We start from the raw sequence: 1,131,162 nt of genomic DNA on the forward strand, positions 1-1,131,162 counted from the left end.
ACGTACTTTCACAGGCTCGCGAAACAATCAATTCGCAGCAAAATGGAACGAAGAGCAGAGTGATGTCACAATTTCTGTATGAAAAATGTAAAACACAAGGCATAGGATGCAAATCATATAAAAGTCTGTAACACTAACCGCCAACCTAAGCAATCTCAAGAATTTGATAAAAAATCAAAGGAAATTATTTAATTTTATAAAGCTGGAAAAGTATAAATATATGATAGCGAATACGCCAACTTTCTTTCGTTTCCTAGCCAAATCACGTAAAAATTTTTCTCCTCGAGAAAAACGAATTCTTAGACGAATAATTCTATCAACCATGTGTGGGCGATACTAAACGATATAATAATCAATAATAACAGTGAAAATAGTGACATCCCAATTTATAAGTCTAAAGCGAGCCTGTGAATAATAATTAAATCGACGTGCCTTTGGTTCGTTTTCGAGGATAATTAACTTCATATTAATCGGATAAGACGTGTCAAATTTTATATTAAAAAATAAACAGAACAAAAGAATAAAAGAATTGAATATATCTTATCCGATGAACATAAAGTAGATTATGTCCGAAAACAAACCAAAGGCACAGCAATTGGTCACCCCGCAAAATCCGGCACCACTACCCTCCTTCTCCGTGTTTAGACAGTCAAGGAAGAGGAGAAAGGTAATCGAATCCTCTGAATGTTTAATAAACTACGAGAGCTGTGGCAAGACAAACGGACCCGGCTGTAAATGTCTCGGCTGGGGCGAAGCCCGTGACCGTGTCAAAGAGAGGCGGTCGAAGGATATTTCTATGCCAGGGCCAACCGTGGGGGCTACTTTAGAAATCGCCGGCGGTTTTATACGAGACGAATTGTTTTTCACTGGCCGTAAAAGAAGCCGTTGCTCGGCGCGGCGGGGGCGGCGTGGGGGGTAACGGGAGTTCGTAAGAAGCCGTTTCGACGAGTTGGCCCTTTTCATGGATCAGACTGGTCGGCTCCGCCTGGACGGAACGGGTATCCTCGTTACTTGTGTACTTCTTTCACGACTGTGGGTTCGAACTTTACCACTGAATCAGCCCTCGGCCGGAAGATGTTCAATGTTCGGGAATAGAATCGTTGATTCCCCGGCGAAATTTCGCAGTTCCGAATTCCAACGTGGATAAGGTACATAAAGCCTAGGACCGGCCGATACGGCCCCCGTCGAACGAGAAAGATCGATGTCAGAAGCAACACCAGGATATTTACAAGCTCGTTCGTACCGATTCAAGCGGGAACCTTGTTCCCTTCGTCATACGTCTGACCGTGTTTTCTACGGATATCAGAGAGATCCAACTGACGTTTCACTGCTCACCGGCGTTATGCGCAACATTGTTCTCCCTGCGTCGGTGTTCGAACGTTATCGCGAATCGTAACTTTGTCCCGTTCGCCAGATAGGAATTCGAACGGAGCTTTTGCTAGTTTTGACAATTTTAGCATTTCGCGAACGAATCTCCAGATGGCTGTTCCTTCATTTTCGCTAGCTTGTGAGGATGAAATGAAACTAATTCGATGATGGAGTTAACACAGAACGTACCATGACCGATCAACCGATTGGTTTCCAATTTTATATTTCAGAAATGTTGAAGCTACAGAAATGCTTTCATGAAAAGTGATCGCGACCAAATTTCTTTATTTAAGTATATATTGTAATGAAAGTTGCAAAATGTCTAAATTATGACTTTTATATGATAAAACGAAGCAATCTATTATCGCATACGTTTTTAAATATGAAAAATAAAAAATATATTTTTGGAATCATCCGATCCTGACATGAATTTCTCATTGTTCTCTAAATCCCAATATTTTCTAAAAGATATAATATACGCATTTGCATAAACATCCGCAGTCTAATTATTACATTTTCGCTGTATTTAACGTAATATGTGCACGAATAAAGAGGTACAATAATTTCTCTCTAATTCGCGCTCGGATTGCGCACAAAAATGGACAATTTGGGAAGAGGACATACGACTATTAAGCCTTGCTTTCATACTATAAAAACGAGACGCAAGGCTCAAACAATCGTATTTCCTCTTCCCAAATATAGTCCATTCTTTTTTTATTTTAAAACAATTTTATTAAATTACTGTACATTCAATAATTTCCTATGAAAGTGTCTTTATAATTTCAACAATTTGAAAATAGAAAATGTGAAATCAATCATTTTGACTGGCTCGGTAGGTTTACTGTTAATGCAAAGAAAATATTTACAAACACGCATAATTTGATATACTCGTCTAAAACATGCAAATGTCTCGTGTATACGAGAACTGTATCTATACTTCTTCGATCTCTGTTTTCGCAGCCCTTCGCGAAACTCTCAACGCGACACAAGCTTTGTCAAATATTACAGCTTAAGTAGTCACGAAAGCGGCGGACTGCACGCACGCGGAAGTTTAAGTGAAGTGACAGAATTTCAATTGTGATTGTTTCGAAAGACGGCTAGCGAAATATCAAGACATTTGTCGTTTCGGAGTGCGGGATGCCATATGCGCCAACATTGCACAGTCAGCCTGGTATTCTTCTATATTCGACGAACTCTTTTTCGCAAGCACTTCCCGCTCCGCTCGTGAGTCGTCACCTAGCGCAAGTATTGAAAAAGTTTCACGCCCTCCCCCGCCCAAATAATTCCTTCGTCCCGTCATTTTTCTACGTTCCCTTTCCATGACTAACAATGGAAGTTGCTTGAATGACGACTGTCGCTCGAATCGAATAAAAATAATGTCTTCAACCGTTTCCCGTACTTTGACGAATTTAAATCGTGATCTAAATTTCTAATGGCCAGTTAAGAATAAATGTTAAACCGTTTTTAATGGAATGTCGAAATTTAAGTATGTTCTCTTATTATCAATATTTAATGATCCAAATAAGTAGAGGCTCACAATGAACGTAACTTATCGTTTTCTTTTGAGAAATTATTACAATCGAAAATCTAAATATCTAAAATTGATATCTGCGAATATAAAATCTGAAATTCACATTTGGTTCTTTTTAATCCTACAAATTATTAAAATATGTCAAACGTCCTATTAACTTGACTAGCACTGATTACGTAGAATATTCGCTTTCAAAATGTATGCGTAATGCGTACAAATTCTCGTTGAAGTTTCATTGAATGCCGACAAATACTCGGTGCACTACTTTTCCATGTTTCCTCGCTGACCCGCTGACAAAAATTTCGCTGAAATTTTTAAAACCTACTTCCGGTACTCATTCACCCTTGTTAGCTGAAGCTCATGTACTCCAAACCGTCCATTCTGTCAAAAAACACTGCCGGTTCGCGCCTAGATTTTCAAAACTACGCTACGGGCATTTTTCTACACAGTTACGGTTTGATTTATAGCCTACCTGGGTTCACGAAAAACATTCCCTTTCATGAAAAATTCCTACAACGTTCGGATACTCTTTCCGTTTGTTTGTTTTTTTTTTACCGTAAAAAGTTACAGCGTCAGTCGGAATTAGAATTCGTTTCATACGCCAATGTCCACGAGTATCTGGTTGCTAAGATACCATTATTTTCAATAAAATTGACGATTTTTTTTGTCATTGGACTATGGATTTCAGGAGAATCGTGTTAAATTTTTTAAGTTGTTACCAAGTTTATGAATGGGAGGGACGGAATAAATGGATAAATGAATTTTCTGCTTACTATGTTATTAATTTTTTAAATATATTTATTCAGAAATTGTTGTCAATTTTTCTCGATTTCTTTTTATCGGATGAATTATTTCTTGTTATAAACTATACTAAAATGTGACATTAATGTAAAGACTGATGTGAAGATTGATGTAAAGAATATTTATATATAATTTAAGATTAACATGCGGTATTGCCTGTGCTTACAATGAACAACAAAGCAGTACTTATAAGATTAACGCCAATATTACTTTGTTTTGTTACGCTTTCCGATTCATAAATATGCTTGTCGCAAACTATTGATAAATGGAAAAAAATTCACTTTTCAAAAAGATTAAAAATAATGTGAATATATATATACTCATTGACACTATCCATTCTTATAGTAAAAGAACCGAGCTCGCGGATGTTTCGGATTAGAATTAAATATGTCTCCCCTGCTATCCGCATTTATCCATAGTACGTTGCCTAATGGATCTTTATTTTCGGATAAGCCTGGATCACTTTGTTTCTCAGTCTGAATGACAAATTGTTGAATTGCCGGATTCACGCGATCGTAAAACTACCATTGTGCCTTAGACTCGAGCTAGTCGGTTTTCTACTAAAATAAGACGCAGTCTATCACCGGAAGATTGAAAATAATCGGACTAAAGTGATTCCCGGAATAATAGAGGGAATCCCGTCTCCTTTCACTCACTCGGTTCTCCGAATATAAGCTACTGGGAACGGGGGCAAGGAAAGCAAGAGAAAGAGAGATAAGAGGAACGAAGACAAGGAGAAAGATAGGTCGAAGAACGTCAGAATCACATTGTGCAGCATCCGGGTCAACAATATATACTTTTCCGTTATCGGGGAGCGTAATGGAACGTCGAACAAGTGGGCGCGCACGCAGCGCCATGCCAAGACAGGGAAAATAGTGGAATTTAGCTTGCACCGTTATCCGTCGTAAATTATACACCGTGTTCGCGTTTCCCCGCGTCTTTCCCAATTCCTCCGCTTCTTCGCGACATTTATATCTGCGGCTTTCGGATTAAGCAGCGCCTCCACGGGCAACTAGTTCTTGGTCATTATTAGCGCACTACATTTCTCGGCGAATTCCATTGCGGAACTTCAGGATCGTCTTCTCGCATATAGAGCAGCGTTTTCGAGGAAATTGTTCCTAGAAGTTCATCCGTACACCAAATACTGTTACTCGGAAAATCCCTGCCGGTACAGTTGCATGGTAAAATATGCAAGCATGGAATTGCTTAGTTAAGAGAAACAAATAGTAATTGCTGGATAATCTGTTTTCTCGTATAATTTCTGCGATTTAAAAGTCATGGTTGTCCTCGTCGTTTGATCTATGTACAATATCGAGTTTCGATGACTGGTAGAAAAACGAGGGAACAGATACGGGTATCATTGTACCATTGCACGTTTGTGATCTAACAACAGTAATCGAAATGTAAAACAATTTTCATAATTCTTAGTATTATTATATAGAGTTAATTAATTTGTTTATTATCTCTAAAAATTATTGGTTTATGTTACTGAGAATTAATTGTTCTGTTTCACAATTTAATTATGTGCTCGTGTATAAGAATCGTTCGTATAACTGAGAACATGCTCGACATCAGTTCGGATAATAAAGGTTAAATTGTACTTCGTACATCTGAGGTAGAACATATTAATTCGTTCATATGAACATGGTGCGAATAAACAAGGTTCTACTGTATTTCATAAAATTTGATATAAATGATAATACACTTTTTGAATAAGATAGCAAGGAATAAACTCAACAACAAATAAACTCAATAGTCATCGCTAGATTACGGATTATATAAATTTCTGACGAAAGTGAGAATATATTCTCACTTAATATAATTGAAAAGTATTGAAATACTACCTTCAAACTACTCCTATTTCTTATAATAGGTACATAAAATTATTTCATTATGTTTTACGTATAATATACTATAGTGCGTCACCAATGTTACATTATTATTTAAACGAAAGGGTAAAAAGGAATTTATTACGTTTTACTGGCACACTGTTTATTTTTGTTAGTCCTGCTTGTACAGCATATATGCAGGTTGCCCAAAATTGATAAAGTATCAATAATATTCACCAAAATGCTGAATAAATAATATATTCACAGGAAATATTATCTTACTAAACGTCAGCAATGGTCTCTCTTCGACACATATCTAGCTCTGTTTTCTTTGATACGGTTCGCGAATATCCTTTCAATATTTTTACTAAAATTCTACATTAATAATTTTCATGGAAACGGAATTGAACGGTACGGATTGAGATGTATGTACATCGTCCGGTGTAAAACGTTGTACAGTATGTCCACTATAATTCGTTTCGCTGAATTATCTCAGAGGGGACTCTGAAAATGTTCAAATAATCTTCTTACAAAATTGATGCGATATGGCGCAAACAGTTGCTTATAAATCAAATAATCTAAAATATATGATTGTCAAATTTGTATAATCATTTTAGTCAACTCAATTGTTAAAAAAGTTGTCCTCTCATGAAATACTTACTAATAGTTATAAACCAATAGAATAGGGACTAATTACTTTTTATTATTACATTAACCCCTTGATATTATACTTTGATACTAATATATTGCTCATTATCATACTATGGATTTTATGCATTTACAATAAAATTAATAGATCAAATTCAAAACAGTAAAAGTGTTTCAAGAATTTAAAAATATTATTAAAATGATCAAGAAAAGAATTAAATGTATATCCAGCTATTGTAATCAATGCAGACAATTTTTATTTTGCATAAAATAAATACAGGTACACATTACAGGTATACAGGGTGTCCCATTTAAGTTGAGATTGTAAAAAATCTCGTAGAGACACGTGATTTAAAAAGACAAACTGAGAGTAGTATTTCAAATGGGGAGTTATAATAGCTATACTAGTGTTTTAATGCGTGGGTACTTTCAATTTCATCTCAATTTCATCTTGATTTTTTTATCATAAATCTATATTTTTTATTTCGGAATTTTATTTCAAACATTTTTTTATAATTTCAATATTTTTTAAGATATTTAACTGATTTTTCACGTTTATATAAAAGATAATTTTGTTTTTCTATTGCAATGACAACGTTACTTTCTTCTGGAATGTATTTTATTTCATTTAAGAACGTCAAATTACAAAAAAATGTTTCAAACAAAAGTTGGTCATTTTTCTACGTAGAACATGATTTCGAAATTAAAAATGAGTTTATGATTTAAAAAAAAAAACAAGATGACCTTGAAATAACCAAGAAATCGACCACGCATTAACCCTTTGCGAATGAGAGGCGACAGTCGGTGTTTATGTTAGATTTCGTTATCTCCAACATTGTTCAACGTACTGTTTTATGAGAAAGTCCCTGAAGTGGTGGCGCAAATTATTTTTCCGGGGACTGGAAATTTGTTTAATCAATTCGTACATTCTCTAAAAACATGTAAAAAGGCAGAAAAACGAACAGCCAGTTACACATTTGAACTTTCGCAAAATTTTGATCAACAAATTGAGAGGAGATTATCGTCAACCACGAGATAGATCTTCAAGTTCGACGGCCAACTCTGACGAAATTCGTCTAAACGGGAAACTGCATGTAATTGTTACTGGCACAAAGAAAGATTGCAAAGTTTGTTCCAGTCGAAACAAACCAGGGGGAAGACATGAGACGACCTGTTTCTGTGATACATGTCCAGACAAACCAAGAATGGATCTTGGTCAATGTTTTATAAACTATCACACCGAACGAAACTACAAATCATAATTTTTGTAAAATTATATTCATAAAAGTGTGAATATAGATAAACTAACGAAATATAACATTTTTGTAAGATAATTTATATGTAAGATCATTTTATTTTACCATGTAAGACACTCGACATATTTGCAAAAATCGCCTCGTCCTGCTACCTGACTCGGCCGAAAAGGTCGTCGTCCGCTAAGGGTTAAAAATCTGGTAGTGCCATTTTGGCACCATGAGATTTTACAATCTCAACAGAAATTTCCGCAGCCTATAATGACACCCACTGTACGTATTCCGCTTCAACGCAAGAAGTGTACGGCATCATAACTTCTCAATTGTCGGGACTTTTCGAAGTTTTCAACTATACGAATTTTTTAGCTCACCGGGTCGCCGGTCGAAGTGTTAACGAACGTTTTACGCAGCATCGGCGCCATCTTCCTTCCTTTTGTATTAAGTAGTATATCCGGCTCCCAATTATTATTAATACAGCGAATTATGCCGCGAATTTCGCTCGGTCCCCAAAGCGTCTCCGCCTCCTTTGTTTCCAGGGTATTCACGACTTCCCCGCTTATCTTTCTCCCAAGGTGGAGCATGAATTTCCAGCGTGGCGAAAAACGCCTCGAGACGAGGGCGATCGCAGACGAGGGAGCCCCCTCTCGTTTCGCATAATATCCCTCGGATGCGAACGCGTAAACCGAGAGAGTGGCGGTCTTCATCGCTCAAACGATGATAAGTGATGCTGACTGATGTTCACCGTGGCTCCGGAATCGGCTCTCCTTCCTTCCTCATGGTCTCCCCCCTTCGCCAACCCGCCCCTAATGCAGTCTGTCGGGGAAAAAACGCGACCAGACCGGAACCACTAACACGACGTCACGTGTTTCCGCGGAACAGAATCGAGCTCTTGATCCGGACAAACATTTCCATGCGCGGATCTCATGAAAACTGTATGCGACCGCTCGCGGACAAAGATTTCTTTCACGCGACTGGCGTAAAAACAGTATTAAAGTATAGAACTTGCGAGCCGCAAGAGCTTCAAGAATGATCGCTGCCATGTATCTTCGTGTCTCGGTTTTTTCGTCGTTAAATGAATTAATTCGACCTTACGAACTTTGTATGCTTGTCGTATGACACTCGACGCGTTAAGGTAGACACGCATTGATATCACGTCACGTGAAATCACATTCTGTCACGTTGCATATGATAACATCCGATATCATGACTAGTAGCCATATTTGTGTCGCGTTAGAACAGTGACAACTGCAGTAATTTCTCCACAATTCATGCGTAGATTGCGCACAAAAATGGACAATTTGGAAAGAGGAAACACGATTATTCGAACCTTGCGGCTTTTGTATTTATAGTTACCGATTGTCAACAACTATAAAAACGAGCCGTTGCGTCAGACGGTCGGCGCGACGCGATATTGGCTGCAAGGGTAGAGCGCCGGGTGCACTCGCGCTCCGATTGATCAGTGTTTTTCGTTAATAACTCGTAAACAAAACGGCTGCTTTCATTTTCGCTAAGGGAAAAGTTACTTCAAATGATCTCAGGAATCCCTCATTTCATGGAAGTACCATAATTTTGGAACACCCTGTAGAATGTCGAACCTCAAGCAATAGTTCTTCCAATGAAAGAAAGCTATACAAAATGTCACATCATTTATGACTGTGAAAAAAGAATGTATAAGTTGACTTGGATACATGACATAACTGGTAAGAAAGAGAGAGGGAGAGAGAGGGGGGAGAAAGAGATGGTAGAAGGATGGGTGGGAGGGAGCGAGGGAAAAAGAGAGAGAGAGAGAGAAAGAGAGGGCGGAGAATGTAATCATTTAGTGAAAGACTTACAAGAAGATTCTACTAGCTACCACATTGTACCTCGTATGCCTTAATCGAAAATGATATAAAAAAGAGGATGAGAGCGATAAGCGCTCAGGCAAGATTAGCAGTACGTTCAAGGTACGTTTAAAATAACGTAAAGGGTATTCGTTTTATTAATTATTTTCGTTAAAGTAGCTATAACATATTCATGTTGTTTATTGAAATTTTTACAAGTTGTAAGATCTGGTTGAATTAAATTATCTAAGGACTGGATAGATATAGAGGAAAACAGAATGAATGAGAATCAGTTTATGAATCAAGTTCGATTCCTTGCCGTGAGATTGAATAAAATAACGATAATTAAACAAAAATAATAATTTCTCTCAATTATCAAGTACTTGTCCGGTGAATTGCGTATTAAATCGGCAAATAAAAGCAGAACTCTATGATACGCTTCTACTATTTGTGCCAGTATTTGTTTTAAAAAAAAAACATAAAAATTCGCAACGAACTTTCACTCGCGTGCTTTTACATTAAGCATATGTTAATAACACGAAATGTTACGCCATTGAGAAACGTGCAAATTAGCTTCGTATAATCGTCGCTTAAGAGAGCGCGTTGCAAAAAATGCACCTGGCTGCCGATCAATATATTCGAACCAGTCCGTTCCTTCAACACAGCGTCGCTGATTTTCAAAGCGTAAACGCCGCGTACAAAAGCAACGATCGCGGGTTGCATTTTAAGTATAAATAATCCAACCGATGAATAACAGTCCGGCCACTGTTAGAATACTCGATCACGCCGGTATTCGTACGTGCGGATGATGCGATGGTTTGTAATAGGGGTAACGAAATCGAGGCATTAATTGAAATTTTGAAATATAATAACAATAGCGATGATAGAATCGACCGCTAACGATGCATATTACAATTCCCCGGAAGCCGCCCCGAGAAATGAAAGCTGCATTCCCGATTAATAATCTACTTTCGCTAATAGCCGATGTATTATTAACAATTGTAACAATCGCGAGATAATGATCATCGAATTATTTTTACAGCTTTTGAGCTTTACATTTCCCCCATTGGCTTGAATATTTCGTATTTAGCTATGCTATATTGTTAATTTCACTGCCAAACTGTTCTTTTTATAATCTACTTTACACTAAAATTACTATTAAACAGTGCTCAATTTATAGATATGCAGAATTGATAATTATTTTAAAACGGTGAAATGAACGATTCGAATTTGTTTTCTAAGAATTCGTTTACTGCATAACGTATAAAAAAGATTTTGAGAAAATTGTAAATCATAGGAATTACGTGGAAGGTATAATTGACACAAATCTTTCTACAAAACGTTGATACGTTGAAAAATTAGAAAAATTATTTAAGATGGGTTACCTTGAAATTACCAACAATTATTTCACTGACAATGTTTTCTCGACACGATTTCAACGACACCGCATTTCACCGACATTGTTTTATATACTGACACGTTGAAATCATCAACAAATATATGTATACATCGAGACTCTCTCGTTTAACCAACGAATGTTATTATCGACACTTAGAACTTTTGACAGTACACCAAGTATACATTTGAACGTCGTATCGTACACACTTATTGTTAGTGCTATGTTTTACATATTATTTATAGTAAAAGAAATGAGTTTATCAACGGAAAGCCACGGTACTGAGAATGAAGTGCAACTGTTGTAAACAGCACTGCATATTCAGATTCTTCTTTAATAATTCTTACGAAAAGTTTACCATTCCAAGTATTCAACATTTCGTTGGACAAATTAAGTTCGTCAATATTTTTTGGCTCTTGTTTTTTAACTTTTCTTATCTGAGCCTATAATGAAAATTTAAAAAATGTCTCTCGTAGATCTCAGTAACTTATATGCACGCTGAAAATTTTTATCGATATCACTTGACGTTGTTATGAGTTATAACAAATTAAAGGTGGCAAAAATCGCAGTTTTATCACGATTCTGACCAAAAACTGGATGAAATCTGCAGCTTTTTAATAAATCTTTCAACACCCATAGCTCGATACTAAGTTAACCAATATCGATCAAATTTTTAGCACGCATATAAGTTACCGAGATCTACGAAAGATATTTTTAAATTTTTGTTATGGACTCAGATAAAAAGTTAAAAACGAAAATTTCTTATCTTCTTCTTTGCCATCCCAAGCCATAGCAAAATTAGAAGAAGGCATTTTAGTCATTGTCTAGTAGACTAGTCCCTCTATCATCTGAAAAAAAATTAAATTCATTTAGTTGAGCTTTAAAAAGTCATTACGTTTTAGAAGGTGTACGAACACTTTTTTGGCCCACTGTATGCAATACTCGATCGACGGTCTAATATATCGCGCGAAATCCGCGAGTCTAAAGCTTCCCGGGAACAATGAGATTGCAGCGCGCACAAAGAATAAGTTCTTGACGAATGGATGCGTAGGTGAAGTTGCAGAAATTCTTGTGCATAGTCACGTGTGCACCGAAACCGATAATAAAGCAGAATAAGGAGAAGAACGATCGGTTTCTGAGGATCTCGCGCGATTTTCGCGGACCGACCCCTTTCCCGACCTAATATCGGAATTCAGTTCTGTTTGCCGGCGCCACGTAGGTGCGCAAGTAATTCGTTTCGCCGAGAATTTACTCGCGAAGTGTTGCGTGTTTCCATGGCGTATGAATTAAATTTCGAATGCTTCAAGAATGATCGATCTTCCTCCGTGACGTGTCTGCGTTTCGCTAGACAGCACGCGGAAGGATTTTTCTCACCCAACGGGCCGTACTCTGTCATGTTCTCACGTCGATGATTTTTCAAAGTAGAACGTGCCCAACAGAATCGAATTATATCAGACAAGCTGAAGAAATATATCAACGACAGATTGAACGTTATATCAATTAGCAGGATATTAAATGTTTGAAATGAATCGCTCTGTAATGTTTTTCATGGGGATGATTTTTCAAAGCGGAACGTATCGAAATGTATCGTTCAACCCGACAAAATGTATCAACGTTAGATTTAATGTAATATCAATTAGCGAAAATATCCAACATGTAGAATGGATTACTCTGTCACGTTGTTACGACGATGATTTTTCAAGATGAAATATGGGCAACCGAATCGAATAATATCAATCAAACCGAAAAAATATGTCAACGGTGGATCCATCGTAATATCAATTAGCAAAATATTGGGGTGCGCGGTTATCCGAAAATTCGGGTACCCGAGCCTCGGGTCGGGTTTACCATTGATCGGGTCGGATCGGGACCCGAACTTGCGGGTACTCGAAATTCTAAAATGTGGTCGGAGAGGCATATTACATTTCATTCGCGTTTACACACCGGGTCGCAAAAAACAGCTGCCCTTTCAATTCGAAGAAAAACTGAAGAAACGTTGTATACTCATTTCCAAGAAAATTAAGAAATGACAACAAACACGTCTACGTTGGAGAAATAGAATACGATGTCGGTGGTCTTCAGTATTTCGAAAGTCGTTGAATGCACTAATTCCTCCCTAATGCGCGCTCAGATTGCGCACAAAAATGTACAATTTGGGAAAAGGAGATACGATTATTCGAGCATTGTAGCTTGTTTTTGTAGTTACCAATTGTCAACAATTATAAAAACGAGACGCAAGGCTCGAATAATCGTGTCTCCTTACCACGAAGGTTATGTGTACTGTATATACATGAAGTACAAGCGCGAATTCGAGAGAGCAATAAAATTGCATTATTTAAAATGCCACAAATGTCAACATGTCAACACAGAATATTATTGTCAATTTATTACGTCCAATGGGCAGCAGAAGTCTCGCGTGGGAACATATAACATGATAGTTTCTACAAAATTTCTGGATTTATGAACACTCCCTAATCTGCTTTTAGGATTTCGGGTACCCGAAAATTCTCGAAAATGCTCGATGTCAACTTCCAAATGTTTCGGGACCCGACCCGAATCCGATTTCAACCCGAAATTTCGGGTACCCGCCCACCTTTACAAAATATATGATGTCTGTAATGGATTTTTGGCAATTACTGTTATTAACATATTTTGGTCCAAGCAAGGTGCTCTTTTAATAGCATTTTATGCTGATGAAACGTCTCTAAATTGCAGTTTCATCAAATAATTCAGTATGAAAGGCGAGCGTCTCTTTTAATTATGGTTACGCGAAGCATGAGTAACTTAAGTAACTCACTAATTGTAAGGGTCAGAATTGCTTCCAGAAGTTTCATTTTACTAATGTAATATGCACATTGAATTACACCGAAGCCTAGGAAAGTGTTCCTCAGAAAATATCACAATGTGCGTGTTACTTACGTAAGAAAGTTAGAAACGATGGAAGAATTGTTAAAGATGTTAAAAAATCGTTCATTTCATTATTGTCATTTAAAGAGACGAGAAAAACGTTGCATTTTAAAGATCAAATTCATTTTCGTCACGCATCATTGCAATCAATTGTTACCAACGTTGCACGAATGTTTTATCTACATTTTTTAATTTTTATGATGTGTAAGACACATTCTGTGACAAATAATAGGAAAGATACATTATTCTTTCATCATTTTATGGTTAAATAAACATTTCCCATGCTATTTTCTAATTAATAAATAACTGACATTTTATTTAGTAATACTATGTTTTCTGTGCTTTTAGTTGCTGTAATTTTCAAAATGTAGTGAGAATATAATCGCTGATAATACTACCCTTAGCAGAGAGAAAATTCGAGCAAACAAATTACGCATCAATCGTAATTACTCACACATTTCGTGTTGAAAACATTTTCGTGAACAATAAAGGCAAAATTGATGAAACTCGTAAAAAAGACGTTAATGGAGAAATAAATAAAACCTTTTTTAATAAGCTACAGAATAAGAAAATTTTTTTATACTGACTTAATAAACAGTTCAATCTTCTCTACGCGTTGCGGATATTTTCCTAGTAATCTCTACTGTCATATTAATTTTACAAAAGTATTATAAAATATGTTTTAATATTATCTCATGTTATTAAAATTGTTATATAATTTTCACATAATTATAGACACTGCATTATTTTCAATTTGGTCAGTGTTAGGTAAGATCATTTTGTTAATATCTTTCACAAATATCGTTAATGCATATGCAATACTATTACACGTTTTTAATTGTTGCTGAAATTACTCATTCAACAATCCCGTTCATAATTTTACTTAAATATTAGGTTGGCTGGAAAGTTCTGTCGTATTTTAAATAAAACATTTGACTCAGTTTTAATATATCGTTTATTTGCATTTTAATCAATAATATAATATTCATTATTTATAACCAATCGTTGACATCTTTCAAGCAGCTTGAAATGTCATTATCGACCTTGGATGGCTGCCAAAATCGACGATCTTCTTTGCGACTGAAATTTCCGAAACGAAATTTGACAAACCATCTTTGACAACAGTCACATAAGTTTTTACAAGCAACCGATGTGTTGCTTCCTTTCTAGAACTCGTACCACATACAATGTCTTAACACTAGATTTACGGAGCATAAAAAACAGCGGTAAAAATAATAAATAAATAATAAAAATAAATAATAAATAAATAATAAAAATAAATAATAAATAAATAATAAAAATAAATAATAAATAAATAATAAATTGAATAAATAACTCATAAATGTATCTTTACGATATGAATAATTGTAAATTAAAAAGTTAGTGACACGTCATTTTGACGGGTTCCGTAAATCTAGTGTTAAATGCACTTTATCCACTGCCATCTTTACTCACTCTGCACTTCGCAACTAATTGAGCCGTTTATTTTGAAAGTGGCATAAGTCACTTTTTTTACCGTAATGAAAAGTGGTGATTTTTTAATGTTTATACGAAATTATTTATACTGAGAAAAATATCAGTATCCTGAGATAACAAATACAAGTAAATCTTCTCGAAAGTTAGCATCTATATTTTTAAACGTGTTAAAACGCAAACCCTTAAATATATCGACTTAACCCTCTATAGGCCCATGTAACTTTCAAGTTACATTGGACTATTGTGGTGGATTCGAGTGTATTTAGGATAATAGTTTTGTGCTTTCTTCTATTTTCAAATTTATATATCAAATACCCAAAGAATGAATAAAAAATCATATAAAAATAAAAGAGGAATTAGAATTAGTCGCATTAGCGGTAATAGATCCGAAGATTTTTTAGTAGATTCTGAGTCCGATGAAGGTCATCCAGTAACATTTACCAGACGACGCATAAATATTATTGACAGTGACGATGAATTTATTACCGAATTATCGTCAGATGAGGAAAATTCAAGACCACAAAAAACTATTTGGCAACCAGTTCCAAATGCAACGTACATCAATGTTTAACGCCAAATTCAAACTGTTTTATGGAATTTCACGCTTAAGCATTTACGCACAGAAGTGGAAACATTGTAAGCCGTTGTTACTTCAAAGTTACAAATTGAATCAATTATAATAAAGTTCTTTAAACTGTTAAATATTTTTTTAACTAGCATATACAGGCTTATAATAATAGATTTCCCGTTGCATAAATTTTGTTATATTTAAGAAAAAAACTCGGCCCATAGAGGGTTAAAAACAAAGTGACTTATGCCACTTTCAAAATAAACGGCTCAATTGATGAAGGGTATTTCAATTGAAAGTAATCCGCATATAGCCCACGAGAGGTACGCTAAGCTAAGATCCCTCGCATAACGCATACTACCAGCTTGTCTTGACCTGACAGGTAAAATTACTTGCAGCTAGTAAAATACGACAGAACTTTCCCGCCAACCCAATACATTATCAGTCAGATGTAATAGAACTAAAAACCTGCAAATGTTTCAAAATCTGATCTTACAGAAACGTTTACGTGCGACAATGTAAGAGCAGCCATTTTAGGCTTGCTGGCCGACCATATTCCATTTTTCATGGACGTCTTGCTTGCACCCCCTCGGTGCTCGGCATTAAATCCTTCTGAAAAAGATACCAGAAGGGCAGTTGCCACTCCCCGCTGCCTTCCACTAAGTCATTTCGCTCCTCGGCCGTTAACGGCGTCGAATAATTAATAACGATCTGAAATACAATGGCGGGAAGAGGCGACGTCGGTGTTCAACCGATGTCGCGTTTTATATCGAAAGTAAGCCCTCGCTGTACCGCTCCGATCGTTAAACGGATTATTTAACGTATATACCGTCATGAATTTACTACGCTTATGCGGCTGCGGTTCACGTCGGCATAATAGCCGCAACGAACGCGACTCGCCAATTACCGTAATCGATGTTTAACGTTTACTGCCGCGGCAAAACCAAACATCATGTTCGGCTTCCGATCACCGCAACCGAAATCGTGGATATCGATAAGATACCAAACCGAAGGGCAAACCACACATCGAAAAAGAAGGAAATTCTGCAAATTTAGAATTTGCTCACTTTTACCACGCGTTTCGCACAGCCACGCAAAGTGAACCACTAAATTATCGATAATGCCCTAATTTACCGGGGGTATGTTTAAACTCTCAGCTCATTAATTAGGTTTCGCAAACACTTGGCTGTTGCCCGAACTAATGAGTATTCTGATATTATTAGCGCGACGGGATTGATTACTGCAGCCTTTCTTACAATCGTATTGCTGATCAAATTGCTTGTTCGGAAATATGCTGCTGATCGCAATTGCGTGGTGAGTTGTAACTATTTGTAAATCCATGATAGAATTCATGTACCGAACTATGGTTGAATAATGGTTTGTTATAATGTTTCCTGGAAATCGATTCTCCAAAATTCGTTTATGTTCATCGTCAAAAATAAATCACAATAAATGATAATACAGCAGAATCTCGATCATCCGGTCCTCAAATATCAGAGTTATTTGTTATTTAAATACTTTTCATCCGTGATCAGCTCAATCAAAGGCGAATCATGTACAAAACGATTTATTATGCAAATCAGTAAAGATAACGTCTGGCACTTTACTACGTTCGCAATCATTTTTTCAACGAAAGAGTTTAAAAACGTGATCGAAGCAACAATCATTTTCGCAACGACAGCAAAGGTAATTTACAACTTTGTGCGACACGTACAGTAATGTATATTACCATTAATATTCCTAGAAAAAATTTCAAAAGATCCGGCTTCTTATCTAGACATCTGAAATCCATGGATGAATGCATACAGATTTTATGCATGATCCTGAATTTGATAAAGGCAATTAGTGTCTTCGATACAAAAAATCACAGACGTCGTAATCAATTATCCTCTTGCAATACCATTTTCTTCGCAGTTACAGTGAATAGATGTCTTTTGCGATTGTAATAATTTCTTCGATGGAAACAGAGATATTTATTGCGTGCCTGCATTTACATGGATGCTCATATATGTATATTGTCTACAAGAGAATAGAATCTTTTATTCCGACTTAGAAGAACGGAATAACATTCATACCTAACAGGTTACAGTAAATTCTTCCTAATTCGCGCTCAGATCGCGTACAAAAATGGACAATTTCGAAAGAGGAGACACGATTATTCGAGCCTTGCGGCTCGTATTTATGGTTACCGATTGTCAATAACTATAAAATAATCGTATTTTCTTCTCCAAAATTATCCATTTTTACGTACAATCTGAACGTCAATTAGGGAGAATTTACTGTACTCGCAATCTGTAGAAGGATCGTCAACCGAATAATTTTTCTCGTTCGTTTTTTCAATATTCAACGGAATGCAGTTTCAACATCCAACATTGAAAGCTGTTTTAACTCTTTCAATATGGACTCTTCATAATGAAAATACCAAAAAAGTATTATCTTATCTGAAGTATTATCTTCCATGTAGATTTCATGAAAAGCAGCACGTGAAGGTTCCGCGTGTTCCGTTCGACGAGAATTTGGTTTGTACTTCTCCTTTTGCTGTATCGTGCATCGTCGAAGCCGCGCGTGCGGCAACGGTGAAGATAATAAAATAATCGAAGAGAAAAGCTTATAGGGGTTTCCACGGCTGAGTAAGGCTGACACAGGACCGAGCGATATACCGCAAATGCTGCGGCTGGATGCATCTGAAGAGATCGGATGCCTTCTAAGAACAAGGCAGAAGGCAGGGCAAAAGGCGGCTAGAGGGGGCAGGAACCAGTACAGGGAACAGAGGGAATCGGAATAGAACGAAACAGAGAATCGAGGCTCGATGCACTGCGGAGACAGCAGAGCCATCGGTCTTGCCGCGGTTTTCCAAGATCCTCGAGTTTATCTCTCGGAGTTTATCTTCGCGAACGGCAGGGAAGTGATCTAAGTTTCATCCGGTTGGCGGACCGTCAGACTCGGGGCTATTCAGCTGCTGGTTATCTTTCAGTGGTGTCAAGAACCTTGCCTAACACAGCCTTCGATAACATCCTATTCGCGTAGCTACATGTCGATCTATCATGCTATCAAGAATGTACCTTGTATCGTGTATAATGGCCACGGAATTAGGTTCGAAAGTGTATCGCCCGACGATGCTAAACAATGTTTGTCCACTAATACTCTACGCTGCACCTCGATCATGATAGCCATGATAATCAAGTGGAATGTAGATTAAAGCTGTAATACTTTTGGTTGCCTGGTGAGGCGTTTTTCTTTTGCAATTGTTATCATTTATTGCGAGAAAAAGATCTTAAAGTTTTAGGGATTTCTCGATCAGTTTATGTCGGAGATGAGACAAATTGCGGAAACAAATTCGAAACGTTGAATAACCGTCGCATTTTGATTTTAGAAAATCACAAAGTCTTTGATCATTGTCAGATTCTTGGGACAATACTCGCGCCAGATAAAGATTCAAGAACTTTGTTGATTTGCGGAATACGACCAACAGAACACATTTCCCGAAAAATCGGAGATCCTAAAAGTCCGTAAATTACACCTAGCCAAGCTGTCTGTCCACGCCTGTATGTAGGCACAACGGAAAACCCCGGAATTCGTATCTCCTCGAAGCCCACTTCGGAATAGCTCGCTGATTTGAGCAAAACTGGTCTACGAAAAAGGTATAAAAATCGACTGAAATCCAAAACTCGTTGGTCTGTGTTCAACCGTTCACCGACTACGAGGTGTTCCACATAAAGTATACAATATAAATAGTATAATATAAATAGTATAGTATATACAATATAAATAGTATTAGGGTGTCCCATAAGTTCTTTCCGCGCCACGCTATCAATGAATCTAACTGGCTGTGTTTATATAAACACGCAGACTTACCTCTTGGCTGTTTAGGGTATCGGTTTCAGTCATCCCAGAGCTCTTTTACAGTACGTTTCGTTGGTGACAAAGTTCCTTATAAAATTTTTTCTACGCCGTTCAATATGGATAGCCAAAAGAAGCATTTGCGGCATGTTATGCTTCATTGCTTTAAAAAAAGTGATAGGGCAAAGAACACTGCAAACGAGATTTGTACCATTTACGGTAATGGTTCTACGACTATTAGGACAGTCCGCGATTGGTTTAAGAGATTTAGAGCTGGCAATTATGATTTGAAAGATGAAGACCGCAGCGGTCGTCCAACAACGACGGATGCGGACCTTGTCAAAGATATGCTCGCTGAAAATCCGCGATATAGTGTGCGCGAGATAGCGGATGCCACTAACATACCCAGGACAACGGTACATAAGCATTTAATCAAGATGGGATATGTGAATCGATTCGAAGTTCCACACCATCAAATTTTCATCACGACAGCGCAAAACCGCATGTTGCGCTGGTCGTAAGACAAAAATTATTGCAGTTTGATCGAGACGTTCTATCTCATCCTCTGTACTCCCCAGACATTGCTCCATCCGATTATTACTTGTACTTCTCGTTAAAAAATTCTCTCCGTGAAAAACGGTTTAAATTCGTAAGCGAAATAAAAACGCACTTTGATCAGTATTTTGCAAATAAGCCTCAACAATCTTGGAAAGACGGCATAATGAGGCTTCCTGAAAGATGGAAGAAGGTAATAGAGCAGAAGGGTTCATATATAACTCGATGAATCAACTTTAAACAACAAATATCGTGTAATCATTTCGCATCAGAAAAAAGGAAAGAACTTATGGGACACCCTAATATATAATTAGCATATAATATTCCACATAAAATAACCTTATATGAGAATAGTAAATAAAAACGCTGCAACTCCATCCAATTCCAATTATTTAAATTGTGGCTCTCAGCCACTATTTCGGCTGGACGATAGCATACTCTCACACCAGGGTTGTGCTACAACAAGCAGCTCGACTGCTATATGTCTATCGAGTGCTCGATAAACTGTAAAAACGATTATTGTAGCAACAGAAAAAAGTGGCGGCAGCAATTAGAATAGATAATGAAAAAAATGAACTGACATCGCAATTTCATAATGCATGGTTTAAAATGAAACAACGACTTCGCATTATGGAAAATGAGTGCGGTACTTTGCAAACAAATCTAAAAAATGTTACGGAGAAGCATAAGTCAGAAATTTCAGAATTCCAGTCGCAAATTAAACGATATGAAGGAAAACTATCCAAGGCTCTAAATCTTGCAGCTGGTTATAAAGAAAACAGTGACCATGTAATAAAGGAAAAAACAGAGCTATTAGAAATTCATGCTGATGAATTAGAAAATTATAAATCGTTTGTTCAAGCAGCTGAAAATAGGTATGAACAATTTAAAGTAGACCAGGATAAATTGTTAGAACAAAACAAATGGAACGAAAAACCGATAAAAGCTCTCCGACAAGATTTAACTAAAGAACGATTTAAACGTATGTATTGTTGAACAATTGTGACGTATTTCAGAGTTGAAACGGATTCTAGAAACAAAATCGAAATACGAAATATCAGGATCAACTTAGTCATGATTAAATTTGGAACGCGGATTAAAACAGTAATGCTTTCGAATCTGAGATAAGCCACTTTACTGTTGCATGTTTTAATCATTTAATGCGCGACTCGCCTTGGCCATTGCAGAAACAAAATCGAAATGCTGAGAGAAACGAATGAAATAGATAATAGAGAAACGAATCGAATAGATAATTAACGATACTTAAATTAATTGGAGAATCGATAACGATATTCTTAGGATTCGGAAAAAAATATGTTTCTTATCCCGTTGAAATAATCCTTTCACAATTTCCCCAGGAAAGGCGGAGTACGTTGCCAATACCGTCGGAAGAAATCCATAAGTTGATCTTGTTTGACGTATTCTTGTATACATCGATTTAAATAAAGCTTTGCACTTTGCATTCATCTCGACGCTAGAACCGTATTTCTCGATCCAAAACCAATATCGTATTGTACAATATCTGGCATGATAGTATTGCTGGCCGTAATATACGTACATTGGATACGTCCAGTTTAAAAATGCAAGTTTAACGTGAATGGCTAAATGGGCATCCACGGTTTTGTTCAACTTAACCATATCGATCGCGATTTTATTTTGACCACAATTTTCGACACACTCGTCCAGATATTCCGGCATAATTAACTGGAGCAAACGCACGGAACAAATAGCGCCGAGCTGGCAGAAAAATCTTGCATTCACCTGAAATTTAATCTTCCATTATATTTTTCGAAGCGGCGCAACGCACGTATGTTATCGAATCGTCCCACTCGCTCTTAAGGGATAATCGAGTCTAGAAAAAAACGCGATTTTGTTCATTTTATTTCCTAAAAGTATATGCTTTCGAAAATGTTTCTACCAAAGGATATTGTTGAATTCGAGAAATTGATAAATTTGTACGTAGCTATTCGAACGGTCATTTTGAAAAGACACCTTGATCTATGCAGATCGATAGAAGAAGAGTATGACAAGTATGATTTTGATCTAAATGATACAAAAAGCTTTAAACGCGTTTTTCTCGGAACTATGTTTTTTGAATTGGTTGCCATAATAATCATGTTCTACCTGACCAATTTCATTCTGTGCATCTGTATCTACAGTACGAAGTACAATGAACTCAAAAACATTATGTCTTCTATTTTTTTTTAGCCTGATAAAATTGAAAACACATCCTGATTAAGAATTTCTCTTGTTTTTCGTTTCAGGCATATCATGGTATCGTTTTGGTACACGCTTGCTCGCGAGGCACTGTATTATCACCAATTTTGACTATTACTCATTGTAAAAATTTGAGAAAAATTGTTGAAAGGGTAACAAATATATATATAACATCAAACATACAATATACAGGGTGGACCGGAATTCGTAGTACAACCGAGAAGAGGATGATTCTACGTGAAAAATGAGAACAAAATTTGGTATAACATCTTTTATTCGCGGCTGCGTTTTCGAAAAAATCGACTTTAAAGTTTGTTCGTGAAGAATTTAATTGTCTATTCTTCTACCGCAGTTGCCTCCATCCGAGATAATGTTTAAAAACATTAACTGTTGCGTACTATGTGCAATTACTGTCCGTTGCTCAGAAGAAGTCCATCGTTTCGGCAAAGGGATAAGGAGGGTATTACGCTCGCTCACATCCCCACTTTTCTATGACCTCCCGAAACCCACTTCTATTGGTAAACGAGAAGTCATATAAGCTAATCGACGCGAGGAGCAAGGGGGATCGGTAATCCGCTCCACCCAATCACGTCCCTTGCTTAGCGCGTAACTCAGCTAATAATAATCAAAAGTCTGATAATTGTAAGAGACTAGATGGATGCGAGACGCTGGCGGGAGTCAGGAGCCGTTGCATGTTTTTAATCGGCCGAACTCGAGGCCCTCGTTTCGTGGAAAATCCGTGTTACGTATTATTACTCGGGGCTGATAGGAAGGGATCATTTCTATCATTAACACGTTCCGTGCCGAGCTTTTTTTACTCGAATCTTCACACTTTGATATTTTACTAAAACTTGATGTATTACGTGCAATTATTAATTCTCGTACACATAACAACGTAACAAAAACTTATCAACGCCCATTCTTGCGGTGGAAATTGATTCTTCGGTTCTAAATTTCTTGTAAACAATTTGTTCAGTTCACTAAGTAAACATGCAAGCGTGTACCATCGATGGTACACGTGGCACGGAACGTGTTAAGGAAATGCGTTTATTTATTTATTTTGTGGCGGACCAGACATAATAAAAGCCACGTCCTCCAAAAGCGGGGTGTGCAGATGCCTTTTTCGGTTTCTCCCGACGCGAGGCGTACACACCGCCATAAAACAGTAAAAACGACGAGACACAGCTTCGGACCTTAGGTTCCGGATCACCCCGGTCGGAAAATCTTCGGGAAAGGCCTTCGCCCTTCCCAAGGACCTTCCCTTACCGATTTTAATACGCTCTCCCCAATAAATACGAGGACCTCTCGACCGGGAGGCGTTAGTTAGTTAGTTAGTTAGTTCTCCTTCGACTCTCGACGTGTTCGTATCTCTGCCTCGTCCATCACTCGCTTACCTTTTCCTTTTACGTATTTTCAAACACACTATACCCCATCGCCTTTTTGTTACAAGTTGTATTAAAGTTCTCGTTACATAAAACCAAAAAACTCTCTCGGATTATTTTATATAAACCGTCGCAGTAACCCCTGCGACAAAACTTGAATAGATTGATGGCAATCGGTCCTACACTTTTTTCTCAGCGGACTTGTTCTGAGCAACGGACACTACATAGTTCGCAACAATTAATGTTTGTAAGCACCATCTAGGATGGAGGCAACTGCGGTAGAAGAGTAGACAACAACTAAATCCTTTAGAAAGATGAACAATCTTTAAATTTGTTAAAATTGTACTACGAATTCCGGTCCACCCTGTATAGAGCGAGATGCTTTTACCGCGTTAAATTGTTTCGACATTCCTTATTGAAATTTGTAAATTGAGGAACCGAAGCAATTTCTAATTATATTTGTTTATTTTTTATACTTATTCTGCGTTAACATGGGTGGTTTGATGGGAATCGGTCCTACACTTTTCTCAGTTTTTCTGAGCAACGCACAGTAGTAAACGGAATGTTCCCATCATTGTTCATGTTTGTAGACACTATCTTGGACGGAGACACCTGCGGTGCGTGTGTATGTAGGAGAATAGACGGCAACTAAATCCCTCACAAAGATGAACAAACTTTAAAGTCGATTTTCTCTAAAACGGGGCCCGGGATGACAAAATGTTGTACCAAATTTTCTGATTTTTTTCACAAATAGAATCATCCCCTTCTCGGTTGTACTACGAATTCCGGCCCACCCTATATAATACCAAAGGAAACAAAAAAAAAAAGACGTACCGAACTAGAATTGCCCCTTAAGAAGAAATATTTTTCCATAGACACGCTCCGATTGCCGACAAGAGTAAATCATCTGACCGGAGGTATATGCAGAATTAAAAAGAGGAAACAATGATCCGGCGTTCTTTATGACGGCAGACGGTCGATCAGGAACAATACAAATGAGCACAACACGCATTCAGTTCCAGTGACCGAAAGTTAATCGTACGAGTAGAATCGGGCGGCGGGCTGCAACGTCGGCCACCGCCAAGAGTTAAATTTGCTTTCTTCGACGTTGTCCGGCCTGGCTACCTCGTCCCCCCTCTTTCGCCCTCGTCAGGCCTGATTTGCCATCGTCGACCCCGTTAAGCTCGAGTTATTAGTTATCAGCTGGTTTCCACGGCGTTGTCAATGTTCTCTATCCTCGGGTTCGGGTTATTGATCGACCGTTCGGAAGATTCCTGGCACCGAGGTCACTTCTGGTAGACTGCTCGTCTAGCAGGAAGCAGAGTGGTAGTCGTCCCCCGAAAGAAGATCGGCCAACGAACTTATTGATTATACTTTCGAACTGGTTCGCCCTGTTCGCAATACCGGAGGTCTCTGCTGACTGTTGCACAGCGTCGCGTCGCGTCGCGTCGCGTCGCGCAGCAATAGTGCTCCAACCGCGTGATCCTCGTCAAATTTCGTCGCGTCTGCCGATGCCCCCGGAGCCCTCGTTTCATCACTTATCGTTTTTTATTTGTTTGTACAGGTTATTCCGCGCGGAAATACTGAATATTCCCCGGGGAAATCCTAGAGCCAGCGCCGCGGCGCGACGCGATGCGTATCGAGCTCGACTTCGAATGATTAAAACGAGAGCATTCAGGGGAAATTATTTATTGAACGATCGTTAGACGATTTTCAAATTGGGGACGCAGCTCCTAGATGCTGCTCAACGCAGCGTGCAACGAATTGCGGTCCGGGATAAATCTTCGAGAACAGTTTGCTCGCGAATGACTAACGAAGCGATTTTACAGTGGTGCACGGTTAACGCTAACGTTTTTTATTTTAAAATTGTTGGTACTATGCCGTAAGAAAACATACACGTTTTTTGAAACGGTATTACTTCTTTAAAACTGGACTTGGATTGTTTTCAATGTTAAGGGGACTAGTTTACTGATCAATGATCAAAATACATTTTTTTCATATTGCTACTACTTCGAATAAAAACGAAATAGGAAACACTCGTTTTCTCACTTTTTTATCTGAGCCTATAATGAAAATTGAAAAAAAAGTATTTGATAAAATAGCTTCTATTCTGAAAATTTCGTTGAAATCGGTTGACGTTGTTATGACCTGTTAATGACAAGCAGCAGTTTCTCACGAATTTCAACCAAAAACCAGGTAATTTTTATGTGGCTCTTTTGCCGTGTAAGTGGTTGCAACTTGATTATGCGTTAATCGATTTCAATTTGATCGAAATGAAATGAAATTTTCAACATATTATACAAGTTACCGAGAAGTTTTCGAATTTCCTTGCGCACATTTTATAATGTCCATATTATTATCTGAATTTTAATATTATCATTGTTTCGAAGTTTCCGCACGCAGTTTAACGAAATTTCGAAGGAAACTCAATTGTATTACGTCCGCTCCGCCATCGGGGCGGGACTCAATGATTCATAGACGGAACAACCGATAACTTCAGAAACTTCGAAACGTTCCAGAGAAGTAAAAGTTTAGCACAGTTGATCAGGAACAATCGACCGACCCGCATGCTGTTCTTCGTCACACAAGGATAAAAACCACGGCAGATTTTTGCGTTCGATTCGATTCGTTAAGGGCTGAGAAAAGTAATATCGTAGCTGGAAAATAATATAATATAACTAGTCTGCGAGTTCTTATTTGCTAAATATAGTAAAACACAAAGTTTGTAGAAATGCTTCTGCAGTTGATGAAACAAAGTTCTGAAAATAAAGTTCTACAACTTTTGTATTCTTATCAACGAAGCATAAAATACTTTACTGCTAAATTACAGTAAACAATATTACTTTATAACACACAATTTAAATGTCGAAAAGAATGTCTTGTTCTTTGTAGCAATCTTCTAAATATTAAACTTCGAAGCGAACTTTCGTTTCTTTCTTATTTTAGCGAAAGTTATGAACATTTTCATTTGCTTTATCAATAATAGTGTCTATAAGGTGTGAATATAATCTTTGATCAGCAAAATGGCGATTAAAACCTACTTGCTAAGTACTTACTCCAATTACGAAAGGTAATATCGCAGCATTACTGCTTGACTCGCTCAAGGGTGCTTGTAACCCTCGCGGTCTATGAGAAAGTGGTTTTACACTCATGTGTAATAATAACGAAATCAATTTATTCAAAAAGTTAAACATACTGAAATTTATCCGTTGAACAATTTATGCCTAGATAGTATTTATTATTCAGATAATATCCATATAATAATATCCATATAATATTTCAAAATATAGATTTTCTATTCTATTGCTAGATGGAATATGGGTTGTTATAATAATTGAAGTATAATGTAATTTTTTTAACTTTATGAGAAATAGAATTAAAATATAAGAAGTAACATATAAAATATAAATGTTCTAACTATTTTTATGTTACTTCTTATATTTTAATTCTATGATGTAATTTCTCATAAAGTTACAAAATTACATTATACTTCAATTATTATAACAACCCATATTCCATCTAGCAATTTAAATGGTTATTGAGTAGCAAAAAAATGTCTGCACATATGATTGAAGAATTGCAAAAAATTATGTTGATCCAAGTCAACGTTTATTTTCCCGAAAAATAAAAAATCTGACAACCTAGGTTCTCAAGACGGAAACGCTGCTGCTTTCAAGTATATGTTTATTCTACGTAGTCATGATTTACGTTATTATTATAGAGACAAGATATAGGCTAATGTGATATTCATACGCCGTAAAAGTTGTTGCGTTGCTTCTGCTTTTTTTCACAACCCTTTAGTTCCCTCTTGAACACCTAGATTTTATTCTGCATACTCATCTTATACACCTCACGATACGAGAAAGCACATGGTTCTAAAATATTTCATTGTATGCTTTAAGCATATGAATGTAGTAAATATTATAACAATGAAGAGAAAAAGGACACTTGCATTACAAAAGTATAATAAAACGATAAAAATAGTAACAACTATTTTTCTCTAACGAGGTGTTCTATATTAGAAGCTTGACTTGACGGAATTGATTGCTTTGTATTTAGTTGATAAATTATATCCTTATTGATAAACTGAATTCATAACTAGACTGTAGATTTTATGTATTTATTATACTATTTTCAACTTATTTAAATTTTTAAGAAACGAATTAAATATCTGTATAGTCCTTATATTTTGTAATTAGTGTAAATATTTTTTATTTTTCAGAAAAATCCGTAGTCTCTGTTCATAACAGCAATAAAGTAATAATTTTAAAGTGCGACACAACAACGAATGCATTTCATTCCAATCTATACTTTGAATATTTTTTTTTAAAGGGAACACATTATTAGCAATTCCAGATTTCATTTATCCTGTATTGAAAAATTTGTTTGTAAACGTTTTTGTAACTTTATCGCATTAAAAATTGTCAGAATGGGCAGAAAACGTTTCAAGTGATAAAAAAATTATTATAAACAATGGAAAATCATTTCTCTATTGACAATCAAGTTGCTGGAGCGATTATATTTTAATAACGGGAATGATATCTGCTTTTTCATTTGTGAAAAAGTATCCACTGCTTTTTTGTACTACCGTTGAATTCAAAGACCACTTAGAGCATTGCTCATTGAAGCCAGTCGCTGATTTTCAACAAGCTTGAATTTTTCAGACTTCGCAATACTGTAAATGAAATCAGTTCTACGGATGTTATGGAATCCTGTGCAGCATGGTGTTCCCACTTTCTCACTGCTTTTATCGCCACACTGGTGCCACCTAACACCGGGATTGAATACTTCTAATTCGTGTTAGTATTGCCGGGATGGTGCCCTTTAAAGTAACAGTGTTTGGTTAGTTTGTTTATATATTTTTTAATTTGTATATACCTCAACGTGATGTGTTAAAAAGGAACGGAATCACATCATTGCAACAAAGGAACACTTATACGTCATTTTTGCTATTAAGGTTTACATCTTTTTCTCAATATTATACAATGAAAGTGGTGAACATGGAACTGCTGTTTACATTGCTTGCTCGTCTGGAAAATTTGGAGGGATGTGTAAATACTTTGTAAATAATTGTACATTACTGTAGAATTTGTAATAGTGGGATTTGGTTTGCGTTGGTGAGAGGAAACTCTAATGGATGATGAGTGATTCTGATGATACAGATGTTCTACTCCTAATTCCACCTGACCTATTCCTTATAACATCGTCTTCAGAGTCTGACGATAGTTTTGACCGTGGGAAAACAGATTGCAATTATACAAGAACTGGAGTAATATCGGAACTTGTCGGACACATGCAGTCATTAGAAAACAGAATTACTGCTATCGAATCCAAAGATAATAGCTTAGATGCTACTTTACTAAACATTTCATTGGATTCGCAACTCCAAAATAATACAGCTAATAAGCTTAGACGGACATTACCTAGAACTAAATTCTGTGTAAGTCAAAGTTCTAGCTTACAAAATACACCCGTGAAACCTAGGCGATCCTTGTCTGTTCCATCAACTCCTAACAGTTATTCATTACCGAACCATATTAATTTTCATCGTGACGACTTAAAATCTCAGAATAAATTTCCTAAGGTTAATGGTACTAATACAACTAATATTAATGATCATGATAAAACTGAGCATGATTGTTTAATGTCCCATTCTGAATCCTCTGTGGTGGTACCTTCTGCTTCTCGCAGTGTGGGTTTCCCGCATGCTACTGGTATTTCTTCTAAAGGGGAACCTTGCTCCTATCCATTTGATTGCTATAAAACTACAAATAATATCTATAATAAATCTTCTATTAACCAACTGAACTCAATGCCATCTACTTCGACTTTGATTGGTGCCACAGAACAACCGAATTTGTACTCTAGAACTATTATACAAGAAATGGAGCTATTCGAAGTGGACGAGCTACTCCAGGAAATGGAGGCAACTGAGCTAGAATTATCAAAGCGTATAAATAGAGCCTCTATACATCAGTCTTCCAAGGAAGAGATTGATTCATTAGCAACTGATCAAAGTAACGAAATATTCAGGAGCAAGGTTCATAATAACATCCATAAACAGTCTACTAGTCGCAAACTAGAATTTGACTTGCAAGATTCATATCAGAGTAGTCGACCAGTTATAATGCAAAAAAAGAGTTCTGATATGTTTCCTGATATATCCCTTCCATTTGATGACTCCTCTTACATTGATCGAACTAACAAAGTGATCTCAGAGTTTAAAACGTGGGAACAGAATGTTAAAAGACCTATATTGAAGGGTGAACAAATAGAAAATGTAAGCCCACTAAAGAACATGAACAATACTGATCAATCAGCTTCCAAAGCAAATGATGCGAAAAGAAAAGAATCAATTTTAGGACAAAACTCCATTAGTATAAGTGATACAAATAGTGCAGGAATGAGTAATGCACCTGCTATACAAACCCAACCTATGCAAAAATGTTCAGATTCTTTGTTGCCTACTGAATTATCACAATATAATACTGCAACATCTACAAGAACTACAGATTCATATGCACCATGTCTTTCTGAGATCTACAAAAAAAGCACTCAACAAAATGGTAATATTCAAAACACGAAAGAGGTGCACAATGCACCATTTACTGTGCATAGTACAAATACTGTTAATGTTTCTACCAATACAGATATTTTTCCACTTTCCAGGTACTTTTATTATGATTGTACTATTTATGTTTATTATTTAGATTTAACAATTATGAACCACATTACTTTTATTTTAGGAAATCACAAAGGTTTTTATCATTGTCAGATTTTTGGGATAATACTGGTACCAGATCCCAAGAAGAAATGCGTAGAATTAAATTAGAAGAAGAGAAATTTCGTCGAGAGGTATGCGTTAACTCACATCAAACTTTTTACGAATTATATCATATAGTTGTTAATAAAGAAAATATTTTACAGCATTGTGAACATTTAATTCAAGAACTTCAAAAACGATTATTGGAGCAACAAGAAAAGGTGGCGGTAGCACTTAGAGTAGATAATGAAAAAAATGAACTGATATCGCAATTTCATAATGCATGGTCTAAAATGAAACAACGACTCCACGTTATGGAAAATGAGTGTGGTACTTTGCAAACAAATCTAAAAAATGTTACAGAGAAGCATAAGTCAGAAATTTCAGAATTCCAGTCGCAAATTAAACGATATGAAGGAGAACTATCTAAGGCTCTAGATCTTGCAGCTGGTTATAAAGAAAAAAGTGACAATGTAATAAAGGAAAAAATAGAGCTATTGAAAATTCATGCTGATGAATTAGAAAATTATAAATCGTTTGTTCAAGCAGCTGAAAATAGGTATGAACAATTAAAACTAGACTACGATAAATTATTAGAAAAGAACAAACAAAATGAAGAAACGATAAAAGCTTTCCAACAAGATTTAACTAAAGAACGATTAAAAGGTGTAGAAGTTAGGAATGAAATGAATGTTATTCATAAAGCATTGGATACCTGTGAGGCTGAACTCACTATTCTGAGACAAGAGAAAGAAAGTTTACAACTGAAATTGAAAGAAGAAATAAATAGAAATGCAATTTTGGAACAAAAGAATGCTGCACTACTTTCATCGATTGAAGAGGCAAGAAAAGCAGAGGTAATGCATTCATCGACGTTTCCTTGCATGATGAAATACTTATTCGTTCACCTTCACAGAGAGAAGCTAAGGACGAAACTAAATCTCTTGCTGAAAAAAAAGAAAAAATTAGATTGGAGATGCAAGAACTTTATCAGAAACAAGTCGACGAAGTTGTAAAAGTCAAATTACAAGAATTTCAGACACAGCTTGATGTGGCAGAGTCAGAATTTCTCGAAGAATTGAAAACCAGACAACAAGTTATTGCTGAATGCGCGGCTAGAAAAATTAAAGATGTTATAGACAAGTATGTTCATTTGTTTCGAAACTGTATGCTTATATTATTAAAAAAAACATTGTTATATTATGTTATTGTCATACATGCATGCTTGTAATTTAGACATCAATTGGAAATAAATTTACTCGAAGAAAAACATAAAGAAGAGATACGATTATGCGAACTTCAGTTGGCACAGACATTACAGAAATCAGCCATATTGGAAACGCAACTTAATTCTCAACGCGCTACCAAATCTCAGCTTGCTGAACAGTTACATTCTGTGATGCAGAAGCAATGGCAACAAGCGTTAAAGATTATATCAGGTATAATAATCGAAGTGTACATAATATTACGTTAAAAATTAAAATAACAAGGTAACCTCTATCTACAGGAGGAAATATGGAGGATTTGTCGCCACTTCAAAAAATTCACGCTGAGAAATTGTTCAAGGGTCCAAGGAAATCCGAATCAATGCCAAATTGTTTTATGAAGGTATCCCAAGAACCAATTAGATTAAGATTCCAAACAGCAGACGTACAAAATTTTCACGATCAAAATGAAAGTTTAAGTACAATAACTCCAATAGAAGACACGCCATTGAGTAGTAAAGAATCGAAGGATGATCTTCGGAAATATGTAAAAATGGTAGATCGTACTTTATCTTAGTACTTTATCTTATTGTCATTAAAACAGTAATTATTTAATCAAATATCCCTAGATCGTTGATATGCAAAAATCGCGAGAAGAATTGTTAAAAATTCGAGAAACTATTCCGAGTCCTCCTTTAGTTTGTAGAGAAGTGCCTCGGAAACATTACATAAAGAAAGAATTGAGTATAAAAGACGAAGACAGTGTTATTTGGCAACCTACACCCGATGTGATTATATTTTATTATTATTAAATTTTACTATTAAGTTCGTAATTTTCTATTTCTTTAATATTTCAATTTTGTTTATCAGGCTAGTCAAGATACTACTGAATTTATTCCAATTTCACAAAAAGTGTGTATAAAGGGGGATCAGCAGAAGAATAAACCGCCATGGAAATGACATATTGTTTATAATTCCGAAAACGTTGATTATGGTATCGACGAAGTAGACGATATTCGTACAGTGCATTTACTTAGCCCTAATTAAAATATAAATATACACATATTTTGTACTCAAATTAAATGAATTTTATACGAAGGCAGAGTAATTATAAACAAAAATTTTCTTTCCTTTCCCTTGATCCTAATGCCTTTATTTTTGAACCGGTTATAGCGTTAATTGGTTCATTCTACGATTCCGAAAAGGAACAGGATGTCCGATAATGAATCTGTGATACCGCGTCTGCTGCGTCAGATTAATGATGCGTGTGTCTTTCAGAATATTCCAAACGGTCACATTATTTTACACTTTACATAGAAGATACAAGCTTTACAATGGAATAATTTTATTTACATAATGTTATAAATACTAATATTCCGAATTGATTTTAGAAACTAATTTTAATATTAATACAATAATTGAAATGTTACATACTGAAAATGGAACTGTGCTTCCAGTTTGCTGCGTTGCAAAGAAGATCGCCATATAAAGTTGACCTCGTAACGCCATAGAATTGTGTTCTGCAGTAGGCAAGACTAAGTAAGTCATCCCACCTTTCAGAAAAATTGCTCACCGTACTAAGAGTTCTCACAAGCATAGAATTATCCGAAAGTGAACAATAGCCTTTGTTTTCTCTTTGAGTCATTAGAGATTACTAATCACGGGTCCAGGGAAAGTATTCCTCACAAGAAAAGATTTACAATAATATTATTCCACGAAACATGTTTGAGCAAATATTGCTAGATATTTACTATTTGGAAAGTTACCCTCGGACATGGTGTGAATCACGAGAATTGCTCATTTTAGACACGTTTTTCGTAGGGTGAGGTGGTATGTTAAAGTTATTCAGGGAACTGTTACTGAATTGTATATCGATAACGTTCCTTGAATAGCAATATGGTGAAGGAGTAAAAGACATGTCTTGCTTGATTCTGAAGACGCATACTAATTAAATACGTCTCAATTTAAACAGTCGTTGAGATGCATTCAGTAATGAAGAGCATGATTAATGTCCACGCGTTCAATGTACGCGCATAATTTCATTGTACATTCATTAATATCTACTACACGTTATAAGTCTACGGCAGACAGGACAGCATTACCATCGTAATCGTACATTATTCAACAATATATATTATTGATTGAATCACGTGACTTTGTCAATCTCCGTTCAAATAAATATGAATTCGTATAAAATTATTATTGCTTTCGTATATTGTCCCTATTACTGTTAGTAATTCATTTCAGAGTGAAGTAGAAATCTAGTGAACGCGAAATTCTGTGCGGTATAAGATTTATTAATAATAAATAAGATTATATGTTATTATTATATAAAATTATATATTATGATTTGTTAATAATATTATTGTTAAGGAATATATTTATTTCATTTTTATAATTTCTTTTCAATTTTGTACGCACAACCAAGTCTCGTTTGTTTTTCACTTTGCTATTTCTAATAATTTCTCCCTTCAAATCGCCATTACTATATTTTTCATCTTAGAGATCCACTGTTTCTTTTCTAAAAGCATCTTCAATTTTTTATGGAGATGCTTTTTTAATAGCTGTGGCTTCTACCACAATAATTCATTGTTCATTTTTTCGTAGCGTGCATTTACACGATATATCAGACAGGAAACTGAAATGCCTCCAGAAATATTAGAATATTTATTTCACCAATGAATCTACTACAGATTCGAAGATTGAAACTTCCATTTTACGACGACCGCTCGAAACATAGTTTAGGATATTTTGCAATCGTTTTATAGAACAGAAACGAGGAACTAGTCCGGTAATAAGTAAAGAGTAAGCAAAATATCTTTCATTCGAAGCTCAATGAAATGACTATAAAAATATCGTTGTAAAGAGAAAGTTTCACAATCTATTCAAAATTCAATTTTCGTACATTATGCAAAAACATGTTAGAACACGGTGCCCAGCGAAAGTAGAAACCCTAAGATTTAAAATCAGACCTTATTGTTGTACGACAAAATTTTGAAATACCAATACGTAATTTGTCAAAAACCGGAAAAGTGTACAGAGAATTCCTGGAGCCACTGTGTGCGGGAAAAAAACCGTGTTATTCCGTTGCTCGGTACCGAGTACCAAGGAACGGCCGGATAGCAAGTGAAAAAAAAAAGTGGAAGTCGGTCAGGCACACCGCATGCATCACCTAACAACCCCGATTCATCGACCTTCGAAGGTATTCACCTCGCGTCACTCATTGTCGTGGAGACAAACCTCAGCTCGCCGGGTCCATTTGCTTTTACCTTGAAGCGAGACTCGCGTTCCAGCGTGCACGTAACTATAAAAACCCGGTAAGATACGAGTGGTAAGCACGGCGAGAGCAAGCGGCACGAAATGCTCTAACACACAGTCGATGCCCTTCTTTAGCCGTGACAACGATCGCACGCCTACGATCGCGGGCCGATCCTGGACCTAAGCCGATCTGCGACGCCAGTTATGAGGATTCTACGCGCGAGGCGATGCGAGGCGCGGAACAAGTTGCCGATTGAAAACGAAAGAACACCAAGAATGCAAAGGGAGGAACGTGATAGTGACCACCCCCTCTTCGGCCGTTGCAGATAGTAGTAGTCATGAGCGGGTCCGCTCTTCATTCTGCCCGGTTCCGTGGCCTTTAGTCACCGAGGCGGACCGACCGGGCGAACAGGCAAGAAGTTCCGCGTGTGCCAAGTGGCTAGGAGCTTGAATGCGACCAGGAGAATGCGGCCCGGAACGAGATGTTCGAGACTCGGTTCGCTGATAATAGTTCTACTGCTAGCGGCCTGCATAATAGAAGACACCGCCGGTACTTGGAACAGGCGGGAGGACAAGACCAAATGCCCGAAAGTGAAGGCCATTAGGAATTTTGACATATCCGAGGTACGTACCGCGCAGTGTTATATTATCGTCGAAGCGACCACACTGTCCTCTCCGATCTACGGAAACCGAAATGATCGTCCCTAGCTAGCTGCTGCACCGTGTTGTGGATCTCGCGAAGAAATGTCTAGCTGATATCCTGAGAACACGGGAGTCATTTACTGTTATGAGTGTGGTATACAGTTATGAATTGTTTGGAGGAGCTATTGTGTTTACTCGCGGGCGGTTTAAGAGTCCACAATGAATACTAGGAAACCGAGTGTTGTTCAGTTTACGAGCAAATTAGGAGATTAGATAATGCCTCGTTTCAGTTTTTTTTTGGATTCGTTGGTCCAGCAGTTTATCGTGTGTTTATATCTCAAGTCGCGGAGTTGAGCAAATCACTTATAAATGTTGAATGAGAAGAATTAATTTCTGTCAGATCAAAGGAACTCGAATGGCTTAGGTGTCTTAAAATAAGCTTTCATGGCCTTCCGTATCGATTTTTAGAAACGTTTTTCATTCCAATTTATTGTTTTTATCCCAATTGAAAAATATAATCTACTTGTTTCACGAAAATAAAAGTGCGAACTAAAAGAGCGAATATAAAATTGCCACGAATACGCAAAACACGATCGTTGTAATGTATTTTGTTCGCTTCTGAGATAAATAATAGCCACTCTCGGCGCGTTATCTACGATAATAATTTATATTTGCAAAGTTGACTTTTTCATTTGGGAAGATAGTATTTAATTTCTATGCAAAACACGCGACCGCTCGACGTTTTTGAATATCCACTCAATACGGCACAGAGTTACGGCCGGCTCGTTAATATTTTCGTATCACAAATAGATGATCACGTCTGATTCCCGATCAATATGCGCACCGAATGTATAATAATAATTGCGTGGAGTACGATTGGAACGTTTTCGTTGTTAAATACTCACGATCGCATGCAACCGCGATAACAGAAATTACAATTTCCCCTTCGATATCTGTCAGCTTCCTTTTGCATCTTCGCTTGCGATTCATTTACAATTGCTCACGAAATTATTACATTCACGGTGTATACTTTATATCACTTTTATCATTGTTTCACTAGTTTTGCAATTTTCACAGGAAGAATTAGATTGTATTTAAATATATAGTATACTGTTTCATTTAAATTCTTCTCTGTATGCAAATCGCCTTAAATTTTCAAATTCAATTTATCTGACTGATATTGACTGATATTGCGATATATGTAGTGTGCTCGAAATAGCGGTACTAATAATGAAAAGTACACTTATCTATTTAATATTGATATAATTATGTTCCTGAGAAGAGATTCAGAAAAATTATAACGTCACGGTTTTCATAAAACATTATATCCTTCAAAGATGTGTAAGTTACGATGCTCACAATTATGGTGAGAATAATGAAAAGAGCATTAATCTATTTAAACTTGATTTTTGTTGTTAACAAGCGAACGAGAACATTTTTAACGTCATAGTTCTCATGAAACATTATGTACTTTCTTCGGAGATGTATTGTTTATATACATACGATTGTCAAAGAGCTGCACAAAATATCGCAAGCTTTCTTTCAATGGATGACTCCAGGCAGCGTATTTTTGGACCTTTATGTGTGTTCATGAGAGAAGGCTATTTCAGATTCAACTTGTGTGCATATAAAACTACTTGCTTCTATCGAACACCTTTGTGTTCTTTAACACGTTCACTACGATAAGCTCCTTCCGCTTCTTGCTTAATGTTGTTGAATTATTTCTAAGAAGTCGATTGATATCATTTCGTTTTAAAGGTTACTAAGATATTATTCTTTTGAACAAAGAAAGTACAAAACAATGACTTACACAAATAAATGTGTAATATAATATAACGTGGTTCTCATTATGTTCATTAACCCTGTCAATATATAATGTATACGTGGTACGGGATATTATGCAAGTGATATAATCCAAATAGCATATATGTAATACGAATATAGTTATAAAGTCATGAAACTAATATAAAAAGTAGATATTTTCCTTCTATTATATTTTTTCATTTTAGTCGGCACTGGAAAGATTAAAGCCTACTGTGATTGCAAATATATAATATATATTTCAATATTTTATGATATAAAATATAAAACTTATATTATTTCAAAATTGAACTTCGAATAATTATATTATATCGAACGTAGAAGATATATAATTATAGAGAGGGAACGTTTTTTTTAAATCGTGTTCTCCGTCCTACATTCAAATCAATTTTAGCTAGAATCACTATTGACAGCGTTAAATCGTAATTCTTCGCCGTTAGAAAGTAATCATGTCGGCTCCATTCAGATAGGCCACGAACCGAACCGTTTCCATTGATAACCCAAAAGTTATTGATGTGTGTGATACGTATTCTGAAGGTCGCTCCTGTGCTGCGAGAGACTTAAAGGGTCCTTAGGCAAAGAGTTCGAAACTATCAGGACATTTGATATTCACTAAAAGAACACTTTATCTATTGTAAGTCAAGAGCCAATGCCTTCGGCGGGTAACATGATATCGAAACTATCTGTTGTCATATTAATACCATTTTTCTTTCTACTTACATATACATACATGTATATTGCAACATATGATATATTTATTCAGTGAGAATATTCTATTAGATTATTATTATGAATATAGATGCTTAAGTTAGATTCTTTAGAGTCCGATGTATTTGATATTAAATGTTCACAATCAACAATCGTACACATCTACAATTACATTTGACGCATAATTGTAAATATTGATAAAGAAAAATGTTAATTGTAATTTCTTGTTCTTTACAAATCACATGCATAATTTTAGATATTTTTATTTTCATTGAACAATAGACATAAAGTATAGAAATGCCACTTGAAATTGCTTGTTCTTATGTTATATTTAACTTCTACTTAAATGATGTAACTTATGTGCTAGAAATTATTCTCTTTTAATAAGCTTTTAATAAACGGAAATACTAACAAAAACACTTTCTATAATCTCGCCACTTTGAGAAGCTGCAAAGTACACATGTTCACGACATTCTGCTCTATCCAGGCAACTAAAAATAACTTGAGTATATTTCAATCTTGAGGTTATTGGGCCTCATAATATATTAGTAAATAATTACATAAGCCAGAATAATATACTCTTTGTTTTGCAATCGAATGTGCTTCTTCAATTTATATAATTATAATAGAAAATCAGATTGTTGTATTGAAATCTAATCAAAATCAATTATATGTACATTAACTATTAACATTAACTTTTATAATTTCATACGCGTATACAAAGAATAAAATTCTAATAGAAAAATACTTCATATTTTATGTTTGAGAACAAAGGATTTATTATTTAGCACAATTGCGCTTATATTTTAACTACGTTAAATATATTGAAGAAGTAAGTACAGTGCAAAGCAAGAACTATAAGAAACAATAGCAGATAGACCAATTACTTAAAATTCTTGTAATAGTCGCAGGAACATATTAAAGTGACAGTAATCCGGATGGAGATGCCTTGTCGAATAATAAATGAATGCATAGTAGAGAGAAAGGACAGTTTTGCTAAGCCTGTTGTGCAAAATGACAGTTTGTAACAACGATTTCGTGATCTGCCTCATGCGAACGTCGAGGAACTATTTATGTTTGCACGATCAGAAAAATACTAAATTTCCCTCTCCGACGTAAATCATTTTATAAAATGGACCTCATATCGTTGCCATCCAAAATTTCCTCCATTTCGTTTAATTTCGTTTAAATGAAATACAAATCCACTCGAACGGAAAATCGATGAATTCTTTTCGAAATTATGATTTAATATTCAGCTGCGCGGTCTAAACAAATAATCATCGAAGTAATTAAAACCGTAATTCATATACAAGAGAACTTTTCGCTGAAACGACTAACGAGACTTTAGCAAATTTGAATTTTGCACCTTCAAACATATGTGTAACATTATTTTGGAGTGAAATGATAATTAATATCTATTTTAATTGAACGACGCGAAAATCAAACTGTTGAATAATCATTCAGTTACGACCCTATTGAAAGTATATTAAAAATTGTACTAATTACTTTGTTTGAAAATTGTATATTTGCTGCTTCGTAGATTGCAATTATCGCTGCACATTCACGTGTAGTAACGAGGCAAAATATAGGTAGATTGATACATTCACATTGCGCTGATATGATGGAATACAGCGTCGTCATCGGAAATGCTTCATTTAGGTTTGTATGGAGTAACGATGCAATTACTCCTATTTATTTAGGTCTCCTACAACGAAATATCTAATAATTAATTTATTTCGTTCCGTCTGCCTCGGTTAAATGTTTCTACGTGCACGCAATGCCATTTAAATGAGCCAATTTAAGCAAATTGTTTCCGAGAACGAAAGTTCGTATTCATCTTTTATTCGACTTTTATCGAATGCATTGTCAAGCTGCCTACTTTACTTTATCAATTATTTCGTTTATTAAACGTTTCGCAAAATTTAAATCGTGTCACAATTTTTCAATTTTGTCGACATTGTATATATTACAAATGTATTCATTAAAGTTCCAATGCGAACGATAACAGATTATTAAGAGGGAACAGCTTCGCACAGTACGAGTAACATCTATTTCTTGCAGTTCCTCGGATCATGGTACATAGTGCAGTATTATGCGAGCTCGGAGGAAGCGCTCGCATACAGATGCATGCGAGCCGAACTTTCAATCTCGCCCGAAAACACCGAAGTCACCATGAATTTCACTTACAGTTTCACCGACGATCCAATCAATGAAAAACTAGTCGGTAACATCACCTGGAAGATTCCTTCGACCGAGTTACCTGCTCACTGGGTACATGCCGAGTATCCATGTAAGTATCAAAAATATTCTTTCAACTACTACTCTGCTTACCATGCTAAAATCATAGTATATAAAAGATCAATGCTTCAGTGATATTACAGGTACACGATTGAATTAAATAAAATATGCATATTAACGAATATCAATTACGGTAGCAAGTAATAAATACAATTCTGTATAAAGAGTGGGCTGGAATTCGTAGTACAGTAAATTCTCTCAAATTGTCCCCCAGCTTATGAACAAATATGGACAATTTCGGAAGAGAAGATACGATTATTCGAGCCTCACGACTCGTTTTTGTAGTCGCTATATGTCGACAAGTATAAAAACGAGCCGCTAGGCTCGAATGATTATTCGATCACCTCCTCTTCCAAAATTGTCCATTTTTGTCTAGAAGCTGAGGGACAATTTGGAAGAATTTACTGTATAACTGAGGAGAGCGAGAAAAATAAGAAACAAATTTGATGTAACATTTTTTAATCCAGGCCTCTGTTTTCGAGAAAATCGACTCCGTTCGAGATAATGTTTACAAACATTGACGCTGATGGAAACATACCGTTTTCTTCATAATTCGCAATAATTAATATTTATGAACACTATCGCGAACGGTGGCAACTGCGGTACTAGACGAATAGACAACTAAATCCCTTTACGAAGATGAACAAACTTTCTCAATTTTCTCGAAAACGAAGCCTCGGATAAAAAAATGTTATACCAAATTTGTTTCTTATTTTTTCATGTAGAATCTGCTTGGTTGTACTACGAATTCCGGCCCACCCTGTATAATCACTAGACTGTGGATTTGTGTGCACTTATAGCGTGCGCAAGTTTAGAAAGTGCAAGGAAATTACACATACACAAATACACGTTAACAGGCATTAATTGCGATGCTATTTTATGTTCTCCAAAAGAAATCTTTCAGACATGAAATTATTCCCTCCTACAAACTGTACATTTTAGTACATGCTCTAAAATGATAAATAACGATAACACTATTTTAGTAGCTGATGTATACGTTCGTGCAACTATTGCAAATTTTTCGATCGTGTGTTATCGATGAACTATATAACCCTGGACAACTAACAGCAATATTATGTTGCTATTTGATTCAAAGAGGACGAACTCATATTATATTATACATATTATACGGATACATATTATAATATAGATATTATTTAAATCACACGTGCAATGGCAAAGAAAAGCAAACCGATATATATATATATATATATATATATAACCGTTTTATATATAAACCGATATTATATAGTAATCTACGCGATATTTTTGTTTTATAGATGAAGGAGTGTATAATACCTATGTGTTGGACTCGGATTACAAGTCGTGGTCATTGCTGATGCATTGCGCGGAGCAAAGTAAAACTCCTCGATATTTATCAAGCTTCATCATGAGCAGGCGGCCAAGCCTCGAAATCAACGTTATATCCTACCTCCGCGAGAAGTTGCCCAGGTTCGTTGCAAACACGATCCCAATTTTGTTGAATACAATTGCTGCGGATTATACGATTTTATTTTTCATGCAAAGGTACGATATCGATTTGGAGTACATGTTTCCGATGGACCAGCAAGAGTGCAACAAAACCAGCACTTCGGAAATGGATTTACTGATTCCGCCATCGTTGATATCCAGAAAACACTTCACCGAGCGAAAGCATCCACTCAAAAAGAAACATCGACGCTTTTGAGCGTAATGATTATTTGGAGTAGGCGCAATATTGCACGAGCATTGTTTGTACCGTTACAAACCTTTCGCTGTCGTTGTAATGCTGCGGAAATGGGCAAATTTATTATCCGATCGAACAGTTCCAAGTGACGTGTAAACGACGAGAACTTGACTGCTAATATTTTATTCACCAAATATGAAAATTTCGATGATTAAATATTTCGAAACAAGTGCACACGAAGATGAAGCCTTTAGTTCATTGTTTCCATTGAGCGAAAGTCATTTACACTGAATTTTGCAATGAAAACAGTCATTTCCAGAAGATTTCCGAATTGCATTCATAAATATCAGTTATCTTGATAATAAAGAACTGAAAATCACTGCCGAGAAAGAAAATTGTTTATGTCAAATACATGGTAATTGACCGTTGAAAGCCAAGAAATTATATTACTGATGACGATGCATTATGTTCGTAATGTAATATGAATATTTAATCGAATGTATAGAGGATATTGTAATAACACGGCATACCGAATTACGTATATACAGGGTGACCCATTTGAAGATTTGGATTTAATTATCTCCTAAAATATAGATTGCTTCTAAAAATGTTCTAACTGAAACTTACTCTATTTCGAGGGGGGCATCTTATAATAGTCACATATTCTCTCTACGTGGATGTACTTTAGAGATTTGAAGGTGATCTTGACTTTTTTTAATGGAACTGTATGTTTTCTTCTAGATAAGCTTATAGTCTATTCCAAGACGAATTCATTGACTAGTAATACTTTGGTTTTGCAAGGTCGTCAAGTTTATTTAATGCCATTCAAAACTTATCTTCGTTAAACGTCCCCAAAATTTATCTAGTCCGAATGCTTCTTTGAGTTGTATCACGCGAACTCGTAATGATAATAAGTTTTGTTACCAAATAAGTAAGGTTGATAAAAGCAAAGTGTTATAGATCAATGAATTCGCCTTGGAATGGACTGCAAACTTATTTAGAAAAAAAAACATACAGTTTCATTTAAACAAATCAAGATCACCTTCAAATCTCAGAGGCATATTACACTTAGAGAGCATTTGTGACTATCATAAGATGTACCCGTCAAAACAGGGTAAGTTTGATTCAGAACATTTTTAAAAGCAATCTATAGTTTAGAAGATAATTAAGTTCAAATCTTGAAATAGGTCACCCTGTATATTCATAACATTCAAATTTTAAGAATTGATCGAGTACTAGTCCATTAATATGCAAAGTACCTAGAGTTCTTGAGCTTCAAAAGTATGATTCAAGCTTGTGCTTATGGTATCAACTTTATGTGTATAAACCGGCTTGTTCCTTAACATGTGATCAATTTAGGTACTTACATATAAGAATGTATACATACGATATAAGATATACATATATTGTACTTTATATGGCTGTAAAATATGAAACTACAAATAAAGTAGTAAATGTAATAATAATATAATACTGATATGATTTTATCATATACATAAGCATGTAATCGTATAACACTAATTGATTATAGAAATATTATATTATAATGAATATTATATAAGATTTTGTAAATGGATTTAAAGTAATTTTATGAACTGTAGTTGGGAAAATATTACTTCGACTATATTTCTTCTGTAAAATCACTACTAAAATTCATCACATATTGATACTAATCTTAACATATTAGGCGATAATACTTTCATGTCTCTAATACCAGAAGACAATTAAAATAAGGAAATTTCAAACATAGTTTCCATAGATTTCTGTTCTTAAAACAAGTGTAAACGAGAATAAATTGTTCTTCGAGATAAATAAAAAGAATACAAAAATAGAATTTGAGAGGAAGTGAGTTCATAACTCCGATCCATAGTCACTCCTCTTTTACTCACTTTCTTTCTTTTTGCGGCCGAAAATTTCATCATTTACTAGGTGAGTGAATATACAATCAAAATTATATCGTGTTCGGCTTTGTTTTAATCAGGAAATTCTCACAAATACGTTGGTAACGATTTTGTAAAAAAACAACTAAAATTAATAAAGTTTCATTATTATATTAGTTTGTCTCACGATATTAGTCCCAGACACCAGATGGTCTTACCTTGTAGCGCAAAGTGACGTCACTGATGAGCAAAGTAGGGGTAGGAGTTTCCTCCTACCAGCTTTTCAGCTGGTGGTGACGAGTAATGCCGAAGAGGTCCGATAGCAACCGAACCACACGGCGTCATTTTTCAACAAGCATTCGGAGCTGTTCAGAGCATTTACATACGTAACATAATTTAATATACATATAGTATTTTTGTGTCAGAGCTGTGAAATTTATAACTAATATTTATACAATTATTGAAATTGCACTATGACGAATCAAATATTTAAGATAAATATTTAATACTTTTGGTTATATTAAAGATTTGTTAAATTAATCTTTTCAGATAAGGAATATTTGTCAATTAATTATCGAGATGGTTTTCATCGATAATTAAAAATCATTTTCATCATTTCCATCTCTTGTCTAAAATCGCTCGCATTCGCATTGCGCGATCCCCCAGAATACAAACTATTCTTCGGCGTACTCCGAAGAACAGAATTACGCGTGCACAGGTTCTATCTGTGTCAGGTTTTTCGATAACACGTGCACACGTGTTCGCACAGTCCGACTCTGAAATTTGAAATTCGACTAGAGGGACGCGACAGGTGTTTAACTCGGAAACACGCGCAACCAGTTCTGGATTATCTTACTTACAATTTACTACTGAAGTATTCAATTTTATAAAAATATATGTTGTTATATTCACATTTTATCCTTCTATTAGTAAATATTGATACTGAGTTTACTACCACATCAAACATTCTGATATGGACAATGTATAAGATTTTGCACAGTATTATACTTGCAACTGATGTTAAAAAAAAGAAGATCTGCTGCTATCTAAACAGGGAAACCAATAATTGATTATTTCAGTTCAGTAATATGGAGTCTTTCAACAGCAAGTGTACTTTTACTTTTATTTTAGTAAATAATATGCATGTACATATCAAAGCATTATACTCTGCAATACACATGTATTCTACACAACAATAATAAATACTGTAGTTTCTCCTTAACATAACTCTGTTGGGGGTTTCTTGTCTAGTATGCTCGTGAATTGAGTATAAAGTTTTGTGCGTATGTTTTTATTTTTACTATACAGAATTTGCATCATCAGCAAGAGCAAACGTCAGAGTCAGGGTAAGCGCAAGAATGAACTTCCCTGTTATTCTTCCTTTGCTTTTATACTGGGGTTTCGTTCGTACTGTAATGCAATTAGCTTCTCTCATTTTTTCTGTCAACCAATCTACTTTACACTTGGTGTTTCAAAAAATTACAGCCTGTGTTATTGTCAGTGTATCAAACAAATCACATAACGTATCAAATTTCATTCTTCTCTTTCTACAGCAACAAAAAACTGCTTTATTCGTTCCAATGTCAATTCATCACTGCAATTAATCATGAATTATTACTATTGAAACAATTATTTAAAGTTGAATCTATAAAGCTGTATCTTACCGTTTAACTAAAATACGAACTGGATCTGTCATAAATTTACTCATCATTTCAAGAATTTCATGTGGTATTGTAGCAGATAGTAATACTACTTGTGTCGCAGATGACAAATATCTATATGTATACATCATAAATTTGTTCCTTAAAACCTTTGTTTAACATTTCATCTGATTCATCAAGGACTAGCATCTTAATTGCCCTTGTCTTGAGAACTCTTCTTCATATCATATCTAAAAATATCATAGAATTATTCATAAATTTATTTCATGTTTGTAACATCAGCTTTATTAACTATGTTACGTATTTACCAAATACTCTGCCAGGTGTTCCAGATACAACATGTTGTCCATAATATAATTTTCTAATGTCTTCTCCTAAATTAGTACCTCCAGTACATGCATGACACTGTATGATCATAAAATTGTTCAATGCCATGATAACCTTTTGTATTTGTATTGCCAATTCTCTCGTAGGAGAAAGAACCAAGACTGTGTTTCTCTAACTTGTGTATCTAAAGACTGCAGTATAGCAATCAAGAATGTTGCTGTCTTTCTTGTACCAGATTGGGCTTGTGCAATTACGTCTCGTCCTTCCATTATGGGTTGATGGACCTTTGCTGAATGGCAGGTTTCTCGAAACCTGTAATAAAAATATTATGTCTATAGGAATTACGGGTAAATGAGAATAATATTAACAAAATGAGATTAATAGTGATTATCAATGACGTCTTCATATGCGTGTAAATTAAAGTAATCAAACAGAAACTAGGCAAATAGGTTATGTTTACATGCTACACACAAAAATATAGAATTATTATAATACCGTAGGCGTAGGTTCCTCGTAATAATTCATCTTTGAGTCCCATATTATCAAATGTGGGAATGACCTCCACATCTTCACTAGTTTCAAACTCAACATTTGATAAGTCTTCTGCTTGCGCGACGGGACGTGATTTTACTTCCGCCGTTTTTATTTATTTGTATGTACATTCATACCTCACCATAGTAAGCATTATTATCCCCACCATTTTAGTGCGCATCAAGGCTCGGGCAGTTGCTTTAGAAGGAGAACGGGAGATGATCGAGAGAAACAGAACGAAACCAGCCGACTTTATGTGTGTGTCCACACGGACGAGAAATCTAGGCCGTCTCACTTTACCGTGCTTGCGATCTCACTCTTTTTGCGCATTCATACGTCTGGTGCTTCGTCTGAGACACATGGCGCGATATTCGACCTGTACTTTTTGCCCAGTAGAATTCTCGACCACACAGTCCAGCATATTTACGAACGTCTTAAAACGGCGACCATTTCTGCAATTATTAAAATTTTCGAAAACCCGGAAGCTACATTTTAAATAATACTTTATAGTTTATGAATTTAAAAAATTTTGTTAATTCAGCCATCCCAATACTTGTCAACTGTGATGGGCAGCAATCAGTGCTCTACTCTACGAAAAGAATTTTCAAAAGCAAGAATAATTTCACAATTTTATATGATTTTTACTATTAAAATCATATTCCCTTAGAAAAACTACACACTTAATTCGTCAGGGTTACGTCAAAGTTACGTCAAAATTATGTCAGGGTTATGTCAACGTTATGTCAAAGTTATGTCAGGATTATGTCAAAGTTATGTCAATGTTGTGTTAGGGTTATGTAAAGGTTATATCAACATTATTTTCAACTTCAACAGTATTTTCTTATGTCCCTAATTTTGTTTCTAACTTCGATAATTATGAAGTTATTCGTTGCTTGCGAAACTTCTCGTACAGTAAAATAGTTAACAAGTACTGGGATGGCTGTATTAACAAAATTTTGCGGATGCAGAAAGTATTATAGAAACCATTACCTAAAATGTAGCTTACGGGTTTCGAATATCGCGCCACATGTTTCAGATGGAGCACCAGGCATATGGATGCGCGAAAAGAGTGAGAATGCAAGCACGGTAAAGTGAGACAAGCTACATTGGTCGTCGATGTAACTTGTTTTGCTGCGGCGTTCTGATATCGTGCTCTCTTGCTCACTCGCCACTTTCTCTCTTTGTCTAGAACCGTGAGGGCAGCACTATTTAGCTGTGAAGCATCAACCAATGAAATTTCTCTACCTGCTTCATGCTGGTTGAATTTTGCCAATGTAACCAAAGAATAACGGTGAGAATACGATATGTACTTCCAGCAAGTTAGGGTACTTTACACAAAAATTAAAACACTTGTTTACACTGTCAAATAAGACTTGTTACAACTATCCTGTAGAATCATTAAAATTTTATTATACAGCTCAGATAGCAGATTAGATCTATGGTTCACATTTCGTGTGTCACATGACTAAAATGTAGTCCGAATTATGTTCAGAGCAGTAATTTCTTTTTCAAACGTTATATAATTGCGATGAAAATTCATACGTATTGCTTCAAACTAATTGGATACATTCTTGGAAAATTAATTAATAAACATACTGTGCTTGGAATTCTAATACTTAATAACTTTCCTTTAAAAAATTTCAAAAGATTGATTCATAATCAAATCATCAAACTCTGGGGATACCCTCTTAAAATAGATTAAATGGTGAAATAATGCCAAAATATGGATTGTATATGCACAAAGTTTATTTGCATTGTCATGTATTCTTATATCTGCGAATTTTACTCTTCATTTTCAATCATTTCCGGTCGGCTTTTTGCGAGACTAATTTAAAACGCTTATGCTTCGGTTTTACTAATTAATCGCGCTACGACGATCGTGCAACTTATAAATAATCGTTAACACACAATAGACTCAGTGACATTTATTAGAGAAACATTCAATCTTAAAACGTAATCTGACAGCAACGTCGCCGCGAATAAAATTTAACCGATCAAATAGCAACAGGTGATTAATGACTAAAGTATAATTGTAACGACAGAACACGCCTACGCGCGGTCATGCATGATTTTGCGATCGCGAGATATATTAATTGCCGTAAACCGTGAGTAAAGACTGCGATAATTCATGGCCGAGTAATTAACTCGTAACTTTTGCATCGATATGCGGCGCATTAACCAATACAACTTATATAATTATAAAGTCTATTACAAATTACATCTCAATTTATACGCGCTAATTAAAAATTGCTCAATTTAACGGAGGAAGTAATTATCAACAGTATTATAAATTTTTTTGATTATTAATTAGAAGAATTTTTGAAGGATTTCGTGAAATAGTGAATCGTCTTATAATCCGTACACGTTTCTTGAGGTAAAAATTTACACATCTGGTCATTTTTTAAATTTTTAGATTCTAAAACTTTCGATTTGTCTCACAAGTTGTACGTCCAAAATCTGACATTATAAATAACACATAATTTATTGATTTAAAAAGTAAAGCAAATATGTATCAGAATTAAACCGAGGGTATCTGAAATAAGCAAGTATTTCTACCTTGATAATTACCAATTTACAATCTGCTAAAAAATTCAGTCATTCCGTATTTTGTATTTGACGTTACAAGTGTAAACAAAAATTTCGCGTTTAGTATCTGATAGATGGTTGACTTCTATTAATTTATTACACAATAAATTATGTGCCAAATTCGAAATTTTTTGAACTCCATTAAATTGAACCATTTTGAGTGAATGGCGTTTTTAGTTCTCAATAATTTAAGAAGAAACATTTAACAGGAATTAAAATTACAGAGAATAAAACTATTATGTAAACCTTACAAACCGACGAAACATTAAATTTCGCTAATTTTCTAAAGCTAAATCGAATTTACAGAGTTGATTCGAACACACTGCATACGTTACTTTCAATACAATGTTCATAACAAACAATTTTTTTGAGTGATATAAGAATCGTAGTAAAATGATTAATGAAAGCTAACGATTGGATAACCAACATTTACTCTGTTATAGCGTATTTGTATATAATATATATTTGTTGTATATCGCGGCAAAACGACAATTTTGTACAGATCAATAATACCGTATATTGAAAATTTGAATGCGAAATTTGAGAGTTACAACCGATTTTATAGTTGTACCTCACGCAATATAACGAACATTTTTAGTAGAACATCAAGCATTTCGTTAATTTTGCATTGTTTTGCAAGAAATTAAATTATTAAATTGTTTAATTTTTAAAAGTCGAATGCCGATGTTGTGTCGAGAAACTTCTGTAGATTTCGATAAGCTTCCAATTTCTTTACACACGTTAGAATAACAAATTTTTCAGTAGAAATTAATTAGTGATAAATAAGTTCTCTTTGAAAGGGATATGTAATTCCTGTTTAATTTCCTTTTATAAATTATATTTTAAAAATATGGATTTTCTCTCTCTCTCTCTCTCTCTCATATAAGCGAACGCAAACTGTTAAACAATATTAATTAATATATCGAAAGCGTCAATTGATCCACATATTATTGTCCGTAACTTGCAGGATTTTTCTACTTCAGGTCACTGGATAATGCCGCAATTTGATCATGATCACAAAATAAGAGCACAAAGTTCTGTTCTTTTAGAGTAAAAGCTGGAACCACCAGAGGCATCAAAAAACTATAAAAATGTTTTTGTAAAAAATTGTTGAATATATTGACTCGCTCGTGTTTCTAGGATCTCGTAATCTTTATATTATTTTTAGATATTTTAATTATGCTACTGCATAAACTAAATACTTTTGCTATTCCAAATTGACTATTACATTTCGTAAATTGTCGTTTCCTACAGGTTACAGCATATATAAAAGGGCGAAATAATGTCATAATCGTTTTTTACCTACTTTCGAAGTTCGATGTATGAGAGTTTAACTTTAAAAAAATAGACAGTACTTGTTGATAGATCTAGCAGTTCAATCAAAGAAATATGAGAGCGACTTTCTCGTTAACCCTGAAATAAAACAATCCCATAATGTTGTAATCAACGTTTCGATCTAGACAAAAGTTCTGCGAACGCGAAATCTTCGTTGTTAGACTTTGCACAATTACACGGACCAGCCATGGTTCCGCGCTATAACTAATAATTTAAATCCTATATATGTACTCGGAACAGCAACTATGAACACAACGAACCTAGAGAACACCGCGGTAATAGATACATGCTAAATTGTGGCAACGAGAAACTAAAAATTCCTGTAGGTTCTCACGCCATATACACTCGCTAATGGTGTCTCCACAGGAATTTTTATATGTATATATAATAGGCAGCAAAAGTATTCATACAAAAGCAAAATAATTCACACAATGCAATTCATGTGGTCTATCTCTTTCGCATAATTTTTCTTATCGTACATTTCTGTTTGAATTCATTATACAGAGTGAAGCGTGTAATTAGAGCCACTTTGTTTACTATACAAGTAACAATTTCCGTAAAACGTCATTCAGATCGGAGTCTAATGATTTCCAGGAACCATAATTTCATGCGACTTTGTCTTAAAACGCAGATAAAATGTAGTTTTAAATGTTACTTAAATATACTGACATGTTTATACCGTGCTATGCATGACTGCGTTTAAGAAAGTCTATGGAAGGAAATATTTGTACAGCTTTTATCTTCGAAGCACAAAAAACTTCCAAAATTAAAAATTTGACTGTCCCTACAAAATAAAGTTAAAAATTGGTAAGTAGTGCAAGTTTTGCACACGCAAATTTCAAATCACTTTACTTCAGGATTATGTCCCAAATTTGTTGACAAGAATTCATGTGCAAATCCATAGCAAATGAGCGATAGTTTTCTTGAAAGACAGATCTTGTAACTAAATTGGCAGTCTTTGCTTACAAAACGTACAACTTTGGCTAATTGTGTTAATAATGTCATTTTTAATGTGTGAGTTCTAAAAATATATAAATATTTCTGATGGGCATTGTGTACTCAATTAATTAGAATCATAGATACTTAAACGTTCTTTCGAGAACTCGTAGTCGAGCATGTTAAAAAAATTCATTAAATGTTTGCACAATGTGTCGTTTGGTATTTCAGAACACTTTTCAAAGCATAATCATTTAGACTTGATAAAACCATATAAACCTTGAAACATTCATATAAAAATACTGTTTACATGTCGTATCTGGAGACATAAATGAAATTCTTCTTTGGTATCGGTATAAAATATTAAAATCACGGTAATTATATCGTAACGATCGAGGGAATTAATAACATAGATATTAGAACAATTATTCACGCAGTTATGTTAAACTGGTTGCAACACTTTTCGTCTAAGACCAACATTTGGCGTGCCTTAAAATAAATATATTCAAGTAATAAAATTTGTAAATGGTAAAGTTCACTTTATAGAAGAACTGATATCAAAACGATCATCGAAAACTCCACGCAAGTTAATAACAATCAAACAACCCTTTCGCCTAAACAAACATGCTGAATCGCAATGAAACATTAAATGTTAACTAATTCTTTAGCCTCCTATCGCTCATTTATCACGAAATGGAGGCAAAGATTTATTGAATCAGAATTGGGCTGTATTTAATGTTACTAGTGATTAATGATTGCAAATGAAATATTGGACTATTAGTCACAGTTATGGATTAAATTATTAATTCAATTGATGCGCAATCGCCATTGACTACAATGAATATTTAATAATTAATCAAATCAAAAGATCAATTTAGTTGCAATGGGCGATTATTAAAATTGTGGAGAATCATTTGATTGTAATTACTCAAACTGTTACTCATAGTCAAGAAAAATTCATCTAAATTCATTTAAAATATTTGATTATCAATTTCAGTTAACAATTAAGTTTTCAAATCAACTGATATTAATAGAATTACTAATAGAATTATTAAAATACTTTTCACAAAAAAAAATGTATGAACTATCAAATAAATGTGTTGCAGCACCATTATAAATAAACACATTTCTATTGAATTTTCTTGTTGTTATTTTACCATTAGAGACGTTATCAAAACAATAAATCTGATGAAATAATCATGACGTGTGTAATTTATTAACAAAATTTATACCAGTTCTCATCATGCAACAGATCGCACGGCCTACCCTACTAAATCATTTTTATAAAAACAGTAAGTTTCCACTGTTCGTTAATTAGTGGAAATTGGTCAAGGAACTGCATTAACATTATTTGTAGTTCTATTATAATTGATAAATAATTGACATCTAGTTTTATCTATTGATTAAATTAACCACAATTTTTGACGATTCACTAGTAAATGAAGCAAATTCAAACGTTTCTTCAGCTGGTGCCCAATTCTGAATCTAATCATGTTCCAGCGGAATTAAGCACTTTCAAATATTTACTAGTCACTGTTTACACATTTCCTTATGAAAATATTTGGATCGATTCGTTGAAAAGCTCTGGTAGTTTGTTAATAAATTATATTAAGTGTTTCACATTCATTCTTAACCGCTAAACCTGCTGATATTTATGCGATTATAATGTCTGAGAATACGCCAAGTGTGCCAAAACAAATAATTCAATGAAACTTTAATAAAATTTTCATTTCAGTTTCGAATTTACACAGATTCTTTTTACTTAAAAAAATAATGTAGAAAAGACTATATACTCGCATAAAAATCTGCAGTCTGGCCTACGTAACTGATGTCGAAAATGAATCAAAGCTCGTTAGAAGAACGCAATAGAAAAGATGCTGGTTTCCGATTGGACTTCCCGTTGGTTTTTCTGCTTCGTGCCATTTTGGCATCTTAATCTAATTCAGTCAAAGATACAGGCAAGAACTCGCAAAATGCAAGTGCCGATCCTCACGCAAGTTCTTTGTCCCTGTGTCGCGCATTCCTTCCTCCAGTTATTTCGATTGTCTTGCCGTTCTTTCTTCCCCGATTTCGACGTCATACAACCTCGATTTTCGCAAGCCTTAGCAGTGATCCTAGGAGCACTCGACAACCTGGACAGTGGTCCAGCAACGGGACTTCTCAGCTGTGGAGAAATAATGTCAGTTTTAAAGAACTTCATTTCTTCGGGATTCTCTTCTAACGGTAACAAAATCGAGTAATTTCTGTACTATATATATTATTGTTTTTTTAGAAAATATACAATGTAACATTTGTTGCAAATTTTTTAAGTTTTCTCAAGTCGTAAATCTGAGAATTACTTAAAAAATTGTTCAATAGCGATAGTAGTTTCAGCTATAACTCAACAAATTATTTTTAGAAAAAGTTCTAATTGTTATAATATAAAAAAAAGGTATGGCTCGAAGTTAATAATAAGTATAAGTAAGATAATAATATACACAAGATATTCGTGCAGCTCATGTTAGTTGAGATACACCATGTAGTTTTATGTACTTCACTATTAACAACCTTCATTGATCTATTTCACTATATCACATTGGTTTGTTTTAGTATACGCACACAACACGAATTTCTATACACGCGAAAAATTTTGCGACCACCGTTTTCATTTAACAAGATTTCTCGAACAACTAGCTATATAATAAAATTAAAATATCGAAAAACAAACAGCTAATTCCACTGAAACGAAAACGTTAGTACGTAACTTTGAACGATTTAAGTAGTGATTAACGATCAACAACTACATAATTATAATTAATTTTTTCGTTGAATTTATAACGAATAAACTGTTTCGTTTATGCGCGATAGTATTTCAGAGTATTTTTCTCTCTCTCTCTCTCTCTCTCTCTCTCTCTCTCTCTCTCAATCTCGCAATAAAATGCTTCAATAAAGAGCCGTATAATATCGGCATATTGGCTTTTGTTGATTGATTACCGCGAAACATGAAGTCATTACACACGCGATTGTTGACAGTCCCATCTTTTGGCGTCTCTTTAAGCGCACGCAGGATTTCTGCAACTCGTGCGTCTTATTTGTTATTGTGCACTTTGTACAATGTGCGGACATTTATGCCAATACAATTTGTGAATTAACATTACAGTTCCAACGTTGTTAAATGTTAGAAATCATAAAAAAGATTTGATTGGATGCTAGCGCGCCACACGACAGATTATCGACGACTGAAAATACCTGTACTTCGATAACCGTATTTCGTAAAAATTGTATTTGAACAAGCTGTACGATTAGTACTCCAAAGGACAGATAAAAGAGCAGTGCCTGATAGTAATCAGGAAACCTATTTTCAGCAATAAGATATCGATTTTCGATAAGGAAGGTGTGGTTTATATCCAACATATTTGGTACGAACCGATGTCGAATATACGTACATACGTGTATTATATTATACATATATTATTATAATATTATATATATTGCTATAATAACTTTCTTTATAACAAAAGGATACCAATGATCACCTTTTACCATAAGTATCATGCTTGAACGTTACAGTGGTCTTCACAGTGTATCATTAACACGTTCCGTGCCGAGCTTTTTTTACTCGAATCTTCACACTTTGATATTTTACTAAAACTTGATGTATTACGTGCAATTATTAATTCTCGTACACATAACAACGTAACAAAAACTTATCAACGCCCATTCTTGCGGTGGAAATTGATTCTTCGGTTCTAAATTTCTTGTAAACAATTTGTTCAGTTCACTAAGTAAACATGCAAGCGTGTACCATCGATGGTACACGTGTCACGGAACGTGTTAAAAAGAAACATGTGGGCATGTTTTTTGAATTACCTTTTACAATGTCTATATAGAAGTTATTTATAATTTATATTATAAATACTTACCTCTTCTCCCTCTTGAATTTGAGTATGCCCAAGTATCCTGGCAACGATAGCGGCGGATTCCTCGCTGGAGAGTATTCCGCTGGTCATAGGACCCTCGATGAACTCTCTGTCGGTCATTAAAGGATACCGGACACTGTACCATACCTTCTCAGGCAACGTGGACCTTCTGTTGCTGGCCGAAGGTTCAACACCGTGCCTGCGACATTCGGACGCTGCCCACCTATCCAGCGCGTAGAACAGGATGGATTCGTTGGACAATTTGAGGGTGTTGCGGCATGCTAATTGTTCGACCTCCGTCGCGTTCAACTCTTCAAAGTATTCCTGGCTGAACACGATCTCCGAATGCGAATCGATTTCGTCCAAACAGGCGTAAAGGAGTCGGGTGCAAACTTCGGCTAGAATTCAAATATAGTTCTAATGTGTATTGTTCTTGTAATAATCATGGTAAATATTCACTATAAGGGTCACAGTTCTGAATTTGATGGCCTTGAGATACGTTGTCAAGGACATCATTTTGAACAACTTTTTCGTAAAGGTGTAGAGTAAAGAGAAAATGGTTAAGAGGGCTTTGGGAAAGAAAAAGTTGGCAATGTTAACAGACCTGGATACATTTGAAATGACAGATATAATTTGAAATATTACTTCATGTTATTTTATTTGATAATCATGAAGTCTAGACAAATCGTATAGTCACCCAAAAGTAGCCAGTGCAAAGAACAATTGAATAACAGTTTTTAAATATTATTTTAACACGTATTCTGCTACTTAGTTTTAGACATCACTTAGACATCACTTGAAATATTATTTTAGACAACATGTCATTTTATTTTAGGGATTATTTAAAACAATTATTTAACACAACTGTGAAATACTTCTTGGAAATTATATGGTGATCTAATTATCAGCTCTGAGTCTGGTTTATGCTAACATCCTCATTGACATTTCTGCAAGATAAAAGAGTCGATATGACTGCGTAAAACGATTATTCGATAATAAGAAACATTTTTCTGAAGAATAACACCCCCCTCATCTTTTGCTCCAGTGGAACGATTATTTTCTTTCGCGACCTAGACAAAAATCTCTTAACACTATGCTACCCTTATACTATGCTGGATTTTTAAATTTTTAAATTGTTGGAAATTATGGAAGCTCTCTCTTAAGAAACAATTAAATAATTTCCATTATTCAAACTTAAGTCTAAATAAATTAAATCTTGTCATTCTTATAAGGCGACACATGCTAGTCACTTTCAGAGCTCAGCTGGTTTAGTGATAAGGATGAACTTTTTGTAGAAAGAGTTCTTCCTGAACATTTCTTAAAATAAAATCTTTTTGTTGCATATTATTCTGGGAATTATTTCTTTAGTCATATTTGAAATAAAGGCGTAACGAAACAGTTAATCATTTGAAATTCCTATTAATTCAAATGAACAGATATTATCTTTATTTTCAAATGACAACATTGAAAATAACGGTTCGAAATGGATTATTTCAAATGTTATTTCTGATTTTCATTTCAAATAATATTGACCCGGGTTCGGGTGTAACAATACCTATTTCTCCAGCATCGTCTCCAGGGGCCGGCGGTGCCGTAGGTAAATTAAACGATCTAGAGGTGTCTGATGGTATTGGACTTGCGTAGAGGCTGAGTCCTTGATAGATCTCGAGCACGGTAGTCGGATTTAAATTCGCTTCGAGATACTCGACAGCAAGGTACGCCAACTCCGGACACAGATATTGGTGAGCTGCGTCGAGGGTAGCTCTAGCCGTTGACACGGATTGGAAATTTATCGGCTTGCCGAGAAGATATCTGCACAGAACGTCGACCGACTTCAAGCTAACGCGAATTAACACGCTTGATAACTTCAATGTTTAACCAAATCTTTTATCTCTGTTAAAATAGTTTCAATTTCTTACGTGGCAACTATTTTAAAATATAAGAAATGTTCCCCTTGACATGTGTTTAGGTAGCTTACAGAATTTCTCTGTAATACTAGTTATTTATTGTACATGCGCACGAGCCTTAGAGTACAGTTTTTCGTAATCTGCATTTGCAACATTTCTTTTTGGTACTCTGAGATCTAGCCAATTTTCGCTTGCAAGAAATCACCAATGAATACGTAAGCAGAAAAATAATCCAAAAATATGCGATTGTACCGGATATTACGAGCGTCCATAAACACGCGGCCGACATGATTGTGAACATCGATGGTAAACGTGAAGTTCCTTGTGCTTCTCGAGGACGAAAAGATAGCAGATTTTTAAATATTTGTAGTTTTATAATATTCGTGAAATATTAAGTCATGTATAAAGTATACATTATCTATTTATGATATTGTCTACAAAGTTTTACTCAATTATGGCATTTCCATAGTAAAAGATCAGAAAATATTTATGTCAGTAAAGATTAAACGATATTTCTACAATAAAGAATTCTTTGATCAACGAAATAATTTCCTTTTTATCAATTTGCAATAGAGATCCGCTGTCTAATTATTATGAAACGCTATATGTATTTCGAATCGTTCGTAATCTAATCGCTTTAAAACAATTTTAATTCAACTTGAATAATTGAAAAGATATATGTTTTTAATAGCTCAATATTAACAGTTGCAATAAGCATTCACTTTCGACAATAATTTTCTGCACGTTAAAAATAGTATGTGATTGTTACATATGACCTTACACAGAAGATTTGCTTCGATTGTTCGACACTTGATGTCGGCAATCATGTGTTCCTGGTAGAGCGATAACGAAACAAGCGTGTCACAGAAAATTCATAAAGTAAGATTTGTTGTACAAATTGTAAAGAGACAGAACAAGTAAAAAATAACAATTTTTGTATTCTTAATTTCTACTATTACCACCACATTTCCTTAAAAATAAAAAAAAAATAATGGAATAATAAAAATTCAGCTCAAAATGCTATACAAAGGTAAGGGCATCATGCAGCCGAGTAGATCCAGACGTGGTCGTCCGTGCGGTTAATCGAACCGTCAATACGTTTTCTAGTATATTTTTAAATGGATTAATGAGACAAAATGTAAGGAGGTATTGCAGTGTGAACGTTTGAAAAATTCGATCACATTAGAATTCAGAATTCAGAGTCACTAGACTTCAGAGAACAGTTTTTTTATAGCATTTGAGAAAAATCATTTTTGATTTTCATACTAATTTGCCGGCAAAGCATTAATTATCTGTTACGATTTTAATTTTAAACAAGATTTAGCATAATTTGTATATTCTACTCAGAAAGTAAAGATTTTAATAATTGATTGCCCTAATTAGCAAGATATCATTTTCAGATAGCAGTGCATCAGTTTATTAGCTCATGAAAATTACTTTGATTTTAGATTATCTAATTACCAAAACATAATGTTTCTTATTATTCTTTATTTTGTATTGAAATAAACTTCTCTGCTGAAATAATTTTTCAACTATTTCACAAAGTTTTTCATTAACATTGTACCGCTATCACCTAATGTCACAGATAAATTATCCTTGTTTACTACAACTGATCACAATATCGACGTCCATTGTTCACGATGTCTTTGCCACGAAATATTCGAATGTTATTTTATATAAATGAGAATTGTATTTATAATCGAAAAAATTATTTTAAAACGATCCATTTATTTATTTGAATTTTCTATAGAATCCGTTCTTCGCGAACTAATAAATTAGTTAAATAATCATTACTTCAAATTATTATTTTTTATTTTATTTTGTAATAAAATCCGCTCCATGGGACTTGAACAGATACGGTTGTGTTCTTCCTAAATTCGTAAATGGGGGTTTCTCGAGACGAGTTTTATAAAATAAAACTTCATTTCGGATCGATGTGGTTGTATCGATGTAACAATGGAATGAGCTGGTAGCTGACGATTTACCTGAACAAATAATCAAATGCGCGCTTCTCCATGTGCTGCAGTTTAAGGAGTGGCGGCGGATCGCTTGGCTCAGGTGCAAGAGGGCCGACGAGCATTGCGCGGAACAACTCCGACTTCTCGGCGAGTCGTTCCCTTTCTACGCAGTACCTCCATGTGTCACCAGGTAGACCGGCCTATATTTATCCAAAGATAAAGTCACATTTTTGTTTCTCTTGCTCCAACATTGTTAATGGATTATTAACCTTTTATCTAGAATTGTTGTATATATAGAACAGAAATTTAATAATTTTCTTTTATGATGTAATTTTAAACAAAATTTTAAAGAAAAGAGTGTCCTAAACTTTCGATCCTTATAACTTGAAATGTTTAAACAATATCAAGGATCGAACTGTAAGATTTTCATTTGCACATCAAGTTTTATAAGTTTACAAAGTTTCGTAAAAATTTAATGACATGCGTCAAAACTGTGATCTCTTGGCGAAGGATAGCTCAATTCTTCTTTAGAAAGAATAAAAATCTCTTCATTGTAGCTCGAAGTCGTCTTTTCGAAGTAAATTTAGGTATTTGAAGTGTTGTGCAGTATTTATAACGATAAATATACATTAGCCTTGTATACTCCATTACGACAGACTTCATCTACATTTTAAATATTCTTTTAATTTCATAAAAATTTTATTCTACATATTCTAGCAAAAAAGGAATTTTTTCGTAGTACAGTAGAGACTCCCTTATCCGAACTTTATGTTTACAATATTCTGGTATCCAAACGTTCCATTTTGTAAACATTTTATTATTTAGATACATTATCGCCTAGTAAATAACCTGAATGAAATTTTTAAATAATAAAGTGTTTTGGTATCAGAATATTACAAAAATAAACCTTCGGATAAAAGAGTTTCTACTGTAACGTCTTCATGTTTAGACAGGATGAAAATCTTATGGACAATAATTACTTATTCAAAAGCAATGATTGAAGATAAATTCAAATAATTTAGAAAACATTTGTAAAAATCTGTGATTTTTCTTTACTATTATCCTCTTGTTTAAACATATCTATGCATTCGTAATGAAATATTAAACTATATCATCTTGGTCGAGAGAATTTTTTAAATAATTTCATACAACAAATAACTGCATAACGATTATTATTTTTGATGCGATATGGTTCCTTTCAAAATTGATTTCTTCGAAAATTCAACATTAAGATAAACAAAATTCATATTCGTAATCAGTACACAAAGCTTCATAACAAATAAGTGAATATTTTCTTGCGAAGCTTATAAGGTTAAAGAAAATCAATGCACGTCGCTTATGACGTAAATCCGACTAGTTTTATTTTAATAAAAATAGTCTAATTTACGGTTTGTTTGGACTCATTTTAATCGGTAAAATCTGGCTATCCATTGCTACCGCAATTATAAAGGTAAGGTGAAAATTATGCTGAATCTCAACCGTCTGTCTCAGTTTCGCTCGCTATATCTGTTCTCTTAATTAGTCGAGCTGTGCTCGAATTTTAATTTCGACTCAATAATCTCTAAAATTTAAGTGAGCGTGTTACTGTAGTGCAACCAATCTCTTTTACAATAAATTGCTGTCCTTTCTCTGTTTATACAATGTGTACAATTTCGTACCTCGAGCACCACCATATTGGAGGCAGCAGATTCGGCGGCATGCAGGGAGGCTTCTTCTGTTGTTATCAATGGCGCTTGAGTCATGTCCTTCAATGAACTTCGGAATAACGTTTTCTCTCGGGAAGAATACCTCGTGGTTAAAGGACCAATTGTTGTTTTCGGGTAAATCCGGTTCCGTATGCACTCCTGAATCTTCTGCCGCAATTTTTCAGAATCGGAGCGAGCGCATCGCGAGCTGTCGCCTACAATCAAACGAAAAAGGAAACTGATATTACTAAAATACGTATACATAATCTGAGTTATCACGGATGGTCGTGTCTTCGATATCTACAGTTAGAGACAAAACGAGAAGAAACTCGCCTAATTTGAAATAATTTACAAAATTTCGATTGTTCTGGTTCTGGAACCGTTATTTGACAAATTTTGGTGAAAAATATGACGAAGTAAAACGTGTTCATTATTCAAATAGAAGTCATTAATCATAAATTATACGATGAATATATAATGTATAATATTATAATATATATAATTATATTAATATATAATATTAATAATTATTATTAATATATTATATATAATATTATAATTATTATACATATATAATATAATTGTTAAAAAATTTGATTAAAAGATTTCATTAGAAGATTTTAATATTTCATTGCAAATAATAATTATAATTAATAGAAAATCGATGTCAAAAATTCTATTTCGGACACTTGTAATAATTTTCGCTTGAAAGAACTAATTCTAGTTACACAGATATCTAAGACGGAAGTTTCGTTTACGGTCGGTCGTAGTATTTATCAGTAACCGAAACTTTGTTTTGGTTTAGTGTATCGTAATAGACCAAAACGATTTCCTGTGTCCACACCAAAGCAGTGTTTATATTGCTCTATAAAAAGCGAGACAATAAAAAGAAACACAACGCTATTATAAAAACAACTAAATTTAAACGTTTCATTTTTCGTTTAAAAAATTTTGTAAAATTTATTTTCGTTTCTCTTTTCACATTTATTTTAATCGAATTCTTAGGCTGCATTTGTATAACAAATGAAACTAGTTCGCGATTTCATACCGAAAAATCGAACAATTCGCTCGCGATTGAAGGGCTAAGGCTGAAGGTCTGATTAAAATGTAATATTTAATAATAATGCGCCAAACGAATGTCGTTAATTTTTAGTAGAGAGAACTTTTTCCTCGAGAGTAGGATAGGTATGAAAACTTTTTATATCGACCAAGATGAATTACGGACCGATTGTTCTCATAAATTATTGTATTATACAAAGGTGGCTGTATATTAATTATCATGATACTGTCTTCAATAGTAGCAAAATAAATTTCACAGATCACCCTGTATATTTTCTGAATATAAATGTGTTTCGTCGTTTCAAAACCTGATGCCAAATCCATCTAATCGGCCTTTTAGCTACGATCGTAAATCAGGTAACGAACCGAACGCTCCTGGACTTTGAAAGGACCCGGGCTCTAGAACCTGAAAGGGCTTTTCATTCGTTTCTCAAGAGGATATCCCTCGACAAAAACCATGCGACGAAAAGATCCTAACGCTTCGAATGCGTGAGGAACCTAAGTACACCCCCGTCCATAAGTATTAGCCCTTTGCACTCGGAACAGATTTTGCAAGCATTGAGATTCCGTTATACGGAGTCGAATCGAAAAAAAATCATTGTGCTGCTCGAAAATTTTATAGCAACTGATAAATGGAAGATTTTGTGTTTTTATTTATGCATTTTACGTGATCATCTTACAGTATGAGGGAAAATAATAATTAAAAAGAGATGCCACTTTAACATGAATACATTGTGTTGTATCGGCGACATCCGAGTGCCAAGTGGTAGAAAACTTACGAAAGGCAAAATAAACTTGAACTGTTCCGTCGACGATTGCTAGATGTTCGAAAATGTTTCGTTGATAACAATGCTTTTGACCATGAGCATTTGTCAAGAAATTAACAAGAGAATAGATTAAGCATTGAACAATTTCTGTAAGGACAAAGAGACTCGTGGAACTGTTAATTAAATTCCGAAGAACCGGAAGCTGTTGATAGATTCAATTCTGTTTCCATTCCTTTCTTTGTACTGATTTTAATTAGAAGGAAGCAATGTTACCAAACAAACGACTGTGACAAACTGCGTGCTGCAATAATATGTGCGAGAGAAAAGGTGACACTTCTCGCATCTTTAACTGTCTTCTATGAGTCACTTCTTCAAATGATCGTCGCGGAATGAATACCGAGCTGAACAAGACCAATTTTTAATTACATGTATGTATTTTCATTGAGGAGCATATTGATGTGCAAATACAAGGGAAGTTCTATATCTAAATCACACAAAGGTTTGGCAATGTTTATAATAGATACTACAATATCTTTTGTTCGTAGAGTAATTATCGGTCATTAAAGAGAACATTAAAGGTGAATGTGGTGGACTCTACAACTTTTATATGCAGTGCTGACTGATATGATATTTTATTACTCACAGCTGCAATCGTGTATTTATTGTTAAGTATGTTCGTTATATTTATTATTTAATGTTAAAACAATGATATTCAATGCATCTCCGAATATGTTCTATTAATAACTTACTTTATTTCTCGTTCAACTTCTTCCAAATTTTATTTTTGTATTAATATGATATTCTGTTATTATTACGTTAATTTTTTCGATTTTGCACAATACAATACGTGCACATATTTAATAAATGATATTATTGAAGGAACCAGCATAAATATCCATAAAGCACAAAAAAGTTGTTGTTTTGTCTTCAAGATCATTGAGATATTCAAAATTATTTTGGTGTGTAGAATGCTGACATTTGTAGCAAGGCAACTTCTTCAGATTATTATGCTAATGCTATTTAAAGAGTTTCAGTTTTCAAGGTTATGCTCTATGTATAATAAGAATAAATAAAAATAATATATTATATAAAGTGGAACTTATGTAGATATTATAAAATTTGTTAACATTTTAATAAATTAGATGATAATTTTACTAATGATAATTAATTAAGTAAATGGGATTAGATTAAAATGTGATTAAAGATTAGACGTTTAAAGATTATAATTTACCTATACTCGCCGCTGATAGTATGTTTCTTGATGGTTTTTCAAATGGAATAACTTCCTTAAAATTGGTCCAAATGACTTGAATTTTTTTAGACGTTAGCTCGATTAGTGTGCCAGAGAATATGTAACAAAATAATTTTCAGATTGCAATTGGCTGGTGATGTTCTTTCAACTTTTTTATCTGAGTCTATAATGAAAATTCAAAAAATAAGTGTTGAGAACTTGATAACTAAAATACGTACACATAATTTTCATTTCAACAATTAGAGATCATGAAAATCGCAGTTTTGTCCCAATTTTTGCCACTCTCGATCAATAACTGTTAGAAATTTGCAGCTTTTAAATTTTCGTTATGAACGCAGATAAGAAAGTTGAAAAAACATAATTTTTTAATTTTTTTATCATGGCAACCAATTGCAACCTAAAAAATTTGTTTACTTATTCTCTAACAAATTAGTTGGACTAACGTCTCGAAAAAATTCAACTCATTTGGACCAATTTTGAAAAAGTTATTCAATTTGAAATGCTGTCAACATACAGTGGGTGTAGAAAGTATTCTTGTGCGGTTTGGATTTTTATGCTATGTTAGAGTGATTAGTTTATACTAAAAATAATGGTTAAAAAATTATTTTCAAAAATTCCAATTTGTTGGCATGATAAAAGAATTAAAAAAAATGAAGTTTCTCCAATTCTTTTATCTGAGTCTATAGAGAAAATTTAAAAAATGCATTCTATAGATCTCAGTTACTTATAATGCATGAAAATTTCATCGAAATCGGTTGACCTTGACATGAGCTGCAAGCAATTAAAGATCGTAAAAATCGCAGTTTCTCATGAATTTTAACCAGACACATGTTTTTAACAATTTTTAAATTTTTCTATAGTCTGACTATACGTCGACTGATATCGGATGTAATTTTTGTCATGCATATAAGTTACAGAGATCTACAAAACGCATTTTTTAAATTTTCGTTACAGGCTCAGATAAAAAAGTTGGAGAAACATCATTTTTTAATTATTTTTTTAATTTTTTAGCCTTTGTCTAGTACACTAATAACTCTAACACTTAAAAAAAAAATTAGACAGCTTCACCCAATTATAAAAAAAGTGATTCGGTTTTAAAAGGTGTACTTTCTATACCCACTGTACTTTCCACAGCGAGTGTAACTACGAATATTGTATATATGTATTTACTTTATATCGTATATATCTTACCGTCGTAAGTAACTGTCATTTTGGCAATAAGCATCAGATTTCTGTCACTTTAGAAAAATCTTCTAATCCACTAACTGCAACCTACGTAATGAACACTGACAATCGAACACGAGGTACTCTATGTTACTAGTAACACACTGCTCGCTACAGTAAACAATTCAGGAATAATATGCGATTTCTCACTATGTGGTAAATCACTTTTTTTCATTTAATGAAACTCCGTGAACGAATAAAGTTATTCGAAACAATCTCAACGCACCGTTTGTTCTTCGAGTTACTCCAAAATCATTCTGTTAGATCTGTTATGAATGAACTGATTCTGTAGCAAAAGTAATTTCAATGTATTATTCTTAATTAAAAATAAATTAATCAATCGAAATAATTGCACCCTTTGTGATTCAAGAAAAGTTTCACAATAATAATTTTTATACATTTCACCAACATGTTTCCATTTTCTTCTAAATGAATTGATTTGCGGAGATAATTATATTCTATTATAATATAATTATATCTTTTCTGACAACAGAACAAAATTGCAAGATGTTTTATAGGCTCGGGTAAAATGTTTCTGTGATAACATATCATCACTAGAAAGAAGTTTTAACTTTTTTTAGTTCTGGAAAAATTATTACTGATTTTTAAAGAAATATATCGAAATTCATGTATTATGTGATGAACGAAATGATTTCCAAACATAATTTTCATTCTTTCGACTTCAGAAGCAAATATACTCTGTTTACTATTCATATGATGCACGATGTTTGATAACATTCACTAAAATTTTGTTATTGTATAGAATCGTTTAGCAGGAGCAATTTAACACACGATTTTGAATGTAACATGGAAAACGAACTATGTAAATGCGATGGAGACGGAGAGCACGCAGCTACCCTCCCACGACGAGCAGCCTCGCTCGACTGACAGATCGATCGCTCGTGGCGGACTGCCATCCATGAATGAGTCAGTCCTCGTAGGATTCGCTTTAATGTAAACGTATGCGCTCGCGTTTATCAACTGCAATGACGATTATTTATAAACAATGGGTAAAGGTCTCAGGACAACGTTCCGACGAATGCCTGAGGGCAGACCATGAGAACAGACCTTATCGATACCTTGAACTGTCATCGACGCGCTCTAGACCGACAGGATGGGAGAAGGATACAGTTTGCTTTGCGATGCGGCCATGGGAAACATGGAATTCGGCTATTCGTTTAAATAAATAGTTTTGTATCTTACGTCAAGTGGTTTTGCTCGTCACAGCACTATGTACTCAAATGTCTCCGCGTTATCGTCGATGTGAACAACTTCTTTCAAATGTCATTATTCGAATATGTACTGGTACAGTAGATTATGATATTTACATATTTATAACTGTTAAATTACAGCATTCGTCAATAGACGTAATTTGTGAATATAAGTTCATTGTTTTTTTTTCTCGTACTGTCTATCCTTTTTTATTAGAATTTTTTAAAAATTCTTTTAAAAATTTCTTAAGCTCTTGTTGATTTAATTGGAGTTTAACCGAAGATGGAACATTTAAATATGATATAATTAAATAATAATAATGAGTCATTACTAATGAGACTAGACTGCGGATTTTATGCATTTATGACAAAAATGAATAGATGAAATGCAAAGTAACAAAACGTGTCAACAATTTGAAAATATTATTGTGTTCCTATGAACTCATTAAAATTGTTACGAAAAGACAGAAATATCTACGTAGACCTTGTATTTTGCAATTAATAAAGACAGTTTTTATTTTGTACAAATATTCCCAGTCTACAAATGACTATATTGCGGATCTTTGTGCAAAATAAAAATGTTCAGTATCAACTGCAAGAAATAGGAATTAAATAGTTTTTCTTTTCATGATTTCTTCTTTTAATAATTTAAAAAGTTGAATTGTAATGTACATCCCAAGTCTTTATTATTTTGTATTTCATCTACTCGATTTTACTGTAAATGCCTAAAGTCAATAGTCTAGTAACAATAATATCTAAATTGGTAAACAGGAAACATTGTGTAGCATGAAGAGACATCGTGGAATAAATATTATCTCTACGTCGAAGCACCGACATCTCCTTTACACAGCACTTACCTTGCCCTCCGATAAGGTGCACTCGAATGCAAAATAAAGAACGACAATATTTGATAGTGCACTTAAATGCAAGATGAAACTTCCTGCAAAACAAATCGAAACTTTCGGAGTATTATATATATATCTTATCATTCACTTACCGACATTATTATGTAATACAGTTTTTGTTCTGTGAAAGTTTCGCTAATAAACGAATACACTGATAAATTATATCGATAATGTTAATTAATATTAATTAATGACAAAATACACAATAACGACTAACAAACTATATCTTAGTGTTTAGTGCTCCAATGTTTCTACACTATTTTACAGAGGTGACACGTGATTACTGAAAAAGTTATTAAAAAAGGCTAGATAAATACTGATTTATCTTATAAAATAACCTGTTACTCTTCAGAAATAAATGGACCTTCGACGGAATTTTAAAATGTGTATTTTAATTTACATTTTTACGAAAGAAATTGTTTATCATCCGTTTGTATACACGTATTTTTTGTTTCACTTCTAAGTTTACTTTTAGACACTTAGTTTTTTTCAGCATTTATCACATGCTTCCCTTCAAGCAAAGATATAATCGACGGGAATCGTCAGACGATGTTAATACTATTTTGCATTTTGAACAGATAATTAACAAGTGTTAATTCATCACGATTTCCGAGAAACACGTGAATACTTCTATTTTAGAAACCTCGACCAAGGTTACACTTTGTCAAGTCAAGACCGCCAAAATAACAAGAGAAATGTGTGAATAACACTAAACAATAAATTGAAGTTTTACTATACACATTTTTCAGTACTAACCTTACTAATACGTAATATTTATTTTGCAACTTTCTATTAATTCATTTTGATGATTTTATTCGTACATACAAAACAATGCAGTTTTTGAGCATTTCATTTTAGTTTTATTTTCTTCCATAACTTTGCATCTCCATTATTTATATATATTTTTCTATTCTACAGCATCTAACAATAACGTTACTTTTATTTTTTACTCATTTTAGTTTTCAATTAAATTCTACTGTATTGCTTCGCCATATTCCTTTGAATATTTTAATCAAATATTTACATTTCGATTATAATTAATAATTGCAGATATATTTTTGTGTAAATGGCTTCCCCTATTTATTTTTTTTCACTATTCCGAATACGAATTTATTTATTTCCTTTTGTACATAGATACATAGCGTGTCGTGTTCAATATTCCTTCGATATTGCGCTGTAATTCGATATATTTATTATAAAACTAAAATATTCTGAATTTCCAATAGTTCACAAGAAAGAATTCATACATGTGCATGCACATCACACAGGAATATTAAAAAATGTCTCAAAAATAACATTTGCTTAAAATGTTCATCTAATTACATTCTTCACAAAAAATTTAACAGAATGTTGTGCAGAATGATTGTTAAATGTAAATACTTTTAACTACGCTTAAAAAGATTGTTATCGCACGTGGAGTCTCGATAGTTCCCTTGTAGCTTATGAATCACACTTTCGCTAAAATTAGAGATAAGGAACTGGAGTGTGGTTCCTACCGGGGTCAAATAATTTTAGCAAAAATGTCTCTTGTTCCAAGAGCTTCGTTCCAGAAGGTAGCAACGCTAGCATCAATAATCCGATCAGATCTTTATGTAAATTTCAATCTTTTTAGGTATTTTTTTTTAAAAAGTATTCCATGTACAGTAATTTCTCTCTAATTTGGACTCAGATTGCGCATTAAAATGGACAAATCGTTTTTATAGTTGTTGATAATCGGTAAAAAAAATTTTGTGCTCAATCTCAGCGCGAATTAGGGAGAAATTGTTGTAGTTTCCAATTGTAATTCTTTAAATTATTAAATTATTAATTAAATATTTTTAAATTATTAACTAAAATAATTAATAACACTCTGTAATTCTAATTCTCAACTTCTCTTTTGCTTCACAAGTGCAGAATATTGTACATACTATAGATGCAATTTACACTAACGAGTTCTATTTGAGCAAATCGAATTTTATTACGACTTGGAGGATGCAGAAATTTTAGAGGAACAGTCAGTATCATAAATTTTATGTTTCGAGCGTCGGTTTCATTAACTGAATTACATCGACTTTGATCAACTCGTCAGCTAATACAACGAAATGTGAATTGACGAAAGAAAAGAAAAATTTGTGATTTCAGTCGCTATGAAAAGCATGAGAATCAATTTATACATGTTAATAACATATATTAAATAAAACGAAACGTTACTCCGGTTCATTAAATTTTCCACAATAACAATGTCAATGATAAAAAGGTCTGACTGTGCACGGATAATTAAATTAAGCTAGCTTTCACACGGGCTTGTAATTTAATTAGAAACGATTAGGCGCGCCCGCATTTCAGTAAGACGAGTAAGATACGATGAACGTAGCGAGAGAACAATAGCGGAAAACATATCAAGCTACTTGAATACGTATCGACTTTCTGCAGTTTTATATCCGAGAACGAAATCCAATTTGTTTCGAAAATATGGAAGAAAATTGCTTTACAATTCACTGCCACATGAAACGTCATCGAAACATGTTTAATTCTTCGTAATGTTACAAAAATATATATCGTTGTAATTGTGAGAATTTATGAAATAGCTTTATGTAAAACACATTTCGATACCTACCACTGTTAAAATGCAAATAATTTCTAGTTGAAAATTTTACGTTTCTTCCAAAAATTATTTTAATAATAAAAATGCAAAAAGGTAAACTAAAATGATCCTGCTTTGTGTGACACGATAATTTCTTTAATAAACGCTGCGAATAGAATCATTAAATATGTTATAATATTATAAATATATAATATTATTAAATATAATTATAAATATATAATATTATTAAATATAATTATAATAGTATAATATTATTAAATATAATTATAATAGTATAATATTATAATATTGTAATACAAATATATAATATTAAATATGTTACAGATTGTGTTGATCATACGATCGAACAAAAAGCAACGCACGGCTTTCTTGAACTTATGAGGGGTTGTAATACCCGGATTGAACCGTTCGTGGACTCGTTGACTCATGTTCAGGTTCACTGGTTGCTGATAACGATGTTTTAAATTGGTCAGCTGAACAGTTTGATAAACATACATTCTTATTGGTAACGAGAGAACCGGATCATGAGCAGATTCCATTCTATTAATGGAACACCGCTAGGCACACATCGGTATCAGTGTGTCATTCAACACCTGATGAAGCTATCTCCAATTCTTGCGAAACGTTGGCACAATTCTTCCAAAAAGACACGGCTTACACCGGAAAGCCTCAATAGTAAGAACTGTACAGGGTGTCCCAAAAATGTCTCGCAATCCAGAAATGGGGGATTCCTGAGGTCATTTGGAGTAACTTTTTCCTTAGCGAAAATGCAATCCGCGGCTTTGTTTACGAGTTATTAACGAAAAACACCGACCAATGAAAGGCGAGCTCGACTGGCGTAAGGCGGCTGAGCCAACGAGCGCACGAGGCCCAGTTCCGCTGATTGGCTCGGCCGTCTCGGCCAACCGAGCTTGTCTCTTATTGGTCACTGCTTTTCGTTAATAACTCGTAAACGAAGCCGCGGATTGCATTTTCTCTAAGGAAAAATTTTCTTCGAATGACTTCACGAATTACCCATTTGCGGATCGCGAGACATTTTTGGGACATACTGCATTGTAATTGTACGTTTTCTCGACTGTCGGAGAAGTAATGTGTTTCTGTGGTAGACTGTTTCCCGGACGACTATGATTGTATGGTATTGTTCAAAGACTGTTTGCAATCGCTGTTGTCGAATGAATAATTTTTTGTTTCACTTGAGAAATTTCATTTTCGAAAGCCCGCACGATGACTACCAGTGTCATGCAGAGGAATCATGCTGATTAGTTTTAGAAAAGTTGCAATTTTCTAATCAGCGCGTTCTTGGACGTCCTAAGCGCGCTTATTTCATGCGAAATTTCATCGAAATATCCTTCCAATATCATTACAAAATCAACAATTATTAATTGTTTTTTTTAGATCAACGATCGACGATTAATTTCGTCGATCGATTAATTCAATTGTTGACATTTACGTCGAGTGATGCCTTTACTCAACGAATGACAATTACATTCACCCATCGATTAATTCGATCGTTGACTTTTTGACGGCTAAAAATGTTAATCGTTTGATGTTAACACTGACGACCAGCGAAATTGCGGTGAGAATCGTCTCCTTTTGGAAATCAATCGCTGGAAGCGGTATCATAGATGAAACCGTGCGTTTCTTAGCTGGAAATATTTCGACATTATTCTATGTAGGTGTATACTACGAACGTGACCTCGAAGTCTCCATCGGTACGTACAACATATTGTCTCTCGTTATTGCGAGCGCATGGTAAGTGCGCACATGGCAAAAAGTGGTATATGAATTTGTATGACAAAAACACGCGGTATGGCACAATACGTAATAAATCGAAGAAATATGGTAAAACGTGAAAGTAAATGGGATAATTGGCCAGTCGAACGAAAGAACATCGTAAAATTGTCCCACGAACGAGGCAATAATTATGGTTGCACGAAAGTGGATCATTTTCAAATAGTATTTCTACATATTCAATATTACATATTTGCATGCATTTTTTGTTATATGCGCTTCTTTCCTTTTTTTTAATATAGGCACATTCTTTTTATACAACATGACTTTTATTTTTTATCCGCTTTGTTACCATCGATTACATTACCAAGCGAAAATTACAATTTCCAACGGCCTATTATCATTTTATTAAGAATTTAAATTGGCTTAAGAGAGGTTACAGAATTATTATACATACATATATATGCAATGAATTCTAAAGTATATTTCATAAATATACAAAAATGAAGATCCTGCGATTTTATTAGATGACACGATTAATGAAATAAATAGTACTTTAGAAATTATTTATTGAATTTATTTAAAATTTTAAGTTACACTTGTGCGCGTTCCAATACCTGTTTCAAAGCGACTCGAACCCTCGCACGTGTGGGAACCTCGAAAAATCGTAATTGCACCTGATTAGTAAAATATCGGTGTGAGTCAAAAATTACCTCGGCTGAGCACCGTATGTCGCGGTACTCTCGGATGGTTAATTAAGAAATCAATCTTTCGACTGTTTTATCTTTACTTGCGACTTGACTTTCCGTCATTATTTCAGTGTGTTGTGTCACGTTCTACACAAGCCGATGCGGCGCTGTAGAGAAAAACCAGCTATTTATCATTATGTTCGTGTCATAACTATTGGAGCGTTTCAAGTTTTTCTCGTACACTCCCCTCGTTTGTAAATAAAACAATCACTGCGGTCAATGATCGCTGTATATCTTTTTACTACTTGTCCACAGTTCGGAATACTTAAATTTCTTTTACATGTAGTACATATTTATTTATTGCTTTCTATTAATGTTCTGAATATCTCTTTCACGTGCAGCACATATTTAATTACAGGTTTTTTTTTTATTAATGTGTCGAATAGTTCTTAACTAATTTGAAATATTATTGGAAAAAATACACATTTTGATTATGAAATCACGAATATCGATGCGACTACCTTTTCATTAGTAGTGAATGAATTAAGACTATTATTGGGAACTGGAAAGAATGGTTTTACCCACAAATTAAACGGCGCGAGGGTCAAAGGGAAATCGTTCGTTTGCTTCGCCGAATCCCTCCCATTCTTTAAATCCTGAGTTATTATTGGCTAAGTTACGCGCTGGGCCAATGTGTACGCTAAAATAAGTTACGCAAGGAGCGAGATAGGTGGCGCATGCGCCGGAAGTCCTGCATAATGGCGTGGCGCGTCAATCAAGTGAACATTATAGAGAGTGTCCTATAATTACGTTAACAGCCGGAAAGGGGTGATTTCTGAGGTCAGTTGAAGTAACTTTTTCCTTAGCGAAAATGTAATCCGCGGCTTCGTTTACGAGTTATTAACGAAAAACAATGACCAATGAGAGGCGAGATCAGCTGGCGCGAGGCGGCCGAGCCAATGAGCGGTCGGCCTCGAGCCAATGAGTGGAACCGGGCTTCGACTGCTCGTTGACTCAGCCGCTTCGCGTCAGCCGAGCTCACCTCTCATTGGTCACTGCTTTTCGTTAATAACTCGCAAACAAAGCCGCGTACTGCATTTTCGCTAAGAAAACAGTTGCTTCAAATAATCTCAGAAATTACCCCTTTCCGTTCAGTATTATAACGTTCACGCGATAGACGAGCTACACCGCTGTGTCCCCACTCCTTGGGTAAACTTATTTTCGCGGGTATACTACGCTGGACATAATGCGTGATTAGGTGGAGCAGGTGACCGACTCCCCTTATCCTTCGCGTTGTTTACTTAGCCAATAATGGTCCAGAATTATGTGTGCCCCTGCTATGTACATAATACCCCTCGCGTTGTTTGTTTTGTGGATAGAGACGACTCTTTTCAGTTTCCAATAGTAGTTGAGAAATCTAATGTTTTCTTCGCCATAGCAATTATACGTCTCATTTATTTCGCCGTGAAAATTAATCTGATCATGTATGTAAACATTGTAGACTTTTTAAACTCGTGTTGTTGCAGCAGATTTGAGCTAACAACTTACGACGATTGCAATTGATGTGCAGTTGAGGTAATGGTCTATTTACTTATGTAATACAGTGTAATAATCATGGTAACAAGAATGATTGATGTAGTTGAACTCTTGAAGACTTACGAATATTTTCGGATTATAATATAAGCTCTCATTTAATTTATGTAAATACATAGAAATATTAAATAATCGATATTATTTATTGCTGTTTCAATTATCTACTTTTGACTTTCTACTCTAATGGATAAAATATTAATGATACAAATTATGGTTATCAAGAATACGAATATTACGTATGCGTTATACAAATGCGTAGTTATAATATTGGACAATATTAATGTATAGGTATAGATTAAGGATTTTTATATATTTATACCGTACACAAAGTTTTGGGGAAATTAATAACGATATTATTTTATTTTTACTATCAACGAATCTCCGGATTAGAAAAGAATATTTTATATTTTCTATATTCTAATATACACAGAATGGGTCAGCTATAATTTTCTAGAAAATATTTGACTCGAAGAGACAGTAACCATTATGACAAAAATCTCTTATATCACAATAATTATTGCTCTGGATCAAGCAATTTTTTTATATTCTCTTACATCATTAAAGACATCGAAGACATTTTACATGGAAATCTTAGGCGCCTCATGCTTTATGTATGCATAAAATAATTTATGCAAATTTGTCTCTCATCAGAATTGAAAACTGAGATTGCAATATTTATACCATAAACATAAATCACACGTTTTCTAATGTAGCTTTTATTTGTATTGATGTTCTATATGGTGCCCAAGATTATATTGCAATCTTTATAGTTTGACAAACTGGAATTACACAAAAGAAATCTTAAACGATTTATTTCTGCTTCGAAGCAAAGGCGACTTGATTCGATCACCCCCCATTAGATTAATTAAGCCCACAATAGTTGGAAGACTTCCATTTGATTTACTTTCGCCCGCATGCAATTTCTAACTCATGTGCTTACCATAATTCGCGCAATGATCCTTAATTTACTGATATTAACAACAGTATATCAAAATAATTCCGAATTTATTTACGCAATGTCTATCTTCGTATATCACATTTTACATGACTAAAAACGAATATGTAAACTTACAAAATTTGTCGATAGTTAATCATTTCATACGGGGTAACTCTTTATTAGACACACTGAAAATAATTACGAAAAAAATTGACTCTGTTGATTGCGCTAGCACGTTAACGTGTCGTTGAGATTCTTTTTATTTGCGATAGTTTGTCACGCTCTACTAAATTCAACGGTAAAAGTCTATTGAACAATGACGGTGTATGACGACAAGTGAAAAATATCCGCAAGAAATAAAGGAAAGGGTGACAGGAAAAAACAATGAATCGAAATAAGAGCGTGCGAGCGTACGATAGAACCTTGAAGTCACAATGAACGTCTCGTATGCAGCTTGCTATTGATTTTGGTGAACTGAAATTTTCTCCTAAGGTACACGTCACATCCTGTTTTCAGACGAAAGAATGCAAAATTCATCGTCTCTATACTATTGTGCAACGTTTGATTCCACCTTGTATAATATATTTGCCTATACTATTGATCTTTACACTATGTTACAATAATGATAAGATTGCTGAATAGTCTGTGAATTCTCATCTTCGTGCTTGATTTTCAGAGAATTAAAATAAGGTAAAATTTGTTACACTTATTCAAAGATTTCTTGCGTTACAAAGATAAAACAATGATATTATTCGCGTTTATTAATACACAGTGATCTGTGCAATGAACGAACACCTTAGAATGAATGAACAGTTCCCGTATGTTTATTATTTATTTTCATATTATTTATATTTATTTATTATTTGTGTTTTCATATTATTTATATTTATTTTCCCGTTTGTTATACCATTTATACATTCCAATTTGTACGACAGTTATTATATACCTACAGATGCCTTACAGATGTTATTTTGCAATTTTATCGATTTAATGAAGTGTGCATTCATTAGTTGTTTGACGCATTTATCATTAAATTTTATGTTACACGGTGCAAAAAAGCTGTAACTACAAAGAAAATGCTAGAATATTGTTCCATAACGTATGAACTTACGATTAGTGGTAAAACAACTCACTTACGACAATAACATTCAGACGGTTATGTAACGATCGATTTTAATAAACGTGCAGCTTAAATGTTTATTCGCTGGATCACCCTTTACGTTTTCATGTATTTAAAATGTTTGTATTTCTAAAGTATTAATAATATATTATTCCGTTTTATTTTACACGATTTTATTTTATCCGATATATTCTGTACGGAGTCAATTGTATTTGACAACGTTTCATTTTTATGAATTGTCCGTTCAATATATCTTTTTATAAAAAATTTCAAGAATATCGTAGTACCGAAGTAAAAGAAAACTCTGACAATAGACGATAAATATTGAAAGTATTTAAGGATTCTGTTGTATTATCCTATTATGAACTTACTTAAACGATTAAGAACAGAAATAAATTAACGGATTAATGCGAAACATTTTCATTCTGCACGAAGTCCCACGATCAATAACTATCAATAACTCAATAACTTCTATCAATAACTCTAAAAACTTCAATTCGTCGTTTCCGAAACAGCTGTCATACACTAACATCGGATACTATTTGTATTCAGGAAACTGCGAGGAATGAAAACTGGTTGACGCAAACGGCGAAAAACGTGCGAATCCAATTGCCATGTGCACAGCTGCTGCAACAATGGCAAAATGTGCGAAAATTAGGTGTTAATAGAATTGCACCGCATCGATAAAGCCTTGAAACGCAGCTAGACTCATTTTCAAGGTCCGCCGTACTCTTTCAATCAAACACAGCAGAATGTGTTCGAAGTCGTGGATCGTACAAGGCCTCCCTGTTCGTCAAATTGCTGAAGATATCGGTTAAGCGACAAGACAATTATGAAAACATATTATTAACGCGCACTCTATTTAAGTGTACGCATATTAAAATAATAGCTATAATTGTGTCTTCGATTTAGATAACATAGTATTGTTATACGAGATAGGTATTGTGCAGCTTACCTGCATCATGGATTATTTCGCATGAAATCGATCACCTTCGGTTGTCGACATCAAGAGTATTATTAACAACGAATTGCACAGGTTGAGCTAAATCACAAGACCACTTTTACATTTTACTTGTTTTCAATAATACAACAAAATGTCGATGGGAATCATCGTTTGACGAAAAGCTGCATATGTTATGATAAACAGAAAATTTGTTTTCAAGATTATAGTTTCTGTTACTTTAAAATCGTAGGGGAAAGGATACGTCACATTCGTATTTACACGGTGCGAAGTTTATTTAGAGCGAGCGTTTTTACAGTTAAATTACAAGTACAGTAAATTCTTTCTAATTGATGCTCAGCTTGGAAACAAAAATGGACAATTTGGGAAGAGGAAACACGATTATTCGAGCATCGCTGCTCATTTTTATAGTTGCCGATTGTCAACAATTACAAAAATGAAATGCAAGACTTAAATAATCGTATCTCCTCTTCCCAAATTGTCCATTTTTGTGCACAATCTGAGCGCCAATTAGGATGAATTTACTGTATTTAAAGTTTGTCTACAATCAGTAAGGCTTTACGAAATAGCTGCGTGAGAATAAATCGCAGGAGGTGATTTCGAGGTGTACACGCCGGTGACTTTACTGACTAACTGGCTCCTCCGATGCCTTCGGAGGATTATTTATTTCGTCCTTGCCAAAGGTTAGAATATCCTATTTGACAAGAACGAACAAACGCTGATGGAAAAATTGCCGGGCGTAAAACGCCTCGCGGGAAAAACCTTTGGACGCTCGAGGCAGGCCATCAGTGTACGTGAACAATTGCCTGGGATGACGGTGTCAACCTGACGGGTCACTAATTTTTTAATTCACGATTCTTCATATCATAAAGATACATTTATTTATTCAATTATTATATTATATATAATATACCATTATTATATTATTATAATATTATTTACATATTATTATTACATTATTATATTATTATAATATTATTTACATATTACTATTACATTATTATTATTATTATTATATACATTATTATAATATTATAGTATAATATAATAATAAATATGTTATATATAATATAATAACATATTAGTTATTTATTCAATTTATATGTTACTTACGGCAAATGTTACAATAACACTAGTTAAAAATAAAAATAAATATCTTACTGTTACTTTTATAAACTAATATAAAATAGCTGCCTTTTCTGTGCTCCATCAATCCAGTGTTAAAACAGAGCCATCATAAGCAGGCTCGCACAGAGCTCTGGTAAAAATTATGACTTGTAAAGAAAATCGGAGTTTCGAGAGACCAAATAGCGTCCGCGGGCCGCTACATCACCCCTCTACCAGGAAATTTTGGTATGAAAAAATTACAATGACTTCTCGAGTCCTTATACGAAAAGAGAAGAAACAACAAAAATCTACACGCGAAATCTCTAAAGTCGAACTTATTTACAATTATGATACAACTTACACTCTATGGAAAATATGTACATCTGTATGCACTTGCTCGTTATACCAAGTAGCGCGTTTTTGTGTGTACACATATACATATACATACTTAATCAATTTTTTAAATATGTTCAATTTATTTTACTACGCGAATCTGCTTGGTATCTCTCTTGGTAAACCTAACTTCCCTGCCGGAGCAATTTGCAAAATACGTTGTTGTTTGTGCATGTTCTGCGGGCACGGATGACGCGGTGTGTGTGTATGCGTTTACCGCTGTATCTATCGGTGTACCTATGCCTATGTGTCGCGCTGGATTATTGTCAGGAGATGTATGATCGAGTGGTATAATTGGCAAAATTACTGTTTTGTGACGGTATATTCTCGGATATTACATACGCGGGTTTTACTCTATCCATTGATACCGTCACCTGCTTACCTTTAATGTTTCATACATATATTCTTATGATACTACTTATGACCTTAAATGGTCCATCGTACGAATTTTGCAGGATTTTCCGCGATGCGTTGTTGCGTAAAAAGACGTAGTCGACCTTATCTAAATCTTCATATACAAAAATTCACGGTACGCGATGTGGCATTGCTTTCGCCGGTCCGTTCCTATCGCCGTAGTTCCTTAACAAAAATCGATGCTTGGTGGACGTTGGTATCGATGTCAAAAAACTACCTGGTAGTCGTAACATCTCACCGTACACAAATTCTGCTGACGTGGTCTTTAATTCCTCCTGTGGTGCTGAACAAATTCCCCCAGCAGAATGGTTGGAAGAAGCTCAGCTTTTAACCCTTTCGCTACCCCTCTACAGGACTCCCCGCAGAAAGTGTACACATTGCGCGTGGACAGTGTATTTTGGGAGAGAAGGAATATTTTTTTGAAACAATATACTCATAATTCCTGCATAAAAGATACAAACTTATTTAATGGGTACAAAGAGTTTCATTAACAATTAAAAATAGTGGAAGAATAATATATAATATACAGTGATATATAATATACAATAATAAAATAAAACAAAATATATAATGTATAGTGATTAATAATTTAATTCAGTGTGATATATTCTGAAACATGGATACACGCACTATTCAACATCACACATTCTTGGCATTGATATCGAAATTCTCGTCTCTTATGGTTTTTCGTAGACACACACACCTTCGCGATCCTTCTTTCCTTTTCTCCTTTCTTCCATCGAGTCTTGCTGAGTGTTTGTTTCCGGTTCTAATAGGTTGACGGCTTGCTTTTTTCTGATATTTCTTCAAAATTTGATCGAGATCAATTTCAATTGAAATTTTGCAATTGATATTGTTTTACCGGTTTTTAATTTGTATAGGCAATATGAATTCCATAGACACATGTCGATCATATGAAGGAAATATTTCTTGTACTTGTCACATCCTGCATGCCGGATATATCTGGCGCTCGGAGCGAAAGGGTTAATTGTCTATGAAACCGCTCTACCGGAGTAATACCACAATATCTATGCGCACATGTTCGAACCATGCCGAACGATCCGGGGGGAGCGGAAATGCACCTTGAAATTTCCGCGTGCTGGCATTGCGAACAATTGCGAGCCCATTTTTAAACATCTGTCTTAATGGACGGCCAAACGTAACGCCGTGTCATGATTTTGACCTTTGCCTTAATTCCGGGATGAGCAAGATTATGTAACGAATTAAAAGCGGTTCGTCGAAAAAGAGCTGTGCAGAAAGACGTGGATGTGGATCTATTATTTACTCATTTATTCAATATTTTAGAGATTGAATTGACGTTGCGATCGAGTGGAAAGCAACGCACGGCTTTCTTGAACTCATCGGGGGTTGTAATACCCGAATTGAATCGTTCGTGGACTCATGTTCAGGTTCACTGGTTGCCGATTTTAGATTGGTCAGCTGAACAATTTGAGAAACAAATATTCTTATTAGTAACCGGATTATGAGCAGATTCCATTCTACTAATGGAGCATCACTTGGCACACATCGGTATCAGTGTGTCATTCAACACCTGATGCAGTTATCTCTGTTTGCGAAACGTTGGCACAATTCTTCCAAAAGGACACGGCTTACACCGGAAAGCCTCAATAGTAAGAACTGTACAGGGTATCCCAAAAATGTCTCGCAATCCAGAAATGGGGGATTCCTGAGGTCATTTGGAGTAACTTTTTCCTTAGCGAAAATGCAATCCGCGGCTTTGTTTACGAGCTATTAACGAAATACACTGACCAATGAGGGGCGAGCTCGACTGACGTAAAGCGGCTGAGCCAACGAGCGCACGAAGCCCAGTTCCGCTCATTGGCTCCTCCGTCTCGAAGGACTGCGCTCTTTGATATTACCCCAAAAATGATTTAATTATTTTGTAACTGCATTTTTGAATGCAACTGATTTATTTCGAAACCAAACTGATTTCGTAAATCAAGTTAAATTGGTTTCCTATTCCAAATAAATTAAGATTATTTCTCGTACTGATTACTGGTTTAGTTTTACGCTATATTTGCAAAATGTTAAGATTATTATTTCATAAGTATATCATATCTCACCTTTCGCTTCAAGCGCATCCTCGAAGCATTTCTCCCTAAACGGAAGAAAACGCATGTTTGCAAGTTCAGAGTGCGTGGTCGTATGTTTGCGACACAGCTTGAACGCATAGGAAATGATCCACTCGCTGGCAACCCACAGCAAGCTGCAGCCAAAACAGTCAAGAAGCGTCGACGTCATTCTGTTTCGATACGAAAGCAGTTTAGGTATCATTACTTCGATGCACTTAACTTTATCACTTTATTCCATCGAAATAACACAGTCTTTTTTGCTGCTAAATGCTGAGAGACGTTAAGCGTTCTTCTAGATACGCGAACTTTTATTAATCCTTCAGCTGCGAGAAACGATTTAACTGATTAATTATTGTGACATCAACCAGAGGAATAAATTCGTTTGAATTATCGTCAACCAATACAGCAATTCGAATGGAAAGTCCGCCTTCTCACGGTTTCGTGGCATTATAATGACAATGAATTAGAATAACAATGATGCGTATGCAAGAAATTAACAATGTCCAACAGATGCCGTGCAAACCGTTACCATCTGGCTTCCTCACTTACGCGAATTAATATTATTGTCGATCCGAGATGTCAGTGCGGTTGTTTGGAGCAATATCTAACTCATGTCATGTGGCAGTGTCCGTTATGACTATGAAAGAGACAATATGATACATAAAACTTTGTTAAATTAATTTCTGTCCTCCTTATACGATAGGAGCCTTTCTATGTAAACCATACATTCGACCACATTGAATCATTTCAACCATTGTGAATCATTTTCAAATTCTTTAAGAAACGTGATGAATATATCCATAAATGTGAAGCTATGTCTGTATACAGTGCCTAATAAGATTTATGTAATCAACAGTTAGATAGTAATATATAGATATTATAATAATAGAAGATATATAAATAATAGAATAGATAATAATATTACATAATTTAATATATAATATAAAAATATAATTAAAAAATTATGTAATTAATATATAATATTATAATATATATATATATTAATTACATAATAATATTATATAATTAATTGTATTAATATTACATAATAATATTATATATTAATTACATAATTTAATATATAATATAAAAATATAATTAAAAAATATACATAACTTATATATTAAAATAATGTTAATAATACATCCTTGTTATTTGCATATTTCCTTATTTGCACACTGTTAAAATTAACAACGTGCAAATAATTGTCCCCGCTAAGAAATTTTCGTTTCCTTTCATTTTCTTTCTTTGCATTATCTCCTCTTCCTAAATTGCCGTTTCTGTGTACAATCTGAGCGTCAATTAAAGAGAATTTACTGTACCTCCTCTTCCCAAGTTTTTGTCCATTTTTTGTTTGCAAGCCGAGAGACAATGTGAGAGAAATTACCGTATTTACAAGAAACCGAGCGTGTCCACAAACACTTTTTTCAATCACTATGCAGGGGGTTCAACGAAACGATCGCACCGATTTTTGTGGCATTTACGCTGATCTGAGAAAAAAAATTGTTTAGAATATAAAAGTTAATGTGCTCTTTGAGGAAAACAAATTTTGCAGTAATAAGAATTCCGAAAAATCTTTTTATTCGATAAAAATCGCAGGTCACCTTGACTTTCTCAAATGGCACTATGGACTTTTGACGTTATAGCGTTATAGCTGACGAAGAGAGAAATTCAACGACCTACTACACAATGACCTTCGGGTGGCCTTTAACTTAGAAATTCGCAATAATTGAGAAAATAATTGTCCTACCCGTTAATGAAACGTACATGCAACTAAGTGTCACGAATATTTCGAAGAGGAATGTAAACAGTAAACATACATCTTTATCTCTTATTTACAGTACACGTTTGTTCATTAAAATTAACTAGCAAATACAAATATTTTGAGTATTTGGCTCCTTAATTCTCAGCAAAAAAATATTTCTCTGTACTAAAATGAAGATAAAATGAAACACGTTTCTGTTTTCATTTTGTAACCATATTCTTTCATGTACTGCGTCGTGAAATTATACTTTAATGTACCATTCACTGATGTTGACTGTTTCATGCAGATACAACGATATAAGCTTCACTCTAAGTTAAAATCTTATAGTAATTGTTCATTGTATTTGAAGTAAATTATAAAATATCTGCAAGACTTGATGCGTTTTAGAATATTGAAATACAAAACATTAAAGTACTTAGTTTTATTAAAGTTCCATTTTGAGATTGATTTTTGTTATTAATTACATTTGTAAATACAAAAGAATATAGATTTTAATTTCCAGATCGAAAAGTCAGAAGAATGCAAGTCTGCTCCTTACAATAAAGTTTTGGAATTTAATTATACCGATGAAGACAAAATTGTGCTCTCCGTGAATAAACTGTGATTCATTTACCAACAATTTCATAATGACAAGTAAAACCGATTCAAGTGAGTCATAGGTTTGACACATGAGTCAATGTTCCCTAATCTTGTGATCCTAGAAAACGAGGTAATAAATAATAAAAAATGTTATAACGCAAACAATAGATAATGAAGCTCTTCTTTGAAGGATTTAAACTTTCTAACGGCTTAAAAGAGACTGAATCTCATCAAACGTCCTTTCTGAAAAATATGATTCGGAAAGATTGCAGATATGATTATAAATGAATTACATACAAATTTATTGACATTTCTTGAGTTAGTGTACATAATATCTCAATTTTATTTTGATAATTAATGAATTGATAAACACAAACACATGATTTTGTAATATATCTTCTCAATTAATATTGTAACTTTTGAATAAATGAAAGAGGCATTAACAATGGACCCGCGGGTTATTATTTGAAATTTCACGTAAGTCAGTAGACTTTAGTATACGTAGAGATCATATAATTTTTAGTTATTTTTCTAATCTCTTACAAACCCAAAAACTTGCACGTTATTTTCATTAATATGTATTTGCAAATTCGTTAATCATAATTTTAAATTCTTATTTCTTAAACTATAATATTTATATTTTTAAAGCCCAAAAAAAATTCCACATCACGCGCAAAAGACATAGACAGGAAAAACGAAAATAGAAGACGAAAAAAGAATTCAATAATAGTTTCTGTCTAGACAGAAACACCAATCAACTAAATTGCAGTTGTTATCATATCAAGGGGTGACACACCTAGGTAGGTCAATAAAATAAATTTTTCAACAAATTGTTTATGCGAATATAGATGATGTCCGTGAAGAATCTTCCATAAAAATTGTATAAATAAATTCAATAATACAAAAATATGATATTCTATGCAAGTAGAAACTTTAAACATGTTTTTCTGAAATAGCTTTCTTAAGACTGATAACAAAAGCACCTCGAGAACACGTAAACTGATTTAGGTGACATATCAGACAATTATTTTTTTCTAATACTAATTTAGACAACTTTTTAACATATGTTGTACTTGCTCTTTAACTGAGTCTTTGGTTAATAACTTTAGTGGCTATTTTTCAAATCGAATATTCCTCGAAACGTTAAATTTTGTAACATTTATGAAAACGGTGTTTAATTTTTTTTTCAGTTGATCAATTTAGTCAACGATTTAATTTGTTTTATTTCATTTAATTTCATATTAAAATGAGTTGTACTAATAAATTCTTGATTTACGTTGGTGGTTTAATGCATCCTCATAAAAAATAATAGGATTCATCGATTGATGTATTCAGAACACATGACTCCATTTCAGAAACAAACCTTCTACAACAAATCTTTACAATAAATGAATAAAATCTAAATGTATATTTCCTTCGAAACATTTCTTGCTGCTGATAATAATAATGTAATATCAAGCGGGACACTCTGTTGTTCAAACTTTGATGTGTTACTGTACATTTTTTTCTTAATGAATCTCTAATGTAACAGTTGACATGCGTCCATATAACTTACCATAAATTATTTAATAGTTTTCAATAACAATAGTCATTTAAATCGGGAAGTATTGGATAACTCAATTACGTAATCTAACAATTATTTTTCAGATTACTATCTAAAAGAAGATTTTTCATTTCCTTGTTAATATAACCTTGACATGAAGAATCCTCTTAACCCTTCACTGGAAATGTGCATTTTAGTCGGCGTTTTGAACAAATATCAAACATCTTTTTTCCTGAATGAATTTGTTCATCAACATAATTTGATAAATAATCAATAGTAAAATGCTATTTTGGTTCAGATCGTATCCAGACTTATACTAATGAAGATTATTCCTCCTTCCTTCGATTTAGATTTTAGATTATCACAAATAACACTCTCAATAAAACAGAACATAGATCACGTAATTTCGACTAATTTTACTTTGAAAAGATTCATTGCGTACTTTAAGTATCCATAAATGTATGCGACAGAACCTGAAGCAATAAGTTCAATATTTTAGTAAAACAAAAATTCTTAAAAATTGTTTGAAAAGCAAAACCAGAATACAAGCTCAATGGTTAGCAGCTTGCAATAGGTAGATTGTTGACAGAATAATTTCTGGAGGCGACGGATCGAAGTTATTTTCACGGTCGCAGTCGTGTGAAACGATGTATTGATTGCGCAGCTGAAGAATTAATTATAAAATGGCGACAGACGATGAAAGATCGTGATTCACTGATTCGTTCACTCCGAAGCAACCATCGATCGACCGAGACAAAAAGATGGTCCTCGCACCGACGAAACCGATACTCTGTGGAGCTGTTTGCGCCAAAACACGTGTCGCGCGAAAGTCACTTGAGGAATGAATCAAGCGGCAGTAAGTCGATGCGCTTTTGTGGTTTCAAAAGTGACCGCCAGTATCCCGTCTAGCAGAAATCACGTGATAAATCTTTTGTATTACGTTGATACAGGCACGCGCTGCTCAGGCAAAACCTTGTAACACCGAACAACTTCTTGTTTTCTCTTACAATACAACCTATATAATTATTATATAGCCTTAATAGCCTAATATTATATAGCCTAATTTAATAGCCTAATTACTATATAGCGCGATAACTATAATATACCTATATAATTATAGTGCAGTGGAGTATTAGACCCAAAAACAGGCGAAAAGACGCTTTAATAAAACTTGTGTAATATATAAAATTGTTGCTCTCTTGAGATAGTTAAATGTTAAATCGAATAGCCTTTATTTTGCTTTATTTTTGCGATAGTGTTCCTCCCCTGTCTAAATTGCTGTTCACTCATTAATGATTTTTCTATGTCGCGAAGAAATCGTGCGCGAACTGCTTTCTTTACAGAGGTCTTTCCCGAAGAAAAATTTTGTTAATGAAATAAGAAATTGTGAACAGCAGCCATCTTTCGATTTCAGAAGCCTTCTTTCGACTCTTGACTTTTAGAATAAATGTAACTGTTATGTAAATTAACAATGTTATTCGAAATGTATTTGGCAATTAAGAAAATTACGTACAGCTGTAAAACCTTGCTCACAAGTTTTGATAATCTACAACTACAACGTGATACAACAATATTTGCTAAAGCAAATATCCAAATAATCAAAATATCCAAAATATCCAAAATATTCGAATAACCAAAATACCCAAGTAATCAAAATATCCAAATAATCAAAGTATACAAATAATCAAAATATCCAAATAATCAAAGTATACAAATAATCAAAATATCCAAATAATCAAAGTATACAAATAATCAAAATATCCAAATAATCAAAGTATACAAATAATCAAAATATCCAAATAATCAAAGTATACAAATAATCAAAATATCCAAATAATCAAAGTATACAAATAATATCAAAATATCCAAATAATCTTTTTACCTCAAAATTTGAAAAAATCAAGATGGTTATTATAATTCTGTTTGCTCTCTTGAATTGACTTCGCGAAATTATTTGGTTTATTCCACATTATATAGGGTATGACAGTACGTATGGTACAACCACGATTGATTCTACATGTGAAAATAAACCGAAAAACAAGAATAAAGTTTTTTCATAAGATGCTTTGTTTTCGAAAAAATTGAGTTGAAAGTTTCGTTAAGTACGCGTGCGCTTGATTATTTGCGGACTACGTAGGCGAGAATAAATGGTGCCAATGTTATGATAAGTAGTGATAATACATTTATTAACAATCGTATTGTATTACACATAAATTATTGAATTAGTTGTTGAAAGTGACACTTTTGTTGAAGCGAGGGCAACAGTCTATAGCGAATTCACAGTCAAATGCATGCCTAGTTGACGAAACTTTAAACTCAATTCTCTCGAAAACAAAGCATTTGGTGAATAAACTTTATTCTTATTTCTCGGTTTATTTTCAGACGTAGGATCAATCCCTGCCCGAATTTTCAACGCGTTCTGTCACACCCTGTATTTAAATTATACTTATTTCAATAACTTCGATAGTGTTTCAATTATATACCCTATTGAATGTTTGTAATTGTTATTCTTTATTACGAAATTGTTCATTAATAGATCACAGTAATCTCTCTGGTTACATCGAATCAAAATTAGTTTATAGTTATTAGAATAGCTTGTAATATTCAATTATGTTATTAAAAGTAGCTTATAATTATAATTACAATTTCGATTTAGCAAAACAGTTATGATTATTAAAGGATATAAGGTTTCGATGCAATATTTACAGTATTTCACTGCATACAAATATTTTTATTCGTACCAGAAACACGATTTAATTAATAAGGTTATGAATAGCCATAATTACGTGCATCGCCCCGTAAGAAATGTTATTGTTCGATCACTCGTAACGTATCAGGCGACAACTGTAATTTATTCCGCGTTCGATTATAAAGTGTTCCCGTTATTCGAATAATCGCTTAATTCTCCAAGAAAAAAGAAACGTTCAATTAAAACTTCAATATTATTTCATTACCTTCCAACGAATAATTAAAAATAGTTCAGTCAATTCTTTGTTTTACAACCAACTTTTGTGTGACAATTACAAGCATAGTGAAGAAATATACATGCAACGCTATTATTTGTAACATATTAATATATTAATAATATTCACGCAACGCTATTATTTATAACATATTAACATATTAATAATATTCACGCAATGCTATTATTTGTAACATATTAACATATTAATAATATTCACGAAACGTTATTATTTGTAATACATTAACATATTAATAATATTAACATATTATTTTTAACACATTCATTGTAACATCTTCAAGAGTAGAACAACGCTTGAAATTGTGTTTTATTTCAGATTAGAGTAATCCTTGAAATTATGTTTCACCTCAAACGGTGAGACCGAAAAATAATTCGAAACGGTAAAATTGCAAATCTTTAAAAAAAAAAAAACGAACCTTTTTCTTCTTGTAGGTATATTATTAGAGTTAATGCACTCGTCTATAAAATATGCAACGGAATGAGATATAAAGAGGCTGCTTGCCTCAACATCTGTGAAGCTTAACCAACCTTTATTTTGTCATCTTTTTATCAACCAATCCATAAAAACGAAATTTGACGTTCTTAGCTTCGGCTTTTTAGGTTCACCTAATTTTCTACACAACGATACATTGTTCCAAGCGATTCTGCAACAAACGTTATCGCTGCTTGTCTAGACAGCTTTCGTAATATTATCTGCCGAATTAATACAATTTTGTACGATCGTTTTTATTTTCATATCAGACTACGCGATATCGCGGGCGCAAATTACTATCGAGTTCTAACAGCTTGATTGCGTAGTATTTGGTTACGTGTTATAAGTTACAATCTGAGACAAAATGATAGGACACCATGTATACATTTCGCATGATTAGAAGAAGAAAATGTACAGAATCAAATTATAATTTTAATTTTTATTTCTTCTGAAATTGTAATTTGACCTCTAAATGCATGTCTTTATACGAAGATAATAAAGTATTTAAGTAACCGTTAACATTTGAATGTTTCATTTTAATTTAATACATTTGACACAATTTAACACATAATTTTCCTTTAACTGGAAACTATGTAAATTGTGTTATTTTTTCAGGCGAAAAATGTAAAATATATATATATATCTAAGTGCCGTTTGCAACCCTTTAGGTTGGTCATTATGGTTCTACATATAATTTGGTACTCTTAAGTAGTTTTTAATGTTTTCTGTCTGGTCCTGTAACGCTAAATTCATTTAATTAGGTTTACATGTCTTTCTTTTGTTTCGGTATTTTCTGCATGCGAGTACATATTAGGCGACGATTTAAATATCGTTCATCCGTTATTAATATCTAAGCAATCGAGTCATTGCAGACACACATACCATAATTATAATTTTCTTCTACTAATGAATTCTTAAGTTTTAGCTGCGAAACAAATAACACAGGAATGGATTAGACCAATAATGCCATAAAACGATTTGTACGCAAATTAAGTTTAGTTAATTAAATTTAATTTAATTATTTTTATGAATTAAAGTATTTAAATTAAGGTAAACATTTACAGAAACTAGTAAGAAAAATGCTTAACCCTTAATACTACGGACATTGAAATTTTGGAACTTACAAACACCGAGAACACATAAATGCGATGGAAAGTGCGGAACCTGAACAAACAATGACAAGTGAATTGAACAATGTATATAGTAAATACGATTTATGTACAAATACAACAATAAAACTTCATTTTTGGAGGCTGCCGAGGAATCGTGTTATTCGTGTATGACACGCAGTCACGTGTTGAAGTAATGGCACGATATTTTCAAATTGTTATGCGACGAGTTCGTCAAACGAGTACACTCGACGTAGAAAATGAAAATCGGTTAAGCGACCTATTATTTTATCGACTCTGTATGCGCCTATGCACACGGCGAAGATGGAACGTGAGGAAAAATGTATACAATAGCCGACGAGTTGCTTGTCATTATTGAAAAATAGTATTACGTGGCAGCGAACTCGCGTGTGAAATCGTCACGTCGAACGGCTCGCGTTCGAGGTATCCTTGTTCGATATCGAATCAAGTCGTGTTTCGAGAAAGATGGCAAAGAGTTGGATTACACAACTGTTCCGACAACTGCAATACAGTCGGAGCAACCTTGATACTAATATGCAATTCGTTTAAAATATCCTATTTCCCCACTGCCAAGGCAGAATTTCTTACTGTGAACAAATCGCATCCGCAATCAATATCTCGTTGTCATTTGCAAATTGAAAATTACGGACTATTGTTATCGTTAAGCGCATCATTTCTATTCTTCCGTCTTAAATTGTAATTTAACACCTAAATGCATGTCTTTTGGCAAAGATAATAAAATATTTAAGTAATTGTTAACATTTAAATGTTTCATTTTATTTTAATACATTTGACACAATTTAAAATACGTGAAAAATTGTTATTTCATACTTACTTACTAGCTACATTAGAAACAATAACTACGTTGTCAAATGGTTATACTTTGGAATTTAGAGTATAGATAGCTCATTTGAGCAGAGGATAGGATTATTTATTAGCTTGATTTAACTGAAATGATAATATGTAAAATGTTAATATTTATTAACTTGGCTATTCAACTGAAATGATATTATGTAAAATGTTAATATTTATTGACTTGACTATTTAACTGAAATGATAATACGTAAATTGTTAATATTTATTAAAGTAACTTTTAATTTCTTAGATGTTTTTCTACATTCTGTTATTTTGATAGATATTTTAATAGCAATGCGTGTATTGCTAAAGTATACAACAGATACTTTAAAATCTGTTATTATTAAAAGTTGTACGAATTTTTTTTTTAATTTCTTCAGATAAATAAAAATATTCCACAGTTTTTAATGTTTGACAAAGTCATAGCGTTGACAAAGTTAACATTTGTTAAAAAATAATTGATTACAGTAATTACAAGATTCTGCAGTTTCTTTGTTCGTTTCCTTCATTTTTCTTCGGCAATCATTGCTGTGATTATTCATTCCTATAAATTCTTCCGATTCCGTCTAGCATAGTTTCATAAAAAGTTAATTGACTTGCACGTGATTGTACGTGATACGGTTGGCAAAGTACTTGAGAGTCGTAAACCTGGGTGTCGATTTACACAAAGGGCACAATTTCCGAAATGTTATTTGAAAATCATAAATTCCAAGCAACATGATCGATTTATTATTCATGCTACACCTGTCGAATCATATATGAATAACGTCGACCCAATTTGTTTTGCTTCGAAGAAATCATAACGTCGCCGATAAACGTTGTTGGGAATCGGTGTAATTCGAGCTAACGGAAACGTTTATTTTTACCTTTACAGCGGTCATATGGCAAACACATTTTATCGCTAAACCCACACAATAAACATACTCGTTATTTACTTTATTTTCTCCAACAACGTTATAACCCAATAATCTTGGTTTTAGAGAAATGCGGTTTGAATGTTCTCTAATAACAAAAAGTTAAAATGCAAAACTTGGTAAGATGCCGAATCAGCATAGAAACATAAGATAATTACTCGACTGCATGCCAAATGCAAGAAAATACGTAAAGTAAGAAGACCTAATAGCATTTCTATTTACTTGTTACAATGAGTAATCTGTTAGTCGACAGAGAGAATGTCTCCATAATTCTGATTTTCGCGAAATGTCGTGAAAAATTTGCATAAAATCAAAATCATTTAAATAACGAAACCGAAACAAGATAATTAAAATCTACATCCATCGTAACTGCTAGTTTAACCCTTTGCACTCGAATGGCGACTCTGAGACGCCACTAAATATTGGTATAAAATTTTTCAGAATCATTCTAAGAGCATCAGATTCGTTTATATCTAAAAAAAAACTATTAAAATTGCATTGTACTTGCCAATTTCATATGCATAAATTGCAATAAATTATATAAAATAGAAATACTGTAGATCAGAGATCATGTTTTCGATTTCGAATTCAAATAGCTTCGACTGCAAAGGGTTAATACGTTGAACTCTAAAAAATATCAACAACCTTCAATTTGTTTGAATACATATAATCGCGCAATAAAAATATATTTCAAAATCTAATTCAAGATTATGCACTCGATGTGTCAATGCGTCAATAAAAATTAATATTTCCGGAAAATATCTCTCAAAATCTCTTAAAATTTTAACTCTGTTAGATAACTAGATGACGCTTTCTTAATCAATTACATGAAAAAAAACATCTCTAACTTGGTTAGAGATTGAAATAAATTCTTTCGCAGACGCCGACCGTAAAAAAATCCGCTGGAAGAAGTGAATTTTTCTTAATTTCTAGATCAGGATGCAGTAAATTGACGCTCAGTTTGTACACAAAAATAGACAATTTGAGAAGAGGAGATACGATTATTCGAGTCTCGAGGCTCATTTTTATAATTGTTAATAATCGGTAACTGTGAAAACGAGCCTCAAGGCTCGAATAATCGCACCGTTTCATCCTAAATTGTCCATTTCTGCTTCCAAGCTGAGCGTTAATTAAGGAAAATTTACTGTACCAAGTTAACTGGACATCGATACGAATGGAATTGAATTCGTCGGATATGAATGCGAATAATCTGCTGAACGGCCACGGGTTGAAATCTACCGTTGCTACCATTGTGTGATCAATACTCTCTGACTGGTCTACAGTTCGCCACAGAGATCTACACTCTCCGGTTAGTCCCTCGCCCTCACGCGGAGGAGGAGGAGGAGGAGGAGGCGGAGGAGGAGGAGGAGGAGGAGGAGGAGGAGGAGGAGGAGGAGGAGGAGGAGGAGGAGGAGGAGGAGGAGGAGGAGGAGGAGGAAGAGAGGGTGCGCGCTCTGGTGCGCAAAATCCACATTCCACTACTGCTATTGAACGGTAACGATTTTATCGTTGTCCGCAGACTTTTCCTTTTTTTTCACGGAAAAGCGACTATCTCGTGCTTGGATAACAACACGTAAACGTGATTCAGAAAAGCAAGTAACATTCTACAACGAATGTTCACTTTTCTCAGAATTTTATTTGAATGATATCAAACTCGTGGTTTTCACGTTTTTATGAATAAGGTAGCAGCAATGTTTCATTGAAGAATGTTATCGATCGACAATAACCAGCGAACATGCTTCAAGGAAATGAAAGAAGATGGCGGATTTTGTTGCCAATCTAGATCTTCGGGTAGGTCTCGCACGAATAAACTTTCCTAAAGCGAGTACGAGCCTAGAAATGTTTTTCCGTCGTCCTAACATGACTTTGTTGCAAAACAAATCACTTTTCGCGTCCTCTTTCCATGTTGTCTTTACTACGTTTAAGCTACAATTTTAAGCAAAACGCTGCTGAACGCGACTTTAGAATGTTTAAAAAATGTTCAGTAATTTTTAGGATGGAAAATAATAAATGGTTTAAACGTAACAGTCGTTTGAAGCTATTGCCGTTAAAATTGTAAGCGGTATGTACAGAAAGGATTATTATTTTAAAAAATAAAGATTTACGACGTAACTTTCTAAATAAGTGTTTACAATTTATCAAGATAAATATTTGGATTTGTAATTGAATGGGAACCTTTAAATAAGTGTGCGTTCAGTTAACAGTATGTATATGTAGTATGACTCTACTACAGTCTCTATAGATAATTTTCGTGTACATTAGTTGTAAATATTGCAACATGGACCCTTATTAGAGATTTCCATTTATTTGTTACTTGCCTTATCTTCATCACATTTTCTGTAGAACGCAAAACACTGATTGTTTTCAGTAGTATAGCCATGCAATGATCGGACAAGAAACCGTAAAAATCACAGTAATCTCGTTTGGGTCTTAGGAAAACAGCCAAAGGTACAGCGCGATACGTGCAGTGGACTTTTCAATGCAAGTAAATGTGATAAACGAATTGCATATGTAAAATTATATGTATAAAAAAATGTGAATATCTTTCACAAAAAGAATAAATTCAATTAATTCATGGCTCACGAATGTGAACACCATTAATGTTGCGTAACACGAGAGAAACTTGTCATATCTGTTGCAATTATTTTATCATGCGGTAAATATATGTATATTTGCGTTCCGAGATCTAGTTGGCCCGTAAGTCTCAAATTAACGCTATCATACGAACCAAAATCTTCAAGAACTCGTGAGTTAATCTAATCTTTTACTATACCAAAACTTAGAAAGAAGCCTAAAAATCAATACCCAAAATACAAATTGTCAATATTTTTTGAGATAATAAGACATTTTATTTATTTCAGTTCACACCACAGCCACAAACTACTTCATCATCTTATTTCAAATTATCAGAATGGCTAGAATGGTGTCAGTTGGTAAGACACTTTTTTTAAAACACACAAAGAAATACTACTTACATAACTTTTACTGTTTCTTACTCCAACCGTAATCTTTCCGATTTTAATCGTTTTCAAATTTCCATTGGACTTTCGCAGGCTTAATCCAGCGCCGATCCACTCTAAAACGGACTGTTTAATAATAAATAGTGGAAATGCAGTGTGAGAGAGAGAGAGAGAGAGAGAGAGAGAGAGTGAACCGAATGACGCCTTAATTTGTTATCGTAATCTTTGGGAACGATGCCGCTGCGCCGAAAAGAAAACATTGTAAACGCGATTAAAATACTCCGGGGCGTGATTATCGATAATTAAACAATCGGTGTTTCCGTAGTTGTTAGAGACAGAACAAAGATAATCACGCGAGAATCAAATGTTTATCCTAGCTGCCGGCTTCTTTTAGTCTCGTTCGGTCGGTGTTCCACAAGGAACGAAATTTACAACCGACGTAAATTAAGAGGTCATTTGAATTGTACTGTTAACACGCACAAGTTAACACCACAACATCAAAGTCGCTTAATTGGTAAAACCGAAAAGAGAAAATTAAAATTTACCAAACGAAATATTATAATTCGCTTTTGTATGCCAAAAATCCCAATAACATTCGGTTTGTTTAACATGTTATATTCAAAAAGATATTCGAAATCTAGTTAAAAATTAGTATCACTCATCTATACTCTTATCGGAAAGTGATTTTTCGAAAGCAGATTTCTATTTGTTAAACATATCTTCAAAAATATTCTTAAAAACAATTTTGGATTTCTAAAATTTAGACAATAAATAAAGGCAATAACAAAAACGAGTTTCAGTCGTACAATAAAGTCGTAACAAATTAAAATCTTTTTGGTTGAAAGCATTCGATTAATTCTACTTGAACTAGTTGATATAGGTTTAAGGAATTAAATGCTGTATAATACTATGATACAATTGTACTAACCCTTAACTGATATACTGGGAGTCATGAGTGATATCAACATTTATTCTGTAGTCAAAGCTTAAATTTGACGTCGTTATTATTCCATAAAATACAAAAAACCGTTTATCTAGAATTTGATTAACACAACTCGTTACAATAATTAATATGAAAGTCATTATATCAGTTATGGGTGGAGATTATTAGTTAAATAATTTTACGTATTGCATGGATAGAAATTGTCACAACTATTTAATTATATTTAAACCCTTTGCGGTCGGAGCCGCTCGACGAGCGAGCGTCGCTGTGGACGAAAGGTATTCGAGCCAGATCTAAATGGTATTTTTTCCTCCATTCGCTATCACGACTGTTATTACTTTCCCGAATATTTATTTCTTCACCACTGCTCCTATCACTGCCAATATTGAAACATCTGAATGGATTCCTTGTTGTACGGATTTCACTTTCACTGAATGAAGCAACGTCGTCGTCTTCCGTCTTGTCGGATTCAAAATAATATTCTTCATCTGTACTGTCACAGTCGAACGCATCCTTTCTCAATCTTTTAACCATCGTGGAGCGAATATTATAAAATATAAAATGTACGAAAAGTTTTTGTTTCGTCACTTTTACTCAATGTATAGTAAGTAGTATGCAATGCGCATTCTTGTGTATGTTTTACAACACGTTATGCAATTTCGGTGAAACAGAGATATTGGCATTTTCAGTTGCACATTAATAACGCAAAGATATTAACACCAAACCTACCCCACCGCCGATTAAGTAACCAGTTTCACATTCTTTATTTCATAATTATGGAAGTCATAAAGCTGCTTCCATTAAAAATTGTTGAATATATTTCTTTACTCAGGTACACATTACCATAAAAATTGTGAAAAATGTGAACAAATTCTATCTTGTAATTCTTATGAGCCATGTTTTGTTAGTCGCTTTTAGACCTCGATAGGTTTAGTGATAAATTGCTACTTTGCAAATATAGTTAAATGACAATATTATCAAATGCAAGAATTGTGTTTTTGTTTCATGTCAATGTAAGGAATCTTTCAATGAAACGAAAGAAAAGCTTCTTGCTTTAGTTGTTACATAATTATCTGAATGAGACGGTGACACATGGAACAGAAGAAACACATGAGAAGAATTGAAGATCAGTTGTATGATATTTGCTACCAATTACGATTATTAAAAAAAGAAATGAATTTCTATATAACTCCTGTTTTTTGTAAATGAGATAAATTATTTTTATTTGGCACAAGGATTCGCAGTCTGACCATTACTTTACATTATTAAAAAATTACAACTATTATAAAATATTTCTTTCATGGACTAAAAAATTCTGTCTACTCAAAACAAAAAAATACAAACGATACGAATTTTCACTAATATACGCGTTTTTGTTGTATTTGAATCATAGGTAAATCATTTGAGTTTATTATGTCCATTGGATTTATTAAGTAAACAAGCAAGGGTGAAATGCAAGAGTGTAGAATTACAAATAATTAATCCTTTATATGTTCATCATTTTAAAACTAATGATTATGATTATGTTCAATGTTTAATTTTCTAAAAAGAAAAAATTAAATCTGCGTTACTTGGGAAATTACTTTGTACGTAAAGGCTACTGACATATGGTAATTGGTCTTTGATTACTTCAGAAGGATGGGGACAGCAAATCTCCATAAAGTAAATAGGTAATCGTTTCAAAATTTCCTAGAAATTTCACATAAATTGAATTGAGCATAAATATTATGCAGTACTGTGTTGAAAGCTTGCTAAAGCAATCATTCTATATTATACGCACTTCCGGAAAACTTTTGCATGTTCCTCGTACGTTTCTAGTGGAGTAGAGAAATGAGATACGATTTTTCAAATAATACAATAAACAACACGACAAAGCCTATTACATATACAACAATCAACTTTCTACACCCATTATCTCTTTTACGCTTAAAAATTCGTTCAACGATGTACAATAGTATTCCCACTATCAAGTAGCAGACGACGGGAGAAATGATTTCCCGGAATCATTATCGCAAAGCTTTCTTGTAACTAAGGGTAACCGACCGTCGAACTTTGACACGGCAAAGGGGACAACACAGTTCACATACCACCAGTAATTACCTTCTCGTGTAAACAGCAACTGCGATATACCCCCGCCCTTATCGGTCGGGAAGCTTAGTCGAAAGAACGTTTACTGCAGCCACAGATGAAAAACATACACTCCGACTCACTTGATCATTTCAGCCCCCCGCCCCCCCTTAACCCCTTACTTTCCACCGATTTCACAGAAATCAGATTGTAGTAATGAAACGGTAACGATTGAAACGTTGTGATCCGTGATACTACCAACACTTTCGAAGCTGCGAACTATGCGGCTCCCGCGCGGGGATATTATGCGACGCGAGGACTACGCGGACTAGAACTTGTGGAATTTTGACTTCGAAAGGTATCGATTTTTATCGGACAGGTTCACCTTTCGAAGTAAAAACCCATGCGCCGTGGCCGATGACCAGGCTTGCAATGAACATATGATTCGCACGTAGGAACCGATGCCCTCAACGCCCGCTGTATCATTGGCTATACATAGAAACCGTCGCGACGCGCAGACGCCGGGCGTCGCTACCCTTTTGCTATAGTACGATAAACAATTTCGGCTTTCCCTTTCCATCACAAAATCGAAAAAGAAGTTATCGTCGTTCGTCTGGACCTCGCAACGAAGACAAACAGTGAGTTACCGTTTTAAAGGTGCAAATACACTAGCAAGTGACTCGCGACATTTTTCGCGAGAACTCGCAAAAGTGGGGGGAAACTTGTTAGTGAATATTGTAATAATTCGTGAGAGTGGTCTTTTTGTTATTCGGATTGCGAACTCTGGAGAAAACCGTTCAGTTTTGTTAGTTTTGTCGATCGATCGAAATGTTTGTTCGATGAGCTGAACGTACTGACGAGTATGTGATACTTATTTGAGAATTAAAGAAAGTAGAAAATCTGAGTGAGAGATTTGGTAGCCTTAATTACTTTCAGAATAACTTTCATCCTGTTTTTGATAAAGCACGAAACGGAGAGGGTTTTTTTGGCAAAACGACGATCTTAACAAGTATAATGTATGAATTAGTATCCCCCCTTTTTTAAACATTTCATACTTATCCAAGTATGAAATACCTTATATGAATGTATATTGTATATGAATATGTACATCGTTTTTCATCACAGTAAATATATATACTTTTAATTATCGCACAATTCTCGTCATATGTAGTTGAATTTAAAATAGTCTTATTGCATTAAAATTGAACTAAAACTTTGTTCTTATTATCATCATTATTATTATTAGTATTATTATTGCTATTGTTATTACTATTATTACTATTATTATTACTATTATCTCACCGAACTTTTTTTTACACATCTTTTTCATTACATTTGCTATCTTTGTTTGTGTATTTGTTGTCGTTGCTCTAACATAAACAAACGGCGTAAAAACGGCATCAAGTGTCAAACGACGGTCAAGTCAGACCTCGAGCTCTGGGTCCAAAAGAACTAGGATGTGGTACGGCGAGAGTTTACCCTTAGTACTTGACACCATTTTAACTCTGAATCCAAGATAATTTGTTTTAACCAATTTCTTTTTTATTTCCATTTTAAATGACTCAGTGCATTTTGATCGTATGGAACGGAGTCTTGTAGCTCATACAACAGTTACACTTCCAACAGTTTTTCGAATATAAACAAATTGAATAATTTAAAAATTAATTTGGAACGTGATAGAATAAATTTTTTTAGTGGCGCCACAGACTCACCACTTGAATACAAAGGGTTAATGCTATCCTGCTCAAAAAGTTCGTAGAATGATTTCCTCGCTGTTATCTCAGCGACGCACGGCGATGAATCAAGAACACGCCTCGTATTTTTTGCTCCATTTCGAGGTCCACAAATCCCATTAAATGTTACCCTTTGTTCTACATAATTATCCAAATCCTGCCATTTTCAAAAGGTTGCTGAAACTGTGCGCTATCATAGCATTCGATGTCACTATCACCATATTCACTCGCAATATAGTAGCATTAACAAAATCGTCAATAGAATTCTCACTATTACTTTCGCTTTCGCCGAATGATCTTTCATTCGAATCGTTAACTTCTAACAAATCTTCGAACCCCGATCACCGCTGTTTCGATCTGTTTCTTAACAAAATGTGATATCTTATCTGTCATTGTGTATACACTATGCACATACATTCTTAAGTGAGTGATCCAAACGGTTCCTGTTACGAAATCGCTGTTTATATAAACAATGAAACGCCAGACGTAATCTGTTGCATAGTACCGAATTCAATACGGACCCGGGCGACGTGTGAAAAACGTAGGGTTCGCATGCGATACGGAGCTAGTCGCCGAAAGGTTAAAAAAATGCATTAGAACGATTTGTTGTCTTTAAATTGTGTATTTAATCAAACAAATAATAGAAATAATTTCGATCGTCTTAAATCAATCAAATATCCTACTGTACAACGCTACTGTACAATGCCTAATCCTACTGTACAATGATCTGGCGGATAAAGGTTAACAGTTTATGGTATTATTTTATTATTTACTAAATTTATGTGTCCACGATGAAGCGTTCATTTATGACAACGACAATAGCATGCCTCTGTTTTATTTGATAAGTTGAAAGTATAATGCATGGAGAGCAGACCTGGGGACACTTGAAATAATATTATTTGAGATATTATTTCACAGAACATATTATTTTATATTAAAATTATTTGAAATAATTATTCGAGACCATCGAAGAATATTTGGACAATTACAAACAAACAGGAAAAGTTATGTCACACTTAGAAGAAACCAAAATGTTTAGCAAAATTATATACTAACTCAAGAAAAGCCAAGATTAAGAAAATAATGTAAAAATGTAATGCAAAACTATTGTATATTACTCTACATGTAACCCTACAATTGTTATCTTACAAGTGGTCGCTAATTGCTATTAAACAGATTCGACATTAAATAATTTAAATAAAAAAAAATTATTCGAGATAATTGTGAAATTCTTGTTGAAAATTATATGATGATTTGATTATTATTGATCTCTGTGACCAATGAGGGGCGAGATTAGCTGACGCAACGCGGCCGAGCCAATGAGCGAAACTGGACTTTGACCGCCCGTTAACTCGCCCACGTCGCGCTAGCTGATCTCGCTTCTCATTGGTCACTGTTTTTCGTTAATAACTCGTAAACGGAGCCGCCAATTGCAATTTCGCTAAGGGAAAAGTTACTTCAAATGACCTCAGGAACCTCTCGTTTCTCGCTTGTACAATAATTTTGGGACACTCTGCATACTGTCAAATAGACGAATTATTATCCATATTATCGAATTATTATAATAATGTTATATTATATTAATTTAACCTTACAAGCACGAAATCGAAGTATTGAGAATAAAACGTCAATGGATTCTGCACCACCATAACTCACTTATCCACGTGCGTTCTAGCATCCTCGTTCTAGTACCACTGTGTTAGATCGACCATAACAAATATCATGTAGGTGGCATATTTAGACAATATTGACAACAAAAAACGATCAGGTTCCTGAACAAATCGCATAAACAGCGTTCCAACGTTGCTTTAAACTATGGAATATATTTTTTCAAATAAATTTATTTTTAATCAGTTACAGAGATTCAGAAAATGTGTTGTTTAAGTCTTCGTTCTAGATTCAGATAAAACAGTTAATAAACACTTTCTTTGTCATTTAAACCAATTACAATCTCCGTAAAAATTTGTTTAGACATTGTCTAGAGTAAACTAGTTCCTCAAACATAAAAAAAAGTTCAAGTCATTTGGTATGTCTGTATAAAGTCTTTGACCATTTTTGAATGAATCGATTCAAGCATCGTATTGATAGTTAATTTGCGTCCATTTCACGATAAAATCAAGCAAAAAAATTTGCCTCACTTGGAATAATAATAATTTCTTGACACTATACATGTGAAGTTAAGCTGCAAAAAGTGGAGAAACCTTAATTTCTCAGGACATAATAAACCTTATGAATTTGAAAATTCTATAGCGACTATGGTGTCAGATCTTATACGATTTGACGTGGAATGGCTCCTGCGAAGGTGTCTGGCTTCTATTGTCGAGCCGCCGATTACTTCGGCTTATGTGGATGAAGATTAATTGTTTCACCAAAAGCGGACGAAGAATTTGCGTTGAATTGATTCGCAAGTTGATGACCTTCAATCCTACGGTAATACATTTACGATCAGAGTCAATGCACCTTTGTCAATGGAACATGAAACGATAGTCATGTGTCATTACCCTGTGTTATTCTGAGCCTTGGTTTTGAAAATAATTCAGTCCACGTGTAACACCGTTCAGTATAAATAGGATATTACAATAATATAAATATATTTATACTAAAATTCCTTGCCTTTTGAGTAGCTGTCGGTTAAATATAAAAAAAGAAATGTTTATATAAAAAATGAAATTTTTACTTTTTCAATGATGAAACTTTGTAAATTATTTTAACATTTAATGCACCGTCAAACAATTAATACGAAGCTATTAATCATGTTATTAGTAACATATTAATCGATTTCAACGTTATCAACGATATCAACATTAAGAATAACATTATACCTTATAGCGTCAAGGCAAATGATTATATGTCAAATGTACATCAATTTATTATCATCCAAGAAAGTATTATAGAAATGTAGCAGTATTGCTATTTGTCACGAACATTCAAAAGATTTTAAAAATGAAGTAGCAAGTGTATTAGAATCGCGAAATAATGAATTTAATTCGAACAATAGTAAAATTGCAGTTGTCTGAACAGTGCGTAAAGGTTAAATGAAATTGAAGTTCTTTGTATAACTGATTTCCAGCTGTATGTTGCAGACTGTGTTTGTGTGGTTCGTCGGAAAGTTAGACCAGTTTAGTGTTCAAAAATAACATCGACGTAACGGTCATAAAAATTACACAAATATCATTACAAAAAAAGTTATTGATTCAAGGACGCGCAGGCAGAGGGCTTAATGAAATTAGGTCAAGTTAGAAGATCCCGCGTGGAGAGGTAGTCCAGGGTCGATAGCATTTCTGTACACCAGAGCGTAGAGCGGAAATAGGTCACCAGAACATAGGGACCTCCTCTAAACCTTTGACCTTGTACAACGTTCTAAAATAAAATTGAAGAATTGAAATGATTCCTTTAAAATTTTTCACATGATCATTTCTTCCTTATTGGCGTATTCTTCTAGTGTAAACCGCGTTTTTTAGTGTTTCTCCAGGATGTTTTTTTTTTACAGGAAAACTATTGCACCTACGCAGTGTACATTTTAACCCTTTGCACTCGAATGGCGACTCCGAGGCGCCACTAAAAATTGGTGTACCATTTTTCAAAATCATTCTAAGAGCATCGGACTTGTTTCTACTTGAAAAGAAACTATTAAAATTGCATTGTACTTGTCAACAGGCTCAATCTCATGCGCATAAGTCGCAATAAATTATATAAAGTAGAACTACTGTAGATCAGAAATCATGTTTTGGATTTCGAATTCGAATAGCTTCGACCGCAAAGGGTTAAAGTACACATTTATACATATTTTAGTGACATTTATATTTCTTTTTATTTCACTTCATGTACTTGCATGCAGTCGCTTAAAAAAAGGTCGTGTTTGTCTAAAATGTGGAAATATAATTTTGAAATTTTCAGTATGATATAGGACAATAAATGTACATAATTTCGCATTTTAAATAAATACATCGAATAGCAAGACAAACCAATTTTACATTGTCTAAAACAGGAAAATGGGTTCATCCGAGAAGCGTGTGAGAATTTAAATTATAACACAGTGCTGTAGAGTGACTAAAAATAAGCTCTACATGACATTTCTTAATAGTGACCTTGACCCGTGTTGTTAGTTGATTTATGATGTATTTGGAATCGTTCGGCCAGAAAAAGAATCTCCAGTCGATTGATGTTGTTTCCGGTTACGATATATTGTTAATTACACATAAAGTCGGAGTTTCGAAATCAGATATAAATTGTTATCATAATTCATAATTACGCTGTAGTTTTTTGTATGCGTTTTTAGTCAGAGGTATCACTCGATTCTTATGCAACCCTTATATAAACCGTCAAAGTGCAGAAAATGAATAAAAGTGATAGCAATTGAAATATACATTTTACTAAAATAATATTGCTATAAAAGTGTACGAAATGTGTAAATAATTTTGAACCATGCGATATAGCATCATTCAAGATCAAAAATTGTTTGATTTTGATCATAGTTACCAATGTCGTTCGATTTTTATTCGAAATATAATTAATCGATCTCATGACGCAGACATGTTGTCCAGTGTGTTAATACTTGCATCAAAAGCCTGCAAGTCTATACCCCAGTACTTTGCAACACGAGCTTGTTAATTTACATTCTAATGTTTTGCAATACGAACTCGAAATTTAAAATCCTGCTGTTTTGCAACTCGAGTCGGCCTGCGTTCAACGATAACACGTCAGCTGCTCTAAATGAAGTAGGTACGTACATATCTCGAATGGTCAGACATCGAGCTTGCATGATTAAAGACACGCGATGTTAACACGTTAACTATCTGTGAGCATTGAGTGCTTCATAAATTAATATTGTACTACTTCTGTATTTATATATAATATAATTTTCTTTTGTATTTAAAGCAGTTTAAATTTCCATCATTATACAAATATGTTTAAACATCAATGTTGTGGACTTTATTGTATACACTAGCACTGGCATTAGCTACAGTCGGTTTTGGAACGACAGTATGTGACACACCACATCACACCCATGTATTAGAAAAAGAAACTCTTTTGGATTTTTTAGAATAGCAGTTCGTTTTTCAGATATTTTCGTTTCAAGTTTTCCATGTATTCCAGGTTGTAATGCGGAATACATATTGAAATAATATCTGCAGTGGGCCCTCACCGTGGGAGGGAATGAATTGTCGGACGCGGAAATTGTAACCTTCCCATATGCGTGCCGTACGCGGCCGGGTCTCAAGGACCGGTCGTAAAAGCAACGAAGTCCAGATCCTCGGCCTTCTAATTTGTTTCTTTAGGGATACACGTAGGTAATCAGCTTTCTTTACGAAAATAATCCTAAAATTTCCTTTCGACCCCATTTGTTCGTCAAACAATACGAATATCCGTCCATACAACCGGGAAAGCATTTGTACGTGACGAAGATCCCAAAAAAAGGAAGGAATGTATGAAGGCGAGATGGTGGCTCAACTTCTGTCGACCTTGCTTTATTGGACCACCATTGTATAATCGGACACTTTCCAAAACGTAATAACTTTTTGGAAAGCATAATAAACAACTACTGATAGAGAGGCACCAGTCTACGAGACCGTTACTGGAATGGTTATATTGCTATTGCTTTGCTACTGCTCAGAGAATGGCAAAATAAAATAAATAACTCTCGTTTTTTCACTTCTTTATCTGAGCCTGTAACGAAGATTAAAAAAAAGCTTCTGGAGAGCTTTTTGAGAGAATAGATTTTTGCTATGCAGAGCATAAGTTATATGCTTGCTGGAAATCTAATCGAAATCAGATCAAGTTATAAAAATTAGCAACTATGAGGATGATACTTATCATAGAAACAGGAAAACATAAATATTTACACATTCAACAATATTATAAGTGAACATAGTAAACTAAATACAACGAAATATACTTCGAATATGTTAGCATCCTGTGTCGGATAGCAAACCTCCGCCGCAGCAGCGGCGAACAGCAACGGCGTTGCTGGGAGGAGGAAGAAACTTTGTTCTTATTTATTTATTTCTTGTATGTTATTTATTAGACGTTCAATGTTCCTAGCGAATGGACAAACAATGAGAATCTTGAAATATCATTATCATAAATCATCTGATTATGAGCATGTATCTGTTAACAGTACCTCGTTTTTAAAAGATATGGAAAGCAGATAGCCTGATTAGCCTACTCTGTTTTCGGTTAATTTGTGGCAAGATAAGGGGTTTCGCGTAGCCTCTCAAGGCGTAGGTAGTTCCGTCAACGGACAAACCCCAAATGGTAGCTGAGAACTCATTCGTTCAAATATGTTTAGATATTTTTAGATATATCTCTAGTTTAGATATGTTTAGATATATCTCAACGCATTCGTTGAAATATGTTTAGATACTAAACTTTACAAAGTACGATCGCTCTACCTAATCACGTCTCTTGTTCAGCGTGTAACTTACAAGGAGAGGTCCCCAGAGTTGACGCTCAATTTTTGATGAGATTTGGTACAGTGATAGAGCTTGTAACGCTCTGAATCCAATGATACCCGGTTCGGGGTGCAGGCGGTTTATAGTTTCTGAGATAATTGATATATTAAAGTTGCTAATGAAAGGGCAGAAAGACGGGCTACCTGATCGCGACCTGCGGAACATCCCTCATTTCTTGTCGCGCGATGCCCCACGCCGTAATCTAACGCATCTTTCTGGCCTTTTACTAGCAACTTTAATATTAATTATCTCAAAAATTATAAGCCGTTTACCCCCCAAACCAGGTATCATTGGATTCAGCTTTACAAGTTCTATCTCTGTACCAAATCTTATCGAAAAGTAAACATCAATCCTGGGGACCTCCCCTTGTTAGCCAATAATAATCAAAAGTCTGATAATTGGAAGAAGCTAGGTAGAGCGACCGATTCCCCTTGCCTCTTGCGTCATTTAGTTTATGCGCAGTGTTTCATTTTCATGTTTCCCGATACATATTATCGTTAGGTTCTTAACGTTGTACGTTAACCCTTTGGAGTTTATCGAGACATATGTGTCCCACCTATGTATTTCGTACGCCTATTGGGAGAAATGAATCCCGTTTTCCACAATACACGCACATTTTTGTTTACATGTAACCAATAGGATACATATGTCCCAGCCCTTAGCGTCTAAAAGGGATAACGTACACTAATAACATCAACATTTCTTGTTATTAGTATCTACATATACGTAAGACTTGACTTCAGATATAACGCAAATCAAAACAAATCAGACTCGAAAGGGTTAACGTAGGCGTAAGAGATATCATACAATACAACACAAATGTGCCCATAATTATGAAAGTGGTCTAAGTCATATATTTCTTGTTTCGAGATATTTAATGAATCACATTTGAATAAATTAAAAAATATTTTTACATTATGCGACATTTTAATTTATAATTTTATTTATTATAGATATGAAATTTTGTGTGAATTTCATAGGAAAATGTTTTTAAAGCTTGAATTGACTTAGACCATTTTCAAAATTAACTGAATGTCCTATAATTGACTTAAAGTAATAAAAAATTGTGATTTTTATTTGAGTCGTTTATTTTGAAAGTGGTGTAAGTCCAATGTCATCGAAAGAAATTGTAAGTGGCGTTGCGTGGGGTATTTAGACAATACAAGCTCAGATTCGGCATTTTGAATTTCTTTAAAAAAAAGAACTTATACCACTTTCAAAATAAACGGTCCATTTGAAACAACAACTTTAACGAAATAATTCATAAACATTTATTAATCATTTTTAAAAAGTAATCCATTTTTATCATAATTTCGAGTTTTTAAGATTTTTAAAATGTTCTTGAAATACTGGAGGGATGTATGGTAGTAAACACATAAGATCTTTATGTTTTTCTTCCGTTACTGGTCTAGTGGTGTTGTATAATGGAAGTAATTGAATGTTTTCGTATATTTTTGGTCTTCCACTTTTAGGTGGAAGATCCAAAACTTGGAATTCAGAATCATCTAAAGAAGTCTTATAAAACATTTTATAAGGTTCATTTTTCAAGAATCTCATCCATTGAATTTTTAGCCAAGAGACAGATTCGCCCGCGGTATTTTTTACTCTCCTTGTTATTGACGTTTCAAGTGATTTCGTTGAAATAAAATCCGGCTGCGACATCCGTTTGATCGAAAATGTATTTCTTTTTCTACAATTTTCGATCAATTCATAGTAATGTTGACTTAGACCACTTTCATAATTAACACTAAATGAATTCCGTATAACGTTGTAATTACAACTACTATCTAAAGGTTCATTTTTGACGATATCGTAAAAATTACATTGAATAAATTTAGTTTAAAATCATGTCGTGTGAAATAAGTGATAAATTCATTTTTTTTTAAATTTTGACTTAGACCACTTTCATAATTATGGGCACAAATATAAAAAATATGTGTATAGTACAGCACGTTCGCTGCATAATCCAATGGAAAGTTAATCGAGATGCTAATTAGTAATTAGTAATTACAAATAATCGTGTTTTCATCGGAAGAATCTGAAGTTAATGCTTTACGGATAAGTCAACGCTCTTGCATCTTGTATTTGTTCCGTCTGTTTCACTTTGTTTCGATTGTTCTACGCCTCCTGACTCACGTCGCGCGTCTCGCTCGTCCGTGGTCGCGTAAGGGTCGATGCACATCTACGCGCTAGGTTCGAGTCATGCTAGCAGTGTGCTCGATTGAGAGTGTCACATTAGTGGTCGATGCACGTCTACGTGCTAGGCTCGGGTCGTACTAGTAGCATACCCGATTGAAAGTGTTGGAAGTGACATTAGAACGTAGAAAAGAACAACAAATGAAGGATAGATAATAACGCAATGTGTAACTTTATATGTTTTAATATTTCTTAATGGGACTTTTTTCAATCGTGAGCTATTTCTGATTAAAATAAGACCAAACATATATATATGTTTGATACTAACTTAAATATTTTAAGAAACCAGTGAAACGTCACCCGAGACGTATCGATGGCCGATTTTGTGTAAATAAATCTCATATTAAAATTTATATTTTATTGTACAATTTAAAATGTATTTTTTAAATGAATAACTGGGTATACATCATGTTCCGCATTGAAAGTCGTAAAGAATTAGGAAATTCCCTGCTGTCAAACAATATCAAGTTACTCCGAAAAGCTGATACTTTCTTCAGAATTTAACATTTTATTTAATTATGATCCACAGACAGTCACCAGAAGTCATGCCACCATCTAACCTTCATAGATTCCTTTTTTTGCATGCTTTGTCAAGTCGAAATGCTTTCCCTGCAACGCTAGAACGAAAGATTGCGCACTCTGTCCACATTGTACCAGTTCCGTAGTTCCGTCTCGCTTTGTTTTGGTTAGGGGCAGAGCAAGTCTGACCCGGGCCTGCCTGCAAGTGTGAACACATTTGGACGGTGCCGGGCGGCCTGGCACGCGTAGAGTGAACACTCTAACCTAAATCAAATGGAATAATGATTCGGCCTTGATCGGCCTTGGAGCACGGCCCGAGTCTAGCATGTAGATGTGCATCGACCCTAAGATCTACCATATTATGACCTTGAGCCTATAAACAACGCTAAAATAATTTTTCCCGACTTTTCAGGCCAAATACTACTTGCACGATTGAGGTAATTCCACTGAAGTTCCTTTTAGCATCGCAAGCAAATATTTAATCGTCAATATCGCAGCTACAATTATTGAAAAAGATGTAAATGTAAACTTTGTGAACCATTAGCTAAATTTTTTTCACACTGCTACAGCTTTATACATTGTACAGTTTTTTCTTTGTACACATAGTGTCAGATAACTTGGCAGTTTAAAGCCGATGTTCTTCTAATTATCAGTTATTATATACTTATGCATGTATTATCACAAGGACTAGATAAATTGACATGAAAATGATCTTTTAGAGGCGACCTTGGAAAAGTAGGTATGTAGTTTTAGTCACAGTATTCTGATACGATATATACGTATATACATATATAATCCAACTAGTATTCTAACATTAATATTATTATTATTATTATTAGTATACATTATATGCATAAAGAGTTTCTATTTTCCGAAATTGTCCTAGCAAAACAGTATTTCTATTTTATTTAAACGTATCGTAACATGTGAGCATATAATTGATATATGTACATAAATTTGAATATTATTTATTAGGTCTCAAATTGTATGGCTTTATAGTATAAATAATATACTGACATGTACTTAACAATAATAATAAATGGGGTTTTAAATTGTTGTTTTACAACGTAAATACTATGATATCAATTATTCAGATTATTTACAGTAATATTTGAAAATATATGCTTGTATTTAATTTTTATAAATATTCTACGAATATTTCAAAGTTAATAAATATTCGTTATCATAATAACTTTACAACGATCATTAATTGATATCGTTCAATAGTATTGTAGGGTTTTCCATGTATGAAAGACAGAATAATCAAGAGCGGCTGTTGTGAAATACTGAATGAATGAGATGGATGTTTGGAGAGTGTTTGGGCAGCTTCGAGTGATCTGAATTTATTGCTTAGGTTCCTCGAAGTCCTGCGTTGCTGAAAGATAGAGTGTGAGTGAGTGAGTGAAAGAAAGAGAGAGAGAGAGAGAAAGAGAGTGTGTGTATGTGTGATAAAATAATATAGGGAAGAGAGGTATAATTCCCCATCAAAGAAGATCGGTAAGGGTGAAAGAGCCGAATGAAAAGATCGAGGCATTCTGAGTAGAAACGTGATCAAATGATCTTGTGCGTGTCGTTATCGCAGTCGTTATTCACGAGTTGTTGCGTAGTGGAGACTTGTCATTGTTAATAAACTGTTATTGTTATAGTTGTGTGTTGATCATTTTACCATGGACCCTCGTAAGATTTTCTAAAATAATTCCTACAATATGATAAAAAATAAGTAAAATAAAGGAGAAAAATGAAATCCGCCCAACGTGGGGCTCGAACCCACGACCCTGAGATTAAGAGTCTCATGCTCTACCGACTGAGCTAGCCGGGCAGGTAAGCAAAACATTACAAATATTATATATAACGTAGTTCTAATAGAACTTTATTATAATATTTACGTTTTCAACTTATAAGACTTTGTTTATTTAGCAAAATAATATAGCATTAATATATTATAATATATCAAACATATCTTCTACAAAAATATAGTAAATTGAAAATAAGTCGAAGATAGAACAACCAACATAGCTAAAGCTGGCATAGATAAAGTTCTTTTTTTAATAAGCAAACTAGATTTTTTATGCACAACAGAGCATACACACTGACGTCAAGTAATTTTCCAATTGGTGAAAGAAATTTTTCTCTCATTTTATATATTATACGATAATCTATAAACACATAGAAAAATTTGACTTACGTCAACTCACACAGGATGTCTTCTTAAATATAGACTACGTAGGGTAAAAAAGTTTATTAACAATACAATATTTGTACATTTCTAGCAAAAGATAATCAAAATAACGTAACATTTTTGTAAGTTCCACGTATTCTATAATTTATGCTCTATGATTCTAGTCAAAGTTCTTTTATGATATCCTCCAAACAGGAATGTACAAATTATACAAATTGCAAATTATTTTCCTAAATACGGGTCACATAATTCAGATATTTCTCTTTTTATGTTCAAAAAACAGGCACCGTTGGCTTTATTGGTTTGTCCAGTGAATATGATACACGCTAAGCCGTTGATTGCTGTATGTTGCCATAACATCTTCACCCATTTATTCACTGTACGAAATGTATTGTCCAATTGGTCGTCTTTCAATTTATCTTCTTCGATTCTAACATGACACAAAGTAAAAGCGTGTTCCATTGCTATTTGGGAAGCACGGATTACGGCTTGCTTATTATCGTCAACGACAACAAGTCGTATCTGTAACAAATCCAAAATTATAATTAGACAAATAATAATACTGCTTATCTCAATAAATATTTTTATAGATTTCAACTTGCATAATATCTATACAATAAATCCATAAGCCATTTTGCTCGATCCTATTTAGTTTTTAAGAAATTTAATTTACAAAAGGAAGTCAAATCGTTAACGATAAGAATTTGATTTACTTGAACCGTAAAAAACTACATGAATGATTCTGTAGATTTTTCCAAATATAACAATACATTTTTATGTGTATAACATTATAAACATTCAAACATATTTTGACAATGGAGGCTCCTTTAACATAACTATGTTATTCAACATTTTCATTTATTTTGAAAATCATGAGTCTCATGAACTATTGGTTAATAAAACGCAAAACTGCAGTTGAGTAATGTAATAAACGATTCAAGTTACTAGACAATTACCATTCAATGTCAAGATTATTACCTGATCGTTCTTGTTAAAATTGTTGTCATCCATGACATTAAGAGAAGAAGACAAATACTTGGAGTATTCGTTCATAACTTCTCCATTACCCACAATTGCAGCTGTTTTCTGATTCTTCGTTACATGTTTAAAAAGCGAAGTGGCATATCTACCGATTTCTGTCTTTCTATCTACATTTTTATGCTGATCTACTTCCATCTTCAACATGCCCATATCGCATCTTCCTAGCAATACTGCGTCACCATAATCTACACTTCTCGCTAATTTCAATTTTGTTAATTTCATTGCGGCCTTCGAATCCTCGGTTGAACAATGCCCGGATTTGTGCTCTTGTATTCTCTCCCCTAGAAATTCCCTGACCAATGTTTGCAACTTCGTTTTTCTGTACCTATATTGTGCGTAACAATTAGTACTTTTACTTTAAAAAGATTGTATTCAGTTGGACCAAACATAATGGCTGTATATATCTTCCAATATCTTCCAATTTATGTTCTACAAATAATTTTTCTAATAAATCTTACTATTTGTAATGTTTTTTATACGTATAATATTTTAAAGCTTATTTATTGCTTAAAATATCTAATTGCAATATGGTTATTTTAATGGATAAAATTACATTTGTACTGAATTTTAACATATCAAAATTGCCGTTCGAAATCGGTTATTATTGTTGGACCAACATAATACATGGTAAGATCTAAAAGTAGTATCAAGAAAAGATGATGACCTATCACCAGTAAGGTTAAAGATTACAGATGTATCAATGATGTACGGATGCATCATTTTCAAGGTATGTAAATCAGAATTCAAACTTTGTCCAGTGAGAATAGCATCCGCCGGAAGCAAATTTCGTAAAACTTGTTGAACGTCGGGTAATGTAGTCGATACATCTGCCAACATCTCTTTTGTAATACCACTGAATCGGGTGAGATAGTCCGTGATGGGATTTTCTGGTACAACCAGACTATCGTAAATAATCTACAACAAGAATTATATGAAATCTACATATCGATTGTTAGTGAGATAATATTCATGTTGAATTTACATTCAAACTTTCGTCGACAATGGATATTCTCGTCAACTCTAATTCTCCGGTTGTAGTTCTACACATTTCACAATCTAAAGCATACATTGGAGATCTTGGACTGGCCTCCAAATAAGAGTCTTTTGTCATCATATAATTTTCGTACCTGTTTGTAGAGAATATTTGTTATTTTAATTAAAATACATTTTGGAATATTAATATCGCTAGTATCATAATTAAGCAATATTTAACGTAATTAAATTAAGTACGTATTTAATCGTCAATTTATGCATGTTATTAAACACATACCTTATTGCAATATACTTTTGTAGTTTTACTATTACAATTTGTATATTAATCAAGTTAATAAATATTATCTTTTTTTCAATTGTATACTATATTTATAAAAGTTTTAATAAAAATAATTTTCACATGAATAATTTGTTAAAAGTGTACATTAAACAGAATTTTAGTTCAGTTTCGATTAAAAACTAACGATTAATATATTTAATTAGTGATTGAGATTTGTAATTGGTAATTGACGACTAATTTTATCATTCAATTAAATTAGTCACAATGTTTGAAAATTAATTATTTTTAATCATAAGCATTAATTAAATATTTGAATTAAAAATATTAATTGCTGAGTGTCAAATTCTGACTAGTACATACTTTTTGGCTAATTCCCCCCTAAGGGGTACTGGATAATTTTCTTCGACCATCTGACATAAAGACAAAAGTAAACTTGTTCTGGGAAACCTGTCCGTAGGAGGTAAATCAGATCCATTTTTTGATGAATCAGTTGTTGTTGTTGTTGATCTTATGCAATTCATTGGGAAAACAGTTTTCAATAATTTTATTACATCCTCTGTACTTTTTAAAGCAGCCTCTAGAGATCCATACTCTGAAAAAAACACAGGACTTGTTTCAAAGATCATTCACTAATAAACCAGCAAAAAGGTTTTGTCCAGGTCATCATTTTTAAGATTTCAAGGTAACCAATGTTGTTCTTTCAGTAGAACTATATGTATATTCTTTCTGTGACATGATAACCTGTATACGAAAAATTGTGAAGAAAATTAATTTTAACAAATACCTAGAATAATGCTGACTAACTTCGATGAATTATTACTCTTTTTTTAACGTTCGAAAATGTTTTACTATACTATATTGATTATACTTTTCCTCTGATTAAATGAAATTATTTGGTAGACAATGAGATACATATGAATATAAATAAGATATTTATATATAAATTCTATCTATAATAATAATATAATTCTATCTATAAACATAGATAAGAATTTATGGTGAATTCATAGCTCACTAATTTCAAGGACTTAGAAACACGTTGCTAAGATCAAGTTCTTGAATAAGGTTTCCTACATTTAAGTAAAAAAGTTCGACTTTAATTTAAATAATAAAAGTATCTTAATTACCGCAAATCGTATTATTTCATATTAGTATAACAATTAATTTTTAAATCTATTCAAATTATATGACTTGTGTGTGAATCATGCAGTAGTGAATGTGTAAATATCGTAGATAGAAAAAAATTTTTGTGCCATGAACATACGTTTAATCAAGTTGTCACTTTGTATTCCAGTTATAGGAACTGCTGCTAGATCTTCCACAACTGATCCTCCATATGCTGCAGGTGTAACTACCTCTACACGGTGCTCCAATTTTGTTGTTATATGTGGAAACACACTTTCGTATGCCATAAAATGGTATAAAGAGAGACCTTCGACAACAAGGACCACTGTATGTGTGACCTTTTTAAAAACATTTTAATTATATTTAATGCAACTTTAAATACTTTGTATTGTGTCTCTTTAGTATTTACATTACCCTATTATATTTCTCAAGGTGGCACCATCTTGTTGGCATATATGGTGAGTGATGTCCATGTAAGGAATATAACAACAAATGTTGTATATCACTAAGAAAAATTGGAATTCTATTTTCACTTTTGACATTTATACATAAACTAGCACTTTCACCAACTGCTTTTAAACGAAATCGAGGTATCACTTTAAATTGTCTTTTACGTTCTCTTAATTCCTGCTTCAATTTTAGATATTCGTCTCCACTTAATCTGTAGCATAAAAGTAAAAATTTAATTAGTAATTTTCATTAAAAATAATTAGATATAGTTACATACAAATTTTGTACATATTAATTAAGTTAAAATTTTTACAAACCTAGGCTTTTTATTAGCAAGTGGACTTGATGTGTCATCCATAGTTTCCACTTTTACTTTTGTAGTAGAATCTTCCAGAAGAGTCACTTTTACATCTTCACTACAAGGTCGCTTACGTGTAGAATTTTCTTCTATAGAAATTTCACTACTATCCGTATCATTGGACTTTTCTGCTTCTTCAGACTGGAACAATATATGATAATCAAAAATCATTATAAATATTTTCAATGACTATACTAACCGCCTTTTTAAGTGCAAGTGACTTCGCTTCTCTATCTTTATCATTTAATTTAGTAATTTCTAAAAGCGCAGCCATTTTCTTTTTCTTTTTCTCCATTCTTTGCAATTGTTTCGCTGTTAGATTCTTCATAATATATTTTCTTAATTACTTCCAGAGAAACTGAAATTCTATACCTTAAAAAGAACAAACGAATTTATTTACCTTTCAATATTAAAAAAGAACAGATAATGATTTAAAAGTATAGTGTAATACTATTATTACAAATACTTTTCCACCCAGAACACATAAAAACAATAGAATGAAAACATCTATTTTAGTAATAAAATAAATTTTTTCATTATTATTGCAGTTCTTATTCTAAAACAAAATTAAGGACAAATTAAGAAACATTGAGATAAAATGAATCTCTGAAGCTCGCCTCCAAAATTAAATTGAACTTAACTGTTGAGTATACCATAATTTACAACAAAAAGGAAAGTATATCACGATGTAATAATGGTCATGTAAACAATGATCAGTGACAAGGATTACCTGAGAAATGTAATATTTGTAAAAACATTAGAATAATGTGTAATCTCAAGAAAATGTTGCACTGTTTCTGTATATGAAAAAAGACGTAAAGGTCAGATGTACATATCCCTTTATGAATAAATAGATTTAGTCAAATAAAAATACAAAGATAAAGTTCTTAGATTTCATATCATAAATGTTTGTAAAGTAATCTTTCAATTTGATATTTACTATAGGAATACATGTATAACCAGTTTTATACTGGTTTTATATTATTCATTACTTGGTTACCTTCCATCATTAAATACTAAAAATGCCACTTGATAAATGATATAGCATATGTTTTACTCATTTATATTGGGTGTATGATTTAACTTTGCCATTAATATTTTAAACGAATACTTTGTATAAACTAATATTTTAAATTAATACCAAATAGAACATTAAAAATGTATATCGGTTAAAAACTAATAACACTTTATCATAAAGATACATTCAAGTGTTTTCAAAATTATTATATTATACATTACACTTGATACTAAACAACTTTCAGTGATTCATTTTATCACATTTAAATGATTTATTTAAAATTTACTTATGTAATACTTGCATATTTTACCTTTTATTTATTACAGGTGATACATTTACGCAATCATTTGCTTCGAATTTATTTATAATGAATTACGAATAAATTGTATAATTATATAATTAAAACAAAGTTGAAACGTATTTGTTAAAAGATCAGAGGAAAATGTTTTGTAATGTAATGTTTATTGTGAGCACCAATATTATAAATCCCTTTAAATAGGTAATAGAAAATAAAATAATACCATCGTTCATCAGTTTCTAGTATGAGGTTATGTTTTCGTCGTGTTATTTATAATTTCGAATGTAGTGATAATATTCCTAAAGAAAGTATTTACACCACACATGTGAACAATTCGCAGTATATATCTTTAATTCAGTTGGAGACAAATACGTTTGTTTTGAAAATTTAAATCATTTAAAACGAAAATGTTATGTTGTTTCAAACACATGTTCTTCACCATGACACTAGTTAGAGGTCAGCACATGTGAGCAATGCCGTTGCAGCCGATGTAAGAAAGTTGTATATGTATGTATACCTACTTTTAGTTCTGTGATATATTAAGAAGTTCGAAATTATAATATAATCTTTTTTATCTTACACATTTTATTACTTAAATAAAAATAGAAATGGTTCAAATAATAAAGAATAATACTGTTTCTAATAGACATTTTGAAGGTTCAACCTAGGAAAGGTATAGTGGATAACAAATGTATTCGAACACCATTATAACAATTTAGACCAAATAACTTGAATTTGTTTTAGATATTGGGGGAGTACATAGTTTACAAGACAATATCTAAAAAATTATCTCAAAAAATTGGATTTAGTATAAATGACAATAAAAATAAGAAACTTACGTTTCTTTAACTTTTTTATCTGAAACTAGGCCGAAAATTATTCCCACTAATTTCAATTTTGCGAAATAATTTTTTAGACATAATAATCAATATTAATATTGATAACGATACACCAACAATGTTGTATTTTTCTCTAATCAGGTATTGTAACACTATAAAATAAATGGAAGTTAGGGATTAATTAATTCATATTTTTAATTTGGCTAATTACTAATTGATGCTCACGATTAGTAGTCGCTTCCTGGTTATAAATATTAATGATTGATGATTAATGAGCGATTGAAACTGCTAATGGTCGATAGTTAAATGTTAATTTTTGATCAAAATGAGACTCAGATTCTATAACTAATTGAACGCGTTCATTATTAATTATATTAAATATCGTCCAACTTTTTGACGAGAGAACATTTTAGAAAAAACACAGAATGTATAAATAAAAGATCAATTGACTAAAATAGAGAGTAATTACAAAAATAATTGTTTTCTTACTGGAAGTATCGATATTAAATAATTCTCGATAGTAACAACAACTTAAAAAATGTTCGTAAATTAGTCCATCGCAGATTAATTAATTTTTAATTTTTAAATAATTCAGTGCTATCAAATTTTTCCTTCATAAATAAGTGTTTATTCTGCAAACTAATTGTTTAAAATTGTTTTGAATTCCATGCACAACAAGATATATAAACAATACAATTTTTCTAGTCTTTCTTCTGAATGAAATTGTGCAATAACGTATTAACAGGTGTGGATTTTATATCGAGAAACCTCGTAGATACGGTACTGTTAGAGAAAGCAAGGATCTACAATCTACAACCAGTGACACAAGCAGCCACTTACGATACATTATGTGCACGAAGAAGATGGAAAGATTCTAAGCGAACGCGATTATGCGCTTTATGCATCACTGTACATTTCTCGTTCGAGCATTAAAAACCACTGTTTCCTTCGGTTTTGCTTCTCTTCGGCAAGATACGCGTTTTTCAAAAGACAATTCATACACTTTGCTTGTTTTTTGAGTTTACGGTTCAAAATCAATTTTAATAATGTTTGCGATAACTAGACCGCGGATTTTATGCATTCATGGAAAACATGAGTCTGTGAAACATGAAAAAGAAAATATGTATGTATATCAGAAAAATTTAAGAACGTAGATTTATACAATTAACAAAGTAAACTTCCTTGTTCTCATAATGTGTCGTACAAACATTTTCGCATCTTTCATCAGCCCAGTTGCTACGTTTGACACGTGTTTTGTAACTTTTCATTTTTAGCTTTACTCGATAATTAACAGGCGAAATGTTTTTGCCTCGGTTTTCCACTTCTTGGAAGAAGTAAATAATTATTAACCACGTAGTATGTTCTATATCATCGTCGGTGCTACAAAGATGCAACATGAACAAATAATTATCATTAATCAGATTGGTAAATATATAAATACATCGGCTATATCGCATTGATTTGCATCTGATATTATTAATACCAAAAATTAAATTATTTCAAAAATTTCACCAAATTATTTCAACTATATATATGTATAATCTAATCAATTGTTTGATCTTGAAAGATATAGCTGTGTCTTTAATTTGTTCACTATAAAGAAACGTGTGATCTGTTCAGTAGTTTGATTTGAAAATTAATCGATTCGTATCTAATTTACTCAATATTTAGAAAAAAATATGAACAGTCGAGTTTCATCTTACAATCAAATTGCCCGATTTAGTGTAATGTACAAAGATGCAACACGGATAGCCAATTATTTCGGAGCACGTTCATTCGTATCTAATCTTTTTATACAAAAGAAACGCAAAAGAAACGTAATCCGTTGAGTTATTTGATTTTCAAATCAGATCACCTCTCGCGAAGAGGTGGAGTTGATGGGTATCTATTAATAACCGCGATTCATTCACTCTGGTTTCTAATTTTCTAGTAGCATTAACAGCGCTCCTGCATACATGAATTGAAAATGCATCAAATTCCTCTTCTCTGCGCTGATCGAATCTTATGTATCGAATCGTAAGCGTGTATGTTTGTATTGTTAATTACCCCTTCGAACGAATTTCCGTCGACTTTCTCCATAGATATCGAAAAGAATTCGTAGAAAAATGTTAATTCCTCGCGAATTCAATTACTCGCTACAATAGCTGTCTGCGCAACAGCGTGTAAAATTAGTGTATCGTGGACCGAAACATGCACAAATGGAAAAAAAATCGAGTTTCCTCGTGTATCTATTTTTATCTGTGACGACCTCTATGAAATTTAGTATTCGAAACAAAGATCCCACGCCATTTAGGTTTCTTTTGCAGGATCTCAAATGTTCTTGCAGCTCGCAGGTTTATATTTTATGTTTCCAAAATATCTGTGCTGAATTTTAATACGTGTTTTACATACTACGCGATTTCCACAATAAAATTAAAATAATTGAATTTTAAATTAATCTTTAAATTTATGTGAAATATTAAGAATTTGTACTATCAAATGGATCACGAATTTAGTGTACTTTCAAATCAAATGCATTGCGAAAAAGAAACCTATGAATATAGCAATTTACATTATTCCATAAACAAGTTGTATTATTTTAAAATGTTCTATTAAAATACATAATGAATGTAACAGAAACGCGATGGAAAACTCACTGTGAAACGATAATTTGTTTGACAATAATGTAACAATGTTAATTCTAATCAGATTTTTTTTATATAAATATTCGATATTAAAGAAAAACTTTAACAAGATACACGTTTGGATCGAAATGCCAAATTCCGACACGAACATGTAAATATTATTTATATGTTATATAATGTGATTATATTTTGCCTTAGAACCATAGATTCTAAGAAAGATTTCAGGTGTGTACATATAGTTCGTACAGTTTAAACATGTTTCAATATTTATAACGTTCTGTATAGCTTCTACAAATCAAGCCCAAAAAATTCTTAACACGTTCGATCAGTGTTATTATACGCGAAATAATACGAGAACGATCAACAGGACAGTAAATGTGAATTATAAAATAGAAATATACTATCAACTTTGATCGATTTCCTTGTACTTCATAAACTCATTACTCAGATGTCCTAACTAACTTCTTCAAGCTAACTAAGCTCAGTGTCTTAAATGTTGAAAATATTGAAACCCCAAAAATAAAGAAGATACGAGTGGGACGACACTGTACTTACGATGACTCAGTTGTCCTACATTCTAAAAACGTTCTTGTGAAAATGATGAACGCTTACTTATGGTTTTAAAAGCACAGGAATGTGCATAAAAGGTGCAAAAGTCGGAGCTGCAACGATATGCTAAAATGACAGACATCATATTCCGGAGTTGGTTCTTCTGGTTGGCGCAATATCGCAGGTCAGAAGATGGAAGAAGCTGGCGGAAGAGAACACAGGGACGCGCACAGTGCGGATTTGAAGAATTTTTAAGGGAAATTGAAATACTCCCACATAAATATTAACATCCAGTTTGCAAATCTTAACAGCAGTTTGCGGCAGAAAAAAATTATATGACCATGTAATTACATAGCATCTTCTTGATACAAAACAATCAAAACTACAGGATATATCGATTCGTGTTCTTACAAATCAATTTTTTAAGGAAAAAGAAATTGCTTAATCGTAAAAGAAAATTACATATGCTTTTGTTCACAGTCTCCATATTTAAGGTATAACATACACTATTTAACATTTAATGACAAATAAAGTGTTAAGAAAGAGTCTTCGTAATTTCAACAATTTGAGAATAAAAAATGTGAGACCGGTCATTTGGAAACTCTATTGTTTTTGAGCAGTAATCGAAAACCGTAAAAAACTTGAACTTATTCCCATCTGCAGTTTCAAGATATATTTAATAGTAACCAATAATTTTTTTGGCAATTAACGTTTAGATTCATTGAACAATTAGTTCAAAATCGAACAGCGATCTTTCGACTTTCGTCCACAGCAGATCGCACCGCGAGAAACATTATAAAACGTTGATGCAGGAACGTTGATCGGCGATTCGCGGCGATTCCTCACACGTGGTCCTCGGGCACACGGATTTCGGTCTCACCCACGCACACAGACGAATGCCAGTCGACGGCACGGTGTTTAGAAAGTCCGACATCGAGAGCACGATGAGGTACACCTTGGTACCAGAAGACGTACCCATCGGAAAGGTGTACCAGAAGGTTCACCAGCTTCATAAGCGGTGGGGGTAACCTTAAGCTAGCGGTGTCAGACGGTGCCGAGCACTCACTGCTCGTCGATTCGCCGAGCGATCGACATCGAGTGTTCCCAGAGTATTTACTGAGGATTTTTCGTTCCCTCGAGGAGCCGTCGTAGAAAGGAGATCCGCTCTAACAGTGCTGAAAAGATATCTCGGCAACATGGAAAAGGAACAGCCGGATTCCCTAGCGACCGTCGCCGTTGTCTCCGAGAAGATGGCTCAGCCTCACAGCAATTACGCTCCCAGCGAGGTTTACTCTTCCGCGGAACCACCACCGGTAAGCAGTCGAACGTCTGACGACGAGAAACTTCCGTTAGCATGCACTCCGAGAAGTTTGTCGGCGAATTAATCGGCCGAAACAACTGTCTTTGGTTTTTCGAAGGGTACTTTCCAAGAAAAAAATTCCAGGCTCTGTGCTGGGCGGCCTGTATCGGTTCTCTCTGTTAACACTAGAACTACCAAACCAGACAATTCTTTTTTTTCACAGTTACTATATTTTTAGATGAAATTTGTCGATTTTCTTCGCTGTCACATATATATGTCGTACGAAGTTTGAGTAAATCAAATCAGTCGCGTTTAAGTAGTTCTAGCGTTAAATACTTTCACGTCCACGCCAATTAAAATTTCATATAATTGAAGCATTTTATTTAACCCAATAAAAATTGGAAAGTTAAGCTATATAACAGAAATGACTTTCACGTTTTGCGGAAGATGTAATAGATTAATGTAAAAATTAATTTTCATATCTGAGAAGATAATTCTGCCACCCACATATGGGTAACGCGGCAGTCAAAGTTTTAAACCGGTTATTATTAACCGGTTACTACATTGATTAAAATTTGAGACTAAAAAATATATCACAACGTTATTAAAAGATTCGAAATCAGTTTTCCGAAGACCGATCTCTGTTTTTTCGATAGAGTGGGAGGTTTCATGAAGGCTTATATCGACTCAAACTTGTTTGAAATGTTATTTGAATTGTACATTAGATTGTTGCATGTAAAATATAGAACTTATAAAACATTGTTAAATATGTTCGTGTATGTTATAGTTTTAATGAGAATCTGTTTCTTTGGGATTTGTGGTCTGCATTTTTTATTATTTAATGGAAGCCTGCCGTAGATCTGTATTAATCCTGTTTAAACTTATTTTCTTGACATATTAGGTTGTTGTGTTTGAAGTGTCAGCTTATGCAGTGTTCTTGTTAAGAGATACTTTTATGCTTGTAACTATAGCATGGACCATACTAAAGTTCAAAACCAGTTCTTTAAGATTCGATCTCTGTTTCTTTGTGTTAGATATGTTTAAGCTTCCCGAAGATATCTACCAGTTTGGACTACTAGTATGAAATTTTATTCTTAAGTTTCTCTATAAACAAAAGTTACTTCCGTTGAGTAGCGGATTATTATTGTTATCAAGAGTATTTTCGTCGAGATATACTTCTACGATTTTACATACGGCACGTACTACTCTAAAGTTTGTAACGTGTTTGTTGCGATCCGATCTGCCTTCCTTTGTATTAAATTTGCTTTTTTTTTAAAATAAAATACTTTCCACTTGCGAATGGAAACTGAAGGTGCATTAGAAACTGGCGTCGACTTAAAGTTACCTTTCTAGCGCTATTTGAAACTAACTTGTTTGAAGTTACCAAAGTCTTCTCTATCAGAAATGATTTTCGTTGTATGTTTGGTCTTAAACCAGTATTTTCTGAAAATATAATTGAAACGAAAGCTTTAGATTTAAAAACACTGGTTTATACTTTTTAAATCGTCGTGATTTTCTTGCAAAACCTCCGAGCAAACATTATTTCTGTGATACATAAGGATGTCGCATATGAAATGTCTGTTTTTGTACATACATCACGTGCCATTCTAAAGTTCAGAACCTGTTCTCTGCGATCTGATCTCCATTCTTTTTTATTTGGGGTGTCACCTTCCTTCTAGACTGGGTTCACCTTGGTATGAATCAACGCTATTTTCGTTTGCATTTTCTGCATGAATAAAAATGTGAACGTAATACAAGTCCGAAGCTGCAACAAACATAAATGTTTTGTTCCGTTAAAATACGATGAATAAGTTGGCATTGTTTTGGACTCTAAATATAATCAGGAGTTGTGCAACGATCCGTTTTACTTCGTACCAGATTAAATACTTTATGTGCTTGCTCGCACATATGAGTCACAAGATTGATTTCAGCTTTTGAATGTGAAATGGAATTTTACTTACAATTTGTTACCGAAGTTTTGACATTTCACGCATAATAATATGTATAATAACTTAATAGGGTGCTGTTGTCAAAGCATACCACCTGTTCAGATATTTGTTAATGGTTAAAAGTTTTATATGTTACTTATCGGCTCGATTAAGATTTGTGTTGTTATTGTAGGATTAACATGAGTGCTTCAGCAGATGTTTTTAACATGATGGATGATCATTCACATCGAGATAGTGTGACAATTTTAACCCTTTGCGCTCCGAAGTATTTTCTTCCTTTTATATTAGAATTTGCTATAACGCAATCCAAGCATATGTATCTTCGCAACCTAACTAGAACTAGAAATACTACAATTGTTCCACCTATCACGTAATTGCATAATTTACCACGGAATTTATTCACGAATATAATGTGAATCATGGAAACAAAGTATTAATGCAAAAGTCAATGTCGAGTCGAGCAAAGGGTTAAGACGAGCAAGAGATTTTTTTTTAAACGTCAAAGTGAATTGAATTATGCTTCTCTATTATGGTTTGGAATTTGACTGAAATCTTCGGAATGTTACAATTTTTCGAAAGAAACGTATGAAAATAAATGTGTAAGAAAAAATAAAATTTTAAAACTTGTTAAGGTTATATAAACAATCAGTGAAAATAGTTTTGAAACGATTAAGGATTCAAATGAAACACTTGAAATAGAATTTTAAAGTGAAATTAAAATTCTGCCTCTATTTCTCCTGTAGATGTACAACTAAAAATCAATTTAAATCCTCAAACTCCCGAACTTTGGTACATCGTGTCACAGTTTTTCTCGACGTGAAAACTCCTTGTTAAATGTGCAATTCGAAAACAATTCAATATGGTTGCTGAACCCGGAACATAGTGGTTACTGTTCGTATCGTAGCATAGTATTGTTCTCGACCATAGTCAGCGATTATTCAATCAGTGTAGCTGCAACGTTATGACAATGTGCGAACCTTAACGATCGACTGTGGGATTTATCGAAATATTTATTTTGCACGATTCCACGATTGCATGCAAAGTGTTTATGTGTATCTACGCGTGCAACAGCGTTTACAGCGTTAAAAGAGCATAAAAATATCCACACGGATAGTTCACTGTCAATCGGTAATGATAAACATGTGCAATTATAGTCGGAAAATTTCCGTTTCTATTTTTCAAGACAACATATACTGTACAATTAGTTACGGTATCTGTACAATTTGAGTAAAATACGTTTCATTATTCATGCACTATTATAACAATCCTAAAATGTTTAAATAAATTCAATCTTGTAATTTTTATAAGATAATACATACTAGATCTTGGTACATTTAGTATTAACAAAAATCCTTTTCCTATTAGTTCTAATAAATTTCATAAATGCCATAATAATTCTTCAGTTCTTCTTCTATTATTTTGTATTTCGCTTTTCCATTTTAGTAATAAATATATCAACGATAATTTAAAAAATTTTTGTGTACTATACTCATTCACTCGTGAGAGTGTGTGTAATCAATTACGTAAACATTTAAATAGCAATTAAAAAGAAAACCGAGGACACACATATTTTTTGTTATCAAATATTATCAAATTTATATAATCAAAAATTTCAATAAATTATGAAAATAATTTTAGATTGGCTGGAAAGTTTATTGCACACAATTTTGAATAGAATGTAGAAAAAAAAGAAAGTTTTATAATGCGAAAATAATGGTTGATTTTAGTTACGATCGGATGGATTTTATATATTCCGCAAGAGTAAATAGATGAAGATATTCTTTGATACGACGGATACAGTAATTAATCTCGTGATGAAATTTTGTTGGATTTGAAACGCTTCGAATCGAGAGCGACGGTCGAGAGAGACTCTTTTCACAAAAGAGCGCGGAAATCCGCACAAAGCACTTCCGTGAAAGTTTCTGAACGAGTTTAATTTTACATACACGCTATCGCGCGGTGCCTGTTTATCCACTTGATCGATTAAAACAGGCTGATTAAAATAGAAGCAGGAATTTAATAGGAATTATAATGAAATAATATTGTCGAATTTAAATCTCTTGTTTTGTTTCAGTTTCTCGAGACTCTAGTTATTTAGCACATGCTTCTCGTTATTTATGTTTGATTTGAACTCATAGTGGTCTTTAATAATACGATCAAGTCATATCCGAAAAATATGCACTCAAAAAATTTAATAACATCTCTTTGAACATTTACAAAATTTTTTAATAGAAACATGTTTATTTTAAATAATGTATACATTATTTTACTTCTTTACTTTTTATTTCTAATTCTAATTCTAATTATACCAAAACTAAAATAAAAATACTAACACTTATAATAGTGAAAAGCACAATTATATGTTTCTACCCGAAAAAATAAAAAATTAGATTTATATTTATCTTAATGAATTGTAACGTTTCACAATAATTAATTCGTTATCGAATTGGAAAACGTAGTTTGAATTAATTAATTGAATAGAAACTTTAGTTATATTAGAAACGCGATTGAATGTATTTTAAATTCGGAAAATCGGTTTATACTTATTATACATAAATGTAGGTGACTGCTCTCGTAATTTACATTCGCCGTAAAAAATCAGTTCTTCGTGTACGGATTCGTTCCGACTGACAATGAGTACAACTGCATACCTAGTCATTGGAAAATCGTTCCGTGAAAAGAGACCGAGGAAATATGTATGTAGTTAGTTTCTGTTGAAAAAAACGAAAGCTACGTGGGAATACTGTACAGATCCAACTTGCGAAATAATCAAATCGGTATCCTCAAACAATAGGGTAACTGAACTTCGTGATCGAAGAGCTGTAGTTCTAATTTACGATCAATTTTCTCTTAGAAGATACAACATCAGCTCACTTGAAGCGTGTTATTTTATTCTGTCTCTCTGGTTAATTGAACTTTCGTGTTTTGCGAGCGTGACGCGAAAAATTATGCAGACGAGGTTTCATTTTCAACGTCGGCCACGCTTTTTCCATTCGTTTGATTCATGAAAACCGGGAACTTTCTATATACTAGTTGGAAATCCAATCTTCTGTCGACGTCGAACACTTTCTTGTCGCTTATTTCAATAATCCTTTGCTTCTCTGTTCTAAAAAACTGGACAAATTAAATGTTAAACAGTTTTCTCGCTTCGAGAAAATGTGCGCAACGATTCTGTAGATTTTGTGCTAAAAATTAATTCTTTCGTAGATCACATCCACCTTCTTGCAAATCAAATTAAACCTTTCGGGGTTTTCGTTCATCCTTTTGCAAATTAAATTCAACTTCTTGTGCAAATAAAATTAACACTCTCGCAGATCCAAATTAACCGTCTATTATCCAAATTTTTTATTTAATAGGAATTATATGCTTACTTATAAAATAAAACTTTCATTGCAAATAATTGATCTTTCTATATCTTCAATAATTATTTATAAAATCTTATTCAATTTTTAAATTTAATACAATATATATAATATAATATTTATATAATATAAAAGGTGAATAAGACCTGCACAAAGGTAAATTTTATTTGCAAAAAGATGAATATGATCTATAAAAGGATTAAGTTTGAATGCAAAAACTGAATTGCGTATTATTATGCAATTTTTCACTTTCGTAAACGACTTTACAAAAATCGGAATACACGAATTTCTTACCTGCTTTTGTTTACTTGAAAACTACTCCCTTGATCGAAATCAGATAAAAATGCTATTAGTTTATGTTAATTGCGATGTTATCCTGTATTCTATAAAGCAATTTCTTGCGAAATCCTTACGAGCCTTTCCATACAGAACTGAAGAAAGTACGCTTGTCCTACATTTCAAAATCTACTTTACGAGTAGAACTAACATCTGCTCATACTTTTAACACCAGTTTCACTGGACCCGTGAAAATTCCCTACGTGGAAAATTTATATTTTGCATAAAAATTTTGATTGGTCAGAATATAATTTGTTTCGTTTACTAAAATTCACTCGTGAATAAAACCACGCGGCCGTGATAAATTATTATCTATATCCATTTATTATTATTTATAAGATCTAGAACAGGACAAAAATTTGTTTTTCTGGCTAGAAAATCGTTTATTTTTTTTTTTAACTATAATATTTTTTCGATAACTATAAAACTATCTATAGACAAAATAAAGTCAAAATCCGAAGTAAGGAAACAATTTCATTCGCTGATTAGAAAATTGGTAACGATAAAAATGGACCATATTAAAAGTATTATAAAATTTTGTTGATGTACATATTTCCTTAATATATAAATTACGGTAGACCAAAAACGGTAGACCAGTGTTATAGAAACATGTAGACCGGCATATTTCCTGCAAGACATAATCATTTGTTTATTGCTTTACTAAATTGTGTAGAAATGATGCAGGATAAAATTTGTAGTAAAAATTGCTTTTAAATAACACAATGTCGACCGGTCATATCGAGCGTGTCTGGAGACTTTAATGCTTGGTTCGCATACAGCCGGCTGTGTATTAAAGTTGCGAACACACGGGGCATATATTGCAGTAATCATGCCATCATGTGATCATCCAACCATTATTTAAATAGCAAATAATTGAAACTTGAATTTCCGGCAGCATTATGTAACGTGATAATTTCCTTTATACCTATATCTATTATTTGAATAATGCGTTTATAAGGGTTTAGGAAATTGCCCAACGAAGTTCATTCCCTGTCACGACGACTCATGTTATTTTTGATTTTAATGTTAGGCAGCGAAAATTTTTTCTAAAAAAGCTCTTTAGTATTTTAATTCATGTTCAAGACGTACCTTGACAAAATTTTAATAAGTCATAGAACATGGCATGACATTAATTTAAACATTAATTCTAAGACCATTATGAAGAATTGTGATCAATGGACTGCGGATTTTATGTACTTGAAAAATGAGTAAAGTCTCCCTAATTGACGCTCAGATTGTGCACAAAAATGGACAATTTTGGAAGAGGAGATACGATTATTCGAGTCTCGTGGATCGTTTTTATAATTATAATCGGCAACTATAAAAACGAGCCGCGAGGCTTGAATAATCGTAGCTCCTCTTCTCTTTCTTTTGTGTACAATCTGAGCGTCAATTAAGAAGGATTTACCATATCTGTAATTTAAAAGAATAGAAAGATTGAAGACATTTAATAATGCCGATGCGTACTACTTTTAACCGGCTGAAATTATTAAATAAAGAATGAATGAATGTTAAATTGCTCCTGTTTTTCGCAACAGATACAACAAATTTTTATTTTGCATGAAGCTCCGCAGTCTAGTGATTGTTCATTCGCAGTCTAATCATTGATCATTCTGCCACATAATTTCCATTTTTAACATTCTAAAACGCGAACGAGGTTAATTATTAAAATTTACAGTCAAAAAGCAGCATACACAACGTTCTCTAAGTTATATTTACTAGAAAAATCATAGGGCGTGAAGGAAATCTATCATGTTTACCATCTTTGCATTATGTTTCATGCCTTCCGTTTTATTTAGAATTTCAATATTGTGAATCAGTGCTTGAGATGGTTTATATAAGACCAAACATTCACTTTCCTAAAAAAAAGAGAAATAAGTAAGTTCTTGCATACTTCTGCGATTTTATCTAATTATACAATTGGCAGGTAGCTTTAGGGGAAAAATACGTTCTCCAAACACTTACATGTACGTAATATATGCTAATACAGCTGGAAAAATATTTACAACTAGAATTACGAGTTTAGTAATAGAATTAGAAAAGCATACACATACACACATATATATATATATATATATATATATATATATATATATATATATATATATCATATACATATACTAATGCAGCTAAAAGAATATTTATCATTAGAACTACGAATTTAGTACTAAAATTAGAAACACATATATGTATATGTCATATTTACTAATAAAGCTAGAAAAATACCATTAGAACTATGAAAGTTTAGTACTAGTAAACCTAAAAACTATTAGCAAGTCTTTATTGCAACCAAGAATTTCATTTTTACCCCACATTAGCACAAATTCGACAAAAGATTGCATTGATACAGATTTCATGAAACGAAAACGTGTGTGTGATTTTTTTTTTTTAATTATCGCAATTATCAATCCCTGGGAGGTGACATTCAAGTGCAAAGAGTTAATGGATCCTGAAATGATAAAATTTGATAATAGGAGATCCTTGTTTACAGCGCAGGAAATAATTAGTATTACTATCACGGCGTCTCTTATCATTCTGAATTTTATACACAGAGTAAGGCATATGGTTCGCGGAAGGCGACAGGCGTTTCTAATACTCTTTCTCCATTTTAATTAGCTGCTGTAGGCACATTCGTGGACAAAAAACCAAGTCCCGCACAGTCCTTTTACTGGCAGTGAGTCATCCGACTTGTCTTTTGCTTGGCAGGCAAATGAAGTTTACAAACACTGTACAGTAACTTACACAATTATTCACATGTCTTTCAAATAAAGATAAAGTATAAGACGATTGAACGATCATTTTTTGTTCTGATTATCTTTTTGTAATAATAATTCGAAACGAGAATTTTGTGTTAACAAATAAATTGGGTAGTACTTTATTCAGTATGCCGAGTTATTTATAGTCCAATTTCCGCGAAAGACGGCAGCTGCCGTGAGATTTTTGTGAAGACGACTTAAAGATTAGCAAACAACAATTTTCGAGCCACTTTAAATTCTCTCTATATGCACTCATACGAATATTTATATGCAAACATACTTCACTATCATTGGGAAGAGTTTAGCGAATGGATGATTCCACAGTCCAAAATAATATGTAATCGTATATAATGATGTATAATGTCGACGGATCGATGACTTAAATTATATTTATGAGGAGGCCTTCAAAAATTGTATCACATTGTTGACGAGATATTTTGAATCACTTTAAATTTCGTTGCAACTTTAATTAATTATTAACATAGCAAAATCACTGCGCAATGCATTGGGATTATGATCATAAAGATGATACGAAGGGAAGAAGACAAAAATAATCCACATTTGGTATCAGATGTACTTTCAGCACGCTGTTGGGTTCATAGTTCTCTTTAAATATCGTATCTCTTTGAAAGATGTAATAAAATTTATATAATTTATTTAGAAAATTATCTAGAAAATTAAATTTCTTAATATTCTTCCAGAGTGACGATTAAACTACGAATGTTCATGCAAATTTAGAGCTTTATAGGCAAACTTAAAGAAATTACAATGAATTAAAGGTTTTCTTCCATGATTAAAGATTTTACTCGAATGAAGATAAGTTCCACGAAATGTTATAATGAAATTATAAAATTCATTCTTCACTGAATTTTTAAAATGTTCATAAGTTATTGAAATATGAAGATTCGACTAAAAATCTAGCGATTCAAAAATATGTCAAAGATCGTGGGCGAGCTGTCGAGGTTAGTCAGATAGACCGGAGTTTTAATCGAAAGCAGGAGATTTACCTTTTTTATACATCCACGCGTTTTATCATGTGAGATTTGATTCTCCATCTTCTCAATCAATTATCTTAATGGCAATTACGTAAGATCAACGTTACACGATCGTTTAGTCATAAAATGAGCGTTTACATTTCTTCACTCCTTTTATTTATTTTTTACCTCGGACATATGTTTCTGCGAAATTTTGTTGCGTATGCAGAAATTTTCTGCGTAATTTGTATAATCGAGCCTCTGCATATCTTATAGAGGCGGACTTATTGTTAGTTTATCATTTTATCTGCAATTTTTATTCTAAACTATTGTTTTTAAATTATTTCATCAGTTTATTTATTATTGCTTTATACATACTTTACAACTATGCAATTTACAGGCAATATAATTGTCTAATAAATTCATTTTTGAGAGAAAGGAGGAGAAATGTACTCAAACATTTAACGAAACGGAATTCACATTTCTCTGTCCACGATCTCGCACCAACTCTAATATTACAGGTTGTACAATCTGAAACATGCACTAATTTGTCGTAATTACATTTAATTAATACGATAATTACCTGATTTTACAGAGATATCATGGTACGCTGGCTAACATAATACTCGAACAGCGAATGTTTATTCAAAATTAAAAACATTATAGACAAGTTTACAAAAACTGAAATTCGAGAAAGAGTTATCCATAATTTCGTGGACAAATAAAACTAAAATAGCGTTATATCAAATGTCGTAATAATTTTGACGATTTTTATAAGTTATAAACGCACACATAAAGATCCGCCATTATCATAACACAGCGTAAGAATCTTGTGTAAGCAACGATAAGATATAAAACGTTGCTGCGATTACTATAAAGATAAATCACAGTGCCATTGGTGCATCAACACACATGTGAAACGGCACTGCATCAAATAAAGACAAGTTTCTCCGCTTCGGCGATCCATTCAACTGCAAGAAATCTCGCGTCTTGGACGTCTGATGCCGAATTTGATATCGCGCTATAAATGCTATAATATAATTGTACCGTTACTCGTTCGCGTTTCAGAGTACAATTTCTTTCACGACGACGAATAACGAACATCCGAGAGCCGCATCGTTTTCCATCGCGACTGTATTTTCGGGTTGGAGTTATCTCGCCGAAAACAGATGGCAATTCCGATCGGCAAGGAAGAGAGATTGTTGCGGGCGCCGTGTTAATTAGCCAATTAATTGAAAAGGGTAAATGCTTGTGACGGAGACTGTACTTGTACGTATTCGTAATGACCTCGATGTGGATGGACGACTGTAAGGTGAGAGGCCTCGAGGAGATAGTAGGCCATCCGAGGCTGCCTTTATGCTGCTCGATCTGCCAGACAAAAGTAAACAGGCACTGTTGCCAGGCACTCGAAACGAAAGGATTATTATATCTACATGCATATAGACTTGGGACCATCACTGTTATAATCAATATAAAAAAAAGTCATCGGATAACAATTATTACAATACATATGTTGTTTATCTCTCTTTGCTCGCGTAAGCACTGCAAATGATTCTAAATGCAAATATAACTATGAAAACCAGCGAACTGTTATAAGTAGTATGAAAAAAATCGTCGGATAAAAATGATTAATTTTTATTCGAAATTTTCTTTTCGTTGTGGCCATAATCGTTACTAATGACGGAGTTTGAGTTAGTTATAACTAGAATGTGGATATTTATGCAAATATTTATGTTTGCAGAATACAGTAGTTGCATGGGCATTCGTTTTTTCCTTAATAATTCTACGCAGTTGAAAATAATGCAACAATGTTTTTAAGTTTTTTTAACTGTTTTTACTGTTTTTCATGCGACCTGCATAGTTTTGTTACAAATGCATAAAATAGGTTGATAAAATTTGAATTGAAACAGAAATTAAGAGAATTTAGAATTATCTATATATTATTAATAACTCACTAAAAGTATTAAATAAAGAACGAAATTTCTATCTTGTTCCTGATTGTTGCAATTTATGAAGGAAGTTTCTATTTCACGCATTTATTGATTTACATTCAAACTGTGTTTATGATAAAACAATCTCTCACATCTGTTAACATTATTTTTTTTAAATAAAAGGGCTGCAGTTGTAGAGAAACTGTTAAAAAAAGGCTTCGTAAATCGTTCCTTTGCAAAAGTTGAATAAGTTTCGAAAGTTTCATTCGGCTAGCTTCTTTTGTAATCAATCGACGATTGAACAGCGATGAAATTTCATCTGCAAGTGCCTTAAAGAGTATAGGCTGACTTTTAGGTTGTACGATCGTTTCACTGCGAATTTACTTATTTGATTTGGTTGCTCTCACACACCGACCTGTTATGTCATGTCAGTGGCCGCACTGGCTGTGATTGCGGCTCAAGTGTCAAACTACAGTTATTAAAACTTGCTTTATGCGACTTCTTTCTGCTTCGTGATTATGTAGCACCTGGCATCTCGTGTTACGCGCTCATCTTTTCGCGGATCTAAATTATTTTACGCGAATAATCAGTGTCCTTGTTATTTTTACAAATGCTGAGCTAAATGAAAAATTTACACGCGTGTAGAGTATACTTTTACGAATTTAAATTTAAGAAACATTAATTGCTCGGTTTGATCGAATGATCGATCATGAATGATAAAATGTTTCGAGACGTACAAATCGTTATTTCATTAGAGTATACGCTATGTACAACTCCGAATGGAGTATATAATTTAATTATATTATCCCCGCGCGATGTTGTGGTTTAGTTGTAATCGTTGACAAAAAACAGAAGTGACGCAGATTATTTCCAAGAATAGAATGTACAGTAAATTCATCCTAATTGATCCTCAGCTTGTACACAAAAATGGACAATTTGGGAAGAGGGGTTACGATTATTTGAGTCTAGCGGTTCGTTTTTATAATTACCGATTGTCAACAACTATAAAAACGAGTTGCAAGGGTCGCATAATCGTACCCCTTCTTCCCGAATTGTCCATTTTTCTTTCCAAGCTGAGGGTCAATTAGGGAGAATTTGAAACTGAAAATGATTCAAGCCATTTAGTCAAATTTTTGAAAAGTTAGTTTATAAAAGGTGTTCGTATCATCATTATTACAAGAAAGTATACACATACAGAAATGAATATGTTTATTTCTCTTTTAGCAAAACGAGAAACTTAGTATTAAAAGGACAAAAACAGTTGTTTTTTATTAATATCAGTTTTAAATATCGTGAACTCCTTTAATATAAATGTATGTTGAATAAGTACGAAATACCATTTTTCGTTTTTAGTAAAAATGCGGAAATAATTCGTTCAACAATCACACTTAAAACTTTGATGGAATATTTTTTCTGCCGCGGATAGTAGTCAATTTCCAAGTTACTAGAGTATAATAGCGCATTTTATTCTATCTTTAAATATATACAATTTACATGATAGGAATGAAAAACGTGCGTGTAGGAAAACAGAGAGATTCTCGACCAACATTTTTCACTTTTTTCCCGCAATTAGCTTCATTCTATGAAGTAGGAATACATACTGCGAGACTGCGAAAGGAGAGCGTGAAACGACAAAAGACCTCGACTCGGTTGGCTAGCCAGCATGAAATCCCATACATGTATGTGGCTGTATTATGCGTGCATATATCGCATTGACTACATTATCGCGTAATGATTTTTGCACGTGTTTCATTGTAACATTCACCTATCATGCGTGTGGATGTGCGTTATCATATATTATATAGCGTGCGTTTAACATCAAATTGCGTCTTCACTTCGGTACAGCGTTCCATAAAACGCAGCACCAGAAGTAGCATTATTACATTTTGATATGGTACCAATGAAAACAGAGAGCCGCTAATAAATGTGCTAACTCAGTACACAATAAAATGCAATAGTATATGGTTGATGCAATACGTTACATTAAGGTATAATTAGTGTTACTAATTAATATTAATAGCAATTAAATATAAGTTGTAAAGGAGTTATAAATAGGCTGTTACTGTCACGGTCTAGAAAGTATCACTAAGAAGCAATAACTGCATTAGCTTAGTACAATGAAATATACGTGGAAGACATTTGTAATCCAGATATTTACTGTGTTGTTAAGTCCTAACAGAATTTATGTATATTCAAGTATACAATAGAGAAAAACATTTATAAGTTTATGTGACTGACGATTGTGAAGTAACTTACGTATACATATACATAGAGTGGTCCACAAAAATCATTTATTGGTTTTTATTACTTATCTTAACTTATCATAATTTCACTTTGATTACCTACACTTACGCCTTAATTATTTTTCCTCCCAAACGCTATTAAATTACTAATAAAATATAATTGAGTAACTGTTAAGTCACACACACACACTGTTCGGGCTATAAATATTTACTTTTCGTAATTAACGCAAAATGAGATTAAAAAGTAACGGTCGCTTGTCTCGAAATTATTATTTAAAAAATTGACGCATTGAGAATCCTGTTAATAGTCTTCCAGCAAATAATAATAGCAATAATTGAACTGATCAGAACGGAGGAAAAATTTATTTTGTTGACTGATTGTCAGATATTTCTTATGGTCGAAGACGATATACCTGTATTTTTAAGCTTCTCAAATGCTTCCTTTGTTTTGCATACTTTTTCGTGAGAATTTTCGTGAGTAATGCATAAAATCCGCAATATCCAGTTATTAATGTAATTCTGAGAAATTTTTTATTGATTGTTTCTCAGGCATACATGAGGCCAAAGAGCACGGCAGTTCAAATCGCGAGGATCGCGGCTGTCACTTTGGTGACAATGTCCATCGTCCTAGGAAGCTTCATTCTCGCTGCTTCCTGGGTCCAAGCTCGTGCATCATGCACTCCCGAATCGATAGCCGCGATGCAGGCGGAACTGAGGCTTCAGCAACAACAACAACAACAGCAATCGTCTATTAATTACCAGCAGGGAGAATTCCTAAAGCATTTGCAGCCTGAAGCGCTTATTCAGGTAAGTACTCCACATTCTTTGTGTAAACTTATTTCTACTTGAAAATTAGGCTGCACATAGCTGTAAAACAGAACCTCGGTTATCTAAACTGATCGAGGAAACAGGAGGTTAATACAACAGTAACTTTGTTAGTTACAATGCTAGCTGAAATCTTGAATGATTTGTATTTAAAATGAATAATATATATATATATATATATATATATATATATATATATATATATATATATATATATTTAATCATAAAACGGATTAAACCTATTTTTGTACGAATTTTTGTAGCCAATGAAGTTATTCGATTATTTGAAAATGGAAACATTTTTCAAACATTCACTGTTCTCCATCGTACTTTGCATTTCAGTAGCTTATTCTGTTTCAAAAATATTGTATAATCTTAGTTTCTTTACTTTGAATTACTATGTGAATACAATGTTTATAGAATTCTATAGCGAAGCCAGCTATAATTTGAATAGAACAAGTTTCTAATAGAGACAAGTTTCGTAATATTTAGTCTTTCAAAATTCTGTACTCATTTCTTAGTACGAAAATACAGACAAAAATACATAAATAGCTTGGATTGAAATATTGTTCAACATGTGCACCTTTCACTTCGAAACATTTCTCCCACATTGTGGTACGACTTTTTGTCTTGAAGAAGAGATCTAGCTGCAAACGCGGCTCGAGACTTTATAGCCGCTAGGTGTATATTAAAATTGTTTACTTTCTTTATGAAAGTGCAATCGATGTTTTTAGTTTGCGACAGTAAATAAACAAACGTGTTATACCAACGACGCGATTTCAGAACGATCCGTGTCCTGCTTTGCTTGTTGCTATAAAGTATGCTTTACGACGTTTCACTCGTTCGATACGGTGTCAGCTTTCGAGATTTCTAAATTTTCACCTTAAATTCAGTGAATTGTAAAAGCATCGCTGCCAAGAGTATTGTTGATCGATTGGTACCCGAAGATCGTCTCCAGTCGAATGATGCTGTTTGGCTTTATGATCGAAAGCGAGAGAGCGAAACGCCACAGTAATGGCGCTAATGCGATTAACGTTCACGTGCTGAACGAAGAAACCTACCCGCCATGTGCAAAACGGTTGGAAACTATTCGAACTTAATAGAACACACTTCGAGGAAGTTAGTCGAATTAGCGATAAATTTCAAAGTCATGTGTGATCATATAAATTCTCATAATTGTTCATGCAATCCTTAAGTATCTTCGTAAATCTAAAACGCTATGTCTGCGAAAAACGTGATGCTAATAAAAATTAGAAGACATACGTTTTTTATCTGCCCTACTATGTCTAAGGTAGCAAGCATACTGTACTGTGGTAATGAAGTCACATTAGATTTTTGTTTATTTACATAGATTTACTCTCTTTTCGATTTATTTACTATTCGAGTGAAAAACGAACATGGTGTTCTAAGACTTTGCACAGTATTCTAGACACTAATATATTCTACATATACACACACTATGGATTATATTATGGAAATTTAATTATTTATCATATTCATATAATAAGTTTCTATAACAAATTCAATATTTAATGATAAAACTTTAACGTTGTCAGTACAGTTTGGATAATGTTTGACAGATACATTAATTTGAAATAAACTTGCTTCCGAAATGCAGTGAAAAAGAATCATTATGTTTACGTAAGAAGGCACACAAAGACGAATATAATACTGATAACATTTATTTAAGTATTACATGTCGACAGCGCTTGATGCATGTACGAGTTAATTGAGCACGTTATCGGAATGCAATGAAAACAGGTGCAGCAAAAAACTACACTTAAAAATGAAAGTGAAAGCTAATCGAGAAAGTGTGATCGTATTTCTTTTGTTGCCGACTGATTTTTAACAATAGAAAAACCCATCGGTCTGGTGAATGGACGAGTTCGAAAGTGAATAGAGTATTTTGGTAATAATATTACGTATGATTCATTTTATCGTCATACATTTAAATGCTGGTCTCGAAACGTAAATATGTGTTCAGTTTCTGATGAGACAGCATTGAAAAGTTGCTTCTCACGGCACTCGATCGAAAGAAAGGAACGCGCTCGGTCTATGGTCACGCCCATCTTTGTGGTATTCGCCTCCAATATTACCTGTAATAATGAACTACCGAGATTTACCATGATTTATCGCGCACTTTTTCATTCAGAAAGCCGCAAAGCCTGTTTCGTGCTGCGGGAGTTGCTTTATCGACAAGTTGACGGTACACGATTCGGCTGTTATCGTGGAAACTATTGTAGTGGCGGGTTCCTTTTCGCGGAGGTCGTAACGTTCTCAGCATTAACATCGGAGAAATCGAACTTCAGCGTGCTAATAATATTTAAAACTTATTTAATATTACACTTATTTACATTATATATATATATATATATATATATATATATATATATATATATATATATATATATATATTGTTGTTATATAGTTGTTACACTTATAGTATTACTAAACTTCTAGTCTTTTGCTATTTCCGTACAGGACAGTTTTTCTTTATTTGGTAAGAAATCTCGATGAACGTATTACGGAGGTTAATTAACATTATGACGTGATCAGAGTAACTCCTTAAGTTTACTGTAATACGTGCCTCCAGATCTGTGTTTCTCAACTATTTTCCGATCATTCATAATATTGCATCCAGCATAATAGTAAACCATATTCTAAAATGGTTTAACATTAATAGGTGCGTCAAATAAAACAGACACACACGTAAAACCGGTTTTGATTTGATTTTCTTGAATGTTTTACGTCAGCAAACAGCTTGGGAATATAATATCCTCATCAATGCGATCCTTGAGTTTGACGAAATGAGTTTCCGAGAAGATCGTGTTTAAAGTTTCACTTGTCGGTTAATTGGTTGTATGTATACGTATTTCGAACACTAATAACTTCGTTATTTTTACGAATTCAAACAAATCGTTTTGCACACATGTTCTAAAATACTTATACTTGAAGAAAAATAGAACTGATTTTCGAAAGGTTTAAAACCAGAATACCTCCTTTAAAACCACTGCGGATGGTGTCATTATTATTATAAACATTTATTTCTGACAGATTCCACTGCCAATGTCTGTACACGAAATTGCTACTGTTCAATAAAATTTTTGCGAGGTATGAGTCGCATAAATGGATTTCATTCGTTGCTTCGTCGATTAACACTAGATTTACGAAGCACAAAAAACAGCTGTTTTATATTAGTATATAAAAGTAACAATAAGACATTTATTCTGATTTTTAACAAGTGTTATTGTAACATTTGCCGTAAGTAACGTATAAATTGAATGAATAACTCATAAATGTATCTTTACGATATGAATAATCGTAAATTAAAAAATTAGTGACCCGTCATTTTGACAAATTCCGTAAATCTAGTGTTAAGTTAGTAGAATGTTATAAGAAGTGTATCAACGGTATTTTAGAGCAATCCTGACAGCAATTATCAATATTTTGTATGCTTCTAGTTTTCGTAAACTATATTCGCTTCTTCGGTGATATAGAAAGGAAAATTTGTCGATAATGAAACGAGTCGAAATTTGAATACAGAAAATCTATTCAGCGTGGTAAATAGTAAAAATGTAGTGTCAGAGTGAAGTCTTTATGCATGTGACTATGTGACACAGTAGAGGAAGATTCTATGAAATTGCGCATACTTTCTTGCAAAAACAGGAGCAATTTTATGCACTGTAAGGTAAGAAACAAGCTAGAATTTGCGTGCCCAATTCGGATTCGCGCCTCTCTCTTTTCTTGCAAAGCTGGACAAGAATGCATTGCCCCGATCGTAAATAGTTCCACGCTTTCTAAATTTCTGACTTTTTATGCCAAATGCACTCATTAACACAAAGTTATTTTCATGGACCTTAGAGCAGCGTGAAAAACCGGACAAAAACTTTCTTCCTGCGCGTCGCCAAACTTATTTTATTTAAATCCATTGCAAATTATTTTATTCTAATAGTTCGTAGCTATCTCACACACTGAAACGATGATGATATTCATCAGTATATTTTTCTTTCCAAAAACGTTCAGAGATTTTTAATTCGTCAAGAGGAGGACTGATAATACACTTTTAATGCCAAAATATGTTAGAAAGTTAGTTAAGAATTTTTATCATTTAAATTAAGATTATTAATTTAGAGATGAAGAAAATTATTTAATTAAGAATTATAATTATTTAAATATTTCATTAAGAAAGTTAAAATATGTTAGAAGTTTATAAAACATGTACATATTTTCATATACCGTCACACCACTCTCAGTAATTTGTACACGTCTTGCATACTTTCAATATTTTTACAACAGTTTTTTTGTATTTCTGGAGCACGATGAAATTTGAATTTTTGATATAAATACAGCTACTGTGTATAGAGATAAGAAACAAAAGAAAATGTATAGTTCACTGTTATCGAAGTCATAACAACATGGCAAATGTAAAGTATGTAACTTTTCTATCTCCTCACAATAATTTGATATTCCACCATGGTTACTTTTAAAAAGTCACTTGAAGAGGCTGAAAAAATTCCAAGTTAAAAATGTATATCATCAAGTAGAAGGTTTTATGATAAAACTTAAATCACTGTGTCAGGAATATCGTTCGAAACAATACTATCAGTCATGCCATGTTCGATCAAGCACTGAAATCACTTACGTGAATACATTCTACATTCACGAATTCATTACGCGCAGAGTGGCTATAATATTTCAATCTGCTCGTTGTATTCCTTATACTATGATTTTGTGACCATGAATAAATCAAATTAAATAAACTGTTTTAATAATATCTAGTAATTTATTAATTATAAAAAGAGTAAAAATCAGGCATTTAATGTTACTGCAACAGTGTTATATGTTACTCAATAATTACGATTTTAGGAAAATTCTTGACTCTGACACGTGACACTATTGACGAAAAATTCACCCTTCGATAAGGAGTTTCTTTTTGACCATAATTATTGTAAACAATTATTATAATTATACTGTACATAATTAATTCATGCAATTTCTCAATATATCTTGAATAATATCTTGAAATTACATATTTGGTACTTAACTCTTTACACTCGAAGAAATCTTAACTCTAAATCCAAAATAGCTTTTTCGACCTACGGTATATCCATCTCATATGACTTAGAGCGCTTTATGCATATGAAATTGAGTTTTACAACTGATATAACAGTATTTTAAATATAAATAATGCTTAGTGATGTTTCAAAGTCACCAATCTAGTAGAAAGGATTCATTTATTAGTCGAGATTCGTCTTCGAGAGTCATATATTCCCGAGTAAAAATATAATCTGCTCTAAGAATCATTTTAAGTGTACATTGACAGTATACATAGTCAAATATGCTTGAAATGGTGTTCAAAGCTTATAATTTTGTTGACTAGCATACACTGTAGAATATTTGTTCGCACTTTGTTGCGAGTGACTCGTGGAGGATCGAGATCGAGAATAGCCGTCCTTTGTATGCAAAGGATATACAGCCACTTATCAATAGGAAGCGAATGACAATTAATTCAAGCGGCATGCGGCGCGGCCAACTGAAGATGAACGGCGCGCACAGGTAGACGCAGAATAAAACGTAGAAAATGAAACAGAAAAAAAGCCGTACGCGCCGGTGCTAGGAGCTGCGTTCAAGGAGAACCGCAACAGTGAATTACGTAACCTGAGTTACGTTCCTCTATTCGCGATTTTAACTCCAAACAGGAAATCACCTTCTTTCTTTCTGCCATTTAGACTACGTGGCACTGTTATGTTAAAACGCCGATCGTAACCAAGAAGATGCCAGAATTTTAACTCGCGACGTTTAAATTGTCGAACTGCGCGAACCATTTTACAGAGATACTTCAGTTCCATTAAAAGAGTATTTATTACTACTAACTATTCGATCGAGAAAATCAATTTCTGTTGCACTCTTACAGTTTGAAGTTGTAACTCTTTGCCGTATCAATGATGAAAAGTATTTCGTTTGTAATCATCTTAAAAAGAAAAAAAGGAAATATATTTATTGTGTGCCACTCGTGCCACTCGAATACTTAAATATATTGTTAAAGAGAGAACAAAATTATATTGAAACTTTAGAACACTAAATGACATTCATACTGAACAGGTTATCACTAAAAATCTCTAATTTTAGATATACAGGATGGGCCGGAATTCGTGGTATTCGGAGCTCCGTTTTCGAGAAAATCGACTTCAAAGCTTGTCCACCTTTGCAAAGGATTTAGTTGTCTATTCATTTACCGCAGTTGCTTCTGTCCGAGTTTACAAACATTAATTATTGCAAACTATGTATACGTTGCACGTAGTACTACGCAGAGGGGCAAGGGGGTATTGACCTCCCGAAACCCACTTCTATTGGGGAATTTATTGCGAATCTGGCCACCGCGGAGGTGGCGCAGATTTGTTTCCTCGCCAATGTTGGCATACACAAGAAATTTAGTACCCACCCCCCGACGGAACACCTACGAGGGGTCCGAACGTGGGTAAATCGCCGCCTTCGCTCATCGTTCATTAGGCTGGGTACGGAAGACCCAGTCTTAACTCCGCGTCCGTGTAAGGAGTTTTGTGGTTTGCTTTGCCTCCAAAGTGCCACACGACAGCAATTGTACAGCGTGTCAGGCTAGGGGGCATCTATTGGGGAATCGGTCGTCCGCTCCACCCAATCACGTGTCTTGCTCAGAGCGTAACTTAGCCAATAATAATTAAAATTGGAAGAGGCTAGGTGGAGCAGGCGACCGATTCCTCTCGACCCTTACGTCATTTAGTTTTTGCGTAGTGTTTCATTTTATCGTTCCGCGATATTACCATCAAGTTCTTAACGTTGTATGTTAATGTAGGCGTAAGATATAAAATCCCTATACTCGAATAATACATTGCAAGTTTACGAACGTGAGAGTAATACTGTACGAGCAAAATATGATTATTTTCACTTATACTTCATAAATATTGAACACATATTTAAGATGTGTATGATAACCATTTAAAAAAATCATATGATACAACAGAAATATAAAAAATATATGTAAAATACAATACGTTTGCTGCACAATGCATGAAAAGTTCATCAAGATGCTAATTATATTAGCATTTACAGCATTATATTAGCAATTACAAATAATCATGTGCCATATAATAATCAGAAGAATCTGAAGTTAATGCTTTAGGGATAAGTCAACGCTTTTGTATCTTGTATTTGTTGTGTCTGTTTCACTTTGTCTCAATTGTTCACACGCACACACCCAGACGAAGCAGAGGCACACGCATCTAATGTGCTTCTAGCTGAAAATGGCGATCACGGGAGAGCGTGATGGTGACGGGAGTCAAGAGGCGTAATTTGTTTTTAATCGGCCGAACTCGAGTCTCTCGTTTCGTGGAAATTCAGTATGGCGGCTAATTTGGGGAAAATAGAAAGGGATCATTTCTGCCAATAAGAGAAACGCGTTTACCCTACTTCTGCGAGGGCGTTAACATGGCGGGTTAGTGGGAATCGGTCCTGCACTTTTCTTAGCTGACTTCTTCTAAATGTAGTACGTAGTTCGCAACAATTAATGTTTGCAAACATTATCTTGGACGGGGGTAACTGCGGTAGAGTAGACGACAACTAAATTCTTTACAAAGATAAAGAAACTTTAAAGTTGATTTTCTTGAAAACGGAACCCCGGATAAAAAAATGTTATACCAAATTTGTTTCTTCTTTTTTTCATGTAGAATTACCCTCTGCTCGATTGTATCACGAATTCCGACCCACTCTGTATATTTTTATAAAATTACGTTTATTCCTGGTGTTTAGTTATATACGATTTTAACGTACACCAACAATGCTATGTTACATTAGCAAGAATATTTGAGAATGTAAACACGTCAGAGTGATGGAAATTAAATGACCAATTATGGTCAATCGTAATTTATCTGCGCAGTGTTACAATCAAATAGATTTCAATGATTGTTTCGACTGCAGCCGCTGTCATTTCAAAGATTAATCATCATGACAAAAAAAAACAGCTGGAAAAAATCCTAGACATTTGTGTGTTTCAATAATCAAGCAATAATTATAATATCCATGAAATCGGATTCTAAAATGAACCTTTTCTATAAATGGAGACAGTGTATCCGAAGTATCTAAGAATTGCGATTATTTGTGTAACGTATAAATCATGACACTTGATAGTCCGAGGCTTTATTAGAAACTTATTATTAGAAAACTGTGTTACGATTTCTAAGTTTACGTGGCATTGAATAATTTCATATTTATGCTCATGCTTCGTTGCACAAAATAATTGTTGTGGCTTCTTGATACAGGTGTAACTGATCTTACTTTGTCGATGTTACGTAATAAGTATTTGATGATCGCTTGAAATAATTATTTATTTATATTTTTTGTTTCTTAATAAGCATCTACTACTTAGTTAATGGCCTGTGAAAGTTGTTTTACTTGTTTGCAATTAATATAATATAGAAAATACTATTTCCTTTCATAGCAGAGCTCATTATACGTGTGCAAAAGTTAAATTACATAGAACTTTAGAAAATGAAAACTTCTGAGGCTTTATATATATATCTATTTAATCGTTCATGGAAGATAATTATTTTTGTTTGTTGAAAAATAATTACATTTAGCTGAACATGCTAACATCGAGTCTGAGAAAAATGAATACGACTTACAAATCATTATGTAAGACGTCTTGCTCATCTAAAATTAAAAAATCCACTTGTCTATTATTTGGTATGTCCGCGCTGCTATGGTCGGTACTTCGCTGAAAACATAAGCAAAATTTAAGTTCGATTGACACAAGAGCTTTTGCGTCATTGTGGCAATGATTACAGAAAAATATGATCAAACGAAAACCACTTTTAAAAACTCCATTCTCCCTACCGCCGACCTTGGACACGTCACACTAAAGGAACTGTAACTTTGTTATTGCCTCGAATACGACTATAAAATTGTAGGTGTTATATATTCTCATATCTGTCGGTTTCAATTACGATCCCGCGTCTTTTATGGAGAGATTACTGTATTTTGAACGTATCATATACTTTTGACCTAAGCAATATTCATGTTACTTTGTAATTTTGTTGAACTAGGATATCCCCCACTAATCTGCTATTGCTTTACAGGAAATTACCTTTACCTAAGAAGCTGATTATACGAATACTTTTAGATCACTGAATATTTTTAATACAATCTACTCTACGTTCAATACGCTGCGTTTCGTGATTAATCGTTGATCGCAATCTTCCTAACAAAGTGCGGTTGTTTCCTTCTAAATACAGTCACGTGCATTAGCCTCGTGATGCATGAGTGCATTAACTTCGTATAATTCAATTATTATGGATATCCGCGAGAGTCAATCTTTTGTAGTAAGTTTAGCTCCGCTATTGCTATATCACAATATACAGTAATTTCTCCCTAATTCGCGCCGAGATTGCGCACAAAAATGGACAATTTGGGAAGAGGAGATACGATTATTCTAGCCTTGCATCTCGTTTTTATAGTTATCGATTGTCAACAACTATAAAAACGAAGGCTCGAATAATCGTATCTCCTCTTCCCAAATTATCCATTTTTGTGTGCAATCTGAGCGCGAATTAGGGAGAAATTACTGTATTATTAAGATATGTCTACTACTTTATAAAGAGAAGAAAGTTGCTACTCTCTCTCAAAACAAAATTGTGGATCACTAACATTTAATGTTGATTTATTATTTAACAATGTAATTTGTAATCTACGGTATCGGCGCAAGCATTTTGAACCTTACTTGTTGACGAGGACAAAATGCAGCCGTCTTGCCTCGTGATTGAAATAATTCTTTATGTTCACAACGTGCACATATGCGAGACTCGTTATCACGGAAGTTTCATTGATTTGCCCGCCACTTCGCACTCTTGTTCGCCGTCGCTCCTCGAGGTTGCATATCGAAATAGAGGTGATAGTTGCTAACGTGTGATAAACAGTATATGCGTTATAGTATTAAAATGAGAACATTCTCGAAGCAACTGGACCGTGTACTGCTTCGCGTAATCATTCTTATGGGACAAGGACGGCGATCGTTGATTTAAATGAAACTCACAATTAGCAGAAAATTTCCATGTAGGAGTTGGAGCGCTCCATTAGGATTATTCAGCGAGGATACTATTGATTCATTGGTCAAGGATCGTTTACAAGAAAAGCTTTGTTAGAACAGTTCTTCTGAAACTGATATACGATTGTAGTTCAAAATAAATTGTCCACTGGCGATGTGAACAGATAAAACGTTTAACCTTGCTGGATATTATTTAAGATTTATTTATGTTATCCTTTAACTGAGAAGAAAAATTTGTTAAAATATTTATTTAAGTATATGAAATTCAAATGTTCTTGAAAAGCGCTACAGTAACGATGATCAGTGTAAAAAAAATTTGGTACAATCGTGAGATGTTACCATACACAGACTTCAAAGCGATTGGTGTCAGAAATGTTTACTTACTTCCTTAATTGGAGAAATTAAATACAATGTAATAAATTACAATATTGATTAATGCATTCGTTGAATGAAAACTCGATTACTCGTCATAAAACTGATTCGTTAATAGATCATTGTTAGTCCATTCATTTGTTGATCCTACGAACAAACCGTCGTTAGCATTCAGCTAGTCGAAGTCAGCGTACCCATTGACGCCATTTATGTGTTCTTCGATTAGAAACGCCGCGCCGCATGAATATTTCAATATACGTATATGTAATTACAGTTAATTCATCACCTGTCTATAAATTCATAGTTAAATATGAATTACTAACTTTGTCAATAAGAGTAACAGTTTTGTATGTGTTTGAAGATCAGCAAGTGGGGAGGAATTTAATATTCTTATCATATTTTCTATTATAACTATCTATGCTCAATTTATATACTCATAAAGGAAGTAATTGCAATTTGTCATTTAAATTAAAACTTTTATAGAGACCAAAGCATTTTCGTGAATTTTCTAATAATTCGTGAACAGTTTATAATACTTTAAAACGAGGATGAAATAAAACAAACAAAAGATACAATTAAAAATTTTAGAATTTAGAATTCAATTTTAAACTGCATAAAATGTGACGTAATATAGATACTCATTTTAAAAATCCGGGTTGTATAGATAACGATTTTTTAGTGATACAAATGGAACAAAATATTGTTTCATAGTATAAATAGAACAAAATATTATTTTGCAAAAGAAACTCCATTAATGAAACGAAAAATACAATGTTTCGTAACAGCATTGTTAACGAACAGTTTATCGAGCGGATTTTGAGCAGTAGTTATTCAACGAAGTATCTCGCAATATAAATGGTTTAGTGTATAGCAAGTCAAAGCCAGCTTCACAGCGACCGTAGGTAACGTACTCGAGCGAACCGCTCGATCAGTTGTAATGTAACTTAAAATTGCATATTGTAAAACAACTTAATGACTACTAAACCTCATTGACTTTTTCATTAAACGACTGTGATCGATTTTCCCCGTTGCATTAGTATTCTAATATATCGCGAACACAAACGCGTTATACTGCCATTCGAGTCGCGTAAGCCGATCTTACTTTCTATCGACAGCCTTAAGCGAACCGGAAACCGTCTTATAACTGTGTTATTTGTGTGATCGACGCGTACAGGGAAGTCTTTAAACCGACAACAGGAAAAACAAGATTCCGAATTTCACCGTCGCCGAAGCACTTCAAGCAGATGATGATCTCTTGTCACCAGTTTCTCTATAATTCATACCGGTTGCGTCGGTCGTATTTCGAAAAAGATTTATACCTCATACTAGTTGATGGTCTGTCGACAGATAAACGGCACGCGAAGCATGAGCATCCATACTTTTTTTTCCTACGAGTGAAAGCTTGCCAGAAGAGTTCGTAGATCCTTGTCTGTAAGATTAACCGATGTAAGTTCCCGCGAAAGGCCACTAATCGTGTTTTAATAAACGAGTTTGATCTTAACTCCGCAATGGTGCATTGTTTCCCAAAAGTTTTCTTCACGTTATATCTACTGGCGATCAATTAACGGTTTCTTAAAATTAAAGGATGAACAATCGGGTTCTTCTTAATTTTCTCGGTAGCGACAACAATTCTGATCATGAATAAGTAAATTATTTTGAGTACCGTAATTTAATCATTTCTTCTCCAATTGTTATCAACCTAGAAAAAAACGTTTTTTCTAATATTCTTTAATAACAATTTGTATCGTAAGTTTTTGTTCTGAATAACGCAGTCTAGCAATTCCTTTTGGAAGAAGTGTTATTGAAACAGATATTTTTATTCCCTTTTTGAAAATTGTACATTTATTAATAATGTTGTTAATAAGCTCTCTGCAGGTAATATGTTATATAAAACTACCAAATGAAAGGAAACAGGTAATATATATATACAAAGTTGATGGCTTGGTTGCGACCGGGAACATGGCGGAAAATATAAAATAGCTGTGCAGTGACTCTTTCGTCCTGGAGACTTCAATTCTTTTCTAGCATTGTGAGATCGTGAAACATCGATTAATGTCAAGGCGATGTAAACCGTAAAAGAAGTTCGTCCTTCTTGGAACGTATTACGCACATAGATAAATGAGGGTAAATAACGTACACGAAGAATTTGCTTCTTCTTAACAATTATCCAACCAATTGCAATAATGATTATTATATTGATATTGCAACAATACACTATGTTGAAACATCGTTAACTTCATCGTTCAACTTTAAACTTTTCTTTTCAGCTTTCGTTGACACAACGTTAACTGATTTGTTAATATTATAACAATGTACTATATTAAAACATCATTAAATACGCGACAAATGTTAATAATGTATAAGTTGTTCTTGTGGAATTTTTTCAGTCATGCCCGGTTTTTGGGAAACTTTATTGCGAGCAAAGGTCAAACTTTTAACCTCAACGTTATAAGCTTATCAACATTTAGCACAATTTTTATTTTAATACGCGTACGAATAAATAAAATTTGATAATTTTCCAAGGAAATTTCTCCACAATTTTAGCAACTCTGAAAAAGAAAATTTGAAATGGCTCATTTTAACTCGTCTGATAGTTTTAACGTCAACAATTCGTTGTGTTTTAACCATGGACATTGCATAAACGTTTAAAAATGAAATAAAATGCTCAACTTCAAGAATTTTTTGTGCTTCAACCGTGGAAGTTACATGAATATTTCTTGCACTAAAAAATCGACATAACCACCGATATGGTACTAATGTCCAAGGTAAAGCAATATTTTCCATAGATTGAAGCTTTTGCTACAACATTCGACTTTAATTGGAAATAATAGCAATTTTGTCGTTAATTACCTAGTTGTTGGTGCAATATTACATCTACAAAGAAACGATATATATGAATACAATAAATCCATAAAGATTCGCTATCTATACATGATAAAAGAATTTCCAACTGGTCAATCCAACGTTGCATCCTTTTTTTCCTGTTACGCTGGGGGAATGCATTATGAAACGTTCCGCTGTGTGCGAGTCGTTCAGTCGGAACTAATTTTTGCGTAACAAACGAAAGAAAATTATCGACTGTTTGCGTATCCTCGAACTGGTGAAATTCAATTTCAAAGATTCTAGTATTTCATCGAGTTTCAACTGTCGTTATTTATGTTCCTTCTTTTTGTGCTAGTAGCAGATGGGACTGTAATGAAAAGAATACGCGATTTATTTTCTTAGAATGGTATTTTAGGATAGTGACCGCATTTTTATTTATTTTTTTTTTCATAAGTTGATAAACCAATTTGAATCTGTCATCGTCTTCGTTATTATCACTTTATCTACCGGCAGTTTTCTGATATTTCTTTTAACCCTTTGCACTCGAAGCCGAATTAACGCAAAATTTAAAATAGTTTTTCTGACCCACGGTATTTCCATTTTATATAACATTTTGAACATATGAAATTGAATTTTGTGACTCGTGCAACAGTTACGCTTTCGACAGTGCGTTAAATATAAAGAAATTTGATTAATAAAATTATTTTGAAACGTGACGCAACAGATTTTAATGGCGCCTCGAGTGCAAAGGGTTAAAATTGATTACCAACATTTAAGAGCGTGGCTCTTTAGTATATCTCGTAGTACGTGTTCGTTAAGTGTTTGAAACTAGTCAGATCCGAATCTGCTTGTAATACACTCGATCCCATCTCTACGATATGAAAGCTCGCTGAAGATGCTGGCGCGCATTTTTGCGACTCTCGATGGAAAGGTAGGTACCACAACGGAAAGTGGGTTGCCCGTTGCACGCACCAGCAGCAAGGTGAACGTTCTCTGAAAAGATTTTCTCTCCGCAGGCTAACTGTATTGTTGCTCGGTGTTCTCCGAGTACGAGTTGCTCGCATGCTGCATCACCTTGACGGCAGAAATTGCTCCTTATCAATTATCATGGATCATTTTCACTCTTACAACAGCTCATCCGCGCGGTACGTTCTCATGCGGATTAGAAATGTCCCACGTTCTCACGGGATCTTCTAAATTTCACTTTTCCTTGACGTTGCTGGATCTTCAATCGCGGACCTCGCCGTTTAGAAGATTGTTACGGGATCTGGGACACCTGGTTTCCATAACTCGCTCAAGATTCATTAAAAGCGAGCAGTTGAACAGTGTTCATGAATATTCTTTACTTTCCTAGCACAGATCTGGCACGTTTTCAAATTGGGGTCGTAGATAATAATAGCGTAATACGGAAACTTCATAAATATTGTAGATTCGAAATTAGGTATTGATGCTACTTAAGTAAAGATGGTTCTCACAGATTTGTGGATAGTCAACATTAACCCAGATCATTGCATGAATATTATAATAAATGTTACATATTCGTATTGAATTCTTCACGCATTGTAGGAAAGTTATGCACATATCATTATCCAAAGAAATTATTGCCGATTTATTATACTGTAGGAATTAATTTTCCATTCCAGCGGCTTTTATGTATAATACATGACTTTTACAGGAATGGATACATACTTGAATTTTTTAATCACTTAATCCTATTGCACTGAATGCAATATAGCGGAAACATTTTTCGCTTACTGTATTATTATTATTATTTCATTTTTATTACCGACAAAAAAGTAAAAAGTTAAAAATTCAAAGTAAAAGTAAAAATTCGAAGAACTCATCAACCCATTTGCATCGGTAAGCGGAATATTCCGCGCAGGACGATCGTCTTCTACCGCCGAGCGGAATATTCCGTGAACCGCGACTTTCTTTTATCACCGCTCGCAGAATACATATTCCGCATATGACACAGTTCACGTTTTGCTGTTAATCTGCGAACATTTGAGCTATTCTCATTGCGTTCTTAACAAATTTTACTTTTGTTAATTATAGTTTTTAACTCTCGTTAATTGTTGTGTTGATCTTTCTGACTGCCGTTAAAAGAAAATGATTAAGATTTTTGTATTAAAGCATCGTAATTGAACAACTTACTACAGGTTATCAGTACTTTAAGTATTAACACGCATTGTAATTATTGATTCCTACTTTATAATAAGAACGCAAAAATCGTGATTAACTATGTCACTGATGATTCAATATTACTTATGTCAAAGTTGTGCAGAAATAATTTTTTACAAATTGCTTTCATAAAGATAAAATAACATCTCTTGATGAACCGTGATACTAAATACTCTATGGCCTCTTATGATAGCCTATAATTTCGCCAAGTTTACTGTAAGTGGTCTTGCATATGAAATTATCCACATGATCCAATGTCATTGTCTACAATCTACACTGTCTGAAAAAGAACTTAATTAATATTTGAAGGAAGGTGAAGGCGAATTTCTATATACCCTGCAAGTGTTTTTTTTTTTAAAGAGTAAGTAGTGTCAATCTATATATTTAAATTAAAAAAAATAACCTAATTTTATCATTTAAAATCGAATTTAGTTGCCCCAAAGATTCTGACTATTATGACAATTCGGATTCAAGTGTAGAAATAGGATATTTCATCAAGTGATAGCGAAGTTGATCAATGCAGTAGTTTCGTAAATAAAAATTACGTATGAGAACTCCAAAATCATACGTCGATTGTACGTGATTTATCAGGCGTGACCGGTGTAGCTGTAAATACACAAAATTTATCGTGGAGGAAAAGTCTTTGAATAATTTTTTGATACAAAATTACATATGTACCAAATAAAAATATATCGATTGATGAATCACTGATGCAATATAGAAGAAGCCGTATTACATTATATTCAATTTATCAGAACTAAACGAGCGAGATTTAGTATCAAGTTTTATACATAGACTGTGTGATTCCAGAATGAGATACATCATACACAATTTTAAAATACAATACGTAGGAAAAGATAAAACTTATACTGAATCTGCTAGTAGAAATGTTGTTATTAATTTGTTGAAAGAGAGTAAACTACTATACAAAGGATATTGTTTATTTATTGATAATTGGTACAGTCCACCGACTTTATATCGGGAATTATATGTATAATGTGCAAACAAACGTATCTGGAAAAGCGAGATTGAATAAGAAAGAAATGCGTCGGGAACTAAAATTACTCCAATTAGAAAAGGTATAAGCTGTTGTATATTCTACAGTAGATATTGGGACCATAAAGTGGAAAGATAAGGAAGATGCTGTAATGTATCATTTTTTATTTATTATATATATTTATTAATTACAATAATTACAACAATATCTAAATTACTAAATAATAGAAAAATACTAACAATGCCCCGAAAATTTCAAGGCCTCGATGTTTGAGACAAGACGAAACGAGATTCTGAAAGTATAATATGTCCTTAATCGAGGATGTAGAGATTTTCGATGATGAAAGCGACATACTGTCAAGTTAATACATTCTTTATTTCCTAATTGAATATTTATTAAAAGAATGTATTTAACTTGACAGTATGTCGCTTTCATCATCGAAAATCTCGACATTCTCGATTAAGGACATATTATGCTTTCATTCTTTTAATAAATATTCAATTAGGAAATGTTTATTATCTTTAGTTTCATGCTGTTTTAAATTCAGAACGTTATGAACTCCTTTTTCTTTTCCAACACTTCTTCCTTTTTACTTAAATAATATTTCATACTTTATTGAACGGCCCAAATTATGGGATGTTTGCTCTCAATTACAAAAATGGTTCTCAACTTTAATATTCTAAAATGATTTTTTTAATATATAATTAACGTATCTATTATACATTTCAACCGAAATTTTCAAATACTTACATTCACATTTTGTACTATATTTTTCTTTTGTGAGGTGTATAATCGGCGTCTGATTTTGTGGTTTCTATACGTAATCTCTATTTACAAAACTATCGCGTTGATCACCTTCACGTGATTCAATGTTACGTTATGTTTAGGAAACAGAATGAACCTAAAAAGTGTTTACCTACTTTGTTGCAACAAAAATGTTAATATGAAAAAGGAGCTCATTACTGCGGTACAAATATCACTAGTAACGTTGCTAATGCTACAGTATGAATTGCACACCTTTGATTAAAATTTGATTTACTTTAGCACATTCAGCTCTTAGGTTAGGTAACGATTCCGAAGAAGCAATTCTTTGGTATAATACTATATTATAAATAAAATACGTACATAATTATGGTTAAAATTAAATGGAAAATTAATGAAAAAGACAGTGAAGAAAATAAAAAAAAAAAGTAAAATGGAGGGTGTGAGATCTAATTATGGAGCTAAAAACTTAATAAATGCTATAAATGAGGTTATGAAGGGAAATAGTGTAGCTGCATCGAGCCGATTATATGTATAATGTACCTCTCAATCCACAATCAGAGCTCATATGCAGGGTAAACATTCTAATAAAAAACCTGGGCCTAATACAGTTCTATTTGAAGAGGAAGAAGACAGACTTGTAAAATGGATTCTTCATTGTGGTGACCAAGGCTTTCCAATAACAAAAGAACATTTGTTACAAAGTGTATAGTTGCTTCTGGTGGAATTGAAAAGACAAAAGCCTTTCACCAATGGTGTACTGGGTTGTCACTGGTATGAAGGATTTTTAAGAAGACACAATAAATGATGGTAACAGTGAAGAAGGAACTGTCACAGTGTTAGTTACAGCAAATGCTGCAGGTCAACTTGCGACACCTTTGATCCTATTCAGTGGTCATAAGATACCACCTGAAGTGCAACAGTTGTTACCTAGTGGTTTAAGTGCAGGTGTTTCAAATAATGGCTGGATGACAGCCAAAAACTTTTATGATTATGTGACTAATGTATTATATCCTTGGCTATTGCACAATAATATAGTATTTCCCATTATTTTATACATTGATGCACATTCCCCCCACGTAACACTAGCTCTTAGTGAATTTTGTCATAAAAACGGAATTGAATTGATGGCTTTAAAGGCAAATCCAATGCATATCCTACAACCACTTGATGTGTCGTTTTTTCATACCTTTCAATCTTTCTGGCAGAAAAATTGCATGGAATTTTGCAACAGCAACAATTTGTTAAGCGTCAAAAAATATCAAGTTGCAAACATCTTAAAAAGTACTTTTGAAAGTATTAAAGTAGCAAAAATTCTCCAATATGGGTTCAGGACTTGTGGTTTATACCCTATTAATGAAAATGTTTTTAACAGAATCGCTGAAGTATCCTGCGAAGAGGAAAACATTATAGTCAGACAGTATAGTCTTGACATTGTAGTCTTTATGAACAAAGTGGACAAAAATGTATTGAAAATGCTATTGGAAAAGATAAGCTTATATTTAAAAGTTATGAGATTCGTCAATGGTGTGGCAGAAAGGAAGATGAAAATTTATTTTATTTGTGGTTTGATTCAGATTCTCTATTAAACTTTGTAACACTAGAGGAAAACGTAAAAGTAATTTTCAGAAATTTGGACATTGTGAAAGTCTTCTAACTCAACTGGCTCTGTCTAACAAATTGCTTGGTTTAAAATTACAAAAAAGACCCATTTGATGGGTTAGTAAGTGAACTAAATGCTGCATGGAAAAGTAAAAAAAAGTAAAAAACTAAAAAAAATGCTAAATTGGGAAAAGTAGATGTAATATCATATTTACTTTTAACACTTCCATCATCATATGATGGAGTCATAACTGCAATTGAGACCACGGCAGAAAATAATTTAAGTGTAGCTTTTGTAAAAATAAGACTTTTAAATCATAAAGTAAAGCTGGAGAACGAAAACTGTGATACAAATACGAAGATGATCCAAGCAGTGAGATATAAAAATAAGAAGAGATATGATCAAAATTTTTCTGTTAAAAATATACATTTTGAAAACAAGCAAAATTTGAAAACAAATTATAAATTATCTAGTAGTTCAAAACCATATCCAACATATGTAATGAAATGTTATTAATGTGGCAGAGAAAGGGATATTTGAAGAAGTACTGTCGTTATTATAAAAAAGCAATGGAATATAAAAATATATGAAAAACAAATAAGATTGCAGATTATACAATGTGTACAACTGGATATTAGTACAAATGATAACGGAATTGTATTCATGGCAGGTGATTATAAGTGTATAAATAAAAGAAAAGAAGAAATACAATTTTTGCTGGATTCGGGAGCATCGAATCATATTATAAACAGAGAAGATTTAACTGCAAAATTTGAAGACACTAATTAAAATTTCAGTGGCAAAATGCAATACTTTTATAAAGGCAGCAAAATGGGGTACATTGAATATAACAAGTGAATATAAAACAATATTTTATATTCACCAAATGTTCCATTTAACTTGTTGTCTGTGTCAAACATGCAACAAATGGATATGACAATTGTATTTAATCAAGAGGGAGTAAAAATCTTGAGAAATGGTAAGGTTATCATAATGGGTAAGTACTCAAATAATCTTATTACTGTAGATTTTAAAGTAGAAAATGAGAAAGTTCGGTTGTTTAAATATATACTACTGTAAAAGATAATCTTGAATTATGGCATGAACGCTTGGGACATATTGGAACAAGTAAATTTCTGGAACTAGAAAATAAAGAAATGATTAAGTGATGTAGAACTGGTTACTCAAATAGTATCACATGATAATTTATCTGAAGGTTACATAAAAGGTTATGTCAAGGTTGTACATTGTTGATAGAGATGTGATCATTGATAAAATAAACTTCTTAAAGTCAAGGCCAGTAGCGAAAGTTGAAGAGATTGAAGGTAATAAATCTCGAAACAAAATTGAAGTTTCTGACATAATATCAAATTATATAATAGAATTTAAAAAATCTAATAATTGTAAATCAGATAGTTTGAGTTTGGAATATCGAACATAAAGATAATAAAAGAACCTAGAAGGAGTGATAGGATTAAAAGGAAACCCCATATTTCATATACTGAAGAGAATATACCAATAGATTGTTTGATATGTGCACAATCATTAGTATGTGATATTCCTATATCATTTCAGGAAATTATTAGTAAAAATGATAAAAGTAAATGGGAACGAGCAATTAGAAATGAAATTGACTCTCTGTTGATTAATAAGACATGGACATTGGTATCAAAACCTAAAGATAAAAATATTATAGATTGTAAATCGGTATTTACAATTAAAAATGATGAATTTGGAAATCCATTCAAATATAAAGCTCATCTAGTTGCAAAAGGTTTTAGCCAAAAGTATTTAATAGATTATAATGAAACTTTTGTCCCGATTGCAAGAATCCCAAGTTTTAGATTTGTAATTGCTTATGTGAATCAATTTAATTTATTAATCCATCAAATGGACGTTAAAACTGCGTTTTTAAACGGAATTTAGACAGTGGTAATGTTTCTAAAAATATTTATTTGGTTTTATATGTAAATGATCTTATAATTGCAACAGCTACTTTTGAAATAAAATTCAACTGTTGTTTAAAAGTGTTGTAAAAGTTTAAATTCTTGGGCTGCGGATTGTAAGAACTAGTGAAAAAGTAACTCTAGATGAAAGTAGTTACATTCAAAAAGTTTTGAAGAAATTTAATATGGATAGTTGCAATCCGGTACATAATCCTCTAGAAAGTAAACTTAATTATGAAGCTCTGAATTCAGATGAAGGATATGATGCACCTTGTCGAAATCTTATTGGTTATTTAATGTAGGTTGATTTATGTGTAGCTATTAATATTTTGAGTCGATATACAAATAAGAGAAATAAAGAATTGTGGAATTGTCTCAAAAGAGTTATAAGATATGTGGCTACTACCTCCAGACCCGTCAGTAGATGGATTCTCCTTTCTCGTAAGTAACCGATCCACCTCAGTTTGTATATGTATACCGTCCTTCCGACATTCCAACGTCTAAGGCAAGAGCCCGCTAGAATAGCCTTAATGATGTGTCCTCTAGCGGGTCCCGGATGAAACGCTCTCCTTCCTTTTCTACTGAAACCTACATCATTTCAGATAGATATTAAACAAGAGGTGAATACAATTGGGAAGGTAATACCTGTGATAGAAGAAATACAACAGGGTATATATTTAAATTGTTCGAAAAATGTACAATTATTTGGAATTTGAAAAAGCAACTGTCTGTGGCAGCATCATCAACTAAGGTTCAATATATGACCTTATTTGAGGCTGTTAAAGAAACATTATGACTAAAGGCTTTAGCAATGTTTGTTTGTTTAACATTTACAATGTATTAATAGTCTGGTTAGGTTTCGAAAAATATTTAGTAAATGTAAGAGTAAGACCGGCATCATCTATCAATGATTCGTTAACGCGATATACTGGCCGGCATTTTCCTGTACGGATACCTCCAACACTAACAAGGGGGAACAAAATATCAAAGCGATGCGTTGTATGCTTACCTATGTTAGTTCGAAAAGAAACAATTTTTAAATGCGATGTAGCATTATGTATTGGTCATTTAAAAAAATACCATGTTAAATAAACTCTGAAAACTATTCAGAAGTCACTTACTATAGAAATTACTGAAAATAATAAAACTGCCGATATACGGTCGCGCGCGGTGATACGGGTCAACCGTCAGTAGAACGCTACTGATGTCTAGACACAAAATCTTAAGTAGAGTCATGAAGCAAATTGATTAAAAATGGTACAGAGTGATAATAAATTATTATTATTCAAATAATATATAAGACATAATATAGATGAAGATATAGAAGATTTTATGTTTTCAATTTTTTATAATCGAGCTTTATTTGAATATTTCTCCTAATTTGTCATGAAATAATAATATGTTGGAACATTTTATTTATGAATGATGTATTCTGGATATCAATCAAAATTGGTGGCCCTACATAAAAAAATATTGAAATATAAAATCAATTATATTTTTTATGTATTATTGGGGATAAAGAGGGGCCATGTACCAATTACTGCGTACCCATTATTGCGGATTAGAATTCGAAATACATATGCGGAGACAAGTATATGTATGTATATGCATATACAAGTATATGTGCAAGTATACGGAAACAATACAATATACGGAAACAAACTACATATCTGGGTACATATTACGTACTTAAATAAATTCCGAGTACAGTAACATATCATTTTTTATTTACTATATTTTGAAACAATTATTATTTAACACTATCATGTAATATCACATTTTATTTCTAATACTATAATATAATATAACATTATTATTATTGTTATTAACATGCGGGCAAGGAGCCTTTATATCTATATCACTTGATTACAATAATTACGACAATATCTAAATAAATAAATAACAGAAAAATACTAAAAATGCCCAGAAAATTTCGAGGCCAAGATGTTTGAGACAAGACGAAGCGAGACCCTGAAAGTACAGTGGGTGTAGAAAGTATTCGTACAGCAATCAATTTCAACAAAAACATTGTAGAACTTTGTTTATTACAAAAACATGGTAACAAAAAAGACGTGTACATATTCTTTGAAATCTCAAATGTCATAAAAAAGAAATTGTTTATTTATATTCTTTATGAAACTATTAACAAAACTCTTAAATATGGATGAAAATATACGCGTAATAAGTATTCGTACAGTTCCTGTTCCATGACGCTTTCCGTTACAGTATACATGATAATTATCTGGTAATCCGTTTAATGTCAAGGTTAAATATCATTAGTATATCTAGAGACTTTGCCAGAACAGGTAGTGTCCTATATTTAATGTACGTAACGTTAGTAGTCCTAAAATGGAACGAAAAGGAAAGGAAACAACTGAAAGTGAAAGAAAAATTATTATAAATCTGCATAATAAGTGCAAAACATTACGAGAGGTTTCGGAAATTGTGAATTAACCGATGTTTACAATTCAAGACATCATTGACAGATATGGAAATCGAAAAACTTTAAGGAATAAAGCAAGGTGCGGACGTAAACGAGTAATAAATGAATACACCGGCCGATGGGTAAATCGTAAAATATAACAAAATCCAAAGATTAGTGCGGTCAAAATTGCAGCTGAACATAAAAGTGCCCTTAATACCAGTGTCTGTGCGTAATTTCGTACGAGATAGAGGATATCATGGCAGAATAGCTCGTAAGAAATATTTTGTAAACGCAACTAAACGAAAGAATGACTGCAATTCGCAAAGGAATATGTAAACGTTCCAATGGAGTATTGGAACCGTGTAATATTTACTGATGAAAGTAAATTTAACATATTCGGATCAGATGGACGGTGTACGGTATGGAGGAAAAAAAATACCGAGCATAAAAAAGAAAACTTGCATGGAATTATAAAGCATGGCGGAAGATTGTAGTTTGGGGCTGTATGAGTGCGAATGGGGATGGATCCCGCCATTTTATCGATGGTATATCTTTTTACAAGACAATGATCCAAAGCATAATGCTTATAATACAAGACAATGGATCCTGTATAATGTACCACTCCTTACCAATCTCTCTGCAGTCTCCAGACATAAACGTCATAGAGCACTTATGGGGTCATCTCGAAAAAAAGATTCGAAATCACCATATTTGTTCAAAAAAAGATTTAAAAAATGCACTACTGCAAGAATGGAATAACATTTCGAGTACAATCACCAGAAAGTTAGTAAAGTCAATGTCACGTTGGCTCTTATTGCGATTATACAATCTAAAGGAAATCCAACTAAATACTAAAATAACAAATAAGTTGATTTTTGTTATGTGTATGTATAAAAATTAAGAGACCTTGTTGTAAAGTTGGAAGTGTACGAATACTTATTATGCGTATATTTTCATCCATATTTAAGAGTTTTGTTAATAGTTTCATAAAGAATATAAATAAACAATTTCTTTTTTGTGACATTTGTTTTGAAGATTTTAAAGAATATGTACACATCTTTTTTGTTAACACGTTTTTGTAATAAACAAAGTTCTATAATGTTTTTGTTGAAATTGATTGCTGTACGAATACTTTCTACACCCACTGTATGTCCCTAATCGAAGATATCGAGATTTTCGTAAATGTCGAGATTCTCGAAGATGTTGAAAGTGACATACTGTTACGGTCTCGTCTCGAAATTTTCGAGATCTCGCATACTTTAGCTATATATATATAGATACATTCTTTTAATAAGTATTCAATTAGGTAATACTTATTACCTTTAGTTTCATACTGTTTTAAATTTAGTACATTATGAACACCTTTTTCTTTTTCAACATTTCTTTCTTTTTACTTAAATAATTTTTCATACTTTATTGAACAGCCCAAATCATGAGGTATTTGCTCTCAATTACAAAAATGGTCCTCAACTTTAATTTTCTAAAATGATTTTTTTATATATAATAAACACATCTATTATACATTTCTGATGAAATTTTCAAATACTCACATTCACATATTGTTCTATATTTTCCTTTTGTTGTACCTCGCGTGATAAATCAAACCATAAATAAAATAAATTTTCATCCTCCTTTTTACCGCACCATTGACGAATTTCATAACTTTTAAATACAAGCAGTTTATCTTTTCCAATAACATTTTCAATACATTTTAGTCCACTTTGTTTATCATAAGTATGTTTGACTAGAATGTTTTCTTCTTCGCAGGATACTTTAGCGATTCTGTTAAAAACTTTTTCATAATTTACAACATTTTCATTAATAGGGTATAAACCACAAGTCCTGAACCCATTTTGGAGAATTTTTGCTACTTTAATACTTTCAAAAGTACTTTTTAAGATGTTTGCAACTTGATATTTTTTGACACTTAACAAATTGTTGCTGTTGCAAAATTCCATGCAATTTTTCTGCCAGAAAGATTGAAAGGTATGGAAAAACGACACATCAAGTGGTTGTAGGATATGCATTGGATTTGCCTTTAAAGCCATCAATTCAATTCCGTTTTTATGACAAAATTCACTAAGAGCTAGTGTTACGTGGGGGGAATGTGCATCAATGTATAAAATAATGGGAAATACTATATTATTGTGCAATAGCCAAGGATATAATACATTAGTCACATAATCATAAAAGTTTTTGGCTGTCATCCAGCCATTATTTGAAACACCTGCACTTAAACCACTAGGCAACAACTGTTGCACTTCAGGTGGTATCTTATGACCACTGAATAGGATCAAAGGTGTCGCAAGTTGACCTGCAGCATTTGCTGTAACTAACACTGTGACAGTTTCTTCTTCACTGTTACCGTCAATTTTATAAACATATTTTGTGCCTCTTTTAACAAGTACTGCTGAGGTTTTGGGATTCAAAGAAAGTCCAGTTTCATCGCAGTTAAATATTCTGCTGCTGTCAATATTCAAAAGGCCCTTAGATTCTAAATACTGCTTAATCTCATTAAACCACTGTTTCATACTGGTTTCTGACACTTTTGCACGATTGAGAGTTACATTTTCTGATAATTTTGTTGCAATTTTATTGTGTCTTCTTAAAAATCCTTCATACCAATGACGACCCGGTACACCATTGGTGAAAGGATTTTGTCTTTTCAATTCCACCAGAAGCAACTGTACACTTTGTAACAAATGTTCTTTTGTTATTGGAAAGCCTTGGTCACCACAATGAAAAATCCATTTCACAAGTCTGTCTTCTTCCTCTTCAGACAGAACTGTATTAGGCCCAGGTTTTTTATTAGAATGTTTACCCTGCACATGAGCTCTAATTGTGGATTGAGGCACCTTATATAATCGGCTCGATGCAGCTACACTATTTCCTTTCATAACCTCATTTACAGCATTTATTAAGTTTTCAGCTCCATAATTAGATCTCACGCCCTTCATTTTACTTTTTTTTTTATTTTCTTCACTGTCTTTTTCATTAATTTTCCATTTAATTTTAGCCATAATTATGTACGTATTTTATTTATAATATAGTATTATACCAAAGAATTGCTTCTTCGGAATCGTTACCTAACCTAAGAGCTGAATGGGCTGAAGTAAATCACGTTTTTAATCAGAGATGTGCAATTCACACTGTAGCATTAGCGACATTCCTAGTGATATTTGTACCGCAGTAGTTTTCATATTAACATTTTTATTACAACAAAGTAGGTACTTAAAGAATAAAAAAATCTTTGATGAGGTATGTTTTTTCAAATCTTTAAACACATAAGAATGATTGACAATATTTTTGCTTCAATTAGAATACGTTCTTATGAAAAAATTTATTTTAACTAGTTTAATCTCATTGGGAAAAAATACTGCAGTAAAGCGTACATTCACAGTAATAGGTACATTTACCATATGTATTTGGTAATTCCATAATTGTTTCAAGTTTTCTACAATTTAAAATTGTTCAATGGTGTTAGAAAAACTTTTTAGGTACGTTTTGTTTCCTAAACTTAACGTGATATTGAATCACGTGAAGTTGATCAATGCGTAGTTTTGTAAATAGAGATTACACATGAAAACCACAAAATCAAACACCTCAACTAAAGGAAAATGTAGAACAAAGTATGAACAAAATATAGAATAAACGTTTCTTAGACGTTTATTAATAAATATAAGCTGTTTTATTCTTTTTCACGAGTAGAAATTTGTAGATGGAAACTAAAATTATCTACTCCTAATAAAAATGTTAATAAGATACATACAAAATGTTTGGAGATTGTTCGAAATTTTACCGTAACGATTTCAAGTTCTATAAACGTCTACTACTATAAAAATCCAAAAGGTATCTAAGAAACCCAAAATATCAATGAATAAAAGGTAAAATTAGCCAGCATAATATTTCTACGCTATTTACGCTCAAGAGAGATTTCTACAGGTTGTTCCATTTACTAGAATGAAATTACACAGGAGCTGGACCGTGATATTATTATTTCTCGAGGTGTACCTGTTATCGAAAGCGCCACTTTCGTATTGAAACGATAAAAAGCGATGAAATATAGGAAACGAAACCAGTTTGCCGAATTAAAAGTGCGGCGGCGTTGTAGTAAAGCAAAAGTGTGCCGCCGATTTCCATGTTTCGAGTGACGAAGGCACGCGAGTACAAATCTACATAATCAGAAACGCGTTGTATAGTATAATAGAAGGCTGACAGTGTGCACGTCGCCTAAAGACGATGATTACCTGTCATAATGGTCCGCTAATTGATAGGCAGCTCCTAGAAGGGGTTGGCAAGATTTCTAAAGAAAGCCTGCGGGAGCGAATGGTCGTCTCCGCGGTAAATTGCAATACCGATTTCTTCGTTCATGCTGCATGCCACGCAAAGCCCGTCGATTTCATTTCCCTCGTGAAATCCTTTCTGTTCTTTGCTAATTCACGTTGAAAGTACACTACTAGTGAATAAAAATCCATTCTGTCGGAATTTTTATTGTATCTAGAATAAATACGTACTACAATTTTTTAAACACCAAACTGTTTTATTTAAAACCCGTTTTTATATACTTTGCTTTTTATTAAGTTAATGTGTTCATATTTGGATAATTCCTTTTTATTTTTTTATTTTTTCTTTATCTTACCAAGTTGCCTTTTTCACATCATTAATATCATTCTATTCAGTTTATACCTCACATTTTCTATGTATATTACTAACGCCACGAAAATTGTATGCTGAGCAATTTGGGAACAGTATGATCTCAATTCTTAAATAATTTGTAGAATTCTTGATAAGCGAAATATATCGACACAGTAAGCATAATTATTCTAGAGACATATACCGGGATTCGTTTTCGAATTCATTGAAAAAAACTTGTATTCTCCATACAACCATCAGTGGATCGCTGTATCATTAATAATATAAAATTTACGTGTATCACACAACAATGAGGCACTATTTATCTTTTGTTTCTCACAGTGGAAGCTCGGAAGAATTTCTTGCGTACGTCTTTTTTTATATGCAATAGATATTCTTTTTAATGAAAGAGCAAAGAAAACCACGGCAATAGAAACGACAGGAGTGTTGCAGCTACCTATTGAGGGTTTCACTTGTTTCGTCTCGTTCTAGCTTGACGATTACACAGGTTGTCGTTTGAGCACCGCAAAACCATTTCTACATCCAATTTCCCAAGTGGAAAGTGCTCGGTCTAGTACGGCACTATCTTTATCTGCTGGAATCAAAGTCAGTGGTTTCTCCTTATTTTATCTTCCGCCATCGAATTCGATTATAATTGCAATCATAATACATTATAAAAACATGAAAAAAATGAAAAAACACTATTACATTATCTCAATATCACAATGATTTCGACAGATAGAAATAAATGTCTGTTTAATGATGCAATCATTCTTTTATTGTATGGAATTCAAAAATATGAAAAACTAATTAGTAGAGAAGGTTCGAATTAGATAACACTTATTATTTTATTTTTGTTTCATTTATGGATACTGGGATATTTATCTTTTACTATGAAAATATAGCGGACCACTGTAATTACAATTCTGATTGCTGTTTGAAATTTTTATAAATGTTAGATATAATTCAAATGAATTTCTCAGTTGTTAATGATTGATAGAAAGACTGATACAATCGTAAATAATTAATTAGAAATGTTCGGTTTAGAATAAGCACAGTATCTTTTATTTATACATTATGTTTTAGTATTAATTTTTGTGACTACTTTTTCGTATAGTTAACAAATTCTTAAACTGCACATTTACTATTTAAATCGGTATACATAGTACATGTATACATGTATACATAGTTAGATTTAAAGAGTTCTTGACAACATTTTAAAATATATTCTTTTAACATTCTTAACACTTTTAACACACACTTTAAAAAACTCTTGACAAGATTTTTGATAATATTTGTTTAACGTTAAAATATGGCGAACGTAGGTACGTACACTGCAATACATAACTTGCACAAGTTGCACAACGCGTCTTACGCAATTACCCCAAATTTTATGTACTTTCTTGAGTTTGACCTACTGCGATTGCAATGTATTTACATTGTATGTATATGTATGGTGAAACGTATATTTATATTCTCGCGACGAAGTTGATTTTCTTCTTACGTGCGTTGCACACTGAAACATAAAGGTTCATTTAGTTACACACGTTCATTTATTATCATCCATATCTTCAAAACAATGAAACAGGAAGCTATAGTGATAAAATGTTTATGCAGACTCAAACACAGTTTCAGTCTTAACAATTTTTTGTAAACTTTAAGGCTGAAATGTTAGCTGCTACAGTTACACAGAAAATTTATTAATTAATTAACAAAATTTATTGTTAACAAAATATTGCCATCATCGATGAAAGAAATATAATTATTCTACAATATATTATATTATATGAGCGAGAGACATATTATAAGACACGTTTAAAACACATAATTTTATATTATCACAGTATCAATATTGCATTGGTTATTTCAGAAATGTATCGTAAACTATAAGTGGGGTTATTAAGCGACCACAAAAATTAAATAAAATTAGAGCAAATTATTTAATGGAATAAAAACTGAGAAGCTAAGAAGGCAAACAGATCTATGTCATTTTTATTTTCAAATAACAACGTTGAAAATAACGATCCGAAATTAATGTGGTTTCAAATAGTTATTTCTTATTTTCATTTGAAATAAAATTTGCCCAAATCTTATTGAAACAAAATGAACATTTCTTTAAATCGACGCTTCCGCTGATTGTAAGTTTTTTACGTTTGCGGGAAGATCGGAGTTCGTTGGAGGTAAGTTTAGAATTGCGAAAACCGGGAGCCGGTCGGTAGGCCGAGCCATTCCACCTTTCCTTACGTTCACCGATATTCCAAGTAGAAAGTTGTCACTTCGTATGAAGTAAGTTTCCTCAGCTAGCCAGCCAGCCAGCAGACGGAAACGTTGGTATCGTTTGTGCTCACCAGAACCTGATGCAACGAACGTTTCTTGTACGATATTGGTTTCCTGCTGACCGATCACAAGTTGGATTCCTGAAAGTTCCCAACTACCTGTAACTTCCTCCCTATTGCCATTTACTAAATACGTATTTCGTGCTGCTTCCGTATTTACTGTTCCCGCGACTAATAATGCAGCCGGGTAGCTAGCAGGAAATCGTTTCTTCAATGCAAGATTAGCCTCTTTTAGACGAAATGGAGATAACGAATAAGAAAGACAAGCAAATACTTCTTATGAAACGTCGTATAAAACTACTTCAAAATCTTCTGTTTTACCGAATTGAATAACTATGTCTCAACAATAAATACACTGTTCCTTAGCAATGAGTAGGTTTCGCATAAAGACAGTTCAGCTAGTAACGGATGCGTTTGAAATAGCATCTATGTTGCTTTATTTTTACTTCATTTTTAGAAATATCTGTATATTATGCTATACTGTTGATTTGCAATAATACGTAATCCACAACAATATTTCACTCTGAAAATTAATAAATAACGTATGACCGTAGTTAAACTGTAGAATTGAAGAAATGTGAAAGTCTGCAGTCTGGTTATAATTCACGGCATCATTTTCTGAATAGAAATTGCACCGGATGTATACATATAAGGATTCAAATTACTTTTAAAACTTGCACGTGCCATAAACGCGTAAAAATCCACAGTCTAATATAATTAAGAAACCACTAAAACTTATAACACAGGGAGTAGAAGTTTTTAACAAGTTGTGAGTATCTTTTCCGCAATGATTCACTAAACTAATAATACTCGACTCAATTTGTCTCTGACAAATTTTGATCGAGGATCTCCCAGATCGAGGGGACCGTTTGCACTGAACAGTCATGTTAATTAGAGCATGCCGCAGCATTGCAGCGGCGTATCGCCTTGGATGGCAACGTTATTGTTATTATCATTGCCGGTTAAATGTAATTAAAGGACTGGCAATAGCTGCGGCTCGGAAAGGTAATTGAATCGTATCTGTCGGAGAATCACTTCCTAGTGTACACCGGAGAAAACGTCGATAAAGCCGAGGAAACGACCGAAAAGTGTTCTCTCGGAGGCTTCGAATGCTGGATAAATATCGCCATGGCATGGCATTCATCTGTTGATGCAACTCGTCTTCCTGGTCGCGACATCGGGTCGCGAGTGAAAGTGAACTCTCTTCTATGTTATCGCGCTATAACCTCGTCGAAACGATGGCAATCGAATGTTGGCAACAACGACGCAAAGCATCGGATCGCTCGATTAACCGCTATGATTTTAAACGCTACACTGGACTTTTCCATCGTTCGAGATTTAATCTCCTTTGCATTTGAAATTTTAATTTTTAATTTCTAGCTCCAAAATAGTTTTTCTGTCTTACAGAAACTCCATTTTGTACGGCTTAGTACGTTTGAGTCTTGCGATTCGAACAACACTTTTTGAAATATAAACGAATTTGATAATGTGAAAATTATTTTAGAACGTGATATGGATCATTTTTGATAATGTCTCAGTCACCATTTCAGTGGGTTAATGAATAGAATACATGTATATTCGTAAAAATAGAAAGTGAATAACCTTTGATGAAGTTTCACAACAACATAAATCCCACAAATGGATAAAAATGTGTAGTTTCATTGTTGCACAACTCTTGTGTCGACATCCGAATGTCTGTATGTATTTGTTGAAATAAAACAAGATTGTTTTAGATTCGTATTTGTAGCGGATAATACTAAAAAGACTAAAATCTTTTTGAATGCCGCAGAAAATTTTTATAATAAAAGGCAAAATACGGAAGAACAGTGAGCAAGGATTATCATACATATAGACATATCATTTAGAAAAAAAATAAAATCGGTGTTATTAAATCCTGTATTATTTATATTGTTACAGGATACAAGTGAAACAAAGGAACCGCAACAAACTCTGGTCGATCAAACGCCTACGAAAGAGGCTGCTGAGCCAGACACGAAAGACATTAAACTTCAGAAAGAAGACGAAAACAATTCGAAATCAGACAGCGACAGCAGTGATCATGAAGATGATGACGATGACTACGATGACGACGAGTTCCCACCTATGCATATTAAGCTGCCCCTTCAGTTTAATTTCGATGATATTGCGGGCGTAAGTTCATTAAGCCTATTCATTTACATACATACAGTGAATATAAAATTAACTTTTTTATAATTAGGCCAACCGATCTAAATCTTTTCGGAATGTTAAAGGAATTAATTTATTAGACAACGATTAAAAAATCCTTTTCAAAATTCGGAATTGATCGGGATGATAAAAGAATTAAAAAACGATGTTTTTTCGTCTTTTTTTATCCGAGTCTATAACGAGAAATTTCATAAATGTATTTTGTAGAAAATAATAAAAAGAAATAGAAAAGAATATTTTTTCAAGGAAAAGGCATCGTTTTAAAAAAGAAACTTCATTTATGGTCGCATTTCTACGTTCACATTTTATTACAATTTATTTCTTAATCTTAATTTGTTGCAGAATTATTGTAGTTCTTACATTATTTTAGATATTACTGTAGCATTTATGAAATGTAAGATAGTTTATGATGCAGCTGTGCTTGAATGAATACGTTTGTTTTAATATACACAACATTTTTGTTTGTAGAAACAGATATTTGTGTCTTTAAACTTTGTTTTACGATTGATACTGTATTAGATATGTATAATCTTACTTTTATTTATTTACTGTAATACTTCTTATGATTGTTCTTTTTAAGCATAATCTTACTTTTATTCATTTATTATAATATTTGTTATGATCGATCTTTGACAGTTCTGATCTAATGTTTTTCAGACTCTAATTCAAGAAGCACGCAGCAGAGTATCTTGCGTAGTTGAAAGACGAAGAGCCGATCAAGTGATGGACGGTGATAACAACAAGATCGAGAATAGCACCGATTCTCGCTACCAAAGGCTCAGCGGAGAACGCGTTGCTATCCTTTGCGAATCTGGAAATCCTCAACAGGAGTACGTAGATAATATTTAATTCAATTTGAAATTATTGTATCAATAAATTACGAAAGATATTAAGAATTACTCCCCTAATTTCACGTACATATACCGCCATTTATACCACATGATTTAACGGGACGGTATTATGAATAGAGAAAAGCTATTCAAAATAATGTCCTAAACCTAACTCAGACCTAATCCAGGCCTAACCTAAAGCATAGAGATTTAAAAAGCAACTTAAAAATATAGAGAAAATTCTAAGAAATAATTGTAAAAATTGTCAGCATGTTTCAAGGTCGTCGAAATCGATGAGGAATTTACATTAGTAAACAATTATCTCTCGAAATTGCTTCTACGGTCAAAAATGAAAAATCACTTAAAATCTTTGGCACTCCACTACAGACGCCAACGGTCCATGATATTTAAAGTGACATTTATTTTCAGACATCAAGATCAAGAGATGCTTACCCCGATTATTATTCCTCTGGGAACCGTTCAAGTACCTCTTCAGTCTCAGGACATGAATCCAGGTTACCATCAATACCAAGTGCACCCTCAGTATCAAGTTCCCGATATGCAACAGCTGCCTTTGAGCGATCCACGTGGATTGAACCACATTCCACCTGGTGTTCTTCCTCCTGAATTGCGACATCTTCCTCAAGTGAACACTGAAATGAGGCCACCACGAATTGGACTGCAGACACCAATGATGGGACCGCAAAATCCCGCGATGGGACCACAAGTTAGTTTATATTGCATTATATAGATGTTTCAACAATTTTGTTTTATAAAAATACTAAGCATCGGTATTTATGCTATCGTTCAAAAGTAGTGAAACGAAAAATAAAACCAGGAGGAACTTATTCCATATAAATATGAAATACATAACGTAAATACATAATATAAATATAAATGAAATAGATAAATTACCAAACGTTTTGAAACAAATTCATATGGCGTTTCAGCTAAATTAGTTGATTTGACCAGTGAATGAACTTAATTGTTAAGTTTAGGACACGATGGTCGATACATTTTTATTCAGAAAGCATAAATCATTCCATTAATATTTTAATATTTACATCTTTCAAAATTTGAATACAATATTATCATTTATTCAAGTTTAATTAATAGAGTTAACAAAAAAGTTAAGATGACCTTAAAGTCTCCGTAACGCCTCCCATTCAATAAAAGATACATGTATAAAATGTGTCTATCGAAGCTATTTAAATACCATGCTTCAAAATTTTCATACACGTATCGTATTTAGTTAGCTAGTCCAGTATAGTTAACAGAAAATATTCAAACAATTTGAATAATAATGGCGAATACATCATTGATTGTGATATGATTATTGCTTGTTTTATTGAGAGGCAAAACTGGCGCACTAATGCATATACATTCTACAATAATAATGAGTAAAAGAGGTTTCACAAACACCACGTAAATCGATTCAGCTAAATGTTCGAAAGTTTCTCTAACATTTAACGATTATCCAGATCGAAGTGCGTCGAATCCCCATCGAGCTGCGTCCCTTCCCGGTGAACTCCGTCAGAGGAATGCGCCCGCCAATGCCTCAGGAACCTCAAATGATATTCCAACAAGTCGAACAGACTCCCGGCGGGGCGTATGGTCAAGAACAAGGACCGGTCATGATGCCTCCACCAGTACCGCAGCCGGAGGCTCAAGTTCACGAACAAAGGGTTATCTCGCACATGATGATCCCACAAACAGAGCAGCGACCGCCCCAACCCCAGATGCAACCCCAGATGCAACCTCAGATGCAACCACAGATGCAACCGCAGATGCAACCACAGATGCCACCTCAAATGCCACCTCAGATGCAACCTCAGCCACAGCCTCAGCCACAGCCTCAGCAGGAGCCGCAGCCTCAGATTCCCGAGAGACCACGTTCTCCCTTCCAAGGAATTCCATTCGAAATTCGTAGGATTATTCAGCAGGTGCCTTTGGAGATCAAAAATATCATCCAGCATATCACTGGCGAAGCAAGACCGGTTCCTGTGCAGGTACCCGAAGGTGCTCGTCGCGAGGTAATTCAATTGATGAAATCCGTACGCTTAACTCAGCCGATTTCGTTAGCCAAGTATAGAGAATGAATGTAGTGAAAAGAAAGGAGATAGACATACATCGATAAAACGCCGCGACTACAAAATAAACGTGCAAGAAGGAAAATTTTATTATCTGTAATTTTCGTCTTACTTTTATATATACGATTGTAGCACCAGTGGATAATTGGGATTCTTCTGATTAAAATGAGTCCAAATACGATGTTAATCTGGCTACGTTTGTCAAAAAGCTTATTATTATAGAGATCGCTTATTAATTAATCTTAAAATAGCTTAAATTAATCCGAGTTACATCGTGTCTGAACTTATTTAACCCTTTTAGTGCCATGCGAAAAAGAGGCGCCTATGCGAGAATAACCGGCCGAATTTCACGGTTTTACTAGGGTTTGGGAAAATGCTTGTAAAAACCAAACAAGAAACAATATTTACATGACTCAAAAAGCAGTAAATTAAGGACGAAATAGAGAACAAAACAATGACGCTAGATTTTCTATATTCATTGAAAATTATATAAACAACAAAGGTATGAAAGGTCATAAAGAAAGTAAAAGTCCAGTTCTTTCTTACAAAACGTATTTGCACATACAAAAGGTCATCTTTTCATCATAATTTTATATAGATCATTTATTACAAAGTATATACTTTGCATTTCTGATATATTTTGTAACAAGATAAGTAATATTACATAACAAACATAAAAAGTAACTCGAAGGTACATATATTTGTGATATAATTTTGCATAATACTTCATTATAATAACATAAATATGTATATTTATATTTATATATTGTAAATGTGTAAAATTTTGTTATTATAAAGCGCTATAAGGCGCAGGCCGATATATCGCGGCTCTGGCACTTCTCGCCAATGCAGCAAGAGCCGATATATCGGCCTCCGGCACTAAAAGGGTTAAATTAGAAGAAATTTAGCTATCCATTGATGCTGCAATTATGAAGGTAAGACGATAATCACTAAAAATAAAAATTTTGTTTATTTAAATATTTATTTTTTATTGGTCGCGGTCAAAGATCATGTTTACAAACACCATTGTTTGTATTGCCAGATACATTATGATTTTATTCTTTTTTGTCGTTTTTTGGTTATTATTCATTAGTATCATGTATTAACTACGTAAACATGTTGAACGGTTCAATTTAATGTGTCGTTTAGAACGTTCAAGAGTTTAAACCGTTCCCGGAAGGAGCACAGCCCATCCCTGTGGGACTTCCACTTCCGATAGAGGTCAGAAACCTATTGGAACATGGAAACATCGAGGGTCGTCAGAGACCGGACGGATCACACGAACAACAGGAAGCTAAACCTTTCCCTGGACCGGAAGACGATAGCGAGGAGGAGAGGAACTTCCCTGTACCAGCGGAAATTCGTAATATTATTCACCAGGTATGATGATTAATGCGTTACATTTTTTAATGTTTCATCGACAAAATTGATCGTTTAACATTCGAATAAAGGGCCTTTATTTATTTATTATTTTATTTATCAATTTTCTCAACATATTTTTTAAGACACTTAATTTTTCTATACATCTTAATGAAACATGTGGAAATTTCAATTAATTGTTGGAAACTAGGTGATATAAAATAATAATATTTATAATCTAGGTTGGTTGTTCGATTGTTAAATTGCATCGAAAGTATTATTATTATTATTAGTATTATTCTGCGAATTTGATATAATATCAATAGTTCTCATTCGTTTGCACAAAAAAAGAAAAATCAAAATACAGTAGAACGTCGACTATAATATAATTGAATTTTCTTTTTAACCTAACTTAATTTTTCGCAATAATGTGGTATAGGTATCGTGGTCTGTTATTTCTCCTTTGTAATCAAGCACGTTATACAGTAAATTCTCTTCAGTTGTCCCTCAGCTTGTAAACAGAAATGAACAATTTGGAAAGTGGCAATACGATTATTCGAGCCTCGCGGCTCATTTTTGTAGTCGCCGATTGTTTACAAGCTGAGGGACAAGTGGAAAGAATTTACTGCACATCGCAATTTTCAACTTTCACTTAACATATCAGAGAGTAAACTCAATTTTGTCTTTCAAATCAAGAATTCGTTATTAATTTGGTGGTTTTGAATTAAATAAATTTATTATATCCATGTAAAGAAAATTAGATCATAGAACTTATAAAAGTTACAAAACAATAGGGATTTGAAATTTGACAACGAGAGACCAGCAGGTAGCGTGGCCGAGCGGTCTAAGGCGCTGGTTTAAGGCACCAGTCTCTTCGGAGGCGTGGGTTCGAATCCCACCGCTGCCATAATTTTTGTTTTTACTGGTGATAACGTTATCGGATGTAGCGAAGTTTGATGCAATACGGTTTACAGTAAATTCTTTCCAATTGCCCCTCAGCTTGTTTAAACAGAAATGGTCATTTTCGCGGCTCGTTTTTATAGTCGCCGATTGTCAACAATTTTTTGTTTACAAATCGGTAAGAATTTACTGTAAATGGTACAATACAGATAGACAGAAAATCAATACAGAGGACGATGACGTTCTCCCATACGAAAGCTTTAACACCTTTGCACTTAGTTTGAAACCTATTTCAAGCGATATAATTTTCCCAAAATTTAGTCAAATCGCATGAATTCGTTTAAGATGTCAGAGAGATTAGTTTACTAGATAATGTTTAAATAAATTTGTCCATAGTAAGCTTCAGTGATTTCTATACATGTCGAAAATTCCATCGATGTCGGTTAAACGATATGAGCTGCAAGGAATTAAAGATTGCGAAGATCACAGTTATTTAGGAAACTAATTTGCTCTTTCTAGGAAAGAGAATAAATAACAGTTGTAAGTGTATAATATTTTGTATTTCCAGGTTGTCGAAGGAAATGCTTTCCCCGTGCCAAGATTCATGCTTCCGTTGAGACCTGTAGATTCGTTGGATATACCCGTTGAAGCTCGTGCCGAAGTAACTGATGGCCAAAGCTCTGAGCAAGAACCGGAGCAACCACAGCAACAGGAGCAACAGCAGCAAAATCACAAGATGTTGCAAGAACAATACCAGGAAATGCAGCAGCATAACCAAAAGCAACCAGAGTCGGCAGAGCAAAGTCGTCCGCACTGTGAGCATATTTTTATTCGAATGCTAAATCCATCAATCCTAAAAATTTGTTTATTTACTTATGAAAACATAGAAAATTTTAAATAGGGAGAAAAATAGCTTGGTGGTGACATTCGAAAAATATAATATAAATTGTATCCTCGATTACCTGAATCTTTGTTATGTCTTTCATATATTATTATTTCAATCTAAGGCAATCCGCATACAACATTATTTATTGCACAAATCAATAAAGACTTAATCTCGCATTGTATTTAAATAACTGGTCTATTATCGGAACGCTCATGTTTTTTTGATTAGTTTGGATAACAAGGGTTCTACTATATTTCACAAAATTGGGAAGTATTAAAAAATTGTAGTGTTTTTTCAAAATTTCACTGTTTCCGTTAGACACGTATCTAAGATTAATTCTGTGAAATAATTAAAAAAGACATCATTAACAGAATTCTGTGGTTTATAGACTTATTGAGTTAATTAAGTTAACGGATATATTTCATATATCTGTTTCTACGGATACTCATGAAATTAATGAATAAAGGAGAACACGTATTCAATATCATCGGACATAATTTAATCTGACACGTTGTTATAGACTATAGCGCAAGTGGTTAACAGATTTAATTCAATTATACAACTTCGAGCACTGTAGTGAGCATTTTTTCTTGATTACAGATGTACAGCCACGTTCGGTGCGATCTATTCCAGAAGCGTTCAGCCACCGCCGCGAGAAACGCGTTCGTCGTTGCGCATGTGACTGCGCTTGCTAATTCCACCTTTAATCGGATGTCCCGTTGTGCCTGGCCGAACAAAACGTTCTAAAAGGAGAAAACATCCACCCGGGAGCACAAGTGACGAGTTTATGCGATTGAAACAGGATAGGATACATTGCACTCCTTCATTTGAATTTCGCATTTTTATAAGCTTCGATCGCAAACACACGACTGGACATCGAACAAGAGAAATCGAAACGCATCAAATGCGTTGTGTTTCGGTTAAGTTGATTGTGCTACTTTGCTAGAGACAAGAAACGATGAAGCAATTAAAGGAATCGGAGTTGCTTTGGCGACATTCATATTTTCGCTACGGGGCTGCTTTTCGCAAATTTATATACCACGGTGTGAATTTGTTGATCTTTTTTATACTGTAAAGATGTAGCACCTGTTACCTTTTTATACTATAAAAGCTATTGGAACTTTTTTGAAATCGATCGAAATTAATATGTAACGAATTGTGTAGATAAATTCAGGTCGGAGTGATCAGATTTTAGTAGTAGACTCAACCAGAGTTGTCAATTATTGCAAAATTTTGCCCGTGGTCACCTTTAATATACAGCAGACGTTGGTAATTGATCGATTGTAGTCACCTTTAGCAACGAAAGGGTTGAAAAATATCTAGATTTCATATCGAACGTTAAAATGCCCAATTAGTAGAAAGAAGATGTACTCGTACCACTGATATTTTTTGAGCTAACATACCTGTATCGTAGTTGGCGTATTAATTTCGTTATCATCAGACTGCGGATCTTCGCGCATATACTTATATCTCACAAAAATGTGTAAGGAAATTACAAAAGTACAAAATTCTATGAGAACGAACTCAGAAATGATATTTTACTTGATTTCCGGATCGTTTGATCTGTCTAAGAAATTCTACGTTTGCATAACACCGTCCACAGTTCAGTTATATTATTTTCTTCAGCGCGTGATAACGGCTACAAGTAGAAAGCAAAGGGAAGGTAGAAATAAGTCTGTGATTGTTCCATTCGCTTACAGTAAAATCAAGAAAATTTTGGTCGCAATTAGATACGAGCGCGTTTGGAACATGAGCAATTTGAAAGAATAGCGCGTAATAAATCGAGTGCTTAAATGTTTTACTGTGTATTAACATTTTCCATCGGATACTTTATTGCGAATTAATATTCTGCATCAGTTGTCTTGTAAAGAATTTGTTATATTTAAGCAGAAATAAAGTTTAATAATTCGACTGTGAAGTAAGATAATTCGTTTAGCTTCGAATGACACTTCTAAACCCGAATTTTGATCAACTCCTCGCATCTACACAAAATTGTTTAAGGTGTAGACATTTTATTATTCTGTATTTTTGTATTGTATACGTACACATATATTTTTTCATGACAATTAATAAAGCGACAAGATTATTGGTTAGATTAGATTCTACATAAACATTTTCTTTTTATTTTCCATTCAGCCCTTCAACTCGTAATGATTGTATCACTAAAGAAACGGTAGCAATAATTCATGTTAATGTAAATATGATATTTTTAATTTGCATTAAACAATAACTGCTATTAATACTATCTAAATATTATTTTTCTCTAACGTTTTTTTAGAGATTAATAGAACATAAAGGTGACGGAAAAATATTTAAAATTTGTTGAAGTAGAAAATTATAAGCGATAAGTACAGTTAATATTAAAGTATTAATAAATAAATAAAAAATAAATAATACAAAACTTTCTTAAGGGTAGACATTCGAATGAGGTGAACATTTGTGAAACTGAATATTACTATTTCTGTAATCAGTACTAACCCGACTGAACAGTACCGGACAAAAATTTGGGAGTCATTAAAGTTAAATGATTACAAAATACTACAATGATTTACGAAAAGCTAAGAACTAAAATCTTTCTTAAAAAATATTAGCATTCAATGAGGAAAAGATGTAATCGAAAATTGCAAGTGATTCCAAACTTTTGCTCGGTAATGTATACATACCTACGTATACGTTATTTTCTGCAAGTTTAGGCGACTATAATTCAATTGAACTTTAGCTTTATTCAAATGAAATTCTTGGGCTACAAATCATATAACTGTATTATGCTGCTTGAAACAACTCATGTAATAAGTAATTGTAACTTTTTCAAATTTATAACTCAAAACTACTTTTATATTGTTAACACGGGTAAATAAGTCAAGATACACAATTGCTTCTCTTCTTTTAATTAATGCGTATACATTAAAATTAAGAAGTACTAAATAATGTAAACATCGATTTTTATGGACTATTTCACTACTAGTATTACACATAGCTTTTCTGGGTTTAAAAGAAAATAAAAATTGTATTGAATACTATTATGTTGTACCAAATTTTTCAGCAATTTTAGCATTAGACCGCGCATTTCATGCATTTATAGAATGTACCAGTATGTAAAACTTTATGAAATAAAACGATGTAAATAAAAATTGGTTAATTTCTAATTTAAAAAACCTCTTAAGTATTTAAAACAAATTTCATGTTGCATTTTTATAAAATATGCATACAGTCAACAATTTGATAAAGAGATTTTACAATATTAAGACTTCGTTATCCTTAAATCATGAAAATAGTACAAACATTTCTTATATAAGACGTATTTATAGACTTTTTTGAATGTATTAACATAGGATATTTTTTTATAATATTATGAACATTAAAACATCTCTAAACAACATTTGGAATGAGCAAGATTATATATATATGATCATACATATGATATTGCCTTTTGTACGGTTTCACTATGATACAGTTAAATTTTACCTTAGACCCAATTTTCCAAAACAATTTTAAAAATGTTTCACTAATTTCCAATATCCTTTAACTGTTTTTATAATGTTCATAATATCCCAATTTCTATGCGTGTCCCAATTCCTGTGCCAGTCCCAATTTCTATGCGTGTCCCAATTCCTGTGGCAGTCCCAATTTCTGTGCGTATCCCAATTCCTGTGCCAGTCCCAGTTTCTGAGCCTGTTCCAATTTCTGCGCGTGTCCTAAAACCTGTGCCTGTTCCAATTTCTGTGCTTGTCCCAATTCCTGCGATTGTCTCTATTTCCGTACGAGTGTCGAATTCCTGCGAGTGTCCCAATTTTTGTGCCTGTCCCTATTTCTGCACCTGTCCCAATTCCTGCAATTGTCCCCATTTCTGCGATTGTCCCTATTCCCGTGAGTGTCCCTATTTCTGTGTCCAATTCCTGTGCATTTACTTAGTAATCAGAACCTTCTCAGAACCATACATTATGTAGAAGTTCAATTCAATTAATAAAATTGAAAGTAAATGTTTAAATGAAATTCAAAGTAATTTTTCACCTTGTTAAGTTTCTGTAAAAGATCAGCAGTTAATTAATAATTAATAGTTAACATTTTCAATCTAGGATTATGGTGTGTTTCTCAACCAGAGATGTTTATGCATTGTTTCGTGTAGCTTCTACTATTCAACATAAAGAATTCTTAAAGTTGTAATTTTCTTATCACCATATTTATATGTATACTAAGGATGTCAGAGATAAATAGTTTTTATATATGTTTAGTGCATCAAAGTCTAGAACATTGTCCATCAAGTTTTAAAACCTGATAAGAACAAATAGAAAAATTGGATGATATTGTAATCAGATTTGCCACTCAAAATCTACGGACATATACTAGTATAACATATAACATTTACATCTTATATAACACTTATGTAATACACTGATGGTTTATCTAAATAAAGGCATATAACAAAATATTCAACTATATCAATTTTAATGTAGCTAGTGTTTGTTAGAACATTAATTTAATATATAAATGTTATCCAGTTTCAAATTGGTTACATATTTATATTACGCGATGCCCGAACTTCGATCACGTGACTAAAATGCCGACAGCTCATGCGCAGTCTCAGTTGTGCTTCACGTTGTACAAGGGCAGTTATATTATTACATGTGTGATGTCATTTTCATTCTGTGCATTATTATGCTGTTGTGATTTACTTTGAGAACAGTGTCGACAGTTTCTACAGCTAATATCTATTGTTCTACGCCACCCTAATCACGGATACATTGTTTTCTTGAAGGTGAGCTTCACGTTCGGTGAATACCTCGCGCTGACAATCGTGACGTAGCACATTTTAGATTTCACAATTCAATGAAAAACTAAATGTTGATAGATGAATGAATTTTAAACGATAACACAGCAAAGGACGAAGAGTTTTGATATCGTCAATCTAATTGGAGTCATCAATACGAAATGATGAATTTTGATGGAGAAAAAGGATCCACGAGATTCTTGTCCTCACGAAATATTTGTTGCTGTCAAGCAACAGCTAGATATAACAGTTCAAAGTAAATCAAATCAGTAACTCCTTAATTCGTGTTTAAGCGATCCTTTTACATAATCTTTAATCTTTCACTTTTCATTTAATTGCAAGCAAATTGTCTTAAATGCAAATGCTGATTAACTATGTCAATGTTTTAGAGCGCTTAGATATTTCGCAGGTCTTCTGATTTTGATTGTCCTGCCAGCTGAGCTTAACGAGAAGTATGGATGAATTACAAAATGTCAATGATAGTGATATGAGTCAGTGTACATATGATAATCACAATAGTAATAACAACAACAGATTGTTGGAGTATCTTGGTTTGGATAATCGTACCAATGATCCACTCAGTAAGTAGTAAAAACACATAAGTTGAATATTTATGATGTGACAATTTGCATTGTAAATATTAGCATAATAATAAGAGCAATAATACATATACATGTGTACATATAAATTTGTAGGTGAACCAGAAGTAACTATGAACTTGAATGAAGGTTCTACACAGCTACCGCTTCATCCACTAGAAGAGTTGGAAGAAGATATGTTTGATTATGATACTGATATTTCATTACAAGATGTAAATACAGAATCTAAGGTACATAATGTATTGCGGAAAAGGTAACATTCTTTTAGCCCGACTATAGAATGTCTAAAGAATACATTAAAAAGTTATCTATTACTATTTATATTTTCAAATTTAGTTCTAAATAATTATTACTCAATTTAGTAATGACTCCCGAAAAAGTTTCTAGATTCTAGGAAATACCTAAAAATTGAATAATTGTCTTTTAGGCTAGCAAAAGTATTATATCTGTGAAAGATTTGTAATAGCAATTTTGTCTCTGGTTTTAGAGTTTGTTTTTCTAGAATTAATTATACATATAACTGATATTTGCTCAATCAATACTTTTATGATACATTTCTGCTACATAAGGTGTTACTGTCCAATTCTAGGAGCAAGTTGTACCATGTAGTCAGCTGAGTACCAGCTATAAATACCCTGAGGAGCTTACTATATCAGACGATGAGGTAGATGAAGGCATATTCGAAGATGAACCAGTGTCTAATTTGGTGTTATTGAGCGATAACAATACACATGACTCTGAACCTCCATGAATCACTACACAGTGCAATCGATATGTTTTTGTACAGCACTGCCACGTGCTCATGTGCTAATTTGCTATGCAATATCCTGTACTATTCAAATTTTCTATTGATCAGGTTCACTGAATACACTGAGTTTGTTAAAAATTTAAATAAATTGATTTACTATCTAAATAATATCAACCACAAGCTCTCTTTAGAGACAAATACTTGGTAAAAGATATGTAATACTGTTGCAGAATGTATCATTGTTATAATGTTATACGATATATAAATGTATTGTATATCTACAAAGCAATAATATAAGAATAAATATAGTAAAAAATATAAAATATTTTACTACATGTTGTATTCAGTCTTATTAAATGTGGGACATTATAATAAATTGTGTATGCAGAAAACAAATAAGCAAATAAATGAATCAATTAGTGAATTTGTTCTCTTGTATATTTAATAGTGTGCATTTTTATTCATATTAATATGCATTTTTGACCCACATGCTAATAAAAAGCTTTATTTAGCTTGTTAATTTTTGGAAAGAAATTAGAGTTTGGTTACTTTTATTATACCTCAACTATAAATTTTATGTTTTCATAATTTTTGCACAACTTATTTATTTTTTATACTTGTACATTTTTCTTAAATACATATGATAAATTATTTTCATTGTTTTTTAATAGACTATATTTATATAAGTAATTGGTTAAATTATTTTAAACTAAGAAAATCAAATATTTTGTTATTTCCAAATATTTAAAAAGATCAAAGGGCTATCGAGAAAATAAAAAAATTGAGATAAGTAATTGAGTGGATTAGAATTGTAGTGATGTAAGTCACGTTTTGACTTATATCTTAAAATGTAATCCGCACATGTAAAAAAGTTAAAATGACAAATTAACTTAATCCTAAATCATCTTAACAATAAATTTGGTCATTAAACAATACACGTATTAGTAAAGAAGAACATTCTTTATTTCTCACTTACGCCACTAACGTGACTAATCCACCAATTATTAAAATCTACCACATCTTGAAATAAATTTATAATATTCACATAATATTATTATTTAATAGATTTAAATTGTTTAAAAAATGTAATTAGCAATATTTTTTACACAACAGTTCAAAAGGATTCACAGAAAATATTAATCGAACAAATAATTATTAATATGAAAAGATATTTATGATTGAAATATCTAGAATGAAAGAATTATTTTCAAATAATTTGGACAACTGTTTTTTATTCTATTATATTATTTACTATACTACTATTAATTATACTATTAATTATTTTTATTCTATTTTTTATCTTTTCTCTATTCAAGACTTTAACCTTTACTATGAATAGTTTCTGATCAAATATTATTAATTACTGTATTAAGGCTTTTTTTGTAATAGTTCCATGCTACATTAATTGAAAAACTAATTTGATAGAATTGATTATAGATAATAATGTGCACTGTAAATAGAAATGCATAAAATCATTTTTAAATAACTAATCCGCCGACGGTACATATTCGGTGTTGCATTTCTTTGAAAGTCGATCCATATCAATAGTATAACTCTTTTTTATGTCATCCAACACGCGAACGAGCATCCAGATTGTTATGTGGTAGAATTACTTTTGGAATCGTGTTCAAAAGTGAAATCGAATCATATCGAGTCGTATTTCAGACATTTGCCTGGGAATCGAACTTGGGGATCACCAGCTTTCGTCATTGTCAACAATATAACTTGCGTGGTTTACAAAAATATATGCTAGCGATTTGAAGTTTTCAAATGCAAATGCATACTCTATCATAATTCTAAAAAGCACAATTTAATTTTGAATAACTTACTTCTCTTCTTTAATACGATTTTTCATCTATGTTGTTTACAGCATTTAATAAGCATTTGATATAGATTATAAATATATTATTGTAACAATATATGTGTTTTCTGCAAGGTTGTAGATGTATTTGTGTTTCGATGAACAGTTGTATAATTTTAAAGTTGTGTCAGAAAATATTCGTTACACAATAAAAGATACATATGTATGTACATTATACATTGAAAAAAAATTGAATTTACTAACTTACGATCAACTAAAATCACCTGTTATTGTGTTTATTGGAAAAAAATGTGTTCCCGTCCTATAACAGTCACAATTATAAAATATATTCAGCTGTAAAGAGTATTATTGTACAATTATTTGAAGAAATGATTTTTTTTTGAATTTTATATGCAGCTATTTTGTAGTGATGAATCAACTTGGCAGATAAATTTCCGTAATAACGAAACTTTATTATTTTAGAAAAATACTGCAAAGTTAAGTGTAGAATTGCAAATATGATGGTTTTTATATCTTATGTCTTACAGTAACATATACAGGTAGAATAAATACGTGGTAACTCTACCAGTTATTGTAATACACGGAAACAATCGCAGTTCTCTTTTTTCTTTTGCTAATTAAGTTTATGATGTAGGAAGAAATGCATTACAGATTATTTACAACTAACCATACGCGCGTTAAATTTGCCAAGCAAAATTTCACAGGCTTCTGTAAGGTTGAACGTACCTTCTTCCATTAATTAACTTACGTGTTACGACGTGATATAATTCTGTTCCGTATGATTAATCGTATCGATCTCTTTATTGTCTCCGATTAATTACCGTAAAAAAAAGGCATTTTTTCGTCGCGTAACTTGACACCGTGGTACACGATCAGGGAATGCGGAAGTGGTTGCGAAAATTCATGTTCGTGACATGCTAGAACATGAAAAGCTGGCTTTGCAGTTCTTATCTGATTTACGCAAAAGTTGACCAATGCCAATACCATGCATATTTTAATATATAATCGTCGTTTGAAATTTAGAAGATTACTGTTTTTTGTATTAAAATGGTCTCGATGACACTAACTTTAATCTTTTTTTTTGAAAAATCGTTTCTATTTATTATTATATATATAGGGGGGGGGGAGAGACTCTCATAAATACTTCGTATATTAATGTAGATGTTTAAACATATTTCAATAATTGAAACCTGCGGACCGTCGTGGATGCACCAGTTCCTTCTGACATTTACAGTATAGTTACATCATAAATTCGTAGAATATTAGAGGCTGTAAAAAATAAAATATCAAACACAATCCTATTATAATATTCAATATTAATATTTATGTTAATATTAAATACTTCCTGTCTCGTTTAGAACAATCTTCTAATGAATCTGAATTATTTACAATTTTACAGCGACCAATTTTGGGTGTATTAGCGATTCCAAGGCGCGACAGAGAGGAATAGAGAGACAGTTTTAATCGCGTCGGTGACTCTTGCAAATTTAAACGCGTACGGTATTTCATAATTGTGCCGCTCGGAATAAATGTAGGAAGCGTGTTTCTTCATCAGCCTCGGTGTTCATCATGCATTACGATCTCGGGAATCGTACGACACAATGTCTGGTGTAATTCAAACCAGAGTCCAGTTTTGCTGGTACAGAAATACCAGGCGACAGTTTTGCAAGCAGTTTCGTGTTTCATATTAAAGGACGACAACTTTTCATTTACATTAGGTCTCTTGTAGGAATCATGGATCACTCCGTGCTTCATTGTTGCTACATGATTCATTGCTGTACGTTCTGTAATACATATGTAATTTTGTGATTATGCATGCAAATTTAATGAATGCAGAGGAATGTGGATATTATGTGTTTATAACAAAAGTGGTCAGATAAAACAGTGGGCACGAAACATATTTCAAGAATTTAAAGACACTGTCATATTATTGTTAAATTATTAAAATCATTTCGAGCGAATACTCGACTTATTATTTAAAGATCGATGGCCTAATTAAAATTATTCAATTTTCATTATAATGAATTTTTAAACGCTTTACAGGTTGCTCGTGTTTTATGTTATGAGTAGACCGCGGATTTTATGCATTTATGACAAATACGGATAGGTGAAACATAAATTAGTGAAAAGATTAAAAGACGCTAGAAACATTGATGTATTATAATCTCAACTGATTGAAAATATTTAAGAGAGAATAGAAATTGAACTTGTGTGTGTGTGTGTGTGTGTGTGTGTGTGTGTGTGTGTGTGTGTGTGTGTGTGTGTGTGGTTCCTACGTTATGCAATTGATGCAGACAATTCTTATTTTGCATAAAGATCTGCAATCTAAATATATCAGAAACTTTTATTAATCTTGAAGTTTGTAGTCCTAGTTATTAATAATTTCACTTTATTGGATTAAACAACTTTTACTATTTGCGGTATACATGTACCATTAGTATTCTGTTTGTCTAAAATTAAAATCGAGCAATTTTAGATCACCAGTCGAGCATTGCGTTTCTGCGGGTATCGTGTAGTTCTGTGTATAAGAACTCCAGCGCGACGTCAGTTTTTGTACACAAAGTCGGTTGTTCGAGCTTAATGCCGGCCCAGGTGAACGACCCGTATTGTGTACATTTGACGGTCTTATGTTTGTATCGTCTCTATGTATTTGCTACTGGGCCATTCTTCCAAGTAATCCTAATATTAATAACAAATCCGTTACCTATTTTCCGTTGTTTTCTATGCAGCACTGTTCGTTAGGGCATTGCCCTTATGCACTGTAACGAACGTCCAGCGCTGCTTAGTCCTTCCAATTTTCACAAATTCCCCACTCCTTTACCTCTCCTAACCGATGGCCCACGACAATATACATATAGTGGCCCACAAAAGCGTTCATACACCATTTAAAACGTAATAACTATTTTAACACGTTGACTGCCGCGTCACCCGTATTCGGGTGACAGCAAAAGTTCTCATCAGGCCACGTCACCCGTAATTCGGGTGACGCTGATTTGACTACTTACAAAGGATTGCCGAAAATATTTCGACAAATATTCTACAGGAGGTAATGAAACTATTGAATTCTTATAAAAATGGTTTATTAAAAAAATTATTCGCAGTGTATAACATTAAAACATTCTCTGCAAAGTTGAGGTTGATCAGGACAGCTTGGACAAAAAGTTGTTTGTTTTTTCAGATATGCTCGTGCCTCTGATCGGTCCATTTCGTATCTTTTATTTGAACTGTAGCTTCCTCAGTATCATCAACATTTCTTTCTTCTTCCATGACCAATTCTCGTAAAATCTCGTCAATAGTATCTTCATAACATTCATTATCACTAAGATTATATTTATCAGTATCCAAATCAGAATCTGACGATGTAATTTTATTTATGCTTCTCCTTCCGGGCAATCCGATCTCTTTTCATTATGGAAAAAAAATAAGGGCAGAGATTTTAAGTTATACCATTCGGTACTCGGCAAAGATTCCAACTGTTCATGCAGGAACAGAAACAGATACGAATTAACAGCGCACGCGTGGCAGTCAACGTGTTAAAACTGAACTAAATGACTCAAATTTTTTTAGATGATAGAGAGACTAGTCTATTAGACGATGACCGAAATGATTTTTTTTAAATTTTGCCATTACTTGCAATGACAAAAAAATCAAAATCGCTTGTTTTTTAACTTTTTTTTAATCTGAGCCTATAACGAAAATTTAAAAAAATGTCTTTCGTAGATCTGGATAACTTAGATGGATGTTGAAAATTTTATCGAAATCGGTTCACGTTGTTGTCGAAGTAGTGAGTTTTCGCTAGTCACACTTGTAATCTTTCTGCATTTGCAGTCTAGTTCCACTCTTTTCGATTGCGCTTGCTTTGTAGTCTAACATCGATCACTTGATTGTTTCTTTCGTGAGCTTCACGATACATCATCACATTTCATAATTTTATTCTATATTTTCCTTCTCTCTCTCTCTCTCTCTCTCTCTCTCTCTCTCTATATATATATATATATATATATATATATATATATATATATATATCTTATTTATTAAAATATCTTGACTTTATTTCATCAGCGTTTATAGTCATACAGTCTACTATTCTTCCTTTCAGCATCACTAGAGTCCCCAACACTGCGTCCCCATACGTATGCATACTTTTATTTATTATTTTATAATTATTTCAAAGAATATTTTAACATTTTGCATATTGATTATTATATATTTCATACGGAGAATTCTCTATAAAAATATTTTATTCTTTCTCTTTTACACAGGGTATTTCATAATTATGTTAACATTCGAGAAGGGGTGATCCTGAGGTCATTTAAAGTAACTTCTTCCTTAGCGAAAATGCAATCCGCGGCTTTGTTTACGAATTATTAATGAATTCCGCTGATTGGCTCAGCCGCCTAACGCTAGACGGACTCGCCTCTCATTGGTCAGTGTTTCTCGTTAATAACTCGTAAACAAAGCCGCGGATTGCATTTCCACTAAGGAAAAAGTTACTTCAAATAACGTCAGCCTGTATAAACAACATAATTTTTGCTAGCCATCTCTGCGTTTCTATATTTAACATTTCTCGAGTCCACCTTTGAACTCGAAACAAAATTATCATAATCTACCGCGAATGTAAATACTCCACGTTGAATGTATAATAAATTGAACGATTAAATATACACACAGAAAAAATGCAATTCAATGTAATCGAGATCTGGATTAGACATTTAATTTGTGTCATGCGGTAGCGATTGTATTAAATATAATTAATGATGTGGCGTATTCTACATGGTAACGGTGATTTCAATGACTTATACTCGAGCAGAGTGAGTAAATGATAAACGGAACAGTGTTAGTTTTACTGCTAATTGAAATTCGCATAAGCTTACGGTCTACTGATTCAGAATAGTATTAAGTTACATGGGGCATAGCTTCAAAAGTGTTAATTCGCGGTTAATCCTGAATTGCTAACGAGTTCTGTGTACCACGTGATAATCGGAAACATCGATCAAACGGTTGACTTTAACTACCCGTACTTTGCAGATCACGATGGCGTGGAAATGTGAGGCTCGCATGGTAATTATTTCGTGTTATGTATGTATATGGAACAATTACAATTAATTCGTTTCACATAGATCAGAATCGTTACAAAAGCACATATATGCTCTTTATCGTTTCTTATTTATTTCTTTATTTCTAATTTCTTAGATATGATCCTGTAAATGTAAATTTGTTCAAAGATATGTTAGTTGACCTTTGCAAATTTTATGCACACGACAGAAATAATTGTGCAGAAGATTGCTGGACGATATTTCATCCTTCCGTTATCCAGGTTGGTCTCGGCTGTATTTATCATAACAAGCGTAAAATTAATTTGATTTTGTTTCTGAAAATACTTTCGTCGAAATTATACAGACTCTTCCATAGAAAATACATTATAATGAAAATGATGAAAGACTGAATACATTCAGTCTTGTTAATAGTAGGTATATTAACAAATTAATATTAAAAAACTGCGAATGTATACAATATAGAAGCATACGTACAATCTATGCCGTATTGTTCTGAAAAGAGAACCTTTACTTGTATTTTTCAAGTAATTAAACATATATCGTTGTAGCTTACGTTTTCGACAACTTATCGATACTCGAATGTAAAACCGCCATGTAAAATGAATCGAATGTAAAACAAGTCCACAATCAAAAACTTGTATAAGATACGTCAAATCAAAAAATACAAACTGTTTCAGCGGTTTCATCCATCATGCTGTAAAATTCGGTAATAAAATTCGGAGATTCAACATGGAACCATTGGACCAAACTTCATTCGTCAGTCTTATCTTCTATTGTTACGTAATACTTTCCAACAACCTCGAGTTTTGACAATTTTGAATTCGTACTGCGTGGTTCACTGAGAAGTCGTTTTTAAAAAACGCTTTCGTGGAATAAAAGTAAATGTGCTGTTTAACCCTTTGCACTCGAGACTATTTTAATTCCAAAGCGAAGACATTTGTTTCCAGTTACAAAATTTCCATTTGATACGATTGCTTTTATTTGATAATTATTTGAAAATTTTTCGAGTACAGGCAAATTTAATAATCTGAAAATTTTTTCTAAATAGTGTAGCAATTTTTATCGTCGCCTCGGAGTCGCCACTCGAGTGCAAAAGGTTAAGTATTTCCCTTTTACTGTTGCTAAGGCTAGTAGAGGAAGTTTTCAAAGAAATTGACAGGAATATTGTAGCACGTACCTTCAATTTAATTTAATTTAATTTAAGCAAATATATTTATATAATATTTGTAAATGAACATTTAATAAATCAAATTTATCTGCCGTGAAAGTTTGCATACCACTGTATGTGCGCAACGCGATTAAAATTTAACGTTTTAAGAGAGGCGTCAGTGCACCCAATTTTTGGGACTTTCTCTCATGTGCACACGTTACTTCCAGCTTTCATTTCGAATTCAGCGATTTTTTATTCATGTTGCTGGTTTCAATGACCCGAATTTCTCCGTATATATAATTTGCATTTATAAAATTGCATTCCGCTGGGTGTTTTATAATTGCGTTATTTCTGGCTGATCAACATACGAAAATACAATAAATACACAGTTTACGAACCATACTACAAACTAAAAAGTTTTATATAAAATTATATAGATTCGAATTGTAAATAAATCTTGCCAATTAGTGGAAAAATATTTATAAGGAAATTGTATTGGAAAATTGAATTGATATAGCATATACATACATGTATGTATATGTGTGACATTGATGATGTTATTTCTGCTGAAACAAGGAAAAGAGTTATTGATATAAGAAACCGCAGATAATTATGAAACATATCCGTTCGCATTATCCTATACCTAAATACATAAAAATAATGATCTCGATGAAACTTTTGATAACAAACGAAAAACTTAATAATTACGAAGTAGTATTGTTCTGCGTATAGAGCACAAATTTTGATCCAGATATTATTTATTTTCCATTCGAGTATATCGATCATTAGTTACGATGAAAACTTCGTAGCGACGTTTGCGACGTTGAAATGGCGCGATCATGTCGGTAGCCTCTCGATTACATAAATCACGCGTAACGATGTTTGCCGGAGGTATGTATCAGCCTAGTGACAGACCAAAAATTCTCACCTGTTTCCGTATGCTGTATTTACGGAGACTAACTGGCAATTCTGGCAGGCACACGTTCGATAACCCTAAGAGGTACCGTTGCTAAACCGGAAGTAGAGAACACGGGTGTACAGTGTCAGTGCCACGAAATTGCTCGGGACCTTCGCCACGGAACGAGAAACGGCTGGTATGTGAGAATGAGCCTCTTTGTCAGTGCTACAAGAATAGTGATGGGAATAATGATTTCCGAAATAATATTGCTAATTTCACGAGCCTGCATGCGAACAGATTTATCAGTCAAACCTTTGTGAGAATTTATCGTATACTTTCGTACGCGCGTATGCGCTATTCTTATTGTTAGTAAAAATATATTGGACAAGAGAGATTTGATGCTTCGTCTCGCGCGTTCCAGAGATAGTTATTAATTACAATGGGAGAACCATACAATTCCTTCGTAATCACTGAGGAATTTGTAGAAAGTAGTACATTATATCTGCATATCAAGAGATATTCAAAGATGTTATTTTTTCAACATCTACACTTGGCACTTTAATCACGAAGTTCTTAAAAAAGGGGGAATACGGGCACAATTTTTTGAATGGATATTATAGTTGACGTCTTACTGTAAATCATGTTTGTTCGAGCAGTTCTTTCGATTTATATCTGCCGATCTTTCAGGAAGTCTCAAGGGCAACATTCTTATATATCGATATATTATACTATACATATTTTATATATTACATATTACATATTACACATTACATATTACACATTACACATTACACGTTACACATTACACAGTACATATTACACATTACACGTTACACATTACACATTACACATTACACATTACACATTACACATTACACATTACACATTACACATTACACATTACACATTACACATTACACATTACACATTACACATTACACATTACACATTACACATTACACATTACACATTACACATTACACATTACACATTACACGTTACACATTACACATTACACATTACACATTACACATTACACATTACACATTACACATTACACATCACACGTTAACATATATATATATATATGTTATATATGTTTTATATTATACATATATATTCAAGTCAATTAGTCCAATTTGAAAAAGTTGTGCAGTTTGTAAGGGATAGGTATATTTATGGGACTGACCGTATGTATATCTTATTTTCATTGCATATACCCAGGCCTGATCGCAAATACATGCTGCGAATACTTCAGCGATACGTCGTAATTGACGAAAGCCGATATGCAAGGCCGACACGAGTTTTACCTTAATTGCGAACGGAGATTCGAGACGGAAGCGGGCGAGTAACGTATGGTCTCGTTACCGCAACTTGTTCGGCTAACGACAATGAAGGTCTTCGAGTTAGCCGAAGGTGCGCGGTTAGCCCAGAAAGGCGACGAGACAGTAGACACGGCAATTTTCATAAACTGGTTACTCGTTCGCTTTCTCTTGAACATGACCGTAGCCCTTGCATATGTATGTATATGTATAACGTGCGTCGTATGTGTATAGCATAGTATGTATACATGGTCTATGTATAATATGATACCTGTGGTTTACGACCGGCTGGCCTTGACTTTCACGCGATCCTTGGGACCAGAAGATGCGACCGGATCCAAAGGAGATCGACACACTTTGCACGATCATCGGAAACTCCCCGGTTTTTGCAAGTCCTTAAACGATCATTGTCAGTCTTCGCGACGAACAGAATATTTAGGATCCCGGTGTGCCATAATTCGTTCTTGACAACGGATTTAACAACAGAATTATTATGAACGCTGTCGAAGGATCACGGACAACATATTTTGGGAAATCATTTAATTAATTTATTGTTTTGGACATCCACTCGTTCACAAAAGTAAGTTATACTTGGTTGAAAACACATACAAGTGCAACGCTTATATTATAGAGATATTCGTTTGATATTATCAGCACTGTGTCTAGATGCAACTATTCTGATTATAGATCTGAAAATACATGTAAACGTTCTGAAATGTTTATTACGAACGTATACTTTGCGGACGTTGCAGAAGTCCATTTCATTGCTCAACAAATTTTAACTTCTTTTTATGCGCTTTTACGTTTCCCTTTTATGTGCTAAATACGAATTTGATAAAAATATACAATCTTCTTTTTTATTTTTATTTTATTTATTCATTTATTTTATTTTATTTTCATGGAAAATTACCGATACACCAAAGATTGAACAGCATTTAATGCTTAGCGTTTCAAGTATTTTCCTAATTATTAATACGCATCGATGTTGTAAAAATATGCATACATAGAACGTGTCCAATCGGCATTTTCTGCGCTATGAAACAATAAGAAGGATCTGCCTACTTTCTACGCCAGTCTCAGTGTAACAGACTCCATAGAATACTCTGTGAATTTGCCTCCTATGTAGCACTATTCTTAGACAATAAAGAAAATTCTTATCTATCGAGCATTGTGAACGAAAGGTTAGGAACACGTCTAATCTTACATAGTTACCGGCGCAACATGTGTGTCAGTGACATCGAAAATGTTCGTGTTGGTGTATATGCAATTTTAGTTAAGTTAATTCATAGATACATACATACGTAGCAAATAATGCAGTGAAGGCTTATATTTATTCCCGTGAAAAATCATGGCGAACGGTATTTCCGACCCAGACGTAACATTCTGATAGTTTATCCATAGTTATGCACTTGATGTATGCAACTGCATTGCATATAGGGGAGGGGTATCCGACATCGAAGTCCTTGGGTCGAGTCGAGTCCTTTTCCCACAGTGTCAAAGTATAAATAATTGACGAATGGGTCGTGGATTTTATGCATTTATAACAATAACGGAGTACGAATGTCAAATAAAATCTTGATTTTGCAACATCGTACTTCATCCTGTGTAATTATCAGACTGTGGATTTTTATGCTTACATGTATTGAAACGCAAGAAACCTACATACATTAATAAACATTAGAAATATTTTTATTAAATATCCACCGCAGAAAATTTTTTGTTGGACACTGAATTTAGAACAGAGATACATATAAAATATTTACACTCTATTAATTCTTAATAATATCAATTAATAATATTATATTATATATTAATAATAATATCTATTAATAATATTATATTATATATTATATTATATATTATTAATAATATCTATTATTAAAGAATTAATTATTTTGCATGATGAAAATAACTGTATTTTAGTGCAATTATAAGCCGATATGATTTTAGCACGAACTCGATAAAATATGGTGAACGTAAACGGCGATAAGGTTATTTCATATATTTTTCATATATTTGTAAGAGAAAAAGAATTTTCATATTATCTTGAAAATTATCTGTGTAAAATTGAACAATTGAAAATTATCCGATGATGTCCCTTACATTTGTCTATCGGTGCGTGTAAATACATAAGAAATCCTAAATCACATTGTTCACTGCACAATAGAAAAGGTTACAATCAAATTCGTCATTATCATTATTATCATTACTTCGACAGATGTTTCAAAGCCTTATCCTCGCTTAATTGGTATTTTATTTTTTATTTTTAAGCAAAACCAAGAGCTACTTCGAGTCTTTATTTGCACGTTTCAGATATTCGATGTATCAATCATAACTTTTACGACCGACTATACCGATACAGATTTGTTAATAAAGAGAGTTCCGTAAGATATATTTGTAGTCGAAGGGTGCAAAAAGCGACAAATTGGTGAGTATTGCTGGTTTAATATAACTCTGAATGACATGTTATAGCAAAAAGTATCGCTTTACAACCATAGTCGATAGCACATATGTATAGAGCGGCAGGATGCGATTAAGAAAGCAACGCATAAACGAAGTTTATGTGTACATTTTACAAATGCGTGGTAATTAACAACGTTGATGACTACGAACGATCGTGTCGGCGATTAGAGTGCAGAGGCGGGAGATTCTCGTCCATCAAGTTTATAATATCAGAGCCAGTAAAATATGAACGTATTACATTCTTCTATATAAAATATTGCTCGTGGATGTACCTAAATTTTGTACTATAATAGTATAAAATCAACGTTATTAACGAGTTTATGTAGTTTTACCAAAAAGATGGAAGTAATGTTTTGATAAACACACACACACACACACACACACACACACACACACACACACACACACACAGGGACGCGTCGAATATAATTTCCTCTCCTGATAATTTATTATGCTTGAGTTATCAGATTTATCACGATAAATCATTATAATCGATGCCGAATGTATCGGTGATTAAGACATAATTGTGTTTAATTTATTGGTCAATAAAATTGAACCACTAAAACGGAAATTATTTACAATTTCACCTAATACGTACGTTGTTATAAAAATATTTAAATTGTCAGAATGTTTATGAGTACTTGCATGAGATTGCTTACGATCTATCATCGTATTATGGTCTATAAAAATGTTTCTCCACGCCGATACAATTTATTAAAGTTCATTTCACCGGCTAACGGTATTTTAACGTAGCATCGTTACGAATAATTGAAATGAATTTATTACACAAGAATATTTAACAATCAAAATCTTCACGCGAATTACGTGTAATCGTAACGCATATAAATGATATAAAAAAAGTCGATAAAATTAAATCGACTTGATTTTATCCGCGTGACTGAGTACAGATTTCCGCAGGCCACTGTTTAAGACGAAACACAGGATATTCAAAACTTCTTCTAAAAACAATAATTACCACGTTTTGCGAAGTGCAGATTTTCTAAGTCTTACCTCTCTCTCTCTCTCTCTCTCTCTGTCAAGACTTTTTATTTCTCTAATTTAATTGGAAACTGATTATTGAATAAATGTTAAATGCATGGAAATCTATAGAAACTGCTTGCTCTTATGCAAATTTTATTTGTATGCAATTTACATATGTAAATCTACATTATGTAAATTGAATAGATTTAATTGTGTCCAGAATTATGAGAAAGAACTGTAGTATTATGTATATAGAACATTATAGATTCAAGGCACATATCCAACTCTAAATTGGAACTAGTGGTTCATAGAATAAACATTTATGATCAAAGTTGGCGATTCTTGAACTCACAGTTATGAGAAAATAGTTAATACAAGATATGTAAAATGATTATTGGTAGAGAGCAGCTTATTGTTACAACACAAAGCTGATTTCAAAAGTAGCAAAATTGAGCAACTCTTCAACCACATTGCATAATAAAATACGACACAATTTTAAAGTTCAGGCAATGATATCCAGTTATTAACAATCGGAAAGCGGACGGTCGAATGATGAGTCGGATGGCGGTGCTGAGTTTCATTTGACTAAATTTTTTGAGCTAAATTAGTGTATAATTAGTGTAAGCTAATTAGTGTAAAAGATTTGTTGTCAGAAATGACCCGGCACCGCTAGCGAACTATTAATAACTAGACTGCAGATTTGTGGCATTTTCAAGTTCATAAAACACAAAACATCGTTCTGACCATGTTAACAATAAACGATTACATTTTTGCTTGATCTCTGAGAAGAGTAATAAATTTTTCCGTATTTGGATTTTTTCAAATAATCTGTGACAATGAAACTTGCATATGAAACTGCAGTCTAGCAATAATTGAGAAAAAAAATATAATCAGTGAGAAGAAAAAGAAACATATTAAATGAAAAACGAAGGATGTTCTATATGCAAGAATTGAAATTCTTTAATCAATTATATCAGACAGGATATTTAAAAATTAACTGTTTATAAAGTGTAACCATTTATTAATGAATTTAATTAAAAATCTTAATCGAATAATGTTCAGCTCTATCTACATTTTACAAAGAATAAGAATTTATTATCTTCTGTGGAAAACAAGTAATAAAAGTACTCGATAAATCCTCGATCAATAAATCAAAATAAGAAAATAACAACAAGAGCTATCGAAATTGTATACAAAGTGATTTAATCTGACTAAAATTGATGTGACAAAGTGACTAAAATTCATTAATGCCAAAATTTTGGAACCTTAACCGCTTAATGCCTAATTCTGCCTGCGTTTTACGAAAATTAAGAATTGTCATTGCAGAAAATAAATCGAGCAAACAAGAAATATAACAAAGGTACACAATTCAAGAGAAAGCACATTTCATAAACAGGAATCGAACGCATTCCTTCGATATTTCGTCAAAACGGTAATCACGAGGTTCAGTCTTGAAACTAAACGTCATCGAATACTCCACCTTGAATCTCCTTCAGCTGATTATTGTAAATATACAAAAAGTTGCCCCTGGCCATACTGAGTCCATACAAAGCCCCGTTATTCAACTTCTGGAACGGATTCTTCGAGATGTCCAGCACATTCAAGCTCCCGAAATTCTTGCAAGATCCTTTTGGTATATCTACGATCTGATTATCAGTTAGCCAAAGTCGTTTTAACTGAGGCAAACCTTCGTAACTGTCTCCATCGATCGTCGTCAGAGTATTGTTATTCAAATGCAGATCCCTCAGTGTCGCCAGCTCGAAAGTACCCTTCGGAATACTCGAGATCTTGTTGCCGGTCAGGGACAGTGTGAACCTCGGCACATTCTTGAAACTGCCAGGATCCAAGCTCGAAATCTGATTGAAATCGATGTGCAAGAAGTCTAGGCTCTGCGGCAAGCACGAGAAGGTGTCCTTCGTGATGCTTTGGAACTTGTTCCAGGCTAGGTTGAGGTCCTTCAGGTTCTCCAACTCTGCGAACGTTCCCTTTTCCAATTTAGTCAATGAGTTTCGATGAAGATACAGTGTCTTCAATTGCGTCAGGTTTCTGAAGGCCCCACGCTCGATTTGCATAAGGTTATTCCTCGTCGCTATCAGAACCTGCAGCGACTCTAGACCAAGGAAGACATTGTTCTGAAGCTTCTGGATATTGTTGTTAGCCATGTTCAGGTAGATCAGTCGAGGGAGATTCGAAAAAGCACCGTCAGGAAGCGAAGAAATGTGATTACTGGACACTATCAACTGTGTCAAGCTCTGCGGCAGGCTCGCGACGAAAGACAAGTTGTCCAGCTGATTGCCGTGAACGTATAAACCCGTCAGGTTCGTCTTCTCCAGGGCACCCTCCTCTATGTTCTCTAAGAGATTGTCCTTTAGATTGACCACTTTTAGATGTCTATTTTCTATCACCTGACTGTGGATAGTTCTGATCCTGTTTTCCATCAGGTTCACGTAAAGCAGATCCTCCGGCAGTTCGTTTAGTAATTCTTTGGTGATCTCGGTGATGTCGTTGTTGGATAGATCTAAGGTAGCTATTGGCAGCCGCTGCAGTTGATACCAACCCTCGTGAAAACCTTTTATACCGAGCCCTCTTAGGCTAACCTTCCTTCCTTTCTCGTCTACTAGCACCTCCAGGCAAGGGCTGCCCTCGGCGATCTTTTTGCCCTCTTCTAGCGGTTCGATCGACAGTACGATCCTCTCAGGAATACACAACTTCAGCCTTGTGGATAGCCATGTCACTTTGTTCGTCTGCGGACTCTGAGCTTTCGAAGATTCTTCCTTGTTCATACTTTTTTCCTTCTCCTCGTGCCTCTGTTCAATGTCCGCTTCTGACTTGATTGCATCCAGCTGCTTCAATTCTTCCTCGTTCTTCAAGAACGAGTTCGTGAAAGTTCCTGTGCTTATGCTCCAGAATATGTTGCCCTCCGTGAGGATGGTAGCGGATTTTGTTAAACCGAACAGCTGACCTCTGCGAAGGTGCATCACTGGATTACGAGAGATGTCCAGGATTTGAAGTTTTTCTAATCGGACAAATAAGTTTTCCAGATTGGAGATCTTGTTGTCGGATAGATTCAAGCACTCCAAGTTAGTTAGATTGGAGAACATGAACTCTGGCAGAGATTCTATGGAATTGTTCGCTAAGCTCAACGACTTTATAGTGGAAACGTTGTCGAGAGCATTTTTGTCCAGTTTTTGGAGGTTCATGCTTGACAGATTTAGCTCTGATACAGGATCGCTAGTGTATTGAATGTTCTTCAGGGTTCCATTCTCGATGTCCAGGATGTAGTCGTTCTTCAGCGAATTCAGTGGCGCTGCTGCCACTAATGGCAGCAATAAGGTAAGGAACAGCATCGTTTCTTGAACCCTGAAAGAAATTGCATTTGTTTTTCAAAAGTTCCACGTGCACAGAGTTTAGAAAATAGACTTGTAAACAATATGTAGATTGTTGACAGTTATTTTATGTTCATTTTTCAGTCTATTATGTGTCCAAAATTGGATATCGAGCAACGATTAACGAACTATTGATACGATTTTCATTTCGTTTATTTAACTCGGCAAAATATTTATTTTTTTCCGTAAATTAATCATCTGTAAAATAAATCATACGAATTGATAGGTTCGTAAGTATTCGCAACCTAATAATAAGTATACAAAAAGAACGAGGAAGGAAAAAGCAGTACAGTTTTTTCGTAAACAAAGGTTCGTTGCATTTGAATTATCAGAAATTACAGTCAGTTCCAATTTTTATATGAAACGCTCCATATTCTTCTTGTAAGATATGAAAGCTCGTATCAAAATTTTAGAATAATTTTGTATATTGTTGTTGCGAAAGGTATTGCATACATACAATTAATATGTTAAGGAATTAATTTTCGAGGGGTGCGATTTTTTATGTAAGAATTGTATTGTGAAAGTAGATAGAACTGTATGTTATTTCATCTGGTGAGTTTAATATTTAATAGTGACAAGCGAACCGAGACTTTTAACGTGCTGATAAGAATTCTATTCGGTTGATCGAAACATAAATAGAACTGACGAAACATTAATCAATTCTAAACTTTCCGGAGTTCTAGTCTATAAAAGCAATAACAGATTCAGTTAGAATACATAATAAAATGAATATTATTTTGTATTTATAGTAGGAATAATTGTTTCATAATATGACATGTCAACAACAAAAAAATAAAAAATAATATTCACCGACTAAAATAGTAGAGTACATTATCATTTTGGTAATTATGTACACTGTCGTTATTAACACATTATTCATGGATTAATTAATAGTTCTTCAAAACTGATGATTTGTAGCCCACACATTCGTAATAAATAATTTGATCTTAATCTTGAACCGACAAATTATATTCTGCAACATAATCTAACTATTTATACTTAATACTATTATTTTAAAAAAGATGTTCAAAGTTTCGTATATAATACTGTGTTGTTATTGAAAATCTGGTTTACAAGATATTGCAGCTAAGAAATGTTAAAATTAATCGAAGAAGTAATTTTTCTTTGATACATGTAACGTGCCCGTTTTGAAAATTGTTTCACATAAAAATTGTATTTTATCCCTAGAAACCACCTAACTTTCTGCAATTGGCGAGTAACACAATTAAAAATTATATGGCCAATCGACTTGCACTCTTATACTCTTTACAATGATATTATGAATAATTATTTTCAGATAAGCGAGATGAGAAGTTTTGATTAAAACGTTAATCTTCTTTATCGAATTGCACGATTCCGTCAATTTTGCATTTTCTTTTTTTAACACTAGATTTACGGAGCACAAACCCCAAAACAGCTATTTTATATTAGTTTATAAAAACAGTAAGACATTTATTCTGATTTTTAACAAGTGTTATTGCAATATTTGCCGTAAATAACATACAAATTGAATAAATAACTCATAAATACATCTTTGCGATATGAATAATCGTAAATGAAAAAATTAGTGACCCGTCATTTTCGCGGGTTCCGTAAATCTAGTGTTAACGAAATCAGATTCAGGTATCGCGGAATTATATCATGAGTACAAGACCATTCGATTTGTTCATTCCAAGCACAGCGTAAGTGCAACGTACGGTAATTGCGCGTCGGCCGACGACTCGACCGTCGAGGTGTGCGAATCCTTCGCTAGATTTCGATTACTACCCTATTCCTTAACAAACACATATGATCCTACTCTCAGAATCCCGTAATAATGTACCGTAGAGAGGAACCTCGATTATCCGAGCCTCCGATATCTCTGATTTGAACAAATAGATCAATTTAAACTAACCCACACCCAACGGTATTTATCGTACCACTCGATATAGATGTAATCTAGCACTGTGTAATTCAGAACTAATTGCAAAGAACTGTTTTATTATCCGAACATTCGCGTTTCACTGATATCAGTTCGGTCAACCGTGGCTCTCCTCTGAAAAGATCTGCTAAAAGTCCCTTTATTTGCAACGCGACGCGCGAGCTGCTTCGAGTTAAAGGTCGAAACGCGTTGTTGAACAGTGTTATCGGTCACACGCTACAACTATGCTACTCACGTCTCAGGGCTGGCTTCCGAAAAGCGTGGACGAAGCTTCGGTCGCAGGCGGACCGTTCCTGCGTCTATTCCTGGCGAGTAGTTCGCGACAAGATTCCTCCGGACACTCCGGACGTAGCTATCGCGAGAACAGGTCTTGCAAGCCTTTATACCCTGCGGATTTTGAGTGTGTCTGAGAAATCTCTATGGATTGGTACGCGCGAGTGTCGCGATAGTGTGCGTCGTCGATTTGGCGTGTCGAACGGGAGGCAACTGGCTACAAGGAACAGCGCGGAAAGAGAAAAAAGAACCGGCGAACGTTCGTGGAACTTACGTTAAGTCCCCCCGCGGAGCTATTAGAAGCAGAATCTCGTCACGTATCGACTGTCAAGGAGCAGGAAGAGGAGTACAACGAGAAGTTTCCCATCGAGCGCGACCCAGCTCGAATCGTACCGAGTCTATTATTAATTCGTTCTGTTCGCGGAATCATCTCTCTTCCGTAATCGACGTTTATTTATCTGTCTATCTGCGCAGACGTCTCGAACGGGGCCCTGCGGATCGGCGGACATCATTGGCCGGCGCGGTCGCGTTGACCAGTTTATCGCATCACAAGCGATTGGCGCACCGAGTTTATCTGTCGACTACTTCTCGCGATAATACGGTATCGCGAACTATGTTCTATGAATGGTTATGCTCGAACGATCGGTTTGCTCGAGAGTCGGCTTATTGGGCCGTTATCAAGAGGTCGAGAGAGCTGGCTGTGATTTTGTGATAGTGCCCAACGAAGTATTCAGGTTTCGAGTGCCATTTTTCAAAGCGGTTTTTAGGCATTATTTTGCGTTGAACATGTACAGTCGCGGAGAAATATATGTGAATTTTGTTTAGAACGGAATGGCTTTTTTTAAATTGGACCGAACGAGTTGAACGTCTTTGAGGTGTTCGAAGAACTAGACACACTGGGCTGTGTATAAAAAGAGTGTTACAAAAATAGCAATTGCGTGAAATGAGAAAAAAGATAGAAATCATATTTTTTTTTTCAACTTTTTTATATATTCTTTTCTCATTTCACATAATTACAAGTTTTGCTAAAATTTGTTGATGTATTGTCTAGAAAATCAGCTCTTCTATCGTCTCAACAACATTTAAATCGTTTGGTCCAATTTTAGGAGAGTTGTCCCGAATGTCGAATATTTTTCTAAGAACTGTCTTTGTCCAAAATTTCATCAAAATCGATGTATATTACTTCGTTATATTTCCACATGTATGCACAATTTAACAAAGACAGACTTTTGCATGTTTCATAAGTGCCAGTGAATTGTATCTTCGGTACACTAATAATATTGAAGGATATAATTGGCTTGGCCAGATTATACAGGGATCCCCGGAAAGAATCATCCGATTTAAAAAATTTATATTTTAAAAAATTACACACAGAAAATTATAATTCAAACACGAATATAACGGGAAAATGTGCGAGTTTTACTTTTTATTATTTTCTTCTCAATAGGTGGCACTAGCTGTTTGCTTGTTTTGCTGTATTGTGATGTATGGTTCTACACAGTTGGCCTCCGAGATCACCCGACCTAACCCCATGCGACTTCTTCCTTTGGGAATTTGTGAAGGATCTTGTCTTTGTACCACATTTACCTACAAGTGTAAATGAACTCAAAAAAAAGCATTTGTGATGCTGTACAAACAATTACCAGAGATACATTACACCGTGTTTGGCAAGAACTTTCATATCGCAATGATATCATACGTGTAACGAAAAGAAGTCATATTGAACACTTGTAAACCAAATCTCACACATTTTCCCGTTATATTCGTGTTTGAATTATAATTTTCTGTGTAATTTTTTAAAATATAAATTTTTGAAATCGGATGATTCTTTCCGGGGAACCCTGTATATCTATTGTTACATTCCCAGTTATTCCTATGTGTGAGAGAATATCTAAATGAAGTTGGTAAGCTTTGTGAAGCATTTGAAGAATTCGAAAGAATAGTGTTGGGATTATGGAATGAAAAATGAATATGATTCTATAATTCTTTTCTTAAAAAGACTTTATTTTATTCCTTTATTGAGAGAAGGTATATGGGCGAAAACGATCGAGCGACCAAACTCTACTGAGAGTCCGGTAAGAAAAAAAACGCTTCTTTTATACCCTTCTTGGGTTCGTCTTTTCCACCAATCAGAGACGTTTATTTGTCGCGTTTCACATTGTATACGTGACGCTGGGATCCCCAAACAGTCAGGGCACGATGTGTATCTAATGGTACCGGTGATGATGTATCGCGGTATCTATTATATACAGTTTACATCACCGTCGTTGCCCGCTGACGGAACCGACGAAAATGTAAACCGATATCTTAGTATCTTAGTACTAAGTAAACTATAGATTAATTTTTGTTCGAGGCTAAAATTTCAACAAATAGAAACGTATTTCGTGAAGACGGAAACGGTCTTGTTAATAGTTTGTCTGTCAGTCTTTCGACATTCAATTCTAGATATGCACATAAGCTGATCCAACCTATATACAAGGTGAACTGGAATTCATATTACAACCGGGCAGAGGGTGATTCTACGTGAGAAAATAAGAAACAAATTTTGTATAAAATCTTTTTTATCCGGGGCTCCGTTTTCGAGAAAATCGACTTTGAAGTTTGTTCATCTTTGTAAAGGATTTGATTGTCGTCTATTCATCTACCGCAAGTGCCTCCGTCTAAGATAATGTTTACAAACATTGCAACGATGCAAACATTTCATTTACTACTGTCCGTTGCTCTGAAATCCATCCTTTCGGCAGAGGGGCAAGAGAAATATTATTCTCGCATCGTCTGACCTGCACGCCCGTAGTCCCCACTTTTCTATGACCTCCCGAAATCTACCTTTATTGGTAAACGAGAAGACCCACAAGCTAATCGACGCGAGAGGTAAGGGGGAATCGGTCGCTCGTTCCACCTAATAGCGTCTCTTGATCAGTGCGTAACTTAGCCAATAATAAACAAAAGTCTGGAATCAAAAAAAAATTGGAAGAAGCTAGGTGGAGCGGGCAACTGATTCCCCTTGCCACTTGCGTCATTTAGTTTATGCGTCATTCTCTCGTTTCCCAATATTACCTTCAAGTTCTTAACGTTATACGTTAACGTAGGCGTAAGAGATCCATGAAATTCCTATACTCGAATAATACATTGCAAGGTTATTGAGTGTAGAACATGAGAGTAAAACAGCACAAGCAAAACATGATTATTTTCACTTATACTTCATAAATATTAAACACATATTTATAAGACGAGTATAATGACTGTTTAACACGTTGACTGCCGCGTCACCCGCATTCGGGTGACAGCAAAAGTTCTCATCAGGCCCCGTAATTCGGGTGACGCTGATTTGACTACTTACAAAGGATTGCCGAAAATATTTCGACAAATATTCTACAGGAGGTAATGAAACGATTGAATTCTTATAAAAATGGTTTATTAAAAAAATTATTCGCAGTGTATAACATTAAAACATTCTCTGCAAAGTTGAGGTTGATCAGGACAGCTTGGACAAAAAGTTGTTTGTTTTTTCAGATATGCTCGTGCCTCTGATCGGTCCATTTCGTATCTTTTATTTGAACTGTAGCTTCCTCAGTATCATCAACATTTCTTTCTTCTTCCATGACCAATTCTCGTAAAATCTCGTCAATAGTATCTTCATAACATTCATTATCACTGAGATTATATTTATCAGTATCCAAATCAGAATCTGACGATGTAATTTTATTTATGCTTCTCCTTCCGGGCAATCCGATCTCTTTTCATTATTGAAAAAAAATAAGGGCAGAGATTTTAAGTTATACCATTCGGTACTCGGCAAAGATTCCAACTGTTCATGCAGGAACAGAAACAGATATGAATTAACAGCGCACGCTTCCTATAGCGGCACGGGTGGCCTGTAGGAGATTTTGTTGTAAATACGCGTGGCAGTCAACGTGTTAAAAAGATCATATGATACAACATAAATATAAAGAATATATGTATAGCGCAACAGATTTGCTGCAGAATGCAATATGGAGTTAATCAAGATGCTAATTAATAATTGGTACAGTAATGTCTCTCTAATTGACTTTCACATTGTCCACAAAAATGGATAATTTGGGAAGAGGAGATGCGATTATTTGAGCCTTGCGGTTCGTTTTTATAATTACGAATTGTCAACAATTATATGAATGAGCTGCAGGGCTCAAACAATCGTATCTCCTCTTCCCAAATTGTCCATTTTTGTACACAATCTGAGCGTCAGTTGGGGAGACATTACTTTAATTACAAATAATCATGTGTTCATCGGAAAAATATGAAGTTAATACTTTAAGGATATGTCAATGCTCTTGCATCTCGTATTTGTTGCGTCTGTTTCACTTTGTCTCGATTGTCCTATGCCTCCTGACTCCATACACACAGATACATTCACACAAAGCAGAGGCGCACGCGCTGATGTGCTCCTAACCGAAAATGACGACTACGGAGGAGCGAGACGTGACAGGAGTGGGGAGGCATTGTTTGTTTTTAATCCGCTGAGTTCCCTGTTCCGTGGAAATTCTGTGTGGTGGCTAATTGTGGGATAATAGAAAGGGATCATTTCTATCAATAAGGGAAACACGTTTACCCTACTTCTGCGAAGACATTTACATGGGTGGGTTGGTTATGCGGACTGCTTCCGAACAACGGACAGTAGTAAACGGAATGTTTCCATCGTTGCCAATGTTTGTAAACATTATTTCGGACGGAGGCAACTACGGTAGAAGAATAGACGACAACTAAATCCTTTACAAATGTGAACAAATCGTAGAGTCGATTTTTTCGAAAACGGAGCCCCGGATAAAAAGATGTTGTACTAAATTTGTTTTTTATTTTGTCACGTAGAATCACCCTCTGCTCGATTGTACTACGAATTCCGGCTCACCCTGTATTATCTGATACTGTAATCATCGCGCCCACATTTCCATCAAATGGAATGATAGTCATGAAGAGCGTATTCTGGTTTTCAATGGCATTCTTCAAACAATGTCTTGGAATTTTTGTTGAAAGAACTATTAAAATGCATTAGATTTCAGTACATGCATTAATGAACATTTAAAGCACGTAACGAATATCCTTGAAGTGGAATCAGTGGAAATTGTGTGAATTACATTATGTTTCGTTGAGGGAAATAATAGTCATTGTCACGCCAAACAACGTCATCCGTAACTGAAATTGGACGGCGTCATCTGTAAATAAGGTATTAATGACGTCTTTTAGGGAATGAAAGAAACTTTCCTCATGTTTACTTTTCACAAAGTTAAATACTTTTTGAATAGTTAATGATTAAAGTTACTTAAACGTCTTGAATCGGTGATTGCAATTGAAGTTCTATCGTAGAACCGTAGACGTGTAAGGTATTTGAGAAAGCACTTAGGATTCAGGTGCACTTAACTCTCACGGAGCAATACGTGCAGGCGGGTGCCTATAGTCTGTAGATAGCAAGCATGCTCGCTAGCATTTGTTTGCGTTTTAGTACGTGGCAAGGTTTGACAAATAGATCTTTTGAAGTCCAAAATCGTTTGCCGTGAATACGTAATTCTCGGACGTGTCACCGAGTCAGTAAGCAAGACAGGCTACTTTTGAAGTTACTAACTAGCATATTCTTGTCGATTAACACGTTCCGGGCCGAGCTGTTTTTACTCGACTCTTTACATTGGCCATTTGATATTTTACCAAAACTTGATATACTATATGTAATTATTGATTATCGTATATATATATTATATTCGTTCCGTGTCACCTGTACCATCGATGGTACATGCTTACATGTTTATTTAATGAACTAAAAAAATTGTTTATAACAAATTTAGAACTGAAGAATTAATTTCCACCACAAAAATGGATCAGAATAAGTTCTTTTCGTTGTTATTATATATGTATATATATTTAGAACTGAAGAATTAATTTCCACCACAAAAATGGATCAGAATAAGTTCTTTTATATATATATTTACATATATATATATATATATATATATATTTTTATATATATATAAAAGAACTTATTCTGATCCATTTTTGTGGTGGAAATTAATTCTTCAGTTCTAAATTTGTTATAAACAATTTTTTTAGTTCATTAAATAAACATGTAAGCATGTACCATCGATGGTACAGGTGGCACGGAACGAATAACTATAGAATAACTATATTCTATCAAGATTTCATCACCAGACTGGATTTTTCTAAAAAAAAAGAAATTGTAAGAAACAAACATAAAATGGTTCATGGTAATTCATTTCTTCATTAAATAATTTGAGTCTGTTCAGAATTATATATCAATATTTTCAAATTCTATTAATTCATGAAATCTGTATATTAATAATAATCAACGGTTCGAGGGTAAAGACAATATATAAGTTTATAATATAAAATATAATAAATGGTATGCATACAAGTTACTTATTCGAAAGTTGTATAACATTGTGTAATATGCTTCCAAGTTTTTGCTTCCAGAGTTTTAAAGCTCTTCGGTTGGAGTGGAAAAATTCAGAATAAAGTAATGAGTAAAAATAATTCATATTTTCCAGTCATTTAACTTTGTGACCGACGTTATCTGTAGTTTCTGGATTCAACGAGATTTGCACTTAAAGAACTCTGCACTGTTTAATTTATTAGTTACAATATATTATTTCTAACACACAAAGGTACATTTATTAAAATTCCTAATCTACGCATGCCCGCTATTAAATTTTCGCAATATTCTCGAAATATTGATCCGCAGTGTATATTATTCTATCGTAGTAAATAATTAAATAATAATTCATTGATAATATAATTTTATTAGCTTAATTATACCCCTCGTTGTACGCGATATTGTAAAATACATATAATCGTACGTGTAAAATTAGTTAAAATGAATATGTACCATATTCGATATTTCGATTGTTCTAAAAATACGCAGATAATATGGACATGAATTATTAACACGTTATTTACCGCAACCCTGTTAATTTTTTTTTATGTCTGAGCTCTTGTGTAAAAGAAACTCGATAATTTTCTTTTGAATAATAATGTCAGAAGTAATCGTTGCATTAGATTAATTCGAGATTAATTTGTTGTATTACTTTTTAAACATATGAAATTATTATTTCCTTTAAATATATGAAATTTTCTAAAATGTAAATGAAGTGTTGATAATAAAATCTTTTTCAGCAATTTCTGCATCGTAGTCACTTGAATGCTTAAATCTATAAGAATGCTGCAGCTCGATTATAAGATATCTGGAAAAAAAGTTCGATATCAAGATATTAACGTGGCTGTAAGGTTTTTCGTTCGGTAGCCGTCTAGAATAGCTTGCAATTTACACAGATTAATTTTACTTTCAAGAGGCCGCGAGTGTTCATCATTGAACCTGAGATTAAGGAACTTCTCTGATTGCAAAAGTCATCATAAATCAGTTCTGTCTACCATGAAGATCCGTCCTTGCCGCGGAGCGGGTGATTTACTATGAAAAGGTGGGTTTAATACCTTGTATGATGAATTAAGCAGCGTGTCCGCGCGATGGCGATCACGGTAGCGGGAAAGGAATCGTAAATTTTCTGTCTGCTGTTGTTTTAATTAATTTTACAATATCGTTCGCAGAGTTTCTTCGATTTTAGGAAGTGATATTACGTAGACCATTAATATATAGTACTTGTGGGAACGGTTGCTATGAACTGCGTTACCGATTAGTTAATACATACACCGTTCAATGATTGTTTGCTCAAGAAACATATTTGCGTATCTTACAGACTTTCTACCAGGATTCGGAATAAACAGGTATCTCTTCTGTTTCGAAACAAATTTTGTCCAACGGAATTAACTGTTCTGGTGGAACTTTTACGAAAATAGTTCTTATCTCTTCGGAACTTATTCAATAAATTTTCTCGCAGATTTGTTGAACAATGTTATGTAATATTGTTTGAACGGTGTGAAAATCAAAACATAAGTATTATATTCTCATTGGAGACATTCGATAAAGAAATCAATTTAATTTCGTATAGAAAACATTCTTTTCGTAGGACTTTCATTATTTCTACAATCATTCGGTATAAGCTTCAGTGTTGAAAAAAATAAACTTGCGTAACACAGATGCCATGAATAAGTAGTAGCCTAACCTTGACATAACTTTGTCAAGATACGTAAGATACACTAGAATCAATTCTAGTTTATTACCAAAATAATCATTAATAAATAAATAAATAAATAAATATAATCAATTACATAAATAAGTTTAATATTGCCATAATATTATCCATTAAGTAATATTTAGCACTTGTTACAGTGTTTGAAAACTACTTTTAGTAAATTCTACCTGTCCAATTATGTGAAACCTACAAGGTAGGAATAAAAAACCAGCAACATTTTTGCCAACGCCGGCATAGATATATTATAATAATGTAGTAATATATCCTAGTTTTCCAAACGTGGTGTACGTCATCGTATCCAGCATCATCCATCCTCATTACGGTTATCATTCTTCCGTCTACCGACTTTTATTAGCCACACCGGTAATCGCTGGTGAACTCGTTAACGGTTCATTTTCGACCCTCGGTTTTTCCGCGTGTCATCATCCATTACTCTTTACGCCGACCAACAGTCTCCTCTCCTCGCAATTCAAGCAAATATTTTGATGTTTTGCTCTCATCATAGACTAATCGTCCAGCTAGTTAGGGGAGCTATTACGAGATTATTCGGTGCCTGTTGTCAGTTTAATTGTAAGGACGAGAGTGATGCTTATGGTTTCTGTCATTGATTGACACATATTGTAGCAAATAGGAAGCATATAAGTGCTGCAACATTGCCACAATAAATTGTTTTAATATAAATGAAACGCTTTAAATGGTGAATCAACATTTATTGTATACGCGAAGCCATTTGTTGATATACATACCGAAAAAGTTAAACCGTACGTTGACAGTTTCTTTATGATTTAAACAAATTATAAGAATCTATTAGTATACTAATATGCGTATACGAATGTGTTCTACACAAACTTGTTATTACATACAAAGTTATCTCTTCATACGTATACATGTATATGTATATCATTTAATTGTTACTTATTTATATGTATGCATAACTTGTTATTGTACACACATTTAATGGAGTTTATTTTAGGATGTACAAGTTTTGCATTGGAAATTAATTCTTTTGCAGATCACATTCACCTTGTGCTGAAAATGAAATTAACCCTCTCGCAGATCAAAATTTGCCGTCTTGTATTCAATTTTTAAATTCAACGTGAATTTATATACTCATATCTAAAATAATACAAATTTCACTATAAATAATTAATCTTCACTAATTATATTTAAAATCTATAAATATATATAAAAATTATATATAATATCTAAAATATAAAACGTATTTTATTACAATTAAATGAATTTAATTCGATAAAGTGTGAATGTTTGCAAACAAGGTGAGCACGACCAGCGAAAGGATGAATTTGATTTGAAGAACGGTGAATATTAACTGCGAATGAATGACGGATTGAAAAGCAGAGTATAAAAAAAAATTTGCGACGAAGAAGTCTGCGTTCACAGGAGGACGAAAAGCGACGTGCTAACGGCTCGGATGATCGTTGAAACAATTACTTTAGCCGGCGCGGAGCGATGGCGATACGAAGCGGCGATCTGGAGCTGTTATTCAATCAAGGGGGTCGAGGATCAGGGATCGAGGATCGGCTAGTAAATCAATGGTCAATTTCAAAAACTCGTTACCTCCCAGGTCGACACGGCGGAGACACTGGATGTTGGCGTCGCCAGGATATTTCCTGATGCAACGAGCTCGAATGATACGCTCCTCCACGTGGTGGTTGTCTCGCGATCAATTATACGTTCGGTTAAGCATGACCGATCGATCGAGCCCGGCCGAGGACGGACGGCCACGGTGTGGCTCGCCGAACACGGCTCGATCTGTACGATCGTGTTAAACGTGAGCTAACAGCCGGCATCGACCGCTTCTTTCCCGGAACAGAACTGTTCTTACCGTGTCTCGACGCTTTTTGCGCAATTCCAGGTGAAATCTGAGGAAATTACGTGTCAGCTATGAATCGATACACCCAGTCGTTTGAAGAACCATGTAATTGAATCCCGATGGCTCGCTAAATATTCGTTTTGCCGTCTCTTTCATTGTCAAGACGGTAATTATGTAAAGTAAGGTCCACTTAATCGATTTTACTGAAATTACGGGATTCATTTGGCTCGGAAGGGGACCTCACGAAACGTGGACGTTGCTTTTTGGAACGACAGACTGTGCAAACTGTACATTATTCTTGGAACGACGGTCTATGCAAATTGTAGTATGTACTTCACTTTTGAAACGACAATCTATGGAAATTGTAGTGGGGAAGTTATAAAAAGAAACTGAAAGATTGTTCCACTTTGTACTCGGTAGCATTGGAAAGGGGAATTGTCTGGATATAAATGCACACGATGCTGTTAACCTGCTTCTACATTTAAGCGTCCTTCTTTTTCGATTCTTTTTTTAAAAGAAACGGGACACTGATATTTATTTACTTATTCTTTTCTTTCTATTCCGAGGGTATTTGCAACCGATTTGTTTTTAGCCGATTACAAGCAAATGTGCTGTATGTTCAGGCTTTTTTTAAAGAAAGCAACACTTCGTGCGTTCCTCTGTATACTTTTTACTGGGGTTTTATTATGGGTTTGCGCTATTGAAAAAAATTAAACGATTAGGTAAGTATTTTGCGTGATGCTTTTTTTGAGTATGCGTATTTGTTGTCTGCGATTTGATATTTATGAATGGGGTAATATCAAATGAAAGAGAATAATATTAGCATAATTTGCTTAATTACTATGTAACTAAATGGTGAAGATACATTAAAAGAAATATTATCTCGCAATTGATCTTATATTGAACTTTCTTCCTGTATTATTTCGTTGTTTTATTACATTTTGTATTTTATTTTCACTAACACGATCTCGGTCTTCTCGAATGGCGCATCTGAACTGGTGAAAATAGTAAACAACAAAATAAGGAAGATGAATAATAAAGATAGTAAATACATATGACAGTGATTTTAACGACTTAAAAAGTGTACTTTGATGCACCCAGACAGACTGTCATTGCTAGAATGACACGTTTCTAATAGCTTGCATTTAATTACATTATCTGAACCTCTATTTTCAGTAACAATGTCATACAATCTTGTCTAACACGTGTGAAATTCTCCAATATTACTTCCGAATTAATTCAATGTTTCTTCTATTATAATTTTAATTTATGGAGACGTTGATTAACCCTTTCAACGCGCCTGGGTTCGGCTTTTTATCCCATAGACGTTTCAACAGCTCTGGGAGTATTCATGTTCCAACAAAGTTCCCATCGAATCTACAGGAAGTATGCGTATATTCATATCTCAAATTTCATCATCAACCGTGACAAAAAAAAAAAGGAAAAACATATTCAAATCATTGAATCTCATCCTACTTGTATAAAACGTAAAATGCCGCGTTGGAAGAGTTAAAATTAAATGTCACTGTTTCAGTATCGTTCAACGCAAGGACATCGACTGCTGAATAATGTTATATAAATATATAATAAATATATACTTTATATATAAATATATTATATTATATTATATTATATATATATATATATATATATATATATATATATACATTTTATTTTATTGTAAGAGTATTTTATATATTCTTATTCGCTGTACTATTACTGTTAACGTATATAAAGGGCACCATGCCCATTAGTAAATTAATAATAATAACAATAATAATAATAACGATAGTAAAACTAAGCCTTTATATTATAAGCCTATAGTTTAGACTATTAGCTTAGTCCTTTTGTGTTTGAGGATTTCTTAAACATCATTTTCCTCAGAGAGCCAGACTATGTACCAAAGACTTTAATAATTAGAGAAATGACCAATGAATCCTGATGTTCACACCTGATCAAACTATACTGGATCGACAGCCCCGATGCCGTCGATATTCGGCCGCGACTGGTTAAGTTACATTAAGTGATGAACGAATGTGATCGAAAAATGAACTACACCATAGTGAGAACGTTGTATCGACTATCTTTGGCGAAATTCTCCGATTACCGAGGACAATTTAATCGAAGACGTTTTTACCACGTTCAGGGCCCAAATAGCCAGTGTGCATCGCGGCGATTCGACTTTGTCCGACAACGGGCAGGTACTACGTCCGAGATTCTTGTCCGGCTGGAAATAAATTCCATCGGCCGCAGGCGGTATTTCTACGACCAATTTGAAATGTTCGTGACCAGACCGGGACGAGGCTCTTCTGTGTCCCGAGGTCGTCGCACTTTCGGAAACGATGATCATTCCGCCTCAGGTGAGAACCACTGAATTCTACCGGATCGCGGTTATTACGTAGTAGAAGAGAGCCAGGGTGTTCAGGCTTCGTAGTTCTCTCACGGTGCGCTATCTGGAAAAAAAGCTACGCCCAGTACCTTCAGACGCGTCGAGTTAATTAAGTTTGCGCGTATACAGTATACATAGAACCGCGCTTGAGCACCGTTCGAGATCAGACGCCGCTTAGAACGCCGCCGAAGGGCTTAGGATAACGAAAGGATCCGCGAGTTATCTTCTACCGGCGATCGTACGCCGTCTTTTATTCACCTTTTCAGTGCGAGTCGCCTTAATTGCGCGATCGAGCATAATATCGTTATGTAATCTGAAGCGTTTCCGGAATCTATCGCGGAAATAAAGCGTCAAACGTCTTTACGCTTATCCACGAGTAAGATATTGGGTTAAGAATATCACAAGTAATCAGAAATTTGAGGCTTTTACGGTTCGGCGTTATAGCGTTCTTACTATCTGGCTAGGTTATTGGGTGTGCAAAGAAGTTTCAGTACTTCTGTTCTAAGATTCAACTTCCATATCTGGAAATACAGTGTGCCACAAAAGTGTTCGTACACCTTCTAAAACGCAATAACTTTTTTAAAACCGGATTAAGTGACTTGAATTGTTTTTAGGTGGTAAAGGGACTAGTCTACTAGACGATGATTAAAATGCCTTTTTTAAATTTTACTATTACTTAGGATGACAAAGAAAGATAAGAAACTCTTGTTTTTTAACTTTTTTATCTGAGCCAATAATGTGCCTGATAATAATAATTTATAATAATGTAATTAATAATAATTATATAAATTATAATATTATCTTAAAAAAATTCGAGACACTTAATTCAGTTTTAAAAGCGTTATTGCGTTTCGAAAGGTGTACGAACACTTGTGTGGGCCCCACTCCATACAAAAATGGCTTTAATATTAAAATAACTCTCGTTGCTTTCCACGACCTTCCTCCGTATATCAGGCGACAAGCATATATTTATTCAGCAATTTAGCGATTTTTATTATAATATTCGTAAAACGGAACAATTTTTTAAATTAATTCCCTGTAAATGTGTCTTTTCAATTTCAATAATCGTAAATTAAGAAACTAATAAGCACTAGCGTAGGAGTTCGTGGCGCATCTCAGGTTCGAAAATGTTTCTAAGGCATTGCGTTGTCACTAAATTCAAAAAGTTCGGTTACTTCATCGACAGACCACGTAATTTCAAGAGAACATGCAATTGATGCGGGCAGTCTTTATTTTGCGCAAAGATCCGCAGTCTAGCGTTCACTGTCTTTCTCGTTGTTCATTGACTTCAGAGACACTCTGTACATATGCATGTCATCCGTATGCAGTAATAGTTGGAAAATTATACAGCGCATAATCCCCTGAACTGGTAACTAGCACTTTTTTAATCAAGCATGAGCAATAAGCCACAGCGAAGAGCATCGGACAGCTAATGACCAACGACACTCGCGTGAATCGAAAAACTTTTAATTAGCCGTGATAAAAACTTGTTCAGGAAATGCAAAACAAAACAAAAATGCACGCGGTTCTCTTTGTTCGGTTCTTCGTTCGAGGAATGAGCTATTAAATGGCTTGAACGTTGCTTATTATAGCTAATGGATAGATTTATTTTAACGATATCGTGACAGAGACATAGATAAACATGTCGTTACTTACTAATTTCATTTCTTATCTCGTATAAATAACGCTAATGGATTCGTCCGAATATTGAATGTTCGAGCAGCAGAAAATCAGCATCAAACTGATAGCAAGCTGACAGTGTGCCTACATTGTGTAACAAAAAATTACGATCTTTGGAAATACCTGTCCGAATTTCTGCATTGTTATCATTTTAGACCAATGTCGCGCGAAAATGATAAATATTAAATGTTGATTTATCCGTCGATTAGACAATTTTAACGCAAAAAATAATATAATAACGCAATCACATTATTACGTTCAAAGTAATTTTGTGTCATTTAGATAAAAATCTTACACCTAAACTTACACCTAATCTGTCACTCCAGAATCATACAGGGGACCTTCCCCTTGTTAAAGAATAAAGAGTTTCCCCTTCCACCGTCGATCTTTTTTTTTATTTATTTCTATACATTATGTAGCATTCTATTGCTAGCAGTCCGTTCGGACCGTTCAAACAGCTACCCTAACTTCGCTAACTTTAAGAATTCGATCATATACCATTTGCAAATATATTTCTAAGATTATGACCACGAAGACCGTTGACGCTCAGATTGTGCACAAAAATGGACAATTTGGGTAGAGGAGATATGATTATTCGAGCCTTGAAGCTCCTCTTTATATAGAGTGTCCCAAAATTATGGTATTTCCGGGAAATGAGGGTTTCCTGAGGTCATCTGAAGTAACTTTATTTCTTTTAGCGAAAATGCAATCCGCGGATTCGTTTACGAATTATTAGCGAAAAACATTGACCAATGAGAGGCGAGCTCGGCTGGCGCTTCATTGGCTCGGTTGCCTCGCAGGCAACCTCTCGCCTCTTATTGATCAGCGTTTTTCGTTAATAACGTGTAAACGAAGCCACGAATTACGTTTTCACTAAAGAAAAAGTTACTTCAAATGATCTCAGGAACCTCTCATTTCACGGAAGTACCATAATTTTGGGACATCTTGTAAAGTAAATTCCCCTAATTGACGCTCAGCTTTGACACAAAAACGAGGTGCAAACCAGGTGCAAGCCTCGAATAATTGTATCTCCTCTTCCCAAATTGTCCATGTTTGTTTCCAAACTGAGCGTCAATTAGGGAGAATTTACTGTTCTCAGATACACTTTTGTACATTTTTGTTCCCGATCAAATATTTCAATATCCGGCTAGATCGCCATTATTTGACACATTTTCTGTCGTTATCTGACTCGTTCCCACAATCTTGTTATTACAAAAGTCTTGTTTAACAAAATTGGACGACAACTTTCGATCCGTGATCTACGCTCAAAAGAATCAGTAGCTGTCAGCAGAAATTTCGGGGGAGGAAGTTTGTCGATATGGGTTGCGTTACTCTGGCTTATGGGATACGGATTGCTCTGCAAAATTTCTATCAGAATAAACGCAGATAAATACGCGGATTTGTTAGAAAATAATTGAATATCATTTGCTGACGATAACCACGTTGAAAGTGTAATTTTTCAGCATGCAATTTGTCGGCACGCAACATAAGGACCGAGAAAGAGGCCTCCACGGGTGAGCGAGACATGTGACAGGAGTTAGAGGGCTGGCCGTCGCGATCCCTATGTTGCGTGCCGTTAATTGCGAGCCCTAGATTAAACTTCTTTTCATCGCAAAGGATGATAGTTTTCCATTTTTCACCTCAGGTCATATGATTTCGATTTTAGCCACGAGCAGTATTATCGTGGAAGAAGTTTGATAATTTCTTGAGTTAGTTTGTGTGTCTGTATTCGTAATTTTCAACTTATTTCCACAAATTACGTAACATTGGTTATACAAACGTTTTTTCGTTAAGTATACAGTATACTATTAAACTGGTGTCCATTATGCGTCATAAATATTTTTGTAGTTATCAATATTTAAGAATAATGAACGTTTCGGTAAGCCTGTTTATGATTCTTAGACTTTGTTAATGATTTTGTTATACGTCCGGGTCAGCCTCAGCGTTCATACATGAATTTTCTGTTTCTCTGAAGTTTTACGACTCAGAATCTGGAAACATTGGTTCCAACTTGTTCCAACTGTGTGTTTTATAGTCGATTTACGATAAAGTGATTATATATATTTTGAGAATCGCAGAATTTCTCACATGCCTGCATGTTCGCATTCTTTGTATCTTGGTAAAGTAAGTACTTACTAATGAATTATTTCAAGAAACTGTTTACATCACTGTTCCTTCTTGTGCGTATGTATTTATTTATTTCCGCAGTCATAGGCCTAGGAAGGGATTTTGCTCGTATAGATCTTATTGCACTGAGTTGAAACAGTTTGTGTTTATCCTGAAAATCCAAAAAAATTATTTTAATGAAGATAATTTTTATATGCAGATAATGGCCTACAAAAGTGTTTTTTCATGCACCTTCTAAAACGTAATAACTTTTATAGAACTCAACTTAACTTGAATGACTTGAATTTTTTTAGATGATAGAGGGATTAGTCTACTAGACGATGACTAAAATGCCTTTTTTAAATTTTACTATTACTTAGGATGACAAAAAAAGTAAGGAACTTTCATTTTTTAACTTTGTCGGTGATCCCAGAGTCGAACTACAGGCGTTGAAAGATTTAAGAAACTGCAGATTTCTTCCAGTTTTTGGTTAAAATCGTGTTAAAACTGCGATTTTTGCCATCTTCAATTTGTTATAACTATATTATATATTATATATTATATAACTATATATATTATATATTTGTTATAACAACGTTAACTGATTTCGATAAAATTTTCAGCACGCATATAAATCAAGATCTACGACAAACGTTCTTTAAATTTTTGTTATAGGCTCAGATAAAACAGTTAAAAAACGAGAGATTTTTATTCTTTTTTTTTTTTTTTGTCATTCAAAGTAATAGCGAAATTTAAAAAAAGCATTTTGGTCATCGTCTAGTAAACTAGTCCCACTATCATCTAAAAAAAATTCAAGTCACTTAGTCCAGTTTCAACAAAGTTATTGCGTTTTTATAGATATACGAACATTTTCGTGGGCCACTGTAAATTAATTAACAGGAAACCCTATATTTCTATCCGGTTCTACTCGTTTTCATTCAATTGTGCGTCTGAAAGTTCTTCGCCTGAGTATATTTTCTCTTCATCTAATATGATTCCTTCTTCTTCTTCTTCCTCCTCTTCTTCTTCAACTTCTTCTTCTTTTTCCTCTTCTTTCTCCTCCTGCACCTCCTCTTCATCGTCATCCTCTTCTTCTGATTCCTGTTCTTCTACAATTGATGCAGGTTTAGAAGGTAGAATCAAGTGTAATGTTTCGATTAGATATGGACTTCACTTTTTCCTTGCGAGCGGTCTCGTACCGGATATCAAAGGTTCCGATGTAATAAAAATCTGTTCAACACATCGACATTACATGATTTCTTCAGAAAATGTTCGTGCAAGACCTTTTTTGTAACAACGAAAGTGTTTGTTTCTTGCCTCGGCCGCTTCTTCTGATAGTCTTTCAATAGGTACAATAGCATTCTCAATAATTAATGGTCCGTGAATGTGTCTCTTATGCATAGTTGAAGATATAGGGTATCGCGGGTGTAATTTAACATACAATTTTGTAGTATCTATAGTAAATGTTTCAAATTTATTTAAGACTATTTTATAACCATTTGAGAGAGAGTTTGTGATATGACTCTAAGTCTACATACAGTGGCCCACAAAGGTGTTCGTATACCTTTTAAAATGTAATAACTTCTTTAAAACTTAACTAAACGACTTGAATTGTTTTTAGATAACAGAGGGACTAGTCTACTAGACTAAAATGCCTTCTTTTAATTTTGCTATTACTAGGGATGACAAAAAAAAATAAAAAACTCTCATTTTTAACTTTTTTATATGAGCCTATAACAAAAATTATAAAAATGCCTTATGTAGATCTCAGTAAGTTACATATAAGCTGAAAATTTGATCGAAATCGTTGATCGAAGACGTTGAAAGATTTAAAATACTGCAGATTTCGTTCATCTTTTGGTAAAAATCGTGATAAAACTGTGATTATTTGCCGTCTTTAATTTGTTGTAATTCATGAAAACGTCAACCGATTCGTTATTCCAGTGATAGTAAAATTTAAAAATAGCATTTCGATCATCGTCTAGTAAACTAGTCCTGTTATCATCTAGAAAAGAATTCAAGTCACTTAGTCCAGTTTTAAAAAAATCATTGCGTTTTAAAAGGTGTACGAACACTTTTGTGGGCCACTGGATTAGTTCCACAATAATCCTGGTTATGCTGGACAATTGAAAATATCAACAAACTTTACGACCTAACACGCTCCTCTTTAAGAACAGATTTTGTTTATATCATTTAGTTGAGACTGAAAATTTCACTCTGTATATCTATACATAACTATGCGTTTTATTATTTTATATTGTTTATACAAAAAATAAAGGAGTGTTTGTTAAGGTGTCATTTTATTTCTTATTATTCCCTCATATTGACATTTAATTTGATTCATGTCCCTTTAATTTCATTGATGTTGTTAATATCGGTGTCCCTGTACACACACACACACACAAATTCCGTCCACTATACGTTTGTTCAATAACCGGGTTATTCTGATTACCCTTATAGGGAGCAGAAAGGAGTAGAAATGCTCCAGGAAATCAATAAAAATAATATTTTGTTGCAATAATAAATATAAAATAAATAAAGACGAATGTGTTTATATAATTGTATAAAATTTAAAACAATGTACGTACTATAGAAGCTTATCATAGGGGAACCAGTGTTCCCCAGAAAGAATGGTAATATAACAAAGTCGACAATTTCGGTTACTGACATAAGGGTTAAATAACTTCGATTGCAAAGGATTAACTCGCGATTCCCTCGTAAGACGCCGCGTTGCCGCGTAATTCAAAAGGTTAGGCTTCGGTATCGTGCGGACCTCGCAGGCCTGCACGAGGCCGCGGAGGCCTTGTGGTGCCTGAAATCTGAAATCGAAGTTCGGGGTCGAGCACCTTCCCGCAGCCGCGATCTTGCAGGAAAGTGGCGCCTTTCTCGCGGACGAAAGAGGTCGGTGGGAACAGAGCGTCGCGGGCGAATGTGGAGTAGAATCGCATTACGGGCCAGGCCGTTTGATTGTGAGTAACGGAGCGGGCTCCGAGTAGAGTGTATCGCGTGTCGTCTCCTCGTCTCCTGGTCTCCTCTTCTCCTGCTCGGCCTTCTCGCGTGGAATATCGGAGTATCCGAGTGGCCGTCGCGTCGCGCCGAGCCGAGCTCACGGCAGTCGCGTGCTGACCAGCCGACCGTGCGTATGGTTCGGTGGCTATCGCTCGCGAATAACACCTGTCGCGCGCTTCAATCTCCGATCGATGACAGACAATCGCCGGAAAAAATTCCCCGAGCCAGCCGAAAATCCTCCACGCCAACCGCCCTTGTGAAACCCGTCGGAAAACTCGGCCGTCGAATCCGATCTCGATCGAGTCCACGATATTTTCAGTGAAGACGAGCTCGTTCGACGAGTTCGGATATCCGAAGTGAATACATTTTACGCACCGGTGGCCAATTTGCACTTCGAGTCAGCTCCGAAGCGGTCCGTTGAAGTTTCAGTGATCGATAGGGACGATAATTCTATCGTAGTCCAGTTATCGCGCTGCCGAGGAAGAAGTGCATGTACCAATCGCGCTCGAACGGCCGTTGTTCTCGCTTGATGAATTTCGATCGATCGTTTCGGATCTAAGGATCCGATCGAGCTAGAGGAACCGGGGCTCTGTTTGTTCGAACGACGTCTTCCCTGTGCGGTGGTACGATGCTGAACGATAACATGTGGAAGCACAGGCGGGTACCTGTTCCGAAAAGGTGAGCTGCGAATCTTTCGATTTCCAATGTTGCTAACGATTTAACCTAGTGGAAGATACTTGACAGCTGACGGCTGTCTGTCCTGATCTTCATCTCCACGGTTTTAGAAACTCGTTCCTTGAGGATCGTTTCTGAAAGAAAACGCACGAGCTTCCTCTGTGCGCGACGTGATCATTAACACTCGAATGGCAGGACTCGGGTCCATTTGGACCCAGGATATATATGTTGTTACTTGTCAATTAATACTTGATAGTTAATTCAAAAATTTACAACTGAAAAACTTGCGTCGCTTTATGAAAATCGCAAGAATTAATTTATTTAGGCGTCTCCTAATTTTTGTTGTAATATATACATTTTATTTTATAACGTGTGCTTGAATTAAGAAAATTTCCTAAGAAAAGAATCTTTACGGTTTCAACAATTTTAAAATGTAAAACGTGAAATCGGTCATTTTCCTTGGTACGGTTATGGTTTATAGGGAAGTTAATGTATCTGGAAGAACGGAATTCGAAGATACGTTGAATAAATTGGTAAATAAAATTATAAACGATCCTGAACGTACTCGCGGTTATATTTTTATCAAAAAGGTCCGCCGTTTTAGCGTTAAAAATCCTGTTATCTATTGTCGAAGCAAGCATGGTTTAAATTCTATAAGGTCCATTGTATTGAACGCGATAGTTTCTAATTAATTCCCTCTAATCGTAACAGTTGGCCAATGAAAGAAATTAAAAGATTTTATCGATTAATGTCCAACACTCCGTTCTTTTCCCAGACGAAGATGTAACCTCCATCTATATTTTCGACATATTCCTCAGCAAACAATGGCCTGAGACGTGGAACCTAGAAAAACGTTGTAGAGCAGTAGTTCTAGGTGGTTGAATACAATTATTCGAAGAAAGTTATGACTACGTAAAGTTAATAGAACAACTCTGCGTGCACTTTCTCTAGAACTAATATTTTGAGCTAATATTTTAGAATTAATATTTTGTACTAATATTTTTTAAAACTAATATTCCTCTAGAACTAATATTTGCTGTTTTGCATACATACGTATTTCGACCCTTTGAATTCTCATTAAAACATTAGTTCGAAACGATTATCGCACGTTTACCGTTTATGAAAAAATATTGCAAGAACTGATACTCTTTATTTTGTGTTGCTACGCTATTGTTACTCCTTCATCCTTCGGCTTAGCATTTAAAAGATATTGCTCATCATCCCGTGCCTGATTCAATTCTCACTGGTTCCACTTGTTGTCAGCATTGACGATGCTACGCAATTACTTTCCTTCTGTTGCAATCATCTAATTACCACTTTGCATAGACGTATAATGAAAACCGAACAGTTTATTGTTAGTACGGAAAGAAACGTATTCCAGAGTTTCCAGTTCTCCGCGGATAAACAATAGAATTTCTCTATCGGATTGTACCGCTAGCATAATTATCCCTTTTTAACTCGGGCGCTACCATAATCCCTATTTGGATACTTAACGCTAGCAGTTTTTGCTTCCACGATTCTCACCTTTGTGAAGGTTATTGCACGCCTTTCAATGTTACTGCCATGCACGACGACGAAATTAATGCATTCGATGTGCAATTATTCCAAAAAAAACAGCATCCTCCGATCTCGATGATTTTTTAACATGTTGCTAAGGTCATCGATCTGATCAGTATCGTAAACTGTAAAGGTGTTGTTTGCCGGCTGATATGTAGTAGAAAGTTATTAATAAGAAAAGTGGTAGTTATTCACTGAGGCAAAGTATGTTGCATAATATTGCAAGTAATTTAGCCAATTAAACTCGCAGAAAAATGACTAGGTGTAGCAATTTTGTGTAAACGATGAACAACAACTGCTAGTGCCAACAATTGCCTGTACTTTTCTCATCTTATTAGACCATAATATAAGTTAGCTTTGCAATTAAAAAAGTTATGAGTCCATTTCAAAAAGCATAATTAACCTGCATGTGTACTCAACCATGGTATAATTAGTTACGTCAAATTATGTGACGCTCTACATCATTTTATGTAATTTATTTTAGCTGTGTCTCTACCTTATTGGCCATTAGAGAATATTGTGGGTTTTACATATTTATTTACTTATTTAACAGGCTGAGCGCGGCGTCAGCCCCCCGGGGGCTGACAGTGGACTTTCCAGTTTGGGCGGTGTCAGTCCTCTTGGACCGGCAGTGTAAATTCTCCCTAATTGACACGCTCGAATTGTACACAAAAATAGAAAATTTGGGAAGTGGAGATACGATTATTCGAGCCTTGCGGCTCGTTTTTATAGTTATCGATTAGTCAATAACTACAGTAAATTTTTCCTAATTGATGCATCTCGTTTTTATAATTGTTGACATTCGACAACTATAAAAGTATGCCGCGAGGTTCGAATAATCGCAGCTCCTCTTCCCAAATTGTCCATTTTTATCCAATTAAGGAGAATTTACTGTACAGGGTGTTCCAAAATTATAGTACTTCCGGGAAATGAGGAGTTCCTGAGATTATTTGAAGTAACTTTGTCCTTAGCGAAAATGCAATCCGTGGCTTCGTTTAAAAGTTATCAATGAAAAACACTGAATAAGAAGTGAGATCAGCTGGTACGAGACGGCTGAGCCAATGAACAGAACTGGGCTTCGTCCGTTCGTTGGCTCGGCCGTCTAGTGCCAGCCGAGCTTGCCTCTCATTGGTCAATGTTTATTGCTAATAACTCGTAAACAAAGCCGCGAATTGCATTTTCGCTAAGGACAAAGTTACAACAAATGACCTCAAGAACCCCTCATTTCTCGGAAATACCATAATTTTAGGACACCCCGTATAAAGACGAGCCGCAAGGCTTGAATATAATCGCATCTCCTCTTTCCAAATTATCTATTTTTGTTCCAAGTTGAGCGTCAATTAGGGGGAATTTACTGTACAAATACGAGCGGCAAGGCTCGTATAATCGTATCTCCTCTTCCCAAATTGTCCATTTTTGTGCGCAATCTAAGCGCGTATTAGGGAAAAATTAATGTAATTCGTCGGCTACATTAGTTGCGCCCGAAGGTCGATTGATAATCGCAAGACTTAAGGAGTTTATTGAAGCAGGAAGACAGATCGCAGCATTCCTGAATGACGGTGGGATATATTTCGTCGGTGAGCACGGCCGATGTAATGGATGAAAGGTTATTCAGCAAAGTCTGCACGGTTCTGGAACCACGAACAAATCGATCCATCACGTTGATTGGTTGCTAGAATAATGCGAAGTGTGCACGAATCGTGAACGACCTACTAGTTCACATACCGGATTCCGTGTAAATTCACGGCTACTTTCTTTCACGATGTTAACATAAATGCGCCGAGATAATTGCTTAGACTCGCTTCGATGGCGTCTATTTCCTTTCCGAGTTTTATTAAACAATTCGATTCAGATGATTTATCGATATCGGTTATATTGGAACAGGGATCGTAACCCTTTTAGTGCTGATGTACCTAAACGAAAACAACTCGGTTCAGTTCATATAATTTGATAAGCTTTTAGGAGAAAGTTATACAAAATTTTATAAAAGATAATAATTCTGAAATTCACCATGGAACACACCGAGAAGCCAATGTTTTATTTAATAGAAATGTTGGGCAAATAAATTTGACCAAAGTATACCATACTATAATTATAATACAAATATAAGACTTTTCTTATTAATAAAAAATGATATTTTGCAAATTATAACAAGACTGCTGATAATTATGGCATTTTCAAAATTATATTTTTTTGTATGATCATACACTCTTATATCATTTTACATTTAATTTGCAGCGTTTGTTCTACTTCCCAAATAAATATGTTTTAATTGATTATACCTGATACTGAGAAAATTCTCCGAGTGCAAAGACTTACATACATATATTACTTACATATCGAATGCCAAATTAGACATTCAGACATAATTAATCGGTCTATTTTTGTAGAAATCGACGCTTTTGGTCAGCTGTATGTTCTATGCACTGAAAATAATGAACGCTATTCATTGTTATCTACAACATTTCCTCGCGGTACAGTCAGGAATGTGTAAATATATATAAATATTCTTTACTTCAAATCAATCGAAAAATAAACTATTAAAACGTATATAATTATTAATACGATGTTTTTTGAATCGATAGCTATTTAAATTAAAATATCCTTAGTCTAAAGAAATGAAACATTCGTTTAAGATTAATCTGGAAATATAAGATCTGTGTGTTGAAATTTCAGAAATCGATCTTGAGTCACGCGTGTTTGAAATAGTAAAACAATAAAACGTCTACAATTTTTCTGCACGACCAGAAGTTGTTCGATTTCAATACTTGATTTTGCTTCGCACTATGCCTCGCTTATCATTTATAGTGGACGGCAGGTGCGAGACATGTCTTGATACTCTATTAAAAGATTCATTGCATTCTATAACAGAGGCTCACGCCGTTAAAGCTGACAATAACCAGATGCTAATAAATGAGAATACATGCATGGAAAAGTTTGTCAGGTTTCTGTATATCAAAGATTATGAAATACATGCTTGCTTATAATTTAAGACAGCACGGTATAATTTTCATACGAAAACCATTATTATCAATTGAATTATTGCGTGTTTTGTGAAATGAAATTTATATTACTGAAGACTGATAATATCCATGATCTATTGTACGTATTATTTGATTTTTGAAAGAATAGATGTTATTCAGTATACGAAATCCAGTAATAAATTCTCTCGAAATACAGTTTTGAGCTTCATAGAACAAAAGTTATTTATCGGTAATAGATTATAAGAGGTTCAAAAATGCATAAAATTAGATTTCCTTCGCATAAAATCATTTGCTTTCATGAAACATATTATTGGTATGATTTACGAAGACAACACGATAGAAATTAAAAGTCTCCCATAATCGTATTCTTCAAGGAAACATTATGGTATTACTATGCTCAGATTCTAAAGCATCGCGCGATGCCTTAAACATGAGTAATTGCTGTTGTTTTTTTTCCTCTTTACGATGGTCAAGTTATGTAGCATGCTCGCGTGCTAAACCAGCAGCGCCTCTTATACTTTCGCGTCGCTTAAGATGGTGATCCCATTAAAAACACGCGATGCGAGTCCTCCATCGCTGAAAATGTGCTTCCGCGGTCTTTGTACCTGACGGTAAACTTTTCAGGAAACTTCGAATGAAAAGAACGAGTAACGGATGCAAGCTTTTTACAAGAAGCGTATTAAGTTGAGGTGAACTATTTACACACAATTGCTAGAGTCGTTGGAAAACGTCGTGGAAGTTTGATGCGTGTCACAATCATTATGATAGCCAGATATAGGATAAATGTTTAGCTATATAAGGGTAGGCAGATGTTTCTCAGCTATGAGCAAGAATTTAAGAAGGTTTCTGTGCTACTCAGGCCATTAAGATGCTCTACATATATACATATAGTAATGCCTCCCTAATTGACGCTCGGAGTGTCCACAAAAATGGACAATTTGGGAAGGGGAGATACGATTATTCGAGTCTTCCGATTCGTTTTTTATAGTTACGAATTGTCAACAACTATAAAAACCAGCTGCAAGGCTCGAATAATCGTATCTCCTCTTCCCAAATTGTCTAATTTTGTGCACAATCTGAGCGTCAGTTAGGGAGACATTACTGTACAGTGGCCCACAAAAGTGTTCGTATACCATTTAAAACGCAATAACTGTTTTAAAACTGAACTAAATGACTTGAATTTCTTTTAAATGATAGAGTGACTGCTCTACTAGACAAATGATTTTTTTTTAAATTTTGTTATTATTTGTAATGACAAAAGATAAAAGTCATTCGTTCTTTAACTTTTTTATCTGAGTATATAACGAAAATTTGAAAAATGTCTTTCGTAGATCTCGGCAACTTATATGCGTGTTGAAAATTTTATCGAAATCGGTTCACGTTGTTATGAGTTACGACAAATTAAAGATCGCAAAAATCACAATTTTGACCGAAATCTGTAAGAAATCTACAGTTTTTAAAATCCTTCGACGTCTGTAGCTCGACTCTGGGTTAACCGATTTCGATCTAATTTTCAGCACGCATATAAGTTACCGAGATTTACAACAAAAGACATTTTTTAAATTTTTGTTATAGGCTCAGATAAAAAAGTTAAAAAACGAGGGTTTTTAATTTTTTCTTTTCATTCCAAGTAACAGAAAAATTAGAAAAAAAGCTTTTTAGCCATCGTCTAGTATACTAGTCCCTCTGTCATCTTAGAAAAGATGCTAGTCATTTAATTCAGTTTTGAATTTATTGCGTTTTAAAAGGTGTATAAACACTTTCGTGTGCCACTTTTATGTGTCACGAGAAAACTGAGAGACTTCTCGATGCTTAACTGGTACACCGGAGTCATCAGTGACCCTAACATACTAGTTCTATTTGATTTAGTAGTGTTTCTATTTGATTTGTATTTTGCAGTAGTTTAATTTTTTTAATTCTCCACGTTTTTATTATCTTTTATGTATTTACTTTATTATTTAGATTAACTCTGTGCTTCTTATTGGTCTATCGTGATCCCAATATATCAGTCATTATCGTAAAAATCCTTATACCAGTTGAGGATTAATATCGTTATTTTCCTTAATATTGTTTGAAATATTCTATACATTCTCAAACTTTCGTTTGAAATATTTTATACATTTTCAAATCTCTGCTTAAAATATTTCATGCACTTCAGAATCTTTGTTGAAAATCTTTGTCTACTTTTTATAGGATGTGGAAAAACCATTCAAGATTAGTATAGTACATGGCGCATGTCATTCTGTTTGAAAAGGCCTCGGTAAACGTATAGCAACAACTCATAAGTCTCCGAGATACAGTAAATTCTCACTAATTGACGCTCAGATTATGCACATAACTGGACAATTTAACTATAAATTTAATTATAAAAACGAGCTGTAAGGCTCGAATAATCTTTCCAAATTGTCCATTCTTGTGTACAATCTGAGCATCAATTAGGGAGACTTTACTGTATTATCATTTTCTTGCGTTAGCATCATGATGACTTCCTGACTTCCTGGCTTCCACGTATCGCACGTATTCTACGTAAACCGTGTTCTCAATGCTCTCATTCAAGCTCCATACATACAGTGAGTCGCAAAAGTGTTCGTACACCTTTTAAAACGCAATAACTTTTTAAGACTGGGCTAAGTGACTTGAATTTTTTTTAGGTGGTAAAGGGACTAGTCTACTAGACGATGATTAAAATGCCTTTTTTAAATTTTACTATTACTTAGGATGATAAAGAAAGATAAGAAACTCTTGTTTTTTAACTTTTTTATCTGAGCCAATAACAAAAATTGAAGAAAAACCTTTCGTAGATCTCGGTAACTTATATGCAAGCTGAAAAATTGATCGAAATCGGTTAACCCTGAGTCGAGCTACAGGCGTTGAGAGATTTAAAAAACTGTAGATTTCTTTCAGTTTTTTTATCAAAACCGTGATAAAATAGCGATTCTTGTCATCTTTAATTTGTTATAACTCATAACAACGTCAACTGATTTCGATAAAATTCTCAGCGTGCATGTAAGTCACCGAGATCTACGAGAGGCATTTTTTAAATTTTCGTTACAGGCTCAGGTAAAAACGTTAAAAAATGATAGTTCTTTAATCTTTTCTTTTGTCAATCCAAGTAATAGCAAAATTTACAAAAAGCATTTTGGTCATCGTCTGGTAGACAAGTCCCGTTATCGTCAAAAAAAAATTTAAATCACTTAGTCCAGTTTTAAAAAAGTTATTGCATTTTAAAAGGTGTACGAACATTTTTGTGGGCCACTGTATCTCGCAGTGCAAGATGTTAAGTATTCGAAGAAATGGGGAGAGAACATCTGTAACATCTTCTGTAAGTGTCGAAGAACCAAGAGTAATCCTGTTACGATATCGACATTGAAAAATGATATCTCAGAAGTGCATCTCAGTATGAATTTTGAGACATTCCCTACAGCAAAATCATACCAATATCTGTGATTAAACCATGATTTCGCGATTAAGTGAATCATGCAGTGTAATTTTAGAATAAACAATATTACTTTATCAGTTTTGAATATATTCGAGGTTCGATTACGTTCATTTTAGGTTCAGCGTATCTGATACAGTTCGGTAAGTTGTCCAATGGTGTTTTTCTCGGTTGGTTTAGTAAATGTGTTAAGAATATTCTAAACTTTCTCCTGAAAGAAAAGTCATGTTGATACATGCGAAGTAAATGCCGAAGCTAACAAGGAAGCATAGTTCAGAGATCGTAGCATTGAAGTTTTACTAAAACTACTCATTGTCAGTTTCACTTACCACGAGGTCGGCGTGTGTGTGTGAAAAATTTCACTTTTTAGTGCGCCTACACGACCGCATTAGCGGATGACAACACACTCTGATACCAAAGTTCTTTCAATAGCCAGTGAAATCATCTACCGTTTCTTCACGGTTTTTAAAGATTTAAAAATAACAAATGCGTCTTTTAAACATAATTTACGAAATACGAAGGAACGATTAGCTCAATTGTTTATATAATGTCGTGTGCCTTAATACAGATAATCTTGTTCATCTAATACATACACGTGTTTTCTGAGTTACGAAATAAGTTCCGCATTGTTATGGAACTATTTAAATTACGTATAGTAGATGTTCCTCAAAATTTTCGTAGAATCATTCTTACATCTTTTTTGCAAAAAACGTATCCTTACATTTTTTTTCTTTGCGTGCACAATTGCTTTTTGTTACTTCTGCCAAATGATTTGTTTCAGATTTTTAGTTTATATAATTACATATGAAGCTAGAACACCTGCATGCATTATTAATAAATCTCATATAGGATTTGAATATTATAACAAAATACTTGCACGCTGTAACTACAAAGATGCAAAGCGTTCTATGCAAAGTCTACAATTGATTTTACTTATTAGAATCACAATGAGTGGAATTAGAATTGAAAATATATTCTTCCATTTGATTGTGGATTCCATGCTTTAAGAAAGATAGATAGCTTGTTACAATTTCTTAAATATTTTGTTGTACCAAATTTTAGTGTATCACAATGATCACAAATATATAAAATTTGCAATTCGGGAATGATTTACGCTGTATTCACTATAATTTAAAAATTTCCTCAAGTGTAAACATTTATAAATGTGTACATCTCAACGAGTGAAAGGTAGATGCATGATATATATAATTTATAGCTTCTAAGAAGCGCGAATACTGTATAAATGAATGGAAACAAAAATACAAGAACGTTAGGTTTCACTTAATTTGTACATAATCCATGTTCGATCTTATTTTAGATTATATGTAACCGCTTCAAGGTCTGAACATGTGTAAATACGATAACCAACAACCGCAAAATACACTAGCCACAAATTGACACTACAATTTCTAAGTACGGGAATGATTCAGGAACGGGTGAAATGAAAAATTAAGGAACAGTGATTTCCATTAGTTTCGATTTTGTATTAAATCTGATGGTAAATTATATGATACGCTTGGCGAGTAAACAGTTGTAGAATGGTTATCTACCACGCCATTTTTCATTTGAAACTTACTAAAATTACAAAGGATTCTCGATTCAAGCACGCACTATGATAAACATGGTGAAAGGTCTGAATAAATTCAGTCTTATCATTTTTATAAAGTAACACGCGTCAGTCACTTTCAGAGCTCGGCAGGTTTCAAACAGATCGTAGTATATTTATAAATAGTGTTACTACTAAAATAATAAGCTATGCTGTTGATTTTATGCACTTAGGACACAAGTACAGTAATTTTGACAATTGTTATAAGTACAATAATTGTTAACAATCGGTAACTATAAAAACGAGCCGCAAGGTTCAAATAATCGTAGCTCTTCTTTTTCCAAGTTGTATATTTTTATGCGCAATCTAAGCGCAAATTAGGGAGAAGTTACTTGAAACAGATTTAATACAAAACTATGATGACATTGGAAGAACTTAAGACTGTTGCAATATTGTTCATTTAATAGAATCATCACAAGGAACAATTAATTTTCATGATTTCTGTTTCTCACAATTCACTTAGCAAACGTTGATTTTGCATAATGATCCGCAGTCTGCTGGTAACCGCAAACGAAAAATTGAGAAAAGATTCTTCGCGGCTCGAAGCAACAGGTATTCTGCCTCTTGTTCCGCATACTCTGCACTAGCTTGCACAATAGCTTTCGCAGACCGCAGCGGCAGGTGATAATCGTGATAAACTTGAAAATGAGATACGCGGTCGTCAAAATGTTGAAGATCACGCGGCACGCCGGTATTTAACATTGATGAAATTTGATGTGAACGGAATAATGCGGGCGTACCGTTCGGTGAAATCGCGTTCCCAGACGCACCGGGTGCCTCGTTATTTGCGATGATATCATCCCTTCGTGCGCTACGTGCCGCGGCACCGAGTTTCAAGAGGAGACGCGCTCCTCTCCGGACTTTACGGTTTCCCCGTTCGTGTGTCGTTGACACTGCGTCTCACGACTCGCTACTTGCGACTCGTGACCGATACCGTTCGTTTCTCGTTTTCTTTTATCGGGACACGCGCGTTCATTTCTCCCGGCGGCGCGGCGCGTCCCATCGCATAGCATCGCACCGCGCACCGCGCCGTTTCAGACGATTGTCAATGACTGCCCATCGGGAAATGGTTTCTCAGCGGACAGAATAGGTTTCTTTGTGGAGACTCGTATTTACGTTAATTGATGACTGCCGCTGCCACCGGTCTTTATAGGGAGAGAGTACTTTCGATATGCTCGATGGAGCACGCTTTCGACGATCATATTTGTTTTTGTGCTGGCGGTCGTCTCCCTGCAACAGAGCCATTGTACTTCGGATCGCACGTACACACCGAGCAACGATAATGTTCGGACACCTTTGAACATTAAACCTAAAATGACCGGTTTTATATTTCTTATTTACAAATTGTTGAAATTACGAAGATTCGTTCTTATGAAACGATTAACCAAATAACTGTTGCAATCTCTTTGACAAATTTGTAAGTGACTGTATTTATATTCTATATGGTTGACTTTATTCGTATCCTCTGTTTAAATAAAACAGTTTTATAAAATATATAATATAACACCAGAACACTACCAAACCAGTTGAAATGATTGGCTTTGGACTTTTTCGTTTACGATTCCCGATATTATATAAACGTTTCTGTGAGAAATTTCTGTAGAAAAACGTGTTTAATGAAGCAGTATATTATAATAGAAATCGTAGGAAATTCGAATAAATCCAATCTTTTGTTATCGTTATAGAATAATATATTTTAATCTTATTTAGGGGGTTCGTCAGTTCTAGTATTAACAAAGAATGTCAAAGTATTCCTTCTAAACACCACTTGGCTGTTTTTGACAAATATATCTGTTATGAAGAAATGGCAATATTTTGTATTATGACGAGTATACCAGTCAAAATCAACTAAGTGAATTTCTTTATTCAAGCTTACATTGTAAAACTTTACCCTTCATTATTGCAGACAATTTTACACGATTAGTGTAGAGAATTTTTATTTTGCATATACAGGGTGAGCCGGAATTCATAGTATAACCGAGCAGAGGGTGATTTTACGTGAAAAAATAAAAAAAATTTAGATTCTTCCGATGAACATATAATTATTTGTAGTTACTAATTATTAATTAGGATCTTGATTAACTTTCCATTGCATTATGCAACAAACGTACTGCACTATACACATATTTTTTATGTATCATATCATTTTTTTTCAAACGGTCATCATACACGTCTTAAATATGTATTCAATATTTAGTATTCATTATTTAGAAGTATGAATGAAAATAATCATGCTTTGCTCGTGCAATATTACTCTTATGTTCTACGAGAGTAGAACAAGGTTATTGACATATGTATACGACATTAAATTATTAAAGTACATATAACGAGAAAATTAAACACTACGCATATGTAACTTAATTTAATGTATAATTTAATTTAACACTAAATGACGCAAGGGGAATCGGTCGCCTCTTCCAATGTGTTTTAATTCCAGACTTTAGATTATTACTGGTTATGTTACGCGATTAGCTGGAGCGAGCAACCGATTTTCCTTGCTATTCGCGTCGATTAGCTTGTGGGTCTTCTCGTTTACCACAGAAACGGGTTTCGGAAGATCATAGTAAAGTGGGGACTACGGGTGTGCAGGTTAGACGGTGCGAGCGGAATACCCCCCTTGCCCTTTTACCGAAACGACAGATCTATTCTGAGCAGCGGAGAGTACATAGAGTTCGCAACAGTTAATGTTTGTAAACACTATCTCGAACGGAGGCAACTGCGATAGGAGAATAGACGACACTAAATCCTTTACAAAGATGTACAAACTTCAAGGTCGATTTCTCGGAAACAGAACCCCGGATAAAAAAATGTTACACCAAATTTTTTTCTTATCTTTTCTCGTAGATTCACCCCCTGCGCGGTCGTATAACGAATTCCGGCTCATCTTGTAGTTTAACTGTAACATACTTAACAAGAATGAATTTAATTTAACACGTTGACGCCGGCTTGACCCACCGGTGGGTCATGATTGTCTGTTCCGTGGGGCGGCATGACCCACCGATGGGCCACGCTCGTATATCAAAAAATACATAGTATAAAATTAATTTTATTTTAATTATTCATCAGTGAACATTAACATTTCAACATTATAATCAAACATTCAGTATAAAATACTTAAATAATAATTAAACCTATAAATTAAATATAATTGAACATAATTATCCTATTTTTTATGCAATTTTTTAAAGCAAGTTAAGCAAAGTGCCGGTTTACCCTCACAATTATTGCAAAATGTTTTTACTTTTTTTGTTCTCTTCATAGCGCACTGAGTGCCTCTTAGGTTTGCTAATCGTTTATAACACTCTTTACATCGCCTTTTCGACTTCCTCGCGGGTCCTTCGTAGGAACTCAGAAAATGGTTTTTCTTTTTTGTTATTATTTCCCTAGGGGAATTTACAACATCCATCAACAAATGGTCAATAATCTTTTCTCTAAATTTTAAAATTTTCATCCGTTTACTTCCCCATTTTATGTGAACGTACCACGCATTCACCAGACAGGTTCCGCATATCAACTGTATAACAAGTTTCCGGTACCATTTGACTGTTCTTCGTAAAGAATTATAATATGACGACATTTGGCCAGACAGATCGACTCCCTTTTTTGCATCATTGTAAAAAAAACAGTGTCTGGCTTCACTTTATCGTTTTTGCCGCGAATAAGAATACATTTGTGATTGCTTGAAGTGGTTAGCATGCACACTGGCCTTTTATCAGTCCACTTCATAAACTTCACCCCTCTACGATTTTGAAACGACATAATGTCGCCTCGCTTTTGTTTCTACTTTGCCTGCGGTGGTAAACATTTTTTATTCATTCTTATGGTGCCACAAATATATGTATCTTTTCCGAGTAGTTCCTCGGCCAAGGGAACACTTGTATAAAAACTATCAGTGAACAATATCCGGCGCACGAACAATAAATTCTCTATCAATTTCATTACGACATCTTACATCAACATAATTTACGACAAATACTTCCAACACGTCCTAACACAATTTTCGCCATACATATTCCTTATGCGTGCCGTCATTCTTCGTCGAATACGCACAACTATTTCTTTTGTCTGTACGAAATTGAATAATTTTTTGCTTTGCGCTATAATTGTCTTTTATAGAATAATGTTCACAGAATTGCGTGCGATGGTCAGAATGCGCATCAGACCTCTACTTTTGGAGAAGAATCGAACAGGGTACACCAAAATTAGGGCCAAAACTGGTACGGTCAGCTTTACTTAACATTTACATGTGTGTAAATGTTAAGTGAATGTACGCAAACTGATATTGCCAATGGTGATAAACTGCGATTTTCATAAAAATTGATTTTCCCAAAAACTGAGGGCGATGAAGCAAAACCAAATTTTAGATTGGTTTTTAGCTCGCCGAGATCTATCTGAAACACCTACTAAGTATTACCGCGCAAGTATTGTGTTGAACATTAATTTGGGCTTGCGCCGCCGCACGAAAAAGACTATAAATATCCGCGCCGGCGTCAACGTGTTAAACTCCCATACAATTTCTTTTATACTAAAAGCTTAACTAAGAACTTGCACGATTGAAATACAACCAAAATTGAATTTTTTCAATTTTTAACGTTGCGTATTCGAATATATTAAACAAATTGGAACTCGTAAGAAAATGTTAATAATTATTAAATTCCCTTTGAGAAGTAATATTCTGCTGGATGAGCGTGTAAAAGTAGTATGGTTTCAAAGAAACCGCGGACTTCTTTTAGGCTTCCGGGAGACGGTTCAAGCCTCATGAGTTCTAGGGTTAATAAGGTGAAAAAAATTGTAAGATCGCATCGCCGCATAGATGAAGAACACGGTCGCGTGCGTGTATGCCCAGCGAACGTTGACAGTATGGAACATGATGTAAATATGCTCACAATGCGGCACATTCCTCATTCTCCTCCAGCTTTGTTGCAACGACTAATCATGCAAATACAGAGGAGCTGGTCTGTACTACCGCTTCCTTATGTCCCGTTCAACGTTGAACGAGAAGCGCCAAGCGAGAAGGATTGGCAACGTTCTGTCATTCAAATCTTTTTCTTCAAATAAAAATTTTTTTCGTCTTTCCGTAGAATTTTCAAAGTGATCGAATATTTCGAAACTTTCATTTTCTATTTGGATATTTCGTAAGTTTCACATTAAGCATATTATTAACATCGATGATATTTTTAATATTTAATTTGACGATTATCTTTTTATTTTTTCATCGAACATGGTAATCCTCCATAGACCGAATCTTCATATGTAGGTTTAAAAGATGATTCATGTAACTTGAAACCTGCGATTATCGATCTCTAGGTATAAATTAACAATGAATTTAGAATTTTTGAGAAAAATGTATTCACTCTGATGCATGAAGTGGGATTTCAAAATTCCAATGCGTAACTACCTTGATCATGAAATAGAAACAGGAGAACAATACTTTTATCTCATTGTTGTTAAAAATGAAATGAAGTTGAAATACTGAGCTACAAAAGGTTAAAATATTACAATATGTACTGGTATTTAATCTACTATATAAAATATTATACATATAGATTGCAGATTTTGTGCATTTATGATAAAAATGAGTGGATGAAACATAATTCAATGAGGATATCGAAGGAACTTAAGAATAATGTTAAATTATCAGCAAGTTAGTGAAGTCATTGATAGAAGACATCAATTTCTATTGATCTAACTTCTTGCAGTTAACGCGAAAGATTTTTGTTTTGCAGAAAGATTTCCAGTTCAATATTTCAAAGTTTGCAATTTGATATTTAGATAGTTTTAATGAAAATTGTAATGACTAGTGAATGACCGTGCAAGGGCCAGTATGCAGCAGAAATCGTAATGCGTGATGTAAAAATCTAACTGTATCCACAATTAGTGCTCACCGTAGTCGGAATTGCTTGGAAATTGCTAATTCTCTCACAGCCACCCACGCGGTTCTAGCGTCGGCTGCCTCTGGATACAATAGCAATTAAGTCCCTGGTTGATCCTCGCTTTGTCCCGAAATTGTTCTGTTCCGCTTTGTTCTGTGATTTCAGGACATCTCGGTCAAAAAGAAAATTGATAACGGTCGTAGTTTCCTCGATTTTTCTAAGCAATAATAGAAATTTTCCCATGAAACCACAAACATTGTGAATAAACTTATTTGTAATTGTTTAAATATAAATTTGACAAATTTCAGTTTTAGAAAGTTCTTGTCGTCACATATCTATTTGTCGAACTCAGCGCCAGTAATTTTATATTTGGAATTTCAGAAAAATAAACGTGTGGTACACTTCGTTTGGCTGTATAACGCTACATTTTTATAGTCAAGGACAGTGCTGGAAAGTTAAGTTTGCTCTCGGGATGTCGGCATTATAAAAATGGTGATTAATATGTAAATACCTATTAACGACCTCCGAGTAACGGTCAAGATGGCTATTGAAGACGAATATTTTTTGTCATCGCCGGATACACATACTTGAACCCCATATAAATTCTTTACGGCCGCTACTTTATATTCGCTACTTCAGCGGTAGCGGAAATTGTTTTGACATCTTGAACACAGTCGGAGATAAAAGTAAGTGGTCTAATAGCAACAGTTGAAACTATTAATATAAAATTATATCGAGAAATTAATAGAAATAGTAATGCGTAGAAAATGTGAAGGTAATGTAAACTAAATAAATAAATGAAACGGTAAGATAAACTATACGAATTACGTAATATATGTTTATAATTATTTAATATGTATTGATATAATTATTTTTAAATTTATATAAATTCGTATCGTCTTATCGTGTTTCCGATACTGCGAAGTAAAAATGATTGCAATTTGTTAATTCAATCACAAACTAACAATAAGTTAATTGATTTCGATTACAAGATAACAATATAATATGTATAATAATTAAAATTTAGGTATCAATTGTAATAATATGCTAATATTATATTTCTATCGATCCTTATTGAAGACCAATTCTACGTACAGTGGAACCTCGATTAGAACATGTTCGCGAAGAACAATTACTTAGTTACAGTGCCAAATTTCATCTTTGTTTACTTTTACATATGAGTGGCCCCAGATTGAGCTAAATACACGTGAAACGAATTTGAACAATAGAGAATTTTTATATCAGAGAATAATATTATATTAGAATGTTAGAGGGGATAATCGTGGGTTTCTACTGTACTTTTGACCCTGGCTGTAAGACAGGTACTGTGTACTTAGGAAGTGTTGAAAACGGTAGCAAATTGAAGAATCATAGTGATTCGCATATTTTCATTGCGCAACTTCTGAACGGGAATAATAACAGATTACGGGAACTCTGATCGAAAAAAGGATCTATTCCTCGAGACCCGGTTTCGATGCATTGCAGGTGCAACATAAGAAATCGTTTACGGAAATTTCCGGTTTTTATGCTCACTATTTCACGCAACGGTCATCGTACGGTAGACGAATGTCACGGCGACAACACTGTTACGCATATCAACGCTCGAGAATTCTGAAAAATACTGTAAACACCACCAAGAAATAATTATGCTGGAAACAATAATACTGTTGGCATTTACAGCAACCAATTCTTCGCATCCTGAACCATTTCCTATATGCTGCGTTTTCATCTCACAATCTTAACACATTAAAGGCGGGGGATCTTGACGAAAGTATGCTAGGTAACGCGGCGACCGCCCCGCCTCGTTTTTCGTCCTAGAGCGGGCGATATTTTGTGTAATCATAAAAAAATTTAGACTTAAAAAAATTTATTTAAACTCTTAAAACTAAAAGAAATATTAAAAAAGAACTAAACACTAATTACAAAGAATGTTTTAAAGTACATATTTATGAGAAGTCGAGATAAATCGTAGTACTACGACTCCCGCCTTTAATGTGTTAATAACTAAATGTCGGCTTTTACATAATTTATTATTTAATACTAAAGTATGACACGTGTGGCTCTGATTTGAATCTGGTACGGGCGTTGTTTAACACATTTTGATAGTTTAGTAACAACCACAGATTAGTATATGCATAGTCTATTACACGGGAGGACATTTTTTTTCGATTCGAAATGTGACAACGTTCTATGGCAATTGACAAAGTTGCATAATTTAACCCGAGAAAGATAACCTACGTCGCAGAGGCGCCTGCGAAGACTGTTGATTTTTGTTAATTTTTCATAGAGGTCTAGTGATTTAAGTTTAAAATTACTTAAAATATAAAAAAATATAATATAAATGCATTTTATTTTTACAATAATGCCAAACCTTTAAAATGACTAGATTAACTTAAATAAATATCCATTGTTAGTATAAAATTGACGCCTTAGAAAAGCATGCGCCTCTGAAGCGTATGGTTATCTTTTACGTACGTTGTCATATGGTTATCTTTCTAGGGTTAAATTTGATGAGGCGGAGCGAGCGGAATATCTCCCTTGCCCTTCTACCGAAATGACAGACCTATTTTGAGCAACATACATAAGTACGTAGTTCGCAACAGCTAATGTTTGTAAACACTATCTCGAACGGAGGCAACTGCGATAGAAGAATTAGACGACACTAAATCCTTTGCAAAGATGTACAAACTTTAAAGTCGATTTTCTCGAAAACAGAGCCCTATAACATTAACACGTTGACTGCCACGCGTATTTACAACAAAATCTCCTACAGGCCACCCGTGCCGCTATAGGAAGCGTGCGCTGTTAATTCATATCTGTTTCTGTTCCTGCATGAACAGTTGGAATCTTTGCCGAGTACCGAATGGTATAACTTAAAATCTCTGCCCTTATTTTTTTCAATAATGAAAAGAGATCGGATTGCCCGGAAGGAGAAGCATAAATAAAATTACATCGTCAGATTCTGATTTGGATACTGATAAATATAATCTTAGTGATAATGAATGTTATGAAGATACTATTGACGAGATTTTACGAGAATTGGTCATGGAAGAAGAAAGAAATGTTGATGATACTGAGGAAGCTACAGTTCAAATAAAAGATACGAAATGGACCGATCAGAGGCACGAGCATATCTGAAAAAACAAACAACTTTTTGTCCAAGCTGTCCTGATCAACCTCAACTTTGCAGAGAATGTTTTAATGTTATACACTGCGAATAATTTTTTTAATAAACCATTTTTATAAGAATTCGATAGTTTCATTACCTCCTGTAGAATATTTGTCGAAATATTTTCGGAAATCCTTTGTAAGTAGTCAAATCAGCGTCACCCGAATTACGGGTGACGTGGCCTGATGAGAATTTTTGCTGTCACCCGAATACGGGTGACGCGGTAGTCAACGTGTTAAATTAGTAAAGCACATATAACGAGAAAATGAAACACTACGCATAAACTAAATGACGCAAGGGGAATCGGTCACCCATTCCATCTAGCCTCTCCCAATGTGTTTTGATTCCAGACTTTTGATTATTACTGGCTATGTTAAGCGATTAGCTGGGGCGACCAACCGATTTCCTTTGCTCTTCGTGTCGATTAGCTTGTGGATCTTCTCGTTTACCACAGAAACGGGTTTCGGGAGATTATAGAAAAGTGGGGACTACTGGTATGCAAGGTTAGACGGTGTGAGCGGAATAGACCCGTTGCCCTTCTGCCGAAACGACAGACCTATTCTGAGCAATGGACAGTACATAGTTCGCAACAGTTAATGTTTGCAGAGACTATCTCGGACGGAGGCAACTGCGGTAGAAGAATTAGACGACACTAAATCCTTTACAAAGATGTACAAACTTTAAAGTCGATTCTCTCGAAAACAGAGTCCTGGATAAAAAACTGTTATACCAGATTTTTTTCTTATTTTTTCACGTAAGATCTACATAAGTGCTTGGTTGTACTACAAATTCCGGCATATCCTGTATATTCTACGAGACGTCATGTTTAGTAACAATAAAATTTTATTTTTAATCTGCTTAGTTAATCCCTTGACATACAAATAAATCGGAATTTGATGCGTCCGAAAAATACTATTTAATTTGGCCCAACTGAACAGTTACGTACAAGCTGATAAAAAGAATGTTTTATTTAAAAATTTGGATTACTGATTTGTGGATGCAACTTTGTTATTGATATTGTCAAAAAGGTGGGAGGCATCTCGAGCATTGTAAACAAACCAGAGTCGACGCACGAGTGAAGCAACTGAGTAATCTAATAATATACTGCACGGCGTCCGCCGAAAACAGCTCTTGACGAGCTAGACTCGTCAAAGTCTACAGTGGTACATGAAATGAATGACGACCCCAACTCGTCATTGTATGCCAAGAGATTAATCAAATTATTGTTACGGCAACTTTTCCAAATCAAGTCGCTGTAATGTGAAACTGCCCTGTTGTGAACAACTCCTTAAAGAATAATAGAAGATAGGGGTTGCCACGGAGGAGTGTTACCAACGGACAGTCGAAGAGTCGAGATCGGACCGTCGAACGATCAACATCCCACTTCTGAAGGATCTGAATTGTATTTGTATCGAATTGTGTTATAATTAATATACTTTATTGTAAATAAAATGCCGCGACGCGAGAGAAATGGTGTAATTCGCAACGATATTATAGCATCGAATTTGCGCGGTATTTGCGTCATGTCGGTACTCGCAGATGATTGTCTAGCTTGTATTCTTCTTTCTCCAGGCCATGTATTCAGATAAATCTTAATTGCTCGTCCCATAAAGTCATAAACCGCGTAACACGCGAAGAGGAACGCGCAATCTTCTGTACTGACAGTACTGCCAGCATTGTCAGCGCTGCAATGTATTGTCGGGATTGCCACTACTTCCAGCACTATGTCGTTTCGTAGTGAGTTTGCATCTCTTGGAGTCGAGATCCACTCGTCCTTTCGTCGCCTGTGGGACCTCACTTCCTTGCGATGAAACGAGGTCGCGCGTGAAGCTCCTTTGCAAACAGGACGATCGGTTATGAGACGCGTCGCACTGCCATGCCCTGTTTCTTCTCACGTTGACAACCCACATGACAGTCGACTTGTGACCGTGACACTTTAGTTTCGAAAATAGAAACGTACTGTTCTCACGGGAGTCTGTTTCAGCGGCTGCTCATGCACATTAACGCTAGAACTGACGAGTAGATTAAGATGGCACGTTACCAGTTTTCTCTAAGAACGATGAAACTGAAGATCTGTCATATCTTCCGATGTAGAAAAGTATTAAAGAGAAGGTGCAAAATATTGTTTACATAAAATTTATCAGGCATATGCAAAAATTTAATTTCGGCTTAACGATTTTATTTTTAACAATTGAGCGATGGAGAAAATCGTTCAAAATGAAAGAAAATATTTCGAAATGAATCAATTCATTATTAATTTATAATACATTTATCGTGTATAAATAAACGGAAATTGGAGAAAAGAATAAAACTGCGGTATAGGCTTAACAATTTCTTACAGATAACCTAAATGCAAAAATCTTTGGATGTCGTATGTGGTTTCTTTTGTATTACATATTTTATCATTCTTTAATTTGTAGCAAATGATAGTCCGAAAATTAATTCAAATAATACAAAGAAAATTATTAATTGAAGGAATGATTCTACGAGAAAATTGAAAAATATTCCTGTATTTTTTAAGAACTGTCACAAAATGTTTATTTTGTATTTCAGGTTCCATTACTTTGTTTTATCATGTATTTGCATGTTTGTTATGCGAATGTAAAAAATGCATTTGTTGATATTTGAATTGATTTTTATATTGTAGTATGTATATAAATAATCAGTCTATTGAACGACTGCCGCAGAATTATTCTTACATTTCCCATAGAAGCCTCAGGTTATAAAATACAATAGAAGGAGGAAAAGTTTTATAATTGAATTTCCTGCTTACGAAGTTAAAAACCCACCTTCTCAATATACAATGCATAAGAAAAAGTAGAAAATGAGGAGGCATTGTCTGCAATGAAATCTCGTTAGCCACAATCGTTAAACATTAAAATCTTCAATGTTGCTGGAAGTACGTGACTTCAGAAGTAGTTGCACAACGGTAACCGATGAAAATGATAACTCTATAGAAACAAGTAACTTGCCATGACAGAGAGATTAGGAATACAGATTGGAAAATTGGACGGACGGTTTCTGCAACTCACTTAACATTCAAGCAACTCGAACATGCGGAGAGAATACGAGTAATCATCAAATAAGATAGACATGTGACTGAGATAGAGATGCTATTTTCGTTATTAGCTATTCAATAGAAACTTTTATTATGTACACAACCGTTGGATGTTCTTTGGTGTATCGCTTTTACGAATTTTTGTATTTAACAATGAATTGATTTGCAATGTTATACAGAAAAGTAAAATAAAGAAGTTGTCTTCTGTAGAAGACAATGTAGTTTCTGTTTTTTGAAATATAGAATTTATTTTCAAATGTAAAGAGTTGTTGGAGAGATAACATATTGGAAGATAACAGACGTTCCACATTTTACCATTTGTGGTTACTTTAAACGTACACAGTTCGGTTACATAAACTTCAAAATATTATGATTTATTGTTTGGGACGGAATATTTTGAGATACATATGTGTACGTGTATTACATTCCATTTTAATATGTGTCTCGTACACCTGTTTTTGTTTTACGCAGTATACATATTTTTACCGAATTAAGTACCTTGTCCACAGTTAATTATTTTTATATGGTCTTTTAAAAACATTTTATATATTTAATTTCATACTGTTTCTAATATGGTAGAAAGAAAAAGCATAATAAAAAATATTTGCATTGGACTGTACCTTAGTTCTTCTTGGCGAAAAACAATTTTCGACACTAGCTGAAAAAATAATTTTCACAAAATTTTAGATCTCTCTCTCTCTCTCTCTCTCTCTCTCTCTCTCTCTCTCTCGATCTGACAATGGAAATCCTTGCTTCATAGAATTTGCAATTTTTTTATTTTTAAAACTTCTTATTTTTTGCTATAGTACATTCTAAATATACATGTTTATACATTGTTGAAGTTCTTTTTTCATGCTCTATAACTCTATGGAAAGAAATATTTATAATTATATTAGACAATAATTAAGGTTCAAGAAAAAAAATTTTTCTTGAATTTTTCTCTTCATTACATTTACTGCCAAAGAAAATATATTTTCCAAAGGTAAATTCCAGGATCATGATTCTTTTTCCTAACTTTAACCATATATTTTCTCTTTCTACAATCATCATGAAGTGATTGGTAATAAATCTAGAATGAGTATCGTTCTGATAATACGCATTGCGTTATAAACAGTGTTCAATCATGATGATTGTAGAGAGAGAGAAAATATATGGTTAAAGTTAGGAAAAAGAATCATGATCCTGGAATTTACCTTCGGAAAATATATTTTCTTTGGCAGTAAATGTAATGACAAAGAAAAATTTTTATTCTAAATTACGTTATACGTTTATAATTACGTTATAAACGTATTCTAATAGAATTATTATTATGGGAACATGTTTAATGCCAGATTTATTTTCCAGGACTATCGAGCTAATCGCTTTGATTGCGATTTCGAGCACACTGTTCCTTTTTCTGCACACACGAGAGCTACACTCTCGTTTACGGAAAATGGAAGTCCGTCTCCAGCCCAGCGAAGATGAGATGCCGTCGGCGAATCAACTCTCGTTCGGTGAGTTTTACGCTTATATCCTCCCACTCAGTATAATTCCCATATTTTCCTATGCAACAAAAGGCCTCGCATGTTATTCTGCCAAAGATGTCAAGGCCTGTTCGTGGGAGAGATTTGAAATCAACTTCTCACTACCTTGTTACTGGATAATTTTACACGAATTTATTACGTTCAACAATCATTTCATCACAATTTTGGGGTGAAATATATATTATACATTATATTATACACTAGACATTAGGGACTATTATGTGAAAGGTTATATTATTTCAACAATATTACAATATATTATTGTTACATGCTGCGTCACTAATTCTATTCGCGCAATATAATTACTTTTCGCGTAACATAATTATTTTTCTCGTAACTATTACTTTTATTAGCTGATTATAATTACTATTATTTATTATTCGTGTTATTGTTAGTATTACTTCCATATTTACATTCTCATTACTTTTCGCGTAACATAATTATTTTTCTCGTAACTATTACTTTTATTAGCTGATTATAATTACTATTATTTATTATTCGTGTTATTGTTAGTATTACTTCCATATTTACCATTCTCATCACATCGTCAAGCCATGTCTTTTAACGAAAAATACTGACCAATGAGAGACGAGCTCGCCTAATGATAGCCAATCAGCGCAACTCGGCTTCGACTGCTCGTTGGCTCGGCCGTCTTGCGCCAGCTGAGCTCGCCTCCCATTAGTCAGTTTTTTTTCGTTAATAACTCGTAAATCATTCAGGAATCACCCCCTTCCGGATGTTAACATAATATGGAACACCCTGTAATATTTATTACTAGACCGCGAATCTTCTTGTAAAATAAAAATTTCCTACATCATTTGCAACAAACAGGAGTTAAATAATATTCTATTTCCTCTTTTAATAGTTCAAAAATAATGTAACGATATTGTTAAATTCTTTTGATATCTTTGTTGTTCTTTATTTCACTGATTCATGTTTGTCATAAATACATAAATTCTATAGTCTACTCATCACTTTTCTGTACATCGAACATATTTCTTTTTTAAACTGTTTCAGAGAAGTGTTGTTTCAAGTTGTAGCTTTCTCTAGTTCATTATTTTTCAAGGTTATACGTGTTCACAAGACTGCACCGAGTTTTAACAATTTAATAGCTTCTACACACAACTATTATAGAGAAAATAGTGAAACTTACCAAAGAATTTGAATGTCTTATGAGTTTACGAATTGCTTGTCGAACGACAACTTTCCTATTCGGGAAACAGACAACCATGGTCCATGACAAATCACGTGATGCATTGCTTCGATAGGAATTCCTCGATATCCAGCGAATTCATCGATGCGAGATCCCACGAGAGCTGTCGCTAGTCATCCTTGTTGCTCTAACGTAGATACTTGCCACATTGTGAAGTTCGATGCGCATGGTATTTTGCGCACATATCATTCTTACTTCCCGCTGCTGTGTTTATCCGAAACGTGGCAAGCTGTTTTAACACGTTGAGCGCGGCGTCAGACCTCTGGGACTGACAATGGACTTTTCGTACGGGCAGCGTCAGTCCTCTTGATCTGACAGTGGACTTTTCATTTGGGCGACATCAGTTCCCAGCGACTGTCGGCGAACTTTTCGTTTGCACTGCATCGGCGCATGGGAACGGTAGTATCAAGGTTATGTCGGCCTGCCGCCTCAACGGAAAACCCAGCAGAGTCGCCTTCGCGCTTAACGTGTAACGTGTCTCCATGATGTGATCCGCAAAACCTGGCAATCTTTGGCGAGAAGAAGAACACTGTTTCATGCGTCCTTCTAAGTGATAGTCCTGATGGCTGATAGTCGTGTTTGCAAGTAAGAATTTTATCAGTAGAATTTTATAATCAGCACGAAGTTATAATTTAAATGATGAATCCCAAGTTTTTATTCTTATACTTTCCTATAGTACAATCAGTACAAAGTTATAATTTGAATATATCACGAATTCAACGTTTTTATTCATATACTTTCCTGGCAAAAATAAAAGTCCTTTTATTTGTTGATCGACGTACATGATTACGCGCATTTCTAGATTTTGAAAGTACAGTGGTGGACAAAATAATATGACACTCGACATTATTTGTTTAAATTTGAATGCAGGAAATATCTTAAGTCTTTGCGTTATACAGCAAGAAAGTTTTCGAAAAAAATCATTAAAATGAAAACAAGACTGTGAAAGAAAATTGCTGTTTATTTTGAAGAAACGTAGTATAAAACAGTAAATTAATATGTTGTTACATGTCCTTTTACTTGCATTACATTTAGATATCGTTTTAGTATAGCTTTAAATAAGTTTTTTATTTGTTTCCTTTTGTATATAAGTCACTCTAATTACGTTTGATATTTTACTTGAAGACCTAGAGCACTTTGCGCTGCGCAAAAAGTGATACAAATGGATGTTATGGCTAATTATGTTGTATCCCGCGTTCCTAATTAGACCTTGGATGCCAAATCTTGCTGAAACACATAGGAACGGGTTTGCTGGCCTTGAACTGGCGATAATCTGAAGGAGCTAGGCCCGACAAACAGGCCGCACGAGGAGAAGTTCCCAGTCTAAGAAATATATGACTTCCGTGGTTGTTTTTGCCGAACGTGACCATGCGTTATCGTATGGGACTATCATCTTACGTGGTTTCAGAATTTTTTCGAATTCGTGCATACGAGTAAAAATCGTTTGTTGAGTTATATCAAGTTGTTTGGTTAGTTTCTCTCATATTTGGCACGGATTTTCTTATGTCAGTTGCATCGATCCTTAGACTTACTGTCAGCTGTGACAGCTTCTCTTAATAAGTTGACTGTTAATCTGAAATATCCCGAAAAATCAAAGCAATCTAATTAATGGCGCCGAAATTGCGCAATTAAAGTTTATTCTCTTAAATCTTACTTTATCAACTTAAATCTTAAATTTCGTTAACAAATTGACTCTTAAAAAGTTGACGCGAAAAATCAAAGCAATCTAGTTAGTGGCACCGAAATTGCGCAATTAAAGTTTATTCTTTTAAATCTTACTTTAGCAATTTAAATCTTAAATTTTGTTAACCCTTTACGCTATTACAACGAATGGGACTCGTGATGAAGATTTCATCGAAACGAAGTCTAATTCTTCTATTATTAAAATGCAAACATACACAAATACGTTCTATTAGAAAAATTATAAAAAACGAAAAAGTGCGAATCGACGTAACCGTGGAAGAAATTGTAGTATAAGGTCCAAGTGAAAAATAATTTTTAAAGGTAAATCGTGTCGTGTAAAACAAATTTTTCACGTAAATATAATAGTATTTTATCAATTGAAGTGAAAAAAGATTACTATATTCGATATCCTACTTATCAAATAAGCTTCGTTTAATTATATGATGTTTTTTATGTTGAAATATTTAGACATAAAATAAAATCGTAACGAATAAATTGTAAGGATCATAAATAAATTTGTTAAACGCTTATGGATCTTAATTTGACAATAAACTTCTGAAAATTACATTATTTTTTATTTCAGTTTATATATATATATCTAGTTTATATAGTTATATATATATATATATATATATATATAGAGAGAGAGAGAGAGAGAGGGGGGGGTCCCAAACTATATAAGATATAGAACAAATGAATGTTGAATTATTTGACTGAAAATTAGTGTTCCACCTTCTGTAACGTGAGATTTTCAAAGGTTAACTTTAATTGCAATGATTCAAAGTGTAGTGTGGGCAGCAGGAGAAAATTGCGTAGCTAATATTTACCAATTTGCGCACGAGTCTCCCTTTTACTTTGATTTAAACCGGAAACTTTTTAAATGTACTATGTATAAGTGTAGACGAACACGCTTTCGCGCGAGCATGTCCTAGGTTCTCCAATGGAGACCAGACTTCCCGGTTGAAGAAGGTCAAGGTGTGAGAGTGAACGTACTAAGTACACACTGGCTGTCGAGAGGAGCATGCATTTTCGTGTCTGCTCTGCGCACGTATATGTGTATCATTAGATTATTATCATTTCTGCGGGGAGCATTTCGTAACGGGATCACAGTATGCGTTTGTCTCGGATACGCTAATTAGTTATTTCGAATCAACTGTGGATCCTTTTGACAATCGGATTGATCTGTCGCAACGTCTTTTTGCACAAATCCACACGTGACCGATTTTTCAAACGAATTTTCAACCAGACCTGGGCAAATTTTATTTGGAATGCCAACAAGAAATAACTGTTTGAAATAATTCATTGAAAATCATCATTTTCAATGCTGTTATTTGAAGATGATAATAAATGAAAATAATTCATTTAAACTAATAGCAATGCCGAATAATAAATTGTTTCCTTATCTTTTATTTCAAATGACGAGGGAAATAATCCTCATAATAATATGCAACAAAACTCGTGATTTCATTATTAATGAAAAATGTTTATTATTTAAATGTCTATTATTTATCAGTTCCCTAGTTCTTGTTACACTTTACAAAATGATAGTTTTTAATTGAACGGACAGTTCAAAAGTTAATCTACTTTGAAATAGACGAGTTAGTTTCTTTATTATTCGTAAGGGGGGTGCAAAACTATAATCATCTTATTATATACATGATTCTGTGATAGATGTTTATTACATTATGATACAGTAACTTTTGCGGTAAATTAGCTGGCTATCGATCGTAAGGAATTCGATCAGACCAGATCGAATCGATAGATTATTTAAATCTCTTTCCTGCGAAGAAATTGCTAGTAGAGATTCTAACAGAGATAACTAAAATCAAATTTGTTGATAACCATCATTTTGAGATATACTGCGCGTAACAAGGGATATAATAACGATGGGTAAAAAGACTGAACAGATATTCTATCGTAATACCTATTCGCATACATCATATAGCTTCAGGTTAAACTTGGTAATAATTGAATATTTCCAGTGATCTCCAATTACGATAAGAACTACCAACTTATTTGTATAATTGGAAATGTTCTCTACGTTCGTTCTAACGAACCAGATCTTCAGTTCGCGAAGATAAGTGATAATTGGATGTATACGATGAAAATATGATAATGTATCCCCGTTTTAACCGACCCCCAAAGAGAATTTCCATACATATTATAATTTAATTAAATTATTCACAACTCATTTATTGAAATTTATGTCAACAGAATAAGAACTTAATCAGACTGCTAAGAAGTTCAGTCGGTAGCCCTAATTAATTAAACTTACTATTTCACATATATTTCTGGGCTGCAAAGTTTATGCATTTATGAGTTACAAGAAGAATAAGTGAATGAATAAGTTGCAGAAGAATAAGTTATAACATGTTTTAAACAGCTTATTATCATGGTAATGAAGTTCTTGATACAAAGAATTTTTCTGTTAGAAAAATATGTCGCCTAATTATTATTTAATTATTTAAATTATTTATATAATGGTCGCAAAAATGTCTAATATACTTGTTTCGCAAATTCAATATTTTTGTAGAATTTACGATGCCCCTTAAAAATACAATAATCGAACACGATTACTATCTACTACGAATTTATCATTTAATAGGTCCGTGGTGCGTTGTTCTGTGTACAATCAGATTATATTATTTAATGCTATAATATATTTAATTACAATTTATATTTTTAACAATCAATTAATCTTTCTGAATATTTACTTAAAGTGTCGGCGATACTGAAGTTACTGCAAATAAAAGTTATACTATACCAAGAAGCACATAACTTTGCAAAAGAGAATGTTTTCTTTCAAATTGACTAAAATTTAAATTATTCGGTTTAAAAACCTACTCGCGGTCGATCACCCAGTTCTAGGTCGTGTCGCCTGAGTCGGTGTAAGAACGCTGGCGCGACGATAGTTTTTGTCACGGTGTCGAGCTCAGCTTGATGCCTCGAGCTTGATGCAGGTGAACGATCCGCAATAATATAAACAAAACGGTCGCCTGTTTCTATCATCGCGATGTACTGTCCGTTGCTCAGAAGAAGTCCGCTGAGGAAAGTGTAGGACCAATTCCCGCTAACCCACCCATTCTGACGCCCTAGTAGAAGTTAGGTTAAACGCGTTTCCCTTATTGACAGAAATGATCCCTCCTATCAGCCCCAACTTCCACGAAATGAGGGACCTGAGCCCGGCCGAATAAAAACAAATAACGTGTCCTGATTTCCGTCACCGTCTCGTTCCCCCGTGGTCGCCATTTTCGGCTAGGAGCACATCAGACACGTGTCCTGTGCTTTGTGTGGATGTGTGCGTGTGTATTATTTATGCGACCACGGGCGAGCGAGACGCGCGACGGGAGTCAGGAGCAGTAGAACAATGGAGACAAGCATTAACATCAGATTCTTCCGATGAACACATGATTATTTGTAATTACTAATTACTCATTAGCATCTTGATTAACTTTTCATTGCATTATGCAGCAAACGTGCTGTACTATAGACATATTTTTTATATTTATGTTGTATCATATGATTTTTTTAAACGGTTTTCATACACGTCTTAAATATGTGTCCAATATTTGAGCCGTTTATTTTGAAAGTGGCATAAGTCACTTTGTTTTTAAGTCGATATGTTTAAGGGTTTGCGTTTTAACACGTTTCAAAATATGGATGCTAACTTTCGAGAAGATTTACTTGTATTTGTTATCTCAGGATACTGATATTTTTCTCAATATAAATAATTTCGTATAAAGATAAAAAATTACCACTTTTCATTACGGTAAAGTGACTTAAGCCACTTTCAAAATAAATAGTTTAGAAAAATGACTAACATATATTAATTTTGTCCGACGTATTTTACTGAAGTGATGTTTTGAAAGGACAGTGATTTACTAAAATTGTTGAATAAATTACATATATAATAACAATTTATACCATGAACATATTTAATATAAAGATTTGATTTAAGTATTTTTTATTTTAGTATTCATAAAATATTCATTTAATAATATGTATATTATATATAATAATATTATATTATATACAATAATAATATATATATTATATATAATAATATTATAATATATACAATAATAATATTATATATTATATATTATATATTCATTTAATAATAATATATATTCATTTCATTTTGAAACATAAGTATAAGTAATTTATATGAAAATACATCAGTTCAATTTAATTTTCATCATTAATAGGATTGATTAAGTCCTCGGAAATCTCGTGTTTTGTTTCAAATTTTTAAAACAACTGTGATATATTGGGGGCAAAGCAAGTCCATCATGTCTTCGTATTTTGCTGAAGAAACAGGACGAGATCCAGCGTATAACATAATATAATATATAATATATAATACATATATTATATAATATAATTTACAAAACTGCACTATTCTTTCGCACTTATAAAAATAAGTCCAGTGATCACAACTTTTTAAAAAATACTGAAAATAATTCAAAACAATACTTCACACACACTTATCACACGTTTCTATTTCTTTTACACTAAGCCCCGCGATTAATTTCCTGAGTACAGCGACTTATGCGACTTTCAAAATAAACACGTTTGTTATACCGTTAATTAGCAAAACTTCTCTCGAACAAATCTCAATAGTTCTCAACTTATTGATTGCAAATTTTTAAAAAATGAAAAGATACCGTTCAATTGTAATTAGTGTTACCATTAACTCGATTTTTTTGAAAAAGTGACTTATGCCACTTTCAAAATAAACGGCTCATTTATGAAGTACAACTGAAAATAATCATGTTTTGCTCGTGCAGTATTATTCTCATGTTCTACTCTCAGTAACCTTGCAATGTATTATTCGAGTATAGGAATTTTATGGATGACTTACGCCAACGTTAACGTTCAACGCTAAGAATCTGAAGGTAATATCGGGAAACGAGAAAATGAAACACTACGCATGAACTAAATGACGCAATGGGCGGGGAGAATCGGTCGCCCGTTCTACCTAGCTTCTTCCAATTTTTTTTTTATTCCCGACTTAGGTGGATTAAGTGGAGCGAGCGACCGATCTTCTTGCTCCTTGCGTCGATTAGCTTCTTGATCTTCTTGTTTACCAATAGAAGTGGATTTCGGGAGATTATAAAAGAGAGATCAGGCGGAGCGAGTGGAATCTGAGCAAGGTACTCGTCGCCTGGGCCATCCTTCCAATAATCCCAATATCAGATCTGTTGCCTGTTTTCTATTGTCTCCCGTGCAGCATCGTTCGTTAGGGCATTGCCCTCGTTCACTGTAACGAACGTTCGGGGTGCTATCTAGTCCTTTCAATATTAAAAAATCCCACTCCTTTTCCTTTCCTACTTGATGGCTCATGACGGTATAAATAGGCCCTCAAATCGCGGCCGCCATCGTTACGCTTATAATAATCTCTGCACACCGTTACGCTTGTAATAATCTCTGCGCTTGCATCTAGTTACGCTTGTAATAATCTGCACACGGTTACGCTTGTAATTCCACCTGCGCTTGCAGCTGCTGTCACACTTTTATTCAAACACGCGAAGTTATTAGATTCATAACAGTACGAGATCACTTGATCACTTTCATTCGCGTCATTATTTATCCATCTTCGGGGTGTTCCATCTGTTACATTTCGTTTGTATTCTTTCCGTATTTATTTAAATATACTTTGTTATTTCGTTATTCATACAGTCCACTCTATCACTCTTTATCGATTCTTTTCATAGCTCGAGTTCCTCAACACACTTCCCTACGAAAGACTAAAATAACCAAAGACGACTAACGTGGAAAATGTTTTAATTCGAATATTAAAACGAGCTCTATATTAACACATTAAAGGCGGGAGTCGTAGTACTACGATTTATCTCGACTTCTCATAAATATGTACTTTAAAACATTTTTTGTAATTAGTGTTTAGTTCTTTTAGTTTTAAGAGTTTAAATAAACTTTTTTAGGTCTAAATTTTTTATGATTACACAAAATATCGCCCGCTCTAGGACAAAAAACTAACGGGGCGGTCGCCGCGTTACCTAGCATACTTTCGTCAAGATCCCCCGCCTTTAATGTGTTAACACTTTTTGTAGAAAATTGCGAACAATACCATTGAGAGCAAAAGAAAACACAGTTGACTTTCTTGTGAGCACCAAGCCTCCACCCACATAAATACTATTAACCCTAATTTGGCTCGACTGAACAATTATGTGCAAGCTGCGAAAGAGAATGTTTTATTTTGAAATTTGGTTTACTGATTTGTGGATGCAACTTTGTTGTTAGTACTGTCGAGAAGGTGGGAGGGAGGGGCATCTCGATCATCGTAAACAAACGAGAATCGACGCACGGGTGAAGCAACTGAGTAATCTAATAATATACTGCACAGCATCCGCCAAAAACAGCTCTTGACGAGCTAGACTCGTCAGTCTACAGTGGCACATGAAATGAATGACAAACCTAACTCGTCATTGTATGTTAAGGGGTTAATAAAAACATCGAATTTGCGAGGTATTTGCTAGCTTGTATTCTGGGGGTTAACATCAAATTATGTGCCTATCGAAAAAGTTATTCAACTGTTAGCTACAGTATCTTGCGATGTTACTAAGAATTACGCAGGAATTCGAAGTGATTTATTTAAATAGGACATCCTATACATATGTATTGGGTTGGCAATTAAGTAATTGCCGATTTGTTCAATGAAATAAAAAATTTTTTTACTTAGAATGAAGTTTAATCTGTAATGTGTATTTTCCATTTTGTTCGATGACCTTTTGCCATCTCTCTGACAACTTGAAAATTCCACGCTCGTAGAAAGTCTGATCCTTTTCGGCCAAAATCTGAGTTAAGTGAGATTTTACAGCGTCATTATGATGAAAAGTTTTACCACGAAGGGAGTTGTCCAGGGATCGAAATAAGTGGTAATCCAATGGCGCGAGATCAGGGCTATATGGTGGGTGTAACATCAATTCCCAACCAATATCCATCAATTTTTGCCGAGTGGACAAAGACGTGTGCGGCCTAGCATTGTTCTGCTGGAAAATGACACCTTTACGATTGACCAATTCTGGTCGCTTTTCCTTGACCGCTGCATTCGATTTGTCCAGTTGCTAACATTCACGGATAATAAAAAATAACATAATAATAATAATAATAATAATAATTTTATAATATAACATTTACGGATATCATACAAATGGGAGTGAGAGACATCTATAACTGAAATCGGCAATTACTTAGTTGCCAACCCAATATATCAGGTTATGTGTATGGGTGAATAGGATTTTTATCCACATAGAGAGAATAAATTACTAGGGAATCAGATGGAGAATTTTAGCGTGGCCTCAGGAACCATAGTTGCGGCGCGACAGTAAATTGTTAAACATTTTTATTGCACGCCCGGGCCTGCCTCGAAGGAATGTTGCATGTGTCGCTATGCTCCGAGAGTCCGTATCTCTTGACCTCGATCCTGATGTTCCACTTATTGTCAATGAAAGAAGCATTCCGCTTTGCCATTGGTCCAGAGCGCATGACTCTCATTAAGTGCAATCTGAAAAATGGGACGACATCGATAGTCATTACGATTCATTTTGTTTCACACTAGAACTACATAGATGTAGATAGATGATTAATTGAATGATTTTTTGGAAATATACCTTAATTATCTCAACGATCCCATAGGTATGTTGTGTTAAACCTTTGGAGTGTACATTTATGGCTTGTCATAATTTATGTGCTTGTTAAATAAAATGAATCCAAATCTTTGTAACAACAATTCTATGACGGTAGTATTATAACATTAGGTTCACGGAGCATAATTCTGTTTTACTTGATAAAAATAACGAAGATATATTTGTGAAGATCCTTAACGATTTTTATCATAACATTTGCCTAAAGAAATTTATTGAATTTTCTATAAATGCACGTTTCAGTCTCGATGATCTTAAATTAAAAAATTTAGAATCCGTCATTTTGACAAGTACGTAAACCTAGTGTTAACTGTGATTTTTGTCCTTTTTCTTTCATAAGATGTAAAAGAACAAAAAATTAACGAAGTTTCACAGGAATGTTTACAAATTAAACTCGACAATTATTTTTCTCTCATTTATATATTAACATATACTAAAAAATACATAGACTAATTATAAATATTAATGTCAACGCCTATAGAGATTCAATTAAATAAATTTAAATTTTGTAAAAGATCTAATAACTATCATATCGTAACTAACAACTTATACGAAGTCGTAAAGGTACTTGAGAGCACCATTGTTCTCTGTGTTCTGTGTATCTATTACTACAATAAATACATTTAGCTCATAGCATAGTAAAGTTATTTTATAGTATACAGCATACAGCGTAGACTTGAATGCGTGTTTATCAGATTTTTCTTTCACAGTTATTGAAATCACGCTCGTGACCTTAATATATTGTGGTTATCAATTCTCACCAATTTTACATTTTCTTAGCCTATTTTATTTCTTCACTTAAAATTATTACAATAATAAAAACTGAATATTACAGAGAGACCTATAGTTGAATTTACGATCTGCCTCATTGAAAAACCGGGGATAAGACGAGATAAAATTAGAATACAATTACTCGTATAGAATAATTGTATTTCACGGTATATTATTATTTCATATGACTATTCTGACTGTTTTGTCTAGAACAATGTAAGCTTATGCCTTTCGATTCGCCAATTAAAGCAACATGCTATTAGGCTCGCTTTCATTTCCAGTCAGAACAATCGACGTCATTCATAAGTGTCAGGAAACCATGAACAAATACACGGTTTGTGGAAAACATTTCCGTGTATCACAATGGCGAATTCTCACCAATTATCCATGCCTTGATTATAATCGATGATACACGATGATCAGACTTCATATTACGCACTAGTGGCTTCCAAACTTTTCCAAGATATGATCCAATTTTTGGACGATAATCCTCAGCGCAATCCAAAAATCTACGTCCTAAAAAACAAACAAAATTACGTTTACTTTCTTTATTTTACTGGTGTGATACTTTACTCGTTTAACACATTGACTGCCAACCACGACTTATCTCGTGGTAGATGCTCGTCAGGACGCGTCTCTTAAAGGTTCGTTACTAACAAAAAAGAGGAATATTTTTTCTCATTATTATTTATTTAAAAAAGTAGAGATGTTGGCGTCTAAAACAGATTTTTTCAATGTAGGCTTGGCATTATGTGAATACAAAATCAAATGTTTGTTTTACTTTGTATACAAACATGTATATTTATTTAGCATATAATATTATTAATTTCTATTCAGTTTTTAATGTTTTCCATGCGATCTAGACATTCTTGTCATGAACGTATAAAATCCACAGTTTATTTATGAACTGCAAACAAAGATAGCGAGGTGGCACTTTTCTTCGACTGTTTGACGGATGATGGTATTTAGTATCATAAATCCTATCTTGTTAATCTTTGTTTTATTATTTCGTTATGACATCTGTAACCATGAGTATAGACTACCTACAGAGGAAAGCGCACCGTGAATGCACACTTCGCATTAACCCCTTGACATACCATTTTCTTCGCAGTTACTGCGATTAGAAATTTTTCGATTGCAATAATCTCTTAGAAGGGAAAGAAAATTGATGCTTATTGTATGCTTAAATTGATTTGAATGCTTAAATATTGATGACAAGAGATTAGAATTTTATTCCAATTTATAATCCAACACACACACACACACACACACACACAGAGAGAGAGAGAGAGAGAGAGAGAGAGAGAGAGAGAGAGAGAGAGAGAGAGAATAGCATCTATACTCAATGAGTTATTACTAGAAATTTTCATGACGAGTTGGACTCATAAAAATACGGCAAGGGATTAATGGAGTGAAATATGTGAACAGATATAGTAGTATAAGTGAAATGAAATTATACTGAATTTAAACGTTCTTTGGAGCGCTTTTTTTCTTTGATAGCTGGTGCTTGTATCCGACAGATGTTTCGCGCATGTAACAGCGAAATGATTAAATGAATCGTTTTCATTTTACCAAGCTTTTAAAAGTGAAATTCTCGTCATAATTGAAAGTCTCGCGATTTTTTTCAGACCGATCTTCCGAATATCGCGGGAACTTCAAACAGCTTTTAGCGGCTTCTAACCGTTTCCCATGAATGTGAATTCGCGTGCCGCGTAACGCGATTTCCACTTCCTTCGAGATGAATACCAATGCCGTCAGACCAGTTTGGAAAACGTTTCCTACACCGTGGGAACCGATGTCCCGACAATTGCATAACTTTACATTAAATTTTAATCTATCCACTCGATCGTAATCTGGAACAAGCGAAACAGGTTTAGTTAAACAGAGCATTTTTAAATCGCTTCGCCACTACCTGTCAAAAAGTATTCGATCGAACCAATCACACATTTATTATTAGAACTATTCCAGTAACCGATTCTTTATTATTTTTATCTCTTTTGGAATCAAATTGTAGCGCCAAAACCACCAACATTTTCATAATACTTAAATTAAATGAACATTAACCCTTTGCACTCGAGTGGCGACTCTGAGGCGCCACTAAAAATTGACATACTATTTTTCATAATCATTGCAAGAGTATCAGATTCGTTTATATTTAAAAAAAACTGTTAAAATTGCATTATACTATCTATAGGCTCAGTTTCATATGCATAAATAACAATAAATTATATAAAATAGAAATACTATAGACCAGAAAACATGTTTTGGATTTCGAATTCAAATAGTTTCGAGAGCAAAGGGTGACTGATATTAACCTAGATTTACGGAACCTGTCAAAATGACGGGTCACTAATTATTTAATTTACGATTATTCATATCGTGAAGATAAATTTATGAGTTATTTATTCAATTTATTTATTCAATTTATACTATGTTACTTACGGCAAATGTTACAATAACACTTGTTAAAAATTAGAATAAATGTCTTATTGTTACTTTTATATACTAATATGAAAGAGCTGTTTTTTGTGCTCCTTGAATCTAGTGTTAAAGAAATGTTGAGTGCTGTTTTTAAATCCTTTTCGTTGTTCAAGTTCATATTTAACGACTGAAAGTAAGACAACAAACATTATAATAAATGCGAACGTACGCGCGGTGGTGAGACTTTCACTGTCCGATACTAGGGGACAGTGAATCCAAGTGAATCCAAAGTAATATTCTTCTGGAAAGCAGTCCACCGTGAACAAAAAAGCAAAAGGTAAACGGAAAAAGTACTTACCAGTATTTAGGATAATACGATGTCTTTTGTTCGCAAAAATTTAATAGGTACTACACACTTTACTTTATTCGATGCGCTGATTACAATTCGATCGCCAATAAACGGCTGATTTAACTGCCTGTGAACACGCGATAGAAGCGAGCGAGTGCCGCACATAATTTTGATTATCCTCTTCCATGTTTTAATGGTCGAATCGACTTGTGTTCGTTTATATCTCTTGTTTTAAAGCTAATGCCAGATACCAGGTGCCATTCGGTAAATGTGCAAATGAGATTGCAAACACATTAGAGATTTCACAAAAAATCATTGGATTCCGCATAAATTGCCGGGAAAGAGTTTGTTCGACCGCATTACAATGGCATTCCCGTGGAGAAATGCGCCTCGTTACAGAACACAAGAAACATTATGTTAGTCGATTCAAAATGCTTCTTGATAATTTCGAAAAATCTCGCAAATCTCTGCGTTACTTTTAGCGTTGCAAATGGGGCTCTCCTCGTAATGGTTAGAGAGGCAATGAAAATTCGCAGGCCATACGTCACGGGCGTGAAATCCGCTGGTCGAGATGCGGCGACGAGACGTTCACCGACGAGAAAAAGGAAATCACGGACGCTCTCTAGTTAAGAAAATAGGAGAGCCTGGTGAATTAACCTGTCGGTGCTGGTAGTAGTCGCGAAGTGAAAGGAAACGTGTTTGGGTGGATGAAGAAGCTGGTGAAAAATAAACGAAATGAAATATTTCAGCTGGAAGGAGAAATGGATTAATCGTTTGCAGCAAATAAGCGATGCCTTCAATGGAAATGAAAGTTCGATCCTGTCGTTTCACTGCCGTGGCGAGTGAAGATCGTCGAACGTTTCGGGGTGAAAGGAAGCACTGACAATGTGGAAAAAGAGGAACTCGTCTCTCTTCTTTCAGGAAAAGCTGTTATTCACGGATTAATATTTACGTAGCAACACGTTCTCGCGTTTCAGTTCAGACTGTAATGACAGTCGTTGCATTCAACTAACGCCGTTTCAATTATATATATTGTCGAATAAGCGTTCAATGAAATGGATACTGCAGCTCTAAAGCATTGGTCGTAATCACCGAATCGGAGCTACGAGCGAAAATATGATTCCTCCGACTGTAATTTTGCGTCTTTCGCTCATTTCTGGTTAAGTTATTTAGTTATTATTGAGCAAATTCTTGCTTCAACTATTTCTCGATTAGTTTCCAGTGTGAACTCGACACAACGACTTTGCTGCCTTGAGAAACAGCATTTTCACCATCGAATCAGGACTATACGCGAAAATGTCTGTTTTCTTTTATTTATTACTATAATTTGTGTATTATAAATAGCTAATTAATATTACTTGTCCAATTATTACTAGATAAATTTCATCAAAAACCGTTCAAAGATCTCATCCATGATCTATCAAATTATTTGGATGAATATAATATACCACAAGTACCTTTTAAATTATTATTAAAAAGAAAATTATCGTGCTTCTCTTAGGCACAGTTCAGTCATTAATAAACCTGTTAATAGACTTTCGGCAAATAAGCGATAAACTTATAGTTAAATTATCACTGACCGTTTTCAGATACTTCCAATTTGGGAAGCGTACAAAGACTTTTGCGATCGACTGTACATCTGCACTGCTTTATTTTGACATGACCAGTCTTATCTTCTATTAGCGATATATTCCAAGTCAATATGCAATTGGAATGCGAATCTCTTAATTACAACAGGACAATAAGGAAGTCGTTGATTTTAACTACACATCTGCAAGTTGATGACGTTTTATACAATAATTAAATACGAGATGAACCATTCATTAATTAACGTATGCAATGGAGACTGTATAAAGAGTTGTTCAACGATTTAAATTAAGAAATGCCTTCTAAACTAATAATTTTCCGATATACATACATGGATTAGTACTTCTTGCAGAAGAAAATGCATCTGCAACGACTTAAGAAAACAGAGTTGAATTTTTATTATGGGTTATAATTACAGCGTAGAGTACGATGATTATATTAGAACCGCAGTAACACGTTTAAGCATTTGTGGCACATACGTGCATATTTGTAAAATACAGGGAACGATTAGTAAGAATCAGTAATCTTTTTATTCTACTTAAATGATTGAAAATCATTGATGAAAGTTGACCAAGGAAAATTTTCCTTAATTATAATCTTTATAAGATAACACAGAAAAATATGAATTCACATAGAAAAAATGCAATCTTGTAATGTCACGTGAAACTCTATTTATGTTCGATCTTCGTACGTGAAAGCAATGTAGCAGGGATACAAATCATGACTCAAGAAATCGGTATACGTCTTCATATCTTCGTAGATACTTTCTAGCATATAATCAAATTCAAAGAAATCGAGGTAACTTTCAAAGAAAACTAACCTGTATTTCCCCTGCGTTGCATCGATTCGCCTACTTCCCTATTGGTAGCCATAATCTGGAAGGAAGAGATTTTCAAATGTTTAAATTTGAATCGCATTGGAACAATTAAAATAAGAAAAAATTACAAACGCGTCGTTAAGTGACATATTATCGAAGTTTTTGATTTTTACATTTGATCTATCGTTCGTCTACTAATAAAATTTTTAATTACTATACTGTATTAACCCCTTGACATACCATTTTCTTCGCAGTTACCGCGATTCGAAGTTTTTCGATTGCAATAATTTCTTAGAAGGGAAATAAAATTGATGCTTATTGCGTGCCTAAATTTACTTGAATGCGTAAATATTGATGACAAGAGATTAGAATTTTATTCCAATTTTAAAAGACAGAATAGCATCTATACTCAATAAGTTATTACTAGAAATTTTCATGACGAGCCGGATTCGTGGAAGTATGGCAAGGGGTTAATAAGAATCTACTGTCCATTAATCAGAAGACGTCCGCTGAGAAAAGTGTCGGACCGATCAACACCAACCCATCCATTCTAACGCCCTCGCCGAAGTAGGTTAAACGCGTTTCCCTTATTGACAGAAATGATCCCTTCCTATCAGCCCCAACTTCCACGAAACGAGGGACTCGAGTCCGGCCGAATAAAAACAAACAACGCCTCCTGACTACCGTCTTCGTCTGGCACCCCTGTGGTCACCATTTTCGGCTAGGAGCACATCGGACGCGTGACCTGTGCTTTGAGTGGATGTGTGCGTGTGTATTATTTACGCGACCACGGCGAACGAGCACGCGACGGGAATCAGGAAGCGTAGAACAATCAAGACGAAGTGAAACAGACGCAACAAATACAAGATGCAAGAGCGTTGACTTACCTCTAAAGCATTAACTTCAGCTTCTTCTGATGAACATGTGATTATTTGTAATTACTAATTACTAATTACTAATTATTAATTATTAATTACTAATTACTGATTACTGATTACTGATTACTGATTACTGATTACTGATTACTGATTACTGATTACTGATTACTGATTACTGATTACTGATTACTGATTACTGATTACTGATTACTGATTACTGATTACTGATTACTGATTACTGATTACTGATTACTGATTACTGATTACTGATTACTAATTATTAATTACTAATTAGCATCTTTATTACTGATTACTGATTACTGATTACTGATTACTAATTATTAATTACTAATTAGTATCTTGATTAACATTTCATTGGTTTATGCAGATTATGTACTGTACATATATTTTTTATATTTGTGTTGTATTATATGATATCTTACCCTTTCGTCAACGTATAATGTTAAGAACGCGAAGGTGATACAGTAAATTCTCCCTAAAAGGCCCGGAGCTCGGAATTAAATACAGTAATCGCCAGACACTCAGACACGGTGCTTCGAGGCTCGCGGCTCGTTTTTATAAAAACTCGGGGCTATCGGCAAAAAAGGCAGCGACCAGGATGCCGATGTACATTAATATAAATACATTCTGTTTTTTTTTGCCACGATTCGAAGGTAATTCGGAGGACATATGCTAAGATTCCAAGGTAATTCGGAGAACACGTGCCACGATTCGAAGGCAATTCGGAGGTTCCGGAGGCTCCGCGGTTTTTCTTACCTGATTCACATCTAAACAGACCATTTTGTGTTGTCCTCCAGGAATTCGCGACGCTTGCCGCATCACATGCTTAACCGACTCCGTCAACTTTAGCATCGACATAGCAATCAATCACACAGGCGTAGGACTAGCACAGGGCAATTGACAGCAACCCGAAATTTGGCATTTTCGGGAGAAACTACTATATCGGGAAACGAGAAAATTAAACATCACGCATAAACTAAATGAGCTCCAATTTTTTTTTTATTCCAGACTTTTGATTATTATTGGCTAAGTTACGCGTTGAACAAGAGACGCAATTAGGTGGAACGGACGACCGAAACCCCCTTGCCCTTCTGTCGAAACGACGGACTTCCTCTGAGCAAGGAACAGTAAACAATCTTTTTCTACATGATGGTACCAAATAAAACTTCTTGATAATGTTCCTGGGGACGACTTGTTATTAATTATAAAATCATCACCGGTTTATTAATTATAAAATTACAACCATAATGTGTTAAATAATCTATAAGTTTACACAACGTGATTTAAGTGTTAAATGTTTCTATGTTCGAACAAGCACTTTCTCTGCTTGCTTTGATCACAAATGCATAATCTGCAGTTTAACTTCTTGACGTATCATTTTCCTCACTGTTACAATGCTTAATACTTTTTCAATTCTAACAATTTATTAGAATTAAATGAGAATTTATATTTATTCTGTGCCTAGATTTACTTGAATCCTTAAATATCGATGAACAGGGAACAGAATTTTATACAAACATTTTTTACATACGTATTGAACAGATTATTACTAGACATTTCTAAAGAAGCCAGACTCGTCAATGAGTTAGCAACAATATTTTCAAGAAATTCGGATGCCACGATGTTTGAATTCCCATGAACGTCTTTCGCCATCTAATGGGACGAGCGGGGAATAAATAAAAGACGAGGAAAGAGGAGTATAGCCGAGTCAAGTTCTCACGTACACGATGGATCGAAGAAGATTAACTATATGCTTTCCACTTCTCGGCGAAGTTACGTTCGCACCTTTGGTAGTTCGCGATCCTATCGTCGCGCCACAACTCGTAATACGTCCGCGCGGAATGTGCACTGAGGTCTTTTCATGGCCAGGATTGAGATCGAGGATGTGCCACGGTGTTCCGTTCTCGATCGCGTCGGCGAACGCGGAAATTGTCTGCTGTTCGCAGTAACAATCACTGTTTCCCCGCTGTTCAGGCTTCTAGTGATCATGGCACTTCTCTATCACGATTTCACCATACAAGGCAGTCCGGAAATTAATTACAAATATCCTTGGGCCTATATGTGGTGACAACGACAAACAAAAGCCAACAGTATCCACTCGTTATCAAACAAGAGAACATAGAGCGTGGACAATCGGAACTTGTTTCAAACGTTTTACAATGAATATATAATCGTCGCGAAAAGTATGTTCACTGCTCTTTAAACGGAATAACTTCTCAAAAATTCGACGATAAACTGCCTAGTTCAATAGACAATAGAGAGACAAAAATTTGCAAAAATTGTAATTGGATGGAATAATAAAAAAAAAATGAAAAATTTATGTTATCATAACTCTTTTATCTGAGCCTATAACTAAAATTTAAACAATGGAATGGCATCAATTTTAATCGGTGCAAGGATACTCAAAATGATTAAAAAAAAAATTATGCGCAATGGAGAATAAACGGTATAAATAAATAAAACGGATTAATATGAAAAAAGGGCAGTTATAATATATATAAAGGGTGTTCCACAATTATTTTAACAGCCGAAAATGAGGGGTAGTTGAGGTCATTTGAAGTAACTTTTTCCTTTGCGAAAATGCAATCTGCGGCTTTGTTTACCAGTTATTAACGGAAAACACTAACCAATGAGAGGTTATTTCAAGGTTATGTCAAGGTTATTTGAAAGTTATGTTAAGGTTATGTCAAGGTTATTGTTGATATTCTTCATATTTCTCTCTAACAAACATATCCCTTACGTCCTTTAACACGATTATTATTTATTAAATTAGCTTTGCGAATCATTCGTTGAACTGTGTTCGGACACGGAATTATTTAAATTAAAATATCATTTACGTACTTTGTTAATCTTCACTGTACACCTTGCTTAAAAATTTCATATGTTACACACAAGGTGTCATGCACACTAGGAAATTAAACCGTTTTAATTACTTACTATTTCGGTTTCGAAAAATTAGTAAATATTCTTCAGACGTTCTAAAGTAAAGGTGATCAGCGTTTTTCTTAAAAATGTCACTGTTACGTAGTAAAAAAAATCTGGACAGTTCTCGCTTCGTAATTTGTTCAATACTTCGAACGCGGCTCGAATCCGTCCCGACCATCTGTCAAAGCCTCGTGCTGCGGGCTCTCGAACTTCGCGCCGTCACCTCTCATTGGTCAGTGTTTTCCGTTAATTACTCGTAAACAAAGCCGCAGATTGCATTTTCGCAAAGGAAAAAGTTACTTTAAATGACCTTAGTTACCCCTCATTTTCGGCTGTTAAAATAATTGTGGAACACCCTGTATATATATATTAACCCTTTGCACTCGAAGTTTTTTTTGAGTCATATTACCAGCAACTCGAAGCCATTTTAGTGAAAAGATCATATTCACATGTAAGTTCATGATATAAGCATTAAAAGAAAAGTCATCGTTGTATGTTATTATTTTTTTAATTGTTTATGGATACAAACGTCATTTGTCACCAACAGCGAAACATCCTATAACTAATTTTTACGATTTGTTTTTGTTCTTATGTTAAAAACTGAAAATTATTTGCATTGTCTCCGTAGCGGAGCCCTCGAGTTTGAAGACAAATTTTAAATGGCTCCGCTCCGGAGCCCTCGAGTGCAAAGGGTTAATATTGTATACTATGTATAATATAATATATAAATAATTTTTATATTATTATATTAATTAATTAATTAATATACAATACATAATATACAATATTAATTTACTTTGCGACTATAAAACGCAATGCAAGAAACATCGTAAGGGGCCGTTCGTATGTAGGTGGAGGATATAAAATTCAAAAATTGAGGACGATCATCGTTTATGTCGCGATCTTTTGTATAAGTAAGATACTTGCGATAGTTCCCCCATGAAACGGGCGCCCATAAAGTATTCCCGATCTTTACCTTGACTACGAGGAAGTCACGTCGTGCATTCCATGTAGACACGCTAAGAATTATGTTGTCCTACAAATAATGGTGAACAGAAACGGAGATGGCATAATCTTCGTTGATCACAAACATCAAACGTTTATCATGACCTTTGTAAAGTAATACCTGTAACAAAAACAAACGTTTCGCGAATTTACATTTTACTCATAGCAATTTATGTTCGTGCTTTGTGTACCTACTATGTACACTGAGGCCCTACTATACACACGCAGAAAAAGATACCTACATGTGTTTCTTCTACGTGTGCATGTAGAACCGCAATGTAGTAAGTAAACAAAGCCTCACCCTTAATAACAATATGTAGGGAATGTGTTATTGTGTTAGACTTTGACGAGAATTTCTGTACGGATCCAATACATGAATTTGTTGCAAGTTAATATGAAATATGCATGTGAAGAGCACAAGATCTAACGAAAAATTTGTAAATTCTATTAATTTCACTTCAATGTGAATGTGTTGAAATAAATAGTGTGGAGAATTAATTGAAATCTACAACAAGTTTACAGTAATAGAATGAAACATTCAGTTTCAGAAATTAGATGCACAATATTTTTTGTATTGTAAAAAATTGTAACGGAGTATCAAACTTTAGTTGGAGGAGTATTCGACTATAGAGAGCTTAAAATGAAGAGTCAGTGATACAAGTTTCACATTCGAAATTCATCTTTTTACAAGTAATATTCACTTTTTTTCCAAATCAAATTCGCGCTTTTATAAATTAAATTTGCCTGTTTGTAAAAATTTTCTAAAACTTTTTGCCATTCATCCAAAAGTTCCCACAATGTCAAAGTCGTTTGTTTAATTAATGAAACCGAGACTGGAAAGTCAAAATTTTTAAGATTGCTGATGCGATAGTCAAAGTATTCGAGAGTAGGGTAAGTGTAGGTATTACTGCGGTTCCTTAATGAAGGCGAACTTTGACAGAGAAAATAAGATAATACTGCGGTTATGTATCTATTACTGCGAGCTAAATACTGCGGACGTTCCGATTACTGCGTGTCAAGGTTGACATAACCCATTTTCTTTTAAATGTACACACACACAGCTATATACAATTCTTAGGATTAAGATATTCTCACTGTAGCATTTCATAAATTAGGTATAGGTATCCTACGATCAAACATGTTCGCACCGGATCATCGAGAACTGCACTGTATAAGTTAAGGTACGCATTTCGGTAAAACGCCGCAGTAATGTACACACATGGAAAAAAGCTATGCGCTAAATACTGTGTTAGTAAATAATATTTGAGGATAGATAATAGTCTCAGTGTATGTCGATTTGTTATTAAAGTAACGATTACTTTATCTAAAAATAACGCTAAAATGAATAGTTTATTATTAATTACCAAGATATAAATGTCTTTTGAATCAGCGTTCACAGTTGGCTTTACGAATATTTCATAAGCTTTCGAATATCAAAAATCAATAAATGAATTAAAACTGCGTTTGCTGTTAATTGTATATTATAAATTATCAATATTAAACATATAAAAAAATGATGAGATTCATTTTTAGAAGATTACACACTATAAAATGTTAGATTTTACTACTTTTATAAAATACAGCAGTATTTGGTGCGTCCGCAGTAATACCTACACTTACCCTACGTACTGAAAATAACAGAGAATTGCGTTTGTTTTCGTGCATCGATCTCTTGGAAGCCGGACGAGGAAGTCAGAACGCGAACTCGAAACCCATAAGAATCTGCGGTTCCCGCATTGTTCATAGAGACCGATCGTGGGTACCGAGCTCGCGGAAACGGACAATCGCGAGTTTGCAATTCGAAAATGTGTAAGTGCGGTGACGGGTCTGTCTCTCTCTCTCTCTCTCTCTCTCTCTCTCTCTTTCTCTCGTCCGACGTCGACGAATCAAGATCACGGATGACGGTCCATGTTCCCGCGGGCAAGACCCGACAAACGACAGTCGTTCGCCTCCTCGCGGAAACGGCCCGTCGGCGATCGCTTTGCAATTCCAAGTACATACTTTCTATTTTGCGATAACGTTGAAACGCATCGATCCAGTTCGCAACACCGCCGCCTCCGCTCTACGTAGCGGGAACTTTTCACGGTCAAGATCGTGATACGCCGGGGTTCTCCGCTCTAGAACGAAAGGGAACCGTTTACCGTTCGACGCCTGCGTTTTATTTTCGCGAACCTTAATCGACCTGTTGAATAAACGCGTTCGTTATCCTATATTCTGTTTAAATTAACCAGCGAATTACGGAATAGAGACTTTGTCTTTATACAGTTCTTTAGTTTGAATGTTACGGTAAATTATTACAGAGTTTATAAAATTATTACGGCACCCTCCGAAATTGTTTCAGCGGCTTGAAAACTGGTGAAAAGTGGAACTCATTTCTGTGATAAAATTTGTTATTCGACTTTACTGTACAGGGATTTTCGTACATTGAAACTTTGAGGATTTTTGTCTCCAATATCCACGTAAATATTGTAGAAAAACTTCTTGTAGAATGTTCTCGTAAGTTCTAGGTTCTGATGATGCGTCTAATTCCGTTATACGTCTACAAACGTCTTGCAAATGTCATTTTGTAAAAATTTGTCGACTTCGTTCACTAAATCTTACATTATATTTTTAGAAAAAATGCTACAGCTATAAAAAAATATTATAGCGGTATCCAGGAATGTATGAACTTAATAGTAAAACAGTTCCCTTACGATAACGTCATCAATGAGATTAAACCACGATCCTTTTAACGGACATTAATCTTAAGCTATCATTTAACGGAATTGTCAATGAATTTGTCAATGTCACCGAAATTCTTGATCGAATAACATTGTTTTAGTAAATAAACTGTATGCACGCTGTATGCACATCGGACGAAATAATTAATCATCGAAAGTTTCTTCATTATTTCCGCATGAACAGTTTACTATTCTGATCAGATAGTTACGTGGTACATAATGCAACTGTTAGTGCGTATCACGTCGAACATAATCGTACGGGTTAATACCGCGAGGTACGAAAGGCCTGGGTTGATTAGCGTACGCTTTGATCAGACACAGCCATTTAGTTGATGCGATTCTCGCACGTTAATTAAACGGGAATGGGTATTGGTATAGGCACGACTACTCTATTAGTTTCCATTGTTTCTGTTAACGTCCGTGATAAACTTCGTACCGATTTAAATGTGGCGCCTTCCAACTAGGACACACCGTGGCTCATACGAATTAACTTCGAAACGATTAAATAAAGATCTCGCACGAACACTAGTTAGGTTAATTACACTTTCTTCAGTTAGTATCGATAAACCGTCATAAAATGGCGAAAGACGAGGAATCTGATGGAAATTCTGTTAGCCAATCACCTTAATGGAATGGTATTCTTCCAATAATCGGACTTCGAGCAGTCGGTTTAGCGCTGACGGTATCTAATAATAGCCTAGTATTATGCGTTCTTATTTTAACGATAATTACAAAGTCGATATTCGCCTTCGTGCGGCTCTTTAATTAACGCGAATTTTCTATAATTAATGTAATATAATTCTTTACGACTTGAACAATGTTTTGACATTTGCGGACTCGCGGAATTAGATCGTCACGCTAAGGATTTATAAGATCAAGCAACGGTAAATACCGGGAATCACGGTAACTAAGGAAGTCAAACGTATCTGTTAAGTTCTGCTTTTCCAGTTGCGACAACTAACTACGGATTGTTACTAAAAATTACAATTTTATATATTTTTTTGTATACGTCGATAGCGACAATCGAATTGGATTGAATGAAAATGTTCCTTTCGTTTCTTAACAGGTTCGATCAAAAACCATAACTATTACAATCGGTATAAAAAATGTCGCGGTGCAGCCACTATTACGTTGAATAAAATGTCTTTTGTTATAAATAATAGTTATATGTGACCGTTCTTTTTCATTATTGGTGACGGAAATTTGTTTTGTCAGTCGTAAGAGTTATCGTCGAAATAAACTATTCCAATTGCTAATAATTATAATATAATCTCCGAAAACATTTATTTCGGTTACATATTGAAGAAAAAATTATGTATATAATTTTTTCAAATATTATCATCGTTTTATTGTTACAATTTACATGTTAAATTAAACTTGCACCAATTAAAAATAATAATGTGACCAAAATCATTTTCACATATTGATTGGAAATTAATGAAATAGTTGGCGCGCGGATTTGTTCGCATTTTTGATAAATGCAGATTTGTCAAATACAAGAAATTGTTGTATTAACTGTCAATAATATTTCGATTCACTTTTGGTTTTAATAAAATCATGAAATTTGGAGTTTACATAAAGATCGGTAGTTTACTGATAATTAACAATTAATGGTTATGTTCACTGAACTCAATCGGCGACTACAATCGAAACATTTCCCCCGTAGAAACGCGGTAATTTTAACACTCGATTAAACGCAATTCAACAACAATATTTAACTTTGATTCTGGGTTTGAAAAAGATCGTTTGCACTCATCGTTGAACGATGTTTTCGTACGTGAATCGTTCTTAGTAAATCCAGCTACATAGCGACGCTTTCCTATTTCACACGATCTCTCCTCAATTATAGACGAATCGTTCGTTAGCCGGTCTTATTGGTATTTGTTTTGCGGAATCCGCGAGTTCATGGACGTTCGTCGATACCTGAATGGCTCGTTACAGTTCGTTCTTGCCGTTAGCTGAAACGTATTGGACGTGAACGCGAACACGGTGGTGATTAATTAGGAGGACGAGGTGATTTTCCTGGAGGCTTCAGAAACAAGGAAGTATCCTTGAAGGACGGTGCCGATCCAGGAAGAGGCTGCTTGGATGAGGCAACCAGATCGAAACCTAATAACACCGACAACGAGCTAGAAACACTGTTTCAATCGAACCTTACATGGGTCGCTGGAAACTGGAAATAAGATCTCGTGGTGATCTACACGGCGTTGATTCGTCATGCTCTCAGATATCAATGAGGAGAATCTATGAAGAATAGGAATACATTTTTGGATTGTGTTTGAGTCACGAGAATTTTACGATGTTTTTATTCGCTGTATGTTTCAGATTTTAACGGAAAACTCACCATGCCGATTAAAATGATCTGTTCCAAATTGTTGAATTTGTAGAGACACCTCCGTAGAGAATAAGGCTCGGTAGGTTTAGCGTTATCGCCATAAATCTCGAATTTTATGGTTTACAATAATAGCTACTTAATTAGAAAGATATATACGTTATAGCCATAAAATTAAGGTAATTCTTTCATTAATAACTACCCAACAGAAGATCAGATTTATGTTCGACTATGTGTGTGCTTGTAAAATGTTAAGCAATGAAAATACGTACTGATAAAAAGAATCAACTTTTCTCCGAATATACCTTAGAATAATTTTATGGAATGATAATTTTACCTTTTTAATTATAGTTCATTAAATTTATCTCGATATGCACTACGTTGGTGTATCAATAGGAGTTGATACGCGATCAAAACTCTGAAAAAATGACCTTGAAAGAAAAACCCATCGATCATAATATTCTTATCTTTGAACCAAACAAATTTGTTACAACAGATTTTTTCATATAAACAAAATTAACGAAGATATTTGAATGTGTAGGATAAAAGAAATAGCCTGTACAGTAACCTTCGAACATTTGTTAGCACTGCTAGTTATTCTGCGCAATTAGTCTCTGCAATTAAGCGTAACGAACTGTACAGGAATGAGCGTTTATTGTGTACTCAGTCGATCGAGACGGTTGGAGATAAAGTAATATTAGTTATTGGATGCAGCAACACCCACCATATGTGCTTGGCAATTTATTAATCTATCGAGCAGAATAAAACGCATTTCTAGGGTTCAACTGTTGACACTGTATGTGCGCGATGTTTCCAAATGGAATTAAGTTTAATGAAGTCGCTGGTTGCTTTTACGTACACTTTAATAATATTACAGCTATGGTCTTAGCGATGCGTTATCTGCGTTCTATCTGCGTTCTTAGAGTTCTAACAGTTCTGGTGGTTCTAACGATTCTGGTGGTTCTAACGATTCTGTTTAACGTTCTAGGTGCCCTTTCGCTTGTCGTCTCGGTTTTTTTGTTGATTGGTGTATGGTGGGTTTTGGTGGAGAAAATGAAGCGTTTTTGATTGGAGATGGGTGTGTCGGAAGGAACTTGAGGAGTGGGAAACCGCCCGAAAGCCCGGGTTGTAAATCTTCCGTTTTGGGAAATATGGAATCCATGAGTCGCGCTGTCCGTTCGTCGGGTCGAAGGGCACCTTCGCTTGGGTGCATTTTCTAGTGTCGCAGGTATATCGCTTAATTGCTCAAGGGATGGCCAGGGACGCTTGACCTTCGGTGTTGCCGTCGCAACAGACACATTTTCAATAAAGAATACTACATGAGTTAAAGAAGCATCGTTCATAATAATTAATTTTCATTCAAATGTTTTAATTGCACTGATTATTTTTCAATTTGTTATTCTCTTTTTTATCGTCATTGTTTCTGCACCGCAATTTCTTTTATTTACTACAAATATAGGATTATAAATAAAGCACATTGCAAATTCATACTCTAAAATCAAAATAACTTCTCCAATTTATAGTATTTCCATGTTATATGATTTATTGCATTTTATTCATATAAAATTGAGCCTCGTGATCCATACAGTATTGAAATTTTTAACTGTTTTTTAGAATATATGTACAGTAAATTCTCTTCATTTCTCTCATTTTTATTGTTGCCGGTTGTCAACAATTATAAAAACCGAGGTATACTGTGCACAGGCTAAGCGTCATTTAGATAGAATTTACTATATTTCGAAATGTGATATAACAATTTTAATATAATAGACAAAAATCTCTTAATTGGAATTTCACCTGAACACTCATTGCATAAAAATGTATGTACTCTTGCCGAAGGAAGAAATCATTGCCAAAAGACAAATTCGTTCATTAGTATAAATATTACTTTTCCAATGAAATCAATAGAGAAGTCAGCATACGTATAAAACTGCGATCCTTACGATTGCATGTTGAACGTTTTATTACTTAATTTTTATTCGCAACCATAAATGATCCTAAATAGATCTGATCGTACATGATCATAAACGACCATAAATGATAATCATAAATGACGTATAAGGAACAAGAACGGGTTGACGAAGGTGTGAAGTGCAGTGTGACCATACTCATTTATATACAGGGTGTTCCACAATTACTTTAACAGCCGAAAATGAGGGGTAGCTGAGGTCATTTGAAGTAACTTTTTCCTTTGCGAAAATGCAATCCGCGGCTTTGTTTACGAGTTATTAACGAAAAACACTGGCCAATGAGAGGTGACGGTGCGAGAGAGAGAGAGAGAGAGTCCGCGAGAGAGTACGCAGCACGAGGCTTTGACAGATGGTTGGGACGGACTCGAGCCGCGCTCGAAGTATTGAACAAATCACGAAGCGAGAACTTTCCGGATTTTATTTACTACGTAACAGTGATATTTAAAAAAAAAACGCTGTTCACCTTTACTTTAGAACGTCTGAAGAATATTTACTAATTTTTCGGACCCGAAATAGTAAGTAATTTAACCATGACGGCCGTTTTAATTTTTTAGTGTGCATGACACCTCGTGTGTAACATGTGAAATTTTTAAGCAAGGTGTACAGTGAAGATTAACAAAGTACGTAAATGATATTTTAATTTAAATAATTCCGTGTCCGAACACAGTTCAACGAATGATTTAAAGGTCGTGTCAAGGTCATGTCAAGGTCATGTCAAGTTCATGTCAAGGTCATGTCAAGGACATCTCAAGGTTATGTCAAGGTCATATCAAGGTCATGTAATGTCATATCAAGGTCATGTCAAGGTTATTGATAATATTCTTCATATTTCTCTAACAAACATATCCCTTACGTTCTTTAACACGATTATTATTTATTAAGTTAGCTTTGCGAATCATTCGTTAAACTGTGTTCGGACACGGAATTATTTAAATTAAAATATCATTTACGTACTTTGTTAATCTTCACTGCACATCTTGCTCAAAAATTTCATATGTTGACCTTGACATGACCTTGACATGACCTTGACATGACCTTGATATGACCTTGACATAATCTTGATATGACCTTTACATAACCTTGATATGACCTTGATATGTCAAGGTTATTGATAATATTCTTCATATTTCTCTAACAAACATATTCCTTACGTCCTTTAACACGATTATTATTTATTAAATTAGCTTTGCGAATTATTCGTTGAAATGTGTTCGGACACGGAATTATTTAAATGAAAATGTCATTTACGTACTTTGTTAATATTCACCGTACACCTTGCTTAAAAATTTCACATGTTACACACGAGGTGTCATGCACACTAGAAAATTAAAACGGCCGTCATGGTTAAATTACTTACTATTTCGGGTCCGAAAAATTAGTAAATATTCTTCAGACGTTCTAAAGTAAAGGTGAACAGCGTTTTTCTTAAAAATATCACTGTTACGTAGTAAAAAAAATCCGGAAAGTTCTCGTTTCGTGATTTGTTCAATACTTCGAACGCGGCTCGTGTCCGTCCCGACCATCTGTCAAAGCCTCGTGCTGCGTACTCTCTCGCGGACTCTTTCTCTCTCTCGCACCGTCACCTCTCATTGGCCAGTGTTTTTCGTTAATAACTCGTAAACAAAGCCGCGGATTGCATTTTCGCAAAGGAAAAAGTTACTTCAAATGACCTCAGCTACCCGTCATTTTCGGCGTCATTTTCGGCTGTTAAAATAATTGTGGAACACCCTGTATAGTTGACATTTGCATAACTCGGTAATAGTGCTCACTTGTGAGACCCACGAGTGAAAATTGTAATCCACGTTATTGCAGTTGAACGCCTCAATTAAACATTTTTCTTCTATCAGTGAATTCTTGTTTTTCATTGCCATGCTTAGTTCAAGATGAATGGATTTATGGTGTACAAACATGTAACATTTATTGGTACTCATTCATCCATCACTCTGTCTGGAGCATTTATTTCTACTTTGACGATCCTTATGCAACATCCCACTTTTATACATTATTTTACATAAGCTAGAGTAAAGATAAATTTCAGTTTATGATGAAAATGGTCCATTCGAATAAAGATAATTGTTAGAATGACACTAAAGCGTCACTGCAGTCTATTTATTATATTTCGCTTGATATTTATTCTTATTTGCACACTGCACGACTCCGAATTTGTCCCTACGAATCCAGCATTATTCAGACGAAGGTTAAAGGAGACCTATGCGAAGTAGGGAAAGGCGTGTCTCTACAGAGGATCGAGAGGCAGTAATCAAATTTTGCATTCCACTCAAGGAGAAATCAGGTACTCACGATTAGAGTGCACCAAAAGACGATTGCATCCGGCATCGTGCACATGCACACCCGGAAGTAAGTGCAACAAAGTTGCATAGCCATGGAGGCTGTTATTAAGCTGATGAACTTCATCTCTAACTAAGGAAATGACTAATTTACGAGTCTGTTTCGAGTAATCGAATTACTAGTAAAGTAATAATGTGCAAGTTCACCCAATGTTTCATCGACCAGAACGTTTCCGATTTAATTAAGCGATGTATAAGAACGTGATGGGAAAATTATGATTCTATATGCATTGGAAAGACGATTCCAATCAATAACTGTTTAACATTAATTTTTTATAACGTTTTACATACATACGCTTTGTTACAAGAAAAGCAAATTAAACAGCGAGAGTTTATAAAGCTGTCACGCGAGTACAATAAAACAAATTTAATATATATATAGGATGTCCGTGAAAGATACGGGCACCAGGAGATTTCTTATAAAAAAACGTGAAATTAGGTTTTTTTATTTGGGACTTAATTTTCAAGAAAATTGAGTTTGAGACTTTGACATGACCTTGACAAATCTTTGAGACCTTGACACAACCTTGCGGCTCGTTTTTATAGTTGTTGACAATCGGCAACTGTAAAAACGAGCCGCGGGGCTCGAATAATCGTATTTCCTCTTTCCAAATTATCCATTTTTGTTTACAAGCTGAGGCACAATTTGAGAGAATTTACTGTAGTTGCAATGACAAAAAAATGAGAACTCTCGTTTTTATAACTTTTTTATAAAATACAGTAGAAAGATTGGAAAAACAATGTGAAAAATTAGTTTGTAGAATGGTGAACAGTAGCCGTAGTAAGAGAAGAGTATCTAAAAGATGGATACTAGCTTTTTGAAAATAATCAAGAAAGAGTCCATAGCGACATTTTATTTGCGTTTTTCTTAGAAGGGAAACGTTACAAGGAAACATTATTACTTGTCAAATATTGTAAGATGTGATATTCGGATGAGTTTAATCGAATTTATAATTTTAAAAAAGTAATTCCGTTTTACAAAGAAAAGACACACATTTTTGCTCTTCACATTAGATACGTATGACAGTAACATAATACACACAATAATACGTACGGCAATACCATTTTGGCAAATATGAGGCGTAACTGAAAAGAACAGTAAAATAATTAAATAAAGTAATTGTAAGCCATGCAGGATTAAAAATTTATTTTGCAAAAAACATATTTTTAGAAATTGTATAATTTCTAAAACATATTTTTAGAAATTGTATAAAGAGTACAAAGGGCATATGAATCTCGTTTTCACAATTATTAATTCTATGTTTACGTTCGTTCTGGTTTTGTACATTTGTTGGGCACGTTAAATCATTATAATAAAATTTATATTTCATTATGACTACGCCTTCTAATAAAAACCTAATATATATGTTCACAAAATCTTACTGTAAAAACAAACTATATTACAATAGTGTAACGGTCTGTGAACCAAGAGAAAGTGTTATTTTCACATAGTAAATTTCGTTTTATCTAAAAGCAATTTTCCCACCGCAGAATGACAGAGTTATGGTTCGATCGCGAAGAGGACGTGTCAACCAGTTCAATTTATGGGTTCCAAAGAAAGGCTTTCCACTTATGTCTTGTGAATGTTCAGGAAACACTTTTACCTATCGGTCGTTGTCCTATGGCGATGGAGAACATCGGAAAGCTTTTGACGACACTTTTCTCCACTTTCGTAATTCGCAAGTTATACACAAGTGAACGCTAATATAGTAAAAGTTTATTACAATATGTATTATAAAACTGAATTATAATATGCGTTACATATAAATATAGTAATTTATTTTATTATTATAAAGTTGTATATTGCAATGTACAATATGTAGTAATGTATATAAATTTTATTTTTTTCCATATAGTTCAAAACTTACTTTTTAATATCTTACTGCGATGACGTTTAAAATTTACAACTAAAAATTTTATCATTTGTTGCGCCCTAATCAAATAGGTGATAGTTTCATCAAATCTCATCATTTCACCTAATCGTTTGTTAAGTTTTCCAGTATCGATTATCAAATTTGCTTCAAATACTCTCTCTGGTCGAAACAAGTTTCCCACTCTATTTAAAAACAGTTCAAGTAATGAAGGACGCAATTTCGCACGACTATTACAGCTCTGTATGACTTTATCCTATTTCTGAAACTCAAATTATTACTTCGGGGAACGCGTTTTAAAGTCGATCGACGCCATAAAAGAGAATTCACAGAAGCAGTTGAAGGCTGTACCTTCTTCGACCTTGGAAGAATCGGACCCGTTTTGAAGGCGACTAAGCCGATTTTGTTGAATCAACAAGTAGCTTGTGCTGCATACACGAATTCCGGGTACATTTTTTTTACGTAAGTGCAAGACATCGTGATTTGAATACTTCGGCGTTCTTACTTTTGACCATTGATCGCCACACTCTATACTCTATATATGTATACCGGTCGCCTCGTTTTCACGGAGTCTCGGGGGTCAGCTCCGTGGCGCGGCGGTTACACCATCGGGGACACCATCGTGAACACCATCGGGAACACCATAAGCTATAAATCGACAGAGGTCCCCCGGAGCAACGCGTTCCTGGACGGAAGCGCGAAGATGAAAACGATACGCGGCGCAAAGCGGTTAACAGTCCCAGCGTCGCGCGTCGTGGAAAGGGTATCAGAATTAATGGTCGATCGGCCTCGTTTCAGGATATGCAGCCAGACGGTTGGTCAGAGAAAAGAATCCAAACGAGTCCGACCACTAGGAGATCGAACCTTTGCTTCCACCTGAGGACGCTGGTTGCGGCGCACCTCCGGATCTGCCTAGTCCCTTTTTAGCCACGATTTGCCTCCTAGGGCATCACGAACCTCGCTTTTCAGCCCTTTATCGCGCCGCGTGCCATGTACCGCGAGAATCCCATCGCCATAACCCTGCGGTGTCTTCGGGCTAACAAGGAAAGTCAGTGAACTCGGAATTATTCGTTTATAATGCTAATTGAGCTTTTCTTTATGATGTAATAAATAACTAAAAAGCTAATGTAATTCTGGCGTGTACGTACAGTTATGTACTCGCTTTAATAGCAGATTTACGGAACGCATCAAAATGACGAGCAACTGATTCATTCACATAGTAAAGATACATTACAATAAAACGCTCGTTGAAAATCAGAATCAACGTCTTATTGTTACTTTAATAAACTAATATAAACATCTGTTTTTAGTGCCCCGTATATCTAGTGTTAACATTCGGATTGAAATGCTTCCGAGCTTAATGGCCCGTATCTTCCACATTTATTGAAATATTCGTACATTTGCTTTTTTTTACGTTAACTTATTATTTATATTATTTTATTATTATTTATTATAGGTGACAGATTATTTATTGTAGATAACAGAAACATAAATAGTTGTTACGTAATTGCGCTATTTTATTTCGTAATAAATATTAAACAAATCGATGTCTAGTTTCCGCGTTACAGAAATATAAATATATATATATAATAAAGTTTGCTATTTTCTGGATGTTTCAATTAGGGTTTAACGAAAATTCAATATTTTGGCGAAATTTAAATAGAACTGCAGAAATACCGAAAGAAACGAGATAAAGGTAGTACCGTTTCTGGAAATTTCAATTAGGTCTGAACGAAAATTGAACATTTTTGCGAAGTTCAAATAGAACTGCAGAAATACCGAAGGAGATGAGATGAAGATAGCGTCGTTTTTACCAGTGGCCACGAGTCATTTCCGTGGTCCGTTGGAAAAGTAAGTCAGTCGAAAGGTATAGAACTGTTTCATCCAGGATAGTTCTGGTCGACAGGACTTTCGGCGAGTTCTTCTCGGCCTCATAATTATCCTCAGCCTTGTTCCGAGGCGCGTCGGTTATCTGTAACAGTTTCGAAAACAAATGTTCGAACGGGTTCGTCGGTTCGTTTGCGTCGATGTTCCACTCCGATTCCGCGAATATGTCGGACACGGGTCGTTCGCCGCACTAAATGGGAGCGAACGATCATCTACGGCCACGGACACTTTTCACGCTGATTCCGTCATAATCATTTTTCAGATATGCCACAACGTCCCCCCCGCCCCCTCTTCGGTGCAGACCAAATTGAATCTGATGCATAACATCCGCGTAACAGTATTTGAGGTTGATGGACGATGTTTTAGATCGGGATATCGACATAGCGCACGTGCTTTGTGCGAGATGAATTTATAACTGACGAACAGATATGAGCAAATTACTGTCCATTTATTATTTGCGTCCTGTCGTTTATCTTGGAAACGATCGGTGCGTGGAGGAATTGTTTATTTGTGTGAGTAGATTGTAGATCCTTATGCAAATTTCTGTTTCCATAAATTGTTTCACGAATATTAGGGCAGAGGAATCATTTATTTTTCCTAGTCTCTCTCTCTCTCTCTCTCTCTCTCTCTCTCTCTCTCTTTCTTTCCCTTCTCCAGTTGAAGATATTTTGCAGAAGACATCAGATAAAAGTACTATTAATTTTTGTTAACACTTTGTTTGGACAGATTATGTACAAATATTGTTATTCGAATATATATTTTCTAACAATTAATTTGAATTTCTACATATTTTATTCAGATCTGTAGAAAAATTCATATCCCTAGGAGGAGTAATAATTGAAAGAGTTTGGCCGCTGTAAAGATGTAGGTTTGGAGGAAAGATAGGGAGAGCGTTTCGTCCGAATCCCGCTAGACTCGTGCCCTGCCTTAGACGCGGGGGATGTCGGAAGGACAGACGAAGTTTGTAAGCATACAAACTGAATATACATATTGAGAAAGATTGATAAATTAAATGATAAATTATTTTAATCATACTCGATTATATTTTTGCGAAAAAGGTTCACTGTTAAAATATTAATGATCTCGTTCTTTCGTATTTAAAAATTTGGAATACACCATAATTTTACCGTTAAATTAAAAGCGGATAGAACTTCCGGTAGACACAATATAATTTTCAAGAGTAATTAAATCCAACATATTATTACCTACCTGCTTACTAATAAAGACTGTTGGCACTGTGAAGCATCGACTAGAAAGTTGTGTGGAGAGCAGCTTTTGTTTCTACAGAATGATCGCTCGTACGGTGATAGTGATTTTTAAGGTGTTGTTCAAGGTGTTCTGTGAAACTGGCTCCAGATCCAGAATTTTTTCGCGGTCTTGTCGCTCGTAAACTTTGCTTTAAGGTTTTTTCTAGGAGCTTGAACGTACGAACCCTTCGTGCCTTTTACGGTTGCGCCATCATCTGTGGAATCTTGGAAACGTTTGAACAACCGCCGAAGAAGTTCTCGTACGTCATGTCGGGATGACTCGTTGCATGCAGGACACTTCGGAAACAAGTTCTGCAAACTGGGCAATTCGCTTGCCATTTAAAGATGGTATAATGTGCCAGTACTGTAGCTTTAAAAAGCTAATTCCGTTTCACTCTACGCATCACTGCGAAATTGCCGATCGGCCACTTTTCATTTTCCCATCCATAATTTAAATTGCTCGGATCGATCACATAAATTATATTATATCTCACTTATAATTAGACTGCGGATATCGGTGCAAAGTAAAAATTGTCGACTTTATTGATTCTGACACTAAACCTGCCGAGCGCTAGGAGTGACTGACTTGTGTTATTCTGGTAAAACTGAATTCGTATGTAGACTGTTCGTTATTTTTATTATGCTTGTATCGAGAAATCTAAAACGACTGATATTGCAGGCTTAGAGTTAAGAAACAGGATCATATGAAACAGGTCACGCAGAAGTTTTATTATTTCTATAATGATCCCGATAAGGTAAATGTAATGCTTCAACATTCTTAAACATTCTTAAATTCTTTCATTATTTTCACCATTTCGTACAACATTTAGTCATTCTTGTCATAAATGCACAAAATCCGCAATCTACTTATAATACGATTGACAATTTGTCCTATAATATTCACTTATTTTCAGACGTCTTCTAAGAAGGAATAATTTTTCAAAAAGTAAACGAACACTGGGTTAATGGACTCTGAAATTAACTCTTCACTCTTTAATGATATGTATGTCACTAGTAAAATCTTAAGCTCCACGGAATGCACCATGCAATAGTATTTATGAAAATAACGATCCATTTTGAAGATAGTTGCAATATAATCGAGAAATCTATGCCATCATAAGCCATATAAGAGCCATTATAACGTGAACAACCTTAATATAAAAAATGTAAAACCGGCCAAAACGACTGATATTGTAGGCTTAAGAAACAGGATCATATGAAACAGGTCACGCAGAAGTTTTATTATTTCTATAATGATCCCGATAAGGTAAATGTAATGCTTCAACGTTCTTAAACATTCTTAAATTCTTTCATTATTTTCACCATTTCGTACAACATTTAGTCGTTCTTGTCATAAATGCACAAAATCCGCAATCTACTTATAATACGATTGACAATTTGTCCTATAATATTCACTTATTTTCAGACGTCTTCTAAGAAGGAATAATTTTTCAAAAAGTAAACGAACACTGGGTTAACGGACTCTGAAATTAACTCTTCACTCTTTAATGATATGTATGTCACTAGTAAAATCTTAAGCTCCACCGAATGCAGCATGCAATAGTATTTATGAAAATAACGATCCATTTTGAAGATAGTTGCAATATAATCGAGAAATCTATGCCATCATAAGCCATATAAGAGCCATTATAACGTGAACAACCTTAATATAAAAAATGTAAAACCGGCCAAAACGACTGATATTGTAGGCTTAGAGTTAAGAAACAGGATCATATGAAACAGGTCACGCAGAAGTTTTATTATTTCTTTAATGATCCCGATAAGGTAAATGTAATGCTTCAACATTCTTAAACATTCTTAAATTCTTTCATTATTTTCACCATCTCGTATAACATTTAGTCATTCTTGTCATAAATGCATAAAATCCGCAATCTACTTATAATACGATTGACAATTTGTCCTATAATATTCACTTATTTTCAGACGTCTTCTAAGAAGGAATAATTTTTCAAAAAGTAGACGAACACTGGGTTAACGGACTCTGAAATTAACTCTTCACTCTTTAATGATATGTATGTCACTAGTAAAATCTTAAGCTCCACCGAATGCAGCATGCAATAGTATTTATGAAAATAACGATCCATTTTGAAGATAGTTGCAATATAATCGAACTCTTTCAAAAACTTTCGGTAACGTATTTTACGAATATGGGATCGCTGATATAACCTGGACGCCAACGAGCGAATGAGACACCGATACGCAATAAAGTGTCGATACGACACTCGGGACATTTAATAACGGAAATAAGTTGAGCTCTCATATTACAAGGAGTCCTCATATTAGGAAACTTTACCGTGTAGTTTAGTAGACCGCCGATCTCCAGTAGAGCCGAACGAGTGCCGCGGTCGAGATGATCGCAGACCGCTGCTATCTGCTCCAGTTTCGTTCGAAGACGTCGATCGATGGCTGCGCATTTTCCCAGGCTCGAAGCCTTCTTCCCGTCCGGAAATTCCTTCGTGGAAGCCGGGTTAGCGCGATCGGGTGTAGCGTTCGTTACGGATACTCAAACAATGGGGTTCGATACAATTAGCGGGCGAGCCGCTAACGAGCCGCATCGTACATTGTCCGACGATGTACGAACGAACGCGGAAACGAAACAGGCCGGACCTATTACGCGTAGCTGTGCCCGCGTCCGATGTAAATTACAGTCATTAAACTTCGCGCGGTTAACGAGCCGCTGTTGGTGGATCCGCGATCGGCCGCCTAATATCGCGCGAGCGTTTCACGCTTGTCCGTCGCCGTCCTCTTCCAGAGACCTTCCGCGCTCGTTCTCCTCGTGACGGGAAACACCGGCGATCGTAAATTCTTGCTAATTGTACCGTTTAATGCTCTCTAGTCGAAACGATCTTTTTGTCAGCCTTGATTTCCCTCGCTCCTCCTATAATCGAGCCCATGAACCGTGTTTGCGCTGAACGCAATTTTATCTGACCGCCATGGAAACCGAATGGACGCTCTCGTTCGTTTATTGTTACACGTGAAGATATGTGAAGGGTCGTTAAGGGCTCGGATAATTATTGCCGCGGCGTTTAAATGGTCGCTTGATCTGTTTGATTGCTTTGAATCTGAGAACTTGGATCGACTGTCTTTGTGGATCGCGTCGGCTTCAGAACGTGTGTGGGATACAGAATACATAGAACCTGTGATATCCAAACGAACGTTCCTGATCTTATTTTGTAACGAATAATGGTTAGTGCTATGGCATACGTTGCGATAGTTGACTGTACTTGATCTTTGGAGAAAATTCTAAGAATGTTATTTTTCACTGTTGTGAGATGATACGTTGTATTTAATAATATAGCTGATGTATTTCGACTCAAGGCTGTCACTAAATTCTTCGTTAGTCTGTTGAGAACTTACTTGCAGATTACTGAAATTCATGTATTATACACGCACAGTAAATTTTCCCTAATTTCCCTTCAGCTTGTAAACAAAAATGGACCTCGCACTTCGTTTTTATAAATGTTGACATTCGGTAACGTTAAAAATAAGTCACGAGGCTCGAATAATCGTATCTCCTTTTCCCAAATTGTACATTTTTGTTTACAACCTGAATGAAAATTGGGGAGAATTTATTGTATACAGTGAGTCAAGAAAGTATTCAAACGACTTTTAGAACGGAATGATCTCTTCATAATTGGGCATGCGATGTAATTTTCTTTACGAAAGGGACTAGTTTACTAGATAACGATTAGAAAACTTAATTAAAAAATGCAATTGGTTGGAGAGATAAATAAAGGTAAGAAAATTGTATTTTTTAAAGGTAACGATGAGTAAAATAAAAGATGAAATACAGTCAACTAAAAATTATTTACTGGTTGTTCGGTTTGATACTAGTAACATGCGAAATAACTCGTCATTGTCAAAAATTAAATATGTATGCGGATCATTGTATGCAACCCGCGTTCATTTTTTGCTACATATGTAACTTGGAAACAAAAAATGTTCTCGAAGTGTGACCTACGTCATTCGAAAAGAGCCTAAAATAAACTATAAAATGATGTGTATATAGTTAAAATTGCACTACACTTCTTTCGATATACATTAATATTAAGTATACAATATATGACACTACAAAAATTAATGAATTTTTTTTAGCGTCATCTATTGCATACAATTTTTATGTAGCAGTTATAAGTTTCGAGAGAAATTAAAAATTCAAGGACGTACTATGATTCTGTCGTGGACTGTACATTTCTGGAAAGACCCTTTGAAAAACAGCAATTCCATTTATGTTAAGATGTCTTGCGATACCGGTTACCCTTAACGTTCCGCCAGCAAAGGAACTCGTTCGAATTACGAATTCCTAATCTATCAAAATTTCTACCAATCAAGTAATATTTAGTTTGAACGTTCGTATAATTTCTCTGGTTAAACCAGGACAAGTTCCTAAAATTGAAAATTTTATACTTTCTTTCCTAGATATAATTCCACAAAAACTGAGGATATTGCAGAAAACCGACTTTTGTATTTGCGTTCGGCGCATCAAAATTTATAGCGGTAGCTTACTGCTTATAATTGCAGTATGATTGCATGAATATCCTAAGAGTACTTATGAATTTATTAACTAAATTTAAATCACATTTGCATGCTTTATGTGAATTGTACTGCAGATTTCTGCATAAATATTCACATTTTATTTCTAAGTGTAGTCATTTTACGTTTTATAAGTTGAAGTTTTTATTTCACTCTAGCGAAGATTACATGATGTTATTATACAATATTTTTATATAAAATAATATTATACACGATTATTTCATATAAAAAATTCAAAATGAACGCATAATAAATATATAATAATAAAATATAATAATGTAATATATGTATATTATAATGAACATATATCATTTATGAACTGAACAATATACAATTTATGTTAAACTCTACGTACCTGATGTCATTTTCATTGCGGATATAAGACCGACTTTATTGTATTGTCAACTATATTGATGGAGGTCTAAAAGTATTGTAATTAGTTTCACGCCGGTGATTCTTCTTTAATAAACGATATTCAGGAAAATTGTTATTGAATATGTCGCGATCAGGTCTGACCGGTTGGAACAGCTATGAAATGAACGGTATAACATCGTTGCATTGACTCGGTAAAAAGAAGTATAGTAAAACTGGATCTCTCATTATTCTAGATCGTTTCCACTAAGCATTTTTATCGAGGAATTTATCTACTTCCAGTCCGCGGCGGCTGCATCGTGCAAGTGCCATAAAAATTGAGTATGCGCGAAAAAAGAAGTTTTATAGATAAGTATTTTAAACTTTTCACCACCCATTATAAAAAGTATCCTCATTTTAAAAAAAGACATCAAAGGAAGATATTATATCAACGATGTTGAGAATTCATAAAGGTGAAGAACCTCATCGTGGATTACTAGTTACAATTAGTTAACTTTATTCTGTAGAAGACTGTCCAGTAAATTTTAACATTTCTCGTGTTAATATTCTTATTTCACCTTGATTGTATTAATTTTGTAAGAATTTTCGGCAGATTGTTGAACTTTCCACAATTGAATTTTATGGATTTATGAGAAAAATGAATGCATCAAATGTCGAACAGCGAAAACGTTTAAACAATGTAAGGGTACTGTTGAATTACTTTTATCTCAGGGAAATAATTCAGAAAGAAAATAAATGTTTACGAACATCCTATGTCCTGCAATCAATACCATAAAAATATCAATATCATATATCATAAAAATCCGCGGGCATAATAATAAAAGAATAGAATTTTATTCTGACTCACGCACAAGAGGAAGAAATAACGGAGTATAATAAAAATTTCAATGACGAGTCCAACTAGCGCCTGTTTCCAATTGCGCTGTAACTCTATCGCGCGTAGTAATACCGATTATTAATTATTAATACGACACAATTATGTCGTTTTCGAACGAATAATAAGCGAATAAATTCGCTAAACGAATCTACGGACATGAATAATATAACATCAATGACGATATACTAAGTTGGACATGTCATAGCTATTCGTAACAACCGATGGTGCATTTTGTCATTAAGCGTTCGAGCATGAAACTATAAATAACAACCCGACCAGAGTCATCGGGAGCACGCCGGGACGAGGAGAAAATGTATTGCATAACGTTAAGTCGAAATACAAACGTGAAATCATTGATATCTCACTATAATATGCAATGTAGAAAATGGGACGTTTATTGGTGACAGTGAAAGTATTGTAATGGAACCGAAGTAAATTGAGTTTTGGTATTAACCGCATAAGGATTTCACATGTCGATGTAATGTTACATCACGTTTCACTTGTATCAATATTGCTTAATAACCCTGCTACAAATATTATATTACAAGTATTACATAATTGAGATTTAATGAATTCTCGGTTTTTTTAATTATGCTAAAACGTTCAATATTTTTTAACTTTGGTTTAAGCATTTGTTAGGTATGAAATCTAACTTTGTTGTTAATTTATACATTTATTTTGCTATTTATTCTTTTGAGTTACCTTTGATTAGTATAACTATTATAGCAGTAAACATAACTAAACTTTGTTTCACTCACCAATATACAGGGTGGGCCATATAAAGTAATTTATGGAAGTGATAAAGTGAGATTATAAAAAGCGAACTGTATCGTGTAATTACTTAATTACATCAATAATATAAAAGACATAATCTACTGGTATGCACACGCTTTACATATTTGCAATGCTTTTATAAAAACGTGAACATCATGATTTTACAGACACTGTCTAAATGCATAAAATCAAAAGACTATTTATTACAAATTCATATGATTTTATATGATTTAATATTGCTTCATTATATTGTTAGAATAGGGTGATTCTAGCAGAGGGTGATTCTACGTGAAAAGATAAGAAAAAATATGGTATAACATTTTCTTATCCGAGGCTCCGTTTTCGAGAAAATCGATTTTAAAGTTTGGAGGCATGGAGGCAACTACGGTAGAAGAATAAACGACAACTAAATCCTTTACGAAGTTCAATAAACTTTGAAGTCGATTTTATCGAAAACGGAGCTCTGGATAAAAAAAATGTTATAACAAATTTTTTCGTATTTTTTCACGTAGAATCACCCTCTGCTGATATTTTAACAATGTAGTGAAACGATATTAAATATGTATAACGATCCAGATATTGTGATGTATAAAATCATATTATGAATTTGTAATAAATAGTCTTTCGGTTTTATGCATTTAAGCAGTTTCCGTAAAATCATGATATTCACGTTTTTATAAAAGCATTGCAAATATGTAAAGCGTGTTCATACCGATATGGCATGTAATATAACCCCATTCTCTAGTACAGACTAGTTTCAACGATTATGGTTTTTATATTATTGATGTAATTCAGTACTTACACGTTATAACTCGCTTTCAATAATATAATCTCATTCCATCACTTCCATAAATTTCTTTATATAGCTACCTTTCTAAAAGGTATACGAAAAATTATTGTTATATATGCACACGTATATATGTAACTTGGAAGTGAATCACTTCGCTGCAATAAAAACGGGGGGGAGTTGCCAAGTCTGCGTTATCGAATCGTTCGACGGATGCGTAAGTGGTTTAATGCAAAATGTTTGCGTCCTACCAGGAAATCGTTTGAATTATGCATTATAGGAGGCTGGGAAGAACCGGCCGTAAAGAAACGAGGAAGTTCGAACGAAAAAAGAAATTCGAAAGAGTTGTTGAACAACTTTCGCAAGATATACATTATACGTGTCGAATATGTAGGTCGTGATCGAGAGGCATCAGAAAGATCATCTCGAAACGTGGTGGTATCCAACGGAGAATGTTCCAAGCCACGCATCCGTGCAACTTTCAATCATTCTGTGCCACGTCGAACCCTCAATTGGCGAGGTGGAGTTTCTCGAACCACATAACACATCTTTAACACTAGATTTACGGAACCCGTCAAAATGACGGGTCACTAATTTTTTAATTTACGATTATTCATACCGTAAAGATACATTTATGAGTTACTTATTCAATTTATATGTTACTTACGGCAAATGTTACAATAACACTTGTTAAAATACAGAATAAATGTCTTATTCTAACTGTAATAAACTAACATAAAATAGCTGTAAATCTAGTGTTAAGCACACTATAACGCGGTGTTGTATCTACGTATAATTACTGATCGAAGAAACTTGCGGGCAAAATCTATGTGCGAAAATGTGTAAAACATTGTCTACATATTACGGATGAATATAATTTACATTAATATAGCAGAGAGAAAGACGGTATCTGGGACAAGCATAAATGAAATAACGAATACAGGTGATATAACTAGTTAAACGTGTCCGCGAAAACATTTTTGTAGCACAACCTGCTTTGCAGCTAATATTTTCGCATAATTTATACATGATTACGGACGTCATTAGTTCTTACTTCGATTAAATGTATAATATTTATATGCTTGTTGCAATCCGTATTACAAGGAGAACGAAATAAGTTTTTACACATACAGGACAAATATAACTTTCTTCGGTACTGGTTATCATTTAATGCGAAAAAATGTAATCGTCATTTTATTCCATAATATATTCCCGGCAATTTGAATTTTTTTGAAGAATACGTACTTTTCAGTAGATTTTTTTCTAAAAAAAGGGCTTCGATTGACTGATTTTTGGATTTTGTATCGTTCACTGTAGCAAACAAGGTGCAGCGGTCTCCGTGCACGTATATTTATGTTCTAAATAACATTCGCAAAACTTCGAACACCTACGATAGATACCTGTTCGAACCTTTTCACCGTTACTCGTTCACCAAGGGTCAGAACGCGATCATAAACTCTTCGTGAACATTACGCTGACCGATCCGGATACTATTACTTTCCTTCTAATCCTATGAATTGCGACAACCAAAACAACCGAACGGGTAACAATCATGGATAATGATTAGACCAAGTCGCACATTTTTCGAAATACCTTAGAAACATACTAATAAATATTATGAACCGACGAAGTTGTTTTATAAAATATAATTTATTATTTAATCTTTTCAAGGAAACGTACGTGTATATTTAGGTAATAATTTTAGATTTTATAAGGCGACTTAGAGACGGAGATTATTTACTTTTCTCGACACTCACAATTATCTACCATTTTTTCCTGGATCAATTGATGCTTACTTATTAAATTGCATAGATTATAATATATTAAGAAAATTAAATTGTCAAATTTATTTATTAGAGGTCACGGAGAAATACAATTTTGTAGTTTAATATCCATCGAATGCCTTTGTAATAAGTACCAATCATAAACGATAAGTATACATTACACATAACTATGACAGTTAATCATAGATTATAAGTATACATTACACGCTGATAGTCAACCGAAGCATCCGATTTAACCTTTATCTAGAAAACCAAAGTTTTTACGGTTGTTTGGCAACCAAGGTACCCTATAACCTATTTCATTTGCAAATTTTATCTATATAATAATTTTTTTCGAAATTCATAATTTTTTTCTCCGACAATAAGAAATGGTGTTTTAAATAACTGTATTAAACTGAAATGAAAAGCAGGCCTGAAATGCAATTTAATGATTTGATTCGTCAAAGTTAACGTCCTAACGTCGTTCCTGAGGTCATTTGAAGCAATTTTGTCCTTAGTGAAAATGCAATCCGCGGCTTTGTTCACGAGTTATTAACACTGACCAATGAGAGATGAGATCACCTGTCGCGAGACGGCCGAGCCAATCAGCGGAACTGGAGTTGGTGCGCTTGTTGGCTGGGTCGCCTCGCGCCAGCCGAGTTCGCCTCTTATTGGTCAGTGTTTTTCATTAATAACTCGTAAACAAAGCCGCGGATTGCATTTTCGCTAAGGAAGAAGTTGCTTCAAATTACCTCAGGAACTTTCCATTCCCAGATTGCGAGACATTTTTAGGACACCCTGTACAGTTCAAAATGAACTGCGTGAGAAATAACAAATAATCCTCACATATTTCTACGTCAATTAGGGGAATAACCAATAATTCACCGTTTTTTGAATTTTAATGTTATGAAACATCTTTCATCGAAACTAACCCGATGGTTGGGTCGGGTCGGGTCGGAACGAGTTCCTGATGCTTTCGAGATTCGCGAGAGGATCGAGTTTATCGAGAGAGTTTGAACACCCGAAAAAATCGGTATTCTCAGTAATGATCAAGACTTTAGTTTTAGTAGAACTAAAATGATAAGATAACAAAAACTATTAAATAAAAATAATACACCAAGTATGTCATTAAAGAATATAGTTTACTTTACATTATCACGTGGAAGGATAACTTCTCCACGTTTCCTGAAACCAGCCTAGCTCATTTGGTTGTGACGATATTACCACCTGGTAAACAAATTAAAATCTCGAACATTATTGAGAATCCGACCCTCTCGGGAATCTCGAGTATTCTGAGGAATCCCGACTCTCTCGGGAATCCCGAAAGTTTCGAGAACCTGACCGATCCTGAGAAATATTCCCATCCCGACTCGACCCGATGTTTTCGGCTTCTCGCACACCTCTAATAATTATTGTTTAAAAAATATGTATATTACGCAATGCTATTATAAAAAATGACTCATAATTCCCGAGATTAGAATCTGCCTTATACGCGCAGCTGGATACTCCGGTTGCGCAACAGGCTTATAAATATGTTTCAAACTTGTTTGCTTAAAGTATTTTGAATAAAATTATTTCTCAAGGTCTACGTAAACATAAAAATGCCTAAGGAATGGGAATCTGAAACGATTCTGCGATATCAGATCAGGAAATGTAAACAAATTACAGTAGTAGACGTAGAAATTGGTACCCGGTTGTCCACCTAAGGATTAAAAAGAAGCGAATGAGATGAGGATCTCGCACGATCATTGGTTTCGCTGGCGATCAGAAGGAAAGCAGGAAACGATGACCGTCTGCCGACAGTGTGACCGCTCGAGGCAATCGAGGCAATCACTTCTATAGAGCTCCGAGCGGAGATGAAAGTTTCTGCAGTTCTGCAAGGCGTTACGAGCAATTAGAGCGCAAGATCGTCCCGAGAGGAGTGGGCTACGTGTTACAACAACCGCGTTCCTTCGAGCGGTTCGCTTTCCCAAGTTCTGGGTCACCGGGTCTCTTCTTTGCCGGCTCGAGCCAAAACAGGAGTAAGAGGTCGTCAATCCGGTCTTATATGCTCAGGGATCGTGTCTGCTGATCGAACCAACCGTTCTACACTTCTTTCCCATCCGCGACTTACCTTTCGGCCGCTTGACATCGTTTCGTACGCGCTCCGATGGCAACACGATTCTAAGATTTCCGTGATTTTCAGACCTGGACAGATTTTCTTTCAAACGAAGATTAGAAGTAACTATGCGAGAAAAAATAATTTCAAATTGAAATTATATCGACTATAGCATTTCCAAATACAGTAAATTCTCCCCAATTTTCCCTCGGCTTGTATACAAAAATGGACAATTTGGAAAGAAGAAGCAAGATTATTCAAGCCTCGCGAATCGCTTTTGTAGTCGCCGATTGTCAACAATTACAAAAACTTATAATTATACAAATTTATTAGAAAACGAAAAATTGTCGATTTTTGTTCACAAGCTGAGGGACAATTGGAGAGAAGTTACTATAACAAATTATTTCGTTGTGTTTTTTTATTCCAAATCTGACAAAAGAAATAATCCTCGAAGTAACATGCGACAGAAAGATTTTATATTCTCAGAAACGTTTATAGCAATTTGCTTTAACCCCTTGCCGTACCGTTAATTTCACAGTTACAGTAATTAGAGAGAATTTTTCCTTGGATTCCTCGCATTTACTTGGAAGCTTAAATAATGACGACGAGAGAACGAAAGTTTATCTCGCAATACGAAGAGAAACGAAATGACAAAAAAGATTTTGTTTTAAGCAATCTCTACAGTAATTTCCGTCAAGCACAACTATTTTTTCAAAAGATCAACTTTAAGAAATATTTGTCGGTGCCTAATATTGTTCCCCAAAAAAATCATCGTTTCACTATCGCAGATGATGGAAGAATAGTGCTATTCTTCAGAAACATATTTCTTATTATCGGATATCATTTAACGTAATCTTACAAAAATATCAACGAGGATGTTAGTATAAACCAGACTCAGAGCCGATAATTAAATCACCATGTAATTTCCGAGATGAATTTCACAGTTGTCTCAAAGAATGTTGTTTCAAAAGTGAATAATTATAAAAGTAATAATTAAATGTAAATAATTATGAAATAAAATAATATATCATTTGAAATAATGTTATTTCCATTATGTCCAGGTCTGTATGGATCGAAAATATAAGGAAGATGTAAATAAAAAGTCTTACAAAAGAGCTGGTTTATCTGTGGAGAATTTACAAAGATGGTAAAAAGAAGTATGTGAATGGATATATATATATATATGAATAAGAGAACGGTTTGTTTAAAATGAATTGTGCTGATCTTTGTAAAAATGAATTAGGCGAAATAAAAAATATTAGCGAACTACAGTAAATTCGCCGTAATTAACGCTCAGCTTGGAAACAAAAATGAACAATTTGGGAGGAGGAGGTACGATTAATCGGCACGTTTTTATAGTTGTTGACAATCGGTAACTATAAAAATCAGCCGCAAGGCTCAAATAATCGTATCTTCTCTTCCCAAATTATCCATTTTTCTTTACAAGCTGAGCCTCAATTAGAGAAAATTTACTATACTATGTCCTCAGGAATATATCGGGACTATTGTTTTTGAGAATATTGATAAGAATCGCTATAAATAGTGCTGGGAATAGTCAACTGCATAATCGTTAGTAAGTCCCATTCTTCGAGATTTAAATGAGATTTTCATTGTTTTGGAATATAATAGCGGTTCCTGATCGAAAGAAAAATTGTCTTCCCGGTGAAAGTGTACCGGCGATTTTGGAAAGTTGCGTAACACAACTTTCACGCCTTACGTGTTACGCATACAGGATACCACCCTAATTCCCATTGGTTCCAACGTACTCCCACTTAATGTTCGCCAATCCTGTCAGGAAGGGTTGAGTCTTCAGGAAATCGTCGTTGCAGGTATCGGAGCAGATGCAATTTAGGTTGCCAGAAAATATTATTTAGTAAAGAATAAGAATCTTGAAGTGCAATAAATTTTTTACTATACGTATACAATTGGTTTGCAATTTTGAGAACTTTGGACCGAGCATCTGTATTAATAAAAATTGGTCAGCAAATTCTATGAATTTTATTTAGCATATATTTGAAGCAAATAAATATTGTTCAATAATGATCGTACCTCGAAATCACCTATCACGCATAAAACAATGGTAAAGAAATGTGAATAAAAATATAGAAAACAGACTTTCGAATTGAAAAGGATGTATGTGATGAAAGTGTATTTCATTTATTAGTTCATCTAAAAAAAAATTTTGTTGTTTTTTATCATATTGTTTATATTTATATATTGTTAATAGTATAATATTTATATTTTATATTTTAAAATTATATGAAAAAATCATTTAAGATGATTTTTATATTTTATTTTATTTATATATTTATATATATAGTTATTATTATTAGTTTATATTATTAGTACATATTATTAGTTATTTATCATATATTCAATATTCACTTCCAAACATAAACTGGGTTAAGTTATTACTGCACGCAATGCCTCAATTTTAAAGAAGATGAAATTCCCATTTAATCATTTAAAACAATTCGAAAGAATATATTGGATTCTAGGAAAGAAATCACACGTATCTTCGCGTGAAGTTACAATTCACATGGCAACAAAAACACACCATCGATAACCGATGCGTGTGATAGGGGGAAGTCGTGAAACGTAATTATCGCATGGCCGCGTATTGTTAACGCCCTAGAGATTTTCTCTTCGTTGTTCGCTCGTACAATCACTGTTGTTCACCCATTCCCTCTCAACCGGAACAATGAATCCCTTTGCTTTTTTTCGATTTCTGCCACTTTGAATTCGCGACCGCGTAAATACAACTTCCGTCGTCGTTATGGAAATCCCTTCTGTGCGCTTTGCATGTTTGTTGCTCGTCCGGCCACGCCTGATTAGCATTGAACGAGAACAATACGGAAGTCGAAGGCGCTTCCACTTTGGCGTTTCTGTTGTTTGTAATTCGTTCCTTTCAACTGACGACCCGTTTCGATTCTTTCCTCCCACTTATCACCTTTGCGTTCCGTGTTTCCGATACCCGGGCAATGCTTTGCGCAATCATTATGTGGAACTTTTACTGGCTGAAGTACGTAATCGTATAATCGATGTATGCAATGTAATCGGTAGATCGCGGATTTTATGCATCTATGACAACAATGGATGGATAAAACATGAAATAGTGAAAAGATTAAAAGCAACTTACGAATGTTCATTTATTAATTCTTACTATATTATATTATAATATATAATATAATATAGTATATATTATTTATTATAATACATAATATAATATAATAATGCTAATATTCGCGCGCTAATATAGTTACTAGACTGCGAAGCAAAATAAAAATTGTCTGCATCAATTTTTTCTTTCTTAAATAATTTTAATAACTTACGAATGTTCATTTATTAATTCATACTTATTAAAATTATTTAAGAAAGAAAAAATTGATGCAGACAATTTTTATTTTGCTTCGCAGTCTAGTAACTATATTAGCGAATATTAGCATTATTATATTATGTATTATAATAAATAATATATACTATATTATATTATATATTATAATAAATAATATATATTAACAATATTAAGATGTTATGATAGCAAATATTGTAATGAATGATATAATGTAAAGGTTGGTGTATTATCTATTTTATGTTGTTGTATATACACGATTGTATATACAATCGTTTGCACATATATACGATTGTATACAGAGTGTCCCAGGTTTTAATGTTCAAACTTTGTCAATATATTCTATGGCACAAAGTAAGAAAAAAATGTTATGTAAACATAGGTCATATAGAGCTTTATTAAGAAGTTATAACAAAAATTCAGAATAGGAATAGTATTCAACTAAAAAAAAAAATAAAAAATAAAAAAAAATCTTCAATCGATGTCAACCATGTATTGTCAACAACGGTTATTAATAATTTCGAAATGTATTATATTAATAAACACAGCTTACATAAATACACGGCATGTGCTGATCTATTCAAGCCAACTCGAATTCTGTCAGCTTTAATGACTCCGCTAAAAGTTCGACACAGATGTAATATTAGACATTGCTGTAATAAATGTAATTTTATTCTGCAATTTTTTTCTGTAATTCTTAAATCGCTTACTCCACTATGCATTATTGTCAACCGATTTTTAATTTTTATTTATCGACAAATTGATTTTACACAGATCATAGTGTACACACAGTGAGCTACATTGCTTGTACAATTCAACTAACTGAAACACACACACCTCGCGACAAACTTATAAATTATGTATACCATGAAAAATGATTAAATACAAAAGCGGCATGGTTTCAAAGGAGACGAATGATAGCGTATTAATTTTCGTATTTAACACTTATTTTTCATAAAACGTGCAGTTTAAAAGTTATCCGGAATGTCCAAGTTACGCGAATATGTGTGTGTGTGTGTGTATTCTATATAATTCGAGAATTATACTTAGCCGTTTTGATCGTCATTGCGTGAAATCGACGACTTAGACACGACAGAAAGCGTATCGAATACGTTGATTGGTTGAAATTCCCTGTCCAATGGTTGCATTACGGATTCCAGCCACCAATACTGTGTCAAGGTTATGTTACCTTCCTCGTTATTAATATTTTCATGAATCATTTTTTCCGATCATTGCTCATCGCGGGCCTCCATTAGAAGAGCACGAACGTCGACCTTCGTGTAAGTGTAACGCAGAAAAAGTTCCGCAGATTCGATTACGCGAACGTTATTCCGATCGTGATGATGAATAATCAACGATCGGCTCTATGTTCTAAGGATTTTTGCAGCCTTGAAGCTTCGTGTTCTGAAGTCATGAATGACGCGAATGAACCCTGGACGCCCACGCCGTGCATCGTTCTGGCGAACATGCTACGGACGTATCTCTAGGCTGAATCCGTATCTGTATCGGTCACGAAACTTCCTGTCACGATTAAGGTCGAACCATTCGGCCCCGTCGATCGAAGCTAGGGGTCAGCCACCGTCTATTCGCTTGGTCTAGCTTAGTTTTAATTAAATATCGCACATTTCGATGCAATAATCTGTTGCGTGTAACATGTGCCAACGGTACCGTGAGAATTTTGTCTTTTACAGTTTCTCATTGAAATCTCTTGCCGTTCAATTAGATGGTTGATTTTCTATTTTCACTCTTATAGAAATTATAGACACTTGTATGGGAAATGATTGATAAAATGTTTATCACTCAAACTCATATTACAATATAATGAAAACAGTACGAGATCTGAATAAATTCAATCTGTTCTGTTTGGTAAAGGCTACGTACAGTAAATTCTTCCTAATTGACGCTCAGATTGTGCACAAAAATGGACAATTTCGATAGGAGAGGAGATACGATTATTTATACGATCATTTTTACGATTCTAGTTTATACGACTCGTTTTTCATAGTTAATAACAAGGATTGTCAACAACTATAAAAACGAGCGCAAGACTCGAATAATCGTATCTCCTCTTCCTAAATTGTTCATTTTTGTGCACAATCTGAGCGTCAATTAGGAAGAATTTACTGTACTCAGTTTCAGTGTTGGGTATCGATCGATTCAAATTTTTAATTTGATTAGATGATTGATAAAAACGATTTAAAGCATTAATCGTCGAAGAAACGACGATTCAATTAATCGATTGATGAAAATCGTCAGCGGTTGATTAAAGGAGACAATGAATAATTGTTGATTTTTTAATGGAATTACAAGGATATTTTTTGATGTAATTCCGTGAAAAAATATCTTTATCTGTTTGCTACTTTGTCATACCTTTCAGAGTGGGGAAATGAGATCAATAAATAAATTTGAACTGTTTGCATTTTAATTCGAGAACCCAGACATTTCATCAAATCTAGAACATTTTTATTAGATTTTTTATTAGATTTTTTATTAGATTTTTTATTACTCTACCTAAAAGTACAGTAAGCGTGTTTGTTAAAATTACGTAAATAATATTAAGCTTTATGCCGAAAGTAAATAAAAATGCACGAAGAAAGAATGTTATGAGAAACAGTAATATTAACAGTAACATTAACTGCAAGATGAAAATCTTTGAAAAATCATCCTTTAATGTAGCGAAATCGTTTATTTAAAATAGTATGGCTTTGCATAATTCTAGCTTCTCTGAACTACTTCTTAGAAATTTGAATTTGCATAGTGGTTCCCAGTCTAGTCATTATTATTTTTAGCTTCTTATATCTCGTAGGTAGATCTTAACCAGCTTCTTGAATATTTTCATCCATATTTTTCATAGATAAGTAGTCGCGTCGCATAAAAATGGCATGTCAACGTTAAGAAATCAGACAAATTATCCTTGTAGCATGTATGGAACGATTAAACTATTGTGATTCGCAGAAATGGAGGAGCTAGTGGAAATAAACATTTTAATTAATGAATATCTGATTAAAAATTGATTTGTGTGTTCTGATAAATTGCATTGTGTCGAATGTATGTTTTCACGAGATTACGATACGGACCGAACTTAAGTTCTATTTTTAAATTTAATCTGTGTAGGAATCACGGATACTTTGCATTGCCATTTCACTCGTTTTAAATCTTCCGTGATTTTCTAATCTCTCTCTCTCTCTCTCTCTCTCTCTTAGCGTGACTGATAATCTTGTAAAAAAAGTTTTATTGAATCCATTAGAGACCAAAAAAGAGAAATTCCAAAATAGGAAACGAAGATTAAAAATAATCAAGCATTAAACGCGATTGCTTCGCATTTTGTTGTAAAAACAGTTGAATGAAATTCACTTATATTTTATGTGATTGTTATTATAATGTTCATTATAATAATTACTCAAATCAGATTCAGAAGACGCGGAGAAGTGAGCAATAAAATAAATGGTTAAGAATTTATTTGGTTTCTCGATAGCAATTGACGTATTATAAAGCTATGTAGACTCGGGTCACACAGCTGCCAGCAACTAGTGCCGTTAGCCTAAGCTTATCCCTAAACAGGGAGACTTGTGCATCGATCCTGCATCGCTTGCCTGCACCCTGTAGGCGGTGAACTCATGTTCGGTAATACTATCGCATAAACGATACCACCATCTAGATCTCATTAGCTTTTTATGGTATTCACCGAAAATAGAAATGCAACATTAAGGAATAAATTTCTAACGCGTATAAATGATTAATATTTGCTTTCAATACTTTCTTTGTACTTGTTTAAATTATTATTAGTACAATTACTTATCGACATTGAAAAGAAAAATTCTCGTGTATGTATATAATTTCGACGTGTCCTAAATACGCCAACGACCATTGAAGTTTGCAAATCGATTATGTAAATTAAAAATTTCCTTGTTGCGTACAACATCGATTCGATTTACGTGTCGCATACAGCGATAAGTGTATGCGTAGAAGATAATCGTAATCACGTTCCAGATTAATATTGAATCTAACGGAAAGTTCGTTTCGCTTTGCGACGGCAAGTTATAAGGTAAAAAAGAGAACAAGCGAATAGTATTTTCAATTATCGGTATCGGTTATAAATACAATCAGCGCTCCAGTCGAGGTAGTATAGAATCACGGTACATAATTATAATTGCGAGCATAGTCACGCGAACGTAATCGTAGTTACAATCCCGTGTAAAAAGGAATTGAACTTAACGGTCGACAATTTATACTTTGATCGATCCCGAAAGCAAAAATAACAAACTCGCGCAAAAAGTGCAACAAATGAATTTGTTGCCGACTCGATATCTTTTCCTGCGAAACACGCGTGTACCGTTTCAGCGAGAAAACCAGGAGCACAATGCGCACGTAAATATGGAAGAAATCTCAGCGATGATTCTGCGAAAGTGCGGCTCAATTACGAGCGATCGTTATGAGCTTCCACGATATTCTAGCGAGTTTCAATCGTCTAACTGGTTACCAGAGAATCGCTGTTGAAAATTGCACGTTGTTAATCATTCCCTCTTTTGTCGGTTCCATCCGATACAAAATACCCGCGTTTCTTAACGCTCCATATTCGTGGGCGAGCATGGCACAACGCCCGACGCGCAAGACGGGCATTCTTCCAATGATTTCATCGAACGGTTAATTCAATTCCGTTAATTATCGTAACGTTGTTGTAACAACAGCTGGCTAACGTTGCTTTGGGGGTCACGGGTGTCTTATTATAGCAACGGCTCGAGATAACCGATCGCATCGACAACTTATCAAGATCGAGACGGTCCGGCTCGAAACCCGGCTCTCGTAATGAGCTGATCGCCTCTTCCGAACTGTAATTAGGCGAGTTTCGTTGCACGAAACTCGGAATATCGACGGACAGCCTCTGGCCATTACGGTGAAATACTCGGAGCTGTTTTATGATTTAATTAGAGGCCCGGTCGATACTCTTTTCATTTTACCCTGGTCACGAGGTGAATCCTTTCGATCTGCTTTCTCCTTCATTACGTCCGCGACCACCGTCGATTGAAGATTAACACTTTCTCCCGCTTCGAAGCACGTGAATATTGCGGATTTCACATATTTTTCATAATCCCGACATAATGCGTGCTATATTTAATGGATCTTTAAGTACATCGGGCACAAAAACTATTTGGAATTTCTCATCCTGAAGACGCTAGTTACGCGCATCGAATCAATTTGATTTTTATTCAAATCGTGATTGGTTTAGAAGATGATCGCACTTGTAGATTTATATGTAGTTTGAACAAAATTCGCTGAAATCTACAGAGAACTTTCACTGTTAACATCTAAAAGGGATTGACATATTTATTAAAAGTGAAAGTGCATTTAAAAATTACGGTTCATGCCGAATATTTTGACATATATAAGACGAAAATTGTCTTCGTTCTTAGTCTTAGATTGCATCATACATCGCTTCTATGAAAACGCCGGTTTCTGTATCTTCTCACGAGGAAACCAGCGCGGAAGAAAAGCGCTGGTTTCTGAAACTAAGCGACGAGATGCTCGCTAGAATGCAACACCTACTACTTTTATCTAGTACAATTATGAGACTATCGGAGATCGATGTAGAAAGTACTAATTGCGAGCACCTGCGCTGGATTTTTAAATTAAATGACGTTCACCAGGAAGAATTTGAATCATCTCATAATTTACACGAATGCCTTTCTCCTCTTAAGGAAAATGCACACTTCTTCGTGATCTGCACATCCATTAAACCCTGCGAATCACAGATTTTCATACATCGGACAGCCGACTTGAAAGTCTGAAAGTCTCACCTTCCAATCAGGTAGAGTATTATTAATAAATCTTACATGAAGTTATACTACCGTCTATACTATACTTAAGTGTAGACTATGAATCATTTCTCAGTCACACGTTTTCGCATTTAACTTAGGAAAATGGTAAAATGGCGAAAATTTTGATTTCCTCTAATTTATTAAAAGATTCCTCGCAGTAAAAATAAAACAATAAGTATTATTAATTTCTTCGTAGAACTTTACTTATGCCATGGGTGAAATAACGTGGCCTGTTTATAATTAGATATACATATATATGTATTTTATATGCTCTTTGATCAAAATTACAATGAATTCAGTGTTCCCAGTATGGATTGGAAAATAAAAATTGGCCTCCTCTTCCTAATAAAAATACCTCCTCTTCCCACATTGTCCATTTTTGCTTCAAAACTGAGCAATTAGGAAGAATTTACTGCATTACAACAAAACTTATCAATATTGATAGTAGAACGACGAAGCAGCGTGATAGGGTTAATCGGCAAAAACCGTGGAAAATCCGCAAAAAACAGTGGAAATAAGCCTTTAAATAATGAAAATGATAATTAAATTTGAACAGTTGTTTCGGATATAATAAGTTTTACAGGCTTATTAAAAGTACATTCTCAATTGAAAAGTACACGAATACCGAAAAATACTTTTTATATTAATCAAAACAAGGATTCCACTTCAAACTGTGTAATAGCTATTTCAATAATTACATTTATCATTACCACTTGTCACTACAATACTAATTGCAATTTCATTTTTCCTGTTTCAGAAGCACTCCAAACAGATTCTAGTCCAAGTGGAACTGTCCATTATCCAAACGGACATCGTCTATTTGCAGTGAAGGTACGCATATCATCGCCAGCACATCGCTGGCTTATCTTGGTCCGATAACTCCTCTTTGTTTCACTTATGTGAAAAGCAATCTAAATTGTATACTTCATACCAGGATCGAACAGAATTTCAGTAATGCACTAACTTGAAAAGTGACTATTTGCGAAAATGCATTCCATTTCTTTTGGCTAGATTTGTTGCATTAGTCTGTTTTATAATAAGGTGGACCGGAATTTGTGGTACAACCGAGCAGAGGGTGAGTCTACGTGAAAAAATAAGAAAAAGATTTGGTACAATATTGTTTTATCAGGGGCTCTGTTTTCGAGAAATCGACTTTAAGATTTGTTCATCATTGTGAAGGATTTAGTTGTCGTCTATATTCTTCTACCGCAGTTGCCTCCGTCCAAGACATTGTTTACAAACATTAATTGTTGCAAACTATGTACTGTCGACTGTTCAGAAGAAATCCACCGTTTCGGTAGAGGGGCAAGGGGGGTATTCTGCTCGCTTCGCCCGACCTGCGCGTCCCCTATTTTTCTATAATCTACCGAAACCCACTTCTATTGGTAAATAAAAAGACCAACAAGTTAATAGCCGCGAGGAGCAAGAGGGATCGGTTGCCCGCTCCACCTAATCACGTTTCTTGCTCAGCGTAAAATTTAGCCAATAATAATAAAAAAAAAAAAATTGGAACAGACCAAGTGGAGCGGGCAACCGATTCCCCTTACCCCTTCGCGTCACTTAGCATATGCGTAATATTTCATTTTCTCGTTTCCCGATACAATTTCCTTCAGGTTCTTAACCTTATACGTTAATGTAAGCGTAAGATATTATATGATACAATATAAACATAAAAAAATATGTATATAATACAGCACGTTTGCTGCACAATACAATGAAAAGTTAATCAAGATGCTAATTAGTAATTAATAATTACAAATAATAAAGTGTTCATCAGAAGAATCTGAAGTTAATGCTTTATTAATTATGTTAACACTCGAAAAGGAGTGAATTTGAGGAGGTCATTTGAAGTAACTTTTTCCTTATCAAAAATGAAATCTGTGGCTTTGTTTACGAGTTATTAACGAAAAACAGTGACCAATGACAACCGAGCTCGGCTAGCGTAAGGCGATCGAGCCAACGAGCGGACGAAGCCCACTTCTACTCATTGGCTCAGCTGTCTCGCGCCAGCTGATCTCGTCTTTCATTGGTCATAGTTTTTCGTTAATAACTCGTAAACGAAGCCGCGCATTGCAATTTCGCTAAGGAAAAAGTTACTTCAAATGACTTCAGGAATTACTCCCTTCCGGATGTTAACATAATTATAGGCATCCTGCACTTTTTCCCCTAATTAGTGTTAAAAGACGCGACGATTATTTGCCTTTTTCACGCAGTTCACTGTCATTTAAGCTAGATACATACATATGTAAGCATTAACTTTGAAGACCTGTACGCAGATCATTATTTCTCATTTGAATGATTTAAAACATAATTTTTTATATTTTATACTATCGAAAAGGAAAATGATGCATTTCGAAAGAATTATGCAACGCGAAGCATTGACACATGATTAAAATTTACATAGAAGATAAATTAGCTACCCGGATTCCCCGGTTGCGAAACAACCATAAAAAGTTTTGTTGCCTAGATAAGGGTTAGATTTAACGTTGGTAAAACGCGACTGAGGAGGTTGCAAAAATGCCAAAAGCTCGAGGCCGGGTGCAATCGCATCTGGCGATCTCAGTTTTAGATCGAGTTACCGTGTATATAAGTTCCCGATCTTGATATGAGACGTGTTCCCAGAGACGCGTTCCCAAGAAAATCCAGGCCATTCCTGGTTGCCTGAACCGCGTTGCTGGAGAACAAACGCTTCCCGAACCTTGAAGTACCAAGCAACTATCTGTTTGACTGACCGTCCGACATTTTCTCCGACTATCTTTGCTACGTATTCCATGGATAGTATTGGACTATGGGACTATGCGATTATGGGACTATAGACTATGGGACTATGGGGCCGGAGTATCTTATCAAAGCACGCAGCATCTGTTTCGCCATTTCCGAGAATTGTTGGAGTCGCGAATGCAATCCACGCATTACACGCGCATTACACACACGTGGAATTCTAGTTTCAATTATTTCTACAGGGTGGCCTTCTGAAGCGTTCGAAGAGCAATGTTTCATCGAAATACTTCGGAACAGTGGTGCCTTGTTTGTCTGACTCGTTAAATATTTGGCACAAGGATAGATGGAAGTTTTACAAATCACTCGCAACAAATGAAAAAGTATTATAGGCATGCAGTTTAGAACAATGTTTAACATTATGAACAATGGTGAATATTGAAGTAATTTAACAAAAATGGTAAAATATGCAATACAATATGATATTGATTTCCAAATATGGAATACATTTGGGAATATGTAATATTTTGTATTAATAATAATATGTATTTTCATATATTATATAATATATTTTCAGAAAAAGGCAAGCAAAGAATTGGATTTCCGTTTTATTTCTACAAAAGATTTTATGTTATAGATTTTTCTAGAGAATTTAATAAATTCTAGATTTTCTAGAGAATTTAATAAATCCTAGATTTTCTAGAGAATTTAATAAATTCTAGATTTTCTAGAGAATTTAATAAATTCTAGATTTTCTAGAGAATTTAATAAATCCTAGATTTTCTAGAGAATTTAATAAATTCTAGATTTTCTAGAGAATTTAACAAATTCTAGATTTTCTAGAGAATTTAATAAATTCTAGATTTTCTACAGAATTTAATAAATTCTAGATTTTCTAGAGAATTTAATAAATTCTAGATTTTCTAGAGAATTTAATAAATCCTAGATTTTCTAGAGAATTTAATAAATTCTAGATTTTCTAGAGAATTTAATAAATCCTAGATTTTCTAGAGAATTTAATAAATTCTAGATTTTCTAGAGAATTTAATCGTTCAACAAATTTGAGGTCATCACATTTATTCGAACATGCCGAAAATTTAGTAAATAAAGTAAATTTTTAGTCGATAAGATAGGTTGCTAACAGGCATCAGCTTCTTTGGTTCTCACAATTTTCATATTAACAACGTGTGAAGAATCGCTAACATAGTTCACGATTGCTTAATTCATCTCGATACAGCTTCTTTATCCGACTTTTGTATACCCCCACAACGTTTACAAAGTTTCACGTTCCGAATACATATCTGTTGTTACGTGTGCCAACGATCTAACATGGTACACCTACATAACGATATTGTAGCGTGTAAAATGAAGCTTTTAAAGCAACATTTCCATGGACAACTAAACGTACCCGCGCGCTACATCGATTGTATGCGCGACCTCGAATCTCGATGCAAATCTAGGATGTAATAGTTCTAGCTCTAAGGATCCATTTCAAGGAGTCGCGGAAAATCGGTAATGGTATGGTAATCATCCGTGAAACGTTCGTGTGTGAAGTTCACTTATCTGTTGCGATCTTTTGATGCGCGGAAAAGTAATTTAAACGCGCTCGCATCCTGATGAACGATGACGAGGAACCATCGCGACGTAAATAGAGCAGACAGTCGTTGGAGAAAAGTATGTTTGGTCCGTTCGACTCCGGCGTGAACACGGTCCGTTGTTATTATGAGAACAATTCCTATTAACCTTCTTTCTTCCAACTGTAACCGTATTACCAAATGTGCATAACGTCTCGCGCCGAGAGATGTACAATCACCGTCTAAGTTGCGCTACATAAAAATAAGACAACGGCAAAAGTGTTGGGATATGTAATTAGAATTCTTCACCCATTTCTTCCTGTACGTTTTCTATTTTCTACTACATTATTACTGCGCGTACAGTGGCTCACAAAAGTGTTCGTTCACCTTTAAACGCACAATAACGATTTTAAAACTGAACCAAATAACTTGAATTTTTTTTAGTTAATAGATAGATGACTAGTCTACTAGTCGATGGCTAAAAAGCTTTTTTTTTAATTTTGCTATATTAGCTGGAATGAAAAGAAACAATTAAAAATCCTCGTTTTTTAACTTTTTTATCTGAGCCAATGAGCGGAACTGGGCTTCGACGGCTCGTTGGCTCGGCCTCTCATTGGTCACTGGTTTTCGTCAATATCTTGTAAACAAAGTCGCGGATTGCATTTTCGCTAAGGAAAAAGCTACTTCAAATGACCTCAGGAACTCCTCATTTTCCGCTTGTACAATAACTTTTGACACCCTGTATACTGCACGGTGTCCGCCGAAAACAGCTCTTGACGAGTTAGACTCGTCAGTCTACCGTGACAAACGAAATGAACCATGAAATTGTGGCAATGAACTCGCCATTGTATGTCAAGGAGTTAATCAAGTGGCTTTTATTCAATAGAATTATTTCTTCAGCCTAATTTATCTCGAAGACGGAACCTTAAATAAAAAAGTTTATTTCTTCTTTTACGATTTATTTTTGCACGTAGAATCACTAACCGGCCGGTTTTACCACGATTTTGGGTCTAGCGGTCGCGACGTATAATTACTATATGTCGCTTTTAAGATCATTTTTAACGTAAAGGGTTGACTTGAGACCCATGGTTCCTTTGAGAGTATTGTTCCTGCCGACGAATACTATACGACACGGTAAAAAAATTTGACCTTGAAAATCATGCTCAAGGACACTTTTACGGGGAGTATCTTTAACCCTTTGCACTCCGCTGTCCCCTCTCGTGGGACATCGAAATTCTAGCATATCACTCGGATGCCCCCTCTCGTGGGACATTAAAGTTTATTAGTGATTACGGGGAATTGAGTTATTTCAGCGCAACTTTTTGAGACATGCATGTTTCCCTGAAGTTTTCCCTTGAAATGGCACAAGAAATCAAATCAAAATATAGTAAAATTACTAAGATATATACAAGAAATGTCAGCGGGTTTTGACGAGAACGTGAGAGGCGTGCTCAGGACGGTCCGAGCACTTCAAAGGCGCCATTTGAAAAGAGCGATAAGGCAAGTTTGTAGAAGAAAGGTCGGTATGCGAACATAGCACGCACTGTATAGTGAGATTTATAATCATAAAATCTGGAGGAAAAGATTTTCAAAGCTGAACTCAGTCTGGTTCGAAGCGTCGAGCGGTATAGATAGATCTAACGAGTGAGAAAATCGGAAAAATGATTCTTCTCTTGGTAAATAAATTGTTTGGTAAAAGTTTTTTTTTGGTAAATATCATCTTGTGAGTTAGTAATAACAATTAGAAATTTTCAACCTATGTATTTATTCATATTTTTGATTAGAACAATGGCAAAACGTTCAAACACGAATGAGTCTCATGACACAAGTAGTAGCGAAGATGAGCTTCAGATAGACGTTTATACAGATATGTTAGAAAGACTCTAACTGTAGAAGGTTTTCTTCTACAGTTAGTCTATCGTTTTGATAGCAGTGATAGTGATATCATCCAAGCAACAAGGCGACGAGAGAAAGAGTTCGCGTAGATAGCGATTACAACAACAAAACAAAATTATAAAACAAACAATAACAAAATTATAAAACATAAAATATTGATTTTTTTGTAAATTTCTCGATTTCAGTCAAATTCATATAAGTCCAATATCATTATAATATGTTAGTTAGTTCCAAAACCATATTAAATAATACGAGGGTCTGTGAATGCCCGTTTCTGCCGAAAAGTGGCGCTGAGTAGCTGGTAGCCAACGTACAGAATGGTTCGGAGTGCTAAGGGTTAACAGATCTCCGACGATCCGACGACGCAGTGTTCGCCTATATTGGCCACGGGAAAACTTTTCTTGGCACACGGTACATTTCGAAAACGCAAAACTGAACTGAATTGCCTGCGCGGCGGACGTTAAAGTAACAAAATCGCGTAAGAAAGTAAGAAAAACAACGGACACGGGTCAAGACTGGAGACTGAAACGCAACAGAAATGGGAACGCGGAGAAACAGCCGGGGTAATCACGTTGGAGCGATCGTATGATACCGAATGGTTAAGAGCCATTGAAGAATTGAAGCGAAACGCTGTGACGAGGCAGGATGGGGTCGATAAGACCCCATGGGACTCCATGAGACCGCAATACGAGCAACCAACCGCTGTGATTGCGGTCGACGGAAAAAGAGTGAAAACCAAGGTCCAATTGTCCGTGTCATTGTCCGTTATCGAGCGACCTTCTTCCAGGTCCACCCGTTACATATGTTACGCGCGCACCTGAGGAACGGTAAAATGCGGATCCGAGTCACCGTCGCGTCGCGTCGCGTCCAGCCACCGTGTGCGACGAAAGAAAGAACAAGAACAATTGCCAGGCTTCGAAACGCTGCTGAACGAACAAGTACACGGAATATCAATCTCCATCGAACTCGTTAATGAATTTTAACTGTCCGACCAATCTCGGTCAATTACGGTACGAGCTGCCGGTCGAGTTATCCCTTGAGTTGGCAGCCGGCTACTCGAGGCTGCCCATTTCTTGTTTCCATTAACAGTTTTTCGTGTTTTACTAGATTGGTGAAAGGATATACACTGTTGTATGGAGAGGAAGCTCGGCTACTTCCGGACACTTAAGGTTATTCTTGAATAGATAAAACAGACGTAGATTTACTTGGATCTTTTTTGCATTAATTACAAGCTCATACTGTCAGGAATTTAATTATAGTAGCAAAATAGCTAACGTTATGATATTTATATTTATATATTTTTAAATATTTATATATTTATAAATATTTACATATTTTTAAATATTTATATATGTGTTATGATATTTAGATTAAATTATATGGAGTCGTTTGCAGAACACGATGAAAATGGTGAAAGGTCTAAAAATAAATATAGTCTTTTAGGGCTCGGTAGGCTTGGTGCTAACCTTAACACTAGATTTACGGAACCCGTCAAAATGACGGGTCAATAATTTTTTAATTTATTTTTTAATTTTAAAGATATTTATATGTTACTTATGGCGAATGTTACAATAACATTTGTTACTCTTATAAACTGATATAGAACAGCTGTTTTTTTGTGCTCCGTGAATCTAGTGTTAAAGAAATGTTGAGTGCTGTGCTTAAATCCTCTTCGTTGTTCAAGTTTATATTTAACGACTGAAAATAAGACAACGAACATTATAATAAATGCGTAAATCTCCGTAAATCTAGTGTTAATCTAACTTACTGGCCAATGTAATCGGTAGACTGTGGATTTTATGCATTTTCGAGGAAAATTAGCCGCTTCGGTACACAAAAGTAGAATCATTTAAAGAATTTATAAACACTGTTGCATTATCGTGATCTTATTAAAATTCTTAAGGAATCAAATAGATATTTTTTTAGCTTCTGTATCTCGTAATTGGTACAGACTTCGGAGTAATTACACTTTTTTAAAAGAACGAAACACTCTGAATGCAACGTTTTAAGCCTTTGGAACGTTTCTGGTTTAGTAATCAGCGTGAACGAGGACCGATAATAAAACTATTCGTCGAACATTTCTCCAAGAACTTTTCCCAGGCTTTCATCGAAATCAGCGTGCATTATCTTGACACGATCCCTTGTAAGATATGTTTCGAGATGAATTAGACGTATCAGATGTATGACAATCAATCTACGTTCGGAGTAATGTTCTTCGAGCGGGTAATGGTTGAACTAAAAGCCGGCGATCCACTTCGCGGTTTCACGCATCATAGCGACCGTGACGTTTCGATCGTGTTATGGCGAATCACGGCGGTTTTTGCCTCACAAGATGTTACCTCGCATGCTGCTTTTTCCAGCAACTTTGTACGAAATTGATTCCGCGGTGTTACAGTTAATTGATGCAAGAAAACTGATTCCATCAGAGCACCAGTGAAAATCGCATAATTCGCGGCAATCAGAATCTCGCTCGAGGTGCTCATTAATGAGGTAACCGTAACTGTATGAAAAAGAAGAAGCAGTTAATTACACCGGACGCCGTTTAGGAAGTAGACTGTGGAAGAAGGAGTACCGAAGTTTCTTGAACGGTAATTTCGAGGTTCTGTTATCACCATAAACACCGTATCCTGCCGTTGTTGTATCCCCTTTCCTCGCAATTACGTCACTAACGATTGACGAAGATCTTTCAATTTTTCGTATCGCGTCCTGGATTCTCGACGCAAGACACGCGGCGAAGGTAAAAGATGAGACGGATTTAAGATGGCATCGTTGTTTCGTCGATAAAAAGAGTGATTCAATTTTAATCCAACGTAAGAATAATACACCGAACCGCAGTATCGCAATGCACATAATCTAGTGGCATTAATTAATATTGACTTTTAAGAAATTCACGTTCTTCATAGTACACGATAATCGAAAAAATCAACTACAACACGCGTGTAGTTATGATAACGGTAAATTATTTTTTTAATTATATTTTCTATTTTATGGAACCAAATGGGCACCTTTTACGTTTCTACAATTCGCTTAATACTAACTCACTCGTAACCTGGTTCGTTTACGACCCACATTTAAAACAATTACGCGAGTAATCGCAGTCAATTAAGCAGAATCTTGTGTTAAATGCAGAAAACATCGCAAGCCTGAACGTTTTTCAGATGAGGGATCCCAGTTTCCCTCCTTCGTAATGTTCAATGCTGCGCTACGGGCTATCTGCAAGAACGAGAAGAAAAAGTAAAGCCTGGATCGAAAACGATCTAGTGCGCGGATGAAGAGTTAAGGATGCGGTGCGAGAATGTGCGAAGAAAATCTGCCGCACGAACATTGATGTTTGCGCATTCGAAGATCGTCCGCGGGTTCTCAGCTTTATCCCACATGAAAGTGTATTTGTTCATTGAATCCCCGCGTACGTAGAATTCCAGCGGATGTTTATTGGATTCGAGTATCATTCGCAGCGAGCATGATCTCATGGTTGCTTTTACGGTTATCAGGAGGCAGGCTACATGGTAGACTTCCTCCGCAACGTTCGGCATTAGATAGATAACCGCGAAGCAAATTACGTCGCGATCCTTTAATACCGTGGGTAGCAAGCTTCAAAGACGGAGCGCAAGTCCGCGAAGAATTCGACGAAGAAAGACGGTAGGAAGAGGGCGGGAGAATTCATAATCGAGAAGGAAGCGTGCAAACGCGTGTAGTAATAATACAATAATGTAACGTACTTGTGGTGTAATGGCCAAGCCCCGGAGACGTGGACAGGAAGAAGAAGAAGAAGAGGAAGATCGGCTGGATTCCGCCGAGAACTCTGCGCCCGTGCGCCATGTGATAAGCACTTAACGTGTGCATCGGAAATATTCACCAAGCTTTAATACGTGCGAAAGTCGGGGAAAGAAATTCTGCCTTTCGGAACCAACCGAACGTCTCGGAAAAACGGGATACAGTAATTTCTCGCTAATCGGCTCACTCGTAACAAAGCGAACCGATTTCGATCAAATGTTCAGCACGCGTACAAGTTGCCGGGATTTACGAAAGGCATTTTTAAAATTTTTGTTATAGGCTCAAATAAAACAGTTCGAAAACGAGGATTTTTAATTTTTTCTTTTCATTCCTGGTAATAGCAAAATTAAAGAAAAAAGCTTTTCAGCCATCGTCTAGTAGACTAAGCTCCTCTGTCATCTAAAAAAAGGTCAAATCGTTCAGTTTAGTTTTCAAAAAGTTGTTGCATTTTAAAAGATTTTGCGACCCACTGTATGTACAATTCACTCAGTCAGCTTCATACTAACAAAACGAACATATTAACTCTTTCATTAATTTATTATATTTTTAGTATAGCCTAAAAATATTAGGATGCCTATTTTTTTAGGATAGTACTGTATTGGAGAAAAGATCTCGAAAAATCGCTCTAATTAGTAGCGCTCTGTGAACTTTCATGCGTACTGGTCTTATGAAATGTTACTTGTTTTATGAAGTACAACCGTGAGCACGCTGCTAAAACATCATGAAAGATGAACCAGATTAGCGTATCTATAGTTTTCCAGGGTAAATGAACGTAAAATCTGGTTATCTCAATGAAAAGTTACAAGTAATGGAGTCCTATTATACGAGCCTACCCGATTATATGAACTGGTTATGACCAGCCGAGTTCCTATAAACGATGTTCTACTGTAGTACTTAGTTCATACATCCCTGAACACAATTCCAGTATCTTTTATAGTCATCGCTGTTTGAAAAGTGTAGCACGAGGTCTAGAGAAAAATGTGTCAAACGACGAATAAATGAACAAAAACGTCCAATAAGTGAACAACGTTTGTTCCTTCATAAAAAAGGTAACATTTCATGAGACCAGATCGCATGAAAATTCACAGAGCGCTACTAATTAGAGCGATTTTTCGAGATCTTTTCTTCAATGTAGTACTATCCTAAAAAATAGCCCGCATATAATACGTTAATGAAAAAGTTAATATGCTTGTTAATATGCTTAGCATAAGTTAATATGCTTGTTTTGCTATTGTGTGGGCTACAAAAGTGTCGTACGCCTTTTAAAACGTAATAACTTTTTCAAAACTGAACTAAACGACTTGAATTTTCCTTTTTTTTAACAGAGGGATTAGTCTACTAGACGATGGCTAAAGTTTTTTTTTTATTTTGCTATTACTTGAAATAAAAAGAAAAGATTAAAAACCCTCGCTTTTTTAACTTTTATATCTAAGCCTATAACGAAAACTTAATTTAATTCTTTTGCGTGCTGAAAATTTGATCCATATTGGTTAATCCAGAGTCACGCTACAGGCGTTAAAAGATTTTTAAAACTGCAGATTTCTTACAGTTTTTGGTGAAAAAATCGTGATAAAACTGCGATTTTTGCGATCTTAAATCAAGTTAACAACGTGAACCGATTCCGATAATATTTTCAACATACATATAAGTCACAAAGTTCTACGACAGACATTTTTTTCATTTTCGTTATAGGCTGAGATAAAAAAGTTAGAAAACGAGGGTTTTTTTATTTTTTTGTCATTCCAAGTAATAGCAAAATTAAAGAAAAAATCATTTTAGTATCATCTAGTAGACTAGTCCCTCTATCGTTTAAAAAAATTCAAATCATTTAGTTCAGTTTTCAAAATAGTTATTGCGTTTTAAGAGGTGTACTAACACTTTTTTGGGCTACTTTTTATGGATTCAGGGAAAGATTCTGTCGTTCATAAATCAATCTCTCTAATAGCAATCTCTTAAAAGCTTGGATTTTTATATGAAACGAATTTGATTTCCTGTATCAATGATTCCACTATTTTATCATTAAACTACAAACAATTTTTAAATTATTATACTGTATAAAATTAAGAAAGTAAGCTGATACTTACATCGAGCTTTAGAAGACCCAGACTGTTGTAATGGCAGTATAGTTATTACTACAACTTTATGGATATTATTATTAGAATTCATCTGTTGTTTGATTTCAGTACAGAGAACCGGAAGTACTGGACATAGACGCGTTAAACAACACGAAAAGAGCTGGCAAGAACGTTTTGTTCTTCAATCGTGTGCCAAAAGTGGGTTCGCAGACGTTTATGGAGCTGCTGAGGAGGCTGTCTATGAGAAATGGCTTCTCGTTTAATAGAGATCGAGTGCAGAGAGTCGAGACGATACGCCTAGCTCCCATTGAACAGGTACTATAATATTCGGAAAGTATATTGCAAGTCATATTCAATAAATATTTTAAGACACTCATTTCCATTTTTATACGAATTCGAAATAACGCGATTTACAAAGCAATTGTACTCTTAGACGACATATGTCCATTAAATACTGTTCAGGTCGTACCTTTCTTCAAGTTTAATTTACCACTAAATTTACGGAACCCGTTCATATCGTAAAGTTACATTTCTGAGTTATTTATTCAATTTATATGTTACTTACGACAAATGTTACAATAACACTTGTTAAAAATCTAAAAATAAATCATTTAAAATAATTAAAAAATAAATGTCTAATTGTTACTTTTATAAACTAATATAAAACAGCTGTTTTTTGTGCTCCGCAAATCTAGTGTTAATGTTGAGTGCGAAAAAATTAATATTTAGTGCAAAACCTGTATACAACACAAAATTACAGGACATTTAATAGAAACAATAATATTATATGCACCAACAATTAAAATACCTATACGTATGCGCACATATTACATAAATTAGTAATTGCGTATAAAATTACTATAAAAACGTATATTAGTCATTAGTCCAATATACCTGCACATTAAATATATATTAGTCATTAGTCCAATATACCTGCACATTAAATATTACCATAGGGAATATACTATCATATTTGTTGTTTGTATTTATTTAAGTACGAAACAAATCACACATAGTAATCAAAGATTTCTGTGCAGTACTGCAAATCTAACGCTTTACCACCGTTTTGTGAAACACAAACAAAATAAACATGCGATATTATGGTACCTATATCGTTACATACTAAACTGCTTTCGCTGTTTAGCTCCAGCTCGCCACAATGGTCAGCAGTTACTCGGAACCATCTGTATACATAAAGCACGTGTGCTTCACCAACTTCACTGAGTAAGTTCCATGAAATTGGACGTAGCTTGTTAAATCTGAATTCCACTTGCCTTTTCTACCTAACGGGTGGTCCAATAACTATCAACGTACATACGCAATGGACCGTAGAAAATATTTCCGATCATTCTTTAACGATTTGAACTCTAAACTAAGAAGTGTTACTGAAATTTATTTTATATATATAAAATAAGTTTCTATATATATATATAATAAACTATATATATAAAATAATATATTATATATAAATAACTATATATATAAAATAATATATTATATATAAATAACTATATATATAAAAACTAATCTAAACTAAGAAGTGTTACTGAAATTTATTTTATATATATATATATATATATATATATATATATATTTGATAATTATAATGATAATTATTTCACGTGTATTTTGATGTATCTACCTGAAGATTATCAGTCCACAACGGTCCAGGAATCTACTTCTTGTGGCAGAAAAAAACGATTTTTCAAATTTAATACTTGCAGAAATTTTTTTACTTATTAAGCGGGGACACTGTAAAACTATGAAATCCATTCAAGTGAAGAAATCCAAAAATATCATCTCTTTTGCAGAATCTATCTAACATGAGTTGAAAAATGAATTAATAGTTATAGAAAATTCGAACTTTCATTTCGCAGGAAAAAATATAGTAAACATCCCTCTCATGATACTATCGAAAATACAAGCAAACATGTAATTCAAGCAAACATAGATTTTTCAGAAAAAGTCATTTTTCTCGCAACGTGGCTCGTTTTTATAATTACTAGAATAAATATAGAATACGAATATAGAATAATCGTATCCATTCTTCCCAAATTGTCCATTTTTGTGCGCAATCTGAGCGCGAATTAGGGAGAAATTATCGTATTTACAAGTGTGAAAATAGGAGATCACGTAAAGATTCTACCGATCGCTTCGTTTTCTTCCGCATAGAAACCAATACTGTCTGAATCTCAGAATTGATCATTACAAAAACAGAATCACAGGATTCACCTGATAGTCTTCAGGAAATCCTACAAGTATTTTCTTTGTTCATGAAAAACGGTAACAAAACATAATCAAATAACCCGGAACAACGCTCTAGAGTCTGAAGCCCGGCGGCGCATCTGATCCTCGACGTTTTTTCTGCTCAGATTCAACCTTCCGCAGCCAATTTACATCAATATAGTCCGAGATCCTGTTGAGAGAGTGATATCCTGGTACTATTACGTGCGAGCGCCTTGGTATTACGTCGAGAGAAAGCAAATATTTCCAGACCTGCCTCTGCCGGATCCCAATTGGCTGAAGAAGGATTTCGAGTCCTGTGTACTTAAGGCGGATCGTGAATGCAGATATCTGGAGGGCGAAATCCACGAGGGGATCGGCGATCATCGCAGACAAACGCTCTTCTTCTGCGGGCACAGCGAGAGGTGCACGTAGGTATCTTCTAAGTCGAACTTCCTCTATACTTTTGCCAGGGTACTATCAACTTTCGATATGAAAGTAAACGATTCTACATATAGAAATCATTCAATAAGAATTTCTAGGACCTCAATCACATATTGCCTAGGTCGAGGATCTCTCTCGAGGAACACCATTCAATTGATGAAGTCGCACGGAAATGTTTGCGTAGATTAGACCGAGACAAATTTTATTTGAGATGAGAATAATAGACGATTTAGTTATTTTCACAATGCTGTTATTTGAAAGTAATCCCATTTGAAATAATAGCAATTTCGAACAATGAATTGTATATTTCGTTACGCTTTTTAATTTCAAGTATATCAAAAGAAATAATCCTTAAAATAATATGCAACGGAAAGATTTTATTTTGGGAAATCTTTGCAACAATTTGCTTCTTTTCTTATTCTTATTGAAACATTTTTGAGACCGAACGCGTGTAAATATTTATAACTTAATCACTCACATATAAATAAAATATTCATAAATATTCACAGAAATTTCATTACGAGAATAAATTTTTTGAAGACTCAAAGAGAGAGACTTTCAATTCTCTTTAAAATGAAACATCTTCTGATTATTAAAACCAATAATCCTTAATTCTAGCTATTACAAGTTTACGAAAATTGCAATTCGCATAAAGATACATGATCTATTTATGATAATTCCTTGTAAGCTTATAAAGTTAATCGAAAACTTGGGGAGTACCAGAGATATTTCATGAAAAATACGATTTTCGCAAAACTCGTTAATAACTAGTTAAATTATTAAATTGATCAGTTGGATTGAGTTAGTTAAATTGAGTTAAATCGATCGAATATATAAACTGATTATTTTCTCTCTTTTCCTCAGTCCGTTCAACACTGTCGGTGCCCTGGAACGAGCGAAAATGGCGGTGGAGAAACATTATGCGGTGGTTGGTGTACTTGAAGACTTGAACACCACTCTCTCAGTATTGGAAAATTATATACCTCGATTCTTTCGTGGCGCCACTGACGTTTATTACGGTAATTTTTTCTGTTCCACGATTTCCATTTGTGGCTGCATTCTCAATTGTTTTATCTGAACAAATTAGAATAATGATAAGAAGATGGATATATAATGTACAAACTTTTTTTATTTGAAATGCAATACGTTTCTTTGACAATGACGAGAAGATTTGCATAATGAATTAACGTATTACAATGATGGCAAAAAGTTGTCGGAACTTATTATTACGCTAGATTATATGATTAATGAAATAAAAGAAAATGATTAACAGTTCTGTTAGTTACTAGTAAAGTTGATGCTAAACAGAGCGTCCCAAAAGTCACTCGCAATCGGGAAATGAGGAGTTCCTGAGATTATTTAAAGTGACTTTTTCCTTCGCACAAATGCAATCCGCGGTTTTGTTTACGAGTTATTAACGAAAAACGGTGACCAATGAGAGGTGAGATCAGCTAGCCGGAAGCGGCCGAGCCAATGAGCAGAATTGGGCTTCGTTAATAACTCGTAAACAAAGCCACGGATTGCATTTGCGCAAAGGAAAAAGTTACTTCAAATGGCATCAGGAACTCCTCATTTCCCTATTGTGAGTGACTTTTGGGACACTGTGTATACAGTGTATAAATTTAGAATATATGTGAAGTATTGGAAATTATTCAATACGTATCTCTTGCAACGATCTATGTATCTGTGAAATCCGTTAAGTGAAAATAGAAAACTTAATCTGTTCCAACGGGTCTACGTAGATTCTTACGACTGGCCTAATGTATTCGCACTTATGCCAAGTGATACAAATTAATGTAGCCTGAACTGTTTTCAGACGGAGTAAACTCCTTCACAAGAATCAATCGAAACTTCTTCAAGCCTCCTGTCATCGAGGAAGTGAAGGACATGGTGCGCAGCAATTTCACGAGGGAAATCGAATTCTACCAATTCTGCAAGCAACGGTTACACAAACAGCTGAGGGCCTTGAAATTATTAAAGAACGTGTAACTTTCCGAAGGCAACAGCTTCTAATGCCGTTCTAGGGACTGAACAAATTCGATGGACAAGAAAGCTATTTCTACGACGTCTGCTCCGACATAATTGATTGGTGTGGTTAAAGAATATTCAACTTGTATGAAAGTCCGAAGAGACGAGCAATATTTCGTCGCAAGAAAAAGTTGCCCTGTTCGAAATGAGAGAGTAGTAACAGCAAAAGCGAACGTCGGTGGAGTGGGAGATTTACAAAAGATCGTTGCCTTTGAAGAAAACTCGTGTGATCCATAATGGACGTCGACCGATCGACGCGAGAATCAATCTATGTTAGCAAACAAATATTCCGATAAGCAATATTCGTTGTGACTTGCGAAAGTGAGTGACCTGAACCTGAACGGGACGCTCGCAACGAGTGCCGTTTTTATTTTGTGATTGTTTATCCTATATTGTATCGTGTAACTTAAGAGGACAGTGTGATGTAATCCGTTGAAAAACGACGAGACTCGCGAGTACGCGCGGACGCATGGCATTAGTCGTACTTTATTTATACATGTATGGAAAATTACGATCCCTACGCGAGTGCGTAGCGTTTATTCTTCTTATTTCTTTTTTTTTGAATTATCTTTTCTTTTTCGCGGCGATTCGAGAATCCTTTCAAGACTGATCAAAGAGACAGACACTGTTCTTATCAAAGGGTACTTAATATCAGCAACGACCGAAACGCACAGGGTAATCGTAGGATATACTGCTTTCCGGGCAACTCGGCTGTCTTTTTTATCAACGTAAATCGTTTTTTAATGTCCAATTGTTTCACTCTTTCCGTAATAAACCGTTGCCATTTCGAAGTGTACGAGTTTTCATTCTTTCACCTCGCAACACCACCTCTGGTAGAAAATCGAACAGCCACGAAGAACCGGACACTGTACTGACGGATGTAAGAGAAGCCTCGCTGATAAGAGTTCCAAGAAAAATCTCTCTAAACATTCAACCGCAGACTTAAAAGACACTATAGAATAGATTCGAATAACAGAATTATTTCATATATTTACCCGAGCCCATGTTCATCTTAAAATACACCACATGTCAGTGTCTCACGCCACTATAATTAATGAAAATTCTACTTCTGAATTGATTGTAATATTCTACAAATATGATAAACAAACTATCTTAAATATTGAAGTGAAGTTATTGCAAGACTTCTTGAGTCTAAACTGTAGTTTAGATTAATGAGGGCAATAACAGGTAACAAATACATACATATATCGAATTCATCGTTTTACTGTATCTGAATTTCCTGAGACAATTTGTGACTTAACAGTATAATTATTAACTTAACCTAGTTAACGTTAAGAATTATTGAAAAATTGTCTTTGACCGAATTGCTAGTTTCTTCGCGTGATTTTCAACAGCACAGTAACATTGGTACCATAATTTGTACATTAAGCCTGTTGTTATGTATTATATGTTCTTTATTCAAAGAAATGCATATTTCGATAATGAAACATTATAACAATAGATCATCTGAATAATGTTCGAAAATTCGAGTCATTACGAATTCTGTTGTGTTCAAACTGAATAAAATTATGAAAAACAGGTAACAAATTATTATTAAATTGCTTCATATTGTTCCTGTTGATAAGAAATCAAAAAAATTTAAAAATCGAATACAGCAAAACCTCGTTTATTCGAATCTCGAAAATGATGCCTGCCACGCAATTGCGTTATTCTTGATTTTCACCTTATTTCTAGCCATAGTTCTACCTGACCCAACTTGTACCATGAATTATGAAACACCCTCTATAGTACAGTTACTTTCTGTAATGGTGTTCCCGATGAGGTCAGTTTACTTTACTTTTTACATTTTTGCCTAGACAATAAACAAATGCCGTCAGTTCAGGAAGTCACCGCTTGGTCAACATTACCACTAACGCGACACTTCGAGCAAAAGTATGTTTATGCCGAAGCTGCGATAGATGATAAGAGCAACAAGGAGAGTAGAAATACATTCTATTGTTTTAGAATTGGAATGCGCACATATTTTTCAATACACCAAATTGTCGAACTCGTCGATAATAAGTTTTCTCAAGAATTCATTCATCGTTGAAAAACCTGAAATGATTGAAATTGTACTACGAGTAACATTGTATAAACAACTTATTTTTTAATTATAACTTAATCGTTTCCTTAAAAGAAAGCACGAGCTTTTCTTCAACAGAATTGACACTGAAAATAGTTATAGTGGAAACGACCGTAAACCAATTGTTACTTAAGTTCATACCAATGTCACGCAAAATTTAATGCAGTGTTTAAGATAATACGGACAGACAGACTGCTCACATTCATCCTAAGCATTAATAACTAAGCTAATATTGTTACAAAGATTTAGTTTTTCCTTTTTTAAACAAAGATAAATATCTGACTGTCACATACATTGCCACGTTTTTATCCTAAATGTGTTGAGCATGTATGTAAATATTAAGTTAATCGAATTATTTCTTGATCAAAAAGTGGTTTTAAAGAAAAAACAGTTAAATTTTGCTATATTAAATTCTATTAATAATAATTGCATGTTAAAGTGACAATAAGATTTCTACATTTTTTGTATGTTTCGCAGTGGCAAATAGCATTGAATAATTAAATGATTCTCTACATAATTTAATCAAATACACATATTAACGATCAGACATGACCGCATCAAATCAAAGAAAAAATTGCCATGCCAAACATTAGATCAAATCTAGTTTGGGCGCTAGTTTAAATTTAATATGTTGTAAAATGCTTATTTCTCTGTGTTACCCATCCGTCAGTTCAGCACCTGACGGTATGTTTAATTTTCAATGTATGCACTTTCCTCTGCAACCGTTTGATTGTGTCAGCATATCTGTGTGAGAAATTTTGGTGCGTGGCCTTACTTTCTGCGTGGACATTTTTGCGTTTCAGCAATCACACGATAGCAACTGCAATACTTAACTGTGCGGTTATGTGATTTTATGTGACTTTATGAATATCACCTTGACATAACGTGACCTGGTCGTAACATTGACATGATCTTGGCATGACCTTAGCATAACCACGGCAATACCTTGACATAACTATGACATGACCTTGACCTGTCCTCGACTTGACCTGAGCTAATCTAGACGGTTCTCATTCGATGATCGTCTGGTCGCTAATTCCGCGATTTGCACCACTTTAAATGGTTAAGCGACCGGCACGTATATCATGGTCACGTGACTAATTTTACCCTTATGCTTGCGCAAATGGCTATTAGCAACCGGTCATTACCCGGGATCGAAGAAACCGGCATCGCGTGTCTGTTCGTTGCTGTTCGCTTCACCACGCCGCTTCGAGAAGCCATAGTCTGCTGTTCCCAAAGGCGAATGATAAGAGGATCATGCTGCTGTGAATCATCCGAACTTCACGCCGCATATACCGTCGGGTAGTTTATTTAACTCGAGATATCGGCAAAAAGTCAGCACACATACATTTGCGCAATCGTTGTGCAATTATTGCGATTGTAAATTTGGAAGATGAAGAAAATGTCGAAGATATCGATTTTCTATGGACCATCTCCTTGAAACATGTTGACATTTAAATTCACGTATTTGCAAAAATCAGGATTTCTTCACGTAAAAAGTACAGTAAATTCTTCTTAATTGACGCTCAGATTGTGCACAAAAATGGACAAGCAGGTACGATTATTTGAGCCTTGTGGCTCGTTCTTATAGTTATCGACACAATCGGTAACTATAAAAATTATCCCCTGTTCAAAAATTGTCTATTTTTGCGTACAATCTGAGCGTCAATTAGGGAGAATTTACTGTAATCATTAACACGTTCCGTGCCACGTGTACCATCGATGGTACACGCTTGCATGTTTACTTAGTGAACTGAACAAATTGTTTACAAGAAATTTAGAACCGAAGAATCAATTTCCACCGCAAGAATGGGCGTTGATAAGTTTTTGTTACGTTGTTATGTGTACGAGAATTAATAATTGCACGTAATACATCAAGTTTTAGTAAAATATCAAAGTGTGAAGATTCGAGTAAAAAAAGCTCGGCACGGAACGTGTTGAACTGCAGATTTTTCTGGAAAATAAAAATTGTCCAAGCTGATTGTAAAACACGTAAGTCATATGAAAATGTCTTTCCCCTTTTATCAGTTTGAATGAGTTCTACATAACATAAAAATATTCTAAAAGTCTTCTCATGTCTTTACAATATCATTTTTGATTTAATCGTTTTTGACAAAAATGCATAAAATCGGAAGTTTCTTAATCATACGTCGAGATCATACAAAGGAAGTGCTGTTTTATCTATTCTCCGATGTTTGGAACGTTACGAAGAGGGTGAAAATAAGTGAACGAGGATCATGAAAACGTAACATCAGCCTCTATTGTGCCAAAAGTAATATTTGAAGGGATGCGGACGATTCGAAACGATTCGGACGCCGCAGAAAGAGACGAGGATGATTTTCTCGGACTATAAGAAGGCAGCTCTCTCACCAATCCAGCGGCTCAAGGTCTGCCCTCACGCAGCGGCGATAAATCTTGGCCGATTCTCGACAATTATTTTACGCGTGTTTTACCTGCGCGAACACTTTGAAGCCCTTGCTGTGTGGTCAGATAGTCGGTGGTTGCTCGATGCATTGGAAATCAGCGAAGTGGAAAGTTCCGGGCAGCGTCCCTTTTCCATTCTTTTATCTGACGGAAAACATCGGTATCAAGCATTCCGAATTCAGAAACCACCCTTGAAATTGGATGAAAATCATGATTTTTCTAGATCGAAACGAAATCGAGGAAATCAGAAGAAACGTTGGATCGTTTCTTTATCCGAAGAGAAAAGAAGGGTACGATGATTTCATAATTTTTGAAAGTCTACACTTTACATTTAAAAACTTTTTAACGAATTGTTCAATACCAATTTCAATCGTGCACCAATAAGCCACCGCTTGTAATATCCCTTTTAGTGCCAACGACAATATATCGTTATGTATGCGATGGCGCCAAACTATTCGGGATGCACCTAGTATATGTATTAGTAAGCATCAATGCTGAATAAATTATTTGTGCGAGTAATAATAAGTAAATATTACACAATTTTTCAACAGCCTGATAACCAAATATAAATATTTATAATAATACTAAAATTGTGTTCAGTAACATTATACTAGCTACACAACAATTCACTTGTTTTGTAACAGATCCTTCTGACGCTTGCCCGTGCATCATAGCATTATTCTTCAGTTTTGTGGTCCGATATCAGTTATTTTGTTACAAACCATTGAAAGTGCAATATCTATACTTCATACTAAGTGATCTACATAAAGCTACGATGAAACGATGATTTTTCTTATATGCAAATACTGTTTCTAACAAAGACAATTGATTTTTCTCTCTTTCATGTTGGTTTATATTTATGTTATTCGTATATGATTTTCAACAAACATTTAAATACAATTGGCATTATTTTATTTTATTCTCTCATTATTTCGTAATATGCTTCTTCTTGAATTTTGCAAATATCATTCTTACTTTGATTTTTATAAGCTTTTTCGCCAAACCTTAGCAAATTCGTCAAATTGGTCCGGTTAAAATCTGATAGCTTCATTTGGGTTATCATACAGGCTGTCCGTTTTTTTAATCTGGTAATCCAGAATATCTCAGAGACTACGGAAAATAGTGAAAAAATGATTTAACAGAAGTCATTCGGTATGAAAGGGGGCGTAACGTGATATGAACAGTTTTCTTGTTGGCGATAAAATGGCGGATGCTTTTGCCATAGAACCGAATATATCGAGCACGGCAGACAGCGTCATAAATATAGATAAAGTTTCAAAGGGTCAGATGTTTGTGCAATGCAAAACAATGGCCAACACGAGCACGGCGCACGAGTTGTTCTTCTTTTAGCGCAGTCGAAAGTCCTCTAAAAATATACAAGGAATCTTGGCCTATCGAAAAGAACAGCGAAGTTATTTTCAGCTGTTTCTTCGACCTGCGATTAAAAATTAATTCACTCTTTCCTATTGTCTGCGCGTACAATAAAAACGCAGGATAATTTATCGACTTTGTATTGTCGTTACATAAATTGTGCCGAATAAACCATCGCTGGAACATTGAGATAGTATTTGCTTGTATCAGGCTGTTTTCAATCCGTACATTTTTAATACGAGCAAAACTTAATTGATATCGAGCACGATTTACGGTAATCGACGTGTACTTCGATCTATCGGCCCAAGTGATAAACTTAGGGTCCAATGCGACCTCAGATTGCCATGACGCAGCTGTAGATAGCAATTGCCGAATTACATATTTTACTTACGAAAAATACGAACGCTCGATCCATTGGAATCGACTTATATCATTTCGTTAATAACGATTTCGCTACATCATTGCCAATAAAATCCGTACGATAATTCACATTCGTCGTTGATAATCTTGTTTTGAAAATTTCGTTCTTTCTTAATATTATTAATCCATAGAAATTATAAGTTTGTCAAATATTCAACATTTTTCTGTCATTTTCAATACTTTTAATACGCGAGTTACCGTTCACGTTAACCTAAATGAAATTCTACTTGTTCTTGTTTTTGCAGAACAGTTCATGCGAATTGTCTCAAAACAGATCTTTTCTCCTCAATATATTATTCGTTCATAATATTTATAAAGCATTATATTTGTTTGACTATTGCTTTGATTTCCTTTCCTATAACCAAATAAACTAATCTAATTCACTGGTTTCCCGTGACCTGGATTTATACTTTCGGTTCAATAATGGTTTTACAAATTGTAAATGTCTTTTCACACCTTCTCTAGTCGGTATTATTAAATCATGGAATACTTACAATTTTCCAAATGGATAAATAGCTTTACGTATATTTTTAACAGAAAATAAAATATATGTAAAAATTACTCGACAATATCGTAAATGTTATATACTAACTGCACTACGAAAGAGTATTAATATTAATTTTAGTCGGTTCTATCTTCACTTTAATCGCTGATATTAATTTCAAGTCATGATATTTAAAATCAACACACAATATGATTGATTGACGCCTGCGGTTTACGACGATCCATGAAGGTATAGAAAGTAAACTGTTAATGTGTTCTCCATTTATTGTCTTAATAACATATAGACTATGAATTACATAGATATATTAGGTACGTTTATTTTTACGTGTAGATATTTCATTCCTCCATCATCATTTACTCCGTTTCTACTGCAAATCTATTATATCCCGTAATATTATTGTAACCGCCCCCGCAATACTCGTACGCATAAGAAGAAGCACGGGAAAAACTTATCTAGCTATAGAAACATCCAAACAAACAATGAGATTAAAAATAGATTCACTGACGGCCGCTATTTAAACTACATAAACGAGAGAGAAAATTGACAAAATGGACATGATGACAGGGAATGGGGTGGAAGACGGGAAGAGGAGAGGGGACACTACATTACAAGATCACTATTACATTTACAAGTAGTCTGTTATTTAGAAGATTAATCGTTGTGTATCAGTCTGTTATAATATTACTTTCTTTCTTCCGTCCGTTCAAAAGCCAATTCGATAACCTCTATAACGAACACTTGCAAAAAAAATTCGTATAAAGAACATTGTTTCTTCTAACAACGAACGCAATTCTTTTTTTCTCATCGAAATGTAAACGGTTCGTAGCCGTGTGTAATATAAATTCGTTTGAAGTTCCAAGAAATGGAAATATATTAAATGGACTTTCGGTTTGGCTTGTGAAAATTCGATTTAAAATTCTCGGTGGTAGTGTAAAATATTTCAATAATGTTGCTCTTATTGGGAATAACGTGTACAGTATTTCACAAAAGTATTCGGCTCCTTATAAGGTAGAATAGCTTTACAAAAATTGAACGAAATGACTTGAATTTTTTGCGATGTTGGAACTAGTTTTATAAACGATGTCTGCACAAATTTTTGCAAAATCACAATTAATTAGAATGACAACAAAAATAACATTTTTATGCTAAAACAATAATTTTAACAATGTGCTTTGCGAGTATTGGTTATTTATACATATACACGCAGAAAATATCATCGAGGTCGGTTGCATTATTTTATATTTTAAAGGGAATTTTGGCAGAATGGTAAGAATATGTTTGCTTTGTCTCGTCGAGATGGTTTATTTCACAAGACAGAAACATTTCATTAAACGATCTGATTTTTATATAATAAAATAGTAAATATTTCGCGAATTGAGAAGTACTCGTTTCCAATAGATTCTAATTAATTAGTCTTTGATAAAACGAATTTTTGAAATTTCCAAAAATAGATGCAACTGGTTTGCGAATGAAATAGTTCAACTGATAATATTTCATTGACAGCTTCGCGAGTGTTGTATTCAAAAGATCAGTGGGAAAATGTTGAGTGCAGAATTTTGGTAACAATTATAGTGAACGGTTCGCGAAATAAATTCATGCGAATCTCACAATTCTCTTTTGAGAGAGAATAAATGAATACATCTTAGACACTAATCGGTTCTCCATCGATTAACTAGCGACAGTTGACAGTTCATTCACTGTGCAGCTTTTTTTTAAACTATTTGCCGGTCTTCGATACACGAATCGTACACAACGGAGGACAACGACTTTACCAAACGAATACTTTTCTCTGCATTCGCGCAGAAACCGTGTACAAAAGCAAATGAACTTTGTAAACGTACTCTGACACGGGTCATTATCGTACCATGACCTTCGACCGATTGTAAACAAATCAAACGCGATGATTATTTTATATCGTTTCCGTCCTCCATGCGTCCACGTTCGTTTTTGAAATTCAATGATACGCTTTCGTTCAGAATTTTTTCCTTTTTCGAAGAAGTTGTTTATTATTTGAAGTTGATATTGTTTTGAAGGAATCAATATTTGATGCTTTTCCAATCGCGCTTGATGAAGATGAAAAAGCGAAATATTCAGAATGTTTTGATTGTATCAATGTCTCAGATACTTTTACCAACTATAATGACATAACACAAAAGTGACGCATTTAGAATGACTAATAATTGTTTTTAATAATCTGCATACTGTATACCGCACACCGTGGTTTATATAACTAAACTAGAAGACGAATATTTTCCACATTTTATGCACGTTGTCAATTTAGAATTAATCAGATTCAGAAAAATTTTAATGTTTTCTTAGATTTGTTCATCTGTATGAATGTGCAAATAAATTTAGTGTAAAGCAAAGAGTTTGAGAAACGGTTTGAGAATCAAATAGTAATGGCAATTTTCACCGATTTTTGTGCATTCCCATAAAAAAATGTGGAGCCATTATTATTATTATTATCATCATTTTTCAGGATTCGTTTAATTTCAATTAATAATTTAATTGATAGAGACAAAAAACCTCTGCGTCTGTGTTTCAGATATTCGAAATTGTGAACATAGATTTTTCGGTCTGATTGTGACGTAAAGATATTGGACAGTTCTCGAAAAAAAATAATGCGTTTAAAAATACAAGCAGTAAATTCTTTAAATGTCAAAAAACTTGATAGGTCGAAGCTAGGTTGAATGTATGAGTACAATGAACGAATTTACTGGTACAGATGAAGGTTAAGTGTTTCACAAACAAGTGTTTTATAAGTCTTAACTAACAAAATTGACTTGTATTGCGAGGAGCTATGAACCGGTCATTTAAAGTTGTTCTCATCGCTGCTATTAAAAAAAATTACTCTCCCGTCAATTTGACACGCGTGATGTAGTCTGCATATTTTCGTAAGCCGACACAAATGTGTTCGTTATAAATGGACGAGTCAATTTAGTTCCATTGATCTTTTGATGACACTTTTATGAAATGTAAGCAGTTGAAGTTCAAAATTCGACGGTGACGACCGGGTCCGTTTTGACCCAAGTATCAATACTTTATATACAGTAATTTTTCACAAAGGCCTCTTTATCTTCACGATTTCCATAAAATTAAGAATTTTAAAACGGGCCATACTAAAACAGCGATTTTTGGGCATTTCAGCGTTAGTCATTTTAAAAGAAATGATCTGATCATGTTAGAGCGGATGACTTGTCATTCATGATTGCTGTTATAGTCATTGAAACATTTTTTGAAAAATCCATGACTCATATTAATACTTCAAAGACCATTAATTAATCATTGCCGATAGGTAAAGTGTTAACGATATAATATATTACTAATTATAGAATTATAAATTTCACTAATTTCTACAGATTTTAGTGCACGAAGACTCACAGAAGTCACCAGTAATCACTACATACAATAAATGTCGTATCCTCGACTCAGGTTTCATGAAATAAATTTCACTAGTTTTTTTTGCGCGATTTTCGTAAACATTAACATGACAACCAATGTGTTAATAAATTAATAATCAGACATTAACATACGTCAAATTCTCGCAAAACGATATTCAATTTACAGCTTAAAATTTGGTTATTTGTAATCTTTTTATCTACTTGCAATCCTTTCACAGCCAAGACAAAGAAAAGGAGGACGAAGTACTCATAACTTTCTGCCTCCGAAAACAAGCTAAAGAATACATGAGGAATAAGCGGATTAAAGCTTATGATTATCGTGTAAAAACAGTCGGCTATAAATGGATGAAAACATTTATGTATTAAGGATTCTCATACGTTTTCTCACTCGCATTCTCTCACTTATTGTTAGTTACGCTACCCACACACGCTTCGTTTTCTTTTGATTCCTTTCATTTCTACATTCTTTCCAGAGACACGGTTTTGCCAATTATAAATATTGAAATATCTACTTAATCTGCTGATAGATAACTTGTACAGAAGGCTGTCGCTCGGTTTTAGCTTATACAGAAAATATTCGCGATATTCAGGGTGTCCCAAAATTACTGTACAAACGGGAAATAAGAGGTTCCTTAGGTCATTTGAAGTAACTTTTTCCTTAGCGAAAATGCAATCCGCGGCTTCGTTTAGGAGTTATTGAAGAAAAACAGTAACCAATGGGAGGTGAGATTAGCTAGCGCGAGGCGACCGAATCAACGAGCGGTTGAAACCGAGCTCGATTCTCATTGGTCAGTGTTTTTCGTTAATAACTGGCGAACAAAGCCGTGAATTGCATTTTCGCAAAGGAAAAAGTTACTTAAAATGACGTCAGGAAGCCCTCATTTCTCGCTTGTACAATATTTTTGGGACACCCTGTAGAGAACAAGTAAACTAATAAGTAAACAGTATATCGTTAAAATACAAACAAAGACTAATGGACGTTTTTTCTTCTTACTTCAAAGTATTAATTGATCGATGGAGTACATTTTTCCCTTTTTATTTTCATTTCAAGATAATTTATAAATTATTGTATCGCGTGAAATAAAAGAAAGCTTCGAACGATACAGTTTATGGCATTGAAAACATTTTCATATCACTTGTACTAAAACCAAGCGACTATCTTCCGTATACATATGATAATCCATATCTTTAAAGATATTTCAACATCATCGAAATCGATATCAGATTGTTTCGCATCCGCATAATTACCACGATTTAACCTCGGCATCAATTCTTATCTATTACAAACTGCAAAACGTTCTTCGGTAATTGGGCGAAAACTCACGGCTTTACAGACTAGAGGTGCGACGTATGCTTATGTATACGTTATAAAAATATAGTAAAGTTTATTGGTTATGGTTTTAATCGAGTTTTTTCGTCTCGAAAGCAGAAACGCTTTCTTTCAACAAAAAGAGAAAATCGTGACGAAATTAGCTTGATTAAATCAATTTCGTCACGAAAATCGTTGCTTTCGTTTCTCGCATTTGTTTCACCGCATTTGTATAAATATCTCGATAGTTTGAGGGTGGATGGTGCGATCATTATATGGACGAGGAAAGAATGCAGAAAAAAAACATCTCATTATCAACTAAATAATGGAAATAAAATGAGAATTTCAATGTTCCAAATGTAGAAGCAAGATGTGAACTGGAACTCCGTTGTTATTAGACTGCGGATCATCATGGATTTATCGCTAACGAAAATGTCTAAAAATATTGAAATATATTTTTCATTTATTTTCAGTCAATAAAGGCTATTAACACATTGACGGCCGCGCCGAAAACATCTCAAAATATTTCAGAGAATTAAAGTATTTTAATCAATTAAATTAAACTTGCAAAGCAAAGTTATATGACGTCGACTAAATAAAATTAAGAAATTTTTATGGATTCGCATAGAAATTAAATTTTAAATAATTTCGTCACCCGCGTACGGGTGACGCGGCAATCGAAGTGTTAATGGTGAAACTATGATTTTTCTTGGTTACGGTTTCTTCAATCTTGACCACAAAAATAACAAAACAGCAAAAACATACGCAGTCTATCGTTAAATTTTTCGTTCTTCTACAGTTCGTTCGATCCAAAATGGCTGCCAGTCAGGAAGCAGGATTTCGATTCCTCGAGCAAGCAATCGAAAAATTGCACCAAGTTGCAGTGAAAAGTAATTGAAAAACCCTTGTTTCAGATATCGATTAAAACTCGAGAAGTGTAAATTAGAGATTTAATCACCGACAATATTATCGACAATATCGTTAAGAGATAACGATAGTATCAGCAATTTTATCGATGATCGTTAGTCGCATCTCTAGCATGCATAAAAATATAAACACTTTCTTATAGAACCATTTGAAATCATAGACTTATAAGAACATAAGACTTGTAAGAAGTAAGTAATAATACTTGTAAGAACAGAATTTCGTATAATAATTTTGTCAATAAAGTTTGAGCCGAAATGCATAAATTCGTTTAACAGATTCACTCGGTACGTTCATTAAACTTGTATAATGCATTGCGTTACAAAGTAATCGTTACAAAGTAATGACAATTATTGTTTCAATGCGGGGAGCTTCGTGCGAATAATACAATGCAGAACAAAGCAAATACTTTTATTAAAACTCGTTTAATATTAACATTCAATATAAAACTATTTATCGGTAATAATTTAATAATCAAATGTTATAATATTTCAAGTGCCTCTCCGTATTTTTTAACTCTCTGAAAATAAGTATCCAGATTTGTACATCGAGAAATATGGTTATTATGTTAGATGTTATCTTTCATTTATAAACCACACGTTCAATGAACAATGAGGACAGTGATCATTCCTTTTAACAACAGTCGACCGAAGTATACCGAAAGATAATTTTGAATTGAACCATGAAAACAAAGATTGTAGTAATATTCACACATTTAACATCGGTATTGTAATGTTCATCGTAATTCTACGTCAACGGACGATATTTAAGAAGTACTTCGCGATTTTAATTTCTACTATAAACGAAATACAGTAATATTTCCCTAATTGACGCTCAGATTGTGCACAAAAATAGACAATTTGGGAAGAGGAGGTACGATTATTTGAGCCTTGCGGCTCGTTTTTATAGTTACCAATTGTCAACAACTATGAAAACGAGTCGCAAGGCTCGATTATCCAATTTGTCCATTTCTCTGTAAAATCTGTGCGTCAATTAAGGAGAATGTATTATGGCCTTAATGGAAGTTACAAAAATAGAAATCATCATTGACCCGCGTGGCTCGGAACGTGTTAAAGCTGTAACAATTCATCTGTTTTGCATGAATTTAAATTACAAAAACGTGAAATTGACAAAAGGAACACGTACAATGTTCGTAGGCGTTATTCGACTCTTACAGCCAACATGTTGGACCAAACGTGCGAGAATAACGAAATTAAGTACTCGAGACGAATCCTCGACGCAAATTGTCGACACAAAACACGTGAAATCGATCGCCGTAATCGAATCAGAAGGAATGGCACAGCGCATAAATTTTTCGACGCCCGAGACCACGGTTACATTGTTCTTTCGTATATTCCAAAGTTCCTTAACGAGGGGCATCAAAAGTTTGGCCATTTATCAGGGGATATTATCCACGAGGCGACAACTTTCAGAAACTCAAACACCGTCACCGTCTCTGTCGCGAACAGTCACGTCACAATGCTGATCTCGAGTGGCAATTGTAACTTCTTGAATGCCGTGGATGATCGTTGTTTTCGTGTAAACAGACTTGCGCTCTAACAGTACAACATTTATAAAAATCGTCAATTTTTGTTCGTCAATGGCGTATCTTGTATTTTGAAAGAGATAATTCTGGAGAGAGTTCTTTCGACATGTTAACGAGTAACAGGAACGAATCGAAATTTTGATTATCAGTTGAGTACATTTGATTTATGACAATATACTAATGTCTAATGTCGCAATTATTGACAGTGTATAGATGTGTTTCTGTGAGAAACTGTTGAATAAATCTATTGATTTCGGCAATTCTGATCAAAACAGAGAATCTTTCGATAAATTGATTCATAAAATTCATTTAACATTATAGAATTTCTATTGCACCAACATTTTCAAGAATTAATTGAATATAAGATTCAATATGTATATTTATAACAGCGTATGTATATATGTATGTATGTATGTATGTGTGTACGTATGTATGTATGTATATATGTAGACTGCGGATTTTGTGTATTTATATGAAGAATATTTGATCTCGCGAAACTCGGCACAGAGAAATGTTTAAAAAGTTTCAAAATCTTTACCGTCTCTGAAATACATATAATAGGACTTCCAATAGTGTAAACAATATTTTTTCCAATTCCATTGGTAAATTAATTCGTACAAATTTATATTTGCATAAAGACTAATAGTTACAATAGTAAGTAACAAGTGATCATTTTCTGTAGCTGTCTGTGCAGAGTGTTCGTGAACTCAAGCTTTGCTGTGTACAGGCTGCGAATTTTATGCATTTACGATGAAAAAGAATAGGCGAAATACAACGCGGTAAAAACATCGGAAGAATCTAGAAATACTGTTATCTTATTTCGAATCTCTTAAAAATCGTTAAAACGGGAAATAATTGAGGTAGAAATCGTTCAGTTTGCATAAAGAACCGCAGTCTAGTTACGTGAATCGTTGATTAAGGATCGTACGGAAAGATCTTGGATATTAAACTGACGTTTCTCGAGAATCTAAAAGTTTTAGTTCATAAATTAAAAATAATTCAGTCGTATAAGCTCTTTCATATTTTTAGCTCAATATGAAAAATCTCTCACTTCTGTAGAATCGAAGATAAGGTCGGTGTCTATTGGGTTGAGTAGATGATTCGTGCAATTTGCGTACACGTTTGAAGTCCATAAATAATACAGGAATTTTAGTACGGTATTTTAATCGCGTCCGATTATTTACAATTTCATTTGATCAGAAGTATTTCCGTCAAATAGACAAAAGTTTCGAAATATGTTTCACTCAACCCGATACAACTAAATAAACACCCGTTACTTCACAGTGGACTCCAGCTTCCGCAACGTGATGAAAATGTTCTTGGGTTTTAACGATCAACTGTCCGTAGAATTTTCAATAACTTCATCGTTTCAACACGTGGAAGAATATAGTTCTTTTTTTTTATTGTTAATTAAAATAGAAATCTACTTTGTTTCGTGGATATATGTACACAGTAATTGTAGAAGGCTTCCATATCGACTGAATAATACCTGATTGTATAATATAAATATATTGGGCTTCAATAATGGTGGTTGCAATGTGTCTAACAGCAACCAAGATAAGCGATCGATGAATGATTCGGCGAACGCTTAGGATACATTTCGATAGGAAGAAACACCTTAAAAACTACCTGGCACTAGGTTGGAAGCATTATTTTACTTGTTTGTTCTTTATATTAACATTGTAACGACCGTCGACGTCGGTGCGACGTCATTCAAATTCCAGCGCGATTGATAGTAGCTTCACTCGATTTGTTCACTCATTTATTTATTAAATATTTATACTTCCTTGGATTTTACACATTCGTAATCTCTGAATTTGTTCACGCAAACGGTAAAAATGATATTTTTTAAACTTTTTGACAGCAATTGCCAGCCCTAGCGACAATTCGTTTAAAAACTAGTCGGCCGTTATAGTATTAATAACAGTTCGATAGAAATAATAATAATAATCTATCCCTATAAGGTAAATTAAAATAATCTCGTAATACGTATATACAAAAAACAGATGTAAACAGTAGCACGTGATACCAGTTGTGTTCTAAAATCAATGTAAAATTTCTCAAAATATACAAACACTTGTATTCCGATCTAACAGCGGAATTCCGTTTGTACGAACTTCATTTATATGAACTAAACTGTATAACAGTGCCCGCGACTGAGACCGAACACTGTCCTGAACCGAATTTTAATGCGATGTGAACGTGAACTCATCTTAAATGATCGAAAAATCGTGGTCAACGGTTGGAAGCAGGTGGATGGATACCTGTTACATGAACCATCCGATTATGCGAATCAACATGTCTCCCAACAGGTTCATATAAATAGAGTTCTACTGTAATAATAGTTCATATTGTCGAGCTAAATATACATATAGGTATCTCTGATGGTGAAGATACGCGTGCATCGTGTAAAAAGCGCTATAAAATATATCTATGATGTATGCTTATAGAAGACAAGAGAAAATGTCAGTGTTATAAAAGGATCGAGATTCGAAAGACATACGAGAGTCGTTTTCGAGACACACTTTGACCACCAGTACTGAGACCATACATGCACGCTTCGTTGCAAGAATTCACGCCGCACGGGCACCGTGTCTTTAATCGCGAGGTCAGGGCTTCGATCACCCTAAGTAAGATGAAACTTCGTAAACCGTCGCGTTGCACGCATTTCAAACGTTTAAAACGCTGTCTCGGTTTACCCCCAAAAGTTACAAATTCTCCGAATTGAACAAAACGGATCTTCTCTAAAACAATTAAACGAAAGTTCGTATATTGATTTTTTACGGAAAATGTTATTTGTCTTATAGTACTGTTGCGACTAAAAATGACTCTTGAACAGCGTTTCTCAATATAAACAATCGAACGGTATACATAGCATGGTTTAATATAACGTTTAACAATTTCGTCGCGGAACACGCTGTTTTTCCAAGAATCGGAGAAAAATGTGTCAAATTGGCACGAGGAATGAACGAGTTTAAGGAAATATGATGTTCGTAGGGCTCACCTAAAATAAATTCTAGTCTTTACGGATGCCTCGCACAATCGAAGGATAGGTAAACTGATAAAAGAATGTATAAAAAAAAGGTTTGACTTCAAGCGTTCATGCCCGTGATCATGTTTGTTAGATGTTAAATGTTAGTGAAAGCAATATCCACCAATTGACGTACAAAGCTCTCTTGGTAGTCTTACCATTCAAGTCTTTCAGCAGTGCAACTAGTTAAACAAATGCAGTTATAATATATTACATTTACATATATACGTTATATTACGCACGCGAAATACATATACTAATTCTGTGATTTGAAAATGTTATCCAAGCTGTATTTAGAAATTAAGTAAAGTATTAGCAGTTGCATAACTGCGCTTGGGGGTTTGGGCAAGATTTGGGTAAGAATAAACGAACAAGATGGAACAGATTCAATAAAATATTGAACGACGGCGAAAAGTATAAACAATGAAAGTCTCTATAGTGCAAAGAATGAAAATGCTGGGAGAGTTAAAAAAGAATGTACGTTTATTAAAATAGAGATGGCTACATTATGTCGACAATGCTGTCTCTATCATCGAATAAGAACAGCGTTTACAAGCATGATCAGCTACGTTTTGTTCTTATCTGTTCTTTTGTTCTAACGAACACGAATGCTTGAAATCAAACCTATTGATATTTTCAGACACCACACGGTATAATACTTTTCTCCCCGGCTTTCCAATGCCACAACGTAATTCGATCAACGAATGAGATAACAAAGAAACGAATTATTGCATCATCTACCCCCTCGACATAATGTTATGTACACGCGAAATATTTGCTGCTGCCTAATTCGATTTCACGGAGCAATTAGAAGTTCGAACACCCGTTTCCTCCCCGATCGTTTCACAGTACGAAACCGTGCAACGAAGCGTACATCCGTGTAGCGTACAGTTCCTTGTTCTTTATATGTATAGAAAGCACTTTATACGAAGAGAACTATTAAAAAATATAACGATATTTTTTCCATACAGGTCGTCTTACCGGTAGTTTTCATTTTATCGTATAAGTATGTGTATCGCCTATTGCCTGAAACTGATTCAAAAACGAAAATTTCGAGACCCAGCTGCAGCGATCATGATTACAAAATGAACACCGGTCGTTATTAGGCTGCGGACATTATCCAGCTATAGCGTCATTGGTCGTCGAAAACTTTATCTTTGAACAAATTCAGTGACATCCTTTTTAGTCTTTCGAATACGCGCAATAGGATCTCTAAACGAAGGAATAATATATTCCGCGATTTCTCTCGATTTCTACAGAATAACACAAAAATCTATATCTGCGTAAAGATCTGCAGTCTAGCTCCTATCATCGTGTCTTAGAATGTTTTCTTGTAATTTAAATCGCTGCCAACAGAATTTTCGTGTTCGATCGTGTTATCGAATGCTACTATCGAATTGGTTCGTCGTTATTGCGGTTTGTTACTCGAGGCAGTAGCAAGATCAAAGGCTATCGGTTCGTAGCAAACGACGTTGGTGTCATCAAATTCGGCTAGTTTTCCTGATCGGCATACCTTGCGAATCAATCCACGGAACAGACGTGCTCATACGGCTCGAATCGCTGTAAATACATACGAACGTTCCGTTCTCATCGTGATCTGCCTCGAACGATCACCGGCCTAAGCGGTCTGTCGTTCGCCGTGGCTGCTCCGAAAAACACATTTTCAAAATCTCTCAATCCGTCAGTACGATTTTCCTCGGCTTCTCCTGCGCGCGATTCGACATTCCCCGATCGGAATTCGAAGAGAAGAGGAGAAACCGTCGGCAAATCCGCCGCGCTTGTCACGCGTTACTCATAAATAAAAATGTTCATTTTCGAGGGGTATCCTCTCGAAAACACCGAGTTCCATAAACCATACAAAACATCTCCACAAAATCAAGCACAGTTCGCAACGTTAAAAACCATTCTAATCAAATCGATTCCCTTAAAAAAGTAGTCAACTCGTTAGAAGACAAAAAAGAAAGAAAATAGAGAAATAAGTTACATATAAAATCGTATACATATACAGATACAAAATCGTATATACGTATACGATGTTCACCGTTCGAACCTCGTATATAGCAAACAATTCCTTTCCGACGTTCACCTCCGCGTTAATATAATATACTCTAGATACAAGTAGATATGCTTGTGCAAACAAGGAACAACGAACGTGTAAAAAATATCAGTCTAACGGCCGCGTCGTATTCTTCCGGTCCACTCGCAGGCTCTTTCGGGAGATGAGATGGCAGGAAGGAATAATTGACGCCATTGTGTGATCCCTGCTCGGCGATCAGGCTCGTTCTGTACAGTAGCTACACTTTAGGAACGTTTATCAATCCGTAGGCTTTCTCGATCCCTTCTTCGCGGGATCCGTAATGCTCTCGAAACTTTCTGGTCATCCATCGTTAGCAACCCATCGCGAAGAACAGCCTCCATCAGTAAAACACCGGCGACCATTCGTGCTCGCGGTTCTCGGACGCGGTGATGGGCATGTATCCGATAGGGGACGACGTCTTGAGACATTGAAAGCAATAATTAATCCCAGCGTTGTTGTCCCAGTACTGTTCGCCCTTGCACTGGAAACGGACAGCGAATTCCAGCCTTTGGCCCACGGACAACGTGTGACAGTAAAGAACGAACGAGAAAGTGTCGCTGAAACCGTCGCAGGAGTTGGGCACGTAGGTGGCCTGCAGGTCGCTGTAGTTCCTCCAGGAGTTCAGCGTGTATCTGATGTGCACGGACTTATGGAAGTCCAGATTGATCACCCGAACCGTCCCCTGGATGCTCAAAGAAATGGGATCCTGGACGAGAGCGTTCTCCAGACAGACTTTGCGCTCTCTAACAAGGTCCAGAAAGTTGGACATACCGCCTGGCTGCTGGAACAGTGGCACCAACGTTCTGTCCAACTTCCGGCCAGGCAGCACGCAGCCAGAAGATCGTCTAGTATCCGAGTATCCGTTTTCCCAGGTGTTTGAAACTGTGTTCACAGGACTGGTGTCCTTCTGGAAGATGTCGTTGTAAATCAAGTCGCTGTACGCCGAGTTAGGCACCTTCGGGATCTCGTCCAAAAACGTCCGGACGTCCGCCAGGTCCAAACCCAGCACGTCCGCGAATCTCACGATCTTCTTCCTTCCCGGAGTCCCCGGAGGTGTCTTCCCGGTCTTCAGCGAGGAGCAACGTCTGATCTTCTGCGGTCTCTCCACCTCCTCCCCTTCCTCCCCCTCCTCCTCCTCCTCCTCCTCTTCCTCCTGGATCGATTCCTTGACCTCCTGGTTGGGAACGGGGATGTCGACTCGGACAGCTGGACTGGTCGTCAGCTTCTGCAACAGGATGCACATCTTGTCCTCGTCGCTCTTGTTCGTCACGTTGCCATCCTCGATCTGCAGCTGAACCTCGTTCTTCAGCGTCTCCACGACCCTTTCGCCCGAGGAACACTCCAATGTTAGCGCGCCTGGTATGTTAATCATGCTACTGTACGTAGAATGGTCGCCCTGCTCGTTGCCAGCGGCTTCTTCGACTTTCAGAGCGCACAACTCCGGCGGCCCGACTTTCGGGCTTTCCTCGTCGTACGGCAGGTCGTCCTCGTTCGTGTTCTCCGAGGAATCCGGTGACTCGTCCTTGATCAGATTTCTGGCATTCTTAATGTCCTCCAGCTTTCCATTCTCCGAAATCCCGTTCACGAAGTCGACCTGGTCAACGCCGAGCTGCGTCTCCTCGTCGTTCCGCGAGATAAGTATTCTGGGAGCATGAACGGGTATCTCCGAGTCAGAATGCGACTTTGGCAGCCGATTCTGCGGCACGCTCGGTGTAGAGAGGATTTTCGACGGTGTCTCATCCTGCAGGGACATAGTACTCTCGTCGAAAGTGCTCCATAGCGACTCGTGGCTCGGCGAGGTTGTCTCTAACGAGCTTCTCTCGATAGAGTCCTCGGAGTTAGGCAGAACTTCGTTGTTCCTGAGCTCCTGGACATTGTTTCTCTGCAAAGAGGAGCTAGACTCTGAGGTGTCCTCGGAATGCTGGTCCGCCGCGCTGACTTCTGGTCGCCTGCGGTAGACCAGGCCTTTGCCTTTCGTCGTTTCGCAGCCGTTCGAAAGATTCGAGGTGGTTACTTCGCTGTCCGAGGTGGTCACTGGATCGAAGTAGACTTCGTTCTTCTTCTCAACGTCCGAGGTCTCGGGGTCGAAGTAGAGCTCCGAAGAATCGCTGTCCGGCGATGTTCCGGTGATAGGCGACGCGAATACGCAGCCGGATTCTAGGTCTACGTTCGAGTGAATCGCTTTGGGACCATTAGTCGTACAGTTGCGGTCGCGGTGGTTCATCTTCAACACTTCTGGGTTGACCAGAAGGTCCGCTAATTCTGCAGCGGTAGCTTCCTCGGCCGGCGAACTGAGACCGTCCTCGATGTCGAGGTCAAAGTCGAAGCAGAGATCTGTTTTCGGACTGTGGCGAGGTTGATGTTGTAGAACGTGATTGGTCGTCGCGTTGTTCGTTAGGGATTTCGATGTCGTCGAGGAGGGGCACAGCCAGGACGTTTCCTTGGGATTCGTGTCCGAGTTTTTCGGGGAATTGTCCTCGCTTCCTAGCGACGTTAGTCGACGATGAAGACGTCTGGCGAAGGCCTCCGCTCGACCGCGACAGCTGCTCGGGAACAAGGAGCTGACTAGACCGCAAGAAGGACCGCTGCCGTGGGCGCTGCCAGCCGAATCTGTGCTGCCCATCTCGAGGACGGACGAGCCGGATGACCCGGAGGCGTGCCGGCCCTCCGAGGGCGAGGTCGTCGTGCTACTCGGGTCTTCCGACTCTTGGCTTCCGCTGTTCGCCTAAAAAAAAAACACCAGAAAATACACTTTACCATCGAGGTTTTCATTAGTTATAACTAGTAACTTATCTCCTAGAACTTTCTCGATTGTAATCATTTTTTCGTTTCTTAATCTCTGCTGGGAACGAAAATTTATGTTTATTGTGAGCATTCATTTATTTGAATTATTAACCCTTAACTATCGTTGCCTCTCCACGAGACCGCTATTAATTACTTATTCATTTGTGGTGATAATATGATTGGAAGAAAAATTAAAAAAAGAAATGAAACTATTCAATAAACTTGCTTCTTCATCATTAATGTGCAAAACAAGAGCAATCGATTTTGTGTCCACCACATAACGTCGACGGCCTGTGAGACCGCTAATAGTGTTACGTAAGTTTTAATGGATGTAGTAGTTAAGGGTTAAATACAGCACTCTCTCCCAGAAGTTCGCTGTACGGAGCTGTAAGAAAATATGTTCCATGAAAATGGAGTATCGGTAGATTCCCTTCGGAACGTGGAAAGTGAAACAAACAGTTGCCCCACTAAAGATGTATATCACTTTCGGTATGCATGGAACGAACTATTAGCTGTTAGAAGAGTTGCTTTTCAAATACATACGAACAGGCTTCCTTACTCAGTAGCGGAGATAGCGTTCGCAAGCGACGAAGGAGACTGCGAATTACTGTAAAGCGAATTGATAACAAGAGCACCGAATTTTATTTTGACTTCAAAAAATGGAGTAAGACAGGTTATTACTTGAAATCGACTACGAATTAGACTCACCAAAGTACAAGTGGTTTATTTCAATTATTTCAGTTATTTCAATTATTTCAATTTTTCAATTATTTAAATTATTATAATTATTCCAATTATTTCAATTATTTCGTTTACTTCGTTTATTTCGTTTGTTTCGTTTGTTTCGTTTGTTTCGTTTATTTCGTTTATTTCGTTTATTTCGTTTATTTCGTTTATTTCGTTTATTTCGTTTATTTCGTTTATTTCGTTTATTTCGTTTATTTCGTTTATTTCGTTTATTTCGTTTATTTCGTTTATTTCGTTTATTTCGTTTATTTCGTTTATTTATTTTTTTATTTTATTTTATTTATTTTGTTTATTTATTTTATTTATTTCGTTTATTTATTTATTTTATTTATTTCGTTTATTTATTTTATTTATTTCGTTTATTTATTTATTTTATTTATTTCGTTTATTTATTTATTTTATTTATTTATTTTATTTATTTCGTTTATTTATTTCGTTTATTTATTTATTTCGTTTATTTATTTCGTTTATTTATTTATTTCGTTTATTTATTTATTTTATTTATTTCGTTTATTTATTTATTTTATTTATTTCGTTTATTTATTTATTTTATTTATTTCGTTTATTTATTTTTATTTATTTTATTTACGACAAGTTTCCTTTATGTATGTCTACAGTCTTTGTTTCGATTTTTATTAAAGAAACGAATACAGTAGAACCTCCATTAAGGTTTACAGTCGTATTAATATTTATGGTCATGAGCGACTTGATGACTTGATACATTTACCGTTTACATTTCTCGAAAAATTCTGTGTCGTATTATCGACGATCAAAAAAAATATCTACGATGAGCCAAGTACTATACGAACACCTTTTTGAACAGAATAACTTCTATATATTTTAGGTAAGTGACCGAAAATTTCTTGAGATATTAGAGGGACTACTTTACTAAAAACTATTCGATTAAACAATTTTTGCAAAAATTTCAATTGGTTGGATCGTCTTACTTATTCATATGTGAAATGTATTCAGATAATGGAGAATTTATATAACAGCGATTCAGATAATGAAGATTGTCGTGAGATCGTTATTTCATTCGTGTTAATTTTTGGCTGTGTTCATTTATGTTGTTTCTGTCATTCTTCACTTGTATTGTTTCCGATTTTCTTTACTTATGTCCTTTCCGGCTTCGTTCATTTACGTTGATTCTCAATGTAGTCAGTATGACCACTATAAGATTTTTTAGTCGTAGTTCAGCAGTATTTTAGAAATGCGCGCAAAAAACATATATAGATACATAAACTGACTAAGCCAGTTTGTTGAATTATATTTTCGATACTCGTGTCTCTCCAACGCACATAAAACGTGTCCATACATTAAACAAAATGGCAGTGCAATTTTATGTGGCTCCCTGAATCACCCACCACATTCCTGTCTACAATTACCCCCATAATGAGCTGCATTGGAGACCGAGCATGAATAACGTTAATTGTGCCGGAGGTGAAGTATAATCTTGTAAAACTTGAATTTAATGGGTGTTTCGTAACGTAACGCGGAGGCCACCAGGGTTCACGATCGTCATTTGAATACAATTCGTGTGGACTGTGCCGAAGACCGAGTCCCAGGTTCGCGAACATCTCTGCGTCTGGTATCGGTATCAGCTCGTAAATCTTATTTTCCATTAAATTGAACGGTGTAACACATTCGCATCGTCAAATAAAAGATAATTTATATGGTTCCTCGCAGTGCGCATATTTATTAGTTCACAGTGTTCGCACTAAGATCCTTCACATTTATTACCTTTTTATTATTTCTCTACAAATAAAACAGCTGCGTACTGGTCAACTGTGTGTTGCACAAATTGACGATTTTATAACTCATTCATAAGAAAGAGGAGAATGCATAATTTTACGATGAATGGTAGTGAAAGTTTTGTTATGGTAATAAAAGTTAATTTTATGCAAATGATACATTGTCAGAACTAATAAGCAGATGGCCGACATTCTTGGTATATAACCGAAATGATCAAATACGCGTCCGATCAGATAATACAGATATATTAAAACTGCTTTAGATGTTGCACATACATACTGCAATACAAACTGCAATTGGAATTATGAAAGAAATTATAAAAATATTAAAAGTATTGTAAGAATCGTTTTCATATAATTTGATAACGATACACTGTGCAATAGGGGTGAAACGTGAAACCTGCAAAATCTATTGAAGGTAAAATGTGCCATTTTTAGCAGCAAATGTAGAAAATCATGGTGATTTACGACCTTTACACAACGCTCTATGTACACGAGTATAATCACATCGTTATTCTCTTACGATCTCAGAAAAAGCAACGAATACATATTTATACACGAGTATATTTGCAGTCTAGTGATCAAAACTGACTTCTCTTTCTTTCGTTGGCGCAAATGAATAGCAATGTTATACAATAGTTTACAACGACGACCGATCCAACAGCTGTGAAGCACAATGTCGTATATAAATTGCAAGGAATGTGAATGGGACATATTAGTCCGCCTGTGACTGTCAGCTTCAGAATAGTCTCAATGATTATATAGCTAATGACTGATCTGCCAAAACCTAATTTTATTCAGACTATACGTAGGTTGCAGTTGCAAACACGAGGAAATGACGGAGGTAAATGAAAGATTGATGATTCTTGTTTCTCATGTTTCCTCTGATTTTGTCCATATTTCATTTTTCTTGAACTACGTTTTTTGTCGACTTTCAACAGGATCACACATTCGTTTGTAAATTTGCAAAATTCGAACGGGAACAAAAATCGTAATTAATTCTTCGGTAAATTATTCAGATTCATGCAAAGAACCGATAGCGTTTCAATTCTCCTGTTCTCGCTTTCGTTTTATTTCTTGTGCTACAAAATGAAACCAACTTTTACTCGTTAATTTGGTGAGAATCAGTATTTGACGAATTAATTTAGCGTAAAGCGGAGAATTTATTTAAAGACTAACTCCGCCAACGCTCATTCTTACATAATTCAACGTACAAATTTAGGTTGGTGATTTCATGATTCAGATAAAACTATTGTTATAGTTTGCTAATATACTGTTAAACTATCCTTCTTCCAATCTTGCACGGACTTTATTATTAAAATATTACAGAAAACTGTCAAGGAGAAGCTAATGTTCATTTGAATATAACATAATTAATTCGATTCCACTCAAACTGTATTCTGCATTTACATTGAAAATCTTCACGCGAATATTTTCATTCAGTAATTTAAACAAATTGGAACGAAAGACTCTGCACACTTTCGTAACCCCTTCACGACTAAAGGAAACATTTTTCCCCATTTTAAAATTGGTGATTGTCGTATTTAATTATTAGTTATTTTTAATACAAAACGCAATTTGTCAGCACACAACATGCAAACAGCGGAAAAAATAAAAACGTGAGCAAATCGTGCTAAACGACGCATAGATAGGACGCGTATACATATATGTATATTGATATTAATATATAATATTAATAATAAAAATAAATTGAGTTATAACTTTCTAAAGTAACACATTAAACATTAAAAATGATATTAACAATTCATATTAATGATATAAACAAACATTAGTTACGAGACAGCGGATTTTTATGCGAAGGTTTAATTTTTTTTTTAGAAATGAAAAGCAACAGGGGTGAAAAAAGAATCGAAAGAATGAAATTCTATTAAAAATTCGAGTAAGATTTACATCAAATGAAAATGCTCTTAAATTCATCTCAATTTTCATAAATGAATATAGTTCTCTATTGGCACTGGGTCGGCCGTTGTTATTCGGCTATCTAGTTTCTGACAATTAATTTAAAATTTCACATGTTTCATTCAGGTCCATGGCATAAGGTCTTCAAAAATATGTCGAGAAAAATGAGAAAACAAATTACGAAAAGTTCCGCCATTCGAGATATCAATGATATCTCTGCATCCAAAAGGAACCCTGTAATACAATCGGTGAAATCAACTTTGTCCTTGTTTTTGCGAATCTGTTAAGACAGAAATTCGCGTAAGACCGCGCAATCTTACTTTCGAAAGCAACGGAACCCACGAGATCAACGATGCTACTTAAGCACGAAAATCAAAGAAATCGTAATTAAATCACCGGCGTGTGTCCATTCATCTGATTCGTCGGCGTTTTCGGCTCGTAAGTGGTCGTAGTCTCTACAGTATACGTTATGATCATTTTCTTCTCTTAAATCGAACGCAACCAGAACGAAACTACCTTCGACGGGAATACTCGACAATGACAAACAAATCCTATACGTCTCTTAACACGATTATTATTTATTAAATTAGCTTTGCGAGTCATTCGTTGAACTGTGTTCGGACACGGAATTATTTAAATTAAAATATCATTTACGTACTTTATTAATCTTCTCTGTACACCTTGTTTAAAAATTTCATATGTTACACACGAGGTGTCATGCGCACCAGAAAATTAAAACGGTCGTCACGGTTAAATTACTTACTATTTCGGATTCGAAAAATTAGTAAATATTCTTCAGACATTCTGAAATAAGGATCAATAGCGTTTTTCTTAAAATTATCACTGTCACGTAGTAAAATAAAATTCGGAAGTTTTTTATGTTTTTGACTTGTTCATTGATTCGAACGCAGCACGGAGCCCCCCTCCCCATCTTCTATCGCGCTCCACGGTCGAAGCCCGTTGCACTCGATCGATCGACCACGTTGTAATTCGCGCCCTCGCCTCTTATTGGTCAGTGTTTTTCGTTAATAACTGGTAAACAAAGCCGCGGATTGCATTTTTGCAAAGGAAAAAGTTACTTCAAATGACCTCAGCTACCCCTCATTTTCGGCTGTTAAAATAATTGTGGAACACCCTGTATATGTACTATGTGCAATGTTCATATTTGCTTCACAACCAAAAGAAATTGCTTCGCAGAATATCATAATTAGCACATCATTTTGTATAGTAATTTTATTTCATAACTTTGTATTATTTTAGTTAACATTTTGTTATAATAAGTCTCTGTTATAATAGTCTAAGTTACCTTTATAGTCCATTGGGAAAAATATTTTCCATAAAATTCCAAAAAAACTACACATTGTTATGTATTTTTCTTATGATTTTTATTTATTTTACGTCTAAAAACAGACTAAAATAAACAGTTACATACTAATATTTACTCTTAGCAACCTTATGGTCCTGTAAGGATTAATGGTTCTGTTACACTTTGAATAAACGAAGAAATCCTCGAAAATGTATTACATTGTTGGCATCTAAAATCAACAATCTACAGTTTGCAATTTACAATGCATTCGTGAGTATAAGAATTTTGTTGAAAATTGAAGATTCTAGAGGTTGATTTACGTGCTGAACGTTATTTTACATATTTAATCAGAATAACGATATAAATTACAAAGAAATAGTAAAACAGTGTACTACACGTTAAAACAATTTAACCCATTTTATGATTGCTTATCCGTATCAGTGACGCTGACAAGAGCGAACAAAGCGCAATGAAAAGGTATGTTGATAACTTTATTTGCCATAAAATTATCTGGCAGAATTAAACGACAGAAATGGCGATAACGTAGAGTGTAGAACGTAGAGTGCAGAACGTAGAGTAGAAGAGCATGTTCGACCTCTGAAACGATTATTCTCGCTGCCTATTAGATGCGTGATCAAACTATTACAGCGTTAGAGTTACAACTGACATTATAATGTTGTTATTGTAATCGCTTTGAATTGCGTGCTTCGAGCGTCACAACGTGTAATTCCCTGCCATAAGGTCCTTGAATCATTTATTGTATCTACAGAGGGTGTCTCAGATCGAAACCGACAAACTCTACCAACATGTTCGTGAGGTTATTCTGAGTAAAAAATGTTATACACAATATTATAACGGTTCAGACCCATAAAGGAACAAATAATTGATGATCACAAAATCATTGAGTCTCCCGAATCGATCGACTGATACGTAGAGGAATACTTTCGACTTGTAGAAACAATATAAAATAAAATCATTTAACTTGCGATAAACGGTTCAAGTTGAGCAAGATTTAGATGAGAGGTTGTTAAAACTGAGCAGAAGGGAATGAAGAATATTCTCGTCTCTCATACAGTGGCCCACAAAAGTGTTCGTACACCTTTTAAAAAGGCAATAAATTTTTCAAAACCAAACTATATGATTTGAATTTTTTATCTGATAGAGGGACCAGTCTATTAGTCATTTGGTTGTGTTTTATTAGATTTTTAATTTCCTAAACGAAGTATTTTGTCCTAAGAGCGCCGCGATTATTATTATTAGTCCCACGTTTAATTAGTCCTACGGTCCTTACCGTAGGTTCTGCGTCGCCTTCCATGTACATTTTAGTTAATTACGTTTGTTCTATTTCCGTTCAAGAAGATGTATTTTGGAATTATATTGAACGCGAACGCAGGATATTCGCATTAGAAATAGAAACAGACATGTAGTGTCGTGCAAAAACCTTGGGCGAGCTGCGCTGCGCGCTCTAACTTTGCATTTTTACTACTGCAGCTAGTATACTTCATATCTTTTTGTATTTATAATATTTCAAACTTCAAATTATTGGACAGAGTGTCATTAAAAATTATATGACAATATTGTGAAATCAAGAAATTATTAATAATTTTATTGGAAGCTTTTTAGCATTTCATCACATGTCACAGTCTGTAAAACAATTTAGTTGTATCTTTTGCGTAATTTTGTTCAAAAAAAGTTCTTTTAGCTGCATGCAAGATGACTGCATCAATTAATAAACATCCATTACATCCGTATCATGTTATTTATATATATTTATTTCAGTAAAAACTGAAGTTCAAATTGTGATCTAAAATTATACTGTATTGTAATAATTGTAATTATGAAAATTTAATAGTTGTACAGATATAACGACAGGTTAATCATTAAGATGATTTTAATGATAATCAGTGTATCATGAAGGTCAACGTCCTGAATAATTTTGTGAGTAATAAGCATGTTTATAGCCACTGAAAAGATTTAGTTACAAAGATATATGCAAATGTATTTTTAATAGCACGTATTGCATTAATTCTAGGTATTTCACTGTCTAGAAATGCAATGCATATTGCCATTTATGAATCATCCTTAGCTCAAAATCAACAGGAGTTTCCAAAAATACCAAAACAGGAATAATCCTATGAAATATTGCACGAACTAGTTTATATCAATTTGTATGATGTAATAATATAAAATGATGTAAATTAAATTGCATAAGTTTGAAAATATATATATACATTACAGAAGTATTATAAATAACAATGGTGATAAGATAAATTAGAGCAACAGTTTACCTGCTGTATTTGTGTCTTTTTCAAACTTATGCAATTTAATTTACATTATTTTATATTATATATATATATAAGATAAATTATTAATTAAATATATATATATATATATATATATATATATATAAGATAAATTAAAGCAACAGTTTATATATACCTGCTGTATTTGTGTCCTTTTCAAACTTATACAATTTAATTTACATTATTTTATATTGTATATATATTTGTTTATTCTACATGATTTCTTATTGTTTATTCGTAACAGTAGGCTGTTAACATATTATTATTTATTAATATATATTATACATAATATACATTAATATAATATAAATATAATATAGATAATAATATAATATAAATAATAATATTATGTATATTAATAGATAATAATAAATAATAATATATTAACAGACTACCGTTACTAATAAACAATAAGAAATCATGTAGGGTAAACAAAGATCATGTGGTGTGACATGCACGAAGCAAGGGCCATGTTTACTAAACAACATAGCATCAAACATGACAGGCGTGCAACGCGTAAGGGATACGTCTTAACAATCTTCTTCGTCATCGTTTAATCAACCAGTTAATTACCGCCTCGAAATAGCAGCCTGTTTGTAAACTTCGCGCGGAAGTGAACTCTCGTCGAAAACATCGCGGAGAAATTTCAACGGAGATCACAAGATTGGCACGTGGCCATATCACTAATAGAAAGAGTGTGTGCGGGACGCGCAGATGACGGTCGTCATTTTGATCTACGTGCTGAAATTTTGACGCGCAAAACGTCCGACGTCGCAACCATGTGTACATACATACATATATTCGAACCGATTCGTATGAGATGAAGATAAAGGTACTATGACGTTTCGCTGCTTGCAACCGCACCTGGACACATTTGAAATTACATTTTTTGAAATATTACTTATTTTTTTATTCTCTGTGTACATTAATTTCAGTTTTTTCATTCATAAAGTGACTCGTTTTTATGGTTGCCGAATGTCAACAAGTACAGAAACGAGCCACGAAGCTCGAATAATCGTATCTCCTCTCCCCAAATTATTCATTTTTGTGATCTAAGAATTTTGAAAAAAAAGCTGGAGGACAGTTGAGGAGAATTTACTATAAATGGTGCAACACGTTCCCCCATACGAAAGTATAACACCTTTGAATACCACTTCAAGCGCTATAATTTTTCCAAAATTTGGCCAAGTCGATTGAATTCTTTTCAGATATGAGAGAGACTAGTTTATACTACATAATGTCTAAATAAATTTTTCCAAAGTAGATCTCAGTGTTCTGAACGACATGAGCTGCAAAGAATTAAAGATTGCGAAAGTCACAGTTATTTAGGAAACTAACTTATTTCTAGGAAAGAGAAAATTCTAACAGAGTTTAAATGACAGTTGTGTAAGTGTTTCCAGATCGTCGAAGGAAATGCTTTCCCCGTGCCAAGATCGCAATTTTCGAAACCGTTTCACACGGTATCTCAAGTTCTAGTTGGAAGATTAATTTGAAACTTCTAAGAGATTAGAGCTGTTCGACAGGCCTCGCGGCGGGCAAAGGCAAAGCTACGGGCAAGCATATTAGCGAAGTGGGAACGTGAGAAAAAAAAGGAGCGAAATGTTTACGTTTTCATGCCACCCTACTTCTCTCACTCGCACGCATTTCCGTTATGTACTAATCGTCTGATGCTCACTTTATTTCACTCAATCTTGACGTATCCTACAATCGATCTCCGTGACCGTCTTTAACCAAATATGAAAGTGGCGGGGAGTCCCACAAGGAGCTAAGGAAGGGGCACCGTTGCCCTCAGGAGTGGGGCCTAGAGCCTGCCGATCGGTGTTTACCCTGTTCTGAAAATCGCTGCCTGTACGGGCAAACTGTTGAACAGCTCTGTTCTAGAGCACCTTCGGCACATGTTTCGTGTGAACCAAGATTTCTAAAATCGGTCGCTTTTTTCTAAGTTTTTTAACATGCAAATTAAAATCGATAACTTGAATTCTAAATACTACAGTTTTATACATAATCATGATGATACAATTCCATTTTGGTTCAGGCTATACAATTTCCAGGCTCTCCTCAATTTTCCTTCAGCCTGTAAATAAAAAGGGACAATTTGGGAAAGGGAGATACGATTATCAACGTTGACGATTGTCAACAATTATAAAAACAAGGTACAAGGGTCGAATAATCGTATCTCTTCTTCCCAAATCGTCCATTATTGTTTACAAGCTGAAGGAAAATTAGGGAGAATTTACTGTAACTAAAGTTACACTAACACAGATGATACTTCATTTTCTTGTGCTAGATTGACAGAAAAGCCGTGATCATGGAAACAGTCAACGCAATCTTTGTAAAGTACTTTCAACGAAACTATTTTAAGAATATTATAGATATATTATTATATTATAGAATAGACTATTATAGATAATATTATTATAGAATAGACTATTATAGATAATATTATTATAGAATAGACTATTATAGATAATATTATTATAGAATATTGTTCATTCGTTATATAAATGTACATATGTGCCAAATCGCAATGCAAGACTTTTAAGAATTATCTCCAAAAAAGAAATTCCCCAAAATGATTTGGAAAATCAGATTCGAAACCGAGATGCTCCGTTGGGACTTATCCATCGACACAATAAAGTACAGGGCAGCCGAAAGAAGTTCATTAGAAAATACAGTTCCAATTGGAATCGATGCGAGAACAAAGGAATAGAGGCTCGTTCAAAAAGAGTGTGCTCTCACCTCAGTCCGCTCCATCGTTCCGTGTACGCGCGCGATGTAATTCTGGCAATAAAAACCGAGGAGAGTTCCCGGCAAAAGCAACGCAGCCGCGAAACGTTGCACACAAAGATAAAGAGGAAGTAACGCCCTCGTTTCGCCTTCTGCTTTGCCGTCGCAGAGGTCTGGCAATTATTTTTGGCGCCGAGCTCGCCGTAGTCGATCATCGAAAGTAATTGGTCAAGAAATGGAGCGTGATGACCACCATGACTACATCCAGCGAATCGATCCTTTGTGTACAATCCACACCGTAGGTCCCAAACAAACTATCACGAATCGATGCCAACTGCAGTATCGATGCTCGACAACGGCCGGCAGTCTTCTTCATCGTATTCTGCGTAAAGATCCGCAGTCTAATAACTACAATGACTTTACGCATTGTCATAGTTTGATTTTATAAATTGTCATAATTGGTTTTACATTTTTTGTTTTGCAATTATCGAACTCATGAAGCTGCTACCATCTCGTTTTTATAGTTGTTGACAATCGGTAACTATAATATAGTGACTATAATATAATAGTAACTATAAAGAATAGTCGTATCTTCTCTTCTCGAATCGTTCATTTTTGTGCGCAATCTCAGCGCGAGTTAGGGAGAAATACGGTAATTGGAAAATGAGAAATATTTTGAACGCATCATTTTGTTCGTGTGGGAATGGGAACGACATAAAAATAACGTTGGCACAGTTTCTAAGCAGATTTAACTAGCATGCTGGTAAACTGGTAAACTAACCGAATCCAGCGATACGTGTATGTTTCCAAACATCATCGGAAACTTTACAAACTTGCTCATTGAATGCAATAAACGATTGATGATGCTTGAATAAATGTTTGTCCTTGTCACATGACTTCTGATGTTCATTGCTGTATCTTCAAAGTTATCTTATCGGAATTGTAGTAACGTTCGTACTCTTCTTGTATCTTCCCCTTGTACGTTCTTATTTTATTCGCATTTTTGCACGCGATATGTGATAAACGAATCAGCTGTTATACTTCGTATTTACGATTGTACTTCCAATACTTCGTTATATCATTATAACCTCGTATTTCGATTAAAACGTTAAATAGCAAAAACTTAATTGTTAACGTGTATGCTCCACTTTATATCGAACGACAGTAAATTCTCTCTAATTGACGCTGAGATTGTACATAAAAAATCAAAATTCAGGAAAAGGTAATACGATTATTCGAGGCTTGCGGTTCGTTTTCATAATTGTTGACAACCGATAACTATAAAAACGAGCCGCAAGGCTCGAATATTCGTACCTCCGCTTCCCAAATTGTCCATTTTTGTGTACAATCTGAGCGTCAATTAGAGAGAATTTACTGTACTTGCGTTGGAAATATCTTTTTACAGAAAATGTAGTTTACAAGAAAGATTAAGGCGAATGAGTTGAATCACTCGTCCTGTAATAATATATATAATATATAATATAATAATATATATAAATGCAAAAATACTGCAGTATAGCCAGAAAATGCAAGCGTTCGTAAAGCCGAGTCATAAAGTTTACGAAGCTGAGAAGACAGATAAAGGAAGATTACTTTTCATTCTTCGATTCCTTTCTTTGTGTAGTCGGCACAGATAATTTGCAACCGCGAGCATTGAATAATCTAAACGCGCCTTGATAACGAAAAGGTTGTTGACTCGGCGATCGATAACGGTGATCTATTGCTGATAGTACGAACGTTCCGTTTAGGTGAAAAAATAGTGGCGTGGTCGCGGTGTGATAACCCAAGTTACGACTTCTCGCCGATAAGTAAATAACTGTGTAATTTGTTTCGATCAACGACCGATTAAGTAACTTCACAGACGCCGATCGTTCACAGAACAATATCAGTACATATTTCTGCAACGAATTCTTTTGCATGCTTGTCACTAAATGTATCGAGGTCTAAAAGCGACTGGCACGTGTCACCTTATAAAAATGATGACTTCGAATTTGTTCAAATTTCTCACGATTTTTAGAATAATGGGTGCCAGAATATAAAGAAATACATTCAACAGTTCACAATGGAAGCAGCTTTATGATTTCAATGATTGCGAAGTAAAACATGTAAAACCAATCATTTCACCGGTGCTGATACGTTTAGTGTAGACGAAGAAACAAATAGCCCATTTCTGCGAACAAATTATGACGCTGCATAATTTCATTGTAATTAATTAGACTGCGGATCTTTACGCAGCATACGATTCTTTTTTAAAGCAAACGTAAGAAACAACAGTTAAATGAACATGTTTTTCCTTTGAGTAATTGTAAAAACCTGAAAGGAATGTAACAATCTTTTTAAATTCTTCCATCGTTTTTACGGATTAATATTTCGGCGATTCATCTTTATCATAAATGCATAAAATCCGCAGTCTGGTAATTACAGTAATTTCTCCCTAATTCGCGCTCAGATTGCGCACAAAAATGAACAATTTGGGAAGAGGAGATACGATTATTCGAGCCTTGCGGCTCGTTTTTATAATTGTTAACAATCGGTGACTATAAAAATGAGGCGCAATGCTTGAATAATCGTATCTCCTCTTCCCAAATTGTTCATTCTTGTGCGCAATCTGAGCACGAATTAGGGAGAAATTACTATACATTAACCCCTTAACGCGCAGAAACGTATTAACACGGGCGTGCAAAACCGGCCAAAATGTGCAGACCCGTATATATACGGTCGGCGTCGCAACTTATGTCGCTAAAATGTTCAGATTCGAATATATCCGGGCAGTAAAAATAACTTAATAAAGACCAAGGAAAATATTCAATTTATTGATATTCATCGTGTAATTCTGTATTGTAAGCTGTAAAGTTTGTTTATTTGGGATTATAAAATATGGCCTTTTAGGGTGACACTTATAAGCATCTCTGACCTGGTAATTGTTTCTATCTATCTATATCCATTATTGCGTATCTAATTAGCGTTGGCACTTTTGTGAGTTTTGTTATGACTAATTTATTTATTACTCTCCAGTTATCTCCGATCTCTTTCTATTTTTTGCTTATTCAGGAATAAAATATGCACTTTTAGGATGGCACTTATGAACATTTAGTGTATTATTCGTGAGCAAGTCGTGAAGTAAAGTAGACGTTATCAAAGTGAATTTCTTCAAAGACAATTGTTTTTTATTTTTTACAAATATTATTAGTGTCAACATATAAAAACGTTTTTGTTTTATGGTGTATTTTTATAGAGAGTAAATTGGATTTTTAGTGTATAAAAGGTATGTTTTCTAATGTTGAAATAAGGAATGTTGGGCTATGTGCTGCACCTTGTTTTGAAATTTACCATACAAAAGAAAATTTTGAATAGTTTTAGTTTATTATATATTTTTCAGCTAATAAATATTATTATTATATTATTACAAATTTAGGTAAAATTAAATATTTTTCAGTTTTTTTTTCGTCTCCTCCTTCCCCTTCAAAATAGTAACTGGTAATTGAAAAACAGTACGATGGGTACAAAATTCGATCTGCAATGCGATTCAATATTCACTATAATTATTTATCCACTATTTTTATTGAATTTTTAGTAATTTTTGCATTTTTTTTACATATTTATTGAAATTAAGGTCCAAATATGTATTTTCTTAGATAAAAAAAATTGATTTTTTTTGGTCGGTTTTTTTTTTTAAATTGTGCATTAAGGGGTTAAGACATAAATATTGTGCGATACCGAAGCGAACATCATTACGTGTCCTTCGTAATGATTAATTTAGGTCAGCTGTCGAAACGCGACCATTTTATGAGACCATTTATTTTAATACCTCTGGCTTGTATTAATTGCATTTATATCCGTTGCATTATATTGACGCACGTGCCTCATGTAAATTATTTTATACAATAAAATATGCTTACACAGTTGTACAGCTGACATTCATTCCTCTGTCATGTTGTTTATATTATTACGAAATGAAATTAGTGTAACGAAACTAAAATGGCTTATCACTGAGCACAATTTTTCCATTTAGATTCGTTCGTCCAGTTCAATTTGATTTATTACTCGGTTAAGCAGGTGACGAATTTCCTGCGAGCTACACCATAATGACTGAATTACATAATAAAACGTAAACAGAGAAGGAGACGTATCGCCATGACCCGAGCCTACGCGTCGAAGGAATATTGTACAGTGTATAGTGTATATCGTATACGGTCGCCCCACGTGAATAGTTGCTAATCAATTACAGCAGGATCGCGGTGTTGATTGGCCAGTCGCCTTGCGCGGGTAAAGACGATAAATCTGTCGCGATAAATTGCGCGCTGGCCTAGTCGTGGGTCAAGTAGCTGCGATTTAAACCGTGCCGGTGAATGATCGGGCAAAAATAAAACGACGGTTCTACAATAAACCAAGAATAGATTCTTCTCTGGAGGCGAGTAACACCGCGGCTCGCGTGTCTAATTTTCGACTTTCAGAATTTTAAGTGCTTCAAACGTTTGCTCCAATCAAAAAGCAAATGGTTATAAGTGGTAATCTATTTATGAAGAAACTGTCAATGCAAAAGGTTCGTTACAGCATCGAATTTCCAATTGAACTTCCCAATGTCTCAATATCAAATTTCGAAATTTGTTTTCTTATCTGAACCATGACATTGATTCCTTGCGTAATTGAATTCCGTATTAAGTATAAGCACGTCGTCGAATTATCTGTCAAGATAATTGAATTAGTATTTAAAGTATGGCTCATGAATTGTAGATTAATGCGCGTGTAAGAAGATAGCAGATCGAATATCGATTCATAATGCATAGGTTTAGCAGTTGTATCGTCTTGTTATTTGATAAAGGTCACGAGTGCCGGTAATTTATTGTATTTATCATTTTATGAGAAGATATATGTATGTATAAAACTCTTTACTAAAAGATAACCGGTAATCGTGACATTTTCGAGAAGGATCGCGTGGATTTGTGGGAATGTAACATCCTCGTTTCACAATGCTATACCGGGTCAGCAGTAACGGACTAAATGAATTGTAACCCGGGAATAATATAAAGTGCTTAGGTTTATTTCTACTGATCTCTCTCTCTCACTCTCTCTCTCTTTCTCCCTCTCTCTGCAAATATCTATATTCAGAAAATAATGTATTAAAAATCAAGACCTTTAAAGCAGAAATTCTTTTTTACATCTTCAATACGTTCCGTGCCGAGCTGTTTTTACTCGACTCACACTCTGGTCATTTGATATTTTGACTAAAACTTGATATATTATATGTAATTATTATAATTATCGTATATAATAATAATTATTATATATATATATATATATATATATATATATATATATATATATATATATATGATAATAATAATTATTATATATTATAATTATATTATATTATTATATAAATAACAATGAAACAAACTTAGTACGATCCACTCTTCTGGTGGAAATTAATTCTTCAGTCCTAAATTTGTTAAAAACTATTATTTTTGCTATTTTTTTACTATATTTGTTATAAATATATAAACATACACGTGGCACGGAACGTGTTAATCTGGAAATTCCAATTGAAGTTGCTACAGAAATTTTTGAAGAAAAGATCTCGGGAAAATGGAAATACGACTGAACAACCGGTAAAATACGAGAAAATTTGTTCCATCTTTTATGAAAACAATTATTATTTGAATTAATCTCCGATTTCATTGGGTATTAAATGTAACATCATAACCAAAGAACTCTAAGCAATAAAAAAAGAATGTTTTTTTTGTTTTTTATGAAAATGTTCTACCTATTATTAGTGTTCCATATTCGGACACCAATTACACATTTGATGCTCTTTACCACTCTAAAAAATGCCTTCAATATTTACAATTGTTTGTAATGTTGGCAATTCAAAACTGTTCTTATTAAACTGTTTTATTTCACTGTTATTTAACTGTTAAATTAGCATAAAAATATATGACCGAGCGAGCACAAATATCTTTCGTTCCTCGCTGGTAGAAATAAAAATCGTAATCCATATCTGTGAAGACTATCCCTTAACCCTTTCGCTACTACGGACCACTATAGTGGCCTTCCATATGATGCCACTGAGGTACTACGGGCCACTATAGTGACCTTCCATATGATGCATTATATTGCATAATGTTATTTCCTCTCATACTGTAAATTAAAGAGCGCATGCTAAGACGTTATAAATACCCCGGAATATCCTTTATTTATAAATACCCTTATAAATACGCGCTCTGTTCAGCGGAAGTACCGCAGCGGAGAACCCGCCCGTAGCGAAAGGGTTAATACTATTCTGAAATTTTCCAATCGACCCACTAGAAATCGTGAATTGGTTCGACCGGTTCGAGCAGAAGTAAAGGTTCTCATTACAAAAGGACGCGCGTGGGTGTGCATTCCTTCGCGTAACAGGAGATCAACGAGACATTAGACTAATCCTGGTGGCCACATTTCCATTAACCCCGCGTCTCGCTCGAGAATGGAGAGCGCGAATAATATCGAATTGTCGCCGGGTCGTTCATCCGCTATCGTCGTCACGGTTTAATTACCAGCTAATCACGGCGCGCGGCGTTGCGTCGCGTGTCGCGTCTCGCAACGTCAGAGCCCGTCGATAAATTTCGCTCTACGGAATGTCCAGCGCAGGGCGTAAGCTGTCCGCAACCCGTTCCTTCCAGGTGCAACGTTCTCGACCGGCGTGGGCACGCACACGGATACATCAAGTCCTACGCATGTTTAAATTGACGGTAGGCTCGTTCGCAGGAAGCTGGCAATTACCGGCGCGAGTACCGGCTACGAATCAATGAAAATCGCTTCCGAACTCATTTAATGGGCCACTACCTTCGAACTTTCGACACACGGAGTCACAGTAAAATAATCGAGGTCGAAACTATGGCAGCAGGGATCGTTAACATATTGACGCTGTGTCGCGTACAGATGGCAAATTTTATTTGAAGCGAAAATAAAAAAAAATGAAGTAATTGATCTTGGTGCATCATTTTCGGTGTGCCGTTATTTGATAATAAAAATAAATAATCGAATCATTTGGCTTACAAAGCGATTTCGAATAATAAATTATTTCGTTGCATCTTCCATTTTAAATTCACCGAAAGAAATAATGTTGAAAATAATGACGACGAGAAGCATTTCATTTTATGAAATCTTCACGACAATTTGTCCAAAGCAATGCCCTCTTCGCAACGAAATAATCCGCAAAATAATCATCAACAAGAAGATTTTGTTTTACGAAATCTTCGCAACGATTTGTTTCAAGCAAAAAGGTGTAAATTTAACTTTATAATTGTGGGAAATAATTATTAAAGGGTACACTTGGACAAATTGGCGATGGCTGAAAATAGCTAGAAATGGATTAGCGTATCACAATCATATGATATCAGACACATCTGTTTGCAGAGCCGCGTACGTAGCTTCGTTAGTGCCGCACACAATCGTGCCGGTTGTCTATCGGAAGTCTAGGCGTGCGTGATTGATAATCGTTATGTAAGACAAGGCTTCGAGGCTGTTGGCCTCCAAGACTCATCGGCATTACACGTTATTCCAGTCACGAGAACGGTCTCGGATCGGCATAGTTAACCCTACGGGCATAACTCGGCCATACGTGAGCTTTTTCTTCCATTTATGAGCTGAATAACGAATCTGTACACTTTAGATTTAATGATCAATGTTATTATAAATGCAGTACTGCTATCCGAGATAGAAAAAGAATTCATAATGGCTTGTTTAATACTTTGATAACGAAACTTGTGTCTATTTCGATCTTGAATCACGAATGTCCCATTTGATTCTAGAAATCAGTCGAAATAATTAACTATTTAAAATGCGTATTTCAAATATGTATGTCAAACCGGTAATTATTTATTTTAGCCACATCGATTTTGTGGACCTTGAAATATGCTATCAAGGATACTATTTTGAGTAACTTCTCTCTTTGCATATTGCTATTTACATATTGCGCTAATAAAAGACAATATGAAATTAATTACATTTTTTTTTAATTTCTTAGAGCAGTATATAACACAGTATTCCCAATTAATTAATCTAATTTATTAATCCAAAACTAACCCAAAACTAACTCCAACTCATAAACTGAAAAATAAATATTGATTGCAATACTATTAGTAGCTCAAATAAATAATAAGTAATAATAAATAATAAGTGCAAAACTAACTCCAACTCATAAACTAAAAAATAAATATTGACTGTAATACTGTTAGTAGCTCAAATAAATAATAAGTAATAATAAATAATAAGTGCAAAACTAACTCCAACTCATAAACTAAAAAATAAATATTGACTGCAATACTGTTAGTAGCTGAAATAAATAATATAAGTAATAATAAATAATAAGTGCAAAACTAACTCCAACTCATAAACTGAAAAATAAATATTGATTGCAATACTATTAGTAGCTCAAATAAATAATAAGTAATAATAAATAATAAGTGGCTCAAAGAATGTGTATGCTGTTTAACCCTCACAGGACGAACGTAGGTGACTCGGGACCCAGTTCTTGTGCCGACAAAAATTTGTTTATGCGAGAATTTGTCATGGGTCGGAAATGGCACGGCACCGTTCTCTGCGAGGTCCGTTCTTCGAGGGTTAATCAATAACCAACTAAAAATATACCAACTGTGGACGAAAAGCATTTTATTTTAATCGTGACTTACGGAAGCATAAATATTATTTCGCGTGTTTACGACGAGATTATTTATTATAGCTTTAATACAGCTTTAATAACTGCAATTTTTAATTCTCGTACACTTGCATGTTTACCCCTTGCTATACTTTGACGAGTCTTACATGTGGCGGAGATTTCTAGTAGTGACCTGCAAAGTATGAATGCTATATTCCGTTCTTTTTAGTCCGAATGAAATTCTGATTTCTTATCATTAATACTCAAACATTTCACAGTAAATGTATATATATATATAGTAATGTATATATATATATATATATATATATATATATATATATATATAGAAATTAGAATTTCATCTCCTAAGAAGGAAAAGGATAATTTATATTTATTGCGTGGCTATATATATATCATAAGCGAAAAATTTCTAATTATTGAAACTATGAAGAAAATGGTGCGGCAAGGGGTTAACGTGTCACATCGAAGAATAATACCGCCGAATCTAAAACAATGCTGTGAAGCTTCATTTAATAAAGTACATTTGTTTTGAAACATAAAAGCTTGTATTTATGTACTGTCCCTTGCTGTTCGTTGCAGAAGTCCGCCGTTTCGGTATAGAGAGGTAAGGGAAATATTCCACTCGCTCCGCATGATCTGTGCGCCCGTAGTCCCCACTCTTCTATGACCTCCCGAAACCCACTTCTATTGGTGAACGAGAGGACCCACAAGCTAATCGACGCGAGGAGCAAGGGGAGTCGGTCGCACGCTCCACCTAATCACGTTTCTTGTTCAGCGTGTAACTTAGCCAATAATAATCAAAAGTCTGGAATCAAAACAAATTGGAAGAGGGTAAGTGGAACGGGCGACCGATTCCCCTTGCCCCTTGCCCTTTGCGTCGTTTAGTTTATACGTAGTGTTTAATTTTCTTGTTTCCCGATATTACTTCCAGGTTCTTAACACTTTCACAACCGCTGACACCACTGTGGTGTCATGGGCAGGCCAGTCGTTGTATGCCGGTGACACTCATGTGGTGTCATTGGTAGACCAGTCGTTATTTGCCGGTGACACTCACGTGGTACCATTGATAGGTACCATGAATTTTGTTTTATATTTGTACGTATCAATAATTATCACACAAAGGGAAAATATTGTTGTATAATGATGTTGATTATTGATTTATAATAATAATGTTAATTGTTTCATGAATTTACGTAAAGTTTTTTCTTCCAAAATATTGTCGGCCACTGGCGACGTTTCACTGCGCTAACATGCGGTTGTGAAAGTGTTAATGTTATATGTTAACGTAGGCGTAAGATATCTACAATGAAATTTCTATAGTCGACTAATACATTGCAAGCCTGCGAACATGAGATTAATACTGCACAAACAAAACGTGATTATTTTCACTTACACTTCTATAAATATTGAATACATATTTAAGACATGGTATGATGACCGTTTACAAAAATATCATGATACAACATAAATATAAAAAATATGCCTACAGTGGAACACGTTTGCTGCATAGTGCAATGAAAAGTTAATCAAGATGCTGATTAGTAATTAGCAATTACAAATAATCATATGTTCATCGGAAGAATCTAAAGTTATGCTATAGGAATAAATCAACGCTCTTGCATCTTGTATTTGATACGACTGTTTCACTTTGTCTCGACTATTCTACGCTTCATGACACGTGTCGCGTGTCTTGCTCGCTCGTGGTCGAATAAATAATACACACACCCACACAAAGCACAGTCACACGCGTCTGATGTGCTCCTAGCCCAAAATGGCGACCACGGGGGAGCGAGACGCTGACGTTTTCAATCGGCCGAACTCGAGTCCCTCGTTTCGTGGAAATTCAGTGTTGCGTATTACTTGGGGCTAATAGGAATTAGAATGAGTGGCTTGATGGAGATCGGTCCTACGCTTTTCTCAGCGAACTCCTCCTAAGCAACGGAGAGTACCGAGCGTAATTTAATGATTTCTGCTGAGGATATTATTCTAAGAAACATTGTGTTGTGCTGCTTTTAGAATCTTTAGATACAGCACGGTCGTTAAATAACCTAATAATAGGCTTCTAATAGGTACGTCCAGTGTTAACATATCTATGAGTGCTTCAGGTGGTCGATTTATAGTGGCAGAGAATATAAGTCTAACTAATCTCAGCCAAATTATTTTCTCAACTGGGGCTATAGATCCGCATGCGAAATTAATATTTCCTGCAAAATCTGCAGGCGACAGAAGTAGATGTAATGTTAAATTGCTTAAAATTATTCAGATTATTAATGGTAAAAATAGCTTTCTATCGAAATTCTGCTTTTTTCTTTAAGTTTCGTTTAACTTTTTATTCTATTTTTTACTCAAAATTCTTAGAGGTATTTTCATTTCAAATTGTTGTTCATACATTCGTTATACATATACATACATACGTATATATGAAAACTCTGTTCGATGTACGTTTAGTTCCTCTTATTGTTAGTTTAATAAAAACAAATCAGACTGCGAGTATGCCTTCGTTGACATCGAGTTTGGTCTTCAAGTCGTAGCGATAACGGCATGAATAATCGAGTCGATGGATGATCATTTGCTTTTCTTGTCGATACGACAATGTTATCTCGTTCGATTTATCATAAAAATGATAAGAGTTGGCATAGCTTAAAATCGCACTCGGTTATCGCGTTCGTCGATCTTTTTATATCTCGGATTATCGAATAATTTTCAATTTTATGCTGCCTTACAAATGTTCCTCGTTTGATTTATTTATTTATTGTCGCATCTGCTTGCAAATATCTTAGACATTGCTAGAGAAGGTCCAAAATGGATTACAAGGGATATCGAAATCTTAACTGGTGACGTGAATTTTGACGTATCTCAATGGCATGGACATTTTTTCACTGAGCAGAGAATGAGTCAACTTCTTATCATTATACTTTTCTGTCAGAATCTATTGCAGCTATCAGCTTCAAATTTTTCGAACATCTAGATATGCGTTTTAGCCAGAAAAAAATGTTGAAGATAAAGGCCGAATGACTTTATTGAAATTTCACAGTTCATTTTCTGCTAAATTATATTTTCACATGCTTTCTTTAAATATTCTTATGTATCACAATTCGATACGTCGGCTACTCATTTCTGCCATAAATGTATAAAATCCGCATAAAACGGATTCAATTGAATCGAACGCGAATTTATCATCATAAATATTAAGGTTATTTAGAGATTATCAGTTACGATAACAGTTAATGTAAAATATTAAAAATTAGAACAACATGATGCCTTTATGACACAAATCATGTCACAATCTATCACAAATTGTTCGAGATAGTAAAACCAAGTAGAGTCAAAAACGGAGCCCAAACCAGATTTTTTAATTTCAACAATTGTTTAATCCTAATAGCCATTTTCCTTTGTGCAAACAAAAATGGTTCACATTGTATAATCACAATCTTGGGGCAATCTAGAAGCAACTATTTATGATGAAAATCAATGAAGATTTCATCCAGTATCGTATCTATGTAAGTGAAAACTCTATTATCCAAACGTTTCTTTACTCATGACTAATGTGGATAATCGAAGTTCTGCTGTATTTAGCATTGTTTGATATATGTAGTCCCCTCAATGGAGAGTGGAGTTTAGTGCTGAATGTAAATATATGTAGTGTAAATGGCCGCGCATACATATGTAAATAACACGATATACATAGTATAGGCGTGCATGCGGTGGAGCAGCGCCAGTTTCGACACGCTTCACAGTACAGAGTACAGGTCCAGGAAGGTGTGGTTTCATTGGCGACACCGATACAGGTTTCACAGATTCCAATGCGATCGAACTTTACTCTAGAAAGTAAACTCATCTTGTCCATAGCCATTTTAAAAGCCGAACGAACTTGCGAAAACTAACTGTGAAACACAGACAGCTGCATCAACATAGAAAGTCTTCAACAGTTAACAATAATTCTAACAATACAAATTATTTCAACAATTATCTTCAATTATTACTTTTTTCACAGTCCTAACCATACGTTTTTAACCTTATATTTTTAAAATATCATAGTTAATAAATTTTTTATTATTTTTAGTCAAATGAATTTTTAAATATTTAACGTATAATCATGTATTTATTACTTAACTTTTTATTTAACTGTGCTTGTGTTAATATAGATGTAAAACAAACAATTTGTGGAAAAATATAAACTCGAACTGGTTTTGAAAATGCACACAGTATTTTTAAATCGAATGAAGAATTTATTGAAGCAAATAAAAAGGCAATTAATACGGAACAGAATGTTCCAAAACAAAATTAGCATGCTTAATATATTTTTCTTGAAACTTAAACCAATTTGCATACGATTCCATCAAAACACGTTCTTTGAAGCCTCGAATTGGTTTATTCAGAGCCGAAGAAACTAATTGCGGTTTACGAGATACTTCTTTTTTCACAGGACAAGCACTTCATCGATTCTTTGGCTTTGTCACATGTTAATTAAGTTGCACGATCACCGGTCTTTTCAATATAAAAGGATCCCTTGAAGCTGCGCGAACAACGTTGCGATTCCCATCTTGGCTAAATATAAACTGCGACTTTATTTATTCTTGGCAACGTGTCAGCTATCAACGAGACCTCGAGTTACGGTATTTGCTATTTAGGTGTACCGATGAATATTCGAACGTGTCAATTCATTACTATCATCTCGCTATCGTAAATCATCTGAGCGATCAACAAACATCTTTCGAAGCATTTCAGCTCTTGTCAAAATGGAAAAAAACTTTGGTTATACTAACGAACTAATAAAACTTTAGCCGTATCTATATTATACCTAATAATTATACCGATTAATTATGCCTATATTGGCGAATGAATAAGATAAATAATAATAAATATATTTATTTATTTATTATTTATTATTTATTATTTATTATTTATTATTTATTATTTATTATTTTTATATATATTTATGTTTATATAAATACTAAATATAATATAAATATAATAATGAGATAAATATTGTTTCAACAAATAACTCTTCCCAAATTTATTTCCGTGTCTGAAGTCCCAATCTTAAAACGCACAATTTTAGAGTAGAATTCAATTTGGACTCCAAACTTTCAGAACTTTTTAAATTAATCAAAGAACTTCTATTCATAACGATTTTAATCACATGTGCATAAAAATTCTAATTTCGTATAAAGTTAGTAGTTTCTAATTTTGGCTTTTCTGTTTTCATAAGCATTTGTAAATCTATATATAATCAGTCGACAATGAAGTAATTTGATGTAAGGAAAGCAGATCTCTGTATAGCAATCAGAATGTTTGCCAATTCGTGGAACATTGTTGTCAGAAGAAAAAAAACGGAACGACATTTTCTCCGTCAAGGCTTACACATATCCTAGAATCTTCGTTGGCAGACTACGTGAAGTGAATACGCATGCATATAAGCACACATGCGATGAATATATACAGTCAATCGCAAAAATCTTCTCTTGAATTTTAAGAATTAACAGAAGAAACAAGAATACACCAAACATTTCACAGATTAATCCTTAAAAGATTCTATTTCACACGATAGTATTTATTGAATTATATTTAATTATGGAAATAATTTTAATACTTTTCATTATTTGAACTTTCAATTTGAACTTTTATTTCATTGAAGAATGTATGAGACATGTTCTTTCTTTATGAGATGTCTGCGTTAACTGACACGATTTAACTCGGTAAAAACAATAACGATAAAAAAACACAAAATACAAAATCACATGCCTTCACTATTAAATCATATCAGGTGATAAATAAAAAAGTTATTTACTAGATTGATTTTTGTATTCAACCTATTTGTTGAAATTTAACATCAATAAATTGTGAAATTTTCTATAGATGCAGCTAATAATGAGATATACTTTCTTATTACTGTATCTGTAATATTTGCAATTGTTGTACAACTAATAAGCATCGCAACAAATAAGCGTAACAGACTAGTTAAATAATAGTGAACATTTCTATATACTTTACTTTTTTTTTACAGATTTCAAGGACACATTGTAGTACTAAATTTTGTACATAATATAATGTTACGTATGTACGATATCTTCATAAATTTTTGTGTCTTTCCATTTTCGGCTTGTTTACATTTTCTCGTAAATTATTACCAATACGTCGTTATCCTAGTTTATTATGATGTTCGTAATGTTCATTAACAAATTAACGTACGTTAATAAAACATTAACTGAATATTTTCACATGCATGCATAGGATATTCGAAGTTCGCAGTGTATGTACAGGCTCTTGTGATCGACTGTACATAGGCGTACGCGTTCTGAAATTCGCTTCTCACACAGCCAGTTTTCAGTATCAATGGAAACTTGATTCAATGCACACCCGCTGCGCGAAGTATTTATGCACGACCATTGAACAATGATTTTTCTTGCATTCTTTATGGGTTTATCGTACTCGTCTTACTGGCGTAGTTGAAATTGTAGTTGTATTCGCAGGAAGGATTACCGTGAGGATTACCGCATTCGATAATTTCAACCATTCTGCAACACTGTAGACTCGTGCAAGATATTTTGTAGCAGTTCCACCGGATAACATTAATATTTCCTTTTTGTCACTTCATTAGTCCGTAGGATGGGAGCAACCTGTTCAGGAGCACTGTGGCGTGCCCCTATCCATGGCAAATGAAAGAAAAACGGTGCTAAAACGATGGTAGCGTGTAGCGATCAAAAGTTGCAACAGTTACTCACAATTTAACAGAAAAAACAAAACGTAAAAACATCCCTTAAATATATCTCTTATTCGTAATCATTTAGGTTTAACTTATTTTTTTTAATGTCTTTCCAACATTTTTTAAACAACATTTTCAAGTCTTTTATAAATACGTTCATGTAATATCTTCTAAACAGTATTCTTACATTGTAAAATTCATAAAAGTTAATACTGTTATTAATACTATATTATAAAATGTTGTATTGTATAGGAAAAATATCTGTAGCATAAATTGTCGATTTTGAAAGTGCTATAATTATCAACAGTTTCGATATCTCCTCTGCGATGGGACATCCGAGTGCAAAAGTTATTTGAGGTGTGCAAGTTACGCGACTCACTCTATATAAAATATGAACGTTATTTTATGTAATATTCTATTAATATCGTATTATGTCATTTTAGTAAGTTACAAAATATTCAATTGTATAGGAGAATACTCGTCCCTTTAATCGAAACTGTAAATATTATTTCTAGCAGATAGAAAACTTTAATAAGAAAACACGAGTGTCTAATAATCACAGAACGATGATAAAATATCGCTTACGTTGTGCAACGGTGGCATAATATTTTTAAGAAATACATTAATAGATCAACAAAATAAGCTATATTTGTGAGATATTTCAGTGATACCGACAGACGTATACATAAATATTCACAGACCTTTGAGCGATAGCATGTATCACGAGTCACGAGGATCAATGCAATAACGGAATATACAAGTCAGCAGACATTTGATTAATTTGCGCATTGCATGTGTCTATACACGTGGATACTTTTAGTTCGTTGTAGCAAGCTACAAAGTTGCAACGACCTTATCTCGTACACCTTTAAAAATAGATATCGAAGTGCTTGTCGCCGACTTTCTCTGCTGTCTTAGAAACTCGAAAGGTGCGTTCGGTATCCACTGACACGACGTGTAACGTCAATGGACCTCGTTGCACTTCCGTATGTTTTCTCTGCATAAAATCCGCTGATTTACGACATTCGAATTTACAATGTTGGCCGGGAAAGACAGCGAACTTAATGCAATATCAAATGTCTTATTTTCTCATTAAGACAAAAACGTTAACAAATTTGTACGGGCGTTCTTTAAAAGTAAATTTGGATTTTTTGTTTCGGAAAGAAAGGAAATATCAGTACAAATTTTGCATTCGGAATTCACCCTTCGCAGATCATATTCACAATTTATGAAATCAAATTCATCCTTCTGCCGATCATATTCGTATTTTTCAAATCGAAAACATTCATGTGCAAATCAAGTTTATTTTGCGGGTGTCTGCAGAGCGTAGATATAACTTCAAATATCCAAACTTCAGCGATGATCCGATTGAAGTATTTCAAAATAAAATATTCACAATTTATCAAATCAAATTCATCCTTCTGCCGATCATATTCGTATTTTTCAAATCGAAAACATTCATGTGCAAATCAAGTTCATTTTGTGGGCGTCTGCAGAGCGTAGATATAATTTCAAATATCCAAACTTCAGCGATGATCCGATTGAAGTATTTCAAAATAAAATATTTTCACAATTTATCAAATCAGATTCATCCATCTGCCGATCATATTCGTATTTTTCAAATCAAAAACATTCATGTGCAAATCAAGTTCATTTTGCGGGTGTCTGCAGAGCGTAGATATAACTTCAAATATCCAAACTTCAGCGATGATCCGATTGAAGTATTTCAAAATAAAATATTTTTTCACAATTTATCAAATCAGATTCATCCTTCTGCCGATCATATTCGTATTTTTCAAATCGAAAACATTCATGTGCAAATCAAGTTCATTTTGTGGGTGTCTGCAGAGCGTGGATATAACTTCAAATATCCAAACTTCAGCGATGATCCGATTGAAGTATTTCAAAATAAAATATTCACAATTTATCAAATCAGATTCATCCATCTGCCGATCATATTCGTATTTTTCAAATCGAAAACATTCATGTGCAAATCAAGTTCATTTTGTGGGCGTCTGCAGAGCGTAGATATATAATATAACTTCAAATATAACTTCAAATATCCAAACTTCAGCGATAATCCGATTGAAGTGTTTCAAAAATTGAACTCCATGGAAAAAATATCTTTTTCGTGGACTTTATTTATTAATCACTCTGATGCAATTATTACCCGCACAGATGAAACGTTCGCTATTAAATACATATTTTAAGTCCGTCGTTATAAACATATAGAAAAGTTAAAAATTCCAGAACAATAAATTTACGTAGGATTCTGTTTTGGATAGAATAGTTTTACAATAGTTTAACTAGACTTTGTGGCAACTAGTTTTAACGCACTAAGAAAATTTAGTAAATAACAAAAGATTACAACAATTCAGTGGTATTATATTGAATTGGATATTTTTGGGTGCGTTTAATTGAAAGCGTTCGTAGCCACAAAGAGGTTGTATATTTGCAATTATCCCGCAATAATGTGCAAGTTGAAAATGGATCATCCCAAACGTTTCTATCGTGTTGCATTCTGATGTGCAACATAAGAAGTCGAGACATCCTAATGTTCCGGTAGCCTGCAGTTACGCCAGTCTTTCGATAAAAGTATCATATCGCGAACGGGGACGCGAGTGCACGCGAATAAAAATGGACTCTTACGGTCGCTATCGCTTCAATATAGTAATAAACGAGTGTTGATTTACATGCAGTCGGCAGAGAGACGATTACGCGTCTTATGTACACACGTGGAAGCCGTCTCACGCACGACGTTATAACGAGGATTAATTTCCTCCTCTACTTAGCCGGGGATTTACGGGTCGCAGATGCAATCGTTCTAATGTAAGACAGAACGACGATGAGAAAATTTATTCCAATGACCGATTAGATTAATCTCGACGCGACCAACGTAGCAATCGGGACGGCCACTTTAGATTAATAGCAATCCCGCGATGTGGAACAACGACTGTGAATGATAGACGCGCGCGTTAAAAACAGTCAAAAATGATTCGCACTTCAACAGGAGGATCTACACACGCAAAAGCGTGCAAAAAGAATCTAGACAGGATTCGACTTGATCGTTAAATGAAAACGGTCGACGGCCGAGAAACGCGATGAACGATGAATGTTCAGCAGAACTTGTCACAAGAATTGGCTACATCTTTTTATTCTAGCATAAATTATAATAAAAATTGCTAAAGATCTCCAAATAAGCGCAATCTTATCATTTTGACAGGACAAGAGAAACCGGACACTTTTGATGTTCGATACGTTTACTGTTAATGTTGAACCATCGCAATGACTCGATTTCCGTGAATTGACTTGTTTATGAGTACAGTAAATTCTCTCTAATTGGCGCTCACAGCTTGGAAATGGACACTTTCGGAAGAGGAGGAACGATTATTCGAGCCTTGCGGTTCGTTTTCATAATTGTCGGCAATCGGTAACTATAAAAACGAGCCGCCAGGCTCGAATAATCGTATCTGTTCGCAAATTGTCCATTTTTGTTTCCAAGATGCGCGTCGATTAAGGAGACTTCACTGTGAATGAATGAAAAACCTTGGTAAAAATTGCAATTCGATGAAACGATCAAAAGAATAAAATAGTTATGGTTCTTCAACTTTTTCATCTGGTCTTACGACGAAAATTTAAACAATTCAACAGGCAAATGTAGAAAATCTTCAGTTTTCTTACAGTTGGCCGAAAATCGTAAAGAATTGAGATTTCGATGCAATTTTCAGCACGCATATAAATTACAATTCAGATAAAAAATTTGAAAAAACCATAATATCTCGATTTCCTTCGCCATTCCGACTTCAGCAAAAAGTTGTCCACTCATTGTTCAGTAAGCCAGTTAACCAAACGTCTAAAAAAGAGTACAAGTCGTTTGGTCCAACTTCGAAAAATATACTGCATTTTAAAAAGTATTATCCGTTACACACTCTACATTGATCGCGATCAAATTTTTGTTACGCCAATTTCATGTTACCCCGTCTTGCGTCTTTGTAAACGTTTCGAATTGAGACATCGCGCAGTGAACAGCTGAAAGATTGAAAAACTTGGAAACATGCAACAGTGGAAACATAAATCGTAGAAGAACACAGAATGCCAAAAACCAACGTGCAGGAACGTCAGGTGTGAAATCGGTGTTTCATTTGCGATGCAAGCTATCACGCAATAACGCATAGTCGCGGCTAAGTTCGTCGGGATTGTGTTGCGTTTGCCAAGCCGCAGACGATTTTTACAAGGATGTAGGTTAGATAATCGATGCGCTATCGTGTCGACATAACTATTAAAATATCGTATAGCAAAGGAATCCGATCGCGGGGGAACAAATCTGAAATAGAAATCGTCTCGTTCGACCGATCTGAAAACGATCTGAAAACGATGCGAAACGATCAACGATATTTCCAGCGCGTGTTCATAAACGCGTCGCGGTTCAACGAACGTGTTCATACGAAATCACGAGCGGGTTTCATCTGCTTGGGCATTAGACACGGACGAACCTTGACCTACTCTGCTTAATTAAAAATAACACAAGGCTGCAGAATCGAGGAGAGCGTCGTTTGCGCAAGGAATAAAAATTGGCGCATGTCCGCGGATCGACTTATGAAACAGATGAACTTCCTGTTGCTTTCTTGCATTGAATTTCGAGGCTCCGAAATTTCAATACCAATGGTAAAATATACGAAATTAGCACTTTATCCACTGACGATGACTTTGTATTATTACGGATTAATGATTGAAAGCTTTTCGATCAACGTTTCAATGGAGACTGGTGTTTCATTCGTATGCCTCAAGTTGTCTCAAACATTATACTCTAATATAGTCTAATAATTTATTTCAGTATTGTTATTTCCGAGGAAAATTATTCAGGCTATACAGGGTGTTCCACAATTATTTTAACAGCCGAAAATGAGGGATAGCTGAGGCCATTTGAAGTAACTTTTTCCTTTGCGAAAATGCAATCTGCGGCTTTGTTTACGAGTTATTAACGAAAAACACTGGCCAATGAGAGGTGACGGCGCGAGAGAGTCCGCAGCGCGAGGCTTTGACAGAAGGTCGGGACGGACTCGAGCCGCGTTCGAAGTATTGAACAAGTTACGAAGCGTGAACTTTCCGGATTTTTTTTATTACGTAAAAGTGATATTTTTAAGAAAAACGCTGTTCACCTCTACTTTAGAACGTCTGAAGAATATTTACTAATTTTTCGGACTCGAACTGCAGAAGACTGGCACGATGGCCGACAGTGTTTCGTTTTCCTACGAGCGAATTTCAACTGTTTCCCATCGAACGCGAACATTGTCAGCCATCGTGCTAGTCTTCCGCAGTTCATCCCGTCAATGTGGTATGTGTTCTTAACAATATGAACTTCGAACGCGTCGCATAAAACAATCTGCTCTTTTCAGGGCCATACATATTAACCCAGGAAAGTTGGTCCATAAATATTATTGATAAGTGATCAGTGTTTAGTGATAATGCAGTGAAAGTAAACGTTGAAATTGCCTGCCCGGAGATATCCTTCTGTTCGTCGCCGTCGGATACAGATCAGCTGTGCAATTCATTACACATTGTACGAGGTCAATGCACTATCCTGCACACATTTCCGTGCATGAAGTGGATTTACAATTAAATGGGTGAGTTTCTTGTTGATAATATTCTTCATATTTCTCTAACAAACATATCCCTTACGTCCTTTAACACGATTACTATTTATTAAATTAGCTTTTCGAATCCTTCGTTGAACTGTGTTCGGACACGGAATTATTTAAATTAAAATATCATTTATGTACTTTGTTAACCCTTTCGCTACGGCAGCTCCATCCGCCGAAGCACCGTCACCGAACGGAAACTCGTTCCGGAAATATGCACGGAGCGCGTGGTTTCTGTATATATGTTGTTCCAAGTCTTGAATAATAACTGTGCCGAATAAAACAATCGTTGCTCTGATGTGACAAGTATATTTACATTTTTAATTTAAAAAGGCCAACGTCGCAATCTTTGCACTCGTACCGCGAATCCGCTCTTTTATCATTTTTGCTACAAATTACACATCCGCGTCTTCTGTGTACACTTCATTTCGATGCCGCATATATGCGGCGCTCGGCGCGAAAGGGTTAATCTTCACTGTACACCTTGCTTAAAAATTTCATATGTTACACACGAGATGTCATGCACACTAGAAAATTAAAACGGCCGTCACGGTTAAATTACTTATTATTTCGAGTCCGAAAAATTAGTAAATATTCTTCAGACGTTCTAAAGTAAAGGTGAACAGCGTTTTTCTTAAAAATATCACTTGTACGTAATAAAAAAAAAATCCGGAAAGTTCATGCTTCGTAACTTGTTCAATACTTCGGACGCGACTCGAATCCGTCCCGACCATCTGTCAAAGCCTCGTGCTGCGGGCTCTCGAACTTAGCGCCGTCACCTCTCATTGGTCAGTGTTTTCCGTTAATAACTCGTAAACAAAGCCGCAGATTGCATTTTCGCAAAGGAAAAAGTTACTTCAAATGACCTCAGCTACCCCTCATTTTTGGCTGTTTAAATAATTGTGGAACACCCTGTATAATTGACCCTTTGCGCTCGAACGGCGACTCCGAGGCGCCACTGAAAATTGCTATTTAATTACTTCAAGTAGTTCTTAAATTATTAAAACGGTTTATATTTAACACTAGATTTACGGAGCACGAAAATATAGCCGTTTTATATTAGTTTATAAAAGTAACAATAAGACATTTATTCTGATTTTTAACAAGTGTGATTGTAACATTAGCCGTGAGTAACATATAAATTGAATAAATAACTCATAAATGTATCTTTACGATATGAATAATCGTAAATTAAAAAATTAGTGACCCGTCATTTTGACGGGTTCCGTAAATCTAGTTGTTCCGTAAAGAGTTGTTGAAAATGCAAGTATGTACGAGCAAATAAGCTCAATTTCATATGCATGCAATGCAAAACAATTAAAGAATCAAAACACTATAAGCTGGAAGAAATATGCTAATTTTAAAGTTAAAACAGGTTAAAAGATAAGGTTAAAAGATATTTGTACAGCTTCTTCGGCGAAGCTTTATGCGAAAATGTCAAACTTTACAACGGTACGGAAGAAGCCAGATTCGCTGATTCTAGAAGCCTCGCAAAAAGGTAGAAGATTTGAATATACAATCGTTAAATTTATAAATTTATTTTTTATCTTTTTTTTTATTACTATATCTATACATCTCCACTAACGTTTTGGAATCTTATCCGATTCACAAATGAAATAATATTTTAAAAGGATTACGCCGCTCACGTATCTCGTTTTTTTTATCAGTCAGACGTTTTAGGTCAGCTTACCATTGTGATTGTCGAGAAAAATGTATATAACATGTCAATACAACAATATTACACGATAACATTTTCATTAAAATCGTATAATCTAAGTTGATAACGCAACATGCTCAAGATATTAAGAAGGCGGATCAATTTCGATTGATCGCAGATCAATTTGGTTGCACTATTCCAGTACATACGTATAGCTAACCGTTTTAAACAGGTGAAACATATACAGAAATTGCTACATAATTTTAAATTTTTATCGTTTTATTCCAACGAAGGATTAAAAGTACTCTGCAAAACAGAGAAATCCAAGATATTATCTAAATTGCTTTGACATCGAAATGCCTTAATTTGTATATGATTGAAATCTAAAATGCACAAGCCTGAAGTGAGAAAGTTTTCATACTCACTTATTTTAAGCAACATAAAAAATATGTTTCTTCTTTTAGCAGTTCTAAAGAATTGCAAATAACGTAACAATATTCTACAATTTTCTGGTATCTTCTCTGCTTTGCATTTCACTTACCCATTTTTTACCATAAATGCAAAAATCCGCGGTCTAATCATTGTATTGTATAAATAGAAGCAATCAACGTTTTGAATTTAAATAATTAATTATCTTCTCCCTTTTAAAACAAGAGAGTAACGTAGGCATGTACAGGAATTTAATTTTCAGACAAGAGACCATTTCGTGTTGAAGTTATCTGTGTTAGTTTAGTTAAATTAATTCAGAACAAAGATTCATTGCAAATGATTTGGTTTGATTTCAACACAAAGCAAGGTTTCTTTACGTAAAAACGTAGAAATGAGTGATGATTTCACATTATTATTTCTTAGCCTTGGTTTAAGTAAAAGCTGATTCAGCAAAACATTTTGGTAATTGTGTTTTCATAGACGTTTTCGTATGCCCGAAGCATTGTGTTTAAAGTGCAGGATGGCTGAGGCAGTACCGAGTATGACGTAAATGAAGTTACGAGACGCACAGCATCGTTCATGAACAGTCAGCAGTTCATATCGACAATATTTTGCACTTATTTAAGCGATTTAAAGTTATAAAATTACACAGTACAGTAATTTCTCCCTAATTCGCGCTCAGACTGCGCACAAAAATGGACAATTTGAGAAGAGGAGATACGATCATTCGAGCCTTGCGTCTCGATTTTATAGCTGTTGACAATCGGTAGCTAATTATTATAATTACTATATAGTAATTATTATATTAATTATTATATGATTACTATATAGTAATTGTTATATTAATTATTATATAATTACTATATAGTAATTATAGTAATTAGCTATTATTATTAGCTATTATTTCTTACATATTAAGACCGAATATATTTATATAGTAATTTAGTAATTATTAGTATAGCTAGTATATAGTTTTATATAGTAATTGTTATATTAATTATTATATAATTACTATATAGTAATTGTTATATTAATTATTATATAATTACTATATAGTAATTGTTATATTAATTATTATATAATTACTATATAAAACTATATACTAGCTATACTAATAATTACCAAATTACTATATAAATATATTCGGTCTTAATATGTAAGAAAGTTCCTCAACCCCTGTTTTAAATTGCCGAAGGTGTTCAACCTTCCCAAAGCGAAGTATCATCAAGTATCTTCAAGCATTCAAAATTCCACACTACTCGACTCCGTTCGGGTACTTATCGTGGCATTATCGCGTTCCACATATCGACCTTCTCGCTGCTCGCGGAACGAATCATAATTAACGCGTTAATTATTGGAAAACAAATATCATCTGTCCGTCGTAACCAATCAAGAAGGACGCCTATTGTGAGTCGCGTTACAATAACCTCACGGCCGCTGCCTGCCTTTATAAGTTCAATCGAGCAACAACAAAAGAGAATCTATCGCTAAAGCGCGACGGCTTCGACGGATACGTTTCACTGTGCGTGCAATAACTTATGTGAAAGCAAAAGGAGACGAGATAGCAGATAGAACCGTTCGGAAAGTTCGATTCCAATATCGTCGAGTATCGAACTTACAGTGCATCGAACAAGAATCAAGAGAGCTCGAGAATAATGTTTTTTTTTAAAAACTCCGAACATCCATTTTTATCGTATCGCAGATTTTCGACATGCAACAGATTATTCAAATTGTTTCTATTGGGATTATGGCTTGGATTATTTCTCAAATGAATATGATATTAATTCTTTTTCTTAAAAAGCTTTATTTTACTTTTATTTAAGAGAAGGTATGTGTACGAAGTGACTGAGCGACCAAGATCAACTGAGAGACCGGCAACTGAAAATCGTCTGCTTATATACCCTTTTTGGTATCGTCTTCTCCACCAATCATAGACGGTCATACATCGCGTCTTACATTATATACGCGGTACTGGGATCACTAACAGTTAGAGCGCGGTGTATTCTAACGACAACCGGCGATGGTATATCGCGGTATCTTTGATCATCGTCGGTGCGCGCTGATGGAACCGGCGGAAACGTGATCTGATATTTTCGAATCAGTCCAAAGTAAACTATAGATTAATTTTTTTGTCCGACGCTAAAGTTTCTTTTTCAACCGTTTCAAATACCTATACATGGTCTATTAATATAAATTTCAAATGTCTATGAAAAAAATGAATAAAGTTGCATATTTGCAATTACTTTGCAAACTGAAGGAATTACTTAACAAATGCTACATTGTGATCTTCGCGGTTCTTTGTGGTGTAATTTCCCGACGTTCTCAACGCGAAAAAAGATTGTCTAAAATTTCATTAGGAAGGTAGTAAACGCATTATCTGAGGTAATAAACTGCAAGAAGTCAGGAGGCGTTGTTTGTTTTCAATCGGCCGGACTCGAGTCCCTCGTTTCGTGGAAATTCAGTGCTGCGGCTAACTTGAGGCTACAGTAAATACAGTAAATTCTCTCTAATTGACGCTCAGATTACACACAAAAATGGACGATTTAGGAAGAGAAGATATGATTATTCGAAGCTTGCGACTCATTTTTATAATTTTTATAGTTATCGATTCGTGCCGATATCGTATCTTCTCTTCCTAAATTATCCATTTCTGTGTACAATCTTAGGGAGAATTTACTGTAGATCGAAAAGCTTTAATTTTGGGATTGTTTTACGGTATCGTAGAATATAGCATTGCAGAATTTATAGTTTAGCATAAGTTATGCACGTTTAGGAATGTATAAGATAGATACCGTGAAAAATTATCAAAAATTCAAATGTTCGAAGAAGTTAATGATGTTTCTGTCATTGGATGTTTAACGCCTTACCGTAACGAGTGTGAGTCATGATTATTGCAATCAAAAATGTTCAAATCTTTGCAATTGCAAAGATAATGGTATGGCAAGGATTTTAATATTTTAATATAATGAAATAATGGCTAAATAAAGACTAACTTTTGATTTTCATTGAAATCAAGACTGTCGAATCTCGAATGAAGAGGAACGCGATGGATATTACATGGATGTTAACTAAATGGAATCTCGTAAGTGTTACGTGATCGAAACTATGTACGTCAGATACCTTCTAAGATCGTTAATTGATATTTGTATAGAGCAGCTAATAAACCCGATTAGGTTATTTGTTACCTATTTTATCTACGACGCTTTCGTTGTAAACTACGTGATCATACAGGACGCCCATAGATGATTGTTGAACCAGGATGGCAGAAATACTTACCTGGAAAACATAATTTAGAGATTTAGAATAACAATTCCTTCATTCAAAACTCGTTTACTAGAAGATGGAATATTAATATTTACTGAGTATATATATATATATATATGCATTTCCTTAACTTCCGATTTAACACATGCTAAACCTCCGCTGTCACACTTCCTATGCGAAGCAGGTACATATTATATGTCGTACAATTTTCAAACGACGGTCACTCAAAAACTGGCAATACTATTGAGATTAGAAGATTTGTGAATATAATTCGAACATTCCAGAACATCGTTTCCTTTATTAGAACTTGATATCATGCTTCCAATGTATATTGTAAGCATTTTGTTAATATTATTTTATAAGTATTTTCGAAATATATTATAAATATATTTCATAAGTATTTCGAATTCTACGCTTCCGACAATCTTTTACAATTACTTTGTGTATGTAAATTATATATGTAAAGCCTACTAGATTGTATGTACATGTATATTGTATGTACATATACCTTTTTCTCTAAGTTGACTCCAATCATTATTATAACATTTATACACAGGGCAGCAGAACCCAGGTTTTTTTGGTGAAGTTCATTATGAATAGATTAGGTATATAGAATTTCACTACGTATATCTGTTTATCGTGTGTGTACGGAATAAGCATACGTATTTTAAGCGAACGTAACATGATTCGCGCGATGGAAACAATCATCATCTGTAAATAGCTATTTTTCAATTATCCTTATCTATCTACTTATTGGTTGTTTAGTTCAATGCATGCCAAGGCTGCTGAACTGATAATGCTGCTTAATGTTAATATGTCGAAGTAGACGGAGTGATAGCGGATAATACAGTGCTGATAGATATTTAACAAACAAAACCGTTGAAGCAATAAAATCGTGCTAAGCTGAAGCTAATAGGGCACTTATTTGTATATTCTACAAAATTCAAACGATTGTACTGTTCACTTTATCCACACTATTATGCATATAATTAGAATCAGTTCCTATTGGATTATTTTCTCTCTTTTGAATACTCAGAAGTTTTTCCTTCTAGCATATAAGTTACAAAAACGAATCGACGCCGAGAGTCTCGCCAGAGTACCATTAGATAAACAATGATTTCATATGTATATAGAACAGAGTGCTCTTTGTCTTTAGGTGACGTTTTTGGTTTCGTCTTTGTGAATAGTCTTCAGTCTCCTGGAGCAATCAGGAGAGTAAAGACGGTCCTTCCTCGTACATCAAATTAATAAACTAAAAGGGATAAGTTTAATTCACTGCGTTTTACTTTTATTTATCTACCCATTTCCAATAGTTCCTTTTCCAGAATCAATATACTATACGAATAGTTTGTTTACGGAATGTAGAAGTTATGGAAATAGATATAGTCATGACGTAGGGTTGGTGAGACACACTGGCAGAACAATAATTTGTTACACAGTATTAATTTCAACAGATTGTTTATTAAGATTTTAATACTGAACCAATTATGCAATAATAATATATATTATTATTTTAGGAATCAAAACCCCCTTTGAAACCTTATTCACTAAATAAAATTCACTCTTCTCCAAATTAAATTCACTTCTTTCGAACTGTTTGTTATAAAATTCATGTTAAGTTCAAGAAGTGAATGACATTTTATAAACAATTTTACAGATTAATGAAGATTAACTATTTGTAATAAAATTTGTATTACTTTGTAAATCAATCAATTCATACAAAATCGAGTAAATAATAATAACAAATAACATCTACAAAAGATTGAATTAACTTGCAAACAAGTGAATTTGATTTTTACAGAAGTATATAAAACTGTACAAATTATTAAAGCCATGAAAAAGCTCGCACAAGATGGGGTTAAAGGTATATAAATAATCTGCCAGTGGTTTTCTCGCAAGAAAGGTCAATTACTCAGGACAAACACGTTAGCAGTCCAAGCATAAGGAAGCCGCAGATCGGATCAATGTAGATCAAGCACGAAGCAGCAGGAATGGGTGGCGAACGGCGAAGCAACAGGTTTGCGTCGCGCTGAGCAGCAAACTTAAACAGTTAGGAGAAGGTGAGCGTCTCGAGGGTAATTTATTTAAACGTCCGGCCTATCTGCGCGTCTATCGGGTTGCTTAGTTCTCGTAGTGGCTAGCTGCTAAATCTCTTCTTCTCTATCCGCAGCGAGCAACCTTTCCAGTGCAGGAAAAGGAGACCGATCGACCCCAGAGGATTCGCTGGTAATGCCTGTTAGCGACTCGAGTCGCGCAACGACCGTTTTGTTTCCCGTTTCGTAGCCGCGGACCACAGGGAAGTTTCGCGCAATGACCCAAGACACCGGTATCCAGGACACACCAGTACCTGGGAGACCGGTGTCCAGGACTACAAGGACCTCGGCGTCCATGCTGGATCGCTGAACCACGAAGAAATCCGGGTGCCATACGTCTTGCGGCAGATTAGATCGCCGTGCCCGCCTGTGACGCGATGCTACGCCACCGGATTTTCGATAATGAAACGACAGGATTGCGGTCGTTAATCTTGGAAAAGAACCGGTTAACCGGGCTGCTCTCGATTTTGTCCGTGCTCGGATTAGGTTTTAATCGCACCTTGATACACGCGTGATCCGACGTAAATCCTCGACGAACGCCATTTTGTATGCACCGATCGTGCGCATTCAAACAGTCGCCGGATTAACGCGAGATCAGAGCGCAGACGAGATTTTGATTGTTTCAAATTGTCACACTGCATGTCCATTCCCTGTCTCACGGGAAACTTTTCATTGTTCATTATAAAATACTGGTTCTCCTTGATCATTTTAACGAAACTTCGTTTAAATACAGTTGAGAATACCCTAGCCAAACTAAGAGGGAGACAAATGTGTTCGGATTACAGAACAATCATTTTCTTGATATGAAATTTCACCTAATTTAATATATATTTATATAATATATTTATTTATTATATATTATTATATATTTTACTATTTAATATATTTTTTTTCCTTTCATGTGTAGAATCCATTTTTGAATTGGAGCCCACGGTCTGCATCCTACGGACACACTGCTCGAAAATTTGTTTCGTTTTTGAAAAAAATTCTTTTTTGTAATGGGTGTTGAAAAAGCATTTATTTCATTATTTCGACAATAAAAAATAGGACTTCTACGAACGTAGAATTTCAAAGCTACCAGAAAAATGTAAAGAGAAGGTTCCTTTCTTTCTTACTCTAAACATAAAAAAGAATCATCTTCTATTTCCTCGTAAAAGTTTGAGATAACTTTTCGAACGAACTAAAAATAAGTTGACAAATCATTTCCTAAAATAACAATACCAAAAGAAATTATCTTCCTAAAACAATTATATTAACAAACGCAGCTGACAATTACAAATCTAAATATTTCAGTTTTTACTCAGCTTGTTATTCAAACGAATGGTACATAACAGAAACTATTCAATTTTCATTGAATCTGTTTTATTGTTAGTCTAAACATTTCAGTTCCTATCAAATGCGCGGCACGCCGTAAAGCCCTGCTTCTTAAACACGCATATTTCAATTTCAACTGATAACGTTCACTATTCATAGCGGGATGAATAGTGAGACGATTGTCGAGCAGAGGAATGCAGTTAATTCGAGTGCGGCAACATCGATGACGTTCCCTTTGTTCTCAAGACTTCGCCGATTTCATCGCAGATTCCGACACTGGTTCTTTCAGACGAAAATAATCACTGTACCACGTGAACACAGCAAGGGTTTCAATAAACTCCGAAATTTAGAGGCTTCTATTTGCGATGAGCGCGTAATAAACGTACAGTTTTGAATTTGTTGTAACCGCATCTTGAACTTCACGATGCAATTCAGACGCCGTTGTAGAATCTGTGGGAAAGATGTATCCAAAGCGATTTGTAACTTCACAGTTTTACTCGAATTGCAAAAAATGTATAATTCTAATATAATATAACTTAAATTTAAATATAATATAATTTTTGATACGCTGCTATGCATTTATATAATTAATGTCGTTCAATTATTAATGACAAATAGTGAATTACGGGTGCTAAAATAATAAATAAAATGATCGAGTTTTATATCGATCAGTTGTTTAACCGTACTTTCGAAGATATTTCTTCTATAAAAATTTTCCTTTTCGCTATATGAAATAGTATACAGAACGGTAATATGGAATTAATCTTCAAAAGTTGTATACATAAACAAAAATGTTAATGAAAAACGAAAATACTGAAATGAACCGGCAATAAGGAACCAAAGGTTCTTCATAGACTGTTATTTTGAATATGATAATGAAAGGGCTATTACGTCACACATGATTGCTTGCAGTAAATAACAACCGCAGACTGAAATTATTATATTCCCATCAAACATTTTATTATGCAGCACAAGTCGATAAAATACTAAAATACTCAAATAAATACTAATACCACGTCTAAAGCACGAATATGATTTAAAGCCAATTAACTCGCGCATTAAGTCGCGATATGAAGTGCTAATTGTAAGAGTGAATTGTTCGATGCTGTTCGGGTAACAACGCTCGCTATAAACATAAATAACCGAGGGCTCAGCGTCAACGTTTTATGCAATAAATACGGTGAGGTCTTCGCAAGTAATTGCACTGACTTTCCGTATCGTATCGCGCATACATTACCATAAACAAATAAAAATGCTCGCAGCATGGCTTCCGCTAAACTCGGCGTTCGCCGACTGTTAAGAACATTTTAGACTCCTGTAAACACGTTTTGACAAGGCAAACGTATTTACAGAGTGCAGTGTGCACACCGAGTGCACACGAATCCTAATGCGTATCGTCGCGAACCACCCGAGACACGCACGTGAGTTTATTATGCTGCACAGAATCTTGATAAACCTTGTCGGTGTGTATTCACACCGGCTACAAAGTTTTGCGAGATAGCTATCTTTCGTAATTCACACCGGATTTACATTTAGGCATTGATTTCTGACCTAGGGATACTGCAATAGCCATGAAGAAGCATGCTATCGTATAATTATATCAATTAACGTCTGCATAAATCGCTCAGAAGTCTCGTGTCGTCGTTAGAATAGTAATATGAACTTCCTTTCGCATTACGAAAGAATCTCGAGAAAATAATCTCAATTGAGTCTTCGCCGAACAAACGATTTTTGGTACTCACTTTCGACGCAGCGACTTCGAGAAAAACGGATTTGAGAAATCATGCGACACGATTGAAAATCACGCTAGTCCAGTTTAGGAACTGTTTTGTACGCAGAATCGATTACGTAATCTTTGTTCGTAATTATGTAATCTATCATTTCTATCGTTTTGTACGCAGAATCGTTTACGTAATTTTCGATCGCAATGATGTAATCTACCATATTCTATCGCCATTCGAAAATTGCATTAAAAGGTTGGCAAGTGAACATTTCGCCTTGTTTCACTGTTTCATTGAAAAAAAGTTATCATTAAACTGCAGATTTTACGCGTTTATGATAAAACTGTGCGGCTGAAACTCGAAGCGAAAATACGAAATGTATCTAAGAATTTCGTGATATTATTCGCAACTTATCAGAATTATTGAGAAATGTCTATGGAATTCTTATTATCGATGCAAATCATTTTTGTTTTGTCCGAAGAGCCGCAGTCTAGTTGGCATATTTTCTTCATTATGAAATCATGTATTTTTCTTGAAAGAACGTTCAGTTTCACCGAGTTCATTATTAAACGATTAACGAAAACATATACTATAATGAACATAAGAGACCTCGCACGTTAACGCGAAAAATACATGCTAATATTATCATTCGTAGCCGCAAAGACGAAGTTATCGAAGCTATGGGTGATTCGCGCATCCGCTCAGCAATAAATCGAGGAAATTATCTCTAACAAAGTGCTGTGCTAGAGAGAAAAGAGCTTTCTCGTTCATTCATTGTCAGTCGTGGAACACAATGACGAAGTGTAATGTGGAAAATTCTATGAATGCGCAATCTCATCACTTCGGAGGGAATCGAGGGAATCGAGGGAATCCTCCAGAATGAAACTCGTCTCTTTTTACAGGAGATGGCGACGCTCGTTTCTATTGGAATAATTATTTGCAATAAATATTACAGGTTCAACAAGAAACTTGGATTTTCCAAAAATTTCAATTCGAATCCAACGGTCTACAGCATGTGGCATTTTAGAACGAAATAACTTTTTTTCAAATTCAATGAATTGATTCAAATTTTTTGTCCTGTTGAAGTGGCTAGTTTACTAAACAATGTCTTAACCTATGAAATGCAATTGGTTGGAATGAAAAAAAAAAGAATTTAAAACTCACGTTTTTTAACATTCAATCTGAGCCTAGAAGAAAAATTTTAACGATGCTACAAGTTACAGAAACCCACAAAACGCATTGTTTAAATTTGTCTTTTATATATACATATTATACACACATATATACATATTTAAAGATGCGAAAACTGCGGTTTTTCATGATTGTTGCTTTGACCGATAACGTAATAATTTATGTTTTTCACTAGGCTCACAATCGGATAAAAAAGTTAAAAAAACACGAGCTTTTTACTTTGTTTGTCATTCCAACTACTTGCAATTTAAAAAAAATAAATGTTTAGACATTGCCCAGTAAACTAGTCCTTCTAACATCTTAAAAAAATTTTATGTCATTGGGTCGAATTTATAAAACGTTACTCCGTTTGAAAAGGTGTTCGCGAATTCTTGTTCGTAGAAATATCATCTATGATGAAAGTTATTACCGAAAGATATGAAAGCCTAATTTTCTTCAATCGCAAGCTAAGCTAATTATGTATTCATAAATTATTAATAAAAAATTTTGTCTCAATATCGGATTTTTCTATTTCTCAACAGATTTTCATTCGATTTGATACTCACTTTATGTTCATTAAAATTTAAGAAATATTTCAAGATTAATAATGAGATTAAAGTCTGAATGTTATCTATTTATTAGCAAAAATTTATGAGTGCAGATGAGTGCAATAGTAGAATTGCATGTTATTATTCTAAAATCAACAATCGACTGGTTGGATTTTACTACAATAAATACAAATAAAAATAAGTTCTAATGATAAATGTTATTTTAAATGGTATAAGTATTAGTAATTCTCTGAAAGGCAATATCTTTTTAATTATATTTCTTTCGTTTAATATCAAAATGAAAAACGGTTATGATAGGACGAATGTTATGAAATAATTTTTTAACAACGTAAGTGGGTGCATAATAAATAGTCTAATGCACGAATGAAATATAATTTGTTGATTAAATGTGTAAAGTAACTATTTCTTAGAAACATGTGAGGGTTAGTTGCGAGTGCTAGAAATGAATTTATACAGATAATAATTATTGTCTGCATACAGAATGACATCCTTCTAGTCATTATTTCGTGGGATACCGGTTATGAGGCATCCTGTAGACTTGTACAAATGCAACTGATCGCAATCGGCGGGGACCGAATACAGTCTGCCGGTTCAGACCATTTTCGGTGTCAAGGTGTTCCAGAAAACGCACGCTATCGGTGAGGCCTTCGTTTTCCAACGAAACGTTAATTCATTCATGGCACGCACCGCAAGGGGAATAACCTGTGCGACCACAATTACCATGAAAAATCATCTTCGATCAATTACTCCAATGAACGTGCTCACTTTTGGACACACGCATGCGATATTGTTAATTTAGCGAAAGCATCATTTAAAGACACTGCCATTCATTCTTTAATGTATAATGTGTTACTTTAGAAAGTTATAAGTCAATTTATTTATATTATTAATATTACATTAATATTAATATATATATTTTTATTAAACTAAGTTATTATTAATAAGTAAGTTATACTAAAAATTAAAGCTACATAAAAATAAGCTACTTAAAATTAAGTGGCTCGTCAAATATTATTTTCAGAACTTCTTCTGAATAAAAATTTCATCCGATACAAATTCGATTAAAATTCGATTGTATAATTTGATCGTCGAATTATTGAATAATTGAAGTAATTCGTGAAGCCTCGATCGCAGTTCGCTGCGTTGCGTCCCAAAGCGAAGTAAACGCCGAATGTCACGCGCGATACGATACAGAAAAAACTAAATATAAATATTCTCGTTATTAGATACGTGTTTTAATTTCAGAACAAATAACGGCTATCTGCGGCTTTTTCGATATACCGAGATAAGCCAACAAATGCCAATGTAAATCAGCCGGTCCAAACGTGACGCGTCCCGAGATAATGCTCGCGAACGAAATTATAACAAATCAACGATAGTCGAACGAGAAATCCCGATTAAAGGAAACATGCCGACTCTAACGGAGTTTTCACGAAAAAAATTCGTTTGTAACGATTTTACCGGCCTCTTTGTAAACGTTTAATCGAGCACAAGATAAACAGTTTATCGTACGATGGAATCTGTGAATTTTATGTACAACGAAATTTTCTGTTTATTGATATATGATAAGACTTACAATTAAATGAACACATTTTTTCGATTCTTTCGTTCATCAAAATTTATTAGCCGAGTGCAAAAGTTTACGTTATTTCATGAAACCGCGAATATTTTTCGTTGCACATGCGAATTATTTTGTTAATCGAATTTTTATCGATTTCATTTTTATATAATTTCAGTAAGTACTGCTATGAACAATAAAAAAACATTTGCAAGCATGAACGGGATATTCAGTTCGGAAAACTGAAGAAATTGCGAAATTTTGAGAAACCTGTGAGTACCACATACATTGTAAAAGAAGCAACATTTTATCAAATCCTACAATAGCTTATGAGTTGTGTACAATTTTCATGAAACGAAGAGAAAGATATTGATTAAATAATATTTAACGAGCCACTTAATTTTAAGTGGCTTACTTTTAAGTAGCTTTAATTTTAGGTATAGCTTATTTATTAATAATAACTTAGTTTAATAAAATATATTATATACATTAATATTAATATATAATATTAATAATATAAATAAATTGAGTTATAACTTACTAAAGTAGCACATTAAACATTAAAAATGATATTAACAATTCATATTAATGATATAAACAAACATTAGTTACGAGACAGCGGATTTTTATGCGAAGTTTTAATTTTTTTTTTAGAAATAAAAAGCAACAGGGGTGAAAAAAGAATCGAAAGAATGAAATTCTATTAAAAATTCGAGTAAGATTTACATCAAATGAAAATGCTCTTAAATTCATCTCAATTTTCATAAATGAATATAGTTCTCTATTGGCACTGGGTAGGCCGTTGTTATTCGGCTATCTAGTTTCTGACAATTAATTTAAAATTTCACATGTTTCATTCAGGTCCATGGCATAAGGTCTTCAAAAATATGTCTAGAAAAATGAGAAAACAAATTACGAAAAGTTCCGCCGTTCGAGGTGTCAATGATATCTCTGCATCCAAAAGGAACCCTGTAATACAATCGGTGAAATCAACTTTGTCCTTGTTTTTGCGAATCTGTTAAGACAGAAATTCGCGTAAGACCGCGCAATCTTACTTTCGAAAGCAACGGAACCCACGAGATCAACGATGCTACTTAAGCACGGAAATCAAAGAAATCGTAATTTAATCACCAGCGTGTGTCCATTCATCTGATTCGTCGGCGTTTTCGGCTCGTAAGTGGTCGTAGCCTCCTCAGTATGCGTCATGATCATTTTCTTCTCTTAAATCGAACGTAACCAGAATGAAACTACCTTCGACGGGAATACTTCGTGCACTGTCCGACGTGTTTCACGCATCTTCGTTCTCACATTTTCGGGTAGCCGGACTCCCTCTTCCGAATTCCCTTCCGGCAACTTATTAACGAAACGCGCGTCGCGACAATCGATTAACAACGCCCGATGCTCTCGTGAAAAAGTCGTTCGACTCAATATCCGTCAGATAGAATTCTAACACTAAACAAATTCATCCGTACTCCGTTCGGAACGATGCATCTATTCCATGCTGCGACTAGATGTCTGACGGTCACCTTTCAGCTCCTTTCGCGAGGATCTTGTCATTAGGATCGATCGCACTGTCTCTGCACCACCCACTCGGTCCTACCGATCTATAACTCCATTGTCTCCGAGTGTCGCAACGTTCCGAAACCTCGCGAGACGTACATTTTTCACTTTACAAATTGGTTGTGCCGACAAGAGTTTCGGAGCCCGAAATCGTCACGGAGGGTCACACTTGACGGACGACGAGGCTCGGCGATTGCTCGGCAGGATCGGCGAGCGCAGGAGTTTTACGACCGCGATTCCGGACCGTTTCGGTTTCGGACGACGTTACGATGAAGATCTTTTTGGTGGCAGCGATCGATTCGCCGTCGATACGAATGAACCCGAACGGTGCGATTTTTCGGGACGCGAAAGCGCAACGAACCAAAGAGAGAAAAGGAGCCGGTGCTACCGGCCGGCTTGCCGCACACTGACTTCTGACTGGTCGAGCTAGTAGGTGACTGCAGGGACCCCTTCCATAACGCATAGCAACTGCTCGTAAGACGACTGATAAGTTCTTGCATTCTGCTGGGACCTGGGACCGACAGATCGTCCTGGCGTGGCATGGCGGTCGCGCCGCGACGCCGAGCGAGCGTGCTAATAGCGCCGCGCCTGCCCGATGCTAAATTGCTTTTGTCTTTCTATAATGGGAATAGCGGGACCCGGCGATCGAAAAATCTTTCACAAGTTTTTCACAAGCCGAGACTATGGCGCGTTAATCATAGCGACAAGCTGCAGATTAATCTGGCTTGATACCGTACCGCGCCGCGCCTCGCGGTAGCCTGTAAACCCGTTCTTCGTGGCCAAAATACAATTTTTGAACCTTCACATTATGGCAATAGTTTTGGATGATACAATTGACAACTTCTCAATGCTTCAGAATTCGAAATATTAACCTTTTTGGATAATCTTAGAGACAGCTAGCGATTAAATTACTACTGTTAATCGTTAATCGCGGTTAACGATTAAATTTCTTGTAATTGTTAGTCGCGATTAGCGACTGAGGTATCCTCTCCCTAAATACAAAAATATTGCTGAATTTCAGAAAATAGGTTGAATACAAAAACCTGATATGATTTGATCGTGAAGGCATGTGATTTTGTGTTTTGTTTTTTCTAAGCGTTATTGTTTTTGCCGACTTGAATCGTGTCAGTTAACGCAGACATCTCATAAAGAGAGAACATATTTTATATCTTCTTTAATTAAATAAAAGTTCCAATTGAAAGGTTAAATAATGAAAAGTAGTAAAGTTATTCTCATAACTAAATATAATTCAATAAATATAATAAACCAATAAACATGATGAAAACAAATCTTAACGGAATTACAAGAAAATATCCTTGGTAATATTAAATTGTCTCATTTAATCGACGATTGACAATTAATCTCTTCAATCGTTTAATTCAGTGCTCGATGTTTCTACGATTCACATTCCTCGATCGATTAATTCAATCGTCGACATTCAATCGCTTTTAATCGTATTCAACAATAATCTAATCGAATTAAAATTTTTAATCGACTGATGCACAACACCAGTACAGTAGTAGATTGTACAGTAGACTGATATATTAGGAAGCGATAATGTCATCGGAATTTGGAGCAACAAGTTTTTGAAGTATCCGCCATCGCTGTATAGGTAGCGTGCCTCAATTAACTCGCAAATTCCTTTAGAACAACTTGAAACTTGTCCTGCGGTACACCTCGGGTGCACAGCTTTACAACGACCGCAAGAAGGATCTCCTGTAATTCAAATTATGCTACACCTCTTCTTACAATCGACAGGTTCTTGAGAATACGGTTGTGTTTCTCTTTAAAATAATATTTAGGGTTCTATTAGGGAGTTATTAATTTTGTCGCAGAATATCCTCTCTCTATAGCATCGAACACCGTGCGTCATTATGAAATTTTGATGAATATTTTCATTTCTAACACGAACTCGAACAAATAAAACTGGTTTTTTAAAGTAAAGTTTAACGTGTCCCGATGTAGTGTACAAAAAATCTGAATATATATAATAATAAATATAATAAATATATATAATCAAATAAATAAATAAAAAATATATATAAAAATATAAATATGTATAAAATTATTTATTTATGCATAACTAAATGATTGTTTAAAGATGCATGGAAAGGCAATTTTATAATTCTACAAGTGGATGAAATTAAACTGATCCCGAATGTAGTGTTCGAATAGTTTTTCAATCTCTGTTTGCATAACTTATTCGAATGAAGTATTATGCGAATAATTTATTCGAATAAATAGCTACATTAATTTACGACGAATAAAATATTCGACTAAAAAGAATTCATTCATATAATTATCTTAGATACATATTGATTCGAAACAACTCGTATAATGCAAAACACTGGATCGAGCACTATGCAACAGTTTTCTTTCTTCGATTCTGGAAATTGCCGTGACGGTAGAGAGATCTTTCAACAATTCGTAACGAATCTGGGAAACGGCTGGTGAAAAAATCGTACTGATAACACAACGTTGCGGTGTACCTCCTGCGAGAAAATGGCAAGGCCGACGCGTCTCGTACCGGCACGTCGCGTAGCCGTTCACAAAAAGGAAAATCCGCAGGGTCACTTTATGCGTCGTCGGGCAGCCGTAAATCAAACGAAGGATGCAATATTATTAAATCATGCGCGCTCTCGATTCCTGCTATTACGGCGAGGATTTTCTATCGATCTTATCGGGCCGTTTCATCCATCTTATCGGGACAGTACGAAACGCCTACACGTTCGTAATCACCGCACACAGTTGAACCGCAGCGCGACCTACACCAACATACGATAAAACTAAACAGTATGTAGTATGCGGCGAAGATACAAAGAGATATAGCTAAAGCGACTCGGCTTGAATGAGGTGCAAATGCGGCCGACGGAATGTTCGCATACGCTCGGCAACAAATAAAAATATTTGGACACTGTACGCGATTTCACTATTCTTGCTCCATTTGTCAACAGCACGTATTATTTGTATCAATGTGTATTCATTTGTAATATTGTCAATAATTCTCCGCGTCCACTTGCAGCAATGCATTCCATTTGTCAATGATACAGGAAACGTATTTTTGTTACCATTTTCAGTGTGTAATTTTATTTACGGTGCTATTTCTTGTTGTGCATATTTTTTCTTTTCCATGATACTGCAACACTGGTACAGCAACCGATTTGAATTTTACATAAATATCGAGTTCAAAATAAATTCTGTTCGAAGCAAATAACTTGTCCTGTCCGCTTCCTTGTTTTAAATTCGAATCAGACGAATACGAAAAGGACTGCGCCCATTCTGAAAAGTAGTGCAAGATAACTCTGATCGTTCTTCTTTGAATAATTCTGTACAATAAGCAATTTCTAGAACTTCGAACGGTAAAACGCGTGCATTTCGGAAAATGAAGCATCCAAGTTCTTATGTCACCAAACCTGAAAGCAGTAGAAAAACCAGTTCTTCGATGCATTATTAACAAGATAGAACATACAAAAATCACCGATAGGATGCCGGTACATAAGAAAAGCAATTTGTTGGACAGCACTCTTATTGTTATTATTGTACACCTCGCGATCACCCAGTATAATTAACTACTAATTATTGGGAACGTCAGTTCTTTTGTTTTTTATTTTCTTCTCAATGATTACGAGCATTTTATGAGGTCGGCCAACGTAATGAATAGATTCAATCAAAGCACAGCGAGGGGGATGGACCAGAAAATCAAACTCAATGAACATTAATGACTAATTAACCACCAATGAATAAGAGCTTTAAAAGAGGTTCTATATTGTATTAAACCAAACATTCCCGGCTATAAAACTCGTCCTATTACGTCTCGCTTTATTGGTGTCGCTGATTTCAGTACAAGTTAACGTTAGATGCAAATCGCTAATGTTGTAGTTTACTTCGTCGTTTACGCTATCTGGATCGGTTCTTATCGCTAACCTAGTTGATAACACTGTGCAGTCAATGGAAACTGCCTTTATTTGAATGTAATCTAGTCTCACTGAATGGTGACCTAGCATGTAGGGCAATGTGCGAAGAAATAGCGCGATTAGCCTCTAAAATCTTGAACTTCACAGCAATCGAGAATGACAAACGTTGCAACGCACATATTAGCTCTCCCGTTTTCTAAAATTGTATGTGAGACCAAACCACGATGCCTAAGACACTTCCACAAATTCAAAGCAGTTTAGTTAATGGAACTAATAATAGAGAAATTAAGTTCTTCAATCAGTTTGTAATTTAAAGATCCTAAAATAGGTTTCATCACAATGAAAGTTGATTTCTAAATCTGATCAAATTGTGTTAAACTATTCGTATTAATACTTTATTTTACACTTTATACCATGCTCTGATATTACATTAGCACTGTTATCGTTAACGTACATTATTTGTTATACGTAGTTGTTGCAATCGAAAATTCAAGAAAATATTAATATCATTTACGCGCGCGCGCGCGCGCGTTTATGTTTATATTTCCTACTTGCTTTCTTTATAATACTGCTGACAATCTTTTCATACAAGTCCTTTCCTTTGGATGGAATCGTCATTTTTTTGCAAATTTTCATCCACTTACATTTCGAGTATTTTTCTGAATCAAAGCTGAAGACAGTGTTGCGATTTATTTTCAACAAATTTAACTGATTTACCAACACTGGTAGTTGCTATATATTCATAATGTCCTGACACTATGTTATTTTAAAGTTACTAAAAAATTATTAAAAAGTTATCTCTGTTTAAAAGGTGTCTTTCCGTGCACGTGAAAGTAAATACTCATATCAACTGATGTAACACTATTAGGAAATAGCACTATAATATATAATATGTATAACACTATAATAATAGTTATATCACTATAATATACATATAGTTATATAAAAATTATATAATAGTTATATAACAGTTATAACAATAATAACAGCAATATAACACTATAATAATAAATAATATATATAGCATTATAATATAAAAATGACACTATAGGAAATAATCTCTGAAACTATTTGTATTTCAAGCATTATTTCCTCCGGGAGTGAATAGTTCGAAGAACATCGAGCTAATAAACCATTTTCTGCGCAAAAACTACTAAAAACTTACGAAAATCTCGAGAACCGGATCATGGTGAATGCGATACAAATACTTGATGAAAAGAGTCTCCCAAATTTGGAGAAACGATATCACGGTCACGGGACGTCGAAATGCAGTTGCGTGTTGTATGCTGTTCGTGGCATAAGCCGCGCGTGTCGTGGGTGCCAAACGAGCAAGAAGGAGAACGAGGCAAATAATAAAAATAATTCGTTCCGCGAAATCGCGGAACAGGCTGCACAGGCTGGTGCAGACAACCAAATAAACTGTTCGCGTGCGTCCATCCAGACGTTTCATTCATTTTCACGTTTACTCGTTATACTGTTCGATAATGGTGCTGCCATTTATTGTTACGATTCCAACATACAACTAAGACTGAATGATGCATACTCCAAATTAAGTTGTTGACGCAGTTAATAAGAATTAGATTGGTTAAGAGAAACATCATTTATGACATCATTGTAGAGATGAACGATTCTATTGAAAAATAATTAACCATTTTGTGATTGAGCTTTGTAAAATCATATAAATCAGAGAATTCGAAAAAGTATTCTACTAAGCCTCGTGCCTTCCTTAAGGTAAACATTCAATGCCTTGGTTTCTTTCTGTTTATAATATATATTTATGCAACATAATGCACGGTCTATGTTTAATAAATGCACTGTTTGAGTAGTATCAGCAATAAGACGTCACGAATAAATTCACGAACAAATTCTGGACGTTATATGTATTGTTTACACACCGAATATTTAATTATCATTATCATAAACATGTAACGAGAACATATTTCGTAATATGATTAAACGAGCTTACATTCTTATCGATAGTATGCTTATCTCACGGTCACCGATGACCGGCGTATCATAATGCGTAATTATTGAATAACACACGTTTTGTATTACGCTGTTATCCGGTTGTTCATGTTATTCGATATTTTTATTAAATCGCTTTGACCTGTTGCGAACATTTCATTTTTAAAACATCCGTACTTTGTGACTATTAAAACATCGACAAAACAAGTAATGGTCACGGACGATCGTGTCACAATCGAAATACATGCGAAATAGTAAGTAAAATCATTGTAAAATCACCACATTAAACTACGCGTTACCCACAACTTCATACACCTAACGCAGAAGTCTAATGATTTCATTTCGAATTAATCTGATTAATGAATATGAGGTATACATCGCTCATATAAACGAATCATTTAATTTTTTTATCTTTAAAAGAAGTGGGGAAAGTTTTTGAGCAAAGAACATTCACAAGGTCATTTCATTCTACAACTATCAATAATCTTACAGAGAAGCAATGAATTCAGTCTTCTTAATTAACTGAAATTAATCATTATCTTACCAAAATTTCAATTATTTATTTGCGTAACTTACATCAATCTACAGTCTACAATAATGACATCAGCGTAAAATACAACGATATTTCCACAAATACAGACAATAAATAGATTTATTATTAGTATTACTTCATTAGGTCCAAACGTAGTTATTTAGAGCTTCATTGATATCATAAAAATATCATTTGTGCGGTACTGAAATTACAAAACGATAACTTAATCTGTATTAGGTTCTATATTTATCGCATCGTGTCACGAACAACGACATTGAAAACTAATCAGAAATTCTTGTTATTATTTTCGAGCAGTTCATGTGCTCAAATAAAAACGGTAAGAACTTTCTAATCTCATTCGAACAGCAAACAGAAATGTTGTCGCGTTCTATAAGAAATATGGAACTATTAGTAAAAATTTCCATAAATCGATAAAACATGTGATGTCGTAATAATTAAATTTCATATTCCTTAATTTGATTTCATGTTAAGAGTACCAAGACGATTAAGTTTGCTTGCATCGTTGAAATTATAAATCAGTAATACGAATATTTTGCAAAACATAAACTCATAATTGCCGCATCGTGTGCAAAATGTAACACAGACATATACCAACGACAAGGAAATTATTATGAATATAGTTCGTCTTACCCCGATAAAACAGGTTATCTAAGCGCAAGCGATCAATTACATTCGTAAAAAATACGTCATTCTATGTATGTATACGTTGCGAATCAGCCTTTTCTAATCTGAACTCTGCGCGTAATCACGTTAATAAATTGAGTATTCAATAGCGGACTGAAAATTGTATTAATTATTCTGTACTTGTTACAACCGGAATAGACGAGTAGTATAATAATTAGACTGCGGACTTTTATGCAAAATTAAAATTGTCTGCATTAATGGGGAGAAATAGAAACTGAATAGTGAGTGAATTCTTTCTATAATCACATTAACTAATTAAAAATAAAACACTGACATTTTTCAATTCTGTTGATCTCTCTTCTATTTTAAATTGCAACCACCCGATTATAGTTACCGATTATCAACAACTATAAAAACGAGCTGCAAGACTCGAATAATCGTATCTCCTCTCCCCAAATTGTCCATTTTTGCGCGCAACCCGAGCGCAAATTTGGGAGAAATTACTGTAAATTGTTCAATACCAATAGTAACTTCAGTCACGAACCCCAACCATGTTATCCTAGCAACATAAATATATATATATAATAATATATATAATATTATTATATATATAATAATAATATATAAAATATATATATATATATATATATATATATAATATAATTTCGTTTTTTTCTGTTTATTATAGTAGTTATCTCAATTTTAAGGTTAATGAAGTTACACTGATTGGCTCCCGAGTCGTCCATATGTATCGTCTCCCTTACGGGGACACCCGGTATGCAGATCACAAAGGGTGTGGTCTCGCAGCGCAAAGGGAGAAAAATCTCTTTGCTCTCTTAAGACGCATTATCGTGCGTAACGCATCGTATTTCAGCCACAGCTGGTTCGAAGAGGCCTGATATCTCCCGCGAAAATAAACGTCTCGTAACGCGTCTACTCGCTCGTACGCAACCATACAGGGTGGCTAACATTGCAGCGAGACACAGTACACCGTTCACCTAATTGTACACAAGAAGAAAATAAACTAGATTTGTCAAGAATTAACTGTATTATTTGTTTTTCTCAAATCTGCAACTCGCGCGTCTTGTACTTTGCAATTTTTGTCGCTCGAAATCATTTTACCATGCCGCGGAAGTACAGATATTTTTGTTAATATTATGTTATTTATTTATATTAATATTTTGTTAATTTGTGTTCATCTTGCTTGCAGCGTCAAGTACAGCGTTAATACGTTGCAATTATCGGCGACAGAAACGAGTATAAAATTAAAGATGACTTATCATCGAAACGTACATATGCCTTGCTTGTTCAACATTTGAAATCATCAGAACGACTCTGGCGCGATATTACAATGCAAGGGGTTAATAACTGATGATTGAATTATGATGTACTTCCTGTTTCAGTCGTGAAGCTTACGTTGTGTATGTGCTTAGTAAGAGCATCCTAAGACTTGCGAGACGGTAAATAAAGAAGAATTCTGTAAGACTATACATAGTGTACACTATCTCATATTTCCTACTGCATACCAATCATCGACGGAAAAATCTGACTTGCAACGGGTTCCGTCAGAGACTCTTCTTACATTGTTACAAGCCTTGCCGATAGCTCCAGTATTTTTGCTAATCGTGTGTTTTCGCTAGTCACCGTATATACATGGCTCGGAATCATTGTGCGGCCAATATAAAGAAAAATCAAATTTTTAATTTTGTTTGGAGCGTAACGCTATCAGCAAATATTAATTTTCGGAGAATTTATTCATCTTTAGAGACTGATGTCAAGTAGAAATTAGGACTTTCTCTGTTAAGTGTTTATATCGCATTTTCGTTTATTGCACCGACCCTTTGATGGTCGAAAGTGTTTGCCCTCTTCTATTTCAGAATTTGCTATCACGTTATAGAATTCAATCGAACTTCCCAAACTGTTTAAGATAGTTAAGAAATATTAAAATTGTCCTATAATTGTGACATTATTCATGGATATAACGTAGATCAGCAAAGTAAGTAGTTATTAATGCAATAGTGAAAATCGAGTCAGACAAAGGATTAAATATTATTCTATATCGAAATTTCTCCCTAATTCGCGCTCAGATTGCGCACAAAAATGGACAATTTGAGAAGAGGAGATACGATTATTTGAGCCTTGCACCTCGTTTTTATAATTGTTGACAATCGGCAAGGTTAAAAATGAGCCGCGAGGCTCGAACAATCGTATCTCCTCTTCCCAAATCGTCCATTTTTGTTTATAATCTGAAGGAAAATTGAGGAGAATTTACTATATACAGTGAGCCAAGAAAGCATTAGAACGCCTTTTAGAACGGAATGATCTCTTCATAATTGGGCCATGCGATGTAACTTTCTTTACGGTGTTAAAGGGACTAGTTTGCTAGACAACGGTTAAAGGACTTAACAAAAAAAAATGCAATTGGTTGGAGAGATAAATAAAGGTAAGAAAATTTCTATGGTTTCAGGTAACGATTAGTAGAATAAAAAATGAAATACAGTCAATTAAAAATTATTTATTGCTTGTTTGGTTCGATACTAGTGACAGGCGAAACAACTCGTTATTGTCAAAAATCCGATTGTCAACAATTATAAAAACGAGATGCAAGGTTATATTTATCTCTTCTTCTCAAATTGTCCATTTTTGTGCGCAATCTGAGCGCGAATTGGGGAAAAATTACTGTATACGCAATTATACATGTTAAAACTGCACATCATTCGCGGTCTAATAATTACAATGATCCATACTGAATTCGAAACAACTCATTTCTTGGTAGAAGGGAACAGTCTAACCTGACACTTCTTAACCGCATGATTTCGTGTGATACAACTCTATTCTTTCACGAACATTCTCGTAGTGCTGGGTTCCTTGGCACTCACTGACAAATTGGAATACGTGCCTACTAGTCGAGAAGAATGATAGTAATTAGGTGGTAAGCTTTAAATTACCAGTGCGCTTTCTCGGAGGCCACGCTTAATTAGTCCTTCGGTGCACGATCCGATGGAAAAACAAATACGATAGAGTATATAATACGTTGATTACATACACTAAGATTCTTGTGAACTTGGGAAGAAAGGAACTGATGAAACCCATACTTATCGTAAACGTTTTACCGTTGATTTCTATGATTTATTTACTGCAGAACTTACGTATTTATTGCAGAACTGTACGATTCAATTTATTCCCAACACGTTCACTGCCACGTGCAACGCACGCGATTCACAGTCGAAATCATTGTTGAAATCGTGTTTTAACTCGGACAAAAAAGTTAAAATACGAGGGTTTTTAATTCCTTCTTTTCATTCCAAGTATGTAGTAGCAAAATTAGAAGAAAGCTTTTTAGTCTAGTTGACTAGTCCCTCTATCACTTAAAAATATTCGAGTCATTTAGTTCAGTTTTAAAATAGTTATTCCGTTTTAAAAGGTGTACGAACACTTTTGTGGGCCACTGTACTGTATCAAATAAGAACGTATTGGTCGATGACACGAGGTACAATCGAAAATGTAGAAAAGTGTACGTCAAACTCTCAAGCAATTTAATACTTCTAAAAAAGAAACTTCTCGTTTTTACGAAATTTCATCGTTATCATCAAATTTGGTCTTCTACATTTCTAAAAAATTCCGTACCTTTTGTTGTTACTACCTTCTCAGTGAACGTCGGGCAACAACTAAAACATATACATCGTACACGTTTAGGCAGAGGTCGAGGTCACATATACGTACGTATAAGCAGATTATAATATATATTTACTAATATTACTTAATAACTTCTTAATAATAAAAAAACAGCGTGGATTAAAACCGTTTAAAAGTTCCTCAGCATAACGTACCCGACCGCATGTGTCAAGATCGGGATCATCGTTGCTGTCTTCCCTAAACGCAAGTTTTATCACGCAACCATAGGTATATACACATTTCACGAAAGGAAACACCGAAGAGAGCCTAACCGCCATATAAGCGCACGAACAATCGTGACAACCGAACTCAACATACTGGTTCTTAATAATTTATAGCTTCACAATCATGAATCACACCCGTGTTCTCAATTACCGTCAGCCGAAGCACCGTGCGGTATCGGTAATTAATCGTACGCATCCAGTTGCGCCAATTAAGCCAAACGCTCGGTGCGTTTCACTTAAGTTTTCCTCGCAGCGAATCGCCGACGAGTTAATTTTTCGTTATTTATGGTGGCCGGTAATTCTCATAAGTAACATCAATTACAAGGGCGCGGTATGTTTTCCGTGCGGCATTCAGGGTTGCAGGTTCTAAATACTTGCACGCCGCACGCACACGCAACGTCTGCACGTAAACACAAACCTTGCATACTGCATACCGCCGCGTCTTGCTTCACTGCAACGGTCAATGACTTCTGGTTACAGCCGCTCCAGCGTTCGAAGTTTTCGCCACAAATTTCGTTTCTTCATAAATATTTACGGCCCGGAAGCGTGATCGGTCGATCAGTGTATAAGTCCAGTTTTCTTGGAAAATTAACACTGGATTTACGGAGTTTGTCAAAATGACGGGTTACTAATTTTTTAATTTACGATTATTCATGTCGTAAAGATACATTTATGAGTTATTTGTCCAATTTATACGTTACTTACGGCAAATGTTGCAATAACACTTGTTCGAAATCAGAATAAATGTCTTATTGTTACTTTTATAAACGAATATAAAACAGCTGTTTTTTGTGTGCTCCGTAAATCTAGTGTTAATTACGAAGTGCGAACACATCTTTATCACAGAATCTTTTGGTCGGTAAATCAATATAGTCGACTTCTTTATAAATAAACAATAGGTGGCAGCACCTATATTGACCACGGAACAATTAAACAAAATTGTTCAGAGGGAACTGTTTTTCCTTAAAAAACAAACATTCGCAATCTTCTTTTGTTGGTTCTCTTCTGATTAAGTATATTTGTATGTCATCTTAGAATCAAAATTGTGCTTTGCATTAGTACCGGCATTGTTATTTTTTTACAGCTCATTTGCGAAATGCTTGTTTATCTAGATTTTGAAGTTAATGGACTTACATTGATTGTGACCGTTCTTCTGAGCCGTTCATATCGTCGTTGGATTGTAGATTCGTATACGCTTGTAACATGGGCGGATTTGTAAAGTACGAAGAAACGTATTTCAGATTAACAAAAATTGGTAGCATTTCCATTTTAATTTCCTAATTGAATATTTTCAGTTGATCAAGAAAATTTCGGGTCCGTTACACAGTGATTTACTCGACACTGTTTTACCGATGTATGCATGTCTTCACTGACATTCTATCATCGACGTTATAATTTCATCGCCATCAGTTTTCATCGTCGTTCTGGCGAACAAATCGATAAAGTCCTCCTCAACGATGTTAACAAAACTATTTTTAATCACTTTCTTTTGATCTACGAGTAAGAGAAAAAATACTGATATATATATATATATATATATATATATATATATATATATATATTTGTTTGTCAAACTTTAAAGGCATTAAAACATATAAATCACTGCGGTAAATAAAGCTATATAAAAGCTATATAAAAAAATATATAAATAATATAAAAATACATATAATATAAATAATACATAATGTGTATAATAATAAAAAATAATATATAATAATATACAAATATATACAGCTGTATAAATATATATATATATATATATATATATATATATAAATATTGTAAAACAGCTATATAACTTATGATAGATGAAAAAATGTAGAATAACTTGTTTCTGTTTAACACTTAGTTTTCGAGAACATCGAGATTGAAAATTTGCTAAGATACAATTCGTCGCGGGACTATGTAAAGGCCTATGTAGAAAATAAATTTTCATACTCGATGTTCTTGGAAACTAAGTGTCAAATAAAAAAAGGTTATTCTATATTTTTTTCATGCTTTTTTTGGTGAAATCACCGAGCGCACGCTTGTACATACTTTCATGGACACCCTGTATTTTTCAGCAGGATAGTTCCGCAGCTCACACTGCGAACGTAATAAAAGAGTACTTTTATCGAGAAAAACTCTCGTTTTGGATTGACCAGTAAAATCATATCGGCGAAAATTGTTGCGGAAATTTTAACCGAGCTGTATATGCAAATGATAGACAATTTCAAAACATTGCCGAATGAAAAAAATGTATTCAATATGAGCGGAAGCAATTAGAGCAAAAATCTATGAAAAAACTTCATAAATCTTTGCCAAAGATGATGATGACTGTTAATAACAGTAAAGGGGGAGCTACAAAATATTAAGCATTAAATATCATACCTTAATTTATCGCTGTACATGATTTATAGTTAAATATGCTATCACATTTTGTCCCACTGTATTTCCATAAAAATTCGTTTTTTTTCAAATAAAATTGTTTAGACTGGCGAAATGCAATTTTATTTCATTTGCGTACATTTATAGCGGTATTTTGCAAGATTGTATAGAAACAAAACTTTGATTGTAATGTTAACACTAGATTTACGGAACCCGTCAAAATGACAGGTCACTAATCTTTTAATTTACGATTCTACATATCGTAAAGATACATTTATGTATTATTTATTCAATTTATACGTTACTTACGGCAAATGTTACAATAACATTTGTTCAAAATCAGACTAAACGTTTCATTGTTACTTTTATAAACTAATATGAAACAGCTGTTTTTCGTGCTCCGTAAATCTAGTGTTAAATAAATAAAAATTACGTTAATTTTAAAGTGTGCTATCTTTTGGTCCAGAAGTGTAATACAACTGAATGTATCATTCTTCCGTAAAGTTGCGTGACTCACCCTGTATAGTTAATAACGTAAGTTTTAAAAGTATCTATTATATTGCTTTTCTGTTTAAGTTGCACTTTGCGAGAGTTAATGTGGAGTGTGGTCCGAAGAACATTGAAACAAAAGAAAATCATCTCTGCGTTCTGATACCGTAAGTCGTAAGTCGTTCTTCCTATATGTACAGTTGGAAGAGGAGGACGTTCTCTTGTCAATGACCTTTCTGTACCATCGACCGGAAACTCAACTAAAACCACTACGTGAAGCGATGGTTTTGTGGGAGGAGCTTGCGCTCGAGGGTGCCTTTCGTGAACTATAAACTACTATGGATCGACCGCAACCCTCCTTGTCAAGGTGACCGTCGCTGACGCAATCAGATCCACCACAAGGATAAAAACAAGAAAGACAATCCTGGCGAATATTCAAGTCACGAAAATAATCTCCACCACCGGTAGAAAACTTCAAATATTACGCTTCCCGGATAAAAAAGATTTACTTTACCATATTTGGATTTTGCCACTGGACGACCTTTGCCATCATTTTCGAAAAGAGCACAGAGCCCGGAGAATTAATTTCGCATTTTTAGCACAGGTTTCTACGATTTCTTTCTTATTGACACGTTATACGACTATCTAAAAGTTCTACGTTTACCTATGCATATTTGCATGGATGCCAGAGATCTCGGATTTGTCAAAGATTCTGATTAGTTTGCACAGCTTAAGGTGTGAAGGTTAGACGTCCGGCAGCTCGGTGTACATAAAGTCCTCATGTACCGTTACTATGTTTATGGCTTAATTGTAGGCATGCGAGAGATGAGTTACCAGCGACTACAGCCGATGTGAAAATAACTTTTATAAGCAATAAATCAGCATTCCGCTGAATATCCAAAATCCTTGCTTTCTTAATCAAAATGTATAGACAGATGTGATATAATCTAAGTAGCGACAGATGTATACCGGGTGTCCCAGCGTCAAGTAGTACAACCGAGAAGAGGATTATTCTATATAAAAAAGAAATCGGAAAAAGAAATTAACAAATCGAAGATAAGAAATGCAATTTTTTCATTTGAGGCTTCGTTATTGAGAACATCGACTTTGAATATTCTGCGAGTACGCATACAAGTAAGTTTAAATAAATGGATCTCGATACAAATCATATGTTACTTATTAATAGTAATATAATTAATATAATTATATAATATAAATAATATAAATATAAATATGATATAAAATATATAATTAGTACAGTGATGACTACTGTGTTATTCATATCTGTCTATGGATCGAGAATGGATATAAATGAAAATAAGAAAAATGTAATTTAGTTATTAATTTCTCGAAAATGCTGAATATTCAAAATCGATTTTCGCGATATCAAAGATTCGTTTTTTTTATATAGAATCATACCCTCCTCTGTTGTCACCCCCATCTGGGACACCCTGTATAACATTTTGTATGCAACTTACGTGTCCATTCACTAGACACCTCACTCTACTTATTCTACAATGAATAAAAAAATGACAATAATTTGGTTATTACAGCCACAAATCACAGTCAATTACTCGAGATCAGATTCAAAATTTTTCATTAAAATCATGAGGAAAAACAGAAGTTTTAAGCATTTTATCAAAGTCAATTAATATATTAGTGAAAATTAGTCAGAGTGTGTCTGTAGTAATTACAATGATTTTTATATTTATTTACCTAAAAATCTAAATTAAATTTAAAAAACTAAAGCTTTGAAATTCAAAATTCATCTATCTTATTAATCTGAAAAAATTGACTACATAAACAGGAAGGCGCTTTAAAATTATCAAACGTTCGTTATATCTAGATTGCAGATGTTTATGCAATATTGCAGTAGGAATAACCTTTCAGGATCAAAACTAAATATTACAAAAGTCGTATCATGTTCTATTCAACCTTACATTAGTATTTTTATAAGTCTTAATAGCGGAAAATATTATTTCGTTTAATATCTTCCTGGCTACAGTATATTCTGCCATAAACAAATTCTCAGAATCCGTTTAATTTTGCATTCGAAAATGTTCACAGTTTTCATATCCGTGTTTCAAACATTTGTGTACCCGAAAGTGGTCCGGTTAAATTTTCAAGAATTTCGAAAAAAAGACATTAGCGTGACATTTCATAAAAACAGAGCGATACCACAGGGTTAATTAGCGAATAACAGATTGCCAGGGCAGTATCGCGCTGAAATTTTTGAGCGATGAAGAGAAATCGCAAGTCACCCCCATCTGGGACACCCTGTATAACATTTTGTATGCAACTTAAGTGTCCATTCACTAGACATCTCACTCTACTTATTCTACAATGAAATTTAAATCTACTACTGCGACAAAGACTCCTTCATGAATTCGGATAATCGAGGTTCTACGGTGCATTGATTGTTTCTGTTGAAAGAATCCTGTGACGGAAGAAGCCACCATCCGAGTGGTTGCAGAGTTCGGCTGATTTCTCGGAGCGCCATTTCTTCGATACGTGTGGATAATCACTTATTTTTTTTAAATCTCGACGATTGTTCTTCTTTACAAGAGACTACAAATTCCGGGGGAACCGTCGAACCCGTTGCTGCGATACGAGTCGCGACTTAAAGGTCGACACGAAAGACCGCCGCGATCAATTGATACGACGTGAAGCTGAATCGAGGTCGTCGTTCGCACTTCTTCGACTGGTTGCCCCGCGTGAACACGAACCTGAACTCACGCAGAAGAGGATCAGAGGTCAAAGCAGAGCCCACCTCGGCGACTCTGGCCGCGAGGATCAAAGACTATGGCGGCTGGCTCCTTTTTACGGTGTCGACAACCTGAAGACGCCGCGCCGTGCCGCGGAGAATTCCCAGCTGATCCTATACACCTGGTCGCAGTCGTAGGTCGTGGCCGGCCTCTGCGAGATACGGGCAAATTTTATTCTTGATTACTGGCGTTCTGCGATATCATATTACTGCTATCTGCGCCTCTCTTGCCGAAGACCAGTCGGAAATATTTGCCAGGACATCGGATACCTGCTGCTACATGCCCGCCCGATGAAAATAACCTGAAAACTATGTAGTCGCGAGTATACCCCAGCCGCTGTCGTCCCAGCCGGCTAAATTGCTAACAGTACGTTACAGAGTCGCATGATCCCAAGAAACAAATATTTCAGCTGTAATCGAATCGTCGGGAAGAAGGAAATGACGCAGTGATTTAATCCGCTAGAGGAGATGCGCTTCGTAATTACCACTTTCCTTCGGAGATTCAATGGGATGTGATTTCGAAGGGAAAAGTCGCCATTGTTAGGTCTATTGGAAGATTATGTTCACTTTCGAAAATCGTATTTCAGTCCTTGGACAGTCTGGGTCTACTTTGAGCCCTCATTTTAAGGATTTTTAGCTGTAAAAAGATTTATGTTCGATCTGATAGAAATATATTGGAAAATACATCTGACAAATTAATGGACAATTAGTTGGACGAATTCAGAGAGGTTACGATTTTATTACTGTGTAATTTGGCTATCTTCCTTTGTACAATTTTAACAAAATTTTTATAAAATTCGTGGTTATTTAGCATTTTCTAATCTTCATAAAATGATAAATATATTTCTGATAAATAAATATAAATATGTTATGATGAATAGTTCATTTGCCATTTTCTCATTTTGTAAAAATCGAAACAAGGGCGCAGACGAGACAACTGTTCGACCCATAGTTAGAAATCTTTCACTTCTAGTTTCGTTTTCTCGTAGTCAGTTTTAATTATTAGCTGTTCGTGTCAAATCTGCTCATATTTTCATTAATCTACAGTCTTTAACAGATTTACAGATTTACAGATTTACAGATTTACAGATTTACAGATTTTTTAAAGATCGATACGAAGGATCTGATACAGCATCTCTTTTACAAACAATTCACTCGAAACGTTGAATATGGTACAACCATGTTAACTCGTTTGGAAACGAGTTATAATCAGGTCGGCATCTCGCGAGATACACGATATCGTGAATTCATATCTTCCACAAACATGTTTCCTATAGTTCAATCACTAATAAATTATTTTCTGGATTTTTCAAATTGCCCGTTCAGCATGCTACACACTTGGAAAATAATACAGACGTTAAAATCATGTTGACAGCTAAATGTAAATAGAAATTTTGTTCACGTATACGTAATTCGTAACAAATGACGGCCAGAAGAAAATTAACGTTACATTAAATATGATAATTCCAGATGCGGGAAATATTCTTTGATAAAGTAGAATATTTTTTCGAATCGAACGGTAACATAATTTCGATGTACATTTTCTGTGAAATTGGAAAATTTCAGGAACGGACGATAGGAAACGTTCACATGGGCTATCGACATTTAAGAAAATTGGCGAGTTTGACATCGTAACCTTTTTCCGACAGAATTCTTATTAGAGAGTTAATGAACGGTCAGGCTATGTGCTGGGATGTTGAAGCGAATTAACTGCTCATTCGTGGATGAACATCAATTATATTTTTTCGAACGTCCTGCAAGACACGTGTAGCAACAGATCTTAACATCGAGGAAGTACGTCTCTGCAGATAAAATTTCTCGAACCCTAAAATTATTAAAGAATGTCCGTGGCGTCGCGGAAAACTGGTATTTAAGATAAACACTTCGCACTATTTCGTATAACGGAGAAAGCAAGATCCGAAATTATTTTCCCATAAGGTTGTAATCTTGTAAAGTATGATACTTTGTAAAATGTATTTTCATTATAATAGAGAGAAATTTGTTAATCACCATTCTGACTTTTAGCGAGCTGCTATGCTCAAATATTATTATAATATAAATTTAATATAAATTTAATATAAATTTTTTAATACTAAATTTTATTATAACATAAAATTTTATAGATATATAAACGTTTATAATGATAAACGTTTATTTATATAAGGAACAAATAAAATAATACTCCTCACCACTAAAATTTGAAATAGAAAAGGTCGAATATTTTGAGATTTGAATAAGTGAGAAAAGCTTCTATTTAATTATGATGTTCAATGAAACTAATATATAGAAACGCCTGTATATAGGCAAGCCACCTCACGACAGAGTAGGCTTATTGACCTGCTTATTACATTTTTACTTTGTTCTAATTATATGTTTCATTTATGTTAATTATATGTTTTCTTTTCATTCTTGTTATGTTCACAAAAATGTTTCATTTATGTTAATTATATATTTTCTTTTCATTCTTGTTATGTTCACAAAACTGTTTCACAAAAGAAAATAGGTGTACTAAACGATATTTTTGTTTCAAATAAACAAATTCTATGCCATTTATAAGACAGTTTAAACAAATAGCCTCAATAAAAACGAGAGCAAAACAAATAGCTTACGGCGTTTGAAAACAGAAAATGTGTGAATTTTAATCATGAGAATTGAATAAATGTAACAAAAATGTCTTTGGTACATAATACAATCCTTAAAAATATAATAAATTCTTTACGATTTCTTTTTCAAGAAATTTGTTCACCAAAATTTATATATACGCAAATATACTTAAATTTATAAGAGATAAAGATAGAAAGATACTTCGATTTCTCGTCACTCTGCAACAAACCTGGCTACATTTAAAATGGCTTTATTTGAAATATTATTTCGAATAATATGTTATTTCATTCGATAATTATTTGGATTAATCACGTGAGATAATTGCGAAATTCTTCTTGGAAATTATACGGTGGTCTAATTACTTTCAATTTAAATAGTTTCAAATAAAATTTTGCCCCGCAGATTTACTCTGCAGCCTGAAATTAGCGGTCTTCTTAATAGTCCAGCAAGTATAATTAAAGGGATAATCAATTATCGTTATTGAACGCAACCCATCGAGAGTACGCGGAATTGACTATGTATCAACATGAACCTGCCACGCGTGCGGCGCGTGATAATCGCGCGACGCGATGATTATTTTAAGACGTCTCAACGAAAATTTGACACACCGTGATTTTCTTGCAGACTGTTTGCCAGCAATATGACGTCTCAACACACGAGATGACATCCGGAATGATCTTACAAGATTTGGTTAATTCGATGTAGAAAAATTTATCTGCGTGATCCGTTACGACTACATATTCGTCATGGGCTGATGACATCATATTGCGTATTTTCGTAAGCTGGAAGTTGGAAGTTGGAAGCTTTATGACAATGTGTGCAACATATACTTGCATCTTATCTAGAATGTGAAGACAATGAAGCAAGAAGTTTTATTTGACTCTGCAACGACTGGCACAACTATCATAATATAAGTTTGGAATAATAATTGATTTCGCTCGGATGGATGCGATTAAATAAAGAGAAGGCATAAATGAACATCAATTAAGAAAGCGATATTACAAGAAAGCGATTGATTCTATTTAATTCAACATGACAGTTGAAGATATAATTTCTCCAATTAAATTGGAAGCAGTAGAAACTGATATGTCTGATAAATGAAATAAATTCGAATAACGAAAGTAAATAAACGAGATTTTATTTCATTTATTTTTATTTATTATACATTTCGAATTTTTATATAAATAATCTAGGAATAATCTAGGAAAGCATTTTTTCTCAATTTTCTATTGATTTTAACATAATCATGGCCAAAATTAGTAACTGAACAGAAAGAATTATTATTCACCAATTACCACTTATTGTTTGCAATTGTAGCAATTCCGATGCTACTATTATTTCAGCTACTCGTGGTACATGCGTAGCGATGACGTAATAATAAATATCTATCATAACAGTCAGATGGTAATTACGTGATTATAAATTGTTTCTATTTCGAGAAGAATCGTAAAAATTAGAAACAATCATAATTCCAACATTAACCGGCCTTCTTGATGTTGGACTTGGAATTCTAGCGCAATGAAAATTACGAAAAACTATTGAAGTGCACAGATCCTGGCAGAGCTTACATACAGGGCGTCCCAAAATTATTGTACAAGCGAGAAAGGAGGGTTTCCTCAGGTCATTTGAAATAACTTTTTCCTTAGCGAAAATGCAATCCGTGGCTTCGTTTACGAGTTATTAACGAAAAACAGTGATCAATGAGAAGCGAGATTAGTTGACGCGAAGCGGCCGAGCCAACGAGCGGTCGAAGCCCAATTCCGCTCATTGGCTCGGCCGCCGCACACTAGCTGATCTCGCCTCTCATTGGTTACGGTTTTTCGTTAATAACTCGTAAACGAAGCCGCGAATTGCATTTTCGCTAAGGAAAAAGTTACTTCAAAAGACCTCAGGAACCCCTCATTTCCCGCTTATATAATAATTTTGGGACACTCGGTATACAGTAAATTCTCTCAAATTGTCCTCCAGCTTGTAAACAAACTATAAAAACGAGTCGTAAGGCGTGAATAATCGCATTTCTTCTTCTCAAATTGTCTATTTTTATTTAGATGCTGGAGGAAAATTAGGATGAATTTACTATCTTCACAATTTTATACACTTTTCAGTTGACATTTTATATCATCTATTTACGGAGTATAACACGACTCCGCGTATTGTAACTCCGCCTATTGTAACACAGTAAGTAAATAAATTAAGTTAAATCAAATTAAGCTTAATTAAATTAAATTTGATTAGTAGAATAAACGAAATAAATTGGACAGATAAGGAGATTGTGAGAGGGACGACCACAGGCCAATTTAACGTTTTCATTAATAATCCATCTGCCACAGCAAGTATGAAAACATCTGCAACACTCATAGCAATATTGTAAGGAAAATCCCGATAGCTAATCGGAACAGCCCAGAATAGCGGTAACAATGCTATCGTCTGTTTGAACGATCGAAGTGAACGCGCGTACGTGTATGTATTCATGTATACTCTCTAGGAAGAAACGCCACGCGATCAGTACATGCCACAATACCACGGAAGAACAACGGATACACATTAATTGACCAGCGGATAAGTGAATGCATGGGTAGATCAGCAAACGCAATGATTGATTTCTACGTTTCCGCTTATAGTGCAAACAAATCGATCACATGGTATCTTCCTCTTGCGAAACAAGTGAAATACATATGTACTTACTTACTAGATTGATACATAAGTCCTGCCGTCTATTGCATCGAGCGCAAGTTTATCTTGAAAGTGAACTTTTCTTACGTATCTCGTTTTAAAGCTCTACTCTACGCTTTTCAAACGCAACTTGAATTTTCGCATTTGATTGAAATTCTCTCTCGCGTTTCAAACTCGTGGCATATTTCTGACGTGTTCTTTTGTTTGAGTTTAATCAAGGAGATCAAACAATTGAGACTGCTAATGACGTTTGTGACGTCGGTCAAAGCGGTCATACTTGAAACGAGAGAATCATCTTCGAGCTGTTCTTACATTCATCTTTAGCGCTGTTTTAATTCGCCGTTTACTATAAATATTATTTCCCATTTTTATGATCATGATTTTATATGGATCGCGTGATTTGCAATGTATTTGTTACTGGTAATCGCGTTCGTTAATATACAAAGTTAAATTATTCGTCACTTGACTGCGGATCGTACGGTATCTCTCACTGATTATCTTACAAAAATCAGAATCTCTTAGCAAAAAAATTCTTTGTAACAGAAATGAAAAGAAAGACACCATTAATTTTGTTAATGCATACGTTTTTTATGAAATTGTATGTGCTGTAAATGCATGAAAATCTGCAGTCTAGTAATATTATCGATCTGCAATACCCTCTACAGTAAATTCTCCCTAATCGACGCTCAGATTGTACACAAAAATGGAAAGAGGAGGGGGGAGGAGGAGATACGATTATTCGAGCCTTGCGGCTCGTTTTTATAGTCACCGATTGTCAACAACTTTATTTGAGATATTATTTCGAATAATATGTTATTTAATTCGATAATTATTTGGAATAATCATTTGAGATAATTGTGAAATTCTTCTTGGAAATTTTATATGGTGGTCTAATTATTATCAACTTAATTAGTTTCAAATAAAATTTTCCCGATTGTCATCAACTATAAAAATAATCGTATCTCCTCTTCCCAAATTGTCCATTTCTGTGCACAATCTGTGCGCCAATTAGGGAGAATTCACTGTATATTATAATATTAATGCCACCGAAGTGCTCTTCGTTACGAAAGCTTCATTTTCCGAATGTTTCCGAATTTAATTATCTGACCGTCATAGCAATTGTTAAATAAAAATAGATTTCTCATCTTACGAATTCGAAAAATACTGAAAACAAAATAGCACAGTTCTTATTTCCTACGCGATCTAACACTTCCGGCTATCAATTGCATTAATTTGTTAGACACTCGAGAAAGCTCCTGTTTTGTAATCTAATACGTGTGTTAACGACTAAGTAAGGGTCTGTAACGAGATACGAATGTAGAGGAATCTATTAGCGTGGCTTCTTCGATCGTATTCGCAAATGAATCGTTCTACGCAAGAATCATTCGTATAGCTTTTACGATTGAAGCAAATTATATGTATAAAATTAATTTCAGTCCTGTTTAAAATTCAAACCATTGTGGGTAATAAAAGAAACGACCTCTGGATTCATATTCAGCGCGTCAATGTCTACAGGAATTGCTTGTTAATAGATTGCAAATCTTTGTGTAAAGTAGAAATTGTCATAATTAATATTATTATATATTGTATTATATATAATATAATAAAATATATATATAATATAATATAATAATATATATAATATAATATAATAATATATATAATATATAATATAATAATATATATAATATATAATATAATATGATATAATAATATATGTATATAATATATAATATAATATAATAATATATATAATATATAATTATACAAATGTATAAAATATTATACATTTATTTTTTCCTCAATAATTCTAATGAGTTGACAGTAATACAATAATGTTTTCGAATTGCTTGAATGTTTTTGCTATTTTTCATTTGAACTGTCCATTTTTGTCACAAATGCATGAAACATTTGCAGTCTATATATTAATTATCGTTACGTAGAAAAAAAGTTGAAAGTTGGAATTTTGCGAAACTATCATTAATTTTTCATTAAAATCTCGGACACAGAGATCCAATGTATATTTTGTAAATATAATGGGACGAGACATACGTTATTTATTTTTACGTTCAAAATTTACCGCCTTGTATACCGCTGCATCTTACAAGCGCTGTGGTTTGTGCAATTAATAATTTTGATTTATACTCTTTTGCTCCTACATCAGAGAAATATTATATAATGTATCAACTGTTATTGTATAATCCAAACATTAATTTGTTATGCCCCGAATACAGAAAGAAAGAGAACCTTAATTGGCAAACAATACATCATAGTGATCTATGACTGCTTGTTCTCAGCGAACAATTCTATTCTTCTCACGTATGAAGAATAAATATCGTCGTATTTCACTTTTCAGTCACATTGTATGTGTTACAGATAAAATATTACTTCCATGTTCGTGCATCTCGCATACGTTAAAGTAGCGTGTTTATCACCGGTACGTTTAACATACAACAGATAATTAAAAGTGATCGAAAACAACATTTTCCTTAAATTCATAGTTCATCATTAATTTCATATTAATTTTGTAACATAACCTTAGGCACTGCACTTTTATATCGAAAAATTGCGAAATAATTACTGTGAGCGACAGATATGATAATCATCGAGTTTAGTAAAAGTTACTAAAAAATTGGGATAATTCTTTCGTCAACGTAAAAAATAACAATAAAATTTGGTTATTACATTAAAATCATAAGGAAAAACAAAAGTTTTAAGCATTTTATCAAAGTCAATTAATATATTAGTGAAAATTAGTCAGAGTGTGTCTGTAGTAATTACAATGATTTTTATATTTATTTACCTAAGAATCTAAATTAAATTTAAAAAACTAAAGCTTTGAAATTCAAAGTTTATCTATCTTATTAATCTGAAAAAATTGACTACATAAACAGGAAAATTATCAAACGTTCGTTATATCTAGATTGCAGATGTTTATGCAATATTGCAGTAGGAATAACCTTTCAGGATCAAAACTAAATATTACAAAAGTCGTATCGTGTTTTATTCAACCTTACATTAGTATTTTTATAAGTCTTAATAGCGAAAAATATTGTTTCGTTTAATATCTTCCTGGCTACAGTATATTCTGCCATAAACAAATTCTCAGAATCCGTTCAATTTTGCATTTGAAAATGTTCACAGTTTTCATATCCGTGTTTCAAACATTTGTGTACCCGAAAGTGGTCCGGTTAAATTTTCAAGAATTTCGAAAAAGACATTAGCGTGACATTTCATAAAAACAGAGCGATACCACAGGGTTAATTAGCGACTAACAGATTGCCAGGGCAGTATCGCGCTGAAATTTTTGAGCGATGAAGAGAAATCGCAAGCGATTTTTGTTCGACTATGACACCGCGACTCGGAACTCGAATCGGTTCGGACGATTAGACAAGCTATCGAGCGTCAATGTTACCGCCAATCGGATTTGTTCGTCTGCCCGTTTCAACGTGTGCTGCCAACTTTCAGAAAAATCGCGAAATGCAGTTTTTAATGCATACCGCTTTCGTCGACGATGCACGGTGCATCATTTCGCATTATCGCGGAGCGAGATACACGAATTTACCGTAAACAGAGAAAACGCATAATTCATACCCCTCTCCACGTTTCACCAGAAAACGCGGTTTCACTCTCTGCCAGTGAATGCCTATCTGCAGACAATACTGTTTGAGGTTCGATACACCTCGGTACACGTTCAGCAAAAGTCATCGATGATACACACGATGACAGTGATTACGTAATGGTAAAATAATAGTGCAGGCGGAAATATAGTTAGATGCTTCTTGTTTGATCACGTGCGCGTTCCTCGTTTAGTTATTTATAGTTTGAAATCTGCGGCCTAATCTATTTTTTCAACTTGCAAATAGAGTATCAAGAAAATAAATGAAATGTCTCAAATAAGGAAAATAAGTATCGGGAAAGATTGAGGGAGCGGAAGATAAATAAACTAGTACGATCCATATGGATTCCATAAATCGATTTAAGGGAGTTCAAATCTTATTATTTCAGAATTAGAGTAAATGCTGTTTCAATAAGCTTGAAATAAAATCGATACGCGTTAAATGAAATTGCTGTTTGTAGTTTATCAAATAAAACGGTTTTATATTCTTATATAACTAGAGGAATTGAAATTGTGTTAAGTATAACTTCTAGTTATACTTATAAATAGAATAGTTCTACAAATATGAAAAAAATCCATGTCCACACATTTATATGTATATTTTGCATTAACTATATCATTATAAAAATTAGTTTCAAAGATTTTTTCAAAATGCTTTGTTTTTAAGATGTTTAACGATTCCGGAACATTTGAAGGTCCCTTTATGTTATTAAATACGTTGACATACAATTGTTGACCTGCAATTTTGCGGCGTCTGAACATAAAAGCACGAGTTAACTCGTGACCGGTCAATAATGAATTAAGTAAATTTCGTAAAATGTGGCAAATTTTTGAATATTTGATACACAAGAAGCACAGTGGTCTATTTATTGGTTGAATTAATCGCACAATAAGTCACAAAATTCTATAGACCTGTCAAATTTTGAACATTTGAAGCAAACAAACGAGGTTTCACACATTTCGTTAACATTATTTTCTTTATTTCTTAGAATTAGCCAACTCTGTATAAATGTTGTTGTTTTTATACTTATTGTCAAGAAAATATAAATATATGAACGACTAGAACATGAAGGTCTATAAATAATTATAACTAGAGATATATCAAAATATAGTAGGTTCATTATTAGAAAAATGATAATGTCTGATTTAATGATAATATGTCTTTTTTGGTTGTACAATAAATTTTGTGATTTTGTGTTTTTACTTAATTTTTGTTTTCAGATAAACAATGCGAAACCAGTCACCTTTTCTAATTTGAATTAAAAAATTAATCAATATCATTGAATAGTGCAATATTTTAGGTTCGCTTCCTCATGTTCTGCGAGCTATACATTAACTAACATGACTAACATTATAAAGTTGTTAATAAATTAAGAACATTGTTCCCAAATATTTGAGACGCAAAATCAAATATGTAAGTTCGAAACACATCCTGGACCTTTGAAACAGAGACGCATCTAAGAATAAGGTCATTACGCCACATAAATTAGTCAATAAATATGATTTCGTAATCAATCAAACCTAATTACGAACGAAGTATTACACCGAACACAAACTAAACTCTACAGTTATGTTTCAAGTGTCGTTGAAACAGTTCGTATAAAAAATAACTTAACAGGCACATCTCAGAACACAGAAAAAAAACACCTAAAAAGAAAAAATCTTCATAGAAAAAAATATCTAGTTTTTAGCATTACGATTTCGTTAACTTCGAGTCGCGTTAAATCTCCAACGGAAAGTAAAATAAAAGATACATTCGCATTATCCAATGACAGTAAAAAAAAAACAAATTTCAACAAAAACAGATGAATAAAAACTCTCTCTAAATGTGAACGAAAACGGAGTCACCCCAAATGTCAATAATGTTTGAATATTTTGTCAACTGAAAATTTAAAATCATTTCTGATTATGTTAAAATGGAAGAGCTTTGTTCACACTTTTACTACACGATACAAACACATTTCTACAATGTATGTTTGTAGTCTAAGAATGCAGAATGACAATTTTACCGACACTGCACATCTTTATGCACATGCGTTTTCTGTTTAAAAAACTATGCACACGCATTATTTTTCGAAAATAAACAATTAATCAAAATATCTGTAAACTTTCTCTGACAATAGTTTCCCAGTAAACGGCAACCTACAACTGAAACCATCATAACGTTACCCAGGGCAACGACCTTGCCAACGCATCAAAAAAATCATCAAACCGAAGAGTGGCATCATTTTCCGTAAATGCTTATTAAAAACAAAAACAACTATGCACGCGTCAAAATCCGGACAAAACACCAAGCAATCTACACCAAAAGCTCTCTGTTCTACCATACTCGTTCACTATCGCTGAATCACGCTAAATAAAAAAAAAAACAAAAAAAAAACAAAAACAAAAATAAAATCACATCGACTAATTCGAAATTAAAAAGTCACATTAAAGAGAAAAGAAGCACGTGAGTCCAATAGTCGCAAACTCAGCCATCGGTGCCATAAAAATATAAAAAGCAGTCCAAACTCCGATACACGCGGGTATCTACACTCTCGGAAATTCGAAAAACGATTAATAAAAATTCACCAGTATCCGAATAAATTTCATGATGGTATTGTGCACACACGGGACCCATATAATTAATATCGCCCCCACCAGCCGCCACATTTCCTCGCGCACCAGAAAACAATGAGGTTCGTGTATGGAAACGAAGCTAGCGCAGTTGACCCCCTCTGACAGGCTCGCATTGGCACGGGCAAGGGTACAGAGCGCGCCACACCGCCGCCATAACGAGGATTCGAAGCGTGCCGACGACCGTGTGCCCCCTGAACACTGTTTACCCGCAAGCGCGTGGCCAAACGGGCACGCGAGTAGGTCTAGCGCGAAGGGCACTTCTCGGCTTTCACTCACCGACTTTGCGTCTGGCAGACGTTTTGCAGCCCCGTCCAGGGCGGCCGGAAGTCGAGGACACCGTCAGTGCGACCTTAGCAGTCCAGGACACTGTTCCCGCGCGATATATCCGGAGGATCGAGCGATCGTGCCGAACCGAACCGAGCCGAACCGAACCGAACCGAACCGAAGCAAACCGAATCAGAGCTCCGAAGAGGCAAGAGACCGCGCGAGCGTGCGTACGTCCGGCGTAAAAATGACGAGGACGGGCGTCGCGCTGTACGACCGCCGGCACAAGGGCGTCGAAGGTCGCAGCTGCGCGTCGAGCCGAGCAGAGCCGACGAGCGGCATGCAGGTGCGTCCCTCTTTCGCGATACGCCGCGACCGCGACCGCGACCACGCGCGCAATTTGGAAACTGCCCACGAGTCCGATCAGTCCGACGAGACAGACCCGCAAGTCCGACGTGCTCGACGAGCCGTACCGTGGATGAGAGAGACTCCTACGTTCGGCCAGCCAGATCAGAGAGAGGGGAAACGTAAAAAGACTGGCTTGTGAACCCGGTCTAAATGCGGCTCTGGGTGTACATACTACCGCGCCAGTGATGACGTATTCTCGCTGAGAATCGTCCAGTTGGAATAGGGATGATGCTGAGGTGTATTCTGGTGATGCCGTGTGCTGCTGCCCGCTGCCTTCTGTTTGCTGCGGATGCTGATCAACATTCGAGCTTGGACAACGGGCTCTTGGTACATCGCACGATGCACCAGGAACCCGCTTTCTGTGGCAATACTTATTTTAGCGTTATTTCGAGACTTCGGGTCGTGGTGTCGTAGTTCGTTGAATCGATTTTCATGGCCAGTTTGGCATTACGGATTTCAAAATACACAGTAAATGCTCCCTAATTCGCGGTCAGATTGCGCATAAAAATTGACAATTAAGGGAAGAGGAGATACGATTATTCGAGTCTTGCAGCTCGTTTTTATAGTTACCGACGATCCGGCAAATTTTATTTGAAACTGATTAAATGGAAAATAATTAGACCACCATATAATTTCCAAGATGATTTTCGCAATTGTCTCAAACGATTATTCCAAATAATTATCGAATGAAATAACATATTGTTTGAAATTATATTTCAAATAAAGTTCTTGACAATCGGTGACTATAAAAACGAGCCGCAAGGCTCGAATAATCGTATCTCCTCTTCCCAAATTGTCCATTTTTGTGTACAAGAGTGTCAATTAGGAAGGATTTAGAGTGTCGCTGAAAGATACATACAAGCGGTCGCCAGATGAAGCGGTCTCTTCTCATGAAGAAGAGAAAAGAAAAGATGCAGAATAACTTTCCCGCATTTGCGGCTCACTTTTCGAGAAAATTGAGAGTTTGAAAATTTGCTTTGTCCATACAGACAATGTTTATCGAACGACGTGTCATCGTCTATAGCAGTCAAGAGTCTGTGTTCAAAGCGAATTTTCAATCTCGATTGTTGCGAAATCTAAGCTTCAAAACCAAACAAAGTTATTTTGAATTCTTTTCATATTTTTTCATGACGGATCACCTGGTGCTCGCTGGTACATATCTATCAGGGACATCTTATGCGATAACATATGGAGGCTGAGGTGACCTTGGACTTCTTATGAGAATTAATCTTTTTAAAATTCCGTTCGGATTCGGACTGAGATTTGAAGAAGCCTGTGAATGCTGATTGACTTTCATTTGAAACATTTTTTGACAGACCACAATGCCTGAAAATCGTGACGGTAGCACTCCAGACCGAAGTCTCTTCGGACCTATGCTGCAATGGCGGCCGCGGCGTTAACATATCTTATAGAGGTAAGCGATAAAAAATGTTCAAACTTTCCTATAAAAGAATTCCGATATTTAGCACTTCCAAGTATTTTTAGAACCTTTTTTTTGTAATAAGCATTGCATAGTATTAATACATAAGCTAAAAAATACTGTCGATTATTAAAACATCCGACAATTAAATAGTGAAAATACAAGTAGTGATGTGCGTGAAATTGGTTTGCGAAACTGTCATTTACTGATCTATAATAAATATGGTTGGTGTACAAAGTATTCGTACACCCTTTAAAAAATTTTTGGGGGACATTAGAGGGATTAGTTTATTAGACGACGGCTGAAAAGTTGTTTCCAAAAATTGCAATTACTTGGCATTATAAAAGAATTTTAAAATTATGTTTTTTCAACTTGCTTAACAGAGCCTATAACGAAAATTTAAAAAATGTATTTTGTAGATCCCGGTAATCTCGAAAATTTCATCGAAATTAGGTGACCTTGACATGAGCTGAAAACAGTTAAAGATCGCGAAAATCGCAGTTCTTCACGAATTTCAACCAAAATGTACATATACATATAAGTTACCGAGATCTACAAAATTCATTTTTAAAATTTTCGTTACAGGTTCCGCTGAAAAAGTTGAAAAGGCATAATTTTTTTATTCTTTTATCCTGACAACCAGTTGTAATTTTTGAAAACAATTTTTGAGCCATTGTCTAGTAAATGAATCCTTCTAACACCCCCAAAGATTTAGATCGCCTAATTATGAAAGAGTTATTCCGTTTTAAAAAGTGTACGAATAATTTGCACATCGATTGTACTTGAATAAATTACTATAGTTTCGTTTTGAACCAGAATTTTGACTTTAGCATGTCGTATACAATAACACAATCTCCTAAGTTGAGTACTATTTTGGAGATCATGGTTTTAAAGTATTCTCAGTTTACAAGTAAAAAATATCCTGCAAAACATTCAATTTAAAAAAATAATTATTGATCAGGGGTGAAGAGCAGGGGTTTCTGGGCCCACTGACCATCGTCCGATTCTTATTAGGATAACGGACACATTTCCGTACGCTACAATTGGCAAAATGAAATCTATCGAATTAATCGGACACATCACTGATTTAGTTGCGATTTCCAGGAAACTGAAGATAGAACTTCTAAATTGTTAGGTTTTTTCTGCCGTAAGATAACAATATAAAAATCTGTAATAGTTTCTGCTGACATGATTATTTAAAAGATAATTGTTTAACTATCTTTTTTAATATAGCACAATTTACATAGAAATAAACTTTGACTCGTGAGCTCACAGTTCTTCTGAATTCGAATTGTAGAGGTTAAATACATAATTTAACATGCGATAAATGGTTCCAGTTAAGAAAGTTTGATTTCGAGACGTAGAGATTTTTACGACTGAGCTCGGAACGGAACGAAGACAATTTTCGTCTTATAAAGATTTTCAAGTTATCGAGATTCTACTATATGTAAATTCTCTAATTCTATATTCTCTATAATTCTCAGATTTTAAAATCAGCTTTAATTATTAATGGCGAGAAGCTTGCCTTAATTTCGTATCAGAAACATTACAGAAAGTATTCTACTTAGATTTCTGTTAATTATTGAAATTACAAACAATTTTGTTTACCACCGTGTACATAGATCATGGTTAAATAGATACAGCAAAAACGTTTCGATTCTTTGCAACGGAAAAAGATGATGAACCACGATTCTTTCACATCTGCGAATATTATAAAAATTATTATTTTATATATATAATTTATTATTATTTGATATATTTATATATTTATTATTTAATATATATATATATATATATATATATATATATATATATATATATATATATATATATATATAAAACTTATTAAAAATAAGTCGAGAGAAAAGAACAACATTATTTCATGCAAGACTTTCATTTCGAGAATAATAAGTTTAAAAAAATGACTATCGAATAGGAGTCAATTAGCGTGTCGGAGCATGACCTACCAATACTACTTCTTGTCATACATAAGCCACGCGATCCTGGCGACTCTTCGAACTTATTTTTGTCGAGGAGCAAACTTTAAATAAAGAACTGTTATTCTTTTTTTTCGACTTATTTTTGCATGTAAAATTACCACCCGGCCAGTTGTACCGCGATTTTTAAGGACAGCTTTAAACTTTTTTTAGCTAGTTGTTATTCGCTTTGGTAAAATTCGCAAAATGGTATTGAAACATTATAAAGGTTTTGTTTCGTCAATTATATAATCATTTGTTATCACAATTCTACGTCGGTATTTATTTAATAACGCGTGGAAAATTAAAGTCAAAAGAAAGAAAATCAAATTCAGTTGAAATGTCCGCTTTCCCATTCTTAATTATTATCTGCCGTCTTTTACACATCGTTTTGTTATTCCAAGCAGCTGCAATTTTAGCAAATATTTCTTTAAATATTGTCCCAAAGGAGTTCAAGCAGACTGATCGAATCTTATAAAAATGATTCCGTTTTAAAAGGAGTTGACTCAGCCGTGCTCTTCGCTGTATATACCTCGATTATTTTTAGAAAGAAAGATTAGGATAGAGGATAAATTAGTTGTCCCAAGGTCATAACCTCCGGCCTTTCTATAAAACTGCCAACACTTATAATGCAGTGTATTAGTCAAGGTGAAGATCAATTCGATGACCTATGAGACTTCATCTGACCTTCGGTACAAACAGTTAAAAATGGTTGAGTATGGTTACAAGGAATGAGATGATTGCAACTTTCTTCGTATATCGTCGAAAACAAGTGCATAAGACGAATGGAAGACTCTATGCATGATAGAATTACGTTAAAAATCTGTTTCACTAAAAATTCACCGAATTTCTATTTCGCATACAATCTAAAACAATTGTTACAAAGCCTACAATTGCGTCACAGTTCGATATACTTTTCCTATATATATCATAATAATTAGACAAACTTTATAGGCGAATAAATGAATGCACAATCGTTTCTTGAACGTAAAGAAATCGACGAGAAGGTCCAGCGCACTTCGGCATCGATCGCACACTTTTAGCAGTTACGACCTCCTCGTGATACGGCACTGGAGGCAGCACCGGCCAGACCCTCAATTAGAAGTTATAGTCACATCAAAAGCAACTGGTCCCAAAAAGACCGCCGCTTCCACTCCAGTTCGCGTTAAATACGATCTCGATTTCTTACGCCGTTGTGTCGCCTTGCATCGTCTTCCAAACAGCAGAAGAATGATGCGGTTGGCGCTAACGCGATAAAAGTCGGGAAGCGTGATGAGGTGAGCGCACGGTAGCAGTTATGGTCCGACTATTTTTGGTCGAACTGTAAATTGGATCGTTTGAAATAATTCTAGGCACTCAGAAACCTACACCGTGGATGACGCGCCAGCAAAAAAATTATGCGGTAGCTGATGTAGTTGAACGTTGATGTGATCAATGCCACGCGCCAATATAAAACACTGACGGGATCGTGTCCGAATACGCAGTGAACTGATCGACAAATGTAAGAAAATTTTGCTAAAATTGTATTCTTATAGCACAATTTCATTTCTAAAGTAACGATTAATTTTTAAGTTGAAATTATAATTAGTACAACAAAATTGAATTGTTGAAATAAAATTGAATCCGCGAGGTAAAAGCTAGTTGCAATATCAAAATATTTGAAGCAGTATTATTTGGTTATTTCATATACGTATCGAAAGTGGTAAAGATAATATGCTCAACTATTTTCGAGCTTTAATTATAACAAACCGTAGCTGTCTGTATTTTTCAATTTGAAAGGAATAAAACATAACGATGAAAATGATAAGGATAATGAAGAAACGATAGACTACTGAAAACATGGAGTTGTCTTAAAACAATTTAGTTTAATGTATAATGTATACAACACTTTTATTGTCATATAACATATAGTGCAATAGCGTAGAATCTTTAATGTAGAGGCTCTTAATACTGAAAATGCTTGAAGATTTAAAACTGTACAGCGTGTGCAATTATTCAATCGTAATCGGTTCCGTGGTAAATACATAAATGATACCGTAGACATCGTAGATAAAAACAATTGATTTCGGAATAATAATTTGCCCATGTTACTGGAGTCAATCCAGGTATTGTAGGCTTCAGTCTTACGGAGGTAATCCCGTATAGCAATCTAATGGAACGTAATTCAATTTGAGCAATGACCTGAATGTAGGTACACATGTAAATATTAAAAATCGATAATAGCGTGTGCATATCAGACTACGTATAATAAGAACAAACTTTAACATAAATGAAAAAAAGTAATTTCTAATTGCACATTGACTACGACTGTTTAACATCAATTTTGTTAATGTCTTTTAAAATCTTAGTAACTAAGGTATTGAATTCGTGTATACTTTTTACATATAAAATTGGCTTCTTAGTTAATTAAAATTAATATCGTAGAACAACGGGAACTTTTTGTAGCAATTGAATGCTAAACGATCTATTCCAGAAGTCGATTCAATCAACTGGATAATATAAATGAAAATGTTGGAATTTAAATGCAATTCAATATATGACGGTTACAGAAATCTTATTTTCTGATTATGTAAAGAGTTATGTAAATAATATAAATGTCAATGTATGAAATAATTTACTGAAAAATCTGCTCGGCAAACTTAATGAAAAATTGTGACCTGTCTGTTATTACTGGAGAACTCGATCGCATAGAAATGAATCAAATTAGTTTCGACTTGGCACAACAATCCTATTTATATCTAGATTCCGAAAACATTATACTAAGCGCCTGTTTTAGTATCACGTTGGTATTTGAAAGATTCTTCGACGGGGATAATATTAGGCTTGACGTAAAATTACGTGCTATCTTCGCTTGCGTTCTTGATTTATCGCAATCGACGAGTATTTTAACATCAATCAATAAATTGCATTTTAATATTATTCAATAACGAATCACATTTCTATATTAATCACGATTGCTTTTGAAATTATTTTGTTTAATCTACTAATTCGACGCATTCGCAGAACAACTCGTTGCCATTGTGAAAATTCCCAGCATGATATTCAAGATAATTCAAGATATTCGTTTCATTTAATTAACACATCATCTACCTACGATGGTTTCAAAAACTAAATTAATAAATTATTTAGTAGCACTAATTATTTCCACCGTATACAAATAAGTCGCTCAGCGACATTGTCTCTAATACTTTCGTTTAGGATTATTATGTAGAATATATGACTGTTTAGATTTCTCTTGGTATAGCACGATAATTGAAAATTCTATTCACGCTAAACCTACCAAGCAGGTTCACATTTTTTGTTTTAAAATTGCTGAAAATATAGAGACTCTTTCATAGAGAATGATCGAATAAATCTCTGAATCCAAACATTCGTTATAATGAAAATTATGAAAGGTCTAAATATATATACATATTGTTATAGTCATCAAGTAACACACATTAGTTGCTTTTGGGTCTGTCAGGATTAATATTAACACTTTGACTGCCGCGCATCACCCGTATGCGGATGACGAAATTATTTAAAATTTCATTTTCATGCTAATCCATAAAAATTTCTTCATTTTATTAAGATTCACAATTGGTAAGAATGTTGAAATAGTTATCGATGTTATATAATTTTGCTTTGCAAGTTTAATTTAATTGATTAAAATACTTGAATTCTATGAAATTTTTAGATACTTTTGGCGCGGTCGTCAATGTGTTAATAGATTTCCGATAGAGATAAAATGTGTTAACACACTGTTATAATACGAAAAGTATTAATAAATCTTTCTTTATCAGAACGTTGTTGACCGGAGCCGTTCTCAAAACGTTCCTAAACAGCTGCAGAATTCGAGTCGCCGTGCATCGTCGCGACAGCATCGAACAATTTTTCCCCGTGAAACGTAGTCCGCGAAATTCAAATTTGCGCGTGCCGGCCGAATCAAAAGCGACGCGAGAGCATGCGCGCGATGATGCTCGCAGAAGGATTCGCCGCGAGAGGCGCGCCGCGGCGGCGCGGCGTCGCGACGCTGGCATGTGCCGCAGATTATGCCGCATTGGCACAACTGTACGACACCGGTCGGTCGTTGAAGTTATTCGAACCGTTTTCTCGCGAGTCGAACCGAACGGGTCGGTCGGAATAGAGCTGAAAACGAGATGCCACGATGCGCCGCCGCGGAAGAAGATGACGACCAGCTGATCGTTGAGCGAGACGAGCCGCTGTGTTGCATCCGAAACGGATTAGTGTGAAAGAACAAGAATATTATTCGCTTACTAGAGTAGAGGACCAGTGCCCGCAGGATCATGAACGTCCGACGACTGCCCGGTTTCATGTACCACTACAAAGTGGTCACTTTGTTCGTGTTCTCGGTGTCTCTTCTGGTCGTCTACTTGCTACTGCACTGGGGTATTATGTGCACGAATCTCGAAGCCTGGCGGCACGTATCCAACGTGGTGAGTCCTTTCGAATCGCACACCGGTCGAGAGTGCCCTACCGCACACCACCCTTCCCATGGAACACACACACGCGCATATACACACACAGAGAGAAAGAGAGCCGCGCACGGGGATTAATGTCGAAGACGAAGGGTGCGAATCCAGGGTAGTAGAGCAAGGAACACCGAAACCAGACGAACACGCACGCGCCCTCCCGACGTTCACGAAACAACCTTTCCTCTATAGCCTCCTGTGTGGCCGCGTTCGTACCGACCAAATTCGAATATCAACTTCGATCGGTGTTCGGCTCTCTGTTTACAATTCTGTCGTCGAGCCTGCCGACGCTCTGGCTGTAAACAACCGGACTCCAAATGCGGAGTTTGTGGTTAAGCTACGCTCTCCGAGACAATATACCGCAAGACGGTATACACGCATGTATAAAACCGTACAAATCCAACAAAAGAACGCCGGTGATTGATATACGCCGATTTTGACGAATCTCTGCGCAAATGTTTAACGCGTTAAGTGCTGAATATCAACTTCGAAAAGATAACCTCAATATTTTAACGTCATTCAATTAATCGAACCAAAACTAGATATTTTAAATTTAATATAATAAATTGTTTGGTTTAACATGTACGATCACGGCACTTAAGGAATATTAAACGATACAGATACGGATTAGTTTAGCACTTTTTTGTGTTTTAAAAGTCCTGGTGAGATTAAGTTCGTTGAATACATCGCAATAAAAATTAATGTCACGTCCTGGTGTCACTCACACGTGATCAACGCGGCAGTTAACGCGTTAATTGATCTACCCAACAATTTGGCCGTATTTCGTTTGTGTTCGTTTTTTTTTTACTTTATGGAAGAAATCAACCATTTTATATCCGAAACGGTCCTTCCGCGCAAGGGTTTATAAATCGCAAATGACAAAAGCTATGCACAAATAGTACTAAAAAAAATTACATTGTATTTTTGGACCCGCAAATCTCTGTGAATCTTTTTTGAAAAAAAGTCGTACGATTTATTATTCTTGGTTGCCATGTCAGTTAAGAAAATGGAAAAATCATTTTGTCATATGAACCAATTACAATTTTAACACAACAACTTTTGCATTTATTATCTAGTAAACGAGTAATTCTAATATCTTTAAAAAATTCAAGACATTTGGTCCAATTTTTAAGAAATTATTGCATTTTAAAAGATATTAATTTATTGTCCAGATATTATCGTTACTCACTATATATATATTTATATTTATATTTATATAGGAATTATGAAGCCAGATGAAAATAGGGGTGATAGTGGTTTCTATTATTCACGGCGAAACTATAGGACAATCTTTATTAAATAGGCAAACTGAACAGTGTGGGAACAGCGTGTCGATTGAAGTGGTTAATATTGATCGTACAATATTAATAACAGCAGTAAACTTATAAATGTATAGCTTTTGCTTATCTTAAATTTCGCTGTATTTTTCAGAATAAATTAATATTTCAATACGATGGGTATTACGCCGATGTAAAGATCAAAGTCCCGTCACTGAAACTGTTGAAAAGCTGCTTGCTCATGGGTTTGAAAGAGATCTTTTATAACCTTCAACGAAAGAACGGTAGGGCTTGTATAAGCATTGCTTCAAAGGTCGTGGTTTAAAACCGAAATTATTTTTACAAATATGTGTAGTGTAAATATAGTCTAAATATAGTGTTATTTATATATAATATATGTTACACTATTTATATTATTTATATTATTATTTACATTATTTATACTATTTACATTATATATAATGTATAATATATAATATAGTGTAAAATATAGTATAAATATATATTTACACTATGCCTACCGAGCACAAAATGTATGTGTAATCTTATAAAACTGAAATTGTCAGTTTGCCAAAACCCAATACAGCTTGATTCTATTGAACGTTCTAACTTTGAATAAAATTCAAAGAAGCATTAAAGCCACATCAATTTCAGGGATTGAAAACGATTGTGTGTGATAGAGAGACAAAGACGTCCGGTGGTCATAGTCGCAACTTACCAGCAATACAGATGTATTACGAACATGTGACGCTCGTATTCTCGGCTTAAATATACACAGAATCCATACTTAGAATATGTAAAGGAAATACACAATGTATTTATGTAATACGTAAAATCGAAGTACATATAACCGAACTGCATAACTGAAAGTCAGAAGTGAAAAAGAACAGTTATAGCACTGAAACCGAAATCGATATGCATGGTGTCCCAGAACTCCAACTGTTCGATAAAAAACGAGTACGGATGCTTGTCATATTGATTCCCTGATTGGCCCGTATTTTTCGTTGATAACTCGTTAATGAAGTCGTAACCAACATTTTCTGTAACGAAAAAGTGACTTCAAATTACCTTGGCTTACCCTTTTCAAGCATAGTAGGAGTTCTGAGACACCCTTGTCTATCTGTTCTAATTACATACAAGTTACTCCCATTAATATTCGGGCACCTTTTAAAACGCAGTAGCATTTTTAAAATCGGGCTAAACGATATGAATTTTTTTTAGACGATAGAGAAACTAGACATTGACTAAACTACTTTGTTACAATTTTGCTATTACTTGGAGTGACAAAATAAAAACCTCTCGTTTTTTTAACTTTTTTGTCTGAGCTTATAACTCAAATTTAAAAAATACGTTTCGTAGATCTCAGTAAGTTATATATATATATATATATATATATATATATATATATATATATATATATATATATATATAATCTTATATATAATCTTTAATGCATGCTGATAATTTCATCGAAATTGGTTAACACAAAATCACGTTACAAACGTTAAAAGATTTTAAAAACTGCAGATTTCTAACAGTAATTGGTCGAAAGTGTCAAAAATCGGGAGAAAACTGTAATTTTTGCGATCTTTAATTGTTTACTGTTTATACCAAGGTCACCCGTTTCCATGAAACACATTATTTAAATTTTCGTTTCTGACTCAGATAAAAAAGCTAAAAAGATGACAGTTTTCTATTCTCTTTCGTCATTCTAAGCAATAGCAAAATTTAAAAAAAGTATTTCAGTCATCGTCGAGTGTGTGTGAACTAGTCCTTCTATGATCTAAAAAGAATTCAAGTTGTTTAGTCTAATTATAAAAAAATTTTGCGTTTTAAAAGGTGTTCAAATATTAATAGCAGTCACTGTATATCGAAAGAGTAAAATCATAAACTGGATATATTAGTACGGCATGAACCATATACCCATAAATTTTAACTTCTCAGTCTTTGTTTTACTAAATAAATTGCTTTCACTTCAGTGTATCTTTGTGTTTATGTCGATGACGAACTGGCTAAAAATGTTCATTGCCATCCGTCACGGTTAGATAAAAAAAAATTATAGTTATAAGTTCAGGTTCTCATGAGACTGATTAAATTTAAGTACAAAGTCATCTAATTGCAAGCTTAGTGTCAGTACTCGTACATTAGACTCCAAGTATGGAACTGTTAGGTTGAAATATACTACGTGTCTCACACGAACTTCGTTCACCTGAAATATGTTTGTAACTTCGAACAACACGTGTGAGGTAGCAGAGCCGATTACTGTAGGATAACCAATTATATCTTGTAATTAAAAAATACAATATGAGAGAAGTTAATAGAAAGTTAATTATGCCTGAAAACATACCAAAGGTACAGCGATTAGCCACCCCACAGTAACTGGCCACACTATCCTAGTTCACTAGGCAATGTTTAAACTTTTTTTTTTAATTGGAATTAGTTGGAATGGCAAGAAAAAAGATAAAAAGGTTAGATTTTAAAACATTTTTTATCGGAGCCTGTGATGAAAATTAAAAAAATGCGTTCTGTAGATTTCCGTGACTTATAATACATGCTGAAAAATTAATCGATATCGATTGACCTTGTTATGAGCTACAAACAATTAAAGATAGCGAAAATCGCAGTTTTTCACGACTTTCGACTGATAGCTGTGAGAAATCTCGAGATTTTAACATTTTTCAATATCATTAACATTTCATTAATATTTTGCTGAGTATAAATAATCGATGTCTACAAAACTCATTGATTAGATTCTCGTTATAGGCTCAGATGGAAAAGTTAGAAAACGTGAGTTATTCATTTTTTCATCATTGCAAAATGTTTAAAAAATCAATTTTATTCAAGAAATTTTTAATTCAAACAATACATTTGGAGGATATGCGTCATGCGGTACTATTATTATTATTATTATTATTATTATTATTATTATTATTATTATTATTATTGTTGTTGTTGTTGTTGTTATTATTATTTTTATTATTATTATTGTTATTATTGTTATTGTCAATTCATTTTAAAGCAAGTTGTCTAAATGAAATTGCTATGCCATGCCACATCATGCCGACGCCTGGTTAAATAAAATAACACGTGTTATTCGAAATATTATTTCAAATAATGTCGTTTCAAATCTGCCTACGTCATCAGTCTGTAACTGATTCACCGCATAAACAAAAAGTTCGGAATAATTAAAGAAGTTGGGTAACCTACGATTTCTTTTTGCAAACAGAATATCCGGTTAGTTATTCGTGCTCACGCGACACATGGTGGCCGGCATGCATCTTACAGCGGCGGCGCAGCGGCCGCCTCTATCCGAGAAGTTCTCTCATCATGGCGGTCACGACAACTAAAAATATCGCGTGCATGATCTGGTGTACACGTATCCAGACGACTTCTACACGCACGTGAACAAGCACCGTGTGCGAACGTACGTACGCGTGTACGCAACGCGGCCACCACCCACGCAACAAGAGAATAATTCACTTTTATTGCCCTCACAACGACGACTCTCGAACATCCACGGATCGAACGTAAAAATTTTACGACATAACTCCACTGTCCGCCCACGAAATTCCTTTCCTGCCAATTAATCTGCGTTTTAATCCCAGACGGGCCGGTACTTGTTCTCAAATGTCGAGCACGCAGCCGCGAAATAAACACGAAAATTCATTTGTTGTCTTTCAATGTACGCGCATTTCCGACGAAGACGCACGATTTTTAATTTTTGTCGGACGTTAGGCGTTAATGTAACTTTTCGTATTGGAGAAAATCGGGAATAAATTTTGTGAATGCTAGAAAATTTTGCGTCGTTTCACGGAACAGTTGCGTACTAATTTTCACAGTGAAATTGGGATTAGATGTATAATTTCGTAAGAATTAATATAATAATAATAATTAATATTTAACAAATGTTTTTCTTCTGTATATATTTCGAAAATTAGGGCCGAGCGGTAGTGTTAACATGGTTAAAGAAAAAATATTCAGAACAATATACAGTCGCCCCGGAAAGTACGTTAACGCCTTTTCAAAAGGAATAACTTTTTTAAAATTGGTTCGAAAGACTTGAATATTTTTAAGACTAGTTTTCTTTGAAATGAGTATACAAAGAATTTTTTTAGATTGCAATTGATTAGAACGACGGAGAAGTTAAAAATGATATTTTTAAAATTTTTTATCTGAGACTATAACAAAAGTTTTAAAAATGCATTTTGTACATCATGGTAACTTATATGCGTGCTGAAAATTTCATCGAGATCGGTTGACCTGAGTTACATGAGCTGTAATCAATTAAAGATCGCAAAAATCACAGTTTCTCACGAATTTCAAGCAGAGAAACAAGTAATTTTTACATCTTTCAGTGGCTGTAACTTGATTTTGCGTCGACCGATTTCGATGAAATTTTCAGCATGCGTAATAAGTTATCGTGATGTAGAAAATCCATTTTTTAAATTTTCGTTGTGGCCTCAGATAAAACAAATTTTGAAAATATCATTTTCAACTTCCTTATCATTCTAATCAATTGCAATCTAAATAGCTTTTTATACACTCATTTCATAAAAAACTAGTCGATCTAACATGTCGAAAATATTCAAGTCCTTTGAACCAATTTTTGACGAGTCCGACTCGTCATGAAAATTTCTGATAATAATTAATTGAGTATAGATGTTATTCTGTCCTTTGAAATTGGAATAAAATTCTAATCTCTTGTCATCAATATTTAAGCATTCGAGTAAATTTAGGCACACAATAAGCATCAATTTTCTTTCCCTTCTAAGAAATTATTGCAATTGAAAAATTTCTAATTACAGCAACTGCGAAGAAAACGGTATGTCAAGGGGTTAAGGAAAACCCCTTTACATGAATAGGTTATTCGAATATTCGCTATAACTATAAATTTCAAAAATTATATTAAAGAAATAATATAATTATGAAATATTATGAATAAGGTAAAAGTAAGGTACAGACGCAAAGAGTGCAAATATAGACGTATGGCGACCCTAATAACGGAATTTTCTCAACAATCGAAACTTAGGGTCACCACTGCGGCATTGTGTACTTTGCCAATGAAATTGGCATCTCTCTCTCTCTCTCTCTCTCTCTCTCTCTCTCTCTCTCTCTCTCTCTCTCTCTCTCTCTTTACATACATTATCAACTCTACAGGATATCCTCGCCATAATCTTATTTCAGTGTAGAACAGGTTTTTCAATGAAATATACAAAAGAAACAATTTCTGGCATGCGCGATGACCGTAAGAAAACAAAGTTATTTCAGAGGTTAAACGTAATACCGCTCGTAACGCTCTGCGCAAAGCAAGTGTCTTTCAATTCTGACTTTTATGTCTGCTTGTGGGGGCTTGATTGATACAAATATGTATCTCTTTCGAGCTGCATCGAAACAACCAACCATCTTAAATATTTACGTTATGAAGCTAGTTCGAGTTTCATTGAGGAAACCGCATGACATGATCGCTTTAAACCTTTTTCTGATCGAGTTTTACAATTTGATTCTCCCAATAAGATCGGAGCACAATCGAGTACAATCCTTGCAAGTATAATACAGTGGATATTCAATTGTAGCGCATTCAATGCCACGTTGGTCTTATGTGGATCGCACGATTCCTCGTCGAATTAATATGTAAAGGAAATACACAATGTATTTATGTAATACGTAAAATCGAAGTACATATAACCGAACTGCATAACTGAAAGTCAGAAGTGAAAAAGAACAGTTATAGAACTGAAACCGAAATCGATATGCATGGTGTCCCAGAACTCCAACTGTTCGATAAAAAACGAGTACGGATGCTTGTCATATTGATTCCCTGATTGGCCCGTATTTTTCGTTGATAACTCGTTAATGAAGTCGTAACCAACATTTTCTGTAACGAAAAAGTGACTTCAAATTACCTTGGCTTACCCTTTTCAAGCATAGTAGGAGTTCTGAGACACCCTTGTCTACCTGTTCTAATTCCATACAAGTTACTCCCATTAATATTCGGACACCTTTGAAAACGCAATAGCTTTTTTCAAATCGAGCTAAACGATATGAATTTTTTTTTAGACGATAGAGAAACTAAAGATTGACTAAACTACTTTGTTACAATTTTGCTATTACTTGGAGTGACAAAATAAAAACCTCTCGTTTTTTTAACTTTTTTGTCTGAGCTTATAACGCAAATTTGCAGGTATAATACAGTGGATATTCAATTGTAGCGCATTCAATGCCACGTTGGTCTTATGTGGATCGCACGATTCCTCGTCGAATTAATAATTTAATATACAAGGTGTATCATTTAACTCTTTTACCTTAATTTTTTTTTTGTAAACTACGTGTTATATAAATAAATGTTTCGAACGAAAGTCGTTTCGTATAAAGGGGCAAACACGGCAAAAAATTAATTTTTTACTGTTTTCATTCTTTACCAAACAATTTTTATCATGAGGTCCCTTTGAGTTTGTTTAACTGCATTGTGCAATATTCAATCATGCCATTCGAAATTCTATTAAATACAGAATGCAAAATTATTAAGGTGCAAGGAGTTACAAAGTAATGTAATTGTAGACTGCGGAAGTTTAAGACGATACGCAGTGAATGTGCGGACTATGCAAATACTACAGAATTCGTAAAATTGTGTTCAATCGATGTATTTAACCCGAGAAAGATAACCTACGTCGCAGAGGCGCCTGCGAAGACTTTTGATTTTTGTTAATTTTTCATAGAGGTCTAGTGATTTAAGTTTAAAATTACTTAAAATATAAAAAAATATAATATAAATGCATTTTATTTTTACAATAATGCCAAACCTTTAAAATGACTAGATTAACATAAATAAATATCCATTGTTAGTATAAAATTGACGCCTTAGAAAAGCATGCGCCTCTGAAGCGTATGGTTATCTTTTACGTACGTTGTCATATGGTTATCTTTCTAGGGTTAATATTGCATACAATGTGTGTAGTACATAAAAATATATTTAATACAAATGTATATATATAATACGATCCCTGCGTATCTGCGTGTCGTCACCGATAAAGTGACGCCACGTTTGCGTCATATCACTCTCTGCACCGATCGGATTCCACTTGATGCGAATAGTGATCGGTACATACCACAATCGCTCAATTTCACATCCACACATTTCTGACCATACGCAGAATATGCTACTTCTACGCAAAAAATGCAAGGAATATAGAAAATATCCAAGTAATATGCAATGCGTAAAAGAAATACAGTTTTTATATCCTCTAATGTTGGAACATATTTCAATTAAAGTTTTATTTGTATAGTTCATTTTTTTCTAAAATATGCATTTGTATAAACCTCTGCAATTTAAACTAATCAGGTATGTACATGTTTGATGGAATACAAATTCTGCTTATAACACTATTTTGAGAAATTTGAAATTGCTGTAGAAAATTGACTTATTAATTAATTTCTAGAATGGAAACTTATTTTCTACTAAAAACTTATACTTTCAGACGTTGAAGCAGTAGCACCGCAAAATGTGATGAATTATCATGATCAGATGACGGATTTTTATGCAAATTCCTATTTTAGTAGTGTATTATTTTATAAAGAACTGAACAATCAATTTCAGCGAACCAAAGTGTATAAATTATTCTGGTATCAATAAAATGCGAATCTCATCGATGTTCGTTGAAGTAAACATTTTTTCGTATTTTGTTAGATATTGCCTATACAAAATATAATTTTATGCTAATGTCTAGAATGCTAGGAATGAGAATATCTATTTAGGAATTATATACAATTTCAAATTTAACAAAACTCAAAACTAACTTGGAACAATCACGGATATAGAGCATCGATAGTTTAGAGATTCGTATTATATGTAGATTAGTTATAGCATAATTTCGTGAATTTCCAATGGTCAGTATTCATTTAAATATACATTTATATAAATGAATGTAAATAACCTTCGACCATTCTACAAGTAGAATACGATCAATAAACTTAACTAAAAGAATTTGAATAAGAAATGAATATTGTCAATTGGGAATTATTGCTTGGAATTTATTCGAATCACTTGCAAACAATTCAACAAATACGTGCCTATTCGTACAACGGCTGATCATAATTTTCATTTTAGTGCAGCACGCACAGAAAGGGAGCTGCAATAGGAATTCTATGCGACCCGCTATGTGCAGAAAGGGGTATTCATTCGCTGGCGTGCGAAGCGCTGCATGCTGGCAAAGAAGCAGTTTTCTCTGCACACTGGGAAGCAACGCGACTAGTATTCAAAGCCTCAAGGTTTGTTTTATTTTTTTTTTTATAATATACAACGCAAGCAGAGAATCAACTTCCACGACACTTTTGACCCTGGAACACCGATCGTTTTTCGTAGGCGGTTCTATCATTCGACTTACCTTAGCAAACGTCTTCTGACTTGAATGCTGGGATCGTAACTGACTGAAAAAAGAGTCGCAGAATAAATCATCGTTTCTCCAACTAAAATGTTTTTCATTACAATTAGTATCTTTAGTAACCGAAAATTTTGTCATTGCCGATAACCGGATTTGTATCGATTGAAAAATCCAACTTTGATAAATAGGGAAGCTCGTGTTCTTTTTCTTTTTTCGAACAATATTTTACGCTCCTATGACCGACTGAAATAAATTCCCCTCGTCGATAACTATTACAATGGACCGAAATAGAATTTCCCTCATCGATAATGGTCGTCGGCAACGAAAAAGATTTCGGTCGCTTATAGTTGGTATTTATAACCAAAACATTTCGTCATCTAATTTTTTTAAATAATTTTTTACACTTCGTAATTAACAGACTGAATTTAAACTAATAAAATAGTCTTAGTAACTGATTTTTTCATAAAATTGTTTTAGATAACCGTTATTTTTAGACCCTGCTTTATAATCAATGCGAAGAAAATCATTGCACAATAATTATTATCTTGACTCCAATGTTCTAAGATACAAATAATAGTTTATGCCCGACCGAAATTTTGTTTCCGTCGTCGTCATCATTATTGACAAGGGTTTAGGCGTTTATGACAAGAATTAACAAGTCGAATATAAAACAGTAAAAAAATTAAAAAATTTAAGGATATCATTAGATTGTATTTAACTGTATTACGATCGTTCAAAAAGTGGCTTCGACTGCCACGTCATCAACCTCAAAAATTTCACAAAAAATTGAAGCATTTTATTTCATCAAATTAAAATTGGAAACTTGAGTTGTACGATATCAGTTACATTTTTAACATTCTCGCGTTTTGCAGATCCTAATAAAATTGAGAAGATGTGCTCGATTAGCGTAGAAATTAATTTTCAAATCTGAGCAAATAATTGCATTACCCACGTACAGTCAGCAATGTCAGAAATTATAACCGTTCAAATATCGTTCAAAAATCGTTCAAATTTGTCAAAAATCTGAAATTCATTGTACGAATACTTTTCACGCTGTCATGTATGATTTATCCCCTGGTCTGTTCAGTTAAACGAGGATCTGCCGTAATAACTGAACTGTGGACCTTTATGTAAAATAAAAATCGACTGAAACACTTACAAAAGACAAAAATCAAATAGAAATGTATATTTCTTCTTTTAATAGTTTCTTAGATTCTTCTGATTGTCTTCACTGTTCTGTGTTTCAGTTTGCCACTTTTGCCATAAATGTATAAAATACGCAGTTTAGTGATAACAATTCGAAAAATACGCGCGAATCAACGAAACAATAGAAAAACTCGATGAAGTAGACTCGAATGAAGTGATCCGATTTCTTTCAGAACGAAGACCACGGTTGAGCAGTACGAGTCGCTCTACTGGACGGACTCGACCGGCACCAAACGCTACCCGTCCGAGGAGGACTTCGGCCACATGATCAAAGATCTAGTCGTTAGCAAACTGAACGTGATGCCGTCGGGACATCAATTGGAGAGGCTGACGCGGCTCCGCACGCACCGTGTGGAGAGCGAGCTGACCAGGCGGCAGCTGGAGATGGAGAATCTTTGGCCGTTGCTGCAGGAGAACGAGTACCTGATGAGCATCCTCTACGAGGACAGGGACATTTTTCCGCAGCTGATTGGCACGTGCGGCACATTCTACGCGGTCGAATACGTTCGACCGATCGAAACACCCACGACAGTACTAGCCCTGTCGGACTCGAAACCGGAATGGGCGAAGAGACTGAAACTAGCCGTGATGATCATAGACCTGCTCGAGGAACTCGACACCAACTTCCCCGAGCCGATCCATCTCTGCGACGTCAAGATAAACCACTTCGGTTTGCCCCTAGGCGGACAGAAACTCAAGTTTCTCGACCTGGACGCAGCGTTTCCTAAAACGATCATCAGCCGCATCATGGCTGACAGGAAGAGCTGCAAGAGGCACGAGGACTGCGACTACTTCGACTGCAGGTCCGTCTGCTCGAAGGACAAACGCTGCGAGTCGCCAGTCATGAACAATAATTTGCAGGTGAGTTTCTTACTCTTTTCGGAAAACTATGTTTAACACGTTGACTGCCGCGTCACCCGTATTCGGGTGACAGTAAAAGTTCTCATCAGGCCACGTCACCCGTAATTCGGGTGACGCTGATTTGACTACTTACAAAAGATTTCCGAAAATATTTCGACAAATATTCTACAGGAGGTAATGAAACTATTGAATTCTTATAAAAATGGTTTATTCAAAAAATTATTCGCAGTGTATAACATTAAAACATTCTCTGCAAAGTTGAGGTTGATCAGGACAGCTTGGACAAAAAGTTGTTTGTTTTTTCAGATATGCTCGTGCCTCTGATCGGTCCATTTCGTATCTTTTATTTGAACTGTAGCTTCCTCAGTATCATCAACATTTCTTTCTTCTTCCATGACCAATTCTCGTAAAATCTCGTCAATAGCATCTTCATAACATTTATTATCACTAAGATTGTATTTATCAGTATTCAAATCAAAATCTAACGATGTAATTTTATTTATGCTTCTCCTTCCGGGCAATCCGATCTCTTTTCATTATTGAAAAAAGATAAGGGCAGAGATTTTAAGTTATACCATTCGGTACTCGGCAAAGACTCCAACTGTTCATGCAGGAACAGAAACAGATATGAATTAACAGCGCACGCTTCCTACAGCGGCACGGGTGGCCTGTAGGAGATTTTGTTGTAAATACGCATGGCAGTCAACGTGTTAACCAGTGATGAGATTCAACCGTTTGACGCTAGTCCATACGAACCGATTATTAACCCTTAGCACTCCGAACCATTCTGGACGTTGGCTACCAGCTACTCAGCGCCACTTTTTGGCAGAAACGGGCATTTACAGACCCTCGTATTATTTAGTATGGTTTTGGAACTAACTAACATATTATAATGATATTGGGCTTATATGAATTTGGCTGAAATCGAGAAATTTGCAAAAAAATCAATATTTTATTTTTTATAATTTTGTTATTGTTCGTTTTGTAATTTTGTTTTGTTGTTGTAATCGCTATCTATGCGAACCCTTTCTCTCGTCGCCTTGTTGCTCGGACGATATCACTATCACTGCTATCAAAACGATAGACTAACTGTAGAAGAAAACCTTCTACATATCTGTAGTAACATTTCTGTGTAACATTTCTAACATATCTGTATAAACCTCTATCTGATCTTCACTACTACTTGTGTCATGAGACTCATTCGTGTTCGAACGTTTTGCCACTGTTCTAATCAAAAATATGAATAAATACATAGGTTGAAAATTTCTAATTGTTATTACTAACTCACAAGATAATATTTACCAAATAAACTTTTACCAAACAATTTATTTACCAAGAGAAGAATCACTTTTCCGATTTTCTCACTCGTTAGATCTATCCATACCGCTCGACGCTTCAAACCAGACTGAGTTCAGCTTTGAAAATCTTTTCCTCCAGATTTTATGATTATAAATCTCACTATACAGTGCGTGCTATGTTCGCATACCGATCTTTCTTCTACGAACTTGCCTTATCGCTCTTTTCAAGTGGCGTCTTTGAAGTGCTCGGACCGTCGTGAGCACGCCTCTCACGTTCTCGTCGAAACTCGCTGACATTTCTTGTATATCTTAGTAATTTTACTATATTTTGATTTGATTTCTTGTGCCATTTCAAGAGAAAACTTCAGGGAAACATGCACGTCTCAAAAAGTTGCGCTGAAATAACTCAATTCCCCGTAATCACTAATAAACTTTAATGTCCCACGAGAGGGGACATCCGAGTGACATGCTAGAATTACGATGTCCCACGAGAAGGGACAGCGGAGTGCAAAGGGTTAAAATTTAGTAACTCCTAGCAGCACTACGATTGCTTCCACAGCTACGTTGATTAATACTTCTTGGTCGTCAATAAATTTTTACAAGAAATTTTGCAAGGAAGATCATTTATATTTGTCTATATTAATTGTAATTGCCAAATATTGACAACAATACTAACACCCATATCTATCCATAACATCCATATTTAACAGACTACGTTCGAAATCTTCGCGACGAGTCTGGCATGCTACTATAATGCAAGAGGTTAAGTTCACCAAATCGGTACCTAATGTAACCCAATTTGTGTCTGAATATTTTTCAGAGGTTAGTTTTACTTATAATTGGAATGTACAAGAAATCCACTTCTACTATCATTTTCAGTATGCTTACGATATGCAAGGTTATGTCACCTAGCGTTTGCACGTCAAATATCTTTGTTGATTTTAAAGATACGTCAAAAATAGGTCAACACAATGCCATCAAAGATATCAAGATCACCTTAATTTTTTAAACAGAACTTTTAGACCTTTTTGTATCGTGTTTGAAATAAAAATGTACTTTACTTGCCATCTCTCCTTGATTTTAAATTGAGTCGCACTTACAAGATAAGGTTAAACAGTGACCGATCGATGTTCATCGAGACGTAGTATTTTTTTTTCTTATGTGCGATGACTTTCTAATCATTTCTGGTATTTCAGATTGTATGCGAGAAAATATTTCTCGGTTGGACTCTCTCTGGGACTATCATAATACCCGGACTACTTATGTCAGAGCACACCACCAGCACACTGGCAGTAATGTTGCGACAATGTGCGAACCCGGCCGCTGATGTTGGGTACTTGCCTCGCGCTGCTGTGCCAGAAAGCTTGAAAACACGGCTGTACAATATGCTACACGAAATGGAACAAGAAGTCGCAGCTTCCGTGTAGATATTATTTCGGATTTTTTAATGCGAAACTAGCGATCAGTGGTTGGCGACTATTTTATAAGTCATGTTCATGATCTTTTCACATAGAATCGCTCGTAAAAGAATTCGTATAAACCTTTTTCAAATTGGACTGAATAACTTGGATTTTCTTAAGATGGTAAAAGTAGAGATGCGGCTATATCGATTATCGATAAAATTATTGATATTATCGATGTCTTAACGATGTATCTTAACTATATCGTACATTTTCAATTTACTATACTGTTTACAGATTGTTTATTCAATCAAATCTAGGTCTTCGGACATTAAGATTAATATAATAAACAAGTCAACAGTTTAACAATTTTAAGAGTGAAATATTTTTAATAAATATTATTAATAGGAGGATGCTATGAAAAACTTTTTTTTAAATGTAACTCGACATTAAGACTGCTTAACGAAAAAGTTGCTAACGAAAATAAAACGACGTAAGGGTGTAATGAGAAGGGCCAAGTTCTGCACTCATTTAGGAAAACGTAAAAAGTTTAATCGCGAGCCACTGATAATGAAAGTTTCGTCTAGAGGGGCCTCTAAATTCTAGTATGTAAGCAGACCATGTAGAATATCTCATTTTAATTAATATATGGATACACGTATTTATATTAATAACGTCACTGATAAATACTTCCATGAAAAGTCAATGCGTCGTACTTATGCAAATTAATAAATTACTTTATAATAAATTATTTTTGATAAGTTAGAAATATTTATTAATGTTAATCAATGTTGTGGGTCTAATTATAAGTTAGAGATACGATACTGTTTGCAAAGTTATTTACATTAGATAGTTTCATTCAAATAATTATGATTAAGTAAAGACACGACTGTGTGTGTATCCGTATATCGATTAAAATGAGTCGCCGACATAAGTAGATGAATTTCTCATAGTTACAAAGTTGTTCCTATGAGAAGAATCGAATCCTAGAGCTTGTTACCCCGGCCTTGCAAAATACTTTGCATTAAGTTTCAAGGTTAGTGTACACAACATATAAAGTACCTCGGCTCAGCAGAGGGTAAGAAAGATTTTTATAGTTTCGAAGAAAGGAACAATCTTTGTACCTTAACAGTGTAAGCAAATAAGTGACCATTAGAGGCTAGTGATAGCAATAAGGGAAAATATTATAACATCAATTATTACCAACATCGAGCACAAACATAAACTACTTTCACTTAATAGCAGCCTTATTACCGAGTAATTTAAATCTACTTGATACGCTTATATAGGAGCCAAAGTACAAGAATATTATTACTTTTAATATGTATATTGCCGCACGGCTTAAAGCACTTAAGGCGGGGGGAGAGCACCTTAAGGTAACAAACACGTCAAATATTACAATTTTTTCAGAGATGAACGCAAAACGAGAAAGTCGAATTCTTTTTTGGCATAAACGCGTTAGCTGTTTGTGTTTTCATTTTTTAAGTCAAAATGTTACGAAATGACGTAATTATCTTTTTCCATAGCTTACTGTTGGTAATATCGATTGAACTGACCAAAGTTTGATAAGCGATGAAAAAAAATGTCTAACGGACATATATTATGTACTTAATAGACATATGTATACCATGTATGAATTTTCAAAAGTTTCAATTATTACAGAAATGGTAACCGATTGAAATGCGAACACTTGTGTTTACTAAAAAAGAATCATCTTTCAATGTTTATAAAAGTTAATTGAATAGGATGCTGAAAAAATTGTACGGTACGTTGGCGAATACTTTCTACGGAATATTTTCTCCAAACAACAAAGTCAGGAGATTTTGTTTTGCTATAATTTTGTTAAATGTCAGAATTTTTAAACACAATGCTCTGCAGACCTTCAGAAAACGAAATAAAAGATTCAGTTGTCTCGAACCATTAAAGTGGCCTACCCCCCTCAAGAATAATATTAATATTAAAATATCGATTTAGCTCAGTAGAATTAAGAAATTTTAATGTGTTACGTTGATATCGATCAATTTTGGATTGTGGAGACTTGGACTTTCAAGTTTATTGAATATTCAATACTGCATTTAATAAAACATTTTTGACAGAAATTGATCGTTCCGCATTTTTATGTACATATATATATATGTATGTACACATATTATTTGTGATCTTATAGACCAAAATATTTATACATCTAATTTTCAAAAATAAAAGATACATGCCTTAAAATGATATTTTTATTTACACTTTCCTATCGAATCACATGAAAATATACATCACTTTTAAAGTGATAGAAAAATAAAAAACGACGATTTTGATGATAGATTATACGTATAGATTCTACAGAAACAAATCTTGGGAATCTCCATCACAGGTAGGATCCTCTGAGAGCAGACGCTCCTGTTCCATCTGTGAAAAAGTCTATATAGACATCAAAGGGATTGAGAAATTCATTTAACACATAAATAAGCTAAACACAAAAACTTGTATGTTTCTTTGATATCCTCTTCTGACATATACGGCTCTATTGGAAACATTAATACAGCATTCTCCCATAACTGACCAAATGATCTCTACCATAACTGTCATTTTATTCCCACCACTGGAAGACCCCCCTTAAAACCAGTTAAGCATTAAACGCGCTCAACGACCGAGCCAGCAAGTGGTCGAGTGTCCGCGAAAGTCTCACTAAACAAGCTAATTAAAAGATTTTGCAACTTTTCTTATTTTTAATTCTTTCTTATGAAACTTTTACCATCATAGCGGCACACAGTGGACGAAAATTCTCAAAACGTGGCACAAATTCGTTTCCTACGGAAACATTATTTTAAAACTTTTATAATGTAGCTTTAGAACAACAACAACTACTATTAAAAACATCTGCAACATGGGCTATTTATTATATAAATAATAATATAAGATTATAAAAAATAATATAAAATTAATATATAGAATTTATTGTTATTTCTGTGCATAATTCTTGATTTTTTAAAGTTTTATCCTGTAGGTATTGTTCAATGTGGTAAATAGTTTATTTTAAGTTAAGGACGTATATTAAGTTAAAAAAATAAACAAAACCATAAATTTTAATGCTAATTAATCATTTTTTTATTTCTGATCGAGGTGTTACGAATCTCGCTGAATTTTTATTTTCCAATTCAAAGTTTACATAATAAAAATGTAAGTTGCGACTTTTTGCGACCATGGGAAACGAATTTTTGCCATGTTTTGGAGATTTTTGATTACTGCGTGCTTTTTAAAATTTCATAAACGACTAGCCACAAATGGCACACCTGGCTACATTTAAATATTTAGCTTCCACGCCTACACCAACAACTCCTGTTAATCATCGAGACTCCGAGGGTCGTTTTTCTGTATGTTCTTTCTATATTTGCGAGCTGAGTACATAGAATATGCAACCCTTCGGCGTATCTGTCTCACAAAGCTGAGATGCACATTATATTCTTCTGCTGCAATCAAGACACTTATCCTGCACTTATGTTTCGTCAATACGTCACTTCCCTCCTCTATAGTCAGGAGACGTACAGATATCACACTACACTTCGCCGTAACGTCGAGGTCAAGATAGTAACAGAGATACTTGCGATACTATTGTCTAGACAATAGCACTTGTTCCACGTCTCAAACAATATTTGATTTGTTACATCCGAGTTATCGAGGCGATTAAAAAGCTGCTTGTCCCAACATCGTCTCTACACCACAGCAACCACCCGCATCCACGAAAAGTAAACAAAAGAGTTGGGATCTCTAGGAATAATTGCGATGAAGAAAGAACAATATTGACCTAACCGCAGCAAGCAGTCTATCCAAGAAGCCATCACCTTTCCCTAGAAATTTTAGTATTTTCTTCCGAAAAAATTGTTTATTTATTTAAAATTATTTATTTTAAAAATCATGGAATTTTTAAAATTTCCGTTTACACATTAAAATCATGCAAATCTTTGTTAATATCATTTTTGGTTCTTGAGGTATTTCAAGAACCAGACAATTTCTGAAGTATTTTCAAGACTTTGCCGCGTTTTAAACTGTATTTTAGCACAAACAAAAGATAGAATTCCATTAGGCATAATTTAATCTGCTTGCGCGAAAGATTTCATGATTTTGGGAATTTCCGGGTTGGCAAACTTCCCCTATCAACGAGTATGGTTGCGGTGACTGTAGCTATTACTGGAGTATGGTCAGAAGACAGATCAAAGTTAGGTATTGATTCTATGTAATAAGCTGACATTCCGTTGATAATGAAGAAGTCCAACAGGTCTGGAATTTTCTGTGGATCCATTGGCCAATAAGTGGGCGTTTCGGTTGAAATGACGGAGTAGTTTTTTTCCTCCACCAATTTTGCAAGCTCTCTGCCTCTGGTGGTGGATACTCTGGAGCCCCACGTGACGTGCTTGCTGTTGTAGTCACCGCCAGCTATGAATTTGGAGCCTAGCGTGCAAAAGAAGCCCTCGAAGTTGTCTTTCTTCAACTTGTATCTCGGCGGACAGTATATTGCTGAAATTACGATGTCGTATGGGAATGCTTTAATTTTCACAGTCGTGGCTTGAAGATAAGCTTCGGAGTAGCCTTGCAGCTCGTAGTGAGCAAGAGAATCTTTGACTAGTACGGCTGATCCTGCATGGGCAGTTTTGTCTGGATGGTTGGTATGATAGCATTTGTACTGTGGAATTTTGAAATGAGATTTATCTGTAAAATGTGTTTCACTAATTAGCATTACATCTATTAGGTGTAGCTTAAGGAAAACCTTTATCGCTCTTTTGTGCTGGCAGATACCGTTGGCATTCCATAAAGCTATTCGAAGGAAATTAGCCATTACACGTTTTCCATTAGTTAACATGTTATTCGGTGTTTTGTTAGAGTAATTGGTTAGACAGTGGCCTCAAATATAGCTTGCAAGAATCTGAAAGTGTGAGTGCGACATTATCGACGATTGCCTCTAGATTTTGTCAACGACTCGAGAGGGGATGCTGGAACAAGTTCGAAAACGAGGCAGCGGCCGAAGGCGAGTCGAAGCATAAAACGCGTTAACGAGCGACAGAAAGCGAGCAATGCAGAGGCGAAGTTTCGGTACCGAAGCGGAGTGTCGAAACCACCATTTAGGTATGTTCAGTATATGTATTAAATAAATTATTTATGCTGTAACAGAACGTTTCCATTTCCGTCAAATCGCCACTGATTCCGCAGGAATCATTCATGAATTTGCCTAGCATTTTCCTGATGTTTTCTTCGCCATTGGTTCGATGTAAATGTGTACTAGTAACCTCCTCGTGGTTCTTTTTGGTTCGATGGACGTATTGGTGTCTATGTATATTGAATTTACCAATAAGTTTGAGTAGATGGTATAATTAGCTTTGTCTCTGCTGTTTTTGTATAGACTATAGACTGATGGTAGTATTCACAGTCTTTGTAGTTTGCTCGGCGAGCTCCACCGCATAAGGCTATGAGAAAGAAAAATACCATTAGTGCTGCATTAAAAAGCTATTTCATCGACTTTTCTTCTATCGACGTCGAATAAAAAAGAATTGATCGCAAAAACGTGTTTCTTTGCCAATTAAATTGTGAAAAGTTTCTTAGTAACAAATTTCATACGAAAAAGAATTGTCCTAAAATATCTATTGACAAACGATGGTCATAAAAATGGCAAACAATGGACCAAAAAAGTATTTGATACATAAAAGAACAGTCATATTGTTACGGATTAATTGATTTTATGGATGTGGAGATAAGTGTTCCAAAAATGGTATAGGATCCAGGAAGAAGCAATTCCTCAAGTGATTTCAAGTAACTTTTTCCTTAACGAAAATGTTAGCCGTGTTAACGAATTATTAACGAATTATTAAAATACCGACCAATCGGAGATCGAGTCTACGAATTCTGATGCGATGACCGGCTACGTTTAGGGTAGTGTTGGCTTTCAGCCGAGTTCGAGGCTTGTACAAAACAGCATATGTCAAACTACTGTTCCGCAACAGACAAAAATAATTCGGAATCCTAACAGAATGAATTAAACTGATGCGCAATGATATTTTTGAATAATAAGTAACTCCGTCAAACAACATAAAAGATGTATTTTTTTTTAAATATGTAAAAAATATTACGTTAATAAGAAGCACATTAATTTAATTATGAATCGGTCGAGTTTAATTATAAAAACTAGATCGGTCTACTGACCTGAAACAATGGGAGACAACTGCACAGCTGATCGCAGGTGTACAATGATGAAGAAGCGATACCGTTGGGTTTAAATAATAAACAGAACGCACGACACAGGATGCTGCCCCTACCGCTGTTCGTGTCGAGCTCTAGTTGTCGTTAAAATGAATTCAACGATATACGATATTATGACATTGAGTCCCTAAATAATACTGAAATAGTTTTCCCGGCTTTTCGAGCCAAATACATACTGTACGTCGTCACGGCCCGAACCCCGACGTAGCGTTAAATTTAAAAATTGATCTGCAAAAGGAACGCTCGGCACTATATCCATATATTCATCAAATTTCTTAACGATATGGGAATGGAAGGAGGGGCAAGGGGTTATTGGTCCGTATTTTTCGTTAATAATTCGTTAACACGGCTAACATTTTCGTTAAGGAAAAAATTACTTGAAATCCGTAACAATATGACTGTTCTTTTATATATCAAATACCTTTTTGGTAGTTCTGCCAACTATTAAAACAAGAGTGGGGTAGTTATATGGAAAGGATAATAAGATAGAAACGACTCTGGTACACGAAAAAATGCAAGCAGAAGAAGAAAGTTTTTAAGTTGCAGAAGTTGGCTCGGATAGAGAGAAGAAGGCTCGGATGATTGCAAGAAAGCAACTAACTATATCAAACCAGAAAAGAGAAGAAATAGGCAGAGTAGGAATATATCTGACTTCTGGTGAGAATGGATTGATTATGAAATTTTTCAAAGCAATGTCCATAGAAACTTGTAAATGACTTATGAAAGGAAGAGAAAATCTGCAAAAACTGAAAAATATAAAAAATATATTCTATATTAGTAAGTAGAAAGAAGAATGAAGAAACGAATTATAGAAACGTTGTATTTCAATTACACTCATGATTAGAGTAATTAGCAATTAAGCCAAATGTAATTGAAGAATAATTGTTAGTTATTATTTAATTAAATTACTATGTAAATAGGATACAATATAATTAAATTATCTGGCTGCTGATTGGTGCACTTTTGGATCACCAAATTTTGTAGTATATTGTATATAAGACGTACGAAAAGAAATTCAAAGAGATTCATCAAAGATCTTTGCACAAACGCTGTAACTCTGTTGTTAGACACCTTAATTATTCTTTAAAATACTGTCTGTAAAATACTGTTGTTAAAACAATTATCTTGATCGATTAAACATTCACTCGTTATTAATTACTAGTTCGAAGTTAAGCGTTTCGGAAAGTACCTTACACACAATGTTGCCTAGAGCAGTTTACCATTGTTCACTTCGAAACAGATACGACATTATAAATATAAAAATATAGGATCCATTGAAAAAGTAATTCGATTATATTCGAAAGAATATAATGAATGTTAAATTAAATCTCACTAACTCAATTTCTGAAAACAAAAATACTTAAAGTATAGATTTTAATTTGAGACTAAAATGTGCTCTAGCTCTCGCTAGTTTTTCTACCAATTAAATATTAAATATAAAAGTAAATTGCCCTTTCTTCTCCAAATTATAAAAAACAATTAATGTATTTTTCTTAAACAAACTTAATTTCATTACGGAGCATTAGAACTCATAAGTCAGTGGATTCTAATTTATGGTAATATTCAAGATAATTTTTATGCATTTGAGAAATGACATAGGTTCTGATCTATGCTAAAATTGATGTAGAATCTTACTAGGAGGCAGCACTATACCACAGACTTGGGATCCGTACAGACGTTGCATCTTATAGGCTTTTCTGTCTGAGTTTTAGGGGTTCTTGAGCAGACCTCCCAGCATCCTGACCGTTCGTGGAATTTCCATTCAAGGCCAGTGAGTCCATTGGTGTCCAATGGTGTCAGGGATTCTGCTCGGAATCTGCTCCAAATGGCTCCAAGTCACAAATGGAATTGGACGATTCCAATGGATTGTCAATGGAAATCCATTGGCATCATCCAATCCCATTTATGATGGGTAATTCTCCCACTCCTACTTTTCTGAAAAAAGTCGTAAAGCGGTCAGGATGCTCGGAGGCCTACTTAGAGCCCCCTTACCATTTCGTGTCGCGATCAGCATTACCGATAGTTCACGAAAAATAGGCACGTTAGCAAGAAGCGAATATCCTGTATATATCATTTCTACTACGAATGCTGAATATTATTTGGAGGCAGCAAGCGTGTACGGCGTGAATATTTAAGTGGTGGAAATAGTATTTATGAAACATGTACTACAGAAATACGATATAGTGTACAGTAAATTCTCTCCAATTGTCCCTCAGCTTGAAAACAAAAATGGACAATTTGTGAAGAAGAGATACGATTATTCGAGCCTCATGGCTTGTTTTTATAGTCACCGATTGTCAACAACTATAAAAACGAGTCGCAAGGGTCAAATAACCGTCTCTCCAATTCAGAACCGAAGACTCTGAGTCTTTCCCATGCGAGAAATGTTGATTCAAAGCTACACCCTCCACCACTGGGTTGATCACTTTTTCCCAGCGCCCCGCCACCTAGAGGACTTCGGTCATTTTACATGCCGAAAACACCACCCACATTTGAATCACCACGTTGAATACCGAGATGTGTGTGTGTGTGTGTGTGTGTGTGTGTGTGTGTGTGTGTGTGTGTGTGTGTGTGTGTGTGTGTGTGTGTGTGTGTGTGTGTGTGATACTTTCCCAAGAGAACAAGCAAAGCCGCCATAGCAGAACACTGTGTCGCAGTCAAAAGCAAGCGCAGCGAACAAGTGAAGCTAGTGCAATAATACTCGACATTGTATTTACAAAGTCAGCGACTCGGATACCTCGGGGATGCTACCCTCCCCTCTCCCAACCGTACCCCCCATGGGCTCTTCCTGAGTCGGAAACCTTTGAGCGATCTTAACACTCCTTGACTAACAAGAAGAAATCCCCAGAGTCGATGCTCACTTTTTTTATGAGATTTGGTGATAGAGCTTGTAAAGCTGAAATCAATTAATTAATGTTAAAGTTAATAAAAGCCCAGAAAGACGCGCTGGATTACGGCGGGAGAGGTCTGGTAAGTCGGATCGAACCTCCTACCTTTCCCCACTCCCTAATATTCCTGGAATTGCGCTGGTGCGATACCCTTTCGCTTGCGTTATTGGGAACGGGGGTTCGGCTCTGACCGATGATGCCCGAACCGTGCACCGACTCACACCGTGCGTACGCTTCTTCATTCGGTCGAAACCGTACCGTTCCGCGTAGGGATATCGGTTTTGAACGGGTAATGCATACACATGTATACACGTTAGTTAATGTGGAATTAATGTATCCGTATTTTAATAATCGCATCAGGCGCGTGTGCTTATTGTTTATGTATGTACGGTGTTGCATTTAAGCGATCACGGGTGAGCGAGACATAACAAAGTTAAAGGAGAGTTTTAAGATAATCGTAGCAAAATTTTTGTGAACTCTTTTTTCCGGAGTTTTTTATAAATTGATCTAGAATTTCTTTGTACCCATCTTTTAGGGGATACTGAAACGAATTCGTCAGGCTTTATAACATAGTCTTTTCCAAATCTAAAAAAAAAAAAAATTGTACATTTATCTATAAAAAAATCTTGATAATTTTTATTATATATGTATATGTACGAATATCAGCATATACACAATTACAACGTCGTAATTATTTATACCGTTCTTAATATTTTGGTATCATAAATTGCTTATTATTAGAAGTTATGCAGATGTGAGGAAATTTGTCAGTATTATTTATAAACTACAACTATTTAAAATCATACTCATGTTCTATAGATCCCTTGGACTAATATATTTAAATAGTCGGGCGACATATACATATGTATAAAAATTGTAATTAAAAAATATGTCAATTAAGAATTCCAAAATTTTTAACAATTTAATATGTATGTCTAAAAAATTAAAAATGAATTTATGAACAAGTCAACGAATAGCCACACAATTGTTTAATATTAGCATGTCAAATAAAAAATATAGCTTAGTGTTCGTTTCTGCTTTACTTTGGAGAAATCGCTTGAACGCTTTCGTGCAAGCATCGATAGTTTTCGTAGGGATATTGTAACGCGGCAACAATGTACTTTCAAAAGCTGGCAACGCTGTAAATTTAGCCACCTCAGCCATATCCTTTTTTCTGTTGCAGTCAAATATAGTTCACTAGTTGACCGTCTATTAGGTAGAGTCCGCTATCATACAACAGTATTTTGTGCAAAGTCGGTAATTCAGACCCCGAGACAAAAACAAAAGTATGTGATATCAATTAATTATAAATTATATTAACCCTTAGCGCTCCACGCGTTTCTCGAGTACTATCTACCAGCAACTCCGACACATTTTTGGAGCAAAGCGCTTGAGATAAAGAAAATCTTATTTTGAGCGGAAAAAATTATACGTCCTTGTGAAGGCATTTGATTTTATTCATTTTATGTTGCTAAGTATAAAAATGGGCAAAAAATGTTTTAATCGTAATGGTACACACGCTAAGCACGTTTTCACTACAAATAACAATTGCCAACGTCGACAAAAACATAGCATCTTCCGTGTAATCATGCTAAAAACAAACACGGATGTCTCCATAGCGGAGCCAACGGAGCGCTAAGGGTTAATTTGTTAATTTGTATAAAGTTGATTTTTCTTTATCACTTAGTTGCTCTGTCAAGACCAATTGAGACTGAAGAAGAGTCATCTGACGAATCAAGTCTAGCTAGCGAACTCTAATCTTTCTATTGACTAAAAAAAGAAGATAGGACGAAAGCTTGTAGGAAATTCAGAATTCCATGAAAAACGAAAATCAGACATTATAGAGCACACGTCTCAGAATTAAGTAAATAAAGTATTATCACATTTCACCATATATGTATTTGCGTTTAAATTTATTCTGTATACAAATCCTCCCGACCGCTCCATCGCTACACGGGTATCCGAACCAGCCAATTGCAGCCAGTATCTCTACATTTCATTATACACAGAGCTCTCAGATGCCTGACCGCTTTACAACTTCCTTCCAGGAAAATAGGAGTGGGAGGATAATCTGTCACAAATGGGATTGGATGATTCCAATGGTTTTCATTGGCAATCCATTGGAATCGTCCAATCCCATTTGTGAGGTTCATCTCCGCCACTTGGAGCAGATTTCGAATAGAATTCCTGACACTATTGGACATGCTAGACACCAATGGACACACTAGCTTTGAGTGGAAATTCCAAGAACGGTCAGACGTCTGATCGTAACGCCTCTATGTACGTATGAAAATTCTCATGCCTACATCACATGATCGAAACCCTAGTGACATCTTGCAGCAATGTATGTTCTGCATTGTGTCTACTTCTTTTCAATTGGCACGTTATATCCGGTTTACTGAAATTTTGGCGAGAAGACAATTGTTGCATCAATCTGACAATCTGTAACGAGTCAAGGTATATTTAATTATATTCATATGGTTTATAATAATCTTGTACAACCATCTGATATGCAAAATCTAAGGACGTTGAATTAATTGCACTTTAATATATAACTACTCAATTAATCGATCAATACGGCACATGGTGGATTCGTGAGTTTAAAGTTTCAGTACAAAATTTATTTATTGTCCATATACACACACACACACACAGCTTTGCAAATTAGTTGGATTACCGGTTTGTAGACAATAATTATTTTATTGATATAATATATATGCCTAACTTACAGTTATAACCTACAAAAGTGATTTCTTATTCTTCAAGTCACCAAACATCTGTTTGTCATTTATAATAACAATTGGTTTTTTGTTCAAATTATGCGTCTTATTATCCTGAATTAAAAAGTATTTATAGATCTAGTAAATCTAAAATAATAATTAAAATTTCAATTATTTGGTATTATAAAGATATATAACATCTATATAAACTTTTGTCTAATTTCTCTATTAAAATCAAGTGCAATAGTTTTGTTTAAGAAATGTTGATATAGTTGAAACAGAATTTATAAATTACAGGAACAACTCACATGTACCAGAATGTCAACTTTTCTTGGGCTTATTAAGGAGATACCTGGAATCTCAGTGGATCGTTTTGATGAAGAAAACTTAACATCTTCTGTGTTCTTTCTTAGTCATTGTCATTATGATCATATGCAAGGATTATCTGATGTATTTTTTGAACATTTAAATGTACATAGTAAATATCTTTATTGCAGTCCGATTACAAAGGCATTATTAGAAAATAAATTTAATTTTAGAACTTCTTGTGTTAAGACAATAGATATTGATAAACCTGTTATTGTAGAATATAAACTAGACAATGAAGATAAAATTATTATTACTGTAACATGTGTCTCAGCAGGACATTGTCTTGGATCTGTAATGTTTCTTTTTGAAAGAGATAATTTATTAGTGTTATATACTGGTGATTTTCGCATTAATCCTATGGATTTTCCAAAGTTGAAAGGTCTACATTATCATAAAAATTCGAAATTAGTGCCTAGGACTTTTACTAAAATTTATCTTGATACAACATTTTTGAGTAACGATTTTCCTTCTTTCCCCAGTAGAATAAAAAGTATGACTAAAATGAGAGATGTTGTTCAAAACTGGTTAAGTGAAGACCCAAGGAACGTTGTTATTCTGGAGTGTTCTGCCAATTATGGTTCTGAATTTCTCTTTGTAGAACTTTCTAAACTTTTAAATATGAAAATTCATATAAAAGATTTTATATATAACAGTTATTGTCGAATTGGAGAATTATCCAATCACGTTACAAATGATGCATATAGTACTCCAATTCATGCATGCAAAAACAAATTTACTTCGCCAAATTTATATTGTCGACATGATGTGAGCATTGAAAACATCTTGATAATAATTCCATCTGTAATGAAATGGAGGAAAAAAGATACAAGCATAGTTGGAACATGGGATGATGTTAAAGAAAGAACTTTTAATATATGCTATTCCACTCATTCTTCTTACAATGAACTTAGAGCATTTCTTCAATATTTCAAAGCATTGGAAATATATCCATGCGTAGTTAAGACAGAAAGCGAAGAAGAAACTTATCGTTTACTAAATGAAATAACAGCAAAGTCAGATGAAAAGGTATCAGTGAAAGAAACATATGAATTAGAATTACCTGATTATAAACTATTAAATAAACCTTCATTTAAGTCTAAATATTTTAGCAGTGATGAGGATAGTTCATGATAATATTTAATATTTATTTTAGGAATGATTGATTATTGTAATTCATACAATATGACATAAACATGAATTATGTAGATTATATTGTTATATATATAATTTTGTATTTTTTTCATATGTTGACACAAAAATTGTATTTGTAATAAATACGAATGATTTAAATGTTTTTAACGATTTTATTTTCCATATTTATAGAGTTAAATTTCATGTTGCAGAAACTTACTTGTACCCTTGTTAAATAAAACTGTTTAAAAATGGAAAAGTTGGCATTAGCACAAGAAAAAGTATGGTTTGATAAGCCATCATACGACAAAGCAGAAAGACTGTATTTTGAAAAAATGGCTAAGGTAAGTGTTAGCGTCTGATTTACAAATCCATATTATGTAATTTAAAAGGGCAATTGCTAACAGGGGTAGGGTGATGTTTTTAAACATACTATATATTGATCTCAAAACGTTACTTATAAACATTGTAATATATAAATACATATAAGTATTATAATATACATATGTATGTTATAGTATTACAACAGATTCAAAAGTATGTTTATGAACAGAAAATCTATGAATTTGTACCCCAACATCTACAGCTAATTTACATATTTTCGTTTTGTCTTACGTTTTTTCTGTTTTTCTATTAACCAAAACTAACACTTTTAACATATACTTCAGGGAATATCTGGTGATAGGGAACACTTCATCTGCTTTTTACATTACAAGGTGTTGGGAATTTTATTTCTCTCATAATAACTTAATTCCTTTTAGACTTACAACTTACTTTATGTAATTCATATTCCCTTGTATTTCTTTTTCTCTACATATATCTTTCTATGATAAATTATATATGATAAATCATATATAATAAATATCATATTAGTGCAATAGAAACAGATAATTTATAATGAAACTTTTTGTTCAGTCATTTATATTTATAGTTGCATACAATATATGTATAGTTTCACGTGATAGATAACATATTCAATGCATTCAGGGAATTGCATGGAATTTGTACTAAACTGTTTGGTTTTCATATATTTGATTTTGTAACAATCACAAGAAAATGCATTTAGCATGCAATAGAAATGTATCATATTTAGTTTGTATCTTTTGTATCATTGCAAGAAAACAATTTCCACTTGCATAGATGGTAAATAAATTAATGGAAAGATGTCCCTATAATAATCTTCCCCAACCGAAAACAAAGCCTGGGAAAACTAAAGACAATATATTACTAAGTTCCGAAAACATTCCGAATGATAATTTAAAAAATTATGAAACAAATAAGTCTAAGTCAAATAAATATGAGAATGAATACAATACACAAAAGAATGAAAACTTAGAAGAAAAACAAAGATCTGATGATATAAAGAATGATATAAAAATGAACGATATCAATTCTTCCTATGATATGTCTATCAAATATAATATGGAAGAAGGAAAAGAGAAAAAGAATGAAGCCAAAACAAAACATGCAAACAGAGGAAAAGAGAAAAATGATACTATAAAAACAAATCTATATTCAAAATATCTACCACCACATATACGGAAGGAACAGCAAGTATGTATAGAGGTATATTTTGCAGTAGATATGCTATTTAATTTTTTGTGTGCTTTCATACAATAGTTATAAATTTTTATTGAGTTTATTGCAATATGACTTTTGTTTGCTTAAATTTTTATATTACTATATTTAAAATATTTTTTTACATATTATAACATACAAATATCACCACGCAATTAAGTACCTCTACATATTTACTATTACCTTGATTCTCAGATTTTACACATATTTTACGGGTAAACAATGTTGTATTTATAATTATTTTTTTATGATACAATACTTTGCATGATATCTCCATACATCTGTGCATGTTACTATAAGAAATATATTTTATTTTGAGTTCACGCTTATCTATAACAAACTTACATCTAGCAATAAAGAATTGTGTTTTTTATTTTTTGTGAACATGAGCAAATGCTTTTTAATATGCTATACAAGTATGTGTTGCACCCATCATGTTTTCAATGTCAGTATGAAATATCTATCTCCACTTTGTATCACAGAATTGTCCATTACAATGAAACATCGATTTTATTAATGAAGCAGAAACTTTGTAACCAAATTTAATATAGGGAATATGCAATATTTAAAAATGGAATGCATTTTTAATGTAATTAATATTATTTGTAAATCATAGTGGAGATACGATTTTAGATTATTTATAACAATCAGTTTAGTCTTAGTTGATCTTTATTAATATTAGTGGATACAGGAAAATCAACAAACTACTAGTCCAAACTTCTATGCTGGTGGAAGTTTAGCCCATGAGGTCGCCAAGGCTCATCAATATGTTAGAGAATCTTTACAGTGTGTGAGTACTGCATCCTTTGCACACCCTTACATAACAAATTTTCTGCTTACTAATATAATATTCAATATTAATACAAATCTATGGGTATAATATATCATTATGTAAAAGTTATATTGTAGTATTTTTATATTACAATTATTTTGTTACGATTATTTTACAGATGGACAATATTGCAGTTTTTACGGGACTTATCGAGCCACCTAAAAAGGGGAAAGAAAATGTAGATGAAGGTAAGGTGAATATTGTATGGTGTCTATATAAACTTACAGAATATGTTAATCAAATAATCAATTTCAGCAGCTATTGAAGGGTTATTGACCGCCATTAGCAGTTTGGAGAAACGAGTTAAATACCTTGAAGACACGTTTAGTCAATTTTCAATACAAAAGTCTGACCCATCTCCAAAAGAACCAAAAAAAAAACCTGACGATGACAACGATACTGATCTATTTAAATCAGACTCAGAGGCAAGTGGGCAGAAACACTGCAATCGACACTAAGCAGTCAATTTCCTCTTTACAGAATATTTGATATCATTTCTGCACGACACATTTAATACACTTCATACGTATTTTCAAGTAGGGTGTGAAAATGTTCAATTTTGTACGATATTTATCAGACATAGTACACCAGATATTCCCAGGATACAAATACTTTCAGATATATATATTTCTGTTTCTTACACGAATTTGACATAGACACACTATTATATCATTAGTTAAGTTTAAATTGTTACTTGTAGCATGTGTACTGTAAACTGTTTAAATACTTGACTTGCTAGGGAGAAGATGCTGAAGCTGCAAAAATTAGAGAAGAGAGATTGGCTGCATATACTGCAAAGAAATCCAAAAGTATGTGATATTCATATTACATTCTCAACTTAAATATTTTATTTCATATCTACTTAGTAATAATTTTACAGAACCTGTTCTGATTGCAAAGTCAAACATCATATTAGATGTTAAACCATGGGGTAGTGAAGTTGATATGAAAGAAATGGAAACTGAAGTAAGGAAGATTGAGACTGACGGTCTTTTATGGGGAGCTGGTAGGTTACTAATTTCAAATAAGTAAATAAGTAATTGAAAATCAGGATTCAAGAAATTATTTTTTTTTATAGCAAAACTTGTTCCCTTGGCCTATGGTATTCATAAACTTCAGATCTCTTGCGTCGTAGAAGATGAAAAAGTTTCAGTGGATTGGCTTACAGAAGAGATCCAACAAATTGAAGAACATGTTCAAAGCGTAGATATTGCAGCTTTCAACAAAGTATAAAGAAATTAATGAAACTTTGAAGGTAGAAGATATCTGACGATTCTAATTGCAATCAGGCATTGGTCTGTTGTGCCATCTCTTCATTCCACTAGCAATATCTGTCTCGATGAATGAATCATTACGTACGTCTTATATACTTAATACGAATGTCTAGAAAATAACAGACGTTCAATCGTCGTGTTCCGACTTTAATGTTTGATGTGTCAAGTTATTTAATAATTCATAAGAATTGTAGTCGACAGTGTTTTTAAACTGCGTGATCGTAAAATCAACATATTCTATAAAAAATATTATAATCTGTAAATGTTAAAAATTGTAATACCGATGCGAAAATGTAAAGAATTCAAGTAACCGAACATCATTCAATTATGATACTCAAAAAGAAATTATGATATTGCAAGTAAATAATGCCAATTACTAGTACTATATTTAATTGTTCGTTTCGGATTATTGTTGCCGCGAATAAAAATTATAATTATAATTTTCTGTAATCGTGTTTTTATTATAAAGCTGTTGTTCCTATAATACATCATAAATATAATTATTAACAATGTGTAAAATATTCAAAATTATACTATGAATTCTCATCGATGTGGCGGATTCGCGTGGTGTTTTGTTCTCCTATGTTGGTTCTCTGAGAACTGAGGATTAATGGCCTTTTGGTAATAAAGAGACATGTGGTTTGCCTAACTTCGCAGCGGTGCTTTATTCCTCCTCGTATACACGTCTTCACTCGTGGAATGCCTATATTAGACTGAGAGAGAGACTAGTGGTTTAGGTAGCAACGTCTAGTAACTAAATTATAGATGGCGCGTGTGCCGTTTGTACGGGCGTACGCCACATCGAGTAGCCTGGTGCTGCTCTCTGACGTAGAAGTATTGCACCACTCAACTTTACACTTGTTTCGTGTATATTTGTGTTGATTTGATAATCACGAAACTGAAGAAAACAATAATTCCAGACTTCTGGTTCCTTCATTAAACGAGAAACAAAACACTATTTTTCAAACATGACTATGGCTATGTTGCAACGGAGGGCTAACGTAAGTACATTAGTTAATACTTAATATTTACGTTGATCACTACCATCCTAACCTTTTTGTTCACTGTTATTCGAAATGTTTATCTTTGTAGGTAAGATTACCTCCCGAAGTAAACAGAGTGTTGTATATAAGAAATTTGCCATACAAAATTACGGCCGAAGAAATGTATGACATCTTCGGAAAATATGGAGCTATTCGGCAAATTAGAGTGTAAGTACTCGTGAACTTAACTTATAGGTTAGGAATGCAGTTTAGATTTAAAGAAATGTATTTTCAGAGGTAATACTGCTGAAACGAGGGGAACTGCTTTCGTTGTTTACGAGGATATATTTGATGCAAAGAATGCATGCGATCACTTAAGTGGTTTTAATGTTTGTAACCGGTACTTGGTAGTTTTATACTACCAAAGCAATAAGGCATTTAAACGAGTCGATGTAGACAAGAAGATGGAAGAAATAGACAAATTAAAGACAAAATACAACTTAAATGAAGAAAAGAAATAGTTATGTAATATGTTCAGAGTAAGGTACTTTTAAGTATTAACTTAATCAATTTTTAAATTAATAATCATTGTAACAAGTTACTTACTTCTTAATTACTTGTACTTTTACATTTATTTTGTAATTATATGTATAAATAAGTATTATGATCTGTGTACATATGAAGCAGTAAAATTTTATATTCTTTCATTATGTGAATTGTTTCAATGAATTTGTACCTGCAGTACAAATTTAGTTGCTTCGAATAGAACAGTTACCTAACTATTAGGTCTACCGGAAAGTTCTGTCCGTTTTTGAATTGAAATATAACACAATTTTCATACACTTAATAATATTTATTGTAGAATATACTTTCCATCGTTACTTATGACTTCTTGCCAGCGTGATGGCAACTTGTAAATGCCACTTTTAAAATATGATTTATTTTTAGAGGCGAAAAACTCAACTAGTGCTTGGTTGACATCAGCTTCAGTTTTGAATTTTTTTTCCTGTAAAAAGTTTTGCAAAGAGAGAAACAGGTGATAATCGGAGGGTGCTAGGTCTGGGGAGTATGGTGGATGTGACAGAATTTCCCAGCCTAGCTCTGCGATTTTCTGACGAGTCGCCAAAGCACCATGTGGTCTGGCATTATCATCGGTAGCCATGTTTTCATCTTTGTTTCAGTTTATTTAGGAGAGTACATGTGTGTAAATGCAATGATAAAGAGAGATAATCATATATGTCTCAAATCAACATGTGCATATGGATTGAAGCTTGAAGTGACATTATAGGACAGAACTTTCCGGTAGACCTAATATATTGCTAGCCTTAATTTTTATTGATTTATATAGAAAATCGTTTTGCATATGGATTGTCTTAGGTCGAGCTAATCATATGTGAAATGTATTTGGACAATGAAGAATTCTGAAATTGGAGATCCAGATAATCAAGGTTCTACTCGTATTTGCAATTCTGAGAGCTGTGTTTTTAGAGCTTTTCCATATAATGAAATATAATGAATTTTCATCCCTTTTTAGAAAACACATAAGAAACAACTAAAAACATTTCCTTCATAATAAAATATTGTGTACGATTAATACAAGTATCACAACTGATAGAAGCATGGCTGTAAATTGACGTTATCGTAAATTATGCGTGTTCGTTGCGGCGCTAAGCTGAAAATTGTTTTGAAAAGCAATAAACATATAAAAATACTGTCTGTCGAATCTTATATTTTCTCAAACATCTTTGTACCCTTCTATTACGTTTCTTTTAAAATATAATTGGAAATTGAGCTGCGGGAGTACACATTTCCCGTGAAGATGAACGAGAATGGCACGTTAATCATCGAGATATAGGATTCGCGCGTGTCACGCGGGTAATACAATCGGTCGACTCTCGTCGTTACTAGGTGTTTTGTAACGCGAAGCCTACAGGCTACGGTTTACTTGTCAGGATACTCGACACCCGATACTGAATGCTGGTGGAAATGCGCGTGTTCGGTGTACCGCACCGTGTCCTCGCACACAACGATGCACGCGTGCGCGAACGCTGGCACACACGCGCTAACACAAGTACATCGCCAGCCGGCTAGTCGGAGGAACATTCGATTTCAGTCGAAAGCGAAAACCCGCTTAGCCAGCCCGTTTGATTGCGTTGCAGCGCGCTAAGACTCGTTTTATATAAAACGCACGCGTACTTACTGGTGTTTCCTGTTCACCCATTGACTCCGACGTGTTAAATTCCGCGCAACCGAAACGTAAACGCCATCGTGATCTTCAAAAAACGATCAGATGTCGTTCGACTGTTGCGGTAGCGGCGAAGCCGCTGGTGAGACGTTCACGGATATCCTTGAGAATGTGTCGCGACTATCGCGTACAGTGTACGCCAGTTTTTACCGTGACGTCGCGCAATTTGTGCAAGAATGCTCTCCCCTGTTCCTTGTCGGCGCTATTCTCCTTTTAACAAGCCTGTTCATTGTGTCCCACGTTCACGTCACGCCGCCTAGGCGCACCAGACTCGAAGAGTAGCGCGATCTTTCGGTGTACTCACAAGACTATTTTTCTTTTACCATTTCTTCGCGGGTGTGAGTAATTGCGATAATAACGCGCTTCGCGAAAACGTCAACCCCTCGTTTGACGGCAATGCGATCGTATATTATACGTTCGAAACGCGTGTTCGATATTTAATTCTGTTTACGGCAGATACTTCCGTTATTTGTTTCGGAAGAGCTGTCTCGGCAATGAAGATACGCAGTGAGAATGTCCTGCATACGTAGCTGAATTTGGAACGGTGCGTTCCAAAAATTATAGTAAAACCTCGATTGTCCAAGTGAAATCATAATACAAGTTTCGTTACCCGAATCTAAAACTACAAATTTCATGTAAAAGCAAAAGCTGCCATGATTTATGCTATATAACGAATATAATCGTAATTAAATTTACCTTGCTATGGATACCATGGAATTTTTCGACAGGCCAATAACAAAACTAACAAGACGCAAATGCGAACACTGAATGTGTTCCACGTTTTCGGTAAACAGATCGATCAATATTGAAATAATCGATTGTTCCGTTAATCAGTGCTTTGATAATCGATGTTTTACATTTTACGGTAGTCGTTTCCGTTGCATCGCGATTCTCAACGCGACGTAAACAAAACGCGAATGGCGTCGGTTCCCCGGGAGACTGTCACGTGGGTCCGATGTTTCGATTCGCCGTCGTGTCGATAATGATATTGCACTTTCTTCGGTCTGAACATTGAGCGCGGAACGTTGGATAGAATACATATTATCGCGGGTAACTATGGTGTGTCGTTTGTTAATGATGCGGACACCGAACGTCAGCCACGGGACAAACAACGAAGTCGCGTGGACGGACGAGGAGGAGGAAGAGGAGGATGAGGGAGAGGAATGAATGAATGGGACGAGGAGGACCGGGGTCGACGCGGTGCAAGGGGATGCGACGACCGTCGTGTTGTTACGATGCGCGACGGTCTGCTACTTGCTTGCCGATTTGCAACGAGGTGAGTACTTATCTCTGTACTAATTATTCATCTTTCTCGGTCACATACGGGGTTTATTGATAATTATCAAATTTATGGCTCCTGCCTGTTCCATATCACTAGCCTGCGTGACCTTGGCATAATGTTTTCAGCTGATCTGTCATTCACAGCTCGTGTTAATAAAATTACTGCTACTTCGTTTGAAATTCTGGATTTTATATACATGTATAAAAATACGTGTTTTTTTTTAAATGAAAAATCGACAGCGGAAGGTCTGCAATTAACAATGGAAAACAGTGTCAGCCAAATGGTCTTCACGACCTTTTTTGCACGTCCATGCTCTTTTAATGAAATTTTCATCACATTTTCATACATTTGTGTCACTATTGCATCTCGTTTCACTTCTGTTTTTGAGGTTTTATTTTGTGTCACTACGGTATTGCTATACATGTACTTAAGGTTTCTTTCCTTTTTTATTGTTGAGATCTGTTATATCCATTCAGTAGTTTGATAAATATTATTATATTCTTGTAGAGATTCTACTGCTTATTGTTCCAATTCTAGCGTTTTAATAAGATGTTGTTGCAAAGTAATAAAGTATAATAAAGTATTAAAGTAATAAAGTAGTAAATTTTGAACATTCAAATCCATTTTTCCTAGAATGATTCGATTTATGATTTCGATTTATGTCACTGTTAGAGTACTTTTATGTAGAAGCTACAGGGTGTTCGGCAACAGGTGGCATAAATTTTAATAGGTAATTCTCCGTAACAGTGTCAGATGAAACTTAAAAGCACAGAATTATACATTTGGTTTCGTTTCATAATTGTTGAAAATTCTTCTAAACTACATCGATAGTCATCACCAACAATACCGTCATAAATAAGCCTAGTTCGCTTAATTGTTCAATGATTTGAAAACGAAGCTAACAACTTCATTTTCCACATATGATTGATGTTCTGCATTAGTATAGAAAATCAGCTCTCAAATGTTCTTCCACCTGTTGCCGGATACTCTATACATACGTACACTATATGCATGTTGTGTATGTTTAATGTTTATTCATGCGATGAAGTTTCTGTCTCACTTCATGCATACACAGAGGCGTCTGTCTTATGTGCAACCACGTGCACATAACACGCACTGCTTGCGTCAACTGGTATTTGTTAGGGACGTAGCCATAATATTAATTCGGTTGGAAATTTTTTTCGGATTTGGGTCGAGATCCCGAAAGTCGATAAACATAAATCTGTTTGCATATTGATCGTTCGGGATGCCTAAAATTGGATACAGGGTATCACTATGTTTAGGCGTTAGGGTATTATTTATCTTGATTACCTTCTATAAAACAAAGGATCATGTGTAAAATATCTATGAAATTATTCACTCCTTTTTTTATATTTCAAATGTGTGGTGCACATGATATTAAGCTTTTTAGTTAATATATCATTTTGTGTACTTCACTTATATTTTACATAATTTTCCCAGGTTTCTGCGTTTTAATAGAGTATACAAAATTCCGAAGAGTTGCTATTTCCAAAAAAATTGTCATCCAATTCAGATAGAGAACTATCATTGGGAATCTGTTATACGGTATGCAGGTTGTATTCTTATTTCATTTAATTATCTGCTCGTTATTATTACAAATTTAACAGGGTTCCAAGCGTAAAATTCGGATATTAAACATTTACCATTTGGCATTTAACATTTAACATTGAACAACCAACGTTCAATATTCTGCATTCGGACAGCGAAGCCTGAATTTATTAGCATGCTGATTTTCGGTCTAGACCACCAATCAGCAAATTTCGATCGAGATCGGTTCGGCCACTGTTGGGACCTTTCCTCGCGAACGACTCGTGTCTCGTTTGTCTTTCAAAGTGTACGAAACTGAATAGGTACCAGGTATACTCGAGCCTAGCGCTAGTATGTTTGTCCGCTGTCTGGATAAATATGATGCAGCGCTACCGGCTTTTCAGTTGCTTCTCTTCGCGCAACGCCGTGAGCGAGCCCCGTTCTCGAAGCAAAGAGAACGGAGCATTGCGATTTCAATTTTTCTTTTGCTCGGGAGACGTCTCCCATCCCGGAAAATCGCGAGTAAATAAAAACTCGTTTTCCAGGGGAATGTTGAATTACGTTGTCTGGACGTGCGTTTCTTCGGCTGTAATTACAGGTGCGCGTGTGTGTTCTATTGTCGTTAGGAACGAGCGACACGGAGAGTTTCCTTTTTCTATTTCTGGTCTTAGTAGATATGGAACGTTATAGTCCATTAACATTCGAACGGATAAACTTTTTGATGCAAATACGACCGAGTCTGCTTAGAATTATTCATGGTTTTGTTCATCAATTTCTTGTCAACATATTTCTTGAGGTACTCCTAGTTTTTCTATAGGGAGTAGATATATTAATGAAACATGTGAAAATCGGAATTAATTGTCAGATACTGGATGGTCAAATAATAATTTTTATACTCTAGGGCCAAATGGGTTCGAGCCCTGCCGTCCGAGTGTTAATAGACCGCAGATTTTGTTTGAGTTTTATTTTAAACTATTTAAGGATGTCAACTAATAAATTTTGGTGTTGCATAGGACTGACAGTGTACGCGAACAAGTATACAAATTACATGTACAAGCTTCAACTGTGCTAATCCTTTAACATGACTAGATGTATTTATATCCCGGCAATTCACGGTATTGGATATATTTGTTCCCATAATCATTTCAATGCTATTTGAGAGTATTTTTATTCCACATTCAATACCACTGAGTGCACTATCCCAAATGACGCAAAGGTAAACAACATTTACATAGTATTTTGTAATGTCATTTGACATTATAATAGTCATCAGAAAGTAAAAGTTAGCCACTTTAACGCTGAAAGAATTAAGTGTGTACACCAATAATTGCAAACATTGCGTACACCACAACCAAATGCAATTTTTACAAAAATTATTTCAGCCAACGTCTAGTCCCACTGTATATAGTAAATCCTCTTTAATTGAAGTGTTCAGATTATACAAAAAAAGTAGAATAATTTGGGAAGAAGAGATACGACTATTCGAGTCTTGCGACTCGTTTACATAATTACAGATTGTCAACAATTATAAAAACGTGGCTCGAATAATCGTATCTCCTCTTCCCAAATTATCCTTTTTTTGTGCGCAATCTGAGCGCGAATTGGGGAGAAATTACTGTACTTGCAAATCGAATTCAATTAGTCTCAATAGACGTTATTTGAGTATGGCCTAGTGCTTACGATTATTTTTTCATGAGACGAACAGGCTAATTCCAAAGTATGTAAATTACAATTTCAATCGTTATAATCAATACCAGTAGGAGACGAGGATCGTTGACCGATGAAACGTTTCGATCTGTTCCACGTTGACGCGAGTACATTCGTGGAAAATACCGTACGCCGTTAATAAATGTAAGGATGTGCGAATATCCTTCACGAGGCGACGTTGAAATCCCGGAGCGAAAGAGATGTATGTGCGGTAAATAAGTGTGGCGGCGGAACGAGTATGTACACGCGCTGCGGTCCTTGTGTTTGAGTTGCGTGCTGTTATGCCTAATTAGTGGTTCGGTCGGTTGCATGCGGAAAATAACTTAATTATTTCTTTGCGTAATTAAACGATGAACACGCGTCAAACGTGCCAACGGGTTTCCCTTTCGGCCGTGTACGATCATTTCTCCTTCGGTTGACGAACTTAGAAAAAAAACAACAATGTCAGCATATTGTTTTAAACCCAATTCAAAAATCGGAGGCTTTTGAGACGGTCGACCTAGAAAAATAGATGTCCTCTATTTTAAAAATAGTCAACCGTCATCACTTTTACTGTCTCGCGAAACATTAAAATGCTCAATTTAAATGTTCACTTTTCCCTTAACATTAGGTTTGCAGAACACCACAAGCAGATTGTCATCGTAACATTTGTTCTAAGTAAGAAAATTTATTAAATAAATGTATCTTTACAATCACGATAATGATAATGATATGTATATATATGATAAGAATAAATCTAGTGTGATCATTATTATCTGTCGTCATTTTTCCATTGTATCTCCTGTCATCGACTAATATATTTTTGACTTGTATATGTTTTGAATAAACATTATCCAGCACTGACTGTAACAGTAAATCGCGTACAGTGTGCAGGACACAGTGAACGTGTTAATGTATTGCACCAACCATTTCTACCTTGTTGCAAACGATCTGCAAATAACAGTCTGTAACAGTATCCCGCGAAACGGTAATACAGTAAATTCTCCCTAGAATGACAAATTTCGGGTTGCAGTGAATTTCCTTGTGCTAGTCCTACTACGCCTGTGTAATTTATTGCTACGTCGATGCTAAGGTTCAACGGAGTCGATCAAGCGTGTAATGCGGCACGCGTCGCGGCTCCTTTGACACGAATTCCCGGAAGACAACACGAAATGGTCTGTTTGGGTGCGAGTCAGGTAAGAAGAACCGCGGAGCTACAAGGTACGTGGTAGGTACTAGGTACGTGACCGTCGAATCATGGCACGTGGCCTCCGAATTGTCTTCGAATCGTGGCATGTGGCCTCCGAATTGCCTTCGAATCATGGCACGTGGCCTCCGAATTGCCTTCAAATCGTGGCAAAAAATTAGAAATAAAAAAGTTAAGTCATCGTTTTTATTCTAGCATTATTATGTATTCACGTTAATGTACACTGACATGCTGGTTGCTTCCTTTTTTCCCGATTGCCCTAAGTTTCGTACTATACATATACATATATACATACAGGGTGTCCTATAATTATATTAACACCTGGAAATGGGTGATTTCTGAGGTCATTTGGAGCAACTTTTTCCTTAGCGAAAATGCGATCCGCGGTTTCGTTTACGAGTTATTAACGAAACACAGTGGCCAATGCCAGCTCAGTTGGCGCGAGGCGGCTGAGCCAACGAGTGGTCGAAGCCCTGTTCTGCTGATTAGCTTGGCCGTCTAGCGTTAGACGAGCTCGCCTCTCATTGGTCAGCGTTTTTTGTTAATAACTCGTGAACGAAGCCGCGGATTGCATTTGCGCTAAGGAAAAAGTTGCTTCAAATGACCTTAGGAATCACCCCCTTCCGGGTGTTAATATAGTTATGGAATACCCTGTATCTCTCTCTCTCTCTCTCTCTTTTTCTTCCTTTCACGAGGTGACGGCAAATATAAAAACGAGCCGCGAGACTCGAAGAATCGTGTCTGAGTGTCCGCCGATTGCCGTTTTCAATTCCGAGCTACGGGTCTACTAGGAAGAATTTACTATATACAGTATTCTCTCCGTGATTGTAAAAATTTCAGAATTGCAGAATTACAGTTATAGAAGAAGTGACTACATTCTCTACTAATTGAAAAAGAAGCTTTTTGTCAATGAAACGTTTATCATCGCGTTTTCGTCTCGTTTCTTCTGTATCTCTACCGTACTGCATTCTCAAAAATTAGATTTTATGCAAGAAATATATTGTCGGTGCTTACATATTTTTTAACTACAAAACAACATGTATCTCAACAAACATCTATAACAGTTTTACTGCATTGTTAACATAGGGAATCTTTTAGTTGGTAAATTGAGTTTGTTCCTGATCCTGGTTTTTATCAAATAATCTTCGGAGACTGAGTTTTACGTAAAAATCCGCAGTCCACTGATCGCACATGATGTTTGGCTAGATGCAGTTCACGTTGCAACAGATCTATCGATTCATAGAAAATCGATAAGGAAGTTTTCCCTATCCTCTCGACTTCCTGGTCTTTACGGGCTTTCGTTAAAAGTGTTAGCAATCAAACGCGTAAATTTATGGTATACGTTGTTTGGCAAGATGCGGTTCACGTTCCGACCGGTCTATCGATTCACGGAAGTCCGATACGCGTTCACCGGAGCGGCGTGTCTGAAAAATTCAAGAATTCCACGAAGTTCTGGCACCGGCTCCGCTTCTGGAACCGTTCTAGTCACGCGGCGTGAATCACAGCGCGCGAATTTGAAACGCAAAACGGCCGATGGGCGAGGCGCGCACCTCGGGCGGACGCGATCAGCTTTCTACGCCGAAATTTCCGTCCGCCCCGTGAATATCTACATAATACGTCGGAAGTGTTGATCGTACGATCGTGCGTCATTTGCATCGACTGGAATTGGCTAATCGGTGATTCCGCGTAGGCTGCCGACCGGCCGAACGACCGTGGGGAATACCAGCCGATCTTCCGTGCGAACATTCCTATCCTAATCGCGAGCATCATCTAGATCGCGTCGATGATCCGCGTTTTTGAAACTGTGGCCAGCTTCTCGAAAGACCACTGGAATTTAGTTGTGGCGTAGCGGAGCCGGTTACCACGGTGTCACCAATCGCTGTGTCTTTGCCTCGATTTCGGGCATAATTAACTTTATTAACGAAATAAAATTCTTTTAGTTTGTTTATTTTTGAGAAAAAACATTTAACACGTTGACTGCCGCGTCGCCCGTATTCGGGTGACAGCGAAAGTTCTCATCAGGCCACGTCACCCGTAATTCGGGTGACGTTGATTTGACTACTTACAAAGGATTTCCGAAAATATTTCGACAAATATTCTACAGGGGGTAATGAAACTATCGAATTCTTATAAAAATGGTTTATTAACAAAATTATTCGCAGTGTATAACATTAAAACATTCTCTGCAAAGTTGAGGTTGATCAGGACAGCTTGGACAAAAAGTTGTTTGTTTTTTCAGATATGCTCGTGCCTCTGATCGGTCCATTTCGTATCTTTTATTTGAACTGTAGCTTCCTCAGTATCATCAACGTTTCTTTCTTCTTCCATGACCAATTCTCGTAAAATCTCGTCAATAGTATCTTCATAACATTCATTATCACTAAGATTGTATTTATCAGTATCCAAATCAGAATCTGACGATGTAATTTTATTTATGCTTCTCCTTCCGGGCAATCCGATCTCTTTTCATTATTGAAAAAAAAATAAGGGCAGAGATTTTAAGTTATACCATTCGGTACTCGGCAAAGATTCCAACTGTTCATGCAGGAACAGAAACAGATATGAATTAACAGCGCACGCTTCCTATAGCGGCACGGGTGGCCTGTAGGAGATTTTGTTGTAAATACGCATGGCAGTCAACGTGTTAATATGCCTTATTCGGATAAGGTAAATTCTTTAGTACAGTCAATTATACACAGTAACTGTGTCCACTGCCCTATTGTTGATAGAAACGTTGCATTGTCGTGTGGAAATATTTGTCAATGCGTTGCCTTATGATTTATTCGACAGCTACGACGATTAGAATCTCTTCGACGTTCATAATGGCATTTCTTAGGTGTAAATTATAGATGCTTTCGACAACGTATTTCGTGGAAATGTGTATTTCAACATCCGTGAATTAAGGACTTTTAATATTTAGTTTTGGTTGCAACGGTGATACAGCATTATTGATGTACGATCAAGATATTTGCATCGATCACTTGTACGTTGATTAACCCACTTAGAGTTTACTGATACAGGTTTTGCAATCCAAATTCATTCTTTTGCACCTCATGAACAACAGATTCACGTTGGATTTTATATTTATTACCTACAGCAGTTCAAGGAAACAATTTAGAAGCCTTTGAATCACGAAAAGGTGAACTTCGTTTGCAAATAGGCGAATCTCGTTTAAAAAGTGATCAGTTCGATCCGAAAAAAATGGTGTTGCGGCGAGCGGACAAGTCGTTATGTATAATATTTACGCGCGAGGACGGTGTAATATCTGGCTTGGTGAATATTAATGAAAAGCGAATATTAATTATCGGTGTAGCAGAGAAAGAACGAGCGATCCGGGTGTTGCGGATTCGAGGCATACGGCCGTTGCGGCGCGGCGGTCGTATTATAAACGGAACGAGGTCGTCGCTCGTTGCTCGTCGATTCTTATGAATTTACCATGTTATCGACTATTACACTCCGAGACGGTTCGATTCGTTCCGCTGATTTGACTCGCGTTACTTTTAGGAGATCGAAGTCTAGTACCGCGAACCATTTGTCTTCATCTTGGCCATCTTCGTCGTGTCTTTTCATTTGTTTCATCATCGAGGAACAAGACTGTCCGGGTCACCCTACTCTATTAGCAGATGCGATCCCGCGGTGCATATGCAGGGCCCTTATCGTTATTGTAGAGCGATGTCCCGTTCACTGAACCTCGCTGACAATCGTGCATCAAACGCGGACGCAATTTCCAACACCCAGCGTTAGCTGATTCTTTGCGATTCCATGCACTCACGCTTAAGCCGGGATCTGCGCCTGATAATCGACACACAACCGGGAACGCGTTCGGTTTTTCTAATTTGACTGCCCGTTTTGCCACGATCTGTCAGATACGGAAGAATTGCACAAATAATTCTTACCATGCTCTTGATTTATTTGAAGGAGCGAAATATTAGATTATTTTGATATAAATTGAGGCATTTTGATACGTTTGGTGTGTTACAAGTTTCGCGGAACAAAATTAATCCTCCTGTGAATTATATTCACCTTTTCGCATTCCAGTTTTTTGCAAGTATTTGTAATAGAATTCATATTAACACGTTCCGTGCCGAGCTTTTTTTACTCGAATCTTCACACTTTGATATTTTACTAAAACTTGATGTATTACGTGCAATTATTAATTCTCGTACACATAACAACGTAACAAAAACTTATCAACGCCCATTCTTGCGGTGGAAATTGATTCTTCGGTTCTAAATTTCTTGTAAACAATTTGTTCAGTTCACTAAGTAAACATGCAAGCGTGTACCATCGATGGTACACGTGGCACGGAACGTGTTAAATTTAAAAATTGTATGACATTTTATGAATAATTATTGAAGGTTGTATTATTTAATAAATAAGTATATAAATTCCTAATAAATTAGAAAATTCAATGAAAGACGGCTAACTTTGATCTGTGGAAGGGTTAATTCGATTTGCAAAAGGTTTAATTTTATTTACAAAAAGGTGGATATTATTTGCAAAAAGGATTAACTTGAAATGCGCAAAACACTGAGGGATCAATTTGGAATGCAAAAATGAAACGGTCTTTAAAAATTTTAAAATTATTCATTCCACAAGTTTTGCTTTTTTTATTCTCTAGATCGAAAGGTCTTGTAGAATGTTAGAAAAATTGTTGGTAATGCGAAGGTCACGCGAAGGTCATGTTATTACGAGTCATTGAATTCGTTTTGATGTTGGCTTGATATAATGATAGAAATATGTAATCCTATATAAAAAAATATCGATGATCTTGAAAACTCGGAAAATATGACCTTTAAAAAGGAATTATTTTAGGAATTATCGAATCATGCAATCTGTTCTTGTAGAATTTTTTAGTATCGTTAACGATAACGAAGATACTGTTTTGTAACAGCGTTTGCGAAACACCCTGTATTCTACAGTTTTGTAAACCATCAAAGTTTAATTTTCAGACAACAGAGCAATTTATGTTGAAGTTACCTGTTATTTTAGTTAAATTAATTCAGATCAGAGATTAGTTGCAAATGATTTGTTTGATCTCAACACAAAGTAAAGTTACTTTACGTAAATACATAGAAACGAGTGATGATTTTACATTATTATCTCTCAGCCTTGCTTTAAGTAAAACCTGATTGAGCAAAACATTTTGGTAATTCTGTTTTCATAGACGCTGAAGTTTTCGTATGCCCGAGGCATTGTGTTTAAAGTGCAGGATGGCTAAGACAGTACCGAGTATGACGTAAGTGAAGTTGCGAGGCGCACAACATCGTTTAAGAACAGTCAGCAATTCACCAAAAATATTTTCCATTTATTTAAGCGATTTAAAATTATAAAATTACACAATACAGTAATTTCTTCCAAATTCGTGCTCAGATTACGCACAAAAATGGATAATTTTGGAAGAGGAGATACGATTATTCGAGCCTTGTACCTAATTTTTATAGTTATTGACAATCGGTAACTATAAAAATGAGCTTCAAGACTCGAACAATTGTATCTCCTACTCCCAAATTGTTCATTTTTGTGCGCAATCTGAGCGCGAAGTAAGGAGAAATTACTGTATCTTTTTGTCGCGTAGCGTCGACCTTGTGAAATTTACGAAGATGCCTCTGTCCATAGCTCTTCGAAATGTAAGTATGAATTCTGAGCACCTCTAGCCTATTCGATTCGGAACCTTTCTAAGCACCCATATTATTGCATCCATCCCTGGCCAGTTAAATCGATATGCAAGATCGCGCTCGGTTACATCATTATTAGCATTCTTAGATTGCGCTGGCAGTTCTCGCGAATTCGATGATCCACGCTGGCCTCGGTTGTCCCCGCGTTTTCCTGCTTCACGTCGCAACAATGATAACTTTTCCCAAAAAGTTGGCCAAAATGCAATATACATTTTGTCATACAGCGTGAGTTATTTAGCTCTTTCGCCTTAATTCTTCGTGTAAACTATATGTCGTATAAAAAAATGTGTCGAACGAAAGTTGTTTGGTATGAAAAGGGACATGCACGGCAACAATTCATCTTTTGCTATCCATGAAATGTCATTCTTCATTTCAAGCAGTATTTATAATTGATCGCGTTGTTTATTATTATAATATTAATGATCATATTGCTTATAATTGATCATTTTCGTTATTACTATTTTGGGCAACATATTCGTACGATGCGACCTACTAAAATTTTTTAAAAATTCGAGAAAATAAACATTCTTATGACAATTAATTATAAAAATGGTTTAAGATGAAGATCGTCATATTAAATTTTATATTCTGATTATACATATAATTATAGCCACGTGTCAGAAAAATGATTGATTTTCGCAAAAAAAAATCAATTAAAAGCCATGCTCGTGTCAGTGGTGTTCGATTTTCTTTTTCAAATGTTGCATTTTTGATAACACATTCAAGTTCAAATTATGGTTAAATTTCTTGGAAAGGTTACCACTGTGTGCGTCGTCGACTTATCCGCAAGCGCAATCCGTCAATGAATCGGTTTCTATTCGGGTTTCTCGCATGCGTGGATTTCTAAATGAAGCAGAGGGCCAATGAGAGTGAGCAACGAAGAGAGAGAGAGAGAGAGAGAGAGAGAGAGAGAGAGAGAGAGAGAGCAGCGGATTAGGAGTGTGCGCTAATAGTTCGTCCCACATCCTAGAAAAAAGCGGGTCACGTGGACGGTTCAGTCGTCGACAGGACAACATTGCTAGAACAAGGACGACCGCCATCGTCGTCGATCATTGGCCTAAATCACCAGCTTCGCTGGTCACCAGTGTGTAGCATGCTAATTCGCGCCGGTAAAAAATGTTGATGTGTCGTCTCTCGTTTTATCCGACTGTTTCCTTTCGCTCTGTCGTGTTGTATCGCTTTATGTTAACGAACTTTCATATTTCATGCTCCCTATCGTGAAACGGCTCGCATCGGTGATTCGTCCTCGGCGTGAAATCATTTATCTGGCATCAATGTTTCGTTCTAGCGTATAAACGTTCGGTTCATCGAATACAGTAAATTCTTTCTAATTGACGCTCAGATCGTGCACAAAAATGGACAATTTCAGAAGAGTAGATACGATTATTCGAGCCTTGTGGCACGAGTTTTTATAGTTGTTGACAATCGATAACTATAAAAACAAGCCGCAAGGCTCGAATAATCGTATCTCTTTTTTCCAAATTGTCCATTTTTGTGTACAATCTGAGCGTCAATTAGGGAGAATTTACTGTAGTACAATTGTTAGGTCTACCGGAAAGTTCTGTCTGTTTGAGAAATGAAAGGAAATAATAGATTTCTCATAAATTTAGTAATATTTATTGTACGATATCATTTCCGTCGTTACTTATGACCTCTTACCAGCGTGATGGCAATTTGTGAGCAACATTTTTCAAAAATATATGTCTCAAATGAATATGTGCATATCTATTGAAATTTGCAATGACATTATCAGACAAAACTTTCCGGTAGACCTAATATTTATTGTAGTACAATTTATCCTCCCTTTGGAATAAACTTCGTTCACTGTCCCTAGTCCACGTTCACGTGTCAGCTGTTCACAGTTCAAATCGGTAACTCTTCGAGTTTCGCGTTAAAGCATTCGATTGACACTTGGCTTCTTATGTTTCATATAAGTGTCATTACTAAACTGTGGATTTTCATGCAAAATAGAAATTGTCTGTATTAATTGCAAAATAGAGAAGCTACGTATACATTGTATTTCTGTTCTAAACGATTTCAATGAGTCGAAAATAGTAGCGTTAAATTCTTTAAATAGTATCGCTATTTTGAATTAATTAATCTACACAGTTATCTTACGAATCCATAAAATCCGAGAATTTGCGTTAGTTATTAACTTCGCACTATTTTATAAAAATTATTTGAAATAGATAGTAATAACGATTACTCCAAGAATATGCTAACTCTTATATATTTTGTACGGTAGATTAGAACGGTACCTGTAACAATACACTCTATGATTTTTACTCGATTTTATAGTTTAAAGGGATTTTTATAAATGATTTGTACTATTCGTTCACTTTCTCCTACTTTGTTTGCTTCATGAGGTCAAACGATTTGATATAGTAAAGGATGGCAATATATTTTAGAGATGCGCGAAAATTGTTCAAAGTTCGTGCTCGTGAGCAACTTCACCAAAATAGGTGCGGCTCAATGTTACTGAATAAAATATAAGCAGACATGTGCGTCTTCTATGGCGAGGTGATATATTTATAAAAAGATGTGACATTCATCTGTCAAATTAATTGCGATTTCGAAAAGATGAGTATTAGTGGAGTATTATTTTCATAGAGACCCCTGTCATTCGCTTGAATGTTGATAAATTAGTCTCGGACAAATTAAAAGTTGTATCAAATATGTATCAAATTTCTCGATCGGGATGCAGTATTATACACAGGTACGGATGGCAACAATTTTTCTGGCTACACCGCGACGTTCTAATTTCGCTCACGGAAGTTCCATTCCGTTTCGTTTAAACGATCCTTAATGGTTAAATGCGTAATGTTCTGTAGAACTTGTCCGAGGGTCGCGCCAATTTGCTTTCCCGGAACGGAGACGACTAATGATTCGTCTTAACGAGGTATTCTGGTTTAAATATTTGACAAAATTCACTTTCTTGTGCACTTTTTTTCTGCGGGAGTTGTAAGTTTCTCTAGTCGACAAAGTTTATAGCAGTTTGGAGGTAGCAATTCACCGGTCTCGAGATGCTAAAAGCATGAAACATTGAAAATCGTAGACGAGTTTTTATGTTGAAACTATGTTTCCGAGGTAGCAACCACGAACGTTTCGAAAACTATACCAATTGGTCTTAAACTTTGTGTAAAGTAACGTTGTTCAAAAGTTTCGTACATGTGTATACTTCTTACAAATCTAAATACTTGATTTGTCATCTAAAATCGTGTGCACTGTCGAACCTTTGGCATACTTTTACATACATTTTATTTACCGTAAGCGTATTAATAAGTTTTTCAATGACTAAACTGTCTCTAATCGTAACAGAAGCGCGATCATTTTCTTTGAAATAATAATTCCAGAAGCTTATTACATTATATGAATTTAAATAATTTGATGGATTATAGATGGGATTATTATTATTTTCGAACAATTGTTTCATTCATTCAATCTGAACTGTTGATCTTCGATTAGAACTATTAGAAAACTGTCCTCTAAAACTACAACAATTAATTCCCAGTTTACCATTGCTTAACGCTGTTACGATCGTATAAACAATTAAAGATTGCGAAAACAACACTTTTTTCGAACGTGTCAAGAAGTAGTATACAAACGATCTAGAAGTTCGTCAAATTATTTGCTCGCGTTAACGGTTCTATAGTAAACCGAATTCGACTCGTAAAAACCAAATTAAAGTAACAAATACTCAATGGAGCGGTACGTGCTTGCAGAAGTGTATCGATTTCTTGCATTAAACATCAAGCTTAAATTTCAACTACAAATTGGTATACTCGGCAAAAACTGTGGGTAGTTTCAAACACTACATTTCGCCATTAATATTTCGCGATGTAGACATTTTAGATCTTCGACTTTTGTTCCGTGGGTCGAACACTGTGAGACACGGCGCTCAAAGCGTAAACTACGGATAACGAAGATCAAGGGCCCGATAACGATTAGATATTTCACTGCGAAAGCTGGCTATTCCGATTGTAGATGATTAGGAGCGCATTTCTGCTCGGATGTTCGTCGATAGCGGCAGCTTGCGCGAACGCACGCTCGTATTGTTTTCATCCGGCAAAAATGGCTCGCCGTGTGAAAATAGACGAGCTCCCCGGTGTATGTGTGTGTGTGTGTTTGTATGGATTTGTGTGTATGTGTGTATGTGTGTATGTGCGCGCGTAGAAATGGGGATGATGCAGTTGGCCTGGATAAAGGTCAGTGGCCGACCTAGCCCCCCAGCAAGCCGACACCACCAGCTCTGCCACCCACCGGGGTATTGATTTTGTTAACCTTCTAGGTTCTAGCCCCGCGCAGCCCCTCGCTGCCGTTGCCTCTGCCTCTTCCTCGAGCTGAACTCTCGCAACCAATGACATCTTGCTATCGTGCCGTTCGAGCTATTGTTGCGCATTTTTCTGCCTTTCGATGCCTCGATTCCAATTTCCCTGTATTCCAGAGAGGATATCTATGGTTTCCAATGTGCTCCCTTACAGCTCCTATACAGAGGAACCTTCATTTTGTTTATCCGGGTTAGCGCGACGCTTCGCTCGTTCAGTGTTTAAAAGCCGAACGGTCCAAGCGACTCCACTTTTCAATCTTTTCAACGCGTGTCCTCGCTGTCACTGCCTATGGAAGCTGTATTAAACTGAAATTCATACCATTGTTAGCATCGTCAGCAGATATAGTTGATTGGAGAAGAGCTATATTGCAACGTCTGCCATTTTGCTGCGAGCCATTTTGCTGAACGGAGAAACACGAATTTTCGTAAGGACGAATAACACTTTAGGAGCTCTTTCACACGGCAATACTAAACCTGGCGAGAAGTATTCGAACATCTTTTGAAACGCGATAACGTTTTTAAGACTTGACTAAGTGACCTGAATTTTTGTTTAAACGTTTAAAGCGACTGGTTTACTGTACGATAGCGAAAATACCTTTCTTTTTTAATTTTGCTATTACTTCATTTTTTTTATTCGATACTGAAATGAGAATGTAAAAAGTGCGTTTTGTAGATCTTGGTAACTTATAATGCTGAAAATTTCATCGAGATCGGTCGACGGTGCTACGAGTTACAAACAATTAAAGATCGTGAAAGTCGCAGTTTTTTTATAGATTTCGATCGAAAACACATAATATTTACATGTTTCAGTGACTCTAGCTTGACTATGTGTTAACCGATTTCAATGTGGCAGGTCGAATAAAAAAGTTTAAAAAACGAGAATTTTTTATTTTTCTTTATTATACCAAATAATAGCAAAACATCCAAATTAGGAAAAAGTATTTTAATCATTGTTCAATACACTAGTCCCTTTGATATTTAAAAAAAAATCAAATCATTTAGTCCAATTTTAAGAAAAGTTATTGCGTTTTAAAAAGGATCCGAATACTTTTTGCCAGGGGTTATTATATATGTGTCGCGATGCTTGTATAATGAATACCGGTACATTGTTCACTATAATGAAGTTTAGTCGTTTAATGACAGATTGAAACGGATGAACTCACATCCACGCTTAAGGTTATCAGCGGACTACGGATTTTGTGCATTTATAACAAAAATGAATGAGGAAAATACAAAACAGTAAAGACATTAGAAGAACTTAAGAATATTGTTATATTACTTTCAACTTATAACAATTATTAAAAGTGGAAAGACATTTTCATATCTCAGGAATGAAACGCTTTTCAAGGGGTATAACAACTGAAAAGTGTTATTGTTGAATATTTACACTACTGTTCGATGGATCGATGTTTCCAGATAACGTAATGAACTTCGAAATATTTATTTAATATAAATAAAAAATAATGAGAGCAAAATAGAAAAATACGAGCGTGTCCCGATTTATGGAACAGTTGGCATCAGCGTTCCATAAATCGGGACAATGAAAAAATTGAAGTACACAATTTGAAACAGTACGTTCTTGCTTAGAAACACTCGTATTCGATCATAAAGAATAATATTCAAAAATGTGAGTATAATTTCTGCATCCCACTTTCATATGCTCTGTCTATTCTGTATCGTATTGCTTATGCTACTGTTTCAAGAAGGGGTCACAGTTGAGCCGTGTATCATGACAGGTACTTTTACGTTCACATTTATTTCTTACAATTAACATAAATAATTTTCAGCGCGCCTAAAGATCCGCAATCTATTTATCAACGACGGTGGTTCGTTTCATTCGAAACGACCTTCTGTTTAGCCTCCTAAACCGGAACCTCCCCTTAAACTGCCATCATTCGAGCCGCTAGAATCGCGATCGGTACCATTGTTTGGCGATCCGTGGTCTCTATTCAACCGAGTTCGGCAGTGTCCACTTCTGCGGGACTTTCGGTCTGGCATGCGACCAGCCGAAACAGTGCTGCTATCGGTTCCGCTTCGGGCACCGGCCAATATTTCAGCCGGAGTTCAAGTAGGCATATGTATAATAATTTACGATCGGCGATCGCGCGCTCGGTTTCGCACGCAGGCCGATTCCGCGCGTTCGTTAGCGCATTCTTACCGTTTTCGCGTGGAACGTGCACCGTTCGCGTTCTCATCGTGGCACTTTCCTCGGCATCGCGGTACGTCCGAAGACGGATCGCCTGCAGCTCCCCTTGTAATTGACGCACATGCAGGTGCACGCGTGTAGCATCGTGTACCGTGTGCACGCGGGTGTGTTCGTGTGCAGCGAAACAGCTAACGTACAACGACCAGGCCTGCAAGCGGAATTCTAATGCCGTGTATCTGTGCCACTGTGCGAATTGAATTCCAATTATATGCTTGATTTACTTGTCATTCAGCCGGGACTCCCTGAGAATCGCATCCGCGACATTTGGCGCCACTCCATCTTCGTACGGCGTACGGTGTGGCAATGGTGTCGATTGCTCTCGCGGTCGTAACAGCTCGCAGAGCCCGCGCGCACCTGCTCGCGTTAACGACGAGCGAAATTCTGTGCAGTTATTCGCCGTGATTTTCGCCGATGGTCCACGCGGGAACCGTTCCTCCTACACGTTTCTCGAATCCTTGTAACTCAAAACTTCTCGAAGCTATCGGACGGCTTTCAAGGTTTGGAAAAGCTCGGTTTCTGAAAGTTGTACGATCCGAGAGTAAAATTATTGGCTTCAAGTTTGGCAATTTGGTGTACACAGTAGAGTTAATCAGAGGGTAATGAACGGATAATAGAACAGTTTCTGAAATACGGTCTTAGAATAACATAACGGTTTACGATAACAAACAAGATAACAAGCATATATTTATTTTCAGGCTTTTAGCGATTTTTGTCATAATATATATAAAATAACCTCGACAAAAGTTAAAAAACGTATTACACAGCATATTCTTGACTGTGGTAAACCTCTTTAATTAATAGGGTAAAAAGTTGTATCGTGTCAACGAAAATATTAATTTTATTTTTTATAATTCTTTAATTTTTTATTCTAATTTTATTATTTAATTTAAAACAATTTTTTAATATTTTCTTATTTTTATTGTTCTTCTTATTTGTCGTATGCACCAAATAAAATAATATTGTAATGTAAAGAATGTGTTATATGTTTCACTATAATATGTACTTTTAATTTAATAAGACTTATCCGTAAGAATATCATAAATTACTTTGTATTCTTTGAACATTATTAGATCTATTTCTGGTTTGAAGTACCAGAAAGAATACCGAAGTTACAGAATTACTTATCTATTTGGTCACTCGCATAAAGGTGAAGTATAACCAGCCGCCATTTACAATGGCTCGCGAAAGTGAGCACCGTTTAAAACGGAATAACTTTTAAAAAATTGGCCTAAACGATTGCAATTCTTTCGAAGACATTAGAGGGACTTAGAGATTAAATAGTCTAGAAAATATTTTCTAAAAATTGTCATTGCGCTTGGATTGACAAATAAAATAATTCACTTTCTTATCTCGGTGTTTTATCATTCATCTTAGATGTTCGAACAGTTCCACGAGCTATTGTACTTCTCAGTTCGTATCTCTCGAACGAAAGTGCACGGAACAAAGTCGTCGAGGCTTGTTTCGTTGCATTGTTCGGTTAGTCACGACTTTCGACTGTAAAAGTGCGCTGTTTTAATTGTACGACACATGTTTCCACGCGGTCGGCCGTGATAGCGAAATGAGGGCGCCTACCGCAAGGTTGAACTGGTTCCGCGATGACCGCTCGCGAAGAAAGTGAACCGGCGAACGCGTGACGATCGCGGGATCGGTAATTGATCTGGTCGGCGCACAATGGGAGACTGCGGTCGCCGTTTGCGACTCGTTAATCTCTCCCGGAGATCCGTGTTGTTCGCGGCCGCCTCGCATTGTCGCAAGCTTTCCGTAACGCGTCTCGCGCGAACGAGCTGCTGCGAGCCGAAAATAATCCCTTTTATGGCACCTTTCCCCCAGTTGCTGCTCCCGTCAAACGAATGACACCAGAAAACTTCCAGGACTGTTCTGTGTGTTTGTAATTAATAACGTGCAATTAACAGAGATATGAATCTTGTTCGGGTTTTTACGTTTCTGGCCTACTGTGCGCGTCGCGTTGCAAGAACCACGGCTAGCCGAGGGGTTTCTACCTGCCGATGTTGCGAACGCGTACATCGCGTGCTATTGACGGTATTACTACGAATTTGCATATACACATATGCAAATCGCGTGGCGCGAATGTCGCCTATCGATATCAGTCCTATATCACGGCGCTGCCGCGCGAACACGCTTCGAAGCAAACGGTAAACTCGCTTTCGTTGGTACGCGGCCTCTACGAAGATACAGGATCATCGGAAAAATTAACCCTTTACGCTGCAATGGCGCTGTTACGGCGCCAGACACCTCCGGTCATAAATATCGGGATATCCATTGGCCAAATACCTATCGGTTTCATTGGTATTTCATCGGAATTATGCAACCTGCGCTAGTTTTTTAAATGCCATGTTAATCATTCCGTCCATCTATTCTCTTCGTAGAAATATCCTATCTGAAGTTGTTGTTCGTGTGTGTGTGACACGCAAAGGGCGAGATCGATCCGCGACCTTCGTAAATTAGGCTTTCAACTATCTTTGGATATTTCCACATTTAGAGCTACGCTAACATCAAAGCGCGCTTAGCGTGTTCATGGCCTTCTTCGATAGCTCTCATCTACGAACATGAGAAGAGTACGCTGTTTCCTTCCATTCTATTGGCTATCCTGTAATATGCGTGTAACAGAGTCGGACAGAATTTTATTCTAACGTATAAGAGATAAGAGGACTAACTTTTGAATTCTCGGAATGATTCTATTGTCGTCACAACTAACGCAACGATCCGCTCGCATTCAGCCAGGTATAGGTGTGTTCACCTGTCGTTACACCTGTGCACGCGAGATCTATGAGCGGTCTACCCGCATACTCGGCTGTGTGCCTTGATTAACGAAGCACACCTTGCCCGAGAATGTCTATTGTGTCGCCCAATCGACAGAAGCACAAGATTCTGCCGCGATTTCAGTCGAGCGCTTGCAAAATCAATCGACACACTCCTTGCACTCTCGTTTCATGGCATTTCGTGTAACATTTCCTGTAGACCTTCTTGATTCCATTGGAAATGGCTATATTCGAGAGCTCGAAAGTCAGTTAATGTGGACCCGCGAGCGTGAAAAATTAAATAATTCAGTTGTTTTAACGCTTCGTCGTAGAAAATGTCAGTATTATTATACCAGCATTATAATATCAGTAATTATAATATAATATCTAATAATAGTATAATATCAGTATTATGATATTATAATATTGTAATATTATAGTATTATAGTATTATCATCACCATTTGTATAAATGGAAAAATATAATTTGTTAACAGAGAACATGTTTATTAACAAATAAAATATTGCTTTATCAACCGAAAGTTTCTAATTGCTACTCTTCAGTTTGTTAACAAATAAAATATTGCTTTATCAACAAGGTTTCCAAATGCTACTCTTCAGTTTATTGACAAATAAAATATTGCTTTACGAACTGAAGATTTCCAATTGCTATTCTTAATTAACCAGTAAGCTGTTGCAATCTCTTTGAAAAGCGTGTAATTATGCTGTAATTATACTGTATATGTTTGAATTTCTTCATATTTTTTAAATACGACACTTTTATAAAATGTAGAAGTTAATAAAGAATATCAAAGTATGCATCCTCCTTAACCAGGTAGCTGTTTTTGTCGAAGAAATAATGAAGAAATAATATATTGTGTTATGACGAGTATACTCGGTAAAAAAACAACTAACTGGTTAAGAAAGATTCATTAGAGTTCTATTACGCTTGTTTCGATTAAAATGAACAGCTTTCGGTAAGTCGATGTGCTGGGCTATTGTTTGAAATCATTTTCGAAAATGATGCTAAAAATTCAATTCTCACTTTTAGAATGATCTATATGTTATTACGACATGAATTCGATTTGGCATCGAATTCGTAAGATTTTTCAAAGCGTCAAACACTACGGACGAGGAAATAATTGAAAATCTCATTTCCATTACGGAAAATCGTTTAATTGTACTTGATCCTTAGAGAAGAAAACGTGAAAGATTTAAATTTTGTTATCCACGCTTAACAATCGAAGTAAGATAAGTTCATATTACAATTCGTATATTTATGTATTTATTTTATTCGCATATGTATCAAATAATAATTAAATAATAATTTGAATAAATTTATTGCAATTTAATGTAATGTATCATTTTATAACCGTACTTATTAATGGGGACTTTATGGTACAATTTACTTCCAAAACATCGAATTATTTAAATTTTATGGATTCGATGTATTTATGATATATACTGTATTTAATTTTGGACATTCATAATTGCACTCTCGATTATAATACTCGAAACCGGAAATTGTCTGTGTAGGGCTTATACACGGTTTCTTTTACAAACACGAGTGAAAACTTGTTCATTTCTCACCTACTTCAGTGTCGTGTGTGTCGTTGGAACGAGAATGGAACTTGTTGCGACACTAGTTACTCACATTCCACGGCGATTTTCGATCAGTGGACGACGGTCATTCCCTCATTTAATCCTGTTTCCGCTTTTCCTTAATAACGTTCGAATTCCTATATGCTCATTTTCATTGCACACTTCTGCGATCTATAAATATCTTCCTCTACTTCCACTATCCTTGCGACTCCTTCTGTAACTGCGTCAATCATCACTATTGTTATAGTTTCGCAAATTAAACTATCCTTTTTAAAAATTAGAGAGGAATTTCGTTACCCTACTATGATTTCTTTCGTCCACTTTCAAGTGGACGAAAATCTTGCTACACCTTCTCAGCTCTTTTCAAGATGTACAGTCATTTAACTGTTTCACCTTAAATTTTGTTGTAAACTACATATTTCGAACGAAAGTTGTTTGGTGTAAAGGGGATTTTAATTTTTTGTAATTTTCCACTTTTATCAAAATATGACGGTCACTTTGAGTTTAACGTTTAATCATGCCGTTCGAAAGTCTATTGAATACAGAATACAAAATTATTAATCAATTCATAATGAAGTAAGATTAATTATTTATTAAAAATCAACTAATGAAAATATCTCGATAAACATTAATTTCTGAATCCTTGCGCCTTAATCATTTCTCATTCTGTATTTAATAGACATTATAGTTAAAAATTTCAAGGTGGCCCTCATATTTTGATGAAATAGTAAAATTAATTGTGTCGTGTATGCTCCTCTTTATACCAAATAACGTTCATTCGAAATATGTTTTCATCAAACATATAAGTTTGCAAGAAAAGTTAAGGTATCAAGATTGGTCATTTGTAACATGTATTGGTGATAGATTTAAGTTGTAAGGAATTATAGAGCTGTATAATTTTTTTAACGAACTCTCGAGACATCGACAGCATGGACTTGATTTTGCGGAAAAATGAATTTGTTTTTGCAGAAAAATGAATTTGATTTTGCGGCAAAATGAATTTGTTTTTGAAAAAAGTGAATACGACTTGCAATGAATCTGATTTGAGAAAGGTGAATATGATCAGCGAAAGGATGAATTGAGAACCTGTAAAATTGAACTGAGAAATTGAATTGAAAATGCTGGGACCGTCGAGGGAGACAGTACTCCCGCTCTCGGGTGTTACTGTAAGTACTGCTCGACGACCGATTTCACGCTCTCCTGGCAGATACCCAAAGTTTTTCTATTAGAGCCAACGTCAAACCTGAGGAATGTGTCTTCTGCTGGGATAGGCCTACCGGCTGAACGTTGTGCCCGCGGCTACATTTCCATTCACACATCCCCGTAATCTCTCAACGAACCATTGTGCCACTAACGCGCTATCCGGACCACTAAAAATGTGTCTTCTTTCGGAGAGAAATCGGTTGAATGTGAACGTTGACCCACGGTTCCGTTACCGAGGATCTCCGAAACACTACCGTGGACCGTGGGAGAGTACGTTAACGCCTTCATGTTTTCGTGAAACACTATGCAAACACGTCACGAATCATTCAAATTGCTTTCGGTGGACCCCTTCTCTTATAATAGCAAGCTTCCTTTCTTCTGCGAATATTTTAAGCATACTACTTTATTCTTTCTCTTCTACATATATCTCTTATTTCTTTTTTTCGTGTCACATTTTACATTTACTTTTATGTTAATAGTTTGACTGCCGTGTCACCCGTATGCGGACGACGAAATTATTTTAAATTTCATTTCTATGGTAATCCATAAAAATTTCTTAATTTTATTAATACTGTTATACTATATAATATTATACTATATTATATACTATAATATAATTAATAAAATTAGTATATAATTTAATTATATTATATTATATACTATATCATATATTATATTATATATTATATACTATTATATAGTACTATTATATTATATATTATATACTATTATATAGTACTATTATATATTATATACTATATTATATTATAGTATATAATATAATATAATTAAATTATATACTAATTTTATTAATTACTCGCAAGAGATAAGAATGTTGAAACAGTAATTGAAATAGCAATTAGTTCTATGAAATTTTAAGATGTTTTCGGCGCGGCCGTCGATGTGTTAATGTCCATTCTCCGATCCATTAGCTGTTACACCGTACAGTAATGATTAAACTGCGGATTTTACGCATTCGTGTGAAAAATGAGCAGCTAAAATATGGAACAATGAATACAGTTGAAGAATCGAAAAATTATATTAATTTTCAACTTACCAGATATTTTAACAGAGCGAATTCCTTTTTATTTGATTGCGATTTATTGCAATCGTGGTAGACAAAATTTATTTTGCATAAAGATCCGCTACCTACTGACAATCCTTACGATGCACTGTTTAATTAAGGAGAGGGTTTTGCAGAACGAAAATTGCTGAAATGATTTCTTAAAATACAATCTGTTTGTTGCATATTATTTCAAGAATTATATCTCTTTACGAAGTGAAAATTTTGCTTACACCAAGTTAAAAGCAATATCTTTTCGTTGCTTATTATATTTTGAGGATTATTTATTTCTAATAAAAAAATACCGAAACGTTTAATTATTTTGTGCAGCTATAATTTCAAAAATGGATCGATGTTATCTTTATTTTCAGATAATGTCATCGAAAATGACGGTTCGAAATCGATTCTTTCAAACAGTTGTCCCTTATTTTCACTTCAAATGAAATTTGTCGAGAAAATCGGCGAGAGAGGGGGGCAGAGGGAGAGGGAGAGAGAGAGAGTAAGATAGAGAAGGTGCTGGGCATCTGTCAGGAGCGTACGCGGTAGAGCGGCGCTGGAATATCAATCGCACCGGTAGCACCGATAGAATCGTTAAGAGAGACGCGCGCGAGTTACAACAAGCGCCGCTGCGACAGAGAGTGCAACCACGTAAGGCGTATCGGGCGCGAGGACACCGGTGCATTGTCGTCTTCCCACACGCGATGCACGAGCCGAGATCCACGAGGGACACTGAGGCCGGCACCGAGAGTGTTTTCGTTCTCGTTTCCGTTCGCAAAATTCCGCTCGCTATTTCTATGAGAGATGCGCCGAAATTTCACTATCGGATGCAAGAAAGGCCTCGGTAACGTCAGTTTCAAGCAAATCGTCTGCAGATGTTTGAAAGTCACATCTTGATGTCATGCAATCATTTGTTGCTTTCATTTGTTATCCAGTTAATTTCTAATTGTACGCTCTTTTCCCTTTTATTTATTATGAACGTTGCTATTATGAACGAATGCTTCGTTAAATGAAATAAATAGACTACGGATTTTTTATGCATTTATGGCAAAAATGAGTAGCTAAAATATAAAATTGTGATGACATAAGAAAAATTCAATAATATCGTTACACTGTTTTCAGCTTGTTGAAATTATTAAATGTAACAATTTAGTTTTATTTAATTTTTGTTGCTTGCAACAGTCTTGAACATTTTTGCACACGAACATTGACATTTTTTACCAATCAGTTATGTGATTAAAGCAACTGTTGCGAAGATTGCTCAGCTATTCGATTATCCCTTGCTAATGACTATTATCCTCTATGTGAACATTTATTTGTACTTCTTTTTCTTTCACATTCTTTTTCTTTTGTAACCGAGGGTTCATTATTATTATTATCATTATTATTACTATTATAATCACTTATAGCCCAGAAATCTTTATTATACAAATTCGAAAGTATCCATTCCATAAAAACAGTTCTTATGTAAGTCACGAAACACTTTTTAAACCGGTTCGCCAAGGTTAAAAATTTCGTTTTTGGTTCTGCAGGAACAGATATATATTTTTTAAACGGAACCTGTGAGTTCTAATCTTTTTTGGAATAAAGGATAACTATATTTATTGCGATCGTAAAAATGTTTGTAGCATCGTTCGATAGAATTTATAGGACTGCGCGAAATATCATAAATCTCCGGCCACTAGATTCTCACGACCGTCAGAAGATTTTTCCAACTTGTAATACTTTCATCCACTTTCCCTGGTCAAGGTGTTCCTCGCAAAACTCATCGAAGCACTCTCTTCGCCGGCTGCTTTCCACCTAAAGTAATTTCCACGCCGATCACGCTTCCTTTCTCTCATCGCCAACGCGGTCTCCGTCGCGTCACATGGTAACCAAGCGAACTCGAAGATGGGATATCGATCGCTCGCGAAAAATAAGGATAACTCGTTCCCACCGCACTGCCGCACGAAGAAAGAAATCTCTCGTCGCCCGAATGAAGCCAGTAATCATTCGAAAGCGAAGAATTAGCTCTCCATCGACCGCACAAGTCAAAATTATGCAAATATCTTTATTTCGTTGAAGATTTTATGCATTTTTTGACGAAAACGGATGAACGGAATAGGAAAGCTTTGGAGACATTACGTGAACATTGTCGTATTATCTCTGACTGATTAAGATTATCGAAAAAGAAATTGCATTTTTATTTAATCTCTATTTTTGACGATCAACTTCGGAATTTCATAGATTATATGAAATATTATATATTTGTATAATATGTGTACCTAAATTTTAGCAACGAATTTATTATAAAAATTGCAGTCCTTCATTGACCTACTTGCGGAGAATACAAAATCTTTAACTCTTATAGGACCATAAGGTTGCTAAGAGTAAATATTAGTAATTTTGCATAAGAATAAATATGTGTAGTTTTTTTGGAATTTTATGGAAAATATTTTTCCCAATGGACTATAAAGGTAACACAAATTATGGTTAGGCTTATTATGCAATGTCTTTTATTTATTGGTTTATTATAACAAAATGTTAACTAAAATAATACAAACTTATGAAATAAAATTACTATACAAAATGATGTGCTAATTATGATATTCTGCGTAGCAATTTCTTTTGCACATAGTACATATATTATGCGTCCTATTTTCTATGCGGCGTTTAGCACAATTTGCACATCTTTCCATTTTTTCCGCTTTTTGCATGTTGTGTGCTGGCAAATTGCGTTTTGTACCAAAAATAATCAATAATTAAATATGGCAATCACCAATTTTTAAATGGGGAAAAATGTGTCCCTTAGTTAAAATTAAATCAGATAAATGGAAAGCTATGTTCCTTTCCAATGTGTAATAGTGACCAAATCTTTGAGCACAAAGGAAATGATTTCGGAAACGCTTGCTTCTCTTCATTACTTTATTAATACTCACACGATCTTCTGTCAAAAACCGTAACTTAACGTTTCATGATCTCCGAATGTACTCTTTTGCAAATAAAATAATAGAAATACAACTTCAAATATTATATCCAAATTGTTTCGGGAATTACTATTAAAGAAACTGAAAGAAGACAATCGAATGTTAGTTTTGAACAATTCACACCTCCGCAAGATCGAGGATCCGTGTGATCTTGTTGATCAGATAAGACTCACTTTACAATTTTTACAACCTCCAATCGTAATCCGACTATAGTTTTTTCAACGATATTTTTGTGGATGTTATTAATCATTAGACTGCGTATCATCGTGCAAAATAAAAATTGTCACCATTAGTTGCAAGCTGCAGAAACCACGTAGACATTTATATCTTTTTTAAATTATTTCAGTGAGCTGACGGGAATAAAACAACACTTTCGAATCGTTTAGTTGTTTTTGCTATTTCTAATTCGATCTACTCGTTTTTATCATAAACGCATAAAATCCAGTCTATTAATTATTCTGTTGCATCTACTACCCGCACAAGTGAAACTATGTTCGCCGTTAAATAAGTAATTCATTGCCACATATACAGACAATAGAATTAAGCATTTAAAAACAACAAAGTTATATTGCATATTATTTTATTATAATAGTTTAAGAAACAAAGTAGAAGTAATTCAATCGCCAGAAGGGGGTGAATTTGATTTACAAGAAGGTAACGTTGTGTGTGTGATTTACGGAAAGGTGAATTTGATTTGGCAGAAGATGGATTTGATTTAAAAATTTATGAATATAATTATCGGTAATGTACTGACATTATCGGTCAATCCGTGATCGAAGACAACTTCAATATTAATTTGTAGCTTTTAATAACGCGGCCATGGTATTCTTATAGATGATGGGAACATCCGCTTTGAAGATCTATTGACGTACTGACTATCGTAATAGCTGTGGCCGTAGGAAAACCTTTATCTTAACTTGTTAGATAGCTGATCGGAATGGGGTAGGCAGTTACTGGGACCGTGTCGATGCAACTTTGATCGTTCGCGAATGAAATTTGCATGGTAACGCGCGCTAGACCGCTGATAGGATCGCTGCGGTTGAGAAATATTACAATGTAGCAATCTTCCATCGTCGAGCATTTTTCTTTAGCAGTGTTCCCTTGTCCTGCGCGATGGGCGTGCGTATCCTGTTGAATCACGCGGATCGACCGCTGCGGTTCCTCCGCTCTTACGAAGTGGGTCGGCTCTCATTATTCCTGATAAAAAATGGGATCCGCAAAAAATGGCAGATATCCCAGCCGCGAAATTAGAATTTCGAAAGGACATCAGCGGCGTGACGTGATGCGGCAGGTTGTCCCTCTGACAGCAAATTGCCGAAATGTATAACGGTTACGTTGGCATGGCAAAACGCTTACGGGGAAAGTCGAAACTTTGAAAAATAGAGCGCGTTCGAACGATTTGTCTTGGACAAGCAGTAAATGGCTCTTGGTACGTTAAGAATGAGGACGTCCTCGAGAGCCTAAAAATAGTCCCGATTCAAGAGGAAATAGCTTGTCGCACTGAAACATGCAAAGGAAGAGTGGATTGGGCGCTCGTAAATACTAATCCAATCACTTTGCTTTAAACCAATTATAGAACGATTAAGAAGGGAACGCCTCGCGGAGCACGCAAAGCGGACGACTATGTATGCACGAAGTGTAAAGAATCGTTTTTTTTTCCTCAGTTGTTGGACGAGCCGCGCGTACGGTAACTAAATAGGATAGACGGCGATGAATTGGAGGTAAAATGATAACTTGATAGGTAACGTGAACTAACTAAAATTAATTTGTCAAGTCCCCTGATGCAGGGAATGAAAAATTCATTTCGGATACCGAGTTGACTAACCATTTTACCTTGTACGTGAGGTACAGCTGTTTACACATGTCACAGATGCGAGCACGTCTTTACCCTCGTCATTACCACCGGTAAACGAACGTGATCTCGATCCTGGTATTTTAACCCTTAACTGCTACACCTATTAAAACTTATGCAATCGCTATTAGCGGTCTCACAGACCGCTAATGTTTATTACGTTATTATTTTTACGTAACAGTGCTAAATAAAATATTAAAATCGATCGTTCTTACTTTGCACGTCGAGGAAGCTAAGAATGTTGATGTACTAATTTCAACTTTATCAAATTATTGAAAGAAGAAATCAAATTGTACTTGGCTTTTATATTTTGCAATCGATGCATGCGATTTCTATTTTGCATGAAGATCCGCGGTCTAGTAATCACAACTAGGATATCGTTACTAAACCGCGAATTTTTATTCGGTTTTGATACGTTTGAAGACGAGGTTGCAAAGAAAAATCTATAGTGGAAAAAAGGTATACAGTAATTTCTCCCTAATTCGCGCTCAGATTGCGCACAGAAATGAACAATTTGGAAAGAGGAGGTACGATTATTCCAAGTTCGACTCTCCCAAATGACGCAAAGGGATTTTATAATTTCATTTGACAGTATAATAGTCATCAGAAAGTAAAAGTTAACCACTTTAATGCTGAAAGAGTTAAATGTGTACTCCAATAATTGCAAACATTGCGTACACTACAACCAAATGCAATTTTTACAAAAATTATTTTAATCATCTAGTAAAGTGGTATAGTAATTTCTCCCTAATTCGCCGTCAGATTGCGCACAAAAATGAACAATTTGGAAAGAGGAGGTACGATTAATTAAAATTAAGTAATATTTTTGTGAGATGGAATTTTAAAAGTTGTTTGTATAAGGTAGGGCTAAATATCATTGAATTTAGTTGATTGAATAAAATTTTTATTATGAGTTTATAAGGTAATTTAAATTTGTAAAATTTTGAAATTTAAAAATTTAGGATTTAAGTTTAGATGATCAAAGCTAATTTGTAATGTAGCTTGCAATAGAGTAAAGTCTTTAAATTTGCGAAGGTGATTAGGGATAAACACCATTAACTTTAGTTGAGTGAATAAAATTTTTATCATAAGTTTATAGGGTAATTTTAAATTTGTAAGATTTTGAATTTAACACACGTTGAATGCCACGCCGGTTTTACAGAAATTGTCCGTGGCGCCACGATGAATTTTCTTTTATGTGATACATATAATGTTGAAATATTATCTGCAATAGATAAGTTACAGTGTATAACCATGTTTCACATGTTAATTGCGACAGGGGTCACTGTTTCAATTGACGATGGTAATAGTACAAAATTTTAGATATTGACATTTGTTTTAAATTATTTCTATCAATTTGGGCGCGCCGGTCACCAGTGACCCCCATGGCATTCAACGTGTTAAAAAATTTAGAATTTCAATTTAAATGACAAAAATTAATTTGTCGCTTACAATGGAGTAAAGTCTTGTCTGTCGACAATTGGTAACTATAAAAACGAGCCGCAAGGGAGAAATTACTGTAGTTTCTATATTGTGCCGAGGCTATCTTTCAATTTTTCCAAAACAATCTAGGAGAATCTGGGTTCGCATGAAAATCCGCAATGTGATCGTCGCCGGCTACGATGACGCGATCGGCACAATGGGCGGTCGCGTTGTCGTCGTTAGCAATATGAACCCCTTCCAACAGCTGATGCAGCCTGGTTCCGCACGGCGGAGCCTGTTCTCCCTTTTCGTTCCGCGTTAAAAGGATTAGCTCGTTAAAATCCAAGGCAAAAAAGGGTCAGGAGGCGCACACAGGTTGCCCGGTGAATTAGTATTCAGGAGAATACGCGCGTAGTCCTTGTGCGAGCGCTCGCGCGCGAGTAAAAGGAAAAGGAAACGGTCGGGCAGGATATAGTACTAGGTTCTCATCGGGCTCAAGAATTATCGGGGTTCGGTCCTTCGATCGCGCGTGTCGTTTTGCATTGCTGCCGACACGGTAGGCAGGTTTTCCCCACCACGGTCCCCACGTCGGTTTGTCTAGGAAAGACGAAAAGAGAAGACCGGTCGCGCGGCTCGGTTTCGGATCCTAGCTTCATTTTCCTGGAACTTCTCGCTGGGAGAACGAGGGACGAGAAACATCTCGCCCGTACAGGCCGCGGTTGTTTTCTTCCCAATGTTTTTAAAGTTAACGGGACCGATCCCCGGAAAGGCAGCCTCGATAATTGCTATTTGCTTAGCCAAGAAGTTAGAGTGAACGCCGGTCGTTGAAAAGGTTGAAAAGAAATTGTTCGACGTCCCGAGTGACGGTATGCACCAGCTCGGAGAACCCTCCGATTCTTCGCGTCCCAATCTTTCGACTATGGACGACGGAGTCCACCGACTCTGCAGATCCCTGTTGTAAGCTGGAATGCCCATAGAGGATCGATCTTTCAAGGATCAGCCCTGAATCGGCATTTCTAGTTACAAGCCGAGGGCTGCGCAGTTGTGCGTGACCCGGGGGTTCCTTAGAGTTTTTGTTGGCGAGAAAATGCGAGAACTAGCCTATATGTCACCACCGGATATTATTGTAGGGGAGAATGGAGCAATCATTCTCGCAAGAATTGCAATATAATACAAATATGAAATAATATATTTATTTAAAATAACTTTCCATAAATTTTACTCAATAAACTACAAGTGACGAAATAGAAATAATAATGTATAATTAGTATATATATAATAATATAATTTATATTATATTTATATAATTTATTTATATTATAATTAATATATATAATAATAATAATAATATAATTAAATAATAATTACTTGGTGAAATTAATGTTATAAAAGAGGATAGTTTTGTCTCTTATTGCCCGCACCAGTGTGGTGCCATGGCAGTCACGGTGCGGGTGATCGTGGTCCAGCGTGTCACACAGTCATCGCACTCATATTTTTCGGGAGAATTCCACTCGGTACATTCTGCATGATTCAACAGACCACACGAGGTGCATCTGTAACACATTTCATTGTCTCCTTCAAATTGATTGCAAATGGTGCATACATTATTGGCTTGGTCTACATCGTCATCGTCGATATTATGAGAAGATCTTTTGGTCGTTTCATCTAATTTCATCTTTCTTTTAACATTGGTCATTTGTTTTTTTCTTGTTTCTTTTGTATATCTTTTCCGTTCTTTCTTTCTTTTATCAAGGTTATCACTATTATCCCCATACGCGTTATTTATTAAAAGTGAATTTTTAAAAAAAGACAGGAATCAAATATTTTTATATTAACCCCTTGACATACAAATAAAACGGAATTTGATGCGTCTGAAAAATACTATTTAATTAGGCTCAATTAAACAGTTATGTGCAAGCTGAGAAAGAGAATGTTTTATTTTGAAATTTGGATTACTGATTTATGGATGCAACTTTATTATTGATACTGTCGAGAAGACGGGGGAGTGGGGCAGCTTGAACATTGTAAACAAACCAGAATCGACGGACAAGGGTAGCAACTAAGTAAGTTAATAATAATACTGCACGGCGTCCGCCGAAAACAGCTCTTGACGAGTTAGACTCGACAAAGTTCACAGTGACACATGAAATGAATGACGACCCCAACTCGTCATTGTATGTCAAGGGATTAAATTAAGAAGTATGTACATAACAGAATATATGACAGAACTATAGTTCAATACAGCCACGTTGTAGAAAAAGTTGAACAATTATGCTGTCGGAACAAAACGTTACATCAACGACGCGTGAATACGAAATGGGCGTGTATCTTACAGTAGCGTACCAATAGACGATGTTAAAAAGGAATATAATAACGATATAATCGTGAAGAACGATGACTGTATATTCAAGATATATTCAAGATATATTCAAGATAAGATTGTATATACAAGATTTGTACATTCAATTCTTAGCACGGCGAGTCACGGTCATTTTCCCACCTAATTCAATACATATTAAAACGCGTATGTATAGGCTCCCTTCTTCGAGGTCATTAGTAGACTACAGATTTTGTGCATTTATAACAAAATTTATGACAAAGGTGAACGGCTGAAATTTAAAGTAGTGGAAAGATTGAAGAAAATTTGAGAGCATAATACATTATTATTAATTTATTAGAACGATTATAGCAGGAGCGACGTTTCTAATCAGCCCGGTGTTATTGGAGTCTTGATTGATTTTGCATATTTTTAATTAATACATTTTTACTTTCTTTTTAATTTTTAGTGAGTGATGGGTCCTTCAGGATGTGCGCGAGGAAGGGGGATCTTTGGATACATTACAGAAGAAATGGTGATATAGTAAATTCTCCCTAATTCGCGCTCAGATTGTGCACAAAAATGAACAATTTGGAAATTCGAGGCTTGCGGCTCGATTTTATAGTTACCGATTGTCAACAACTATAAAAATTCGTGCCACAAGGCTCGAATAATCGTATTTCTTCTTCTCAAATTGCCCATTTTTGTTTCCAAACTGAGAATCAATTAGGGAGAATTTATTGTATCTGACCATAGCTCTTTAAAATTCAAACGAAGAATAAGAAAAGTTCTTATAATCATTTATACGCAATCTGAGCGCGAATTAGGGAGAAATTACTATATTTGGAAGTACCATTTCTTAATAACATCAACTAATTCTCTCCTAAACGTGTTCGTAGATCAGCCAATGTCTGTTTCACCAAAGGATCGCCACTAAGAAAAAAAGGTTGGAACTTGTTTTAGCCTCGTAAATTTTTAGAAACGGTTTGATACATTTCGTGCGGCAAAAATGTACCGTTGTGGACCGCACTAGCAACTGGAATTGAAGAAGGTTCGACTGGATACACAAATTAGAGAAACACTGAAGCAATATTCTACAATTGTTCAACGATCTCTACGTAACATCTCGACGACGAAAATGGGGTTGCTAAATCGAGAGTGAAAAGATTGAATAGAAATTGTTCCACGTTCCGAGTGCAGGTGTGTACCAGCCCGCAGAACCTTTCGATCCTTCTCGTACCTACTACTGTGATCAAAAAGTAAGGTGAAATTGTCATTTAAAACTCCCGGATATTAGGAAGGCAGGCAATTGTTTTTTTCCTAGGTTGGTAGGACTGTCTATAACAATTGCCAAGCGTCTGTTTGTTAAAAGGTTTAATTATCTCCGAGTTACACGTGTTTTAGTAAACGACCAAAAGTGAATTTTTCGATTTTTACAATGGGTGATTTTGTTGAGCAAAGAACTTGCATCAAATTTTGTTTGCGGAACGAATATTCTTGTGCGGACACGTTGAAAATGTTGCGGAAGGCCTTTGGTGATCAAACTATGGCACAAAAAAACGTTTATAAGTGGTACAACGAGTTCAAAGCGGGCCGAGAACACGTTGAAGACGAACCGCGCTCTGGACGACCATCAACGTCTACCGACGAGGGCCACGTCCAAAAAATCGAAGATTTGGTGCTTGAAAATCGTCGATTGACAATAAGAGACCTCGCTGATAGTGTTGGAATATCATTTGGCTCAGTCCAAACCATTTTGAAGGATGTTTTGTGTCTCAAACGCGTCAAGTCTCGATTGGTGCCATGTCATACTGCATTGGTTCTTCGCGACTTTTTTGCCAAAAACTCGACTCATATCGTTCCGCAACCACCGTATTCGCCTGATTTGGCTCCGTGCGACTTCTGGTTATTCAGCAAACTCAAAAAGCCAATGCGGGGACGCCGTTTTGACACGATTGAGGAGATAAAAACCGAATCGAAGAAGGTCTTGAAGGCTATACCGGAAAAAGACTATTCCGACTGTTTCGAGGACTGGAAAAAGCGTCGGAAACAGTGCGTTTTATCGGACGGGGATTACTTTGAAGGGGATGAAATTGATTTGGAAGAATAAATAAAGAATTTACATTTTATAAACAAATTCACCTTACTTTTTGATCACAGTAGTATGTTTCGACCCTGAAGGATTCCAAAGTCAACCGATTCTGAAGATCGCGAAGACGAAAACGGGGTTTGGCGAATCGAGAATGAAAAGCGGAGGGATGCGAGATCGCGAGAATCGCGATTGGATTTGCGAGCAGGCGAAAGGTGGAGAGGATGAAGGAGATGATGGAAGAGAGGGAAGCGAATAAAGAGAGAAACGAAACGGAGAGGAACGGGGGTGGAGGAGAGGGACGTTCACAATAGCTCAACTCTGGAATGAGGAAGTCTCGTACGGGACGACACCGCAGGAATACTAAAGTCTAGGTTACTAATAGTTGGTTACTTCGCGTATTCCAGCCTCATAGGCACTCGGTTCCTCGAGGTGGAGCTTCTAGGGATCGTGTGCGTGTGCGCCCGGCAACTTTGTATCGGCGCCATTTGTCCACGCGTTACGCGCCGGCTAAAATGGATCGTCGCCGGTCTCATTTTCCTCTTTTCTCTGTTCCGTCCTGTCACGTTGATTTGCGATTCGGTTCTGGGAACGAACACGCAGCTCCTCGTGCGGGATCGGGAACCGAATTTTTGGCCGAGTTACGTTTTCCGTACGGTTTATTGTGTTTCTTTAGCACCAGCCGCTATTTCGAAGCTATCGTCGTTCATCGCTCTTAGCACAAGATATTGCAGCTTCGAAAGTCGGCAATTTACTGTAGCAATCCGAGATCGGATGCACCGTACTTTGTAATAAAACGATCTTTTGTAGCCTGTGCAAATGTCAATTATTAACTGCTGAGCAAATATGTAAGTATTTGAGATAATTCATTTGGAACCACTGTTTTCAATGGTGTTATTTGAAAATAAAAATAATATCCATTCATTTGAAATAATAGCAACTTCGAATAGTGAATTATTTTGTTATTCTTTTATTTCAAGTATGACAAAAAAATCAATCCTGAAAGTAATGTGCAAAAGAAAGATTTTATTTTAAGATACTTTTACATAGAACAGGCGTGTTGTTCTACAGAATGTATTATTCGAAATAAAATTCCAAATAATGTTATTACAAAAGTGGTCACGAGCATGGAGATAATTATAAAATAAAATAACATGTTACTTAAAATAGTATCTAGAATAATGTTATTTCAAATGTACCCAAAGCCGTGCTTCCCTTTGGAATTTGAGCTATAATATACAATGTTTTTAAGCTCATTGGAGACATAATAGTTCATATAAAAATTACAAAGAAAGTAAAAATGTATTAATTAAAAATATGCAAAATCAATCAAGACTCCAATAACACCGGGCTGATTAGAAACGTCGCTCCTGCTATAATCGTTCTAATAAATTAGTAATAATGTATTATGCTCTCAAATTTTCTTCAATCTTTCCACTACTTTAAATTTCAGCCGTTCACTTTTGTCATAAATTTTGTTATAAATGCACAAAATCTGTAGTCTACTAATGACCTCGAAGAAGGGAGCCTATACATACGCGTTTTAATATGTATTGAATTAGGTGGGAAAATGACCGTGACTCGCCGTGCTAAGAATTGAATGTACAAATCTTGTATATACAATCTTATCTTGAATATATCTTGAATATATCTTGAATATATCTTGAATATACAGTCATCGTTCTTCACGATTATATCGTTATTATATTCCTTTTTAACATCGTCTATTTCTAATGATTGAAAACCCAGTCGTCGAGAACCGATTTATTTAATAAATTGTCAAAGTTTTACGCGACGCATAAATGCGAAACACACTAGATAAGAGATCTCACTTCTGACAATGTACAAGACCTAACGAAGCATACGTCTTCACTTATTAATGTTTCGGTACATAATATTCAGTTATCTTGAATTTCCAATCTCCCCCTTCGCGATTACGCTGATGCGCATGCTTCACTGTTTTTCTCTTCAATGCCACGAATAATTAATCCAATTTATACAGAACCAGCATTTACCGAGAACTGGTACTGCTTTATCATTCCTGATAATAGTAAACTGATTTATGTATCTACGAAACCGAGACCACTTTTCCGCCAAGCCAACACGTTAGACCCACGCGTAGCCGAACGCCAAAATATATGGGATCGTTTGCATAACATGATAAAAACGAGCTTGGGTAATATGCTGCATACGTGCAATATTCACAGGCAGCATGTATGTATTTAGACGTTTACAATCTGGCGAGATCGAATGCGATCGTGTCAGGCCATTAAGCCGCATAAAGCAGAGGAAAAGTTGATGAATCTGGTATAGGTGTAAGTTTGATTTTTGCGTGTACGATACGGATTGGTGTAATTTCAATATTCGTTACGATATTACGCGAAAATGCACGGCAACAGGTGGCAGAAAAAAAGACCAATTCGCCGCGACAGTACGAGATAAAAATCGGGACTAAATGATTGCAGCCCCGGCTTCGTCGTTTACTTATCAAGAATTAGTTGGCGTAAGTGTGCATATGTGTCGATAAATTAAGCGATTAAAGTGACCGGTGCGTCGCGTCGCGTCGCGTAGTGTGCGTCTCGTATAACACGGATTCATACGTACAACACGAGACGTGTACGGTGGTCTACAGGCACGTGTATACATAGTTACTGGGTATGTTTCTATTCGCCGTGGTCCGAACAAAAAGTACCCCGCGGGTTGTGAATAAATCCGTGCGAAGTATCCCGTTAATCTGGCAAGTAATGGCACATCGCCGGATTATGTATCGCGGACGATAAATCACTGGCACATAAATCGTTTAACATAACAACGCAGCATCGCCCAGAAAGTTTGCGTACGGTCTCGGCGCGGGAGGAAGTCCGGGAAGATCATTTTAAGCAACTCGGGAGTTTTCCGACGTATCGGTCGATCGTTGCTCTGTTTACTTTACGTCAACTATTTTAACCATGAATGCTACTTAGAACTAGGCCGCGGATCTTTATGCATTTCTGGTACCTATATGCAAGTTTGTGGAATCCAAGGAAACCTTTATATCGATGAATATTAGATCGCATTATTATTCTACGCGATGTCCCAAAATTATGGTACTTACGCGAAACGAGGGGTTCCTGAGATCATTTGAAATAACTTTTTCCTTAGCGAAAATGAAATCTGCGGCTTCGTTCTTGAGTTATTAACGAAAAACAGCGACCAATGAGAAGCGAGATCAGCTGTCGCGTGGCGACCGAGCCAACGAGCGAGTTTCGCTGATTGGCTCGGCCGCCTAGCGCTAGACCTGCTCGCATCTCATTGGTCAGTGTTTTTCGTTAATAACTCGTAAACAAAGCCGCGGATTGCATTTTCGCTAAGGAGAAAGTTATTTCATATGGCCTCAGCAATTTCTCATTTTCTGGAAATACCAATATTTTGGGACACTCTGTATTCACCGTATTCGCTCGGTATATTCACCATGATATTACCGTGTTTTTTATAAGTAGATCCGCGATCTACTTATAACCTAATCTATTATATTTTTTAATCCTCGTCCGTTCCACACATTGACACAAAGACAGAAAGTCAATATCATAGAGAGATTAATAGTTAACGTTACAAATCCCCCGAAAACCTAAGAGATGGAATTAGATAAGTTTAAAATGAGATTAATATTGTCGTCTGTAATTAATTATACGAAGTCTAGGTTATGTTAAGGTTGGAAGGATTAAAGTTTCGAAATGGGACTTCGATTATTTCTTGTTCATCTTTATAATCTCTATTGTTCGCATATTTTCATAGAACAATTTTAATCTCGAATTCCATGCAAAAAGTTGTTGAAGCCTTTTCGGGCTGCCATTTAACAGATTAACCGCTTGCTGTAACATTTTATTCACAGTTACTATGATTCGAATATTTTAAATTCTAGAGGAAAGTCATCATATATGGAATACCAGTTTGTTTACCGCGTACCATTTTTTTTTACTGCTTTCTATAGATCGCAATAAATAAACGATTTTTATGAGCACTTACACGATGAATTGTTTTAAATTTCTTACATTATAGACAATTGTAAATATTGAAGATCTTTTAGAAACTGGTAAAATCCACGAAATGTGAAATTGGTACCCAAGTACGGAACACTGGTAATAGATAATAAAATCTTTTTGTTGCTTATTATTATCAGGATTATTTCTTTTGTCACATTTTCTATAAAAAAAAGTAACAAAATAATTAATTACTTGAAATTGCTATAATTTCAAACGAATCGACGTTAGTTTTATTTTCCAGTAGCTGCATTGAAAATAACGGTTTGTAAGGAATTGCTGCATATGTAATAGTTAATTTTTTGTTTCCACTTCGAAGAAAATTCATTTAGGACTCCATCAGGCTCGTTAAAGTACAGCAAGGAATAAAAACCCGAGTTTCTCTTGCTGTGATGAACGATTATAACTGGTCTGTGAATCTTTACGCAGAATAAAAATGTTTTGATATCAAACAGAATCTAGTTAAAAATGTATGTTTTCTTTTGATAATGTCAATACACTGAAAGTAATGCTGCAGTATTTTCGAATTCTTCTTTTGTCCTCATAACGTATAAAATCCGCAGTCTAACGATAACACAACACGAATTTCCATATTAACAAAAACTGCTCGACGATTCTAAATAGGGCATTTGAAATATGAATATCGTACTCGACGCTTCGTCGACACAGTTCCAGAAATTGTTGAATAAAACCAAAGGGGAAAATTCGGAAGAATGTAAAAGGTTGCCTGGTGTCCGGACTGCGTCCGAAAGTGATTCAGAGATTCAGTTTAAACACGCGTTACTTATCGCGTTGCACGCCGATCCGTCTCCTCGATTCTCGACTCGATTCCCATTCGACAGGATAATGTATGTTCGACCGATTCATGAATTATTTGTGAGATCGTGACAGCGATCTTTCCCCGAGACGATTACGAATTCGTGAATTATTAGCGAGCTTCCATTGCTTCTGTCCGAGGCGATCTCGCAACGTTGAATTTGCGTTGAAGATCGCAATGGGACGATCGGCTAGCCGCGTTTCCAGAATCGTCTCTCGCACGATCGCATACAGTTTCCGTTGCCTTGGTCGCGATCGATGACACAGACACGATAGTGTATGCAACGATCCATCGTGACCGATATCGGGCCGCTTTTCATTTTGGTCCTCGTCTGTGACAGGCGGTTATGAGTGTTACAAAAGAACCAACTATCTTTGACTAAAAGGCGGAAAATTGTTTGTCTTCTGCTCGTCGCGCAATAGCGTTTTAACGTCATCGTTGCCGAATTTCACAGCGAGGCCGGGCATCGACTGTTCCCTACCTACACATGTTCAATCTGCTACAACAAAAATGCATACTTGATTTTACTTGATTGCTTTCCTTTGTTTCATATTAAACTTGTGGAGAATAACAATCTATTTAGGGCATGTTTTCAACCTATCGACACGAACGATGGCCGATAAAAACAATACGTGTCAAATATTTTTCGGAAATTTATTGTATTCATATTTAATGGTAAATCGAATTTGAAGGTTTTGTTTATGATTTCAGAGGCAAACCAATGTTGCTCGTAATTCTTCATTGATGGCATTGCCTTTTAGTCGACAAAATTTAAAAATCGTATTGTCTCTTTGAGACACAGGATTTCAGAAAATAAAATAGATCCGTGTTGCGTTTTAAATTAAACAAAATTGGTGTATTTTTATTAACAAAGGAATCGCATAATGTAAAAATAAAAAATAATAATAATTAAATTCGATTTGTTGTCATAGGGTGGGACTCAAATAATCCCATTGTCACATGGATTCACGAATGCGCATATTTCAAGCTGGGTCTAAAAATGTGCCATCATGCATTACCGAGCAACAAAAAGATGGGACATTTTTAATCCCACCATGCCCCAAAAAATTAACAGACCTGATATTTTGGGAAAATTTAATTTCTATGCACCATATCGCTCCCTTGAGACATACGAAGTACAATTATGTTCGAAAATGACATGGAATTATTGGGTTGCAACTAAGTTTCCGCCGCTTTTTAAAATTTTTTAAAATTATTCTTTAATTGACCTTTCTCATTGATTGAAGATGTTTCTCTATAACAGTGTGGGAGTATCCCATTTTCTCTGCCAGTTTCCTTGATGTTTGACGCGAATTTTCGTGCAAAATTTGGTTTAATCACTCTTCATTGAACTCACCTGAACGGCTAGAACAAGGTGCGTCTTTGAGGTCAAAATTTCCATTTTTGAACTTGGCATACCAATCACGAGCGGCTCTTTCAGCTATGACACCCTCTCCATACGCAGCACAAATGTCGCGAGCAGCTTTTGCGATCTTAGAACTTCGATTAAAAGCAAAAAGAAGGAGGTGTCGAAAATGCTCATTTTCTCAACTTGACATTCCATTTTAATGATGTAAAAATTAACAGAAATTAACTCGAACAAAAGAACAAAACATAGATTCCGGTAGAACAAAACATTCTCTTTCGAATGATTTAAAAAATTGTGCCAAAAATATTTAACGACATCCTGAATGTTAAAATTAAAAAAAACAGCGGGAACTTAGTTGTCAACCTAATATTAAAATTTTTAGACTTGAACGCAAACACATTATTTTCTCGTCAAATGGTAATACCAGAAAAAATAGAAACCACCCTAAATAGACCGGCTTCGGTCCCCTAAGATTGACTATGATTTTCGTGGTTCATAGAGGTGTCGATGAAGGTAATTAACCAGTCGGCCAGCTCGGGCGTCGAACCGCTAATTAAAAGAAGCGTATTTACCCTTCGATCGGATTCGATCACGGTCCTGGGACTGCAAGCTGCATCACGAACGCCGGTGGCGAGGCCAAACCATTAAATCGTTTATATCAATCACCGATGATTGGCTTTCTTTCGTCTCTGAACTTTCTTCGCCATTGACGGGTCAGTGCTGGCCGGTCGCGGTCGCTGGGTTAGGCCTCTGGACGCAACGATGGCAAGGAGAGAGAGGTCAGAGCAAACAGGTGAATCAGACTGGATAAGAGATTCGCCCTTGGCCCTCGTCCTGGGCGGATGATTCGTTTCATTAAATCGATTGTGTTTCAATCTGGCCCGCTAGCATGCCAGGGCCAGGCCAGACATGCTCGCGAGCCTGAGTCGCGCTCGCTTCGGCTGCTCGCGCTGACCTACTATGCCCGTCCAAAATAATCTGACACTGCAGGCAAGAAGACCTTAACCGCGCGACCCCTGCTGGAGCTGATCGGAGAATGAACCTACTCGCGTTGCGAATCTTACGCGCTTTCCGAGGAATCGCCGGCTTCTGCTACCCTGCGTCGACTAGGAGACCTAAAGTTGTGGAACCGGTTACTGTGGGCTGATCAATTGCTGTCTCTTTGGTTCGTTTTCGGGCATAATTAACTTTATATGCATCGAATAATATGTGTGCAATTTTTTTATTCAACACTAAACAAAATTGAAGAATACAAAAATTTGATGTCTTATTCGATTGCTTTACAATTAATTATGCGCGATAACAACCCTAAGGTGGAGCAATTGGTCACCCCACGGTAACCGGCTCCACTACCCTAGGTTAGGACACGTTTCTGGTTCCAACATCGGCTTTTTGTTGCTTTAGGGCCTCGGGGAAAGGGGGGCTGAACAAGTGGAACTCGAGTTTGAGATCTACAAAGATAGTTGATGATCAGTTCGATTATCTCGGTTGACTTCTCCCCTGATTTCTTTCCAGTTGGAAAATTTTAAGTTTAAGGTAAAAATACAATGGTTATGTCATGTTATATGTGCGTAATTATTGACTCAAAGTAACTTTCATATTGTTACTGATATCTCTACGCTATATCGTTATTTCTATTATATATTACTATTTATTTCTATTATTGACTCAAAGTAACTTTCATATTGTTACTGATATCTACATTATATTATTATTTTTATTATATATTACTATTTATTTCTATTATATTTACTATTATTTTTATTATATATTACTATTTTTATTATTTGTAACAGAAATGTACAAAATATGACATTTTGTTAAGTTTTTATTTTTAAATATATAGGGTATCTCTGCCTAAGGAAGCTACTTACCGTGGTCTGAATATCTATATACTCAAAATAATGTTTACATTTCTATTGATATTTAGACAGAAAGCAAAAAAGACTTTATTCGTACATTTTTCTTTTCTATTATCCCTAACATATAAATATACAAATATGATATTTTGTTACGTTTACGTTTACATATCACTAAAAATGTAAAAGTTACTTTGAGTCTATAATTATTCTCACGACTGTACCCATTATGAACCACCGCCCCAACTGTGACCCCTACTTGAAACAGTAGCGCAAACAAAAAGATGCGTACAAAATGAACATTTGTTACGTATAAATGTAAACAATTACGTAATACGTCGAGCGTCCTGCTCGTTTGTCCAGCGCTGTGGGAAACGACCTCTACGTAAAGCTCGACCAGACCGCTGAAGCGTCGCTAGGATAACAGCATTAGAAATCATTCTACGAACTTTCTGAACAGGTTAGTGGTTTCGTAGTCGACAGAAAATGTATTACGAGACAGACAGAGCGAAGTTGTCCTCTTATCCCTGCGCAATCCCGCTAGCCATCTTTTGATCTCTACACGGTACTGCTGCACCGTTGCGTACCGATGCACCGGCTCGCCGTTTCTCCAGCCGCAACTATGTGGTCGTTAGCGGAGATCTCTTTTTGGAAAAGTACGGGAGGGTGGAGTTTTGAATGGGACCGTGAGCACTAAAGTGTCTTGTGACGGCGGGACAGCGCCGAAAGCCCGATTGGAACGCAAAAGCGACGATTAAGAGGGTTTCAAGGATGCCTCGGTGCATAGAATTAAATGCGGTCTCGAGCACGTGATTGGCCCATTTAAAATGTAGTGACCTACACGGACGTCCAAAATGGTCTGACGGCGCAGCTCTCGGCAGACCTTAACCATGACCCCTGCCGGACCAGCCTGAAGGGCAAACCACGTCGTGAGATTTAAAACCAATTGACGAGGCGCATCGAACACACGCGAACACAGTTATTCCGTGCGCGCACGTTGCCAGACTAAATTCTGTTCGCCGGTCGCATACATTTTCGGGCCCGCCCCGCGCGCTGGTATCTTTTCCCAAAAAGTTCGACATAGTTTATAACTTCGTACGAATTTTAGGCACTCTTTTTATAGATACATATGGTATCTATGAATGTAATGTATGATTCCTTTTATTAAGGTTAAAATGCTATTCATGTTCTATCTTTTCATTGCAATGGAATAATTATAAAATTTCACCAAAATATCAGGTGGCTTTATGGTAATTTCGCACTTGCTTTCTGGTAAAATACACTACGTTCTTTTTTATAGATAAATATGATATCTATGATTGTAATCACATATATGATTCCTTTTATTAATTTTAAAATGCTATTCATGTGCTATTTTTTCATTGCGATGGAATAATTATAAAATTTCATCAAAATATCAGGTGGCTTTATGGTAATTTTGCACTTGCTTTCTGGTAAAATATACTACGTTCTTTTTTATAGATAACTATGATATCTACGATTGTAATCACGTATATGATTCCTTGTATTAATCTTAAAATGTTATTCATGTTCTATATTTTCATTGCGATGGAATAATTATAAGATTTCATTAAAATATCAGGTGTCTTTATGGTAATTTTGGGCACTGTATTGGAGAAGGAAATACGAGATCGAATTCAAAAATATTTTCCGTCGCTTATGTGCAAAGTTCATCTTCATAGAATATGTTATAATGGTAAAAATGTGTTCAAAATTTGTTCAAGGATAAAAATTGTTTCAAGGATAATCAATTGTTTCTTCTTCAGCTTGACACATTAAAGATGTTACCATCTTAAAGGTGTTTCGAAGCCATGAAATTTCGTCAACTTTGACGGTCTATATTTCGGTAATCATGCACGATACTTGAACATTTCAAACATTTGATGGAATATACGTACAACATATGTCCTGCAGCAGATTTTGTCGCTATACACAGTAAATTCTCCCTAATTGACGCTTAGCTTGGAAACAAAAATGGACAATTTAGGAAGAGGAGCCAATGCAATTCGAGCCTAGCGGCTTGTTTTTATAGTTGCCGATTGTTAACAATTATAAAAAGTGCAAGGCTCGAATAATCGTATCTCTTCTTCCCAAATTGTCCATTTATATTTCCAAGCTTTTGTTTCCAATTAGGGAGAATTTACTGTACTTCGAAAATTACATTTTTGCCAACTTTTTGGAAGGAGGTATCACATGCGTCGTGTCAACGCAAAGATTGCTCTTCTTTCCTGCGATTGGCTCTTGTTTCAGCAACGGAACCATCGTTTCAAGATTTTCTTCAATGATGCTACCACCCTCTTGCGATAATTCCGCAACGCTACCCCGGATGCTTCAGTGAAAATTCACGTAAAATGTTTCAAACGCTGTAGGTTGAAACTCAGTTATACGTTTTAGTTGCCTGCAAAAGTGTTAATTTAATGGAACGTTTCGTTTCCTTGCGAGGGAACGATTCGCTCGACAGGAAAATAGTTGCGGCGCGGTCTGCGTATACGACCGAAGTGGAGAAGCTAATTCTCTTGACGGTTTTTACGAACTTTGCTGGCTCGTTTAAGGACGTTTGGTACGTTCGAAGGTTAGTTCGATGTTGATTCTTAACAATTTATATTTTAAATTCATTGGAATACAAATAAATTTTTTGCAAATGTTACAGAAGAGTATTTTAGAAGGAATCACTCCGAATTATAATAATAATTGTTAAAAATCTTTTCCATATTTCGCAGAATACATTTGTCTATGGAAATTTTTTGCAAATGTTACAAGAGAGTGTTTTAGAAGGAACCACTCCGAATTATAATAATAATTGTTAAAAATCTTTCCCATATTTCGCAGAATACATTTGTCTATGGAAATTTTTTGCAAATGTTACAAGAGAGTGTTTTAGAAGGAACCACTCCGAACTCTTTTTTGTATATTATAATTATATTATATTATATATTATTATTCGCGCGCGCGGAGTGATTCCTTCTAAAATACTTTTCTGTAACATTTGCAAAAAATTTCCGTAGACAAATGTATTCTACAAAATATGGAGAAAAAAGCTGCCACTACTTGTCTTTTAATTTTTTTAAATCGTATTAAAATGTTCAGTGAGAAGAACAAAAGAGAGATTAATATTTATATATTAATATAACAAAAGAGATAGTAATATTTGAAACATGTAACGCAAGAATATTTCATATTATAATAACATCGATTTCATTGAAAAGATCTCGTAAATTCCTTGAATTGTTCAAACATTTTGCATTGAACTTGTACGACGTTTGGGTGGTTAAAGAACATTTAGACCGTGTCGTTTAACGAAGGCATCGTTTTCCCTTCTGTTGCTCAGGTCAACGTACTTTTATGTTAATTGTCGTCGCCGCAATCGTATCGCAAATTGCATAAGCCATTGATTGGTAGAATGAAAGTTCGTATTAATATCGAAAATCTGTTATTTATTCAGAACGGGTACGTTCCACGCCTATCGGGTTCGCCCGCGAACAGATAACAAAATTATCGCATTTTCAAATTTATTTCTTCACTTGACGATCGAATTATTAATTTGCCGTTCCGCGCACGCGACATTCGTCGGAAAATCGGTTTCAATAACCGAAACGAACGCGACCGGTCTCCCTTAAAGCTTTGTGAAAATTTCGTTGAATTAAAAGGTTCCATACTCACGTACTCGCATATTCACACAGTGGGATACTTTGTGGCGGAGGATTACCAGCAATATAACCTGCGGTGTACATACATGCTTTTTCGCGTTCACGTAAAAAATCTCTGGTAAGGTGCCACTAAGTAGATTATATTGCAGAAAACCCGTTGCCGCGAAATATCCAAGGCTACCGTGGTACATTCGCGATGGTCTGCGGAATTCTTAAACGTCAATTTATACGTAATACATTAGTTTGCAATGTTCGTTCGGATTTGGTACGATCTGGTTCAAATATAAAAATTCAAATTGAACCATTTGAACCCTGATCAAGAATATAAATATTGTTATACGACAATAAATATTGTTAAATATTCTTATTATTATTATTATATTAGTTAAATATTCCTAATATCTTGAATAATAATAATAATAATAACAACAACAACAACAACAACAACAATAATAATGTTCAATTAAAATTGTTAAATATTGTTGTTTCTAACAATGAATCTAAATTTTCACATGTTTCATTAAGGTATATAAAAAGCTAACGTGTCTAGGAGTATCTCGAAAAAGATTACATACGTTACATTGAAAAAGATTCGTAAATAAAATGATAAATAACCCTAAGCGTAGTCAATTATATTTTTGTTAAAAAGTTCCGTTGTTCGTCCGTCAACATTAAGTCTACTACGATCAAAATGGCCGATTCCTGATTTTACAATTCCACGAACTTTGAAGACTCGTGTCGCATAAATAATAAAATATATTGGAGCAAGTTCGATGAAACATGCACATTTTAACGATGAACGTAAGCAACGAAACTAACGCTGGTAGTGAACGTGTCTACGCCACAGAAATGACCACGAATGAATTCTCACAGTTTGTAAAGAATTTTAACGACTCGGTAACTGGGAATCAATTATGCAGCGTTAGGAACGTAATGAATCAACGCATTGATTACATCTAATTTGCATGCCACAGCTTTTTACGACGTTAACGATCGGAAACTATGAAATGCGTTATCTTTATCCGTTCGATAGTGCTATGATCGAAGTATGCAAAATCATTGGAAGTGCGAGGGATGTACAGTAGAAGTTATGGTAATTAATACATAAAAAAGTATACATATATATAGTATATAGTATATAATACAGTAGTATAGCAGTATAGTAGTATAGTAGTACAGCAGTATAGTAGTATAGCAGTACAGTAGTATAGCAGTATAGCAGTATAGTAGTATAGTAGTACAGCAGTATAGTAGTATAGCAGTACAGTAGTATAGCAGTATAGCAGTATAGTAGTATAGTAGTACAGCAGTATGGTAGTATAGCAGTACAGTAGTATAGCAGTATAGCAGTATAGTAGTATAGCAGTACAGTAGTATAGCAGTATAGCAGTACAGTAGTATAGTAGTACAGCAGTATAGTAGTATAGCAGTACAGTAGTATAGCAGTACAGTAGTATAGCAGTATAGCAGTATAGTAGTATAGTAGTACAGCAGTATGGTAGTATAGCAGTATAGTAGTATAGCAGTATAGCAGTATAGTAGTATAGCAGTACAGTAGTATAGCAGTATAGCAGTACAGTAGTATAGTAGTACAGCAGTATAGTAGTATAGCAGTACAGTAGTATAGCAGTATAGCAGTATAGTAGTATAGTAGTACAGCAGTATAGTAGTATAGCAGTACAGTAGTATAGCAGTATAGCAGTATAGTAGTATAGTAGTACAGCAGTATGGTAGTATAGCAGTACAGTAGTATAGCAGTATAGCAGTATAGTAGTATAGCAGTACAGTAGTATAGCAGTATAGCAGTACAGTAGTATAGTAGTACAGCAGTATAGTAGTATAGCAGTACAGTAGTATAGCAGTATAGCAGTATAGTAGTATAGTAGTACAGCAGTATAGTAGTATAGCAGTATAGCAGTATAGTAGTATAGTAGTACAGCAGTATAGTAGTATAGCAGTACAGTGGTATAGCAGTATAGCTGTATAGTAGTATAGTAGTACAGCAGTATAGTAGTATAGCAGTATAGCAGTATAGTAGTATAGCAGTACAGTAGTATAGCAGTATAGCAGTACAGTAGTATAGTAGTACAGCAGTATAGTAGTATAGCAGTACAGTAGTATAGCAGTATAGCAGTATAGTAGTATAGTAGTACAGCAGTATAGTAGTATAGCAGTACAGTAGTATAGCAGTATAGTAGTATAGTAGTACAGCAGTATGGTAGTATAGCAGTACAGTAGTATAGCAGTATAGCAGTATAGTAGTATAGCAGTACAGTAGTATAGCAGTATAGCAGTACAGTAGTATAGTAGTACAGCAGTATAGTAGTATAGCAGTACAGTAGTATAGCAGTATAGCAGTATAGTAGTATAGTAGTACAGCAGTATAGTAGTATAGCAGTACAGTAGTATAGCAGTATAGCAGTATAGTAGTATAGTAGTACAGCAGTATGGTAGTATAGCAGTACAGTAGTATAGCAGTACAGTAGTATAGCAGTACAGTAGTATAGCAGTATAGCAGTATAGTAGTATAGTAGTACAGCAGTATAGTAGTATAGCAGTATAGCAGTATAGCAGTATAGTAGTATAGTAGTACAGCAGTATAGTAGTATAGCAGTACAGTGGTATAGCAGTATAGCTGTATAGTAGTATAGTAGTACAGCAGTATAGTAGTATAGCAGTACAGTAACATAGCAGTATAGCAGTATAGTAGTATAGTAGTACAGCAGTATAGTAGTATAGCAGTACAGTAGTATAGCAGTACAGCAGTATAGTAGTATAGTAGTACAGCAGTATAGTAGTATAGCAGTATAGCAGTATAGCAGTATAGCAGTATAGTAGTATAGTATAAACTATATACGGTAAATTCTCCCTAATTGACGCTCAAATTGTGCATAAAAATGGAGAAATTGGTAAGAGGAGATACGATCATTTGAGTCTTGCGACTCGTTTTTACAGTTGATGACAATCGGTAACTATACAAATGCACAATCTGAGCGCGAATTAAGGAGAATTTACTATATATACATATATATAATTCTCCCCATATAAATTCTCTCCAATTGTCGCCCAGCTTGTGAACAAAAATGGACAACTTGGGAAGAAGGGATACACTTATTCGAGCCTCACGGCTCGTTTTTGTAGATGTCGGTTGTCAACAACTACAAGCGACGCTCGACTAATGGTATCCTCTTTTTCCAAGTTGTCCACTTTCGTTTACAAGCTGAGCGACAATTGGGAAGAATTTATCGCGCATGATTCCATTCGAATCGTCGACGATCTTGTTGGCCATGCTAATACAAATTCTTCAACTTGTTCTAACTGCTGTCCGATTCAATCGTGAAAACGCGAGTAATTGCTGAGAAGAGACTGACCTCTCTCCGTCCGTGCAGAAGCGAGCTGATCGGGCTCGATTGTTAATCCCGTCACGGTGGACGCGTGTTCGTGCATCTACTCGATATTGAATGACGCGATGATATAAGTATCGATTCCTCGAAGTTCGGCAAGCGAGTCGATGGAGGAACATCGACGGGTGTGGTCGCGGGGTGCGTACATCGATCGGCACTTTAACTTCCGACTCCGCGAGGTGAGCACGCGTTTCTACGCCACGCCGAAGGAGAAGGGATCTTGGCTGTCCTGCTGCAACCGTTCGCAACAGGATCTCCAACGTTCCTTCTCTCTTTTTCCCGAGGGTCTTCGACTACCACCACCACCACTGCAGTCGTCACCACCACAATCATAACCACAACCACCACCCTTTTCTCGCCTTGCGTTTCACAGCTGCTCTTATTACGCGCACTACCCTTTGCGGTGAGTTCAGAATCACGCGTGGCTCGTTGGCTTCTCGTTTTTAACCCCTTCTGTCCTGAATTATACCAATTTTCCTCTTTCGTTCTGTATTCGGGACAGCAATGCTGATTACACGATGCGCAAGAAGAAACGGTTTTTCGAGAGTAGGATGGGACTGGAAGGTTCAGTTTTTTGTTATAAACCTGTATCGAATTTAGTTTTAATTTTAATAGCAATCTAGAGATGTATTGTTTCATTTTATATAAACTGTAACTATTATTATTAAACTGTAATTTAACTTTTACAAAGCTCGTTGGTTGATTATTTCGTCATTATTGGTATGGTTTTGTAATAATGAAGAATTATCTACCTCAATTGCAACAAACTAGAATAAAATAGTAATTTGTTTTCCTTCTTAATATATCTAGTAGCTTGAAAATAATGTTACAGCATTTTTAAGTCTTATACTCCTATTATTATGTCGTGTTTCGTGTACATAGTTTTCTCATAAGTGTGTAATTATTATCACAAAATATTTTTCAATTCGAAATGGGCTTTTCGCACCGGGGTGAAAACCTTAACATCTTATACTCAGCTCTTTTCCAAAGCTATATCTAAAACTAAATCTGTACGAAACTCTATTCATATTTATTAATATATTATATTTATTAAACCTCTACTTTTTGATATACAATATTGGAAGTAAACACTATGTTTTAAACAAAAAGTAGAAATACTCCTCTTTAAAAAAGTCTCTTTCTGGCTGACATAACTCCTAGCATATTCTACTAATCTAAAACAGAAAAGTAAAATTGCGTGCTCGAAAGTACGTATATAGCAGTTATCGAACGTACTAGAATAAATAAAATATCTCATTGTTTAACAAAGAGCTGTACTTTAATTTCTATCATTTAAAATATTGTCTCGTTCGTTTCAACTATCAGGATTCTCTCGAACATAAAATGATCCTACATTCGAGTTATCTGCGTCAAAAGTATAAACGTTTTCTACTATCATCATGATATGTGTAATTGTTCGATTGAATTAAACTCAAATCGTCGTTAGTGAGGAAGCAAAACAATATTTTAATCCTTTGTGGTCCAAAGCGTTTCCTCCCTTTTATATCAATTTTGCTACAATTGCAGATGATGTGGGACCGCAAAAGGTTAAACGAAGCTCCTCTTTCGCAGGGTGAAATTTCATTCGAACTTCACGTATGTACTTCGTAAACAGGATACGTTGCATCCGGTGAATAAACGTAACTACGAATACCATTCTAACCCTCCACCAGCAGCCTGAATTTTAAAATACCCAGTTGAAATTTTCATCTTCGAATATCTTCGAAGCGGAAGGGTCGGGCTACCTGGTTCCCTCGCCTAACAAAAAACAATCATCAATCAAAATCATCGATTGTACATTAAAGTAGAAACTTTAATAAGTATTCTAGGATTTTTTCAGATTTCTGTAAAGCCTAGAACAGTAAACAAATCAATTCCGATCTTAGAAGACCCAGGTTGCCGGCTCCGTTAGCAAACAAATACAGTAAATTCTCTCCAATTGTCCCTCAGCTTGTAAGCAAACATGGACAATTTAGGAAAAGAAGATACGATTATTCGAGTCTCGCGGCTCGTTTTTATAATCGCCGATTGTCAACAACTACAAAAACGAGGTGCAAAGTTGGATCAATCGTATCTCCTTTTTCCAAATTGTCCATTTTTGTCTACAAGCTGAAGGACAATTGGGGAGAATTTACTGTACCTTGCCGACGGAGGACTAAGAGTTGAAAGTGCGACGCCAAAAATGATGTTATTGCTCGCACAAGAGGAAACAAAACCACTACTTTCTTCAGCTTCCATGGTCGCTACCGTACTCGAACGTATGCTGGGGTGAACAGATGCTACAGGGAACGAGGTTCTAGAGCCAATTACGGCGTCCTAGCATACCCAACAGCGTCGGGACCACGACGACGATATCGGACGATGAATGATTGGACGGCGAAGCGTAGAGAATTTAGTCATCGTGCTCATTTTATCTACAAAGAGAGTCGTGGCGGAGAGGGAAGGACAAAGCGAAAGAGATGAGGGAGGGAGGGAGAGAGAGAGAGAGAGAGAGAGAGAGAGAGAGAGAGAAGGAAAAAGAAAGATAAAGGGGAATATGGAGAGAAAGAGAGAAGGCGGTTGGAACCAGATTTCCCTTCCCGGGACCTAAGCCAGACGCGCGACTGCGAAGGGTGAGTCTTTGGAGAGGACTATGGAGCACGTTGCGTCCGCGAGAGGTAGACGAGGGCGTAGTATCGCAGATATAGGCTTCAGACCACCGCTGGCCTCCTCTTCGCATTAGGAGCCACGGAGATAGTTGTAGGAGGGGTGGAGACGCTGGATTTGAAGGAAAAAGAAGAAGAAGGAGGGGGGAAAGAGGGGGCAAAGAAGGACGTGGCAGCGTTTAGCGTGGCAACGGAGCAACGCGCGACGTTGGAGTTGGAGCAGCGAGGCTCCGTAGTAGGCGTACACGCAAAGCGAGAAGAGAACACGCGGCCCCACGATCGTCGGAGAGAGACGGGACGTTTGAGCTTGTCGAAATTAATGCGGCGAATCCACTGAACGGGTGGATCGGGTTGCCCGTCGTGGCTCGTTTTGAGTTTTTTCGTTCTCGAATTTAATCCAAGAATGGGGGAGAATGGGGGACATTGAAAGCGGTGGATCTCGTCTAGACGGTCGGTGACGTCACGAGACAAGGTCGACTGTCGCTCTATCCATGGCGCAGCGCCGCTTTTCTGTATGTATACGTGCACGAGTACGTGTCCGCATCCCCATACGTACATACATGCTTACAATACGTACGTGCATACATCGATACATACGTACATACATTCGTATATACACACATACATACATTCATACATACATTCATACAAACATTCATACATACATTCATACAAACATTCATACATACATTCATTCATACATACATAGATATATACATACATACATGCACACATATATTCATATATACATGCATACATACATACACTCATACATAAATGCATACATACATGCATACATACATTTATACATACATGCATACATACATGCATATATATATATATATATATATATATATATATATATATATATATATATATACGTACATACATACATACATTCATACATACATGTATATCTTGATTTCAAACTTAGCACGTCACAGTATATATGTATTCATAATGTAGTAATCACCAATTCAAGGTTTCACGATTGATGTTAAGTATCGTTAAGCACACTATGATACGCCGAATTTAATCTTTAATACACATGAATTTAATTCTCCATTAAGTATAACAATTAAGAATTCGGCAAAACGTGATCTTATTTTGTCCAACTTTGTTCATTCTTTTTTCAAATATTATTTGCATATTTTGCTACTTTTACCTTCACATACACTGCAAATAAGCGCGGTGGGTGGACAAATATTTGTGAAGCCGTTTGCACATACATGCATGTGCATATACGAGTACGTAACCAGATAGTGTACGATGTCTTCAGGACGTCCATTTTACGTCCAGTTTAGGTCTGATCATCTTACGACCTAAACTAGACGTCTTTAAGACGTCGTATTTCAGACATTGAAACGATGTCCATTTCGGATCGTCTTTAAGACGTCTTTCATACGTACATATATAGGTATATACATACGTACATATATAGGTATATGCATACCTACATGTATAGGCATATGCATACATACATACATACATACATACATACATACATACATACATACATACATACATACATACATACATACATACATACATACATACATATGTACATACATATGTACATATAATAGGTATATACATACCTACATGTATAAGTATTTACATACATACGTAGATAGTATCTACATACGTAGATAGTATCTACATACAGTAGGTAGTATCTACATACGTAGATACGCTCGCATGGACACAGAGGCCTGCTTCCTTCCTTCTCGCGGCGTTTCTTCGTCTCGATTTATCCCTCGTCTCCCGTAGCCCCTAGGTTCTATTCGGTTCTTTCTTTTCGTCCTGTTTGCTCCCTTGTTCTTTCGTCGGGGTTCCAGGCTCTGAAGGGTGGCGCGGCCGCGTACGCGTGCATCCGTACACGCACGTACACACGAGCGGCCGCTTATATCCTTGCACAGGATCTCGGCGACTAGCCGGACCAGTTGGACTAGGAATCGGTCTCGATCCTGTTGTTCACGGTGAAACGCGGTGATCGATTCGCTCCGCCGCGCCGGAGACGTTGCCGAATCTCGAGAGCCAACCGAACACCGGTCAGATCGTTATCAGCCTTGTTCCTCTTAGGCTAGGCGCACCTCGAGCGAACGGAACGGGTATCGTGACCGACAACCACGAGAGCAGTTGATGGCTGGATGCGTTCGCTTCTAGATTGTCCGAGGTACACAGGTACACTTTATGCTTTTCTTTGAACTAGACGCGTCCGATAACACTTTTCTGCGAATGCGTATTTTAGACACCTTTCGGACAGTGCGAACGTCGCATTGCGGTCTAAGACGCGATTCCAATTGAGCAAAGAAGGATAATTAAAGGATAAACGTCCTGTATATTTGAATAGACTGTTTACGATTTGTCGTCTCAATTATTTATTATTCAAAAATGAATTTTAACTGGAACAGAGTTTTGAGGACATACATTTAGTACGGTGACCATAGATACGTGACTCCAAGATTTCAAAGCAGCTTCTTTTTTGTCTGCGTGTGCTCCATTTTCACGACGATGTATGATGGTCACTACGATGAATGAAATTCGTCGAACATACAGAAACTATTTCCTATTGTATTGATTTGAAAACATGAGGGGGAGCAAGACAGGTTCTACTTGAAAAACTTTTTCCCGTAGCGAATATTATAGAAGGTAATTGTGCAGGTTGATATAGATTGGACACACCTTGTACAATGAGAATTCGTTTGTTGATTTGAAATTTCATGTTATATTTACAATATACTTACAATATACTTTAAAATATACTTACAATATACTTTAAAATATACTTACAATATACTTTAAAATATACTTACAATATACTTTAAAATATACTTACAATATACTTACAATTTACTTACAATATACTTTAAAATATACTTACAATATACTTTAAAATATACTTACAATATACTTACAATATACTTTAAAATATACTTACAATATACTTTAAAATATACTTACAATATACTTACAATATACTTTAAAATATACTTACAATATACTTTAAAATATACTTACAATATACTTTCAATTTACTTACAATATACTTTAAAATATACTTACAATATACTTTAAAATATACATAGAATATACTTTCAATTTACTTACAATATACTTTAAAATATACTTACAATATACTTTAAAATATACTTACAATATACTTACAATTTACTTACAATATACTTTAAAATATACTTACAATATACTTACAATTTACTTACAATATACTTTAAAATATACTTACAATATACTTACAATTTACTTACAATATACTTTAAAATATACTTACAATATACTTTAAAATATACTTACAATATACTTTAAAATATACTTACAATATACTTTAAAATATACTTACAATATACTTACAATTTACTTACAATATACTTTAAAATATACTTACAATATACTTTAAAATATACTTACAATATACTTTAAAATATACTTACAATATACTTACAATTTACTTACAATATACTTTAAAATATACTTACAATATACTTACAATTTACTTACAATATACTTTAAAATATACTTACAATATACTTACAATTTACTTACAATATACTTTAAAATATACATAGAAAATATACTTTCAATTTACTTACAATATACTTTAAAATATACTTACAATATACTTACAATTTACTTACAATATACTTACAATATACTTACAATATACTTTAAAATATATTTACAATATACTTTAAAATATACTTACAATATACTTACAATTTACTTACAATATACTTTAAAATATACTTACACATTATACTGAAAATATACACAATATTACGTAGAGAAAGAGTCTCAATATAATGACATCTTATGATGATGATTTACTTCTCCGCAACGAAGTCTTAATAAATTCAAATAAACCACGAAATGAAAATATTTGAACATTTTGACGAAAAGTGTAATAACGGAGCTGAGTCTGTGTCATGAGTCCGACTTCCCATGTTCTGCGCAGAAATGGTGCGTTCGATAAGCAAGAAAATTGTTGATAGTCGAAGCAGTCGCATTGCGTCATTTCACAATGCGGCTTTTCCTTATTGATGAAAACGGAAAGAAACCACGCTACTTATGGGATAACTGAAAATAGCAACCGGGACTATAACTATCTAAATCGACAAAGTTGGAGTGTTTTGGTTTGACCTTCTATTTATACCTCTTGTCTGTGCTATCTCGCCGAACAACTTGACTGCACGATACCTAACACAATGTCTAGATGAAATGTGAATATAGGAATAACTACTAGCAGTGTGACAAGGTGATAACCAGATTGCGGATCTTTATGAAAATTCTCAGTTTCAAACGATATTTTACAAAAATTCGTACTAAAGGAAATTACTCAAGGTAAGAATAAAATGAAACTGCTGTTAGACCTTGTCTCAATTTATGCGTTTTATTACATTTTAAAAACCTACGCGTGCCATAAACGCATAAAGATCCAGTGAGAATGCACAGATGTGTCTCCTGTTTTGCAACTTTCTTTGGTGCGATTAGACTGCAGTGACGATCTTAGACTGCAGATATTTATGCGAAATCAAAGTTTACCGCATCAGTTGTAAGAAACAAGTGTTTAGCACAAATATCTTTCTTTGATAATTTAAATGCAGTTGAACCTCCGTTATACAGTCCTCTGATATCAGAATTCAGTAATTTAATTTTTAATCACAATGTTTAAGAGATGCTTTGTTCTGCTGTTTTTCCTTCATGATCGAGAACATTGATCATGATAATTTCCAACTTTTATTTCACATATCAGAAAATATCTAATCTCTTTAAATCAGGTAATTCGTTGTTAATTCTTATATAACGATTGATATTTCCTGATTTCGAGTTACGTAAACTTTTTTATACAAATCTCAATTATCACTAATTATCATTGATCCTGAATGATATATTATGTACTATTTTTAGAATGTATTAGTATCATGTCTTTGGGCCCTAGCAGTTAACTTTTTCAGTCTTATTTATCTGGATTAATTAATTCCTTGATCCCAGTGCATCGTCGCAGAACAAGAGACATCTATATTTTTTAAAGATTGAAAAGAGAACGACTCAAAATATCCTGTAATTTTGATCGTTCTGTATCAAGAAAGTGCTGTATTAGTATTTACTAGTACTATACAGAGTGAGCCGGAATTCGAAGTACAACTGAGCAACGGGTGATTCTATGTGACAAAATAAGAAACAAATTTGCTATAACACTTCTTTTATCCGGGGCTCCGGTTTCGAGAAAATCGACTCTAAATCCTGTTAAAGTTTGTCGATCTTTGTAAAGGATTTAGTTGTCGTCTATTCTTCTATCTTACCTTTGTCCGAGATAATATTTATAAACATTAACAATGGTGGAAACATTTCGTTTACTACTGTCCGTTTCTCAGAAGTCCATCGTTTCAGCAGAGAGGCAAGAGGGGTATTCCGCACGCTTCGCCTGATCGGCACACGCCTCAATTTTCTATAACCTCTTGAAACCCACTTCTATTGGTAAACGAGAAGACTCACAAGCTAATCGACGCGAGGAGCAAGGGGGATCGGTCGTCTGCTCCACCTAATCACTTTTCTTATTCAGCGCGTAACTTAGCCAATAATAAACAAAAGTCTGGAATAAAAAGAAATTGGAAGAGGCTAAGTGGAGCGAGCGACCGATTCCTCTTGCTCCTTGCGTCATTCAGTTCATGCGTTTTTGTTTCATTTTTTCTACAAGAATAAACGACACAAAGATGAACTTCGAAAACGGAGCCTCGGATAAAAAAATGTTATACCAAATTTGTTTCTCATTTTTTCACGTGGAATCACTCTCTGCCCGGTTGTACTACGAATCCCCCCCTCCCTTTGTATAGTAGTTACTATTACTATATAGTTTTACTATATAATTTTTTTCTACGACAAATTGATACACTGGATGTTATTTACGTATTTCTTTTAGAAAAATTCATACGATTTAAAAAAAATGCATATGGTATATAGGTATAATAGTCAGATATGCATGTAGTCCTTAAAGATGGAGTATGGAATTCAATTCAGTCAAGAATGTTCAATGATTTGCAAATCGGAAAAAGGGAATCTACTAAGATACTAAACGAAAAGAATTATAAAAGAAAAAAATACTGAATCCGGAGATAAAAAGTGATTTAAAAACAGTCCGTAGAAATTTAATTATTAATTTTATATTCCGTAAAATATTCTCAACATTAGAGCATTTATGAGAGTATCTAAAAATTTTTTTAATTTATTTATTTAATGTCACATCTGCTTAATAGCAATTAGCGATCACTTGTGGGATAACATTTGTAGGTTACATGTAGTGTAATATACAATAGTTTTACATTACATTTTACATTATTTTCTTGATCTAGGTTTCTTATGTTATTGTATAATTTCGCTAAACAATTTGGTTTCTTCTAAATATGACATAACTTTTGCTGTTTGTTTATTGCTGTCCAAACATTCTTTGATGGTATTAGGCATTTTTACTTTCTCTTTCTGATGTTGTTGTATACTGGACATTCAATTAGGAGTATCTAAATTGTTGCGCAAAATTGTTCGTGTTCGGTCGCACACTGTGCGTAGTCGCAGAATGAGACCGCAAAGTCGCGATCACGCGTTGGAAAAGTGTGTCCGCTCCCGCGTCCGGGCCCAGCGTAGCGTTTCCGCCCGCAGGCGTCGACTTGTTCGGCTTAAAATAAGCGCTTATCCGATTAAGATTCCATCCGAAATTCTCGGCGACACTCATTCGTTTCCCGCGTTTTCTGTCACGAGTCAAGGACACTTTATCTGCCGCGGAAATCAGTAGCTCCGTTGTCGGACTTCGGCCGGGAGATGGACGACGCTCGGTGACGTCGAGATCGCGGTTCTCGCCGAGTCGAAGCGAATAATATCTGAATTCCTTGCGTCGAAGCATAGCCAATCGGGCTCATCAATAATTCAGAGAGTCGCGGCCGACCGAGAAATTCGAAAACAAGGCGAAAATGGCTGACCGCCGCTCCGCGTTGCTTCGTCGACGGGGCAGGTCGCAACGGAGCGTTTCGATGCAATTTTTCGGAATCGAGTGGCTCTTTTAAACACTGCGACACATAGAAAAAGAGGAGAGCTCAATTGTTCTTGAAATTAAACAATAGTATAGTGAAGGTGCCTAATATAAGACCTATTTCCTTTTTAATTTATTTTAAATCTAAAATATGTATTTTTTTTACAATCTACTGAAAAATATAGGAAAAAAATTGTACAAAATCTAAAGGTATACAAATTCACGGATTTTAAAAATAGGTTTCTAATATGACACCTAATTTAGCCATTTAACCATTTTTTCAGTGGACATATACAATTTGTTTTTCAACTGGGCTTCGACCACTCGTTGGTTCGACCGTCTCGTGCCAGCCAAACTCGTCTCTCATTAGTCACTGTTTTTCGTTAATAACTCACAAACAAAGCCACGGATCGCATTTTTGCTAACAAAAAAGTTATTTCAAGTGATCTTTAGGACACCCTGTATGAACTACACGTGAGCGTGTAATAGAGATCACTGATCGAAAACAACCGGGTTGCCGAAAAGTTATAAAAGGTCGCGAGTATATTCCCACATTCTCGTAAATTGTTTTGGAAAAATTAGAAGATACCTTCGGCACAAAATGCAAAACAATAGTAACTTCTCCCTAATTCGCGCTCAGATTGCGTATAAAAATGGACGATTTGGGAAGAGGAAATACGATTATAATTACCGACTGTTAACAATGATAAAAAACGAGACACAAGGCTCGAATAATCGTATCTTCTCTTCGCAAATTGTTCATTTCTGTGCGCAATCTGAGCACGAATTAGGGAGAAATCACTGTACATAAGTAGAACATTTTCGGCAACGTGAATTGTCTCGAGAAATGATCGCACCCAGAAAACAGCTGCGTTGCCCAACTGCATCGCATCAACACGCGATCGAATTCTGATTTTCCTTTAGCAGCCGGCTATGATTGGGAAAACGACGTTCAGGAGTACCCTTTTGAAACGAGGTCGATCGAATTTGTCTATTCGATCTCCTCCGACGCCCGACGCCGCGTCGCGCCGCTTGGTCACGCCGCGAATCTTCATACATTTGAATGTTGTCGGACTGGATGCGCATTTTAATGTCGAATTCAGGTTACGTTCTAAGCGGCGCGGGAGGATGTACGCCAACGATTTTTAAACAGTAAACACCAGCTTGATTTTCAAGCACGCTTCGTGGCTTCTTTTACCTTGAAGCGAACGCTCTTCGGAGAACGCATCGAATAGGCATTTCCTCGTAGACAGTACGAAATAAATGTGTTGGATCCTCGAATGATACAATAATCAACTCTATTTCACTTCTCTATTTCCTCCTCTACAAAGCGGATTTCGTCGGTGAAGCGAATCTTTTGTGACTCCAACTGAGTTTGTCGGGAACCGGAAATCTCGGGTTTTCCGTATGGATTTTTACAATCTTATTTTACTTATTGAAAGTGGGAAAACGCATCATAATTTGAAAGAATAAGGTTATCTCAGGCCAAAATTATTAAGATAAAAATCTTTTTGAAAAATTATAAAAAACCATTATATGATCACTTTCATAATCTTTTCGCAAACACGATAATAGTTCGACTCTCAGGTAAGAATTTGGATATCCGAAGTTTGTGAACTTTCGGGACCGGATCCGAACCCGAAAATATTTCCAAACCTGACCCGTAAATTCGGATTCCTGATACATCCCCATTCCTTTCCTGATAAATACGTAAATCCTATATTCCCTAGCTCAATGAACACATACAGGGTGTCCCAAGATTATGGTATTTTCGAGAAATGAGGGATTCCTGAGGTGATTTGAAGCAACTTTTTCCTTTACAAAATTTATCTCCGAGGTATCGTTAACGAATTATTCATGCAAAACACCGACCAATGAGGGGGGAGTTCACTCGGTGCTAGGCGACCGAGCCAATGAGCGGAACCGAGCTCCGCGCGCTCGTTGGCTCGGCCGCTGCGCGCCAGCCAAGCTCGCCTCTCATTGGTCACTGTTTTTCGTTAATAACTCGTAAACGAAGCCGCGGATCGCAGTTTCGCTAAGGAAAAAGTTACTTCAAATGATCTCATGAACCCCTCAGTTCCCGAAAATACAATAATTTTAGATAGGTTGTTGCTGAAACAAGAGTCAATCGCAGGAAAGAAGAGCAATCTTTGCGTTGACACGACGCATGTGATACCTCCTTCCAGAAAGTTGGCAAAAATGTAAGTTTCGAAGTACAGTAAATTCTCCCTAATTGGAAACAAAAGCTTGGAAATATAAATGGACAATTCGGGACGAGAAGATACGATTGTTCGAGCCTTTCATATTTGTTAACAATCGTTTACTATAAAAAGGAGCCGCATGGCTCGAATAATCGTATCTCCTCTTCCCAAAATGTCCATTTTGTATACAATCTGAGTGTCAATTAGAGAGAATTCACTGTATTTGTTCTCGAAATTGCATATTTCTTCGTTAGAATTTGTCAATAATGTAAGAAATTGACACGGGGCACAGACGAGGGTTAATCTATTTGATTCGTTTCGACCTCCATAACTTTGAAGTGAACTTGTCTTACAATCGCTTAAATTCGTCTTCCTTACATCGGTCGTATGAATTTTTTGATATAATACTTTCCGATCGAAAGGTGCAGATCGTAAAATGATCTATGAAAACCGTGGAATACCATTATTTCACAGCTTGTACGACAATACCCGATAGTATTAATTACACATAGTGAAACAGCCTGTGTATCCCCAACAAGATAGAACGCTAATGAAAGTCGGTGAACGCTTTCGCAGTTAATCGGACAGTTGACAATGTTGCTCGACAACGAACCGAGTAGAAGGCGTAGATTCCAATCGGGTTTCAACGATACGGAGTGCCGAGCCGTGACTAACTTGCTAATTCAGCCGTAATTGCTTTCTTTGAAGGGATAAACGAAATTATATGTACACCGATTGCGAGTCAGGGTCGTAATCCTCCTGCGGTGCATAGGACGCAAGGGTTCTGGCGCTTCGCTGCGATTTTGGGGAGGTTAAGAGGGAACAATAGCGGGGAGTCGACGGTCACTGATTGCAACACGGGGTGCTGCCTCCAGAAAGAGTGAAATTTGCCATGTCTGGTTGCACTCTTGCCTTCCATGTACACAGTGATACTACAACTTCCTGAATTATTTCGAACATCTAGATTGCGGATTAGGGAGGTCCTTATTTTTCAACTTTCTATTTCTCCTGATCTTAACCCCCTGAATTGTGGCACTTGAGAAAACGATGTGCGCGATATTTTGAAGCAATCTGACAATGGCAACCCGTGCTGCATTTGCGTTGAAGTTTAAAAATGTTGACGATTTTATTTCATTTTGAAGCATAATCGTATTTCGTTATTTCGAGAATGTTCTTAAACTTTTTTACTAGAGGACGATACCTCAGATGAATAATGATGAGTTTTATGTGCTACTCTTGTAAAAATATATATAAATCTATATACAATCTCTATAATCCATATAAAAAAATATATAAAGATATATATCTTTAATATATATCTTATATATATCTTTATATATTTTTTTATATGGATTATAGAGATTGTATATAGATTTATATAGTAATTATATATATATATATTTTATTATATAGTAATTATATATATTTTATATATATATATAAAATCTTTAACAAGTTTATATAGTAGTTATAGTTTTCACTACTAAAAACAATTTTAGCAATTTAATTGACACTACATAAGTACTTAAAAGTAAACTTTAAAGATTCTACTACTGATATCAATTTTTCCATGAAATAAATATCAAACTTTCTTTCAATATTAGGAGAAAGAAAGAAAAAAGTTGTGGCGCCAATTATGTACTGTGTTTCAGTTACTCTGTCCCCTCCCTGAGTACTATGCTTCAATTACTATGCTCCCTCTCTGTATATGTACTTAGCCTCAATAACTGTGCAGAATTGAAAATTTAATATTTAACATCCTTTAATAAACTTCGTTTTTTAATAAAATTAATGTACGTTATAAAAATTTGTTACAAAAATACTGTATTATTATGATAACTCATTAACATATTTGCATGAAAAGTTCATATTTACATTTCTTTTCTTTAAAAATGTTGCAGAGATAATTTGAGATTTGAGGTTATGTAGCTCCCTCCTGTCGTAGGCGGTAAAGTAACTAACGTATCGAGCGAAAGATAGGTGCAGTCACTGTGCACAGTAAATAAACTACTGAAATTGAAACTAAAAACAAAAATCCAAATAAGCAATCATTATTTTGTTTCTCCGTAATTTTGATACGCTTCACCAATGCAATTAACATTGTGGTACTCGTATAATACTTTTTTAAGCTTTTTCATAAGCTACAAAAATTGAAATAATTTTCGTGCTGTTATAAAAACTTTCGTCTTTTACACGTTCAATTTTAACAAATAAATAATTAATTGAATTTAAATTAATTTTATTCTTAATTTTATTTTATTATTATTATTAATTTATTATTGTTATTAATTAATTAATTTATTATTATTAATTTTATTTTATTATTTTTAATTTTTATTATAATTTTTTTACAATTTAAAAAAATGTAATATGTCATATTCGATAAATATAAAGTTAACTATGCTTGAAAATAAACTAAAGGCACAATAATTGAGCAGTAATCGAACCATAGTAACTGGTTCCACTATCCCATCGCAGTTCTTATTTTTTTTTCGAGTAACCAAATGCGGGGTGGCTCACCGGCGATGGTGCGCGCATATTTACACACGTATTTCATGTACGCTTTGACGAACAAGTTGATCGGGTTAATCCGTATGCGCGATTAAACGTTAGGCGCGCTTAATCACTTCCGCGTGGAGGGGTCAGCACTCTTCCTCGTTCCACGCCGCGGTCTAACCCGCCCGTTCTATTGTAGCATTACGAGATTAGACGGATGAAATACGTTTCATGAATTCTGTCTGCGCGCGAGCGTGAGACTGCGCTCGACGCGCGTTAGATTGGATCTAATTTTCCAATAGACTACCGGCGGTGTCGTGCTCGTTGATATTATGAGCGGAGCCGGGAATCATCGCGACACATGCCGGGAATACACTCGCGACCAGCCTTTTATAAATTTTCGGCAACCCGGTTGTTTTCGACCAGTGATCTCTGTTTCACGCGCACACGTGGTTCATACAAGGTGCCCCAAAAATGTCTCGCAATTCAGGAGTGGGAGGTTCCTGAGGTCGTTTGAAGTAACTTTTTTCTTAGCGAAAATGTAATCCGCAGCTTTGTTTGCGAGTTATTAAGGAAAAACAGTGACCAATGAGAGCCGACCTCGGCAGGCGCGAAGCGGTCGAGCCAATGAGCAGGAATAGGCTTCGTCCGCTCGTTGGCTCGGCCGCCTCGCGCCAGCCGAGCTCGCTTCTCATTGGTCAGTCTTTTTTGTCAATAACTCGTAAACGAAGCCGCTGATTACATTTTCGCTGAAGAAAAAGTTACTTCAAATGACCTCAGGATTCCCCCTTTTCCGGATTACGAGACATTTTCGGGATACCTTGTATATTCTTGACTTGATCCAAGTACAATTTAACACTTCGACTGTCGTGTCATCGATATCTGAGTGACGCAATAGTTTGCTCATATTTGAAAATTAATTTTTAGGGTAACCTACTATAACTTTATCAGGATCAAAAAAACGTGAGAATGTTAAAAAAGTAATCGATGTAACAAAATGTAACTTTTCCGTTTTAATTTAATTAAATAAAACTCTTCAATTTTATGAAATTCTTGACGGATAAACGTGCATCTACACACGCGTGTAAACATGATTTTGGTTAATAACATTTAATCTATTATTAATTAAAACATTTACAGAAAATGTATATACTTAAATTTTCTTGTTAACCGAAATCATAATGTTTCGTATTCTCGTCTGAAGCCTAGTAAATTATGTCTGCGTTGCAAATTAATTACGTATAACGTAATCGTTTGGACATTTAGTTAAAAAAAATAATGCGCGGTTAGATGCGATTAGGTCCAGCACGCTGGATCGAGACAGTCTTATTTTATTCATTCCCGTTGTTACATCATTGTTATTCCACATTAATCCAGTAAATGAAGTTTCCTCCTTTTATTATCTAATACGACATTGATATGAGAGTTAATTTCTTAAGCCCGATCCGACACACGCTTTATCTACTATGTGTGTAATTTTCAAAGCTCTCTCTGTTTTCCATCTTCATCGCAAATATTACGATATAATTAACATGAGAAAACGAAATTTTGTGCTCACCGTGAAAGAAGTTATGGTTAACCCTTTGCACTCGAGTGGCGACTCTGAGGCGGCGCTAAAAATTGCTACATTATTTTCAAAAGAATTTTCACATTATTTAATTCGTTTGTATCCGATAAATTGCCAAATAGTAGAGAAATTTTCTGCAAGCAAAATAAATAAAATAAAAATAATCGTACCAAATGAAAATACTGTAGGTTGAAACAAATGTTTTCATTTTGGAATTAAAATAGTCTCGAGTGCAAAGTGTTGAGAAAAATGTATACGGTTCGTCTCGGCAAGCGAAACACCATGCATCGATTACCTTCGGCTATATATACTACGAATTTCGAAAAATTATGCAAACTATCTCGTGGTATCGAATCCGAGTTAGGGTGCAACCGTCGAAGTTCACTTGTTTCGATGCTACGGATGAGTAATGCGGTGAAAGTTGGTTAGGAAGACAGTCTTAGTCATGAAGATGAGTTTTCGGAGTCGGTTGGCTATCGTAGCTATATTGGGCGCGCATTGCAGAACCCGAGGAACTCCGACGAGTGCATCCGATGCACGGCTAATCGACTGTCGACTTTTCGGTAAACTCTCGAGCAGCATAACAACGCGCGTACATACTTAGCAACGCCCCGAACGCTCCCGCATCGATATCTGGGCCACAACGTCTCGTTTCCCAATGAAGTCCGTGGCCGATCTGCCCGATGATGACGATTCATCGTCACTGCTCCCTGGTTCAATGCACTGACCGCGTGAACAATGCAACAAGCGCGATAGACGCGCTGCACATCGGCTTGATAGTCTTCACGCTAAACGCACCGACCCGGTCAAAATGACCGGTTTCACGTTTTTTAGTTTAAAGATTGCATAATTTTAGATTCAGCTTTTAGAAAACAACATTAATCACTCCCGAACTGCTCATTGCGGTATCATTTCGCTGTTATCCCAAGTATACAGGGTGGGCCGGAACTCGTAATACAACCGAGCAGATTCTATGTGCAAAAGTAAGAAACAAATTTGGTGTAACAGTTTTTTATCCGGGGCTCCGGTTTCGAGAAAATCGACCCTGCATGCGAAGGTTAATTAGAAAAACTATGTTACTTAGCGAATCATTTAATAGCAGAAAAAGAAACGATAGACAATTTTTGGCCAGATAATAAGCCCTAAAACATTCACAACTCGAAGCTAGGTCGGTTTAAGGAAGCTGAAACTGGAAACTTCAGCGTGAGCGAAATAATTAACTCAGTCGATCCTCTTGCGTCCTGCAAAATCCTAATAATATTTGGATCGCTCGAATATTTTACGACACGAATTAGCTTCCGAACCTGATTTGAAAATAAAGCTATCCATGTTGGAGCGACATTTCGCGAATCCTGGGCCACCGTTCTGCAGCTACTTGGTTATTCTCAGCGTATCGAGCTGCGGTCGAACGCAAATGTTGAACTTGTTCACTCGAAATTGTAAATAAAGTTACTCGTTTCTTGTAGGAACGATGTGTTACTAAAAATTAGAGACAATTACTTTTAATGCTAGGTTGTTAGTTTTCATACTTTGGTGGTTGATAGAGTTTGTACAAAAACCATTCTGGGTTAAATTGCTTTCAATTGAAACGGTAATAACAATTTTATACTTATTTTTTCAAATATAATTATATTATATTTCAAAATCTTTTTTCAGCTTATTTAATAATTACGGAGCTGCGGAATATAAACCAAATGGAATATGCTGTGTGCACAAAATTCTATACAAAGCTAATGTAGTAAGTATGAAATGATTTAGGAAATAAAATTTCAAAGTATAATCTAACCACACTAATTAATTAGGCTTCGCGCATGAATTCTGCTGTTTCGTACCGGCATTTCGATTTCAAGATCAAATTTTACAAATTTATCCGAATAAACCGGTTACCGAAGCCGGCTTTTGAAAACCGACAAATCATAGCAATCAGTAGAAACCATCTTTTGCCTTTAATTTCTGAAAGTTCTTTTAATAACGTGGTGATATATCTATCATCCTTACGCCATATTTTTAAATATATAAATATGCAAAGGAGAGATGTAATCATTTTGTTTCTTAATATAAACCACTTTTCTTTTTAATTTACCCACCGGTATTCTGGCGGGTTTTTAATATTATCAAGCACTAGGATCTCAAATATTTAAGTGTTAATGAATCGGAACACAAGAATAGAAGAATTTTATTTAAAAAATAGCAATATTTGCAAATCGTTTAAGAAAGGTAGTTACGTAATAAGAATGGCAGTTACAGTTCTGTGAACTTTCAACGCCAACGCCGGAACTGGTTGGTGGAATATATTAACGTCAACGATATTATCAGTTTTTAATCAATACCATCAACGTGTATTGTAGCACTATATCACATTCTGCGAATTAATTAGGCGTGCTGTTTTCTTCGAACAGTACCTAATTCCAACATTTTACGCACCACCCTGCTTATAATTGATGTAATCGATCTGAAAAAAAGGGACACAATGACTATCGTTTTTATGTGGATAATTTCCAATTGAAATACGAATTTTTAGAAACAAATAATGATTAATTGACAATTAAAACAATTAAATCAAGGAAACAGCAGCGCATCGTAAACAATATTTTCACGTTTCAGTGATTTTGGTTTGCTGGATTGCTTTGAAATCGTGTATCTATGATGTCGTTAATGAATAAAAATGGAAGAAAATTATATTACACCGTCACCAAGATATTCAAATTAACTATGGGGCGTCTCTTGCCCCGTAGCGCGACAATTAGGCTTGCACCAGCCGGGAATATCCCGCGTCCGGCGCTCGTACGCGATGGAAAATCGTTCAGCCGGACCGAACGCGCGAATTACGCGTCGCGAGCGATAAATGGATTCGTTTGAATTCCCGATAAGATGACGTAAGTGTGTTAAACGACGCGTTGTTGGTGTTGGCGGTGCTGCTGTTGCTGCGACTATCGCAGATAAGAATCGGAGCCCGCTTATCGGTGTTACCGGCTGCGTTTCTCGAGCGGGTCAGCTCCGCGAGGAAAATAGGAAGCGGAGCAGCAGCGGCGGCGTTTCCCCGACGCGGCTTGCTTCCGGTGCTGAACATTGTTCGGATGACAGCCGTGAAAAAAACACGTCGCGTCTCGAGAAATCGATTCGCGTTCGGGGCCAGACTGGCTTTTTTTATCGGAGCAACGTTATTTGCAGCGAAGGTCAGATAGCCGGCTGGAATTACGAAAACACTCTTTCACCGCGTTATCGTGCGTTCTTTTTTTAAAGCCAGCTTCGATGACCGACTGAATTATCGGCGATCATTTAAATTGGAGTATTGCAGCGGCGCGGCGGCGAGATAAGCGAGTGTTACGTTGTGAAACGTGAACAAGCGAGAGAGAGAGCGCGCGCGCACTCGCCACGCTTTGCTCGCAACCTATTGCAAAACAACAGAAATCGTCCGTGCAACAGACACAGGCGCGACCGATACGTGGAGGAGGCATTACGGAGTCCAAAGTATTTTCGCGAGCGTAAAAATAGTGATGTGCACGGATCGACGATGGCCGGCAACAGCGATCGGCCGACGACGCGTTGCGACGACGACGACGACGACGACAACGACGACGACGATGACGACGACAACGACGACGACAACAACGACGTTGCCCGGACATAATTGCCGCCGTCGTGTGTGCTTAATCGTTTTCATGTTGCTCCACCAATGAACACTCGTCTAGGTCTACGATATCGTTTCTATTGATAAACAAATTAATTGTTGCCGACGCGTGTGCGCGCAATCTAAAGCAATCTAAATAGGAGACGCACGATGCGCTGTCGCCCTTGTGAGATGCTTCTTCGCTATAGTGACAAGACAAGGTACACTAATGCACAAAATTACTGCGAGCGACAATGATATTTCTCGTCACTTTTTAACCAGTCAGCTGTTTTTGACGAGTATGACACTCGTCATGACAGAAAATATTGTCATTTCTTCGTGGCATAAATGGTTAAGCTGAATAAATAAATATATGTTATTAATAATGTTCAAAGATAAAACAATTGTTTTATTACAACTTAATTCTTTATTATAATAGCCTTTTTTTTTATTATAATACACTTTTTAAAGATATTGCAACAGCTAACTAGTTAAAACACAATGTAAACGAAAAATAAATAGTACACTTTATATATACACTACTATGTTTGCATATGTATATGTATGTAGCTACTTATATAATATGTATTATATGTATTATATGACCCGAACGCCGTCAACGCTAGATTTACGGAGCACAAAAAACAGCTATTTTATATTAGTTTATAAAAGTAACAATAAGACATTTATTCTGATTTTTAACATTTGTCGTAGGTAATATATAAATTGAATAAATCACTCATAACTGTATCTTTACGATGTAAATAATCGTAAATTAAAAAATTAGTGACCCGTCATTTTGACGGGACATTAAATGTTAAAAAACATATAATGCTAGCAACAGTTCAGTATCGTTGATTTAATACTACCAGAATTATTCGGTAATCCAGAATCTCGATTTAATCATGATTTTGTGGATTAGTCTATACTAGAACAAGCTCATTGGTTCTGAATCCATGTTCACTAGAGGATCCGATCGTTGCTGCGGATATCGAAATGCATTCGAACTTCGATAAATCATGCAAATAAGGAACTGGTTAATACGATTTCCAAATTGTAAAGTGTTCTTTTTATTGAAATTCTAAAGTAAGATGAGTTCGAATTGTTTTTAGATTGCAACTTTTGGAGGCACTATTTTTTCAGCAGTGTACGAGAATTAAACGGGAAAGGTATAAAATACAAGTATAATAATGTGTTTCTATTCTTTTGTATAATATAGTAAATTCTCCCTAATTGACGCTTAACTTGGAAACAAAAATAGAGAATTTGGAAAGAGGATGTACGATTATTCGAGCCTTGCAGCTCGTTTTTATAGTTGTTGACAATCGGTTACTATAAAAACGAGCCGCAAGGCTCAATAATCGTATCTCCTCTTCCATTTTTTGTTTCCAAGCTGAGCGTCAATTAGGGAGAATTTACTGGACTTATAGTGGACGATTAAATGGAAACATAACAACAGTTTGACAAAATTGAGCAGTGCACAGTTCGAATGAATATAATTTAACAAAGTGAAATATGCTTTTAAATGTTTAAAGTGCACGAAAATTGATTAGCTAAAGTAATATAAAAATGGTTTATTTAGCTTTTAGCTAAATCAGTCATTAGTTAAATCAATCAATTATCATTTATGAGTCATTTGTCAAAATATGGGAATAGTTAATAAGCATTCGCGGTAGTATTTTTTGCACGCCGTATCACTCTGATTTTTGTTTATTGATAGAAAATATTCTATATGGCATATCAATCTCACATGTATCCAACGATCACGATCTCGTATTATGCATTGGAAATGTCAAATTAATTTTATACGCGTTCTCATTGCAAGTTTTAATGTATTGCAAGATATTCAATGGATCTGTAACTGATTCGCATTATAATTAGCGAGACAAGTGATGATAACGAACCTGTTAATTTGCAAAATAGAATTTTCCGCGTCGATAACTGTCACAAGTAGACTGTCGTCTTGATTTCAGCTTACTAAAATAATTAGGGAACGAAATAAGTGTCTATGTAACTCCTGCATCTTGCAATTAATGCAGATAATTTTTATTTGCATAAAAGTCGGCGGTCTAATTTTAAGCAGCTGGAATAGAGTTTCTCTCAACGATAACTCCAACCCAAATAGATTGTTCTCATCGATAATGATTATGAGAAATGAAATAAATTTTTCGATTACTTCTAACTATTATATAAAACTAATACAATTTTAATCGACGATAATAGTTGTTATGCAATCACGTTTTTCAGATTGATTATAACCAGTTATCGTTTTCGGTTCAAATAATACCAAGTATATTAATTTCTCCCTAATTCGCACTCAGATTGCGCACAAAAATGGACAATTTGTGAAGAGGAGATACGATTATTCTAGGCTTGCGTCTCGTTTTTATACTTGTTGACAGTCGGTAACTATAAAAACGGGCCGCAAATCTCGAATAAGTATCTCCTCTTCCCAAATTGTTCATTTTTGTGCGCAATCCGTGCGCGAATTAGAGACAAAAATTACTGTATATCTAAAAATTGATGAAATTCGATTAGTAGCTGAACAACTAGTAATACCTAATTTTTTAATTTGGATAAATAATTCCGTCAGCCACATATGGGTGACGCAGCAGTTAACACTGAACCTATAATCGCAATCGGAATTACCGGTCTCATACATTATAACGACTCTTTCTTAAGAAACGATTGCATAAATTTCTTTTACAAGGTAACATTATAATAATAAAGGCGAAAAGTCTAAATAAATTCAATCGTGTCACTTTTACAAAGCATCACCCGTTAGCCGCTTTCAGAGCTCGGTAGATCTAGTGTCAAAGTGTTAATTGTGTATCAAAAATTCTATGACACCAGCGTCATTGCATTATTGACGCAGCTCGTAAGTTTGTGCACGAAGATTTGTATTTGTTCAACACCAGTTCGAGAGCTGAGATCTTTGATATGGTTCTGGGTTGCTCCGAACAATGAAAGGGAGGAGGGAGCATGGAAAAAACTGTGAACCTTCGACGAGTGCAATGAAGGCAAGTGGACAACGAGACGAGGAACGACGTTGCAGGCCGCTCGGTGCAATATGTGGGCCAGACAGCAATAATTGTTCGACGTTTCCTGGTATATTATACTGCGTGTAATTGATACAGAGGAGCCGCCATTAATTCTCCCATTGTTGTCATCCTATCTTTAGCAAGGAGATGTCTCTCGCTCTTCGTTCAACGTACATCTCCCGAAATTCTGTTAACTTTCCGACTCTTAAAACGTGCATACCGAGTGTCATTTTTAGACCTTCTTGGACTGTTTCGAAGAGTGTCAGAAAATCGTTCGACGTCGATTTTTTGCATACATGTTAACTATTAAATGTCTGATTACGTTAAACGAGTTCTGATTTAATAATAAATTTACAGAGCACTAATTGTAAGATCTGCTTTTTTATCTTGCTTCGTACAAATAACAAACATGTATTTATTCAGATTTTTAGCGATTTTTTTGTCATAATATACACTTGTCGGCAAAAGATAAGAAACTTTACATATCGTTAACGTTTAAGTAAAAATTTGATATTTTAAAAAATGTACGTCTTCTTAAATTAAAGGTACATATTACAGTGAAGCATATAATACATTGTTCACAATGCAATATTGTGTTCTTCGTGTAAACGAGGAATTCAAAAAAATAAGAAATAAAAAAATTAAAATAAAAATAAGAAAATAAAAGAAAAATACATATTATAATAAATAATAAAAATATAAGACTAATATCTTCGTTGATACGATAACTTCGTTGATAAATTTGTATTTTATGTTACACAAGTTTACTGCATTCAAATTATATACAAGTGAATTTTTACGATTTCAATGAACATAAATTTAAAAAATTGGTAGCCGTAATTTAACGCGTTCCATAAACCGAGTGATAAAGACAGCGGCTGACACAATGATTTGAATAAAACAGGCGAGACAAGTAGCTTTCCCGTTATTCGAATGTGATTGTGGTATGACCCAAAAATAAGAAAATATCTTATTGTTTATAAAGAGCGGAGCACTTTGTTCCGATTTCTTAAAATTTTCTTTTTTTCTTCCTTTTGGCATTATACAGTGTAATAAATGAAATATGGAACAAAGTTGGTATAACGTTTCTTTTCAGGGCTCGGTTTTCGAGAAAATTCTTCTACCACAGTTGCTTTCGTCCGAGATAGTGTCTATAAACATTAATTGTTGCTGCGTAGGATCGATCCCCATCAACCCACCCATGTTACCCCACTTCCTAGAAGTAGGATAAACGCGCGTTTCCCTTTTTGGCAGAAATGATCCCTTCCTATTTAGCCCTAAATTAACCACAACACTGAATTTCTACGAAACGAGGAACTCGAGTCTGGCCGATTAAAAACAAACAACGCTTCCTGACTCCCGTTACGTCTCGCTCCCCTGCGGTCGCCATTTTCGGTCGCCTGCGCTTTCTGCTTGAGCGTGTGTATGTATTATTTAAGCGACCGCGGGCGTGCGAGACGGGCGACGGGGGTTAGAAGGCGTAGAACAATCGAGAAAAAGTGAGCCCGGGATAAACAAATGTTATACCAAATTTGTTTCTTATTTTTTCACGTAGAATTACCTTCTGCTCGGTTGTACTACAAATTCCGACCCACCCTGTATACAATCGAGATGGATCGACAAATTTTGTTCGAGCGACAGCGGTATGTTTGCTAAGAATGTTCTCAAAATGTGGAGTCTATCGGACAACAAGCTTTTTTAATACTGTGTCAGTCATAAAAAAAATCAAGTTTTGAGCGGAACTCGTTCCGAAAATTTTGGAACGAAAACTCGATACGTTTTCGAAGACGTACTTCTAAAGAATGTGATAGGAGAAGATCGATTTTTTCGAAGTTTTAGAATGCGTATTCGTTAAAACCTAACACGTTAGATGTTTCATCCATTCGAATCTATGTGCATCAACTTTCTTCTACACATTTCTGAATCTATTTCCTACCAAAATTAATAATCTAAAGCAGCTCTCAGTTAATAATTTGAACGTTAGCTTCCTTAGAATTTTGATAGAATCAACGGATTTAGCAACCGAGCGGATCGTTTCACGATGTTCATTAGACTTTTTTCTGGCATGGATCGAACGAAACGGCCGCAACGATTACGGTAGACACTCTCGCAGCCCTTTCACTCGTCGGAGAATGTGGCTACCCTTACCATATGTACATATTCCTTCCAGTGAGTGCTCAAATTACTGTGATCACTTTGCAATTATAGCTTATGCCGAATAGCAATATTGAGAACTTGCAATATTGTTATCATTTGTTGCCATGAACGCGATCTACAGTGAATTCTCTCTAATTGACGATCAAATTGTGGACAAAATCAATTGTGGATCAAAAATGGACAATTTGGGAAGCGGAGATGCGATTGTTCAAGCCTTTTGGCTCGTTTTTATAGTTACCGATTGCCAATAACTATAAAAACGAGGTGTAAGGCTCCAATAATCGTATCTTCTCTTCCGGAATTGTCCTTTTTTGCGTACAATCTGAGCGTCAATTAGCGAGCGTGAACTGATCTCAATCATTTTTGCCTTGCAGTTAATTTGAATAATCAGGGATCTATGCCACATGTGGAATTGCACATTTAATGTTTATAAATGTTCATTCGAAATACCATAAAAATGCGCGCATGCTATTAATCGACCACGTCGGAATGAGTAATAGTCGAGAAAAGCACTGGTAAACAAGAAAGGTACTCATGAATAGTATACACAGGTTAAAAATTGTTGTGTCACAATTTTTTGAAAGATCTTCGTACGCTGTAAATACATAAAGTTCCAGGGTAGTTATAAATCATCATAAGTTACACTGTTCCAAACGAGCGGTGGCAACACAAAATGACAGCCTGTTATAAACACATGTTTCATCGTGTACTGATGAAATAGAACAGTGTTGCCAATATATCAACGTATAGTCAGACTCTCACCACAGTAGGCCATAAAAGTGTTCGCCCGCAACCATGCAGTTTATTCGATTTAGTTTTACTGGTCTTTTAACGCTTGGACGGCTGAGATCGGGTCCGGTTAGACCCACGGTATAAATATTGTTATCTGACTATTTATTTTCTGACAATTCATTGAAATTTTCACGTGCCTAGTTAATATTTATACAAAGATTAACGAGTCGAGAAGAAGTGCTTTAAAAAATATGTTGAATAAACTGATAAAAAATCCTAAATCCACTTAAATGCACTATGTTATATTTTTGTCAGAAATGACCAAACGGGTAATAGTCGCAGGGAATATAAATTAATATATTATAATTTTTAATTGCGCGCGCGCGCGTGTGTAAAACTTTTGTTCAGACATTTTTACAATATTAATATCCACGTGCAAGGTGCTAAACAGAGTGTGTATTTCAATATCTTCGAAATATTGATACTGCTGCAAATATCAAATTTGTCTTTGTTTTCTGTAATTATAGTTTGATGTCTGATTATATTATATAATAGCTATTAAAATTTAATTTTAGAAATATCGTGCTGTTGCTTTTATCCTGACATAAGCAGTCTGTATTCTCACGATATTATTGCACCGGATTATAGAGAAGTATTAAATCACAGCGCTGATAAAATCTAGCGCAATTATCGGCTTGTAATATTATGAATTTTATGATGCTTAAAAACCCGGGTATTAATAACAGTGGCGCAATGTTATAAACCATTATTGTGCATACGCACATGACAAGTTACTAGACGTTTTTGACGAAATTTAGGTAAGTGTATTACAGAAAGCAGAATAATTGTGGTCATACTATACAGGGTGGGTCGGAATTCCTAGTACAATCGGGAAAAAATAAGAAACAAATTTGTACATTTATACATTTTCTTATCCGGGGCTCCATTTTCGAGAAAATCGACTTTAATTCACCTTTGTAAAGGATTTAGTTGTCTATTCTTTTACCGCAGTTGCCTCCATCCGAGATAGTGTTTACAAACATTGACAACGATGGAAACATTCCCCCCGTTCTCACTGCTGCCCGTTGCACAGAAGATTAGTTGTTAGTTGTTTCGGCAGAGAAGCAAGGGGGGTATCCCGCGTGCTCCGCCTCACCTGCACGTCCGTAGTCCCCACTTTTCTATGATCTCCCGAAACCCATTTCTATTGGCAAACGAGAAGACCCACAAGCTAATAGACGCGAGGAGCAAGAAGGATTGGTCGCCAGCTCCACCTAATCACGTCTCTTACTCAGCCCGTAACTTAGCCAATATTAATCTAAAGTCTGAAAATTGGAAGAGGCTAGGTGGAGCTAGCTTAGTTTATGCTTATAGTTATATAGTTATAGTTATACAGTTATAGTTATATAGTTATAGTTATATAGTTATATAGTTATATAGTTATATAGTTATATAATTATATAGTTATATAGTTATATAGTTATATAGTTATATAGTTATATAGTTATATAGTTATATAGTTATATAGTTATATAGTTATACAGTTATACAGTTATATAGTTATATAGTTATATAGTTATACAGTTATACAGTTATACAGTTATACAGTTATACAGTTATACAGTTATATAGTTATATAGTTATATAGTTATATAGTTATATAGTTATATAGTTATATAGTTATATAGTTATATAGTTATATAGTTATATAGTTACATAGTTATATAGTTATATAGTTATATAGTTATATAGTTATATAGTTATATAGTTATATAGTTATATAGTTATATAGTTATATAGTTATATAGTTATTGTTTATGTTTATATAGTGTTTCATTTTCTCGTTTCCCGATATTATCTTCAGGTTTTTAACGTCGTACGTTAACGTAGGCGTAAGATATCCGTAAAATTCCTATACTCGAATAATACATTGCAAGACTACGAACATGAGAATAATACTGCACGAGGAAAACATGATTATTTTCACATATACTTCATAAATATTGAACACATATTTAAGACGTGTATGATGACCGTTCGAAAAAATCATATTATACAAGATAAATATAAAAAAATATGTGTATAGGTGTACAGCATGTTTGCTGCATAATGCAATGAGAAGGTTATCATGATGCTAATTAATAATTAGTAATTACGAATAATCATGTGTTCATCAGAAGAATCTGACGTTAATGCTTTAGGGATGAGTCAACGATCTTGCATCTTGTAACCGTTGCGTCTGTTTCACTTTGTCTCGATTGTTTTACGCCTCCTGACTCCCGTCGCGCATCTTGCTCGCCCGTGGTCACGCAAATAATACACACACACACACACACACTCACACAAAGCACAGGCACACGCGTCTGATGTGCTCCTAGCCGAAAATGGCGACCACGGGAGAGCGAGACGTTGAGGTGAGTCAGAAAGCGTTGTCTGTTTTTATTATTGTATTATATATTATCTATATTTTATTTATTTCGGCCGAACTCTAGTCCTTCGTTTCCTGGAAATTCAGTATGGCGACTAATTTGGGACTAATAGGAAGGGATTATTTCTGCCAATAAGAGAAACGCGTTTACCCTACTTCTGCGAGGGCGTTAACATGTTTGGGTTGGTGAGAATCGCGGTCCTACACTTTTCTCAGCTGACTTCTGCTGAGAATTAATATTATAATTATATAATATTAACACGTTCCGTGCCACGTGTACCATCGATGGTACACGCTTGCATGTTTACTTAGTGAACTGAACAAATTGTTTACAAGAAATTTAGAACCGGAGAATCAATTTCCACCGCAAGAATGGGCGTTGATAAGTTTTTGTTATGTTGTTATGTGTACGAGAATTAATAATATTGCACGTAATACATCAAGTTTTAGTAAAATATCAAAGTGTGAAGATTCGAGTAAAAAAAGCTCGGCACGGAACGTGTTAATTAATATTATAATTATATAATATTAATTAATATTAATATAACGCTGCAACAATTAATATTTGTAAACACTATCTTGGGCAGAGGCAACTGCGGTAGAAAAATAGCCGACAACTAAATTCTTTACAAAAATGAACAAACTTTAAAGTCGATTTTCTCGAAAACAGAGCCCGGGATAAAAAAATGTTTTACCCAAAGTTGTTTCTTATCTTTTCACGTAGGATCACCCTCTGCTCGGTTGCACCACGAATACTGGTCCATCTTGTATAAATTGTCTTTAAAACTAATACTTACTAGTACTGTATTTATTATTTAATTGCTTAATATTTGATTACATGCACCTGTATTTGTGCACGTATCTATATTTAACTATTTATGAAAACTAAAATAAAGAATAAATGTCCTTGAACCAATAAAAGATTCTTCGTGGTAAAAATATGATAAAAATATTGCAACTTTTTAAGAATATTTTAGAGTCTTCTCGTATTTTCCAAATTTGTCATAAATGAGTGCAGTTCCGCAGTCCAGCGGCCGTCAGTGCATTGCACAAGAAAATTGTTTTCTAGCCTGTGTCAGTGTTGTAATTGATATTTTCGATCGAATAACCAGGTGTTCGGCAATGTATGAACGTGAGTGTATAAATCGATTTGTATAGAAGGTATATCAAGGTCACGTTATCTCAACGAAGGTCAATCTCCATTCGCCGTGGAATGCAGCGCGGGGCCCTTTCATTTATGTTAATAGGATTCACGTGCAGGCTGTGGTAAAAACGCTGGCGGTCGGTCGGTCCGCCTTCCTCGAAGACCTAAATATTTGAAATGTTCTCGGCGGCGCATTATAATCGACCTACGATTGCACGTGTCCCGTCGAGTGACTCGAGTGCAGCCATCGTGCCACTGGATACGAGGTAACAGATACGAGATCGCGATACCGCCAATTTTCAAGCCGAAGCATTTAGCGTTCTATGTATCGAGCAAATCGGTCTTCCCGTCGCTCCTGAACCCCGGCCTTTTGCCTACAGCATCGTATGGTTGTCGGCGATTACACGTGACCAAAAACGCTGCTAATTGTCAATGTTATAAAACACGATGCACGGTAAATTCTCTCCAATTGTCCTTCGGCTTGTAAACGAAAATGGACAATTTGGGAAGAGGAGCCTCGCGACTCGTTTTTATAGTTGTTGACAATCGGCGACTATGCAACGAAGAAAATCATGTGCACTGTCGCATAAAGTTTACTCAGAAGTTTCAGAAAACTTGAGTGAAAAGAAAGAAGTACGGTCAATTCTCTCTAATAATTGGCCCTCAGCTTGTAAACAAAAACGGACGATTTGGGAAGAGGAGATACGATTATTCGAGCCTCGCGACTCGTTTTTATAGTTGTTGACAATCGGGGACTGTGCAATGAAGAAAATCATGCACTGTCGCATAAAATTTACTCAGAAGTTTCAGAAAACTTGAGTGAAAAAAGAAGAAGTACGGTCAATTCTCTCTAATAAGTGGCCCTCAGCTTGTAAACGAAAACGGACGATTTGGGAAGAGGAGATACGATTATTCGAGCCTCGCGACTCGTTTTTATAGTTGTTGACAATCGGCGACTATGCAACGAAGAAAATCATGCACTGTCGCATAAAATTTACTCAGAAGTTTCAGAAAACTTGAGTGAAAAAAGAAGAAGTACGGTCAATTCTCTCTAATAAGTGGCCCTCAGCTTGTAAACGAAAACGGACGATTTGGGAAGAGGAGATACGATTATTCGAGCCTCGCGACTCGTTTTTATAGTTGTTGACAATCGGCGACTATGCAACGAAGAAAATCATGCACTGTCGCATAAAATTTACTCAGAAGTTTCAGAAAACTTGAGTGAAAAAAAGAAGTACGGTCAATTCTCTCTAATAATTGGCCCTCAGCTTGTAAACAAAAACGGACGATTTGGGAAGAGGAGATACGATTATTCGAGCCTCGCGGCTCGTTTTTATAGTTGTTGACAATCGGCGACTATGCAACGAAGAAAATCATGTGCACTGTCGCATAAAATTTACTCAGAAGTTTCAGAAAACTTGAGTGAAAAAAAAAGAAGTACGGTCAATTCTCTCTAATAATTGGCCCTCAGCTTGTAAACGAAAACGGACGATTTGGGAAGAGGAGATACGATTATTCGAGCCTCGCGACTCGTTTTTATAGTTGTTGACAATCGGCGACTATTGGCATGGCGAAAATGACCTGTACTTTTTTTAAATGTTGAAGAACTAGTTTACCGTACAATGATTAAAATACTTTCTTTTTAAATTTTGCAGTTACTTGAAGCAACAAAATGAAATAAAAAACTCTTGCTTCGTAAAAAATCATGTAAAAATTACCTGTTGCACGCGTAATTTGCACTGCGTTGATTTCTTAAAAAACACATTTCCTTAAAAAAAACTTATAGACATTGTCTGGTAAAACTAGTCGTTCTAATAGCTCAACAAAATTTCAGGTCGTTTAATCCAATGATTTAAGAGTTATTCCGTTTCGTAAGGTGTTCGGTTATTTTCGGGAGTCACTGTTTATAGAATTGCATGCACAGACCCGAATTTTCAGGAAAGAAAGTAGACACGGTACTTTGGACCACGAGGAATTTTTCTCATAGCCACTGCACAGCTAAGTACTATATGTGGAATATGTGCACCTCATCAGTCGGGTCTACCCGTATTTCAGACCCGAACAATTAATGTCATCTTGATCCTCGAGCTTTCACTCATATCTCCAATTTGGACGTACGGTACAACGTTAATTGTTATTAGATGTGGTTGGGTAGGAAAAGTTATGTTCATATACCATATGAGCGATTATCTCACTTGATTATCGTTCTAAGCATTAGGAATATTTGCTTCCCGATAGTTTCTCGAGCTGCCTGGATATTTAGAAACTCATTAACGAAACTATGCCTGATTCATGATGAAACAATTAGTGTCTTCATCGTATACGAACAATCGAGGTTTATAGCCGCTTATTAGAGCACCAAGGCTGCTGTCCTTTACCTCCCGATATTGTGTTGCGACCTCACACACTATCTCAATTAGAACTAAAAGCCACCGGCTCCAATAAAATTAGGGCGAAGATAGTGCACTTTTCGATCGATTGCCGTTGGCGGAAAATTGTTGATCAGAATGGCGAATGTGATAGTTGAGAGATACTTGGGCGCATTTGAACAGAAAAATCGTATTGCACAGAAATTGAACTCGTATAATGGAAGGATTAATGGAAAAAGATATTAATAAAACGATGAATACGATGAAACGACTTCGTGACCTGTTACTAAGTATAAATTATGGAACAATTTAAAGTAGCATGATAAAACATTAGAAATTGAGCCTGCTGTAAATATTTTTTAATTCTTTGGTACGTGATTGAACTCTAACTTGTATCAGTGTTAAAATTTTTTATCATTATTACAAAAACATACATACATATTTTCACGTAAGCATGCTCTTTTATTAATTTCTCATTATTTTGGACTAATTCGGACCAACGCCTAAGATGAACCATCGTGTATCATAGAAAGAAAAATTGTTCTAAAATTATTGATATAGAGGGCGTCCCAAAATTATGGTACTTCCGGGAAATGAGGGGTTCCTAAGGTCATTTGAAGTAACTTTTTCCTCAATGATAATGCAATCCGCGGTTCAGTTTACGAGTTATTAATGAAAAAGAGGAACCAATGAGAGACGAGATCGGCTGACGCGAGACGGCCGAGCCAATCAGCGAAACTGAGTTTTGTCCGTTCGTTGGCTCCACCGCCTTGCATCAGCCGAGCTCGTCTCTCATTAGTCAGTGTTTTTTTGTTAATAACTCGTGAACAATGCCTCGGAGAAAATTTGTATAAAGCAAAAAGTCATTTCGAATGACCTCAGGAATCCCTCGGTTCCCAGAAGTATCATAATTTTAGAACATCATATATAAATGTATAAATATATATTATTTTCCATTTCAATATATCTATATCTATCTATCTATCTATCCATCTATCTATCTATCTATCTATGTATTTATATATGTACATACGTGCGTTTGTATGAAAGTGTAATATATCGAGAGTGTATCGACGAAACTTTGTTTCGCACGAACATTTTTCTGAAAACTGTCTCCCGCAGAAACTTTATTGTTTTTTAGTTGAAAACGTTTAACCATGTTACTAAAACAACGAAATACAATTACGTTTGAAATTGAGATGAAATATTCCAATAAAACATAATAAATAGACTGCGGATCTTCATGCAAAAGAAAAACGTTCTAAGTAAATTGCATCAGATGTAAGTTAGACACAAATGTATCTCTTTTGTTAATATCGTTCGAATTATAAATTAAGAAAATTTTAGGATCGTTCATACATTTTTTGAATGTCTTTCAAAGTTCGATAGTTCGCGGTCTAATAATAATAACTGCAACAATTTAGTAACAGTAAATAATTTTCAGGTAAGAGCGAATAAAATCTCAAAAAGTACTTTTTACCCGTGTAGCTAATGATGACCACTCTAATGAAACCTATAAGGTGGACATTGTCCAAGAATCGTACGAATAACACCGAACGCTCGCAAAATGTGCAACAGTTGAGCGTTCCGACTGTTCAGTGATCGACACGCGTCCGATCTATGATCTACCGTGTTTTATTAACTTGTTTCGATCCGCGTAAGATTCCCGAGGACAGTGTCCGCATAACGGTACCGTCGGCTTCTCGCACGTCCTGTCGCGGTACGTTGCGACGCGTCGCGTCGCGACGCATACCTGTCCGTGATGGATCGCACCGATTCGTGCACGGGTACGTCGAAACGGACGCATTAGCGTGGGGTACACGCGAGCGTCGCGGTTCGTCGCGTTGCGTTGCATTGCGCGGACACGCGTCGCAGCGGCGTTACGTGCACGTTGATGCGCGCATGAAGCGCGTACGAGCGCATTTCGCCGCAACGAGACGAGTCGAATGCCAATCGGCACGCGAATCATCGATACACGGGCCAGAACGATTCGTACGTTTTGTCGCGTGTGAACGTGCACCTTTAGTTTTTGCCGCCCGCGCTGCTCCTTATTATTTCATTCGATTTTCTCACCGCGTCGGCACCGTAATTGGCCAACTTTTTGTATTATCTCTCGGTGACCGTGGTGTCCGCAAGCATCGGCCCGACGTTTCCGACCAGCTACACGGCAAAGTGCCATTCTACGGTGGTTATCGCACGTTATGCGGTCGCATTAAGGCCGTCTGCCACTTAACAGCACGGCACATGGACGGCATCAAACCGACATCGACGTTTCCACGTTATTAGAGTAATTCCGGATAAAATGGCCCCACGGGTGGCATCACTTTCCCTCGTATATGCGTATAAATAAATTCCCATTTTTAGCTTTTTGCGGGTATGCAGCGGATGTTGTTCACACGTGTGTTACATCAGTTGTGTAACTTGATCATTTCTGTTAAATTGAATTAGTTCAATTCTTCGCGCGCCATTGGCTAGGGGAGAATCGTGCAATATCGGCAACTCTAAGTTTTTACTGTAACTTGGGCTGCTGTTGGTGAAAATCAAATTCCAAACAAGTGATTTGGAATTCAAATGGTGCTTAATAAAGGAGGACGAATCAATTGATTACTTAAAAAAAGATATTTTCTTCGTTTTTCTATGAAAACAATAATATTTAGATTAAATTTTTCTCTAAAACGTGCATTAAAAAAATAATTCTTCGTTTGTTTATTCTGAAAATATTTTACCTGTTACCCAGCGCGTTACATGTTTGAAAACCAATTCCATATATGGTACGCATTACCATTTTTCAAATTACTTTGATATCGAAAAGTGTTCATAATATGAAATTTAAAGTCAAAATAAAAATAGCATCGGGAAAAAGAAAATGATATTCCATATTTGACGGTTTACTCTATCTGTACATATATCGACTAAATAGACCGCGGATTTTGTGCATTTATAACAATAATGTGTAGATCAAATTCAAAACTATAAAAACATTTAAAGCATTTAAAAACACTGTTACGTTATTTTCGATTTGATAAAATTATTAAAAAAGCAAACAAATATCTACATAGCTCCTATATCTTATAATTAGCGCGGACAATTATTATTTTGCATAAAAATCCGTAATCTGCAGTGTTTAACAAAAGTATTTAATGCGTTAAATGACAATTTTTTTGCAGTGCTTGTAGGCATTGTTTTAATATAACTCTCCTTTTTAATAGAACTCCTTATGGCAGTACATACATTGTTCATGTTGCGCCGAGTTGTATCAATACGTTAGATGCGTGGGAATCATTGATAAGTGGACAGCCGAACGAAATCGGTCCAACGCTGCGCCGGCAGGCTCCGAGTGAACGTGTCCGAATGAAAGAACTCCACGTACCGAAAACTTCGTTTCGTGTGGTTTATAATGAATCCATTCATACCGTCGCGTTAAGGCTCAGCAACTGCAAGTGCGTGGTGTATCGTTACAGAGGAGAAACTCGCGCGACTGTTTCTGGAAAGCATTGGATTTGAAACGTTACATAGCTCGGAGCAAATTGTATCCGTGGTACGGGTATTAAGCGAGAAAAGAGACCTTTTCGAACGTTTTTCGTACTGGTTGCACGAATCACAGTTCCAGAATCAAAGTGAACATCGATGCGAGTTTTTCAGTTTGCGCGTTGGGAACAGAGTGAATTTGCTCGAAATTATTTCTATCGATATACGGTAAGTTCTCTCTAATTGACTCTCAGCTTGTAAACGAAAACGGACGATTTGGAAAGAGCAGATACGATTATTCGAGTCTCGCGGCTCGTTTTTATAATTGTTGACAATCGGCGACTATTGGCATGGCAGAAAGTATTCGAACAACTGTTAAAATGCAATGACTTTTTAAAAATTGCACTAAATGACCTGAACTTTTTTAAAAACGTTAAATGAATAATTTACTGTACAATGATTAAAATACATCTTTTTTTTAATTTTACTATTACTTGAAATGACAAAGTAAAATAAAAACTCTTGCTTTGTAAAAAACATGTAAAAATTACCTGTTGCACACGTGATTCTTCTACACTGCGTTGATTCCTTAAAAAACACATTTCCTTAAAAAAAACTTATAGACATTGTCTGGTAAAGCTAGTCGTTCTAATATCTCAACAAAATTTCAAGTCGTTTAATGCAATGTTTTAAAAGTTACTCCGTTTCAAAAGACGTTCGGTTATTTTCGCGAGTCGCTGTTTATAGAACTGCATACACATACCCGAATTTTCGGGAAAGAAAGTAGACACGGTTCTTCGGAGTTTTTCTCATAGCCACTGCACTGTGGTAAGTACAGATGTGGAATATATGCACCCCATCGGTCGGGTCTACCCATATTTCAGATTGTCAAAGTCAAAGCTCGCATAATCCTATCTCCTCTTCCCAAATCGCCCACTTTTTTGTTTACAAGCTGAGAGACAATTAGAGAGAATTTACCGTACTCCTCATTTTTCACTTAATTTTTGTAAAATTTCTGAGTAAATTTTATGCGTCACTGCATGATTTTCTTCTCCGTTATACATTTTATGATGCTACATGTAATATCCACAATTGGACAAAGTCCTTTCGATTGACGAATAACGAATAAGAATACAATTTTCATTAATTATTCCCGAATAACGAATAACTGCAGTTATTCGAATAAGAATAATCGTTGTATAATCGTATGCACCCTTATTTGAAAATTCAAATGGACGTCGGAAATGCGGTACAACCTCATATTTATTAAGACTGCATGGTTACAGCACTCCCAGCATCTTAAACTCTGCTAAACATAGCGCGTAGAAATAAAAGTTCTTTATTCGTTCATGATGAACGCTGATTAAAAACCTGATCGGGGAACGTGTAGAACAGCTGTCGATAGGATAATAGGGCAGAATCGACGATCTCGGTCGGTCGTTCGATTAAAATCGCACCGCGTGAAACATTTCTATTCATGGAGGGTGGGTGTGTACGTAGATATTGCAGTTTCATCGGAATCGATCGAAGTATCGGCAGAGTATTTAGCGCCGATCGTCGAACGCGATATCACTGACTGTTGAATAGAAATCGAAACGAGTCGACTCTTGACTCACGGACTGTGAGATGTTTAAAATTGCGCAATTTGGTGTCGACCGATCGGGGACAAAAAAGATCGGACTCACAAGATTCCGACATCTTCTTTTTAATGGGAACTTCAGAAAATCGACGCTCTTTGTCTTCGATTTTGCGCCGTGAAGGCGGGATTTCCTATACGCGTCGGATGCATTCATACCGATATGACGGAAAATGCTTTTGTTTTTCCTATAAGCGATTTATTTATAAGCGAACCTACGACGACCGTACAGTGGCCCACAAAAGTGTTCGTACACCTTCTAAAACGTAATAACTTTTTTTAAACTGAACTAAATAACTTGAATTTTCTTCAGATGATAGAGGGACTAAGTTTCATAGACGACGACTAAAATGCCTTTTTTAAATTGTGCTATTACTTGGGATGAAAAGAAAAAATTAAAAACTCTCGCGTTTTAACTTTTTTATCTGAGCCTATAACAAAAATTTAGAAAATGCTTTTCGTATTTTTGTCTTTCGTATGGCCTTTCGTAAATTTGATCGAAATCGGTTCAAAGGTGTACGAACACTTTTGTGGGCCGCTGTATGTTTATGCCGCATTGTGATTAAAATCAACGTATAGAAATGTTCAAAGAATTGTAGCCACTAAGATTTAAGATAAAATTAACTTCTTCTCCATACAATCGACAAAACTGCTTACAGGTTCCCTCATTATGCAGTAAATATTTTCTCATTAACACTATGCCGTCCGGTGGCACCACGCTGGTGCCATGCAAAAACTATCTGTTGTACGCCGGTGGTACCACTTTGGTGCCATTTTAAGAAACTGAAATAACATTTGAACTATATTTCTTGGGTGTTAAAAGGCAGCACCTAACTATAGCATTGTGCTTATTTAACTAAGAATTAAGTACGAATATTCTTGGATGACTTATCTTAATTTTAGGAGTTTATGTTGCCGCCATCTTCGAAATTTTTTTGAAAATCTAAAATTTCCAAGCTATTATGCGGACGGCATAGTGTTAAAATGTTACAATAAATTCTTCTTTCTTTTTATATACATCTTTGATACTTTAATACTTTAATTTTGTTTTCCTTTTGTCAGAATAATCAACACAATTTCTTCAACATCGTCTTCTTTCAGCAGCAGCAAAAGTGCAAGTAAATTTCGATCCATTTCAAAGAGTTATTTCTCGTCTTCTCTCTACACGCTCTTCTATCCTCTAGACGGTAATCCACGAAATAATAAATGCATCGTGTGCAAGTCATACGCGAAGCATGCGTCTGATCGCACACGTCCGACGCCGATAGAAAATATCATCTGCATGCGGACGTTTCGTCTAATAGCAAGCGGCGAACGCATATACGTCCAGCCGTTTACGTCCGACGCTTATAGGAAATCCTACCTTTAGGTCGCATCTGTTCCTTCGGTGTCGACGACTTTCGATCGCGGGACAGGTTTTACGCTTTCCTAGGTTACATTGTTTTTATTCAGCTTAACGCTTTATCCACCGGAAGCCCATTAACGAGCTGCTCGATAACTGATCGTATCGAAATGAAGCTCAATAATTTTCTTTTAATGCGCTGCGTGTGTGTCGTGCGGAACACCGACGATCCGGGTCGTTTTAGTAATTTCCTATCGGAAGAAACGTCGCATAGATTATCTAGGACTTCGGATAAAAGGGTGTTTCATCCCGTTCGGCAAAGTTTCCAGCATCCATTTTCTGCCGATAAAAATTTTGCTAGCCTTATGGACAGTGTAAACAGAAATGTCGTGCATCGTTTTAATCGTGCATCCTTCGAGCGATCCATGTTTTTTATATGTCGTAGCGCTTGTAATGACCCAACATTTTTCTCGGCTAATCGTTACTATTGTAGTCCGTTAATTACGGCGTGACTGTACCGATGTACAGTCGCCCCCAAAAGTGTTGTCGTTCACCTTTTAAAACAGAATAACTATTTTAACCCTTTGCACTCGAAGTATTTTTTGAGTCATATTACCAGCAACTCGAAGCCATTTTAGTGAAAAGATCATATTCACATGTAAGTTCATGATATAAGCATTAAAAGAAAAGTCATCGTTGTATGTTATTATTTTTTTAATTGTTTATGGATACAAACGTCATTTGTCACCAACAGCGAAACATCCTATAACTAATTTTTACGATTTGTTTTTGTTCTTATGTTAAAAACTGAAAATTATTTGCATTGTCTCCGTAGCGGAGCCCTCGAGTTTGAAGACAAATTTTAAATGGCTCCGCTCCGGAGCCCTTGAGTGCAAAGGGTTAATATTGAACTAAATGACTCGAATTGTTTTTTAGATGTAGAGGGACTAGTCTACTAGACGATGATTAAAATGTTTTTTCTTTTTTAAATTTTGCTATTACTTGGAATAACAATAAAATAAAAATCTCTCGTTTTTAACTTTCCTGTCTGAGTCTATAACGAAAATTTTAAAGATGTCTTTCGTAGATCCCGATAACTTATATGCACATTGAAAATTTTCTCGAAATCGATTCACGTTGTTACGAGTTACAACAAATTAAAGATCGCAAAATTCGCGGTTTTATCGCGATTTCGACCAGAAACTGTAAGAAATCAGCAGTTTTGAAAATCCTTCGTCTCTGATTCCGATTGAAACCGGTTTCGATCAAATTTTCAGCACGCATGTAAGTTACCGAGATATAAATTGTTCGGATAAAAAAGTTAAAAAAACGAGGGTTTTCAATTTTTCCTTTTCATTCCAAGTGATAGCAAAATTGAAAAAAAGCTTTTTAGCCATCATCTAGTAGACTAATCTCTCCTTCACCTAAAACAATTCAAGTCATTTAGTTCAGTTTTGAAAAGTTTATTGCGTTTTGAAAGGTGTACGAACATTTTTGTGCAATACTGTACATGCCTAATTAATCTAATAACACACAGTTTAATATCCACTCACGTAGCGTGCGAGTGTTGGTGGTATTTTTATACTAGTTTTCACTTGGTTAAGGTAACATAAACGAGTATTTCGTGCAACCATAATGTGTAACAGAAATTGAAACCTTCGACGTTTACAGTTGTTTCTACCAGAGCTTGAACGAAACTGTTAAAATTTTCAATTGTTTCCGATGTAACCGTTGCTTTTCGACTTTGAACTTTTCTATTCTAAGGAAACAGTTATAACTCTACTGAAACTTTTACTCCCGACTTTCATAATCACGACTTGCTTATCCAGCTATATCCATCCTGTTTCCTAAATTTCTTAAATGATGCTAAGTTAATTGAAAATAAAAAAATCGTAAACCTTTATATCTTACTTTAAAATATCTATTAAGAAGTCTCAATGCTCCTGCAGAATTTTTATCGATCAAATACAAAATGACTGTTAAAATCGAACTTTTGTAACAGAATTAAAGTGTTAACATTAAATCCAAGCTTCTGCAGTAAGTTAACTTTTACATTAAAAGTAATAAAATATTTAATAATAAAAATATTTAGTAAACTTTTAACTTCTGAATTATTTATCTCTCTGCTTTAAGTTAACTTTTACATTAAAAGTAATAAAATATTTAATAATAAAAATATTTAGTAAACTTTTAACTTCTGAATTATTTATCCCTCTGCTTTAAGTTAACTTTTACATTAAAAGTAATAAAATATTTAATAATAAAAATATTTAGTAAACTTATAACTTCTGAATTATTTATCCCTCTGCTTTAAGTTAACTTTTACATTAAAAGTAATAAAATATTTAATAATAAAAATATTTAGTAAACTTTTAACTTCTGAATTATTTATCCTTCTGCTTTAAGTTAATGTAAAAGTTAACTTAAAGCAGAGGGATAAATAATTCAGAAGTTAAAAGTTTACTAAATATTTTTATTATTAAATATTATATTTATAAAAGTTTCCAGATAAATCATAGTTAAATGCAATCCCTGGCTTACCACAAATCATTGTCTTTTAATCTAAAACTATAGGAAGTGGAGAATATGAATAATAAAGGAGCACAAAGCACAACAATTCCGCGGAATCAAAGTAACTAAATAAATTCAAAATTCGGAAGTTAAGACATGATTGCTGATTCAAGCTTCTCGCATCTTCCAGGTCCCATTTGTGGAAGACGCATCACTCTAAGGGTTAACCAGGACGAAAAAGGTAAGTTCTTGCACCGAACGAACCGAAATAATTAATCTATGATACCAACGGCAACCTGTTGATTCTCCGTTATATTCGGCGACAACGTTGAAAAATTGATGAGGAAATCCTCGGCTGATAATCGTTGATTTTTAAAAGGCTATTGAATAACTGACAGATAGAGCGTTAAATCGCTTCGGCGCGGTGCGGGGGTTCGGTGGAAACAGTAGCGTCGTTACGCCAGAAATTGCGTAAGAATTTCCGAGCGGAATTCGAGCTCGAATTCAGGCGGACGGAGGCCGAAAAATACCGCAGAAGACAATATCAGAGATTACGGCGGGAACGTCGAATCCGGGAAACAAACCGAAACGAAATTGAATTCCGTCGGTTCCCTTACCCCCTTCGCTCTCGAAAGTAATTTGATCGTATCTAGGAAGTCGATCGGTTGTATACACTTTCTACGGGAACTTTCATCGAGGCGTTACCCCGCGTTTGTTCCGTCGTTCTTTTTTTTTCGAGGTAGAGAGAGAGAGAGAGAGAGAGAGAGAGAGAGAGAGAGAGAGAGAGGGAGAGAGAGATTCCCGCTCGGATCCGCGACACGTAAAGAGAGCTAATAAACCATGCCAAAGGACGTTTATCCTTTGTGGATACACGCACCCCATCGGTACACAGGGAAGAGGTAAGAGGGTCGGTCAATAATTATGTTTATATATACTCCTTCCTTCCCCAATTTCCGCTCGAGAGAGATATTTGGTACCGATTACGGTTTCGAGCGCGCAATTAAAGGACACGTGCACATGGGAGTCGCAGTATGGCGATTACACGTATGGAAACACAGTGTGTACATAAATGTGAGCGAACACGATCACTGAATACAATATTCGGTACACCTTTCAAGGCGGTATAACTTCTTTCAAAACTGGAACGAATGTCTTGGATTTCAATTCAGATGTTAGAAGCACCAGGTTGCTAGATATCGAGTGAAATCATTTTTTGCAGAAATTGTGATTTGTGGTTCGAACGACGAAAAAGAATAAGAAATTATGCGGTTTATATTTTAAGAATAGAATGTAAATTTAAGCAACGCGTTTTGTCGGTCACGGTGACTTATTTCGTCAAAATTGGTTGACGTTGTTACGAGCTATAATACAAACAATTAAAGAGTGCGAAGGGTGCGGTTTCTCCAAATTTTTTCGGCAGTTTCGACCGACAGCTGTAGAAAATCCCGAGATCTTTAGCTGCAACTTGACTCTGTGTTAAGCATTATGGCACTATGACGCGACACAATACATCTAACATAATCTACTAGATATGGTTTATATGGACTTGCTTTAAATCGGAATAAAATTCTAGTCTTTCGTTATTGGTATTTGAACATTAACGCGATGTTAGATTTACGGAGCACAAAAAACAGCTATTTTGTATTAGTTTATAAAAGCAACGATAAGATAATTATTATGATTTTTAACATGTGTTGTTGCCACATTTGCCGTAAGTAACGTATAAATTGAATAAAGAACTCATAAATTTATCTTTACGATATGAATGATCGTAAATTAAAAAATTAGTGACCCGACATTTCGACGGGTTTCGTAAATCTAGTGTTAAAACATGCGATAAATATGAGTCATCTTTTTCGTCTAGAAATTTATTAGCGACAAAGAAGGATTAACTGATTTCGATAAGATTTGCAGCGTGCGTATAAATTACGGAAATCAACGGACCGCATTGTTTAAATTTTACAGGTTCAGAAAAATGGTTAAGAAATATCACTTTCTTACTTGACACAATTTTCCAAAAAAATATATCATATATTTGTTCCCACAGATTGACATAAAGCAAACTATTACAAGTGAAAATACACGATTTCCTTTTTTAAGAATTGCGAATATCGGTCGTATATTTGGCAATGTCGTATAGCCAGAAGTTAAATAATCGGTAATAAAAATTAATACAATCGCTATTTCGCTCATGTACTTGTTGCTTTCCATATTGTCAATCTTCTGACAATTCTTTTAACACTAGATTCACGGAACCCGTCAAAACGATGGGTCACTAACTTTTTAATTTGCGATCATTCATATCGTTAAGATACATTTACGAGTTATTTATTCAATTTATATGTTACTTACGGCAAATGATACAACAACGCTTGTTAAAAATCAGAATAAATGTCTTATTGTTACTCTTATAAACTAATATAAAACGGCTGTATTTTGTGCTCCGTAAATCTAGTGTTAATCATCATCTGCATCTATAAACCAACGGAACCGTCGTTTCCTCAACTTTAACATTTACTTAATCGACACTTCAATTAACTTTACTTACCTGTTGTATTTGAATTAACAATTAAGCTTGTATTATTAAAACATATCACACCATCCGAGTGTAGGAATTCAAAATTGAATATTTGAATTTCACGTGGCGAGATCGAGAACAAACGACGATCTTCAGACGCCGCGACGCGTGCCGTGAAACTAATCAGGAATTCGATGTAAATTTCAAATACGTCTATTCATAGGTGAAGCGAACCACGTCTAAGATTACAGGAGATTGCGGCAGCGAAAAGACGTTCGCAGTAAAGAACCGACATCCGTATACATACATCGGATTCTTTATTTAACGATTATTGAGGATAAGTTGCTCGGCCAGCGAGCACGTGAATTTCGGCGAGCATTTCCTCGCGCGATAAACGTCGCCGACGGAATTACGCGAGTTCTCGGCTGAGCTATCGTACGCGATGCCACGCGATCACCGTTACGGCGCGGCGAGTCGCCGCTTTCACTCGAATTCTATGGTTTTTTGTGTCGAGTTTCTGTACGTCGAGCAGTCCCGTGGTCGTCGCCGGTTGCGCGAAATAGGTTTCGAACGCGAAAATGGGCTCCGCCGCGTTGCCCGCGGAAGAAAACGACGAGAAAGAGAAAGAGACGGAGAAAAGAGAAGAGAGAAGAGAACGAGAGAAAAGAGAAACAAAAAGCGGAGAAAAAGAAGAGTAGAAAAGAAGGCTGGCCGCGTATCAGATCGGATCGGATCGAACAGCTGCCAGACTTTCGTACACCGATTCTCTAAGAGCGACGTAAACGCGCGCGCATCGGGGACTCATTCCCTTGGCCGAGGTTCGTCTGGAATGCAGAAAGAAGGGGTGGGTAAAAGTAGGGTGAGAACGATGATCGCAGAGGGGAGGATGGCCGGCCCCGTGTGTGTATGTGTATGTGTGTGTGTGTGTGTGTGGAACAGCAGTCTGGCCAGTTGATTACGATGCCGAAACGAGTGCCTGGCTGGCCGGCCATCTCTCCAACCAGTTTCGGACAGCGTAGAGCGCGTCTTCTCGGCTCGGGAACGAGGCCTACGCGCAGCACAAGTTCCTTCGCGCGTGGAGACGGCAGCTCGAGGCTTCGGAGGAACGAGCGAGAGGGTTGAACGCGGAGAAAGAGAGGAAGAGAGAGAGAGAGAGAGAGAAGAATAGATAGAGAAAGACGAGGAGAAGGAGACGAAGGGCCGAGCGACGAGGAAGAGGCGAATCGAAGTCGCGGGCCGGCAGCGCGAGAAGAGACGGAGGAGGCGACAGCCGAGAGCTTAAGTTTCGGTTTCGTTCGTTTCGCGCCTGCTCCGCGTCGAACGGGAGCCGAGAGTGAACGCCGCTCCGCGCCGGAACGAGCGGTCGAGGGAGCAGGAGAGCCACGCCGAGCGAAACGGAGCGAAGAAGAGAGTGAAACCGAGCGACGGAGAGGAGCTCGAACGCTCGGCTCCGTCTCGGCGAAGAGAACGAGACCGAGTCAGCCGCGGGCCGCAGGAGAGAGTCGGGGACGGGAAAAAGGTGAGAGCGAGCAAGAAGGTAAAGCTGCGGTCGTCGGCGAACGGAGGGTGGAGAAGGCGGGTAGCAAACGGTGCGAGAGCGACGGAGAACCAGCGGGAGGGACTGAGAGACGGCGAGAGTGGGGCACGGCGAGTGCGAGAGAGAGAGAGAGAGAGAGAGAGAGAGCAAGAGATGGAGAAGGAGAGAGGGAGAGCGAGAGATAGAGAGAGAGAAGGAGACGCCGAGCAACGCGGTCCGGGGGTTGGTGAGACAGAGAGAGAGAGGGGCGGACGAGCGAACAGACTTCACCGGAGCGGTGCGCTCTGCTCCCAATAACGACTCTCGCCCTCAGCCAGTCGCGCGCGAACCGCGGAGCCGCGAGCATCTCTCCGTTTCTCTCTCTCGGCCTGCTCGACGGGATTCCGGCGTTTCGAGCCGCGTGCACGTGCGAACGGGAGAGGAGACCGCGCGACGGAGAGACGGAACGAGGGGAGCGAATGGAAAACGCCGTCGGACGAGCCTGACTGGCTCCAGGGAACAGGGCTACCCTTTCGGTACCAGCGAGCGGGGTCATTGAAGGGACACCGAGAGACACCCTGTTCGAAAGATAGATAGAGAGAGAGAAAGAGAGAGAGAGAGAGAGGTCAGGGATCGCAGGCTTGCCGTTTGTCGCTCTCGGCGGGACCTTCGACGCCGTAGCCGTAGTCCGCAGGGGTGAAAAGTCTTCGGAGGAGCATGCACGGTTCGCCACCCTCCGCGCTAACGTGTTCCCGGAGCTAACGTGTCTGTCTGCGGATCGCGGGTCGATCTTCGCCAGCCACGATCTCGTCGTGCGCGTCCGAGGATGGCTGCGCGCCAGGCTTAGGCTACCTGGTGCTCGAAAACGGTTGTTCGTGTGTCGGGTTTAGGGCTGAGCCGGGCCTAAGAGCGGCCCGAGAGGGGTGCCCGGGGTTACCGCGAGACGAATTCGGGGTTATCGGCTGGTGTAATTGGCGCGGTATCGACTCGCCTTAATCGCGTCTCGCGAGTGGTGCTCGCTGCATCCGGAGATACGCGTGCAGCTGGTGACCGAGTGAGGGAAGAGCGGAAGGCGGTCAAGTGACAAGAAGCAACGACGACGACGACGACGACGACATCGACAACGACGGGAACGACGACGGCGACGGGAACGCGTGTTCTAGAAAAGTGCGAACTGGTGGAGCGATCGGAGCGGGTTACTGGGCGGTGCGAGGCTGCCAGTGCCGAGCGGACCGATAAGAGCAACAAGAAGAACGGGACGACGAGCACGACGACCGAGAGGAAGGCGAAGAGGGAGCCCGTGCACACCATAGAGGACAACGCTGTTGCTATTTTCGAGCCCACCAAATATCTCGGCGCACTCGGTGCGCTCCGCCTCGCTGCCCGTGGCCAGCCCTGCCGCCGCAACCGTCGCAATCGCCGCAACCGCTGCGACTGCCGCAACCGCGCGGCGGGCTCTTTCTTCGGCTCTGGTACCGTGCCCGTGCCCGTGGCCGCGTCCGCGTCCGCGTCCGTGTTCGTGTCCGCGTCCGCGTCCACGTTCTTCCGAAGCGCAGCCGATTCTGCGCCGATGACGCATGGCCCTGACCAAACAGGGCGAGAGAAACAGAGAGATCAAGAGAGAGAGAGCGAGAGAGAAAGAGCGCGAAACACCGCGAAAGAGAAGCCAGCGAACCAGCGAGCCTGCAGCCCGGTCAGCGGAAGAAACACCGAGAGATCCGCGTATGACAGGTACGTCCCGACTTGTTCTTGCCTTTTCGCGAAACGCGCGGTCCCGTCGTGCTCTCTTGACCCAGCATCCGCAATCTGGACCGTGACCGTCGCTACCCCCGATCGCTACCGCTGCTCTCGTCTCATCCCCCGTTTCACTGTCGCGTCCCGTACCACGATCGGACGCGTCTCGATCGCGCCTCCAAGATCGACGCGCTCCGGATCCATCGAGATCGGATGAATCTCTTTCGTGGATTGATGGATCGCTGTCTAATTTAACCCTTTCGCTACGGCGGGCCTCGCCGCGGAGTCCCTCGTGTAGAACGGAGCACCCTGCCGAAAGCAGGAACATTAAGCGCGCGCAGTCTTCAGCATTCGGGGCCAAGTCTTTTGCTTCAAAAACGTTGGATTAATATGACCAGATTTATTACAATTGATCGTAGTTTTTGGTAGATGATAGCGTCTGCGAACGGAGGAAAGCGAGGCGATAGCCCTTGTTTTAACTTTTGGCTCCACTATTGTGACCGGTGACTATAGTCACCCGTCGTGTATAAGTGGCATCTTGTGGCCGATGACTATAGTCACCCATCGTATGCGGGTGTCGTTTTGTGGCGGGTGACTACAGTCACCCGTAGTAGCGAAAGGGTTAAGAAGCTCGCGTGGAATGCACGCGTTTTCTGCGACTTCCGAGCAGCAGAATCTTTTGTTAGCCTTAGAAATCGTATGTTTCGTTTTCGACGAATACGTACCAAAAGCCAGGATTGCTTTTTAGGGAAGCAAATGGTACGACCAATTAACCCTTATCTGTCCCTCGTGTCGGTGCGACACACTTTCCACCGAGTCTGAATGAACGGTATGGTTTACGCTTCGTTTTATTCAACCACGCGAATCGTTTTATTTTAGCTCTTGCAATGTTTACAATGTTTTGCATGCCATTGCCGAGAGCCGCATTTGTTTTATTGTTGGTATTTATGAACAATTCGATCGACAATGATCTTTGTAGACATTTTTACCAGTACTTTCATTTCAGTCAGCACTGAAAGGATTAAACTTGCTAGATTTCCTTAGACTGGCATCCTCGTGGAAGTAGTTTACAAAATTCTGCATTTATCTTTCATTTGCACTGATCTTTTTTCGACACTTATGTTAGGGGTAGATTCGATTAGCGCTCGTGAAGTAATAAAACATTAACAAATAAATTATCATGCTGTTTGTACCCATTCATTTATGTTATCCAGCAACGTCGAACAGCTTTTCTGGCTGTTTTGGGATAGTCTAATGTGTCTACAGAAATCGTGGAAACGTTTCATAGGCAATTATAAAACGAGATCATTTGTTTGTGCTTATGTTGCAATGGGAACACGTCAAGCTTGATTTCGGAATAGAAACTGGTCACTTCGAATGCTCCATAATTTCTGTTTTAGACATTCGAATACAACTTAACCCTTTTATTCGCACTGTTGGTCGCACGGAAAATAATTTACTCGAATAAAAATGATAGAATATAAAGAATATAATAATAGATAATAATATATAATATAAGAATATTATTAAGAATATATATAAAGTGTTTTTTTCATAGTTTATCGACGTATTTCTTCCATATTCCTTTCTACAGTTATTAGCAATTATTTGACAATATATGTAGTCATTTTTCGAAAAATTTGTTATTTTTAGGTAACCCTTTGGAGTCTGATTTATTTTTCAAGAAATAACAAGAAATGTTGATTTTATCAGTGTAGGTCATCCCTTTTAAACGCTAAGGGCTGGGACATGTAAACAAATATGTGCGTGGTATGCAATCTAAGACTGGTATAATCGTGTATTGTAGAAAAACGGGATTCATTTTTCCCAACAGACGTACGAAATACATAGGTGGGACATACATATATGTCCCGATAGACTCCAAAGGGTTAAGGAAATTTTCACTTCTTTATCATTATTAAACTCCATTGAATTCTGGAGTCTTGCATCTCGTCTTTGTCAAGTCTTCGCTTGTCTATGCATTTTTATGCGCTGAAAAAGCACAAATATGAGCAGCTTAACAACCGGTAAAAGTGGTATTTCGCTAAAAAAGCTCCATTTTCAAAGTAGTTAACAAAATGGAAAGACGTGGAAATATTCGAGCCAGCACAAGTAACCGACTTCAAACGTCTGCCGGGAGCTGAGCAAATAAGACGGTGCCTTGGAAAGCTGCAGCGAAATAGGACCGGGCACCGTCACCCGAGGGGCTAATCCTCAAACAGCGGACCGAAAACAGCGACAAGGCAGACTGCGAGTCACTTTTGACCCACCTCAGAATTTTGATTACAATAGACCGCAACCTTTCTCTCTTACGAAGAAGATATGCGACGCATTGTCATTCGGTTTCATAATTTTCATTGTCCGTCGATCTGCCAACGATGGAACACCTCCGCGAGAGTCGGCGCATTTAGCATCGACGTATCAAAGCGACGAACGCGAAGACGTAGCCTCTGATACCGAATACATATTTGGTTCTTCCGAAACTAGTTTTCACAATGCGACTGCCCCGTTATTGTTAGACAAACTCGGGCACACGCGGACACGCCACATCTGTCGTTTCTTAACGTTTTACAATGTACCGGGCGCCTCCATTTATCGGCGCGCGCCGCCACCGGTTTCTTTAACTCCGAATCCGCATTGTGCGGACAAGTCGAAAACGAATCAAGTTCGAATCAAGATCCAGTATCATCTAATGGTACACGCGAAACGTGCATAGAACAAAAGCCGTCGGCGTCGGTTGGTCGAGGTTTGCATTTAACCGCGATGCAAGAGGAACATTAAGCTTTTTACGGACTTTTTTCCGCGTTAACGAGGGAAATCAACTCGCGTTACTTCGACGCGCGTTAACCGCGCGCAGGTGTTCGCGGCGCCGTTCCCTTCGATTTTATTTCTTCGATTTTTCCATTTTCGAGCGGAACGCGTTCGCATGCGGACGAGAGGCAAGAAGGCTGGATCGTCGAAAGCGACGTTCGGTTCGCGCGCAAAACAGAGATCGATGTTGCGGCACGAGCAATACGAGGACATTAGTTTCTACCTTGACTTCGGGCCTCCTCGACGCGCCGCATGGCTCGGATACTCGCGTAATGCTCTCGACACGCGACACGCGAGCATGTACATTGTTTGCGCGTTTGTCGAAGATAAGGTGGAAATCCGTCGCGTTTAGTACAGCTCCCGCAGCACCGTGCACGCCGCCTAGTATTGTTACTATATCGTATTTATTACGCAATAAATGGCCTTAAACACTATAAGTGCATAGGTCTGCAAAAGTGCGTGAGAACGCCGTCGCGCGGCCGTTGTAAAACTTGACCTCAAAACGGAGCCACGTTGAAGCGCTGCACTGAAATGAAATAAATAATAGATGCAATTCTCGACCGTAGATCCCCGCACGCGGAAGAAAAGTGATTTGCATCAATCGCATAAACGGAGCAGTCGAATTTGAATTTCTTTCTTTCTTCGATGACGATTTTCATCTGTTCGCTGTTCTAAAATCCACCTGATCGATCTTTTTGTCGTAAAGTGCAGCAAACCCGAAGAGTACGGTATGTTACGAAGGTGTTCGACGAAATAATGGAATTCTTAATAATATAATAACTCTTAATTCTCTCTCTCTCTCTCTCTCTCTCTCTATTAAGAATTCTATAATTCTATAACCTATTAAGAATTCTATAATTAAGGATTATATAATAATTCTTAATAATAATAATTCTTAATTCGTAATAGGAATTGAAACATTCGAATTCCAGGTAGTGTTTAATAAAAGATCATTTATACGTTGTGATAATACACGTGTAAAGTGCACTGTGGATTATGACGTGCATATTATACATATATTCTTATTATATCAGAATAAAGCACAGTCTTTAAAAATTTGCACCATGTCTGTTTTCAAGCAGCTACCAATCTGTTAACAATAGTTGCTGGTTCAGCAAGTGTCTTGTTTTGGTTACGAATAATAGGTAATAATCGAATAATAGGTAATAATAATCCCATTGTTGCCTGGCTTGTTAAAATGAATGCTTCGTCTCGTTATGCTAGGTAAACAAACTCCGCTTTAAAACCTCATCCTGCTTATCAAGATTTAGGGCGATTGACCCGCTTTACAGAACATTTTAATTCGTCAACAATAATAGCGATAAGACAGACATATTCGCAACTTATGCTACTAAATCTAAAACAAATCTTCGTAAACTAATTACCTAATTTACTGATTCTCTGCTATTTAAAATAAAATGTTTTCGTTTCGATTATTGTAAAACTGTCTGTTTAGCTGTAGATATAAATAAATTAAATTCAAATTGAATTAAATTAAATTTGTATACCAAAATGACACGGAAATTAAAACTCGTCGTTTTATCACGAAATTGATGACCGCTGCTATATCTCGTTTCTGAACTGAACGAATCCGCCAGTCGAGTTCAGAAATTCGTTCGAACGATTTTTCCGCAACATCGAACCTTTGCCCTTGCGTCGAAGATCGAATTAAGTTCAGGTGGGCTAAATAACAAGGTGGCCCGTAAGAACCGCGAAGCAGCGTCGGAAATTGCAGCGTTGCAAGACGAAGTACAAAATGAAGTGCCTTGGAACAATCGCTTGCGTTACAGGGAACTGTTGGAAGCTGCTATCTGCTTTTCTATCGGTTATTATCTCCGATTCGGAAGAAGAGAAATCGAAACGGGATGCCGCGCGGAATGAAGCGCGTTGCTAGCGCATTGCAAGCGTGTTGCTAGCGCGTTACTAGCGCGTTGCTAGCGCGTTGCAAGCGTATTGCAAGCGCATTGTAAGCGCGTTACTAGCGCGTTGCTAGCGCGTTGCAAGCGTATTGCAAGCGCATTGTAAGCGCGTTACTAGCGCGTTGCTAGCGCGTTGCAAGCGTATTGCAAGCGCATTGTAAGCGCGTTACTAGCGCGTTGCTAGCGCATTGTAAGCGTGTTATTAGCGCGTTGCTAGCGCATTGTAAGCGCGTTACTAGCGCGTTGTTAGCGCGTTGCAAGCGTATTGCAAGCGCATTGTAAGCGCGTTGCTAGCGCATTGTAAGCGTGTTGCTAGCGCGTTGTAAGCGCGTTACTAGCGCGTTGCAAGCGTATTGCAAGCGCATTGTAAGCGCGTTACTAGCGCATTGTAAGCGTGTTGCTAGCGCGTTGCTAGCGCATTGTAAGCGTGTTCCTAGCGCGTTGCTAGCGCATTGTAAGCGCGTTGCTAGCGCGTTGCTAGCGCGTTGCAAGCGTATTGCAAGCGTATTACCAGTGCATTACCAGCGCGTTGCTATCGTGTTACTAACGCATTGCCAGCGCGTTGGAAGCGCATTACTAGCGCGTCCTACCTCAACAATGCTCGAAACAAATCGGTTCGCGCTATCGACACCGTATCTCGTGCAACAGGTGAGAAGTTGCACGCGTCGAATTCGCCGACAAGCTTCCTCGCCAGTATTTCCACTTTCGCGCACCGGTGCATCCGAGTCACGTACGCGCCAAGTTGCAGCGTCGTCGACGAGCTTCGTGGCGCAGGTTGCTGCGATGCGCACACGTTGCCAGTCGGGAGGAGATCAGGTACCGTTAGGCATTCCGGTATAGATCCATCGTCGGAACATGAAATTCGAAATGGGCCGATGAATATTTACTCACCCGTCGCCGGTCCCTTCCGGTTTTCCCAGGTACCGTCGAAAATTCAAATCGACGTCCCGACAATCCTGCTTTCATTCCGAACACTTTCATCCGTCTAGTCGGGACGATACTCCACAGTTTTTGCACCCTTTCGTCGTTTTCGCTCCTCCTTCCTCGGCTTCTCCTGGCTTCTCTTCTTCGCTGGACTGCAACGGAACTAATCGAGTGTACCTGACGATGGAATGCAATGAAACCATGGCGTCCAAGATTTAAGTGCTTAGGCTTAAGGGGCGGTTTTCTCAGGGACGAAAGAAACCGGGCGGGGGCGTAAAGTCGGCATCGTCGCGTCGTCAATCCGGAAAAAAAAACCGGACAGCTTGAGCACACCGCAGCACAGTAGTGTCTTATGTCTTGTACAGTTTTGCGTAAAGTCTTGTATATAATTATACAGTTACACAGTAAAATACGGGATACGCGGGAACACTGTATCGTTACTCGGAACGACCACTTTATTATACAAATAAAGCAGAGTTGGGCAAGATTGTATTTGGATGGCGATTTAAAGATATGGACTACCGAATACACAATTTTATTCGGAACTATCGAATAAATGTGCAATCGAATAAGAATTTATCTGGATAACAATTTATCCGAATAAGGTTTGATTTGAATAAGGATTCATTCGAAAAAGAATTTATTCGCACTGGTGTTCGCGCGGGAAATAATTTACTCGAATGAAAATGATAGAATATAAAGAATATAATAATAGATAATAATGTATAATATAAAAATATTCTTAGGAATATAAAGTGTTTTTTTCATAGTTTATCGACGTATTTCTTCCATATTCCTTTCTACAGTTATTAGCAATTATTTGACAATATATGTATTAACTTTTGGATAAATCGATCACTGATTTTATAATTTTATAATTCTATAAGTAGTTGAAATTGAACTGATCCCGAACGTGTATTCTAACTGGTCCCGTAACTAGTCCTGAAATGTATTCTTATAAAATTATGTAAGAGTAAACACAGCCAACAATTATTCGCATTATTATTCGAATAATTTTACAACTACTATTCGAATAATTTATTCGAACAAAGATTTATTCGTATTATTAAATAAGAAAATAATCTACGACGAATAATCAATAATCGTTATTCGAATAAAATATTCGGCTAAACAGAATACACCCGGACAATTATCTTAGACAAATGTTTATGTGAAATAATTCAAAGTTTGCACAACTCTAAAATAATATATTTTGTACACGGTATAAAGTGTATAGTTTATTAAGGATTACAAACCTTGTATAAAGACATTTCCAACACCTGAGCGTCTCGACACCCCCCTCTTTCCCCTCAAGGCGTCGTTCCCGTTGCATTCGTCGCAATTTCAAATCTCGTTCGTAGAAGTTCTTCGTGATTGCTGGTGCGTGAGCAGTTCCGAACCCTGCTGCGCCGTAGCGTCCTTCTCGACCCAATCACGTTATCATTTGTTTATTGCTGTTCGTGTTGAGCAATATTTTTCGACCTAATTGCGATCTTGTTTCCGTGAAACACGATTGCACATAGCTACGGAAAATGTGAAGGTGGAGGGGCAATTTCTATTGACGTACATGATCATTTTCCTCATCATTGTTTCATAGTTCCGAAGAAAATTGCAAGAAGGTTTGCGATTTCTGATTTGTATAATATTAAAAACTCGTTTCGCTTTCGACCGAAGTCGCATACTCGTTTATCATATTTTACTCGTTTATCATTCTTTTTTACACTCAATCTCTTTTTAAGTCTGTGAATTCGTCGTTAATTTATATCGAGAGACCGATGTTTACTGGTTTCGAGATATATAAATTGTTCTATGCATATATAAAAAGTAAGAATCATCAAGCAAACAAACGGCGCAGTTACATAAGCGCGCGCTTATGAAACATTGACAGAAAGTTAATCGTGTTATTTGTATACAGGGTGTCCAAAAATTATTGTACAAGCAGGACATGCGGGGTTCCTGAGGTCATTTGAAGTAACTTTTGCCTTAGCGAAAATGCAATTCGCGGCTTCGTTTACGAGTTATTAACGAAAGATACTGACCAATGAGAGGCGAGATTAGCTAGTGCGAGGCGGCCGAGCCAACGAGTGGACCGCTGCCAATGGGCTTCGACCGCTCATTGGCTCGGCCGCCTCACGTCAGCTAAGTACGCTTCTCATTGGTCAGCGTTTTTCGTTAATAACTCGTAAACGAAACCGCGGATTGCATTTTCGCTAAGGAAAGAGTTACTTCAAATGACCTCAGGAACCCCTAATTTCTCGCTTGTACAATAATTGCCTTGTATATTTATGTTGTATAACAGCATCGAACCTGTACATTACGAAAGGAACTTTTCAGACAATCGAATACGTATAAAAACGGGATATTCATTTAGAACAGTTTTACTAGCCCCGCAGCAGGTTAATCTAGGGTTTTTTTTTAGAAGCGGTGACAGGTACCTATCAATCTTATTTCTCACTTGATCGAATTTAAACTGTCTCAGGATAATAGCCAGAAAAAGAATATCTCATTATGATTGCCATAAATGTGTCAGAGCGCGGTCTAAAGTTGACACGTTGCAAAATTACTTAAAATTGTTTCGACGTCGCGTCATGAAAATATCATTTTAAATCGCAAATAGAGAAGTGTGCTCTTTTAGTGAAAACAGTGGAGTTACTAGGAACTCTTACTGAGATGATGCAGACAGTTCTCTTTCGTCTAGGTAGAGATTCGTGAGAAAAGATATTTCGGAAACCTAATATCTTGTTGGATCATGTGAACCACGCCATAAACAATTTTTTCACGGATCGAGTCGGACGACGGAGAATTACGTATTCTTCAAAATACGGTACGATATTAGTGACTCCGTATGGCATCGTGTCGGCGATCTAAAGGTTAAGCAAGCCTTTAGACAAAATTATGGAGTACTTATTCAACACCTTCCACATCAATACGTAATTGAGCTAGAAAAGTGAAAGGTGAAGTTGAAGCGTAAAGAACACGATAAAAGGGTTGGTTACAGCAGATAGCAGACACAGTTCGCGCTAGAACGTCTGTGATTCGAACACCGTTATTTCGGCGGACTGCCCTTATCACGGCAAAACGATAAATACACGAGAAACAAAAAGTGTGCGCCGGTACATAAATCACTACAGCTTCGTTTATGATATCTCATTGTCGTTTACGAGCGACCCGCGCAAGTTAGTTAACGACCCAACAACGGGACGGTGGGCAGTTCCTTGGATAGAAACGGATTGCCAACCGACCCATTTTTCTCGGCATTTCCTTTTCGCCACGCGTGTCATAATTCGGTGAAAGTTGTCGCTTGTGTATCCACGAGCCGAAATCGTTCGCGTAACGTTCCTTTTTAAGTCGGCCGAGCGGGGATCCGGAGACGAGCCGGGGCCGGTTCCAGGCGATCATTGATCGTTCAGTTTTTTGGTCGTCGATGATCAAAGCCGAGCGACCCGGAGGCCGCCCGTAAATCGACTTTAAATCGCAATAACCTCCGCAAAAGCTGCGCGCAGCAGATTTGCCTCGCGTGAGCTCTCGCTCTCGCGTTCACTTTCGACCACAAAAACGACGTTGAAAAAGAACCGATCCTCCCGTGCGCGCGTATTTCCCATTCTGACCGGATCTTGGTCGAGACTATTGCTCGCGAGTTTGCTGGAACGATTAGGCCTGCGAGCCATGCATCAGTAAGTTTCTCTCGCACTATGGTTTCCTTGTTATAATTTTCGGTTATCGTTATTATCGTTGTCAATATTATGGATCAGGTACGTTGAAACAATCTTCGATTTTCTATAACAATTCTGCACAATTTAATATATCCCACCAATTGCTTGGCCTTTTGACAAGGATTATGAAGGAAAGTGGATCTAAAATGTCAACGTATGTTTAATATAATACGTTGAAAAATATTGCGTTTCGTTCATTTGTTCGCTTCAGACGTTGATGTATTTTCTCGTACATTCGAGTTGTGTTTCTTGTGTGTAATAGTTCAAATTTTTTGGCACAAATACGATACGACAACGTTGTGGGAAAAAATTCGAAACCGCTTGTAAAACAAGCGCCGCGATATCAATCGATACCGATCTTTGTAATCTCATTTATTTCGAGATTGAATTTGAGCCGTCAGAACCTAAGGCGTGTTAAATGACCCATGTCTAATTACTTGCAGACGTTTAACGCCGCATGGCAACGCGAGGGGAAAAACAATTGCATTCTAACATTTTCTAACCATTCACTTTTACCGACTTGATCGGCTAAGTAGCGCAGCAAATGCTTTCGTGTAACACGTTATAAAAAAGAAAATGATAAAAGTGTGCCTGAATTATTATGCCTCTATTCAGATTTTCGCAACGATAATAAATAAACTATGATAGAACATTTGTAAGCTGTGAATATAACGTTTTTGATTTGATTTCTGCTTTGCAATCATTGATTCAGAAAAATCGAGGCACAATCGTCGACCGCTCATTAATCATTTTTTTCGTATTCATAATAATTTACAATAACTTATAATAATTTCATAAATGCAGTTTACTATCATCGTGAACAAAAAGCACGCGTGCCACTTTAACAGCTTTTATTTCAATCGTCCACGAATTCGATCGACAAAACAATGCCTAATCAATGTTTAGAAACAGTATCCAATCGTTTTTGTCCCGATTTCGCTAACATTTCTACCATTTCACTGCAGCACGAAATTACGCAAAAATGGCTCGTTACGATTACACCGCGGATGTTTATGCGCAGCAAGAATTTTCCGCGTTGCTTGCAAAAAATGCAGGAACCAAACGGAAACACGTACTCTTTCTCCTTGAATCATTTCGCTCGGTTAAAAACAATACATACATTTACATGCTTAAAATTTCTTAATTAGTCTACCGTTTAAAATTCCACTTACTCATTATATTGTTTGTAATAAATGCGTGAAATCCGCGGTCTCTGCTTATACAGCAAACTGCTCCGCGTACGCGGTGCGGTGCGCGCAAAATAAACGCACGGCAGCGTCTGTATTCGGTGGCATTTGACTGAAGTCGACGATCCTAACGACCGAGACAGTGAGAAGTCGTTGCACGGCTGCGTGTATGCACTTTGTGGCTGTCGGCCGCAGTCGACGGTCGCACCGGAGAGGTTAATCACGCGGCACGGGTAATCGTAGGTCGTGTGGATTCCCCAGATTTTTTCGCAAGCGGATCATCAATCCGATCCCCGGGAGGATTCTTTCATTGAATTTTCAAGACCGGCGAGCCGCCGCCGCCGCCGCCTCCGCCGACGCCGCGCTTGATCGATGATCATCGGCGGGTCCCGCGTAAACATCATCTCGTGGTAAATGGAAACGGTCATTATTACACTGTCACTGCCGGTCGCCGCGAATGATTTGCATAGTCACGCGACCTGGAACACGAGAATTTCGATTATTGAACGTCGACTCGATCGCCTGTAACTTTTACTCACGCCTACTTGCCCCGCCAGTTACTTCTAGAGCGAACTTCGCGTTAATAAATTCCGATACGAATTGCTGCCACTGTATCTGCCCGCTTGTTATCCCATTGATACGCGTCTCGCGATACGGCCACGTCTTCGGCCATCGTAGTACAACCCCTGGAAAAAAGTATCCGAACACCTTGCGAAACGCGACAACTTTTTTCAAACCGCATCAAATGGCTTGCATTTGTTCGAGACGTTTGAGCGACCGCTTTACCGAACAGTGACTGAAATGCATTTTCTTTTCTCTTAATTTTGCTATTATTTGGAGTGATAAAAGAAGTTTTTCAAATACCGTTTTTGTTTCGACTTTCTTTATCTGCGACAAACATTTAAAACGCGCGTTTGTCGATATATCTGTAAGTTATATTATTCTGTTATCTGTAAGTTATATACATCTATATTAGCCCTTTGCACTCGAAGCCATTTTAACTGTAAATCAAAAATAATTTCTCTGACTTATAGTATTTCCATTTTATATGACAAAGTGCATTTTATGCATATGAAAAATTGTGTCTTGTGGTGATCCGTAGTTACAGTTACACTTTCAGCAATTTTTTAAAATCTAAACTTTGTTAATACAAAAATTATCTTGGAACGTGGTATAACAATTTTAGTGGTCCCTGAGAGTCACCACTCGAGAGCAAAGGGTTAATAATTAAATGATGTAAAAATCTGCAGATTTTTTGATGTTATCGGTCGAAAGTGTCAGAGATCGTGAGAAACTGCGATTATCACGATCTTCAATTGTTCGTAACTCGTAACAACGGCAACTGGTTTCGAAACTGTTTCTCCGATCCAGCTACGACAAATAAAACGTCCGGAAAAATTGCAGCAATTTCGTCGTCGAATTTACGGCCGAGAAAACACCGTCGACGAAAGCTGCGGACTCGGTTTCGATCGGTAATAAGACGAAATCGTGGCGCGGGAGAAAGAAAAAAGAGAGAGAAGCAAGGTGAGCTGATAATGAGCCCCCATAAAATCGACCCGCTTCTTTTTCGAGACCTCTTCCTGATTGTCGGTTAAGCAGCTTTCACGCGATGCTCGCGATACCGCCGACGAGAGCAACAACAACGAGCCGAGCCGTATGCAAAAGTCGTGGAAAGCGTGCGTGAACGGTAGAGTGAGGCTTAACAGATTAAATGCTGCGATTGGTTTCCAAAAATAAATTTTGATCGTGATTTGAAGTCTGTTTGGGGTAATCTCCAAGGTTTACTTAAAAAAAGAAACCACTTAATCTCGATTGACAAACAATTATTTTTATTTACTAAGAAGGCACTAAACTTCTAAAGCGTGGAAGAAAGTAATAAAATCGGTATATGTTATTGATTCAGAACTTGTTAATTGAGATTATTCATTGTTAATTATCATTAGAAACCAGAAAGTAATCAGAAAGATATTAGGCACAAGTTAGTATTGAAAAGGTTATGTCAAGTTTATTTAAAAATTGTATAAATTATTTTAAATACGACGATTATATCTTAAATACGATACTAAATTATTTGAATATTTTTAAATCAACAATTTCCTCATAATATATCTTTAAGGCGGCTGCATATTAGAAATTAGTTTCAATGAAAAATCATGCTGTGCTCGGGAAAAAATATAGTCCGCCGTATAGAATTTCAATGAAAAATGTTTATTTTAAACCGTTGTCTACGATTTCGAGCAAATTCACCAATACGCGACGGCTGAGCGAGCATTTTACCGTAGCAACCCTTCGCGCAGCTGCGACGACGATGTTTCGTTGCTGGAAGATCGCACGGTTTCGGGATCGCTTCGTACTTGCACGCGAAATTTCGGCCGGATCCCCTCGATGCATTCCCACGATTTCTCACCGAGTCGGCCAGATTTGTCGGGGTTCCGCCCCGTTGTGGCGGCTTCTTAACCCCTTGGCCTACACGATATCTGCCAATTGCGCGAGCTATAGTAAACAAGAAAATCGGTCGCGCGCCGTGCCATTCAACTGTTCAGCCGTGTACCTGAACTGGCGCAAAATGTGTACCTTTCATGACATATACTACTGTGATCAAAAAGTAAGGTGAATTTGTTTATAAAATGTAAATTCTTTATTTATTCTTCCAAATCAATTTCATCCCCTTCAAAGTAATCCCCGTCCGATAAAACGCACTGTTTCCGACGCTTTTTCGAGTCCTCGAAACAGTCGGAATAGTCTTTTTCCGGTATAGCCTTCAAGACCTCCTTCGATTCGGTTTTTATCTCCTCAATCGTGTCAAAACGGCGTCCCCGCATTGGCTTTTTGAGTTTGCTGAATAACCAGGAGTCGCACGGAGCCAAATCAGGCGAATACGGTGGTTGCGGAACGATATGAGTCGAGTTTTTGGCAAAAAAGTCGCGAAGAACCAATGCAGTATGACATGGCACCAATCGAGACTTGACGCGTTTGAGACACAAAACATCCTTCAAAATGGTTTGGACTGAGCCAAATGATATTCCAACACTATCAGCGAGGTCTCTCATTGTCAGTCGACGATTTTCAAGCACCAAATCTTCGATTTTTTTGGACGTGGCCCTCGTCGGTAGACGTTGATGGTCGTCCAGAGCGCGGTTCGTCTTCAACGCGTTCTCGGCCCGCTTTGAACTCGTTGTATCACTTATAAACGTTTTTTTGTGTCATAGTTTGATCACCAAAGGCCTTCCGCAACATTTTCAACGCGTCCGCACAAGAATATTCGTTCCGCAAACAAAATTTGATGCAAGTTCTTTGCTCAACAAAATCACCCATTGTAAAAATCGAAAAATTCACTTTTGGTCGTTTACTAAAACACGTGTAACTCGGAGATAATTAAACCTTTTAACAAACAGACGCTTGGCAATTGTTATAGACAGTCCTACCAACCTAGGAAAAAAACAATTGCCTGCCTTCCTAATGTCCGGGAGTTTTAAATGACAATTTCACCTTACTTTTTGATCACAGTAGTATATTTCAGTGCAACGAAAGGAATTGCGAAATAATAAACAATGTTTAGGTACAAATAGTAATTTTAAGACGTCTAGGGTGCAATCACAATCAATTGATCAGTTGACAAAAATAATTTATTTTTGCACAAATTTGCACACATTCTTTATCACGAGTCTGACTCGTGGCTTTCGTTTATGGCACAAATTCTTTACCACGAGTCAGACTCGTGGTTTTCGCTTATGGCACAAATTTTTCACCACGAGTCAGACTCGTGGTTATAGGCCAAAGGGTTAAAATCTCGGACCCGCGGCCGTTCAACGTGATTAGCTACATAAACTGCATCGGTCTGTGCGCGTTCGATCTGCTCGTTGCTTCCGCGGCGGATTCGTGCGCGGCGTGAAATCGGCGCGCAACCTGCACGACCGAACCAAGAGAAAGAGAAATAAAATGAATTCTAAGAAATAAGAACGTGTCAAGATTGAGTGGACGAGAAACGGAGAGGAGAGAGGGCTCGGACGGACGATCGAGAAAAAGGTGTTGAAGGCCGCGAGGAAATTACAGTTTCTAGGAGGAAAAATGTCCCCCGCGTATGTCACGTGTATGGCCTGCCTGTGTGTGTATGCGCTATTCAAAATTGAATCATAATGCTGCGACTATAGCGAGCTTCGAACGCGGTAATTAATTGCGTTCAATTGCCGCGGGCTGCGGTGCGAGAATAGATCGTGAATTGCTATGGGTCCAGGTCCTTCATCAGGATAGAAGGAAGCAAAGTGTTGATGCGAGCTTTGAATCGCGAAAGGTATTGAAACTAAACAGGCTGCGAGCAAATATTGTAATTAATGCGTAGCAAATAATGTAAAGATTTCGTTTGTTTTGTCCTTTGCGCCAGAAGTCGTTTGAACCCTTACAAGTCCATAAGGTTGCTAAGAGTAAATGTTAATATGTAACTGTTTATTTTAGTTTGTTTTTAGACGTAAAATAAATAAAAATCATAAGAAAAATACATAACAATGTGCAGTTTTGTTTGGAATTTTATGGAAAATATTTTTCTCAATGGATCATAAAGGTGACACAAATTATGGTTAGGCTTATTATGCAGTGCCTTTTATTCATTGATTTATTATAACAAAATGTTTATATATATATATAACTAAAATAATACAAAACTATGAAATAAAATTACTATACAAAATGATGTGCTACTTATGATATTCTGCGGAGCAATTTCTTTTAGTTGTGAAGCAAAGGTGAACATTGCACATAGTACATTATATCATGCGTCCTATTTTCTATGCGGCGTTTAGCACAATTTGCACGTATTTTCATTTTTTCAGCTTCTTGCATGTTGTGTGCTGGCAAGTTGCGTTTTGTACCAAGAATAACCAATAATTAAATACGACAACCATCAATTCTAAAATGGGAAAAAGTGTTTCTCTTACTCATGAAGGGGTTAACTGTAAATCCAAAATAGTTTCTCCGATTTACAGTATTTCCATTTTATAGTGCATTTTATGCATATAAAATTTGATAATGTAAATATTATTTTGGAACGTGATATACAATTTTTTTAGCGCTGCCTCGGATTCTCGATTCGTGCGCAAAGCATTAACTTCTTGACGTACCATTTTCTTTGCAGGTACTGCGATTAGAAATTTTTCGATTGAGATAATGTCTTAGAAGGGAAAGAAAATTAATGCTTATTGTGTGCCCAAGTTTACTTGAATGCTTAAATATCGATGACAAGAGATTAGAATTTTACTCCAATATTTAAAGGACAGAATAACACACACATATATACTCGGTAAATTATTAATAGAAATTTTTACTACGAGTCGGATTTGTCAATGTACGGCAAGTGGTTAATTCTGTTTGATAATTTCCCCCTTACAATATCACTAAACATTAGGAGCGTTCCTCCGAAACTGTTTGTAAAAGTGGGCACGTTTTACTTATTGTTGGTAACGTAACGAAAACTGGAGTTAAAAGATGTTCCGCACATGTTACTTTCTTCTTTTTACAGTGGATCATACTTATGTCACTTTTCTTTATTACTCATAAACAATAAAAATATCAACATTTTATAAGCTTCCAAATTATCGACGACAATAACTTTCAAAACCATATTTCGAACGAACAGAAAGTTTCACGGTTGGAAGAAATGTCTAGAGTTCTGGCGTTCGAATATCTTCGAGTGCAAAGGGTTAATAGAGGTAAGTCGACTTCTTTGGCATAGCATTACTAAATTCTTCGATCACTACGTGGTCTTGTTACGGGGGTTGCGTTTCTCGTTCGCTCTTCCTTTTCCGCTGTGTAATCTAACGTCCGTCAGACCATCGTCCGTACACATCCTAAAATTATACATTGTTTTTCCTCGGTAGGAAGGGGCGGTTGTTCGTGTACCGTGCACGTTCTCCGTGGAGGTGCACGCTTTCGAAACCGGTCCCTTTCTCTGGCCGAGAGGCAGCAGAAAAAAGAAAGAAAATATCGGAGCGCAGCACGGCACGACCGCTTCGCTGCGCGGCTTCTCTTAATCAGCTGATTATCCCGGGGGACACCGATTTCGCGTGCATCCAGTTAACGATCGACCGTGTTCGTGTACACGGTGTCCTCGGGGCGCGCTCGCAGGGGCTTAAAAACTGTAACTTAAAAACCGTGTCGAAGTAGGATCGGCTTGTCAATTGCAGAACCGTCGTCGCGTTCATCGACGGCTTCTTTGAACCTCCACGGATCCGGCGACATCGAATACAAAGTCCGAGGCCAACGATTATTTTACAATTAGACCTGCGATCGAATGAACGCTTTTTTTTCCTCTTTTCACCAGGGACCGCTGTGGATTCCGCTCCGGGCGCAGCGGTTCGGTACAGATTCCGCGAAGTAAAGAGATAGCAGATTATTGAAATGGTTAAGACATCGTTCTGTTACTCTTGAGTCAGAATGGCAGCCTATAAGGTAATTTGTGCTGGTGATTTTCAAAGTCGCTCACATGTTGCGAAATTTTTGAACTCCGTTTTAATCCCTTGTACTGAAGCAACGAGTTAGACTTGTGTGCGATGAATAGATTTGCAGATATCTTCATGCAAAATAAAAGTGACCTTTATTGATTCTACCGAACCTGAGTCTCGAATAGAAATGTCTTTCTATTTTAATCATTTTTAGTGAGTCGAAAATAATGCATGGACGTATTTTAAATTCTTTTAACTAACTCTCATTGTTAGACGAAATAATGAACGTAGATGAAAACATATAACAAATATAAATTGTCTCGTTCTATTAGGGAAATATCCTTTCAGTGCCGAGCAAAATTGATGTAATTTGGTGAAGTTTGAGAAAAAAATGATAGAAATAATCTATGCGCGAATCGATTTCAATGAAATTTTCAGCATGTATACAGGGATGCGTCGTAATTCGTAGTACAAACGAGCCGGGAGTGATCCTACGTGAAAAATTTTGATACAACATTCTTTAATCCAGGGATCCGTTTTCGAGAAAATCGACTGTAAAGTTTGTTCATTTTTATAAAGGATTCAGTTGTGTCGACAATTCTCCTACCGAAGTTGCCTCCGTCCGAGATAGCGTTTGCAAACATTCATTGTTGCGAATGTTCTATCGCTTCTTCTATCTTCTTCTTCTATCGCACAGAAGAAGTCCGCTGAGAAAAGTGTAGGACCGATTCCATGCATGTTAATCTACTCATGTTAACGCCCTCGCAGAAGTAGGGTAAACGCGCGTTTCCTTATTGGCGGAAATGATCCCTTCCTATTAGCCCCAAGTTGACTGCAACACTGAATCTCCACGAAACGAGGGACTCGAGTTCGGCCGATCAAAAACAAACAACGCCAACAATTTGGTATAACATTTTTATCAGGGGCTTCGTTTTCTAGAAAATCGACTTTAAAGTTCGTTCATCTTTGCGAAGTATTTAGTTGTTTATTCTTCTACCGCAGTTGCCTCCGTCTGAGATAGCGTTTACAAACATTAATTATTAGGAACTATGTACTATCCGTTGTTCAGAAGAAAACAGCTGAGAAAAGTGTAGGATCGATTTTATGTTAACGTGCTCGCAGTACAGTAATGTCTCCCTAACTGACGCCCAGATTGTACACAAAAATGGACAATTTGGGAAGAGAAGATACGATTATTTGAACCTTACACCTCGTTTTTATAGTTATTGGCAATCGGTAACTATAAAAACGAGCCAAAAGGCTTGAACAATCGCATCTCCTCTTCCAAAATTGTCCATTTCTGTGGACAATCTGAGTGTCAGTTAGGGAGACATTACTGTAGTAGGGTAAACGCGTTTCCTTTATTGGCAGAAATGATTCCTTCATATCGGCCCCAAATTAGTCGCAACACTGAATTTCCACGAAACGAAGGACTCGAGTCCGGCCGAATAAAAACGAACAACGCCTCCTGACTCCCGTCACGTCTTGCTGCCCGCGGTCGCCATTTTCGGCTAGGAGCACATCGGACGCGTGTACCTGTGCTTTGTGTGGGTGTGTGTATGTGTATTGTTTACGTGACCACGAGCGAAACAGACGCGCGACGGGAGTCAGGAGGCGTAAAACAATTGAGACAAAGTGAAACAGATGCAACAATTACAAGATGCAAGAGCGTTGACTTATCCTTAAATCATCAACTTCAGATTCTTCTAATGTGAACGCGTGATTATTTGTAATTACTAATTATTAACCCTTTGTACTCGATGCCAAATTAACGCAAAATTTAAAATAGTTCTTTTCACCCACGGTATTCCCATTTTTCATAACGTAGTGCATTTTATACACATGAAATTGAATATTGTGATTCATGCAACAGTCACGCTTTTAACAATTCTTTAAATATAAACAAATTTGGTTAATCAAATTATTTTGAATCGTGACACAACAATTTTTAATGGCGCCTTGGAGTCGCCATTCGAGTGCAAAGGATTAATTAGCATTTGATTAACTTTTCATTGCATTATGCAGCAAACTGTGCTCTGTTATATACATATTTTTTTATCAATCATCATTATCATCATTATCAATGTTTGTAAACACTATCTCGAACGGAGACACCTGCGGTAGAAAAATAAACGACAACTAAATAAAGATAAAACTAAAAGATGAGAAATGTTAAAGTCGATTTTCTCGAGAACGGAGCCCCAGATAAAAGAATGTTACACCAAATTCGTTTCTTATTTTTTCACGTAGGCTCACCCTTTGTACTACGATTTCCGGCCCGCCCTGTATAAGTCACCGAGACTTCTTCTTTAAAGAACATCACTTTTTAATCATTTTATCGTTCTACTAAACTAGTCAGTCTAACATCTCAAAATAAGTCAAGTCATCTGGTCCAATATTAAAGAAGTTATTTCATTTGGAAAGGTGTTAACATACTTTCCGACTCGAGTGTACTTAAATTCCCAAGTACGTGTCTCGCTTGGAGATTATTAACGCGAGAGCAACATTTATCGGTCTAATCGCGAAATAAATCACGAAACAAGGGATTAATAATGAGTGCAGCATTGAATCGGTCCTGCCAGTGGATACGGGGGACACGTTAGCGTTCGGACAGATAATTGTACGACGGTTTGCCCCGTGCCAAGGTTTCCGAGCTTGAGGAATTTTCGTGAACGCCATCACGCCGCGCTGCACCGCGCCGGTGCACCTTGTGTGCATCGTGCGTCCATGCTGGATGCGAAGGAAGCGTGTCTCGCGGTGCATGGACCAAAGGCAACGCGACCGCCATGCACTCTGCTATCTTCCGTGATCGTAATCACGGATGCACGCAGGGCTGAGTGGTTATTTATAAACGCGTTTGAGACGGAACGTGGCCGAGCACGCGGCAATCGCGCCGGGAAAACAGCTACCCCAGCTCCGTAATGAATAAATAGTCGGGCGACTGCCACCTTCGACGGCAACTACCGTTTATCCGTATCGCTGAACTTCTTCCATCACTCTCGCGCACGCTTTTCCATCCCGCTCCAATATTCCTTGGCACAATCATATTCGAACAATGACCGGGCGTCATGCGATGCATTGACGATCAAGCAAGAAACGCGGTAGAAACTCGATAATTGCTCGGGAAGTTGTTCCTTGTATTTCACGAACGTGCCATTACGGATCCAAAAAATGAGAAGCGACGAAAAGATTCCAGAGATTGAAGAACATTTCGATAATAACCGTTTTAAACTGTTGTACGTTATGTAAAAAAACAGTACCCGGCATTTCTAAATAAACGCAAGCTACTTGTTTGCTCTTCAAAATTTGTTCAGTCGCAATCAAAGTAGGTCTCGTCAGAAGCAACGCGCATTCGCTATCGCCTCTCCGAGTCTTCGAGACAGTTTTTGAACGCTGAGGAAGGTACAGCCTTCACCTCTTTCCGCGAATTCTCTTTTATTTATTGCGTTCACTGGTGATAAATGTCTGCAAACATTTGATACTCAAACGTTGCTTTTATCTAGCGCAGTTGTTTCAACACTGTCTGCAATGTTATCGAATTTAGTATTCCTTTATTCCGTATAATCTTGAAGGTTCCTTTTAAACGTCAACCAGTAAATTACAAAGTTGTTCCGTTTTTAGTACTAGAATGTAATTTACACATGCGAAAATGTTAAGAAGACAAGTGAAATAAATTATGAAGGTACTATAAATCAACTTAACTCTAGATTATCGTAACAATAAATTTGGCCAGTAAACAATACACGTGTTAGTGAGCAAGAACACTCCCTTGTTTCTCACAATAAGGAAAATGTGACTTACGTAACTATGATTGCAACTCATTCGTACGTCAATGTGATTTTATAGAGAGCGATTACTATACTATCGTCTTCGGTTAAAATGCCTTATTTATTAATTTGCCACTTTTCAGGATATTTTAAGATATTTGGAACGTCACGTGCCTCTTAACACTTTATCGACCGCTAGCCTATTTATCGGCTTTTCGATTGCCAATGTTTATCGATCGCTAGCCTATTAATCGGCTTTTCGATTGCCAATGCTTATCGACCGATAGCCTATTAATCGACTTTTAGCTATCGACGGTTTTCGCTTCTTTACTGTTTTGTTAGTAGCTGACCTCCTGTATGCTGACCTTCCCATATCCTTATGAATTATAATTATAATAATTATTATTATTTATTATTATTTTTAAAGGAATAAGCACAACACAATGAATAGCGAAAATTTAGCCGGTACTGGGAGCAAATGCGCGCGCGACTAAGCCAGTCCTTACTGAGTGGCAGCCTCAACCACGACCGGACGATAAAGTGTTAAGCAAAGACAAAAATATTTTATATATGGGGAGTCAAGTAACTGGATCAAGCTGTAACTCTATTCCAGGTGAAAAAAAAGTTGCGTAAAGGAAGAGAAAAACTTTACAATATTTAATAAACTCTGTTATCCTATATACGATTTGCAAAGTGCAACTGCACTTTTTTTCTAAACAGAATTGTATTTTTTGCAAGCGGATCTATTCTGATTCTAACGCTTTACTCACCCTGTATATTTCTTATAGAGTTCCAAATTCCATTCATTTGTTTTCACTGTTGAAAATGTTTGTATTAATGTAGAGCTTCATTTTTTTGATGATCAAAAATGTTAGGACAATTTAACTAAGGAGGGCAGTATAGTCACTCGTACTATCAGAATGATTAAACAAGTCGGAAACGAATGCTGCGTCTTTTCCGCGCTAACCACCGTCAGAAATAAAGTCGCGGAGGGTCGAAACGTGTCGTCACTGTTCGCTTCGAGGACCTCCGCGATCTCGGATAACTTCTCGACGAGTCATCTCTGGAAACACGTTCGGCTTTCTCAGTCAGTGCCACCTGGAGCCCTTTGAAGGGCCCCGAGCAATTCTCGGACGGGTAATTGGAAGGGTGCAAGACCCTTTTCTGCTTCGGATTTTCAACCACGCGCCTTGCGTTGCACGCGTCTAGAAAAAGAGAGAGAACGACCGGTGAAATGTCTATTCTTCTTCTAGTTACAGCCGGGTGAAGGGGGAGAGGGAGGGTTTAGTTTACTCACCGTCGGAGCAGCGCACCGGTGCACCGGATTTTCCGCATTTAATCTGAGTGTCGCAGAACGATATCACGATATCTGGCTCTTCTTTATTTGTGGTGCGATAAGTCTGGGACGACGGCAAAGTTTGCCCACGGGAATCGACGCGCCACGAAAACATTCTTCGGAGACGCTGCCGTCTCTCTCTCTCTCTCTCTCTCTCTCTCTCTCTCTCTCTCTCTCTCTCTCTCTCTCTACCACACACACTCTCTCTTCCACTTTCTCTCTTTCTTTTTCTTTCTCTCTCTCTTTCTCTCTTGCTTTTTCTTTCTCTCTTTCTTTCTCTCTTGCTTTTTCTTTCTCTCTCTCTCTTTCTCTCTTGCTTTTTTCTCTCCCTCTTTCTCTCTTTCTTTCTCTCTCTCTCTCTTTCGCCCTCGTTCTCTTTCTTTCTCTCTCTCTCTCTCTCTCTCTCTCTCTTTCTTTCTCTCTCTTTCTCTCTTTCTCTCTTTCTTTCTTTCTCTCTTTCTTTCTTTCTCTCTTTCTTTCTTTCTCTCTTTCTCTCTTTCTCTCTTTCTCTCTTTCTCTCTTTCTTTCTCGCTCTTTCTCACTTTCTTTCTCTCTCTTTCTCACTTTCTCTCTTTCTTTCTCTCTCTCTTTCTCTCTCTCTCTCTCTTTCTTTCTCTCTCTTTCTCTCTTTCTTTCTTTCTCTCTTTCTCTCTTTCTTTTTCTCTCTTTCTTTCTCTCTCTTTCTCTCTCTTTTTCTTTTTTTCTTTCATATTCTTTGCTTCGAATTCCACAGCTTCGTTATTCATGAACGATCAACAAAACCTAAGGGATTTCCCTTCTTTGAGAGTTTGCTCAAATTGTTTCGCATTTTCTCACAGTTTTATAATGAAATCTTATTCGGATAAATTTTTATCCAGATGAATTTCTATTCGATCGAATATTTAGTCGATAGTGTCGAATGAAATTGCATTCGTTAATTCTTTATCTGTTATCCATCATTTGGATAAAAGTAGTGCCAACAATCGTCACCAAAATTGGAATAACTCGATGAATAATCAAGTCTCTGAGCTGAAATTTTTACTGCAGTTCGTGTGTACATGACGTTACAGAGAATTGGGTATGGATTTTACAACGCAATTTTCTTTCATGAAAAAAAACTTTTTGTTGTCGAAATAATTTGCGCGCAATGTGAATCAGTGTAAAAATACTATCAGAATGCATATTTTCAAAATTTTATTTGCAAAATTACCGGTAGCCGATTTTCGCCCGAATGACCTCATTTGACCTCTTCAATGTTGATTGAAATGAAAAAGTGTAGTATAGATGAAACATCTGATCCTTTGAATAGGATTCTCACTTTGCCCAAAGCTCATACTAATGACTTTGACTTCTGCATTGATGATTTCAATAGATTTATAAGTCAACTTTATGATGTTATTAGAAGCTATGATATTTAAGTTTTTGTATATTATAATCGTATTCCATTGGAGAGCTGCTACTTTTTGGTCCCGTTCCTGTCCTTAATACCTTTTTACGTGTGAATGTAACCATTGTAACCATTGTTTCCATTTTATTATTATTATTATTATTATTATTATTATTATTATTGTATTAAATTTTTGTAGATAAATTAAAAGGGCATTTGACCCGTTGGTGCTAAATAAATAAATAAATAAAAATTTCTCTGCTTATACCTGCCCCTCTATCGACCCACCTTCTCGCGGAAACTTTTCGCCAGAATAATGTTCGCTGCGATTTGGCTCCGGTCTGACGTGCACGGTTCCGAAAAACGGTCGGTTACGCGCCGCGAAATTTGTTATCCAAGTGTTCGAGCAGATAAGGCTCGTCCCGATCGCGTTCGTGTAAACACCGATGCACAAAAAAATTGTAGCGTGTTTGCCGAAACGAAATTGATTGCGTGGCGGGACACCCACGTCTCCTCTCGTCTAGCGTCTCGGGCATGCCGGAATTTTCCTCTCGTTTCTACGAAACGTTGCCGTCGCTTCCCATTTCCCTCGTCTCGTCTTAATCCGCGGTGCACGTTTTTGTTTGACGTCACATCTTTAAATACCCCGCTCGTATGTTAATCCCGGCGAATTTTGCAAGAAACGGTGCAAAAACCGGTCACCGTCTCTCGAGGGAACCACCGCGCGCCGGCTTTTAAATAACGTTACCGTCGCGACGATGTTTTCCAACTTTTCTTTTTCCTTCTTCTTTCTTTCTGTTACCAGCGATTTCAGAAATCGTTTCTTGACCGCATTCCCGTACTCGCGTGTTTATGTTCGATCGGCGAATGCGAGCACAGGGAATGGAGCATGTTTGACACGTGCGCCGATTTTTCTGTCATCTGTTCAAATTGATTGCTCGATTGAAAGTGCGTCGATTTGTGCCGTGGTTCCTTGTATTTTCGTGGGTTATAAATAGACTGCGGATCTTCGCGCAAAATAAAAATTGTCTACGTTAGTTGTAAGAAATATAATTTGTACGAAAACGTCGTTTTTCTTTTCACATTTGTAATAAGTCGAAAATGATGCAACAAAATGATTTATTTGACATACTCATCTTTGTCATAAATGCATAAAATCCGTAGTATAGTTATAAGTGAATTTTGCGTTAGAAATAAAAAAAAACAGGTGCTTCGTAATTAGGACAATGCTTGTTTCATTAAATTATAACATAGTGATATCATCCACTGCAAATCAATGGTATTTTGTAAGATCTTAACATATTTAAATGCAATACTACATCTTCATATCTATGTCTTCTATTTCTTCATATCTAATTGCAATATCTAAATTGCAATTATCAATTTCGATTACCAATGGTAATATATCTTTTCGGTAAAATACAGACTTCTTTAATTGCACAGATACGATCAGTAGGTAATGCACAATGTTTATTTAAAACGTGTGCGAAACAAAACAAACCTTAGACAGTAGACATATTAATGTATTGGCTATCAACAACATGTAAATGATACGCTGACAAATGAATTTTTGATACGATACACATATTCAGTGGACTAAATTATATTAATATCCAACAGTGACAGGAAGGTGTTACAAAAGTAATTATTATGTCGAATCTGGAATTGTCAGTTTCTCAATTACTTTCATGTTACAACATTTTATATGTCAAGCAATGATTGTGGAAACTATCATATTGTTGCGAATTACTCCGTTTCTCTCGCGTCGCGGCATTTTATTTACAATATTTAAACTATAATTTAAACTATATAACACAACTCGATACACAATTACAAGTCAGATCTTTCAATTTGAAATGTTGCTCGTTCGACAGCCCGAACTCGACTCTTCGATTGTCCGTTGATAACACACTTCCGTGGCAACCCCTATCTCTTCTATTATTTATTAAGAAGTTGTTCACAACAGGACAGCTTCACATTACAGCGACTTGATTTGGACAGGTCGCCGTAACAATATATATATATATTGTCTGGCTACATTCTTAGCTGTTGAACTACAATAATTTGCCAATATGTAGCAATTATTCAGGATAATAACTCGATGTGGAATTAATTTTATATCGTATAATAAATGGACCCGATCGTTGTATAATTTACCACACAACGCCTCCCTTGTCGAAATAATCATAAGTCCGTTAATTTCGCTTGCATTCTGAAATCGTGTGATTTAATTGTTTATTGCTTGGAGAGATTTTGTTTATCATTTACGATAGTCCAATGAAATAGTAAATTGAAATGGGTCAGAGTGCACTGGATGCAAGTATTTATGCGTTTATAAATTCATCTAAATAATGAATAATGAAATTTAAATTCCGAAAACTGTGAACCTAAACTTTATATCATTCTTTACATAACGATAATGAATTTTTATGGGATAAAATATTATTGTAGGAAAATGCATTTTCTCCGTTAATGTTATTCTTCATATTTTAGAAGACATTGCATTTAATATAATATTGTGTCTATGAAGATCATCGCTATTTTTTAATATGTGCATATATATAATAATTTAGCCATTTAGCTGATTTTGACGAATATTCTCGTCGTACACAAAATGCTGTCATTTCTTTATGACGAGTATACTCGTCATTCACAAAATGTCCTCTCTTCTGACGAGTATACTCGTCATTCTGAAAATGTCATCTCTTCATGACGTATTGATATTCTTTATTAAATTTATATATTTCATAAAAGTGTTGTATTTAAACAAAATACGAAGATTACCGAATGTATGCAATATACTCACAGTATAGTTGCAGTAACTTGCACACCTTTCGAAGCGACGCAACAGCTGACTAGATAAAAGCTCGAGTTCGCATAAAGATTCACTGTCTAATTACGACCATCGGCATTCCACGAGATTTCGTTTTCTTTTTTAAATACAAGGCTGATTGCGAGAGAATGGCAAAAGCGAGGAAGAGCAAGTGGAAAGTAGCAGAAACCTGGAACGAAGAAAATATTGTACCCGCGTAAGAAAAGAAAGCGAGGGGGGCGGAGTGGATTCAGCCATTTTTGCGACACGAATAATTATATCTTATCTGGCTCGACCCGTGGCCTCGAGAACGCGATGCGTACGCCTGCGTCTGCTTCCAAAGAAAAATATGGAACGGTTCGCGGAGGATGAAGCTGCAGGATACGCGTCGATGTTGCGCTTCTCTGCAGGTCTCCGGCGTGATGCAGCGCATTCGAGCCCGCGCCGCATAAAGCTTCGACCCGATTCGATCGAGTGTCATCCGGACGTCGCATGCGAAACGTACAATCTTCTGCTGTAATTTTCACATATTTGCCGTCGGATTACTAGCTCTTCCAATCCCACGTAAAAGCATGAACACTTTTGAAACCGACGAATCTTTCAGACTCGTCTCCTTTTGACTTCTTTGCACTCGGAGAAATTGCCCGAATCGCGTACTAGCAGCCGAAGATCTTGCAAAAACAGAGCAAGCATACTTTCTAGTAAATTCACTAATAGTTCGGTCTATTCAAATTTCGTACATTTTCGCGCATCGTCGATTTTGTTCGTTAACCCTAGAAAGATAACCATATGACAACGTACGTAAAAGATAACCATACGCTTCAGAGGCGCATGCTTTTCTAAGGCGTCAATTTTATACTAACAATGGATATTTATTTAAGTTAATCTAGTCATTTTAAAGGTTTGGCATTATTGTAAAAATAAAATGCATTTATATTATATTTTTTTATATTTTAAGGAATTTTAAACTTAAATCACTAGACCTCTATGAAAAATTAACAAAAATCAACAGTCTTCGCAGGCGCCTCTGCGACGTAGGTTATCTTTCTCGGGTTAAGGACACCGTCCTAAACTCAAGGCACATCAGAAATGCATCCGAAACTGAACTTCCAACAAGTTTTTTTATTTTGTTCGGGAACGCTTTTTGCAAGTAACGAAATTGATCGTATAAACACCGAAAAACGTTGGCATGAATTCTTTGCGACGTAGAAAAATCAATAGTAAATGAGCAACAATGCAGAGACTAGTTAAGATAGGAACAGCATCGCAGAAACCCTTTACTTTTAACAAAGCATGAAACTGTACAAGAGACTTAAATGAGACAAAAGGCATTGGGGCATTGTTTTCCGTACGTGCTGCTGCTTTTATACGTTTGAAATAAGATTTTGCACGAAACAAGGTAAAAAGATTTAAGGCAGATTAATTAAATATGTTTTTCTTCGGGAAGAGAATGCTTTTCAGCGAAGGACCTTTAACTTCTTCGTCAACTGAGGAAGCTAAAAAATCAAGATGCTGCTGTTTTCTCTACGAAATTGTTGTGCTTTTCGGAAATGCCGTCAGGAATGTGCATTCAGAAAAGCTGGATTGGAAAAATCGTGTCTCGACGGTGGAGTTTCGGTTGGCCAGACGGTCGTAAGATGCGCGGAACCGCAAAGGCGGAGCAGAGACGAGTCCGTAAGGACACGCGGAGGATGAAAAATCAATTCTTTCGAGGCTACGGGGGGCTCCTGCGTCGTTCTCTTAAGAGGATTGAAAAGGCTTAACCGAATACTCAATACTGGATTTAACGCGGATGGCCTTTGAACGCCGCTCGACAAACACGATCGCGTTTAACGCTGTTATTACTTAGTGTTTATCGGTCTAATGTTATCGATTGAACGGACTACAATCTGCGACAATGCTGTGAGTAGACGACGAATCTTCGTGCGAAATAGAAATCGTCCGTATCAATTTTAAAAAGCTGAAGCCAGTGTTGGAAGTTTCTTCCTTCCCTTAAGAATCCTAATAGATTCTTAATATTAACATAAATGCATAAAATCTGCAGTCTATCTGTAAGACAGTAGACAATCATACCAATTCAGGCTACGCAGAATAATATCTGCTTCTTGTATATTACGGTCTTATTGTCTGTAATTCTACACGATGAGAAGTTAAATTTAATTACGGTTAATTGTAATTTACAGCTATAAAAACTAAAATAATAATAAAAACTAATAAAAATGAAAAATACGCTTAATGCTTTTTTTGTAAAAATTCAATGTAAATACTTATTTTTATTGTACATTGACAGCGGTACAACTACTTTTCTTCTTGATAACGTCTGTCCTTTGTATATAGATTGATGCTGTTTTTTTTAACTGTTTTCTGTTTCAAGCATAGTAATATAATATAATATAATATAATATAATATAATATAATATAATATAATATAATATAATATAATATAATATAATATAATATAATATAATATAATATAATATAATATAATATAATATAATACAATAGAATATAATATAATATAATACAATACAATACAATACAATATAATATAATATAATATAATATAATATAATATAATATAATATAATATAATATAATATAATATAATATAATATAATATAATATAATATAATATAATATAATACAATAGAATATAATATAATATAATACAATACAATATAATATAATATAATATAATATAATATAATATAATATAATATAATATAATATAATACAATATAATATAATAATATATTAATAATAGTAATATCGGTATTGACTAATGAAGATTTTCAAGTTATCTTCTCAGCATCGGTATCGAAACGGAACATTAGCGAACGAGGTTGGCAAAAGTTTCGGAAAATTGACGTAAAAACATGAAAACAAATGTACGCGTCCCTGCGTCGAATTGCTATACCTACGTATTACCAGTCGACCTCCCAGACTCTTCAATGTGATTGCTCCCGTGCAATTGCTTCAAATTGCATTGTATGCTGCGCAGCGCTATACGAGGAGAGTTATGTGGACTCTTCTCGATGAGCTGCAGCAACGGTACAGCTGTACTTATCTACGTATTTAAGTACTCGTGCATAGAAACTTATTTAACCAGTTTGAAAAATCTCGGTATACGTAAATAAGCCTGGAGCGGCATTCAACGACAGGAAGACGTTTTTCATCTGTACTTAACTGTGCCAAACCAAATTCACATGCTTGATCAAATGTCAAGGAAACTTAATTATTCCAATAACAAATTCCGCAAGGAACGATGATTTAACACTTTATTTACCAGAAGACTATCAATAGACGTTTCGATGACTCAATCATGCCTAAAAGGAGCTCAATAATTTATTTTGTATTACAAATTATTGCATCGATACAAACAATTTGCCAGATTACAGCCGAAACGATTATCCTCGCTATTGAACAATTTTTAAAGAAATTCTCAACTATTGATCTTCGACTTTAAGAGGACTATTTAGATAGAGGACTAATAGATAAGTAGTAGATTCTAATAAGAAGGTGGAAAATGTCCAAATATAGTTTGCAACTTCGACTTTGAGAGTTATCTTTTCCGATAATAATATTTCAACAATTGATTAAACAGAAGATTAAAACATTGACGCAAATCTCTGTACCAATTTTACTCTCACTACTCTCACACCCCCCATTCGATTATTCAAAATTATATCATCTCAATAAAAATAACCCCACAAACATCACCCCAAATTGAATTTAGTCGAAGTATCCGAAATATATTCTCAAATTCTATGCTACGCCGACATTACATTAGACCGCGTTCCGAGTGAAATCGATTTCGGTGGTGCTCGAGGGTTAAAACTTATTTTCCAGGAATGCTATAATGCAGAAGTATAATATCTGCAACGGTTGCTGTTCAATTTCGTATAAAGCCGTGATGCCGGCGAACAGAGAATTTCGTCTGGCGGAATCGCCTTGAAAACGAAACGCCGAGTGGGTGGGGGTGGTTTTCGCGATATTAAAAATAACGGACGGAATACACGTGGAACTGTTTGACCCAGTTCAGTCGGGGCATATCGATTTTAGTGGCCGGTATCGCCGAGATTAATATTAGACCGCGTTCTGAAAATAGGTGAACGTACCTACGGCGAGCGCTGCGATACCGTTGCTCTGCACTCGTTATCGAAATGTTATTCAGCAATGGACCCGAGAAGACGGCGAGGAGCTTTCAGTTCCTTAGCTGTTTCTCTACTGCTGGCTATTCGTTAGGACATTACCATGAAATAGCTAGAATCATTCTAACAGCAATGATTATGGTGTAGAGGCTGCTACGATTCTAATGGAAAGTGCTTCCGCTACCGACTACATTAGCTTTATTTTTAAATATGTCAAGTTATGTAAGTTTACATATTAAATTACACATCTTCATTTATATTAAATTATACATCTTCATTTATATTAAATTATACATGTTCGTATATATGAAATTATACATCTTCATATATGTATATTAAATTATACATGTTCATATATGCATATTAAATTATACATGTTCATATATGCATATTAAATTATACATGTTCATATATGCATATTAAATTATACGTGTTTGTATGTATTAAATTATACATGTTCATATATGCATATTAAATTATACGTGTTTATATGTATTAAATTATACATGTTCATATATGTATATTAAATCATACATGTTCGTGTGTATTAAATTATACGTGTTTATATGTATTAACCCTTTGCACTCGAAGCCACTTCAACTGTGAATCTAAAACAATTTTTCTGCCTCATAATATTTCCATTTTATATAACAAAGTGCATTTTACGTACATGAAACTGAGTCTCGTGATTCATACAACGGTTACGCTTTTAATGATTTTCAAAAAATCTAAACTTTGATGATATAAGAATGATCTTGGAACGTGATACAACGATCTCAGTGGTGCCTCAGAGTCGCCACTCGAGTGCAAAGGGTTAAACTATACATATTCATGTGTATTAAATTATGTATGTTCGTATATATTAAATTATACACGTCCATATGTAGTATAAATAGTACATGTTTATAAATTAAATTATACGAGTATAATACAGACATAGAATTACGCGAGCGTTATGCGAAAAAATTGGAGAAGTCAGGAAAAATATGATTATTAACATTTTTATCAACTTTAGTTCATGATTTTAGAGGAACGAAAAATAGCATGGAACCTCAAATAGTTCCAAAATCGGATGAATTTTGTTGCAGGTACGCCATTCTAGCGATCACATTCTTGCCAATGCAAGAATTTTGTCTCGAGACCCAGAGTGTAAATTACATAATTAATTACGAACAGTTTTTGAAGTTTGCGTTTCTTTTATAGCTTCCGCTTTCTTCGCATTTCAAAATTCATTACGGTTATTTGACTCCTTGCTACTATTGATTTTTCTCTTCACTGCTCCTCAATTATTCAGAAGTACTCGGAATATACATGCACCGTGTTCAAGCAGGACATTCAAAGTATATATAGCTGTTATAATATACATATATATATAAGTACATGTTGCTGTTATAATTATATTGCGAATTTTATGTATTTATGACAGAAATCGGTATCTGTAACTTTAAAGAGGAGAAAGAGTAAAAGAATGAATAAGTAACGACACATTGCTGTCAACCTGCTGTAATTATTAAAGAAAAGAAGAAGTTCCTAAGTGAGACGCCTGATTTTTGCAACGAACATAGACAATTTTTATTTCGCATAAGAAGATTACTTATAATAAACTCGTGCTTTCGTGGCAAAGTCTTGTTGTCTTTTATCAATTATATAGTAAACAATTATATTTCCTTATATGTATATTTTACTAATTTGTTATGTTTTGCATTATTCACGCATTTCTCGCGCAGCACATTAATATCCATTTTCTGGTAAACAGTTTATATAAGTCCGATGAAAATCGTTCAAACCTTGTTCAATAATTACAGTTGAAGAAACATCATTTTTTAATTTTTTTTATCGTTCCACCCAATTGCAACGTTTGAGAATAATTTTTTAGCCATTGTTTAGTAGACTAGTCCTATCGTCGAAAAAATAATTCAAATTGCACGATCCAATTTCGATAAGATTACACCGATTATTCTCCAGCAAAATTCGACTTATACTCTTCAACTGCAGTGTATTTTATCAATTTCTTTCTTCCCTTTTTTCGTTTTAAGTGTGGGTATTACTGCGGACGCACCAAATACTGCGGTATTTTATAAAAGTAATAAAATCTAACATTTTATAGTGTGTAATCTCTTCTAAAAATGAATCTCATATTTTCTTATATGTTTAATATTAATAATTTAAGACATGCAAGTAACAGTAATCGCAGTTTTAATTCATTTATTGACTTTTGATATTCGGAAGCTTATTAAAGATGACAAAAATCGCAGTTTCATCACGATTTTGACCAAAAACTGGCAGAAATCTGCAGTTTTTAACATCTTCCAACGCCTGTAGCTCGATTCTGGGTTAACCGATTTCGATCAAATTTTCAGTTACCGAGATCTACGAAAAGCATTTTTTAAATTTTCGTTACAGGATCAAATGAAAAAGTGAACAAACGAGAGTTTTTAATTTTTTCTTTTCTTCCCAAGTAATAGCACGATTTAAAAAAGACATTTTAGTCATTGTCTAAGTTTACTAACTTAGTCCCTCTATCATCTGAACAAAATTCAAGTCATTTGGTTGAGTTTGAACAAAGTTATTACGTTTCACAAGGTGTACGAATACTTTTGTGGGCCACTGTACACTTACCCTACTCCGTGCGCGCTGTCTCAATAAAACCGTGCACAATTTCTCTCAACAACTGAAAATTCCGAAGCGCTACAAAATCCGCTAATTTATCCTGCCTAACCGCGGGAAGAAGGACCCCGAAGGTGACTTCGTTGCCCGACTCTCCGTTCTACGTTCTCTGAAACTGTTCCCCGGACTCGACAGAGACGAGCAATTGATAAGAATGACCGGTTTCGTGGGCCTCGGGACGCTGCCGGTTGGAGGCTGTCGTCGAAGAGCCCGCGCGAAGGCGAAGCCGGTGAAACGCGTGAACGCATCGATACCTCGAGTCAACCGAGTATGTAGGGAACGAAGTCAGTGATACACTTTTCCACTTTCTCCGCGACCGAGATTACACACGAAGCCTTGGGTAGAGCACCGCGAGATAAAGCTCACCTTCGTTCTCTGTTCTCTCTTTCTGGCGCGCGTGCACGCGGTGCTCAATCGGCGCGGCCGGCAGGCAGCCACGGCTGCAACGACGGCGACGACGACGACGACGACGTCGGCGACGGTCTATTTGCAGACGGACCGAGCGACGCATTCGCCGGAACGCGTCTTCTTCCTCGGTTTCTCGGAGAAGAGTAGAAGGGAACGGCGCGATGTTATCGTGCAACGATATCGCCCGCGCCAGTTATATTATTACGCGGCCATCGAAAATAGCGAACGTAATAGCAAAACAAATACACGTGTTCGCGTCTCGAAACGAGCCGAGTCGTCGACCCGTTGATGCGTCTCCACGTGCCAAACGGTTGCCCGGCCGCCGTTTGTAGTTCTTGCATTCGACGCACGGCGGTTCGATCCGCGAGACAAAAGACGAAAATTCCATGCGCGAGATCCCCAGAATGTCTTGTGTATCGCGAAATGTGCCCATAATTATGAAAGTGGTCTAAGTCAAAATTTAAAAAAAATGAATTTATCACTTATTTCGCACGACATGATTTTAAACTAAATTTATTCAATGTAATTTTTACGATATCGTCAAAAATGAACCTTTAGATAATAGTTGTGATTACAACGTTATACGGAATTCATTTAGTGTTAATTATGAAAGTGGTCTAAGTCAACATTACTATGAATTGATCGAAAATTGTAGAAAAAGAAATACATTTTCGATCAAACGAATGTCGCAGCCGGATTTTATTTCAACGAAATCACTTGAAAAATCAATAACAAGGAGAGTAAAAAATACCGCGGGCGAATCTGTCTCTTGGTTAAAAATTCAATGGATGAGATTCTTGAAAAATGAACCTTATAAAATATTTTATAAGACTTCTTTAGATGATTCTGAATTCCAAGTTTTGGATCTTTCACCTAAAAGAGGAAGACCAAAAATATGCGAAAATATTCAATTACTTCCATTATACAACACCACTAGACCAGTAACGGAAGAAAAACATAGAAAGATCTTATGTGTTTACTACCATACATCCCTCCAGTATTTCAGGAACATTTTAAAAATCTTAAAAACTCGAAATTATGATAAAAATGGATTACTTTTTAAAAATGATTAATAAATGTTTATGAATTATTTCGTTAAAGTTGTTGTTTCAAATGGACCGTTTATTTTGAAAGTGGTATAAGTTCTTTTTTTTAAAGAAATTCAAAATGCCGAATCTGAGCTTGTATTGTCTAAATACCCCACGCAACGCCACTTACAATTTCTTTCGATGACATTGGACTTACACCACTTTCAAAATAAACGGCTCAAATAAAAATCACAATTTTTTATTACTTTAAGTCAATTATAGGACATTCAGTTAATTTTGAAAATGGTCTAAGTGAATTCAAGCTATAAAAACAACATTTTCCTATGAAATTCACACAGAATTTCATGTCTATAATAAATTTCCATTAATCAAGACTAATAAAATTATAAATTAAAATGTCGCATAATGTAAAAATATTTTTTAATTTATTCAAATGCGATTCATTAAATATCTCGAAACAAGAAATATATGACTTAGACCACTTTCATAATTATGGGCACAAATATTAAATGCAGTTTTTCAAACCGGCCTGCAGTTTTTGCAGAGTACACCAAGTTGTTGAAATTTGAACTTGAAGTTTAATTCGACCTGGTTTTTACACGTTGAATTCGGAGCATTCGAATCGAGTAGATAATTTTACGAAAATAACGATATATTGTTTTAATTTTTCGTATCAGTTAATTAGCTGTTTTTAACTCTTTAACATGAGGAAATGGCAATGATTCGTGTTACGATGCGACTGTTTGCTGTTTGAATTGCAATTTTAGGTAAGAATATTTCGAATATTTGTTGGCCAAGACGAAATAAAACGAACGAATGGAAAAGTATAAATTAATTATTTATACGAAAAAAAATTGTATATAGTGTTTGGTTTAGATAGTATATTCGTCATAGCTTGCTCTTTGCGACACATTTTAGATACACACTTTTCGAAGAAGTCGCAATAATAGCGCTAATTGATTAAATGCTGATCAACTTGGAAAAAATCTAAACAAAATGCACGGCCGCGAAGATATTCGCACAAATAAGTGCAATAGCCGATCGAAAACTGCACGAGATTGAATAAACATGATCGAGAGAAGATGTGCAAGACACTAATAGATGATTTAAGGTATATATGCGAAAAGTGACCGGGTTATCACTGGTACAATAACGAAACGTTTGTTTAGAAGAGTTAACGGAGCAGGAATGTAGGTTAATGTTCACGTTGTAAAGATTAACAGAACTTATCAAGCCATTTACGACACTATATTTACCAAATAGCGCGCGGCGATTTTTAAAATCGATTGAGCAATTAATCGCAAGATTTCTAATATAGGTGTGCAAAATTTAACGAGTGACCAGATGTCTGGCGAAGTCAAACAGTTCAATAATCTGTATATGAACACAAGATTTGCAATCCACATTTGCGTAATGAATGTTCAGTTTAACTGAGAAAACAGCGAACGCTAATTTTGATCGAATATTAATAATAATAATAAATATATTTTCACTTTACAAGTAATAATTACAGCAGAAAGTTGGACTAGTTGAGCTAATTGATTAGAAAATATTGAGCACAGATTAGTTGATTTGTCTACGAAATATAAGAAGAATTATTTACTGACGCTTGCGTATCACATAAAAAGGCAAAATTGTTTCTAATCTGACGAATCTATATATTGTTTCGCCGAATTATTTCAAGAATCTACTATTTTAAGAAGATCGAATTTATGGAAAAGGAAATAACACAAATTGCATTAAATTACGTATAGTAGATAATCCAGGAAGCTTCGTTGAAAATAAAAATGTCGTAAATCTATTTCCAAAGGCAACAGTTAAATAAAGATTGACTTTTCACCTTGCGAATTTCGTTAAATTAGAATTCAAAACTACATTCTGGGATTTCATGGAGGCTTCGCTGTCTTACGTTTCATGTGCTCTCGTATTTATCATACAAACGTATAAAATCCTTAGTTCACTCGCCAACTATGGTCTAAGATAACGTTGGTAATGGTGGCACGAACGATCGAGTTTCAGCGCGTTTTAATCAGCGATGCTATTAACCCTTAACTAGACTCACGCGGTCAGCGTGCGAGTTTAAACGCAACAATGCCCATGACATACAATTTTATCGTGAAACACTTATTGGTTAAATTATGAGCTCATAAATGAATATGGGATTGATGCTTGTAGCATCCAACTTGTTAATCCCCCGCTTATGCATCTAAAGCGGGTATTCTTCTCGTAATACTCTTCTCCGAGTATTCAAAATGTAATGAACGCACCAACCAACCCCGTCAACATCGATTAAGTCGCAACCCCAAAAATGCTTACAATCTTAAATTTCAATTTAGTTAATGAAATCGAAACTAGATAGTTATAATTGAGCCGTTTATTTTGAAAGTGGCATAAGTCACTTTGTTTTTAACCCCTTGCCGTACTTTGACGAGTCCGAGTCGTCATGAAAATTTCTATTATTAACTCATCGAGTATAGATGTTATTTTGTCCTTTAAAATTGCAATGAAATTCTATTCTTTGGTCGTCAATATTTAAGCATTCAAGAAAATTCAGGTGCACAATAAGCATTAATTTCTTTTTCTTTCTAAGAAATTATTAGAATCGAAAAATTTCGAATCGCAGTAACTGCGAAGAAAATGGTATGTCAAGGGGTTAAGTCGATATATTTAAGGGTTTTCGTTTTAACACGTTTCAAAATATGGATGCTAATTTTCGAGAAGATTTACTTGTATTTGCTATCTCAGGATACCGATATTTTTCTCAGTATAAATAATTTCGTATAAACATTAAAAAATCACCACTTTTCACATTACGATAAAGTGACTTATGCCGCTTTCAAAATAAGCGGCTCAATTCACCATAGTAATTTGTCGCAGGGGTTACTGCGACGGTTTGTATAAAATAATCCGAGAGTTTTTTTTGGTTTTTAAATAACGAGAACTTTAATATAACTTGTAACAAAGGCGATGAGATACAGTGTGTAGAAGGTAAAGGTAAACGAGTGACGGATGATACAGAAATATGGACACGTTGAGAGTCGGAGGAAAACTTGCTAACTGACTTCTCTCGGTCGAGAGGTCCTCGTATTTATTGGTAGGGAAAGTCCTTGAAATTGGTAAGGGAAAGTCCTCGGGAAGGGCGAAGGCCTTTCCCGAAGATTTTCCGACCGGGGTGGTCCGGGACCTATGGTCCGAAGCTGTGTCCCAACGTTTTTATTGTTTTATTGCGGGGTGTACGCCTTGCGTCGGGAAAACCCGAAAAAGGCATGTGTACACCCCGTTTTTGAAGGACGTGTCTTTTTGTGTCTGGTCCGCCACAGTAATTATTAGGGCAATGGAGACGATAACCCTGCAGTGACCACGTGTCTTTATTCTTTCATTTTGTTTATTTCTGAATTTAAAAATTTAATATGACCTTACCCGATAAATATATAAAGTTCATTATGCCCGAAAATAAAGCAAAGGCACAGCAATTGGTGACCATATAATAATCGGTTCCACTAATTTATATTTCAGTAAAAGTTCGGTAGAACTCCACCGAACTCATAATTAGAAAATGAAATAAAAATTCAACATATACAATTGAACATAACTCGAAAAATGTCAGGGATAAGAAGTGTACTGCAGCATAAAATTTAAGTACACACTAAGTATATTAAATTCTGCAAAAATTATTTATTTTCGAAGAACAAAATAGTTATGAACGATGATACAAATTTAGGATGATTTGGAGATGGACTACTTCGAAGCCATATAGCCGTGTTCGAAACGAACGAATGGTAAAAAAGATCATAGCAAATAATAAGCCAGACGTTTAATCGATTACTAGCAAATAAATTCTATATTATAGGGATATTTTTTAAAATTGACTTTTTCCCGCTTTTTGTATGGAAACCGACCACTGTGCGTCGAAACGCAGACAATCGAACTCGTCAACAGATTACATAATCGATACACCGAAATCCTCCAATTAATTTCAGCGATGTTCGTGTTCGAACGACAATTGGAATGAGAACTTTTCGAATCGAATGATTCAGTTTCGTAGGGAAATCTGGTTACTGGTCGCATTGTGCAGCAGCCCGGCGATAGCTCAGCGAACGAGCCGAAATACGGTGGTCCACGGAGGTCCATAAGCATCTAGACCGACCATGCTGCCAGCTAGAACGACTATCAAGGTAGTTCCGCGTGAACAGAGACGTGACGTTGCCCGTTCCGTTGCCTGTCGGAGTACTTTCATTGCTGTTATACAACCGCGGATCGAGCGACCGACCGCTGAAAGGAGAAATGGGAACACGCAGAGGTTCTCACGCGGACGGAGCTTCCGATCGATCGCGTTCTACCAGGAGGACCGCCCTCGCCTGGCCTGTGCCCGCCTGCCTCGATTCCACTACGCGTCCGCGAAACGACCGACCTATCCGCGTGTGTGCCATCGAGCACGAGCGTGCTGGATTTCAGGGTTAGATTTGACCCTTAACCCTCTACAACCTCGTCGTCCAATATCGTTGCCAAGGATTTGTCATTTCTACTTTCCAAAGAGCTCCTTCGCACACGACGATACAGTGGCCCGCAAAAGTATTCGCGCCCCTTTTGAAACGCAATAACTTTTTCGAAACTGAGCTAAATGACCTGGATTTTTTTGTTTAGATGATAGAAGGACTAGTTTACTAGACGATGGCTGAAAAGCTTTCTTTTTTAATTTTGCTATTGTGTGCTTGGAACGAAAAGAAAAAATTAAAATTCCTTGTTTTTTAACGTTTTCACCTGATCCACGAAAGATATTTTTTACATTTTCGTTGTAGGCTCAGATAAAAAAGTTAAAGAACGAGAGATTTTTATTGTCGTATTATTATTATTATATTATATTATTATATTATTTATATTATAATATAAATAATAATATAATATATTATATTATATTATATATATTTATTATTATATTTTTTTGTCATTCCAATAGCAAAATTAAAGACAAAAATCATTTCAGTCATCGTCTAGTAGACTAGTTCCTCTATCATCTAAACAAATATCGAGTCATTTAAAAGGTGTACGAACACTTTTGTGGACGACTGTATATCGCAATGCAGTAAATTCTTCCCAATTGTCCCTCAGCTTGTACACAAAAATGGACAATTTGGGAAGAGGAGATACGATTATTCGAGCCTCGCGTCTCGTTTTTACAGTTACCGATTGTCAACTATAATAACGAGCCCGAAGACTCGAATTGTCATATTCTCCTTTTCTTCGATTTTTGCTTACAAGTTGAAGGACAATTAGAGAAAATTTACTGTATTTCGATTGTAAATATCGATATTACTTCATTCATTACGGAAACGTTCGCATGATGATTCTCGTATCGTTGCACCGATCCTGTCTTGGGAAATTCGATCGCTGCGACACTTTACGAGTGTGATTTCCAAAATGATCTCGCGTCTGTAATTTTATTGCTCGTCAATTAGAGTAAATTCACCTCAATTGTCCCTCAGCTTGCAAACAAAAATGGACAATTTCAGAAGTGGAGGTACTATTATTCGAACCTCGCGTCTCGTTTTTATAGCTATCGATTGTCAACAGCTATAAAAACAAATTGTCCAGCTTTGTTTCCAAACTAAGGGTCAATTAGGGAGTATTTACTGTACTTAAACGCACGTGATTGGTGATTTCATAAGTTTCAAGAGATTGTCTCTACTTTGTGTTCCGACTCGAATGCCACTCTAAGTTTCTTGGGGATTCAATCATTGTGTCCGAAACTAAAATAATGTCGACAATATTTTGAAGCTCAGCTATTTAGAATATTTCATATAAATTGTCCTTCGCGAAACATTAGTTGACAAAGAAGGAGGGTTCCGGAATGGCTTTGTGTTATTCCGTCGAGAATTCTGAAAAATTACTCGAGGAAGATGGGCGACACGATTGGGCACGCAAGTCGCACGTACATACAAGGGTTAGGATCAGTTGCGTGGTTCGTCCAATTTGTTGCATTCCAGAATTATGCGAGTGGTAGGTCACAGGATTCACACCACGGAGCAGCTTCTCTTTGTTGTAGAAATTTGTGTGTCAGCCTTGTGCGTCCAATTTGCAGTCTGAATAGCTTGACCCGATCTCTTCCATTGTCTGGTGGTTCAGAGTTCTCAAGAGTAACTGCTTAAAGTTGCTTGCTTTTAGAGCTGTTCCACGAGAATCCTTTTCCAGAGATGGGAGGATGTCCAGAGACGATGATCAGAAGCTATATTAAATACGAAAATGTATTCTTTTTGGGGTGAAATTCAAATTTTCTATGAGAAATAGTCACGACAGCTTGATTATTCTTAACGACTTCATATTTTCGATAATTTGCGTATAATTTAGGATGCAAAATCGGCGATGTTGAATCAATAAATTTGTTGAAGCACCATCGGAGTTCGATCATCGTCGATTGATTCAAAACATATGCTTATTAATCCTTGTATATGCACAACCGGGTATTCAATTCTATTTTTTCCTCAATATTTACTAGTAATTTTGAATTTTACTAATAAAATGTTACCAAATAATACTAATTTAATGGTAATAAATTTTACTAATTAATACTAATTAAATTTTACTAGTAATTTCAAGTTGGATAATAATTTCAGTTAAAGTTAAATATCTATGCTTCAAATATTGCGGGCATTCTGATTACACGCACAGTTAAGCAATGTTGTATCGACTCAAAGACACGGTAATTGGAGCGAATACCAAGAAAAGATAACATCCTTCGTCGTATTTGCTGGCTCTAGAACATGTTACGAAGCAAAATCAGTTAACTCCGCAAGTAAATTGCCACTTTCGCTCTGCTTCATCGATCAAGTTCGCGTTATCTCGAAGATTTCAACTTAATTGCTACGACAATGTGTCATAACCGAATCGATTTTACACGATGTTAACACGTTGAGTGCGGCGTCGGTCACGTACGAGTGACACTAATTTTTAACTAGCTTTCGAAGTTTATTTTTATTTTAATATATGGAGCAAAAACTGTATGTTTGCAAGAATGTTTAACATTATGAGAATTAACATGTTATGTTTCAACAGAATCGCAAAATGCAGCTGCAAAACGGTGAGAAAAAAACGCTGCAGTATGCTTAAAATCACTCTCTTCCGAACGAGAAAGCAGAGGTTGTATTTTATGAAGTTCCATCAAATTATGCAAGAAAATCGAAGTGGCGTAAGAGGTCGAGTGGTCACTTGCAGCTTCGAATCGTTGCAGAATGCACGTTTCCGGCGTATTTAGTTTACATAAGCGCAAATGCGCGTGGCAAAATGTTTAAATCATCGTATTCCAGCAAAGAACCCAATCGAACGGAAATGTCACGAGAGAATTTCTGAGAAAAATTATTTGACGGTTAACGCGTTTATCAAAGTGCATCTATTTCTGCACCTAACGCGGATGCAGCCTCCGCTCCGGCTGGGCCGCGAGTCGTCCGCGAGATCATTTCTACGAACAATTCAAAACGATCGCGCATCGGTTTCGCTTTCGCTTTTTGTTTTTTCCCGGTCTCAATGCGGTGAGGTTGTTCTGCGGCTTGGAGTCGTATAAACTGACCGGAGGCGCGTGTCGATCACCTGACGTCTTCGTCGTCGTCTTCGTCGTCGTAGTCTTCGTTATCGATGAGATCGATGCATTGCGCATCGCAAACCCGACTTGCTCTTCATTCCCACGCTTGGATCACGCTTGGATCGCGGTTGCACGCCGCTTATTACGATTTGCATTCGATCGAAATGCAACGCGTTGCGGCTCGAATCGGATTTGCCGTTTCATAACACGAGAAATTAACGAAATCATGCTAATTATTCCGATAGAGGAGACGGCGATAATTTCACCGTTCCGTTCGGAGGTGGCTGCACAAACGTTCCTTGACATGTTGAATGACACCAGCGGCTATAAAAGTCACGGAAAATTATGGTAACTTACTTCTAGACTGAGTATTTTATGTTCTCATGGATAAATCGAGAAGGTGCAGCGTATAACACGAAAGTAATCAGCCGAAGTTACAGAACAACCGACGCGTTATTGTCATCTGATTAAAATAATTGAAATCGAAACAATATTTTTCTTTGCATATTTCTTAGAATTGACGTAGAAAGTTGTTGTTTTGCATAAACGTTTGCAGTCTACTGATTTTATAATATAGAAATAGAAACAAGAAAAATTATTGTGTAGTAGTCATTATTAGACTGTGGGTTTCATGCATTTATACGCGGAATTAATTTATACAAAAATGTTTAGATGAAATACAAAACTGTGAAGAAGTTAGAAGAGTTTAAGGTGATTGTTACATTATTTTCAACTTACTACTAATTACTAAAAGAAGAACGACATTCTCATCGATTCTATATTTCTCGCAATTAACTTAGACAATTTTTATTTTGCACGAGGATCTGCAATTTAGTTATTATTGTTAGTATCTTTTTGCGCTTTGTCGATCCTAAAAAGGTTTGGTTTACTTAATATAAATAATAATAGATTGCTGACAGTTTTCTCCGTAGACTTTTCACGGGTCCAACGTTTTTGCACTGGACTACGAAAAATATTTCGACGTAGAAAGCTTTCACGTGTACACATTTTAGAAATCAGCAGTGGCCCCTGCCAAACTTGATCACATAAGTGAGAAATAGCATCACTCTGTTTGCCACCGATTACTTAATAGATAGGTTAATCGAAGAAGATGTTATAATAAATTATTACAATTGTTATTACTTGTTATTAATTTAATTTAATTGTTATTACAATTATTACAATGCTGCTACAATCTTCGAAGATACTGTTACAATGGAAGAAATTAGGGGGTTATTTAGGGTTATTTATTTATTTTAGGGTTATTTTCTATACGTTCAGTATAACAGTATTTCTAAAATCTTCAACCATTTTCATTGTTTCATCTGCTGATTTTTCTCACAAATGCATAAAATCCATTGTCCATTGACGATTAAATAAGTACAGTAAATTCTCGCTAATTGACGCCTCAGATTGTGCACAAAAATGGACAATTTTGGAAAAGGAAGAACTATTATTCGAGCTTCGCGGCTCGTTTTTATAGTTGTTGACAATCTATAACTATAAAAACGAGCCGCAAAGCTCTCGAATAATCGTATCTCCTCAATCAAATGAGCGTCAATTAAGGAGAATCTACTGCAACTCTGCCCACCCGAAGCTCCCTTGACTTCAAAACTAAAAAATTTTATGGAACCTATGTACAGTGATTCTACGTGAAAAAATAGGAAACAAATTTGGTATAACAGCTTTGTATCCGGGGCTCCCGGATACTTTTCGAGAAAATCGACTTTAAAGTTTGTTCATCTTTGTAAAGGATTTAATTGTCTATTCTTCTATCGCAGTTGCCTCCGTCCGAGATAGTGTTTACAAACATTAATTGTGTTGTCTTACGTAATTATTTGTACTATGCAGTAAACGGAATAGTTCCAACATTGTCAATGTTTGTAAACACTATCTCGGACGGAGGCAACTGCGATAGAAGAATAGACGATAACTAAATCCTTTACAAAGATGAACAAGCTTTTTAATCAATATAATTAATATAATAAAAGAATGTTACACCAACTTTTTCTTGCTAATAAGAAAACGTAGAATCAGAATAATTTTTCACGTAGAATCACCCTCTGCTCGGTTAAACTACGCATTTCGGTCCACCTTGTATACTTTTTATCCGACCTTAACAGTTTTATAAACGAAACAGATAAAAGGAGCCCATTTACTCGTGGTACACTTATACGTATTATTAGCACTGCCTTAATATTGTGAGTGTCGTGTGACTGACACAATTTTCTTATCACAAACTTGCAGTTAATTCCTATGAGAATCTAAGATCAGATCTGGGCACATTTGAAATATGCGTTACTTGGAGTACGATTCGAATAACATGTTATCTAATCTCATAATTATTTTCGTGCCTGTGATGACGTTTAAAATACCATTGTTTGAAATACTTATTTAAAATAATACTATAATAATAAATCATACTATTTTATTATACGATAAAATAAACACGAAATCAGAACAGTGTGAGTGATTTATTATAGTACTTTCTTTTGCAACGTTGCTATACCTCGTAGATTCTAACAAAGTTTAGATTAGTTAGCAGCAGACCCGGTCGAATTTTAGTTAAAAATTAAAATAACAAATAACTATTTGCATGCAGTTACTGATGCAATTGAGATGAGGGGTTCCCCAGGTCATTTAAAGTAACTTTTTCCTTAGCGAAAATGCAATCCGCGGCTTCGTTTACGATTTATTAACGAAAAACAGCGACCAATGAGAGGCGAAATTTGCTGGCGCGTGGCGGCCGAGCCAATGACCGGAACAGGGCTCCGACTGCTCGTTGGTTCGGCCGCTTCGCGCCAGCTGATCTCGCCTCTCATTGGTCGCTGTTTTTCGTTAATAACTCGTAAACGAAGCTGCGGATTCGTTTTTCGCTAAGGAAAAAGTTACTTCAAATGGCTTCAAGAACCCTTCATTTCCCGGAAATACAATAATTTTGAGACACCACGTATATAGTGTATATAGTATATAATAAAGTAAAATAGTATATAATAGTGTTCCATGTAGATTGAGTACTGCGAGAATTGTTTCGAACAATATGATAATTTTCGATCGGCGACACTGTTGCAAGGCGTTAATAATCTGGTCGATGAGATCTGTCAATGAAAAGCCTATTAAGCTTCCGGTAGCTACAGAATTAAACGCGAAATCGAAGTGGTCGCGACACGGTTCCGCGTTGAGGATCGACGCGATCGATGTCGTGTCGCAGGGACGGCAGAGTTTTTATCTTATCGGGGGAATCGGCTCGGAGCGGTGCAAAAACGGAGCATTCGAGGCTCGTTATCTGAACGATTATTCCGGCGGGTAATCGTATCGCGAAAGTGCATCGTACGATACGGGGGGTTCGCTAGGCAGGCGTCCGCGATGTCATTGTCTCGCGGCTCGCTACAATTTAGGTCAATACGAGGTGTGTCTATAATGTAATGAGACTGATGCGACAGAATTTTTGATACACAATTTAACGTTTTAACGCTAAACCAACCGAGATGTATAAATGGCAAACAAGGGATGCTTTATAAAAATGTCAAGACTGAATTTATTTAGATTTTTCGCCATTTTTCTTGTAACGTAAGCTTGAACAATTCAATCGTTTTTTAAAGAAAGAGTCTTCATAATTTACGAGACCGGTCATTCTAAGAGCAATGGCAGATTTAGTATCGAATCGAATTATTTATGGAGATTTCTGAAGAAATGTTAAATTGAAAAACCAGCATTTTATGTGTAACAATCGAATATTATATGAAAATAAAAGTAATATCGATACATTTGAAACAATAGCGATTTAAAATTGCTAACAATTATTCCGTTATTTTTTTTTATTTCAAATGTGACTACAGAAATAATCCTCAAAATAATATACAACAAAATATTTGATTTTCAGAGACCTTTGGATCAATTTACTCTAAAAATATAAATATATAAATATATATAAAAATATAAAAATATAAAATAAAAATAACTCTCTCTCCCTCTTTCTCCCTCTTTCCCTCTCTTTCTCTCTCTCTCTCTCTCTCTCTCTCTCTCTCTTTCTCACTCTCTTTCACTCTCTCTCTCTCTCTCTCTCTCTCTTTCTCACTCTCTTTCTCGCTCTCTTTCACTCTCTCTCTCTCTCTCTCTCTCTCTCTTTCTCACTCTTTCACTCTCTCTCTCTCTCTCTCTCTCTCTCTCTTTCTCACTCTTTCACTCTCTCTCTTTCTCCCTCCCGCCCCCCTCTTTCCATACAAATGTAATCCTTGAAATACTATGCAACAAAAAAATAGCCACAAATGTAACAATAACTATAGCATTTACAACTGTTGTTTCAATTTAGATTATTTCGTTTGCTAAAATATTAATAATTGACCCAATAGCACTGAAAATAAAGATTGAATGTGAATTATTCCAAATAGAATTATTCCTTATTTTCATTTCAAATAAAATTTGCCCAAGTCTGGTGAGAACGTCCGATATGTTTACAGAGGCAAGAATGTACGCGCGGCGGCCACGAGAACAATTAGTCGGTTGTTTGACGCGTAAACGCTCGACTTCCCCTCGGACCACAGATAATTTTACGAGTTCACGGTTTCGAAGTGCAGGAAAAGACGGTGCGTGCATCGCCGCGCATATCGGTGTACATTGCGATTAAGGCCATGGTCAAAACAGCCTGCAGGCACGTTTATAAACGCGGGCAAGTTAAATGTTTGTTCTCGATTCGATCGGTATCGAACCTCTGAGAACGTTCTCCGAGTTTCGTTTGTTACGTGTACACGTAAATTATTCTATAATCTCTGCGTAACGGGTGCGACTCGGCACAATAAACTAATTACTACCACAAATTCTTCGGTCGACGCGAACCGAGCATTGGAAACAAAACATCGGATGAAATAATACGTGTAACTGAAATTCAGACACAATTTATTGTATTCTTTGGTTTCTGCATAGTATTGGGTTGGCAACCAAGTAATTGCCGATTTCAGTTATAGATGTCTCTCACTCCCATTTTTATGATATCCATAAATGTTATATTATAAAATTATTATTATTATTATTATGTTATTTTTTATTATCCGTGAATGTTAGCAACTGGACAAATTGAATGCAGCGGTCAAAGAAAAGCGAGCAGAATTGGTCAATCGTAAAGGTGTCATTTTCCAGCAGGACAATGCTAGGCCGCACACGTCTTTGTCCACTTGGCAAAAATTGATGGATATTGGTTGGGAATCGATGTTACACCCACCATATAGCCCTGATCTCGTGCCATCGGATTATCACTTATTTCGATCCCTGGACAACTCCCTTCGTGGTAAAACTTTTAATGATGATGTAAAATCTCACTTAACTCAGTTTTTGGCCGAAAAGAATCAGGCTTTCTACGAGCGTGGAATTTTCAAGTTGTCAGAGAGATGGCAACAGGTCATCGAACAAAATGGAAAATACATTACAGATTAAACTTCATTCCAAGTAAAAACAAATTTTTTATTTCATTGAACAAATCGGCAATTACTTAGTTGTCAACCCAATAGAAAGTTGTTAACACTAGATTTAAAAGAATCCCTCAAAATGACGGGTTACTAATTTTTTAATTTACGATTATTCATATCGTAAAGATGCATTTATGAGTTACTTATTCAATTTATATGTTACTTACGGCAAATGTTACAATAACACTTGTTAAAAATCAGAATAAATGTCTTATTGTTACTTTCATAAACTAATATAAAACAGCTGTTTTTTGTGCCTCGTAAATCTAGTGTTAATATCGTTCCACTTCGGAAGTGTTAGGTTTCCAATTTATTGCACTGATACTTTAAAAATATAACCTATTTGCAATGACATATTTCGATAGGGTCAAGGAAGGAAGCATGATTTCGGTCAAGACCGTTTACAGATGCTTCGAAGGTGTTTTCCAAATACAGTTTATTTAAGTATATAAGTATTAATTACAGAAAGTATATCAAAGTATATATTAAGTAATTTAAGTATATATCAGTATTGAAATTCGCACATAGCAATCACTGGAACTTGCGTACATTACTAGACTATACTGAAGTCATAGAAAAATACATGGATTACGTAACGTTTTTGATATTTTTCTGCCAGCTTTGAAATCGTATTATGAAATTATTAAAAAATAAAATAAAATGAAATTTTATTAAAACAAAATTCTTTTAAAAGTAAGTTCTCCGAACAACCTAATACTTCATCCTATCTCTTCGCCGCGCCAAGCTGCCAGTCGAATACGTTTAGCAAGATTTTACGATGTAAAATACGAGTGTTCTCGTAGTCATCGCAATACGTGCTCGATGAAAGTCAGCCCGGCGAGACTCGAAACCTCGCGGCAGGAGAGTCGCTCGACTTTTCTCCGAAAAAAAGCGATTCGACCGGCCGCGTTTCCGTGATATTTTTACGATCAGAGAGCTTTTCTCGTTCCACCTTGTAGGTCGTTTATTTACGTCCGACGCGTTGCACATTCATCGTGTCCGTCAAAACCCCCGAATGAATCGACGGGAAGACGGATTGCGTGTTGGCAACGAACGCGGTCTCCTCGCGAAAGCTTCACAGCGAATCCCGTGCAAGGTACATGCATCGACGTGGTCACTGCACTAATTCTTATCGTACTCGCGATTATTGGCTTTTTCCCCAAATTTCGAGCTAGCTTCGGCGCACGATAGCCGAGAGATGTTTGTCCGCAAAAAACTTTCCTGGTCGCAGGTTTGGACAAATTTTTGTAAGCTTTTTTATTATTTCTTTTTTATTAAGGAAATCTCTCATGAGATTTATTACAACATACTACAATATACTCTACATTACAAAATAGTACAGAGTATAGTGAATGGCGAGAACGTTAATAACATTGTAGAAGCTAGAAGATGCTCGTATCTGAGGTGTGGAATCCGTTTTATATTTTTCTTGTTCGCTTTATCCGTAAATTTACCATATTTTCTTAAAAAAAAAAATTTTCGTTCTTATAGAAATATTTCTTTGCTGTTTCTAAGCCAATTAAAAAAACTACGTTTCTTTTTCTTTGGAAGTTCAAGTTATCCATGTATAACTATGAAATATATTTCGCAATAAAAATGTGCAGTACTTAATTTAATTTATATTTTTATATTTAATTATATTATATATTATATTTAATTTCGATATGAAATTTAATATCGTATTCATTCCATAAAGAATATATTTTAGCTGACAGACTACGTCTCCGTATTGTTGTCACGAATTCGGATGTTCGCAGTTAAGGGCTAAATTTAGGGGTGTGAGTAGAGAGTGTGCTACATGTAAATATCAGTAGTATTTATTACTGAAATACTTGTTATTTTTCATTAGTTCAGGTTTACGCACGCTGACAGTGATATACTACTGTGATCAAAAAGTAAGGTGAATTTGTTTATAAAATGTAAATTCTTTATTTATTCTTCCAAATCAATTTCATCCCCTTCAAAGTAATCCCCGTCCGATAAAACGCACTGTTTCCGACGCTTTTTCCAGTCCTCGAAACAGTCGGAATAGTCTTTTTCCGGTATAGCCTTCAAGACCTTCTTCGATTCGGTTTTTATCTCCTCAATCGTGTCAAAACGGCGTCCCCGCATTGGCTTTTTGAGTTTGCTGAATAACCAGAAGTCGCACGGAGCCAAATCAGGCGAATACGGTGGTTGCGGAACGATATGAGTCGAGTTTTTGGCAAAAAAGTCGCGAAGAACCAATGCAGTATGACATGGCACCAATCGAGACTTGACGCGTTTGAGACACAAAACATCCTTCAAAATGGTTTGGACTGAGCCAAATGATATTCCAACACTATCAGCGAGATCTCTTATTGTCAATCGACGATTTTCAAGCACCAAATCTTCGAGTTTTTGGACGTGGCCCTCGTCGGTAGACGTTGATGGTCGTCCAGAGCGCGGTTCGTCTTCAACGCGTTTTCGGCCCGCTTTGAACTCGTTGTACCACTTATAAATGTTTTTTTGTGCCATAGTTTGATCACCAAAGGCCTTCCGCAACATTTTCAACGTGTCCGCACAAGAATATTCGTTCCGCAAACAAAATTTGATGCAAGTTCTTTGCTCAACAAAATCACCCATTGTAAAAATCGAAAAATTCACTTTTGGTCGTTTACTAAAACACGTGTAACTCGGAGATAATTAAACCTTTTAACAAACAGACGCTTGGCAATTGTTATAGACAGTCCTACCAACCTAGGAAAAAAACAATTGCCTGCCTTCCTAATGTCCGGGAGTTTTAAATGACAATTTCACCTTACTTTTTGATCACAGTAGTATGTCAACGATCTTGCGTCAAACACTATTTGGTTCTGTAACGATACTAATCTCTATTCTGAAACTGTACAAAATACCAAACGTGTCGTAGTCTAACGAAGCCCCCCCCCCCGCCGCAGTTCAGAAACTATCGCAATATGAAAATTTCAAGGTGATTCGGAGCTGTGGCAGCGTAAAGTTGAATACGGTGAGCCCGGCTCGCGTGTAAACCTATCTTAATCCTCACTTTTAAAACAGGCTCACTTTTAAACATTTCATGTGGATCAAGTGCATTAAGCAGTCCTTGGATGTGAAGGACTTTCAAGTCTTGTTGGCCACTTATGCTTTCAAAGTCTTGTTCCTTTGCGCTTCCCAACGATTGATAAGAAAATAAACGAACTCTGGAACAATAAAATAACAAAAGATCACTATGTTTATACCGGCGAGGAATGCGCCGGCTCTCAGGATGAATATTAATGACGGAATTTAAATGATGTCGCGAGGGGCACGTTTCGCGAAGCGCGTGCTTTTTTGCGAGTGGAGGCGTTTCGGAGATTTTAGGGTCACCTTGATCATTTTTAATGGAATGATCTATTATTTGTATTATCACATTAAAGGCGGGGGATCTTGACGAAAGTATGCTAGGTAACGCGGCGACCGCCCCGCCTCGTTTTTTGTCCTAGAGCGGGCGATATTTTGTGTAATCATAAAAAAATTTAGACTTAGAAAAGTTTATTTAAACTCTTAAAACTAAAAGAACTAAACACTAATTACAAAAAATGTTTTAAAGTACATATTTATGAGAAGTCGAGATAAATCGTAGTACTACGACTCCCGCCTTTAATGTGTTATAAGTCGACGAAGCAGCGACAACTCGCACGTCTTGCGTGTTAAACGTTGTCTACGAATTATGTAATAGAAATATGTATATATTAACTGAAGTAAATGACATTCTTGGAATTATTTAGGCTTGTCAGATTGTTCGTCGAGCTCCGCGTTACGATATTGATCTCCGCGTAAGTTACATTGCCAATCTAGCGAGATATTTTATTTGGAACTATTGACTGTAATTTATGAACATTGACATCGAATACCAAACCAGGGATCTAAAAAATGCCGTAAAATAACCTTCCGGTGGTAACATGAATTTTACAATCATTATGAATAATAGGGGTCGCTTCGATATAATCGGTAACTGGGGCCGTTGACGACTCCAGAGATCCATAATAGGACTGTAAAAAAATAACTAGAAAATATCTAGATATCCGTAATTTAAAATTTGGAATTAATTTTATGGATTTTACTTTTATGAATTTTTCGTACTCAATCTCACGTGAAAGTCATAATATTACAGAACCTCGGTTATCATATAGCGCTGATAAAAATATATCGTTCCATTTAAAAAAACTTCGATGATCTTGAAATCTCAAAAAATATAACCTTGAATAAATTCTATTGCCCGTCACAGTATTTATCCCTCTGAGTCAATTAATATTCTCCTCTGACATTTTTCTGTATCATAAAAAACAAGCGAGATATTTTGGATGCCCGAGTTAGACGAAATAATAACATGTTTAAATGTATTTCTAATTATAAGGGCAGCTATTAACTAGTTATGGAAAGTTTTAGCGTTTCAGCCTTTTGGAATGATCACAGTACTACGAGTTTGACTTCTTTTGGGTCGAATAAGTGTCCATTAATACCTATTTCTACCACGAAATCTTTTTGAGCCAGTAAGAATTTCTTCTTCAGACAATCACCGATCCTTATATAATTATTATTTTATAATTACTATTTGAAAATGAAAATGAATTTTTCGGACTTCGTTCCTAATATCCTTAATACAGATGAACATAATAATTTTATAAGGATCGATCATCTTCCGAAGAACAAGATAAATGATGGTATTTCTGAAAAATGAGGAGTTCCTGAGATGATTTGAAGTAACTTTTTCCTTTACAAAAATTTTTTCCGAGGTATCGTTCACGAGTTATTGAGGAAAAACAACGACCAATGAGGCGCGAGCTTGCCTGGCGCTAGCCAATGAGCGGAACTTGACTTTGTGCGTTCGTTGGCTGGGCCGCTTCGCGCCAACCGTGCTCGCCTCTCATTGGTCAGTGTTTTTCGTTAATAACTCGTTAAAGATACCTCGGAGAAAATTTTTGTAAAGGAAAAAGTTGCTTCAAATCATCTCAGGAACTCCTCATTTTCCAGAAATACCATAATTTATCTTGTTCTTCGGAAGATGATCGATCCTTATAAAATTTTCTCCTCAGTGCGGAGAAAATTTTTGTAAAGGAAAAAGTTGCTTCGAACGACCTCAGTAATCTCTAATTTCCCGCAAATACCATAATTTTGGGACACCTTGTATACACACACACACACACACACACACAGAGAGAGAGACATACGCGCGTGCGAAATTTTGCAATCATGATTCAGCGACGCTTGTGTGTGTGTGTGTGCTCAGAACATTATATAATATAAATATATATATATATATATATATATATATATATATATATATATATAAATATTATATAATGTTCTGAACACACACACACACAAGCGTCGCTGAATCATGATTACAAAATTTCGCACGCGCGTATGTGTCTCTCTGTGTGTGTGTGTGTATACAAGGTGTCCCAAAATTATGGTATTTGCGGGAAATTAGAGATTAATATATATATTGATATAATATATAATATATATATTGATTTAGAGATTAATATATATATATATATATATATATATATATATATATATATATATATATCCTCTTAAACGGAGGAAACTTCGTCCGCGTGAAATTTTCCAAGCAGTTCCTCATCCGAGAGATGAAAATAGGAAGGAAGTGCTGGGACCTCGTCCTATGGCCAGACGGACGAGAAAAGTCTCGAGAACACCCTCTATTCGTACGTTTCGTCGAACGATCGGCCGTTCTCCGAAATTTCGTGAGACGCGAACGGATACGTCGGGAGGGGAGGCACAGGTTTACGTATGCGGAATACATCCGAGCGTCGCCGTCGACCCGGCCCGGCCCACGGGCGAGTTGCCATAAGCGAAGCTCTCTCTTCGTCGTTTTCGGCTGCCGCAAGGGGGACCCTGGCGAACAGACCGCAGGAGGGGAGCATGAAACGCCTAAAATCGCGTCGCTGCGCGCTCTCGCACAATTTGCTCGCGCCGCGTCGCGAGGACCGATAAAGAGAAACTCTTCCGATTTTCCTCTTCTCTTTTTTTCCCTTGTTCACGCTGTCCACCTTTTCTTTCCTTTTTATCCCATTTTCTACCGCACTTTCGTCGCATTCTACTCCGTCCCTCTCTCTCGCACTTTCTCGAGCACTTTCTTTTTCAAATGTGGACAAATATTTCAGGATTCTGCCGAAAATATTCTCTTGAAATCCCTTCAATTAATTCAGCACTTTGAGTCCTGACACAACAATCTCATAAATTCCACGAAATTCGAATATTTTGTTCCATGAAGTCGAAATTGTACTGACTCAAGAATCTCGCAAGTTCTATAAAATTCAAATATTTTATTTATTGAAATTGCTCTCTCCCTCTCTCTCTCTCTTTCTCTCTCTTCCTCTCTCTCTCTCTCTCTTTCTCTCTCTTCCTCTCTCTCTCTCTCTTTCTCTCTCTTCCTCTCTCTCTCTCTCTCTTTCTCTCTCTTCCTCTCTCTCTCTCTCTTTTTCTCTCTCTTCCTCTCTCTCTCTCTCTCTCTCTCTCTCTCTCTCTCCCTTTTCCTCTCCCTCTCTCTCTCACAGAATTGAAGAGTTAAAATGATTGATACTGAAAAGTTATTTTCAATCTACTTATGTTTTGCAGATTTCGATTAAATTTAGTACGCAGGAATACATTAACGTAAAAATTCTTTTTTAAAACTAGATAGATAATACTGTCACTTATATAAATTACAGAGCAGTCAAGGTGTCAACAGATTCGTATTATATTGCAGCTATTCTCTCGCGATGCAGACATTTTATTTTCCCATTTAAGTCGTGATCCCATTTAACCGCGACTTTTAATAAAGAATTATCCAGAAATAGCAATAATCAAGGAAATTCGTATAATTTCGTATAACAAACGTGAACAGAAATGTAAACTGATGATCAGAATCAGAGAAACTATGTGATCACCATCGTTGGGCGATCATTCTGTTCCAATATACAGGGTGTCCTAAAATTATGTTAACTTTTTCCTTAGTGAAAATGCAATCCGCGGCTTTGTTTACGAGTTACTAACGAAAAACAGTGACCAATGAGAGGCTAGTTCAGCTGGCGCAAGACGGCCGGGCCAACGAGCGGTCGAAGCCCTGTTCTGCTGATTGGCTTGGCCGTCTAGCGCTAGACGAGCTCGCCTCTCATTGGTCAGTGTTTTTCGTTAATAACTAGTAAACAAAGCCGCGAATTGCATTTTCACTAAGGAAAAACATATTTCAAATCACCTCAAGAATCACCCCTTTCCGGGTGTTAACATAATTATGGGACATCCTGTATTCATACGTTGCCATCCATGGCGATCACAGATGCAAGATACAATCCTTGATCCATCTGTAAGAATTAATCGTTCTCACCGTAAACCTAATGTTAATATCAAACTTCGCCAGCGGTTCTATAGCACTCGGAGAAAATTTTGCAAAAATTGTGATTGTGCTATACAAAGTTGAATTGAGATAAAAATCATGTACCACTGTGAAATTTCATAGAAATTAACACGAATAAATATTGCGTGTTTCACACGATTACCTTACAGCATGAACAAAAATAATAATTAAAAATCAATGCCATTTTGACGTCGCCGTATCGGCGACATCCGAGTGCAAAGGGTTAATATTGTCGCAACCGAACCAAGCGGGACTTAATAAAATCTCCAATTGTTCCTCAGCTTGTAAACAAAAAACCTACAATTTGAGAAGAGAAGATACGATTATTCCAGCCTCGCGGCTCGTTTTTATAGCTGTTGACAATCGGCGGCTATAAAAACGAGCCACGAGGCTCGAATAATCGTATCTCCTCTTCTCAAATTGTCCATTTTTGTTTAGTAGCTGAGGGACGATTAACGAGAATTTACTTTATTCGAGGAAGCAACACCCTGAATCTGACGCCTTCCCCTTGTTCAATTCTGTCACCGATTCGCTGACGATCCTTGTTGACTTGTTCCGAGTGACGCTGCTGCTGGTAAATGTTTCCCGTAAATTGTTTAGCTTGGAGCCGCGACAAGCGGGTGCCTTGTCACAGGATCGCGTTAACTTTATTGCGAACGCATGCGCACGATCGCTTTTCGTTTGGTCTCTCGTCTGGTCTCGTCTGGTCCCGTCCCGTCCCGTCTCGTAGGATACTCCCTCGCGTTCGGCAACGAATTTCTTTTTCCCCCTCGCGACTTCCTCCCGGCTCGCGATCCTTCTCCTGCACCGTCTCCTCCCGTCGCGAGGCAATAAACGCTCGATTTCTCTTTCGCTCGAGCGCGATCGCGCCGGTTTCCGTCTCTTTTCCCTCGCGGCTGTCTCTCTGCCGTGTTGTGTCACTGTTCACTGTTGGTCGTCCGGTTGCTCGGAGCGTTGCTCGCTACGAAGGGGCCAAATAACTCCGAGGGGTAAACGACTTCCACGCGTGGCGGAGCCTCGATGAAGCGCCGTACGCGCCGAGCCGAGCCGAGCCGTGCCGTGCCGAGCGGAGCTGGTAGAGGAGACAGGTTCGGGCATCCGGCAAACTCGGTCGATTCGGAGTCAGAGACCGAACGAGACGCGTCACGACGTTTCAGCCGGTTCTCGGCTGCGAACTGAGACAAACATCTCTCTTGTGTCCTAACAAGGCTCAACCGTAACGTAGCTAGAATAATTCCTATACGCGTCGGACGCAATTTATGCCGATCGAGTGAACCGTTAAAACAAGGACGATCTTTGGTCATTTTTTTGTTACGTTTGTAGCATTGATGGAACTTTTTCATCACATTCCGTACATATTCCTTGACATTTCAAGATACAGTAATTTGGACAATTTGGGAAGAGGTTTTTTTATTTATTTTTAATTTTTTATTTATTATTTATTTATTATTATTTTATTATCCTATATTTTATTTCATTTTATTATTGTTATATTATTTTATTATTTATATTATATTTATATTTTATATTTTGTTTTTTTTATTTTTATTTATTATTTATTTATTATTATTTTATTATCCTATATTTTATTTCATTTTATTATTGTTATATTATTTTATTATTTATATTATATTTATATTTTATATTTTGTTTTTTTTTTATTTATTATTTATTTATTATTATTTTATTATCCTATATTTTATTTCATTTTATTATTGTTATATTATTTTATTATTTATATTATATTTATATTTTATATTTTATTTTTTTTTTATTTATTATTTATTTATTATTATTTTATTATCCTATATTTTATTTCATTTTATTATTGTTATATTATTTTATTATTTATATTATATTTATATTTTATATTTTGTTATTTTTTTTTTTATTTATTATTTATTTATTATTATTTTATTTATTTCTTTTAATTTTTATTTATTCGAGCCTTGCGTCTCGTTTTTATAGTTGTTCACAATCGGTAACTATAAAAATGAGACGCAAGGCTCGAATAATCGTATCCGCTCTTCCCAAATTATCCATTTTTGTGCGCAATCTGAGCGCGAGTTAAGGAGAAATTACTGTACATATATTTTTTCCTTTCGTTACATTTTATCGACGTTTAGCGAAATAAGAAGTCTTGTTCTCCGCGAACTAGCATTTTTCTTTCACTTCAATCTAGAATAAAAAGTAAACCGTAGTTTTTTTTCATAATAAAAGTACGCTACCTAAATATTATTGAAAAAGAATCAAATAGAAATTATTATAAAATAAATTAATAAAATAAATTATTATAATAATATTAATTATGCAATAAGCATAGTTCGAATAAGTAATAAGAATAATTAATTCAATGAAATAATATATTATAATAAATATAATCATTGATAATCCCCCTTAACTCAAAATGTTACACATTCGAAAAAGTTTCTGCAGCTTTCTGCAAAATGTTTCTTCAGTACTTGTCTCTTAAGTATTTCACTTACGTTGATAACGATGCCTCGCTTTCTGCCAGGATCTTTGACAACGTTGACAGAACGATCTTCGTCGGTGCAACAGTTCTTCCTATCGATAGAATAATCAATTTGTTCGCGTGGGTGGCGCACGGTTGCTCGATACGGAGCAGCCTCCTCGACGAAATACGAGATACCGAACGTTCCTTGGATTCCAGTGTCTCATAAACGTCTGTTAGTCTTCCGACGACAATCTCGACCCTACCGCTGCTCCACTTTCCGCTTTTATCGTGATTTTCGAGCGTCTCCCCGTGTCACGTCAACTCTCTTCCCTAGTCTGCGACACTGATTTTCGACTGTTTCGGCGCCCTCGTGCGATTCGACTTGAAAGGCAGCGTCGCTTCGCGCGAACAATTTCCTCGGCGATCGTTCCGCGAATTTGTATAAACTGTTTTTTCACCCCGTAACAATGCGCAGTGGTCGAAAAAAGTTGCGATTTGTTTTTATTATAAAGATCATATTTACATCCAGTTTTAACTAGAGAATAAAAATTCAGTGAGAGACACGAAGAAAACTTTTCTTATAAATGATTGATAATTAGCTTCAAAATTTGCGGTTTTCCTTTATTTCTGCAACTTCAAATAAAGTATTGAGCGCATCGAACAATATCAGTGCGATAAGATTTTGAAAAGTCAAGAATTATATACAGGAATAACAAAAGATGGAAAGAAATTCTTTTCTTGCTATGGAAAAAATATTGAACTTAACCATTGCTCCTTTGTGCTCTCCAATTATTTAACCCTTTGCATTCGAAGCCGAAGCCCACGGTTTTCTCTTTCTATATAACCTAATACATTTTATGCGCATGAAATTGAATATTGCGACCCATGCAGCAGATGCGGTTTCAACAGCTCTTTAAATATAAACAAATTTGATTAAAATTTTTATAAATTTGATAACATAATATAAAATTGATAACAATTTTTAATGGTGCCTCGGAATCGCTACTCGAGTGCGAAGGGTCAATCAACAATGTTAAATGATTTGCACATATAGTTCATCAAGCTTCTCTTATTTCTCTTGTTTTTCTCGCACTCATTGCGTTGCATGCCGAAAAGATTCTCTTCGACGGTGGAATGTTACACGCTCTATAAACCATCCTTATTGGATCAGATAATCCATTTCGTTAAGAAATGCCCAAGAGAAAACGTCCTTGCAATCAATGAGTCAAACTAATTTCTATAGACCTTCGCTGCTTATTCAGGCTTTAGAAATAGCGCGATCTTATATGAGCAGTTCACCTGAAATCTGATAAGAGTTTCCATTGTTTCAGCCGACGGGTATGCCGATTTTCATGAGCAATATTTAATGAAATAAATTAAACTCGCATTTTTCACCGTTTGCGGCCACTTTTACATCGGGGTTCTGGCCTCGTTTAGTACTATTTCTGGCTAGCTCAAAAATTTAATATTACACATACTTATCATAAATTTGTGACAAGGAAGGATATTGGTGATTAAAGTTACAGAATAATTTTTAAAAGATTCGGCCTTTTTGTATTTTACTTTGTGATATTTGAAAAATTTGAAGTTGCAACAGATAATGATAATGATAACATAAAAGTAGTTTCATTTACCTTACCTTTTAAACATTGTTTTTGCGTTGTTCTTTAACCCCTTAATGCACAGTTTTTTTGAAAAAGGCCGGCCAAAAAAAATCAATTTTTTTAATGTAAAAAAGCACAATTTAGAACGTTGTCTTGGCAAGAACATTACAAAAATACAAAAATAATCAAAATTTTTATTGCAATTCTAATTTTCAGAATATTACTATTATTATTATTATTATTGTTATTATTATTGTTGTTGTTATTATTATTATTATTATTATTATTATTATATTTTATTTTACATTATATTTTAGTAAAATATATATTGAAAAATGAGCGAATCAGAATCTGAATATGAATACGCTGTCGGAAAGCGGCTCACAAGGAAGAGATAAGTCGTAAGTGATAAGTAGAAAAAGGATATATTTTATACTTGAATAAGTAAGTGTTACAGCTTACAATCCCATGTAAATGATAAATATCAATAAAACGATTGTTTTTTTTTTGCTTTCACATTGTTATTTTCAATTCTCGATTGTATTCGAGTGTGAACAATTATAGCAACATAAAGTACAACGCCGCTCGAATTATCTCGAGTGTGCACAGTTTGGCCAGTTTAGCGCGCTCGAGTTAACTCGAGCGTGCACGTTAATGGGTTAATATGTTCCTTGTTCCTTTCATTCTTCGTTCTTCTTTTCTTTCATGTTTCTACATTTCTTTTGTTTTCTCCTGTTATATCCCTTTCGTTCATTAATTTTATTTGCACACGTTTCTTGTAAGAAAAACATACAATTCCACAGGTTCTTTACCAAGAACACTTTGTGGTGTAGAAAATATTGTTCTCTTCCATTAAATTGTACGTATCCACTAGAAACAATATATTTACTAGTTTGAAGTTTTGTTGATCGCTCGGAACTGCCTATTTCAAATAAGAAAATATGAATAATAATAGAAATGGCGCATTGGTCATAACCGGTGCATCCACCCTATAAACATAGTTTTTAATGAATATTAACCCCTTGAGTACTTTGAGGAGTCCGACTCGTCACGAAAATTTCCAGTAATGACTTATTGAGTATAAATGTCATTCCTTCCTTTAACCCTTACAGGACCATAAGGTTGCTAAGAGTAAATATTAATATGTAACTATTTATTTTAGTTTGTTTAGACGTGAAATAAATAAAAATCATAAGAAAAATATATCACAATGTGTAGCTTTTTTTGCAATTTTATGAAAAATATTTTTCCCAATGAACTATAAAGGTAACGCAAATTATGATTAGGCTTATTATGCAATGTCTTTTATTTATTGGTTTATTATAACAAAATGTTTATATAACTAAAACAATACAAAATTATGAAATAAAATTACTATACAAAACGATGTGTTAATTATGATATTCTGCGAAGCAATTTCTTTTGGTTATGAAGCAAAGATGAATTGCAATTTGCACATCTTTTCATTTTTTCCGCCTTTTGCATGTTATGTGCCGGCAAATTGCATTTCGCACCAAGAATAACCAGTAATTAAATATGACAATCGCCAATTTTAAAATGGGGAAAAATGTTTCCCTTAGTCGTGAAGGGGTTGAAATTCAAATAAAATTCTAATCTCGCGTCATCGATATTTAAGCGTTCAAGTAAATCTAGGCACAGAATCTAGGCCCTTCTAAGAAATAATCGCAACCGAAAAACTTCTAATCGCAATAACTGCGAAGGAAACGGTGATGTCGAGGGGTTGTGCGGTGACTTTTTCGATTTTCGTGGCTGGTTCGGTGCACCGTGGCGGCGTGGCAGCAGCGTCTCGAAAAACGGATTGATTCTCCGCGGTAGCTCGGGCTGAAAGGGCGACGACGCAGAGCGTCAATGGAAGTCCGAATGAAAGTCCGAGTGGCTGACGTGTGCGTGGGGGCTGGTGTGCCGTTTATTCCTCGAGATGGAAGTGGGTCGCGGCAAACTCCGTGCGCGTATGAATAGGGGGATGGAAAATGCATCCGCGCGCATTACTCCCGGGGTAAAACACGCGATTCTTCGCCGTGTATCCCTCTCCTTGTTGCCTGCTCTCCATTATTTCTGCTCGCGTTCAGCGACGTTTCTGCCCGGGTTCTCGCGATTATTTTCATTTCTTTTCCCTTTTTTCCGCTTCCACCCTCCCCCGTTCGAACGAAGCCACGCTCCAATTACCAGGATCGTTTCAGATAACAGGCAGGGACGCGACTCCTCCGTGTAGCCCCAGATGCTGCGAATCATTCGTTGACCGCGAACGTTTCTTTTGTCTCAGGGAGTCGATGCCGCGCGTTCATCGACCGCGTGCTCGCGCGCGTGCGAGAGCGAGCGAGTGGGCGAGCGAGCGAGCGAGCTAGCGAGCGACTAAGCGAGCTGGCTTTTCCAATTTCCGAGTCGTCCCGCGAAAGTTTACGATTCAAGGATCCGCTGCTGCTATATCGCGCTCGTTCGCCGTTCATTCCTCCCCGCGAACGAATCGCGACGCTCGCAACGCCGAGCAACGCTCGCGCGGCCGAGCAACTTTCGAGCAAGAGGTGATTCGCCTTTTTCGGGAACCCTCGAACACGCGCGCTCGTTCTCGATTCTCTTGCGAGCCAGGAACTCCCCCTCCTTTCCTCTTCACCCTCCTCCTTCTCCTCGTCCTCGTCCTCCTTCTCCTCCACGAGGCCCTCTAATCGCAAATTCAAGACGTCTCGCACTTTCACTCGATCCGTTCGTTCCTTGTTTCCGTCTCCTTTGCTTTTCTTTGCTCTTGGCCAGCAACCGCACACGTTCGATTTGGGGAATGCGCGAACGCCAGCGCGGCATACATTATTCGAGTGCCCATCTGTCGCTTGGCGACGTCGCGCGGCGGTTCGAGACGCCTGACCGTGAAAATTTCGAGATTTTTGGCCATTTCTTTGTCACGCGATTCTTCGTTTCTTTTATAATACATTTTCGACGATTCAAATCTCTAGACTTCCGGTCTATAATTTCTGAGATTGTAAAGGTGTCCTTGGTGTAGGGATACAGTATGTTCTCCCTAATTGACGCTGAGATTGCAGACAAAAATTGACTATTTGAGAAGAGGAGATACGATTATTCGAGCCTTGCGACCTGTTTTTATAGTTGTTCACAATCGGTAACTATGAAAACGGGCCGGAAGACTCGAATAATCGTATATATATCGTATCGTATCGTATTGTCGAACTGTCTATTTTTGTGTACAATCTGTGCGTCAATTAGGGAGAATTTACTGTATTCAAAATAAGGGCAAAAATTGTCAGAATTGTCCGATCTGTCGCGATGTTTAAAATATGGAAACGATACGAAATATTGATACATGCTCGAAGTGCACCGACACCTTTCCAAACGGATCAACTTTTTCAAAACTGTTCCGAATGACCTGAAGCTTTTTTTAGATATTCGTACGACTAGTTTGCTGGAGAATGAGTGTGTATAAGTGTAAGTTGTCGAGATCTACAAGAGAAACTTATTAAATTTTTCCTTATAATCTCGGACAAAAATGTCGGACGAATATAATGTTTTTATTTCTTTATCGTCTCGACCGATTGCAATCTGAAAAGAATTTTGTTCGACCAGTCGCAATATTTAAAATATAGAAACGATACGTAATATTGATACACGCTCGAAGTGCACCGACAGCTTTCCATCGGATTAACTTTTTCAAAACTGTTCCGAATGATTTGAAGCTTTTTTTAGATATTCGTACGACTAGTTTGCTGGTGAATGAGTGTGTATAGGTGTAAGCTATTGAGATTTATAACAGGAACTTTTTAAATTTTCGTTATAGTCTCGGACAAAGAAGTCGGACAAACATTGTTTTTACATTTCTTTGTCGACTCAACCGATTGCAATCTGAAAAGAATTTTGTTTGTCCAGTCGCAATATTTAAAATATAAGAACGATACGGAATATTGATACACGCTCGAAGTGCACCGACAGCTTTCCATCGGATTAACTTTTTCAAAACTGTTCCGAATAACTTGAAGCTTTTTTTAGATATTCGTACGACTAGTACGAATGACGACTAGTACTATTACGCTGGGGAATAGGTTGTCGAGATCTACAATACGAACTTTTTAAATTTTCGTTATAGTCTCGGACAAAAAAGTTGAACAACCAATTGCAACCTGAAAAGAATTTTGTTTGTCCAGTAGAATTTTATGCATTTATGATAGGTAAAATACAAAACTAAAACGACGTTAGAAGAATTAAAGAACAGTGTTACGTTATTTCAATGTTGGGTATCAATCGATTCAAATTTTTCATTTGATAAAATGAATAATGAGAACGATTAAATGGATGAATCGTCGAAAAGTCGTCAATTGAATTAAAATTAATTGGTAAAATTAAATTGTCAATCATCGATTAAAAGAGACAATTTGAAGGATATTTTGATGCGATTCCGTCAAGAATTGTCTTTATTATGTTTATTACTTTATCATATTTTTGTATCGAGTGGTACAAGGATTCCTACTTTAATCGCGATTAACGATTAAATAATATCACGACAACAATAATAATGATGATAATAATAATAATAATAATAATAATAATAATAATAATAATAATAATAATAATCACGAAATATCACAACAGTGATATTTCAATCGTTGATTGCGATTAATCTTTAGACCGAATGTAATCATTAATTGCGATCAACGATTAACAATAATAATTCAATCGTTAGTCGTCGATTAATCTTTCAGCCAGCTCTGCATTGTTTTCAAATTATTAAAATTGTTTAAAGAGATAAGCTATTTTCACGTAACTTACGTTTCTTACATTTAGCTGAGACAATTTTTATATTTTGCATAAAAGTCCACAGTATGCTTACAACACACTTTGGTTCCGTCTCTAATTATAATCCAGTCTATGGCTTTTCATTTCCTGTTTCCCTGCTAGCTGTAGGGTCCTGATTATCCTGGAAGACCAAGTGGCTCGATCCCATCCGGGGGTAGGTTTTTCCCCTTGTCTCCATGTTACTCTTATTTCCGTGGAAGTTGCGCGACATAGTTGGTCGAAGGAGAGGAGGAACGTTCCCTAGACTGTCTGCGATCGATCGCCGACGGGGAAATCCAGCCGGGCGAAGCTCTCTCTCTTTCTCTCTCTCTCTCTCTCTCTCTCTCTCTCTCTCCCTTTCTCTCTTTCTCTCTCCCCGAAGGAAAAGGGTGCTGTGCACATGCGTGTCGCGTGTCGAGATGTTTGCACGTGCGTCAAGAGCCGACGATGTCACGTTGACCTAGTTGACGGGGCTGCAAGCTCTCTCGGAACAATTTTCACCGTGATCTCGCGTCTCGCGACACGGTGCACGTGCATTCCGACTCGCGGATGCCCGAGTCTCGATCGGACTCTCCCGACCACCATGCCCGATCGTCCGCTAAAAATACTCGCGGTCCCGTTTCCCGCTAAGCCCAAGTTTGTTGATCCGACCCGATCGTTCGTCGACTCCGTCGACGCAGCTCGGCGACGGGAACCCGGACGAGCGTCGACCGAAACGATGTCTTCCGCGGGATCCGATGAAACGGGCTCGACGAAAGCTCGAACTAAACAACGCTCGAACAGTCGGTCTCGTTACAAAGATATCGATCATAATTTCCTGAACACGAATGTTGCTCTTCTAACCTTAAACCGGACTGTCGATTACTGCCAGTTATTATTTTTATTTACTTTATTTATTTAATATCGCATCTGCTTAATAGCAATTTTAGCGGCCACTTGCGAGATAACATTTGTAGATTAGAAGTAGCGTAATATACAATAGTTTTGCATTACATTTTACATTATTTTCTTAATCTATGCTTCTGATGTTACTATATAATTTGGCTAAACAATTTGGTTTCTTTTAAGTGTGTCATAACTCTTGCTGTTTGTTTGTAATTGTCCAAACATTCTTTGACGGTATTGGGCATTTTTACTTTTTTTTCTGATATTATTGTACACTGGACATTTTCAATTAGGTTGCGTTTAACTGTAAGTTCAGTGTTGCAGTTGTTACAAATTGGTTTGTCTGTTGCCAGTTATTGTTTCAGTAAACGTTGTATTTTTATTGTATTGTATTTTTTTTTCTACTTAAAATTGAATTATAATAAATTTCGATTATTTCGAATTATAATAGACTTTTAGTAGAAATTCAAGCTTTAGTATATTCTTAATAGAAAATTGATCATGTTAATCGATGTATCATGTTTTTTGATGTAATTTCATTTTCAGCCGCAATGTAAAAAGATTAAAAAAATTTAAGACCACCAGATGTATCGCTTCCATCTTATTGAAATTATTAATGAAGGAGCGAAATTTCTATTTGGTTCCTATTCCAAACAATTGATAAATACGATTTTTATTTTGCAGAAAGATCCGCAGTCTAGTTTTAACTGTATCGGTAAATGCATAATGAAGAGATGTGAGCGAGGCTTTTTTAAAAATAGTATTGCTTGTTATATACGATGCTTAAAAGTTATTATAGTTTTAGTTGACCTTTTCAATTCGATTGGATAGCACATTGTATTACAGAAATAATAGATTATAGATACTGTCGCTAGATATTGCATGCGACAAATGACAGTGAATTAATTCATGAGGTACGATTTAGGTGAACGGTACGCATTTGGCAACTCTCCCCTACTCCCGATTCTATCGGGGCGATCGATTTGCGTACAACCTCCATTTGCGAAGCAGAATTGCTCGGTTAAGGGTGCGTTTACATGGGCTCCATGTTTCGCGATTCGTATTTCTGTCGATGCGCGTTGTACAAAATTTGGATTTGAATTAAATTAAATTAAATTGGATTTAGAGAATTTGGATTATTGTTACTATCTTTTGGTCAACCCTTTGTAGGTCGTGTTAAGGAAATCAAAGTTAAGCGAATTAATGTTTGCTTTGCGAGAAAATCCTGAAACATTCGTCTGCGTTTAAAATGAAATCGCAGAAACACCTCTCAGAAACAATTAAATTTCCGAGTACCGATGCATTTCTCCAGAAGAAAAAATCCCATTTCTGTCAATATAGTATCCGTTTTTCATATTCCACAAGCTACTATTAAGATAATACAAGATTTATGAGTGTTTTATTACTTATTTCAAGCTTTTATAACTTCATTCTTTCTTAATTAGATGAAATTTGAACGTTGAGACACATAGAGAGGCAGACGACTCAGAAATAGATGAGTTCGACGAAAAATGAGATTAACCAATTAGCTGTTTTCGATGAGCATATTCGTCGAATGCAGCTAACTGGCGAAGAAGAATATACTCATCGATATTCTCCATTAAATTATATATTTTATAAAAGTGTTGTATGTGTGTGAACAATATATGAAGATCAATAATTACAAACTTAACTTACTTAATTACAAAAAAATAATTTGTATCAGAATGAAATAATATTGTCTAATAAACATACCCATAGTATTCATAAAGATTTCTAAATCTTTTTCCACATTTTTTATCCTGCGAATAGTTCGCGAAATTATAATAAATAATGGTATTATTTCGTTCCCAAGTACAGCAAATTCTCCCCAATTGAATTTGGAAAGAGGAGGTACGATTATTCCAGCTTTACGGCTCATTTTCATAGCCGCCGATTGTCAACAGTTATAAAAATGAGCCGCGAGACTAGAATAATCGTATCTCCTCTTCGCGAATTGTTCATTTTTGTGTACAAACTGAGTGTCAATTAGGGAGAATTTACTGTGTTTCTGCGCTCACAAAATCGACGAAAAAAATGTTGGCCAGCTTTTCATGCCAATTACACTCTACTTTGTGAGGTGTTTGATTTGTTCGATCAAAGAGAGCTAGTCGTCCGAATGCGCATGCATTGCGACTGTACCCTAAAACGCATCGTCGCGACGCGACGCGACGCGTCGCTGCATCCGAGCGACGGCAGGCAGCGACCGGATAACCGTTTCAAGGTGAATTTACAGAAGACTGGCCAGAGTATTTGCGGATTCGTTTCTTGGGGGCCAGGAGCCGCGCGTGGCGGTTCGCTAGTTTGTTTAGGTTGACACGCGGAGCTCTCGTCGCGCGCGAATTCGCGTTTCACCGTGCTGCTGCTCCTGCCCGGAGTCTTTGCTTTGCGAATTCTTGCCCAAGACCCACGAGAAAGTGAGCGCCGCGAATTTTGGGAGGCGATTCGTTCGTTAACACTAATTTATCGGCTGTGCTTGCTGCGGTGGCTTTCCCTCTCGATTTCTCCTTATGCTTTTAAAGTATAACGCGACAATGTTTAAATATACTATCGGTGAAAGGATCCGCAGGTATTCGGCCCCGTTGAGATAATCGGCCGAATATCCTCCTTTCTCGGGCCCGAGATAAGGGGCCGCTCGCTTTCGTTCACGACTCGCGCCGTCGTTTCCGTCTTGAACCCACGTGCGCCGTTCGGGTCAAAAGTAATCCTTTCTTCTTAACTGCGCCAATTCCAGGCCGGATCTGTTAAACACGGGTTTTCAATTTTTTTCTTTTTATTTTATTGTCGAGCACTTGATCGACTCTTTTTCTCGTAAACATCGTCCGCGGCAGATTGTGAAATGAAACTAAAACGTACACGCTAACTTATTTATAGTATTTGAGCTTGGACAAAATAAATTGTAAATAAATGAAAATAATGAGAAACAAATAGAAATAATTAAAAGCAAATGAAAATTATTAATAAAATATTCAAAACATTATTTGTCAATAGATTCAAACTTACCTATTTATTTATGGTTTGAATATTAAAAAACATATATTGTTATTATTTGCATTGCGCGAAAGCTATACAATTATTAAAAAACATGTGAAAGAAACTGAAAACAATGAAAAACAATTTAATAATCATGAAAAGCTATATATATATATATATATGAAGCTATTAATAGTTACTATAAACTATGAGAAAGTATTATAAACTTTTCAGAACTATTGCAAAGTATTACAAATTATTTAAAATAGTAAAGAAAACTAAAAACAATTAAATGTTATTCAAAACAATTGTTTCCACTTCCCAAAGCCATACGAAGCCTGCAAATAAACTATTTGTAGGATCTGTTTAGAACCTTTGCGAATTTGTTTTGATTTCCGCGACTCTATATATATATATAGCAAAACGTCTGCCTCCCTTTTAACGCTAATTTTAATTTGACTGAATTGTTAACACCACAATAACGCTTCTCACATATAGTGGCCTAAGCGTGTCAACCCTTGGACAATCATTATCTACTAGCACAGATCGTCCTCTTTTGACGCCAAAACCATCTACAGTAATTCACTGCCATTCTCTCGATTACATACTATCTGATTCTCCAAGAGCAAACGTAACCAGACGGAGCAAATTGTGTTATTCAAAAGGTTTATGAAAAATATCGTGATTTTGGTTTCTCGACTGCAATGTTGCTTTTTGTGCAGCGTGATAATATAACTTCTAACTACAAAGGAAGAAGTTCCCATTATGAAACCAATTGAACGAAAGTTAATTCCCCTGTTAACGGGTTGACTTATTAACAGAAATTTTCGAGCATATTCCACACGAAATTAAGAAACTTGTTTCGCGAAACTGGCTCACCGTGCGATGCAGCGCCGAAAAAGGGCTGATATCGAGAAACGCTGACGCGCGCTTTGCAGATTCGACGATGGGATTTCGGGGAACGATCGAGCTCTCGTCGAGGCTCGCGTGGATCGTAACTCAGGGAACGATACACGTGGGAAAAACGTTTGCGAAGAAGCAAAAGCGGTTCGCCCCCGCGGATCGAAGCCGAGAAGCGGACTCGATCGGTGAATGTCGCTGGATCGGCGGCGAGGGGAGGCTGGCTTTATTGCGCTCCCCTGTCCCATTTTCGCGGGAATCTCGTTTAGGTCTTCGATATCCGAGGGAAGGGAAAAATCCGCCCGCGACTACCGGGAAATTCATGCTCTGCCCCTGCTCTACGGGCTCTCGTATCTAGGCCAATACACTCGAAATCTCTCTTGATTCGCGCGGCAACGATGCATCGGAAATCGGGTGCATTATACACCGCGCGGCGAACACGGAGACAGAAGCGGAAGAAGCACAGTGGCGCGCACTGCTCTGGAAAGCGGCTTTATAACCATTTAACCCCTCGTTAGGAAGACTTCAAACATAATCCGCTAAATATGGATGTTATTCGCTACTCTTAATCCTTTGCATTAATCCTCTTTGTCCTCTTTCAGGGAACATGATAAATAGACTGCGGATTTTATGCATTTATGACAAAAATGAATGCGTCAAATATAAAATGACGTTAGAGCAATTGAGGGATATATTGTTACGTTATTTTTAACTTATTAGAATCGTTAAAATAAGAAAGACATTTTCGTGTAAGTTATGTTTATTGGCAATTTTTATGTTGCATAAAAATCGGCATTCTAGTAATAAAACTGCTGGTGATTGCAGAATTTTCGAAATTAAAAATTGCTGTTTTCTATGATGTAATATTAACGCTTTGCTCTTATAATTTATTAATATTAACGCTTCTCTTATGAGAAAATTACCGGTGAGCAAAGCGTTAATATTACGTCACACAGGATTATTAATTACAGGATTATTCCTTTTAGAAGTTAAACAGTTGCAAATTTCTGTGAGTATTGTTAAAAATCTAATCAATTATTTCAGTTGATACAACGTAACACAATTTCTTTCGAAATTCATGTTTAACAGCCGATCGTCTACCTATTCTTAGATACAGCTCAGTCATTAAAAAGGCTATTAAAAAGCTTCCGGTAACTAAAGTGTTAATATTTGAACGACGAACTTTTTTTTGACGAAAATAGTACAACTGAGAATGCTTAGTATCACTTATAATTATATTTAGCAATTATTTATTAGGGTATCTTGTAGACAAGGTAGCTTTTTCTGTTGATCTTAACGAAACATGAGAAAATTTGAGTTAATTGTCCGAAGTTCAATAGTCGAACAATAAAACGGTTACTTAATCCTTTCGGTAGCGAACAACGATTCCATGCACTTGTGAAACTGTTGCGCGTTCTCAATATTTTCAATAAATATAATTTTTATCTTTTATCATGTTCCTTTATGAAAATTTTCTAGTTACCAAATTTCAAAAAATTCTTATAATTTCTTCGCGGAACTTTATCAAACTACATCAAACACGTTTAGGTTAGGGTTGGGTATATTTCGCTAAGAGGGTTAATTGCAGTGCCATGCTTCATCTGTATTGATTTGCACAGCAAATTGTTTTGCATACGGGTTCACCCTAGATAGAGCTGATTACATGTAAAACATATTTGATCAGTAGAGAAATCAAGAAACGAAGTAGGATTATGTCAAGCTAGGGTAAGTATGGGTATACTTACTGCGGACGCCCTAAATATACTGCGGTATTTTATAAAAGGAATAAAATCTAATATTTTATATAATCTTCTAAAAATGAATCTTATAATTTTTTATACGTTTAATATTGATAATTTGCGACATGCAAGTAACAGCAATCGCAGTTTTAATTCATTTATTGATTTTTGATATTATGAAGACGTGGTGTTTTATGATATACTTGTAATGGCAGCTGTGAATAATAATAATAATTAATATATAATAATAATAATAATTAATAGTAAGCTATTCATTTTAGCGTTATTTTTAGATAAAGTAATCGTTATTTTGATAAAAAATCGACGTACACTGTCGCTATTATCTGTCCTCAAATATTATTTACTAACACAGTATTTGGCGCATACAGTGCAGTTCTCGATGAGCCGGTGCAAACACGCTTGATCGTAAAGTATCTATACCTAATTTGTAAAGTGCTAGAGTGAGACTATCTTGACCTTATGAATTGTAGTTGTGTGCGTACATTTAAAAGAAAATGGATCATGTCAACCTTCACTCGCAGTAATCGAAATGTCCGCAGTATTTGGCTCGCAGTAATACACACGTATCCGCGATAATATATGCACACGTATGGTTTCTTTCCACTTATTACGCTTTTCAATGAAATTCGTGCTTTCAGAGATCCAATATTTTGAAACAAGTAAACACTCAAGTTAAAGAATAATAGGTATAGCTCAAGTTGTGTCAATTTATTACCGTAGAAGGTCTTATTTTCTCCGTCAAAGTTCTCGCCTCCATACACAAACCACAATAATACATACACTTACGCTATAATCGATGTCCTACTGTACCGATTTACCGTCCCATCAGATTTCAATGAAACCAAACACGACAACGTACACGTTAGTCTTGCCGTTGGTCTGACAAGTGAAAAATGAAATCCAGAGATCAAGAGAGGAATAAGAGGATCACGGAAGAAAATAGAATGGAAACGGAGCCGGCGGGAGCAAGAGACAAGGGAGAAGATTAATCGGCGATGTGAATGAGGGTGGAAAAGAGTGAGGAAGGTAGAGAGTTTGCAAAAAGGAGGACGGAGGACGAGCAAGATTCCAGAAGAGAAGTGAGAAAGAGAGACGGCCTCGGGATTAAGATTCGGAAAAACCCCGCGAGTGAAACAAAAAATGGGACAGTTGGGGGGTAGAAGGGGGTAAAGAGAGAGAGAGAGAGAGAGAGAGAGAGAGAGAGAGAGAGAGAGTTCTGGCCGCATACGGTCGCGCAGAGCGAGAAGCGCGCTTTGCTCTCTCGGTGCTTTTACTCGGGCAAAGCGCGGTGTTGGCGGACCGTGCGCCCCGAAGTAGGTCAGGTCTCAATGGCGATACCGCAGAGCGGCCGGTGTCTAGGTGCATGCGCACACAGCCGGCCAATGCACATGCAGCCCGTCCCGTCCCGGCCCGGCCCGACCCGGCCCGACCCGGCACCGCCACGGCTCGGCGCCGCGCACTTGCACTCGTATCTTTGAACTATGAGCGCCGAGCATCGTCGTCTCTCGCGGACCCTTTTCCCCGCTCGGCCGCGTTTCCTCTCGCTCGCGACCTTTCCTCCCCCTTTTCCGGGATGATGACACACTTTCAGCGAGTTTCGTCGAATCGCTAACAATTCGCCGGATCATTTTGCCCGGGAAATCTTTCCGCGCGAATGCTTTTCAATTATTCGCCGGCCGAGGGGACGGAGCACCGTGCGCGGATAGAATTGTTAATAAAGAGCCGCTTATTTTCGATTGATCCCGTTGTTTTCTCTGATTGGACTGCACGTTCGCCGTGCTGTACAGTCGCTCGCGAAAAGGTTGACGATGTTTAACCAGTTAGCTGTTGCAATCCCTTTGAAATGCGTGTAAGCTACTGTAACAATCGGACAATTTGATTTTTGTGGGAAATAAGAATTGTCTGCGTTCACACTGTAAGAAACGTAAGTCGGGTAAAAATGTTGTTCCTCTTTTAATTATTTGAAGAAGATGCATGTAATATGAACAGTATTCTAGAACTCTTCTAATGTCTTTACAGTTTTGTTCTCGGCGTAGTCATTTCTGTCAGAAATGCATAAAAATCTGTAGTTCTAGTGATTATACTGTATATGTTTCATTTGTTTCATATTTTGTTCAAATAGAACACTTTTATAAAGTACATACTTTTAATAAAGAATATCGAAGATCACGTTCTTCTGAAGCAATTAGCTGTTTTTGTTCTTCGCCACGCAGAGATGGCAACATTTTGTGCAGCGAAACTGTTACCGATTTTCTAATAAAGAATTGTAGAACTATAAACTTTGCTTCGGAGCTTGCATTCTCTACTTTCGTAATTGCAAAAGGTTGTGATTTAAAGAATTAATATAAGCATGTGCAAGTTAGTTATGTCGCGCATGCCATTTTGTAAGAGTTTATCCATTTTAAGTGTTCATTTATTGGTCGTTCGACGCATTTTTCACGAAGTCTTATATTAAAGTTTTAATAGATGCTATAACTATCAAAAAGTGTTAGGCTTAAGTTCAGGAACGTATGAATTTAGCAGTAAAACAGCTCGCTTGCGATAATAATATTATTCGGAGGATTAACAATTAACATTAAACCTGAGCACTAGAAATGACTGACATGTGTTTTTCTCTGTAAGAATAACATGACTGAATTTATTTGAACTGTCCTCCATTTTTATTATAATATACGATTAAAATAAGAAATTCATTGAATCATGCTGTATGAAAACGTCTTTATAAGTTTAGGTAGGTTTTTGTAAGTACAGTAAATTCTCCCTAATTGACCCTCAGCTTGGAAACAAAAATAGACAATTTGGGATGATGAGATACGATTATTCGAGCCTTGCGACTCGTTTTTATAGTTATTAACTATCGATCACCTGTACTGTTTGTACTATTTGTATCGATAACTATAAAAACGAGCCACGAGGCTCGAATAATCGTACCTCCTCTTTCCAAATTGTTCATTTTTGTACACAAGCTATAGATCAATTAAGAAGAGTTTACTCTAATTGGCGAGCAATAAATTAAAGACGCGAGATCATTTTGGAAATCATACTCGTAAAGTGTCGCAGCGATCGAATTTCCCAAGATCAAGAACACGAGATTGGTACAATGATAGGAGAATCATCGTGTAAATGTTTCCATAACGAATGAAATAATATCGATATCAATAATCGAAATACAATAAATTCTCTCTAACTGTTCCTCAGCTTATAAGCAAAAATCGACAATTTAGGAAGGGGAGATACGATAATTCGAGCCTTGGGGCTCTTTATTATACTTGTTGACAATCGGTAACTATAAAAACGAGCCGCGAGGTTTGAATAATCCCCTGTATTTGAACAATCTCCTCTTCCCAAATTGTCCATTTTTGATTAGAAGCTGAGGGTCGATTCGAGAGAATTTACAGTAGGTTTAATGTTAATCATTTTAACAAACATACAGCTTAGATAAATATTCATTCACTGAACAGGTCACCCTATATGGATGCTCTCGATTCTATTACTTTGAATCACGTCTGTTCATTTTTATCGTAAATGCATGAAAGCCTGCTTATCAGTTTCCTTCGTACTTGTCCGTAAACGGAGACGCGATCGGGATCTGTTCTGTCAGCTTAGAATCTACGCGCGGCATTAATCCATAGAGCAGAATCATAGACGAATCGCCGAGCTAGATGATGCTTCGCCGTGCTAGGGTCGAAGAATCGCTCTCTCGCCTCTAAACGACTTCCTTCAATGAAACGAAGAAAGAACGGTGGGGGAGGAGGGACGGAGGAAGACTAGCGTTGGAGGGTGTCGATGAGAAGCAACGCTAGACCAGGTCATACCAATTTGTTTCATCAAGCAAAGTGTACGTAATGCGTATGATGCAAGCGTGGAAGCCGGGATCGGCGTTGTCCGCGCTCGAGCCTTGCACCTACGTGCTCGATATCTCGATTATCGAGCGTCCGAGTTCACCATGGGAATATGGGACATTCCGCATCTGCGTACCTGCCGCGCTGCAGCTTCGAGACCGAGGTCATCCGGGCGATTCTGCATCTCTCGCACCCTCTTCCCCTCCCTGCATTGATTTCTTCTTCCCACCATGGATGCTTCCGGCCCGCTTTCCTACTAGTGCATTTCGGCCGAGAGCTTCGACCTAGGTCATTTTATCCGCGAACAGCTGCACGGGACAATCTAATATTATCGTCTCAGCTTGTTCGAATTCGTTTCACATTGTGCGAAAGGAGTACCTGGAATTTGTAAATAAAACACGAACTACGGTAAATTCTCCCTAATCGACGGTTGGATTCTACACAAAAATGGACAATTTAGGGAGAGGAGATACGATTGTTCGAGCCTCGCGGCTCGTTTTTGTAGTTACCGATTGTCAACAATTATAAAAACGTGGTGCAAGGCTCGAGTAATCGTATCTCCTCTTCTCAAATTTGGGAAGATTTACATTATGATGCACAATCTGAGGCGTCAATTAGGGCGAATTTACTGTACTTATTTAATCGTCAATGGACAATGGATTTTATGCACTTGTGAGAAAAATCAGCAGATGAAACAATGAAAATGGTTGAAGATTTTAGAAATACTGTTATACTGAACGTATAGAAAATAACCCTAAAATAAATAGATAACCCTTACAAATAAGTAAATAACCCTAAATAACCCCCTAATTTCTTCCATTGTAACAGTATCTTCGAAGATTGTAGCAGCATTGTAATAAATGTAATAATTTATTATAACATATGTCGTAATTCGTGACAGACTTGGACAAAAGAAGCGACACTTGTTTGCAGACTTTGTTCTATCTGGTACAGTTCGTGAATTGTAGCTATGAAATAAAAAAATGACCGAATAGGGTAGTGGAGCCGGTTGCTGCTAGGTGACCGGTCTCCGGTCTCGACGAAGCCGGTTAATCGAGATTCTACTGTACGTTCCATTAGATACTATTAAGAATCACATTGTGGATCTTCGTGCAGTTGCAGCACTCGTGAATTTGCATGAGAAAACGTTCGTATCAACACGTTTATTGTATCGTGCGTGAAAAGCGATGCACGCAGACAATTAGTGTAAAATAATATCTATTTGAAACGCGTGCAAAATGATAATGATGTAATAAAATGGTATTAGTCGGCGGTAAGAAGCGTTATAGAAATATGACGCCGGATAATAATTAAAGCTTAATCGGATTACGGTGGCTGCGGTTGCCCCATGAAATTCAAACAACTCGTCGTTGGTATAAGTTAACGTAATTTTATTTAAAAATTCGAATTCGAAAATACGCAATATTTCCGTAGAATTGGCAGCCCGAGAAAGGGTTAAGAATAGGGGAAGCTGAAGAACGTTCGAAGCCGGTGCGAAACAAAGTTGAAAATCCAAAGAAAAGCTCGCGACACAGGATGCAGAGCTGAATGCAGCTGACGAGTCGACACGTCCTCCCCCGATTAACAACTTAATGTCCGTTTGACCCGTATTCCGAAGCGTGAAATAGTGCCGGTTCCTAAAGTCTCAACAGTGTGGCTACATTGCTGCTTTGTGCGGCCCACTATTCAGGGCCCGGCGAAATTGCCCGAATAGCTTGTCTAGAAGGACACTCATCGGAGCTATTTTCCAATTAATAATGTAGGTGGTAGTCGTTTCGATCCTAGAATTAAGAAGATGCGGCCGCTGTGAACGTGACTCAATTGAGCCTAGCTTCGTAGAGTTCAATTCGGACTGCGCTCGTGCGTGTCCGTAATCGTCCGGGCATCGTCCGGATCGAATTAACTCGAACAAGAAAAACCGACCGATCGATTCTTAGGGCTCCTCCACCGAAACCGATCGTTTCTTTCTCGATTCTCGGCGGGCTTATCCTTGTTTGCTCGTTCCTCGCTCGACGGCGATCGGCCGCCCGGATGGAGGCACCACCGTTCGAAACCAATTTGTTTCATTCGAAGCGTGCATTGTGCGTCGCGCGCAGAGCCGTGTCACGTGTTGGCGATCGGATGCAGTTTTGCGCCTACGTCATTGGTGCTTACCATCGATTTAGAGAGTAGGTCGCAGATGCGCACCTGCTGCGCCTGATACTTTGCAATACCAGCCGCTTCGATCGCGTTCCTTTTACCGTGTTCATATCATTCGAGGCGAAACCGTCCGCTTTTCTCGACGTTCTCGCAACGTGATCACGCTCCGATACGGATTCTGGTCAAGATGGGGCGCGACGAAGCGTGCAAGAAATTAGGGTAGGCGCGGGTTGCCATTCGAAGTGCAGCCGATTCGTTTATGAAATACAAGTATCTGAATTTTTGCTTGTTCTCGAGAGAACGCGCTCAGCAGATTTGTCTATTTATAGAAATACTGTAAATTTTCCCTAATTGTGACGCTCAGATTGTACGCAAAAATGGACAATTTGGGAAGAGGCTTGCGACCCGTTTTTATAGTTGTTGACAATCGTTAACTATTAAATATACTATAAAATAATAATAATAAGGTAATAAATAATAAAAAATAATAAAGTAATAATAAATATACATAAAATATATTATAAAATAATCGTATCTCCTCTTTCTAGATTTTGTCCTTTTTTGTGTACAATGCGTTTGTTTGCGGTGGATTTTACGAAATCTGATGTTTAGTCTGCAGACTGTGGTGTTTCCAAAATTAATGTTGTATCGCAAGATCATAAACATTCTGTTATGAATGACAATAGACAGTCATAGACAACATAAATATAAATGGTTATAAGAACTTTTCTTATTCTTTATTTGAATTTTGGAGACCCATGGTCAGGAATCTTCGGAATTCTATCTACCAAATGAGTATGAGAAGTTCTCCGTATATTTCCAACTTTCAGTGTACACAAACAGTTTTCAGTAAACACGCGAAACCTACCTATTGCTTTGCTTGCAAGAATGACAGACGCAATTTTCCATTCCATCTGTTGAATGAGAAACGTATCGCTGGGTCTGAAAATGAGTTTCGCTGTGCACGGAAAACAGCACGCGTGACAAAGAACGTGTCAATATTAACGTCGTAATGATAAAGATCTGGTATTACGGTCAGCCATCTGCAACTCTTGCATCCCATGTTACCTTTGATGTGTTCTATAAACAATGTCGCCGGATATCGTACTCATCTCAATCGTCTCATTTGCATCCGCAGACGACTTTCACTGCACGCTTGCCAACCGACACATTTTTCGAACAATTATCAACTTGTAAAGTTAAGCCGCGGAGATGTCGCTTCGTAATATTTTTAATCGCTCGAACTTCGAGCTTAGATTCGCGTTAAAAAATTATTACGAAGGAGAAAAACGAAGCAATCCAAGATTGAAATAAAGATTCACAGACGTTGTTTTTAAATAGGTAAGATTTTTACGTTGACAATGAAAATCACGCTAATTCGATCATCGAAATCCCTATCTAATAATCCTTTTAGCAAATGGTAAATAACGTTTACCAATCAACGAAAATTGTAAAAATATTAAGATAGAATAACAAAGCGTTGAAACATTGGAAATCTCAGCTAAAACTTTTAAATATACGCTGAATTATATTATTACAATTATCTACACCATGAACGGAAATATCTTGTACACCAATCGTCGAATACTGTTCGTCGGTACTGTGCCTTTTTTTCAATGATCTCTGTCATTGGCGATCGATAGTGGACAATTTCAAGGTGAAACGACTCCAGTCGAAAGGTGTCATTAACCACTCGCAGACAATAACACTCTACCCCGAATTTACGAGTTTCGCTATACCGGTTGAAACGACTCTAACGCATTTCCTCGTTTTCATGTTTCAGGTGAGTGTCTAGAGGCCCGATGAGTCACTCGAGCCGCGAGCAGGACGCGCTCATGGTTTAAAAATAAGAAGCAGAAGAGGTCGATAACGTTGCAGGATGCTTGCCACTGCACCGAACGATCATCCGCGAACGTCACCGAAGCACGGTCTATCAATTACTTTTACTTTTAAACCGGCTGAAAGTCGCCGTGACACAGATCGGCCGGCCCGTTCGAACGAAACGAAACGAAACGCCGTGCACCGCGGCGCGATGCGACGCGATATGTACCGAAGCGAGGCAATTCACATTATACATACATATATACATATATAGAGAGATAGATAGATAGATATAGATATAGATATAGATATAGATATAGATATAGATATAGATATAGATATAGATATAGATATAGATATAGATATAGATATAGATATAGATATAGATATAGATATAGATATAGATATAGATATAGATATAGATATAGATATAGATATAGATATAGATATAGATATTGATATTGATATTGATATAGATATAGATATAGATATAGATATAGATATAGATATAGATATAGATATAGATATAGATATACAGGGTATCCCAAAAATGTCTCATAATACGGAAATGGGGAAAGCTGAGATCATTTGAAGTAACTTTTTCCTTAGCGAAAATGCAATATGCGGCTTTATTTACGAGTTATTAACGAAATTATAAAAAAAAAATTATATTATATGAATATTATTAAAATAATATATCAAAATATATGATAAAAAATATTATATATATATATATATATATATATATATATATATATTTTTTAAAAATATAAAATACTATAAAGTATACAAAAACTATAAATATATATAATAAAAAAATGTACATGCATACATATGTATACATATATATCTACATAGATATCAGTACACATATATGTACACAGAGATCTCTCACACCTCCGCCTACGTCAGCCTCGACATCTGGGACAGACCGCGCAGCTGCGAACCTGTCGCGCTGCAACTGCAACACCACGACCGAGGTCATCCGGCCAGTTTCGTCCCTTTTTTTCTCTTTCTCTCTCCCTCTTTCTCCCAGTCTCTTTGTCCCACTGTCACTCTTTCTCTCCCTCGGGCCGTGCACAGAGCTCTCGTTCCGGCTTTTTCACTTTCTTTCGTTCTCCCTGGCGCGATCCAACGACTCCGCTGCACGGCCGGGCCTCGATCGCCGAGACGATCCTGAATTTTTCCCTTCGACGATGCTCGTCGCGTCCACCGGCTGATTTATCGTTGACACCGTTACTCCGGCCGTTCGAGCGAGGATGAACGCGACGCGACCCGTTGTCGGACCCGTTCCTGTATCGAGCCGAAGAAAAAAGGGTTACAGACCCTGCCGGAGCATCTCGAGAAAAGAACGTACCGGGGAAGAGAGGCAGTTAGCGCATTGTCTTCGAACCTTCTCGAGACGTGGTCCGTTTTTGTGGGAACGCGGTTCACCTCCCCGGCCTGCAGTCCCCGAAAATATTTGGAAATTGTCGATATCGAAGCTGTTATTATTTCGCGAGAGGAGATCGTAAAAGAATTATAAATAGGCGAATTTCTTAGTGGACAGTCTTCGGATCTTTTCAAATTGGGATCCCTTTTTGTGTAGGGAAACAAAAAGAAAAAATGCCCCCGAAATATAAATATAAATAAAAATACAAATATTTTTGTATTTCATCATCCTCAGCCTACAGTGCGTAAAAATATTTTTGATCTGTCAATATTTATGCTGTTATAATTTCATAAGAGAAAATCGTATAACAATCTTAAATAGCAATCATAAATTTCTGAGCGTATTGTCTTCGAACCTTTTCAAGTTGTGATCTGTTATGTTGCCAGAACACGACGGAAGAATTTTCCAAAAATTTAATTTGTCTACTTGTATTTTTATAAATATATTCTGCGAGCATGTATAACGTGAATAGAGATGTGGTTCAATAGGGATCTTGTTAGGTGTGCGTTCAGAAGGAATCTGATGACTTGGGGAAAAACAATGTGTATATGTAGGTTCTAACTTGGGTGGTGAGGGTGTTGTAATTGTAAAGACTGGTATTCCAAGGTCAGAGATTCGAGGATGAAGTGACGGGATCGAATACGATACGGCAAGGGCAGAGGTTTGGGGATGAGTCAAGGGTGAAATCCATGGGTTTGTAGAAGATTTCGGGATGCTTGATAAGACGATAATGGAACGACGTTGGTATATAGTTTAACAGTAAATGATGATCGTAACAGTAATAATAATAATAATAATAATAATAATAATAACAATTTTATGGAGTTTTCTGGTCTACAACAATTCCTTTCAAGAAAATACACATTCTCATTTTTTACTATTTCATTTAATTCATCGACAAGTATTACTTCACATACTTTATTTATCGTTGCAATTACAGTGGCCCACGAAAGTGTTCGTACACGGTTTAAAACACGATAACTATTTATTTTAAAAGTGAATTAAATGACTTGAATTTTTTTTAGATGACAGAGGCACTAGTTACCAAGATCTACGAAAGACATTTTGTAAATTTTCGTATAGGCTCAGATAAAAAAGTTAGAAAAAAAGGGTTTTTAATGTTTTCTTTTCATTTTCATTCTTTTCCTTTCATTCATTTCATTTATTTAAAACTAAATTCAAGTCATTTAGTTCAGTTTTGAAAAGTTATTGCGTTTTAAAAGGCGTACGAACATTTTTATGGGCCACTGTATATCCGCATTGAAAGGATTGGCAGGGACCACGGTAATGGAAATTTTGCAAAAATACCGGAAACTAAAAATAATTTTGATGATCGTCGGAGAACACTTCACTATATTCCTCTGGTTGGGAAACTGACGTTTACTGCTTTCTAATAGTAAGCAGATCGGGTTTATAGTCGGCTGTTAGTGTACCCCAGACTTTCGCTAATACCTTCGGACGGTTGGTTGCGATTCGTTACGTCAAAATGATACCCCGAGCCATTAGTTTCCGTGAAATTAGATGCCTAAAGAGGAAAATATGAAACTTGACTTCTCTGACTGTGAGAAATTTTGCTCCTGTAGGTTAGTCAGCGACGGAACCTCTATTCGTCCTAATTGCAATTGGCAATATTATAAAACTTAAGCGTCTCGACTGTACTGTAAAATCGAAGGCATTTACTTAAAGCTTTATTTGCCAGGTTGGTTGTGCAATGGGTCGTACAATCTTTTTGTATTCCAAACTTGGAACTGAATTTTTAATACAGTCTGTTAAGTAAATCGAAATTTGTTTGCATCAACAAGAAATAATTTCTGCAATAAATCCTGTATTCTCCATTCTTACGTTAAAAAATCAGTTGTTTCAATTTCACGTAATTTTTACGAACATTGCTGTGGCAGTCAGCCTGCTAACGAAATCGAAACCATAAAGTTTAAATGTATTATACTTCATTGTATTGTAACTCTTCTCTGTTTTAAAGATCCTGGTTAAATTCAATTTGTCCATATCACAGAAAAATGCATTTCGAAATCTGCTAAAAAAACTAATGTTATCGTAATTTCTAATTCGAACTAGTGTTAAAGCAACACATACTAACTACGTTTAGGCTCGATGGATGTAGTATTAAAAAATTTGGGAGTTCCTCAAATAACAGATATAATTGAACAGTTCTAAAGAAATCTAAAATTATCGTTGCAGCATATTGTAGAATAATTATATTTACTAACCTTTATAAGCGATAATATCTTCTTTCGTATAATTTTTATTTTATTTATCCTTGCGTATTACCTCGTTTCGTACTAAAGGGTTTTTCCTGCGAATAAATAAATAAATGAATATTGATTCCGTGTTGACGACGCGTTCGACCGGTAAGAGTTCCTCCCGAAAAGAAATTGCGTTGAAGCCTGGGTAGAAGATGCAGAGTTGAAAAACGGTCTCGAAAACGCGGGGTCTCGTGGCGTATCTCGAGCCGTCCAGTTTCCGCGGATTCCAGGAATATTTCCGGACTGCAGAAACGACCATCCGAACGATTCATTTCGCCGCGGCTCTATACCCTTATGGGTATGCGCGCGCGGCTCACAGAAGAATTCACCGGGAATGAGATTTCCGCGAAATCATTAAGGGTGCCGCGCCGCGCCGCGCCGCGTCGGTAGGCTTCGCACGAGAGACCCGGCTACATAGATGCTGAACGCTTGAAATAAATGCGTGCATAAAACTTCGCGAGCAAGCAACAGCTGCGTGTGCGCGCCGGTGCAAGAGTTTGTGGGCTGACTAGAGATGGGATCGAGTCGCGAGTGTTTGATTAGTCTTCTAGCCGGAAAGACACTCTTCGGTCGCGAGTGTATGTCCTCGCATTTCCTCTCTCTCTTTCTCTCTCTCTCTCTCTCTCTCTCTCTCTCTCAAACGTTGAACTTCCTTTTAATTGATAAAATCCACAGACCGTTACTGACATAAATGAAACGAGAAAACGGTGAACTATAACCATTAAATTTGATTGAAAATGGTTTTTGGTTACCAATAACCGTTGCATATGACGGAAACAGTTTTTGGTTACCAATAACCATTATAGATGAAGTTGGACATAGTTCTTGATTTTCTAGAATCATTATAAATGATAGAAGTAGTTTTTAGTTACAAAGAATCACTATAGATGAAATTGGAAATAGTGTTTGGTTACAAATAACCATTATAGTTGAAGTTGGAAATAGTTTTTGATTAAAAATAATCATTGTAAATGAAGTTGGAAATAGCTTTTACTTATAAATAACCATTATAGATGAAGTTGGAAATAGTTTTTGGTTTCCAATAATCACTATAAATAGCAGAAATAGTTTTTGGTTACAAATAACCATTATAAATGAAGTTGGAAATAGTTTTTGATTAAAAATAATCATTGTAAATGAAGTTGGAAATAGCTTTTACTTATAAATAACCATTATAGATGAAGTTGGAAATAGTTTTTGGTTTCCAATAATCACTATAAATAGCAGAAATAGTTTTTGGTTACAAATAACCATTATAAACGAAGTTGGAAATAATTTTGGGTTACAAATAACCATTATCGATGAAATTGGAAATAGTTTTTGGTTAAAAATAACCATTATAGATGAAGTTGGAAATAGATTTTGATTAAAAATAACCATTATAAATGAAGTTGGAAATAGCTTTTACTTATAAATAACCATTATAGATGAAGTTGGAAATAGTTTTTGGTTTCCAATAATCACTATAAATAGCAGAAATAGTTTTTGGTTACAAATAACCATTATAAATGAAGTTGGAAATAGTTTTTGATTAAAAATAATCATTGTAAATGAAGTTGGAAATAGCTTTTACTTATAAATAACCATTATAGATGAAGTTGGAAATAGTTTTTGGTTTCCAATAATCACTATAAATAGCAGAAATAGTTTTTGGTTACAAATAACCATTATAAACGAAGTTGGAAATAATTTTGGGTTACAAATAACCATTATCGATGAAATTGGAAATAGTTTTTGGTTAAAAATAACCATTATAGATGAAGTTGGAAATAGATTTTGATTAAAAATAACCATTATAAATGAAGTTGGAAATAGCTTTTACTTATAAATAACCATTATAGATGAAGTTGGAAATAGTTTTTGGTTTCCAATAATCACTATAAATAGCAGTAGTTTTTGGTTACAAATAACCATTATAAATGAAGTTGGAAATAATTTTGGGTTACAAATAACCATTATCGATGAAATTGGAAATAGTTTTTGGTTAAAAATAACCATTATAGATGAAGTTGGAAATAGATTTTGATTAAAAATAACCATTATAAATGAAGTTGGAAATAGCTTTTACTTATAAATAACCATTATAGATGAAGTTGGAAATAGTTTTTGGTTTCCAATAATCACTATAAATAGCAGTAGTTTTTGGTTACAAATAACCATTATAAATGAAGTTGGAAATAATTTTGGGTTACAAATAACCATTATCGATGAAATTGGAAATAGTTTTTGGTTAAAAATAACCATTATAGATGATGTTGGAAATAGCTTTTATTTATAAATAACCATTATAGATGAAATTGGAAATAGTTTTTGGTTAAAAATAACCACTACAGATGAAGGAAATTGTTTATGGTTGGAAATAACAATGATCGATGACGAGAATGTTAATTCATAACAGGTAACCATTATAATCGACGAAAACAATTTTTGGTTACGTATAACCGTTAGGGTTGACCAGAATTATGTATTTGTTACGAATGCTCATCATTGATGAACAGAATTTTATTTTATTAGTTACGCAACTGTAAATTAATAGGTTGATACGTGTTGATGTCACCGTTTGAAGATTTACATATGTAGATAATCCCTTGTAATCTCACTATGTCCCTAATCTCTTGTTACTTCTTCCGAAGCACAATTTACGTTTCCATTTATCAACTCGCTGTGAATCAAGAATGAATGGATCAATAATTTCTTTCAAATGTGCGTTTCTCGATGTCTCCCTTTTTTCTTATCTCTTCAGCCCTCCTCGCTGACAATGCGTTGATGTTATTTTTTGTTGATCGTTTAATTTGCCTTAAGAGTATGTTACCTCGTGACATATAATGATCTGAAATTGAATTTGTTAAAAAGAATATATAATTTAGACGATTACGAATATTTAATCTGTATAACAAATGGACGCGAACAATGCACACGTAATTTGTTTCATTTTCGGAGTATTATTAACGTGTTCAGGATTACGCGAATCCTGAAAGTGCCATTTACCTTATTCATAGGTGTCATAAATATTATTAAAACATTAATAATATATTTATTTATTATAATTATTATTAACTACAAACCTTGCAGTTTGATATAAAAATCCCCCCGACTGATATAAAAAAAGGTATCCCTTAGTGGTATTTGATAGTTAACAATAAACTAAGCTTTATGAGCGCAGTATTCAAACAAATATTAAGGCTGAAGATAATAAAATATTGGAACCGTAAACTTATTGTCGACGAATGAAGTGGTGGCAGTGACCGTGATAGATTGCGGATTTGTATACACAATATGCACATATTTCCTACATCAATGACAAGGCGAATAGAAATGTTTTCCTTTGGTTAATCATTTAAATAAGTCAAAAATACTATATTTTTACGTTTATACAATCATTTTATTATTTTAGATTTCACCATTTCTTTTTTATCACGAATGCATAAAATCCACAGTCTAGTGATAATAAGATTTCTATCATAGATAGTATAAGCTTCGTATAAGATTGACCTTTATTAATAGGCAACCAGGTAGAGAATTATTAGGACAAAACTCATCACTTGATATAACATACGGTATCGCGGGAAGCATCTGCATAGTTTAATTTTCATTGAATTCGGAATACCATATATATCTGTCATCTTTAATTATTATCACTCGAGGGATAGAATTTAACAGTAGGTTAATTATGTCTGTTAATTCTCACCCTAATTTAATTAACGCACTACATCCTTGAGTATCAAATTTATAAAAAGTTTAATATAACAAAAAGCTAAATATTTACATGTGTACATATAGACTAAGAATGACGAGATAAAATAGAAATAGGATACTGTTTTTGTAGTGATAATGAAAAATGTGATAAAAGCGCAAAAATGATCAATACAAATTAATGTTCTAATAAATCTTTAGTACATTATTATACGAATTCAATTATACAAATTTGACGTATTTCTAACATATCCAATTTTGATGAATAGAATATAGCAATTTTCCAATTCATTTTAATCGAACTTACATTGTAATCTAGATCAGTGACAGCGATTAGTCACGGAAATTTTTCACGGTCTCTCCATTTTATTTGTCTATAAAATACGTCCTAATCGTTCTTCTCTCACGTTGTATTTACTTAACGCCTTTTTTTTGTTATCGTAATATGTACTTCTTTTACGACAGTGTCTTTTTGGAGCACTGTGTCGTATTTTGGTGAAATTTTAATTGATCGTAATCCCTAGTGGTACATATAAAATCACGAAGGATTTTTCAAAGTTTCAAAAATTCTTAATTCTATGGGCCAATCAAATAAAGTATTATCCTTTTTTCTTTAAATCACAACTGTCGAGCTACCAAGTCGATGAAAATGAGCTTTCGGATGATTACAGTAGAGAAACATGAGAGAATCCAATAAAAATAATATTTTAATATTAACAAATCGTTACGTTCGGAGGTTCACGATCGTTATCTTAAACAATTACAACATTGTACAGAACGTGTTACGTCCAGAGCAGACGCGCAACTGAACAGAAAAGTTCCTAAGTCCCTCGCATAGCGTAGGCTACATTGTTCGCGAACAATTACGTGCTTGATCCCATCTCTAGCGTCGGCACACCTGTGTGCCGTGTTCACCTGACTCGCATTATCCGGCCGGCTATAATGCACGCGCATGTAGCAACCAGTTCACCACGGTCTTCGACTAATCGAAAAAGAAGAAAAGGGCTCGGAAAGCAAGTACCGCGCGGTTAGAGCCGAGTATTTGGCTTCGAGATGAGTTTTCCTTAGCGAAAAACTTCTCCGCGGCTTTGTTAACGAGTTGTTAACAAGGAAAAAAAGACGGATCAGTCTATTCGTTCGCCGTGCACGCTTTCTAATCGGTCCGTGTTTTTCGTTCATAACTCGTTAATGTTGGTCGCAGCCAACATTTTCGCCAAAGAAAAAGTTACGTCGAATCCGCCACAGAAATCATCCCATTCCAGATGCAACGGGAGTTCTGGGACAGCCTTGTAGAAAGCCGTCTTCTCGGTATCACAGAAAGCGCGAACGACAACGAGCAATCGCACTCGAATGATTCCGAAGGCAATTAGGCGAACCTTCGGAACGAGCATGCTCTCGTTCGCGAGCTTGTTGCGCGGTCTCGATTGCCGGCAAACTGAAACACACGTGGCCGGCCACGCGACTCGCGAGGGCAGACACCAGAAGCGGGAGAACCAGAACTCTCGATGATCGATCGTTGCTCGATACTTTTCCTCCCACCTTAAAACGTTCAGCGCCTTGCGCCTTGCTTCACCTTTAGATTTAGGCTACGTTTGCGTCGATGGAAACTGCGAGAGCGTCGAGCAAAGCGATGGATGCTGCGGACGTTTTATTTCTTGTTTATAGTGGAACGTTCGGATAATAGAACATTTTCTAATATAGGAGGGCGTAGTGTTGCGAACGCATTTTTTAAAGCTATTCACATGTAAGTTCGATCATTTGTTATTCGCGAATAACGTTAACACTAGATTTACGGAGCACAAAAAACAGTTGTTTTATATTAGTTTATAAAAGTAACAAGAAGACATTTATTCTGATTTTTAACACAAGTGTTGTTGTAACATTTGCCGTAAGCAACATACCAATTGAATAAATAACTCATAAATGTATCTTTACGTTATGAATAATCGTAAATTAAAAAATTAGTGATCCGTCATTTTGATGGGTTCCATAAATCAAATGTTAATCAAATTATTCGTCATTCACGAATAGGAAAGATTCGATCCAAATGAAACAAATCGAAGTGTTGTTTCCAGTAATAAATAATTCTTCTTTGAATGTGGAATTATATTCCAATAACATTTCGGATATATTCTTCGAATAGATTTTTCGAATCAAATTTTATTTGCATAATATATCGAATAAATTCTTGGAATACAATTTTATTCGGATAATATATCGAAGAAATTCTTGGAATACAGTTTTATTCGGATAATATATCGAAGAAATTCTTGGAATACAGTTTTATTCGGATAATATATCGAATAAATTCTTGGAATACAATTTTACTTGAATAACGTATCGAATAAATTCTTGGAATACAGTTTTATTCGGATAATATATCGAATAAATTCTTGGAATACAATTTTACTTGAATAACGTATCGAATAAATTCTTGGAATACAGTTTTATTCTGATAATATATCGAATAAATCTTGGAATACAATTTTACTTGAATAACGTATCGAATAAATTCTTGGAATACAGTTTTATTCGGATAATATATCGAATAAATTCTTGGAATACAATTTTACTTGAATAACATATCGAATAAATTCTTGGAACACAGTTTTATCCAAATAACGTATCGAATAAATTCTTCGAATACTATTTCGAACAGATTCTACGAATAAAATTGTCTTAATTATTGGTTATTCGAATATGCCCAACTCTGAGTTGCTACGTTGCTTTATTTCGGCTGCGTACATCGAGCGAAACTACGTTTCTGGTCTCTCGACATCGAGTTTTACTGCGCAAAAAGGGTCTAGCCGAAGTACGTATACTTCCGTGACCGATCGCTCGCGTTATCCGCACAGCCTCGAAACAAGCATCCGAACTAACGATGCCAGCGCGAAATAAAAATGGCATAATTCAAGGCATGAAGGGCTAATCCGAAACGCAGAGGCACGCGAGCCCGCTGCCGGTCGGCAATCGATTCCGGCGCAAGGGTTGATCGCGTGTGGTCCGGTTTTCGATGTTCGTGCCCGCCTTTCCGCGCGGAACTTGAATTCCTCGGTCGGCGATACCGTAGCTCGCGAGTCCCTCTCTTTCGATTACGGTTTTTTCCGCGGCCGGCGATAGCGAATCGTTCGATCGAGAACCAGACGTTTTGCTCCGCGGTCTCCTTCGTCCCTCGATTCGCCCGAGAGATACGTTCGGCGAAAATTCTCTGGCAGAAGAACCTGCCAACTGCCGCTTCTATTCCATTCGAATCGATATCGAAGCTCGTGGCGAATGCCGGCGCACGTAGCTCGAACCACCGCGATACAGGGCCCTGGCTAGCGTGTTATTTGCCAAAAAAGATACCACCGATAACGCTGCCGGGTATGATTGTCGGTAATTTGCGGCGAGGGGCCACACAACGGTCGTGAATACAATCTATTATTACATCGAGCTGTGTCCACCATAATGCGCTGCGGTTCTACGTCGGTACTTACTTACCTATGGCCGCCATGGTGCACCGCTGCTAGTAGCAATATCGTCCCAAGGTTTGCTTCTGCATACCCTACCCGCGCAAAACCTGGCGCGCTAGGGATATTTTTGTTCGGAACAAAGCAGCTAAATGACTGCACAAGCATTCTGTTCGGTCGGTCTGCAAGTTCTGCGGTTGTTTTTATTTTACATTGAATATGCAGCTCTTTGCAGTTGCTATCGGTATGCGCTGCACGCTGTTTCGCAGGTCTTATTTTCCTGTTTCACACGAATATATATGAATATTGCTGGATAATATTGCTGGATAAAATGAATGGTTAGATTCTTTCGGTTCTTTGCAACCATGAGGTCAGCTAGGGCTGAGAGAATCTATGTAGCAATTGTTGAAACAGATGGTCTTCGCGATTTTTGTGTTTGGTGCCTTCGTCTTACGATGTTTGTTCCGAACAAAGTAGCTACAGTGGTCCACAAAAGTGTTCGTAGACCCTTTAAAATGCAATAACTTTTTCAAAACTGAACTAAATGACGAACCTTTTTAGATGGGGTCTAGTCTACTAGACGATGGCTGAAAAGCTTTTTTTTTATTTTGCTATTACTTGGAATGAAAAGAAAAAATTAAAAACCCTCGTTTTTGAACATTTTTGTCTGAGTCTATAACGAAAATTTAAGAAATGGCTTTTGTAGATCTCGGTAACTTACATGAGTGCTGAAAATTTGATCGAAATCGGTTAACCAAGAGTCGAGCTACAGGCATTGAAGGATTTTAAACTATATACATCTCTTCATAGTTTTTGGTCAAAATCGTGATAAAACTGCGATCTTTAATTTGTTGTAACCCATAACGATGTGAATCAATTTCGATAAAATTTTCAATATGCATATAAATTACCGAGATCTACGATTTAAAATTTTTTTCAAAGTTTAGTTACAGGCTGAGATAAAAAAGTTAAAAAACGGGAGATATATTTATTTTTTTGCCATTCCAAGTAATAGCAAAATTTAAAAAAAATGTCAGCTCAGTCATCGTCTAGTTGATTAATCCCTCTATCATCTAAAAATATACGAGTCATTTAGTTCAGTATTGCAACGGTGAATAAAGCATGCGAAGCAATACTCGTTGATAACTGAAACATATCCATCAAGTAGTAGAACAAATGAAATGGTAAAAAATAAGAATGTGTATTTTCTTGGAAAGAATTGTTGTAGGCCAGAAAACTGCTTAAGGTTGTTTTGTTATGTAAGGTTGTTATCACTCTAAGTGACCGCGGAAGTCAGTTCTCAAACTTTAAAGTTTTCAAATGAACACCCAGCACAATTTAACTTTTCAATTTTAACTCGATAAAACAAAATACAATAATTTCTCCCTAATTTGTGTTCAGATTGCGCACAAAAATAGACAATTTGGAAAGAGGAGATACGATTATTCGAACCTTGCGACTCGTTTTTATAGTTACCGATTGTCAACAATTATAAAAACAAGCCTCTTCCCAAATTGTTCATTTCTCCATTTTGTGCGCAATCTGAGCGCAAATTAGGGAGAAATTACTGTACTTTAATTTCGTGAAGATTTTAAGATTGTTGGCTAAGTGTCAAGCTGCAAAGTCGAACCCGTGAAAACTGCGGTTACCTTTGCAACGAATCTAAAGGAAGACAGAATGCATATTACGATATGCATAAAATACTTGATAACTGATCACATTGACAACCCCTGCAAAATTAAAGTAACATGTTTGATCAAATTGAAATTAAAAGAGGTTACTTTACATGACGTTAATTACTTTTTCAACATTCATACATTTCGTGGATACTAATATAAATTAGGAGGGTTCAATATGGATGACGTGGCAAGCAAAGTGTCAAAGCCAACGTGACCTTAACCCTTTGGAGTTTATCGGGACATATGTGACCCACCTATGTACAATAAATTCTCCCTAACCGGCGCTCAGCTTGTACACAAAAGTGGACAATTTGGGAAGAGAATATGGATTATTCGAGCTTTATGGCTCGTTTTTATAATTACCGACTGTCAACAAGTATAAAAACGAGCCGCATGGCTGGAGTAATCATACCTTCTCTTCCCAAATCGTCCATTTTTGTTTCCAAACTGAGCGTCAATTAGGGAGATTTTACTGTATTTCGTACGCCTATTGCGAGAAATGAATCCCGTTTCTCCACAATACACGAATATGCCAGTTTTAGAATGCATGCCACGCACATATTCGTTTACATGTAACTAATGGGACACACATGCCCCAGCCCTTGACGTCTAAAAGGGATAACTTACGCTAATAAAATCCACATTTCTTGTTATTAGCATCTACATGTACATACTACTGTGATCAAAAAGTCAGGTGAACTTTTTTATAAAATTCCAAATCAATTTCATCCCCTTCAAAGTAATCCCCGTCCGATAAAACGCACTGTTTCCGACGCTTTTTCCAGTCCTCGAAACAGTCGGAATAGTCTTTTTCCGGTATAGCCTTCAAGACCTTCTTCGATTCGGTTTTTATCACCTCAATCGTGTCAAAACGGCGTCCCCGCATCGGCCTTTTGAGTTTGCTGAATAACCAGAAGTCGCACGGAGCCAAATCAGGCGAATACGGTGGTTGCGGAACGATATGAGTCGAGTTTTTGGCAAAAAAGTCGCGAAGAACCAATGCAGTATGACATGGCACCAATCGAGACTTGACGCGTTTGAGACACAAATCATCCTTCAAAATGGTTTGGACTGAGCCAAATGATATTCCAACACTATCAGCGAGGTCTCTCATTGTCAGTCGACGATTTTCAAGCACCAAATCTTCGATTTTTTTGGACGTGGCCCTCGTCGGTAGACGTTGATGGTCGTCCAGAGCGCGGTTCGTCTTCAACGCGTTCTCGGCCCGCTTTGAACTTGTTGTACCACTTATAAACGTTTTTTTGTGCCATAGTTTGATCACCAAAGGCCTTCCGTAACATTTTCAACGTGTCCGCACAAGAATATTCGTTCCGCAAACAAAATTTGATGCAAGTTCTTTGCTCAACAAAATCACCCATTGTAAAAATCGAAAAATTCACTTTTGGTTGTTTACAAAAACACGTGTAACTCGGAGATAATTAAACCTTTTGACAAACAGACACTTGGCAAATGTTACAGACAGTCCTACCAACCTAGGAAAAAAGAATTACCTGCCTTTCTAATGCCCGGAAGTTTTAAATGACAATTTCACCTTACTTTTTGATCACAGTAGTACGTAAAACTTGACTTCAGATATAACGCAAATTAACGAAAGATAAATCAGACTCCAAAGGGTTAACACACTGAGTGCCGCGTCGGTCACATACGGGTGACACTAATTTTTCACCGACTTGGAAAATTCATTTTCACTATAATATATTCGAACGAACTGAATTCGATTAGGCTGTTCCGGATGCGAAACAGTTCTAACGTCATCCGCTATGATAAATATTAACTTTCTATAATTTCGGTGTAATTAATTAAATTGCTTTGACCCTGTGGGAATTTTGTTGGTCGATTGTCGGCGCTGAACGCGTTAAATCGACGAATTCGAAAAATTTCTTTCGCGAAACCTGCAACGGTAGGCCTCTTCGAGGAAGCGTCAACGATCCAACATCGAGGCGCGCATATTCGTATCGAATTCTGCTCGGCCCGAAGCTGCGAGTTCGACACAAATGGAGCTCGCGAGCTAGTGAACCGTGCAAGTAAAAGGTTTCGATTAATTATGTTAGTCATGGAAGCTTTCAAGGTTCATCTAGATAGAGACACGCCGCGGCGCGGCGTCGATCGGATCGATTCGATCGGTAGCGGAGTCGGAACGCGCGTGTCTCTCGAAAATGCGTTCGAGCCAGGTTTGTGACGCACGGTCGCGTTAATTGTTTCAACCGGTCTCACTTGGATGGGAAGGGGCGTGGTTTTCTGTCGCTGGTCTGCAAAGATTGGATTATGTCTCGTTGCAGCGATTAACCGCTTAATCGTGCCTGATGTCATTTCAGGAACGATGTTTATTGTTGCGAGTAATTGGGCCCGATGTTTATTCGACGGCCTGAATTTTCCTAATTAATTCGCTATGGCTACGATAATTGCGTGTAATCTCGTGTCTTCCGTTCGTCACCGGCGCGCGTTTCAGCGGAACCGCTTTCGCGTCGGTCCCCGCTACTGCCGCGGCTTCTGGCCTCGCCATTATCAGTTTCCGAGGAGAAAAGAAGCAACGGCTCCGAGAGCGCGATTTCGATCGTCGTTCCCGAGATAAATTACTTAGCCGGGATTACCGCTCAATCAACTTTTACGGCCCGCAAGAACGCCGATACGCGCATGCAACGTAGCTTCGTATCTTGTACTCGGTGCATAAATCATATCGCAACTTGTGCGCGCAAAAGAAACTGCAGAAACGCTCGCGCTCGTAGATGTGGCAGGAGTCGCCCGACATCGGTGCTATTTGCCGCACAGGCTCGTTCCGTCGTTTGCAGTTTCGAGGGAAAATTATTTAACCGGTTGTTAATAAGGCTGAAATCGTGCCGCGTTTTTAACCGTTTTACATGTTCGACATGGAAACCGGTGCCGTTTCATTTTTCCGCCGTCGTTCGCGGTTCGATCGGTTCAAAAATGCCGCTTCCCGATATCTCGATCTGCACGATCCGCACGATTTTTACGACCGATCGCAGATGCGTAAATGGGATGGGATGTGTAAATCCAGACCAGATTTACGGCGTGCTCGTGATTTTCGTGCGATTTTTTCGACGAATGTTTCGACACGCGATTTTTTATGATCTGTCACTGCCTCGTTTTATTCATTGGAGTTTTTGCGTCGCTAGGTTCTAGACTAACTTTGAAATGTTTTCACTATAAAACTATGAAACGTTTCGATCGATTTGTTGATATTTATTGACTATTGATTATTGATTGTATATACAGGGTGGGTCACCACATGTTGCCATCTAGATTTATGTTATTATTTTTACGCGTGGCGAGAAACGTTTCAGATGAAGTTGAATGATTTCGAGAGGGGCACGTTCTGATGATACTAATTTTCTGGTAAGTGGACGCGTAGAGGACATATATAAAGGTCATTAACGTTTTTTTTTTTATAAGGAATCATATATTTTGTATTATATCAGTTGATGCATCTTAATATTCTTTGCAAAAACGTGTTAATCTATTTACGTTAAAAAAAGTCATTATATATTGACAATATACAGTGTCCCAAAAATGTCTCGCAATCCGGTAATGGGGGGTTCCTGAGGTCATTTGAAGTAATTTTTTCCTTAGCGAAAATGTTCTACGAGGCTTTATTTATGAGTTATCAAGGAAAAACACTGACCAATAAGAGGTGAGCTTGGCTCAAGCCGCTCTAAAGCCAGTTCCGCTCATTGGCTCGGCCACCTAGCGCCAGCTGATCTCGCTGAGCTGATCGCTTGGTCGCTGTTTTTCGTTCATAACTCGTAAACAAAGCCGTGGATTGCATTTTCGCTAAGGAAAAAGTTACTTCAAATGATCTCAGGAATCATCCATTTTGCAAGACATTTTTTGAACACCTAGTATATATTGACTATTGATTTGTTAATTATATTGTGATGAAATTCACAAACTTTCCGAAGAAATGAAGTTTGAAGTTCGCTGGAAGCGTGTCAGGCGACTTGTGAAATCCTAGCAACTCTGCTCAACAGCTTAACTTCTGCTTGAATACAGGAGGAATTTACTTTCCTACCCTTAATAGAAGTCTTTCGTCTTTTGAAATCTTTCGCAAGCTATATGAAATCGGAACGAAAAGTTCTTGCGATGTAATTTTACCACACAATATGCTCATTTACTATAATCGAATGTTTCCGGTTTCTCATCTCTGATCTGAATACTGATATAAACATTTTCTCGTGCACTGTATTATAACAATTTCTGAATATATATATATATATATATATATATATATATATATATATATATATATATATATACATTAAGTATAATTGTAGTCGGACAAATGGATTCTATACATTTCTGGCAACAATGAATGAGTTTTTGAAACAGTGACAAGATTAAAGCATTATATATTATTTTTATATATTATTTTCAACTGGTTTAAATTATTGAATAAAGAAATCAATTTCTAATTTATCTCTGTTTCATAAATGCCAACAATTTTCATTTCGCGCGAAGATCCACAATCAAGGAACGAGCAAAATTATCGTAGAATAAGTATTTTCGAGGCACTTACAATCATTGTTTGAGATCGAACGTTTAAAACTCAAAGCTTTTTATCGACAATCTTTTTATATAACATTGTAATTACGACTTTGTTGGGAAGTATAAGAGTCCATAGCTATTTGACAAAAAATATTTGCTCACAAAGAGAACTTGGCGTGAACACTCTGACACATTGCATCCAAATGCAATGAACGATTTTATTCGTTTTATACGACAAATTATAAAACAATCGAGGTCTGTGACACGTAGAACCAAGCGAAGCTTATTTCTTGGTATACAAATTTTCCGATTAATTCCATCTTATTTTTATGAAACTAGTCCACTATGCGTAGACTCGATTAGTTCAAATGCGGGCGCTTTCATTACACTCCGCGTCGATCTTCGGAATTTATACGATCGTGCGACTGTTAATAAACCGCCGAACCCATACACCTGATAATGATAGATAAACGTCGCGATATTAATAACAGTCGGTATATTCATAGCAGCAATAAACTTCGTCGGAAATTACAGGTAATAAAGCCTCAAGGGTGCGCTTTTTGCGCTGCCTTTGGATCGACTGCTCTCCCAGTAGATCTGGTTAACATTGTATCAAGTAGCCTAGACAGCGGAAACTGGACGAATCGAATCTCAGTTCGCTCTTAAAGTTTCATTTTGCCTTTCATAATCGTTACTTTCAAGATACTGGCAAAATATCAGCTCCAATACATATCACAGTTCAGGGACCAAAGTATAAGAATTATTCCGAACATTTCTCTAAAGAAAGTCACAAGTTAAGATAAAAGTTAAGACAGTTTACACAGACGTATATCCTTGAGTGTCCTAAACCTTCTTAACGTGGGATACAAATTTGTATTGTGTTATGTGAAAATATTAATTTTATTTTTTTATAATTCTATAATTTTTTATTTTCACTTTATTTCTTCATTTTTTTATTGTTTCATGTATTTGTCGCGTGCACTAAATAAAACAATATTGCGATATAAACAATGTGTTTATAAACTTCGCTATAATATGTATTTTTATTTTAAGAAGACGTACATTTATTGAAATATCAATATATATATATATAAAATTTGATATTTGAATTAATATATATATAATTATATATTAATTCAAATATCAAATTTTACTCGGGTGCTAAAGATATGTAAAGTTTCTGAACTTTTATCGATAAATGTACACATGGATCTTGTCATCGAAAACAGCTACAACGAAGTAATTATTAATAAAATATGTGAACACGAATAAAAATACGAATGAAACTAAGATTTTGGTTTGAACAACATCCAAAACTTCATTTTGTGCGATGAATTCCATCTATTTTATGAAACTGGCACACTGTGTGTGTGTGTGTGTGTGTGTGTGTGTGCGCGTGTGTGTGACACGGGAGAACCGGCCAGAAAAATGGAAAGTGCTCGGAAGCAGCATTTATCATGCGACGAATTATGCGAGCGACCGGTAAAAAGGTAACGGGAACAGGCACGGGTCTGAACTTTCGTCGACGGCCTTTCTCGTTCTCCCTGCTCTGCTCTAATGACACGATTTTCATGTTCTAGTTTCCATTAAACTCTTCCTTTCCTTCGGCTGCAGGAGATACCGCAGCGAACTCATCTTTCACTCTTAATTTCGTTCGATTTCTTTCCTACGGTTCCCGTGGAACTTTCCTTGTGTCCACGAAGATGTTTCCCCATAACTACAAAACGTCATACAGAACAATAGGAAGTTTAACTAAGGAATCTATATTCAAATTATGTTTATTGAGGAACCTAAATTCATCTTGATGAAAATTGTTTAAGAAATTGTTCTTAAATATTTCACGCATTTCTTTTTATCTGTCGCTGTATGCACCGAAGGGAGTGGAAACAGCCGCGATTATTGAGGGTTAAAAATTAAATAAATAAAAAAAATTTTCAATCATAAAAAATATTTTAGGAAATCTCGACAACTAGAATATGCAACGTAGTCAATCGTTTTTAATTGTGTGATTTCTTTAATATTATTCAATACTTTACCAGTTCTTTGTTTTCGGATTCTTTTGTTACTTGCTGTTTTGACAATAACTATTATTTATTACATTTTTAATATATTTTTATATTTTTATAATACCGTGCCAGATGCCATTAATTGTTTTTTCGTACATTTTCAAGAACTACGGGTATGAAAAATCGGCGAGAACTTTCTTCGAATGAATAGTTTCATGTACAGTCGGCTGCAAAAGTTTTCGGACACCCTTTTAAAGCGAAATAACCTTTTTATAATTGCGCCAATCGATCCAAATTTATTGAGAATGTTATTAGAGGAACTGCTTTACTAAAAAATAGCTAAAAAGATTTTATTAACAATGGCAAACAATTGAATTGACAAAAAAGGTAGGGACATTGCCTTTTTTAACTTCTTGAAGTTAAATCGGTTGCCGTGACGCGTGATTTCGACGATTTTGGCAGCAGAAGTACATATAAGTGATCAAAATCTACAAAGTGAAATAACAAAGTAAAAAATTCACGCTTTCTATTATTTTATTATTCTAACCAGTTGCAATTTTTTCATACAATTTTTTAGACATTGTCTAAGGTCTTAACTAGCGCTTTTAACGTCTCAACAAAATTTGAATCGTCTGGTTCAATTATACAATTATTTTACATTAAAAGATGTCGAAATACTTTAATGAATCACTGTACATTATACGTAGTTGTTCACTTTGGATCAGGCGAGGATCGATCTTCGCGAATTCGAAAGATCCTGCAGACTGTCTGTCGCGCCGTGGCTGCTCTTTCGTCCTCGCCTTTCTTCCTTCTGCTTTCCAGAACGAGATCGGCGTCGAGATTCCGCTATTGTTTGCGGCGGCACGGGAATTACAATACTTTCGCCACTTTCGATTTTCACGAGAATCCCGGCTCGACGGAAACGACTTTCATCCTCGCTCGATTACAGATCCCCTTTCCTGCGGAGAACTGTAATTTCGTTGGTTTCTTTCCCATCTTGTAGTTGGAACTCGAGTTTAAATCCCACGCGAATGGGCGTACCTTGTGCATTTACGACGCGTTTCCAGTAAAGTGTGACTTTTGAGAAACATACAGATTTTTTATTACGCCCGGGCGGTCCAATTTGATCCGACAGTAACATTATGCAATGATGTATTAATCTTATACTTTAAGAGTGTAACATATATTACACAGGCGCGTTATGCAAACGATGATATAATGTTACATGCAGTGCATATTCTGTTCGGAAGATGAGATGAAGTTGAACAAAAGCGCGTTGGGTGTAAGACGTGCATGAATTTTTTAACTCTTTGGGCCACAGGATTTCAAAACATCAAATAGACCCATGTTGCACAGACATTTTATTGCGTTTTAAATTGAACAGAATATATTATGTTTTTTTATTAACAAAGGAATCGCATAATATGAAAACATAAAGAAATAATAATAATTCAATTTGTTGCAATAATTCGAGGTGGGTCTAAAAATGTCCCACCATGCATTACCATGCATAAAAAAAGATGGGACATTTTTAATCCCAACATGCTCCAAAGAGTTAACTGAAACTTTCGAGACTATATCTGTCATCTATCTACCTTGATTAGAGACGACAAGAGGAATGAAATAAATATTTGCTACAATCTCAGAAATAAAAACATTGACAAATAAAATTATAAATGCTCATAAATATTACATTACATTTTCTAATATATCCTCTAATATACATATTATATATGTTTGTTTATCTTATTTTACTTGAATCTTTATTTATTTATTTACTAATAAACGGGCATAGGCCCATGTAGTATATAGAATTTAGAACAAACATATAATACAGGGAGAAAGACATAATAGAGACAGAATAAAAGTATAAATTATGAGTTGCAAATCATTTCTGTAATTATAGAGTAAAATGATTTGGTCACTTTCTTCAGCAAACTCATCTATTGCCGTGCATCTGTTTGTCTCTTTGATCTAATTAAAACCGTTTAGAAACCTCTACAGCCACGATTTGGCAATCAATTCTTTTTATATCGTAAACAGAAAACTATACTGAAAACTGGCCACGTGTTGTAGCGATGCCTGTCATTCGAAAGTCAGAGAACCACCCTCGTCAGAAAATTACATAAAATGTATTACGCTCTTCCATTGTCATACAACGTTATATCTCGTAAACCCGCGACAGAGATTTGTAATACCGCCCACTCGTTCCTAAAAACCTGTAAATTATCGGTCTCGAACATTGTAACTCCTTGATAACTTTCTGTAGGAGAGAACTACCACAAATGGGACACACGTTGAACGGGACATTATCGTTATTTCAAAAATTATGAATTAGACTTGGATGGATCGTCTAGCTTGCGTGTAATGCAAAATAATCTCAAGAGAGATTAAAATTGAAACAAAAGCAAAAATGTGGAAGAAGAAAAGGCATTGGAATATTGTTGTCTATACATTCAGCTATCCCGTAAAGCAAAGATTTGATATTTCACCAAAGATTTTTCAAATTGACAAGTATCCCGCTGCGCGACGCTCGATTCACAGACATTTGCCTGTGGAACGTTCATTCCATGATAGTTCTCGTTTCGCGGAATGCTACTTCTTTAATTTTTCTGCGGGTAGAGTATGTGTGTCGTCCTGGAAAAGAAGAAAAGGGCGCGATGATTAACGATCTGGCGTAAGAGTTTTAGATGACTCTTCGATCCCATTACTCCTCGACGGCAATCAGCATCCCGATAATAAGGAGTACGCGAGCGTATCGTATCGCAGCCCATTAGAATCGTTTCTCGGCCATTCTAGCCGGTTCTTAACACCGTTTATTATTTATTGTTCCGCAAAAGTGGCTCGAATTATTCGTTCAGCGTCGCTTGACAGCGCCGCGCCGCGCCGCGCCGCTCCACGCACATGTAAGCGTATCACCGTAAACCAGATTCAAGATCAGGTTCAACGAGTTTGCTGGTAACATCAAAGTGGCGTATAAATCTCGCTGCTTTCCACTTACTTTCTTGGGGGCATTTGCAAAGATCCACGGCAACGCGCGTGCATCCCGCCGCGACTCGAGTCGCGCGTCGCGGCGATCGAAAGCGAATCGCCGTCTCGACCGGGAAACACGAATCGTAAGAATCATGGGTATCGAGATCCTTTCGCCGACCTTTTACCATTCGAATCGACGGATTCTTTTCGAAAACACGAAATCCCGCAAATGTCTCAACGATTGGCACCGTACACGCACCAGGCTTGATTGGCGTGATTATTTTGACATGCTTGCGCGCTCTTAGGATGATTAATGCTAGAGATCACGATTTACGACGTGTATCGAGGATACACGTGCAATTAATATACAGTGGATCGATAAGAATTTTCGTACAAATTTTAAAACTTTTCACATTTGGGTCGAGCGGTCTAAATTGAAGACTGCAAAGGTCGTAGTTTTTCACTACTTTCGTCCGATGACTGGGAGAAATCTCAAAGTCTTGCAAATTTTTAATTGTTTGCAGCTTATAACAGCTATAAACGATTCCAATGAGATCTTCAATATAAGTTATCGAGACATTCAAGACGTATTTTCTAAATTTTCATTATTGGGCCAGATAAAAACGTTGAAAAGACAGAATTTTTACCTTTCTTTATCATCCCAATCGATTGCAATTATTGGAAACCGTTTTTATAGCTATGTTCTAGTAGACTGATCCCTCTAACGAAATATTTAGATTACTTGGCGCAATTATAAAAATGTTATTTCGTTTTAAAAGGTGCACGGGGAAACTTATTGGGTTGACTGTATATCTAGAAATGTCTGTATCTGTACTGGTATATATTTGTAAAAAGGAATACTATGCTGTTCCTCTCGTAAAAGAGGATGATTTCCTAAAAACCGATATATGGAATATATTTAAACGAAACTAAGAAATAGATCCGTTTAAATCTTACAGACAAAATACAAATCATAAGCAATACGACGTTCGATCAAGAGATAATTATGGTCATAATAAATCATTTAATGTCCAAGTTTGAGCGAAAAGCATACGCAAAAACTTGCACTGCACGGTCTCGACACTGTTTTCTGTAATATGAACGTCATACGACGGAGCAGTATTCTAATCGCGATCGAAATAATGAACAATACTATTGATAGATATGAAAATTCGAAAGGCTTTACCGGTTACAGTAAATTCTCCCTAATTGGCGCTCAGCTTGGAAACGAAACTGGACAATTTTTGGCAGGAGGAGTTACATTTTATAGACTATATTTGTACAGTTACCGAGACTGTCAACAACTACAAAAACAAATTGTTCAGTTTTATTTCCAAACTAAGGATCAATTAGGGAGAATTTACTGTACTTCGTCGCACGTGATTGTCGATTTCATAAGTTCCCAGAGATTGCCTCTACTTTGTACACGAATGCCACTCTAAGTTTCTTGGGAAATTACAAATGTCTAAATATTTAAGGATGATAGTGTGCATATACGCGAGTTTTTAAATGTCTGTACGCAAACCCCCTTGCTTTGAAGTCGTTTCCGCGGCGCGGTGCCTTTACATAGCTCACATTGAGCTTCTTGTTTCCTCTTACGGTAAATTCTCTCTAATCTAAAATATAAATGATATATAAAACATAAATCAAATATAGACAAAAATAAAAATCTAGATATAAATGGACCATTTGGGAGGAGGAGATACGATTATCCGAGCCTCGCGGCTCGTTTTTATAGTTACCGATCGTCGACGACTATAAAAACGAGTCGCGAGGCTCGAATAATCGCATCTCCTCTTCCCAAAATTGTTCCAAATTCGCCAAATCCGAGCGTCAATTAGGCAATAATTACTGCACATTGCGGATGCGATCGAAACACGCACTCGCGTCGCGACAACCGGAATTCTCGGATTTTTCGCGAGATCGGTGGATTTCACGAGCGTCGCGTTTCGAGCCACAGTATGTTAGTTTCTTTTGAGCCGCTCTGTACAACGACGCGGTTGCACGCTGGCATTGAGCTGTAGTCGTAGTAGAATAGAGCAACTAACCAACTAACCACGAGACGTCAGTAGGACAGTGAAAGGCGACCTAGACCAAGTCTCTCCGCCGTAACGCTGCTGGAACTTGACAAACGCCGCTGTTTTCGTGTACGTATATTGTATATACATATAGACAGACACAGATAGGGGACTCGTCCGTGTCCCAGCCGCTCGTGCATCGCGTCTCTCCGGGCATGCCGATCCTTCTGCGCCGATACCGACGAGATCGGGTCGCGTCGCCGTCGCGTCGTGACGATCGGCACCCACTGTCTCAGATTTCCGACTCGGTTGCACGAGTTCTTGAGAACTCGAGAAATCCGAATTCCACCGAGTTCCCATCGATTTAAAATCTTCCAGACAATCGATCGATCGATCGATCGGCTGCCGGATTACGAGAATCGAGCCCCGGGTTTTCACTTTCGAAGCTACTGCTTCTACCGCTTTCCTCCTTTCTTTCCTTTCTTGCAGAAACGTATGTATGTTCCGCCAAGGTCATACAGTAGAATCTCGATTATCTGGTCCCCCAATATCAGAATCCTCTATCGTTCAAATACTTTTCGCACGCGGTCAGATCAAGCTGAGACAATCCATACATAAAATGATTTAGGGTATCGCAGTTAACTCTTTGGAGCACAGGATTTCGCAGATTAAAATACAGCCATGTTGCGCAGAAATTTTATTGCGTTTTGAATTCAACAAAATTAGTATATTTTTATTGACAAAGGAATCACATAATATAAAAACATAAAAAATAATAATAATTTAATTCAATTTGTTGTTATATGGTGGGACTCGAATAGTTCCACCGTGCCACATGGGTGCATAACATAAAACCTACAATATAACATAAAATAAACGCATGTTGCACAGAAACTTTATTGCGTTTTAAATTGCACAAAATATATTATATTTTTTTATTGACAAAAGAATCGCATAATATGAAAACATAAAGAAATAATAATAATTTAATTGAATTTGTTATTATAGAATTCAATCGACTCGATTTAATTTGTTGCAATAATTCGAGTTGGGTCTAAAAATGTCCCACCATGTATTGCCGCGCATCAACAAGATGGGACATTTTTAATCCCACCGTGGCCCAAAGAGTTTATTTAGAGTCACCAATTTTGCTGCGTTTTCTTACTTGTTTCCGGGTATAATTAACTTTATTTTTATCGAATAAAACATATCAAATTCTTCGATTCTTTTATTTCGTTTATCTTCGAATTTAATATATTATTAATTTAACATATAAGACAACGATGTGATAAAGTTAATTATCCTGCTTCAATTACTATTAACTACCCTTTATTTTCTATAAAATCTCGCAAGTTGCAAAAATACTTCCCGATCATTATAGAAGTATTACAAGTAGTGTAAAAAAGCATCACGATTATTACTTACATAAATATGAAATAAAAAACGCAGAAAAGTGCAATTTAATAGAATTACTGGGATGCGCAGACTTTTCGAATGCAAGCGAACGTACAAATTAGCAAAATCCAATAGCATTTCTATCTTCGTTTCACGTCGAGCGATTTTTTAGTCGGCGACGAAAACGTCTCTTCGGTTTTGACTTCTCGAAAACAACGTACGAGAATGCGAGAATTTGCAGTCCGGCAACGACGAACGTCCGATGCAGAACTCGCCAAACTAATCAATCACGCGCACGTATCACAGATAACAACGCAAACACACCTTCGTTGCTCGGTACGTCTGCTCGCGTGATTGCTTCACAAACGTCGCTATAAAGAAGATATTGCACGAGGATTTCGTGTTTACACAACAATTGTAAACACGAATATGGCCGAGAATGAGAAAGAGAGAGAGCGCGGTGCTGCGTGGAGGCGCCCACAAGGAGAACCCGGGAGGCGTTCCGTTTTCGAGATTACGGTTGAAAACGCTCGCGGTACCTGTCGATGAAACGAAGAAAGAAGCGGCGGAGACAAGAGGGACGAGCTTTAGAGAGCCGGGGAAGTGCGCACGTGGGCTCCCGGCAACAACTGTTACGAGATATTTGAGTCCCCATTCAAGCCTACGGCAACATACCACGACAATTTATTACCGGAAATTTCTTTTCTCGTTGCATCACAGCTTGGTCCCACGGCGCGGCGCGGCGCGGTCCGCGGGATCGCCGAACGGAATCATAACGCGCGCGGAATTTCTAATCGGTCGCGCGAGAAATCGCGCCCGATTTATATGCCCAGTACGGTATTTTACAGCGGCATGCGCGCCGTAAGTATGTATATTTCTTAACGTTGGTAACGTCGTTCTAACGCCATTCCGCGTCGTTACCTGTTACCAGCGGAGCGTTACGCCGGAGCGTGCGATTTTTGCGGGCTGAACGCGTTCCGCGCGGCTCGAGCGTGGAACGAATGCCATCTCCGGCGGCTACCGAATCGCTCCGTTGCGTAATTTCGTCTAAACACGCGAGCGAGCATCGGATCGTCGGACATTCGCGAGTTTTAATCAGAGAATTACACCCGTTATTAGCTACGGTAATGCGCGTTACCCGAGTTCCAGGCGGAATTATCGCGAGAAATTATGAACAGGTTGATCGGTGAAATATTCACCGCTACCGTTAACACGTGGTTACGCATGCGGTGGTCTAAAACGCGATTCCAGCTGAGTTTGCTCGTGCGAATTAGAGTGCAAAAGGTTTCGGAGGAATTTGGTGGTAAGTAAATGTAGTGCGAAGCGTGAGGAAGTATTGTAATAATTTGATTTTTGATTATCCGATATGTGTATTGACAGAATTGTCGCAAAACGTGTGCTCTGGTTTTCGCAGACATTTTTTTTAGGAGCTAGTAATTATGTCGATATACAATTACAATACATATAAAACACATCTATAATATATGTAGTACAATATACATTATGATTACGATTATATGAATACAAGCATATACATAGTGATTATATTATATACTTATATAATTATATATTAATAAATTAATTACATAGTGATTATATTATATACTTATATAATTATATATTAATAAATTAATTACATAATATAATTATATAATTATATACATAGTGATATTTCATAAAACTGTATTGTTATAATACGTATAATAATAATATAATATAAATGTACAGTTATATAATACGTATATGAAATAGAATTGCGTTTTAAACCACCGTGCGTCGTGTAACATGTAGCATGTGACATGCGAACGACATTGTTCTTTGATCAAGTTTGGAAATACATTTTTGCTGTGATACATTAAACCGAATTTTATAACAACTTTTTGGGCGGGAAACAACGGTAGTAGCAAGCACTATGATAAATCTTAATTTTCCACTAAAATCTAAACATTCTAGAATAATAGAACAAAAACATGGAACCTACTGGTCGGTATTAAACCAGTATATGTATATTATTAATATAATCATGTATATTAATTATGTGCAATAATTAATAATATAATTATGTACATTATCATAATTACGTATATCGAAAATTAGATATTATAAATCTATAGGAAAAAGGCGAAATGAAAGGTACCATCATGCATGATTTTATGTAAGAACGTTTTGACAATGAAATGATGTTTTGAATAAAAAATGTACCTTCACGAGACAGATATACGATCATAATCCAAAAAACCTTAAATTATATTATCTATTCGGTACAAAGTTGCCGAATCTCTCTCAGCTCACCTCTAAAAACTTTGGGGACGACCTAACAGATCGTTCAACCAAATAGTACGACACATCGAATTCCGGTTGACGCAAGAATGTCTAGGCCAGCGAATAAGAAGCCCAGAAACCGGCCTCGGATAAAGGTGAATACGAGCGCGGACGAGTATACTCGTCGTATCCAGCGAAACAAGTTGAATAATAGCCGGCAACGTCAGCTTCGAGAATAACGAAATTCCCCAGCGGCAATCTCCGGCGAGAACGAATCGGAGATTAAGAAGTTCAATTAGCCGGGAACTTTCGCCGGTTAAGGAGGGCAATGTCGACACACAGCACACGTATCGAGACTGTAATCGGAATGAAATCGAAAGGGCCCATCGGGGAGAGAAGAGCGTCGAGCTCCAGCGAGCACGGTCCCGATGGCGAAACGTCTCATCGAGCCACTGCTCACCCCGCGATCGGTTTTTTACCGATCGTAAATCCTTTCCGGACAACACGCCCGCCGAAGTGAAAATCCTCGCGGACCTCGATCCACGAACTCTTCGATCGTTGTGGATGCCACGCCAATGAATCACGTCCCGAAATCGAGCTTTACAATCGTACATTCACATAATAAAGTACTCCCTCTTAATAATTCGCATTCTAGGATTAACGGGTTTCCCGAACTACTGGATGCAGATCATTTATTTATTTATATTATGTTTTAATTGTTTTATATATATGTATATATATATATTATTTTTTAATTGTTTTATATATATATATATATATATATATATTATATATATATTATTTTTTAATTGTTTTAAATATATATATATATATTATATATATTATTTTTTAATTGTTTTAGATATATATATATATATATATATATATATATATATATATATTATATTATATTATATTATATATATATATAAAACAATTAAAACATAATGCATAATAGCTAGTTTAGATGGACTGCGTTACAATTACAGTAAATTCTTCCTAATTTTCCTTCAGCTTGTAATCGAAAATGGACAATTTGGGACGAGGAGATACGATTATTCGAGTCTCGCGGCTCACTTTTGTAATTGCCGATTGCCAATAATTATAATTATTATTGCCAATAATCGTATCTTCTTTCCCGAAATTGTTCATTGTTGTTTACAAGCTGAAGAAAAATTAGGAAAAGTTTACTCGAGTTATATTAACACATTTACGCATATTAACAGATTTTACACAGTGTGCATTAAATACCGGTGTACATACGTGTTACAACATTTGTACGTAACGAATTACAATTTAATAATTACTGTATAAAAAGCCTCCACTTCAAATTTAATAAAAAAAAAAACTACATACTTGATGTTTTAAAACTTGTATCTATTTTTGTAAAGTGATGCAACAGAGTCGAAAATTTTAGAATATGCCGGCTACACGCAAAGAATTTCACAAACACTAAATACTTTCTGCACTAAATGTTTAAAGCTGCTTGCATTGCTCGAAAAAAAAGTTCAAACGAGAACACAATTTATTGACTTGCAGGCACGATTTGAGGGCCGGAATTGCCTATTGTACTCTTATAGAAGGTTGGAAGAAATGAGAAAGTAGGTCTCAATGAGATCTCGACAGTGCATCAAAATTTATGGTTGCCAGTAGTACCGGGCAGCGTACAACGCTATTGATCAGTTTTGATGTAAAAAACATCGGATCAATAACAGTTCTTCTTGTTTATTATTGAAATTCTACCGTAGCTTGGTCGAATTTGGAAAAAAAATCCATACAATAATGCTGGCCGCTGTATGCATATATCGATTCGAAGGAGAGCGTTTCGCGGACGCGAGCGGAATACACGCGATGCATGCGCCGCGCGATGTTAATCATTTACGGGTCAATGGCGCGCCGAAACGACACCGCACCGTAAACACCTTCGTATTCTTAGACAGTGTTGTCCCATGGGTCGGCCGCTGCGGACAGTCAATTAACTTCCACGTAACGTAATCAAGTTTATATTGCGCGTCAATCTTTCCAATCCTTTCTTTCCCGTTCGCAGAATGAGGAGGCCGCGAGGGCAGCGTCCTTCTCGAACTTCGTTTCCGAACTCGCAAAGTTTAACGATCCGTGGTCGTCGAAACGAATTTAAAAAGATTGCATCAGCGCTGTCCAGAAAAGCATGCGACCAGGGCCCGCTAACGAGTGGATATAATTCCTTCAGCTAACAAGGAAACATAGCCAATCCGCATACGACGACTTCTTTGAGATTTGTACGGTATTCGGCTCAGGAAAGTATTCGAATGAAAATTGTCCTTCGAGTTGAGAGTAGAATTGTATTTTCTTGGCAGAGAAAAACGTTTCTGGTTTACAGTTGATTGAAATGTTATTTAAAGTAGACAGAGAGACATTTTTCTGAAGAATAACATCCCTCCGTCGTTTTCTCTGCACCAGTGGTACGATTATTTTCTTCCCGACAAAAATCTCCCATTCATTCTCTTTCGCTCAATGCAAATCGCTGTAAAGATTTCTTCAAATAAAATCTTTTTCAAGCAAATCGATATAAAGGTTTCTGAAATTAAAATCTTTCTCAAGCAAATCGATATAAGGGTTTCTTGAATTAAATTCTTTTTCAAGCAAATCGATGTAAAAGTTTCTTTAAATAAAATCTTTTTTCAAGTAAATCGATGCGAAGGTTTCTTAAAGTAAAATCTTTTTCAAGCAAATCAATGTGAAGGTTTCTTAAATTAAAATCTTCTTCAAGCAAATCGATGTGAAAGTTTCTTGAAATCAAATCTTCTCGTTGTATATATATTATTTCTAGAATTATTTCTTTCGTCATACACTTGAAACACGAAGACAGCAAAATAATTCATTATTTGAAATTGCTATTATTTCGAATGGATCGATATGATTTGTATTTTCCAATAACAGCATTAACAATAACTTACAAATATGATACTTATTTATTGTTTCCATTTGAAATCACATTTGCCCGGGTCCGGAAGGAAATGTGTTCGCCGATGCACGCGAACCTTCCGACCACCCGTTACGTGGTCGCAGCACGTGGAGGCGCGTTCTAGTCCGCAGACTCCTACTCACTGTCAGTGAAAACCGCATCGGTAGGATAGTCGGTGCAATGGAACGTGAGGGAAATGAGGAAAGTCGGGCACCGATGAAAGTGAGAGGATGCCAGGCTACAGGCTGTTTCAGTCGAACCGTTTCCTTTCTGTCAATCACACACGGAGAAAGGCGATGGCGATCGAGCGTGATCGATTCGCTTTCTGTTTCTCGTTCGACTCGTTTCTACGTAGACCTGCAAAATCCCTCCGTTGGACATCGTTCGCCTCGATGAACCCAGTGCCCTGTCATTTTGCCGCGGTGCACACGATGTTTGATAGCAAACTTTGCAACCTCATCGCGGTGCAATTGTTTCCGTAGCTCATCGCCGAGTGTCACTTCTGTCGACTCTTCAAAGGTACTCCCCTCGGGAAGCTATGCTCCGATGCGCGGACGGAACATATGCACGTGCATACAGGTCTTGACATACCTACTGCTAATTAGGGATATCGGCCTCTTGTTAGTTTGTTTACCCGGTTGCTAAATGCATACAGAGTAGAACTCCAATTATATGAACTCGCGGGAGATAACCAGTTCGCATAACCGTGTAGGTTCGTATTATGGGAGACCATCGATTATCCTCACTGTGCTTGTAACTTTTTGTTCAAATAACCAGAGTTCACGTCCAGATAAATAGATTTAACCGAACAAACAAACACAAGAAAACGTGCCGTATTTGCAATTGTTTATGTTCGCATTACCTAGGGCGTTTACATAATTGGAGTTACGCTCGGCAGTACGTTCACTGCATCCAGCATTGCCGAAAATTTCGTTGCAATAGGGTAAGTGTAGGTGTTACTGCGGTTTCTCAATGAAGGCGAAGTTTGATAGAGGAAATAAGACCTTAATAAATTGATAAAATATTACGCCATACACTTACAATTGTATGTCGATTTTTTATCAAAGTAATAATTACTTTATCTAAAGACAACGCTAATATGAATAGCCTATTATTAATTGCCAAAATATAAATGCCTTTCGAATCAGCGTTATCGTTACGAGTATTTCATATAAGACTCAACGTTTTCACATACTTCCGAATATCAAAAGTCAATAAATGAATTAAAACTGCGATTGCTGTTACTCGCGTGTCATAAATTCTCAATATTAAACACATACAAAAATTATAAGATTCATTTTTAGAAGAATACATACTATAAAATGTTAGATTTTATTACTTTTATAAAATACCGCAGTATTTGGTGCTTCCGCAGTAATACCCACACTTACCCTACAATGGAATTGGGATAAATGGAATTCTACTGTTTGTGCACTTTTACGTAAGTTTGATCATTTAAACTTTTATACGATTCCCAAGTGTAAATTCCCACCCCTTTTTCGATTTTAGATACCGTACAATTTGTCACTTCTCTGCAGTTCCATTGTAATTTAATGCATTTGGACTTGGAATTTAATGCATTAGTGAACGCAGAGTTTTATAGCTAGCGTTTAATACATATAATGCATAAAAATATATAGAGGACGTCGATAACAGAACGAATGTCTTTGCTTCAAGAAATATTAACGACGACCGAACAAAATATTTCGAGCAATTAGTCTCCTTCGCAGCATGCATCCAAACATGCAGCGGCTAGCATATACAGTAAATTCTAATCCGCGCTCAAATTCTACACAAAAATGGACAATTTGTGAAGAGGAGATACGATTATTCGAACCTTGCAGCTCGTTTTTATAATTACCGATCGTCAACAATTATAAAAATGAGCCGCAAATTGTCCATTTTTGTGCACAATCTGAGCGCGAATTAGGGTGAATTTACTGTAAATAAGGAAATATATTGTGTACTAACCTTTTTTAGATTAAACCAAACGATTTTAATTTTTTTGAGACATAGACCGATTACTTTGTTAGGGAATAAGTAAACAGAACATTTTTTTTTCAATTGATTGGAATGACAACAAAAAATTGAATAACGATGATTCTTCAACTTTTTCATGTGAGCTGACAACAAAAATTTAAACCAATGGGTTTTGCAGATTTCGGTAATTTGTACACATATTGAACACTGAAATCTGTTGAAGCGGCTGACCTTTCTCGGTGATCCGATAATTGTCCACAGCCCCGATGCTCGCATTTGCGATACCGAACTTCTTCGAATCGTGTTCACCTCGCGGTCGGTAATCCATTTTAGAATTTCACGAATTGTCGGTGTTTTTGGAGGTGTGGCGCGGCTTGTCCTGGAGGTCGTGGAAGAGGTCTATTCGGCCGTGGAACAAAGCCAATCACGATTTCGGGGAAACACGGCAGACGACTCGAGAGACCGCCGTTATAAATAATGCCGTGACGCACGTACGTTGGACATTTAAAAACACAAAGCGCATCCCGAAGCCGCTCCTCCGTGAACGAGAATGATGGATCGCGACCGGTGATTTTGACGATTTATTTCGGGACACGTTTCGCTCGATTTTTACTGCGGAATACCTAGCGAAATCATGCGTTAACAGCTCACAAATCGCTACAAAAATATCTGATCTTAGCGGAGTTTTCCACCGAATTTGACATTATTACATGTTCGAATGAGTATCTACTATTCAAGATCTGTAGAGACGAGATTAGAATGCTATGGTTCGACATTGTGGCCAGAAAAACTATAGTTTTTACAGTGCCTAAAAAATACAGCTACGAAAACAATTATAATCAGTCGGAGAATTCTCTAGCTGATTCGGGCAAAAAGATCATTTCGCTCTCTGATTGGTCAGTGTAGATCGGCAAAAACTAGTTAATCTTTTACACTCGAGATTATTTTAACTCAAAAATGTGCAGACATTTGTTTGAATCATATAGTATTTCCGTTTGGTATTATTGTTTTTATTTCATACATATGAATAAAATATGAAAATATGAGATAAAATGTAATATATGAAAAAAATAAAAAGTAAAATATGATAAAAAATAAAATATGAAAGAAAAGCAATAAAAAGTGTATTCTTATAGTAGACTTCTATTATTTGACAATTTATCGAATACACACAAATTGAATAATGTGAAAGTTCTTGAGGAAATAGTGCAGCAATTTTTAACGTCGTCTCAGATTCGCCACTAGAGTACAAAGGGTTAACAAAACCGCGGAGAACATTTTCGCTCGGACAACCTCAGAAAGTACCCACTTGAAATGATCCCGAACATTTTTGGGACACTGTATTATAATAAAACGTTCTAATGATATTATAATAAAAATGAGAATGGAGAACTAATAAAAAAAAATTAGCGTAACCCGTATGTGATCGATGCGGCACTTATGTTAATTAGAGAATAGTCAATATTGTCCCTATAGTGTTATTCCCAGCAAATGATTAAAAATATTGTTAATTCGTTTGATTTCAGGCTAACCGTTCGAGGACACGCCATTTGAGCTGCCACTGAGGCTCTACTGCGAGGAAGATTCCGGATTGGATGGTGTACCGGGTCGAGTGTGCTGCAAAGAACACTAGATCAGCGAGTCAAGGAAGAGAAAGAGAGAGAGAGAGAGAGAGCAATAAAGCTAGATAGAAAGAACGCTGATTGAAATCTCCGAAGGATCATGGCGGGCGAGGACACGCAGATCCTGGCGAACGGAAACGTCGAGGCGCTCACTATAATCCCGCCGAAGATGGCGAATGGGAACGGTCTGATCTGCGGCAAGCAGCACAACAATAACGGCTCGATACCGAACGGGAAGCTGCACGAGATCGCCGGGACGGAAAACGGGAAGTTGATCATGTCCGACGAGAAATCCAGTAGCCTCCACACGGAGTTCGACGACGCGGACGTCTCTTGCGGCTGGGGCCCGTGCAGGCCGCACTGGCTCCAGTATTTCGCCACGAAGCAGGCCTTCCTGGTTACCTTCTGCATCACCTGGGTTAGTATTCGATGGTTTTATTATGAGTCCGCACAAATCTGCAGGAATTATTTACGTAAAGGCACTCCTATTGATATTCGAACAACTTCTAAAACGCAATAACTTTTTTAGAACCGGAATAAATGACTTGAATTTTTTTTTAGATGATAGAGGGACCAATCCATTAGACCATAACTGGAATGCTTTTTTTTAAATTTTGCTGTTGTTTAGAATGACAAAAGAAACTTAAGAACTTCCACTTTTACTTTTTTTTTGTCTGAGCCAATAACGAAAATTTAAAAAATGCATTTTGTAGATCTCGGTAACTTGTATGCATGTTGATAATTTCATCGAGATCGGTTGACCTTGATATGAGCTGTAAACAATTAAAAATCGCAAAAATCGCAATTTTGTCCCGATTTTTGACACTTTCGACCAGTCGGCAGTTGTTAAAATCTTTTAACGCTTGTAACTTGACTGTGCGTTAAGCTTGACTTAACCTTGACTTTCAGCATGCATATAACTACAAAACGCATTTTTTAAATTTTCGTTATAAGCTCAGATAAAACAGTTCAAAAACGAAAGTCTTTTATTTTGTTTTGTCATTCCAAATAATAGCAAAACTAGTATAGTCATTCCAAATAATAACAAAGTCGTTTAGTCATTGTCTAGTATACTAGTCCCTCTGTCATCTAAAAAAAAAAATTCAAATCGTTTAGTCCAGTTTTAAAAAGGTCATTGCTTTTTAAATAGTGTCCGAACATTAATGGGAGTTACTGTAGATGATGTACGACTTAAAATGAGCCCAATGTCCCGTCGAGGTGTAGATGGATAGACTAGAGATAATTGATGTAGACCTTGTACGAGATACATGTAGTATATGAAAAAACAACAGATTAGACATAGATAACAAGTTACTGTAATCTTTACCTTATTGTATTCCAAATGAATCCTTTTGGAGGTCATATTCATATTTCGCAAATGAATTTAATCCTTTCGCAAATTGAATTCACATCTTTGTAATTATTTGTAATAAAATTCATGTTGAATTCCAAAATCGAGTGACATTTCCAAATAATTATTGAGGATTAATGAAAATTAATTGTTTGCAATCAAGATTTGTATTATTTTACACCTATTATAAGTATGTATGTATAGGGATCCATATTAAATTTCAAAATTGAATAATGTATGAGACTAATTTTAATCTATGGAAGGGTTAATTTTACCCGCAGAAGATGTATATTTTCAGTGTAAAATTGGTACATCGCAAAAAGGAGAATCTAAAAGATTGCAAACTAATTTCACCGCGGTGTGCAAGTTCGCCCGACGCAGATCGTTAGCGGACACCTGTTGAAACGCAGCAACCGACAACAGCGCGATCGTCAACGTTCCGTATCGCCTTTTTTCAGGTACTCCAGGGTATGTACTACACGTACTTCGTCTCGGTGATCACGACGATCGAGAAGCTATTCCAGATCCAGTCGAAGACCACCGGTATCATAATGTCGGCGACGGAGATCGGCCAGATCGGCTCCTCTCTCCTGCTGACGTACTACGGAGGCCAAGGTCACCGGCCCAAGTGGATCGCTTGGGGCATGATCCTGTTCGCGGTGAGCTCGTTCACCTGCTCGATGCCCCATTTCATCTTCGGCGAACAGCTGATCCATCAGAACGAGATGCTGGTGAGCGGTGTCGGAACGAGAGGCGACCACGGGGGTCTAAACAACACCGACCCGATACCCGCGAACCTTTGCAAGATCCAGGAACGACCCGAGAACGTCACTCTCGAGGAGTAAGTGTCGTATTCTAGGTGTACAAGTCGCAGTGTTGGATCCTATACGGGATTTTCGGACAAAATGAACTCTAGAAAGACTCACTGGGGCTGCCGGCGACCACACACAATTTTTAATTTGCCTGGAAACATGTAAATAAATATTAAAACAATGTTATTATATGCATACAAGCCGAAATTCCTAGTACAACCGAGCAGAGGGTGATTCTACGTGAAAAAATAAGAAACAAATTTGGTATAATATTTTTTTATCCGGGGCTCTGGTGTTCGAGAAAATCGATTTTAAAGTTTGTTCATCTTTTTAACACGTTCGTCGCCCAGCGCAATTCGGTTGAGTTTCTCGCGGGGCCCAAATACGACTCATGGAGCACCGAAACATAAACAGAGCGATAAATTGTTTAAATAAATAATTTTTAATAAATTTAACCTTGACATAACCTGAACGTCAAGAAGCGAAGAAAAATGTAGAAAAAACTACGACCTATTGTTCGAATCGTCCAAAATCGCCTCAAATGTGTTTAGAATGTTTCAACGCACACCATACGACATAGTATAATGTAATGTGTTATACTAAATATAAATTAGTAAAAAGTATAGTATAATATTTTTAGTATTTTTAAGTTGTATATCCTATATTTATATTTCAGTGCTTATTCCATTTTATTCCTTTTCAAATCCAACTGATAGTCCTATAAATTGAATAAGAAGAGCGTCACCCATATTTGGGTGACGGGGCCCCCCACCGAAGCATACCCGTCACCCAGATCTGGGTGACGCGGCGACGAACGTGTTAAAGGATTTAGTTGACGTCTATTCTTCTACCGCAGTTACCTCCGTCCTAGATAGTGTTTATAAACATTGACAATAATGGAAACATTCCGTTTACTTACTACTGTCTATTGCTCAGAAGAAGAAAGTTGTTTCGGCAGAGGGGCAAGGGGGCATTCCGCTCGCTTCGCCTACCTGCATGCCCGTAGTTCCCACTTTTCTAAGACCTCCCGAAACCCACTTATATTGGTAAACGAGAAGACCAACAAGCTAATCGACGCGAGGAGCAAGGGGGATCGGTCGCCCGCTCCACCCAATCACGTCTCTTGCTCAGCGAGTAACTTAGCTAGTAATAATCAAAACTCTGAAAATTGGAAGAGGATAGGTGGAGCGGGCGACCGATTCCTCTTGCCTTTTGCGTCATTTAGTTTATGCGTAGTGTTTAATTTTCTCGTTTCCCGATATTACCTTCAGATTCTTAACGTTGTACGTTAACGTAGGCATAAGATATCCGTAAAATTCCTATACTCGAATAATGCATTCCAAGACTGCGAACATGAGACTAATATTGCACGAGCAAAACATGATTATTTTCAATTAGTTACTTTGTAGTGTCTAACATTTATGATAAATGAATTATGTAATTGCAGTATACTAGATATATTTGCAACATAAATATATTAGGTCTACCGGAGAGTTCTGTCCTATAGTGTCACTTCAAGTTTCAATCCATATGCACATGTTGATTTGAGACATATATGACTATCTCTCTTTATCATTGCATTTACAGACATGTACTTTCCTAAATAAACTGAAACAAAGATGTCTCACGTCATTATTAAGTGAGACGCGATCGTGAAAACATGGCTACCGATGATAATGCCAGATCACATGCTGCTTTGGCGACTCGTCAGAAAATCGCAGAGCTAGGCTGGGAAATTCTGTCACATCCGCCATACTCCCCAGACCTAGCACCCTCCGATTATCACTTGTTTCTCTCTTTGCAAAACTTTTTACAGGAAAAAAAATTCAAAACTGAAACTGATGTCAACCAAGCACTAGTTGAGTTCGTCGCCTCTAAAAATAAATCATTTTTTAAAAATGGCATTTACAAGTTGCCATCACGCTGGCAAGAAGTCATAAGTAACGATGGAAAGTATATTCTACAATAAATATCATTAAATGTATAAAAATTGTGTTATATTTCAATTCAAAAACGGACAGAATTTTCCGGTAGACCTAAGAGAAAACTATGTGTATAGAACAGCACGTTTGCCGCACAATGCAATGAAAAGTTAATCAAGATGCTAATAATGCTATTGGGATAAGTTAACGCTCTTGCATCTTGTAATTATTGCACCTGTTTCATTTTGTCTCGATTATTCTACGCCTCTTGACTTCCATTGCGCGTCTCCCTCGCCGTGATCGCGTAAATAATACACACACACACACCCTCACAAAGCATAGGCACACGCATCTGATATGCTCCTAGCCGAAAATGGCAACCACGGTGGCGCGAGACGTGATCGGAGTCGTGACGCGTTGTTTGTTTTAAATCCGCCGAACTCGAGTCCCTCGTTTCGTGGAAACTGAGTATGACGGCTAATTTGAGGCCAATAGAAAGGGATCATTTCTACCAATAAAGGAAACGCGTTTACCCAATGCTGTGAGCATGTAACATTACTTCTTGTGAACAACGGACAATACATTGTTCGCAACAATTAATGTTTGTACGGTAGAAGAATAGACGACAAATAAATCGATTTATGATTTTTGTGATTTTTATGAACTTTACTATTATTGAAAATGTAATCAGGTATTTTTGTAGAGAATTAATTCAATAAAATTGTTTCTTTGGGCATATACATTATGATTAAAGATCGCTATAAATCTGCATAAATGTATTTTTGTCATTTTCACGAAGTAAAATAAAATGGTTGCTTTTAGTGCTCGTAAAATAGTGATAAAAATAACACAATTCCGTAGTTCAGGAATATACGTACAATATTTCTCGACTTCCCTCTATATTAGTTCTGTGATACGTACAAAAAAATCCTACAACTGCTTCGAATAAAATTGTAGAAATAAAAGTTACGATCACGTGTGATGTCTAAAATGTTGGACTTCTCACTATCGCAGATGGACCTCGTCGACGTCGTCGCCGGCTTTCATCGACACGCGTAGTTACTGCGAGGGCGACTTCAAGGAGGAGCAGCTGATACAGTCTAAAATCACCACGGTGGTGCTGGCGATTTTTTTCGTGTCGTTGCTAGGCGTTGGAATGGGTCAGACAGCGGTCTATACACTCGGTATTCCTTACATCGATGATAACGTGGCCAGCAGAGAGAGTCCGTTGTATTTTGGTGAGTTTTATAAACATAAATTAGATCATTATCCCGTCAGAGAATATTCTAGTGTACATTGTATTTTTGTTTAAATTTCTTTGGAATCTTTTTTCGCAGAAACTATAACACTTTTTGCAAACACTTTTACAGTGTTTATGTACAAGTGTTTGGAAAGGATTAAAAAATTTGTTTGGCTCAAGAAGATTAAAAAACTTATGCCACTGAATACTTTCAAACATAGTTAAGTTTTAAAACAATGATATTAATTATGTTTTAATTAACTGTATTAATTATATTACCTTATTAAACAATGCCATAAAGAAGTAATTACATTGAATAATATTAAAATAATATTAATGAATAATATTATTTAATCACAATTTATTATTATATAATACTCCATATAATTAATTATCTTTTATATTTTTTTTTATTTTCTATTGGAACAAAATTATTGAAATATAACAGTAAGAGGATCTTACCTATTTCTAGCAATTTCATGATCGAGACAAGAAGTACAGCAATATATTGATAACATAAATTTTGGATCAGACTCGGAATCAATTTTGTTTATAATTTATTAAATAAACCAAACTAGTGGTATCTACTAAGGACCTTTTAAAGCACGAATGTCAAAGTTATGTCAAGATTAATAAAATTCAATTCTCTTGTCATCCATTATTATCCAAATATATCCAAATAAATGTATGCCCACAATCAAAATATATTCTCTTTCTTCTTAGTAGCCATTACAATCGCAAAAATTCTAATCACTGCAACTGTCACGAAAATGATCCGACAAATGGTTAAAATAATACAGTAGATGATCAATCGATATTTATCACGAAAGATACGAAATGCCTTCCCTATGTGCTATACAATTGCTCTAGCTCGTTCTCTCCCATAATCGCGGTACACACCACGGCGGATTGTTCTGTTGCAGCGATCACGATCGGAGTGAGAATCCTCGGGCCGGCCCTGGGCTTCATCCTAGGCTCCCTCTGCACGATGATCTACGCGGACTTGTCGGTGAATCCGCAAATCACGCCGACGGATCCCAGATGGGTCGGAGCTTGGTGGCTCGGTAAATTGAATTTCCATCGCTTGTTTCGTCGTTGCGAACGGTATTATTCGTCGTCGCGGTCGTCGATCCTTTCGAACAGGTTTCGGGATCGGTTCGCATAAAGTTTGCCACGGGTGGGTAAACTCCGCGAGCCGTCACGTCGAAACGAGTTCGAAAGAGTCGCACAAGCAGCACGCTAATTCGTTGTACAAATTTTCGGTCGCGAACAGAAATCGATGAGAATCCGGTGTACCGTGTTTCAGGTCTGGTGCTAATATCCGCCATGCTGATGCTGGTCAGCATTGGAATGTTCGCGTTTCCGACGAGGTTGCCCGCGAGCAGAACCCCGCCGAAACGATCGGATGCGAAAAAGCCTAGTCTCAGAGGTAAGAAGCCGTGATTCATCTTACAGCGTGACTTTTCAGTTTCAACTCTCTGTATGGTCCTCTTTCGTACGAGCACAAAGAAGTTTATGTAACTCGAAATCGGAAAATATTAATCCTCGCATGCAGATTAAGAAAAAAAAATTAACAAACGGAGATTCAAATTGAATCTTGTGTGTGAAGGAAATGTTGAAAATGATGAGAAGAAACTAACAGTGTAGGACAGGATGTAAGATATCTTTTTAGATGTCAAGGTTAAAAATAAAAATAGCTTAAAAACTTAATAAACCGGCGTGTGATTTCGAACTTACACCGAGCCACTGAGAGATAAGTTGAATTTTGTTTCGAATTTTACACGATTGTTCAAACTGCACAATTTTATTTTTAAATTATTAAAATATTATTTCTAATAGTAATAATAATGATATTATAATATTACTATTATATTATAATATAATATTATAATATCATTATTATTACTATTATATTATAATATAATATTATAATATTATTATTATTATTACTATTATATTATAATATAATATTATAATATCATTATTATTATATTATTATGACATATATAATAAATAATTAAAAGATCATTAAAGAACGCGTTCACATAGAAAATATGCTGCTTGAAAAATATTGTTCGCAAAATGTACGAATATTGAGAAAGTAATTAATGTCATACAATCGAACTTGTTAATTTTAATTTCGCTAAATCGAATATCTTAATTTAATGACATTTCCGAGATTTTCAACTTGACAGTCGAGGTATTAAACAGCATGAACCACCATCACGAGCGAGCGGCTTGCAGTTTTGCGAAACGCAACCGAACCCTATTCCGAGAACGCTATCTCACATCCGAATAACGGAAGGGCGACCCTTTTCCGTTTACTGGCTATTCGCTTCGCTGAAACCTGCGATCGAAATTCGCGGCGCGACAACGGAAGCGAGCGTAAGTACGTATCCGGATCGTAAACGGCAGCCGCGCGGCGTCGACTTTGTACGAGATTTTTGACCTTGACCGACGATCCGTTGTTCACGAGACGTGAGAAGAGGTTGCGTTAAGTCCTCGTTGCGTTGTGTTGCACTCTCGCTCTTGCAAGAGCGTTCCTCTATCGCGGACGACTCGCTTGACCTGGAAAACAAGTACATTTTTACCTGAAAATATTAACCCTTCACTAGCATTGTCGGTCTGCGAGGCTAATACTAATTACTCATTCATTTGTGGTGATAATGTAATTGTAAGAGAAACTGTAAAAAAAGAGAACGTATACATATAACACATTTGCTTCTGTTGAATCGAACTTGGACCCCTTCGTTATTGACATGCAAAAGTAGGAACAGTTGATTTTGATTTTTTGTTTAACAATTTCATGTACATAATATCGCAATAAACATTAAACCTGTCAATTTTTCGAACAGAAATGTTATTAAATATTTTTCTTATAGTTGAAGAATTAATAAATCATATGCACTTCATATTTTACTTTATTATTTAAATAAAATCCTTCTGTTGTTACACTGAAGGTGCATAACCCTTTAAAATGTGAACGTTGAAAGATTCCAGTCATTCTGTTCTTACAGTTTATTGTAGAGAAATTATTTTGATGAACTTAATGTCTCAGTTGACTAGAATTATTCCTTCGCGTTTTTGTCGAACGATGATCATAAGGTTATTTATTGAATAACCAGTAATTAAATAAATGAACAATTAATGAAGTAATTGACCCCACTGTACATTCACTTTTTAGATGCTATCGTAAAGAAGTCATTTTAAAGTGAATCTGAATTTGAAAAAGTTGTAAAAAAAGCACTGAATCTGACATTGATTCTCGACTATTGTTTCATTGATTATTTTGAAGCATCTGTGCAACATGCAAAACCTCGATACAAAGACGACAAACAATTTTCGTCAAATTCTATCGACCAGAAAAAAGAAAATCGCAGAAGAAAGAAAAATCGCTTGTATACGAATCACGTGCGGGCTTTTTGGCCGGACGGCGCCACTGCATGGCGCACCGCGGATTCCACGGTTACGCGGATAGCGCAAGAAAGCGGGATAACCATCGGAAGAGAGTGCGCGCGTGTTCGGAGCGTTTACTTTCTCCGGCGTGGCGTGGCTGCGGTGTCTCAGCCGATCTTCGAAAATGCAAACGCGCTGCGCGATGCGACGCCGTACGTGTATTTCTGTACGGTTACGTTGCGCGAGGCGTGTTATGTCGGTCGAGAGGTGCACGGGACAGCTGAGATAAGTCTCTCTCCGCTCCCCACGAGGAGCGGATCCGCGTGCAGAAGAACACGGCCGTATATGCGCGGAGAAATGCACGCGCGCGTGCCTGCCGAGTGCTATGCACGACGCATGACCGTGAACTTGCCCCACCTAGTGCACCAGTCGGTCAGTCATCATTATTAACGCACACACGGGGCACCGTGCGTTCGCACGTGCACCGCTGCCACGCACACCGGCACGCAGTGCACGCGCGTACGCAACACGCCGCCGCGCCGCGCCGCGCCGCACAGTGTTTTAAAACGGGCGTTCGACCACTCAAAACTATGTTTCCACTTGAAAGCAGTTCGATCATAGAAAATATGTTGGATTACTGATAACTGTGATTTCGTAGAAGTGTTCTCTTTAGAAATTTGAAATATTTGAAGCAAAAACTGAATTATTAAGGCTGAAAATGACAGTATTAGAAACGATGGAAGAAGTATTTTATTTGCAACTACCTGATATGCTGTTCCTTTTATTTTCTTTTGTTTCAACTGTAAGTAAGTCTATCGCATAACTTTTATTCGGGAACACAAGAAATGTTTCAAAAAATACTCTCTTGCGAAGATCGATTGGCTCAAGTTGAGCGGATTTAGGTAGATTTTGTGTGCATATATGAAGACGGAATTTGAATCAGAAGTCGAATCAGTATAAATTACGCTAAATTATGCTCCCCTGAGAACTATTTAACTTTTATTTGAAACATTTCTTCAATATTCAATATTTTCATATTTATATGTAAATAATAGAGCTTAGACAGATTACACTGTGCATGTGTATAAAAATAAGTGTGTATTCTACAATGTAGATGTAGTGCGATAGGATATCTTAACAAGTTAATTTTAATAAGTTATAATTTAATAAATTTAATAAGTTAATTTTAATGTCGTGATTTTACAGAGCGTTTGCGAAGGATCCGCAAACTTTAAAATTAAATTACACAAAATATTGCAGAAACTAGCATCTGATTTTGACAGAAATTAAAGCACTAGACTTTCATTACAAGATAAAACAAACAACATGACCAATTCGTACCAATTCGGATAGAGTTCTACTCCAAAAACCAAACTTTAATCGTTAGAAATTTGACCATTTTCGAGAGTATGAACTGGAATGTTTAATCAGTTTTCTCCGTTTCCCGTTTGTAAATTTAAAAGTGCGCACCTTCCACTTCAAAATTTCTGACGAACAATTTTTATATTATTAGTTTTAACATTAGCATTACTTTATTAACCTAGTCTATTACAAAAGAAATAGTGTCCACATTTATACAAATATATTAAAGAAAAATATAATCATTTAAGTTTTATTCCGTGATAACTCCTCGCATAGAGTTGCGCTAAATTAATTAGCTGAAACTAATACATTGACATAAAATCCGCAGTCTGGTTATTATAATCTAATGGTGATTGCAAATACCAATTTTCATATCGAATTTTGTTTAAATTAAAATAAAAGATATCTCTCATTGACTGAATGGAACACGTTGTGGTAAACATGAAACGATAAACAATTTGCTGACAACCGGTAACTATGAAAACGAGCCGCAAGGCTCTTCTTCCCAAATTGTCCATTTTTGTTCATAAGCTGTGGGAGAAATAGAGAGAATTATTTATTTATTTTCTTTTTGTATTGTGAACTCATACGCCAATTTTATCAAGGTATTAAGTCTCGCTTGGTTCGCTTCTGACAATATTAACCCTTTGCACTCGGATGGCATTGCTTTTTTGTTATTATTTTTATTCATACTGTAAGGTAATCGCGTGAAATAGAAAATATTTCTCATTGTTATGAAATTTCGCAGCGGTACAATGATTTTTATTTCAATTCAACTTTGTATAGTATAATTACTGTATTATGGTAATTTTTCTCACATTGTCCCTCAGCTTGGAAACGAAAATGGACAACTTGTGAAAACGAGGTACGATTATTCGAGAGAAATTAACTGCATTTATTTTCGGTCGCGTACACGTTTTCTCGAATGTTAGAAATTCGAAAGTCGTACAAATGCATAAACATCCTTTAGGTCGTTTCGTAGTCGGTTTTGGTAATGATCTAACACAGGATGATTCGATGGATGCGAGTGCTGCTTTCGCGAGGCTAATCGTAACGAAAGAAACTGTTTCTCTCTCTTTCAGTATTCCAGATTTTCTGTTCAAACTTTTACTTCTCGCGTACTATCGCAACGTTTCCTTGACGAGGATAAAATTTTCGTTTCTCTCTAACAAAGTTTAGTAAGCATTTTAACCACGCCACCGACGGATGACAAAATCTCCATAACCGAGTTCTACGATTTACTCGTATTTGTCGTTTGACTCAGGCTTAGGATACGCAAGAGATTCTGCAAAGACATTCTGCGTGCATTCTTGCGAGTACAATGTGCGTCGAGGGTGACCTCCGATGCAACCATTCCCATTTAAATCAATGTAATCAGTTTTTCCTTGAGCGTAAGTCGTCACTCGTGCGAGTAAAGTGCGCAAGCATGCTTCTGATGTGAATCAACCTTTAGTCTGCAAGCGGTTGCGTCTCAAATTTCAACACAATTTTCCTCGAAGATTATTTACATAAAAATGCACAGAACAAGGTTAACGAAACTACCCGTTCGAATTAGGTATATTACTAGGTGCACATATTCCTGGCTATTTCTTAGCATTGTACATTTACAAACAACTAAAATAAAGAGTAGGCATAATTTTATTATTTTATTGGAAAGATCTGTCCTTGCTCATTTCGATAGCAGTCCTAATTTTCTTTTTCATTCGCCGAATCTAGAAATAGCGCGAATAATGAACAGTGTGTAGAAATAGTCGCCATTTTTGCTACCGAATTGAAAGATAGTACAGTAAAATCTCGATTATCCGGTCCTCCAAAGTCGAAATTGACCAAATAAATGCTAAAAAATTCCAAAATAAAATGATTTACTATAAAAATGAATAAAGATGAAATCTGCCACTGTAACTATTTAACTATTCTATTATCCGAGCATTATCACTCCGATTAGCCTAGATAATAGAAGTTCTACTGTATTTGGAAAAACACAGCGAAAACTATTTATTTTTTAAAATAAGTTTCAGCTGATAAGAAATTTGAGAAATTAAGAGAGCCGTTGACATGTACGCCCAACGCGATCAAAATCAAAGTCTGAGTGAACTGATTCCTGTATTATTTCCACGAGACAGTAGGAAGTAGTTACTTTTAGCGCATGGTATTTCTACGGTGTTAGCGGGCATTTCGCGGAACGCCACCCTGTATGTGGCTGGTGCGGGGTTGTCGCGATAATACACGAAGCGCAATGTTAGTCACGTTTGTCTACTCATGGTCTGCAGGACGTCTCTATGCGGGGTTGCCACGACTCTAGCTTCGCCTTCCAGGAAGCCTAGAGCAGTCCTAGGCATCCTTAATGCCGGTTTCCAACGAGTCGAGGGTTTCTCGAACGGAAATCTTACAGGAACGCATCCACCGTGAACAAGAGCTGCAACATTACTTCCCTTTTCCCCTGCCTCGTTCTTCTTCGTTCTGTTCGTTCCCCGTGACAGTTCTCCCACTGCTATACAATTCCACCGAAATCACGTAGTTCCCGAATTACTGATTTATGCGAAATAAAAATGATTTTCGACAAATGCGACAAACACGAGTCGAATAAAAATTTCTGTCCCTCCTTGATCATTTCAGTGAGATGATAATACTACGTGCACATCCGTAAATCCTTGTAATATTGTTATTGTTTTAAACTTCACCTACCCATGTTTGTTATAAATGCGTAAAATCAGCAGATTACTGATAAGTCGAATCTTTATGCGACATATATTTCTGTGTCTGTTACAAAAATTAGGCATCACTTCGGAATTCCTTTGTTTCTCTCATCATTTTAACAAGTTGAAAATAGTACGTGGGTATACTTTTATTCTATTCTATTCTATTTTTATTTAGAACGTAGTTACGAACTATTTTCATTTGTCGTACTATTTTTATTTAGCTATTGTTCAAATTTTTTATACGAACGTAACAAAGTTTACGTAACCCGAAACCATGAAATATCAATCATTGCATATAAACTGAGAACGAATTAACAAATTTAAAGAGATTTCATTTTCTCCGATGTGTGATATCAGATTTTTGCAACATTGTGACTAAATATTAACCCTTTGCGGTCGAAGCTATTTGAATTCGAAATCCAAAACACATGACTTCTGATCTACAGTAGTTCTATTTTATATAATTTATTGCGACTTATGCACATGAAATTGAGCCTGTTGACAAGTACAATGCAATTTTAATAGTTTCTTTTCAAGTAGAAACGAATCCGATGCTCTTAGAATGATTTTGAAAAATAGTACACCAATTTTTAGTGGCGCCTCAGAGTCGCCATTCGAGTGCAAAGGGTTAAATTAGACTAAAGAACGTGAGAAATGTATGTAGGTATGCCACTTTAAAATTACATAAATTCACACAATTTTTATTAAATTGCGCATAAATACTTGTTTTTATCACAAGTGTACGAAATTCGTAGTTTAGCGTGAAAAGTGATTCTCCTAGTACATACAGTAATTCTCCCTATTTGTTCGAATTGTGCACAGAAATGGACAATTTGGGAAGAAGAGATATTAGACTTATTCGAGTTTTTATAGTCACCGATTGTCAACAACCATAAAAACGGGCCGCAAGGCTCGAATAATCGTGTCTCCTCTTCTCCAAATTGTCCCCTTTTCTGCACAATCTGAGCGTCAATTAGGGAGAATTTACTGTAGTTCGTTCAACACGTACAAAAAAATGAGACGTATTCAACCGTTCCTTAATTCATGCGGCTCTTTTTCAACGCAGTAAATTATACAAATATTTATATCAATATATTATGTCAATATCAATTTGCACAACCGTTAAATCTTCGCGAAGCCGTTGAATTAGCGAAAAAAATTGAAAAGTCGAACTTCCAAATATTTCAAGCGACGAGGTCGATGAGATTGTGCCAATTGAAAGGAGAAAAAGGTTGTTCGTTTCAAGTTACAGTAGCCATAGTGACACCGAATAACATTTACTTTTGTTTACTGAGATACCATAAATGTGCCCATAATTATGAAAGTGGTCTAAGTTATGACTTAGTTTCGAGATATTTAATGAATCGCATTTGAATAAATTAAAAAATATTTTTACATTATGCGACATTTTAATTTATAATTTTATTAGTCTTGATTAATGGAAATTTATTATAGATATGAAATTTTGTGTGAATTTCATAGGAAAATGTTGTTTTTAAAGCTTGAATTGACTTAGACCATTTTCAAAATTAACTGAGTGTCCTATAATTGACTTAAAGTAATAAAAAATTGTGATTTTTATTTGAGCCGTTTATTTTGAAAGTGGTGTAAGTCCAATGTCATCGAAAGAAATTGTAAGTGGCGTTGCGTGGGGTATTTAGACAATACAAGCTCAGATTCGGCATTTTGAATTTCTTTAAAAAAAAGAGAACTTATACGACTTTCAAAATAAACGGTCCATTTGAAACAAAAACTTTAACGAAATAATTCATAAACATTTATTAATCATTTTTAAAAAGTAATCCATTTTTATCATAATTTCGAGTTTTTAAGATTTTTAAAATGTTCCTGAAATACTGGAGGGATGTATGGTAGTAAACACATAAGATCTTTATGTTTTTCTTCCGTTACTGGTCTAGTGGTGTTGTATAATGGAAGTAATTGAATATTTTCGCATATTTTTGGTCTTCCTCTTTTAGGTGAAAGATCCAAAACTTGGAATTCAGAATCATCTAAAGAAGTCTTATAAAATATTTTATAAGATTCATTTTTCAAGAATCTCATCCATTGAATTTTTAACCAAGAGACAGATTCGCCCGCGGTATTTTTTACTCTCCTTGTTATTGATTTTTCAAGTGATTTCGTTGAAATAAAATCCGGCTGCGACATTCGTTTGATCGAAAATGTATTTCTTTTTCTACAATTTTCGATCAATTCATAGTAATGTTGACTTAGACCACTTTCATAATTATGGGCACAAATATCTTTTCCTTACTCTATGTGAAATGAATATGTATTTCTGAAAAACTCGTGCCAGCTTTTATTTCCAATATGTGTTTTTTTCTACACATACAAACTCTGTTTACGCGATTTTCATTCGCGTAAAACAAATCCACGCGGAACGGGGACTTCGCGTAAATTGAGGGACGGGAGCGTATTTTATTACAGAGGAAAGTGGTGTGCGCGGAGGTATAACCGTGTGTTGTTCGTTTGTTTCGCTTTCCACGTACATCTATTTTTCTATCCGTCCGGCTTTATCTTTCTAAGAACTATTGGAAGAGAGTACTGTACCTCGAAGCTGCGGATTTATCGACGGTTGTAATTTGGCAGTCAACGTGTCGATGCTTAACCGGCGCATGAAACGCAAATGCATTCAGCCATTAGTCGTAATAATAGTATTCCGATGAGACGGGCTGTCGCAAAAGTATCCGCAGAAATCACGCAAATGAGAAGTGGATGATGATTATATTCGTTCGAGGAAAAAGACCAGTTTAACCTTCTCCGTCGTCGACTCTAGCGCAAAAAGAACGAACGAACGAACGAACGAACGAACGTCTGGCACGACTTTTAGCGCGTTACCGACGAAGATCGATACTCGTTCTCCTCATGCCGGTGTGTGTCGTCCTTCCAATTGCCCTCGTTCTTCCAATACGTTGTCTCGTTTTTCGATCTGCGGTCGGTCGAGGCTGCAGAGACACGCGTGTGTTTCCTCTCTCCCTTTCAAAATCGAACGAGACGAAACCCGATCGCATCGACTAATTAGCTCGTCGTTAGTAATCGAGTTCATAAATATCGTGGAACATCCGAGCACACGGATCGGGCTGAATCAGGCCCCGAGAGAAAAAGAAATGGAAGCTGCGCGACACGGGCAACGATTAACCCCTTGCCATACTTCGACGAGCCCGGCTCGTCGTGAAAATTTCTAGCAATAACTTATCGAGTATAGACGTTATTCTGTCCCTTAAAATTGGAATAAAATTCTAATCTCTTGTCGCGAATATTTAAGCAAACGAGTAAATTTAGGCATACGATAAACATCGATTTTCTTCCCCTTCTAAGAAATTATTGCAATCGAAACGTTTCTAATCGTAGTAACTAAGAAGAAAATCGTATGTTAAAGGGTTATAAGCTAAATTCTTCATTTATTCTTACCGTTCTCGCTGCTTTCGAGCTTCAGCTCTCAGCACACGTTTGCTCTTTTGATTTCTTGCCGGAAGAACGCCGTATCTGCAAAACTCTTGGATAGCGAACAATTGCAAGTCTCCCGCACCGAAGCTTTCTATATCCGAACGAATTGTGTGCTCGAGCGGTTCTCATTATTTTAATTAAGAAGTTTGTTCCTTTGCATGCCAACGGAACGCGCGAAGAGAGTTATGCAACGGCGAGCGTGTGTAGCACAGCTTGCGGTGCCTAATGCCATTCTAAAAGCGATTTCCACACCCGGGTGTTCTCCTTGTGAGTTCAGTGAATCAGTCAGTCAGTGTCAATCCGAACGAACAGAAAGTGGGTTACTGGTACACTAATAATCATCGTGATTTTCAGAATACTTAATGATTTACATCAGAAGTTAAAATCTTTTCAATTACGATTTTCAGGTCTTGAAATTCGTATGTTCGGTTGAAATGAAAAAAAAAGCTTCATACTTGAAATTACCTCGGGGTTGCAGTAACGGAAGTTGCGAAAGATCAATTGCACGCGAAGACGTGAAACGAAGGTTAAAAAATATTTATATATTATATATCTATTATCATTTGAGCCGTTTATTTTGAAAGTAGCCTAAGTCCGTTTTCCAAAAACACATCGAGTTAACTGTTTTAATATTTACATTTCTACGTTCGTATATAATTTCATTTCAACAATGCCTTTTGGACGCATTATCTCTTAGAAACACCAAAACATTATACCGTCATGTTATCACAGTTACTAACATTTTTTAATTGATTAAAAAGCAAAATCCTTAAATATCTAGATTTTAATATAAACGGACTTAGGCCACTTTCAAAATAAACGGTTCATTTATTTATTATATTATATACATATTATTATATTTATATATTATAATATATTTAAAAATATTTCTATTTTGAGTCAAAGATTTAATCCTTACAGGACCATAAGGTTGCTAAGAGTAAATATTAGTATGTAACTGTTTATTTTAGTTTGTTTAGACGGAAAATAAATAAAAATCATACGAAAAATACATAATAATGTATGGTGTTTTTGGAATTTTACGGAAAATATTTTTCCCACAATGGACTACGAAGGTAACATTAATTATGGTCAGGCTTAATATGCAATGTCTTTTATGTATTGGTTTATTATAACAAAATGTTAACTAAAATAATATAAAATCATGAAATAAAATTACTACACAAAATGATGTGCTAATTATGATATTTTGCGAAGCAATTTCTTTTGATTGTGAAGCAAAGCTGATATGTGAAGCAAAGCTGATATGATGTGCAATATGTGAATATTGCACATAGCACATATATTATGCGTCCTATTTTCTATGTATGCGACGTTTAACACAATTTGCATATCTTTTCATTTATTCCGTTTTTTGCATGTGTTGCGTGCTGGCAAATTGCGTTTTGTACCAAAAATAACCGATAATTAAACACGACAATCGCCGATTTTAAAATTGGAAAAAATGTTTCTCTTAGTCGTGAAGGGGTTAAGAGGCAGAGAAGTATTATATTTATTTGCGATGTTGTACGATTCTGTCTGAGATAGTGCCGTTGCAAGTTTGTATTACGGTATTCTTTCATAGAGAATGATTTGAAAGCAATATACACTGAAGATTTTTGTTTATAGAATAAGGGCGACATTTTATAAAATATAAACATTTCCTAATACAAACAATTTTACTGGAATCATAGAGTCTCTCGGTGTGCTGTACTGCAGCTTTCATTCGCACAGAAATATGCGTAAGCAAAATTTCGTTCGACATACAGTCGAAGTACAGAGCAGGAGAGATAATAGCCACGAAGTCGGGGTTGCTTCGCAGCTAATTGAAAATTTGAACGGTTCCATTGAAGCGGTAGATTCAACGGAGAATAAATTGGACGCGATGTAAATCGCGAAGCTGTAAGATGCACGCGCGACGTTGCGCGATGTTGTACGACGTACAGCGACCGGCTGGCTACACCTCAGCTTCTCTCTTTACCTGTTGCAGACTTCCCTAAAGCGGTGAAGAGGCTGTTGAAGAACGACATTCTTATGTTCCGAACGGCCAGCAGCGTGCTGCACATCCTACCGATCGCCGGCCTCTACACCTTCCTGCCAAAGTACCTCGAGAGCCAATTTCGCTTGCCGGCTCATCATGCGAACATGATCTCAGGTAATTTTCGCGAATAGACACGCGAGAGAGCGTCGTTGTCGTGCTCGGGGCCTCTGTTCTTCCGTTTCCCCATTGTTAACGTGGTTCGACGGGCCAGTGTTTATGTTCGCGGCGCTCTCGTTGTCCGGGGACCAAAGGTTCCGCCGAAATTGTAAATTAGCTACGAGAAAACCGGAAACCAAAAGGTAACTTAAGGCTTCGTTTCCTGCTGAACCGTTCTCAAAAACAGCTCTGGCGTAAAGCATTTAGGCTGGCGCGTATCTTTCTTTTTTCGAAACACGTTCGTTTCGTCAGAATACGATCGATTTGCTGCGCTGCACTGTTCCCAACGAGTTTTCAATGTACAGTAATTTCTTCCAATACGATTATTCGAGCCTTGCGGCTCGTTTTTATAGTTGACGATTGTCAATAACAATAAAAACGAGCCGCAAGGCTCGAATAATTGTATCTCTCAGCGCCAATTAGGGAGAAATTACTGCACAACTGCCATTTTTATTTCATAAAAAAGTTCTATGTGCTTGGAAAAAATGAAAATCTGTTGGCGACAGATCGAGCGAATAAGTCGGACGTTACAAAATGTCACACTTCGATTCATTTAATTTTGTAACGGCTGTTGTTTTCTGCGGCAATTCGTACCCGTACGAAACTCAAAATAAATGCGAGATACATAATGCAAGATAAATGCAATCCTGCGAGATAAAAGGATCGATCTGATCACGTGAAATGATTATCCGATAATGAGACTCGTTTTTCTGGAAAGAAACATTTATCCATCGCCTTCTGCACCAGTGGAACATTCATTTTCTTCCACAATATTAGATGTACAGTAAATTCTCGAATAATCGTGTCGCCTCTTCTCAAATTGTTCAGTTTGTGCGTACAATCTGAGCGTCAATTAGGAAGAATTTACTGTACACCGACAAGAATCTCTAAAAGAAAACAAATCTTTATTATCAAATATCAACATTGAAAATAACGGTTCGAATTGAATTAATCGAAATAGTTATTTCTTGTTTTCATTTGAAATAAATTTTACCCATGTCTTAATTTGCGTAGACGATACCGTAATTTCTTCCTAATTCGCGCTCAGATTGCGCACAGAAATGGACAATTTGGGAAGAAGAGATACGATTATATAATTACGGATTGTCGACAGCTATAAAAAGGAGCCATAAGACTCGAATAATCGTCTCGCCTTTTCCTAAATTGTCCAGTTTCGCGTACAATCTTAGCGTCAAATAGGGAGAATTTACTAAATAACAATCTTTTACAAAGATGAACAAACTTTAAAGTCGATTTTCTCAAAAAACGGAGCTCCGGATGAAAAACTGTTATACCAAATTTGTGTCTTATTTTTTCACATAGAATCACCGCTCGCTCGGTTGTATTACAAATTCCGGTCCACCCTACACATAGATTTCAAGAAATTTTGGAGTTTTGAAGTCAAGGGAGCTTCGGCTGCAATGAGTTACACTAGATTCACCCTAATTGGCGTTCGAATTGTACCTAAAAATGGACAATTTGAGAAAAAGAGATACGTTTATTTGTGAGCCTTGAGGCTCGTTTTCATAGTTGCCGATTGACGACAACTATAAAAATGAAACGTAAGGTTGGAATAATCGTACTTTCTCTTTTCAAATTGTGCCTTTTTGTTTCCAAAGCTGAGCATCAATTAGGGAGAAATTATCCGAAAAGAAAACGGCTGGTCTCTGATTCGAACATTAATAAGAACGTACGCGTTGCGTTTCGCAGGTGTCGGTGGTATTTTAGTAATGGGTCTGGGCATTATAATCAGCGGAGTGTTCATCCTGAGGGCAAAGCCTAACGCCAGGTTTGTCGCAGCCTGGATCGCCTTCACAGCGGTGGTTTACGCGATCGGCATGGGTGTGCTGATGTTCATCGGCTGCCCGATGGACGATTTCGCCGGTCTCGTCTCGCATTCCAATGGGTAAGAACCGCGGTGTACACCTTCCGCTTCTTACCTGTCTCCCCTCTCCACCGGCCACTTCTCGAGATTACCATCTCACTCGCGGCATTCCCCCTCGCGTCTTCGCGATTCGAAATTAACACTGGACTTACTCGCTTCCGATAACACTGTTTCGATGACGTTGACTTTGTCATGTTCTGTGAAAATCACGACCCTTCTAAAGGTTAGGACAAAATTATTATTATTATTATTTAGCAAATATATTTCTATAATAAATAATCTAGAATAGGGTAACGACCAAGAGGTTTTAGCTGACGGTGATTTTTTGCAAACGAGATCTGAACATAAAATGTTCGATGACTAGAACCTAAGTTTCCGACGTTATGTTTAAGAAAACATTTCGCGTGGGAATTTGTTTGTTTTTATGTGAAAAATAGTATCGCGTTTGGATCTGTGGGTTTGCTGTCGCCTTGTACATTTCAAAAGGAAATTTGAAATCTCCGCACATGTAACTATTTAGATATAGAACATAATCGAAACAGTTCTGATGTTCCTTTTACAATTTCTGGCGTAATAAAAATGGTTTCTATCAGCAGTTTTTAGATAAACGCGTCTTTGATCAAGCAAATTTAAATAATTCCAATCTTGTCATTATTATAAAATAACATACATTTTGGCCGCGTTTAGGCCTTGGTAGTTCCGATCAGATGAATTTTTCGCTTTTTATAACCAAAATCTAATCCAATTATTAATATAATATATTATATTAATATAATATAATATATTTTTGGCGAAGTAAAATGAAGAAATATTAACATATACATCCGTCAGCTAAAACTATTCAGGTGTCACTCAGAGTCGTGACCTTAAGAACACACATGTCAAAGGTCAAGGTCATTGGAGTTGGATCCCGTAAATAAGAATTTTAGTCATTTTTCTTTTATCCGTTTACCTGAACCTCTACTTTTAAACATTTGTTTAACATCTATTTTTGTAAGGTACTGAAATTCAGGTTTTTCTAAGATACTTGGAAATATACCTAATTTGTTAAGTCGTTGATTCGGATTAACTTACATATACGCCTAAAAAATACATAGTTTTGGTTACGTTTGGAGGATTGTGCTCGTTTTGTTGCATTTGCTCTTTTCATTCTTTTCGAAATTCAAATTGTGCACACCTTCAAAATTAGTCATTTTTAATTCTATCAATATTATGTCCACTTTTGCTAGTATTTTGACGAACACATGCACAGTAGCAATGTCAGCGAGTCTCTAGTGTTAAAATAGTGCAAAGGTCATCGTTTTCCCTCGACCGCGGTGAACCACCATCGATCGCTTCCTATTATTGCAACTCTGTTTCTACCATGTGTCTGCATTGGTTTCCGCAGATTGTCCAACTTCGAGCCAACTTGTGAGGCTACCTGCGACTGCGATCGAAACAAATTCAGTCCGATCTGCGGCGCCGACGGCAAAACATACTTCTCTGCGTGTCACGCCGGTTGCTCCAACTATACCGTCATCGATGGCAAGGTGACCTCGGTGAGTACTGCTAGAAATCTGATCGAAATGAATCGAGATTCCAGTTTCAGCGATTATAATTGATCGTCCGAGAAGAAACGCCGAACAAAGTTCAGAGTATATTCAATAAACGATTCTAATAACTTTCGTCTAACGTTCACGATATTATAGATGCATGAGCGTTGTTGCAATAATATTGTTAAACGGTATTGTTTGCTTATTCGGTTATCTGCTATAAAAATAATATGCTATATATATATTATTATATTATAATATATATAATTATGTATAAATAAAAAATTACGTATGTAATTTATATGTATATATAATATATATAAATTATAATATATCAATATAATATAATATATTACATGATATTACATTATATTACATTATATTACATGATATTACATTACATTACATTACATTACATTTACATTACATTACATTACATTTACATTACATTACATTACATTACATTATATTTACATTACATTACATTACATTACATTACATTACATTACATTACATTTACATTACATTACATTACATTTACATTACATTACATTACATTTACATTACATTACATTACATTTACATTACATTACATTACATTTACATTACATTACATTACATTACATTTACATTACATTTACATTACATTTACATTACATTACATTACATTACATTATATTACATTACATTACATTACATTTACATTACATTTACATTACATTACATCGCATATACGTTACATTATATTATATTATCATGCAGCACAAATATATATATATATATATATATATATATATATATATATATATATACATATATAATATATTTTTATAATAAGAATCATAAAATTCTTATAAAAAATTCAGAGAAATTTTCACATAATAAATTCCCAAAAGTAGTACACGAAACAGACGGTAAAACGGTAATGGGCCCTTAGATAACGGACGAAAGTTTTTCTTCGAGTAGCCCATTATGGGTTTGTTGCGAAAGGATAAGTACAGTTTGGATAATAATCTTGGTTCTCCTTGCTCCACAGTTTTATAATTGCCAGTGCGTCGGCTCGAACTTCACGATACCGGAACCATCGAGCAGCTCAGCCACGATCGGGTATTGCGACCTCGAGTGCAGTAACTTTTGGGTTTATATGGTTCTCTTCTCGGTGTTCGTTTTCATCCACTCGACCAGCGAGGTGGGCTCTATGCTGCTGATACTACGGTGCGTGGATCCACGGGACAAGGCCATGGCTCTGGGCCTCATACAATTCGCCATCGGCCTGTTCGGTAATTATCTCTTGCCGGATCCTCCTCTAATTGCACCGTGTCTTCATTCGCCGAGCCGGGAACGAGCCATGCTGCTATCTCAGATTAAACTCCGAATTGGTGCTTGCGAGAATTGAATGCGCAATGAACCGGGAACCCGCTTTCCGTGATGAAAAATCAATTTTTCAAACTTAATACTCTCTGCAGAAATTGTTTTATTTGCAAACAGTATACATTTTGAGAGAAAGAGAGAGAGAGAGAGAGAGAGAGAGAGAGAGAGAGAGATACTATGAAATACAAGATATTATTTATTTGAAACGATGCGTAGCCACTTAACCCTTGCCGTACTTCGACGAGTTTCTAGTAAAAACTTATAAAATAAAAATAACTTATTGAGTATAGATTTTATTCTGTTCTTTAAAAATGGAATGAAATTCTAATCTCTTGTTACCAATATTTAAGCATTCAAGTAAATGTAGGCACGCAATAAGCATCAATTTTCTTTCCCTTCTAAATTATTACGATCGAAAAATTTCTAATCGCAGTAATTGCGAAGAAAATGGTATATCAAGGGATTAATGCTCTAAAGTCAAAATTTTGAAATTCAAAGTGAAACTAATTTTCGTAAGAATTTATTATAGATCATCAAATAACAGTTCTGCAAGACAACCTTCTGCATATATTAGTAGTTAACTCAACTTATTGTTTTACTTATGTGTAAATAGTGCAATGTTTGGAACAAGATGAACTTTGCGAATGGTTTAAAAAAAAATGCTTAAAAGTGCTAGAGATGTTGACTTTTTTCAATTTAACTTACTGTTGACTTTTCACTGAAGAAAGTTTAAACGTTTCTTTAAAGAATTATATGTATAAATATTAGATTCAACCTCCTCAAACTTTTAAATCTGTACGGATTTCGGCCTAGTCCTGGTGTTTTTTTGTGAACTGCAAGCGAGTGTGATAGCCTGTAATCGATTAACAGATATTTATTAGACTGGTTCTTAGAAGTCACGCTATTCTATGTTCGTTAACTTTCCTCTATAAATCAGATGTCATCGGTTTAGTGATATTTATCATTGCAAAATTGTAGACGGTAAATGATCATAATTAATTATTTGAATATCGAGATAGCAGTGCGGAACCGAACTCTGCTACACTTTCACAGAAGCCACATTTATCCGTTCATCGGTTGATTTCTAGGTAACGTTCCGTGTCCTATCGTTTATGGTGCTGTAGTGGACTCTGCCTGTCTCGTATGGGAGTACGCATGCGGTCAGCGAGGTGCTTGTTGGCTCTACGACTCGAACGTCTTCAGAATGTTCTATCACGGTACGTGATTTCAAAATAAATCCACAACATCCGACCAGATGATGGATGCATTTCTGAACATGCATATGCAAATCATAACACCACATGACTGATTAACGATTACCATTTTCTACAACATATTCAGAATGTAAATGAACCATTATTTCTTCGACCTTCGAACTATGCATTACCATAGCATAATTCGAAATAGTTTTCTCATAACTTCCACTTATATTTCATACTATGAAAAACGTAAAAATGAAATAATTTTTTAAAACATCTTTAGTCATCATAATTGACGAGGTTTTTATCCTCACCGCCACAAGCGAAGCAAGAGATCGCAACTTTTCTACTTTCTAATTCTTCTTTTATGGAACTTTTACTATCTTATTCGTCTCGTTTCGCTGACTAAAATAACGTGACGTAATCACTTCACTTCACTTGTGTAACATGTATGTTAATGTTTCGGACTTGATCTGATTACACAAGTAATTAGTAATCCTAATTATATCGTGTCTGTGTCATTTTAAACCGAAGACGAAAACCGAGACGAATATGATGGTATAAAAGTTTCATTGACGAAAAATTGAAAATAGAATATATATCAATTTTGAATTCAAAGTCTGAGCTTGCACGAGTGGAAAAATTCCTACAATATTAATTGAACTAATCAAACCGAAATTAAAAAGTTAATATTTACCGTAGCCACTATTAGTTTAATTTTTTCGTATTCTAAAAATTTTGTTCAATATATTACAATGATGCTTGTCGAACGTCCCGATCCTCTTTCTTTTTCGATCGCTATTTTCTACGTTCAGAGAACACTCAAAAAGATGTAGCACCTTTACCATAACTGTCACTCGGCAGACCCGATTAGAAGTTACTGAATATAGTAAATTCTTCCTAATTGACGCTTAGATTGTATGCAAAAATGGACAATAGAGATACGATTATTCGAGCCTTGCGGCTTACCGATTGTCAACAACTATAAAAACGAGCCGCAAGAATCTCCTCTTCCCAAATTGTTCATTTTTATGCGCAATCTGAGCGCGAATTAGGGACAAATTATTATACAATCGTTTCATTTTTACCACAACGCGTTTCTTTTAGTCAATGAGAGGTATCTTTTATTTTGATATGAAAATTGGTATTTACAATCACCATCAGATTATAATAACCAGTCTGTGGATTTTATGTCGATGTATTAGTTTCGGCTAATTAAAGTCATTAACTCCTTGCCCAACGATTTATTTTCAAAGAGACTCGCGTGTGCAGACAATTCAATTTAGCGCAATTCTATGCGAGGAGTTATCATAGAATAAAACTTAAATTATTATATCTTTATTTAATATATTGATATAAATGTGGACACTGTTCCTTTTGTAAATAGACTAGGTTAATAAAGTAATGCTAATATCAGATATTATATATCTCCCGTCAATTCGGGAGAATTTACTGTTCATCCGTCTCCTACGCATAAAAAATCGCTCGATCTGGGATCTACAATCTTTCGTTTGTTCCACAGGCACCACGGGCGGCATCCTGGTCCTGGCGTTTGTGGTAGACATAGTGGTCTGGTACAAGGCCGGGAGCATCAACTTCGTGGAGGAGCAAGAGGCGGAGGAGGGTACCGTGGAGGAAATGGCCACCCTGAAGTCGCAGGACGCACAAGCAGTGGACAACGACTACTTGTGAAGAGCGACGGCCGAGGGTCGACGGTATCCCAGGAACCTGGCCTGAGTTTCAGCGTCGTGAGCCGGGTACGAAGCGATACACGAAGTGTTCCTAACCCGACGAGGGATTCGGTGATGTCGGCAACGGTGACGCTGGTCGGCGGATCGGCAATCGGCGGGGCTGGCTGATCGCGTCTCGTTACTCACCGGGTGTCTGTTAGCTTCGTTGGCAAGCCGATCGGACGTTCTCGGCGGCGAAAGTAAGAAAGAACTCGATACGAGACAACAGCTGTCGGCTCGATATTCTAAAAAGGTGCTCGCGTCGATCGTGTTCCGCGCGGTCCGACGACAAACCGGCGGCTAAACCGGCGGTGAACATGTCAGTGCGAAGATGTCAGTCCTAGGCTGGGCTGGGAAATGCCCGTAGTTTCCAAAGAGGCTGTGTCGTGGTTCACGTGGAATCGGCACGGAACGAGCGGAGAGAGAAGCACGGAGGAGGGTACTCCCGATGCCGGTCAGCTGGAAACGGTGATCAGATTGTCAAAAAAAAAACAACAAAAAACGATCGACCGGATCGGATGCCAGCCCGGAAACAGATGATGAAGCAGGAGGGGCGATGGTAGACACGATGGAGTCGGATCCTAGAAGCGCGTCGTTTGTCCGTCAGTCTGTACTCGCGAAGCAAAAACCCGTCGATCATTCCATTCGACCAGTGATTAGGATTCGGTGAATGTCCTCGCTGATGAAGACAGAGAAGAGGTTACTGCGTATTGTGTGCGTGAGGAAGGAGCGTGTGCTGCTAGCTAGATAGGTATATTTGGGTAAGGTCCTGCCCGTTGTTCGGATCGTCTGCGATACGAAACGCGCTCGGTTTCTTCGTTCTCCTGCTTTTCGTTCTTGCAACCGGAGGACACGGTTATCGAGACAACTGTTCAGGCATCCACGCGACCGATGCCCGTCGCGCAAAGAATTGCTACATACGTTCCCGCCGAGACGCGTACAGGAGTCGACGATTTCGGAAACCGGCGCAGGTTCTTTTCTCGAATTTCTTGCAATCGCTTGTCCACTTTTTCGCGCGAGCAGTCGAGTGCCCGTCTCGTCTATTTTCAATCTTCGGAGCGGAACAGAATACGAAGGATCCTTCGTTCGGCGTTCTCTTTTAGCTGTTACCGTCCGGCGTTCTCCCCGAAAGTGCAGACCGCCGCGAGGAAAGTGTGCAAGCGATTAACGTTGCGCGAGTATCGCATATGTCTGGAACGAACGGATGAATGGCGAGACGCGGACGTAAGGAAGGAAGTCGGATGGAAAGAAAGGGAGAGAGAGAAAGAGAGAGAGAGAGAGAGAGAGTGTCTGTGTGCGTATATATACATATGCGTGAGTGAAAACGAAGAAATATATATAGGTCATATTTTTAGATGATTTGACGAGAAAACGGACGGGAAAGAACGAAAGAATAATGTTTATCGCTAATATTAAATTACGGAAAGGAGATCCGCGAGAAAACTAAAACGAGAATCTAAGAAACGCGGCGGGAGGATCGAAGTCGCATGATTGCGAGTCGCTCGATGCAGCGAATCAAAGCCGAGTCGAGTCGCTCGAACAGTGTGTTCGCGTCATCGTTGACGCGATCGGAAAAAAAAATAATAAGTACCTTCCCAGCGAGTGCAGCGATTTCGATGCAGGGTAAAGCGAGGAAAGGATGCTATCCAGGAGGACAAACAAAACAAGCACTGCTCCTCGAACAAAAAGAAAAAAAAAACGCCATACAGTTATTTAGCAACCGCGAGCTAGACGGCGATGGCGCGACGCTATCGATCCCGTCGAAGTCAATTGGAGCGAGGAAGGGATATATATTTTTGGAAAGTTTCGGAATATATTTTTGTTCGAGCTGTTCCATACTTGTTCGCGAACGACCGAGTAAACCGGGGTCGTTCTTCGATCGGACGCGACGAGGAATAGAAATTGCATTTCTTTGAACAGTTGACTCGTGATCGAAATAGTTTGATTTCGCAGGAAATTTTAACCAGAACCGGGTGAACGGAATTTTATTGTACCGAAGTAAACGTATCTCCCTTCGCACGGAGCGCACCCTCGTTCATAAGCACCTGGACTTTTATCGATTTTTAAGACAACAGCTGATATTTCGTCGACTGCGATTAGAGACACCCATTTTACGTGTAATCGATGTGTTCGTGTTATACAGGGTGTCCCATAATTATGTTAACACTCGAAAAGGGGTGATTCCTGAGGTCATTTTATGTTACTTTTTCTTTGGCGAAAATGCAATCCGCGGCTTTGTTTGCGAGTTATTAATGAAAAACAGTGACCAATGAGAAGCGAGCTCGCCTAGTGCTTGGCGGCCGAGCCAATCACCGCCGCCTAGCGCTGGGAGAACTTTCCCCTCATTGGTCACAGTTTTTTTTATTAATAACTCGCGTAAACAAAGCTGCGGATTGCATTTTCGCTAAGAAAAAAGTGACTTCAAATGACCTCAGGAATCATTTTCGGGTGTTAACGCAATTATGGGCTACCCTGTAGTCTGTGAACTTCTTTATGTTAACACATTATAAATATCTATATTTCCTTTATATGATTACACGTATGTAACGGAGTATTGGATTATTAGATTCTTATGCAACTAATTTCTGATACACAAAATATTAATTGATAGGTTGCAAGTTGAATGAACATAATAATTTCTATAAATACACTTGAATCTATGAAAAACGATCGAAAAATACCAATGTATTTACATTTTCCTGCAAAGGACTCTTCCGGCTGTTACAATACATGTGTATTGAAAATGAAAAAAAAAATCAAAGGAGTACACGGATTATAACATGGATATATTAGTTACATGCGTATGATCTCTACTTTCAATATTATACCGATAGAAATGTACGTTTAGGCTACTGTTCGCAAAATAATTTCTTTCAAAATGTTTTGGAGCAAGTACATAATCTAGACGATATTAAATAATCTCTGGAATATCTTTCAGAGCAACTTGAATAAGGGTCGCTTCGCCCTTAAAGTATAAAAGTAACACCAATCAAATACTGGAGAATTTTAGGATAACCCACTCAACGATTGCTTTGAAACGATTCTCTACGCTTCCATCGTACCAAAGTCATTCAAGAATTAGATGACAGGAAATTTGATTTGATTTTGTGTAAAATTCAACAATCTATTTTGTAGGCATAACAAACTTCTATCAATTTTATGTTCCAACATTTCATGCTCCAACGCTTATAGACGGGGATGTGCGTTTCTCCGACGATAGTAATCGTTCGGTTGGTGTCTCGAAAACAAAGAACACCTGTACAATACAATGTCGCCGCTTCAACGGAACGTTCGTTGAGGCGTCGAAATGCGCCGCTGTGTTACTCTGTACATTACAATATGTGTTTCCGTGTGGATGTTTGCGCGTGCAGCAGACTCGTACCGTTGCATCGTCGACGATGCGAGCGAGACGAATTGCACAGGCGGATACGGCCTCTCGTATACCCGTTGTACCCGTCTCCGACCGAGAATTGTATTTTTGTATTCGAAGCGAACATAATGTATATTTTAATCGATCACGCGTCGCGCGAGCACGGGACACGTGACGTCGAACTGATTCACCCTCGGAATCCATCTGTTCTCGTTCATCCACCGCGTCGACTACGGCTGAACGCGAACAGAGAGCTGTTGAGACATGATTCTTTCTCTCCAAAATCATTTTCTCTGTTTTTCCTGAAACTTGGTGTTATCGGAACGGTTGTTGAAACTCGGAAGAGCGAGTCCAATCGGACAATGGGCGTGTCGCGCAACGTCGGGAAAAGGGGTTTGGGTGCGTGCGTGTTAGGTTGTTACATGTGAAATGTCCGATCTTTAACGACAATTCCAAACATAAGAAATTAGTAGTCTTTTAGTTCTTCCCGCTCGCGCGGGAAAAGTGCGCGCCGAGGTCTGCCCGAATGCACACGGGCTTAAAACAAAGAAACGACGATCGGACTTCAAAGAACAGTTCCCGGTGTTCAAAATTGTACATAGCGCGCGTCTGCAGACATGAAAGTATTTTTTTACGAAAGCGATTCGTAAGATTGGCATTGCAAAATTGGGCATTTTATATATTACAATCTAATGTTTACGAGGAGGCGATAAAAGTGTGTAACAGTAGTTTCGTTGCGAAACCGAGACTGCTCGGGACAGCTTGAAAAGAAGAGCCAGAAGAACGGAGTTTCAAGGAACGAGACTGTGCTGTCAGAGCGTAGATTGGAACCATAGAGATGTCCAACGCGCGTGTATTGTTCGCGCTCTTTTCTTTCGATCGGTCCTTTTCACGATGTCCTATCCATTCGATTCTCTATCGATACGACGGCCATGAAATATTGAAGAGCAGCACAGACAGAGGGAAAGAAAAGGGGACAGGAAGATGGAGAGATAGGGGATATGTGTATAAGTATGTGTACGTGTCTGAGGGAGAAGGAGAGAGAAAGTGGGCTATAACTGGCCGTCGTCCCATGCGTCCGTCGAATACAGACAAATTTATTTCCCACGAAAAAAATCGAAGAAACGACGATGCATGCGTATATTTTGCACAAAATCCGCTAATCAAGGGAGACTAGCACCTTCTTTCTATCTCTCACTCTCTCTCTCTCTCTCTCTCTCTCTCTCTCTTTCTCTCCCTCTCTCCCTTTGTCTCTCTTTCTCTCCCTCTGTGTGTGTCTGCGTGTTTGTTTGTTAAGCGACTATTTGTTTGTTAATCTATTTTGATCGCAAAAGGAGCTGGTACGGACGGACTTTTGGCACTAGAAGCGTGATAGAGTAGACAAAATGACTCGTTCAACGACCTTCGTCGTTGTGCGCACACCGGTTAATGGAATTTGCTTAACATGTTGATTGCCACGCGAATTCATTATGCATATTTACTGCCAATTACCGAAAAAATCGAGTGGAGTCGCATTTTAAGACTGTAGACGATTTTTAATGTTTTCAAACGGGTTGACGATATTGTAATCGTACATCGAAGAGCATTGGATCGTACATCAAAGTTTTACACACTGTGAGAAAAAATATATACCAATGTTTGGCTTTTTAAATAATCAAGCTGTCGACGCTGTCAATATTAAAACTACGTAAATTTTTATCTTACTCTTTTCCAAAATCTATTTAACACTTTATTTACCGGAAGCATATCAAAATGGACTATCCAGTTTCTTTTAAATAATAATTTCAAAAGAACTTGTTCCATTATATTAATCCAAATAATTTGACGGACTATGGTTGAGAAGACTTGTGAATTTCTTACGAAATTCTTAATTGTTGGTCTCCGATTTTAAAAGAACTATTAGAAAGCTGTCAGCACATAAAGTGTTCATTTTGATGTTTATATTCGATGACGTTGAACTTATCGCGATCGCGTTCAAGCGATTCCAAACGACGGATAATTCAACGTGTTAACAATTTCCCTCGGATTTCAGTGATCGCAGAACAGAAATTCTGAAACGGGTCTCATTTTGACGCGTCTGTTGGTTCTAGTGTTAACGAGTCCTACTTTATTTTTCGGATAAACAAACGGCGAGCTTGGCGGCGAGCGAAAGGCGCGTTTCCCCCCGCAGCGTCGCAACGGTGAAAATTATTTTGCTCTCATTGTTTGGTGTCCCGGTGCTAATTGAAGGCCAAAGAAAGAGAGTGATAGTGTCGAGGAAGCGAGAGGATACGACATGACCGCGAACACTTATGTGACTGGTCACAATGACGCTTGGCACATATGTACATACACTTCACGTAAGTGCTCGTTTGCGTTTTATCCTGCGCTTGCATCGTAAATTTCTCTTTCTCGAAGACCCGCGCGCGCTGCTGAACGCGCCACGCGATCGTCAGATAGAAGCACAGATTTTCTCGTTAATGTCGCGTCATTCGGAAGGCAACGCAGCGTTATCAAACAATGAATACTATTTTCTGTCAAGTAGTATAAAAACAGTGCCGATCGAAATGCAACGACGACAACGGAAAACTGTATAGCTGTATCCGCGATCGGCGTGCTACAAGATGGTAGGAATGGAAGCGCGACGCTGTTGAGGAAATGCCGTATCCGCTCGCCTTTCAGCGCTTGTCACAGGATTAGGTCGTCGTTCAACCAACAGCATACCGCCTGAACGATACTAGACCAGTATCAACGCGTTCACATGATTTACATTAATAGAACTGCGACGTCCATTGGACCGCAACAGCAGAGTCACTCCTCCGTTTACCTTTTTTTCTCTCCTTTCCGTAGCGTGAACATGTCGATGCTGTTCGGACGCGCTGTTAGATGGACGACAAACCTTTATATTACGTGTACGATAGAATTGTAAATATAAATAGGAGAGTACAATAATTGCCAAAATAATCGTGGCGCGGAGCGACAGAGTCTTGATCTTTATATCCGTGTGTTGCGCCAACGCCGGCAATCCGCTTAGCTTCTTCCGAATCGTACGAGCTGTCCACAGTCCAACACGATGTGTCTAAGGCTGCTTCCCCTCGGGTGTGTTTTACATTTGAATCTGCAGCTTTGATCACCCAAGTTTGTCAAGGCGCCTTCGAGTTTCGGGTCGTCGTACAAATTTTTGTACAGATTGTTAACCCCTGGCTTTAGGGGATGTCAGCACCATTTAAATATGGCTCAACGCTGGCTTGAATCGTGAATTGAACATAGCTTCATTATGCTTAACGGAATTATTAAAATTTTAACATCCTTCCAATTCTCTCGTACAAACAAGAAAGATTCCGTTTTTCCAACTGAGTTCGGGGTCGCACCGTTTCAATTTTCTTTGTGATACGATCCGTAACTTTCAAACGCCTTTGCAAAATATGCGCTGTACAGTTTTCTTCTCCGTAGCGTCGCGCAACTTTAGGGGCACAGCGAGGTGCTCAGAAGCAACGGAAGCTATTTTGATCCTCTCCCTTGTCAGGTGACGACTCGCTGCTACCTCGCAATTAGCTCTAGCTATAACATGACAGGAATAAAAATGGTCGGTCGCCACACGTCGCGACGCTATGGAGGAAAAACTGTGCGAGCCTCGAATCGTTCGTTTCTGATTCCGCAACCGTTAGGGAAGATGAACGCGAAGATGGCGACGCGATCACACCGAACACTGCCTATCAGTGTTTTCATTTGTTGGCGTTTTAGGGGTGTCACTCACGTCCGCGCTACTTCTTGAACAGTTCACAAACTGAAGTGGAGTAATAGAGGGGATTGTTGACTTCCCGAACTGCGATATGCCTGCGCCCACACGACACGTAGGTCAGCTTTTGTGCTACACGACGCATTCCCACCACTTCGGTATTCGCCTTTCTGTAGGAATGGGTGGTTCGTTGACGGCTTCGGGAAACGCGTGGACGCGAACCGATGCCCCTGTGACGCCGGCAAATGGAAACTGTCTACATCACATACTGCCAATCTAAAAAGACTACAGCGTACTTCGAAAATGAATGAAATCATCAGTCGACCGAATAACTGCCCCGCTCGTTCTCGACACGTTCCCGAGACGAGTTTTTAGACGAATAAACGAAAGCCAGAAATTCTATGAAAATCGACTAAATTCTACAAAAGTTTGTAAATCCGGCATTCCTATTTGTCATAGACTTTATACCGTAGACTGTGTTCAATTCAATTTACCAGATATACGTGCATAAGTAATTAATTATTCATAATAATTATTCAATTTATGATTATAAAAATTTACACATTTTCTTAGCTGAGTTCGAACAGTCTTGAATGAAATCGGACGGTTACTTTCGACAGCAGAGTAACGTCAGCAAATCGAGCCTACGTGAATTTCTGTAGAATTTTTGCATTTTACTGATCTCTTTGAAATATGCGTGACTTACAAGCGGATAAAGATTCGCATTTTATCAATTATCCGATTCAAGACTGAGGTCTTAAGGTTCTTAAAGAACGACTATACTTGCATTTGATATACTCGTACGTTTCTACTTTGAGCGAGATTTTACAATATTTTCGACAATCCACGACCAGTTTTACAGCTCCGAACGGACGAACACGTGTTCAGGTTTAATACTCGATGTTTACATTCTTTTAGCATTTAATATTCACTGTATCTATTCGTTGACGAGTCGTCAACGTCGTCGCCATCATTAACGTCACTGCCGGACCAGCGTTCGTTCAACAAATCGATCCGATCGTTGGCGCAACACAGGACCTCGTAATAATTATATTTTAGTAAAGAGAAAGATTTATCGATAAACACACCGGTAGGATAATCAGCCGCATCGGCGGCCCGAACATGGTCTTACCTAACTACCGCGTAGTTTTTGTTTTTTTTTTCTTTTTTTTTTTAAGAAAACGATAATTGCTAGTCTTTAACGTGCGACGCGCATCCGTGTAATTCGCGTGTTTCGCTGAAATATAAAAAAAAAAATATATATATACATATATATATATACAATTATATATATATATACACTAAATGTTTTATTGATCCCGTGTCGGAGCAATTTTACCATTTCGCAAAAACCTCACGTATAAAATCAGATTTGCCCTGTCGCCGCTTCGTATTATTATTCGTGTCGAAAGAGTTGTCCAAGAAGCGATTCGGGGATCACCTCATTTGGCGGCGTTGATTCAAAAGTCGTTATAATTGATGGAAAGGGAGTGGAAATCGCCGCGTTCCTGTTCATTCAACCGAAAAGATCGATCAACATTTCGAGCGACTGCAAAGTGTTAAAGTTGTTTCGACGTTACGGTTACGCGCGTAACACATACGCGGTATTGTGCGTGGTTCGGGAGTAAGAAACGATTAAACCGATAAAATAGAATTAGCGGCGAACGGGGAAAATGCGAAACGAATAAAACGAAGAACGTATACAATGCCATTTTTTTTATAGACGCGTATGATCGTGCTGACGATTGTCACGGATTTCGGTTTCATTAACGATTAATTGCCACCGGCTATGGTACCGCGGCCATACGCGCACGGCAACGACTATTGATCCTTCATTATCCAATATCGCTATTAATTAGAATTACTGTTCGCCATCGCGAATTATTGTTGTACTATGCGCTTCAATTTTTATACATAACATGTATAGTACACGAAACACACACGTACACACACATACGAAATGAAACGCGAGCGCACGCGCGAAAATACGTACATATACGTACATGTGTATATGTTTATGTATATGTGTATATATATATATATATTTTACGTATCATATTATATATATATAATATTATTTATATAATATGATATATTATATATTATATATAATATTATTTATATAATATGATATATTATATAATATATATACACGTACATAAAAAAAGGAATCGATTACTTCGTAGGAAACGTAAGTGTATTTTGATATAGTGCACTGTGCCGTATTGGGCGCGTGTATGCGTGCAAGTGTGATACGGATGTATTCTGCGCGCGTGCCGATCAATTCGGCCGTGCGCAGAACCAATTTAACGTTTGTAAATGTCGTTGAGTTGTCGGTATGTCTGTTTTGCTGTTGTGCTTATTTTTAGCTAGTTATCGCGTAGGCAGTTACTTTTCCGTCGAGACGAACAACGTCCGTGTCGTTGCTCGGCGAACATTTCTTTTCGCCCGTTGCAAACGGAACAATCTTGCAATTAGACACCGTGGAAGACCGGTAGAGGCTGTAAAACGGAATTGATCGCGTTACATCACAAGAAAAGAAACTGAAATTAGAAGGGAGACTGACTGGCGACAGGTTAGCTCGTCGACTGGCGGCGGTCATTTATTGGACGAAGTGGAAACTAAAACGTTTATATTTATTTTAGGAAACGCATTCAACCCCCATAGTGTCGCGCAGAATCTTTCCAAATGTACGCTCATGGTGTAGAAGGCTCAAATGTTTTTCTAATTGTTGATCGTGGGAAACTGAGCTGTCTGCTGTGAGTTATGATCCTAGTAAGCGTACGTTAAAATGACGAGATCGATTGAGATTGCGAATATAATCGAATGTTTTCTCGATTTTACCTACGAAAATATTTTTACTCTATGAGAAAAATCGGATAAATTTGGTTAGAACTTCGTATCGGGGGTTGAATTTATTAATTGAATTAAATTTAATTGAAGTTAATTTATTAATTGAAACGATTGTAATTTATTAATATTTGTTTGCATAATATTTGAACTTTCTATAAGCGATACATTCGAGCTAATTTACTATATATTTGATGAATCTCGGAATAAGGGAAAATTTTAATTCGCCACCTTATCGTAAGAATTAATTGAAAGTATTATCTATGTTTTCTAACGTACACGTTTTCTTCTGTTTCATAAATTCGTACATTGCGTAAATTATAGTAAGTTTGGTTGTGGATGTAGGTAACGTTAACTTTCATTTCGAAAGATTCACAGAGCGTGAGAAACACCTCGCTCGGCCAGTCGAGGGCTGAATCTCGACGAATAATTACATTATCGATGTACATATGTGTGTCACAGTTGTGCTAAGTGATTTACTCTGCGATTTAATTACAGTGCAGTTCCATTTCGCAGCAAATTGAGTAGTAATCGAATTTCACAATAATAATCCAGTTGCAATTGAATTTTATGATAATCAAGAAGTTCATGAACGATCGAATGTCGCGATAATTGTCCAATTGCGAGTGAATTTTACGACAATCGTTCGATTGTAATTGAATTCTACGAACAATCTGTCAGTTGCAATTGAATTTTGCGATAACAAGTCGCTTGAAATCGAATTACATAATTGAAGCTTAGAAACCAATTCAATTTCTAATTACTGTCACCATGTGTGTAATCTAATGTGCTTAAAACGCGGTGCAATTGAGATACAGTGAAAACGAAGATATTTAAGATATTAAAATACTAGATTTCCCAGTGATAATAATTTACTTTCGGATTGAAACCTCTCTACGCGGTTTCTTCCTCTTTTTAATACCTTTCAACTTGATCATCTTTGAATTTTAAATGCTTATTCAATTACATCACACTTTCCAGTTACAGCTACAAATTTGCAGCTGTATTTAATTGAACGATGATTCGGAATTACGAATCATAATGCAATCGAATTGCTGCTTTGTATATATATAATTATAATTCGTCGAGTAAATCAATCGCAATTCTACGAACTGCGATGCACATACGCGACGGTCAATGTGTTATGGTCGCGCGAACATTGGTATTTCGAGTTCAGCCGAGCAATTCCTCGATAAACCGTCGATCACACGACGTTGTTCGTCGTAACACGATTCCTCCAGGAATATAAAAACACGCGTCTCTCCGACAAGACTGTAAATAGAAAATAGGCGTACGATGACCCTCCGCCTTAAGGTTCCCTCACACTACTCCCAACATTTAAGTGCCTAAAAACCGGAAGAAATCGCGTCAATCCTCCTCGAATCCTCGTTGTCTAGTTTCTAGAAGCGGATAAGATACTATTTTCTCGGCTAAACGCGAGCGATTCGCGACGAACCCTTTTTTCCCCTTCATTGCGGAACTTTCCTCCGCGAAGAAAATGATATTTATTTATATATTATATATTATATATTTATGATATATATTTTATTTATCCTTTGTCTTACGATTTCCTTATCGTTAACTATTGGCATGAAAATTCGTCAATATCTGTTTTAGTAAATTAATGCACAACAATCTATATTTGCATAAGGACTCGTGATTTAAATGTACAGAAATGTTGCATTCAATGTTCTGCATTCTAGATCGTTGATCGTTTTACGTTTACTCTGATAATTAGGTCTTGGTAACAGCGAAACAGTGTCCCATTTCGATTCATAAAGGAAGTCAGACAAATAGCTTTTGTATATGCGATTATCTGCAATTTACCTCGAGGAGAAAGAAAAGCTTCGAGAAACGAACTATGGTAACGAACGGTAATTGAAAACGTGCGGTAATAATGTACAGATTTACATACACTAAAGTTGATCAAAATGGTTTAACATTCTATATTCGCATCTACGTTTGCATCCCTATCTTTTAAATAACAAACTTTCTTGCACCTAATTATACACTTCTTTGTCCTCCACAAAAACGTCTGTGCACGTATTTAAACGGTCTCGTTGCGATCAAAGACATTTTTAGGTTACACCTATTTTTCGTTCCTTGCTTTCGGTTAGCATTTTCATAATTATGAAGTCGGTGTAAGAAATATTAAAAAAGCATCGAGGCCAGCAAATGTCACCTTGTAAGTCCGGCATCCCTTTTGAGAAGAATCTTGCTAAATTATTATACATATATTCACAACGAATAGTAAAGAACGCTAGAAAAATTCAACGACACTGTTTTACTATTATCGCAACGTTAAAATGATTGAAGAAGGCACATTTTCACAGTTAACCTCCGTAATCGATAATTCTCTTCTAAAAGTTGAGTTTTATATGAAGGTCCACAGTTTATAAAATATAGACATTTAACGCGCCGATCTCGCGTCCGGTGCAGCGAAAAAAAGGGAGGCAACCCGAGCCGATGGAACAGTATTTTATCCGACCGCTAGTTTCGCGTCACAGTGGAGGAAATATCGTCGTTCGACACCCTCAGCAGATCTCAGCACTCTGACGAAACGAGACCGTGGATCGTTTATTTTTTATTCGCGCATATGAAAAGTCCCGCTCGTTTCCGTGGAGCGCGTTTAACGAATATCCGCGTTCGCAGGGCGCACCGGCCGATCGTTGATCACGACTATAACGCGTAAGGTGCACACCGAACAATATAAACTATGTATGTATATATAATAGCGGTACCGCCGAGTTCACGGATGGGTATGTACAAAGAGAAAGAGACAACTAAGCAAACCTAGTACAACCGGAACGATGTTTCACCCCTTGTCCCAGTGATAATTGTACAAACGATGCATACAAGCGATGCGCCCGTGCACTTCTGCGAACGCGACGCCGGCGCGTTCGTGTATATTAATTATTACATATATAATATTATATATATATATATATATATATATATATATATATACATGTATGTATGTATGTACGTATACATATATATACGTATAAACGAACAAATGAATAAAAGTGAAAATAAATAAATAGATATATATATATACAGAGAGATACATACATACATACACACGCACACGCATACATACATACATACATACATACATACATACATACATACACACAGATAGACAAGTGTGTCCGTAGATAAGGAACCTTGAGGTCGCGGACCGGGTCCCCGGAACCGGAAATACGTATTTTGTTGCGCGCGACAGAGTAAAAAAAAGAAAGAGAAAGAAAGAAAGAAGTCAATTGTTTCGATTTTACGCGAGAGAAGAAAAAAAACCCCTGTGCATCACTTGTAACATATGTACCTCTAGAACGTTTCATAGTTTAAATTAGCCTTCGGGTTATCGGTCGAGGATCGGCGGTTCGATCGACAGTTTTCTTCGAGACAACGAGACTCACGGAGCTTAGGAAGAAGCGGGTGTAGCAAGGAGGAGGGACGCTTCTGGGGAAAATGGAGAACAAAAAGATTTCGATGCTTGGTAATCCGAGGGTTAAGACTGATTCAGCAAAGCACGCTGTAAGAAAGCCAGATCGAACGTATTTTGTAATTATACTATTATTATTTTATTATTATTATTAATATTATTATTAATATTATTATTATATTATATATTATTATTATTATTATTAATATTATATTATATTATATTATTATTAATATTATTATTGTTTGTAATTACGGTTACTATCGAATTTGTTTTTAATAAACGGCAGGTGCCATGATTACAAGTTTGTCGAGCGGATTTCTTGTTTGCGGTACATCTGTTTTCCCTTTTTCCCTTTCTGATGATCCAAATATTTTTTATATCGTAGGATTCTGAAGGATGTGGGTCCTAGATTGTACGAGATCGTGAGCATCGTTCAAGTATTTCGGTGTAAGTATTTAATCCTCCAGCTTTCAGGTAACGTGATTGCTAATGTTAAACGGACTTATAATATTTTTTATAATTAATAATATTATATAATATATAATTATAATATTATATACAGGGTGATCCACAATTATTTTAACAGCCGAAAATGAGGGATAGCTGAGGTCATTTGAAGTAACTTTTTCCTTTGCGAAAATGCAATCTGCGGCTTTGTTTACGAGTTATTAACGAAAAACACTGGCCAATGAGAGGTGACGGTGCGAGAGAGAGAGTCCGCAGTACGAGGCTTTGACAGATGGTCGGCACGGACTCGAGCCGCGTTCGAAGTTTTGAACAAATCACGAAGCGAGAACTTTCCGGATTTTTTTTACTACGTAACAGTGATATTTTTAAGAAAAACGCTGTTCACCTTTACTTTAGAACGTCTGAAGAATATTTACTAATTTTTCGGACCCGAAATAGTAAGTAATTTAACCGTGACGGCCGTTTTAATTTTCTAGTGTGCATGACACCTTGTGTGTAACATATGAAATATTTAAGCAAGGTGTACAGTGAAGATTAACAAAGTACGTAAATGACATTTTAATTTAAATAATTCCGTGTCCGAACACAGTTCAACGAATGATTCGCATAGCTAATTTAATAAATAATAATCGTGTTAAAGGACGTAAGGGATATGTTTGTTAGAGAAATATGAAGAATATTATCAATAAGAAACTCACCCATTTGGTTGTAAATCCACATCATGCACGGAAATGTGTGCAGGATAGTGCATTGACCTCGTACAATGTCAAGGTTATGTCAAGGCCATGTCAAGGTCATGTCAAGGTTATGCCAAGGACATGTAAAGGTCATGTCAAAGTTATGTCAAGGTCATGTCAAGGTTATACCAAGGTCAACATATAAAAAAGTAAATGTTGAAATTGCCTGCCCGGAGACATCCTTTTGTTCGTCGCCGTCGGATATATGAAGTGGATTTTACAACTAAACGGGTGAGTATCTTATTTTTGGTAATATTCTTCACATTTCTCTAACAAACATATCCCTTACGTCCTTTAACACGATTATTATTTATTAAATTAGCTTTGCGAGTCATTCGTTGAACTGTGTTCGGACACGGAATTATTTAAATTAAAATATCATTTATGTACTTTGTTTATCTTCACTGCACACCTAGCTTAAAAATTTCATATGTTGACCTTGGCATAACCTTGACATGACCTTGACATGTCCTTGGCGTAACCTTGACATTGTACGAGGTCAATGCACTATCTTGCACACATTTCCGTGCATGAAGTGGATTTTACACAACTAAATGGGTAAATATCTTATTGATAATATTCTTCATATTTCTCTAACAAACATATCCCTTACGTCCTTTAACACGATTATTATTTATTAAATTAGCTTTGCGTATCATTCGTTGAACTGTGTTCGGACACGGAATTATTTAAATTAAAATATCATTTACGTATTTTGTTAATCTTCACTGTACATCTTGCTTAAAAATTTCATATGTTAGACACGAGGTGTCATGCACACTAGACAATTAAACCGTTTTAATTACTTACTATTTCGGGTCCGAAAAATTAGTAAATATTCTTCAGACGCTCTAAAGTAAAGCTGAATAGCGGTTTTCTTAAAAATATCACTCTTACGTAGTAAAAAAAACCGGAAAATTGTCGCTCCGTGATTTGTTCAATACTTCGAACGCGACTCGAATCCGTCCCAACCATCTGTCAAAGCCTCGTGCTGCGGGCTCTCGAATTTCGCGCCGTCACCTCTCATTGGTCAGTGTTTTCTGTTAATAACTCGTAAACAAATCCGCAGATTGCATTTTCGCAAAGGAAAAAGATACTTTAAATGACCTCAGTTACCCCTCATTTTCGGCTGTTAAAATATTTGTGGAACACCCTATATATATATTAATATATAATGTATAATTATTTTTTATATATAATTTCTTTACTTGCAATATGTAATTTTCAGGAAAGTAAGTTCTCAATGAAAATACAAATTGTATTCGAACAATCGTTTACTGCCATGATGTACAACGAGATTATCTGTTACCTACATTTTTAATTTTTTTCACTTAAACTATAATTAGATATATTATATTAATTAATTGCCCTTAATTTCTACTTAAGCATATCGATATATTCAGCTGTTTTATATACTATAGAACAAATGAAATTAATTTCTCCGGGAGAGATTGTATATGTTTTTGTTATACCTTTAGCATACTGCTGAAATTATTTCTGCTTAATAGAATAACTGTTCAAAGTTGCTAGACAAAAAAAAAGGTAAATATTGATCGTGCGGTGTAACTTCTGTACGGTCCCGTTACTGTAACGTGTCAATGATGCGTGCACAATTTTCATCGGTAGACAAACATTGTCCGAAAGCCTCGAGAAGCAGCGGTTCCTCCATAACAGCCAACTTATAGTCTTGAAAGGAGATTTTTCCGTCACGATCCACGTCGAGTTTCTTCAACACCAATTCCGACAGATCTTTTACCGCCTCGTCTGGATCTTCTTCTCCCGGCTGCTTCATCAGACACTTTCTACAACCAGAAAGCAATTTCTGACAAAAACATTTTGGGTAAACATACTCTTAGTGTACAGGTCTTCACAAAATATAGGGAGGACCGGAATTCGTAGACCAACCGAGCAATGGGTGATTCTACGTGAAAAATAAGAAACAAATTTGCTATAACATTTTTTTATCCGGGGCTCCGTTTTTGAGAGAATCACCTTTAAAATCATCTTTGTAAAGGACAGTGTTTATATAAACCTTCATCTTAGATAGTGTTTATAAACATTAATTGTTCCGAATTATGTCCTGTCCGTCGCTCAGAAGAAGTCAGTTGATTCGGCAGAGGGGGAAGGGGGTTATTCCGCTCGCAGCCCCTCATCTGCACGCCCGTAGTCAACACTTTTCTATGACCTCCCGAAATCCACTTCTATTGGTAAGCGAGAAGACCCACAAGCTAATCGACCCAAGGAGCAAGGGGGGTCGGTCGCCCGCCCCACCCAATCGCTTCTTTTGCTCAGCGGGTAACTTAGTCAATAATAATCAAAAGTCTGAAAATTGGAAGAAGCTAGGTGAAGCGGGCGACCGATTCCCCTTGCCCCTTGCGTCATTTAGTTTATGCGTGGTGTTTAATTTTCTCGTTTCCCTACATTACCCTCAGATTCTTAATGTTGTACTCTAATAACACATTGCAAGCCTGCGAACATGAGACTAATATTGCACGAACCAAATATGATTATTTCCAATTAGTTACTCTATAGTGTCTAACATTTATGATGACCGTTTAAAAAAATCATACGATATAACATAAATATAAAAACTATGTTTATAATACAGCACGTTTGCTGCCCAATGCAATGAAATGTTAATCAAAATGCTAATTAGTAATTAGTAATTACAAATAATCATGTGTTCATCAGAAGAATCTGAAGTTAATGCTTTAGGGACAAGTCGACGCTCTAGCATCTTGTAATTGTTGCGTCTGTTCCACTTTGTCTCGATTGTTCTACACCTCCTGACTCCCGTCGCGCGTCTCGCTCGCCCGTGATCGCGTAAATGATACACACACACACTCCCACACAAAGCACAGACACAAGCGTCTGATGTGCTCCTAGCCCAAAATGGCGATCAAGGGGGAGGGAGACGTGACGGGAGTCAGGAGGCGTTGTTTGTTTTTATTCGGCCGAACTCGAGTCCCCCGTTTGGTGAAAATTCAGTATAGCGGTTAATTTGGGGCCGATATGAAGGAATCATTTCTGCCAATAAAGGAAACGCGTTCACCCTACTACAGTAATGTCTCCCTAACTGACACTCAGATTGTCCACAGAAATGGACAATTTGGGAAGAGGAGATGCGATTGTTCAAGCCTTTTGGCTCGTTTTTATAGTTACCGATTGCCAATAACTATAAAAACGAGGTGTAAGGTTCAAATAATCGTATCTTCTCTTCCCAAATTGTCCATTTTTGTGTACAATCTGGGCGTCAGTTAGGGAGACATTACTGTACTGCGAGCACGTTAACATAAAATCGATCCTACACTTTTCTCAGCTGTTTTCTTCTGAACAACGGATAGTACATAGTTCCTAATAATTAATGTTTGTAGACGCTATCTCAGACGGAGGCAACTACGGTAGAAGAATAAACAACTAAATACTTCGCAAAGATGAACGAACTTTAAAGTCGATTTTCTGGAAAACGAAGCCCCTGATAAAAATGTTATACCAAATTGTTGGCGTTGTTTGTTTTTGATCGGCCGAACTCGAGTCCCTCGTTTCGTGGAGATTCAGTGTTGCAGTCAACTTGGGGCTAATAGAAAGGGATCATTTCTCTGCCAATAAGGGAAACACGTTTACCCTACTTCTGCGAGGGCGTTATAATATGTAGATTGGTGGGGATCGGTCCTACACTTTCACCAGCGGACTTCTTCTGAGCAACGGACAGTATGTTTACTTGAAAAGTTGGAAGATTTCATCCTTCGTAATGAATCCGTCGTTGTTCAGGTCGTAAACCTTGAAGCAGAACTCAATCTTCTCCCGCAGACTACCGCGAAGATATAGATCGAGACCCATGATCCACGGTTCCAATCGAATGATCCCTTCGTTCTCCCGATCCCAACAGCAGAATATACGTTCCACCAGCGCGTCCTCGGTGATCACTTTGAACGTGTTGTGCAGCAAGTCCCGGAACACCGTTCTGTCGATACCCTGGTTAGAACAACGAGACCATTTCCATAATCCTGTTCCCAACAAGTGAACAGCGTGCAACGATTTACAGCGGCGAGAAAACGAGCGACAAAAAGACCAAGTCGCGGTGAGTGGGACGCGATTGCGGGAAAGTTATGCGAGTTGCATGCTTCCTCGCGGACTGAAAATGACAGGATCACGCACGCGACTTAAAATTCCTATGATTCGAAGTGTCGCTACCTCTATAGTCTGGCTGGATTGCTGCCTTCTACCGATAACGAACGATTGTCCTACTTGTTGCTGTCCGGAACTGGTTAACTTTTTGTAGAGCTTGCACAGATTGTCCAATTCTTGCCTGCGACAGTCGAACATCCTTTAAATTGACCTAATCTTTGGATCAACCTTTCTTGAACTTAAATTAACCTAATCACAAGGCTCGTTTCGAATTCCACTTGAGAACTATAACTTGGCATATTTAAATCATTCATAATTTTTTTTCAACACATTTTTTAAGCTACTTCTTCCAGACGCGCTGGTTTTTCTATAGATCCTAATGAAACATTTAATGAAAAATTTAAATTAATTAATAACAATATTTGCGCACCGGTCATAAATGAATTCCGCCATCCGACTGTCAAAGTAGAACTTTTTGTTCCACAGTCGCAAAAATAATTGCTATAATAAATCTCGCCTTTTTCATTCTCGTATTATGAAACCGAACAAGTTATTCTGATTTTGCATGACTGCCATGGGCGCAATCAACGTGTTAATAAGTACAGTGCTATACACATAAATTCAGAAATACGACACGGTCAAAGGTTAAATTGCTTATTGTCCGCTGAGGCCAGCAATGCCAAGTTCCCAAGCCATAAAAAGCAATTACAAAAACATCGATATTGTGTAATTCAGACGAGAAATGGAAGTTGCAACTATGCTAGTAGGACATTTAACGTTGAGTCTGTCGGGAAGTTCTATCCATTTCTCATTTCCCACGGCTACAAGGACAACATAAACGCGGCAATAAATTTTTATTGCTTATTTTCGTTTGATGGCTACTTATTTAGTCAGAAATAAATACTGCACTGGCGATGCGTCACCAATGCGTCACGTATTCGTCAGACACACACTTTGTAATGTACTGTTAGAATAATAGAACGTATCGATGAAAAAACATTTGGATAACAGAGTTTGAAACATGGATACATCGTTATTATTACTATTATTATTGTTGTCGTTATTATTGTCGTTCGTACTTTTTCAATAATGATAATACAGTAATTTCTCCCTAATTCACGCTCAGATTGCGCATCAAAATGGACGATTATTCGAGTCTTGCGTCTCGTTTCTATAGTTGACGACAATCGGTAACTGTGAAAACTAAAAATAATCGTATCTCCTCTTCCCAAATTGTCAAGTTTTATGCGCAATCTGATCGCGAATTAGGGCGAAATTACTGTACAGTAAATTCTCTCCAATTGTCGCTCAGCTTGAATGCAAAAATGGACAATTTGGCAAAAGAAGATACGATTATTTGAGTCTGACAGCTCATTTTCGTAATCGCCGATTGTGAACAACTATAAAAAGCGAGGCGCAGGGCCCGAATAATCGTATCTCCTCTTCCCAAATTGTCCATTCTTGTTTACAAGCTGAGCGACAATTGTGGAGAATTTACATGGACACGCCGCGAGGATTGCATTTGAAAAGCTTCCATAACTGAAAAAACTCTGCTAAACGCAGCATTTAATTCTTCGCACTCGAAACTATTTTAATTAGAAATTATGTAATATACCTATCTCTACGGAACCCATCGAATTGACGAGTTTGCTAATTTCACAGTTAATCCTAATAAACCGGCTTTATTTACGAATCTATTTCCCTGGCATCTAACGAGAAAGTAATTAGAAATTGAACATTAACCCTTTCGCTACGGCAGCTTCATCCGCCGAAGCACCGTCACCGAACGGAAACTCGCTCCGGAAATATGCACGGCGCGCGTGGTTTCTGTATATATGTTGTTCCAAGTCTTGAATAATAACTGTGCCGAATAAAACAATCGTTGCTCTGATGTGACAAGTATATTTACATTTTTAATTTAAAAAGGCCAACGTCGCAATCTTTGCACTCGTACCGCGAATCCGTTCTTTTATCATTTTTGCTACAAATTACACATCCGCGTCTTCTGTGTACACTTCATTTCGATGCCGCATATATGCGGCGCTCGTACCCACAGGTCGTCGAGTGGATGCCGCATATATGCGGCGCTCGGCGCGAAAGGGTTAAGCGATGTCCGATAATGTAGCATAACGAAATTATTTTTAAAACTTATTTTTAAGTCGATCGTTTCTTCTTTAAGAAAATACGTGTTTTCCTTTACCCGCCTATGTATCGAGTGTCCGTAAAAAAATAGGCACACGTGAAATGTCCGTAAACGTAGCGGTAATCACAACGATTGAAAAGGATGGAATGAGTTCACTTGCCACGAGAATCTTGTTTTCTTTCGGAGCGACTCGATGAGCTTGACGGTGTGGGTGGAATTTCTAGCACCGCTTGCTCCGTCCGGCATTCTTGCGCGACGCCTTCTTCGTGGCTGCTCGTGCTTCGGGCCGCCGGAAGTTAACCTTTTCGATTCCACAGAAGCTTTGCGACCGCTCATCAAAAAGATAGACACGCTCTTCATGAGGGTAGAGCCAGCGCGAAGTCCTGCGACGCTTCTACCTTCGACGCCGACGCCAACGCCGACGCCGGCGCCGACGACGGTCCCGTGCTCGGTACGAGGCCTTGCACTCGAGGAAACGTTTCGCTGTTCGGTCATCTCTGCGAAATTTGCAAAGTCGTGTGAGCCGTCCACTCAACGTAAAATGTTTCGTTTCTATCGATTCCTGCTGCAAGATACATTTCTCGCAACGCGGAAGTCATCATTAACACTTCATAATTCACACGTTACCCATGTGCGGCGGAATTATTTGCTCGGAACAGAAAAATTAATTGTTCGTGCTAATTTATCGCATACTTTCAAATTTTATTACGTTCTTCTGAACGTGGGAATGTTGCAACTGTAATCGATGTTATGCAATTTAACGTTTTCGACGTGGCGGACAAAGAGCGTCGAAGCAGAATTTATTAGCTGAAAGTGCAAAGTGAAAATTAGTGTTATCCTAGGATCTATTGTGCAACTATTTTTTCGGAGCATCTGAGGACTGATTACAACATTTCTATCACGAATGAACGCTAATTTCTTATAGCTGTTGCCAGTTTCTAGGTTCTTTAACCCTTTGCGTCCCGGAAGCTAAATTAGCGCAAAATTTAAAATAGTACCCAGTGCATTTTATGCATATGAAATTGAATATTGTGCCCCGTGCGCAACAGTTACGCTTTTAACAATATTTAGAATATAAACAAATTTGATTAATAACATTATTTTGAGACGTGACATAACAATTATTAATGGCGTCTCGGAGTCGACACTTGAGTCCGAAGAGTGAAAATGTTTCGTTTCTTTTTCTGCTTGTCCTGTAAAATCCGATTTCTCGGCTTTTTCTCGGTTTCATTAAAATGTGAAATTATTGATAAAACATCATTCGGTGATTGAATATTTATACTTAAAATGTAAATGGATCAAGCGTTGTCCTAGAATCTTTTCGACTTTTGTTGTATTGTGAACTAAAAGTTAGTTTACGTATGAATCCCTTGAGCAGATCAATTATTTATTAATAGCGTATATTATCAAAGACGAGATTTGATTTTAAACCAGAGCGTAGGACTGTGGTTGTTATTTATTTTCTGAAATGTGACAGGTTCAGAATATACTGTTCAGAGTTTACAAATTGTTTGACCACGTTAATTTCGGTGTAATCTTCTGGAATGAGATCTCGCCTTCGGATCGACCACACAAAATTTGATTTCTGCTGCGATTTTATTTCGCCATAAATGAAAAATGCGCAGTCAGCATTAGAACAGCGCGAGGAACCCCATGGTCGGGCGCGTTCCTCGCGTGTTATCAGAATGTGTATTCAGGGTGCGTGCCTGATGTGTGAAGATAATTGACCTTTATATACGAAGTTACAGAAGTTCAGAGATCGACAATTTATCGGTCATAATAATTCGAATAAAAACTTTATTGATCGACGGGTCAGAGATAATTTTGTTACAAGGACGGATAAAATACAAAATCTGTAAACTCACGGAAGAAAAGGAAACATGAGATTTAATTTAATTATTTGAGCAGTGATAAAGACGCGAACGACGAATATAATATGTAATATAAAAATCCTGTTCTTTCTCTCAAAAAATTGTTCAAATAACTGTCACATTTTGAGTTTCTAATTTAAAGAATAACCTTATATATCCAATATTAAGGTCATTGCTGCTAGATGAAATGCAAATATCTTGGGCTTGATACTTCGTGTCTACATAAATTACCCCGGCTACCCAATATTTCAAATTAGTTTCGTCCTGCAATCAGCGGGAAATTGTTTCAAATCGTTCCAGCTAATCTCGTTGGCGTCGCGATAATAGAAATTCACAGCTGAAAGTTGTTAGCCGTAACTATTCCGCTGGAACATTTCTATTTCGTTCTAATTATAGGCGGTCGGACGTGAGGGCAGATTGATTGCGATAGAACGATAGAAGCTATGGTTACGGATCGATTGATCAATAACGCGAAATGATTCATCGGTTTCGATCCCGGGACGCGAATCCTTCGATTGAAGGACTAACGGATAGAAATTCAATAATTCGAGAAACACCGGAATCCTCCCGAAGATTGTACGGTGAACCCTGGGAATGGTTCGTTATGGAAAAGTCGACGTTACAAGGATAGGGTTAAATGGATCGCTTTGCATAATGCGCTTTGTTATGCAGGTGCAGCAGGCCTGAGGGGAATTGGATTGGTGCGTGTCGGAAACCCGTTAGCTGCGAGATGAAATATGAAAAGTTCTTCGCGAAGTCTGGAACCGTTTACAGGATAACAGCGGAACGTTCGTTTCGAGAAGCGGCTAGCGAGGCTTATCGCATCGTGCCTGGTACTGGTAACAATCTCTGGAGAAGAACGATCGCGTTCTCCTGAATTTTTGCACCGTTTCCGTACTAAAGCGTTCGATGGCCCGCTGTACACTTGCGTCTTTTCGAGCCGCGTTCGTTTATGTTACGTGCAATTTTACCGTGGCCCTTTAGACAACGCCCTTTTACCGCTATTGCGGTCCAAGTACACCAGTTTAAATTAGATGATGTACATTTATAATAATTTATAATAACTTAATATTATAATAAATATTATAATAGATTTATAATAATTCAACATTATAATAAATATTATAATAAATTTATAGTAATTTATTATTATCATTATATATGGAGAAATCCACTTTGTTACAAAAAGTTTAAGAAGATTTGCAAAGAACAGGGAAAAAGAAAAAGAAGGAATATAGTATAAAAGAAATGGAAACGTAAAAATAATAGTGATAATGAATATAAATTAAATGGCAATGAAAGAGGAAAACAAAAAACAATAATTTATGATAATAATAATCATACAAATATTAATAACAACAATAATAATAAATGATAATAATAATAATAATTAATAAGTAATCATTTATTGAAAAGCAATTGCGTCGCCACGTTCATGCAGCGTGTAAATGTTACCGCGTTTCCTAGGGCAGTGCTCGGAATGCTTCGGCACGCAACATGAGGCTCCACCTCCTGAATACCGCCGCAGCACCTCGCTGCCCGCGTTGCTTCCATCGGCTTACCGCCGCAGCGTCTCGCCCCCCACGTTGGCTCCATCGGCTGTGAACCGCGGTAAGGAACGCGGGGAGCGGGGCGCTGCAGCGGTAGTTGGGAGGTGGAGCCTCATGTTGCGTGCCCGAGCATTCCGAGCACTGTCCTAGGAGAATGCACATTCGACGCAGCGTTAACGCGAAATACATTGCTCAATTCCCACCAACAGAATTTCAGCGGAAAATGGTTGGTCCAAATATTGACACGTTAGACATTGCACTCTTTATTGGCCATACTAAAATCATTTTCAGAAATGTGAAATGTGGCCGTCGACGAATTTTACGACAGGATCGAAAAAAGAAGTTCGTGGATTGAAATATGTCGTGACTTTTGTGATGATCTTGACGGAAAATATGAGAAAGATAAAAATAAAATATGTAAGCACTTTACTATTTTATTTATTTATTTATTATTGTTGAGCACACAATTAAGACACGCGTGTGTGTACGCCTTTTATTTCGACCTTAGTGACCTCGTGTCATTTTCGAACATAATTGTATATCGTTATATATTTTTGACTAAAAGGCAATGCCTCGTATAGATAATGATGAGTTTCGTATGTTAGTTCTAATGTCCATTGCACAGGACCATTGAGCGATTGAACATTACTGATATTTTTAACATTAACTCTTTGCTTGATTACGACGAGTACAGCGATACTCTTGTTTCACTATTTCAGTTAAAATTATTAGGAAACCTAATCATGAGTTTCGGGCATTTTATTTTATGCCTGAAACGAGTAAATATACAGGGTTCCCCGGAAAGAATCATCCGATTTCAAAAATTTATATTTTAAAAAATTACACACAGAAAATTATAATTCAAACACGAATATAACGGGAAAATGTGTGAGTTTTTGTTTACAGGTGTTCAATATGACTTCCTTTCGTTACACGTATGATATCATTGCGATATGAAAGTTCTTGCCAAACACGGTGTAATGTATCTCTGGTAATTGTTTGTACAGCATCACAAATGCGTTTTTTCAGTTCATTTACACTTGTAGGTAAAGGTGGTACAAAGACAAGATCCTTCACAAATCCCCAAAGGAAGAAGTCGCATGGGGTTAGGTCGGGTGATCTCGGAGGCCAACTGTGTAGAACTATATTATCGGATGAACTGCGACCAATCTAACGGTTTGGTAGTTCCGTGTTAAGAAAATTCCGAACCTCCAAGTGCCAATGGGGTAAAAAGTAAAACTCGCACATTTTCCCGTTATATTCGTGTTTGAATTATAATTTTCTGTGTGTAATTTTTTAAAATATAAATTTTTGAAATCGGATGATTCTTTCCGGGGAACCCTGTATTTCTATATTCATTTGTTCTATCGAATTCTACTTGTTCTATCGAACAAATTATGCAAATTTTATAAATAGATTCTATTTAAAGTGTGGAACATTTCTATAAAATGCTGCTTGCATTACAGGGCAACATTTCTTCTCATAAAAATGTTAGAGTACTTATAGCATTTTTATAACCTTTGTATAGAATTTTTTAAGACGAAACGTATGAATACTAACAACTGTAATTCTTGACAAGGACGATATTCGAACAATTGGAAAAGTTTCATACAATTCGTAGTTCGATGCTTTCGAGTTATTCGAATGGTTTAAACATTTCAATTTTTGGAGCACTGGGTGGATGCGCTGAAAAGATGTGACTGTAGACCTGTGCGCCCAAACGATTGCATCTCACGCGACTCGACCGCAACGTATGTCAGCGGTTGCTCTTCAACAGGCGCTACTGCTTCACTTGAACTTTCATTATGCACTTCGAAAAAACGAAATTTCTATACACCGTATTTCTATTTATATCTACTTCCGAGTAGATTCGATGCTAAACACAAGATATACAGGAGTTATCCTATTATGCTTAATAGATCTACGTAAAATCAAATAGCGATTGAATAGTTTCGAAACGTTCACAGATATCAGAAAATTATTATTTTCAAACTTTTTAAAGAAGAGTATCCACTGCAACAAACAACATCATCGATAGATAGAAAAATGGAATATAACCAAACCGATTTCAATGAAATTTTCAGCGTGCATGTAATTTAGCGAAATCTACAAAACGCATTTCTTAAATTTTCATTATAAGCTCAAATACGTAAGTAAAAAAACGAATATAAATTTTTAAAAAATGGAAACGTATTTTAATCGTTTTACTAAACTAATCCTTCTGACATGTCTAAAAAATTCAAGTCGTTAGTCCAGTTTTAAAAGAGTTACACCGTTTTAAAATTTTATACAAATATGTACTTTTATCCCGTACTGTATATGAACAGATTGAGTACAGTAAAATCTGTTTTTGTGCGGTCTTTTTTACGCGATTATTTTGTGCGGTTTTTGCTGCGGTCTCTATTTACCGCACAAAAGCAGGTTTGACTGTATTCACATACAGCATAAAAAAGTCGCGCAAAACAAATCGCACCAAAAGAAATTGCATAAAAAAAGACCGCACAAAAACAGGTTCGACTGTAAACAGCAAATACAATTAACAAAATATGATTACTCTCGAATCATATTTGGAACTGTTGGGTACTTCAAAACAGTGAATTGAAACTGTCGAAATTGAACTCTTCGAAAGCACGTACTAAACTTTATCCTCTCTCTCTCTCTCTCTGCCATCAGCTCGAGTTCAATTATCGGCGGTGGGCAGCTCTCGAAATTAGTTCGCGTGACGAGCGTCGGATACATGCTACCGCCACCGTATCTTCGATTTAACTCTACGAAGTTCGTGTACGAGCGATTAATAGGTCACACGAGTGCCTTCAACGTTCGACTAACAATAAGAAACTCTGAACTTCGCACACGATAGTAACCACGAAGTAACGCGGTTGTAAATAGAATTCGAAATCGGAACGTTGATCGATTATGTGGATCCAGGCCGGGCCAAGAAACAATACAACAAATGGTCCTTAACCTACAAAAAAGTTTTTGCTGAAATTTCTCGAGCCTGATCGTAATGTATACCATATTTAAAAGTTAAAAGAAATATGTAAACGTAGTCGCACAGATCATATCTAATTTATTAACAGTTAAAAAGATTTGTACAACTCTGATATACTTAAGAGATTTGTATTACAACCGAAAATCATTTCAGATAATGATTCTAATTTCAGACTAATAATTTCAGGTTTCTGATCATTCTTTTAAAGTCGAACGTTCAAAAACGACAATCTCATCTGTAATCCATCCAATTATTTACTTTAATAATGTAACGATTTCTTTCGAAATTATTATTAAATATAAAATTATCGAACTTCTCTTAGACCCAGTTCAGTCGTTGAAAATCCCATATTGATAGACTTCCGGTGAATAAAGTGTTAGCTTGATGACAGGACACGTAAAATTGGCAGGTAGCGCGTCAGACAAATTGTGAGAACTAAATCTTTTCATTTATTGCAAACGATGTCCGAATACAGCGTGAAAGCTATTCGATCGTACGTGATTTTCGAGAAACAAAGTCCTGAGAACAATCCATTTTCGAAAGATTCGATGACAAGTTACCCTTAATTCATTCTCGGCGTCGTCAATATGTTTCTACGGACGGTGAATTCGAACACCTCCTGTCTTACGAGCTTATTTCCGTTCGACTGCACTCAGTCTACATCATTGTAGCTAGTATCTATTAATCGTATTAGTAAACAGACTTACCGTTTAACGAGTAGCAAACGTGTCGCGATTGTTTCTTGCTGGTCGTCAATGGTTACAGGAGGGAATCGATCAAACATTTTAAACGATAGGATCGCTTTGCAATGCAGTTCTATTGTTCGCGCGTGTTACTGCGCTGAATTTTGTTTGTATCTCACCTTCACTGTTTGTTAACTGATAGGTTCAATGGAAATCGCAAATCGACAATATACAGAAATCCAATAAATAATACAAACCTTCTCACAGGGGATAAGAGAAACGAACGCCATCTATTTTTTTTCGTGCAGTGTATTCAAATAAGGTTTAATATACGGCGGCGACGATTCGCTCTCGTTATAAGTTTAATGTTGCAACCATTTTCACGACAATTGTTTTAATTAAGTATGTTTTACTGGCTGCGTTTGAAATACGATTTAAACTGTCGAAGCTCGTTTCTGTTGAATCGTTGCTGGCGGATGCTTCAAGATGTCGCCTTCCGGTTGAGACAACGACTTCGAACGATGTTTCCTGAAACACGTGTATGCATACAATGCTGTCCGATACGACGCACGATGTTCGACCTCGACGAGGACCTCTAATACTTCTTTAAAAAGTATGCGAGGATCTATCAAATAATGGAGAAAAAAATTAAATATTATGAATTAAAACTTGATTAAAAATTATATAGTAAAGTAATCATAATAATTAATTTAATAAGTAAATTAATTATAATAAATTAGAAAATAAATATTAAATATGGAAGTTCCTCGAACATCCTTTTACCAAAATTTTACTTTAGGGAGAAATTTTTTTTGTTTCTTTCATATACGATAATCTCGATTCTTCAAGCATTAGCGATAAACTGACAAAATAAAATTGTTCGGGCAGAAGTTGTTCAATAATTATATGCGACAACAAATTGCAATAATAATATTGATGAGAAGTTATTAATTTAATACAAAAATTGAGATTTCAATTTCTTTTAATAACTTTGCATGTTTTTATTCATCAATTGATATTGATTTATATGTTTTTTTATAAAAGCATTAGGGTTCCTAGATAAAAGATGAGTTAGTTTAGGTGTTATTAATTTTATCCCAAAGTCTCCTGCGGGTTCGAACACTATGAGACGCTTTTGCTTCCGATTGTTCAGGCTGTTTCGTTCGCTCTGCTTACCAGCAAAGTCTCTCGAGGATGTTGCGAATGTATGTCACATGATTCTGGATATCTGTCAGCAGTCTGTCGAGATATTGCTCGATGTTCTTTATCATCTTTGGCTCCGAGTCGTTTGATTTTGCAGAGTAGTCGTGTCCTAAATGCGTATCCATAATGAAAACATAAAATCGGAGATAGATTTTTTTTAGAAGATTTTATCTTATTTTGTTAATATTGAACTCCATATATAGTTTTGAGAAACAAGAATTTTCAATTAAATACAAATTAATTGGAATAATAAAAGAATTTTAATCGTTTTTCAAATATCGTTTTAACTGAATTTTCCAATTCTATGTTTTTTAACCAAAATAATAATATAAATATAATAAGATAAATAATATATAAAGAAAAATTATTATCACATAAAATATAATTTTGTTCGAACCTAATTTCCTTAAATATGTTTATAAAATGACGATTCGTGTCTAAACGTGTACAGTCTAGTAATAAATTTAAGTGAATTCTCATTGGGATCAACTCTTTCGCGACTGCCATACATCGTCACTATTAAACTTCTGGAATCGTTCCACTGCATTAAACTGCCTCTATTTGATTAAATGGCGTATGATCAACAGAAGAGTCAAAGTTAGTTTCGATTTAGAAGAAACGAATAACATTCATGTCTGTTAGATTACGTATGAAATCTTTGTCTGACTCGATGTTATAACGTCAGGGATTAACGTGATCGTAAAGCGACCATAAATTTTATATGCATACAAATTAACCGTTTGTATCTCGCACCGAACTATAATCATAATTATACGTCAGCGGCCTTTGGGTTACAAACACGGAACAAGTTCCGTAACGTGTAGTTAAAAATGCATCATCTGTGATGCATGAAAGTGTTAAGAAATAAAAGATTTCTTCGACAAAACAAAATGAAGAATACCAGTCTTGGTGCTTTTTCGGAAGTTCTGGCCGCTCGAGTAATAAATATCCATGTCCTCTGGCAAATTAAGCAGATTCGTCGAAATGATAGCGTTCCTAGGCAGCGATTTAATGGACGTTGGTGATTCGGTTACTTCCGTTCGCTCGTTATATTCGAGGTCAACATTCTTCGACGCAACGGCGGCACCGTCACGGGACATATCTTTCAAAACGGTTTTTAAGTACTTAAACAATTCCGTCTGAAAAACAAAGACAGCCAGTTCTCACACGTATAGTACATCGTCTTCCTTTCTTTGAGATCAGAGCTTCGTTTCAAACGAATTCTCGTTGAATCGATCGACTTTGTAGATGTATCTAATACACTAATACACTAACCACGAACAGGATACAATTTCAAAAAGTGTCGAAATGCTTATGGACTCTTTTTGAAATTGTATTCTTTTCGTATTAAATGTATATTATATTAAATGTTTCGTATTAGTGTACTAAATCTAATTCTAGCGAATATCACTAGTAACATAGTATTTGTTTATTCTATGATGCAGTTATAGAGACGAATATTATGTAGACGTAGATACTATTCTAAATGCAGTAACTACCTTAAAATTAGGCTAAACGAGTTTAACTTTTTAGAGAGATGATCGAAAAGCTAATTTGCTAGACAATGTGTAAAAACATTTTTGCAAAAATTGCAATCAGGATGGAACGACAAACAATTTCTTTATATCGCGTTTATCAGCGTTCTTATCTAAGTATATAAAATTTTAACATTTTTTTAAGTATCGTTGACTTATATGCATGCTGAAAATTTTGTAGAAATTACAAATAATTTTTTCAAAAATCCCCCCACCCCCATTGAAATTTACTTGATATCACTACATTTTACTTATTATTTGTTTTCTTAATATATTAAGTTCTTGGACTTGTATAAAGAAATGATGCCAAAATGCGTAAGAATAGTGTTTCTATTTTTCTTGAGTGAATTTTTCTACTTTGGTCTCTGTTCTAATTGACTCTCTGACTTATATTTCTATCTTTTGTTTACGGGATGGTATTTATTTTCAATATTGTACACTAAAATAAATTGATTCAATAAATATTTGTAGTTTCGAAACTTAGTTTACTGATTTAATATTATTTTACACGAAAAACTGGTTTAAAAGCTATCGAAGACTTTTAGCACCAAACCCACGGAAGAAAATCCATTTTGAACTGACAAACATTTTGTGATAATAACACGATCAAAATAGCAATATCAACTAAAGAGCTTTGTAGAAGTGAAAACATAATTGTCAATAACTATAGAAACTAACTGCAAGGCTCAATTAATTGTATCTTCTCTTCCCAATTTCTTCACTTTTGTGCACAATCTGAACGTGAATTAGGGAGAAATTACTCTAATTATAGTTCATATAAAATCGATGCATATCTCTAGAGCGTCATTACTAAATTTAACATTGATTTATACGAAAACTTTTTGGTTTTTCATCTCGTTATGTAAAGTAGCTTACTGACCTCACTGTGAGTCGAATCAGCTCGCTCAGCGAACTTTTCTCGTTTCCTATTGTTCAATGCAAGCGTTTGCTCTGTTGTCTCGGGGTCCATGGCATTTTTCACATAAATATCATCCCCGGTTTCATGAAAATCGTTGCTGGCAACTCTGTGAACTCTTGCGCTGCGCTGTTCACCCGCTTCTGTCCCATTCTCTAATAAAACAAAAACATTTTCATTCTATCTTTATGTACTAGCATTCGAGCACACTCGGATTTGTCGAAAATGTGTCGACGAAAATGCAAACAAGAAAATGTTATATATATATTAGGTCTACCGGAAAGTTCTGTCTGATAATGTCATTGCAAATTTCAATAGATATGCACATATTCATTTGAGACATATATTTTTGGAAAATGTTGCTCTCAAATTGCCATCACGCTGGCAAGAGGTCATAAGTAACGACGGAAATTATATTGTACAATAAATATTACTAAATTTATGAAAAATCTATTATTTCCTTTCATTTCTTAAACGGACAGAACTTTCCGGTGGACCTAATATATTCGATCAATACAAGATATTTATTTGGGTTAAAAGAACAATTCCCCTTCCTCTTTGAATGATCCGACACACATTTCACGCGATACGATCTAATTATCTGCTAATTTTCGAGTACCTTTCGATTCCAGGACAACGAGAACTCCACAGTTGACCTAGAAACATTAAACGAGATTAGATCCGACGGAGAAATATTTCTTTCGAAAACACATCGACTCACTTGTAAGATGAACGACAATAGTATAATTAACACAGACAGTTTCATTTTTCGTCGATAGAACCATGAACCCCTGCGAAGAAAAATTGATCGTCGATCGCAGCTCGCGAACGATCGCTTTTATAGGCGCGGCACGGGTGTTGACAAGTCGAAGCATGCTGCAGTTTTGAAAACATCCCCTGAAAACATCCGGATACTATCGACCGTACCTCGAGACGTTCAAGCGCAAACAATACTTATCGCGAACAAGAGAAATAATTTTCGCCGATGGTCTCGACAAATATTACGTTAGGCGCAAAGTAACGATGAATTTGTTACGAAGAAATAAATATAAACGACTTCTGACTCATCGTATAGTAATATTATAATAATATTTACAGTAAATTCTCTCCAATCGTTCTTCAGCTTATAAACAAAAATGGACAATTTGGCAAGAGGAAATACGATTTTTCAACCCTCGCGGCTCGCTTTTATAGCTATCGACAATTGGGGAGAATTGCTTGCATAGTAATTTCTCCCTAATTCGCGCTCAGATTGCGCATTAAAATGGATGATTTGGGAAGAGGAGATACGATTATTCGAGCCTTGCGTCTCGTTTTTATAATTGTTGACAATCGGTAACTATAAAAACGAGCCGCGAGGCGCGAAATTAGTACAAGACTCTACGCAATGAAATACGAAATGCATCGACTTGATTTCGCAGTGAATAATATACAGGGTGGTCTCCTTTGACATGGCGGTAATAATTTTTTTGCAGCTGGAGAAGTTTAGATTTCAAGGCCATTTTCCTTTTTTTTAAATAGAATCATGTATTTTTGTATACATTAGTCGATTACTGGATCACCCTGTATACGGAATTTACAGACGTTCATACAATTTATTGAACTGCACGATCAATAAATGAATGAATTTTAGTGTTGTGAACCAATCGCTCTGTTATTCGAACAGTTTTAATTAATGTTCACAGCTTCAATTTATATTTAATTTCTATGTTAATATACATGTGTGTAACTAATTTGTTACTGCCATTATTAGTATTAATTTGCATGGGATCAATCGTATAAGCTGCTAGGACCGCTGCTGTGTTTTTTTAATGGATAATACCAAGTTTAATAGTATAAAAGTTTATTGTATAGACTTAGTTACAAATTAGAGAATATTATACAAGTGCGAACGAAGAGCCTGGATGATTCCATGTTCCCGTGAGTCAGCGTATAATTCAATCGATGCTTTATCGGCCGTATCCAACAGATCTACAACAGAAGTGTAATAACATAAAGCGTCGCGAACAAATTCTTTTTAACTATAATCCTTAACAAGGTCATAACAGAATTCTGTTAATTTAAAATTGATTTGCTTGAACGAAATTGTAATGAGCGTTCAAGTAATCATCGTATACTCCTTAGAAATTGTCATTCTCTTTTAAATCAATTTATTAGTCTATATTTTTCCTATTATTAGTCTATAGTTTTCGTTCAGTTTCGTTACACATGTAAATTAATTTTATTCAAAATCTCCTATCTTAAACTATTTAAACACAAAATCAATGTTTTCAATGTCTGAAGTAGAAAATGAAAAATTTTTCATTTTCATTCAAGGAATTGTTCTATTGTTGCTTATAATGAATACGTTTTCTTTAACACTAAACCCATCGAATTCTAACTAAATTCAGTTAAACTTGTCGCCATTTTTATCATAACGTACGCTTCATTTAAGATATTTATTTAATTATCTTCTACGAAAGTGTCTCTATAGATTCGACAATTTTTAAATGAAAAATGTGAAACTGGTCATTTTGACCGCTATGGTAGATTCAGTGTTAACACTAAACCTACCAAGCAGTAATACTAATTGGCATGTACTGCTTCACAAAAGTGAGAAGACCGAATTTATTTAGAATTTGTAAAGTTGTTATTACAAAACTTGCTTCAATAATATAACTTATTCAAGCGTTTTCCATGAAAGAGTCTCGGAACTTTGCAGAATTGCAAAATAAGAAAGCGGTCACTTTGACCGCGGTAGGTTTAGTGTTAAAAGAACCCCCACCATGTAACTCACTCAAATGATCATTATTATACAAATATCATAAATAGTCTGCGGATCTTTATGCAAAATGAAGTATTCCAATGTTAACTATAGGAAAACGACATAAATAAAAATGTACTTCTTCGTTTAATCATGTCAATATATCAAAAATAACGTGACAGTATATTGAAACTATTTTAAAATTTTTATTACTTTGTATTTCATCTACTCATTTTTGCTATAAATGCGTAAAATCCGCAATTTAGTCGAAGGAACATGTAATAACTAATAAATATCGAATAATGTAATAACTTTATAGAAATATCGCGGAATGTGGCAGTTACTTCTGCATGTTACTGCTAACATGGTGCAATTTCTATGGAGTTCTACTACGAACTTCTGCTCTTTCACTGTATTCAAGAAAAAAGCATTTACCCAGCCTTCGCACTGGCGAAGGCAGCGGATCCGAAAGGAGAGCTGATGGCGCCGGCATGAGCCGAGCTTCCGGAAAAGCCGCCACCATAGCCTCCAGGGTATCCGCCGTAACCACCATGGCCGTATCCACCATATCCACCGTAACCGAAGCCACCATGCCCGTATCCACCATAGCCATATCCGCGATGATGATGGCCCGGATCTGGCGAGGCCTCTCTGGCTAACCTCGACAGTATCACTCCTGGAAAAACCAAAACACGTGAAATGTTTTCGCGGATTACGAAATCGTGTAAACAATGGTGGACGAGAGGCGGAACGGGCTATTTAGGAAGCGAGAATGACATCGACCTTCGCAGGCAGTAAGGTCTACAGTCGACAATTCGTGCCAGTCTGCGAACAGATTGCTCGAACTAAGCGATGAGTCAGGACACTAATGATGTGTTTCAGTGTCGGTGAGTCTTTGCCAACCAATTTCTTTTTAACACAAGATTTACGGAGCACAAAAAAGCTATTTTATTATATTATATATACAAGCTATTTTGTTTTGGTTCATTGTAACATTTGCCGTAAGTAACGTATAAATTGAATAAATAACTCATAGATGTATTTTTACGATGTAAATAATCGTAAATTAAAAAATTAGTGACCCGCCATTTTGACGGGTTCTGTAAATCTAGGGTTAAATACATCTTCGAGACGCATCGAACGCCTTGTTGACAACGATTAAAATTTTAACTGCCACGCTAACAACCCCCAAAATTTCCTAGTACAATTACAGTGTTTTATTTGATGAAATTAGATTTGAAGAATTAAATTATACGATGTCGATTACTTTTTCAACATTTTTACACATTCACAGCCGGTGACGTGGAACTAATTCGCAAGCTGCAGCTGCCTGTCTGACCACATGAAGTTTTAAAACATTCCACAAAATTGCAAAATGTGTTCCTCACTTGACGAAACTAGTTATCTGATGAAATTCGGAAATCGTTATATGTCGATTAGGTTTCCGCTAACTCTTCGTAATGACCTCTCTTGCATTATTACAGTTTCGTCTAATTTAAAAGCGAACGAACGCGTCAAAATTTAACAACTCCGCTTTGGACACAGTCACGTTCATTTATCGCGGAAGCTATTTCAGGTCATTGAAGAACGCTTGCAACGCTGCATAGAATTGTAAAACTGAACGTGGAATTGGCCGGAGAATATTAATAAACATAAATAAATCCTATCGATTGTCAACCTTTATATTAATGTTGAAATATTGATAATAGAAAGGCAGGATTTTATTTCGATGTTAACCAAATACATTTATTTTCATGCTCCAAATCTTCACAACGGGTCTGACATAATATTATAAGGCAAAGGGTTAAATCATTTATAAAACGTCGATTACGAAACGTTTACTCTCTGTTAATCTATTATGTAAATCGATTTGTCAACGACTGTGCTACATTAGAAGATAATAGTCCCGAAAGAGGTAACTGAACTATAATACTGTGGGGTGACTCTCTCTCTCTCTCTCTCTCTCTCTCTCTCTCTCTCTCTCTCTCTCTCTTTGCTGCACGAATAATAAATTATTATTGCCACCTTGGACGTGATTTCCGGAATAAAATACCGGGGTCCATTTAGACCCATGCTCTGAAGATTGTTATTTGAACATCAAGTTCTTAAATTTCAATTTTCACATGTTTCGTTAAGGTTTATTGGAGAACAAACATGTTTAGAAGGAGTACCTTAAAAAGATATGTTCAACAAAATTTATAAATAAAATTGTAAACGATTCTAAGCATGCTCTGTGAAAAAAGGCCGCTGCTGTTGAGATGCTGAGATCCCAAGAGAATTTATTGAGTTAACGTCACTGGGGGTGACACTGATCCGTGAATAAAATTATCTTTGCTATCTTTGACTTAATTCGCAGGACAAAAAAAAACAGGGAACGCTAATAATAAGTCGACCAAGTTACAATACTTCGAACCCGAGAGACCGAAGGTCGATTCCAAGACGAGAAGTAACACTTTTCATTAAAATTCTACGAAATAAGCGTTCAGTTCTACGCAAGTGCAATTGTCAGAGCGTGAACAGCAATAGCAATTTCCCGAAAATATCGAGTTCTTTCTTCGAATTGATGAATGATGCCGTACCTTGTTCTACGTTGGCCGGATAGGCGAATGCAGTGGCGAGAATCGCAGCGAAAACAATCAGAACTATCTTCACCATGTTTACGGGTAGTGTGGAACGGCAGACGTCTTTGAGGATCCGGTATGAAATGACGATGAGGAAATGATGAGGGCGGCCTTTATATAGGAACCGTGACCGTTCCTGGGATACCCCGACGCATTTACGTAGGTACGAAACAGGTACTCCTCGCGTGGAACGACCGCATCTCATTAGCACCGCCGAGCCTTCGTTTTTCAAAAGTGTCGGACCGGGATTAACGCGGCGTGGGCAAACAATTCTGGATTATCCGCATCGATGATAAACGATGAGACGATTATTTGGCGATATTGCATTTTTCCGCGTTTCTTAACGTTCCTCGCTGTTTGCTGTTTGGCTCTCCCGAAAATTCGTTTCGTCTTTGACCAATCTTAGCATTATTATGCACAAGTTTAGCATAATCTTTTGAACAACTTGCGCGGCTCACTAAATGAAGGCTTAGATAATTACGTTGTAAAACAGCTTCGAAAAAGCCGTTTTATAAATTCTCTTCAATTGCAAAGGAATAATATAATAATACAGCAAATCCTCCCTAATTCGTGCTGAAATTGTGCACAAAAATGGAAAATTTGGAAAAATACAATTATTCAAGCCTTGCGACTCGTTTTTATAGTTACTGACAATCGGTAACTATAAAAACGAGCCGCAAGGCTTGAATAATCGTATCTCCACTCCATAAATTTTGTCTATTTTTAGGGAGAATGTACTGTACTTCCATTCGAGTTAGAAGAGAGTCTAAGAGAATAGGGTAAATTAGTTATTTTATTTTGTGTATGATTGTGCAACAATTCTTAATCAGGTTATCTTTTCAGATCTTGCAAGTGCATCGAAATCTACAACTTGACTATTCTATTTGATTTTCCTTTTTTGTACCTCATCTATTAATGTTGCTTATTGATGATATAATTAATATGTACTATTCGTTGTCTTAACACAGTAGCCCACAAAAGTGCGTACACCTTCTGAAACGCAATAACTATTTTAAGACTAAATAACAAAACCAGGGTTTTTGGAAGTTAAAAAGTGAAAGTTTTTTATCTTTTATTTTCATTCCAAGTAATAACAAAATTAAAAAGAAAAGCTTTTTAGCCATCGTTTAGTAGACTATTCCCTCTATCATCTAAAAAAATTCAAGACACATAGTTCAGTTTTGTAAAAGTTATTGCGTTTTAAAAGGTGTACGAACACTTTTATGAGCTACTGTAGCTTGCCGATTTCAATAAATTTACCGATTAACGTTAGAATTGATAATTTAATGACCAATATAACCAATTTAATCAATATTAACAGTTATCTGGGAACGTCTACGTAACAATTTGTAGCAACTGGATTTATGCGATTGTTCACTCAGCTCTGGTGTGATTTGGTGTATCTTACACGATTTGTTCTTCCTAAATGTTTCTATCTATAAATGTTGTCGCTTCTAACTAACCATGGCGCTTTTAGAATTAGTCGTAATATTTTTGATTGAAGATTTTTAATCTTTTCAATATCCGATCTCGCAGTCAAACCTCAGATTTGAAGTACGTATAACCAAATGGGTTTAACGATCGTTTTATATAGTTGTAGTTCGTTGTTAGTTTCGACTGGTTGCCTGTAAACCGGTACATAGTTATGCGACGAAGCATACTAAATAAACATTGTCACCATTCATTGCAAAATGCAGAAACAACACAGACATTTATTTCCTTTCCTATGAATCTTGTCGAGTATACACAGTAATACGATAATGTTCTCAAATTATTGAAATGTATTTGCACTTTTCGCATTTGATGTATACTCATTTTTGTCACGAATGCGTAAAGTCCGTTACTTATTGCGAACATAAAATTATGTGTAGTAATTATTGCGAACGTGAAAAGTGAATTGTCACAATAGGAGTGAACTCATAAAATATTTAAATTAATTTGCAGAGCAATGATTCGAAGAACCTTATTTGTCTCGGATTGAATTCTACTCTTGAGAGGCGGGCGGAGAACGGTAAAACAATTTCAAGGGCGTAATACAGGCCATTGCTTGGTGAAGCCGTGGCCTTGACGAACCATCGGCACGGGCGAGAGATCAGAGAACTCCTATTAGTTCGGCCGAAAGTCGGCTGGACACGGTAAAATTCTCAGAATCTCGTGTCTACGGTACGTGCTAATCGACCCTAGGACGGTCGGGATTCCCCATACGGAACATCTTGTCGTGACTGTCTTATTCCATTCGCTTAATGGGTCATAAAGACGGCTGAACAGTTCGTTCCTCGTTGTTGTCGTGAACCGAAAGAAAGAGGAACGCGCCCCAAAATACGATGCACACCGTTGTAAATTTCTCTACTAAATAAATCATGAATATGCATCGTTTCTAAAATAAGATCCTGTCGACGTTTCCAAACCAGTTATGTTTTTGTATATGAGTCCGTGATTACTTTTTTAGTATCTAAGTTAACATTGAACCTGCCATACCGGTCAAAATGACCGGTTTCGCATTTTTTATCTTAAAATTACTGAAACTGTACAGACTCTTCCACAGAAAATAATTTATAATTATAATAATATAATATAGTTATAATAATATAATTATATAATAATTATAATATAATATCATTACAATTATAATAATATAATAATAATAATAATATTATATAATAATTATAATATAATATCATTACAATTATAATAATAATATTATATAATAATTATAATATAATATCATTACAATTATAATAATAATATAATAATAATAATAATAATATTATAATATAATTATAATAAAAATGGGGAAAGATTTAAATAAAATCAGTCTTGTCATTCTCGTCCTGCAACACGCGTGAGTCACATTTAATGATCGGTAGATTTAGGATCGTGGCACATTTATGTGCCTTGCAGCGTGCTGGGCTAAGTGTTCACATTAGCCGTTCGTATCTATTTGTAAGCTAGCTTATCCGGCTTTGGCATTTTCTGAAATAGTTAGATCTCAGTTTTCGTATGTCAATATTTGCAGATACATATTTTTCCAACTTTCTCCTGATTTTATCATCCTGCCCTCTAATATCGCGTCGGAAGATTGTTTACGAAGATATGGAACATTTTAATCACGTTTCTTAAACCCCGAAGTCAAATTCCACTCTTCCGTTATCAATATTTAAACACCATAGTTAAGGTTAACACGCAATAAATATACATTTTCTTTCTCGTGTAGGAGTTTATCAGAAACAAAGAAATGCTAATCGACGTAGCTGTGAAAGAAATCATGGTGCAAAGAGTTTAAAGAATATCTGAATACTAATGGTACTTTGGATATTAAGAACGTTATTGTCATTTAACGTTTCTTAATGCATGAAATATTAAAATGAGTTATAGTCATTTAATGAAACTGAATTTTGTGTATAAGTACAAATTGCATTCGTGCTATCAGGTTTCCAGTAGCGGCAATAATGTCACGGGATCCTGGCAAAACAGTCGTTATAGTGTAGCTAAATCATTTTATTTTGAACTATAAAAGTTTGCTCCAAATGTCAACAGACGTTATAGTGTAGCTAAATCATATTATTTTGAACTATAAAAGTTTGCTCCAAACGTCCGTCAAGGTGGAATAAAGATGATTTACATATACAATAAATTTTCTCCAATTGTTCCTCAGCTTGTAAACAAAACAATACAATTTAGAGAATTTGCTTGTACAGTAATTTTTCCTTAATTCGGAAGAGGAGATACGATTATTCGAGCCTTGGGTCTCGTGTTTACAGTTGTTGACAATCGGTAACTATAAAAACGAGACGCAAGGCTCGAATAAATCGTTTCTCCTTTTCCCAAATTGTCCAGTTTTGTTTACAAGCTGAGTGACAATTGGGAAGAATTCACTGTAGTATTTTTCCAAAGATGACTCTCTCTCTCTCTCTCTCTCTCTCTCTCTCTCTCTCTCTCTCTCTCTCTCTCTCTCTCTCTCTCTCTCTCTCTCTCTCTCTGCCTGTTTCATAAGCTGTTACGAAGAAAATGCAATTAAATAGTACGAAGCTAACAATTGCAAATATTATCGTAAGTGATTAAACACCCATGAACTTGCAAAACATTGCTAAGCTACTAATGCTAACCGCTTTAAGCGTCATTACAATTATACGATAAATTACACGGTTTCCTGTTTTACTTGTTCTCCGACTACATGCCGTATATTTGAATGCTGTATATTTTTCTAAGAATTACGAGGATTAAAAATTAATAAAACTATGAACGTGTATCATGCATAATACAAAAATGATTCTTCAATAACAGCGGAAGTAATTTGCGTTTCAAAAAAAAGACAGAAACGAGTGTTCGATTACACGGTCGGCGATAAATTCTTTCACGTTTCCTGCTTCCGGGTCCCGAATCGAACGAACAGTTGTGGCTGTCCATTTCGAGAAGACAGTGTAGATCTCTCTCATATTAAAAACGTCACTGATTGCGGTGACTCATGGGAGTCTATCTTCCGATGCGAATAGTTCATACATATCGCCAAGGCTGTCGACACGAGGCAGCTTCCTCGGTTTCCGTGATACGACGAAATTGTAATTTGTCCAATTCCATGTATAGTTGGAATTTTTTTTTGACACTAGATTTACGGAGCACAAAAAGCAACTTTTTCATATTAGTTTATTAAAGTAGCAATAAGACATCTATTCTGATTTTTAACAAGTGTTATTGTAACATTTCCGTGGGTAACATATAAATTGAATAAATAACTCATAAATGTATCTTTACGATATGAGCCGTTTATTTTGAAAGTGGCCTAACTCCGTTTTCCAATTTTTTGCCGGTTACCATGGTTAAATGTACAGCTTCATGTTATGTATCAGTGTAGCACTTCAGGTTGCTTATATTCAGAGCAAATACGATAAATTTGTCACACATAAGTTTTCAGAATTAATTAAATAACTGAGCCGTGTAGTTTGAAAGTGGCCCAACTCCATTTATACTTACATCAAGATATTTACTATTGATAATGTCGAAAAGCAGTGATGAAGGTAATTTCAACTAATTAGTATTTACAAGTTAACCTAATTTTTGGGAAATAACGCAACAATCTAGCCAGCAGAAACGGCTGAATGATTCTAAAAAGAAATGATATCGCACGTGGATCCATCGTTCGCATTTATGGAAATGAAGCAAAGAAAAGTTAAGATTTACAGTGACATGTGCACCGGGCAAAATAGAAACATTAAAGTAGCTTTAATGTGGTTAAAAATTGTCCAAACTTTAGATAATAATGTGGAAATCATAGATCATAAATTTTTAATATCAGGACATTCGTTTTTACCAAATGATAGAGATTTTGGCGTGGTAGAAATGGCATTAAAAAAACACAATTTACTGTTCGTTCCCCAGGATTATTACAAGATTATTAAAAAGTGTCGGAAGGGTAATAATTTCATTGTAAATGAAATGAGACAGGAAGATTTTGTATCAACAAAATTATTAGAAGACGCAATTTTTAAAAGGGCAAAGAATTCTGATGGAGAATCAGTAAACTGGTTAAGAATATGTTGGATGCGTTTTGTCAGAAATGAACCATATAAAATTATATATAAGACATCAATGAATGAGGATGAAAATTTTAAAGTCCTGAATTTATTACCACGTCGGGGCAGACCAAGAAAGTTCGAAAATATTGTATTGACACCATTGTATAAAACTATTAGACAAATTACAACAGCAAAATTTAAGGACATAATTGACCTATTACGATACATACCACCAGAACATCATGATTTCTTCAAATCACTTTCACACGCACAAAATGTAGACGAATAGTAAATTGTTTTGTAATAAATTTATGTTTGTAATTTTCTATGTTCTGTAATTAAAAAATGTTTTAAATCGCATAAATTATGTTTCCGAAGTGTTTTCAAGATATGTAAAACAAATTCAGTATTGTTTTTTTCAATTTGAAACATCTTAAATTATGTTGAATGGACTTGGGCACCTTCAAATTTTATAATGAATCTGGCTGTTAATTTTGAAAGTGGCCCAACTCCATTCTTGATAAGAAAACGCACGTTATTTACTTAATAATTGCCACTATTTTAACAGGAACTTTAAATTTAACATCCTTAGATACGCTTAAGCAGTATGACTCATTAGTATCCTATACGTATATTTTTAAATTCATTGAAACGCAAAACTTTAAATATCTCGATTTGAAGATAAATGGAGTTAGGCCACTTTCAAAATAAGCGGCTCATATAAATAATCGTAAATTACAAAATTAGTGACCCGTTATTTTGACGGGTTCCGCAAATCTAGTGTTAATGGCATGTTACACATCATCTCCCGTAGATACGCTGAAGTCAAATCCGGTCGCAAATTTTATCTGCCACTTCAAAATTTGGAAAAAATATCGATTTGAGCGAATAGGACTAAGCGATGGGATGAAAGAAAGACGTGGATTGAAATATATCGTGCCTTTTGTAATAATTTTCACGAGAAACGTGAGGAAGATAAACATGAAATACGTAAGCACTTCATTGTTTTATCATTCATTAGTAGACTGCGGATCTTTGTGCAAAATGAAAATTGTCTGCAAGAAACGTAAGTCTGATAAAAATGTCTTCAAATGTCTGCGAATTTGTCTAACGCCTCCGCAGTTTAGGTCTTCGATCTAGTCGTACTCGTCAAAACTCCATAAAATCCGCAGTCTATTCATTAGATTGTCGAGCATTTTTATTCATTTGTCGAGCAGTCTATTCATTGGATTAAGAAACGCGTGTGTACGCCTTTCGTTTCGACCGCAATTGCGACGACGCGTCACGCTGCAACGTGAAGAAAAACGCATGTGCGCAGATCGAACCGTTCCCCAAGTTACGCGCTCGCTTGTCGAAATCTTGGCGGGAGCCGAACGATTTGCGTGAATTGCACAATCGCCTGCCACGCCTGGACACGGCGGTCGTTGTTGGCGGACAATTGTACACGCGAATCGAAGATTAACCGTGACTTTTTCACGGTATCGAGGAACAACCGTGTCACGGAGATAATAACCACGATCCATAGAAAAGTAAGCAAACGAATCGTAATGGACATTTCTGGGAAGCGATCGAAGGGTACGCTCGTAGGTTGCTCAATAGACGTGTTCCTTCCGAGAAGGTGTTTCTTGGGTTAGTATTTAGACGGCCTTCAGTGCTTAGACGGCCTTGTCGTAATCGGACAGGACCTTCCTGCAAATAAGCTGTTCCGTGCCCGCTGTTGGTACGGATAACAGGAATAGGGTAAGCAGATTAGACGGAGCGTTCGTTATTAAAACAGCTTTATTGTAGAATTACCTAAAGGACTAATACTCTTACACGATACTCGAATACCGATTCTCGAAAAATATCAAAGTACACGCTGCCACGAGATTTCAACGGGAACCGCGCAGCCTCGTCGTCTCTTCTCGACGCTGACTCATCGAATTCATCAAACTATTCAGAAATTACTTGTCTAATCTACGCGCTACACTATAAGGATACAACAAGCTTGAATCAGTTTCGTTCTTCTTCTTTTTTTTTCGTTCTCTTTTCGTGACAGTAACGAACGATCGCGCGAACCCTTTACAAACTCTCGAATCGATGCGACCGTCTTCGATCGTTTCGCCGGCGGAGCCTCTTCGCATTGTCCCATTGGCGAGCGAATGTTGCCAGATTACCGTTTTATTGCTATTACGGTTTCTCGATTGTTTGAACAGGACGGCGACCACCGGGCGAAGAAAATCGACCGACGAAAGCCGGAACGATGCGGGAAGGCTCTCGCCGTCGACCGTCCTTGAAAGAACAGACCAGAGGAAATATCTTACCTAGACCTAGCCACCACCTCGGGTCTATTCTTCCGAACGATAGACCGTCATTTCGTATGTTTGTCGAAGTCGATTGTGTCGAGAACCTTCGTCGAGGCTCGTTCGATCGTAAAGGGCCAGCGCAATTCGATTGGTCGGCAGGAACACGAATTGATTTAAGGACGCCGCTGCGTTTTCTCGGTGGACGGCACTCCGATGAGACGAATGGAAGACCGTAACGCTGTCGGAAGTTCATCCGACGTGTGAAGGATGGAGGTGAAGATGCCGCGGAAATATCGTTCTTAACCCTTTGCAGTCCGCGGAATGCTTAATGATCCGAAAGATTGATCAGAATCAGTCGAAGAACTATTCAGCGTGTTTCCGATGTCGTGATTTAGCAAGACGTTTACGGTGCTTGTAGGAAGCGGCATTCTTTTCGTAGCTTCTGTCTCTCCACTTTGCGGCACGATCAATTATGAGACAGTAACGAGTCGTCGGCCAATGAAGACGAAGGCAAAGTATCTAGTGCCACCGATTGAGAACGTTTTGCTAGATTACAACACCGAACTGAAATTGTACTTCCACCGGTTCCAGTTGCAACAAATGTATCATAGATCGATCGAACTTCTAATTGTTCTAGCTATTATCTATTTTTCGAAAGAAGACGCTTCGAGTTCGTTTTTGCTGTTCACTCCGCTCTTGTTGCGTCAAGCTTGCAATAGGGGAGAAAAGCCGGCGGCTGCAGTGACACTTCAGCTGTCTTCTTTCGAGAAACAAACTCTTACCGAATGTTAAGTGCAGATCGACGTGGGACCACAAAGAGTTAAGTATATCGAATGAAGGGCACAACTCGTTGATTCGATCGTACGGCCGATCTCAACCCGATCTCAAAGGCTCGATGGGATTTATTCCTCGGTGGTTGCTGGGCGCTTCTTTTTTCTGGACACAGAAAGACAAAGCATTGAAAACATTGAGAAAGTGATGTAAGAGAAAATAGCTACACTTTTGGACAATTTAAGTATACAAGAAAAATCAATTAAAAATCAGGATATCGCTGTTTCTCTCATTATCCCATTATAAAGTTACGATTGTACAGTACAGTTATAATCACATTATAGAGAGAAATATTTGTCTTTACACTGGACCTGAAATCTATATCTTTCTCATTGTTCTACTACATATTTAATTTGCATCACCTTTTTGTGTGAAAGTGAGAAACAACAAGAAAAGAATATGCTTTACTGTAATCATTAACTGAATAAACAATATATGTAGAAATAATAATATTTTAACTATACAGTGGAATATGTATTTGAGAATATTTAATTAGCCTCCAAACAATTCCTATGTAATGCTATTTATTGCAGAAGCACTATACAGGGTGTCCCACAATTATTTTAACAGCCGAAAATGAGGGGTAGCTGAGGTCATTTGAAGTAACTTTTTCCTTTGCGAAAATGCAATCCGCGGCTTTGTTTACGAGTTATTAACGAAAAACACTGGCCAATGAGAGGTGACGGTGCGAGAGAGAGGGTCCGCGAGAGAGTCCGCAGCACGAGGCTTTGACAGAAGGTCGGGACGGACTCGAGCCACGATCGAAGTATTGAACAAGTCACAAGGCGAGAACTTTACGGATTTTTTTTACTACATAACAGTGATATTTTTAAGAAAAACGCTGTTCACCTTTACTTTAGAACGTCTGAAGAATATTTACTAATTTTTCGGACCCGAAATAATATGAAGTTTAACCGTGACAGCTGTTTTAATTTTCTGGTGTGCATGACACCTCGTGTGTACCATATGAAATTTTTATGCATGGTGTACAGTGAAGATTAACGAATGATTTGCAAAGCTGATTTATTAATAAATAAGGGACATAAAGGATTTGTTTATTAGAGAGATATGAAAAATATTATCAGTAAGGAACTCACCCATTTAGTTGAGGATGCATTTGCTGGCTGAAATTCATGATGTCGAAGGGCACTGACCTTGTACAACGTACAGCTGATCTTTCACTGCACTGTCACCAAACACTGATCACTTAATTAATCACTGATAATCCGAATCACTTGTGGATATTTAAGAAAGATTACTGAGACTCGTTCGCGGATAATCGTTTATTCGACGCGTTCGTTCGGAAGTCGACGTTTCACTGCCAAAAAATCGAGGCCTTGTCGTTCGTCTTTCGGCCGTCCGAGGAAATAACACCCGATACTATTTTCTTCGAAGCGCAGGGTACCGCCAAATGAAATAAACAAGATATGCCGAGACGTAAACTGTGTCCGACCCGCTGTCACCCTGCGCTCTTAGAACGTAATTAATGGCCGTGCGAAGAAAATGGTATCGAGTGTCATTTCCTCGGACGGCCGAACGAAGAACAACAAGGACCCACAGTCAAGGCCTGAATTTTTCGGCAGTGAAACGTCGACTTCCGAACGAACGCGTCGAATAAACGATTATCCGCGAACGAGTCTCAGTGATCTTTCTTAAATATCCACAAGTGATTCGGATTATCAGTGATTAAATAACTGATCAGTGTTTGGTGACAGTGCAGTGTAAGTGAACTTCGCAAATAACCATACCAGAGGTTCCACCGACAGTATCCCTCGAATGTTGCGGTCATCGACCTGGGATCAGCTGTTCGTTGTACGAGGTCAGTACGTACGAGTCAGCAAATGCATCCTCAACTAAATGGGTGAGTTTCTTATCGATAATATTTTTCATATTTCTCTAAAAAACAAATCCTTTACGTACCTTAACGCGATTATTTATTATTAAATCAGCTTTGCGAATCATTCGTTGAATTCTGTTCGTACACGGAGTTATTTAAATTAAAATATCATTTACGAACTTTGCTAATCTTCACTGTACACCTTGCATAAAAATTTCATATGGTACACATAAGGTGTCATGCACACCAGAAAATTAAAACGACTGTCACGGTTAAACTACATATTATTTCGAGTCCGAAAAATTAGTGAATATTCTTCAGACGTTCTAAAGTAAAGGTGAACAGCGTTTTTCTTAAAAATATCACTGTTATGTAGTTAAAAAAATCCGGAAAGTTCTCGCTTCGTGACTTGTTCAATACTTCGAACGCGGCTCGAGTCCGTCCCGACCTTCTGTCAAAGCCTCGTGCTGCGGACTCTCTCGCGGACCCTCTCTCTCGCACCGTCACCTCTCATTGGCCAGTGTTTTTCGTTAATAACTCGTAAACAAAGCCGCGGATTGCATTTTCGCAAAGGAAAAAGTTACTTCAAATGACCTCAGCTACCCCTCATTTTCGGCTGTTAAAATAATTGTGGGACACCCTGTATATATTATTTAGAACTAACTCTTTTTCACAACGAGTGGAAGATATCATTTTTTTTCATGACCCTCGTATCATATTCATAGTGGAAATACACTCGTTCTTCTGGATACCGTAAAACGTTTCATTGTTTTCTGTTTGTATTGTATTCTATTTCTATTGTACTTTCTAAAGTATGACATTTTAAATGAAACATAAGTTAATTTAAAGAGAACGTGTTCACTGTTGTTCTAGTATTCACCATGCAACTATTTCTACAAGATGTACGAAAAGATGTAAGACATATCTATTTGTGTAGCACAAAACTACTATATAGTTTTTCTTTTTATACTAACAATAAGTATTGGATCACACTTTACACTTTTCCAAATGGAATAAGATGCGTCAGTAGAAGAAAACTGATGAAGAAAGCAAAGAAAAACGCCGCATATTACAGTTTCAAAACATTTAAGTTTATGCATTAATTGAACTGTAGAATACAGGATTTACGTATTTGTGAAAAACAAATCATGGAAGCAAGTTCGTTCAAAGTAAATAACAATAGACTGAAAAAAAATAATGCTATTTGAAGCATTGCCAATACGAAGAATTAGTGATCAGAACTTAAAGCGAACATTCGTTCTTACAACCAGATATGCAGGATGTTCCGAGCTACTTTCCGAATCGTCAGCCAATTAGAGCAAAGTAATTTCTATCTTCGCCAGCGTCTACTTTTCAAACAGGTGTTCATCACTGTAGTGATCAAAGCTTTATAAGACAATATCTCGAGAGTGAAAACATGTGGCATGCGGTGTTCTTCCTTGCAACCGCCTAACAAAACCAAATAACAAAAAAGTGTAAAAAGTGGAGCTGTTCCCTATTGTTACACAACTTTGAAAAATATCTTAGCGCTTTTCAGCGCTTAATTAGTGATTTTTATAGCGACTTACCCGTTAGGAGATCCTCCGTATGCAGTGGCGACCGAACTGGCGACTCCTCCTTTACCAGTGGAGTAACTGTTAGCAATCGCAGTCACGGATCCCGGAGGAGACCCGGGGGATCCAGATCGCGTGGACCCGCCGGGGAAGCTGAACACCATCGGGAAGTAGTTGTTCAAATTCGGGTAGTTCTGTCGACGACGGTTGCCCTTGAAGGGCACGAAGGGAACGGACACATCTTCTTCGTCATCCTCTTCGTCTTCCTCGTCGTCGTCTTCGACTACTACCGGAGGCTTCTTGGGTTTCTTAACACGGTGCACCTTGGGCCTCGCGGGAGCTTCGGAAGTAGGATTAACGGGTTCGTTGACTGGACTGACCGGTGTTGCTTCGGTGGTGAACGCTGGTGAGGACTCAGGCTGCGGTTGCTCCTAGATGCCGGTGAAAAATCATGGTAGAGCGACTTGCCCAATGAGTTGTCATTTATACTGCATATTGTTAACGCTTTGACTTCAACAACCTCGACAATTTCATTGGATTAAAGTACTTTATTACATCGAATTCAAATTGATAAAGTAAATTGTATGGCATAAATTGCCTACTTTCTCAACATTTCTACGTTTTCGGATGCTAATCAAATGATTGGCGCCAAATAGATTGGCGTAAGACGAATTTTTCAAATCAGAACAAATAATTCGATCACACATGTATAAGTGACGGGGCAGTCGAAGTGTTAAAATGATCATCTACAAAACGTGATTTCATCCCCTGAATGATATTATCGTAAGCGAGCTGTTTTACTATTAAATTTTATTAATATTATTAAATCTGAGAACTGTAGATTTCCTTAAAAGTGAAGTTAACTGTTAAGTTAATCAGTTAACAGCTGATTTTGTGAAAAAATCGAATGAGTGAACAAAGATGTTTTTCATTGAATGAACAGCACTCATCGATCCCCAGGGGCTATTTTTAATTTCTTTCTTTGCATGTTAAACAATGTGTTCCTAGTTCGTAATATAAAATTATATAAAATTTTAGTCCTTAAAAATAACCTTTTATTTTCTCAGATATTACTTGAGACTGCACCCTAGTTTCATTCAAAATATTTGCTCGGATCAGAAAGTACATCTTTTTCAGCTCTGAACGACCGATTTAAAATTCTGGGAAGATATCCCGAACGGAGCTAGTTTGCAACTATATTTTCGCTTTTATTTCGTCTAAATATCTTCAGTAATAACTGAGAACATAAAAGGGTTGAAGCTTTCACTTTTTAACCCCGCATTAATTCTACAAAATTTTATTATTTAGCAGGTATGTTGCTACGACCTTTTCCCACGAGATACCATTACATATGACACGTGATCGACCATCCTATAGATTTGATGCCATGATCGGTACCTGAGGAGGAAGAATTCCTTGCTGATGACGATCTTGATCCTCTTCCACAGGGTACTCCTCTTGCGAAGGATGCTGTTCCGGTTGAGGATAGTGTTCGTCCTGACGGTGATGTCCTTCGGGCTGGTATCGATCCTCTTGCTGCGCCGGGGTTTGCTCCTCCTCGTTGTAGGACTCTTCGGGGTCAGCAGGCGCCGCTTGGGCCTCTGCGCTCGAGACTTCCGATTCCTCGATCGGTTCCGGGCCATTGTTCAAGTGCGGTGCTTGCATTCCGCCGATAAATGCCTCGCCGCTGACAGCGTTGCCCTGCGCGAACACTCCTGTCGCTTGGCTGCCAGGATTCGATCGTCGCACTGGCCTGTAGTATCCGCTGAACATCATTGCCCTCTGAGGAAAAGGCTGCACGGGCGTCCTTTTCTCTCGCAGGAAGACTATAGGGTTGCCATAAGGATCCAACATCACTGAAACTTTAAAGACGAGCGGTGTTCATCGTCTTTGTATAGGCGACGAGAGTCGTTGAACTAGTTACTTTAACCCTTCGAAAAGTTGTCTTTTATGCCAGAACTTGCTACGACATTGCATATAGCAGCATTCGAAGGTTCTGTGCCAGATTGTTTTCGAATTTTGTTTTCGAAGAGCGAGACTTCGTCAGACTCTCGATTAATCCGTTCTCTAACATCAGAATTGTCCATTCGTCTCAGTGATTTACTGTACAAATTAATGAAGATGAAATTTGTCGTTATAACTAACAAAAGTAAGAATTCTATGATCCAAACATATCTATGACACTTTGCTTATCCCTGATAATCGAGGTTCCACTGCATAAAGACTATTTTTAATTTTCAATCTTAAAGTAACGATGTAAATCACTTTTCTCGAACACTTGAAGGAGGTGACGTATTAATGACATTTTGATTAGGTTGTTTAGAAATGATCGCATTATGAGGACCGTAAACATGTGTTATTTGTGAAGACTCTAGATGGAGCACCGTAATAATAAACAAAATGACTAGATATTTTGATACACTCAAATTTCTAAAGATGCTCAAGAAATTGTTAAAAATACATCTACCTTTTGTAGAAGTTGATAAATGCGTGTTTGCACAGTGCGAGATAGATGAAATCTCTGAAGATAAACCCTTTGCGCTTGAAAGTATTTTTTTCTGTTTATATCAGAATTTATATGTAATTATGCGACCTAATTAGGACTGTTGAGAAATACTACAATTGTTCTCACATACCAGACAATTATGGCATTATTGAACATAACGTGAATCAGTAAAGTATCAATGCTATAATAATAACTATTACAACTATTACAATTAATATAACTATGCAACTACAAATTAATACGACTATTAATACAAATATCGAATCTGAGGCATTTCAGATTCTCGAAAGAGACGCGTTCATCACTTCGATTTGAAAAAATTCCCAAATTTCTTGACTGGCTCGTCGCGCATCGAAAATTTGATCGTCTACGATCGAATTTCACTAATCCGACATCCAGTAGTTCGACAAACCCGATAACCCGTTGCCTTATCTTTCGTCACTTGTTTTCACTTAGAAACGTGAAGTCGACAACTTGTTCCATCTATGATCCTAATATTATACTTACCGGGTTCAGCAGGAATAACTCTGGACTCCGTGACCGCGATCGTCGCCGCGACGACGAGGAGGACGAAGCTGATCCATTGCGCCATCCTCAATGATCGAACCTCTAACGGTTAAGCTGGTAACGTCGAACAACCGATCTTCGTTCGTCGAGATCTCTCGAGACACTTATTTTTCCTTGCCGATGAATCGTTGGTCCCGGAAGCCGATGATGAGTCCTGCAGATATCCAAGCACTACTGCGAAGGTCTACCTGGCTCGCGAACTTTTTGCTAGATGATGCTATACTCGAACCCGCAATTGCTTTTATACCAGAAGCTAGGCGAGCTCGCGGGGGATGGGATGGGCGAACGAGGACGCACAAGGCATGGGGACGGGATCGGTTGGATCCACGCGCGGAACGGGGATACGGGATCTTCTGGATCCCCCACCATGGATCGTCAGGTGGTTGCCTCGTACCCAACAGGATCGTCGTTGACGCGAATGCGCGCATCGATCAATGATACGTGATTGTCATCCCTAATCGGCCAGCCGTCGAATCGAACACATTAATTGCGATGCCGTCGGTCCTCGTCGATCTCCGCTCGAACCCGATTGATCGTGTTACACGATGTTTCGACCCAATAATGCTCGACAGTGTTCCGTGAATCGTTTGCTCCCGATGATCGCGAATTTCGACGTTTTTGGTCTTACGCAGTTTCCGACGCTTAGAATCTCAGAAAAAACAAGTTATTATTATTATTATTATTATTATTATTATTATTATCGAGTTGCTTCGAATAAATATTTACCTAAGATAATTATATATATAAATATATATATATATATTAATTATATCTTATATATATAATTATCTTAGGTAAATATTTATATTTACTATTTATATTTAATATTTATTCGAATAATATTATTATATAATATTATTACTATTATAATATTATTATTATTCTATTATTAATAATATCTTATATATATAGATATCTTAGATAGATTTCCGAAATATCCATTAAACCCTTTCGGATTACGGATAAGACATAAAGACTAACGAACAAAATTTTATTCAACGCTATCTAATAAATATCTAATCGAATAAAAATTGATCCAGATAAAAATTTATACGAATAAGATTTTGTAGAATCGTTCGAATAAATAATAATTTATGACGAACAATGAATAACTGTTATCCTGCCAATTTATTCGTATCAATTTTTGTTCGATTAGATATTTATTCGATAGCGTTGAATAAAATTTTATTCGTTAGTTCTTATGTCTTATCAGTCATCCAAAAGTGTTTAACGGATGTTCCGGAAATTTTTTCAAATATTATTGATACATACGTAGAATGATTAAATAAAAGTTATTACTTCAAAAAGAGGAATAACTTTGACGTACCATCATTTTATTATTCTTTATTACTTTTCAATTAATGTTGTACCACACATTTGAGGTTCCGTGACATGTTCCATGCTCCTTGACTAGACGCGTTCGTGTTTACTAAAAACGCAAAGCAATAAATCCGCCTGTGTAGCCTGACTTAAATATTAATTCGGCCACAGCTAAAAATAACATTTATGCGGATCACATCTCCAAAATAGCGGGTTTCGGTCGGCCGTATCATAAACTTCACTGCGCGACATTCTAAGAATCCATGTATTTGCGACATAATACGTGTTATTCAATGGAAGAGTACGAAAGAGTAGTACGATTATGGTTCGTTGCCTTTAGTTGAAAGAACCGAGGGAAATGAGTAACTTATAATTAAGACATGCCTACGTTGTTTGGGGTGTAAAATACTATATTAATATAATTCAATATACACAACGTAATTTTTTCTCTTTGGGCTCTATTAGTTTATAATCACTATACAGGGTCCGGAATTCGCAGTACAATCGAGCCGAGGGTAATTCTACGCGAAAAAATAAGAAACAAATTTGATACAACATTATTTTATCCGTTTTTAACCAGTTAAGCGCGTTTGTCGTGTATACACGTCAAACCAAATCTCTATTACGGTGCGTTCGGCGTGTTTACTCATCGTTAAAAACATAAAATTACCATCGACTATGAAAACTCGAAATTTTAATAAAATACAATAAGGATATTATTTGGTGGGATGTTTCCTTTATATTACCAATAGAACTGCTAAGTATTCTATATGGAGGGGGTGGTAGAAGATGTACCGTCTGTTCGCGAAAAATAGAATCCGTAAGGAGTCAAGATACTGGTGTAAGACCTGCGAAATGCCACTTTGTGTGGTACCGTGTTTCGAGAAATATCACACCGAACTCAATTGAAATTCTTAATATTTTTTTTCCACATGTGTCTTTCTTGTTTATGTATTTTATTATTATTTGAGAATTTTTAAGTTTGTAATAACGATAACTTTTCAGAAATTAATTGTTAAGTTATTCTTAAATAAAAATGTAGTTCTTCTTAGTTTTTCATAAAATTTGTAATAGGACCATTTTGCCCTGCGTTCGTCGTGTGATGGGTTTTTAAGACTAAATTCGCCGCTTAACAGGTTAAGAAAATCGTCTTTAACCCTTTCGCGCCGAGCGCCGCATATATGCGGCATCCACTCGACGACCTGTGGGTACGAGCGCCGCATATATGCGGCATCGAAATGAAGTGTACACAGAAGACGCGGATGTGTAATTTGTAGCAAAAATGATAAAAGAACGGATTCGCGGTACGAGTGCAAAGATTGCGACGTTGGCCTTTTTAAATTAAAAATGTAAATATACTTGTCACATCAGAGCAACGATTGTTTTATTCGGCACAGTTATTATTCAAGACTTGGAACAACATATATACAGAAACCACGCGCGCCGTGCATATTTCCGGAGCGAGTTTCCGTTCGGTGACGGTGCTTCGGCGGATGGAGCTGCCGTAGCGAAAGGGTTAAAGTTTGTTCATCTTTGTAAAGGATTAGTTGTCGTCTATTCTTCTACCGCAGTTGCTTCCGTCCGCGATAGTATTTACAAACATTAATTGTTGTGAACTATTATATGTAAGCACTGTCCGTTGCTCAAAGGAAATCGGTTGTTTCGGCAAAGGGGCAAGGGGGTATTCCGCTCGCTTCGCTTGATTTATACTCCCGATTTATAGCTCCCGAAACCCCATCAGCTAATCGACGCGAAAAGCAGTGGGGATCGGTCGTCCACTCCACCCAATCGCGTCTCTTGCTTAGCGCGTCACTTAGCCAATAATAATCAAAAGTCTGAAAATTGGAAGAAGCTAGGTGAAACGGGCGACCGATTCCCCTTGCCCCTTGCGTCATTTAGTTTATGCGTGGTGTTTAATTTTCTCGTTTCCCTACATTACCCTCAGATTCTTAATGTTGTACTCTAATAACACGTTGCAAGCCTGCGAACATGAGACTAATATTGCACGAACCAAATATGATTATTTCCAATTAGTTACTTTGTAGTGTCTAACATTTATGATGACCGTTTAAAAAAATCATACGTTATAACATAAATATAAAAACTATGTTTATAATACAGCACGTTTGCTGCACAATGTAATAAAATGTTAATCAAGATGCTAATTAGTAATTAGTAATTACAAATAATCATGTGTAAATGTGATTGTTCCGCCCGTGGTCGCGTAAATAATACACACACATTCCCACACAAAGCACAGGCACACGCATCTGATGTGCTCCTAGCCCAAAATGGCGACCACGGAGAGGGAGACGTGACGGGAGTCAGGGGGCGTTGCTTGTTTTTATTCGGCCGAACTCGAATCCCCCGTTTCGTGAAAATTCAGTATAGCGGTTACTTTGGGGCCGATATGGAGGAATCATTTCTGCCAATAAAGGAAACGCGTTTACCCTACTACAGTAATGTCTCCCTAACTGACACTCAGATTGTCCACAGAAATGGACAATTTGGGAAGAGGAGATGCGATTGTTCAAGCCTTTTGGCTCGTTTTTATAGTTACCGATTGCCAATAACTATAAAAACGAGGTGTAAGGTTCAATTAATCGTATCTTCTCTTCCCAAATTGTCCATTTTTGTGTACAATCTGGGCGTCAGTTAGGGAGACATTACTGTACTGCGAGGACGTTAACATAAAATTGGTCCTACACTTTTCTCAGCTGACTTCTTCTGAACAACGGATAGTACATAGTTCCTAATAATTAATGTTTGTAGACGCTATCTCAGACGGAGGCAACTGCGGTAGAAGAATAAACAACTAAATACATCACGAAGATGAACGAACTTTAAAGTCGATTTTCTCGAAAATCGGAGCCCTGAATAAAAAATGTTATACCAAATTTGTTTCTTACTTTTTCTCGTAGAATCACCGTCTGTTCGGTTGTACTACGTATTCCGGTCCACCCTGTATGAACTATTCTATCCGTGGGTTCTATATACTTGAAGGATTAAGAAATGATCTTTAATATATTATATATAAGATACCTGAAATCACACACACACACACACACACACACATTAATAAAAGAAATGATTGCTTTTTTCCATTCTTTTTCATTAAGCGTATTTTTTAATTCGTTTGCAATTTCATATTTGTTTCTAATGTATAATAGTTGATAGGTGAACACTCTTGTGAACTTGTTTAACTGTGGTTACGAGATTGCAACGGTTACATTTGTCGAGGAACTAGAGGATTGTTTGGTCTGAATCGTTTAGATCACTCTATAGGGTGTTTTCACAGGTGTCGCTTCTTAAATAGAATTCAATTTATTGTCACGAAAAGAACGAAGTTATACAAGAGAAAATTATCTTGCAGTCTACTAAAATTATCTGAAATATTAGGACACAACAGTTTGCCAAAGAGCACGTCGCACTCGTATCGTAATAGGAAATTGGAGATAATCTTGAAAGCAACTTAAAAATCTAAGCGTTTTTAAAGTAGAAACATTTGGTAAATCCAAATTTGCTGTATAACACCTATGTATGTATGGCTGCTTATGGACCGAATATGGCCTAAAGCTTACATAATAAATAAAAAATTAACAACGAATTTAAATAGATTCAATTTTCTGTAATGCGTGTAGTAAAAGTTGCACGATCTTCCTCGATTTTGAAAGAGAAACAACAAACCAAAATATTTTTGCTACATTGCGGCTAAAGGACATGATAAATAGATGTGTGAGTTCAAAATTACACCGAGACACAGAAGATTAAATTTCGTGGACTGAACACGGAGAGCAAATACTCGATCTACAGTTCAAAGACAGTACTTCCCAAGGATCTCCAGATCATACGCAATACAAGATTGTCAAAGATTGTAAACTATTCGCGACCTGTACCGCGCGACAATCTCGTCGTTGGAATCGCTAATTCGTGAGTCACGTGGAGTGATGCCTGATAAGTGGATATACCAGCGAATGAAAAAAAAGGTTCTACACGCTCAACCGATCTATAAATACACGCGATCTGTGGAACAAGTCAGGACGACGCGTCTCCAGAATTTCTATTCTTCCCTACACGGTCTCCGACCCTTTTCGCATCCGGCGATCTGATTTTTCTAACTATATCAAAGCACCATAAACTATGCTATACTATACACTATAAGCTTACGTTTATTAAGTTAGCACGTACGAAATGTCGGATTTTTAAGTGAATATATAAAACTCCATATCTTTGTTCAAAAGCTGTTTATTTAATCAAAATATGCTCCATTCGCTTCAATACACTTTTTCCAACGAGATTTGAATGCATAGATGCCTGTCTTAAAGAAAAAAAATTCTGATCTTTGGAATCAATAAACTCTCACATGGAATTTTTCAGACTGTCTCCATTTTCATACCGTTTAGCCCGTAAAAACTGTTCTAAATGTTTAAAAGAATGAAAGTCAGTTGGCGAAAGATCCGGCGAATGAGCTGGATGCTGCAAAATTTCATATTTTAATTAATTTAATTTCGCAATTGTGGAGAAGTATCGGACCATGCCCATTAACAAGTGATGGGCGTATAATTTTCAAATTTTCATGCATCTCATCAATGTACTGACAGTACTTTTCGGCTGTAATTGTCTCCCCAGTTCGAAGAAATGAGCAGCGAATTATACCGGTCACATTCGTTTCCACCAATGCTTTCAGAGCATCATTTTTCACAGACGATTTGGGTCTTCCACGCGATTCATTTCGTAGGGAAAAATCAGCAGACCGAAAATTTTCAAACCAACGCTGCACTTTTCGATCGTTAACAGCATTCTCCCCAAAACGCCTGGTTTATATTGCATGTAGCTTTTGCAGTATTATTACCAAGTTTATACTCGTATACAAAAGTTACACGAATATCGGTTGAACTTATACCCTGAGAAAATTCAAAACAAATAACAAAATGGAACACTGTTGAGAAAATCTTCTTTGTTGAAACGTGACTCCGGCAATGGGCAGTACGACTATAAACGAGGCTGTGCCAAAAACAAAAGCATAATGAAAACCGGGAGAGGAACGTTCACGTATAAAAATAATCGGACATTTCATATGCACCAACCTAATATATGTATAATATATACAGATATAAAAATATCCAATTACAATAAATATGTATATATTCGCGTGGGGGGAAATTTCACCATAAAAGTCATTTTCTTGCCGGGAATGGCGTGTTAAACCACTGTGCGAGCCCTACATGGCTCAGCTAACCGAGACCTTCAGAATTTCCGACGAAACCGGTCGAGTTTCGTCTCGGAAGGTGAGAAGAAAGGATTGTCGGTATTGGGGAGAACGCGGCAGATCGTAACTTCATTGGTTTTCGCAAAGTTGGTTCGAAGAGAAGGGAATAGGAAAGAAGAGAAAAGAAGTGAAGTGAAGAGAAGAGAAGAGACGAGAGAAGAGAGGAAAGGCGGGTGACGCGTCGAGGCGGATCTGTCTGAATTTGTTTTGGAATTCAGAGCACGAGCGCCACGGCCACCGCCATTGGACTCTTACGGACTTTTGATCATCCCCAAGAATTATCGTCGACTCCGGCCAGTTATACTGCGGACGTTCGAGCGCGTATGACTGACATAATATTAATATTAAGAAGTCGTTACGTCAAACGGTACGTCGTCGAACGTGGCGGTCGTGTGCGTCGGATGCGGCGCCCGGAACTCCGCGACCGGTCGCGGCGACCGAATCGACACTGTCATCAACATAGCCCCAGCGACCTTCCATTGCCGGCCGATCGTCGAATTCATCTCCATCGATCGTCCGGACGATGTACCGTCGCTGGCCGCTGAATACTTCATGAATTCCGCACTATTTCATGAATCAACTTCCAAACGCACCGTTTTCCAAGTCACGCGTCATCGTATTTTCGAGCGTGACCAGCCGACGCAAATCGGCACGTCCAGGCTCCGATAGAACGGACGGCCGTTCCACTCGGATGCAGCTGGATTCGCGACGCTCCGCAAAAATGTAAATTACGCCGGTAACTCTGAGAGACGCCGCTTTTTTTCTGGTTTTCTTACCCGGGGACCGCGCGTTTCTCACGGCGCGGCGCGCCGCCGCGCCGCGGCGAGCCGACGCGGGGCTTTAGCGCCCGGCGAAAAATGGTACCCTCTTTGCCGTCGAGCGGGGAACGTAGTCGCGTACGATCCGCTCAGTTTGACCCTTCGGCTGAATTCGAAAGAAGCGTTTCTTGGTCGTCGCTTCGATATTTTTGAACAGAATTTGTATCGCTTCTTTACCCTTTTAGCGTCGAACGACGATATATCGATGCTAAATTAATTATTTGTGCGAGTAATGATAAGTAAATATTACACATTTTCAATAGCCAGATAACTAAATGTAAATATTTATAATAATAATAAAATGTTTTTCAGTAACGTTATACTCTCTAGCTACACCAATGCACTTGTTATTTAACAGATCCTTCTGACGCTTGCCGCGCATCATGGCATTATCCTTTAATTTTGTGGTCCGGTATCAATTATTTTGTTATAAATGATTGAAAGTACAATATCTATACTTCATACTAGGTGATCTACACAAAGCTATGATCAAACGATGATTTTTCTTATGTGCAAATACTGTCTCTAACAAAGAGAATTGATTATTCTCTTTTTCATACTGTTTTATAATTTGTGTTATTCGTATGATTTTCAACAAATATTTAAATACAATTGGCGTTACTTTATTCTCCCAGTATTTCGTAATATGCTTTTTCTTGAATTTTGTGGATATCATTCTTACTTTGGTTTTTATGAGCTTTTTCCATAAACCTTAGCAAATTCGACGAATTGGTTCGGTATTTTGCGCATAGGTGCGATACCGAAAGAAACCATCGTGCAAGGGGTTAATAGTTCTTAATGAAAACCGATGTTCAAGATCGACACAAAAAAATTGTATTACTCTTCAATATTTGACGCGACAATCAAAGCGTTAAACGCAATATTTGTCCAGTTTAGTGATTTGCAACATTACGAAGTGACACAGCCCTAAAGCTTAAAAAGATCGATCTTTTTGTTTTCTTAAAGTTTCAAGTTGTAGAATCTCACATGTCAAAGCGATATTTCGAAATATTTAGCGACTAATTTTAAAGTTCAACAAATCTCACTTTATCAGAGAGAAACATTATTTTAAAACTTCTCTTACGTTTTCCTTGAAACTACATTTTTCAATGTGGTCATCACGAAATCTCTGGAACTATACCTCCGATTTATACTTAAAATTCTATGGAAATATTCTACATAGAGTTCACTATAATTAGTTACCTTTTTATAAGGGCTACAAGTTGATTTTTTGAAATAAAAATGTCCACCAAATATGGATGTTGCTGTTTTTTCTTCGAACCACGTCTCTTTCTACAATTATTAAAATTTTTCGAAAACCTGCACGCTATATTTTAGATAATAGTTCATAGTTTATGAATCTACAACATTTTTGTATTTCAGACGTCCCAGTAATTGTTAACTGTAACGAGCAGCAATCAATGCTCTACGAGAAGGAGTTTCGGAAACAACGAATAATTTCGCCACTTTGTACGATTTTTATTTTTAATAAATCGAGTAACAAAAAGTTGAAATTTACATTTATATTCTCTTAGAAAGACTAAATCTTCTATTTAGTAACTATCTACAAAAAAAGGTTCCAAACTTTATTTCTTGATGCCTGAGGGTGGTGTCCCCCCTCAAAGACCCTACTTGGTCTTCGAGTTCTCGTCGCTTCTGGTCGTCGCTGTCGTATCTAACCTTCGATCGAGCACGCAGAGCTCCCGTTTCGATTGCTTCGAATATTCGGGGCCCGGTTCGATGACCCCGCGTGCGCGATTCTATTTTGCAGACTGTCTTCCACGAAGCAAGCTCAGAAATCGGACGACTGCCGCAGATTAAAATTCAAGGCGCGCGCTTGTCTGCCAGACCTATCGTTGCCTAGATACAAAACCGATCACAGGAAAGATAACGCATGTAATGATTGGACGGCAGACTTATATGGCCTCATATTCCGTACGAATTAGTACATGTAAAACTAGTATAATTACCACCCGCAAATGTATAGTGAAAGCATTCGTATTTACATACACATATTATTCGCATCCTGGGAATTTGCAAAAATGGGAATTTGCATAATGTGTTTATCAGATATATATGCACGTCTCAAAAATTTGAAAGTGGAATAATTGATTAAAGGGGGTAATTTGAATCGTTACATTTTTATTACTGCGCTCAACTTAAGTAAAATCTTTTTTTATTAATTATCCTATCAGCGATCACTGTCGCATTACATTACATTATAGAAGCGATCAAAGTTGTAACAATTATTCACCGAAGGACATGATAGGTTTAGTGTTAACCTTAGGACATTTACAATATTAGAAGGTTTAGGGTCTGCTTGAGGAAGAATCATTTTGTATCCATTGTAAAAAAAGGTACTACAAATATTATTTTTTACTTTGAAGATGTATTTATTTACATACAATACTGATAAATAATACATTTAGGTATTTGCAGAAATGAAATATAACAGCTTTATGAAAGAGGATTGTTAGAACAAAAACACGTATTTAAAATTCCGTAGACATTTTTTGACCCAGGGTCGAGAGTTATATGAAACGATATTTTCATGCATATTTTCGACGATACTTTTATTTCGACAAAGTACAAGAAAGCGTAAAATTATATGAAGAAACTATCATGGTTACTGACTGCGTCGCAATGGTTAAAACATGCGGCAGTCCCGGTACTATGTTGCAAACAATGAAACGATGAAAGTGATTGAAAAGGAAATTGATGCTGTACTTTATTGCCTTCGGAAATCGACGTCGTGTGTATCAAAATGTCTTCGATTTCCCCTTTTACGAGGAGGGCTGGTAAACAATTGACAACTGGCCATTCGTCATCCAACGGAGAATCGCCGTGAGCAGGGCGCGCGTAAACCGATGATGCAAGTCCCATAATAACGAAATTCAGTGGTCGTCCGTTTTTACATCAATCTGCAAACCATACGTCTTCGAGTAGTGTCCGTTTGTTTGTCCGTTTTCCATTGTTTTCCGTTGCTTTTCCGCGATTCCCGTTTGCTGCCGATGCATCGTAGCATCCAACTATTATCTCGCTATCCAGGGCAACAGCCAATTATAATTAATTACAATAATTGTTCGGTACCGACATAAAGGTAATGTTACGCTTACGAGGTACTTTCGTGCTTCAAGAGAGACACCGTCACTTTGATTTTCGCCTTCTATGGTTCCTTTTTAAACTTTAGTTCTGACAATTTTATATTATATAACAACAATATATTATATATATTATATATATTATATATATTATATATAATATATAATATATATATATATATATATATTATATATATAATATATAATATATTATATAATATATTATACAATATTATATAAGAGTCTGGCAAATTAAACACTTTCTTATAACGACTAAAAATATTTCCCCTCTTCTTCATGAATACATACACAGGGAGTCCCAAAAATGTATCGCATTACGGAAATGTGGGGTAGCTGAGGTCATTCTAAGTAATTTTTTCCTTTGCGAAAATGAAATCTGCGGCTTTGCTTACGAGTTATTAACGAAAAACACTGACCTTATAGAGTTCAATTGTATGTGACAGTCGTAGTGCGACCGAACAATAAAAAGATTATATAAAATATATTTACTCGACCTAAACACATGACAGTCGACGTCAAGTTTCGAACAATCGGAGCAAGTTTTCTGTGTTTTGTTCCGAAAAGACTCAGAAATCATGCAGCGAGAGTTAAATATGTATACAGTAAATTCTCCTCAATTGTCCTTCAACTTGTAAACAAATATGGACAATTTGGGAAGAGGTGGTACGATTGTTAGAACCTTGCGTCTCGTTTTGATAGTTGTCGACAATCGGTAACTATAAAAACGAGCTGCCAGGCTCGAATAATCGTATCGTTTTGCACTTTATCCTTTCGCCGGTCACATTTCACATTTCTGCAATTAAATTCAATTATTTATAATCAATTGTAATAAAATTCATATTTAGTTTAAAAATTGAATGGAAGATAGTCTGAGAGATCTTGATCTGGGAAACCTAACTTGCAAAAGAATTAATTTGAAATCTCAAAAGATGAATACGATCTACAATAAAAATCATTTTTAGTGCAGAACCTGTAAATGAAAATATATTCATTATCGAAAGAGTGTTTTAAATTCATTGTTACGTACATACAGTCAAATTGAAAATTTCAAAACAGTTTTACACTGCATTCGATTTTTATTAGAATAGTTTCAGAGAACAAAATAGAAGCACTTCAGTCGCAAATGGATTAGATTCGATCTGTGAAAGTATAAATTTCATTTACAGAAGGGTGAATTTGATTGGGAAGCAGATAAATTTTATTTGGAAAGAGGTGAATACAATTTACAAAAGAATTAATTTAGAATGTAAAATCTGTATTATCCAAATAGCATCAACTAAAATAAAGTGACAAATTTGCATAAAATCGATTCCTACAATCCCGAGACACGATTCAATACAGAATACAATATCGCTAATCCCTAAACAGCCCCGGTCGTCTTAAGATCGTCTACGATCTACGGGGTTTCTTAACGGAGGAACCGGACGATACCGTTCCGGGCACCAATTTGGGTCAGAATGTTAATGAGTGCAGCGGAAGGGTGCGACATGAATTATGCGGTTATCGGTATCGGCGATGACGAAGCGGAAAACCGGCAGGAAGCCGAGAAATATTGAAATCGGTAGGAATAACGGTTATTATTAGAACGTTCCTGTGTGCGTCAGTTGCCCATAGCGAATGGCCGGCGTTAACGTGCTATGGTGCCTAGCCGGTTCGAAGATCGTCCATCGGGCGCAACCCCGTCCAATGAATCATTTTTCACCTAAATATAGAATACCGGTATGTTCCCGAAAAGGAATAATTCATAAAGGGTGCCCCAACGACGACGACGACGACGAAGACGACAACGAAGTCGCGAAGTATGCATGAAGCTCTCGGGAAGATGATGAAAACTGAATATAAAACTGCCGAGCTAAAACAGGGGAGAGCAGAAATTCTTTTATTCGAGGAGGACTCGTTGGGCCCGCGATCGACCAGGCCGGGTGTCATTTGCTTATTTCTCGTGAGATACCGAAAGGCAAAGGAGAAGTGACGCGATTCTCAGGAGCCGTACGTGGCTCCTGTTTTCGTGAACAGCCGCACGCACTGAATCAGGAATCAACCGATGTCGGGCTTGCACGTGCTTCGCAGCGGCATACTGAAACGGACACGTTCGTCTGCTCACGCGCGACAACTGTCGAAACGCATCGTAATCGTATCGTTTCTGCGGTGGGTTCACTCGTTCCCGCCGATAATCACGATCGAGCCCGCGGCTTTCGGCCCGCGATCGGCCTTGCGAACACGATCGCTCTTCTTTTACGATCTACAATAAATTCTCCCTAATTTGCGCTCACATTGTGCACAAAAATGGACAATTTGGGATAGAGGTCTCCTCTTTCGAAATTGTCCATTTTTGTGTATAAGATAGCTGTCAATTAGGGAGAAATTATTATACACCTATTTCGGATTTTGTAGACACACATTTATCAACTTCTACAAAAGCTAGATATATTTTTAACAATTTTTTGACCATCATTAAAAATGTAAGTGTTTCGAAATCTAGTCATTTTGTTTATTATCACGGTGCTTCATCTAAAGTCTTTACAAATAACGTATGTTTATGGTCCTCATAATGTAATTATTTCTAAACAATCTAGTGAAAATGTCGTCCGAGGAAAATGATTTATGTACCCTTTTTTCGCAAATCACTGTACTCGTCTTTCGCAAACGATTCACAAGGATTCTAACCCAACGCCTAACCAGACCCGACTAAAGATATCTGAAAAGGTATTGGAAATGGAAGTATTAAAAATGATTGAACGAAGAAAATTCCCGCAACAAAAAATCGTATGCGTCGGAGGATTATCGTGGTGAAAAATCAAAGAATTGTCTTTGTACGAATCCGGCCGCTTCTGACGAATATTTTCACGCAAACAACTCGCGATGCTCAAATAATTTTCCTTATTGACCATCCGTCCATCCGAAAGGAATTGCGAATGAACAATTCGATTTTGACGCTGTTTTTGATTTTTTGATCAGTTTTTGAAACGATATTCCTATGATCGTCGACTTGTTTGCACGTCGTACTCATAAACCCATGTTTCATCAATCAAGTTGCGATGCGTTTCGTGAACGTGCAGTTTCTATAAATGGGTTCAAGAAATTTCGTTAAAAATGCAAAGATTTTGGTTAATGGAATTTGATAGGGGTTACATTCGGAAGATGTTTCGGAATTTCTTGAGCATTAGATTCTATGCTCTCATGTTTTCATATTTAATAATTAGTTCGTGTACGTGCCGTTTATAATTACGTTCTATGAGCAAGTTTAAACTGTGCTCAATATTTAAAGACGTACAATGAGTAACACTTTACTGAATAATACATTATGACAGATGATAAGGAGGAATGTAATTTATAACAACACAATTGTACATAAAGCACGTATTTTCCTATTCATACGCTTGCTAATTATATGCGTTGAACGTCAACCATCAGCATAGCCGATAAACTCCATACACGCGTGCAGTGAATCCTATAAATGTCGACGTCGAAATCGTCAGATCCATTTTTTGCATGATTTTCACGTAACAGCATCATCCTCCAACCTCGAATAAATCATATCGACAGCGTTGGGTGTCATTCTTTTCGTTCAAACGTGGACAAAAACAATTTCTGACGATCGCTATTGTCAATGCTATTAGACCTTTAAGATCATAAAAACTTATATTTTTATAAAACTGTTCACTATAAACTATTGACTATGGACTATTGGCTATAAGCTATGAACTGTTAAATATGAGAAGTTATGTTCATAGAAAAAGATGCTGCACTAGCGTAGCTTGTTTCGTTTCAAAATGAACGTTAACACGCATGAACATAGATACACATGTAATCGCTAAGAACAAACGCAAGATTCATGTGCTCGAATTATGGTCATAAATAACACATCGATAAAATGGCAAATGCCTTTATATTTCGAACAATCTGAATTAATATACGCTCGTTACTTTTATGAATCAATATAAAATATCTGCTTCATAAATGCGTGTTAAATAAATTACCATACTGCGCACGAATGTTCGGGCAATTTACATTTTTAATAGCGAGCATAACGATTCGTGCCGTCGGTCGCAGCGACTGACCTGAAAATAGTCAAAGGGTTATATTCGCAATTAAAAATTAATGAAAAGTGGAAGCCGTTTCGAAGTCATCGAAATAATCGGTTGGGTCCTACGTATTAAAGCGCGATATGATCTGTGATATTTCAAAATGCGTTTGTCACCTCGGCGAAAAATTTTCCGGCGATTCGTGGCATAAACTATAATTCGGCAGAAAAAAAGATTAGAGGTGAATTCGAGGACTGCGGAGGTAGCGACGAAGCCCCCAATTTTTTGGTGACTCTTTCCGGGAAGAAATTAGAGGGTCGCTTGCCACGAGGATCACGCACGATCGTTTCCGTTGGTTTATTTCTGATTTTCTAATCCGCCATCCCCGGATCCGGCCGGTGATCTACGATTCAATAGAAATCCGAGGAGGCGCGTGGACGGGGATGTTTAATTCAAGATCGTTTCTCGGAATAATTCCGACCACCGCAAATAATTTAACACCGCACGGTCTCCCCGGCGACGGATGCAGGTCTCCCGGTAAAAATGTCCGGTGCCCGGCGCGGAACGAGGCAAAGAAAAGAGAAAGAAGAAGAAGCGGAACGCGACGGAAATACTCCCCCGCCGATTTGATTCACGCGTTGCGCACCCGCTTGCGTTTTTCGCTTGTGCTTTCCTCCCCCACCCCCACCCCACCCCCCGGTTTTTCGCTCTTTCTCGAGAAACTTTTCTCGAGAAGGACGATGACACTCCCGCGCGCGACTCCTATTTGAACACGAATCACGGAGAACGGGGCCCGGCAAGTTCAGCGGGCTTGAAATGGGTTGAAAGACCGCGTTACATCTCGCCCGTGGATCGCGTTCATTTTGCAAATCCCCAGAATAAAACGCCGGGGACAGGTGTTTTCGTGTCGTATACTAGCGTAATGCGTGCTGCGCTAGACGCGTATCCTGCTCAATGGCGTAGACGCGCAATGGTCTAAAACGAGATACTAGCTGAACAAAGTGATTTTATATATATAAGATATATAAAATAACTATATATTATATGATATTATAAGATTATACTTATTTTACTTATTACTTATTTTATTACTTATATTTTTTATTTATATATATATATATATATTATATTATTATATTACTTACTTATATTATTACTTATATTATAAGATATATATAAAATCACTATATATATATATATATATATATATATATATATATATATATATTAAATTTGGTTGGAATGCTCGTTTCAAATTTTTTATATGAATTCAGTGAAAGAAGCAATATGAAATGTGAAACGATCTTTCCGAAGAACCTAATACATGTCTATCATACAGGGCGTCCCAAAAATGTCTTGCAATTGAGAAATGAGAGGTTCCTGAGGTCATTCGAAGTAACTTTTCCCTTAGCGCAGATGCAATCCGCGGTTTTGTTTACGAGTTATTAACGGAAAACCGTGACCAATGAGAGGCGAGATCAGCTGGCGCAAGACGGCTGAGCCAGTGAGCGGAAGTGGGCTTCGTCCGCTTGTTGGCTCAGCCGCCTCACGCCAGCATATCTCTAATTTCCGTTAATAACTCGTAAACAAAGCCGCGGATTGCATTTTTGTTAAGGAAAAAGTTATTTCAAATAACCTCAGGAACCCCCTATTTCTGTATTGCGAGACATTTTTGGGACACCCTGTATATATATTTTATGTGAATGGATCAGAAGTAAAGTGTCGGACACGCTTTGAATATAGTCATTTTTGTGTTTCAATAATCCGTAATTGTTTGAAGGTAAGTGGAACGCGCGCGCGCGCGGAAACACGAAAAAGTAATATCCTTTAAAATAACTAAAGTCAAAGGAGTCACACCCTCGCGCGAACTTTTTGCATTGTCTTCATGTCCACTCGTGAAATAATTCAAATGTTATAATTCATTCTGTATAATTCCAGATGAAATAAATGAACATTGTTTGGAAGTATATAATTAAGATTGTTATTTTAATATTTACGAAAATAGAAGAATAACAGATCATTTCCCGGAATTTCGAAAAAAATAGATAAATTGTAAGAATCTGTTATAATTTTATTTATCGAACTTTCTGAATATACTTTTCAGCGCACTCCTTGTAGGCACAGTAGTTGTTCTACAAACCTTAATAAAATGTGTGAAAAATTAAATTAATTTTTCAGAAACTAAAGAATCAAGTAACATTATTTATACTTCAGATCCAAATGGACTCGAGCCCCGCAGTACTAGTATAAAAACAAGTTCATCATATCTGATTAAATATATAAATGTTTCTTCTGATTTAGAGATGAACAACAAGAAAGTTATCAGTCAATCGTAATTCTTTATTTTCACAAAGGCACAATTGTGATAGGTGCAAGGAGCGCAAAAGATTTTAATGCAAAAATGATTCAGAATGTATTATGATCTAAAATATGTGGATCGCAGACTGTTAATTATTTTGTTATCGAGACTGTTAATTATTTTTTGATCAACCTAATGAATATTATTCTATAATAATATTAGAGACTCTGTTAATTATTTTTTGATCGACCTAACGAATATTTTTCTATAATGATATTAATATTATTATTATAGAATAATATAGAATTATATGAATATTATTCTAATATTATCCTATGAATATAGAATAATAGTTTAGCGACAAGTGTCATCGTTTCCCACTCTTCAGACGTTCCCAAACTTCCTTATTCAGACCTTTATACGTCAGTCAGGAAAAGAACGTCCCTTCACACACAGTCAAAATAACGAAAGACCAAGGTTTCTGTAAGGTCGATTTTACTTCCAACATTTTTGTAACGACAAACGATTTACGTGAATAAGAGTAGAACGAACTACCACAGTTAATTTGCAACATTCGTAAATTAGACTTTCCCCTGCCTTTTAATATATCCATATTTACAGCTATGTATAACATCAAAGCGTGCTGTCATATTATGGTCTTCTTCAATAATTGTAACTTGCGAACATAAGAAGAGAACACTGTTCCTTTTTATCCTAATGTCTATCTTCTTGCATGTATGTAATCGATTCTTGTCTTGTATCTTCAATATTTAGTAATTTTTTGTAAATTTGCAATGCGTTAATAATTGTGATTAATACGAAATATTAATACGAAATTTATACTGAATCGACCAAAATGGCCGGTTTTCCGTTTCTTGTATTAAAAATATCGGCATTATAGAAATTCCTTCATAGAAAATGATTGAACAAATTTCTGAATCCAAACGTGCATTGTAACAAAAATGACGAAAGGTCTAAATAAACACAGTGTTTCCAGCGCTACAAAGCAGTGCACTTTCAGCTACTTTTAGAGCTCGGTAGGCTAGCGTTAAAAAAATCAAATATTCGTCGGTCGTGGTCATCGTAAGAGCGGAGAAACTCGAGAAACTTGTCAGCGCGGTGTTGAACGGGGATGAGAATTTCCAGGAGGCGAGAAAGACGAAAGACACGAAAATTCAGCCACCCTCGATCCTCCCACAACCATTCTACGCCACTGATCCCTCTGATCAGCAGTCAGAGGATCGACGCCGGGTAGCCGGCTGGAATTTACCGTCCAGTCTTTTCAGGGAAGACATAAAATAGTCGCAGGTGTATCGTCGGCCGACATAAACGCCCGCGAGCATTCGCAACGTCGACTACGGATTCTGCATCCCGATGTAAAAACGAGATCTGTCTGACGAGCACCTGCTTGTTCCGTTTGGAGATCGTTCGACGCATCCCTCTCGCCGGTACCATGGGGGCGTTTTGCGTGATCTATGGGAAGACAGCGTCCCATGCGGTGCACTTCAGCTTTTGTCGACACCTCCGTTACGAGAAATTATTGATTGCATCAGCGACCATAACTGTTATAGTAAGAGGATTATAGATATATAGTAAGGACAAGGCCACGAAACGATCAAAGCAGAGCTTTGAAAAGAATTAGACGATTGATAGAACATGGTGCAGTAATTATAATTATACGTTTGAAACGTAGATTGTAATAAGATGTAAATCCTCAAGTTTCTGTAACAAGGATGGTAATTCATCTAATTTAACACGACAATTAACCACTAAAATTCCCAAAAAGTCAAAGCAATTCAATTAATTAAACCGAAACCAGAAAGTAAAAATTTATTATAGTGGATTATATTAGAATTTCTTCGCATCCGGAACATCCTAGTCAAATTCAGTTTGTTCGAATATATTAGAATGAAAATGAATTTTCAAAATTGGTCAAAAATTAGGGTCGCCCGTATATGACTAACGCGGCGCTCAACGTGTTAATATACACAGCGGATTCTTATGGAAAGTAAAAATTGTTTATCCCTTTGCACTCGATTGGCGACTCTGAGGCGGCACTAAATATTCTTATACTATATCTTAAAAGAATTTTCACATTATTCAAGTTTGTATTTGGTAAATTTAAAAAGTCTTCTGTAAGCCAACAAGTTCAATTTCCTATGCATCCAATAAAAACGATCATACGATATGGCAATACTGTAAATTGAAACGGATGTCATAATCAAAAGATTAAGTTAATTGTAAGATGAAACAACTTTATTGTAACAATTATTCATTCTTATAATAACTGTTTGAGAAACAGTTATTCCATTATTCCTACCAAACTGTTCTGTCTATTTATTCGAATAATGTTGCGAATAATCGTTGACTGTGTTTTCTCGTCATTTTTTAAGCATATGTGCATAAATATGAATCATGGAGTGGACGATTACTTCCTTTGCACCCTAAGAAAGATCATTAACAAACTTTCCAATGTAACAGTTGAGAAGACAGTTGATTGTAAAAATCAACATGGAAGAAACTAATCGATAAACGAATAATCGAAATCGATTATTTTCTGTATAAATTCCTGTACAAATAAATTCTTATTCGAATAACAAGTAACTTCTTATTCGGATGAATTGTTATCAAGATAAATTTCTATTCGATTAGATATTTATTCGATAATGTCGAATCAAATTCTATTCGTTAATCCTTATTTCTCATCCGTCATCTGAATAAAATTTTGTCCCATTCTGGTATTGCCAGTGTTCTAAAGGACTCTGGTATTCTATATTCTACACAGTATATAATATATAGCATATACTATATAGTATCCTATATTGCTACTTAACAAGTTTATTAAATCGTGTATCGTGCGTGATTTATCGTATTACGAATTCTCGCCTCAATGACAACAGAAAATCTTCTCGACTGATCTTTGTCAATCGTTCAGCCCGAGAACAAGTCGAGGACGAAGCTGGATCAAACTTGTCGGACGTAAGGGTTGTTTACGAGTTTCGTAGAGGCGCCGCGCCGCACCGATCAGACGATGCTTTGAACTCGTCGCCTTAAATCAACGTCCCCGTGGACGTTGATAACAGCGACGACACGCGTGTCAAATCAAAAGTATGACGAACACTTTGTCACGTCGCTGTGCCTATCAGTCTGACCACGAATTCACCATAAAATATATAGTACTAGCCGTGGACGACGCGCGGAATACGAAATCCCTTCCCTCGCATGAATAAAATCTCCCGTGCGACGACGGGGGTCCGATTGTTTTGCGAATTAACGAGCGGCAGCCTGTTTCTGCCTATTGCGATTCTAGATTCGAAAAACTCCCCTCTATCGGTTTAGACTAAGTCTCTAAGTTTCATTCGTACGCGATGTCACGGTCACTAAACATAGTAATTTCTCCCTAATTCGCGCCCAGATTGCGCACAAAAATGGACAATTTGGGAAGAGAAGATACGATTATTCGAGCCTTGCGGCTCGTTTTTATAGTTACCGATTATTAACAACTATAAAAACGAGCCGCAAGGCTCGAACGATTGTATCTCCTCTTCCCAAATTGTCCATTTTTGTGCGCATTCTGGGCGCGAATTAGGGAGTAATTACTGTACAGTGGCTCACGCGAAAGTATTCGAATATTTTTCGAAAATCCTTCTAAAAATCGGACCCAATTACTCGAATTTTTTCGTGATAATAAAATGACTAGTTTACCAGACAATGTGCAAACTTTCACAAAAATTGCAAATTGGTTGAAACGATAAAAAATGAACTTTTATAAAAGTCAACTTTTTCATCTGAGCCTAGGACAACTGTTTAACGCTAACCCTACCAAGCAGTAAAACTGCAAAACTTTTGTTGCTTTATGAGAATGACAAGACTGAATTTGTTTAGACATCTCCTCATTTCGGTTAGAACGTATGCTTGGATTAAGGAATTTATTCAACCATTTCCCACTAATGCATACTTACAATTTTAGCAATATTAAAATAAAAAAGAGGAAAAAACGATCATTTTGATCAGCCTGATGTAAGTTTAGTGTTAAATGTTATTGCTTTCGTCGAAATCGGTTGTCGCAGTGTCGAATTGCAGGTGCCAAAAGATTTAAAAATCCCCAGATTTCTAAATAAAACTGCATAAAATAAATAAAAAAGAGAGATTAGCGGAATAAGCGATAAGATACGCTCAATATCCTGCAATTGCTTCGTCACTCTCACTTTCATCGAAGTCTGAACAACATGCCTTAACTCTTTCGAGATGGATTTCTGCGCGCAGCAATAACATAATAATTTGTATTATAATACAGAGTAAAGTGTCAATTATCCGAATTTTGGTTATGCGAACCAGTGTTTCGTAATCATTATATGCATCAGACAATAATCTATGATGCAAAAAGATATTTATTATATTTCGTTTAATATGTATATATCACATTTCAAATTACAACAGTAGTAGATACTCTTGTATTTAATAAATAATTTTAGGTTGTATTATAGTTACAAACTGGGTCTGTTTTATTGTCCAAACATATCGATTATGCGAACAATGTAAATAAATCTTCCTTATCGACAACTGTAAAGTATAAATAATTCATATAAGTTCTCCTTATCATAATTATTATAAATGACTGAATTAAGATTGTCATCGTAAATATCGATTACGAGCAACAAACAAAATGTACACTTAATTGTAATTATTATTTATAACCAGAGAATTAAATCCTTTTAGTATACGGTTTCTTGAACAATTTCTTTCACATTTTATAATTGAAGCTATCAATGAAATTGAAAACTTGAATAATAATATAATAATAATAATAATAATAATAAGTCGAATTGAAAAGAATGATCGAACCATTTGGTAATTTCATTGAAAAGATGCTGAAAGATGAAAAAAACTACTGAGAAAAAGTTCCGAAAGGATTTGGACGTGCGTGTCACGTGCCACGGGGGCGGAGTGTCACGTGAGCATTTACAGCGCGGTGCATCTTCGCTCGGTGCATCGGCGCACAGTGCATCGTCGCGCGGGAATCACAATGGCGGCTGCCTTTTGACCACGGCCCGCCATATTTCAGCCCAACCGATTTTTTCAGCTCGCTGCCGGACACGGAATGCTTGACAATTCGCCAGCGTCGCCACGAACTTATCGTGGAATCGTGACGCGCTGTCTATAAGGGTGCATTCGAAACGAGCGCCGAATGATTTTAAATATTTTAAACGACTGTCTCGCGTCATCTTTCCATGCCGCATGTCCTGCGATCGCTGAGCTGCCCGCTCATGATTTTTTACCCCTTCAAGAACTTTAATTCCCATCAGATCATTTCCCGACCATCTTACAACAATATCAATATCAATATCTTTTTCATTCATAATCACAAATGTCGAAGCATAATCACTCGAATGCAGAGGTGCAGTTATTATTATTATTATTATTATTATTATTATTATTATTATTATTATTATGATAGTTAGGTTTTAACCCTTGCGGTCCTATGTCGAGGCAGACTCGATTGTAGATATAGGTATTTATTTTTCTGATTTGAATTATATTCATGACCACAATTTTGGTATGTAAGAACAACTATAGTATTTCTCAATTGTTCTAAATAGATTGTAAAGTATCGTATAGGGATGTGATAACACAATATTACAGCAAATTCTGACGTAGAAAGAGGAAAATATTCCGAGCCGCAAAGGGTTAATGCGTCAATCTGTTACTTCAAACAAATTATTTTTGCTCCGATTGCAATTTCTTTTGTCATATTTGTGACTACAGGGCGATACATCGCGTGTTAGAATTTAAAAAAAAATATTAATTTATACATTAACTGAGCGTTAGAATAAAGGATTTTTTACTTAAAATTATCTTTAAATCTTATTTAAAGTAATTATATTTATCAGAAAAACATCATGGAAAGAAATTGGTTAGGTTCATAAAAACAGGGAAACGCTATTGTCAATACCTAAGTGACAATATCTCGAAAGTGAAACATTTTACGTGCGGCCTTCTTCCTTGCAACCATACATATAATAGCATCATGATCATTCTTGCATAACGTGTGTACTTTGAATTAGCAGTACAGAAGGGAAGACTGGTAGCCACTCGATTGTTTAGTGTTTCAGGCTGCACACCTGTGACATGGCCATCTTTCGATTGTTCTTTTTAACTCTTCCATGAGCACACAACACATGTACTCCTCCGAAATAATAAAAAAAGTAAAATAACATTAAAAAATCGACGCAACACAATTTTTCTTCACGAGTTCACCCGGTCTTCGAAGAGTTAAATTGACCGCCGAATTCCGAGTAACTAAATAATGCTTGAAGAACGTCGATTCAAAATGGATCCAAGCACTGCTGTCCAAGAATGAAAACTTTGATGGATTGTCGAATGGAAGTTCGACACGCTTTCACGCTTTCGCGTGAAACTGTATGCACACTGAGCCCCTATTATAATATCACCCTATCACCCTGACATAACGAAGATAACATAACGATGGTAGCAATCACGCTTGAACGATTATAAACTGTTCGGTATATAGGTTGAAATAAGGTAGCCGAGTCGGGGTTGCTGTGACACAGAAAATTTTTATTACACTTTTTGTTACAAGGCCTGGGTCCGAAAGTGAGCCGAAAGGGTATGGTCGGGATGGCTGTATGAGGATCGTGCGGTTGTCCTCGGAGTGGAATTTTCATCGTTTTCGAGATTTCAGTAAGTATCCTGCAACGCCCATGTCCAGATACCTGAAACAAACGTGGAGTTTCATTGGGACGGCCGCGATCGCCTTGGGAGCAGAGCTCGTCGCGCGAACTGCGAAGGTGAAACTTAATTATACAACGGCATTCGCGTCGATCAAGTGAAACCGATGCAGCTTGTCTCCCATTGGCGTGTACTTTCACCGGCTCACCTTTTCCGAAGAGCCGAAGTTTCGCGTTTCTGATGCTTTTTTTCCGATGTGATGCGGATTCCATCGTTGGCGACGAACCTAGATGCGACTGCGGTGGACTTTTCGGGCGGGCCGGTGGTGCCCGATGGTATGTTTGTCAATCTTTTGCCCTGGCGATTCTCTTTAGACTTTCTGCGAACGTTCAGGTCCGACGAGACTACGATTTCGTCAAACGTTTGACCAAAAACGGCTGTAATGCGAAGAAAACGAATAAAATCGGCTGGAACGGCGAACGAAATTCGAGACGCGACTGCGTTTGGAAATTGTCGCGTTTCGACAGAATGGTATCGTAATACGAGGACGAACGCGAGGCAAGAATAAGAGGTCAGAGAGAATGGAATCGTGGTTCGCGCATGAACAGTCTCGGATCGTGTCGCTTGGCAAAAAAGAAAATGCATTCGTTGTTAGTCAGCAGCAATGACTAAAGCGAACTACCGAGAATCAATTACGGATTCCTCGTTCTCCGTAAGAACGTAAATCTGCATTCGAATTTCAACGTAATTTGCACTCGTAACGCCTGCACCCGATTCAGATAAATTGTTCCCTTTTATTTTCTGTACACTTTATCATTTCATATTCATTCTCTCACGCATGAGAGATATATGCACGTCAGATCGACGCATTATCACAATTTAATAATAAATCGACAAGGAAATCGGCGATGACCGAGCTACTTACGTTTTTGATTGGGTTGTTGCTGGGCGTGGACGACCGCGCAGGCTAGGGTGATCACCAAAAGTGCCAAAATGTTCGCCATGTTGCGAGATTACAGATTTTTCTTCACTTTTCGACGGGGTCCGAAAATTTAGTTAAACCTGCGACAGAACAACGGGGAATGAGATCGGGCTGCGCACGGAACCAGCCATTCGCGGCGCGGAAAACGTCAACCGAGACCTGTCCCCTTCCCCGTCCGCCGATCGGCGCAGCTTCCTTCGCAACCGATCTAATGGAGAACACCGATCGTCTCGTTGCGATCGGGAACGCCGGATTCGAATGGCGATCGAGTTCAAACGACTCGATCGTAACGCGAGATCGCGCGATTGCGAGCGGATAGCAGAAAATTCGGAGGAACTCGATGTTAAAGCGGATCCTCTGGCAGAGGATCGACGGGAGACCGAAGGGTCGGAGGAGTTGCACTTAGAGCCCGGCTACGACTTACCGACGACTTGACCAGAAGATACTTTCCGAGTCGACAACCGCACGAGAAATGCGAGCACAATGCCGCGGAAGCCTTGAAGAGAGCATCGCGGATTCGCTATAGTGCGTGGTGAACAGGAACACGTCGGGGGTAAGGGTCCAGTTGGAGGCGCCTCGAACCGTTCAACAAACTGTAGATCGTTGCACCGGACAGACCACTTTCTATTTCATTTTTTCCCCCCCGTTCCGAAGCGTTCGTCCCGCGAGGAACGAGCGGGTACCGATCCGGCCAGGCGGACACCGGACTGGTTTACCCGGTCGCCGGAGCCGTGCGCGTCCAGGAGCGGCTAAACAATGCTTAACGACCGGGAGACGGACCTTTAACGAGCCCCTTTAACGCATCTCCGGTGTCACGAACGTCACTTCTTTCGGCTACCGTGCACGCCGTGTATCCCGCGAAGCCGCTCGCGCGATCCTCGCGGACCGGCTACCGATCTCGCCACCGGAAACGCCGATTTTTCGTCGTTTCTTGACGTTTCTCGCCACTTTTCACCGTTTTTTCACCGTTTCTCTACCTACTTTTCACTATTTCACTTACCATTTTTCCCGATGTGAACGAACGGAGTCGCTAACAGCGAAGGACAAGTAGAGTGTGTCGAGTTTGACCGGATAGTATGACATTGGGACTAGTGTTCTCCATTTGACGACTTGGGAGTAGTGATTTCTATTTAACTGTAAGGAAAAATGCTGCAATTAATTGCATTAATTAAACTGTAGTATTTGTACTTGCGTTTTATTTACGTATTTGTCAGACAGAACATCGTGGAAACAAATTCTACAGACACAAAAAAAGTATTAGTAGTTGTAGTATTTGTATTTGCATTTTACTTACGTATATTTGTCAGACAAAACATCGCGGAAACAAATTCTGTAGACACAAAAAAAATTCTGCAATTTGAAACACAATTTGTACGAAACATCAGTGATCAAAACTTTAAGCGACAATATCTCGGAAGTGAAAACATGTAACTTGCGGCATTCTTTCTTGCAGCCGCAGACATCTGTATTATATTATATTTAAGTATTATATATTATATATTGTATATGTATTATATATATATATATTATATGTATGTATTATATATTATATATATTATATGTATGTATTATATTATATTTATATAGTATTTAACTCTACATTCAAGATAATTTCACCGACTTAGAATGAATTTTTTTTTAGATGGACCACTAAACATTGACTGAAATGCTTTTACTTAATATTGTTCTTACTTGGAATAACAAAAAAATAAGGAAAGGAACCGTCGTTTCTTAATTTTTTATCTGAGCCTATAATAAAAATTTAAATTTTTTAAAAATTACCTTTCGTAGATCTCAGGATGTTGAAAATTTGATCGAATCTGGTTAACCCAGAGTCAAGCCACAGGCGTTGAAAGATTTCAAGATTTTTTACAGTTTTTGGTCAAAAGTGACAAAAATCATGACAAAACTGCGATCAACCGATTCTTAATATATTTTAACTGAATGTCTAACGTTTAGATTTTACGTAAATAATTTGCAGTGCAGATGAAATGTACTAGGTGTCAGTTAAAAAAGATTTTGGTTAATAACACATAATGTATTATTAATAAAACTATTTATATAAAATTATTAATAAAACTATTTACATTAAAATAAACGATTAATAAATGATCTTATTTACTAAAATTATGCTTCACTTTTTCATCTAGAATTATAGATCATATCTGTATTGCAAGAGTCATTTAAATCATACGTAAAATCTAAACGCGAAAAAATAAGAAACAAATTTGGTATAACATTTTTTTATTCGGAGCTCTGTTTTTAAAAAAATCGGATTTACAATTTGTTCATCTTTGTAAAGGACTAGTTGTCGTCTATTCTTCTATCGCAGTTGCCTCCGTCCAAGATAGTGTTTACAAACATTAATTGTTGCGAACTATGTAAGCACCGTCCGTTGCTCAGAAGAAATCAGTTGTTTCGGCAGAGGAGCAAGGGGAGTATTTCGCTCGTTTCGCCTGACCTGCACGCCCGTAGTCCCCAGTTTCCTATGATCTCTCGAAACCCACTTCTATTGGTAAACGAGAAAACCCACAAGCTTATCGATGCAAGGAACAAGGGGTCCGGTCGTCCGCTCCACCCAATCACGTCTCTTGCTCACTTAACACGTTGACTGCCACGCGTATTTACAACAAAATCTCCTACAAGCCACCCGTGCCGCTATAGGAAGCGTGCGCTGTTAATTCATATCTGTTTCTGTTCCTGCATGAACAGTTGGAATCTTTGCCGAGTACCGAATGGTATAACTTAAAATCTCTGCCCTTATTTTTTGTCAATAATGAAAAGAGATCGGATTGCCCGGAAGGAGAAGCGTAAATAAAATTACATCGTCAGATTCTGATTTGGATACTGATAAATATAATCTTAGTGATAATGAATGTTATGAAGATACTATTGACGAGATTTTACGAGAATTGGTCATGGAAGAAGAAAGAAATGTTGATGATACTGAGGAAGCTACAGTTCAAATAAAAGATACGAAATGGACCGATCAGAGGCACGAGCATATCTGAAAAAACAAACAACTTTTTGTCCAAGCTGTCCTGATCAACCTCAACTTTGCAGAGAATGTTTTAATGTTATACACTGCGAATAATTTTTTTAATAAACCATTTTTATAAGAATTCAATAGTTTCATTACCTCCTGTAGAATATTTGTCGAAATATTTTCGGAAATCCTTTATAAGTAGGCAAATCAGCGTCACCCGAATTATGGATAACGTGGCCTGATGAGAACTTTTGCTGTCATCCGAATACGGGTGACGCGGCAGTCAACGTGTTAACCAATAATAGTCAAAAGTCTGAAAATTGGAACAGGCTAGGTGAAGCGTGCGACCGATACCGATTGCCTGTGGGTCATTTAGTTTATGCGAACATGAGAGTAATACTGCACGAGCAAAACATTATTTTCACTAATACTTCGTAAATATTGAATACATATTTATGATATTATGTATGATAACCCTATAAAAAAAATTATATGGTACAATATAAATATAAAAAATATGTGTATAGTACAGCACGTTTGCTGCCTAATGCAATGAAAAGTTAATCAAGACAATTAACAAACATTACGAACAAGACGTAACAGACATTACAAATAAGTTAACGCTCTTGCATCTTGTAATTATTGCGTCTGTTTCACTTTGACTCGATTGTTCTACGCTTCCTGACACCCGTCACGCGTCTCGCTCGCCCATGGTCGCATAAATAATGCACATATACACACCCACACAAAGCACAGGCACACGCTAATGTGCTTCTAGCTTAAAATGGCGACCACGGGGAGGGCAAGACGTGACGGAAGTCAGGAGGCGAAGTTTGTTTTTATTCGGTCGAACTCGAGTCTCTCGTTTCGTGGAAATTCGATAGGGCGGTTAATTTGGGGCCAATAGGAAAGGATCATTTCTGCCAATAAGGGAAACGCGTTTACACTAGTTCTGCGAGGGCGTTAATATGGGTGGATTGGTGGGAAGCGGTTCTACACTTTTCTCAGCTGATTTCTTCTGAGTAACAGGCAGTAGAAAAATTGATGACACAGTTAAATCCTTTACAAAAATGAACAGACATTAAAGTCGATTTTTTGAAACGGAACTCCGGATAAAAAAATGTTATACTAAATTTTTTTCTTATTTTTTCATATATAATCACCATATATATGTATAAGATTCAAAGGCATATTAAGATGTTGATACATATGAAAGCGTATGTTTCGATACGCGTGTGTCATTGTATTCAAAAGTACATGAATTAAAACATGGATATACTAACTAGACGAGTATCTCCAATACGTGTTCAAAACCGAGACTTGCATGCATAAAAAAGTAAATTCATGCAAAATATTGTAATTACGAAGTATAAGTGAAAGCAAATAATAGATTTCTTATGCGTTGTCTTCAATTAGTAGTGGGTACGAAAATATTGGGAAATATTAAGTAAATGCTATTAGTACATGTACCTAGTCGTTCAAGTATTTGCCTTATTTTAATCACTATAACAACGAATCAGACTCCTGATAATGATTCCATACGTAATCTACTAATTGTAAATGTGGACGTTATTAAATTCTTCTAGGTCGAGACAAAATTTAATTTTTAATTGCTACCAAGATTTAATTCTTTTTCTTAATCCCTTCAATTTAATATTCTAACGTCCAGTGTTTTTTTTAAATGACTAATATACATATACGCAATTAACTGTACGAAAGTATTAGTATGTTTGTCATATCCAGCTTGAGAGAAATCATTGCTAGCTCTAAAATACTGAAACACCCCTAACCTTTTCGGCATGTATGTTCCAAATGTACATTGTTCGATGAAGCTATACGATAATTCGCTCTCTTACGAACAAGAGAATTTTAGATAAATGTCTCTAAAAATTATAATAAAGATAAGAAGGAAAATATTTCATATTATTGATGTGATATTTATGCGAAGATGGATTTTTAAATCTGTTTTATAGAAAGCAGATCTAATCAGATACGGAGGTCTTCGGTGAAAGCTTCCCAGGTGATAAGCACGATGTGAAAATTACGTTCCAACGGGATTAAAGTATTTATAGGATGCATGAAAAGACTAATTTATCGGATTCGTTTCGTGTGACTGATCAAGAACGAGTAACTTCTGCATGTCGTTTAAAAGTAATACCTGTATAATCATAAATTAATTCATCCAGCAATCTCGTTGCCGGATTTCCGATTATCTGATTTCTGAATGTTCAGAACGTTGTTCTATTCTTAAAATGATGAATAAATTGCGAGTTTCTATGCAAATTAAATTTTATTAAGTCTCTTTGTCGTTAACTGGAAGTAACTGGAAAGTTGTAATTTTCACTGAGGCTGTCACCACGCTTTTACCAAAGCACCAAGGTTTGCATTTTATTGTGTTTCACTTACGCGTTCGCTAATAATCAATTAATATTGGAAATTACAGACTACATACATATATTTTTAGGTATTAACTTGTAAGAATGAAGTGTAAATAGAATCTTATTGCTCTCTTGTAAAGAATTCTTTATTATTATTATTAGCTTCACAATGTAATAAAAAGCTGGTCACATTTTATAAAATATTCTGTTAGAGTTTCCTGTTATAAAAACAGAAGAAGGTTTACGCGTGTAACCTTTATCGAAGGAGAACGTTCACCACTGTGAAGCTAGACGAAGACACACTTCTTCTTTCACATTTTGAGATCAGGCAAGAACTGAACATGAAGTTTCTCGCTTTATTCCATTCCATCGTCAATGTGTTTAGAGTTTAGAATATTTCTACTGATTTTTCCAAGTATAGTAAATTCTCTCGAAGTGACGCTTGTGCACAAAAATGGACGATTTGGAAAGAGGAGATACGATTATTCGAGCCTCACAACTCGTTTCTATAGTTGTTGACAATTGTCGACTATAAAAACGAGCCACGAGGCTCGGATAATCATATCACCTCTTCTCAAATTCTCCATTTATATATAGATTTTTATTATTATTTGTATTTTATTTATATTTTATACATTATTTATATCTTAGATTAGAGAGAATTTACTGTAAAAGGAAACAAGAAGCTCAATGTGAGCTATGTCAAGGTGGCGCCGCGAAAACGATTTCAAAGCAAGGGGACGTCATTACCTACAAACATTTTAAAACTCGTGTATATGCACTATCATCCTTAAATATTTAGACATTTATAATTCCCTTAAAAATATTAAAATTACCGGATACCTCAATTAAATATTTCTAATCGATCCACTGTTTCTTGCTTTTCATTAAGCAAACGTCAGCAAATGTTGAATACACTTTTCTACTTTGAATATAAGATTATCAGACGCAAGCTTTCGAAACTTTGAATGTTACACTTTGCACTTCAAATATTATTAAACACGTTGGACACTGAAACTTTGGAAATTAACACTTAGAAGGCGTACGGTTGGAAACATTTAAATTCATTTAAGTAATTGTTCATAGCGTTTTTAAACGTATTTATAATGATGTTTTATCCAGATGCTTCATATTGCGACCAATTGCACAACCGTAGACTAAATGAATCACCATTCAAGTGTCAAGGAGGAATAAGAAATGTAGAAGTATATTATTTAAAGTTTATGTTTAACCACCTTGTCGTACTTCGATAAGTCCTACACATCATGAAAATTTATTATAACCCTGTTCTATTATTATTATTCTGTCCTTTAAAATTGGAATAAAATTATAATTTCGTGTCATCAATATTTAAGCATCCAAGTAAATTTAGGCAATTTTCTTTCGCTTCTAAGAAATTATTGCGATCGAAATACTTCTAATCACAGTAACCGCGAAAATAATGGTACGTTAAGGGGTTAAGAGCATAGCGTAATCTACAGTGTTCTTCTGCAGCACATTTACTCAACAGGCATGCGTGAAATTGCTGTGGATATTTGAAAAATTCTAGAAAGACGTATCTTCTTTGCAATAATGTAGAACCTAAAGTGGAGTGAACAAAATTTTTCCAGCGTTTATAAATTACTTTTGAAAACGATAAAAAGCGTCCGATTAGGTTGCACCAAGTGCCCACGTACTTGCATGCGCATGGACGGTAGTACACGTGTTACTCAAAATGCGATAGGAGCAGGATCACGTGCTCATAAAGGAACTACCCAAGATGAATCGAGAAATCCTGAGACAGAAGACGCTGCGCAATTACGATGGACGTTGCGAGGCAATTGCCTTGCGAGCTTTAGCCGATACCTGCCGTAAATAGAGGCTAATTTGCGATGCGAATTTTACGAGTACTTCGAGCATAGTACTTCCCGTTGTGACACATTTATTGCCGAACCAATGACCATAAAAATCTCACAAAATCAACGTAGTTTATGTAACCTGCACGGCCATCCATGTTAATTTAATAAATACAGTGGCGGTATCAACATAAAAATAATAATGGAAATCTTACATAGAGGATTCTCAAGAATTCTTGCACGAATAAATAAATAAATAAATATATATATATATATATATATATATATATATATATATATATTTATTTATTTATTTATTTATTATATAATATAATATAATATAATATATATATTATTCGAACAAAAGAGCATTCGACCAAAAGATTATATCAAAGTTATTTCATCTCAGATAAATATTTGTTCGAAGCAATCCGAGTAATTCCCAAATCTGCTAGAAACACCCATATTCGAATAAACATTTTTCTACAGTTGTGTTTGTGTGTGAGCGAATTTATAAAGAACGACGTCCAAAGATATATAAACAAAATTTTTACATCGACACTCATCTGCTGTATCTATCTGTTATCGTATTGCCTACGCCACTGCTTCAAGATGGGGTCAAAATTGCGGGCACGTATCATATTAGGTGATTTTATGCGCGAAACCTCGGCAGGAGAAAGTTGCAGGCGGAATCGGATCGCGAGCAGGATGATACAGGGCCCGCGCGGATGATCGCGTGTGCAGATCGGCCGGTCATTGCACGGCTCTCTCGGTTCGGATCCGAATTTTCGGTGTTCGCTTTTTTTTGGCGAGCCCTCTGCTCGCTGGCCTCCCTTTGTGCTGTTAATCCTCGGGCTCTCAGCTCGGGCCCTCAGCTCGGCTCCTCGGTCCTTCTCCGCCCAAGCACGCCGGTCCTCGTTTCTCCCGTATCTGGGATGCAGCGTCGCGATATTTTGTCGGTTTTATTTGCGAGAACATCTGGTGGTTGCCCGCGCGGACAAAGGGAACTCGCTCCCAGGAAATCTTCAAAGATGGAGGGTGGTGCGTGCGTGCGCCCAGGGCCTCTTCCTCCGTCTCCTCTCACGCCAAGCTGCTGCTGCTGCTGCCGCCTTTGCTGCTGCTGCTGCTGCTTCATTTGCTTATACCTAGTGACGTAGAATGTTTGTAAACAATGGCCAACCGCTGCCATGAATCGACGATCGTAGCGAATCGGTGCTCGAATAAATTAGAGTCGGGAGGTGCTTCAGCCGGTGAGAGAGACCTGTGGAACAAAAAGAGCATTTTTAGCGATTTTATAGACGAGGGAACGTGCTAGACGAGTTTCCTGTTAAATGTCTACTGACTCGGGCATTTAAACCGATCCTTGCGAGAACGTCTTTCATTTGGCACTGAGAAAACAATCGGGGGGTCACGAATTTCATTCATATGTATACCCTTGCACCAGACTTCGGCACACACACACACATCGGATACTTTATATGAATAATTCGATAATAATTATGCGAGAATAATTCGTCGTACAAACCAATTTGTAACAATTGTAACACACTGAGCTTAGAGTTATGCGCATCCTAATAGAATGTCCAGTGTACAACAATATCAGGAAAAAGTAAAAATGCCGGATATATTATCAAAGAATATTTGGACAACTGCAAACAAACAGCAAAAGTTATGTCATGCTTAGGAGAAACCAAATTATTTAGCGAAATTATATAGTTACGAAGACTTGATTAAGAAAATAATGTAAAAATGTAATGCAAAACTATTGTATATTATGCTACATGTAACCATACAAATTTTATCCCACAAGTGGTCGCTAATTACTATTAAGCAGATGCGACATTAAATAAATTAAATAAAAACAAATATTCGTCGTAAATTATTCGAATAAATCATTTGCATAATACTTTAATTGAATAAGTAATTCGAATAGAGATTGTAAAATTATTAGAATTATAATGCGAATAATTGTTGACAGTTCAGAAATTCAGGATCACGTAAATTTCAAGTATTTATAGAATTATAAAATTGTTGATAAATTCCTCTGTAGCCGTAGAAAGATTATTTAGTCAGTGACGCGTAATATCCGTGATGGATAATCTATCAAAAAGTAGTAAACTTTCCGATTCGTTTAAAAAAAGGAATATGAAATAAATAAATCAATGAGCTATAAAAAGAACACTTTATATTCTATCATTCTTATTCGAATCGATTATTTTGCTTATAAATTCCTGAACGAATGAATTCTTATTCGAATAAAATCTTGTTCAGATAAACTTTTACCTAGATTATTCGATTGGAAATTTATTTGACAGTATCGAAAAAATTATTTTTATCTTTAGTCTTTATCTCTCATCCATCACTCGAATAAAATGCCCAACTCTGTCTTTCACTACGATTTCTTTTACAGCTATGTTCATTAACACTTTCTTGTCACTAATAAATTCCTACGTGAGATAGATCATTTATATTTGTTTTTTGCCAACCTTTACTTCCATGTCGTCCAAATATTTATAATAAAAAGATAGAACTTTACTTCGATTTAAAAGACGCGAATAATAATCATGTTTAATAAATCATGTTTCAAATCTTCATAACAAGCCAGGCCCTGCATTACAGGATAACGGGTTAGGTTACATTTCCTTGGCCAATGATAATTGTACTGAGCTTGATAATTTCGCTGAAATTTGATTTAATAAAAATTATAATAGCACTTCTGTGGATCAGAATATTGTTCTTTAAACATATTATTACTCGGAACATATCGGCTGAAAATTTTATGAAACCTACGGGTACCACAAATGAGTATTCAATAGACTTTAATCCTTAATTGGACCTTCATAATCAGTTAATTTATTTCCTCGCACAATTTCATAATTAAAAAATGTTTTTTTTTCTAATATAATAATACAGCTAGAAAATGTAGATTGTCCCAAGAAAAAGCAACGGATCTGCACAAAAATTTGAACATTGTACCACATGGAAATCGATCCCCGAAATTTGACTTTAATGTTTATCCTTTGTTGACACTCTTACCGCGAGATATAATGCGCAGTTTAACGTGGCCGCGTGCGCGCGCGCGCTTTAAATATAGTCAGAGTTTGTTTGCTGCACGCAATAATAACTGGACTTGGCTCTTTCACGGTAGGGTAGGCCAAAATCTACATTCCCCCGACCATAGTCCCGAACATAAATAAATGTACGACGTGGAACCACTTGTGACCTTTAACCCTTCCCGGATGACCCCTAACAGGGAGACTCGGGGCGATTTGCATATCGAGTTCCGTCAGGACCGGCACGGCGAACAGAGGGCTGAATCTAATTTTTTTTAATCGCATCTAATGTTTTCGAAAATCCACAGGATCGCGGCTCATTGAAAAAGTTATTTTTCGAAGGATACTCGAGGTCTACATCTTAAATTTGAGGATCTCAAAATATATTCTAAATTTTTCCGTGATTATTTTCAAATGATAAAGACCACATACATGAGAATATTCTACGTTAAAAACAATTGAAAGCTGCTTATGAGCGATTTTATTAGCTGCTTCCGCGAAACAAATCGTAGAGTAATCTGCATTATATGCATATATAATATATAAAAATATATTAAAAACATACATTTTATATAATATATTATAATAATATTATAAAATAATATAATATAAATTTAAAAAATATATATATAAATAACGTTTATCATTCCCTTTTCACATTAACATTTACAAAGTGGTATTATTATTTATCTGTCTTCTTGTCAAAGACAATTAGCAATTGTTTTAACGACATTTCATGCGTACAAAGTAAGCATCACTACTAGAAATTTATAATTTATATTTTAACCCTTTGCACTCGAAGCCATTTTAACTCTAAATCGAAAATAGTTCATTTTATATGACTTACTATATTTTATGCGTTTGCAATTGAATCTTGTGAGTCATACAACAGTTACGCTTATCACAGTTTTTTTTTTAAATGCAAACGAATTCGATAAGATACAAATTATTTTGGAATTTGATGTAACAATTTTTAATGGTCTTTTTATGCCAAATTTTTATGCCAAAGTCACCAACCGAGTACAAAAGGTTAAGGTGCGATTAATGAAACTATGATAACTTATTTGTACAAAACTATTCACTGATCGTTTCACGTTTCTTCGCAAAATATTATATTACACTTTTTAGCTACAGCTAAAGAACAAGAGAACAGATGATTGTATAGCACAATATCTAAGAATTAAAAAGATATTAGATTGGTCGAGGTAAGAAGCATCGTCAAGCATCTGAAGAGGGTTGTAATTACCAATCGTTGATAATCAGATTTTGTCGTTCGAGTGTTAAGCATTAACATAAAACAAAGAACTTCCAGCCTGTTTACTATTAAATAATAATAATAAAAATAAATATACAGACAGACCTGGACACATTTGAAATAACATTCCATAAAATATCGTCACAAATAACGAGTGTCATATCATTTCATAATTGTCTCGACGCCTGTGATCACCGTTGCAATTACATTATTTGAAATATTATTTTCAAATGGATCGATATTATTCTTGCTTCCAAGTGGCAGCATTGAACACATTACAGTATTGAACAATTATTTCAAATAATTGCTTTTTATTTTCGTTTCAAATAAAGTTTCCCCAAGTCGGCACACAATTATGAACTTTTATTTCAGCTAGGAAGTTATTGATGTCAAGGAAATGCAACCATTGCAGCAACGACGAAAATAACACGTCGAAGTAGTAATCAGATTTCACGTAGAAAACACGGTTTTTCGGAATTTCGCAGACGTTTTCAGTGAAACCGTGCACCGTGTCGGTGAAACGGATTCGAGAAGCGAGTTCGTGGACCGCGCGCGTAGGCGCGTTTCAGAATCAAAACAGACCGGTTCGAGGGCACGGAGCGGCGGAGGGGTCCGAGGGGCCTCGTTGCTCGATTCCGTAGGTACCGGAGTTACCGGGCCCCGACCGACAATATGGCGTCCCGATCCCTTTAAAACGAGTTAATCCGTCCCGTCTGGCCGTCTGCCGATCGCCTGAGAACCAAGAAGATTCATTTTCCCTTTGTCCATTCTTTTTCACACCGTACCAAAAGGAGCACGGCTCAATAGGACAATAGCGGGCAGCGCGCGCGTTTACGACGTCCCTTTCGCACAGGTTCCGCGGGCTTCGCACACACTACGCAAGAGAACACACGCACGCACACGAGCGCGCGCGCGCGAGCGCACGTTCAAACTCTCGCGTACGCTCGCGTGCATTTGAATAATCGACGCGCGTACGCTGCGCTGGTGTCTGGGTTTCGCGTCGTTGTTTGGTTCGCTTCTGTCGTGTGCGTCCACCGACGAGACCATGCGTGGCCAGGGGAGAAACGAAGAAAGGAGGGAAAGAGACGTCAAAACCACTCGACAAAAGTGACATATAAGCAAAGATTGTTGCATCTTCGAGCTGGGCCGAGCCGGTGCTCTCCTCGGGACAGATGTTCCGCCTGGTTTCTTGCGATCTGGCCGCAACGCCGGCGCGAGAGAGCTCGCGATCCGACAGGCGACCGGACTCCTTCCTTTTCACCTCTAATTCGCCGAGTTCGTTAACCCTCGGAACTTCGACTTTCTTCGGAGAGCCCTCCGCAAGGTTCAATGCTCGTGATATCGCCACCGCGAACCTAACGAGCTACGATAGCAACAGGCGACGCATGCATTGCGAAAAAAAAAGATGAAAATGTAAACGAATTTGATAATACACAAATTATTTTGGAATTCGATGTAACAATTTTGAATAGTGTGCCAGAGTCACCATCCGAGTACAAAAGGTTACGGTGCGTTTAATGAAATTATGATAAATTGTTTGCACAAAACTGGTTGTTTGACGTTTCTTCGCAAAATATTATATTAACTATTTAGCTATAGCTAAAGAAGAAGAGAACAGATGATTATAGCACAATATATAAGGATTGAAAAGATATTAGATTGGTCGAGGTAAGAAGCATCGTCAAGCATCTGAAGGGGGTTGTAATTGCCAATCGTTGATGATCAGATTTTGCCGTTCGAGTGTTAAGCATTAACATAAAACAAAGGCTTGTAAATGAAACGGAAATTACTTATTTACTGTACTTGGTGATTCACGGAACTCTGTAACAGGCTATACGTTCGTTTTGTTGCCAGTTAGGAAAAAATGTTAGAGGAGAAAGATGAATGATCTTAAAGAGGGCATAATGTGAAATAAATAATTTTTCCGTAGGTGGTTGCGTAGAGGTCATGTGAAGATCACCGACGTTTGTTTTTAAAGTGGATACTTATATTTTTCTTCGCATATAACGAATCCTTTCTTTATTCTGCGTAAGAAAGTGTGAGAGTAACACTGTTTGAAATAATGTCTTTATCGAAGTAAATGTTCGAACATCTTCCCATTACATTCTAAACACATTTCATTGAAGGCTTTTTAATCGTTTTCATTACGGAATTAAGTTCTTGCTTGGTTATTGCTCTGCAACGAACTATAATTTGTTCTTTCAGACCTTCTACTGAATTAATAAGATATGCGTGTACCTTATTTTTGTATGTGTCCCCCAGAGAAGAAAATCTAGAAGATTCAGATCAGGCGAACGAGGCTCTCTGGGTATTGGAGAACGTGTACTGAAATACTTATCGCCATATGTAAGTGTAAGGAATTGTGTAACTATCCTTGCACCGTGTGCTGGTGTTCTATTCTGCTGAAAATATTCTAATGTAATGGAATAATGTAATAATCCTAATGTAATGGAATAATGTAATAATTCTAATGTAATGGAATAATGTAATAATCCTAATGTAATGGAATAATGTAATAATTCTAATGTAATGGAATAATGTAATAATTCTAATGTAATGGAATAATGTAATAATTCTAATGTAATGGAATAATGTAATAATTCTAATGTAATGGAATAATGTAATAATTCTAATGTAATGAAATAATGTAATAATTCTAATGTAATGGAATAATGTAATAATTCTAATGTAATGGAATAATGGAATAATTTTAATGTAATGGAATAATGTAATAATTCTAATGTAATGAAATAATGTAATAATTCTAATGTAATGCAACATCATGAAGAAATTAAAAAAAAATCTTTTAAATTGTTGTAACACTTTTTTCAGCAGAGTAAAGAAAGGATTCGATATATTCGAAAAAAGAATTTAAGTATCCATTTCGATGATCTTTACATGACCTCTACGCGTCCACCTACGGATAAACTATTTCACATTATGATCTCTTTAAAAGCATTCATCTTGCTCCTCTAAGATTTTTTCCTAACTCGAACCAAAACGAAGATATACCTTGTTACAGTTCCGTAAATCACCCTGTATACACACGCGAACGTTTCTCTCAATCTTCAAAACATTATTCAAACGTTGAAAGTCACACAGGACCGTTGGACGTTTGAAAATGAAAATATCATGTGCCTGCGAAAGATCTGCCATTTAACACGGTGTTCAGAAACCAAAACGAACGTTTGTGACTAACGTTAAAGAACAGTCGGATTTCTCAGAATAAGCGAAGTTTACAATACAAACAAGCATGTTCAAACATCATTAGTTTCTAGGTAAAGACTGTCAAGTGCAGCTCGCATTGCCAATGTCAAATTAGAATGTCAGAGAGAATGCGACGTCTAACTGAATCCGAGAGAAAAATAATTATTGAATTGTTCGAAGGCCAGAGAAAAATTGGCATTGCTGAGACGCGTTCAAAACTTGTGACAATAACTCTATTAGGTTTTAAATTACAGTATAAAAACGAGACGCAAGGCTCGAATAAATAAAAAATTAAATAAGTAAATAAAATAATAATAAATAATTAAATAAAAAAATAAAATGTAAAATAATAATATGATATAAAAATAATAATATAAAATAATAATAAATAAATAATAAATTAATAATAAATTAATAAATAAAAAATGAATGAAAAACCTCTTCCCGTATTATCGTTACTTTCGATCCCGATCTCTCCCACTTGAAAATTCCATCCAAAATTATATTTTTCTAGAAGTTAAAACAAGCTAGATTGGGGTGGTCCAATACAAGCATAGTTTTATTATACACGGGAAGCCTCGCTCAGGGACAAAACAGAGATTCAATGGACATCGCGAAAGCGGATACCGAAGATCGGCATTCTTTTCGTGCAACCGATAGACAGACAGATGTTTGCGTTGTACGCCCGAAGCGAGGCGGCTGAGTCTTTCGTAATAATACCTGTAAATTCGTAATGGCCGAAGTTCGTTAACCCGGCTTGCCCGTCTGGATTTACGGCTTGTTCTTGAACGTAGAAAGGAGGTCGCAAGATTAGAGCCATAAATTCGAGACTGTGAATTGTATCGAATAGTAATGTATCGCTTATCCATTCAAGATTGTTGCACGAACTTTTTTCAATTCTTTTGTGCTACCGTCCACCAAAAAATAGCTGCTTAAATGCCTCATTCAATTGTGATTATACAAAGTGTAATGATTTTATTATTTAATCAAATGTTTCATCAGATATTTCATTTAATCAATTGCTTAATCAAATTTTGGCTACAATATGCTCCTTTTGTAAACGATTTCATTTTCGTTTCAATCTACTAATTCAGCTGAAATAATACTTCGAACTCGATACGAAAATTCTTTATTAGTTTAACAGAGTCTGGTAGGATCTAAGGTTCTGAAGACTTCTCGCCTAAATTCAGGGTGTGCAAAAAGTCGCCCGCAATCAGGAAATGAGATGTTTCTGAGGTCATTTAAAGGAACTTTTTCCTTAGCGCAAATGCAATCCGCGGCTTTATTTACGAGTTATTAATGAAAAACGGTGACCAATGAGGCGGCCGAGCTATTGAGCGGAACTGGGCTTCGTTGGCTGGGCCGCTTCGCGCCAGCCGATCTCACCTCTCATTGGTCACTGTTTTTCATTAATAACTCGTTAACGACGCCTCGGAGAACATTTTTGTAAAGGAAAATGTTACTTGAAATGATCTTAGGAACCTCTCATTTCTCAATTGCGAGTGACTTTTGGGACACCCTGTATTATCATCCAGATCCAGAATCTGGACTAATTTATTCATTTATATATTGTGTACATATTTATGTTTTATTATTATATGTTTTATATTTACAAGTTACAATTTAATATTTAGAATTTACAATTTGCAATATTCTTTTTTCGCAAAATTTACAATTTAGAATTTACCATTTATAATATAGAATTTACAATTTTCGATTTAAACCTCTACGATCAGCCTCTCCGTTTGCTTTAACGATATTTCAACGATATTATCGATATAACCATTATATGTATATCAATAAAAGATATCGATGCAATATCGATAATCGCGATAGTCGCATCTCTAGTCTAAACACCAGAATCTCAAAGAATCTATACTCGAAACCTCTTCAATTCTATTGGAGATAGAAGCGAGAAAGAGGTCTAAAGAGATCTGTTTTCATCATAGTTCCCGTGAAAACCACTTGAATTTTCGAAGGTCGCACAATTCTAATCGAATCGCCTCGCGTGTCGTCCGACCGCGTGGTTCTCGGAACGCGCGCCGAGGCTTCGCTTGCCAATGAAAAGGAAAAACGTGTCAATTAATCGACGCTAACTGGCGACCGTTCTCGACACGTTAACAGTGAAAACCGCGCACGCTCAGGCATTTCGCACCGGAGGGAATCGCGGGAAGAACCGATTCGCGTCGAACCGATTCGTCTCGGTTGCACGCGAGCCTCGTTAAGTTTCACAGCCTGTGCTTGACCTCTGCGAGCGAGATTAATATGCTCGATTATGACACACGGGCCGGACCGTATGTACACACTCAGCCACGTGTTGGCATAAATACGCGTGTAGTAATGCTCGTTAAAGGGATTTCTTCGAGCATCTTTCTCTTTAATTATTTCTTTAATTATAATATTAATTATATTTAATAATGTTATAATATTATATTATTATTTTATATTATTATTATATTATTTATATTATTATTATATTAATAATAATACAATTTATTATTAAATAATAGCAATCAAATTTAATGCAATTATAGTAAGACATTGCTACTGTGAAAATATAAATGTGGTGCTTCTCTCTCTCTCTCTCTCTCTCTCTCTCTCTCTCTCTCTCTCTCTCTCTCTCTCTCTCTCTCTCTCTCTCTCTCTCTCTCTCTCTCTCTCTGTCTCGATAGCTTCAGTATAAAATCAGCATATTTAAATTCCGAACTTCTGAAAAGAATTGATTTTGCAAATTCTGAAAGAAATCACAGCTTCGTGCAGCATTAGGTTAGACGATTCATGAATTTGTTCATAATTTGACATTCCACAAAACAGTGGAAATAGAGCGTAATTTGTCTATTCGAAAAATCGAATTTGTAGCTACCCTTGTGGCGGGGCTGCCGATTTAAAACTTTCCAGATAGGGTTTCCAGAAATCAATTCGGTCAGCGGCCACATTTGACCCGTCTTATCCGGCTATAGCCTTTGAAAGGTTTAGGAGTCGGAAATAAATGTCCCGCGTAACAGGGTAGAATTTGCCTTCCCAGATTGAAACGTTCGAGTCCCAAGCAGCGCGATCGCGCTGTTTAGATTTTGTGTCGCGAAATCCCAGCCATTTAAACGCTATGGACAGCTAACTGATGGTGAACTCACAGACTGTCAATGTAGCGCGGTCAACTTTACTGGCGCGCGTACATCGCTTTTTTTATGCAAACAATACAATTAACGCATTTCGTATTTCATTGTTATCTTCTCAATAATTTTTATCGAACAAAACTTGAAATATTTATAAACTAATAATACGCGTCTTAAGACAAGCGCTGTTCGGCATTTCTCCATGTTTTCTCAATGTCCCCCGGGCCTCAAACGGTTGGCCCTTTGCACTCTCGAAGCCGAATTAACGCAAAATTTAAAATAGTTTTTCCATTTTCTATGACCTAGTGCATTTTATACATATGAAATTGAATATTTAAATATGAACAAATTTGATTAATAAAATTATTTCGAAACGTGACATAACAATTTTTAATGGCGCCTCGGAGTCGCCACTCGAGTGCAAAGGATATTAATATCTGTATTAGGGTATTATTCAAGGGTATTAATCTGTCTATTAAGACGGATAGACAGGTAGACGAAGTTCGCCAAGCATCGACGATCGAGGTCTAGACTCGACGTTTAAAGGGACAGCTCGATCAGCAAAAAATAAATGTACACATAAAATGGATGCGCAAATTCCGTCGAATTAATTGGTACTGACCGGAGAAGCCTCAGTAAATCTGCGACTGTTGAGCACCCGATGAGGATTCAGCGATGCTGAACGAGGCGGAGAACGGACCGACGTTGAAACTGGCGCTTTGTGCGTTTGCTTGGCTACCTCCTTCGCCTCCAAAGGGTCCGCCACTCCCGGAGGAACCTGCGGACGCCGAAGCTTCGGACCCTCCTCCGAACGGTCCTCCGTTAGACCCGGCAGAAGCCTGGGCTGTGGCCTGCGAAGAGCCACCGGCTGAAGGGTAATAACCTGGCAGTGGCCCAAATCTACAAAATCGATGCAACAGATGTCATACAGAATGAATCAGCTCAGTCTTGAACCGAAAAAAGTGGAGCCTACTATCTGAACTAAGCAGAGTGATACGAATACTCGAGTAATAAAGCGGTTAGAACAGTTACATTGGTTACAATGCAAGATTTCGCCTCTATCGATTTCTACTGAAGCGGACTCGCAACGTGTAAGGAAGGAGTATTATCTGAGAATCATTCGGTTTCCTGACTCTCGGATATCGATTCGGCGAAAGTGTCGTTTGACCGACTGCGCTCTGATTTTGCTTGGGAAACGGGCTTCGTTTGCTCCAGAGAACAATTTTCGAAAAATTATTACATATATCTTCAACCCTCTCGGCGCTGATTAAAATAAACAGTATAGTGGAAGAAATTATCTACCTTTTATATTATTTTTATGATTTTATATCATATTCGTAATATATATATAGGGTGTCCCAAAATTATAGCACTTTCGGGAAATGGGGGATTCCTGAGGTCATTTGAAGTAACTTTTTCCTTTACAAAAATTTTCTCCGAGGGATCGTTAATGAGTTATTAATGAAAAACGTTGACCAATGAGCGCCGTGCTCGGCTAGCGTGAGGCGGCCGAGCTAACGAGCAGTCGACGTCCAGTTCCGCTGATTGGCTCGGCCGCCTCGCGCCTGCTGAGCTCGCCTCTCATTGGTCACTGTTTTTTCATTCATAACTCTTTAACGATGCCTCGGAGAACATTTTTGTAAAGGAAAAAGTTACTTCAAATGACCTCAGGTATCGCCCCTTTCCGGATGTTAACATAATTATGAAACACCCTATACATATATAAATGTCATTCAGCTGTTCATACACATTCATATTATAAATGCTACAAAGCTTATGGTAGATCAAATTCATAAATATTAGTGTAGCGGACCCGCAACGCGGGAGGCAGGAATTTTCGGACGCGGAAATTCTAACCTTCCCATGTGCGTGCCATATGCGGCCAGGCCTCAAGGACCCGTCGTAAATGTGACGAATGTCCACATGCTGGGCCTTGTCGTTGGAGAGCCCTCACGGACGACGACCTTTTTCCAAAATTGTTTTACGAGGGATAATTCTCCCTTCGTCTTCAAGAGAAACGAATTTCCCTTTCCTTCTTGCAGCAATTCAGAAACTCGTCGACTGGGATGACGAGTTTCTGAACTTCAGAAAGCGTTAAACGGTCAAACGACACAGATAGCAGACGTATCGCCGCAATATTTTCATTCGTTGTTGTTTCGTTATTGCTGTTTTTCATCGTTACTATCGTTTGTTAGTAACTGTTTTGTTACTATCGTTGATTAGATTATTGTTATTCTTGTTTTACAAACATATCTATTATTTGTTATACCTAACGCGCACTGTTAGACACTATTTGTTATTCACACACGCATCACCTATAATACTCTGTATCATAATACAAATTATTATGTCATATTGCTGTAAAAATCCATCTCGAAAGAGTTAAAACATGTTGCTCAGACTTCGAGGAAAGTAAGGGTGACGAAGCAATTTCAGGATATTTAGCATATCTTATCGCTTATTCCACTAATCTCTCTTTTTTATTTATTTTATGCAATTTTATTAAGAAATCTGAGCAATTTTAAATCTTTTAATACCTGCAGTTCGACGATTTCGACGAAAGCCTTAACATTTAACACTAAACCTATACCAACGAACACCAGATCAAAATGACCGTTTTCCCCTTTTTTATTTTAATATTGCTGAAATTGTAAGTATGCATTAGTGGGAAATGGTTGAATAAATTTCTTAATACTTTGAATTAATATTCCTTAACCTAATTTCTTTCTAATTTACTTTCTGTTCTAACAGAAATAAGGAGGGGTCTAAACAAATTCAGTCTTGTCATTCTCATAAAACAACACAAGTTTAGCAGTTTTAGTATACGGTAGGGTTAGCGTTAAACAATTGTTCTCGGCTCAGATGAAAAAGTTAAAAAACCCCGACTTTCTTATTTTTTTATCGTTTCAAACAATTTGCAATTTTTGAAAAAGTTTGCACATTGTCTAGTAAACTGGTAATTCTGTTATCACAAAAAAGTTCGAGTAATATGGTCCAATTTTTAGGAAGATATTCCGTTTCGAAAAATATTCGAATACTTTCGTGAGCAACTGTACAATAATTTCTCCCTAATTCGCGCTCAGTATGCGCACAAACATAGACAATTTGGAAAGAGGAGATACGATTATTCGAGGCTTGCATCTCGTTTTTATAGTTGTTGACAATCGGTAACTATAAAAACAGGCCACAATGCTCGAATAATCGTATCTCCTCTTCCCAAATTGTCCATTTTTGCTTACAATCTAAGCGTCAATTAGAGAGAATTTAAAATGATGGAACGTCGGAGATAATTACCGCATTTAAATAGAATGCAAGATTGCATCTATACAGGTCGTAGAAAATAGAAATGTTTAATCCCGAAAGTGTCACAATCATCAGTGTCTTGCAATGTCTACTTTCGAACAGCTGAAACGCGGTGTAAATCGGACCACGGTTAATGAGCATTTACTATTATTATTAGACCGGTTGTCGATTAATCCGAAAATAGCACAAATTACTCCGATTTGATTAAAAAAGAAAATTGATCCAACCGTGCGACGCGACTTACCCTTCTCCACCGCAGCCGAACTCGCCGCATCCCTCGGGCCTGTGCTTATGGCGATGGCGTCTGATGCCGTCATCGAAGGGGCCGTCGCCGTCGTAATCCGGATAAGATCCGAAACCGCCGTCAGGGAATCCGAACTGCGGAGATCGTTGTGCTCTCTTCGCGTCTGCGAACCGAAAGGATATACACGATGATAACACATGACTGTTAGCCGACGTTTCGAGCAACGCTCACGCGAGGACCGACCAGTTTCTACGGCGTTGATCAGCTGTTGCTCCAGCGGGTTCAGCTGCGAGGATCCATCGGCGAGCACTTCCGCGGGCTTCGCGGGGCAAGCATCGAGGAAGAACGCGCACAAAATGGCCACCGAGAGGAACCGCGACGTCATTTCGACGGGGATTCGTTCAGAAGCGTCCGAGCGGAGAGACGAAAACACGAGTCGAAGAAAGTCGACGGTCCACGGTGTTTTTATATGTCGGGGTCCCTTCACCGTCGAAATCGGAGGAAGACACCCGCCGCGGCGGCGGGACCTGCCACCCCACCGAACGAACACGTTCGACGATCGACGAGCCATTTGTCATTGACACCTAACGAGTGGACGTCCTTACGGTCCAGGGCCGATCGAAAGTGGTCCGCAGCAAGAAAGCGCGCCCGGCTAAGTCTAAGGACGCTAATCGAACCGTGGATTCTGTGGCAACGTGCGCGTGCCGGCTTCCGAGAACCGCTTGGTCAAGGAAACCGGGCAACTCAAAAATACACGCTCGTGGAGTCCCCGCGAAAGTTGCGACGCCGGGCAATCGCGTTGCCTATGTTTTATTCATTTTATTCCGGGATTTTCGGCGATACCACGGTCCGAGAATGGAAAACTTCGTTGCCGGTTACGTGATTATTTTTTCCTGATATCGCCTCCTGGAATGTAGCGGAAAGTCGCCGATGATACCGAAACACACCGTTTTGTTCTCCGCGTGCCGTACTTGAAAATCGAGTTCGACAAATAACTGAATTTTATGGGCGTTTGGGATAATTTTCAATTTTCAACATCGTAAACAGATGTTAACACATTAAAGGCGGGGGATCTTGACGAAAGTATGCTAGGTAACGCGGCGACCGCCCCGCCTCGTTTTTCGTCCTAGAGCGGGCGATATTTCGTGTAATCATAAAAAAATTTAGACTTAAAAAAGTTTATTTAAACTCTTAAAACTAAAAGAAATATTAAAAAAGAACTATAAACATTAATTACAAAAAATGTTTTAAAGTACATATTTATGAGAAGTCGAGATAAATCGTAGTACTACGACTCCCGCCTTTAATGTGTTAACACTTGCGCCACCCATATGCCGGTTACAGAATTATTTTTATATATATATAAATATTCATTTTTACGCTAATCCATTCTAGTTTCTCGATTCTATTAAGATTCGCAAGCGGTAAGAATGCTGAAAAAAAGGAAACTGATGTCATATAACTTCGCTTTGCAATTTTCATTGAATTGAATTAAATACTTCAATTTTATGAAACTCTTCAGGTTTTTGGCGCAGCCGTCGAACTTTAAACGAATGTGCACTAAGCTTGGAATTGGTATCCAAACACGGATCGCTACACATACATATGTGTAGTATAGTACATATTTTTTCGTAAGAGACAGACAAACAATTGTTTTTCCTATTTATTAGTGCACTTCGGTTGTGATATTACGTACCGCTACATTTTATAGAAAGAATTAATGATATTGATTGGTTTGACAGTTTCGGCGTGTTTTTTACCATATATACTTTCATCATGTTATTCAAACTTGTCGAGTTCCATTTTGTGGAAAATACAGTTCGGAAACTGCTTTATTTACTTCGCTTTATACAACCTCGAAACTGATCTATGTCACATAATCTAAATTAAGTTAGATTTTATGCGCGCATTATTTTCACAGAAATGGTAACCGGAATTTTTGGTAATTAAGCGAAAAATGAACAATGCTCCGCCTTGTTTGTCGGATTAAACAATGAAAAAAACCGTATCTGAAACGGTCTTATTAGTTGTAACAATACTTTTTCTCAAACTTGCTAACCAACTGTTTCAGAAAACACGCGTTTAGTGCATTACTGAGTACATAATTACTGCACAAGTGCTATTATTGTTCGACAATCCAAAAAAATAAAATAAAATATATTAAAATATATATAAATGTATTATAAAATATATATAAATATATTAAAATATGTATAAATGTATTAAAATATATATAAATATATTAAAATATATAATACTTAAAATATATTAAAAATAAAATATATTTTTAAATTTAGTCATCCGAATTTCCTCTTAGGAAGTCTTCAAATTTCAATAAAAGGAAACACTCAATTATGGTTTACAAATCTTTTATTCTCACAATACTAATAATAATTAAGTCATTCTAGAATTAACTAATAATAATTAAGCACAAAGATAACGCAAATATCCATACAAAAATCAAAATGAAATAAATTTGTATTAAACATAGTTATCCTTCGTATTTTATAAATTGTTAAAAATGGAGATTGAGCGGTACAAATCAATCAAATTACACATGTTATTAATACGCATTAATATACGCGGCAACGCGTACACAATATAATAATATTACACAATATATGATAATTTACTGAATTAGAAATTGTACTAAATTTATCCTAGGAAAATGTTATACAAATCTGGAGTATACGCAGATTTTATAATAACAATAGATGCGTCATTTTCTTAAACTTAAAAATCTTACAAATAGAAACTCCTGGAACAATTTCCCAATGATATTACAATAATATTACGTCGAAATGACGGATTTTTTCAGTCTTGTGTCTCTCCACGATGTTACGATATCAGACGAAGGAGTCCTTGTCAAAATAAATTACCTATTTCGCTTAAATCGATTACAAAATATGGCCGTTTCCATTCCTTAACAATCGAGACGATGATGCGAACCGTGCTTGGTGTAGGCTGAAGATTGGGCGAAGGCTAAGTTGACCAGACGCGTCTGCAAGCTGAAACTGCAAGGTGAAAACTCAGAGACCATTGTTCGCATATTTTTATACCGATGATCAAATTTTTATTACGAAATGTTTGCGACATACCTGGTGCTGTGGGCTTTAGTCTTGCAACGATATATGTGTTTTTTCTCTCTCATCAAATAGCCCTTAGCCATTCTGCTCTCCACGGTCTTGTTACCTGCGTAAATATACAATTTTTCTATTACTTACTGCAATTATTATATAGGAACACAATGTGCTGTGGGAAAAATATTTCAAGTAGTAGTTTAATGAATCATCATTCTAGAATGTAAACAAAATAGTCTTTTAAATGCGTAAAAATAACCTTGACATAATCTTGACATATCCACGACATAACCATGACTATCTAATAAACATATTATTACATATATTATAAAAAATATATATAATAATATACAGGGTGTTCCACAATTATTTTAACAGCCGAAAATGACGGGTAGCTGAGGTCATTTGAAGTAACTTTTTCCTTTGCGAAAATACAATCTGCGGCTTTGTTTACCAGTTATTAACGAAAAACACTGGCCAATGAGAGGTGACGGTGCGAGAGAGAGAGTCCGCAGTACGAGGCTTTGACAGATGGTCGGCACGGACTCGAGCCGCGTTCGAAGTTTTGAACAAATCACGAAGCGAGAACTTACGGGATTTTTTTTACTACGTAACAGTGATATTTTTAAGAAATACGCTGATCACCTTTACTTTAGAACGTCTGAAGAATATTTACTAATTTTTCGGACCCGAAATAGTAAGTAATTTAACCATGACGGCCGTTTTAATTTTCTAGTATGCATGACACCTCGTGTGTAACATGTGAAATTTTTAAGTCGCAGATTGCATTTTCGCAAAGGAAAAAGTTACTTCAAATGACCTCAGCTACCCCTCATTTTCGGCTGTTAAAGTAATTGTGGAACACCCTGTATATAGTAATATATATATATATATATATATATATATATATATGTAATAATATGTTTATTAGATATATATAATATAATATATATGTTTTTTATTATTACATATATTATAACATAGTATTCTTACATCGAATTAAAATAATTTTATCGATAGACAATACGATATTGTGTAACATCATTGTAACAAAACATTCTAAGAGAGTAATAAACCACACATGAGACGACAAAAAATAAACATACAATGTATATTATATAAACAAAATATGTCGACCCGGTATGATCGCCAAGATGCACGCGCGCGCGCGTGCGTGTGTGTATGTGTGTTTATGTATGGCTCTATGTGTCGAGCGCCTAAAAGTAATGAACTATGTATCTTGCTCGTGACAAGGACGTTATTATTTCAAATGGAACGCATATGAAATGTAACCTAACCGTCGATAGTAGGTTATAAGTCGTTACGTAACCTAACAGCCTCTTTTTATTTCGCATCCTTTCAGTCATTCTTACAGTTAATATTATATAATATTTATATAACTTATACAAACACTATACTTATTATATAATATTATAAAATAAATTGAAATGAACAAAGTGTATTATGTAAAAGCCTGAGTATTTTGAGTATCCAAATATATCACTAGCGCGAACGAAAAAGATAAGATCGATATGAAAGAATGTTCAAAGTTTAGCAACAATAAAAACTAGTAGAGTCGATGCCTAGACGTTTAAAAGCAATTATTGATGCAAAAGGTTACGCAACGAAATATTAAAATTACGTTGAAGTTTGTTATTTTTGTATAATATAATATCTGTACGCTCAATTTTTTTTGTAGCGACGAAATAAGAGTATTTTTACGTTTAGTGTTAAATAGACATAAATAGTTCATTTTATTAAATTTTCTTTTAAAGAATTACTTGCTGAAATATCCAAATAAAGTATATATCGTGTTTTCACTTTTGAAGATGTCCGTTTTTGTTTATTTTCCTGCTATAATAATCATTGTCAACTTGGGTGTACGCTCAATTTTGCGACAGCGAAGTAAGAGCATTTTTACGTTCAGGGTGAAATATAGATAAATAATTAACTTTTAAAAAAAGTTTTTCAAAGGATTGATTGTTGAAATATCCAAATGAAGCATATAATATTGTGTTTTCACTTTTGAAAATACCCGTTTTTTTATTTTTGCGCTAATCATCGTTGCCAACTTAGGTGTTGTCAACTTAATTGTATACGTAAAACAAGTATATTATATATATATTATATATGTATTATATTATATATTATATTATATATGTATTATAATATATATTATATTATATATGTATTATATTATATATTATATTATATATGTATTATAATATATATTATATTATATATGTATTATATATGTAAAACAAGTATTATGGATGCATTCGCATTCTATTATGTGTATGCACATTAGTAACGAAAAATTCGCGCCACTGGAAAGTATACTTCCAGCGACGTATCGTAACGCTTGAGTGACTGATCACGAATTTGAGAAGACTTCGTCACAAATCAAATATCTTATCTCCAAAAGTACGCGTGCGATCTCAAATAACACAAGCCACTTATTATTTCAATAGTAGAACTATAGACTATAATTTAATAGAGACTTACTTTGTAACAGTGACGCCTCGTTTCTCCAGGGCCGAGGCATCACGATGGTGGCCATAGCCAAAACGAGCAGCAACAAGACGACGTACTTCATTCTGGCAGGACGTCTAGTGGACAACTGACAAATACGCGCTTCGTCACGTCGAAGCTTTCGTCCTCTCGGGGTAGTTTCCATTATTGGGGTTTTCCAAGGAATCCTACGGTTTTCGGGGTTTGGGTTCGGTTCGTGAGCCGTCTTGACCTGCGAAAGGGCCGGCGCGTACCTGCCATCGGTTTTAGAACTTCAGGAAATCGCCCAGTGGCAACATAATGCAGCTGCATGCCAGAACAAATGTAAAGCGAGAACATTAGCCCTTGGAATTGCCATTTTTCATAAGAAAGCGACTGACTGTAGATGAAACGATAAGATACGTGCACGATAAACTGTATATCCATTGAAGTTTCATACGTATTTCAGAAGTGAAATTACTATAGACTCGTGTTTCGGTAGGCATGCAATTTTCTAGATCGCTTGCATTCCGAAATTGCTACTCACAGTCAATTTACATTCGTGCATAGCAGCTCTATTATGTAGCCATTTTGTATTATTGCAAAGCAGCTTTGATCGTAGAGAATTACTTGTGTTTTAAGCATTTAGATGATCGCTATGAATATATAATACACGATTATGGATAATATACATATATATAAAATAATAATAATAATATATATATATATATATATATAATGCTTTTCACAAACATTGTTATGCAACTTAGTATTACCCGTTATATTTAATATGTGAAGAAGTCTAGATTATTTTACTTATTTTTCTATTAATTATTTTAATTATTTTACGAATGATTTTACGTATTGGACCTTAGCACAGACTGCCATAATTGAAAAAAATAACGATTTTTTTCTAACTAAATTTCCTCATGATCACAGGAGGGCCTATACTCAACCAGCTGTGAAACACACAAATTAAATCACTCCTGCAATAAGAATTTATATATGTATAAGAAATGATCCAAACTTTGGTAATTGAGGAGCTAAAAGAATATTTTGAGGAAATGCAGAAATATCATCATCCCTTTCCTACTCCCACGAAGAAGACCTAAGTGGATAAATATTTAATAGTTGAAAATTAATATTTTTGGTCCCACAAAATGTTTGTAGTGTTGTCGAGCATTGATTTCACACCATACATTGCCATAATTATGTTTGTTTATAGTCTCTTTTTTAAAATAGGAAAACATTTCTTCTATTGTAAAAAAAAAGTAGTGTGCGAAAAATAATATGAAATTTACCAATTTTAGAGTCAACAAAATATTTTGGAAATACAGAAATGTTCAGAAGGCTCTCTGTTACATCTACATCGCATAAAAGATACTTTCACATTATTGAAAATATTAAGAACAGATGGATTTTACCGTAGTCTCTATAAGGCACCATGTAAAATCCGGTACAAATCATCCGCTCTTGCAAATATAAAAATAGCGCCATTCACAAAGTGACTAAACGCTCAAACTGTTCGCCGACGGTATCTGCAGACGATTCGGAGGCTTTAGAATGTTGACACAGGTAGCGCCACTTTAAAACAATTATAACTGATGTAGATAATGTAGATTTCTATTCTTTATCAGCATTATCAGTTTTCCATTTTTCCGACAATTTTGATTATTACATAATTATAAATTATATCAATGAATTTAGGGACACGTTGTAAACATTGTTTCTATTATTTATTGTTTCTTATTGATATAGTAATTTTAATTCAAATTAGTTAAATCAAAAGGAGTTATAAGTGTAAATATTTATGTCATAATTAATTCATTAATTTAAATGCGTACTCCACACTATTGTACCAGATGAGAGTAATGTAATTTTCTATTTTACCAATGCTATCAATTTTCTATTATATCAGTGTAATTAGTATTCACACAAACGAGGTATATGATACTTTACCATATCAAAAGAGAAACACAATTTTCTAATAGTTTCCTACATTCTCGTCCGCGGATCAGAGCTCCATTATTAAGTATCTATAATCGAGATATCGGTTATGGGATACGTAGTACACTGCATTACCGGCAACTAGTAACGCTATCTTCTACGATTCCATCTGAATGGTGAGAACAATTTTTTATGAACTTTCATTCGCTAGAGATGGCGCATAGAGCACAAGTCGGTAAAAGAGATGTCCAAGCAAATGAATTCTCACTACATATGTGCTCTCATTCAGACAGCGCACATAGAATCGCGATCTCTTTCAGATTCGAATTGCTCGGAGAACAACGATCGAGCTTGGACAAACGATCGACACTCGACTCTTCTTGCCGAGACGACAATTTTACAGAAGGTTTCGCAACTGTATCCGCGACAATGCAGCCGGAGTGCGACAAATACATTCTTTTTATGTAGTTGCGTAAAACCGAAGGACGGCGTCTAGCTAAAAATAGGCAAGCACGGACTGCTATCTCGTGTTACTCTAACCAAGCACGCTGAATCAGCGCCAGTCTTCGGTTTCCCTTTTCTTCGTCTCGGACGGGAGAAAAATTCCGACCGAAAGGCGAAACTGCTCCAACTGTGTTTTCTGCAGTTTTCCCACCCAAGGTCACAATGACCCATCAACAATTCCACCTGGGAGGTGTATCTTCGATACCTTTTCAAACTGTGGAAGTCCTGCATACCTGCCAGTGGTTCTCAGCATCTTCGGACGCCAATAAATCGATACGCGGTCGCTATTGATACACGCAATTGCTGTATTGTGCACAGAAAAATACGCACGATCTTCAAACGATAATATAAAAGTACAAGAATTCGTGAAGATTTCTTCCTATTTATCGAACGATCGTACGAAATCGATCCCACACGAATAACACGCGCTTTCAATAATTTCTACAATTTGGCAACTGTCGGGCTGACAATTATTCCCTGAACGAACGCGAAGCTACGTGGCGCACACTCGCACTCTTTAATTCTATTCGGGGCAATTGAAACCCGTACGGAGAAATGACGTAGCGCAGAGGAATGCGTGTGCGGATGATGGTTTTAAAGCGCGCACCGAATGTCGCTATTGATTTTTACCAGGGCTCGTATCGGATTGCCGTCTAGCAGGGATACGTAAAAGCATACCACGGTCTGAAAGACGGTCTTTAGCATCGGCGACTGCAGACTTTAGGGCTCGGTTACATGCACACGGGACACAGAGGCCGCGGCCGGAAAGTGTATGTGGTAGTCACCAGAAGTCTTGGGGTAGGGCAGTGGAAATTTCCACTGTGCCCGCTGAGACGGTCAATACTCTCTCTCCGTGCCGTAACGTGTGCCACACGAGGACCACCCGGGTTACAGGCAGTTCCAATTGCGAGGGTCGAAAATCGCGTGGGACAATGTACGGCGTCTGCGTGCGATGGAACCGTCGGCGACGGTTCGACAGGCGACAGGGAAATCGTCGGGCTAGTCTGCCACTAAATGCGATCACGTTCGAATGATTACAGGAGCGACAGAATTTTCGTGCAGAGATCCGATTCGAAGACATCCAGGATCGCTGCACGTGAACGAGACTGTCCTCGCTCCGGATTCCGCGCGTCTACCGCAATAATATAGGAGACTATGGTTCTACTCGAAGATATTGACTGCACTTGCGCGTAACGAACTTCGTGAACGAACAAAGAATGCGAGATCGTTTCTCAAAGGTTTCGAGTTTAGCTCGGCATAGACTTTCTTGATGTCAAAAAACGCCTAGGGTTCTCGGAAGAGAGAAAATAGAGAGGAATGTTTTGGAGAGTCCCGATGGCTGTCGCTCGTTCTACCTTATTCTATGTGCAAAGGATTGCATAACTATTTGTCAAGGTTTCGACAGAAATTACTTTGCTTTAGAAGGAGAATTTATAAATACTTGAGAACGCGTATAGATAATATACGCGCGTATAATAATATTTATGATATATAATAATATATATTATATTATATACTGCTGCACACATTATTTCCTGGTTAAAATATTTAAACGAAAACCCGAAATATCATATTACGCGTTTTATATTATTATTATTATATATAATAAACGAATAATAATATATATATATATAATAATATATAATAAACGAAAACCCGAAATATTATATTACGCGTTTTATATTATTATTATATATATAATAATAATAATATAAAACGCGTAATATAATATTAAAAATTAAAAATTATCTTAATATTTTCAATGTGTGCAGCAGTCGTTCTATTGCCTTCGGTGCTCGACCGTCATTACTTTATTTCGTCAATAGAGAACTCTAGACACGAACTTCTAGTGGACAGTAGCACCATCTCGACGAGGCCGCTCGAGTCGGTAGCGTGCAGAGATCGGTAAATTTGACGAGTCATCGGTGGGTTTCTCACGAAGGAGTTCTTCGATAATTGCAACGAACCTGTGATCGACCTGTACTGCTTTTTTTTTGTACCTCAGCGTTATCCCGTCGAAGCATGATTTTTGGTAGTTGATACTGCGGACCGTCGATCGATGTGCCAAATTCTCTCTTTATCGTTTACTTTTCTAGCAACGATGTCGTTTTCGTTGAAAATCCTCGGATCTGATGAGAATCCTCTCTCTCTCTCTCTCTCTCTCTTCGTCCAAGAGCGTAGCTGTCGTTGAATGATCGCGACGATCCAAAATGCGTCTGTAACTTCATAGAACGGAAAGTGCCACGTTGTTAATTGCGGCATAAAGGTCATGGGTTAACAAACAGACTAGCAGGCGCCAGCTACTGTCGATCTACTGATCAACATGATCACTCGCGATACGAACAATGTACTATCGGCATAGTTGGGCAACTTGTAGAACGTCCGACAGAAAGCACGATAGATCGAGTGCCCTGGCCGTCGTGTTTCCGAAAGTGGTCCAAAAGTTAGCTCGCCGTTATGTATATATATAGAATGATCGGTGGCAGAAAACGGAACGAAGATGGCGGAGGTTATGTCACAGCCTCGCCTGAAGACTTGAGAGAACTTTTGCGACCAGAAATTGGCAAGCCGCACAGATTGTACGATGGAATCGAGTTCTACCAGCGTGAAATGACCTGTAGACACGCGGGATTTCTCTTTTTCCACGCCGGGAGACCGTTCTGCGTGCAGGCGTAGAGGTAGAGCCGCGAGGCTGAAGAAACGGCAGCTAGCCAACGGTCACGTGGCACAATTTGAATGCAGCGAGAATCTTTAAATAACTGTCTGCGTGCAAATGCTTGCTTCTTCCAGCCTGTCTCCACGTCCCAGTGGAATGCGACAGGGAGGATACACACCATCCTTTTCACTGTACCGTGCACACTCGACAAAGTCCGACGGATGCCTCATTCCACGACCTCTCCGCCCACGTGAGAACGTTAAGTTATTTCGCGAGTTGTTCGTGTATTTCGGTCGTTCTAATCACCCGTTACGCAGCGCTCACGCTTTGCGAGTGAAAATCTGCCGCCATTTCGTTCAAACGCGCCCTCCGTTTTTCGTAGAACACCGAACATTTCGCTATCGCGAATGGAAACATTTGCTACGAATATCGAAGTGGCGACAAATGGCGCCGGCGTGGAAGGATATATGGAAATAGAGCTGACGGGCAGAGAAAATGGGCGAATTGAATAGAAAATGATCTGATATTAACACTTAGCCAACCGAAAATAGGGAGATCTCCCCGTTTTAAATTCAGTCGATTGACAATCTCGAATGGATGATTAATGAAAAATTAAAAATAATTTTATTAATTTTATTAAGATTTGCAAGAGGTACGAATGCTGAAGAAGCAATTGATGTCATATAAGTTTGTTTTGTAATTTTTGTTTAAATAAATATTTTAACCCTTTGCACTCGAATGGCGACTCTGAGGCGCCACTAAAAATTGGTGTACCATTTTTCAAAATCATTCTAAGAGCATCGGACTCGTTTCTACTTGAAAAGAGACTATTAAAATTGCATTGTACTTGTCAACAGGCTCAATATCATGTGTGCATAAGTCGCAATAAATTATATAAAATAGAACTACTGTAGATCAGAAGTCATGTTTTGGATTTCGAATTCAAATAGCTTCGACCGCAAAGGGTTAATTTTATGAGAACTTTTGAGGTTTCTAGCGCGGTCGTGGAAGTGTTGATAGACAAGATAATTCGATCACTTCGAGTACACGCAGAGCCCGTCAATTGTTGCAACCGATCATGAATATCGCGAGCCGTTATAAATCATTCGACATGATAAAAACGTGAGCTGCGCGCGCGCGATTATAAACACATATGTACGACGCTTTAGCATTCAATTGCGTAAATGAAGTAGGCTTTGTCTTCGATGCATGCACGGATGACGACATTTTGGTCCGGTATCATTAGCGCATGATGCAGACACGAGTCGATAGCCGTAATGTAATCAACGAGAGTTCGCGGTATCGCGAACGCGCAAAGCGCGTCAATTGATCCGATTGAGACAATTCTAGCGCGTTAGCACGCACGCAGCACGCGTTTCCCAAAATTTCTTCGTTTCGAACAGCCACCCAATTGTTTCCTCTCTTCGCGCCGAGCGGCACCGAGTGGCGCCCGCCTCTCAAGGACACCGTTAATTAACCGAGACCGACGGCGTTGTATAAAACCAGTGATTACAAGAAAATAAAACGTTTCCTGAAATGCACGCGAATGACGCCGTTGTCTCGTACGTAAACGCCCGCGTTACGCCTATCATTGTTTTCCGTGTAAAAGCACGTGACAGAAACGACCGATTTTTCGACGAGCTAAAAGTCAAGAAGAGTGATTTTGCCGCAAATACCGAACACGTTCCGTGACCAAGTTATTTATAAAAACTTAACGCTCTTGTTCCTATCGCATTCCCCACACACTGAATAATAAATACATCCGTGTTCGTGATGCATCCGATTGACTGGACGCTTCCGAGTAGTATATTTACGTCACTGTGAAAAAGTATGAATATGGAAACGTTGCGGGAAGACGGCTACAGTTACGCAGACCGAAGAGATTTCGCGCAGTTGCGCGAGCATCCGATATGTTAAAGAGCAAAATTAAATTCTTGTATGTAATTCTTGTAAAAATGTAAACGCATAGCCATTATGTATTCCTTTTCGTCGCTGATTGGAATTCCCCCGTGGAAAAAGAAAGAAAAGCGACGATCTAAAATTCTAAGCAGGTGCAAAGAAAAAGGCAATTTAAATTACAATTGAGAAAAAATGTCGACGGTGAAGGCTATGATTGGAAAAGCAAATAACATCTCGATCAAACTTTGCTACAAGGAAATGAAAATGGTTATATTTCCATAAAGTTTCGAACGTATTATGCAGCTTTTTATTTAACTGTGGGTTAGCAGTCGTCAATTTGTTTACAGATTATAAAACGGAGATATTTTTAGAAAATATCGCATGTTCTAGGAATCCGTTTCAAATGTCGTCGCGCTGACCGATCCGATTGGCTGTTCCGTAATCAATCGTGTCACGTGGGTTTCGTATACAAAACCTGTCAAAGGTACACGTGGTCGAACCGAAGCACGGCTCTCGTGAACGAGCGCGGGAAGAACTCGAGAGTGCGAGTCTGCACGATAAAACGTGCATAAGGGCTTCTTTCCAGCCAGCCGTGTTTTATCGTTCGAGCGACACCCTGCCGCTCGACTCGGTCGGTAATCGGGTATCGCACTTCAAATTTCTCGAAGAGCTCGAAATCATCCACAGATGTCATCAATCTAATTGACTTCGAATCGAAATAAAACCGGCACTACGCGTCCACGCCTGACATCGAACTGCCGAAACTACTTTCTACGCTCCGAAATCTTGCTGTATTATTTTCTATTACCACTTTCATTCGATCAGACGGCGTTGCGTTAGACCAGTGGTCTTCAAATTCCGTCGTATCGCGGAACGTAGAAACTCCGTCGTTTTCGAGAAAAAGTTGTTAAAAAATTATTAAAAAGAAATGTTGACACTGTGTGCAATTTATATGAAAAATGGGACAGCATAAAATTATTTCATAGATAATATAAAATATAAAATTATTTCTATATAAAATATTTCTATTATGAAACGATTCGAATGCTAATTAAAAAGAATTCATTACTATGATATATTATATTATATTATTATTATATTATTATATTTTATATTATATTATATTATTATTATATTATATTATATTATATTATATTATATTATATTATATTATATTATATTATATTATATTATATTATATTATATTATATTATATTATATTATATTATATTATATTATATATAATATTATTATATTTTATATTATCTATGAAATAATTTTATTCTGTCCCATTTTTCATATAATATAATATTATTATATTTCATATTATATTATATCATTTATATTATATATATTATATATATAATATTATTATTATATTTTAATTAGTATTAATAATTTTATATATTTAAAAATAAATTTAATAATTTTATACATTTATTGTTTATTAAATGTAAAATTTTTCTGTAAATTTTGGAAATAGCTTAATGTGTATTACGTACGTAGAAGTTCGAGACCTTCTCTCGAAGAACAAACTGAAGTTTAATCACTTCAATTGTTCTCGAACGAAACTAGGTCATAATTACTTTTGAATCGATACGTAATCGATACTAGTTACTTGCTAGTTTACTTTAATTATTAATAATTTCTTAAATTTATTATATTATTATATTTTGATGTTACGCGATGATATGTGATACGCGTTAATTTTTAGAAAAAGGAAAGATAGGAATAATCAAACTTGGAAATGTGTCAGATAAGGTACTCGCGATAATGAAGTGTGGATGATCAATACCCATGACATCATGTTTTGAAAAATTTAGATCTAGCTATTAATACGCTGATTGGTCACGTTGCTGAGATATACGTATAGGTGACACGATTTCCGAAATTGATGTTGAGCGATCGAACAGAATAAGAAAGAAAGAAAAAATGGATGCAACGAAAGCAAGATTAATCAACACCCAATGAATGCCAGATGAGATCAGACTACCTAGTTAACAGCGAATGGAATTTTTCGAGCTGCTTAGTTGGCGATCAAAGTGTTAATGACCGGCACATGTGTGCAAGTGATCGTTACAATAACGCAAATACATTCTAATATATTCGAGGTTGGCGCTGAGGAAAATTTCGACGCGTCAGGTGTCCAATCTACGATGTTACCAGCGCAGTTAACGAAATTAGCGTTGTTAATAGCGTCGAGTTAACATGTCTTTTAACGACGAGAACAACCGTAAGATACGTAATTTGTCGTAACCTAAATGCATCCTGACAATTCAATCATAATGACCGTGTAAATCTATAATCATCGTAATTAGTTCGGTCACCATAATTATGAGTGTCCTGGTGGCATGGAATAAACCAGACCGGAAGGAGCCTGATGTGATCTAATTAGCAAACAATCTTATCCCTCCTTGCTTAACAGGTTGCGTCGCAGAAAACGGTGAATATACTAATGCGCATTTTACGTGTGTTCCGAGTGAAAACGGCCATAGAGCGTTGATCGAATTCTCCAGGGAAATGAAAGCGATATATTACGTTTCCGATCGACTGACCAACCATCGTTTCGATTTCATTGGACGGTACAGAATGATTACGGAGTTTCCAACAATTAGCGCGAAAATTTCTGGCTCGGCACTTCTCTGTATTATAATTTACACACACTGAATTTATCGTCGATATCAATCGTCAATTATAATCAATTCGTGGTGAATGATTAATTGAGATTAATGCTGCGACGAGACTGCGGTAATTAATAAATCATGTCAAGGTAAAGGAAAGGAAGTATGCGTACGTGTATAGCAATTTCTCCCTAATTCGAGCTCAGATGGAGTACAAAAATGGATGATTTGGGAAGAGGAGATACGATTATTCGATTCTTGCGGCTCGTTTTTATGGCTACCGATTATCAACAACTATAAAAACGAGATGCAAGACTCGAATAAATAAAAATACACAAATAAAATAATAATAAATACATACATAAATAAAAAAGTAATAAAATACAAAATAATAATATAGTATAAATAATTATAAAGTATAAAATAATAATAAAATATAAAATAATGATATAAAATAAAATATAAAATAATAAATAAATAAATAAATAATAAAAAATAAATAAAAATCCTCTCCCCAAACTGACCACTTTCATGCGCAATCTGAGCGCGAATTAGGGAGAAATTACTATATCTAGCTCGAAACGGTAAGTATGCGTACTGTAACGGGATTAATAGTTGTCACGGTATATTTTCGCAAATAGTATGCAGAAAATGTAATGTATGTTCGAAAATTTAATTAATTTTCGAATTACGCTCTGTATGTACCGGCGAGAGGGGAATCCAAAGGACACCGTTAACCGTTGTTGATGTAGACCAATAAAACGGTTCGACGACATTATCGTGGGCGCCAGGACGTCGCGACATCGTCGTTCCTGCTATTGCGTAGTTCCTGCCCGTCCAACTCTTTGACCAAGATCGATAGTGCAGATAAGGATAATAACCACTCGCGAACCTACGCCACGTTTACGTGTATCCTTAACCTTCCCCCGACAATTTCTGAATTCACAATTAATTCGCCATCAATTTTGTACGCCTCTCATTATGTACTCTGTTTGCGCAAAACTATTATGTGTTAGTGTGTCGTGTATTGTGTAAATTATATATTCTACTATTAAAGTACGACGATGGACGGGAGGAACGGTGGAAGGTGTTAAATAATAAGGGAATTTAGTACAAAGTTTACTATTTACAGTGGATTCTCCCTAATTGACCCTCAGCTTGGAAACAAAAATAGACAATTTGGGAAAAAAGGAGGTACAATTATTCGGCCCGTTTTGCTCGTTTCAACTCGATTCTGTAGCTGTTGACAATCGGTAACTATAAAAATGAGCCGCAAGGCCCGAATAATCGTATCTTCTCGTTCCAAATTGTCTATTTTTATGTCCAAGCTGAGGGTCAATTAGGGAGAATTTACTGTAGTTCTATTCTTTTCGAGGACAAATGTCGACATAATGGGTAAGGGAGACTGGAGCTAGAAGTTCCGTGTGTAAGTTGTTTCGATGGTACTATATTTCGAATGAAAAAGAATTGCGTTATGGTCTCAATTGTTTTGACAGCATGGACAGCATGGACTACAAAATAGTAGTCACATACCAGTTAAGCAAATATTTCGCAGTGACTATTCTTTTGTCTAATTAAATTATTTAATGTCAATATCGTTTATTGTTCTGTTCTTATAAATCAAATAACATTTACGAACACGTTGTAGTAGCATTTATTAGAATATTTGAATATGCGAACAAAATATTTTTATAAATTGCCACATATGTCAATTGGAGTTTAGTTGTTTTCGTGACTCGGAACATATTGTTATTGTAACAACTTACCCCACCTGAAATATACAAATAGTTTCTGTTCTGTCGCAATGCATATTCTAAATCACAGCCCACGGAAGAATAGATTTAGTGCATGTTATGCAAGAACTGGTCTCATACCAAATGTATAAAGAAAGTAAATGCTGCATCATACACAGAATGTCCCAAAAATGTCTCGCAATTCGGAAATAGGGGGTTCCTCAGATCATTTGAAATAACTTTTTCCTGAGCGAAAATGCAACCCGCAGCTTTGTTTACGAGTTATTAACGAAAAACAGTGACCAATGAGAGACCAGCTGGCGCGAGACGGCCGAGCCAATGTGCGGAACTGAGCTTCGTGCGCTGATTGGCTGGGCCGCTTCACGTCAGCCGAGCTCGCATCTTATTGGCCAGTGTTTTTCGTTGATAACTTGTAGACAAAGCCGTGGATTGCATTTTCGCTGAGGAAAAAGTTATTTCAAATGGCCCGAGGAACCCCCCATTTCCGGATTACGAGACTTTTTGGGACACCCTGTATTTGTCCGAACTGTGATTCTGACGAGTCGTTTGACGATATCTAATTTTTTTCCATTTAAAAGGTTATTTCTATATTAGGTTTAAGTGAAGTTGTTCCTAAGTTATCGTAGTATTAAATTATTATTTTCATTTTACTACATTAATGTTTTTGCCAAAGATAGTATATTTCTTTCTTTCAAAGATATGTATGTTAATCCGAAGTTAATGAACAAACTTTATTAATAAAATTGTGTTTTATTTCGTCAGAGAATGAAATATCTCATTATAAAGTAACATTGATCCCACAGCGTTAACAACTTGCCTCGTGACAAGGTAATTTCCGCTTGAGTTGACCACAAAGAAAACGAGTTTCTATGAAAAACTTATTACAATATATTAAATTTGAATTGACGATCTTAAAGTAGAATAAATTCAACGATAATAAATTAGTCAGAAAGAAAAAAAAGTCACTGCATTATTTCTCAGTCAATTTTTATGATTTCTCAAAATTGGAAATGTAAAGTCACAAAGATATAATTTGGTAGGTACATAATAATATTAATACCTTATACATAATTATATTAATACCAATACCTTATGTACGCGACAATAAGATCGGAATATATTGTTCACATTTCCCGTTATTTAAATTTTGTATACATGATCTAATTATGTGAGGAAAACATCTTCCGTTCTCTAAACACTCTTCGTCCGGAAGACGATGTTTCGATTGTTCAGCTATTTCTCGAGGGTCGCATTTATTAACAGATTAAAAATCAGATTAAAACATATTAAAAATCATTCGCGCCTCTAATTAGCAATTGCCGCGCGCTGGCAGAACATATCAACTTGCGAAATTTCCGAATGGAAAGTTTTACGTTTCTCTACGTTTCTCTCGAGATGGACCTCCTACGACGACTGTTCTCCCCTCAAGAAGCCATACTAAACGGTTCTAAGCATTCATCCAGCTTAAAGTCTATTTGTCTATTTGTCTTCGGAGATTAACCGTTTAATTACAATACAATCTCGTCCGAGGGAAGATAAGAAATGAGCAGGCATTGAAGTGATCAGTAGACATTTATTCGTATATGACACCGGGATGATGACTCTTGGCATAGCGAGTCGATCTCTGAGAACAGATTAACGTGGATTTACAAAGATACCCCCGATACCTGAGTGTCTTATAATTACATGTAAAATTCGACATTAAAGAGCCTTCAGATAACAGTCCTACTATTTTATACTTCTTTAAATGTACATAATTTTTATCCCAGCTTTTAACAACATTATTATCGCAATTAGGCTGTTAATTTTACGTAAGATACGACGAACATTTGATTTTTTTTCTCTGCTTTAAGAACTCTTGACGTAACACAATCCACCTTTAATTCTATTCTGTAGATTATAAAACAACACAAAAAGCTATCATAACATCTATAATTAGCGTATCATAGCGTAATAGATGCAGTGATTCGCAATATTAAAGCGTACAAATGACTAATTCATTGTTCTGTGTGTCATCATGACAAAAACGTCACGTGTCACGTTAGTCAGAATAAAAAAACCTAACACCAACGGTCAGCAAATATTTTACGAAGTTTTGCCCAACAAATACTGCAGAACATTTTGCAGAACAAATCCATTTAAGTTAATTAAACATTTATACTGCACACCAAACAACGGTAAATTACGATCGTGGAAATCGCTTTTTTTGAAACGCGAGACGGGGTTACAGTTCAAAATGGGTCCTCATTACTGAGATATTTTGATGTAAACTTTGAATGCAGCCATACACACACACACACACACACACACACACACACACACACACACACACACACACACACACACACACACACACACACACATACACACACACACACACAGAGAGAGAGAGAGAGAGAGAGAGAGAGAGAGAGAGAGAGAGAGAGAGAGAGAGAGAGAGAGAGAGAGAGAGAGAGAGATGCCATATACAGAATGTTCATACGAAAACTTGAAATCTAAATATCTCGGAAACAACAAATTTTTTACGCGAAAGTAGAATGAACTTTTGCATGTAACATTTTTGAATCAGATTTTATGTTACGAGAATATTTGATCAAATAAAAAATTTTGAAAATCAAGAACCGCATTGTTCATATTTTGGAGATTAAGCGACTACTGCGATTATTTACGTAGTGAAAAAATCCACGTGAAAAAGAGCAATTCATTTATCAGCAGTCATAAGAAAATAGGATAGTTTCATAAATAAAAAAATGTTCTCATGTAATTAAATATCCTTGTAAGATCAAAAGGTTGTTCCTTTTTGAAATCAAGTAACTTTTGTATTTAACATTTTGCCAAAAATGTGCTATTTTCGAGATATTTAGATTTGATGTTTACAAATGTGCCCATAATTATGAAAGTGGTCTAAGTCATATATTTCTTGTTTCGAGATATTTAATGAATCGCATTTGAATAAATTAAAAAATATTTTTACATTATGCGACATTTTAATTTATAATTTTCTTAGTCTTGATTAATGGAAATTTATTATAGATATGAAATTTTGTGTGAATCTCGTAGGAAAATGTTGTTTTTAAAGCTTGAATTGACTTAGACCATTTTCAAAATTAACTGAATGTCCTAAAATTGACTTAAAGTAATAAAAAATTGTGATTTTTATTTGAGCCGTTTATTTTGAAAGTGGTGTAAGTCCAATGTCATCGAAAGAAATTGTAAGTGGCGTTGCGTGGGGTATTTAGACAATACAAGCTCAGATTCGGCATTTTGAATTTCTTTAAAAAAAAGAACTTATACCACTTTCAAAATAAACGGTCCATTTGAAACAACAACTTTAACGAAATAATTCATAAACATTTATTAATCATTTTTAAAAAGTAATCCATTTTTATCATAATTTCGAGTTTTTAAGATTTTAAAAATGTTCCTGAAAAACTGGAGGGATGTATGGTAGTAAACACATAAGATCTTTCTATGTTTTTCTTCCGTTACTGGTCTAGTGGTGTTGTATAATGGAAGTAATTGAATATTTTCGTATATTTTTGGTCTTCCTCTTTTAGGTGAAAGATCCAAAACTTGGAATTCAGAATCATCTAAAGAAGTCTTATAAAATATTTTATAAGGTTCGTTTTTCAAGAACCTCATCCATTTAATTTTTAGCCAAGAGACAAAGAGGGCCACGCGGTATTTTCAAGTTATGTTTATATAATTTCTTTAAATTGTTGACTTAGACCACTTTCATAATTAACACTAAATGAATTCCGTATAACGTTGTAATTACAACTACTATCTAAAGGTTCATTTTTGACGATATCGTAAAAATTACATTGAATAAATTTAGTTTAAAATCATGTCGTGTGAAATAAGTGATAAATTCATTTTTTTTTTAATTTTGACTTAGACCACTTTCATAATTATGGGCACAAATGAACATCCTATATATGTTATCTATATGAATGCATACAAACTATAAATCAAAATATCTCAAAAAGGGAGGCCCATTTTGAGAAATCCTATTATTCAATATTAAGTATGTACTATAACTTTAACCCACTTTCGTTTCAAAAGCGATACCCGCGATTATAAGTTCCACAGTAGAATCCCAATAATCCAGCATGCTTGGGACTTCAGCGCTGACAGATTATCAAATATTCTAGACTGTTGGACTACATTTGTAATGAGGTTGAAGCGATGGAAATTATTTTCAATTGATTACAATTTTATTCGTAGAGTTAAGTTTCTTATTTAAAAAATCATTTTGTAGGATACAAAGATTCATTATTAAATTCATATTAAATTCACGTATGATCAACTGGCGCGAGGTGGCCGAGCCAACGAGCGGTCGAAACCCAGTTCCGCTCATTGGCTCGGCCGCCTAGCGGCGGGCGAGCTCGCCTCTCATTGGTCACTCTATTTCGTTAATAACTCGTAAACAAAGCCACAGATTGCATTTTCGCTAAGGAAAGAGTTACTTCAAATGACCTCAAGAATCACCCCATTCCGAGTGTTGATATAATTATGGGACATCCTGTACAATGGAAGAGGCTTTCGAGCAAAATATTTGTCTTAACCCTTTGCACTCGAAGCCATTTCCACTCTGAATTTAAATTTGCTTTTCTAACTTACAGTATTTCCATTTTGTGAGTCTTAAGTGCACTTTACGTACATGAAATTGAATTTTATGACTGGTGCAACAATTACACTTTTAACAGTTTTTAAAATGTAAACTAATTTGATAATGTTAAAATTAGTTTTTTTTAATGTTATATACCAATTTTGTGCCATGAGATGGAGTCGTCAGTGGAGTGTAAAGGGTTAATTTTTGCGTTTCCAACGAAATTTCTTGTGTCGGCTTGTAGCGACTGTACGTCCACGTTCATAGCAGGTGATGAAACATGGCTTTATGGGAACAACATGCAAACGAGTCAACAATCTTCGGAATATTGCTTCGACGAGGAAAACGCACGAGAAAACTCAAAAACTGTGTCAAGTCCTTCGAGAGTCTAGGTCAGGCTCACTGTTTTTTTTTCGATTAGCGTGATGTTGTTCATTCGGAATTTCTTCCGAATACACAAACGGTCAATAAATAATATTATACGAGCGTCACGTTGCATTTGCGTGAATATATTCGTCAGAAACAGCCAGATTTGCGCAAACACGATTCTTGGATTTTCCGTCAAGATAATGCTCCGTTGCACGCGGCAATCTTGTTACGTGAATTTTTGGCGAAAAATTCAACAAACAACATCGATCAAACTCCGTATTCATCAGATACGATCACGTGCGACTTTCTTTTATTTCGCGAACTCGAATTACAACGTCGGATGAGGCGTTTCGAGTCGATTGAAGCTGTAAAAGAGAATTCGCAGGAGTTGAAGGCAACATATACAGTAATTTCTCCCTAATTCGCGCTCAGATACGCACAAAAAAGGACAATTTGGGAAGACGAAATACGATTATTCGAGCTTTGCGGCTCGTTTTTATAAATACCGATTGTCAACAACTATAAAAACGAGCCGCAAGGCTCGAATAATCGTATCTCCTCTTTCCAAATTGTCTATGTTTGTGCGCATACTGAGCGCGAATTAGGGAGAAATTATTGTACAGTGGCTAACGAAAGTATTCGAATATTTTTCGAAACGGTATATCTTTCTAAAACTTGGACCAAATTACTTGAATTTTTTCGGGATAACAGAATGACTAGTTTACTTGACAATGTGCAAACTTTTACAAAAATTGCAAATTGGTAGAAACGATAAAAAATGAGAAAGTCACGTTTTTAACTTTTTCATCCGAGCCTAGAACAACTGTTTCATGCTTTTGATGTCAATGCTTTCGTCGAAATCGATTGTCGCAGTGTCGAACTGCAGGTATTTTAAGATTTAAAAATCTTAAAATACTAATCCAGATTTCATTTCCAAATCTAATCCAGATTTCTTAATAAAACTGCATAAAATGAATAAAAAAGAGAGAGATTAGTGGAATAAGCGATAAGATATGCGCAATATCCTGCAATTGCTTCGTCACTCTTACTTTCATCGAAGCCTGAGCAACATGTCATAACTCTTTCGAGATGGATTTTTGCAGCAATAACATAATAATTCGTATTATAATACAGAAGTAAAGCGTTAATTATACGAACCTTGGTTATGCGAATCATAAAACGAGTAACCATAAAAACGAGTCGCGAGACTCGAATAATCGTACCTCCTCTTCCCAAATTGTCCATTTTTGTGCGCGATCATATCGCTAATTAGGGAGAAATTACTGTACCTTCTTCAGCGTTTGAAAAATATTTCAAAGACTGGGAGATGTGCGTCGGCGTATGCGCATTGTCTCGAATCAAACCTGTTTCGAAGACGTCGAAATCAATTTTGATGATTGAATAAATAATTTGTATTTTATTTACACACATTCTGAGTCCCTTTTTTTAACATAATACAGAACACGCTTACAGATAGTTAGCTGGTCTTCGTCGCTGCACTCGCAACTGCACAATGTCAGAATGAACAGACAGACGGAACGTTTGCACTGAAAATAGTTACTCCCGGAGTCGCTTTACGTTCTCCATTGATTAATTAAATATAGCCGCGACGCACGAGGATACGAATAATGCTGCGCGAGGATCGTTAACGAGCAAGATTTAATTGATCCTCCGCGATCAGCGAGCGAGTCCCCGCCTCGGCCGACAGTTTATTGTCCCTCGCGGCAAATAGATTAGGTGAAAAGAAGGCCACGACGTAGTAGGCCAACGTGAGTATTGATTTCGGTCGGGGAGCTCTCTGCATCCGCGCTTTCAGTGTCATTTGAGTACGGCGTAGATGCAGCGCGGAGAGTGGCCGGAGGGGAGCGAACCAAATCGCTCTCATTCAGTAAAATCTCGATCTGTTTGCACGAATAAGAATCGCGAAAACACAGAGGGCGCGGTGCACGGTCGAGGGATCGGAAAAAGAACGGACCCTTTGTTTTCGACTAATTTGTTGTGTGAAGGGCAGTATTTTTGACCCGCGGTACGGAGCGGTGTCACGCGTAATTTATGGCCACAATGCGAAGCAATGCGAGAGAGATCGGTTCGGTTCTATTGAGAGCAGGTCAGGGCACATTTGACATGACATTATTTTAAATATTATTTCAGATAACATGTTATTTGATTTGATGCTATTTGTGTATTTTAGATCATTTATAATTCTGTTATTAACCCCTTGCCGTACCATTTTCTTCATAGTAACAATGATTAAAGGTTTTTCGATTGTAATAATTTCTAAGAAGAAAGAAAGCAATTTATATATTTATGTATATATTTTTACTTAAATGTTTAAGAACCGATGACAAGAAATCAGAATTTTATTCAGACTAAAAAGAACGGAATAATATTCATAATTAACAGGCTCTTACTAAAAATCTCCATTACGAGGTAGACTCGTTAAAGTACGGCAAAATAACCTTTTGCAGTCGAAGCTATTTGAATTCGAAATCCTGAATATGTTTTCTGACCTACGGTATTTCTATTTTATATAATTTACTGCGATTTGTGCACATGAAATTGAGCTTATTGGCAAGTACAATGCAATTTTTACAGTTTTTTAAAATATAAACGAATTTGATGTTGTTACAATGATTTTGGAAAGATAGTATATCAATTTTTAGTGGCGCCTTAGAGTCGCCACTCGAGTGCAAAGGGTTAAAGCATGTCAATGGACAGCGTTGGATAATACGAGATTTGTAATCTATAGATAATTAGCGGAATTGTTGATGCTTGATACCAAACCTGGACTCGTTTGATAAATTAAATCAAAAATATTACATCAAATAACGTGTTATCGATTAAAAAATCGCGTCCATTCCGCTTATAAACTTACTTATTCTAGTTTTAAAAGAATTTTTGCACAATGTTTACTGATATATTAACGCGATCGGTAACAGCTAAAAATTTTGAAATGCAACAAAATTAATTCTGGTGGACACGAATTTCCTTTCAACCAGAAAAGCAGACGTATTTTCCTATATTTTCTTGTTCGCTCTGATGCATCTATTTGAGAAGCGTGCGCTTTCGTAATCGTATATGTACTTTAAGGAAGGCTTTCCGGAAGCTTCCAGGAACATCGTAATCAGCATGAATGCCTCGGTAGTCTGATCTTATTTCCATGAGAAAGGACAACGAAAAGGACGAAAGGATGGTATTTGGAAGAAATATCGGAAAATTATGTCAACCGATTCCATTCAGGTGAACACGTATTCTCGAACAACACGGTGTCGTTGTACGCAGTATTGTTTAAAAATTGTGTTTTCCATAAATAAGTTTTTATTGAATACGAACGACGAATAAACGAATCGCAATATCCTACGTGCTACGTAGTCAGAGCTACCAGGGTATTCTTGGAGTCGGGAAATTATTTTCCGAACAAAGAAAGGGATGAAGTCAAGTGGCGATATCTCAAACACTTGCACGAGCTGCAGATTGCGATGTTCGCTTACTGCGAATCCAATGTTTATATTCGCACGGTAATATAATCTATTTAGAAACGAAAGGACAAGAGCTATCTGCGCAGATGGAGTTCGAATCAACGAAGCTTGAACGCCAGATACATATCGAGCTGAAATCGATTTTCATTGTTTTATAAAACCAAACGTGTTTGCATAGTAAAGAGTCTCTCTGATTAGACCTTCTGGTTATAAGGCAATGTTTTGGTTTTTTTTTTTTTTAAAGGCAATGTAATGGCAAAGATACGCTTATAAACTAACATTCCCTGAATCTATTCGTATTTTGTTAAGCTATAATAGTCATTTTCTTTGTAGTTACAGCAAATTGTTGATTTTCTATGCTTCAAAATCCAAATGTTGCAGACGATAATTTAATTCAAATGCACGCGTTTACAGGGCATCTACTAAATTTACCTGTTGGAGATTGGATTGTTAAATAAAAAGCAATTTTCATTACTTCTTCTTGCTTTTCAATATGATCACGACTTTATTTGAATGATCGAATGAGGCACGTGTTTACTCTGCGATCAGAATAATCGAAGTGTGGAGACAAAAGAGAACTCCGTCACGCATCTAAATGTCCTACCGATCTTAGAATAATCGTCCGACCAAGAATTAAGAGAATTCGAGAAATTCAAGAACTTCAAGGAAGAAATGCCAAGATAAGTTTTCTATATTTGTAAAGTGAATACAACAATATCCGATAAATTGAGAGGAAAAAGTAGAGAGGAGCGAGTTGTTAAGAATCAATAATCATTATGTCAATACATTCGAAAATCATCGGAATCGGCGAGAAAGTCGTTCATCGACAGTTCACCAATTCTTTTTTATTTATCACTTTGTAATAACAAATCGACGACGGCAAAACGCTGTCAAGGGTTGCCAGGGAACTGTCCTTGATAACATGATATATCAAGGTATGGGTTATCGAGGCTTGCTCCCCTAAACGTAAATTTTACCCCTAAACCTACCAAAACGATCAAAAACGATCAGTCTCTCATTTTATTATTTTCATATCGTTGAAGCTACGAAGACTCTATTTTAAGAAGATTGAATAAATTCTCTTTGTTCAAGCATACATTGTAATAAAAATGATGGAAAGTATAAATAAATTCAGTCTTGTCATTCTTGTAAAATAAAGTATCATATACTAATAGAAATGACAGGGCGTAACATACTTCATATAATGGATCTAAGGAGATCTTTTGTATGAGAGAATGGCTTCATGTGGTATTTAAATGCGATGTTCAGCATTTACCACGGATGCCAACGATTTATCCTTGCGCGCTCGATCGCGTCACCACTAATACCTTCCACTATTATCGAAGGATTTACTTGTAATGCTTTCAAAATATGTACAGTGGCCCACAAAAGTGTTCGTACACCTTTTAAAACGCAATAACTTCTCGAAAACTGAACTAAATGACCTGAATTTTTTTTAAGTGATACAGTGATAAAGAGATAACAGAGATACATACTAGTCTACTAAACTATGACTGAAATGATTTTTTTATTTTTTAATTTTGCTATTACTTGGAATGACAAAAAATATAAAAATCTCTCACTTTTAAACTTTTTAATCTGAGCCTATAACGAAAATTTAAAAAATATCTTTTGTAACTTATACGCATGTTGAAAATTATATCGAAATCGAGCTACAGGCGTTGAAGGATTTTAAAAACTGCAGATTTCTTACAGTTTTTGGTCGAAATTGTGATAAAATTGCGATTTCTCCAATCTTTAATTTGTTGTTACTAACAACGTGAACTGATTTCGATAAAATTTTCAACGTCCATATAAGTTAACGAGACATTTTTAAAATTTTCGTTATAGACTCAGGTAAAAAAGTTAAAAAATGACAAAAAAGAATTTTTTTTGTCATTTCAAGGAATAACAAAACTGAAAAAAAAGATCATTTCAGTCATCGCTTAGTAGACTAGACCCTCTGTCATCTAAAAAAAATTCAAGTTACATATTTACTCCAGTTTTAAAATAGTTATTGCGTTTTAAAACGTGTACGAACACTTTTGTGAGCCACTCTGTATGTGGTACATGCTTGAAACGCGATAAACTATCAAGATTTGTAGCGTCGCTGTCACACGCCAAAAATTCAATCCGAGTTACAGCGTCTCCTTTTTTTATAGTTGGTGACAATCGGCAACTATAAAAACGAGCCGCAAGACTCGAATAATCGTACATCCTCTTCCCAAATTGTCTATTTTTGCGCGCAATCTGTGCGCGAATTAGGGAGAAATTACTGCACTATGAATGATTCGACCGAATCCAGGGAGCATTCTCCACTTTATCTAAGCGTTAGCTATCAACGCGCGCTTCCTGATGCGACATTTATAATGAAACCGGTTCGACGCGAACAAAATGCTAGCTCGTGCTGCGATCCACGGACTTTTAAACGGCTGCATAACTGGTCGGTAACCGGTTGACGGCAGAACCTTACACCGACATCTGTACGGAGTGCAGAAAACCGACGCGTTCAAGCCGGCTAAGACTGGTTTCCTTTGAGGAAAAAAAGGTAAATAAAAGGGAATCGGCCCCGGCAGACAGCACCGGACCACTTCCAGTCAGATGATATCGTCCTTGTTGAGAATCAACAAGATCTCGTACCAAGGTCGATCCGAGCCAGCGCGATTATGCTCCGCGCCTTCTGGCCGCTCCGCTGAACCGTCTGATCCGATTAACAACCTACCGGAACTTTCTACAATCACGATCAAAAGCTCGTTCGGCCACCGTTTCGAGTATCGCCGACTTGTTAATCGCCCCTTGCATTTCCGATCGCGCTACCGAATTATTACATCGATCGATTAAATAATCTTTTCGGCTTAGGCTCCTGCACCACTTTGCTATGATCGAATGTGTTCTAGAGAATGATTGTGCAACATCTTTTCTTTCAATTTATACGAACGTTTTATCATTTCGATCACAAATTGTTAACGTTAAAAGATCCATTCTGCTAATGATTTGTACTTCAAATCTCTTTGTAGGTTTTTTTTCATGATCACAGATCAAAATTGCCAGTATTTTATCGAATTTTTAAATTTGATATGAATTCATATAATTATTTATCGAGTAATACGAATTAAATTTTAAGAAATTAATCTTCATGAATTATTATTTATTAAATGTAATTCAGTTTTTGCAGCTCGTATGAATTGTATTAGAAATTGTCATCATAAATCAGTGAACTTCATTTGCAAACGAGTGAATCTCATTTGCAAAAAGGTAAACAAGACCAGCAAAACAGTTTTATTTTTCGAAAAACGTATATGATCTATGGAAGGATTATCATGAATTGCAAATAGGCGAACACGAACTCTACAAAAGGATTAATTCGGAGTGCAAAGAGGTTACTGTGAACAACAAAAGGATTAACTTGGAATACAAAAAGGTGATTAAGAACTACGAAAGGATTAATTCGGAGTGCAAAGGGTGGACATGATCTGTCAAAGGATTAATCTTAAGTGCAAAGCTAGATGGTTGATACATGTGTGAAGCATTGATACATGTATTTCATATTCTGCCATAAATGGAAGTCGCTAAAATAGTTTCCGGAGCGTGTAAAGGAGACGCTACCGGCCAGAATAGTTCAATTAAAAAATTCACGCGCGTCTGCGCACCTTCGGACAGACATTTGGCAAGAACCGCGGGTCGCCTCAAGTATTTATTACGCGCAAACGGTGCCAACCCGTTCACAATCGACAGCCGTGCTATCTTCGAGGATACGATCCACGCGCGATTACGCGACGCCGCGTGTCGCGTGCGTGATTCGAGGAAATCTACGAGAAAATTTCTCACTGTCTGTTGCTGCCTACATCAACCGAATGAATTACGATCGATCTTTGAGTCCATTCAAAACGGCGCGACGGGAATGTCGGATATTTCAATGTCGGCGGCGGTCAACGTCGAAACATTTATAGCCGGCTGATAGTTTATCACGCAGCTGTAGAAACGAGTTTTCACGCGTCTCCGACTCTTGCTCTCAGTTAGTTGACCCGTTGTAATGTCACGTAACTTTGAAATCACACGTTCACTTTTTGCAATTTTTCTTTCGCCAGTCCAACTTCACTTTTTAGGTACCTTGGCGCGTTTCTCTGTTTGCGTTGTAATACGAATTTCTGTTGATTATATACAGTGGCCCACAAAAGTATTCGTACACCTTTTAAAACGCAATAACTTTTTTAAAACTGTTCCAAGTGACCTGAATTTGTTTTAGATGATAGCAGGACTAATCTACTAGGCGATGACCAAAATGCTTTTCTCAAATTTTGCTATTACTTGGAATGACAAAAAAAAAATAAAAGGAACTCTCGTATTTAACTTTTTTATCTGAGCCTATAACGGAAATTTAAAAAATACCTCTCGTAGATCTCGGTAATTTATATGCATGCTGAAAATTTTATTAATTCAAATCATTTAGTTGTGTTTTAAAAAAGTAATTACGTTTTAGAAGGTGTACGAACACTTTTGCGGGCCACTGTATATATAAAATATCATTCTTGATTTTATCATTGTATTAGTCTTCATCGTGCAACTATTTTTTTAAGAGCATATGACGATGAAGTTTGTAAATCGCTTTTATTACAGTTTGGTATACAACGTTCTATTATTCTACTACAGTAATCTCTCTCTAATTCGTGCTCGGATTGCGCACAAAAATGGATAATTTGGGAAGAGGTTTTCTATTCATTTTTTATTTATATTATTTATTTATTTATTATTATTTTATCATTTTATATATTTTATATTATATTATTATTTTGATACTGTATTATTATTTTTATGTTATATTATTATTTATATTCTATTATCTTTTATTTTATTTATTTATTTTCTTTTTTTACTTTTTACTTATTTAAGCCTTCTCGTTTTTATACTTGTTGATAATCGGTAACTATAAAAACGAGGCGCAAGACTCGAATAATCGTATCTTCTCTTCCAAAATTGTCCATTTTTGTGTGCAATCTGAGCGCGAAGTAGGCAGAAATTACTGTAATTCTTTATCTCATATGTTTCATATACATTTTCCTTAACTCGTCAAGAACAGATATTCGATACTAACGCTGCTACGAAATCGAACTACGAATTCTATCAAGTATTTTATATAATATAACAATTGATCGTTCCATTAGGGCACCATTGAATGGCATTAATCGCAACGTTCGTCTCGCTGCAAGTTGCAAACCCTTCGTTATAAATCTCATTTCGAAGGTGTCGTGTACAATGTCGGCAATAAAGTAACATAGAATATTGAAGTTGTTGCCCGGCCGCTTCCACACAGATTCAAACGGTCGGTCGATGTTTATAATTGAATAATCGTGGCAGGTCCGGGCAGTCTATTAGCGAGTGCGGCATCAAAGTTATTCGCTTTATACGATTAGGAGTGTGAATCAATTATTAAGATATTAGCAACAATTCTGACGGCTGATAGCGGATCGCGTGCGTGCCAATCGAGGTGTCAGATGCCAACTTCTCGCGTACTCGCGAATCCAATTGGGGAACGTTATGCGAAGCAGACGGGATTGTCGCGCCAACTGCGCACGGCTCGGTGATTATCAGGATCGCGGGTGCGTGAAAGGGGTGCGTGTGTGTATATTCGTTTGGCACACCGTCATTTAACAGCTTGTCGATGGGTGGCGTTCACACGTTATTGAAATTCCATAATATTATTTCCAAACATGTTTGCATGTGGCATGATTCAACTGCGATATGATCAGTCAGTGGTGCATGATTAAATTTACGCGAATCAGCTCCATCCCTTTTCCATCATAGAAAAGAAAGGAGACTGCGCAAAGAAGAGGGGCAGACAGACAGACATGAATAGAATATTGGAGCAAGCCAACGTGCCAGAAAGAAAATTTTATCTTCGATCATTTTTGTTTTATTTTTACTAAATTTATTCTCCTGATTGAAATCCAAAATTATTATTATTGAATGCACACTAATTAATTCGAAAATAGCTTAAATTAACGCATTAAATTGACACATTTTAATCAGAAGAATCTCAGGTATTTATTGATGCTACAATTCCAAAGAAGTAATACAATAATTAAAAAACAAACTTTTTCTTTATCGCCGAACTATGATTCGCTTATTATGTGGGACATACTGAATATGTTGGAGCGAAGTTGTCACACGTGATGTGGCTATTGTAAACAACTACATGTATTTTACTTAAATTAATTTTAAATGTAATATTATAACCGAAAAATTTAATTATTAACAGAATAACTATGTTTTGTTTGTTTTTTATGAGAATAATAACACGGCTATAAAATGTAATATCATGCCCAAAGTGCTGTAATAAATAAAAAGATATAATTTTTCGTTTGTTTTTCTTGAAAATATTGATTGAAATATTTTTTCAGTGTTCCATATTTGGTGGACTTTATCATTTTTTTAAATATATATTGGTATTTGTTTATATTGGTATTTGGTATATATTGGTATTTGTTTATATTGGTATTTGGTATATATTGGTATATATATATTGGTATTTGGTATATATTGGTATATATATATTGGTATATATATATTAGTATATATATATATTGGTATATATATATTGGTATATATATATTGGTATATATATATATTGGTATATATATATTGGTATATATATATATTGGTATATATTGGTATTTGTTTATAAAATTAAAAATTTTAAACTGTTCTAAACTATTCTTTATAAAGATGCAATAGTATAGAAGCTAGTAACAATCGAATCGTCGACAGATGTCTAGTCCTACAAACTTACTCTGACGTGCGTAGCGTATCCACCAGTGGAGGGACCTCCCCATTGAGGTGCCCATTTCGTTCATACCTGAATCACGCATGCGTGCAATGACCGTAGCACTGATTGATGCGCACAGGTCTAACACGTCACACGGGGTGATTTAATCTTACGGGCCGCACGTGCGAAAATGGAGTCGCACTTCGTCTTGATCAGGAGTGAACGTAAAAGAAGATGTTCTCGGAAAGTTGTCTCCGAACTAACTTTCCCACCGTTCACACTGAGAACTTACTTTCCTTGACAGTTCATCGAGAACCGACGCCAACAATTAACAACTAGAAACACGTTCATTTGGTATGATAATTACCAGAATGCACGAATATTTGCCAGGAAACATTTTTCAAACGCGCTTATTGCCATCGCTGTGACACCGAAAAGAGAGTTACTATTTATACTAAAATTTTACTGATCGTATCTTCTCTTCCAAAATTGTCCATTTTTTTATGTGCAATCTGAGCGCGAATTAGGGAGAATTTACTGTACTTTTTCTTTATTTTATATGTTTCACATGAAACTGCGAATTCTACCACAAGTATTGGGTTGGCAACTAAGTAATTGCCGATTTCAGTTATAGATGTCTCTCGCTCCCATTTTTATGATATCCGTAAATGTTATATTATAAAATTATTATTATTATTATTATTATGTTATTTTTTATTATCCGTGAATGTTAGCAACTGGACAAATTGAATGCAGCGGTCAAGGAAAAGCGACCAGAATTGGTCAATCGTAAAGGTGTCATTTTCCACCAGGACAATGCTAAGCCGCACACGTCTTTGTCCACTCGGCAAAAATTGATGGATATTGGTTGAAAATTGATGTTACACCCATCATATAGCTCTGATCTCGCGCCATCGGATTACCACTTATTTCGATCCCTGGACAACTCCCTTCGTGGTAAAACTTTTAATGATGATGTAAAATCTCATTTAACTCAGTTTTTGGCCGAAAAGGATCAGACTTTCTACGAGCGTGGAATTTTCAAGTTGTCAGAGAGATGGCAAAAGGTCATCGAACAAAATGGAAAATACATTACAGATTATAAACTTCATTCCAAGTAAAAAAAAAATTTTTATTTCATTGAACAAATCGGCAATTACTTAGTTGCCAACCCAATAGTTTACATTACTAAAATTTCCGGGATTACCTTGAAATCGCCAACAATTATTTCACTAACGATGTTTTCATCGGCATGATTTCGAAGACACGTCATTTCGACGACATTATTTATATATAGACACATTGAGATCACCAACAAGTGTTTACGTCGACTCTCGTTTCACCGCAAAAGCTATTATTGACACTAAGAACCCTTGGTAATATTTATACGTTTGATCGTCGTATCGTATGCGTTTATCGTTAGTACTTGCATATTAGCGTTTTACATATTATGATCAAAGAAATGGATTTGTCAGAAGAAAATAATGGTACTGAGAGAATAAAGTGCAAATTCTCGTATCTACTCACGGTAAATACACAATATACTGCGACTTCGTGTATAAAAATGAAAGGAAGAAAGAAAGAAAGAAAAAACGAAGAAGATGAAAAAAAAATGGAAGAAATAATACACAGAAATGAGTTTCCTTAAAAAGCGTCAGCAAATTATGTATCTTTATAATTCCATTTATAACTAATGTAATAGTTAATAGTTCCTTCTCGTAGATACAATTAACGCTAGAACTACCAAACCAATCAAAATAACTGATTTCTGAGTTTTTATTTTGTACTTGCTGATATTATAAAAATACTTCTAGGAGAAATTTTTAAGTACGCGCGCCTCTTTATCGAAGTATATATTATAATGTAAATTATACGAAGCTTACATGAATCCAATCTTGGCATTGTTATAAAATAATATACATAGTTCTAGTGTTAATATACGGGGTGTCCCATAATTATATTAATAACCGAAATGGGGTGATTCCTGAGGTCATTTGTAGTAACTTTTTCCTTAACGAAAATGCAATCCGCAGCTTCGTTTACGAGTGATTAATGGAAAACAGTGACCAATGAGAGGCGAGCTCGGTTAGCGCAAGGCGGCCGAGCCAATGAGGAGAACTGGGCTACGTCCGCTCGTTGGCTCTGCCGCCTCGCGCCAGCATATCTCGCCTCTAATTGGTCACTATTTTCCATTAATAACTCGCAAGTAAAGCCGCGCATTGCATTTTCGCTAAGGAAAACGTTACTTCAAATGACCTCAGGAATGAAACACCCTTTCCGGGTGTTAACATAATTATGGGACAGCCTGTATAATTTGTAATAATTATCTAGTTAATGTTAATAAACTTATCTTTTGTATGTACAAACGTCAACTTAAATTGCTTTACCTTAGAATCGGTGTCTAGTAATATCAATAATAATTTTTGTCGGTGAAATCGTGTGGATGAAAACATTGTTGGTGAAGTAATAGTTGATAATTTCATGGTAACCCAATTTTAGCGCATTCCACGAGATTATAATTGAAAAAGTTGTATAAGCCTAATACATGGTTCAAGCCATATAGACTCAAATCATCGTAGAAATATGATATTATAATACACGATAGCTTTCTTTTGAAAATTTCCCCAGAACTGTCTTACAGACAGAGACTCGAAATAACACTGAACCTATCGCGCTAGTCATTTTGAGCGATTTCACAATCTTTGTATTAGGATTCTTGACATTGCAAATTCTTTTATAGGAAACGATTGAATAAACTTTTCAATTCGAGCGCACGTTATAATAAAACTAGCGAAAGGTCGCAATAAATTCAGTCTTGGCGCTCTTATAAAGGAAAAACAACCCAGCCACTTTTAGAACTTGATAGATTTAGTGGTACAATCGCCTTTATTTACCGCAGCCTAACAAATAGACCACGGATTTTTCTACCAAACAAGGACTTTCTAACACTAAATAAAAATAGATTGTTTCTTTTAACAATTTCGATAAGTTGGTAATAGTGTGATAATAATATTAAATTCTTTTTATATCTCCACAATTTTATATTACGCTACAAACGCGTAAAATCCGCAGGCTATTAATAAAATAGACTCTACGATGATTGTACTATACATATGGAAAAAAAGCTCGATAGGTTTCTTTCAATTAAAAATTTCACGAAAAGTTAGATGCCGCTTTCGAGGCATTTTTTCACAGAAAACTGTAATAGAAAACTGCTGGTAGATGAGGTGGCAAATGAGTTAAGCGCTGAAAATTGTAGAACGATAGAGCGCGAGGATATTGACGGAAGAAAAGAATCTGAAACCGTGAGGGAGATGTAGCGAGTGCAACGAATCGATAAAGCACGAGGTGATGCAGGGCAGGAGTTGGGTTCGTTTTTGCTGATACCGTTGCTATAGCCGGTCAGGCGCCGCCTGCCTTTCCCTCTATCACTGTTTTCTATTTTTAATGAAAGAGATACGGCTCGTCCCAATCGCGTGACTCATCACGTGCATATGGACGAGAAGTTTGATTGAGATAGGTCAGTGGTGAGCGACGCGTCGCTCGCGCAACCTGTGCGATCCAGGAAAGCTGTAAAGCAGGCTTTAGTGCGTCAAGAAGCACAAGCCAATTCACGTAACCACGGTAAACACGTATTTATTATGATCTCTATTGGCCTATCGCATCGTGCGGGCTATTTCCGTACCAAGCCACTTTGTAGCTGAAATATTAAACACGCGAGACCGACGGCGTACGATAAATTTACTGCGACGTCAATGGTACCATTTTATTCGAATAAAGCGGCAGGGTCATTGTCGGTGAACATAATTCACATGCCAAAAACGCAAACAGCCTCTGATTCGCTGGACATCGGAATGACTTGTTGATTTGTTCCTCATAATCATGGAAAGCGCGGCATAGTTGCGACCACTTACAACTGGAAGCCAGTTAACTAACACCAATACTGATACTGCAGATATTTATTTTTTCTTTCTTTTTGTAAGATCATGGCCAATAACACAAATAATGCCGGAAGAATTTTTCTGTTGCATAATAAAATCGTGGACCAACTTAGTCCAGATTAGGATACGCAGGGTGTCCCAACAATGTCTCGTAATCAGGAAATAAAGGGTTCCTGAGGTCATTCGAAGTAACTTTTTCCTCAGCGAAAATGCAATCCGCGGATTTGTTTACGAATTATAAGCGAAAAACAGTGACCAATGAGAGGCCAGATCAGCTGGCTCTAGATGGCGCGCCGCGGCGGAGCCAGTGAGCGGAACTGGGCTTCGTGCTATTATTTGGAATGACAAAAAAAATGAAATCTCGTTTTTTAACTTTTTTATCTGAGCCTGTAACGGAAATTTAAAAAATGCCTCTCGTAGATCTCGGTAATTTATATGCATACGATGCAATGCATTTACATGCATCGCGCCTGGGCATTTTATAAAATTTTTAAAAAATTTTTTACATTTTAAAAAAGTTAAAACCGAGAGTTTCTTATTCTTTTTTTTATCAACAACCCAAGTAATAGCAAAATTAAAAAAAGGCATTTCAGTCATCGTCTAGCACAGACTATACCCTCTAAAATCTAAAAAAAAAAATTCGAGTCCTTTAGTTGAGTTTTAAAAACGTTATTACGTTTTAGCTATATGAATCTATTTATGGGCCACTGTATGTTTTGTACTTTCTATATTAAGCAGCTTCTGCACGACTGTCTATTACAATACGTTCCCGTAGAGCCATTGTATCGCGTGACTGCGTGCGCGTGTGTGCAGTGGAGCCTACCGTGCACTAACTTTTGCACGAACAAAAGGCTAAAATGAGTGCTACATTTAATGTTGAGGGCGACAATGTTCAAAGTTTCTTACAGAAACAACAGTGGGACGCCAATTCTTTTAGCTGCGCCAAGAAGATAGAACGAGGAAAACCTCACGCAAGAAAATGATCGATGTCCAGTGGTATGCATTGGACCCAATCCCACCTATCCGTCTGGCGTGTAACCTAATCGCGAGGGGTCATTCGATCCGAACACACCCTTGTTAATGTGGCCAGCATGCTATTCCGCAAGGACGTACTCCGCCCTTGGCGCGAGGATCCACGTCGCATTCGTTGGATTCCTCACGTGGTCGCTCATGAATCTTCCCGCGGATGCATCGTGCATTTTGGTAGTGAATCGAAACTGTTACATTGGTCCTTGGACATTCCTAAGAATATACACCAATGCCGCGCCGGACGAAGCTCATGGTGTCTGGTTCTCGGGCGAATCCTTCTGTACCCCAAAATCGTGTCACGAGACACGTACCCGGGATGAACGGAAACGGTAATCTGAAGATGATCTCGACGTTAGAATGAAAGAATAGCTAACGTCGCACGGTGTTCGATCGACGGGACAAAAGTGAACTATTCGAATTGTATGATCGTAAATGTCTTGCACCGCGAATATTAATAGCGAAATGTAGTTTTCAAAACTTCCCGCAATTTTTGCTGAGTTGTAGTTGAAATTTAAACTTGAAGTTTAACGCTAGAAATCAATTCTCGAATTTCTTTTAATCTACTTTAGTAAACCTTTAAAACGGATGAATAATTTTATGAGATTAACAATATGTAGACATATATATAATTATTATATTAAATAATTTTATTAGGGATTAGCAATAAATAAATATCATAAAATTATTTACCCGTTTAAAGGTATACTATCTATATATCTATATACATGTATATATGTATGTATGAACGTATACTATATTTTATCATAAAATTATTAAATATATAAAGAAAATAGAGATATACAATATAAAGAAAAATATATAAAGAAATGCATGTTTATAATTTTTCGTATAAAATGTTTCTCAACGTTAAAGAGACTTTTAAAGAAGATACTAAAAAATTCCTCCCTGGTTTTATATTTTGCTACTTCTGGGCACACTAAACATTACAATATCAAAGAGCATGCGAAGATCTGTCAATTGACGAAGAAAAAATACAAATTGATTAAAAAAATGTTTAAAAAGTTTGAATTGATATAAAACTCTTCGCTTAATACAAATATTAAGATAAACTTTTTTAAAATAAAATTGTATATTTTTGTTCATTAATTAATATTCATATGCTCTTTCCGAAATTATTGGGAGTTTTATATCGGAAATGTGTGAGTTTCAGAATTATTAATTTTACCCCAAAATTCTCAATGGGATCGAAAACGGTGTGCGCTGCTTCGCTCGTCAGCGTTACGGAAATACCAAAATGACGGTGCAAGAAACATGTAAATCTAGAAGAAAAGTAGAAACCAGACTGCGGATCGTTATGGAGAATAAAAATAGTCTTAAGTTCATTGCAAAAAGCGAAAATGTCTTCCTGCTTTCAATAATAGCAATAAGTTGAAAATAACGTAACACAATCCTCCGCGCGCGTAAATAATTTTATATTTGACCTATCTATTTTTGTCGTAAATGCATAGAACCCTCGGTCTATCAGCAATGCCTAGCATAGAGCAACGAATTTCTTTCGTCCGGCATCCCTTCGCACGTTTTTATACCGAGTCCCGAAATAACGGCCCGTTGTTGATTTCGTCAGGATATGGTAACCGGTGTTTCCCGGTAAATTTGAGAATGGTGTCTGCGCCCAGTGAACCGGACGCTGACGGAAAACGGTGATCGAAACGACGGAAATATCGGTCGAAGATCGAGCAGTTCGCGTCTATTCTGAACGCGGGACGGCCTTGCTGCGCTGCACAATCGTTGTGTGCCACGTAAACACATCCGTACGCGGCCGTTCTCACTCGTTGTCCCAGGCCAGGCTGCCGATGAACTGAACAATTTGGCAGGGTCCGTGACAAACGTGCGCCCGCAAAAATGTTCACGTGGGTGTCGAGACGGCGCGTCACGACGCCGTAGGCGCCGCACGCTGCGACGACCTGCGTCGCTGTCACGCCGAAAATAACAAGGTAGACCCGCTGACTTATATGTACAGACTCGACTCAACATGTTCACGTCCCTCACGCGTGACATCGCGCAAACCTCTTCGACTTGGGCGATTATCCAATAAATCCCTGATACACCGTGACCATCCTCCTACGACCCCTGTCGTCGCACGGTGGTTCCAAATCCCGAAAACGTGGTCGAAACCCCTAAGAGGGGTAGGTTCGTTACAACCGTTGATTAGTATACTTTGTTGATGTCCCTATAGCGGGGTGTAGGAGGGAATGGTCGCATTTTTATATCTGACTGACAATTACGGCGTAGGCGAGCACATGATTCATTCTCTCTCTCTCTCTCTCTCTCTCTCTTTCTCTCTCTCTCTCTCACTCTCTCTCCCTCTCTCCCTCTCTCCCTCTCTCTCTCTTCCTCTCTTCCTCTCTCCCTCTCTCCCTCTCTCCTTCTCTCCCTCTCTCCCCCTCTCTCTCTCTCTCTCTCTCTCTCTCTCAATATAAAGCATATAACATTTTTCAGATAATATTTTATTCGATTCTGTGAGATGGATATTGTTTATAAGAGTAAGTATAATAGCTTTTAGAACCAGTATTGTAAAAATTGTTAGCCGTCAAACGTGCAAGTTTGTAACAAAATAAGGTATACGGTGCTGCGCATAAATGGTTAAGATGCAGAGAACAAGTTAGATATATTTTTAGCTTGAAATATTTGCTAAAATTTTAAAGCCTTCGGTCATAAATTTTTAATCGAGTCCGAATCGTCTTTAACACTAGATTTATGGAACTCGTCAAAATGACAAGTCACTTATTTTTTATTTCACGATTATTTATATCGTAAAGATTCCAATTTATATGTTACTTACGGCAAATGTTACAGTAACATTTGTCAAAAATCACAATAAATGTCTTATTGTTACTTTTATAAACTAATATAAAACAGCTGGTTTTTTTTGTGCTCCGGAAATCTAGTGTTAATGTTTTGGCTACGTTTTCGCGATTTGGAACCACTGCGCGTCGCATTAGATCGCGCGGGGATTGTTAAAATCGGTTCGATAATCGCCGTCCGTCGTATTGCCACCTGGTAATTCGTGGAAAAGCGTGTCATTTTTCTAGAATTACGAGTTGTAAGACGAGTCGTAAAGCATGCCAAGTGCACTATCTGCCAGTGACTCCTCGAAACAGCGACTCGAACCTCGTTTCAGCCATAATTCATATTCATTCGGCTATGATAAAACTGTCAGCGATGCGTACGAGATTTTGTAAATATGACGAATTGTGTATGAACGGCAACTTTTTTAGTAACACGATATTGGATTACAAAATTATATCGCTGTTTGTTGATTAGATTCCTTAGCGGTTCTCTGGATTTCGACATGGTGTTGCATAGATAGTTGATCTTGGAAGCATTATGCATTTACATTTGATGTTTATGGGGAGGACATTAGTCTTAGCTGTGTCTATAATAAAGACACAGAAATGCAACAAGGTTGTTTCAACTCTCAAAAAACAACTACGTGTCGAATTCGCTCTCTTCTATCGCATGTCCATAGGCAGTGAAATCAGTCGATCATTGGTATGACGTTCGAATTGAAATCGATGCATCGTGTAAAATTGTAAAGTAGAGGGTGTAATATTTATCAAATTATTGTGAATAAAAGACGTCTGACAAGGCAGTTCTTCCAGATGTCCAATTTGTTTTGAAAAACTAACGATTTGAAGCAATAGTATCCCATTCCCTATTAAGTAATATAAGTGTCATTCGTCTGGAAAATTTGATATTCGTAAAAGATAGAAGTCTTTAGAATAGATATAGTTAGTTGTACATGGATATAGTAACATACATGTTACATGTACATAGATATAATTAGTTATACATGGATATAGTTAGTTGTACATAGATATCATTAGTTATACATAGATAGTTAGTTATAGTTAGTTACACATAGGTATAGTTAGTTATAGTTAGTTAATTGTAGTTAGTTATAGTTAGTTATAGTTAGTTATAGTTAGTTATAGTTAGTTATAGTTAGTTATAGTTAGTTATAGTTAGTTATAGTTAGTTATAGTTAGTTATAGTTAGTTATAGTTAGTTATAGTTAGTTATAGTTAGTTATAGTTAGTTATAGTTAGTTATAGTTAGTTATTGTTAGTTATAGTTAGTTGTAGTTAGTTATAGTTAGTTATAGTTAGTTATAGTTAATTATAGTTAGATACAGTTAGTTAAAAAGTCCGCCACAAGTAGCTCCGAAAATGGCTTCCAAAATCAATGAATAATTAAAATGAAATAAAATGAATTAAAATAAATTAAAATAAAATAAATAATTTCAGTATTACAACAATATTGGTTGTTTTGTTACTATAATTTGGTACCTAGACGTGTTAACTTGTAATGAACGCAGAAAAGATTGAAATAAATCAATATTTGTTTCATTGAAGAAAAACCGTAAATCTCCTATACTAGGCGAGCTCTCTCACTACGTATAAATTCATAATCTGATCTTGTAGAACTACGAGATAGAGCGTAATCCATTTCAGAGACAGGAATAAGTGTTTCCAGCCGACTACTTTGGAAGCCCGCTATTGTGTACCCAAGAATTTACGGTCGTCTAGAATGTGATCTCGAGAATAAACGTTCAATACGCCGACATCGTCATAGAAAATTAACATCCATTAGCACTCGGGACTATAAACGTGCCCACTCTCGACTATCCCGTTCGTCGATTGCCTCGGCAAATTTTCCGAAGACGTCTCTCGTAAACTGTCAGCCTCCGCTCTCTCAGAATAGATTGCGGCGTTGACTCTTGAGGCTAATCATTTCCGGTTTTCTCCGGATAAATGCATCAGAGGGCGGGCGAACGGCTCGCAAGACATCTCCCTGAAACATGTTCTTGGATCTCTTGCGAGGAGAACGTTGATGTTGGCATGGCCAACAGGAAGGTGGCTTATTCTTGTAGCTGGCGGAGGAGTTACGATAAAGATGCATTTCTTGTACGAGGGAACAATGCGAAAGCTCGAGCGATGACGATGCGCGGTCGATGCAGAACCAGCGCAAATATTTGCGAAAGAAGAGGAGGAAACGTCTGCCGATTGTTTCTGATCTATGCTGCATTCGCGCCGACCTATTCTTTCCAGCGCGCAAACGGCCACGTGGGCACGTTGAATTAACGTCAGACGCGGCCCACACACCGCAACGGTGATCAGAGAACTTTTCATCTTTTTCGCCGTTCAATTATTCAAATACTCGTCCCACCTTTATCGAAGAGATCCAGTTACAATGCGCGATTCCTTGCCGTTCCATCAATGGGCCCATTGATCAAGCCACGCGTAAAAGACTCTTTCGCAACTATTTTTAACTCGAAATTGTTGAGACAACACGGTTTTAATCTTTCGCGTATGTATAAAGTGTTCCCTGCATGAAAGGAAATGAGAAAGAACTGAATGGCCATTCTACTTCTACTTGGTGACATTGGAAAGGTCAACTATCTGGCTACAGTAAATGCACGTGGTACCATTAACACATCGCCAGAAACATCGCTTCTTTCGACTGAAAATTTCATAAAGTTGAAGTATTTATTTGATTTATAATCAAACTAAACTTTAAATTGCACGATATATCAAATACTTTTTCAACACTCTGATATTTTATGAATCCTAATAAAATTAAGACAACATAACATTTCACTGCCATTGATGAACATTGTCTAGTTACAAGAACTTAACCGATAATTAGATCAATATTAAAGGAAAAATAACAAACAGTGCTTTCTATTTTATTCTTCATGAAATGCTTGTTCAAATGTAGTAAAGAAATAAGTAAATAGCTAAAAATGATAAAATTTGAGAAACGTTTCAGGAGCTTGGCGAAAAGTGTGCTATTATTGTGGAAAAAATTCAATCACGTATTAGTATTGGTTGAAAACAAAATAACTTTCGTATCGATAACAGTAATCTCATCTTTAGAATAAGCAGCAATGTCCCCTTCGATACGTGCCTCTTTCATACCACCTCTCCCCTTCATCATCGACGTAGGTTTTATTATAACACGCGCACATATCAATGGATTTACAATAGCTTTCCAAGAAGCTTCGTGAATTCGGTTTAATAGGTTTAGCGTTAAAGTCAAGATAAATGAACAAATGGAGAGAAAATGCGTTTGTATCAGCCACTTAGTCACTTTTGCGTCAAACAAGTATTCGTAGAAGACGCATAATCCTATTTTTAATACGTAGAATGACTCTCGCTTTATGATTCTCGAAATTAACGTAATAACGATTACCTGTGACACTCTTTGAATTAACGCTTCGAAAGAATAAAATAAACTGGCAATCATGTGTAAAATTTCCGGTTACAAGAAAAATTTCAGGATAAGAGAAGCGAACAAAAAGTGAAAGCAGTAGAATAACAACGAATATCGAGATTCACAGGAACGAGAAACAAATGGTATGGTAGGAACGTCAACAGATTCCGCTATAATTTCTGAGAAACGAGAAACATGTCAAATTGGATATTGCGAAAGAAAATAAAACCACAAACGTCTGTTGTGCATGTAAAAAATATTTCTGTGGAAAATGTTCACTGCAGAGGCTCACGATCTGTAAAAAATGCGGCGTAGTATAAATTGAATTTTATATAATTTCAATGCTCATATTTAAATTATTGAAATAGAATATAATTTTATCAATTTCTCAAGTCCTCTTTCTGAAAAATGTACATATTTAAAATGCAAAAAATAAAACTTTTCTAATTATTACGTATAAAGTTATTTTACTGTTATTATTTTGTTATTGTGTTATATATTTTTTTATTATGTACCCTAATTGACGCTCAGATTGTACACAAAGATAGACAATTTGGGAAAAGGGAATACGATTATTCGAGCTAGTTCTGATAATTAAAATTGTCAACTATTATAAAAACGAGCCACAAGGTTCGAATAATTGTATCTTCTCTTTCCAAATTGTCCATTTTTGTGCACAATCTGAGTGTCAATTGGGGAAAATTTACTGTAAGTGTTAACACTTTAATGGCTGCATGTCTACGCAATTAAACGTCGCCAGGGGCCGGCAATATTTTTGAAGAATTAATTTAAAAAAACTTTATATAAATTCATGAAATAATTTAACATGCGCGAATATACACATAAAACAAACAAGAACAACAACATATTTAATACAACAAATTTAATATTTTTCCTTTGTGTGATTATTATTAAAGCAATCACCTATACATGTAACCGTACCTGGCAAGTCTTACACATAAAATGTGTAGATTTTCTAATTTTATTCGCATAGCAAACATGACACAATCCCTTTGAACACCTTCTCTTTTATTAATTAAATCTTAATCTTTCAACTGGATCGGGACGAACGACGCGAAATATAGCAGGATCGTCTTCATTAGTTTTAATCCACGCACGTGCTACTTTAAGTAAAAAATCGTGGTTATTTAATTTCCGAATGTGATCGGTATTTAAATATTCATATATACGAAACGAATTAATAACCTTCGACGGTAGCATCGCACGCATGTTGTGCGAGCGGTCATTAAAGTGTTAATAATAATACAATTGTAAAATCGTCGCCGATGCGAATCACGAGATACGTTCGAAAATCAATTCATCAATATGACGTACATCCAGATTATTCGAGAAAGTTTCAGCCGATTAGTCACCGGTGAATCTAATCTACTTATCTATTATTCGCATAAGATTATCGTCCGCAGCCGCTTATCGATGAGAGTAGAGTTATTAGCGGTGATTAAGAGAAACGATCGGCGTTTCGCGGTTGCGATAGCATGAAAATAGTTCTCACGTTACGTGAATTAATCAGTCCGGCACCGCTAAAATAGGCGCCTACACCGCGACAAGCCGCTGCAGCAAACATGTTTTTGCAAGTTGCAAATTTTCACGCCAACACACTGTCGATCGGCTGGCGCATTATCGTTCAGTGACGCTCGTAAACGGTCGCTCGTTATTATTAACGACCGCGCAGATAACAGAAATAAGTCGCGTACCCGCGCAGACGGACTTCCCTCTTCCGCGATAACCAACGAAATTAGAGGTTATCGATAACCCGCGGGCTATCATGCATGTAATTAACATTATTAACAGAATGCGAATTGGTCGTGGACAATAATAGACCTGTGACGCGTCGCGAAAAAAAATTGAAGGAAAGTGGCGAGATAATTATCACGTGGACAGACGTGCTGCGTCAACAGTGGAAAATTCTCCGAGGATTCTTCTCCCCGTCGTCCTTTGTTCTTCTTCTTTGATAGTGATTATTTTTTATGATCGATTAATCTCGAGCGAAATTATTGTCGAAGGACGGAAACGCTCATGTTTTTCCCCTTTCTTCAACTTATTCTTTGATTTATCTAACTTCGAGCGCAGGTTCGGTCTTCGAGAACTCTATGAACAGATTTGATAGAACTATAGTGTGTTCAACGAGACGAGGGAGGAGACATGAACAAAACGTTCAGGTACCTGATTGCAACTATCGCTTTAAATTTTTAGCTGTTTCTGCAGCGAGTCTAAAAGAGATATTTGAACACCTTTAACACTAGATTCACGGAGCACAAAATCAGCTGTTTTATATTAGTTTATACAAGTAACAATAAGACATTTATTCTGGTTTTTTAACAAGTGTTATTGTAACATTTACCGTGAGTAACATTTAAATTGAATGAATAACTCATAAATGTATCTTTACGATATGAATAATCGTAAAGTAAAAAATTAGTGACCCGTCATTTTGACGGGTTCCGCGTAAAGCTAGTGTTAAGAAATGAATAAATCTTTTAACACATATTATGCAATATTTGAAAAGTCGTCCAAATCGCACAACGATGTTCACCGCAACTTCGAAATTCCGATCGTTCGCAATTATTTATAGTTTCTTGGGCGCTATCTCGTAAACTGATCCTCGTAACATCTAAATATGTTATCTTTTCAAATATTTGTGGAATATGTTTAAGAGCCACTTTATTTGTAGCGAACCTTGGCCGTAATTTACTTCACGTCGGAAAACCGTTTTTCCTGTTATCTCGTTATTTCGAATTTCATTTTCGACGAGGAAGAAATCGACAGTTAGCAGATTTCATTTATGATATGTTTATAAAAATCACTCTGTAAAAAGCGAACACTATATTTTCGGTTCTTTCCGAATCTGTACGGATCTCGATCTTGTGAGCCAGTCCTGTCCTGCTCACGCGCACGTGTTTATTATCCATCATCTCGTCGCGTTGGACAGTGTAAGATTTTCCTCGCGAAAACAAGTCGATAGTGTCTAATTAACAAGATCAACTAGCTTTAAAAAAACTGCGAATTTTATGCATCTATGACACGGATGAATAAGCGAGATACGAAATTGTGAAGACATTCGACGAATTTATAAATATTGTCACACTATTTTAGTATGACTAGATTTAGTGCGACTTATTAGAGTTGTCAAAAGATGTAATACATTTACAGTAAATTCTCCCTAATTGACGCTGAGATTGTGCACAAAAATGGACAATTTGGGAAGAGGAGATACGATTATTCGAGCTTTGCGGCTCGTTTTTATAGTTGTATGAGCTCGAATAATCATACATTCCCTTTCCAAATTGTCCATTTTTTTGTGTACAATCTCGGCGTCAATTAGGGATATTCAGTTCCTGTTCCCAGAAATTGACTGAGAACATTTTTATGTTGCACAAGAATGCGCAATCTAGCGATCGCGCGTAGAAATTCACCGTTCTATCAATCAAGAATAGTAGACTTGAGATTTCTACTGCCATTAAAAGGCAACTTTTTCCAACGGATCCTTATCTGATACATTGTAAATCGCAGCTCCACAGTTCGCCAGATTCGACTCGCACGAAAGGAGTTAATGGTCGAACACCATTTCCATTTACGGACGCTTCACAGCGAACGATGTCATTGTGTTAAAACGGAAAAATTGTCACGAGTTCTCTTCTGGTTGCTGTAACTAGTATCTTTCCAACTGGTGGTATCAACTGTCACAGACGAAGGACTTCCTCAAACCGCGAAATTGATACATGTAAATGTATCACGGCCTTGCGATACCGCCGATAAATATGATTTTCTGAGTACGACGGAACTTCGCTGTATTACAACTTATGATGCAGCGATTAATCGCCAACATCATCGTATATCTTGATAAAACCCGATTGACACCCCGAACTGCGCAATTCTATCGATCGCGAGCACGCAAGATAGCAAGGGTGGGAATAAATCGCGTTCTTTTAAACGATTCTATCAGCGTGGTATTGTTAAGTTATCCTTGTCCGTTAGTCCATTATCTTGTAATGTCCACGATGCGTCATTCATCAATAAAAGTCGCACGCTTTCTACGCTTTACGATTAATGAACACGTCACCGTCGTTATTACTTTTGAAACGTTCGCCCGATACGGTATCTTATAGAGCCAGGTGAACGCTAAGAGAATGTCGAACAAGGTAGCACAACTATTCTCAGAAATAAATTGGCCAAGAGAAACGACTGGCTCACGGACTTCCTGTAGAAAGCATCAGATCTTCCGATGGTCGTGTTGCTATCATTTGAACCGATCTAGTAGGAAAATAATGAATTACCAGGTTTAGCTTTTTTCAGCTGAACGGCGTCGTTCTTTCTTTTCCGAATCGAAAGCAAAAGCAACGATACCGAGTATCGAGTGCAAGGCGGAGGCGTGCACGCGGCTGCACTTCGCGGGCAATTTTCTTGGATCGTCAACCTTCGCTGAGGTCTCGTGGCGAGTCTCGACTGTAAACAGAAGCATTTCACAAGTTTCTCAGCCTTGTTGTATCTTAATCGAACGGACGCGAGGGCAGTTACGTTCTAAGAATAATTCGCTGCAAGTTAGAAATAGTATCGTCGCACGAACGTATTGATCGTCGGCCCTATTCTGCACCAGCCAGAAAGTCCATCGACCTGAATTCTTTTCCGGACCGCGTTCTACCCCGGTACCAGCACTTCGACGCTCATCGACTGCATCTAACCGCATCTTACGTGCTATTCGGGCTTCCGTTTGCTACTTTGATAACTCCTCGCTCTTCATAAACGCCCTTTATAAACGATTTACGGGTAGTTTCTCCACAATTTATCTGCGGCTGCTGTACAGCAAATGAGATCGAACTCTGGAGAAACACTTCTTCGACAATGATGTCGAAGCTAGTGACAGATGCTGAGAAGCATCCCTGTTCATAAAAATGGCGGAGGCATCGATAGCCTCGCTGATGTTGACATTCGAACTAACGAGCCTTAAACGCGAGTGACGTAGACTGCGAATCTTACGTATTTGTCAGAAAAATAAATACAGTAAATTCTCCCCAATTGTTCTTCGGCTTGTAAACAAAAATGGACAATTTGGGAAGAAGAGATACGATTATTAGAGCATTGCGGCGCGTTTTTATAGTCGCCGATTGTCAACTACTATAAAAACGAGCCGCGAGGCGCAAATAATCCCAAATTGTCCACTTTTGTTTACAAGCTGAAGGAAAATTAGGTAGAATGTGCTATAGGTAATATACAGGGTTTTGAAAACACCAAGAGAATTTGAGAATATCGTTGCACTATAGGATGTTCCGAAAATGTCTCGAGATCCGGAAATGAAGAGTTCCTGAGGTCATTTGAAGTAACTTTTTCCTTAGCGAAAATGCAATCCGCGGTTTTGTTTACGAGTTATTAACGAAAAACGCTGACCAATGAGAAGCGAACTCGGTTGGCGCGAGGCGGCCCAACCAAAGAGCGCACGAAGCCGCTCATTGGTTCGGCTGTCTCGCGGCAGCCATGCTTGCCTCTTATTGGTCAGCTTTTTTAACCTTGCCTTTCATTGGTCCCTATTCTTCGTTACCACTAGATTTACGGAACCCGTCAAAATGTCGGGTCAATAATTTTTTAATTTACGATTATTCATATCGTAAAGATACATTTACGAGTTATTTATTCAATTTATATGTTACTTATGGCAAATGTTACAATAGCACTTGTTAAAAATCAGAATGAATGTCTTATTGTTACTGTCATAAACTAATCTAAAACAGCTGTTTTTTGTGCTCCGTAAATCTAATGTTAATAACTCATAAACAAAGCCACGGACTACATTTCCGCTAAGAAAAGAGTTACTTGAAATGACCTTAGGAACTCCCGTTTACGGATTACGAGATATTTTTGGGACACTCTGTATTCTGGTCTTGTTACAGTCATGAAAAGAAGAAATTCGTGTTTATTTATTTTCTACTTCTCGTAATTTGACTAAGTTTCTATTTCGCAAAAGATCAAGAAGTTTATTTAAGAATGCAATCTGTATATGTGAAGGCAGCACGTTGATAGATGTTGTCCTCCCACAGTATGCACCAAGTGTTGCAGCTTGGTTGTGCAATAAAATACACTGGTCTCGATTTGTGTACACTTTATTACACAATGTTACAAATGACTCACGATCTCATATATGGTAGTTGCATTCTATGTTCGTGGATGGTGTTGTTACGAGCCGAGGACCAGGCAGGTTGGGTGGCCAGAGGTTGCATGCAATTGAGATTTTTGATAGGGGTGCGTAGACCAGCCGATGCTTATTTCGGTAGGGGTGGCTACGTTCAAGGAAATAAGGATAAGGTGCGTAGCCCAGCCGATGCTTATTTCGGCACGGGTGGTTACCTTCAAGGAAATAAGGATAAGGTGCGTAGACCAGCCGATGCTTATTTCGGCACGGGTGGTTACCTTCAAGGAAATAAGGATAAGGTGCGTAGACCAGCCGATGCTTATTTCGGCACGGGTGGTTACCTTCAAGGAAATAAGGATAAGGTGCGTAGGTCAGCCGATGCTTATTTCGGCACGGGTGGCTACCTTTAAGGTAAGGATAGTATTTGGGGAAATTGGTATTAGGCTGCCTCGTAACATTGCAAGAAATAGGAGATGGGAATAATTAAACTTGTAACCAAAGAAAACTGGTAAAAGCTAGTTTATTGCGCGTTTTGGTTTTTTACAAATGTATCTAAGTGTTCGCGGACTCTATCGCGCTCTCAGCTTTTCGCACTGAGTCGGCGGGGGCTTCTGATTTGATATCTATTACCTACTAGATTGTTCGAAGACTCGATCTCACTAGAGCAGGGGTGTCAAACTCGCGGCCCGAGATGAACATTTTTGATGTCAAGTATATATACAATAATTTAACTTTATATATGTGTGTTTATTACAATGTACTAGTCAAAATAAAAATATTTGTTTCTATGAACATTGACTTTTTTTTGCGGCCCACCTAAAGTTAAGCATTGTTTATTTGGCCCAAGTTAGCTTTTGAGTTTGACACCACTGCACTAGAGTTTCCATGTCGACGAATGACTCGAAACTAGCCCGCTTTCTGGTCGCGTTTGGGCCCTTTATATAGCCAGATTTTCTCTGGAAAAATGGTAGTGGAGGTGTTCCTATGTGGTTCGATTCCAAAAACGTTCGTCGTCGTACCCCTTGGAGGTACTTGACTCGCGATATACAAATGAATCCCCGACTGACTGGCGCCAGCTTGGCGTATGCCTTTAGAAAGGAATATAAAAAATTCGTGGGAAGATTCTCCGTACGTTACAGTGTCGTCGCGTTATCGCGGATTTAATTTTCGTCTATCTCTCGCAGTCAGCTCGATTATCTCGCCATTGGTTAACTCTTTGGGGCACGCTGGGATTAAAAATGTCCCATTTTTTTTATGAACGGTAATGCATGGTAAGACATTTTTAGACCCACCTCGAAATATTGCTGCATGCGCATTCATGAACCCATGTGGCACGATAGGACTATTTGAATCCCACTCTCTATAACAACAAATTGAATTGAATTATTATTATTATTTCATGTTTTTATATTGTGCGATTCCTTTGTTAATAAAAATATACCAATTCTGTTTCATTTAAAACGCAATAAAATTTGTGTGCAACATGGGTCTATTTTATTTTCTGAAATCCTGGAGAAACGTAGCGATTTTCAGTTGGGCGTGGCTGTGTGCAAAGGAATTTAGAGTAAGGTCCTTTTTCGTATTATCTACGGTCGTCAATGGTGTATTTTCGTTAGTCGCTTTGGTGGGTCTGTCGCAGGTGTTGTCCATCTGTCGGACCCAAGGGTCGAAGGGTTGGTCAGTATTAACGGTACTTTTTCAGGTATACCGCCTAATCCGCTGGAAGGACGGCGATTTTCTTTGTTGCCAACATAATTTATAGCTCATACTTTCAAGAACCCTTCAATTGCATTCATTTGAGTCTATACTGTTGTTTAATTGCTGGTATTTATGAAAAATTTAGTCTACCGTTACTTTTGTATGATTTACAATAGAAATTACCAATGATCTTGATCTGAATAACATTTATGTAATATAATGTAATGTAATGTAACAAACTGTAATATAATGTAATTTAACGCAATATAATGCAATATAATGTAATATAATATAAATATAGTATATAATATAAAGTTTTACAATATAAAACTAACATAAAAAGTAGATATTTTTGTTCTAGTATACTTTCTCATTTCAGTCAATGCTTAAAGGGTTAATGTGAAAAACCTGGTTGCAAATGTACATCACTGCATAAACAGTGTATATTTATTCGCAAGCAATATAAAAATTAAATATTGCTTTGAATAATCAATTTTCGAGCCCTCGATGTTCCATTTGTTATGCTACAAACGATTGTAACGTACAGAGAGAAAAAAATCAGTAATCCTCTCAAATGTTTCTACGATGTTTAACACGGATTACACTCCTCCCTTTTTCACGCAGCGAGCCCACACTAGTTTCCGATGGGATTTAAAGTGAAATCGCTTGTATGCAAAGCGGCTCGAGCGAGTACCGTTGAATCGAACCCATTCACATGCCGAACGTAGCTTCTAATTACAATTACACCGGTGTACATCGCGGGTCGACGTGTTCCCGTGGCCAAGGACAGGGTCCTCGTCATTTCAAGGCCGACCCTGTCCATTCTGAAGTGTACCGTACTTAAAGGTCGCGGGAAATCGTTAGCTGGACTGGACGAACACGCGGCGTGGCAGAGGAACGAACGAGGAGAGGATTTAGCCGGGAGAAAGAGAACGAGCTGAGTGCAATGGAACGTGATTCAACGTACCTAGCGATGGAAGCAAACATTTCGTCAGTAGCTTCGAAACAGCTGTACAGAGTTTACGATCAAACCAGCTTTCCAATCCCGGGATTACCAAAGAGCTGGCAACTGAAGCAGTAAAACATATTTCTACTTGTTCTCAAATTTTTCAGAATTAAAAAAACAAACCCTTTGCTGTGGAATGGCGACACTAAAACACCAACCAAAATTTATCATATTGTGATATCAGACAATTTTTATGTTACTGTCTGTATTGAATACATTGTTAAAAATTCAAGTGTGACACGAAAAAGTATTCAATTATTTCTATTTGCAAAAAGAGCTCTAGAGTTAAAATGTCTTCAACTGCAAAGGATTCAAATCTGAATGAAATGAGAATTTTAAAACTCGAGCAATCTGTTTTTGATCTGGATGTACCTGTGTACATTTCGTTCACCATTTTCTTCTACATTAACGATCATTGCTCCCAGCGGTCTAAAAACAATTTAGGTGATTTAAACACAGGCTAACGTCTGTGCCATATCGTCAGAGTTCTGTGGGCAAATGTTCCTTAAGGATCAATCGGAACTGTAACGATTAATTAATAGGTTAAGCTAATGTTATCTTAATAGGGAACGTATCTCATAAGGGAACATATTCGAATTATATAAATGAACTTTTCAAAGAAAGAGCTCAAAGCAAATTACTGTAAAGATCTTTTAAAATGAAATATTTTCGTTGCATATTATTTTCAGGACAATTTCTTTGGTCATATTAAAAGTAACAAAACGACGAAGCAATTAATTATTGGAAATTACAGTTGGATCGATATTATTTTTGTTTTCAAATAACTGCATTGAAAATAACGATCCGTAATGAATGATTTTAAATACTTATGTATCTTTTATTTGCGATTCAAATAAAATTTGCCCAGGTCTGAGGAGAAGAATACTTTACCATCTTCCACTCTCTGGTTTTAAAGACTTAAACCCACTGCGGTCGAGGATTTTCTAAAGCTTTACGAGCATTTTCCTCGGAGAACTAGATTGTGCATCGTAGTCTTAAATAATGGAAACAATGGACAATAAATCTTCGTTCTTTTTACGTACGTAATTAAATTATAAGTATGCAATTTCTGGAATAAAATGTAATACAGATCAAACGATGTGCGAGCTTCCACCTTGCAGGTTGTCTTCAATGCGAACAATGGCCAATAGAAAGAAGCATGTGACGTCTATTGCTCTAAAAGCTGCTCTTCACAACAAGCCTCGTCGAAATCGACTTCTAAAAAACTCAAAAACATCCCTCCTTACCTCTTTCTTAAATTTCGCTACAATGTCTGAGAATCTAATTAGCGGCGACCCAGGACATTTAAATTGCGGCAGTCAGAACACGTGAACAGTATCAGTGTGTACCATTTGCGTCGATGGTAAATACACACAGGACTCGGCTGCGTCGGCGAGCGTAGGCAGGCTGTGCGAACCGGCCGATATGAGCCAGATGCGAGGCTAACAGCTGAATGGAAGCACACATTTCGAACAAGCGATAAGGAGTCGTGGGTGTCGCCCGGTGACTGCGCTCTTCTGCTTCCTTTCTGTCGTTTCCCCATACATGGTTAATTACGCGCGGAAATCGCTGGTATCGCAACTAAACCGGTCGTACAGGAAATCCGAAAGGCGACGATCGGCGAGTATGTTTCAACCGCCGATAATGTTTCAACGGATCCCGCGAGGACATCGATACCGTCTTGACGAACGAGAGACACGGTCACGTGGCGAACAGTATCCACGGATGAATCAGAAGCAACGGAGCAGTTCGCGCGCGGACTCGTTTTTCTCGTCGGCCGTCGCAGCGCCGAGTATTTTTGCCGGTGCAATTTTCACGCTAATAAGTCACAAGCCACACAGTGACACACCATCGCGGCCGGCGAGGCCTCCAGGCGCCGCGCAGCGGAAATTTCCATTCGCGAAAACCATTGGCGTAACCGACCGCGAACTTCGCGCGTACAGATCGTCGCACAGCCAACTTCTCCCCGGGTGTTCTTACCGTGGCGATCATCGAATTCATGGGGAACCAGTTACTCTATCTGTGCTGTTACCGTATCGCGGCGAGATTCCAGGAGCAGAAAATCGCGAACGACTGGAACTCGCGTTCTTTCTTCTCGCGGTTTTTACTTTGAGGTTATGATAACCTCCTGCGTAAATGGTTAGAAATCGGGAAAGGCAAACGATATCCAAAAGCAGTTCGAGTAGAAATTATATCGTACCTTTAAGTACGCGAATCTGTGCGAACATTACATTTTTGTCTGTTTTGTCAAAAATTCCTTTGTCTAAGTAGTAGTTCAAATCAAAGTTACGATCGTATTTTCGGATTTATAATTTTCTTTGTAATTTCTTCGAGAAAGTCGTGTTTCTCTTATTTTCGTAAATAAATTATTTACTTTTCAAAATGTAATGTAATTAATTTCTCCGTTAACACTTTGACTGTGCCCGTGACACCCATAATTTTTACGCTAATTTATCGAATCTTCCTGATTGCATTGGAATCCGAAAAACGTAAGAATGCTGAAAAAGTCATTGCTGTCATACAGACAACTTCTCTCAATTTCAATTTAATTAAATAAAATAGTTTAATTGTACGAGATTTCTGCAGTTGCTAGCACTGCGGTTGCAATCAAAATGTCAAGGTAGGAAAGTGTCACGAACGAATTACGGCTAACCGCAACATACGACAGATCTATGCAACGTCAGTGCAAAGTTTCATCAATAATCGGCGTCTATCGATCACCGGGGTTTCCTCGTAAGTGACAAACACTTAAGATATAACGCAACGACTATGTTCTGTTTACTCACATTCCAGAGGATAGTAATCGCTGCTGATTTAACGTGCAACGATTTCCTCGCAGCTAAATCAAGCCGAATTCAATTGCGAAATTCTTTCGCAGCGCTTGTAATCGATCCCACCGCCTGGCGCCACAACGAAAACGTCGCATTCCCGCGTTCCAGGTCAACTGCGCCATGAGCTTCCAAAAGTTCTATTCTTTTTGTTTACACGGCCGATGACTTTCCGTGTACCTAAATCTCGCCGAACCCGTATCGCATGCGTTACGACACAGTGGCACGGATCCCCGAAAACACATAATAAATGAATAGTATTGTTATGTTTACATCTTTCATTATAAATAAAACAGTTTTAGGGATATTTTGGGTTGTAGAATCCGGTTATGATATTATTTTTTTAGTATGATAAAAGATTATGTTTATAAATTTTACTAAAATTTGTTTAATTTAGTAATTATTCCAATTTATACCCTTATTTTTCGCATATTTTATAGTATCTATATAAAAATAAATATTCAGGTTACAGACGCATCGTATAATGAAATTTTAGAATGGATTAAAACGTATGAATTTCATTTATGTCATTTTACTACATAGATTGAGAGAGAGAGAGAGAGAGAGAGAGAGAGAGATACCATGTTGTAGATCATTGTATTCGTCGCGACGAACACTGTTATATCGTGGATAAAATAATACGGGCTCCCATTTAAAAATATTAATTCGACTTCAGTATCTCTCCCACCACTACACCCGTAGGAATATTGTTTATATCATTTAACGTTTCCCTCTGTACCAAACAACTTTTATAGGAACATACTTTTGATAGCTTTAGGTCCTCGCGAAATATCGGGTTAAATAAATCGGTGCGGAGAGTGATCTGACGCGAAGGTGTTTGATTTGACGCTGCGGTCTTTCACGCATTGGCTACAAATAAATCGTTATAACTTCTGCAGATGCAAACTGATGTACAAAATTCTTCTTCAGACATCTTCTACAGAGACTGCCAAGAACGTTTTTGCGAGATTCATCGTGACGCGGCGTGAATTCCAACTTGTAGCTGTAATCAAAGCAAAAACGAAATCGAGAAAATAAGGATTTAAAAAGAAAACGATTTCGGGGAGGTAAATTATATTTATCCCTTTATCGCTCCTGGGATTTATAGCTAAAAGTATGCTCTTTAATCATACAGAAAGTTGATGTAATAATTGGATGGAACCAAAACAAAAACTGAATTAGGTAAAGAACAACTACTGTACAATCGTTCTGGAATAAACGTTTTTCCGCATTATGAAACACAATTTGAGCTGATTTTTGGCAACTCGTAACATGCAAAATGTTAGTTCATGGATATGAGAATCTATATCTAAAGTTTCATACATTTTCAGAAAGTTTGAAAATTTGACGTTAGTTCGTGTTTTCATGGATCCGTACCACTGCGACGCCGACGCGCCAGTCGACCTCGCAGTTTCTTTTCGGTGAAAAGTATCGATCTCATCTTGAAATGGAATGTATGTAGTGCCGATAGGCTAGAACGATTCATTTATAATCGAAATATCTGCCTTCTTGTGTATCGAAAGTCGAACGCTCCAATGTTTCCTTTTCATTTATATGCAGTGCCGGACATAAAGTGTTAATCGTGTCACCTCTTAAGTTCAGTGATCCCAGTACCAGATTTTCCAGGGACATTTCTAAAGACATACATTACAAGGTTCAGTAAAAAAAGATCGATCTTTGTCACAGAAAGAAAGAAGAAATCTCCCCTTGAAAACACGCGGCCGTCGATTATGAAATTTCATCGCAATCCTCATCTGACGCAACAACAGAGACTCGACTCTGCTGATTCTCTAACTCTCTCAACTCTTCCAACTTCTCCAAATCTCTCAACTCTCTCAACTCTTTCAACTTCTTCAAATCTCTCAACTCTCTCAACTCTTCCAACTTCTTCAAATCTATCAACTCTTTCAACTTCTTCAACTCTTTCAACTTCTTCAAATCTCTCAACTCTCTCAACTCTCTCAACTCTCTTACTTCTCAAAATCTCTCATCTCTCTCTCAACTCTTCCAACTTCTTCAAATCTATCAACTCTCTCAACTTTCTTACTTCTCCAAATCTCTCAACTCTCTCAACTCTCTCAACTCTCCCAACTTTCTCAACTCTCTCAACTCTTCCAAATCTCTCAACTCTCTCAACTCTTCCAATTTCTTCAAATCTCTCAACTCTCTCAACTCTTCCAACTTCTCCAAATCTCTCAACTCTTTCAACTCTCTTATCTCTCTTACCTTACTTCCAACTTCTCCAAATCTTTCAACTTTCTCAATTCTCTCAATCCTCTTACCTCTTTCAACTGTCTCAACCCTGTTATTTCTCTCAACTCTCTCAACTTTCTCAACTCTCTCAACTCTTCCAAATCTCTCAACTCTCTTACTTCTCAAAATCTCTCAACTCTCTCTCAACTCTTCCAACTTCTTCAAATCTATCAACTCTCTCAACTTTCTTACTTCTCCAAATCTCTCAACTCTCTCAACTCTCTCAACTCTCTCAACTCTCTCAACTCTTCCAATTTCTTCAAATCTCTCAACTCTCTCAACTCTTCCAACTTCTCCAAATCTCTTAACTATTTCAACTCTCTTTTACTTCTCTTAACTCTCTCTCAATTCTTCCAACTTCTCCAAATCTTTCAACTTTCTCAATTCTCTCAACCCTCTTACCTCTTTCAACTCTCTCAACCCTGTTACTTCTCTCAACTCTCTCAACTTTCTCAACTCTTGCAACTTCTCCAAATTTCTCAACTCTCTCGACTCTCTCACTTCTTTCAACTCTCTCAACTCATCGAATCCCGTTATTCGCGTTAATGTGCGTCGTACTGTCGTTGAACTATTTTACCGCTTATCGATTCCACCATCGCGTTTCTTTTATTATCTGAGATCCGCTTAAGCTTGCATTTTATTCGATACGAAGCACTGATTAGTCCCGTATCCTAAGCCTAGATAAGGTGACCGTCGTTTCAGTGTCTCCGGCTGATTGTAAACGCAGACCACGTTGCGTGCACCGATTACTATTGAATCCCGATTGCGCAATCTCTGGTTCGCCTTATCTTCGTGAAAAGCTGTTGATAAGGGCAGGACGCGACCGTGTTTTACGGTTTGATTTTGAATTTTGAAGTAAAACGAAGATTTCATGCTCACTACTCGGTCGTTGAGGGTGACATATAAAGTATTGCGACTGCGATGACGTTGCCGAGATCGCAGTTACCAGTGGCCTATTCTCTCTGCGTGCGAAGAATACAAGCCGAGTCACTGGTAAGGAACGTCGAAAGTTCTGGAAGGTCTGCGCAGAACGCTCAGGTGCACTGTGTAGCAAGAGGCGCTCAAAAGCGATGAGAAGTCTCGTTTCATGAATTCAAAATGTTTTAATTCAAAATTGAAAAAATATATACAGATCGAAAATATACAATCGGACGTTTGGGTTATAATGTGATATAATCTTTCTTCATTTTTATTAATTATTAAACTATACCGCACGATTTCAAAGAAAACCACCCTCAAAATGACTGAGATATAAAATTATTGTATTTACAGTGAGGATTTTTTAATTTACCCTTATTATTGCATTATATTTATATTTACATTTATTAGGAATTTATCCAATAAATTTGCTACTTGAGACAAATATTACAATAAAAATTCCGAAATGAACATATTATTGTTACTTTTATAGAATAATATAAAATAACTGTTCTCAGTGATCCGTAAACCAATTGTTAATTAAATTAATTGCAAATGAAAATAAGTATACTAGACATGTATTCGAATCGTGGAAAAATTTAATTTTGATAATTAATTCTTGTCGAATTAGATGTCGTTTAATATTTTCATTTTCATTCTTGATTTGTAATGCGTATTTAGTGGAATTCAGTGAATTTATAATAATTTTTACAATTATTGTCGTCTCGTCAGGAATCTAGTAGAATCCATATTTTATAATTATATTGTTATTTACTGTGTTAACGGGACCACATACATAAAGCCTCGTTATAAAAAATCAAGAAACTAAGCATAAATATATGATTACGATCAGAAAATATATTTTTCTACTTTCGGCTGCTGTTTGCCTCATGGTAAAGTGGTAGACTGGCATACCAAACACGTTTCGTCGTCTACACGGTGCGTTCTTAATCGATAATCCGCATTAGCATCTCGATCGCCGGATCAACTGTCGCGGATCAGTCGAGTTGAGTGTACTGGGTCACGTTCTGATACGTCTTCTGATACTGTTCGCTTCAATTGTCTATTGTATTTTGATATCAAACTTTTTTATTGAGCTTGCTCTACGGTGAATTAGTAATTAAAAAACATCGTCACCTGTTATATTAATTCAGTACATATTTGATGCAAAGAAAGGTTAGCAAGAAAATGTTGGCGCACAAATATATAATATATACATATATAATATAAATGATAATATAAGTAAAGTATATGGCTATAAAAGATACAGGGTGAGAGAAAAATGGGAAAAGATAAACCATGAAAGAGAAAGAACAATAACACGTTGATAGAGAAGAGTATGTAACGGACCCGCAACGAGGGAAGGAAGAAATTTACGGACGCGGTCGTAAAATTGACGAAGACCAGATATACAGGGTGTCCCAAAATTATTGTACAAGCGGAAAATGTGGGGTTCCTGAGATGATTTGAAGTAACTTTTTCCTTAGCGAAAATGCTATACGCGGCTTTGTTTACGAGTTATTAACGAAAAACCAATACGAGGCGAGCGGAAGTGGGCTTCGTGCGCTCATTGGCTGAGTCGCCTCGCGCCATTCGAATTCGCTTCTTATTGGTCAGCGTTTTTCATTAACCCCTTAATGCACAATTTAAAAAAAAAAACCGACCAAAAAAAATCAATTTTTTTTATCTAAGAAAATACATATTTGGACCTTAATTTCAATAAATATGTAAAAAAAATGCAAAAATTACTAAAAATTCAATAAAAACAGTGGATAAATAATTATAGTGAATATTGAATCGCATTGCAGATCGAATTTTGTACCCATCGTACTGTTTTTCAATTAATATAGGTAACATAACATAAGTTGCGACGCCGACCGTATATATACGGGTCTGCACATTTTGGCCGGTTTTGCACGCCCGTGTTAATACGTTTCTGCGCGTTAAGGGGTTAATAATTCGTAAATACACAATCGCGGTTTGCATTTTCATTAAAGAAAAAGTTACTTCAAATGATCTCGGGAACTCCTCATTTCCCGCTTGTACAATAATTTTGGGACACTCTGTACATGTAGGCGACGACTTTCCTGAGTTATTTTATTGCACCCCCTTTATTGCTCCCTTCGGTTTGAAGGAAAAGGAACTTCCCTCTTCTTCGGAAAGTCATCGACTGGGACTAGTGCGCATCCCTTGCCAGATGACGAGAAAAGGTTCGACAGTCAACGAAGCACACCGTTAAACATATCCCTGCAATAGTGCCTAAGTATTTTAGACTATTTGTCGTTGTTGTATTGTTGTTGTTATTCCGTAGTTACTGTTATTTCGTTATCGTTATATCGCTGTCGTTGTTACCCATTGTTATCGTTCACAAATATATACATATTTACTTACTAGGTAACCACAAAATGTCTCGCAATCCAGAAATGGGGGATTTCTGAGGTCATTTGAAGTAATTTGTTTCCTTAGCGAAAATGTAATCCGCTGCTTTGTTCACGAGTTATTAGCGAAATACAATGACCAATGCAAGGTGAGATCAGCTGCCGCGATACGGCCGAGCCAATGAGCGGAACTGGGCTTCGTGCGCTCGTTGGCCGAGCTCGCCTCTCATTGGTCAGGGTTTTTCATTAATAATTCGTAAACAAAATCGCGGATTTCATTTTCGTCAAAGAGAAAGTTACTTTAAATGACCTGAGGAACCCCTCATTTCCGGATTGCGAGACATTTTTGGGACACCATGTATGTATATTACGCAATCTGTTGGACACAAATTATTCATCCGCACGTCATACAATACAAGTGCAATGTAAGTAGGACATAATAAAGAACAAAGGAGAACAAAATTAATAAGATATATGTATATACGTTTAAAATGATGTCAATGATAATCGTATGTGCTGACAGCTTATGTAAAGAATTTATTCAGCAATCGAATGGAGCAATGTTCGTGATTTAGAGATTAACATGAATTATCTCATCCGATTTAGGAAATTACATTCATTCGTTAGAGCGCGATAACGATCGACACTGAAATCGACTTCGATATCGCTTCTGAAATTTAGCGAATTGAAATTTCATTAAAATTCTTCTATATTTTATGTAACATGAAATAAAGGGATTATTATCGCATCCGTTCAGTAATAATAACCAACTGTAATGTTGACATACTTTTAAAGGTACCTTGATAAATGAAACACGTAACAAGCACAAACTCCAATGTCCGCTTTCAAACTAGAATAGATTACGTAACGTCTAGATTGTAATATAAGTGTACAAATGAGATACATGCTTATTTACACATACGAGCGACACTATGCCATAATTTGAAAAACACGGTAATCAAAATTACAGTGAGTCAAACGAATGTTGAACACGATCGAATATCGTCGACGACGAATTAAAAAATTGAAATATAATTCTTGTTGAACATTGATGGAGGATCAAAAAGTAGTCCGTGCTCGGTTGACTAACGATTACACTCGCGTGCGTGTATTGCAGATAATCGCGAACAGCACACGTTGCGACATAATTCGCGTTATTACGCGAGCACAGATAAGCGTCACTCTTAAACACGAAGAAAACGCTTTTCCAGTGGCGCGGCTCGTGAAAAATATACGTACAAACTCGCGATCGAATCACGTGAGTGGTTCGCGGAAAAGTTTTTTTTACAGCCGGCAAGTCGGTGGTTGCATCGCAGCCCCGGTTTAACGAACTCTAGTCGAGACGTTCTTTTATTTTTCTCATAGCCCGGTGGATATCGATTTGCTTAGCTAGTTCGCGGAGCTTCCAGCTACCAACGCGAACCATTACCATCGACATTCGCCGCTCTCCGTCGCGGTCGGTGTGCTCAACGCGCATTCGTTAAAATTCACCGATCAATCGAGAATCACGCGCGTTACTCGCAGCCACTCATAACACTGTCCGACACGATTTTTGAGTTTCTATAGCCATTATGAAATCCTTATAGAGCTTCACTCCCTGAACAAGAATCCGAAAACCGAATTGCTCCATCGGCCCGGTAAAAGTGTCGAAACGATGTACATTTTGAGCTATGAGTAATCAATACCGATGGAGGGATCCAATGGGGCACCCACTTAGCGTATGGGGCGTGCCATTTTTTTTAGTACTTCAATGTGCTGTCTTCTTTTACATATTTTTATGGATAATAATCACCAAACTGTGAATCATAAATTCAAAATGGAGAAGCGAGCACCGAAGCTCATGGCGGCAAAATGTCGTGTACATGTTGCCGTCGAACATTTTCTCGATCTACTCGAAATGTATATCGTTCCGACACTTTTACCGGGCCGTTTCTTCTTCAGAAATGTCTACAGAATCCGATCCTGGGTAGAGTTTTCGTGCCGAACAAAGAACTTTTCGTAAAAATACAAAAATATTGCGGAGAAACTGCGCACGTCGACACTTTTTTAAACTTTGACATCAATTTGTTGCTATTTAGGACCGAAAACAATTAATAAATTGCATGCCACTATATTCGGGAAACTCTCCTCTATCTTTTAACACCAATAAGAACTTTCTAACGTTTGTACTTTTCATGCAATACCTCATTTTTGTCGAAAATTTTGGGTTTTTACAAGAGTTCGTTTATTTATAAAACTGAGGGTGATGGAGCAATTCGGTTTTCGGATTCTTGTTCAGGGAGTGAAGCTCTACAAGAATTTCATAGTGGCTATAGGAACCCAGAAAAAAAGTTTGATTTTGTCGGACAGTGTAATCAACGGTTACTTGAACAATTTTCCTGAAAAATATCAATGAGAGAAACGTATTTATTATTCAGGTTGATACTATTTACAGTACTTTCTCCATAATTCGCGCTCAGATTGCGCACAAAAATTGACAATTCAGGAAGAGGAGAGACGATAATTCGAGCCTTCCGGCTCGTTTTTATAGTTTCCGATTGTCAACAACTATAAAAACGAGACGCAAGGCTCGAACAATCGTATCTCTTTTCCCCAAATTGTCCATTTTTGTGCGCAATCTGGGCGCGAATTAGGGAGAAATTACTGTATCGCGAAATGTGAAAAAAATTGTTCGGAAAACCACGCGATTAAAAAACTTCAATTGTTCTTCGATTAAAGGTAAATATTAGGGTGTCCCATAAGTTTCTTCCCTTTTTTTGATGCGAAATGAATACACGATATTTTTTGTTTAAGATGGATTTATTATGATATATATGAACCGTTCTGTTCTATAACCTTCTTCCATCTCTCAGGAAGCCTCATCATGCCCTCTTTCCAAAATTGTTGAGGCTTATTTGCAAAATATTGTTCAAGGTGCGTTTTTATTTCGCTTACGAATTTAAACCGTTTTTCATGGAGAGAATTTTTTAACGAGAAGGACAAGTAATAATCGGGATGGAGCAATGTCTGGAGAGTACGGAGGATGAGGTAGAACGTTCCAATCGAACTGCAATAATTTTTGTCTTACGAACAACGCAACACGCGGTTTTGCGTTGTCGCGATGAAAAACGACGCCGCGTCGGTTCGCCAATTCTGGTCGTTTTTCTGCTATGGTGTGGCTTTCAATTCATCGAGTTGATTACAATATTTAGCCGAATTGATCGTTTCACCTTGAGAAAGGAGCTCGTGGTAGACTACGCCTTTCCAGTCCCACCAAACGCACGAAAGAACTTTCTTCGGATGAACTCCTGACTTCGCAACAATTGAGGGACTATTTCCTTTTGACCAAGTTCGTTTTCGATGCACATTTTGGTATAAAATCCAAGTCTCGTCTCCAGTGACAAGTCTCTTTAGGAAAGGATTTCTTCCATGTCGTTGGAGAAGCAAATCGCACGTAGGGACGCGGTTCATAAGGCTGGTGTCAACACCTATCGACGGTGTGGAAATTCGAATCGATTCACATATCTCATCTTGATTAAATGCTTATGTACCGTTGTCCTGGGTATGTTAGTGGCATTCGCTATCTCGCACACACTATATCGCGAATTTTCAGCGAGCATATCTTTGACAAGGTCCGCATCCGTCGTTGTTGGTCGGCCGCTGCGGTCTTCGTCTTTCAAATCAAAATTGCCAGCTCTAAATCTCTCAAATCAATTGCGGACTGGCCTAATAGTCGTAGAACCATCACTGTAAACGGTACAAATCTCGTTTGCCCTATCACTTTTTTTAAAGCAATAAAGCATAACATGCCGCAAATGTGTGTGTGTGTGTGTGCTTATTTTGGCTATCCATATCGAACGGCGCAGAAAAAATTTGATAAGGAACTTTGTCACCAACGAAACATACTCTAAAAGAGCTCTGGGACGACTGCAACCGATACCCTAAACAGCCAAGAAATAAGCCTTCGTGTTTATATAAACACAGCCAATTAAAGTCATCCGTAGCGCGGCGCGAAAGGAACTTATGGGACACCCTAATACTTCAAGCATGTATATGTATATCTGATTACTATGTTTAATGTTGGATTGAAACGATTTGTAAGGAATACACTCGTTTCTCTGTAATACCGAACTTTATTAACTCAAAATCAACCTACCTAAATTGGCAATAAATTTACAAAAACTTTACTCGCGTACCGATGTGTAGATTTACCCCTTGAAGTATTACGATGACGTGCATTTATGGAACACTCTGTATACTATGTGATCGAAATACAATTTCACCCATCTATAATTGTTGCGATAATTGTTATAAACAGACTGTGATTTTCACGTATTTATGATAAAAATAAATCGGCCAAATGCAAAACAGTAGGGACAAGATATTAGAATAATTTAAAGATATTACTATTATAAGAAGAGAAAAGATATTTTTATCTAAGTTACATTTTTTTTCTGATAAACTTGAACAATTTGTATTTGGCATAAAAATAACCACATAGTTTAGTTGTAAACAACCGAAATCAATTTTTCTTATCGACAACTATTATAGATAGCTAACCCAAGCAAACTCGTCAATAATAATTATGGATAACGTAAACAACATTTCGATCACATATATTGGGTTGGCAACTAAGTAATTGCCGATTTCAGTTATAGATGTCTCTCACTCCCATTTTTATGATATCCCTAAATATTATATTATAAAATTATTATTATTATTATTATTATGTTATTTTTTATTATTCGCGAATGTTAGCAACTGGACAAATTGAATGCAGCGGTCAAGGAAAAGCGACCAGAATTGGTCAATCGTAAAGGTGTCATTTTCCAGCAGGACAATGCTAGGCCGCACACGTCTTTGTCCACTCGGCAAAAATTGATGGATATTGGTTGGGAATTGATGTTACACCCATCATATAGCTCTGATCTCGCGCCATCGGATTACCACTTATTTCGATCCCTGGACAACTCCCTTCGTGGTAAAACTTTTAATGATGATGTAAAATCTCATTTAACTCAGTTTTTGGCCGAAAAGTTTTTGACTTTCTACGAGCGTGGAATTTTCAAGTTGTCAGAGAGATGGCAAAAGGTCATCGAACAAAATGGAAAATACATTACAGATTAAACTTCATTCCAAGTTAAAAAGAATTTTTTATTTCATTGAACAAATCGGCAATTACTTAGTTGCCAACCCAATAACTGTTACTTATAACTAAAAGCACGCGAATCGAAATAACAATCGTTACGCAACCACATGTTTCATGCTGATTCTAAAGTTATGTCCCCGGAATACACCGATTTTCTGTAATCCCGACACAAAGGCAACGTGTTCGATAATTATTTTAAATGTGAATCATAACGTATCGCCGCTTCGGATTCAAATACCGTTTTTCGCGTGTCATCCGACGGCTTTAACGATCATCCGCAGTAATTTTAGAACTGTTCGCGTGACTCATTACACGGGAATTAGTATTTGAATATTTCGCAAGCCTTGAGACCATGCGCCATTGTTGAAACTAAGCTAAGGACAGAGATGGGTGGAGCAGTGCTCGAATAACGAACGAAAATTGGCAACAGTTTTATCGAGCTGTTTATTGCGGTCTCACTGGTACCTCTTAATCAGTTTTTTCACACTGTTCGATTAGCGTTCTGTGAAACTTAACCCTTTGAAGTCTACCAGGACTATGTAGTTCGTACGCCTGTTGGGAAAAATGAATCCCGTTTTTCCATAATAGACGAATATACCAGTTTTAGAATGCATACCACGCACATATTCGTTTACATGTAACCAATGGGACACATATATCCCAGCCCTTAGCGTCTAAACGGCATAATCGACACTAATAAAATCAACATTTCTTGTTATCAGCATCTACATGTACGTAAAACTTGACTTCAGATGTAACGGAAATTAGCGAAAAATAAATCAGACTCCAAAGGGTTAATACATTGAGCGCCGCGTCGGTCACATACGGGTGACACTAATTTTTCACCGATTGGGAAAATTCATTTTCACTATAATATATTCGAACGAACTGAATTCGATTAGGCTGTTCCGGATGCGAAACAGTTCTAACGTCATCCGCTATGATAAATATTAACTTTCTAATTTTGGTTTAATTAATTAAATTGCTTTGACTCTGTGGGAATTTTGTTGGTCGATTGTCGGCGCTGAACGCGTTAAATCGACGAATTCGAAAAATTTCTTTCGCGAAAAGTGCAACGGCGAGGGCCTCTTCGAGGAAGCGTCAACGAACCAACATCGAGGCGTGCATATTCGTTTCGAGTTCTGCTCGGCCCGAAGCTGCGAGTTCGACACAAATGGAGCTCGCGAGCTAGTGAACCGTGCAAGTAAAAGGTTTCGATTAATTATGTTAGTCGTTACCAGCAATGATTCAACGCGAACCGATCTAATTAATTTACAATCGTATGCCTTGCGTGGCGGAGATCTCGAGCATCAATCCCATTGAACGTTATTTTCAGTTTCCGCCTGAGGATTACCTACGACCTACGCAATCCGGGAGTGTACCTCGACGCTCGTCGATAGTACTTTGAACTTCTCGGATCCGCAGTGCGCTAATTAGTAAAGGAAATTGACACAGTAGACAGAGGATACCTTAAAACTCATTTATTGAACATGACATAAAAATCACGATACATAATAATAGATAAACCGAGTCTATTTTAAGCTTTCAAACTTTAGATATATTAGTCATTTATTATCATCGCGTCGTGAAATATCTTATCAAACTCTAACAGATTTATTTTATTTCGTACAAGTATGCGTAGTGAAGATCTTGTGGAATGTGCACCCGCCGGTAATTGTTCGCCTCGTCACGGCGAACGTTTCCATTCAACGAAAACAGATCTCGCCTCTCGAATTCCGAACGAATCCGCGAGACTTTCGACGAGGAGCGTCTTCTATATTAAAATATTTCGTCGCGGGCTTCTTTGCAGAAGCATCTTGAAACATTGGATCGAAATTGGAGGGGCTGGAGGGGTTGAGAAAAGAGAAAGAAACTGTAAACGGCTACCGGTACGCTTTTTCGACAACGAAGGCCGCTAATCCGTCCGAGAAAAGAAACCGAATAAACGGAGAAATAAATACGCTAGATCGGAATACAACGGGAGATGGTAGGAGCTCGGTGACGGCATAATATGAGACCGACTGCCAGAGAAAAAAAAAATATGGCGGCAGCCGGTCGCCGAGTCGGTCGTTTAGCGCGCCACAATTTCCCGTCTCTTGAAATCCTGGGGGATTTTGGCAGTGACATTCAATCGTCATGGATGAGGAGAAAGGACTCTAATTGGCAATTTGTTCTAGCGATGTGTCAACGGCTGGAATCAATTTCACATATCATTTTCTCGAGGATCGAGTTCTCTGCGTATAACCGGAAGAAAAATTATTTATCGAAAATCTATGGTGAACGCGTCGAAAATAAAAGCGAAACGGTCCTTTCGTCTCCTCAGCCACGCGCTAAAAATCAGCTCAAAATGTCCCGAGTGAGGTATAACGAATAATTACAAAGTACTTGAAATAGTAATACAAAAAATAGTCGTCGTCGAATAATAAATATACATATATGTGTTTAAGTGTGTATGTATATAATATATATATATATATATTTATATATAATATATTTCATATAATATTTATAATATAGCTTTGTAATCGTGCGAACGTTGCGACCGTGGAGTGAATGTGGCCCGGGCCAGAGAGAAACAGAGACAATCAATCGTATAAGAACAGTCTATTTCGAAGCTTTTTATGATCCTCGATGTTCAAAATGAATAACAAACCCGCTGCGCACCTCTACAAGATCAACAAGAATAAAATACTATAGGTATATATATAAAAAGCCAGGAAACCAGGGAGGCGCCCGATTCACGTTTACTCCGCGGTCCGAAGCCGCCGTAATAAATAGATCGTATTATCTCGTCAATCGCTAAATTCTCGTAACGCCATTTTTAATCTCTCTCTTTCATCAGTACAAATCGTCCGACGGAACGCGGGGATGTGGTTCGAAGGGGGTTTCGGACGTTCGACGACGTCCCTGCCCCCTTGGAACCCTTCGATCCCCGACGGTCGTCCAGCACCACAGTGTAATCGGTAATACTACATCTTTTTTTTTCTGCGTTTTCCTTCTCGTATTTTTTTACTTTTAAATGTATTCTTCAGTGTCTCTAAAGCAGTCTTACGTGTAACGGCAAACTTGTTCGCGTCATTATAGCCCATCGCTCTTCTCTCTCGTGAGTTCTTTCCTCTTCTCGATCGGTGATCGATCCGGTTTCGTGTTATCCCTTTTACGCTAAAATTTGTTTCGGAGTCTATCGAATCGTTGAAATTTTCGTTATTCTCGCGAGAGACGGGGCTATCGTTCTCTCTAGCTAACGGGGCAAAACGTTGGGTCGGCTACGAAAGCTCGCGCGTCGTTGAATCTCGCACCGATTTTCTCGAATGCGGCCGTAGAGGTATTGTATAATACAATGTGTGATTCACTCACGCCATTCCCGAACGACGGACCAGCATCGATACTCGACCGGAAGCCGAGAAAAAAATCGTTCGATCATCGCCTCGGTTCTCTGCTCGTTCCTCCCGGTCCAGAACGAGGAAAGAACTTCCCGCCGCCGCCGCCCCTGAAAAAAAAGAAAAGATCCGCGCGCCGATCGACGAAGAATCGATTTCGCGTCCGTGCGATTATCTTCGTCGCGACAAAATAACGTTCCTACTCGGTCTCATGACTTATTCCCACAACTATATATGTACTTCGTCTTATTCTTCTTTTCTTCATTTTTTTTTTTGTTTTTGCAGTTTTGTTTTCTTTGATCGTTGCAAAATAATTCTACCTTATAGCTTATGGTATCACAGAGTTACACGCGGTATCGCTTAATTGCTCCCACTTCATGAATTTCATAAACGATAAGAAGAACGCGCACGCGAGCAAAAGAGGAACTAAGAGATTAGCAAACGTGGACGCAGAAATGATGTCGTTTTGTCTCCGGGATCGCTGTCCAACGCGAGATGCCGACTTTAATACTGTCCGATTGAAAGGCGCTCGACCGAAATGGAGGATCAACGAACCGAATAAAGTAACGAATAAACAAGAAAAAAAAAAAGTAGAAACGCAACCAGACAATCTTTGGTTTCGAATTTTCCAGTTTCGCGGGTCCGGAACGTTGCGATCCCTTTTTTCACGAGTGACGTCGTTCTGCGTCCGAATTTCGAGAACACCTTCCTCCGTCGTGTTTCCTGGATCGTTCAAATTACGCGAACCACGAACAACAAGCGCGTTCGCTAGTTTCGATGCGGTCAGACTAAACAAGAAATCAACAAATGCTTCGTAACGATTAATCGAAGTAGCAGTATCGAATACCTCGGGCGCGGGACAGAGGGGAAAGCGCCACGATGCACCTCGGTGCGTTGCCAGGTGCGTCTTAAGAAAATATTCTCTTCGACGACAGGCTCTTCGTCTAGCTCGTCTTCCGTGAACGCTTCCGGTTCGCGTCAAAACGATACCGTGGATCCGATCTACGCAGTCATAAACAGAAAAGAACAGTTGTTTTTAACGCTCCAACGAGCGCGTAGGAATATCATCATAGCGGGCAATATTATTATTCTTATGTAAGGTTCTGCAGAGAGTGTCGGGAAGAACTGTCGGAAAATTCCAATCTTTTCGTTCTCGATTTCGATACGGTCAATGTTAAAATTACAGTGCTCTAGAAAAATGTTCGTACACCTTTTCAAACGCAATAACTTTTTAAAAAACTGGACTAAGTGACTTGAATACTTTTTTTTTTAGGTGATAGCGGAACTGATCTATCAGACGATGACTGAAATGCTTTCTTTTAAATTTTGCCATTACTTGGAATGACAAAAATATAAAAGATTTCTTCCAGTTTTTGGTCAAAATCGTGATAAAATCGCGACTTTTGCGATCTTTAATTTGTTACAACTCATAACAACGTCAACTGATTTCGATAAAATTTTTAGCACGCATATATGTTACCGAGATCTACGAAAGAAAGTTAATATGAAAAGTTAATTATAGATGAAAAAATTAGAATCATTAAATAAATCAAATAAAAAAGTTAAAAAAATGAGAGTTTCTTTTTTTTCTGTTATCCTAAGTAATAGCAAAATTTTAAAAAAGGCATTTCAGTTATCGTCTTGTGGCGGCTACCTCCAGACCCGCTAGCAGAGGTCTCCTCTTCCCGATAGTAACCGATCCGCCTCGATCCCTATATATACAGAAACTTCGTCCTACCCCCACGTCTAAGGCAAGGGCCCGCTAGGATAGCCTTACTGAGTCCTCTATCGCGGACCCCGGACGAAACGTCTGTCTCCCACCTCCTTTTCTCGACCGAACACACACTACGACCGCCGCCAAACTGGTGACCCCGACGTGATACTAGTGCTGTGCGGTAGTGAGTGCAGTGCGCCTCTAGATATAGACAGTCAAATACAAGTGTAATAAAATGAATACCGACGAGAACCGTGATAGTGCCACGACCCCGGAGGTTTGCCGCGTAAGTATGCGCATACCACCGTTCTGGCCGGAGCGACCAGAGAGATCTGGTTCAACCAGATCGAGGCGCAATTCGCGCTAAGCGGCATCACAGCAGACAGTACCAAATTTTGTCATGTAATGGCGCAACTCGACGCAAAATATGCAGAGGAGGTGTGGGACATTTTCACTGCGCCCCTGGAAACCGAGAAATACGAGATGCATGTCCGCCTCGGAAAATAAGAAAATGCTGAGGCTTTTCAAGTAGGAAGAAATCGGTGACCGAACACCGTCCCAGCTCCTGCGGCACATGCAGAGTCTGGCCGGAAAAACGATGACTGAGACCTGCCTTAAGACACTGCATCGCGACTCGTCCTAAGACACAGTCCGCGGAAATAAAGAAGTTTTTCCACCGCACACGAGCGTACTAGTAATTCCGAACTATCCTACCCCAAAGTCTAGTAGACCAGTCCCTCTATCATCTAAAATAAATTCAAGTCATTTAGTCGAGTTTTAACACGTTGACTGCCACGCGTATTTACAACAAAATCTCCTACAGGCCACCCGTGCCGCTATAGGAAGCGTGCGCTGTTAATTCATATCTGTTTCTATTGGATTATTTTCTCTCTTTTGAATACTCAGAAGTTTTTCCTTCTAACATATAAGTTACAAAAACGAATCGCCGCCGAGAGTCTCGCCAGAGTACCATTAGATAAACAATGATTTCATATGTATATAGAACAGAGTGCTCTTTGTCTTTAGGTGACGTTTTTGGTTTCGTCTTTGTGAATAGTCTTCAGTCTCCTGGAGCAATCAGGAGAGTAAAGACGGTCCTTCCTCGTACATCAAATTAATAAACTAAAAGGGATAAGTTTAATTCACTGCGTTTTACTTTTATTTATCTACCCATTTCCAATAGTTATGAAGATACTATTGACGAGATTTTACGAGAGAATTGGTCATGGAAGAAGAAAGAAATGTTGATGATGCTGAGGAAGCTACAGTTCAAATAAAAGATACGAGATGGACCGATCAGAGGCACGAGCATATCTGAAAAAACAAACAACTCTTTGTCCAAGCTGTCCTGATCAACCTCAACTTTGCAGAGAATGTTTTAATGTTATACACCGCGAATAATTTTGTTAATAAACCATTTTTATAAGAATTCGATAGTTTCATTACCTCCTGTAGAATATTTGTCGAAATATTTTCGGAAATCCTTTGTAAGTAGTCAAATCAGCGTCACCCGAATTCCGGGTGACGTGGCCTGATGAGAACTTTTGCTGTCACCCGAATACGGGTGACGCGGCAGTCAACGTGTTAGTCGAGTTTTAAGAGAGTTATTACGTTTTAGAAGGTGTACACTTCTGTGGGCCACTGTATATTACTAGAGACAAGTCTGCGTGAAATGGTTGACGATCGAATACGAGATGCTTCCATCGCGATTGTTCTCATGTAAGTACGCAGTCGTGTCGTGACAGCTCGAATATAATTTAACCTTCACAGCTTTTCCCATAAGACCGGAATCGTTTCTGAACAAGTTGCCTTGGAACAGATCGAAGCGCTGACACTTCGGTAAACAATAACATTCGTACGCGGAACATGTGCGAAACGAAACGACAACAGCGGACAGAGTTTCTTGTAACAACAACTGCTCGAGGATCCAAATCAACCTGTGTCTTAACCCTTTGCACTCGAATGGCGACTCTGAGGCGCCACTAAAAATTGGTGTACTATTTTTCAAAATCATTCTAAGAGCATCGGACTCGTTTCTACTTGGAAAGAAACTATTCAAATTGCATTGTACTTGTCAACAGGCTCAATTTCATGTGCATAAGTCGCAATAAATTATATAAAATAGAACTACTGTAGATCAGAAGTCATGTTTTGGATTTCGAATTCGAATAGCTTCGACCGCAAAGGGTTAAAAGTAAATTAGCCCCAGGAGATATCGTTTCGCCGCGTTGTGCAACCTGACCGCGCTCCTCGAATGAATCAAACAAAACCGTCGGGCAAATATTTACGCGCCCAAGTACGGCTAATCGCGCTTCGAACGCGGCGACGTGGTTAAAAGTTAAGTCTTCCGCTTAGGCTTCCGTTCTCTCGCTGGCTCTCGCCTAGCCTCTCGTTACCGATGCGTCTGTGTAATCGTGCCCGCGCGTATCCGCGCCCCACGAATACGTTTTCACCGTAGTTTTCGCAACACGCGCACACATCCCCCTTGAAGGTAGCAAGTAATCTTAACAATCTGAACGAGCGTTTCCGGTGGTCGTCGCTGCTTCGGTATATCTGTCTGTCCGTTAGACCATATAGAACTGTAGACACGGCTTCGGACACTTTGAAGCAAGAACGAATCATCTGCACGACGTGACAGTGAATGAACTCGATGCTAGCACGATGTATCTGCAATTTCGAAAGACACGCCGATGTTCCAAACGTGTTGAACTGTTTTAATTGTTTCGCAACAGATTTTGCAAACATCGAGATGTTGTTATACAAATGCGAATTGAAAAAAAATATTATTATGCTGCTCGAAAATTTTATGGGAACTGATAGATAAATGTTGCGTGTTTTAATTGTGCATTTTAAGTATAAAGAAAAATAATAATTAAAAAGAGATGCCGCTTTGACACGAATATATTGTGTCGCCATGTCGGCGACATCCGAGTGCAAAGGGTTAATATTCGACGTTAATGAGTATGCAAATATGAGAAAGCAAATTCAATTAATGAAACATGAAATATTATATTTAGCTAATACCCAAATTAAGAGTAACAAGATACTTTCCAGTGGAAAAATACGTTTCCACCATATTATGTATTTCGATTCTGTTTGCAGCCGTTGAAACAACGCGCGCGCACCATTGTTTTAAAAAATATTGCAAAACACGATGATGCGTATTGTATACATAGATAGCATCTAAGGTTTGAACTTGAATGATCGATTTGATGCCGTGTCGGTTATATTTTGAATAATCATCTTTACTTTAACTTTCATTGCTTTTTGCACACGCACTATACACGTGCCGTATCTAGTAGTATACATGGTCTAAGGTCTGTCCTAATGCCTCGAAAACATTACGCATATTACGATCACCATTTGTACGACCGAGACAGGATGTTCTCCAGCGAATGACAACCGAGAAAGAGTGATCACAACGGAACTAGAACTCAAACAAAAGGTGGCAATTATCCGAGCGACGAGAAGGTATGCGCGCAAAAACAGAAATCTACGGCAGCAGCGCTGATCAACAAGCCCCGGAATCCTCCGCTCTATCGTAGTTAGGTCCCCTACTCTCCGCCTCGAGTCCCAACTCCGTCATCACAGATCAGTGCTGTCCAATGTTAACTCCGGAACATTGGGTCCTTCCACCATCCTGCTATATCGGACCCAACAGTGAACTCGGCCCAATTCAACGTTAGCTCGCCAATTACACGTTGACTTTCTCGTGTCTCCGTACACGTCCCAAACGAATACGATCCGCACAGTTGGACAGCACTGTTTCTCTGTTCCCGGAGCATCTTTTCTCCTCGATCAACCGAAAAGCGCGGAAAGCAATGTGTACTCGTGTTAGCGACAGTCACAGAAACTCGCCGGTAGAACTCTATACGCGCGATAATATACAACGAAGGAACTAGCATTCTTGTTTCATTAGGTCCGGACATATTGAGATCCTCTATCGATCCCGACTGGCCATGAACCCCTCGCGACACTCGCGCGCGCCCACGCGAACGCGATTCTACGTATATGTACACATAGAACGTGCACCCCAAGCGACGACTATTCCGCCGCTATTATGTACCTCTTTCGCTGGATTCTTCTCGTGGCTTTTCTTCGTCTTCTTCTTCTTCGTTGATTTCATCACGTTCCCACCGTGATCCCCGATCCTACTACAAACTGCACGCAAAGAAGCTGCAGCGAGTCGGCTCGAGGATTACGTCTCCTTCATCATCATCTTCTTCTTCCTCCACCTCCTCCTCCTCCTCCTCCTTCTTCCCCTCTTCACAGAGAAGCATCGCGACACCTCCGCCGCGCTCTCTCCTAATCATTCCTCTTCCCCAACGTCCTAAACAGATTCTCACAGTTATCCAAAGGAATCAGCTTGGGTAGAGTCTCGCGAGATTTAGATAGATCAGGCGGGTTTGTTTTTTAGGAAGGGGAGCCGCGAGCGTGCATCGACTCTCTCGTTTGGAAACTAAACACGGGAACCCGATTTTCGCTTTATCCCCATTATGGATTTATCCGTCCTCGGCTAGCCTGTACTGGTCGTTTTTTGCGTTCGTCCTGCGTCTCCGTGAGCAACGTGCCAAAAAAGGGGGTTGATCGAGCGAAAGGAACACAATACTTTCATTCTATCTCGCGACGTCACTGTGTGAGGAGAAACCTAGAGAAGAGAGCACACGGCAACCTACTGGTTACGTATATTCGACAGCTCGAGAAGCCCACAGCTGCCGCTCGCCACACGGTCCTCCCTCCTTGGACATCGCGTACTCGAGCGAGGCCTCCTCTCCCTCGCGCGGACAGAGGAGACCGGAGAACTCGAAGCTGTTTCTTCACCTTCTAAATAACCCACGGTGAGTTCTGTTCTTCGTCTTCGTCGATCTTTCACAGCGATCATCTCTATCATCCTTCTTCGTCGATCTTCTGTTCCTCGACTTCGACAATTCTTCTGTAGTGTTACGTTTTATTCTTCGTCATCGTCGTCATCGTCGTCGTCGTCGTCGTCTTTGTCATGTTCACGGTTCCTCGGGTCAACCATTCTCTGGAATCAACCTGATCTTCACCGGCGAACGACACGCGCGGACTCTTCCTCCAACACCTTCTTCACGATCATCCTCTCTTCACGATCATCTTCTTCGCGATCATCTCCCGCTTTCTTTGCTTCTACTTCTTCTTCTGCTTCTTCTGCTTCTTCTTAATCTTCTTCTTCGTCCTCGTGTTTGTCCTCTTCCGGTTAGCCAGGGTTTTGTTTACCATGCCGACGCCGGCGGATCCGGGCACGATCGTGCCACCGCCTCGTTCCTCCCCTCAGTCGTGGTAACGGGTGCGGAGGTACGTCGGATCTCGATCGGTTTCGAGCCGGAAATTGGTGGCCGGCCCAAAACCCCCTGACTGTTTCACGACAAGTTTCGCTGGTCCTCCCCGCACTCCTCAGCCTTCCTCAACGACCTCTTCAGCTTGTCCACCAGCCGATTGTGGAACTTGTTCAGGGAGTTCGAGCTGCCGGTCTTCGGCGGAGACGAGCCGGTACTCTTGCTCGGGCTCTGCAACGAGGACTGCGACGCCCTCGAGGACGTCCTCGAGAAGTGCCGGGAGGTAAGCGGCACCGAACGATGCGCCGGGGACGTCAAGAAGTCCGAGCCCGGGGATGTCGACAGCGACGGGCCCTCCGACTTTGAACATTCCGACACCTGCAATCAGACACGGGTAATTCCCTTCGTTAGAAAACGTGTCGCCAACTTCGGCCGTTTAGTATTCTCGGCACTTCGGGGACCGATCGTTTTTCAAAGTTTCAATTAGCCGCTTTTGTTTGTTTCTAGAAAAATACGGGCGAAGAGACCACTGGAGTTGAAAACTGCTTCTTGGAAAAGAGGCTTTTCTGAAAATGAGCCTTCTTTCTGGAGAAAAATGAATTTAATGTTTGCCTCTATGGTCAGTGAAACACTTCTTTAACAGTTTTATGCGATCCTTTTTTAGTGAAGACGAACTTTTGTCCTCGAGAGTTCATCTCTACTTTAAAAATCCCCTATGTACTTTTTTTAGCTACTTCAATATACAAGATGTCCCAAAATTATGGTACTTCCGGGAAATTAGAGATTTCTGAGATCATTCGAAGTAACTTCTTCCTTTACAAAAATATTCTCCGAGGCATCGTTAACGAGTTATTAACGAAAAACACTGACCAATGAGGGGCGAGCACTCGGCTGCCACAGTGTTTTTCTTTAACAACTCGTAAACAAAACCGCGGTTTGCATTTGCGCCGAGGAAAAAGTTACTTCAAATGACTTCAGGAACCTTTCATTTCCCAGAAGTGCCCACAATTTTGGGTCACCCTGTATACATATTGCAGCACGTACAGCAAGTCCCACAAAAACACACGCTGCACATCGAGTGCTTTGCCATTTTGAAACGAAGAAATAAATAAAATTTTGTTTGTATTCTTCAAAACATGTGCAAGAATTGGATAAATTCATTCTTCTCAAAAGCATAGGTACATTTTAAAAGAAGCCGTTAATGTTCTTCAATACTAGGTACATACCACAAGAGTTGGACACTCTTTTTCCAAAAGTGACTTTCAACTCCGACGGTTCTCCTTGTCAGCACAATCTATCTATGTCGTCCCCAATGTGTACATTCATAGAGGATATATGTATACCATAGAGGAAAATAGACTCCATACTCTGGAGCAGCTCCTAACATTACACGAAATTCGACAACTCGCATCTTACACGTTTCAACCTTAACTTTGCAATACGAAACCCGATCTAATAATGCCCACGATATGAAAAAAAAGGAATAATACTGGGTATCCCTATCATCTTTTTAACTAACATAACTAATTTCCTTAAATCTTATCGGTGCGTATGCTTGATCATTCTTTTCTACAGGGTGTCCCATAATTATATCAACACCCGGAAAGAAGTGATTCCTGAGGTCATTTTCTCAGCGAAAATGCAGTCCGCGACTTTGTTTATGAAATGAGTTATTAACGAAAAACAGTGACCAATGAGAGACGAACTCGCTTGGCGCGAGACAGCCGAGCCAGTGAGCGGAACTGGGGTTCGTGCGCTCATTGACTGAGCCGCCTCGCGCCAGGCGAGCTCGCCTCTCATTGGTCACTGTTTTTCCTGAATAACTCGTAAACAAAGCCGCGGGTTGCATTTTCGCTGAGGAAAAAGTTACTTCAAATGACCTCAGGAATCACTCTCTTCCGGGTGTTAACACAATTATGGGAATAACACAAGAATGATCAAGCATATGCATCGATAAGATTTATGGAAATTAGTTACGTAAGTTAAAAAGATGATAGGAATATATGTGCAATACGTAGATTATGGGTCTTTATGCAAATCTGAATTTTCATTAGAGTTTCTACGTGAAACAAAACGAGGCAATGAAACTTTACTGCGCCGACAACGTTTATCGTGTTTCGAATGAGGCACGAATACTTTTTATTCTTTTTAACGTACATATTTTCTCGTCATTTAGAAATTTACACAAAGTTTACACAGTCTCTCTAGTAAAATCCTCCTTAGTATAAAAAATTAACAAATCTTATTCCACGATCACGTAATTTCTTGACACTAATTCCCCTTTCCATCACATTCTCCATCAAATCCGTCTTGAACCCCAACAAAATGTTGTGAAACTAAAATAAGTGTGTTTTTTCTTACTACTTGTATGCTATAATTTTAAGATAAACGCTGTTGTCACTTATCGTAGAATCTCTAAGGAATAGTTAATCATTTTTAAGATCCAAAATAGTAAAGAACTTAACCCTTTTAAATGTTCAGTCCATCTAATTTCTGGTATCTACAAAAAAATTTGATCTGCCGTGATCTTTATATATACATAATTTATGATACATATTATGATGTAAGTGCAAGTAGTATAATCTGAGTGACACAATCACATCTAACACGAATACAATGCAAAATCATAGAAATAATATAATCAGTAGGCATTTCTGCTATTGTACTTTCTCAATTTAGTGAGCACTGGAAACATGTCAGCGTAGCGTATGAAATGTACAGTAAAGATTACCATCGACTGGATCAATAAAATAACATTTGGCATGCGTTTAATTGTTACGAGTATAGCCCGTAGGTAATTTCACGGTGCTCGAATGATCAATGAATCGAAAGTCGTTATGCACGGTCATTGAGCGTTCCTGTCATCTTATTTAATCGGCGGCTTCGCTTCTGCCGAGAAATGTAAAAACCGGTCTACTTTCACCTCGATTCTACGATTTGTACCGAAGCCTCGCGAAGATTTAACGAAGGCGCGCGCGGCTTCGTTGACTTTCCAATCGACGTGCTCCGAAACGAGCCGCGCGGCTAGCGGATGACGATCTTCCTGCGACATTTCTCGGGCACGAACGAGTTCATCGCATCAAATAATCAAAGCCGCGCGTGTGCACGTGCGCCATGACCGCGGACACGTTGAATTTCTCGCCGCAGTTTCCCACCCCCTGGATTACACGCGATTGCATAATACGTACTAGCACATAAACACATATGGATCGCGACACGTGGCCTTGTATCGAATGAAAATAATATCCTGACGCAAGGATTACCGGCAACGATTTTCCATTGTGTGCTCATTTCGAATTGCATTGACACACTCCGCGCTATTCCAGAGTTTATACATATATTTGTTCCGTACGCATTTATAGAATTTCCCCATTCGTATTCCCTACACGTCTTCGAATGCCGTGAGATGTTAATTGGCAATTCTATAGTTTCGTGTTTTTTTCGTAAATTTACATATCTTTTTATTTGCTATAATAAGTGAATATATATAGATATAAAGATCGCTATAAACATCAGTAATGCAGCGGTAAATCTACCGACGGGCATCTTACGTGACGTCGGATCTGCGTCAAACACAGTGCTTGTTTCATCTCTGAAGAGATTTTTTCATTTCTCTTGATTTCTAATGAATATTTTACAAAACAGTACTACTATCGTACGAGCAATATTTTGAAGTCAGTGTTACAGTGATTTTTAAACGGAATTACAGACGCAGTTTTCACACAATCATGATTCGTGTGATTCTAATAGAAGACAAGTTTCAAATGTTATTAGAGAGAATTTCCGATTGTTTGGAAAGCGCATTGCACGATATAGGACAGACATCTGTATTCATAATTGAAAGTGTAACAGCAGAACACAGTGCCAGACCGGTAATTTTCACGCCGTGCAATACACCGACCGATAACTATCTTGTTCGAGCCGGTAGTTATCGATTAACATGATTTGCAGTTCTGCACAACTTACAGCGACCCACTCTTTCTATCTCTCGCTCTCGTTTTTTTTTTCAATGCAATACGATGCCAAGAAATTTATGAAACGAAAAAAATCCAATAACTTGATCGATGAAAACTCGGACTTCCGGTGTACGAATTCTGGAACTATTGGGTTGGCAACTAAGTAATTGCCGATTTGTTCAATGAAATAAAAAATTTTTTTTTACTTGGAACGAAGTTTAATCTGTAATGTATTTTCCATTTTGTTCGATGACCTTTTGCCATCTCTCTGACAACTTGAAAATTCCACGCTCGTAGGAAGTCTGATCCTTTTCGGCCAAAAACTGAGTTAAATGAGATTTTACATCATCATTAAAAGTTTTACCACGAAGGGAGTTGTCCAGGGATCGAAATAAGTTGTAATCCGATGGCGCGAAATCAGGGCTATATGGTGGGTGTAACATCAATTCCCAACCAATATCCATCAATTTTTGCCGAGTGGACAAAGACGTGTGCGGTCTAGCATTGTCCTGGTGAAAAATGGCACCTTTACGATTGACCAATTCTAGTCGCTTTTCCTTGACCGCTGCATTCAATTTGTCCAGTTGCTAACATTAACGGATAATAAAAAATAACATAATAATAATAATAATAATTTTATAATATAACATTTACGGATATCATAAAAATGGGAGCGAGAGACATCTATAACTGAAATCGGCAATTACTTAGTTGCCAAGCCAATATATGTGAATCACTTGTAACATGAATTCCCAACCAATATCCATGAATTTTTGCCGAGTGGACAAAGACGTGTGCGGCCTAACATTGTCCTGGTCGAAAATGACACCTTTACGATTGACCAATTCTGGTCGCTTTTCCTTGACCGTTGCATCCAATTTGTCCAGTTGCTAACATTCACGGATAATAAAAAATAACATAATAATAATAATAATAATAATAATTTTATAATATAACATTTACGGATATCATAAAAATGGGAGCGAGAGACATCTATAACTGAAATCGGCAATTACTTAGTTGCCAAGCCAATAGATCCTAGAATGCTTTGGAATAAACGGATAAATATGAATAGAATACGATTTAAAATAATAAAATTTAGGATCAGTCCCTACTTTTTGCATCGGTTTATTCGCGATCGAAGATACGCTCGACGAAGTGAACGACGCCTCCGGAAAGCGAAAGAATGCAACGCGAAATCGCGTGCAATCCTTTCTATCTGCGTCTCGTGGAATCGTTTGTACGATCGTTGAAGTGAGCAATTCGTATCGATAACGGAAACTCAGAAAATCTACTAGATCGTTCTAGACCATGAAAACTGCGAGATTCGTTATCAATGACATATCGGATTATGACATGAATAAGGTATATCCGATAAGGGTGTCCCCTATCGAGAAGTCATGCAGCGCATTATGAAATTGAGAATCGAAGTTGCGCAATCGTACGTCACACCGACGAAGAGGCGTTTGGCCGTTGATATTCAACTAGGTGAAACAAGAGCCCATATTTTTACCCGAATGCAACCATTTGTTACATTCGACGATTCTGTTGGTTTCTCGTAATTTTGATTTTGCGATATTTGGAACTCGGATTAGTCGGTCGTTTATGTCAATGTGCGTGTCTTTCGTATATCATCCTTGGAATCGTCGTTAACATAACTGCCACACGATTGTTACATAAATTCTTCAAATTATTGAATACTATAACGTCGTAGCCGTATTACAAGCTATCAAGCGCGCGATGCAATTCTGAAAAGTAACTTGGTTTTACCTCCCGGGAACTGTTGAACCAAGGACGTAATTTACACTTGACTCCTAGACCGCATTCGCCGCACATTTTGGCTGCAATTTGCTCCGAACGTGAAACTAAAGTTTGCTCTTACGTCAAACGCAACCTTGACTCTGACCGACAGTTAAAACAATTATACAATGATAATCGTATCAAACGTTATAAGTATCGATAATGAAGTCAAGTCGATAACGTAGTCGATAACGAAGTCGATGACGAATTGAAAATTTCCCACAGCCTTGAGTACTCGATGAAATTTTTGTTCTACGACAACACAAATATTGATAATTATACATGGACATTGGAGTACTGTTTGACTTTCTACGTCGTTAAGTGAATGTCACTCTTAAGTCCCGTCATATTTTCGCCAAGTTTCCTAAGACTCTCGATTCGCGGGAAACAATGGAAATTCGCATCATTGTTTGCCTCTGTGACCTAATCGAAGTTTGCGTTTATGTTCCAGTCAGCCAACGCGCAAAGATCGCCACCCGTTTCTGTTGCCTTGGTCAGCGCGATGTAAGACTGTCAACAAGCATTACCTCACCTAACACGCCGGGCGAAATAAAGCCGCGGCTGTTTTGTCATCCGTTACCGGGGCAGCTTTCGTCGCGCTTAATTAACCGACTGACTAAGCACGAAATTATTTTCAATCGACATTCCCGATCCTATATGGCTCGTTCAAGAAATTCCCGGTTAAAGTCCGTTGGACGTTCGCGCGCGATCCTGAATACCAATCAGGAACGATCTGGTTGACGATCCTCGGACGAGGCACGCGTTAACGTTTCGGCAAAGAAACTGGTTCCGTTCACTCGTCCTCTATGATTTCTCGAATTAACCCGTTCTTGAAATTAGAAAGATATCCAGTCGATCCTGTCGCATCTCTCATGATGATGTACGGGCATTCCAATAGATTCTATAGAAATCTAATAAGACTGGAAAAATGTGATAATATTTTATTTTTAATTTTTAATCTATCATATAATTATAATTTAAAATATGATGATACATTAAATTAAATTATAATTATATTATATAATTAAATATAATAATGTAATTATATATATTATATAATAATATTATATAATTATAATTTAATTTAATGTATAATTAAATTATTGTATTGTATTAATGTATCATTAATTATATAATATATATAATTATATATATTATTATTATATAATATAATTATAATTTAATTTAATGTATCATATTTTTGTTATTTACATTACTAAGAAGAACGATGGAGCTACATAGGCATCGATTTCGTTCTTTGGTTATTTTAATGAGATGAAACTAATGCATCGGTATTTTTAAGTTCTGTTAAATATACTGTTACTGTTTCTCATATTTAATTTACATATTTTTGTTAGAAGTGCATAAAGTCCGTAGTCTACTAATCGTTTACATAACGGCATGAAACATATGTTGTCAACTCTAACACCTGATCTTACACCCTGCACAACCAATAATTCTGACTAGTATTTCTCTGCGCAACCAATAATTCTGACTAATACTACTCTCTGCTTGCCTGCCGGAGAATTTCTGAATTCATGCAAATGATTTATACATTATAACACAGATTGCGCCAAATTGAGCGTTTACGGTTCTTTCACGAAACAGGAGCTCAATGTTTCTCGAAGCGTATACTGATTAATGCTCGATTTGAATTGACGGTATTTATGACGACGAGTGACAGTAGTCGTCGTAGCACGTTCTCTTCAGCACGTTCTGTGCGAAGTAGGTACACAAACGTCACGATCATCATTTTTCATTTACAACTGAAAAATTTGATCGAAGAACGAACAACCGTAGAGAACTGTCGATTCATTATTTCCCCGATATTACTCGTAAAAGAATTACTATTTCTATCTCTACACATATGTCGAATAGAGAAGTACCCATGACACAATGTGAATTCTAAACGAGAAATGAACACTAAGCGATCGGTGTCAGTCTATATTCAACTTGGAATCAAGTTTATTATGATCATATGACATTGTCATACAATAATAAACATTGCCACGTTATGAAACTCCTGTCCACAGTGAACCCCACATGTCTCGTTCGGAAAGAGTCGACCTGTATTGAGCTACGGGCTAACTGCGTGATCTGCATCCTCTAGGTGCGCGGAGAGGTAATCATAGATCGCTGGAATGCCTCGTTAAGAGAACTACATCGTGCAGATGTATCGCTTTAGAGACCGCGGATCTCGAAATAACGGGAACAGTTACTCGAAAACGGGAATGTTTGAGTCCTAATGAAACAAGAGAGTGCCATGCAGCATATAGAAGGACGGTAAACATCTTTTTTTTTTCTCTGGTACTCACCTTCCTGCTGCGACAAGCCTGGGGATTAGAGCACTCCGAGGATCGTCGGTTGCGGTTAGTCTTGTAAATGTCCCACTCGTTTTTCACTACGGGCATCATAAACGCCATCTCGATCAGCCGGCACTCGTCAGCGCGCACTCTATTCCTCTTTGTCCCTCTCGCAGGCCCCGTTCCCTTTCTCACGCTCCGCGCCTCTAGTCGCCGTCTTTCTCCCTCCGTTTCTCTGGAAAGTTCAAACCAGGAGAATACAGTTTTCCCCGAGCGGGTTTCGCACACCGCGTTCGACTTCACTGGCCTCTGGGTCCTTTTGTCGCCGCAGGTCCTACACAACGGATCCAGCGGAACCAGCGCGCGCAAATTTCTCTCTTTCTCCGTCTCTTCCGCGAAAATAATATTTCGCGATGCCTTTAACGGTCGCCGATTATCCTCTCGTTAAAACGTATATTCGTATCGATCGTGTTTTTCTGTGTTCTCGGCTTTTTCTTTCGTTTCACGCGTCCCGTGGTCAGTGTTTCCGCTGATTAATTGATGATCCGCGTGTTGTGCGGTTGCTCGGTACGGGTTGTTGGTCTCTAGTGTCGACTGGAAAACTGCATACACGTCCGTGTCGGTTTCACGGTAGCTCGGCGAGCTGCTTTTTCAACAACGACGTTCGAATACACGCGCGTCCGATATGGGCAGCTGTCTGCTACGGAATGAGCACGCCGGCCGCCGTGTGGTTAGGTGTAAAAGCTTGCCCCGGTGGGGACCAGACCGGCAGCTGATTGGTCCGTCCTGAGGCGGGACTCCTACGTCACGGGTTACCATTGATTTTCCAATGTTGATACACACGACGGCATGACGTTCCGGATTGATTTTCTGGCCGCGGTTCCTGCTGGATCGCACGTACGTAACCACCGATGACAGACGTCAGCGTTAACAGCTCTACAGTCGACAAACGATCCTACAGACCGCCATCTTCCTGATGTTGCGCGACCCGTCCTCGACCCTTTGATACCAAGCTGCGAATATTATGGCTGGACCCATTCAAGGTCGACCGGTAAATTGCGTAGGAATCTCAAACGAAAAGGCGCACGTGCGTTGCACGTTGACACCGTATACTTCTGATCAGAGACATCGGTTAGATCGATGGTCGGGATTCTTTCCTTGTGGAAGATCTTCCTTCCGGGGCTGATAATGCAGTTCAAAGCGGAAGGATTGCCGAAATTGATAGCTGTATCCATAATATTTAAACAGAGATGTGTTCAGTCATCGAACTATACATCGAACAAGAAACGTGCGGTTGCTGAGATGTAAGAACAACAAGGCTGATCATACATTTTATTTTGGCGTGTGTTTGCAAAGTAAATTATCCTCAATATTGTTTTCTGCAAAAAAGTGTACTTAACAGTTTACCATTCGATGACAGTGTATCGACAGACGGTACAGTAGAGACACACTGACAATCGATATTGTACCATATGTCGATTATGTCAATAATGTCAATATTTCAGAAAGTGTGACATCTCAAAGTTAGGATCTTAAGGATACTGACACCACAGACGAAGTATAGGAGTAGACTGGATATCCAATGTATTATGTATTTTATCACCCAGAAATGGTGCTTCAAAAGTCCCATTACCATTCCCATGTCGCGCCCATCGTTACCGATATTTTAGAAATGAAAAAGCTTGTTAGTGAGGATGGAGTATTTTGTATAGCTCGTTCGTATTACGGCACATTCTATGTGATGGAAGCTACAAATTCATACAACGTGTACATTCAAACGATGAAAATGGTATCTATAAATTATAATGAACTGCCGGAATAAAAATCGCTACGGAAGTTCATCTGCAATTAACTTGATTAATTATGTCATTAAAAACAGAGGATATCACAATTATTACATTATTATAAGGAATCTTTGTACGCCCAGAAAATTTAAAAAGTTGATTGTGCATGATTTATTTCTATACATATAAGCAAGTAAGATTTGTAAACATTACAAAAATTTCAATTAACGTCCTTAATAAATGGAAGGTTTTCGTTTTAATCTAAAAAGCTTTTTTATCTGCTAGCTTCACAAAATTTGAAAATGTTTGTATTGTTGAATTAAATTCTTTTATAAATAAATAAATTCTTTTTATGTATACATATAAGAAAATGCAGTCGTTTAACGTTTTCTATGATAGGAGAAAGAAACAGTGGCGTCAGTACTTGAGAGTGTCATAAATTAACCCTTCCACGAAACTAATGTTAATCAATCGTATATTTATGACTTAGGTCAAGGCTCGAAATTAAATGCACATGACAGAGACAAAGCATTTTCGGAGACTGCTCTATCTCTATCATGTGCAGTTAAAGGTACAATTTTAGAGCCGACAATGTTGTAAAATAGATACGAAATTTAGATAGAGAGCACGAGAGAACCTTTCGTTTTTAGTGATGTCGGTATTTCACAACATGTGTCGCAGACACGGAACCACATATGCTGTTCAGTCTACTCTGATACTTCGTCTATGACTGTCACGTGACCGTCAGAAAATAACAGTGCTCATCGTCTCCGATCGGCTCATCGCGATCCAATGTATCGTTACAGTATTTACAACTAGTCTGTATTATATCTTGTGTAAAATTAAATTTATAATGAAACAACCACAATATGATTAAATGTATTGTTTGGTTAAAACTAAAAAGACATCAATTTACAAACATTCCTTTGTCAGTTTTCATAACCTAACTTAAACAGATCTAACAAAAAGTCGAGGGGATAGAAAGCCCATTTTTTATTCAGATTACTCGCGCGTGAAAATGAACTCGAAAAATGAATATCGCAGGTCAATAGACGAGTATAAACCTGCTGTTCCAATAAGAAGGAAGATCGGTCCGTATTGGTTTCTAGCGGCTTTAAGAATTATTTTGACATTAATTCCTCAATCGGGATACATCCATCCTGACGAATATTTTCAATCCATCGAAGTTGTATCTGGTGAGTTATATTATTAATTATCAATAAAAATGATAACCATCTGTATCATACCTTAGAATACGATTTGTGAACAAGAATTGAAATTACTCTACTATGATACACCAATGTCATAAAATTTCATTATTATTATAATGAAGCAGTCGTGTAACATAGAACTATTTAAATCTTTCAGGGGATTATTTTGATATTGATGTTCATAAACCATGGGAATTTAATTCCACATTTCCCATAAGAACTGCTTTAATACCACAAATTACTGTTGGTATACCATATTCGATCTTAACAAGAGTATCACAGTATACACGTTTCTACTTTGGCATGTCATTAAAGATACCATACTTTCTTGTATTACTTCCACGTCTATTGATGTGTGGCTTATCCTTTGTATCAGACTATTGTCTATATAAAATATGCTACATGTATGGACAAAATTATAAAATAAGACTGATCGCTTATGCCAGTTCCTATGTTATGCTTATTTATGCGACACGTACATTATCAAATACTGTCGAGTTGGTATTGACAGCTTTGTTACTGTACTATGCATCATACTGTATGGTATATTCAGAAAAGGTACAATTTTGTTTTAAATAAGTAATCAAGTAAATATAATTACGTATACAATACTTTCACAGATATAGGGAAATCCATTAGGCACTCTCTAATTTCTAATTGTTAGAATGCATCTAATTATTGTATCTTATTAAGTGAGGATCAGAACACAGTTACTTGCCATTTTCATAGTCATAAGAAATGTAATACAAAAAATATTTATTATTCCAGGTAGTTATTCAAAGCGACTATCTCTCAGACAAATATAATAAAGCACAAACTGGAGTGGACAGAGTAAAATATTATAAGCTCAAAGCTACACTACCACCACATTCTTTAAACCATTGTTTCAAAATTGCAACAATTACAGTAGTTGGTATATTTAATAGACCAACATTCATTGCATTTGCATTTTCCCCTATATTTTTTTGGTTGCAAAGAGGTCTAGGCTCAAGGAGCGTAGGCTTTGGAGATTTTCACATTCGAATATTCACTCTTGTAGCATGTGGAATACCTGTAGCTATCTTTTTTATTCTAGTCGACAGCTTTTATTTTGGTTATTTAACTATGGCAGAAATCGGTAGTCTTAGTATTAGTATGAATAATTTTGTAGTAACACCACTCAATTTCTTCAAGTACAATGCAAACAGCAAAAACTTACAAAGTCATGGATTACATCCATATTATGTACATTTCATAGTAAATGTTCCTCTTTTATTCAATGTTCTTGGAGTTATTGGCCTCTTTACATTTGGCAAAATGTTACACAGGTGAATGAATGATTTATCAATATAATCTTTATTACTTTAAATTGTTGATATATAAAATTATTAACTGTAATTACTTACAGTGGCTTGAAAGCTCGCTGGTTGGATTTGCCGCGTATACAAAGTGTTGTTGGTTTGATGACTGCATCTTTTATTATCCCCATTGTAATGCTGTCTATTTTCCCACATCAAGAACCTCGATTTATAATACCAACGGTTCTACCTCTGGTTTTCTTGTACGCACCAGATTTAAATCAAATTTCAGGTGTTGATACTGTTGCAAAAGTTACTGAGAACAATGCACACGATAGTAACTTTACAACAAAAAAGAAACTCACTAAATTGCAATTGTGTTGGTTCATATGTAATATTGCATTAGCATACTTCTATGGGTTTGCTCACCAAGGTGGAGTTTTACCTTTGACATCTCATTTAGCCAATGAATTGAAAGCTAAACCAGAGCTGACTCATATACATCTATTTACATCAAATACTTATTCTTTACCAACTGCACTTTTACATTTGAGAAATACTAAGAAAACTTATATTAGTAGTGGGAATCATAAGTATAAATTAGTCAAAGATTTTCATCTTTACGAGCAAGGTTCAAAATCTATAAATGATGTGTATAATATTATTGCCTTAAAGATCCGTGATTGTGAACAGAAATATGTTGTAAAAAGGATACCATATAGATTATATTATGCTCTTCCTGGCACTGATATGGAAGAATTTATTTCTATTCAAAATAAGACAAACCTGTTTAATTACCATATAGTAAAGAAATTTCAACCACATGTTACAGTCGAGAAATTACCACTCTCAAAAATGTCTAATGTTATTATACATTTAACAAATATAAACACAGTTTCTAAGCACACTTTTAGCGAAATTATGTATGACGTATTTAATGCATTTCAACAATTTCAATTAATTTTAGTAAGAATAGAATATGTAAAGCATAATAAACAAAAAAGTATACATTTTTAATTTGCTTATTCATTATAACAATTCATTACATATACAAAATAAAATAAATTTTCACACATTTACTATCAAGTTATTCGTTAAGATTGATATATTTCTTATAACAACAGAATACAAAATAAAAAAAAGTGTTAAAATATTTCTATCTTTTACAAATATTTTTGTAAATTATCAATCTTTTGAGATCACTAAATTCAAATCTATAGATAAATAAAAAAAAAAGTTTAACAAATAAAGCTACTCTATGTACAAATATTGTTTAATAGTATGAATAGTTACAATTATCAAGGACAGCTTACACAATTGCATAAAATTAAAATTATTTTCTGTCTTTTAATCTACGATTTGATTGATTATCATTGACCTAATCATTATCCTACATAGAAAAATAGAATATAAAGTTATTGCAATTTTCTATTTTAGTTTAGTAAAATATGCTGTTTGCAAATAGAAGTTTTAGGTAAGCTTAAAATTAAATTATAAATAGTTTGATTATCTGAAAATTAAAGTTTAAACATTTACTATTTGTTATTTACTCATAGTGGTGCAAAAGATATTAGCAGAATTATTCTTATACTAATGATTTTATAAACCAATTCTTTGCTTAATGAATTCCTGAACACAAATTATAATTGAAACTTAACAAGAATGAAACATAAAATAAGTAAATAACAAATAGAGAAACTGTAAATATTTCTATTTTGTAATATTTATAAATATTAGAAAATTTATGTATAGTACTAGTGACAACTTTGTCAAATGCATGTTTGCACTTCAGTTCTCATTATATGTCCACGGTAGTTCCTCATTAAATTTACTTTGATGTACAGCATTACGAGCAGCAAATAATCGCTACAAAATAATTGAAAAATTATAATAATCCATAAGATATTAAATTTTTTTACCTAATAAATACTTGCATATGTATTAAAATTATAACTTACTGGATTATCTATATATGCTTCACACCTGTAACACCATACTGACAAATCACTAAAACTTAATGCCAATGGATGGTCTAATCCATCACTATGTAAAAGACCATGCTGATTAACAGTACGTGCACAATGTATAGTGTAACATAGCAAGCAAATCCAATTTTCAGCAATGCTACCACATTCTGCACAAGGTAAATGTATATCGATTCCTGAAGCTGGTACATCTTTGACACTATCCAAGTGGGGGCAGTCCTTTAAAGGAACTACAGCAAACATATCACCAGCCATTAATGCCTACAAAAATTAGAAAAGCATACATATATTTAAATTTTTCAATGTAATAACGTAATTAATGCATATTATTATCACTTTAGACAAAAAATTACGTTACTTACTTCCAAATTCTGAGATAAATAGTCGCATAAATTTGTGACACCACCAGCTTGACCAACAGCGCCTTCATTATGTTCGCTACTGCTACCTGGATTAGAGTTGTCACAATTTTTGTCAGAAAATGTTCCTTTCTTAGAATGATTTACGCACTGCCTTTCACATTCAAGAACTGTAAAATATAGGTGTTATTACTTCTTCTATAACAATGTTTCTAATTTGCTATTTACCTTTATCTTCACAAGTATTAATAGTCTGCATATTAATCGATTTATTGTGTGCTTTTTCAGTAGCTTTTAGCATATCGTCGTGAGATGAATTTTTTATTTTGATGTTCTCAACTTCGTTTTGTAATTTTAGTATCTCCTCATCTGTCACAGAATTTTTATCAATTGAAAGTCTCAGTGCCAACTTTTCACTTTCTATTTTCTCCAATGCTATCTTAGATTCAGACTGTTTACAAGGCTCATCCATAGTTTTCATTTGTTCATTTGATTTTATGTGTTTCAGTTTAGCTTTAGGTAGCACGTTTTTTCTTGGCAGAGAAACATTAAATATCAAATTCGACCAATATTGTTTCTGCGTTTTTAAAACATTGTTTATAGAATTAACAGCACTAGAACACGGGATCAGATCACTTTCTAGCATCGGTAGAGGATCCCCGAGTAACGTTTTAGTACAAAGTGCCATTGCATGTGAAATTGAATTGATATTGTAACCTCCTTCAAGACTAAGAATTATGCGGCCATTAGCTAATGATGATAGCCAGTGTGTTAAATGACCATACATTTCTGGACTTACTAGGCACCCTGGATACAAAAAGTATATGAATAAATATTTTGTATATAGTAGTAGTAGCAAACAGAATTTAAGTCAATATTTATAAATCATTTTGTGTACCTCCAAGAGGGTCACCAATACAAGCATCAAAACCTGCAGATACTAAAACTAGTTCTGGATTAAACTGATACGCGATTGGCATTACCACTTGTTGAAATGCTGCTATGTATTCAGCGTCACCCATTCCTTTCTATATATTATTCATACAAATTAATATATCTAATAATAAATTAGATTATCTTATATAAATTTGCAGATACTAACTTTATTCCATGGTATATTGACATTAAATCCCTCTCCATCTCCACAGCCAACACTGGTGTAGTTAGCATTTTTCGAATTTGGAAAAAAACTACCATTATCATATCGATGAACAGATATGTAGAGAACTCTTGGATCTTCCTCAAAAATAGATTGAGTTCCATTGCCATGATGCACATCCCAGTCCACTATTAGTACTCTAAAAATTATAACGTAAAAATTACTTTGTGGCAAAGACAAATTAAAAGCATATCAATATAATTATATCTTAATTAATTGTACCTTTTTAAATGATGACATTCTATGGCATATTTAGCTGCTACAGCAATATTATTAAAAATGCAGAAACCACATGGCATGTCATCTTCTGCGTGATGTCCCGGTGGCCTTACAATAGCAACACCAGACTGACTCTCCCCATTTAACACATTACTAACGACTTGTAATAACGATCCAGTAGATACGCTGGCACTTGTCCAAGTTTCAGGATGCAAATAAACTGAATTGAATGATGATACTACTTTCTTTAAATCTTTGGCTTTCATGTTTGCAGTTCCCTTTATTCTCTCTATATGATCTTTTGAATGAACCAATAATAATTCTTCTATCGTTGCATTTCGTCCCTTTTAAAAAATTATTATTAATACTTCAAATAAAACTTTAGTAGTGAATATGCTATTTTAAATGTATTAACGTACCTGTTGCACGTAGCATCGGTCAAGAATATTGTACTCTTGTAATCGTTTATAGATACCACTAATACGACTTGGTTTTTCTGGATGGGTTTCATCGCTTATATCATAATGCTTTAGCATTCTTTCATCATACACAATGTTCACTTTGTCCGGAGCTTTATATAAATTAGTAACTAGAGAAGAACAATTATTACTTATTTTCGAAAGGTGGCAACTGAAGTCATAATAGGTGTCCAGCACTCCTATTGTTTCAGACTTGCAACATAGGAGTGGAAATTAACGGTAATTATGACTTCACTTATCTTCTTTCAAAAAACAGAACGTAGCTTTAAGAGATTAATATATGGGCTATAGATCATAATTATCAACATATAGATGCTTACAATGTATAAGAGTATTTAATTTTGAATCAAGCAGCTCGAGAACTTCTTTACTATGAACTGGATAACAGTCAGAAGTTTTATACATGTCTGGTCTCTCTTCAGTTCCTCTACAATGGAAACATTGTACGTAATTGAATATAATAATAAAATTAATTATTATTAACAATGTTTAAATTTTTTACTTGAATGTAACTACAGGTAAATACTGATTGATATTTTGTTCCTTATTATTTGTTGTATTATTAATACTGTATGTATCTTGATATTGATAACATTTCCAATATGGTTTGTGTGCATAAATTGTATTTAAAATTGAATCACGTATGCTGAAATAATACGAAATACATAAAAATAAATTTATTGATTCTTATTGTATAAATAAATATTAAAGTTTTACCTTAATGAAGGCAATTCAAGATTTTCTATTGTAGGACATGGATCACCTAATAAAGCACGCAAAGTTAGTGCTGCACTTTCAGCTAGTGACTTTAAATAGTAACCACCCTATAAAAAATAATATGTACAACAGAATATTTAAATCACTATAAACATACAATATTTGAAATATCTTTTATACCTCTAATACAACAGCAACTTTTCCAGAAGCTAGACTCATTAGAGATGATGTTAAATGAGCATAAAATGCAGGAGTCACCAACATCTCACCCTTAATATAATAATAAATAAATTGAAATATCAAGTACATATAATCTATTGAAAACATATAAGTAAAAATTGAACTAGAAAATACATAAGAGTGAAAAAAAATCGTTAACCTTTTCATCTCCAATCGCCGAATCAAACCCAGCCGAAACAATGACAAAATCTGGATTAAACTAGGATAGAAAAATAAATTAATAACTTATATTCATTTACCTCTGGACAGCCCAAGGCTGCATCATAACCAGCTGAGATTATTACGAGATCTGGTTGAAACTACAACGATTAAATTTATATATTTTATATACAACTTAGAGGAAAATCTCTAACTTAGTAAAGTGAGTTTAGTACTCATCTAAAACAAAGTGTGTCACTGTGAAGTATACTACTTACCTCATAAGCCATTGGTAACAAGACTTGTTGAAATATGCCCAGGTAATCGGCATTAGTCATACCAACTTTATTAAGTGGTACGTTAAAATTATATCCTTGGCCTAAATCATCTCCAACAAAGTGAAAATCAGATTCTCTGAGATTCGGCCAAAATTCACCATGTTCGTAACGATGAATGGAGAAGTAAACAACTCTGTTAAGAAATTTAGGTGTGAAGAAGAAAGAACTCAAATGGACAATTTACCCTACTTATAAAAGTAATAGCATACCGTGGATCGTTATAAAACATTTGTTGAGTTGCTTGTCCATGGTGTACATCCCAATCTACAATTAAAATTTTGTTGGCCCAATTATTATTCAAAGCTTTCTCAGCAGCAATTGCGACATTGTTAAAGAAGCAATATCCACAATATTCTGACTTCATTGCATGATGTCCAGGTGGTCTAAAAAGAGAAGTAATTAATTTTGTATTTAAACATGAATAACAAAATTCAGTTACCTAATAATAGCCATTCCATTTTGAACTTCTCCTTTGCAAATGCTTTCTATTAAGTTTATTGTTGACCCCACAGCTAATAGAGATAATTTGTAGGTAGACTAGAAAATGTTAAACAGTTTAGTATTAAAATTGATATGCCAAGATAACTTATTTCACATTCTAGAAATAGTTACATACAGGATGTACATAAATTGCATCGTATTTGGATGATAATAACTCTAAATTATGTACATCTTTACATCCATCAGTGGTCTTTAAAATATCAAGACTTTTTTTATTATGTTTTGTAAGTATTTCATTTTCTGTAGCTTCCCGTGGTGTGATGAGCTTGCACCTATTTATTAAACCTAATTCTTCACATCTTTGTAAAATGGTTATCATTCTACCAGGACATTCTGGATAATTTGGATCCCAAAGACACTTGTGTTCTACCATAGACCGATCAAATACTAGTCCAGTTTCCTTTCTCTTTACAGTATAAGCATCTATAGCTTTTTGATATATATCACGTACAAAAATATTATTATTGTTATTATTGGACTTCTTTCCCTGCAACATTTGCCTTTGCACTGCCTGTTTTTTGGCTGCTATCAATGCTATAGATGGGCAAACCTATTTAAGACAGAAATTATTAATATAAGTACGATATTCTCTCGAATAACTTGGTTTTGATTTTACTTGATCATTTTTTACAACTTTTATTGTTTTTACATTTTTGGTATCAATTTAACGTATTTTTACAATTTCTTTTATCATGGTAAATAGGAGAGGTCAGCAAGAATAAACGTGAATTCGTTTGTGTAAACTAATTCCACAATAATTGCCATTGCATATAAAAAGCAGGTGTAGAAAGACCTCGAAGCAAACCAAACATTATTGGTTTTTAACAAAATCAAACCTGCTTTACAATTAATTATAAACTTTCGTATGTAGATATTAAATGTAATAAATATATTATATTATGCATTTGTTTTGATAATACAAGAATACATAAAAATCTGTGTATTTCTTGTGGGCAGTACATATAGCACTTATTACTATAGTAGTATAGGAGCTCTGTAATTATGCGAATTTCATGTGTATTTGAGGGTTTTGTAATTTGTAATTTGGGGGATTATTGTAATATCACACATTAATTATTTTGTTTTTAGTCATGAACGTTAGAATTTATACTTACATTAGATGTTTCCCCTGACTTTTTGGCACTTTTCCCAGATGACATTGTACTTGTATTATTTTTATTGTTTGCTTTTTTGGAATTTTGTATAACTTTTAGGAGCTGAATTTCACTATCCGCTAACTGTTTAGCAGCAGCGAATAAATTACCACTAATCACAGAATCAGACTGTAAGAGATATAAAAGTAATTACTTTCTTCCCTGTCTTTGTTGTATATATAAATTTACAAAATACAACAGAGGAAGAAATTTTACTGAATTATCTGGAAGTTTTTATTGCACTTTTCATTAAAATCCTTGATAAAAAGGAGGGATTTTAATAACTTTTGCTTCGCACTTAAATTACGTCGTTCATCGCAGGCAATATAAAATGTTGACAGATACTTAATATGTGGGTGACGGTACGAGACATATCCTTGTATAGATATCGATACCCCTTCCATTCCATAATGTATTATCACGCGTAAGCTTTACGAAAACAACAATTATCTCTACCTAATTACGCCGAAATCATATGCAGATGTTTTATCTCTAAGATCAGATCCTCACCATTGGCATTTAATGTATAACTTCGAAATTTTTCTGTTCTCTTCAACACTACAACGAACGACTTTTACTGACAACTCATGGTTTTCATTCTCGGACAACTTTCAACTTCAGAAAGACGAAGAGATGATCTTGTAAGTACATTCAAATTTGTCTTCATTACAGAAACAGAATTGTCTCAATGATCTTATTCATTTTACACTTCCAATTTTGTTCTAAATCCATTTCAATAAAAGGTTGACAATTGCTGAAGCAGTAGACTGCGGTTAAAATCACAGTAATGCCATCGCACCGTCAGAAATAGAATCACGCTTCGACTTTTATAATGCAGCATTCTCTCCGTACTGTCGCATAATTTCAATGTGTACAATACAATGCTAAAACGGGGAAAGAAAGATTCCAAGCGCCTCCATTGGTTGACAATATACAGCAGGACTCGGAATTAACTTGCCCGCGACAGAGACGGAATATTTTCGGAGATTGCTCTGAAATGTGATGCAGAGTGGCATCATCCAATTCCATTTGTGAGATATTTCCTCAACCATTCTGCAGCACATTTCAGATCAGTCTCCGAAAATGTTCTGTCTTTGTCGCGGACAAGTTAACTCTGAATCTTGATATGTGTACAGTGACACCTCACTCCTACTCGGTTTTCTTCCTCTCTAAGGAAGCGCTTGTTTCCCCACCATTTTACTGTGCATCCAATCCGCAATGAATCTTGTCTCATCATTGAATCGTCAGCCAATCACAGCAAAGTAATTTCTACTTTTATTCTCACTACTACGATTACATGTGACAGTGCTGCCATCGCAGTTAGAGACAAGAGCCAAATTGTTTATATGTAGAGGTAGACATACAATATAATGTAGTAACTAATAACGATGTCAGTATGAATACAAGGCGAACGAAATTGCATATGTAGTACATATGTACATACAATAATATTTCGGACTACTAAAATATAATATAAATTCTTTGCGTTTCTGAAATACTATTTTATTTCTATCGTTTTGTAGGTACAATTATTTAAAATAGTATTTGAATCAGCGATCACTGAAGTGATTAAAACAGATAGTTTATAACTTAATTTTATGCTTGTTGTTATTAGTAAATCGTTGGACGAAATGTGCAATTATTCAAACACTGTAAACTACTCTATCTTTTTCAGAATAACTATTGTTTTTTTGTTAATAAAATCGATTTAATGTTGTATAAAAAATGATGAACATGTGGAAGAAACAGTTTATAAAACATGTTAATTGTAGAGGTGTTAATACATGGTCTCCTCTTGCAACAGCATTTAATTCCATTACCAAAGATAAATATGGTTTTGAGTTATCCAAAAAGAAGTCTGTAAGTTTCCTATTTTTACATTAAAGTGAATGTTAATTGAGTTAACTATTCAAGATATCTAATCATTGTAGGGTCTATTTGGTATACCTGAATTGAAGACGGCCCAAGGATTTAGCATTTTAAAACATCAAGCTATGTCTCAAACAGACACGCTGATAGCAGAAGCTACAAGTCCAAACAGAAAACGTAAAATGGTTGAAATTTTTGATGACCTGTCTGATACACTGTGCAAGGTTGCAGATTTAGCAGAGTTCGTTAGAATTGCACATCCAGAAGAACAATATGTTAGAGCTGCAGAAGATGCTTGTGTATTTGTTAGTGGAATAGTAGAAAAGTAAATATATTTGTATTAACAAAAAATATTAAGTTTGACTTTGTAGAAACTCAAAAACTTTCTTCTAGCAATACAATTCATTGGGAGACTGTAAATATTTAAATATTTCATCAGGTTAAATACTCATCTAGATCTGTACAATGCCTTAAAACAAGTTGTACATAATGGAGATGTCCAAGATACATCTGTTGTGGACAAGCACGTAGCTAAACTGTTTCTCTTTGATTTTGAACAGTGTGGCATACATTTACCTGAAGCAGAAAGAGAAACTGTTGTACAGTTAAATGACTACATATTACAAGTATGTAAATGGTTTTTATATATGCTATTTCTAAAAAATTATATCTTTATTTAATCTTTAAATGATCCATTTAAATACCTTATATTTTCATGGTATAGGTAGGTCAAAAATTTATGGCAGGTGCAAGCAATCCACGTGCAGTGGATGCTAGTACTCTTCCACCTGGTGTAAGGGAACAGTAAGTAATACAGTAAAATATTTGGAAGATCATAATTTGTATAGTATCGTACTTCATCAAACTCATTTCACAGTTTTACAATAAAAAATAATCAGATAATAGTACAAGGACTTTATGTAGACTCTACTAACAACTTGATCAGGGAAGCTGCATACCGTGTATTTTTATATCCAGATAAAAGTCAAGAATATCTTCTAAAAGAACTTTTGAACTCCAGACATGATTTGGCTAGATTATGCGGATTTCCATCATATGCTCATAGGTAGATCTAAAATACTGGTTATTAAATTATAAATGAAGAGTATGCCTTATAATCTATTTATACTTGAGTGACAAATTTTTAGAGCTGTAAAGGGAAGTACAGTAGAGACACCAGAAGTAATATACGATTTTCTTAATATTTTGAATGATAATCTAAAGCCCAAAGCTGCACAAGATTTCCAACAGATGCAAGAAATGAAAGATGCCGAGTCTGGTACAAAGCAGGTGTTCACAAATTTATTTAAATGTTGCAAAATTCTTTTCTAACTATTTGTCTAAATTTCTGTACTTTTATTCAGAAAATAATGCAGTGGGATACTGCTTATTTTACGGCAGAAGCGAAAAGGACTTGGTTGAATATGTCAAACACTGAATTTACTCCATATTTTTCACTTGGTGCTTGTATGGATGGAATAAATATTTTGACTCAGTCATTATATGGTATTCGATTAGAGTCTACGCCTGTCTTGTCGGGTGAAGTTTGGGCCAATAATATACAAAAACTTGCTATAATAGATGAAAGCGACTCAGTATTAGGTTATATATACTGTGATTTTTTTGAGCGGCAAGGTAAACCAAATCAAGATTGTCATTTCACTATTAGAGGAGGAAGACAATTAGCTGATGGAACTTACCAAGTACCAGAAACTCTTAATATTTACCGATTGTTTTAATGGGGTTTTGGTTTGTATACAGACATTTCTTTCCAGACTCCTATGGCTGTACTAATGTTGTCATTACCTGCACCTAGATGGTCTAATCCATGTTTATTAAGTCCTGCTTCTGTAGAAAACTTATTTCATGAAATGGGTCATGCATTGCATTCTATGTTAGGCAGAACAAAATATCAACATGTAACTGGTACCAGATGTTGTACAGATTTTGCAGAGGTTCCAAGTATATTGATGGAATATTTTGCAAATGATCCAAGAGTAAGTTATTACCACAACAATAATTGAACTGTAGGTTTCTATATGACTATCCAATGATTATACTTTCATTCAAGGTGGTTTCCACGTTCGCACGACATTTTCAAACTTTAGAACAAATACCGAATGCTTTGTTAGAGAAGTTACATGCGTCTAAGAACGTATTCTGTGCTTCTGAATTACAAAATCAAGTATGCTATAGTATGCTGGATCAAGTTTACCATAGTGGAAAGTTGGAAAAATCATCTATTGACATCTTAAAAGAAATACAAGCAAAATACTACGGGCTTCCCTATGTTGAAAATACAGTATGTATTGCATTTTATATTTAAATTATACAAAAACTCATATCAAACATAATAATTATTGTAGGCATGGCACTTAAGATTTTCTCACTTAGTTGGGTATGGTGCAAAATATTACGCTTATTTAATTTCTCGAGCAATTGCCTCATGGATATGGCAAACTTATTTTCAAGCAGATCCTTTTAATCGCACAGCAGGTGATCGATATCGAAATGAATGTTTAGCACATGGAGGTGGAAAACCATCATCCAAATTAGTATCAGATTTCCTAGATAAGGAAGCTAGCGCCGACAATTTTGCGAGATCTTTACTCAACGAAGTTGATATGAGAACTGAACAAGTAAAAAATCTGAGAAGATAAAATAAACTAAAATGTAACATGTGAAATAGATCAATTTTATAAAGGTACAGTAGATTATTTTGTAAAAATAAATTTATAAATAATTAATGATATTAAATAATTTTAATTTGATGCGTTATAAACGAAAGATAAGTTTGAAATTTTTATCGTATTTTATTACAAGTACGGAAATCTTACCCTATTTACAATCTTGATAAATCTATGAATGATTACACAAAATAAGTTTTTTTAGTGTAATATAGAGAAACGCAGTACATATAAGGTAATTAATGAGAAGACTAATAACTTATAGATTTAGTTACATTTTCTATACGATTTGTAATTCTATTTGTAAGTAGCAAAAGATGTTTTTTGCTTTAGAAAAATGAAATGAAGTACCAAAATATGACATGGCAATATTACTATTATCTTATTTTATACAATATTCTTTAAAATGACTTCCTGCATGAAGTTACCATGTACTGTGTTTAGGTTGCTTTTGATTCTATTAAAACTCTCCTCAGGGTTTCCATTAAAATTAGCTAAGGATTCATTAACAACATTCTTTCTTTTTTTATATAAAATTCTGTTAATAAGCTATTCATAATTACTGACATAAATCGACTGAACAAGCCAATAAATGATTCATTCCTAAATCTTATCAATACCAGTACATTACAGTTCCTACATTACGCAATTGTTTGCTTACGTATTTTTTAAAGTTTTATTTTATTAAATATTTAATAATGTATAACTAGGTATCTTGTATTCACAAAAAAAGCACTGGACATTTTTTTTACAATAGTCTCTTGTCTCCGTTTTCAGATTACACTAAAAATGATTATAAGAAATCGTATATAATTCTGAAAATTTACAAATTAATTTTGCTTCAAGATCGGCCGATAATTTGAAGGATAGAATTTTGCACAGCATTTATGTCAATTATAAATTACTTCTTCAACAATTGTTTGTAAAAACCTTGTAATACAGAGTGAACTATAATTTCATAGATTTGAATTATTTAGAATTATAATTGTACTAAGAAAGAAACCTTGTAATTCAAATTAATAGTGTACATATGTACCTAGTCAATATAAGATTAAATTACGGATGTTTTAAATTTATTTCAATCTTTTATAATACACATAAAATAAAATCACAATCAGACTAAACTGGTTTATATCATATACATATCAATTTTTATTTAGAAATATATATGATAATTATAGTTTTTTTATAAACTCGCACGCAACAGATATCTCAAAATTAATTAAATAAAAGTGACATTTATCTTTGTTTAATCTTATGTAACTTTATGAAATATCCTATAGCTAATGGCAGAGTATTTTTATTACACTATAATATGAAACACTTCCATAATAATTTTTTATATATAATTTTATTACAGAATATCGAAGGAAAATTGGCGTACATTATTTCAGTTTCATCATAAACTAATGGTGTGTATTTAAAACGAGGTGTATCATTTATTTATACATAAAACTACACTGGTAGTGTCGATATTAATATAGATAAGCAGTCTTAAACAACATAGACAATATTTAAAAAGTGCTTCATATTATTTTAAAGTTAAATTTATATGTATTGCTTTGCTATTGTTTTGACAAAAATGGATGACATTTGTACAATAACTATCTTATTTATAAACTCTGTATTATAAGGTAATGTACAAAAATTTGTTACAGAAATACATATTGTGTTTCCAATGAGATTCCTCTAAATCTTGGAGTATTCATCCTGTGTAGTGTGCACATATTGTTCATATTTTGTTTCTTTTGGAAATATCTTTTTTAAATTTTGCGATGAATTATATATTTATAATATATTAGAATATCATAATGTGCTTTCTTGTTTGAAATGACTGTAGTGAATTGAATTCAATGTCCATAATACACTATCTTACGTTTGCCATAAATAATGAGTTCTTGTTCACTTTCAGTCAAATACATTGGTTTCTTATTCTTAGAATAGTCTTACTATATTATCATCTTAAATCTTTAATATGCTGTGAAAAACTGTTTTGCATAAAAAATTGTTGATGTACATATTTTTTTTTTTTAAATGCTACACCATTAAAGACATTTTTGCACGTGGTCCTTTTTAGCAAAATCCAGAAACAACACAAGGATAACAACAGTAAAGCACTGTTTAAAAGGGATCTCAATAATTGTCCAGTGTCCATTATGCACTACAAAAACCAAGACAACGAGGTCCACTCTAATTTTTTTTTATCAACTGATCACTTGCTGCAACATCATGCTGACAGTCAATCAGTTACAGAGTTCTTCGCTTTTCAGTATGTCACATTCACATTAGACAAACACCGAAATGAATTGGTTGATTTCTTTTACTACAAAACATGGCGTCATCCCAGTCTGCAATGACTTTGGCATTTGGTTCAAGTTACGCAACATAATTGTACTCATTTGCATTATCTTTGTCTCGCTCCATATAATCCCTATCTATAAGAGATTCAATTCGTTTTTTCAAGTCAGCCGGCTGAAAAAAATATATTTACGTTGTTATATAATTACACAGATATTACATACTACTTAATATATATATTTAATTCGAGCTATGTATAATGTTAATTACATACCTTCACAGGGAACTTTAATTGATTATACAGTTCACTAATTAATAAATTGTGTGTAAGCGTTTTCCTCATTTTCATAATTCTAACAATAGCTGCATCTATTTGATATTGTCTATCTTGGTAAACTCGTTCTTCTGTAGCTTTCTGTTCTTCGTTCTAAAAAATAAACAATAGATTAGTTAATATTAAGTGCTCCAATAAAATATAAAACTACAATTTGTAAGAGGATATTTGTACCGTTTCTTTCATTTGGATTTGATTAATTTTAATTCTGAATAATTTGTTCGTGAAATCTGCATTGAAGACAAATCTATCATTATCTGCAATATCTCTTCCTCTTGGATTCTTTTTTAATACTCTAGCTTTTCCGCAAGCTAAAGATTGCAAAGTTCTTCTAAGTTCACCATCTTCTATATTTGTTGCTGCCTTTATATCTTCCAGGGATAAGTTATCAGAATCATTAAACATAATTAATACCAACGCTTGAAACAATGATACTTGAAACTCTTTGTTACCCTATTACAACATTGAAATGAAAAAATATTCAGTATTTTTAATACATACAATTCAGATATTACAAATAATACTTATTGAATATTAAAAATACCTGATTAAACCACGCTTTTAGAACACAATGACCTAGAGTAGGTTGCCATTGTAATTTTCTGCCACTGTGCTTTCCCAAGTAAAATTTGTTAAATACATCTTGATATTGAACCATTTCTGGTGGTAATGTTACTTCCATCACAGGGTATGTTGGCCAATAACCCATTGTAAGTATTGACACAGTTAAATCCAAGTTATTCGCTGACAACTCATTTTGTAAATTTCCTGCATACTAAATAAGAAGAACGTTTTTAATATTTAAAAACTATACAATATTTTTAGATATGTCGTAATTTATCCTTACCTGCTTAAAAGCAATGTTAATATCTTTACTGAGTTCCATATCTTTGAACATTCCTTCCAATTTACTAGTAAAACCACCTCCACATTCTTGTTTTAATTTCGACAACATAGACTTCTCAGCATCAACAGAAGCTGATTTACCCACTAACAAACGTTTTGCCAAATCTTTCTTATAAAATGCTTCGAATACATCTTTTCCGTGTATAAATCTAAACAGTACCATAATTTTATCTAATAATCTTTCTAATTCTTCCTCAGTTGCTTCTTTATTACCCGCGCGCAATTTGCAATCAACAAACTTTGCTGTAATTAAAAATTACGTATGAAATCATTTTTGTAAAAAGTAATGGTGATATTAACCACGTAAATGCGCAATAACATTACCTATTAATTCAGCTGGTTTATTTGCGCGCTGATTAATAAAAGCTTCAAAAGCTTCTTTTAAACTATTTGAAAATTTCTCATTTTTATGAAAACATGTATTAACTATGTTATCCATTTTATCTTTAAAATCCAAAAGTTCTTGAACCATAGTCTTGTCTTTTTCTGGATCTATAACTATGGTTTTACCCTTTTTCTATGAAAATTTAAGAAAAAGTGTAATTTTAGTTTTGACAATTTGATGTACATTAAAGCAGTTTTCAAATATAAATATGGTGCATACCTTTATATAGGAATTGAAACTCAAACATAGTTCTACAAGGCCATTCTTAACTCGACTATATAAATTATAAAGTAAAGATAAATCACTAATTCTATTTTCATCCAACAAACCACTTAATCCTTTTTGTAATATGCTGGTAATATGCTCAGATAACAATTGTTTTTCTACTGTATGGATTAGCGACCACCTAAAATATTAAATTGCAAATATCATATGTAAGAAGTATTAAAAACCTAAGTAGAAATAATTGTTACATACTTTGTAGATGCATCAAGATAATGTAACAAACGTTCATTCTCTTCTTGAAGTCGTTTGTCTACATGTGCTAAGTACTCTGGAACATCATGTTCATTCATTAGTCTTTGTCCTTCTGCAGCATATAGTCTTTCTGTAGCTATCAGGAATCTATTAATAAAAATTCAATGAGCAAGCTAGAAAAAAATATTAATCAATCACATTTATGAAAGATTCATACTTCGTGGCAAAGGCATCTTGGTAAATTTGTAGATCTGATAACATTCGTAATAGTGACTTAAGAAGTGTTCTGTCTACTGTATCACCTTGCCGTTCTTTCTCTATAAGCATAAGTAATCCTTCTACTGTACGTGTCTGAACCAAATTGTTCAGAACGATATATACTCTAAATAAATGTAATCCCATATCCCTAAAAATATATTTAAAATATGTAAGACATTAATAACATAAATATTTACAATCAAGTGAATAGTACTTACCAAATGGATAAAATACTTGGATTTTGTAATACATATGTTCTATCCAGGTATAGAAAAATACTCCTAATCATAATCATTTGCCTACAATGTGACTGCCAACACTCATTCATTTTTTTCAAAAATATATGCCTGTCCATGGATTCTGCCAAGAATTGTTCTATGTTAGCCTGAACATGAGCTTCTGTTAGCCCTGTCAGTTTTGTATATAATGTAGATGCCATTTTGTGGTTACACATGTTTTCAACAGCCTGGTAAAGTTCTTCTAATGAATAACGAATACTTTTGCTGGTTTGTATGGCAATTACAGCTTCTTGCAACTTCTCCCATGTTTGTTCTTGATAATTTTCTGGTAATTTTGGCTTATCTAAATAAAATTTACCATATTAGAACCAGCATTTCTCCATATTTCCATGTATAAGATTTATTTATAAAAAAACGAAAGTGGAAATAATTTTATTCCTTGTTTCAAACATAAAAGATAATAAAAATCAAAGTTAAATTTATATTTGAGTAATATGCATCTACTTAAAGATCATTACAAAAATAGTTCGTTTATATTTATTTTTGCATTAGTCATACGGAAGAGGGAAACGAAGCCGTGTAAGCGGACATCTTAAATCAATTACACAATCATAGGAAATACGAAAGTTCTGGAAACCGTACAAAAAACGAACAAATAATGCGCCTTAAGAACATTTATCCATTTTTAGTTCTATTCAATCTTCGGGTTAGGTTATGTTAGTCTCGTATTGTTAATCCCTATCAGAATGATTTTATCCTTCGCTCAACGAATAAATACGCATTATGAAAGAAATGTTGCAATCCTCGATGGCACAATGCCAACGATAAATTCTATACAGAATGAATCTTGTCGCTAATCATCACCAGCTGACTTTGAGGTTAGGTGGTCCTGTGATGTCGCTTACTTTTGAAGTTTTTGATGACAAGCTTTCTGGCAGTGCCCGTCTTCGCACTTGCCAAACTTGGTGAAATGACGCCGTTTGGGTTCCCGACGGTCAATGCCGAGAAATTAGCCCTCTTCTGCGTATCTGTCGCGGCCGCGGCTGTGTCCGTCATGTTTTCAATCCCGTCGATCCCCGTGACCGGAACGGCGGACAGCTTGCTGCGTTTCGCAGCACCGACGTTCACCAGCGCTGCGTGATCGGTGGCTGTCCTCTTCACCTGTGCTGTAGAGGCCAGAACCTGAGTCCCTCCAAGCCTAGACATATGCGTGCATTACTCGGTCGCCGGTCCTCAGCACTCGGAAAACACAGTTTTCCACCGAGAAATCCACAACCGATTCTCCCACTACCGTTCTACCTTTGTCCCTGTGCGTTCTAACAAGCGGAAAAAACTTATTTATCCACGAATACTGCTCGCGACGAGACTCTTGCGAACAATTGGCGATCGCTGCGCACGCGTTTCGCGCTTACCCGGCGCGCTCCGCGTGTTTACCGCGGATCTTAAATCTTAAACTGTTTTTCCTCCTTTCTACGTCTTTTGCATTTTATAAAAAAAAACTTTAATTCGAATCGGACAAATATTACACTTATAAATACATTTTGTTATGATCTTTTATTTATGTAAGTGTAATAATATTTTTTTGGTTAAGTCTTTGATAAGTCGATATGTACTCCGTTTTTAAAGGTATTAATTTGTGAAATCAAAAATTCAAGAATTACTGTTACACATTTTAATTTATTACTTTTTCGTATTATGGTGAGGTTATTTTAGCTAATATAATATTATATAAAATGTAAAAAAAGATATTTTTTGTAATGTATTAGAAATTTATTTTACCCAGATTTACATTCAATCCTCTCTGTAAAATATTTACACTTTAATCATGATACAGCATGTATAGGCAGAAATATTGTATCAGAATAGATTTTACTGATTTTTATTTATGGAAAATAGAGATTTTGATCTAAATTATGTTTAATTTATAGCTGTTTCTAAAATTACTTGTTTCTGACAATATGTAGGCTTAATAATATATTCAGTGCATTGATAGTGCAACATTTTAAAACGAGTGACGTTCCACATTAACTTGCCTTGCTACAATATAATCGATTAATAAAAAATATCATAAAAGTTTATACATGTGCGTATAAAACTGTTTAATATCGTTTAACAGTATATATAAAGATATGTCGATAATTATAATTCTGTCTTTAAAAAATGCAAGAATTGTGACATATATTCTATAAAGAAAAATAGATACATCTTAGAAAAGTATATATAAGTCAAAGTAACAAAGTGGAAATAAATAAAAAATGTCTTTTATAACATTAATTAATGAAATAAATGTCAATGTCCATTATATACAAATCATTGTTTATCTGACATAGTCAAACGACTAATTTATATGTTAAGTTATCACTGTGCTCAATATATTAATAATATGTGTGCATTCAATTTGTTAACTTACAATACTCTCCTTTAAAATCCTACAATTTCATTGGCAACTAAGTTAATGCAGTAGTAATCATTTTTTCCTCTATTTTTTACATACCTTGTAAGCTATACTGTACACTATTCAATCAAAAAATACATATTGTATCCGTTATGTATTTCTAAACACGTAAATCGCTTTTGAGTTGAAAATTATACATCTAAAATGCTACACTCTTTCAAAAATTATTGTAATACTAAAATTGAGCATAACCCCATTAACTACAAGGGTGCCCTTTCGTTTACAAGAGAAGAATGATCTGGAACAATTTTATTAGACATCTCAAAAGAATCGACTAAAAAAGCTTTTCTTTTCTTCATCTTGTTTAATTTTTCGTAAAAAGATGCGATCGATATCTTTAAAAACATTTTTACTAGACTGAGATGCATTAACATAGTAATGAATTCCTTGCAAAGCATAATAATCAATTAATGGTTGGGTTTGTGTATGATATACCGCTAACCGTTTCTTCAATGCATCTACATTGTCATCAGATCTTCTAATTAATGGCTCCCCAGTGATCTATTAAGAATAAATACTGTTACTTATTTAACTCTACTCAACAACCATTGTTACTTATTAAATTAATCGGATTTAAAAAAGTTTCATTACTCACGTCATCTTTCATAGGAACTTTGGGAGGAGCAAATTCTTCATGATATGATCTACCGCTTGCAGTATGTATCAGACGACCTGTGATTCTCTTTATCAATAAGTTATCAGCAATTCCGAACTCTATTACAGCATCCAGCTTAGTTTTTCTCTTCTTTAGCATATCATCAAGCTATTTAAAAATTTATTTAAATACTACTTTAATGTTTTCTTTCTCAATGTCATGTCAAGGTCAAGTGGTCTACTTAAGTTAAATAATTATATAATAACAATTCTAACTAAGTTCATTTAAATATTGCTATAAGATTGATTAAGCTGTTCATTATACATACAGCAGAAATCAGTTTCTGCAAAATGCTATAATAACAAAGTTTTTTCATAAACTTACTTTTTCTGCTTGAGGAATGCTTCTGGGAAAGCCATCCAATAGGAAACCCTGTTTGCATTCTGGTTTGTCCAAATTATGATCGATCAAGTTAACTACAAGGTCATCACTAACCAATTTACCTTCATCTATTACCTTTTGGATTTCCCTACCAAGAGCTGACCCAGATTGTGTCTCTGCTCTAAGCATATCACCTGTGGAAAGGTGACATACACAATATCGTTGCTTGAATAGCGGAGCCTGAAAAATGATCAAATACCTTTAAAAAGTATGCAGAAGAATTTAGGTAGAAACAATTTCTAAGTATGTGAAGAATAATTATATATAATATATATTTAAAAGGAAAAAAAGTTTACTTGCGTCCCCTTTCCACTACCAGGTGGCCCCAATAAAACCGCCTTAATTCCTCTATGAGGTACTTCTTGCGGCAGTTCTGAAGCTTCTTTTACTACTGTTTCTGTTCGCGGTGCCATTTTATATCTGTCGGATTTTCTTTTAATGAAAATATGAAATATAGAAAGAGAGAGCGCGAATTAGAAACTTAGAGAGTGCTTATATCAAAGTTCACTATCAAGAGTACATATCACCGTTACGAGCAATGTGATTATCGAGCACCATTAATTCTCTTCAACTCTTATGCCTATGCTATGCGCTATGCTGTGCTATGCTCATATGCTATGTATGTAATAATTGGTAATAATGTAATCGCGCAACGCAGTGCTACAGAGTATGTAGTATTTAACCAGATGCGAAACTCATATCACAGCATTTGACTTAACCTTTGTGTTTTCCACTCCCTACGTAGAGATCTTGGGCACAGCTTAGAGCCAGTGTTGCCACTTCTTGATAAATCAACATTACAATCATGCCTCACCATAGTAAGCAATTCTACTTCGCTATAGTACAGTAGTACCTCACTGTAGTAGGCCAAGCGGGGGCAACCGGCCAAGAATTATGAAGCAGGTAAAGAAATCTGATTGGTCGATGCTTCACAGCTAAACCACTTTTCGCCTAGTAGGATTCTTGACCACACAGTCCAGCGTATTTACGAACGTTTTGAAACGGTGACCATTTCTGCAATTATTTTATTAACTTAGCCATCCCAGTGTACTTGTAAACTGTGACGGGCAGCAATCATTTTTAATTTGATCATCAACGTCAATTTAAATTTCAATTTGAATCACGGTTACAATTTTAATTTCATCTTGAATTTCAAATTCAACTCCTATTTCAATTTCAGTTTCAATTTCAATTTCAATTGCCAGGAATTCATTGTCGGTATATTTTGAGGTGTCGGTATCATGCTGGCATTAGCTGAACCGTTATTAGTATTGAAGTGGAAGGTTAACGATTTCGGAGAGATCTCCGAAGTCACAACACCGATCGGTGTTCGCCGATCTTCCGTGAGTTAGTCGAGCGAAGCGGCCAAATTCGAAAGGAGACTTGTAACTTTCGGCTATGGCATCGATAAAATGGCACGCTCGCTGGGCGCAAAGCAGATACTGACGACCATCCACAATATTACGATTACGCCTACAATTACGATTACGATTTCGAACTCGGCCACAAATACAATCCACGATTACGATTTACGATAACGAATTATAAAATAACGAACATGGCTTACGATTACGGTTTACGATTCGAGCGTGCCATTACGGAAATTATTGTTGTACTATTTTTTGGAAATGTATTTTGTGTGCCTGATTGTTTATCGTAGTAGTTACCGGTATTCGTAATTTCAATTTCAATTGGAATTTAGAATTCACCTTCAACTTTAAATTCAATTGCAATCCTAGTTCCAATTATAATTTCAATTACAGTTACAATTTTAATTTCGGTTTCAATTTCAATTTCTATTCCAACTTCAATTTCAATTTCAATTTCAATTTCAATTTCAATTTAAATTTCTATTCCGACTTCAATTTCAATTTCCATTTCGATCTAAATCTAAATCCAAATCCAAATCTAAATCTAAGTTTGAAATCTAAATCTAAATCTAAGTCTGAAATCTAAATCTAAATCTAAATCTAAATCTAAATCTAAATCTAAATCTAAATCTAAGTCTAAGTCTAAAATCTAAATCTAAGTCTGAAATCGGAATCGGAGTAGGAATCGGAATCAGAATTGATACCGGTATCAGGAATACCGGTAATAGCAACGGTAAACAGTGAGGCACACAAAATAAAATACAACCGTAATCGTAAGCCGTGTTCGTTATCTTATAATTTGGTATCGTAAATTGTAATCGTGGATCATATTTGTAGCCGCGTTCGTAGTCGTAATCGTATTTATAATTCTAGGCGTAAAGGTAATATTGTGGATGGTCGTCGCGATCTGCTTCGCGTCCAGCGAGCAATTTATTTTATCGATGCGCTAGCCGAACGTTACCAGTCTCCTTTCGAATTTGACCGCTTCGCACGACCAGCGTCTGACACCCGATAGTTGTCCTAGCAACGCCGCGATGTTTAAATAAATACAACGCGGTGTTCACGTACGCACGCACACTTACGTCGCGCATGGTTACTCACGAAAGTGGACGAACGCGATGGTGTTGGGACTTCTCGGAGGTCTTTCCGAAATCGTTTACCTGCGGTTCCAACACTAATATCGGTTTAGCTAATATCAATATGATATCGACATATATGTACGTATATTAAAGCAGCAGCTATATAGAAATGTTAAATCAAACTTTGTTTAATATTATTTTATGTATTATTCGCCTTCTGTTATCATACGGTAATTTTTTTAACATTTTTATATTTTCATGACGATAGCATTAAACAATATTTATTTGATCTATTTTATTTATTTTATTTAACGCGAAAGGTATTTATTTAATATGTAAAAAATTTTATAATAATATGGGAGACTTACAGTAATTCATTCACGATAAGACTTTATCGTGACAATCGAAGGCAACCGATTTAAAGGTTATCGGCCGATAAGCGCTGCGAACAAAAAGCTGAGATTAATACGCTACCGGTCGGTAAGCGTTGAACACAAGAAGCCGATTAATAGGCAATCGGTCGGTAAGGCGTTAAGTTTCCCTAGTGCGTGCATGCGAGCGTCTTAATTAATAATTGTCTGCCTTGTAAGTTAAGTAGTATTAAGATCGCTCATGAATCGCTTCCGAATCACGGGAGCGCCCGCGGAGGGTACGGAGTATGATTTAGGGAAGTTATAAGTGTCAATCCCTAAACCCATGACTTCGTCTCGCTATGTCGGTAAGTGTGACCTCTACCGTTGTCTCTTTACTAGGGTACCTAGCCCCATAAGCATCATTCCGCTTACTTGATTGGCACTGTACGAACCTTGTAAAGAGGATCAAGATTTTGTTTCAATAGACGGCACTGATGGTGGTTTTGAGGCAGATGAAGGTAATTAATGTTTTCTATTTTATCGACAATTTTTAAATATCGATTAAGTCTTTTACGACATTTATTTGTATCATTCGACAGTGGATGGTACAATGCAGTGCGCGAATGTCAGACTTTGGACAACAAAAATCATCCACGTTTTGGTCGTCATCAATTTTTATCGTACTTTCTAAAACTTATCTTACCAAATATCTGCATAATACTCATAAAGTCTGACATTCGCTTACTTTCCATGATACCAACAGATATCGAATAGGGTGCTGATTTAAGAAAGTTAAGTATCAACCCCTAATCCCATATTATCGTTCCAGTACTGTGACCACTGGAACTGTGACCACTACCGTTATCTCCCCGCTAAGGTGGCTAGCCTCGTAAGCATCTTTCCGCTAAAGTGATTGGCGCTGCACATGGCAATGAGCATCAAGATTTTGCTTCAAGCGACGCCACTAATGCTGGTTTTGAGGCAGATGAAGGTAATTAATGTTTTCTATTTTATCGACAATTTTTAAATATCGATTCAGTTCGAATATTTTAGAACTTCAAAACTTTAGAGCTTTTTAGAACTGTCTTCAAAAACTTTTAGAACTGTTTTCAGAACTTCTTATCACTATCTTTAGAACAGTTTTTAGAACTTTTCAGAACTGTTTTTAGATTATAGATAGATAAATATTGTTGATAAAATAGAAAACATTTATTACCTACATCTGCCACAAAACCAGCATCAGTGCCGTCGCTTGAAGCAAAATCTTGATTCTCTTTACCGACATAGCGATACGAAATCATTGATTTAAGGATTGACACTTAACTTCCTTAAATTAGCACGCTATTCGATATTTATTGGTATTATTCGAAGTGCGCGAACGTCATACTTCATGAAAGGGGATCCTATTTCCCGTACCCTCCGCGGGCGCTCCCGTGATTCGGAAGATCCTGAGCGATCTCAATACATACTACTTAACTAACAAGGCAGACAATTATTAATTAAGATGCTCGCATGCACGCACTAGGGAAACTTAACGCCTTACCGACCGATTGCCTATTAATCGGCTTCTTGTGTTCAACGCTTACCGACCGGTAGCGTATTAATCTCAGCTTTTTGTTCGCAGCGTTATCTACTATTAGGACGAAAGTGTTAGATTGAATTACTGTGTAAGTCTGCCATATTATTATACAATTTTTTACATATTAGATACCTTTCGCGTTGAATAAAATAAACAAAGTAGATCAAATAAATATTGTTTAATGCTAACGCCATGAAAATATAAAAATGTTTAAAAAATTACAGTATAATAACAGAAGGCGAATAATACGTAAAATAATATTAAACAAAGATTGATTTAATATTTCTATAACACCTGTTGCTTTAATATATATATATATGTATATATCAATATCATATTGATATTAGCTAATCCAATATTAGTGTTGGAACCGTAGGCAAATGATTTCGAAAAGTTCTGCGAAGTCACACCAGTCGCGTACACCGAATCCCGTGATGTAAGTGTGTGCGCGTACGTAAGCACCGTGTTATATGTAAACCTCGCGGCGTGCTGGGATGACTGGTGGGTGCCAGATACTGGCCATGCGAAGCGGCCAAATTCGAAAGGAGACTGGTAACGTTCGGCTGGCGCATCGATAAAATGACATGCTGGCTGGACGCGAAGCAGATCGCGACGACCATCCACAAGATTACGTTTATTGCCTACAATTACGATTAAGATTACGAACACGGCTACAAATACGATCCATGATTACGATTTACGATACCGAATTATAAGATAACGACTAACAATCACGGTTTACGACTTCTGCTTGCTATTAGGGAAATTATTGTGTACTATTGTAATGTCTTTTTGTATTGTATTTTGAGTACCTCACTGTTTACCATCGCTGTTACCAGTATTCCTGATACCATCTCAATCTCTGTCAATTTCAGTTTCAATTTCAATTTCAATTTCAATTTCAATTGACAGGAATTCAATGGCGTAATATTTTGATCGATATCATATTGATATTAGCTAATCCGATATTAATGTTGGAGCCGTAGGCAAACGATTTCGCTGGGATGACCGGCGAAAATTTTTAATAATTGTAAAAATTATTGTTGTTTCAATACGTTAGCAAGTATACTCGATTGTGCGGTCGAGAATCCGAGAGTTGGAGCGAAAAATATAAGTTGAATATCGTTCCAAGTGTTTCAGTTGGAGCGCTAGGCAAATGAATGCGCGAATAGTGTGAGATCGCAAGCATGGTAAAGTGAGACAAACTACATTGGTCGTCGGTGAGACTTGTTTCGCTTGTTGGATCTGGTGTCATGCTCTCTTGCTTATTCACCACTTCATCTCTTTGTCTGTTTAGCTGTGAAGCGTCAACCAATCAGAGGAGAAGAGCAGTTTCTCTACCTGCTTCATAATTCTAAGCCGATTGCCCCCGCCTTGGCCTACTATGGTGAGGCACACAGTCAATTGTAGTCTACAGATAATGAAATATTAGAGGAATCTACAGGGGCTCGGAAGTAACTGTATATGACAGAGACAGAACATTTTCGGGTACTGCTCTGAAATGTGCTGTACAGTGCCATCATCCAATCGCATTTGTGAGATCTTTCCTGCAGCATATTTCAAAGCAATCTTCGAATATGCTCTATCTCTATCATGTGCAGTTAATTCCGAAACCTCATTTATAATATTGGAAAACGCGGCAATATTTTAATTAATATATGTTGAAAACTTGTATTGGAGATATACAGTTTCGTAACCTAATTTTTATACATTTGTAAGGATTTTATAGATTAATTAATGGTTTTGATTAAAAAGGATTTTTTGATCAAAAATTTTATTTAGAAGCGACTACTTGTTTATAATATTTAAATATTGTATCGAATAATATATATGGAAATTCTTGCATTTCTGACAAATATAAAATGATACACTGTTCTCGGTATATGAACGTATAATGCAAAGAAAATTATTTCGTGAATAAATTAAAATAATCTATTTATATTTATATTAATCTATATTATATCCGTTTTCATAAAAGACATTTAATTGTGCAATCAAATACTTTTTTGAAACAATCGAAATTAGAATGAATAATCACCTTGCACTAATGTGTTATTTCTATTATTCATATGTATTTTTATCTTATTACATTATTTTTACAAATATATAGGAAATATATCGAAGAAAATATTAACCATATAATGAATACTTATAACATATCTAAATATCTTAATTAATAAGTAAATGCTAATGACTTGTGTAATTATTGTTTTAAACGCAATTACCATAACACTAATCACAATATTATTTTTCACAAATATGTTGAATAAAATTAAAATCAAAAGAAATCACTAAATATTCAACAATATCCTGCCATTTATGTTCTTTATTCATTAAAAATGTTTTATATATTTCTTTATAAAAAAAGTTTTAAGATACAGAAAAGCTTTAGCATTCATATTTTTTGTATACATGTAAAAATAAATCTTTTTAAATTTTACTATAAAGGAACAACGAAAGGAACCCTTCATTAAAACATTGCAATCAATGATCTAACTACTATTCACTGTTATAAAGTAATACATATTTTAATATCTAGAGTAAATCTAGGATTTCTAATTTTCTTACATAGTAGTTGTATTAATATTATGCAGAACGAACGATTGTTCTGTGAAAGTTTGTTTCTTATCAATATTCTAAAAGGAAGTATGTTAACATTTCATCCATGTCAAAAATTATTATGTTCATTACAAGTTCAAAATGGAATCCTTCCACAATGGGCATATATTTATTGTCTATGTGTTAATTTAATTTGTGTCTACAAAAGATTCTAAAAACTTGAACGCCCTTTATTCAGTTATGTTAAAAAAAACATCTTTCAATGAAAGAAACCAATAAAACAGAATTATTTAAATTTTAAACTTAAATATGTGGGATGGAATTAATAATTATACTGTATTATACTAAATATCGTTTAAAATTATTTTCATAAATATATGTCAACATTCAATTTCTACCATTGTGCACTATTGGTGCTATGAATACCCACAGATTCCTCCAATGACTTTCAAACAAATTATATGTTGCATAAATCAAACAAAATAATAATGCACGTTATCTGGTTAAATCCTATAACTAGTTAATATTAGGACGGCGTGGAAATGGATAAACATGATGAATTACTTGCAAAATTAATATAATCAACATATAGTAACTGATACTTATATAATCTAGAATCAATACTTAATATATCTAGCTTTTTATCATACCAAAGAAAAATGCAGTTTTCTTTGGTCACATATTCACATCACCTTTTAATCAAACATTAAAAATAAATCTATAAATTATATGTACATGTAAATTATGGAGATGAGTTTATTATGATACTCAAGTATAATCATTATAACATGAATTTATTTTAATAATGTTACTAATATTAAAATAAATTATTTGTACTCAATATATGTATCTTATGATCACAATAGAATTTTTTTATGTATAAATAATATATAAGCTACATTTAAATAACACTCGTATAAGTAATACGAATATATGTAATAATATATTTATGTGATGTTGAATTGTAAAATAAACACAATTATTGCGTTCTATGTATCTACAAGAAAATGTTATTTCTTAACAATTTTCTAATTCTTTCTGCATTCATATAAATTTGTAGTACAAATTACAGTATCATACACGTTTCATTATTATTAAATACTTAAAGTATTAATAGATTATTAGCTCTGCTAAAATCGGAATTTCTCTTGCTAAAATGCTTTCTTCTATAGTTTCTTACAATTAATATTAGATATTGCACAATACTTGGTGTTAATCTTTTATTTTCTAAAAAAACTTGTATATATGTTATTTATTACTTTGCTATATGTTATTTATTACTCGTTTGCTTTATTTTTTCTTAAATGTTTCTAAATAGTTTATTTATTATCTTCTAAAATAATTACTAATATCAAGCAGTTTGGTCACAAAAACTTATTAACAATATATTTTGTATTCTAGCATTAATATAACAACAAAGTATTTCTACTAACTCCTTTGTATTTCATTTACAGAAGTACCAAATAAATATTTGATCTGTGTATCCCAATTTAAAAAATTCGTTCGCCAGTTTCCGACAAATTGCAAATATTATAAATTCAAATAAGCAAATATATGTCCATAAAGGAACTTATGTATCTCAATTACATGATTATAAAAAAATAAATTTAATTTTGATTTGCAACTGTACACAAAATTTTATTGTATAGAAAATATTATAAGCATTAGTAATGTATTACGCTAAACAAAATGATCCCAAATTTTGAACTTTAGAATCTTTACATACAGCCAAATGGTACAAAGGTTTTTAAATAGAGATAAATTTCATAGTCATACGCCCATGAAAATTTTTACAAATATAATAACAGAATTGTATAAATGATTGCATTTCTTTGTAGATTTTCATGTTAGTATTACAGTATGTAACTTGACATACTAAAATCTGATTACCTGCAGCAATCGTAAATCACGTAAATGCAAATATGCGTGTACATGATATTAATTTGCTATCGAAACTCGTTTTGTACAATTCTATAAATGTCATTCTCTTTGCAAGAATAAATCTAATAAATAGTATATTTGTTTCATAAATACATATTCTATTTTTTCGCATAAAGTTCTTACACCAACAAATCATTTGGAGTGCACTTTATGTGATTAAAAGTTCATACAACTTCTCTATTCCCTGACTTCTTGCTTAAAAGGGATTACTAGACACTTTATCGAATTCGTTTCCACGAAATTTCAACTGAAACAGTTGTGTGTTATTATAATCGCTTATTGATTAATTATATTAATCAAGCGCATATTGCTATATTACGTAATGTACAGGTATAAGAAATTTAATATAATGTATATAAGTTATTGGTTGTGTTTTATGCAAAATTTTCAAAGTCTCCTTCATCTCCCTTATATTACAAAAGCCTCCATATGCAATATTTAATATCATAACAATCGATATCCATTAACGAGACATGTAGAAACCTAACACACTAGGAAAATCTAGTGTGTTAGACGCCTGTTTCATATAGTTTCTTGACTGTTCACCGACTGAGAGCTGCGTGAGGTTTTTCGATTTATTGGTTCCAGGTAGGCCGCAGGTGCCCATCCTTCTATCCCGGTGCCTATCAATTTTACAAACCACCAACCAGCACAACCGACCTTAAGGAGCTCTAGATTGTCTCCCTCGCGCATAGTCACTTCCGATTGCCCAACTGCACAATAATCAGCTAATGCTATGTATCTTCCACCCTAATTGGATACAGTTTCGGATGTGGTGTTAACTTTATCTAACTAATTAGCTAAACTACATTGGAAAGCGTAAATGGAGATATGTCTGCACCTTATTATAAAAAATGATTATATTCCTCATAACTTATAAGTATCTCCATGAATGCTTCTTTGTGTGAATTAAATGATAAGAGAAAAGAAACTTACGGGTGCTGGTCCAGCATTTTCACTGAAAGCGTCTTCATCGTCTGTGTTACTATTTTCTGAACTCCAAGCAACATCATCTTCTGTTGACTGTGAGACGTCTGTAATGTGTGATATGACACTGCTGCCATCCACTGAAAGTGTACGTAAAGATCCAGACACACTGCCCTGAGCTTCCCATGAAATCGTCTGTCGTAGTGGTCTAGAAATAATTTGTGCAAGTATAATTAGTTGTCATGTTACAATAGATACATTTAAAGTTCGATGTACAGAAATACGTGTATCACATACTTGTGATTAGTTTTTCCAAGAGCAGAAGTTTGTTTTCCCTTAAGTTCAGCTAATTGAGACATTAGAACACCTTTAATCTGACGCACCCAAGACTGTTTCACTTCAATAGTGGATGCTTGTATTGTATGAACTTCAGCTCTACCCTGAAGCCAAATTTCAAATCGTCTTCCATCGCCTTTAACTGATTCTGTGAGTCCAATTTGTGACATCTAATAAAAATATATTTAATTATGTAATGTAATAAATGCGTTGTAATAAACACATCTTCAAGAAACTTACCTTCAAATATCTTTTAAAGTGGTATGTAGCTTTATTATGAGCTTGTGGTTTACTGTGCTTACAAAATATAAGGGCCTTTTCATACAAGAAAATATGACGCTGAGATGGCTTTAATCTGCGAAGTCTTTCTCGTTTACTACTACTCCATACACTAAAAGAGCCTTGTAATAAGAGCTCGCCTTGTGCGTTTAAATCACCCTAGAAATAATATGAATTGTATTTCACTGTTCAGTAATAATACTTAAACATCGAGTATTATACTTACTCCAAACCCAGTAATCGCAGTTTGATGCATGCTATCATTAACACACTTTAATACAACAAGCATGCAATCTAAGGCTTCTTGTAGTTCAGTGCAGCATGATGGTTCATCACTGTATTTTAAGAGATCTTTCAATAATAACTGATATTTTGTTATACGTTGTACAGGTTTAAGTAAGTACGCAGCAAGAGGTAGCTTATGGCCAAGTCTTTGCTGACATGTTACAAGAAACTGTGGTTCATTTTGTATCTGTTCTCGCAACCTTTCTGATCTTTGAATATTCTGACAATAGTAACTGTACAGTCTGAAGAATACTTCACGCTGGGAATGAAAATACTTTCATAAGTATATATTTTACAATTATTACAAATTTATACTAATTATACTCACTCTTTGTACAAAACATAGTGCAACAAGTTCTGTATTTGAAATACAGTTTTCTAAATCTCTTAGAAACGTCTCTCCATGAAAAATGTAAATGTCTTCTAAGTTACCAAATAAAATATCTCCTTTGCCTACTAATGCTGACGGTATTAAGTGAACCATTGCTTCATTTGTTAACTCCATTTTGTACCCTTTAATTATAGAACCTAATTCAGCAACATAGATTCGTTCAGTTTCAACAAGTTCAGCCAAAACATGACCACGTTTTAAGCGTGAAGCTTCTATATCTTTAGACTCATTCTCTGGCGATGATGACTCTCCCTCTATAGGACTCATTTCCATCTACAGCAAATTTAAATTATTTATTATGCCATAAAAATAAAAAAGAGGAAAAGAATTATTTACCTTTGGCATAGTATTAGCTTTCTTAAGAATTCGCCCAGGCTTTACAGTTTGTGGCAGTGATTGCATTGGCTTAATTGGCTCTGGTGTTACTGTTTGAACTGGCCTTGCTGGTTTAATCAATTGCTGTTTTAATGTCATTATCCTTTTATCACACATTACAGATACGTCTTCTATTCTTTGCAAAACCTAATAAAATAGTTTCAGAATATAAAACGTTTTGTACTGACATTTTAGTAAAACTTTCTACCTAGAACAGAGACATACTTGAGTAATTAGAGCTTTAGTTTCAGGCATTATAGAATCTTGAAAGATACATCGTGGATGATGAAATTCTTCTGCAGATTCGATTAATTCTTCTAACTCCTGAAGTGCTTGGTCGGGCGGTGTTGTGTTATTTTGTGACGCAAGTAATTCTATTCCACGTGTACACCATGTGTTTGCCTATTTATTTCATGTCGCAATGAATTTATAATTCATAATTAACATAAAAGGCATTCTTTTGTATAATTTTCTATTAACACCAATATGTGGATACCTTGTCTATTCGTTCCATTAGTTCTCTGCATTTAGTCAACATGTGTAATCGCCTTTCTAATCTTTGACTTAGAATGGTACAGATTCTCTGTAATTCCACACATTTAGGCTCTACGACATCTGTAGGACACTGATGCCTCCCAGACAATAGTTGTTGACCAGCCGATATGACTTCTTCTGCTCGCTCTATATCTCCCTATAAATGTACAGAATTTTATTCATGTTCAACAACTGTCAAAGCAACATTAACAAGAAAACTACAAACAGTCATTGAACTTTCTTTTATCAGTTAATCATTTTTCTAAAAAAGTATTCCAAAAAAAAGGGATACTATCTTACGTGCAGTGCAAAGTGAGAAATAACAATGATATTCATTCTCAAAGATCCACCATGCCAGTACAAGGCATGAATTAAATCCCTATTTCTTTTCTTGTATGAATATTTACAGTATTTGAAGTATATCTATCTTTAGATATAATGGAGCAATATTATAGAGATTTAATTCACAAACCCATAAAGAAACCGCTAAAAGTAATACTTTTTTAAATTTTAATATCTCAAGATATAGTAAACACAGAATTTAAAGGTCGAAATACTAAAGTTATTATCGCTGTGTTTATAATTGTAAGTCTATTACGAAATATATGTATTTTATTAAGTGGATTGCTTACCAAGACCCAAATCCACATGGTATGCAACAAATAGGACTATCGACAAAATGAGGAAAGCGGTGCAAAGTAACATTTGTGCATGATGTGCATTATATGTATATGTAACGGCATATAAATGCATCCAAACCAGAAATTTTTGGTATGTCATCATCCATTGGCTACATATACTCTATTGAAATTTTATTAAAACAATTTATAGCTCTCATTTATTAAAATGTAATATGTAAAAATAGATCTGGTTTGAATATTACACCTTGTTGCTTTAAGTGCATTGTAAACATTCTTGAACTAAATAAGTGATTAATACTGTATCACTCTTGTTTCTTTAACTGTATGTTTTCATTATGCACGTATTCGTAAGTGATACATGTTACAGTGTAACTATAACGCGACAATAATATTTTTTAAATATACTAAACATATAGCATATAAATGTTGTCCTCTGTTTTTCATGAAAAAGTCTAAGTAAACAGAAATATTATTCTTTTGTATTTCTGTTACTTCATATTATAATTTAGAACAGATGTTTTATTTAGCAATATATGTTAATGCAGGAATGAATGAAATAAAGGTACATACTCTACATATTCTCTGAAATGCTGATGTGTCCAGTAGCAGTTGTTCAACTCTTGCTTGGGTTTCTCCTACTTCCGTCATATCTTCTATAGTTTTTAAGTGTTGGTCCAAAGTTGCTTGTAATTCTCTAAAGTCTGCTTCAAATTGTCTCAAAGCTAGGCAGTGTCTCAAACGAGAACTATGATGTGACCAAAACAAGTCAAATGTACGTTCTGTTTCTTCCAACTGAACAAGTAATCTGAAATCAGAAAATATATATCCTTTTAACTTTACGAATATAAAATACACTGACTAAATTAATATAAAATTGTACCATACCTTTCTATAGCTGCAACATTTCCTAGTCGGTCAGCTGTTCCTTTGCCAGTCAATTGTCGAACACTGTCTAACAATGCTTCACCATGTCTTGCAGCACTAAGAATTTCTTCTTTTAATTCATTGTACTCAACTTGTTGTTGAGATAATAGAGCCGTGGTTGCAATAGTATTGTTAGGAAATTCAATTTCGGCTAGGCGCCGCGTGAAAGAATCTAATGCGAGAGACACGTCTTGGGTCATTGATGAAAATTTCTCTAAACTCTGAAAGTGAAAGTAAGCATTTAATTTTCCATAGTTTAAAAATATTTTTTCTATTTCTTAAAAGCTTACAATTCTGTTTTGTATCCAAGTATGATGACAGTATGGTAAAGTACCACCAAGCTGCTCTGTCAACTGATCTGCTTCGATAAATTCATGTAATTCAGCAATATTTGCTAAAAATATGACTCTAAACTTAAAGTCTTCACGAAAAAATTTATTAGTAACTTCAGAAATGGCTTTTTGCAGAAATCCAGCTGGGCGTAGAACATATGCTATGTGAACTAATCCAGGAAAAAACCCCTAAAAATATAAAATCTTGTTAATATATATCACACCATAATTATATTTCCCAATATTTATACTCACAGAGATTTTTAATAAAACAGTTTTCACAGAATTCCACTTATCATTTCTTCTATCAATAATTAAATGGAATCCAAGATCAGCTTCTTGTAAACTAAAATTAATAAACAATACTCTTATTTTGTTAAATTTCATAATATGTAATAATAATTACAGAGAAGTAAGCTCACGTTGGCACAGAAGTAAGGTATAGCATGAGACGTTGATAATCCAAATCTGATAAATTATGAAAATTACCATTATCAGGAAAAGTAATTATTGGACAACCTTCTCGAGTTTTTCCTCCTATGTACATATGAAATAAGTATTTCAAAACAAAAACCATTAATTTAAAGTGCATTTTTATAATATTAGCTATATCTAATATTAATTACCTGCTATAATAGCATACTGTGATTGAAGAAGGTCTGCAACATCTCGAATTGCCAAATCTCCATTTTCAATTTCACCAGTCATACTCTCTACATCTTCTGGAAAATGTAAATCTCATTAAATCATATTATATAGATTTAATAATACAACACGATATAGAATATATATGATAATATAATGTAAATTTATAAAACGTTTAAACACTTGGAATAACACACCTTGTAACATTTATATTTATAATATTTACAGTGTTCATGTTAGAAATATGTACTATAAATTGTTTAATTATGTGATTAATTTTTCTTTTTGCAAATTACACTTAGTACATTTTGTAAAAAACTTTCAATTAACGTAATTCTTATAATATAAAACTATTACAGTTTAAGAAAATCATACAAGACAGAAAACTGCCTTAGGATATGTATTACAATTTATATTGACATTTACTTATGCAATATTTACTGTATATAAATGTAAGACCTCAGAGTGCACTCAAGTGACCTTGCTGACTCCAACTAACTCAAACAGTTTTCTGCTGTACCTACAATATTTCAGTTGTAACTGTAAAACAAGAGGCTCTCAAACACAAAATCAACATTATATAAATAAGATTTACTTTTCACAACAAAATAGATTATTTTCAAAATAGAATGGCAGGTTAATTATCAATATTTCGTAACAGCATAAAAAAGTACATCATCTAATAAGTAGTATTTTCAAAATATATGATACTGAAAAACATTCCTGATGTTTATAGTTTTTTCCATTTTACAGTGTATATACATGTAACTGCATATGTAGTGTGCAAAATTACTTCTTAATGACTTACTTTATAATATTTTATGCTAATAGTAATAAATAGCTATAATACTGTTATATTTACTGCTATTACATTCTATAAGTGATTTGAGAAACACTGTATTAAAAATTCTTCATATCTCTGGCTTATAGAAGGAAATTTAATATAGATTGATCTATAAACTTATTACACACACAAAACAGTTGTATGTTTATCATAATGAAAGAGACACATTCATAAACTGTAAAAATACAGAATATTTATTATATATTTTTTTATTATATATTTATAATATACAAAATATTAACACAACACAATCACACATCATATGCTTAACGTTTGTAAACAATTACTTTATACATGTAACTCTATATAATAGAATAAAATATTCTATAACAAAGATTTATAAAACAGCTATATAGTTTCTATGTATTTTTCTATTTTATAATCTCGATCAGTATTTTTTACATGGAATAGAGTAAGCAAAAATCATTACAATATAGATTAATAATAATATTGAAACTACTAGATCAGTCAAAGTAATTGATTTAAAACTTTTTATTCCACAATTATTGAAAATACAAAAATGCTTTAACAGGAAAGTATTAATTTAATTTATTCAGGTACATAATATAATAAGAATAACTATAAAATTTCAATTAACCCAGTCTTATTATTTTTATAATATGATACAAACCAATCACTTTTAGTGTTTAGTAGTTTTAGCGTAAAACAAATAGTACATATATAGTGAACAAGTACATAGTTTTCTTTCATAAAAACAATAATAATGCTTTAATAAAAGCCAATAATATTAATATTGTTATTGAATATTTGAGTAAATGGTGAGCAAATATACTTGTTTCATTATTTAAAAAACAATATAAAATTATAAATACGTCTTTTATGTGCATAAATTTCTACACTATGAAATATAAAATAAAATATTTATTTTATATGTATATATAAATATGACTTTTACATATATTATTTTTTAAATATATTTAAATATTTAATAGTAAGATCTCTTTTCCTTAAATAGCATTCACTTTAGTTAAAGTGATAGGCAATCCTGGTTTATTGGCTAGAAGCCCACTTGTAGTTATCTGATAACTCATGCCATCCTGTAATTTGCTGACAGGTGTCAAAAAATAAGTATTGCTTTGTCCTGCTTCACTGGCAATTAATAAGGGTAATAAGGCACCATCATCTGTTATTAAGTCTGTTGATCTAGATGGTATCTCATTAATTAGTTCTGTTTCCAAATCTATTTTATTACATCCTTGGCTTTGAATACTTTGATTTCTAACTACAAATTCTAACTTAGCAAATTTTACTTGTGGAAATTGAACTTTCATAAATCTACTAAAGGTAGAATATCCCATTATTTTTATATTAGGTGATACTTTCCTACAATGCTGAATATACATATCATATACTACTTTACGCGTAATATCAGATGGTAAATGTAATGGCGCATTTTTTGCAACTTTAGTTTTTTGTTTTGCTTCTTGTAAGTCAATAAAATTTTTTAAAAACTCTGTAGCTATTTTATAGATGTCTAAGGAAAATGTATTATGTGGAATCTTTCCATGATTACCATGAACTCGTGGTGTGACACCATGAGTCATCAAATGTTTCCTGATTCTTTTTATTTGATAATGTGTACAGTTTTCCAAATACAAAAAAGCATCTAGACAAACTCTACGACCTTGATATACATATTGTGCACGTAATCTGCGTCGTTCAGTGTGTCTTGCTGTTTCGTATGGATTTGTTAAACATGCCATGGTGACACCCATTAAATACATATCATGTTCGGCCTTAGTTAACTCTGCAATATTTAGTCTATGTTTATACACTGTTTCGGGATTTAATCCTGTGAAGCACTGGTCATCTTGACATTCACATCCTCTTTTAAATCTTTCCAACACCTGTATAGGACTGTCTTCTAACCTCGTAGAATCATAGCCTGGCTCTCCTTCCAGCTTAGATTTCTTCGCTTTAATTTTGGTCACCGTCTTCTTTGGTTTTGTAGAAGTACTTGTGGTATCCACATCTGTAATCTATAATTATTAACATTTGTTATATAACTCAAATTTTAATGCAATGTATCATCTTTTATAAAATTCAAAGTTATTACTTACCTCTTGCTTTGTTTGTGTATATATTAACTGATCATTGACTATGTATTGACAATGAGATACCTGCGTTTTATCATTTTTATCACATGAAGTTTCTTGTGATGCAACACCTGCTTGCACCGCTATCTCATTTTTTTCACACAAGTTAATATCCATGTTCCACTAATTATTATTCAACAATGTGCTTTTTCACACTCTTTATATTCTTTTAAACATTAATACATCAATAATGGTAGAGCATGTTAACAAAAACATTTAAGTGCAACTGAAATAAAATAAACAATGTCTCGTATTTCGATTTAAGGCATTATAAACAAACGATCAGCTGATTACAATGTCACTTAAAAACATATATCTGCCCTAAGTGTGAAATTTTATTTGAATAGAATCTATTATAAGCATTATAGAACATGGTTAAAAATAAATTTCATCGTCCGCATGATTCAATATATTTGTTTCTAGATTTGACCCAACAGAATGAGAAAAGAAAAAAGTCTGTTGATATCAACAAAGTTGAGAATCACTTTTTCACACAAAGTGCTTTACAAGTTTGATCTTTATGGTACGTGGCAAGACAAAGTTTACTTACCTTCTTACGACTTAACCTTTTCTTTATTTTCGTATATTCAATTACAAAATACGTTTCAAAAGACACTGCATTTGCGATTTTGGGTTTTCGCCATACAGATTGTTCGTGATTCTCAGTACACCGGTTAAATATTATGAAGCACCACGCTCAATGATATGGCGAACGTATTTCTTAATACCGCGTGGAGGGGATAACAGCTCCAGTCTCGTACATATAGCACGGTCTTCACGATGTACTCGCCTCAATACGGAATATTTCTAAAATGTGTGCCTACACTTTACTTTGTCCGTTCTATTAACCATTCGACAATGAAACTGGTTTATCAATTAATTAATACAAGTAATAATTAATTAATCATTTGTAAAAGTTATTAAAACATTGAATATCTCCGATTTTTAGCTGATTATTAAATATTCGGCGATACCTGTATAGGTATCGCCTAAGTATATGAACTTATACTGTCTTACTTGAATACTAAGAAACGATAATAATTATAGTATAACTAATATTCATACTTGAATTGTACTGTTGCTCTTATTATGTATATGTAGATGCAGTTCAAAGAGAACAAAGGAGACTCCACCCGTTAATATCATTAATATAGTATAAAGTAACATTATAACCACTTTTTGATCACATTTTCCTTTATTCCGTCACTATTATTTTAGGTCTGCATCTCTGCCAATTTGTAATTAATTGCAGCTGTATAGCAATTTCGTCTAAAGGTGGGTTAGTTATACTGAGCACCACTGTGTACACTAGTGAGATAAGGACAACCCCCTTAATTTAGAGATGCAGACCAGCAGACATTGCAGACAACGGTTCTCCCTAATGTAGCTTTTCATCAATACGGTTAATAGAATGCGCTAGTAAAGTTTAGTTACTTTAGGAACACCCTGTATGTCGGAAAACCATGCCTCGTTGTATAATGTTGCTGGTCATAATAAATCATAATTGATGCTTCTGAATGGATTGCGTAAATTTTCGTTATAAGTGGACAGATATGCGAGTAGCATGTTACGACAACTACGTTAAATATTTAAAACGTAATACTTTATTGTCAATACATAATATTCGTGCAAGTTAAATTATTGACTGAATGTAGAATTGAAAAAACGATCAATGTAATCAATATAAAAATGCATATGAAACTTATTATAAAATAAATGATAAAAATAGTTCTGTTTTTTTATAGAATGACAGTTTATATAAAAAGTTTAAAATTAATCAAGGTATCGATTATCCGTAACATATACATGTTACGGATGTATACCTGGGTCCAGCAATGAGTATGTAAACAAACGAGGCGTATCTATAAATCGATAATCTCTTTATAGTTGTAACGAACTCACGAAAACGGAACAGTAAAAACTGTTTTTGTCGTACGCGTTTCTAATTTCAGCGTTGGTCAACGCTCGTCTATGTCGCATTAATTTATTACGTGATACATATATATATACAATATATACACAGTAAGGAAAGATATTATACGCATGTAATTCAAACCTGCACATCTGGTGGAACAGTGTTGATGGCAAGGGCAATTGCAGCCGTGTGTGGACTTTCGTCGAAGAATCATATCGTTTTTGGTTGTTACCACACAGTCAATTGTTAATACAATAGAAAATCTTACGCGGTATTATCAGTAAGGTTGTCGGGCAGAAATTTGCTCTATCGTTAAATGAAAAGTCATTCCATATTAATGTAATGAACGAGTCAATTTATCGCGTACGTCAATTCAATAGAAACTCATGGTGATGCCGGCGGCGCCTATTTCACGTTCGGTCATTGTGGTTGAGTATTCCCGGAATAAACCCTATACACCCCAATAATTCGTAAATTCTTGAATCGCCTAACACTCCGCGCAATGTTCAAAAACCGTGAATTAAAAATCAAACTGCGACGTTATCATCGATCATGCAATTCGTGCAAGCGTCAATAACAGCGATACGGTCGGTATTTCTTTCGCGAGACTACTAAATGCATCTTGCAACCCTGCAGTTTTACAACTCGACGGCATGAGGGACTACGGCAACGGGCGACGACCTCTATCGTAGCACATCCGAGCTACGTCGCCATAATAATGCCGCTCCTGGCCGCTCCCACGGTGGAGGTAAAGACAAGATGGAACAACCAATCACGAAAGACCCGATTCCCAAAGAGGGGTAACTGCACGTGACTCGCAGCGTGTCACTGTCAAGCTGTACGATTAAATCGAAGCGAATTTAATTTTACTCGATAATGATTTTGTCATTTGCATAATCTTCCGTCCAGGAAGAGGGAACATACCTTCCCTTGTACTTTATTTCGTCGTGTCGATGTTCCAAGTCAATGGTATAAATGTTTCGTTCATTTTTTAACGATAGAAATTAGCAAGATGTAATTTAAAAAAAATGATGATGCAACGTAATCGGTACTCAAGGAGACATTGCAATGTGCGGAGAAGTACAAAATACGTACATAACTTTTATATCGTAATAAATACTAATCGAAAACCAATGTCAATATATTGTGTATAAGTACGACAACGAATACACGTGTATTGAAAATTCTGAATGTACCATGATCTTAAGTAGGAGAAACATGTAATACTTATAATGTTCAAATTGAATTTATAAGTTAAGATGTTATGCAAATGTATACGCTAGATACGTGCATATTGGATTGGTTTATATTATGCGAGAACGGGTGCATCTAAATGTGCAAGAAACGCCCGAAAAATCAATGGACAACGACAGAAAAACGGTAGCATATCCGCACATCAAGCAAATCGACAGTAATCATAGAGCAAGACGATTAAATTTCAAATGTAATGAGAGGCTACACTGTAAGAAAGTTCTAGCGGAAACTTACCAGCATCCAAGATCTCAAGATCCAGGTTACCACTTCGACTATGACTGATACTACTACTGCAAGCATGGTAGCTGGACCTGTGGGACTCCTCCATAGCACGGGAGGCACTGCGTTTAAACTGTTCGAGAAAACTGTCTATTTGATTCTCGATGCTGGTCGGTGAGCTGGCCATTTTTCCGCGCGCCACTCCTCGGTGTATGTCAACGTGCTGGAGACGGACACGACAGAGTTGATCTCATAAGTTAGAAGTTTTTACGAGCGCTGGTGCACTGACTTCGGCTAAACGGCTGGCTACATTTTACGGGATCGAACGGTTTAGCTCAGAATCGAACGTACGATAGCACGCAAGCGAACGTGTCGCCTAATTTTGACCGCTACCGTATCTCCTCCAGCTACACGATGCATGTTTTGTTTGTCCGTCGAGGAACGCCCGGAACTGAAACGACGCATCGTTTGCCGCAACGTTTTCGCAGCAGGTGTCGCGAACGGCTGTAAAATTCGCGCGCATGGATTATTCGGTCAGCGTTCCACTGCGCCTGTACGATACATACTTCATCGCATTCGGTTCAAGCGATGCGGTAAGATAAGAAATCGACTGAATACGTTTTTATATGACATGCTGTATGATACTAATGGCACACGGAATGGACCAACAATCAGAGGTAGTTTTGATTGTCTGCTAAAGCACCGGTTTTGTAAGTTCAGTCTTGTAATGAGATACACTCCACGATAATACTATATTATAAGATATTACAATAAGACCATACCAATTCATGTTATGAAAAATAATTTGTGCTTCCTGTATATGTATACAAATTGTTTATGCCATGAGAAATTATTTATCGGTAGAAATGTTTTTTCTTGTAAAAACTAAATGCAAATACTTGACATTATTGTACATTAATTGCATGTTCTATAACTTTTATTTATTTTTTAACTTATCTCAATATTTTGGAAATTTGTATAAGCGAATAAAAAATTTCTATTTTTTAAAATAAAGCTATTATAATTAATTGCATCTTTCTACTTCACTTCAATTTAATTGTATATATATTTTATACAAGTGAACAGTAAGGGAAATTTACTATAATTACTAATATTGCATATTTAATATCTAACCATTTGAATTAAAATGATCTTCCGATGCTGTTAAATTTTTCTATTTAGTAATGAATATTGTAAATAATGATGTAATAATGATTATAGTAAATTTTTAATTTAATCTAATATGAACTCGTATGTAAATTGTGCTGACAGATTGAAATTGTTTTGTTAATTTAGTCTATGACATATTTTGTTTGTGGTAGTGCTGCAGGATCTTCAGTCGATAACTCAGATTTCGTTCGCATAGGATGGAAGGTAGGGATAGTATTGCGACAATGGAAGGAGAGCCTCGAGTCGTCACTCGTGTTGTAGCGCTGATGAAGTGCGTACCACTTTTTGTCAGTTGTGCGGGCATCGGCGAGTGTTGAGTGTGTCGTAGAGACTGTCCGTTCGAAAAAGAAACACAGAGTTTCTTCCCAACCATGGGTGGTAAGTACACGGACTCTTCTATTAAGCATATTTTGTTAAAATGTTTCTCACCGCCCAGTTGATTCTGACCGGAAGGTTGTGCTCATTGAAAGTTCATTTAGGGTGTATGATAACGTCGCCGGTAACCGGTCTTGACCCAATGACCTTCATACGATTCACATCTCTCACAGACAACGAGCAATAACCTATCCGCTCGTAGATTTTTAGTCGATTTTTCTGCTCTCCACGCAGAACAGCTACTCCTTCGTAACTTAACAGTTTATTTTTCAATCGATTACCGACCACGCACGTGCCTCGTTTTGGTTTATTTCGCCGGGATGGGCCGAATTCGCGCTCGCTTTCGTGTTTCGTCACGAGAGCACATGCGCGAGCTCATTTTTATTTTTTTTTCGAAGCGATTTGGCGCCAATTTAATATCGTACACTTTACATTTGTCCAACATGATGGCATTAAATATATTTCCCTTCGGTCTGTTACACAATTACATAGAATTCAAATTTGTGTAAAATTTTCCCTTGCTTTGACATTTTTTGGCGAAGTTACTTATAAAAACAGGAATTTTATTTGCATGAACGCAACTGGGCGGCCATTTGTAGCATATCTTGATATATCACTCGAATTAAAGTAGTAAATATACGTTAACAAATACTTTCTTTCACGTTTTATAGATTTTAAATTAGTAGAAAATTATGTATATTACATTTGCGTATACATTGGCCTGCACGCTAAAGATGTAAGTAATTAAACACTAGGAACGTTGACTCGAGCGTAGGTAGGCATTTTATGTCTCTTCGTTTTTTTCTTATTAAGACACGAGATTCCTTCTGCATAAAATAAGATAACTGTCGCCGGTATTCCAACAGTTTATTCTTAGCCGTCTGGGGGAGAAATTGCGGCTCTCTGCCAAACCCCGACCACTTCTCTATATTTATTTCGCACGTGCGGGAAAATTGCTTCTTCGTCAAAATTTTCTCGCACTCGTTCGCCATCTTTTTTTCACAAGATTAATATAATATAAAATAGAGATAGACGATAAATTATATCATTCGACCGTGAATGTTTGCGTATTTATAATACATATATAAATTCTAAACATAACAAAATAGAAATTTTTTAAAAATAACAACAATTTATTTAACTATAGTCTTTTTAAACATAAAATACGTATTACTGGAATATTTATTAAGATGCATGGATGTACGATTAATAAAATTACACTTGAAATAATTTAAAATGCATAAATAAGATTTTAATGAAATAAGATATTTATTTACATCTAAAAATTTATACGTTTCAATCACTATACAGAAATTTTAATTTGCATAAAGATCCGCAGTTCGCTTATCAACATTTTTAATTAATTACTCGTGACTGATGTTACTTAATTATAGATTTCTTCAATCAGAGATTAACGTAATTGCAATTATATTAATTTACAATGTATTGATCGATCCGTGGTGATGATGTAATAGCAGCATGGTACGCCACGAGGAATCTGTTTTTCGAAAAGGAAAAATAAAAATTCAACGTTCGTGTAATAATTCATTCCGCTTCTTTTTTTTCTTACAGCTTAATCGTCATTCGTTAGATAATTATATGTACAAAGTTCCGAGGGAAGGTCGTACACTGACACTCGGAAATTTCGGGTTGCTTCTTTTGCAGATACGAAATGTAAGTTTCTCAATGGAGAAAATATCAATGGATTTTTTAATTTTGTTCATACGTCGTATTTTAATACATCACTAATTGTAGTAACAGAATAATGTACGATGTAATATTGTTTCTTCTCTTCGTCCCTTCCCACTATACTCGTCTTTGTAGTTCTTTAAAATATCCATGGCCAATTTCATGGCTATAAGGAAAAACGTCGAATGTCACAATTTAAAAATAATTAAGTTTTCGTATTAATTTAATTGTAGAATGCAGGATTTTCGTATTTATCAGGAAAAAAATCACGAAAACAAAATCAATGGGCTCAAAAATATGAGAACAAGAAAAAAACATGAAAACACTATTAATACGAAGAGTTGATGATCTGAACTTTAAGCAACAATATCACGGAAGTGAGAATATGAAACATGCGACATTCTTATTTGTGTAACCACAGAATTTCGAAAAACAAGCCATAAATACAGTAATGATTCGTCTTTACTGCATGCTCATTTAGTAGAAGTAAATTATTTACAATAAGGGGGAAAGAGACAGCTATATATAATAAGTTTAAAGAATTAGCGATAGCCTATGGAAGCCAAGCCTAACCGTATGATTCACGTATTGAATACAGTTGAGTTCCCCGAATAAAAAGTGTTTGGGAGCAGCCGAGTTAATGTTACGTTAAACGGAAGCTCGCTTTGTTAAGTTCATTGTACCTCGATTGACGCCATTATAGCTGGAGGTACTATTTTTATGCATGTTCAGTCTTGACCTTCGTCCTCAGATGGAACTCGAGAATTCTAGTTTGCGATGTCGCCTAGTCGAACGACAAACACAACCGCATCGGTGCTTCTTATAGAACTTAGATTTCTAATTAAACGCGAGAACGCAGCTGTTCTTTTTATTGGCCTGTTGTCTGCCTTCGTGCCATGATCGTCTCAGAATAGGTGTGGAAAGACTAATTGCGAATCACGTTCGTGTGAATCGGTCTTCATTTACTAAGGGAACGAGCGAGTCCGTTCTCAGCGAGTGTCTCTTACCAGTAAATGATTAAGGTGAAGTCGCCTTTGATTTTAAATGAATATTTGCCAGTTTTGCGCAGCTGAGAAATAAAGCTCTAGGATGAGACCTCGAATAAAATGAATTTGGCAAAAATTCATAAGACCGGACGCAACGAAAGAATATAAGTATTGCGACAAATTTTGAATCCCACAGCTTCCGCTTCGAAAATAGATTCCAACCTTGCTAGAGGAAGTGTAAACATTGGAACAGCCTCCGTCTGTTTACATTAACACGTCCAATAAAATCCACGAAGTGATAAATTTAACTCTTAACATAAATTGCATTCGAAATCTTGAACAGAGACCTGATATCTCTTCCGTTCCATCTTCACATTTCAATCAGATTCCGCAGCAGAACATCTTCAACGTCTAACAGTCCTAGTATAAACATATTATATTCTTTGTTTCTTGATCTTTGTTAGCCAATGAAAATTCAAATTCGACATTCTTTACATTATTTAGAAAAATAAAAATTATAGTCCACTGGTTATGACAATATAAGAATAGAAAAGTTACGCTTTGAACAGAATGTTGTCTCCTATTATAAATTCTTCATAAATAAGGAGTCGCGGAGTCAATCAGTCGACAGAGTAATAGAGTGCGAAAATTGTGTTCTATTGTATATTCGGATAGATCTGAAAAATCCGTCGAGTTGCGTGTCCGAATTGTCAACTATTGTCTTCATCCCGCCGTGGGCAAGGGTGACGATGGTTATTCACGTCTCTAGTATGCGGAGAAAGTGTCGATTCGCAGACGATATACGTGTGCAGGCACGGTCGCATAAGGAAACCTCGCCAAGCTTGGCCGACAAGTGCTTGACCTAAGGCAAGAGTGTATGAATGCATTTTGTACAAACGCTAGGCCCGGTTGCTATTATAAGCTGGACGGCTTGTATAAATATAAACCTGTGTGGCACAACGGCACTCTGCCTCTCGGGTTTCGTCTGCGTGTTACAATATACGAGTGAAGCCGAGCGCCGCGTTTCTCATAGTCAAGATAAATGTTTTGTTGTTTTTTCTTCTTTCCTCGCCCCTCTCTTTCTCTCCCTCTGTCTATCTATATCTCTCCCTGTGTGCTCTGTCGTCGCCCCGACGCGAAAATATTAAAAGCGCCAGAACGCTTTTCCGCCGCCAAAAATTTCGCGATACTAGATACTATACAGTCTTTCGTTGTCCTAGACATTTACTTTTGAGCGAATCTCGAGCAGATCCGTCCACGATGTTGGATCAAGCCACGATACAATTTTGGAACTAAACAAATGAAATTCCGACATTATTTTCTGGCCGGAGCACATAGATCCTTGGGCTTCGTCTCGTCTTATCTTTGCCGAGTTATCGTAGAAATAGACATTCAACTTACACGTGAATTTCTCATTGGCACATCGTGCCTCTGGGATATATTTGACCACCGACTGGAATGTGAATTTTGTGATTTTATCTATTCCGTTGGAAAATAAATCTTTTGTAAACCGAACAGATTCAGTTCTATCGTCTGTAGTTCTGCAATCTGCAAATTCTGCAAGTTTAAATCATTCATTGAAGTAATCTTCTTGTTATATCTTACAGTTTAGGTAACGATACGGGAAACATCAACGATCAGTTCATATTTGTAACTCGATACTTGTAAACATAACAAAACGATCTCGAGTGTTTCTGTAATCCTACAATATTAACTCTACTAAGCTTATTATCTGGGTACAGAATCATTTATTTCCACGTTCTAGCCAAATGTTTGACAAACTAACCATTAGCTATTAAATGCAAATCTTGAAAACAGGAGTAAGAATAAATCGCAGGAAACATTTTCTTGTGAACATAGAGAGGAACCATACGTACACAAACGTACGTTTTTGAAAATTCTAAATATGGAAGCTCGAAATGAAACTTATTTATACATTTCGGTTGCTCAGAGGAGGGCTAATCCGTCTAGGGTTGACCCATGCGGATTCCCCGTCTATTTTTAGCGGCCGGAGAAAATACGAGGTGAAAGGAAGTTGAAATTCACACGGACAGATTAGGTTTCCAATAGAAGTTAATTCGTCTAGGATCGACATGACTGAACGGGTTGTGTTCCGGTGAAGACCGGTAGCAGAAATCCGAGCTTTCCCCCTAGCATCTATTCTCTTCCTAGGCTCGTCCCTCCCTTCTTTCTATAGCCGTGACTCACGACCGTTCCTTTGGATTCATTGCATTTAATTTTACCAGCGTCTTCGATGCATCCGCCGTGGCATGTTCCATAAAACATTCTTATCTACTGCGTGTCTACTAGACAAACAATCCTAATAATAATGTCGTACACGCGTTGTCCACTTCATCGGGCACTCGAGAGATTAAGGAACGAAATTGTACTAGGATTATTAGCGTAATTTTACAGGGGCGCATGTTCCTCGCAACAATTTGATAACGTGTCACGTCCTCGTCGGTCCGATGTCGTCTTTACTACCAATTTGAACCGATAACTATCTACGTACAAATTAGACGGTCAGATTTCGCAGTCGTAGGTACTAATTGCTTCCGGAGAGAACTCTGCGCCTGTGAAGCTGGCAATGACCAGTGGTTCACAAATCTTCTACTCGGTATTGTTTTATTTTTTATATCGCTCATGTTGTTAGTTGTTGGTCCCATAAAGGGCAGATCACTTCACGAGACTATTCAGCTTGAGTGTAATCGGTCAAAGACTTGTTAAGCAGTCAACATAAGCAACGAGCTTTCCCTGTCAGATTATTTTTACCGACATCGCAATGCTAGCTTGTAATCATCGCATAGACACGACGTAACGTAACTGTAGCTAATGTTTCTCTACGGTGTTAGGAAGCTTTTGCCTTGTGTGCTAGATACAAAACCGATGGAAATATCTTAATTCGGTCCTTGAATTACCGATTCATGCTATTCGTTATTTAGGTTTGTTTGCATATTTTTCGTTCAATTAAATTGAATTTACCATATTGGTTAACCGGAGAGCATCACATGTTGTAACACACTAGTGTCCGGATCGGTCTTTGAATACGCTACCGGAAATCTACAATTTCGTCAGGCATCGAACATATTGATAAGCTCGTCTGCTGATACTGTCGCGACGATTTACGTGCTTGCGATTCTGAAATTAAACCGCAAAGAATTGTGGACGGATCTAAATCAGGTTAACAGATAAATTACTCCGTTTCGATATACGTATGCACAGACTTGTGCTGAACGTAATCATTTGTCTAGAAACAGAGAAAGAAAATTATAGTTAAACTACACACACAGTTTTACGAACAGTGAAAATTGTAATAAATGTGATAACCCCATGTAACATATTAGTGGTACCCACAAGTAATGTCTTTTTATGAAACTTGTATAAAATGATATTTTATTTTGCATCCGGTACAGATCAATTTCACAATAGGTGCAATAGATACCAATAAATTTAATTATAATATAGGTTATGTAGTAATAAATCACGTCCTCAAACAAGATGACAATGTGTAATTATTTAATAAATCTGATGCTGTTTATGAACGATTTTAAACGGGGTTAAAATTCGAATAAGATATGGAAGTGCAGAATGTATTCGTTCTGTAACAATTAGAACGCTGCAAAAGGAGGAAGGAGAAGCGTGAAAAAAAGCCAGCCTCCCCTCGTCGGACTCGATTCCATGTCATACGCTGTACACGGTGCTCGAATGAATCTCGCCGGTCGTCTCATCCCCGTAGCCAGCTGCACGCGGCAAGAATCACTCGCGCGCGCATCGCGCCGTGCACCTAACGCAGCGAAACCTAATACCTCATTCAATGTCGATACGTAGAACGCGACCATTCCAGAAACATGAACGGTACATGTTCAAGGCTCGAGACTACATGGGATAACTCGAGAATTGTCACATATGTGACCCGATTACACGGCATTTCGTAAAACCAGAATATTGCGCAGTAGAAACCCCAAAGAAAAATTGATAAAATCTGTGATGCCGGTTCTATGCCGTGTGATCCGTGAGGGTTTTCAAACTGAAAGTTTCACGACGATTCGGAACGAGAATCCATGGAACCGAGAGAATACCGGTGTCTATTTTCTTGTCTGATTTTTGATCACTCGGTATACAACAGACGTCATACATTGGAATACATTAAATCTCCAAATGCTGAAAGCGTGAGAAGCAGATCTCTGTATGCTGGTCCCACCAGACTGTTACAATCAAATTTTGCTCACCTCTGGTCCAGCTTTGGCCCAGAAGGATCGTTCAAAGGATTGCTGGTCCCTATCTTAGCTTTAATGTTATCTGTCGATGCCACGGTTATCTGTGTTATTGGTATAATAGTTCTTCGAAGAAATGTAATGAGAAGACAAAACGGGGTCACGAGCGCTTCAATAACAGTATCCAACAAATTTGACTTTTTTTTGCTGCGTTTCGATAACCGGTAAGCGATAAAGTAGAACAAATTGCGAAAGTTTGAAATTTGATATTTTTCAAAATTAAATTTCTCAAAAACTGAGGATAACGGAGAGAAACTACTCTCAGATACGTATTCGGTACATCAAAATTTACAAGACTCGTCTACCGATTATCCAAACACAATATAATTTGACGAATACTTTCGATTCTTATGTAGACTCTTTAACACGATGCTTATGGGCAGCATAGCTGGCCACTGGGTAAGGCTAGCAATAAAACTACTGGTCCGCAATGTGTTAAAACCAGCTACTCGACGACACTGATAATGATTTTTAGTTTTGTTTTTTCTTGTTTTTTCTATGTACGATTATATCATATCTGGTGGATAGAAGCAACTGTGAATACAGATAAAACGTCTAAATATAAAATTTTATCCAGGAGAACTAGAGCCAGTTGTCGCGATTCTGGCTGCGGATGGCGAGTCGAATTCTTGACGGCGTGCGCGAATTAGAAATAGGATGCGCTTTATAAATAAAATCTGATGAATTTCTTTGTCCTCGATGAACGGCGCACCTAGACTCCTACACATTTTCGATCTGTAAATTCGCTTGCTATTTTTATCAGTTTCCCTATCCGAAACGAATGAAACAGATAAAGATATCATCTTCGTTTTCAAATACCGCTTTAAACCTCTAGTTCTATAAAAAATGTTGTCCGTTCTTGTATACACGGATTTTATAACCTTGGAGTGACCTACGTTTTCTAGTCTTCGATACTCCAGTGAGTTAATCAAATTTATTTAGATAACGGATTCTTGAGATTTTAGAAACTCTATTAGACCTATGGAATACAATTGTTCAGTGTCAATGGTAAGAATGTTAATTTACAAAGCATAGTCAATGGCACCGGCAGAAAAAAATGCATTCCTAGCGTGTCTCATGTCGGTTACGTAATGTCGAAGACAATACAATATAAAAATCAATTTAAAGTTTGAATGTCTGCGACATGAACCTGATTCGAGAGAGACGCCTTATCAGTATATATGTACATGCATAATGATACGTTGAATGCCAGTGATATCGAGTAATGAGAAATTAATATGCATAGAATGATCTTATGAGTACCGATCAATTAGACCATTCTCTGTTTACTTCTCACACTTGCAATGGTCAATTACACAACCGGTATCTGTAGAATTACAATTCTGTTCATTCTCTTTCGTTCTACTTATAATGTTACAAATATATCTAGTAACAATAATAAAATAATTAATTTTATTTATTAATAAATATTAACCCTTGTAGTAGTATCTTCGTTTAGTATCTTCGTTTGTTAAACCGTTTGTTAAAGTACCCTTCCTCCGTTAAAACATTTAGTACTTCGAAACTTTGATAAGACGAAATTTTTATATAATTCGAAAAGTTTAGCTAATCTTTTCAATTATTTCTACTAGCAATATTTAGTACTGTTCCATTTAGTGTACCCCAGATGATATAGTAGTAGGTAACAAGCTGATTGAATTAATAAATTGTATTAATTTCAGGATATGCATGGGTTACATTGGCTACCAACGATGCCTATTCTTTGGGAGCATTAGTTTTGGCACACTCTTTGCGTCGAGTTGGTACGAAATATGAACTGGCGGTCTTGATCACTCCTGGAGTGACAGACGTAATGAGGTAGGCACGTCTGATTTACAATTTCTTCTAAACTAATAAAAAACGTATATATAAATAATTGAAACTTTATTCTCATTGACACAGGGAAAAATTATCAGCAGTCTTTTCTATAGTAGTGGAAGTGAATGTACTTGATTCCAAAGATGAAGCTAATTTGGCACTGTTAGCTAGACCAGAATTGGGTATTACATTCACCAAACTTCATTGCTGGAGATTAACGCAGTACGATAAATGCGTCTTTCTTGACGCAGACACACTTGTAAGTGTTTAGAACAATCAACGGAGATATTCTGTTAGAGATTTCATATTACCAGTTGAACCACTATTCATGATTGTAATCATTGATATATGGCATATGTTAGGTGGTCAGAAACTGTGATGAGTTATTTGAAAGAGAAGAGCTGTCAGCCGCCCCTGATGTGGGCTGGCCGGACTGCTTCAACTCTGGTGTTTTCGTGTACAAACCATCTCAGCAAACTTTTGCATCCATCACCGCATTCGCCGCTGCTAAAGGTTCGTTCGATGGCGGTGATCAGGGCTTACTGAATATGTACTTCAGTGACTGGGCTCACAAAGATATTTCTAAACATTTACCATTCATCTACAATATGTGTTCCACTGCTGCATATTCCTATCTTCCTGCGTTCAAACAGTAAGAGATACTGCTGAGACTTCTTTTACATAGATATAATCTCAACGATGTACAATCGAAAAAGAGATAATCATCACTTTTATTTATCAGGTTTGGAGATGATGTCAGAATAATTCACTTCATTGGTATCACTAAACCTTGGTTACAGTATTTTGATACTTTAACTGGTATTGTTCAACCACCAATGGAGGCCACGCATTTGCAACCACTGTTGCAATTGTGGTGGAATATATTTTGCGACAAAGTTCATCCTCATTTATCCCCCGTTATGGTAAGTTTAACGAATTGTTTGAAAAGAAATATATGACAATAAGTATCATGTTTGACTAATTATGAGTGCGAAAATTTGTAAATATAATGGTTTTTTTAAAAAATAATTTTGTACATTTTCTCTTATTTCTAATGCATTAATTAGACTGTAAGATTTCAAGTGCCAAATAAAGAGAAAAGCACTAAGTTAGTGATTATAAATGTAAGGAATAAAGGTAAGGTAAAATGCTTTTATTCCTCTTGTTAGTGTGCCATTCATATTGTAAGATTTTCCTTAACATTTAGAAAATTAGCATAGATAGTATATCACAAGTACAATCATGCATTATTAGATATAAACATGCTTGGTCAAATAATTAAAATTTGTATATATTGTACATATTTGACAGTATTATTATAAAAAATGTATTTGAGAATTAATGAAAATAATGCTGCTTACCATTACTTATTACGAATGGCATCTTCTGACTTGACTTGTTTCTTGTGGCATTTAAGGTACGTTTTTGGTTTTTCCTATGTAGTATAATCTTCGATATTGATAGTAATAGCTAAAGTGATACAAGTGATACTTCATAATTTTCTATTTCAAATTAGTACACTTTGAACTTAATCTTTTTGTAATACTTTTTTTTGTAGATCAGTGTCCATTTTTTTCTTTTATTTTATTATGTTAATGATGTTTACATTTGTAATTTGCAAATGTTGTTTAATTAATAATACTCTCATCTACCTATTATATTTGATAATTTATTTAGATAAGTTCATTATTCTAAAAAATTTTCATGATAGACAAAACAGCAATTTCACAGACAGAATATGTGTAATATATGTGCATTTACAGAGTATATAAATATTAGAGTTAAGACATACCATACATACTTACCAAATAACGGTACTGACATAAGAAAAATGGACACTGTTATAGTTTTCTACTAACCAACTGAATGTGCATTTTTCTGTTTTGGCATGATGCTTGCATAGGCCACCAGCACATTGGCACCAATTTGGCACGAATTTTCTCCTATGCCCTTTCGATCCCCTGTTCCACAAGTTCCTATTTGCACAGACATACAAGACAAATCGCAGAATGACATTTACATAGAACCACCAGACTTCTCAGAATTTAAAGATCCATGGGAAAATTATTGTGCACAAACTAATCTGGTTATTCATAAGCAAGAAGACAGTAATGCAACTCAACAGTATTATTCCACAATCAACAGAATTTCACCTATAACTATATTAAGCGACACGATTAATTCTGTACAAAGTCATCAGTCCCATAATGAATCACAACTAGAACATAACAGGGAGTACAGTGAATATAATTCTCCTTTATATACTCAACACCATTATAATCAAGAACAATCTAACCAATTTATTAGTGAATACAAACAACAGCATACATTTTGTCATTCTGAAAATGCGTTCAACAAACAAGTTCACAATGACTTTTGGCAAAACCAACATAGTGTAGAAAATTATGCACCTGTAAATAATACACAACATCAGCATTTCAATGAATCTCAAGATCATCAAAAAGTTGACTACCAGCACACCCATCAACATTCTTGCAGTAATATAATAGTTCCAGAAGAAACGAGACAATATCAACACGTTGACCATCACCATACTTATCAGCATTCTTATAATGATGATCATAGATCATTCTCAGAAGAAACAAAACAGCATGAACATCAACATGTTCCCTATCATTCGCCTAATGACAGCAACAGAGCATTGCAAGAAGAACCAAAGCAACATCAACACAATGACCATTTTGTTGATCATCAGCATCAAGTATATGATAATACAATCAATCAGCAAGCTACGCAACATTATGAGCAAGAGAATCATAGTCATTATAAGACAGAAGAATACACAACTGTTAAAATTGATTGTGCACAGCCTAAACATACTACAGTTTATCATAACGATTTGTCTATTAATCAAAATGCTGAACAAGGTGAAAATCTAAACATTACAGACGTACGGACTAATCCACTGATATCTACTAGCCCTCCTCCTGATTCCAAACCTTGTACAGATACCCACAATATAGCAACGCAATCTGACCCACACATAACGGAAGTCAGTTCAAATGTAAGTAATTGTTCCCACATTGTTCTGTAGATTGCATTAAAGTTAAGAAAAATTAATCTATCATCTTCTACAGTAAATAATGTGTCCTTAAATTATTTTAATATAATACATTTATTACATAATTCGTATAATAGTCTTTGGGACATTACTTGCAGTTTTAATGTTTTTTTTTTACATTAGATCCTTCAACATTTTCCTATAGTTGTACCAATAAACTAAGTAACAATATTTCCATAAATACTCGTAGAATGGAAGTTTATTATTTAGATATTATAACACAGACTGTTGTTATTATTAATTTACTAATTTATGTTAGTTTTATGTATGTTATTATTCCACATGTATGTGATATCTGCATTTGCATGTATATTGTAATTGTAATGACAATGTACTGCAGTCATATAAGGTAACTCGTTAAAATAATTTTAACAAACATGTTTTGTATGTTGATCTTATTGTTCTGTTATAAGCTTATTGAAGAGAAAAAATATTAAAGGAGAAAGTATTTTTTTATTTTGTAGGCTGGTCTCGCTGGTGCCTTGGCTCAAATTACATTGGGTGAACCCAGAAGCGCTGAACAAATTGCACTAGAAGAACACATGCGAAAGCAAAGTTGGGAGCAGGGACACATTGATTATATGGGCCGTGATAGCTTCGATAATATTTGGAAGAAAATCTGCCAAACACTTTCTCTTGCACCATCCCGACTACCTTCTCCCCCTAAGGTTATCATTTTATTAATACATTATTACTAGTATAGTTACAAATAGTGCATATTTAAAAATACATCTATAATTCATAGGAAATAGAAGAACCAGAAGAAACTGCAACTGATAAGACTACTAAAACTACTGAGCCTACTGAAGTTGTTGGAGCTAATCAATCTATTAAATCTACTGATGTGGTGGATAAAGATGTTGGTACGTTCAATTTTGATAAAAATTAATTTCACTTAATAAAATATTTAAAATTGTATAATTTGTCTCTACATATTCTTTTTAAATGTATTTTCGTGGCAATTATGACTGCACACTGAAGGAAGAAAATACAAAACGACCGAAACAAACTGAATTTTGAGCAATAATAAAATTTGTGTAAGAAACTGAAAATCAAAGTGTTCATGGTGCAAAGCGATTAACTGTTTTCTTGAATACGCTTTACAATTTTATTTTTCTTTTCTCTTTTTTTTTTGAATTACAGCATGTGGTATTCAGATTGATACTTAAAGATGAAGTTTTCGTTATAATAGATAAATATAAACTGCAGTTACGGATACTTATTAATATATTGGACAATATTACATATAATTTAAAAAAAGTGAAAAATATCTTTTTTATACAGTTTATCAAGTTTAAGTGTTTGAAACAGGAACGGAGGACAGCAACTAACAGATCCTGGCGCCATAGCATTGCTACGTCTTGTATTGTCATTTTGCTTTAATGGGGTAAATATTTTGAGAACTCACATCATCCACAATCGCGATTATTATGATTACATTTCTGAATCATTTTAAGATTTTTACTGAGTACATTTAAGACAACAAGTACCATATATTAAAACTTTTACCATCAAGCTTAAATCATGTTTCAATAAATCAAAATATTCATTTCTCATCTGTTACATTTTAAAATCGACATATGCTTATAAAAATGATAAAACACATAAATGTTTAGTTTTAATATAGTATTAAATAATGTAAAACTAAATTTTTAATATGCGATGCATTGATTATACGTAAATTTATTTTTAATTATTGCTAATGCAAAAACTTAATAAGAACTTATCACAAACTATTTATAATTGCATAAATTAATAACGCTTTTGTAAAAGACTCATTAATACTTTCTCTTATAGTTATATTTGTATGGTTTACTTATACATGTAGCAAACTTAAAGTATTCATTGCTTGGGTGCAGATAATATGTTGTTAAAAAATTATATACATTTAAAATCATTGTGCATGTCATGTTTGTTCATATTAATATTTTAACACATAATTTTAATGCTTCAAAATAATAAGCTTAAAATATTATGTATTTATATGTTTTCTACGCTTTATGTTAATACAAAGCATTCATGGTATATTTGTAGTTAGTCAATATTATTAAGCAGCATTTAATGAGAGCACTTGTACAATAATAATTTCAGTTGCAATCATTATATTCTTCTCACTGAAAGTAGACAATTTTTTCAGGTATTTGTGTATGTAGAACACAATCTTACAAAAACAATATTATTTGCTAGAATATTATTAACATTATATATAACTTTAATAGATAATATATTTTTTATTGTGTATTTTTATCCATACATACCTTGTTATAAATACTAATAATAATCAACCGCACTTGTTAAAATATATTGTATAGTATAGTTATATAGCAAGGAATGTATCAATTATCTCAAAAAACTGTTTCACCTATAAATTTATAATGTTGTTATTTCTTTTTCATTTAGCTCAAGAAACAGCCAGTTGTAGCGAAGAACAACAATCTCTGCTTAATAATGTTCCTATAACAGACAACGATACAGACACTAAATTATCTGAAGAGACTGAACAAGTTACTGATATTGCACCTCTTAGTGAAAAATCTACAAATGAGCAAATAGTATCAGAAGAAATAATAAAAGATACTTCTCAAAAATCCATAGCAGCAACAAAAAGTGAATCGCATGACACAACTGCATCTGTGTCTTCCGTAGAATCCACAATGCAGATACCTAAAACAGATGTGGATAAACTCGGTACAAGTACACTATTAGAAGAAGCCTTGCCAGAAGAAATTGATTCTGTAATATCACAAGATTCAGTTCAATCTTGTCCATTAGGAGAACAAAATATTAAAGTATCATATAACAAAGATAATGTTAACTTTGTTATTTCAACAGAAGAACTTCCGAGTAATGTAACTAATCTTGAGATTACTGTAGATACACAGCAAATAAAAGTAGATATTACAGATGAAAAACATGCAAATGAATTATCAACTGCTTCTGAAGTTCTTACAGTCAGTCCAGTACCAATACAAGTGGCGGAGTCAGTTCTTCAAGTAGAACTCAAGGAGTCTATGTCAGATTCTGAATCAATGGGTCATGAAATTCTTTCTTCGACAATAACTCCGGTTCATGAATCTAATATATCTTGTTCTGAAACTTCATCAGATCCAGAAAAGAATACCCAAATAAATAATTCAGTATCCGTAATAGAGTCAACTCAGAATGTAGAAAAATCTGTAGAAATTATTGATACTATTGATAAATTGAGTGATTCATGTAAAAAAGCAACAGTAGTTTCTCAAATTTTAACTGCTCCAGAACAATCTGAATTTACAGAAACGGTTACTTCACCATTATCATCACCATCATCAAGTATTACAACTGATACAAAAACACCAAGAAAGTGTCCTAATAAGAGTCTTGATCAAGAAACAGAATTAGTTCAACAAGTTGAAGAACCCGATACACCTACAAGAAAAGAAACAGAATTACCCGTACCTTCATCTGAATCTAATGTAGCCGAACCATCTTTATCAAGAGAAAGTCCAGTTAGGCCATCGAGAGCAAAAGAATTGAGTCAACCGTCAAAAAATGTTCAAGATACGTCATCACAGGAAAAGGAGAAAGTAATTAAAAAAACTGCAAAAAAATCTTTGGAGAAGTCTGCATCAGAGGGAGAGCCTACAGAAATGACGGAGGGTGATAGTAGCGGAAAAAAAGTTGTAAAGAAGGTAGTAAAAAAGGTTGCAAAAAAAGCTAAAGCAAAACCAGAGGAAGGTTTGGATGATGGAGCAGAAGAAACTAATTCTGCTAGTAAACCAAAAAAGACTGTGAAAGTTGTTAAAAAAGGTACAAAATCTGCCCAAACTCTTGATACAGATGCACCTGTCTCAGAAAACCCATCATCTAGTACTTCCGATACACCAATCCCACCTAAAAGAAAAACAAAAGCCACAGCCACAAAATCAGTTGTTAAAAAATCTGACATAGAATAGTAACTACAATACATAAACTGACAATAACAATGAAAAAATACTCGGTTTCAAAATTAAAAACCATTAAAGGAAGAAAGTAATGAATGGTGATACTTCCTAGTCTCTCCTAATTTTTATATTTTTAATATGTCTCAAATTGTATCACCCATAGATTTTTTGATGTTTGAATGCTTACAAATTTTCAAGCAGCATTGTATTCCAATGTTATGTTTTGCTTCATAATTTATATATATTTTATATAATGTGCCCCATTTAAATAAGTGTCAATCACTGAGTAAATGCTTTTTTTATATTGTACCCCTACTTATATATTTACGTATGTCTTTGGAGTAAAACTACTACCACCTAGGTATAATATTCTGTAATTATTACTTTATTAATATAATATTTTAATACGTGTCTTGACTAACTTTTCACTCACTTCTTAGTTTCAATTTATTTAATGATATACGGATACAAGTAGTGTGTTATAATTAATCATCTATGAAATATCTACTATTTAAAAAGGATACAAAATAATTTTTATTGCAATAGTTAAAAATTTTTTATTTTCCACGAGGTTTATACATTTTATATGTATTGATTTGTTTGTATTTGATATGTATTGATATCTTTATATATTTATAGATTATATATAAATATATTACGAAGTGCATCATCACAAAAATTTTTTATCTAGGAAATACCAGGAGCGTTAAATTTGTTTTAAAACTCACTAAGATCAAATACACTATTTCTATTTATTATTCATTTCAAACTAATCTATTTCAATCTGTAAAAAGAAAAATTTAAATAATTCAATAATAAAGTCTATTTATACTTCTATGTTTTTATAGTATAACCATTGAACTATCCCTACTTCATTGGTTCTGTGATAAATATAGTTTAAACGTTAAATAGACTGGAGGAGCAGTCTTATATTTTCATAGACTAATTTTGGGAAACTTGCATCATATAAAATTTAATTTCTTTAAAAGTTCATAATTTAAATAAATTAACAGTAAGGCTGTATCGAGTTTTATTAAAATCTGTATCTCAATAATTGTTTATAAAATTAATCCAGTAACAGTAAACATACGTAAATTTAACAAATATTATGAAATTTAATAATAATGAAGCATAACTAAAGTTTAAAATTTTAATAAAATACAATCTTTTATGAAATAATGGAGAATATTATATTAATTTTTCATTAAAAATGATAATTTGAAATAAGTTAAAAATATAATTCCCTCCGCAGGAATGCATTTGGCGACTTCTGGCAATTTCTTCAGCGTCACGTTTTATATCCCTACCCCTACCATGGCATTGCGCATGTAGTAGTGAGCAAATTACAAAAAAATAAAGGAAGGTAGAACCGAAGTAAGCTTTTGCTTCTTATATACAGGGTGTCACAGCGTGTCATCATGTCAGAATTTGTAAGCCATTCTTGCTCATCGATTGGTTCATATTTTCGTTAATAACTCGTTATCAAAACCGCGGAAAACATTTTCGCCAAGGAAAAAGTTATGTACTTCAAATGACTGTGTAGGAATTATCTTTTTCAAGCCTACAATATTTTTGAGATACCTAGTATATACATGAAACGTATGTATATTTCTCTCTCACTCGCGCAACTGTATTTCTGACTGTAAGAGCCATCAACCAATCAGGTCAAAGAGAGACTTTTTCTGTTCTCTATGGCGTCTCATTGAGTCACCCGAATTGCGCGACACCGCGGAGGGAATATGTACTACTGCGCTAGGTCTGGGTTACGAAATGCCCCCACTAGCAGGAAACCCGCGCAGTAACACGAGCCTGCGCCGCAAGTGAATGCGAATATATATGTACAGTGTACACACACACACACATATAACAGTTATAGCCAGTATGGTCGTTTGTGCAGGTTTTCTTCCGTGAGTAGTGAGGTAGTACGGTGTTCTTGGCTAAAGAATAAAACGCGAAATAATGATTTGTCATAACTGAGGTGAACCGAAGTCGGTGTAATGATTAAAGATATGGCTGATGATGGGGCCATACAGGCCACAAACGATGATGCGAGTGAGTGTAAGAGGTACGCGGTGCAACTTGGTTACTGGTCCGATCCATTTATCAACTTCTTCGTGAAACAAGCCGGACGAAAAGCACCTGAAATCAACCGCGGTTATTATGCGAGAGTGAAAGGGATTGAGGTGTTTGTCGACAAATTTCTTAAGGTACGTGTCTTTGATCTATTCTACGTGGTTATCTCGTTAATTCCGCGATCAAGATTCGCATAACCTAGAAACATGTAGAAACAATCCGGGATACAGCTGATTCGAGTAGCGAAAGATGTGTGCAGTGCTGGAAACCTTGACCTGACCGAGGCCCTGTCCTAATTTCTGAGGTCCCCCCTCTTTTATCGTGAAACAACAATATAGGTTGATCTCGTGCATTACTGTCGAACTTTGCTTTTTTATTTTTTTTTATTAAAATAATAAATCATTTTTGAAATGCAGCTCTAATCCTTAACGAATTCTAAGAATAATACTTATTAATTAATAGGATGTTTATTATGAAAATAATAGTATTTCAAACATATTGTGAAACATAAATTATTAATCCTACAACAGCAGGTATATTATTGAAGACATCTAATATAATGAACAGTTACAACATGCAATGTGTATAGTATTACTTACACATATTACATGTGTTACGTTAATAATCAACACTTGAAGGATTTTTGGCCAGATTTTATTAGTAATTTATTATAATATAATAATAGTTAAATTTTAGAATGAAGATAGTATTTCATAATGTAACAAGTGTTACAAATATACATTTGAGTTAATTTGATATATAATATTCATAGAAAAAATTAACTTATTTCATTCATATAGTTGTCTGGTGAGAAAAGCCAAATCATTAACTTGGGTGCTGGATTTGATACACTTTATTGGAGACTTAAAGAAACAGGGAAATGTCCAGCAAATTTTATAGAGCTTGATTTTCCAAGTATTACTGCTAGAAAATGCTATCACATCAAGAAGAACAAACAGTTGATAGATATGTTGAATACAGAAGGTTACATTTCTGATCCAAAGTATTATATTTTTATTATGTAAAAATTAATTATTGCTATTAATTATATACTTTTTATAGATGGAGAAATTAGGTTTTCAACAACAGATTTGCATGCCGCCAATTATCATGTCATGGGAACCGATTTGCGGCACATATCTGAACTTACTAATAAATTAACACAAGGAGAAGTTAATTTTAATTTACCAACTATGTTCCTTGCAGAATGTGTCTTAGTGTATATAGACCCAAATGCAGCTTCTGCATTATTAAAATGGCTTGCTGGGAAATTTCCAAATAGTATTTTCATTAATTATGAACAAGTGAACATGAAAGATAAGTTTGGGCAAGTTATGTTGTCTAATTTACGTAGTCGTGGATGTTTGTTAGCAGGTGTAGAAGACTGTGAGTCTTTGGAAACTCAACAAAGACGGTATACATATTCATTTGTTGTACTTATAAATCTGTTATGTTTAATTTAATTTGCTAGAGCAATAATGTTCAATGACTATTTTTCAGATTTACACTAAATGATTGGGAAGGCTCTAATGCATGGACCATGGTAGAGGTCTATGATTCACTGTCGCAATCTGACCGTAGTCAAATCGAGCATATAGAAATGTTGGATGAACGAGAGCTTTTAACTCAGTTATTACAACATTACTGTATCTCGATTGCTTGGAATGGACAAACATTTAAAAATCTGTCTATAGCACAGGGTTAGCTTTCCTAACTCTTATAAGTTACTCCAGGTAGTAATACCACATCATTAAAAAAAACTGTATAAGCTTGTAACTATGTGTGGCAACTAGTGATGCAAAGTCATTATTTGTTCATGGAATGAATAAGTTTAATATGTTTCTAATTCAATATATATTTTTTTTTTTTTTGGAAATACAAAATTTTATGAACTAGTTGGTGGATAGACGACTAAAAAGTTTATACGTATTTTGAAAATTTTGTGTATTTTTTTTTGCAAAATGAATATATAGTTTGTACATCTATTAAAATATACAATACTTTCTAAAAGATATTAAAACAATGTAAGTAGAATTATATGAAAAAGATACTTTGATATTCAAATATCCAATTTGATTTGGAAGCTACAATCTGTATTTCTATTGTGATCATAATTGTATGTTATAAATGTTATAATACGTATACTGTAAAAATAATATTGATGGAGTTTAAAGTTTTATTCATATCTTTCCAACTGCTAAGTGTAACAAAAATTAAATTCTAAAAGTGCAAATTTCAATATTTTTCACATATGCAACGTTCAATTAAGTTCTACAAATTTCATTTATTTTCTGTGAAATCAATCTAACAGCCTATGATATAGACATCAACCTGAGATGCACAGATTAGAAAAATTTATATTACAAACGTCTGTGGATCCATTATTTTCTTATACAAAACTTACTACTTTGTACTTGAAAATTCTTATCTTTATAGAATTTACTATCATATAATAACATTATTAAATATGCTTTGAGTATATTCATATATTTCTTACTACATCATTATAAGTCAGCTTAATATTACAGTCTATTAATTAATTACAGTCATCTGTAGTTTACCCTACACGTGGTTATATAAAATACACATAACATGCAACGAAAACGAGATTTTACTTAAATGCAAAATTCATATTTGGATATATTATTCTTAAACATTTTAGCTAGTTTTAGTTCGATAAATTCAATGCACAGAAAGGATTAATTAAAGTATAGCTGATGTTCTTACTTGTACTGCAATTTATGCTGCTGATAGTATATAATACTAAATTTTTTTCTGTGGAAAATATGAAATGTATATACAGGAAATTGTATTTTCACCATTGTCATCATAAATAAGTCCATAATATGTAGGTGGATCATAAAATGATAGTGAAGAAATTCTCAGGAAATGATTTGATGGCAGATTAATTTGCCTCCAGCTGAATTGCTGAATTGATGAAGATTCATTTTCTTAAAAAGGAACATCAGGGTTATGATATACACAATGTAAGAATAGTATGAGAATTTACACAAAAATTTGGTTATAGTAACAACACAACTATCGGTTACTTGCCTCATTTAATGTGTTAACTCTGAAGTGACCGCAACTATATTTTTCTCATTATTCGCGATGATATATTCGCCAATATTCTCATAATGGCTTATTAGACCATAAGATGTAATATTATATAGTAAAAGTATATAAATATGTTTAAAAAAAGAATTGTGAATTCGTATGATTGAAACTTGTATGTTTTTGAACATAGGATTGCATACCTGGAGTAACAAGCACTAAAAATAACAAATAATCCAATGTTCTATTTTTCTGAGAAGTTATCACAGTTATATCTATCAGCGACTGTAGATTGATTCTTTCCAATAGCGTGTTTCAAACATTCGTTAATAAAATTATACCTTGTCAGAATAGTTTTCATACAATCTCACTTTATTTACTTGGTATGATATTGAATATACTTCTTAAGTGTTTTAGACAGCTTAAAGTTTGAGAATCAAATTGTTTGTATAGTCTTTTTTTTTATTGAAGATTGGAACAAGACACTGCCAATATGTTACTCAAAAAATCTTTAACTGTGACGCACGAATAAGTAGATAGTTGTGATAGTTGCTTTTACAAAATGAAAGATTTTGAATCAAACCAGAAGCATCTATAGTATTTTTATTTATTCATTTTGATTCAAACAAATACATCGAATCTACTTTATAATTTTTAATTCGTTTATAGGCTTTAAAGAGATAATAGTTTGAATCTCAAACTTAAGAAGTACTTTATCTTTAAGAAACGCGAATTTCACAATTCTATGTTTTTGCATGTAATTTATTCTACACTTAATGTTATTACTGTCTTTTATGGATGCTGTAAAAATTCAATCATACAATGGCTATACAAGTATTCTGTGTGCTTCCATGTTATAGACGACTGTAAAATGATCAGAAAGTATGTCCTTATTTTGCGTAACGTTGTGATATTGTTAAATTATGCATTTATATACTGCAATTAAAAGAAAGTAATTGAAAATTAATATTAATTAGAATTTAAAAATATTGAGTGTACTTGTTTTCTCGTATTTTATAGCAAAATCTTAAATGAAAACAAAAAGAATAGTGATAATTTTATTGGACATGTTTAAATGTATGATAAAGTAAAATGCGTATGTGAATACAGTTTTTCAACTTAGACTTAATTTAATTTATTCTATAAAAAGGACTTGAATACCATGTATATTACTCTTCTTGAAACTGGTTTTATGATTCTGTGAGGATTAACGGAAAATAAACAGCATCTACCTTCATGTGTATAGTATTATTTATAACAATTTTATTTATAACAATTTTTTATGTAAAAATGTGAAAAATATACTATACAGTTATAAATTTTTATAATTCCTCCAATATTACATTAAGTATTATTCGTTGCATTGCTCATTGCTTATTAAAAATGTAAAAAGAAACTACATTTTCGAGTTTCGTAGTCACGAGTGGTTAATTTTTCGTGATATTTATAGATTATTTGAGATAATATAATTTCATATATCAATAATTTTATAATTCTTAAAAACCTAGAGGATTCGATTGAACACATCCTCCGTGATCACACACGTTTCTCGAAATTTTACTTAATTTAGTAAACACGTCTAACTGCTTACCAGATGAAATTGTTGTTAAGTTTTGTTTCACGCGTTCGGATGCCTAAAATGTAATTGATAAATATTAGTACAACGAGAATATACTAGAAGTAACACTAAAATTGAAACTTGACTAAAAACGTTCTTACTTCAGCACACCATGTCTGAGCCATAGTAATCTCATATTCTGCGCTTGGAAGATTTTTATTGGCAGCCATCGTTGCTCTGCTCAATACAATAGCCATGGTGTATGTATCAAAAGCTACTTGTGCAATTCTATTAAGCACAAATTGTTCATCTACAATTCCACGTCCATATTTGATGAGACTAGATTCTATGCTTTGACCAAAAGCTTCTATACCCTATAAAGGAATTATTGATTAGTAACGCCTAGCTTAAATTACTGATAATCGAGGCTACCAACAGTCTGCAGACAAATTGACAGCTAGAAATATTAGGCATTAACATTATAAATAAATGTAAACCTTAGTGCATAGTGTAGCACTTTCTTCCAGTTTAGGATGAACTAAGTGTGTAAGGCTAGGTGCTAGTCCTAAGCCAATCGCTCGCGTTGCTCTCTTCGTTGCTTCCTCAAAAATTAATCCTAAATTAGCAGTGGGATTTTTAAAAGCTTTTTGTAATTCTTTCAAATGACTGCCAGCATGCTGAATTCCAGTCAGTGCGACAAAGAGACGGAGGATGTCGTTAGTTCCTTCAAAAATTCTGAAGATACGTAGATCTCGCATAACACGTTCAAGGCAAGTGTCTCTCATGTATCCCATTCCACCCAATATTTGGATAGCTTCATCGCAAACCCACCATGCAGAATCCGATGCAAAACACTATGAAAAAATAGTATATTAAATTTTACAGAATTTTCAGTATAGTAAAGTAATGTAATCAATTTTTCTTTTGTTAAATAAATTATACTTTAGAGATTGCTGCTTCTAGATGGTAGTCCTGACTTCCACTATCCATATTACCAGAAATTGTGTATGCAAGAGATTCAGTTACATATTGTAACATTGCCATACGAGCCAATTTCTCTTGGATACTTCCATAATTATCAATTGTGCGTCCAAATTGTACACGTTGTGTTGCGTGATCGGTAGCTTTCTTAATACAATAACGCATGGTTCCAGCAAGAGCAGATGCCATACCAAATCTACCATTGTTTAAAATAGTCATTGCAACCTAAAACAACATATAAAGATGACAATTTTATCTGGGCTTTTTTTATTGTTGATTGAAACAATTAATACCTTAAAGCCTTGACCTTCTCCACTTAGAATATTTTCTGCAGGTATTTTAACATCTTCAAAATGTACTTCAGTTGTATTACTACATTTAATACCCATCTTCTTTTCTGGTGGTCCACTTGTTACGCCACCAAATGATCTTTCAACAATAAAAGCAGCAACTTTATCCTGTACTTCTCCTGTTTTTGGGTCCTTTGTTGGAACTTGTGCAAACACAGTCAGTATTTCTGCTAAACCACCATTTGATATCCAAATCTTGCTTCCATTTAATATATAATGTGATCCATCATCAGATTTAACTGCTCGAGAACGAATTGAACCAGCATCTGAACCACAACTTGGTTCAGTTAAACAAAATGCTGCCATATTTCCATTGCAAACCTTTGGAAGATACTTCTTCTTCTGTTCTGGTGTACCAAATAGGAGTATACCCTGTGTTTTAAAAATACATTTAGAAACGATTTTTAAAACAATTAAAATGGTAATATAATAAATTCTAATGCTTCATTATTACACACAAATCTATATTAAGTCAGAATTAAAATTTTAGAGCTCATGTAAGGAAATATGATTAATATTAAATGTTCATATCTTTTTAATTAATAAAAATAATAACTTTTCTATTCCTTCGTTATTAAAATTTGTCTTACTTGTCTCAATTTGAGTGCTTCTACTCAAATATGGTTTAATGAGATAATGTTTAATAATGAGAAAGCTTTGCAATAGCACAAACTTCCTCATTTACCTAATACATACCTTAAAACCTATACTTTGATGTGCTCCTAAGGTAATGCCAATACCTAAATCATGGTATCCACAAACTTCAACGCATCTGCAATACTGAGTATTATTTAATCCTAAACCACCATATTCTTCTGGAACCTGAAGAGCAAATGCTCCTGTTTCCCACATTGTAGACATTGTCTTTTCATCTATATATGCATTTTCATCATTCTTCATTGGATCATTTACTTCCTTAAAGCATAGATATAAAAAAAATTAATTCCTAAATCAGTAAAACATTTTTCTTCTATTTCTAAACATTAATACCTCGAAGAACTTTTCAAAAGGATCAATTAAAAGTTTTAATGTGTCAAGCTGGTCTTCATTTAATACTTCTGGGAAAGGAAATACTTGGCTAGGTTGTAGTTGGCCTCTGAAGATGTTCATAGTAAATGATTGTGATTCCTTTGTTGATGCATTTTTCTGTGCTTTTTCTTTTGGTGCATTTTTTGCAACTGCTTGTGTTGCTAAACATCTGAAACAAATAAAACCTTAATAAGTTAATTTTCACAACTAATAACTAAATTATTTGGGCTTATACAAATTTGCAATTTGAGTTATCTACTAAAATTACAAATTTGTGTTACTGCAAAAATAAATATAAGTAATTCATAGTTTACCAGTAATCAATTCAAATTTAGTGTGTATTGTGTTGAATCTAAATCTTTGCAACAAAAAATAAATATCTATTGTATTTAATGTCGATCATTAAAATCTGAAAGTCATTGTATATAAATTTTTGTTTACATATACAATTAGTCAACATATAGAAATATTCCTTTACCTTCCTATATCTTCTTAAAAAAATTAATTAATTGAATATCATTATTTGTACATATCACTAGATCAAAGTCCATTCTATTGATAGACTAAATGTCAACATATATAACTAACATCTGAATTGACAACATTAAAAATTGAAGCTGATAATATTTTTTATTAATGTTAAAATTGAAATAATAATCACAATTGTTAACAATTGAATACATGCAACAGGTTGTATTATTGATGATATTCAAAACATAGAATTTCTATAACATTAAAATAACTCACCTCAAATTCGAATCTATGACTTTTACAAAATTTTTAGGTTTTTGAATAACAAAATTCGCAATTCGAAGCATTCTGACGTTTATGAGGTCAACAGATGGGTATGTACTACCCTAACCCACAAAAGCGTTTAAAGTATATTAGCAGTACGTATGTAGTACTTGATGGTAGTATGTCATGTACTACTCAACTCGGCCTCGGGCACACTGCAAGTGATTGAATACACGAATACACTCCTAGAAGTAGACACGGACAAAGTTCTCGTATCGTATTGTCTGTTATCGTTATTATAGACTGCGAAAAATTAAACAATTTAAAAAATGAATCACAGGAAATTACGTCTTTCATATAACTTTCTACGCGTAACATGTACATATATCTGTAATAGAACACGAATATCTTGTGGTCAGTTAAATCTTACTTTACATACGTTATTATAAGGGACGTAGTATGTACTATACATATATATACATACACAGTAGCTTTAAACATTTGTAAAACTGGACTAAATGCCTTGAATTTTTTAGACGGCAGAAGAACTAGCCTATTAGACAATGGCTACAATATTTTTAAAAAATTTTGCAATTACTTGAAATAACAAAAAAAAAATAAAAAACTCATGTTTTTAAACTTTTTATTTAAAGCTATAACGAAAAATTTTAAAAATGCGTTTGGTAGATCGTAGCAACTTGTGACAAAATTGAATACATATATAACCGTAAATTCTCTTTCAAATAAAGATTATCTTAAATAGATATTATCTGCATATACAATATAAAAACAGCATGTGACATTACACATTGTACGTATACATACATATGTACATATGCATGTATATTCTGTCTACAAGATCGCAAATTTTCATTGGTTTATACGTGAGATTTCGATTGGCTTCGTTGATATCTGGCTTTATAAAAGAGAAATTATTAATTTGTATGGCTGATCAAGATTTGTGTATGTATGTGTTAAATACTAGTCTTATTAATCTACAAAGTAATACGGAAATTATAAAATGTATCAGGAAATATAGAAACTGAAGCAGAATTTACAACATATGTGAACGGGGAATATGGGTTGAGTCATAAATTGCACAAGGTGTGAGTACAGTGTCTCAAAAATTGTTTCATATTTACAACATGTAATGAGTACTTATTGTATGAAAATTACATAATGTGTCCAATAATAACATGTGTTACATATTGAGCTTCATTTATTTATTTACTATTTAGAATACATAACAATTGCACTTTATTTGAAATGTTTATATTATTTTGTTGAATACGTTTTAATAAATACATATATCTATGATTAACATATAAAGTGCAATTAACTTTTTTGTCTATGCTAAGTTTATTGTTATTTAAGTAATTTATTTAATACGGCTATCACATTACTTTAATACTCAGTACTATTATAGATATTTTATTTTTAACTTGTTTTTTGTAATTGATTATAAGTTGCTGTGTAAATTTCTATATAATTTATGGGGGATATAAATACTTTAATCCTTACAGGTAAATGAGTTATGTCAATCTAAACAATTTGAAATGGATGATGTAGAGGAGAAATAAACATGATTGACTATTCTAAATTGTAGCACTGTATGAATAAATTATCCTAGAAAATTTAAAAATGAGTAACATTACTTCGCAAGATGTATCGGTCAAATCAGTGTTAGCATTAAACAATAATGATTTAAAAGAATTTATTTGTGGATGGGGGGCTGCTGTTATTAACGTATCTATTACCTTTCCTATTAATAAAATTATATTTAGACAGGTATGTAGAAAATTATTTATTAATATTCTTAGTGATATTTGTGAGTATATAATAAGAAGATCAATTTCTTTGTTACTATTATATAGATTTTGGAAGATGTACCAGCCAATACTGCTTTCAAACAAATATCCAAAGAAGGCATACGATTGTTATATCGTGGAATTTTACCACCCCTTTGTCAAAAGACTCTATCCCTTAGTGTAATGTTTAGTATGTATGAAGGATGTAAAGAACGTTTGTACATGTTAACAAACAATGACGTGTTAGTTAGAATATTAGCAGCTCACTTTGCTGGCACTGCTGAGGCTATACTTATGCCGCTTGAAAGAGTACAAACACTGCTACAAGATTGGCGGTATCATAACAAATTTAAAAACACTTCTCATGCATTTAAATATTTATTGAAAAATTATGGTCTATCAGAATACTATCGTGGGTTAGTTCCGATTATATATAGGAATAGCTGTTCAAATCTTACATTCTTCGTTTTAAGAGAACAATCGAAACGATTAATGGGTGACCAGGAAACATTAGTAACAAGTTTCATCAATGGTGCTTTAATTGGTGGTTTTACAAGTACTATATTTTATCCAATGAATGTAATAAAAATCCATATGCAATCAAAAATAGGTGGTAATTTTCAGAAATTCATGACTGTAACTCATGAAATATATACAGCAAGAAATAGAAGTATATTATCATTTTATAAAGGTGTTCATTTAAATTGTGTAAGATCATTTATTAGCTGGGGAATCATAAATGCATCTTATGATTTCCTTAAACAAATCATTTTTTAACAATAATTAGAATTAGGATATGAAAATTAATATTTATTTTAAAGAAAACATAATTATCACATAGAATTAGTTATATTTTAAAACTCATGATCGCACACTCCTCCTGCAACAAATAAACAAGATTGAACAGAAATGAGTAAAACATGAAATATAATGGAAAATCTCATAAAATAATAATAGTTTCATGTTTATATTCCTGCAATCATTGTGGAAATATTATAAAATATTATCTTTTTTAATATGAACAAGTAAATGTAAATTAAAGCAAATAAAACTTGTAATTAATGTTTTAAATGATAAAAGAATTCATATAAGTTATTGTTTCTTGTTTTTAGGGGGAAAATAGTCTTTCTTTTTTATGCAATTATGCATTTATAAATTAAACATTATTTTCATAAAAATTAATCTTAAATCTAAATTTAAGACACAATTTGTGTACTATATATAAAAGGTTAATGTAATGTAGTTTCAGATATTAAACGGTATATGTAAAAACAATGAAATTTATATTTTCTATAATGGTTATATGTCATTGACTCTTGAGTTTCTACAACAAATGTAATATTTTATTGTACAAAAATAGTACAACTAATTAAGTTGTGAATTTATATGAACATCCGTAGTCTATTTACAAAATGTCCAAGATTTAAATAAAATCATACAAGAAAATGAAAGTTGATTATAATTTGATTCGACAGGAATGACAAATGATTTGTGTTTCGAAGGGGATGAAATTCCGTTTATGTTTCCCGCGAATGAAAAGAAAACGAAGCGGCATCAGTGCGCGACGTATCCTGCAAATCGATGCGCCTCGGCCGCGGGCTTTTAGCTACTTTTAGCCCACTCCAATTCTTCTGCGTCCCGGTTCAAGCTTTTCGTATCCCCCGGAACGTCTCGAAGCGTCACGAGTCACGATGCACTCTACCCCGCGGCTTTAATTCCGTATGAGCGTCCCGCCGCGTCGTGAAATACATCTGTATTCTAGTCCGGCGTAAGTCGGTGCGTTTTTCTTTCTCCTTTTTTTCTAAAAAGGGACCGTGGTTATGACCTTACTGTCTTCGAACAGCAGCCGCAGTTGTGTCGGACAACCCGTATGAAACTAACATGCGACTTGTGGTGTCAAGGAGAACCGAAATTCTCTCGGTCCCGGTGATTCGCGGCTGGCAATACGGGGAGCTGTTTTCGCGGACCGCATAATCGGATCGAATAATGAGAATCAACGCGACGAAAATGAGCACTCCGATCGAGGAGAAGATTGACCAGAAGCTGAAGGTGAGAAATCAAATGCCAGTCTTGCTTTTGTCACTTTCAGTGATGGGAATCGAATCTGCATCAATGTTCAAAAATTCAAGTGTTCTTGTCGAAAGCGTCAACGTCGCAATGTATAGTAACAGAGAAAAGTTTTCATACATCTTTGACCTTCGGTTAGATTGTTAACATTCATTCAGTAAAACACTGAGTAAGAAATGGTTCATGTCAGTTCGTTTTGCAAAAATTCTATGACAACTAGTGACTGATGTAAATCATTTTTACTGCAAGTGTCATGTTAAAGATCGCATTGTCAATTTAGAAACAATGGTGCATAAACACTTTGCACTCATGCTGTTTAATAAAACAGCAAGCATAGCATGGTGGCTATTTTATTAGTGGCAATCAATTTAAAATAATGGAAAACTCTTCCTGACAATACAATTATTATTAGACTGCAGATACATTACATAAATGCATAGTTTCGTCTATAAATTTACGAAAATTAAAATAAAAAAGGAATTAAATACTTTGAATAGTATGAACACATTAGCAAAAAGAATTTAAAAAAATTAATACATATATTATAATTATTAAAAATTCTAGTTATTAAGGCCTTGAATGACAGCCGAACGAAATCATGATATACGCTACTGAATTGTTTGACGATTTGCGTTTTCGATTATAGAATTTTGAATTTTCGAATTTTATTCTTAATATGCAGATAAACGAGGAGTATTATGTCATAGAAAATTAGGTCTTTCAAGATGAAATTATTGACATTTCGAGTCCTAATATTAGTACGTCTTTTTATATTATCTTGGAAACGCGTTCCAATTTAACTCCGTGCTCGTTTCAGCGTCAGAATGAACACGGAAATCGATTTTATTTGATTGGAAATTTCATGTAAATTATTTCAATGTTGAACTCAATGTAACATTTTGGGATTAAATATTGTATATAGGGTGTTCCATAATTAATGAAATAAAGTTACTGGAAATTATATACTCAAATATAAAATAATTAATATATATAATTAATTTATATACGAAGATAATTTAATATGAACATTAAATTACAAATTCAATTTTCTTATTTGACTGTGATTACAAAATATTTTGTATGAATTTTATTACATGGAAAAAGGATTGAAGTACACATAGTAGAAAATCTTTTCCAAACAGGAAGTATAGAAAATTATTATTATTTTGAAATAGGTGAGGACAGGGATGGTAAGCGTCAGTGATGGGAAAAGCAAGCCAATACCTATGTGTTTACATTTGTCCATGGAAGTTTTGAAACTTCAAAGGGAAGATTTAGAGGTAATGTTTAATGTATCTACTTTTTTCCATGTGCAATTTCTGACAATTACTTAAATATGTAATCAACCTTATAGTATAATTTATTTTCGTTTTAATAACAATCCTAAAACATCTACAGTATAGCTGCAGGAAATGAATAATTTATAAAAAGTGATACTGATTTCTAGCAGGCAGTGAATCACAATAAGCCGCCATTGGATGCTAAGGAACGAATGGTGCAAATCACCAGACAGAAAGTTGGAGGCTTAGGATTAAGTATAAAAGGAGGAGCAGAGCATAAGCTTCCTGTCCTTATATCTAGAATTTACAAAGGTCAAGCTGCTGATCAGTGTGGCCAATTGTTCGTAGGGGATGCAATTATTAAAGGTATGTATTCTTCTTTTAAAATGAAGTTAGCACACCTTGTTTCCATTTGGATTATGTTATGATATCAATATTGAAATATTTAAATATCAATTAATTAAATATGGATTAATATTTTATTCTAATACAGTGAATGGAGAATACATAACTGCATGTAATCATGATGATGCTGTGAACATCCTGAGGAATGCTGGTGACATCATTGTTTTAACAGTGAAACATTATAGAGCAGCTAAACCATTTCTACAAAAAAATGGTGAACAGGACATTATGTGTTTAACACATTTTTGCTCTTTGCAATTTTGTAATATTAGTTTAATATTATTATATTATTATTTGTAGAAAAAGAAGAGAAGTTGGATAATGTTCCAAATGGTGGGTCAGAGGACGAGTGGCTTTCACCCAATAGACAGGGTGGCAGTCCCAGATGTGGTCACAGTCGACAAAGTTCAAATGCATCTGTAACCTCGATACAATCTAAAAAATGGGTGGACGTTATAACAGGTTGTGATAATTCTATCAAATTTTTGTTCTTGCTTATTCATGTTAAAGTGTTGAGAATAAAAAGAATAATGTTACAAATTTTCAGTTCCACTAATGATGGCATATGTAACAAGATATATCTTCGGAACAGATAAACTAAGAAGAAATGCATTTGAAGTGAGAGGATTAAATGGTGCACGCACTGGTGTAATTCACTGTGATGATAGTGCTATTCTAAGTCAATGGTTGAAGTATATTACTGATAACATTACTGGTTTAACGCACTTACAGGTGAAGGAAATTATATAGCTTTACTAATTCTATAAGCCAATCGTTAAAATAATGTATTTTTAAACGTTTTTAGATGAAATTATATAATCGGAATTTCGGGGTGGGCGAACGTATAGAATATATGGGATGGGTAAATGAAGCAGTGAGTAATAGTAATCAGCCATGGCAGAGCTATAGACCAAGATTTCTGGCGCTAAAAGGACCTGATTTATTGTTATTTGAAACACCTCCCGTAAGTATAAACTAAGAAGAACTATATTCTTTAATCAAACGAGATAATTAAATAATATGTGGTTTATTTTCTAGTGTAACATAGGTGACTGGTCTCGATGTGCATTAACTTTTAAAGTCTACCAAACGATGTTCCGTGTGATGAGAGAATCTGAGAATGTGGATGAAAGGCAGCACTGTTTCTTAGCTCAAAGTCCTGGAAAACCGCCACGATATTTAAGTGTTGAAACTAGACAAGAACTTTTAAGAGTCGAAGCAGCATGGCACACCGCAGTGTGTTCAGCTGTTACACATTTAAAAGTTTGTATCAAATTTTATGTAAAAACTGTAAAGGTAATGTCAAAAATATTTGTTATTATTCTTGTTAAGTATGTATTCTATTACAGAGTAAAACATTTCCCGTCACGTTTAATGGAAGAAGTGCAGGATTAACATTAGAATGGACTCAAGGCTTCACGCTTTCTTATGAAGATATTGGAGAAATCGTGTGGCGTTATAAATTTTCTCAATTGAGGGGATCCAGTGATGATGGAAAGAGCAGGTTGAAATTACACTTTCAAGAACCGGATAGTATTGGAATTGAGACGAAGGTATATGGCTTTGACAACACACATGAACTAACGAAGTTCATTTATCAATCCGCTTTTTCTTTTATTTGTAGGAATTGGAATGTTCTCAGCTGCAGAATTTATTGTTCTGTATGCATGCGTTCTTAACTGCAAAAGTTGCTGCGGTAGACCCAACCTTTTTAACGTCAACTACACCATAAGATTGAAGTAAGTATTATCGCCAATAATGCAAAACATGGATCATTGTTCAATATTCATATAATTACATAGACGTACAGAAATAATAATGATTAATGAACTAGAACAAAGACATGTCAAATACTAGTCAATTCCCCAGTGGAAATATGTTTATGTTTTCTGAAAAATTACATACAATATTGTTTATTTTAATGCTTCCGTTTTTATTTTTGATGGATACTGACGTACCATTATGTAGATAGTAATATCAATTGCTAGATGTTATGTTATTTATGTATATATACATACATATCGTTATGTACTTTGCGATTAATTAAGCACTGCTATTTATTTTTGTATACTGATAAATTAGAAGTTTATAGGAAATTGATATTTCATTGCAACATTTTAAGCTAACTTTGAGAGCGTAGCTGCTTTACTTTCGAAAGCATATTGTTTTCTATGATATTCTTATAATATGAAAAACATGCATTTATTATATAAAAAATGGAAACATTAAGTCGGAATTAAAAACTTATTAAAGCGCTCGTTCATGATTTTTAAGTTCCGAAGATAAGGCAATCTTCTTTAAGGAATGATTCATATATTCATGCGTTGAGTTACTTTTCACGTGTATCTGGTGCCTTAAAAACCATGAACAAGGTGTAATTAATAATAAGTTATAAAAGTGCATCGAAGTTGTATAGTTCATTAGAACAGCAAGTTTTATGCATCTAATGCCGCGGCATACATTTTACTAAAAAAATTTATCTTATGTTAAACACGGAAATATGAGATTATATTAGTCTAATATTAATTTTAAATCAGTATTAATTTAATGAGATAAAAATCGTGGAGGAAAAACCTAATAGCAATAAGTAGTATCATTAGACCACTGTGGCCATCTATTTAAAAGATTTATTTATTAATGCGTAAATGAGGAAGAATAGATCACACAGGGAGCAAACATACAAATGATATTGCGAATAATTCGTTCGTCAATTTTTTCATAGAAATTAGCAGTGCAAGAAATTCGTGTTTATATTTACAATATTAAGTTAAAAACATATTCTAAATCATAAAATCTACAGATCAATTATGCTTTTTAAACTTTTTTAATCGTTCTTGCGCCGAAGAATTTTGATATATGAAAGTCTTTGTTATTGCGTTACAAAAATCTATTCTTCTCTTTCTCTATAAAAGTTCTAACGTTACTAATTATGCGAAGTAATTTTCAGAACTAATACCACACTCTGTGCAATTAATCTACCAATTTACAATTATATTTAGAGCAATAAATGTACATTGGATGAAGAAAAAAAGGAATGCTGTTTAGAACACAAACTGCACTTTGTATTAATCATAATACACAATTCCTATCGTTAAGATTTTACGGGAATTTTATCATAATCATCTCAGAAAGTAATGGAAACTGTATACGCTCACAGTTGAATACTTGTATACAGTCTATCGATCGATCATTCGACATTTAATTTAATTGTACGGAGATTGACAGATGTTTAATTTGCATTGCACATTTTAAGGGTCTCCAGTTACTCGTAGAAAGTGCCTATACGATTATTATATTATATAATAATATTATATAATACAATAGGAATTATAATTCATTTTCACTAATTGATTCTCCTAGTCTAAATAATAAGAGCGTTACCATTGTCCAAACTTTGAAGAACTTACTATGGTAATTACTATGGAGATATACAGAAATTATTATGGTAATTTAATTGTAATTGAAAGGCACTCTAGGAAAACAAGCATCACTTCATTGTATTGCATTGTTTTCTAGTATCCTGCGTGAGAGAGAATAACGGGTTTTTTTGGTTCTTTATTTAGAAAATGACCACATACGTATGGTAAAACAGAGGAAAGAATAAATAGAACTCACTACTGAATTTAATTACAGATGCATCGCGGTGAGTTTTTATAAACTATAATATTGTTAGCAAGGGCCAAAATAGTTCAGTATGCAAGTACCGAGAAATACTATTTATAGGCGTCCACTTGTTAGATTTGCAAATACCATAAAACTGTATCCAAGAGCATCCAAGTATTGACTCATATCAATACACTCAGAAAGCAATTGTAACTGTGTGTTATTCATTAAGTGCAAGATATGTTACAATGTTCCATAATGGCATTACTGTTTTCTATTATACATATATGTGCATCGCATGCATTCTATAGTTAAATTTAGACTATAATAAAAACAACTGCACAATTACATTGTATAGGTAACATAAGCCAGAGAATTTGAAGCTGATCTGCAAAAGTTGAATATAATGCTATTTATAGTTGTTTAATATTAATCTTCCTTTCTCAAAACTTAATCATTGAAGAATCCATTTTATAATTTCTAATTTAATAAAAAAAATGTTAAACACTTGGATAAAGACATTCATCGTTAGGAAGATTATTGTCATTGCAACGTTTTTTATCCAAGTTTGTTTCAAATTTGATGCTACTTTATAATATAACAATATTTTAATGGATTCTACAATGCACGAGAACAATTATATAAATATATCAAGTCATTCTATGTTATTCAGCAATATTGATGTAAATAGGAGAACATGGCCATGCGTTTTCTAAATAATAAGCTTTAAGTTAAAAATGACTTGTTATTCTGAAATTCCATATCTCTCTATATACCATAAAATGATATAAAAAATTGATTTCATAATAGTTTTAGATTGATGTGGGATTACAGAATTACTGATTGCTAAAAGTAAAAAAAGGACATAAAACATTCTTATCTTATATTTTAAAATATAGTTTATGTGTTATAATGTCTATCCTCCCATTGACAATATGTTTTAAAATATATTATTGTTAGAAGTTAACAAAAGACAATTCAACTATTTTTTAAAAAGCCTGTTCCCTTGTATGACTGTCACAGGTATTACCACCATTGTGTAAATTATGCCAACTTATCTTTCAGCAATTGATTGAATAAATTTTCTTTATTGGAAAAAAAGGGTATTTATTTTTTCTTCACAAAATATAAACAAAAGTTTGTTTATTTCAAAGTTATACCTCAGTGTCCTAAATCTCATACATTACTCTTAAATTTTTTGAGAAATATTATTGCTGTTAAAATACAGACTTTATGCGATGATTAGTATGGAATTACATATAATTAAATAATATATATATATATATATATATATATATATATATATATATATATTATTTAATTCATACATAATTATTTGTAAATTACTATAGGTGATCAATTACAAATTTTTTGGAATTATTTACACAAAAGTTTGAAATATTTGATATAATATATGAATGTGAAACGAGAGTCAATGAAATTTTATTCGTTTAATGTTTTTGTAACAAACTGCGTAGGCGCACAACGTTGATGGCGTTATATTTGATTAATAATTATTGCTTCGGGACATATATTTTTATGCTGTTGACAGCGTACCAAACAATGCATGATAACGCTCGTGCAAAACTTGCAAATATTGTTTACATTAAGAATTCGAGTTGTAGATACGAGAAAGTGCGTCCATCGTTCCCTGTCGAGAACGGAATCGTTGAGAAGGTATTCGTTTTCGGGCATCAATATGGCGGCGAATCTTGAGGAAGAACAAAGTTTAAGAGAGTGCGAGGAATACGTGCAAAGACACAATATTCAACAAGTTTTAAAAGACTGTATAGTGCAATTGTGCGTGGGGCGTCCTGAAAATCCCATATCTTTCTTAAGGGAGTATTTCCAGAAACTAGAACGGGTATGTATTGAATCACAATGCCTGTAAATAACCTCGGATTTCATTTTGTCTACTCGTTTGAGTTCTGCTCGACGATGTAGAATGTATCACATTATTCTGTGAACAATAAAGTCTTTCAACAATTAGATAGGAGAGCAATAAATCCATGTAGAATGTAAATTTTATCTATTCCGTACACAAATACTTATACTCACACTCGCGAGTGCACGCGCGCGCGCGCGCGCGTGTGTGTACATATATATACACAAACAGAATTCAACAGAGTTGAGAAGTATGAGTAATACATAGTGAGTGAAAAAAGTCTTAATCCATGAATGTTACTTTCGATTACTGTTACCATTTTTAATACATTACTATATCAATAAATAAAAAGCGATTTCTTTTGGATTGGTTCATTAAACATGACCTGATTGAAGTCATGACAAGTAAGGATGATACATAATTTTACAGGAGCTTTTTGATAAAAAAAATGAACAATTAATATAATATTGTTGGAAAAGAATAAATATAATTTTATTAGAAACATATTACATATTTATATCCCGAATATTTATTCGAAATTGTTATTTTTCATAGTAGATTGGTTTTGAGAGGACTTACTAAATGAAAAGATGAAATTAAATGCAGTTTTGTCCTGTCTAATTCGAAAAGAAATTAAAAACGTCTGAAGAGAGAGAGAGAGACTTTACTATTGACTTCCAGGACAATATATTATTTGTTTTTTAATTTCATTTTTTATCGAAAAATCAACAAAGTATTTAGTTGTAATTGCAATCGTTATATTGTGTGTGTGTGTGTGTGTGCGTGTGTGGATTATGTTTAGATTGTAATTGAAAGTGTTTAATCGTAATTGCAATGTTAAGTTTTCTTTGTTTTCATTTTGTAATATCTATGCCCGCTTAAATTATCGCGAATCTGCATTAAAACTCGGCCAGTGTTTTAATCGTGCACCATGAAATCGTTCTTTTAACAAGTTGAAAATTTGGCGCGAAGTGTGTTTCTGCAAACACATTTGTATCTCCTATTTCCAAATTGTCCATTTTTGTTTACAAGCTAAAGGACAATTGGGTAGAATTTACTGTAGCGCTCAGTGTTTACTATTCAAAATATTCTAATTTAGATTACTGTTTGATACATCCACCAATTTTTTTGGAGGGATAAACGATCAGTAGTTTAGAATAAGCCGCTGCGTTGTATTGTTATTCTAAGGTTATTTTTATTTATTACACGATACATTGTATCCTCATAATAAATTCAAGCGTAACTGTAACCAACGGGCTATTTACGACAAGTGCGATCTTATTTTTCACTCGAACTGTACAGTACCGACCTTGACAGGATTTTCGTATGTTCGAAAACAACAGAGAGATTTAGGTGGCCCCTTTCTTACAGTCTATATGGTACAGGACTACATCAGGCAGGAATGATCGATACTATTTACCATTTTTCCGTGAACCACGCGCACGGTAACGCGCGGGAGGATTTAAATCTTACGAAATCAGAGGCACCCTATAACATACGGTCAAGGGATCGATCGGTACGCACAGTATACGATGAATGATCATTATAATTATTAACCTGTTAAGTAGTAAATACATGTTAACTCGTTATTTGAGTTTATCCACACATCATTTCACTATTTCTCATTTTCTTATTCATTTGTTAAAAATTCTGGCCCAATTCTATGATAGTTTTTATCCTGTTTTGTTCATTCTTGATTCTGACAATCATCTGACAAACAGATGACAGTAGAACTATAATTGTTGCCATGGTATCTTTTATCTAATGATCGCGAAAACTTAAGAAAACCACGGAGACCGCCACGACGAACACTCTGTATAGGGCACGCTCTAAATATAGAAGTACGCTCGAAATATAACGAGGCGCGCAACCTTAGCCAACAGCCACGAAAGTCTGTGTGTAACGCGTTCCGTCGCGACGTCCTCGAACATGTGCAAATGGGACGTGTTGCGACGGAAATTTTTGACAACGTCGGAAGTACGTTGCATCCCACGGCTCGGCTCCACGATTCGTTTGCTGATTTTCGATCGATTTAATCGAGAACATCATAGAAATATGTTACGTTGCATTCTCGCGGACGAATAGCACATTATAAATATAACAAAAACATACCATACATACATGAAGCACACATACCTAATATATTATATATATATATTATCCATTGTTCCCATTTTTATCTTTTTATCTTATATAATGACACCAATAAAAGAAATAAGAGTGGTTTCACATACGAGATCAAATTCGGGCATTCTCAGGCCAAACACACCATATGAAATTGTAATAATAAAATTTATGCAAAATTATAAATTAGCTGTTCGATACTGAATGAACCATTTAAGCGAATAATTGAGAAACCAATTTTTATATCACATGATCTGCTATGTAAACGAATTGAGCGAAATCAGGTGTGATCAACCTAACATGAAATAAAAAAGGTGCTTTAGATTTTTTGATAATTTCCAGCAGTATTGTACTACTTTTCCTTGAGCAGTACGAAGTACGATACAAGCGACCCTCCCTACCCTCTAACATCACGCAGAGCGCCGTGCCGCGAAAGATCGTTGTCGTATTAATCGAATTTGGCGAGGCCTTAGAAAATTCCGAAGCGCCGCGACGCGGGACGTCGCGATCATCAGACACGATCGTCCTCTCGCGCGCCTCGTACAGTCGGTTAGTTCCGTTCGTAACTTTTGACTGTAAAAAAGTTTGCTCTCCGTAACTTCCGCTTCCGAAACTGGAGTGTGTGCGTGCATGTGTGTGACGTGTTGCCAGTGAAGGATATATTTAACGTAAAATCATACTGCACTATCGGCTTGTATTTGGATAAATAATGGATGAGGTATGACCGCACGTGTGAATCTTATTATTGTTAAAGAAAGTCTGCGATCGTGTGTGATTTCTTTGAATTATTTACATGAAAAAATTCAGTTGTAATGTTTTCAGAATTTCTTTCTCGGTGAATTCTTTAAATAGATCATACTACTGAGAGATAAGTGGAATTGCAGTTTCGTTTTATTACGTGGGTTTCGAACATTTAGATTTTGATTCAGACATTTTCGTTTTACTGTTAGAAAGAATAGAAATATTTGAGATTTCACTGCCTGTGTTTGAGATGCTTTGTATATCTACGTAATTTGTTGGGTTTTCGTACTTATTTCAGTGCAGAAAATGTTTCATACCGTTTTAAGAACTTCAGAAGACAGTGCAAATCAGTAGAAATTTGCAAATATTTTAATAATAGACAGTGCAACTATACGATATAGGTCTTGTCATTGTTTTTTTTTTTTTTAACCCAATAAGCTAAAGGTACACTACTGTTTCACCACGTGCTAAGACCATTGACCGACTAGTCTTGACATTGTCCTTTTAATTCGATGCTATTGTTAGAGTGTAGTTCGACTGTTCGTCACGAGATAGTGTTATTTTAACGTTTCCGTATATGCCTATACTATACAAAGTACATACAATACTCCATGTGGATAGTCTGGATCTTAATTTTGATGTTCTCAGAAATTGGTTAAATTAAACGATTAAATATGAACTATTTTTGCAGTATCTTCCATCTTCTGACCAATTAAAAGTTATAGCTCGAGCAGTTTTTTCGCTCACTGTATATGCTTAACACTCATACGATCTTTCGATGACAATTCGCTCTCTTTCTATTTTAGATACTGTGAAATTTTCTATTTCTCTCATCATTGTGTTGCAATCTGGTGTATTTGTTTAAAATGTGAGATTATGAATAAAATACAAATGATCGAATTAAAGTGTAAAGCGAAAACGAATGGAAGTTATAAGGTTTTTTGGATAAGTATTTTTGAGGAAGCATGGGGGTTCAAATAGCGAACATGTTGAAGCTTGGAATACTCTGTATGAGGATGTTGCATGGAAATATTGTTGATGATAATGTAATTAGGGGAACTTCTGTCGTGTATTACTAAACGTGAAAGCGTTATTAATATTGTTAATTTATAAATGAATACTTAGCTCCATGGACTATTAGCCCTTGGTTATCGTGTCCTGTAAAGAAATTAGTGATCGATGCAGGAAGGAAGGGGAGTGGGTGGTAGAATTGTGGACGACTTACGTACATGTATCACGTTTATTGTTTGCTATTCGATGTGGCCAGACGTTTGCAATGATTAGAATGAAACCGATTCAAACAGTCGAAGAGAAATGAAAGATCTCTCGAATCGCACGAAGTGGATGTTTTTTTACGAAGGCGTTTGCTGTACGAGACACCATTCATCCGTGAAAACGCCAAGTGACCTATGGCATTATTTGCCAACCTTCTTCAGCCATACTCGCCGTTTGTACACCGTGTAACATTTTCTCCGCGAGCTTGTATAATTTTACAACGAGCGTTGACGAACTTCCGAAGGACAGAGGAAATGATGATCGAACAGAAATTTTTATTTCCTCTCATTTTCACCATGAAGGAACCAAAATGACCTGGCACATTAGAAAAGAAACTAATTTATTTGCCGTTCATATTAGCCTGTATTCTCTTCAATCATTTTTTAGATCCATAATTTAGGAATAAATTATTTAAATCGTTATAATTTAATTTCAAGATTGTTTTGAAGTCATTCTCCTTCAAGAAAGAGGAATTTCGTCTGACACTTGTGGGTAACCTGCACGCTCAGGAAATTTCAAGAAGCATGTGATTTCATTAGGGGAAGGGCACGTAATTATTCCGCGCATGTGTAAACAAAATTGACTTATAAAAGCGTGTTACCATTCTCTCTCCTTGTCCCTCCTTCTTTTCCTATCGGAGGTCTTGACGTTGTCGTGATCGCTTTTGTTTAGAAAAATCAAATAAAAAGAGGCGATATTGATCTTGTGTATAGTACCACGGTTAGTGTTCTACAAACAACTAGGATGACCCTATCGTCATGATGTACCGTACAAGTAGAACCATATAAACACTATAATGTTAACAATTTAAAATAAACATTTAAATATATGTATAGCATATTTATGAATGGGGCTAACAGTTTTATATAATTAAAGTAAAAGGATTTGTGAGCCGATAATGTATTTTTCTGAAATTAGTTGATTTTTCTACGTTTTTAGGAACAGGCTCACGATGCTAAGCAACAGATCGCAACCAGTCCAGAAGACACGGAAGACATACCCGCGGGTCAGCAAGGTCCTCAAGTACCAAGACGCAGGGGTGGTATCTCCGCGGAGCCGGTCTCCGAGGAGGATGCGACCAGTTATGTCAAGAAGGTCGTGCCTAAGGATTACAAGACGATGGCTGCTTTGAGCAAGGCCATCGCTAAGAACGTCCTTTTCGCTCACTTAGATGAGAACGAACGTTCTGACATATTCGACGCTATGTTTCCAGTCACGTTCTTACCTGGCGAGGCAATCATTCGACAAGGTAATAATTTTAAAGTTTAATGGGGGCAGTCTGGTATAACTTCCTGAAAATTGACGAATTATTTAAATTCATTTTAAATAATATATTGGACCAATCTTTTCAAAATTATACGGAAAGCTATAAATAATGTTGCAATCCAGCCCATCGTCAAGAAAGTTGGCCCCTGTGCCGTAAAATGTAACATCTCTGCTATATTTATCGAAAACTCATAATCTAGAAATGTGTCATAAGCGTTCTGGCAGCATGACCATATTTTTAAGTTAGAAAATAAAGAATTGAAAAGTGCTAGAATTTTGAAGAATAAGTTTATATTTATCTGAACAATTTTGCAGGGGAAAGAGTAAAATATTTAAACGTGTATTGATTGTAAAAGTGTATTCATGAAAATTTCATAGCCGCGTGTTTTGCCTCATTAGAGGAACTCGTTTTTTTCCAAGTGTAATTCCCGCCGGTTTCATAGTCTTGAGATTCCGGCACTCTATTACTGCGGATCTATTTACCCGTTGCGCGTCCTACATATGTTACCTCCACGAACATTTTGCATTATTGGCAGATGAAAAGATCTCGTTTCAGCATTACGTGTAGTATAATACTTGTGCCTTCGTTACTTTTTACATTCTAGTTTAATTATAATCTTAAGTCTTTGAGTTTGCCAGATTTTTTTAAATATTTCGCGATAAACTTTCCATTCTTTCTTTTATATGATTATTGCTACACGATTTTAAAATTCTGTTGAATATTAGTTGTATACACGTATCTGACTGTATCAGCCGGTCTGTCGTAAAATCAGCTAAAGCTGCCTTATTTTATCGAGTTTTGCTACATATCTTTTGAGAAATATTTTTGTAAGATTTTATCATCGACTTTGAACAAAAACGATGTTCTTTAACTCGTTACACCAAACTCTTCCATAAACCTACAAAGTTCTGTCTCTTATACAACAATTGCTTTTGCACAGTATTGTTTTCTACTAAACTCAGTGAATGATTTACTTTTCTCGCATTCAAGCACAACTACATCTTTTGATTTATTTTTTTCCCTCTCCTAGTTCTAGCATTAAACTTTTCAGTTCTAAAATTGTAGGGGTCATAAAACCTTCAGTCTTCGTATCAATGTTGAACGGTCGAACGTTCGAGGGTTAATTACTTGTTGGGTAGCATGAAGGTTGTGGTTTCATCAAAGGATCCACTTAAGTGTCTCCTATTTATGACGCATCGCTTAATATACAATAGACTTTTGTTAAAACGATTAAGTACGGTAATTGATCTGAAAATTGTGTTACACTTGATTAGGGGACGAGGGAGACAATTTCTACGTGATCGATCAAGGAGAAGTTGAAATATTTGTTAACGGCGAGCTTGCCACCACGATCAGAGAAGGCGGAAGTTTTGGTGAATTGGCTCTGATCTATGGCACACCTCGCGCTGCGACCGTACGAGCGAAAACGGACGTCAAGTTATGGGGAATTGATAGAGATTCTTATCGCAGAATCCTAATGGGCTCCACCATAAGAAAGCGGAAGATGTATGAAGAATTCCTTTCTAGAGTATCTATTTTAGGTGAGTGCGAACATGTTGTACAAACGTTGTAGCGAGGAAATGAACACGGCAGAATATGTAATAAGTGAGAGTTTCTCTTATGAATCTATACAAGAAAAGGGATGCACAAAATGGGGACCAGCTCTGACTTTTGATTACCTTCAAATATATTGTTAAGGTCATAAAAATCAGAAGTACCTTCCTTTTTGTGAACATTTACCCCTACTTTTATATAGTTGATTCCAATTTTCTCTTATACGATGCCGTTACTACCAAGTACATATTGTGGACGATATCGTTTATAAATAGATTACATAATGACTGATCTATGTTTAGAGTCTCTGGATAAGTGGGAACGGCTGACGGTAGCCGATGCTTTGGAACCCGTAGCATTTGATGACGGCGAGACGATAGTTCGACAGGGTGAACCTGGTGAAGACTTTTATATAATTGTAGAGGGCACTGCTGTGGTCCTCCAACAGCGTTCGGAGAACGAAGAACCGTCAGAAGTGGGTCGCTTAGGACCATCTGATTATTTCGGTATGCTTGAAGATGATTTTGCGGATGAAATTTACTTTATGAACTGTAGCAAAAGAAGGTGTCTCACATAAGCTATTAATTGCAGGTGAGATTGCGTTGTTGTTAGACAGGCCAAGAGCTGCGACAGTTGTGGCACGTGGCCCTTTGAAATGTGTAAAACTGGATAGGGCAAGGTTCGAGAGAGTTCTGGGCCCTTGTGCAGACATCCTGAAACGCAACATTACGCAGTATAACAGTTTCGTGTCTTTGTCCGTATAAATTGCTGTCCAAGTGTCAGTCGCCCTGATTTTCTTCGTGGAACTACTGTTTCATCATACTGTTAACATTTTTTTATTTAAGTAATATGTAAGTAATAGCTAGACTGCGGATGTTCATGAGAGTTTACTTTTTCTTTTTTTTTTTAATCAGTTTAGAAGAACGGAGATTAAAACAATTTATGTTCCATTCGTGAAGAAGTTCTGTTTAGATTGATGTTTGCAACAAATGAACTTCTGTAGTCTGGCGATAACTATATTACGTCAGCCAATACGCGCGCTAAGAATTATGATATACGTTGACCGTCTTTTGAACTTAGTCGTGTCGTATCTTCATTAATGTTTTATGTTGGAGACTGGGCTTTTGATTTGTACATATGGGTGAGTGGATAGTCAGTGTTGCAGCATGTTCAGACTGGATCTTATTAATGCTGTAACATACAACGGGACTCGATTATCTGTTGAAAAGTCAAATCAATTTTGCCACACTGTTGCTTAGCACTGTAACAAATGTTGCATATTATCACACTTTTTGTAATGCAAGCACAGCTGTTATTTATCCCGTTCGTGTACTGTTTAAGCAGTGACAACGCTAGTTTTGAAAGACGGTGATAGTATATATGAAATTCAAATTTACATAAATTGAACTATTGGAAACATCGCAATACATAATGTTACTACGCACTTTGTAACTTGCAACACGTCGCTATACGACTTCGGTCCTTGTCTTTTACACGAACTTTTCTTGAAAGTATTACCAATTAATTCACGGGAACCCGAGGATTTTGGTAAATCGTGCGTTTATTTTACGGAATATTTATGTTCAGAGGAGTGAAGGAAAAAGTCATTTTATCGCGTTATTATAAAGTATTTGAAATTTGAAATTCTGTACCTTCAATTTCTTTGTTATGACAGTATTTAATTTCTGTTATTTATTGTGTTAAATTTTATTGAAGCGAACTTGATCGTTCTGTAAGAATGTTTGGAATATATATAATTATTATATGCATTTCACAATATGTAGCGATCAATTCGTACACATATATGTGTATGATTTAGGAAGAAAAAATATAAAAAGAAAAATATATTAAACCTGAATATTTGTATAATATTGAATCTGAATGGCAGCAGCTTTAATATAGCTTCGCACAATTTTATTGAGAATTTGTTTATATCTGCACAATGAATGAACCAAGAAAGTAAGAAAGGTCCTTTTAGAAGATGATATCTAATACTTTAGTAAAAATAGCATTGTGCTACTTGATGCAATATTTAATTACAATTTTATCAAATCTACAAATTTGTTTAAAAACAATAGTGTTTGGATGATTTACATATTTTTCTGGAGAGTCTCTTTTAATTTTAAACTACGTAATAGTATTGCATCAACATTTTTTCTCTTTCTACATTAACTTCTTTATTTTTAATCCATTATGCAGAAGACATAAACCAAAGAGTTTTGTTCTTCTAATGCTGACTGCCATGTATTTATATATTATGATTATATTTTGTGCAATCGGCTGTACCTTATTAATGTGTATACATTTAATCAATCATATAATTTTATTAAAAAATGGCGAGTCAGAAAATTAACGACATTATATGATTAACACTTTTTACGGACTATCACGAATACAATATCGAATTAGCAAAGTAATAATGTCTAACGAATATAGAAATAACTTTGCCATTACTTTCCTATAATATTCAGGTCACGAGGAGGTTCAAATTACAACATAATAAAACATTTTATTTCAATTTACAACAGATTCCCTGTAAATCCGTTAGGTTCCAGTGTATAACGCATTAAAAAGTAATATAACATCCGAAAAATTAAATAATTTATTATACACAGTACCCATACTCGAATGCAATCATACAATGAAAAATGTCCCTTTCTTTCTTCTCCTAATTATGATGATGTGTACCCGATGTCGTTTCCATATGGGCAGAGGAATAGAGAGAACATTCTCGAGAACCGAGAATCGATAACGGAGATTAATTAAAGGAGAAGAAAAAACATTGTCCTGCAGTAAACACTTAAAAAGATAAAAATAAATCACTTATATCACACGCGATTGGCGATTCGACGCCAAATAGATTTGTCCCGATTAAAAGTTCCTAGCCGTCGATCTTTGAACACGTAACGCCAACTATATCCACAGAGTCAATGCCTTATAATGGTACCCAATAAGAAAGGCACAACCCATCGGTCTCCGTCGAGGCTGTCTTCCTTCTCTTCTTCACCACGAACATTTTACCCAGCATGCCTGTATCCTTTCGGGCTCCTCGATCTTACAAAAAAAAACTCCTCAAGACTCGTAGTCCACGGCCTGATGCCACTCTTCATTTCCGCACGAATAGGTTCTGTCGACTCCCACTCTTTACTTCCTTCATCCATAGAATGCCAAAGCTCCCCAGTGAGGTAAACCGTGAAGTATTATCAATTGGGCGAAAGGACTGGCAACCAGGTTTAAAAAATTCCGGTTCCGTTGCAGGACGCATTTAAAAAGACGTTTACACAATTTACCAGAGACGACAAGCGATAACAGGCAACGATCAACGAACGGGAGGGACTTTGTTTATCGAAGAACTCGAAGTTTGAACCGACGAGAACTGTTCCCCCGAAAGACGATTCGTTGTTTCCTTCTTTTCTTTTTTTAATGTTTTTTCGTTTTCTTAATTCGCTAGAAGCCCGGTTTCATACCGAGTTCGAATTGAGGTAGTTGCGAATGACCGGAAACCAATCACCCTGATCCTTTGTACAATTTGCTCGAACCCACGAATACGTAACGTTATTTAACGTCAAATGTTATGGCGGGCCGAGATTGAGATTTGTATTATGTACAGATTTATCGTGGGAAGGATTCTCATATACAAAACTGTTGCTCGATCGATTGATGTCGATCAAAGAAGAACAATGATCGTAAAGAGAACAGCGAGAAGAATCATCGTAACAGGACGACGTGTATATAGGGCACGTGCACGAGGAGGACTTGCGCCTATCAGTGTGCACGACGAGGAATAATCGATCTGTTTATGTGGCTTCCACGAAAAACTAGAGATTGATGTTGCTTTTACCAAGCACCTAGAGAACCACTGCTTGTCTTGCAGTCGATTAGATGTTGTTCAGGATCAGCATAAACCAACCCGAATTCATTGACAAATTCATAAAACTTGTCCAAAGATTCAAAGGCCAATTCTGCCACGACGAAATCAACCGCCAAATTTTGCCGGTAGCTAAACAGTAGAAGAAATGTATCATTAGATAAGTGTATGTAATTCGCGTGTTCGTTAGAAATTATAATAGTGATAAATAGTAATTGAACATATATGTACATATAAAACTAATTATTTTTCAGCTACGATGTCCTGTAACAGAAATCTTTATACGATTACACATGATGAAAAAAATTGTTCATTTTTCCACCCTTCTCTGCACAACGATGTATACCTGTATAAATTTGAAAAATTGACAATTTTTAAAGATGAGTAATTATGACGATGATAAATATATTTCCAATAGATAGATGGAAATATATTTCATAACTATGCGCTAATATGTTTCATTTATTCACATCTGTAAAGCGAAATAATTTATAGTTTTATGAATATTACTTAACTAACACTTCCAAGTCAACGAAATTAATTATTTTGATGGTAAAAGATATGGTTTTTAATGTGTCACTATTCTACAAGATGTTAAACATTTAGAAAAAAAAAGAAAAATAATATAACATAGATCATTTTAAGGCAATATAAGAAAGAAGTTCATAAAATGTGATCTGTAAAGGGAGATGTTTACTATTAATGGTATTAATGTTCGTAAAAAAAAAGTGCTGTGAAATACGATTTGAAGATGCTTTAACAAATATAAATGGATAATGGCTAACAAAATAATCAGTACGTACGACTTCAGCATGCACTTCAATGCATTCTTGCGTTCTCTTGAAACAAACCAATCCATTAGGAAGGCCGCCATTCTCGGAGCGACTGCGTACAGTTTGAAGAAGGCATGGAAGTTGCCCAACCACCAAGCTGAACGTACTTTCAGTGCATGTTTTATGCACTCATCGTTTTTGTCTTCCTTCGATAAAGCGGCTAAAATTGTTGTTAAATCTGCAACAAAAAGTAGAATTAATTCTCTTTTTCAGATAAATTTCAAGTATTTTTACAGATAAGATGTTCAATGTATTTAGTATCAATCATATAATATGTTTCATTTGTTCATAATACAATGTCTTTATATTATTTACGCTAAGATCAGTATGAACATTTTATTTGTAGAGATCGTAATAGGATGAGTACAGGGTGTCCCAAAAATGTCTCGCAATACAAAAATGTGGAGTAGCTGAGTTCATTCTAAGTAACTTTCTCCTTTGCGAAAATGCAACCTGCTTAATATATAATAATAATAATAAATATATATAAAATAATAATCTTCTTATTGATAATATTTTTCATATTTCTCTAATAAACAAATCCTTTACGTCCCTTAACGCGATTATTTATTATTAAATCAGCTTTGCAAATCATTCGTTGAATTCTGTTCGGACACGGAATAAAAATCAACACCTTACATAAAAATTTCATATGGTACACATGAGGTGTCATACACACCAGAAAATTAAAACGGCTGTCACGGTTAAACTACATACTATTTCGGGTCCGAAAAATTAGTAAATATCAGACGTTCTAAAGTAGGGGTGAACAGCGTTTTTCTTAAAAATATCACTTTTACGTAGTAAAAAAAAAATCCGGGAAGTTCACGCTTCGTGACTTGTTCAATACTTCGAACGCGGCTCGAGTCCGTCCCGACCTTCTGTCAAAGCCTCGTGCTGCGGGGTCTCGAACTTCGCGCTGTCACCTTTCATTGGTCAGTGTTTTCCGTTAATAACTCGTAAACGAAGCCGCAGATTGCATTTTTGCAAAGGAAAAAGTTACTTCAAATGACCTCAGCTACCCCACATTTCCGTATTGCGAGACATTTTTGGGACATCCTGTATATTTCGCATCTCATCTGAAAGGTTTTTGAACGTTCCTTGCCTTGGGAATTTTTTGTGAAAATATAATACAGTATTCGGTATGCGATGAATTCACACCGATTTTCTCCGCCAACATCTTGATACAGCATCCTTAGCTGTGTCTGGCACTGATTGAACTCTTCATGATCGCCTTTTTCTAGAGCTACACGGGCATGCGTCTCATACACATGGACTGTAAATGCATCTCTGATACCTTGGACGGTAAGATCTTGCCGAATGGATTTAAGTTGATCACAAGCATATCTATAGTCTTGTTCAGCCACCCAACGTTTCTTGACATGTGCCAAAGAATTTTGAAGTACACTTACCGGACGTACAGCGGAGGGAGCTGGAGCCTGTAATAGATAAATAATAAATATTGAATATGTTATTCAAATAGGTAATCTCGTTAATGAAACAGAATCTTACAGATGTCAGCCGCAAATACGGTTTTTCTATATCCTTGCATGTGCCAACAATGTGAAGACCAGTTAAGTCAAACTCTGCCGAGGAATCATCTTTAACACCGTTGCTGACGGTCCTGGAAATACTGTCGTTGAATCTTGCAGCGCGTTGTTGCAGTTTCTCCTTGGATCCTAGTTCCTCGGTGTTTCCTGTAGCTAAACCAAACTCTGAATAGAAATGTGATTTCATCTGTTTAGTCTTCTTTGTTTTCTTGCTGCTGTGATTTTGTTTGCTTTTAGTAGATTTTTTCGTCTTTAACGACTTGTAATCGTGATCGCTAACGTTGGACGACGACGACGTGCTACGCCTGTACTTTCGAGATGGTGGGCTACGTGTGTTGGAACGCGATCTCGACTTCGATCTGGACCTCGACCTTGATCTTGACTTCGATCTGGATCTTGATCTAGATCTAGTCCGCGACCTTGATCTCGACCGTTTGTGACTCACAGAGAGACGCGCACCAAGCCGAGCCCCAAGAGAAGTAGAGAGGCCTGGCTTGCGCAAGCCTCCCTGTGCAGTGATCAGCGGATTCGCCAAATTGTTCAACTTTAACGCCGGTTTCTGAGGTTTGATCGTCATTGTCATGCGTTCGCTGTGGATGCTAGGTAAAGGTTCTTGGTCCCAATCCTTCACCCATAGCGAGCCATCGTTCGCAGCGCGTGTAATCTTTCCCTTTAATATAATCTCGACTTGATCCTTATCCACGGCCGTTTTGCACTTTTCGTAGCATCTGTTCACGTAGTTCTTCAAGCTGTCAGGCCAGTCTCCGACAGGGCTGGGAGTTGTCACGACGGAGGGAGTACCTACCGCTGGAGTACCAGCACTAGGAGTTGTGTTAACAGTGGTAGTAGCAGGTTTAGAAGGAGCAGGGGATTCTTCAGTCGGTGGAGGAGGAGCTGCTACCTCACGCTGTGCAGGGGGTAGGGGTGGTAGTTCTGTCTTCAAATTGGGACCCGGTACAAAAGTAGTGGTGGGACTGTTCGCCTGAAAGCTATTGTTGAATTGTGCTGCTAAGTTTTTGTTCCGCTTACGTTTTTTCTTTGCAGCCCCACTATTGCTGGACGGAGTAAAGGGCATACCGTTCTTCTTGTTTTGTAAGTTGAAACGAATTTGATTGTTGTATTCTAAAACCAAGCACATGCATTGTTAAACATCTTTTGAAGTAATAAGATTATTCTTTTACATATTGGAGAAGACTTACGAGACATGTCACTGTGCATTCCATTCCAGTTTCCATAAGGAAAGGAGTTGTACATATATCCTGGATGAGGCTGCATAGTCTGTTGCACTTGATTATTGTGTTGTTGTGATTGTGGAACAGATGGAGGTGGCCCAGGTGGTAGAGGAGGAAGATCCGATTCATCCTCTAGAGACATTGGTGTCCCAGGTACAGGAGGCTGTTGATGAAGTTGTTTTCCTTGATTGTTGCCCTGTTGTTGCTGCTGCTGTTGCTGTGGTTGCTGCTGCTGTTGTTGTTGCTGTTGTTGATGCTGCTGCTGTTGCATCTGCTGTGGATTAAAAGGTTGTCCATATCCAGGCATCATTGTATGATAGTAATTAAATATTTGCCCTTGATGAGGTACACCTTGGTATCCAGGTCCATACAATTGTCTGCAACAAAGAATACATAGTGTTCGGAAATATGGTAAAGCTTAAAGGAGAACAATGATGTGAGAATCAACTATCAGTATTTTTCAAGACAAATTTTTGAAAATATATGTTTTTATAGCATTTTTTACGGTGAATTTAAATTCGTAAAAATTTATTTTGTAAACAAATCTTTTGCATAACGAGAAAAAAATTGTTTTTTAAATTATCATAGCGCGAAATCCATGCCCTTATTTTTTCAATATAGGATACATATACAAATGAAAGCTTATACAGCATAATGTGGCGTAAGTGTCCGAAAGATTTATATATAAGTATTTGCGTTCTATATCTTGCTTTGAAATTAGGTCAGCTGTTGAATTTTTTTTAATTCATCAATCAATTTCTCGATATAGATCATACACCTACGGCTATAATTTATTTATTATAAGTTATTCCTGAATTTCAATAAGCAAGACTTGAAAGCAAATACAAAATCAATCTAGAACTTTTCTTTGTGTAACGTTCCCTGTAACTGCGTTGTAACCAATCGACATGTCTACGTCTGACTCATTCCGCCCATTGTATAACGAGCGAGAGTATTAGTATGGAAAGGTATTATAAAAGAATTTTACCCTGAATATGGAGGGAACATATTGTGTAAATTGTTTGGCGAGGGGTATTGCCATGCCATGTTTGCCATCAAGCCTACTCCGATTTGTGGCTGTTGCTGAAATGGCTGCTGTTTCTTCTGCGATGCTGTAGCCTCGCCCTCTGACATACCGTGGAAAAAATCAAAATTGCTTAAACAATTTTACACTTTACGTTTCACCGTCGTAATCACTGTGTGTATTACCACGAATCAGTCCAAGCAGAAGGCGTTTTTTTTAAAACATATTCACGTATGAAACAGTACTTTATTGAACTGTAATGCGTTGAACACGTAACGACAAAAGCTTCTCTCGACAAGATAAAATGGAGTCGATGAATTACACTCCACTCTTTATTGTTAGGCGGCAGCACTGGCCGAACCTGTCAGCTATTGACGCGCCCCCTATAACGTGACAATTTGTATTTAAATTTGATTTTGGTTAGTCAGATACTAGTCAGTAAAGCAATTAGTGAGGTGCACGTTCACTAAAAGTACAGAAAAGGCAAAGACAGTTCTGTAGAAAGAGCGGAAGAACGCAAAAATAAAGAAGGAAAAAGAGATTTTTTTGATCTGACACATTACAAACTTTGTTATCAAATCATTTCCCGCAGAACTGCCACTATTTCCGGAAGTGAAAGACTGCAGTAGTTTTAGTGCAACTGTATTTTCTATTTTTGTCGCTAAATTGATATTATTTGTACATATTTATTCTAGATAATATTATTACGTACAATAGATTCAATGTCAATTATTATTTTACTTCTATATGTATCGAACATTGTTATTTAACTTTTTACGCGCTCTTTGGACGTACATGTACATTCAACGTAGAATAAAAAGGACTATTAATAAATATTATTACTAGTTTGAAGAATATGATTTATTAACAGATTGAATTCGAATTAATTTCTAATTTTAGAAATAGATAAAGATTATTCTATACTATTTCATTTAAGAACTTAATATTTCCTCTTACTATAATTTTAAATGCTGCTTTCGTAAGTATCGAGCATTTAGTTTCCTTAGCTATTTGTATGATATTTACTAAGGACATCAGAATTTATCTCAAATAAGTATGTATACAAATATTTAAATAAAAGAACAAATAATATGCAATTACGGTTGCAACGGAAGCATCTGCTTTGCGAGGGTTAAAACTACGTTGAAGTACTGCTGGAACAAATTGCTATATGTACCTAGTTCTTTAACGGTATTTTCAAGAAAACGCCACTAGTGCCCCCGTAAGGTTTCTTCTTGTACTAGTATTTGAATAAGTATGTACGGTTCAAAGAATACTCTGAGTAAGAAGTTGTACAGATTTCAGAAGTTAATGCATTCGTTTCCAATGGAACACTTCGGAACAGAATTAGTGATTTTTATGTGAGCAACAATGAATAGATAAGTAGCCTATTTATTATTTATGTACATACATTGAATTATGTATTGTAATGTACTTCTAAAACTGGCAAAAGTGTAATAATTCTTTCGCACATCGAGCAAATATAAAATAAATTTTGTGTTACATACAAATTTGTGCAAAGTGTCAGTAGATAACCCTGTTGTTTGCATTGTTTACATTATTAAGTACATGTCTCATTAAAAGATGATTCTGCGATTGTAGGAAAAGATTTTTATCGTTTGATGATCTAGGGTGATTTCAATATTGATTTTGGTTTTTGGAACAGTTACGAAGAATCTGTATTTGGAATAATTCTTATAGGGAACCAAAATTTGCTACTGTTATCTATTTCGGTTTCTAATTTGATTCTCGTATTGGTACTTTTACTATTTCTTCCGGTTCTATGGGTTCGGAAGACGGATTCTTTTAACGATTTTTTCACAATTGGTATCATTAGTTATTACACCTGCGGATTACGATATGTGCGCATTTTTCACAAAATTATTGATTTCTAATAAAACGATGAAATAAATGAAACAACTATTTTGCATACTATTCAGGATAAGAACTTAATAAATAAAAGTTTCGGTTTCTTCTTTTTAACTTCTACTTCATTTTACATTGTAGTTAATATAAAAAATGAAATATAAAAATATACCAAAACCTTGAATTGCCGAACCTTCTATGCCTGAACTAATCATTGTCAAAATATGTTCACATAAATAAATTGGCCTAAAGCAATCTCTACATACAAAGCTATTTATTATATCAATCAATAAATATTTAATCTAATACTTTATGCTTTCTCAATTAACTTGGATAAAAGTTCAACTGTACAATATAATAGTCTTAATAATACATATTAAAATTCGTTAAATGTTCTCATCTGCATCTTTGTGTACTTAAACAAATAAGAATAAATAACACAGAAAATGAATAAAAATCGATTCTATAACTGTTTCGGAACCAATATGGAACTGAAGAAATGACGATTTTAGGACCCGATATTAAAATCAAAATAGAAACTGTAACCGAAACAGACATCAGTTGGAAATTTTTATATATAAATCTTATATAATATATAAATAATATATGCATGTATATATAATAAAAAATATATATAATATATAAATCTTTATTATACTTGTTTTAATTAGAAATGGTTAGTTAGAAATAGTTATATATATTTTCCATTTCGTAAGTTTTAAATCTCGGCTGAAAGCATTTACGAAGATAAATAAGCTAAACTTGGACGAACTTCTGTATTTCAGGCTATTCCGTAATCTACATATTAGCAACGTTTATCTCGCTCGTCCTATTACATAGCCTAGTAAACAATTAGGTAAACGAAAGATTAGCATTCGGAGAAAAGTAATTGGACGATTATTCACGCCGTCTGTTTCCCATGTTCGCTATCACGAAGAATTTGTAGAGAACAATTGTCGATAGGTGTTATTTAACTCGGGCAGAGTAACGTAACGAAATACCTCGGTAGTTTTGCAACGAAATGGTGGAAATGGAATATGGGCTGGTGCGAGTGTAACACTATCTTCAAAGGATATCGAATGAAGTTGTACTCAGTCCTACTGTTTTTTCAGACCGGAACTCGAGCGAAGATAGATTGGTAACATTTAAGCAGAGTAGTAAACCCGCGATCTGTTGTCTCGTTGATCCGTGATTTAGTGGATTGAATTTCGTTCGCCAGTCCTTCCATATTTTCTTTTTTCGCGGTAATAGAATTTCGTTGTGAAAACGAACGACTATCTTTCTGGCCTATTTATCAGCGAACAAAACTTATTCTCTCGGGAATCCACTAATGGATTTCGTGGATTTTAGAACACGTTTCGCACGTGTTCGCTGTCCAGTAAATTTTATGATCGGCTTCGTAACGATAATCGACACGTTCTGCATCGTTTCTAAAGATCGACAAATATCTTTCAAAGTGAATCGGTTATGATGCAACAACGGTCGTTCTTTCATCTTGTTTTGCAGATGAAATATCGAACAGTTAATTGACAGATACATAATATAGGCATGCTGTTCACCTTGGACGGGTTCCGGACCTTCCCTTCAAAAATATTATCCTTAAAAAACTAAATTATGAAAATCGTTTAAATAACAGTTCACGACACATTGACTCGGTCTTTCGTCATGTTTAGGAAATCATTGAAGAGTCAACAGCAACTTGTCCAGTTGTGATTGAAAACATCGAACTCCTTAATGTGGATTAGGGTGTCATTTGTACATAGATTGCACGTTTAACGAAATACACGGGTTATTCGTAAAGGAAATTTACTTTTATCATTTCATATGCAGGAATATGTACAGGTTTCTATGAAGATCTATAGCAAACAATGTTTTCGATTGTCGAATAGCATTTTCATCTCATTGTTGAAACACGGATTAGTGGTGCACTCTGATTGGTGTAAAAGTCACATATGGCTACCATTCGACTTGGTAATATGAAGTACAACAACAAGAAGACGTAAACCCAAACTATATGACAGATTTAACGGAAGTTCTTCTTTCAGAAAAAGTCGTTATAATGGACTAGTACCGTCTCAGGGCAACTTCAGAAGTCGTTAAGATGATTGGTGGCGCTTTAAATGAACATTTATGGAGATTTTGTTGCCCACGAACAGCAGCTCGAATACCTGCGGTACACAGACTAAGGTGCACTAGTTACTCAGGAAAATCATTCTCTTTGTTAACACGAAGAATGCAAATTTGTAATTCCACGAAATTTTCTTACGGTTTTCGCCTTATTCAGCTCGAAATATTTCAACAATATCGAGGCGCGCGGGTTTCACAGTTTCACAGTGGTTTATTAACAACAAAATAAATCGGTGGAGGTAAACACACGCGGCAACATTCTCGACCCCCATGAGAAATTCCTAGGTGCACGGCTGGAAATCAAACTCAACTATCGTTGCTCGTTGCGTCAGCATTTGCGACTTTCGTCTTTCGACGAGCTGCTACCGTGCACCAGTGTCCACCAACCGTAATCTTATCATAGTGTAACAGATTGGTGAGTAATAGCATTAGAAAGTTCGCGTGTTTGCCGAAAAGAATATATGTTAAAATCGCGCGAACAGTCGGGAAGAATATCCGAAGGCAGTGTTGTTATGTGTTTACCGGCGCGGCAGCGGCCAATATTCTTAACGATTTAGAGCAGCCGTAACAGCGGCCTGTGTGCATACAAGGTGTTTCATTCTAAGCGGGCACGATCAGCCGCGATTAACTTAACGCTGCTTTCACACCAAGTTATCTTTTTAGCGACGGGATTATCCATTGTGACGTTGGCGTACCAACGCCTTGACATTCTGCCCGCCTCCGGCGACCGACAAACCGAATTTTTGTTCACGTCGGTCCCTTGAATTGTTACATAAATGACTATAGAATTACGGAAGAGTTCATGAATGAAATTTTCGTACAGTTTCTCGTCGATCACACATCGGCGGCCGACGCTAAATCGAATAGATTACGATTCGTTATTACGTTGCACGGTGTCGTACGGATCGAAGTTTTTCAATTCAAGAACGATAGTATCGGAAATGACTGAAATATGATTTTGAAATATAAACGAATTACAGCAACACCCAGTATACAAGCGATTCCGAAACATTGGACGTTTGATAAAGCATCTCGATTAAACGCATTTCTCCGATGTCTGTTACGAGATAGAAAGGCGAAATTCTTCTCTAAACTGGGAAACTGTTATCGCAAGCGTTTCCGTCGGAAAAATGTTTCACCATCCTGCCGGAGACTCGCTTACCTCACTACACTAATCTGAAATGTTCATCTCGAGCAATCGTTCATTGCCTGCAATTAAGAGAAATTAGCAATAGCTGCTTTTATTTTGCTCTTTTAAACGGTCGATACAAATACACGTGCACGTATATGTATATGGTAGAAAATCGATTGTTCCTAGGGTAAACGTTTAGAAAACGGGGGCAGAAAACGAAAAGAATGGGTCGCAGGTGTTAGATTAGTGTGTTCGTCGAGTTTGATTACAGAAAAATTGATCGAGCTACGAACAATGAACCTACAATTTTAAACGGCATCGCATCGAATTTGATGCAGCATTTACAGTTCGTTCGAAGCAATTTTTCTTCGTTATTTTTCTTCGTGTTCTTGCTTCTTATCCGTTGCTCGGATCGGAATAATTTCTTTCCCCTTCGTCTTCTTCGGCTCTTCTTCTTCTTTTTCTTCTTCGGCCTTCTTGATCTTCGAGTCTGTTTTTCTTCGCGGTTTCTTCATTTTCTTGGGCAGCTCCTTCGCAGTTTCTCTCGACGACTTTTTTCTTATTACCTTTAACAGACAACGATATAACGGGTGTGACGACGACAACATTCCTAGGGCGATGCAGCATTTACAGTCACATCCACTGTTTATCTGATGCAACTGAACCCTTTTGGCAACGTCACAATATTTATTAGTATTGTTCATGGTACAGTTGTAACTTAGCTTCGTGGTTTTCATTGCATTTTCATTCTTTTTTTTAGTTCCGATTACTAGTAGACTATTTTCCGTAGATTCGAGTGCGCCGAACACGAAACCGAAAATCGTTCTTCTCCGTCACCGTCAGCTCGTGAGTTTGCTTTTGAAGAAAGCCAAATTCTCCCAAACGATATAGAAGCTATGCGAATGATTCCTAGATAAAACGATTCTATAGAATCTCGGAAAACAGAACAGCGTATCTTCTATCACCTTCAAAATATTTAAATATTGTTTATTACGTCGAATACGCCCATTTTCTTGGACATTTATCAATATATTTGAAAAATAAGGGCACCTTAGGAAAATTTAATTAGACGCGACAGAGCGCACCTTTTCTTTTCGAAAATCGGATCAAGAAAGTTAGGATGTAAATTTCGTTTTTTATTGACAAAATAAAATGGCTTCTCGCAAGAGATGCCAGTGAGCCTCCGCGGTAACATTCACTTTGCGTTCACCGTAAGACTTATTATCGTGATTTATTGCAGTATTTACTGTCAGAACCTTTAATGGTTGTTAAAACAAATATCAAGCAACTGCTAACGTATTGAACTCACCGTGTTAGCGTGTGTAATATGCTATGCTGAATGAGTTGCGTATGTTGAAATTTACGTCTGGCTCTTTCCTAACACGTTTAAACATTTATGAAGTTATAAAAAGAATACACCGCTGAAGAGTCTACAGAATTATTCCGTGTAATTTTCACGATTAAAGCTGAAGAAGTGCTTAAAGATGAAAATGATCTTATTTGTTTTTAAATTGAATTTCTCAAAAACTGAGGGTGATTAGTATTTTATGGTCAATACTTAAATTTTTTGGGTCAGTATTTACTCATTTCGGGAAAGTTTCCAAGTTCGTATTGGTTATTTAAATCGTACTTCAGTGAATGAGTTCATTATCCTATTTAAAACATGTCTGAAAAATCTAGCGATACTTACAGTATTAAAGTTACTTATCCTCGGGATATTTTCATAGATAAAATAAATATTAGTCATTTCTTAAATGAGGAATGTTCTACGCGACTGTTACATTGCAGAAACGAAGAACGGTTGCGTTTATCGCCTGCGTAGAGCAACTGAAGAGAAACTAGGATGTGTTTATTAGTAGAATATGCATAGAATTTTAATTGGTCAGATGTACGGTCGTTCTATTTGAATTTTAACGATTGCATCGGGAGCTACGATAACATTGCTATTAACTAAGTAGTTTATCTTAATTAATGTATAAAATGTGCAAATAAATTGTTCCTCTGTTACAACTGTACAGGTAGGGTGTCAGAGAAAAGGCAAGCGTCGAATAACTAATCTTAATTAGTTGGAGCCTAGCTAAAGCAGAGATAAAAGAATTTACAATTTCTTACGTTCCTACTGTTCGAAAGTGGAACTTGCAATAAGTGTATGTCGACAAACGTAATTTGCATCGTTTACACGATAATGTATGTACCCATTTGTATACAAGATAAATTGATACAGTTGAAATTATTGAATTATTTAAGTGTTTATGTGACTTAATAATCACTTAATAACATCAAAACAAAATATAACTCTGTTTGATCTATGTCTCTGAAATAGGTGAAAAAGAGTAAAATGATCTCTCCTACCATGCGTTGCATTAATTTCTTCGTAGTCGGCTGTGAGTTAAATCTTCTGTCCCACATTTCCTTCTCTTGCCACCAGATACGCTGGTATTCGTTCGTTAACAGTTGTTCCATGCAAGGCCGTTTTTCCCTGAGGACAATTTCGACACTACGATTAATAATAGATTATCTAACTTTATGCAAATTACAGAAAAATTTGCCGAAATAAGGTACACCTAAAATTTGTACTTCTCTCTAACTTTCGATTCGATGAATTCAAAACGAAAGAGAACTATATTAAATTTGAATTTTTTATTTTATAAGTTTTCGATGATTTGCATACGTTAAGAATGTATAAACTGATATTTTTAGATGTAGACAGATGTTACTTTACTTTCAGGTTAAGGAATAGAAATTTATATATTGTTATATTTTATACAGTTTAAAAATCTCTGTATAATAACGAGTCTGATAAGTTCTTCATTTCTTTTTATGTCGAAATAGAATTGTATTTTCCAATTGTATATATCCAAGCATTAAAATAAATTTGGACATGAAATAAACATGATTTTTTTAACTACTGAGGAAATGATTAAAGTCTAGGAATTTTGAATTCTTGTAGCTGCGAAGAAAATAATATGGGAATGTGTTAAAAAAGAATACAAATTAAAGCAAACTAAGTTGAAAAAGGATAATTATGATCATATTGGAAAAGGACTGTGTCCATTATGGTCATTGAACTTTTAGTTTGAAACTTTAAGTAAACGAGGTATTATTAAATACCTGTTTTTGCTGACAGAAACTTTATAACTTATATTATATTATTTAATATATTATATTTACTTATATTATAAGACTCTTATTTGCCCTTACAATTCTAAAAAGTCATGTGGATTTGCGGCGGATCGATATTAAATACAGGTACATATGAGTCTAACGAATTACTTTTCGTAAGAAGGCACGAAAGTTTTCAGCATTGCATACTGCGAAGACACAATGTTGTCCGGAGCCTTCAAAGGCACCGCGGCTGACCACTGTTTAATTTTCACATCGCTAACAGGCGCGTTCATGGTTGCCATTCGAGCAATCCCGTCGTGTAATAATTCCCAAGTTTCCAGACTTTTGAGATCCTCTTCTTGGACTGCACCGTTAATGACGAATCAAAGCGCCACAAAATGGCGGATCGACTGCGAAAGAATCGAAGCAAACATCTCTCAAAAAATACCTACTGACTGAAATCGGATGCAAAGCTTGATCGACTCAATGTATCGAAAGCTCGTGTACGACTTGGTAATCTTAGCTTTTGTTTTATATAGGATGTGTATAAATAAATTTTGGAATATAGTAGATTTCGAATAGGTATTATTGAGAGCTATAACGCGTACGCCTATTGGCCTAAATTGGTCTACATTATGACGATTTTCACTGCGATATTTGCAACGAGCTGATTAATTTGTTTCTTCTAAATAAGTTGTAGAAGTTTTTGTTGTTTTCGGTTTTACCCTATATGTATTTCTCAATCCTTTGCCGCACTTTGACGAGTCTGGCTCGTGATGGAGATATCGGAGAAATGGAGATACATATGTGTATACATATAATAGTAACCTGTTAAGTATGAATGTTATTTCGTTCCTTTAACACTACGTTTAAGGATCGCTAAAAGCAGTAATCTTATGTTACCTCATCAAAATAACAATCACTTTTCTTGCTCAGCGTGTAACTTAGCCAATAATAATCGAAAGTCTGAAAATTGGAATGAGCTAGGTGGAACAGGCGGCCGATTCCCCTTGCCCCTTGCCCCTTGCGTCATTTATTTTATGCTTAGTGTTTCATTTTCTCGTTTCCCGATATTACGTTCTTGACACTAGATTTATGGAACCCGTCAGAATGACGGGTCACTAATTTTTTAATTTACGATTATTCATAGCGTAAAGATACATTTTTGGGTTATTTATTCAATTTATATGTTACTTACGGCAAATGTTACGATAACGCTTGTTATAAGAATCAGAATAAATGTCTTATTTTACTTTTATGAAATAAGTTAATAAGGATATTTTACTTTTTTGTGCTTCGTAAATAACGTACAACGTACGTTAACGTAGGCGTAAGATGTCATATGACACGACATAAATATAAAAAATATGTGCATAGTACAGCAGGTTCGCTGCATAATCTAATGAAAAAAAGTTAATCAAGATGCTAATTAGTAATTAGTAATCACAAATAATCATCGAAAGAATCTGAAGTTAACACGTTCCGTGCCACGTGTACCACGGACGGTACGTGCTTACTTGTTCATTTAACGCGCTAAAAACATAGTTTATAACAAATTCAGAAGTGAAGAATTAATTTTCACCAGAAGAATGGGTCATAATAAGTTTGTTTTATTGTACAATTAACACGTTGGCTGCCGCGCGAATTTTACGTGACTTGCCCAAGGTGCCAACATGAATTTTTCATTATGCGATGCATATTATGTTGAAATATTATTTACAGCAGATAAGTTTAGTTGTATAAACTTGTTTTATGCATTTTTCATGGCGCATTGTAATAAATTACAATTATTATAATATTATATTATTTAAAAATTTATGCGTATCGATGTTTACCCTAATTATGTATTTTAACTATTCGTCGCGTCGCCGGTCACCGGTGGCCCCCACGGCGCTGTAGCCAAGTCGAGTGCCGGTCACCGGTGACCCCCACGGCAGCTAACGTGTTAATTAATATAATTACGCATAATAGATCAAGTTTTAGAAAAATATCAAATGGTCAGCGTGAAAAGTCGGGTGAAAACAGCTCGGCGCGGAACGCGTTAATAAGTCAATGCTCTTGTATCTTGTACTTGTTGCGTCTGTTTCATTTTGTCTCGATTGTTCTACGTCTTCTGACTCTCGTCGCGCGTCTCGCTCGCCCGGGGTCGCGTAATTGTGCCCATAATTATGAAAGTGGTCTAAGTCATATATTTCTTGTTTCGAGATATTTAATGAATCGCATTTGAATAAATTAAAAAATATTTTTACATTATGCGACATTTTAATTTATAATTTTATTAGTCCTGATTAATGGAAATTTATTATAGATATGAAATTTTGTGTGAATTTCATAGAAAAATGTTGTTTTTAAAGCTTGAATTGACTTAGACCATTTTCAAAATTAACTGAATGTCCTATAATTGACTTAAAGTAATAAAAAATTGTGATTTTTATATTTGAGCCGTTTATTTTGAAAGTGGTGAAAGTCCAATGTCATCGAAAGAAATTGTAAGTGGCGTTGCGTGGGGTATTTAGACAATACAAGCTCAGATTCGGCATTTTGAATTTCTTTAAAAAAAAGAACTTATACCACTTTCAAAATAAACGGTCCATTTGAAACAACAACTTTAACGAAATAATTCATAAACATTTATTAATCACTTTTAAAAAGTAATCCATTTTTATCATATAATTTTTATTATATAATTTCTTTAAATTGTTGACTTAGACCACTTTCATAATTAACACTAAATGAATTCCGTATAACGTTGTAATTACAACTACTATCTAAAGGTTCATTTTTGACGATATCGTAAAAATTACATTGAATAAATTTAGTTTAAAATCATGTCGTATGAAATAAGTGATAAATTCATTTTTTTTTAAATTTTGACTTAGACCACTTTCATAATTACGGGCACAAATAATGCACACACGCGCGCGCGCAAAGTGTAGGCACGCGCGTCTGATGTGCTCCTAGCCGAAAATGGCGACCACGGGGGCGCGAGACATGATGGGAGTCAGGAGGCATTGATTTTTTTCAGTCGGCCGAATTCGAGTCCCTCGTTTCGTGGAAATTCAGTGTTGCGGCTAATTTGGGGCTCATAGGAAGGGATCATTTCTGCCAATAAATAATAATAATGATAAGGGATTATCATTATTATCAAGGGATATTAGCGGACTCCTTCCGTGCAACGAACAATAGTAAACGGAATGTTTCTACTATTGTAAATGTTTATAAACATTATCTTGAACGGAGACACCTGCGGTAGAAGAATAGCCGACAGCTAAATTCTTTACAAAGATGGACAAACTTTCGAATCGAATTTCTTGAAAACGGAGTCCTTGATAAAGAAATGTTGCACCAAAGTTGTTTCTTATTTTTTCACGTAGAATCACCCTCTGCTCGGGGTTGTACTACGAGTTCCGGGCCCACCCTGTATTTAGGTCAAACACGGCTATTTATACTGCAGAAAGTATCGTAAAAAGTTCAACTCTATTTCCTGCATGCCGAAAACGAAACGGGAACCGACAGAAAAGTGATATTTACCCGATAACCAGCTTGGAAAACGTTTTCGCATCGCGTTAATGGGCTTAGCACGGAACACGTGCCCCGGCTGAAGTAAATGTGGGCCACAAACCTTACGCGACCGTTTACATCGTAATTAACAGCATCCATAAAGTGGAGCGTTACTTGCTCTCAACTTGAAGACCACGATTGTTTTTCGTGATCCGCTGCGCTGAAAGTGATCGTTTCATTATAAGCGTGCTACTTATTTCATTGCCATAAACATTTCTTCTACGACGTTTACGTTGCGAATGCCAGTCTGTTCGGGGATTAATGAAATACCTGATGCTTACTCTACCGGCGCAGGAACTAGCATCCATTGACCCAATTTTCCACGATATAATCGTTCGAAGATTCGGTTCGTCAAGTTTTTCTGCGATGATTTACTATTTAAAAATCGTAGCAACCACGGCAATTGCGGGTTAATCAAGCAAACCCGCGATGATAGGATCGCCGCTCGCGAAACTATTATCGGAAACGATCAATTTCTTCTTTGTTTGCAATGCAGCAGTTACAATTATCAGCTTGAATTTTCTGGCATACGTTCCTCTGCATTTTCTGTCAATTAAGTTGATATTTATGTCCGCGGCACGACTATTACTCCGTCGTCGTTCAACAGTCTAACGCATCAAAGTTTACAGCAATCGAAGTAACCACGGCCGCGAGTCCTCATTAGCAACAATCATTAGAAACATCCAATTCCTTACTTATTCGTTACGACATAGCCCCCATAACATTCTCCTAATTTGATATAGATTTATTTCTTCTTTACCAACGGTTCTCCCTTTCGTCGCGCTCCTCGCGCACGCAATCCTCGAAACTTAAACGGAATCCGCAGGATCAGAATTCTGTACACGCGAGGATTAATAATCGAATACGTTTTGTTCGAGCTCCGGTGGAAATGGAAGCAACTCGATGCGCTCCACTTAATTATCCGATACACCGGAGGCGAAAATTATTTTGCCCATCCCAGCTTTTCCCTGAATGGCTGAAAACAGCAGATTTGTATGTTTCTTATTCGTTTGGAAATTTCGGGATGGGTACGATGATGATCTAACACGTTGATTACATAGTCAATTATCGTAATAATTCGATCAAGTCGAAAGGATTTATTTAATTAAACAAAGACTAAGGTGACTTTCAATTCTCTTGTATTCCGCAGATGGAAGACAAAATGTACTTAATCCATCCGCGTATTTTATTTTTAGGCTTGATTAAATAATACCGTCGCCTAATTGTGGGTAGTGTGACAATTGACAATTGACGTCACCCGGAACTTGAAAATATGTTTATAAACTTTTATACTTTTTAAACGAACTCCTCTTTTGTCCATATTATAAACATTATAGGGTAAGATCCTGTACTAAGAAGTTAGATGCAACGCAAGTATAATACAATAAAAATTTTGCTATGGATCAAAAGTGACCGATCAAAATGGATCAAAAGCGCCGTGTCGCTTGTTTAAGTCGGCTATTCGAGGGTTAATGGGACGTATCAGTATATGTAGATTTGGAAACATCAATTTATTGAGAAGTTCAAAGAGCTACTCCGATATGTTCGATTCAATTATTCCAATGTTTTCGATTCAGCTGTTCCATTGTTTTCAATTCAACATTGTTTTCGATCAAATAAAACATGGGTTTTCGCTAGCCGTTTTATATCAAAATACATTTTGTTCATGTTTTATTCTAAGCTAAGAAGACTAAAACTTTTAGACTAAACAGATTATTTCTTGTTTTCTTTTTTAAACTTTATGTAAATTGTATCGTAATTATTGTGGATGTTATTATTTGAAATTGTATCATCTAGCATGATATTTAGAACATTGACAACTTTTCTCTGACGATATTTTGTTCGCATTTTATAAAAGGATGCGTTGCGTTTAATTATGAAGAGCAAAATAAATATATTTAAAATAAAAATAAAAATGAACTAAATTTATATTTATATTTTGTTCTTCATAATTAAACGCATCATATCCTTTTATAAAATGAGAACAAAATATCGTCAGAGCAAAGTTGTCAATTTTCTAAATATATATACATACACGCTGGTAGTAAAAATGTCAACACATCGAGAAATAATAATTAACATATTTTTAATACTATCCTGTTAAAATATTTTGAATATCCTGTTAAAAAAGTTGTTACAATGTTTCAACATCGGGTACGCTATGCGTCTGCATTTTTTAGGTTTTCGGATATTAATTAACGATGTCGTGTATTTTATGACGAGAATCACTAAACGTTCTTATCATTTTCACAAAATGCTCTAAAATAGTTGCTTCAATGCGTCACAAATCTAATGTTGACTTCTTAGCTGCGGCGATTTTCCTCGATGTGATTTTTTTAAACGTTGACGTCAACTCTTGACGTCATTTTTTTAACGATACGATAATATAGAGGTTTATTTGTTTATTCCTTGTTCGAAAACTCATACGTAACGTACACATATGTCACTAAAATCGTTTTTTCGTTATTCTTTCAACCTTTTCAATATTCGAGTATATAAGAATAAAATTAATTGTATATGTAAACGTATAAGAATGGAGCTCTTTTTATATATAAATGTATAAGAACAGAACCGTTTTTATATATGAACGTATTAGAATAGAACTGTGTGTTTTTATACGCGAGCGTATAACAATTATTGTATCGTTTTTACACGCGAACGCATAAGAATAGACGTTTTATACATACATGTGAACACATCAGAATAGAACTACCTTTACATACGACTATATAAGAACAGAGAACCGTCTCTATTTTAATTTCTATGGAATCGTAACCGTGGCCACATGTATACAATGAAAACAACGAAACACCGATTTTGGTCGTGGCTCAGCCCGCGGGGCATAGCTCGCCGTAACTAATTGGAACAAGATAGATTTAAGAAAGATCTATCTTTTGGTCGAAAACCACCGCTCCCTGGATCGGATCGACGCGAAGTGACCGCGTGGCTGCCGGTGCCGGTGCCGGTGGAATCGTGCGCCACGATGGGAACCGTGCAACACCGAGGAGGGAGTCGGGCACCGATATGGGAGGAGTTCTCCATCGAGTTCTCTCTCCGTTCAGAGACTGCATGGAGCAGAGGTGGTCTCTGCTCACCTGAGGATTTCAGGTGGCAGTCGCCCTGCTGAGTTGTTCAGCGACGGGTACCTCTCGCAAGGAACAGAGACGGTTGTGAATCCAGAGAATCCCGCGAGTTCTCAGTCGAGTTCTCGTTCTCCACTCTATCACTATACTTAACAGCACGCTCTAACGTATATCACGTCAAACAGATAGAAAGATAAACACGGAGAGAGAAAAAGAGAGAGAGAGAAAGAGAGAGAGAGAGAGTGTGTGTGTGTGAGAGAGAGAGAAAGAGAGGGCTGGAGATAGGCTGCGCGATGCAAGATTTTTACGGTTGCTTTAACACGGGCAGTACACACGATCGGTCGACCGAGGTACACGCGTTTTTCACGGTTAGTTGAAACCCGTTATCGACCATTTTCATTTGTCACTTAATCAACGTTCTATCCCGCTCGACGTTGTCGTTTCCATTGATTTCTCTATTACGACCCATTGTCCAGCAGCGGAGACGTCCTCGGCGGACCAGGTTCGACAAAGAGTTGGCTACCGTTCGTTATTACTGGCTCCCGAGAAGCCGATGATGGGTAGTAGTTGGTGGATGGCGGTGAGATCAGAGATCAGAGACACCTATTTCGCGAGGACACGATACATCCTAGTTGCCGGTCGGATGTCGGAGGCCCGTCGAACCGTTCAGTCGACGAACTTGTTCTAACGGCGAGTGATTCGATTACGATCTTGCCTTTTTTCTCAACGATTTCTCTTCGGACACCCTTGTGCTTTCTTCGTTCTGATCGAGCCTCTAAATCTGCGCGAAGCTAACGTACCTCTCAGTGCTGAGACTGCGTTCGTATACGTTTAGTGACAGCAGTGAGTATCGAGAGATTGTGGACGCTGGCTGTACGCGAGAAATATTGGCCTGATATTTATTTGTATTATAAATTCAATTATATCCATTTCATATTGAACAGTTGAGAAATGTCGGTAGGTTTCTCCGGTGTCGAAGCGTCAGTGAATAAGCAGTGAATGTTACGAGATTAGTGGAAGTAACGCGTATTTTTTTGTTTATTTATTTTAATTCTTTCGTCGTATTATACTTGCGAAGGGTTTGGTTTTGATTTTATTCGAAGTATAGACCGTTTATTTGGCAACGGACCGGTGTAATTCTGGGGATAATTGAAACGCACCAGCCACGGCGTGTGATTATCGGTTGCCGAGTAAAGTGTGAAGGATGGTGGCAACGATCGAGAGATCGATCGGAATCGGGCAGTCACGATTCGGCAAAAGTAAAATTGGTAAAGAGAAGCCGGATGGGCGGATCACGGGACTGGTTTGGATCGGGACGATGGAAAGTGAACGTCACGGGGAAGAGTGATGCATCGCGTGATCAAGAATGCTGATAAATGTTCGATGATCGGTGTCGGATCACGGCATTAAAATTACGGGGCAGAGTTTGTGTGAAGATGCTTGAACGGTTCAGCCGTAGTGGCCTGTAAAACGAACTGCATAATGAACTATATTACGCGATAAATTGACAAATCTATATCGCCGCGTTCGTGTAATTCATTATGTAATTACCGGTTTCGTATAAAACTTGTCGGTCTGTGTATAAACGTGTCAAACAGCAAATTCGAATACAATTTCCGAGAAGATCCGAGCAGACGAAAAATAAACGCGCAAACGATTCGAGAATAGATTGTATTTGGCTAGATCGACGCGGTTGTGAGTTGACATAAACGAAACGCCTTGGACGCGAGACATGATGTGAGATATATAATTATGCGCGACGGAGAAAGAGGTTAATGAAAAGAAATTTTCGTTACGGTAAACGCATCTATCAATCGGCGTCCAAGTGTGAGTTAATTATTTGTCGAGTTTTATTTTTTATTGGTGGTAATAAATCGTACGATAAGGTTGGAACAGTTAATTATATATCGGAACGGAGGATGTGCGAGTTCCGATCGACAATCGGTCGTGATTTTCTATGGACTTCATGTGTCTTCGGTGAAATGTGTTTCCTGCGCGTTTTCTGCATACGAAAGGTAATCATTTCGTGTATATGTCTGGTCAATGATTTATTGATATTATTAAAGAAAGAGTCTTGTTGGAAACTTTATTTGCGTTTAAAGTTCAAGGTGCTCGTTTCAGTTTTTACTCCTTCCACTGTAAAAAGTTTCTGTTTATTCCAGTCTTCTACATGGAGCGATATGTTCTATTGTTTACGAAAAAAATTGTTTTACCTATAATTGAAATTATTTTCTTCGTTTTCGATATATACGTACGTAATCTGCCATGCGCCATACGTAAATTGCCACCGTGTATCCGGCAATCGACATTTAACTCTTTTAATGAGGAACCGGAAACAGGATTCGCTATCAATTATTATGTTCCATTAATGAATTATTCATCGCGTTACTTACAGTTCTTTTTCTTATGCAAAAGGATCGCGTGAAACGAGGTCGCTAAAGATATAAAGTGTTTTACTATCTTACGTTCGTAATTGGGTAGTCAATAGCGTTCAGAAAGAATTCGATGCTCTTACGATAAGTATGGCGATTTTTATGGAATTATTGGAACAGCTTCCGATTGGTCTCGCCTTTTTTTTGTGGAACGAAAAACTGTCGGTTAGTTCGGACCGGAAGAACAGTTAAAAGAGATAAACGTTTTAATTAAGATACTAAAACTCATTATGTCAGACGTGATATGGCGAACATCGGAGTCGTTTTAATGGCGATCCAATTAAATTGAAGTACGAACGTTGCTCTGATAAAAGATGTTTTTTTTTATTCAGATCTAATCGAGCTGTTATAGATCGCTCAGATGATCGATATTGTATGCTGTCGATATTTTGAGATTCCTAATTATTATATATTCTCATAATATAGATCATAAATTCATATAGATATAGATATAGAAATATTATAGATTCCTGTAATATAGATTATAAATTCATATAGATTCATATAGATATAGATTTAGAAATATTATGGATTTCCATAATATATATTATTTAAAATAACCCTGATATAATATCATTGTACGTGCAGACAATTAAAACATAGTATAATATTAATAATACAAATATTTCATTGCCAATAGCATATTATAAAATGTATGTAATACTATAAAATTTTATATTATATTTATATATTTTAAACATTTACGATGTAGTTTCATGATAGTTGTAACACTTTGTAACACTTTCGCTGCTAACATTCTTTTCTCCTTCCGTTTCTTCATTGATAATACTAAAATAATGACTCCATAAGGATTTTTCTTGCACGAGATCGTCGAACAAACGCTAATTTTACGATATCTTATCGGTATTCATTGACACGCTGCAATGATGACAAGAACCTTGAAATAATGACAGCATCATTGATCGTTAGAGGATAGTCACAAGCTTAATGATTTCATCACGTTCAATTTAGTCGATCACGATAATCTTAGATCTTCATCTAACTAACACCGAAACAAAACTTAATACTCTATTTGGAGCCTATTCAAATGAAATTGTACTTAACCCTGACCTTATCTACCATAACCCAGACCTAGCCCAGATACAGCTTAATCCTTATGTGCTGTTCGTGTAACTGTTGCTTTGCTTCTCTCTGCAGGTGATTAGATCAAAGGTGCAATTAAATTTAATTAGCACGTTGTAAATGCCAGGTTGATTTACAAATTTGCTCGGCGATGCCTAAACGATTGTTCGCGACGGATTTATATAGTACTTCTCAACAGAAATGTTGTTCATTGTTTCGGGCGAGCTTGCTTCGGTGCCCATAAGAAATTTAGATTCACGGTGAAACGAATTCGAACGCTGCACGAAAATGAAAATCGGTATTGGCGAACGAATGGTCATGACCATGACCCAATTTAAGATCCATACCGATCCGCCTCACCCGAGTTAAGTGCAGCCTGACCAGGCTTAACCATCTTTTCAGTTCGCTTTAGTTGCATCAGTGCCGGTACCGTAAACGGCACCGATGATAATTAAGGTCGTGTCGTGAGAATCGAGAAGAATGGGCGATCGATCGCGGAACAGTTAGTGTGCGTCTACATGCATCTAGACACAAACGGAATCTCATTTTCCCTCGCATGTTTATTCACGAATCGCATTACCATTTTCATTATCTCCGATAAATTTGTCTAAAGTTCTCGATCACCGGAGCAAGAAAATCAATTCACGATCATTCGAACGACCATTCGCTTGCGACTACTTATTTAGTGCAATGCGCGTTCGTTTCCTTTATACATCTTTGTTACGCTTCTTACATCTACGACGAAGTCCAATGTTCTCGATTACTGGGAAAAGGGAATCACTTCACCAGTCGAATAACCATCGATTTGTATCTACTTACTGTATATATACATATATAAATTCGTAAAAAAATATATATATATATTTTAAATAATAAAATATAATATTTATAATATATATTTTATTATTTTTATTATTTTAATATTAATAATATATATTTTAAATAATAAAATATAATATTTATATAATATATGTTTTATTATTTTTATTATTTTAATATTAATAATATATATTTTAAATAATAAAAAATATATATATATATATTTTAAATAATAAAAAATATATATATATTTTAAATAATAAAATATACATATATATATTTGCTGTATTTGCTAATTGTAATTGCTAGCGTAAAAATTGAGTAATAGAAAGTAGAAGAAAGTAGAGAATACTTGTGAAACTAGAACTACAACAAAATGGCGAATTAAACATTTTTTTCACGTACGATTATTACAGTTATAACAATGCGTTTGTATTATTTATTGGTATTTTCGTAAAGTAATGCAAAACTTTCAGTGTCACTGAACTTGATGTTAAATGAAGAAGACAGTATATTTTATCGCTACAATGAAATATAAGCTCGTAACGTGAAATCATCTTCAAATAATTCGCCTCTCACTGCACGTCTACACAACGTTATATCTGTTGCGACACCATCACGCTTGTTACTTGCGACTCCTTTCTACACCAAATGGGAGAATACGTTCTTTCTAACGAAATAGGCTGTACCACAAAAATGATAAAACTATAATCTAGAACACTTTCTCATCGATTGGAAATACTTTCATAATAGATTATTCGACAAGGTGTTTTTCTTTAGTAGAACATTTCACCGTTTTATTTTATTTTAAGGGATCTAGATACATTCAGTTTGGCGAAATTTATGTGTGATACAGTTCTTGGAAAAATATTTCACACTTGTATTGTTTTATTGGTCATCATGAAACAACTGTCCAAGGTGAGGATTTGAGATTTTTAGCATATAATAATAATTATTATAAAATGCATAGTATTCTCCTACGCCTTGGAAATAGTATTCAAGCTTGTCTAATGGAGATTAGTGTAAAATATGATATCTTTAGTAACAATTGTTTATTACGTTTTAAAAGCTCTTTTTTCAGAGCCATTTTTTAGTCATTTTACAACGTGTACGATGATCGACGAAAAGAAGTACGTGTAAAATGTTTTTTCAACAACTACACTCTCACATAAGTCTCAAATTTTACTTCAAAAAAAGAATATACTTCCGTGTTTATTTTTCGTGTGTATGTATATATTGCAGTATAAATGCTTCCGAATCTTTTCACAATGTTTACAATTAATCTTTCGTTTTGTTATTCATCTATGACAAAAATCAATAGAAGAAATACAAACCAGTGACTCTGCTAGAGGAATTTAATAATTTTTTTTCGTCTATATTATTTATAACTTATTAAAATTATTCGACGGAGAAGCATATATCTGTATATTTCTTGTTTCTTGCAATCGATGCATATCATTTTTAATTTCTATTTAGATTTATAGTCTTTTTATAAAGTGTTAGAATTGTGTGTAGGTACAGTAATTGCTATTAAGCAGACGCGACATTAAATAAATAAATTAATAGTAATAACTTATCGATGCATTAATATTAAATTTAATCACAGTTACGCGCATATACAGTAAATTCTCCCTAATTGACGCTCAAATTGCGCACAAAAATGGACAATTTGGAAAGAGGAGATACGATTATTCGGTAATATTAATTTATACAATTATATATTAACAATCGGTAACTATAAAGCCGCAAGGCTCGAATAATCGAATTTCCACGTCCCAAATTGTCCATTTTTGTACGCAATCCGAGCGCGAATTAGGGATAAATTACTACTGTATATCGCTTTAAAAATGGTCTCAAGTCTACCGTTAGCAACTTTGATAATAGATTAGAAGCCGAGTCGGTTTGATCAACCGCTCTGCAAACGACGAGAAAAGTACAAGGAGTTCGTCCATATGGCTATCTTGTTTCGCCGCGTTCCCGAGTTCCAGCCAGTTTTGTAACGTCGCAGCATTCTGCCATTAGAGGAAACGTCCCGAATGGGCCACCTTTGGCCTGAACTCGGCTCTGCAATCGGCAAGCGGCTTTTGCGAATGGGTTTATCATAGACGGCAATAAATCTCATAATTGGGGATTTAGAAATGTGCGAATGTTCGGGCATTTAATGATAAAAACAGACAGTTGACAGAAACACATCCGCGAAAGCATCCTGCCGTGTCTAATGGCGAACGTCAAAGTCGTTAAATTGTCGGCAAGGGTACCAATAATTTTCCTGAATCGTTGAATGAAATTATCGGAGGCAATTAACATGATTATGGCTCATTGGACGACGGTATCTCTTTGCTTCGTTAAACAGCGCAATCCAAGGTTTCTAAACTGTTGGGCCGCCGGGGCACAAATGTAACGAGACAAAAATTCGGGAAACCAGTTCGACGCTGTTTTGCCATTTCGGTGTCGACGTTATTCCCGGTGCTGTTAGATTCGCCACACTTTTTTGCTCCGTACTATTCACGATATACCTGGCAGCGTTATGAAGCCATTATATTCTAATGATTGGAATAATTAGAGGAGCCTGCGTCGGCTACGGCTCTATAACGCGAAAGATTGTTGCAATTCTATGGATCGAGCGAGCGTAAATGTGTATTAGTTCCGCTCTGCAGATGGTACCATCGAAGCCATCATTTTAAGCCTGGCTATAATTACACTGAACGTTCAGGTATCCGGAACGTACCGTTTAGATTGGAACCAATCACGAGAACTTTGAATGTTTGGAAGCGTTTCGCAGGAATCGATTGCAAGAAACTCTGGTAGATCGACGATGATCTTATAGTACGAGCGATCAGTTTCCACTCATTATTTCTATACTTAGTATACGCGCGATCGATGCACGATTGTCTAAATAAAAACGAGACGGGAAACAATTTCACGCCTTTATTTTATGATCCCGGAAACGAGGTTTTCTAAATCGTAATGGAATAATATAAACTCGACGTAAAACACTCGGGTGTTCCGTGTTTAGACCGTACGTGGTACAAAACGAGGATCATGCTGTTTAATTTGTGATATTTATGAAAAATTAAACCTGCCATGCTCTTTTTTTATGATATTAATATAATGTAAGTACATGATTTGAACGGCATATATATAATATAATATGAATGTTATTATATTCATATATTATATTATTCATATACTACATTACATCATATGTATATTGCATTATCACATATTATATTCATATATATATAAAGTCATGAAAATAATACAAAGAATGGTTTCATCTATTACACTTTTTCGTTTTAGTTAGCACTGAAAGGATTAAACAATTCGAGAAAAGTCTGCATTTCAGATATCATCGTCTCGTGAATATTCCAACGTATAAGATCATAAAATACTTCGGGAAAATCAAAGTTATAGATGTACAGGATGTTAAAAATAAAACACATTCAATGTTTGTATGGTATATATAGGACGTACTTTACTGAGAAGAAAAGCCTTAGTAAACATAGGTCATGAAAGGTCAACCGTTTCTGAAATGTAAGCATTTCTGTTTGCTCTAGCATTATGATTGACTTTGCTTGCTTCCATCCAACATGCTTGCCAAATAATTCGTCACAGATGTGAAATTTTCGAGAGAGTTTGTAACTCTGTAAGAAGAAAGTACCAAGCGTGTATAGAAATGGAATGAGGACACACGGAAAATCTTCTGTGAATATCGAAAAATCAGTAGTAAGTCCATCACGAGGCTAGCAAACAAACATGTTTATATCTCAGAAACGGTTGAACTTTCGACCTGTGTTTACTAAGGCTTTTTTACTCAGTGGAATGATGTATTTATATATATTCTTTATATTATATATAAATTTACATATATATATATATATAATATATATAATATATATAATATATATAATATATATAATATATATTATTTATAAATTTACTATAGTAAATACTATATGTATTTACAGAGTATTAGTATATTACAATCTTTCGCGTTATATATATATATATATATTATTATTAGTATATGTAATATACTAATACTCTGTAAATACATATAGTATTTACTATAGTAAATTTATAAATATTGTTATATTATATAAAATTTAAATTTATAAATATTTACAGAGTAAGTGTTTACAGAGAGTAAAAGCAGCCCTTGACAAAATTTGAATGTATTCTTTTTTGTGAAACAATCTCAAGAACAGCAAACGATACTAACAAATGAGTTGAAAAAGATTGCATTGTTTTATCGCGTTTACAAAACTGTGAACAAAATTTGTTTCAATTATCGGATTTTACGGGTTCACAAACTTCGCTTGTAAGTCCTCATTATGCGGTAATGTATGTGACCATGAAAACGAACCGTCGAACAATCAGCCGTGCAATTGTGTTCGCACTACGGCGACTCGATTTAGGATAAAAACCAGGAAACCTCGCCGCGCGCACGTGGCTCATTTTACGTTTACATTCCGCTCGACTATACGGTGCGGTCGTTTGTAATTGAAAAAAAAACGGAGCACGAGGCGGTACCGGGACCATTAGTAAACGCGAACGAATAACTTTGCTCAGCCACGCGTATGACGTAGCACGTGCGCGCACGCGTCTCGTCTCGGTCCGGGCGTTATCGTATTAAGGTATCAATTACTTGGCCACAAAGCAATTTCACAGTACAATGGCACCGGCCGCGATCCTCGCTCGGCTCGAGCGAACCGATTGGCTGTCGGCTTAAAACTGTAATAAAATCGCTCGCCGATTTACCGGCGTTGCTCGCGTATATTTCGTGCAGTTCAAAGGACCATTCCTTCTTATACTACTGTAGGACACCTCGATTATTCCAAGCGGAGGGACACGAGTGTTCAGATAATAGAACAGTGAAATACTTGTATGGAAAAACCTTTTAGAATTAGACCTACTTAAGAATTTAACCGTATTTCATTCGTGCCAGTGTTTTACCTTAACACATATTCGTCCGCATAAGAAAAATTCGTCATTTCGCAAACAATCACCAACAGCCAAATGACGAAAATTCGTCATTTGAATATTACAGGAAACAATTGATTCTTGTTCTTTTAATTCTAAATAAATTAAATGCAACATTCCCCTTCATACTGGAACATGTTTCGAACAGTACCATTCGCTGAAGAAATATTAATTATTTATAAAATTAAAGATTCGAAAATAATTTACTTCATCTAATAAAAAAGGGAATAATAACTTTGTGTTTTCAATAATTCATTTCAACTTTTTTGTGGATTTAATTTTTTTTTAACTTCAGAAAGTAAAAAATGAAATTAAAAATTTATATATAAAGACAAATTTGTTTTATATCATTTTCCAAAATTTCACTGAAAAGTATATGATTTTTAACAATGTTACGTTGTTTTTATATAGACCATATCATTTCTACAGATAATGTCAAAAAATGTCGGAATTTTGTGAATGACGGTGCACAAAATTACTGGACGAATATGTGTTAAGGCGAGAGTCTCAAGTACAGTAAATCTTCCGTAATTGACGCTCAGATTGTACAACAAAATGGACAATTTGGAAAGAGGAGATACGATTACTCATGCCTTGCGACCCGTTTTCATAGTTGTTGACAATCAGTAATTATAAAAACGAGCCGCAAGGCTAGAATAATCGTATGTTCTCTTCCGAAATCATTCATTTTTGTGTACAATCTTCAGCAACTTTTTAATAACTTAAAACATTGACGAAACTTCTCGACACATACTCATACATATTCTGTGGCATTCTAAGATAAATTCTTTTTTCCGTCACATTTTACTGACATTTACTGAAATAATATATCTTGTATGCATGTTGACCACAAAATTGCTCCAATTTATAAAATTAAGCGAAAAATCAACGTCGCAAGTTCTAATTAAATTTGATGCATCTTTGGTTGGTGGGCAATTTTCACCAAAATAATTCATCGTTACCAATAGACAATAGATGTTCCTAAATTTAACACGATTCATACTTTATAATCCTTTTGCTTCTCCATATAACTAATAATTCTGTCTTACACACTTCTGCTCATCCAGTCATATTACATCACGAGATTAATTTAAAAACAGTTTAATTTAAAATAATTTAATCTAAATAATATTAATTTAATTTAAATACTTTAAAAATAACCTGATAAATACCTTCGCAAGTATCGATCAATGCTCGATCACGTTCGTCGCGCAAAATCAACTAAAACATATTTTTCGTCGCGTTGAAACAATGCTTCGACTTTCTTTCCGTAAAACACGTGATCGTAATTGTCGCTGATAGCGAGCAAAAATTAAACGGGGAAACTGTCAGCCAGAAAGTTCCACTCGCGAGGAACAATGTTCGTCTTATGTAGATAGTTACGAAAAGATGGGTGGGGAGGGTGTTTCAGGAAGGTATCGCACGGAAGATTAATCATATACAGTGCAAAGAAGGTAGCGGCAACGTTCGGAGAATCTGCTGGACAGTGTGGTCGTTTCTGTGTCGAGCTTTTCACGAGTTTCCATTTCCCAATCTTCTTAGCTGTGTCTTTCTCTTGTAGCGCTGTGTTCTGTACCAATGTCGATGGTTGCTCGGATAGTTAGCTCGAGTTCCGGGCAACGCGTCGAGGGACTTCGATAGACCGACGTCGAATGATAATTGCCGACGCGGTGAAGTGATAAACGAGAAGGAATCGTCGATCGAGGAATTGTAGCACGAGTATACCGGGTGTTATGGGGAAATGTTGGAACTGTCGGTGATTGTTCCGAATCTCGTGGCCGATCAGTGAACAGTGACTTCGATCGAGTTGGAGCATGATGGGTGAAGTGATTCGGGTTTCCGGGAGGGCACCGGATGTTGGGGAGTTCCTGAAGGAGGCGATGCTGTCCCAGAGGTTCGCCGACGTTGCACTTTGCTGTCCCGATGGTCAAAGGTTCCTTGCGCACCGCCTCGTTTTGTCGGCTGCCAGTCCTTATCTACAGGTCTGTACCTTTTTCTATTTATTTGATCGTTTGCAAACCTATTATATTGTGTCTCGATATATCTGCCGTCTTTACGGCGTGTCGGCTGAATTAGCACAAAGATTGATACTCTTGCACATTTCGAGGTTACTCATCCACGCTTGGAACGGTATTCCTCAATAATCACTGGACTACGGATCTTCGCGTATCTATGGCATGCGCAGATTTTTAACATGTAAGAAAGTGTAGAAATGTACACGTTCTAATAGCATTTGCATAAAGATCCGCAGCCTAGTAATCACTTCGTTTTACAAATTTATACGAACTAGTTATCTGTAATAATTAGACTGCGGATTTTTATGCAGAATAAGAATTGTCCACATCAATGTTACAAAACAAGAGTTAGAGTATGTATGTATGACTTTGATAAATACAGTGGTCTATTTTAAAACTGAACTAAATGACTGGAATTTTTTATAGACGATAGAGGGACTAGCCTACTAGACGATGGCCGAAATGCTTTTTTTAAATTTTGCTATTACTTGGAGTGACAAAAAAATAATATAATAATACAGTATAATAATAATATAATATATAATAATTTTTTATCTAGATTTATAACGAAAATTTAAAAATCGTCTTTCGCAGATCTCGATAACTTATATGCATGTTGAAAATTTTATCGAAATCGATTCACGTTGTTACAAATTACAACAACAAAAAAAAAATTAAAGATCGCAAAAAAATCGCAATTTTACCACGGTTAGAGTTTTTAAAATTCTTCAACGTCTGTAGCTCGACTCTGGGTTAACAGAACCTTACAGGATCGTAAGGTTGCTAAGAGTAAACATTAGTATGTAACTGTTTATTTTAGTTTGTTTAGACGTAAAATAAATAAAAATCACAAGAAAAATACATAACAATGTGTAGTTGGAATTTTATAGGAAATATTTTTCCCAATGGACTATAAAGGTAACACAAATTATGGTTAGCCTTATTATGCAATGTCTTTTATTTATTGGTTTATTATAACAAAATGTTAAGTAAAATAATATAAAATTATGAAATATAATTACTATACAAAATGATGTGCTAAAATTACGATATTCTGCGAAGCAATTTCTTTTGATTGTGAAGCAAAGATGAACATTGCACATATTATGCGTCCTATTTTCTATGCGGCGTTTAGCACAATTTGCACATCTTTTTATTTTTTCCGCTTTTTGCATGCTGTGTGCTGGCAAATTGCGTTTTGTACCAGAAATAACTGATAATTAAATAAGACAATCACCAATTTTAAAATGGGGAAAAATTTTCAGCACGCATATATTACCGAGATCTAAAAGAGACATTTTTTTAAATTTTCGTTATAAGCTCAGATAAAAAAGTTAAAAAACGAGGGTTTTTTTCTTTTCATTCCAGTTTTGAAAAAGTTATTGTGTTTTAAAATGTGTACGAACACTTTTGTGGCCCACTGTAGCTTCAAAATTGTTTTCAAAAAAAGTTTTAAAATTCTTTTAGCATCTTCATTACTGTATCTCACTTACCAAATTTTGCTGTAAATGCATCGAATCTGCAGACTAATAATAATGCACGGTGCTTTAAATTTTGCTGTCATACGACTGTCAGTTGGTGCAACGGTTTCTCGACAACCTTCGCTATTTAGTTTCGCATTGAAAAATTTGAACAATGAAATATTAAGAAAATCATTTCATTGGAGAATGTAACATTTGTTGTAGCTTGGATGTTCGAAGGAAAACTAGTTACATAGATTGTTCCGAATACACGATAACGGACAGCAAAAAGATTTCCTTATTTGCAGAAAAATATCGCCGCCGTATAGCACTCGAATCGCATTTGCAACGTTTGTTAAACCATGACAATTAAAAGTGATATTGAGACAGCTACTTTCACGTGAAACACCGTGCATAACATGAATCATAAAATACCCAGCAACCGGCCTCATGATCTCTCGTTCGAGGATTAACGTGGAAAATGATTTTAATTCGTGAAAGTGGACTCGAAGAGGTTCGTTCACTTCCGGAACGGTCTGAAACGGCTCGTGAGATAGAAGACCGGCCGAGGTCGTGGAAACCTTGAGGATCGCTAATACCTATTATTGAAGAGCCATTTGTTACGATGATCGTTTGCGTAGCCTGTTGAACGTGTCCTTATCTAACTAGGCAATCGGCCTACCATTTTCAGCAACATGCACGTCGTTCCAGCCAGATACCATAAAGAGATAATTAAGCCTGAACAAGTAAATGCCATAACAATCTGAAAAGAATCGGATCCGTGATTGTTGCTTTATCGACTACGGTCGAATTCCTCGAAATCGCCGGCACTCATAAGAAACGTTTAATTAAACGCCTAGATGTGTTCCTCGATCGGGGTAAAAGCGCGATTTTTTTGCCGATCGGCATTTAAATAATGTGTCGGCGCTAACGAGCGACCTCGTGCCCAGACGGTCACGTGAGCCAGAAAGTCAGGAAACAGAATACCCGCTCCTAACAGTGCTCGTTAACTATACACTGGCGCGTATTAGCTCAGCCCACCTTTCGTGGACGCGAAAAAAGAGTCGCCTTCTTATGTACGCGGCGCGTGTGTGTGCCCTGCAATCATTAGCCGTGTATAAAGCACCGGTTCTTCAAATGAAAGAACAGCGCGCGCAGATTCTTTTAAACATCGTTCAATCTTCAATCAATCAGAAATAGATTTATGTGGACATCGTTGCGGCGCGCGGTTACGGTTTTGTTTGAGGCAGCGTGGTTGATGTCTGGCGTGGACCGACCACGCTATTATGTTAATAGGAAAGGTTTTACGCGTAAAAAGACGCGCGGAGAATCAGTTCCTCGTCAGGCTTCGTTTCCGCGAAAATGGGAATCGCAGCCTAATGGGTCTGATCATTGCCGGTTGCTTCTACTTCGAAGAGGCACGATTTATGTGTGAACAGTACTGTGGTTGGCCAGATGGTATGAAATCAAAGGAATCGAGCGTTTATCCTCGCTACTGTCCAAGTACTTTTGAATATTTAAGATTTATCGTTAGAGCTATTTAAATATTTCTGAATGCGTGAGGTTTATCGTTAGAACTATATAAATATTTTTGAATATTTAAGATTTATCGTTAGAGCTATTTAAATATTTCTGAATGCGTGAGGTTTATCATTAGAACTATATAAATATTTTTGAATATTTAAGATTTATCGTTAGAGCTATTTAAATATTTCTGAATGTGTAAGGTTTATCGTTGGAACTATATAAATATTTTTGAATATTTAAGATTTATCGTTAGAGCTATTTAAATATTTCTGAATGCGTGAGGTTTATCGTTAGAACTATATAAATATTTTTGAATATTTCAGATTTATTCTTACAACTATTAAAATATTTTTTAATATTTAAGATTTATCATTGCAATTATACATGTACAAATATTTTGTTCAATTCTAATAATTGAAATAATACAGTTAGCATTAGGATGCGGTTGTTTGCACAGTAATGATATTAACAAATATTTTCAACGGGAAACATGATAAAATTAAACTTATTCAGATTTCGTATAGTTCTTATTATAAAATTTTGTGTGAACACATTTTTGCCATTTCGATAATTGTACAAGAAAGAATCGAAAATGAAACTGTTTGATCCATTCGATAGTTTTATTGTACGCGTTAAATTGCAAATTTTTCACATTATATTCACTGCTTGAAATATATAAATAATAATCTTTATCGTTCGAAGTATTAAAAACTGTTAGAACGTATCACCGTGCTACTATATTTTTTTATAATTTTTACGTAACGTAATCATATTATTAATATTCTTTAAAAATATCGTTCTATATACCGTATTCATTCTAACACTAACACTAATTTTCATTTCTATTAACCGTTCAAATAAGTCTTTCAACAATATTCATAAAATATTTCCCAGGTATAGTACATCCGGAGGTAAATAAAAAAGATATATATAATTAAAAATAAAAAATAAAAAATTAAAAGAAACTTCCGTTCTCGAAACGGACAATGAATCCAATAAAGTATGGCCGTAATAAGCTACAATTTTCTACAAAAAATAGTGAAGTTCACCGCAACAATATTTCATTCGAAACTTTCGATTTAGCAGAAAGAATAAATCTGTGCACATAACACTATAGTAATCGTCGTGCCGAGGGCGATGTTTAAGTAGAACCGTCTCACGATGGTCAGACACGATAGCCAAGTAGTAATCAAGCGCAGACACTCGGAGAACGAAGCGAATTTTCAATCTCGTTACATGCAAACTTCTTTGCTGATTCTTTCCACTGGTATTATAGTTTTCTGGACACCCTGTGTGCAATAATGAGGCGCAAGTACGGTAGAATGAAAAGCCGACTTCCGGTTGTCAAAGAAATTAAAGCTGCGCTCCATATAGGTCCGGTGGTCAGCTTAGACGAGCGTCTACAAACATACCTAATGGATCGAGCCGGGTAGAACCCGAGCCAGCTTCTGTTCAAACATGGACAACTGGTCGCGGCTATTAATCAGTCGGGGTTACCGATCGGATCGCGTCCAGCGTCGCGCTTAAGTAGATGGAAGCAGTGAAAGTGAAGTCGATGGATCAATCTTGGAAAGCTTCCTCTTACGAAAGATTCCTGTTTGTTAAACGGCTGTCGCGGCTGCGTCGTTTTGCGCGGCATTATCTGATTCGACGATTAGGGAGCACTTTAGTCGACGATGCTGGAGGGCTTGGACATTTTACCTTTCTCCGAGGAGTGTTTAATCTTTCGACAATGTTTTCTCCTCCCCCCCCCCCCTTCGTTGTATTGGACGACAAGCGTGACAATAGCGAAAGTTTTAACGTACAAGAGAAATCATTGATTCCTGGATCGTATTAAGTTAAGCGAAACGTGGTATTAATTTATTTATGTGCATCGAATACGACTGAAGCTGGAACTATTTACACGGTGCTCTAATGTTCTTTAGAAATCGAGATTGTTTTCGACTTTCTCCTATGTAATATTTTATCATTCTATTTTTGAATTACGAAAATTCCATTGTCCAAAACACAATACAGTAAATTCTCCCTAATTGACGTTCAGCTTGTATACAAAAATGGAAAATTTGGGAAGAGGAGATACGATTATTCGAGCCTTGTGGCTCGTTTTTATAGTTACCGATCGTCAACAACTATAAAAACCGTATCTTCTCTCCCAAAATTTTCCATTTTTGTGTATAACCCGAGCGTCAATTAGGGAGAATTTATCGTATTATCAAAAGCGGCGATTTTTTGGATGAAGTATCTTGCGAGAGACTAGAACACGCATACAAATAGCAACACACCAAAATCGAACTTTGCTACTATAGCAACATAGCATTGCTGAACACAATCCGAGAAGTAACAACAAACGGGAAATCATCGCGTCATCGACATTAACGCGTAAAAAAATTCCCTTTGAGTCAGCCCGATGAAATTATGAAAACAATGCAGCTGAGCTAAAGACGCTGAGAAAAGAATCTAAGGAACAGTGAGCACGCGGTCGCACAATCAATAAACAAGAGGAAATGGTCGTCGATTTAGAAGTTAATCCGACGATTTGAAAATAATCTCTTCCCAAATTGTCTATTTTCGTGCGCAATTTGAGGGAGAAATTACAGTAAACCATCTCGGTCATTCTGCTTGGCTAATTGTGATGGTTCTCGTTTTAATTAACCCTTCGTTCTGTAATATCGTTGCGAGTTTGTTAATATATTTTGAGCAGCAGTTATGAAATTTGGATGCTGTTATTTCTCTTAACATATATTAAGACCTGTGATGTAACACGGATTTCACATAACCAATAAAAAAAAACTATATTATCTTCGCCCTTTAGAGCATTATTAACGATGAAAACGTTTCAATCGCTTAAACCGTAGAGGAAATGGTTAATGAAACGAGTTTCTGCACTTCAATGTTGCCGCTCGAAATCGGTCATTTTTGCACTGACCTAATCAGCGAAATAACAAGAAATTGAAGATTACGAATACACGTGATACAAGCAGAATATGAGAAGGAAATGAAGTAAAACGGAGGGTACGGAAATATAAAGAACATCTGTATGTCAGGAAGATTCGGAACGGAAGTGAGATCAGAGCTAATAGTAAACTGGAATGAAGAAATCAATTACGAGAGAGGATTAGAGAACGAATCGTAGTGCTCGAAAAAGGACGTTATCATTTTATCGAGGTGCTAAAAGTGTAGCCGCTGAATTGAAGCATGACCGCACACGCGTCTTCACGATTCGAAACGAACCGTATAATAATCCGCACCGTTTAAGATTATAAGTTGCATCAGGTTCTATCGTTCGATAGGATCGTCGATGCAACGCATGTGTGCGATGATCTTCCGACAGGTTCAGGTAGGATGGAGGGAACGCAGTGAGAGTTCTTGATGCCGTGAAACAGGAAAATACGCCCGGAGCGTGTTATCGGCGTGGAATGCGTTAATTACGCGTTAGGCGACTCCCGTGCGAATGTAACGCCTTCTACAATCTGTCATTGTAAAGCCATTACACCAGTTGCGAGTATACAACAGCTTAGGCGGCTTACTAATTAAACGTTAAGCACGCGCTAATTGGGGCTGTAAAGCTGATATAAAGGAGGATCCAAACAATCAATTGTCAAATCTGGACGACATACATATAATTTGTTATACATGTAAGACAATTTCTCCACGATAACTGATTTCAACGATCGTCGAGTTCTGAAATTAGGATGACACCAAACATCCGTCGCGTTTCATTTGTTCTAATTGTTCGCTTTACGCATCATGTTCTTTCAGTAGAATTTCTACATCGTGTGCAATGTAAGCAGCCAAGACAGCGTGGACACATTAACCTTTTAGGTACGGCTGAATTCTGCGCGAGGCTATTTCTCTGGACGGCAGAGTCTGATGTGTACTGTACAGAGTCTGATACTGTATATACAGGGTGTCCCAAAAATGTCTCGCAATCCGAAAGTGGGGGGTTCCTCAGGCCATTTGAAGCAACTTTTTCCTTTACAAAAATTTTCTCCGAGGCACCGTTAACGAGTTATTAACGAAAAACAGTGACCAATGAGAGACGAGCTCAGCTGGCGCGAGGCGATCGAGCCAATGAGCGGAACTGGGCTTTGTGCGCTGGTTGGCTGGTCCGCCTCGCGTCAGCCGTACTCGATTCTTATTGGTCACCGTTTTTCGTTACTAACTCGTTAACGGTGCCTCGGAGAAAATTTTTGTAAAGGAAGAAGTTGCTTCAAATGATTCGAGGAACCCGCCATTTCCGGATTGCGAGACATTTTTGGGACACCCTGTAGACTGTTGTAAATCGATGTGAAGACAAAAGAAGTGTGAAACAATGGATATGAAGACGATTATTTGATTCAAACGATGAGCGAGTGAGCTATTAGAGCAAGCCACTATAGTGGCGCGTCGTCCAGAGAGATGACATCCGCGAAAGCCACTATAGCGGCGCGTCGTGCCTAAAAGGTTATGGGATAACATTGCACTTTGCTGCTCTGTAATACTCAGTTCGAACATTGTTCTTTAAATCATTTGTACATACATTTTATTCTAATTGATACTCTTTTCTGCTGTCTATTAATAGGCTCTTTATTGACCGAGCTTACAAAAGAAGCTCGACATTTTTTCTCACAATTTTCCTCTGAAAAACAATCTTACAAGTAATTACATCACACAAACCTAAATAATTCCGCCTATATAAAATAAAACCTAAATAAAATCACTGTCGCTTTTGAACAAAGTTTTCAGACATTTTTAACCGCTGATCTCCCCCCAACTTCAATATAACTATTGGAAAACTGCAGATGCGTAACCTGTTCAGTACCTAAGAAATCATCCAGTTAACAATTTAGAATGTTCACTGTCACTGCTGTTTCAGTGTGTGTTCGAACGGATTATTATGATACCGTGACGTTATATTCCAACGTGCATGAAATCAATTTTACTATTTTCGTGTAAGGTGCGAGTAACGAACGTTATATGGCTAGGGTGAATGTCTGGAGAAACGCCATTGGCGGATAGACGCCACCTTTGTTACATCTTCTGAACGAGGAGAGAGAATCGCTTCGATCATATTTTATTTTCATGATACTTGAACGCCAATGAGAAAGAAAACACGAATTGCTTCGACATCGCCGCATATGCTGTTTTACAACCTATCAAAATGAATATACTGCGAAATATTACGAGCGAAATTTTCCGTGTCGTGTAGATTAATATTATATTTACAAGCGTAAAAGGAACGAAATAAAGTGCCCCGCGATTCGTTTTTATAGTTGCTGACATCTCGTGAGAGAGAACGAGAGAGGAAGAGAGAGAGAGAGAGAGAGAGAGAGAGAGAGAGGGAGACAGAGAGAGAGAGAGAGAGAGAGAGAGAGAGAGAGGGAGACAGAGAGAGGGAGAGAGAGAGGGAGAGAGAGGGAGACAGAGAGAGAGAGACAGAGAGAGAGAGGGAGACAGAGAGAGAGAGAGAGGGGGGCAGAGAGAGAGAGCGAGAGAGAGAGAACGAAACTCAGGACAGTCGGCAAAAAAGGCAGAAGTCAGCATGCCGATGTACATTAATATGAATACATAGTAATGTTAGAATAAAAGCAATGACTTAACTTTCTTATTTCTAACTTTTTTCCACGATTCGAAGGCAATTCGGAGACCACGATTCGACGGTCGTGTACCTAGTCTTACCACGTACCTTGTAGCTCCGCAGTTTTCCTTACCTGATTCACACCCAACAGACCATTTCGTGTTGTCTTCCGGGAATTCGAGTCAAAGGAGCCGCGTCGCGTGCCGCATCACACGCTTGACCGACTCCGTCGAACCCAAGCATCGACGTAGCAATAAATTACATAGGCGTTCGACTAGCACAGGAAAATTCGCAACAAACTGAAATTTGGCATTCTAGGGAGAATTTACTGTAATCAGTGAACGCATCATTTTTTACTTTATGTATTTCTGATTTATTTATTTTCTAAAATCCTTATTATTAATTGCACTTCTCTTTGGCTCTCTCTCTTTTCTTTGGTTCACCCGCTGAGCCATTCCTTCCCTTTCTCTTTTACTCTTAATTTTCCTCATCGATTCAAACGACTTGATTAGTTCGTACAGCGAATAAAAAGTCAAGGCAGTGTGAACACGTCCTAAGGACTAAAACTGTACTTCGAAAATCTCCATGAACAAACGATATAGAAAAACCGCGTTTTTCTATACGCCTCGATCTGTCTCTCTTTCTCGTTCTTTCTCGATCTATTCCGCAAACAAATGTCGCTGCCGGGATCCTGAATTCGGAAATCACCGGTTTAACCAGTCGATAACGAGAGCTATTTACGGCGCCCGTTCTACCGTTACCATTTTTGTGCAATACCGCCGCGCCGCGGCGCGCCGTGTCGCATGCCCTGTTACGATCATGTGTTACGTGCGCGCGTGACAAATCTTAGGTAATTGAACGATCGCGATCGGTGCCTTGGCGTCGCAGGGGCTTTCGGTACGCTTGCGTTTGTTCAATGTCATGCTTCCTGCCCCGTGCCTGTTCCAGCCGGACCAGCATGGTGAAGTTATCGAAGAACCTGTTTCCACCTGACGGCCAATCTGGATTAATTAGTACAGCGCCGATTAACGAGCACGTTTGTTCTTGTTTTTCTTCACATTTCTCTCTATGTTTCTATCAATTCGATATATATCATCTGTGCGCGCCGTGTCTGTAATGTTGACGCTTCTGATATCTCGCGTTCGCACTGGTATGCGAATTGTGTAGGAGAGAATGAGTCCGGCTGATCGAATGAGATCAGTACAACTCAGGACAAAAAGGGGGGTTATGTACCGAAAACTTATTAAAAACAAATATTTGTTTTTGATTTCATATGAGCAATTTAACTTTTACTAAAAATAAAAATGTATGTATAACATAAAACGAAAAAAAAACAAAGAATATTATTTTCATTTAATGTAACCTTAATTTAAAAAATTCCTCGTCGACTACTCAGTACAACCGAACGAGAACGTTTTTTCGGTTGACCAATATCATTTTCACTTTCTGAATCTTCTTCTTTAGTCAGATTTTTTGCTTTAAAAAACCTATTTAAAAATTGTAATTTTGGTTTGTTTACTGATTCTTACAGGGTCACTGTAGATTTCATGGTACGAAGATAGACAATTTTTATATATTTATATACCCTTAATTATAATGATTAAATTTTTACGTAAAGACACTATAGTTCATTATTCTTTCCCGTTATTATTTCAAGGTTATTTAGTTTTTGAATATGTTAAACAAAAATCATGCTATCCAGTGCTGTAGAAGTGTAGTGTCGTACGAAGGTTTTCGCAATTTTCTTATCGTGTTAGAGCAAAACAGTGTTATAGGATGCTGTGTTTTAGGAGAGCTACATCAATATCGTATTGTGATGTATTCTTTACTATACAACATTGCAACATGTTCGTTGTCAGTTCGGTTTCGTCGTGACTGGTTGTGGATGAATTCAGGTGGTTGTGGATGAATTCGGGTGGTGTGGTAGTCGCATGCTCTTATTCGTTTATAGGTGCGTCCAAAAATCGTGTTACCTGCAGAAGTGGGGAAACTGTCTTCGAGGAAATGTTCCTCTCCTTACAAGATAAATTTGTATCCTTAAGAGCTCCTCGCGGATGGATTTAGCGATCATTATTGTTGTCGATTCCATTTCGTTTGTTGTTGATAGCGAGCATCATTATTGTAGCAATCATCGGTACATGGCACGGTGGATGATGGCCGTACAAATCCTCAACGAACGGTTTGACACAAGCAACAGTAAAAGCTATTTTTGAGAAAACCGTTCCAACGCGTACTAATAGTATTAAAGAGAAAGCTTGCTTCCCGTTTTTTACACTTAGCCGACCGATCGGGTAGATCTACTCATTTCCAAGCTAGACGGTGGCCGACCGATCGGGTAGATCTACCCATTTCCAAGCTAGTCGGTAGCCGACTGATCGGGTAGATCTACCCATTTCCAAGCTAGACGGTGGCCGACCGATCGGGTAGATCTACCTATTTCCAAGCTAGTCGGTAGCCGACTGATCGGGTAGATCTACCATTTTGACCTGAGGAACGCTTCTTTCTCTCTCTCTCTCTCTCTCTCTCTCTCTCTCTCTCTCTCTCTCTCTCTCTCTCTATAGAGCTTCTTATTTCTGTAGAGTACAACAAAATGTTACCTACATCCCACTCTCACGACTTTTTCGAATATATAAGACTCCACTCAACTTGCAAATATTAGTGTAGAAGCCAAGCTCTTTGCTGTGACTCTCAACAAGTGGTGTGAAACGAAGTATAGAAAAAATATCCCTAAAAATGTCCAGAAACATGAGTGACAATTCAAGTGATGAGTTGTTTATGGACACGCTATCAGACTGTTCTGAAGACATTGATCTACTGATAAGTGATTGTGAAGTTGACGACAATAATAGCACCATCGTTCCCATATATCAGACTAATCGACGAATCCTTTTGAGTGAATCGGAAGATGATTCCGCCGATGACTCGGAATCAAATGTTATTGTCAATGGCGTCGATGATTGGACAGAAGATGATATCAGAGTTGAACCGAAGCATATGGTCGAACTGCATGCATCAACACAATGCCTGAACATCACGATATATTACTGCTTTTTTGTTTCATATTTGAGTTACGTTATTTATCCGTCATCTTTACTGTCCTTAATTTTCTGACTCTATTACCTATACTTTTTGTATAACTATTAAAAAATAATTATTATAAACTTTTAAATTCGAATTTTGTATAAGCAATATGTGAAATCGTTGAGCGAAATTGTTACCGTAAGATATAATTGATCACATAAATAATTTTCGGACGTTTTTGATTTCAAATAGCGAATTTCAGTCCGCGCTACCTCAGAAAAATGCGCGGTGGATAGCGCAGTTTGGCTTTCCCAAGCGCGGTGGAAACTGTACAGGTCTTTGTGGCGCGTGCGGTCGGCTAAGTGTTTAGAATCTTTTGTTTTCGGTCTCAATAACAAATGCTGTTATCATAAACCCGAGATTTCCGAAGGGCCCGCGAACTGAGGCCCAACGGCCCACAGCTGGCCCCAGCCTCACATACTCGAAATCTCTGGTACGAGCCGAGGGCCAGGCAGCTTCGCGTGGCCGGAGGTTGGTTGTGATTTTGGAATTTGGTAGAGGAATTGCGTGGACTAACCAATGCCTATCTCATCATCGAGGCGCCACTATAAGGCTAGGAGTTGCGTGAACTAGCCGATGCTTATTTCATCACCAGATCGTCACTAGGTTAGGATAGGTTTTCGTGAACTAGCCGATGCTTCTTATTTCATCACCGGGGCTTTACTAGGTAGGTAAGGTGTTGTAGGCTAACCGATGCTTATTTCATCACCGGGGCGCCACTGGAAGGATTGGAAATTTCGTGAATTAGCCGATGCTTATTTCATCACCGGGGCGCCACTGTAAAGATTGGAAATTTCGTGAATTAGCCGATGCTTATTTCATCACCGGGGCGCCACTGTAAAGATTGGAAATTTCGTGAATTAGCCGATGCTCATTTCATCACCGGGGCGTCACTAAATAGGATGACGTGGACTAGCCGATGCTTATTTAACACTATTCCTACCAGGACCGGTCAAATGACCGTTTTTAAATTTTCAATTGGAATTTCCTACATTCAACGTAAGTGAATCGCCTTTAATCACCGGGGCGCCACTGTAAGGATTGGAAATTTCGTGAACTAGCCGATACTTATTTCATCACCGGGGCGCCACTGTTAAGATTGGAAATTTCGTGAATTAGCCGATGTTCATTTCATCACCGGCGCGCCACTATGAGGGTAAATATTTCGTGAACTAGTCATTGTCTATCACATCAACGGAGCATCACTAAATAGGATGACGTGGACTAGCCGATGCTTATTTAATCACCGGGGCGTCACTGGAAGGATTGGAAATTTCGTGAATTAGCCGATGCTTATTTCATCACCGCGGCGCCACTGTAAAGATTGGAAATTTTGTGAATTAGCCGATGCTCATTTCATCACCGGGACGTCACTAAATAGGATGACGTGGACTAGCCGATGCTTATTTAATCACCGGGGCGCCACTGTAAGGATTGGAAATTTCGTGAACTAGCCGATACTTATTTCATCACCGGGGCGCCATTGTAAGGATTGGAAATTTCGTGAATTAGCCGATACTCATTTCATCACCGGGGCGTCACTATAAGGGTAAATGTTCGTGAACTAGCCGATGTTTATTTCATCACCGGGGCGCCACTAAATAGGATGACGTGGACTAGCCGATGCTTATTTAATCACCGGGGCGCCACTGGAAGGATTGGAAATTTCGTGAACTAGCCGATACTTATTTCATCACCGGGGCGCCACTGGAAGGATTGGAAATTTCGTGAATTAGCCGATACTCATTTCATCACCGGGGCGCCACTATAAGGGCAAATGTTCGTGAACTGGCCGATATTTATTTCATCATCGGGCCGTCATTAGGTATGGTAGGATAGAGATTTAGAGTTTCGTTGCATCGTAAGGAATATCTTTATCTCTATCTTCTAATATATAAAGGAATATCTCTATGGGTTTGTACCAACTACTGCTTCGATTCAGGAAATGGAATAATTGAATTTCACAACTCGATAGACTGGTAAAAGATAGTATATTACAAGCTTTCAGTCTAATACAATTCTATGTGTATGTATCGCAGATTCTAGATCGCGGTCCCAGTTTATCGCACTGGGTAAGCAGGGGCTTATAACCTTGTAACGATGTACGTACTCGGTTGAAATGCTCGAAAGAGAATCAGACTCAATCTCGCTAGCGTTCCTTCGTCGGTTGACGACGAAACTGACTTGAAACTAATCCTGCTCTTTAGTCGCGTTTGGGCCCCTTATATACCCAAAATTTCCTTAAAAAACTGTAGTGGGGGTGTTCGTACGTGCTGCGGTTCCAGGAGGTTTGTCTTCATATCTCCTTCGAAGGTACTTGACTCACGATATACAGAGCGAACCCGGCCGACTGGCGCACGTCGGAAAATTCTCCGTACGCGTCACAGATTCGTTCACGGAGATCGCGAAGACTAGGTGTCCGATGACACGCAACTCCTACGTCTGCCAGAGATCGAACATCGATTACAACAGTCAAGGCCCCTGCTGTTCGGACTTACCTTGTACACTTTCGCCGTGCGTGAACAGAACGTCGCGCGATTCTGTCTTCGGTTTTCTCGACAACGAGAACCACCCGCACCCGGGGGTCGCGAAGGTTTCAAATTGCAGATCAAGCGAAAGAAAATGCGTCGCCTCGATAACTGACCGGGATGAGCGGCGAATAAACCAGCTTCGTGTAATCGACGCTCGAATGATCGCGGGACATGCACGCATCGTCGAGATGTAATAGGCTCGGATAGGCGGGTCAGCGCACCCTAATGATTTCATTTACCGTTTCGGCGTCTCGTAAAAAGGTAAGAGGCTCTCTGTAGCGCACGTAGGACGCGCGGCGCGTACGCGTTACGCGAGTTGATGCATGCTAAACGCCGCGTTTGATCCCCGGAAGATAGTGGGCCCGCGGTCCCATTAAGATGCTTGCACGCAGCTATTTTATGGCGGTTGATTCACTGTACCCCGGAGATTGCAGGCGCTTTCTGTCCCCCTTCTCGCGAGCCCCGGCGTCCCATCCCCATTGTCATAAACCTCCGCGCGCTGACACGCGCCTTTTTCCCTGGGAAATAATCGCGCGAGTCGTGCACACGGTGTGCTCTCTCTCTCTCCTCCCTCCCCCCGCTCACCCTCTCTTTCTCTTTCGCTCTTCCTCCTTTTTATTCGCGTTTCCGTTTTTTTGCCTCTTTCTTCTTTTTCGTAGTTCAACCGCATGCGAAAGAACGTTCGACGAGATAGTTCTGTGTGGAGAAGGCATTAAGCCTGTGCGAAATTGCGTCGGCGATGCACCACGTGCAGCGTAATCGCATCTTACGCGAGCGTTCAAGTCGTCGGATTAACTTCTAAATCGACGACCATTTCCTCTTGTTTATTGATTGTGCGACCGCGTGCTCACTGTTCCTTAGATTCTTTTCTCAGCGTGTTTAGCTCGGCTGCATTGTTTTCATAATTTCATCGGGCTGACTCAAAGGGAATTTTTTCTACGCGCCAATGTCGACGACGCGACGGTTTCCTGTTTGTTGTTACTTCTCGGACTGTGTTCAGCTCTGCTACGTCGCTATGGTAGCAAAGTTCGATTTTGGAGTGTTGCTATTTGCGCGTGTGTTCTAGTCTCTCGCAGGATATTTCATCCAAAAAAATCGCCGATTTTGATAATACGGTAAATTCTGCCTAATTGACGCTCGGGTTGTACACAAAAATGAAAAATTTGGGGAGAGGAGATACGGTTTTTATAGTTGTTGACGATCGGTAACTATAAAAACGCGCCGCAATGCTCTGATAATCGTATCTCCTCTTCCCAAATTGTACATTTTTGTTCACAAGCTGAAGGATAATTGGGGAGAATTTATTGTATTGTGATTGAAATCATTCGGTGGTTTTTATTGTTAATATAATATAATCGTGAATATATATATATATATAAATAGTAATTATAATATAATATAATATATAAATTATATTATATTATATTATAATATAATATATAATATATTATGATATAATATATAATTATATTATAATATAATATATAATATATTATGATATAATATATAATTATATTATAATATAATATATAATATATTATGATATAATATATAATTATATTATAATATAATATATAAATAATCTGAATACGGATGATGATTCACAGTTTAATTTTGAATATATTACGAGATCGTAAAGTTTTGGTTACTTTCCTCGATGGCCCCATCCTTGTCATATTTATTTTTAAACCTTAACTAGATTGGCACGTGGTAAGTTTTTGTTAGACATAAGCTTTTCTTGTACGTAAATAAGAACGGTCGGATTACCTCGTAAATAGACTAGTTTCCAGTTGTTACTGGTTTTACGACTGCATATTGATTTCTAGATGGCGTTTTAGATTATGTATTCATGATCATTGTCTAGATTGAAACAATGTGCTTCAGTTAGCTCGTGTAACATCTTGTCTTTGTACATGTATCAAGGTCTAATCTTTCTCATAAGATTTCATTGTGGCGATATATACGAAAAGGTCGTGAAAATGACAGTTACGAGAAAACAACGCACAAAGAATTAAAGCTAATATTATTTCAATTACAGCGAACTATCTCTGCTTAAATTTGTATTAATGAAAGAATAATGAAAGATTAATGAAAGATTGTTATATCTTTACTTATGAATTTTTACTGTTTTAATACTTTTCTCTTAATTTCTTCTTTCTCATGCAAATTATATATTAATTTTCTAATCGTTTTTCTTAATTCATTAGTACTCTTTCACTTAAACAAAAGGAAACAGTACATCAATAACGATACACATACGACCTTGAATCACCAAAAGATTTATTTTCTGTCTCCATTAACGAAATCATTGTCTCATTTTGATTTCTATCGAACATTATCATCTTAAAGAGCAAGTTTCTATTTAGCATTAATAACGTTTTAATTTTAGTAAATGCAGACTTTGATTTTTAGTAGCCGTCTTGAATACAGTGAATAGTTAATTCTTTTAATAGGTTGACTGGCATGTCCGTTATATGCATATGAATGACACCCTTTCTTTGATTAGATTCAGAAACGAAGCATACTAAACTTTATTCTAGTGCAATAGCATGCAGAAAGATTAACGAAGAAATCACTCTGATGGATTAGAATTATCGAATATGATTAATAACACAGCGGTTAACGTAATCATGAAAATACATATTTTAAAGTTCTGTGATTTTTAGGATCTCTGATTTGGCAGTGTTATGAAATCAATGCATCGAAACATTCGAAATCAGTGTCCCATAAAATCGTGAGCAATTTGCGCAAATCGTTTACGATTTGCGTTCACAAACTACATTTCCGAAAAAAATTTACACCTTCGCGATCACTGACACCACTTTCTCCTTAAGTGAATTGCTCCATTTGACCACAGATATAAACACAGAACGATTCAAGCTGTGGCTGATAGATCGACTAATTTATAGTCGCGGAATTTTTATCTGTTCGATGTTGACGCGAGAATGTACACGGGCTTGTAATATACAGTGGCCCACAAAAGTGTTCGTATACCTTTTAGAATGCAATATCTTTTTTAAAACTGAACCTAACGACTTGAATTTTTTTTTAGATGATAGAGGGACTAGTCTACTAGGCGATGGCTGAAAAGCTTTCTTTTTTAATTTGCTATTAGTTGGAATGAAAAGAAAAAATTAAAAAACCTCGATTTTTAACTTTTTTATCTGAGCCTGTAACGAAAATGAAAAAAAATGCCTTTTTTAAATCTTGGTATTTTATATGCGTGCTGAAAATTTGAACGAAATCGGTTAACCCAGAGTCGAGCTACAGGCGTTGAAGGATTTTTAAAACTGCAGATTTCTTACAGTTTTTGGTCAAAATCGTGATAAAACTACGATTTTTGCGATTTTTAATTTGTTGTAACTCGTAACAACCTGAAGAGATATCCATACAATTTTCAACATGTATATAAGTTACCGAGATCCGCGAATTTTCGTTTTAAGCTCAGATAAAATTATTATACATTATATTATTATTATACCATATTATTATTATACTATATTATTATATTATTTTTTCGTCATTCCAAGTAATAGCAAAATTGAAAAAAAAGCATTTCAGTCATAGTCTAGTAAACTACTCCCTCTATCAGCTAAGAAAAATTCAAGTAATTTAGTTCAGCTTTAAAATAGTTATTGCGTTTTGAAAGGTGTACGAACACTTTTGTGGGCCACTGTACATACATATTGTAGGTAGCGGCGAGCTATAGCGTTCGCGTTCATTCACGCACCTTTTCCCAGTTTTCTTCCTTGTACACGTCGTCACCGGACGCTGATTTACATTGGATACTATCTGATCGCGGACTCGCGTACGCCATCAGATACGGCAATTAATCACAAAACTCGATCGGCCGGAGAAGCTGCGAACCGCGGTCGCGACATTGCTTCACTTTGATTATAGTGTTCCCGGTTTTTACCGATTCGCCACCCGGCTTTACGTCGAGAAATCGTCTTGTTTCTCATTAATCGTTAAGTTGATTTCTTTGACCACCACGTCACGGATGGCTGTACAGTTTAATTGGATCACGAAGTCTAGCAGGTTATCGTTATCGTGGAATGAGTCAAGTTGTAACAATGTTACAAGTTTTGATATAGCGACCGATTGCAATCAAACCGATCCGTGAAATGTCGTCAAAATGTCTGCGAAACCGGAACTTGTTCCCGTGATCGAGTAGACAGCGGATTTTTGGGCAAAGTAAAAATTTTGTTCAGCAATTGTAAGAAACTAGAGCTAAATAAAAAGCTCGTTTTTTACTAGCTTCAATCAATTGCGAAAAATGTAACAGTGTTCTTAAATTAATAAAAATTTAATTTAAATTACATAAAATTGTAGTTCATCTTTTAATAGCTTTAATCAATTGCAAATAAACTAACACTGTTCTTAAATTAATAAAAATTTAATTTAAATTAAATTAAAAGTTTATCTTTTAACAGTTTTAATCAATTGCAAATAATGTGACAGTGTTCTTAAATTAATAAAAATTTAATTTAAATAAAATAAAATTGTAGTTCGTCTTTTAATAGCTTTAATCAATTGCAAATAATGTAACAGCGTTTTTAAATCCTCCCATTACTTTGATTATTCTGTATTTCTCGTAACAATTTTTTTTTGCAATGAATGCGTAAAACTGTTATCACATTAATTTATGAATCTACGCGGACCGAAATGTTGCGCCGTAGTCCGTTTACTATCCAACAATTTTCTATTTCTAGAATCTCATGTAAAATTTTGTACTTCTATGCACGTAGTGCAATATATTATAGTTTCTTGCATCGGCAAGTTGTAAATAGAACACAATTTGTTCTATTGACGAGTAAGATGAAAATTTGCTAGGCATAATGTTGTTCTAGAATCTTTAGTACAATTCGTTTTAACTTGTACATCGATGTTTGAGCACTTTTTTAAGTTCAGAAACTTGGGGTTACATCGAAGAATTTCCAGGTTCGAATAACGGTTGTGTTTCTTACTTTAAAAATACGTTTTACGAACCAATAGCAAAGAGAAGTTGAAACATTTATTATACGGCTTGGTTCGTTCCTTTTTCATCGTTACATTCGCCTCTAATTTAGAATTTTATGGTGGAATAGAGACGTACTAATTAAGAAGAATCGTTCATGTCCTAATGAAATAGAAAGGCGATATTTTCTTAGGTTGATTGGCTTATACAAATAACTAAAATATCTAAATAACTGAGATATCGAGTTAAATGTTCACGTCGTTAATAAATTAGAAAAATGCCATTAATCAATAAGTTCGTGGAAGATTAAACTCTAAGAAAGTTTAAACGCTAGTGTTATTAATACTCAATATGAGTATAATATAAAAATGAGAATAATAATAATGAGAATAATATAAAAATAAAACAAACGTATTTACTATTCTCGAATCTAAACGTATCAATGCACTTGTTTATTAAGATTTAAAAGTTCACTTAAGCGTTTTGTATCAAAGTATGTCAGTACCACCGTGATGCGAGAGGATTGACTAGAATTACTAGAATTAAATTTCTACGGAAACTTTAATTTCCGTTAATTATATTATCAAAATGGGAATTAGTATTTCTCTCATTACCATCATGCTGTTAATATATTCGTTTTATTGGAACAACTCAAAACGCATTAGAAATCTATAAAAATTCGTCATTAAATACATCCGTCTTTTGTGAAGTATGGTTGCTGATTCGATAGAGTGAACATATTAAAATACAAGTAGGATCCATCTCCTCGCGACAGCCTTTATGTATTATTAACATACAATCGTTTTATTGGTTTCTCATCCGGGTTACGAATCCTGGGTCCCGTTAAAAAAACGTAGGTTACAATAGTATCATCTCGTCAGACACGACTCGGCCTGAACACTTATTATTTCATAAATATTCCCTCTAAAGAAAGGGCAAAAATAAGGAGCTCTTCAAGAATTGAAAGGGTGCTTCAGACCACTGAGCAACACCGTGTACCGTTAAAAGTCTCCTCCACGCGAAGCGAACGAGGCTGAATGACTCGATGTCCGGAACATTCCGAGCGGGAGATTACGGTAACAGTACACGCGAGAAATTCACCCAATGAAAATAACAATCGTAAGTATTACGAGTACCCACACGAAACGTGCAGCCGTGCCGCGAGTGGCCGGTATATTCGAATTGAGTGATTCGGCGGTTTTTGTGTCGACGTCTCAGCGAGCAACCGACGATGTTGCCAACATGGAACTCACATGGTCCGATCTGGACGTGTTTCTCTCGGGTTTGAAATTAAAGTTGACACCGCTATGTCATCGATACTTTCCACGATCAATTGTGAAGTGCCTTTAACGAGGCTCTATTACACTTTACAGTAAGTTCTCCCTAATTCGCGCTCAGATGGCGCACAAAAATGGGCAATTTGGGAAGAGGAGATACGATTATATTCGAGCCTCGCGGCTCGTTTTTGTAGTTATCGCAAGGCTCGAATATAATCGTACCTCCACTTTTCAAATTGTCCATTTTTGTTTCCAAACTCAGGGTCAATTAAGGAGAATTTACTGTATCTCGAAAACTGACGTGTGAATTTTTATAACAAATAACGTGGTGAAAGAAAAATTTCAACGAAATGATAGGTGGCGCCATAATGGCTAAAAAATGGCTTTTTACCAGGATATATTTTGCACGCTGCAGTGTTTTGCAAAATTTCATAAAATACCGGAGGAAGTACGATCGAGTGATTCCGTTCAGAAGTCCTGGTTAAAATGGAAAGAACTATAATAGACTGTTTTACTTTATAACCGACTCCACAAAGAAATTTCATGTCCTAGTTTCCGAGTTATTAGAGAGAACACTTGTCAAATATTTGTGGCTAAGCTATAAATGTCTAAAGTCTAGTAAATTATCCCTAATTGACGCTCAGATTGTTAAAATAATACATAAAAATGTAATGTTTCCGTTAAAAAATCATCGATAATTCGCATACATGTATTAGTTACCGTAAACAATCGCATGAAAACACAATAAGATTCGTGTCTTCTCTGATCCGTAAATAATTTAACTAAAAGTTGAGCCATACCAAAGAAAAAGATTTTCGAATTACACGACGATATAATAGCTTTACTCGGGGAAAATAATAATTAACCCTTTGCACTCGAAGCTATTTTAACTGTAAATATACAATCGTTTTTCTAACTTATAGTATTACGCATATGAAATTGACTCTTGGGACCCACACAACAGTTACACTCTTAACAATTTTTTAAATCTAAATTTTGTTAGTATACAAATTATCTTAAAACGTGATGTAACAAATTTTAGTGGTGTCTCAGAGTTACCACTCGAGTGCAAAGGGTTAATACCAAGAATATAATTATACGATTGTGTCCTTTCATTCGACCATCTCGTTTTCCACTAATTTAAAGCTTTCGATTTATCCGGAGATTTCGAACCACTGTGTGTCGTCCTGTCGCAGCTAAGTACAATAATTTTGTCCCTAATTCGCGATCAGATTACGTAAAAAAATGGAAAATTTGGGGAGTGGAGATATGGTTATTCTAGTCTCTAGTCTAGTCTCGTGTCGCAAGACTCGAATAATCGCATCTCCTCTTCCCAAACTGTCCATTTTTGTGCGCAATCTGAGCGCGAATTAGGGAGCAATTACTATACTTTCGAACCTTGTTAATTTGCGCGTTCTAATTGTACGACAAATTTACAGGAATTGTTTCAAAATCTCTATCGAACAGAATTTGCGAGAAGAATGCATTTAGAGGTTCTGGTACCGTTTGAGTATGTGTAACAAGCAGTTATACTACTGATCGGTTGTTCCAGATAACGCATCTGGAGAGATCTCTATAATAGAAGGGCACCGTGTGGTATTTTGATACAATGGTCAGGGCTTTGCCATGAATGTCAGACAGTTCGATTTACGTTTACGCGCCAATACTTTCCGTGCCTTTTAGTATTACCGAACGTTCGCATTCAGTTGTAATATTAGATGTATGTTATGCATTTTCGCTCCTTTTGAATCGTTTACGTAGAATAACTTTATTCGCGATTGTTCGATAGGGCACAGTCTTTTAAAATGGAAGAAAATATTTCAAAAGTTAATTCATAATGTACAGATAATGTAATCCTTTTACTTGTACTGTCAAAATATCGATATGTTAACGGATTCGCGGTCTTGAAGAACGATGGAACTCTAATAACAAGATTGGAGATTTTTCTGCAAAATAAAAATTGTCCAAGGTTATTTGTAAGAAACGTAAGTCCAACAAGCTTTCCTTCTTTTAATCGTTCCAACAAATTGCACGAAATATAGAAGAATATTCTCAAATTCTTTCAAGATCTTCAAAGTTTTTTATATTCGATATAGTAGTTTCTATAAAAAATACACAACCGTCGCAATCTAATAATAACGTTTACATGTAAAACGCGAAGGACATTCCACTGCTCGCCGACGGCTGTGTAGACGTTAGCAAGCCTCGAACAAGTAGAATAAGTTGTGAGATTGCTGTGATTCTATCGAATTATTGTGATCGGTCACAGTTCTCGCACGATTGCGTTGATCGAGTAGAACACCTGCCTCATGGTTGCATGACGATGCGAGCCAATGTATAACGGTGGAAAAAAGGTTCACGGAGATCGGTAATGGACGCCATTACTTACCTTACACGCCCATTTGCGGTTCTATTCGTACGGAAAATTAGTATAATAATTACCCGTTTCCTACGGGCACGAGCAAAACGAGCCGTTGATACCCGGCAATTTGTCTTCCGGACTTTGTCGTCACGACGATCAGTAGTCTTTTAAACGATCGTTCACGTGACTGTCCAGAATCTTGAACGCCTTGACATAGTGTTAACACTTTGACGGCCGGAGTCACGTACACGTGACTTCGCGAAAATTTCAATTATAGAAATTGATGTAGCGTAACTTTTTGAAGAATGCATCATAATTATGTTATTAACCAAATTTTTATCCTGTTTATATTATTAATAAAGTATATTACAATTTCACTATTAAAAAAGCGTATTATAATTACACTATTAATGCTTTGACCGTCGCGACACCCACGCGACGATAATTAAATTTATTTCAAATTTAATTTTCGAAAATTAATTTCTTTGCCAGTCATTTATTATTTCTTCATTTGTTGGAAAAGTAATGTATGTCGTATAAATTTGTTGTGTGAATTTTTTATATTTCACTGAATAAAATATTTTAATTTTATGAAACTTTCGAGATGTTTGCCGCGGCCGTCAAAGCGTTAATTATCCGATCTTAATGCGCGGTCTCGATGGAAATGATTACGGCCGAATTTTTCACTGAAGACGTTCGAATTCTTTTCGCGCGCGAGATAAATCTGGCTTTCGTACACGCAATAACAATACAAATTGCGTTAGATCGCCAATGAGAAATTATATTTCCAATTCGCAAGCACGTCGGGGCTCGTGCAAGGTGAGCCGTTAATCTCGACTGCCTTGAACGTTCCCTCGAACGTTCCGCGAACCGTCGGCGTCGACACGATTCATTAATACATTTTTAATATTCACGGTTATCTGTTCCCCTAAATTAACTCGCGATCAAGTTTACACGGTACCGAACGGAACGATTCGATTCGTCGCTTCTTCACGCTCCCCTGCGTCGCGCTCGACCGATACGAAATGCTCGAATGCCTCGCGTGCCACTATTCGCAAGATTTATAATCGAAGATAATGTCCACGTCGCTCGGTTATTCCGTGCTGCATGCAGATGTTGGCAGGCTCGTAATCCCGCTGAGGCATTCCTGAAATCGTAACAATTCCAGGTTCCTCCATTTTCAATGTATCATTAGCATGACCGCTGAACTCCGGATTCCGATGCGCGATAAGGTCACCGGTGATTTCGGCGCGTCACTGGGATATAGCTGATGATTTCGATGCGCGGCGAAGCGATCTCGTCCGGCTGTAATGTGTAACGAAAGGATTTTTAGTCATTCCGGCCCGTGAAGAGACACGGAAATTATCCGGCAATTACACGATTTAGGTCAGGCGGTGTTGGGTCGTTTGGGAAATCTGCGTATTTTTTTTATAAATGTTATTGCAAGAGAATGTATAAAACATAATGTTATTGCGCATTAATTATGGGATGCATTTTGTACGTTTACGTGGGGAAGTTTCACATTTTTATGTCAATTTTGTTGAGGAAAATAAATTAAGAGAATTAAACAGGATCAAGAGATATAGGTATCGATACAATACGATCTTTTAAGCTTTCTATCGCTTTTGACAAAATCATTTGTTTAAAAACAAACGATTAAAAGTTGTTATTTCCCAAAACTTGAGAACTGTCGAATGCAACTAGATATAAATATAATATTATATCGTATTATATTTTATACAATATAATAAATTAATATAACTATTATTATAATTATTATTCATTAATATTATTATTAATAATTATTAATTAATATATAATTTATAATAGTATATTATAATATTATAATAACCATATCAGAAAGTAAGATTTCAAGGTGCTTTGAAATAATCAATACAGTTAAAGTACACATGTATAATAGAATCCACCGATTTCTTCGAATTTATATACGCTACCTATACCTTTTCCGGTTTTGTGTAGAGACAAAATTGCAGGATGGTTGTTCAATATCCTATGAATCAATACATAATTGTGTCGGGAAAGTGAAATTATAGAGGAACATAGAATGAAGCATGAAGGTCATGGCAGAGGGATTGGTTACGATACACACAATGTAATGAATACATAGGTAGTACATTACATTCGTGCTGAAACATCTGTAATTTTAGTCTCTTCCTCTCTCAACGACTTCTTATCTCGTTCGAAAGTGTCGGTGGTTTTTAATTGAAAAAGTGAATCAACTGCAACCTTTAGTATCTCATAATAGCTAATTTTGTAATTGTGATGCGTAGTTTAACGTTGCCAAAAATTAATGAAAAATGTATTATGAAAAGTTCATTTACAACACTCTATGTATTTCCTTGATTATAGCATTTTTTGATTGTTAAGTATTTAGAAGTATCGATAGTTTTCTATGTGAACAAAATGAACGAAGCAACAGAAATTGTAGTCCATATATTTTTTAATTCAAATCTCACCGAATTTCTTACCTCTGAAAGTTAAACAATTTTTAAATAACTTTCTTGTCTTGGTGTAATAATACTAATGTATTTGTTGCAGTTTATTCCTTATAATAAAATGTTTACTCTGCCTGAACAATCACAGCACAGTGTGTACTTTCTCGCGTATTCAACGGGATAGTGTACAGGGTGTCTCATAATCATGTTAACACCCGGAAATGGGAGGTTCCTGAGGTCATTTGAAGAAACTTTTTCCTTAGCGAAAATTCAATCCGTGGCTTTGTTTGCGAGTTATTAACGAAAAACAGTGACCAATCAGAGGCGAGCACGCCTAGTGCTAGGCGGCCGAGTCAATGAGTGGAACCTAGTTCGACGGCTTCGACCGCTTATTAGCTCGACCGCCGCGCGATAGCTGATCTCGCCTTTCATTGGTCAGTGTTTTTCGTTAATAACTCGGAAACAAAGCCGCGGATTGCATTTTCGCTGAGGAAGAAGTTACTTCAATTCTTCCCGAGTGTTAATATAATTATAAGACATCCTGTTTACGGACGAAACTGAAAACACTCGATAGTTACAAATTCATAGCATCGAAATCTCTTTGACCGTTCGACCGCGGCACCACCGTAGACCCGAAAACAAAAACGAACGGTCCTCGCGACTCACACTCTCACGACTATACAGCGTTGACCTCCAACAGTATTTACATTTCCCGCAGGAAGCCGGATGTATTAATTACACGCGTATCCTGAATAACACGAAATCGTGTTCTCTAATTGTAACACGTGTCAAACGAATTTCCGGTAATCGTAACGCGTAGTAGACGGTCGTCGTAGACTTCAACACGCGCTGTACAGGTCGCAGGTGCTTCCGAACAAATTGCTGGCGGTTTCACCGGGCGTATACCAGCGGTTAGCGATCCAAGTACACGGTAGATAGACCGCGTTTCCAAGGCATATCGTATAAATCGTTGGCGATTCGAAGGCTGGTTAAAAATCGCGTTCGTTCTTCACCAGGTTAGAAAACTTCAGCCATTACACCGAGAGGAGAAGGTCGCTTAGTTGCATTCGGAATTGAAATCGCTCGGGGAGAACGGTCGACCTTAAAAACTCGTCCGATAGGATTATGTATTCACCGAATCGCCGGCTCTCCATAAATCTACTCGGGCATCGTTGAATAATCCGGCTCGCCTTTCTTCTTTCAGGAAGTCCTGCTGGCGCACAGTAAAACGTCGTCGCACTGCGAGCCGATCACAGTGATCCTCGCCGAGGTAGAGGCGCCGGAACTCGCGGCGATCCTCGGGTTCGTCTACACCGGAAGTGCCACGGTGCCGAGGCCCCGTCTGCAGGCGTTCTTGCGGGCAGCGGAAGCTCTGCGGATCAGACTGCCGCCGGTGCCACTGGCGATGACCTGTCCACGGCCGGACTGCAAGCAGGAGGACGTGAAGGACGTAAAGATCAGCCCCAGGTACCTGCGCTGCGATCAGTACCCGTGCTGCAATCGCTGGTACAGGGCCCAAGACGTAGATCCCGGGCTTGACAAGCGTGCTACCTGTCCGGCGATCGAGTCCTTGGATGGTTCGAGGGAAATCGGATCGCTTCCCGATCCGATGAACTTTGCCGGGCCGAGATACGGCTCGGTCAGACATTGCGCCGCCACTTGGCCCGTGCCAGCCTTCTTGAACGCCAGCAGCCAAGAGAAGAGCATCCGCGTTCTAGATCAGCTGCCCGATAAGGACAGCGTGCATCAGACGGACGTCAGACGTTATAATCCTGTCTCCGTGGTGTCGAGGATCGACAGGATCGAGGACAGCACCGCCACCAGTTCGGAGAACGCTCTCTCAACCTGCCGTTCCCCCGTGAAGCAAATGGAATTCTGTTTTTCGAGGAACAGCTACGACGTTCATAGACAGTTAGATCCTCTTGAATTGAGGATGCGGAACGATCAGACTCGTCTCCCGGGCGACGAGGACGCGAGTGCCGCGATAGATCCGCTCCGCGGCAGCCGGCCCGACGAGGACCGATGCCCCGAGGATCGCGGCAGCGTGATCCACTCGAGGATCAGTCAATCCGCGGTCTCGTTGCAGCCAGCCGAACGGACCAGGCACCACGAGAAACCAGATTACGGCGAGGATTTGACTTGCGGGGAAAGTTGCTTCGGCTGGAGGACACCGAAAAGGCACGTGGCCAATCGCGTGATCGCCTCCCCGTGGAGACAGACCGCTAGGCCTTATCACTCGCCCAAGCTGCAGCCCATCGTGCTTCTTCAGCCTCACGCGGACGATGTCGTAAGTCGATTCGTTTCGCATACTCTTGGAATTTCTGTCTCGAGACTCGGACCCAACGCTTCGGCAAACGACCGGGGCACGCCGCGGAGACTTCGTTGCTGGGTCCTCTGTCGCTAAGTTCTTTTTATTAACTTTGATTATCATATTTATTAACGGCACGGTAATATTATTTGGTTAGGAAACCATGCCGGAATGTTGAAAGGCATGGGATTACGAAACAATTCATCTGGCTAGGTTTATACAGTTCCGTGGCTTTTTGGAGCAACGGTTCTCAACCAATCATACGGATTCATTGTTATGGGTTGTTGTTCGTATTTGGGGTTATTATTTAACGTCTTTGATCAGTAGCAAATGATTATTTGATCTATATTCTTGTTTATACATATTTATATCGAATGAAGTTTGTTGGAAGGTATAAAATTTCGAAACAATCCTTCCGAATATATTTATGCAGCAACAGTTCTTGAATAATGGTACGGATCTATATAATATAACTATATTGCTTATGTATGTCTATATGTATAGAGGGTGAGTCACAAATTAGTCCCCACGAATTTTGAGCCCCTTCCGATGATCTGACAAAAAAATGTTTTCTATCAAAGTTAATTTGTATTTAATCGACAAGAAATTGCAGTTGTTTAAATTTAGACACAAACCGTTATATTTTTAAATGAAGCTAGATAACTTTAACTTCATAGTATTGTAGGCGAGGTCAAGACGAATTCAGTGACTTGCTATATTATGACCTTTAGATGTCATTGAAGGAAAAATTGCTATGAATCGATTGCCACAATATCTGATTTCATATAAATTTTTCTTTTGTTTCATGTGTTAAGGTATGAAATTGAATAATTGTGCATTTGTAATGTTTACATTTATTTGTTTATGTTTACATGCAAGGCCTTGGTGTTACGTATCACCGAATTATTTCAAATATTATGACAATCAATTCATGACAATTTTTCCTTCAATGCCATCTGAAGGTCTTCATGTAACAGATCGTTGAATTCGTCTCGACCTACAATGCTATGAAGTTAAAGTTATCGAGTTCCATTTCAAAATACAACAATGACCTTATTTTCTTTATCTAAAATCAATTTGTGTTTAAATTTAAACAATTGTATAATAATTTCTTGTCGGTTGAACACTAATGAACTAATGAACTTTGATAGGAAACATTCTTTTTTTGTCAAACCATCGGAAGGGGTTGAAAAATCATGCGGTCTAATTTGTGACTGTTACTCGTATTTGTTATCATTGTTCAACTTCTTCAGCAGATGCGTATGATTACTATGATTTGATTTCTTGTTTGACATGCTTCTCGAAAGAAAATTGTAAAATTAAAAATTTCGAAACAATTCTTCTGAGTATATTCATGCTGCTTCGTAGCTTCTTAGAGCAACGCATTTATTATTATTGTTCAACTTCCTTAGCAATAGTAAAACATTATAATGGTTCAATCTCCCGTTCGTGTTTATTCTTTGGTTTTCCTTTCAGTATTGGAAGTACTTATGTATTTACATGAGGCGTGAAAGTCACCGCGCTAAACCAATTTGTAGAAATAAGAATTAGATTACACCATCCCTGATTTCATAGCAATCAGATGTACTACATTTCGGTCGTTCTACTAACTAACCTTTTTTTCGAACTTCGTCAATTTAGAAACTCCTTGACTATTTTGTAGCATATATAGATAACGATAAAAACTGAAAGGAACGACTAAATCTAAATGCCAACTCTTGCGTACGACTTTTCAACCACTATAAACCAACCATAAAACGAATTGCATCGCAATTAAATTTATTATAAAAAACTAAATATTGAATACTGTGATTCGCGAGTAGCCTGGCATGCAATAATGACCGTTTTATAGCTGTCACGTGATTCAAAAGTGGTTCGCACGAGTTCACCTTCATTCTCAAATTGATATTTTTTAAAACGGAACACATAGAAATGGTTAAATAAACTAGAGTGCGTGCTTCAAATTATTCTCTTAACGACTTCGATATTCTTGGATCTTTGTAGGTACTAGAAATTCTTTCGGTATCAGGTACAATATTAGAAAGTTGCATTTTCATATCTGATTCAACATCGAGTCTATTCTTGCGCCTCGATTGGCAGCATACTGTGAAAATCCTGTCCCGCATAAATATGTCGTTGTAAGAGGAAATAGAACAAGAATAGCTGGCTTTGATTCGCTATGCTAGGATACTCTTCTGTTGAATCGATTTAGAAATTCTATAATGGCAATTCCTTGTATTTCAGTTTTGGATGAAAGTACTCAATTAACTCAAGTAAGATTTCCACGAACCTTTTCGCTAATGTCTACTCAGTTATGTGAATATGAAGATCCCAGAACTTGTCCTCGTTCGATTTTGAAATAATGTTGCAGGATCGTTATTTAGATGTCACGCAAGTGTTCGAAAAATTTATGCGAAACCTGTTTCTCTGCTTTAGAATTCAATTGACTGAAGAAAATTATTTAGAATTTATGCAAGGCGCAGTAAACGATCAAGATCGTTCTCTTTAACTGTAGAAATTCAGAATAACCACTTCCTGTGAAAATGTGCAATTTTATTTCTTGTACTAGAAGTTTTAACATTTTTTCTTGCGACATAACCTAATTTTGGATACAACGACGTTTGCGATTTTCTAAAGTTGACAACTTCTCGCGAGTCACATCAATGTTCCGTGAAATATTATTAAAATGCTGCTGTATAATATAGAGAATCGTACGAAGGATCATACAATTAAGTAGTTTAAAATGTTGATTTGCGAAAGAAAAACTAGTCATCGGTACAGGCGCAGTTGAAGGAGTATTAACTAAAAAATACATAACGAGGTTATAAGAGGTTATGTATTGTATGTCTCAATAGAGTGTACAGTAATGTCTCCCTAACTGACGCTCAGATTGTCCACAAAACTGGACAATTTGGGGAGAAGGAGATACGATTATTCGAGCCTTGCGGTTCGCTTTTATAGTTACGAATTGTCAACAATTATAAAAACGAACCGCAAGGCTCGAATAATCGTATCTCCTTCTCCCCAAATTGTTCATTTTTGTAGACAATCCGAGCGTCAATTAGAGAGACATTACGGTATTCATACCTGGGCAAAGAGTTTTCATAGGAATTCTCTGCTGGTGTTTTATTTTGCTATTAATAACGAAACATTGTTGATATATTATCTCGTTCTTAACACTAGAAGTAACGAACAATGAAGCGGTCTCTTTTTAAGGTTTCCTTAAACATTGCAGAAGTGCGTTTCTTGAGATGAATGAAGAAGAATAATCTAATCTAATTTAATATAATTTAGTAAACTTTCGACTTCGGTAACTAGGATACAGAAGATTTAAAATGCAGCACTTCGAATTGCTTGGTAATTCGATTGTCATCGTCGAAAGTGAGAAGCCTGAAAAGGAACTAGGAAAGTTGAATGGGGATGATTAACGTTCAAAAATCGGAGAGATCTTTCTTGCGACTATTCTTGAAATATCGCGTGTCGCTCGAAGCGAGACCCGAGGTCGGGGATTTCTATTTCAAGACGGTGATCCATTCGGAACATGATTTATCTGGTAAACAGATCGGTCTTCGATATCCGATTGCAAGGTCGGGACGCATCCAGAAAAAAGATTCGATTGAACTCGCAAATACTGCGTCGAAACGGGGACCAAGCGGATTTGCATGCCTGCGGAATAAAATCTAGGTCGCGTGACTATCTTTCGATTCGTGTTCGATTTCGACAAAACAGAGAAAGAAATTTAAGGGAACGTTAGAATTTATAATTTCTCCTCGGTATTTACTGAACCAGCGATTACCAAGATCAGTGACAGTAATCGAAGAAATATTTTAATCAGCAGAAAAGTGAATCATTCGTTCAGAATTTTTTGAAAATACGATGCCAAGGTATACATTTCTAAGTAAACGTGTACGAGCTTGCTTGAATTTATACGAAGTTTTCGATCAAATATTTTTATATGTAAAAACAATAACGAAGAGACGCGATGGAACTTTCACGTGTTGCTTCGCCGAGTTGAGTAAGCTGTAAGTGTGTAAACATCCGAGGTCTAGTTTTTATGGTTGCAGAATTCCCGCCCTCTCTCTTTCCCTCGATTCTGCATCTCTCTCCGTGAATTTGTTCGATAATCGACCAGATCCAATTACCGACTCTTGATCCACGGTTTCGTATTGTTACGTCACGCTGCATGGATCTCGCCGGGTCGGATTACTAATCCTACCAGTAGCATTTGGTATCCTTTCACACTGCCGATCGCTGCCGATAGCTTTACTCATCCTTCGAGGTTTCGTTGCCGTGAGTATACATAGCAGAGACGGTGGTCACTGGTCTACGAATGTTCGCGCAAATTTGCATCTTAATGCATAAATTCAGGAGATTGAAATTAAGCAGAACTTTATTTCCTATTGATACAGCTTCACCGATGTTGATCCCTTCAAGAACGATATTCTAAAATGTAAATAAAGATGAATCTCGGTCCTCGAGTTATTCATGTTTCATACAATTTGATAGTATGCAAACAAAATAACGAGGAGAGACAATACATTAAATAATAGATCAAATAAACAATGCTTTCCAATGTTTTTGGAAATACTGCTACTTCAAAGCTTGTGTTTTATTGTATTTTTTAAAATTGTGGATTTATATTTATATGTAAAATTGTTTCCTTTGAAGAGGTTTTTGATAGATAGCATTATTGCAACATTATCATCAGCTTACCAATATGGCTGACACCATAAGCACTTAATTAAAGCTCATCTTTTTTTTAAATTATAGCTGCATATATAAAACCGTATATAAAACCGTAACTTTGGAAGTTCTTCCTGACAGAAATTATTATTATATTATAGTTAGCTTACTAATTACGGCTGACAGCTTAAGCCCGTCTTTAATGTTCATTCGCGAAGTAGAACTTCTTATTCTTCTTTATTAAGAGCCGTGTTGCTTCAACATGTTGCAACCCAATCTACAATGTATCAGTTGATCTGTTTCCCAATACACTTCTTCCCCTGAATTTTCTCACAAAAAGAGAACGGTATCGGGTTAGACCCAACCTTAAAGGCTGTTACGTCACGTGCCTGCAATTCGTCTTAATAGTTTATCATACCTGGATAAATACGAGAGCTCAAAAATCGTTACAAAGCGAGCTACACGGAACTTCTTCTTCCCGTAACGTTTAAACGAACCATTGTTTAACTCGGCCGATGATTCGATAAGCCGCGGGCGATCCTTTTATTATCAAAGGCCGAATTAATTGGTCCTGGGAAATAATGAGCGGCTAAGAATAATACGCATACATAATTTCTGCAAATTCAGCTTTACTTCTTCGACACACTGAACTAGATAGATTCACGTAGAAACACATTAGTTCATTTAATCGTTCGTGGAGAACTAATTTATTACGTTGATTGGCATCGGTGGTAATCTATGACCGGAAGATAAACCGTAATTACGGATAAGCGATAGCGTAAAAACGATATTACCGACAAGTATATGATCATACTTAATTATACTTTGTCGGTATAGTTTCAGATGTAATTAATTAATAATGTTACTAATATTTCAAATATCGTAATAGTCGATTTCCACTCTTTCTGTGTGCAAACGACGCGAATGGAACGATCAAAATTCTTTTTACCAGTGTATTTAAAAAGTTGGCAGACTTTCATATTTGATCTACTAAATTTTTAGTAAATGACACGTTCGTAACGACTTCGTGAAAATAGAATTTCTACTTGTGGAAGTTTCTCCAAAACCAGGTTAACTTTTACCAGTATTTATCAGGAATAGTTTAACTGATAGTAAACGACAATTAGGCCGTATTGTATACGAGACACGTAGAAAAATAAAAGATTTGTATTGGAAATGTAAAAAAAAAAAACGTTCCGAATGTATATATATAATGTGAAAAGATCACTTTTTCACTCGGAAGTTATTTGCTAAGTGAGAGATCTGGTTTGAAATGTAACTTTCATGCGCCGGCTATCAATATATACGTCTAAGACATTAGAACACTGAACATTAGAAAACTGAAATAAAAAGAATAGTTTCAACGCATGTTAGGTGAAACGTGGTATTAATTTATTTATGTGCACCAAATACAACTGAAGCTAGAACTGTCTACACGATGCTCTAATGTTCTATAGCAATCGAGATTGTACGACTTTTTCCTATGTAATATTTTATCATTCTATTTTTGAATTACGAAAATTCCATAGTGTCACCCAAAGTACAATACAATAAATTCTCCCTAATTGACGCTCAGCTTGTACACAAAAATGGACAATTTGGGAAGAGCAGATATGATTATTCGAGCCTTGCGGCTCGTTTTTATAGTTACCGATCGTCAACAACTATAAAAACCGTATCTTCTCTCCCCAAATTTTCCATTTTTGTGTACAATCCGAGCGTCAATTAGGGAGAATTTACTGTATTATCAAAATCGTCGATTCTTTAGATGAAATATCTTGCGAGAAACTAAAACACACGCGCAAATAGCAACACTCCAAAAGCGAACTTTGCTACCATAGCGACGTAACAAAGCTGAACACAACCCGAGAAGTAACAACAAACAGGAAACCGTCGCGACGTCGACATTGATGCGTAGAAAAAATTCCCTTTGAGTCAGCTCGATGAAATTATGAAAACAATACAGCCAAGCTAAAGACGCTGAGAAAAGAGTCTAAGGAACAGTGAGCACGCGGTCGCACAATTAATAAATAAGAGGAAATGGTTGTCGATTTAGAAGTCAATCCGACGACTTGAAAATAACCTTTTCCCAAATTGTCCATTTTACGGAGAATTTACTGTATTAACACTCGAACGGCGGACCTCTTTGACAAGAATACAATCCAATATGCTGAGCATCGTTCATAGTTTTACTCAACAATTTTTTCAACGTATTTTTCAAGGTATCCCATCTAGACTAATCTAAATTAATTGTCGTAAACTGAATAGTCGTTTGGCGGCGGATGCTGAAATGACGTTGGTTTTTGGTGGAAAAGAAAGGGAGAGCGTTTCGACCCGGAGTCGCTACAGGACTGATCAGTAAGGCTATTCTAGCAGACCCTTGCTTTAGATTTTGGGATGTCGGAAGGACGGAATGAAGTTTGTATACGTATGTATATACAAATTGGCGAGTCTGGAGGTAGCCATCACAGTCGAACAACATTATTCATTGCTGACGTCCGAGTGTTAATTGAACGATTACAAAACAAGAGTTGCGTCGTTATTTTAAAGCGTTTTATGGTGCTAACGTTGCGGCAAGAAATTTGTCCAACATCAAGTCCAGCTATTTGTCTCGTAACGGATCGTATATCAATATAACATGAATATGGAAAGCACGACTATTGATATATCGGGTGTCAATACCGGTTTGATGTTAAGCGTAGAATCGCGTACGCTCTTTTCGGAGGGAATAAAAACCAACTGGCCGAATAATTGGTTAGAACTGTAATTTTAACGAGTCTCGATGCGAAATTCCTCGTTTACGAGCGTGGAAATGTCAGCTGTTCGATAAACGTAGAAAAATTCGCAGCTGCGATTACCCGCGTTGTATTTTCCGTATGCCAACCGTATTTCGCTCGCACGATTATAGCTAATTAAGCTAAAATCGTTTGAGCACATAGAACACGAAACTCGTCGGACGATGTTTTCTGGTTTACCGAGAATGCGTGAAGCAGTTAGTCGATCGTAAGCATATTTTAAATTCAATATCGACCTTACGGTTTTATACGACAGCGTAAATTGTTTCAAATCGACACGCAAATTGTATTTATTGAATGGAGCATCTAACACCACCAATTAAACAGCTCGTCTGAACGCATACACATAGTCGCGTCAAGGTTTGTGTTCTAAGATTTTGGTTAAATTTTCTGATCCGAATGATTTAGTTGAATTTAAATGTTTGTGCATTACTTTTGTAGGAAATGTAGTAGAATAACAAATATATATTATTATAAGTAGATAAGTGAAACAACTAGGGTTAATTATTAAATGAATTTCGGTTTCATTTGTTTACTCATGTTAAGGTGAAAAATAAATGTTTAAGCTGAAAAAAGATACAGGGAAGTTTTGTTACGTAATTAGATTTTTGCAATCGGTTTTGTTTTAATCAGTAGACTGCAGATCTTTATGGAGAACAGAAATTGCCTGCATTTTTCTTTCTTTTCAATCTTCTCACTATTTTATGTTTCATCTACCCATTTTTGCCATAAATGCATCAAATCCGCAGTCTACATAATATTATAATATACATATATTACATTACATTACGTTACATTACATTACATTACATTTACATTACATTACATTACATTTACATTACATTACATTACATTTACATTACATTACATTACATTACATTTACATTACATTACATTACATTACATTACATTACATTTACATTACATTACATTACATTACATTACATTTACATTACATTACATTACATTTACATTACATTACATTACATTTACATTACATTACATTACATTTACATTACATTTACATTTACATTACATTACATTACATTACATTACATTACATTACATTACATTTACATTACATTTACATTACATTACATTACATTTACATTACATTACATTACATTACATTACATTACATTACATTACATTACATTACATTACATTTACATTACATTACATTACATTACATTACATTTACATTACATTACATTACATTACATTACATTACATTTACATTACATTACATTACATTGTATATTATAGATATTCATTGATGTAAATTCGTAATGGAGTGTTTGTCGGTGGCTTGATCGCGTTACAAGGAAATTGAAAATCAATGAAATTATATTTCATTAGAGGTTTTCTACAACAGTATAAATATCCGCAATCCGTTGATTAGTAATTGATCCAGGTGAAAGTAACCATTTTCACATGTCGGTGACTATCGACAGTAGTCTCTGTAGAGAACTATTCAATCTACTTTTTCTTCTCGGCCTCCCTTTACAGTTTGAGAGATTACGTGTAGCATTCCTCTCTCCCCGGCTCTCTTTCTTTCTTCATTTCTCTACTGCTCGCGGTTGATGATCTCTCGAACAAGCTCGAGCCATTGCGTAATGCTTTACCCGTCTCCTGGCGTTCGAGATCGTCCTCGTTTCTGTGTTGCAAAGCATCCGCGGGGAGAATTCATGCATCGTTCGGGACCAGCGTTCAATATTTTCTGTTGCTCGTCTTCTCCGCGAATTGTCGACATTCTCCGACACTGACACCAGAACTACGAAACCAATAAAAATGACCGGTTTCCGTCTTTTTCTTTCACAATTCCTGATGTTATAGAAATGTGTTTCGGTGAGAAATTTATTATGATAAAAATTATAATAGAAATCGTACGAAGTTTAAATGAATCTAATATTGTTATTGTTATAAAAAAATATAGATTAGTCGCGTTTAGGCTCCTTTAGTGTTAAATCCTTCTATTCGAATAACGACTCGGAGACAGAGTTGTGCAGAAGATTCGGATGATAGATAAGAGATATTCGAATTGACGAATAAAATTTTAACGAATAAGAAGTTATTTGTAATTGTTCGTGACGTATTCGTAAAAATCGAGTTTCTTCCTTCTTGGATTATCAATTTATCTATTTATAATTGTTAAAGTGCTAATACTTTTTAAAGCCGAAGCTGTCGCGTACAAATCTGATAATACATATTGAAATGTTTATTTAACAATTTATTATAAATCTGTAAATAGCAGGTTTAGCGAAAACCCTGACCTAATCTCAATGATTTTGGGAAGTATGATTTAATATAGATTTACCATTTATATAAATAATAGACCATCGGAGACACGTGTAAAATCGTATTAATATATAAAACTATAAGCAATTCTTCATTTTCTCTATATTTTTGTTTAAATTCTATGTAGAAGCGTGGAAGAGTATCCGTCAATATTTCAGAGAGGTTTTTAAAATGCAAAACCCTAAAAAATAGACTCTCCGTGCATTTAAATAAATCAATATGCAGAAGGCGTTGGTGAAAACGAGGCTGCAGACGGATGGTTACGATAAATCATAGCAGGTCTAGAAACAGTAGCGAAAAGGTAAAACTAGGTAATGGTGTCTCGTTCGGTTTCCAACATCTCAGGAAAACGACTAGTACAATAGAATGTTCACCTCTTAGCTGTGCAGACCGGAGCATATAATTTATCGGTCACACTGAGTGCAATCTCTTCCATCAAGTTCTTCTGAAATTATTCTGAAATTTAGAAACACGTTTCACAATAATTTTAATTAAAATAATAAGACGAGATATTCCTATTCCTCCATTAGGAATATACTTGTCATACATAGTTGCAGAGTTAATAAAATGTTAATATCGCAGATAAAAGGATTAGCTTGACCAACTATGGAACAAGCACCGAGGTCAAAGTCCACTCTTAGCAATGTTCAATGAATAAAATTATCGGCGGGAAGATTTACCGAGAGGAATTGCTGGCTTAGATTCGAATGGCTAAGATGGCTATTCGAGTTAAGAAATATAACCGGGATGCATTGATATACAACATCGATGCATAGAATCGACTTTATCGGCGGGAATGTTTCTTCATGCGTAATGAAAATCATCTTAGTAGAAAATTCGAAGGAATCTTTTAGTGGCACTTGATTAGCCGGATGATAAAATGCTTACCTAGAAAGTTGCCGCAGTCAACACCGTACGTCACTGAAAAGGATTTATCTTAATTAATAGCAATTTGACACGCATAGCTGAGCGAAGTTGATACTCTGTTCGCTGCGAATAATGCTACAGCTGGTATATCGAAAGAGAAAATCCTGCTTCGTTTGACCCATTTTAGGAGGAAACATAAAATTACTTTACTCGGGTCGCTTCATAATTTCAGGTGATCCAGTTTCTAAATTAATTTCGAGATTCGACATGAATTTCGGTAGACAGTTTAACACTTTGACTGCTACGCCGGTCAGCTTAAAAATTTCATCATTTCAAGATATTTGATTGAATTAAATTAAGATTGAAAAGTTAAGTTGCATGACGTCAACTGCATTTTCAACGTTCCTACCTATCGCGGATTCTAATAAAATGAGGAAGACGTCTTTCCACTAATAATGCATCTTTCCTAATTAATATAAAATAAAATTAAAATATTTTAAAATATTTTAATACATAAGATTGTAATAATTATAATATTTTAAAATATAAAATATTAAAAATATAAAACATTAAAATATAAAATATTTAAAATACAAAATATTAAGATATAAAATATTTAAAATATAAAATATTAAGATATAAAATATTTAAAATATAAAATATTTTAAAATATAATACAAATATTTTAGAATATTTTAATGTATTAAAATATTATATTATAAAATATAATAAAAATATTTTAGAATATTTTAATATATTAAAATATTATATTTTAAAATATAATAAAAATATATTTTATAACTAATCATCTTTCCATAAATAAATGTTGCATAATATTGTAGATCAGCATACAAGTTAATTTTCAAATCTGAGCAAATACTTCCTTAATCAGAGAAAAAAGTACGACCAAGTACTTCTACAATTCTAAAAAAAATCCATTAATCGCTCAATCATAGTTTTTCTCTGATCAACGTCTACCAAGATTAGCATCAAAGAGAAGAAAACGATAGCTCGGCGTCTGTTGAAGAAAAATAGTAAAAACAATCCCTGACCTCGAGTACGTTCCACTCGGTAAGCGAATGTTCCGTTTCATCGATCGCGCTGAGAAGCTACACAAACTCGCCAGGTCATCGAGAAATCGATCTTGAACAAATCGACGAGGAATCCCTTTCGCTCGGCGACAGATGCAACAGTCATCGGAAACGTAACGATATCGTGCGGTCTTAGTCGATGCAAATCCACGTTGGAGCTGGACAAATAGAGCAAAACAGGTCGCAAACTGTAGGAAAGATGCCATTAGTTATTTCGAATGCTAGCGGAATAACAGGAAACTCGACTTCTGCCGACCACCGGCGAACAATTATCATCGTGTCAGATTTCGATTAATCATTCCATGCTAATCGAACCGTGGACAAGCAGGGAAACGATCGCGGGCTCTATTCATACGGATGCCGTTCGTGTCTCTACCTTGACTCGCGCATCCTGCGGGATCACTAGATCTGCCATTTAGATCGACAATGACGATTCGGCATTGATCTCTTATCGATCGATACAGCGGTAACTGGACGCGAAACAGCGTATGCCACTTATCTAGAGAATACAGTGGATCGGCTGTTTGTTTCTGAATGGAAAGAGATCCAGCTGAGGGGCCGCCAGCTAGGACCCACTTACTTACTCTTCGTCGACCTTTCACCACAAATGAAAGCACGAACAGCGGAACCGGCCAATCTGTTTACATTTTTCTTGTCTCTTCTTTCGTCGCGGAAGCGCTATACAGATTCGATCTGTCACTTTTGTATTAGGTGTAAGCAAAAGGTTTTGTCTTTTCATTTGACAAGGTACAGATTCGGAGCCAGAATCTATAATTAACCCTTCGCACTCGGAGAATTTTCTCGGAACAGCTACTAACAACTTGAACGTATTTACTTGTGAATTAGTATGAATATTATTTATGAATTAGATTTTGAAATTTATTTTTATTCTAATATATCGAATAAGCTGCGTGTTACTAGGATTTTTGGAATACAAAAGAGCAGAACTAATAGTTGCCATGGCAAATTTTAACTTTCTAGTTTTGGTTTCATTGATTAATTAAGGTCGTTAATATTGCGGGAATTTTTTGTGGTTAAAATTCGACACTCGACGTGTTATCTGAGTTTTAAATAAAATATAATACTGCATTGACATGTAGTATATAATTTATAATATCAATAATTAAAATATCATCCCATAAAGAAGAACAAAAATTTTTAGCCGCTATTATGTCGTCAACAGTCCTATTATGATCCCTGAGGGGGGATATTCGTGTGGAAAGAGTTAAAAGCATTTTTTAAATGCCATAAGTGGTCGTAAAATGCTCACAACGTTGGGTCCAACACAGGAATTTGATAGAGGCAAGATTTTAGAAAAATGTTTCTTTTAGCTGAAGATAATTTTGATATGGTTCGAGAAACAAACCATTTTAATTCATCGGGTAATTCTATATAATAAACAAATTTAAGAAATAAATAAATAAAAAATACACTATAAATAATAAATAAAAAGATAATAAATAAAAAAATAATAAATAAAAAAAGAAAGTATTTCAAACATCTGTTACAATTTTGTTAGTTCACTTCTCTTAACAAACTGAAAGAATTTCGTTTTTATCTCACAGAAAGCGTGGGCATATCAAGCATCGCAATGACATACATCTGAATTGAAACGAACAGCGGCATTCTGAAAATTGAATATCGATTTCTCGCCGTTCTTCACATCTTTCCTATCTTTCGGTGTGTGCGAAATGAAAAAGGTGTCACGCGTTCGATACTTTATTGCTCTTAGTAGTCGTATCTTTAAAAAAAAAAAACATATTATGTGAAAAAGCATACTTGAAAAGTAAAAGCAGTATTTTTATGTAACAGGAAGTGCACTCTTCTTTACGATACAATGTATACACAGACAGTGACAGGAGAAAGTATTTAGGCGTACGTACATCCGCACATCGCTAATTACATACTGCCTGATTAAGTCTGAATCAAGACTGCACATATATTTATACATTCTACATGTAGCACGTATAAAGCCCATGTTAAAAATATTAACAGTTATCATTTTATATTTAGCAGAAACGATTTTAAAATTGTCGAACGACATTATCCTCTCGTGGTCAATTTTTCTAAAGTAACCGTCAAAGTAACCGTCACTGGTCTCGGTAAGAAGTATTATTGAAATCTGACGCATCTTTTTTACAGAAAACATTCCACGCATCCCGTTTGATCTTTATTCGCCTCATTTCAAACTCGCGTTCTTTTTTCAATCCGCTATTAATTTCTCCCTAATTCCCATTCAACTTCTACGAATAATCGTATCTCCTCTTCCCAAATTGCCCATTTTTTTGTACAATCTGAGCGTTAATTAGGGAGAATTTACTGTAACTATATTCTCGGTATTAAATATTATTTTCTCCGAGTAAAGCTACTACATCGTCGAGTGATTCGATAATCTTTTTCTTTGGTGTGGCTCAACTTTTAGTTAAATGTGTTTTCATGCGATTGTTTGCGATAAATAATACATGTATGCGAATCATCGATGATTTTTCAACGGGGACATTACATTTTTATGTATTACTCGATTTAGTTTGACTTTCTGTATGAAACAGTATGGACTCGATCGTGTTGAAAAAAACAATACTTTTGAGAAACATTTGAATGTTGAAGCCACTAAATTGAGATACGATCAAACTTAATAGTTGCTCGACATATGTAAGGCAATATATATTTTTGTTAACTTCTTCGAATAATCGTATCTCCTCTTTTCAGATTGTCCATTTTTGTGCGCAATCTGAGCGCGAATTAACCATTTTTTTAAACCAATTTTCCGGCTACTCGGCGTCTTGAATAATTAAGCGCATTCCTTTATGCTTAATCTGCCAGATGGACATTTCTCGAATCGTAGATTAGCGAAGAAAAAAAACCACGGGGAAATAAGAATAATAATAAATTGCAGGGCAAGAGAAGAAATCAGTGCATGTGCCTCATTTCTGCAAACTCATTTAGCGCACCGGATTAATTCGATGCCGCCAGGTGATAAGACAGTTGCCATCAGCTGCTTATGGTCAGACGATGTCTTTCTGATTAATGAAACTATCAGTTACACGTTGTTCGTGTTTCGTTCGTTTCTCTCCTTTAATTTTTTTCGGGCGCACCGAGGAGCAATACGGTCTTTCCCTTCTTCTTTTCTTTAAAGTGCTCAGACCTGCAGTCTTTCCCTCTTTTTCTGTACTGCTTACTGTGATGGGCGTATCCAACTTCTCTCTCTCTCTCTCTCTCGCCCTTCTTTTTTTTCAGCAAATCATCGTTTCAATCCTGCGTCGAGAGGCGAGGTGCTACCAGCTGGCGCCTGCCAGCTGCGAATCTCGGCTTTACACATTTTATACGCGGTTACACGCAATCACGGGAGCAGTGGCGTTTTCTCTTTCGACACGTGCATCCACGATATGCTCCAGATTTTTTCCGATCGCTTTACGACCTTGCGCAACCCCGACCATGTGTCTTCCACCGGGACCATCCTACTCCAGCCGCGAGGTCGGTCGTGATTCGAAGATTGCGCACCTGTTCCGATCCTGTTCGAATGCTCAATTACCCGGCCACCGTCAAAAATAACTTTCTATGCGCTCAATCCTGTCCTCCGCGCTGCTCCCTCGATTCAGCTTACGCTCCGAATTCACCCTGCCGCGGTTTACTCTGCCGCACAGATCGAATTCGTCTGTTTACACAAATAGAACTCTACTAGTTTTTTTCTTTTATACTTCTGCAACAGAGTCCAATATGAAACTGTTCAAAAATACAAAATATTATTGCATGTAGCGATGCACGTAAAATATCTGTTTAACACGCGCACAATGTTTACATTGCTTCTAATGTTTTGTTGTCGTGTCTTGAGATCTTATTACAGCAATAATTTCGTCGCGAAAAGTAATATAACAAATTATTTCAATTATATTTCGTGCTAACTGATTCAATATTATGTATTTGAAATCATAAGTTTAGTATTTTATATCGTTAATTACGTCGTTTTAAATTTATGTAATTGTAATAAATTTTTTACTTCAGTATCTTCATAATAATCTTCGTAAGAGAATCTTATTTCTTGTGTCATCACGTTCTCTTTTTCTTTTAATTTTGTTTTCTGTATATGACTGATACGAACAACGAAATACTAATTGTATATATATATATATATATATATATATATATATGGCCTATATGTAACAAAATATATATCGAAAGATTTTGTTATCCATGATGTCCCAAAGGTATTGTACAAGCGGGAAATGAGGGGTTCCTGAGGTCATTTGAAGCAACCTTTTCCTTAGCGAAAATGCAATCCGTGGCTTAGTTTATGAGTTATTAGCGAAAAAACAGCGACCAATGAGAGGCGAGAGCAGTTGTCGCGCGGCGGCAGAGCCAACGAGCGGTCGAAACCCAGTTCCGCTCTGATTGGCTCGGCCGCCTAGCGCTAGATGTGCTCGCCTCTCATTGGTCGTTGTTTCTCGCTAATAACTCGTAAACGAAGCCGCGGGTTGCATTTTCGCTAAGGAAAAAATTTCTTCAAATGACCTTAGGAACCCCTCATTTCACGCTTGTACAATAATTTTGGGACACCATATATAGGAAGTAATATGTTATTCGTTTACGTACTATGTCAATCGTTTACTCTTTATTAGCTGAATATTCTATTTGGCAACGGAAGACTACGCTTTCCAAGAAAATCACTGTATTTTTCACGGCTAGTCAAGCTTAATTTATAATGGTACTTCTGCAGCCGGTGCCGGCAATTTCATCTTTGCTCCGTACATATTCATGCAGCAATTACGACATAACGGTTGCAACAGACTCCATTACTCTTGCCAAATGTTTACGACCTGAAAATACCGGGTCAATTATTTTTTTTGTAAATATGCTATTCGAGATGAATTTGATACGAAAAACAGCGAGTATGATCTGTAAATGCACGAGCTTGAAGCGCGAATATCAAATATTTGCGCACGCGCATAAAATGATAAACGACCTTTGTCAACTCCCGTGCATCCGCTATTAATTGCGGCAACCAACATTTCCTAACGATGCTCCGTTAACTAATAACGCAAGTTACTCTTGCCATTCGTCCAAGCCTGTGATGAAGCTGTCCGCGATGCCAGCAAAATTCCACGCCGCGGGAGTCTAAAATCTTTGAAATTCTCACGTTTATTCGTCTAACTAGCGTACGAGCAATTATCCTGGCACGCACAGACAAACGAGCTTGTTCTTAGCCCGAGATCACAGTTGGATACAAAGTAATCGGTAAAATTCATGCAGATTATACCTATTAAGCAGATAATTGGCAAAGTTCACGACTCGCATTTTGTCGAATAAGAAAAATTCGTAGCTGCACATTTCTTGCCGGTGCTCGTTCTCCGTAATTAAAGGATAACAAGGTTGAACTCTATAAACCAGTTCCACGATGATTTTGTTGCAATTATATCGGTACGGATATTCGAATATGCTGATATTAATAACGCCGATAAACACAAATTTTTAACGACGACCACTTTGACGCAACTAGGTTCACGGTTGCTTCGTTATCGAGAATCGTTCGTGTACCTCTGGATTTTACGATCGTGGAAATACTAGAACCTGCAGTTATCGCGCGTGCATGCGCTTTTTTACAAGCTAATCTGAAATTGATGCCGACGGGAACACCGATGCGATGGGCAATCCGGCCATTAGATTGCGAAGTCGTTCGCGTAATTCGGTGTATCGTACTCGTTTCGAGCAGGCGATCTACGTTGGAATCATGCTGGTTCGTCTTGGGGGCAACATCGAAATATGCGATTTAATTACACCGCGTCGGCTCGTCTCGCTGCGTGTAATAACCATAAATCAGTTATGGTTCGTGGTGGCTGGTCACGAAGCTCGGTTTTACGCTCCAACGGGTCCCCCGAAAGTTCTGTTACAGTGATTGATCTATTTTCCAACGATTAGTGTAGATACGTGTTTGATACTTCGATTAATCCGAAGTAACAGTACTTAGTTGCGATAGGACAACGACACGCAGTGGTTTAAAATCTTCGGATAAATCAGAAGCTTTAAATTACTAGAGAACGAGATGGTCGAATGAAAGAATAACCGTATGTAAATTCTACTTAATTGACGCTCAGATTGTGCACGAAAAGAGGAAATACGATTATTTGAGCCTTGCGGCTATTTATTTTATAGTTATTATTCTATTTATCTATTATTTTACAGTTACCGATTGTCAACAATTATAAAAATGAGTCGCAAGGCTCGAATAATCGTATCTCCTTTTCCCAAATTGCCCATTTTTATGTACAATCTGAACGTCAATTAGGGAGAATTTACTGTAATTATATTCTCGGTATTAATTATTATTTTCTCCGAGTAAAGCTACTACATCGTCGTGTAATTCGAAGATCTTTTTCTTTGGAGTGGCTCAACGGATCAGAGAAGATACGAATCTTATTGGTTTTTACGCGATTGTTTGCGATAAATAATACATGTACACGAATCATCGATGATTTTTTAACGGGAACATTACATTTTTATGTATTACTCGATTTAGTTTGTCTTTCTGCATGGAACAGTATGGATTTGATCGTGTTGAGAAAACAATACTTTTGAGAAACATTTGGATGTTGAAGTCACTAAATTGAGACACGATTTGCAATATATTTTTTTGTTAACTTCTACATCCGAGCCTCTAACTAAAAATTTGAACAACGTGTTTTGTAGGTCTTTGTGATTTGCATGCGTTAACGTTCTTAAATGGGAAATTATTGAGTGAAAAATTACTGAATGGAAATTCTTAAATAGGAAATTATTGAGTGAGAAATTACTGAATGGAAATTCTTAAATGGATAATTATTGAATGGGAAATTACTGATTGGGAAATTACTGAATGGAAAATTACTCCTGCAGAAACTGGATAATACTGGATCATTATCAATCTGAGCTTCGACTTTATTATCATTAAGATACTTCGTCTTTATCATGTTACAGGAGGCCGGAGAGAACCTGCGTCTGCCAGAAGTGCAGCAACCGGTAGTCCCCTGCGGTCCCCACGTTCCGTTCCCGAAAAGTCCAGCACCCGCAGCAGTGCATTACTATGGCGTCGAAGCTCCCGCCAGCAGAGAGATACAGTACAACCTTGGTCCAAGGTTGTTGGAAGCTAATTCAGCGCCAGCAACGAGACACCGAGAGTTTTATTCGCCGCAGATCCCATTTCCGACTGTGGAACCTGTTCCGTCCATTGTGAACGATGTTCCTACCAACGAGACCGTCTCGCAATCACAGAATAATGTTGTGTCCACAACGACCAGGCCTCCGTTGATCAGCAACGAGAACGTTCAGCCGACTATCAACAGGAAAACTGGCTACTTTGGTCAAACCCTGCCCCATCCACCGCAAAAACCAGAAATCTCACATCCGGTTAGCAGACTCTGCGATACGATCGAAACCAACGATAAGATCGATCGTTTCGCGAGTGTGGAAGTCGAAAGGTCGGAGAGGGTTCTGAAGAAGGACGATAAACTCGCGGAAAGGGTTATTAGAAATAGTGATAACAACAACAACGATGCTATCGTTGGCAACGATGTTCCGCAACGTGGGAGGCCGGTCGCGAGCCAAGAAAGCCACAGATGCGATCAGTGCGGGAAGACTTTCGTTACCAGAGCCTCTCTCAAGGTATGCAACCTGATTGTTTGACTTTTCTTCCTTAAAAGGTTTCGCGATTTTAGCCTCGAGATATTTCGTTCTGGAAAAATAAATTAATTGTTGAAGTGAAATCTGACTGTGTCTTTGCACACTGTTAGCAATAACTACTTGTTTATAAGTACAGAAGTATTAAATTTATTTTTATCATTTATTTCATACATAATGGTATTTAATTAAATACCATTTGCAGACGGTGTTTACTTTGCTAATAAAATGTATTCTATTCTGCAGGTTTTCACCATTTTATATACACTAATTTCTCCCCAATTGTCCTTCAGCTTGTAAACAAAAGTGGACAGTTTTCTAGCTTTGTTTACAAACTGAAGGACAATTGGGGTCAACTTAGTATATTTTGATTTCTAACATTTTGCTTTTAATTTATATGCTCTTTGATCTTAATACTAGTTTATAAACTTTATTTCTGGTATTTTTATATACTTTCATATCACAACGTTTTGAATTTATTATTTTGAAAGAGTGTGTCACAATCTGTGAACCTACTAAGAAAATCTGCTAGTTAAATGCACAGTAAATTCCCCTTAATTGACCCTCAGCTTGGAAACAAATGTTAAATATGCCACTTGCAGTTTACTTTGCTAATAAAATGTATTCTATTCTGCAGGTTTTCACCATTTTATATACACTAATTTCTCCCCAATTGTCCTTCAGCTTGTATAAGCAAAAGTAAACAGTTTTCTAGTTTTGTTTACGAACTGAAGGACGATTGGAGTCAATTTAATATATTTTGATTTTTAACATTTAGCTTTTAATTTATATACTCTTTGAGCTCAATACTAGTTTATAAACGGTATTTTTATATACTTTCACATTACAACGTTTTGAATTTATTATTTTGAAAGAGTTAGATGCACAGTAAATTCCCTCAGCTTGGAAACTAAAATGGACAATTTGGGAAGAGGAGATACGATTATTCGAGCTTTGCGGCTCATTTTTATAGTTGTCGATTGTCAACAACTATAAAAACGAGGCGCAAAAATTTTCAGATGATATCCTATTGATTTGTTATAATCGTTTTCGCAACATCTTCTTAACGAGATACAAATTTGTAGATCTTTAGTAATGATTATATTCAATAATAATATTATCTTCAATCGTAATATGTACTTCTCTATTATCAGTAACGCTGAACAGTCTCGAACGACGTCATATATATAGGTTATGTCATATATAACCTACTTATGTTTCTATAGCTCGTGATCCAAGGTAATACCCATAAAGCAAACATGCTCGAATTACGTTAGATTTATCTGACAGTTTAAAAGGATATGAAATTACGATATACGACGTCCAGGTCACAGAATACCGATTGATTGATACATGTTTGTATTGCATCATAAAAACTTGCGCTATGTAAGTTACGACCAGTGATTGTAATCAGTATTATATCGCCATGATCTGTGTTAATTCCTCTTAATGAAATCAACTTTTGGTTCGATTTTTAATTTATATTTTCTTGATCTCTGTAACATATACTTTTGATCTACACAAAAACTGCAACTTTATCAACAATTGGATTCTGTTTCTTGACACTTGGATTGTAACAAGATTAAATTAGTGCTACCGTGATTTCATCGCTGGAGCTATTGTTATTATTATTTTATTATGATCCTGTTTTCGACTTAGGACAGCTTCCGGATACATATATTTATTATTTTATATGGATATTAATCTATTGTTCTTGTCATATATATTTTCTTAGTATTATTATGTGCATTTTTCTTTGTATTTTTTAATATGCTTTACTTCTTCTTTTCTCTTCTTATTATTGTATTCTCTCTTATTAATATTATTATTATTATTCTCATCCCTCTCCTACTTAGTTTTACTACACTCCTGTAGAACATTTTTTGTGTCGTCTTAATGATGGGACTACTTTTTTATTACACTACTATTTATTACACTGTCCGTACATTTTACATGATTTCGGATTTTCTTTACAGTACTTTACTTTCACTATTATAACTATACAGGGTGGGTCGGAATTCGTAGTACAACCGAGCAGAGGGTGATTCTTCGTGGAAAAATAAACAAATTTGGTGTATTTTCTTTTATCCGAGGCCTCGTTTTCGAAAAAATTGTCCTTAAAATTAACTTGTTGCGAACTATGTAGTAAACGGTATGCGTCCATCATCGTTAATGTTTGTAAACACTATCTCGGACGGAGGCAACTGCGGTAGAAGAAAATACAACTAAATTCTTTACGAAGAGTCCTTAAAATCGATTTTCTCGAAAACGGAGCCCCGGATAAAACAATGTTATGCCAAATTTGTTTCTTATTTTTTCTTGTAGAGTCACCCTCTGCTCGCTTGTTCCACGAATTCCGGCCCACCCTGTATATTAGTTGCCCTCTTCTCGTTCGGCCGTCCTCTAGTTTTTATTTCATTCTGATCTCCTCTTCGCACATGTATTATTTATTTGTATTATTCTTTCCATTCTCTCTTCCAGTCCTCTCCCACGTTCGTCAGTTCTCCAATCGGCCTATCAGTTTCTCCTTTATTTACCTGACAGGGTCACCGGTGCATCCACAAAAACAATCGGCTCGGTACCGATTCGAGATCGCGTAAACTATGAATCGTTCCCCGTGAAAGTACGAGGCAAAAGATCAGCGGTTTCTCGAACGGGCGCGCGGGCAGATGCCCGAGGACGGAGCTCGTCTGGCGGGCAATCAATCACCGAAGTCCCAAGACGATTCCCCGTGGGTCTGTTTCAGGTGCACGTCAGGACGCACTCCGGTGAAAAGCCGTTTCGCTGCGCGGATTGCGGCAAGCAGTTCTCACAGCTGCGAAACTACAAGTACCACCGGAGCGTTCACGAGGGCACCAGGGAGTTCGCGGCCACCTGCCCGGAATGCGGCAAGTACTTCAACGACCGGGGTTACCTGAGCTCTCACATGAAGATCCACCGCAACCGGAAGGAATACGGGTGCGCGGAATGCGGGAAAAGCTTCAACCAGCGGGTCGCGTACAACATGCACGTCCGGATCCACACGGGCGTGAAGCCGCACCAGTGCGAGCAGTGCGGCAAGGCTTTCTCGCGGAAAATGTTGCTGAAGCAGCACCTGAGGACCCATTCCGGGGAGCGGCCGTACCAGTGCCAGGTCTGCCAGAAGGCTTTCGCGGACAGATCGAACATGACTCTGCACACCAGGCTTCATTCCGGATTGAAGCCGTATCAGTGCACGCTGTGCTCGAAAGCTTTCACCAAGAAGCACCACCTGAAGACCCACTTGAACTACCACACCGGCACCAAGCCGTACTCCTGCCCCAATTGCGGCCTCAGGTTCTCCCAGAGCAGCAACATGAGGACTCACTACAAGAAGTGCACGGTGAACAATCCCGGAGAAGCGAAGGAGCAGATAGAGGGCGCCACGGCGGAGTCCAAGGTTGGCCAGGCCAGAGTGCTGTCGAGGACACCGGCGGATACCCTGACACCACCGAATTCGGACCAGGAGCTCAGCATACTGACGCCAATATCGAAGAATCCGTTGGAAGCTAGCGGGAGTTAGTGATTCGAGTAATCTGATGGTGTCGAGTACGTATTCCTAGTTGCATTCTGATGAAAGATAACAGGGGCCAGCTCCTGGGAGCCTGGTAGACTCGAGTGCGCTTCAAGGTAAGAATATAGCGAGCCTGTGGACCTGGTGGAACTGTAAACAGAGAAGTCTTGGGACCATCTTTGCTGAAACTGATTCAGCGGAAGGCTGTGTTTTCGCAGTGCAGCGCAACAGAACTCGAAGCTCTGCTCGCAGTCCCTTTGAACCCGCTGCGTTAAGATCGGTCAGCCAGCTATTTTGTTTTCTCCGTCAGGGAGCAATTATGTCCTCTGTGGGAGAAAGCGACTTAATTTAGTATCTAGCGTTGAGATTATCGAGTACAAATGAAAGGGAATTGTCCAACCTCGATCCACGTAGGCTACTTTGATACAGGCTCTTATCTGCAAAGTAGCAATTAGAACCTCTTTGCTATCGTCCAACCCGTGGTAAGAAGAAAGCGGTAGTAGATCTGCAACGCAGCAAAAGTACTGGTCGAATAATAGCTATGCCCAAGATTGCTGAATAGAATGTTATCGCGGACCGTGGACGCTTTACCGATAATTGACGCAAAACAATTCGAACTCTTACCTTAGCCGGGTGAATACCGGAGCCATTCTGCTGGTCAGGTAACGTAATACTCTCTCGTCTCGAGGAACTCGATCGTCGGGTCGCAGCCAGAGACCCGATATCTGTGATGTAACGAGTCACGTAACGACTAAGAATCAGGGAAACGTGTAGGATTCACGCGTTCTGCGTATCCCCCTATCGGCCGGGGATCTTAGCCTATGATCTCTCAGCGTACGCTCGTCTTCGTAAAAAAGAAAGGACCAGACACGCGCGTACGCTAAAGAAAGTTCGTTCGGCCAAGTTTATGTCAGAACTTACAGCGAGGAATAGATACAAATGATCTGCCATTTTCGATTTGGATATTCGTATTTTATGTAACATTTCAGCGAGGCTGTGTATTGTATAACATGCCTTGCAGCACTCTCTCGTTCTCGGTACCTTTGTAAACATCGCGAAGCATAATTGCACAATACTGTAATTTCTCCCTAATTCGCGATCGAAAACGGACAATTTCGGAAGAGGCTTGCGGACTCGTTTTTATAGTTACCGACTGGCAACAAATATAAAAAGAAGCCGCCAGAATAATCGTATCTCCTCTTCCCAAATTGTCCATTTTTTTTTACAAACTCAAGGACAATTGGGAAGAATTTAGTGTGATTTTGATTTTTAACACTTTGCGTTTAATTTCTATATTTTGATCTTAATAGTAGTTTATGAATTTTATTTCTGGTATTTTTATATACTTTCACATCGCAACGTTTTGAATTTGTTATTTTGAAAGAGTGTGCCACAATCTGTGAATCTACTAAGAAAATCTGCTAGTTAGATATACAGTAAATTCTCCAGCTTGTAAACAAAGATGAACAATTTGTGAAGAAAACAATTTTATTCGAGCCATGCGGTTCGTTTTTATAGTCGTTGACAATCGATAACTATAAAAACGAGCCGCAAGACTCGAATAATGGTATTTCCTCTTTTTACGCATAATCTGAACGTCAATTAGGGAGAAATTACCGTAATGCGTCGTCTCTGAATAAAACAAAGTTAACGTTGAACACAACTCACTCTCTACCGTAATTCATAAAATTTCATAAAATTCGCTGAAATTTTGCTGTTTCAAATGAACGTGTCAGGTAACTTTTTGAGAGAGAATGTACGTGGGAGGATTAAACGGAGTACGCACTTAGAGCATAACGAGCAGAGGAGCTCGTTAAAGCTGGGCTCTTGAAACAATTCAACACGCTCTACGCGAACTCGATTAGTCGACAGAAAGTACTTTAAATTTGTCCAAGAATGGCTTCATAATCAAAGATACAATGATAACTAGACTGCGCGAATTTTGTGCATTTATGACAAATAGAAAATTCAAATTGAAAAATCAAATAGAAAAATTCAAATAGAAAATTTTTGACGGACGTTAAAAGAATTTGAGTATATTGTTGGAATATTTTCAACTTGTGACGATTATTAACAGAAGAAAAGACATTTTCATGTAAGTTATATTCCTTACAATTAATTTAGACAATTCTTATTTTGCATAAAGATCCGCGGTCTCTAATAATAACACGTACCGATTAGGATCACGAATTATCCAAGTAGCCATAATCTGTTTTAATGTCCGCGGCGTTGATGCTAAATCACACGCAAGTGTTGTGCGTCGTTTCGAAAATGGGAGAACGTGTACGAGTTCTAGAGAAGTAGAGATACACAAACCTATAAAGTGTACATGAACGATATTTATTATTAATAAACAAACGTAAAAGTTCGCTGTGCCAGTGGAGTGTGGAATGTTAATCCAACGATGGAGATTGCGTGTGTGTATATTTGACCGCTGCGAACCCGAACTCTCGTGTACAGTAATTAAAGGAACATTGTTCCACGACTACAGTGAGTGGCACACGTAACCAACACGCTGCGGACGTTTACGTAGATTTACATTTTTACAATCAAATTTAGAGAACTTAAAAGTATGATAAAATTATTCCTGGAAATATTTATCGCATCGCTATCGAACTTCGGCAATCAAAATAAAAAAGTAACGAAGTTGTAATTATTATAAATTAGAATAATATTTCCTCCCAGTATTGTAATCTATTTTCCGGAAGAGAAAACCTGAAGTAGAACAATGACAGCCATAGCTGACCTTTTAACATTCATTCTAGTTGTGTCATATGCGAGTTACTTCTCTTCCGGGGAAATAGATTACAATAGCGAGATATACATGTAAATGATAGTGTGATGCAATGAACATTGCTAGCGGTGATAAAGATCGCGTTTTATTTATTTTCGCATATTTTTGTAAGTTACAAATACATGAAATTCCACGGTGTAATGTCGGGTGATTGCCATACTTCGACACGAGCGTACATAACGCATAATTTAGTTACATTTCGCGGGGACCATTTAGCGATAAGAGATGCAATTTTGTATTTTCGTTCGTAATAAAAGACCCCGCCGATTCCCTTTCTCTATTTACTTCCACCGTATCGTCCATGTGGAATTATTATTAATACGCGGTTTCTCTCGACGAATTCAATCTGTATTATTTCTGTACAAAAGAGGCGCGAAGCGAAATAAAACGGAGGGTGTTAATTGCACGGAAAGCAATCGAATTGTGTTAATACCGATTAGATTACACGTTACACGTTAACATTACTTTCGCTTCCTGTCATCAATCTTCATCCGCTGTAAAGTCATCGCTCATTCCACGCGGACTCGATACATAATCGACCGTGTAAATTCGTGAACCGATATCTCTCCTTCATCCTTCTTTCTGTAATAAACACTTGCTAATGCAATAATGCGGCGTAACAAAATAAATCGAAAAAGGAACCGATGGGACCATTAAACTTTTCCGACAGGATACACGTAACGAGAGTATCGTATCCGCGTGAAACACACAGTCGATTAAGGGTAATCGCGCACTACCGACGACTGGTCGTGGCCTGTACATCGAACAATCAAAAGAAAGACCAGCGGCGCGGCCAGGTCCGTAGCTAGCGGCCGCAAAAATTGATCGACAATTGAGCCGTTTATTTTGAAAGTGGCATAAGTCCGTACCGTAATGAAAAGTGGTGATTTTTTAATGTTTATACGAAATTATTTATACTGAGAAAAATATCGGTATCCCGAGATAACAAATACAAGCAAATCTTCTCGAAAGTTAGCGTCCATATTTTTAAACGTGTTAAAACGCAAACCCTTAAATATATCGACTTAAAAACAAGGTGACTTATGCCACTTTCAAAATAAACGGCTCAATTGACGCGTACAATTATCCATTATTCGTAAATTATTCTATTCATTTATTCGAGTAATTCTTCATTTTTTATTCGAATAAATTATTGCAATAGGGATTCTAAAATAATTCGAACAATTGTTGACCTGTTTGTTTCTTACGTAATTTTGTAAGCATACATCATATTGTAAATATGAATCCTGGAATGTACGATGACTTCCTTTGCACTCGAAATAAAAAGATTATTTAGTTATGTATCAACGATCAATCTACCGAAAAGTAACGAACTTTCCGACGCAACAGTTGAAGAAGAAGATAATTGTAGAAATAAACATGGAAGAAATTAATCATTAAAACTATGGAAAAATATTCTGTGTTCTATAATTCTTATTCAAACCGTTTATATTGTCCGAATTAATTCCTGCACACACAAATAAACTTTTATTCGAATAACAAACTTATTCAGATGAATTTTTATTTGGATAAATTGTTATCTAGATAAAGTTTTATTCGACTGGATATTTATACGATAATGTTGTGAAGAAAATTTTGCTCGTTGAAAACTTCGAAATATACTTCAAAATGTTAGTATTGCATTGGGACTGTGAAAACGTTTCGATGTCTGAGACAATATTTATCCTATAATACAATAATTTTTCCAAAATTCGCGGTCAGCTTGAAAACAAAAATGGACAATTTGGGAAGAGGAGATACGATTATTCGAGCCTTGCGGCCCTTTTTTATAGTTAGCGATCGTCAACAAAGAAATTACTATAATTAGAAATCGAACCCAACCCGTTAATCATTCTAATATCATGTACTCGTTCACGCAACTGGAGAAACCAATGCCTAAATTACGATCATCGTTTCCATCGTCCCAATCCTTGCCCAGAATTTACCATAAAAAAGCTATTCTTCATCTTCATTGCTATGTAGGAACAAAATCCCTTAACCACGAAGAAGTTTCATTTGGGACATCGCACGACTTCGAATGATGAATGCAGGTACGTTAGCTTTATACTATAATTTTTATTTATATTTACTTATATAATTAAATATTACTTATATAATATTTATTTATTTAATTTATTTATATACTATATTTATCTTAGCTACTATAATTTATAGCTTATCAATTTTCGAACATTATCATCAGAAAATGTTCATTCACCCTTGAGACGATTTATGATCGTTATTAAATTTATAATCACTAAACGACTGAAACAAAACTGTTCGTCCGTGTATTAAGCGGTAGTAGAATTTAACAAATTACCGCTAATTCTTAAAAGGTCTTGATAACTTTTTGGAAATCGAACTAACTTCAACTTCAAAAACGACTTTTAAAATCGGACAATTAGGAAAAAAAATTAATCAGACAATGGAGCTCGTATATAATGCTTATATTTTTACGGACTTAATGCTGACATTAGCGATGATTACTAGCGATGATTTGCGAGAGATCCTAATCTTTTCTTATGTTTCTGCAACTGTATTGAGTTACGTGTTGCAAACACAGCGCGTACATCTCAGTCACTCGGGTTCATCTAGTCGGTGTTACGAAACAGTTAGAGGAAACGTTCGACCTAGGGTCAGCGACACATCGCGATCATCAAGGATAAGAGTTGCTAGGATAATAAAAATCTAATGAATCCACTCTCTAATTGCGCCTATAATTAGGATGACTGGTTTGTCACTGCGACGGGTCGGCAGTACCCAGCAAATGTTCTGACGTTCTCGTGTTCCATTAAAAAAAAAAAAAATACACAATAACGTATATACATAAGCGTAATAGTCAGTGAACATGGTATTACGAATAGTTTCACTGTTGCAGCTTCCGGGCACAAGAAACTTCCCTTCGACGATTTATCCAAAAGGACAAACATTCTGGAGTTTTATATACAAGAATGTGGTTGGTTAACACATTTATTGATCATTATTGGTCAACACACTCGAAACAGAATGGTTTGAACTTACACCGTCTGCATAGTTGAAGGCTTAAGTTATTATTATTGAATTATTTGATATGTATAATTATATATTATTATATACACGGTGTTCCACAATTATTTTAACAGCCGAAAATGAGGGGTAGCTGAGGTCATTTGAAGTAACTTTTTCCTTTGCGAAAATGAAATCTGCGGCTTTGTTTACGAGTTATTAACGGAAAACACTGACCAATGAGAGGGGACGGCGCGAAGTTCGAGAGCCCGCAGCACGAGGCTTTGACAGATGGTCGAGACGGACTCGAGCCGCGTTCGAAGTATTGAACAAATCACGAAGCGAGAACTTTCCGGATTTTTTTTTACTACGTAACAGTGATATTTTTAAGAAAAACGCTGTTCACCTTTACTTTAGAACATCTGAAGAATATTTACTAATTTTTCGGACCCAAAATAGTAAGTAATTTAACCGTGACGGCCGTTTTAATTTTCTAGTGTGCATAACACCTTGTGTGTAACATATGAAATTTTTAAACAAGGTGTACAGAGAAGATTAACACAGTACGTAAATGATATTTTAATTTAAATAATTCCGTGTCCGAACACAGTTCAACGAATGATTCGGAAAGCTAATTTAATAAATAATAATCGTGTTAAAGGACGTAAGGGATATGTTTGTTATAGACATATGAAGAATATTATCAATAACCTTGACATAAACTTGAAATAACCTTGACATATCAAGGTCATATCAAGGTTATGTCAAGGTCAACATATGAAATTTTTAAGCAAGGTGTACAGTGAAGATTAACGAAGTACGTAAATGATATTTTAATTTAAATAATTTCGTGTCCGAACACAGTTCAACGAATGATTCGCAAAGCTAATTTAATAAATAATAACCGCGTTAAAGGACGTAAGGGATATGTTTGTTAGAGAAATATGAAGAATATTATCAATATGAAACTCACCCATTTAGTTGTAAATCCACTTCATGCACGGAAATGTGTGCAGGATAGTGCATTGACCTCGTACAATGTCAAGGTTATGTCAAGGTCATGTCAGGGTCATGTCAAGGTCATGTCAAGGTCATGCCAACGTCATGTCAAGGTTATGTCAAGGTCATGTCAAGTATTAAGTCAAATATGAAGAATATTATCAATAAGAAACTCACCCATTTAGTTGTAAACCTACTCCATGCACGGAAATGTGAGCAGGATAGTGCATTGTCCTCGTACAATGTCAAGGTTATGTGAAGGTCAAGTCAAGGTTATGTCAGGGTCATGTCAAGGTCACGTCAAGGTCATGCCAAGGTTATGTCAAGGCCATGTCAAGTATTAAGTCAAATATGAAGAATATTATCAATAAGAAACTCACCCATTTAGTTGTAAATCTACTTAATGCACGGAGATGTGTGCAGGATAGTGCATTGACCTCGTACAATGTCAAGGTTATGTCAACGTTATGTCAAAGTCGTGTCAAGGTTATGTCAAGGTGGATTTTGGTCTAAAATCCACCAGAAAATTAAAACGGCTGTCACGGTTAAACTGCATATTATTTTGGGTCCGAAAAATTAGTAAATATTTTTCAGACGTTCTAAAGTAGAGGTGAACAGCGTTTTTCTTAAAAATATCACTGTTACGTAGTAAAAAAAAATCCGGAAAGTTCTCGCTTCATTTGTTCAATACTTCGACCGCGGCTCAAGTCCGTCCCGACCATCTGTCAAAGCCTCGTGCTGCGGGCTCTCGAACTTCGCGCTGTCACTTCTCATTGGACAGTGTTTTCCGTTAATAACTCGTAAACAAAGCCGCAGATTGCATTTACGCAAAGGAAAAAGTTACTTCAAATGACCTCAGCTACCCCTCATTTTCGGCTGTTAAAATAATTGTGGAACACCCTGTATATTATAATAATGTATCATATATAATAATAATATATAATATATAATTTATAATATATAATATATAATATATAATATATAATATATAATATATAATATATAATATATAATATATAATATATAATATATAATATATAATATATAATATATAATATATAATATATAATATATAATATATAATATATAATATATAATATATAATATATAATATATAATATATAATATATAATATAATAATATAATATCATAATATATATTATATTATTATTGAATTATATTAATTATAGGAATAGCTTTACTACTTTCAAGTAGAACTTTTATTTAATTAAAGAAAGTATAGAATATGTTCTCCCTTTATGAGCTGTCCGCGTTAACTGACACGATTCAACTCGACAAAAACAATAAGAATTAGGAAAGGCAAAATACAAAATTACATGCCTTCACGATTAAATTATATCATATGGTAAATAAAAAACTATTTGCTAGATTGATTTTTGTACTCAACCTATTTGTTGAAATTCAACAGTTATAATAAAAACCACATGAAACAAACTTGTGGAAGATTGGTAACAATGTAAGAAGACGAAATTGCGCCGGAAGCAATTTTTTAAAACAACTACACGTCGACAGAAGGATAATAGTACAATTAGTTGTCTCAGATGCTAAAATACGTCCTCCATTCCTCTATGATGTTTCAGATCAATCGTTGTTAAGCTCATATAACTTTTTTTATTACTTTCTTATCGCTGTCAAATTAAATGAATTCAACAAATAAATTATTACGTTCTTTTGTATTTTTATATTAAAAGCATTGTAACAAAAACATTTTTCATATCATGAAAACTTTTCATCGTGACTCGGTAATCACAGATCACTTCCAAACGAAAACTTTTTCGAAAGCTTTTTTTGAAAGGTTTGACATGAACAGATCCAGTTTTATCAAATTTTTCAACCAAATATCGTACAGTTTGTTCGGATGGACGATTATGCATGTCGAAAAAATCACGTAATTTATGATAGGTATTTTATATTGAACACTGATTTTTAAGACAAATTTGAATAACTTTAACACGCTCCTTTAATCGTATACTCCATCGTTAAAATTGTATATCATTCTAGGTTAGAAAAAAAAGGAAGTGACAAGAAACAAACATGACGTTTGACAGATATTCTCATTCAACATCTTAAAAGTGCTTTTGGATGATCCTGAACAGTAAATTCTCCCTAATTTTCCTTCACCTTGTAAACAAAAATGGACAATCTGGAAAGTGAAGATACGATTATTCGAGCCTTGCACCTCGTTTCCATAATTGTTGACAATCGGCAACTATAAAAATGAGCCGCGAGACTTAATAAATAATCGTATCTCCTCTTCCAAAACTGTCCATTTTCGTTTACAAGCTGAAGGAAAATTGGGAAGAATTTACTGTACTTCGATTTAATCGAAAATTGATATTCCGGTTTTCTAGACTGCGGATTTTTATGCAAAATAAAAACTGTTTCTATCAATTGCATAGGTAATCATTTTGTCTGTTATCAATATTAACACTAGATTTACGGAACCCGACAAAATAACGGATCACTAATTTTGAAATTTACGATTATTCATATCCTAAAGATACATTTATGAGCTATTTATTCAATTTATATGTTACTTACAGCAAATGCTACAAAAACACTTGTTAAAAATCAGAATAAATGTCTTATTGTTACTTTTATAAACTAATATAAAACAGCTGTTTTTCGTACTGCGTAAATCTAGTATTAATGAGATTAAAATAATAAAACAGGGCTTTCTAAATTCTTCAAATGTTTTCGCTACTTTCCATTCGACTTGCTCATTATTATCACAAATGCGTTAGGCTACTGATTGCGTATTGTAATGACGCGCCTTGTTGAAAATATTATTATAAAATATTTGATCACTGATACACGTTCGCGTGTCCCTCTAAGGTCGACAGAGGGTAAAAGGTTTCATTATTTTCTATATAATTTACTCGTTTCGCGCAAATGCATAAAATTCGTCGCCAACTCTTGACGATCGCGTAAATTTTTCACGATCCAGGTGACTAGAATAGCTAGATGCATAATTCCTGTTCACGCAGGAGCCCAAGCCTACACCGACCAGCTCTGTTTCGAACGTTGACACCGACAATGTGGCAAATTGTCGGGGACTCATTCAGACTCAGAATCATGGCCAATACGTAAAGCATTTCATTGGTCTCCTCGAGGGAGCCTCTTCTTGCACCGCGAGAGATTGTATCGCCTGGAAGAGCGAGCGCTGTTCAGTCTCGAGGACGAGGAAAACGCATGGCAGCGAGGATGCCAGCGAGGATGGCAGGCGGCAGCGGCAGCAACAGCGGCAGCGGGTCCGGGGTAATGGCGCGCGAAGTGTGTACAAGTGTACACAGAGGGAATCGTCGCGTTAATAGAGGGAACGCGTATACACACGGCCCTGTGTTTGTCGAAAGCTCCGTTAAACGTTCGAGCCACAACGAGCGGCTACTTAATTCTGATTTGTGGACCGATCGAGGCTGCCCCCTCGACGCTTAGATCCGTGTCTGGTTCTCGAGGGAACGTCCGTTTCTTCGCGGGATTTTCAGGCTGCGATTCGTGGAAGCGTTTCCTCCGGGACACGGGGAACCACTCGACCCAACGGGGACAACATTGAATTAATAAGTAGGCGCACGCGGCAGGAGAGTATGAAATTCCCTTGCTGGTTCCTATATGTATATATAAGTGTGTACGCGCGCGGCTTGATTTACGAGTCAGATTTAACGCGGGCTCGCGCTCGCTCCTCTTACCGCGGTGAAATTTGTAACGAGCCGCTGGATCACCGGTCCCGTAGATCTTGTTCCCATTTTTTCCCCACTTACCGGCGACGCATCGTGAATAATTGCCGGCGTAATTGCGCCGGTCAAAAGATTTTCCCCCTTTCAGGATATTTTATGCTCATTAATATCTATTTGTCAACGTCGAATACTAAGCGACGGCACTCTTTTATTTGCAATGCGCTGTTTCGCGAAAAATCAATCTTTGGAGAACGAAAATTTACAAGCTTCACGCGTCGAACGTCTAGTTCGAGACAGATACAGTAATTTCTCCATAATTCGCGTTCAGATTGCGCATGAAAATGGACAATTTGGGAAGAGATACGATTATTCGAGCCTTGCGGCTCGTTTTTATAGTTAATGATTGTCGACTTTATAGTCTCGATTTTATAATCGAGACGAAAGACTCGAATAGTCGTATCTCCTCTTCCAAAATTGTCCATTTTTGTTTCCAAGCTGAGCGTCAATTAGGGAGGATTTACTATAATTACACTATCTTTCTAAATCAATTCAAATAATTATCCAACTTTTCATGAAGTATGCGTTAGGTGCTTTCACTGTAACTTGTCCTTGTACACTAATTTCTCCCTAATTCGCGCTCAGATCGCGTACAAAAATGGACAATTTGGAAAGAGGAGATACGATCATTCGATGAAGTTAACAAAAAAATATATTGACTTACATATGTCGAACAACAATTAGGTCTGATCGCATCTCAATTTAGTGACTTCAACATTCAAATGTTTCTCAAAAGTATTGTTTTTTCAACACGATCGAGTACATACATAAAAATGTAATGTTCCCGTTAAAAAATCACCGATGATTCGTATAGATGTATTATTTACCGCGAACAATCGCGTGAAAACACAATAAGATTCGTGCCTTCTCTGATCCGTAAATAGTTTAACTAAAAGTTGAGCCACAGCAAAGAAAAAGATTTTCAAATTACACGACGATGTAGTAGCTTTACTCGGAGAAAATAATAATTAATACCGAGAATATAGTTACAGAGTAAATTCTTCCTAATTGACACTGAGATTGTACACAAAAATGGACAATTTGGAAAGAGTAAATACAATTACTCGAACCTTGTGGTTTGTTTTTATAGTCTATAGTATAGTATAGTATACTCCTCTTCCCAAATTGTTCATTTTTGTGCGTAATCTGAGCGCGAATTGGGAAGAAATTACTGTATATCGAAGTAGACAATTCAATCATTATTGCCAATTACAAAGTCAAGGGGGATATGGTTCACTGTTATACAAAACGAGTTTCTTACTTTTGTTAGTGGTAGTGCGCGAGAGATAATTGCACGGCGCAACGAATTTTTCCCACTTTCTGCATATTCTACTCATAACTATTTGACAGCCCCGAATACTAAACGGCGCTTGCCTTTATTTGCAATGCGTTGTTTCGCGAAAAATTAATCTCGAGAGAACGAGAAACAAGTTTCACACGTCAACCGTCTAGTGTAAGACAGGTACAGTGCCCTACAAAAGTGTTCGTACACCTTTTAAAACGCAATAACTATTTTAAAATTGAACTAAATGACTCGAATTTTTTTAGACAATAGAGGTACTAATCTACTAGACGATGACTGAAATGATCTTTTTTTAAATTTTGCTATTACTTAGGATGACAAAAAAATAAAAGTCTCTCGTTTTCTAACTTTTTTATCTGAGCCTATAACGAAAATTTAAACAATATCTTTCGTAGATCTCGGTAATTTATATGCATGTTGAAAGTTTTATCGAAATCGGTTCACGTTGTTGTGAGTTACAACAAATTAAAGATCACAAAAATCGCAGTTTTGTCACGATTTTGATCAAAAACTGTAAGAAATCTGCAGTTTTTAAAATCCTCCAACGTCTGTAGCTCGACTCTGAGTTAATCGATTTCGATCAAATTTTCAGCACGCATGTAAATTACCGAGACCTACAAAAGCTATTTTTTATATTTTCGTTATAGGCTCAGATAAAAAAAGTTAAAAAGCGAGGGTTTTTAATTTTTTCTTTTCATTCCAAGTAATAGCAAAATTAAAAAAAAAGCTTATAGTCATCGTCTAGTAGACTAATCCCTCTGTCATTTACAAAACATTCAAGTCATTTAGTTCAGTTTTGAAAAAGTTACTGTACTTTAAAAGGTGCACGAACACTTTTGTGGGACACTGTATATAGTGACAGACAATTCAATCATTATTGCCAATTACAAATTCAAGGCGGATCTGGTTCACTGTTATACAAAACGAGTTTCTTACTTTCGTTAGTGGTAGCACACGAGAGATAATTGCACGGTGCAACGAATTTTTCCCACTTTCTGAACATTCTGCTCATAGATAACTATTTATTAGCGCCGAATACTAATCGACGTTTTCGTTTATTTGCAATGTGTTATTTTGCAGAAATCAATCTTGGAAGAACGAAAATTTAGAGATTTGTGTCAATACTTGAGAAGCTGAATCTGCACACTGAAATAAGTAAAAAATATCCTATGGACAAGTGCCTTACGTGCCTCGCTTTTCGGGTTACAAATGACTAAAGTTGGCAAGGCCATGCAAGAAATGCATGTCGCCATTTCAGCGAAAGTGTATGAATTTATTTCGTCGCTTTCATAATTGTACCGAACTCGTGTGAATAACAACATCTTAAACATTAAATAAGAGCAAGCTGCAGTAAAGCATGTAGTTGCGTGCGTTGAAATATATGTCTGCTAAACATTTTCTTATTTCACTTATAAGTCGACAAGTAAGATACGTAGGACGCATGCCCATAGGATATTTTTTACATTTTTTAGCGCGTAGATTCAGCTTCTCAAGTATTTACTACTGTGATCAAAAAGTAAGGTGAATTTGTTTATAAAATGTAAATTCTTTATTTATTCTTCCAAATCAATTTCATCCCCTTCAAAGTAATCCCCGTCCGATAAAACGCACTGTTTCCGACGCTTTTTCCAGTCCTCGAAACAGTCGGAATAGTCTTTTTCCGATATAGCCTTCAAGACCTTCTTCGATTCGGTTTTTATCTCCTCAATCGTGTCAAAACGGCGTCCCCGCATTGGCTTTTTGAGTTTGCTGAATAACTAGAAGTCGCACGGAGCCAAATCAGGCGAATACGGTGGTTGCGGAACGATATGAGTCGAGTTTTTGGCAAAAAAGTCGCGAAGAACCAATGCAGTATGACATGGCACCAATCGAGACTTGACGCGTTTGAGACACAAAACATCCTTCAAAATGGTTTGGACTGAGCCAAATGATATTCCAACACTATCAGCGAGGTCTCTCATTGTCAGTCGACGATTTTCAAGCACCAAATCTTCGATTTTTTTGGACGTGGCCCTCGTCGGTAGACGTTGATGGTCGTCCAGAGCGCGGTTCGTCTTCAACGCGTTCTCGGCCCGCTTTGAACTCGTTGTACCACTTATAAATGTTTTTTTGTGCCATAGTTTGATCACCAAAGGCCTTCCGCAACATTTTCAACGTGTCCGCACAAGAATATTCGTTCCGCAAACAAAATTTGATGCAAGTTCTTTGCTCAACAAAATCACCCATTGTAAAAATCGAAAAATTCACTTTTGGTCGTTTACTAAAACACGTGTAACTCGGAGATAATTAAACCTTTTAACAAACAGACGCTTGGCAATTGTTATAGACAGTCCTACCAACTTAGGAAAAAAACAATTGCCTGCCTTCCTAATGTCCGGGAGTTTTAAATGACAATTTCACCTTACTTTTTGATCACAGTAGTACATATATCTCGGGGACACCCTATATCGTAGTAGACAATTCAGCCATTACCATTAAATTCAGAGGGAAATCTGGTTTATTATTTAAGAAAATGATTTTCTTAGAGACTATTGTAGATGCGATTGCATAGTCGAAACAAGTAATAATATTGCTGTGTAGAAATACAGGGTTCCCCGGAAAGAATCATCCGATTACAAAAATTTATATTTTAAAAAATTACACACAGAAAATTATAATTCAAACACGAATATAACGGGAAAATGTGTGAGTTTTTGTTTACAAGTGTTCAATATGACTTCCTTTCGTTACACGTATGATATCATTGCGATATGAAAGTTCTTGCCAAACACGGTGTAATGTATCTCTGGTAATTGTTTGTACAGCATCACAAATTCGTTTTTTCAGTTCATTTACACTTGTAGGTAAAGGTGGTACAAAGACAAGATCCTTCACAAATCCCCAAAGGAAGAAGTCGCATGGGGTTAGGTCGGGTGATCTCGGAGGCCAACTGTGTAGAACTATATTATCGGATGAACTGCGACCAATCTAACGGTTTGGTAGTTCCGTGTTAAGAAAATTCTGAACCTCCAAGTGCCAATGGGGTAAAAAGTAAAACTCGCACATTTTCCCGTTATATTCGTGTTTGAATTATAATTTTCTGTGTGTAATTTTTTAAAATATAAATTTTTGAAATCGGATGATATTTTCCGGGGAACCCTGTACAATAAGTATTATATTAGTATATTTATAAGAAAGTAACATCCAAAACTAAGTATTACGAATGTAAACGTATAGAATCGAAGTTAAAGAATTTCCAATAGAAGTGTTGACATATTGAAAAGATATGAGCTAATTCGTTGTTTCTTCTTAACTGTACATTCGACGAGCCCTCGTGTGTTTTTCGTTTACTTAGCTGTACATTCTTAAGACGAATTTCAACATTGCGTGCATTATTATAGGCGCAAAACGGTTCCTCCCAAATATCGAAAATAGTGGCTCCGTGAAGTGGCTGAACAAGTATTTGACCATACACAGTAGAATCTAACTTCCAAATGTACCCGCATCCAGCCTGTCGAGTGCAAACGTTAGATAAACCTGCCTGTCCATCGTGTGCTAACATTTGTCCAGCACACAAAAACCAGCGTGAGTTTCTTGCACGAGAAAATAATCAATATTTGTGCTGAGGACACTCGAAGGTCGACCTATCACCATCGAACTCGTGCCGCCGTGTAGAAAAATTGCCCGGTGAAAATATACTAATGATTTCAAATGAGTTCTTCAATCGTTCCCTACAACTTTTCGCCAATTAAATTATTACGCAAGTAGGAAATTCATTTTTGTGGTGCTTACTTTATATATAGAATAATTTCTCCCTAATTCGCGCTTAAATTGCTCACAAAAATGGACAATTTGGGAAGTGGAGATACGATTATTCGAGCCTTGCGGCTCGTTTTTATAGTTACCGATTGTCAACAACTATAAAAACGAGCAGCAATGCTCGTATAATCGTATCACCTCTTCCTAAATTGTCCATCTTTTTTTAACAATCTGAGTTTACTCTAATTATATTCTCGGTATTAATTATTATTTTCTCCGGGTAAAGCAACTTGGTTGGCAACTAAGTAATTGCCGATTTCAGTTATAGATGTCTCTCACTCCCATTTTTATGATATTCCTAAATGTTATATTATAAAATTATTATTATTATTATTATGTTATTTTTTATTATCCGTGAATGTTAACAACTGGATAAATTGAATGCAGCGGTCAAGGAAAAGCGACCAGAATTGGTCAATCGTAAAGGTGTCATTTTCCACCAGGACAATGCTAGGCCGCACACGTCTTTGTCCACTCGGCAAAAATTGATGGATATTGGTTGGGAATTGATGTCACACCCACCATATAGCCCTGATCTCGCGCCATCGGATTACCACTTATTTCGATCCCTGGACAACTCCCTTCGTGGTAAAACTTTTAATGATGATGACGCTGTAAAATCTCACTTAACTCAGTTTTTGGCCGAAAAGGATCAGACTTTCTACGAGCGTAGAATTTTCAAGTTGTCAGAGAGATGGCAAAAGGTCATCGAACAAAATGGAAAATACATTACAGATCAAACTCCATTCCAAGTAAGAAGAATTTTTTATTTCATTGAACAAATCGGCAATTACTTAGTTGCCAACCCAATACGTCGGTCATGTAATTTGAAAATCTTTTTCTTTGCTGTGGCTCAACTTTTGGTTAAACTATTTACGGATCAGAGAAGGCACGAATCTTATTGTGTTTTCACGGGATTGTTTGCGGTAAATAATACATCTATACGAATCATCGGTGATTTTTTAACGGGAACATTACATTTTTATGTATTACTCGATTTAGTTTGACTTTCTGTATGAAACAGTATGGACTCGATCGGGTTGAAAAAACAATAACTTTGAGAAACATTTGAATGTTAAAGTCACTAAATCGAGATTTGATCAGACCTAATTGTTGTTCGATATATGTAGGTTAATATATTTCTTTGTTAACTTCTTCAAATAATCGTATCTCCTCTTTATAAATTGTCAATTTTTGTGCGCGATCTGAGCGCGAATTAGGGAGAAATTACTGTACAGAGACGAGATACAGTGAAATAACCTAACGCATACTTCATGAAAAGTTGGATAATTAATTGAATTGGTTTAGAAAGATAATGTAATTATAGTAAATTGTCCCTAATTGACGCTCAGCTTGAAAACAAAAATGGACAATTCAAGAAAAGGAGATACGATTGTTCGCGAGCCTTGCGGCTCGTTTTTATAGTCGTTCACAATCGGCAATTATAAAAACCAATTTGCAAGACACGAATAATCTTATCTCCTCTTCTTGAATTGTCCATTATTGTGCGCAACCTAAGCACGATTTAGGGAGAAATTACTGTACAGCGATTTACAATCGTCGTAATACGTCCTTGAAACGTGCGAACACCAAAACGACGATAAAGCGGATGGAACAGGTGGTAATCTGGAGAGTCTAAATCTGACGAGAGTAAGCTACACCGAGGGAGAATTTACAAGCTTAACCCTTGAACCAGGAACGACGAGTTAATTCGTCTTTCGCGTACGCTATCGCCTTTCAGAAACTTGTCCACTTTATGCGATTATATCTCGCTGTTGCATGATGTTCTTCGCGTCTTTAGGACCAACGGTTCTGAAGCCTAAGACGGATACAAAGTTGAATTTAAAATAAAGTTACAGTTGTTAGAGCCGTGAATGGATTTAAACATCAAATCCGTATGTGACGTGGAAATATTCATTACAATATTTTTTGATCTATCAAATTCTGTGCACAATAGTAATTGTATATTTCTATCGTATAAAAGGATCTTTTCTCATTTAAAAGATGGATCATTTTCTTATTTCTTAATAATTTGTATATATTTTTATTTTGTTATAAAATATCAATGTTTTAGGCCTCGTTTATTTACAACACAATGCGATCTAGTTATTGTATTATTTAAAATTGATAAACATATATTTAAATCTTTCAATTCGCATCAAAATATCATTTTTCTACAAAAAATGGAGAAAACGTAAAAGTAAACAGCTTCTCGAAATATAAATAATTTTATTGCTTTGTTGCGAATATTAATACATAATATAATATATTAATACATAATACAACATAATTTTCCAAAGGAATGGATATCATAACTCCAAAAAATGTTGAAAATGTACGGTACTAGAGCCTTTACCTTTAATTGTGACAGTAAATTATAGGCTACCCTATATGTGCAACGTTACAGAGAAGTCTCGCGAGGTTTCAAATCGGTCGAAACGGTTTACGAAAACTCGAACACGAGCAAAATTTCATGAAAGACGTCCAGACGTCGTGTCTCCCTTTCACCGCTATCGTTCTATCGCTCGAACTCGTAAGAAATTAATGATTCCCCGGCACAGTTATTAGTCACCGCGTGCGATTCGCCGTATTTCCTGCTCGGATCTCTAAAATGTTATTCCCGCTTAATTGCCAATAACGATAATATGTACAAGAAAAATTCTCGCCGGTACGAAGCAATTAACGGGGATCGATGAGCCTTACGGCCGTTCTGGAAATCGAGAAAGGCACGGGCCTCGCGAACTATCGAGTTTTACAAATATTATATAAAACGCAATCGATTGGAAGGATTACTTAACGATTGTTTTGCAATTTCCTGTGCCCGGAAAAAGGGCACACTTTCATCGACGAAAGTGATTCGTTCGTACTCTTTTTCCACTTTTGCACGACTTTTGGCTACGTCAAAAATCTAACGCTAATTCGACGCTAGCTTGATTTTGTGCATGTATGTTACTCAATATTGTAACTAGCCTGCATACTTAACGCGTTTACCATAAAAATGTTACAATAATCCTATAAACATAACGATCTAAAAATGCGTTTAACTCAATTCTATATTACATCGTAAAAGTAAAGGATAAAATAATTATATGTGATTAATTGCTTCGACTAGAAACGTTGCTTTCATTACTAGCAATAATTACACATTGAGTCGCTATTAAACCACCAATAGGACTAGCTTAAGAGCACCTCAACCTTTGCACAGGATCTCTTTTATGAGTCAGTGTGTGTGTGCGCGTGCGTGTGTGTGGAAATCTTCGTGCATGTAAAAATATAATATTAATTGTACAATTGCTACTCTGTCTCGACATCGGTAGACAACATTATACGACACGTTGTCAGCGAACGTATTAATTTCTGACTAGCCCAAATGTAAATTCTTCTCTTCAAATAAAGACAGGTTCTATCGTTTGGAGAAAGAAACTTTCACATAGCTTTTTTTTCCTCGTCTATTTTGATAGACTACCTTTTTCTCCTGATCTAATACACGCTGACAGCTACTTAATATTCGAACACATTGGACGACAAGGTCGGAGGCGGAAGGGAGCGAAAGTTTTGGAGAGCAAGGATAGCAAAATATTAGATTGACCAACAAGCAATGTCGGAATGTTGTTCTAAATTTTTTCAAAACGAATTTTGCATTAGTACTGTAAATACTCTCTAATTTTCCTACAGCTTGTGAACAAAAATGAACAATTTGGGAAGCGGAGATACGATTATTTCAGCCTTGCATCTCTTTTTTATAATTGTTGGCAATCGAGGCTCGAACAATCGTATATCCTCTTCACAAATTGTCCATTTTTGTTTACAAGCTGAAGGAAAATTGGGCAGAATTTACTGTAATTTGTAACAGACAATAATAATTGAGATTCAAACATGAGTTTTGATAAAGGTTCGTTGTATTTGTTTAACAGTTCAGATTCAAACAATAAATTTCAAAGATCCTCTCTATTTGTTTAACAGTCGAGATTTAAATACGAACTTTGAAAGGAGTTCATTCTATTTGTGTAACAGTTGAGATTCAATCATGAAATATAACAGAAGTTCGTTCTATTTGATTAAATATTTCACAATTCATTCTAATTTGGAGATGAACAACGGAAATGTGCATATTCCTACAATAATGCCTTTTTTTTTACTTTAGGCCTTACATCTAAAGGTAATTACACAAACATTTGGCCCCTTAAAACATCGAAAATTAATTAACTAACCCAATTTCCCACACCGGCGTTGTCGATAAAAAAAAGAAAGAAACTGGCACAATGGAGGTCTGCAAAAATTTAGACCTGTCAGGTTCGATAATTAAGTCGACGATTAAATCTCTGCTCTAATTGCTAAAATGTTAGCAATGTCAAAATACTGGATTAAGACCACTTCGCATCTGTTTCATCCCGAGCCTTCCGACATGACTTATCGATCTACCTAAAATGCTCCAGCCGCACATAATCACATGGTTCGAGCGAATGTTAATGCTACTTCGTAGAGATAGAATCAGGAGAGTTCAGTAATGAACTTAACGTTATTGTCTTGCCACGTGATGGTCGCCACTGACGAAGTGAATGGCTAATTTAGCGCGGCTTGATCTCTGTGGAAAGTAACTCGACTCTGTTCGGCTGTCGGATCGTCAGTCTTGACAGCCAATCTCTGTCCCGTGAATTGTGTAACTGGTTGTATTATGGCCGAGTGTGATTCGGCGTTATTAATGTTCCATCCAGCGCAGAAGCCGCTCCGGGGTACAACAGGAATTGGCGATTATGATGTCCCGTGCGAAAATGCTAGAAGATCCTCGGATTCGTCCGTGTAGACTCTCGTATAACGCGGTTATGCGTGTTACGTGTTCTACGAATTCACGTTACTTTGATAATTATTCATCGAACGATTAACCCTTTGCAGTCGAAGCTATTTGAATTCGAAATCCAAAACATGTTTTCTGATCTACGGTATTTCTATTTTATATCATTTATTGCGATCCATGCATATGAAATTGAGCCTATTGGCAAATATAATGCAATTTTAATACTTTATTTTTAAATATAAACGAATCTGATACTCTAACAGCCATTTTGGAAAAATTGTATACCAATTTTTAATGGCGCCTCAGAGTCGCCGCTCAAGTGCAAGTCTGAGTAAAATTGATCGAATCTTTCGGGAAACTTTAAAATATTGTGTACGTTTTAATATTGAAAAATATATAACACAAATATGAGCGGTAGTATATCACTTGTGCATTTTCTTTTTTCTGAACATTCTGAGTTCGATTTATCCTATGTAAACTGGGAAAATTTTGAATAATGATAATCAATTTTTCGTTATCGAATATATCCATCTTGCTTAACAAATTCTTGTCTTCTGAATGTTTCATAATAAATTATCTGCAACACTCGTATACGATTTCACTTGTGTTAATGTTCCACCTGCCATTTTAATTTGTAAAGTATCGCGGCGACTGAATTTCACGGGCTACACGAAATCAGTATACAGATTGAAGAATAGTTGCATGAACGTTTCCATAATGAATAATGTAATATTGGTAATGTGATATTGTCGCTGTTCGGGTTGTAAGGAGTAACATTCTAACGTTACCGTTTCGATAATTGTAATGAAGCCCAGTTCCACTCATTGGCTCGGCCGCCTCGGGCCAACGGATCTCTACTCCCATTCGTCAGTGTTTTTCGTTAATAATTCGTAAACAAAGTCTCGGATTGCATTTTCGCTAGGGAAGAAGTTACTTGAAACGACCTTAGGAACCCCTCATTTATCGGAAATACTATGATTTTGAGACATCCTGTATAGAGTGGGTTGGAATTCGTAATCCAATTAAACAGGGGCTGATTCTACGTGAAAAAATGAGAGAGAAAATTTGGTAATACGTATTTCTATTCGGGGCTCAGTTTTCGAAAAAATCGAGTTCAAAGTTCGTCCATCGTTTCGGCAGAGGAAACATGAATGTTTAAGTATATATCACAATGTGCACATCACAATTTCTTCTTTCTCTTAAATCGCATTTTCTAGGTTAAATAGTTGCTTGCTTCAATGTAATAACGTTTAAAATTATTTAATCTACACTTATGGTAAACTCAACTTTTTTTCTCACAGTAAAAACGTCGACAAATTCGGTTTTCATTTTTTTTGACAATAACCCATTTGGTTGAAAAATCTGAGAAAAATTGAGTACACTCCTTGTGATAGTACTTTATCAGGGAATTAATATAAAAAAAGCACAATTTTTTGTTTTCGAGAAATCTTTAATTTTCCGATTTTCTTTTTTGGTTTTTCATTTTTGATAATCACAGTTTGCAACCGAAAAATCTGAAAAAATTCTACAATGTACGACTTGATACCCAAAATAAGCTACATTTGTTTTTTAATTTTATGAAGCCACCAAACGGGGAAAATGGGCAGAAAAACGTGCAATCTAATTTACCCTGTAACTACCCTCACGGTCAAGTTACAGCTATGGAACGATATAATACTCATTAAAATCCTCCAAATGCAATTTTGATCATCTTAATCGACTAGGCCCTTTGTTTCTTTTTTTTCACGTATAATCACCTTATGCTCGATTTTACTGCGAATTCCAGCCCACCCTCTACAGCGCATTACATGAGAAATCCTGTTATAAGAAAACAATGGTCGTAAAACCGTTGACGGAATAATTAGATTGTGGATCTTAATGCAAAATAAAAATGTTCTTCGTCAATTTCAAGAAATGAAAGTCGACTAAAAATGTGTCCCTTCTCTCAATTATTTAATTGCCTCAATTATTTAAAAATACTACGCCTGCGTTCTATTATTTCGCGTTACCATCTTTCTCATAAATTCGCAAAATCTGCGGTCTACAAATAAAATAATTCCGTTATAGGAGTTCGCGTCGTTGGAACGCGCGTTATACGGTAGTCCAGTGTATTCGTCTGTTTCGGTATCGGAACGCGAGTCACGACTGCGACGAGTCTACCACGCGTTGAAATCCCGAACGGTCCATTTGCCATACGTCCAGTTCCTCCTCGAGTGATCCGCCGCGTTAAGTTGCCGTGATTTAAGTTACCACGTAGCCCCGATTGATGTACCAGGCTCTAAGATTACCAGCGCTTCAACTACCACGCGTCGAAATCGCCAGCGATTCATCCTGCCACGCGTTCGGTTCGCCTGCTAATCGTTCGTCGCGCGTGGAATTCCTCGATGATCCATCTACCGTGCGTTGAAATCTCCAGCGATTCATCTACGGCTCGTTGAAGTCATTAATGATCCTTCAATTAAGGGAACTAACTGACTCGAGATTTCACAACGAACCCGATACATCACCGGCGACATCGAGGCGTGGCAATGCCATCGAAACGTTCTTCTAATCCTAAGTAATAGACGCAAAAGCGATCCGGAATGCATACCGAGACGACGAGAGAACAGAGAGCGAAACATAAATTAGCTGGAGACAGAAACACGATAGCTAGTAAAATTCCTTTGTGCCATAAATTCTCGCCGAAAGCGCCGCAGAGAGGCTAAAATAAAGGGTGAAAAATCGTTGACGGAAAAAGTCGGAGTTATCCGTTCGAATAATCGCGTGTAACTGTCCAGCGAAGCGTCTTTAATCCTTTCGGGATTCTTGGCGTTGTTCGGCCGGCTCGGTTAACAATCCCGCGGTTAATCGATGGTCCCCGTGAAAAACGCGGCTCGCATTTGTCACCGGGGGAACTGGTCGTTCGGGTTCCGTTGCTGGATTTTCTCCACGATCGTCGGGAGTTCAGGAGGTCAGTGCGCGATTCTAGAAGGTGAAGCGGATCGCTGGAACCAAGGCGAAGCCCGGCCACCGGAACGGCGCAACGAGATCGCGATCCACCGTGCACCGTTCCGCGTCCCGCGCGCGGAGAGCGTGTGCCATTTGACGCTCGAGGAACGAACGTGCAAGCATCTCGGCATTCAGAGGATGGAGGGGCCAACCGGTGACCCGCGCATTTGTTCACGTGCCCGGTAATAACCTATCATAAGCTGTCTTGATACAACGCCGCTCGAAAAACTCTTTGATCACTCGCTGCGTTCACGGTTTGCTGAACGATAAAAAATCGATTTTGTAATCCGCTGCATTGCGATCGCCGCTTCGCCTTCTTATGCTCTTATGCTTTAGACTGCCCCGGGCTTCGGTATTTAATCGAATATTTTATTCGAGAATTTGTTCGATTCGTAAGCTAAATTTTTATGAAAAAATTTTCATTTTCGTAGGTCGTTATTTTATTTTGAAAATAGAAATGGCGATTTAGGTCGTAGATTATTGAACTCATTAGATTGCAAATATACATTTTTATGAAATAATTTTCGCAGATCGTATATTTTATTTTCAAAACAGAGAAAGAATTCATAGTATTGGTTACCGAATTTTTTAGATCGTAAATATAAATTTTGACGAAAAAATTATCATCCCCTTAGTTCGTTATTATATTTGAATTAAAAATATAAATTCTTAACTCGTAAACAAAGTCTCCGATTGCATTTTCGCTAAGGAAGAAGTTACTTTTTAAATGACCTCAGGAATCCCTCATTTACCGGAAGCATCATAATTTTGAAACATGGGTGGGTCGAAATTCATAATCTAACTAAGCAGGGGTTGATTCTACGTGAAAGAATACAACAAGAGTTTGGTAGTACATTTTTTCTGTCCGGGGCTTCGTTTTCGAACAAATATTTATGAAAGAATCATCATTTTCGTAGATCGTCATTTTACTTTCAAGACAAACAGACAGACAGACAGACAGACAGACAGACAGACAGAGAGAGAGAGAGAGAGAGAGAGAGAGAGAGAGAGAGAATTTATATTAATCTTTACCAAATTTATTGGTTTAAAAATGTACATTTTTATGAAACAATTTTCGCGGATCGTATATTTTATATATTTTCAAAGCAGACAAATGATTTATATTATTGGTTACCGAATTTATTAGATTGTAAATATAAATTTTGATGAAAAAATTATCATCCCCATAGTTCGTTATAACACTTGAATTAAAAATATAAATTCCTACGAGAAAATCGAGATTTTGTAGATCATCGTTCCACTTTCAAAGCTCTGAACGAATACATTTTATTGAATAAAGAATAAATTTGTCCGCCGTGAATAAAATACGCGCAAGCGTTTATTGAAACTCGTCTCATTCTGTCCTTATTTATAGCATTGAATCGGATGTCTATCCAATATCGGATTTGCAGTCGAATGGTCGCGCGCCGCGTGCACGTTTCGTGCTCGTCAATGTGTGCCCCGTTTACATCGTCCGAGTTTTAAAAAGGACACCGGTAAAACGAGTAGCCTACGCACCCACGTGAGCCATTGCACAATGCTAATGGATCAAGTTCATGTTGCGGTCGTTGAAAATCGGCCGGCCGGGTTTCGCGCTCGCTACTTGTCACGTATGCGAACAGGTTCGAATCAGATACGCGAATTTCGTGTTGAGAAACTGCGAGTCACGTTCCCACTACTCCGAGAACCACGGCACTCCCTTCCTTCCGTGCCGATTTCGCACCGACGCGGTGACGTCATGCTCCTCGAGCTTTTTCTCGCGCCGCAATATTTGGCTCTTCATTAGGTGTATCAGGTTTACACGCACTAAAAATTCCGTCGTGTTTTAAATGCAAACTTTTAGGTTCGAACTGCTACATATATATATGTATAACTATGTGACATATAAACTGATATAATATCGGTTCTGAGAAACTGAAACCGAAACCGATATTAACCAGTGGCAATATATACTTTGCAACTAGAATGCAGATTTTTATGCAAAGTAAAAATGTTCTGCAACTGTTGTAAAACGCAAGAACCAATTGGGAACGTCTTCCTTTCTTTAATAATCTTATAAGAACGCGAAAGTGATATATTCATACTCTGCAATTCTTGTAATCTTCTTTTTTTCAAATTGTATCCATTCATTTTTATTATAAATGCATGGAATCTGTAGTCTATTTATAACAATTATGAGAATTTTTAATAATCTTATAACAACGAAAGTGATATATTCATACTCTTTAATTCTAGTAAACTCTTTTTTTTTTTAAATTGCATCTATTCATTTTTGTTATAAATGCATAAAATCTGCAGTCCATTTATAACAACTATGAGACTTTTTAATAATCTCATAACAACGAAAGTGATATATCCATAACCTTTAATTCTTGTAATATTATTTTTTTTTTTTAAATTGTGCTCATTCGTTTTTGTTGTAAATGCATAAAATCCGCAGTCCATTTATAACAATTATGAGACTTTTTTCGGTTCTCCATAACTGTTCCATGAACCAAATCCAATATTATAATCGTTTTTAATACTTGAACAATATAATACTCTTAGATATATTATTTGACTGTAACATCGAAATATTCCACAGAAGTTGAAACAACTTTGCATTTGCAATTTGTATGCAATACGATGATGAAAATCAATAAGCAATAAATTCTCTTAGGGTCATAAACGAACCCAATAGACCACTACAGGGTTAATATCGTTCCTCATTTTCACACTTCTCGTACTCAATTCTTAGATATAATTAACTATTGCCGGTCTGTGAGACCGCTACTAATTACTTATTCATCTGTGAAACTGCTATTAATTACTTATTCATCTGTGAAACCGCTAATTGTGATTACGTAAGTTTTAATAGGCGCAGTAGTTACGGATTAAGATAGTAAACTATTTGGTTCGTAGTTTTTTAAATGTATTGCTCGAATAACGCCTAAGCCTGGTACAGTTCAATTATTTCTTTCGTAATTATTATTTAAATGATGTGTCTAAAGTTTCATTCCGACGTGACACATCAAAGTCGCACCAGCGCACAGTAGAGTGCTTAGATGGGCGTTTGGAACAAAAATCATAACCTCTAAGCTAATCAATTTTCGACCAAAATGCCTTAATAATTTAAAAAAAAAAAAATACAAAAATGCATCGATTTGCATAACAAAAATTATATGATTTCATGACAAAAAATTGTTTTCACCTTTATTTTGTATTGCATGCAAACTTTAATGGAGATTTTCATTAACACAATTTATTGTTAGTCGAATGTCGAGCAACTTTGGTCCGAAAGGTTTTTTCATTAATTTTGCCTTAGTGCCTGAAAATTCGTAGCGATCGTTTTGCATGTATGGATATATTTTGACTCGCCTTTATTTTTAAACCTTATCCGAAGTTTAGGAAAATAAAACGAACTTAATTATTTCATTTCGGGTCAATTATTATATTGCATTATAAAATTGCGTTATATTACATTGCACTATAAAATTGCATTATATTACATTGCATTATAAAATTGCATTATATCGCACTATAAAATTGCATTATATTACATTGCATTATAAAATTGCATTATATCGCATTATAAAATTGCATTATATTATACTGCATTATATTTCATTATTATATTATATTATACAATGTCTATAGATTAATTACAATCATACAAGCCCTGGCAATCATTTTCTATAAAGACTACTTCGTGAAGTGGCCTTTTGTTCATCATACAATGTGAACAAGTTGCGTTGTGAACTAACATACTATTTCATCTTCCTAACATTTCCTCGGAGAACTCGCTTGAAATTAATCTCCCCCTGCTCAATTGTTTGATCATTTTGTTTCTAAATATGATTATTTAGACATTTAAACACATCATATACATAGTTTTGAGCAGATATGAAGCAGCAACTTCTTTAAATTTTGTCCATTAATTTTGTCCACTGTAGCGGCGCGTTGAAATAAGTAAAATCTTAATGCTGCAGAATCTAACACTAGATTTACAGAACACAAAAAACAGCTGTTTCATATTAGTTTATAAAAGTAACAATAAGACATTGTAACATATAAATTGAATAAATAACTCATAAATGTATCTTTACGCTATGAATAATCGTAAATTAAAATATTAATGACCCGTCATTTCGACGGGTTCCGTAAATCTAGTGCTAAACGGCTCAAGTAGAACGTCCGTCGGAACGGGTTTGCGGTGAACATGTTAACAAGACAAAAATGAAGATTCCCATACGTTCGTATCTCCACGAATGAATGAAATCCGGTAAAACAGAAAGCAAGTGAATTTCCATCTCCCGCATCCAAGTATGAGTCAATTAGCTACAATTAATTACTGCCGTCTCGAAGGAGAGGCAATCGGAGAACCGCTCTCGGACACCGTAATCGGTCCAGTGTACTTATTACGCCGTAATTACTATTACAATTTTCGATTACGACTATCGCTCGTTTTGCTTTCGATGGAATCGCGTTCCCTCGAGAGGAATTCTCCCGGCGTGCCGGTTGACAGGAAATAAATCAATCATTGGTCCGACCTGCTGCTGCTGCTGCTGCTGTTACTGCTGTTCTCCGCGTTTCCATTTATTTGTCCTTCGATCCGCGGGGATCATGTACGACGCGATTGAAAGCCGCTCGGGCGGCGCGCGGAGCGAACAGCAATCACGGGACAACAACCCTTGATCAACGTGTCACCGGCAATTAAACCGGATATGACGTCTCCTTTAAAGGAAAGCTTGGTTCGTGACCAATTAAAACGCTGCTATTGCATCTGGCCGAGATGAGGACGGAGGATTTACATCGTGGCGCCCGTTCTCGTATCAAACGAACTCTATTGCCGTCGATTATTGAGTTATTCCCGAGATACTTATCGGCGTATGACGAAGCGACACGGGACCCCGTTTCTAACGAGGAGAACCACGCAAAAGTGTTACACTGATTGTTTTTTCAACGATCCTTCGCGACGTGGATCGCGATACTCCAGATTACACCTGGACACGTCAGCGCTCCATTTTAGGAGGCAGCGCGCCCGAGAGTTTCGAGGATCTTTGGAATTAGTTATTTATAACGTTGCGCTTGGGTTTACTCGATTGCTTTCTGATTTATACGCCGTAAACGAGCCGACTAACGAACGTGTCCGAACAGAAAGTCTAGCACGATTTTATAGACGTACTGAAATCGACGCTTAATTACTCATTTTTACCCTTTGCACTCGGGGCCGTTTTAACACCGAATCCAAAAATAACTTTCCGACCTACAATATCTCTGCACGTGAAATTACATTTTAAACGGATTTTTTAATATAAACAAATTTGGCAATGTAGAAATTATTTTGGAAAATTGACGAATAGAGAGAGAGAGAGAGAGAGAGAGAGAGAGAGAGAGAGAGAGAGAGAGAGAGAAAGCGAATGAGAGCAAGAGAGAGCGAGAGAAAGAGAGAGAGAGCGAGAGAGAGAGAGAGAGATAAAGAGAAAGAGAGACAATTTTACATTCGGTGTAAATTTGAAATGTGACGACAGTAAAATTTTATACAGAGAGTCTGATTGAGGAATAATAGCTCGATTGAATGTTTAAAATTTCGTACGTTTCGTTAGAATAATGTGAACATCGTAAAGTTCTGACATTAACTCAATTGAAAAGTGAGCAATAATTAAAAGAGGATTAAGCACACCCGAGTAACCATTAACGGGCGTAGCTGCGTTATGAATACGCACGGAACAGGCGTGGTACAACGCAAAACCGCAAATTATACAAATTTAATAGCTTCGCAGATTATGAAGATCGAAAAGAAATAAAGGAAGTGGACAAGGTATTCATTTACAATTTCGCTTTACTTAGAAAATATCAAAGTACGGCCTCAGAAGCATCGCGTTATTTCTCAAAACTACTCTGTACTTTAAATGTTTGTAAATGTTTCCGTCTTTAGCCTCGGTCGCTTTATTCGAACATGAAACAACTTTCGAAACATATTCCCTCATTTTCATATATTTTCTTCCATTAAACAATTTCACAAAAAGTCAAAGAGATCGCAGTCGTTATATGCAATACTACGAGAATAATTAAACAGAAACTTAAAAACATTATAATACTTAATACAATTAAACTTCTGCATAAATTATTAACCTTTTGCACTCGAGTGGCGACTCCGAGGCGTCACTAAAAATTGTTATGTCACATTTCAAAATAACTTTATGAATCAAATTTGTTTATATTTAAAGAACTGTTGAAAGCATAACTGTTGCATTAGTCATAAAATTCAGTTGCATATGTTCAAAATGCATTATGTTATTTAAAATGGAAATACCGTGGGTCAGAAGAACTATTTTAAATTTTGCGTTGATTTGGCGTAGACATTTTCATTCAATTTATATTTCTTACAATTATTTTAGATCATTTTTATTTCGCACAAAAATCCGCGGACTAATAAATGTATTGTTTAGTTTTCGCATTATTGAAGACATTTTTCTACCAAATCTAACTCTCCGAGGAAAATATTTCTAGCATATTCAGAAATCCTCGTCCGCGGAGGATTAATTCGATTCTTGTAAAATGATGTATGAAAATTAAAATTTGCGTAAAAATCCGCGCGATCTAGGCTCAGTAAATTCCTCTAATTGGCGCTCAGATTGTACACAAAAATGGACAATTTGGAAAGAGAAGATGGGATTATTCGCAGAAGTTAACAAAAAAATATATTGCCTTACATATGTCGAGCAACTATTAAGTTTGATCGTATCTCAATTTAGTGGCTTCAACATTCAAATGTTTCTCAAAAGTATTGTTTTTTTCAACACGATCAAGTCCATACTGTTTCATACAGAAAGTCAAACTAAATCGAGTAATACATAAAAATGTAATGTTTCCGATAAAAAATCATCGATGATTCGTATACATGTATTATTTATCGCAAACAATCGCGTGAAAACCAATAAGATTCGTGCCTTCTCTGATCCGTAAATAGTTTAATTAAAAGTTGAGCCACGCCAAAGAAAAAGATTTTCGAATTACACGACCATGCAGTAGCTTTACTCGGAGAAAATAATAATTAATACCGAGAATATAATTACAGTGTAAATTCTCCCCAAAATTGATGCTCAGATTGTACACAAAAATGGACAATCTGTTGTTCGATTCTTGCTGCTCGTTTTTATAATCGTTGACAATCAATAGCTATAAAAACGAGCCGCGTGCTTGCTAGTCGTGAGAGACCCTGTTAGTTTCACCTCGAATCGGTCCTTGCATCGCGTCTTCAGCCACGAAATAACATGTGCCGATTTCTGGGCCCGTTATCACGTCGCTTCTAACACTTTGTTCGATAGAACCGCTATCCCGTTTATGCTCGCGCGGCCGACGCCGCCACTCGTTAATTGCTCGGGAGGATGTTACAACAGAGGCGCGAAAAACGATACTCTCGTGTAATGAAATTAAGATAAGAAGGGGAAAGGGGGGCGATCGTTCGAGCCGTTACTCGACGAAACCCGCGCTGCCGCCGCCGTCGTTGCACCGTTCGCGTCCGTTTCACTCGCCATTACGTGACTGGACGATTCTCGAGTGGAATACATACACACCACCGGTGAAAATTATTTTGACAGCTCGTGGCAACCGCGATTTAGAAGAATGTAACGCGCACCGTTGATTATTTCGTGATCCGTACGCCGGTCAGATTGAACACGATCGCCCCGGGCTGGAATTCGCTAACAAGTACACGTTGGTTGACTGACCTTTAACTTTAATTAAAACTTGTCCCCTTGAACCGCACCGTTAAATCTGCGCGGCGCCTGCTCGACATCAATTTTCTCTTTGGCTCTTCAATATGCAAAACGCTCGATCAAGTGGACCCAGTTATCACGTTCGCCAACGGTGTCGCACGTGTAGGACAACCGCTGTTTATTTCATCTAAGAAAAACAAGTTAATTTTGTTTCGTCTCGATTACGGACTACACTTTCATTTCATGTTCGGTGACTTGATGTTCGGTGATGTAAAATTCTAAGCTAGTTGACAAAATTGATAAGACTTTCTGTAAATTATTGGAGTAAGAAATTAACGCGTTACTTATCGGTTATTGTATATACATATATTTATGCAGGGTGTCCTAAAATTATGGTACTTCCGTGAAATGAGGGGTACCTGAGGTCATTCGAACTAACTTTTTCCTTTAGAAAAATTTTCTCCGGTGCTTCGTTTACGAGTTATTAACGAAAAACAGTGACCAATTAGAGACGAGTTGAGCTAGCGCAAGGCGGCCGAGCCAACGAACGGTGGAGACCCAGTTCCGCTGATTGGTTCGACCGGCTAGCGCTGGCGAGCTCGCCTCTCATTGGTCATTGTTTTTCGTTAATAACTCGTAAACGAAGCCCCGGAGAAAATTTTTCTAAAGGAAAAAGTTACTTCGAATAACCTCAGGAACTCCTAATTTCATGGAAGTACCATGATTTTGGGACACTGTATATTTATGATATTCTTGTTTTAGTAGCTACGATTCAATGCTCAGAATCAGCAACGAAGAATTTAGGCAAGCTCTTGGAGATGAAGTGAACTGTAGAAAAATTGTTTATGTCTATAGAAATATTAATTTATTCGCGTTTATTAGTAAATTATAAATCTGCAGTTTCGTTAACATATTTATTTCAACAACATAGCGTAGAATTTTGTAATAAGAAGACGAAAATATCATCGATCAATTTCAAATAAGCTTCTAAATGAGTACACTACGACTCTGGGTTTCTTTCGTTTTTTACGAAAGAAATATATTTACTAATAAACGTAAATAAATTCATATTTCTGTAGACATAAACAATTTCTCTACAGTTCATTTCATCTCCAAGAACTAATGTCATGATATATCCTTGTAAATGTAGAAATTTTCTACATATCTTTGTTGTTTTTCCATACATAATTCATATTCATTTACTCTTCGACATTTAACGTCTTCTAACTGTTTTGCAGTTATTTCCTATTTTCTGACGTAATTCTGACACTTCTCCGGCGAAGCCTAATGGTAAGATAATCCTATGTTATGATATGGCAGATAAATGTGAAGGGCGCAGGTAATCTGCTCACGCATTAGAGGTGAACCGGTCATTCGATTGAACCGAAACGAAAGATTGTTCACATGGTTGAAATTGTTTGATATTTTTAAGACAATATGGTAGTTAATAATATGAATCGTTACAGACTAACGTAAGATTAACTAACAATAGTTTATTTGTGTATTTATGGGTCTAAATTATATAATAATTAAATCTTAGAAAAATGTTTGACGTATCATCAAATTCTGATTTGATAGAAAACTTAGCATAATATTTCATCATCATTAAATTTGTCACGAAGAAATATTATCTTTTAACAGGTGTATCTATTATACATATAAGTACATTTTCGAAGAATCGATTTATACGGTTGAATTCAATATGAAAAATGGCGCGTGATAATTATTCGGTTCTTGGTGAAGAATTCCGTCTTCCATGCAAATATTGAGATATACATATACTGCAACTGTTATATTTAGCAATTCACCGTTTCAAATATTTCGTAGACATTAAAACCAGTAAAACATTTAAAAAAATGATTGATTTAAAAAATATCGGAGAACATGGGAGGAAGTCTTTCAAAATGATGGAAAGTTAATTTATAATGCGCGTATCGCGAATGAACCAAATAAAATTGAGAGAAAAGACTAGAATTTCTGCACGCATAATAATAACAACCTTTTTTAATTTTTAACACCAAACCTACCGAGCTTTTCTAGTTATTGCTCTAGAAAAAAAACACAAGATTGAATTTATCACGATTCAACATTATTCACAATTCGAATTTATCAAGATTCATATTAGAATGTGTGCTTTCATCGAAATATTTATTTAACTATTTCCTATAAAAATATCTTTATAATTCCAATAATTGTAAAATAAAACATAAAGAACCGGTCATTTGACCGGAATTGCTTGGTTTAACGTTAAAATCGTATCGACAGATTTAGTACAGTGGCCTACAAAAGTGTTCGTACACCATTTAAAACGCAATAACTATTTTAAAACTGGACTAAGTGACTTACATTTTTTTCAATTGATGCCTTTTTTTTAAATTTTGCTATTACTTGCGATGACAAAAAAAATGAAAAACTCTCGTTTTTTAATTTTTTTAGTTGAGCCTATAACGGAAATTTAAAAAATGGCTCTCGTAGATTTTGGTAACTTATATGCATGCTGAAAATTTCATTGAAATCGATTCACGTTATTATGACATACGACAAATTAAAGATCGCAAAAGTCGCAGTTTTATCATGAGTTTGACCAAAAACTGAAAGAAATCTGCTGTCTGCATAATCTTGTCTGTATGACGCCTGTAACTCGACTCTGGGCTAACCGATTTCGATCAAATTTCCAGCACGCATATAAGATATTTTTAAAATTTTTGTTATAGCCTCAGATAAAAAAGTTAAAAAATGAGATTGTTTTATTCTTTTTTTATTATCCCAAGTAATAGCAAAATTTAAACAAGACATTTTAGTCACCCTCTAGTTCCTCTATCATTTAAAAAAAAAATTCGAGTCACTTAGTCCAGTTTTAAAAAACTTATTGCGTTTTGAAAGGTATACGAACACTTTCGTGGGCCACTATATGTAGATTTCATCGTGCATATTTATAGATCTTCTAAACAGTTTTTCTTCGCTTCGTTTCGATTTGTAGATTTCAATCAAGTTCTTCGAAGGTATCGAATCTTTCGCACGACTCGCGAATTTCTTTTTCGCACGACTCTGAATTTCGTGCGCTTCAGATTCGTGCACTGAACCGTGAATGTCAGATTCCAGAATTAACACCGAAGCGAAGTTTCACTTAATTTCTCGACCATTATTTAATCGCACCGATAATAATAATGACGATGCGACCCAAAACGGCGATTACGGGTAAACGATGCTGACACGTTGACAAGCGAGGGTGCAACTTCGCTACGGTTGCTTGGACGCAACGTCGCGTCAGTGTAACACGGCTGAAGTCAGGTTTATAATGCGCAGCCAATAAGCCGTGAAGATGGATTTGGGAGTCGATCGGCTATCGCCGTGACACTTCGTCGCGAGCAGGTTCGTTCGCGTAACCTCCTCGCCGCCGACTGGTTTGAACATAATATTTGGTTCGCCTTCGCATGGCCACCGATATTTATTACGCGATTAAATTATCGGCCGGTCGCGCTCGCTTGTCTCCTTCGGACCAAGGCTGTCGACGAGGAACGTCGCGTCGTGTCCTACGCGGTGAAAACGATATCGCCGCTGTGCTCTTCTCGGACCAGGCCGGCCCGGAATCCACGGACTTCGGGTACACACGCGCATGCTTTAATCGCGCTGGGAACGGGTGTCGGCACCGAGAGAGACCTCTTCTCTTCTCACGTTCCTCGAATACATACGCGACGGTGATATTCGTGCGCGCGTACGATCGCCGCACGGTGCTAATTGCGGATTACCGACGGGATCGGTGAGCCACACGGTGTCGAACCGGCTCTCTGTTTATTGACGATAATTGCGTCCGACGCGCGAAAGTTACGCGCAGCTGTATTCACTATTAGAAGACGTTGCCGTGCCGGGGGACAGTGTTTGTTCTAGCGAACGGGGCGCCCGCTGTAACGATCGTTTGCACGTTGGAAATGAACTTTATGAATCCTAAACCGAACATAATAACACCCGTTGTATGTACACACGAAGTATCAATAGAGAAAGTGTTTGTCTAGCCATCGCCAGTCTTTATCGCACCTATTAAGGAGGACTTCTGGTCTACAGACTTATTTTTCTTACTCTCTTCGGCACTTTTTTTTTCCTTTTATTAACACATTAAAGGCGGGAGTCGTAGTATTACGATTTATCTCGACTTCTCATAAATATGTACTTTAAAACATTTTTTGTGTAATTAGTGTTTAGTTCTTTTAGTTTTAAAAGTTTAAATAAACTTTTTTAAGTCTAAATTTTTTTATGATTACACAAAATATCGCCCGCTCTAGGACAAAAAACGAGGCGGGGCGGTCGCCGCGTTACCTAGCATACTTTCGACAAGATCCCCCGCCTTTAATGTGTTAACACTAGATTTACGGAGCACGAAAAACAGTTGTTTTATATTTGTTTATAAAAATAACAATAAGACAGTTACTTTAGTTTTTCTTGAACAAGTGTTAGTGTAACATTTGCCGTAAGTAATACATAAATTTTGAATAAATAACTGATAAATGTATCTTTACGATATGAATAATCGTGAATTAAAAAATTAGTGAAACGTCATTTTGACGGATTCTTTTCAATCTAGTGTTAAATCAGTGGATTATAATACGATACTATGGTTTCGTACGTGTATTTTCCAATGTATCATAAACACGAAGTAATTTAATTCATGCGAATGTTAATTGAACTAAGAGAATTAATTAATTAAGCGAACTAAGAATTTCAAAAATACAATGATGTTTACTACTTTTCTTTTTTTACATGCTAAGGGCAGAAAAACGTTGTGAAATCAGAAAATTGAAATTTGAAGCGCCGAGACTTCCTTCTCTCTGATTCACACGAAAAATAAAACCTCGCACTTTTACAATATTGTCGGAACCGTAGAACCGTACGATCCACTGATTTGATAAAGAAAAAGTTCTCTAAGAAAGTGTAGAAAATAACCTTCTAGACCGGTCTAGCCCCTTAATAGCAGCTGTTTTTTCCCAGTCGACTTTTCTAGCAGACAGGACAGAAATTTCTATTTCTAAGAGCAAATCGAAGCGATCACTTATTTTCTACTTACCAAATAAGGCGTCCCATTATTTTCTTCGGCTGGAGGCGAATAAACGTCTTTTAAATTTATTGCCACGAATTTAATCAAACAAGGAGTGACGCAAGAGCTCTCCGAGCCGCGAATAAGTTGCCTAAGTTTATTGTGTTATACCTGCGCGTTCGTGTACGCTATATGTCACGCACGGTTCGAGATGCATAAAGAATACGAATGAAAGGGTCTCGGGAACACCGAATTAAAGCATGCGAATTCGGGCGAGCCGACGTCGCGTTAAATAAAACAGAAAGAGAGAGAGAGAGAGAGAGAGAGAGAGAGAGCAACGGAGAGACAAAGCCGATGAGTACTTTCGTTGCGTTTCCTTCAACCGAGCCATAAAGTCGCACGGAATCTTCTGGGCCGGCGAGCGCAGGATTTACGCGCGAGATATCCACGGTTAATTGAACCACGGAGCGTCCAGTTTCGGTCTAATCCGGGCCCCTGTTTCCCATCGGGAACGGGGACCGTGACAAAAAGCGTGGAATCATCGTTCGGTCTCTCCTCGGATCGTTCCACGGCAAGAGATCTGGGTGCAACACGCGCATCTTTCTCAGGGGAAAAGATAATGATCCGAGGTCAGGCGTCCATGGTGTTTGCCGGCCAGTATCCTTTCGTCTCCCCTGGGGACGAAACAGGTTCACCGGTGAAAATATATTTCAGGAATGCGACGCGTGACTTAACCTGGTGGTAATAAGCTCCGGAGCCACGGGAGAGGATATCGACGCCCCTTGGGCCGCGACAGAGAGACGTTTTTTACGACGCGACGATTTCGTCGCCCGGTTTTTGCAGTGAAAGTCCCCGTGCGAGCAGATTACCAGGAGGTTCGGCTCTCTGAATCACGTCGGAACAGCGGGAAGGCAGCCTGCGAATCTGCGCAGCCGGTAAACGATTGAATTATGAAAATATTCAATTTGAAAGGGAAACGGGACGCTTCGGCGATCCGCCAGAGAAAATTTGTACGCAGCGACGAGCGGTTAATAAGTCGATTGGAAGCTCCACGCGAATCGCGAATTATTATTTTCGTATCATACATAGCTTCGACATAGTGATGCCGGTTTCGAAGATTCGAATGTGCGGGGTGCTCCGTAATTTGCATAAGATATAGAATACTTCTGAAGCTGACTGGGAGTCGGGAATGATACAGTGAAACCTCGGTTGTCCGAAATGATCGAGGCAACATCAGCGTTCGAATAGTAGAACAGATGCAAGGAGATACGCTGCAGTTGGAAATTGCTTTTTGAGCGAGGGTATCTAAATCTTGTAGTGTGTACCTAGTGCTGAACAAATCTTAACTGCTTTTTTCAAGATAGATGCTTTGTATTCGAACAAAACGAATGGAGACATGTATAACAAAGTTTAATGAACTCGACAAGTCCAATATTTATTTATTTATCCACCCATAGCAAATAGTCGAAGCGTTTTATTTTTGAGATGCTGCTTCGGTGCCACCCCTTAACTGTACAGAAAATCTGTAAATTCATTTGACTTTTTTCATTACCGCGCAGACTAGATTCTTAACTAGTTAGCTATTGCAATCTCTTTGAAAAGTGTATATGCGACAGTTATAACGATTGAAGTAAAACGACTGTTTTATTTTTTTAATTTTATTTTGCTAACATTTATACATTTATTTACCTAAACCAGTTAGCTGTTTCTTAGCCATTTCTCAATGACGAGGGTACTCGTCAAAAACAGCTAACTGATTAATTAGATTACATGTATACTGATTGTTTCAATAAATAGTGCTGTTTGTGAATCGTCATTGACTGATCTATTTAAATGTGCGACGTGTTTGAATAATAAAAGATTCATACAGGGGGCTCGGTTTTCGAGAAAATCGATCTTAAAGTTTGTTCATCTTTGTAAATAATGTAGTTGTCGCTGAGGAAAACGTAGAACCGATCCCCACCAATCTACCCATTCTAACGTCCTCCATAGTAGGATAAACGCGTTTTTCTTATTGGCAGAAATGTTTCCTTCATGTTAGCTCCAAATGCGCGCGACACTGAATTTCTACGAAACGAAGGACTCGGGTTCGGCCGATTAAAAACAAGCAACACTTTCTGACTCCCGTCACGTCTCACTTCCCCGTGGTCGCCATTTTCGGCTAGGAGCACACCGAATGCGTGTGCTTATGCTTTCTCTCTCTTTCTCGCTCTTTCTCGCTCTCTCATCACTCGCGTTGTCGAAACGAGAAAATGAAACACTACGCATAAATTAAATGACACAAGGGGCAAGGAGAATCGGTCGGTCGCTCTACCTAGTCTCTTCTCATTTTCAGTCTTTTGAATATTATTAGCTAAGTTACGCGCTGAGCAAGAGCGATCCCTCCTGCTTCTCGCGTCGATTTGCTTGTGGGTCTTCTTGTTTACCAATAGAAGTGGATTTCGAGAGGCCAATCGGGTCCATGCTGGTCAAGCGGGGCGCGTGGCGTTTGCTCCTTTGCCGAAACGACGGATACATAAGTACATAGTTCGCAACAAGTAATGTTTGTAAACACTACTTCAGACGAAGGCAACTGCGATGTAAGAATAATAACCTTTTACAAAGATAAACAAACTTTAAAGTCGATTTTCTTGAAAACGGAGTCGCGAAAAAAAATATTATACCAAATTTGTATACTATATAATATACAAATTAAATATTAAATATAGTATACAAATTTGATATAACATTTTAAACATAAAGTATAATATTTTTAAAATAAAGTATAGTATATAGTATAATAAAGTATACGAATATTTTTAAATAAAGTATAGTATACGAATATTTAAAAAAAAAGTGTTGTATATGAATATATTTAGTATAGTATACAGTATAGTATACAAATATATTATATTTGTATGATAAAGTATACGAATATTTAAAAATAAAGTATAGTATACGAATATATTTAATATAAATATGAATATATTATATTCGTATACTATACTATACAAATATATTATATATAAATATAATAGTATAGTATATATAGTATATAAATACTATACTGTATACTATATTAAATATATTCGTATACTATACTTTATTTTTCGAACATTTTCTTCACTTCTCGCTAACCTGCGGAAATCGGTGACAAGATTGAATCTCCAACTTGATATTACGTGAGGAAAATTCTCAAGAAATAAAGTGAAATTACTCGTTAACTACTAGGTTTAGGGCTAATAAAGGTTATATACATTTTTACTCAGAATTCGATATTCTTCCATATTTTGATTTAAAAAATATTGTGATCTATTTAAAAAAACAAAGTTGACCTTCAAATCTCCGAAACGCTTCCACCTATTAAAAAAGCAAATGCACTACAGAATATGCCTATTCAAACTATGCATCTTTTTTGTATACAAAATTTTTTCGTGCGACGCATATTTTGGAAGTTATAAGAAGTGCACCAGTTGCGTATATCTGTACCAAATTCGATTGTACTACGAATTCCGGTCCATCCTGTATATCAGAGGTTCGGATATAACCGCGGTACCGCTGCATTTCGAAAATATTTGAAGTCTAAGTGAATCTCGATAAAGAAGTACAGCTTGTTTAACATTGAAAGTTTATAACACGCTTCGATGTAAGTAAGCCGACCAATATGACGCCTCTCCCATCCCCAAGTATTCGCTGATTGCTCGAAAACTTTTTGCGAGCGGCTCTCGGGCACCGGTTGACTGACATCGGCTATTCAGCGGCGTTCGTCGCTGACATTTATCGCGCCGGCAAGAAAAGGAAAATGGAAAAAGAACGTGCCGAATGATTGGCCCGGTTGCGCAACAACTGTGATTAACGGTGTTCGATGTTGGCTATTTCGCCGCGTTGTCCTGGCGCCGTTTGTAGCCCAAAGGAAGTTAACGGGTGTTTATCCATGAAGAAATAGAACGAGACACTTGTCAAGACCAGCGCGCCCAATGTCAGTCAGTCCAAGGGTGGCCGAAACGAGAAATATATGTCTGCGGCAGGCGTGGCTCGGTCGTGGACCGTTTGCGATTAAATCTTGTTGCGAGTTATCTTAAAGGTAGATCGCCGGATATACAGAATGTCCTACGTAAATATTGTGCGCTGGTTACTTAGTTCCTAGATGTCGTATCTTGAGCATAGAAATAGCACCGTTGGCGCACGCTCGTCCTTCGCAAGTATTTTTTCTGTGGAACAATGCTTAAAAGATCAGTTGATATTCTTCGTAAATAGTTTAAATTTATTTGTACTATGATAACTTTCGTAACGGGGAGGATTACTATAATAGATTAATTAATTAATTAATAAAATATATAATACAGTAATTAATTAATTGCTATAATACTAGACATATAATAGAGTATATAATAAGTAATTTTTATTTATTAGTATTGAAGTATATACTTGTGCGATTTTTCCTTGGTGAACCGATTGATATCGCTTAGAGCGATGGAAGACCATTATTTCCAAATTTTGGTGAAATTTTTAACATGCATATAATTTACCGAGATCTATAAAACACATTTTTTAAATTTTCGTTATGGGCTCAGAGAAAAAAGTTAAACAACAAGAATATTTTCTTTTCTTTTATCAGTCTAAGCAACAGCAAAATTTAAAAAGAGCATTCTAGTTATGGTCTAGTAGACTGGTCGCTCTATCATCCAAACGAATTCAAGCCGTTTAGTCCAGTTCTAAAAACGTTATTGCGTTTTGAAAAGTGTTCGAATATTAACACATTGAGCGCCCCGTCAGTCACATATGGGTGACATTAATTTTTGATCAATTTTGAAAATTCATTTTTATTGCAATATATTTGAACAAACGGAATTTGGCTAGGATGTTTCTGAAGCGAAATTTATCAGCTATGATAAATGTTAACTTTCTAGTTTCGGTTTAATTAATTAAATTGCATTGTCTTTGTGGGAATTTTAATGGTCGATTATCGATTGGCGTTGAACGTATTAACGAGAATCATTGTATTTAAATTCTGTAAGACGTGTGCGATATTGGCACGACTTTAGACGTTCCGGGCAACCGAAATGACTCGGCGCGTGACCGACCTTGTTGTTGTTTGTGTTTGTTGTTATTAAAACCTGAATCGTAGGTCAAGAGGTTAAGTAAACTGTAAGCACGTACCATCGGTGGTACACGTGGCACGGAATATGTTAAATCTATACAAATAATAAGTGTTTATTCTTCTTTTCATTTAAACTTCCAAATAACAAATAGTTTTCTACTTAAATAATCATTCTAATGAACAGCCAACTTTCTGATTGCTTCAGTCTATTGTTGTAAGTCCACCACAAACGGATGAACCCCGTAGGAAAAAAAGGACGAAAGAAGTGCACGATTCCGAAGTTAATCAGGTAATAGGTGCAACGACTAAGTATAATAGAAGAAAGTCCAGTGGATCGTTCTCCACAGCAGGAGCATCTAATTCACGCGAACAGGAACGTGCGTCGGACGAAGAGGTTCAAAGATGGCGGACGTGATCTGGGTTACGAGTATTCGATTACTCGAGGAACGAACATCTCGCGAAGCCGACTGTGATTTACTTCGCGCGGCTGTTCTTGCGGAACTTCTTTGGCGAGGAACGTTCACTTGGCCGTAATATTGGGTTAAATTGTACGCTAGACGTAGTCACGACTCGCGGAGACCGTGAAGGCAGTGTTCGCTGTTTCTTGCCGGCATTTTTTCGCGATACGTCGGCAACGTCCAGGCCGAGAGATCGCGCGAAAGTTTTGCGTCGGTTTGAGATAAGCCCGAACAAGAAGTTCGCGTCGTCCGCGACGCGAAACCCGTGGTCTTCCGGTAGCATTAACGTCAGTTGTTTCCCCCAGGGTCCTCGCGCTCCGTTGCGACGAGATCGTTCTCGAGGGACGGCCACAAAAAGAACTCTGTCTTGCGGTCGGGGCGATGTATACATCAAACTCGTGTTCCTGAAAGAACACGCTCAACGAGTCCGCAGCGATTTAGCAAATTGAACGATATTCATTTAATCCGATTCAGCGAGCAATACGTGCGGCTACAGTCCGGAGCAAAAGTTTCGAATTCGTCCTTTCGCGGGTCGCGTTTCACTTTTCTTCACGTTCGAAGCAAACTGGTTCGCACCACTTTTGGAAATGTATGAAAATGAAATGTGAAAAGAAGCGAATTTGATCTACAGAAGGGTGAATTTATCTGTAAAAAGGTGAATTTATCAGGTTGTGTTTCACTTTTCTTCACGTTGGAAACAAATTGGTTCGCACCACTTTTGGAAATGTATGAAAATGAAATGTGAAAAGAAGCGAATTTGATGTACAGAAGGGTGAATTTATTTGCAAAAACAAAGGTGAATTTATCTGTAAAAAGGTGAATTTATCAGGTTGTGTTTCACTTTTCTTCACGTTGGAAACAAATTGGTTCGCACCACTTTTGGAAATGTAAAAAAATGAGCTGTGAAGAGAAGCGAGTTTGATTTGTAGAAGGGTGAATTCATCTGCAAAAATGTGAATTTATCTGCAAAAAGGTGAATTTATCTGCAAAAACGTGAATTTATCTGTAAAAAGGTGAATTTGTCTGCAAAAAGGTGAATTTATTTGTAAAAAGGTGAATAAGATCCGCGGAAGAATGAATTTAGAGTGCAAAACGTCTAACTTGACCTAGCACTGATCGCGCAGATTATGATGAATCGTGCAGCGAGCTAATGGACAACGTTAGTTGAGTAAAATGATTAATTCATGGATTTGTAACCGTTAAATGGAACACCGAACTCGTACATCATCGTCACGTACGAATGGTGTCTGTCAATATCCATTTTCACTTTTATTCCAACGCAAAACCAGTCACCCGAGCTAATTTCCATTCTAAATGGTAATTAACTGTACTGTTGCTACGGGTATTAAACCTGATAGTTTATTGTTTCCACGAAACCATATCAGTTCGTCGAAAGTCCATCATCGCCATCACGCATATCTAACAACTGGGTTGTTGCACGTTCACGTGAACTTCGCTTCGTAGTTTCATCCGCTCTGTCCTAGAAGATTTATGAAGCGAGGTCAATGCACCCAGGTAAAGCAATTAAAACGCGTTGGACCTACGGGGTTCGTAGCGTCACCGTTTCACTATGATTCGTTGTATAATGCCGAGGGACGTCGAGGAAGGTCGTTGCATGAACCGAGAGAACATTTATGGGCCATCTCCGAAATATTAGGTTGGAGCGTATGAAATGTCGGATTTTTAAGTGAATATATCAAACTACGTATCTTTTTTCAAAAGCTGTTTGTTTAATCAAAATATGCTCCGTTTGCTTCAATACACTTTTCCCAACGAGATTTGAATGCATAGATGCCTGTCTCTTAAAGAAATTCTGATCTTCGGAATCAATAAACTCTCACATGGAATTTTTCAGATTGTCTTAATTTTCATACTGTTTAGCCCATAAAAACTGTTCTGAATGTATAAAAAAAAATGAAAGTCGGTTGGCGAAAGATTCGGCGAATAAGCTGGATGCTGCAATATTTCATATTTGAATTCATTTAATTTCGCAATTGTGGAGAAATATCGGGCCATGCCGATTAACAAGTGTTGGGTATATAATTTTCAATTTTTCATGCATTTCATCAATATACTGGCAGTACTTTTCGGCTGTAATTGTCTTCCCAGTTCGAAGGAATGAGCAGTGCTTTCGGAGCATCATTTTTCACAGACACCTTTTGGGTTTTCCACGCGGTTCATTTTGTAGGGAAAAATCATCAGACCGAAAAGTTGCAAACCAACGCTGCACTTTTCGATCGTTAACAGCGTGCAGCTTTTGCAGTATTATTACCAAGTTTATATTCATATACAAAAATTATACATATCCTTACGAAATTCAAAACAAATAAGAAAATGGTACACTTTCGAGAATATCTTCTTTGTTGAAATGTGACTCTGGCGATAGACAGTACGACTATAAACGAGGCTATGCCAAAGACAAAAGCATAACGAAAACAGGAAGACAAACGTTTGCATATAAAGAAAATCCAACATTTCATATGCACCAACCTAATACATATTATGGTTAACAGAGAAACAAAACCAAAACGAGCGACTCGAAAAGAAGTCGGAGCACGAGATTCTTATCTATCGATTAGGCCGTTACATGCGCAAAAAAAGGGAACTGTTCGGTCGGCAATTAACGACCAATTACGAATATTTAGCGAGCTAATCAGCGCGGTCGTCGAAACGGAACCGAACGATCGATCGGATTCACGAAATTGGTCATTTATTTTATTCGAGAAGACCGTGAACCGGCCGGACTGCCAAGAGAATACCTAATTTGGCATAAACAAGTTCTCAATAATTTCCTAGTCCAGACTCGTGGCCGCCGGAGACCGTAGCAGCAATTAGAACTTGGATTCCACCAGGTTGTGAACACGGGAACCGAAGATTCTGAAAGCCATGTATTCATATCCTCATCATAAATTCAATTTGCGTCGTCGGTCTAACGGTTCGGCGGTATTATGGAGGAACGTCGATGTGCGTACTACCGAAATATTTGAGAAATACGTACCGAGAACTGTAGACATGTGTACATCGAGACAAACTTTACGAGGCAAACTTTACGAAGTTTAGTACTTTATTCGGATGAACCTACCGATAAAATTGGATTACTGTCGCCGTTTCGGCTTTACTGCTTACGACGCTGAAAAGCTTCCTTCTCTAATAGCTTCGTATTTAAAACTGGAACAACGGGACCCCAAACGCAGCAAATGTGCATTATTTCCTAATTATTTCGTAATATATGAGCCGTGGAAAGCGCGGAAACGATACAAGTAAAAAATGTTAATTTGTCGAGTATGAAGGTTGAATTAAAAGTACTGTGTGAAATTGCAATAACATACAAAATTGTTACAACTCTTTCATATAAACCATTTTCAATCTTCCTTTTTAAAATAATACAAAAAAATTAAATAAATTATTTTAATATCTTGTTTTATGAATTCGTTAAATAAAAGGTATACAAAAATTAAATAAAATTATACAAATTTATGAAATATGATTTAATAATATTAACATTAAATCTACCACGACAGTCATTTTGACTCGTTTTACATTTTTTATTTGAAGATTCTTGACGTTATAAAGACTCTTTTATAAGAAATAACCGACTTGATTTCCAAATAATAAAATTGATGAGACATCTAAATACCTCCAATGTTGTCATTTTTACGAAACAACTCACGCCAATTATTTTTAGTACTCGGTAGGTTCAGTGTTATATCAACCTAGCAAAAAATTGACCTGCAACACTTATTACACCGTTTAGTTGTCATTTGTTTCTCTTTTTATATTCTTTTTAATCTAATTCTAAGGAGGCATCTGCATTAACAAATTGAATTAGTCCGTGATTTCATACCTAAAAATCAGAAACTTGCCCGCAGTTGGAAGTTCTACTTTTAAGTAGAACATTTTATCATTAGAATATAATGTTATAAAGATAAACTTTACACATAAGTGATGCAGAATATTTTTGAATTATGTTCTGTGCTTCTATTCTCAGTATGTCTTAAATCGTTGTCATATTATAATATAAAGGTTGAGTAAAAGTTGTGATAGACATCGAATAAACTACCCTAACAAGACTCATAAACTCTTAATTTAAAGTAAAATGTCAACTATGATAACCGATAGGAACATCTTTCCCGTTTCTGCCTATTTTTGATACAAAATGTACCGAGCTCTAGAGTAACAAAGACTGAATTTATCGAGTCCTTTCGCCATTTTTGTGACAGTATGTGCTTGATTTGAAAAGTTTCCAGTTCAATTTTCTATTAGAGAGTCTATATAATTTCAACAATATTAAAATAAAAACTGTAAAACAGGTCACTTTGGTCGGCAGAGTAACATTTTAATGTTAAGATATTCAAGTTTAAATTGTCAATGTCAAGTAGTGCCGAAATTAAAATCGTTGTATTAAATTTTACATTCTAATTACATAATTATACACAAATAATCGATGGTCCAAAAAAAAAGATATAAGTCAAGAACAACGTTTACGCCAGTAGCGTCTGATTTTCCATTTTGAATTTCGCATTTTCGATAACACATTCAAATTCTTCAATCTCGGCAACAAAAAAGTGCTGATTTCTATAAAAATCGTACGAAGTTATAAATTGTGGCCAACTTTTCGGGAAAAGGTACCACTGTGCGGCGCATCGTTCGATGCGTGGAATGCGAGGAAGACGAAGAGGGTGCGCTCGAGAAGACGAGAAGCAAGTTGACGACTTTCCATCCTGTCTTCGCCACGCTGGAAATGTCAAGGCGTTCGCCGAGTGAAAGGACACTCGTATTGCTGCCCTTTTTTATTCGCAGTCCGGCGTTACCTGTGCGGCGACATAATTAATAAATTATTTTCGCCTGGCCGCCGCGCCGGTCGAGACCAATTGATTTGTTCGATTGGCTGTTCCGCGGTATTGTTTGATCAATGCAAACGTCAGCGGCCGACATGGAAACGTATTCGTCGCTTCCTCGCGTAAACTCTCTGTGCACATTCATCTCGTTCTCGCTCTGTCGTCGCCACTTTTCGGAGACAGAAATTAGAAATAATTGTTCAACTAATTTATTTTCGTCAAAGTCAACGTTTTATGTCAACGTTGCACGTTTCTCGAGCTTTCGTTAGATTTATCAAGTAATAATTCGCTTTTGACGAGCCTTGAAGCGACACCAGTGACGGTTTGATAGACAGTAGTCGGGGACTTGAATGCGCGGCGAGAGCAGCACCTTGCGATTTCAATGCGTGGTTAGAAAATTACCGGGTATTATTAACTATTGTATAATTTGCTTCGCGCGATGCTTGTGCCCGCACTGTCGTTTTCTCGCGAGCTCATTGTCGAGTGCACCGGCAACGATGCCCGCGCTCGACCGAAATTAATTAAGGAGGGTTCTCGTGATTGATCACCGAGCGATCACCGATTTTATAGAGTAGTTCAAGATTTCTTTGAGACCGGCGTCAAGCGAGATCCATTAATATGCATCGCATAAAGTATCCCTAATTTCGTTCTAATGGCTGCGTCCCGGCGACTTTAATAACTGTCGCGAGAAGTACTGAACATTTTACTACACGGTAAACAGATATTTAAGAGATTATAATAACAAATACAACATCGTGTAGAATGCTTTTACTGCAGTTCGCCCATATGAGCGGCGTTTTATTAGACGAGGCTCGAGTGATTTCAATGCGCGGCGAAGAGAGAACCGGTGATTTCAATGCACGGCAGGTGTAACGTCTGGCGATTTCAATACGAAGTAGATATATCGCAGTGATTTGTACGCGTGATAAGATTATTACCAGATGAGTATATCGTAAATGGAGCCTACAAAGGTGGAAATTGTCGTTTCCCGCTCCATGTTTCAATGTAACAGAACTTCTTTGATCATAATCGATCACTCGCCACCTTTGAATTTATCTTCAACCTATGTCTCTATCCGACGATCCGCATAGCTTCCAACCGGTTAACCGAACAAGACAAATTTTCATTCGTACCCTCCTTGTCTTCGATTTTATTAGGTGCTCAATTCCATTCGTTTACGCTACGCGATTAATGACACCGTGAAAGAATGTAACTGGACTTAAGCGCACGAAGTACTATTGAGCACAATGTCATTCAGGAACTACGTTCGACAACGCGTTAAACCAACATTTAGATTTCAAAGAGTTAAAAGAGGCAATAATTGTGAGAAATGATAAACTCAGTTTCGGTTTCATTAATTATTCTATAACATCGGGTCGGATTCTACATACGAAAGTTATGTGTTCCTTTTAAATCGATATGAAATTCTTCTCTTCAACCATCGATATTTAAACATTATAGTAAATGGTATGGAATAAATATAAATTTCCTAAATTTATATTTAAAATAAATATAAATTTTATATTTATATTAGAATTTATAAATATATTTTATTATTTATTCTTATTATAATATAAATATATCTTTTATTATTTATTTTTATTATAATATAAATATATTCTTTATTATTTATTTTTATTATAATATAAATATATTTATATTATAGTATATATATTTATATTATATATTTATATTATATATTTATATTATAAATATATTTATAATATAAATATATTTATATTATAATAATATATTATATTTAAAATAAATATAAATTTTCTAAATTTACTTCGATTTTGTAAGACTTTTTGTACGTTTTCTATTGTATTTTTCTTTCGTATGTTTCACTTTTTCCAACAAATTTTGAGAACAAGAAATTGAATCAACTGTCGCGAAAAATACCCTTGTCAATCAAGAAGAGAGTTTGCTAAAAATTGCGAATACCACGTCCAGATTATGTACCACCTGTTTCGTTGTTAACGCGAATATCCGTAAAACCTCTGAGAGGGCGAAAGTGACACCAATAATTTCACATCAAAATTGCCATCTCTTTCATCGTTTTGAATACTAGAATACAGCCTGAATTATTCGAAAACCATCAACATAATCAATTTGCGCCAGATGAATTAGCATTAGTAATTTCCATCGATTGGAATTACATCTCGATCAGCATCTAATTTGCCAACGCAGATTTTCATTCGCTCGCCAACGTGTGAAAGAATAGCACAGAGCGCACCGCGGTATTCTGGAAATCCGAAAAATAAATTAACAAACTAATGGGCCGAGTGTTTCATTATGCCGGTAAAGGTCAACGACGGGTCGCCGAATCCCAGGTCTGCGAACAATGGAGGCAGTCGACGTCTCGGCGGCGTTGTTCTGATAGCAGCTCGAGAGAGAACAATGTTTCATACGTCGGCTAATTAAACGTAAGCGCGCCGGTTGGTCGCTTAACACGCGGATTCGAGGCGTAATAGGGCCGGCTGATATACGGGACGCTCCTAGAGGATCGTAAAGACCTCTGTCCAGCCTCCTAGAGCACACTCATCCGGGTTAATTGTTTCGTGGCATTAAGATCCGTGTTTTATTGAACGCAGCCGCGGAGAGATCATGGGAAAGGGTACCGAAGGGGGGCGACCGGGCAATGAAAACGTAACACCCTGTAAATCGCCCCGTTAATTAAGCTGCCCGAACGCGTTGCCCTAAATCTGGATCACGGTTCACCGGCCTAGGAGAATTCTCCGTGTTCGAAGATGCTAGTCGGCATTCCGTTTCCACCGCGAACGTTTACCCCGGTGACGCACGGGGATAAAGATGCTGGAGATAAATGGATCAGGTGGATCGCGCAATCCACGGTGTTCTGGGAACCCCGTATTTTTTCTCGCCTCTCTCGCTTCCTGTATTCTCTCCTCTCACAGTCTTGCGGGCTCTTCTGCGAACCATACGATGTTCTCTCACCTCTTTGCCTTGGTTCCTTCCCTCTGTTCGGTACACCTGGTCGACCTGTTATACGTCGATAATTAGCCTGCGAACGTTCGTAACTAGTAACAATTAACTGACTATCAAGTAATAATTAAGTAACTAGCGTCAATTATTCGTGGTACAGTAATTTCTCCCTAATTCGCGCTCAGATTACGCAAAAAAATAGACAATTTGGGAAGAGAAAGTACGATTATTCGAGACTCGGGTCTCGTTTTCATGGCTGTTGACAATCGGTAACTATAAAAACGAGTCGCAAATTGTTCACTTTTGTGCGCAATCTGATCGAGAATTAGGGAGAAATTACTGTAATCAGTGTTTCGGGTAAAAATTTCTGGGAATGATTGGGGATGATTGGCGTTTCTAAGGCGATGCTAAAAGTTGCTACACTATTTTCAAAAGAATTTTCGCATTATTAAATTTGTCTGCATTCGATAGATTGTCAAATAATAGAAGTCTTCTATAAGAACGCATGTTCAATTTCGTATGTATCAAATAAAAACAATCATACCAAATGTAAATACTGTAGGTTGAAACAAATGTCTTCATTTTTGAGTTAAAATAGTCTCGAGTGCAAAGGGTTAAGACTACTTATTAAATACGAGAGTATTATTAAAATAGTCTGAAATGTAGTGTACATTAGGTAAAATATTCATTCATTTCTTAAGAAATGCTTTGAAGTAACGATATATTTATATGTATTTGCAATATATATTTATAAAATTTATTTCATATATTTAATAAATTTATTTCATAAAACAGTGATTAAGTTTTGGTAACCATCAGAGACTGCATTTTCTTCGCTGGAATACAGTAATATTATCATCTAAACAGAAAAACAATAAACAAAAATTGTTTATTTATTAATGTGAAAGTCAATTATTACTTTGTTTTTATTTATACGTGATAACTAAACAAAGAAAATATAATATTAAAACGAATATCGTTGCTATTAAATATAATCACAGTTATCTCTGGATAAATTGCGAGAATTAACTCATTTTCCAAGATAGTTATATGCACACTCACAAAGTATTAATTTAAAATTACATTATCACCATCAATTCCATCTGCCTCTAGAAAATAAACAATATTCCATTTTTATTATAAGGCAAATAACATGATAGAGTACATGAAAAATAAATTACGCGAAACCAAAGAAAAAGGACGTAAGCAAAAATACAAAACACTGACCCTCGAGTATTAAAAACTGTATAATGACATCGCAACTGTGTAATAATGATATCGCAACTGTTTAATGATATCGCAGCCGTATAATGATATCGTAGCCGTATAATGTTATCGAAGCTGTACAACGATATCGAAACCGTGTAATGAAAACGAAACTGCATAATGCTATCGTAATTGTATAAATGTTGTCGCGTATGTTATACATTAAAGGTTACTAACGTGTAAAATGTGCGATTTAATGACTCTCAGCACGTAGATCGAATTTTATTTGTTCGCCGACGCTGCGGTTGCATATTCCACGACAAATTTAAAGGCAATTGCGGTTATAATTGAAGCGACTTCCGCGTATCGTCTGTCCAATTACCCGCAACGATATCTGTTTACCGGACCGTTGCTTCATGAATGAATATAGAGCTCTGAATGGCAAACTGCTTTCGTTCCTCTAATGAATACGCGTTAACGGCGCGACTGTACATATGCATAACAGATCCGTATCTAAATGCGCGTATGGCCGTTACATTAGCATCGAGAGCGTTCTCGAGGCGGCAGCCGCGAAACTCTCTAGATTAGCGATTATAATTTGATCCCATTGTTACGGCGAAATTCGGGTTGCCGAAACCGGAGGTCGCGTTACGAAATTTGTAGCCACCTCTAAAAATAACGCGACGCGCCTTAACTCCTGCGCTTGATTAACAATTGGATCTCGAGGTCCCTGTCGAGATCGACGTATAATTCTCTTTTTTCCATTCGTCTGCCACACTTTCGGGCGTTTCAAGATCACGCCTCGCTGTAACGACAAGTTGCAACACGAAGAATTCGTAATCGAATTCAGTTTAATAACGGTACTTGTTATTACTGGACTGTGGATCTTCAGGTAGGATAAAAGTTTCCTGAATTGCTTATAAGACATGTCGTCGGATATATATATATATATAATAAATCAAAAAAAAAATATATATATATATATATATATATATATATATATATATTTTTTTTTTGATTTAATAATTGCAAACAAGTTGCGAATAGTAAATCGATATTCTTCAATTATTATAAAGCCGGATGAGACGATCGAAAGTGCCCCTAAACCAAATTGAACATGCAATAGATCATTCGATAGCTTATCGGAAGAAAATACTTTGTGCCAGTTTTCAACCCTATATGTCGACTTGGAGGGTAGTAATAGGGTGACAAAAAAAATCATATTTTCCCACAATTTCTCTCATCTTTTCGAATTGAAGAAGAGTTACGAAGTGACTAAGATTATATTTTTTTCAGTTTTAACATCTCTACGTTATGTCTGTTAACACATAATTTTTGAAATTTTTCAAAGTGGGGCCACATGATTAAAAAAGTCAAAAACCGGTGACTTTTTATATTACTGGCGATATCAGTCGTTTAATTATGTTGATGTTATTACATTTTTTTCAAATTTTTTAAAGAGATGTGTCATATTGGAAAAAATTGAGAAAAGCTATTCTTTTATTTTACTTGTATTCTTTTTTGTCCTGAATGCATAGAATTATTTACATACTTTTCTTTACTTCACGTAATATTTTTGTATTTTTTTTACGATATTTTTAATCTTTATTGCAAGGTCCATACCTTTAATCTTTGACTTAACACGTTAAGCCCGGCGCTGAAATTGTTGTAATACATAAAAAACCAAACCATATTTTTGTTTAGAGTGTTTCAATAAATTTCATTAAAATTACTACATTTATTTTTTAATTCATTATGTACTTCTACTCCTAAATTTGAGATACATATTTTTAAACTTTCATTTCGTATCGTTTTCTTTATTATTCGTATTATTGTACTTCTTAGTTCTCTTTATTTCTGTTTATTTCATGTAGCTTTTTATGTCTCTTCCTGTCGTCTTCTTTCCGTTCAAGCGGGTCAAACTACAGTAGACAAACTATCGTGGACTTTGTATTTCCAATTATCATGAATAATCTTTTACCCGAATTTCCTGTAATTTATCAACGCAGCTTTTATTCCCGATATTGTTGTGTCATAGATTCGCAATGCCAACTTAGCGCTGATAAACGATAATGATAAGTTGTCGTAAGGAATGACAACGTTAGCGTGGCAAGCCATTTGTCACAGCGAGGCTGTCGAGTCGCATATTTCCCTGTCTAGTTACGATCGATGGAAAAGGATACGGCAGAAAATGCCATACCTAGTAAAGACCGTGAATTTCCTTCTCCCACACATACATGTATAAGTAATCCCCCTCCTCCCTAAAAAAAAATACAAGATACCGGAAAATGTCGATAGATGTATCGATTGAGAAACTATCGAGGACCGTCCGGTGTAACACATGCTCGTTAAGTATCGGTAACGCCTCTTAATGCAGCTAATTTCCCCGCATTTCGATCCCAGTCGGTTCAACGTGAGCTTCTTTTCCAATTAATCATAACTTTCACACACTTTTATTTATTTAGCATAAACGGACTAGATGCTCTTTTAATTTCCAACAAAAATTCAACATAGTAATAAGAATAAAAATAATAAATAAATAATAATTGTAATATAATGTAATGTAAATGTAAATGTAAGTGTAAGTGTAAGTGTAAGTGTAAGTGTAAGTGTAAGTGTAAGTGTAAGTGTAAGTGTAAGTGTAAGTGTAAGTGTAAGTGTAAGTGTAAGTGTAAGTGTAAGTGTAAGTGTAAGTGTAAATGTAAATGTAAATGTAATATGAATGCAATGTACATTTAATGTAAATTTAATGTAAATTTAATGTAAATTTAATGTAAATGCAATGTAAATTTAATGTAAATGCAATGTAAATGTAATGCAAATGTAATGTAAATGTAATGTAAATGCAATGTAATATATATATATATATATATAATAATATATAATAAATAAAAAAATAGTATTAATAATAATAGTAATAATAATAGAATAATAAAATCAATAACATCAACAGCCATAAAAAATAATCAAAAACTTTTTAAGTAGTAATTATGATCAATTTTTATACAATGTTTCGACATGTTCTTCCGGAACTCGATCATGAGGAAACATTTATGAGAATATGGATCAGATCGTCTATTAATCTTCCGAGGCGAGAATTCATTTCTATGTCAGAGTTCATGCGTGATTTCAATTACGAGAAGGTTCGCCGTATCTTTCTTCGGGGAAGAAACAAGAATTTCTCACGAAGATCGTTGCGTAGTTTCGAAGCTGAGCAATTACGGCTCGGATGATATGAAAATCGCCCGAAGTGGGTGTGTCCGAACACCGTGCACGTTTCATTCCGAATGAAGAGGTTTACTTTCCCTCCGCGAACGGCTGCCAACCACTTCAGCAAATTAATAAACCCACCGGCAGGCCGCGTTTGACCTATGGGTGTCAAGAGGCAAGTATCCGAGGGTTGGTGGTTTCGTTCCTGAAATGTTACGGGGTTCTCATCGTGAAAAGTGAAACACATACGTCGGCAACGCGGTCGCCGAGACAACGGAGGGAACGAATAAGCGTCAAATTAAATTCGAAATGCTTCTGGCGATCCTTGTTCCGTAATACGATAACTTAACGCGCGGTTCGCTGCAGCTCTCGATGCCCCACCATCATCATGAATTACCGTGCTCTATACGCTCGCCGGTGCGCAGGTACACGCAGACAGACTCGCATCATGCAGAAGTACTCACTTCTCCGTCGTGTCACCCTAGGGCGCCTGATGATACGTTGCGAGCCGCAATCGACCTCGTGAACTTAAGCGTTACGCTCGTACACACGCCTGTTTATGGCCGACGCCGACAGCATCGCAACCCGGTTGATATTAATTGGAACCGGTTGTACCGCGCTCGGACCATGCGCGATCGATAGTCTACCGGTGAACTGGAGCAAGGATTTGAACCCTTCGAGGTCGAATGTCGACATGTCGAGCGCGTCGGGACGATGCATCTTGCTCCAGAACTTGCAAGCACGCTGATTTTACGCCAGAGTTGTGGAACATTTTATTCGTCCAATAGATGATTCTTGAACATTAGTCGTCAAGTTTTATTCTCTCGTCAGAGGTGAATCAATATCGAACCGAAGAAGTGTTCGCTTTCCAAAGACATGGGTTATTCGTTCGTTTTACTGGAAAGACCGAATTACCATCTCTAACATACGAAATTATCACACTGATAACATCGGATAATGGAACCACTGAAACGATTCGAATATTCCGTTATCCATCTCCATGTATAAGCAATCATGTAGAAACTGTACCGATGACAAACAGGGCATGACTAGAATCGAGAGAGTTGCGAAGAACGCGAATGGACACGCGCAAAAGTCACGCTTATAACGCAACTAAATGTAAGCATCTATAAATGTGAACATTGCTCATGTTGAGGTAGTACACTTGGTAGTACAACCGAGCAGAGGGTGATTCTACGTCAAAAAAATAAGAAACAAGTATGGTATAACATTTTTTTACCCGGACACTGTTTTTGAGAAAATCGATTTTAAAGTTTGTTCATCTTTATAAAGGATTTTAGTTATCGTATTAATTGTTGCGAACTGTGTACTGTCCGTTGCTCAGAAGAAATCTGCCGAGAAAATGACCGATTCCAACCATCCATCCATGTTACGCTCTTACAGAAGTAGAGTAAATGCGTTTGCCTTATTGGCAGAAATTATCTGTTTCCATGAACCCCAAATTAGCCGCAACACTGAATTTCCACGAAACGAGGGACTTGAGTTCGGCCGATTAAAAACATCTCCTGACTCCGTCACGTCTCGCTCCCCTGTGGTCGCCATTTTCGGCTAAAAGCACACCAAACGCGTGTGCCTGTGCTTTTTCTCTCTCCCGTTCTCTTTCTCGTACTCTCTCCCTCGCACTCTCTGTCTCTCTCTCTCTCTCTCTCTCTCTCTCTCGCTCGCCTTCCCTTGCTCCCCTTCGCTCTCTCTCACTCTCTCTCGCTCTCTCTCTCATTTTCTTGCTCTCCCTCTCACTCTTTCTCGCGCTCTCTTTTGTGTCTCTCTCTCTTTCTTTGTTTGTGTGCGTGCGCGCCCGCGCGTGTGTGTGAGTCATTTACGTAACCACGGACGAGCAAGACGCGCGACGGGGGTCGGGAGCATTAACTTCAGATTCTTCCGATGAACACGATGATTATTTGTAATTACTAATTTGCATCTTGATTAACTTTTCATTGGATTATGCAGCTGTACTATACACATATTTTTTATATTTATGTTGTGTCATATGATTTTTTTAAACGGTTATCATACACGTCTTAAATATGTGTTCAATATTTATGAAGTATAAGTGAAAATAATCATGTTATGCTCGTGCAGTATTACTCTCACGTTCGCAGGCTTGCAATGTATTATTCGAGTATAGGAATTTTATGGATATTTTAAGCCTACGTTGTCGTACAACATTATAAGAACCTGAAGGTAATATCGGGAAACGAGAAAATGAAATATTACGCATAAACTAAATGATGCAAGCGGCAAGGGACAGGAGGCATCGGTCGTCGGCTCCGCCTAGCCTCTTCCAATCTTCAAACTTATGTTTATTATTGGCTAAGTCATGCTTTGAACAAGAGATGTGATTAGATGAAGCGGGCGACCAATTCCCTTTGCTCCTCGCATCGATTAGCTTAACGGTCTTCTCGTTTACCAATAGAAGTGGATTTCGGGACACCACAGAAAAATGGGGACTACGTGCGTGCAGGTCAGGCGGAACGAGTGGAATACCGCCTCGCTCCTCTGCCGAAATGCTGGGCTTCGGAGCAAGGGACAATAATGTTTCCATCATTATCGAAACATTATCTCGAACGCAGGAAACTGTGATAGAAGAATAGACAACTAAATCCTTTACAAAGCCCCGGATAAAGAAATGTTATACCAAACTTTTTTCTTATTTTTTAACGTAGAATCAGCTTCTGTTCGGTTGTATTACGAATTCCGGCCCACACGGTATACAGAGTGAGTCAACTAAGATTTTCACCTGAAATGTCTGCATTGTTTTTAATAATGAAGAAAATGTATAAAGGAAAAAATATTATTGCGATAGTTTCCTCAATGTCACATTTTCAAAATTTTGAGATCATCCTCGTTTTTGTTTTAAGTATGCGTGCAATATCGCATACTTTGAGTGGTACGATGTTAATTAACACTAGATTTACAGAGCATAAAAAACAGCTGTTTTATATTAGTACGACATTTATTCTACTTTTTAACCAGTGCTATTGTAACATTTGCCGTAAGTAACATATAGATTGAATAAATAACTCATAAATGTATCTTTACGATACGAATAGTCGAAAATTAAAAAATTAGTGAGCCGACATTTTTACGGCTTCTGTAAATCTAGTGTTAATATTAATAAAATAATGTTGACATTCGGCTGAACTTCGGAGGAGTTACACCTTAAAAAAGCACACCTAAACATACGAAAACAATGTTCAAATTTACCGTACTGCTTAATTATAGTTTTTAAAGAATAACTTGGTCTCATCGAATCGAACATCTTTTTTTCTTTATACGTTTTGTCGAAAGCAATATTTTATGTAGAATTGTTAGATGACCGACTATATATTTATTGTTAATTCGCGTCCATTCTTGATCCATTTAAACCGGACGATTTGATTAATTTCACATTCACCATGCGCTCGAGAGTGTGGTTGCAAGCAAGCGGAACGAGATTTATAACCCCGCGAAATTCGGTACACCGAATTGCGGTACTTCAAGACGCAACAAGAACCGTGCATCTTGATCCAGAAGTCATAGGCGTACAGAATGATTACTCGACAGAGTCGGGAGAAATTATACGCGAATTGAATAGATGTGCGATGAAATTGATTTCGTATCTTTATTTACATTGATTTAAAATTTGCTCAACTTCCCGGTAACGGTGGATCGAGTACTTTCAATCATTAGATCATGTGAACTCACCTTTTTCCCCGCAACAATTAAGAGTAGTTGCTTCTGAAAACTGCTATCGCCTATTGAGATTATGCGGTTACTTACTGCACAGTGAAAGCTCTATAACGATAACGGTAGGATTTCTTGCAACGAAAGTCTGAACATAAATTCGCTCGCAATCGTGTCGAGAGTATCGATTTTTTAACATTAATTAGAAAGGATATTCGTTACCCCGTCGGTACAAAGGCTGATGGAAACAGTACACTCCGAATAAGGATGCAAACGTTTGTATAACAAGAGAATGGAAAAATATTTTGAAATGCAAAATATATCGATTTTACATTGCCCAGTGTATTTTCAAGACGCCGATATTTTTCTGCGTCGAATGGTCGAGACAGTGCAAAATAAAGAACGACTTACTAACACTTTAATAGCCGCTCATACAACATGCGTGCGATGCTACCCCCGAAGGTTGTTGGAAAAACAAAAAGAAATGCACAAAGAAACTTTCTTTCTATTTAATCAATTGTGCCATATTTAACTCGTTTCGTAAATATGAACATTTGAATATCGATCCCATTTGAAAATTAAATAACCACGATTTTTCACTTAAATTAGCAAGTGCGTGGATTAAAATTAATGATGACAATCCTGCTGCATCTTGCGTCGTTCGTCCTGATCCAGTTGAAAGATTAGCCGGAGGAATAAAATATCGATTAGTTAAAATATTAGTAATGAAAAAGGGTGTACGAAGGGATTGTCGTGTTTGCTATGCGAATAAAATTAGAAAGCCTACATATTTTATATGCAAGATTTGCCAAGTACCGTTACATGTAGGCGATTGCTTTAATAATTATCACACAAAAGAAAAACATTAAATTTGTTGTTATTTTTATTTTGTTTTATGCGTATGTCCGCGCATGTTGAATTATTTCATGAATTTACATAAAATTTTTTTTAATTAATTCTTCAAAAATTATGAAAGTACTAGTACTAATACTATTAAAGTACTAATTATTAGCATTAAATATTTTATATAGTTCTGTTAAGTATACTATCTCAATCGCAGTCCTCTTGTTATCTAATTCCAGCAAAATTCCCTTTATTTCTGTCCGGGACCAAAATTTCTTAATCCTTTCATTTACGAAGTTGTTCATTATATGTTTCGCGCAGAAATATTCGATAGTAAAAAAAACTTGAAATGCATCAATTTTGACCATAACTACTTTATAGTTGTTGTATTGTTTCCATTATCGGCTACCCCCCAAAATAAAGACGTCATCCGGTTGTTTCTGTATCATCATTACAACGCATTTAACCCGAGAAAGATAACCTACGTCGCAGAGGCGCCTGCGAAATAAACAACTGACTGCACCGTGGATGACGCAAAGACTGGAAGCACCCACTTTGCCAAGGCATGTGCGAAGCAACATTGAAAATATTCTTCCAAAATCTGCTGTACAGGCTTCCACAGATGATGAAGAAGAACCCTCAGCCAAAAAAAGGCGTTATTGCAGTCTTTGCACGTCTAAAAAGAAAAGAATATCAAAGATGACCTGTGCCAAATGCAAAAAGACAGTTTGTGGTGAACACAAGAAAGACGTTTGTCATGACTGTCTCTAAAGAAATTTTTTATAATATTATAGTTTTTTTTACACTGATTATATTATAGTCTACTAGTTTGTAAGGATAAAACACTATTTTTTGTGATATTTTACGGGATTTGTTCCCATAAACCGAAGACTGTTGATTTTTGTTAATTTTTCATAGAGGTCTAGTGATTTAAGTTTAAAATTACTTAAAATATAAAAAAATATAATATAAATGCATTTTATTTTTACAATAATGCCAAACCTTTAAAATGACTAGATTAACTTAAATAAATATCCATTGTTAGTATAAAATTGACGCCTTAGAAAAGCATGCGCCTCTGAAGCGTATGGTTATCTTTTACGTACGTTGTCATATGGTTATCTTTCTAGGGTTAAACGTTATCGCTATCATAAAAGCACTCTGAGATCCTTAACACGATTTACATACTTCATTTCATTTTACAGTATTCGAGTGCTTTCAGAATTCGCTATAAAAGCGGGACAACGTATTATTGGAGGTGATAAATGAAGAGATCGGATATAATTAATGATCATAACTCTTTCGTTGGAATTCCATGGAATAATATTCCGCGTTTCCACTAGTTCCTGGGCCTTATCTTGCGAATCGGAATCAACGAATATGCGCAGTTAGGACTGTGCATACGTTAGCGGGCAATTGAAGCCATCGGAAAAGAATGAGGAACGATTAGACAAGGCATTCGTGATTTCTATGCTCACGGCAATCACTGCTTTCATTCGTACATAGGGACGCGGTGCACAGGAAATATCGAACATGGGAACACAAAAGTTCTTTTACGTATCCACAGAAAGAAACCACTCCGATCTTGTACATAGTTGCGCGAATATTACCGCACATTGTAATCAGCAGAATAGGGCCCGCGCAACTCTCGCAGGCATTTATTACGATTTTTCCGAGTCGTCCGGTAATTTCGTTTCCACGTTGCAACAGTCTGTAATCTGTTAACTGTATCAAAAAAAAGCAAAAAAAAATGAAAACCGTAGGCTTCTCGGGTTACGGTATCAACAACGTAAAACGCGAGTAATGCCACCTTTCATCAAGAGGGAAGTCGGAATCGTCGAGGCGAAAGCACCAATCACAGATCGTCCCGATGGAAAGCCAATTTGTAACACCTGCACGGTTCGGATTCCCGGACGAGCGGGCTCTGTGTTGTCGGCGACGATCGGACAGAGACGGAAGAATGCGTCCCGCGCGGGGAGAAGTAAAACGGAAATAGGATTTTTGTTAGCGCGGCGCACAAAAGTAGTCAGGAATGTAGGCTGCGTCCGTCGAACAAGTGTGACGACGACCTCCGTCGGTCTATCGTCCGACAGGGCGCATTACGTATGCAGATAACGTGTGCCCCGGTAAAAAAGAAATGACGTCGTTTCAATCACTCCCACGTCATCGTGTTCGATTTGCCGCGGCCAACTTGCAACGCGGTGTGCTCGCCTCGCCGCCTCCGGCTGTCCTCCGTTCTTTTTTCGTTCGCTCGACTACGGTTCGGTACCAAATTATAGCCCACTTACCATTTTTGTCCATCTTCCGTGGGACGCGCAAGATGATACGTGCCTTCGTCGCTCTCTATGTATATCGTGTACACAATTACAGGTAAACATACGGGACGTCGTACTACTGCAACATAATTTGCTTGAATAATTGCGGAAAGAAAACAGAAGCCAATCTCTCGAGACGAGACAACATAATGGCAAGCACGTTTGACGTTTATGTTTCGCATGTTTCTTGTTAGTTATCATTGGGATGTCAGTGGAAGCGTAGGGGATACATTCTAAACTAGCGTTGCTTTTTTATTGTTTTCTTTTTTAGTAGGGCTTTCAAGTCGAAGAAAGGCTTTGGGCAAAAGTGAAGAAGTGAAGAAAGAGTTAGAAAAGAATTTGAAGAAAGAGACAAGAAACTTCGAAAGTAGAGGCTTCGAGGATTAAAATGATCGCGAGTTTATCCTTGTGCGATTCTTTTCTTTGGGATGATAACAGGTTAACTCTCGACTGATATAATGATTTTCACAAACATGACTGAATTAATCGAGTATGAGAGATATCAATTAAAAAGAGCAGAAAAATTGCGTTAATCTGATTCTAGATAAACGCTCCGTGGCAACTTTCTTTCTAACTAGTGTACGAAACGAAAGCAACATATAAAATTAATCTTTTAATGCAAAATGAAATAGTAGTAGAATTGTAGAGTCACTCATGCGAAGACATGCATTTTGCATTTATGATAAAAATGAGCAGTAGAAAGATTTAAAATGTTCAATAGTGTGTATCAATTTACAGACTACTTTCGTCGTACTAAACTTATCAAAGAAAGAATGCAACTTCCAAATTACTGTTATCTTTTGCAACAAATGCAAACATTATTTTATTTCGCATAAAGATCCGCGGAGTCTACTTATCAGCCTAGTATACTAGTCAAGGGTTAAATATCACCGGAAATGTATAGAATAATATAATATATAATAACATATATATATATAATATAAATATAAATATAAATATATAGGAAAAATATGCCAATGTGAACGGCTGTATCTCCAAAAATAAACGAACACACATTTTGCTCCAGACTGTATCTACCTTTCGAATGATTTTCCTCTCTTTATTTACTTCTTCAAGAAACCAATTGTCTTTTTGTATTAGTCTGCCTCCATGCGCCCCGAGATATTAAAAGTTGTAATTGCACGCTTTTAACGAAATGTAACTGCTCCACTCGCCCAGATTCGACCGCGTCGACTAAAAGACCGGCTAATAGGCAAATACAAAGTCTTCTTTTTTTGCCAACGGTGTAGCCAATTCTTCGATCTGCTCGGGAAAGCAATGGTCCGACGATCATTAGAAAGTGAAGCGAGCGCGTGTACTTTGTTGGAAGGAACCGCGACGCCCGCGAGCGTCTTAACTGTAAACGATTTTACAATCCTACAGCATCTAACTTTGATCCCAGCCAATGATTTCCAACGATACGCTACACGAATGCATTCGGAACCAGTTATTTCCGCGATTTGATGCCGGGCGAACAGATTCTGGTCGAAGTTACGTCAAGGTTCGTGTTCGAATCAGTTTTTTTCGTTCTACGAAGAAATAGTGGTTGTTGTCAAATTTTTAACCCTTCATCTTTACAAGTTGCAATGATTATATATATATTTTTTCGATCGTAAGAATATCTTTGAAAGCAAAGAAAATATTTATTGTTGTGCATAGATTTCATTAATTACAAAGCGAACAAAATTTTATTCAGATTAAAAGAACGGAATATAAAATGTATACCTAATAGTAAAAAGTTCGACATTAAATCATCTTTGTAAGTGTTTCATTTGTTCGTAAATACCGCAAATCATTAAAACAATTATTTGGTTGCTATAAGTGGGCGAAAAATGATCATGAAGTTAACGAGACGATGAATCCATAAAAGCAAGATTTTAGAAAAATGCATTCATGTTCCTTCTTTTTCAGTAATCGTTTGACCGATCGAGTTAAAAAATGGCGTGCTTTTACTGTTGAAAGCGACACGTGTTTTAGCCGAATACTTTTTGAAATTTGACCTATAGTCGTATTGGCGATACCGTCTAGATGTAAAATAAGAGAGCTAAAAAGTGCATACATTAGCAAAGTTGTGTGTGTGATTTCTAGTATTTGGTACTTGAAGATTCTCTGTAGCCAAAATGCACGTCCGGTATTGTGTTAGACACCCTAAGATAGCTTCAGTAGATTCTGAGAAAAAGAAACTTGGAGTAGACTTATTTTCTATATATTGAAAAGAACGATCAATCCTCAATACAGAATTTCTTTATGATATAATTATTATTCGTTATAAACAGGCGATATAACTCAATAGTTACGTCAGACGTTGAAACAGACTAATGTAAATATAGTAGAGACTTTCTTATCCGAAGGTTTATTTTTCTAATATCCTGACATATCATAAATCCTATTATCTAAAAATTTCATTTGACTTCTCTATCAGGCGATAATATATCTAAATAATACAATGATTAGATAATGGAACTTTTCGATACCAGAATATTTTAAAAATAAATATTTAGATAAGGAAATCTCTACTATAATAAAAGAAAAAAAAATATATAAAAAAGAAGAAATACATAAATTACTGTAATAAATTGCTACTAGTGTGAGAATTGTAATGTGTAGACTGTGGGTTTTCACGCGTTTATAAGAAATATAAATAGGTCAAATTTCAAACAAATGAATAAATAAAAAAAAATAAAGAGAATATACGTACTATTTTCAATTAACTGAAATTATTAAAGTAAAAATCAAGATTTCTATTTGACTCGCGTTCGTTGCAAACTGTATTTTTAATTTATTTTTAAACAATTCGTGAAGACAATGTTTATTTTGCATAAATATCCGCACAGTCGATCGATGAGTGTAATTGAGACAGAAATAGGAATGCAAAGGGTTGCCTGCAATCGTGCGCACGACGTCCAAAAAAGTCGTCGGTCAACGAGTTAAAGAGATCGTCGCCGCGAAAGGGAACGCAGATACGATTATGCTTGAAAAGAGATCGATGCTCTGTAGGGAGAAATTACATAGGAAATGGATTGTTGCGGCATACCGATGGACGTTTCTTCTACCGGCCACGTAACCTAAGCGTTTCCTCAAACGGTTCGATTTATACTCGCGTCATTCTCAGTCCGGAAGCGATTACGTCTCGTTTCCCTTCACATGTAGAACTTTCATTGCCTTATTCATTAGCGCGAAGCGTTAACTGTCTTCACCGGTTCACTGGAGTGCGTAGAATTCAACCCAGTTTACGAAAACTATCACAATCATATAAATTGAACCCTTTATATTTATTCCTATAATAGATGTACTCCATTCCCTTGTCTGTGTCACTTTATATTCGGTTTCAAATTCGTTTAAGATCACCAATTATTGTTTTATAAATTCTGTATCAATACGATCTTTGTAACAAATTATATTTAATTCGGCGTTGATAGAGTAGAAATACGTAACAAAATTGGTAAAATAGGATTCCAAATGATGCACCATGTATGTACTATATAGAAATTCATATCTTTTTAATTAATATTAGTTTAATGTCTTGTTTAAGACCTACACTTCCTATATTGAGGAAACAACACTTATTGCTGCGTGTTGTTGCAAAGTTATAATTAACTTAATTATCTGATAGCACTTTGAGGTCTCTCAGGAACGCAGAAAAATGTTCTGCATTCCAAGGTATTCGCAAATACAAAATGCTATATAAAGATGAAAGTGCAATACTTTATAATCTGGGAAAACACTACCATTTTAGAGTGAAAATATTCGAGGTCAATGACACCCTTCTATATTAGTTTGTGAAAGTAACAATAAGACATTTATTCTGATTTTGAACAAGTGCTATCGTAACATTTGCCGTAAGTAACATATAAATTGAATAAATAACTGATAAATGTGTGTCTTTACGATACGAATAATCGTAAATTAAAAAATTAGTGATCCGTCATTTTGAGGGGTACCGTAAATCTAATGTTAAACGATCAACATTTCTGTTGTTATATAATTTTCTATTTTATATGAAGTGCTACTTTCTGTTTCGTGAATAAATACGTTCGCCGACGGCCTGAGAAAATTCTGTGACTGCAAAGAGTTAAATCCAAAGCATCGCGACCGTGTGAAGCTACGGGCGAAGGGTTACGAGATTTTCCAAATTGTTCACCCGAGCAACCTCCTGTGACGTGGCGCCATTCACCGGCCGTTCGAGAGCATTATCTGTGCATCACGTTGACATATAAATCATCGCCAAGTAGCCGATGGGTAGTTCCAGCAACTAAATCGAAGATCGACGATCGGTTTGCCGCACCAACGAACAAGTTGCTCGGCTCCCTCGGGTCACGTTTGCAATCTCCGAGCGGCCCGTTTCGCAGGGAACGCAGCCGAGGGCATGCTAGGAATGAATCATTGCGGTTAAATGGGTCCCATTAATCCATTGTCGTCCACGATACGGCCGCGATCCCTCATCGGGCCAGCGTTGCGCCCCGATCGGCATCAACCGTCGCGATCCTCGCGATTTTTTCAACAATGTTTAGCGCGCCGAGGCTACAAAACGCCCGCAGCCTACGCGCACCAGACACATTCGCGAGATAAATCGGATGATTTAGTGGTTTTTGAGCGGCGGATCCTCGGCGCGCCGGGTTGCGCGATTTTTCAATGGGCCACAACCGCGCCTCGAGGTTCACCGTTGCAACTCTCGGTTTTGAGGCGACAGGAAAAAAATGGGGGCCGGGTAATTATAGATTTGAAGAAGCCGAGCGGCCGCGTCGTGAACAAGTGAAAGGAAGAGCGAATTTTCGAGGCAAAAGTGAAACGGAACAATCAGGTTCTCCGAGCGGTCTTCCCGGTTTTAATGCTTACGGGGCGCTGAAAGAACTGCTGAGAAAAAGGGACCTTTTTTTGCTTCGATCGTCGAGATGTTAAGAGCTCTTTAAACTAGGTAGCACCTTTTATTTACCTTTCGATGGAGTTTCCTGGTTTTTGCGAGCACGTAACAGGACTCCTATATGATGTGCTTCTATGCATCTAGGATTGATGCGGATAAAAAGTGCTGCGTAGATCATTAAGGATTATCGTTTACTGTATCATTAAGAAGATAGAAATCATATTAACAATTTTCATCTCGAGATTATCTAAAATAGACCATCTAATTATTTCTCACTACGCAACGAGATTATGTGGATAAATGTAGAACATCGTGGACGATTCTGATAGGATCATTGAAAAATTACATTCGCAAATTACAGATTATAAACATTAATGACCGATAAATTGCAAAGGGAACTGAAAAAGATAATTAGAGCCATCTGTCACGAGATTTCTCACGTTCGATTCTCTTCTTCGAAAGTCGTAGACTTGCTTCCGAAATTTCGCAATAAAGTACCCAATAATCTTTAAAAGATATGATTCTCAATAGATTGCGGATCTTTATACGAAATTAAAATTGATCGCATCCATCGAAAAAGGTAGAAATCTCGCTTAGGAGTTTTCTACTTTCTTTAATCATTTTAAGAAGTTTGAAAGTGATACTTCGGCATTTCTCGATCCCTTTAATTGTTCTACCATTTCAAATTCTAGCTACCAATCTTCATCAGAAATCCGTAAAATGTACGATCTGTCTGTTAACGAAGAAACGTTCGAATTCCTTAATTTTTATTATTTGATTTGATTGTATCACAAGCTTTCATTCGTTTTAGATATTTTTGCATGAGATGGGAAAATGAAATCTGGCGTAGCACAAATAAATGAAAAGATTTACGTGTTAAGGGGTTAAACGTTAACCCATTTACAATTGTAAACGCTTATATCCGAAATCCTGCTTATGCTTTTTATGTGGGCGCTTATATCCAGCTTTTATCAGAAATGATTGTTATTATTATTATTATTATTAACCCTTTGCGCTCCAAAGTATTTTCTACCATTTATTTTTTGCGAATTCTGTTCCTTCTATTTTTATTTGAAAATTTGCTATAACGCAAACTAAGCATACTCCCGTACGTAACATTGCAAAAACTAGAAATACCAAAATTGTTCTACGTGCCACATAATCGCGCAATTTACCACGTAATTCATTCATGAATATAATGCGAATCATGAAAATGAGCTATTAATGCAAATGTCAGTATCGAGTCTGATTCGACATAGCAGCGCAAAGAGTTAACGAACAGATTATGTTCGTTATATATTATTATCTTTATTATTATTCTTATTATTATATTATATTATATTGTATTATATTATATTATATTATATTATATTATATTATATTATATTATATTATATTATATTATATTATATTATATTATATTATATTATATTATATTATATTATATTATATTATATTATATTATATTATATTATATTATATTATATTATATTATATTATATTATATTATATTATATTATATTATATTATATTATATTATATTATATTATATTATATTATATTATATTATATTATATTATTATATATTTATGTATTATTATATTATTCTTTTTCAGTTCCCTTCGCACTTTATCAGTCATTAATGTTTATAAGTTGTAATTTGCGAATGTACTACGGTTAAGTGTCTCGATCATATCGCGGTTGAACTGCCATACTCTGTCTGCACGCGATATGCATTAAAATCTGCCGTAGCCAAAACATTAAGGTAAAACACGAGATCCATCCGTTATTTTGTAAAAACTAATCGGTCATTTGAAAAGCTCCACTTGTTAGCGTAAACAGATCCAACTGCAAGTAAGACCTCCCAAGTTATTTCCCTATTTGATCGCCGCGATATCACCTGGAATCGGTGCGCCTGGCATCATCGTCGGTGTTACAAGAAACGTACAAATCAAATTAAAATTGCATTAGAAGATAGCAGTTAATAGCAGCGTGTCGGGTTCCGAGTGGGCAAAAGGACGAGCAGAAGACGCGTGGTCGATTACAGCATCATTAGAACGTTGTTTCCCGTTGGCGGCGTGTTCTGCCTACACTCGCGAATCGGGATTCGCGATTCCGCGAACCGGAAGGGTGAGGGGGGCACGGTAAAGGACGAAGCGTGTTTCGTATGGCGCGCGCGCGATGCGGGTCTGGCACCGTGGCATTAAAAGGGCGAACGGGAAACCGTGATCGGTATCGGGACGCACTCGTCTCGTTCTAAGCCGTTGCGATGCCGACACGCGTAACTGTACAACCGTATTTTTGCTCGTCTCGGTACCGGACCGCGTCTAGAATTACCCACCGTCGTCTCCTCCTGTCGTTCGTTTTGGTTTGCGCGGACCGTTTTCGCTAGTTATTCGCACGCGATCCGTCCACGCCGCATCAATGGATGTTTTACCCGGCGGTCATAAAGGGCGGACAAAAAACGATTCTCGGATTGTGCCAATAACGAAGCGAAATGGCCAAACGCGGCACCCCAGGCTGGTTATTACAAAGTAATTTCTGCCATTAGTTTACCTTTCTAGCTTCGAGCTTGTACGCACGTTCTGGCCCGAGGAAAAAGCGCCTCGGTCCCCGATCGATCGGCCGCTCAGGCGTTCACGCAATTCGCTCCAATTAATTACGAAAGTCTCGGATCGCTGTAATCGCCCCGGTAACGGCGACAGCTTTGATCGCAGACCATTTCAGGTGGCGTCTCGGGACGTTCGCACGGCTCTAATCCTGGCCGTCGCTTCTTTATCCCGGTGCCATTACGCTGCTACTTGTTACATATGAAATACTTGACTTTTAACGCGCCGGACGCCACGTGAGCTATAGTTCGCTCACGTTGCGCCTGGTCAAGAGGTTAGGCGCGTCGAACGTAACTCCTACGTTTTATGCATTGGATACGCTTCGCATTTACTATGTTGTTATAATGCGAGGCCGATATTTCACAAATCTAAGAGACGCTCAGACGGTAATTATGATCGTATACGTTTCTCCTTTTTCTTTTAGTAAAAATTGTCTTTGTCTTCGATAATGGTCATCATTTCTGTCTAAATTAATATTTTAATAATCTCTCGCGTATCTCGTCTAGTTAGTTTTAACATAGATAGAAAAATATTCTGCCATCATTTGAAAAGAGAAATGAAAATAAATTTTTTCATATTCTACAAAATATGTACAGAAAAGTCCCACAGGTGTATGTGTCAGATATTTATTTATTTGCATGTGACGAATAGTTAAAGAGACGCCTCATATTTTAGCAGCTACTGTGACTAAACAAAAGGATAAATAACCTTGATATAACCTCTTAACCGTAAAGTAGAACTTTAAAGTGATTTTGTCCAAAAACGAACATTTTCAAAAAGCCGTCATTACGATACCGAATCGGTAGACTGCGGATTTTACGCATTTGTAACAATAATGAGCAAGTCGAATGCAAAATAGCAAAAACATTTCAAGACTTTTTGTAATAGTGCTTTGTAGCACTGTTTTATTATTTTGATCTCATTAATATTGATAACAGACAAAAAATGATTGCCTATGCAATCGCTGTATGCTGTAATTGATAGAAAGAATTTTCATTTTGCATAAAAATCCGCAGTCTAATGATCAGTAATTCGGAAGAAAATCGGAATATTAATTTTCGACTAAATCGAAGTACAGTAAATTCTCCCTAATTTTTCCTTCAGCTTGTGAACAAAAATGGACGATCTTGGAAGATGAGATACGATTATCTGTGTCTCACGGCTCATTTTTATAGTTGCCAATTGTCAACAATTATAAAAACGAGATACAAGGCTTTTGGAGAGCAAGGATAGCAAAATACTAATATTTTAATGGCCAACAAGCGATGTCGGAAGGTTGTTTCAAATTTTTTCAAAACGAAATTTGTATTAGTACAATAAATTCTCCCTAATTTTTCTTCAGCTTATGTGAAGTAGAAATACGATTATTTGAGCTTTGCACCTCGTTTTTATAATTGCTGACAGTCGAGGCTCGAATGATCGTATCTCCTCTTCCCAAATTGTCCATTTTCGTTTACAAGCTGAAGGAAAATTAGGAAGTTTCACATTGTGGTCGCCTTTTCGCGATTCCAGGTTCAGTGGATAACAAACGGTGCTATCGCTTAGACTCTAAGTAGCTCGATCATCATCCACGATAACTAGCTTGATACATGATCCGACGATCTATTAGTGAGATTGTACCAGCGAGCTGGAATCGTTCGCGAAAGAAGCTATTCTACGCTTTCCGAAGTACGAGAAAAAGTAACGAAACGAGTAACCTGCTTCGGGCTGTGCTCGCAGCCCATAAGAATCTGTGACCCAGACGAGAACGTTCGTCGATGAATGTTGGATTCTCAGCGGATCGTGATCCTTCCTGTCGAAGATGCTGCTTGGGATCGTTATCGTAAAACGCGATATTCAAATGGGAAAATCCACTGGCCAGATAGCATCGCGAGAAAAAGGGAACTCCGCACATATTCAGCACCTGATAACCGTTCGAACATCTTGCAGACAAGCCAATCTCTCTCGTCCTTGATACGCCAACCGTGTTTCTTTGAAACGTTCGGCACCGTTTTCTTTTTCTCATTTTAAGCTGAGAAGCAGGGCGGCGAGATTGCGGAATTACATCTTGACTTGGCAGTTCAGGATAAAGCTGTCCACAGAATTATCCGATAATGTTGCATTTCGTTTTGACAGTGTCCGTAATAAATAAAGTGGCCGGTCTTTGGCGTTTTATACTGTTGTCAGATAATCGTGTAGAACGAGATGCCGACAAGACGACTACGATGTTGTAGATTTTTCGATACGCTCTGCATTGACAAGAGTTGCGCTTAGAGTTCCGCTGTAACTTAGTTTTGATATTACAAGTCATCTGCAGTGTTACAGATGCATTAAAATGTTCCGCTCAATTACTTTAGATTCGTCTAACAGGATCTCGTGGTCTTTTAGCATCGATCGCATTTCAGCACGTCGACCGAGCAGCCTGTTATCTCGCAACAAGATTTAAGGTACACGAACGGCGTTGCATGACGTTCTACATACAATTGTTAAATGGCCGAACAATAATTCAATGCTGCTTGACTACCGGTCGATAGCTGCGGCCTCCTGTTCATTTCCTACTTTATAGCACAGTAGGTCGAAGTATGGTCTACTTTCATAGTTGAGTCTTTGTAACCTGCCACTTTTCATGATAATCGCGCGCAGTATCGCGCGCTAACTCGCGATTAATCGTAAATCCGTCGCGATGGAGCATGGCATACAGTCATTATGCGTCCGGTATAATCTACAAGGACATGGGATCGCAGGTTCAGCCGCAGCTGAACGATTGAAGATCTGAAAACCGGAGGCGCATTTGCGGCGCCATTTGCAAAATGGAAACAAGCATCTTTCTCCGACTTCAACTGTTATTGAGCGAATATTGAACGTCGATTTTTACTGCTCTAATAAAAATGATAGAATGCTAACAAGCGTTCTTCCTTAGCTAACGTTTTTCTGATAAGTATACAAGGATTTATTCCATTTTCTTCTGACACCTTTGCGGTGCACAACTGCTGCACATGATCATTTTATCACAATCAGGTTAATACGTTGCGGACCAATAGTTTTCTCGCTATTTCTACCCAGTGGCCAGCCACGTGTTTGGTGAACGAAAGTACCCGTGATTGGCTACAATCTCTAGAACAGAAAACACGAGAATTTTCGTGATCCGTCCGCAATGTGTAAACAGAAGAATATCGTTTGCGTTAATCTTGAATACATTTTTACAAAGACTCGTCAGTTAAGGTACAACCATGAAATTTATAAAACATGTACTGTAATTTGTTCCTAATTCGCGCTCAGATTACGCACAAAAATGGACAATTTTTTTTTTGTAAGAGGAGATACGACTATTCGAGTCTTGCGGCTCATTTTCATAGTTGCCGATTGTTAATAATTACAAGAACAAGGTGCAAGGCTAGAATAATTGTATCTCCTCTTCCCAAATTGTCCATTTCTATGCGCATTCTGAGCGCGAATTAGGGAGAAATTACTGTATACAAAAGAATGCAGAGCTTAATTGAGTGCATTTCTACAGAGATGAGTTACAAAACAACGTTGATTTACAAAACATATTGTAACTTCGCGAATCCCGAAGACACAACAACGAAGTTTGTAGGAAATGTTGAACCTAATTAAGCATTTTAAGCATTTGGAAAAATTTGGAAGCATTTGGAAAATTTTGAAAGCACTTGGAGGCATTTGGAAGCATTTGGTAGTATTTGGAAGCATTTGGAACCATTTGGAAAATTTTGGAAGCATTTGGAAGTATTTTGAAGTATTTTGAAGCATTTGGAAGCATTTGAAAGCATTTGGAAGCATTTTAAGCATTTTAAACATTTTAAACATTTTAAGCATTTTAAACATTTTAAGCATTTTAGTTGGACATGTCCTGTGCATGCCGAGGCCCTTTACTCGTCCAACAGTGCATTTACGAATGCAAGTCTGACCTTAGTCGAATTAGCAATCGATAAACACAGGCGCGAAATAAAAAACGGTCTGCGAGCGAAACGCTGGGCGTGTCCAACCGTAACACAATCGGCATTACTATTCGTTCCGACACCCAGCGATCTGTTACGCAGCTCCTCAGCATCTCGCATAATTTATTGGCCTCCTACCCGAGGAGAAAAAGGAACAGCGGGAACGGTTGACGGTAGGTACACTGTTCTCCAGCGGCGCAGTAATTGATGTCGGATAACAATGTGCGTGTCTCTTTCAAATGGTAATATCGTTACGGCATTCCCGAATGATTGATGTTCTTCGATAGTTAACCGGTAACAGTTACTAACTTTCATTAAATATTTGTCGCGACTTGTCATGCCAGTATATTATTGTAGAGAAATGAATCGAGCCTCTGAAACAGCGTAGCGTAATACATACTACGTTTTTGACCTACTCGTTGCCGTTCTACTAATTCTGCCGTCTTTTCGAACCCTTTTGCACTCGGATGTTCCCTCTCGGGGGACATAGCGTGACTGCTGCAAATTATGGTCACTGTCAAGACAAACAATTCTTATATTTCACAAAATTTTTATTAATACACTTCTGTACCAAATTCTACTTAATACTGAACCTACCGTGACGAGGATTTTTACCGATTTCGGATTACTTTATTCAATGTATAATAATATTTACTATAACAATATATAATAATATAATACTTCGTAGGAGATGATTAAATAATCTTCTTAACCCAAGCATTAAGTTGTAATAAAAATAACGAAAAGTCTAGATAAATTCAGTTTTGTTATTCTGTGTGAATCAACATATTTTAGATGTATATAGTGCTCGATAGGTTTAGTGTTAACTTTTTGGAGTCTGATTTATTTTTCGTTAATTTGCATTATTACCTGAAGTCAAGTTTTAGATCTTAATAACAAGAAATGTTGATTTTATTAGTGTCGGTTATCCCTTTTAGACGCTAAGGGCTGGAACATGTAAACAAACATGTGCGTGGTATGCATTCTAAGACTGGTTTATTCGTGTATTGTGGCAAAACGAGGTTCATTTCTCCCGATAGGTTTACGAAATACGTAGGTGGGTCACATATATCCAGATAGACTTTTATAGTTTATAGACTTTTTATAGTTTCTTCAAAGCGTTAGTCACCATTTTGCAAATCGTATACGTTCGAGAAAATTATCCGAGTGCGAAGGTTTAACAAGATTGCGTAGAATGGTCTTTCGGACGCTCTACAGAACTGCTTAAAAGAATTTGTATTTCAATTGAGAAATCGAATGACTTAAATTAATTCAATTAATTCAATTTAAATTAAATCAAGTTTAGTTCAACGAATTAGAAAACGTACGTGATAAATTGCTCCCCGATTAACCAAATTAACCATCTCTTAAGAACATTCGGCAAAGAACGTTGATTCATTGTAAAAAAATGTACACTTATTTCGCGTGTCATCTTGATATTATAACATCGAGCGCATCTTCTCCTGTAAATATATATATATTTTTTATTACTTATTATTGCCATAATAATTTTAAGAAAGTAAGAAACTTAACCGAGCCTATGATTTAAATTACTTCGGTAGGTTATAAATTGTTGAAACATACTTTCGAAATAAATCATATAAGACGTAGCATTTAACGATGTTCAGTCGTAGTTAATAAAACGGAGAAACTTGATTAGGAACACTAACTAAACCATTCTTATCGAACCGTAGACCGGCTGAGTGCGTTCGATTCTATCTAGCAATGCTGAAAACGCTTCGATCCACCATCATCGGTGCTCTTTATCTTGCTTAACGAGTCAAGAAGATTAAATCGTGTACGATTAACATTTCTGAGGAGTCGAGCAGTGTTACACGACATTACATTAATCATATCAATGTAGCATCTTACTATGCAGCTTCGGAACTCCATCTAGACTTATCAAAGTATTCTGCAATATGTACCTTTCTCTCTCTCTCTCTCTCCCCTCTCTCTTTCTTTCTCTCTCTCTCTCCGCGCACCTGCGTCCAAGCACTGCCAATAATTCAGGAATAGCTAGCTCTATCGTTGGCGGAATGACGCCTCCGTTCGCGAGAAGATGGATTTTACCGTTTCTTTGAAAACACCAATAATAATGGAAATAATCATGAGAATCATTACCGTTCGGCATGTTTGACGAAACGCGGCCTGTAATAGGAAACATGACGATGTAATCGCGCCAATACCGATGCATCGCGAACGCGCACGTGTCGTTACGTGGACCATTTATCCGGCAGCGATCGTTAGCGCAACCTCGCGTTCACTCCGATCGGTTTGCCCTCTCGCCGCGGAGCATCGCGAGGATTCTCTTTATTAGCGTTTTGAAATAGACGTTGAGCAACAACGATCTAATGGCTAGGACGATCTATGGACTGTGAATCACGTACCCGGAATCTGCCGTGAAATCAATGTTCATTTTCCATTCTTTCGCGGGCATTCGTATCGGCTACGATAAATACCAGCTCGCAGAAAACGGGGTCTTAACGCTAGATTTACGGAATCCGTCAAAATAACGGATCACTCATTTTTTAAATTTACGATTATTCGTATCGTAAAGATACATCTATGAGTTATTTATTCAATCTGTACGTTACTTACGGGCAAACATTACAATAACACTTGTTAAACTAACTTTTTACTTTTGTAAACTAATATAAAACAGCTGTTTTCTGTGCTCCGTAAATCCAGTATTAAAAACGATACGATTATATTGGACTAACAAGGCTATAGCGAAATCGATAAAATATTGAAAACGTTACGATACCGAAATGTAATTTATGTAACAAAAGTACACCGGAATTTTCCAAATAAAATTCGAACTACTTATTTGTTCGTCAAAATTGATTTCGTCGCCATTCAAATGCCAAATACGCTAACGCTTCTGCCAGTATCAAGACAATTTTGCAGACGCCGACGAAGTTATAGCCTTCGACTCCTTCCGCGAATTCTCTTTTATGGCTTTAATCGACTCAAAAGGCCTCTACGAAGTGGTAACATGAGTTTACGAAATAGAGAAATGTCGCGCGGGGTGAATAACACGGAGTCACGCATCTGGTGAACACGATGCTTGATCTGTGACATTTGTTAAGTTTTTGTTCAAAGATTCGCGTACCAAGATCGACGTATGCGACGGTGCATTATCGTGATGCAAAATCCAAGAATTGCCGCTGCACAAATCAACTAATATCCGTTTTTCACCGTTTGTTCAGATGTTACTCCACCACTTTAATTCTAATTAGATTTCTTCTTCTTCTTCTTCTTCTTCTTCTTATTATTATTATTGTTATTACTACTATTGTTGTTACATCACTTATTATTGTTATAATTAGGTTAATATAAAGATAATTATATTAATTAGATTTATTCTTCCTATTATTGTTACTGTTATTACTGTTATTACTATTATTATTATTACTACTATTGTTGTTACATCACTTATTATTGTTATAATTAGGTTAATATAAAGATAATTATATTAATTAGATTTATTCTTCCTATTATTGTTACTGTTATTACTGTTATTAGTATTATTATTATTACTACTATTGTTGTTACATCACTTATTATTGTTATAAATAGGTTAATATAAAGATAATTATATTAATTAGATTTATTCTTCCTATTATTGTTACTGTTATTACTGTTATTACTATTATTATTATTACTACTATTGTTGTTACATCACTTATTATTGTTAGTATTACGTCCTACTCCACCACTTTAATTCTAATTACATTTCTTCTTCTTCTTCTTCTTCTTCTTCTTCTTCTTCTTCTTCTTCTTATTATTATTATTATTATTATTATTATTATTGTTATTATACTAGTTATTATACTACTATTATTGTTACATCACTTGCTACTGTTAATGTTGTACACCAACGTCATTCCGCGATCATCACTTATCATTGTACACCAACATCATTCCATTATCTTCTTATCGAACATCACGAAATCTTCTGTAAGCCATGATTTCATCCTTGACTCATCCTCAACTCTGCCTCATCCTCGACCTCTGTTCTTGCCGCATCATACCTGAATCTTTGCCTCGCCACGTCATCTTCAAAACTCTGACTTTACCATACTAATCCTCATGATTTCCTAAACCCCCACCGCTCAAGTAAGAACCTATATACAAATATGTATACATCAAGTTTCCCTCAGCTCAGAGCCCTTCAAAAAATTGTGACGGCTACCTCCAAACTCGCCAGCAGATGTATACTCCTTTCCGGCAAGTAACCGATCCGCCTCTGTTTGTTATACAAATTTCGTCCGTCCTTTCAACAACCCAACGTCTAAGGTAAGAGCCCGCTAGGATAGCCTTACTGAAGAGTTCTCTAGCGCCACAACTCCATCATTTCAGCAGTCGTCAAAAACTAACGCACTAGTGCAGTTTCCTTCAAAACGTGCGCCAAACGAGATACCGATGTTCACATCTATTCGCATCATCAGCACGCTCAGAAATGATTACTAAAATAAAGAAAGTTTAACCTAGAACGAGTCTTGATAAATTCTCCAATCAGAACAAGAACCCACACAATTCTTGTGAAACTATCCCGTTGTGTCGTGGCGACATAGCTTCAGGCTATTCTAAATTGTAATTATTGTATTCTGTTCCGTTCGTAAACATAATACATATGCAGGGTGTTACATAATTATGTCAACACCGAAAGGGATGATTTCTAACGTCATTTGTAGTAATTTTTCAAGTAACTCGTAAACAAAAAGTCGCGGATTGCATTTTCGCTAAGGAAAAAGTTACTTCAAATGACCTAAGGAATCACCCATTACCGGGTGTTAACATAATTATGGAACACCCTGTATAAACACAAGCATGCTGATAATTACTCTAACTTCGTCTATAGCAGTTCTGGTATTGCATATCAATTTCGATGTTTGCCGAAATAGTAAAATACTACTTATAAAATAGTATTATAATTAGTAATAATAGTACTTATAATTATGCTTACTAAAATAGTAAAATAATACTGTTTCTAAATGTGTGCTTAAAAATACTTTGAAAATTATAATAAAACAGGGAAATTGAGAAAACTGCCAATAAATGGTCCGTTTATTTTGAAAGTGGTGCAAGTCCACTTTCTTTCGTTTCGAGAAAATTGAATGTTAGCAGATCTGACAATTAAAAAATATAGGTTAATTATGTGAAGTCTGGGAATGTTTGTACTAATTTATCAATATGTAATTTGATTATATAAATTTCTTTTAGGCGAATTTAACTAAAATAATATACAATTTCTAGGCTGCAAATGGACTTACACCACTTTCATAATTAGTCAATTGTAAATATCATTTAATTTCAATTTTGAAATAACAAATATCACTTAAAATATATCTCATATTAATCCAATTTTGTTTATAAATAATAACAAGAAATAAAATAGGATTAGCATTTTTTATTTTGAACGTTAATTATATTTATATATTGTTAAACTTAACACAAGATATTGGTATTATTAATTATTTATGCTCTTCATGTGGCAGTGTTTTGAAATATTCATGATGCACAGGAGGTATATAAGGTAATAGCTGCTGCATATTCTTATATTTTTCGTATGTAATAGGCTTGGCATCGTGATGGAAATTGGACCTACACCACTTTCATAATCAATGGTTACGCAATTTCTTTTACCGGCCAATTTTAAATTGAACAAAGCATTGGCATTTATTAAGATATTAAATACTAACTAGTTATAAACAAAAAGTTTACGCTAAATTAAGCATAAATTACGTGATATCTCATTTTTTTTAAAAAAGGACTTACACCACTTTCAAAATAAACGGTCCAAATATCGGTATATTTACCGTTTCTTTTTCAGTTTCTACATGCGTTTCGTAGGTATAATCGAAAGATACCGGCATGATATCAGTATGATACCGGTATTTTACATTTCGGTAGAAGTCTATGGCAGAAACGGACGATAGAAAGTGCATTTTCATGCGTTTTTTATGTGCACATTAATGACGCCCGATTGAACAGTAAATATCGTAGACCTGTCGTTTTTCTCTTGAGATCCAGTTCTCGTGATCAGCGGCAGACCAAAACAGATATGTGGAGCCGCTATTGTGTTAATAACACCAGGAAATAAATGTATGGAAATCTAGTGGATCATGCGCTGTAACAACAAATGAGAGAAACCGGCAGTAACTTTTTACGAGGGTTTTTATTAGAGCGACGGATTTTTATTAGATCCGTGGCGGTCATGCTTTTGTATTTAGGTCAAAATTTGAAATTAACCGCCAGGTGTTAAAACAGTCCTGTAGGCTGAACCCTGTCCTTGGACACGATTCGAGTCACCGGGTTGATCGCGCGAGTCTCGCATGTAGTTCCTGGTCGTTTTAAATTAGCTCATAAAATTCTGAATTTATATAAAGATTCGCCCATTACTGCCACTATACATATATCAAACACATTATGTGCGTACCGCGTTTTGACCAGCGAAAGAAACTGTTACTTGTACCGGAAAGCGCACTTTCACACGCGGCGCAATCCCCGAAATAAACAGAAATCCTGAAAATGCAAGAATTGCGCGCCGGAGACAGTAAAAATATGAGATTCCGATGAAAAGGACCAGTTTCGACTGTTTACGTAAAGAAAATAAATGCAGCGATGCTTCGGGTGCAGCGTAAGATTATACGATTTCGAGAATCTTTTGTGAAAGAGAACAAATAAGAATACATGCGTTACTTATAACACCGTACGGATATACTTGTCGATATCAACAATTATTTAGTATCACAGACAACCAGCTTAAACCGGCAATACAGAACCATAAGAAACACAGAAGGAATGATAATGTCCAGAATGTATAATTCTGTTTTGTTGGATAACTCGTTTATATAGTAATTTTATTTTATAATTTTGTATTATTTTAGTTAACATTTTGTTATAATAAACCAATAAATAAAAGACTGCATAATAAGGCTAACCATAATTTGTGTTACCTTTATGGTCCATTGGGAAAAATATTTTCCTTAAAATTCCAAAAGAATTACATTGTTATGCATTTTTCTTATGATTTTTATTTATTTTACGTCTAACTAAAATAAACAGTTACATATTAATATTTACTCTTAGCAACCATATGGTCCTGTAAGGGTTAAAATGGTTAAAGAAAGAACTTCTTATTTAGTTCTTATTTTCTGTAATCGTAGCCTTGCTAATCTGCACTTGAAACTGTAATGAGTATCGTAACTCTTGAGTTCTCAGTTTTTCTTTTATTAAATGAATCTATCGAGTTGTCGCATGTATGTGAGAATGGCAGTTTCCCAGTCTGCAGAATTACCAGTTTCATGAATTTATCTACAATAATTTTTAAAATATAAAACTGCAAGGAAGTGTTTTGGACGTGGAAAAACTGCCATAAGATTTAAATATTCGTCGATTTTTCATTCGGCACAGGAAATTGAATGACCGCTTGCTAGCCGGTAGCTAGCGGCACACGATTTCCTACATAGTTTGCTCCGGTTTGCAGGCATCAGATTTCAATCTGGCCCCTATTTATCAGATCTAGCCTCGACGTACTCCTTCCTTCTTTGCTAGTGTTCGGCATCCATCCAGAAAAATAGCTCCGTGTTGCAATTAATTAATATCAATTTCTGAGGGTATTTACTGGAGCAGTGTTGCTTTCATAAGGTGTGCGTGCGGTTTCGAAATTTCTTCGAAACAATCCAACAGCAAGTCTATTGTTAATTACGTAAAATAGTAAATAACCATAAGCTACAATTACGTTCGATTCGCAACGCCAAGTTAATGATAAATGTGTTATTCACCGATAGTTTTCTAACAGTTGTTCTAAAATCTAAGTTCAACATCTGGGAACTCTTTAGAAATTTTCTTAAATGCAACAATAATTTCATCTCTTATCAAACAAATTATTTAGACTTATATAATGTAGCAACATCTCCTAAAATGATTTTATTATTTTACAGTATTGCTTTACAGTCGCTTCGTCGGTGTTTAACTTCACGTAATCGATTTAAAATGATCGTATAATAACTTGTAATATCTTAACAATATTGATCATTTTTGTATGTGTGTGTGTGTGTCTGATAATTTTATTATAATCAGAATAAAAGACATCCCACGGTGTTAGTAACACCATGAATAATAACTCACAGGTTGTGTAATTGAATTAATATATATAATGTAGCAACATCTCCTAAAATGATTTTATTATTTTACAGTATTGCTTTACAGTCGCTTCGTCGGTGTTTAACTTCACGTAATCGATTTAAAATGATCGTATAATAACTTGTAATATCTTAACAATATTGATCATTTGTGTGTGTGTGTGTGTGTGTGTGTGTGTGTGTGTGTGTGTGTGTGTGTGTGTCTGATAATTTTATTATAATCAGAATAAAAGACATCCCACAGTGTTAGTAACACCATGAATAATAACTCACAGGTTGTGTAATTGAATTAATATATATATATAATGTAGCAACATCTCCTAAAATGATTTTATTATTTTACAGTATTGCTTTACAGTCGCATCGTCGGTGTTTAACTTCACGTAATCGATCTAAAATGATCGTATAATAACTTGTAATATCTTAACAATATTGATCATTTTTTGTGTGTGTGTGTCTGATAATTTTATTATAATCAGAATAAAAGACATCCCACGGTGTTAGTAACACCATGAATAATAACTCACAGGTTGTGTAATTGAGTTAACGTTAGAAACGTCGATACCATAACGTTAGTTAGCACAGGCCGATAACATGTAATCATGCGCAGTCATGTGCAGAATATGATACAAGTGAAATAATTCTATAATGAAACTTGATATCTACTCTGAAATTCCAGGAAAGACGAGGTTAATTGGATCTCGATCTTCGTGAAGATGAAAATCTTCAATCAAGAGCGGGATTGCTTCATTTCTATCGAAAAGGTAACAGTAGTCGGCTAAATACAGGCATCGCATATTGAACGCGCGCGCGTTCCCGCCGGGTGCGCGCCTCGATAAAAAAAATTCAGAAAAGCAGAGCAAAATTTCACCGGCCTACATTTCTCACTGCAGCAATCTCGGCATTAAGCAGCGGAAATAAATAAAAAATCCGCGTTGACCACGACATCTGCTTGGGGGCAGGTGCGTCGATACGGTCGTGCGCGATGGCCGTTGAGCAATTTGGCAAATAATGTAAAACGACGTTTTACATTCAATCACGGTGAAACGTTGTTACTTAACAGCACTCCGACCCTCTTTCTCTCCTCAAATTCGCCGCGGACATCGCCGTGCAGAAATATTCGACGTGCATGCGCATCTCTTCCTGCGATGATGATGATAAACTATGACAAACTAGAACTAATAGCAAAGTATAGTAATTTCTCTCCGATTGTCGCTCAGCTTGTAAACAAAAATGGATAATTTGGAAAGAGGAGATGCGACTATTCGAGCCTTGTGGCTCGTTTTTATCGTTATCGTTATCGGCGACTACAAAGACGAGTCGCGAGGCTCGAATAGTCGTATCTTCTCTTCCCAAATTGTCCATGTTTGTTTACAAGCTGAGCGACAATTGGAGAGAATTTACTGTACTAGTTATTAGACCGAATCTAGTCTCTTTACAAGATGTTTTCGTTGCAGTCAAGTACTGTTATTGTAACAATTGATAGCGATGTTACACAAATGTAAACAGAAGATGTTTCTCAATATTCGAATTAATTAGATCAGATTTAAATGAATTGTTATCCTTATGTAAATGGAATCTGCTCTTTGAAAATGTTCACCTTCTATTTTACAATTTGTTTCATGATTTTAACAAAGATGAAATTTGCAACCATAGCCTACATGTCATATACGTGTATCGAACTAAAACTCATATTAAATGAAATGTTACAAATAGGCTCAACTACATTGTGTAAATGGCATCCAGAAATATTTGTTTGTGTTGAATAGTGCTGCCATCTGCGGGAACATGCTTAAACTGCTAAATGATTCGTATCAATGGGTAAGTGATTTTAATCAGTTAATTATGAAAATTGTTTCCTTTTGTTACAGTCTGCGTGTCTTCTATTTATAATTTTCTTTTAAGTAAGAATTTTTAATAAGAATTGAACATACATTAAAAATCGAATATACAAATTTCAGCTTCTTCGTAAGAATCGAGTATACACATTTAAGCTTCTAAGTAAGAATCGAGTATACAAATTACAGTTTCCTGTAGGTCAGGGGCGACGAACTTCTCCGTCGCAGGCCGCACTCGTTTTATTTCCAGCTACAAGTTAGTTTTCTCCACTACAAAAAATGTGAGCAACGAGCGACAAGTGCGGTCTACAATATACGGGCGTCCCTCGCATTGCCTGAAAACTGTGTAAAGTGCGTTTTGTGAAAGTCTCTCTCCTACTGCCTACGTATGACATATGATGCGCGGGTCACTCGTGGCCAGTTCGTTGCCCCTGCTGTAGACGATTACGCAAATCATGTTTCGACAGCTTCTTTTGTAAAACGTATCGTCGAATCTCCCCTATTTTCTAAGCTTTTGCTATACATATACCAGTTTGCCACTTTATATTTCATTTTGCATGATAATGTATTAGGGAAGGGTGACAGTACTTTTCAAGAATATCTAAAAACAACGAAGTTATCTGTATCTTCAGACCTTGGAGAAATATCCGAGCTACAAAGTAATTCAAATATTACCAATTCAGAAGAATTTGCTCAAAAAATTGCCGACATTATCAGCAATTTTATTACTATTCGTAGACACTATTATAAATATTGTCTAGGACTGTTTCCTAGGACTAGCATTATTAACCTTTTTAGTGCCGAACGACGATATATCGTCATTTGGTACACTAGCGAAAAGTGCCAACGACGATATATCGTTGCGCACGCGTTGGCGTCTTATTATACGCGTCACAAGAGATCTGTATCTCAAAATAACTTTATAAAACGTTAAAATACTTCAAATTCGATGCAACACAAATGAAATAAAAATGTTTATTAGATTTTTTTGTTATATCTTATGCTGATCAGTGCCGAAGCTCTGTATATGTC

At 36.0% G+C, this 1,131,162-nt stretch overlaps 38 protein-coding genes, 11 long non-coding RNA genes, 2 other non-coding genes and 1 pseudogene across 105 annotated transcripts; 23 read left to right on the forward strand and 29 right to left on the reverse strand.

Moving 5' to 3' along the window:
• Positions 1–28,379: 28,379 nt before the first annotated feature.
• Cnb (centriole duplication and spindle assembly protein centrobin) lies at positions 28,380–32,657 on the forward strand. The gene is made up of 8 exons (XM_033478419.2): positions 28,380–30,260; positions 30,338–30,446; positions 30,519–31,211; positions 31,271–31,497; positions 31,591–31,793; positions 31,862–32,115; positions 32,189–32,347; positions 32,430–32,657. The coding sequence occupies exons 1-8, from the start codon at positions 28,729–28,731 to the stop codon at positions 32,517–32,519; spliced, it is 3,267 nt and encodes a 1,088-aa protein (XP_033334310.2). The 5' UTR covers positions 28,380–28,728; the 3' UTR covers positions 32,520–32,657.
• Positions 32,658–35,167: 2,510 nt separating this feature from the next.
• On the forward strand, positions 35,168–43,786 carry Karl (lipocalin/cytosolic fatty acid-binding protein Karl). Its single transcript, XM_033478445.2, has 4 exons — positions 35,168–35,441; positions 40,050–40,278; positions 41,567–41,738; positions 41,814–43,786. The coding sequence occupies exons 1-4, from the start codon at positions 35,283–35,285 to the stop codon at positions 41,971–41,973; spliced, it is 720 nt and encodes a 239-aa protein (XP_033334336.1). The 5' UTR covers positions 35,168–35,282; the 3' UTR covers positions 41,974–43,786.
• A 1,142-nt stretch (positions 43,787–44,928) lies between these two features.
• Positions 44,929–46,460, reverse strand: LOC117225137 (eukaryotic initiation factor 4A-III-like; annotated as a pseudogene). Its single transcript, XR_013034024.1, has 4 exons — positions 46,316–46,460; positions 45,802–46,132; positions 45,497–45,723; positions 44,929–45,426 (listed from the first exon to the last, which is right to left on the reverse strand). The product of XR_013034024.1 is annotated as a eukaryotic initiation factor 4A-III-like (transcript).
• A 1,615-nt stretch (positions 46,461–48,075) lies between these two features.
• On the reverse strand, positions 48,076–81,112 carry axed (BTB/POZ domain-containing protein axundead). 3 transcript variants are annotated; one of them, XM_076524308.1, is made up of 6 exons: positions 80,689–81,112; positions 60,631–60,872; positions 59,000–59,172; positions 56,663–56,919; positions 55,111–55,505; positions 48,076–53,372 (listed from the first exon to the last, which is right to left on the reverse strand). In XM_076524308.1, the coding sequence occupies exons 1-6, from the start codon at positions 80,897–80,899 to the stop codon at positions 53,151–53,153; spliced, it is 1,500 nt and encodes a 499-aa protein (XP_076380423.1). In that variant the 5' UTR covers positions 80,900–81,112; the 3' UTR covers positions 48,076–53,150. The 3 variants fall into 3 exon arrangements, with proteins under 3 accessions (XP_076380423.1, XP_076380424.1, XP_076380426.1); XM_076524309.1 differs by lacking the exon at positions 80,689–81,112 and adding an exon at positions 65,780–65,883; XM_076524311.1 differs by lacking the exon at positions 80,689–81,112 and adding an exon at positions 64,927–65,772.
• A 28,442-nt stretch (positions 81,113–109,554) lies between these two features.
• TRNAK-CUU (transfer RNA lysine (anticodon CUU)) lies at positions 109,555–109,627 on the reverse strand. The gene has a single exon. It is a non-coding gene; the product is annotated as a tRNA-Lys (tRNA).
• A 405-nt stretch (positions 109,628–110,032) lies between these two features.
• On the reverse strand, positions 110,033–116,022 carry Rexo5 (RNA exonuclease 5). Of its 2 annotated transcripts, none has more exons than XM_033478493.2 (10): positions 115,774–116,022; positions 114,434–114,606; positions 114,194–114,375; positions 113,841–114,087; positions 113,566–113,764; positions 112,662–112,893; positions 112,011–112,155; positions 111,693–111,943; positions 110,966–111,353; positions 110,033–110,509 (listed from the first exon to the last, which is right to left on the reverse strand). In XM_033478493.2, exons 2-10 carry the CDS (start codon positions 114,560–114,562, stop codon positions 110,210–110,212), a joined length of 2,073 nt encoding a protein of 690 aa, XP_033334384.2. In that variant the 5' UTR covers positions 114,563–114,606; positions 115,774–116,022; the 3' UTR covers positions 110,033–110,209. The 2 variants fall into 2 exon arrangements, with proteins under 2 accessions (XP_033334384.2, XP_076380372.1); XM_076524257.1 differs by having other exon boundaries at positions 115,563–116,022.
• A 4,591-nt stretch (positions 116,023–120,613) lies between these two features.
• Positions 120,614–176,773, forward strand: LOC117225162 (uncharacterized). The gene is made up of 9 exons (XM_033478496.2): positions 120,614–120,875; positions 134,963–135,220; positions 167,308–167,541; positions 168,235–168,407; positions 168,837–169,134; positions 169,889–170,440; positions 171,647–171,877; positions 173,325–173,571; positions 174,243–176,773. Exons 1-9 carry the CDS (start codon positions 120,759–120,761, stop codon positions 174,335–174,337), a joined length of 2,205 nt encoding a protein of 734 aa, XP_033334387.2. The 5' UTR covers positions 120,614–120,758; the 3' UTR covers positions 174,338–176,773.
• Positions 157,703–161,678, reverse strand: LOC117225161 (uncharacterized). Its single transcript, XM_033478494.2, has 2 exons — positions 159,973–161,678; positions 157,703–159,902 (listed from the first exon to the last, which is right to left on the reverse strand). Exons 1-2 carry the CDS (start codon positions 161,440–161,442, stop codon positions 159,870–159,872), a joined length of 1,503 nt encoding a protein of 500 aa, XP_033334385.2. The 5' UTR covers positions 161,443–161,678; the 3' UTR covers positions 157,703–159,869.
• On the forward strand, positions 172,682–172,763 carry TRNAL-AAG (transfer RNA leucine (anticodon AAG)). Its single transcript has one exon. It is a non-coding gene; the product is annotated as a tRNA-Leu (tRNA).
• Positions 176,774–178,203: 1,430 nt separating the features above from the next.
• Positions 178,204–180,181, forward strand: LOC117225105 (uncharacterized). 4 transcript variants are annotated; one of them, XM_076524259.1, is made up of 4 exons: positions 178,204–178,666; positions 178,800–178,991; positions 179,106–179,239; positions 179,599–180,181. In XM_076524259.1, the coding sequence occupies exons 2-4, from the start codon at positions 178,865–178,867 to the stop codon at positions 179,758–179,760; spliced, it is 423 nt and encodes a 140-aa protein (XP_076380374.1). In that variant the 5' UTR covers positions 178,204–178,666; positions 178,800–178,864; the 3' UTR covers positions 179,761–180,181. The 4 variants fall into 4 exon arrangements, with proteins under 4 accessions (XP_076380374.1, XP_076380373.1, XP_033334320.1 ...); XM_076524258.1 differs by having other exon boundaries at positions 178,204–178,398; positions 178,492–178,991; XM_033478429.2 differs by having other exon boundaries at positions 178,204–178,398.
• Positions 180,182–192,431: 12,250 nt separating this feature from the next.
• On the reverse strand, positions 192,432–199,456 carry LOC117225114 (uncharacterized). The gene is made up of 3 exons (XM_033478441.2): positions 199,305–199,456; positions 198,993–199,144; positions 192,432–196,810 (listed from the first exon to the last, which is right to left on the reverse strand). The coding sequence occupies exon 3, from the start codon at positions 196,795–196,797 to the stop codon at positions 194,908–194,910; it is 1,890 nt and encodes a 629-aa protein (XP_033334332.2). The 5' UTR covers positions 196,798–196,810; positions 198,993–199,144; positions 199,305–199,456; the 3' UTR covers positions 192,432–194,907.
• Positions 199,457–199,586: 130 nt separating this feature from the next.
• Positions 199,587–200,876, forward strand: LOC143259981 (uncharacterized). The gene is made up of 2 exons (XR_013034047.1): positions 199,587–199,764; positions 200,478–200,876. It is a non-coding gene; the product is annotated as an uncharacterized LOC143259981 (long non-coding RNA).
• Positions 200,877–218,131: 17,255 nt separating this feature from the next.
• pip (heparan sulfate 2-O-sulfotransferase pipe) lies at positions 218,132–315,686 on the forward strand. Its single transcript, XM_033478452.2, has 8 exons — positions 218,132–218,855; positions 241,880–242,028; positions 298,921–298,994; positions 310,309–310,515; positions 311,345–311,424; positions 312,573–312,854; positions 313,732–313,886; positions 314,684–315,686. Exons 1-8 carry the CDS (start codon positions 218,806–218,808, stop codon positions 314,854–314,856), a joined length of 1,170 nt encoding a protein of 389 aa, XP_033334343.1. The 5' UTR covers positions 218,132–218,805; the 3' UTR covers positions 314,857–315,686.
• On the reverse strand, positions 241,293–243,358 carry LOC117225130 (uncharacterized). The gene is made up of 2 exons (XR_004491431.2): positions 243,212–243,358; positions 241,293–242,077 (listed from the first exon to the last, which is right to left on the reverse strand). It is a non-coding gene; the product is annotated as an uncharacterized LOC117225130 (long non-coding RNA).
• Positions 243,731–245,519, forward strand: LOC143259904 (uncharacterized). The gene is made up of 2 exons (XR_013033950.1): positions 243,731–243,856; positions 244,479–245,519. It is a non-coding gene; the product is annotated as an uncharacterized LOC143259904 (long non-coding RNA).
• A 6,257-nt stretch (positions 315,687–321,943) lies between the features above and the next one.
• Gbs-76A (Glycogen binding subunit 76A) lies at positions 321,944–420,371 on the reverse strand. Of its 5 annotated transcripts, none has more exons than XM_033478450.2 (2): positions 420,276–420,371; positions 321,944–336,711 (listed from the first exon to the last, which is right to left on the reverse strand). In XM_033478450.2, exon 2 carries the CDS (start codon positions 336,607–336,609, stop codon positions 334,327–334,329), a length of 2,283 nt encoding a protein of 760 aa, XP_033334341.2. In that variant the 5' UTR covers positions 336,610–336,711; positions 420,276–420,371; the 3' UTR covers positions 321,944–334,326. The 5 variants fall into 5 exon arrangements, with proteins under 5 accessions (XP_033334341.2, XP_033334339.2, XP_076380188.1 ...); XM_033478448.2 differs by lacking the exon at positions 420,276–420,371 and adding an exon at positions 412,227–412,631; XM_076524073.1 differs by lacking the exon at positions 420,276–420,371 and adding an exon at positions 411,903–411,938.
• LOC117225131 (uncharacterized) lies at positions 391,018–391,956 on the forward strand. Its single transcript, XR_013034019.1, has 2 exons — positions 391,018–391,197; positions 391,624–391,956. It is a non-coding gene; the product is annotated as an uncharacterized LOC117225131 (long non-coding RNA).
• On the forward strand, positions 420,305–437,130 carry aln (divergent protein kinase domain 1C). The gene is made up of 4 exons (XM_033478451.2): positions 420,305–420,454; positions 429,872–430,032; positions 431,525–432,212; positions 434,707–437,130. Exons 1-4 carry the CDS (start codon positions 420,305–420,307, stop codon positions 434,935–434,937), a joined length of 1,230 nt encoding a protein of 409 aa, XP_033334342.2. The 3' UTR covers positions 434,938–437,130.
• On the reverse strand, positions 426,668–431,545 carry LOC117225132 (uncharacterized). Its single transcript, XR_013033951.1, has 2 exons — positions 431,305–431,545; positions 426,668–430,191 (listed from the first exon to the last, which is right to left on the reverse strand). It is a non-coding gene; the product is annotated as an uncharacterized LOC117225132 (long non-coding RNA).
• On the reverse strand, positions 432,404–434,748 carry LOC117225128 (uncharacterized). Of its 2 annotated transcripts, XR_013033949.1 has the most exons (3): positions 434,611–434,748; positions 433,515–434,506; positions 432,404–433,439 (listed from the first exon to the last, which is right to left on the reverse strand). It is a non-coding gene; the product is annotated as an uncharacterized LOC117225128 (long non-coding RNA). The 2 variants fall into 2 exon arrangements; XR_004491427.2 differs by having other exon boundaries at positions 432,404–434,506.
• A 7,647-nt stretch (positions 437,131–444,777) lies between the features above and the next one.
• Positions 444,778–445,932, forward strand: LOC117225098 (uncharacterized). Its single transcript, XR_004491414.2, has 2 exons — positions 444,778–445,324; positions 445,726–445,932. It is a non-coding gene; the product is annotated as an uncharacterized LOC117225098 (long non-coding RNA).
• A 246-nt stretch (positions 445,933–446,178) lies between these two features.
• On the forward strand, positions 446,179–452,387 carry LOC117225094 (elongation factor 1-delta). Of its 11 annotated transcripts, none has more exons than XM_076524076.1 (9): positions 446,336–446,495; positions 448,471–448,602; positions 449,399–449,824; positions 450,519–450,626; positions 450,787–450,856; positions 450,924–451,097; positions 451,412–451,477; positions 451,549–451,674; positions 451,747–452,387. In XM_076524076.1, the coding sequence occupies exons 2-9, from the start codon at positions 448,510–448,512 to the stop codon at positions 451,899–451,901; spliced, it is 1,218 nt and encodes a 405-aa protein (XP_076380191.1). In that variant the 5' UTR covers positions 446,336–446,495; positions 448,471–448,509; the 3' UTR covers positions 451,902–452,387. The 11 variants fall into 11 exon arrangements, with proteins under 11 accessions (XP_076380199.1, XP_076380191.1, XP_076380195.1 ...); XM_076524080.1 differs by having other exon boundaries at positions 450,927–451,097; XM_076524081.1 differs by having other exon boundaries at positions 449,399–449,812.
• Positions 452,388–452,762: 375 nt separating this feature from the next.
• Positions 452,763–454,641, forward strand: Sf3b6 (splicing factor 3B subunit 6). 5 transcript variants are annotated; one of them, XR_013033948.1, is made up of 5 exons: positions 452,763–452,943; positions 453,035–453,153; positions 453,221–453,469; positions 454,303–454,373; positions 454,460–454,641. XR_013033948.1 is itself a non-coding variant. In XM_033478418.2 (4 exons), exons 1-3 carry the CDS (start codon positions 452,911–452,913, stop codon positions 453,444–453,446), a joined length of 378 nt encoding a protein of 125 aa, XP_033334309.2. In that variant the 5' UTR covers positions 452,763–452,910; the 3' UTR covers positions 453,447–453,469; positions 454,303–454,641. The 5 variants fall into 5 exon arrangements, 3 of the variants coding, with proteins under 3 accessions (XP_033334309.2, XP_033334308.1, XP_076380202.1); XR_004491412.2 differs by having other exon boundaries at positions 453,221–453,464; XM_033478418.2 differs by having other exon boundaries at positions 454,303–454,641.
• Positions 454,635–456,003, reverse strand: LOC117225097 (uncharacterized). The gene is made up of 2 exons (XR_004491413.2): positions 455,867–456,003; positions 454,635–455,792 (listed from the first exon to the last, which is right to left on the reverse strand). It is a non-coding gene; the product is annotated as an uncharacterized LOC117225097 (long non-coding RNA).
• On the forward strand, positions 455,003–703,906 carry Oatp74D (Organic anion transporting polypeptide 74D). Of its 6 annotated transcripts, XM_076524074.1 has the most exons (15): positions 455,788–456,446; positions 523,114–523,195; positions 524,062–525,288; positions 546,086–546,136; positions 663,957–664,470; positions 665,862–666,244; positions 669,152–669,375; positions 670,301–670,441; positions 670,684–670,806; positions 682,293–682,457; positions 684,210–684,405; positions 685,772–685,922; positions 686,953–687,196; positions 688,376–688,504; positions 690,009–703,906. In XM_076524074.1, exons 5-15 carry the CDS (start codon positions 664,153–664,155, stop codon positions 690,176–690,178), a joined length of 2,244 nt encoding a protein of 747 aa, XP_076380189.1. In that variant the 5' UTR covers positions 455,788–456,446; positions 523,114–523,195; positions 524,062–525,288; positions 546,086–546,136; positions 663,957–664,152; the 3' UTR covers positions 690,179–703,906. The 6 variants fall into 6 exon arrangements, with proteins under 6 accessions (XP_033334304.1, XP_076380189.1, XP_076380190.1 ...); XM_033478413.2 differs by lacking the exons at positions 523,114–523,195; positions 524,062–525,288 and adding an exon at positions 455,003–455,714 and having other exon boundaries at positions 456,268–456,446; XM_076524075.1 differs by lacking the exon at positions 524,062–525,288.
• Positions 703,907–706,063: 2,157 nt separating this feature from the next.
• LOC117225150 (calaxin) lies at positions 706,064–718,320 on the reverse strand. Its single transcript, XM_033478478.2, has 5 exons — positions 718,199–718,320; positions 711,239–711,575; positions 709,002–709,116; positions 708,529–708,782; positions 706,064–706,609 (listed from the first exon to the last, which is right to left on the reverse strand). Exons 2-5 carry the CDS (start codon positions 711,571–711,573, stop codon positions 706,390–706,392), a joined length of 924 nt encoding a protein of 307 aa, XP_033334369.2. The 5' UTR covers positions 711,574–711,575; positions 718,199–718,320; the 3' UTR covers positions 706,064–706,389.
• Positions 718,321–718,465: 145 nt separating this feature from the next.
• LOC117225151 (uncharacterized) lies at positions 718,466–722,658 on the reverse strand. Its single transcript, XM_033478479.2, has 6 exons — positions 722,550–722,658; positions 722,448–722,484; positions 721,793–721,983; positions 720,279–720,516; positions 719,351–719,486; positions 718,466–718,702 (listed from the first exon to the last, which is right to left on the reverse strand). The coding sequence occupies exons 1-6, from the start codon at positions 722,592–722,594 to the stop codon at positions 718,609–718,611; spliced, it is 741 nt and encodes a 246-aa protein (XP_033334370.2). The 5' UTR covers positions 722,595–722,658; the 3' UTR covers positions 718,466–718,608.
• A 996-nt stretch (positions 722,659–723,654) lies between these two features.
• On the reverse strand, positions 723,655–727,297 carry LOC117225152 (uncharacterized). Its single transcript, XM_033478480.2, has 3 exons — positions 727,151–727,297; positions 725,007–725,247; positions 723,655–723,799 (listed from the first exon to the last, which is right to left on the reverse strand). Exons 1-3 carry the CDS (start codon positions 727,224–727,226, stop codon positions 723,778–723,780), a joined length of 339 nt encoding a protein of 112 aa, XP_033334371.2. The 5' UTR covers positions 727,227–727,297; the 3' UTR covers positions 723,655–723,777.
• A 7,169-nt stretch (positions 727,298–734,466) lies between these two features.
• LOC117225149 (uncharacterized) lies at positions 734,467–742,508 on the reverse strand. The gene is made up of 4 exons (XM_033478477.2): positions 742,225–742,508; positions 740,610–741,073; positions 739,227–739,642; positions 734,467–735,926 (listed from the first exon to the last, which is right to left on the reverse strand). The coding sequence occupies exons 1-4, from the start codon at positions 742,307–742,309 to the stop codon at positions 735,893–735,895; spliced, it is 999 nt and encodes a 332-aa protein (XP_033334368.2). The 5' UTR covers positions 742,310–742,508; the 3' UTR covers positions 734,467–735,892.
• A 23,187-nt stretch (positions 742,509–765,695) lies between these two features.
• On the reverse strand, positions 765,696–767,387 carry LOC117225120 (uncharacterized). Its single transcript, XM_033478444.2, has 4 exons — positions 767,234–767,387; positions 766,753–766,889; positions 766,036–766,264; positions 765,696–765,871 (listed from the first exon to the last, which is right to left on the reverse strand). Exons 2-4 carry the CDS (start codon positions 766,829–766,831, stop codon positions 765,820–765,822), a joined length of 360 nt encoding a protein of 119 aa, XP_033334335.1. The 5' UTR covers positions 766,832–766,889; positions 767,234–767,387; the 3' UTR covers positions 765,696–765,819.
• Positions 767,388–772,294: 4,907 nt separating this feature from the next.
• LOC117225154 (uncharacterized) lies at positions 772,295–788,633 on the reverse strand. Its single transcript, XM_033478481.2, has 4 exons — positions 788,427–788,633; positions 788,184–788,346; positions 785,259–785,536; positions 772,295–775,269 (listed from the first exon to the last, which is right to left on the reverse strand). Exons 1-3 carry the CDS (start codon positions 788,566–788,568, stop codon positions 785,269–785,271), a joined length of 573 nt encoding a protein of 190 aa, XP_033334372.2. The 5' UTR covers positions 788,569–788,633; the 3' UTR covers positions 772,295–775,269; positions 785,259–785,268.
• A 1,902-nt stretch (positions 788,634–790,535) lies between these two features.
• Positions 790,536–801,796, reverse strand: LOC143259905 (uncharacterized). Its single transcript, XM_076524089.1, has 3 exons — positions 793,769–801,796; positions 791,282–791,375; positions 790,536–791,197 (listed from the first exon to the last, which is right to left on the reverse strand). The coding sequence occupies exons 1-3, from the start codon at positions 793,938–793,940 to the stop codon at positions 791,107–791,109; spliced, it is 357 nt and encodes a 118-aa protein (XP_076380204.1). The 5' UTR covers positions 793,941–801,796; the 3' UTR covers positions 790,536–791,106.
• Positions 801,797–806,104: 4,308 nt separating this feature from the next.
• Positions 806,105–815,398, reverse strand: LOC117225116 (uncharacterized). 3 transcript variants are annotated; one of them, XR_013033953.1, is made up of 3 exons: positions 811,587–815,376; positions 809,903–811,479; positions 806,105–806,758 (listed from the first exon to the last, which is right to left on the reverse strand). It is a non-coding gene; the product is annotated as an uncharacterized LOC117225116 (long non-coding RNA). The 3 variants fall into 3 exon arrangements; XR_013033954.1 differs by having other exon boundaries at positions 806,105–811,077; positions 811,274–811,479; positions 811,587–815,372; XR_013033952.1 differs by having other exon boundaries at positions 806,105–811,479; positions 811,587–815,398.
• Positions 815,399–842,128: 26,730 nt separating this feature from the next.
• Positions 842,129–843,916, forward strand: LOC117225123 (uncharacterized). The gene is made up of 3 exons (XR_004491425.2): positions 842,129–842,899; positions 842,997–843,143; positions 843,204–843,916. It is a non-coding gene; the product is annotated as an uncharacterized LOC117225123 (long non-coding RNA).
• An 11,465-nt stretch (positions 843,917–855,381) lies between these two features.
• Positions 855,382–863,970, reverse strand: LOC143259966 (uncharacterized). The gene is made up of 2 exons (XR_013034020.1): positions 863,831–863,970; positions 855,382–863,339 (listed from the first exon to the last, which is right to left on the reverse strand). It is a non-coding gene; the product is annotated as an uncharacterized LOC143259966 (long non-coding RNA).
• Positions 855,382–873,078, reverse strand: LOC117225148 (uncharacterized). Of its 2 annotated transcripts, XR_004491437.2 has the most exons (3): positions 872,378–873,078; positions 863,076–864,684; positions 855,382–858,297 (listed from the first exon to the last, which is right to left on the reverse strand). XR_004491437.2 is itself a non-coding variant. In XM_033478475.2 (2 exons), the coding sequence occupies exons 1-2, from the start codon at positions 872,483–872,485 to the stop codon at positions 864,391–864,393; spliced, it is 402 nt and encodes a 133-aa protein (XP_033334366.1). In that variant the 5' UTR covers positions 872,486–873,078; the 3' UTR covers positions 855,382–864,390. The 2 variants fall into 2 exon arrangements, 1 of the variants encoding a protein (XP_033334366.1); XM_033478475.2 differs by having other exon boundaries at positions 855,382–864,684.
• Positions 873,079–873,136: 58 nt separating this feature from the next.
• Positions 873,137–878,590, forward strand: PIG-Z (phosphatidylinositol glycan anchor biosynthesis class Z). Its single transcript, XM_033478474.2, has 5 exons — positions 873,137–873,262; positions 873,327–875,345; positions 875,518–875,918; positions 876,129–876,667; positions 876,748–878,590. Exons 2-5 carry the CDS (start codon positions 875,168–875,170, stop codon positions 877,652–877,654), a joined length of 2,025 nt encoding a protein of 674 aa, XP_033334365.1. The 5' UTR covers positions 873,137–873,262; positions 873,327–875,167; the 3' UTR covers positions 877,655–878,590.
• Positions 877,890–884,782, reverse strand: HDAC6 (histone deacetylase 6). Of its 3 annotated transcripts, none has more exons than XM_033478463.2 (19): positions 884,726–884,782; positions 883,888–884,055; positions 882,888–883,322; positions 882,711–882,808; positions 882,481–882,654; positions 882,212–882,404; positions 881,935–881,994; positions 881,736–881,825; positions 881,556–881,662; positions 881,341–881,484; positions 881,159–881,265; positions 880,779–880,948; positions 880,363–880,703; positions 880,084–880,279; positions 879,880–880,009; positions 879,210–879,788; positions 878,985–879,151; positions 878,596–878,883; positions 877,890–878,503 (listed from the first exon to the last, which is right to left on the reverse strand). In XM_033478463.2, exons 1-19 carry the CDS (start codon positions 884,765–884,767, stop codon positions 878,426–878,428), a joined length of 3,567 nt encoding a protein of 1,188 aa, XP_033334354.2. In that variant the 5' UTR covers positions 884,768–884,782; the 3' UTR covers positions 877,890–878,425. The 3 variants fall into 3 exon arrangements, with proteins under 3 accessions (XP_033334354.2, XP_033334353.2, XP_033334355.2); XM_033478462.2 differs by lacking the exon at positions 881,935–881,994 and adding an exon at positions 882,035–882,094; XM_033478464.2 differs by lacking the exons at positions 881,935–881,994; positions 884,726–884,782 and adding exons at positions 882,035–882,094; positions 884,437–884,576.
• A 504-nt stretch (positions 884,783–885,286) lies between these two features.
• LOC117225146 (mitochondrial intermediate peptidase) lies at positions 885,287–891,279 on the forward strand. Of its 5 annotated transcripts, none has more exons than XM_033478473.2 (11): positions 885,287–885,786; positions 885,858–886,120; positions 886,235–886,421; positions 886,520–886,599; positions 886,673–886,861; positions 886,944–887,085; positions 887,160–887,498; positions 887,571–887,792; positions 887,867–888,097; positions 888,162–888,499; positions 890,560–891,279. In XM_033478473.2, the coding sequence occupies exons 1-10, from the start codon at positions 885,652–885,654 to the stop codon at positions 888,453–888,455; spliced, it is 2,082 nt and encodes a 693-aa protein (XP_033334364.2). In that variant the 5' UTR covers positions 885,287–885,651; the 3' UTR covers positions 888,456–888,499; positions 890,560–891,279. The 5 variants fall into 5 exon arrangements, with proteins under 5 accessions (XP_033334364.2, XP_076380411.1, XP_076380410.1 ...); XM_076524296.1 differs by lacking the exon at positions 890,560–891,279 and adding an exon at positions 889,260–890,166; XM_076524295.1 differs by lacking the exon at positions 890,560–891,279 and adding an exon at positions 889,843–890,166.
• On the reverse strand, positions 889,815–894,713 carry Cul4 (cullin 4). Its single transcript, XM_076524294.1, has 11 exons — positions 894,285–894,713; positions 893,359–893,722; positions 893,100–893,288; positions 892,883–893,029; positions 892,625–892,811; positions 892,345–892,537; positions 891,962–892,263; positions 891,659–891,889; positions 891,289–891,567; positions 891,055–891,207; positions 889,815–890,954 (listed from the first exon to the last, which is right to left on the reverse strand). Exons 1-11 carry the CDS (start codon positions 894,583–894,585, stop codon positions 890,859–890,861), a joined length of 2,442 nt encoding a protein of 813 aa, XP_076380409.1. The 5' UTR covers positions 894,586–894,713; the 3' UTR covers positions 889,815–890,858.
• A 412-nt stretch (positions 894,714–895,125) lies between these two features.
• Positions 895,126–897,626, reverse strand: Ak2 (Adenylate kinase 2). The gene is made up of 4 exons (XM_033478427.2): positions 897,167–897,626; positions 896,814–897,050; positions 896,430–896,597; positions 895,126–896,335 (listed from the first exon to the last, which is right to left on the reverse strand). Exons 1-4 carry the CDS (start codon positions 897,281–897,283, stop codon positions 896,096–896,098), a joined length of 762 nt encoding a protein of 253 aa, XP_033334318.2. The 5' UTR covers positions 897,284–897,626; the 3' UTR covers positions 895,126–896,095.
• A 5,933-nt stretch (positions 897,627–903,559) lies between these two features.
• On the reverse strand, positions 903,560–918,245 carry LOC117225157 (guanine nucleotide exchange factor DBS). 5 transcript variants are annotated; one of them, XM_033478485.2, is made up of 17 exons: positions 917,785–918,243; positions 911,402–911,497; positions 911,198–911,312; positions 911,031–911,121; positions 910,734–910,964; positions 910,405–910,664; positions 910,090–910,324; positions 909,511–909,546; positions 908,841–909,035; positions 908,570–908,746; positions 908,306–908,491; positions 907,907–908,242; positions 907,520–907,837; positions 907,255–907,452; positions 906,976–907,184; positions 906,688–906,886; positions 903,560–906,501 (listed from the first exon to the last, which is right to left on the reverse strand). In XM_033478485.2, the coding sequence occupies exons 1-17, from the start codon at positions 917,954–917,956 to the stop codon at positions 906,274–906,276; spliced, it is 3,282 nt and encodes a 1,093-aa protein (XP_033334376.1). In that variant the 5' UTR covers positions 917,957–918,243; the 3' UTR covers positions 903,560–906,273. The 5 variants fall into 5 exon arrangements, with proteins under 5 accessions (XP_033334376.1, XP_033334379.1, XP_033334380.1 ...); XM_033478488.2 differs by lacking the exon at positions 917,785–918,243 and adding an exon at positions 916,438–917,751; XM_033478489.2 differs by lacking the exon at positions 917,785–918,243 and adding an exon at positions 911,618–911,818.
• On the reverse strand, positions 913,132–916,444 carry LOC117225158 (uncharacterized). Its single transcript, XM_033478491.2, has 3 exons — positions 914,932–916,444; positions 914,346–914,607; positions 913,132–914,264 (listed from the first exon to the last, which is right to left on the reverse strand). Exons 2-3 carry the CDS (start codon positions 914,496–914,498, stop codon positions 913,233–913,235), a joined length of 1,185 nt encoding a protein of 394 aa, XP_033334382.1. The 5' UTR covers positions 914,499–914,607; positions 914,932–916,444; the 3' UTR covers positions 913,132–913,232.
• A 914-nt stretch (positions 918,246–919,159) lies between the features above and the next one.
• Positions 919,160–935,497, forward strand: Gyg (glycogenin 1). 5 transcript variants are annotated; one of them, XR_004491441.2, is made up of 10 exons: positions 919,160–919,317; positions 927,946–928,081; positions 928,166–928,340; positions 928,444–928,733; positions 928,824–929,004; positions 929,985–931,106; positions 931,628–931,831; positions 931,909–932,026; positions 932,475–932,550; positions 933,564–933,753. XR_004491441.2 is itself a non-coding variant. In XM_033478482.2 (9 exons), the coding sequence occupies exons 1-9, from the start codon at positions 919,311–919,313 to the stop codon at positions 935,096–935,098; spliced, it is 3,768 nt and encodes a 1,255-aa protein (XP_033334373.2). In that variant the 5' UTR covers positions 919,160–919,310; the 3' UTR covers positions 935,099–935,497. The 5 variants fall into 5 exon arrangements, 4 of the variants coding, with proteins under 4 accessions (XP_033334373.2, XP_033334375.2, XP_076380408.1 ...); XM_033478482.2 differs by lacking the exon at positions 932,475–932,550 and having other exon boundaries at positions 933,564–935,497; XM_033478484.2 differs by lacking the exon at positions 933,564–933,753 and having other exon boundaries at positions 932,448–932,550.
• Positions 935,498–936,910: 1,413 nt separating this feature from the next.
• On the forward strand, positions 936,911–941,450 carry LOC117225159 (leucine carboxyl methyltransferase 1). Its single transcript, XM_033478492.2, has 4 exons — positions 936,911–937,293; positions 937,960–938,143; positions 938,222–938,573; positions 938,660–941,450. The coding sequence occupies exons 1-4, from the start codon at positions 937,084–937,086 to the stop codon at positions 938,862–938,864; spliced, it is 951 nt and encodes a 316-aa protein (XP_033334383.2). The 5' UTR covers positions 936,911–937,083; the 3' UTR covers positions 938,865–941,450.
• Acadvl (Acyl-CoA dehydrogenase very long chain) lies at positions 941,447–945,171 on the reverse strand. The gene is made up of 8 exons (XM_033478420.2): positions 944,879–945,171; positions 944,093–944,300; positions 943,799–944,017; positions 943,046–943,474; positions 942,714–942,977; positions 942,269–942,625; positions 941,933–942,145; positions 941,447–941,847 (listed from the first exon to the last, which is right to left on the reverse strand). Exons 1-8 carry the CDS (start codon positions 944,947–944,949, stop codon positions 941,710–941,712), a joined length of 1,899 nt encoding a protein of 632 aa, XP_033334311.2. The 5' UTR covers positions 944,950–945,171; the 3' UTR covers positions 941,447–941,709.
• Positions 945,172–945,451: 280 nt separating this feature from the next.
• LOC117225103 (mitochondrial nicotinamide adenine dinucleotide transporter SLC25A51) lies at positions 945,452–948,125 on the forward strand. 2 transcript variants are annotated; one of them, XM_076524298.1, is made up of 3 exons: positions 945,452–945,970; positions 946,390–946,654; positions 946,741–948,125. In XM_076524298.1, exons 2-3 carry the CDS (start codon positions 946,508–946,510, stop codon positions 947,449–947,451), a joined length of 858 nt encoding a protein of 285 aa, XP_076380413.1. In that variant the 5' UTR covers positions 945,452–945,970; positions 946,390–946,507; the 3' UTR covers positions 947,452–948,125. The 2 variants fall into 2 exon arrangements, with proteins under 2 accessions (XP_076380413.1, XP_076380414.1); XM_076524299.1 differs by having other exon boundaries at positions 945,956–946,013.
• A 147-nt stretch (positions 948,126–948,272) lies between these two features.
• Positions 948,273–955,130, forward strand: Syn2 (Syntrophin-like 2). 3 transcript variants are annotated; one of them, XM_033478422.2, is made up of 11 exons: positions 948,273–948,450; positions 948,518–948,723; positions 949,917–950,021; positions 950,189–950,387; positions 950,515–950,640; positions 950,727–950,888; positions 950,974–951,158; positions 951,232–951,390; positions 951,465–951,689; positions 951,776–951,979; positions 952,051–955,130. In XM_033478422.2, exons 2-11 carry the CDS (start codon positions 948,661–948,663, stop codon positions 952,156–952,158), a joined length of 1,536 nt encoding a protein of 511 aa, XP_033334313.1. In that variant the 5' UTR covers positions 948,273–948,450; positions 948,518–948,660; the 3' UTR covers positions 952,159–955,130. The 3 variants fall into 3 exon arrangements, with proteins under 3 accessions (XP_033334313.1, XP_033334315.1, XP_033334316.1); XM_033478424.2 differs by having other exon boundaries at positions 948,273–948,442; XM_033478425.2 differs by having other exon boundaries at positions 948,273–948,723; positions 950,192–950,387.
• A 391-nt stretch (positions 955,131–955,521) lies between these two features.
• On the forward strand, positions 955,522–964,733 carry Pka-R1 (protein kinase, cAMP-dependent, regulatory subunit type 1). 2 transcript variants are annotated; one of them, XM_033478409.2, is made up of 5 exons: positions 955,522–955,893; positions 960,994–961,303; positions 962,596–962,862; positions 963,178–963,381; positions 963,467–964,733. In XM_033478409.2, the coding sequence occupies exons 1-5, from the start codon at positions 955,597–955,599 to the stop codon at positions 963,637–963,639; spliced, it is 1,251 nt and encodes a 416-aa protein (XP_033334300.1). In that variant the 5' UTR covers positions 955,522–955,596; the 3' UTR covers positions 963,640–964,733. The 2 variants fall into 2 exon arrangements, with proteins under 2 accessions (XP_033334300.1, XP_076380416.1); XM_076524301.1 differs by lacking the exon at positions 955,522–955,893 and adding an exon at positions 958,545–958,756.
• Positions 964,734–965,459: 726 nt separating this feature from the next.
• On the reverse strand, positions 965,460–971,726 carry LOC117225089 (leukocyte receptor cluster member 8). Of its 3 annotated transcripts, none has more exons than XM_033478406.2 (6): positions 971,347–971,697; positions 970,326–970,735; positions 969,089–970,248; positions 968,682–969,015; positions 967,547–967,754; positions 965,460–966,875 (listed from the first exon to the last, which is right to left on the reverse strand). In XM_033478406.2, the coding sequence occupies exons 1-6, from the start codon at positions 971,490–971,492 to the stop codon at positions 966,713–966,715; spliced, it is 2,421 nt and encodes an 806-aa protein (XP_033334297.1). In that variant the 5' UTR covers positions 971,493–971,697; the 3' UTR covers positions 965,460–966,712. The 3 variants fall into 3 exon arrangements, with proteins under 3 accessions (XP_033334297.1, XP_033334298.2, XP_033334299.2); XM_033478407.2 differs by lacking the exon at positions 965,460–966,875 and having other exon boundaries at positions 966,897–967,754; positions 971,347–971,485; positions 971,568–971,726; XM_033478408.2 differs by lacking the exon at positions 965,460–966,875 and having other exon boundaries at positions 966,897–967,754; positions 971,347–971,485; positions 971,571–971,718.
• Positions 971,727–976,590: 4,864 nt separating this feature from the next.
• Positions 976,591–980,004, reverse strand: LOC117225133 (uncharacterized). Its single transcript, XM_033478453.2, has 3 exons — positions 979,781–980,004; positions 978,860–978,986; positions 976,591–977,073 (listed from the first exon to the last, which is right to left on the reverse strand). Exons 1-3 carry the CDS (start codon positions 979,912–979,914, stop codon positions 976,879–976,881), a joined length of 456 nt encoding a protein of 151 aa, XP_033334344.1. The 5' UTR covers positions 979,915–980,004; the 3' UTR covers positions 976,591–976,878.
• A 6,293-nt stretch (positions 980,005–986,297) lies between these two features.
• Positions 986,298–1,052,227, forward strand: LOC117225141 (uncharacterized). The gene is made up of 5 exons (XM_033478460.2): positions 986,298–986,624; positions 997,135–997,555; positions 1,024,001–1,025,083; positions 1,043,787–1,044,470; positions 1,047,232–1,052,227. Exons 2-5 carry the CDS (start codon positions 997,388–997,390, stop codon positions 1,048,024–1,048,026), a joined length of 2,730 nt encoding a protein of 909 aa, XP_033334351.2. The 5' UTR covers positions 986,298–986,624; positions 997,135–997,387; the 3' UTR covers positions 1,048,027–1,052,227.
• Positions 1,052,228–1,131,162: the final 78,935 nt, after the last annotated feature.

Source organism: Megalopta genalis, chromosome 8 (assembly GCF_051020955.1).
Source record: "Megalopta genalis isolate 19385.01 chromosome 8, iyMegGena1_principal, whole genome shotgun sequence".
In the NCBI taxonomy this organism is placed as follows: domain Eukaryota; kingdom Metazoa; phylum Arthropoda; class Insecta; order Hymenoptera; family Halictidae; genus Megalopta; species Megalopta genalis.

Coding starts and splice junctions, on each gene's coding strand:
- LOC117225114 (XM_033478441.2), bottom strand. CDS start 196,797: ATGCTGTTCCTTACCTTATTGCTGCCATTAGTGGCAGCAGCGCCACTG.
- LOC117225105 (XM_076524259.1), top strand. CDS start 178,865: ATGGATGAATTACAAAATGTCAATGATAGTGATATGAGTCAGTGTACA. Junction 178,992..179,105: donor TCGTACCAATGATCCACTCA/GTAAGTAGTAAA, acceptor ATAAATTTGTAG/GTGAACCAGAAGTAACTATG. Junction 179,240..179,598: donor ATGTAAATACAGAATCTAAG/GTACATAATGTA, acceptor GTCCAATTCTAG/GAGCAAGTTGTACCATGTAG.
- Gyg (XM_033478482.2), top strand. Junction 928,082..928,165: donor GGAGTGACAGACGTAATGAG/GTAGGCACGTCT, acceptor TCATTGACACAG/GGAAAAATTATCAGCAGTCT. Junction 928,734..928,823: donor TATCTTCCTGCGTTCAAACA/GTAAGAGATACT, acceptor TTTATTTATCAG/GTTTGGAGATGATGTCAGAA.
- Rexo5 (XM_033478493.2), bottom strand. CDS start 114,562: ATGAAGAATCTAACAGCGAAACAATTGCAAAGAATGGAGAAAAAGAAA. Junction 114,376..114,433: donor CACTTGCACTTAAAAAGGCG/GTTAGTATAGTC, acceptor ATATTGTTCCAG/TCTGAAGAAGCAGAAAAGTC. Junction 110,510..110,965: donor ATTTTAACAAGAACGATCAG/GTAATAATCTTG, acceptor GATTTGTTACAG/ATACGACTTGTTGTCGTTGA.
- LOC117225146 (XM_033478473.2), top strand. CDS start 885,652: ATGATGAACATGTGGAAGAAACAGTTTATAAAACATGTTAATTGTAGA. Junction 886,121..886,234: donor GTTAGTGGAATAGTAGAAAA/GTAAATATATTT, acceptor ATATTTCATCAG/GTTAAATACTCATCTAGATC. Junction 887,499..887,570: donor TAGCTGATGGAACTTACCAA/GTACCAGAAACT, acceptor ATTTCTTTCCAG/ACTCCTATGGCTGTACTAAT.
- LOC117225094 (XM_076524076.1), top strand. CDS start 448,510: ATGGAAAAGTTGGCATTAGCACAAGAAAAAGTATGGTTTGATAAGCCA. Junction 448,603..449,398: donor ATTTTGAAAAAATGGCTAAG/GTAAGTGTTAGC, acceptor CCACTTGCATAG/ATGGTAAATAAATTAATGGA. Junction 450,627..450,786: donor TTAGAGAATCTTTACAGTGT/GTGAGTACTGCA, acceptor ATTATTTTACAG/ATGGACAATATTGCAGTTTT.
- LOC117225150 (XM_033478478.2), bottom strand. CDS start 711,573: ATGACCGAACAGCGAAACGTTTCCTCGAGTGCAAGGCCTCGTACCGAG. Junction 708,783..709,001: donor AATCCAGCCAGACTATAGAG/GTAGCGACACTT, acceptor TGTTCTAACCAG/GGTATCGACAGAACGGTGTT. Junction 706,610..708,528: donor GAAATCTTCCAACTTTTCAA/GTAAACATACTG, acceptor TTCTGGTTGTAG/AAAGTGTCTGATGAAGCAGC.
- LOC117225120 (XM_033478444.2), bottom strand. CDS start 766,831: ATGGCGAACATTTTGGCACTTTTGGTGATCACCCTAGCCTGCGCGGTC. Junction 766,265..766,752: donor GCAACAACCCAATCAAAAAC/GTAAGTAGCTCG, acceptor TTCGCATTACAG/CCGTTTTTGGTCAAACGTTT. Junction 765,872..766,035: donor ACTTCGGCTCTTCGGAAAAG/GTGAGCCGGTGA, acceptor CGTTTGTTTCAG/GTATCTGGACATGGGCGTTG.
- Karl (XM_033478445.2), top strand. CDS start 35,283: ATGCGGCCCGGAACGAGATGTTCGAGACTCGGTTCGCTGATAATAGTT. Junction 35,442..40,049: donor GGAATTTTGACATATCCGAG/GTACGTACCGCG, acceptor TATTTCTTGCAG/TTCCTCGGATCATGGTACAT. Junction 41,739..41,813: donor CTCCGCGAGAAGTTGCCCAG/GTTCGTTGCAAA, acceptor TTTCATGCAAAG/GTACGATATCGATTTGGAGT.
- LOC117225151 (XM_033478479.2), bottom strand. CDS start 722,594: ATGAAACTGTCTGTGTTAATTATACTATTGTCGTTCATCTTACAA. Junction 720,517..721,792: donor CTGATTCGACTCACAGTGAG/GTCAGTAAGCTA, acceptor TTTGTTTTTCAG/ACGGAATTGTTTAAGTACTT. Junction 719,487..720,278: donor CCGAAAAAGCACCAAGACTG/GTATTCTTCATT, acceptor ATACGCATTTAG/GACACGACTACTCTGCAAAA.
- Sf3b6 (XM_033478418.2), top strand. CDS start 452,911: ATGACTATGGCTATGTTGCAACGGAGGGCTAAC. Junction 452,944..453,034: donor TGTTGCAACGGAGGGCTAAC/GTAAGTACATTA, acceptor TTATCTTTGTAG/GTAAGATTACCTCCCGAAGT. Junction 453,154..453,220: donor GCTATTCGGCAAATTAGAGT/GTAAGTACTCGT, acceptor ATGTATTTTCAG/AGGTAATACTGCTGAAACGA.
- LOC117225152 (XM_033478480.2), bottom strand. CDS start 727,226: ATGGTGAAGATAGTTCTGATTGTTTTCGCTGCGATTCTCGCCACTGCA. Junction 725,248..727,150: donor TCCGGCCAACGTAGAACAAG/GTACGGCATCAT, acceptor TGGTTTTTCCAG/GAGTGATACTGTCGAGGTTA. Junction 723,800..725,006: donor TTCGCCAGTGCGAAGGCTGG/GTAAATGCTTTT, acceptor CTTCTGTTGTAG/ATCTGTTGGATACGGCCGAT.
- LOC117225162 (XM_033478496.2), top strand. CDS start 120,759: ATGGAAAAGGAACAGCCGGATTCCCTAGCGACCGTCGCCGTTGTCTCC. Junction 169,135..169,888: donor ATCCCGCGATGGGACCACAA/GTTAGTTTATAT, acceptor ACGATTATCCAG/ATCGAAGTGCGTCGAATCCC. Junction 173,572..174,242: donor AGAGCAAAGTCGTCCGCACT/GTGAGCATATTT, acceptor TCTTGATTACAG/ATGTACAGCCACGTTCGGTG.
- LOC117225148 (XM_033478475.2), bottom strand. CDS start 872,485: ATGGCGTTTATGATGCCCGTAGTGAAAAACGAGTGGGACATTTACAAG. Junction 864,685..872,377: donor AGGCTTGTCGCAGCAGGAAG/GTGAGTACCAGA, acceptor GTCTGATTGCAG/GTGTCGGAATGTTCAAAGTC.
- Pka-R1 (XM_033478409.2), top strand. CDS start 955,597: ATGATAACGCTCGTGCAAAACTTGCAAATATTGTTTACATTAAGAATT. Junction 955,894..960,993: donor ATTTCCAGAAACTAGAACGG/GTATGTATTGAA, acceptor CTACGTTTTTAG/GAACAGGCTCACGATGCTAA. Junction 963,382..963,466: donor AGGACCATCTGATTATTTCG/GTATGCTTGAAG, acceptor TATTAATTGCAG/GTGAGATTGCGTTGTTGTTA.
- PIG-Z (XM_033478474.2), top strand. CDS start 875,168: ATGAACTCGAAAAATGAATATCGCAGGTCAATAGACGAGTATAAACCT. Junction 875,919..876,128: donor GTATGGTATATTCAGAAAAG/GTACAATTTTGT, acceptor TTATTATTCCAG/GTAGTTATTCAAAGCGACTA. Junction 876,668..876,747: donor TTTGGCAAAATGTTACACAG/GTGAATGAATGA, acceptor AATTACTTACAG/TGGCTTGAAAGCTCGCTGGT.
- axed (XM_076524308.1), bottom strand. CDS start 80,899: ATGATACCTAAACTGCTTTCGTATCGAAACAGAATGACGTCGACGCTT. Junction 55,506..56,662: donor AGACGATGCTGGAGAAATAG/GTATTGTTACAC, acceptor TTTGAATTCTAG/CCGAAGTTTGCACCCGACTC. Junction 53,373..55,110: donor AAATTCAAGAGGGAGAAGAG/GTAAGTATTTAT, acceptor ATTTCTCCACAG/CTGAGAAGTCCCGTTGCTGG.
- Cul4 (XM_076524294.1), bottom strand. CDS start 894,585: ATGTCTAGGCTTGGAGGGACTCAGGTTCTGGCCTCTACAGCACAGGTG. Junction 893,030..893,099: donor CAAGATGCCTTTGCCACGAA/GTATGAATCTTT, acceptor TTTTATTAATAG/ATTCCTGATAGCTACAGAAA. Junction 890,955..891,054: donor AATTAAAGTTCCCTGTGAAG/GTATGTAATTAA, acceptor TATTTTTTTCAG/CCGGCTGACTTGAAAAAACG.
- Ak2 (XM_033478427.2), bottom strand. CDS start 897,283: ATGGCACCGCGAACAGAAACAGTAGTAAAAGAAGCTTCAGAACTGCCG. Junction 897,051..897,166: donor GTAGTGGAAAGGGGACGCAA/GTAAACTTTTTT, acceptor ATCATTTTTCAG/GCTCCGCTATTCAAGCAACG. Junction 896,336..896,429: donor AAGTTCCTATGAAAGATGAC/GTGAGTAATGAA, acceptor TATTCTTAATAG/ATCACTGGGGAGCCATTAAT.
- LOC117225158 (XM_033478491.2), bottom strand. CDS start 914,498: ATGGATATTAACTTGTGTGAAAAAAATGAGATAGCGGTGCAAGCAGGT. Junction 914,265..914,345: donor ATACACAAACAAAGCAAGAG/GTAAGTAATAAC, acceptor TAATAATTATAG/ATTACAGATGTGGATACCAC.
- LOC117225161 (XM_033478494.2), bottom strand. CDS start 161,442: ATGGCTAAAATTAAATGGAAAATTAATGAAAAAGACAGTGAAGAAAAT. Junction 159,903..159,972: donor ATATAGAACAATATGTGAAT/GTGAGTATTTGA, acceptor AAATCATTTTAG/AAAATTAAAGTTGAGGACCA.
- Cnb (XM_033478419.2), top strand. CDS start 28,729: ATGATGAGTGATTCTGATGATACAGATGTTCTACTCCTAATTCCACCT. Junction 32,116..32,188: donor TTCGGAAATATGTAAAAATG/GTAGATCGTACT, acceptor AAATATCCCTAG/ATCGTTGATATGCAAAAATC. Junction 32,348..32,429: donor TTTGGCAACCTACACCCGAT/GTGATTATATTT, acceptor TTTGTTTATCAG/GCTAGTCAAGATACTACTGA.
- LOC117225157 (XM_033478485.2), bottom strand. CDS start 917,956: ATGGCCAGCTCACCGACCAGCATCGAGAATCAAATAGACAGTTTTCTC. Junction 910,665..910,733: donor CTTGGATACAAAACAGAATT/GTAAGCTTTTAA, acceptor TTTCACTTTCAG/AGTTTAGAGAAATTTTCATC. Junction 907,453..907,519: donor CTGCGATTACTGGGTTTGGA/GTAAGTATAATA, acceptor TATTATTTCTAG/GGTGATTTAAACGCACAAGG.
- LOC117225159 (XM_033478492.2), top strand. CDS start 937,084: ATGATTAAAGATATGGCTGATGATGGGGCCATACAGGCCACAAACGAT. Junction 937,294..937,959: donor TTGTCGACAAATTTCTTAAG/GTACGTGTCTTT, acceptor TCATTCATATAG/TTGTCTGGTGAGAAAAGCCA. Junction 938,574..938,659: donor TTGGAAACTCAACAAAGACG/GTATACATATTC, acceptor ACTATTTTTCAG/ATTTACACTAAATGATTGGG.
- LOC117225141 (XM_033478460.2), top strand. CDS start 997,388: ATGATGGGTGAAGTGATTCGGGTTTCCGGGAGGGCACCGGATGTTGGG. Junction 997,556..1,024,000: donor CTGCCAGTCCTTATCTACAG/GTCTGTACCTTT, acceptor TTCTTCTTTCAG/GAAGTCCTGCTGGCGCACAG. Junction 1,025,084..1,043,786: donor AGCCTCACGCGGACGATGTC/GTAAGTCGATTC, acceptor ATCATGTTACAG/GAGGCCGGAGAGAACCTGCG.
- LOC117225103 (XM_076524298.1), top strand. CDS start 946,508: ATGAGTAACATTACTTCGCAAGATGTATCGGTCAAATCAGTGTTAGCA. Junction 946,655..946,740: donor ATAAAATTATATTTAGACAG/GTATGTAGAAAA, acceptor ACTATTATATAG/ATTTTGGAAGATGTACCAGC.
- HDAC6 (XM_033478463.2), bottom strand. CDS start 884,767: ATGCTGCATTATAAAAGTCGAAGCGTGATTCTATTTCTGACG. Junction 882,655..882,710: donor AATGGAATGGCTATTATTAG/GTAACTGAATTT, acceptor TTCTCTTTTTAG/ACCACCTGGACATCATGCAA. Junction 880,949..881,158: donor ATTAAATACTCTTATACATT/GTAAGCATCTAT, acceptor GTTCTTCTCTAG/TTACTAATTTATATAAAGCT.
- aln (XM_033478451.2), top strand. CDS start 420,305: ATGAACGTCCGACGACTGCCCGGTTTCATGTACCACTACAAAGTGGTC. Junction 420,455..429,871: donor GGCGGCACGTATCCAACGTG/GTGAGTCCTTTC, acceptor TTTTCATTTTAG/TGCAGCACGCACAGAAAGGG. Junction 430,033..431,524: donor CTAGTATTCAAAGCCTCAAG/GTTTGTTTTATT, acceptor GATTTCTTTCAG/AACGAAGACCACGGTTGAGC.
- LOC143259905 (XM_076524089.1), bottom strand. CDS start 793,940: ATGGAAACTACCCCGAGAGGACGAAAGCTTCGACGTGACGAAGCGCGT. Junction 791,376..793,768: donor CGAGGCGTCACTGTTACAAA/GTAAGTCTCTAT, acceptor ATATTTACGCAG/GTAACAAGACCGTGGAGAGC. Junction 791,198..791,281: donor ACTAAAGCCCACAGCACCAG/GTATGTCGCAAA, acceptor TTCACCTTGCAG/TTTCAGCTTGCAGACGCGTC.
- Acadvl (XM_033478420.2), bottom strand. CDS start 944,949: ATGCTTCGAATTGCGAATTTTGTTATTCAAAAACCTAAAAATTTTGTA. Junction 942,978..943,045: donor GAGAAGGTCAAGGCTTTAAG/GTATTAATTGTT, acceptor ATGTTGTTTTAG/GTTGCAATGACTATTTTAAA. Junction 942,626..942,713: donor TAGAAGCAGCAATCTCTAAA/GTATAATTTATT, acceptor ATTTTTTCATAG/TGTTTTGCATCGGATTCTGC.
- LOC117225133 (XM_033478453.2), bottom strand. CDS start 979,914: ATGGCAACCATGAACGCGCCTGTTAGCGATGTGAAAATTAAACAGTGG. Junction 978,987..979,780: donor TTCGTGCCTTCTTACGAAAA/GTAATTCGTTAG, acceptor AATTGTCCTCAG/GGAAAAACGGCCTTGCATGG. Junction 977,074..978,859: donor AGAAATTAATGCAACGCATG/GTAGGAGAGATC, acceptor TGTCTGTTAAAG/GTAATAAGAAAAAAGTCGTC.
- Syn2 (XM_033478422.2), top strand. CDS start 948,661: ATGAGAATCAACGCGACGAAAATGAGCACTCCGATCGAGGAGAAGATT. Junction 950,022..950,188: donor TTCAAAGGGAAGATTTAGAG/GTAATGTTTAAT, acceptor ACTGATTTCTAG/CAGGCAGTGAATCACAATAA. Junction 950,388..950,514: donor AGGGGATGCAATTATTAAAG/GTATGTATTCTT, acceptor ATTCTAATACAG/TGAATGGAGAATACATAACT.
- LOC117225154 (XM_033478481.2), bottom strand. CDS start 788,568: ATGACGTCGCGGTTCCTCTCGGTGGCCATTTTGTGCGCGTTCTTCCTC. Junction 788,347..788,426: donor GATCAACGCCGTAGAAACTG/GTCGGTCCTCGC, acceptor TTCGGTTCGCAG/ACGCGAAGAGAGCACAACGA. Junction 785,537..788,183: donor TTCGGCTGCGGTGGAGAAGG/GTAAGTCGCGTC, acceptor TCGATTTTGTAG/ATTTGGGCCACTGCCAGGTT.
- LOC117225089 (XM_033478406.2), bottom strand. CDS start 971,492: ATGTCAGAGGGCGAGGCTACAGCATCGCAGAAGAAACAGCAGCCATTT. Junction 970,249..970,325: donor AATGCACAGTGACATGTCTC/GTAAGTCTTCTC, acceptor GCTTGGTTTTAG/AATACAACAATCAAATTCGT. Junction 967,755..968,681: donor TTTCACAAAAAATTCCCAAG/GCAAGGAACGTT, acceptor TTTTTGTTGCAG/ATTTAACAACAATTTTAGCC.
- Oatp74D (XM_033478413.2), top strand. CDS start 664,153: ATGGCGGGCGAGGACACGCAGATCCTGGCGAACGGAAACGTCGAGGCG. Junction 669,376..670,300: donor AGAGAGTCCGTTGTATTTTG/GTGAGTTTTATA, acceptor GTTCTGTTGCAG/CGATCACGATCGGAGTGAGA. Junction 670,807..682,292: donor GAAAAAGCCTAGTCTCAGAG/GTAAGAAGCCGT, acceptor TACCTGTTGCAG/ACTTCCCTAAAGCGGTGAAG.
- pip (XM_033478452.2), top strand. CDS start 218,806: ATGCTGAACGATAACATGTGGAAGCACAGGCGGGTACCTGTTCCGAAA. Junction 218,856..241,879: donor CGGGTACCTGTTCCGAAAAG/GTGAGCTGCGAA, acceptor TTTATTTTCCAG/GACTATCGAGCTAATCGCTT. Junction 312,855..313,731: donor GGGCACAGCGAGAGGTGCAC/GTAGGTATCTTC, acceptor TCTTTTCCTCAG/TCCGTTCAACACTGTCGGTG.
- LOC117225149 (XM_033478477.2), bottom strand. CDS start 742,309: ATGGCGCAATGGATCAGCTTCGTCCTCCTCGTCGTCGCGGCGACGATC. Junction 741,074..742,224: donor AGTTATTCCTGCTGAACCCG/GTAAGTATAATA, acceptor TCGTCTTTAAAG/TTTCAGTGATGTTGGATCCT. Junction 735,927..739,226: donor TACGGAGGATCTCCTAACGG/GTAAGTCGCTAT, acceptor TTCTGTGTCCAG/AAAAAAGAAGCGCCCAGCAA.
- Gbs-76A (XM_076524072.1), bottom strand. CDS start 383,512: ATGATCATGACGCATACTGAGGAGGCTACGACCACTTACGAGCCGAAA. Junction 336,712..383,431: donor AGATGAATGGACACACGCTG/GTGATTAAATTA, acceptor TTTTTTTTTTAG/GCGAACAGCGGAAGCCAAGA.